Source organism: Triturus cristatus, chromosome 3_1 (genome assembly GCF_964204655.1).
Source record: "Triturus cristatus chromosome 3_1, aTriCri1.1, whole genome shotgun sequence".
Classification (NCBI taxonomy): domain Eukaryota; kingdom Metazoa; phylum Chordata; class Amphibia; order Caudata; family Salamandridae; genus Triturus; species Triturus cristatus.
Genome location: NC_140583.1, coordinates 236388935 through 237542367, shown reverse-complemented (window position 1 = coordinate 237542367; position 1153433 = coordinate 236388935). Strand labels below are relative to the sequence as shown.

The window sequence follows — 1153433 nt, the reverse complement described above, 5'->3', positions numbered from 1 at the left end:
CCTGCAGACATGGCGATTGTTTGGATAGTTGTTTAATGATCTGGAAGATTTCTTTAGGTCTAGATTTGGCATGCCGGATTTTCTCTGAGAAATATGTGGCCTGGGCTGCTTTTATCAGTGATTTGTATTCACTGATGCTTTCGCGATATAGGGTTCTTTTGACTGCGGAGTAGTCAGAGCGCCAGTGCCTTTCTGATTTCCTGCAGAGACGCTTCTTCTCTCTGAGAACATCTGTATACCATGGAGCTGTTTTATGCGAGCGTTTGAACGTAATTTCCTTTTTAGGGAGAACGACGTCAAGCGAGTTAGTAATCCAGTTATGAAGTTATCCCCATTCTGAAAAAACCAAAAGTGGACCAAACTGACCTTAACAACTTCCGACCTATTTCTAATATCCCTACCCTGGTGAAACTCCAGGAAAAATGTGCTCACATTCAACTCTGTAACCACATCGATCATTTCCATCTATTAGACAAATTTCAATCTGGCTTCCGTGCAGGGCACAGCACTGAATCTGCTATAACACACACTGTAGACAATGCACTAACAATGCTGGATCAGAACAAAGCTTGTCTCTTATTCCTTCTTGGCCTATTATCGGCATTCAATATGGTTAAACACACAAATCTCTTAGATCTTTTGGCACACCGTATGGCCCTAACAGGACCAGTCTTTAACTGGTTCTCTTCCTATTTCCTAACCAGTTTAAAGAGTCAAGCATAATCTCTCTCTATCTCAGTCTATGCCAATCACACTAGGGGTCCTACAGGAATCATCTCTATCTCCCACCCTCTTCAACCTATTCATGGAGCCCCTAACAGAAATTCTGAGCTCATCCAACATCCACTACCACATGTACGCTGACAATACCAGCTATACCTAAAAGTCTCTTCCCCAGAAGACAACTATTCCGTCAACATAACACCATTGGAAACTCAAAACTGGCTAGCAACCAATCACCTCAAGCTAAATAATAAAAAAACTGAGCTCCTTCTAATCGTCTACCCAACCAGGCATGGGTCATAGAAGAATGGTTGAAATAGCTTAAAGCCCTCACTTCCCTCCACCAATCATTGACTCTGAAAAATCACTGGGCATTACTCTTGACAAGAATCTCAACATGCAGACACACATCAGTGCCTCCACCAAAGCAGCAAATCACTAAATTTTTATTTTAAGAAAATTAAAACCTTTCCTCCCCACAAATGATTTCAAGCAGTACAAGTGCTAGTGATTCCCAGGTTGGATTATGGTAGTACAACCCTATCTGGACTGCGCAGGTCCAAACTTGCTCCTCTAAGGGTCTCGCTCAACTCTGCTGCTAGACTCATCACTAGCTCAAAAGGATTCAATCACGTCACCCCGGATCTCAAATCCCTCAACTGGCTCCCTTACAAAGTAAGAATCCAGCCAAAAACTGCCTGCATGACGCATAAAGCCCTTCACCACAATACCCCTAACTATCTTGTCCAGAAGCTCGAACTCTGGCAATTCCAGAGCATCCAGAAGCTCCAACACCTTTCTCCTGAAACCTCAGAAATTCCACAAGAAGAAAACCTACAACCTTGCCTTTTTGGGGATTGCCCAAGAATCTGGAACTCTTTACCTCCTGAAATCAGAACGAATACCTCAATTATATCATTCAAGAAAGAAGTCAAAGAACTCCTTATGAACACATTTCTTCCCTAGATCCCATGACTCTAGTATCCTCAGTCGCTCACCTGACTACTTATCTCAGCTACCTAATGTGCTCTTCCATGCGGTAGCAACTTTACCCCCCTTGCTTCTCAATGCTGCCTGGTACTTGCAGAGGTCTGAACCATGACAATATGTTTTTATTAATGACGGAACTAGGATATTCGTTTGTGGTGAATTTGTTGTGAATGTGATATTCTGCTAACTGTAATTCTGATACCCGCAAAGGTCATGTTCGTGCTATAAAAACATGTATTGAAATAAAATAAATAAATAAATACCCCACGGATTGGTCCCCTTATTCCTGCTGAGTCATGTTAGAGCAGCATGATCAGCTAATAAGACGAATTGTCTACCCTGTAAATAGTATTTAAACTTTTCAATCACCCATTTAATGGCCAGACATTCTTTTTCTATAAATGGGTAGGCCTTTTCTCTGGGGACCAGTTTGTGGCTTATGAAAAGTATATGTTTCTCCTCGCCCTTCTCATTTGTCTTCGGCAGGACAGCTTCAATGCCACAATCAGATGCATCTATCTGTAGTAAAAAAAGGTTTAGAGAGGTCAGGAGAAAGGAGAATCGGTTTTGAGGCAATAATCTGTTTTAGATGTTTAAAGGCGTCTATAGCCTTAAAGGAAGGAGTTTTAAAAATTTTAGTAGAGACATTCTTTTTAAGTAGATTTCTTAAGGGACCAATTACAATACAATATTGGGGAATAAATCTTTGATAATATCCTGCAAGACACAAAAAGGATCTCATACCTAACTTATTGGTAGGAAAAGGTGTGTCTGTGATGCCCTTCACTTTCTTGTTTTGGGGTTCAATTAAACCTCCTAATAAATATCCTAAATACTTCACATGGTTGTAGGCAAATTAGGATTTCTTGGCATTAATATGGAGCCCTGCGTTTTGTAGTTCTGTGATCACTGCCTTCATATGTTTAAAATGGGTTTCCCAATCTTTGCTATATATATTACCATATCATCTAAATAAGCAGAGTGATGTGATTTTAAGAGCTAATTCATTCATCTCTGAACGATGTCAGGCGGCCCGTGTAATCCAGGTGGGAGGACTGGAAGCTGGAATAAATACAAAAAGCAGTCTTCTCTTTGTCCTCTGCCGTCAGAGGAACCTGCCAATACCCTCTGGTAAGATCTATGGTAGACATGTAGCAGGCTTCCCCCAGTTGTTCAATTAATTTTTCTATTTGGGCTAATGGGTAGTTATCGAACTTTGATATATTATTTACTGCTTGAAATGTAATACAAAAGTATATAATTCCATCAGGTTTAGGAACCAGTAAAATGGGTGAACACCAGCTACTCGTTGATGGCTCAATAGGCCCCAGTTGTAACATCTTTACGATCTCTTCCTTTATGGATTTTCTTCCGGCCTCTGGAATTCTACAAGGACGTTGCTTTACTACAGTGCCTTCTTTTGTATATATAGCATGAACAGTGAGATGCATTTCCCCGGTAGGTCAGAAACGATGGAGGAAAAAAGGGATAATTTGGATGAGTCCATTCTTCTGTAGGTCAGTAAGAAGATCATTTACAGAGACTTGGTCTAGGGTAGTTTCCGTATGGTTTATGTCAAAAGAAGTCTGGGTAATAGTACCAATACCCATTCATCTATCACCAACTCTCTCCATTTCCTTCCTTTATTATAGAATTGTTGCTGTTTCTGTTGGTCTTTCTCTAGAATCATGTGAGCCAGTTCCCTCAGTTTACCCAATCTTGTTCTTAACTGGAAGTTGTGGCATTCTCTTAACTACCTTTTCCATGCTTCTTTGGTGATTTCCAATTAAGTGCAGGGCTTACGTCCAAAGGGGAAACATCCATAACAACGCAGGCACTACATCGTAATGCCTTTACAATGTAGGCATACCATCGTTAGTGCCATTGTAACGCAGGCCATTACAACACATGCTATTACAACACATGTGCATTTACATCGCATGCCTTTACAAGGCATTTTTGAGGTAAGTTTTTAATTTTTATATGTATTATTTTTTGAACTTTTTAATTTTTGTTTAAGTAGTTTCATTTTAAAGTAGTGTATTTTTAAAATATATTTCTGTGTACTAATTTAAAGTATAGTAAAAATGAAAATATATAACTAAAATTATTAGGGGATATGCGATGCCAGGAAAATAGGCGTAACGGGTGGAGAAGCAATTAATACTTTTTTTTTTTTTTAATATCCAGATATTAATTATATCACCATGTATTACTTTTTAATTTATATTTAAATTATAATTATTAATATTTGAAAAGGGTTTTGACATCTTTTCTCTGGCACTGGATGCCAGGGTAATGGGATTTTTGGGTGGGGATGTATATCAATACTTAGGTATTTATTCTAACACCCAGGTATTATCTTTTTTAACATTTATACATTTTTCAAATACATTTACAATCTAAATATTTAAACATTAAAAAGGGTTTAGAAACCTCTTTTCTGGCACCGGATGCACAGGGAGTTTTGGTGGGGAAGTGTATGAATAGTTGAGTATTTATTTTAATACCAGGGTATGGATTTTTTTGGCCATTTATTTCATTTAAAAAAAAGATATATATATGTAATTATAAATATCTGAAAAGGTGCTTGACCCCTTTTCTCTGGCACAGGATGCCGTGGAAATAGGGGTTTTGGGTGGGGAAGTGTATTAATGCTTTATTTTAATGCACAGGTATTCATTGTTTAACATTTATTCCATGAGACACACAATTGATGGACGGAATGCAGAACAAATCAAAACATTCACCCCCAGTCAAGAGATCTGGGTTAAATCCAACATTCTTTTGCTTACCATTCCACCCCAGTTTAGACCTAGCCATATGCAAATCAGTCTTGACCCTGTGCCTCATGGGAACAGTCCAGCCCGAACTGCCAAGCCAGGTCCTCCCTGGACCGCAAACAAGCATCCTAGAACCGGTTTCGGGGTTTCACCCCTCTTCAGCCAGGATAGCTTGATTCCAGTGGCACAGTGAACCCAGGACCTACGTCTGGGCATACCTGGTGCACTTAGGGCGAGAAAGCAAAAGATACACAATTGATGGACGGATTGAAGAACAAATCAAAACATTCACCCCAGTAACATTTATTACATAACATTTTTTTAAATAATTATGAATACCTTAAAAGGATTTTGAAACCTTTTCTCTGGCACGGGATGCCAGGTAAATAGTTTTTTTTGGGTGGGGAAGTGTATTAATACTTGGGTATTTTTTTAAATGCCCAGGTATTCATTTTTTAACAAATTTTACTTCTAAAACAAAAATGCTGTAATATGTAAAACTTTAATTTAATAATTTAAATGTAAGATGTGTTTAACATTTTTAATAAAACCTACTAAAGTAGTTTTTTCAAAATAGTTTATCAATTATTAAATACAAGGGACAGTAGTTTTTTAAAAATAATAAATTTAAAATATATGACAATTTAAAGAAATTAAACATAATTTTATAACAAAGCATTTATGTACTCAATAACATTTTAAAATACATTTGATTAACTTATAAAAATTAAATAAACATTTATAATACTTTTTGTAATGAAAGACAATAAATAGGACACATGAACAAATTTATTTTTAATAATCTTTTATTTAGAAAAATATAAAATTAACACTCCAATTCTTTTTATTACACATTCACATACATATATTTGTAAAACAATTTATTAATAGAAACAAAATTAAAAGATTTTTACATTTTTAAAACATTTTTTCCATGGTTTCCAATAGTATTCAAAGGGTGAAATTGTCCCTTTTTAGTTTTTATTTTTTCAGATGACGTACGCGGTTGAGCGTATGTTTCTACAGTTGGTGGAGCGTCACATCAAGATCAGATGCAAGGAAAAGCTGCATTCAGGTAAGTAAAACTTTACTTTTTTATTAGACATTGTGGCAGGCATACTTTATTGTAAGGTAGAGTTGAGGGAGATACCTGTGTTTTTTAATGTTTTTAACACCAATTTCATTCTTATACAGGTAGCAGTTGTACGCTCATGGCGGTGTTTTTGTTTGTGAACTTCATACTGTTGGTTTAAATAAAAAAAAAAAGAATTCTCAATTGGGAAGAATTTCAATTTTTTTTAAACCAAAGTGTAATAGATGGATTGTTTTTTTTCAAAACGTTTTATTTGACGTCGCAACCTTTATTGAAAAGATGCGTTTTCATGGATCTTCAACCACGTAGATTTTTGGACTACGACAATGTGACTGTTCGCCATTACAAAATCTTTAGACATTTTGGAGTATTTTTTAAACTCTATTATTTGAAAAACGATTGATTTTGAATCATCTTATTGTTTGGTTTTGATTTTGAGACATCTTGGAATCAAAACGAATGGAAAGAGTATTGCTACGCTGGATTTGTTATTGCTCTTTTTGCCAGTTTTGTTAAAATTTTCTGGATTTTTGTTAGGGAACACAGATTAATTTGCAGCATTTGATTTGCAAATAAAAATGGCTATGCCAATCTGTATCTTTGTTTGAAACCTAAACGCAGGCTTTGAATCGAATTGTGGACTATGGTTACACACTTTGGACATTTAGGGAGCTGCAGACTCTTGCAGGAAAGTGGATTTTTAGAGAGGAACAAGAGTCGAAGAAGGAAGATAACTGAAGGTAGGATACGTTTTTTCTAAATTAAAAAAAAAGGTTTTTAAAAAGAAATCCAAATACAGTGAATTTAAAAAGAATACAAAACAGGCAAGTAAGATAGAATAGGGGTCATATTTAGAAATCTAGTATGTGAGCAATATTGTCTAGGTAGTCTGAAGCCACCATCAACGTAAACTGTTGAATTTGTCCCAATAGTCTCTCAGAGATTTCCTTTGTTCTTTTTGTTATTCGTAGGTTCAGACTACCAGTCAATGATTGCGCTATTCATATTTCTTGGAAACTTTGCTCCTTCTTCAAAATTTCCAAATAAGGATAAAAGTTAGGGTGAGGTTTGCCAATCGATTTATTGAAGGAATTGTGCCATCACTCTATGGCATTATTGGTCTTTGCTCCTCCCTCTAAGCAGGACGTGTAACAGTTCCACCACTTGATAGGAAACTTCGAATTCCTTCTGCGACCTGACCTGCTCAGATGGCCAATTCAAGTGTCCTCGAAGTATTATAGTAGGGTGCCCAATTTTTCTTCATTTGCAGTGAAATACTCTGATTCAGTAATTGATGTGACAAATTCATCCACACTGTCAGGCGGAACAAAGCACAATGCTGTTAGTTTTTTTAATTCAAATTGTGTAATTTACTGTCTGATATGTAATCCTTAATTTAGGATGAATTTTGAATTTTTCGCCAATATGCCTGTGAAAAGTGAAAAAAAATCCTTGAATTTGGGTTTCCGAGTAGGTTTTAGTAATGGTGTTAATCATTGATGATTCAAAGTCACTTATCACTTTTCTAGGACTTTTGTTTTGAGTTTTAGAATTTACCACTGATAAAAGTTCAGTGTATGTTGAGGATTGATTATCAGGGAGTATATAGTATACTAAGGGAACTACAGTGTTATTAATGTAGGCATGAATAGTGTCTATTAGGGTGAATTGATGGGGTGTGGATTTAAACGACCCATTCATCATCCAAATATCACTACTCTCCAATTTCTAAAGGTTACGGGGTGTGCTAAAGATTAGTATGCTCTTTTGAGGGTTTTTGTTGTCATGCAATAGAAAGGTTTAATTAGTAACAGTAACAGAGAGTTGAGGAGAATGTTAATATCAGAGAATGTTTGAGGTGGTACACGTTGGGGGTTACTTACCTGCTTTTTCCTTTGAATAATTCTTCTTAAGTTAGAGATTTTCCGCATAGAACTAGCTACATGCATAGGAATGTTTTGGGATACCTCCCTCAAAACTGAGCTACTTTAGTAAATAGATGGTAGTGTTTTCAGGTCATGTGGAAATTTAGCTCGCAAACTGAACATTATCTGCGCCATCTTGCCCCTCCCCAGCACCACGCGCAACGAATGCACGGCCGCCATTTTAGACACCCCACTCATTGTCAATCGCCAGCGCGGTCCCCTTGGCGCTGCGAGCATCCCCCGCGCGCTGGCCACCCCCGCTCTCTCATACAGGCCATAAACCCTCTCCTTCTGCGCGACCCTGCTACGGAACCACTTCCGACCGACAAACCCATACATGGTCATGCCTCTCCTTTGATAACCCCCTTCCTCTGCGCCCCATTGACCGAACTGGTCCCAGGCCATCACCTAGCCCTGCGGATGCAGTTTATTGCCCCTACTGTAAAGGAAACACCCCACATCAAAGGGATTACAGTAGAATCAAAGCCCCTACCCCCTGAGACCCGGCCAGTTGCACACACCCCCGGGAATTAGCGGAATTCCCTGCTGCGCGATAGCCATCTCCCACTGCGGGTAGGGTGGGAACTTCTACTGTATCTATGTGTGGGATCGGATCTGAACCGGGGCTTCAGGGGATATTTCCCCGCACATCAAGGGAATCACAAGAATGTACTATGTGTAATAAAGCAATAAACCAGTGTATAAGAGACCAGGTCTCAGAGATGCAGTTAGAGCACCTCGTGACGATACCTTGCTGTCTGATCTGATGTGTTCTGCTCCGACGGAATAAAACCTTGTTTCCTGCCTTCCAGTCTCCGGCGCCTGCCTCTTTTATTGGTAAATTATCGAGTGGTATGAGAGGCGATTATCGCCGGGCAAAATACTTGGAAGATATCGACTGAAACTGCCGCTACCATTTAACAATTGGCGTCCCAAACGTGGGGCCCATCAGCGACACGTGGATCCAGTGGGAGAGGTCCCGACGACAGAGTGAACGACTGCAACGATCGGGAGAGCTCCTGCCCAATAGACCCTCGTCTGGCAGCCGATCATCCGAACTTCACTGGTTCCGAGCAGACCTCTCTCGAGTGATCTACGGTCCTGACTGGGAACCATCAGGAGTGCCGCGGCAAATACGGAGAATAGAGGACGATCGGGCGCTGGAGGCGGAAGACGAGAAACTGTCCATGCGGTCCGGGTAAGGTCGTGAAACACGACAAAAGTGCGAAATAATTGATTGATTGATTGAATACTAGTATTGCTCATTGATTGTGCTCATTGATTGTTCTCTTTTGAGATATTCGCTGTCTACAAACGGGGAGGAGTAGAAATACTCTCTCTCTCTCTCCCTTTGCAGATAGTGAAGGGTAGGTAACGCAGACTTTTGTCCCCGTTGAAACCCGTCGTGCCTATCTTTATCTCCCCATTGATTGATTGTCCGAACATTGATTGTTTTGAAGAATAGTGCTTTTTGAGATATTCTCTGTTTGCAAATAACGTAGAATAGGAATATTCTGTCTAGTCTTTGCAAATAGTGAAGGGTAGGTAACGCAGACTTTTGTCCCCATTGAAACCCGTCGTGCCTATCTTTATCTCCCCATTGATTGATTGATTGATTGTCCGAACACTAGTTGTTCGATATTGGTTCTTTGGAGGTATTCTCTGCTTACAAATAACGAGGAATAGAGATATTCTGTCTAGTCTTTGCAAGCAGTGAAAAGATAGGTAGTGCTGACTTTTGTCCCCGTTGAAACCCGTCATGCCTATCTTCTCCCCACTGATTGGTAGTTGGTTCTGCCCGGACCGCTTATTAGAGGTGAACCACCCGGCTCCACTGGAAGGCACCCCTAATAAGGACATGTTCACTAAATATGGACTAGTCGCCGTGGCTTATAGCAAGCTGTGGCATAAATATACCAAGAAGGAGCCCGAAAGTCAGTGGCCACTGATGGGATCCTTCGACGATCGCAAGATAGAAGCGCTAGAAGTAGCTCTGCGTAGCAATAAGACGACGCCTACTATGCTTGACAGTATTGGCATGTGGCGTAAAGAAGCGACGCAACGGAAAAAGAGGGAAGAAGTAAAAGCAGAAAAGGAATTACGAAAGGCAGCTCACCTTGCCGCTAAAAAGTTAGAAGAAGACATAAAAGAGAGAAGGGAAACTAAGCTAAGCCAGGAGCCCGAAACCTCAGGCCAGTACGCTGTTAGGTCCCCTTCTTTGCTCTACCCTGTGTTGTCCTCCAGGCAGCAAACGAATGACGAATTACTGTTAGGTCCCCCGACCATTTACATGCCCCCTCCGTATGCACCCTCCCAATCAGTAGTGCAACACCCACAACCCCCGAACACGAACGAAAGCAGTACAGGGGCCTCGGCCCTCACGGCCTCCGCGCCGGCTGAACCTCTTGTACTAAACCTAACGTCGACTACAACGCTAGACGACCATGAGATAGGAAAGAAAGAGTCCACCAGAATGAATCGGTTAACTAAAGATGAACGAGCAGGAATTGACAAGATAGTAGGGACGCTGGTGGAGCGAAAAGAAAGTGAGGAGTATATAACGGACGTGTATAAATCGTATGCCGACAGCCGCAGACGACACTTCGTCGTACGGCTCTGTTATCGCACCCTGAATACATATGAGAATAGGTACCACGATAAAGGTCCCGAAGGCCTAGCGGCCCTATATAGGAAGGTAGACATTGGGGAAGAAAGAGAGGGCGATGTAACGAACCTCTTCACTCGTACACTCGAGGTCTACCGACACCTTAAAGAACATGGACAGACAACCACAACGGAAACCCCCATGGCAACTAAGCCCCAGGGAGGAAGGGCCGAGGCCATGATGCCCATTAAAGAAGCTGCCCCCTACTGGGTCCCCCCACGGGGTCAGGGAACACACGACGACATCAACCACCAAGATGCGAAGGGAAGGGTTGTATATAACTGGGTCTACCAGCCGTGGGACCGGCAAGATATTTTGACCTTTAGAAAGACCCTACCCGACTTGAGAAAGAACCCGACTGCCTTCTACACTGAATTAGGTACAGCCTTAGGCTCAACGATAATGACGTTAGCAGATATCGACTTGTTCTTTGGGCTATGTCTGCCGGCTGATGTGTGGAAACAAATCCGGAAAGTTGACCACGCTGAGCCGTTCGGATATACCTGGGTACAACTCGATACCATAGGTAAACAGCGAGAACCAGGACAAAAACCCCCTAGAGACCATGCATCTACACCCTACAACGGACGGAGAGACTTAGATGGAAATCAATGTGCATTCTGTAGAGGGTTCGGACACTGGAAATCCCAGTGCCCGGTCCATTTGGAACTGAACAAAAATAGGGACCCCAATAGACACAACCGGAAGTTTGTTGATACCCACCATCAACGTCACCACACTTGATTAGGATCACGTGCAATCGAGCAAATGCCATTTTTTTCCGAATACGCTAACCAGATCGCTGATACGTACAACGCTCCAGCGAAATAGTATGGTCAAACATTTTTTAATAAATTACAAGTATAACAACATTCCGGCAAAATGAACAGGATAAAACACGTTTTAAAAAACAACTATTTACATAACAGTCTGCTGCAACCTCCATCCCAAAGCCTTAACGTCCACGTGACACCGTCCTCGCCTCTCCTTCCTCGAAATTGCAACATTGGCCTGTTTTGGGCGGTCCCTCTTAGTTGACTTTGGGCTATAAAAACCATGCAAAAATCCATTGACATCAGTGGCGAGCGATTGTGCGAATAGGCCGGAGGCTATACGAAGCGCCGAAGTTCTGGCAAATACCAAGGCGAAGCCCGCCACGCTGTGCGGACCTTCCCGTTTTCTTTCTTTCTTCAATTATGGCTGCTGCCCTGGCGGGGGGAGGCGACGCGAACGGACCTCCCCCACCTCCCCAGGTGGAGGCTTGCCAGGCATCCCAACCGCCTTTAACTCTCCGGCCAGCTGAGCTGCACCCAGCCATCTTTTTCATCGGCCTGCTGAATTTCACCCTGGCACGCTGTGCGGGTCTTCCCAGTCACTTCTTCCTTCAATAACGGAGGGTGCCCTGGCGGGGGGAGGCGACGCGAACGGACCTCCCCCACCTCCCCAGGTGGAGGCTCGCCATCAGATGAGGGCACCCCAAACCACGCCTTTCACACGTCGGCCAGCTGAGTTGCGCCCTGCCACTTCATTCGCCGTTCGGCTGAGCCGGCACCCCTGCACGCGGCCGCCAGGCAACCACCCAAGGACAGGGTTCACCAGGACTACCGCTAGCACCCGACGCGGGGAGTGGGCCCCCGCAGCCAAGTAAGTAGGGGCCCACTCCGATGATGATGTCCTCCGGATTGCTGTTGTCGCTGCAACTGATGCCACTCCGGTGGCAGCACCACCCGATCTGCTACTGTTACTGCTGCTGGCTCCTCTCCGGTGACTGTACCGAGGAGCTGCTGCTACTGCTGCCCTTGAACTCCGGCGGCCGACCCCTCCGGTTCCAGGCCTGGCCCACCGTGAGACAATTCTGGACTCAAAAGCTTGTTTGCTAGGGCATGGGCCCCACCCTTGACAGAACGCTCCCCTCAGCCTTGCAGAATTGGTTGGAGTCATTTGACATTCGACTCCTGCGGACTTCCGGTAAGGACAAAACCACCGCCATTGCTCTTTTTTCCCCGGGCGGCAGCCGCCTTGCCTCCGCTTGGTGCAGTGAGAAAGTAAAGCGTCGGCGGAAGAACCCGCCTGCTGCCCCCGCCCTAAGAACGAACCATGGCATTGCTACAAGGTTGCAGTGACGCCATGCTGACGCAAAGCTTGACGCTAACGAAGGTTCTCGAACCACCGAAAGGAATTCTGGTTCAACTGCTAAATTCATGGAAAGACTTAGACTGTGCACTGGCCCGACCCCGCCCCAAGATGGCGCTGATGTAGGAGTGGCCTATAACTCCTTGTGGCGTTCCAGCCACGTGACATTTGTGTTAAAAAGACATATATATATGTATGCGATACTTTCACACATGATGGTGGGGGAAAGGGGGGAACCAAATTTTTTTATATTAATCTAGTGTTGCTCATGTTGCTCGACGCCTCTCACACCGTGGCCGATCTATGGCGGCTGTAGGCCCGTATTTCCATACTGACATTGTTTTAAATAAAGGGCTTCTTAAAAAAAAAAAAAAAAGGAATTACGAAATCAGTGTCATGACTAATCATCTAGGTTGTTGAAAGTTTTTTCCTTTTTGAACAAATGATTGTTACTCCTAAGCGAAAGCATGCCGATAATACAAACTCGATTTGCCTAACACATTTTTGTTTTACGGAATTTGTACCCACCATGCCTGTCCTTTTCAAAGAGTTGTCAAATCAATGATCAACTATAAGGTATATACCGAACGCAAGGTATGATATCTTGCACCACAATATACGACCAATTGAGAAATACATGTACGACCAGGGAACCCGAATTCAGGAAATGAATGAACTAGAACATCTTCGCATCGACCTAGAGAATAATAAGTCCGTGGTATCACACACTCCTGCGGCTAGCCTGGTACATGGTAGGTAGAACTTTTTCGTGTCTACACGCGCTAAGGTATTTTTACTACTGCACCTCCCCTCCCCTCTTATTTTCCCCTCTATAGGTCACGACGAAGTTCCGACTGAAAAGTGGAGTGGACACGGACCGCACCAAGTTCAATATCAGGGAAACCATAGACAAATGTTGCGAGATAGTGCGAAAAATTACAGATCATCATTGGAAACGTGGAAAACTGTATGACATGATTGTGCGTGTATACTACGACTATACGATATGAATGTGTATGCATTTCATGTTTGGGTCACTTGAAGAGAGCGTCATTGTATGATTGAAGTGTGCGTCCACCGATCAAAGGGAGGAGAATAAAAGGGTCAGACAACCCATAAGATAAACTACAAAATACTAAAGGTACGCAGCGTGCATAGGAATAGAGGACAGGAAAGGAGAGGTCCCCGTGCTCGACGCAACCCTGAGTCTCCATCTTGTTGCATGTGCTGTCATACCCTATCCGACATTTGTGTGTACATGATCACCGAATTTATGTCTTTTCCCCGCTTGTGTTTTCTTACATGGAACAGACCCATGCTACCCCATGTTGTATGTGCACCAAGTGGCCTATTATCTTACCCATCTCTCTCCCTCTCTCTCTCTCTCTCTCTCTCTCTCTCTCTCTCTCTCTCTCTCTCTCTCTCTCTCTCTCTCTCTCTCTCTCTCCCCCTCCCTCGCAAAAGGCTCTCTCTCTCTCTCTCGCCCTCTTTTCTTCTTGAATAAATTAAACGACATACACCCCTTTGGTAAGTGTATAATTGGCCTGAACACAGTGGTGTTCGAACAAATTGACAGAAACAAAAACAAACATACTTTACCACGTTACTACCTCTCCTTTTTACAAACATTAAGCCTAATCGGCTGAGAAGGAAAGGACAGGTAAGACGACTGATGTCCCCCAATCTGACCCACAACACGGGGACTATATGTCAGTGGTTTTTGTTCTTAAAGGACACCATCACCACCACCCAGAATTACTCCCGCCCAATTACCCCGAAGTAATATGTCTAAAGCACCCTGTTCTCCCAAAGATAACCCCAGCCCTATACTAGCCGCCTCAGAGTATTTCGAACGACACAGCTGATGACCTTATTCACTAATAAAACCTCGCCTAAACTGATAAAGGGTTATCTATTGTCACCAGCAAAAATAATGCTTAGCTTATGTTCCTCCCCGAAATGGATACTCGTGAACCCGTGACAGTAGCACCTCGCACTTTCTTTTTATAAACTTAGCAGTCCTCGGAAAGAAATATGTAGTAACAAAACTTGTGTTGGGACGAACGAGCCTCTGCCGGAGAAGCCGGTTCGAATTTCTTTTTTTTTTATATACTAGGAGGTTGACCGATGTCAGGCTTCCTACAACCAGTATCAGGCGCAGGAATCGACACCTAGGGGGCCAGACGATGGACAGGGACACCCACAGAAACTTGCACCACAACAATAATTGATAAGATTAGTAACGCACACACTATCATCAGAGTTAAGAGACACCAATCATGCAGCAACCGATAAAAACATGTCCGCGACTACTCGGTGGTTGGGAGAGAGGATGAAGTATGTAAATGTCTTCCCTGCCAACTCTCTAAGACTTTTGTTTCTTGTACCCATTTAAAGATAACGTGCTGCCATCGGAAGGGAGGGGTCGGACGTGACGCACAGCCTGGCTGCAGACCTTGGAACATCTATGGCATCGACCAAGGGGGAGGCTACGAAGCAAAAAGGGCATGGGACGAGACACCTTTTTCAGGACGATAAGCGCGAGGGGCTACCTCGAGGCCCCCTGCTCACCGACCAGCGTGCCTGAAGTCTCAACCCGTCGGGCCCGATTGATGGGCCCAGTGCTGGAAGATTCTGCTCCCCTTGGTCCACATATTTGATCTGATCCCACTCCACCCCCTCTTCCCTCGGCGTCCCGAAGCACGTCACACCCTTCTCTCTCTCACCATCTTTTATATGGATTATGAATCTGACCCACCCACAGAAGAACAAAAGGCAGGTACCCTGTCTCAAAGTACCTATGGTGAACTGTGTTAAGGAACAGGGCTGTGATCGGAGAACAATGAATGATCACACCCTGCAACGTGAGAAATTGGATTTGAGCTGGACCTTAGCTCCGCCGCCGGTGCTCAACAGTGCCAACGAAAGAAGAACAACAATGAGAGCTTACCAGTGATAGCTCTTTATAAAAAGGACACTGGAAAGAAGAACCCATGTCAAAGTCGAAAATCCTCTCCCAACCACCTTTTTATATTAACTATCTTCTTATCAAGTTTTCATGGTGTTGCATCAATCACTTCCGACTGTACACTGAGAAGTTAAGAAAATGTAACTTTGTATAGTAACATTCATACAACACCAGCCATGTACACAACTATACTGCAACTTTGAATGTACTTCCTCCTCGCCTGCTTCATCAAACTGTATGAGACAATGTACAAATGTGTCAGATTACTCCTGCCTACCCTAAAGACTCTGTATCTTTAAAATGTGTGACGAACATTGACGATACTGTAACTGAAAGGCTAACAAAGGCAAATATTGGCCGGACAAGCTGGCGAGATATGTTAAAAGGGAGGACTGTGGAAATTTAGCTCGCAAACTGAACATTATCTGCGCCATCTTGCCCCTCCCCAGCACCACGCGCAACGAATGCACGGCCGCCATTTTAGACACCCCACTCATTGTCAATCGCCAGCGCGGTCCCCTTGGCGCTGCGAGCATCCCCCGCGCGCTGGCCACCCCCGCTCTCTCATACAGGCCATAAACCCTCTCCTTCTGCGCGACCCTGCTACGGAACCACTTCCGACCGACAAACCCATACATGGTCATGCCTCTCCTTTGATAACCCCCTTCCTCTGCGCCCCATTGACCGAACTGGTCCCAGGCCATCACCTAGCCCTGCGGATGCAGTTTATTGCCCCTACTGTAAAGGAAACACCCCACATCAAAGGGATTACAGTAGAATCAAAGCCCCTACCCCCTGAGACCCGGCCAGTTGCACACACCCCCGGGAATTAGCGGAATTCCCTGCTGCGCGATAGCCATCTCCCACTGCGGGTAGGGTGGGAACTTCTACTGTATCTATGTGTGGGATCGGATCTGAACCGGGGCTTCAGGGGATATTTCCCCGCACATCAAGGGAATCACAAGAATGTACTATGTGTAATAAAGCAATAAACCAGTGTATAAGAGACCAGGTCTCAGAGATGCAGTTAGAGCACCTCGTGACGATACCTTGCTGTCTGATCTGATGTGTTCTGCTCCGACGGAATAAAACCTTGTTTCCTGCCTTCCAGTCTCCGGCGCCTGCCTCTTTTATTGGTAAATTATCGAGTGGTATGAGAGGCGATTATCGCCGGGCAAAATACTTGGAAGATATCGACTGAAACTGCCGCTACCATTTAACAGTCAAAAGTGGCTTTCTCCTCCTACTCCAGATGCGTGTGGTTGTCAGGAAAGTCTGAGCACCACTGAGGACAAAATGGTGGTTGGCTTAATTTATACATTTAGAATGGGTAAACGAAAATGTAAAAGAAAATATGTTTCATAAACAATTTTTTACGCGTGATTTAGAACTTGACAGAAGGTATATTTTTAATTTTGTGTGTGAAGGATTGATTTCTAAGTTTCGTCTTAGAATGGCACGCATTTTGAGTAGAGGATGGCTTGCCTGAAGTTGTAGAAATAGTTGGACACAATTTTTCTCTTGCCTTGTATGCCGTCAAAGCCTTGTATGTGGATGCTGTTTTTCAAAATGTCTCTAGTGTTTTTATTCTGTGAAAAAGTGTTCTATATCTACATCAATGTATATTTTTATTTATGGGTAACTCCTGGTACCCGGGTATTACAATTAATACCCGGGTATTCATACGCTTCCCCACCCAAAACCCCTGTTTCCCTTGCATCCTGTCCCAGAGGGTGGGTGACAAAAGACAAAATGATATTAATATTCTAAATTACTATCCATTATGCGTAGTAAATACATGAGTTGTACTAGTCTGCGTTGCAATGGTAGTGTCAATGTATCCCTATGTACATGCGTTGTAATAGCATGCGTTGTAAAAATATGCAATGTAAAGGTAGTCACGTTGTAGAAACTGCATTAAAAAAGCATGTGTAGTAATGGTGTGCGCTGTAACGTCATATATTCCGTCCAAAGAGCAGCTCAAATAGGGAGCAAACCAAGCTACTTTGGACTTGTCCTCTTATAACAAACAGGACAAGAGGTAGTAACTGGTTTCAATTTTTTCCATCTCCAGTTAATGTCTTTTTTAATGTGAGTCTTAGGATTTCATTATATCTTCCTACCAACCCATCAGTTTGTGGCTGGTATACGGAGGTCCTAAGAAGCCGAATGTCCAGTTGTTTACAGATTTGTATCATTAACTTACATATAAAAGGTGCACCCAGATCTCCTAATATATCCTTTGGAAAACCCATTCACTGAAAGATCTCAATTAAGTTCTGGGCTATTATTTTAGTGTTTGTTTCTCATAGAGGTATTGCCTCGGGATATCTAGTGGCATAATCTACTACTACTACATACTTATGTATTTTACAAGAGCAAGGTAAGAGCCCAATTAGGTCTATTTCTACTCTTGCAAAGGGCTTGCAGATTATAAGCATTGGTTGCAATGGAACCTTGGGAGGTTGGTATGGATTATTCTGTTAGCATATTTCACATTCCTGGCAATATTTCTTCACTTGTGCTAAAATTCCTGCCCAATAGAAGTTAGGTAATAAAGATTGGATTGTTGTCTCGGGTCCCAAATTTCCTACCATTAGATGAGAATGAGCATAGAACAAAACTTGTTCTCGGAAAGGATTTGGAACAAAAATGTTGGGTGTGTCATTTTCATTTCCCACTCTGTATAACAACTCATTTTGTATTCTTTACATTGGGTATCCCGTTATGAGTTTCCCTTCCTCCTGTGTAGACCTCTTCCATGCATTATAGAGAGTTAGATAATTTATCTGGACAGCCCGAAAATTACAATCCAAGGTCTATGGCTCTTCGGCAATTAAGATATTTCTCTCATGCAGTGTTTGCTTTAAGAGGGAGTTGAATTGGGGGTTTTCTATACCCAATATAACATCTTTGGGAAGATTCCTGAGGACTCCCACCTCAATTAAAGTGGCTTTCCCTTCCATAATTTTTACTTTCATTGTTGCCACTGGGTAGGTTTTTAGGTCTCCATGTACACATCTAATGCAAACATGTCAATTTGGAACTATCTGTTGGGGTAAGACTAAGTCGTCCTTTATTACTGACTGTATACACACAGAGTTTAACAAAGCAGTAACCCACTTTTGATTAACATGTAGACTCACATAATAGCTGGGTCCCATCTCTTGAGTGAAGTAAATAGAACGGGGTACATAATTAACCTCCCTAGGTTCCTCTTCTGATTTCTTGTTGCAGCAGACTCGAGCTATGAGGCCCCACTCTCCACATTCGTAGCATTGTGGTCCCGTGTTGGATGCTTGATCTCCTTTAGTGGATTTTAGGATGCCTCCCATCCGGAAAGCTCAAACAGAGCAAAAAATAAACACAGGTGAGTGTTCATTTTCTCGAGGTTATCTATTTTAACATTATTTTGTCTTCTGTGACCTAACTATCTCTGTATTTCTCTTCCTTCTAAACATGCATTTAATGTTTGCTCTCTTTTTCTTGAACTATATGTGCGTTACTAATGTTTCCTGCTTAATCTGTTATCAATTCCTAGTATTCAGGATATGATTCTTTTCTCTCACTCATTTTATTCTCCTGTTGATTTCTGGTGTACTTAGTTCTATTTTACTGACTTCTTTTCTCTGCTAACTATCTGTTCTATCAATCCCCTTATAGCTTATCTGATAGGGTGTTCCTCGTATCTAGGATCCTGCTTAGTGATCAATGAAAAAAAAAATAGGTGTAAAATATCCTAAATTCGTCTATTTATGACGTAGCCCAAATGAACATAAATCAAAAGTGGCACTTGCCACAACTCAAATGATTTCTATTTTGCCATTTTTAGAGACTGTGTAATCACTGTACTTTCTGCTGTTTCTCCCTCTCCCCTCCCCACCCAGTGACCTTCTTATGCACCTGGGTTAGCCATGCTTCTCCTGGAGGATGGCAGCTATATGCGCTGCTCAGGTGGGATTTGGGATGTTACGCCAATTCGATTCCTCTCTCTTTCACCTGTCCTGGTAAGCAGCCCTGCTCTGAGTCTGCCCATCCCCTTCCACATCACAACTCCATCAGCATTCAATCTTCTAATTCGTATTCCACTTCCGGTGTCTCTTTAAATCCCATGCCCAACTCTGACTCCTCCTTTTTTCTACCTCTGTCATTCCTGGTCCGTCTTCACTTTCTGTTTCTCTCTCCATCTCCTCCTCTGAAAATAGTAGTCCATCCTTTCTCTTTTGTAACCATAAAGCATTGTGCCTGTCTTTTCTTTCTATAACTTTGCTGTCTGTTTTACAACGTACGACACAGACGCAGCCAATATGGAATTCCCGGTAGGTCTTCTTCCTATTCTCCTACCTTCTGACTGGTGACATAGTAAGGGGTACAGAAGATCCGGGGTAGGTTTTTGTCCTGATGTAACCTCAAGTATCCTTGTTTCTCACAATCCAAGGGCTGAAAATTGTTGACAAGTGAATAGGGTAATTATTTCCCATTGTTATCCTCCACATAGTTTTTTAACTATACCACCCCCGAGCAACTACAAGTAAAGGGGATACCTAGGTTGCTTAAGGCCTTTTAATATTTTACAGACGCCGGCTGCTAATTATTATTCAAAGTGTTCACTGGAACATTGTCAAGCCCATTCTGGTTTTTAGAGACCAGGATGAGACCTGATGATGAAGTATGCCACTACAAGAGTAGGTAAGGGTCTTTAAAAAGAAATACTTGTATTTCTGAGCAGATGGTAACTGGTCTGATAGACCTAATATAAGATAGTGGGTAAGAATCCCCTTTGCTATAGATATTGGATAAACAATCAGCCAGGATATTGCAATCCCCTAGGATATATTTGACAAAAAATTGTACTTGTACAATTTTGACATTATCGGATGATACTCTGCCAGTACCAACTTTACTGAGTAAAGACAGAAGTGGCTTGAGCTCCGTTTTGATGATAAATGTAAAACCCCCACCCACATGAACTGTTCAACTGCCCACAAATAAGCCAAACTCTCCCTTTTGATGGTGGAATAATGTCTTTCTGTATTAGTCAAAGACCCATAGGCAAAGCAAATAGTTCTCTCAGCATTGGTGGTGTTTTGAGATAAAACTGCCCCAATTCCTTCTTCACTAGCGTCAAGAGATAGGGTAAATTGTTTAAAGTGAGACTATGGCACCAACGGAGGAGCACTGACAAGGACCTTTTCAAGGTTGTTGAATGCTAGTGTGTGAACACTATCTTATACAAATGTTACTCCTTTTTTAAGAGAGTTCTGAGTTGTGAAGCTAATAAGGCAAAATTCTGAACAAAGCATGAATAAAATACTCAAAGGCCTAGATCAAAGATGGTCCATGAAGTTAGGTACTTTCAAATTCTCAATGACAGTATATTCTCTTTTGGTTGAATACTATTCTGATCAAGATACTCTGCTTCTTGAACCAAGAATTTACACTTCTCCATTTGCAGGGTCATACCCTTCTCCTGCAATATTTTAAGGACCTTTTCCAACCCACTATTCCGAGTCTCAATTGTGTTAGATAACAGTAATAGTTATTGGAAAGAGTTTGGGGAAAACAGAAGCAGCTGTCGTAAAATACTGAATAAACTTGGATTACCTGGATGAACACTGGATTTAGGTTTGGCAGTGCAACTCGAAGCTGGTGCGTGACGTGACGATGCGCAGATAGTATTGATATTCATATATGTGCTACTGGGACATAGCATACTTCAGGCTTGCACGCAAACATGTATCTTTGAACATTTCTCTAAACTGTATACGTGGAGCGCATTCCTTCACTTCCTCTTCTCATTGTTCACAATTGTGTCCCTCCGACGGTTTGCACCTATGGTTTAATTGAACAGATAGTACAATATATGAGGTTATATCAGATTTCCTCGGGAAGAAATGCTTGTCAACATCGTATTATCGATCGTAGAGGATTGTGAACTTTCACGAATTCTACCATATTTTACTCTTTACAGAGATGTTAATTGTTACCAGATTATGTTATATTTTTAACCACATTATGCGATATTTATACTGTATGTATTAATTGATTTTGATCGGTAGTTACAGGATGAGAATGAGTGGTTTTCGCACGTGGATCTTTTCTAAGTTTACCTGTTTTTGGTTCACTTTTCTATGTGTACTTTTTAATTTTATTGGTTGCACCTGGGGTGTTGACAACGGGTACAAAATGAGCAGTTTATTTCACAGACAACTTTGTTTTTTTTATGAACGGCAACTCGGTCAATTACCGCGTTGAGATACCGTGATTATAGATTTCACATCAGTGATCACGTATGTTTATTGTTAAGCTTATTCACAAAGTGCAGGTTAGCACACTTTATTTTCGTTTTTGTTTCATTTACATGCAGGAGATTATATATTTTTCACAAGCAGTGTTTTTTTAACATAGAGCACATAGCATGTTGGTGTAGTCAGGCATAGTTCATGATGGTTATTGTGGGTTTAAGTTTATGCACATAGTTTAGTTCAGTATGGGATAGATAACTCTTTATTTTATCTTTATTTCATCTTATTCACATACAGCGCGTGTTGTTTCTGAAGACATTTATCTTCATTTGTAAAGCACGTAGCATGCTGGTTTATTTGTGTAGAGTGCATGATGGTTGTTGTAGGCTTGCTCATTTATGATGCATGAGATCCTCCACGACTCTGATTGGCTTTCTTTATGTTACAGTTACCCCTGAGGAAGGGCCCCCGGCCCGAAATACATTGGGTTTTTTATCAGCATGGTTACCCCGGATGTAAAGCGTATTCTGCCGTGCTTTGGGATAAAGGCCTGGATGGGCATTTCCCTGGCATTTGAAGCTCAGAATGATGTTGCCTCTGTTTCAAAATTGATTGAAAAATAATGAATAAAATTAAAATTACCTCAATGAACACTGGATTTAAGTTTCTTGACCTTTTTTAAACTCAAGTCGTATAGCAGTGCAACTAGAAGCTGGTGCATGGCGACGCACCAGATACTGTTGACTTTTAGAAAGTAGGCATTTTCTTGTCCAACCATTCTGTGTGCCTCTGCCTGTTTCTGTATTGACTGTCTGGTTTGGGAGTGACAGAGGCTAGGGATGTGCATTCACTGTAGACAGCCACTGGGGGGGGTTGAGGTGTGCCTGGCCCTTCCTGGATGACTCAGAACTGAGCTGAATGGGGCTTGGCTGAATTTAGAGTAGTAGAGAAGATTTCCTTCCACCTGAATAGGACCTGTCTCACTTGCACAATGCTATCTCCACCCCTTGTGGTCATACTGCACCAGAGAGGACAGAACTGGGGTGGACTGGGCTCAGAGGCTCTAGCACAAAGAGAACAAAGACATTTTGGGGTATAAGTATTAGACCTAAAACCCCAGAGATTTACATTACTTCTGGACTCAAGAGCAAACTTTGCCAGGGAGAAGAGTTGAAGAACTGTGAGGAGGAGTACTGCCCCTTTGCTGTGGGCTGTGTGTGGTTGGCCTGCAGTTGCTGTTTCTGCCAAGGAAAGAACAAAGACTGGAACTTTGCTTTGAACCTGCTTGAAGAAGATCTGTACGGGTCTGTGTGTGCTGGCCTCCTGTTCTGAAGTCTCAGGGATATAAAGACTTCACCCCCAGCTCCCCTGAACTCTGCTACTGAGCCTTCTGACCTGCCAGGAGGGGCCTGTTCCAGTTCTGGGCCTCTGGAGGTTGTGCTTGCTGCTAGGAGCTGGAAGAAACCTAAAAAACTGAAGAAATTGATGCATCGCTCTTCTTGCGGCTGTTTATCTGACGCAGCACCGCTGTGCTAGAAGAATCTCCATGCATCGTTGCTGCTGAAACCGTTGCAGCGCATGTAGCCGCTGCAAGAACCGCGCTTCAAGGGATCGCGGCAGAATAAACTGATGCAGTTCCGCTCGACGCCGCCACATGGATCGCCGACACATCTCCGATTTCCACGTATCGTACCTATGCGGCAGGTTTTACCGACGCTTCACCTGCAGACCAGAACCATCTTAGAGTCGACGCATCACTTCCCCTACAGACCGGATTTCACACATCACTTCTCCTGTGTGCAGCAGAACTGTTGCATCGCCTCCCCAAGGTGTCAGGAACTGACGCATCTCTTTGTTTCTCGACGCTTCCCATGCCTGCAGCTGTTTGGCCTTGTGAATTTTGATGCATCTACTGGTACTATGTAAGAAATCACGCATCCATAGTTTTCTATGGACCCAGTTGTTTGAAACCTTTTTAAAGTCATATTCTTATATGTTGGATTTTTGTAGTTTTGGTCCTGTTGAGTTTAGATAAAAATACTTTATTTTTTCTAAACTGGTGTGGTATTTATTCGTGGTGTTATCACTATTCTACTGTGTGTTTTGAGTACAAATACTTTACACATTGCCTTTGGGATAAGTCTGTCTGCTTGTGCCAAGCTACCCAGGGGGTGAGCAGGGGTTATCTAATGTGTGTATCCCCCTTACCCTGACTAGAAGCAAGGTTCCCTATTTGGACAAAGGTGCCTACCTCTGCCAACTAGAGACCCCCATTTCTAAAAATTACCATATAAAGTTTAGTACGAGCGCAAGTGTGCTGCGCCCTATGTGTTTATGGTTGTATATTTTGATTCATGTGTCTTTTTTCCTAATCTAACTTGCATTACATGCACTAAAGATCTGGGGCCTTATGTAGGTGGGCTTGCATTTACCACTTCATAAATACCGAATCATACCGATTCGGTATTTATGAAGTGGTAAATGCAATGTAGGTAATGAGTCGGTAAATATTACCGATTCGGAAAAATTCGGTAATTACCGAATCGGTATTTACCGATTCGGTAATGAGGCATACCTTCCCATTGATGGGAAGGTATGCCTCATTACCGAATCGGTAAATACCGATACGGTAATGGGGGAGCACATGCAAGGGTGGCAGGGTGTCACATTGACACCCTGTTGCACCCCTGATTCGGCCATGTGTGCACATGTGGCGCACATACATGCCCTAAGGGCATGTATGTCTGCCACATTGCACACTTAAACGTGCACAAAAATGCTTTTTGTCACCTTTTCGTCATTTACCACCAACCTTTAGTTGGTGGTAAATAACGAATCCCCACACCCACCACACACTCCCCCTACATCTCATTTCATGATTCGGTATTTACCGAATCGGTAATATTACCGAATCGGTAATTTTACCGATTCGGTAAATACCGAATCATGAAATTCTCCCCCTACATCTCAAAAGCCAAAATACCGGTCGGTAACGGTATAATTGCCGAAAATCGGCCGTTACCGACCGGTATTTGGCTTCCTACATGAGGCCCCTGATGTGTGTCGTTTTAGTCTTGCCTTGTTCAGGATAACGAGTACTATCTGAGTAAATGCATAGTATGCATAGACTTTATGATTCATGTCATTTTGGTCTGGTTTTATGTACAAAATACTCTATATCTTTATAGAATCCTTGTTGTGTATTAATTGTGTTGCTGTCTGAGTGTGTTGCACAAAACGCTTTACACATTGCTTACGATGATAAGCCTACCTGCTCTGCGCTAAGCTACCAGAGGGGGAGCACAGGTTATCTTTGGTGTGTAACTGACTTGACCTGACTAGAGTGGTGGGTTCTGCCTGGCTTAGGTGCATACCCTAGCCAACCAGAAACCCCATTTCTAACATGCAATATTCTTTGCTCCCTTCTGTTCTGAATTCAAGTAATTGCATCAGGGTGTCCACCAGAATTTAATTTTTGGGCCCAATACTTTTTAACTTTTATGTTCGTCCGGTAGCTCTTCTAATCCGTACCTTTAATATTCTGCGTTAAGGACTATGCAGACTGTATGTAAATCATTTGATTATCATTCACCCCAAACATTGGCCAAATTTTATGAATGCATGACAACAATTGCAATCTGACTTAAGGTAAACCTTTTGAAATTTCATTCGAACAAGACACTGGTGCTCTATGTTACAGATCAGCTGGTTTTAAATACTTTCCCTACCAACTTTTGGCCATCGCTGCTTGGCCCTTTCTCCTTTCCGTCAGGGCCAAGGTTTGAATTTGGGGTTTTGTTTGAATGGAGATCTTTCCCTAGTCAAGTGAACCAAATGTCACCTGTGTGATTTCACCAGATGAGGGTTCTGGTAAACTTCTTCCCGTTCAGCCTGCCAAGGCTTGTCCCCTTGGTTGTTTAGACCTTAACCCTGAGCAGCCTTGACTACTGCAACTCTTTTTTCTTGGGCTCAGGCACCAGCTAGTTGTCTCAGCTGTAGCCCATTCAGAACATGGCAGTGAAGCTTGCTCTTCACAGGCCACAAAGCCCCTCAGCTATACTAGTCTGGGTGCTCTGCACTGGCTACCACTACCCAAGCATTCACATTCAAATCAGTCTTTTACGTATTTCAGGACTTACACCAACATGTCCCTGGGTCCTTGCCACAGAAATTAATCCAATGTGTCCCAACATGTAGGCTTAGATCATCTTTTGCAAACCTGCTGGCATTGCACTGATTGTTTGCTCTAGATTCGATGGTCAGGCGTTCCATGTCAGGGCTGCAACACTTTGAAATGAATGAAATGAGACTTCTGAAGCACACAGCTACTCCTTGGACTGTCCCGGCACTGCGCTGCAGTTGTCCACGAAATGCAACCACACACCCATACTGGTTGAAAGAGCCATGTCTTCAGTCTTTTCTTGAACAAGTCGGAGGACGCAACCGAGCATAGCTCTAAAGGGATTTATTCTAGGCCACCGATCCAAGATAGGACCGTTGGGATCCTGGCCAACTGGCCATGGGTTGACTGTAGGTTTCTGGAGGGGGCATAGAAACTAAATCTAGCCCTGAGATAGCCTGTCCCAGAATGGTGTAATGCTCTATAGACTAGGACTAGCATTTTGAAGAGAATTATCTTTTTTAAGGAACCAGCTGGCAGCACATTTGCTCCTTTGCAACAAGTTCTTGCCTTTCAGAAAATGCTTCCATACCTGGCCCTGTTCTCTTCAGGCTTCGACTTGCTAATACCTGTCATTTGCTAATGCTCTTCCGACGCCAGCACACCTTTTTAGGTAACACAGCTGTTGAAAAGGTGTGTTTACATTACCTGACATTAGAAATGTAAACCATGTGCAGTCACATTCATTTTCATCTATGGCTACACGTTTATTTCAAAATATAGGTGTCGATTCACAAAGGCATGGGGGCATCAAACCTTGCTCCTGCGGTACTGTCGCTTGCCTTTTTGAATTAGCCCCAAAACATTTACAATGGGACTGTTGAGGGAATATTCATGTACAAATAATACAACTAGAAATTACTGAATTCTTTGCACGTTTATTAGTTTCGGCATGATTTACAAACGCGTGTAAGAGGGCATAAAAGAAAATTCCAGGGGCAGGTGCATTTTTATGTACTTCAGAATTGATTTGTGAACAGGCACGTAGATGTACTCCAAGAAACCTTTGACCCTGTTGTTGTCACGCAGCTGCAGCTGTCTGCACAAACTAGAATTTCACTCTTCCTGAGATGAGAATACGGCCACTGACAGGCAGTTCATTGCTACGCTTTCCTGGAAAGCCTAAGTGACTTGTAATATTCCTGTGACCTTGTCGCGCTGACGTTCGGTCTGTGTTAATTATGTTAAAGCCACAATGAGGAAGCCTGTGGATTGCATTGAGCCTGTCCTGAATCATGCACAACTTAATCAGAACTAGGTTGCCTCGTCTACAGTTGTCCTTTCAGGGAAGTGGTACTTCAGCTCACACAGGATCTGCACAGCTTGTTTATGTATCTGGCTCGAGCAATGTGGTTCAACCCTTTGTACCTTCACGTCACACCTAAGGCGCACATGTTAGGGTGATGTTTTCTATCCCGGTGGGGACAATGAGAGAGACAAGCAAACGTGCATAGTGTACGAGCAGAGGCTTATGCCTGAGTGGTTGATAGGTGTATGCGTGGTTTATGTGGTATTTACTATTGGTGCCTCTAAATGTGTTTCGTCATCTCCAGGAACTCGTATCATCTCCAGAACCGCCACAGACACTCGGTACTGATCTGTCAAGCTCTATTGGTGGGGACTCAACACACATAGGGCCATATTTACCACTTACTCATGCAGCACAGTGCAGCAGCCGCAAATGCTCAGCAGTGGGCCACGTGGGGGGGGGGGGGGGGGGGGGGGGGAATGCGAGGGATGATGCAGAGGTAAAATTAAATAAATAAATCATTTTCCCTCGGCATCGTCCCTCGAAATCCCCCCCACGCACCCCACCGCTGTTACCTGCACAGACCGCAGCTAACGCTGCGTGAAAAGGAGAGAGGAGGAGAGCGCAATATTTACAGAAATATGGTACTCTCCTGCCTCTTCCCTAAGGCCGGTGCTGAAATCACCTGCCGCGCATCATGTAAATGCCTTTGCGCAACAGTGCAAGGGTGTGTCTGTGAGTCTAGCATAGGTTTTGTACTGGAAGGGTACACTTCCTGTACAAAATACTATGCATAGACTGACTTTAACCCTTTCCCCTCTTTGTATGCATGCTATGAAGTGCAGCACATGTACAAACTCGGAAACGGAAGGAGTAATGAAAGCATTTCTCCTTCATTGCGCCTACTTCAAAAGGGCGCAGTGTTCTGACACTAAACCCTGTCTACTTTATTTAATAAATAGGGTTTAGTGTCAGAAACCTTGAGTGGTCGCATAGCAACGCCTATGCTCCACCCATGGTACGCCCCCTTGGTGCTGAGTAATGCTAAGCAGCGCTGCTTTGCTTTACTTGCACATTATTTTCACCGCTAAACAAGTCTAGCCCTGTAAGTAAATTGAAAAAAAGATTCAGCACTAATTTGTGGCACTTTTGCAACGCAAATGCTGCATAAAATCATAGTAAATCTCACCTATAGAGCTGAGTAGCACTTCCTAGGGGACAAATGCTGGGGGGCAATTTGAAGGGATGAAGCCCACTCATACCTTCTAAACCTGTGTTTAGTCATACACATAATCACTCGATCAGGGACTATCACACGTGCTCCGGTCCTCTGTGGCCTCTACACACACAGAGATATGAATAATTTGGATCAGGAAATATCCTTCGGTCCAGTGGTTCTCATCACATCAGGCTTTCCTTTCTTTTTTTATATGTCTCGTTGCTTACCTTGTGAGACCTTCCTGACCCAAAAGCAACAACAGCAGTATTGTGAAATGGTCACAATAGGAGCTCTGGGACTATTGTACGGGTGAACAGGGCTGGACTGGCCATACTGGGCATCAGGCATTTTCCCAGGAGGCTGGAAGGGTGGGGGCGGTTTTGTAGCGGGAGGCCATTTTTTTTACTAAGGGCCAGTTTTGCAGCAGTGCTGCAATATCGGCACCCCAATAACAAAAGCAGCAAGCAAGTGTTTTTAGCCTCCGGGGGCCATAGAGTGCTTCCCCAGGAGCTGGTCCAAGAAATTTGCCAGGGCTTCTTTAGGTTCCCAGTCCAGCCCTGTGAGTCCCTCACCCCTCAGCTCTAACTAGGGAAATGTCTGAGGAATGGGTGCAATGACTAGCATTATGTCTAAACTGAAATGTCGACCACCTGCTAGTTTAGGGGACACCCCCACACATGACACGTTAAGGGACTGCACCCACTGGCTTCATGGCTCCACTACCATGACTCTTCATAATCAAGCCTCATTAATCCATGCCCCCTTCAGGAGAGAGGCCATTCCCTTCTTATGAGATTGGGGATGATGAAGGGAAACTGTTGCCCCAGGGAATACCTATCTGCGGCTCAGGCTGGAACTTCAGTCCAGCTGTCGGACTCCTATGGTGCACCTAGCTTCTGTCCCAGCACTGGGAGATCCATCACAGGAGAAGGTCCATTAAAAAGACTACCTGGAATGCAGTAGGAATCCTCATTTTCAGGTACCCCCCTCCTCCAGACCCATCATTTTCAGCCAAAGCAAAGTTAAGACATACTTATACATCCATGTAGACAATTATGCACTGTATAAGCATGCTGGCAACCAGACACTGCCTATACAGCATATCAAACTACCTTCCTGTCACAAAGAGGTGCTTAGAACTGCACACAAAAGTATGATGTGTGTGCCCATGTAAATAAAGGCATCAATCATAAGCATGCACGGTAATAGTAATCACTCCAATAACATGTTCATTGTGTTCACCAGCAGAACAATATCAATAGTGATTGCAGTACTAGTCAGTTATGCTAGTTAATGACCTTTACCTGATGCATGAACTCAAGCTGCAGGTTTGCTATGCCTTTTCTCTGGTTACCTGGCAGTCATGATTTAAGGCTAGAAGTGCTTAGTTTTTTAACTAAAGAGGGCAAGTGTCTGAAGCTTTGCACAGAAGTCGCCAGCCGATGCAAATAAACTTTAGCGGGCCGTATATCAAGGCTGGTAGGCTTTAATCCAATACCAGACATTTCCCGCCCCTTTTTCACCTTTTGTGATGGTTTTGTCGTCTCCCTCTTACTCTGTCTTTCCGGTCACTGCGGTCAATTCCCATAGGTCCTCCGCACTTGTGGAAGAGACCCCGCAGTCATGGTGGGGGGGCCTGCACTCGGGGCGGGACCTCCACAATTGGGTAACTGCTGTACGAAGGTCCCACCATGAGTTTTGGACCCCGGTTCTGTTTGCAAGGCCTCTGCCACAAATATGAAGGCCCTTTGTGAATCGGGCCTTCTGTGTTTTTCCATCTCTCGCACTCAGTAAATTTGTGATGCAGAAAAAAAAGTGCTGGTCTCCAAAAATAAGTGCCGGTGGACCCCCCCCCCCACTGGCAAACACCAGCTCAAATTGAGCACTGCAGGCCAGTATGCACAGTAAGCTACTATTGTTTGGCACTGGTATCTCAGGAACTCAACTACTATGTTCTCTTTTACCCTTGAATCTTCAAGCACAGGATGTTTGGTGATGGTGTTTTTGGAACTCGTTTACAGTTTGGCACAATGTTAATACTCAAAAAGCTCCAGTGGTCATTTAGACCATGGTATGCCAGCTCAGCAGTGACCCTGGTCTCCACTCCCCTGCAGCGACGGTCCATTCAGGTCAACTCGGTGAGGCGGTGGCAGGGCAGGAGGGTCGGGAAAGTCACCAGACAACGGAATAGGGAAAATTAATTACATAAATAAATCCTATTCCGTCTTCTGTTGCAATCTCTCCGCCCTGCCCCACCCCACTGCGCTTATCTGAACGGACCAGTGGCGGCTGGTGACATTTGAAAGTGGTACAGCGCAAAATAATTGTCATACTTCACAGCAGCGAGCGAGCGAGCCGGACCAACCTATGGGGGTTTCGGGGAGTTTCCCCCAGCGAAAATTTTGAAAAAAGAGTGGACAAATGGTGCATTTTCAAGCAAATTTGAGAAAGCAGGAAGGTTCATCTGGATTTTCTAATTCTATCAGCAGCTAGGTCGCTATGCAGTAGTAAGGGGCTTTTAACAACTTAAGCATTTTTCATGCTTTTTTTAAATTCAAATTAGAGAGTTTCAATATGATTTAAAAAGAAGACTCCTAAAAAACACTGTTGCTGCACCCTGTAAGAGACAAGGTTGTATAGAAACTTACACTACTTGCTATAAGTAGTACCTGAGAGGACGTGAAGAAAGAGATATGACATGAAATAGGCAAACACGTTTTAGTGATCGACTGTCTCTAGAACAAAGGTCCTTAAATGCGCTTAAAAGGGGTGGTGCAGGCTCAGGAGTAACATTAAGAAATATTTATCTGGCTGACGTTTCAAGTCTCCCTGAACTTGCAATCTTTCTATAATATGCCAACAACCGACCTCCCTAATGATGCTTTTACACCTTAGTTTCACGAAATGGCAAATAAACTTTAGAATGAGAAACACGCCGTGCGATGATACAAACTGTGAATGAATTATTGACAATTCTGCACAATCCCCCGGAGGAACTCAGGATGAAAATGGTACGAAGAAATGACAAACTATCGGACGACTTGGAAACCCCTGGTCCGCGATGCTTTACGTGTTCACAAGGGGCCCGGGACCCAAGAGGGGTGTCTGGGGTGGGGGTGTTTTGCGTGTGATATTGAATAGATGCTTCTGTTTTGTTCCTAAACCTACATCTGCATATTTTTTTCACCTTGCCGTCGCCGAACAAACTAACGCAGTGCAGTAATGGGAAACAGAGTAAGCCTGGAAACTATAACAGTGGTAGTGTTACTGCCACGCCACACGGACGTTTGGAAACTAGGGGGTAAGTAAGAAATGTGCCGGATACATTGGCATCAAACTACGCACTTTCCCTGCTAATTGGAACGGTAAAAGGAATGAAAAAGATGCCGCGACACGCAACTCTGACATATATTATCACTTTTTTAACAATTACTTCTACTGCCGAGACCTAGTGCTGGAAAAATACACCCAGAAAAGTGCCTTTTAAATGTGTTGCTGTGTTTGAATGAATCTTGCCCATAGCTATGATGGCAGACAATGGACCACTGCTGCTTACATGGCAGGGGACCAACTTCCAGAATAAAAGATGCCTGCTTGTCTTGCAGAGATCTCTGTGAAGAAAGTGCATGGGGGCCATTGTGGGCTTTACTTGACTGGGTCTGCCATGCCTCACATGGTGAACTCAATCAAGGAAAACAAATAATTGTCGCCTACCCTGAATAGGGCAGGACGGTTGTCATTGTGACTTGTCAGCCCAGAGACAGATTGGCTATGAGGTCAAACAAGTCCACTTGAAGAGTGAGCCAGTTCAAATAATAATGCCATTGTAAACCACAAATCATCATTCATCTCCCCATTAGACCTTAACAGAACATTAAAAACACCCTCACAGAGGTAACGCCCAGACCGGGTACACAATTTCCTACTCTTTTAGCTCTCCATATAAAGTTTTAATGGCAGATCTCGGCCCCCACAATATATATAGGCTTTTAGCGTCCCGACTCCGGAAGTAGACCCTCACTGAGCACACAAAGCGACGCGACGTAGAGCAGCCCATGAGCCCAGAGCTCGGAGCCCGGCATTCAGAGTCCGGAGCCTGGAGCCTGGGCCCGCCGCCTTGTAGTGCCCCAGGAGACCGTAGTGTTGGGAGGCGGCACTGAGCCTGGTGCACACAGCGGGGAGCTCGGAGCTCGGAGCCCGGCTCTTGACTCCCGGCCCGCTCAGCTCGGCATAGGCGTGGTCTCTCCCCCAGCACCAGCGGCCCATCAACTCATCCAGGGCCTGCCGGCAGGAGGGAGTGCTGCAGCAATAGCAGGCTACTGCAAAGTGTGGGCCCCGGATGCCACGGAGACGGCCTGATCAGACCGGGTGTGGTTTGTGGTTTCCCGACATGCCTCCATTCGCACCAGTTGTGGACTCAAGCAGTTCCCCCCCTACTGTCAGGGACTGCCAGGGACCCCAGGGGCCAGACCACGGGACCAGCGCAGGCATCAGCATAACCACCCTGTGGCAGCCAGCTCATGCCCACACCTCAAGTCTATCAAGAGCCCACAAAGTTTCTGTGGTGCTGAGCTGGTTGGCGGGTGCACTGCGCAGCAGGGGTTGTTAAGAAGCAGTGAGGGTAGTGTGGGACTATTGCTGCGCCCCCCCATAGAGCCTCACCTCTCAATCCCCTAACAGGAGAAAGAGCACTAACCATGGAGGCCCAGTGGTAGCCAGTGAGAACCCACAGGTCAGTAACCCTCACCAGCAGTTCACACCGTTGAAGGCAGTACTCAGCATCCAGCCAATAATGCCAATCAGTACAATCACCCTAACCTATGGTGAGGTCAGGGAGAGTCAGGAAGGATCCAGCTAAAAACCACAAAAAACCTAGGCTGGAGCCCACCCTTGAAGCCACGGATACGTCTGTAGCCTTATCATAGTGAGACTTAACTCAATCTAGCGCATTACCGGGATGTGGGCAGCAACCCTTCGAACAGCCCATGACCCCTGCAGTACACCCATTGCGCATACAATTATGGGGGTGTCATCATCAACGATTAATCCTAATTTCCACAACCGAAAACATGGAGCAACTGTACCCACAGAGGCCACCATAAAAAAGGCGCCTTTGAGGGACTATTTCAGAAATACTGTTACACGAAAACCGAGATTAAACAACCACAAAGAAATTTCGGATGCCAACCAAACATGCCCAACTTCATACATGGCTCAAATACGGGTACAGGCCATGGTCCACAATTGACCCAGTGGGCAAGGTCACAGCCCACTTTTAGGCATCAGCCCAGAAAGTGATACACATCACCGCAGGGATCTGAGGAAACTCTTTATGACCTGTTAACTTTATACGCACATACCGAGCATGCCTCCTTCTTAATCATCATACCAAGTGACGACTCCCAGTCTAAATCTAACCCTAGCCCACCCGCGTGTCTTTCACCTAAACTACAAACTAAAACAGACGACTCAGTTGGGAGTAAAAAAGCACCAAGCCCCCAAGCTGCACAATGGACTAGGTCACCCCCAGGAAAAATCAAGTTGCTGACCCCAAACATTTCGACAAACTTAGTCAATCAGTATAATCACAGGGACCCCGTATTCTGCACTCCTCTATATTTATCCTTTTTCAAGACTGATTTTAACAAGACCCCGGACCCCCAGGAAGGACGCGACCCGGCTGAACTGAACATACTTTGGTCACAACTTCTGCAAACTCTCCAATCTACGGTATCAGCGTTAAATTACAATTCGGGTAAACTAGATCTACAGGTTGACCTATTGAAAAACACTTGCAGTGTACACTGCCGGGATAGATAAAAAATTAGAAGCCCTCAACATGCTGATCATAAAAGCACAATCCAAAGTTCAATTAGCACATGCAGTGTGTTGTTGTCCCCCAATAATGGACAGTCTGTCCTAGCTTCCTCAATTTCTTTCGACAGTATGAGCCAAAGTTAAGAAATGACCATCATCAAGGCTGGCTCGTATTTCGAAACAGGATCCCTGCCCAACAGACGCAACTGACCCGGTCGCTCAGAAGGAGCACAACACAAAGCAAGGCTTCATTATCTGTAATACACCCCCTGTTGCTTCAATGTCTACTACGCAAACAGCTTCCACAGCTGCCACATCTACACTCGCTAACCGGAGTGTTACTATGAAGAGCAGCCCCAACCATCAAGATAACTTAGCTGACGTGGACCCGAAGCTACCAGGGCCTGCCCAGCCGATCGTGCAAAAGCCAACAGTTTCATCAGGCAACGGGGGTCACAGCACGTATCAAACCAGACAACGGCATAACAAATAACTCACCGCAAGCACACAGGCTGAGAAAACGAGAAAAGAAAAGACTTCGAAAAAAACGGAATAGACAAATAACTCACCGCAAGCACACAGGCTGAGAAAACGAGAAAAGAAAAGACTTCGAAAAAAACGGAATAGACAAATAATAGAAGCTCAAAATACAATCCGTAACTATTTTCCAAAACACAAAATTACTACATCACCAGGTTTAATAAGTACATCCAGTATTTTCAGCAGTTTGTCTCCGAACCCAACATTTGCCCCAACAAGTAACTTATCATCAGCAATATATTCCCAGGTTGAGCCAAGTCAACCACCAAAGCTCAATCAGCTAGTACCATCAAGGAACGTTCAACCTCAGTCTGATGCGGAGTGCGAAGCAGAGCTGGAGCGAGCTCTCACTGTGATCCCTCCAGCAGTGAACCTAGACATTCGAACACCCCCTTCGACATCAGTAAGTAATACCAGACTAGTACAGAGAATGGAGGTTACAGAGAAACTCATAGGCAAGGCAAATAAAGGAGACGAAGAAAGACCTCTAATAACACTAATTAAGAAACCCGCCTCAGCGTCCTTGTGCAAAACAGTCTCTACCAAAGCGGCCTTAAATCTTTATTTTGAATCCATAGCTCCACAGCAACAACTACCTACAGATCAATGGAGAATGGATCAAACTGCAAAAAAGACATAGTACTTTATTACCGTCAAAGAGCATAACTTGCTCTCATACCAAACTGTTGATAATTCCGGAGTATACCTCCCAAGGCTCATACAACATCTTAAACCGAGGAAACATCCTCAGGCTTTTTAAATCAATTCCAGAGCTACGTAACCTGGAATCCAATGACATAATTTCAATTGAATTTAAAGACAGCAACAGCAATCAAACAACTGAAATTACACTAATTACATTAGCATCCAAGGCAATAAAGGAACTGGTACAATCAAAGGCAGACCAATTTAACAGTTGGGGCATTAAATTAATAACTCCCAGTGACCTACGGTATCCATCAATACTCGCAAATTACCCGACTTTTCCCAGTCACTCATAACATCCACCTTTTTCAATACTAAAATTGGCTCGAAGCCGCACTCTAGATGGAAATGATGATCCAGCAGCCGAGTGTCAAGCCACCTCAAGGGCCTACTGGACCTGGTTGCCAGCAGCCCTGTCCCGGGGTTCAAAAGATTTAAACATCAACCCTCTTGGTCTAACAATATGCTCTTGGAACATTAACGGCTTTATCACAAAATCTCAATCCATTGATACGCTCAAATGTATAAAAAAAAAACTACATCATATTCCTCCAGGAAACTTGGTCAGTGACAAGCATTCCAATAGAAGGCTTCCTGCAATGTAGGTCTCCCACCTCAAAATAGCACAAGAACAGCAGATCTGGAGGTTGTCTTTCGATGTATGCTGCCTGTAAAGTAAATGTAAACATCAACAAGCTAGAAATTGATGAAGACTGGATTATCGACATTAGAGTGAGAAGTCTTAACCCGACAAGACAACTGCTCTTGCTCAAGTATACATTTCTCCATAAGGCAGATAGAAAAGGCTACATTGGATCGTCTGACCTAGATTGTGCGTAACTTAGTAAGCGAACATGGAAGCAAACCCTGTTTAATTTCAGGTGATTTCAACACAAACCTCTGTCAAAACATTATAGAGGAGCATAATGATATACATCCAGCGGTCTACATCTAGTGGCCCAAACGAAACCTGCCGGCAACAGGCCGAGCAAATTGGGAGAATATACAGTTCTATAGCTTAACAGCGTGGGTTACACATACCGAATGGCCATTTTCCAATGGATACTCCATCATCCTGGACAAGAACAAACAGTCACACCCATTCCTTTCTGGACTTCACGCTGAGCAACAATGAATTGCTCCCCCTGATCAGTGTTCCCAGTAACGTGCGTGCCAGCGCGCGTGCACGTCTGTTCCCCTGAGCGCGCAGTGCTGTGTGTGAAGCACGCACACACAGCACATCCCGGGAGACTATTCGTGCAGCTGCTTTTAAAACGCGAGTGGCGCAATTTTTTTTTTTTAATTTCCTGTCTGCTGGAAGCAAGCAGTGGCTCCTGCACTTGCTGAATTCCTTTCTGGGGCTGTTTGTGGACCTTTGTGAAAATATTTGTTAATTGCAGCACCGTCATGCGCTGCAAACAACATAAATAATTTCGCAATGGCCCACAATCGGCCTCCAGTCGCGCTCCTTTAAGAGAAGAAATGCAGCTTTCCAGTTGGCGTCACTACAAGAGAGGGATAGGACGCTCTTCTCCAGGCATTACCTGCAGCCGGCCCTCTAACCTTCTTGAGCAGCATGGCTTCCGACAGGAGGATAAATGATGTAGGAACTTTGGTAATTGATTATTCCTTATTATTTGTATTGCTTTTGAATGAATCTGTGTGAAACAGTTTTTGTATTAGTGGGGAAGAGCATATAGAAGGCTGAAAATAGCAGGGTCGCCCAAACAGCATAAAATAGCAATGTAAGTACAATAAAATTGAACAGAGAGCAATTAATGTAACTGCGCCTGAAGAATACAGATTGATTCTTTGAGGAAGAGTATTGAATGAATGAATTTAGTCTTATGATAAGTAGAGGTTAAAGAGAGATAGTTTATTGAAACAGGAAAGGGCATATGTGTGTTTGGGTTCTACAATCCACAATTATCTCTTGTTCATTTAGTAAGTATTGTTCTTCGTCAGGAAACTTCTGATCGTGTACCACAAGTGATGACAGCTATGAAACTGTGCATTCTTGCACTCACTACAGAAGGTGTCAGGAGTCATTTCCTGGATGCACACATTTTGGGAGTGTTCTGTTTATAAACTGAGGTATGTACATATGTGTCTGATGAGAACCTCAGTCTTGGAGCCAGTCCTGTCTATGGGGACACTTTTATTGCATTGTAAATTGTCAGTAAATTCATATATGTGTGTGATTTGAAAGAAGTACCGTCCAAATTTGATGTGTTACAAGGCAGTTCCGAAGTTTCATTATAGCGCAGTTTTATGAATATTTAGATGTTATCCCGAAAGCCGTAAGGTTGTTCCAGAATGATCAGTCCGCATAGTGGACGTCGGTCTATTTAACACATTTGCACGTTTAATTGCCTATTCTCCCTTTACTGCTTGGACATTTGTGTTGTTTCATAATATGCATATCTAATGATGTGTTCCTATTAAAGGACACTCCTGAGAAGCCCCGGTATATATGTGGCCTGATCATAGTCTGATAGTTGCACTGTATAGATATTCTTCATACATATTGTTGTTAAAAGAATAAAGTAAACATCTGTAAATTCTGTGTCAAGTTGCAGATGCATGTGATGTTATGGAGTGGACTACCCTGCCCAGCATATCATAACATACAGAAAGGTGCTTTGGATCAGCCCTCCGAAGCTCTTGGATTGTTTGGGTGAGAACCCTTCACTCATTGGCTACATGGGATGTCCAGCACATATTGGATCAGCCCACGACATTTCTGGGGTATTCACAATGACTCACAAAGTTATGCATGTGAGCTGCTGTAGCACCTCCTACATGGGGCTGCATGTGGGGAACTGTAGCCGTGTGGTACCCCCATCTCCTGCTCAAGCTTTTGCTTACTCCACACTGTGTGCACCTCAAGTTTTCTGTTGTTGCAACAAAAAGAACGAGGTACAATGAGCGATTTTCCTTGCAATGCCATCTCTAAGCCCCAGGCATCAGCAATACACAGTGGGCCAAAGAGGCAGACAGTAATAGGTTGAATAAAAAAAAAGAGTGTGAGGGATTTTTTTTTATCTGTCTGGGCTAACTCCCATAGTTAATATCAACAAAAAACACTGCCCATTACAGACCATCAGTGAACGGATTCTATTCCAAAACTCATACAATTTCAGACATCACACATGAAAAGTACATACAAAACCGGTCGCATGGATTTCATAATCAAGGCCCAGCCGCTGATAGGACTATATTCTAAAGAAAAAGAGGGCAGTGCAAGAAGATTAAGATTGAGGATGCAGTGGAGGTAAAAGGGAGTGGGCACCTCACAAGAGCAGCACCAGAAGGGTCACTTCAGCCCTTTATTCTGACCACCAGTGTTTCTCATCATCAGTTTCCATGAGACTGATAGCCAGAGATACAAGAACATGTCTTATTGCCCTTGCTAGTCTTCAGTGTTGCTTTGTGTGCCATTGACACTGCCTCCTGACAATGCTCCTGCCTAACCAGTGCCTGGTGGTGTTGCCGTCTTACACTGTGAGACTATCCCTTATCTAAGTAAGCTGACCTAACATTCCCCTATTCTGAGAGAATATTCTCACCAATTAAAAGCTGTCAGACGAATCCACCCCTAGACTTTACTACCTGAGGCGCTTCACTTTAATCAGAAATTGATCAAATAAAATAAAACTCTCAAAAATGTCGATATATTTCGCCACTTAGCTATTGATGGATTAATCAGGGCAGACAGCATTTCGGGACTGGGAGCTGGCAAATATTCACACCAAGGTATTACATATCTTTATTCATCTGAGTATAACCATTAACTGTGCTTACTACATCATAATTTTTCTTGACCACACCCAAACACTTATGTGTCACTATTCTACGGAGTCCATTAGCGACCAGAGGGGTCCCGCTATCTCTAACGCACATGACACTACACTATACAAGACAAAGTCTTCACCCAGAGATACCTAACATATCGGCAGTTATTTAACAACTTATACTTCGCAATTGTCCCGTTTTTGTTGACAACCCAATGTCTAATGACTTAGAGGCAGGGCCGTTTCTAGGTGTTTTGTCGCCCTAGACGAGAATTGAAAAATGCCGCCCCCTCCCGTTTACTACCATCACTCTCTCCCCCTGTCAATCAGGCTGGAAGAATTAATGCATTAGATATTCCCAAACTCATGTTTTTTGCCGCCCTCCCCCTTTTACCGCTCTAGGCGTCCGCCTACTCTTGCCTAATGGTAGAAACGGCCCTGCTTAGAGGCACTGTTCCCTGTTAGGTGCGCGCGTGCGCATCTCTGTCCTCCCGAGCGCACAGTGCTGTGTGTGAAGCACGCACACACAGCACATCCCAGAAGAGCTTTCCTTCACCAAAAGGCAGTAAATGTTCATGCACTTGCTGCCTTTATTTTCTGACTAGAGTGCGGCTGCGGGGTTGATTGTGCCTTTCGAAAGTATTCATGTTAAATGCAGCCCTTGATGGGCGCTGTGACTAACATATATACTTTCAAAAGGCACAATCAGACCGCAGCAGCGCTGCATTAAGAAAAGAAATGCAGCAAGTTTTATATAGTGCAAACTCAACCCAAAAGTATTGGTGCGATTAACATGATTTATTTATTTACTTGTATGCATAGGGAGATTTATTATTTTGCCGAGAATCACAGGTTGTTAATCTGACCCGAGACTCAAAACCCATCTCCTAAGTCGGCAGCTCGAGCATTAAGCCACAACCTCTACCACAAGAGCGGAAGCATTTTCAATATTATATACAACTTTATGCCACAATCTTGTAGGTGTAATATTACTTGTATTATATATCTGGATGCAATGACAGAAGAATCAAAATATCAGTCGGGTGGCACAGTATGCTAAGCACAGATTTTTAGCTTAATTGCTTTTAAGCCATGCTCTCAATTGCATCGGTCACGCCCCTTTGAGAGACCCCCTAGTTTTTTCATTCCACTTAAAGCCCTGGTCTACACACGCTCTCGGGTTCTTGCCGCACATAGCCTTGGCTGCAGCACACAGAGATCTTACTCTGTCGCACACAGAGGAAAAAAATTAGAGGGAACATTGCCCCTGATAGAGAATTGTTTCATCGCATCACTGGGAAAGAGTGATCACCGTCCTCAAATAATCAGTTTATCCCTCAATGCCGCCTGTCACTCAACAAGTCAAACAACAACCAGAATTCGCACAGAGAATCTAAAAGGGCTAAAATGATCAGATCGCTCAATCCCTGCAATAATGACAAAGTGCAGAGCTATCCTAGGAGCAAGGAGAGAAGTTGACACTGCAACAATAGAAGCATGGGAGTTTCTCTCAAACCAACTACTCAGTAAATTTCCATCAACCTCACAAAAAACCGGCAACTGGCAACTGCTTAGGTATCTTGGCAGAGACAAAAAAATGAAAACTCAAAGTAACTTAGCTTTACGTTACACCAGAAAGAGTCCGGGAGAAGCTCAGTTACTTAAAATCTTCAAGCAATCCCAAAAAGCATTTAGGCAAGCTATTTACCGAGATAAACAAAAAACCGTTGATCATGCCAGCAAAAACCCCAATCCAAAGTTATTTTGGTATCTTGTGAACAGGAGGATTCTGAGCTCCAGAGGGCAAAGCAGCGCAAACACAAGCAAAGCCGAATGGGTACTCTTTTTAACAGACCACTTTAAAGAATCCAAAAATGGAGAGGACTGATTTGCCATCTACATACCATCTGAATCTTTGCAGCTCCTATTGGAAACAACGAGTGCCAGTAGGAAAGTTCTGCAAAATGAACCGGCCGCTCACGCTCAAGTTACTAATACTATCGATATTGGGAACCAGCAAGAAGACCTCCTGTTTAAGGCTTCAAAGGCTTCTGAAGTTCTGAGATTAAAAATAGCACGCATCATAAGCAACGCCCGGTCAGACGGGGCTACCAGGCCCAACGGTCTCCCCCAGGCCCTATATAAAGCAGATTCTAAGCTGTGGTCCGAACATCTAGCCCCTTTATTCTCTTACTGCTGGCTCAGCAATCATATACCATAGTCATAGAAGGGAGCCATTATCCGCCCCATCTTTAAAGGAGATAGGAGAGACGATCCCAAAAATTATAGGATGATAGCTCTCCTGGACGTCGAATATAAACATTACGCCAGTATGTTGCTTATAGAGCTGTCGTCCTGGGCACAATAAAACCATTGTCTACATTTTAATCAGACCGGATTTGTGGCCAAATCAGGAACTACTGGTAATCTGCTCGCTTTATCTGTATTGATGGAGAAAGCAACAGTTCTAAGAATTCCACTCCACTGTTGCTTCATTGAATTTAAAGTGGCCTTTGACTGGGTGCCCAGGGGTCTGCTGTGGCATATACTGCAGAAATGTGGAATCCCTCCTGTCCTCTTAACCCCTTCAATGCGCATGACGGAGCAGTTCCGTCATTCGCGTCGGTTGCGCTGTGCGCATGACGGAACCGCTCCGTCACGGCCCCGCCCGCTCAATAGAACCTTCAGCACGGCGCGGTAATCCGCGCCGCGCTGAAGGGGTTAAAGGCAATAATCCAACCCCACTCAAATACTTGGCTTCGTATAAAGTTGGGAGAGGGATAGCATGTTTTAAGAAAAATACAAACCTCCTGTGGCGTTAAAAAAGGATGTGTGCTGGCTCCCCTCCTTTTTAACCTTTTTATTTCTGATTTATCACAGTTACTGGACAATGTCAACTCCCACTCTCCTCAACTAGGTGGATCGTGAATAAGCAATCTGCTATATGCAGATGACCTTATTTTACTCAGTCACAAAAGGGTCGGTCTACAGAGGCTTCTCGATCAGCTGCTTCCCTATACAAAAAGTAATGACAAAAAAAAAAAAGACAATCTCTATCGGGAAACAGAAGCAGCCGAGTGGTGGGTGGAATTTTAATGGCGAAAGCATTGAAACTGTGACATCCAATAAATATTTGGAGGTCCATATGGACTCAAAGGGAACTTTCTCAAAACCGAAGGAAGTGGTTGAGGCAAAAGCCCTGTCAATCGAGGCAGCATTAACAAAGCTTGTGAGGCAGCTACTAGGACCAAGCCTAACTCCTCTTTTAACAGTTATGAAAGCTAAGATGACAAATTACTTATTGTATGGCCAAGAGATAATGCTGGGGTGTAATTTCAATATGGTGAACCAAATAATAACAAGACCTTTTAAGCGAGTATGGCACCTGCCGAAATCCTCATCCCCAACCCAGATAAGACTAGAGTTCGGCCTATTAGATCATCAAGGGGCTGGGGCCGACGCCTTCATTAAGTTGTGTAACAGTCTGTGTAATTCCCAGGAAGAAGTCTGGAGGCTAGGCTGTGGCAAGAAATATCGGCTAGCCAAGTTGGCCAAAAACACCAACGTTACCTAGAACACGCCCTGCAATTGGTTGACGTAAAGGAATACTGGGGAACTAACCCACCCCAGCAGGCACTAAAAATATCCATCAAAAGAAGAGTCCGACTCTGGACTTTTCATTCGGATGGAGCGCAACTAGCCAAAAGAAAACATGCCTGGATGTTTCTTTTAGGGTTTTAGCCTGGAACAGAGGCACCCTATTTATCAAGCACTGTTCTGCTTGGGTTTTTGGATCAGATAGAACCCACTCATCAGGGCCTCACTAACCCAGCCAGAACGTTACCCCCTCCCTAGAACCTATTTACAATCCTACAACCACATATATCTATCACCTAAGGACAGGGGATTCCTACTATGTATACCAAGATCTCACAATCGGCGGCCTCGCGATCCCCTACGAATCCAGACCTCTCTGCCCAGACGACAGTATCACAAGTGGCGGCCTCGCGGTCCCATACGAACCCAGACCTCTCTGCCCAGACGACAGTATCAGCACAATCGGCGGCCTCGCGATCCCCTACGAATCCAGACCTCTCTGCCCATACGACAGTATCACAAGTGGCGGCCTCGCGGTCCCATACGAACCCAGACCTCTCTGCCCAGACGACAGTATCAGCACAATCGGCGGCCTCGCGATCCCCTGCGAATCCAGACCTCTCTGCCCATACGACAGTATCACAAGTGGCGGCCTCGCGGTCCCATACGAACCCAGACCTCTCTGCCCAGACGACAGTATCAGCACAAGTGGCGGCCTCGCGGTCCCATACGAACCCAGACCTCTCTGCCCAGACGACAGTATCACAAGTGGCGGCCTCGCGGTCCCATACGAACCCAGACCTCTCTGCCCAGACGACAGTATCAGCACAATCGGCGGCCTCGCGATCCCCTACGAATCCAGACCTCTCTGCCCATACGACAGTATCACAAGTGGCGGCCTCGCGGTCCCATACGAACCCAGACCTCTCTGCCCAGACGACAGTATCAGCACAAGTGGCGGCCTCGCGGTCCCATACGAACCCAGACCTCTCTGCCCAGACGACAGTATCACAAGTGGCGGCCTCGCGGTCCCATACGAACCCAGACCTCTCTGCCCAGACGACAGTATCAGCACAAGTGGCGGCCTCGCGGTCCCATACGAACCCAGACCTCTCTGCCCAGACGACAGTATCACAAGTGGTGGCCTCGCGGTCCCATACGAACCCAGACCTCTCTGCCCATACGACAGTATCACAAGTGGCGGCCTCGCGGTCCCATACGAACCCAGACCTCTCTACCCAGATGGCAGTCTCATACGACAGTTCATCCTATGGTCACCATAACATACAAAAAGGGCTCACTATTCATCAGATCACACAAGGATTGCCAGTTTGAGTACAGCCTGTTCTCAGGTTCGAGGGGCTCCTCTTTCCCTTATTCAGTTACCACTTACCTGATCAGGGTTAACATCTGTTCATGTAGCCGCAGCTGACTAGAAGAATAGGCTACCCTCTTATACAAGAACACGCAGCACATGTTGGTTCACTACAAACTGGATACTTTATTACTCATTACATACATAATCACATAACATTACGATATAACACATAACCTGTAAAGAAAAGTGAAAGATTAAGTTGTACACTCTAATAAGAAAGGGTCGACATCACCTTAGTAGTATGTAGCCTGCACTCAGTGGTCATCTAGGTTCCCTTCTCGTCTGTATCTCGACTCGCCTGGAATCACCCTTCTTCGATTCACTGGGACCTCTTCCTTATCGGCTACTCTCTCCTCTCTGGCTATTCTGCTAGGAAAGCATCTGTCTCTCGGTTCTTCTCCGCCTTCAAGATGTCGTCTGTCTTCCCTGGAATAAGTAGTAGCTTTACTGCTAACGGCCAGATGCCGCCTACGGACTGAACATGTAACTGCCTCAGACTTTCACTAATATAGAGGTGCATTTCCTCATGGAAAATTCCGGCCCGTAACCTGCCGCCCACCAAATTCTTGTACCTCCCCATACCAAGGACACGTTCCCAGCCGGCCGGCCTGATGTAGTGTCTTCGGCATGAAGAAAAATACAATCCTTCGATAAGGGCCGGCCTGAACCGGTTCTCTCCAAGCGAATAACACCTCATAACTAAAACATAACTTTTGGCCTAGAAGCATCCCAAGCTGCCGAAGCAGAAAGAAAGATGGAGTCTCTCCCATTGAGGCCTACCAGGCCTGAATTCAGCACAGCTCCATGAAATACCCTCACTATAGGACAGGTTATCCCTAATACTAACGAATCTATCCCCTAGGCTATATATGCAAGCCCTGATCTATGGGGAAGAGCACAGAATCATATCAAAGTGCCTAGTAAATAGGCTCCATTCACTACTCTAACCCTTAGGCTTGAATGATAAGAGACTGAAGTCACATCCAATCACTTGTTAACACAAGAAGGCCAGGAAAATCGAGCAGAACATTTCACCCTTGACTTCAGTCTATTATACATTCATTAAATGGAACTAACATCTGTGGAAGAATAATATGAAACAAAACTAACTGATCTATGTCGAGTACCAGGTGTGCAGAATTGAAGTAGTGAAGGAACACACTGAATAAAGCAACAGATGGAAATCAAAATGGCGATAGTAATCAGAATACCTCCTAATATTTGACGTAACAAATGCAAATCAGGTAACCAATTAAAGAGCCAGTCAAACCAGCCCTGATCAATGTGTTTTCTAACTTCTTCTGTCAAGTCATGTAGCTTGTTAATGTGAGCTCGAATGGATTGTGTATGATCAGACAAGTTAAAACAACAAAGACCCTCAAAATCAGAACAATCGTGTCCATGTTTAAGCAAAAGATAATCAATGGCCGCTCGATTTTGCAAAATAGCCCTTCGTTCACCCTGGGCGTCTAATAGCATGTCCGACAGGACTGTGGAAGTATTATTAATGGATTTCACCATCCAGCAGGCCATTTTCTCAATAGATTTGGCATTATAAACTGCCAAAGCAGGAACACCAATAATTGAAACAGCCAGGCTAAGATATTCGGACTTAGAATATAAATGCAAAGATGAGTCACAATCCTCCTGTAATCTCACTGTATCTCGAATCACACGAGAGTTGGCATTCGGATGCGAGGAAAACATTAACAAACTTAATCTAGTAATGGCACAAGGGCCTCCAGAAATATTTGCGGGGACATACGGCCAGGAAGTATTACCACATGAGAAAAGCCATCCGGCAGGTAGTAACATCGTGCGATAATGACTGGGGGCAACTACCATACTCTTGCAAGTCATGTTATTTTGAACAGAAGTACATATTTTCGGCGTCCTTTGAAGGCACAAAGTTCGTTCATGAGCGGTGAATGAGGTGGCCCCTTTCAATTTTAAACGCATACATTCCGAAATTGCACTAGGATTACACGTGAGGAAAAAACACAAATCACCTTGTGTGATATTATAGGTAACTATTTGGGACTGGATGGGGGTATCGGGTCTGACAGTTCAGTACACAAGGGGCAATATTGATGGGTAGCGAAATCGCCCAGAAGAACATTGGGGCGAGCGGTTGATATATTGAAAATATGAGTTAAAGTTTCCAACGAGGCAGGAACAGCAACCAAGCAAGTTGACAAAATATCATTCACTGATCTCATCGGTGTCAGGCAGAAATGAGGGGCGCTAGTCACCCGTGTCGCAAGCGAAATCCAAAAGTTCGATGACGAATCCCACGCAGCGAAGGAACGCGACACTCGGGTTCTCCATTCATCCCGGGTTGATGGGATCCCTCCTCTCTCGCCGCACCAGCCCAAAAACAGTCCGATGCCGACACATCCCGCAGCAACAGTCCAAAGAATGATCTGAAAGAGAATCAAATACAGGCATTATTCATTCTCGTAAGTAACATTTGTCAGCCGGGACTGCTTCCCAGCTATCTTTCCCTGGTCTCATAACTAAAATGGTATTATCGTGACCGGTTGCAATGACCTCTGCCTGTTCAGGGGGATTCTTAGGCGACTGCACCCAAACTCTGGCCCCAGGATTGTCTGTAGAGCCAAAACCTTTCTGACCTCGTACAGTTAGCAACGTTGGGGCAGTGCCTTTTACCATCTCACCACTGAAGACAGGCATTATTAGCAATTGAGCCACTCGGTCAGTTTTATGTATCAGTAAGTCAACCTCACTGCCATTCAGCAGGAGCACCTTAATCTCTCCCTGATAATCACTATCAATGATTCCCCCAAGGACCTGAATGCCTTTTACAGCCAGCCCCGATCTAGGGGCGATTAATCCGAAATTTCCAGGTGGTATCTGAACACCAACACCTGTCTCGATGATGACTCGATCTTTACTTTTTATAATGGAGTCATCCATGGCATGCAAGTCTAAACCTGCCGACCCTGGGGTCGCTCTGCATGGAGCCAAAGCTCCGGGAGTAATCTCCCAGTACATCACAGTCTCTCTGATCTCATTGGGTTCAGCAACAACATTCGGAGGAAACAGACGCATAAGTGGGGATTCAGCATTTAGAAAAGGACGGTTATTCAAAATCAATAGCGCTTGAGGTAAAAAATCTCGCCAATTCTTATACTTGTCATCTGTTAATTTGCGTAGTTGGTCTTTTAGCAGGCCATTCAACCTCTCCACAAGACCCGAGGCCTGTGGATAATAGGGTATATGAAACACCCATTCAATATTGTTTTCCACACAGAATTCCTGTACCAATCTTCCACGAAAATGGGATGCATTGTCAGATTGAATTTGGAATGGCACACCATAATACATCATAATCAATTCCAATGTTTTAATAGTATTCAGTTGGGTAGCTTGCTTACAGGGAAGGGCCACCAACAGGCCACTGTATGTATCAACAATGGTGCAAACATATTGACAATTCCTACTCATAGGGAGTGGACCAATGTAATCAATCTGCCAAATTTGAGCGGGCACTTTCCCGCGATGTAAATGACCTTTAACAATTTGGGGCACTTTGCACTGCCTGATATGCTGACAAATGGGACAATGTAAAATAACATTTTTAATTAAATCTAGGGGAATATAAATTCCTCGATCAGCAGCCCACCTGCTAGTGGCTTTCTCTCCAAAGTGTCCTGCTTTCTGGTGTGCCCATTTCGCCAATCCCGCAATATCAGAATCTTGCGTGTCCACCACTGCCTCAGCAATTTTAGATTTCTCATCTGCAATATTATGAAAGAATTTGTCAAGAGAGTCTATCGGGGTATGAGCATCCACATGGAAGATTGTAACAGTACTCTGTGGGAGCATTTCCCAAATCTCCTGCCATAATTCTTTTCCCCACAATTCCTTGGAATGGATTTTCCAACTATGGGAATGCCAAGTCGGTAACCAAACTGCCAGTCCATTGGCAGTAGACCAAGAATCGGTAAAAATATGACATATGCCAGGTAACTCTTGTTTCAGAACTTGATAAACAGCATAGAGTTCAGCAAATTGACTGCTCTTACCCTCACCAGTTGTACTCAGCAATTTTTGTGTGATCGGATTATAGGACACTGCCTTCCAATGCCGTTTCGTCCCTATGAACCTTGCTGAACCATCCGTAAACCAGACATGGTTTCTGTCCTCTGCGGACAAATCATCAAAAGGTTTACCCCACTTAACAGGAGATTCCTGTACTAAAGGTACGAAACATTCACTCTCAGTTTCAGTTGATGGCGCCCGTGCCACCTGCTCATGCAAAGATGCAACTCCTTTTTGTCCCACACGTGCCCTATCTTGTATATACCATTTCCATTTAATCACACTCGCCTCTTGAGCGTGTCCAATTCGGTGAGTTTTCGGCGAACTCATAACCCACTGCATGATAGGAATTTCAGGTCGCAAAACTATATCATGTCCCAAAGTCAACTGCTCGGTATCCACCAGAGCCCAATAACATGCAAGTAGCTGTTTCTCAAAAGGTGTATAACGCTCACCAGCATCAGGTAATTTTTTGGTCCAGAAACCTAACGGTACTCTACTCTTGCCTTGTTTCTGCCACAAACTCCAATTCGCATAAAGGCCTTGTACAGACACATTCAAATCCACATCACCATCACATACAGGCCATAAATCCAGAGCATGCTGAATTGCTTCTTTTGCCAGACTGAACGCATCTTGCTGTGGTTTATCCCATTCAAATGCATTCTTTTTACGAGTGACACGGTACAAAGGGGCCAATATTTGACTCAAATGAGGAATATGCTGGCGCCAAAATCCAAACAAACCAATGAAGCTTTGGGCTTCTTTCCTATTTCTCGGAACGGCAAAATCAAGAATTTTCTGTTTAACCTGAGGGATCACTTCTCGGTGCCCTTCATGCCAATTAATACCCAAAAATTTTACAGCTTGGGACGGACCTTGTAATTTATCCGGGTTGATTTCCCAACCTTTCTCACGCAGGCACTCAATGACTCTGTCCAATTGGGTCTGAACTTCCGCTCGTGATTCGCCTTGGATCAAAATATCATCAATATAGTGACATATCTGAATTTGTGGATGAACCGGTACCTCAGCCAAATGCTCTGCCACCAGCCGGTGACATATCGTACGACTATGCACATAGCCCTGGGGAAGACTTCTAAACGTCATCTGACGCCCGTTCCACGTAAAACTGAATTGTTCCTGACACTCAGGGGCAATCGGAATCGAAAAGAAAGCATTAGCAATATCAATGGACGCATACCATGTACCTGGATTTTTTTGGATTCTTTCAATTAGGGTAATAACATCCGGTACTGCAACAGTCAAAGAGGGTGTGTGTCTATTCCATTCTCGATAATCAACAGTCATGCGCCAAGAATTATCACTCTTACGTACAGGCCAAACAGGATTATTCCAAGCAGAAGTAACTGGGGTGATAACACCTGCATCCACCAACTCCTGAATAGTGGTACTAATCTCTTCATGACCACCCGGAATACGATACTGCTTCTGACGAACCACTTTTGTCGCCTGGGGAACTTTTATGGGGGGCATTCTTAAACGACCAACCCGTACAGGCCTGGACGATATATAATGTTTAGTTCCAAATTGGTAACATCCATCATCTAAGTGCAAAGTCATTCCTTTCAAAATATCAATTCCAATTATGAATTCTAAGAGTGGCACCACTAATACAGAGTATTCTTTTCTAGGAATTCTACCTATTCTCATTTCAAGTAAGGTTTGAACTGCGGGAGTTTCCTTTCCGCCTAATCCGGTAATTGTAAAAGGCTGACCTTTAAACTTCTTTGATTTTCCATGAATAAGAGTGGCCTCCGCTCCTGTATCTACCAATGCTCGGGCCCTTTGGACATTACGATGTCTCCAATAAATATCAATATCTACATAGGGTCTATTATCTCTGTGAGCCCATCTGTGTACTGGAGCTTGACCTATTTCCTAGTCATCTTTACTGCGTTCTGTGTACCAGGATAAATCAGGATAAAGACTCTCACGTTTCCTAGGTATCGATACCTCCTGTTCATATCCATCTCCATTACGAAATGGATTACTGTTCCCTGCATTGTACTGCGGGTTTCGATCGGCCAATGTGTGTCGATCCTCTCTCCTTCTCAACTCAGGGGATTGATCCCTATCATCTCTGCGTCTGCTGTTAACATAATCATCTCTCCCCCTCTCTCTTTCCCCCTCTCTCTCCCTGTCTCTCTCACGACGGGGGGACAAGTCACGCACATAACGTCGATCATCACGACGATCAGAGCGCCCACGGCGGTCGTCATCACCGCTACCGTCAGAAAAACCACGATCACACTCAGTCGTCCGAACACGCCGGGCACCCTCCTTCCGATCCAAGCCACGTTTGCGAAACATTTCCCACAAACGAGAAGTAGTCTCACCATCAATGTCCTCTTTCCGCACACCATCGGCCAGAAGACCAAGAAACATATCACGTCTAGTAAGTTTATTGTCACCAGGAGTACGAGTGTCAGGCCGGGATTGCCGTTCAGGTTTAAACCACTCACCCAACTCACCGAGTTGGCATACCGATTCCAGCACCACAGATAACATGTTACCAGTCTGATTAATCAATAAAGTCATCATAACCTGCTTATAAGCAACAGGAGAAGAACGAATAATACGATTCCGCACAGAAGATGTCAAGAAACCATCAAGCAACCTGTCAGCAGCATTCAGAAAAATTGCCGTTTTCATCACCTCCTCTTTGAGACGTTGCGTAGCATCGCGCAAAGTATACCACGGTTTGTCATTCACAGGCCAATCAGATTCAGTAGGATATTTTTGATTACAACCCTCAGTCGCCAATTGAAGCAAAGAAATTTGACCACCAACATTAAAGTTACGAAAATGATCCTGTACAGTAGAATCCGAACTCAAGGAACAAAACTTCAAACAATCGCCAGCATCCAACATAATGCCAGCAGCGCCCAGTTCATAAAGGCGCACCATCCATGTGAGTAAGGACTCACCAGCTCGCTGCCGAAATCTTTGTAAAATATCACTAATTTCTTGTTGAGTAAAATCCTCCAAAGAGTCTAAAGCAATACCATTCGGGGCACCGGGAGCCTGCTGCAACTTCCGCCGAAAAACCGGATGCACCGAGACCGCGGGACGAGCAGCACAAGGAGCTCGACCAGTACACGTAGACGAACAATCGGTGTAAGAAGCATCGACCCCACTCGAAGGACGAGCGCAATCATGGAGTGCACCATCAGAGGCGCAAGAAGCAGACTTACAATCACGGCCGGAGCGAGAGGACTCGCGCTTGGCAGACTCCTCACCCGAGGAAGGAGAATCACTCGAGTTCCAGATATTACCATCCCATTCATCAGGATTCCAATCCAGACCGGCTTTCGCCACGACCAGACGCACCTTTCGCTTCGAAACCCGACCACGCCGATTTTTGTATTTATAACGAGCAATTCGCACAGCCGCCCTCTCGGCAATAGTTTGGTACGTCTCAAGTTTGTCGGCAAGCAACTTATTTTGACACCGCAACAAAGTATGAGCATTCTGAATCTCAACAAAATTCGCTTCCACATCCTTATGCACATTCTGTAACTTCAACAACCTCTCATGCAGGATCCTGTACGCAGACAGAACAATCCAACCTCTGCGCCCCAAAACGGGAAGTTCATCACCCTTAGATATTGGCGCCTTCTGTAAACAAGCAATCACATCAGCCGGCTCCGCCAGTTCCAAAAAAGAATTCCAATTCTCACTCAAACCAGTAGAATCAGCCCACTCACGGGCTAAGGCCTCATAAGGCGTTGAATCCCAGCCGGGAATATCAACGGGCAACTTAAAAGTAGATTTCGACTTTCTAGAAAACATGTTTGAAAATAAAGAAAAAGAGAAAAAGAAAAAGAAGAAAGAGAAAAGAAAACTACACTCACAGTTATGTAAAAATAATATACAAACGAAACCACGCACGCACCAGAAGCAAACACGATACAACCACAACGCACACAGGTTTCGTAAACGGTTTGTGACGCCAAATGTTCTGCTTGGGTTTTTGGATCAGATAGAACCCACTCATCAGGGCCTCACTAACCCAGCCAGAACGTTACCCCCTCCCTAGAACCTATTTACAATCCTACAACCACATATATCTATCACCTAAGGACAGGGGATTCCTACTATGTATACCAAGATCTCACAATCGGCGGCCTCGCGATCCCCTACGAATCCAGACCTCTCTGCCCAGACGACAGTATCACAAGTGGCGGCCTCGCGGTCCCATACGAACCCAGACCTCTCTGCCCAGACGACAGTATCAGCACAATCGGCGGCCTCGCGATCCCCTACGAATCCAGACCTCTCTGCCCATACGACAGTATCACAAGTGGCGGCCTCACGGTCCCATACGAACCCAGACCTCTCTGCCCAGACGACAGTATCAGCACAATCGGCGGCCTCGCGATCCCCTGCGAATCCAGACCTCTCTGCCCATACGACAGTATCACAAGTGGCGGCCTCGCGGTCCCATACGAACCCAGACCTCTCTGCCCAGACGACAGTATCAGCACAAGTGGCGGCCTCGCAGTCCCATACGAACCCAGACCTCTCTGCCCAGACGACAGTATCACAAGTGGCGGCCTCGCGGTCCCATACGAACCCAGACCTCTCTGCCCAGACGACAGTATCAGCACAATCGGCGGCCTCGCGATCCCCTACGAATCCAGACCTCTCTGCCCATACGACAGTATCACAAGTGGCGGCCTCGCGGTCCCATACGAACCCAGACCTCTCTGCCCAGACGACAGTATCAGCACAAGTGGCGGCCTCGCGGTCCCATACGAACCCAGACCTCTCTGCCCAGACGACAGTATCACAAGTGGTGGCCTCGCGGTCCCATACGAACCCAGACCTCTCTGCCCATACGACAGTATCACAAGTGGCGGCCTCGCGGTCCCATACGAACCCAGACCTCTCTACCCAGATGGCAGTCTCATACGACAGTTCATCCTATGGTCACCATAACATACAAAAAGGGCTCACTATTCATCAGATCACACAAGGATTGCCAGTTTGAGTACAGCCTGTTCTCAGGTTCGAGGGGCTCCTCTTTCCCTTATTCAGTTACCACTTACCTGATCAGGGTTAACATCTGTTCATGTAGCCGCAGCTGACTAGAAGAATAGGCTACCCTCTTATACAAGAACACGCAGCACATGTTGGTTCACTACAAACTGGATACTTTATTACTCATTACATACATAATCACATAACATTACGATATAACACATAACCTGTAAAGAAAAGTGAAAGATTAAGTTGTACACTCTAATAAGAAAGGGTCGACATCACCTTAGTAGTATGTAGCCTGCACTCAGTGGTCATCTAGGTTCCCTTCTCGTCTGTATCTCGACTCGCCTGGAATCACCCTTCTTCGAGTCACTGGGACCTCTTCCTTATCGGCTACTCTCTCCTCTCTGGCTATTCTGCTAGGAAAGCATCTGTCTCTCGGTTCTTCTCCGCCTTCAAGATGGCGTCTGTCTTCCCTGGAATAAGTAGTAGCTTTACTGCTAACGGCCAGATGCCGCCTACGGACTGAACATGTAACTGCCTCAGACTTTCACTAATATAGAGGTGCATTTCCTCATGGAAAATTCCGGCCCGTAACCTGCCGCCCACCAAATTCTTGTACCTCCCCGTACCAAGGACACGTTCCCAGCCGGCCGGCCTGATGTAGTGTCTTCGGCATGAAGAAAAATACAATCCTTCGATAAGGGCCGGCCTGAACCGGTTCTCTCCAAGCGAATAACACCTCATAACTAAAACATAACTTTTGGCCTAGAAGCATCCCAAGCTGCCGAAGCAGAAAGAAAGATGGAGTCTCTCCCGTTTGAGGCCTACCAGGCCTGAATTCAGCACAGCTCCATGAAATACCCTCACTATAGGACAGGTTATCCCTAATACTAACGAATCTATCCCCTAGGCTATATATGCAAGCCCTGATCTATGGGGAAGAGCACAGAATCATATCAAAGTGCCTAGTAAATAGGCTCCATTCACTACTTTAACCCTTAGGCTTGAATGATAAGAGACTGAAGTCACATCCAATCACTTGTTAACACAAGAAGGCCAGGAAAATCGAGCAGATCAAGCACTTACTCAGTTCTTTGGGAAAAAAAGGGTTCTTGGCCCTGAGTATGGGTGAATGGCCTTTTTTACAATACCTACCAGATTGGTGCTGTCCAAGTGCCAACACCGATTGCCGGTGGTGCGGGGGTCACTTGGTATAGATTGAGCATATGGTATGTGTCTGTCCCACCTTACTTAATGGCAGAAGGATTCTGCGGCAGGGCGAATGGAACAAACTTGGTGTTAGATCGTGCCGACAAGCCTTCATAGCAGCTATGAATCCAGAAAATATGATGCTTAATATCCGGTTCACCAAATTTGTTACAAGAGCAGCCAAAAATCTTAGCGGAGCCGGCCCGCAAGTAACCCCACTTAGGTCTGCACATTCTTGATGATACCCGAGACAATCGCCAAGTTTGCCTCCCTATTTTTCTCTCTTCTCTTTTTTGTCTGTCTAAGCCGGGCCTGTCACCCTTTTTTAACAATGATGTTTTAGTCCCTGCTGGCCCACACCCTTTATTAGATAAATTATGACGCTGGAAAATAGTGCACATTTAACATCCGGGACACTATGCCTTAATGAAATTTCAAAACATTACTGCTTTTTAACTTTTGTATTAACGGTTCGCCTTTTACAAGCTCTTTTTATACAAATGAAGTATTTTCTAATTGTAATGGTTTGAAATAATCAATCAATAAAGTCAAATTCACAAATAGGCTTTTTAGCCTGACTTTGAGTGAGCCGAGCCTCTTCCATTTGGAAACCCTGTCTAAATGGTACAGGGAAACATGGAAGTTGGAAGGTCCATCATTTTTTGGTAGATATGCCCCATCCACCAACAAGGCCCTCCTAATGTTCAGTACTAGCTATTTGTATTTGATGGAATGTGCCTCTATTTACACATAGGTAACACATTTATGCTAAAAATATCAATGACATTAGAGACATTTTTATCATACGTACCAGCCATCATTAGTCATCAGTCGCCTTAAGAAACCTTTGAGTCCAGGGGGCATATGTATGAAAGGAAAAATTAGTCGCAAATGCTGCGAATCGCAAAAAACAGCGTTTGCGACTGATTTTTCGCTATTTCATATGTATGACACACTTCCAAACAGAAAAATAAGAAATCGCTAAATTAGCGATTTCTTAGGCTGCGAAACAAGAAAACAGCGAATTTCCTAGCTCATACTTAATTTGCGATTCCTTAGCGTTGCGAATATCGCTAACAAGAAATCGCTAGCTAAGAAATCGCAAACACATGCATGAAATTCTCGCAAATTGCGATTTCACAAAATTCGAAATTTAAGAAATCGCTATTAACACCAATTGCTTGCAGGTGGTAAACTGGTGCAAGGTACAAAAACCAGCCAACAATGCAACAAACACACCCACAATGGCTGCAATGTACGTGATAGCCAGGAGGCTGCGTATTCGGGCCCTTGCTCACAGGAGAATGAGACAGGAACGTATCTTCAGGCTGCGCATCACCCTGTTCCAGAACACTGAAGAGGACATCTATGACAAGTACAGACTGCACCCACAGACCATAATGGACCTGATTGAGGAGCTGAAACCCCACTTGGAGCACCCTACTCGCAGGACACAAACAATTCCCACACATGTGCAGGTCCTGTGCTCCCTGCACCTCCTGGCGTCAGGGAGTTTTCAACGGGTCATAGCGGAGGTTGGTGGCGTGTCACAGAGTGCACTTTCGCGCTTCTTCCATGCCTTCATAGATGCAATGCTACTGAGGCTCTCACATCACATTTACTTCCCCACCACCCAACAGGCATTACAGCAAACGATACTGGACTTCTACCAGATTGCACGTTTCCCCCACGTCATTGGCTGCATTGACGGGACCCATGTGGCCATCACACCCCCAGCAGAAACTGAATATGTCTACAGGAATCGGAAATGCTACCATTCCCTCAACATACAGATTGTGTGCAACGCTAAGTATCACATCACAGACATCGTAGCCAAATACCCCGGCAGTACACATGACTCCTTCATCTTCAGACACAGTGGAATACACAGACGTCTGAGTGCTGGAGAGTTTGGGGAGGGGTACCTGCTCGGTAAATACATTGCACACATCAATACATCCACTACATCACTTGAGGGGGGGGGGACATTGACTCACCTATTGTGTTTTTTTCCATGCAGGTGACAGTGCCTATGCAGTGCGCGACTTCATCCTGACCCCATACCTGGATCCTGCAAATGCAAGTGAGAGGAGCTACAACAGGGCACACAGATCTACACGCTGTGTCATTGAGCGAACCTTCGTAATCCTGAAGAGCCGCTTCAGGTGCCTGCATAAAAGTGGAGGCGCACTGCAATACAGCCCTGAGACCTGCTGTAAAATCGTGGCAAGCTGTGAAATGCTACATAACATGGCAATGAGGAAAGGCACCACAATTGATGTGACCGATACAGACACATCGGATGACGAGCGCCCTGCTCCCCCTGCCAGACCAGCACCAGGAGTTGGGGCAGCTGCTGGATGCCAGAGACGGACTGAGATCACACGAAACTACTTTTAGGTGAGTATTGAGGAAATGAGACTACAAAGCCTGATGATGTGTCAAGTGTTTAATCACACTTCACATGAAAGAAATTGTAATTGTCCCCAGCACATGTTGTACACACAGTGCAGAGAAGGCACAAGTAATAGGGCAAACAGCCTTTTCGGGTAAATGCACCCGTGTTGCAGTCAGTGTCCCCGCAGATGATCACCTCCGTCGGTGCTGTCCAGGGTGAGTGCCCCCCATGGTGCGCCCTTGGCCTGCTACCTGTCTGCCACTGCGGCGTCTTTCACCTGGCAAGGTTGGAGTGATGCTGCTGCGACGCGATGTGTCCTTACTCTCAGCAGAGGCCATTAGTGCGCTGCCACCAGCATTGGCTGTCTGCAGCTGTTCCACAGCAGTGGTTACCTGCTCTAGCCCTCGTGCAATGTCCTGGCAGCAATGTGCCATGTCCACCTGCATGGTTACGCTTCTGCGTGTGAGTGCGCTGGTGGTGGTGCAGAGGCGGTTGACTGCCTTTGTATAATTGTGTAGCCGTGCATTGGCACGTCGTCCAGCCCTGTCATTGGCAGCTTGGGTGTCCCTCAAAGTGGCACAGAGCTCATGTATTGCCGCTACCATGTTGCGATTGTCCTGATGTATGCGGCCTAGCTGGCGATTCATTGACCGCATTGCCTTGCTTTGCAGGCGCTGTTCCTGCAGTATGCACTGTTCCAAGCCGGAGAACACGGTGCCTTCTCCTTCTGTTGCAGTGCTGCTCCTGGGCCTTGACCTGGATATGGCTTGTTCCCTTTGCCTTGGTGTTGGTGCGTCATGACGGGGCATGTCTGTCACACCCTGACTCCCCTCTCTCCTGTCGGTGTCATCGCCTGTTGCTGGGACTTCGTCCTCAAATGGAGGCAGTGGGGGCACATGTGCGCGCTTCCTGCGCTGAATTGGCTGCTGCTCTGTGTCATCGCTGGAGTCCGCAGGGTCTGCAGGCTCCTCTCCCTCTGCGCTGTCTTCTTGTGGCATGCCGTGTGCTCTGGATGTAAAGGGGACTACATGAGTTTGTGTTACTGTCTGCATGTGGCACTCAATAAAGTTACAATTCTTTGACGGCTAACCTCTGACATATTTCCATTCAATGATCCCCAAAACACATATGTTGCATTTAATTGTGATGGTGTCATGGACACACAGTCAGACACAGTACTACGAGTCCCATGATGCATTGCTGGGTGTGCTGTGAGACCTGGGCTGGATTGGCATGTTGGGAGTTTACTATGCGCATTTGGGGGAGTGTGCAAGGGATGGGGAGGAGTGCAGGGTGATTTGGCATGCATCTTACCTTGTCTGCTGGATGAGGGGTCGGAGCTGTCTATTGCAGCCAAACCACCAACGCTCTCAGGCAGGAGGGTAGACTCCACAAGCTTCTCATGGGGGGTTGGCTGCTCTACAGTGGATGGTCCTCCTCCAGTCTGATTGGCATCCTTGAGTCTGGCTGCCACCCTCTCCTTGGACCTCTGGCGCATATCATACCACCGCTTGCGCAGCTCCTCGATGGTGCGTGTGGTGACTCCAACAGCATTCACCTTGCTCTGTATTTCCAGCCAGATTTTCCTCTTCCTGGCCTCTGGGACTTTGAGTGCCTTCTTCCCAAAGAGGAGCTCATGGCTGCAGACCATCTCCTCAATGTGGACCTCCTGCTCCTTTTCTGAAAACTTGTGTTTTCTCTTTCTTTTTCCTGCATCCTTGCCCTGCTGGTTTTGTTTGGGATCCATTGCTGGTTGCTGTCTCCAGGAAAGCCTCCTCACACTCCACAAGCAGCCTCTGGGTGTGGCTCAGGTGAGCAGGTGCAGGCAATCACTACAGTTTCCTGTTTGTGATGTCATCAGCCTGCACCAGGCTTGCAGATTCCCGTTTTTGCGATTTCTTAATTAGCGAATTTTGCTATTAAGAAATCGCAATACGGGATTCTGCGAATTATTTGCGATTTTTAAGTAATCGCAAATGATTAGCGATTTATTTTATACATCCCGTTTAGCGAATCTGAATTTGCGAATCGCAAAATCTCGCAAATTAGGATTCGCTAATGGGGAGTTTGATACATATGCCCCTAAGTTCTTTATTAGGGGCCATGTTTCTCAATGATTCTATGTGCCAGACAGAATGTTAAAAATATATTGAGGATACTAATGTATGTCTGCTGTTTGTCCTAGATTCAAAGCAGATTCACTGAGGAACTCAGTGGGTTAGAGTGCAGATAACTGAGTACTTCGCCAAACACCTAAATGCACTCAATACTGAACTAAGGTTCCCAACTCACAAGAATGGCATCTGGTTGACATGAGAAGTTTGTTCTGCAGTCAGAGTTCCAGTGTTCCATTAACAGGACCACTGAAGATATGCATCCCGGAGACAGGGCCAAATACATCCTTCAGGGAGAAGAGTTATAAATCCAACTGGTCCCAAAAGTCAGTGTTCTAAGAAGGAAGCTGCTTGGCCTTGCAAGGCACATAGCTTCTGAAGTATAAATGATAGGAACCTATACGTTGTAAACGTCAGCCTAAAATATTTCATTTTGGTAGACAAACATGGGACCTGGTGCATACACTGGGTCCCACTGGTTTCGGGGTAAAACCATACTGCTCTTTCAGATGGTAATGTTGCTGGAACTACACATGATAAATAGATGGTCCAACTAGCTAAAAATTAAGGCAAAACATAACATACACGGCCAATTCAACAGAATCAAGGACATAAGATCAAATGGCAAAAACCTTGTTTCCTTCTCAAGCATTTAGAAATGTGTGCTTCCATAAAGTCAAGCGCGTTAAGAGGAAGTGGAAGTTCACTGGTAGGTACAGATCTTTGATGATTAAAGCACGTATCTGATCCTCAGGTGTACAGGCATCACAGTTTGGTCAATGCCAGCTAAATGCAGACTTTTATGCATTAAGACAGAGTACAGAGATTGCATCAGAAATCTTCATGCGGGATGTCATACACAAGGGTAACTTCCAACCTGTGCTGCAAGTCCTGTATCTTAGCAAGACATGGGTCAGATCATACATGGACCCCCTAATTACACTCATATTGCTTGCATATTACAGTACAGAGCAATTCCCTTTCTTTCGGGTTCCTTTGCCACATAACATTTAGATGTAAAGACATTTGGAAAGCCATTTTTTGTACAGAAATGTAAGACAATTTCCCTCAGGTTATAGGCCTATTTATCTGATGCATACTCCTGTAAAGTCATAACCAACTATTACTCATACACCTGCAAACATGAATGGAAGGAGTAGAAATAATTTTTAAAGAGCAGATAGGATTAGGGAGGGACTTGTCTTACTCTACACTTCATTAACTAAAAGTATGAGAAATATAAGGTTGCATTATATGCCCGTGGCCCATTGGCTCATGGCTTACTTTATTTGATGGGGTAAACAAAAGAATGTTCTTGGGACTTCATGGAAGAAATTATCCATAATGTATATGATTGTTATGGTTCAAGTTAGATTTGGCCAAAAGCAGAACTCTTTCATCTGTTATAGGGATTACATTTTATGTCCATACAGTTTTCCTATTTAACTTAGCCTCTTTCCAAGATGGTGGTTTGAACATAGTTTTCTTCTTTTTTTTTTTTATTATTATTTTTTTTTCCCTTTATTAACAAACCATAATACAGAGATTAGATGCAACTGCAGCAAAGAAAAAGCCAACTAAAAGATAACATTATAAAAAACCATTAACAGAAAAATCATTACAGTTTAGAAATGCCATATTTCTTCTTCGTCAATCATTATCGATTCAAACATTTCATATAAACACCTAAAATTAAACACTCCTACCAATAGACTTTTAATTTCTCTCTATTTTCAAAAATAAAAAGAGAGCAGGATATTATCAAATAACAACGGAATCCTCAAAATAAAAAATGATAGTACACACTGCTGTATACTCAAAATTCAAACAAGCTTGTCAGTATTATTTAAAGAATCCAAATTAAACATAAACCTGGGTATTCATTCTGTCTGAGCAAGTTGGTCCATCCAAATTGATAATGGCCCCCAGATTCCTTTACCTTTGATCCTACTTTTCCTGCCTCTCTGATCATATAGTGTTTTTTCAAGACTAAATATATGTAAGAAGCGACCTTTCCACTGAAAGTTGGCGGAGAGGGATCTAACCAGGCTGACGCTACGCAAAGTCTAAACACTGCCATTGCTATAAACGTAATCTCCTCCCCAATTTTCCCAGTTCGTTCATTTACTCCTAGAAACATCAGCTGAGGTAAAAGCAGAACATCTTCTTTCAATATATGCTGCAAGAATCCCACTATTTCTCACCCAATAGGTTCTATTAATATGCATGTAGCAAATATATGAACCAAGTCCGCCCCATATGTTTTACACCTGAAGCATTGGGTCCCTTCCCCTCTTCCCCACTTTGCTATTTTTGTAGGAGTAATGTATAGATCGAAGAGGGTTTTAAAATGTTGTGCCCAGAGGTTTGCAGAACATAGTATAGAGTTACCCATCTCCAGAGACTTCATAAAATGTGACTCCCGGACCGCAAGCCTATCGTTCCACTTCTGCCCATGCCTATCCACATCGTCCATCACATCTTCCTCGCATACAATTATATAATTGTGAGATCGTAGTGCTGGAAGGCCTTCTTAATAAATCTATCAGGGATACTTTTGAGAAGCCGGCGGCTCCGCCTGCTTTTTCTAAAAGAAAGTCTCTTAATTGCAAAAATTTGAAGAAATCCCGATGACCCAAATTTTCCTAACCATTTCAAACGATACTATATAATCCTCTGCCAACATATCCACTATCCTAAAGAAGCCAGCTTTTCCCCACCTTGCCAGGCAGTTATCCTGCAGAGCATTTGGCAGTTGATCATTATAAACCAGGGGGGTGTATCTGCTAAATCATCCAATTCCCAGTTTTTTCCCGAACGCCCAACCTGTTACGAAATGCGGTGATCAGGGTCTTGAACCGTGTCCTTTTGAAATAACTTGGTTCATAGATCTTTAAGAGGCATCCATTAGCTCGTGGTCTGATCAACATCTCGTAAATTGATGTGATAAAACTGGAGCCATATTCTTCCTAGACCTGGGGCTAAAGAGAGGCCAATAAAATTGCAGAGATGCGGCTAGGTAATACAGTTTAAAATTGGGGATCGCTAGCCCGCCTCTGTCCCTAGGAAGGGATAAAAATACATTAGATCTTCTGATTCTACCATATGACGAGATGAATCAAGCCACCTCTCTCTCAATTAACCTAAACCAATCATTATGTATTTCCAGAGGAATCGTGCGAAAAATATATAGTAATTTCGGTAACATCATCATTTTGATCAGATTGCATCTTCCTATGATAGACAATTTAAAATTATACCATCATCGTAGATCGTTCTTTAAATTCCCTATTATAGGAGCCAAATTTATGTCAACAATGTCATCTATCTTTGTTGTGATGTGTATTCCTAAATAAACTGCAGCTTCAACAATCCTACTATCAGTGGAAATGATACATTTATTTGTCAAAATGTGAGTTTTTATTATGTTCAGAGCGAATCCTGAGTATATTCCCAAATTTTCGGCAATGGTTTCTACCGCCGCCATTGCTCTATCAAGGTTGGCCGTTATTATTGCCACATCATCGGCATAGGCCAATACTTTCGTATCCCAGCCATGTAGGGTTATTTGTGCTTTATCTGGGGATGCCTCCAATTTCCTAAGAAAGGGGTCTATGTATAACGCAAACAATAAAGGAGATAAGGGGCACCCTTGCCTGATTCCCTTAGCGATAAAAAAAGTCCCAGACTTTCCGCCTAAAACCTGCAGTCGTGCGGTAGGATTACAGTACAGAATCTGTACTGATCTGATAAAGGAACTCCCTAGACCATTAGTTTCCAAGACCCACCAAAGATACCCCAATGAAACCCTGTCGAAAGCCTTCTTGGCATCGAGAAAGGCCGCCCCCATTGGTTTCGTGAGAGCCTCAGTAGCATCAAAAAGTGAGATGACTGGCCTCATATGGTCAGCCGTCCCTCTCCCTTGAATGAATCCATGCTGCCATACTGAAACTAAATGATGCATTACACTGTTCAATCGAGTGGCGAGGATCTTCGAGTAAAGCTTAGTATCGCTATTTAAGAGTGTTATAGGCTTGTAGGAACCTAGATTCATGGGATCTTTACCTTTCTTTAAATAAATAACAATATTTGCAGTGCCCCATGTACTAAGTGGCGCCGCCCCCTCCCTTACCTCTTTAAATAATCCAAGTAATTCCTGGGTAACTTCCTTGGCAAAATGTTTGTAGAATTCTAATGGAATACAGTCAGTCCCTGTAGCCTTTCACAATGGAAGAGCTTGCAAAGCTATATGAAGTTACTCCTGAGAAAATTCTGATCCCAGCAGGAGGCTCTCCTCCTGAGGGATCCTTATCCATGGAGCAAACTCATCCCAGTTCTCCTGATTATAAGAGTCCCCTCCAGGTAATGCTGTATAAAGCCCCTCATAGAACCTCCTAAATGCCTCCCTGATATCTGCGGGATCAGAGACTATATCTCCTTCCTTATTCGTAACCTGCTTAACCTGCTTAATATGTCCTGCAGCAATTTGTTGCCTAGCCCTAACAGCTAACAGTCGGCCGACATTCTCGCTATATTCGTGACACTGTTGTCTTTTTGCGATAAATTTACCTGCTGTCTTCTCAACATTAAAATCGTTTAACGAGGCCTTAGTGATAGCTATTAAATTCTTAAGTGAAGTAATATCGCTTCTGTTGTTCACAATATGAATTAATTCTGTTTCAAGAAGGGCAAGTTTTTGATAGAACTCTTTAATCTGAGCTGTTCCTTTTTCCTGTTTAGTCAAACTATAATGAAGCGTTTCTCCTCTTAATGATGCTTTAAAGGCATCATTAAGAGGAGAAACGCTTCATTATAGTTTGACTAAACAGGAAAAAGGAACAGCTCATCATTCCAGGAGGGGCACTATTTTTATTATCGCTAAAATATTCTGCGATCCACCCCTTCATATGTTCGACATACTCTTGATCTGTAAGGAGTGCTCTCTCAAAGGACCACTTCCTATGCTCCTTTCTTAGCCCTACCAGCGAAAATTCCAAAACAAGGGGATTGTGATCTGACATCACCCTGGGAAAAAGCTCCACCCGAGCCTCCTGAAGTAGGGATGGTGAGATAAAAAAATAATCAAGTCTTGCAAACTTAACATGAGGTGCTGAATAATAAGTATAGCCTGGCTCCTGAACCCTCTGGTAGCTCGATAGACAGAAAATTCAGCAGCTCAGGATCATCCAGAACTGGAGCATATACGGTGCATAACGTGAACTTTCCTGTCCTTTCTCCCAGGCATGAGGGCCCCACCTTTCATTAAAATGGCGACCCCCTTAGTCCAAACGTCTTGTGTTGTATGGGGAAGAACTTTTAAGCCTAAAGAATTAAACAAATTACTATCATTGCAGGCTATATGGGTTTCCTGAAAACACACCAAATCCGCTTGTAGAAATTTATGATCCTCACTAATCCTCCTTCTTTTACCCCCGTCATTTAAACCACAGATATTTATAGAGGCTATACGAATCTTAGCCCTAATGATACTGTGACAGCTTGTCCGAGCAAATATCCTCCCTGTTAGAGTTGTCTGTATACCACATTTTCTGATTGACTATCATATATACAATGTTCAACAATTTTAATATCTCACAAAAGTCTAATAGACACAAAATTGTATTAAGCTGCAAGTTGCATACTGACTTTCCACCAAATGACCCTTCTACCAAAACTCCCCCTTGACCCCTCCCTCTCCCCTTAACCCTCCCTCTACCCTTGAAAGCATCCAGACCACCCAGGTCTGTGTGATGGAGATAGCGAGAGACGCCGCAGCACCTTACCTCACCTCCTTACCTCCCTATGCACCAAACCATAATTATGGAAGTAGACCTGTGGAAACCGGATCCCTCTTTTTATATAGGGCCCCATAACAGGCAGAAGAAGACAGGGGCTGCAAAAAAAAAGAGAGAAAAAAGAAGATGGAAGAATAGAGATACCCCCGGTGATGAAAAAAAAAGAGAATAGCAGAAATAGCCATAACCGCTCTCCCATATAGTGATTATCTAACAATCACCCCCTGTCTTCAATATTTCATCTCGAATAAATGTTACCAACTGATTATACATTTCTTTTCTCTGCTTGAGCCTGAGCCAGATAGTCTCTTGCCTGTATTTCGGATGTGAAAAACTTTACTGACCCTTTCACAATAGTTTTTAGCCTGGCCGACAAAAATGCCTCATAACCAGCGTCCTGATAAGGTTTAATTAGCTGCCGTAAGCTCCATCTGCGTTCCACAGTTATATGACAGAAGTCCGGTCGGACGAAAAATTATGATTCCTCATACTGCCTTCTTGCGTCAGGCCGAGCTTTCCAAATATTTCCTGCCTTAGAGAAAAACTGCCAAAAAAGACCAAAATGGCCCTTGGCTGATTTAACCCCTGACTGTGGGTTTTGTTACAAAAGGAAATCTATGAGCCCTCTGTATTTCCCGCTCCCAATCCCACCCTGCAAGCTCAGGAAAAGCAGTTCTGAGAAGGTCCAGAATAAACAAACGGACATCGGCCCCTTCCAGTCCCTCTTGAATGCCTAGGAAGCGGAGATTATTTCTTCTCTGTCGGTTTTCGAGATCTTCCAGCTTCCACATAACGTTCGTGAGTTGAGCCTCATGGTTCTTTGTCTGCTCTTTCACAACGTCCAAATCCTTTTCTACCAGAGAAGTTCTTTCTTCCATAGCATCCAACCGTTCTCCAATCTCCAAACAGGTTCTCCTCACTTTCCTTACTGCGCCCTCCAGTTTTTTTGTGGCCTGACTCGCTTTTTTTCCCTCAGCCTTGGTTTCTGCTCGGTGTTCACTGATTGACTCCAAGATCAGGCTCAAAGCCGGATTTATATTCGCCGCAGCCTCATCCTGTTGCTCGACTGAAGAGCTGCCATTTTGCATAGACATTGGACCCATGGGGCCCATGATCCTTGAATGCGAATAGTCCCATTTCAGCCCTGCTCCAGAACTGTATATTCCTTTCTTTTTCGGGCCTCGGACTAACTTTTAGACCCTCTAGATGCTCTAGATCTCCTTCGAGATTTTGGGTGTTTTAAAGTGGTCTGAGGCGCCTCCAGTGTACTTGAGCCAGAGGCTGAGATGCTATCTTCGGTGTCACTTTGCCCAGTCTCAGACGTACCTGAGGGCGAATCCTCTGTAAGGGAAAATAATTTGTCTGCTCCATCAGATATAATATCGGCTCCTAGTGACCCCTCAAAATTATCTGAACCTTCAGGCTGAGGAGGCTGCACACAAGATTGTGAGTCTACCATACTACAGGGTTCAGCCATTGTATCGAACTGCATACCACCTCTCAGAGTGTCTACTGAGCTGTCTGTTGTTACATGATCGTTGATCCCAGTTTGAGGGGGCGTCCAAGAGGCGATGCTTTGAGGTGCTTGACATATTTCATTATCCGTCTCAATGTATAGAGTTTCAGTACTTTCAGAGGCTTTCTCGCCTTGTGCTCCAGTCATACCCCTCGCATATTTGCTTAAGTTTGACTCTATTGTCTTCTGGTCATTTTTGTATAGTGATTCATTGGAAGTCTGGTCTGAGCCGGGAATCTGTTCCCTTACCCCCTCTTTAGTCTTAAAGAAATTTGCAATGGCTTGCTGCGGTGGGACAGGGTTGATCGTTACATTGTCTACCACCAGTATCACACCATGATCCTCTGTAGTTTTAGGAACAATTCCCGGCCCCTGCATTAGCCTGCTGGTGGGGACTCCTGTCTTGCTCCCTGTTGTTGAGCTAGATTCCGAGCCAGTGTTTCTTTTAATTGTTTTAATGCTCTAGGAGGCATTGCTGAAATCCTGCTGTTGTCTGTTACAGCAGACCGTGTCCTCCACGTCTCCCAGGCAAATGCGCGGCTGACAGAAGCTGCAAGACCCGCCCCTGACCTCAAGGTGTTACACAGAGATCGGGTAAGCCTGGCAGTCAGGACGCTAATCACGCCAAATCTCCGCCTCAGCAGCAGCCCGAGCCCGCATCCCCGAGAACTCCGATGCTCGTCCCGCTGATCCGCCGGCAGCCTTCGCTCTCCGTCGGGGACAAACCAGCCACTGGTGCCCACCAGCTGATCCGCATCCGTGACCGGCCTTCCCTAGACTCTCTGCAGGTAAGCCCGCGGGGATCACACATAGTGCCTTCGGGAGAGTGAGGTGAGTAAGGTGCGTGCTCCGCTACAGTGAAACTACGCCAGCGCCATCTTGCTTTCTCCGCGCATGTTTTCACTAACACAACAAAATGCAACATACACATTTATTATAGTTAGACATTGTTGTTCTGCAGTCAGTAACATTATTTCAGAGACTCATACTAGAATGCGATGTCCTTGCTTTGTTTTGTGTTCATAGGAAACAACTCTTTTCCCCAGACTAAGTAAAGTGTTTTTTCTACATCTCTAGCAGAATGAGATAAGGCAATTATTACACCAAGGTATTGGGTTAGATCATTCCAACTGTGTCTGGCAGAAGGTACTCCCACCATACTTTCGCTAGTGTAGGGATATTAGTGATAGGAGTAATTTTAGAAATAATGAACACAGACAAACTATTCTTATTTTTCACTATATTATTAATGCTTATAATAAGGATGTGTCACATCTGTCTGATAATCGCAGGATTAGATCTTTCAATAAACAATTGGAAATGTATTATTGTCTCTTATCTTTGTGAAACCTTGGGCATGCAAAATTGACAAACAAAAGGGTTTGTTCTGTTTTTATTAATTACTTGGGGAAAAAAGTGGTCATGTTCAAGGTTGCCGACAGCATCTGTAGCTCTGGAGGTTTAGGAGTTTAGGTGTGGTACTGTGAGCTAGCCGGTCCAACATTTACTAATTATATAAGAAGACTCAGTCCCTATAGTATGAAGTTTTGTTGATCCAATCCACAGTCCTACTACATTCACCGGAACCTTGTAACACATCCTGTACACTTATGGAGTGAGATACGATTGTGATGTAGGCAACTTCTTTGTTTTCACTGCACAGCAACAGTCTTCCCAATGAGTCATGAACCCTAAAGTTAAAAAATAAGACATCCATCAATTTGTTGTTTACACGGATGACGCACTTTTGCTATTAACTATCTCGAATGACCTGCAAGTTTTTATAGACTATTTTACTAGCTACATTGAAATGAAGAAGCTACACTGTATCTGGTTGATTTATTTTTTTACACATCAATTGGTGGGCATGAAATTTTAATTAAGTTTTTTCTAAGGACAACTGGTTGACAAAGATGTCCCAGCTGAGATCATTTTTCTTCAAACAAATCAGCTGGCGAATCTTGCATGACTTTTGAACACAAGGTATCTATTAATATTTCATTCAAAATACCACAAAGTGAATTTCATGAATTTCACAAAATTTTACATTTCACAAAACAATAATATTTCACAATACCCTAAACTACATATAATGTTCTTGAAGGTTGCCAACAAAAAGTCTTTCGGGCGGGCTTGCATGGGCATCAGCTCCCAGTAGGTGGCCAATTGTTCTTGGCAATAGTAGCTTCGTGTAGCCATAGTGCAACCTAAAGGACCGCCCTCCTCCCCCAAAGTTTAGCTAATTGGCGCTTAGCTAGTATCAAGAGAATTGCAATTAAGTGACAGGAGGTCTGTGGCAAATCTTTAACATAGCCAAGGAGACTGACTAGCGGAGTTAATGGAATTTGGTGCCCAGTAATTTGCTGAGGTATAGAGTGTATCTCACGCCAATAGTCTCCGATTTTAGGACATTCCCAGGCTAAATGTAGAAATGAGGCCTGAGGTGCTGAGCATCTTTCATTTCGTTCCTCCTCCCTCAACCCCATGCTCTGCAGTTGTAGAGGTGTACGGTATAGTTGATGTAGACATTTAAAGTGTATAAGGTGCAGTCTGTAGTTAGGTGATAGAGCTGCAGTTTGTGCACAGCAATATGACAATTGCTTAGCGGATATGGTGGGGGCTGTATCCAATCTCCATTGGGCATGCGATGTGGGGGAACATACCGGTGCCCTATCCTGCATCACCGTGTAGAGTCTGGTGACAAGCTTTCAATGTGAGGTATTCGTGAGTATATGTTCAAGGGCGTGCAGTGTTGGAGGGTGTTCAGGGAAAGTGGCATGTCGTACTCGGCACGTGGCTCGAAGTTAGTTATAAAGAAGCATATCCATCATAGTGGGCTTCGGGTTGTCAGTTGGCACGGGCGATGATAAGAACTGTCCATCCGGATATAAATCAGCAAATGTGAATAAGTGTCTGTTATTGGCACAGGCGTGCATTCCATCGTCCAGCAGTGCTGTCACCATAGGTTTGCACGCAATAGGGATGGAGGGAGCGTATATTCAGTTTAAAGTTGTCGTAATCCATACCACGCCAATCTGACACAATCCACAGTGTCCTCTGCCATGCATGTAGGTCTATAGGTTTGGTAGAGCATAGTGGATAGTGGGATCGAGGAAGTCAGGTCTGTCTTCACTGCGACATGTGGCTGGAATATAACCGGGAATAACCAAAAATGTAGGTATTGGGCCTGGGCGCACCACGCATATAATGCAATGTCAGGTGCATTGAGGCCGCCCTGTCTCAGAGGCAGCGTGAGGGTTTCCCATGCTACTCAGGGCTGTTTGCCGGCCATGGCAGTGATATCATGTTCGATATCAGGCGTTTGAAAAATTTCTGAGTGAGCGGTATGGTAAGGTTCAGAAAGAGATACAAGAATTTAGGTAACACAACCATTTTTGTGATTGCTAATCGTCCTGTTAACGAGAGAGGAAGGCTGTTCCAGGTTGGGATCCGCTCTTCCAGCCAGGACATCACCCTGCCATATTTGGCTTGCCATAGTTCACCCATTTCGCGACTCAACCAAACACCTAGATATCGCACTGGTTCCGTTGCCCACTTCGGTGTGAATTCAGAATCAAATTGTACGGTGTTGTCAGTGAGATGAAATATGACAGACTTAGTCCAATTCATTGTTATACCTGACAGTCCCACAAACTGAAATCCCTCTCGAATGACAGGGTCTAGATTATCCTGAGGGATCCTGATGTATAGCGCGATATTGTCCACCTACATGGAGATTAGTATTCCTCTCTCACGGAATCTGAGGCCTCTGTGAGCGTAATGCTGACGCAAGCGGGCTGCAAGGGATTCCATGGGTATGGCAAATAGGAGCGGGGATAGAAGGCAACCCTGGCGGATGCCATGTGTGATCGGGAATGGGTTGAATAGTAGTCCGTTCACTGGCAATCTAGTGGAGGGAGAGGTGTACAGCAACCGAATAAGGTACAGAAACCTCTGGCTCAAACCCAGATGTCGAAGAAAAGTAGCCTTGGTGGCGTCTATTAGAGTAGCAATTGCTGCTATGCTCGGATCCATGCAGTGCATAACTGCAAATAAGGTGCGGAGGTTATATGCGGTTGAGCGATCAGGTACAAAGCCCGACTGGTCTGGTTGAACTATGTCTGGGAGAAGAGGGGCTAGGTGGTTAGCAGTGAGTTTGGCCAGAAAATTACTATCCACATTTATCATGGAGAGTGGCCTGTATGAATCACAGTAAGCAGTGGGTTTGCCAGGCTAGAGTATGATAATAATAACCGCCTCACGCAGTGACGGAGGCAGTTCACCTGTCTCCATAGAAGTTTGATACAATGAGAAGAGATGTGCAGTTAATATAGTGGCATATTCCTTGTAGAAGGAAGTTGTAAGACCATCCAAGCGAGGTTGGGAAGACTGCAGATTACATGCAGGACTTCCTATTCCATCATTGGGAACTCTAGTATGGCGATGTGCGTTGTCTAACTACCTGTATAGATTCCAGGTATGTCTTAATTTGGTTGATGAATGTTTGAGATTTAGTTTGATAGAGTTTTGAGTAGTAGGTGGTCATCGAATTGAGAATAGCAGTGGGGTTAGCAGTGGGGTTAATTTGATGTTCCATATGTTCATCTACAAGGTCTACAATATATATTAATTAGCTTTGTGTGGTCTGATCATATGGGCCAGCGTCCTGCCAGTGCATTCTCCCTCCCCATATCTACGAACTGTCGCCTCACGACCTAGATAGTGCAATTCACGTTCTGCCTCTTCATTAAATTCTAATAATTTTTCTTGTATACACGCCACAGTAGTTTGGGCTCTGGATTGAAAATACTCCAAATGTTCCAATGCTCTCAGGTCGCTCTCAAGGGGGCATATTATCAAGCACAGCATTAACATTATCGCCGCTTTAGCGGCAGAAAACTGCCGCTAAAGCGGCGATTATGGGCTTGATAATATGCCGCAGAGAATTCCATTAGAAGCCCATGTTGACACCAGAACATGGGCTTCTATGGGAATTCTCAAGGGCATATTATCAAGCCCAGTATCGTCGCTTCAGCGGCAGTTTTCTGCCGCTAATGCGGCGATAATGTTAACGCCGCTTCTTGATAATATGCCCCCAAGTGTGTAAGTCTTGTTCGTATCGCCTTAAGGACCCCCATGTGTTTTGCAATACATGCACTTATGACTACATTAAATGCCTCCTAGAGCACTGATGGGGGCTCAATTGAGCCTGCGTTTATTGCAAAGTAATCAACATTAGCAGTCGTATTTCGGTGCGAAACACTTGATCTCTTAAGGCTTCAGCTTTAGTCGCCAGGTAAAGGCGCACACGATAGCTGAAGGCATTGCTAGTTCCAACAGCATGAGGGCGTGGTAAGAAAGTGTGCGGGTGGCAGCGTTGTCCCGGTAGTCACATTAAGAATTCTTGGGTAATTAACCAATAAATAACGCGTGACCAGGCCTCCATCGCTGATGTGATACATGTGCCTTCTCTACGAGTTCCGGTCAGAGATCACCAGGCATCAGTCAAGCCCTGAAGCTGCATTAGGGTGTGGATCTGTGCTTCTGCATTGGGGGTGGTCTGTGGGAGGTGCTAGATGCATCTAAGTTCGGGTCCAGAATAACATTGAATTCTCCCCCATATTATAGCAGCCGGTCCTAGATTGACAATATGTTGCCATACATTGCTAAAGAATTCCAGGCACTCATTATTAGGCCCATATATGCAAGCGAATATAGGGGCATATCATCAAGCACGGCGTTAACATTATCCCCACTTTAGCTGCAGAAAACTGCCGCTAAAGCGGCGATAATGGGCTTGATAATATGCCGCAGAGAATTCCAATAGAAGCCCATGTTGACACCAGAACATGGGCTTCTATGGGAATTCTCAAGGGCATATTATCAAGCCCATTATCACCGCTTTAGCGGCAGTTTTCTGCCGCTAAAGCGGCGATAATGGGCTTGATAATATGCCGCAGAGAATTCCAATAGAAGCCCATGTTGACACCAGAACATGGGCTTCTATAGGAATTCTCAAGGGCATATTATAATGATAATATGCCCCATATTTGGGTGTTGATGCAGGGTCCTAGCCAAAAGGACAAAGCGCCCTTCCCTGTCAATTTTAGCTTGTGAGAGTTTCCATGGTATAACTTTGCGAATTAAGATAGCTGTTCCTCTAGGTTAATTGGAATAATAGTATGTGTGTATTTCTGTGCACCTGCGAATGCGTAGATGTAAGCAGTAGATGGGGTGAGCTCAAGCTCCTGTAGAAAAAATATGTATATCTGGTTTCTGGTGAGGTAAGTATTGTACAAGACGGGCCTTTCTTGCATCATTTAGGCCGGGTCTGGTGGCGCAGTGGACAAATGCAACCACTGTAGGGGCCTGTGTTCGACCTCATGGTCACAAGTTCTAATCCCGGCTGGTCGACTCAGCCTTTCATCCATCTGAGGTCAATAAAATGAGTTCCATTGAGTTGGGTAACAATATACATCTGTTATTCAGCGCCTTGAGCCTTTCGGGTGATACGTGCGCTATACAAAAGTACATGTTATGTTATGTTATTTAGCCCCCTTACATTCCAAGTCAGGCATTTATTTCCGTAGTCATGTGTCAATACTGCGGAAGCAATAGGTTGGACATCGACCAGAGGTGCAGTCATATATGCAATGTGCTGATAGAGGGTAGTGATGGTCCAATGCCCTGTGAGAAGTGAGACTTAGGTAGTGCGTGTTTTGCGCACCAGTCAGGTAGGGGAAAAAAAGAAAAAGAAAAGGGGGGAGGAGGTGCTAGTGAGGAAGCCTGCCATGCAGCGTGAGCATACTCAAACAGAAAAGGTAAGAAAAAACAACGTAACTGAAACCCACCCCCACCACCCCCCAAACCTGGTTGAAAGACCCACTCCCATCAATCAACCCCCCATAACCCTAAGTCAGTACTGCTACTGCGGAGGGCAGAGAAGAGCCAGGCATACACCCCAGTCAGATCTAGGCTGGGTGGCTGAAACAACGAATATTGCCCAAGGTAATGACCAACTGAACAAAAATTGCAGTTTGTCAACATCCACAGCCACATGTCATCCGCCTACATTGCCAGGCAGTCGCGTCCAGACTCCCACTCCACTCCGCAGCTGGTATTGTCATAACAAAAAGCTCAGGCAGGAGTGGTAATAGTCATTGTCGTCCAACTGTGACTCCATTTCTGTCGTGGGGATCACTTTGATGCTCCAGGTGTGATGCTTTTAGTGAATTTGAGGGCTGCCTAAGCATTGGTAAAGTGTTGAGTCTTCCCCTCATGGGTGATTCACAGCTTGTCAGGGTAGAGGAGGGCATACTTGATTTATGCCTTTTGTAGGATTTTCTTGCCAGGAAGGAATTTTATACAAGCAGCCTGGACTGCAGTGGTGAAGCCCGGATAGAAGGAAATCATGATGCCCATATATTGTATTTCGCCTCGTTCCCATGAGAGGCGTAGGGCAACATCCTTGTCCTTATAGTTTTTAAGTTAGCGTACAATTATAGGGCGGGCCGGGGTGCCTGGAGGCAGCTGTGGTGCCAAAGACCTGTGCGCTCTCTCAACAACAAATACCAGGGACAAAGCCTCACAAAGAGGTCTTTCAACATTTCTGTGATGTAGTCCTCCATGTTGTCCATAGAGGTGGATTCCGGTACACAAAGAATGCGTAAATTATTGCGCCTTGATCGTGCTTCCCAGTCCTCATTTTTGGCTTTGATGACAGCAAGGACTTTGTCCATCCTGAGCAGTTGTTCTCTTGTTGTAACTGGACTATCAAGAATATCTGAGACTCTGGCTTTGAGATGGTCTATGTGAGCTTTGTTTTTGTCAACTCGCTCGTTAATTTTGTCAAGACGTTGCGCCATGAGTTCCAGCTTGGTGTCGATTGCCTTGAGGCTTGACTTGACATCTACTAGGATCATCTTGAGGTCGTCATCCTTGCTTGCCTCTTCCATGGGGGGGTTCCGAAGTCGACCCCGCGTTTGTTCCATCACTGCAAGGTGAGTGTTTTTGCTTTCAAATGGAAGCTTACACTGGTGCGTGTCGTGTTTGCCCATCTTGGGTTGGTGAGTCTCCAGTGTATCCAGTTATTACCAGCAGGGGTCAAGACCAGATTGCACTGGGGAGCAGTAGAATTCCGTTTTTTGGCAAGCCCCGTCACATCCAAGTATAGTCCGGTGTAACTCTTCAAGCTCCTCCCAGCTTGTTGATCCTTGCCTTCTGCAACCGAGGGCGCAGCAAGGGGGCCATTTGTTGTGATTAGCTGCTAATTGATCCACCTCTATGCGAGGGTTGATCACCACCAGGAGTGAAGTGAACAGTGGTAGGCTCCGCCCCACCTCTGAAGTACAGTCTGGGCGGGGGCCTGAGCAGTCCCAATTGTCTGAACTCAGCCTCCAGGCAGAACATTCAAGGGCATCCAGGGCAAATTTTAAGCAGACTTCTATGCGGGGCTCGTGTCTTTCCGCTCCTAGACTCTGCAGCACGAGATCAATGTGCACAACAGGGGCTGCGGATCTACACACAGCAGTGCCGAGGGGTCTAAGCATCAATTCTCGGCGCGTGAAGCACAGTGTCCTCAGTGTGTTGGGCTGGGTAGGCTGCAGTCATATTGGTGTGGGTAAGTAGCTTAAGCAGCAACCTTGGAAAGTCCAGTGTGCCACGGTCAGCGCCCACCACCACTACCTTCCCCAGACGCCACCTTCAGCCAGCCAGCCTGGGCCCGCCTGTAGACTCCTCACCTCGGGTCTGTCGGAAGCAGACTACAAGTCGGCCACGCAACTTCGGGGCAGCTCAGTCGGGGCTCACGGCTCACAATGTAGGCTCTTTTTGAAGAGTAAAGCAACATCACAATCTGGGGATCAAACCCACCGGCTCCCAGAGCGCTGCCCCGGCGAAGTAGGTCTCGTAAGGGGCCGTGGTCGGTGGGCGCTCCAATATGGCGTCATCCAGGATCACAGGGTGCCTGCATGCTCTCATCATAGTAGCCCCGGACAGTCCTGGACGCACCCCGCCTGGGCAACTCAGGGATCACAGCGTCGCCTTTTCACATGGGCAGGTGATTTCCATGACTCTAGTGGTCATTGGGCTGAGGATTGTGCAGGATTCTTTGTTCACCGGCAGAGCCCCTCTATCGAGGGGCCATCTCGCTCCGTGGCTTGGCTCCGCTCCTGCGATATTGGGATTTGTGGATTCACAGTTAGCGCAGACATTGAATGATAGAATAGTTATCTTTTTGAGCTATGCAAATTATTTTGTATGCCGATTATGCATCATTAGTGGGGATGCCACATATTTGTGGCAAGATATCAGTGGCTCCCCTAACATTCTGAAATTTTGTCTGGATAAATCCAAATGGCCCAACTTATACATGGATTTGAAAGGATATCTTGACGTGCTGCAATGTGTATAGTAGGTAAATGACGATGAAATGAAATTTGATTACTGTGAAGTTTAAAGATCAAGCAAAGGGTCCCGGAAAAAAAACGTAAAGAAACCAAGAAGTGGATTTATAATGTGTACTATATAAAGTTCCAAAATCAAAGGGAAGATTTGAGTCCAAGAAATGTTTTCTTTCTTGTAATCATTCTACATAATGAAAATAAAATTAACTATGGAAATTGAGTTTACTTCTCTTCCTTTTTTAGGTCTTGCATAGGCAGCGCATGTGCTGTCTCTCCGAGGCATCAAGTAATAAGTATGTTGGGTAAAACTCTGCCTATTGCCGGGTAATTTCTGTTGCTGCTTGCCATTAGTTAAACTTTGTTATTGCTCTTGTTAGCTGTTTTTTTCATTGGCTGTTGAGATATTCACTTCCGTTTAGTCCGGAAGCAGCAGTGCCTAACTACTGTTTTCGTACGCTTTTGTGTGTTCATGTGTAATCAGTGAGCACTATATTCTTTTAGGCGGCGACAAGCGGTATTACCATGTTGCCCGCTTCATAGGCCGCCATGCTTCTAACTTATGTGAACAGGCGCTGTGATTTCTATAGGCACTGCTTCACTTTCATATTTTTCCGAAAGCCGTCTGCTCAGCCTGCTTTCATATTTTTCCGAAAGCCGTCTGCTCAGCCTGCTTGTGCGGCTATGTTGTCACCGAATGTACAGTGTTAGGTTTCTGTTTCACTTCATATCTTAGTTACACAGGTGGGAGCTGAGGCTTCAACGTGTGCTTAAAGTCTGGAACCAATAAAAGGAAATATGAGTTCAGGTATTCAGTGTAATGTAAGTCCACTATTTAATGTAATGATCTTTCTTTGAAAAAAAATAATTGGGAGCGGTGGGATTCGAACCCACACCTCCAGAGAGGCTGGAGCTTAATTCAAGCGCCTTACACGGTTCGGCCACATTTTAACATGTGCAGTCGGTCTTCCATTTGTTTATGGGTCTGCCCACTAGTTTATTGACGGGTCCCAGGATATACAGACTTATTAAAAACTGACACACAATCAATAACAAAGAATACAAAAAGAATGATGACAAAGTGTTATTTAATCACACTTTGGCAAAATACACATTTTTAATAAATACAATCGACTGTGATCAAACAGTGCGGGGTGCCAAGGAAAGGAATGATGGGGGTAGTGAATTGAGTGAGGTAAAAGGGGTAAGTGACATATAAATTGTATGAAACTGTCACAACTTAATTGTAAGGCAAAACAATTTTAAGCCATAAAATCCAGATCAAATTCATTGGGTTGAACAATAGAATTATTAACAAAAACCATGTACAAGCAAGAACACAGTGTGAAATGCACTGTTGGAAGTACTGGCAATGAAGTATTGTCGACGTTTCGACCCCTGGACATAGGTAGGTACGTAGGCTCCTTACTAACGGGGTCTTCTTCAGGACAAAGAAAGTGTGACAAGGGGAGTGGCACCTATAAAAATATTAAGTTGATATTGTAAATAAATTCGGAATCCCAAACAGACGAAATGGAAGGGACTCGATATGGGACAAATGACTATATTTACCCAATTAGAAGGTGGACATGTAATCAATAACTTCTTGGCGTCAAATCGTGCAGGGGCTGAAAAGCTCCCGATGGGGGTGGAGTGAATGACACCTAAAAGAAATTATAAAGTGTCATAATGGAGATCCGTAAAACAAATAAAGGATAAGAATTCAAAATGGTTTAGGTATGATTGACTTACTTAATTGCCAATGTCGAAAAGATCGGAGAAATTAATAGCTCCCACATCAAACGCCATGGCGCAACATCAGTGGCGAGAGTGAAACTAATCACAAAGGAATCCAGCCTCTAGAAATAAAGTAGAGGAGTAATAATACAAACATCTTTTAAAAAACCCAAGCCTAAAGGAAGTACAGCATAAGGGACAAGAAACCCAAAAACTTCCACCAGAAAACATGACTTAAAACTTTAAAGGGTGTGCTGCTGTTCGGCACATTCGAAAGGAAAGCTCTGGATAGCAGCGGGGATGGCAACGGCATAAAAGGTATATGTCCGACAATTATTTCAAACATTGATAGGGTCGAGTGTGGTGAATAAAACCCGGCCCCTACAGGTATGACATAAAATGACAGAGAATGCAGTGTAAACGGCTCTAAACCCCGTCAAATGATAGAAAAATCAGATAAAGCGCTACGATATGAGCTGCATGCCGGAAAAGTAAAATATATCTCGGCAGCTCTTCACTCAATAACTAAAGAGTGATGTAACCCTTACCGTTAGAGGCGGCAGCACCCACTATCCTCAGAGTTCGTAGGAAAAGCACTGATACAGCACTGAGTAAGCATTAAAGTAGAGAAACGCGCCGCGTGACGTTGGACGCGGCGCAGACGCTAAATGCCTGCAGTCAGAAATGTATTGGAAGAAAGACAACGAATGTTGTTTTCTTCGGGGTGATTCAGCAATAATCATTGTTTAGTTAAAAAGGGCAAAGCAACATTATTAACAAATGGATGTTGTAAGAGCCACATAAATAGTTCTATACACATAATTACAACTTAGAGGAAACAATGTCATAAAGTTCGTTGAAGCGTTTAAAGGAATAAACAACATAGATCTAGATTTTAAACATTAATTCGAGATAGATACATGGGTAAAAAAGATCTCAGAATTGGTTAACATTGTTAAATGACCATCAATGTGAACATTAGTCGTCAAAGTATATACAGACGTGTTTGACATGTATTATGACCCGTGAATAATGCCAAAGATTACGAAAAAGGTCTCCTTGGTCAAATTCAGGAATACGTAGATCGATAGATAATTGGCTATAGATGGTAACTAAAATTACATATTAGATGGATCTAAGGTCAAATAAATGTATGTGTACAATGAATTGATACATAAATCCAAAGAACAACCAAGCAGATACATTGTGAGAACACGATTATCATCAAGCTAGTTAAAGGCATAAAGAGGCCAACAGTAACCCAAGGTGCCTAAATGTTTAAACTAGCTAACTGTGCATTGCTAGGATCTTGTTCATTTAAACCCATATTGATGGTGTCAAAGCGAATCATCCATTTACACTCCCTAACAGTAAGTATAGAGGATATGTCTCCTCCCCTTGGCCCCAGTCTTGTTTTTTCTAACACAATCCACTGCATTTGGTCTGGGCTATGTCCCACCTGTTTGTAATGCTCAACTAAGGACGCACCTGTAACCTGGCATCTTATTCTGCTTTGGTGTTGCAATATTCTCACTTTTATCTTCTGCTGTGTTTGGCCAACATTCAATTGGCCACATGGACAGAGGATCCCATAAATAACGTCGGTAGAATTGCAGTTAGTATGGGAATCAAGTGTAACAACATGATGTTTATAGGCAAAGTTTCTGGATTGAATCGTTGTTGGGCATGCTTTGCATGACCCACATTTGAAATGGCCTATAACAGGTGGTAAATTCCAAAGTGACTGGATGGTCGGTTCCACTGGGTCTTCAAGAAAGGAATGGACGACATGATCCTTAATACTCATTGCTTTTTTGAAGGAATGCATTGGTAGGGATGGTTGATCAATCTCAGTTGATACAAGGCTCCAGTGCTTGTTGATTATCCTCTTTACTGCGTTGCTTCTGGTCGAGAAGGTAGTAACGCAAATCATTTTCTTATGGGCTGAAGCAGCAGGTTTTTTAGCCTTTAGTAGGGTTTCCCGTGGATTGAACCACGCCCTCTTCTGGGCCCTTTTAACCAAACGCTTTGGGTATCCCCTTGAAATGAGTCTGGTGCTCAGGTCTTCGGACTCAGTTAAATAGTCAGATCTCTTCGTACAATTTCTACGAATCCGTAAAAATTGTCCCACTGGAAGATTGTCTCTTAAGCCTCGGGGGTGGTAACTGCTGTATCTTAGAAGTGAATTCCGTTCAGTGGGTTTTCTGTACAGGGTCGTGCAAAGCTTGTCATCTTCACTGAAGATTTTTAGATCAAGGAATGGTATCTCCAGAGGATCAGACTGGATGGTAAACTGGATATCCTGGTCACACTGGTTAAGCCATTCATGGAACATATTAAGTTGAGTTATATCGCCATTCCAGATCAATAATATATCGTCGATATATCTCTTCCATAGATCTACATTTTGAGAGAAGGGGTTGTTGTTAAGGACATGGCGCTGTTCAAAATTGTCCATATACAAGATCGCCAGATCTGGGGCAAAGGCAGCTCCCATCACTACTCCTTTCTTTTGGATGTAGTAATTGCCCTGAACATAGAAAAAATTCTTCTTCATTGCAATAGTGAGAAGTGCTATAATGAAATCCGTAGGTACCCTCATTGGTGCTGGTCTGGAATTCAGAACTTCTCGCATCACATTTAAAGCTGGTTCCTGAGGGATGCTGGTATAGAGTGAGACGATATCACACGTGACAAGTAATTGTTCACTGGAATTGAATGATTTTTGGTCGATGATGGTAATAACTTGCATAGTATCACGTAGGTAAGTCGTTGTTTTCTCAGCCATATGCTGTACTTCCTTTAGGCTTGGGTTTTTTAAGATGTTTGTATTATTACCCCTCTACTTTATTTCTAGAGGCTGGATTCCTTTGTGATTAGTTTCACTCTCGCCACTGATGTTGCGCCATGGCGTTTGATGTGGGAGCTATTAATTTCTCCGATCTTTTCGACATTGGCAATTAAGTAAGTCAATCATACCTAAACCATTTTGAATTCTTATCCTTTATTTGTTTTACGGATCTCCATTATGACACTTTATAATTTCTTTTAGGTGTCATTCACTCCACCCCCATCGGGAGCTTTTCAGCCCCTGCGCCATTTGACGCCAAGAAGTTATTGATTACGTGTCCACCTTCTAATTGGGTAAATATAGTCATTTGTCCCATATCGAGTCCCTTCCATTTCGTCTGTTTGGGATTCCGAATTTATTTACAATATCAACTTAATATTTTTATAGGTGCCACTCCCCTTGTCACACTTTCTTTGTCCTGAAGAAGACCCCGTTAGTAAGGAGCCTACGTACCTACCTATGTCCAGGGGTCGAAACGTCGACAATACTTCATTGCCAGTACTTCCAAAAGTGCATTTCACACTGTGTTCTTGCTTGTAAATGGGGTTTGTTAATAATTCTATTGTTCAACCCAATGAATTTGATCTGGATTTTATGGCTTAAAATTGTTTTGCCTTACAATTAAGTTGTGACAGTTTCATACAATTTATATGTCACTTACCCCTTTTACCTCACTCAATTCACTACCCCCATCATTCCCTTCCTTGGCACCACGCACTGTTTGATCACAGTCGATTGTATTTATTAAAAATGTGTATTTTGCCAAAGTGTGATTAAATAACACTTTGTCATCATTCTTTTTGTATTCTTTGTTATTGATTGTGTGTCAGTTTTTAATAAGTCTGTATATCCTGGGACCCGTTCTCCCTTATACTGCTTAATTACCCAGGTCCCAGTGATTGGTGGGTTTACCCTTTGCTTTAACACACTAGTTTATTGACGGCAGTTTAGCTTTTCCCAGACCCAAACGCTATTTCACTATTGAGGCCGCAAAATGACCCAGTAAATGCTGTTGGAACTGTCTCCCCTTGGACTGCGAGTGCAAAGCCATGGCATGCGCCTGCCACTGTTCAACCACAAACATGCAGCGTGTGCTCTGTCAGAGCGTGTTCACTACTTCCATAATACATCAAAGCACGCCTCCACAATCTTCTGCCTCGGGGCGCTATGAACTATCCGATCCCTTGTGTGCATCTGCCATCACGTTTACCATTAAAACCAGCAACTCAAAATGATCGTCACTAGTCACGCCAACAACATGTAGAAACCTTAAATGAGGGGAAGAACTGATGTTTAGTAGCTAATTGACTGACTTGGGAGGAAGATGTAAGCAGTTCTAATCCTTGGTTTTCAGACACCAAATTTTATGATCTTGGGCTAGCAACTTTTTCACGCGCCTAAAATTCGTGTTGCATCACGCCGTTTGTTCACTGCTACAACGATACTTAAGCATCACCTGGCCATAAAAAATGTCATTTGAGTCAATGCATTTTGGCATTGGATACACCTAGAGCCTGGGTGGTAATGGAAAAAGCTTTTATAACTGGGGGAACAGCTAAATGGGCCTATAATATTGTCAAACATATTATGCCTAGGAGAAAGCAAATCAACTGGTAGATTCTCCACCACATTTAGCACGACCTCCGCAAATCTTAGCGTTTTCCATTACCACATATTACTCGACCAGGGGCTGTGTTACCCTGATCCAGCGGGAATAATTCATCCAGTCCTGGTTTTTCATTTGCTTTTATATGTAATTTTGGGCAGTTTTATATAGCGCAAACTCGACTCGAAGCACTTTAGATGAGCATCAGTTACATTACACAATGACACATTCATTTTTTGGCAGGAACGGGATTAAGGGATTCACCCAGAATAACAGGATGTTGAGCTGCCGCTGAGACTCGAATCTGGTTCTCCAGCTCCAAAGTCATTAGCACTGGACGGTACGCCACCTCCTCTTCCTGTAGTCTTGATAATTGCATTATACAACCAGGAGTAGTACTACCAAATTGCAAAAAATTAACACCGACTGGACAAGCAGCTCACACATCGAACTGAGATTTTTCAGTGCACTGGTCTTCAACAATCACAGACACTTTTTTCATCTTTTTGGCGCTCATTCGTTTGTCGTCGCTAATCTGCCTTAAAACATGCAGGGGTTTCTGACAATCAACTGAGTTTAGGGAGAGTAATTAGAGGCAGTGAAAATGAGCAAAAATCAGAAATGATGTTGCATACTATAATCTACAGCATGGAGGGTGCTCCCCTCAAGGATAGTGCCTGGCGCGACCACTATTGAATCCATAAACAACAAAAAGAGGGCCAATACTGATACTTATATTAGTACCTCCAAAGGGAAACAGACACCAACAACGTCAAAGATGGTTATCTTTCGAAATCAATTCAAATACATATATGTAATATTTTCAAAAAATAGTTATTTTATTTTAACAAAATCTCATATATTTCAACAAATTTATATGTTATACCAAAAACCAACAACACATAATTTGACTTCAAGAGCCTTACAAGACTCACAGCGAAAAAAGCACAGATGCTGGACAACATTAAAGACGAGTCACTCACTTACGCAGACAACAGGAACATAAAACATGTAAAATATCAAAGTCTTGTTACATTTTTTGCACAACAAGATAGGCCATGATTGACAAATTAAAAGACAATCACAGGTAACAGTGTTGACTTGAACCTATAAATACATTCCACTTGTTACACAGCCCAAGAAAAACAGGACAAGAAACCATATATACTGGTCGACGCGTTTCGAACCCCGTAGATTTTACCCAGGGCACTGTGACCAGAGAAGGCCTCTAAGGGCTGCAGCACTTATTGTGCCGCCCTCAGGACCCTGTACCCTGACACTCACACACTGCCTTTGCAGACTGAGTGCCTTGGTGCAGAACACAGTGAAGAGTCGACATGGCACACCCTGTGTGTCATGCCCACAAACCACTGCCCTGACATCAGTCACCCCTCTAGCTGGGTGCCCTATGCCAGTGGTGAGGGTACAGGTGCATGAGCCCTGTACCCCTACAGTGCCCAAAGCCATTCCTGGGCACTGTAAGTGCAGTGCTGCCATTAAAGAGTATATGTTGCTGGGAGTTTGTCATTACAAACTCTACAGCACCATGATGGCTGCACTGAAGACTGGGAGGTTTGGTGTCAAACTTCTCAGCACATTAAACCCACACTGATGCCAGTGTGGGATTTAATGTAAAATGCACAACAGAGGGCATCTTAGAGATGCCCCCTGAAATTCGACCAACTCCTAGTGACCTGACTGAGTGGCTGCTTAGGCTGCCACCACCAGACATGTTTCTGGATCCCTGCGTCGAGAGCTTGCTGCTCTCGGGGGCCTGAAACAATGCACATCCTGGGACGAGGTGCCAAGCCTCCTCCCCCAGGATGGGCAGGGTTCACGAAGAAGAAGCTTCAAAGGCATGCCGCCTTTGTGAGCCTCTCCAGACCATTTGCTGCTTTCAGCAACTGGTCCCCACTGGTTCTACCCCCCACTTTGAGCAGGAGAACCGGCAGGAAAAACAAGTAAGAAAGAGAGGTGTGCCCATCTCTGCCAACTCCACCCCTAAGGTGGGGGAGGCGAGGTGAAGCACAACCTGGGTCCCCGCCATTGAGGATGAGGGGACCCAGCCAACCAGGGACAGGCTCCTGCTCCACCCCCCACTGGAGAGTGGAAGATAAGGGGGTGTACCCACCCCAGGGAAGGGACCCATTGGTCCCTGCCCTTTACCTACTTGCAACACCCCTAAATTTAGTATTTAGGGGGACCCTGAACCTTCCTTCCTCAGATCCAACAATAACAAGTAAAGAAGATAAGAAGAAGGACGAAGAGCCGTGCAGACCTAACCAGGGGACGACGCCCATGGACTTGGCCCCAGCTCTACAGGCCTGTCTCCCCTCGAACCTGCTCCTGCAAAATCCCGGCATGTCCAGCAGCCAGCAACCTCACAAACACCGGAGGACATACCTGCCTTCACTTTCCAGACTGTTTCTCCCGTGAACACCGGACGTGTTTAAACTTCAGCTTCTGGTGCCAGCCAGGAACAGCGAATCCAGCCCACTCTGCACCCGCTGAATCCGACCTGAGCTCGAGTGGAAAAACACCCCGAGGAGGTCCCCTCGACGATCCTGAACCGAGATCCGGCGACCCCTGACCTGCCTCAAGCCTCCTGACGACGCCTGCAGCCTCAATCCAGAGGACCCCCTCTACCGCGACCAGAGCAGGTAAGAAAATCTGACGTCCCAAGACACCCCTGCACCCGACGCCCCACGGCCTTGTGTGCCTAAGCCAAAGGTACCTAACCAACCCTCAACATCCCAACTTACCCCTCGAAGTGGTGGTCGCTCCTGGAAGATCCTCGTCCCCGAGTCTGCAGTGTTTCTTTGTCCCGGAGAAACTCTATTGAAATCAAGAGGGCGCCCGACCTAAAAAATGAACCCTGCACCCGGCCGCCCTAGTGCCGCTGAGGGTGCACCTTTGGTGCAACTTTGGTCCCCAAGCTCTGAGCTAAACCCTAGGAGCTTTGCTCCCACAACCCCGTGGCCTGCTTGCCAGCAGCCACCATCCGGAGCCCCCCTATCCTCCATAGGATAACATTGGGCCTCAACACTCTGCACCCGGCCGCCCTAGTGCAGCTGAGGCAGTGGCGGTGCGTCCATTGGGGCGCTGGGGCGTTGCCCCACTGAAGCCGCACGCGCCCACAGCTCCCTAGGCATCTCTGAACTTAAGTAAACTGACTCAGTTTACTTAAGTTCAGAGACGCCGAGGGAGAACTGACGATCATGACGTCGGACCGCCCACCCCCTTCAGAGTCTGAAGGGGTGGGCGGTCCGGCGTCATGTAGACTGACATGCAGTGTTGGAGTGAAGACCAGGGGCAGGCAGCAGCACAAGTGCGCATGACTGGTGAATGTCAGAGAATTTTTCCGACCAGCCCAGTCATGCGCACTAGTGTCTGCTCTGGCTGGCGGCTGCGCATTAGGTGAGCAAGGGTTGATCAAAGGCGCATCCCTCGGTCTCCTAATAGGCAGGCAGGTGGCAAGTAACCCTGCTAAGCCAATCCTGGCGCCAGTATTGGCTGAGAGGGGTTGCCACTCCAGTGCTGTTCATGAAGGCGCCAAGGGCTCAGGAGCAGAGGCGGCGCGGACCGGCGGCCAGGTAAGTTTTCTTTTTTTTATTTTAATTTAATTCCCCGCCCACCCCACCCGCGCCAACCCCCCCCTGCACGAGTATTGCGATGCGAGCCACGACTGTCCTTGTTCCCTAGTTGTGTTCTGATGTGCCTAATACTGGCGCACATTCCTTATAGGTTGTTCATTTCTGTGCTGTTCTGGGGCCCAGAGGGGACATGAGAAAGGGGAGCTGTACTACATTACCGCTTCCTCTGGCAGACCAGCCCCCAGTTCTTTGTGGTTTCTGCATTGCATCTTCTGTGAATATTACTCCTTTGCCTTCGCTGTTTCAGAGGATTGTACAGATTCAAAAGTGTTTTTAGATCACATTGAATGAACTACTCTCCGTTGACATGTTCAGACTCATAATCTAAATAAACCTTGTCATTTCAGAACAAGATACACTTTTTTCAGATGAATGTGTTAATGTACTGCTAGTTCCTCTGGAAGAGCAGACACAATGTCTCACATCTCTTCCTTGGTGGGGTTATTTATATTCTCTCACATGCAACCTCCTCCATATGACTCTCAACCTGCATCTTCTTTTCTCTACTCTTACATTATTATTGAGTGAGCTTTAACTATGTTGAGTTGAGTTGAAATGATAGGTATCTTGGTGAAAACTGTTTTTCTGTTTTTTTTGTAAAAGGTGTCCTGCATCTCATTTGTTACTTCATGTACAGTGTACTGACACCAAGAAGATGAGCAGGGCTCTCAGACCCCATTCAGGGGCCACAGAGCACCTGGGGCCGAGTGGGCTTCAGCCGTGTTGTTTAGGGTCATTTGCCTTCGGTGTCCTGAAGTCCGCCACCCGATGGCTCTGCAAACTGGCCAAGCAGGTGGGATAACAGTAATGACTGGAATAAGGAAAAATCATGTATAGGTAATGCAGCTTGTCATATCAACTACAGTAAGACTTCCACTGGTACTTGTTGGTGCAGGAATGATGTTCCTATGGGTGGCAGTAGTAGGGTCACATTTACTTCCAACACTGGATGAGTTAGTTGAATTACTTCATTGAACCAGGATCTCAGGCCATGGATTGTCAGGGTAATTAAAAACGTTCTTCTGTTTGGGGCCCAAGAAAGAACCGAAATACGCATGTGCAAATAGTGAATTATGCAGGTTAAAAGTTAAATGTTTAATCCTAAACGGAATATTTTGTACATTGCGTGACGTATGACGAGCTCAAATTGCCAAAGGCTCAAAGAGAAGCAAAGATAGAGATCGCTATGAACAACTACCATTGATAAACTTTAAAATATGCTATAGATTGAGGCTTAACCTCCTAAGTGAAGCTTCCAGGCGGTGCCCGGCCTGTCGTTTTATGTTGACAAATGTGCTTGTAAAGCGGGGCCTCGCCTCGCTGCGCTCTATTGGTATGCGGGAGGTGATTGGTAGACAGAGAGAGAGAAGTAACCGGAAAGAGAGACACTCGGGGTAAATGGGGGGGTGGGGGCTCGAGGATTGGGGGGGGGCGAAGAGAGTACCTTGAATGAGGAGGTAAAGGTAAATGGGCACAGAGAAGGGACAAACAGGGCGAGATGGAAGGAGGGAGGGGGCGAGAGCAAGGTGGAGGGGTGGGGGAAGAGAGGCAAGTGTCATCATGTCAGCAGCGAGGAGTTAAGGAGAGGAGCAGGCTTCAAGACGCAATGGATGCAACAAGCTCTGAAGACTGGAGGGGAGAGAGGGGAAAAGAGCGGAGGAGAAGAGACGGCAGGAGAGACAGCATGAGCCGAGAGTGCAGGTATGAGCGGCTGATGTCAGCAGCGAGGAGTTCAGGAGATAAGCCAGCTTCAAGAGGGAATGAACGCAACAATCTCTGAATACTGGAGGGGAGAGAGGGAAGAAGGGCGGAGGAGAAGAGACTGCTGGAGAGACAGCCTGAGCCGAGTGTGGAGGTATAAGCAGCTGATGTCAGCAGCAAGGAGTTAAGGAGATAAGCCAGCTTCACGAGGGAATGGATGCAACAAGCTCTGAAGACTGGAGGGGGAGAGAGGGGAGAAGGGCAGAGGAGAAGAGACTGCAGGAGAGACAGCATGAGCCGAGAGTGGAGGTATGTACGGCTAATGTCAACAGCGAGGAGTTAAGGGGAGAAGCCAGCTTCAAGAGCGAATGAACGCAACAAGCTCTGAAGACTGGAGGGGAAAGAGGAAAGAAGGGCGGAGGAGAAGAGACGGCAGGAGAGACAGCAAGAGCTGAGAGTGGAGGTATGAATGGTTGATGTCAGCAGCGAGGAGTTAAGGAGAGAAGCCAGCTTCAAGAGGGAATGGATGCAACAATCTCTGAAGACTGGAGGGGAGAGAAGGAAGAGAGGGAAGAAGGGTGGAGGAGAAGAGACTGCAGGAGAGACAGCATGAGCCGAGAGTGCAGGTATGAACGGCTGATGTCAGCAGCGAGAAGTTAAGGAGAGAAGCCAGCTTCAAGAGGGAATGGATGCAACAATGGTTAAATGTCTCCAGTAAGCATTTTACTTTGACGCAAAGTCCTTGCTATGAAGAGATGTGTGCTGCTTGCCATGCTTTCCGCGAGCGCCTGCTTCTCGGTGGGCTGCTGCGCTTGGCCATGGCGGTCAGTGAATTAGTTGTGCTTTAAACCTGTCAGGGCTTATGTTACCTTTTCTGTTAGTGTCTTCATCTGTGTGTTCAGTTTCCCAAAGTGCACGACCTCTGAGGAACAATGCTGCTGTTGCTGCTTCATTAGTCTCTGTGCTTCCAGATTCACTGCACCGATACACCCATGAGCACTAGCACTGCTCCAGTCTCCCCTTGCTGACGGTGGATGTGCGTTTGAACGCATATGGCAGACGTATGGATCAATGATTGTGAGCCGCTCTCTGTCGTTTAATGCGACAACATTCAGACGCGTTTTTTCGAGTTTCGTATAAACTGCAGGCACACTTCAAACAGTTGTGAAGGAGGGATAGATAGTAATACGGGCACTGGCATCAACGTGACTTTAATTTAACTATACTCCGGGCTACTGGAATGATGCAAAACTGGCCCTTTTCTACATGATTATGGATGCATCATGTAATGCAGCATCTTCTGCACAACTAGCAGACTTCTCCAATAAAAATAGTTTTTTTTAGCTCAAACTGATTAAAGGCTGTTAAAGAGCGCAATGGCAGACTCTTTACAAGTGTTAACTGATGTCCTTTCAGCTGGTGGCCGATTGCAGTGTTCAGGTGTTAAACTGGTACTAGTGAGGTGCAATTTTGTCCTACCCGTATTTCTAGGTGCAGAAATGACAATCCTAATACAAACTGCTGGACTCCCCCGTTAGTACAAGAAGGAGAGCATATTTTTCCAAAGTTAATGCTGCATGCAGTGCAAGACACCTGGGCAAGCATACATTTTAACCCCTTCGCCGCGGCACGAATTCCGCTGCGGCGCTGGGGGGGTTCGGGGTCAGCGCGGCGCCGCCATTCTCGTGACGGAACCACGCCGTCATGAGTCACGGGCGAGCTGTGCTCATGACGGAGTAGTTCCGTCACGACTCCGCCCACTTGCATTGTTCGCCCGCACAGGCGGGGAATCAGTGCCGCGTGGGCGGAGGGGCCGCCAACGGCCGCAGCATGACGGAACCACTCCGTCATGAGCACAGCACGCCCGTGGCTCATGACGGAGTGGTTCCGTCATGAGCAGGCAAGGGGTTAAAGGGCTAAAGTTGTCATGCAGAACAATTTGCATATTACAGTAACTGTTGAACAAATTAATGCAAGAAGATACAGGGCAGTTTTTAATGTATTTAATATTTCAAGACTATACGTTCCCACTGCTTAATAAGCCTTGCTTTATCGCTGCATTAATTTGCTTTAAAATGCACCATTTGCCAATCTTTTTTAAATTTCTTTCTCAGGAGAGGGACTCTCCCTAGACTCCAAGTTTGTCCATTGAACTTGTTCACATCGCAAACTAGTGTTTTCTATTGGAAACGGTAGAGCCAAAGCAGTCTTCCTTAGTTCCCTGGCCCTCTTCAGAAATTAGACTTGCTTGGCAACCAAGACATTCTCTGAAATAATGTATGAGTTTTCTTTTATGAATTCCTAGAAGAACTTAATTTTTAATCCATTTATTACAGAAATAGTGCTGAAAATCGCACCAAAAAGATGCCAATTTTTAAACAAATTATTCATGTGAGGAGAACCCCCCGAACCTGCCTTATTGCCGTCGGGCTCACGCGCTGTGCCCGCTCCCATACGTTCATTCTTTTGGCATACGCCTCACCAGTTTCAAATTCCACCAGCTGCCACTGCGCTGAGGGTACAACAACAGTGCATCACTGACCCTGGGAGACCCCTGTGTCTAACCCCAGAACACCAACTCCAAAGACTGAGTAATTACCTCAAAACCGATAACCTGTTTTTCCTCATAAAATAACATTGACACTTTTCCTCCCAAAAAGTTTCTAAGTGTCGACTTTTGAAAATTAAGAATATTCTTTATAAATCGCACAAATAACCAAAACGCATTTTCTCAACTGTTTTCAGGAAATGTCCCAGTGCTGAATCTAGGATCCAGCACTGTGTTAGAAAAAGTAATCCGAAAAGTAACTTACCTGCAATTGCTTGAAAAAGCCTATTCATTCCAATGTACTGTATTTGCTAAGTGTTGCATACTATTGCTCCCCTGTAAATCAAACAGTTGTATATCCAGTAACTTATTACTGAAAAGTATGTAATGCTTACCTGTTCCAGGCTTGCTTGGTTCTAAAAAAAAACAACAGTATATTTTTTATACAAAAACAATTGGCCTAGAGTTCAGTTCTTGAGTATGTGAATTCATTTGCTGACTGAGTGGGTACATCAAATGCTTAACACTGTCCTCTGATACTGTCTTACTCTCGACCTAGCTACCACTTTAGAGGGTAAGGTTCTATCTAACTCTAACCTCTGCCTACCTCTGGAGACCCTTGGACTCTATACACACTGTACCTCACTTTGGTGCAGTATATATAGAGCCAGTTTCTTACATTGGTGGCAGCGGTGGGACACAACTTGCATTTGTTGGACTACTTGGTTACCACCTGATCACACAACAGAACTCTTAAATTGCCTTTAGAATTTAGATTTTTTCAAATTGGCTTTTTTTTTTACCAAACTACTAAAAGTCTTGTTGGGGCCTTGCTTAAGTCCCTCTAGTATTTTAGAAAATAAAAAGTCACTATAGTCAAGGGTAGAGGGGTTAGAACTTTTTGTTAGAATGTCTCAAAAACAGAACCCATCTATTAGTGAAGATAAGCATAATGGCATAGAGGACATGGTTGAGGAGCTTGACCTTACCCCTTGCCTTCACCTGTCCCTTCAGGAGTTAAGGTCCTTATGCAAAATTAAAAACATAACCATGGGCCAACATCCAACCAAACAAAAGCTCCAGGAGCTGTTGTCTGAGTATGCTAAGGCCCACCCTTCTGAGAATGGTGATGACCAACCAGAAGAGGAAGGAGGTGAGGTGGTTGGAGATAGGTACCCACCTCCATCACTTACTAGGGAAGAAAGGGTCCCTATACCCTTGACTCTAAGAATCAACCCCTGGGGACCTAGAGGCCACATAGGTGGGTCAGGTTCCAGTGAGGGCATTGAGGACAGCCTCAATGAGGAGGACAGCCTGTTAGCCAGGCTTGCCAAAAGATTGGATCTAGAGTCCAGACTCCTGGCTCTGAAAAAAGAAAGAAAGGAGATGGGTTTAGCACCCATCAATGGTGGCAGCAATACAAATAACAAGGATAAAGAGCAATCTTATAATCCTAATATCCCGAAGAGATTGTCCCTAAATGTGAGGAGGGTGATGGCATCACCAAATGGTTCACAGCCTTTGAGAGGGCCTGTGACATGGGAAAGGTGAAGAAACCTCTCTGGGGGGCACTCCTGTGGGAACTGTTCTCTGGTAACTGCAGAGACAGGCTTCCTCTCTGGGCCAGGTGCAGGGTCCTATGATCTCATGAAGAAAACTCTGATTGAGGGATTTAGACTCACCACTGAGGAGTACAGAATTAGATTCAGTGGGGCTCACAAAACCCAGAACCGTTCCTGGATTGATTTTGTAGACTACTTAGTAAAGACACTGGATAGTTGGTTAACTGGACGCAATGTGCATGACTGTACTGGACTTTACAATTTGTTTATGAAGAAAAAAAAATTCAGTAATTGCACGAATGAAAAGTTACATCAGCATTTGGTAGACCTAGGTCTAATTTCTCCCCAAGAATTGGGAAAGAAGGCAGACCACTGGGTCAAGACTAGGGTGACTAGGAAAACCACTGGGGGTAACCAGAATAAAGTGGTTACAAAACCTCCCCAGGGGGAAGGAGGTGAGACTCCCCAAACTAAAAAGTCTGAGTCTTCCAAAGGGCCCCAAAAACCTGCACGGGGGGGTGGGTCCCAAACTACTCCCTATACTCCACAGCCCTATAGGGTGATGAACTTTGATCCTTCAAAGGCCTGGTGTAACAACTGTAAGAAGTTGGGACACTTAACTGTAGACAAATCTTGCCCTAGCAATAAGGCCCTTAGTTCTACAAGTACAGCTACTTCTGGTGTAGGAAGTCTACAGATGGGATCAACAGTGTGCCCAGAGCAAATCAAAACACTGAAGCAGTTCTAGTTTCAGAGGGGGAAGTTGAGTTTGCCACTGTAGCTGTGTGGCCACCCAACTTAAATAAATACTTGCAGTACCCTTGGATTATTGGAACTAGGATAGAGGCTCTGAGGGATACAGGTGCCAGTGTCACTATGTTGAGAGACACACTGGTTTCCCCTGAGCAATATTTGATTGAGCGTACTTACCCAGTCGCCAATGCTGACAGTGTTACCACTAATCATGCAATGGCTATGGTGACTTTAGACTGGGGGGAGGGGTTACTGGCCTGAAACAGGTAGTGGTCTCTCCGAAGCTACCAGCTTCATGTCTGCTTGGCAATGATCTGGAAACCTCAGCCTGGGCTGAGGTTGAACTAAAAACCCATGCAGCAATGCTGGATATCCCTGAATTGGTGTGTGTAAAAACAAGAGCACAGTGCAAAAGGCAGGGTGAAAATAAATAGTGTTGGAGCCTGAAAGAATGACCCAACCTACCAAGAGAAAAGGTAAGAAGACTGGGGAACCAGCTTCTGTACAGTAAAAGGATCAGGACCCCTCTCCTCAGGGAGAGAACTTGGACACCCCAGAGGGAACTGAGCCTATGGAGCTTGACCCATACCAGGTTGAACTCTTGGGCCCAGGGGGATCCTCTAGGGAACAGCTGTGCCAGGGTCAGCAAGACTATTCCACTCTTGAAAGCCTGAGGCAGCAAGCTGTTTCAGAAGCAAAGGGAGATGTCCGTGGTACCCACAGAGTTTATTGGGAAGAGGGATTACTGTTCACTGAGGCAAGAGACCCCAATCCTGGAGCCACCAGGAGAGTGGTAGTGCCGCAGAAGTACAGGGAGTTCCTCCTAACTTTAGCTCATGGCATCCCCCTAGCTGGACATCTTGACCAAATCAAGACTTGGGAAAGGCTAGTCAGCCACTTTTACTGGCCTCAGATGCACCAAAAGGTGAAGGAGTTTTTCAGCTCCTGTGTTTCCCGTCAAGCGAGTGGCAACACAGGTGGCCACCCAAAGGCCCCCCTTATACCACTGCCTGTGGTGGGGGTTCCCTTTGAAAGGGTAGGTGTGGACATAGTGGGTCTACTTGAACCTTCCACAGCCTCAGGGAACACATTCATTCTAGTGGTATTGGATCATGCCACTAGGTACCCTGAAGCATTTCTACTTAGGACTGCTACAGCTCCTGCAGTAGCCAAGGCCCTCATTGATGTCTTCATCAGGGTAGGGTTTCCTAAGGAGGTGGTTTCAGACAGAGGTTCCAACTTCATGTCTGCTTACCTCAAGCACATGTGGAAAGAGTGTGGAGTGCAGTACAAGTTTACTACACTCTATCACCCACAAACAAATGTCCTGTTGAGAGATTCAACAAGACATTGAACGGTATGATTATGGAGCTCCCTGAGAAACTCAAAAGGAGATGGGATGTCCTCTTACCATGTCTGCTTTTTGCTTACAGAGAAGTGCCACAGAAGGGAGTAGGATTTTCCCCATTTGAACTTCTGTTTGGCCATCCTGTGAGGGGACCACTCTGTCTTGTAAAAGAGGGTTGGGAAAAGCCTCTCCAAGAGCCCAAGCAAGATATTGTGGACTTTGTGCGTGGCCTAAGGTCCAGAATGGCTGAGTACATGGAAAAGGCATCCAAGAATCTTGAGGCCAGCCAGGAGCTTCAGAAGCACTGGTATGACCAAAAAGCTGCACTGGTTGTATTTCAACCTGGGCAAATGGTGTGGGTTTTGGAGCCAGTGGCACCGAGGGCACTCCAGGACAGATGGAGTGGCCCTTACCCTATCCTAGAGAAAAAGAGTGAGGTCACCTACTTAGTTGACCTGGGCACAAGCATGACACCCAAAAGGGTTATCCTTGTGAACCGCCTAAAGCTCTACAATGACAGGGCTGACATCACCATGCTGATGCCATCACTGATGAGGAACAGGAAGCAGAGAGTGAACCTATCCCTGACCTCCTCTCCTACAGCCCAAAAGATGGGTCAGTAGATGGAGTTGTCTTTTCAGACACCCTCTCTGCCCAACAGCAATCTGACTGCAAGCAAGTCTTGCAACAGTATGCTAAGCTCTTTTCCCTGACCCCTGGTATGACAAACTGGTGTACCCATGATGTGGACACTGGTGACAGTGTACCTGTCAAAAACAAAATCTATCGACAGTCAGACCAAGTCAAGGAAAGCATCAAAGCTGAAGTCAGCAAGATGCTGAAGTTAGGGGTTATTGAACCCTCTGAGAGCCCCTGGGCCAGCCCAGTGGTTCTAGTCCCCAAACCTCATCCACAGGGTGGAAAGAGAGAAATTAGGTTCTGTGTAGACTATAGAGGGCTCAACTCTGTCACCAAGACAGATGCTCACCCGATCCCAAGAGCAGATGAGTTGATAGACAAATTGGGGGCAGCCAAATTTCTAAGTACCTTTGACTTAACTGCAGGGTACTGGAAGATTGGCATGGCCCCAGGAGCAAAAGAGAAAACAGCATTCTCCACACCTGATGGGCACTATCAGTTCACTGTTATGCCCTTTGGTTTAAAGAATGCCCCTGCCACCTTCCAGAGGTTGGTCAATCAAGTACTTGCTGGGTTGGAGTCCTTTAGTGCAGCTTATCTTGATGATATTGCTGTCTTTAGTTCCACCTGGCAGGATCACCTGATCCACCTTGGGAAGGTTTTAAAAGCCTTGCAAACTGCAGGTCTCACTATCAAGGCATCCAAATGCCAGATAGGGCAGGGCACTGTGGTGTACTTGGGCCACCTTGTTGGTGGAGGCCAGGTACAGCCCTTACAGCCCAAGATCCAGGCCATCCTGGACTTGGCAGCTCCAACAACCCAGACGCAAGTCAGGGCATTCCTTGGCTTGGCTGGGTACTACAGGAGGTTTGTGAAGGGATATGGGTCCATTGTGACTCCTCTCACAGAACTCACCTCCAAAAAAATGCTCAAAAAGGTTAACTGGACAGTTAGTTGCCAAAAGGCTTTTGACACCCTGAAAGAAGGAATGTGCTCAGCTCCAATTCTGAAAGCTCCAGATTATGCCAAGCAGTTCATAGTGCAGCATGATGCCTCTGAGTTAGGGATAGGAGCGGTCCTATCCCAGACCAATGATGAAGTCCAAGACCAACCTGTTGCTTTTATAAGCAGAAGGCTTCTCCCCAGTGAGCAGAGTTGGAGTGCCATTGAGAGGGAGGCCTTTGCTGTGGTTTGGTCCCTGAAGAAGTTGAGACCATACTTGTTTGGTACTCACTTCCTAGTTCAAACTGATCACAGACCTCTCAGGTGGCTAATGCAAATGGAAGGAGAAAATCCTAAACTGTTGAGGTGGTCCATCTCTCTACCGGGAATGGACTTTGAAGTGGAACACAGACCTGGGACTGCCCATGACAATGCAGAAGGACTTTCCAGGTTCTTCCACTTAGACAATGAAGACTCTCTAGGGCAAGGTTAGTCTCATCATCTTTCGTTTGGGGGGGTTGTGTGAGAAAGTGCCCTCTTTCTTGCATGGTATGCCCCCACTTTTTGCTGAATTGGTGATGTTCTTTGACTGAGTGTTCCCCTGGGCTCCTGCTAATCAGGTACCCAGGGCCTATGTTCCTTTCCTAAAACGGTATTGAAGCCTAAACCCAATTGGCATCTCTGGCCACGTCAGCCCCTGGTAAATGTACCACAGGTACCCAGGGCACTGTGACCAGAGAAGGCCTCTAAGGGCTGCAGCACTTATTGTGCCACCCTCAGAGGCCCTGTACCCTGACACTCACACACTGCCTTTGCAGACTGTGTACCTTGGTGCAGAACAAAGTGAAGAGTCGACATGGCACACATCCTGTGTGCCATGCCCACAAACCACTGCCCTGGCATACATCAGTCACCCCTCTAGCTGGGTGCCCTATGCCAGTGGTGAGGGTACAGGTGCATGAGCCATGTACCCCTACAGTGCCCAAAGCCATTCCTGGGCACTGTAAGTGCAGTGCTGCCATTAAAGAGCATATGGTGCTGGGAGTTTGTCATTACGAACTCCACAGCACCATAATGGCTACACTGAAGACTGGGAAGTTTGGTATCAAACTTCTCAGCACATTTAACCCGCACTGATGCCAGTGTGGGATTTAATGTAAAATGCACAACAGAGGGCATCTTAGAGATGCCCCCTGAGATTTGACCAACTCCTAGTAACCTAACTGAGTGGCTGCTTAGGCTGCCACCACCAGACATGTTTCTGGACCCCTAAGTCGAGAGCTTGCTGCTCTTGGGGGCCTGAAACAATGCACATTCTGGGATGAGGTGCTAAGTCTCCTCCCCCAGGATGGGCAGGGTTCACGAAGGAGAATCTTCAAAGGCATGCCGCCTTTGTGAGCCTCTCCAGACCATTTGCTGTTTTCAGCAACTGGTCCCCACTGGTTCTACCCCCCACTTTGGGCGGGAGAACCGGCAGGAAAAACAAGTAAGGAAGGGAGGTGTGCCCACCTCTGCCAACTCCACCCCTAAGGTGAGGGAGGCGTGGTGAGGCACAATCTCGAGTCCCCGCCATCTTGAGGATGGGGGGACCCAGCCAACTAGGGACAGGCTCCTGCCCCCTCCCACTCATTGGTCCCTGCCCTTTGCCTACCTGTAACACCCCTAAATTTAGTATTGAGGCACCCTGAACCTTTCTTCCTCAGATCCAGCAAAAACAAGAAAAGATGATAAGAAGACAGACGAAGAGCCGTGCAGAGCTAAAAAGAGGACGACGCCCACTGACTTGGCTCCAGCCCTACAGGCCTGTCTCCCCTCGAACCTGCTCCTGCGAAATCCCGGCGTGTCCAGCAGCCAGCGAGCTCACAAACCCCGGAGGACCTGCCTGCCTTCACTTTCCAGACTGTTTCTCCCGTGAACACCGGACGTGTTTAAACTGCAGCTTCTGGTGCCAGCCAGGAACGTGAATCCAGCCCACTCTGCACCCGCCGAACCCGACCCGAGTGGAGAAACACCCCGAGGAGGTCCCCCCGGTGATCCTGACCCGAGATCTGGCAACCCCTGACCTGCCTCAAGCCTCCTAACGATGCCTGCAGCCTCAATCCAGAGGACACCCCCTACCGTGACCAGAGCAGGTAAGAAAATCTGATGTCCCAAGACACCCCTGCACCCGACGCCTCACGGTCTTGTGTGCCCAAACCAACGGTGCCTAACCAACCCTCAACATCCCAACGTACCCCTCGAAGTGGTGGTCGCTCCTGGAAGATCCTCGTCTCCGAGCCTGCAGTGTTTCTTTGTCCCAGAGAATCTCCATTGAAATCAACAGGGCACCCGACCTCAAAACAGCACCTTGCACCCAGCCGCCCTAGTGCCGCTGAGGGTGCATCTTTGGTGCTACTTTGGTCCCCAACTTGCCTTGAGATAAACCCTAGGAGCTTTACTCCCACAACCCCGTGGCCTGCTTGCCAGCAGCCCCAACCGGTGCCCCCCTATCCTCCATAGGATAACATTGGGGCTCAACACTCAGCACCCGGTTACCCAAGTGCCGCTGAGGGTACAACAACAGTGTAACACTGACCCTGGGAGACCCCTGAGTCTAACCCCAGAACCCCAACTCCAAAGACCAAGTACTTACCTCGAAACGGATAACCTGTTTTTCCTCATAGGATAACATTGACACTTTTCCTCCCAAAAAGTTTGTGTCGACTTTTGAAAACTAAGAATATTCTTTAAAAATCGCACAAACAACCAAAACACATTTTCTCAACTGTTTTCAGGAAATGTCCCAGTGCTGAATCTAGGTATCCAGCACTGAGTAGGAAAAGTAACATAAAAGTAACTTAACTGTGAATTGAATTTCCTTCCATAGGATAACATTGGTGGTTCTCTGTGAAAAAGTTTCAAAGTGTCAACTTTTGAAATACAAGAATATTCTTTCAAAATCGTACATCTAACAAAAATGCCTTTTCTCAACTGTTTTCAGTAAATGTCCCAGTGCTGAATCTAAGATCCAGCACTGTGTTAAAAAAAGTAATCTGAAAAGTAACTTACCGGCAATTTATTGAAAAAGCCTATTCATTCCAATGTACTGTATTTGCTAAGTCTAAGTGTTGCATACTACTGCTCCCCTGTAAATCAAACAAAGTACCATTCCAATTGCATTTTCAAACAGTTCTATATCCAGTAACTTGCTTGGTTCTAAAAATAAACAACAGTATATTTTTTATACAAAAACAATTGGCCTAGAGTTCAGTTCTTGAGTGCGTGAATTAATTTGCTGACTGAGTGGGTACATCAAATGCTTAACACTGTCCTCTGATACTGCCTTACTGCTCGACCAAGCTACCACTTTAGAGAGTAAGGTTCTATCTAACTTTAACCTATGCCTACCTCTGGAGACCCTTGGACTCTATACATACTGTACCTCACTTTGGTGCAGTATATATAGAGCCAGTTTCTTGCAATATATATATGGGAGAGGAGAAGGGTGTCTCCCCTTTTCCTAAACTTTGCTGCCGGAGCGCATATTTTGGGAACACTGCAGCTTATGCTTAAGCACTTGGCAAATACATTGAAAAGCAATTGGCAGCAGAAACATGATTGCAATGTTAGGCCGGCAAAAGGATTTGTAATACTGGGTGAAATAACGCTATTCAGCAGAAAGATAAAAGTCCAGTACATACCAGTGGATACCTACCTGATGCATGCTGGAACCCGTAGTTTAGCAACTGCGGGACCAAGCCCACTTGGAAACAATTATGACACACCTACCTATGATTAAGGCGAATTAACGCCGAAACGCGTCAGGACTACTTTAGTGTGTCACTAGCTGCAGTGCTCGAGACGAATAAAGTCAGCTTCCTGCTGTGAGACGAAGTTGGGCTCTGGAGTTTTATGTGTGAAGTTACAAGCGGCAAGATCTCCATTCCTGCCTTTGAGAGCCCGCCCTGCAGGGTCAGAGCCCCCGACAAATGGAACTCTTTGTGAAATATTTTTGGAGGGGGATGATCCGCTTACAACGTTGCCAGCCTCATCAAAGGACATCCTAGGCTATTTGGCATTTCGTTGAAGAAAGGGAGAGGAGAAGGGTGTCTCCCCTTTTCCTACAACTTCGCTGCCGGAGCGCATATTTTGGGAACACTGCAGCTTATGCTTAAGCACTTGGTAAATACATTGGAAAGCAATTGGCAGCAGAAACATAATTGCAATGTCAGGCCGGCAAAAGGATTTGTAATACTGGGTGAAATAACGCTATTCAGCAGAAAGATAAAAGTCCAGTACATACCAGTGGATACCTACCTGATGCATGCTGGGACCCGTAGTTTAGCAACTGCGGGACCAAGCCCACTTGGAAACAATTATGACACACCTACCTATGATTAAGGCGAATTAACGCAGAAACGCGTCAGGACTACTTTAGTGTGTCACTAGCTGCAGTGCTCGAGACGAATAAAGTCGGCTTCCTGCTGTGAGACTGCAGTGTTATATATATATATATATATATGTATATATATATATTTATGGTTCGAGCTGAGGGAAATCAGAAAGAACGTCTAGTTTTAAGCTTGTGGAATGAGCACTGAACTAATTTCCTCCAAGTGGCTAAATAATTCTAAACTAGAGCCACCCAAGAACACAAACTGTAAAAATAGGCATATTTATTTTACATATGCACTTCCAAACGGATAATGTGTATTATCTTTTTAAGTTCTGGATAGTTATTTGCTATTTTTATACTACAATCCCATGAAGCATCCCAAATGGTATACTGTATACTGTCTTACACAGGTATCCACATTAATAGTTTATGGAAGGGGCAATAGTCCTTTTCTGTATAAAAGGGTATTTATTGTGAAACAATTCTATTCTGTAATATCATGACTGGAAGCATCCTTTTATCTTGTAAATGAAATTGTACAAAGGACATCACATTCACTTTCTGATACCTGTGCAGTGTTAGTTTCAGAAGGATCTTCTTGACTACTTTTCATCCTCCTGGGCTCTGTAGTTTGTTTCATTTCACTTCCTTCTGATTCTAGCACAAATTGCAATTTTTGTGGATCATAGCTGTAAATTAGAGCACAGTCACTTTAATTCCATTGCCATCATTCAGTCGATTCAAAGGCCCAATTTCTTCTGGTAAGCTACTTACAGATTCAAGATTCAAGACCCTGAAGATTATTCTATATGGTTTCATATTCTGCAGCCCTGTTCTTACTAGCATAATCAACAGGATGTATTAGATTTTCAGTTTTCTGTTTCTGGCAAAAATTTAAATTCTCCCAGTCCAATGATTACCTTCTTTGTGGGTTGCACAATCACCATCAACATCAGCTAATAAGCTAACTTAAATCTTTTCTTCTCTTCATGGTTTCATTCCATAAAGTCAGTTTCCAATTAATACTAGGCCTGGGTGGTGAACTTCGCTCCGTTCGCGGAGTTTGCTGCACTTTGCGGAGTTCGCGGAGTGCAAAAAACTCCGCTTCGCGATGTGCAGCGGAGTTTTTTTCCCGCTCACGAACAGTAAGTTTGCGATCCCAAATGGTACGTTATGGTAGAATTTTTACCCGAGCGACAGGAATACCATCACAAACTGCAGTTCGCACTGCACTCTGCCACTCGCGGAACTTTGTGGAGTTTTTTTTGTAACTTTGCGGAGTTTCGCGTAGCAAAACTCCGCAAACAACGCCCAGGCCTGATTAATACACACTTTGTGCATGTACAGATACTACTGATTCTACTGTTCTTGAACCTGTAATCTTGGAGTCTTGTTAAACCCGTAATAAAACAAAACTTTTTTACAACTTTCGCATTGCAAATACTGCTATAAAGGCATAAAAAGTGGCTCATCTAACCCCTCATTCATACCACTACTGTTTTATTCAAGCACTGAGAATTGCAATGGGGTAAGTTAGCTACAAATCATGTCGTCTTTAAGGCACTTTCCTTCATCTAAAAGAAAAAACCTAGACCCTAGATAGGCAGTGAATTATTTATATCACTCTTTAGCATAATTTTGAGATACAACTGAGTCTAGTATGGAGTATATTAGTGTATGTTTTCTACACAGAACTGACTACAGACTAGATTTAATAACGTGAAAAGGTTCAAGAGTTATGAGTAAAAAACAAATTTTGACAGCTGTTTTCCAATATAGCAGCTTGTAGCACTTGCACCACTGCCTACAATGTTTACAATTACAATTTGGCATAACTAATGCTTGGTCCATGTTGCATGCTTTTACCTAATAAATGCACAACTTTAGGTATATTCTTTGAACTGTTCCACACTTTTCTCCTTCAAAAGTTCTTCACATCTGCACATTTTCTTCATTGGAGTTGTTTGCTTATATAGGAAGAGACTTTACAGTTCCTGTACTTCTGGTTGATAGCAAGGATGACTGAATTAATGTGGGTCTCATACATATATAAATAGGCCACTACAAATCACAATATTTAAAATTTGCTGGAATCTTAGGCCTAAACTGTGTCGAATCTCATACTAAACTTTCTCAGTGACATTTCATTTTCCAAAACAGTTATGTATTGAAATTTGCATTTGTTATTATCACATACTCTATTTTCATTAAAGTTACACCATATCATCCTCAGTCACAGTACATCAAGGTTGGCTTCACATATCTGTTGGTGAAACCAATGAATCTTGGAACTGACAATTCTGATGTGGAGCAGCATGAAGAAATTAGATGAAGGTTGCACTGTTACACGCCACCTCTTGGTATCTCAATGCAAAGCATTGAGACACTTTTTATGAAAAATGGCCATGGTTTCCAACTCTCTCAGAAGAAACCAAATCTCATGAAACTTGTAACTTTGAACCAGCAGCGGAAGCGAAGGACAGGCGTCAACACATTCACAATGCAGGAAATTACCCTCTTTGGTGTCATTTGTCCCCAAATTTTGCTGGACTAAAAGCTCTGTGCACTTTACCTCTGCAAAGCAGGAGTCAAGTGCCTGTGCTCCCTTTTTAAGCATGGTTATATTGACTTACCCTTAAAAGACATACTTAACGTGCCTACAAGTCCCTAGTATATAATTTAGTAAATGCACACAGGGCCGGGGAGTTAAATGCCCCCTGTTGACTGCAGTACCTATTATGCCGTCAACAGCATAAGCCTGTAAGCTTCAGGCCTACCATGCGTAGCCTACTCAGGGGCTGAAAACATGCTGTCAACCCTGTCAAAATAGCCTTTTCTGACAGGTGAGAAACCCTGCTTTTAAATATTTTGTTACATCTATATCTTGTGGATATAATTCTCCACAAGATAGGTGCTTGATATTCAAAAGTGGAACATGTGCAAAATTAAAGTTGGCATGTTCCTGATGTGACTAGCCCCTAAAAGATATTTTCACTGCAAGGGTTATTACTGGATCCTGGAAAATCTTAAAGTATAGATTATAAACATTAGTCTGTTAACTTTTGACAGGAAATGGCTAGAATAGTTATTCAAATGTCTATTTGTCGTGTTCATTAAAACTCCAATCCATTGGTGAAGTCAGATTTGTATTCAATATTTGAGAAAAGTAACTTTTAGAAAGTTATTCTTTCCTGCCTGGAAATGAAAAGTAAAAACTGCTCCTACAGCAGAGACAATAGTTTGAGTGAGGTGTGGTAATTTTCATCCCCTTGCAGGACCAACAGTTGATGTGGGCCCAGGAACTTTATTAACTTGTAATGGACCAAGGGTGAGACCTGCCCTTTCACAGGCTGATGTAAAGTGAGATCTAGAAGAAGGCAAGCCTATGTTTCCTATGCCCAAACTAGCACGGCTGGCTCCAAACCCAGTTGGAGGGATGCTAACCTCAAACTCAGTTTGGAATTGACACCAGGGAGGGTGGCAGCTCATTACTCTGGCTACAACTCTGGGTGGACACAAGGGCTCTGCACAAGGAAGGAAGGGTTCCCCCCATCTTGAATTGTAAAAGTCTGGTGCACTGTGGGATTGCTTTGAGTAGGACAATTAGGAACTGCTGCAAAAAGGATAGGAACCCCATTAGTTAAGGAGGAGACTGAAGTTACCCCCACCCACTGCCTAGTGGCAACTATATCAATTTAGCCTCTCAAGAACACTTTCTGTACCTGCAAAAGATCCAAAAAGGACTGGAACCAGCTAGCTGTACCCTGAGAGGAGTTCTAAAGGACTGTATCTGCCCCCTCTTATATAGAGGGCAAAGCAGGGGACACTAAGGGTTAGTGGGCTGACCTCCTGCATTGTAACAGGGACAAAATAAACTGAACAAAACACTTTTTAGGGATTCTCAGTTACACACTCGTTACTGGACCTGCACTGGACACTATTCAAGTCCTCTTCTGGATCAACCCTTAATATCTTCCCCAAATACTGGGAACAATAGGTGAAGAGATGTGGAAAAAGGGGACTTGCTCTGGCAAAGTTATGAGACTTAGAAAAACTCTGACTTTTAGCCTCCAGAGGACTGGGACCAACCGGCAAAGCAATCCGGCAAAGGCTCAACTTCGCTGGACTGAAGAAACAAAATGGTCCTGCTTGGAGCTTCTCCACAGTAGCAGATCGAAAGTTCCAAGAAAATCTTGACCTGTCGAAGGTGAGAAAAGAATTTGGGTGACTGTTGAAAGGTGGTATATTAGTAGGTGTAGGTTGGTACCTACCACTAGCAAAATGGCCACAATCACGATATAAAGTCCAGTCATGGTTTCAATAAATTATTCTCTTGCTCAACCCTTGGTATCTGGCTTCGAGCAGGAAGGCTTAACTTAGGAGACAGTTGTGTAAAGCATTTAAAAACTCCCATACATTAAATAAATAAGACACAACACACAATAAAAATCCAACAACAATTTATAAAAATAGGAAATATTGTTATAATTAACATGACACCAACATCACAAAAATCAAATTGGGGGTAACTGGAAATATGAATTTTTAAAGAATAAATACTTTCTAGTACCTAAAATCCAAAAGTGCCACTTTGGGACATCTGGTCATGCATGACCAGGACAAAGTCAATATTTCAGGCCGACCGTGGTGGAGCGTAGGTTGGATACAGTGAGCGGTAGGGCCCGGTCACGTTTTTACCTTCTGACTTAATCACGTTTTTGGAGCTTTTTCTCTCGCTGTCGAGGCTTCTCATCAGGTCTGCTTTGGGTTTGACGACTGCGGCTTAGTCCAGCAGAAGGCCTCGGTGTACTCCTGAAAGTCTCATCGATGACGAAAAGTTCCAGAGCTTCAGCGGGACAAACCTGGATTTCAGGCTGGGTCACGGTTCAATGTTGCCAGCTTGACTGTTAACAACAGGTCAGTCAACTTATGGAGCTTTTTGGTCAAAATGCTCTAAATGATCTCAAACTTCTAGAGATTGCTCCAGAAGGTCCTTTTGGGGTTCCAAAGTGCTTCACAACATGAATCCAAGGATCCACAATCTGTAAGTTGCTCCTTGGGACGTTGGACTACAGTACCTATGATGCACCTGGCCAAATCCTTTAAGGTGGTCAGCTGGTCTCTTCTTGCTGGAGATGATGCAGGTGGAGCTCTTTTAACCTGTTGCTTTCAGAGAGTCCACTCCTCAAACTTTCAGAGCAAGGCAGCGTCCTTCTTTTGCTGTAGTTCCAAAGTGTGCAGCAGGTGCAGTCATTCAGAGCACCGTCCTCTTGGTGCAGGCCCGGTATCCAGCAGGGTAGTCCTTCTTCATGTTTCTTCAGGCAGGGATATGAGTTGCTGGGGCACCTCTCCCATATTTATCCAGTCTTCTGGTGTGACAAGCATGGGGGCACCCCTGTACAATGGGGTGCAGGGTCCCAGCCTCAGGTATGACAACTTCCACCAAGTGTGGCATATTCTTGTTCCAGAAAGCCCCGTTCTTAAAATCCAAAATGGAGAAAATCTCTCCTGAAGCTTAGGGTCCGGCTATCCCAATCTACTGGCATGGCTAACTTTCCCTAACAGTCCCCATTCAGCCCCTCTGCTAATTCAATTACAGGGGCTCCCATCTGGCTGGGACTGGGTCTGTGTCTGTATCCTGTACTAAATATGACTCCCTCTTTGAAGACAAGTTTGGCTACCCATCCTCCTTCTTGCCTTTTGCTCTGCCACTGTATATATCCTCCCACCAGATGTCTCTTTGTTTCCTTTCAGGCCACTAAACACCTCATCAGAGCAGCTTGGCTGGCCAATCAGGAGAGGACACTCTAAAGCTGGATTTAGGCATATCAGAAAAGCAAGTTCTATAATTTATGTTCTCTCATAGTGATAATAAATCTAACCTTGGCAAGTTGTTGGATTTATTCTAACTATTATTTAGCCACTTTGAAGTATCATTTTAGCTCACTCCTGCCAATAGTTAGGCTTTATTAAAGTTTAATAAAGGCTTACCACGTTAGCCTATGGAGTTGATGTACTGCAATGGGAAAAAACTAAATTGGCAGTTTGTCCCTCACCAGGGCATATAAAACATATTGTATTATGTCCCTGCTTTTAGTTACAATGCACTCTACCACTGGAGCACCTAGGAGAGACCTTAGGGGTGACCTATATGTGAAAATAACTAAGGCAGTTTAAGACTTTGGAAGTTACTTTAAAGTCAAATATAATTTTACTTTAATAGCAGCCTGCAAAGCAAGGCTGCCTTTAAAATGAAGGCAGGCAACACAACAGTGCACTCTTAAGTGCACTAAATCTTATTGGCCTCTAAACGTACATGCCAAACCTTTTACACAGAGCATTGGCCCTGGGTCTGGTTAGCAGAGCCCAGGGCACAATCAGAGTCAGTAACCACCAGTATCAGTCAAAGAAAGGGGGGTGATTAGGGCTAAAAGAGGACTTTCTCAAAGTGTCAGTTGGACCTCAGTGGATGGGAAATTCAAATTCTCCTGCTTGGGAGAAACACACGGCTTCTGCAGGACCTCGCCCAATGGCTCCCTGCCTTTGAATTGACTTCACCGGATACAGCCGGTTTCCTTCCCTCACTGGAAGACTTTTTCCTCCGTTTTGCAGTCTTAGTCTGTTACAATTTGTTGTGGGATTTTTATTGTTTTGACATTATTGCTGTATTGGTTCTGCATAAAAGCATTACACATTGCTTTAAGTTAAGCTTGTCTGCTCTGTGCCATAGTACCAGGTGGTTAAGCTCAGGTTAATATAATGGCATTTAAGGTATACCCTGACAAGTTAGTGTTATTATTCCTTGAGGTGGATGACCGCACACCCTAAATAATAATCCACGTTCTTATGCTCAAGAGTCAAAAGAACCAGTGTTCACATGCTGCAGAATATCAATGTGGAACGGAAAGGGCTGCAAACTGTACACTAAATTAGGGGTCGGCAGAACTCGCAGAGTTACATAAGAAATCCAAGAGATTCTGCAGAGTTCCGCCCACCAATATAAGAGCACAATTTTCAATTTATTTGGCCTCCTTATCATCTTGTGATTGCACCCTTGCCCGCCCCCAGCCTCACACCATTGTTGCTGCACTTAAATGCTGTGTAGAGTGAACATGGCAGTGCTGCACTTCACTCCCTTCTATACTACAGAGCGGGGTCCCGGTGCAGAGCTGCACTTCAAGCCTTGTCAGGGTTGTGTACCACAGAGCTGGATCCTGGCACAATGCTGCACTTCAAGCCATGCTCACCAGGATTGTGCACCACAGAGAGGGCTCCCTGCCCAGCACTGGCGCAGTGCTGCACTTCAAGCTGTGCTCTCTATGGCTGTGCACCACATAGCAGGATGCTGTCACAGCACTGCACTTCGAGCCTTGCCCACCCAGGTTTGTCCTGTCATCACAGTCCTGGACCTCGGCAGAGCACTGTGTTACACTAGATTTGTGTCGTGCCTCGTGAGCGACGCTTTCACACAGCCTACTCAGGGGGTTAATGGGCAATGTTATTAACACACATCAAGCACAAGCTTCCTTCAGGCTCTTTGATAATATCTTCCCACCTGCTTCCTACTGGCTTCACCTCCACTGACATGGACCACATCTGACGTAAATGAACGGTGACCAGGACACAATGTGGTACATTTGTTAACTTGTGAACTCAGAGCTATTAAGGACTGTCAGCAGTTGTAAACCAACAATCGATGTATGTATAGATAATGAAATGAACAATGCAACGGGTTAAGTGTATTCAAAGAATTTTACTGTACTATAATAGTCATTGTGTTGGTACCTTCTGACACTCCATCTGCCTGTAGATCATTTGATATGGAATACTTATCCTTTAATAGATGGATGGAGAGTTAGTATGGTTCTCCTTTTCTCCCCGCTCCTCCCTTTCCCTGCCCTCCTCTGCACAATCCAGCCATACATATTCAGGTTTCATCCAACACGCCTCGCACTCACGTGCATTCATCCACCCACCTTCTGATGACCCAGGCATATCATCCATTGTGTTCGCATTTTTTCCTTACCATTTGCGTCATTAAATTTGGAAGTCATGTGGAGCCTGGGCAGTGAGAGTGGCGGTTATTGCTAACTTTTTTTTCATTGGAGGATCTTCCAGAGCCATCCACCATCCAAGCTCCTCGCAGCTCACACACTGAACACACACACCGCACTAGTCAGGCTGGAGTTGCCTACTAACAGTGACACCAGTGTACTTGCTGTACAATCACCAACATGCACAGCCCGAAGCGCACTCAAATTGTTCAACATTGCTCTCCTATGATATGGAAGGGGTGGGCGGCGCCAGTTAAACTCTGTGACATGGCTGGTGGATGAGTTTTTGCCAAGCTCCGTGCTCCAACGGAGCGTGGAGTGGCAAAACTCTGTAAACTTCGCCAGCTGAGCAGAGTTCACCACCCACCCTTACACTAAACACGCATTTCTCCAACAGACACTCCATATGCTTCGCCTTCGATTCCGGAGATATAATTTGGACAGAGTTAATAAGCCACTGAGAAGACATACCCAAACCAAGGTATTTTGGGTAATAATGGCCCTGCTGGACGTAACCCACCGGGACAACAAAACCCTGGAAAAACAGCCCCAGTGCCAAAGTTTCATGAACCACAGTGACAATAAACCTTACAAATTGGTGGATAGTCCAAAAAAGGAAAACTTAATAACACTGTTTGAATTATAGAACAATTACATTTATTTGTTGAACATTTCAATACAATAATGAAATTCATTAGTTCTTAATTTTGCAAGTTCAAATCTTCACATAGTACGTAACATTACTTCCAAAATTAAGTGTTGCTAGTTTACATGTTAATGATGTAGAACAGTCACACAATCTAAAATTTCAATAGAATCACTTTTCATTCATATCAAGTGCAATAATTGGTTTCTTTGATGTTGTACAGCCAACACGTGTATCATGGCCTAAAGTGAACTGCTGCTTTTTCAGCGCCGTTAAGAATTAATATTTGCAAAATAATTAGAAAACTTGCATTAATTGATATAATTTAAAAAAAACACAACCTCAAAAATAGGTAGAAATATTCTCAAATTTATATAGATTTATTTACTCAATATTCAAAAATTAAACAAAGATCTTAAAACCAAAAAAGATTGAACAGCAAAGGCATCATTACAAATGAGCATTCACTTAAACATTTAGCTGGCGGAACCTCTAAAGAAATCACCATTTTGTCAGGGTGTATTTTTTTTTTAATCCCTAAATTCGGGGTTAATAGTGCTCATATGTTCCCTGACTATTCTAACTATATCCTCTTGTCTTAATCAAATCACCTCAAATAAGTTACCTGGATTAATAGGGAATCAAACTCCCTATTCATTCATTCTAGAGTACTTTCCTATGTTTAACCATTGTACTATTTGCTCAAATGCATTTCTGCGAACACAAAACGACTTTATCTAAGTCACCAAAGTTAGGGTATGAAATGCTGACATATCATATTTTCTGACCACTCCCACTGTATCTGCTTACCTTAATCAAATCTCCTCATGAGCGAATACCATAAGAATATCCTTCTAAAATCTGCAAATGTTCTCTTTTAGTTCTGCCATAACATTAATCCTCCCAAAACGCACAGATTTTAAAAAGATTCTATATGCTGCTAAAATATAATAGAAAAGAAGAAACAAAGAACCATGACTCAAAAGAATCCTAATTCCATTACTTATAAATGTCTTCCTTGTAGAACAATTCACCAATTCATGCTCCTGAATTTCAATATCAGGTCAAATACCTGCATTTCTTCATTAACCTATAATTCTTTTTACAAAATCAAGAGAACAATTGTAAATCAATTACCGTACTACTGTATTTTTCGTTCTGTAATCCATTCAAATGATAACTAAATTATTCACAAACTCTCTAAAACTCAAACCTTTTCAAATACACTTACTTATTTAGCAAACCCTTTTAAACATACTTCCATCCCAGTAAGGGAATTTTTTTTAAAGTATGAGTTTTAGAGAGTTTGTGAGTAGAATGGAATTTGGATACTTTTGAGTTAATTCTCATTGCTTCTTCTTTTATATTTTATATTGACAGTAAATAGAGTCTTTTTATAATGAGTGCACTTTGGTAGGATTAATGTGATAGTGGAACTAAAAGAGAACATTTGCTGCTTTTTAAAAATATTCCTATGGTATTATCTCATGAGGAGATTTGATTAAGGTAAGCAGATACACTGAGAGTGGTCAGAAATTATGTCAGCATCTCAAACCCAAAATTTCCTGACTTAGATACAATCACTTTAAGTTAGCAGAAATGCATATGGGCAAATAGCAAAAAGGTAAACCACAAGAAAGTACTTTGTATTGAATGAATAGGGAGTTCTCTTCCCTACTAATCCAGGCAACTTATTTGAGGAGTTAAATTAAGGCAAGGGGATATATTTAGAGTAGTCATTGAACATGTGAGCCCTCTAAACCCGCAATTTAGGATTTGTTTTTAAAAGTACATCCTGACAAAATGGTGATTCCTTCAGGTCAATGGTATTTAAGTGAATGCTTATTTGTAATGTAATGTATGGTTCAATCTGTTTACTTTAATGATCTCTGCTTCATTGTTTAATATTAGGTAAATAAATGTACAATCATTTGAGAACATTGCTGTCTATATTTGAGATTGTGTTTTTTTATTTAATCAATTAAAGCAAGTTTTCAAAAAGTTTTGTGAATATTAATTTTAACTGGCCGGAAGAAGCTGCAGTTTTCTTTAAGCTGTGAAACATGTGTTGGCTCTACAATTTCAAAGAAACCAATTATTGGACCCAATATGATTGCAAAGTGACTTTATTGAAATTTGAAGGTTGGCTGTACTACATCAATAACATTTAAACTAGCAGCACAGAATTTTGGAAGTAATGTTTTATACTACGTGAAGATACCAACTTGCAAAAATGAAATGAAGAACTAATCAAATTTATATTGTATTGAGATCTTCAACAAATAAATGTAATTATTCTTTATTTCAAACAGTGTTATGTTTTCCTGTTTTGTACTCTCCACAAATGTGTAAACTTTACTGTTACAGTGGTTCAGGGTACTGAGCAGACATACCTTGCATGCCACTGGCCCCACTTTGAAGCCCCAGAATGCAAGTGAGAGACGTAGACTATCCTAATGAAGACTTAAGTATCGCAAGCCTCTTTCTTAAGGAAGTTGCATGTGCCACAAGCCTGATTCCTGACACATAGTAATGACATCAGTGGAGGAGGAAATTAGCCCATAGGAGGGCAGCAGGCTACAGGATATAAATAGACCTAAAATTCAGTGATCAGGAGATAGGCATGTTGAGTGAGAAGTGTGATGCTCAAAATGACAAATTAGTTGGCAAGGCCTCACAGTGTCTGAGGCTATAAAACAAAGTTGTCCCATCTACTACAGAGAATCAATGCTGTTGGTATTACCAACAAGAGTGTGGAATAGACTCACAAATGGTGATAGAACCTCGTTCATGCATTATAAAATAAATATGCGAAAAGAAGTTAAGAGGCTGCAGCTTCAGGGTGTGGCCAGAGTACTGAACCACCACCCACAACCCTGGAAGAACTCATTGTGTCAATTCTGCAACCAGAGGCTGCAACAGATCTCAGCAGCATAGACACATCTGAGAAAACACCAAGTTCATGAGGTAAGTGTGATATAGGAACTGGTAACAGACATTTGTTCTAAGGGGCACACATTTATAGGCACATCACACACCATATCCAAATGCTTTACAACCACTCACTCAAATGCTCCTGATTACAACCTAATTTATATGATATTAACTTTAGCAAATGCTCACACACGATGGCTTTGACATGAATGTCTAAATGTGAAGTTTCTCTCATGCTTCTTACCCAATATTTTGCTGGCACGTCACCTGTTTTGCCTCCTTACAGATGACACCTGAAATGTTGCAGAACACAGAATCTATCTGAGGAGACAGGCAGGGCATGTGAAGTAGTCAGCAGAGAATACATTTTGCTCCAATACAAGGAGACAGCTAAAGTGTTGTAACAACTGCTAGTGTAGGAGACAAACACTACTAACCCACTGACTGTAAGCTAAAGCATATAGGGCCCTTTTTACACCTTGTCAACAATAAGAGAGGTGAAAAGCAATCAAACAACACCAGAGCAAGTATGGCTGTTAGTATACAATAAGCAGCACAGCTACAATCAATCGAAATCCAAAATGCTAAAGGTGCAAAAAAAGAAAGCACTGCATATAATCAGCCGCAAAGTGGGTCGGCTAAAGGATACCATGCATGAAGGCTTTGCTTAAGCTTGAGGGTTTTGTCAGACAGAGTATAAATAAAGCCATGCAAGGAACGCCAGCAAGATTTGGCAGGTCAGTACAGTGAACTGTATCTTCAATAACCACTCTGTCCCACCTTGTCACTAACATAGCGGAGGTACTTGTTGAACAAAGTGGCGACTTAAAGAAGAATCCTCTCCCAAGTCACTCATGTCCTAGGGCAATTGTAGACCTTCGGTGCCTCTATTTTTGGAGCACTGCCTGCAGGCTATTGTTAGGAGGCATCAATTATGAGCAGCATGTCTTTAGCAGAGGTTGCCAGTGGAAAGTCATGAAGGAGCAGCAGTGGTAACAGAGTACAGACTCACACAGCAACACATTGAGGAAACAACAGGTGTCAAAAGAAGAGAAAAACTGAAGTAGTTATATTACATACACTGTCTTTAGTTTTGGCTATGCATCTATACAAAAAGAAAAATTCTTGTTCATATTTGCAGGACTTGTATTTTTCATTTTTCAAGTGTTAAGTTTTTTTGTTTAGAACATGCAATCCCACTGTCTGCATATAATTGGTGATGTTGGTCATGTGTGCATATTATTGGTGATGTTGGTCCTAGTAGTGTCTTGTCCACGTTGTGGTGGATAAGAGGTCTTCCTCATTATCTGAATCCTCATCCGGTGAAAGATCCTTTCTCATTGCTATGTTGATCATCATTGCCCAGGGTGCTACTCTTGTGTAGATACCAAAATCTACCCTTAAATATTTAAAATGTTTGCTCTTTGAAAGATCTGGTCTGCTTAAGTGTGTTACTGTACCTGCACTCCCTTGGGGTCCATGGATTAAGATATGAGAGTGATAATCCATAGGTGAACTTCATATGCACTGTCACCTGTACTAAAGTTATGTAACCATTTGAGGAATGCTTGATATATTGTGCATAAGACTTTAGTGGAAACTCACATAGCAATTTTCCTAACCAGTTCTAAACTCCCCACTCATCAGCCAGTCATAAAAGCCAGTTATAATAGTTGAATGCCGAAACATGAAAAATCATGTGTGCTGTCTACATCGGTTTCCACTGTTTTCATCTGGTGGCTAATCCTAGCACTACAAAAGGTGACTTTCTGGCATCTGATGGACATTTACATCTTGAAGCCTCCTTTTGGAATGTGATGTACATCAATGGTACCTAGCAAGTACCACTGACAATTTCAGAATGACCCTAGTACATGTTGCATGGTGGGTATCCCTTCCCGCTGGTGGCTGCCGCTGACAATCCTGTGTGTATATAAGACATAGGGGCACTTTGTGGGCATTCCTGGAATACTCTGGCCAGCAATTGCTCCTGGCCATCCAGAGGCTATTTACCTATATGTTGCCCATTCAAGGCATGTAATGGTGGGCACGTGTGGTGTAATCTGTCTATGTGGGGCAGCTGCAAAGGTGGGTACCATATGAAAATTTCAAGTTGAACTATGTAGACCTACCATGGTTATTTCCTAAAACTAAAGAGCCTCTGTTACATAATAAGAGTGTGGTTTCAAAAAATGAAAAAAGTTTATTTGCAGGGATAAGGTGAGCTGTGTTTTTTTGAAAAATATAGAGTATTTAAAAAAAATTAAAGCAAGGTATTAAATGGTAAAATGTGGGCTGTTTTGATAACTGGCAAGCTGATGTTTGAAGAAATATTTTAATTAGTCATCAAAAATCACAGACTGGTTTTCAAAGAGGAAAAATTTATATTTGATGCTGCGGGACAAAATGAGTGCATTTCTAAAATGTATTTAAAATGGATATTTGAGTAATGATTCATGTGACATTTGGACCATTTACTACGAATATTACACAGGTTACCTGCAATTCTTTTGGCTATTCATTATTAATCTGGAGATATGTGATCATATAGACTAATATTTGAGGACATTATCACTGTTAGTGCGTTCTGACTGATGTAAGTAATGTAAAGGATGTTTGCTGTCTGAAAAGGTAGAGTATCTGTAACTTGAGTGTAGTCTCTAAGATCTGTCTAACTGAGGGACAGCTTTGATGCCTAAACCTTGAGACTTTGAAATGTATTAACGTTTTATTGTTGTCAACTTGCCCTTTTCAAGTTGATTCACAGCCATGTCGTTAGACTGTAAGTAACTTTGTCTCAGTTTTTTTAGAAAGCATGTAGAATATAAACCCAAGAGCAATATATAAACTAATTCAAATAAAAACATACAAATATACCTCATTAAGACTAGACAAAAGACATAACATATAAAAACATGAACAATCAGATAGCCTGAAATTTCTTCTGGTCGATATAGCGTCCCATCCTTATAGCTTGTGTCAAATAATTCATTATATAACCAGTCGCTTTTGTGGTCGCTCCCTGAAAACCCAAAAAAGTTCCTTCAGTGATGCTTCTTACCCTCCTCGATAAAAAAATAGTTTCAAATACTTCTTACAAATGTCAAGAAGCTCAGGACATAGGCAGAAGATGTGTTCTAAAGTTTCCTTCCCCCTTATAATATAGCTGGCACATACTGTTGACCTTCTTTTGCATTTTCATTGACTGTCCAATTGGTAAAAGGGTAGGTTAAAAGGTCTAAAACGTAAGTATATTTTTCTCACTTGATACCCATATTAAAATCAATACTTGGTTGTTGCTTCAAAGTATACTTCATGTTATTATATTTAATTAACATCTCAATGTCCGACAGACAACTAAATGTTATTTCTTGTTTAAACAGGGTCTTCAGGCTGACTTCATCATTTTATAGATTTCAGCCAAATCTGGCAAATAATTACTGGCCGGGCCAGACTTAATGGCTTATTCTGCTACCGGTACGACAGTGGTGGGATTAAGCAGCTCATTCTGAGAATGAAACTTTGAGGTATCATCCTCAGATGAGTACCAATAATTGAAGGAGGTGATGCTGTTAATTGTAGCCCGAGCATGCATGGATACAATTCTGGACTCCAATCTTAATTGACTCTGGTGAGTTGAGTTTGAGTAGATTGAAAAGTTTCATAATGTTGCTCAGAATTATAGTTTCAACTTTGCTTATTAAGTCTGGGGATGAAAAGACGGGCCCATACACAAGTGCTGATTTAGCATTGGTAACTCTGAGTGTAGGACTCTTCGCTACTCCTCCATATTTTGTCAGAAATATTTTTATTGCTCTGGTTATTACTGATGATCTATGTCACTAATACAATATTTGAACCTTCCAATTCAATTTATTGTCCTATGTCAAGCTCAACAAAGTATACATTGACACCAAGTCAATGTTACTGTGGCCTATGTACTGGGTATATTTTGGGAGACAGCAACCAAATTCCATGGTTTTTGTCTTATTGATGTTAATCTGTAGGTCATTATTCTGGATAAAATAATATATCCTAATTAATTGGGTTTTTAGGCCAACCTGTGTAGTGAATAGAATCACTAAGTCATCCGTATACGACAAATATGAACCTTTTGTATTAGTCAATTTGGGTGGATTGCCCTTCTCTTGCTCCAAATCCCCAGTTAGATCAGAGATGTATAAACTCAATAGTAAGGGGGCCAGGATGCATCCTTATTTAAGACCATTAAAGGTAGTAATTTTCAGGGTCAACCCTTTCCCATCTGATAATTTCACCTGTACCCATATATCATTTTGCAGCTCAATTAAAATCTATCACAGGCCTTGGTCTATCCCCCACGAGCACAGTTTAGACCACAATTTAGATCTGTTAACTTTATCAAAGGCGTTAGAAAAATCAATGAAGCATGCAAAAAGTTTTTGATTCTTGATGTGAGTAGCTTTCTGAGCCAAGATATACAGTGCCACTATATTACGTAATGTGAGATATTTCTGTGGAACTCCAGTCTGATGAAAAGATGTTCTCTTGGATTCATGCACCCTATATTGAAGATGATGTATAACAAGCTTCGCAAAGCCTTTTTCCTCAGCTTCTAACACTGCAATTAGACAATAGCTTTCAGGAGCTCCTCCGATGCCTCTTTTATAGATGGGATGTAGAACTGAGCCCTTCCAGGATGGTAAAACGTGGTCCGAAAATATCCCTGAGTCAATTATACTAGTAGAGTTCCTCATCGCCATGGATCACATTTCATGACCACCAGTGGTAGTCCGTTTGGGCCTAGAACATGCAAATTATGTGAAGAGGTAATAAGACTTTACGTTTCTGATTGTGAGAATAGCATATTCTTCCAGCTCTTTCTTGAAGTCTGAGACCTTCCAGTAGCTTTGAGAATGGACATACAGGTCAGACAGGTAATTTTTCCAATCCTTATATGAGATGTGATAATCCTTGCCTAGTTTGTAAAACTCGGTTCTAGTACCCTCTGGTAACCAGAAGTTTATTGAGTGTTTTGAGGAAATTGCATCTTGGTGCTCCATCCAGATCAGTTCTTGATGGGTGCGTTTAATCTTGATGATTTCCTTTTTTAAATGATCTCCGAGTTGTTTTACCTACATAGATAGGACCACTGAAGGTCCCTTTTTGTTAAGGAATCTTATTTTTGATTAAGTGAGCTTTGTAGTTAAAAATTCTTATTCCCTTCTTGGCTATTGTACCACAAGATTAAAAATACCTGTAAGGTTAGAGGGGAATGTCCATAGTGGCTTTCATGAGTTCAATAACGAAGGTTGTTACCAAATCTTCTATAGCTAGATGTTCAGTTTAGAATACCTATGAAGCCTTTTTTCTCCTTTCACTAATAAGTGCTCCCTATATAGCTTGTTGGTCTAGTCAAGCCTCTCAATTTTTTTGTTAATGACAATATGTTATTATGATCACTCTCCACTCTAACAATTATTCGGTATTTCTTGATAATGTTAACGTTTGCTACAAGAATGGAGGTGTAATGCACTACAGATTGATGCCCTCTGGCCCTGAAGGTGGCTTGAGCCAGCTGGTCTCCAACATATCTCCCATTCAAGTATTAAAGGTCAAGGTCATAAAACGTTGAACTGATCATATGCCCTGAAAAGTTCATTTTTGTTCTGACAAAAATTGCTCCAGGTACTTTGAATTTCAGGTCACTGGTGTCATCATCATCATCTTCTAAAGCAGCCGCATGTAATAAAACGTTATCAAAATCACTGGTAACTAATACGGTCACGTTTTTAGCTGAGCAGATTGGAATTTCAATCGATTTCAATCTTTTCTTTCCATTGTCAGTGTAGGAGAAACGTATACGTTAATTTGATAGATCTTAAAAGTTGACTAAAATTTTAGCAAGAACTGCAAAAAAATGATTTGTTTTCAACAAGATACTCTAGTTGTAAATTCTCAATTTAGAGCTCAGCAATACTAACAAACCTCCAGTCGGTCTTTCTTTTGCCCTTTAGTTGCTGGGACATCAATATGTATATAGTTTTGAAAAGCTGTGTCTGCAACCTCCCATTTCTCCTTCAAAATAGAGTTAAGGAATAAATGCAAATTACGGTCATGTTCCTTCAATTGACTGTCCAGCCCTGCTATGTTCCATGAGCATATTTTCTGGGAGACTAGGTTACCATCTGGCCCTCCCTTGCCTTCATCAGAAGTGGGCCATTGGTCTGGAGATTTTTTCCTGAACCCCTGAGATATTTACCAGCCTTATGCCTTGATTAATATTTGGAACAGTAATAGAAAAAGTATTTACTTGGTTAGATGATGCGGGGACAGGACCCTTGACTGTTGGCATATGAGTTAGAGCCGACTTCCTTTTCTGACTGTTTTGTAAATTGTTTATTTAGGAAGTGGGGGTATTTCATCGGTCCTACTTGTTAGGTCTGGCATAGACAGCGAGACATGTTGTTTATACTTTGTGGGCTTACAGCCCACCTATTACTTTTCATTTGTTAATTTCAGTGTCCTTCAAAAAACTTCAGTGTTGTTTAAAAATCCATGCTTCCAAGTGGTAAATCTTTCTTATTTCTCCCTTCTTTTCATCGGTTGTTCATTCCCAGGGAACAGTGTCCCATTACTTGTACCCTTCCATTTGTGTGCATTTAGGCTTGGTTTTGCTCACTACCTTTTTTTCTTTTGTTTATGCATATGTTTCAGGAAGGTACTGTTTTCTTCCTCTGCCGTGTTCCACGGTGCCGCTGACAGCATGGGAAGGCTCTCCAGGCATGGCTGCTAAGTTAACACTTCTCAAGCAGCCTGATTTCTACATTTTTTTTCCTCCTGTGAGCGCTGACTTTGCATTTTTACAACTGTTGTAGCAGCTGCTCATTTGTTTAGCTGAGGGTGGGGCAGAGTTTACTGGCATTTTCCGCCTTGTATTGCTAACGTTATGGCTTTCAAGGAATGCCTCATCGATCATCGAATGTTTTGTTTCTTTCCAAATAGTTACCCCATTCACATTTCACTATATTTTTCGTGGCGCTACACGAAGGGAAGAACATCTCCAATTTCTTTTTTTCCAGTGAAGTTTGAAATTCTAACTTGTGTGTCAATTCCCGTTAGTGCCCAAATCGGGAGTGCCGCAAGCTTAAGAACTTAGGAAGAGCGCTTGTTAATAGAGATATCACACCAGTGGCAGTTGTGTGCTATCCAACTACTGAGTAACATAACATAGTACTTTAGGGGTAATGCCAGTAGTAAGAAATGCAATTCAAGTGCTAAAACACAACACCATGACATAGCATAACATAAAAAAGCATAAAATACCATAACCACACTTCAGTGCCACACAAGAACTATGAAGCTCTGTACAAAAGCTACCACACAATAACAAAGAAATATTACATAATATAAATAACATGCCATTTTCACATGTGCATGAAATTGATTTTCAGTATGAAGGTGAAATCTCCAGTCTAATTTTCAAAACAGAGGTGCACTGCCACACATGGACTCGTGTGAGCGTTTCAATAACAGGAAGCAGCTGGTAGCAGAGTTTGTCGCGCTCAAGTTAATTAGTGAAGCCCTTCATGTCTGTCACATCTGTGCACTGGTGGCTGTATTAAAACGTGATGCATCTGTCCACCGATCTCAATAAAACAACGTGTTCTTCAAAGTGCCGCACAGCATGAAGCCACTGGAGGCCACAGGGGATGTGAGGATGTGGTCTGCCATCTGTGTGCAGATACGGACAATTCCACAGAGACAAAATTGTTTATGGCGAGTGTTGTGATAATGCACACACATTAAGCCTCTATGTCACATACCTGGGAAAACGCGTGGTAATTACCACCAGCCAAGGTTCGACTGGACAATAGGGCAATCAGGCAGCATCCCATGGGCAAGTTTGCCAAGTCAGTGAGTGGGCCGGTTTTTGGTTGTTTGGGGGATTTTTTTTATAATCTGCTGGGCAGGTATTCACTGCTGATTTCCCTGATATTAAAACAAACATTGCCTGCAGCAAGCTCAAATCCATACAGTCTCCCATACCTTGTCTTTAAAAGTTCAAAAAATTGCCCCAGTTTGCAAACATGGGTCACATTTTTATGTATCTATTTGAGTAATGGGGGCCACTTTTATTTTGGTGACTGAGCCTATTTTCTGTACCAGTCCAACCCTGATTACTGCATCCCATGATACCATACCCAAGGTGTGAAACTGAACCTATTCTGAGTTTTGCATAGCATAATGAGGCACACTGACTAGTTCATGTTTTTTTCTTTTACGCCACAATCATATTTCCAGGCTTTGTGTGAAAAGACACTGAGAAACTTGTTATAGCAATAACTGTGTGTAGAAACTATAACATACGGTTGTTACTGCACAACTAAGAATCAGGATTTGTGCACAAAACTCTACTTGCACACAGGGGCTGATTTCGAGTGCTCTCTAAAATCCCAATGTGTGTGTTAACTTCTGTTACCACACATATTAGGGCGCAGATTCATGTGGTCTATCATGCCTGGGGAGTTTGTGAGCGCATTAAAATCGCCTCCCTGTAATTTAGCTTTGTCAATTCCTGCAGAGTAGATCTGCTGAAATTCACAGGAAGACAATCTGTATGCTATTCCTCATTTGGTGGGGGGGGGCTCACCATAGGTGGTATTTATTGCACCTGGTTAACTTCATACCCTGGGCGTTGCATTTTTACCTAGAGCAATCAGAGAACAAGGTGGGCATAATCTGAGGAGCATGATGTGAAAAATGTACTCACTGTAATGGCAGCACGCTACCACACCATGCATACTCCACACGATGCCACTCCAAAACACAACACTCCACTGCACTCTACGCCACACCAATCTACCATAATTTACCCTATTCCACTCCACCAAACCCCAATCTACCCCACTCCACTCCACCCCACTCTACATATTATACACCACCCCACTCAAATCTACCAGTCTACCCCACTTCACTCCAATCTAACCCATTCCACTCCAATAACCCCACTCTGTCCCACCCCATCTCAATCTACCCCACCTCAATTTACCCCAGCCTACTTCCCTGCACTCCAATCTATCCCACTTCACTACTACAATCTACCCCACTCAACCCCATTCCATAACAATGTACCCCAATGTACCCCACTCCATCCCAAATCCATCTCACTTCAATCTACCCCACTTCATCTCACTCTACTCCCCACTCAAATATATAGCACTCAACTCCACTCCAATCTACCCCACTGTTATATAGCAGACAACACTCCACTCCAATCTACTGCACTCTACCCTAATCTGCCTACATCTACCCCACTCCAATCTGCCCCACTCTACAATTGTCTTTGATTCATTACAGTAAGGAAACAATAGTCCGTAAAACAATTTCCATTTTCCGCTTAAATCTGTTTGAATTTTATAGGTGAAATATAATTAGCAGTGAAGTAATCGGTCACTAGCCTAGCTTTGCTAGGTACACTTCAACATTCTCCTGTGGTGGCATACGTTACTCAGGAACACGGCCTAGCACTGTATCTTGATTCCATGTTATTAGGACGCCATTCCTGTTTTTGTTTTTTGTTACAAAGTAAATCATTGTTATGGAATGGTTTGGAATGACATGGTAGGGAGGTGACAACCATAACTTGACCTTTTGGGATGGGAATGGTACTTGTGCCTAAAAGGCCAGTTGTGTTGCTAGTATATCATGTCACTATTAGCAGTGATCATGACATACGAACATTTGATTATTAAGAATGAGCAGGAATCACCCTATCTTAGTAAATATGGTACACTCCTGCCCTCTCCATTTGGCACAGGGGAGCAAGTTGTCTTTCTGAGTCAAATAATGATAAACCTGGCCCTTGGTGTGGCTCCTGCCATCTAGGACTTACTTTGTACACCTCTGCCTTAGATGGATATTTATGAATTTCTATCCAGTCCATTATTCAAACTGGGCGTATGGCAGCTTGATCAGTGGTGTTCTTACGTGGCTGTACTGGAAAGCAAAACCAAGCTTGGCAAAAATGTCCAAAGCAACCTCACACCACGGGAGACTGTGACTAGCAAGGGGTCATGGTTAGGTCATGGCAGGCCACCCTGCTCTGTAAAGCAGGTCGGTCGCTGACATCCCACCAGGAAAATGCTACACTGGCAGACCTTTGCTTCTTTTCTATGTGAGGCTAGAGGCTAAAGTGAAAAGTCCCCCAATAATATATATGAAATACTAGGCAAGCACAAACCACTGGGTGGACGGCAAAGCCCTTATGTGAAGAGAAAGAATTCTGCTCCACTGCTGCTTAAGAATCACTGAAAAGTCAATATTTACAATACAAAACAACATACAAAATTGGCAATGTGCAAAGGAGACATGAATGCAAAATCAACTTGAATACAAAGCATTGTGTTAAAAGCAAATTCCAGGAGTTCGTGTACAGTACAACTGCCATTCATTTTGTTACATTTGACTGCATTGAATACTTAAAAAGTAAAGTAAAAGAAGGGGGTGGGTTTCAACAACTAGCAGGATACCCTCCCGAGTGACAAGCCGTATTATTTAAGTACCGCTTGATTGGATTGATTGATGCAGCAATATACCCCCACTCCACTCTACCCTGATCTACTTCACTTCACCCCAATCTTCCCCAAACTACCACACTCTTCCACCCCTCCACCACCCCACTCACGTTTATCCATGCTGAACAGCATCTGCACTGGTGTACAACATGGCTAAAACACATTGCCAAAGGCAATATCTCTCGTATAGGTGAGACCTATTGGCTTTGCCAATGCTTGTTTTATTATTGTTTGACTGAAAATCTACTTGGCAGAGGCAGGATGGGAAAATGAAGGAAAATGGAAGGCAGAATTGAAGGAATATTCAATAAAAATAATAAGAGCCCATGTCAATTTAAATATCAATATTTCTTCGAACTATCTGTAATTAGCCAAATTTGGGTAGAAGTTACAGTACAAAATAATTACTTTGTATACAAAATAATTACTTTGTATAAAAAAGAATTTCATAGCAAACTTTCCTAATCACCTTAGGCAAAGCCGGGAGTGGTTCGGCCACAAAATTAAATTATTTAAATATGTGAACGGTACTCCTGCCTTGCTCACTTTACTCACTCACCTCCTCATTACAAAATGCGACATCGATTTACGCTCTATTACTTTAAAAGATCACAGCAAATAGTCAAGCCATGGACACTGCAAATGGTTTGAAATAATGGTTTATCAAGGCCATACAAAACATACATAACAAAGACTGACATGATTAAGTGCAATTTTGTATTTTAGGAGTATGTTGACTCGCAATACAATACATTGGAAAGAGAATATTATGTACAATTTAGAAAATAAAAATGTGAGTACCTAATAAAGAGATCATGGGCATAAAACATGTTATGCAGGTAGGCAGTCCACTTATTGAGACTTTGTTCTGTCAAGATTGAACACTTTAATGCATACTGTTTATTAAAGAGATGGAATCGGCAATATGGTAATTGGGAGATTTCACAACAGGCATACGCCAAAAAAGAATCCACTGAGCTGCGAGAGAGTTAGTCACATCTCAGATTCACCTATGTGGGATGATTCTGCTTCACCAGCCAATCAAAAGCAATGGCCCACTAAGAAGCCAGCAGGCACCTGATTTCTGGACGCATCAAATTGCCTTTGATTCATTACAGTAAGGAAGGCATAGTCTGTAAAACAATTTTGGGGCATATTATCAAGAACGGCGTTAAAAATTATCGCCGGTTTAGCGGCAGAAGACTGCCGCTAAAACGGCGATAATGGGCTTGATAATATGCGCAGATAATTCCAATAGAAGTCCATGTTCTGGTGTGAACATGGGCTTCTATTGGAATTCTCCAGGGCATATTATCTAGCCCATTATCGCTGCTTTAGCGGCAGTTTTCTGCCGCTAAACTGGCGATAATTTTAGCGCCGTCCTTGATAATATGCCCCATAGTTTCCAAACTGTTTGACTTTTATAAGTGACACATAATTAGCAGTGAAGTAAGCTCTCACTGGCCTAGCTTTGCTAGGTGCACTTTAACATTCACCTTTGATGGTATATGTGACGCAGACACGCAATCCAAAGTTGTATCTTAAATCCATGTTGCTAGGAGGCCATTCCTGTGTTTTCTTGTCACAAAGCAAATCATTGTTATGGAATGGTTTGGAATAACATGGTAGGGAGGTGACAGCCATAACTTGACCTTTTGGGCTGGGACTGGTACTTGTGTCTAACAGGCCAGTTGTGTTGTGAGTATATCATGTCACTCTTAGTAGGGATCATGGCATGTGAATATGTGATTATTAAGAATGAACTAGGAAAAATAGTGCGCCCAGTATCCAAGGGGAGAATGGAACCAAGACACAGAGCCCCACCTGCATCCCCAGACACTCCGTTTCATAGCAGCGCTTGAGTAAAAGGTTGAATACGCTTAATGCTGCAGCCCCACTCTGGTGCGAATCCCAGCTAACTACTACCAGAAATGGTTTGTACTGAAGGGAGTTGCTAGCATATGGGTTGGGACATGTAATAAACTTTTAAGTATGAGTTGATTCCAGTTGCATCTTGGTTTTTATGGCTTGAATTCACATTCTTAGTTAACTAACATACACTCCCTTGCTATTTCCAAAGGACATTTATAATCCAATACCTATAAATCCAAATTCAGAATACAGGTAATCTTAACACATATTAATTCAAATGGAGCTTATAATTGTTTTCAATTTATACCCATAAGAATACTTTTCACAACAAAACTTAGTGTGGACAGGTTTATGCTCAGAATGAGATTATTTTAGCGGAGTTAAGGAAAGGGTAATTTATCTTAGAACAGAGGGCCAGATCCATGCCATGCTTTCAAAACATCCATGTAAAATACATATATAAACCATTTATTTAATGGAACTCATTTACATAGTAATTCAATGTCCGAAAAATCTAGGCCCAGATTTATCAGAGGCCTGCTCTGCCCCTTGTGTCAAGCAAAGTTACACAGGGGCAACGCAATCCGTAAGTCAGACTTACTAAGCTCCTCAAAGCCACCTTGCATGGCCCTGCGTGGCTTGGTAAATCTGGAGTAACCCAAGGCAGCCCACGTTGCTGCCTTGGGTTACTCTGCTCCGGGAAAGTGTCACGTGTGTGGAGAGTGGGTGCTCCTATGCATCCACCCATGCTTTGGCATATTCACAGAATTACCAAGACAAGTAAACCTGAGAATGTGTCAAAATGGTACGCTGCCTTCCCGGTAGAGGCACAATGATAAGAAATATCTTTATTTCTCCACATTTTTCCTGTTTCTCAGTGTGCTGCATTTTTCAGAACACTTAGAAGGTGGAAACACCTTTAAGGGTTGTTTAAGTGCAGGAAGGTGTCCCTTCCTGCTCAAAAACAATCCAGTCTGCAACTTAGGCACCCTTGCTCATTAGTGCAAGCATGCCTGCATTGGCGCAAGGCAGCACATAGAGTGGCAGTGCTGGGAGAGAGCAGGAATCACCCTATCTTAGTAAATATGGTACACTCCTGCTATCTCCATTTGACACAGCGCAGCAAGTGGTCTTTCTGCGCTGCGTCAAATAATGATAAACCTGGCCCTTGGTGCGGCTCCTGCCATCTAGGACCTACTTTGTACACCTGAGCCTTAGATGGATGTTTATGAATTTCAATCCAGGCCATTATTTAAACCGGGCATATGGCAGCTAGATATGTGCTGTTCTTACATGGCTGTACTGGAAATCAAAACCAGGCTTGGCAAAAATGTTCAAAGCAACCTCACAGCTCAGGAGGTTGTGACTAGCAAAGGGTCATGGTTAGGTCATGGCAGCCCATCCTGCTCTGAAAGCAGGTCTGACACGGATATACCACCAGGAACATGCTAGACTGGCAGACCTTTGCTTCTCTTCTAGGTGAGGCTGGAGGCTAAAGTGAAAAGTCCCCCAATAATGTATATGAAATACTAGGCAAGCACAAAAGCCCTTATTGGAAGAGAGAAAAATTCTGCTCCATTGCTGCTTAAGAATCCCTGAAAAGCCAATATTTACAGTACAAAATAACATACAAAATTGTCATTGTACAAAGGAGACATGAATGCAAACTCAACTTGAATACAAAGCATTGTTAACAACAAATTCCAGGCGCCCGTCTACAGTACAACTGCCATTCATTTTGCTACATTTGACTGCATTTGAATACCTAAAAAGTAGAGTAAAAGAGAGGGGTGGGTTTAAACGGCTAGCACCAGCGAATTACATATTTTATTCACTTACACTGAGCAGGAAAATTGCTAGCGTCGAACCCAGCCTGCTACCCCACAGGAAAGTAAATATTAACACCAAATACAATGTCTGAGCATTTAAAATATTACAAATGAAAAATGGTTCCCTTTTTTTTTTTTTTTTTTTAAACAGCATCTAAAGAAAGGAAAAGCAGACACATCTGTAAAAGGAAAATGTGAGAAATAAGGATATTTCTTAGATATAACAATAGAAAGAATCCAGCTGATTTGGAGATGGATTGTTGAAAGAGCTTGCAAAGCTTGCATGCCTAAAAGAAGTAATTTTCATATGAACTGGTTGTACCATACGCATTGGTTGTTTATGGGGGCTGCTTCCCCCTCTTGAAGGAGAATTCATTAGCGTAACCCACTAACGCAGACTCCTTCTGAGATATGAAGTACTAGTAGAGTTTCCCTCATTTGTAGATGTAATGGCCCAGTGTAATAATCGGTGATTAAACAAAGAGGACTAGCTTAAATTGACCAGAGTGTTACAGTACTCAAATTAGTTCTGTCACGGGCACCTTGTTGGTGTATTCATGAAGCACTCACCCACCAACCTAGTTGGTGGCATGCTTCGTCATCGGGCCCACCCAGTGACACCTAGTATGTCCCGGGTGTGCTACGACGCCTGATTACAGCGGAGCTGGTATATTGCTGAGAGTGCAGTGAGGTTGGGTGAGTTGTGATTTAAAACGGCTTGGTGGTGGTCCCAGTACCCGAGGGTAAATTAAATTTTAATAACTGGGCCGTCACCAGCGGTTAAAAGTAAGGCTACAGGACGCATGAGGGTGGCGAGTTACTGCCCCCTGCGTCCTTCAGATGGTCGACATGTTTCAGCCAGTGCCTTAGAGTGTTCTGGCTTTCCTCAGGACCGTTTTTAAAAAAAAAGGTGTGGTGAAATAAAACAGACTTAGTGTTGTGGTACAGACTATGTGATACACTACCGGAGGACGACAGCAGGACAACAGGTACAAGGCAGGCACTGACCAGAAAGACTGGTCATCCCCTTACCGCTTCCCTCCAGGAAGCCTTGGCTAATAACCCAAAGCATATGCATGAGAAGGGAATCCCCCTCTCACATATAGAAAAACGCCTTAGTGAGTGTATCACATAGTCTGTACCACAACACTAAGTCTGTTTTATTTCACCACACCTTTTTTAAAAAAAACGGTCCTGAGGAAAGCCAGAACACTCTAAGGCACTGGCTGAAACATGTCGACCATCTGAAGGACGCAGGGGGCAGTAACTCGCCACCCTCACGCGTCCTGTAGCCTTACTTTTAACCGCTGGTGACGGCCCAGTTATTAAAATGTAATTTACCCTCGGGTACTGGGACCACCACCAAGCCGTTTTAAATCACAACTCACCCAACCTCACTGCACTCTCAGCAATATACCAGCTCCGCTGTAATCAGGCATCGTAGCACACCCGGGACATACTAGGTGTCACTGGGTGGGCCCGATGATGAAGCATGCCACCAACTAGGTTGGTGGGTGAGGGCTTCATGAATACACCAACAAGGTGCCCGTGACAGAACTAATTTGAGTACTGTAACACTCTGGTCAACTTAAGCTAGTCCTCTTTGTTTAATCACATATAAACCCTCGGGGACTCGGACTAGCTAACTAGTCCTCTCTCTCCCTCTTGTTACACGCCAGTGTAATAATCCCCATTACAGATATGGCACTGGGCTAAAATGATCCTCCCAAGGTTGGGGGTTCTCAAAGAGGGACTATGTAGACCCAGGGTATCTCTTCCCATACAGGAGTCAGCAGTGCATGCCTGCATCAGCCATCACCAGAGGCCTCAATGTTCCTTGAGGGATGGTGGAGCCTCTAACTGCACCACACCTATAGGAGACAACAGGTTCTCTAAAGTCCATGTACAGCCTATTGAACACCCAGAGAATGGCATGTGAGACCACTTGTCTCTGAACTTGCAGGTAGGTTGAGGGCGCACGGACATGTGTCGCACCTGTACTCCTGGCAGTGACACTTCTATATGGGAATACTCAATGGCTGCATGAGACTCTCTAGTGTGCCCAGCAGGTACAAGGTATGGCATTGGCTGACATCCCCTCATTGTGTCCCCTCCATACAGTATCAGCAGCAGACTGCCCTCATACATCTGAACATTTTTTGTGCTGATACGTGTAAGCAGGAAACGAGCTATTTCCATCTAAAAATGCAATCTGAAACTTGGGACACAATATGTATGCTTTTCTGCATTTCTGCCTGTTTTTACAAAATGGTCACTGATCCCAGATATTTTTCTTTTTTCCTTTTAATGTATCTAAGAAATGCACATATCATGCTCCAACACTAACAATGGATTTCACTGACAGATACATGATTGCTTCTTTCCTCTACTGCCCCCATTATGAGCAGTAAATGCATTTCATAAAATGTGTTATATATCTTACTTTGTTGAGGAAATATTTGTTTTTGGGAACCCTCTTCAAGAACCAAGTGGTAATGCCCACATTCTACAAGCGTGCCAAATTTAAAGAGGCTAATAAAACAATGTTTATCCTGCTCTGGGTACCATTGTTAATGAGTATCTTGTTAGAATAGCCACATTTCGGTTTGCAACTCCCTAACATATACAATGAGGTGCCCTATATGTGTCATTCATTGTCATATTCTAGGTAACTTATTTACTTGTCTTCTGTTTAGCACACGTTTGGACTCCACCAGAGTAAGCTTTCCAAGATCAGAGCAAGCTGGGGTACCAGCGTTGCTTGGGAAGATGATGGTCTACCTGACTCTTACTACACCAGGCAGACTGAGGGTTTGACAGACAGGGTACTCTGTCACGTTTGTCCACCAAACTCCAAATGGTCCACAAAGACACTAAAGCAATACTTCTCTGAAAGTGGCCCCAGTGTGTGCCACTCCATCGCTCTGCCCATTGGGACATTACAGTACAATTTTAACAAAACTAAAATGTGTGCTATTGCAATGCTACCTCACATACTAATGGACCATAACAGGCAATGGCTTCTATTCTGGAAAGCCTGCCTTCTGCCATAATATTTGATACTAATTTGTATGTTCACAATATTTCTCACTATTATCTATTTTTCATGTATTTTTTCCTAGTTGCTACTCATCTAACATGTAATATTAGTGAACAGTAGAATATTGTTTTCCCCACATTCTACTTTGCTCACTTTTTATAATTTTTGTTATCTCTCTTGTAGAACCTATAAATGGTAACTTTGCCTGGTGTAAAGTGTCCTGCCATCCTAGTTCCTGCTACAGAAATCAGCTAATAAATAAAGAATAATAAATAAATGTCCTTCAATACATTGGAGAAATTGTCTTGACTTAGTGAACAACGAAATAGGCAAGGTACAGTGGAGTCTATGAGATATTTCAAATATGAGATCTACCTTGAGCTTTACTATGGCTCTGAAGTCGTCAAGCTTTGTTATGGTATTAGTGGTAGTTTAGGAGTATAAAGGGTAAAAGGACCACCCAGGACTCTGGTGAATTAATATTCCTTCACATTGTAATTGATGCCATAGATATTGTCTGAAGGAACGTTGCCATAGAAACTCCCTAGCTTAGTAGGAGAAGAAAGTTGAGTGAGGGAGAAGTTTGCTGCAGACATAGGCAGATGCTCTCATCAGTGTTTTCTGAGGAGTGGGGGTTAACTGATCAGTTTCCACTGGTAGCACAGATGCAGCAGTGGTTGCTCTGGTTTCTCTGAAGATGTATACCACAAAATTGAGAGAGATAATTACAAATCTGCAGAGACAGAGTGCCAGGTGGGAGTCCTGAAGCCCATCTCTCAATTAGTGAGCTACTGTGATAATCATACCTTCAACCACGAGTCCCTGAGGTGTTAGTTTCAGCCCTGCCCAAACACACTCCTTGAAACTGCTCGGGGGCCAAGTACTCATGTTGTAATTTCATTGCATTGCAGACAACATGTATGTAGGAAAGGTATATAGGGGAGGTTTTATTTTCCATATGTATTGGTGTTAAGCTATTTTTATTACTTTAAATAGGCGTCTAGATTTGTATTCTTAGAAAAAGACTGCCTTTTTAATACACGCATGGTCAAACTCACCAGTTTTTAACATACTGTAGTATTTCTATGGAAATACACATGAAGCTATATTTTTTAACTTAAAAAGCCTAAGAACAGAAAGTACTAACAAGATAGAATGCAAGTACAGTTTTATCTTAAAAGCAATCAATGTGTTGACACGGTCTACAGTTTACTGCTGATATAATAAATCAACATAGTTATAACAATAAATGGAAACAGAAAGGGAGAGACTTTATCAGTGGGCACATTCTAATTGACTGCACTTACATGATCATTAGTAATTGATTAACAGGTTTATTATTGCAAGGTATTAGGATTTTAGTTATGTTAGTTATAGTTGGTATTCTACTCAGAGTTCTATTTCTCCTAGAGGGGTTAAATTATTAAACACATGGTACTATCTCTACCTCTCCCACTACTGCCTAGAAGTGTTTAGGTGGAGTTGAGGCACTATTTTAAGTTACAATTATTTTAGTAAATAATTGTTGGTATTAATAAAACACTGTTCTAATAAACTTCCTTAACATTGGTATCTGTGCCTAAGAATTCAAGTTTACTTAACCTTGGAGAATTAAACCCCACGTCGGTTAACAAAAAAAACAAAAATGCTATATATTTACTTAGGCAAAAGGGAAGGATTGCACACCTAAATTAAAATCGGTTTTAAACTCACCCTAAAGAAATTTCCTGAGAGGCATGAGCTTTACCGATCATATATAAATGCCATGTAATACACCATACAATTATAAAACACAAGCTAATAAGTGACTGTGAGGAAAGTCTGTCGTCCTGTTTTGTCCCATAAGGGTTTATATCTCCAATTTGAGCCAGGCACCACTAATTTCTTAACTGTTGAGCCACCCATTTTGATTATTCTGTTAACCAATCCCTCTACCACCCACTCTCCCCAAATACCCTGTTCCATAACAGCTATTTGAAAAAGCAAGAAATACAACCAAGAAAGTAATTGAATTTGTTGACAGTGGAAAGCTTAGTCACCAAACTATTCCATGGAAATTCTTCAACTCATGTCCCTCTGTGCTTTTTCTTACTCTGAGAATGTCTCATTGAGCCCCCAATGAACCTGTTATTTTATGCTCACTTATTCCCAATGAATCCTTCCCACTTACTCATTCCATACGTTTGGATTTATACTGTGTTTTCCCAATCCAAGGCTTATGACATTTTCTGCACCTCCAAACTGTTGCATCCTATTTCCTGCATGTATCCTTTATTGTAACCGTAAACTTCACTGGCTCCATTTCAACCCCAATTGTTTGCTGTTCCCTGCTTCTAATGGATGTCACTAGAGAGCATTTGTCAAACACATCCATGAAAAACCATGAGAAGCAACCAGTTACCATAGAAAATAAAAGGGCAAGGACTGGAAAAATGGACTAACCATAGAAAAACTTGTCATCAAAACTCACAAGATCCTTAACTGTTACAGGAGCTCTCAGGCCGTATCCCACTTTGCGACTTTAAGGGAGCCTCTGACAAGAACCATACAGACTTTTATTTAGCCAACTCTACCTGCAGCACTGACAATCATTGCAGCCGCGGCCTGTGCAGGTAAGAGCGATGGTGTCGGGAATATCTAATTTACCCTGGTCATCGTCCATCGAAATCCCCCCTCACCCGACCCCACCGCTCTTACCTGCACGGGCTGTGGCTAAATCATTGTTTTCCTTCTGGGTCTCGGCTGAGAGTGGGAATAAGTGAATACACCGGCCTTGATAGATCCCTATACATGTTTATGTTTCTCTTCGATTCCTTTATGCATCTGTTGATCTTCTTTCACTTCACCTCATTTCCATTACATTGTGCTGCAATATTTGCAGTTGTTGCAAACTGTTTTCTAAAATGATGTTCTGGTTTGTTTCTGCCCCTTTCTAGCTGTAAAAGGTTGGAAGCTGAAAGTAACAAATCACTTTAATTGACTACTTGGTAGCTATGAGTTCTTTAAGAGATTTTGGTGAGTGAGTCAGTAAGAAGGTATTTCTTCAGAATGCAGCAGTTCTGTAAGGTAAGGATTAAGTTACTTAGGGGTATTGCGTGCTACGAACTTGCGGTTTTACAGCACTGAAACTGGCAGTGATAATATACCTGGCTAGGTTAAAAAAGGTGTTAAGACCCAAGGGGTGGCTTCAATTTACAAGATAGGTTCTCCCATTTGGATCGAAATTATTAGCCTACATTTAAAATGGAGTTTTTGATTAGGAGGTGGGTGGAGTCAATTTTGGTGCCTACGCTTCTACTTTGTTGCACTGCCCTACTTTTTCATACTCCAAAGAAACATAAGTACTACCAGTAAGAAATGTTAATACCATTAAGAGTCGTCCCACCATTCGAGAAAAAGGGAAACAGGTTTTTCCAAGCATGTTGCATTGCTGGTGGGAGGGGCTGATTTAAATAGCTCCAACCTAGTAGTGAGATGGTTACACTTTCATGAATTGCAGAATGTCAGAGGGGATCTTCGGTGAAACTGAGCCTAAAACCTCCAAAGTATGACTAAATAAATCATAGGACTAAATAAAGGTCGCTGGAAGTAGAACAATTCGACTTACGCGACTGAATATGTAAATTCCTCTAACAAGCAACCCTTTAAAATGCAACATTTTATTTTTGCCATGTATAGAGAAGACTGAGTCAAAGAAGCATTATGAACAGCACATTTTATAGATATTGGCTTAGCTTGTCGACTACACTGTCACTTTACTTCGATGCTCCTTAATTCCATTCGTTATCGGCGTCGAAAGGAAGCGACCAATCACAACCGAAATACCCAGATATTCACAGGTGATCACTGTTTAAAAACATTTCTTGGAAAAATAATAAGCTGGGCCTCCTTGTAGTCATCACCAGTTGGAAAGCAAAAAGGCACTTAATTTCCCTTCATTTCTTTTCAAATGAAACGCTAATGATCCGCATTAGACCATCTTTGGAGGGTTTTTACAAGGAGCTTGGCCCTGAGCATTCATCTGCAACAACTTAATAGAGTTTCTTTCATTGGTACACATAACTGAAGAGGTGATTGTATGAGACATGGCAATTTAACCAACATGTTAAATAATTCATAGAAGGCATATTATCACACCAAAATTAGGCTTATTACATTACTCCACTGAAGTGACATCTAGTTTTCTGGAGAGGCCCAGCACCACAAATCTGAACTAGTTCTTCCAGTGATGAAAGGCCTACGGGAGGCATCTCCTGATATGAATGGAATGTTAAAAAGTAAGGCTGTAGTAGTGTGACCTGATCAAATCCTTCCCTGAGAAAGGGGAAAAGCGAGACAGAAGATTCTCAAGAGTTGGTTCCTGATCATCAGGAGAAAGTTTCAATCTGTCTTCAAAAAGCTGTTTTGAAACCTGAGTTGAAGAAAAATGAAATCTTTACTTCGTGTATGATGGATAAAATTATAGTTAAAACATGTTCATTGCGATTTATGGCAGGAAAACATGGAAAAAATGCAATAGTTGATGAACTGAAATACTAAATCCGGTCATAATTGACATAAGTTCTAGCCGTCCATTTTTGACTAGGATAAAAATAACTTGAGTATTTGCAGCAAAAGGCAGCTACACACTAGCTACACAATGAGAATCACAAAAGTATATAATGAATGTAACACAAACAATGTCCTACTATGTGGACCAATTGTGGCAGATATCCAGTGCAGAGGGTCTTAGGGTGAGCTAGCTGGGCTAATCGTAGGACTGGACGCATCTGACCGACTATAGTCACTGACAGACCCTGTTCTGGAACTGATGCTGCCCCGGCTCTTTAGCATGCCAGGGTGAAAAGTGGCATGACGTCGGGCATGCTTTGTCAGGTGATCGCTGCGCATGAAGCGTTTCTCGCATATGGGACAGCCAAACTTCTTCTCTCCGGTGTGTGTGCGGTAGTGCCGAGCCAGCTCATCGGATCTTGCAAACTTCTTGGTGCATTCCTGCCAGCTGCATTCAAAGGGCTTCTCACCTAGTGGAAACAATGATATTGTATCGTTAATCTAATGTGTTATATGAGTTTGGAGTCTACCCTATACATACACAAAGGCTAAAGTCAAGAAAGCAACAAGCATCTCTTAATTCCAAGAAATACAGGGGACCTTACTTAAATGTACAGCAGTCACTGTGCTAGGTAGAAACTATATTCAGGAAAAAAGAGAAATAACACTGTGATAAGATGCTGAAATGTTTCTTTTAAAGCATAGTGCAATATTTGTTTTTTATTGTCTATTTTTTTTTAGGCGAATAAAAGTATGTTTTCTGTTTTCCTTTAACCTCATTTTGTCTATTTCCAGGTATTTTGCTAGTCTGATAAATTTGCTAAACCTCAATTAGTTGCTCATTTCTATAGCTCTCATCGCTGGTTGAGTATCTCTTAAACATATTGTTGGTATTGTACAGGATTTTAGAAAGAGAAGATATATGTGTATGTGTTTTTATTTATTCTGTTCTACTTCTTTTAGCCATCTTTCTGTGTTTACTATACGAGTTCACTCTTCCATATCAAATTGGTTCTTAATTCTCTTTTATAGAATTCTTTTTCTGACATTTTTCTTATGTTATTCTTTTTGTTTCAAAGTCAACCTTTTCTACAATTTTCAGTATAATGTGTTACCTCTACTGAATCTGTTTAGTATTTTGTTATTCTCGATTTTATTTACGGCTTCTTTGTGTTTGGGGGGTTTGTTAAAAGTAATTGTTATGCAAATGTATATATGCATCATGCCATTGAACTTAAACCACTGTCACACTGTCGGAGAATAACTTTTCATTTAAAACATGTAATTGAAAAAATTTAGTTTACAGACAAAATCAGTGAAATACAAATCATAAAAAGACTTTTCATTGAAAGTATGATAAACGGAATCATTAAGAATAAAAAATTGAGGAAACGATTAGTATTAGGATAAAGCTTGAAACAGAGGGGGGGGCGTGGCTTGGCGACCGAAGGAGATGGCGGCGTTCGGCTAGGAGCTCCGTTCGCACCAGGGTCTACCGGCGGTTCGCGCCTCAATTTCCACCAACGAAGGGCAGTCTTCCCTGTCGGAACATGCCAGGATCATTTTTAATCCTTTTTTGGCGCTGAGGCACAGTTATTTTGGGACTTACAGCCCATTTTACTTTCGGTCGAGGCTCGATTTCGGCCGCGGCCGCCATCTTGTTTACTCTCGCCCGTGATCGCCTCAGCAGCGCGCCCTATCGCGCATGGATCCCCTGGACGCCTCATGCTTACACTACTGTCCCCAGCACTTCCTGAAGCACAGATGTGGATAATCTGCACTCTAAGGTGACTTTTTTCTTTTCTCTTCAACTATGTGTATTTCCGCCGCCTTTTTCAGCTGACTGGAAGTTTCAATTTTCCTCATGAACGGCGGCCATCTTTATGACTCTAGTCTCTAACATTTTTGACTCCAATTCTGTGGCCTGGCATTTTCCTTCCTTTATTAATTTGCTCCCTGGTCCTTTTTCAGTTGGGCAATAAGATATTTTTTCTTCTTTTTGACCTCGCGCTCCATTAGCGTGCTGATGGCGCATTGCTCCAGTCAAGTTCAAAAACGTAGTTATATTAAGAATTCCAAATTATTCACGGCACTGGCTCATTTGGAAGCTTCTCAGTCTCTACCTTCAACTGAGATGACATCAACTGCGGATATCTCCTCACAGCCTTTGGCAAAAGTGAACTCTAAGAGGTTAAAGAAAGACCCGCCTTCGCCTCCTAAGTCCTCCTCGCCCATCTCTATGGAGCTGATCCTCGAAGAGATACGGGCCTTGCGCCCTTACATGGAGGAGACGAATGCTAAATTGCAGATTCTCACTGACAATTGGGCTTCGATGGACGAAAGAGTGTCGTTGGTGGAGCGCAATGTCTCCTCTCTTCAGGAATCCGCGTCCAAGGTCTCCCACATGCACACGCAGATTTCCTCTCTTCAGAAGCAGGTGGAGGACCTTGAAAATCGCAACTGACGCAACAATCTCCGTATTTACGGCTTGGTGGAGGGTTGTGAGGGAAATGATCCCATCAGTTTTTTTCAAGTCCTTTCTCCCGAAGCTTCTTCACCTACCTGAAGACACCTCACTGAATATCCAACGTGCCCACAGGCTTGGTCGAGCTTCCTCCTCTCCTTCCTCGTCAGCAAAGCCTAGAGGTGTAATAATGTACTTTCTGGAGTACACAGACTTGCTGAAAGTCCTCTTAGCCGCCAAAGCCTCTCCTCGCCTCACATGGTCGGGCTCCACTTTGTTCTTTGCGCAGGATTATGCCAGGACCACAGCAAACCGTCGCAAGGCCTTCCTAGATATGAGACCTGACCTTCGCTCCATTGGTGCCAGATATGGGCTTTTTCATCCTTGTCTATTTAAGGTCACTCATAATAACAAGACTACGACATATGAGGATCCTGCGCGACTCCGAAGTTTCCTGAACTCTTGCGGTCAACCTGACATGGAGATAGCTGGTCCCTCTTCCCACCCACCATGACTTGTTTTTGTAGCTGCAATTTGATTCTCTAATTTGTTCTGCTTTAATGCCTTCCATTTTGCAGGTTCTTCAGATTGTATGACTTCTAGTTAAGATTATATTTTTCATTTTATCGTCTGATAGTGTTGTTCTGGCCCCTCAGCTGGTCATATGTTTGTTTTTTATCTTCGTTGTATTCGAGTTTCTAACCATGTTCTTTTTCTCCCTTCACAGATCATTGTTTTGCGTTCCGTTGTGTTATCTCTGGTTGGACGTCTCCCTCACCCTGAATGCCCTGCCTCTCCCAGTTGGCCCTACCTCCCTCCCCTCATCTCCACGTGTGTTTTCGCTTGTTCCCAGTTCCTGATTGTATTTCTCCCATGCTACCCCTCGTAAGTACTCTTCATTCCTTATTTATCATGTTTTTCTATGTTCTATATTTTCTTACCTTACCTTTTCCCTCGTTGCTTTCAGATTTATTGGTGTCATTACCTTTTCCATGGCTCTCCTCCACTTCTCTTTCGTCATCTTTTCTTCTCCCCATTGTATATTGGCTCTCTTGCTTGTATTCATCTCCCTTTACCTATTTGATTCTCCCTTGGACCTTACTCACCATTATCTTTAAGTATTACTGTATCTTCTTATCATTCTTTCTACTTTCTTGGCTCTTTCCTATTTTTATGGCTTCACTGGTTCCTCTCTCATTTTTTCTTCTACCCTTGTTCCATCTCGTCAGTTCTCACCTCATTCTCTTTTTCTTTTGTGCCCTTGCTCGCTGCGAGGCATTTCCTTGCTGTCCTACTCTCCAATTGGTCCACTTTTTGATTAATCCTTAATGTCAGTTCGAATTGTTTCCTGGAATGTTAAAGGTCTGCATTCTCCTATCAAGAGACAAAAAATCCTCTCTCATTTAGCCAAATTAAATGTAGACATTGCCTTTTTACAAGAAACCCATCTGTCTGACGCTGAAGCTGCTAAACTTAAGAGAGGTTGGGTGGGTGCTGTATTTTCATCTCCGGGTGATGGTAAGAGAAACGGTGTGGTTGTACTAGTTCGCAAATCTCTTGCCCATTTGCTCTTGACTTCTGAATCAGACCCTGAAGGTAGATGGTTGTACGTCAAACTCTCCTCAAAAGGCGTCCCTCTCTCCCTCCTTAATATCTACGCCCCTACTGGTGGTGATCAGGTTTTTTGGCGCGCAATGGCCTCCCGTATCACTGAATTTATTGATGATAATTTTATTTTAGCAGGTGATTGTAACCTACCCTTTGATCCTTTTTTAGACAGAAACTCCAAGGCACCTTTTATCCCTAATAGATCTCACAAGCTTTTCGCTCAAGCGATATCCCAACATAAACTCATTGATGCTTGGCGTCTCTGCAATCCTACCTCTAAAGAATTCACCTTCTACTCCCCGACTCATCATTCCCAGTCGTGTATTGACTATATTTTCCTCTCTCACCATATGTCCCAATCCCTCACCCACGCTGACATAGGCCCCATCTTATTTTCTGATCATGCCCCCGTTTTGATAAACATTGACATCTTACCCAAGTCCTTTGGACCAAAGAGGTGGCGCTTTAACAACACTTTACTCCTCGACCCCAAATTCTCCGCCTCCTTTGTAGACTTCACCACAGAATTTTTCATCATTAATGACACACCCACTATGCCTAACCACGTTGTCTGGGACGCCTATAAAGCAGCAGCCAGAGGTTTTATTATCAGCTTTGTGGCTACTAAACGCAAGAATGCTCGTAAACACACCAGCGACCTCCTTTGTACGATTAAAAAATTAGAGCATTCCTTCTATACATCCCATTCGCAAGAAAGTCTGACTGCTCTCATTGCTGCTAAGATGCAATTTAATAAACAATCCACTGAGGATGCTTCATTGTATTTGTTGAAATCCAGTTCAAAATTCTATGGAGGTAAAAATAAGGCGGGGAAGGTCTTAGCCAATTATTTAAAAGTTAAACAAAACAAACTGAATATTGAATCTGTCTATGATGTTAACTCTGTTTTAAAGCATACAGATGTTGATATTTTAGAGCAATTCTCCCAGTTTTATTCCAAACTCTATTCTTCTGAGACGCACCCCACTGCTCACTCTCTTGCTACTTTCTTTGCCACCATCCAACCACCTTCCAATTTCCCTGTTGATTTGTCCGCCCTTGAATCACCAATCTCCAGTGATGAATTACTTACAGCACTTCAGTCACTCAAGAAGGATAAGGCCCCTGGGCCAGACGGATTCACAGTTGAATTTTATCTGCATTTTTCCAAATTGTTGTTGCCCAGACTCCACTCCCTTATTGATTCCTTCATATTTAATGGCTCTTCCTCAGGTACATTTTCAGACGCCCACATTTGTATTATACCCAAAGAAGGCAAAGACACCCAGCATTGTAAGAATTACAGACCAATTTCGTTGGTCAACATTGATTATAAACTGTATGCCAAATCTCTCGCCATTAGATTAGACCCTTATCTTCCCGAATTGCTAGGCCCTGAACAATCTGGCTTCGTTAAAGGTCGCTTCATCACAGATAACACCAGACTTTTGTTTAATGTCCTTTCCAAATCTCCACAGTTCCAGCATCCACTAGCAGCCATTGCCCTAGACGCAGAAAAAGCGTTCGATAGGGTGGAGTGGACTTTCCTTTTCTCCGCCCTCAAATGGTTTGGATTCGGCCCACGTTTCATCTCTCTTATCTCCTTCCTTTATTCCAGCCCTAGAGCGGCGGTTTGCGCCAACGGTCTAGTTTCCTCTTTTTTCAATCTAGGTAGGGGTGTTCGTCAGGGATGCCCTCTTTCCCCTTTTCTTTTTAATTTGGCCCTGGAACCTTTTCTTTCAAAACTTCGTCAGAATCCCAACTTACACGGTTTCCAAATCTCCCACACTAATATTAAACTTGCTGCCTACGCAGACGATATTCTATTATTCATATCTAATCCAGCAACTTCTATTCCCGCATTCCTAGCTGAAGTCCATGACTACTCTCAGATTTCAGGTTATAAGCTAAACAATGACAAGTGTGAGATTTTACCCCTTACTAAGTTCACTTTTAAACCGGACTTTATGGCGTCCAATTTTACTTGGAGCCCCTCACACATCAAATATCTAGGTCTACACATTACTTCCTCCCTCTCTGACACTGTTTCGTTGTGCCTCAATAAATGCATCCAGAAATTATCCGACCTCACTTCCAGATGGCACCCATTATACCTTTCCTGGTGGGGTCGTCTTGATACGATTAAAATGATGCTCTCCCCGTTAGTCCTTTACACCATCTCCAACATCCCAATTCCTATCCCTGCTAAGTTCTTTAAGAAAATCAACACTATTCTCTCTTCCTTTCTTTGGTCCGGCAAAAAAGCACGTATGTCCCTGCTTAGATTGCAACTCCCCAAATCTGAGGGTGGAGTCAACTTCCCGAATTTTCCCGCTTACCACAAGGCATTCCTTTTGCGGCAAGCCTCCCACTGGCTGCAAGACCCTGCTGAGCCGTCCCCCTTATGGGTTATCATTGAGCGACTTTCCTTATCCCCTTTCACTTTTGCTGAATACCTCTCATTCTCTCGTAAGCCTCACTTTTCCTCCATTCCTATCCACAAGTTTACAGCCAAGCTGCTTCTTTCCACCTCTCCAGGCCCCCCTTCCTCTGTAACAGAGTTTCTCAATTCCACTATCTGGCACAACAACAGTATAACCATCAATCGCAAGCCCTTTTATTGGAAAACCTGGAGACAGAGGGGTTTAATCTGGGTATCTCAACTCTTCTCTAATTCTGACTTCTTATCCTTCTCCGTTCTCAGTCAACACTTCCATCTCCCTCGTTCTTTTGCCTGCAAGTATCTTGCGCTTAAAAATGCAGTCATGTCCACTTATGCTCTTCTCTCTAACCCCCTCATGCATCCTCACCCTCCCAATCCTACCTCACAACTTCATTCCTTCTTGCGTACTCACCCTACAGCCTCCTCATTATACCACTCATTTCATATGATTCTCACACCTAGAGCAAAATCCAAAGTTGAGGAACAATGGGAATCTGACCTTGCCATTTCTTGGCCCACCTCCCTTTGGGATAAATTATGGACCAAACTCCGCAAGACATCTAGAGCTGCTTCCCTTACACAAACTCTTTTCTTCATATACAACAGACTTCTCTTTTCTCCCCAGGTGTTGAATAAGAGATTTTCTTCTACACCGGATCTTTGTTGGTCCTGTTCTGCTCCTAAGGCCACTCTTTTTCACATGCTTTTCTCTTGCACTTTCACGCAAAATTTCTGGACACTAGTTTGGGCCCAAATCAATGCCATATTCCATACTACATCTCCCTTCTCTTTTGTCAATATTTTTTTAGGGAGCCTTTCTCCTTGTTGGGATGACAATGATCTTAATACGCAAATTGTTGATTTGTTGTTAGCTGTTGCTTTCCAGCAAATCACCGTCAACTGGAAAAACTTTACGAATATTTCTTTTAAAGCATGGTGGTACAATGTTTGTTATAATCACAGGCTAGATACTGTTTTTGTGCACCCCCTTAGTTTAGCTGCTAAACGACATGATTTATGGCTTCCTGTAACCCTGTACCTAGATACCTGTGCTAAACGCTCCTCTCATGTATCACCTATTCAGCAAGAGGTCTCTAAGCCTCCCTGAGTGACATTGCTTTTCATTTGCACTATTCTTTTTATATAAGCTACTTTATTGCTCATTATTACCAGCGCTGTTTTTTGTTATTTAGCCTCATACTTTTGTTATCCTCTGATTAATTGTATATTTTCATTACCATGTTTTACTTTTTTCCTCTAATTGAAGATATGTTTGTATTCTTTCTCATGTATTGACACCTTCCTTTATCCAATAAAAATCTTTTGAACTTAAAAAAAAGCTTTAAACAGAGATAAAATTTCATTACGATCAGAAAAAGCCACTGAATAACAGCCGGGTCAAACTTGGAATTCAGGCTAGGGTCAGGTTTCCATTAGGGGATGGTAAACAGGCGTAGGGTAAGCTTATTGTCAGTCTAATGATTATGGTCAAAGGTTGGGTTTATCATGGGGTTTGGAATAGGATCAGAGGCCAAAAGTCAGATTTGGTATTTGACACAAAACAAAAGATGTGAGGTAGAGTTGTGAATTTTGAACCATGCTGTATATGAGCATAAACGACAAAGATAGACAACAATTACTGTTTTATATATGGACATATTTGCAGTTCATTTATTATTAGCAGTGACTGAGTTGGGAGGAAGGGCAGTTACCCTTTGAGCCATTCTGATGGGATTGCAAATTCAAGGGGAGTTTTTAGAAAGATCTTAAGGTTGGGCGAGTTGGAAACTGGAGCTGAATACAAATGGGGATTTTTGGCACAGCGGGGTTTGCTTACTATAATATGGTAAAGGTTGCTAGATCATACAGATTTAGTTGTGGTATAGGGAGAGAAGACTGCAATGACATATGCAAGAGAAGATCGTGGATAGTTTTGCAGACTAGGCTAACGCCTTTACGCTTGCCTTTGTAGCTGGTCGAAAAGCAGCCAAGATGTAGAGGATAGTGGGAGGCATGTTCATGATGACAGAGGGCGAATGGTATACAAACTGCTAAGTTGAAAACTTGTAACAGTAGTCTGCGTCGTTCATTGTGAGTTGATAACGCTGTAACAGTAGTGTGCCTCGCTCATTGTGAGTTGATAACGCAGTAACAGTAGTGTGCCTCGCTCATTGTGAGTTGATAACTTGTAACAGTGGTGTGCCTCGCTCATTGTGAGTTGATAACGCTGTAACAGTAGTGTGCTTCGCTCATTGTGAGTTGATAACTTGTAACAGTAGTGTGCCTCGCTCATTGTGAGTTGATAACGCTGTAACAGTAGTGTGCCTCGCTCATTGTGAGTTGATAACTTGTAACAGTAGTGTGCCTCGCTCATTGTGAGTTGATAACTTGTAACAGTGGTGTGCCTCGCTCATTGTGAATTGATAACACTTTAACAGTATTGTGCCTCGCTCATTGTGAGTTGATAACTTGTAACAGTGGTGTGCCTCGCTCATTGTGAGTTGATAACGCTGTAACAGTAGTGTGCCTCGCTCATTGTGAGTTGATAACTTGTAACAGTGGTGTGCCTCGCTCATTGTGAGTTGATAACTTGTAACAGTGGTGTGCCTCGCTCATTGTGAGTTGATAACGCTGTAACAGTAGTGTGCCTCGCTCATTGTGAGTTGATAACTTGTAACAGTGGTGTGCCTCGCTCATTGTGAGTTGATAACGCTGTAACAGTAGTGTGCCTCGCTCATTGTGAGTTGATAACGCTGTAACAGTAGTGTGCCTCGCTCATTGTGAGTTGATAACTTGTAACAGTAGTGTACCTCGCTCATTGTGAGTTGATAACTTGTAACAGTAGTGTGCCTCGCTCATTGTGAGTTGATAACTTGTAACAGTAGTGTGCCTCGCTCATTGTGAGTTGATAACGCTGTAACAGTAGTGTGCCTCGCTCATTGTGAGTTGATAACGCTGTAACAGTAGTGTGCCTCGCTCATTGTGAGTTGATAACGCAGTAACAGTAGTGTGCCTCGCTCATTGTGAGTTGATAACTTGTAACAGTGGTGTGCCTCGCTCATTGTGAGTTGATAACGCTGTAACAGTAGTGTGCTTCGCTCATTGTGAGTTGATAACTTGTAACAGTAGTGTGCCTCGCTCATTGTGAGTTGATAACGCTGTAACAGTAGTGTGCCTCGCTCATTGTGAGTTGATAACTTGTAACAGTAGTGTGCCTCGCTCATTGTGAGTTGATAACTTGTAACAGTGGTGTGCCTCGCTCATTGTGAATTGATAACACTTTAACAGTATTGTGCCTCGCTCATTGTGAGTTGATAACTTGTAACAGTAGTGTGCCTCGCTCATTGTGAGTTGATAACTTGTAACAGTGGTGTGCCTCGCTCATTGTGAGTTGATAACGCTGTAACAGTAGTGTGCCTCGCTCATTGTGAGTTGATAACGCTGTAACAGTAGTGTGCCTCGCTCATTGTGAGTTGATAACTTGTAACAGTAGTGTACCTCGCTCATTGTGAGTTGATAACTTGTAACAGTAGTGTGCCTCGCTCATTGTGAGTTGATAACTTGTAACAGTAGTGTGCCTCGCTCATTGTGAGTTGATAACGCTGTAACAGTAGTGTGCCTCGCTCATTGTGAGTTGATAACGCTGTAACAGTAGTGTGCCTCGCTCATTGTGAGTTGATAACGCTGTAACAGTAGTGTGCCTCGCTCATTGTGAGTTGATAACTTGTAACAGTAGTGTACCTCGCTCATTGTGAGTTGATAACTTGTAACAGTAGTGTGCCTCGCTCATTGTGAGTTGATAACTTGTAACAGTAGTGTGCCTCGCTCATTGTGAGTTGATAACGCTGTAACAGTAGTGTGCCTCGCTCATTGTGAGTTGATAACGCTGTAACAGTAGTGTGCTTCGCTCATTGTGACTTGATAACGCTGTAACAGTAGTGTGCCTCGCTCATTGTGAGTTGATTACGCTGTAACAGTAGTGTGCCTCGCTCATTGTGAGTTGATAACGCTGTAACATTGTGAGTTGATAACTTGTAACAGTAGTGTGCCTCGCTCATTGTGAGTTGATAACGCTGTAACAGTAGTGTGCCTCGCTCATTGTGAGTTGATAACGCTGTAACAGTAGTGTGCTTCGCTCATTGTGACTTGATAACTTGTAACAGTAGTGTGTCTCGCTCATTGTGACTTGATAACTTGTATCAGTAGTGTGCCTCGCTCATTGTGAGTTGATAACGCTGTAACAGTAGTGTGCCTCGCTCATTGTGAGTTGATAACGCTGTAACAGTAGTGTGCCTCGCTCATTGTGAGTTGATAACGCTGTAACAGTAGTGTGCTTCGCTCATTGTGACTTGATAACACTGTAACAGTAGTGTGCCTCGCTCATTGTGAGTTGATTACGCTGTAACAGTAGTGTGCCTCGCTCATTGTGAGTTGATAACGCTGTAACATTGTGAGTTGATAACTTGTAACAGTAGTGTGCCTCGCTCATTGTGAGTTGATAACTTGTAACAGTAGTGTGCCTCGCTCATTGTGAGTTGATAACGCTGTAACAGTAGTGTGCCTCGCTCATTGTGAGTTGATAACGCTGTAACAGTAGTGTGCCTCGCTCATTGTGAGTTGATAACGCTGTAACAGTAGTGTGCCACGCTCATTGTGAGTTGATAACTTGTAACAGTAGTGTGCCTCGCTCATTGTGAGTTGATAACTTGTAACAGTGGTGTGCCTCGCTCATTGTGAATTGATAACACTTTAACAGTATTGTGCCTCGCTCATTGTGAGTTGATAACTTGTAACAGTAGTGTGCCTCGCTCATTGTGAGTTGATAACTTGTAACAGTAGTGTGCCTCGCTCATTGTGAGTTGATAACTTGTAACAGTGGTGTGCCTCGCTCATTGTGAGTTGATAACGCTGTAAAAGTAGTGTGCCTCGCTCATTGTGAGTTGATAACGCTGTAACAGTAGTGTGCCTCGCTCATTGCGAGTTGATAACTTGTAACAGTAGTGTACCTCGCTCATTGTGAGTTGATAACTTGTAACAGTAGTGTGCCTCGCTCATTGTGAGTTGATAACTTGTAACAGTAGTGTGCCTCGCTCATTGTGAGTTGATAACGCTGTAACAGTAGTGTGCCTCGCTCATTGTGAGTTGATAACGCTGTAACAGTAGTGTGCCTCGCTCATTGTGAGTTGATAACGCTGTAACAGTAGTGTGCCTCGCTCATTGTGAGTTGATAACTTGTAACAGTAGTGTACCTCGCTCATTGTGAGTTGATAACTTGTAACAGTAGTGTGCCTCGCTCATTGTGAGTTGATAACTTGTAACAGTAGTGTGCCTCGCTCATTGTGAGTTGATAACGCTGTAACAGTAGTGTGCCTCGCTCATTGTGAGTTGATAACGCTGTAACAGTAGTGTGCTTCGCTCATTGTGACTTGATAACGCTGTAACAGTAGTGTGCCTCGCTCATTGTGAGTTGATTACGCTGTAACAGTAGTGTGCCTCGCTCATTGTGAGTTGATAACGCTGTAACATTGTGAGTTGATAACTTGTAACAGTAGTGTGCCTCGCTCATTGTGAGTTGATAACGCTGTAACAGTAGTGTGCCTCGCTCATTGTGAGTTGATAACGCTGTAACAGTAGTGTGCTTCGCTCATTGTGACTTGATAACTTGTAACAGTAGTGTGTCTCGCTCATTGTGACTTGATAACTTGTATCAGTAGTGTGCCTCGCTCATTGTGAGTTGATAACGCTGTAACAGTAGTGTGCCTCGCTCATTGTGAGTTGATAACGCTGTAACAGTAGTGTGCCTCGCTCATTGTGAGTTGATAACGCTGTAACAGTAGTGTGCTTCGCTCATTGTGACTTGATAACACTGTAACAGTAGTGTGCCTCGCTCATTGTGAGTTGATTACGCTGTAACAGTAGTGTGCCTCGCTCATTGTGAGTTGATAACGCTGTAACATTGTGAGTTGATAACTTGTAACAGTAGTGTGCCTCGCTCATTGTGAGTTGATAACTTGTAACAGTAGTGTGCCTCGCTCATTGTGAGTTGATAACGCTGTAACAGTAGTGTGCCTCGCTCATAGTGAGTTGATAACGCTGTAACAGTAGTGTGCCTCGCTCATTGTGAGTTGATAACGCTGTAACAGTAGTGTGCCTCGCTCACTGGGAGTGTTTTCTTGGGGTGCTTCTGATTGCAAGTAAGGTGGGAACATATTTATTGCAGTAGGCAGTTGATATTATAAAGCTGTGGCCTTGGTGGAGATAAAGGAGTCCAGCCTCATTCAGGAATCGAAGAGCACTCACAGGTTTTCAAGCTGCGAAGGAGGGACCAAGGATATCACGGGGAAGAGGTACAGGGTTTCGTAAAGGTAGACAAGCAGAGCGATGGAACTAGAGGATTTCATTTTTGGAGGTGTAGAGCATGAGGGAGCACAGGATCATCCCTTACTGGATAGCTGTAAGGCAGGTAGAGATTTGGGTTGAAAATGAGAAGTGGGAGGAGGAAAGATAAGAAGATGCAAGGCCCTCTGCATGGTTCATTAACCTGTCGAGTGCTTAGGCCCAGGACACATGCAGGCCAAATTCACTCAATTTGCTCCGATTCGCACTTTCGTTCTTCTTTAGTCCATCTGGCAGTCCTATTAAATGCACAGAACAGTTGTTCCTTTTCTTACTGTCCTGCATCCCTTTGGATATCTCTGAGTCTTTATTAGTCTACCACGTTCAATCATCTGACTTAAGTAGGGTCTGAAAATCTACTGCTTCCCTTTTTAGGTCAGCTTTTGGTATCATTCAAAGACATACCTTTGCTAACCAACCTATATTTTCATTCATTATTTTATTCACTGTTCCTATGGTACATAGTTAATAGGAGAAGTTGAATGAGGAGATAATTACACACAAGGCAGAGATATATAGCAACAATCATAGAGATTACGGGATGGAGACGTGTGTGACACACGTAGAGTGGACATGGATTGATGAAACAACCAAGAAATAAAGAATGAGCAGTTTCTGCAGTTATAAGAGCAAGTACCATGACTTAAAGAAATGTGGCCATACCGACAGGATAATGAGATGTTAAACAGAGAGATACCTTCCTGCACAAAAACAATCCTTAGAAGCAGATTTCTGTTTCTATGTGTGCGGAAGAATGCAGCTCACAGGGAAAGAGGAAGTAAGAAGGAAAAATAAAGATATTTCTCTCTGTTACGCCTCTGTCCGGTAGGTGCTCCTTTTTGATGCAAACCCAGGTTTACAAGTCTTTGCAAATCTGTGTTTGCGTCAAAATACACGGGTGGATCCATGGGAACACCCATGCACCACCCAAGGGATGCCTACTTGATAGAAAGTAACGCACTTCATTGTGCTACTTTCTATTTACTAAACCACGCAAAGATGCTTAGTCAATGTCAAAAATGATTTTGCGTGGGGTCTGTGCCACAAAAGTTAAGCTACCCGACACAAAATCATAGTAAATCTGGGCCTATATGTTACAAGTTAATGATCGAAAGAAACACAAAGCCAGGATATAAACCGCAAAGCAGTGATTGTCATCATCTTTATTTTCAAAAGATTTGTTATTGGCACTCGCCCAATCGCAACCTTCGGTCTAGCTGAGCTGAAATTGTGGCTACCCCCAGATTCAACAAGGCTTGATGGGGCGGTGGGAGCTTTACCTACTCTGCCTGTAAACTGTGGAATTCACTGCCCTTCCAACTCAGAGCTCAGTCCAATCTGCTACAATTTAGGAAACAGCTCAAAACCTGGCTTTTCTCGTCCTATCTTGCCAAATCGGTCTCCGTTTTGATGGCACTGTGCTAGACGTTAGTGCCAAGATGCCTGCAGGCATTCCCGCATTCAAAAAGCCTATTACTTACTTTACTAACAAGAAGGTATTACTTCCTAAAGAAGCACTTATTTGCAATCTTAGAATAACAACAGATTGAGAAAAAACATTAAGGATCGAAACCCAAGACTTACAGTTTGCATGCAGCTCCTTGAAGCCGATAAATAAAGCACTGTGCTCTATTAGAAAGCTTGCAAATTATGACCCAGAAATAACAAAATTATCTCAGCATCAAAAGTAGTAGGCCACTTACCTCTCTAAATAAAATACCAGTCTATGATGTACTTGTTACACGATGTAAAATCAAATTATGATACTTTGAGTCAAAACGGTGACTGGACAAAACACAGAACTCTCCCAGAACTGTGTCAACCACTAGAGTTATATCACTGCTATTATAATCCCCTCAAAATTGCTGGGTGCTGAATGATATCTATAGCAGGTGTCTTAACCCTATAAAATATTTTAAAATCCAGCCTGTCTGTGAGACCAATTAAGTAATCTAGAACAGATTTACTGTCACATATATCCTTGCGCCTAATGTCTTTGCAGCAGATATTTTGTAATAAATGTTTAAATTGACTGTCAGACTCTACTTTACAAGCTCCACCACCACCCCCTTTCCTTTTATGGATTCTCATGGTACATTTCTTTCAATTCCAGCACTGGGCCGGACCTTTGCAGAATTGAAAAAAAAATGCCTTTTGAGCATATGTGCAAATTGGTTTGTGCGTACAAATCTTGCCCTATGTAAATATTTCACTGGGCCGTGCCTGGTTTGGCTGGCACGGATTCCAGTGCATCCCGCTATCAAAGAGAGATGTGCCTGGAAACTGCGTCAGGCGTCCACCCCATTCCAATATGGCCATAGCGACACAGCGGAGGGCTCCCACAGAGTGAGACGCAATGCATGCAGGTGGTACAAATGTTGGTAGGCAGAGAGGATTTACATTCTAGAACCTAATTTAGGAGTGCAGTGTTAAGTAGGCATTAATATAAATGGGCCATGTAAAAGATGCTCCCACTAGTGATGGGGCATTGGGCTTGGAGCCAGTTGACATCAGCACACCCACGTGGCTTATGTGAGCCAATGCCTAACAGAGCAGACCCATGGAGGCCAGCACCCCATCTGACTTGCTGCCGAGTTTCCCGTGTTCAGCAACTAGAATATGTTTCAGGCTCATATCCTTGGGGCTTATCACGTCTTAAAAGTGTCTGTTCGCATATTTGTGAATCAGGCACAGAGTGAGAATATGTAGGGATGATGTTTCATATTAGATGACTCCAAGCAAGGCACTTTGCTGATTATATCTGTAAATTATTAACACATTCAGAACTCACTTAGTTGTGCGGAACCATTACCCTGAGGTACCCGTAGTGAGAGCTCAAGCTTGCAGACAGTTTAGCAGGTGATGAATTAAATGCTGAAGGGAAAGCGCAGCGTTCGCTTGCTTGGGGCACTGGAGTGGTAGGTAGGATGTGTTGTGAACAGTAGGGTTATAATTCGTAGTTTGCCAAAATGCTGCATCCTGCGGGAAGCAAGGCAGATTTCACCGGCTCTATTTTCAGGCTGCCACACAACCAAGGCTATTTTTAGATGTTCTATTAAAAGTCACAGGCCACGCCTCCCATATCCCAAACTGGAGCTCTGCGTCTGCGGGAGGACCACAGAGGAAGAAAATAATTCAATGCCCGGACTATTCTAATCTGTGACCTGACTCGCTGAAGGCCACGCCGGTCTGGGGATGCCAGCCAAAATAAAGAAATAAAAGCTCAACCGACACGATCGAACGCCCTGCGCTTTCTACCTAAACAAACATACGTGTGTTCGAGCAGCTCGCCTTTCTTGGCACTGGAACGGGTCTGCAGACAGAATCCTGAAGGCGCGAGACTGGAGTCGAGGCGAAAATGGGCGGAGACTTCACCTCTGAACCAGGAAATGGAGTTTCAGAAGAGGCATGGAGTGAACTCGTGCTCATTATAAAGCTGCAGTTTAAATAAGAAACAGCCTGTCAGCAATTACACTGCCTTAAGGGATGAAATATGGAGTTAATAGAGCAGAGACCAATAATCACCCAGAAATATAGCCCCAGATTACCGAATGTTAGACACAACACAGCTCCTGCGCTGCCTTGCGTCAAAGGGAGAGAGAAGAAATGTCTCATCTCTAAGATGAGCTGCAATTTTCTCCCCCAGCTCTGGTAGACTTTTGGCTGCTATGTGCCAACACACAACAATACAGTTCAAGGGACTGCGAGTTCTCTGAAGCAAGGGTTTTGTTCTGGTAGGAGACCCTTCCAGTATAAAACCTATCCTTTGAGTCTATTCCCACACTTTGTATGTGTGTTGTTGTACGATGGAACACATGCAACGTTGGGCAAATAAGGAGAAATAAAAACATTTCTACTTGTTACTCCTGCCGCGAGGAGGTGTCCGATTTTTGCGCAAATTCCTTTCTAATATTATTAGATAGCGATAGCGATATCAAAACACATGGATGGTGGCATGGGAATGCCCATGTACCACCCATGAATCAACTCCTTGATGCAAAGTAGTGCATAGCACACCTTTGCGTTACTTGGAGGAATTTATCATCAAAACTTAGATGCATTGGATAGTAAATCCCATCCCAACAGTTTGCACCGGGTTTGCGTCACTTTTGTGATGCAAACTTGACGCGAGGCGTTATTAAATCTGGGCCCTAGAAACTGATGGAAAAGGCAGCTTGCTAGACTGAAAGCAGTGAGCAAACAAACCCTGTAAGACATAAAGGGGCAGATTTATGTTGCCTGGCGCATCCCTGCAAATCAGCAAGGATGCGCCAGGAATGATGCGTCACGCAAGTTTACCCTTGCGCCACACATGATGCGCCGCATTTATAATGCGGCGCATCATGGCGCAGGAATAAACAGATGCGTGACGCATCCAATGGCGTAAGGTTGGCGCAGTGCTTCAGTTGCGTCGCAAGCGCGACGCAACTCCAGCACTGTTCCAACCATCCCTATCCCTAACATGGTGCGTCAAGCCTTACGCCTGCTTCAAGCAGGCGCAGGGTTTTGGCGCATCAGCGTTGGGAAAGTGACTCAGTCAAATCTTATAGATTTGACTGAGTCACTTTTCAGGGGCGTTCCTGCGACGGAACGCCCCCCCCCCTATGTCGACACGCCCACGTGAAACCTGACGCAGGTTTTACGTGGCGCAGGGCTTTACATCGTGACGCATCTCCATAGATGCGTCACGATGTAAATATGGCGCAACGTGGCGCAGGGTTTACACCGCCGCTGCGTCACAAAAGTGACGCAACGGCGGCGTAAAAGTGGCGCATCTCCGACATAGATCTGCCCCAAAATTTCCACCCAGCCACAGATGCAAAATGGGCAATATTGTTATCTATGTGTAAAATACTTGAGAAAAATAAGCCCAAATTGAATATTTGCAACATTTTGTAAGTGGCGTAACCCACACTAATGGGATTTTCATGGTAAGTTACTCTTTGGTAGTACATGTTGGTATTTGGTCTCAAGTCCAGACACGAAAGAGTGTAAAATCGAGAGAAAATTACATTTGGGTTTGATTTTACACTTGCTGGTGGATCTAAGGGCCAGATATGCTTACATTAGGAATACCGATTTCATAATAGCGATTAAATCCAAATCGCAATTAGGAAATCCTAATGTATGAAACTATTGAGTTTCGTTAGCGATTCCTGGTGGGTCACAAATAGACCGCTCTCATGCATTTTAATGAGGTAGGTCGCAATTTGCTACCGATTAGGGATCGAAGCCATCACCGAGATGGTGGCCTGCTGGGGTCAGAGGACCACCATGTCTTCAAACTTGCCACCCGGAAACACCACCAGCTGATCCGCGCCGCCAAGAAAACAGCTTTCAAGGACCGGTTGGACAACAACGCACACAACTGCAAGGAACTCTTCAACATCGTGAAAGAGCTTTCCAACCCCAGCGCAGGAAACAACGACATCACCCCATCGCAAGACCTCTGCAACTCCCTCGCTTCATACTTCCACAACAAGATCGCCGACATACACAACAGCTTCAACAACCAACCAACGCACACCATGACCGAACAACCACCCCCCACCACCACCCTCCACGCCTGGACCCCGATCAGCACCGAAGACACCATCCGCACGATGAACTCCATCCACTCCGGATCACCGACCGACCCCTGCCCTCACCACGTCTTCAACAAGGCCGACGCTGTCATCGCACCCCACCTGCGAGACATCATCAACACATCCTTCGACACCGCCACCTTCCCCGAGAGCTGGAAGCACGCCGAACTCAGCGCTCTTCTCAAGAAACCCACAGCGGACCCCACCGAACTCAAGAATTACCGCCCCATCTCGCTCCTCCCGTTTCCAGCCAAAGTCATCGAGAAGACCGTCAACAAGCAGATGGCCGCCTTCCTCGAGACGAACTGATCCCTCGACCCCTCACAGTCCGGCTTCCGAGCCAACCACAGCACCGAGACCGCCCTCATCGCCGCCACAGATGACATCCGAGCCCTGATGGACAATGGAGAAACAGCGGCCCTCATCCTCCTAGACCTCTCCGCGGCATTCGACACGGTCTGCCACCGCACCCTAGTACGGCGCCTCAGCAACATCGGCATCCAGGACAAGGCGCTGGAATGGATCATCTCCTTCCTCGACGGAAGAACACAGAGAGTCCGCCTACCACCGTACAAGTCAGAGGCCTCCGAAGTCATCTGCGGCGTCCCCCAAGGATCATCTCTGAGCCCCACCCTCTTCAACGTCTACATGAGCCCCCTCGCGGCCATCGTACGCAAACACAACCTCAGCATAATCTCCTACGCCGACGACACCCAGCTGATCCTCTCCCTGACCAACGACCCCGCCGCCGCCAGAGCCAACCTGCACGAAGGGATGAAAGAGGTAGCCGAGTGGATGACGACCAGCCGCCTGAAACTGAACTCGGACAAGACGGAGGTCCTCATCCTGGGCTCCTCACCCTCCGCCTGGGACGACTCCTGGTGGCCTCCCGCCCTGGGCACCGCACCCAAACCGACAGACCATGCACGAAACCTGGGCGTCATCCTGGACTCCTCCCTCTCCATGACCAGGCAAGTCAACAACGTCTCCTCGGCGTGCTTCAACATCCTTCGCATGCTACGGAAGATCTTCTGGTGGATCCCCACCGAGACCAGGAAGACCGTCACCCAGGCCCTCGTCACCAGCCGACTGGACTACGGCAACGCCCTCTACGCCGGTACCACCGCCAAGCTCCAGAAGAGACTCCAGCGGATCCAGAACGCCTCAGCCAGACTCATCCTCGACATCCCACGAACCAGTCACATCTCCGGACATCTGAAAGACCTTCACTGGCTCCCCGTCAACAAAAGAATCACCTTCCGCCTCCTCACCCACGCACACAAAGCCCTACACGACCAAGGCCCGAGCTACCTCAACAGCCGAGTCAACTTCTACGCTCCCAAACGCCACCTCCGATCAGCCAACCACGCCCTCGCCACCGTCCCCCGCATCCGAAGAGCGACTACAGGAGGAAGGTCCTTCTCCTACCTGGCCGCCAAGACCTGGAACTCCCGACCGACCGACCTGCGCCTGACCCAAGACCACCTCTCCTTCAGGAAGAAGCTGAAGACCTGGCTGTTCGAGCAGTAGCGGCACCCCCCCCCCCCCCCAGCGCCTTGAGACCCTACGGGTATGTAGCGCGCTTTATAAGTGTCAATGATTGATTGATTGATTGAGCGCTTTTAAATAAAGTACTATATAGATATATTTTTTAATGCAGCCCGTTTCCCTTAAAGGGCAATGGGATGCGTTTAAAAAGAAAAAAAAGAAAACGTTTAAGTTTAATTTTTGTAAGCGTAGGCAGAGGTTCATGGGAACACTGCCTTCTCTTAAAAAATATTTTTTCAACATTCCTTTTTGCAAATGGGTTACCACCACTTAAAATGGTATAACTGTTTTGCGACCGGAATATGGTCAGAAAAAAGTAATACATACCATTCCAATTCAGTATTCGGAAAGGACGCCCAAAACATGTTCCTTCCAAATACCGAATTACAAATGCAAATTGCAATTCCGTAACAAGTTATCATGTACCATTTTGCATTTTGTACAATAAACAAGATTTTTCTGGTCGCAAATGTTCCGATTCTGCAGATCAGCCTGTTAGTAACTGTAAAAAGGCTTTGTACATCTGGCCAGAAATCACCATTTGCTCAACTTTTGTTCTTATGCTCTGATTACTACACAGAAAGGCAAGATTCACAAATCTTTCACAAAACCCCGCAATAAAATTCGCTGCACTGTGTCGCAAAATGGGAAAACAAAGTGCAGAGCCACATCTACTATGATTGGCAAGCGGCTGCTGTCATCCTGTGGACTGGTGCTCTAATGAGGCAGCCTTATGTGACGCACAGCCTCACACATGCTGCAGCAATGAGTGTGTGCTATCTGTCAGAGGATGATTTCCAGTACAAATCCTTATGCCTCGACACATTTCAGAAGGATAATAGACAGGTGCTGTGTGATCCAGAATACATGCAATGCGGAGGTGTTTTCTCAGAAATGAAAACATTTCTCCTGCTTCAAGAAGGCATTAGTTTTGGATGCAAAGACCAGTCTGCTTGTCTTAGTAGACCGGCTTTGCATCAATATCTATTGGTGTTTGTGGTGATCTGCCCAAGCTGACCCCACTAATGTCCCTTTCATGCAAAGCAGAGCTAAGTAGCACAGAACACTTTTTGTGCTAGGAAAAATGGACCTTTCCAGCACAAAATACCTTTGTTACTGGCATGTAGATACCAATGTGTTGCCTTGCACCACTTTCCATCAGCTCACATCACTTTTCAACAGTGCAAAGACTTAGTAAATCTGGCCTCAGACTCTGCAGATTCGGATTTTGCCCCTTCATGCCTGGCATCTTCCATGTATACAGTCACTTTTACTAAAGACCTTCCTTATGCTATTCTTAAACCTCAGTATATTTGCAGTAACTGTATTCTGACTTCACCATAAGTATCTAGAGTTTTCTGGCATTGGTCTTTTGCAGTATCGTGGTCCTCCCAGGAGATCAGAAATAGGACACTCAGCTGCCCACACACACACATACAAAAACAAGGATATAGAATATATTTAGCAATTCTTTTATTTTGACATTCCCTACATTCTGAAAATGGTGTGATTTATTTAGTAATGTTGCATCGGACAAACCTTTACAGCTGTTCAATTCGGCAACCTCTAGGTTCTCTAACCTCACTTTGAGGGTGGGAAACTGCTGTGTTTCCAACAACAGAGCCACCGCAGGCTCTGCAGCTAGAAACACCCTCATGACAGAGCAACCACCAGCATTCAGGGACAGATATGGCATCTGAATAGGCAACCCTCCTCCACACGCAACCATAGGGAACACGGGCAGGAAAATACAAGCAGTGTTCCCGGTAAACTGGTAGAAAACCCTTGTCACGTCACTAACACTGATTTTTAGTTTTCCAAAAACAAGCCCAGTTTGGGGGGCATTTCTTTGAAAGACAAAAAAACGTGACCAGACGTCCATACTACCATGGCCTATCCAGGCTGTCCAACACTGCCATATTTCACTGAATGTGCTCCAGCCGTGTCCTCAGAAGCACTGTCAGTGAAAACCTTCTCTCATCTTGAAACCCTTAAGGTGCAAGGGATGTAGTGGAGACAGCAGAGATAGTACTTCCACCACAAATGCCTGGCAGCGTACAGGCGTACAGGCTGAACTCTAAACACTGACATTATCAATTTTCTCTTAATAATAATCCCTAGCGGTGAGGGCTTCCAACTGGTGTGCACAGGATTATTGCTATATCAATTCAATGTTATTAATCCAATCAATCACGCTCAACCTTCTATATATCCCACCGCTACAGGACCACCTCCAATGAAAAATACCACAATGAAGGGAGCGCCGTGTTCAGTAATCAGTAATTTGCAAATGCAAATTTGTTCCCAACTGATTCAATCAAAAAGACAGATTTCCTTGAATCCACAGATCCACAATTTATTGCACGTCACTTTAGGATAGTGTTTCCACAGCGATTATGACAGTTTCTCAATATTGATTGACAAGCTTGTAGCAGTTCATCAACAGAAGTTCCTAGTAAATTCAGCCAACGCGTTTCGTCCAACATAGGACGTCATCAGGGCTATAGTTCAGTGTTCTTTCTGTGTAACTTCTACCTATCACGCAAAAGGTTCTGATTTTTAGTTTTGATTTTTCTTCTAAAATATTGGTTTCCAAAATGTCATGAGCACCGTATTTCATTAGGTCATCCGTGCCTGCTATATTCCCAATCAGCAGTTCTTACATATATCCGCATCCAAATTCAACAACGATTTCCCTGTAAACAGCTATTACAGTGGTCTGGTAAAAGCATCTTACTTATTTGCAGTCCAATTCCGTCAATTAAAGCCCCATTCAGCTAAGACGACCTCATTCCTCGCAGCCGGCCCGATAAATCCCGCTGTCCAATTTTCTCTTCCCAGGTCTTTCATGCAGCATCATACAATACTATAGCTAGGAGACATGAGTCATGGGATGTATTTACACCTTCATCAACCTCTTGCACCTGTTTTTAAATGTGCAATACTTTATTTGACAGAACTTGCTTGAAAACTGACCCGATTATTTATAAAGGATCTCAGTGACATCACAAATAACTGATTTGTCAAGAGAATCCTAAGAAGTCCAACTTCTCTTCCCAGCTTAACTCTGATGAGTTGTCATCTCCTCCTTCCTAGCTAAGGTGATGAACCTTCCCTACTGGGTCCATTCTATCGCTGAGGACAAAGCTCTTCAACTTGATGTACATGCAACCCAGGTTCAGGGCCGGGCCGATGGAAATGCCATTTCACATTTCTGAAATACTTCACAGTTATACATGCTAAGGTAAGGAGCTATAGTAATAACTCCTCCTTTACTTCTTGTATTGTCCCCAACCCACTCAAAACGTTTCATCCTTTGCATAAAAAAGACTTCTCTTTAATAACACTATCCTCTCAAACTACCGTCCCATTCCTGAGCCACCTTGACTCTCCAAAATGTGCAACAGAACGTTAGGCCAAGGTGCATTACAAACCTTGAACTTTATACATTTTCAACTCTTTCTTACCAGGCCATGAATGGGATGATCTCCTGTCCACTGCTTAAAAGGCAAATGGCTCTCTAGCTTTGATTATATGCACTGCCATATTCAGAACCTTCAACATGGTGGTGGCCGTATCTTATTGGAATGCTCTACACTTTTAGCAGGAGACACAGGAAAATGCACAGATGTAAATAGAAATCAAAATAGTTCTCTATAGTCAAAAAGTACCGAAGAGTATTGATTGGGTAGGCATGAGCAGCATGAAGCTTAATGGCTCCAAAGCGGAGGCCTTTACCTGGGTCTCTTGCATTTTGCCTCAGTTTCAGCCACTCCCACCATCCTTAAGCATACATTTTCAAAATCTTTACACGCTCTCTATTTTCAACATTTTACACGTTACTTTTGGCAATTCTCCGCATGTTGCCTTGGATTCCATGCTTTATTCTAAATATCCCTATTTCGAAGACCTCTATGCTGGAATCACTATATTCAAACTAAATTGGTAACTGCAAGTTCTAAGGGTAGACAAGTGTGGCTTATCGTCCCCTTCCTCCAACATTTACACTGACTCCAGATAAGAGTAAGGATTGCACTGAAGATAAGTTCCCTCACTCTACATGCCTGGTTGCAACAATCCTCAATGCCTTCAGAACTAAATAGACTCATACACAGCTTTCTAATTTCTGCTCTGTACCGGACACCATTTCCTGCTTATGTCCAAGGCTTAGGTAGCCAACATTTTCTCTGTGGTTGCTGCGAATCTGTAAATTAAATGCCACTTTCCCCAGTAAAATTACTACCTTTTTTGAAAAACAAACTCATTGTCTTTTTCACTTAGCATAATTTCTCCCAGATTCCTCTCTTTTGTAAATTGTCTCTTTCTGCTGTGTTCACCCGCATTAAGATACACCAACAGCTGATTTGGTGCCAATTGTGCAGGAAATATACTGTTGACATTGGGTAAATAAGTAATATACATATATCTACAAAAACTAGTTAAAATAAAAATTGTCAAAAGTTTCATTCATGGTCCAGAAATGGGGTGGGACCTTCTTGGGGTCAAGACTCACAGTAGACAGAGTCCAGGTGCTGTGTTCACAGTGGTTGGAGCCTCCTCTGTCTCTAAGGCTCTGAAGAGGAGGCCAGCCAACTAACACTTGGAGTCACTCCGATTGGTTTCAAGATGCAGGTCCAGTCCTTATCACTCAAGCAGCAGTGCACCAGAGTAGCAGGGCAGCAGAGTGGTTGTCCTTCTTCCAGTAGAGTGGAACAGCAGTCCTTCTTAGTCTTCCACAGGCTCAGACATATACTGGGGAGTTTGGTCTAAGAGTCAAATATTTATACTTGGTGTCAGTATTGAAGTAGAAGAAGGTTCTTGAGGTTTCAACCCCTAGAATTGTTTGGAATGTCCTTCCTCCCTGCCCAGGCCCTAGCTTATATGGGGGCAGAAAAGACTAGTGTCAACCCCTTGGTGAGTATGCTAAAGCAGAGCCTTTGTGATGTGTAAGTGTGGTAGGTGACAGCTCCTCCCCCTCATCAAGTCAGAGAGGGCCCTTCCTGCCAATACCTATTCCGCCTTTCTCTCAACTGACTGGAAGCAATACGCAAAGACCAACTGCCAGCTACACCTAGTCATGTGACCCAGGATACACCAAATGGTTAGGACAAGAAAGCGCCAACTTTCTAAAAGTCGCATTTTCAGAAATGCGACTTAAAAACCGACTTTACCATTAAAGAGGGTTTGAAGTTGCAAGTTTTTTAAATATCAAACACAACATTCCTACTTGCTCCCAATACGGTAGCCCAATGTTATCCTATGGAAGAGGTAGGTCTAGCAGTAGTGAAAAATTAATTTAAGAGTTTTTCACTACCAGGACATGTTAAAATTAAAAGTACATGTCTAATCTTTTTAATACACTGAACACTGTCCTGTGGACTATCTAGGGCCTACCCTAGGTGTGACATATGTATTAAAGGAAAGGGTTAGGCCTGGCAAAAGGTATATTTTACCAGGTCAAAATGGCAGTTTTAAACTGCATACACAGGCTGCACTAGCAGTCATAAGATGTTTAAATGGCTACCCAAGTGGGCCCCGGACTCATTGTGTCACTGGATTCAAACTAGCCTGGGTGATGCCCCGAAACCTATCCCAGGATGCTTGTTTCCGGTCCAAGAAGGACCTGGCTTGCCAATTCAGGCTGTACTGTTCCCATGAAGCACATGGTCAAGACTGATTTGCATATGGCTAGGTCAAAACTAGGGTGGCATGTTGAGCAAAAGTACAATGGATATAACCCAGATCTCTTGACTGGGTATGAATGTTTGATTTGCTCTGCATTCCGTCCGTCATCTTTGCGTCTTTTACTTATGTAGGTGGCAGGCCCACTAGTAGCATTTAATTTTAAAGTAAATAAATGTGCCAATAGAGTATAAGCCAAGTTTACCATGTATTAGCAAAAGAGCATGAGCACGTTAAAGGCCTAAAAAAAAATTATTGGTTCAGAAAACAGGAGGGTGAAGGCAAAAAGTTTGTGGATACCTTTCAGAAAAGGCTGTTTTTTTCCCCAACTCTATTTAATTACCACAGAAGGCAGACAACAGAAGCTTTTAAACACAAGCTACATCATATCACGAGCGAATAAACAACACCATAATGTGAAAACAAAATTAATGTCTTCTGTTTTGGAAAACTTCAGTGGGAGCAGGAATTGGTGCCCTAGACCACTGCCTACTCCTCCTAAAGCTGGCACCCCGATTCACAAAGGGGAAGGGGTGCAAGAGGAATCCCTTTCCCTTTGTGAATCAATTACCCACCAGTGAGAGTAGTCACTGATCAATGTTATGTTATGTTATGTTTTGTTAAAACCTGTGGCGTAACGAAAGTGGAAGGGGCCCCCATGCAAGGTACACAGAGGGGCCCTGCTGCGGATTTAATCCGGAGCTCTCCGGCGTGTGTACAGTGCTGAGGGGGCCCCCTGCAGCTCGGGCCACCCCACACTGCAGGGCATGCGGGGGCCTGTGTTACGCCCCTGGTTAAAACACATACACCAGCTGGTTTCTTGATGCTATAAAGGAGTAGCCTGATTCGTGATGAGTCCTTCATAAGCCTGAGTGAACAGCCATGTCTTAAGGAGTTTTTGAAATCTCAAGGGCTCTGTACAGGATCTAATATCGTGGGGCAGACCATTCTAGAAGTGGGGGGCCTGCACTGCAAATCTGCTGCCACCTAACCGCTTTGATTTATAAGTGACCAGAAGGTTCATGTGAGCTGATTGCAAATTACGGATGGGTATGTGTCTCTGGATAAGATTGGAGACAAATTTAGGGTACGTGCCATGCAAAGATTTGAAGAGGAGGCACCCGATTTTGAAAGCACAGAGTTGTGATATGGAGAGCCGATGTAATTTCCTCATAAGAGGAGAAGCATGTTGCCATCTGGGCTGATGAAAGATCAGTCTTGCAGCCTGGTTTTGCACAAGTTGCAGTCTTGACTTAATATATAGCGGCATGCCGAAATACAGTGAGTTGTCTATGTGAGAGATAACTAGGGCAATAACTGCCTGACCCAGTGCTTCCCTAGTAAGAAGTCTACTGATTTTTCCTATTGTACGTAACTGAAAGAAACATGTAGAGACTACCGTACTGAACTGGGGCTTCATGGATAAGTCGCAGTTGATTGTGACTCCGAGGCTCTTAGCTGAGGAAGATGGGGTGGGGGGAGAGCCCAGCTCAGCAGGCCAATGGTTTGTGAGTGGAATTATGGTTGCAAATCATTAATTCATAGGCTGCCAATTCACAATTTGGATGGAAGACTCCACACATGCTGATTCCACATTACTGTTTGGTAATCATTTCTGAACTTTTATGATTTACGAAATCGGTTCAATGCATTTGTAAAAAACAGGTTTTGCTGTCCCAAACCCGGTATTGTACCAAATGAGAGAGTTTGCCACTGCAAAAACCCTTTGTGCATCTGGCCATAGTTCCTATCAAACCTTCAGCATAATCTTTTCAAGCTGTTCTGTAACTGAGTTGTAATATGTTGTACTCAAAATTACATATCTAGCAGAAGAGAGGATGGGGAAAGTAAGGGACCAAATGAAGAAAAGAGAAGCAGGTTACATATAAACATGATTTTTTATTGAAAAACTTAGTCTAAAAAAATCTTTAGTACTTATGCAAGTCAGCTCTGTGGAAATTTAGCTTGCAAACTGAACATTATCTGCGCCATCTTGCCACTCCCCAGCGCCACGCACAGCGAATGCACGGCCGCCATTTTAAGCACCCCACTCTCTCCCCGCTCATTCTCGATCGCCAGCGCTTTCCCCTGGCGCTGCGAGCATCCCCCGCGCGCCGGCCGCCCCCGCTCTCTCATACACGGGCCATAAACCCTCTCATTCAGCACGACCCTGCCATGGAACCACATCCCACACCTGACCGACATCCCATACATGGTCATGCCTCTCTTTGATAAACCCTCCCCTTCCTCTGCGCCCCATTGTCCGAACCGATCCCAGGCCATCACCTAGCCCTGCGGATGCAGTTTATTGCTCCTACTGTAAGGGAAACACCCCACATCAAAGGGATTACGGTGGATCAAAAGCCCCTACCCCCTGAGACCCGGCCGGTTGCACACACCCCCGGGAATTGGCGGAATATCCAGCTGCGTGATAGCCATCTCCTACTGTGGGTGGGGTGGGGACTTCTACTGTAGATATGTGTAGGAACGAGCTTGAAGTGGGGGTTCCAAGGAATGTCTTCCCGTACATCAAAGCCTCAACAAGAATGTACCGTATGTAATAAAGCAATAAACCTGTGTATAAGAGACCAGGTCTCAGAGATGCAGTTAGAGCACCTCGTGACGATACCTTGCTGTCTGATCTGATGTGTTCTGCTCCGACGGAATAAAACTTTGTTTCCTGCCTTCCAGTCTCCGGCGCCTGCCTCTTTCATTGGTAAATTATCGAGTGGTATGAGAGGCGATTACCGCCGGGCAAATACTTGAAAGGTTATCGATTGAAACTGCTGCTACCATTTAACAATTGGCGTCCCAAACGTGGGGCCCATCAGCAACACGTGGATCCAGTGGGAGAGGTCCCGACGACAGAGTGAACGACTGCAACGATCGGGAGAGCTCCTGCCCAATAGACCCTCGTCTGGCAGCCGATCATCCGAACTTCACTGGTTCCGAGCAGACCTCTCTCGAGTGATCTACGGTCCTGACTGGGAACCATCAGGAGTGCCGCGGCAAATACGGAGAGTAGAGGACGATCGGGCGCTGGAGGCGGAAGACGAGAAACTGTCCACGCGGTCCGGGTAAGGTCGTGATACACGACAAATCGTGAAATAATTGATTGATTGTTTGAAGTTTTGGAAATACTAGTATTGCTCATTGATTGTTCTCTTTGAGATATTCGCTGTCTACAAACGGGGAGGAGTAGAAATACTCTCTCTCTCTCCCTTTGCAGATAGTGAAGGGTAGGTAACGCAGACTTTTGTCCCCGTTGTAACCCGTCGTGCCTATCTTTATCTCCCCACTGATTGATTGTCTGAACATTGATTGTTTTGAAGAATAGTGCTCTTTGAGATATTCTCTGTTTGCAAATAACGTAGAATAGAAATATTCTGTCTAGTCTTTGCAAATAGTGAAGGGTAGGTAACGCAGACTTTTGTCCCCATTGAAACCCGTCGTGCCTATCTTTATCTCCCCATTGATTGATTGTCCGAACACTAGTTGTTCGATATTGGTTCTTTGGAGGTATTCTCTGCTTACAAATAACGAGGAATAGAGATATTCTGTCTAGTCTTTGCAAGCAGTGAAAAGATAGGTAGTGCTGACTTTTGTCCCCGTTGAAACCCGTCATGCCTATCTTCTCCCCACTGATTGGTAGTTGGTTCTGCCCGGACCGCTTATTAGAGGTGAACCATCCGGCTCCACTGGAGGGCACCCCTAATAAGGACATGTTCACTAAATATGGACTAGTCGCCGTAGCTTATAGCAAGCTGTGGCATAAATATACCAAGAAGGACCCCGAGAGTCAGTGGCCACTGATGGGATCCTTCGACGACCATAAGATAGAAGTGCTAGAAATAGCTCTGCGTAGCAATAAGACGACGCCTACTATGCTTGACAGTATCGGCATGTGGCGCAAAGAAGCAACGCAACGGAAAAAGAGGGAAGAAGTAAAAGCAGAAAAGGAATTACGAAAGGCAGCTCACCTTGCCGCTAGAAAGTTAGAGGAAGAAATAAAGGAGAGAAGGGAAACTAAACTAAGACAGGAGCATGAAACATCAGGCCAGTACGCTGTTAGGACCCCTTCTTTGCTCTACCCTGAGTTGTCCTCTAAGCAACGAACGAATGACGAATTACTATTAGGTCCCCCGATCATTTACATGCCCCCTCCATACGCACCCTCCCAATCGGTAGTGCAACACCCACCACCCCCAAACACGAGCGAAAGCAGTACAGGGGCCTCGGTCCTCACGGCCTCCGCGCCGGCTGAGCCTCTTGTACTGAACCCAACGTCGGCTATAACGTTAGATGACCCTGAGATGAGACAGAAAGAGTCCACCAGAATGAATCGACTAACGAAGGACGAACGAGCAGGAATCGACAAAATAGTAAAGACACTAGTGGAGCGAAAAGAAAGTGTATATAACAGACGTGTATAACTCGTATGCCGACAGCCGCAGACGACACTTTGTCGTACGGCTCTGTTATCACGCCCTGAATACATATGAGAATAGATACCACGATAAAGGTCCCGAAGGCTTAGCGGCCCTATATAGGAAGGTAGACATCGGAGAAGAAAGAGAGGGCGACGTGACGAACCTCTTCACTCGTACACTCGAGGTCTACCGACACCTTAAAGAACATAGACAGACCACCAAAGCAGAAACCCCCATAGCGACTAAGCCCCAGGAAGGAAGGGCTGATGCCATGATGCCCATCAAAGAAGCTGCCCCCTACTGGGTCCCCCCACGAGGTCAGGGAACACATGACGACATCAACCACCAAGATGCGAAGGGAAGGGTTGTATATAACTGGGTCTACCAGCCGTGGGATCGGAAAGATATTTTGACCTTTAGAAAAACTCTACCCGACTTGAGAAAGAACCCGACTGCCTTCTACACTGAACTGGGTACAGCCTTAGGCTCAACGATAATGACTTTAGCAGATATCGACTTGTTCTTTGGGCTATGCCTGCCGGCTGATGTGTGGAAACAAATCCGGAAAGTTGACCACACTGAGCCGTTGGGATATACCTGGGTACAACTCGATACCATAGATAAACAGCGAGAACCAGGACAGAAACCCCCGAAAGCCATATTAGAGCTCCCAGACAAGATTGTATAAAAGCTGAAGACTCTAATCCCAGAAAGAAAGGTAGACTGGTCGATAGTGACGGCTTGCCGCCAGAAACCCCAGGAGGATGTGTCTGAATACTTCTCCCGATTCGAGACTGTGTTTTCCGATTACAGTGGCCAAGACATGACCACCGCAACCGGACATCACCTCTTTGTCCAGAATTATGTGAAGGGTCTGTCACAAGAAGTTTCCCAGAAACTACAGACCAGTGAGAGTAGTTGGGCAGCCTCCAAACCCGCAGCAATTCTCCAGATGGCCCAATACTACGAAAACCAGAAAAACGAGAACGATAGGGCGTCAGAGAAGAAGAAAAAGGAACTAAAGGAGAGGGTAATGATAGCACAGTTGCAAGGGGTGACCATAGGAAGGGAACCCCCGAAAGAGAATTACCAACCAACCGCCCCTAGAAAGCTACCCCCTAGAGACCATACCCCTTCACCCTACAACGGACGGAGAGACTTAGATGGGAACCAATGTGCGTTCTGCAAAGGGTTCGGACACTGGAAATCCCAGTGCCCGGTTCTTCTGGAACTGAACAAAAATAGGGACCCCAATAGACACAACCGGAAGTTTGTTGATACCCACCATCAACGTCACCAAACTTGATTAGGATCACGTGCAATCGAACAACGCCATGTTTTTCGAATACACTAACTAGATCACTGATACGTACAACGCTCCAACAAAATAGTATGGTCAAACATTTTTTTAATAACTTATAGGTATAACAACATTCCGACAAGATGAACAGGTTAAAACATGTTTTAAACAACTATTTACATGACAGTCTGCTGCGACCTGCATCCCAAAGCATTTACGTCCACGTGACACCGTCCTCGCCTCTCCTTCCTCGAAGTTGCAACATTGGCCTGTTTTGGGCGGTCCTTTTTAGTTGACTTTGGGCTATAAAAGCCATGCAAAAATCCATTGACATCAGTGGCAGACGACTGTGCGAATAGGCCGGAGGCTATACGAAGCGCCGAAGTTCTGGCAACACCAAGGCGGAGTCCGCCACGCTGTGCGGACCTTCCCGTTTTCTTTCTTCTTTCTTCAATAACGGCTGATGCCCTGACGGGGGGAGGCGACGCGGACGGGCCTCCCCCGCCTCCCCAGGTGGAGGCTCACCAACAGATCAGGGCACCCCAGCCGTCTTTTTCATCGGTCTGCTGAATTGCACCCTGGCACGCGGTGCGGATCTTCCCGTTTTCTTTCTTCTTTCTTCAATAACGGCTGATGCCCTGACGGGGGAGAAGACGCGGACGGGCCTCCCCCACCTCCCCAGGTGGTGGCTCGCCAGCAGATGAGGGCACCCCAACCGCATCTTTCACATGCCAGCCAGCTGAGTTGCGCCCTGCCACTTCATTCGCCGTTCGGCTGAGCTGGCGCCGCTGCACGCGGCCGCCAGGCAACCACCCAAGCACAAGGTTCACCAGGACTGCCGCTAGCACCCGACGCGGGGAGAGGGCCCCCCGCAGCCGAGTAATCGGGGACCCACTCCGGTGGCAATACCATCTGAACTGCTGCTGTCGCTGCTGTTGGCTCCTCTCCGATGGCCGTACCGAAGAGCTGCTGCTACTGCTGCCCTTGGACTCCGGCGGTTGACCCCTCCGGTTCCAGGCCTGGCCCACCGCGAGACAATTCTGGACTCGAAAGCTTGTTTGCTTGGGCGTGGGCCCCACCCTTGACAGAACGCTCCCCTCAGCTTTGCAGAAGCGGCTGGAGTCATTGACACTCGACTCCCGCGGACTTCCGGTAAGGACAAACCACCACCATTGTTCCTTGCCCCGGGCGGCAGCCACCTTGCCTCCGCTTGGTGCAGTGAGAAAGACTGGTTTAAAGCGTCGGCGGAAGAACCCGCCTGCCGCCCCGCCCCAAGAACGAACCATGGCATTGCTACAAGGTCACAGTGACGCCATGCTGACGCAAAGTTGACGCTAACGAAAGTTCTCAAACTACCGAAAGGAATTCTGGTTCAACAGCTAATTCATGGAAAGACTTAGACTGTACACTGGCCCGACCCCGCCCCAAAATGGCGCCGATGTAGGAGAGGCCTGCAACTCCTTGTGGCGTTCCAGTCACGTGACATTTGTGTTAAAAAGAAATATATATATATATACGATGCTTTCACACATGATGGGGGGGGGGGGGAACGATTTTATGCTAATATAGTGTTACTCATGTTGCTCGACGCCTCTCACGCCGTGGCCGGCCTGAACGGTTGTAGGCCCGTATCTTGTATACTGACATTGTTTTAAATAAAGGGCCTCTTGAAAGAATTACGGAATCAGTGTCATGACTAATCACATAGGTTGATAAAGATTTCTTCTTTTGAATAAATGATTGTTACTCCCAAGCAATAGAAAACAGATAATGCAGTCCCCATTTGCCTGAATCTTTTTTGATTAACGGAATTTGTACCCATCACACCTATCTTTTTCCAAGAGTTGTTAAACAATGGTCAACCATAGCTCAGGGTATATGCCGAACGCAAGGTATGGTATCTTGCACCTTAATACACGACCGATTGAGAAATGCATGTATGACAAGGGAACCCGAATTTAGGAAATGAAATAAATTAGAGCATCTTTGTCTCGGACAAAAAGAATAATAGGTCTGTGGTATCACCCATTCCTGCGACTAGCCTGGTACGTGGTAAGTAGAACTTTTTCGTGTCTGCGCGCGCTAGGGTACTTTGAATACTGCACATCCCCTCCCCTCTTTTTCCCCTCTATAGGTCACGACGAAGCTCCGACTGAAGAATGAAGTGGACATGGACCGCACCGAGTTCAATATCAGGGAAAATTTAGACAAACGTTGTGAGATAGTGCGTGAAGTGCAGACCACCATTGAGAACATGAGAAACTGTATGGCATGATTGTGCGTGTGTGCTATGATTACACGGTATGAATGTGTGTGCATCTCATGCTTAGGTCACTTGAAGAGAGCGTCACTGTATGATTGAAGTGCTCGCCCATCGATCAAAGGGAGGAGAATAAAGGGTCCGACACCCCCTAGGATAAACTACAAAATACTGAAAGTACGCAGCATGCATAGGAAAGGAGGACAGGAAAGGAGAGGTCCCGATACTCAACGTAGCCCTGAGTCTCCGTCTTAAGTTTCTGCACTTGATGCATGTACTGTCACACCCTATCCGGCATTTGTGTGTACGTGATCACCGAATTTATGTCTTTTCCCCGCTTGTGTTTTCTTACATGGAACAGACCCATGCTACTCCATGTTGTGTGTCTCTCTCGTTTTGTGTTGTATGTATGCCAAATAGCCTACTTGATGCACACCTCTCTCTCTCTCTCTCTCTCTCTCTCTCTCTCTCTCTCTCACTCCCTCCCTCACTAAAAAGCCTTCTTACCCTCTTTTCTTTTTGAATAAATTAACGACACATACCTCCTCGGTAAGTGTATAATTGGCCTGGAGCACGGTGGTGTTCGAACAAATTGACTGAAACAAAACGACCGTACTCTGCCACGTTACTACCTCTCCTTTCTACAAATATTGAGCTTAATTGGCTGAGAAAAGAAAGGACAGGTAAGACGACTGATGTCTCCCAATTTGGCCCTCTTCACGGGGACTATATGTCAGTGGTTTCCGTTTTTCAGAGCTTTAACAACACCATCTCCACCGCCCAGAATTACCCCCGCCCAATTACCCCGAAATAGAATGTCTAAAGCACCCCGTTCTCCCAAGATAACCCCAGCCCTATACTAGCCGCCTCAGAGTATTTCGAACGAAACAGCTGATGACCTTATTCACTAATAATACATCGCCTAAACTGATAAAGGGTTACCTATTGTCGCCAGCAAAAATAATGCTTAGCTTATGTTCCTCCCCGAAATGGATACTCGTGAACCCGTGACAGTAGCACCTCGCACTTTCTTTTCATAAACTTAGCAGTCCTCGGAAGGAAATATGTATTAACAAAACTTGTGTTGAGACGAACGAGCCTCTGCCGGAGAAGCCGGTTCGAATTTTTAATTGGTAAATTATCGAGTGGTATGAGAGGCGATTACCGCCGGGCAAATACTTGAAAGGTTATCGGTTGAAACTGCCGCTACCATTTAACAGCTCTATAAATTCAGGTAAACATCGTTTACATCGCATTCAGTACACCGCGATGCTGTTACATCGCGGTCGTTACAACGAACACGATGTAACCACGCAATGCCATTACAACGCAAGTCTTTACATCGACTTGCGCTAGATGGCGTGCTAACATTACAAATAGTGTAGTTTACTATCCCAACACCTTCCCTACTGTTAAGTGGACTGGAGTTGGAATAGTAAATTACGCTTTTCTAATGTTAGCACGCCATCTAGCGCAAGTCGATGTAAAGACTTGCGTTGTAATGGCATAGCGTAGTAACATCGCAGTCGTTGTAACGACCGCGATGTAACTGCACGCGTTGTAATGACTCGCGTTGTTACGTCATACATCCATAAATTCATTTGTATAATCTGCCATTAAGCCTCAACGTTTGGGAATGCTTTCCTGCCTAAAGTCGTGAGCCAGCTCAACCTGGGTAATTATACATGGCTTATGGCCGCATATGTTGAGATTAAAATACACATTTTTGGAAAAGGCAATTGTCTAGATATTAGCGATCTTTGTAAGAAGCATAAAGTCCTCACAGATTCCTGCCACTAGTAGGTAATCCACCAAGGTGCAATTTACCTATTTTTCCCACCACACACCCTACATCATTCTGTTCCTCTCACCTTCCCCGACTGCTTGAGCACTACTCCACCAAGCCTACCTCCCTTCGCTTTTCCTACTCCCACAAGCCTATACGGGCATCACCGTCCAGGCACTCGTCCCCACCCTCCCTGACTTTAGCAGAACAAGCCTAAATAAGGGTTAGTGTTCTTACTGGCCTATCCTCTGTACCGAACTTTACATAGCATAGCAAAAACATAAGTCAATTACATCTGGTCCAGATTTTTGCTTGACAATGGGGTGGCGGGGTGGCCGCAGCTTTCATTACGGTACATCTAAACTTTGGAATTCTCTTCCACTTGAACTTAGGAACGCCAGCTCCTTAACAGGCTTTAGGTGAAAATTAAAAACCTGGCTGTTCCAGGACTAGGCGCAGGGCATGGTGATTGTAGTCCTTAGCGCCAAGACACCCTTGGGTATTCATGCGCTTTTATAAATTCCATTAACATTAACAAAGTGTTTCACCAAACACATGCCAAGCAATCTATCTGGGCTGTGTAACAGAGTCTGATAGCATGATTAGCAGACAAAGGAGTGAGAAACTGTAGAGTGTTGATAAAAGGTAACATAAAAATGCATCTTAGTGTCCATCTAACAGCCCCAAACACTCTAACACGGTTGCGTTGTAGAGCCTTCAGAACTAAGGACGCAGAAAACTGTTTTTCTGGCAAAATTCCTCTCTCTTATTTGGTACATTTTTAATGTGTCATGAAACACTGAAATGTGATGCACGTCACCACAAAATATTAATATAACATAATGCTGCTTCTTGTGGAAGCTCATTTAAAACAGCACGGAATCAAGTGTTTTATAAAAATGCATCGTTTAGGCATCGTTGCATTTTCTGACAAAACAAATCCTCCCTTAGCTTCTGGCCTGGGATTCCCAATCATGTCTGACAAGTGTTCCTCCCAGAAAAGCCTGTTCGCCTCCACCGGAAGTGATGGGGAGCTCCCCTGGGTCTGCGGCACATTGTTACTCGAGTGCCCCAGAAGGACACACTCAGGCGCCTCATACAGCGCCTGCCCTGCTCAGTGACAGCTTTTTCAATGTCCTCATTTGTCTGAGCTGAAACGGAGCTAAGAGAGCTGTGAAACAAGCCCCGTTGAAATGGCAGGCCTGCAGAGGCCTGTCACAGGCAACCTAGCAGAGGCCTCCTCCGCACTGCCGCGCATTAGGGAAAAGGGACAGTGATTGGCCACAGGGCAAGTATTTTAGTTGAAAAAGAGGCTTGAATGACAGTGTGCAGCATTCAGAGCAGTTTGTCCCGAGGGTACCTGGTAGGAACAGCAGAGGAGAAGCACTTCATAGGAAGCATCGCCGACTGGCAGCCATTTGTGCATCTTAGTCCCTATTATTGTATAAAGTTACACAGGATGGAAATAACACATACAACCCAAAAAGCAATTATTATTTGAGCCAGGGTTATCAGCTCGTGTTATTTGCACCAACATATACATAATTCATTTTCCTTCTGCTAATGTACAAGTTACAGAAACCAAGATGGCCCCGTGCAGCTCGACAGATGGCAAGTTTGTTACTTGTTTCTATAGTATTTCCACAAACACCCTCCCCCGATGCATAGATGCCCCAAGTTGTGTAGAGGAAGGCAAACAAAAGTAGCGCAAGACCAGAAATATGTACAATAGGTTCTAAAAGATTGTAGAAATAAACTTTGTAGCAAAAAAGAGAAACAAATCATGCCCATGCAAAATGTATACAAGCACAGCAAACACTAATTTTCTTTATGCAATCCACCTTGCCCACCTAATGAAGCCATCGTCATAGTTATCTGTTATGAACAAATGATGCAGGAACGTTGTTGCGTGGAGAAACAAGGATTATTTTATGACCCAGGTAGGAGAGGTCTCTTCCCTTGGCTGGCCAAAGCTGACTGTTAGTTGGTGCCACCCGATGTCGAATACCAACCCGCATTCTAAAGCCTCTACTGTTCACGAGGCGTGTAGGGTGCGTGTCCTACACACAGAAGGTGTGTAAGGCGCGAGCCGAACATAACATTCTGCTTCACAGTTTTACCAAGTAGGACACTCATAGTCCGGATGTCTTCGGCTACCAAGTCCCTTAGGAACATTGATACACTTGGGTCAGGTCATTTCTTAAAACTCATTTCAGAATTAAAAAGACATGTTCAGTGGTCTCTGTGATGTATACATTTCCCAGTGCCCATAACCCAAAAGCAGTTAACTCTGACCTGGAACAATTGCCCTCTGCCCCATTAAGAGATTAGACCCTGCCAGGGTCTGTTACCCATCCCGGCTCCTTATGGACAATAATGTATAAGACATGCAGTGTGGTTTCCGAAGCAGACTCACTGTGACCCTTCCCGCGTAGATCAAACTGTCATGCTAGCCTACTTGACCATCCCTTATGCTGCTCCTTGCTCTCACCCTTCCATGGTGGAGCACACAGGTCTACCAGCCACCCTAGAAAACAACATGGTCTTGAGACAACCCAGCAACACACCCTGAGGGAAAGAAATAGAACTGTACATACACAATAAGGTGGCCAGTCCAGTTTTAATTCTTTAAATTGGCTATTGTTGTTATAATTCCTTTTTTAGGTATTTGCACAACATGTCATTATAACAATTAATACATATTTTAACAAACATTTAAATCTCTTTGAAGCAATATCCATTTAAATTCTTTTTAAATATGTGGAGTACTGAACCAAGCTTTTATTAGAAGCACAGAGATTACCAGCCCCCAACTAAGTGTAACTTGTGCCAATAAGAAAGATGGAAACGATGAAGGCCCTGTACTTATAAAGGACAAATATTGCAAAAAGGTGCACAATGCTATCCTTTGGGAAATACAAAGAAATGTTAAAAGCCCAAAGTGACTTCTATACAGATGGCCATGAACAATGTAATCTCTGGGGATAACCCATACGTGACCATGGCTTGATAAGAGCTGCTTGCTGGTCGAAATGAAAGATATTACTTTTGGATACAGAAACCTTTTTGGAGTTCATAAATATTTAATAAGGCAAGCCGAGATGCCCCAGCCATATAGGGCTACAAATGATTGGATACACTGGTTGAGGGCTCCCAATGCAGCCTCAAACGTCTCATCCCAAAAAAAGTCTGAGCAGGACAAATTGCTACACTAAAGCTACCTAAATTGAGTCATTTTGTGTTTGGAACCATGTCCTGGCCCTCCTCTGAACAGTTCTGACTTTTACCTTGATTGAAAGCTATGAAATGTTCCTCACAGTCTGCCCGAGTCCATGTTTCCCAGTAGCAGGACATCTTCAACAACCATGCCTTCAGGTCTACAGGCAAACGTCTAGTTCTAATTGGTCAACTATAATTCTCCCTGGTAGGCAATTGTTTCTTCAGTTTCATTTTTTTTTTTAACATCTGATCACACGAAAGAGTAGCCATGGTGAGAAAACAAGAGAAAGGTTCAGTTCCAAATGGTGGATTGGAAATCTTCCAGGCAGGCAACAGCTTTGCCTGTCTCAGGACCATTTGCACCATCCTATCAGAAACAGGAACTTCCAGAGGGTAAGCAATCTTCTCAGGATGACCCTGGACCTAATAGGTCCTATAGGTTAGCAGGGGCCAGTGCAACTAGCCCTGTGGAAAAATTCAAGCGCAAACGTCCAGCCAGCAGAGGCTCTCTTATGGGGTACATCGGCCTTCGGACACCTTCTGCATTGTACAATGGAACACTGAGGATGGTACACAAAACTTCTGCCATGTTTTGACAGCAGTTCTGTTACCATTTTCCTTTCAATGAGATCGTCTGCCAGAGATACTGCCTTGATCACATGTATCAGAACCTTAATAGTAAACTCCTTTTCTGGAGGGCCATATCAACACTACCTGGTCTACCTCCTCGGTTTAGATTACATGACACTGGCTACAAATCGTTCTGCAGCAGTTTTTGAGATTGCTCTGGGATAGTAACTATGCCAACTCATACCAGTGTTACGCACTTAACCAACATGAACCATCAGGGCATAATTATTAAAAGTTCACCCAAGGCAGGGCAGCAAGCAAAGTTACTATGCTGTGTTGTGTGAACAGGAGAGAACTGACCAGTTCCATATCTACTAAGAGATGGTGCCCTACAGTTCTTTACCTCCACTGGTGCACTTTATACTGCTTGGCCCCAACGCATACACCCTCGCATCATGGTGCAAGGATGCCTGCGTTACAGGCAGGATTGTTTTTGTGCAGGAAGGTATGCGAATAAAAACAACACTAAGAGGAAATTTCCTCTTTCTATGCGTGATGCAAACCTGCCCACATGGGAGGAGGACTATGGCAACAAGAACAAGATCAAATTCTTCTTGGTGAAAAATAACAAGACCAAGAGTATAAATCAAACGAGTGATGGTTGAAAGCTGTGCTAGAGAAGCAGTTAACATACAGTGCCGGTTTTAAGTGGGTTTTGCTGCCCAAAGTGTGGCCCTTCACTCGCGCAAATAGATTTAATTGGTCCATATTTCTTGAATGGATTGTGGATGCATGTCTTAAAGTCACAATATGTTTAGTCTTAGCTAGTGCAGTTACTAATGTGATTTGGCATTTGAATTTGAAAACAGAGAAACCCCCGCTTTATTTTTACTGCTAAAAGATCATACACTAATATAGAATGGTTTGCTATCAGACAAAATAATTTCCAAAACAGTAAAAATTTCAGCTGTGCTCTAGGAAAGAGAGCTCCTCAGTATGTCTCCCAATGCACTCTCGTCTTTTGAGGGACGCTCTTGCAGCTCCAGTGGCCAAAACCACAAGGCTCTGTTCTCATTTGGGTCAATACATTGAAATTGTCGCAAGAAATACTGTTTCATATTTAAAGATGCTGCTAGAGGTTAATCAATATTGCATAGGTTTCTCTCCATTAATTAGTAAGACTGGGTATTCGTTTCACCCTCAAAGGTATCACCTTGGAAACTTTCTGACAGTTCAATGTCGTCAGCAACTCCAGTTCGACTTTCTCAAGGAAACGATGCCCATTCTTGTGTCATTGGCATAGAAAACCGCACAAACAAATGCGTATGCTAGCAAACGAACAAGCATATAGCACCACTCCAGTCCCTACACAGCAGCCTGTGGTTAGGATTATGGCATCATTTAGGTCACTGAAGCACACAAAAGCTGAAGGGATGTGAGGAATACATCTAATTTGTCAAAATCAATGACAATAGCTCAGGGTAGCATTCCAACCCATCGTTCCTTTGCTCACCATGCCACCTGAGTTTGGACCCAGCCATATCAACTCAGGCTTGACCTTGTTCCTCATGGAAACAGGCCAGCTCAAACTTCCAATCCAGGTTCGCCCTCGACCGGTACACAAGCAACCCAAGACCGGTTTCACCCTAATTATGGGCTCATCAACCTGCTACAGCTTGGTTCCAGTGACACAGTGAGAACTGGAATCGCGTTTGGGCATACCCATGCCACTTAGGGTGGTACGAATGCTTGCAATTTATCAAACCACTGGCAATCCCTCAGTGAAGCATCCCAACCCATCGTTCTTTTGCTCACCATGCCACCTCAGATTGGACCCAGCCATATGCAAATAAGTCTTGACCCTGCTCCTCATGGAAGCCCGACCTGCCAAGTCAGGTCCTCCTTGAACTGGAACACAAGCATCCCAGGACCGGTTTTGCCCATGGCAAGCATGCCACCCATCACGTTTGTGTGTTTCATGGACTGCCCTAAGTGGTATGGGTATGCCTAGATGTGGGTCTAAGCATGCTGAGATGGCATGGCGAGCAAGGAATGATGGGTTGGAATGCTACCCCAAGCTATTGCCAGTAGTCAGAATTATTGCAAGCAGCCTCCCTTCACATTTTGTGTGTTTCATTTAGTCACTGACAATGGTGCTAAAAGGTTTGCACGCAATAATAGGATCTCTTTTAGCACTAGCTTCTATTTAGACGTGAACACAAATGGTCCTCAGGCATGTGCTCTGCGAGCGCAATTACTGAGAGCTCACATCTGTAAAAATATAGAAGAAAAGAATGCAGAACTGGTGAAACGACTGTTTGCACCACTTAAGCCCTCATCACACGAGGCAGCCCAAGTGTGTGCATTTCCAGGAACAGCAATTGTGCAGGATTTGATGTTTACTAGATGCATAATTTGCACTGGATTCCTCTTGTCCCACTTTGGAATGAGGCATAACAAGTGAACAGAATATGTTGCTGACCATTACAAGTTATGCAATTAGTGCATGTGTGCTACTTGCCTGCCCTGAGAGGGTAAAAAAACCAGGGTGTGCCTTCTGGGCCAAGGTACCAATAACGAAGTTGGCTCAAACAGTTATTTACATCTGGCTTGGAATTAACTCCGAAATTTCATTTTCGTAAATAGGACAGATTCACAAAACAAAGTACTAAATCTGCACTTTGTAAGTAAGTGCAGCTTTATGTACATTTTGCAAATCAGAGACATGACCAATTGTATACACCAGTCGCAGTTTTCCCAGTGTACTATTGACAATATCAGTCACATTTTAGGACATTGCTGTCTTTCCAGTGCAGAATTGTACACACAGACACATATTCGCTGGAAAATGTAGTCCCACTGGGCTACTGCATATTTGGTTTTCTTTTTGTCTGTGTTTCCACTCAAAAAACATGTTTTCTAAGAGAAACCCCCTTCCCTAAACCTTCATGAATTTTATGGACTTAGCAAATCTTTGTCCATTTCAATGGTGGGAAAGTGTCTGAGAGGAGTTTGTGAACGCCCACAAACTCACTAGTGCCTTGATCTTCCTGTTTCCCACTCCTCCCATTGTAATATGTACGTCCTCCCATTGTGTGGGATTTAGTACTGCCTAATTGTATGCATATGTGGCATACAGTTGCCATACTAGTAAATACATACATGCCTGCTACATGACCGGTAGTCTAGGCATACAAAAAATTACTCAAGGAACCTGTCGTGTCTATCGGGCCAAATAACGACAGACACCGTGATCTGGGTACAGGATCTTTATTCTACACGTCTTCACTCGTCTTTCACTTTTCCCTGACTGCCCCGTCCCATCTAGCTCCTCCCTTTCCTCTCCACCCCTCTACTCCGTCCCTCGGACCACTAGACTGTCCTACGACTGTACATCTCCCCCTTTGTTAACAGAATAAAGAAACACTGTGTTACATCTCTTCAATTAACCTTTTGGGCCGTTGAATTGTTTGTCGTGGTCTGAGAGACCGACTTTCTGCCTCACCTCTGGGGGTGCCCCGTTCTCCCCTTTCCAGGCTTGTGGCACCCTCGGCTCGTTCCTCAGTCTGCTCAGTTCTTGGTGTCACTGCCTGGGACCCAAAGGCTTCCTGTAGGGCAGGACTACATTTGTGAAAGTGCGACACATTGCGAGTGATGCGCCTGTTGTCTGATTCTGCGGTCAGCATGGTGCCCTTTTGTCGGATGACGGTCAGGGGTTCCGCCCTGAACCTGCTGTCAGTCTTTCTGCTCTGCTCCTGCTTGACTATCACACAGTCCCCTTTCCGAAGTGAGAGTGACCGCGCACGTCTCCTGCCGTCAGCATACGCTTTCATGCTGTCTTTGCGGGCTCTGTCTGCGACCCTTACTTCCTGATGTATGCGGTTGGGTGATACTGGTCGAAGAGCCCCTTCCCAGGTGGGTATCCTTGTCCGAGCAGGACGTCCTAACATGAGTGCCGCAGGACACTTGCCCGTGGTGGCATGGGGCGTCGTCCGGTATGACCGGAGTACGTCATTGAGGGCTGTTTGCAGATCTCTTTTGTCCAACGTGGCCTGTTGGAACATTTTCTTGAGGGTGGCCATGAACCTCTCGACCGGGCCGTTGGCTTGTGGCCATAACGGTGTTATCCGCCGGTGTCGAATATCCATGAGTCTCATGAACTCCCCAAACTCCTGACTGTTGAAAGGTGGGCCATTGTCCGTTTTCAGTTCTGTAGGCACACCCCAGGCTGCAAAGACTTCATCCAGCACTGGAATGGTCGCGGCTGCGCTAGTAGATGACACAAACTGAGCAATGGGGAAACGCGAGTATTCATCAATCACCACTAGAACATACTTGCCCGATTGCATGGGGCCATAGAAGTCCATGGCTAGCTCGCGCCACACACCCGACGGTAGTGGCGTCATCTGGAGTGGGGCCGGAGGGTCTCCCTGCCCCACCACCTGGCACTGCAGACAGTCTTTCAGGGTGAGTTCCACCATCCTGTCGAGAGAGGGGAACCAGACACGTTCACGAAGGGCTCTCTTGGTCGCAACTACCCCTCGGTGACTTTCATGCGCCAAGTTGATGACTCCTTGGCGCAGTAGACTGGGAATGACAATGCGGTGGTCCCGCAGTAGCAGACCCTCTGAGGTGACAGACAGCTCCTCGCTCACATTCCTGAACGCCTGCAGTTCTTGACTCGTCACCGGATCACTCCCTTCCTGGGTATCTTCGTGCCGCCATCAGTGTGCTTGAACCTTGCGAATCACTCTCTGTAGTGTCTCATCTTGCGAGGTGGCTTGTTGGATGACATCCAGGGGGACAGCCGGTGGCCGCGCCTGGTCCACCACAAAGTGAACATATTCCTCAGCAACTGACAGTCTGGAGGATTGGGATGGCTCCGGGTGTCGCGACATGTAGTCAGCAGGGTTGGCTGACTTACCCGGCTTGTGTACAATGGTGTATGTGTACTCCTGCAACCGAAGTCCCCATCGTTCGATGCGAGGCGGCATTTTGGAGCGTGGATTGCCAAAGATGGTGACTAACGCTTGGTGGTCCGTCACTAAGGTGAAATGCTTCCCATATATGAACACGTGGAAGTGTTCACATGCCCATACGACCGCAAGGCTTTCCTTCTCAGGTTGTGAGTACGCTTTTTCTGTGTCGGAGAGACTCCGGCTGGCGTGGGCCACTATGTGGCGTTGATCAGTGTCATCGTCGTATTGGGCTAGAATGGCACCTAGACCGACCGGGCTAGCATCTACTGTGATTTCTGTCTTGCGGCTAGGGTTGAAATAGGCTAGGCTCTCGGCTGCTCCGACCGCTTGTTTAATCTCTTGGAAGGCTTGCTTGCACTCAGAGGTCCATTCGAATTTCTGCCCTTGTTTGGTCAGGGTTCGGAGTGGGTGACTTAGTGTGGCATAGTCTTTGATGTACCTTGAGCAGTAGCTCGCCATGCCCAGGAAGGATCTCACATCGCTGACGTCCCGCGGGCTTTTGGTGTCGTTTAGCGTGCTCACTTTGTCCGGGTCAGGCTTCATCCCAGCCCCTGAAAAGATGTGCCCGAAGAATTTCAGCTTCGATTGATGCAGTTCACATTTCTCTTTGTTGAGTGTTAGGTTCGCCTCTAGGCGGGCGTGACAGACTCGATCTAAGGCTGTGTCATGGTCTTGGACATTTGCCCCATACACTAGGATGTCGTCACTGTAGTTCAGTGTGTTGGGGATATGGTGAATGGTTTGCCGTATCGCTTCTTGGAATATTTCAGCGGCCGAGGAAATTCCAAAATTCAACCTCTTGTACCTGTATAACCCCAGGTGTGTCGCAAAGGTTGTAATATACCGAGAGCTGTCATGGAGTTCCAACTGGTGGTACCCTTTATTGAGGTCTAGCTTGGAGAATACTCGAGCACCATTCAGCGCGGCTATCATGTCACTTAAGTGTGGGCCTGGGTGACGCTCTCTTTCGATAGCGGTATTGGGCATCCGCATGTCCACACACAGCCATACCTTCCCCGGAGTCCCTTTCTTTGGGACGATCACTACGGGCGACACCCATGGCGTGGGACCCTCCGTACGTTCAATGATGTCAGCTTGCAGGAGATCCTGCAGTTCATCCTCCACGGCTTGCTGAAGATGGAATGGCACCTTCCGGGGGTGCTGGGCGACTGGCCGGACCTGTTCAGTGATGTGGAGACGTATCTGGTTTCTGTTCATTTTCCCCAGTCCCATGAACAGCTTCGGGAACTTGTGGACAATGTCACTGTCATTGCTGACGCGGTATAGGACTTCCACTAGCCGGAGACGTTCGGCCGTCGGCAGACTAAGAAGGCAGTCGGCCTCCGGTCCTTCTATGACGTGTATCACGGCAGGGACAGATGTTGTTTTGTGTCGTAGTGTGGTTGAGAACTTCCCGAGGCACGGGAGTGGCTTCCTGGACATCCAGGTGTAGACACGGACGTGCGCAGGGCTCAGTCGAGGACGGGGATTCATCTTATTGTATTCAGTCACTGGGAGGTAGTTTAGTGACGCCCCACTGTCCATTACGAACTTTGTGTTGTGTTCACCGACGCTGATGTCCAGTCGGGGATATTTCTTGAGCTGATCTGGGTCAGCGATCATGTTTGCATACTCCACCGAGTAGTCTCGTTCCTCGGATGTCGATCTGGAATCCCGCGATGGCGACTTCCTCGACCATCGCGATGTCCGCGACTCCCCGCTGGACTGTGAAGACCTTGACGACGACCTTGGGCGGTCATGCACCGCTCGGGCGTGGTGCCGGTGGGAGTCGCCTCGCGACGACTCGGGTCTATCCTTTTCCTTCTCGCGGCGATACTCTCCGCACATGGCCTCAAAGTGGTTGCTTCGGCCACACTTGCGACATTGCTGTCCCATGGCTGGACATGCTCCGGTGTGTGGGAAATCATACCCACATCTATAGCATCTTCGTGCTGGTGTCTTTCGTACGTGGTCATGGCGCTTGCTTCTCCTCCCTGAGTCTGGCCGTCGATGCCCCGAATGGCGGCGGCGCGATGGCGGCCGGGTGTGACGTCTGTGCTCTCGTGACCCTCGGCAGGGCCGGCTGGTTCGCACCTGGCATATCTGTTCTCTGCGTTCTGTACGCCCTGCTTCGCTGGTCTTGGCCTGCTCCTCGGCTTGATCATGCACCCTCGTCATTTCTTCGATCTCATCGAGGGTGTGACTTTTCTTCAATAGCTTCCTCCGAAGGGTCTCGGACAGGCAGCCATCAATGACGCGCAGTCGTATGGCATCATCCGTCGAGAACGCTTCAAAATTGCAATGTCGCGCCAGTCTGCGCAGTCGTGTTATGTAGGTATTCATCCTCTCATCTTTTTCTTGGCGCGCCCGCTGGAACACATACCTTTCGTAGTCCACATTTTTCTTATGCAGGAATTTCTTGTCTAGGGCCTCCCGTACCTTGGCGTATGTCCCTGCATCCGCAGCGGGGAGTTCCTTGATCATTTTGCTGCTGTCTTTTCCCGCTAAGTTGCGAAGCGCGATTATTTGGTCTTCATCGCCAGTTACTTTGGAGCCTTTGATGTAGTCTTCAAAGTCTTCAATCCACTCCTCCCAGCGGGGGCCCATGCTGCTCCCGACCACCAGCGCTAGAGGTTCTGGAGGACGCAGGTGAGACAGTCCCATCACGACGGGCTTCACCTCTTGGCGTGCAGGCGACCCTTGGTTCGACATCTTGCGTGGTACGAGTTTGTGGGGTCTCTATAGCTTGCTGGTGCTTATGCTTCTCTTCTTGCTCGCTTGCTTTGGCTCGTGCTTCTTTTTTTTCTATTGCCTTTGCTTGGGTTTGTTTGGCGCCTGACTCCAAGATGGCCGCCAACCTATTTTCAGGGCACTGTCCTATGGTGGCCGCCTGGTTTAAAGATGGCCGCCGGGCTGGTTCTACACGCGGTGCTTGTCACGAGGCTGAATCATCCCTCGGATTCCTTCCCCTGCAGATCGCGCTACTGGCAGCTTCACTCCCTCGCTCCCTGGGCCTTCCTCATTATAGGTGAGCACGCGCAGTTGCTGTCGCTCCCTTTTCTTGCACACACGCGAGGCTCTGGCTTCACGCTGGGGCTCACCTTCGTACGGCGGATTTTCTTCACTCCGGTCAGCGCTGCTCTCTGACACACGCAGCAGGGGTCAGGTTCGAGGCTGGGCTCTCACTTTCGTCCCGCTCTCTCAGGGCCTTTGATCCCGCACAGGTTCCAGTCGCGCTCCGGACGGGCCGCTTTCAGGCGTCTCCTCTTGCGCCTCGGCCAGGGTGCAGACCACGGTCTTCTCAGGGTTCAGGGGAGCATCACATGCATCCCACCCTCGTCGCCAGCTGTCGTGTCTATCGAGCCAAATAACGGCAGACACCGTGATCTGGGTACAGGATCTTTATTCTACACGTCTTCACTCGTCTTTCACTTTTCCCTGACTGCCCCATCCCATCTAGCTCCTCCCTTTCCTCTCCACCCCTCTACTCCGCCCCTCGGACCACTAGACTGTCCTACGACTGTACAGAACCCACAAATTGGGGTACAGATTTTCAGCAAAAAGGGGCTGGAGTCCCTAAGCGTATGTTTAATGGCAGTCCTCCTAAGCATTATTTTTTTTACAAATTCTAACCCGGAAAAAACCGACAACATGAAAACAAAGTTAATTATAGATAAGATTTTCATTCTTACAACATAAGTCATAAATAGACTGCATGCTTAGGAGGTTACTGCACCTGCTGCCGAGATCTTTATTCAAGGGTATTATACTAGTCAAATAGCTTAGGTAATTAAGGCACTTGCTGGAAAGAACTCTGTATAATTTCTAGTCATACGTTTGACGTTTGAATTAATAAAAAGCTCAGAGAGTTGTTAGGTTTGCTGCCAAGAGTTATATGTATGTCACTGATTCCTAAGGTGCATAAAATTACTCAGGAGGTTAATGCTTTTGCTGCAGAGATCCTTATTAATCCTACAGGCTATGGTTTGCAATCAGGTAAAATGGCTGAGTGACTAATGCAGCCACTGCAAACATATGTAAGTAACCTTCAAGGCATAAATAAATGCTTATCATTATGTGTCATACCGCAAATTCGTACAGATCAAATATGCTTCCAACACAAAGAGTCAGAGTAAAAAACACGTAGGTACTGATTTATAATTTGCGGACAGAATCATCTCTATTGGTCTGGTGGAGGATTTAACATATGCCAGGCCGAGATCACTCCGTCTGCCAAATTTAGAAATGAGTGCCAAGCTGGCGGTCAGTCCCAAAGCATTGGCAGGACCCGCCATCACAGCAGTTCCCGTCAATGCTTTTTGAATTTTGGTGCACGCCTCAGTCCACATGATGGAGCCGCCCATCAAACTGTTTCCTTTTTCATTTTCTCTCTATTCCAACACTGCTGACTAGTATAAATTGGCTGTATCCAGCCTTAAACATATGGTGTAGGTAACCGGACCTTATCTCTAGATTTGAACTGGTGAGTACATGGGACACAAAAAGTCAGACCTGAAGCTAATGAAGATTTTTCACTTCATTTGGCTCCTTGGAATATATTATCCCCGCAAGTGAGAAGAATAAAAAATACAGCACTTTTTGGGAAAAGCGCTTGTATTTCTTCACTAGACCAGTGGTTCTTTACCTGTGGTCCGAGGACCCTTGGGGATCCGCAAAGCCTAATCAGGGGTCCACAACCGCTTAGAAAATTGAATAATATTAACAAATTAATTATGTGTAAGTAAATAAAGCAAAATAAAAAAATTGAAAAATGTAAACTGTTAAGAAAACGTGAAGGAATTTGCTGTTGAAGGGTAAAAATTAAGTTGGTACCTCAGATTGATTCGTGGGAGGAGCGCAAATGCATCAAACAGAATATAGTATCGGTGATGAGTGGCATCAGTTGAATTTAGAAAAGCCCCAACCTTCCCATTAAAATGAAAATTTCGATTTTTCTTCTATATTTGTTTGTTAATTAAATAAAAGATTTCATCATATGTGTATTTGTTTGAAGAATGCTTGTTTCTGCATTTCTGTGTATTGTTTTGATGTTCAAAACATTGAAATTCCTTAAGCACTGGTTCTGGGAAATGATCCCTCTAATGTTTTTCCCTCCAAGTGAGGCTATGAAGGCCCTCTGCGCACTGCAACCATGGCTATGTGCTCCGAAGAGTAGTGAAAATTCACTAGGCAAGTGAAAGCCACGTGTGAGCCCCTAAAACTAATGGCGCTTACTCAGATGAAGGTTTGTTTGAAAATCATTGCAAAACAGTTCATTTTGATTCCGTTTATCAGAATGTAATTGTCACTTTTAGGGCAAGCGGTTTAATTTTATTACACAGAAAACCAAACTGGTCATATCAGCACCTTGTACTTTTTGCTCACCTACGCCAAAAAGACAACGCCTGGCAAAATGTGCACCTTGTACTTTGTGTTCACCTATGCCAAAAAGTCAACGGGAAATGCTTTACAACGTGGTTTTTCACACGTTGTACCTTTACTACACATTTTTTATCGTGCATGTTTATAGAACGCATGTGCTTTTACAACGTATGCCTTTACCACGTATTTTAAGCAAGTTCATATAAATATATATAAACAATGCGTGGTAAAGGCCTACGTTGTAAAAGCATATGCGTTCCGAAAAAATGCAGAGTAAAAAATGCGTGGTAAAGTCATGCAGAGTATCTCCCTGCATTGTTCCGTCATACAGCCGAAGCCAATGGCTGCTAGCATAGCTCCTGCGCGTCTTGTCAGGACAGTTTTGCCTAGCCTAGCCCCAGGACTGCCACACTGATGCAAATGCTAAATTAAACTATTTTAACTTGCCAGTGCTTATCTGGAAATCTGTCATGTGTTTTATCTGACATACGTTGAGCCACAGACTAGCTGAAGCTCACAGTATTCTCAAACAAAGCCAAACAATGTCTGCTTTTAATATAAACTCTCTCCCTCTAGCACAGCAGTCATCTGGTCTGAAGTCACGAAAGTGACTTTCAAGCTAGTATTCCAGTCCCAGCAATCTTGGCACTACTGGCTTAAAAAATAATACTGAGTGAAAGTCACACCGATCACAAGCCAGCTTAAAGACATGCATGAGTTTTTTCACAAACGTTTTTCCATCCCACCTGTAAAGACACGGAGGCAATATGAAATTCACCATCTCCTCAAAAAAACAGTCACAGGCATGAGGCTCAGAGCATGGAGCAATTTAACTCCCAGAGGCCAATGACTGACAAATTCACCTCTCGCACGCAACTACCACTCCCATGACTGACAAATTCACCTCTCACGCCCAACTACCACTCCCATGACTGACAAATTCATCTGTCGCACCCAACTACCCCTCCCCTGACTGACAAATTCACCTCTCGCACCCAGCTACCACTCCCATGAGTGACAAATTCACCTCTCGCACCCAGCTACCACTCCCTTGACTGACAAATTCACCTCTCGCACCCAACTACCACTCCCCTGACTGACAAATTCACCTCTCGCACCCAGCTACCACTCCCATGAGTGACAAATTCACCTCTCGCACCCAGCTACCACTCCCATGAGTAACAAATTCACCTCTCGCACCCAACTACCACTCCCCTGACTGACAAATTCACCTCTCGCACCCAGCTACCACTCCCATGAGTGACAAATTCACCTCTCGCACCCACTTACACTCCCGTGACTGACAAATTCACCTCTTGCACCCAGCTACCACTCCCATGACTGACAAAGTCACCTCTCGCGCCCAACTACCACTCCCATGACTGACAAATTCACCTCTCGCACCCAACTACCACTCCCATGACTGACAAATTCACCTCTCACGCCCAACTACCACTCCCATGACTGACAAATTCATCTGTCGCACCCAACTACCCCTCCCCTGACTGACAAATTCACCTCTCGCACCCAGCTACCACTCCCATGACTGACAAATTCACCTCTCGCACCCAGCTAACACTCCCATGAGTGACAAATTAACCTCTCACACCCAACTACCACTCCTATGAGTGACAAATTCCCCTCTCGCACCCAACTACCACTCCCCTGACAGCCAAATTCACCTCTTGCACCCAGCTACCACTCCCATGACTGACAAATTCACCACTCGTGCCCAGCTACCACTCCCATGACTGACAAATTCACCACTCGCACCCAACTACCACTCCCATGACTGACAAATTCACCACTCGCAACCAACTACCACGCCCATGACGGACAAATTCACCTCTCGCACCCAGCTACCACTCCAATGAGAGACAAATTCACCTCTCACACCCAGCTACCACTCCCATGACTGACAAATTCACCTCTTGCACCCAACTACCCCTCCCCTGACTGACAAATTCACCTCTCGCACCCAGCTACCACTCCCATGACTGACAAATTCACCTCTCGCACCCAGCTACCACTCCCATGACTGACAAAGTCACCTCTCGCGCCCAACTACCACTCCCATGACTGACAAATTCACCTCTCACACCCAACTACCACTCCCATGACTGACAAATTCACCTCTCACGCCCAACTACCACTCCCATGACTGACAAATTCATCTGTCGCACCCAACTACCCCTCCCCTGACTGACAAATTCACCTCTCGCACCCAGCTACCACTCCCATGACTGACAAATTCACCTCTCGCACCCAGCTACCACTCCCATGAGTGACAAATTCAACTCTCACACCCAACTACCACTCCTATGAGTGACAAATTCCCCTCTCGCACCCAACTACCACTCCCCTGACAGCCAAATTCACCTCTTGCACCCAGCTACCACTCCCATGACTGACAAATTCACCACTCATGCCCAGCTACCACTCCCATGACTGACAAATTCACCACTCGCACCCAACTACCACTCCCATGACTGACAAATTCACCACTCGCAACCAACTACCACGCCCATGACGGACAAATTCACCTCTCGCACCCAGCTACCACTCCCATGAGAGACAAATTCACCTCTCACACCCAACTACCACTCCCATGACTGACAAATTCATCTGTCGCACCCGACTACCCCTCCCCTGACTGACAAATTCACCTCTCGCACCCAGCTACCACTCCCATGAGTGACAAATTCACCTCTCGCACCCAGCTACCACACCCATGAGTGACAAATTCACCTCTCGCACCCAGCTACCACTCCCATGAGTGACAAATTCACCTCTCGCACCCAACTACCACTCCCCTGACTGACAAATTCACCTCTCGCACCCAGCTACCACTCCCATGAGTGACAAATTCACCTCTCGCACCCAGCTACCACTCCCATGACTGACAAATTCACCTCTCGCACCCAGCTACCACTCCCATGAGTGACAAATTCACCTCTCGCACCCACTTACACTCCCGTGACTGACAAATTCACCTCTTGCACCCAGCTACCACTCCCATGACTGACAAATTCACCTCTCGCGCCCAACTACCACTCCCATGACTGACAAATTCACCTCTCGCACCCAACTACCACACCCATGACTGACAAATTCACCTCTCACGCCCAACTACCACTCCCATGACTGACAAATTCATCTGTCGCACCCAACTACCCCTCTGTAAATCTGTCATGTGTTTTATTTCACATATGTTGAGCCACAGACTAGCTGAAGCTCACAGTATTCTCAAACAAAGCCAAACAATGTCTGCTTTTAATATAAACTCTCTCCCTCTAGCACAGCAGTCATCTGGTCTAAAGTCACGAAAGTGACTTTCAAGCTAGTATTCCAGTCCCAGCAATCTTGGCACTACTGGCTTAAAAAATAATACTGAGTGAAAGTCACACCGATCACAAGCCAGCTTAAAGACATGCATGAGTTTTTTCACAAACGTTTTTCCATCCCACCTGTAAAGACACGGAGGCAATATGAAATTCACCATCTCCTCAAAAAAACAGTCACAGGTATGAGGCTTAGAGCATGGAGCAATTTAACTCCCAGAGGCCAATGACTGACAAATTCACCTCTCGCACGCAACTACCACTCCCATGACTGACAAATTCACCTCTCACGCCCAACTACCACTCCCATGACTGACAAATTCACCTCTCGCACACAACTACCACTCCCATGACTGCCAAATTCACCACTCACACCCAACTACCACTCCCATGACTGACAAATTCACCACTCGCACCCAACTACCACTCCTATGACTGACAAATTCACCTCTCACACCCAACTACCACTCCCATGACTGACAAATTCACCTCTTGCACCCAGCTACCACTCCCATGACTGACAAATTCACCTCTCGCACCCAGCTACCACTCCCCTGACTGACAAATTCACCTTCTCGTACCAAACTACAACTCCCATGACTGACAAATTCACCACTCGCACCCAACTACCACTCCCATGAGTGACAAATTCACCTTCTCGTACCCAACTACAACTCCTATGACTGACAAATTCACCACTCACACCCAACTACCACTCCCATGAGTGACAAATTCACCACTTGCACCCAACTACCACTCCCATGTCTGACAAATTCACCACTCACACCCAACTACCACTCCCATGACTGACAAATTCACCACTCGCACCCAACTACCACTCCCATGTCTGACAAATTTACCTCTCGCACCAACTACCACTAACTACCAGCGTGTCAGCTGGGTAACTGGCTGCCACTCTTCGAGAAGTTTTACTGTTCTCCAAAAAAAGTATTGCCAATTGCTAAACATGGTGGCCAGAATATAATTAGAGAACCTGAGCAAATGACAGCACATCATTCTTTCTTCAAAGATTACATCCCACCTACCAGACACTATAACTCGCTAACTGAATCTTGGTGCTGCTATACACATTTGTGGTTTCTGTTCTCATGCAGTGCTATGAAGGAACCTGAAGCTGTACATGGCAAATCCTAATTATTTAATAGATGGCTGGGCAGCATAACTCCTAAGGAAGCACAACACCAATGCAGCAAAGTACCCTGGCACAACTGCCGTTTTACTGTCCTTTCTTGACAATAATGTTACCAATTCCTGAAGGCATAAAGTAAACTCTGGGGTGAGAACAAAAAGTCTCCATTATGTGGAAGCAAGGTCCAAACCCGGCTCTGGGGACCTCCTGCATGTCCAGTGCTTCCAGTGGAACCAAAAAGGTCTCTAAAAGGGGCACGACAAAAGAAACCTATCTGGGAATCTCTTCCAGGAGGCGTGGCCTATGCAATGAAGGGTGTGGCTCGAAACAGGAAAGCTAGAAACCTGTGCTTCACATAGTTTGCCCTGCCGCCATTATTGAGGTGTTTCTCTGTGAGTATTCTGTTATCACATCCAGACATATAACATAATAATCTGCATAGGCCTCAAACAACCAGACGTACTGACTTTGCCAATGTTTGTTAGCAGAATCGATTAAATTAGAAACAATTATTTTGCTGGCAATAACTATAAAAGAAAACGGTTCAGTTCTGAAAATATGGGACTGAAACTGAAATTTTAATGAGATCTGTGGAGTCTTCGGAGTGTCTTAATCTCCCCTGTTCTCTTCATACCACTTGCCTCTGCAGGTTCTCACTTTTAATCCGCTTTCCTAACCACATCTTTCTGAAATCCTCCATCTTCATATTTCACACGTCATCTCTTTCCATGGAGTACGCTCTTCTCTTTCCTTTTGTTCACCTCCTCTACTTCAGAATCCACCCACTCATCAGTAAGTTTTGCATTTTCCTCTCCTTAGGCACTCTCAGTTTTTTGACAGCTGTGCACCTCCCTCCTACACTTTCCCATAGAATCCCACATAGAATGATGATGCGCCCACCTCTCTGTGCGCTCTGCAGAGGCGCCAAGAGCTGGATATGCATGGTTTGACCATCTCTGACCCACTGACAGGCACTGTGCCAACCTTGCACTGTGTCCAGCCTCAGCTCCACCCTCTCCCTCTTGCCAATCATGAACACCAGCCCCCAGATCAGCAGCTTATGTAACCAGCTTTCTTTTGTTTGTTTCGTTAATTTGACACTGTTGTTCTCTATGCCTTTTACATGCATAACTATATATATATATATATATATATATATATATATATATATATATATATATATATATATATATATATATTCACAGAAAAAACCATAGGTTTCACACACGTTCTAGTTAGGAATTAGCATTTAAAAAACCTTGCAAATTCACTGAAAAAACCATAGGTTTCACACATGTTATAGTTAGCGGAAATTTTACTGATAAAAAACCAATGAAATTGCCCCGTTATAGTTAGTGCTGGCAACTATAACTCACGCGACCGCAATCCTCTGCTGATGCTAATACTGTATTTAGACACTTATTTGCCCATGTCTTCTTCCATACATTTTTAGCTATACATATATTACAAATATTTTTTTTTATAAAGACACATATGTCATCAGCAGAAGATTGCGGTCGCGTGAGTTATAGTTGCCAGCACTAACTATAACGGGGCAATTTCATTGGTTTTTTATCAGTAAAATTTCCGCTAACTATAACATGTGTGAAACCTATGGTTTTTTCAGTGAATTTGCAAGGTTTTTTAAATGCTAATTCCTAACTAGAACGTGTGTGAAACCTATGGTTTTTTCAGTAAATTTGTACGGTTTTTTAAATGCTAAGTTACTTTACGCCATTCGAGGCGTGCGCGCCCACTTAACGCAGTGCGTTCCGTGCACGGTTTTTATCAACTTTAATAAGCCCTGTACATTTGGTGGCCTTCGGCCACCAAAAGCACAGGGGGTGGGGTCAATGTGGATAGTGTTTTTTTTATTTCGATTTTATAATTTCATGTTGCCAAAATATAGCTTTTTTAATGATGTAATAAGCCCTGTACATTTGGTGGCCTACGGCCACCAAAAGCACAGGGGGTGGGGTAAGTGTGGATAGTGTTTTTTTTATTTCTATTTTTTACCGTACGCTTACGGTAAGCGTACGGTAAGCGTACTCGGCGAAATTGCCGAAAAAAAATAAAACCGTTTTTGCTCTTGGGGGATGTTTGGGGACTCCCTCAACATGACTATGTGGGAGGGAGTTGTCAAAACAGCCCCGTAACATGTTTTTGGGCATCATGTTTGATAAATAACACTCAGTGCGAGAGACAAAATGGCGGACGCCGCTTCCTGGTTTCGGCCGATTCGAATGTTTACTAAGATCTAAGAGCCAATCAGAATCGCGCTCGCGCACGCCACCGTACGCGTACGGTAAGCGTACGGTAAGCGTACCGTAAGCGGGCTCAGATATATATATTGATTTAAAGGCTATTTTCTCAGAATCTACTGAACAGATTTACACCAAACCTACAAAAGGCACTTCCTTGACATAGGGACTACCTCTCTGCCAAATTTCTAGTAATTCTGTTCAGCCGTTCGGGCTGTAGCTCGTTCTAAAGGTCCTATGGAAAAATGCATGGGAAAAACGCGTTTTGGGACCCCCCTTTTATCTCAGCCCCCGCTTGACGAATCCCCCCGAGACTTTCAGGGTAGGAGCGGAGCGTAGCGCCCCACCTATTTTGAGAAATTCGCGAGGATTCATCGACCGGCGCCAAAGTTATTCAAAATAGAATGTTGCGGATTTCCTATGGAAAAGGGGTCCTAACTATAACTACCTACTGGCGACCGCCAGTAGGTAATATATATATATCACCAACTCCATTGCCACGCAAGTAGACCGAACCTTAGCAGGGTGGTCAGTGCTTCTGGTGCGAGGCTTCCAGATAACATACCAACATTCCTCCTTTACCTTCAAAAGAAGCGCACTGACTCTGGTAATGTTGCTTTCAAATTCTTTTCATTCATGGAACGACTCGGAGGCAAAGAGGCTCACTGCTCCCAACGTTTCTGCTCACCAGAGCCTTGATCACGGGAGGCAGTCTCTCTGACATTTGAATTGCCCACGTGGTTTTCCTTTTAAACACGCAGGCCGTATTCTATTGCAGAAAGAGCAGAGGAAAACTTTCACGACTATATACATATACATATACAATAGTCATATGTTTGCTTGTCTTTTCATAGGAGCAGCTGATTACATCTCTCGCTCCCTCCCTGGTGCAGGGTAGGGCTCTGGGCGCTAGTGGAAGGTAAGGCAGCCTACAGGCAATGTTTGTTGGCGCCCCTAATCACCTTCTCCACAGATCCCTCACTACCGCCCTCCAACAATCCCCCTCAATTCTCCTTAACCACTCTCTCTCTTGTGCATTTCTTTTGTTTTATAGCGCTTCTCATACCAGTTCAAGGTGTCAGAGCACTCTACATCACATACACATTACACCAAGAATATCAATCATAAGTGTGTAATTCAATGTATAGGAAATGCTACATCAGACAGCGGACTACAAGGTGTAGGAGTCACTAGTCATCCCTCGTGGTAAGCAGTGTAGTTTAAGAGTGCTTGGTCTGGAGAAGCACAAACCCAGAATGTAAAACGTAACACTATGGTTGGCTTCAGTAATAAGAATTGATTTCTACCCAAGTGAACCCTTTTTACATTAGGATAATGAAAGACTGGGGGAAAGAATAATGCGCCCCAATCTATACCTTGCAATTATCCTGCAGTTCTTTAATGACAGTCAATAGCTCACTGATATATATTGGGATTTAAACTTATAAACTACAAGTAACAGAAGAATCTCTTTGACAGAAGCAGTAACACACTGACCTATTTACATTATATGCACCTTGTGATCTGCATGGTAGACATGCTTTGCAGGGGGCATTTTATCCTCCTGCCCCCCTTTACGATGAGTCAAAACTTCCACTAGACGCAACTCCAACGTTTCTGCAGCAGGGTCATTTTTCACCAGTTATCTAACTCCAACGTTTCCGCAGCAGGGTCATTATTCACCGGTTATCCAACTCCAACGTTTCCGCAGCAGGGTCATTATTCACCGGTTATCCAACTCCAACGTTTCCGCAGCAGGGTCATTATTCACCGGTTATCCAACTCCAACGTTTCTGCAGCAGGGTCATTTTTCACCAGTTATCTAACTCCAACGTTTCTGCAGCAGGGTCATTATTCACCAGTTATCTAACTCCAACGTTTCCGCAGCAGGGTCATTATTCACCGGTTATCCAACTCCAACGTTTCCGCAGCAGGGTCATTATTCACCGGTTATCCAACTCCAACGTTTCCGCAGCAGGGTCATTATTCACCGGTTATCCAACTCCAACGTTTCCGCAGCAGGGTCATTTTTCACCAGTTATCTAACTCCAACGTTTCTGCAGCAGGGTCATTTTTCACCAGTTATCTAACTCCAACGTTTCTGCAGCAGGGTCATTATTCACCAGTTATCTTGACATTTTGATGGTTGCCTGAAAATTGCTGGAGTCAAGGAACCTGCAGCAGGTGTTTTTAAAACCATTTGTACTTGAAAACACAGCTCACTCCTCAAAGTCAGCGCCCGGTGAGGTGGCACCGATCGCACCGCCCTAGAGCCGGCCCTGACAGGCATCATAGGTCCTGGGCTCCCTTGATGGCAGTAATGACTCTGTGTGGACCCTGTTTCTCGTTAATGATTAAGTAAGGGCCCACATTAGTCAAAGGTTTAAGAAGCTCTGCACTTGACCGAATAAGAATAATGTCTCAATGTAAGTCATAGTCTCACACTAATGTACTTTTAAGGTTCTACAAAGAGCAGATATCAGTCACTAATGTCAAACTCAGCAGGCCTCATTTGATCACCTTTGGAGTCGTAAGGATAAGCGTCTGAGTCCATCTGTCTGCCAGGTCTAAGCCCTGAATCTCTGCTGACTTTTAAAGTCAAATAATTGTTTAGTTTTCAGATTCTGGCGGGGAATTCTGGGTGCTTTAGGAAGGCGCAACTATCATGACCTTAAGGGGTCGATACTCTAATCATCGACCTTAGAAGGATAACAGGCTTAATGCAAGTAACACCGTGGGCCGTCTCTCGTACACATATATGACATGCATCTGTGCAGTAGCGGGTGCATAACCACCCAAACTGCTTACTTACTGGCTTTTGTTGGTATAACCTGACATTAACAGTTCCATTGCGGCCTTCTTCGCACGCGCACCGCTCGAGAGACTCGAAGGCACACGGTGTTCTGAAGTTGAGCTCTGATGATTAACACAGAGTCAACAATCGGATTTCCAAGGCGCGGGCTCCTGTAGGAGGATCCGAGGTAGGGTGCGCACAGTTATGTGTTGCTGTGCCCACGTGTAGTTACCATGGCTGCAGCCGGGACCTCTGATTCCCAAAAGATAGAGGGCTCTACCTTGGGAACAAACATGTTCCTGATAACAGTGCTGCCCCAGCAGATGGTACGGTCTGTTCAGCTGGCAGGAGGGGCGTGGGAGGGAGGGCGGTTTTCAAAGGGTCCAAACCTTGTTGTTTTGCAGTGCAATGATGTGTTCGCAAGATTTGTTTTATGATTTAAGGAACTAAAGTAAGATTGAAACAAATACACCCCCTTTTTACCAAGATTGGTCCGTTTTAGTCCCCGGGTAATCATTCTTTCTCACCTAATTGTCTGTATGAAAATATGACTGTCAGGCGTTCCGGTTCCTTTTATACCACCCTTGTAATCACTCAGGTCTTCATGGGAACAAAGAGATGGTCCAGCTCTCCTTTAGCAAGGCAGGCCTCAAACAGCAGGACCGTCCGCAGGGGGTCCAGGCAGGCCTCAAACAGCAGGACCGTCCGCAGGGGTTCCAGGCAGGCCTCAAACAGCAGGACCGTCCGCAGGGGGTCCAGGCAGTCCTCAAACAGCAGGACCGTCCGCAGGCGGTCCAGGCAGGCCTCAAGCAGCAGGACCGTCCGCAGGGGGTCCTGGCAGGCCTCAAACAGCAGGACTGTCCGCAGGGGGTCCAGGCAGGCCTCAAGCAGCAGGACCGTCTGCAGGGGGTCCAGGCAGGCCTCAAGCAGCAGGACAGTATGCAGGGGGTCCAGGTAGGCTTCAAGCAGCAGGACAGTACGCAGGGGGTCCAGGCAGGCTTCAAGCAGGACAGTACGCAGGGGGTCCAGGCATGCCTCAAACAGCAGGACCATCTGCAGGGGGTCCAGGCAGGCCTCAAGCAGCAGGACAGTATGCAGGGGGTCCAGGTAGGCTTCAAGCAGCAGGACAGTACGCAGGAGGTCCAGGCAGGCCTCAAACATCAGGACTGTCCGCATGGGGTCCAGGCAGGCCTCAACCAGCTGGACAGTACGCAGGGGGTCCAGGCAGGCCTCAAACAGCAGGACCATCTTCAGGGGGTCCAAGCAGGCCTCACTCAGCAGGACCATCTGCAGGGGGTCCAGGCAGGCCTCAAGCAGCAGGACAGTATGCAGGGAGTCCAGGCAGGCCTCAAGCAGCAGGACTGTCCGCAGGGGGTCCAGGCAGGCCTCAAACAGCAGGACCGTTCGCAGGGGACCAGGCAGGCCTCCAGCAGCAGTGTAGTGCTCAGTCCTCTGGGGGTCCAGGGACTCCTTGTGGAGTCTTCCACAGGTCCAGAAGTGCACTGAAGAGGTGGTTTAGGAGGTCCTGGTGCCAGCCTTTGAAGTGGGGTGACATCCTGGCTACCCCCCCTCAGCTGGTTCTGGAAGGTTTCTTTCTTCACCTGCCATGACTCCAAGTACTGTAAGGTGACAAAAGGCTGAGGCTTTCGACGCTGTACACCAGCCCTTCTCCACCTACAATCTCTGCGTTTATCTGAAATTGTTTTTACTGTCTGTGTCTTTTATGAAGCAGCACTCAGGGCTAGATACACTATGACAGGCAAGTCTGTCCGGACACTAAATGCAGTTGTGGTTTAGTACACAGATCTTGGCAGGTATGTTGGGTTGATTGTTGGGGGACAGTAGGAGCACATGGCGGACCCTAAAAGAGGTTCTCACTCCATCTCCCCTTCATACCCTCTTAAATGCAGTTACTGCCCATAACTCTGTATTCGCGTACTGAAATCTGACTCTGCTCTGTATTTTCTTTTGCCCATCTAAAGCATGGATATTTTATGTATTATTTGTTGTTTCTGTACTGAATCTTAAAAGTCTCTTTTGCTCTTTTTTGAACTGGCTTTTTAACTCATGATTATTTTAAACCTCTATGTGTGATTACAGCTATGTGCAATATTTCTACGTACTTATATAGTCTATTGCTTTTAGACCTAGTAAAGTTATTGAATTGAATTTACGGAGGTAAGTCCCTTTGTGTGTGTGCTAGAGGTAGTCCATTGAAATGTAAGTGGGCAGGAAAGAAATCGATCCCACCCATCATGCCCTTTGTCTCACTGTCTAGGAGGAATACACAAAGGCCAACGGCTAAGCAATTCACAGTCATGTGACCCAGGCAGGCCTCAAGCAGCAGGACTGTCCGCAGGGGGTCCAGGCAGGCCTCAAACAGCAGGACCGTTCGCAGGGGACCAGGCAGGCCTCCAGCAGCAGTGTAGTGCTCAGTCCTCTGGGGGTCCAGGGACTCCTTGTGGAGTCTTCCACAGGTCCAGAAGTGCACTGAAGAGGTGGTTTAGGAGGTCCTGGTGCCAGCCTTTGAAGTGGGGTGACATCCTGGCTACCCCCCCTCAGCTGGTTCTGGAAGGTTTCTTTCTTCACCTGCCATGACTCCAAGTACTGTAAGGTGACAAAAGGCTGAGGCTTTCGACGCTGTACACCAGCCCTTCTCCACCTACAATCTCTGCGTTTATCTGAAATTGTTTTTACTGTCTGTGTCTTTTATGAAGCAGCACTCAGGGCTAGATACACTATGACAGGCAAGTCTGTCCGGACACTAAATGCAGTTGTGGTTTAGTACACAGATCTTGGCAGGTATGTTGGGTTGATTGTTGGGGGACAGTAGGAGCACATGGCGGACCCTAAAAGAGGTTCTCACTCCATCTCCCCTTCATACCCTCTTAAATGCAGTTACTGCCCATAACTCTGTATTCGCGTACTGAAATCTGACTCTGCTCTGTATTTTCTTTTGCCCATCTAAAGCATGGATATTTTATGTATTATTTGTTGTTTCTGTACTGAATCTTAAAAGTCTCTTTTGCTCTTTTTTGAACTGGCTTTTTAACTCATGATTATTTTAAACCTCTATGTGTGATTACAGCTATGTGCAATATTTCTACGTACTTATATAGTCTATTGCTTTTAGACCTAGTAAAGTTATTGAATTGAATTTACGGAGGTAAGTCCCTTTGTGTGTGTGCTAGAGGTAGTCCATTGAAATGTAAGTGGGCAGGAAAGAAATCGATCCCACCCATCATGCCCTTTGTCTCACTGTCTAGGAGGAATACACAAAGGCCAACGGCTAAGCAATTCACAGTCATGTGACCCAGGATACAGTCAGCAGGCACCATATGGTTTGAACAAAAAAAATGTAAAACTAGAATTGTGACTTAAAATCCAAATTTACCACTTAAGAGGGTTTTAAATTGCAATTCATTTGAGTCCCAACTTGACATCCCTATCTGTTCCCAATCAAAAGCAAGTTAGGACATGTGAAACTTAAAAGCACCCAAAATCAAATACAATGCACCCTGCCCGACGGGCTGTTTAGGGCCTTTCTTAGGGGTGACTTATATGAATTAATAAAAAGGAAGGTTTAGGCCTGGAAAGGGGTTTGTTTTGCCACCAGGTCTAAATGACAGTTTTAAATTTGCCCTGCATGCTGCCAAGGCAGGCCTGAGACAAGTATTAAAGGCCAACTTTGGTGGGTGGCACAATAAGTACTGCAGGCCCACAAGTAGCATTTAATTTACAGGCCCGAGTATATGTAGTACCACTTTACTAAGGACCTATAAGTAAATTAAATGTGCCAATTGGTTAGCTGTGGTAAAGTGCACGGAGTCCTAATGCCAACATAAATGAAATTCCCAAAAACAGGAGGGTGAAGGCAAAAAGTTTGGGGGAAGACCAGACCAAGGATGTCAGGTCTAACAATTACTCATAATAAAGATGCTTTAGTAGAGAACTCCTTCCTCAAGTGTAGACTACATAAGCACATTTTCATCTTTTTCGGGTTCCAGACTGACTTACTTCAAATCTACATTGGGTTTTAAGAAATAAAAATGGCGCTGACCTGATTATACAAAACCCTCAATGATTCCATGGACAGACACAAACACTCTGTAAGACATTATAGGACATATTTATGAAACCTTCATGCAATGCAGGGCAGCAAGTAAAGTTGCTGCGTTGCACTGCATGAACGGGAGAGAGTTGAAAAGTACCATATCTACCAAGTTATGATGCACTTCAGTTCTGTCATAGCACTGGCGTGCTTGAGGCTGCCTACCACCAAAGCAGGCACACTTGCTCCAGGGGAGAAGGGTGCCTGTGTTACAGGCAGGATTGTTTTACTGCAGGAAAGGATTTTTACTTGCAAAGAAATCAATACAAAGAGGCAAATTCCTCTTTATATGCATAAAGTTCAATCATGCATAGAAAGAAGAAGTAATGAGGAGAATAAACATATTTCTCTTTGTTACGCCTCACTGTGGCAAGCATACAGAATTCATGCAATTACAGCTTTACAGACCTTAGTATATGTGGAATTGTGTGAAATCTATGGGTGAATGCACAGGAACGCCCATGCTCCACCTATGGAAAACCTACCACTAACAAATGTAACGCAGTGCCAGCTGCTGAGCTGCATTTAAATGATTTACAAAACTACGCACTGCCGCGCCAAGCAGGCCTTGTGTGGCTTTGTAAATCCCAAATAAGCATTTGCCCTGCCATGTGTCACCTTGTGAGACCCAAGGGTGACGCAAAGGCTTGGTAAATATGGGCCTCTGTCTTGTTCCCAAAACTCTAGTCCACTCCAGAATATTATTGTGAGAACCTCAGCAGACGCTTTGCGCGAGACATTTCAAATATGTTGACAAATGAGACAGTCTCTGCTTTCATTTTATTCCCAGAGAGCCACACTCATTTTTCCACGAAGGAAAAACACTCTTGAATGTTCTTCGATTTTGTATTTAAGAGGAAACTTGACACATTATCATTTCGAGGCTCTCCTTTTCAAGTAAACTCCCCACTTTCTGTTCTCTACACAGTGCACCACATCTAGCACATATAGGCATTTCAGCCTTTATATTATATTCTATAGTTGAATCATTCACTGCTCGTTGAAGAACTGAAGCCACGACTGTGTAAACCCGGTGCACACGGGCTCTCGGGGGGAAGTGATCTCAGATGGTGCCAGGACCATGTGATGCTCCCCAGTGGGCTCATGCTAACTATGTAGGGAACACCTGTGACTCTGCCTACACGCAGCACGACCACAGCCTGCCAGGGGCTACTGCTGCAGGAGAAGGAGGCGAGAAACAGACTGGCTCTACTGCTGAGTCTACGACTTCAGCAAAAACAGTTAAAGGGAGAGCTCAAACCATTGCTTAGCTTTTGTCCCACAGTACAAAATACTTTTCCAATGCTGCTACTTTGTCCTATTTCTAACTTTTGTTAGTAAAAGTTAACACTTGGCAGCTGCCATTTTTTTCCTCCTGGTTATTTTCTGACTCATATCAAGTGCAAAAGAGACAGGGTCCTTTATTCCAATGAGTACAGGTGCAGTGACAGCGTATATGTAAAGGTACGCATCTATTAGAATACTGATTGAGTGCTAGGTCTCCACTTGAGCCCCTCCAATGGTGCATAAACGTGTGTAACGTGTATTTGCAGCTTTTTTAATGCTAACATCCCTTTGAGGCTGAAGGTAAATTGAATTCACTCACGATTTGCATTCGATTTGCCAGGAAATTTTAAATGTTGGCAAGTGAGTGCAAACCGTGAACAATTTGCAAATAATTTAAGTAAAAGAAATGAAACTACATTTATTACGACAATATAAAACTAGGTAACTAGGATACAACACTTTGGAGCACCCGCCACAGTTACACGAACAGTGAGAGTATTGTGCCTTTATTAAGTAGCAGTGATTAAACAGCCTGATTCTGTGACAACTCTCCCCGGCAGAAAACGAGACAAATGTGTTTTTATATTTTTTATGTCTTTTAAGTATATTTTGCTTGTTTTTAATCTCCAACAATATATTAAAGCAACACAATGGGCGTGCGTCAACAGAAAATGCATTGATTATGAACAACATCTGCACATGCGGATACATCAATTGCGCAAGCTATTTCACCACCCCACTATGGGCATCCAATCTCCCATTCTTTCATTTTTCCTCACACTTCCTCACTATTATGTCCTTCAGTCTTTCTTCATGGGCATTATGTGTCCTCGATGCAGCAAATTTGAACAAATTGACAGATATTGACAGAAAAGTCAAGTGCAAGGGCATCTCCATGTCATATGGATGAACCCCACATTAAATTCCCCACATATCTGGCAGGCAAATGCATTTCTGGACATATGTATTGCTAAGGTTCTGCGATATGAAACAGGTAATTAAACTGGATTAACTTAAATCTAGCATCCCTGGACACTTTGATGATCTGTACACATGAGCTCTCCCCCTCCATATCTGAGAATGGCTCCGGTGTACCAGAAGACCGTTTCTCCCTTGCTTCTCTTGCAGTTCCATCCTTATCTGCTCCAGTGCCTTACAAAGGTTGGGCACTAATCTTCCTCCCCACATTAGTTCCATCACTGAGACCATTGCTTGTGTGGGTTCTGGTGCCTCAAGGAATGTCTGTGATGAGCTGTTGTACTGTAAAACATGATCAGCTCCATAAGCAACCTGTGTCTCTATACAAGTGATTGATGTGTCATTTGGGAAAAGATCTACCAGTTCACAACTTAGTTCCTTCCGTCTCACTATGGACATCCCATAAGATACTTTCCTGAAGGGCTTAATACTCAACAGACACATATTCCTTGCAATACAACTTTAACAATTCTTTCCCACCCTCAACCCACTGTAAAGATTATATATGGGTGATACATGGATAGGAATGAAGAAGGTTTTCACCCATCATTAATAAAGCCAGCACTGTTTCTTGCCCACATGTGCCCTTTATCAGCTTATTTTCCCAGATATCCTGTTATTCAGCCACTACGCCTCATGCTCTAACCGCGAGGCTATGTAATATAATTCCATATCTGCCAAATCCAGCCCACTATCCTCCCACAGGAATGTCCACATTACATGGTTCACTCAACTTCTGTTACCAACCCAAACTAAGGGTTAGTAGCTGGGCCAGCTTTTGAAACTCCCTGCTTGGCAAGGGAGCCATGGAGTCTGCCACACGTACAAACATTGTGGGAGGAGTAACATTTTTGCTGAGACCACCACACCATCCCTGACAAAAAAAAGAGGTGAAGGTGAGTGACTTCTTTAAAGCTGGCTATCATCATGCCCTGATTGAGCAAGCAGTTATTAATCTCGTCTAGCGCCGCCCATGTACCTAGATCCAAGGAGCCTGGAGTTTCCCTTTGCAAGTCACTGTTTTGGGATCCACTGCCCTTCGTATCGCTTACTCTGAGGGAACCATATTCATTTTCCAAATTTGAACACACTCTTGATAATGCCCAAAATGACTTCATTTTCTCAGGAGCAATAGCACTGATCCTGCTGGTTTCCGCAGGTACATTGGGATATCAGTAGCGTGCATTGATAACATGTGTGTCGTAATTTCAACGTCTATTCCCCCGTCTCGTAAATTGGTCCTCAATCTGCATCCCATAGGTTCTACTGACAATGAGAAACAGAGACGGCATCCCTGCCTCCTTCCTCTGTCAAGGGTCCAGCTTTCAGACACCTTCTGCCCTGTTTGATCTTTACCTGTCATTGTTGTGCATAGAAACTTCATCCAGTTCTGATATGGACCAAGACAATGAGCCAATTGAATGAAGAAATCTCCACTTTCAGTTTACAATGTAGAAATACAGGAATACAACTAATTCTTAAAAAAGAAGGAGCTGTTACCTAGTCCCGCATCTCTGGGATGGGCGGGTCTGTGACTCGGAGCTTCATTACCACACTCCTCCTATACCAGAGTAACTGATGATGCTCCAGATAGAATAGAGTGACGTACACTGTTAGGACTCAGTGGGATTCATCACTAAAGACAAGGCACGGGTGGACTTAAAATAAAGGGAACACTGCAAACTGTTTCCTAAATGGCATGTGGGCCTTGATATAGCATACACATGGGAAATGAACAGCAGAAAGTGGAGGCTGCAAGAACCGACAATATAAACACTGTATGCAGTACTTGCTGACCAGGTGGAGGTTCAATTACACTCACTGTTCTTCGTGCCATCAAGCTAGTCCAGCAGTGAGAAACGAGAAAGTGGCTACTTGGATGGGGAGAGGACTCAAGGAGAGCTATGCAATTTGTTTTACTACATGATCAATTTCTGACTCCCCCCATAGTTACAAAACAATGCCCCCCCGTAAGTGTGCGCAGACTGTCTTAGACTAATGCATGTACCTTTTATTTTTAGCACTTAACCAGATCCCTCCTACTCCCATATGCAGAGGAATGGATACAGACAGAAACTGACACCTGGGCACACCCCTATCATGCATCTTGTAACACCGGCCAGTCTGCACTTCCATGGCCCAGTACAGTCTCAACAAATATGAGATCATACTCAGGGCCATATTATCAAGAATGGTGATAACATTATCGCCACTTTTGGGAGGGTGAAGACAAATTTTAAGGCACATAGGGCCATATGTGCTAATTACTGGTCACAAAAAACTGGTTCCAATTTCAGACAGTATTTTTTGAGTAGTAACAAATTTTATGAACCAACCAATGTACTAATAGGTTAGTATGTAAAATGCAAAATTGGAATAGGTCGCCATTCCAACTTACCTCTTGAATATTAATGAGGCAGTTTGAAAACCGTGACTCACCCCGATTAGTGGCCATCACGTGGCAGATGGCCTGATAGAGTCAGCGTAGACTACCATGTCTGTAATTGCCTTTCAATGAAGAATTTTTTTTTTTATATGCAGACAGTTTTCCTGAAAGGAAATGGGGCTACATTTAAAAAAAAAGGTCCAGTTGTTTGTAGAGGTCTGTTTGAGAGTTGGTGGTGGCTCATGGACCCCTGCCCACTCCCCAACACACTTTCTTTTAACATTCACATTTTCAATGTTTTACTTCTTGATTACAGTCACAGAATACTGATCACACACCAATTTGAAATGGATGCCTACAACATGCCCCTACCAAATTGCAAATTGGTACCCATTCCAAAAGCACATGTGGGAGTCGGTAAAACTTACTGAGTCTTAAAACGTCATTACGACATGGCAAATCATATTTTGTGACCGTAAAATATTTAGTACATCTGGCCAAAATTCTAACCTACTGATAGCTTCCAGAGTTTCCTGCATTTCATACAAAGTACTTTATTCGGTACTAAGACCATAAAAGTGCAGCAATAGCAATAAATACATAGACGATATAAATAAATAGGTAAATAAAAACACAACCATGATACAATCGCCATACATTAAATGGTATAAAACATTAATCCGGGTAAGTAGCCACAACACAAAAAGATAAAAACCAGTCACAAGTAAGACATGGCAGCAATATGGGAACTTATAGAGTCCACATACATTGGGCACTCAGAAGCAGCACGAAATCACATAAAAGGACCTTCTCCCTGTACACAACACAGAGTCATAAAAGGGAGGGCAGCTCAGACTTTAAAATATTAGGGCAATTAACCCGTGTTGTAGCCTAAGACAGTGGTCTTGATTCAGGAATATCAGTATTGGTAACTGATGGGGAACTTTTTGCAAATCACCTCATCGCTTTGACCCTGATGCTCCAACACCATGGAAGGTATTTAGCGACGGCAGAGAGAGTAGATTCTTTAGTCTCTGCTCACAAACTCCTCAGAGTCAACAGACACTGCTTAACCCCCAGCTGTCTACAAATTGGGAAAATCCAACTTCACCTTGGCCGCGCGTGGCCAGGACAAAATAAGAAAATATGTTGTATTTCTTCAGATTGCAGGCATACTGGACAGGCTATGCCCGGGACTGCTTTGCGTTTCCATTTTGCACAAAAGGACTGAAGAGGCAATGCCCTATGTTGGAACCTGACATACAAGAGTCTTGCTGCAGGAACCAAACTGTAATCTAGAAGTGGTTCATGCACACAGTGGGTGTTTAGGTCCAGGGAGGCTGTGGTAAGGGTCCCTTGATTCCCATTAATCACATCTGTAAACAACTGTGGTCTCTCCAGTGATCCCCCAGGCCACTTTGATGCAGTGTCTCTGATGGAGCGTGCCCAATGCATCCTGCAATCTATATCAAGATCAACTATTTCTTTAGGAGCATTGTGATAGTCCGCTAAGGCCGGCATAAACGTAAGCCTCTGGCAGAACAGGTCGGGTCTGGACTGTGCTTTGTGGGTAATCGGGTTGACACCCAGATCCCCCCATAAAGGTAGCAAGGGTGTACTTTTCGGGAAGCTTACCCAGGATCTTAGGAAGTTGTTTTCATCTATGGCCACACTAGCCAGCCCTGTGTAGCCTCACAGCTCTGCTCCATAGAGGGCGCTAACTTCAGCCTTTCTGAATCCCAGACACATAGTGACATACATTCATACTAATTTTCTTGACCTGGGGAGACCATGGCATATTATTGGTGAGCCTAATGGCAAGACAGTCACATTCTGCTACTATGTCTAGGTTCCTTCCCTCATGGGTGATAGATCCCCAAAAAAGACTTATGTGGGTGGATAGTCATAAATTTAGTTTTAGCATGGTTTATTACCAGTCATCTTTCTAAACAGAAGGCAGCAAAATGATCAACCAAAGTCTGCAGGCCCATTGGAGCCTTAGAAACCAACAAGGCGTCTTCTGCAAACAAGAGCAGGGGAATATTCCTGCCCACAATCCTTAGGGCGTCACTCTCACAATCTTGCAGGTAGGCCACCACATCATTGAGATACAGAGAATATAAAGTTGGGGCGAGTACACATCCCTATCGCACCTCTTTATGTATCTCTACACATCTTGTTAAATTTAAAAACATTTTCCTCGCAACTGTGATGCTTTCTCAAAGAACTAGATGAAGGGGTGTGAAAGTCCTTATTGTGATGTGAAAACTATATCAGAAATCGTTCCATAATGTGGGAAGAAATCATAGTATTTGCAAGAAATGTGCGAGGGCTAAGAGAAATACATTGTAACTTTACAATTACCCAGATACATGTTCTAAAGCCAAAGATGATAAAAACTTTTCAAAGCAGCCCACAGACAATCATATAGTGCCAAAATCTAACGTCTATGGTTAGAGGTAAAACCAAAGCTACAAGCAGCTAACAGTGCAGAAGGAAATCACATGCAGGTATCATAAACGCTAATAAACAAAGATAAAATCCATAAAACAATGAAACACGTTTTTAATACTCCAGCAAAAAACAGCAAACGCTAACGCAAAAGCATACGTTGCAGACTGATTGAGGCAACCAAGTTTACACAACATCCAAGAGCCATCAGGGGAGTGGATGCCAACAGAAAAAATAAATGCTTGGTCAAGTGAGTGGTCAGTCAGTGGCCATAATTTAGATGCAGTTATAGATAGAATATTGTGCTAGACACTTATATAAATGGGGACTTTATGGTGATGTCTGAAAACTAGGCAGTTTTAGGTGTATATATACTGAAGAGACGACATGTCTTTCACAGACAAGGTAAAGTCTCATTTTTTACCAAAAGAGGATTCTAGACCTTGCCAATGTCCACCACTCTGAAGACATTACTGCCCAGCTCCCATGGTTCACCCCCAGTCTCACATCCGATAATCATAGGTTGGTAAGCAGTTTTTCCATAGAACATCTCAAATTGCATGGTGGTCTGTAATGGATTCTGTGGTTGTACCAAAATATATAGCAATATAAAAAACCCTCTGGATGTAAAAAAGTAGCTTGAACTGCACACACCTATTAATAGGTAGCCGTTAACCAGTGCACACAGGCTTTCATGGAGACATATATATTGCGATTTTAATCCTGAACATGAGATGTAACTGCAGAGTTCAGAACTTGAAAAAGCCACCTGAAAGGTAGCAAGGCAATGTAACCTAAAAGGTTTCTGCAATAATGAAGACTGCATAATAAAGACGGCAACCAGTGAAAAGAAAGCGCTATGAGTTAACAGCAGACCACATTCAGCTCGAGGGTAAGTTACAGGTCTTCTTCAGTCAATAACTCACTTGGTTGATTAAGGAGACCTGATCTGGATATTGGTCTAATGAAGAGCGCCATCGATTCAAGATCCGATGTCTGCTCTTTCTCCAAAAGTGAAGGTTTTAGCAATATTCCTGTTGAGTTTTAGATAGCTGCCACACAAGTTGAACTTGGAAGAAGAAAAACATGGAAAACAAGGTTGTGCGGTGATATACGCTAAAAATGTCTGGTCTAGCTCCAAGGCTAGACTGATATGAGAGGGAAAAAAGCTGACAGCCTCTGAAATTAATCCTCACCAATTTAACATAACTCCATGACAATAGTAGAATTAGTGAACCAACCCCACCACCAATTAGTTTGTCTCAATCTTTCAAGAAGCTCCTGTTGAAAATAAGTCAATCACTTGAATCTATCAGAAAAAGTGGGATTAGTGGGACTGACGGAAAACTTTAAAAACAATGTCACCACTACCATACTTAAGTCACAGGGACAAGCCCTGTACAAAGTGAATGTCAGTTACTAAAATACATAGGTGTCACTATCTTGACGAGAAGGCTTGGACGCCATTACCTTAGTAGGAGAGCCCAAATACCAACGTGTATAAAACAGGGCAATACAGTCAGCTAATGAGATAGAGTCAAATTTAGTAAACTAAATCGGAGGATGCCCGCTCCTGAGTATGTTGGCTTCTAATATTTGAGCCATGTAGATTTCTTGAAAAATATTCTTTGGTTTTGGAATAAAAAATATCAAGTTTCACAGAGCATCATTGCAATAGCGAAAATGGTGGTCTAGTTAACAAGTTTACATGTTCCCCAAACACCTGTAAGAAGTGCCTTGGAAGTATTAGAGACACCAGAAATAACAAGACATTAATAATACACTGTTATAATTGTTGTCTTAAGCCTTATATGGGTTGTACCATTGTTTTTCCAAGGTTAGCCAATACAAAAAAGAAGGGCCACTTGTGGAACATTTGTTTTTCGGGGTGAATGTTTTTTTTTTCATCCTGGCCATAAGAAAAGTGATAGTATCTGTGTGTGTCCAAACCATTTGTTCAACTTAAGGAGAAAGGAAATGTGGACTTTCTCTAAGAAATGGTTCACCAATAAGTAGCATGCATTTAAGGCTCTTCCAAAAACCACTGCTCACTCTATGGACTTAGTTGGACCTCATTATGATGGCGGTCGGATGGAGACTGCCCGACATGTAGTCTGCGGTTCCACCTGCCATATTATGATACGACCGCTGTGTAGGCGGTAGGAAACATGCAGTTTTCAATTGCGACTTATGCGGCAGCCCAGAAAAGGGTAGCAGCACAAGCCGCAGTAGAGAAATGCATGTTTGCAGAGATCCATGCATCGTGTGGCAGGCAGCATGAGTGGTGCCTGGCACACGGTGCATGGAAGTTTGAGAGGGCACAACAAGTGCCCCCGGCCACATAGCAGTGGTCCACGGGGGAGGGGGCCCTGGTGGGGGTCCCCCAAAATCCCTTTCTGACAGCCTCTCCATGCCGGTGGGACCACCATTAAATGGCTGTGGGAAATGGACATCGTAGTCCTTCCAGCGGTCCCAATGTAGGGATTGCTGTCCAACTGCTGCCCAATGGGCTCCTTGAGCCTGTCGGAAGCAGAGGTCTTTTCTCCAGCCTGCTGCTCTCTGACCGCCAATATAAATCCTTCATTCAGACCGTTGCCCTAGATGTCGGGCGGACTGCCACCAACAGCCTGACGGTGGCGGTCCGTCAAACATCATAATGAGGGCCAGTGCGTTGTAAATTGTTAACAATAATAGACTAGTGGTGGAAGACAGTACTGTCTAAAAGAAATTTCAGATCGTTGGATCAGGCCAAAGAACAAGCATTGGCATAGCCAATAGGGCTCGCCTTTGGGACCTTAAAAGTGTTTAGTTATCCAGCACAATATCCTTGGTGCAACACCATCAAGTGTTGCATGGCTAAACACTTATAAGGTCCCAAAGGCGAGACCTATTGGCTATGCCAATGCCTGTTTACTCTAGGTATCTTTCTAAAATCTTCCATCTGCATAACTCAAACGTCATTGCCTTTCCCTTCACCGCTGTCTTTTCACTCTGTCCTTATGCATGTACTTCCTTGCCACATTTCCCTTTCACCATGCCCTCTTTCTCTCTTCCCACACCTTTAAACACAGCATTTTATTTTCCTTTGGAGCCGTCATTATTTCAACAACTGTCTTTACCCGCTTCACAAACTTGAACATTAAATGGTAATTACAACAGGTACACCTGTTACCTTAACTTTGTGTCTCATGCCACGGATATCACCCCCCACATCCTCAACTCACTAACCATCCAAAGGCGACTCAGTGCACAGGAGTCAATAGAAACACGAGAAATATATTGCACTAACATCTCGAAAAAAATCAAATACTTATAGGGAATGGAAGACGAAGTAAACCTGAAATGTAAAAACGGACTACATCGCAGACATTGTTCTAGAGTTTGATTCCATCAGTGTTTTTTTGCCCATAAAGTTATGCAGGTGAATATCTGCCAAGGTAGTAAGCATAGTCAGTTTTATACTACAGAAAGGGTGTGGGAGTTCGCGGGACCGGCCCCACTAAAGCCCTAATGTCGCACGATTTTTGACATTCCCGATTGGCAGTCTATATCGGCACCCACAAGGGGTGACTTTGCAGGATGGAAAGGGTACATCAAAATGATTTCTAGCAGGGGCCCATGACACCTGCGCGGTGAGTGCTACGGCGCTGCTGTCGACCCCACATTCATCCCCATACCATTTCGAGATCTTACTGTCAAGCAAGTCTTCCAGTTCCTGGTCCTCTGCCCCGGCTCCCGCCATCTTTGCTACCCCTGGAAAGCCGGTGAGGCGCGGGGACGGGGCTGATTCTACAGTGCCATGACGAGACCAGGCTGACAGCCAATGGTACAAAATACAACCCTTTGTCCAAATAAAAATTTTAAAAAACTCGGCATGACGTGACTTAACTCCGCCTCACATTGTGACATTTCCAAAGTGGCGATGTCATAGACATAAAAAGCAGAATACAGCAACAAGAAATGAAATCAAGACCTCTAAACCCCACCACGCTCCAGCACGAACCCCGGCCCCACAGACTGCCTTGCTTCACTTCTGTTTCATGCCACCATGCGCGCGCGCGTGCACATTTTGTCCACACATACATGGCAAGCCGCCAAGCGAAAGCATGCACACAATGGAAGAAGGGGGGAGGGAGGGAAATCGAAAGCACGCCGTAATGCGCGCGTGTGTGCATATTTTGTACACCCGTACGCGGCAAGCTGCATACGTGAAGCGGCATTTTCGTTGCTATGACAACTAAGGCTTCGCAAGATGCATCGGACTATCCACAGTCCCTACAGACATGCGCATGCTGTTTGCTTTGGACAAATGGCGAGAACAGCCATCTTTGTCCATGCAGACGCGTGCATGTAAGCCCTCGGGAGAATTGATTACAAAAGGCACTCGCATGGCGAGGGCAGCGCATGCGCTGCTTTCGCCAGGCGAGACCTAAAAAGGAGGTGGTGAGTATCTCAACATATTTGACAGAAAAAATTAAATAAAACGTGGTCCAGACGGTGTGAGGGTTGTGTGGTTGATGAGGTTCTTTATAAAAATATTCTGCCTAATGTCACCAGTGGCCATTATTCATTTAGGAAAGAAGTGGATCAATAAAATGAGCAAAGGTACTCTTCTATATGGATAGGAGCCTAAAAGAGATAGCACTCAACAGCAAGATAGTGTGAATGTGGCCCCAAGAGCCTTAACTCTAATGGATCGCGATTAAATGTCTCAAATGAGCTGATGTACAGAGAGGTTTTCTGAATCATTGCTATTCCACCTCCCTGCCTTTCGTGAGGTTCTTAGACAAAGGATATTCTAATGGAGATGTTTCTGAGATCAACATGTTATTCAAATAAAAAACATTAAGCTGAAGTGCCCCGTATGCGTCTATCCTTTCTCCCTTTCATTTTGATCTTTATATGCAGACCTTGTTTAACTGAGCCAACCAGCATGGGTCTGCTTATGTGTGTATGTGATTTAGGTCTGCCTCTCACAGGGATTCGAACATTGCCTAGACACAGCATAAGTACCATGTCTGAAGTTATATCAGTTGTTCAGTGGTTGATAGCCACCATCTTCTGAATGCTGAATTCAGGAAAGGCTGAGATCTACTTCACATAGTTGTGCAAAAAGGATCGGGAAGAAGTTTTGTGGCCAGAAATCATGGGCTCTTCACCCTCACAATCTAAATTAATGTGCAAATCATGGGTGCTGCTGGATAACAATATAGGTTGAAGCTGCAAAAGCTACCCAACACCTATACTGCCCATCTATGTATTCTTAAGAAATAAGATCTCCCCAGTCATCAATTTCAACTCAAATATTAGTGTGGCAAGTGTAGTCATCCCATTATAACTGGATTACGCCATTTTCTTCAACCTGGAACCCCCAGAAAAACATCACCTGCGGCTTGAACAGCAAGCAAAAAGAGCACATATCACTTCTGGGCTCAGATCTTTTCACTAGTTGTCCACCCCTCCAGAGTTATTTTTGAATCCTTAAGTATCATTCACAAAGACATTCAAGAAAAATCTCCATTCTTTCTGGTCTCAAAATACCTTTCTGCTAGCGAAAGTTAAACTCAGGAATTCCAACACATGTGGCACTTTAGGCTGTTACTGAAAACATGTCTTTGTAACTTGCAATTACATCTTTATGTCTACTGGTAGTACTATTACAACTTAGTCTCCACAGGTATCACCCCTGCTATATATTTCATTAGCTCTAAAAAGTTGTGTGTTTGTGCACTCCATAAACAAATTAACAAAACATGACATACCCACTGAGCCACCCTTTGACTGGCCAGGTCAAAGACACGAAGAATGTTTGTGACCTGTTTATCTACAAAGAGGAATATCTGACAAGAGTGACTTGCTATGGACTTTACATGGATGCTGGGGGGCAAACATTTGAGATGGTGTCTCGACTAATCAAATTCCTTCATAATCCTTGTGCATATGCGGACAATGGATGGTGCGTATTGTATGACCAACCGGCTTGTGAGAGACAAAGCTGTGCATTAGCCATTTGACCATAGATGATGCACTACATTTACAAAACAATGTACTCGTCAGTGTGTAAGCCCGAATTCCACAGCCAGTCTTCGAATAAAGGTTGGGGCCTTTTACTCTTAGGAGTTAATCAGACCTCTCCAACTCCCATACGCAGGGGAATAGACACAGTCAGGAACTGCTACCTCGCAACATCCCCATCAGGCATCATGTAACATGAGACAGTCTATAATCCCCATTGACCCACACTTTCTCAACAAATATGATTGCAACCTCAGTCTTTACAATTGTTGAGTTCTTTAGAATCCGCACCCAACTTTTAAGGAAAATAGGGCCAGATATACTAGTTAATGTTTGGAAAAAAACTGGTTGCAATTTGTGACCAGTATTTCTTCAACAAGTAACAACATTTATGAACCAGCCAATGTGCTAATGGGTCAGTTAATAAAATTCCAAATTTGATTGGGTTGCAATCCACCATAGCTCATGAATATTAATGAGACATTTTGAAAACAGCAACTCACTCTGATTAGTGACCATCACAGGGATGATGGCCTGCTAGGATCAGAGCACACCTCCATGTCTGTTGGCCAGCTCGGGTCAAGCAGACAACCATGTCTGCGGTCGCCTTTCTATAAAGAAAACATTTTTATATGCAGCCATCAAGGAAAAAAGTGTACTTGTTTTTATAAGTTTACTAGAGAATTGGCATTGGCCTGAACCTCTGCTACTCCACAACAAACCTTTATTCATGCAGCGCTATAGCAATGGCTTACCACCCAAATTTATGAGAGTCATTTTTCAATGCTTTCCGGATTTCATTCACAAAACATTGATACATCACATACCAATTTGTATTTGCAGGTGATGCAATTTACAAACAACTTTTAGAATTCAGTAAAAATGTACTGACTCTTAAAACGCCATTACTATGTGACAAAACATATATTTGCTGTAGATTCAGACTGGACTGTAAAAACATTTAGTACACCTGGCCATAATGCTTCAAGTTGATACACTGGTCACTTATTGTCTCTAGGACTGGCTCGCCACCTTTAATTTTGTAATGCTTGAATAATAACACCAGAGTGTGGGAAGGTTTTGGAGGTTTACAGAAATTGTTAAGAGTTATAAAACTCACAAAGCAGTTTTGCATTGTGCTCAAGCAGTGACTAGCTATTAACACATTGATGGATTGCGGAAAACTAACATATCAACACACACAAACCCATCAAAATGCAAATCCCTTCATTCTCTTAAGGTTTTGCACAATGCTTCTCTGTGACGGCACGTCTTGTTTCTGATCACGTGACCGTGTCCTTTGGGTTTCAAAGTAGTACCAGGAACATGTTCACTTTAAGTATCATGTTTCGCAAAATTTGTGTTAGTCATTGTTAGGAATGTCAAGTCAGTCAGTTCTCTGGATCATTTCAGTCCTTCTGTGAAGCGGGATTAGATAAACAATGGATGTGTACAAGGTTTAAATACACACGCCCTAGGTCTGACGTAAGCTGTCAAGATGTTGTTTTTACCCCTCCCTGCTAGAGACAGAGTCTGTATTGAATGACTCAGGCACTGGCTGTCGTTGCAATGTCCACTCGCATTGGTTAGTGTTACCTACAGTAATGAATACATACAATTAGCCTCTTTTCTGGAATCACATAATCTGTTCCATCCATCTCAAACTGGGTTTAGGAAAGGACAGGGAACGGAAACAGCCCTGTTGAGGGTGGTGGAGGAGGCCAGGAGGATTCTGGACGCTGGTGGCAGCGCGGCCATTATCCTCCTGGACCTCAGCGCCGCCTTCGATACGGTTAACCATCATATTCTTATCTCCCGTCTCAGTAACATGGGAATCACGGGTAAGGCTCTCAAGTGGCTGGAATCCTTCCTTGGGGACAGATTCTTTAGGGTCTTTGAGGATGATCATTGCTCCTGCCCGGTTCCGTTGCAGTGTGGGGTGCCGCAGGGGTCTTCCCTTAGCCCCACACTGTTCAATGTGTATATGGCTCCCTTGGCGGAGATAGTGGCTCCTTTTGGGGTTCAGTTGGTGAGTTATGCCGACGATACCCAGTTGGGTGTTCTCCCTGAATCAGACTGCACATTCCCCGCTGATGCTGTGTAATTGTCTAGAAGCCGTTGCAAGCTGGATGGATCAGTCCCATCTCAGACTGAATGGTGGAAAGACAGAGTTGCTGCTGTTGGGACGACAGGCTAGATTTGATAACGCAATTTTCTGGCCTTCTTGTATGGCCCGGGCCCCATCCCTAAATCGGAAAACAAAAGCCTTGGGTTTTGGCTTGATGCTGAACTAACGTTTAGAACACAGGCTAGAAAAACAGCTGCTATCTGCTTTGGGCTTCTGAAATCCATGCGTAAAATTCTCCCTCAATTGCCGGAAAAGGCTAGAAAAATCCTAATACAATCTTTGATTTTATCTAGGATAGACTATGGGAATGCCATCTATTTAGGAGCCCCGGCCTCCGCGACTAAACGACTTCAGGTCGTCCAGATGTCGGCGGCAAGGCTTCTAACGGGCACTAGCCATCGCACATCAGCCAGACCCGCATTAAAAACTCTCCACTGGCTTGCGGTGAAAGAGCGGGTCCATTTTAAATCATTGTGTATGGCACATAAAATTTTCCATGAGAAAGGCCCTCCCATTTTAGAAAACTTGGTAATGCCCTACAAGTCTTCTCTAAATCTTCGCTCCAACGATCAGAACCTTGCAGTGATCCCTCGGATCAACAGATACCGTTCTGGTGGCCGTCTCTTTTCACTAAATGCATCCAAACTGTGGAATTCTCTTCCTCTGTCTTTTTGCCAAGAGCCCAGTCTACTTGTGTTTCGGCAGAAATTAAAAACATGGCTCTTTCCGAGAAAGTAGAGTCTTCTCTAGATTAGCTAATGGTCTTTCCATTATTGCAGGGTTACCTTTCCTGAGCGCTGGGATGCTTTCGAGTAGCCATGCGCTATATAAGAGTCTTTCAATTTCAATTTCAATTTCAATACTGTTCATACATTCGATTTAGTTTTTGTTTTATTTTTTTGTGTAAGGCACCCATGTTTAATTATATTGACTAATCATAAATGTTTGTAACATTATTAAGCAAACACGAAGATATGACACACACAGTTATACAAAGATCTTTCCTCACAATTAAATCATCATGAACTTATTAGCAATAAACTATTTGAGAAATACAATTGTGCACCACAGTTGTACCCGAATTACAGTTTTCTTAAATTTGTAACATTTTTCATGTCGTAGATATACAAAGTAATTCTCTAGCTACAAGTCTAATATATTTTAACCATCACTCCACAATTTATTTAGCTGATTTTCAATAGATTTCAATGCTCAAAATAAATTAATCTAATAAAGCAATGGGAATTTTGCCATTCCATTAGAGGGCTAGCTGGGGTAGTTCAGTGCTTGAGACGAGTTGTAGAAGACAACACATATCTTCAGGAGACATGGGGTGTAATTTACTAAAACATATAGATTTATATGCAGTGATCAATAAGGGGGCTGATTACCACAAGGGCTTCCAAGTGCAAATGCAGGCAATGTGAGCGATGCACAAGGTGGAAGATGCCTCCTAGAACCCCAAGGTATAAAACTGTATTGATTCATAAGCCTCCATAGTTTTATGTGGTGTATGTCTCCGTTTAAAACCAGTTGGCGAGAGACAAAGACAGTATTGCTTTCCACTTCCTCACACCGGCAAAGATTTGCAAAGTTTGCAAAACTCTGCAAACTTTACGGAGGTAAAGCTTTTAAATTTTGCACAACTTCATTAGTGAATTCATCACCCAACGGGTTATAATTTCAAAATCTTGAGAAAGTATTGGTGAGAGAGAGATGTAGGGTCTTATTTTGAGTTTGGCAGAAGGATACAGTCAAAAGTGTGACAGATATCCCATCCGCCAAATTGCAAGTGTTGTAGGTTATAATGTACTTCTAATAAGATTGATGGGCTATCCGCCACATTTGTGACAGAGTATCCCATTAGCCAAATTCTAAAAAAGTAATTTAAATGATAATATCTAGTAGTGTCCAAACTACATGCTGTACAACTGAATGACTAGGAGGTCACCCGTGATCTTTGTAGGGAACAGTATGTCCCTACATGGAAAATAAGGAATAAAGGTAACTAATTTGTTTCAGTAACAATAGGACATATTACGTGGCATTTCATTATACAGAGCAATTTTGCAATAACATTTGCAATGACCAATCTGTGCCCAAAAACATTTTTTCATAGAACAGTTAAAAAAAAAATGTTTTTACCAGTCAGTCTTATAAATGTTGCTTTAACACTGGTCAGGGCAGTTGCCATTTTTCCACCAGTCAGTTGGGTGTCAGTGACCCTTTTGCAGTAGTTTGTTGGTGAAATGTAGGTGCAAAGTTAACAAGGTAAAAGTTCATGTAACCTGCCTCGCACATGCAATTTTGTGCCAAAACAAACAGGCAGGAAAGGGTTTGTGGACTCATTGCAAAAATTCATTAGGGCATTTACTGCTTATAAATCATTTTCCTTATGTAATTAATTAAAGAGAAAGCCTGACCAATGAATACACTCCATTAAACTACTGGATAAACTAATTTAGCAGGCATGCTGCTCCTTGGTAATGTGAGACGTTGGTACAATGCTAGTAGGACAGAATATCAAAGACAAAGATTTTGTGAGGCCAAAATATCATGGCGAAATTATCGAGCACCAAAATACTGAGAAGATGAGTGGCTATACGTAAGTCTAGATTTATTATTCTTAACTCCACATATACGTACCTTTTACATACTTCTATCAATAAGGTACATGTATGTGAAGTTAAGTACGGTAAACGTACATTAAACCTATGGTTACCTACATAAAAAAATCGTACACGGTTTCCAAACGAGCAATCACATGACTGATTCGGGCAGCCGTTCCAAATCGTTCTGCCCGACACAAAACGGCTGTCGGAATCCGACTTTGGCGGCCCGTAACCTGCACCCCTTCACATTGGGGCCTCTGAAAAGGGCCTGTAGGGTTACCCATGGGTCCCCCCTTTCCAACCATGCACAGTGTGGCAGGCACCAAAGGGTGCCCGCCACAGGGTGTACAATTTTCCACAACCACCCCTTTCATCAATGGGAGCCTGTGTATTCAGTCGGAACACAGGCTCCCATTAAAGTCAATGGGAATCCGTCCGAACGGAGTTGGGAAACATCGTAAGCGTTCGGACGGGCTCCCAGAATCCGATTCGGTCAGACACCATTCTGAAACCGATTAGGTCGGAATGGTTTCCGAACGACATCGTAATCGACACCTAAGTATCTTTCACAGTTGTATGAAAGTCTGAAAGTGATTTTCTGGAGGCTGTGAGTAACAAAGAGTTCCTTAGCTCCTTAACTCCAAACAAATTCAGTCAATGAAATTATGTCTGGCTGCTAACACTGAAATGCATGAAGGACTATCTTGCATCTGAAAAGTACACTGAATCATCACACATTTAATTCTTTACCTCATAAATGCACTGTACATAAAAAGCAACCCTTTTTGTTTTATTTTTTCAGTGCAGCAGACATTTTTTAATTGAACTGTGTGGGAGTCACAAACTCTGTACCCCGCTGAAACACACACACACACACACACACACAAGCATAAGGGCACACATATCGGCTGTTTAAAATATGACAAGCATTGGCAAAGTCCATAGGTCTGGAGTTAATGTGGTAACGTGGAAAACGGGCATGCATATATGTAGTTTGCAATTATTATCACCCCTGGTGCCCTTTCTACATCATTGGTTATGGTGCCTCGGTCTATAGGGCAAGGATTTGATCATAATTAGGCCTGAAATAGATTTTAATTATGCTGGTGAAACTCGTCTAATTCCTGAATTTCATGTTACGGGGAATTCTCAGATATACTTGACTTTTTAATTTATTCAGTTTTGTGCAATGTTTGCAGTACAGAGACTTGGCACAGAAAATGTGTCACTGACAGCCATTTTTTGTTTGAAAAAGTCTCTTACCGGCATCTCAGAAATCTTTTTTTTTTTAACTCAAAGTGCTCTCACTATAAAACATGATGCAAGAGATACTGGAAACACATTTTGCCTTAGAAGTATAATTTCAAGAAATGTTTTATGGAATTTTATGAAATTCTGTTGCAAGAAATTATACAATTCCACCCACTCTTGGGTGTAACGGATTATGCTACTGTGGGGCTACAGTGTAATTTGGATGTCCTTAAAACTTTCTAGCTCCAAGTTCGAAAAGGCAAACTCTGAGTACTGATTAGACCTGACAATCATGTGGCAGCTTAGCAGTAGGCCCCTCACTAAAATTCCTCAAAGGCAAAGTTGCTCCCCTCCTCTTGTATGGAGCATAGCCTGAAAGGTGATTTCTCTAGAATCCTTTAGAAAGCAAGTGATTGAATAATTTGTCACATCTTTCACCCAACTCAATCGATATTGGCTCAAACGTAATTGTTAAGGTTCGTTAGTTCTCTTATTCAGCAAAGAGGAAATTATCGAACTGTGCAGGAATGAACTCTAAAAAGGCCTAAGTTAGAAGGTCATTACCAACTGAATTGCAAATACAGCATGTGAAGCATATGTGTGATTGCAATCAGAGTAGTGTAAAAAGTTTGGCAAGGATAACATTTTTGTTGTGTCACTCGGCTGGTAAAAAACAGTCAGACACAGAGGCTATTTAGAAAGGTTTCACTCCAATTTATCAGTGATTTGTTGGGATTCACTGCGGTGTTTCCTTACCATGATGGGGTCTACGATAAAAGACGTCAATGGTAGATGCTATGAGTTAGGGTAGGAGTTAATCCTAAATGAAAAAGGCCTGATTTTATCAGAAAGATTAGTTTTAGCTAATGAAGAGAAATGTATATGTTGAGTGGAGAACAGTAAACTCTAGTGTGTATGACATCTACTAACGTAATGATTCCTCATCTTTTCAGGCTACAATGATATGTTCAGGACACAGAAATCTGTTTTCATTACATTGGTGCATGTGTGATTTTTCGATGTTGCTATTGGTCTTGGATTATTTCTACGTGGTATTAAAACAGAAAACTATTGTATAACTGCTGCGGGTATGAATATATGATGTTACAACGCATGAAATTACAACGCATGCTTTTACAACGCAGTCTTTACATCGCAACTACCATTAGATTGCATGATTTTACAACGCATGCCATTACAACACATTTTTTAAAACTACCATTACAACGCATTCCATTACAACGCATATCATTGCAACGCATACCATTGCAATGCATAACATTACAACGCATAATACTTTTAGGGTAAAAGTAGGGTAAGTGTTGGATAGTGTAGGGGTAAAAATTACTATGTTTTGGATAGTGTAGGGGTAAAAATTATTATTCTCACTCCAGTGAGTGCATCAGTAGGGAAAGTGTTGGATAGTGCAGGGGTAAAAATTACTATTACCATGTACCCCAAAACCCATACTCACCCTAATACTAAAAAAAAATCTCTATCACTTACCTTATAATGCATTATACTGGAATGCGTTGTAATGGTATGCGTTGTAGTGACATGTGTTGTAATGGCATGCATTGTAATGGCATGAGATGTAAAGTTGTGCTGTAAAAGTTGTGTTGTAAAGGTAGGTCATTGTAATGACTGCGCTGTAATGGATGTTTCCCGTAGGTGTGATTGATGCTCCATATTTAAGATTGTATTTTAAAGACAATTGTATAGATTTACAGCTCACATTGAAATGCTCTCTGCAACAGTGATCAGAAAGTGTGTGACCTCAGAAGCTATTTAAGTAGATCATCTGATAACAGGTGCCTGACCTCTGAGTTGCACACCTGCCACCATCAGTACTTCTTGGAACTGGTAAATGGTCACAAAACAAAGCTTATTCTGATCAACCAAGAATGGTCCATGCCCACCATATACCTTTACTGAATGTCAGAGTGCAGAGAAGGTGGAATGGGTCAATTCACACCTGCTGATTTTGGCCAAACTATTGATAATAATATGTCTCTAATTGGTAAAACATCTGACATTTCTACCAGACCACTAACTATAATGGTTGTCTTTTAATAGAAATGTAAACCATATGCTACAAAGTGCCCCTCCCCTATCTGCGATCAGTGGCAACATTCTCGATTGGGTATCTATCCAGTTTGATACTGTGGACTAGAGCACCACAAAAAGATGTGTAATATGAAAAGGTTCCTTTGAGCAAGGGATGATGAGGGTCTAATCTGAAGTTGGTGAGTGTCTCGCATGTCTGTCACATCAGTGCACCCAGACCTTCACCCTCTCGGCTAAAGATCAGCCACTATATTCATAAAATCCTTTTTTTCTGGCAGGGATCACCATGTCTTTAGTGTGCCACCGTTGAGTTGGATGAGTAAAGGCAGAGTTGAATGCTTAGTGGTCTCCATATTTATTTAAGCAGGTCAGAATTATGTTTTTTTTTTCCTGAAAGAAACTCCCACAGGAAAGGGTTATTTCAAAGAGACGAAAACAAGACTATAGCCCGGACTTTGTTTTTGCTGCAAAACTGAATACGATTTTATAACTGGACATAAATCCAGTTCCAAGAGGGCTGACTATCCAGTACTGGATCGATTCTGAAATCCCCGTCTTCATTTTCTGAATATTCCATGAGAGCCCTTTTATGTACCAACCATTGAATATGAGATGTATTATAGACATCATCAATTTTCTAAAGGAGTTGACATTTGATCCATTAAAACAAACACTTATGACACTAGACATGAAAGGCCATTACAAACTCACACCTCAAATGGCCACTTTAAAGGCAGTAGAGGGGGGGGGGGTATTTGCCAAAACAGAATGGTTTTAGAGTGTCACCCCAACCTTTCTACTACAGCGAGTAGAATTGCCTTTGCCTATAAAACTCTGATATCTTAACATGCGAGGTGTTTGAGATTTGATTGATTGACATGAAATATTTGATATTTTACACACAACTAAATATTGGGGTCCAGATTTACTAAAATGCCAAGTGACAGGGGGAGAGCAGGACTGCACCATAACTACTAACATACGGCGCGGTCCTGCCCTCTCCCTGTGCTGAGGCACTTGCGACTGTCAAGCGCCAAAGCAGGCACCCTTGAGCCATAGTGCAGGGGTGCTCTGCGTTACAGCCAGGACTCTTTATGCAGGAAGGGATACCTTCCTTCACAAAAACAATCCCCAGAAGCACGTTCCTCTCTCGACGTGTGCTGCAGATTGCAACACACGTCGAAAGAGGAATAAATGAGGAGAAATAAAGAGATTTCTCCATGTTACGCCTCACCTGGGAAGTTTTGACATTTTGACACATTACGATGCGTACTAGTCTTAGTAAATGTAGGAATGCACCAAAAAGCCATGAGTGGATGCATGGGAACACCCATCATCCACCCATTTAACACCTTCCTCGCGAAGAGTAACGCAAGACACTGACTCGCCCTGCCTTGCATTACTCCAGATTAACTGAGCCATGCAGAGCCACGCAACGTGGCTCTTGAGTGGCTCTACGTGGCATAGCAAATCTGACTTAAGTGCTTGCGCTGCCTTGTGTCACCTTATGTGAGGTAAGGTCAACGCAAGCCTTTGACCAATCTGGGCCTGCTTCTAAAGATGTGTCCGATGATGCAAGAGACACCTCGACTCACGAAGGGCAGCGAGTATATTGAGCTACGGAGTCAAAGCTATTTTGTGCGTGTTCCTGCGAGTTTCATTACTACTCTGTGTAACTTCCATCATTCATTTACACACGTTTTCTTTTTTCATTCAGGTAAAGGGGTTAATACAAACATCTGTTTTTCTAAGGTGGGTGGCCATCCCTCCATGTTTGGGGAGGTCATCCTTTGTGGTACACAGAGGAAAGGTGTGCTTCGTCCACATAAAACAACTTGAGGCTGGAGGCATGACTGGGCGCGAGCCTGATCCTTACCCAGGCAGGAAGAGGAAGATTTGGGCGAGTACGTCTGTGATTATACGAGAGATGATAATTTGGGGGATGATGGTCAAGATATAAATTGAATGCAATCTGTCTTTTCACCACAATTCATAAACACATCCCAATGCAAGACCCAAGCGAATCTGGCGCTTGAGAGCGCCTGGTCAGGTGATTGTCTGCGGTGGGACCAAAGATGTGAAGCTAACCGCCCTCAAGTGGACTAGGAAAAAGGCCTAGGTCAGGAAGGGATTAGGCACATTATTTAATATGAGCACCTGGATACTCCCTAATGCAGTTGCACCCGGTGAATGAGCGCGCTCTTCTCATATTTTAACTTGCACGGTATGTGGTAGTTAGAGATAGAGATATTGTAATCTGTCAGGAATCAGGCGTCCATGGGCCATAAAACCCTTCCTTTCTTTAATTTCGAAAAAGGGCTTTTTTTTTTTATTCAGCCGTTCCCACCCTGCAGTATCTAAGCCTCGATATACTCTGTGACTTCAGTATGTTTAAATACAGAGAGGCTTTGTTGCTGAAGCAGGAATCTGATACTGTGACTATATTGTCATTTCTATGCGAAAACACTTACTTTCGGTTTTTATTTGATTAATGACAGATGGCAACAGAACTGGGAGGGGCTTGTGAAAACTGTGAGTAGCGTTCCTCAGAACAAGGCGCCATGCGGTGGTGTGACGAGCAAACCGTGCAGGAGTGCAGACAGGCTCTGTGTTCATCACAGCCACAGGGCCCTCTTGTTAATCAAAGATGGACTCCGGCCAGATCAGAAGCTGTAACCGAGGAGCCAATGCTGCTTGGGTTGAAAAGGCAGAGGCGTAGCTAGAGCTTGTGGCGCCCGGGGCTATACCTCAGATTGCCGCCCCGGGTGGGGGGGGGGGGTCACGGGGGGCTCTGGGGAAAAAGGACGGCGAGCACTTGAAAGAGGTCTGAGAGACACATAGTATCGCCGCTAATAGTTACCTCGATCGTGCAAGTTACATGCACATACATGACACGGTCCAAGGCAACACTGTTGAATACACCGTGGACTGGCAGTACAAAAGAAAACACACGGACAGCATGATCTATCTGGGGACTCAGAAAAACCGCATGTGACATCCATCAGAGAGCTACGTCAACAATTACCTGGTAATCCTCTCAGCACAATGCAAACCAGCACATACATGACACTGTTCAGGGCTCCATCATCTACAGCTGACATTAAATGACCATGCATCATGGTCCCCCCATTAAAGCAGTGGGGACCTGCTCAAACGTGATGTGCTCTGGGGGCCCGAAACCAACTTAACAGTGTCGAAGCCTGTGATTCTGGTGGAAATACAGAGATTCGGCGCAACGTTAAGGGTTAACCATCACAAATATAATTCGGAAATTAATTACAATAAAAGAAAGCAAACAATGCAATGGAATATTGAAAGATGCTACCTGAGAATCAAGCCCTGGGGATTAATGTTTGATAGGAGGTGAAGCATGTTCTACCACAGTGATGTGGGCCAAGAATGGTCAATGTTTCGAAATAAAGAAATGTGCAGGGCAAATAAATAGATACAAGACAAAGATGACATGAAGCACGTTAAGTGTGATTGTCAGCTGCTAAAATACAAGTGAAATACATTTAGATTAAAGGAAGTAGATGTACATAGGTGAGTCTTGAGCAAACCAGGTAGGCTGCATTATGCTAAACTTACATGAGATGCTGTTAGGTGTGTCTATTTAAATATATTTTGCAAACTAATACCACACAATATGGCTAAATTAAAGAAGACAATAACAATCAAACTGAAAATTAAGGGATGTAAAGCCAGGGAATCGAACCCTGGATGTGCATGAGATAATCATTGAGATTATGGGATGGGCTGTATTGTGCTACACTACTGTGACACCCTGTTAGATGTGCCCATTAAAATCTATTACCAACATAAGTTAAAATAATTTGAGTAAGCTACATCTGAATTATACATTAGAGAAGAAAATTGTGCAATCTACATGACTTATATGGGGGTACTGCCAAAGAGATTCAACCCTTGATGTGCATGGACAAGTCACAGATGATACACAGTAAGAAGAGTTCTACTGTACATTGTTGTTTTGAGTAGTTCCAACGTCAGTTGATAAAGAGCAGCCTCAAAGTACATAGCTGCCAAGCTTTCAGATTGCTATGTGATATTTTCATAATTTTATTGTAATTATGAGTCCGCCGCCGCAGACATTTGCACAAGTTTTAGTCTTCTTAGAGTTTGTCACTGCTCAAATGGGTGTAATTACTGATATATATATATATATATATATATGTTTCCCTCGTCTTCATTGCTTGAGTTTTTCTCGCAAAAAGTGTCACTCATAGCCGTTGAAATGTCACTCATAATTACAATTTAATTATGAAAATGTCACACATAGCAATTTGAAACCTTGGCAGCTATGCTCATAGTCGTTGAAATGTCAATCATAATTACACTGAAGAATCTGAAGTTATGAGTAAATGTCACATTTGAAAGCTTGGCAGCTATGCTGCCACTCACTAAATATCCCCTCTGAAAACATTTAGCTCCTACCTCACTCAGGCTCCAGCAGCACTCCACAGTGGTGGCAGCCAGAGCCAGGGTTTCTATGGCAGGGGTTGGTTCACTTCTGCTGCAGCAGCCAGCAAATCGCCCAGCACTGCCACTGCAAGGGAAGAGAGGTGGGGACGGACGACACGAAAGAACCTGGGAGGGCAATGCACAGCAAGACACTCCTAACAGGGAGGGGACCTCATGGAAGAGGACACGATGCAGGAAGAAAAGAGAACGTGCAATAACATGGACAGGCTTGCGTCAAAGAGCAGCGGGAGATAATGAAGCAGTAGAGGCAGGCAAATTGGTAGAGGGACTGTGGATGCACATACTTAAGGGGACGACCAACAGGTGGGAGAGGAATAGAATGCGGAGGGCCATAGTGAGGGAGAGGGGCCAGGGAGTGATGAAGAGGATGAGGAGGGTGTGAGGGAGGGAGGCCAGGGAGTGATGAAGAGAATGAGGATGGCCGGTGTGAGGGAGAGAGGCCATAGAGTGGAAGAGAATGAGGAGGGCCAGTGTGAGGGAGAGAGGCCAGGGAGTTATGAAAAGAATGAAGAAGGCCGGTGTGAGGGAGAGAGACCAGGGAGTGATGAAAAGAATGAGGAGGGCCGGTGTGAGGGAGAGAGGCCAGGGAGTTATGAAAAGAATGAAGAAGGCCAGTGTGAGGGAGAGATGCCAGGGAGTGATGAAAAGAATGAGGAGGGTGTGAGGAAGAGAGGCCAGGGAGTGAGGAAGATTAGGAAGAGAGGTCAGGGAGTGAGGAAGAAGAGGAAGAGTGGCGGCGGTGTGCATGACATGTTTACAAAAGAAAAACAATTTAGTGCCATAAGGCGACTCAGTTCTTGGTTGTGAGCACTAAAGCTTTTCTAACAAAACACAAGGCAGCATAGGACACCGTAAGCATAGCACAGGTTGGGGAAGAAAGGCATCCCAAGAGCAGGGGGGTGCGTACAGTAGAGAGAAATGTCTGCACCCTGTGCTTCTGTGTGCCCCCCGTGACCCACCGCAGGATGTCTCGGGTTTCCAGAAAACGGCATTAGCCACTCGGGAAACTGGCGAGAGGGCTTCATTTTCCTAATGGGCTGGAAGTGCAGCCAATGGTGGAGAGCTGAGAGCCACCTGTGGGCTGAGCCTGTAACCGATACCCCCAAGTCTACCCAGGGCATGGGAAGGGAACCAGGAGTCACTGCCTGAGAGAGACACAAGCTGGGAGGCAGCGCTTCCGCCAGGGCAGGGCTGCTGAGCCTGTGAGTGACAGCCCTCCTCAGCGACGGAGCCAAGTCTTGCTGTTGGTTCCCTTACTCACGATCATGGCGTGCCCACTTCTGATGCCCCACCCGAGGCCAGGCGGCTCCTGGGGTCCGCTTTTGGGGCAGAGCGTTGAAGCTGGTTTGCGCACTTACTGGCTGAGGCTATTGGCTATACCTCCTGCAGTGCATTGCACTTGCTCTGTTTGTGCGGCCGTCAACGAAGGGCCTTGTCCTAGAAAAATATAAGTATCCTCGCTCAAGAGGCATGTGAGGCCCTCCTCCTTATACAACAGCCTTTTGAAGACTTCTTTGGCTAAGGAAGGCACGCTCGAGCAAAGGGTATTAGGGCATCATTTCAAACAAGAGGTGAGGACCCTGATAAAGAGTAGGTTTGATGTTTTAAGAGACTTTGAGGGCCTCTACCCTAGAGGCTTCGGAGTCAGCCACCCCTCTGAAAAAGTTTAGCTCTCCTCTTGCCTCACTCCAGGGTCTCTATGGCAATCATAGGTTAGTTCACTTGCTGCAGCAGCCACGAGGAAAAAAGTCAAAATTGTAGGATACAACAACTGAGACTTTTTTTTAAATAGATTTTTCTATTTTTTATTTCAAGAGATTGTTAGTTGAATTGGTTGTAGCAATCAAACAACTAGAACTTACATAACCACCTCAAAGTCATTTTATCAGGCTATCAAATGATAGAAGAATGGTCTTAGGTACAAAAGCCACTTCCACAGACCGAAGGCAGGCAAAAAAAACAAGCCAACCCAGGTTGCCATGGTAGTCAGGGAAATGGAAGATTTAGAATGCTACTATACTAATACGGATGTCAATGTGAATCTGCGCCACCTCGACGCTACATACACTAGCAGTTAAAGCAATCTAGACTTGGTTCAGCCAGGTAGCCAACATCATCAACTTCACTCGACTGTTTCGGGCACCAAGATGCACCAAACTGCCCCCCACAAGCCGCGCCAGGGCCGCCAGCTGGCCCCCCTTGCAAACTCTGCCTCAACCCTCCCCGTCCCTGTGCACCATATGTTGCTGACAAAGAAAACTTACCCGGCTCAATACCCTTGCAGCAGCACCCCGCCCAGACCCACTCACCTTACCCCCACACAAATCGTCCAGCACTGTCAGGTGCACACAAGTGTAGATTGACAGATTTCTCAATCACAAAGCATGAAATATTTCAGCAGGCAGGCATTCAGAAATCCTCCCACCTTTCAATGGTGAAATATTCCCGGAACGTATTTCCGAACGCTGGCCTGCAATATATTTTTCCACTCTTGGCAGAACTCTTGGTAAGCTCTTGATGTGAAGTAGTAACCAAATCTCAAAAGATTGAGTCGGATGGCAAAACAGTTTTACAATATGTAGGTAAATCATGAAACTTCATTACTAAGTTAATTATTTATCAGACCAAGCACCTTCTCCTTCCTATGTTAATTTCGGACATTAACAGCTCACAGGGCACCAGGAAATGTCAGAGTTTGCGTCACTGCTCATCTGATGTCATGCCTTCTTTCTTCTTAGGCCAAGGGGTCTTCAGGGGGGCATACATTGCTTAAGAGCTAGTAATACCTTTGTTTGTATCCCTTGTGCATCGAGCGCGGGTTATTTACTAATGTACGTTTACTGTGTCAAGGGGACTTGGGCGTTATCAATGTTCTTGTCTGCAGCGGAAATGCACTCACATATGAAAGTGGATTTGTAGCGGAGGTGATGAGCTACTCAGCCACCCCTCTGAAAACATTTAGCTAGCTCCTGCTGCTCTCACCTCACTCGCTCCAGGGGTTGGTTCGAACTTCATTCACTTCTGTTGCACTGCAGCACTGCCACTGGCTGCTGCCCCAGGCCAGAACTGACTCCTCACGAGACGAGCGCGTAGTGGTGAAGCGCGTGACGCATCACTACTACGTTCTCATCGCGAGGGCTGGCCAAAATGATGCCCAGGGCCGTCATTGGTAGCGCTCGCGCGCTACAAGATTGACGGCCCTGGAGGCTGGGACGCACCAACAGTCAAGCAAGCACAAACGCGGGACGGACGTCGCGGCGGCAATTTGGCAGCAGTGCGTGGCTGCTTGCACTTTCAAATTGGGCCGCGCGCGCAGCACTGGTGGCCCGTTGCGGCCGCGGCGGCCTTTATAATTTATTTGGGGAACACTGTGTCCCCAAATAAATTATAAAGGCCGCAGCGGCCGCAACGAGCCGCCAGTGCCATGCGTCCGCCCCCAAAATAGTGCCGCCTGGGGCGGACCGCCCCCACCGCCCCCCCCTAGCTACGCCACTGTGAAAAGGCTCCCAGGTTCCAGCGTTTACCGCTTTCCCTCTGTGCGAGTCCCTAGTTTCAATGCATGGTAAGAGTGCCGGATGGGATACAGGTGTACCAGGAACACCAGAAGGAAAAATCAGCTGGGGAAACAGAGGCATCGCGCTTAGGTCGTCATACCAAGATGGCTGCATAAATGACGAGGCAAAACAGCACTCAGCATTACAGATACTGCAGTGTAATCCCTCAAAGGATAGCACCCCGGAGCAGTATTACCTCATCAATATGAGTTTTTGTGTTTTACAATGGGGAATAACACTTTAGCACCAATGTCAGCTTGCTTTTCCCACATACTGAGCAGTCGTCCTATGCACCAGGTTTTACTACGAACTATGGGTATCACGGCAATGGGTACCTCAGCATGGGTTATACTATAAAGACCCTCATAACGAGAAGCCCAGATTTTAGTGGCGATAATACTGTATACCTCGTATTACTAACACTCGGGGCATCAGTTATACCAGGTCCAGGTATTTACAGGATATACTCTGTTGATGCCGCCAGTCCCCTATGCAGCGGGAAATAACCAGTGGCGCAATGAAACATGAGCGCCCCACGTACAATGTGACAAGGGGCCCCTGAGACTCCCATATCTCACAGTGACTCATAGATTTTGGTAGATAGAGAGCGCCCTGAAGGGTGGTCCCTCCACCTGTGCCACACGCTCTGCGTTAGACCCCTGGAAATATCTGGCAGGAAATGGTGATTCGGCAATTTCTCCAGGTATACTTGAAACTCTAGGCATTTACCAAAGAAAATGTCCTCCACGTAAGACATGGAGTATGTGTGTCCACGGTAAAATAAGGATTGCCACACCCAGAGACACTGAGTGCAATAATACTGCAACGCTTGCACTTCCTGGCCCGGGGGTAACCCAGCTACTGGCTGGATTGGGAATTAAAGGCTGGTTGTAATGAGGGACGCGGCGGAATGTTACATGGGTTAAGACTGCTATGCAGGTCATCTCGATTTGGGCTGAAACAGGAGTCTCCACCCAAATCAGAATTGACTCAAAAATTGTAATAAGAATCTTCACAGTTTTACTTCTGGGTGGTTTTACGCCCTCATTCTGAGAACTGCAGATCAGACTAAGGACTAGCATGTCGTTTCTGTAATACTGCATCGGAAAATGACGTATTCCTAGCTCCTACACATTCACATGTGCAAATTTCCTTAAGAAACACAGAGCGAACCTGGAGGAATTTGTGCATGGATCAATATTGGTTTTGCGAAATTACAATGCAAATCGGAAATCAGGGATTCATTGGATGGAAGCCCTGTGTGTGCCTGATTTTAGTATTCCTGAGATAATCACATTAACCATCCTAGGTCCTTTCAGCTCTGGGTACCATCAATGATAAAAGATATAATAAGAAATCTCTGTGGCTACAGAAGTTTGTTTCACGTCCGCCAAACTCGAAATAAAGTCCTAGGTTTACTTTTACCTTAAAAGAGACTGTCTGTTTCTAGAGCAGTGCCAGTGATGACAGAAGCATTTGGAATGAGCCGGAAGGATGGTTTAGTGAGGTAAACTCTCGCCGCTGAGATACGTGGTGATCTACAGGCCATGAGTTTCACTCTTAGAAAGGCTAACTCAGCCTTCCTTCCGTACCAAGGTCAATAAATTAAGTGTCAATAAAGTGGCTGAAAATAACTCCACATATTTACAGTGCCTACAAATGACAGCGAACAGTATGAAAATGTAAATAAAATGTTATTGCCTTTCTTAAATGCTTTCTCATCAAACAGATGCCAAAAAGTACAAAATAACAGATATGACTGTGAAACCCCTTTGCAGCTGGGCTCTAATCCTACTTTCACCCCTCTGTAGTCGACTGTACATTCTGTTGCCCTCATTTTCTGATGGGCAACGAAGGGTGGGTCACATCACACATCTCTTCAGTGGCTTCCATAGCTACATTACTTTGACTTGTAAAGCTCTCCAGTTCTCCTTACACATTTCTGGAAGACAAGCGCTACCTCACTGCCAGAAACCGGAATCCAAGATGGAAATCTTGGTGGTATCTGGATATTCCCAAAATCAAGGCTTCATTTGCAAGATGTTAGCACTCCTGTGCCCCGTAAGGTAACCTGATTTACAAATATTGAAGTATAGATATAAAGCCTTTAACAATTTATGAGGTTTTTATTTGATGGCAACTGGTTATAGGAAATTTACTCTTTCTGCAGGGTCACCCCAGGTTTTTCAACTTTTGCTGGACTCTATATTTTGGCTGAATGTAGCACACTATGCACGTTACCCCTGTAAATCACTGATAAAGTGTTTGCTCCCAGTGTCAGCATGGTGAAATTGACATACCACTGACTGGCATACTTACCTTTTCTGTAAGTTCGGAATATTGGGGACAAAAGGGTACCCAGGGCCTGCCGGTTAAATGTCACTAGTGCACTTCAGCAACCATTGGGCTATCCATCCACTATAGTGACGGTGCAAATATGACTGCTGGCCTAGCATTTGTAGCTTGTCTGTTGCAGTTTTAAACTCCGAACTGTAAAACTAACCTCTTTAGACAAGTGAAAACCTTCCTTTTAAATATTAATAAGTGACCCTTATTTCCATTAGGCAGTATGCAAGGTATAGAACACTAGGGTATGTCCTTACAGCTAAAATGCCCCAAAAGCTATTTTCACTATAGCAAGTGTTCCATAGTAAAACACAGTGTTACACTGTTGCATTTAATAATGTTAATTTCGGTTAGTAAATAGCTAGAAAAATAATGAATCACTTCTGGACTCAAGAGGGACCTTTGCCAAGGAGAAGAGCTGGAGAGCTGTGAGTAGCTGTACTGCCCCTTTGCTGTGTGCTGTGTGGGGTGGCCTGAAGTTGCCGCTTCTGCCAAGGAAAGGACAAAGACTGGAACTTTGCTTTGAACCTGCTTGAAGAAGAATCTCCAAGGGCCTGTGAGTGCCGGCCTCCTGTTCCGCAGTCTCAGGGATACAAAGACTTCAGGGAAATCCAGTGCAAGTTAGAGGAGCACCTATGCAGGTGTAACTTGGTATGTGTTGACAAACAATTACAAAAGTATTATCCACACGTCCATATGAAAGGCAGGCTTAAGAGATGCTGCAACCACGGAAATGTGCACTATTTAGCACAGGTTTCACAGAGGAGTGGAGAAAGAAGTCACTTGCTAGGGTAAAAAAACAACTGAAAAGACAAATAAGGTTTCTAAATTAAAAAAAAAAGTTTTAGAATCCATGCATTTTATGGAAGTGGCAAAGTTGGTTTGAGAAAAAGAAGTAATTGTGTTTTTTCATCATATAAAACGGCCCCTCACGTTATCCTCGTGTTACTCATTAATGGCCTTCATATCCCGCTCACCGCTCATCTTGACTCAATATATCCTCTGCCCACCCTTCCGCCTGGACTGATGTGCTCCCAAGGGTCCGCCTCAACCGACCCCCCCCCCCCCTTCAGCCATTGCATCGTCACTTATCCTGTTTTCTCTAAGTTGCAATAAAGTGTTACCTTTTCATGTTGTGAAGCGCAGCTCTGTCGCTTGGTCTTACTTACATAAATCTCTGTAGCATCACATAATGTACTATGAGGGCCCACTGAGCTGGGCAACAATAAACATCTGTAATTTCAGACACCTCAACATTTCTGCTCGGGTGAACCTGCGTTTTACAAACACAGTTGATGTTATGGTACTAATACTTAAAAAACACAAAACGTGAAATGTTCAAAGTACAGCGGGCGCTACTGGCACAGTCGATTAACAGGCATGTCTTGTCTTTAGCTAATCTGTTTTTACAAGTGTTTTATTTTTGAGTAGTCTCCATCAGGGGCGTAACACAGGCCCCCGCGGTGCGGGGGGGCCCCAAGCTCCATGGGGCCCCCCTTCAGCACAGCACTCGGGCTGCAGAGCTCCTGTTTGAGCCCGGAGGGGGCCCCTCCACGTGTCTTGCAGGGAGGCCCCCTCGAGTTTCGTTACGCCAGTGGTCTCCATTACCCTGGGCACGGGCCGATCTCACCCAAGAGCCACCCAGTGGGCGCGACTAGGAGCTCCCCGAGGGATCGTGAACTAGGCATCCTGGCATGAGGGCTCCAATCCCCGGACACTTGAAATCACTGATGGATGCTTCCAATGGACTATTTCTGGCGAGCAAGGTTTCAATAGTCATGAGGCCAGTTCATGGGCAGGCGGTGCACAGCAGACGTCACTGAAAATGGCAGGCAGAACTTCTAGCAGAGCACAGGCCTCTCGCGGCAGCTGTGACAAATTATCATTTTCGTAGCTCTTTGTTTTTATCAAACACCCTTTGTGAGGATGTTCAGTAAAGATTTTAATCGAGTAAACAGCACACAGACCTCTAATATTGGAGACAGTAATTATACCGCATAGCCCAACAATTACCTGCAGAAGCTCACACAGTTCCCTGGGGGGAGCTGGCATGTCTGGCACATGCAGTGGAGTATAGCTGGCATCAAGGTTTTCAAGTCAGCAGGGCCGGACAGGCGGTACGGGGCATCGGGCGTTTCCCCGGGAGGCTGGAATGGTGGGGGCCCCCCAGTAACAAAAGCAGCAGGCACGCGTTTCCAGCCTCCTGGGCCATACAGTCCTTCCCCAGGGGCTGGTCCAAGACAATTGCCTGGGCTACTTTGGGTTCTCAGTCCACCCCTCAAGGCAGAGTTAACCAGGGGCAGATTCATGAAATGTGCCAAGGGATTTGGCAAATGTTCATTGTTTTGCTGGGAGTATCCACATTCCTTGGCACATGTCATCAAGAGATGCTGCAGGGACTCAGGATATGGAGGATTCCTCTACCGCCATTACACTGTGGAATAAGACGATCTGTTTTTTAACAGTGCTGAGGGAAGGCAACGCTGCGATGGTAAGCACTGTATTATTATTGTTATTATTATTATTATTATTATTATTATTGAAATACATGTGAGCCTGCAACCCCGGTATAAAAGCCCATCTCTAACCTCCTTATTAAAGTCGCTTCTGGGATCTCCAGCCACCTGTAATGAAGAAATGATGTAGCTACTCAGAGTCATGACCTCCTAATGGCTGCTGCCAGAGCAAGCAGTCAAGGTGAAATGAAGGTCACAGAGCACAATAACAGCAGCAATTTAAGTAAGGGAAAGAGGTACTGGCTTTTCGGTTTTTCTAAAATGAACAGTAATCAGCAAAAAGAAAATATTCACGACAACAGCTTTATTTTTTGCATACTACAGGTCAGTGTACGAAAGGGAGACTTTCTTTGCATGTTTGTATACATTCTGAGCCACAGCATTTTTTAATCTTACTTATATTAAACAGATTCTAATAGCTCCTGCAAAAACTACTGGCTCCTTTTTGTGTGTTTAATTATTTTGCACTACAGATGGTGCAAGTCACTGAGAGTTTCATGATCTTCAAATTAAACTTCGTCTTAGGCCTTGTTCCTCTCTAATATGATCACAGAACTCCTTGTTGATTTGCAATATCCTTATAAGGTACGACAGGGGGTACTTTTACCCATGTAATATTTAGTGATGGCAATTTGTATTAATGGTCTCTGCTAGAGAAACTTTAGTTTAAAGCTCAGACTAAATTCTAGATCATGAACAATACCTCTTTGTGAATGCAGGAGCTGCATCCATATATTGCTAGACATACACAGGCACAATGCGTGGATGTAGAGTGCAGCTCAGAAGTACTAGCATGCACCAGAACCCCCCTGGGTGACAGTCTCAATCAGATGAGGTACCCCCAAATGTTCAGAGACCCATCACATGACTGAACCACTGTACAGTGGAACCGTGCTGTGGACCATCCTACACCATTTTGAACTCCTTGTGACACACAACGGGAATTAACATTGGTCAGTCAGAGCCAGCTTGCTTAGTTACCCCCGAGTATTGCTAATTTATAGAATCCATCCAATAAGGGACAGGGACAGGGATTACCAGGTAATTTCTTAGACCGGCTCCTCTGATTTGCTAACAGACTCAGGTGTCATATTGGCAGACAGAGGGTTATTAGACCAAGGTGTCATGCTGGTATGCATATGGAATAATGTCCCATAAGACCCGTTCCTGTGATGCCTGTTAGACTCAGGTGTAGCACAACTAGGCTCAGGGTTAATAAGTAGTCTGCTAAAGGAAGACCAGCTCCTCTGATGCCTGATGGACACATGTATCCCAGCGGTAGGCCTAGAAATGACCAGGTAGTCCTTTAGACCAGCTCTTTCGATTCCTAATAGTCTCAAGTGTCACATGTGGAGACATAGGTGGTACTAGGAAGCCCCTTAGAACGGCTCCTCTAAATCTTACTAGTCTCAGAAGCTGCTATGGTGGGTGTTGGGACTACTTAGCGGTTCTTTACACTGGCTTCTCTTATGCCAAACAAACATAGACGTTATGCGGGGAGTCATATGGATTAGTAGGTAGTGAATAAGACAGGCTACATTGAAGCCTGATTGACTCAAGTGTTGTCCAAGTAACCACAGGGGTTACGAGGTAGTCTTGGAGACCGGCTCCTCTAAATCCTAATGCAGTCTGGTGTAGCGTGGATAGACATAGGGACTAACTGGTAGTCAAGTCTGAGGTCACCCTGGTAGACTGAGATGTTTTATAAGTAGACTTGGGGTTACTAGGTTTTCCATTAGACCAGGTTCTCTGCTGCGGGCATAGTGATTACTAGGTAGTTCATTAAACCATCACTGACGATTCCTACAGCCTCAGGTATCGCACAAACCAACAAAAAGCTACTCAGTAGTATGTTTGAATTAGAGCCGCACAGTTTTATCATTTGTGTTACTCAATATGCATGTGTGAGGTCCTCATTTGATCCCAACATCAGAATGTGGTAGATCACCTGCTTGACAGCCACTTACTGTGATGTCCACCATGGCTCTCACATTCTGTGCAAACACTAGTCATTTTACATATTATATTCTTTTTGGAATTTGCCTATCATTTTATTAGTATTAGAGCCAGTAAAGTCACCATTGAAATGTGTAGGTAGAGACTAATATCCCTTATTAACAAATATGTGGAGGTGTTTTGTAAGATTGTGGTAAATGTGTTGAACTCAGTGGCACCATACCTAACTAATGAAGACCAGGAGGCATGTGTGCAGTGGGGTGCTGTTGATGCAGCTGAAAGAATAGGAAGCCCTTTATCATGTCACTGTTGACGCAGAAAATGATTTTGACCTGATCCTAAAGAAAGCTGGTGTAGGTGACACATTTTACAATTTTTCACCCGCAGTACAATATCAGGTGTGAAGTATTGGTGGACGCTGAGGAGGCATAGGCGCTAAAATCACCAGAGGAAGAAAAGAAGGATGTTCACTGTTCCGAATACTTGTAGATTTTTTTCATTATGCTGCTTGTGTAAATGGTATTGCTCCCACTGAGTTTGAAAGTTAGATAAAAGAATTGCTGTGTATGCCAACATTCTTATAATATTCCTGATAGAGTGGGTGAAAGACATATATAGGGGTTAAGAATATCACATAACTGGTGGCAAAACAGTCAATGGTCTGACAATTATATGTAAATGTATTTATATAGCGCACTTCTACCCAGGGGTCTCGTAGCGCTGTATTCATACCGCTGTGGAACCCTTCCTGGTTTTCCTGTGAGATGTCCACTCCTGGGCACCCCCAAGGTGAAGCCAGGCATCCTAGCGCTGTGGGGATTAAGCAAGCTATTGCCCAGAGTTGCACAGTGGGACCCATGATTAGAATAGGCACCAAGGCGAGAATTATCAGGTCCGGGGAAATTGAATCCAAGAGCCGCCGAGGCGGGAATTGAACCCCGGTCCCGGGCCAGACCTCTGCATCAGGGTCTGCCGCTCTAACCATTGAGCCACACTTCTCCACCATATTAGAAATACAATCAACTAGTGAGACTACAACTCGCAAAACACATAAGATATTTAAGTATACATTTACTCAACATCGCTATAAAATCAATAAGATGTCCACGGATGCTAAAAGGTCAAAATAAGTTTTTGTTGCTAAGATTCAAATTTATTTTTGTGAATCTATCTGCCTCCATTGTGGTTAACAGTCAAGATTTCTGTTAAACTTAATTTGAGCGATGGGTGCAGGTGAATCCAAAGCCATTGTTTTCTTAGGACCAGGTCTCATTCGTCATCATCAGACGGTGGCCCAGAACAAGAGAGAGAAAGACAGAAAAGGGGTTAAAGGAGGAAGCGAAAGATGGGACAGCATTGCCATCAGTCTAAAGCAGGGATGAAAAGAACCTGCAAGGGTAAGGGTGAGAAAAAAATACAGGAAGTGATTGTGGTGAAAAAAGAGGCATGAGGTGGAATCAAGACTAGACAGCCTTGGTATCCAGGAACCACGAGAATCAGCTTCGCAGCCCTAGTGGCTGGCTTCTAAACAAAAATTGGGTACCTGCACTTATTCTTTTACAGATTAAGAACAGGATGTCTGGGTATCGAAGAGCAAGAGATTGCCATGGTAACACTTATAGAGAGAGCTCAAAAAGGGAGCCCACCCTCATGTTCAAGTTCATTATTGGGCCAGTATGTGAATTATTTATTATTGAAAAAAAGCTGACAGTCCTTGTTACATTTTATCAACAATGGCCCATTTTTATCAGACTGTGCGGTAGTTGCATACATAGGTTATCGAAAGTTTTCTTTTTTTTTTAAACCGAGGATATTCAATCAAACATAAGCCTTCGATATAAAATGTGCACATTTGCCAATTCCGTGCTTTTTTCATTTATCAGTTGAAATGGGACTCACCAGGTACCCCAGAATTGTTAATTATGAGCTGTCTAATCCATCATGTCAGACTGATCTATGGATAACTCGTGATACTTAGGAAGAAAAAATATTGAGATCTTTTGACTGAATGCATCAGTGGTTAATGTTCTTAAGCAGTTCAATCTCTTAAAAGTAGAATTAAAGACAAGAGAAAAACACTAAACAGAATGGCAAATGAGATACAAAAAACTGTGATGATGAACTAAGATGAAGAGGAAAGCAGACTTCCTTGATCAATGTGAAAGATGGAGTCTGCAGAACAGAAATTTGGTGCTATGTGGGATACTAAAAAGGTTTTACTGCTTTCACTAGGTTGTTCTGAAAATCCAGAAATATTCACGCTGCAAAACCTGAATTATGCTTTTAAAAAGATAAGGTGCCAGGATATGGCTCAGTCTGCACAGGGAAAGCTAGTCAAGTTTTTGCAAATTGTCTCTGAAAATAGTTTCGAAAATTGACCCTTGCTGGATTCATTTTGTGAGAGAGAAGCTTGAACTAGAGGGCATACGGCCACCCAGTAATTTCTTTGGAAGGTTATGGAGACAATAGGACCAATGAATCAGATGAAGAGATGTCTACAGTACGGAGTGCTAAAAGTGCTACATATTACTCTGTCAAAATCTGATGCTGGCTACACTTGTCCAGTCAAGCACACATCTACTGCAGACCGACACTGGAACCCGCAGGTTTGACTCAGGAGGCAGCACCTGGAGTGACAGGACCACCGACCAAGTAACGCAGCTGCATGAACGAGTGCTTTGCCATGGGCAGAGGGGTACTTTGACAATGCAAACCCCAGAAGGGACAGAAGAGTGTGACTCTTTGGGACTGATTCACTAACCTGGAACTACACCTACCCACAAGATTTACCAGCTAGCTTCACTCTAACTCAACTATGTGTATTGTTAAAACAAAACTTACGCCTGACCTCATTGTGTTCAAGTACCCCCATATCATACAGTATTAACGATTGCACACAGAGCTACGAATGTAATCAAATATGAATGTCATCTTATATAAGTTTAATGCTTCCTGTAAACCTGAATATGCTTGCTAATTTTTATGTTTTAGGAGGCCCAGAAGACATAGGGTTCAGGGTAGTACCTTTCACATTTTGTAAAGGCGTAACCTTGCTTTCAAACCTCACAAAAAGAACCAGGGTTTTGTGAGGATATTGAGTCTAGTATTAGACACATATGAATAATATTTTTTCCTCAAGGCTGTTCCGTACTTTCTCAGGGAGAAGATCCTGCCTCCTGCGCTGTAATAAGTTTTCGCTGAGAGTTTCTGTCACGTAATTAAGTTCCATTGCCCCGTTGGGAGAGAAAAGATATATATATATACTGGATAACTATCTATGAATTTTACCACTATGCTCTGACTGACTTATCTATCGATAGCAATAGTCAGTTTACATGATGACTGTCATAAAAGCTTTACTGTGCTGCATTCGCGGGTGGGGCGGTGGAGCGGGGCGGGGAATAGGTTTTTTATTTAGTTTAATTTTACTCATCCCATTGCCTGTCATCTCACCCCACCTCTCGGTTCCGACCTGCCCCACCGCCCTTACCCGCACTGACCGCCGTTGCTGCGCTGCTTGCTACTTTGCATTAGAGGCTAGTTGGAGTATCGTCTTTGCCATGTGTTACATTTTCTGTCTGGACAGTAATTTATTGATTGTTATTTGATGCCTGATGAGATAGAATTCTCTAACCCAACACCCTTTCCATGAGTAAGCCTTGTACTTCTTGACCTCACCACTCCAGGGTCAAGTGCTAGAAGAGTGTACTCTGGATCAGTTTTTGCTTTACCAGTAAACACAAGCCCAATGTCACAAGTAATAGAAGGTTCAAATCTAAGCCCAGTAATCCGTGGTTGACCCGTGACACCTGAAAACATTACATGAAATACTCACTGCATGTCATGAGTGATGTAGTATGTGAGGTCATAGGCAGTGCATTGCGGGGGCGCGAGTTATAGTTAACTCAGGTAACTATAGCGGCTTAATTTCTCTGGTTTTGTATGAGTAGACTCTGACCCTAACTATAACGTCCCTGCAACCTTTGTTTTTTTTAGTGAATTTCTATGATTGATTTATTCTTTTTGCTAACTATAATTTCCTTGTTACCTTTGTTTTTTTTTTAGTGAATTTCTAGGGTTTTTGCAATGCTAATTCCTAACTATAATGTCCCTGTAACTTTTGTTTTCTTTAGTGAATTTCTAGGGTTTTTTAACTGGGAGTCACATTTGCAGAGTGGTGGAGAAAGGGAGCTGGGCCTTCGACCAGCTCTCAGGAATTCCACTGTGTAGGACTTACAGGGGGTACCAGGAGGGCTTTTTGGCCCCCAGGTCCCTCTGGAGCGAAGGAGACTTTATCCCCCAACTAGTGGTGCACCGGGAGGCACGGTTGCAGAATGGTGGAGAAAGGGGGCTTGGCTTCTAACAACTTTTCAGCAATCCTAATGTGTGGGACTTACTGGAGATAACATGAGGGGTAGATGGCCCCAAAGGACGTCCTTGAGGGTCAACTACCCCTCCTATTACCTCCAGTAAGTCTCATACGGTAGGATTGCTGAGATCTGATAGCAGGCCACGTGCCCTTTCGCCACTACTCTGCAAACGCAACTCCTGACGCACTACTTGTAGGGGGAGGAAGTCCTCTTGGCTATCCAACGCGACTCCCGCTTTTAAAAAATGCTTTTTTTAGGCCCTCGGGGTCCTTGGGGGATCCCCTGAACAGGCCTGGGGGCTCAGGGTGTTTCTACCCTGCCCCCTTTTCTTTTTCTTTAACGTTTTTTCTTGTGAATCGGTTCAACCATGTCACAAGTTAGCTGCCAACACTTCCTGGTTTGAAGTGTTGTCAGCCAATCAGATCTCAGACACAAGATCAGAAGGGGTTGTGGATCCACCGCGGCCACTGTTGTATATATCTTTACATTTCTCAGAAATTACTGAATGTATTTACACCATTCACCAAAAAATGTGTTTTCTGAATCAAGAGCTACCTTCTTGCCAAATTTGGTGTAATTCCGTTCAGCAGTTCGGGCTGTAACGTGTCTAAAGTTTTCTATGGAAATTAACATGGAGAAAAAGCCTTTTTGAACCCCCCCTTTTTCTCGGCCCCCGCTTGACGGATCACTCTTTTTGACAGGAGCTGAAGTGAGCGTCAAATTAGTTTTGAAAAGGTCGCAATCTTTTGACAATTGACGCAAAAGGTATTGGCAAATCAAAAACAGCTTCTTAATAGAAATCGGGTCTAACTAGAACTACTGACTGGCGACCGCCAATAGGTAATATATATATATATATATATGCACATTACTAACATCAATGCATATATGTGCACAGTAATACAAAAGTATCTTTCTCAGTTATGAATATACAAATCGGATCTGCATCCTTCACATCCACATACCCATGTGTGTAATCATTCAATGACAATCTTCACGCCAAGCCGTTTTCTGCCTAACCCATGTAGAATGTTGAGTAGGATCACAGTCACTGCGTTCTTCAATCTTTTGTCCAATTTGCCTCTTTCTATTCCACACGCGAAGTTCACCATCTCCATCTCCATTAATACCACCCTCTGTTACACCCTTTAAACAGCAGTCTGCAATTTTCACCACCTTCTTGCAATTGCACACATACCCCTCACTCAATAATACAGTGAAAGGATACATCTTCTTAACCTGTAAAGGATCTGATCATTTAGCCAATCCTTTGTCCTCCTCACGTTCTTTCCTTACTCACACCCATTCTCCAATTCCAAAACCTTTCCCTGGCCCTTCAACCTTCTAAGCCCAATTCGTTTTTTCCTCTCCTTTGTACATAATCCCTCTTACTTTTCTTTCATGCATAACTTAGAACTGCACCTTTCTTGTGACACTGTTGGGCATGGTACGATTAGCCCACAACACTTTCTACACCACACTTTTCCATTGATAACCTAGGTGCAATGCCAGCTTCCGACCCTCCCACAAAGTTCTATTCCGCCTCTCAACAAGCTCATTACTCTGAGGAAAATAGACCAAAGACCTGACATGTTCACCACCATACATTCCCAAGAAATTCTTCATTTCCTGCAACAAACTGCACACCATTGTCTGTCACCATGTGCTCAGGTAACCCTTTCCTATGCCATAATTCTTTAAAAAATTTCATTACGTCCTGAGACGCTATATGATCCATAAACTTCACCTTTGGCCACCGCAAATAATAATCAATGGCCACCAGGGCAAATTTGTGACACAAACCCCACACTCGGCATGGACCAAAGATGTCCAAACCCATTTTGTCTACTACCACTGGTGGATATTCTACTGTCTTTTATGATTTGTCACTCCACGCACACGATAAACAATCTCTTATTACCCTTTCTGCATCTTTGTTTAATCCTGGCCACCAGTACTCTGACCTCACGCTACGCTTGGTTGCACTCATGCCAGTATGCCTCTCATGTGCCAAACTCAATATACGATTCCTCAATGCCTCCGGTGCAACCTACAGCTCACCCCGGAAAACAACTTCACAAATGACAGATAATTCTGTGTCAACATTTCAGAACAACTCTACCTTGTCAGATGCTTTACCCTTGGCCGGCCATCCATTAACCATATAATAAAAGAACGGTATGTGGGTATTAGTTATCACAGGGTATAATATGGCGCTTGCCCAGTGTTGTGAGTGTGGAGAAGGAAATTCAATTATTGTGGTGCAACAGGTGAGAGAAAACCCAAAAGCCCTCAAATTTGTACCAAGGTCCGTCTTAATATGACAACAGGTTCTGTGCACACACAAAGGAGTAAATACAGCATCAAGGTGAGCGTTATTTAGAAACAACAACAGTGTTCTTGCTTGTAGTTTCGATTTAATATTGTATCGCTTCACTGGCCAGCCTACACGTGTTTCGTCATTAGGTGTGTAACCCTTAAATTCTTCAGGGCTCGGGTGAAGTAAAACAGGTCTTCGGACCTTTCAGCTGGTGATATTTCCGACCCAGCGTGTCCTAATGATCAATCCGGTGCGTAAGTTCTCTTTTCAATTTTCAAGAAGTCTTATGCAAGAAGGTAGTAATATCAAGACTTCTGTCGCTGAAACTGACGTTTGTATGCCACTCTTCTATCTTTGAACATTAGTACGCCTTTTAGGCAAAGCAAAAGTAACGCGGCGCCATCGACTGTGGAAAAAGCTCTGACGAGTACGTCCTGAAGCTTCTCACTTCGACACCGTGTATTGCCGGAATACACGGTGTCGAAGTGAGAACCATATACTCCCTAACCTCTTGCAATGTGGCATCCTCACAGTCTGCATGAACCCATTCCAGATGAGATATTCGACCCTCAGTGAGTACCTTCACACTCGCCACAAGCCAATGCCCCTCCTCTTCAACTCCTCCATCCTCAATTTCCACCGGTAACGTAGACCAACAGGCCGCAACCACATTTACCCTTTCTGGCACATGTTCCATTCTGAAAGTGTATTCCATCAATCTCAAAACCCACTTGGTAATCCTGGATGAAACCTGACCTGTACCTTTTATAGTAAACACATCCACCAAGGGTTAATGATCAGTGCGAATCAAAGTCTCCATACCCCACACAAACATTTGAAAGTGACACTCACCTCACCAACACGCCAAACCTTCTCTTTCAATCATAGAATACGACAACTCAGCACCTCTTGAAGGCCTTGAGGCATAAGCAAAGGTCACATCCTTTCCATTCCTCTGTTGCAACAATGCATTCAAACCCACACTACTAGCATCAGTGCATATTATACATCATGCATCTCTTGTGTCGAATGGCTTCAATGCTGAGGCCAATGCAATACATTTTTTGATCAAGACAAATTCCTACTGACATTCCCCACTCCAGTACAATTTGACAATTCTTGCCATGAGTGTTCTCATACAGATTTGTCAGCAAACATCTGGACAAAGCATGATTAGTACTCCACTAATGCTATTAATGACCTCAATTGGTCTTTGTTCAGTGGAGCCAGTGCCTCCTTCATGGCCCGCAACAACTTCAATTTGGGCACAACCAATGTCCCAATAATTCCATACCTTCCACCCCATTTAAGGAACTTCTCCCGTCTGATGGTCAATCCACACACCTGCAGAATTTGTAGCATTCTCCTTAACACCTCATCATGCTCTTCCATGTCCTTCCCAAAAACCAGGATGTCATCCTGAAAATAAATCACCTTATCCTCTTTCTTAAACAAATGGTGCATGGCCCTTTGACACACCGCTGCTGCAGATGCCAGTCTAAAAGGCATACACTTAAACTGGTACGCTCCTTCAGTAGTGACAAAAGAAGTGAGTGACCTTTCACTGACATCAACATATCACCAATGTTAAGAAGAGGATACTGATCAATCCAAATGCATTTGTTTATGTCATGTCGATCCACATACATCTGCAAGTCTCCATTTCCCTTTTTAGCTAAAACTACCAAAGCCAACCACTCTGAAGCTTCAATTTCCTCAATGACATCCTCTTGGCATAATCAAAGCAATTTCTTCTGCAAAGTTTCTCCAATGGTACCCTTCCCCCTCCCCCCGAGGCTTGTGTGCTATGGGGCACGCACCTTCTTCAAGATAATTTTGTGTGTAAACCGCATTAACAAGCCTAATATCTCCTGGAAGACTGCCGAAAATTCTCTCCCACTTGGTTTCACCCACTATATTCACATTGGTCAATGCCACCATCACTTGATCAGGGTGATTGGGGTCCAATCTGATATATAAGTTCTCTCTGCTGTGACCAACCCAACAATTTTACCCATACTTGGCCACATACATTTGGGAAATGTCTTTTCACCTTGAAACTCCAGTGTACCCATCCAATTACCCACCAAGTCAATGGTCTTGTTTCCATATGCTACAAGCTTGATGTCTGGAGCATGCAATTCTTTCCCAGAAAACTTCCATCCCCACTCTTCTCCCACTAATGTGTAGAGTAGCCCAGAATCTGCCATCATACACACTTCCACTCCATTATTGGTGACACTACAAAACGGATGATCTCTCACCCCAGCATCTCCTACCTCACTCACTTCCTGCAAATCATGCCCCTCCTTCTAATCATGCAACATGTTAATACTCCTCTTGTCTGCAGATGAATTGGCTTGAAACCACTTACCTTTACAAACTCTTGCAAAATGTCCCTTCATTTTACACACCTGACCCACAACTGGGCGTGTAGGATCAGTCGCTACATGTCCCCTCTACCCGCACTTGTAACATGCCATTGTTTCCTCCCATCTCCGAGTGTTTTACCTCAGGGAATCCATCATCTCCTTCTTCTCTCTGGATTATTTATACACTACACCTAGAACCTCCCCCCCCCCCCCCCCCCGCCCACCCAAATTCTTCCCATCACCAGTAGTTTCAGCCCTTTTGGCTTTTTCAATAGCTTTTTGAAAAGTCAAGCCCTCAGTGTTTAACAACCTTTCTTGAACCCTTGTGTCTCTCAATTTCTGTACTAACTGGTCTCTGAACATTTTCATCCAGAAACCCCTTGTAGTTGCAGGTAGACACCAACAACCTAAGAGCCGCTATGAATTTGTCTACACACTCTCCTAGCAACTGTGTTTTTTTTTAATTTCAAAACACTCCACCACTTCATTCTTCTTCTTTTCAAAATTTGATACAATTTCTGCATTGCCACCTCATAGACATCAGGTAATGATGACACGTGTTTTAAAATGCTTCTTCCTTCCGCCCCCAAACATTTGAGCATGGCCAATTTCTGTGACGAGGTAAAGTCTTCACCACCCACAGCTTCCACATAGCTTGGAAACTTTCCTTCCAACCATCCCAAATAACAATTGGTTCTCCTGGCAAGTTCAAAGATGATGATGGTGCTATTAACACTTCCACTGTATCGCCAAATGCACTACATAAGTCCCACTACTGAGATTAATGCCAAGAACTTGGAAGATTTTCTTTTCAAAATAACAAGAACTTAAACAGTAGGTGTGCGCATCACAGCAAATGAGCACTAGGATGGCCAAAGCTGTTTATTGGTTGTACATTTATGTATATAGCATGCCGGTCACTGATATCCTGGCAAAATTAACTCTCCAGGCAAAGGTCAGTGGACACGCAAAGCTTAATTCCCATCTTTAGGTGTGCCTCTCACCGATATGTGAAAATAAACACCATATTATACCAACCTCAAAAACAGGGCCGCAAGAGCAACTGTAGTCAAAGGGAACTTTCCCAATGCCTCAAAATGGCCACCCTTCGTGCTGTGCATGACTCTTCTGAAGCGTGTTGGGCTTGTATGATGATGCACCAATAACCTTCAATATGGTTTCTTAGGAGCGTCAGTCGGTGCACTAGTAAACAGCTTTCAGTCATGCGCAGACCTCAACCAGCTGTCTATGCCACACTGCACCTTACCAGGAGAAGACATTGAGAACACCACTGATTCCTTCGTTGCGGTGAAGTCACTTTCGGCAAAATTTCTTCATGCTGTGGCACTGCGATGATAAATGCGTCCCACACTTTCTAAACTGCAGGCCCCAAAGGGTGCTCTCCTCCTGCATTGCTGGTTCTCCTCGTCGCCATTGAAAAGATGTGCCAACAATTACAGACTGGTAAAATGATTTTATTTAAGTCAAAAGAGCAGCAGGAGGGAGCCACCAGCCAGCTCTCCAATGGTCAATGCATCACCCTTTCTAGATTCGAATCTTCACAACACATGCAGGGAGGAGCCTAGCCTCGCGCTGCATGTCTCGTGAAGTAGACTCTAGAGAGTCTAATTCGAACAGCAACCACCGAGATCAATCCCACGGCCTATGTTGGTGGAATTACTATTTCATACTAAATGTGGTGGGAAACAGTCTTAATCTTGCTGCGATTTGGTAAATCTGTTACAAAAAGCTTTAGCTGCGTGTCTACTCCATTTCAACTTAACCGTAGAGGAATTTTTAATTTCTATTTGTGCTCCAGGTCATGCCACAGTCTTTAATCTTTACCATTCAAAATTAGATAAACATGCACATCTTCTTCCAGCAACAGTAGTATCCGAATACCCCTCAACTTGCATCCTATGTCAATGCGGCATTCTAGTTACACTGCAAATAGTCACAGGATAGCTAAAAGGTAATCAATATATTAATAACTCACAAGCCAGAGAATTGTTTTAAATAGACCATCCAGTGAATGATGTCACCATAGATCTCAAAACCCAAGGAGACATCATCAAGAAAGCAACATTCTGGAATGCCTAGTAGTGGTGATTGTTAGAGATGCAGAACTTAGTAAAGGCGATTGTATTTTTTCTCCACACTTCATGAAAACTTTAAATTCATATAAAGCCCACTTTTACAGAATACCATTACAAAATTGTCATGCTCATTTTTCATTGGCATGGTTTTCATGTTTTTAAATGCATGATCGGTAAGCTGGTTTACTAGATTTAAATCTGGCCTATTTGTGCAGACTGTTATTTATTATTATTATGTACTATGGAGCTGATAACGGCCACATCAAAGAAGCTTCTCAGAGCCTCCAATTACAGATTAGCGTGAAAGTTGGATGCCACAAATATAATTTTACTGTTAGAGTAACTATCCAATCGTGGCACATCCCGAAGGTAGCTGTGAGAGTGGCACATTTGCCACGTCTCATGACATTTTCACCTAGAACCATCAATCCTCTGCATTGCTACTTCTGAAATACAATTGTGTTTTGTCCAAACCCTATACGTTTCCAACTTTTTCCCCACTCTTACTGGTTTCATATGTACCAGATTCCAAAGGTTAACCCCTCTGGCTGTCATTGAGAGTTCCCTCTGTGTGTCACTGGGAGTTTTTTTCCTTTTCCTAGAGTCTGCACCATATAAAGGAAAGTATCCACAGTTCTAGTCAATCAGCCTAAAGAGAGCAGGGGTGGACCAAAGAGATTCTGGTCTGCACCCTGTGAGGGCACACGAGGTGTGGAAAAATACCTTGTAGGGTGTGCACGATGAAAGAGGAACATTCGATTCCCTGAGTTACCTGAAGGAGAAGTGAAAGATCAAAGTTCATAATTTCCTCAGGTTCTTGACACATGGCAGAGTTCTAATTCACAGGGCCAGAAGGTCTTGGGGTGCTGTGTGAACCAGTTTCCACTGAGAGGATTTCTGCTTTGGCAGAGTTGACGTGGTTCTGTGACATTCAGTGATGCGTAAGTAGGAATGCAGGGTCCAAAGGCCACATCGGAGGATTTCCCCTTGTCAGAGAAGTCTAAGTGTCATTGGGTAAAGGGTTTGCTGATGTATGGTAGAGGGTATAGGTAAGCATTTAAAGGAACTGGAGGTATGGTGGATATTTATTAAATGCTCGCATTGGACAGGAAAGGACCAAGACTCCGTTGTCGCGTGGGAGATTATGTCAGATCCTTTGGAAAGGTGGGATAAATTGCAGTCCGCGGCAATACCTTGTATTCTAACATCTCTTAGTCCCTGTAGTAAGGAGGGATGTTGAAGGTCGAGGAAGGGCTTCAGTAGTACCTGGTCACAGGTGAATGCAGATTTTGCCTTGAGGTGGTCAATTGCAGATCACTCTGGAGTGGACCGGGCCGGCTGGGTTAAAGCCTTGTTTTTCAAAGATTTGATGTGACGTGTGATGTCCTGAGATCGTGGGGGACGTTCCCAGAGGAGAGGAAGAGGTTAACAAGAACTCTGGCTGAGTGTACCACTTTAACTAGGTGCATCTGTATGAGATTTACACAGGAAAATAAAATGTAAAATGCCAGTTTGTCTTCATAATCCAGGCAGTACACAACTTGAAAGGCACTTGCTTCTTGTGTTTTATCCTTTAAAATGGATTTTAGAATGTATTAGTTGCGGCTTAAAGTAGTAATAGCTTTTACTTATTTTTACAGCATGGCCTTTCTAAAAATACCAACTCAGTCAGCCCAAACTTTGCACTTCTACCCATTATATTGTTCTAATCGAGGTAACTATTTTGAATACACCTCAATTGTTAAATCAGTGCATACACTGTGCTACATTAATTTGTTAACAGTTGTTGTCAATGCCATTAACCCCTTGAGTGCCCATGACGAGATGGTCTCGTCATGGGCCGCTGTTGCGCTGTGCCCATGACGAGACTATCTCGTCATGAGCCCCGCCCCCTAATGAAACGCCCGGCACAGGGCGTGGAAAGGACGGGGCACTCAAGAGGTTAAGATGTGTTGCTCTTTTTTTCTCTGCCAAAAAAAAACTCTGTTTACCAAGTATTTGTGTTGGCAACAATGGTGCTGTAAAATGCCTCAAAGATAGCATCGCCCCCCAGATCAGCACAGTATACCAGACCTGCTACTGTCCCATGTATCAATTTTTCAACTAAATGTCAAAACAACATGGTGATGGAAGAAATGCTTGAATGTATCTCAGCCACTAGTCAGGACTTGATGCCGCATTACAGACCCTCGCTTTTCACCCACTGTGCCACTCTAGACACACCCGCCATTTTTTAAACGTTGAACACAGTCTCTGATGTGCACAAGCACGTGTATGCAAAGCAGTACAGTTATCCAGATCTCAACTGATTGATAAGGGGAAGACCAAGAACTACTTATATTTAGTGCAAATTGGAGAATGACAGTTGGATGGATAGATGCTCGTATTGGGCAAAATAACATATCACCAAGAGCTGTGAATTCTCATCTCCATGGCAACTATTGTAAGTGATCATACATTGGGATGATTGTATGTCTCTGTAATTGATCATGTCAGAGATGGGGTTGTTCTCGCAAAAGAAGAAAGATGACTTCAGTGAAATTTACAAAACATAACTGTATGAAATTGGGTTACTGGCTGGGTTAAGAGCTTGAACCTCAACTCAGACAGAAACCAACCTTCCTGCCAGGGCAAAGTCACAAGCAACCCCAAATTAACCTGTGCCTAACCTTCTGGTAGCTTGGTACAAAGCAGTCAGGCTTAACTTAAAGGCACTCAGTAAAGTATTAATGCAGCACTTCAAACAGCTATAACTGAAAACACAGCACCAGAAAAATACCACACCAATTCAGAAAAAGAGAATAACATTTAATAAATTATCTAAGACCAAAACAACAAAAATTCAATCAGTAGAACTTGAGATTTAAGTGAAAATAGTGCTTAAAAGCACAAAGCACCAGCTGCGATGGACCGGGACAAACTCACAAGTTTAGGCTGACCACGATCAAGCACGGGCCAGATACAGTGACTAAGTTAGGCCCGCTGAACAAAGTACCTAAAATCAGGGTTGCAAAGCTTTGCAAAATCTCACATGGAGGATGCGCCATGCAGTGGTGGTTCCGCAGGGCAATGAGGCAAGGTCCTGCATCAAGGGTGTGCCACACAGCAGTGATTCCGGGGTGATGCAGGGCTGCAATATGAGGTCTTATATCGAAGATGCACAGTGGCTGTTTCAAGGAGTTGCGGGGCTGCGATGTAAGGTCCTGCATCATGGAGGTTTCAGGCAGCGGTGCGTCCGAAAAGATGTGCGTTCCTTCGTTGGGGATACAGGGCTGCGAGGTGATGCGGCACTCTTCAGCAGTTCTGCATGGATCACAGCTGGGCTGGCTAAGCAACTTCTGGCCCACTTCCAAGGGTCCAGGAGTGGGGTGGCAACCCTTGTGGGGGGGGGGGGGGGAGACTCAGCAGACAGAGTCCAGCTGCTGGGTTCAAGGTGGTTGGAGCCTTTTCTATGAACAAAGCTATGAGCAGAAGGCCAGCCGACTAGCCCTTGGAGTCACTCTGGTGATCAAGATACAGGTCCAATCCATCTCACTCAGACAGCAGAGTAGCAAGGCAGCAGAGTAGCAGTCCTTCTTGCAGCAGAGCAGCACAGCATTCCCTCTCGGTCTTCCACAGGTCCAGAGGTGTACTGAAACGTTAGGTCTGATGGTCCAATATTTATACTTGGTGCCAGCTTTGAAGTAGGAGAAGGTCCTGGAGTTTTCCACCCCCAGTGGTGTTGGGTTCCTACTTCACTGCCCTGGCCCCAGCTTGACTGGAGGCACATAGGACTAGTGTAAAACCCTTTGTGAGTGTGCTTACGCAGAGCCTTTGTGATGTGAAAGTGTGGAAGATGGTAGCTCCAATCCCTCCCCAATCAAGTCAGAGATGTCCCATCCTGCCAACACCGATTTCTCTTTTATTGTACTGTCTAGGAGCAATACACAAAGACCAACTGCCAGCTATACCTAGTCATGTGACCTAGGATACAGGCTACAGAAACCAAATGGTCTGGACAAGAAAATCCTACCTTTCTAAAAGTGCCCTTATCAGAATTGCAATTTAAATGTAACTTCACCATTAAAGAAGGTTTTAAATTATAATTCTTTAGACACCAAACTCGATATTCCCCCCTGCTCCCAAACACTTATTAAATATCATCCGTTTTTTCACTATTAGGACATGAAAAAGTACATGTCCAACTTTTTAAGTACACTCAACCATGCCCTATGGCCTATTTAAGGTCTACCCTAGCAGTGTCTTGTATGTATTTAAAAGGAAGGCTTAGGTCTGGCAAAACTTATATTTTGCCAGGTTTAAGTGGCAGTTTAAACTGCACACATGGACTACAATGGCAGGCCTGAGAAATGTTTGAAAGGCTACTAAAGCAGGTGGTGCAATAAGTGCTGCAGGGAGTGAGCATTCACACTTTAGCACTGCCTAGCAGTGCTAAAGTGCACAGAGTCCTACGGCTAACAAACATGGGATCCGCAAAAATGGAGGAGGAGGGCAAAAGGTTACGTCGAACAATAACACAAGGGGCCTTATTACAGTGACGGTCGGATGCGCATGTGAACGACATCGTTTCGGAATGAAAACCACCTGACGTAGTCGGTGGTTGCATCTGACAAATTAGGATGTGATCGCCCAGGTGGCAGTCGGAAACATACATCTTTCCATTGCAGCTTCTGTTGCAGCCGGAAAAGGGCTGCAGCACAAGCCTCATTGGAAAAATTTATGTTTTCAGACATCCGTGTGCCAGGCATCAAGTGCAGCCTGGATCACAGGATATGGATGTTTTGGGGGGGCACCATGGGTGCCCCCCAGGCCTCATAAAGGAGGCCGCGGGTGTACGGGGGTCCTGGTAGGGGCCCCCAAAATCCATTTCCGGCAGCCTTTCTATGACGGTCGGACCGCCATAAGAAGGATGCCTAAACTGGACATCATAATCCCTACGGCGGTACCTGAGCAGACACCGGCCCATTGTAGTGTATTACGTTCTGATGGTCGGACGAGCTCCTTGAACCCATCGGAAGTGTTGGTCGGTCCCTCCTCACACTGCCTCCGACCGCCACACATCAAAATGCGGCTGTTGGACTGTAGCACCAGATGTTGGTCGGACCGCAACCGATCCGACCGACATCATAATGAGGCCCTAGATGTTGCTTGGAATAATTACATAAGTTTTCTCTAAGTAAAAACAGACATTCATTATAAGCCAAACCAAAGATCCCAAATGTATTTAAAACATGGCAAAATTGAGCTATTTGACGTAGAAGAGCCTCTCATTATCTGTAGGACTGAGCATTGGTACAGTGCACAGAGTCCTAAGGCCAACAAAAACAAGATCATCTGAAATGGAGGAGTAAGGTAAAAGGTTTGGAGGAAGACCATCCTAAGGCTGACAGGTCTTGTAATAACAATGGATATTGCTTGAAATAGTCACACTTATTTTTTCTAATAACTGATATTCATTATAAGCCAGACCAAAGATCCCTGATTTTATTTTAACAAGGCAAAATGGATCTATTTAATGGCGAGGAGCACCTCGCTATCTGAAGGACTGGCCCACGCTAAGTATCACTGATATTTATCAGCGGAATTTCAATTTGGCCTTGCTTACAACCATAATTAGAGAGGATTATTCCTGGAAATTCACTTTAATTTTGTGTGTTAAAATGTTGGCCATCTGATGTCCAATGCCAGCTGCGCCTAAAAAATATTCTGCTGTTACTTATGTGACTGAAGATGCGCATGTGAGCACTATTCACTGGGCTCCGCGTGCTTCTTAGCTGTTCACAAATATTCAATCTTTGACATTGCAGAGTTTGTGCAAGTTTGCAATTTTACTTTGAATGCAGCTCATACACATTTTAAATTTAAAATGTGCATGACATTTCAGACATGAACATACAGGAGGATAAACTTATCACGTGTAACTAATACAGTTATCTGGAGTGTAATTCTAATATTTGAGAATACAGCGACATGGTACACTGTCCAATTTCACAAAAGTATTTTCTACACTTGGTACATGCAACGTTCTTACCACACATTTGCTAATACACAAAATGACAAGAAACATTTGAAAACGAAACTAATCAAATAAGCCTATGATAAAGCATGGAGACCTCAAAACATCGCAAGAGTGTACGGCCAAGATGTAGAATTCCAGTTGCTTGGATCTAGATTAACTATCTACTCGTCACACTACTGCCCTCAATTCTATCTACCAGTTACTCAGGACAATGGTACCAGTGGCGGTTCCTTCATAGGGGCGTGGGGACGTTGACCCCTACTGCAATCTCTCAGACCGGAGACACTCATTATGTTCTCCTTATTTACTTCTACCATACTGCAGTTTATTTTTTCCCCATTAGGGTCGGGGCTACAGCACTCTTTCTCTCAGATTGATTGTGACAACCTGGAGCAGTAAACTGAACTGCGCACATCACTTTGGCTGGTGTTTTTGCTCTGGTCAGCCTAACATGCGCAGTTCAGTCTTCAGAAATATTGCTATCAGGGAGTTTCAACAGAAGAGACACAGCCATCAGTCTCTGACGCAGCGCTGTGTTTGCCTGACCTAGCCAATCCTGGCCGTGCTCTTATGCTGTTTACTATTGTGAGCAGCATGAAAGCAGTGTTTGGATTGGCTAGGATGCTTCGGACTTTCTGTGGGACCAGCATGCACATGTTTAGAGGCAGGCAGCGCGATGCGGGAGAACGTGACCTCGGATTACTGGTTTGTAGTTGCAAGCTGACCGTGTGGTGAATCCAGATGTCCAGGTTTGATTATGTTAATTATTGCCAGTATAATGGATGGTAAATGCTTTATACAACCTCCTACTAGTCCAGTATCTAAACATTATATTTCTCAAGTGTAGTATCTAAATGATATTGCAAACAGTTTAGGTCTGAATCTCAAAGATTCCGGAAAATATAGGTTTAATTGGTTATTTAACTATTATTGCTAGTACATAAACATTTTTTCGATTTACATCACCCATGAAAAATGGTCAGGTAAACTATGCGAGTTCCAGAAACCATGATAATTTTGGTGACAACAATGCTCATACCTTAGATAGGAATTTGTACATGGACAAAGTGCAAAGTGAAAAACTTACTTTATAAAAGCAAGTCATTTAAATGAGTTGAGAGCTATACTTTAAAGGGCAAATAGTTGAAAAATACATTACTTGCTCAGATTTACTCAGGAAAATGTCCTAACACAATCCAGTTTAAAAAGGGTATTTTCGTTGAGCTAAAAAAAAAAATCACAGAAGGAAATGTGTGAAACACAAAATCTGCTGGTGATTTGCAAGTCCCAAGCTTGACTACATCTCCCATCCTTGTGAGGTGGATAAAATGATGACATTTATTACTAGTAACATCTGTCATTTACAGCTCCCAGAAATAGCAGAAGTGTTGAATAAAGCGCAGTAGGGACAGAAATCTCTCCTGCATGAGAAATGGGCTTATACTCCTGCCTGAATGCCCGACCGCATGTCACATTGGTATCCTGACTTTTTTCTTCTGACCCTGGCATCACATTAATACATCCAGTGCACAAATGCCTAGACTTGTGCCTGGGAATGCAAAGTCAGGAATCTGTTCTGTGATCTGAAGGGTCACACCAAGAGTGTTGTCATAGTGGACACTGGACTCCTGTTCATTTCCTGGGTCAATTGCAGAAAGTGATGGGGGCTGCTACTGTTTGGTGGATCTTTACTGTGACCAGACCTTTCCTCCGTGTTGCAGCGAGTGCATTATAACGACCCTCTCTTGCAAAGCACTACTGTTATGTGCCCTCCAGCACCTTGCACTAACATTCCGTGTGTGTGTTGAGGGCATGTATGTGAGGTAAGTGTGTACCACATGTACGGTAGAAGGGCTGTGTGTAAGTGCTACGAGTCTGCACACTAGGGCTAAGGCCACATATTCTGTATGTTCTTGGTTTAGCATTCCCAAGCTAAATTACGCGGAAAGCTTCCTAGACAGTGGAAATGTATTGCCTGCGTTCCTGTGCTGGACGGTGGAAATCAAGACCCTGTAACCAAACCAGGGAGAATGGAAACAGACTCCCTTTACAAACCCAGCACGGACTTTGTTAGCAAATGACTGCTGATTAATTCTTCCTGAATTATAGCCATCTGGTATGGGGCTAAGCTGAGTGGTGGAACAGCTTTTTTTGTTGTTTAAGGTTAAGAGATTTTTAGTCTGACCTGGATTGTTACTTCAGGAAGTCTGATGAGATTAAAGTGCAGACACCTCACACTTCATTGTGCCCTTCTCCTGGACATTCTTGCTTGAGAAGGGTCCCATTGCTACTAAATGTGAGTGCCATCACCTTGTATAAAGGCTGTGTCTGAAGAACAGCAGGAAATTGAGACTTGAAAGAGAACCAACCTAAACCACATCCCCCATCTGGAAATGTATCTAAAAGTGGGATCCAAACCAACCCAATAAGGGAGTGTTCGACAGAGTTCTCAAAGACTGGCAGTGTAACTTGTGCTGATGTCTGCCTCACGTCTTTCAGAGGTGAGAGAACATTACCGGAGCACTTTGTAATGAAGGGTTCTTGCCTCTGGGCACATGGTACACATGAAAATATATTCTCAATAAATCTACCCCAGCATATGAAAATGAAATAAGGGGGTGATAAAGGAGAAAGTAGGGGAGTAGGGACAGGAGAGATCTAAGAGATGGTATGCATGGGTTATTTATACTTTAAAACTGTGTATGGAATTTTTCATCATAATTGATCCATAGTTTCATGGTTGTGTTTGTGTTTTGCTGCTCTCTAGGCAATTGAGTGGAAGAGTTTGCATGTGCCAAAGCTCTACAGAGGATTAAAATATGTTACATTCTATCACTAATACCAGGAACTGCAGTACACTTACTGCTGCTTCTTAGGAATACCTGTTCATAAAGCACAGCGGAACCTGTTTATAAAGAGCAGCGGAACAGGGAGTGGTTAAGCTTCGATAATCACACCCCAGAGAAGGGACTTACGAGCGCAGTGCTGCTGAGCCTGCCAAAGTATCAGCAAAGGAAATAGGATATGCGGCACTCAGCAATTCCGAGCAATGACCAATTGCAACACGGATGTGCGCTTCACTTCTTATACTACTTACAGACAACGGTTTTGGAATATATGAATGAATCCGTGATAAACAGGTAATGAATTAGAATTGAAAACACATTAAGTTCTCATCTAGCCTGCAAGTGAATGGTGAAAAAAGAAGAATGATTGCACAACTATTGGGTTACGCCACAGCCAGGGAGCAGCTTTAATGGATGTCCTCCCAGCTGAATTGCCCTCTCCAGGAAGGAGCTATTTTAATACCTTAACTCGGTCTTATTGATTGAGGTTCTCCAATGCAGCCCAAGGCCACTGAACATGCACTAAAAGATTGTCACTCCATAGGGAATTTAGAGAGCGGATATCAATGCACAGTAGTGAGATCACTTTGTATTAGCATTCACTCAACACAATAATGACACAATCATACACATCCTATCTGACTATTTCCCTACCTAATCATAAATGATATCAAAAGAGACCACAATGACATACAGTGCGATACCAAGTTAACACCACAATTAACATTCATTTTGTTACTCTTGCTTCATTCTGTCTCTCTCAAAGGCATTAATTTACAGTTTGCATCCAGCCCTCTACTGGGTGGAGTTCCATTCACTGAAACTGTTTCACTATAAATAGGGTCTACAGTTACTCGTAATGCTTTGCAGGGGCTGTATTACAAGAAATGTCCGCAGGTTGCAATGGGTGTGCGCACCAGCTTTCTGTGTCCATGGGGCATGGTTAAACATGACAGACTACTAGACCAATTGGAACATAGGATGGGGCTTTCAGGGCCCATCCTAAATTGGTTCGCCTGATTTCTCCACAAACGAACTCAAAAATTCAAGGTTAACCAGTCCCTGTCCAATCCCTTACCGGTCACTCTAGGGGTACCACAGGGGTCCACGCTCTCAACCACTCTCTTCAATTTGTCTATGGAGCCTCTAACTGAAATTTTGAAATTATCCAGCATCCATTATCACATGTATGCTGGTGACACCGAACTGTACCTAAAAGTTTCCTGTTATATTCCCAAGTTAGGCCCATGTAGGGATGCAGCTTATCTCTTACATAGTCCTATTTTTCAGCAGTAACCTTTTGCACATATTTGCATGTGTGCCGATGCTGGATTAGTTTCCCTTAAACTAAACTTGTTTACACATCTAGCTTCTAGCATCTAGTATCACAATGCCCTGAACACCATGTACAAGGTCTCTTTTCACACTATGTACAAAATGTCATCTCTATCTTCATTCACGTGGCGACAGGGCTATCCACATATCCATAACATCCCTAATCTATACGCAGATCGCAAGGCTGCTTTCTATTATAAAAGATAAGAATCCCGCTAGATTAGCAGAGGAGGCACTCCAACTGACACGAGGGTCCTTGCATGCTGAGAATTCACTGCACATCAGGCTGACATCTCGTGAGGGGTGTCCAGTTTGTGACCAAGACGGGGTACTTCATTCTCTCCCATCAGATAATGGGGTTGGATCATCCCTTGGGGGGATTCTTGGCTCTACACCTACACACACTCTAGGTACACTTTTATAGTAGGGTTCGCGTGGTAGGAGTACTTTCGATTACTGCCTTTTTATATGCCAGCATACATACATTGTTTTAGCACCACGGTAGAACTATAGCTACTATTCACAATTTTGGAGCTTGGAATCACTTTTATCTATGCCTGTCTATTAATCATTGCAGCACATGTATTCTATACAAGAATAACGTTGGTTCAATAACTATTTTGAAAACATCCCACTGTGTATTCTCTGTATACTCCTCTGAGGATAAGTGAGCACATGTGACTGAGCGAAAGGTTCTGCACTGTTTCCACGATCCCGGAGGGGTCAGAGCAGTCATGTTTAGTGATTGCCAGAAATCATTCGCTCCTTGGTAGGTTGGGGGGGGGGGGGGGGCTTAAGGTGGCACTGTGAGCTAGCTGGTCAATAGGCCAACATATCCTGCAGGGGGTCTGGAATCAGTCTTGTCACCGAGCCCCTAGTTTATGTTTTTCCAATGCGCAAATCCTACGGACTAGTAGGAACTACACAATACTCCTCCCCTGAGGACATCAGGTCCCTCTCAACACAACTCTAGAGAAAAACCAAAATTGACTGACCGATAATCAACTTAAATTAAGCGCTTTTAAATGAAATTGATCTTAATCGCCCCACCCAAACAGTCACCAGTCAACGAAGAATGGATGAATCAACTAACAGCTCTTAATTGCAAACCACACATCATTGACTCCATGGCCCACTGGGTACAACGCTAGATAAGAGTTTGTACATGCAGATGCACATCAGTACACTCCCCAAAGGAGCGAACTTACAAATGAGCATCTTAAAGAAAATAAGACCTTTCCTCCCCTCCAATGACTTCTGGTCTGCTGTGCAAGCCTTAGTGATTTCCAAGTTGGATTATGGAAGCACAACCCTCTGTGGCCTTCCCAGATCTAAGATGGCTCCACTAAGTGCCACTCTTAACTCTTTCTGCACAGCTCATCCCAGGTTCTAAAAGAAACAAACATATCACCCCTGAGGTGAAATCCCTAAACTGGCTCCCATATGAAGCAAGGATACACCAAAAAAGTTGTCTTTCATGACCCATAAAGTCTTATACTTCAGCACCCCGATATACCTCGCACAAAAACTTGAGCTATCCGGTGGCTCCACATCCTCTAGAAGTGCCAGCACCTTACTGCTGAAGCCACCGAAATTCCATAAATAGAAAACTTACAATCGAGCTTTCTTGGTTATCGCCCTGAGAATCTGGATTTCCCTGCCCCCTGAAATCAGACTGAACCCCTTGAAGGCATCTTTGAAAAAGGAAGATACAGTGCTATTGATGAACAAGTTTCCTCCCTAGAACCCCCGCTTTCCAGGCACTCTATGACACACTCTCCTCACCCTTGTTTACTATTTGACTGTTACGATTGTTGATCTGGTTTAGAGTTACTACTTCTTGTACCTTCCAAGACTGCCTTGTCGCTGGCTCCTTAGGCTTCCCCTTTCTTGCACAGTTGTAAAGCATTATATTACCCTACATCCTCCTCTCTCCAGGCCCGATACCACATGTTTCCCTTACCTTTGTGTATTATTTAACTGTTACGATTGTATTTTGGTCTGTTGGCCTAGAGTTACTCCTTCTTGTACCTGTTCGTTTACCTTGTTGTCTGCTCTACATGTCTTCTCTTTTTCGCTCAATTGTAAAGCGCTCTGATCCCCCAGGGGTCATGTTCGCGCTATATGAAGCTTATTAAATAAATACAATAATTAAACAGAAGGGTCTGCAGACCTTCGGTAAGTCAAATCATGCCAGTGCTATCCTAAGGAGGAATTCCCTCATTTGTGTGGGGGGCACGGCACTACACAAATGAGGGAAATACTTTGCTTCTGCACGTGGGTCATATTATGAACTAGGGTACCTAGCCCAAAAAGGCTAACAGGGTGCACACGGAGGGATAGATTTATCAATCCTTTGAACTCGTGCAATGTCACCAAAAGTGACGAAAACCAGCACAAAGGCTTGAATTGAGATTTACTTTCCACTGCAAATCTTGATTTGCATGGAAAGTAGGCCCAAAGTAACTTTTGTGTTACTTTGCATCAAGAGGTCATCTTTTGGATGGTAAAAGAAGTTCCCATATAACCACCCATGGATTCTGACCAAAGCCCTTTCTTTTGGGAAAGGTAGACAGGGTTTTGTGTTAAAGACTTACGCCTCTGTGAGGCAGCTATAATGTTGAACAAAATGTTCTTTCCTATTCCTAATACAAAGCCTATCCTACACACACCCTTCCACTACGGTGCATGGCTATGTGTGTGGAGCAAGGCTGCCTAAAGCGCACCAACTCAAAAGGAGAGAGAAACAGCACCATATCTTAGTTGCTCTGCTCTCTGCCTTTGACACATGTGGCAAAACAATTTAAGTTGCTGTGCTCGGTTAAATGTAAGTAAATCTGTCTCGGAGTGCACACCACAAAGAGGAGGCGGCACACAGTTAATGCTCCCTTGAAGGCACCCCCTGACTGGGAGGCCCCACTCAGAAATCCACTTGTAGGTACAGACACTCTCTGCAACCACTGCATTATCTTACCTGGAGGCGGGGTCTCTTCATCACGCCATTGGGTGTACATAAACAGCCCTTCACTATTGCATTGTGGTTCACTTGCCAAGGGCGGGCCCATCCTGCGTCTGTCAGAGCCATGAGGAGCCAAGGCAGGGCCACCCCCCCTTGGGTGTGGATGTTTGGTCTTTACAGTTGCTATGCTCCTGGTAACCGAAGGTACTGTAGCCCCCATGTATTCTATACTCTTGCTGTGATTCAAGAATGGGGAAGTGGAAGCCACTACATAGTCCAGCGGGTGCGGCCGCCCAATCCAAACTTCCCAAACAATCAAAACATGTGGCTGCAAAATGTGTGGAAAGTGAGATTGACACCTTAATTGAAGAGGTGGAGCCATCTTAAAAAAGTGCCTCGAATGAAGAGAAAGCCGTCAAAGTGGAGAATATTCCTGAAATATTCCAGATGAAATCGAGGGTCCCGGAGAGCTCAATTATAGCAGACTCTCTTCATAGCAAGGCGCAACCACCCACTTAGGATTCACACAAAAAATCAAATTTTACCTCTGAACGCAAGGGGAAAACTCAAGTTCATATTAATATTGAATGCTCTAATAGATATGACCTCCTGCAAGAGGATCTTTCCACAGTTATTCACTCACAGAATATTCCCACAACCCCCCTTCCTGTTTCTTTTACCTGGGACGCTTCTACCTTCGATTAAGCAGTTGGTCAGCGCTTTGAGGGACGATGTCGCTAATTTCAAGCATATATTATTGGGTGTGGTGAACACTCTTAGCAAATTGTTAGGGTCTCCAAATCCTTCACTGCAGTTGCCTCATGGAGAACAGAGTTTATCTGCCCTACAGGGATTGAGGGATATGAAGAGTCTACAAGCTGCTTCTGAAGACCATTTTTGCTATCATTGTGTAGATCCCTCAAGTGATCATTGTAGTCACTAGTCTAAACCTCCCACCTGTATGCTGGAGAAGGCCCCAGTGCCATTCAGTCATCCTATCTCTCTAAGGGCAAATGGTGAAGCTTATGGTAATTGGAATTATGATAATTTGGCCCCCCCTTTGGAGCAGCCTCTGCCAGTAGAATGCAGAGGAGCCTTCACCCTTGTGTTGGTAAAATTCCCGAAGGTAAAATTCCCGAAGCGATTGTCAGAATTCATTGAAGGCAGTGATTCATTGAAAAACAAGGCCCTACATTGGATCAGGCACACTCGACTGTTACTCAATTGTCCACTCAGACACTGTGTATGCAAAACACCTTATAGGACCCTAGGACTCGAATGAATTGGAATTAGCCACTCCGAACAGGCAGTATCTAATTAGATCAATGTACCTCTCCCACTAATAGATATGAAATTTGTTTTAAGTTAAGGCCCTTGGGTGTGGTCTGGTCGAGAGCAAGGGTGGGTGTGGTAATTCTATTACAAATAGGAGTGAACCTGGACAGTAGGATGGTGCCAACTCTGCCAACTCCCAAGAGAGTGGTGTGGCAGAGATCAACTGACTATAAATCTCATATGTTTTCCCGTTTGTTACAAACCCCCAACTGACTTTAGATGAAAGTGATAATCAGTTGACATGTGGGTTGGGGGCATATATTTCATGTCCATGTAGAAAGAGGGACCCCAACTATGTATATGTGTCAAGCAACAACTACTCAGTTGCACCTAGTACTTTGATGTCATCGAACACCCTCTTTAATGCAAAACATAATTTTATAGATTTTGATTCCTCCATGCACCTATCTAGCTAGAACATTCCAGGGATTCGTCCAAACTGGTAGAGGAGGATTATTTATAGATTAGTTTCATATTTGTATTTTCCAAAAGACCTGGACACTAAAACAAATTCATAGGCAGGAATTTATAACATATAGCATCGAAGTTACGTCCTCAAAAGCAGGTAGGCCATCGGGAGAGCTTATTATGTGGACTAAAGTGTCACTTGTTCTGTTAAGATAATTGACTCGGATTCCCCAGATCTTCTAGTACTTAGTATGTCTCCCAAGTCGGGGATTCCATACCTGTTGATCAACATCTATGACAGGTCAGCTCCTTTTAATAAAAACTCCCAGACTTTAAGAGCTCTGAATGCCCTTCTAGTAGACCTTAGTTGTAGTCACTATATGATTATTCCAGGTGACATTACCACCTGTTTCGAGCCCTATGATCCCTTATTAGAGTTAACTAGGGATGAAGATGAATGTTGGGGATTCCCTTCCTATTTTGGCCTTAGGAAAGCAACTAGAATGGGCTCTGCTGCCCTCCAGATTGTAGATCTAGGGGTTTCCCATGGTCTAAGAGAGTGTAATGGTCGATCTATCTCGGACATCAGCGCCAAACCAACTTTTGAGAGAGTAATAACGATTATATTTTAACGGATTTTAGGATTTAGCATGAAATTAAAGATATGGCAGTTATTGACCATTTTCCTATTACACTTGATTGGAAAGGGTGTAGGGTAAGCGACTTAGTGTGTCTGGAGTATATTCTAGTATCTTACCTTACCGGTGTGACTAATAGCAAACAAAGTATAAATGGGACGTTATATCCTGAAGGGGTCATAAAAGTGATTTATAGAATTGTCTCCAATTAATTGCATGTTTTTGAAAAACAAGCCCAACTGCTTTACAGATTATGAAGGTCCATTAAATGTTTTAACCCAAAGCTAGGGAAACTGTTTTTGAAAGATATTAATAATTGCAAAATTCCCCAAAAAACGAAAGTGAATGAATGGTTTAAAAACTTCTGTAAAAATGCAAAGAAGGAATTGGTGAATAAGTTAAAGAACAAACAGAGAACAGAGATTTTTGAAGCACGGAGGATATACGCTAGGGCTATTAAGATTAGCAAAGCTCAGTGGGAGGTTAGAATTTGGGGCGAGATTTGGATGCAACAAAACAAAAGGATACAAAATGTTTTTGGCACTTGGTCATGCACAATGGATGTAAAGACTTTGCCCACCCTGAATGCTATATTGCTGCAGGGGACTAGGCCAAGCATTTCTTAGCTCCCCATGCAGATACAATTCCATGTAAATGAAAAATAGACACCTGCTCTATGAAATTGTCTGGAAGAGAGCCAGTGAAATTTATGCTAGAGGAAAGCATTGCTGAAATCAAGGTCCAGAAATTTGGGAAAGCCCCTGGCTTAGAAAGAATTCCAGCTGATTTATTTCGTTCCGAACTACAAATTTGGGGAGCATATGTAAATTCTCTGTCTAAGAATATAGCGATAGGAGCTCCTATCCCAAGTACTTGGAAAAACAGCAAAATAATCTAAATTTTCAAAAAGGGAGATAACCTGGCCACGGAAAACTATCGGCCTATAAATTTAATTTATAACATTAAAAAGTTTCATAGCATGAAAATATTTATTAAGGTTGTGAGATTGGATATCCTCGGTACAAGTGTTATCTCACCTTCAGGCGGGGTTTTGACCCAATATAAGCACAATTCATCAGGTCATAAGGTTTTTGTTCATTAAATGGAAAACAGTGAATATTGACCAGGGGTTGCTATTTGTAGCTTTTGTCTACCTGCGTGCCACAATTGACCTTGCAGGAGGGCGAAACTTTGGGAGGTCTTGGGAACCGTTGGGCTCCCCACGGGCTTGTTGTCTCTGATACAGGCTTTGTATACCAATTAATCTCCATTAAAAGAAGTGCTCGTCAAGAATGAGTCCTGGATTCTAGTCTCTTTTTGCTATGTATAAATGTATGCATTCCCTATCTTTTAGATTGTGAAAATGACTCCCCAAAATGTTTGGACATAAAATACCTGGTCTTCTTTTGCAGACAATATTTAGCTCCATTGCTTAATTTGTGCCGGTGCTTTCCAGTGCTCAGCACCGGCACCTATTTTACAGGGCCGGGTCTATAAGATTGTTTTTCCCCTGGGCAGCAGGCCCAGTAATTATTAACAAAAATGTACCTGCTCTCCTTGGCCTCAGCTTGTGGGTCTTCACACGCTGGCCCACCCTGGTCCAGGCATTTTGAACGTGCATCATCATCACGTTCGTGAGGTCAGCAGTGCATGCCTGCCCTTTACATGCCATTTCTATTTGATAATTGTGGTTGAGGGCGGGCTCATGGCCGAGGTGGGCTGAGGCAGGCTGGGAAAGTTCAATCAAACGTTCCACAATGTCAGAGCAGATTAGAATCCTGTACTTGGAGCGCTCGTGGTTGGGGCCACTACCAACTTCAGTCATTGTCAGATGCAGGTGTGGACGTGTTCCTCTGTACACTTTAAAAACTGCCGGCCCTCAAATAGCTGTGCTGCACGAGTGTGGCAGCATTACTGGGAGCAGCTGGGCCCGGAGGCACTGCAGGGCATTCTGAACTGCAAACTAACACGTGGTGTGCACAAGCTAATTGGAGCACCCATCCGCTGGCCCACTGTGACCAGGAATCACCCTCATGGATCAGGTAAGTGGAGGAAATCATTGCTGGCGCTGGGAGGAAGGGGGGTGGGGTGGATATGTTATTGCCTTGGCCTTGTAAAAGAGAACTGTGCATTTTTGTAGTGTTTTCGTTTAACCGCACCTTTTACCAGTTCACACTGTCTGCTGACCTCATGTGGGGAAACATGATTGCAAGGGTACAAGATCACATTTATTAGAAGAAATAGTCAAAAGGAATTGCAGATATCTGTAGGAGAAGGCCGTTTCTAATGTTCCAGTTGCTTTTAAATTTATTGGAGTGAAGAGACGGGCTGATGGGGGTAAAAAGAACCAGAAAAAAAGAAGAGCTTTTAAAAACGGCACCCACCTTCCAGAAAGAAATGGAAACGCTTTTTAATTTAAATGGGCTGAAGGAGGTTAGCTAATAGCAGAAAAGTATTTTTGCATATGAATTCCACATAGTTGCTGCATTCTCTGCAGAATCAATTTTTGTTTAAAATATAAAAATCCATGTGAGGCACAACAGATGGATTTCAGAATAAATTCAACTTTTACAAACGTTTGTTATGGCAAAGGGATCTGTGTACTTTTTCTGCTTAAATTGTGTTAGGGTGTTTTTTTTCTTCATTTATTCAAAGCTCCAGTCATATGCCCACACAAAACAAAGTGAGTTTTCAGGAGAGGTGATCACGTGACCTAGTGACTGCCGCTGCCCACCATGAATCACAGGGAACCCGGTAGGAATCCCTGGGCTCAACACATTGTGAATCCAATAAACCTCCCTTTGCATGAAAACAAGTATAATGTAGTCTCGATTGTTGGGCAGTGCTTTTCTGCCCTCATTCTGGGATCTCACCACACATCTCATCACACCATGTAAAGCTGCCAGAAATAAAATACGGATTCTGCTTGTCACCTCTGCTCTAAGTACACAGTGTGAAACCCGAGTCACCTGAGGTCAAACACAGCTACCTTGCTTGTCCAAATCATGTGATCATAGATTAGCTTTATTTCACCACATTAGCTTTATTTCACCACACACCTTTTTTTGCCAAAATTGTGCTATAAATGCACTTTTTGCTTTCATTTTTCTCCAAAATGTAATCAGGGTGAGAACCTCCTTTACTTTAGGAAGGCTCACTAACAGAAATTCCGATCAGGTATTACACCTGGTGTTCAGCCGTGCCAGTGGCAGATGTGGGTGGAGCCACTGGAGGAAATGGGTGGAGCCGGGGGAAGTGGGTGTGGCCTAAGACAAATTGTGAGCACCTGCACCTATTATTTTACAAATTAAGCACTGTTTTGCTCCTTTCTAAATTGCATGATGCTTATCTATCCTTCTCGGGAAATTTAGCCTATTCTGCAAATACCACAGATTAGAAATTACCAGCAATACAACAAATTACATGATATTTAGTGCTCAACTGTAAGGTAAACTTAGAGGGTGAGACGTTAGACAGGGTTTATGTTTCATTATCTGTGTGTGAGACTCAACGATTCCCACAGATGGTTACCCCAGACAGGGAAAAGTGTATTGACTTTAAAACACAGAACTGGGTCCATTACAAGATTTGCCAACAGGCCTCCTCCTTTGCTATTTCACCAGCTATAAAGATGTATAAGATTCAAGCATGTGGGTCAGCCTTGTATGGGGTGGATTTGTGGGGCTATTGTAAACCTGACAGACTTGAAAAGGGCAAAAATGGCTTTATAAAGTCTCCTTCAAAACTTCCCACTAGCGCTCCAACACTCCCACTAAGAATTGATCTAAATCTTAGATCAATCTCAGACATTGCTGTTTTGAGACCCATTCTATAATGGATTAAGCTATGGACAACAGAGGACCTGGTCCCCTATAGGGGTTGTTTTAGAGAATTATTAAATGAGCAATCAGTTATCACAATTCCCTGAGTGATTATTGGCTCCATCCTACTGCAATATCATGAGGTGCCCGTGAAAAGCTAATATTGGGCTATTGAAATTTTGATATAGGAGACAAAATTTTGTTTTCTCGGGCAGTCGTATAGATTCTTCTTTGTCTTTTACATGTTCACCTGACTTTGAGTCATTTATTATGTTGATAATCCACCTGCACGAGCATTTTTTGATAAAATTTAGGCTAGGGTTCTGAACTTTGGCTTACTTTACCTGTTCTTGGAACAAAAAAACTAATTCATCCAACTGATGCCCTATGGGTTGCCAGGAAGATGAATGACCGTGTACTATTTTTTTGAGGGGCTTACGCAAAGCAGCGTTCATACTGGATTATTCCCCCTTGTCGTCTCCTCGGTTTTGGTGACCGTTATTATACCTTGAGAGTATGCAAGACAAACACCAGAGAATGTATTGTTTTCTCAATCTCAGAATATTTGTTCTCAATATAGCACATTAGGCTGAAGGCATTTAGACCTATAGGAATCAAAACGTAAGGGCACTTTTTGCCCAGTGACTATATTGTGTTGTGTGATTGGATTTTGGGGAATGAGACTGGGGTTTTTAAAAATATTGTTAAATTTGCAGCATACAATTTGTATGCATTAGTGGTCTTATCTATGCTCAGTGGGAATACATTTCTTGGGGTTTGAGGTCAATTGTTATAATATTTATAATAATTTTATCACACTAATTGCTTTTTGAGATCTGTATGCAGGTTTTTAATGCCTTATTTAAATTGCATTGCAATGACCTACGTTCCTTTTTAACAAACATTCCTTAAAAAATAACATAAAGACATATGTTTTGCTTCGTACCTTTTATGGTTCTAGGAGCCACAATAAAGGAAAAGATGATGGGGATGTTCTTACTTCTAAAGCAGCCTGGGCTGTGCCTGCACTGGGACAGTCAGAGCCACAGCTTCAAACCTGCCTGCCTGCCTTTCATAATGAGCTGCCCCAGGGCAGGTGCAGGTGTGTGGCTGCCCTTGGGGACAGTATAGTAACCTTGATAGGGTGCACTGTCCCGGTTTGTGCTCGGTGCACATAGGGCAAACAGGGACAATGCGCCCTGGCTTTAATCTGGCCCCTGGGCTTACAGAAGGATCTCTGCTTCTAAATGCAGCCTTCAGCCCGTGAATGGCGGCTTCCTTTCCTGCGGTGGTTCCACTTGATGAACCTGGGAGCCTTGTCTTTCTCCTGGTGCTATCATTCGCCAGTATGGCACCATAATCCAACAGGCAGCACACTGGAATATTTTAGCAAATTCAGATACACACCTATTGAGATCACCTGGTGTTAGAGGGCGGCTTCTATCCATGCAAGATTATCAGTTCTGATCCGGCAGAACCTTTCTGATGGACTGTTACCCTTCACATGGACATTAATGAGCCTCATTTCCTCCCACAGAATTTAAATCCGGTGTGATTTACCCTGCTTATGTTTCCAGATGATTGTTCATTCCACGCGGGCACACACAGTAAATAGCCGCCGTTTCTCCTACACCACACCCACTGTAATGCTTTACATCCAGCGTTGTGCATCAGGCGCACATGGTCTCCTCAGATACATATATCTGTTGCTGCTTCAGAGAATACTGTTCCTGGGTCCTGTTGAAGACTTGAAGGTTGGCACCTAGGAGAAAGGAAAGGGACGACCCTAAAAATTGCTCATAAACAGAGCTGAGTTGGTCACACCATCCTCGTCTTCAGTGTCCAGGGGCGCCGCTACCATTGGTACTAGAGGTGCAATGGTACTGGGATCCACAGCCCAGAAGGACCCATTTAGATCTGTTCATTTTTGTATTTTACAATGTACCACCAGTCAAAGAGGCCATTTTCCTTCGTCGCACCAGGGCCACAGCATCTTTCCAAGGTTACTGTCTGTGGAACTCTTAGATGAGGCGAGAATTAAAACTTTTTCCAACTCGCGGTGTCGTTCATGAATGCTGCTACAATTTTCACACGGCTTTTGTCAAATGTTTTAGCAAACCCCTTATAGGTCAGGGTCAGACAGATATCCCTGGACATCTCTACCCAGGCTCCAACCATACTGAGGCACTTCACATTCTTTTCAGAAACATAGGATAGTGATGCCTGGCATACGCTCCATTACTGGGACAAAAGCAAGACCATGGATGGTCAGACTTCCACTGAAAGCCCTAGATTTGAGGCAAAGTCAAGCACATGTCAGACTTCCCATTGAAACAGCGACATACCTGATTTACTACTGGCATAGCATTAGATCTGGTGCAGAGCCAACCACACATCAGATTTCCCATTAAAATGTCCTTGGATCTGGGGCAAAGACAGGCGCATGCCTGACTTCCCATGGAAACAGCGTTAGATCTGCTGCAGAGTTCGGGACAGGTCACATTTTCAACTGAAATAGCCATAGATCTGGAGCACAATCAAGAATGTTACATTTCCCCTTAAAACACATGTAGTTTGGGGGCAGAGTCAGGCATATGTTGGATTTCCCATTAAAACAGATTTATAGCTGGGGCAGAGTCAAGCACATGTCAGATTTTCCATTGTAATGGCCTTGGTTCTGGTGCAGAGACTGGAGCATGTCGTATTTGCCATTGCAGTAGCCTTATATTTGGGACACAGACAAGCATATGTCAGATTTTCCATCGAAATAGCGTTGGATTTGTTGCAGAGTCAGGAACTCATCAGGGGGGCTAGGAACGAATTGATGACATGGTAGGCTAGACTGCGAAAAAGCTGATGGGTAAAAACAGAGACATTCCCCATGTCAGTCTCAGCTACGTCGATCAGAGCCAGGTCCACGCCAGACTCATATCTGAAGGGTCACTATGGCTGGGGCAGAGTCTGTGACGTGTGAGCTGCAAAGTCAGTTCTGCACAGCCCTCAGGGCTAAAGCAGAGTAAGTCACGTGCCAGGATCACCTCAGAAAGGGACAGAGTTTGTACCCTAGGTGAATGTGTCTCAAAGGTGAATAGGTCATGGCACTGTCAGTCTACCATTTTATAAAGGCCCCATGACTGATAATGACTCATGTCGCTTGGCGTTGCGCTCCTATCATGCTGGCAGCAGAGTGACAGTAAATATCACAATGCCACCTGAAAAGCATAATGATTATCATGGGAAAAATGAATAGTTTTAGAAAGGTGAGTCTTTCATTCTCAGGTAAAAGTGGTAGGAGGCGTCAAATAATAAAAATAAGCTGTTTGCTAAATTTAGTCTCACAACTAGCTTTCTACTCACTTGATAAGTAAGAGGGTGGCGATTGGGAGGGAGGAAATGAGTGGATTTAATCTTGTCCCCTGTCATTTTCTACTTCTACATGGAGCCCTCTGGGATTCCACTCTCAGATAACAGCATCAAAATTCACCAATATGCTGATGTAAGTCTCCTCCACTCTATACATTCATGGCCACAAACAATGTGAGCATCTCATCCAGACCTGAAGATTACTTGCCATAAACAACAAGCAAGACATAGTAGAAACCTGGCTCAATTACATACCTTTTGACCCAACTTAAAACCCAACTTTTATTGAATGCCAAGCCATTTGGATTCACCCTGGACACCATCTGGTTCTTGTTTAACACCTGCATTTAGCAAGAGAAGTTTTTGAAATTATTGTAATTCAAATATACTCAGTGCATAGATTGTTTTGAGGAAACAATTTTGTATTTATGCGTCATGTAAACATGTTTTATAGTTATTACTTATTGGCTAATACTCTCCAAAACACTTTTATGAACATTGCACTTTTTAATACATAACAAAGTTTATCCATTAGGAACTGGGGCGAATTTTTTAAAAATTGCAATAATAAGATTATAACTTCAGGGATTATTTTGATAGTTTGAGAGCAACATCGGTAATGAAATCATATTGTGTGTGGTTGCAGGGTCCAAGTTTTATAAAGCATTTTATCGTTTTATTCACTATATTTATATAACAAGTTACTGAATGAAGTGAAATATTTTGATATGTTTTATATGGACGTTTTGTTCCTTTGATGGTTTGAAACTGAATGAAGTATCCTGATGATGACACAGGAGGACCCTTTCCTGCATCTACAATGGAGTGCTTTCAAATAGCGCCCATCAGACTTGCTCAGTCCTGAGTAATTCTAATCTGGCTATTAACTTGCAAAGGGGCTCCAAGAATTAAAATTAGGTGTTTTTGCATCCACAGAAGCCTGGTCAGACACCCAGAGACATTTATTCCAGGGCCCATTCTTATTTGCTAAATTAGTCTCCTTAGTATTTTATTATGTATAGTCTCTTTATTAAAGATAAGACAAATAACACAAGGCAAACAAATTGAAGACTCATGTCCCTGTGAAGAAAACATCATAAAGGCCCACATTCCATGATACATGGCATAACAACTTAGGAAAGGCATACATATCTCTCCTAAGTCTTTTGCAAAGGGTCCTCAGCTCTGGGGTTTTCACTGAAGTTCTGTTTTTCCACTGAATCCAAGACCGAGTTGTGAGAAAGTGAATCATTAATTGCGGTGGATGGTAGTCTACAAGTAATAAAGCCAATAACCTTTTAGGTCCAGTCAAATGTTTAAGTAATGTTTCAGTGATTGAGCTGGCAGCTGTGGAACTCAGCAGACGGGTGTAACTTCAAGAGCATGGTTAAAGCATTTAGAAGTACTGAAACAGTTACAAAGTCAAAAACACAACACGTTAAAAAGTAGACTCCAATTTATAAAAAGTGAGAAAAATGCTATATGCAAAATGTTAGAACTGGGGGTCTCTAGTTGGCTGAGGTAGTTACCTTAGTCCAAATAGGGACCCTTGCTTCTATCGGGGAAAGGAGGGACACCCTCTTTGATAACCTCTGCTCACCCCCTGGTAGCTTGGCACGAGCAGCCAGGCTTATCTTCAAGGCAATGTGCAAAGTATTTGCAACTACGCTCCCAGTGACACAGTGATAACACCACAAATGGACACCACACTGATGTATAAAAATAGCAGTATCTTTATCAAGAAAACAAATACGGTAAGACCACACAATATTTATCCAACATATGTTTATTCGTAATATTTCATTTGGCCGGTTATTAGGCCAACAAACACTTGTAGGTTCTTGCAGTATTAACGAGCAGTTCACGATGTTCAAATGCAGTCCTAATGCAATGCTATGCAGTTCGTAATGCGATTTGTATCGTTAGAATTATGCAATCCTCAATGCAAGTAATCAGGCAGTTCGTAATGCAAGAATAATGCAATCCTCAATGCACATAATCAGGCAGTTCGTAATGCACATATAACGCACTTCTTAATGCAAGTACTAAGGCAGTTCATCATGAGAGAATAATTCAATCCTCAATGCACATAATAAGCAGTTCGTAATGCAAGTATAACGCACTCATTAATGCAAGTATAACATACTCCTTCATGCGAGTAATACGGCAGTTCGTAACGCAGGAATAACACAATCCTCGATGCAAGTAATAAGGCAGTTCGTAATGCAAGCATAACGCACTCCTTAATGCAAGTAATACGGCAGTTCGGAATGCAGGAATAATACAATCCTCAATGCAAGTAATAAGGTAGTTCGTAATGCATGAATAATACCAGGCCAATCGACGCGATTAGAAAGGTCACCACTAGACCCCAACAACAAAAAACAGTCCTGAACTTCTGAGTGCGGCCCCGGTACTGCCAGGCAGGTCTGGGCCACTCGAGGACTCGGCGCGTCTAACGCTATGTAGCAGGAGAGAGACAGGAGCACTTCTGTACTCTTCCTGCACCTCCCCAGGCCAAACATGCTTGCGGCTCCCGACTGGAGACCAAGCCATACCTGGGGGATGCACTGCCTCGCCGTCGCTCTCCCCGCTCGTCGAACGTCCTGCTGGGCGCTCCCGATGATGATGCAGCACCGATGCAAGGCGGCGCTGTAGCCGGACAGGTTACGATGCTGCCTTCTCCATTGCTGACGATCTTGGGCGAGTTCCTCTTGTGAACGATTACGCCACAACTTCCTTAGCTTTATGAAATCCTTCAGCACGTTGTGGGTCGGGCCTGCAGCGGCGATCTTGATCCACGATTCACGCTGCAGGAGCACTGCAGTCACGGGGCACTTTCCAACCAGCCCAAGGACCCCATGCAGTCTCAGCCTGCACACGCACAAAGCATCGCTGAGACTGTATTGGGTTTCGGGCCACACAGTCCCGGGGCAATGCTTACGACGGTTTCAGGCTGCAAAAAGCACACGCACACAGCGCCGCTGAGACACACTTGAAAACTTTTGTGTTCCTGAGTTTCCAAAACAGGGAGCCAGCTCTCCTCGGGCCCTTGGGGACAAGTTACTTCAGGACACAGCCCACAGCAAAGTTCTTTCAAGCAGGGGGACACAGCACACAACAAAGTACCTTAGCCTCTCCTTGGTTAAATCAGCAAACTGCAGGCCAGCCCAGAACACATAGCAAGGGTCAGTCCTTTCCTTCAGTCTCTTCAGCTGTTCTTCCTTGGCAGAGTTTCCTCTGGACCATGAAGTAGTTTCAATCCTTTTCATTCTTGATCAATCCAACATTCAGGGGTTTCAGCTCTCGTAGTTATACCCCTAAATGTCTTTGAAGTCTTTGTGTTCAACGGGGCACTGACCCCTGTCTAAACCAGTTCTGGGTGCCTCCCTGCCAGTGACACCTTCTTCCTTTGATAGTGGGAGTCTGGGTCCTCAATCACTCAGCAGGAGATGGAGCCATTGTTTTATGGCAGCAACCGAAACCTCTTTACCTCCAGAGGCTACTCCTACCCCGTACACTCCAGATGAAGGTCAGCCTGTTGCCGTCTCACCTCCTTCCCTGGGTCAAGACATTTCCCAGATCCTATCACATTCAAATCCAGACAGTCAATCCACAACCAGGCAGAGACACACAGAATGGTTAGAACAAAGAAACCAGCCACTTCTAAAAGCGTGGTTTCTAAACACACAATTCAAGAACCACCTTCATAAAAAGATGTGTTATTAAATTGTGAGTTCAGGCACACTAAACTTCACCTCTCCATCTTAAGCCTATGGGAAAATAGGCTGGAAACATGTTACACAGTCTTCCCCAGTCTGTCCTATGGGCAAGATGGCCTTGCAACAGTGAAAAACGAAATGGAAAGTATTTCACTGTCAGGACATGGTACACACCTTAGTAAATGTCCTACCTTTCACATACACTGCACCCTGCCCAGGGGGTACCTTGGGCCTACCATAGGGGTGTCTGATGTGTATAAAAAGGGAAGGGTAAGGCCTGGCAAGTGGGTACACTTGTCAGGACAACATGGCAGTTTGCAAACTGCACGCAGGCACTGCAGTGGCAGGCCTGAGTTTTCTCTTTAGGGCTACTTGTGTGGGTGGCACTATTAGTGCTGCACGCCCACAAGTAGCATTATCAACCCTGGCACACATAGTGCACTTTACTAGGGACTTTACTAGTAAGGCAAACATACCAATTATGGCCAACCAATTACCATAACAGTTTATACAGGGAGCACTTGCACTTTGACACTGATCAGCAGTGGCAAAGTGCCCAAAGCATCTAAGTTGACAACATAATGTCAGAAAAAGGTCTAGGAGGAAGGCAAAAGTTTAAGGAACTTTAGCCACAAAGGGCCAAGTCCAACACAAAATAACACCAAAATGACAAAAATCCAATAAGCAGGAACCAGAGATATGACTTTTTAAAGCTCTAAGGGCTATATGTACAAACCTGTTTTTTAGGTTGTTTACGACCACAAAAAGGTTTTTCAAATGTACAAAAGCCAAATTGCGATTCGGTAACCTGTTACCAAATTGCAATTTAGGTTTGTGAATCAGTATTTGGAAGGGGGGTGTTTAGGGTGTCCCTTCCTAATACTGATTCGCAATGGCATGTATGAATGTTTTGCGACCACATTACAGTCGCAAATCATGATTTTTTTACTGGAACTACAAAGGAGGTGGTAACCATTCACAAATGGTAAGGGGTCTCCATGGGAATGCTGACACAAACATTTTTTACGAGTGGCCAGTGGTCCCACTCACCACTGCCTACACTTACAAAATTAAATTTAAACGTTTTAATTTTCTCTTTTTAAATGCATGCCATTTTCCTTTAATGAAAACAGACTTCATTTACAAAAAAACAAAAAAAATATTGCTTTATTAAAAAGCAATCAGAGACATGGCGATCTAGAAACTCCCGCAGGCCACCATCCTTGTGATGGCTGCAAATCCTAATGGGTCGCAAATTGCAACCTACCTCATTAATATTCATGAGGTAGGTCTATTTGTCAGCCCATTAGAAATCTCTACATGAAATTCAAATGGGGTACATGCATTAGGAATCGCAATTCCCTAATTGCGATTCGCAGAAAATCACAATTAGGTTATCGCTATTCCTAAAATCTGTACATATCGCTGTAGGTGAAAAATCACCAAGGAAAGCTAACGCAGCAATAGTAGTCAATGGATGTGGTAGACCAGGACCAAGATGCAATTTCATGCCGACTGTTATAGTACTGTGTCGGATACACCAAATAGTCTGGTCCTGGTTAGATCACACTGGTTTGAAGGAAACGTTTTCAAAAGTTTCCAAACGTTCTTCTGTGCCCAGACAATCACAGAAGTTCACTTTTAGAGCCACCTGGGCCTTAGGTGGGACACTTAGAGACTCAGAGGTTGTCAGGCAGAGGCCAACAATAGGGCCCAGTCCATGTCTAGTTACTACAGACCAGCTGGGAATTTTAGGAAAGAGGTTTTTCAAAGCTTGTTGTGTCCCTGCAGCTAAACAGGAGGTCAGCCAACTGACTCTAAGAGACCACGTCTTTTTTCTGGGTACAAGTGGAAGCAAATCCAGCCCTGCAGGTCTCATCGAAGGGTTCAAACAGCAGGTGCAGTCCTTCTGTGTTCTTCCACAGGTCCAGAAAGGTTTCTGAGGAAAGATGGGTGAGGGTCTACCTCTGTATGGTTCACCAGCCTGTGGGTGGGGGCGCCTTACAATACTCCTAATCCCTCTTTAACCAATATAATAAATGTTCCCATGCCCTCACCTACCTACAGCTTCAGTCGTTTCTATTTGCTTTACTGCAAACCGGCCCAAAATGCAACGTGTTATGGCAACTCTAAGTTGGCTAAAGTCTTCAGCCACTTAAAACTTGGGCTTTAAAGACTAGACTAGAGGTGTGTAGGAGATTGGGCTATGAAAATCGCCAATGTCCACCTAGAACCAACATTAAAATTTGAAGCAGGCCCTGTACCCACCACAATCCAGGACACAAAAGTCAAAAGTCTGGTAGGACAAAAGCACAGGACAGCAGCAAGGATAAATAGGAAACACAAGATCCTCCGTCTGTTTTATCAACCTGTTTGCTTCCTTTGAAGGGTACAGAGGTTTTACATGTTTCTCAGACAGACCGGTCTTGCAGGATTTGACACTGTGATACTAACTGGAGGGGCACAACACCCACCCTTTTGCTGAGCTCAAATGAGACATCCATGGCCTTTCAGGTTGACCTGTCATTCACAATGACCAATTGTGTTGCCCCTGGGAAGAATTTCACACCTCATTCATACCTTATTCAGGCAGGGTAAAGGGGAAATTTTTATAAGTTACTTTTCTTTAATATTTATTAAAAATCTGGCTTCACCATTGACTTGGATTTGTAATGCCTATACAAAATGGTGGCTTAACATTTTTCTACTTGAACCTACCATCGAAATAGCAGACTTATTATTTTAATCTGCACTCTCGTTTTCTACATCGGGCATCTAGGCATTCCAAAAATTTAAAAGGTTTTGAATGCTCACCACTGAAGGGGCATGGAATTATGAACTTTCTACATGTCCAACTTATAAATACAATGCACTTACCCTGGTGAGCTAAAAGGCCTGCATAGGAGTGACTTATTGATACAATAGAGGTTTTACCTGTCAAAAAGGGTTATATTAACAGGTCGCACTGTTGTGTGGTTCCTACAAATCTATATAAGATCTGTGCATTTAGACAACATAAACTAAGTAATTGGTGTCCAGACTGATTTCTGACACCCTCAGAGGATATGTTAGTCTGTAGACCAGCTAGCTCGCAGTGCCACTATGAGTCGCTCAACCTTACCAAGGAGCGAACAGTTTCTGGCAACTATCGCATATGACAACCCTGACCCCTCAGGGATCACGGAAACAGCACAGGACTTTTCGCTCAGTCACTCTAGCTCACTCTTCTGTATATCTCAGAGAGATATACAGAATAAACTGTGGGGACGTTCTCAATAATCATTTATTGAACCAGCTTCATTCTAGTATAAAATAAGTGTGCTGCTACAACCATTAGGTAAAAACAGATATATACGATTACACGCATCAATAGCGGAAATAATAGGTAGAATTCTACCATGGCGCTAAAACAGTGAATATATGCAGACATATAGATACATGGCAGTACTAATCATGGGAACTCCTACGATGCAAACCCTAACTAGATGTACCTAAGTGTACCTAGCATGTATGTAGGTGTATAGCCAAGAATCCCCCTAGGAAAAAACCAACCCCATTACCTGATGTGAAAGAGCAAAGGTCTTGGTCTCAAATTGGACACCCCGTGAAGGATGTCAGACCACTGCGTGTTGGAGTGTCTGCGTGCAGGGACTTCAGCGTCTCATGTCAGCATGTAAGCTTTTTCTCCTCTTGCTTGCCCAGTGCAGATGTGGTACTTCTATACCCAAAAGGTACCCTCAAGGGTTCTACTAGATGTGTCATGGTACTGTGGGCATGTTGGCCAAGGATGACTATAGTGGTGACCCTTATACAGAGTTATTATGCAGAAGATGGTAATCCTGCTGTGATACTGAGAATCCTCATACATGATAAATGAGGTTAGTTTTTGGAGAAAACCACATGACGTTTATCTGGCACCTAACTAGGTAAAAGGTCAGCGTGAAAACAGTTATGCAGAGCAAGGTAGACAAATATAGGTGTAACTACCTAGGCCTATATTGGGGTACATTGGGGCTCAGAACAGCACTGCAGGTTTAAACTACAATGGTAGACCTGAAGCCAAGTTTTCCCTGCCACACTAGTGGATGGCACAATAAGTGCTGCCGTCCACAAGTGACATTTCACTTTCTATGGCATAGACATTAAATACTAGGTTTTTATAGGAGAGGTAAATATGCCAGTCAAGGATTAACCAGTTTGTACATGTTTTAGGAGTCGGAGCACATACACTGGTTACTGGATAGCAGTGCTCCAATGGGCAGAATCTATTACCTACCAATAACATTTTGAAAAAATGGGGGGTGACCAAGCAAAAAGGGGCATTTTCTCACAAGTGTTCTGTAATTGTCAACAAGCATAAAGAAGCTTCAGAATGAGTTATAGCAAAGAAGAGGGCAAAGGGTGCTCCCCCCATATGAAATATTCCCCATGCATCCCAGTGAAGATTAGTGCAAAAATGTTCTATCTTGAAACATTTGATCAGTATTTTTACAGATTCTTATGTTAGTAAGTTAGTAGAAGGTTTCTGTAGAAAAGTGTTTCTTGCGGTGTGGTTCCCCCATTTGTTTGACTGGTGTTTACTGTCAATTTCTGTCTTTTGGCAGTGGGAAGCTGACACCTATGAGCGCAAGAACTCTTACGCCTAAAACTTGCAAATGATGGCTAACCCCAATTTGATTATCTGACATTTAGGTAAGGACAAGTCAGTTGTGCAGAAACTGTGCCAGTGGCATAACATTTACACGTCACATCTGGGCCATAATGTGGATTTACAGCACCCACATGGGAGACTTTAAAAACATGGCATCAGAGCTGCAGATGCAGGCCATAACCTTAGGCCAAGCAACATAAGCTACATTAAAATAACCCATATACATATTTAAAAAGCCCATTTCTAATATTAGTTAAGTGAGATGTAGTAGGAGCCTAAGGGCCCACAAGGCCTACATGTATAAAGAGCATAAAGGGAGACATTATAGAGGACAGAATTGAAGTGCTATTTACTGCATAGGCTGATAAGGCCTTTCCACTTGCAAAGGCGTGCTTTACATTTAAGACTGGGACAAATGACGGCTTGGAAATGCATTAAAAATATTTTGTGTGTAACCATAGAAATAGTGTGGGCCTACCTTTAAAGTTAGCCAACTCACTCCCAACCAGGCTGACTCACCTCACCTGACTATGTCAGGAGATCAGAACCTGGACCAAGGAGCCTGGTGATGAGCAGTCTGCTCCGCATCTACTCAAAGGTTCATATGATTGCGTAGGAGTCCAGCAGTATTCATCCCAATAATTCTCCAATTGCAGGCTCATTCATTGGTATCTTTTCAATAATTTGTGAAAAAGGTAAAAAGAAAAATACTACCTTTATTTCTCTTTTCTAGACGTGCAGCTCCTGGTGGACCTTTTAACACCAAATTTGGCTGGTTGTCGGTCTTGATGTTACAGGCAGGGGAGCACAGGCGATACCATAAAGTAATGGAGGCAACACCAAACATAAGAGAACCCCGTGGCTTCGTTGCAATCCTGGCACACTTGTGGCATCCACGCAGGTGCCTCAGGCAGTCAGAGAGGCCAGCGACCAACAAGTATCAAACAGGGCTGCCCAGGTGGAGGTGGTCGTTCACTGGCATGGCAAGGATCTAGTCACCTTATGTTGTACTCTGCAGCCTCACCCAGGTCTGGTTACAGTCAGGAGCCAGGGGCGGTTGATGAGCAGGAAGTGCTCTGAAGATCATGGAGGACCTTTCAATGATGTAGAGAAGCGGGAGTTCCGCCCTCCCTAGGCATAGTAAAGGAGAAAGGGAGGGAGGCATGCCCCGCAGTGCCTTCCCACTACAAGGCTGTATTTAGGTGGTGGGGTGGTTCGCAGGGTTTTTCAACTGACTACAGACTCCAGAGCTCTGAGGCGATAAACCTGATCCGGTTCCTCCAAGAATCTTTGTAGATGACAACAAGGCCTTCCTCTTGTCTATGTGGTCTATCGGCATGTCGTATCATGTAACTTTGACATACGAACAAATCGATGATGAATCAATGCTGAATGTTAATCCAGAAATCCATAATTCATAGCACTTCGAGATCATGGGTAAAAATCAGAATGGCTCTAGCAGAAAGAAGAGCCTTGAGGGATGGGGCGGTGTGAAGCTTAAAAATCAGAGGAGCATTATAACCAGACTGAGGCGCATGTGCATCAAATAGGCTTGTTAGGAGACTATTTTGCCCCATGAAGGAAGAATAGAGAGCATGGTAGCAATGGGATACTGGGCTCGGCTGAAAACGTTTTGAGCCAATTTTGGGGGTAAAGTGCAAGTTTTTAACGCATTAACATAAAAAAGTCTTACATTTCCGTTGGTGATGTCTAGTTTTTTGATAATTTTCTACCGCATTTATATAGTGAGGAAGCCGCTTTAACGCACTGATGAAATTGTGTGTGTGTGTATTTAACAAAAATACAAACCTCAAGAAAGTGGTTCTAAAGAATCTTTTTTGTCTAGCCAGTTTCGATGAAACAAACTGGATGAAAGGCCTTAGTTGGTGAAAAAAAATCTCCTTCCGGTTCTATGTTCGACACTGTTTTCTACAAAGTTCCCCTCCTCCTCCCGTCGAACAATCCTAGCCCCTCTCACTTTAACCTTTTCCGTCAAGTTTTTTAAGCACGTCTAATTTCCTGCACAAATTTCGTAGGATTCACATGGAAGAAGTTGTTTACGGGAAAAATTACCATGTCTGCAAGATTTATAAACAAAATGCAATCCCAATTCTGGTGCAAACACCCCTTAGCTCCCCAATTGGGATAAACTTGGCGCTTAAAAAAAGGGTTACTTCCGGATCCATTTAAGTACATTTGAAGAGAAGTTCTAAATATAGATGTATACACGACTCATCTTAGTTAATTACCACATCATAGCTTAATGCAGTCTGAAATATTTTTGCCTACTCGTATATTTTCTAAAAGCAACTTTCTAGTCTTTTTTTTCATGAATACACGTTTTATATAGTAATGAACACTTTGTAGACAGACTGGGCAAGTCTTGACTTGGCAAGCTATAAATAAACTCTGGTAATCTAAGGAGCAGTGCTGCCCTAATGTTGTTTGGGTTGTCAGTTTCCTAGCTATTATGGGCCTCTTTTTGCAATTACACAAAGAATAACTTATGAGTTCATTTTCCAGTGGCAGGCTGTACTTTACGGGTTTTCTTTCCCTGCACTGGCTTTTATCCCTTCTGAAAGCTGCTGAGTCGGCAAAACACACGCATACAGCTTGTCTGGCTGCAGTCCTTGGCCTCGCATGACCCTTATTGTCTGAGTGCTGTCGAACAATCGGAGATAATGATCTCAGGGGCTCATGTGACTCCAACTGCAGAGCCGGGGGAGAAACCAAACAAACCCTGCAAGTATACCACTGCACAAAACACATACGGTAAGGTTTTAGCACATTGGGGAACATGTTTGGGCTAAGTCAGCAACATTTTGTTTCCAAATCAGCTGAAGCAGGACTTGCTGGAAAAGCTATTGCATTGGCACAAGTACTGTTATATATATATAAAAAAAAAACAACAGAACAAAAAAATAAACATGCTCTATGTAAACATGGCCCCAGGTTCCTTCTCCTGGAGCCAGCGCTAATATCTGTAGACAACAACATAGGGGAGCGCCTGTGTGATACATAGCACGCCAGAGGTGTCAGTCAGTCAGCTTATCAAACATAAATTTCAACATGTAAAATTATAAAACAGCACACTTCCTGGGCGATATTATGCACTTCACTCGTATTCAACAGTTTGAAAACTAATATTAGATATCTAAAAAAAAAAAGCCATAATATTGGGTTAAAATCACATACTGAAGTGGAAACTGAACCAAACCCAATAAATTCTTTATTGGACCTAAATAGGCCATAAAAGCACATAAAAATAAAACATCCACAATTCATCTCCTCTCAAAATACTCTCCCAGACATACCTAAATTAAAATACAGCAATTCTTTTTAAATGCAACCTTTGTAAAGATAAAAATGCATTACTAAAAATACATAAATACAGCAAAAACATCTTTAAAAATACTGTATAAAATGACGTCGGGCTCATCCTAATAAAACCTAACAAACAAAAACCTCCTCAAAAGGGTCCGCTTAGTAAGTAGAGAATAATAGGGGCCACCTAAAACCATTAATCTAATCATATTTTATCCAGGTTAGATGAACAGTACATTTGTAAAATTGCTCACTGTCACAGTTAATTTCGCAAGTTAGCAAAATATACCCCTGCCAAAAAGCAAGATAAAAAGCTGCATGTTTTTGCTGATTCCTGAAGTTGCAAGTAAAGTAAGGCTGGTCTCACTTAATAAAAATCTAAAGGAGCAAAAAGTGGGTGAATGTACTTTTGTCTTAAGGCTGACCAGTCAGGACAGAGAAAAACAATATGCAGAAGACATGTCACTTTAGTAACAAGCATTGGCATAGCCAATAGGTCTCGCCTTTGGGACCTAATAAGTATTTAGTTATGCAGCACAATATCCTTGGTGCAACTACATCAACTGTTGCATAGCTAAACACTTATAAGGTCCCAAAGGCGAGACCTATTGGCTATGCCAATACTTGTTGTAATAATGCTGATGCCACAGTTGCAGTTTAAATAAGATTTGCTTCCTTACACCTAGATTTTGATTTTGTTTTCCAAGGTGATGGGGAGTAGTGCAAGGAGTTCTGGGTGATCCTTTAAAAATTGCTGGTGGAATTGAGTTTCACCCTTAGAGGTGCAGTAGCGGACATGGATGGAACAGAAAGTCTGAGTGTGTGCAGCCTTGAAGTGCACCTCACTCTTTTGTGGTGTGTTGTAGTGGAACCCTGAAGGACCAGTCCATGAGGGTTTTTTTTTGGGGGGGGGGTGTTTATCCATCGGAAGACGGCATCACGTGTCCTGGCTGTGGCTTACATGAGAATGATAAGAATAGTGTGACTCCCAAGTGTTGAAAGCAGCCAGTGGTTCATCGCTTACTGTTACCAGGCAATCAACATGCTGCATCATAGTTTGGATTGCTTCAGTTTGGGAAATCTAGGATGTGCGTGTAGAGGTATTGTGTGGCTGTGGGCGGTCACTATGCCCTCAAAATATTTAGAAGAAAAAGAAAGGTTACCAATTAAATAAGGTTTTGAGGAGGATAGCTTTAGCAATGGGGTCTTCAGAGGAGGACATCTTTAAGTGTTGCAACGCTCAAGATGAAACCTGATTTAGTTTCAAAGCAGTTCTTCGCGTTTTAAGCCTGTGAGAAATTAAATATTGTTGAAAAGTGATCCTGCACACACTAATACTTGTGATTGCGAGCTAACTACAAGCGTTGCGTAGTTTTTGGCCCCCTCAGTCAGAATCCTCAAAGCTGAACCCGTGGCTACGGTCCTGAAGGCGTGTGCAGGCTGAGGACAAACGCCGTCATTCATAGGCGGGATGGAAATTGTCTCGATTGCTTCCATGTGCAGCTGGTCGCACCTTTCGTCTTTCGTTGGCCCGGGCACCTCTTGAGGGCTCGGACAGATGGCCGAGGGGGGACTGAGGCGCGGGAGCTGGTGAAGAGGTACATTCAGGCCAGCGTCCACCCTCCACGAGCACTGGCGCAAACAGCTTAAACTGATTTATACATTAAGTATATAGCAGAGTCACGACGCCACGTCCTGAATAACTGGCATCGTATTTTACAAGGCTGTCCGACTAAATTTGCAGACAGGAGGGGAGAGATAATATACAGCTTGGCTTAATGTGCAAAATTAGCAATCAAAGTGGAGTATGTTGAACGATGTCAGTGCTTTGCACGTGGCTCTGGCCAGGGTCTTTCTGTGTTTTACGTTTGAGAGGTTGGCTTTGATCCTTCCATGGCACGAGCAACTGCGAGCAGCAACTGGTACCGTTTACAATTCTATTTTCTCCCCAAAAAATGCAGGATGTTGGTTGTGCGACTGGAAAGTAGATGGCGAGGAGCCGAAAGTAACTCAGCAGCTTCCGAGCTTTTACATTTTTTTTATTGGTTTTATACAGTGAAACCATACAAAAACATAGCAATTGCAACAAGCTTTTTTTCAACTTGACAAAGAAGCCCGAGAGTGGTGCGCGCGCACGGCAAAAGTGAAAGCAGCTGCAGTGTCCCACGAGTGGTGCACGCGAGAGCGAGCACAAGGCCATATGCTTTGAATTATCATGATAATTCAAAACCTACGGTGCCCGTGCAGGTAACCCCAAGCAATAGGCCACAACGCATGAGCGTGTGGTCAGCTTATTGAAGCCCCCTTACAATAAGTATCGCAGAGCAGCGCATGCGCGCTGCTAGGTGAGACCTAAAAACGACAGTCTAATGGCTTATGCAACCCCATCAGCAGCTGTGGAAACAGGGTTAAACAGAAGTAAGTTAGCAATCTTCTATGATGTGCCATCAAATCCAAGGTTAAGTACATTTCTGTTTAATTCATGGATTTCACCATCGTAAAGTGCTTATAACTATCTTTGGATTGAGCTACTTGTAGCCTAGCTTTGCACGTAGTTAATCTAAAAGCCTCTTTCACCAAACCTATGTTTGATTTACTGATCAGCTCTAGCAACTGAGGTTTACCCAACACCCCCGTGGTTGTTTTAACGTAACGTAACCATGATATGGTATGACTTAGTACCAAATTCATGCAATCAATCACAATCCTTCTGTTAAATTCCAGTTCTCTCTTAAACCATATGGAGAGCCATAGAAGCATTGGGCGGAGTAGAATAAAACCAGCTATAAAATTTGCTCCCATTTCCTCGTGAACAATTTCCTCTGGGACCCTTCAGGGAATTCCTAATAGCTTTAGATCTTTATGGGCCTTAGAACAAAGCCTATCAAACCATTTGTGTCATATCTCCTTTGCTTTCAATTTCGGGCCAAGGGGCACTTTTTGTACCTCTCTGCATATGTTAACATACGCATCCAGAATAGCCTGATCTGGGGAGTTGGGATTTAGGCAGACCTCAAAGTCACAATTACAACCTCTGATCAGCTTCCTTAAAAAATCCTCAGGGACTTTCCTGCCCCAACTTATTCGCCTACCCTGCTCTTTTAATATAGGAGGGTAGCTGTACCTGTTCTGAATCTTCGCCCACAAACCTCTCCAGCCAAATTTGGGCAGATGGGGATTGTGGTCGCTAAAAATGCTCCACAATGCCCTAAACCCCACTACTAATAAGTACACATCTGCTGAGACAAAAATCAAATCTATAGTGGAGGTCGCACGCCTGCCCTTAAAAGTGTGTACCGTTTTATATGACCTATGTTCCTAAGTACTTAATAAGTTAATAAGATTCTGTTCGGAGAGGAGGCAATTAAAACAATTGCCCTGATGTGAGTGACTAAAATGAACCTCGTCACAGTCTACATCAAAGTCTGCGCCCTTATAGTTAGAAAAACAGGTCGTACATTGGTGCAAGTTAAAATACCCCAGTAACACTATTTAAGGAGGAATCTGCCAACCACTTGAGGCCTTTTCCAAAAATCGCCTTAACTCACTTTCTAGAGCAGCCTCTGAAGAGGAAGAATTATAAACTTTAATGATCACAACCTTCACCTTACATGGGAATGATAGCATGACTCCTAATATAAGTTCAGAGTGGAAAGGTATCTGCTCTGCATCACAAGTCAACCACAGGCTTACAAAAGTTGCTTAGCCTCCCTTAGCCCTACCATGAGCTGAAGCTACCCTAAAGGATATGTAACCATCCAGAAATAACTGAACGCCTGCATCCCAGGTCTCCTGGAAGCATATGATATCAAATGGTGTCCACTTATCTTGTCTCTTCTAATCTGCCAAAAAAGCATAAACCAGCTATATTCCAGCTAATTACATTCAGTGAATCCTCATGGGATTTCTGAAGCGTCACACCTTCTTTGAGCTATCTATAGTTCTATTTACTACCAGGCACTCTCCTCCCGCGGGTATCCTGATGATACTTTTAATTCAGCCCTGGCAAGTCAGTCAATATTTGCTAGTACATCAAATCCGTGAAAGGTAGGGATGGTTAAAGTGCTATCCCTGGCAACAGTACCTCTTTCTCCAATTAGGGGGGCACATACTGAGCTCCAGCCTGCGTAGCTATTGACTCTAGGTTTATAAAAATACCCAAAACCCAATAAAAAGCCTTTTGGCCAAAAGAAGGGAATTGAAATGAACAAGAATACAATCCCCTTGGAGATCTGCGACCTCAGGGCCAATCCATCCCACCCTCATAAACATCAAGATATCATTAGCCTGTAAGAGCAGAAAACCTCTGTAACGGACCAGCCAACTTAGGGTTTTATAAAATATCTCGTCATATGATTCATTGTGACCCTTTCTTACTCTGGGACCCCCCGCGAGGATAACTTTGAGTGGACATACTTCAGGGGGAAGGTCTAATACAGGTTGTCTTTCTTCTAATATGTCTTCTCTTGCCTTATTCTTGCTCCTTCCATTTTCCTATCTACTTGTTGCGCCCATCCCCACTGGGGTATCTTTACAATTATCTCCTCTGACTCTGCCCAGCGTATAAGGCGTATCTTGATCTCTTGGTAGATGAGTTGGAGGATTTGAGGAAATATTAGTGACACCACAGATAGACTTGTTCCTATGGGTATGCTCTAACAAGCCTGGACTACCTGTAACCCCTTAAACTTCAGAATCTGGGCGAAAAGGAAGGACTTCAGAGTGTCCTTTCACATTCTTTATGTCCTGAAAAACACGATCTATAGTGTCCAATCATGCCATATTCGGGTGCAGTTCCTCCCTAATATGTGTTGCAATGTGTTCAAAAAATCCAGCTTCCAACAGCTCAGACACCTCCCTATGAATATTGCCATGCTCTTCCCCCTCCACTGAAGTGTCCTGCTCCTGCGGAGTTCTGGAAGTAAGAATCAAGATTTAGGCATGGTAAATACAGAATACTGTCAACATTGGCAGGGTACTACAAAATCGTGCCCCAGCTACATCCTAACTAGGGATCTCCAATCTGCTACATCACGCCAATCAGCCAACATATAAAAACAAACAGTAGTCCCTTTGAATTCAAAATCCAAAGTGATGAACTCTCCTAAACTCTGACTTGAGGCAAGCCCCCATCTGTGCTTTCGAAAGTTCCTGAAAACCAAAGCTATTAAAAAGGCCTTTGACAAGATTTGATGAGAGCAAGTGATGAACAGGAGCTAGAGATCATGCTTTGTAAACAATCTTGGACTTTAATATGAACTGTAAGCCATAACCACGAGGTGACTTGCATTGCTATATAAAACGTACAAATATTCAACTAAATATACATATATGAGACCAACAAATATTTTTGTATTTGTACCATATAAAAAGGTAAAACATTAGTCTACAGATAGGCCACTGCTCTGGATAATTATGATTATGAAGCTTTCGGGTCCTGTTGTTTCTAATCTCCCTATAGGAACACTTGAAAAGAACTGTGGTTCTTTATCAGTTGTATCACAGAACTCTTTTCACCTGACATACAAGGCATGAAAGTTGTGCAAAAAGCAGCTGTCTTCTTGGAATAACAATGGCATTTCTGGTAACTATGCATAGTCAAGTGAAAGTATGTATTGTAAAACTCTGAGAAATAAGGAAAAGAGCAAATAGAAGCTAATATATCATATATAATGAATAAAGTCTATGAAAAATATGAAGCCATAAACTATCCCATTGTACTTTACATTAATTTAGGTACACAGAGTACCTCCAATATAAAGGAAGTCCATAGATTAATGAGTGAAGTGCATAATTACTAGTATGTGAAATGGTCAGCATGGCTTTGTTGACAGGGGATGGTGGCAACAAGTGTAAGACACTTAAGAGCAGAATATATTTTCACAAAAATTAAGATCTATGAGGGACCCACACCATCTACTTGTGACACATGGCGAGTGGAACCCTCTCAAGTGACCACATCGTCTACTGGATCCCAACTGGTATCGCAGCGTGAGCGTGGAACTAATAGTTGTGCCTGGAGACCGGATTGCCTTGTGTGGAACTCCAGAAGTCTTGCCAGCATCTAAGGCTGTGGCCCCTGCATCATGGGGACCTCAACACACATCAGTGTCTTGGTGGTGAGCGGATTAACCAGTTGAGGGATCCAGTGTGGCCTGCATCGTTGATTGTGACGCAGCTCTCTGTTGTGACATGCTGACTGCATGCTCATTGCGTGTGTTGTCCGCTTCACAGGATGCGACCCTCGGAGGTTGGGGTGCAACCGCAGAAGTGCCTGATTCTACCTCATGTGTCATTGCTAAACTTGCACCTGTGTGTGTGTGAACAGAATTGCCTGGTGCGACCACTATCAACGCGCCCCAGGCGCTGTGCCCTATTTCCAGGAAGATATGGAGTTTGCAACTCTTTGTTGTGTTTGACCAGTATTGTCTGGTCCAACTCATATCAACACGCACCGGATGTTGCGCCTCATTTACAGGGAGGTACGTATTTTGCAACATTTCGTTTGTGTGTGACCGTAACGGTCTGGTGTGACCCATATCAACGAGCACCAGGCATAGTGCCTCCTTTCCAGTGAGGTACTGAGAGTGCGACTCTTCATTGTGGGAAGGTGGAATTGTCTGGTGGGACTTGTGTCACATTGCACCAGACATTGTGCCCGGATTGCCTGTGTGTGACTGTGATTGACGTGTACCTGACGGGGTGCCTCTTTCTTCCGAGAGGCTCCTCTGCTTCATTCGCCTTTCATTGACTGTTCCCTTTTTGGTCCTCAGTGCGGCGGACCAACTGCTCTCTCCTCCCCCAACGACATTGTGTGCCAAATAGTATTGCCTGGCTTGGGCTTGGGCAGTGAGAGTGATTGACTGGGCTGAAGGAGCACTTCCGAGAGTAATTGCAAGCGGGTCAAGCGCCTGCATGACCCTCATGTGCTTCGCAGAACTGGGCTGGTGCCAGAAGCCCGTTGTGCAACCCTTGTGAGTGACTGACTATTGCCCTCAGCCTGCTTCTGCTCCGCATCTGACAACTGCCTGCCTCTTAATTAGTCCTACAACCTACCCCCCTACACTTACTCCCCTGGGACCCTGACTAAGTAGGACTTCAGCCGTGTGCGGTCTAGCATTGGGGGGCGATGTGGGGCTGGTTACCTTCAATCTATGGGTGTATGAGAGCCGGGGTGAGCTGGAGGGTGAAGGGAGGCTTGGCCCACGGGGTCTGCAGTGTGCAGTTGACCAGCTGGATATCAGTTGCAGCCCATTAGGGTGCAGTGTGCGTATGTGTGCGAGCTCGTTCTGTATGAACCTGCCTGATATCTGTTGCACCGTGTATCGGTGCTAAGTGAATGTTTGTGTGTGTGTGTAGGAGTGACAGTCTGCGGACTGCCTGTGATTTACGACACAGGCCGGCGGTGTTGTCTTACATGTTGATTTCTTGCCGGGAGAACACTACATTTGACATTGGTTTTGCCCGTGTTGCCTGGGCTCGCTGTGCTGCTAAAAAGTGTTATAATTCTTTGCATGTACATGTTTTTGAAATCGTTGTATCCTGGGGTGCACCCTATAAATGTGTGGTGTTGAATTATAGGAATTGCTAGAGTTAAAAACATGTTGCACTGCATAAGGGTGCTGGGAGGGGGGTTAGTATAGGATGTTTCCCAAGTGTGCATATAACCAAGTCATTTCAACATGGTTGGGCCTAGTAATGCCATTAATATTTCCAAGTGTGATTTATGCCCACAAATACATGATGTTCATGTTGTGTTGATTATTGTGTATCTTGAATACAAACGTTACTTACATACATCATGTGTGAAGTCTCTTTTGTGAAGCTCAGTATATTTATCGTGAGTGAGTGCTGTGCTAATGCTTTACACATTGCCTCTGTGATCAGCCTGACTGCTCAGTGCCATGCTACACAAGAGTGAGCGCAGGTTATACAGCGAGTGTAATCACACACCCCTGATAGGAGTGATAGGTTCTGCCTGGCTAGGGCCTCTCCTCAGCCAACCAGAAAGTGCCAGTTCCAACACTCACCCCATAAGCACCGCTTTACACAGTCAATTGGAGGTCATATTAGTTTATTTTCAGTGCATTGTTTTGCTCACAATGAACTTTCCATGGGGCAGATTAAAATTGTTACTTGGAACCACATCTTTCTTTTCTACACTGAACTTATTCACTTAAAAAGTCTTATTGCCAATGTTTTTTATATTTTGTTTGAACATCTCCAGGTGACATTGGCATGATGATGTTGAATAATTATTACGCAATGGATTCCTGCTTAGGTGCTAAGGCAATATGACATTTACTTTCTATGTGCTCTTATTTGCTAAATAAATTATATGTTTCCTCACACCTTGATGGTTAATATGCCTGCTGCAAAGAACGTGTACCATGCAGATCACAAGGTGGATATAATATAAATAGGTCAGCGGGTTACTGCTTTTATAAGAGAGTTCCTTTTGCAGCTAATAAGTTAAAATCCTAATATAGAAGAGTGAGCTACAACCCGGCATCAAACAGCTGCATTCCAACTGCAAGGCATATATTAGAGTTATATTTATTTTATTTATTTTTATTTTTTATTTGAAGAGTTTTATATAGCGTGAACAAGACCGGCTAGGGTATCAGAGCCCTGTACATCGAATCATAAGACATTAAGCAGGTGCAAAAGAAAATGATACACCAAATATGAGGAGGGGATGTAGCCTTACGGCTAGAGCGGTTGACCTCGAAACTGGGGAACCAGGTTTGAGTCTCGGCAACAACGCTCAACATCCTCTGATTCTGGGCAAATCACTTAATCTCCCCGTGCCTACCAAAAAAAAAAAATTAATGTGTCCCTCTGTAACGAAACTGGTGGTCATGTAAAGCGCTCCGATACCCGATGTCTCGGGTCTAGTTCATGCTATATAAAAAAACTTTAAAATAAATAAATAATAATAATAGGCTACACACGCAACAAATGCTTAGTCGTGCGGTAGGCCAGAGTTGTACACAAGGAGTAAGAGTTACTTTGGGAGGCTACTGGTTTATTGTCGCAGACTTACTTTTTTTTAATGTGGCTGTCGAGGGGCTCGTTTTGATTTTGGGAGGGAGATCATTCCAAATTCTTGGAGCCAGACCAGAGATGGCGGGGTTGTAGATTTTCTTCTTTTTTAACTTTTGTGGGTTCAGCAGTACAATATTGGAACTTCTAAGGGCTCAATTCATGCATGAAAGTTCAAGTTTTTTTGTCAAGTAAGAGGGAGTGTTGTAATGTAGCGCATTGTTCGTTAAGTGGGCTATCATTTACCTGATCCTTGCATCGAGAAAAAGCCAGTTGAGTTGGATTAGATCTGGTCTGATGTGATCACTTTTTCTTGATCCCGTGACAAGTCTAGCAGCAGAGTTCAAAGTAGCCCTTAAAGGTACCAGTTTAGCTTTGGGTAACCCAGGTCACAATTTGGGTAACCCAGCCAGGGTCACAATTCCTAATCCTAATGGGAGGTGACCAGTGATTGGACAGCTAGTTTCATGTCCTCAGGCGATAGGAATGGTTTGAGTTTCCTTAATGTGTTGAGTTGGTGATTGGTTTACAAACTGTGGGTCGTTAGTTAGTTGTTTGAGTGATTGTGGGGGGCAATCAGGAGGAATTCCATCTTGAGTGTGTTGAACATAAGGTGGTTGTGAGATAAACATTGTTGGGTTTTCAGAAGTGCACTGTTAACTGTTAAGAGTTTTGATGTTTTGATGTTATCTGGAGAAGAAATTCTCATGTGCAGTTGAGCATCGCCTGTGTACATGTGGTAGTGTATGTTTGAATTGTTCAGAATTTCGGTGAGGTTCCATGTACAAATTGAAGAGTGTGGGAGAGAGTGCCGATCCTTGAGGTATTCCAATTGAGAACTGTTTACTATTGGAGAGGTCATGGTTGACTTTGATTCTTTGTGTTCTAGTATGAAGGAAGGAAGCAAACCAGTTTAAAACTGGGCCCGATAACCCCATCCTTTTTTCAAGCAGTTCAATCATGATATCGTGTTTGATCGTGTCCAACGTCAAGGAGTCATCAATCAGTATGAGCAGGCATGGTTCCTTCTGGTCAAGTAGTCTTACTGCATCATCAACAATGTGTGTTAGTGCGGTTTCTGTACTGTGAAAAGATCTGAAGCTCGATTGGTATTGGTCCAGGAGCTGAAACTGTTTGATGTTCTTGCAGAGTTGCGTGTGTACGCATTTCTTAAGCAGTTTGGCTAGAGTTATGATACTGGAGACAGATTGGAAGATGTTAGGGTTGGATAAATCAGTGTTTGGCTTCTTATGGATTGGGGTGACTTGTAATATCTTGAGACAATCTGGAATTGTGCCCTGCATGAGAGATTCATGGACAATCTTAGACCAGAGGGGGGAAATGGAATTTGTAAGCTCTTTAAAGAACTTGATAGACATAGGATTGTTGAAATAATTTGAGAGTTTTAATGCAGTGAGGTTGTTCAGGAGCTCAGCATCATTTGGAAGTATAAAGAAATTCCAAGATGCACCATTTTCTGGAGTAAAATCCAGTCAGCCAGCAAGAGATGATTTCTCAGGAAGAAGTCGTGTGGAGGGAGTGGACAGAGACTGATGATGCATGTCTGTTAAGGAAAGTTGCAGTTCTAGTCCAATCTTTTTTGTTTTTTCAATGCAGTGAGCATTGCTTGACGGAGTGGTTTGTTTGTTGTTTGATGATTTCGAATAGTTTTTTAGGTCTGTCATTGTCAGGTTGTGACCTAAAGTGACCTGTTTTGGCACTATGGATATGTTTGTTATACGCATTCCTTGTTCTCCTTAGCTGTTTGAGGTTCATTGTAGTCGGGGAGTTCACCTTTACGATCCTTAACTTACGTCGTTCCTCGTTAAGGAAGCCATTTAACCAAGCTTTTAAATGTTTGTTTGGAATCCTTTAGAGCTGAACTGGAGCAAGTGAGTCACATACATCTATCATGGAATGAAGGTAGTGTTCAGTGAGGTCAGCCAGATTTGTCAAGTTGGGGGGTGTTGAGACAGAAGATTATTACACAAGTATGTAAAATCATTTACGTTAATGTTCCTTAGATCTCTGGACCATTGTTTGGGCTTACGAGGTTGTTCTTGTCTAATCAACACCCTTTACAATATGAGAAAGGAGATTAGCGAGTGGTCTGACCAGCAGTGGCATTCTCTTGTATGACGTTCTCTTTAGCTATGATTAGGTCTAGTATGGAACCTTTGTTATGTGTAGGACTGTTGCGTGATTTGGTGAAGCTAAAATCAGAGAGGAAAGCCTTGAAAGTGCATATTAATGGATCTTTTTGCCCAGTCTTTCATTATTCTGAATTTGTGCTTTTCCGGCCAGGTACTCTTAAACTATACTGCCTACCAGTGTGGATGACGTGACTCCTACACCTTGTAGTCCTCTGTCTTGTGTAACATTTCCTATACACTGATTTACACTCGTATGATTGTCTCTGTGCAATGTGTGTGTGATTTAAAGTCCTCTGACACCTTACAGTGGTGTGAGTGGCGCTATAAAACTAAGTGAATCTGAGAGAGTGGGTATGGAGACTTGAGGGGCACTGTTTAATGGTGGTAGTGAGGGCATCCATGGCAGAGGTGGTCACTGAGGAGCTCCAACAAACATTGTCGCACAGGGTACCACCAGTGCTAAAGCCGGCCCTGGATCCCACAGAAGCAAACAACCAATTTTATACTTAGACCTTCATCACAACATTATGTGGGAGAAAATCAGGTGTGTTTGCTCTTGCAATTTGCAGCAGGCAAAAGCTTCCTCAAATCATGGGAGCAAATAGTGCTCATATGCGGTTTGTGCACATGGGAGAGGGGAATAAAATGCACTTTGGATTTATTTTGCTCCTTACAGGGTGGCTGCAAATTCCACACCAGCGAACATGCACACCCCGAGCCAACGCAATTAAAGAGTCTGTCTTCATCTTGCATCTATGTTCCATCAAGCACAATTACATTTTGCGATTAGTTTTGAAGACAAATCAAAATATATGCTCTTATAGTACACTTTTAAAACTAAATCAAATATTTTTGCAATGACAATGTATAGTTGACTAAAGATTTTACTTGCAAACAGGTACACGTAAACTAATGAGACCGACAGAATGGAGCAAAAGATTTGGTTTTTCCTCTTTTAAACATAGCAAAACTACATTACGAGACATAACTTGTTGCAAATATGTCAAAATGCTGGGCAATGCCCCCACTTTCAAGGGACTCCTAGGCAAATTTTGAGATAACAGGCATTAATTCTGAAAAAGTGGTTAAGGATTGCAGGAATCTCAGCAGCTATGTGCAGTATACTATAGTACACACTGGTGTAACGAAACTCGAGGGGGCCCCCCTGCAAGGCACGTGGAGGGGCCCCCTCCGGACTCAAGAGATCTCTGGCCAGAGTTCTGAGCTGGGGGGCCCCTCCGAGCTTGGGCCCCCCGCACCGCGGGTGATGCGGGGGCCTGTGTCAGTACATAAGTGGAAATCCTGTCTGCGACCTGCAGGAGTCAAGCTGAAACATCGAGAATGCAGTCATAATCTTACTAGATGAGAACACATACCTGAAAATACCCAGAACAGATTGCGACTGTGCCAGGTTATATTATGTCATAAGCACTGAGCGGTTTCTGGGTGCTAGAATACCAGAAGCGTATCACACTGCACGCAGTTCACTCGTACGCCTGTTTGAAGAGCCAAGTTTTCTAAAGCTGTCTAAATCTGGCAGAGCATGGGGTGGCCTCATTTCTATTGACAGGAAGTTCCAGATTCGGGCGGGGAGTACAGAGAACCTAGAGCCACTTCTTGTAGAGAGGGGACCGGTAAGAAGATTTAGGTGGGTGGATCTCAGATTGCGGGTGGGTGAGTATTTTTGGATGCGGTCTGGATGACCTGTTGCCATACAGGGCTTTAAAAATGATGCAGCCAGACTTAAATATAGTGTGTTTTACCGGCAGCCAGTGTAATCTCCTCATCAAGGGGATGATGTGGCATTTTCTGGGTTTTGGTAAATCAGCCTGGCTGCCTGGGTATGTGCCAGTTGTAACCTGCACTTGAGGCCCTCTGCATAGCCTATCCTTGATATCACTAATGCAGTAATGACCTGGATGAGAGCTTGGAAGGTAAAAGAACATACCCGTCTTTCTTATTTTGCGCAGCTGCAAGAAGCGAGACAGTTTCGTGGCCAGATTGTTGTCAATGAGAATCCCAGGCTCTTCCCTGAACACTTGGGCTGGGGAGGGGTGTCCAGTGCTACTGGTCAAAAGGCAGGATTCTACATTTCAAGTGTGCTGCTAGTTACGACGATTTCCGTCTTGTCACAGTTTAGTTCGAGCTGATCGCGGTTCACCAATCACGGGTGAAGAGCATTGTAGTTTGAAAGGCAGTTTTGGATTCTGGCGAGTTAGCGATGGCAAGGAGAAACTGCATATCGCCTGCATAGTTATAGATCATAACTTCATCTTTTTCAAGGAGTGTATGAGGGGGCCTATGTACAGATTGTAGAGGTGTGGGGACAAAGAGGACACCTGGGGCACTTCTCAGGTAAGCTGGGCCTTGGGAGAACAGAAAGGAGATAAGCATCGACTGAGGGCAATTATCTACAGTAAAAGCATCCAGAACAGACACACCCTGCGGACACTGTACAGGTGTGAGAAGAAGAAACGCGTCCTGCACAAGCTACAGCAAGGACTTTTGTTTCAGTCTTCATCCCTGTAGCTGCCTAATACAGCTCCCCTACCTTACCAGACATATAAATCCAACCACCAATGGGCAGCTTCTGTCCAGGTGTGTGGTAGCGGGACACTTCACACTTTTCCAAGGACGAAGAAGGTTACAGCTTAATTGCTTTTTTCTCACAACAAGAACTGTGATTCATGAGACTCTTTATTTTAATGCTTTTCGCTTCTTTTCATTAGCTTTTTTTGAAGTCTTATTGCGCACTTCACGCTATAATAATAAAGAAAATAAGAATAATAGACAAATATAATGTTGTAAATTTGCTGATAATAAACTGGCAACGTTGTAGCATAAATACATTCAACCACATAAAATGCATTTAGGTTCAAGGGAACAGTGGCATGGTTATGGTTCATTTAGGGATTATTACCTCTAGGGAAAGTTTACCCCAAAATGGTTGGCTAATAACCTTCAGATCGAAATGTGAAGATAATTGTGAGGTTTTAAACACCTGCAATGCGCATACAGTTGGTTAACCCTTAAAAATAGGAGAATCCAGAATAGGAATGGAACAGATCCCGTAAACCGGCCGTAATGCATGCTCCCATTGTGAAATGGGAGGTGCGGTTCATCCCTGCACCCCATGGCAGGCACCTCAAGGTGCCTTCCACAAGGTGCAGGGACCTCGGCCTACAACCGGAGGCCATGCACCAAAAGGGGCCCTGCTGCGAGCCCCAAACACGCTCTCTGACATGGTTTCCATGTCAGACAGCCCGGCATGGGAACCATGTCAGAAACTGTGCATTGTAATCTCAAGGGCGGAAAGGCTCGCCCCTGAGATTACTAGCCGGCATCCGACAAGCATACGGTCTCTGTGAGTGTGTCGGAGAGCAGCCGGAATGACCAGCCGGTTTCCTTTCCACCCGCCTACATCATAATGAGGCGGTCGGAAAGGGAACTGAGAGGCCCATTACGATGCGGCCCCTTAATATATTGGGAGATGGAATTAAATCTCTTGTAAAAAAACACGGGAGCACAAAACAAAAAGAAAATAAGTATCTTGGCTACCCAGAACTTCACGTTTTCCCAGCACCAGAGAGCGTAGAAATAGGGTGATAGCTGGTGACTACCCGGTGTTCCGGATTAGTTTTTTTTTTCAATAATCAAACCTCAATGCCTTATTTCAACGAAGCAGAGACGACTATAGTGTGTAACAAGATATGGATATCGTCCAGCAGGGCTCAGTGACCGAACTCTCCAAGTTTAGCTATAAATATAAAATGTGGAGGGGCCAGGGGATCCAGATAGGATGTGTGCAAAGTTTGTGTAACTTGATTTGCCCTAATTATGTAGAAGTTTGGAAATCTATGCAAAATTAAGTGAAATGCAAATCTATTAATTTTGTACCCAAGGAAGCATTTGTGCTAAAAAATAGTGAAAAAAAACCAAAAGCAATGCAGAGAAGCTCATGTTTTGTTATTTTTGTGTGTTCACAATAGACGTTTACTGAAAATGGAGTTTGTGATAAATTTTTACCACAATTGGCGCGTAACTATGTGAGTGGCGTCATTTGGGAAATTTTGTGTAACAATTGTAACATGAAATTTCCATAGTTAAAGACATTATGCCAACGTAATTTAAATGTCAGTCAGTATCTTGATTTATAGCACTTCAAAAATGTTGCCAAATGAGAAGAATTCATAAGGCCACATTTATTCCACTTAGCTTGGGAAATGCCAGATTCTATTGCCAATGCAGAATTCCTGTACATCGAAATGGACACAAAAAAGTTTTGAGTTTTTTCACTTTTAATGATAAAGAATTCTGTAAAACCACACCAGCAGCGCTTAAAAATACTCTGATAAAAGAGAGGATTTCTTTTTAGATGTTAAGGATAGAATTTATCCTATTAGAAAAATAAGAACGTTTGGCATGTTTAGTCTTCTTCTGATATTGCCTTAATTAAACTTCATAACAGGTTAACACGGAGGGATCCTAATCATATCTCCATTCACTTTCAGCATTATTAGAGCTATTTTTTTTTTTCTGTTTAAGTTCTTCGCTGTACCCCAGGGTAAGATTGATTTTGGTTTGCTGGTGGACAAATCTGGGCGGTGCCAGGATGTTAAAGGTACCAGATATCGAGGAGTAGAAGAACCTCGATATCTGGCTCGATATACCATCAGCTGATGGAAATTTTTTAGATTGTTAATATTAGGTACTAATATAGGAGCAAGGTCATCCGTAGGGAAAAGGTGTCAGTTACACATAGATTTGTTTGCAATAGAGGATGACTTAATACTGGAGGTATCATGTATTTGACTCGTTAGAAGATAGTGATCTCAAAATGAAAATTGTAACAATTTGTTTCTGGTCCAAACATCAAACCTACGATGGGACTTGCTGGTTGGTTACATATTGGTGCATATAACAGTATACAAGCAGGGAGGATAGCTAAGAAGGCAAAATCCCCTGGGGGCGATCCATGTTCAAATCTCCTAAAACCCATGGCAATGAGTTAGAAAGTTGAACATTCAGTTAGTACCTCGGTGGTGATCTTTGAGAAACATAGAAGGACGGCCAGTAGCAAAAGAGGCATTTTAGGCGGCTGCGCCATGGTGGGAATCTTAATAGTGAGAGGGTGTGGAACCTGAGCATTGACTATTTAATTTGCTGCACCTGACCACCATTCAACATAAAAAGTGATGATCTTGGTTTCCTGACACGCGTTCACTTTTTGTGCAAAGAACAGTGACTCTTTTGCCACCCCCTGCTGAGCTATGGTTTTAAAGCATGCGCAGAACAGCCCAGTGTTGACCTCTCGGTGCAGGGATTCGATTTCATTTGTTGTCACTGACCACCACTGCGCATAAAAAGCACTGAAAAACCCAGTGCTTTGTTCCCTGGCGCACGGTCTAAAACTTGCAACGTGCAGAGAGTCTTCAGCTCCTACCACCCCTTCCCCCCAAGCCATGCTGTCCAAGTAAGTGAAGAATTGGTCCTGGACATGAGAGGGCACTCTATTCTATTCATCACTACTGGCAGCCAACCAATACAAAAAACCCTGAAATACTGGTGAGCTACATCAACAGAATAGAATGTGTGCACGAGGCATGTGAAGTGTTTAATGCATATTGTCCTTATGCAATTTGCCATGCGGGCAGTAACTGGTGGACTAGTTACTCTGAATAAAAGAACAGAGCTCTAACCTATATCTGAAGATAACCCTAAAATCTCTGAAAGGCGGTAGGCCATGAAAATTGCTCAGGAGATAAAAGGGATTTTTTAAAGTATTATGACTCCAACCTTTCTTTATACATTAGGGGTGACAAAGGTAAACATAACTCAATGGAGAGGGATTCCAGGAGAATAATGAGGAGAATATGACAGGTGGACATAAAACTTAAGTGGCAAGGAGACTTGGTAGAAATCTGTTCATCAAACAATCTGCACAAAATAAAAACTCTAATTATTTGTCGAGTTTACTACAACGTTGACTTTTGAAACTCTGAAAGTTAAGATGGTATATGTGTGTTCACAAGTGTAAATGTTGTTTTCTCTGGCAATGTTCATACATCTGAACTAGATCGTTTTTAAAGACCATTTTTTAAATTTTCCACTGAAGGTAAAATTGGTAACAATTGCTGTCATTTCTGTCATAATTTGTGCTTGATCAGCTGATGCTACATTCAGTGGAAAGAATAAAGATAAACCCACGGGGTCATTTTATATGGTAAAATCCTCTAGTTTAGGCTAAGGTTACGAGTTTGGTTTAGGCATAGTGTTTGTATAAGGAGTAGGTTTGGGTTAAGGAAAGTAATGACTTAGATGTAGGATGAGGTGCAGCGCTACGGGTAAGGTTTAAAATTGGGCCTAGAGGTAGGGTTACGTTTAAGGCAGGGTTGAGATTTAGGCTTTTTCTTAGGGCTAGGTTTAGGGTGCGAGTTAGCCTTCGTTGCAGCAGTAGGGTCAGGGCTAGATTTAGACTATGGTTAAGATATTGGTTAGCTTTAGGGTTTGGATTTGGATCAGGTTATGATAAGTAATAGACTTAGGTTTAAGATTAGCTTTAGTTTTAGTGTAACGTTTAAAGTTAAGTGCGGGGTTGGGGTTCGGTTTAGGTAGGGTTATGGTTTGAGCTTAACCTTAGGGTTATGTTTAGAGTGTGGCATAGACTAAGTATTTGGAATGGCATGAACATTGAGCATTACCTGCATCCTGCACTTAACACACTTCTTTCTTTTCCTAAATATCCCACACCTTTGCTTCTTTCTCTCTTTGTCAACTCAAGTATTTCTTTTCTTTTGTCTCCTCCTTATCTCCTCTCCTTGTCCCTCTATTAATATTTTTGACCAGCTTACACTATCTCCCTTCTCGTTTTGTTCAATGAAATTGTCCACTTTACTCTCCTTTCTTCTCTTTCTTCCTTGTGCCTTTGCAATACTCACTGCTTATTGCTGTATTATGTCATTGGTCCTACCCACTAATGTTACCTATGTTTCTTTCCTTTTGCCATTACTTCTTGTCTCCTAAGTTTTCATTCTCTGCTCTGTAGATGGGAGACCTTCCCAGTTCTCACTCGTGCTGGACGCGGTCTGTCACCATGTTTCTACATCAAAGTGTTCTTCCCATGTGGATAAAGCCACTTTATTGTGAAGACTCTGCCGTCTAAGCAGTCAATCATGTCTGGAAGATTTTCAGCTGTAGAGTTTTAAACTCCACCAGCACAGACAGAAAATCTGAGGAACAAAATAAAAATGAGGTTGGATCTCGTCTGCTCTTAGCAGGCTTATACCGTTTAAGGAGGTTACATCAGTTAAGCGACTATAAGCTAAAGTGACATGACCAGGCTATGCAATGTTGGATGTAGGCCAATAACGAATGTCTCGTTCCATGCTTGCAAAACAACAGCGTGTATTGACGGCTTATCATATGCGCTTAAAATGCTTTTTGTCAAGTTTGCACTAGTTTAGAATTAGATCTTGTAAGTCCCTCAGTGTCTGCACCAGATGCTTCTTTTTCCCTTTATAAGCCTGATAGTATGATGGATCAAGCATGTCAAGAACTCCCTTGAGGGGAAGCACCACAGGTCATATGCTCCTTCCAGTAAAGCATATATATATATTTTTTAAAGCATTACCTATATTGCTCTACTGCAGGGATTCACCTACAAAGTTTACTTTGCATTTTCTTTAAGCTGTGAGCAAGCATGCCATGACCCTTCAACATTCACACACTACACAAGAATCTGGATGACCAGTTCCACGGCTGTTCTGAAGACAGGACTGGCATAACACTGGGAGTAGCAGTGATAGCGTTTCCATTGAGTGATACTCATTTCCGTTTAAGGATAATTGGGTTAATGATTGCATAATTGTAAGAAAGTGAATTATTGTTAGGGGTGGGTCATTGCCCGCCTCATGAAATAATAACACTCCTTGTTAGAGTGAACCCTAAAAGTCACTGAATTAACCTGAGCTAAACAGAACACACTGGCTTAACTTAGAGGAACGTGTAAACTATTTAAGCAGTACTAAACCAGTAATAAAGTCAAATGATAATGAATATGCAATATATTCCAAGAACACCAGAAAAACACAACATACTTTCATACTGGGTAGACAGTTCAAAGCAATGAGCAAGACATAAGTTCAAAACAGTGGCTCTGAGATTCAGAAGAGCCCTTGCAATGAAAGAATCTTGGAAGATATGCTAAACACTCTGAACCTCAACCTAGGGCCAATGGACTACACCCAATAAAGTCAAACCTGTAATAATTATGGTAAAACCCAAGATAAAGTTTAAACAGTAGTACAATACAGCCATTGCTAAACCTAGAACAGCAATCAGGAAATTAGAATGCCAATGTGCCAACCAAAGACAGCGGAACACATGGTCCAGTGTGAAACACATCGAAGAAGGTAATATAACCAGATGGAAAGGAGGTAACATCCGCCTGCACACTCTTTATCTGCATCCATGCCAATTGTGGAAACCTGCGACAAAGGACTTGCATCAAATTGAGACCTTTTTCAAATTGGATTACAGTGTGTCAGACCGTCGGTATCAACCAATGAACAGAGGGGGTGGGAATCTGAATACCAGGCCATACTAACACAATAATATGATGGGGTAATGAAACCTCCTTCCTAAACAAAATATGATTAAATTGCCAAAGGCCAATCAGTGATAAGGACCAGACTTGAACTGCTCACTTTGGAAGCAGTGTACCCAGTGCCTTAAATGGGTGTTCATGGTGCAGTCAGTTATAATGTTATTTAAATTATCACAGGATATCGGGCTAAATAGGAGCAGCCAGCATGGGTATGTTCCATTTCGACGGAGGCAAAATCCTACTGGCTGGCTAAAATAAAGCACATCTGGGCCCCTGAAAGTGGCTGCCAAGCTCTTGTCCATCTAATCAACTTTTTCAAGAGGCAGAGACAGAGCTTAAAGTAGGGGTATACTGTGTCTCGAAGAAAGACAATAGGGCCATATTGTAGGCATTGGGTTAATGAGGTTGGCTGGAGAGACGTGAAGGTCGAAGGAAGGTGCTGGGGCCTAACTAGGGTGCTGTAAAAGTTAAGTGGGGTTGATGGAAAGAGATAGGGGCTTTGGGGAAAACTGAGGGCGAGTGGAGAAATACAGAGGGTGCGGGAGGGCCCATTATATGGTAGTAGATGGCCAAGCATTGGGGAGAGGATGTGGTCTAACGTCTAGGGCGGTCAACCTCAAATCTGGGGAACCGGGTTCGATTCTCAGCAATGACGCTCAACATCCTGTGATTCTGGGAAAATTATTTAATCTACCCTTTACCTAACAAAAATGAATGTGTCTTTGTGTAACGCAACCGGTGCAAATGTAAAGCTCTCTGATACTCGATACCTTCGGGTCAAGTTCACGCTATATAAAACTCTGAAGAAAAAGAAGAAGAACGAAAAGCATCATTAGCCATTGGGCATTGATCAGGATATATTAGGTCTGCATGCAAGACATAAACTTGCCAGATTAGAGACATTGGCACATTATGGGAACACATGGGAAGTTGATTATAAGTCATGGGGTGACTCAGAGCTGGCTCAAGAGAAAGAAATGGAGACCATGGAGAAAACATGTGGACGCCATGGGGGAACTGAAGTGGAGACATTGAGGGAGATATAAGGTTAACGAAGAGGGTGGCGAAGACAAGGGGCACCCATAGGAGAGGAGGAGCAGAGAGGGAGACATGCAGGATTCAAATGGCACTATAAACTTCTACAACATATGGGAAAGTCACGGTTGATATTAATATCAACGTATACAACATTTCAAGACTATACTTGAAGGCTATATACCCCCGATAGGCCTAATTGGCATAAGTGGGTGCATCTAAAATGCAGGAGGTTTTAATGAAATAGTGGAGGCTTTTTAGGTATGGCAGACCTGTCTCTTGTATTTTATGATATCAGTAAAGATACACCAATAGAGTGGCAAAGAGTCAGGCCCTACCAGCAACTGTTTGTTGCAAGTTTCGGCCATATTTAGGAACAACACAACTCCCTGAAGGGTGTATTTTGATTTCCAAAATACGCCCTTGCTCATTCAACCATGGCTTTGTACACGACAGTTAACATCACACAACAGGTCCTCCCTCAAACATCAATCCCATCAAATGTTTCTTATTGAAATGTTACTGATGTCAAAAAAACGAATAAATAAAGAGATGTGTCCATAACAGATTCCACAAATTATTCACACATTTTGGGGAATGTTATTTGGGCACAGTTCGGCAGGTTTTTTTCTAGAAATGACTGCATGTGTTTTGTGATCCCGCAGACTCACAATCCTGGGTCAACCAAAAACACATGCACACAACCGGATTGGGACTACTGTAAATCCTGGAATAGAGCCTTTAGTCTCCTCCTCATCTGATTTGGTAGTGAAATAATCTAATGTATCCACTGAAGGGACCTGTAACTGACCCCATGGTCACAGGTCCAAATCCTGGTAGACTCACTCAGCCTATCATCCTCCAGAAGTTGAAGAAATGAAAACTACTGAGTTGACTAATAGTAAACAATTGTTATTCAGTGCCACCATCATCTACTGGGCGAATGTGTACTTTCCAAATATAAATTGTTACCAAAAACCCCGTAGGCCATAATCACCCATACAGCTGAGACAGGACCAACACGAAAAAAAGTAATGCCATATTTCAAGATCAGGCCTTCATCTGTCTTAGTCTCACCAAGCCGTCCTCATGAGTGGTGAGATGTCACCCAAGCAATACCTCCAGGTGGAATTCGATCACCAGCGATTCACAAACTCCAATAATTCTGGGCCTGAGCACCACACACTTATACATACTACAGGGGCAGCAGAGCAGAACGGCCCCTGCCAAACCCATACAGAAACACCCTGCTCCCCCTGCCTCTACCCCATCCCCCACAACCCGCCTAGCCCTTCCACTGACATTTTCAGCACCAAAAAGCTTAACATTCGTAAGAGGGCCCAAGTGAGACCACCTCCTCTCTACTTCTAAGTAAATCTAATTATGACCGTTTGTTTCGCTTGGGACCAGAGAACTGTCTTCGCTGCTGTCTTGGACCACCAGAACTGGGTTTTTACCTGCTTCCAACGCTGCTCCTCGCCGGACCCGCTGCGCGGGTCCCGCTTCGTTCTTCCCTCTTGCGGTGACTCTGCGTGCTGTGAGGACCTCTGGGGCATCATTGCTGTTGTTGGTGTGTGTGTGGGGAACTCCAGGGCTGCGAGCTGACCTGCAGGGACTCAAAGTACCAGGAGTCCCTGCATGAGGTCGAGACCCGCAACACCTGGGTCGCTCTCCCTGCCTGCCCCACCCCTTACTCAGCAAATAAGTTCCTGCAGCTGTGTAGCACCATTGGGACCGTTTGTTTCGCTTGGGACCAGAGAACTGTCTTCGCTGCTGTCTTGGACCACCAGAACTGGGTTTATACCTGCTTCTAACGCTGCTCCTCGCCGGACCCGCTGCGCGGGTCCCGCTTCGTTCTTCCCTCTTGCGGTGACTCTGCGTGCTGTGAGGACCTCTGGGGCATAATTGCTGTTGTTGGTGTGTGTGTGGGGAACTCCAGGGCTGCGAGCTGACCTGCAGGGACTCAAAGTACCAGGAGTCCCTGCGTGAGGTCGAGACCCGCAACACCTGGGTCGCTCTCCCTGCCTGCCCCGCCCCTTCCTCACCACTTACTTTATTACTGGTCTCTGTTCCCGCTGCGCGGGAGCGCCCGGGGCGAAGCCCGGGCAAAGGGCGGGCCGTCTGAGGCCGTCAGAGGCTGAGGGAGGCTGGGCTGGGCCGTGTCTCTTTCGCCCGAGCAGGATTGTTTGTTGGTGGTCATTACAGCTGTCAGGGAGTATCATGGCTTCAAGTCCCACTGTTGGTATATCACTGTTAGCAGGGGGACTGAACCAAGGGACCCTAGATGGGTATTTTACTAGGACTTTACTAGAAGCCGATAGGGAGCAAGCACTGGTTGAGCGACGAATCGCGCGTCGTCGCTCGATTGAATCCATGAAGGGTAGACGCCCACCTTTAGACCCCCTACAATTGATTGTTTCACCTCCTCTGAGTATCCTTAGCTTATCCGAAGGCCCTGATGCGTCTCAATTAGACAGCACTCCCGTACTCTTTCGCGAAAAATCTCCTGTACCTGACATAACTGCTCCTTTGTCTCTTATTCCTGTACTCCCTGTTAGAGGCCCAACTACAGTGGTGGAGATTCATCATGAGCCACGTCCTATAGTTGTAGGGACCGCACATGTGAATAGAGCTAGGAAAAAAGCAACTTCTAAGGTGCTGGGGCCCCCTCTTAGTAAAAGGAGAAAGAGGGGGGGTGAGCAACCTAAAGCCAAAATTAGTCACTCAGACTTTGGTAAACCATCTAAATCTCTTGTATTGTCCTTAGATAAGCCAGCAACCACATCCCTACAGGCACAACCTACGGGGAATGAGGTAGTATCTCCTGCTCTCCTAGGTGGCATAGAACAGCTAATCAAATCCCTCATGTTCCCTATCAAACAAACACTAGACAGGTTGGAACAAAGGTTAGGGACCCTAGAGCAAACCATTGCTGCTAATACTGGGTTGTTAAAAACTTTTGAGAAATCGGTACTGCCCTCTCCAGCTCCCGCAGTACTTGCTGCTATTAGTACTACTCGCAGCAAAGAGGCAAATAAAACCACCAAATCCACCATTAGTGTTAAGCAGAAGGCTCCGCCTAAAACTATTGAGCAGCCTGCACAGAATGATGATAGAGTAGCTGTGGGGGGGCATAGTATTCTCCACCCAAAACCTGATAGCAATAGAGGGGTATGTAATGCGCAAGCAGTGACCACAGAGTATAATGGGCGTACAGTTGAGCTACCCCCTGAATCAGTACCATATGTGGTAGTCCTTACTGGAGTTCCCGCGCTAGCAGAAGGTACAAGAGAGGGTTTCTTCCAGCTAAAGCACAAAGTTATGCATTGGTTGGCCCTGAATAGACCTCTCCCCTGTAATATCGATGGCGAGATCTTGCATGTTCGGCGCCTCCCGTGGCTAGGTCGCAGGGTTAAGGACCTACAGGGGGATATTATTATTATCAACTTCAGAGAGCAGGGAGTTGTTAGGCATATATTAAACTGGTTCCCGGGAGTGGAAGTAATCTTATCACTCCCTACGACCTAATGTATTTCTATCCAAGACCCTTGGTAGGTCCCCCAGCAAATCCTGGGATCTTAGCTTGTGATAGACCTAGTCATCATCCCGCACCCCGAAGCAACTGGCCTGTGCCCCATGTATTGTATCCCTTGGCTCCTAACAGATCTGTTGGGTGGCATAATATTCCACAGACTCATTGTGGTCCTAGATGGAGAGGTATAACAGGCCCACTGACCCTACTGACCCCCTTGGATGTGTCAAATAGATTTAATGCCCTCTCGGGTATGAGCGATTGTGATTGACAGTCAGGGCCCTTAGGGTATTCTATACCTGCCTCCATGGAAGTGGAGGGATTGGCTGACTGTGGTAACACCCCTAAGACGCTGATACCCGACCAGGGATTGTACTCTCCAGTGGCCATCCATTCTCCTAATTGATCCACACTAAGCAATCCAATAGTGGTAGCGGAGGTTGTGAATTCAGACGACACTAGTGCTTCTTGTATAAAGAATTCTGCACATGTACAGGGAGGATCCGATGGCAATGGACCGATGATGGGGGTTATGTGTTGGAATATAGCGGGCATTTGTAGGAATCTGGACCTCCCCGAATGGCACTCACAGGTAGAACAGCACTGTATCTGCATCTTCCAGGAAACTTGGAGCCTTGAACCTGTTTACAAAGTTGGATATTCCACATATTATCTGCCTGCCCTTCAGTCACCTTCTGGGAGGGGCCGGCCTTCGGGGGGACTCCTCATCTGGGTGGATATCTCTTTGGGGTGTAGTATTACTCAGAAGTATAGTGGCTCAATGGACATCCTTAGAATCTCACTGAAAGGCCCAGGATTTAGGGGGCACCTAGAGATTCTGAATGTGTATGCCAGAGGTACTAGAGGTAGCTCTTTTCCCCCCACTATAGTATTACTGGAGAAAGTCTTAGATGAGTGTGGTGAGGATGCCCAAGTTATGATTGCAGGAGACTTGAATTGCACGTTCGAACCACTTGCCGCAGAAGATATTCTGGGTGTGGTAGAGGATGATGTGAGGAGGGGTATCCCAGCATTATCTGTTGAGCCGATAAAGAGATGGACAGAGAGGGCGATCCAGTTAAATTCTATGACCCTGGAGCACGGCCTGCGAGCCGTTAATGGAAGAACCACCTCTGACCCATTGGGCAGTCATACATACAACAGGGCTAACCATTCTTCCCGGATCGACTACATCTTGCTTGATTTTGACCTTTGGCAGTCTGTTGTGGATATGGCTGTAGTACCTACCATAGATAGCGATCATAATTTCCTTCCGCTTTCCCTAAGGCACCTATGGTTAAATCATAGTACCCCAACCTTATCACCAGCCAAAAGGTCAACATCGGATGTCAATCTGTGTAATTGCGGTAGGCGTCTCAAATGGCGGAAAGTAGCCTCTGACGCACCAAAATTACAGGCCATAGATCAATTTTTGGAAGCTACACTAAGTGAGATGGCAACAATCTCCTTAGATCATTCTGCTATACCTAGGATTACGCTGATGTTCCAGGAGACCATCAATTCGATTGGTAATCTTTTCAAGGCGCAAGTACATGTAGGTAGGCCGGATGGCCACCCCAGGTCAAAAGATAAGCAGGGGTGGTATACGTCAAAATGCAGAGAATTGAAGGCGTGCCTTATTCAAGCTGTTAGGACAAAATCGCAGCCCCTTGTGCTGCAGGCTAGAGCAGAATACAAATGAGTGATTGGGATTGCAAAAAAGAAATGGGAAGACGAATACTGGCAAACTCTAAGAGAAGCAAGCAGTGGGCGGGATGCAGCCCGTTTTTGGAATACTATTAGGGAAAGGAACAGACCCGATAGTAACCTTATAACGTGCAACATAACTGGTCAGGCCTGGTTCGAACATTTCACTAACTTGTATTCGAATCTTCAAGAGGCATTTGCCCCCCCCGCATCCTACGGACCCTTAGTACCCACGAGAAATGAAATGGTTTCCCCATTTACAATTAAAGAAGTAGAACACGCAATTAGGTGTATTGTGCCACAGAAAGCAGCGGGACCCGATGGAGTTCCGGGGGATCTGCTGCGTTCAAACCTGCAGAGGTGGGGGAAGCTTATTCACCTTCTGATTAGTGCAATCGACAAAGGAGCAGCCATTCCCGACTCTTGGAAGGGGGCAGAGGTTGTCCCTATCTTTAAGAAAGGCCGGAGGGACGACCCTGCCAACTACCGACCAATAAGTCTATTGGATTCAACCCAGAAGGTTGTGGGAAAGAATCCTCCAATGGATTAAGGACGAAGAGATTCTGTCGGACTATCAGGCTGGTTTCAGGGCTGGAATGGGCACGATAGAGCAGGCCTTCAGGCTCTTACTACTATATTGGAAGGTGGTAGTGATAGGCGGAGGCAGTCTTTATTTGGCATTCATCGACCTGAAGACTGCCTTCGACCTTGTGCCCAGAGAACAGTTATGGGGCGTGTTAGCTGAAATGGGGATTCCACTAAACATCCTCTCCATCTTAGTGCGCCTGCATGATGGCAATTATGCGCAGGTACGTTGGGGTACCGATGGCCAGAAAACTAGCAGGATCCCAGTGGCAAAAGGGGTGCGTCAGGGCTGTGTCCTGGCTCCAACCCTTTTTTCACTTTATGTGAATGGGGTTGTGGACCATCTACACAAACAACCTTCGGACGCACCATCATTGGCAGGGGAGAGAATTCCCACCCTTCTCTTTGCTGATGATACGCTTCTAATCTCAAAAAGCTCGGCGGGTCTACAGAGACTTTTAAACAACTTCCAGACCTTCTGTGACCAACGGGGCATAGTAATAAATACAAATAAAACTAAGTACCTGGTATTAAACCCCCCCAAAAAATTAGGCCGACCCCCTGTTCTTAGTGAAACCCCTCTGGAAAGGGTCACTGTTTTTGACTATCTAGGGATCCGTATTACAGATTCCATGCAGTGGACCCCTCATTTATTAAAAATGTCTCTTAACCATAAAAGGGTTATAGGGGCACTTGTTAGAGAGCAGAGATCCTCTTCAACCAAGCCCATTGCCCCTGTTGTGGATATCTACAGGGCAAAGGGAGTTAGTTCCGCTTTGTATGGCGCTGAACTTTGGGGTGCCTCTAACATCAGCGTCCTAACTAGGTCTGAGAATAAGTTTTTAAAATGTATTATGTCTCTCCCGCAGAGTACACCCACGCTACCCCTCTTTTTGGACCTTGGTTGCCAGCAAATTAGTGACGTAGCAAAACTGCGTCCACTGCTTTTATGGGCTAGGCTATGGCGCGTCCCCGAACTCGCCAAGTATGCTAAAGGCCTAGCAGAGGTGATGTCGATGGTAGGCTGGTGTAGGATCAGATGGCTTACTGATGTCAAGTCTATGCTTGGCAAACTAGGCCTTAGTGAAGCTTGGGAAAACAGGTCTTCCCCTCCGAAAGCAGCCTTGAAAACTTTATATTGGAATTGGGTTAGAAGCAGAATTTCCACGGATCCTTCTCATGGTAGGCTCACAGAAGAATTTTTAGTGCATAAGGACTCACCCTGTTTGGAGCTCTACCTGGATTTGGTCTGGAAGCCATATGATCGGGCCCTTTATTTTAGATTTAGAGTGGGGTCCCTCCCTGTGCGTGCCCTAACATCTTGCTGGAAACCGCCCTACCAGACAGTTGCATCTTGTCCCTCCTGTAGCACTCCCAAAGAGACAATTGAACATTTTCTTTTTGCGTGCCCGGCCTATGTTAGCCCAAGGCAAACGTGGCTTAAGCCCGTGTGTAGGGCCTTGGGCACTAGGCATTCATCTGTGGCACTTCGAATTTTAATATCAGATACCCGGCCCTTGTATGTTTTTAGCCTCTCGAAATTTCTGTCATGGGCTTGGTCAATCAGGGCAAAACGGCTGTTAATCACTGTTTAATTGATGACTTTTAATTGTTTATTTGTTTGATAACTCGCTTTTCCTTTTTTGCATAAAAACCTGTATTTGTTTTCCTTGTTTTTAGATACAAAATTTTAAACGATTGTGCTTTTTTTATCTGTTGCTTTTATGATGTAACAATCGAAATAAAGCTGTTGACTGACTGACTGATTATTTTCATAGATTTTACAGGCTTCTAATAACTCCCACTTTTGACAAATAAGATTAGGGGCTGTGGTACCCAGGTAACAATCATACCCTAGACCAGGAAAATGTCTGAGTCGAGCAAGGTGTGCAGAATAAAGAGGCAGGGGAAACTGGAGGTCATCATCAGAGATTCCGCGTCTCCTAACAGCAGGGGAAGCCTCGCTGGAGTCCTGCACACGGGGTAAGTCACAGTGCCAGTGGAGTTCTTTATGCCACCCCACTGGACGGCATAGCACACAGCTTTCCTCCTGCAGATACAATGACCCTTTGGAGCTGACAGAGGGCATTTGCCTCAAGCACCCCACTTGTGGCGTGCAACCTGTATGCACCCTGTGACTTCCCACCACTGCTCGTGTACCCTCTCCTGCCTCACCATCCACTTGCCTTGTAACTCCTCCATGCATCCCCCACTCCTCTTTAAGCCCTTTGTCTCCCTAGTCCTCCTTCATCACTTGTGCCACCCAGCGTGTATCTCATGTCACCCTACCGGTGCCTCTGCCCCTGTGCTGGCCTGCTCATACTCCTGTGCAGCCCATGCTACGCTGTTCCTCCAGTGCCACATTTACCTCTAGCACCCATTTCTCCTTTGCCACCTGCGCCTCCCATGCTCACTGGATTCCCATGCCCCCACGCGGCTCCAGTGGTCCCTGCATTTCTCATACCACTTTGTGCTTCTCGTTGTAATCTCCTAGCTCTGGTGCTAGACTGAGGCAGGTGAATGACATCCATATACGGTCTGTAGCATCAACCTCATCCTACTTTCTGGTATCTTGAAGGAAAGAGGAGCAAAGGAACATGGTTTGAGGCGAATTATTTCTGATCCAAGTCTGGACTGGCAGGCTAGATTTCTGAGTAATGGAGCAAATCTGGCAGGTGGTCGAGATTTCGGAGTGCTGGAGAACATGTCAGAATGTCTAAAGGAGTACTCCGTAATGGTGCAAATTCAAGCATGCATTTATTTTTTAGGAACGACTAGGAAAATATGAACATGCAGAAAAGATTACAGAAAAATGAGGTAAATCTATTAATTAAGGATTACTGAAGAACTGGGCAAATATGAACGTGCACCAAGGATTACTAAGTGATGGGGCATATTGGAAAATGCATTAAGGATTAATAAGTGATGGTGCAAATCTGATTTCTGGGTAAGAATCGTCCTCAAGATGTTTGAGTAATGATGCAAAGCGAAGCACACCTTAAAAGTATTTCTGCAGAGATGGCGGCGCTAGTGTGAGCACCAGCCCTTCCAATTGCCACGCCATACGCCGCACGTTGGGAGCATCGGCAGTCGGCGGTCGATTAGCTGACCTGCAACGCTGACCTACAACGCACATGTCCGTGGACAAAACACCTAGAGCCTCAGTACGGGCTTTGAGACGACAAAATTTCGAGTGACGATCACGGTCCGACTGACCTTCTGCCGCACAGAGGGCATATCTATTGCGCCTGGGGATCGCACAGCACTGGCCGACTGGGTTAAAACAGGACTCGAGCTGATCACGGTGCCGGTGAAAGCCATTGGATTGGTGCCGCAGAGGCAGAAACAAAGCAAGAGGAGCATGACCACCCGGGGGCAGAAGAACCTTAAGACGAAAGCAGCCTTGACTCAAGGAGACATGGATAAAACGGATCTCCTTCCCAAAGGTAAAGAGGACCCGGGGGCTATTAAGAAGACCGCGGGAAAAACTGGGGAGTCAGCACATTGAAAGAGGGTGCTTTGGGAGGTGTGGGCTTATCACCCTCTATTTGCAAACACTTCTTTGTAGTCAAGGCGTCGTCCATAACTACAGAATTAAATTCACCATCAGGGAACGATTTTAATAACCTAACTACACCAAGTCAGGAGGCCCCAGAGCAGAGAGTTGCACACCAGAGTAATAAATCTATTGTTTCACAGACAGCTTCTAGTGATACTGGGACAGATGGCATAACGTTTCCAGCTTTGATCCCAGAGCCTCTCACCTGTGACCCGGAAGTTGTTGTTGTCACTGATGGAGTAGGAAAAGACCCCCAGGGTGGTAGTGATAAGGAGGCCAACAATGATCTTGAAGAGAACCCTGGCCCCACAGCTCCCCAGACTCCAGAACCCACTGGTGAAAACGTTTTTTCTGTAACCGATGGGTCTATGTCCGGCACGGAAAATGAAATTATCAGTTCAAGTGAAGGCAATATGTCAATTGATAATAAATATGACCCCATGTCTACCACAAGAACCATTAAGCAGAAGAAAAAAAATCCCGAAGCAAATGGCGCAACCAACCAGCTTAAATGGGACTATTCAGATTTCCTTAATTTGTTTCCCCTTGGGGGGGGATCCTCTAATCTTCATCAAGAGGAGAGCCCACAGACAATCAATCAATCAATCATTTGTAGAGCGCACTACATACCCGCAAGAGTCTCAAGGCGCTGGGAGGTGGGGTCGGGGGGCCGCTACTGGTCAAACAGACAGATCTTGAGTAGCCTCCTGAAGGTCAGCAGGTCTGCTGCTGAACATTTGTCCGAACCTTCTTTAGCCTATATACTGAACTCCATAAAGCAGTTCCAAGAGGAAGTTCGATCCGATAACTTTGCTACCAAAGGGGCCGCCAAAAAACTTCAAGGCGGCATAAGGAAGCTAAACAAGATCTGGTTGAAGCACGGACAGAGACCCTGGAGTCAGAAGTCGCTAATGTGAAAGACCAGGGTGCCTCTCATGCAGCATGCCTAACAGATCTAATGGCCAAAATGGAGGAACAAGAAAATAGGCAACGGAGGAATAATTTATGGGTTTTGGGGATCCCCGACGGCGTTGAAGAGGGTTCATCGTCAGACTTCTCCGAGCTGCCTTCCCCGCGCAGGCAAACTGGAACTGGGACCAAGAGGTTCAAAGGGCACAGCGCTTCCCCTTTAATTTAAACCAGAGGCGAGGTGGCAGTAGCTCTGGCAGTGAGAAACCCAGGGTTTTTTAGTCTTTTTTGGGAACTTTCTCTTGAGGTAGATGGTCTATGATCAGGCTAGGCCTAACTCCCAAAAAGAAGTAGACGGAATACATTTTTTTGCCAAGCCTGACTTTTGCCACGCAACTGTAGAGCGCAGATGGAGACTTCGCCAACTGATAGCTCCTTTTCAACAGCAAGGCGCCCAAGTGTATCTAATGTATCCAGCCAGACTGAAAGTTATATTTGACGGGTCCACCCGGGTCTTTTTGTCAGAAATTAAGGCCGGAGAGCACTTAAAAGATATCACGGGGAGAAAAAAAACTAAACTAAACTGAGACTTCCATCTTAGGCCAAAAGGTCGGTCAGACCTCTGGAAATATACCGACTTTTATTTAGGATCCATGTGGCCTGGCGATTGGAACTCACACATGCTCACCATCACTCAGGGTTTCCCTGACTGCTAGTTTTTTTTGGGGGGGGCTAGGTAGGGAAGGGGGTGCAAAAGGATTGCAGTGGGATAAAGGGGGATGTTCTTTTCCAAATTTATGGGTGTTTTTTTTCTTGGAACGGGATACGGGGAATCTAGCACAAACGACACGAAAGTAAAAGGGAGTAAGGAGGAAACCAAGAGTACACGAAAGGATGTGGAGAGAGGGGGAGGCGGGGAGGGGAAGGGGAAGGGGGAAAAAAAAAAATTGTTTTGTTGGTTTTAGAAGCAAGGTCTTTTCAATTTGAAATCTTGCCGCCAAAAATAAAAAAAAAATTAAAAAATGGGTTATGACACAGAGCCAAGCTATCCAGGCTAGAAAATGAGCATGCTGAACACACTTAGAATTGTATCGGTAAACATCTGTTGCCTAAATGACTCCACAAAAAGGCAAAAAGTAGCACAGGGCCTACGCTCACTGGAGGCCGACATTGTCTGCCTCAAGGAGACACATATCGAAGGAGCACAGAAGCTTTTGTTGAACTCATTGGGGTATAAAGTTATAGGGGCAACTTCACAAGGAGCCATGGTTAAAGGAGTTGCGATCATAGCTTCAAAGAAACTCCCTATAAAAATTAATAGGATGTTCTCTACCCCCAAACTTTGCTTTCACAATATGCTCTATTTACAGAAGCAACTTAGACGACCCGGGGCTAATCAATTGGACAAATGGGGAACTAGTACATTGGCCGCTCCCTATAATCCTTTCTGGTGATTTAAATCTAAATCTGCCTAGTACCTGGAAATCCGATGTATTTTGGAAGTACAGAGGCAAGAAGCCAGGCTATGCACAACCTAATGGACACCCATGGTTTAAAGGATGTATGGGCCAACACAAAACCCGAACAACATGGTTGTACTTTCTTTTCAGCTCCCCATCTCTCACTGGCAAGGCTCGATTACTTTTTGGTTTCTTCTTCTTTGGCCCATGACTGCTTCATTGATACTGCACCCCGATTCATGTCAGATCACAAGCCACTCATTTTTAACTTTGAAGGACGGGGGTAAAAAGCGCTCTTATATGACAACAATTACCGAGAGCACATGCAGGGTTGGATTCAAGAGTTCTTGAAGATGAACATCGGGTCAGCGCAGACAATGGTTGTGTGGGATACTTTAAAGATAGAATTAGGGGGGAGACGCTGCAATTCTCTATTAGGAGGAACAAAAGAGAGAAAGCGCAGGTCACTTGTTTGCAAGATAAAATAATAAAAGCTGAAAAGAAAATAATACAGACCGTTTAGTTAGGAGTAGAAATTGAAGCCGCACAAACGGTGGTAGCCGCTGCCAAAGCTGAGATTGGGACCATATTTGTGGAGAGAGTAGCTGCAAAATGGGCCTCGGCTCGAGAGAAGCTATATGAGTGCAGTGAACTTATCGGCCATCAACTTGCCATCTCTACTAGACGACAGGCAACTGCTAATGTAATATCCTCAATTCAAACAATTTCAGAAGGGGTTACCAACGACCCAGATAAGATACAGGAGACTTTCCGGGAATTCTATGAAAAACTCTATACAGAAGAGAATACTAGGTCCCTAGAGATCAGAGGAATAGAAATTGCTGAATACTTTTAGACAATATCGGTGGTCGAACTTAACACCGAGAGTCATGACCAAATGGAAAACCCTCCAACTTGGGAAGAAATCGCAACTGCACTTGCAAGCATGCCGGACGACAAAGCCGCTGGCATGGATTGCAACCCAGTTTAGTTTTATAAAATCTTCTCCCAGCAAATTAAAGAGCTTCTTGCGGAAGTGGTAATTTCCATCTTTAACGAGGCTCCTCCACCTCTCTCTTGGTCCACAGCAAAAATCGTAATATTCCCTAAAAAACACAAATCACCACTAGAGATGTCTTCTTATAGGCCAATAACCCTCATCAACACCGACTCTAAAATATTCTCCAAAATAATTGCATCCAGATTATCTACAAATATTGAGTCTCTTGTTTCCAAATGAGGGCACTACAGAGCATATCCACCGGACCATAACTCTATTTGACTCCGCTAAGGTGTCGGGAGATCCGATCTCATTAATTCTACTCGATACTGAAAAATCCTGTGATCGGGTCTCCTGGCATTTCCTATGGGACGTCATGAGGCGGATGGGCTTTGGTCCTAAAATAGTGCAGGCCCTTCAAGCTTTATATCAGAATCCCACAGTCAGCATCTCAATCAATGGGCACTTGACGGAGCAAATAGAGATCTCACGAGGGATGAGGAAGGGGTGTCCTTGCTCCCCGCTGCTCTTCGCCCTATATATTGAACCTCTTATTAAAAAAAATAGAATTGAATCCTGAAATAATGGCAGTAGGCAGGTTTGTCATGGATACTAAGATCATGGCTTATGCCGAAGACCTCGCTGTGGTGACCCCGGAACCCAAAGCCGCCATCAAGGCCTTGGAGCAGGAGGACCAAGAATTTGGGAGATTATCTGGATATGCGCTTAATAAAACAAAAACACAGAGCATTTTAAATGAAAAAATAAATTGGGTGGATAATAGAGTAACCCAAAAAGCCAAATATCTAGGGGTCATTATGGCCGCTGACCTAGACCTAATAGTAAAAGAAAATATGACCCCATTAGCAGCTGATACTAAGAAGTCACTCAATAGAATTAACAACTTACACTTGACTATAGAAGGGAGATCTAATGTTTTAAAAATGATTTTTTTCCCAAATTACTTTATTTCTTAAGAACAATTCCTTTAGAGTTTAATAACAGCATGCTTCATAAGTTTGAACAAATCTTTTCTCAATTCATTTGGACCTACTCACAGCCAAGAAGGGCTTTTAAACTGCTTTCTCTTCCTAGAGGTAGTGGTGGGTGGGCTCTCCCCAATCTAAAATTATAGTATTGGGCAGCAGTCTTGCAATACTGCTCTGAATTATTACATGAATATTCTGACGCGAGTCTCATGGGACTTCCATCTCCCTATATGTCACTACAAGGGGAGGCTGCTAGGGACTGTCTCTGGAGGCAATTGGAATTTGGCTACTACAAGCGGGTCAGATTTAAGACTTTGACGAACGCATACAGGGTCTTCTCCAACATACACAGGCTATTTGGATTGGGCAGACTAAATCACTATACACCCATTAATACTAATACTGATTTACCACTTATTTTTGAAAAAACGTACTTTCAAAAGTGGCATAGAGCTGGTATCTCAGAGTTGGGGGATCTGGTGACTCCCGAAGGCGTTCAACCTTTTAGTGATCTCAAAGCCTGCTACAACTTGAATAATAATCAGGCCTTCTTGTATTATGCCATTAAAGACTTCCTGACTCACAAATTGGGAGGATTAGCAGGATTTGCAAAGATAGATCTCATAGACAAACTGCAGGGGTTAGGCCCACCACGGATCGGATACATCTACACAATATTAAACAATCAAATGCCCGACGATCTAGGAAAGATAGATGAAAAGTGGCGGCAGAAACTGAATGTCCCCCCAAATACCTTCTGTCTTGCATTAAGCTTTGCACAGAGCAATCTTCTGTCAGCCAAATTACAGGCGCAATTTTATAAGACAGGATTCTTTCTGTATATAACCCCCAGCAAGATCGCTAAATGGGGAACTGGTAGTGGAACAGTGTGTCCTAGATGCTCCGAGTTCAGTACAGACTCGGTGCACATGTTCGCCACATGCCCAAAGTTAGAACCTTTATTGGACAAAGTGCAGCAGTTCCTGGGTGGAGTTTTATTACTAGACATCCAACTCACCCCAACTATCTTGCTGGGGTTATATAATACGATTAATAGGAAGAATGGGGGGGCTCTAATTTTTGTCGCAATGACTATTCTCAGGATTTGTATTGCCTCGTACTGGAAAGACCCGAATCCTCTAATGTTTGCCCAATGGCAAGCTCGGCTGTTAGCTACATGTAAATTGGAGAGTGCTATCTATGCCAAAAAAGGCAGGCGTTCTAAAAGAAAAGGTCTAGAGATATGGGAACCTCTAACCAGGTGGCTCAGCATGATGAGCTCATAGGACACGTAGAAGGTTTTTACTGATGCTTTTCCTTATTTTCTCACTCCGTTTCCCTTCTTTTTTTTTCTCTTTCTTCTTCTCTCTCTCCTGTTCTTGCGACCTTGGATTTGCAAAGCTAAGATTTTTTTATTTTTTTTCTTTGTAGCGTTTCATGCTTATGTATTGTTAAATTTTTTTTTCTCCTATAGCGTCGAGGGGCTCGGGGAGGGGGGTGGAGGGCGTCGTAATGAATTACTACTCTGATTTTGTATTTTAATGTATTGCATATATATATATATATATAAAAAAAAAATTAAATTAAAGAAAAAGGAAAAAAAGTATTTCTGTAAATACCAGCACACACCGATTATGGCTGAGTGGCGGTGCACATTTGGGTAAGTACTGAAAATGAGTGAATGATGGTGTGAATCTGAACATGCACTAATGATTACTAAATGATGTGGCAAATCTTAATATGCACTAGAATCACTGAGTGTTAAACTGAACACATACTAATGATAAGTGATGGTTCAAAGATGGCCAGGCGCCCAAGACTTTTAAGTGATGATGCAAATCAGTGCCAGCCCTCAATATTTCTATGTGCATATCTGAACACACACTCGGGACTGAACGATAGAGTAAATCTAAACATACGAAGGGTTACTGAGTGATGGGCTATATATAAACACAGACTGATAACTACTGAACAATGGGGCAAATGTAAAAATTCAGTAAGGATAAATATGGCAAAATGCATCTCTACACATTCTTGTGTAATTTGTGCACTGGAATAATCGTGCTTATTACTGAAATGTTATAAGTATTCTTTATAGAATATTTGCCCGTCCCTACAGAAAAACTACTCTGTAGCAAAATGATATAGTGGACATTCTTGGCACAATTGTGCACACTCATGGTACAATGCTTGCAATGGCATAATGCAGGTAATTGTTGGTGTTATAACATTGCGCTCTGATGTGATGTTACGTTATATGACCTAATAATGTCAGGATGCTATGTTTGTGTTTGCAATACGCATTGCACTGAGGGGGATTGTTCATGGCATCTATATTTACTGTGTGTGTAGGGGAGTGAATCACCTTGATTGTAGCAGTACTCTGATACAGTGCTTAAAGGGGCTTTGCGTACTGGCAGGACCTCCTACTTTGGATAATAAGAGAGTGGATGGCGCAGGTCTGCTTGTTCCCTTTGGCTGTATTTCTGGCACGCAATCGTGGCACTGAGGTTCACTCTGTCTTCTGGGCGCGGCAGAGAGCAGTGGTATGGGAGGGGCGAAGGGGGGCTAAAAGACCGGCGGGTACTGGGCGTCTAGTGGCCATTTACTTTGTTAAGCTGCAGCCCCTGGTGTTTATTAACCCTGGATCACCGAACAGAGATCATCTTATTAATTTTTATTGCCGACGATTCCATAATACAATAATACCGTGCAAGGTGGGTGCGGCCCTGAGGACAATTCTTGCAGTGTTCCAAGTTTCAATATATTTCACCATTGCAGGCTCGTGCTGAGTTTATGAGAAACAGATGTGCTCTTCCTGTGGACAGGGTGTGAGAGCGAGAAGTCAGTGCCAGCCACCCTCACGCTGCGCGCGGACTGACCTGTGTGCGTCCTCAGATGTGCCTTCAGGTGCGAGGACTTGCCGTACACCTTGCCGCAGCCGGGGTCGGGGCACTTGTGCTTTTTCTGGGGCATCTCCGGGTCGCTCCGGTCCCTCCTATGCTTGGTGTTGAGTACCTCTGGATGCCCTGCGCCCTCGGCGGTCACGGGGACGTCGCTGGGCGGCGTGGGACATCGCATCTGTCCGCCGGGCTCCCCTCCCCCCGCCGGGCTCGGGCTGTGCTGGTTCAGGTCTGCCAAGATGCTGGCCACGTCCAGCAGGGCGGCAGTGTCCCCAGCAGCCTCTCCCGAGGGCAGGACGAAGAGATTCCCAGGTCTGGGGACCGAGGGCGGCGGGGGGATAACTCTGTGGACAGCAGAAAGGGCGTGGGACGGTGCGGATGCCCCAGGCGTGGGCGCCGTCGGCAGGGCTGGGGACGCACCTGGTCTGAGAGCCAGAGGGTGCGTCCCGGGAAGCGGGGAAGCGTCCCCCCTGGGGGTGTGCAGGATCACACGGCTGGACATGGACACCAGGCACTCGGCTGCGAAGTGGTCCACGAGAGCGGCCATCCCCAGAAAGCCCCGTGCCCCTTACTAAAAGGCGCCGGCGCAGCTCCGTGTTCCCGGTCGGGTGCCGCACGGGGCGCCTTTACCCCAGCGCTCACACCCGCCGAGTCTTCCCCTGCATATCCATGTGTTGCCCGGCGAGGAGCATCCCAGCCCGGGGAGGTGTGACTGTAGCCGGCTGCCCTGTGGTTACATAAGCAGTGACAGAGGGAGCACGTTAGAGTCTCGCCCTCGCGCGGGGGTGTGGTCTGCGGGAGTGCCTGATGCTGCTGACTGTGCCTGGGAGCCACATCCTGGGCTGGGCCCACGTACAGTGCACAGCGCGCTGCCAGCTGCGAAGAGCACGGCAAGGCGCCCCAGGCTGCCGCCCGCTCAGGCACAGCACATGCCTGCTTCGGCATGACGAGGTGTCCCCCGCTGCTGCAGGACACACTTTGCATCGCGTGCCGCAGAGCGCAGCTGTTTCTGTGTCACGTGGCCCGGCATGCCTCACTTCGGTGACACACCTTCCTCTCAGTGTCCGGGAAGTCATGAAGCCTTTTCTATAAATGATGTAGAACAACTCACACCCTGAAGAGCTCTCTCATTTCAAAAATATAATGGAGGAGCTATAGAATAAGGCACACAACTGCTCGTCTTCAGAAATGCAATCAGTAGCGGTAGAAATAAGTGAGCACAAACAAGGCGTAACACAGGCCCCCTCGGCACCGTACTCAGTCCTGAGAGCTCCATAGTAAATACGGAGTGGAGGCCCCCCTATGTACCTTGAAGGGGGGCCCCATCAACTTCCCTTACGCCAGTGGACAGCATAGGAGACACTATCTTTCTTGGGGGGGGGGGGGGGTTGGGGGGGGGTGGCGGCTATAAGGACAACCTTTTGGACTTTCCAGTGACCCTATACAAATTGCCCATTGTCAAAGAGCCCTACGTAAATCTAATATAATCGCAGCATGTAGTCACAGTTTGCAGGTATAGTTTATTTTACATTCATAAAGTAATTAGACTAAATGTGAAAAAACATGTTTTTGAATCTTACATCTTCATGCACCAAGCAAACAAGGGTGGGATGGGAAAAAAAGAAAGAATAAACTGAAAGCTCTTTGCAACATTTCTAAACCTCAAAATGCAACTGGAGAGAATTCTCCCCTTTGTAAAAGTGGCATATCTTAAATAGTAATATGAAATCCAACCTTACCAGTAAAGAGGATTTATCATTGCAATTCAAAAGATGTAAAACATGGCACAACTACTCTTTTCCAACCATGATTTACGGCTAAAAAGAGTGTATTGAGGAATACCCAATGTTAATCTATGGGAGGAGTAGGCTTCACAGTAGTGAAAAACAAATGTAGGTGTTTTTTACTAGAAGGACATGAAAAACTTAAAAGTACATGTCAAAGAGTCAAAGAACTTTATTTGCATAATAAATTAATACTATTACAAAATACACATTGTGAATACGATTATAATGAATAAAATCTCTTTTTTCCATTTTAAAAGGTAGTTAATACTGGAAATAAATAAATAGTCTTACTATCAGAAGATATACTTATATTGACCAGAAATTAAGAAAGGAGTTTCATTACTTCTTTGAAGAATTTGACTCCACGGCAAGCTAAAATAATCGAGGAGCCACTTAGCCAACAAGTGACTGCCTGTCTGCAAGATCGAATATTAAGCACATTTAAAATTTGTTTCAAAAATAGGCGTCTCTGTTTTATCAGGGCCGGGCATATACAGAAAAGATGATCCAAGGTTTCTGTATAATACCCGCAGAGACGGCATTGTTTCGTCTGGTGCGGCGGTTTCCAAGACGGTAATAGGTCTTTTGAGACATGCATCCCCATCCTATAAGCGATAAATACGTTTTTAAGATGGGCATTAAAATGAGAAGCTAGGTAGGGCAAAGGTTTTGAAGGTCTGAAAGAGTTCATGATTGTCCAGCCATGCCGACGTTTTGCCAATGTCTCTTTGTCTTCCATAAAAGATTTCCTTTTGGCCGCCGCATTAGCTAATTTACTAAACAGTGCCTTTTCACACCCTGATTTCCAGACTGAATCCAACTCCAGCATTTCCACACACTGTTTCAAATACTGACCCCAAGTGGTCGGCTTTTCGGATTCTCCGCGTTGTTTTATTTCCTCCCAACTCAGCCAATCCAGTGTGTCTGTGTGGGCAGATCGAAGTTTATTACAGAGTTTCACAAAACTGCTCATACTCCGATGTTTCTGGTTTTGCAGTCCGAATTCAAGCCTAACTTGTGCAGCCGAAGCAGATTTTGGCAGGTTGAAGACTGCTTTATAAATTTTGGTCTGTAAGATGTTTAGTAGATCGGCCTCCTTCCCACACCATGTTACCAAACCGTAGGATAAAGTCGGAATTATCTGGGCTGCCATTACTTTTAGTTGGTGGCTGTAGTTGGGGCAATCAATTTTAGCTTTTATGGAGCGATGGGCGAAGATAAGGGCTTGTGCCTTTGTTTTTAATGCTGTTTTGTGATCGTTGTGACTGTCTCCTTTTGTTATTATTAGGCCCAAATATTTATAGTTCTCTTGTTCTTTTACTGGTAACCCTTGTGCCGTCCATTTATATTTTAGTTTCTTCGGGTCAACCAGCCTGACAACTTTTGTCTTTTCTTTATTTAATTCCAGACTTTCCTTTTCCAGGTATGAAGTGAGTTTGTTAATGGCTCTTTGTAGACCGATTGGGGTTTTACTCAACAACACTATGTCGTCAGCATATTGAAGAAAGTGGATTGGGTTGTTAGCCAGGTGTGGGGGATGACAGTCAGCTGACTCGATTGCCCTAGGGAGGTCAGCCAGGAAGAGGTTGAAAAGGGTGGGTGCTAAAACACAGCCTTGTTTTAGACCTTCGTGCGTGGAGATGTATCCTGTTGTACAACCGCCATTTCCCAATTTCACCTTTGTCCAAGTATTTTCGTGTAAGGCTTGAATAGCTATTAAAAGCTGGAGAGGCAGCCCCCAATTCTCCAATTTACTCCATAAGCGCTCTCTATTTACTCGGTCGAAGGCGGACTTGATATCAATAAAGCAAGCATATAGCCGCTTACCTTTTTCTGCTGCTTGATCTATAAGAATTGATAGGCAGGTTAAGTTTGTTATTGTTCCCATTCCTTGCCTGAATCCAGTTTGGAATTTTGGTATGATCTTTTTTTCCGAGATCAGTACATGTCCTACCTTTTAGTAACATAGCACCCTGCTCTGTGGGCTACCTAGGGCCTATCTTAGGGGTGACTGATGTGTAATAAAAGATGTTTAAGGCTTGGCAAGGGTTTTTTAACTTCAAGTCAATATGGCAGTAATACTGCACATACAGGGTCTGCAGTGGCAGACCTGAGACTAGTTTAAAGGGCTACTTGTGTGGGTGGCACAATCAGTGCCGCAGACCCACTAGTAGCATTTAATTTACAGGCTCTGGGTATATGGTATAACACTGATCAAGGTACTTACAAGTAAATAAAATATGCCAAATATGTATACACCAATATTACCATGTTTAGGGGAGAAGAGCATGTACTTTAGCACTGGTCAGCAGTAGTAAAGTGCTCAGTGTCCTAAGGTCAAGAAAAAGAATCAGCAAAAAGAGGCGGTAAGCAGGCAAAACATTTGGGGGAAGGCCACCCTAAGGCTTACAGGTCTAATAGTATGGTATAGGATTCTGTGTGTCTGTTTGAGTATTGAAGTCAGTCGGATCCCATTTGGAATCCTCTGGTTTAGCAGGGCACAAGAAGGAGAGGGACAATAATTTCTCAAACAGTGGAAGTTTATCGTCTGCATTCCTGTGGCTGAAGGGTGGAGAAACCTTTAATGCATCGCAAGGTATACAACATGATACAGAAACCTTTGTTGTCTAATCTATAAGAAGCGTTATTGCAGATGGATGATATGAGTGGAGTGCACTCAAACCACATTATCTTGCACAAAAATATAAGAAGCCCCATGAGATACATTTGCATTGTGAATTAGCCTTGTGTGGGATGCTCACAAAAATGAGATGTACAGTGTTTGTGTGGAAGAGAGATGCTTACCAATGTAAAAGAGCATGATGTGAGAGACACATATGAGATGCTCACAGAAGATAGGTATAGTGAGATATGCAGAGTGAGTTGTGTGCCAAAGCTCAGATATGAGCGGTTAGTGAACACTAGAAACAAAGTGTTTGTGTGTGAAGCTGACAAATGAATACAGAGGGTGGAAGGTCACAAATGAGTAGTGCCTATGACGTAATAAAGCACAAAAACGTTGAGATATGGGAGGCTCACAAAAACTATAAAATGCTCAAAACTAGCAAACAAGCTTCGTGCTAGGATTATTTGAGCCAAAATATTGTACATTTAACTAAACTAATGATTGACGGCGTGGAGGCCTTGCTCAAGACTTTGATGATTTATTTACAAGTGAAATTTGGAGAGTTGCGTATTAACAGGGAAGTAAGCTTTGGTGAATAGTTATTACTACCAAGAAAAAAGGTTAGATGGGCCGGATAACTTGGATTTGGGTCGTGATGCTCCAGAAGATGAGCCAGGGCTGTCTAACACCCATGACTCTGCTTCTGAGCATGTTCAGGAGGAGTCTAAAGTCCCCTTACTGGAGTACTCTAGTCCCCAGGGAATAGTTCTAGTGACACAGAGGGGGTCCTAGAGGCAGGACCACCTTTATTCCTCCTGAAAGGGTACAAAGGGTTCAGCCCATTTGAACTTCTGTTTGGACATCTAGTTAGGGGCCCATTATGTCTAGTCAAAGAAGGATGAGAGCATCCTCTCAAGCCTCCTAAACAGGACATAGTAGACTATGTGATGGCCTGCGTTCTGCCATTAAGAAGGCGAGCAAAACCCTTTAGGTCAGCCAGGAGGTTCCAAAAGCTTGACATGACCAAAAGGCTGTACTGACTTTTTACCAGCCTTGACAGAAAGTGTGGGTGTTGGAGCCTGTGGTCACAGAAGCTCCACAAAACAAGTGGAGTGGCCCCCACACTATACTGGAAAAGAAAGGTGAGGGCACCTACTTACTTGGCCTAGGTGCTCCAAGAAGTCCCCAGAGCGTACTTCATGTGAATCGCCTGAAACCTTTTGTTAACATGTCTGACATGAGCTTGCTCATGGCCACTGATGAGAGACAGGAGTAAGAGAGTGACCCTCTCCCTGATCTCCTCTCTCAGGACCCTGTTGATGGATCAGTTGATGGAATAGTCTTGCCAGAAAGCCCCACTGATTAACAGCAAGCTGGTTGCAGACAAGTTCTCAGTCAGTTTCCTGGTCTCTTTTCTCCGACACCCAGTCAAACCACCTGGTGACCCATGAAGTGGACACAGGTGACAGCCTACTTGTGAAGAGCACAATTTACATACAACCTGACCATGTCAGAGAATGCATCAGGACAGAGGTCCAAAAAGTTCTAGAGTTGGGGGGCATTGAGCCTTCAGATAGCCCTTGTGCTAGGCCTGTAGTCCTAGCACCAAAACCTCACACCCAAGATGGTAAGAGAAAGATGAGGTTTTGCAGTCACTAGGACTGATGGCCATCCAATTCCAAGGGCAGATGAATTGCTTGATACTTTGGCCTCTGCCAAATATCTCAGTACATTCGACTTGACTGCTGGTTATTGGCAAGTCAGACTCAATGAGGATGCCAAACTAAAGACAGAATTTTCAACCCCAGGGGCATTATCAATTTATTGTGATGCCATTTGGTTTGGAAAATGCACCTGCCACATTTCAGAGGCTGGTGAATTGTCTCAGCAGGTCTGGAAGCCTGTAGTGCAGCATATCTAGATGATATAGCGGTCTTTAGCTCCATCTGGGAGGATCACCTGGTTCACCTCAGAAATCTACTTGAGGCCCTGCAGAAGGCAGGCCTCAATATCAAGGCTACAAAGTGCCAGATACGGCATAGCAAGGTTGTGTACTTGGGTCACCTTGTAGGTGGAGGCCAAGTTCAACCATTGGAGAGCAACATTCAGACCATCATGGACTGGATTGCCCCCACTACCCAGACTCAGGTCAGAGCTTTCTTTGGCCTGACTGGGTAATACAGAAGATTCGGTAAGGGTTATGGATCCATAGTGACACCCCTTAATGATTTCACCTCCAAAAAAATGCCTAAGAAAGTTCAGTGGAAATTTAGCTATCAGAAGGCATTTGATGACCTGAAGTAAGCCATGTGCTCTGCTCCAAATCTGCAAAGTCAGGACTACTCCAAACCATTCATTGTCCAGACAGAGGCTTCTGAGATAGGGACAAGTGAAGTATTGTCACAGCTTAATGCAGAGGGCCAGGATCAACCAGTAGCTTTTACAAGCAGAAGGGTGATCCCCAGGGAGAAGTGTTGGTCATCTCTTGAGAGGGAGGCCTTTGCTGTGGTCTGGACCTTGAAGAAGTTGAGTCCATACCTGTTTGGCATTCACTTCATTGTTCAGACAGACCATGAGCCCCTCTTACGGCATAAACAGATGAAGGGTGAAAACCACAAACGTTTGCGGTGGTCCATTTTCCTATAGGGGATGGACATTTCAGTGGAACGTAGACCCGGGAGTAACCACGCCAACGCAGATGGACTTTCCAGATATTTCCACTTAGAAAATGAAGACTCAACTGGGCAAGGTTAGTCTCATGTCCTTATATTTGTGTGGGGGTGGGGTGGTAGGAAAGTACAATCTGCTTTCATGGTTACCTCCACTTTTTGCCTGGTGTCAGTGTGTTTGGATGTAGTCTGCTGGGATCCCGATAATCAGAACACCAGCAACAGTGCTCTTTCCCCTAAATTGGCTCTGGTTGGCTACTGGTTTACCCTTATAAGTCGCTAGCATATGGTACTAAGGTACCCAGTGCATGGGTACACCAGATGTCTACCATGGGCTGCATCATGTATTGTGCCAATCATTGAAATCCACGTATCCTTTGACTACAGGCCTGCCATTGCAGCCTGTGTGAGATGGTGTATGCACATCTCACGATAGATATAAGTTTGCTTATATTTGATGTCACTGCACTTAAAACCTATAAGTCACCCCTGTGATAGGCAAGGTGCTTGGTTACAAGTATGAGGGTGCCCCTGCATGAGCATGACACCCCCACAAACCCCGGAGTCGATTCTCCAGGCTTTATAATAGCAGTCAGCCATTTTAAGGTATATAGTAGACATCAGTCATTACAAGATGTCTAGTTATATAATGGCTGTATTAAACCTGGTCATGTTTGGTATCAATCATGTTTGAATCATACTTCAACACCAATTCCAGTGCTGGAAGTATGGTCCCATGTACCGGGATGGGGCTCCTTAAGGACCCTATTCTCATGCCAGTAAGAGCCTTTCAGGGCCTGCTAGCAAGCTAGTGCTGCTGCTGACCCCAGACATAATTCTAGCCTCTTGCTGCTGAACTGAGCTGGAGCAGGGGGAAGGTAAAACAATAGGTTTTCTGTCACAGGGAGGTGTGACCACCTCCCAGACAGGGCGTAGTGTATTGGGGTGGGGGTGCTTTCCCGCAGCACCAGACTGCTTTGAAGGGCACATTTGTTGCCCTCCCTGCATACTCTGGTTTGAGCCAGTTCAGGAACCCTCGGTTCCTGCTCTGGTGCGAAACTGAACAAAGGACAGGGGGGTATTCTCCTCTCTGTCCAGCCTCTCCTTTGGGAGTCGTTCCAACCCTTTCCCTAGGCCGCCCTAAGAGCTCCCCTGTGGGTGGGTCCTCAGATTTGTCATGGAACACGACTCACCACTGAATCAAAGACAATCTTCTACCCTCTGGACACTTGTACTTTGTCTGGAACCGAGACTGCATCAAAAACTCCTGCTGCTCCTTGTCTCACTGTTCTTCAAGTCTTCTGTGTCGTGTGTGTCTGTGCTATATCCAGGTTCTCCAGAAGGTCTGTGGGCATCAAGGCCATCCAAAGTAACCTCCCTTGCAATGAAGGAGTCACTCCCCTGCATCTGCTGGCACCTCAGCGAAGTTGACTGGTCTGCTGTTCCAGTCGTCCTACGGACTTCCCGAGGCCCAGCAACACAGCTAGTGTTTCTGCAGCTCCCTAGAGGCCTGATCTGTCTTCTCTGCAATTTTGAGAAAATTGTTCGAAGCCACTGGGACCAAACCCTTGTGCCCTGCGACAGCTTGCCGTTGCCAAGGCTTGTTGACTTTGCACTCCAGAGATCTTCGGGCTACAAGAAGCACCAGCCTCTAGCACCTCATCCCTCAAAGATCAGCATCCTCACTGCATCCTCTTGATTGTGGTTCTCCATCTTTGGTGAGCTGCCTGAGGTCCTCTTGCGACTCCTGCCCCTTCAGCCTGTGGGTACTCTCGAGGGTCTATCTTTGCTTCAGTAGGCTTTCCTGCTTACCCAGGGCCTGGTCTGACTCTCCTGCACTTGGTGAGTCCCTTGGACCTTGCTGGTCCCAATGTTTGCATCTTTTTGGTTTCCACACCAGTTGCTGCTACCAAGGCTTGTTGGTGCTCCCGCTGTACACCACCACCTGAACACCGACACCCGATATGGGACAATTTGTGCACGGCTCTTGGCCTTCCTCAGCATCACCTGGTCCTCACAGCTGCAGCAATAAGGGCACCGTCTTCACTCTTGAACCTAACAACATCGGTGGGCATTGTGCTTCCTTGCCTCGTGGTCACTTCTGAGTGCCAAAGAATCGACCATCGCTGCTTGCAGGTTCTCTTCTTCAAGAATCCACTCTTGGATTCCACTAGACTCCTTCACAGGCTTCTCCAGAGGCATCTTCTTCAAAGTCTTCCATTGTCGTTTACGGCAGGTTCTGACGTCACTTCACCCCTATGCACCCGGCTTCCCTGGTGCATGTAACCTGGTTCCCGGGGCATTCACAGGTGGGGTGGGTATCCAAACTACCGCCTTCCAAAGGGTTTTTTTCTGGGTGCGCTGGGAAGGGTCCTTCTTCTTTAAAATTGCAACCACGACTTTTCTGTTGACTTCCATTGAGGACACGCAGCTGTGTTTTTACTCTGCACACAGCCTCCGTGAGGTTCCTGGGTACTTACCTTGGGTGGTTCCTTGTGTCCCCAGCTCCTCTGAGTCTTCTGGTCCAAGTCATGTTCTCCTTTGCATTTTGCATTCCACTTTCTTAGTATATGGTATGGTCCCCCACTGGAGACCAGTGTATATTTGGGCTACTTACCTGATTCATTTGAAGTATTCTTGTGTGTATTGTTGATATCTCTGGGTAGGAGATATACCAGTGTGTTAGTGATTTTGTTTATTTGTATAAAACTCTGTGTGGTTCTTTTTCATCTAATCTACACGGTCAACTAAATATATTAAAACAAGCTGCTTTACACTCCTTCAAGATAAGCCTGAAGGCTGCTCTCCACAGCTAACACTTTGAGAGCTTTCTATGGTTATCAAAGACCATTAAAATCACCATAAGGGTTGCCTGGATAAGTGCAAGGTACATCACTCCTTAGAGTCTGCTCCATATACTAAGCCAGCATCCTACAACCAGCAACACAAGTTTTCTATTCTACTTTTCCCATCAGGGCACAAGTCCTAAAAAATGAAATGGGGCACTAACCAAGATAGGCAGTATGTAAGTGACATCACAGCACGTGACTCGCACATGACCTCACAGAAAGAGATATCCCAAAAATGACATTGGGATTCTAAGGCCTCACATATGTTAAGCAGGTCTATCATGAGTATATTTGAGCCCATTACAACATTTAACAAATTAGATTTTGTGTCAGAGTTGTGCCAAAAAAGTGATATAACCATGGCGCAAGATCTAGGTCTTTACTTATAGATTTATTTATTAAAACTCTGCCAGAAATAAATTGGCAACAAGGAGAAAAGTGGCTGTATAACTCTTCTGCATAATTGGATGCAAAGTCTGCATTTTAAAATATTTAATGGGGTTAAGGCACCTGCTGCATATGTCTTTATGTACCCAGTAAATCTCAGGTAATAATAAAAAATGGTAAGAACTCTGGAGGTTAATGCTTTTTCTGGAGAGATCTGTGTTTTGTCTAGTCCCAGATTTCAATCAAAGTAGCATAGAGGGTTACTATGTCTTTTTATTTTATGTAGATGGGTAAGTGGGTTATTGTTTTTAACAAAGAGATCCTTCAGGTACTTGCAGTTCACAAATTGTAATCCTTCTAATATAGCACAGTGAACTCTGAAGTAATAACATGTGACTACTTCACCTTGTAACTCTCATTATCTTATGTAAAACATCCTGGAAATTGATTTACACACACATGATTTATTGTCAATGTATAATGTGTAAGTGTGATGTAAAGCGCTGCGACACTCTGGATTGGGTTGAGTAGCGCTATAAATGGAATAAGAAAAAATAGTGGTATTTAAATTGTTATTTGTGTAAATATAAGGACAGACCAACACATCTAACACAGTGTACCGCGCAAGATATGTGCTTAGACTTTCTGATGCCAATTGTTCTCATGGTCCAGGGCGAGGTTCAACTGCTCAAATTAAACATTTCAATAAAACATTAGGCTTCGAGTAGCTGAATTGCGCAGTGTGGAGAAAAATTTAGTTAGGGTCCGGGCTCATGAGGGGCAGGATGCAGACAGCAATCAACAAACTACCTACCTCTCTTCCTTTGTCCTGGAAGTGCAAACTGCAGGCAGCGGTGGTGGCAAAGACGAAGTGTGGAGCTTTGCAGTCCAACAAAAGGGAAGGTCACAAGTCAAGTGCAGGGCTATTAGCATGTCAAAGTACTAATGCTTTGATGCCAATGGCCCTGCAACTGACAAAAGAGAGAAGGGAAATTCTTTTGTCTCCTCGTCTCCCCCACCCGCGTCCTTCTTCGTTCCCCCACTACAAAATCTGGAGAGATAGATTGCCCTCATTCCCCCACACTTCCTAGGGCCATGGACCCTACTCTGTGTATCTCAGGGCACATGTCCTAAAAAACAGAAGTTGGGGAAATACCCAAGTTGGGCTGTATACAAGCAGGGCCGGAATGGGAACCCAAAGCAGCCCTGGCAAATGTTGTCAGACCAGCCCCTACACGGGGCATAGTGAGTGCAGCGAGCGCGCCTGACTACTACAAAGGGGGCTTTGTGGATTCTCCCCCCAAGAACATTTGGAAAAAATGGTGCATTCTACAACATATTTGTCATTATATTTTTAATTAGCTTTTAAAGCATAGTAAATGATGACCTTACTGTGCACCAGGATACACAATATTTGTTGGGGCACTTCAACGATTCCCTCACTATCACCAACAGTGCCCCTCATCTCTCCATAGTCCCTCTCTCACCTGTATTTCATTTGGTTTTATAGCACCTCTCATACTAGTGTAGGGTGTCGGGGCACTTTACATCACACACACATACAGAGACAATGAATCATGTGTGTAAATCAGTGTGTAGAAAATGTTATATAATGCAAAGGGGACTACAAGGTGTAGGATCATATCATCCATACTGGTAGGCGTTTTTAAGAATGCTTGGTCTGGAGAAGTACAAACTCAGGATTCAGAACCCTACACAGTTGTTAGGGTTGACTTTAATGATAAGAATTTACTTCTACCCAAACAAACCTTGTATTGCAACATAAGGATAATGAAAGACTGAGAAAAAACATAACTTTCTAACCTGTACCATACAGTTTGCCTGCAGCTCTTTGATGGCAGTACATAGCTCACTGTGCTGGATTATGATTGTAATTTATGAACTGCACAAAAACAAAAGAATCTCTGTGACAAAAGCACTAACACATTGAGCTATGTACATAAAAACGACTGCGTGGCTACAATGCAGTGCCATTACAACGCAAGTCGTTACAACGACTTGCGCTAGATGGCGCTATAAACTAAGGTATAGTATGATTTACTATTCCAACACCTTCCCGAGTGTTGCACACACTGGAGTTGGAATAGTAAATCATACTATTCCTAAATCCAGCGCTCCATCTAGCGCAAGTCGTTGTAACGACTTGCGTTGTAATGGCACTGCGTTGTACAAAGTGGTTGTTGTAACAAATGTATTGCGGTGTAAAATCGGCGATGTAAAAGTATATATTCCTGAGGGGCCTTCGCAGATCTGAGAAGGGCCCTGTACTCTGAGAAGCCTGTGGTATATATCAAGAATGAAAATAGAAGTGCCAGAACCCTCTCCAGAGGGCCATGAGGCAAGTAAGAGGTACCAGGCACAACCATGGGCGTTGAGGCCTTTTACTCCTGATGTCCCGGGGCCAGACTTACTGTGGATACTGAGCAATTGGGCCAAGTACTCCTTCAGCACTTAACTCTCACTAAGTAGTGTGGGTAGAGCAAGCCAACGCCTCTCTGGGGGAGGTAGATGCAGGGAGGTGAACACAGGCTTACAGTTCAAAATACGTCCAAGAGCAGCATTAAATGATTGTCCAGTCAAATACTTTTTTTTATGGAAAAAGGAGAAATTATATACAAGCACAAAGTAAAATAGTGCATACACAAACAATACACACAGTCCCCTGAGGTCAGGGCTCTAGTGTTCGATAGTGAAGTCCTTGAGTCACACTTTCCACTACTTAACAGTAGTAGTTATTCCCCATTCACAATAGGCAACATTGAGGTTAAGCCCTACTAGGTTGTCCGAGTCTCAGAAGACCCACTCTGATTCTTTCAAAACTGTTCCAGTCCCAGAAGTGCTGTGCAGCAGAATAAGTTCCCTCGGTGCCTTCCAGCCCACGATCAGTCTTACCCACTCCTGCAGGGGTTGCGCAACAGGAGATCCTGGGTGCATTTTAATCTCGGATGTCGCAGAGGGCGGCAGCGACTGCTGACGGTGAGTAGCATTAGGAAGACGCAGGGCCAGGGGCAGTGGCTGGGTGTCCATGTTTTTCCTCTGATGAGATGGTAAGTTCCTCTGATCCTTCTCACAGGTTGGGGGAGTGATTGCTTAGGTTCCGTTCCTCAGTCGAGGCTCAGGCACGCACAGGTCACAATGGCGCCCTCTCCTTTCAATGATGAGAGCACCAGGCAACATTTCTTGTACTTCACAGTGGCCCCATTTGGCATATGGGGTCACCAACCTTAATCCGCACACAGCAACACCCAGTTGGTGCAGCAGCCATCTGCTCTCACCTTGCTATGGGGATCCACTGCCTGGATCCCCCACCGGACCTCACTTCCTCTAAGTGCTTTCCTCTTCCTTACAGAGAGCTCTGGTCTTAGCAAGCGGGTAGGGACTGGCGTTCCAAGGGCAGGTGGTATTTGATTTCCCTGGGTGATGTCCCCTCACCCTGCTGGGACACTGGCAGGCCTTAGTCCCCAGTCCTAGTCACAGGCAGAAGTCTTGCAGAGCTTCTCCTCCTGAACATACAGCCCGACTAGCTGTTTGACAGCTGTCAAATTTGGAGGCCTTGAGTTTACTTTCTTATAGTCCATTTCAAGACACCAAATGTGATTAAAGGTCAGAGTCTTTGAAGTCATGCTTGGGGTCAGCTTTTTTTTTTAATACCATGCTTCTGTTCTGCCCCTCCTACAGAAAGCAGTCTGTCACAGCACGAGTGACTCCAAATCTGAAAACGAAGCAGCACAGGCCATGGGAGAACTTAGAGGTTCATACCTGGATTCCAGCCACAAAGATATGTGCATGGAAAGGTTACCCCAGAGCCCCAGCCCCACTCTCCATGATTCTCTTATCAGCCCCACCTCCTTCTTGAGATGAGCCCAGGACGCTTTGCCTCTCTCTCAATCAAAGAGAAGTGTACTGGAGAGCCTGGCTCTTTTTTCTCAAGTTTGTGTCCCATCTAGCTCTCAGGAATGCACCAATCCACAAATTTGTCTGTGGGGGATTCCTCTACCTCCTCGTGCTCTTACAGTCAGCCTTGGGTCTCCCAGAGTCTTCCACGAATTGTACTATTCACAGGCACACATATGCACAGCACACACATACAACCACATGTGCGTTGCAGAGCGCTACATATTAACTTGATGTAGAACAAGTGTGAGTTAACTACACAGCAGTGGAACTTTGCATGAGTGAGCCTATAGGCCTCACTCCAGTTCCATAGTTAAAAAGCCTGTTCACTCGTACTGTTCACTACATGGTATGTTGCCACTACACGCTCATGCTGCGTAATTTCTAACAAAAATATCACCGCAGTTAGCCTCTCAGACACTGGAAGCTTTATTGGCCTTGTCAATTGGCAAGAAACTGATATCACATATGCACAGCGCCCTGAGGGAGGATACGCCTACGGCTGAACTCACGATGCAACGAAAATGGGAGGCAAACTTCGAGACGCCCATAATGGCGAAAACCTGGGAGACCATTCACGAAGGGGTTAAGACAGTCTTTACTAATGCGAGATTTAAGCTGTTGCAATATAATGTGATTCATCAAATGTGTCTTACCCCCAGTCGTTTACAAGCTATAATCCCCAAAAGATAGGCAGAATACCCCCGCTGAGTTGGGCATGTGGCAGACTTCCTGCACATGCTCTGGAGTTGCCCATGATTGATGATTATTGGTGTTCAGTTCTGGATAAACTGGAAACAGCCACAGGATGGGAGATCCCCAAAGAGATAGGTCAGTGTCTGTTGGGGCTGGTCCCCTTTAGGAAAAAACTGAGCAGAAGGTTCCTAGTTCTGGGACTGACACTAGCCTAACATAAGATTGTAATAGGATGGATTTCTTCCAGACCACAGAAAGTTGAAGACTGGCTGAAACATATGGCTGAATGGATAAAAGCTGAGTGGTGCTGCTGCAGATCGGCGCATATAAATTCTCCCTGCTTCCACGGACAGAGTAAACCTGCAGTCACACGCACATACATACATCATACGCTAGGGCCCATCACACTGAAACTCATATTATTTACTCTATACACACTGAAGAAAGGAGAGAAACCTAAACCAATCTGCATCTACAATGAGGTCAATGCAACCATAAAATTATTGTCCTGAGTCATGATTTTAAACATAGGAAATACATTTGAAACTCAATAATTGACAAGGAATAAACACCCGACACTGAAATTCAAACAAGTGCTTGTTTATCTAAATTAATTCAAATGAAAGTCAATCATTAGCAAAATTGTCATTCTCATAGTTACCTATTCCAGCTAAAAGGGTCAGGACTGGTCTCTCGGTAAAGTCTCTCGAGCTGCCGTCCTCAGCATGGGTAACGTCCAAATGCGATGACCACCAGGAAAGAATGAATGAACGAACGAACATGGACCCTCTCTAGTCTAACATATTTATAGGAAATGTTGCGAATAAAAGTTACAACAAATGTTGAATATCCATTGAGCCGCTGAGCAGAGCGAGCAGGAAAGGAAGTCACTCAGTTACATTTAAGAAACCTCCGCTCAGGAAAAATCACAAAAATAAAAAGACGGAAGAAGGAAACTCGAGTTTGCAAATGTATCTTTCGTAAATGTTCTTTTCTTGATATCTTAGCAGAGCCACCGCAGGCTGGTTATTGTCCATTGTGACTTTATCCTAGTCCAAGGGCAGCTGGAATCGTTCCCAGAGCTACTGTCCTCACGGAAAGTTTTCTAACCAGGCAAAGGCTGCGATCAGGTGACTCTCGACCATATTCAGCAAGGCCTTCCATCAAAATTCAATCACTCGAGTGCAGGCTGTAAAAGGCAGCCATCTTGTTTTAGGCCAAACGGACCATCTTAATTAAAAGAAACACAAAACAACGTTACCACAGCATAATGATTAAACAGTGTCAATCCCCACTAATACCCATATGTGTATGTAATTATCTAGCCTTCTGCAACGCAATAAAGCATTAGTACACGTTATTTTAAAAAGCGTTTGTGCTTTAAACAAATAGCACTTTGCAACATTCATTTAATTAGAACCGCACATTATTATTAAGCAACATATATGCATTCCCACGTGTAGTTTCTCTCATTAGTAATGTTGGTTAGACTGACCATAACAAGACAAACTATTAATTAGTAATTATAAACTAGTATTTTTAATTAAAACATATAAACGAAACTGGAGCTTAAAACCCGATAAATTTTCAACAGAAAACTCTGCTCCAGCAATCCCCCCTTTGGTGATATCTTATCACCACAAAAACCAACCCCCCAAAAAAAAAAATGTAGTCCCAATTTTTTAGGAGAAATTGGAAATGTCTTTTATAACACACAACATTAAACACCAGACTCCCTCACATCATCCCTCTTTGACTCCAAGTAAACACTCTCCCTCAATTCTTCTAATTCTATTTCTTGTGGGTCTCTCTTTGACCTCTTTTGTTTCTTTTCAGTATTTCTTCTAATTATTCTCTTTTTCCCTCCCCTGTTTTTACAACACAAACACCCCAATCTTAGTATTAATAAAGCAACAATAACGCATGTCAAAGGAAATAAAATTTTACCAATATATGTACTACCTATTTTAGCAATAAAACTCTTAATAGCAACTATCTTATTAGCTATTTTAGTCCAGATACTTTCAGCTTCCAGTGGTACCAATTCTTCATGCAAATCAGTAATATTTTTGATATAGACCTTTAGGTCTTTGCTTTCGTCAGGAATGTAAGTGCAACAATGTTGAACTTTCAGCATTCCACAGACTCCACCCTCCTTGGCCAATAGAATATCAAGGGCAAGTCGATTTTGCATAGACATGGCACGTACGGCAATCATCTCCGTATTTACCAAAAGAGACCCTCCAGCGGTACTTGTCGATAAGCGATCCACCACTGTTGACAGTTTCCGAATTCCATATGCATTTAAAGAAATTCCCACTGCTGGAATTAAAGCACCAAAAATATCACCCACTATTTCTGACCAAGTTTCTCTTTTAAAACGTGTTAGTAAATTAATGTGTTCTACATCTTCTATTTTACCTATATGAAAAATTTTGGGAAAGACCAGGCCCACATAACATGTGCCATACCAATGGTCAGGCAACTTGTAATAAGCCTTTTTCCCACAAACATAAAACACTCCTGGGAAAACTGGATCTTCTCCACCTTTAAAACCCCATCCTGTTGCAATGAAGTATGTATCATGACATTCACTAGTCCCAACAAAATATGTATCATATTGAGACTTCTTTCTGGTAATGCATAGTTTACCCTTCTGTGATGCATCTAAAGCTAAAGTTGGACTAGCTCCATTCTTCAATTCTCTTCCCATTTCAATGTCCCAAATTGTCTCACTCACTTTATATTTCCCTGCCTTTTCATGCATGCTCATTCTCCTTTCCTCTACCATGTTTAGGAAAGCCTTCTCCTCTTCTTTCAAACTGCAAGTTAAATTGTTTCTAAAAATGTAATCTAATGTTAATTCTTCTTTCTCAATAAAAATCTCACCAAAAATGTTAGCTTCTTTAGCTGGATTCAGCTTTTTATTCATAGGCAATTGCCCAAAAATGTTATCTTTGTTAGACATCTCATAATCGATTTTCCCTAACAAATAAAAAACACTACTTAACACACTACATGAAATTCCATACGTAGCTGGTAAATGGTGATAAGTAACACCTTCTGAAACGGATGCAGGTAATTGCATACATACGTAGCAATCCCTAACTTCCATTGTCTTTACGTATTCGTACAACAACTTTGAAAAAACATTACTAGAAAAATCATTAATTGACCTATCTTTATGTATGTAAATGTTACTAATTCTAGTTGAAAATACTTTTTGTGAACTCTTCTCTACATTAGTCACATTCTCAGTATGTATTCCAAACTGATCTATTGTAACTCTAAAAGTAACTAGTAAAGCTAGTACAACCCATAATAGCATTAATAATCCAATACAGCAGCAGCACATTCTACACCATCTTTTCAAGAAGGCACATCTACTTTGATTATTTTCTGTGTTAGCCATTTTACTACTTTGGCAGTGTCTTTTGACTCAGCCTCTTCTACTCCACTACTGAGTTTTGGAACTCCAGATTATCTCACACAGTTAATTAAGATTTTCTCTTTTCACTTCTCCAAGTGACTCTTCTAGTTCACTCAGTTTGCATTTTCATCACTCTTCACTTCTTCTTTAGCAACATCGAATTGTATCAGATCATCAACAACATCCTGTGCATCCGACTCTTCTCCAATGTCAGTCAGGATAACTTTCAGGATTCCAACAGATTTTCCCTCTCCCTCAACCACTTTTCTCAAGATCCGCTCCGGATTGTCTTGACTCTCTGCCTCTTCTTCTTCTCCTTCAGACAGTGCCACATAAGACCATTCCGGTGATCTGTACTTTTGGTTGGGTTTTCTAATTCTTTTGATCTCCTCTGGTTCTTTTGATTTCTTTTGCTCTTCTTCCTTCGCTTGATTTTGACTCGACACCTCGTTCACTTGTTCAGCTTTTGACGAATCCACTCGTGTCAGTCGATACCTCAGCCTCTTTATCCTGTTAGGCCAAAGATCTCCTCTCACACTCCTCTTCGGTCTCACTTCTTTATTATTCCTTTCTCCGATCCAAGTTCTCTTTCTCAGAACTCGACCCTCTGATTTCTCATTCTCACTCTCATCTGATTCTGCCTCATTTGCCTCTTGTTCTTCCGCAGTTTTCTTTTGTTCCACAGTCTTTACCACCACTGATTGAGATTTCCCTATTTCTGTCCCTCCTCGGGTCTCCGACACGCAATCTTCTTGCTGCCTACTTGTCCCTTCACCTAGCTTATCAGAAGTGTTCCCTACACCTCCTCGGGGATCTTCCGCAATCTGTCCCTCTCTATCTTTTACTGACCCTGCTTCTTCAGGTGTAATCTCAAGTGGAATTTCAACCTCCTCATCTGTTTCAGGAGTATTCCCTGTGGAATTGCTCTTTTCTCTTCTTTCTTCTCCACTGCTCGTTGGAACTTCAGGCACTCTTACAGAATCTGATCTTTCCTTTGAAACTCCCAATGTTTCCCTTGAAGCCTCTCTTGGAAGGAAAGAATCACCTGACTCTCTTTCTCCTTCAGCTCTTTCAGGATTCTCCTTCCTTCTCACTGGCTCAGTTTCTTCATCATCACTTGAATCTGACTCTTTAAAATACTCTTTACCAGTCCCTTCTTTTGGATTTGGAACTCTCAGAGTATGACTTGCATGCACCCAGTTCTTCACACCGGCACACTTTACTGCAGTTGTCGTAGTCAGAATAACTTGTCTTGGCCTTCCCCACCTTGGAACCAAGCAATTTCTTCTTCTGTGTACCTTAATCCTCACCCAGTCTCCTGGACTCAGATCATGGGCTTGCTTCTTCTCAAGTGTGGTAGCGTCTTCTCCAACCTGGTGAAACACAGAATGAACTGCGTCAGCCAGGCCTTTACAGTAATCCAAAATCATGTCATCAGTTATTGTCATCAACTTGTTGACAGGCACAAATGCATGTCTCATCGCACGTCCCATTAAGATTTTGTGCGGACTCAAACTTGTGGTTCTATCTGGAGTAGACCTAATAGTCATCAGCACTAGAGGCAAGACATCAGGCCATTTCATTCCAGTGGCTAAACACATCTTACCAATTCGGTTTTTTATTGTGCCGTTTATCTGTTCAACAACTCCAGAAGCCTCTGGTCTGTATGCACAATGTAGCTTCTGCTGTATGCTCAATGCTTCACAAATTAAACCCATAAGCTCATTGTAGAAGTGTCCACCTCTGTCTGACTCAATTGTCACTGGGAACCCGTACCTAGGAATCAACTCTCTTAACAGTAACTTTGCAACTGTTATTCCATCATTTCTCCTAGTCGGATAGGCCTCCACCCATCTTGAGAACAAACAGACTACCACTAGAACATACCTCAATTTGTTCACTTGGGGCATTTCAATGAAATCTATTTGCATTCTGGTAAAAGGACCTCCTTCTCTGCCTATTGTTCCTAGACTCACCACTGTCTTTTTCCCGGTATTGAACTGTTGACAAATCAAACATCTCTGACAGATGCTTTCTGCAATCAACCTGAACTTTGCATTGTACCAGGTTTGCTTAAAGGACCTAATCATTGCATCCCTCCCCAGATGTCCCTGGCCATGATACATTCTTGCCATTGTCGACAGCATGGAGTTTGGCATGACTGGTCTACCATCTCTATAGATCCAAACATGATCTGTCTCTCTTGGGGCACAACCTGCCTTTATCCAATCTCTCATTTCCTCATTTCCCGCCTCATCCTGCAACTGTTTCACTTCATCCCACGTTTCTAGGACATTAGTAAACATCACAGAACAAAAAGACATTTCCCTTTCTCGTGCCATATTAATCGAATGATTATTCTTCGCACAATACTGCGCTATATCATTGGCAAATCTATTACCAAGAGTAACAAAATCATCTCCTTGTCCATGAGCAGCACACTTCACAACTGCTAGCTCTTTAGGCAGCTGTATCGCCTCAAGCAATTTTCCAATCACCTCAGCATTCTTTATTGGAGTCCCACTCGACGTCAAGAAACCTCTCTGTAGCCAAAGCTGGCCAAAGTCATGAACGACTCCAAATCCGTACTGGCTATCAGTCATCACAGTCACTCTCAGATTTTTCCCAATTTTGCAAGCTTTCGTCAATGCCACCAATTCAGCCACTTGAGCAGATCTTACTCCTTTCAAAGGCGAAGCTTCCATAACTTCTGAAACCTTGCACACTGCATATGCTGCACTCAGCACACCATCATCAGTCCTCAGACATGATCCATCCACAAACAACACATGATCACTCTCAGGCAATGGTAAATCTCTTATGTCTGGTCTTGGTTTTGTGCAGTAATCAAGCACATCCAAACAATCATAATCAACATCATCTCCCACATTCACATTGTCAGCATCTGGTAGAAGTGTCGCTGGATTCACATTCACACATCTCTCAAGAGTCACATTTGATGCTCCTAGAATGATTTTCTCATATTTAGTCAGCCGACTATGTGACATGTACTGAGTTCTGCTTCTTGTCAAAAGAATTGCCACATCATGAGGTACGAACACCCTTACAGGATATCCCATTATTATACCCTCACTCTGTTCCAAGCTTCTGCATGTAGCAGCTACTGCTTTCAGACAACCTGGCAAACCCACAGCTACGGGGTCAAGTGTCGATGAGAAGTACGCAATCGGCCTCCTCAGTTGTCCATGCTTCTGGATTAACACTGAAAGTGCACATCCATTTCTCTCACTGCAATACAACTCAAACTCTTTCTCATAGTCTGGCATTCCCAAAGCAGGGGCTTCACACATTCTGCTCTTTAACTCCTCAAATGCTGCCATTTGTTCCCCATCCAGTTCCAATGGGTCTCTCACCTCACTTTTTGTCAACTTAATCAGTGGCTTTGCTATCAATGAGAAATTACTTATCCACTGACGACAATAACCCACCATCCCCAGAAACATCCTCACTTCTCTCTGGGTCATTGGGGCTCTCATTCCTCTGATAATTTTGATCCTGTCATCAGTCACCTTTCTCAGACCCTTTTCAATATTGTGTCCAAGATAATGCACCTCTTTCTTGCAAAACTGCAATTTGGCTGGAGATACCTTTAACCCTCCATCTGCCAGATGATTCAGTAAACCTATGGTATCTACTTCACAAGCTTCACGTGTCTTCGATGCCACAAGTAAGTCATCGATATACTGCACCAGTACTGAACTTTCAGGCATGATCAAACTCTCTAATGATTTCTTCAATAACTGATTGAATATCGAAGGACTCTCTGTATACCCCTGTGGGATACGACACCATGCTAAAATACGCTGGCCAAACCGAAATGCAAAAATCGGCTGGCTGTCATGATGCAATGGAATTGAAAAGTAAGCATGACACAAATCAATCACCGTGTACCACTCAGCATCATGAGGAATCTGATACAAAATCACTGAAGGATTTGTCACAATGGGATAACATGCCACCACAATTTTGTTAACTTTTCTCAAATCTTGTACAATCCTGAACTTTCCATTAGGTTTCTTTAGCCCCATTATCGGTGAATTACACGGGCTACTCAGTATCTCTCTCAAAACACCCTGTTGAATCATTTTGTCAATTATAGGAGTTATTCCCTCAATTATCTCTGGTGTCAATCTGTACTGAGGAATATCAGGATAAACAATCCCTTCTTTTACTGAAATCTTCACTGGATCTACATTATTCATCAATCCCACGTTTTCACTGTGTGTCTCAACTCCTGAGGCAAATCATCTGGATTAAACACTGCATATGTACCCACAATCTCACTCTCTCTATTATCTAGAGTCATCCGGTACAAAACATCCTCATCCGGTGTCTCAAAAGCTATTCCATCCGGAGTACAGAAAATTGTACAATTCATCTTGCACAATAAGTCCCTACCTAACAAGTTCACTGGACTAGTGTCACAGACTACAAATCTGTGCATGTCCGAAAATTTCCCTATTCTTACCCTTACCGGTTCAGTAAGACGAGTCTTAATCTGTGTATTTGCTACACCAACCACTTGGATTGCTTCGTCCGAGAGAGGAAGATTTCTAATATCTGCTGACCTGACAGTTGATCTCGTCGCTCCTGTGTCTACCAAAAAAGTAACACTCTCCCCATTTATTTTCCCATCTACAAATGGTCCTGCCTGGTCTATTTCTAGAGTTGCACCAAGTATGCACTCTTCCTCCTCTCTTCGGCACCGTCAATAGTCCCCTTCAGATTCACTCCCCTCATTCTTTAGCCAGTACTGTTGTACCGGGTTTGAACGTCTCAGTTTGTTTACCTGCTCATCATTGTAGAATCCCGAGTCCTGGTTATACTTTTGGGACCCTCTATTCTACGGCAAAGGTGGTTTTGGCTCTTGGCTCTGCTGTCTGACCACCTTCTGCTGTTGCTGCTGTTGATTACACCCCTCGTTCTGCACCTGTTGATTTAAGGATTTATTTTCATTACTCACTAATGGTGGATTGGTACACTCGGATCTCCAATGCCCCAATTGTCCACAGTTGTGACAAGGGAACTTTTTCGTGGCCTCCTCTAAATTCCCTTTTCCTTTTCCCGCATATCTGGGTCTAATCCCTGGATTATTTGCCTGTTCCATCAACTGTGCTTCTTGTCTCTCAGCAACTTCCACCTGTGCCCACATTGCTTTCTCTTTCAGTTTTCTCTGTTTTGCTTCAATCTCATCACTGAAGTACTTCGCATGTCTCAAGATTTCATCAATCTTTTTACTCTGCCAATCAACTGTATGTTCACGTATTCTCTCACTTATTTCAGGTCTCAGGCCATATACAAATCTGTATACAAAATGACTCAAATCCTTGTCACCCAGGTGTTCATCTCCACTGAACTGTTTAAAAGCAAGTATCAGCCTTTCGTAAAAAGCATGAACTGATTCTTTCGCTTCTTGATGTGTTCGATCTATCTTAACCCAGTCTGTCTCTTTCGGGGGTACTTTGTTTTTCAGGAACACAATAACCTGATCATACTTTTTCATAACCTCTGGATCTGGTGCTCCTGTCTTCAGATCTCTTGGATACTCTTTTGCAGGCCAATCTATAACTATTTAACACTCTGCCCACAAGTCTGCTGGAACAATTATATCAAACAGACTATTCAGGTCAATCCACAGCACTTTTGACAATTTCACAAACCTATCTACCTGCCTATACCACTTGACGGGCTTTTCTCTCAGTCGAGGGAAATCATTCGTAAATGATAAAATATCCTGTCTAGTCCATGGAACATGTACATATCCTCCTCCAGGAATCTCTCTCATAGGATAAGCATCCACTGTTTTCTCTTTTTCTCTCACAGGAAAAGCTGAATAAGTCCTGTCTACTGAATCTTCCCTTTTCTTGTACCATCTATCCTTCCACTTTTCTACATCACCCCATTTTCGCAATAAGGCAATCATTTCCTTAATCTGTCCTGTTCTGCCAGTACCATTTAGATTCTCAATATCCTTGTCCGTGAAATCCATCCTGTAAGACTTCTGCAAAACCTTCACCTTATCCATGTCAACTCCTTGTTCACTCGCTATTGCCCTTAACCTGTCATGGGTACTTTTAGCCCTCCAGGTGATGCTCTTACACATGAATAACAACTCCCCATCATGATGATTTTTGAGTATATCTGTAGGAATTGTTCCTGCAATAAGCTCCTCCAGTTCTATGCGCAACCTGGCTACATCAATTGCCTGTGAATCTTTATCCTTCTTTTGAAGAACTTTCAGCCAATCATTCAAATCCTCAGCTGTTATTTCAGTAGACTTTTTCACTGCACCCACTTGTTCTGTCACCCTCTGTGGTTCCAGAATTGTTCCTCCCAGACAACCAGTATTCAATCCTGAATTAGACTGCACATCTAATCCTCCACTATATGTGTCATATCTCGACTGTCTCAAGTTATTTTCACCAGTTGTCATTCCTGGTTCCTCCAAAGAACAAGTACCAACCAAACCATTTCCAACATAAGGAACTGTCAAACCATTTTCACCCATTCTTTGCTTATCAAAAATAGGCACAACCGGACCAATAGTTACAGGCACCGTAACTGCTTCAAGATTTTTCGTCAGCTCTCGGATTTTCTCAGTCAGCTCAGATGTTGTTCTACCTAATTCTCTTGTTTTCGCATCACTGATCTGATTCTCTCTCTCTCGCTCTCTCTCTCTCCCCCTTTCCGTGAAAGAGCTACCACTTTTCAGATCAGGTGTCACAACTTCAGTTTTAATAATCCGCAAAGTATCTCTTATTGGAGTAGCAACTGGCGTACTCTCTTCTGGTTCTGGTCTATATGGAGGTGGTCTCTTGTAAATCATGTCATCCAAGACCTCATCCTCATAATCATTAACCCCATACCTTCTCACTTCTGTATCAGGCACCTTTTCTGTACCTTTCCTTCCTTCCGCTTCCTCAACTGTCCTCATAGGATATAGTCCCTCTGACATACTAGCATCTCGCCATCTCCTCATTCGATCATGATGAGTTTCACGATCATATTTCCTCCCAAAAAAGTACCTATAATTGCTTCCACTCCTCTGCTTTTCCCGCTCATGCACCTCATCTTCCCATTCCACCAACGCCTCAAATTGTGTCGGCCTTGGTCTAGGCTCTAGACACATCATTTTTTCTCGTAAATTTCTCAACACGGCCAAATTAAATGAACCATGTTCAGGGAACGCTAATACACCATCTTCCTTAGTATACTTAGCCCAGTTATCTAACCAAATACAGGTATGATACCCATATTTCGCAACCATAAAGGATGCAGGAGTTCTCGTTGGAGGTAACAATTCACCCTCTCTGGTTATTATGTTCTTATCCTTGTCGAACCACCTCTTTATTTTACCGAACAAGGATTTCCTCTTCTTTTCCTCCGGCTGGTAATACATTTTAATGTTTACCAATATCCTCTAGTCCCTTCCGTACAGTTACGGATCTTTTGTCCAATAACAGCGCGACTCACACCAACGCACCAATCCTGGAGCGTCTACGTCACTCTGTACTCCTTCCAATCCCTGCGCGGCTCACACTAACGCACCAATCCTAGCGCGAGCACTGTTTTGATTCACTATCCAATCAAAGCGCGGTCTGTATGACGTCAACAGTCGCTGACTGCAGCTTCTGCTCCTGTCTCCTGTCACTCGTCTACCCCTCCTTTACAAACCCTTTTCAGTAGACTTCGTTTCAGATTCTACAAAATCTATTAGTTACAACATATAAACATCTCCATTGTCTGTTTCGCTAACCACAGAATAGTAAAGAAAATCTTTTTCACAAAAATCCCACTTCTCTCTAGAACAGCGCTTACCTCTGCTCTACTACGCAATAATTACTCTCGTTGACACAGTAGCACATCCCTCTACTCTGCCCTTCTAACATGCATCTATTAACTGTTTCCTCTAGGACTGCTCCAAAGAGTTTTACAATCAACTAGATGCTCATACATTCACGCACTTTCACACCAGAAAATGTAGCACATGCACACAGAATTCTGCCTTTCCCGAGAACAGCGAACAGTCTGTCCCACTACAGAATTATAACATACGTTAACCAAGCAGCGCTTACCTCTGCCCAGTCCTTCAGACAAGCTCAGAGAATACCTATTTCTCCTCCCGCGATAAGCTTTAACGGCAAACCTTACGGATCCCTGGGACTTAAGACCAGAGTTTCACAGATAACCTTCGCCACCATACACACTCCTTTTATACCGAAAATATATCTAATAGTAACACACGATGATGTCACTGATTCCGAACCCAGACAATGTGACGCGCAACTTCAATTGTCACACGTTTCTCCTGCATACATACAGGTAATTCCAACAATCCCGTCTTTCCCGAGAGCAGCACACACTTCCCTCTGCCCTACTACGGAACCGTCACCAGCTCCCAAATTCCAGAAGCACTTCATAAAACTCAACACGACGATTTCAACATATAGTATTAGTACATATATCAACATCTATCAATAAATCAATGAATCAAAAGCCAATGTACAAGCAATCTAATCAGATCAAGACAATAATCAAACCATCATACTGCTACCAGGAAACTGCTGCAGATCGGCGCATATAAATTCTCTCTGCTTCCACGGACAGAGTAAACCTGCAGTCACACGCACATACATACATCATACGCTAGGGCCCATCACACTGAAACTCATACTATTTACTCTATCCGCACTGAATAAAGGAGAGAAACCTAAACCAATCTGCATCTACAATGAGGTCAATGCAACCATAAAATTATTGTCCTGAGTCATGATTTTAAACATAGGAAATACATTTGAAACTCAATAATTGACAAGGAATAAACACCCGGCACTGAAATTCAAACAAGTGCTTGTTTATCTAAATTAATTCAAATGAAAGTCAATCATTAGCAAAATTGTCATTCTCATAGTTACCTATTCTAGCTAAAAGGGTCAGGACTGGTCTCTCGGTAAAGTCTCTCGAGCTGCCGTCCTCAGCATGGGTAACGTCCAAATGCGATGACCACCAGGAAAGAATGAATGAACGAACGAACATGGACCCTCTCTAGTCTAACATATTTATAGGAAATGTTGCGAATAAAAGTTACAACAAATGTTGAATATCCATTGAGCCGCTGAGCAGAGCGAGCAGGAAAGGAAGTCACTCAGTTACATTTAAGAAACCTCCGCTCAGGAAAAATCACAAAAATAAAAAGACGGAAGAAGGAAACTCGAGTTTGCAAATGTATCTTTCGTAAATGTTCTTTTCTTGATATCTTAGCAGAGCCACCGCAGGCTGGTTATTGTCCATTGTGACTTTATCCTAGTCCAAGGGCAGCTGGAATCGTTCCCAGAGCTACTGTCCTCACGGAAAGTTTTCTAACCAGGCAAAGGCTGCGATCAGGTGACTCTCGACCATATTCAGCAAGGCCTTCCATCAAAATTCAATCACTCGAGTGCAGGCTGTAAAAGGCAGCCATCTTGTTTTAGGCCAAACGGACCATCTTAATTAAAAGAAACACAAAACAACGTTACCACAGCATAATGATTAAACAGTGTCAATCCCCACTAATACCCATATGTGTATGTAATTATCTAGCCTTCTGCAACGCAATAAAGCATTAGTACACGTTATTTTAAAAAGCGTTTGTGCTTTAAACAAATAGCACTTTGCAACATTCATTTAATTAGAACCGCACATTATTATTAAGCAACATATATGCATTCCCACGTGTAGTTTCTCTCATTAGTAATGTTGGTTAGACTGACCATAACAAGACAAACTATTAATTAGTAATTATAAACTAGTATTTTTAATTAAAACATATAAACGAAACTGGAGCTTAAAACCCGATAAATTTTCAACAGAAAACTCTGCTCCAGCAGTGCCACATGAGAAAGACAAATAAAGATGGAAAAATAGAAGATGACATGAGGGCCTGGGCGGCAATGCTCTCTGAGATACGTACTCCTCCAGATGAGCTACCCCCGTAGATCCAGATTTAGAGAAGGCAACAATCCGGCAGGGGGTAATTGGAGTAGGGACATTTGTGGCCTAGTGTGCGCGTCTAAATAATGATGTTAATGAAGACTTTCTGCCCCACTATTTTTGCCCCAAGGGTAAACTGTAGTACTGTTTTGGACCATGCATATGTTATGACTTAGCCTTTGCCGGGGAGAGGTTGATAGTAGGGGTTTTGTATGCAATTGAAATGTGGTATAATATGCTTAATTTATGTTGGTATTGTATTTTGAAAGTGTCAATAAAATACTATACTTACAACAATAACAAAATCAGCACCAGGGATCTAGATATCATTTCAGCTGAAGCACTCAAAGGCACGGTTACAAGTCTATCATCATGCAAGGTTCATTTCTATCCCAACAGGTTCCCTTCCCAGATCAGACTACCCGAACCAGCTCCTAACTTGGAGTGGTTAGGTGTTCAGATAGGTAAAACTAGCTGGAAAGTCAATCAGCATTCCCTTGTCTTGATCAGGCTCTGTGCTCCACTACACAGTCAAACCCTTGCAGAGAAATAAACAATCTCAACAACTGGGGAATCTCCCCCTTCATAGCCATCATCTAATTCAATGGCTTATGGTCTGATTGCACCACAAGTTTAGTGCCCAACAAATAAAGGCAGAACTTATGCAACCCCTGCACTATGGCAAAGCACTCTTTCTCAACAGCTGCCTATTTTTGTTCTCAGTGTAGTAACCTCCTACTAATAAAGGCTACCAAACGTTCCCTACCCTTGTCACCCAGTTGAGCAAAAACAGCTCCAATGCCCTTGTAAAAAGCTGCTTGTCAGAAACTGGGTTTCTGGTTGGTAGAGGTATGCACCCTGTCCAAGCAGGAACCACCATCCTAGTCAGGGTAAGTCACAAACACACCCTAAATTAATCTGTGCTCATCCCAGGTAACTTGGCACAAATCAATCAGGCTTAACCTAAGATGGCGGCCTTGACAAAGGTGTGACTACAGGCCCCTTCCTCCCGGCGTGATCATGATGCACTAGCATGGCCTCTACAATATACACAGTGACGTTAAAACTGAGATTAATTTCGTATGTATGCTGTGTGATTCTGTGTCCCAGATCAATTGTATCCTCAGGATCGAACCGATGCTGAAAGGGGTCCACCTCTCGCCAAAATCCCAAGTCTGGATTAAGAAATACGCAGACTTTAGGATGGTCAAGCGGGGGAAGGGAAGGATGGGGACAGTGGGGAGGGAGACCTGTGGATACAAAAGATAATATAGTAATACTCTTCCAGAATAGGGAGGCAAGTGTAATAAATTCCTCTAACAATATATGTACCCACCACTGTAACTACCTGTAAGGAAAGAAAATGCACCTTCACAAACCGTGGAGGTGAGCAGGTGATCTCAGCTCTTTACACTGCATACTGTAGGAACAAAACATAAGGAAAACATGAACGCTATGGTCACAAGATGAGCTGAATACCCCTGTATGTATGATATGTAGATATCTCTAATTCTCTACACCTACCCTCTGTATCAGTGAAAGAAGCCTGGTGAAAACTCCAGAAGGACCACCTACTACTGACCATCCCTGTTAAAGGAAAGCACAAGGCGTAGCCAAATAGCGAATTAAAGTATGTTGTAGAAATGTTCATAGCATCATGAAGCAAGCAATAAAGTTTTTTGCCAACAAGGAAATGTTAATGGTAACTCCCTGCAAAGTTAATCAAGGTATCTCATCAAAAGAAACAAAGAAATGTTGTTATGAATCCGTTTCTTCAATCAGCAAAATAGAGTTATGCCGCAGTAAGCAACAATGAAATCAAATGTTCAGAGAGCTGACATCACTCTTCGATATCAACTAATCAGAGGATTAAATGACACAAGAATAACTCCCCTGCAAGAGTCACTGCACCGGACTCACCAACAGGGAAGTAAAAAGGATTGCCTAAATAGGTAACTGACTTCCTAAACCATGACCAAAGGTTTATGCAGATTAGTATATATCCTGCTTTTCTCCCTCGCAAGAGCCCCTACTGAAAGAGGACTCGCCAACGCAAGGAAAATACAGGTATCAGCCAAATCAATAAGAATAGCAGAGTAAGCTTGTAACTTTAACTCCACGAGCAAGATGCAGAGAAAGAAAAGCGGTGCCCAAGGCACCCTTACCCAACCAGGATATCCTCAATACCACTGTGAAATACGGCCACCAACCACCAGTAAACCACAAAAAAATCGGCAGCTTCTCCTGCCGGTTCTCTGTCTTTTCCGGATTGCAGGACATCGCGCACAATGGTGTGTCTAAAGTCAGTCGCTGGCTGCCTCTGGGAATCGAAGTTGCCCTTGTTGCCGGCGCTGGCTCCTTCACGCGGAGCCTGTCAGTTGACACAGTGAGTGTTCCCTGACAATCTGCATGGCATACAAGACAATGTGTTCCTAAGAGGGACTTTGATGAGTGGTACCAATAGGAACTAGGTTCCTTGGTCCTGGCGAAGAGCCAATAGGGGCAAGGCGCGAAACATGTTGACCAGAAAGGAATAGATTCATTGACACCTATCTTTTTCCTTTTTTTCCCTTTGATTTTAATCATACCAACTAGAGGCATGAATAAAGCAGGGGGACCTACTAGTTAGATATTTTTAAACTTGTATAGCACCTTCACTCCACTCCCCTCCCACACAACCGTCTTCATCATAGACAATACCAAAAAGTGCTCCCATGTATTTTGTCTGGTCGCGGCATGCCTCGATCCATAGCGGATCGGGAAGAACCCCAATGATGAAGCATGCCACCAAGGGGCAACCGTGGTGGATGAGGGATTTTTAAGAAAAACTTTTTTTTTTCTCACTGTGGAGGGTTTGTCTATCTCTAGCCTTTCATCCTACTGGGTTCAGTTTTTTGTTCATGTTGTACTATTGAGGAGGGTGAACCCATTTATTCCTCTCCCTCCCCCCTTTTTTGACAGTAAAGTATTTGGGCAACACTTCAAACAGTAAAACAGTGAAAACACCAATACAATAAAAATGATACCACACCTGGTTAGAAGAATAGAGCTTAGTTTAATGAACAAAACGAGACCAAAACAACAAAAATCCAATTAGTAGAACCAAAGTTATACATTTTTAAAGAGTAAACGTAAATGTAGTGATTAAAAGCATAAAGCGCCAACCAATAGCTATTTGGTCGCGTTTGACCAGGTGAATCCAAAAGTTCAGATCAACCACGATGGAGGTTAAAGGGGCTAGCCATGGCCTACTGAAAAGTACCTTGGTTGCGTTGTCGTCGAAGATGAGATTTAGGATGCAGAAGAGGCATTACGTCGTCGAACATGAGATGTGAGGTTCAGATGAGTCAATGAGTCATAGACGATCCACACAGGTAGGGGATGTGTCAGTTACGAGCTCCGCAACGGCAAGGAAGCATCATGAATGGAGGAGATGAGCAATGCAGTCGGCGCTGCATTGGAGTCGATCCTCGCAGCGGTGTTGATATGTCCGCAGTGCAGGAAATGGGCCAGTGGTGCGTGGATTCTGCTGGAGCAGCACTTTAAACCCACTTCCAAGGTCCAGGACTAGATTGGCACCACTTGGCAGTGCAGACTCACAGATGGCCGAGTCCGGGTGCTGTAGCAGGTGAATTGGAAGTCTTTTATGTCCCCGAGACTTCAATCAGGAGGCAAGCCAGCAAGCCCTTGCAGTCACTCTGGTTCAAGGTTGTAGAGATTCAGGTCCAATCCTTCTCACTCCCAGGCACGAGGGCAGAAGGTCAGCACATCATAGCTGGAGCTCAGCAGAGTAGCAGTCCAGCAGAGTGGCAGGTCTTGTAGCAGCACCGCAGTCCTTCTTCCTGGCAAAGTATCCACAGGTCCAGAAGTGTACTTGAAGTGGTGGTGTCTGAGGTCTAGTGCTTATACCATGTTGGCCCTTTGAGGTGGGGGAGACTTCAAAGAGATGACTTTGAAGTGCACAGAGCCCTGCCCTTCCTGCCCTGGCTCCAGATGATTCACTACAAGGGGGTATGCAGCCCTTTATTTGGGGACAGGACATAGCGTATTCAGGTGTAAGTGTGAAGCTGTGTCCAGTTGCTCCCTCCTATCCTGCCCAGGATGGCCTATCAGGATGTGGATGACTTATCAAGTCACACCTAAGTTCCCTTTGCTGTGGCTGTGTAGAGGGAATGCAGAAAGCCCAGCTGTCACCCACCCCAGGCGTGTATTCAGAGACAGACAGCAGGCACTAAATGGCTAAAATAAGAAAATTCCAACTTTTCCTCAAGCCATTTTTGGTGGATGTGCCATCATACTTGGGAGACACCACTGATTTCATCAACAAGGTTGTAGGCCAAGAGTTTGATGATTCTTCACAATGGATGGTTTCCTTTGATGTAACCTCCTTGTATACACAGATACCTCAGGATGAGGCGCTCCAAGTAATATAGGCTTTTTTGGATGAAAGACCACGTTCCCATAAGGTACCAACAGCATTTGTTCTACAACTTGTGGAGGTGGCTTTAAGGAAGAACTATTTTAAGTTCGAAGATTCATTCTTCATCCAGGTGAAGGGTACTGCCATGGGTTGTCCATTCGTTCCAGAGATGGTGGTCCTCTTTATGACGAAATATGAAGATAAATTAATCTTCAACAACAACCCATTTAGAGAAAAAATCGCGCAATGGCTGCGCTACATAGATGATATTTGATGTCTATGGAGTGGGTCCAAGGAAGAGTTAGAAAGCTTTTATGGTTGGCTCAACATGCGCCATGAGGACATAAAATTCAGCTTGAACACCAGCAGGACGAGCCTGACGTTCCTTGACATGGAGGTGTCCCCCAATGAGAAAAGATTGACAACCACTTTACACAGAAAGTCTACGGATAAGAATACTATTCTACATCACAAAATTGCTCACCCAAGGAGCCTGAAAGAAAACTTGTTGTATGAGCAATTGTTGCGGATATGGAGAAACTGCTCAAGAAAATCTGATTATGAACAGCATGCGGAAATTTTCAAGGAACAGATGATCTTGCGAGGATATCCTAAGAAACTACTCAAGGATGCAAAAAAAAGAGCGTGGTACACGCCTAGAGATGATTTGCTACAAAAGAAAATCAAACCACCATTGGAAAGATTGGTTTGTGTTACAACTTTCAGTCCAGATTCCAACAAATTCAGACAAATTGTGTTAAAAAATTGGCACCTGTTGGAAAACCTGGAGTGTTCATTCCCGAAACCACTCTTTGCCATGAAGTAAAACAGGAACATTGGCCAGCAGATTGTGAGAGCTGACATTTTTCCATTGCTAAGCAAACAAAATCTAAGGACACAATGGCAATTAAAACCAGTTGAGGGACAGCACAAATGCGGAACTTGTGCTGCATGTGACTCCACAATAGAGGGGATTGAGTTCTCACACAAAAACATTAAATGGCGTCATTCTGAATTCACGAATTGCAAATCCAAGAACATTATTTATGCAATACTTTGCCCCTGTGAGAAATTATATATTGGCAAGACAAATCAGCAGATCAACCAACGCATCACACAACATCGTTCTGGGATCTAAAAGAAGGTGGTTACTGCACCAATGGTACAACATTTCATGGATAACTTGCACAGTGAAAGAGACTTCAAGTGGACAGTCTTCTCAGGTCTGGATACAACCAAACGTCTGATAGACATCGACAACGCATTGCTACAAAAAGAAGCTTATCTAATTCTAAAGTCTAACAGTGCAGTAACTGGGTTGAATGGGATGACAGAACTTTCAAGAGTATAGCTCAGAACTGCATGTCCCAGAATGCACTATTCCGGTCTTAACCACAATGGGACCTGAACTTCAATGTGATTGGTCCAAAACATTTCCCAAGATTCATAGGGTAAAAATAAAGGAAGTGTTCACACAGGGAATGCCTAGCTGACAGTGAAGTTGCAATTCATATCGGATTTAGAAGATGGATGTGCTCAGACTTAGAAATAGTAAGTGCGCTTCATGCTGGATTCTAGCATGTTTATAATATCGTTAACAAGCTGATGGTTTCAGTAATATGTCCTCTATACTCACAAAGAATATCGGGAAGTAGTCTATTGTATCAATAACTGACCTTGGTGTTTGTGCGGGGTAGGGGAAAGGGCATTAGTCTTTTAAAGACGAGAACCCTCACTCACCCAAAGGTGACATGCTTCATCATTGGGTTCCCTCTTGCACACTGTGACTGCAAGGTTCATAGTGTGGGCTACAACTCTCCTAAAAAGAAGAGGAGCGTGAGGTGTTTTGTTTGTGAATCATCCAATGGAAGTCAGGAGTGAGGTGCAGAGTGCAAATAAAGTCAAGAAAGTATATTAAAACTTACTCACAGGAGATAACATTTATTTATTAGGTGTCCCCGGTGGTTAGGACTAAAAAGCTAGGTGAATAGGGGTATAGATGTTCCCTATTAAAGTAAGGTCAACATGCTTCTGCCTGGGATGACCTATTGATTCAATGGCATTCATCAGAACCCACTTCTTGTCACTCTGCTATTTAAAGTGAAAATAATATGCAATAGTATGAAAATAACATCCAATTTGAATAGAAAATACCATACTTAATTTTGATGGCATCAATCTACGTGGTACCAGCTGCAGTATGGTCCACAATCTGCAAAAAGTATGCATCTTTGTTAGACTTCATAAAAACTTGTTCCAATATATCCATGTGCATACACACCATTGTGTCCTCCACCTCACAACACATGTGACAACTCAAAATAAATGATAAATAGGCTTGCTTATGATTAAGCATCTCACCACTTGGGTACTATTAATGTACCACCACCTTCCTGAGGTCCTTTACTGATAGATCTCCAAAGTCTGAAGGTGGAGAATTATAAACAAACATACTATTATAACATGGAAATTAAAATGAATTACACAGGACTTAACTCTTTAACAACGTATTCCAAATAATATCCCTTGTTATTGAAACTACGTGTTCTCATGTCATAGTACATGTATGTAGCTAGTTGCCTCTCCTTCGTCCTCTCCTTCCTCTGTCCTGTCCAAAAAAAGGCTGGTATGATGGAACACCAAAGGGAGGACAAGGATTGTAAGGGTGTGGTTGGAAGGCCATGGTTGTGGTGGCCACTGGGTGCCTGTTGATGACAGGTATGTGCTCTTCCACGTCCTCTACCTCGCCTGTATGTATTAGAAGGTGTTTAATCTATGTCTGAATCATTTGAATCGCTCCACTCGTCTGAGTTGGACGTCCACTCATCAGTGTCCCTTCTCCAACCTCGGATTTCTCTTATTCGTCTTCTTATTGGCCGAGGTTTGGTATCCGTCTACAGTATAAGAGTAGACCTTTTTCAATGTAAATCTTTCCAGATCTTTTTTAAGTTTAGTGATTTTAAATTTTACCAGATCATGTTTTATTTTATTTTCAGTAATATGTCCCACATTCGTTTGTAGGAATGGAATGAATACAGAAATAGACGCCTGCCTCTGAGCAACCTGGGAACGTTTGAAAGGTACTTTTTAACCTTGTCCCGTTGAGTTGCCTAAAGTCCATGCATTTAAAACTACTAAAATAGACACAATCATTTTAATGTTTTGTAGAAATTCCCCCCGGCATAAATTACGAAGCGCACTGCAGTTATTTCCGTTGAGAGAAATTCTGGTTACCATGCAAATAGGATTCAGAGCAGCAGCTCTGTCCTAGACCCAGGCACTCAGGTACAGAACATTGAATTAAACATTTTTAGGAGAGTAGTGTTTATTTTTTATTTTCACTGATGTGGAGCTTGCATCATTCATTTTTTAGAAATCGCTGACCATTAACATGAAGCCCTGATGTGAGTCCGTACCAAAGGACTGGGTCTTGAAACGCGTCGGCACGTTTTTTCAACACTGAGGAATTTGAATAAACCTGTTGTGACGTGAGGGATTTGAGTTGAATAGTATGCCCCACGCCCACACTCTAAACATTTTCCTGTGTTTGGCATATGTTTGGCCCTAAAAACAAGATAGTGATACGAGTATTCTAGTTTCTGATGTTATGATGCAAAAGTCAAACGTTTTTGTATATAAATGTGTTTGTATATAAGTATTTCATGCACTGTCTATTGTGAATTGTCATAAGTATTTTTCATGTTTTGTATGTTAATTTGAGAAATGTGTGTCTATTCACTTTTCATGCAACTAAAAATATTTTGGTAAATATAAACAATTGCAAAGAAAGGAATGGTTTAATAAAAATTCCATTCAAACAAAAAAGATAGTGGTCTGTTTGTAGCTCAAAAATAATAAGAGCATAACGTCAAAAGGAGCCAGGTTCTCCTTTTTGTATTCAACTTTCTTAAAGTGGCATTTTAAGAATTACAATTTAAAATCCAATGCATCATAAGTTTGATTTTAAATGTGATTCCCACGACACCAAACTTGGAGTTTTAATCTCATCCCAATTGGAAATTATGCTTATATCATTATAAGGCAATCCCAATGTTACCCCAATGTGAGAGATAGGCCTTGCAGTAGTGAGAAATTAATTTAAGAGTTTTTCACTACTAGGACATGTACTAGGAATGCCTAGGGCATGCCTCAGTGGTGACATATGTATTAACAAGTATTTGCAATGCAATAGGTCTCGCATTTGTGAAAGTTTAAGCTACCGGCATTGTAAATGACAGTGCTTTTTATTTATCTGTTTTAAAGCCAACATATAAATAAAAGGCATTGTCATTTACAATGCCAATAGCTCAAACTCTCGCACGTGCCTCCCTCCCAACTCCCGTTTTACTTGTGTTGTTGAAAAAAGCACACATTCTTCGACTCTATCATTTCTTTCTTTTTTTTTTTTTTTTTTTATATTGAAATTCTTGTGTCAGAGTTACCATTTGACAATAACATAAGTTGGCGAACAGAGAATAAAGATATAAATGGCATAAAGAAAATAATTTGCATAGATTGGCAAGCAGAAAATAAAAATACAGAATAACATGGAGAAAATAATTTACGAAATACGGAAATCGACCATTACACAAAGTAAAGACTCCAAATTCTATTGAACTTCATAATCCCACCTATTCGCTGTGCATATCGCATTTCAGTCTTTCTAACATTCCTAATTTTTTGCAGCCAGGCACTAAAAAGAGGAACTTGAGTTGACTTCCAGTTCTGCAGGACTAATGACCTTGCAACTGCCATTGCAATAAATAATAGTTTAACCCTCTGTTCTGTCAAGCCAAGATCAGAATCGTATCCATACAATATTAATTTAACATTATAGGTAATCAGAATCCCACAATACTTTTGCAAGTATTCAAATATCTCATTCCAAAAAGGCATAATTTTAACACAGTTAGCTATAGTGTGGGACCAGTTTGCAGGAGTATATTGCTTGCATCTAAAACAGGTGGCAGTAGTGTTCGGAAACATTTTAGCGATGGCAGCAGGAGTACGATACAGAAGCCATTTACTGAAGAATAGCATTCTTCTCCAATTAGATCCTCGAAGAACACTAAAATTCAGTTTATTTATAATTTTCCAAGTATTGATAGTAAGTACATGATTCTCCTGTTCTTGCCATTTTTTAATTGCTTTTTGGCTAAGATCGTCCTCAGTATATTGTGCTAAAACACGTTTCCATACCCCTGGCTTCCTCGTCCTAGAAGTCATAAACAAATCGTCCCATAGCTGATTGGAGGAACCAATGCTTATTGGTTCAACTTGTACCAACGTTTTAAAGATTGAAACATACGAACCAAGTAACATAAAATTCCCTGGAATAATAAGCTGCATCTCTCCAGGTAACAGCCATGTCCCCTCCCTCAAGAAATCGAACAAAGAATGAAATCCCAAAAGTGCCCATTGTAGTGCAATGTCGACTCCAATTTTCATTCCCAAAAAAAAGGAGAGCATTTCTTAAGGGGGTTCTAATATTAAATTGTGGGAGAGAATATCTTTTGAGAAAGACATCCTGACGCTTAAAGAACCAAAGCATCGTCTTATAACGAGTAAGTTTCGGTAATTTAGGAATATGTAACGGAGAAGGAATCTGAACCTCATGACAAATTTTGTCAAAAAGAAAATTGATAAACATAGTTGGGGTCTGCATTCCAGATTTGAACCGCTCTAAATATTGGGCAAAATATGCGCTATAGTAATCTTTAACATTGGGTACGGCTAAACCTCCCAATTCCGTATCGGCGTAAAGAATCCGCATTGCTATCCTGGGACTTTTTTTGCCCATATAAACCCTGTAAATAATAATTGTACTTTTGAGAAGAAACCACTGGGCAAAAAACAGGGAATGGCAGAAAATAAAAAATTAAATAACGGAAGAATAGACATTTTTATAAGTGCCACTCGCCCCAGGATGGAAAATGGCAACGAGTCCCATCTATTAAATAAAGATTGAACCTTGCGTAGAAGAGGATCAAAATTCAACATAACTAAATCGGAAACCAAAACAGAATACATAACTCCTAAATACCTCTTCGGTCTTGAATTAATACAGCCAAGTAAATCAGTGTGTAGCTCAACCTCACCCCCACCACAAACTAATATTTCAGTTTTTTTTAAATTAATTCGGTAACCACCCAGATGTTCGAATTCTTCAAAAAGCTGAAGAGCGGCAGTTTGAGATTGAATATCCGACTTAATCAGTAACAAAATATCATCGGCATATAGTTTGATTTTTGCCATAGAAGGAATAGGAGGAGAGATATTTATGGATTCCCGAATAGCTGTGGCTAATGGTTCAATAAAAAATGCAAAAAGAATAGGGGACAAAGGGCAACCTTGCCTGGTGCCCCGCTGAACCGATAGTTTACCAACCATAACTGAATTAATAATTATATTGGCTTTGGCACCCGTGTATAAATTTTGAATTAAGCTAATAATCTGTGGAGGAATTCCAAAGTGCTTTAAAATAACAAATAAAGTTGTCCATACCACTAAATCAAAAGCTTTTTCCGCGTCTAATAATAAAATTAAAGCGGAAATTTTATTTATCTGAAAATAATCTAAAGCCTCAGTAAGAAAATGTGTATTTGTAGCTAATTGTCGGCCTGCCACAAAGCCATTCTGATCCGGGTGAATAAGATCATTGGCAATGTGATTAAAACGTATTGATAATAATTTAGTAAGGATCTTATAATCAGTATCAAGTAATGTGATAGGCCTATATGAATTGGGATCTTTGGGATCTTTGCCTTTTTTGAGAAAACTAACAACTGTGCCCTCCCCAAAAGAATCTGGAACTTGCCCACCCATTAACATATAATTAACTAATTGTAGTAAAAAATCAGAAAAGGCGCAGAAGAAAACCTTAAAAAATTCAGCGGGGAGGCCATCCGGGCCACAGGCCTTACCAATTGGGAGGTTCTTTACCACTAATTCCAGCTCTGACTTTGAAAATAAACTCATCATTGCTCCACTGTCTGCCTGAGATAGAGAAGGCATATCATATCTTGCTAAAAAATTTAAGAGCCTAGAATGGTCTATTTCCTGATGATGACTATATATCTGTTTATAGTGAGAGAGCATTATAGTACCAATAACATCAGGCTGTGATGTGTCTACCAAGGTGATAGGAGACTTCAAAGTACGAATTAAATTTGCAGCAGCTTGCTCCTTAGCCTGCCACGCAAGGAGTTTGCCAGAAAAATTACTCTCCTCATAGCTCCTTTGAGATTGTATAAGAAATTGCTGTTCACTCTGTGTAGCAAAAAGCGTACTTAGTTCACGTTTGGCCTCATTTAATTTTTTTTGCGCAAGACTAGAAAAATTGGATTGTCGAAGCCGAGTTAGGGAACAGATTCTTTGGTAGAGTAAGGTCCTAGTCTGTTTAATAGTACGCCATTCTTCTGCGTCTTTAGCGATGATAATACCACGAACAAAGGCTTTTAGTGAGTCCCAGATAATATGTAATGGAGCCGTGTATGAATTACGGGCAATAAAGTCAACAATTTCCGATTTTAGAAAGGAAACCCAATTACTATCTTGTAGGTACATTTTATTAAATATCCATCTCTTGGGGGGCTTAATTTCTTCCCCTACTTTAAACTCAATTACCAGCATTGCGTGGTCTGAAAAGCCATTATGCAAAAATTTCTGATATGAAAATTTTAATAAACTAGAGGCCAAAAAGAAGTCAATACGAGAGGAGGATCTATGTCTTCCCGACCAATAAGTAAATTCTTGTTTATGAGGAAATTTTAATCGCCATGGGTCACAAAGATCGAGTAATGCGGAGTTCTTCATAATGGACCTTAATGACTTTGGTTTAGATTGTTTCTTTAAGAGACCAGTAGAATCTAGTTTTATATCAATAAGTATATTAAAATCCCCGCCTAAAGCTATATCTCCCCTGACCATTAGTAGTGATTGAAATAACTCCTCATAGATGGGGGCACGATCTTCCACTGGGGCATAATAACTAACAAAGGTAATCGGCCTATTCCTGTCTTTAATTACACAAGTAGAACAACACCACCGCCCTGCTCCTCCATCTTCAAACTGGATAATTTCTGCATCTAAATTACGATTAATAAAAAGCGCGACTCCCCTTTGAGATTCTTGAGCACATGAGAACCCACGATATGAAGACCAATTTTTAAACATGGGAAAAGAGTTAATTTTATCCACAGAAATATGAGTTTCTTGCAGCATCACAACTGCTGGGCGCTCTGTTTTAATCCAGAGCTCGATAGTGCGGTTTTTATTTTTTATTATTCAATCCATTGACATTGAAAGAGACAACTCTAACCCCTCCAATAGACATTAATTATTAAGAATAACTTCTTGCCAACATATTTTTCATCGCGAACCACAAGAATTTCCATTTTCCATTTTTACCCCCCACCCCCCCTTCCCTCCACCCAAGTGCTCTTCCCTCCACCCAGGTGCTCCCCCCCCTAGACCTAGTCCCGTGGCCCTGTACTACCCCTATATCTCCCTCCCACGCTGGTCACATGGCACTAACCCCTCTCATAAGAGTGCCTTGGTAATGCGCCCCCGTTCCCATGACCCCCCAGTTCCCACCTGCCCCCCCCTCCCCCTAAATAAAATATGCGAGAAGAGAGAAAAAAAAAAAGAAGAGAAGAAAAAAAAAAAAAAAAGAAAGGAGAATCTTCAGTAACCATCTGATCAAATCAAATCACGATCCAACTATCCAACTTTAGCCTAACCCTGAGCCAACTTGTCAAGCATCTCTCGAGCCTCATCAACATCTGTAAACAAATAGAATTTGCCCTTAATCAAAACTTTTAACTTTGATTGCTGTGCAATCGATGCTTGGGCTCCTTTGTCCTTAAATAACTGAAGAATCTTTACAAAGACCTTTCTCCGTCTAGCAGCAGCAGCCGACATATCGGAAAAAATCCGACACTTAGTGGTAGGATTAACCTGAAATTGTCTTTGCTTGAAGGCCTGAGATAGGATTATTTCTTTAACCCGAACATCGGCAAAATTGACAATAATAGTCCGAGGAAACGGAGAGTTAGGGAATGGACGAGCTGGGACTCGATGCGCCCTAGTGATTGTTAAGTCTCCCTTAAACTCAGGGACGACCTCTTGAGAAAAAAAAGAAGTGATCCATTTTGTCATGTCCGACCCCTCGATATTCTCAGGTACACCTACTATTCGAAGGTTTGACCTTCTATTATAATTTTCTAACTCATCCAATTTAAATTTGAAAGCCTTCGAAAATTTAGAAACAGTGGTGATCTCTTTCTGTGCGATGATCAGATTGTCCTCCACCCTAGAAATTCTGGTCTCAGACTCTTGCAGACGATTAGAAAATGAAGCCATTGAGTCTTCAATTTTGTCCAGACGCTTACAAATCACCTCCATTTCCATCTTTTGAAATTGCTTCATCTCTCTTATTTCTTGCAGGATTAAGTTCAGCATGTCCTTAACTGAGATCTGAAAGTCCCCAGTAGTTTCAGTATCCATCCCCATAATCGGACTCTGAGACAAAGTAACCCCACTAGAAATAATCGAGGAAGTACTTGGACCAGCAGTTGAAGCGAGATTTTCGATGGGAGGAATGACTATTGGAGAAGTAGAGAGGTTTGAGGGAGTTGGAGCCCCTGATGATACTGCACGAGTACCAGCTGTATTATTGGGGTCATATCTTGCTGCTTTTCGCTCAAATAACGGGAATTGTTTAGAAGCCTTGAGAGCAGAGACTGACGTGGCCTCTTTGGACGCCTGTAGATCGAATAAGGCCGCTGGATTAAAGCTCTGAGTTATCTCAGGTAATTTAGCTTCTGAACCTAATAGAGCCAAGGCCATTCCCCCCACGGGTGACTCAATTACCTCCTTTGCCGCACTAACAGCGGATTTACAAGGACTCTGATGGTGGACCTGGGTCGGGCTGCCGCCCGGGAGGCCGTCCTCGCCTTCTCCGGAGCTCTCAGAATTTTCAACAGAGGAGATTTCTCTCTCCGCGGCTGACCCAGCCCGCTTGGCCCTTTCGGAATTCTCCTTTAATTGTTGGCGTCGTATTTTGGCCTTGGCCTTGGCCGTCAATTGCTTACCCATTATTGAGACTGGTAACAGCGAAATAACTTTTCACCGGTGAATATGAGTAGCAACAGTGCGACAAATTACAGTAAAAGCGGAGTCCAGCCCATCAAAAAGTACTGAGACCGAAAATCTAACCCACACAGCGGCTGCAGTACAAGATATAAAAGTGCAGCAGTGGGGCAGACAACTCTAGCAGCCTGGACTAACACCTCACTCTGTCCAACTATAATAGGATGGGCGTAGAAAGTCAGTAATCTACCAATTGAATCACTGCTGCAAAGAACTCCACATTTCCATTTCCTCGATCCATCAAAATGAATACTGGGACTTGAAATTTTGTCACACCTCGCACACTTCGACTGCTATCAGGAGCAGAAAAGTTAACACCAGTCTTCATAAACAGGTATACAATGTAGCAAAGGACCGGCCACAGCGGCGGAGGCAACAGGAATCTCTTACCAAGATGAGTGAAGAATTACTCCATCAGTAGCTCTCCTCCAAGAAGTGTGAACCTCAGCGTTTGTTAGTAAAGGCAGATCACCGTGCTGATAGCTTCGGCGTGGAGACAGACTGTGGAGCTTCGCAGAAAATCGCCGAGGAAACAACCTTGAAGTGAAGAATTTAGCCCAGCACAAATCACCGCTGTCAATCACGTCTCTCCCGGTAAACCGGATGATGAAAACCACCTACAATGGGGAATTCAGCCCAGCAGCTTATCACCGATCCTTCACCATCTCTTCAGCATTTATCGTTATCCCGCTGCTAATCTCTGAAGAAAACTCCGATTCAAAAATCGAAGGTGCGCGGAGACAGAGGGAAAAACCGCATAGTCGCAGCATGGAGCAGCAAACGCCTTGCGGCCGCCATCATCGACCTCGACCTCGCAGGGGGGGAGGAGCAGCAGTAGGGTTCTCAGGTGCTACGTGGAGGCGTGGAACTCCACCGTAGCCGTCCGACTCTATCATTTCCAAAGCCTTTACCAAGCATTTAAACTTGCATGCATTTTCAAAATGGCTTCTTACTTGTCTCGATGGCAACTGTATTTTCTCGATGTACAGCCTTGGGCAAATTGTTACTCTGACGGACGAACTGCCACATTCATGCTTTGCAGTTCATATGGCAACCTGCTCACAACAAGACACGTAGCCACTATTATTTAAGGAAATAAAAAAAAAAATGAGTTGGGCAACCCACATGCAACAAGACGCATGGCCGCCATGATTTATTGTTAAAGTTAAAAAAAACAATGAGTTGGATCACTCACATGCAACAAGACGCGCGGTCGCCATTATTAAATGTTTTAAAAAAAAATAAAATTGTCGAGCTGCGTACAAGAAGACGCGCAGCCGCCATAATTTGATGTAAATAAAACTGGCCTCTCCACTGCGGGAATAACTTGATATTAAAAGATGTATTTAGTACTACAATTTATCATTTGTTTTCTGCATTTTTATACATTATTAACACGAAGGTATCAGCGCGCTATACATGTGCACTAGTTGCTTTACAGAGGGACATATTTTTAGGCACTGGGAGATTGTGATTTGCCTACAATCACAGGATGTTTAAGCCCCCTGCCAGACCCAAAGTCGGCTGCCCTAACCGTAAGCCACATCATCTCCACTAGAAAAATGCATACCCGTTATTTCAATGTAGGAAACATGGTTGCATGATTTCATGTGAAGTCAAATTCGGGGAAACTGGGAATGCATCTTCAGCTTCACAAATCGAAACTACTTGCCAAATTCAGAGGCTCCCATGTTGCAAATATGAAAGCGAGCGCCGTGCTAACATATAAAGTGCAGTGCCCGTACATGTAAAACGTATGCGCATTGCACATAAGTGCAATTGCACAGCCCCTGTTAATAAAATAAAATCTTGAAAACAGGCGTCGTACTAAAACATCAAGCGCAGCGCCGATGCATACTAAAGTTCTGCGCAAAGTGGCCCATGAAGCAGGCTCCATTGATAGCAGGAAAAAAAATAGTCCCTAAAGAAACACATAAACACTTTACATTGTAAGTAAAGTGTAGTTGGTTGGTGCTCCTTGCTAAAAACGGAAATGATGTATCAGGAGCACCAACTAATGAGGAGCCACTAAAGAAGAGCAATGGGAGAATTAACCAATGGCAAGCAGGAGGTGGTATTACATTCTGTGTAGAGATTACAGCAGGTCTTGCATGATGCATCGAACCTAAAAAGAAGGTTTTGCGTGATGCATCGAACCTAAAAAGGATGCATCGAACCTAAAAAGGAAGGTTTGGGCCCGGCAATGGGTTTATCTTGCTAGGTCGGCATGGAAGCCTAAACTGCACACACAGGCTCTGCAATAGCAGGTCTGAGACATGTTTAAAGGGCTACTTTTGTGGGTGGCACAATCAGTCCTGCAGGCCCACTAGTAGCATTACATTTACAGGGCCTGGACACATGTAGTGCACTTCATAAGGGACTTCTAAGTAAATTAAATGTGTCAATTGTGAGTATGCCAATCTTACCATGTTTTAAGCAGAGAGCACATGGACTTTAGCACTGGTTAGCAGAGGTAAAGTGCCCAGAGTCCTAAAGCCTGGTGGCATTGGCTCAACAACAACCTGTGATTCTGCTAAGCTGCTGTGGAGATTCCCGCTTCTCCATATCCGAGGTGACCCAGGCCTCACCCACAGAATGAATTCCACAGTGACGAGAGGAATGGCGACCTTGGCTGAACGCGGAATGCTGAGCTGAAGTTTCTCCCGAAGTGGCACCGGCAAAACCTTATTTCACATGGGCGCGATGAGGAGAAGTCGTGAATAGGTGGTTTTCAGTGCTCAGATACCTTACGGGGAGGAAAGGCAGCGGGAGCAAACGAGACGCCACGGGAAAGCCTTTAAAGGCTTTAAATCAAGGACTGAGGCAGCGGAACGGCTGAGGAGATGCATGGAAGAGTACGGGGAATAGCGAGCTTCCTCGTCTAGACTGCCTGGACTGGTAAGAGCCACTGAGGCAGCAAGTATCTGGTTTTATTCCTGCTCTGCCTTACGAAAACTTTGTTAAACAAAGCTTCAATCCGAGTAGCAACAGGGTCCGACAGTCAGGCAACAGCAGTTGAGTGCGAGGAGATTAAGAGACGGCTGCCTCGGCTAGAGAGTCTTTTGAACTGGCTGTAACTGGGGGAGCAGAGCCATAAGGCCGCAAGGGCACGAACAGGACAAGGAAGGATGGTATTTCATTGAGGAAGTTCGCAGGAGGAAGTTCGCAGAGGGGGCAATTGGTGTTATGTGTTTGGTGAATCTGCTGGCACGCTGCAAATATTGAAATATTGAACAGCAACAAGGGTGGAGAAATCTATTACCAAAATGGGAGACATCAAAAGCAGGCTAACGCGGTAGCCAGGGTAGAAGTGGCGACCGGAATGAAAGCTAAAAAGCGCCTAATACAAGCGAAGGGGGCTTCTTCTGTAATAAAAACCCCTGTTTCTAAGAACCAATCTGAAGTAAGTTCTAGTTCAGAGAGCTCCACAGAAGATCATGCGGGGCTGCAACCAGTGGCACACCCCTTGCAAGAGCTACTGCCACCACAAGAGGAGATTCCTACCCCTGCACATAAAAATCTCGTGGAGGTCTCTAAGGGACTGAACAAGGGAGTAACTGGGAGTGCAACGTTCCCTTTGTTTACGAAAAAGAGCATACAGCCTCCTGCGAATCAGGGTTCATCACTAAATAGTACGACCTCTCTGGCAGCCCCCCCCAGGATGATATAACTTTCAATCTTTTTGAAGGGTTGCATATTACTCCACCTCATGAGGTTATGCACCTGGCTACGACACCCCCTGTGGTATCCCCAGTGACTTCTTTAGCAACAACGTCATGATTAGCAGACCTAGTGGAAGGAGATCCTGTATTTTGCCCCTTAAGCCAAGATGCCACAGACACCATACCCGCTCAGCAGCCTCTGTCTGAACTAGTCTCATGTATGGAAAATATCACAAGACAGCTCCCGCTAGAGAATGTGCAGACTCCCGAAGGTATGTCAGGTGTTGTAGCAGAGAAGGGCGGACAACCAGCAAGACACAGAAATGAAAATCCCCTTGAGAAGTCTGAGGTTCCTTCCTCTGGTGTCAGCTCGCAACAAATGGAACTAAAGGACCTACTGAATCTAATATTGGAGGAAATTAGGGAGATGAAAAAATCCCAGGTACAAGAGACTGCTACGATTCATTTAAGGCTGGAGAAAATTGAGGCATCTATTGCTGAATTTCCAGCAAGGCTCGATGAGGCAGAATCAAGGATTGCTTACCTGGAGGAGCAGATGAGCTCCACTATTCGGAAAGTTAACGAGGTGACAGCAGACAAGATCGCTCTTGAGTCAAAATTAGAAGACCTGGAGAATTACTCGCGCTGTTCAAACCTGCGTATAGTAGGAGTCCCTGAGGGGAGTGAAGGGACTAGTACCCTCCATTGGGTGGAAACTTTTATTAAACAAAAAGTGCTCCCTGATTATGCTGGGGATCTAACGTTAACCAGGGCCCACCGGGTTCCAGCCCACCCTTTTCCTAATTCTAAGTACCTTCGTACAATCTTAGTTAACTCTTCTGAATATAGGATCAAAGAAAATGTTTTAACAAAAGCAATCCAGTTGAGATAATTCGTTATTGACGAGAGTACAAAATGTCGAATTTTCTCTGACATGTCAGTAGGGGCGGCGCAAAGACGCAAGGAATTTGTGAAACTGCTATTGCTATTTAAAGCGCAGGGACGCAGGCTTCTATCGCACAGCAGTCAAAGCTGAGGGTACAGGTTAAAGGGAAATTTCACTTATTTACTTGGGTAGAAGAAGCCCAGGAATTTCTGAAAGAGATTACGGTTACAAGATAAATTTGCTATTAATTTTTTGTTCACTGTGGAAAATTTCTTCGCTTGTCTGGGTGGGGTCAGTCACTGAGGGTGCAGGGTCAGGGCACCCCATCAAGAGAAAGGGAAAAATGTGGCTTGTGGGGCTAGAAGAGACCACATTTTCGGGGAGGGGAGGGTGGGCGGGGGGTAAAAGCAGTAGTAAAATGAGCAGTAGCAGGGACTTTACTGGAAAAATGATCAGGATAGTGAGAAGAATTGAGGTAGTCGGCATGGCTTACAGATACATGGTTAAATAATGACAAGTAAGTGCTGTATTCTTTCACTTAATGTAAATGGGATCTTGAACAAACAAAAATATGGAGCTTTAATTAGATGGCTAGCTTCTTTTTCACCGCAGGTATTATTTCTGCAGGAAACACACCTAAAAACGAACTCTCCAAGATTATTCCTTCCTAGGTGGTATTTGCAATGCCTTTTTTGCATTGGCAGGACTGGCTAAAAGGCAAGTAGCTCTATATTTCTGTAGGAGTCTTCCCTGGGAATTCGGTCAAATTCGGAGAGATCCCCAGGGAAGATGGATTTGGGTTGAGGCCAAATTAAATGACACAATATTGCAGTTTATTAATTATTACGGTCCCATTGTAGATGACATCACAGCTCTACTGAAAATTAGTGAGATACTTAGGGGGGTACCCGGGAAAATAATTTTGGGGGGCGATTTTAATTTTATTCAGGATTTAAAAAAAGATACTTCGAATAAAAATAAAAAAGAGCTTAAACCCAAAACCAAAAAGGTGATAGAAGTATTAAGACAGGATCATATTTTGATAGACCCGTGGCGTGATACTAATCCATCCATTTTTAATATCACAATCCCTTGGCTATACAACCTCCAACATAGAGATCAATCCATTCTCGGACCACTCTCTTATTAAACTTGAAATGGAAATTGGGGTATGCAGGAGGCCAAGATCCAGGTGGCAGATGGATCGTCTCCTCCTGCAGGACCCCCAATGGGTGGTTGACACAAAAGAGTGTATTGCCGAATTCTTCAAGATAAATGAGAGCACGGCAGAAATCTTCTCAGATTGGGGGGGTTTAAGGCTGCACTCCGCAGGCAAATGATTGCTCTTTCCACCTCTCAAGTTAAACATAGGAGAGAAAAAAAATTCAAAATTCAGCAGGCAGTAGGAGAGGCAACAAAATTAAGGAATACACAGCCCGTTGGGATAGGGGACGCCAGAGCCCAGATAGACAGGGTCAAATATGACTTGAAGGAGTTCTTTTTATTAGAAGAGATTGCCAGCTCCAGAACATATCTACAGCGAGTATACGAGGAGAGTCAAATGATCGGTAAGATGCTTGCCGGAACTTCCAAAACTAAACAGGAAGCAGCCATGATTACTGAAATTTTTTACCCCAAGACAAGAACTTCCTTAATGGATAAAGAAGAAATAGCTCAGGTTTTCTAAGAGCACTACTCGCACTTATATACTAGATATGAAGCTGGAGCGAATCAAATTATTAATTATTTTGAAGAGGTTGAGCTCCCTACTCTTTCAGGGCCAATGGTGGAACAGCTCCAGCTAGACATTTCTGAAGAAGAAATTATAAGGTGGTAAAGTCTATTGCAGGGGCTAAAGCCTGTGGAGCCGATGGACTCCCAATTAAATTTTATAAAATCTTGTTTAAAGAATTGACCCCCTTTTTGGCAAAACTTTTCCACAATATTACACAGGGAGGTTGTGTTCCCCCAAGTTTTAAGGAATCCATATTGGTTGGCTTTGTTAAAAAGGGGAAAAACGGCAAAGATGTTAATTCGTACAGGCCAATTAGTCTTCTCAATGCGGATTTTAAAATATTGATGAAAATCTGGGCACAACGCTCTACTCCCATTGCTCAGGAATTAGTTCACTGTGATCAAACTGGATTTGTAGCAGGAAGGACCATGTCCACTAATACTGGGCTTTACTTTTTAATTCCAGCTCTTGATTATGCGAATAACAATAAAATACCCACTCTTATTGCTATGGTCGACGCTGAAAAAGCATTCGACTTGGTCAACTGGGACACACTTTTTTTGATCTAGGGAAATTCGGCATTCCGGCCCAAGTACTAAATATGCTGAAAACCATTTATCAAGGTGGGTAGCAGGACATTAGCTTAGTCACATTGCGAATCCCGCTACTTCCAAAACCATTGCGCTGTTTGCACTAACCTGATCGTTTTTGTATTTTAATCGTTTTTATATTGAATCTTGCTTCCTTTGAAAACCACCGCGCTGTTGCACAGTTCCGATTTCTTGAACCACAATTGATTAACTCTCAAACTTTTGATTATCTGCACTGTATCTATTTTAAAACTTCATATCCACCCGAGTCCTCTTAGAAAATCATTACCAGCCTGGCGGTCGGCCCCCGCGGTACCCGGATGTTAGACCGGACCGCACTGCACCGGGGTTGACGCTCTAGTCTTTTCCGCCCTCCGCTACTATATCTAGCACGCTGGAGTGACCGCTCAGCATGTGGGTGGCAGGACATTAACTTGGCCACATTGTGAATCCCGCTACTTCCAAAACCATTGCGCTGTTTACACCAACCTGATCGTTTGTATTCTAGTCATTTTTATATTGAATCTTGCTTCCTTTGAAAACCACCGCGCTGTTGCACAGTTCCGATTTCTTGTACCACAATTGATTAACTCTCAAACTTGTGATTATCTGCACTGTATCTGTTTTAAAACTTCATATCCACCCAAGTCTTCTTTGAAAATCATTACCAGCCTGGCATTTGGTCCCCGCGGTACCCGGATGATAGACGGGACCGCACTGCACCAGGGTTGACGCTCTAGTCGCGACCAGCACCAGAACCCCTGGCCGAACTGGGCCCCATATATACGGTAGGCAAAAACTGTGAGGAAGCACATGTGCACCTCACAACATACTCCCTCAAAACCCGGATGGGACTGAGGCTCTCTGCACTAACTGTCCCTTTCGAATCAATCCTGATTCGTTTTTGGTCCCAACACCTACAAATAAGCCAGGGAAAGGGTGGGAAGCCAACGAGCTTGAAATCTGCAGAAATAGAGAGAATGGCTGCAGGGACAAGGACACGAATGGGATCATCAATGTTCCTAAGGCAACAGCAACGGTGTCTGTCAAGTGTCCTCTGCTAAACGCCCATTCCGTAGTCAAGCACAAACATGACCTGGAAGATCTAATTCAACTTTCCACACCAGACTTAGTTTTCGTGACCGAAACCTGGACAGATATTACTTCAACACCAGACTGGAATATTGCTCTACCAGTAGGCTATGCTTTTCTCTCACAGGACAGGGAGAAAGGTAAAGGGGGGGCATAGCGATTATCTATCGCGATCATTTAAATGTACGCGTGGAGGCGATATCTGTTTTGCCTGCAGAAGCACTGCATTTCTGCATAAAGCTAAACAACCTCTTGACATTTCAGGGGATACTAATCTATCGTCTACCTGGTACCAAAGCGTCTTTCTCCCAAGCCCTCTTGATGCTTCTGGAGTCATACACTGACCCTCACTTCCTCACAATCCTTGGGGATTTTAACTACCATCTAGAATCCAAAAATAATACGGACACAATTAGACTGCTGGATAATCTCAAGGCTTTCAGCCTAAACCAACCTATAACTGAACTCCCCCACCAGGCAGGACAGACATTAGACTGGATTTTTACAAGTTACCCCGATATTACTCTGACTAACGTGTTAGCCCTGCCGTGGACAGATCACAAGGCCATTTGTTTTAACATCAAAGTCACGCAGCCCCATTTCTGTACACAGGTCAAGCCATCTAAGGTACAAATCATGCGCTGGAATAAAGTCAAGGGCAGTGACTCCGAGTCGGCCCTCAACAACTTTCCTGCAACGCTAGGAAAGGATAACAATGCAACAGCCCTGCAGTTCAATGGCTGGCTATTGTCAGCAGCAGATCAGGTTGCAGCTAAAAAACTAGTGACGGTGAAAAGAGCTAAGATATCTTCACCCTGGTACACCTCAGAGCTCAAATGCTTAAAAATGAGCTGTAGAAGAGCCGAGCGCCTCTGGAGGCAAGACTATAATAATCAAATGAAATCTACATACAACTCAGCTATTCTACAATATAAGGAGGCAATTATTGCCGCAAAAAAATCTTTTTTCACAACCAAAATAAAGGAGGCTGGCAACTGCACAAAGGAACTGTTTAAATCTGTTAACCTGCTAGCCAAACCGCAACAGGACAATGCCTTCAAGCCCGATCAAACCTTGTGTAACAAACTCGCCGGGTATTTTCAAGACAAGGTGCAAGGAATCTATAATGACTTCTTAACTGCCCCAGGGCCTCAGGACATACAAGTACCAATGGGACCTACCCACTGCAGACTATCCCGTTTCCAGCCAATAACTAGCGAGGAAACACAAAAACTCCTGCTTTCTATAAAAACCAGCTCACCTACCGACCCCTTTACCCCTACTATCATGCATCAGGCTGCTCACAAGATCTGTGACAATCTCACCCCCCTCTTAAACCAAGTCCTGGAATCTGGCTGCTATCCAGAAACTTGGTAAAAAAAGCATCGATCATACCCTTCTTAAAGAAACCCAATCTGGACCCCAATGAACCAAAAACTTACCGCCCAATTGCTGGCCTCCCAATTGTGGCTACAATTCTGGAAAAACAACTGAATACAGTGTTGACTGATCACTTAGATGTTAACAATCTTCTGGACACCTCCCAGCATGGCTTCCGCTGACGCCATTCCACCAAATCTGCCTTAGTCCTTGCTACCGAAGAGATCTGCAGAGTGGTGGACGAGGGGGAGGGCGGTCCTGGTGCTTCTGGATCTATTGGCTGCGTTTGACACCATGAACCACATAGTTCTGGTGCAGCGGCTGAGGGCTGTAGGGGTAGAGGGGACCGCCTTGGCCCTCCTGTCCTCCTTCTTGGAGGCAAGAGATCAGAGGCTGTTCTGGGATGGCTTGAAATCGGACAGTTTCCATCTTCCATGTGGTGTCCCAGAGGGGTCCGCCCTTTCTCCGATAATGTTCAACCTCTACGTCACCCCACTGGCTAATCTTATCAGGAGGCATGGCTTTGTCCTGGTCCCTTACGCTGATGATTCACAACTTGTCATTTCTGTTACCAATCAGCCTGAAACAACAGCAGCCAGTTTCCATGTCTGTCTCACTGAGATTATGACCTGGATGAGTCACAGCTTCCTGAAAATAAATACAGACAAGACAGAGGTGATGGAATTTGGTCCGGACCAGCCCCTGTGGAACAGGTCCTGGTGGCCAATCGAGGCCGGAGAATGCCCCCGCCCGGTGAATAAGGTCAGGAACTTAGGGATCATCTTTGATGACAAACTGAACTTTGGTGCCCAGGTAAACAGCCTCACTTCATCCTGCTTTTTCCTACTAAAAACTTTGAGAATTTTTTTTCCATATAACTCTCAAGAGTTGCAAAAAACGGTGATGGTAGCACTCTTCTTATGCAAGTTACTTACATTACTACTGTAATGCCCTATTCTTGGGCATCGACAAATTCCAACTGAGAAAATTGCAGTCCTTACAAAATGCTGCAGTGAGACTACTCCTGGGCATACCCAAAGGACAGTCAACCTCTGCAGGAATTAAATCACTCCACTGGCTTCCCATCAAACAGCGTGTGGAATTCAAATCGCTCAGCCTTGTGAACAAGGCAATATATGGCGGTGGTGCTGAGGACATTCAAAAACTGTTCCCACCACACATCCCTCCACGCACTCTTAGATCTGCCAGCCTGGGTCTCGTTAAGATTGCAAAGACCAGACGGGCAAGATGGGGGGGCAGGGCGATATCACAATGTGTGGCAAAGCTTTGGAACAAACTGCCACTATCCATGAAGCTTCAATACAACTTGCAGCTCTGCAGGATCAGCCTGGAAACCTGGCTGTTTACGTCCGTATAGGCCTCTATCAATCATAGTGCACTATTCCTGTCCACACACCCGAGCGCCAAGAAGCCACGGCAATCGAGCGCTATATAAGCATATAAACATAAACATAAGGTGCCCAAGCCATTACAGTTAATGGAGATTCAATCGGGGTTGTAGAAATAAACCGCGGAACTTGACAAGGGTGTCCGATGTCACCCCTACTTTTTACATTTTTCATCGAACCCCTAGCTATAAGAATCCGCGGAAATCCCCTGATTAGAGCCCCAATTGAAGGGATGGCCAAGCTGAAACTCTTCGCAGATGACATAATTATGTACCTATGCCCGGACAAGCAGATTGTGGAAGAAGCTCTTTTAGAATTTAGTAATTTCGAACAAATAGGAGGTTACAAAATAAATCAAGACAAAATGGAGATTTTAATTCTTAATACGATTGTAACTTTGTACCTACTAATTTAAGAACCCAGGCATTGAAAGAAGAGCCGATTAGATATCTGGGTATTTTTGTCTCTAATCATATGGAACAATTATTTAGTTTGAATTACCTTGCTATGCGAAATAAAATTAAAACCCTACTAGAGAAATAGACACTGCTACCATTGACATTGATTGGCCGCGTTGCACTTTTAAAAATGTCAATTCTTCCCCTATTAATATTTTTGTTTATTAATGTACCCTTAAAAATTAACTCTAAGTATTTTAAAGAAATCAACTCTATGTTTAGGGAATTTGTTAGGAATAATAAGGCCTCAAGGGTTAAATTACCCGTATTACAATTGGAGATAAATCAAGGGGGCTTAGCCTTACCAAACATTCGAACCTATTATGAGGCAGCTATATTAGACGTTACAGCTCGTCTACTGGAACCTAATGAGCAGATAGATACATATTTTTTTGAAAGAATGATCCGTGAGTCTGGCGCACAAATTCCAATCTTCTTAAAAACATCTAACTACTCAAAAAGTCCCGTTACAAGCCTATTCGTGACTATTCTGATCGACTCCAGTCCATTTTTAAACAAACAAACTCCTCTCGGTTTGTTTATCTGAAATTAGAGGAATGTAGGGTTTTTGGTCTGCAAATTCATTCCAGTCACCTGAAGAGATGGAAGGACAGTGGTTTTTAGGATTTGGGCCATTTCTTAATTGCAAATACAGTGATCTCGTGGGATGAGGTTCTAAGTAGAACTGGCAATCGAATCAAGCCTGGGTTCCTGGAATACCCGCAGATCGTAAGCTTTATTAAAAAATACAATCCCCTGCCAAGTGATCTCCCAATTGAACAGGTCAATGCCCTATATAAAATTAAATTAAAGGGGGTAGGAAATTGGTACTCTTTGTTGATAAAACACAAGGCACTCCCCCTGGTTAATGAATTTTTGGAGAAATTAACTCGGGAGACCAATTGCTCCTTGTCTTGCCAGGAATGGCAGGCTATAGCCCTGGCAGGAAATAAAGCCCTGAGAGCAGCCAATTTTAAAAGAATGGCATTTCTGTCACGGTGGCTAACCCGAAAAAGTTAAACAAGCGCCATGCGGAAGTGGAAAATAAATGCTTTCGATGCCAGACTCCCGGTGAGGGAGACTGGCTTCATATATTTTTCACATGCCCGAAGCTTGAAGCTTTTTGGAGTAATATCTTCTCAGCAATAAGCCAGGCTATTAAAAAAAAGATTGATCCCGAGACAGATGTGGCTCTCTTCGGGCTTTCTAAAGTAAGGTCAGATTTGACCATAGCTGAAGAGGCGTACATCACAATCTGCTCGATAGACGTTCCATCTTATTCTAAATGGTTAAATAAAATGTTAAGGACAAGGAGATGCGAAGAAGCATATGCTAAACGGGTTGGGGCAACAAAAAAGTTTGCTACAATTTGGAAATTATTTGATAATTGGGACGTACCGATGGAAGTTTAGCACATTAGCACATTGCACTTTAGGCCTTTCAATTGAAAGGTTTTTGATTGTTTTTTTTTCTATTGGGATACATTGATAAAAATATGGCACTTTAGCACGTTGCACTTTAAACCCCTATATACTAGGGGAAATTTGATTGTATTGTAGTAATGCCAAATATTTGCATAGTGAGATGATTTTGGACAGTTATCAATGGATTATCAATGTATTCCAGTTGTCATTGTTATTATAATTGATGATAATTAGACACAAGTCACTTTAGGGTCTTATAGTAACGGGAAGGTGCAATTATTTCTCGATGTTTACAAATATATGGTTTTGCCGGACACTTTTAAATCATAATGATTAACTAGGTTCTGTTCATCATTGTTTTAAAGGTTTCAGTTGATAAATGTATAGAATGTGTATCTGTGTAAAATGCGGATTGGTTTTAGTATTTGTTTTTTTCTCTGTCCTGAGGACCAACCTTATTTTAATATTGTTATATCCTCTGCTCTGTTCTGCTCTGCAAAAAAAACAAAAAAAACAACAACTTGTGATTCTGAGCAAATCACTTAATCTCTCTGTGCCCATGGACAGCACCTGGATACCCTCACGTGTGATAAGCCGCGCTATATGAATCTACAAATTTAATTTAATTTAATTTAATTTAAAAAGCCAGCAAAACAGGAGGTCTGAAAGCAAAAAGGCACGGGAAACCACTTCAAAGATGCCAGGTCTAACACTGACTGTATTCATTTGCTTTCAGTACAGGTGCAGTGGATAGTTCCGTCTTCAGTTCCTCAAATGCTTTTTGACAGTCCTCAGTCTACTTCACTTTCATTGGCGGCCTCTTGGAGGTCAAAGCAGTCAATGGGGCGGCTTTACTTCAATACATTGACACAACGTTTCTGTAATCTCTTTTGAGTCCTAAAAAGGCCCTCACTTCAGTCTGGTTAGTAGGCACCTCCCACTTTATCATGGACTGAAACTTAGCATCCAATGGGCAAAAGTTCCTATTCCCCACCTCAACCCAAGGTAGACTACAGAGGAATGCCTCACCTGGTCGCCTTGATGGCCACTTTTGCCTCCTGTATCCTAGCCAACACCTATTCTAGGTGTCTCTCAGATGGTCCTGCAATGAATTGCTGAACATCGCAATGTCATCCAGGTGGGCCACTCAGAACTCCACCAGCCATGCAAGAACATGGTTCAACAGGTGCTTAAAAGTGTTAGGAGTAGCCTTCAACCCAAAGGGCATCACCTTAAATTGATATAGCCCTTCTGGCATAGAAAATGCAGTCATCTCCTTGGCATCAGTTGACAAAGCAATTTACCAGGTCAGATATAAGGTGCTCAACATTGCAGCACCTAACCAATCCATAAGCTCAGCCACTCTCAGGATTGGATTGGCATCGGTTTTGGTTACCTCATTGACGACTCAGTGGTCCACACAGAACCGCAAGTCAGTAGACCTTTGCTTTGGTACTAGCAACACAGGATTAGACCATGGACTACAAAGCCTTTCAATGATCCCCAGGTACGACATTCTGACAACTTCCACCTTAATGCCTCCCTGAACCCGGTAATTCTGTACATCCTGCCTTTCACTTGAATACTGTTTCCTGTGTCTACGTCATGCACAGAGACATGTGTCAACCCTGGAACCAGTGAGAAGAGGTTGGAAAAATTGCCCAACAACACTCTACACTCTCTCCTCTGCTTGGGTGTGTCACTGCTAACTGAACCCCTTCCACAGTGCCATCCCTCAAGTCACTATACAGCAAGTCAGGAATAGGCTCACTGTCTTCCTCAACTTCCTCTGCCATCGCCAAGGCTTTAACTGTGTAATCTCCTTGCAGCTAAGGCTTCAGCCTGTTCACATGGAACACCCTCTTGGGTTCCCTTGTGGCACCAGTGTCCACTCAGTAGATCACCTCAGAAACCTTCTGAACCTCCTTGTTTGGCCCACACCATTTTCCCACAAAGCCCTGGGACAAGATAACTTTAGCACTAACACTTCTTGACCTTGCTGATACCCAGCCAGCAAAGCTTTCTAGTTGTACCACTCCTTCATCAGCACTTGGCTAACCTGAAGGTTTCCTTTGCCTGACTCATGTATTGCGCCATTAACTTCCTGAGGCCAATCGCATAGTCCACCACATCCTTCTGTGGCGACTGTGAGGTTCCTTCCCACCATTCTTTGAGTAAGGTGAGTGGACCCCACAGCAGGTGTCCATCCATACAGAAGTTCAAAGGGACAGAATCCTACCCTTTCCTGCAGAATTTGTCAGTAAGCAAGCAAATGGCAGGAGAAGATTCCACTTCCTCCCGAGGCTCTCTGGTGGAGTTTTGATCATCTTCTTTGGTGTTTAGTTAAACTGTTCCACCAAATCATTAATTTGTGGGTGGAATACCATGGAGAAGTAGTATGTCAAATCAGCTTGCTCCCACGTCTCTCTCATGAAAGAGGAGATTAAATTGGTTCCCCGATCAGAAATTACCGTTCTTGGAAATCCAACCCTAGGAAGGATCCCCAGGAGAGCGCTTGCTACCACTTGTGCAGTCATGCTCCTCAGAGTTACAACCTATGATGGTACCTGGTAGCATGATCCACCATAACCAAGATATGCTTGTTGCCTGACTGTGAGCAGTGGTCAAATGGACCAAATATATATATTCCCACCCACTGAAATGTAACACCTACAACTGTTAGAGGCACTGACAGTGCCTTTATACTCCCTCCTGGCTTACCACTCATCTGGCAAGTTGGACAGGTTCTGCAGAACATTTCTGTGTCTCCGCATATCCCTGACCAGTAGAATAGTGTTTTCAACCTATCCTGGGTTTTTCTAATACCCAAGTGTCCTGCCAAGGGCCTATAACAACAATATTTATGTGCACTAATGGAAATACTATCCTCCTGCTAGTTCGTGGCTCAGGATTTAACAGTTCACTATACAGTAGGTTATCCTCCCAGCCAACATAGTGTTTACCAATCACTTTTTTGCTGACCTGTTCCCGGTCTTCCTTCCGAAGTCCAACAAATGTAGGTCATGCTTCCTGTGCCTTGGTGGAATCTTCCGGGGTAGGCCCTTTAACAGCTAACAAATACTGCAGCTCTAGGGGTTACCCAGACTTCTACACCTGGTCCACTTCAAGAACTTCATTCTCCTCTACCTTTGGAGCAGAAGCGATGAACTGCATGGCCACTACCTTCTCAGAGTCTGCCATTTCCTTCAAACTACTTGTCGTGGTCCCTGCAAATCAGGAATGATACCAGTCTCACTCCGAGACTGAAGTGTAGCCTGTTTTCTGGTTAACATAGCTGACGTGGTCCAAGCCATAAATACATCAACCATGGGCGCCTTGCCATTGAGGTCTATCGCAGCACTTTCAAGCGGATACTTCTTGCCCTCTCTACTACCTACAATTGAGATCTAGCTCAACACGTCCAAGTGGATACTTCTTGCCTTCTCTACTAGCTACCAAACTTGTGTCCTTGGTACCAGGGAGCATCTCCTCAGGCTTAAGGTACTTCCTCTCAACCATTATGGGAAGTCTCTAGTATCTCTCAGCACAGGCACTTTCCTCACAGTTATACTAACTTCCTGCACAAACCCCTTCATATTAGGATGAATGTGCTTTGGAGCCTTTAGGTCACTCTCCCAGATCTCCATAGCTACTAGGTTGAGCACAGCTTGGCACTCGCTGGTTCCTTCACTCACATGTAACATGCTTGCGATCACAGGTGCTGCTGGGTCAGGATCTTTCGCCTGACACTCCCTCCTGAAGTGACCCACCTGATGGGACTTGTAGTAAGTTATCACTTTGGACTTGGAAGAACTTACCTGTTCTCATGATGCTCCTTCCCGGACACAACATTACCATTCCCATTTAGCCTGGGCCATCCTTGGGTCCACATGGGAAATACCCTGGTCCACCCTCCAGTTAGGAGCCAGTCTATGGAGATTGCCTCTCCCCGGTTGGCTTAGAGTGTGCTTTTCTAGCCCCTTGTGAACCTTGTTAGCTAACCATTTGTCAGGCAACACTGCAAGCTTCTCTGGCTCACTCTCTGTCAGATCGGACTGGTATTGCCTAAGTGAGGTAGAGCACTTGTCCTTGAGTCACTCTTTCACCATCAACTGGTTAAGAGACTGAAAGTCCTTGGCCTCTATCCCTATCACCAACTCCTTCCAATCATGCAATACTCCATGAATCCAGGTTTCAAAATGGAACACCAGCCACACTCTTGAAGTCCAGGAAACTCTGAAGGTACTGAGCTGGCTTCAGCCCAAACCGTCTAATCAGAAACTCCTTCATTCGCTTGCAGACTGTCGGGTCTGCCACAGACATCCTTCCAATGAAGGCTGTCCCTTCCAATGGCATGAACCCAATTAAGGCAGCTGCTTAGCCACCTCATTCAATGCCTGAACCTTACAAGCCATCTCAAAGCTCACAAACTATTTCAAGACGTCCTGACCATCCACATGCACAAGATCTGTTGGAACCTTGGCCACAACCCGGTCTGAATTGGATGTAGTCACTTATCCCAGATGGAGTAGTCATTGCTACCATCCTAAGTTTCTCTCTCTCTCTCAAGGGCTATCTTTTCCCTCTCCAGATCTCTTTCCTTTTCCCTCTGTTTCTCCTCACACTCTCTCTTTTTCTACTCCCTTTCTCTTTGTTTCTCTTCCCACTCATGCAACTTCTATTGCCGGCAATATTCCTCCTTTCTCTCCGGCCTGCTCTCATCTGGTTCCTTGTGAGATAGTTTTAGTTTTTCCTTTTTACACTCTCTGTCCTTCTCTTGCTCAGCCTTAGCCTTCTGGAGAGCCAACTGAAAGCTTAGTGTCTCTGCTAGACTCAATCCACCAAAGGGATTTACTCCTGGAATTGGTGACAGTGGTACCATAGAAATTCGAGGTGGTGTACATCTGGGGCATTTTAGAAACTAAAAGGGGGTGATTGTTTTGGGGGAAACTCTAGAAAATTAATTTAAATGTCTAGATAAATCAGTCCTAAGGGGTTCTAAGAGCCTGTGCCCTATTATGGGTCCCTCTTTGGAGTCCACTGCAACATCTTCCCTTTCACCCACTATTTCAAACTGGTCCCTAATGAAATCAGCAGAGATCCCTATGTCCCTACTTCTGGGAACCCTCTGTCTCTACATAAATCCTTCATCTGATTTATGGGCATGGTGATAAGGTATTTTCTCAACTCTGTGGTTTCTGTTATCTATGTGTGCTCCCCTAGTGCGTAAAAACTGTACTTATTGTACTACTAACATAAATTATAAATGGTACATACCACACCTGAATCCAAGGCTCCTAAATGTTATGCACCACACTGCTTGCTGCCAGTTATCAGAACCTTTTTCAAAGGGCCACGGGGCAGGCAGACCCTACTGGGCCCAGTCGTGGGGATTGAGGCATTTTACTCCTGTTGTCCAGTGGCAATTTACACCTTTAGCACTTGACTCAGAGTAGCTGCGTGGGTCGAGCAGGAAGAGGTTGATACAGGGTGGTAAACACAGGCTCACAAATCAAAATACATTCAATAGCAGTAATACATGATTGTCGACTCAAATACTTGCTTTTATGAATAAAGGATGATTTATATGTGAACACAAAGTAAAATACGCCATACACAAACAATACACACAGTACCCTGAGATTAGGTCTCTAGTGTTAGATAGGTAGGTCCCTGCTCACTAATGGTAGTGGTTATTCCCCATTCACAATAGGCAACATTCTGTTAAGTCCCACTAGTAGTCTAAGTCTCTTCCAAAGTCAAAAGTGTTTCAACCCCAAGAGCTATGTAGTGGAACAAGTTCTCCTGTGATCATTCTCACCCGTTCTTGCCGGGGTTGCGCTACTGAAGTTTCCAGGAATGTTTCAATCTCAGAGTTTGCAGAGGCCGCAGCAGCTGCTGATGATGAGTTGCACTTGTGGCTCTGCAGGGGCAGGGACAGTGGTTGTGCAGCCATGCCATTTCCTGTGGTGAGAAGGTAAGTTCCTCTGATCCTTCTCACAGGTAGAGGCAGTGATTGCTCAGGTTTCGATCTTCAGTCAGAGTTTGGGCACACAGGTAACCACTGTGCCCTCTTCTCTTAATGATAGGAGAACCAGGAAAAAGTTTCTTGTTCTTTACAGTAGCCCTCTCTGGCTTACGGGGTCACCAGTCTTACTCCAACATGGGCGGCGGCCCATTCAGCATGGTACTAACTTCCTCATCATGGCGGCCCCCCTCTAGCATTTGGATTTGCCATTTTAACTTGCCACTCGATCTACAGCCTGGTCAGCTTGGCATTCATGCAGTCTTCCCTGTGGCCCCACTGTTGTTCAGGGTCGCTGACTTCACTCCACACATGGGCTATGGACCAATCGATACAGCAGTCACGCAATCTTCACAGCGATCCACTCTGGCATATGGGGTTACTGACTTCACTCTGCATAGGGGCTATGGCCCAATTGGCATCGCAGTCATGCATTCTGAACGGCGCCCCATCTGACATACAAGTTGTCAACCTTACTCTACACAAGGGTGACAGCCCGATCATTTGCAATCACGTCTAACTCCTAGTGGCCCCCTCTAGCATATGGAGTAGCTGATTTGAAATTGCACACGGGCAACAACCTGATCGGTGCAGTAGCTCTTTCCTCTCACCTTGCTATGGAGATCCACTCACCAGGATCCCCCACTGGACCTCGCTCCTTCAAGCGCTCTCCTCTTTCCTACAGGGCATACTGGCCTTGGCAAGCATGCAGGCACTGATGGCCCAGGCTTCAAGAGCAGGTGGTTTTGGATTTCTCTGGGTGATGTCCTGAGTCCTGGTTACAGGCAAAAGTTTTAAATAGCTTCTCCTCCTCAACATACAGCCCTACTGTCCATTTCTAGAAAACAAAGGTAGTGCATTCAAGACACCAAATGTGATTTAGGGTCTGAATCTTTGAAGTTTGTCTTGGGAGTACGCTTCCTTTTGAAGTGCACACTCCACTGTGGAAAGTAATGATGGTATCCTTCTTAACATCAAAATTGCCAATGTAAGGGGCCGTAGCAATGGCTTCTTTTATGTTTTCTATCGCCTCTTCCTGTTCTTTACCCCAAGTGAACTCACATTTTTTCTTTAACATTTCTCTTAAGGGTTGGGCCATCATTGCAAAATTCTTGATGAACTTCGCCATATACTCAGCCAGGCTCAGAAATGAAAGCACTTCCTCCTTGCTCGTAGGTGTTGGCGCCCTCCTCACTGCTTCCACTAGACTATATTTGGGTTTGATTCCTTCCTCCGATATTATGTGTCCCAAGTACTCTACCGATGTGACACCCACCTTGCATTTACTTTCCTTCGTGGTGAATCCTACCTCTTTCAACCTTTCTAAGACCCTCTCTGCATTCACCTTATGCTCCCCTTCGCTTGTACCATAAATAAGTATGTCATCTTGGAAGCACATGGACTTTTGGCAATCCTTGAGCACATGCTGCATGGCTCTTTGGAAAGCGGAAGCTGCCGAGGCTAGTCCAAATGGCATTCTTAGAAATTTGTAATTGCCAAATGGAGTGGTAAACGCCGTTAAATGTTGTGATTCTGGGTGTAGCCTTACTTGATAATAGGCGGATGATAGATCCAAGACACTAAACACTTTCGCTCCTTGCAAAGTGCTCAGCATTTCATGAATCCTTGGCAACGGGTGTCTGTCCACAACTATGTTACCATTAAAGGCTCTCAAGTCCACACAGAGCCTAATGCTCTTACCACCATCCTTTGTCGTGATGAAAATAGGTCCCAACCATGCTGAGCTCTCAATTTCCTGTATAACCCCTTGTCTCACCAATTTCTCCAACTCCAACCTTAATGGTTCTCTCATTAAAAAGGGGACCGATCTCGTCCTGTGAACTACTGGCGTTGCCCCTTCTTTCAGTACAATTTTGTGCATGTAGTTTTTTAGCAATCCCAACTCCTCATTGAAAACTTCAGGGTAACTCTTAATGAGTCCGGCACCATCCCCAGGGGGTTCCATGAGTAAGACCTGTTCACTGTTGTTGGGATCCAGCTTAATGCCAAGCTCCTTCTGATGTTTCCAGCCCAACAAGCTCGACCCCTCCTTGGTAATGTATACCTTCCCCACCGTGTGCCTATCCTTGAAAGATATCCTCATCCTCACCATGCCCTCTAGGTGTATTGGGACCTTGTTGTACCCTGAAGGAGAAATGTCTGCTGTTTCTAATTTGATATCATGTTTTGCGAATTTCTCATCAAATATTTTCTTTTCAACTAGTGTGAAGGGAGAACAAGAATCTGCATAGACTTTAACACATACATCATCCAGTCTAATATCACACGTAGGATACACTGTATTGTTTTCCGTGCTCTCCTCCTCAATCTGAAAAATGTAATTCTTATCTGTTTCTTCTCCCGCATCATTGAGATCGACCATATGTACTTTAGGCGTAAACACATTACATACTTTTGAAAAATGCCCCTTTTTGTTGCATTTCTTACATACAATATTCCTGGCGGGACACTTCCAGTTGTTCACTAAATGGCTATGGCTACCACATCTGAAGCATTGTAAACTACCCATCTTCTTGTTTACTACCTCTCTATGTTTTTGATCCACCACACACACCGCCTCAGTGACCGCTCCCTCCTTATGCTCTGACTTTTCCTTTCCTGCCTCCCCTATTTTCATTTCTTTCATGCACTGTGCCGTGTGTTCCAGCCCTTTAGCTATACAAATGGCCTCCTCTAGATCTGGGTTTCTTGTGAGTAGTTCCTCTTGCACTTTCCCATCATTCGTGCACCTCACCAATTGGTCCCTTATGAGAGAATCAGTGAGGGCACCGAACTCACATGTGGCTGACATGCCTCTCAACACCGCTACATAGGAGGAGACTTTTTCGTCTTTCTTTTGACTTCGTTTAAAAAATTTGTGTCTCTCCAAGACCACATATAGTTTCACCTTGAAATGCTCCTCCAATTTCCTCAACGTATACTCATATACATCCGCTCCTTCATCCTCCTCCAGGGGATCATCCTCTACCAATCTCCCTGTAACATCCTCATACACCTTCCTGCCTTGTATTCCCAGATTGTGTAATAAAATATGCTGCTTTCTTATGTTTGAAAAGTTTCCATCCCCTATGGCAATTAAATAGGACTTGAAAATTCCTACCCATCTCCTCCAAGGTATATCTGGCTCCCCTTACTCATTCAAAAATGGGGGTGGTTGACTCATCCCTGCACCTGCCATTATATTCTAGGTGTAGAACTCAAAATTCAAATTTTCCTCCAGATGCACCTTCCTTAAATATAAAGATCACACCAATCTTCTATGAATAGTACAACAAAAGTCCCTTGAGGGATAGTTCAGCCCTATAAAAATATCTGGGCAACAGAGGTCCTAAAGTTTTACTTATTATGTCCCTCCAGATATTTGGGCTTCACAAAGATTGAAATAGAATGCCCTCTTAACTACCACAGAATATGTATTCCAAATACTGTATTAGGCACTTTTTCAGTCCTATTTCTATGACTGAGTTTGTTTTTCTCCTGAATCTCCGCCTACTCCAGGAACTGGTTGTGTGCTTCCCTACGATTAGCCGGTGTTAAGAGGAAGGCGTCTCCTGAAGCGCTGACTTGAAACTCCTCTTGTTGAGTTACTTCTGCGAAAATCAAGGAAACACACCAGCGCCACTTCACGAGAGGTGAGTAACCTCCTTGCGTATTTATTTAATCCTTTACCGTCCGTTCTGTGCTCCGCTTTGAATTCCTCACAGAAACTTCCTCCTCCGTTGCTACGGCTACGCCTCGTGAGCTTTCGTTCTTCGCTCACCTTCTCCTCACATCGGCACCCTCAGCAGTTCAAAGGCACATTCTCCTCACATCGGCACCCACAGCAGGTAAGCGCCTCCTTCAGTATTGTGCCGCAATCGGTTACGCGGTCTACCCCAATCCGGCCTCATTCACCACCAGATCCACCTCTCCTCACAGTCCGATTCAACCTGACTGACTGGGGTATATTTCTCCGCAACCTCCACCCTGTGTACCATGAATTTTTCCTTTAAAATGCACTGCACAGCTTCACGCTCACCCCGGCAGGGGGACTTTTTTACGCTCATACACCAGCTTTAGTTCCAGCGTTTAAAATCAATGTCTTCCACACCTTTTATTTCCTTAACTCCTTTCTACTTTGGACCCTCCGGTGGACTCACTTCAATATCCGCATTTCAAGCCAACCATTTAACACGGTGATCCGGCCCCAAATATTTCGCCTCACCGCTAAGATGGTATTCTTTTCTCTTCTTAAACAGATGCTCTTCAGTCCAACCTGGTCCACCTTAATCCGCGACACAAGCCGAAATTCTACAGGGGAGGATGCAGCGCCGTCCCTGTCACAGCTTCCCTTGTCACTCATCGCCAAAAATGTAGTAAAGAGCAACGCTGGGAAGGAGATTCAACTTCTTTATTGGTTAACACTTAAACTGCATCCTCAGCTTGTCAGTCGTCCACGCATCTCTAGTATGAAGTCAGCCTCATCAACATTCTAAGGTAGACTTCATCTAAAGGTTCTAAGACTGTACCATTTGCGATCACGGGGGAGGGGTGCAGGGCACATACCAAGTGGGCAGATTACAACAATGTGTTTATTTGGTTATTTCAGAAACCCTTCCAATGGAAGGTGATATCCGGGAGGTGACCTGTGTGTGCCGGAGTCCGTGTGAACGAGCCTCCCGTGCTGACTGAGCATTTTAGCTTCGATATTTGTGCCAGACAGGTGTATCCGCCGCAATTTGGAGTTTACTACCTGGCAGTCGTAGTACCAGCAACAGCCGCGCTCCGTTGTCCAAAGAAGGGAGAAAGCCTGTGGTGTATATGACATACAGAGATAAATCCAGCTCTTGTGTATTTCATTAAAATGCCTTTAAATTCGCCGGATTGTAAATAACGCGCAAGGCTTCCAGCTTCTGCCAGCCTCATTACATATCCAGAGCTTCGTTCAAAAGAGCAGTTTAATTCATTTACTTGTAGACATAATGCAAATGAGTGTCTGGTGATTTAATGGGGGCGCGGGGGGTGGCAAACAAACCAGAAGTTGCCGCTTCATGAAACAAGAAACAGAGAAGAGGCCAATAAAAACAAGCGGCCGCGAAAGTGAAAGCGATCGCGAAAGCGACGCTAATTAAAAGTGGCATTTTCGGTGCTATGGCAACAAAATGGCGTGGGACTGTCCACAGTGCCTACGGACACGCGCATGCTGTCTGCTATGGACAAATGGCAAGAGCAGCCATGTTTGTCCATGAAGACGCGTGCACGAAAGCCTGCGGCAGAATTGATTACAAAAGGTTCTCGCAATTGCGAGAGCAACGCATGCGCTGCTTTCGCCAGGCGAGACCTAAAAAGGGCCTTCACAATCCTTTTTGAGTTGTGAAAAAGTGGCGGAGTGAAATGGGCGCCATCCTATTTCTGAATCAGCAAGAGATTTATCAACAATTTGTGGCTGCATCTACTGTTTCAATCCATTGATGAGTTACCAACCTCTGAGTTTGGATTCTAACTGTTCGCAATGGGAAGTGGATTTGCTAACACTGAAGGAATCCCGCTGCAAATTAAGCAACTCTAGTGCTTAATTTGTAAAAGATTAAGGGGCATATTCACAGGGAAAGTGGCAGAGTGAGGCGTTAGCCTGCCTGGCTCAACGCCTCACTCCGCCACTTCAGAAACACAGGACTGCACCATATTTACAAGAATATGGTGCAGCCCTGCGTTTCCCTGTGTGCTGGCGCTACACTTAGCAGCCTAGCGCCAACACAGACACCCTTGCACTATAGTGCAAGGGTGTCTGCGTGCAGCGGAAGATTGTTTATGGGCAGGAAGATCCCCCATCCTGCACATAAACAATCTTGAAATGCCGGTTTGGAACTTATATGTGTACTGCTTAATGCAGCACACATAGAAGTTGCAAAACGGCATTTTAAAAAAATGATTGTTTATGTGCAGGAAGGGTGACCTTCCTGTACATAAACAATCATTGGCATTTGGCTGTTTTCATGTGTGCTGCACAACGCAGCACACATAATAACGAGGAGAAATGAAACATTTCTCCTCGTTGCTCCAGGGTAAGACCAGGTTTTCCCTGGTCTTAATTATGACGCTGCCTCCTATTTACGCATCCTTTGTAAATAGGGGGCAGCATCAGAATCAAAGGGTGTTGCGGTGGAACGCTCACTGCAACACCAATTGCCCTTATTTATAAGGCAGTGTTAAGCCACGTTCCCTATCGCCAGAGGAACGTTGTAAAAACTGACGTTCCCATGAAAATAGGGGCTAGTAAAAATGCCTGCTTTCTGCCTTTGGCACAGTTTGTCTTTCTTTCTATTTCTCCTTCCTTCCACCTTTTCTCATGCTCTTGGTCAAAGTTTGTTGGGGGAAAAATGAGTTGTGGTACCCAAAAATGAGTGCCAGTGGGCCTTGCCTGCAACCAAATGCTCAATGTGACCACTAGACACCTTCCACTTCGTAAATCATGTCAGCTGCCTTGAATGGGTGGGGGGAATAGTTAACTGAAGGTGGTCAGTGAGCTTTTTTTTATTTTTAACAAAAAAACAAAAATTCAGATTGAACTATATAACATGCATCATTTATTTCTAATCTTTGGAAGTACCAGAAGTTAGTTTACCCAATTTATGCTCCTCAGTTTGCATACTTCAGAAGGATGGAGTGCTCAGTCTGTCTTGCTGGGATTCAAACCCTTGACTTCCAGTATAGCACACTTTCAGTGATGAATGTTCAGCTCACTGAGCCATCTACCTGGCTAAATAATAATAATAGAGTACTAAACTGAAAGGTATTCATGGAAAGCTTCATAATGTTTTAAATTTATAAAACTGTATTATTGTTGGTCCCTGCGTTTACCTCTATAACAATGTTTATTTTAAAGTGAAATGTATTAGGGCCAACAGAAAACATTCTTATATGAAATTTAGGTTCTGGCTTCCCGGGGCCTCTAAGGAAACAATCCCAAGACTTCCTTCATCAAAAGAAGGAATAGACACATGAAACCTCAAAAGTGTAAATCAAAATGCGTCCGACAACTGGCTGCCGACGTTTCTTAACTCTGGGCCAATGTTGTTATATGCATTGCATTATAACATTGGTAATGTAGCTGCTCTTCTGAAACAAATGCTGTTTTCACTATCTCGGAACCCACATATGTCATAATTCTTTGAAGGGAGTAACTCCATTCAATCTCTGGTTTGCCCGGCCTTTGTAGAAATGGTGGAGGATGTAACGCACTATCCGAAGAGGACATGGTTTAGAAGAAAATTAAAATACTCGTAGAATATGATAAAATTGGAGAGTTTTGAAGTATTTAAAAAATATATATTATTAATTATGTAAGTATATATATATATATATATTCACTGAAAAAACCATAGGTTTCAGGGGTGTTATAGTTAGCTGGACTTTTCACTTGTACAAAACCATTGAAATTCCCCCGTTATAGTTAGTTCAGCTAACTTTAACTCGCGCGCCCGCAATGCACTGCTGATGACGTCACATATTACATCACTCATGACATGGTCAGTGACATCACTCATGACATCACTGATGACATCTCAAATGACATCACTGATGACATCACTGATGACATCATCCAGTGAATGTGTGTTTTTCTGAAAATTAAATATGTTTTATATATGTATATCTCAAGGTCGATGGAAGAATAAATGGGTATATAAGTGTCTAAATGGATGATTTGTTTTTGAAAAATTGATTGTGTAACTGACTGATTAAGTGTATCATAGTGAATACATGGCTTAGTGAGTAATGTTTAAATATGTAAATATCTGTATCAGTCTCTCACTTTGTGTATAGGTGGCTGCATGGGTTGGTGAGTAGCTACATGGGTGTCTATATAGGTTATTAGTTGGTTTTTTGAGTATCTGTCTGAGTGTCTGCATGGTTCGGTGGGGGGTATTACGTAGTGCATAGGTGCATGAATGAGTGACTCACTGTTTGTATGTGTTGAAGACAGCATGTGTGCAGGACTGTATGGGTGGATGAGTGTGTGTATGGGTGTGTTAGTGAGTGAATGACTGTCTCAATAGTGTCTTTATGAGTAACTGCATATGTTTTAAACTAGTATATGTGACTATTGGTGTATATAAGTGAGTATATGTGAGAGTGAGAGATTGAAAGAGTTTCTGTATGAATAAGTATGTGTTTCTATAAGTGATTGTTTAAAAGACTAAGTATGTGTAAGTTTCCGTAGAAGTAAGTGTGGTGGTGTGTGTATAACTGTATATGCAAGTGAATGTATGTTTGATTCTTTATTAGCATGAGTGACTATGTGTGTGAGTAACTCTATGGATGAGTGGCATTGTGTAACAGGATGTATAAGTGTATGAGTACATATGATGAGTGAGTACATGTATGAGTGACTGTATAGGACTGTGGGTGAATTAGTGGATGTGTATGTGGATCTTAGAATTACTGAAGAGGTTGTTGTAACTGGTATTGGTATGTCCATTGTTTTGAAAATTTGAGTCTCTATTTTTGAATGTGTGTATCAAAGGTTATATTAGGGTGAGAGGAGGTCTGCCACTCTATCACAAGGATGATGTCATCAGTGATGTCATCAGTGATGTCATTTGAGATGTCATCAGTGATGTCATGAGTGATGTCACTGACCATGTCATGAGTGATGTAATATGTGATGTCATCAGCAGTGCATTGCGGGCGCGCGAGTTATAGTTAGCTGAACTAACTATAACGGGGGAATTTCAATGGTTTTGTACACGTGAAAAGTCCAGCTAACTATAACACCCCTGAAACCTATGGTTTTTTCAGTGAATTTCTGAGGTTTTTTAAATGCTAATTCCTAACTATAACGTGCCTGAAACTTATGGTTTTTTCTGTGAATTTCAAAGGTTTTTTAAATGCTAATTTCTAACTATGCCTACAGAGATAGGACATGTGAAGAAAGAAGAAAAAATGCACAGAAAGAAAAAAAAAGAAGTGCAGAAAGAAGCAACAGAAGTCCTCAAAGACGAAGAAAAGTGCAGGAAGACGGATAACGTGCAGAAAGAACAAAAAGAAGAGCAGAAAGAAGCCTTGTTGCAAAATCATCCTGTACCCTCAACTTTTTCAGACGGATACTGGTGGTAACTGAGTCTGACTAACCAGTCCTAGAGCCAGTGCTATGTTAAAAGACACTTAGAATACAGTGAAAACACCTACATACACTAGGGAACATTATGCGTTGGGGTCCCCCTGTGATTAGCATGACCTCCTCTGTAAGCCCCTAGTATATAATAGGGCAGGGGGATTAAAACTACCTCTTAAAATAGGCCACAGGGCGTTTTTGCACACGTTAACTCAGGCCCCGTCCCCTCCCTTCACCACTGTGTAAACACGCCCTGTGTCCGTTTTTAGTTGGGAGATTAAGTTCATTTGAATCCTGAGGGTCCCTAGGGTCCAACTAGCCCACTAGGTACCTCCAGTAAGTGCCACAGAGCTGCGTTGCAGAGAGGTGTAAAAAGTGGCACGGCCTGGACCACCTCTCTGCAATGCAGCTCAGTGGCGCTTACTGGAAGCACTTGGTGGGCTAGTTAGCCCCCAGGGGCCCTCAGTATTGAAGGGAAATTACATCCCCAATTTAAAACGTGCCATAGTGCGTGTTTGCACACGTCACCTCAGGCCCCGTCCCCTCCCTTCACCACTGTGTAAACGCGCCCTGTGGCTGTTCTAAGTTGAGAGATTAAGTCCCCTTGAATCCTAAGGGTCCCTAGGGTCAAACTAGACCACAAGGTACCTCCAGTAAGTGCCACAGAGCTGCGTTGCAGAGAGGTGTAAAAAGGGGCTTGGCCTCAGAACACCTGTCTGCAGCGCAGCTCCCTGGCGCATACTGGAGATGCCTGTTGGGCTAGTTGGCCCTCAGGGACTCTCAGTATTGAAGAGGAATTAATTCCCCAACTTACAACTCGCCAGGGGGCGCGTTTGCAGAGTGCTGCAAGGAGGGGGCGTGGCCTCCGGCACGATGCCAGTCTTTTATTTATTTTAATTTTTTAAGAAGGGGGGCTGTGTGGTTCCCCTTCTTATTCTAATTTATTGGCCCTGATGACCCCATCCCCCAGGGCCTGTCTCCTAATTATATTTTTTTGACCCCAATCCCCAGGGCCAGCCACTGTTTTTTATTATTTTAAAAAAATATATATTTATAGACACACCTAGGACATGCTGGACAAACCGTACGTACCTATCACCATGACGATTTGCGTGATATTCATTAAAAGGCGATTATGCGTACAATGAATCCACGTGGAATGTATTTACACCACTAGTGAAGCTCTGACATGTCTGATGCCCTACCGTGCCTAATCCCGGTAGACACCCTTGTCGTTTATTTATACAAACATGGGTAGCTATTGACGGACACATTTAATACTCATGCACACCAAGCCATTCAAAGGGGATTCGACAAAAAATCGACCAAAACTATGCAAGAAACCCCCCTCACGGTTAATAAAACACACATCCACTGCCGGATGTGTAATACTTTTTATTTTACTCTCTGGAAAGGGGACGAACATCACTTGAGAGTCACAGCGCGCTCCTGGCAGAGCCCAATGCTGTGGTACACCCACCATTGCCTGCTGAGTGCCACACACCTCTGTGTTGTATTCCACCAGCTAGTGCATATGCTATGACACTCTCTAGCCCATGTGCACTGTAACACCACCCCGTGAATATGTCATGCCACACTTGTCTTCGCACGGGTTATATTGCCCCATCTAACGTGCCTTCCTCGATGCCTATGTTATAACGCACAGTGCTATGCCATACATATTACAATCTGGGATCCATATCTTTGTCACAGTGCATATGCAACGTTACACTCCCCAGCACATATTTTATATTACAACTTTAGAGACTAGTTAGGTTACACAACACTGCCCTGTGCATATTACACTCCAAGGCGCATATCGCATAGCACGCGCTAGTGCCTGTGCTATCTCGCGCTCTCCAATGAATCTGTCATTGCGCACAATGTGTTGCATATTATATTTCACGCCCGGTTCATCTTATATCACACTTTTTGGTGCATAGTTTATACCATACACTATATCTAGTTTTCATTTTCAATCGTGCTCTCAGGACTATGTTCTATATAACACTGTGTTCACCTACCCTTTTCACGGGCATTACATTTTGCGATTGGGGGTGGAGGGTCAGGGGGTGTTTCTGCCAAGTGAGCCCGGAGTCACAGTCACAAACGTCCTCTTCTTCCTGAATAAAAGTGAGATTATGCTGCATACTTGTTCATATTTTAAGTAGTTCGCACAGACACACGTTTTAAAAACAATAAAGTTCCTAATACCCGCCTTCTCTGAACAGTTAGCTTGCTGCCCCATCCCCCTCCTCCCTATCCTCTGTTGTGTGAATCCATGGACTAGCCTCCTCCCTCCTGCCATGCATGGTCTGATGTGCTGCCACTGCCCTCAATTTAGTATGATGTACCAGTCCACTCCTCCTGCCCTCCATTGCCCAATTCTATGCCCCATCATTGACCTCCTGCTTAAACTCTGTGCTTAGCTTGCTGCCCCTATTCTCCTTCCCCCTGCCCTCCGATGTCTTTGTGCATGCCCCTGCTCAATCCTTTTTGCCCACCATGTTCCATGGACCTGCCACTCCTATCTACTCTGAGTGTTCTGTTGAGCTGCCACTCCCCTCCCACCTGCCTAGCATTGTCAGATGACTGTAACCTGTCCCTGCCACCTCCACCCTGCCTGTCCACATGCCATGCCCCTATCCTCTTCCTCCTGTCCTACATGGTCCATTGTACTGCCACACCCTTCTGCCCTCCCTGGTCTGTTGTGCTGCAACTGCTCCTCCTGCCTGCCCCGTGCGGTCTGTTGTGAGGCCCCTTCCCCTGAACTTTCTTGTCTGTGCACAGGTCCTGACCCTCCCTTCTATCCTCCATCGTCCTTTGTGCATGCCCCTGCACCCTCCTTCTTGCCCATCATAGCCATTGTGCTGCCACTAACCCTCCCACTCGCCATGCATGGCCTTCTGTGCTGCCATGGCCCCTCCCACCTTCCCTGTGTGGTCAGTTAGCTGCCCCTGACCCCCTCCCACCTTCCCTCCATGGTCTGTGTGTATTCCATCACAGTCTCACTGTTGCTCTTCATGGTGTGTCTTGCTTCTAGTCCCATCCTGCCTGACCTCCATGGCAATCTTGCTGCTCCTGCCCTGACCCCTTGCCCCCAGCCCTCTGTTTACATGTGCAGTCTCCTACTCCCTCCTACCCTTTATGGTCTGTTATGCTGCAGCTTTCTCTCCTGTCTGTCCATTACGGTCAGCTAGCTACCATTGCCTCTTGCCCCTCTGTTCTCTGTTGTCCATGTGCATGGTCCTGTCCCCTCCCTCTTGCTTTCTATGGATTGCTGTGCTGCACTCCCGTCCCACATGCCCTGTGTGGTGTATTGTGCTGCTGCAAACCCTGATGCCTGCCCTGCAGGGTCAGTTTGGTGCACCTCTCCATGTCCCTCCTGTCCTCTGTTATCCAAGTCCATGTCCCTACCCCATTTCCTTCCATGATCCAATGTACCATACTTGCGAACATTTTGAACTTGGTAAGAGGGAGATTTTGAAAAAAAACTGGGGTATTGATTTTCCCCTTTGAGTTACATTGAAAAAGAGGCGATTGTAGACAGGAGACAGATCAAATAAAGCCCATTTGAGCTTAAAAACATTGGACGTTTCCTGGCTGAATCGGGTCTGTTGGCATGTATGGTTGTACTACCATTGCCTCTTCCTTCTGCCCACAATGGTCTATTACATTGCCACAGCCTCTCTTGCAAGTCCTGTATTGTTGGTTTGTTGCCCCTGCCCCCCTTTCCACTGCCCTCCATAGTCTGTTGTGCTGCCACGGCCCTTCCTGCCTGCTCAGTGTGGTTAAATTGTTGCCTTTGCACCCTCCTACCTGCCTTCAATTTTCAGAGTCCGTGCCCCTGGCCTCTGCCTCTCAACAGTATCCCAATGAACAACTAGATTGCTAACATTCTATATTTATTACAAAAGTGTGGAACGCCTGACGTCATCTTGATGTAATCAAAACTGTAATACCTAGAGCATTTCCTTTAGAAATTACATATATGAGAGCGTCTTATTGGCATCAAAATTATGGTTAGTGCTCTAAAAGACTGAGTTTTCAAAAAGCGACAAAGCACTTTTAAATTATTTGTTATCTTTGTTTTTTTATCCAGTTTACCACTTGATTAAATGTTGCACTTAGGGGAGAGGATGTGGTGTTACTTCCAGAACTGCAGACTTTGCAACTGGGGAACCAGGTTGGAGTTTCTGCTTCAGATCGACATTCTGTGATTCTGGTCAAATCACTTAGTCTCCCCGTGTCTACAACCAAAATGAATTTGTTCTTGTGTGATGTAACCAATGCTCATGTAAAGCACTCCAATACCTGACAAGTCTGCACTATATAACACTGCACAAACACAAAATAATAAGTGTTTTGCACACTTCTGTCATTGGGCTATATTTGGGCTACATCTGGGTGATTTTGGGCTACATTTGGGCTCTTTTGTCTCCGGTGGCCATCTTGGGAGATTTATTTGTTATGAAGTTTCCTAATTTCCTCATGTACTGCAGTCTCCTCAGTAGGAAATGCTTTCAGTTTTTTACTTTGATTCCATCATGAAGGTATTCAGATATGTCACACATTTGCCATAAATTCTGAATGTTAGCACTCTAGTTGCTCATTAGATCACTGTAGTAAAACTACTGTTCACCATGGAAGTCTGCTCCTGATATTAAAAGTGCATGTTTCAGTCTGCATGTCAGAATTTTTTAATGAAATAGTAGAGGATTTGAGAAGTCACTCAAAATGTGCCCTCATTTTCTTTCTTCAGCATTAATCATAATTTCTATGGCAAAATAAACCCCCTCATTTATTTATTTGTTTATTTGTGGGTTTGTATAGCGCTAGAATCGACTCCAGCTGGAGTATCTCTGCGCTTTGTGGAGCCGGTAAAACAGAGGAATAAAGGAGCTAGATCTCATTTCTGAACAACACAGTCTTCAGGAGTTTCCTGAAAGTGAGATGTTCATTGTGTTCCTTTTTAAATTAAATGTTTTAAGTGTTACCAGTTTATTCCAATCAAGATGGCTTTAGGTGTGCCATACTTTTGTCATAATGAAGACAGTAAGCGCTCTAGTTGTTTTTAAGAACACTCTGGGACATTCTGTCATTGGGCTATACTTGGGCTACATCTTGGTGATATTTAGGCTACATTTGGGCTCTTTTGTCTCTGGTGGCCATCTTGGGAGAGGATTTGAGAAGTCACTCAAAATATGCCCTAATTTTTCTTTCTGCACCTTCTGAACCCCCTCATTTTGTTCCTTTTAAATTAAATGTTTTAAGAGTTACCACTTTAATCCAAGCAAGATGGCTTCAGGTGTGCCATACGTTTATCATAAGTAGGACTGTTAGCGCTCTAGTTGTTCTTTGGAACACTCTGGGAAGCTGCAGTAGAACACAAAGGAATCAACTGACAGTCTCTGTCCTTGTTGGATGTACATGTTTTACTGAGAATGTCAGACTTCATTCTCACATGACTGAGAAAGATAATGTGAATTTACAGAAAATAAGCTCTCAGTTTTTTCAAACAAAATTGCATGCCCCTGATTGGCTGCTCTGAACACCTCCCACAAAGCAATGTATAGACTCATTCAGAGCAGCCAATCACGGGCATGCAATTTTGTTTGAAAAGTGAAGGTGAGCCAATCATGCGCTTTCTGACTGCACTATCCTTTGAAAAAGAGGACTTCTCGAAACGCGTCAGGATTGCAGTCTCATGCTAATAACTTGCTGGCAAGCGGTGCTGTTTGATCCATAATAAAGGCTGTTTTGGGGAAAGCTTTCCTTTGTCCGAGTGCGACTTACCTGTTGGTCACTCCCCATTGAGCTTGATGTTTTAGCGGCCGTCCTGCCGCTGAGTCTGCACCACTCCGGAAGCTGGGGGCCACAGAGCTCGTATACAAGGGGCTCAGATTGTGGGACAAAGGACGCGGAATTTACCAGCCACGCTTGGCAGGGGCTCATGTGAGAGCCTGCATCTAATTTGGAAAGCGCATCGATTTGGGGTAAAGAAAGGACTACACCTCCCACAAAGCAATGCATAGACTCATTCAGAGCAGCCAATCAGGGGCATGCAATTTTGTTTGAAAAGTGAAGGTGAGCCAATCATGCGCTTTCTGACTGCACTATCCTTTGAAAAAGAGGACTTCTCGAAACGCATCAGGATTGCAGTCTCATGCTAATAACTTGCTGGCAAGCGGTGCTGTTTGATCCATAATAAAGGCTGTTTTGGGGAAAGCTTTCCTTTGTCTGAGTGCGACTTACCTGTTGGTCACTCCCCATTGAGCTTGATGTTTTAGCGGCCGTCCTGCCGCTGAGTCTGCACCACTCCGGAAGCTGGGGGCCACAGAGCTCGTATACAAGGGGCTCAGATTGTGGGACAAAGGACGCGGAATTTACCAGCCACGCTTGGCAGGGGCTCATGTGAGAGCCTGCATCTAATTTGGAAAGCGCATCCATTTGGGGTAAAGAAAGGACTACACCTCCCACAAAGCAATGCATAGACACATTCAGAGCAGCCAATCAGGGGCATGCAATTTTGTTTGAAAAGTGAAGGTGAGCCAATCATGCGCTTTCTGACTGCACTATCCTTTGAAAAAGAGGACTTCTCGAAACGCGTCAGGATTGCAGTCTCATGCTAATAACTTGCTGGCAAGCGGTGCTGTTTGATCCATAATAAAGGCTGTTTTGGGGAAAGCTTTCCTTTGTCCGAGTGCGACTTACCTGTTGGTCACTCCCCATTGAGCTTGATGTTTTAGCGGCCGTCCTGCCGCTGAGTCTGCACCACTCCGGAAGCTGGGGGCCACAGAGCTCGTATACAAGGGGCTCAGATTGTGGGACAAAGGACGCGGAATTTACCAGCCACGCTTGGCAGGGGCTCATGTGAGAGCCTGCATCTAATTTGGAAAGCGCATCCATTTGGGGGTAAAGAAAGGACTACACCTCCCACAAAGCAATGCATAGACTCATTCAGAGCAGCCAATCAGGGGCATGCAATTTTGTTTGAAAAGTGAAGGTGAGCCAATCATGCGCTTTCTGACTGCACTATCCTTTGAAAAAGAGGACTTCTCAAAATGCGTCAGGATTGCAGTCTCATGCTAATAACTTGCTGGCAAGCGGTGCTGTTTGATCCATAATAAAGGCTGTTTTGGGGAAAGCTTTCCTTTGTCCGAGTGCGACTTACCTGTTGGTCACTCCCCATTGAGCTTGATGTTTTAGCGGCCGTCCTGCCGCTGAGTCTGCACCACTCCGGAAGCTGGGGGCCACAGAGCTCGTATACAAGGGGCTCAGATTGTGGTACAAAGGACCAGGAATTTACCAGCCACGCTTGGCAGGGGCTCATGTGAGAGCCTGCATCTAATTTGGAAAGCGCATCCATTTGGGGTAAAGAAAGAAATACACCTCCCACAAAGCAATGCATAGACTCATTCAGAGCAGCCAATCAGGGGCATGCAATTTTGTTTGAAAAGTGAAGGTGAGCCAATCATGCGCTTTCTGACTGCACTATCCTTTGAAAAAGAGGACTTCTCGAAACGCGTCAGGATTGCAGTCTCATGCTAATAACTTGCTGGCAAGCGGTGCTGTTTGATCCATAATAAAGGCTGTTTTGGGGAAAGCTTTCCTTTGTCCGAGTGCGACTTACCTGTTGGTCACTCCCTATTGAGCTTGATGTTTTAGCGGCCATCCTGCCGCTGAGTCTGCACCACTCCGGAAGCTGGGGGCCACAGAGCTCGTATACAAGGGGCTCAGATTGTGGGACAAAGGACGCGGAATTTACCAGCCACGCTTGGCAGGGGCTCATGTGAGAGCCTGCATCTAATTTGGAAAGCGCATCCATTTGGGGTAAAGAAAGGACTACACCTCCCACAAAGCAATGCATAGATAGACTCATTCAGAGCAGCCAATCAGGGGCATGCAATTTTGTTTGAAAAGTGAAGGTGAGCCAATCATGCGCTTTCTGACTGCACTATCCTTCGAAAAAGAGGACTTCTCGAAACGCGCCAGGATTGCAGTCTCATGCTAATAACTTGCTGGCAAGCGGTGCTGTTTGATCCATAATAAAGGCTGTTTTGGGGAAAGCTTTCCTTTGTCCGAGTGCGACTTACCTTTTGGTCACTCCCCATTGAGCTTGATGTTTTAGCGGCCGTCCTGCCGCTGAGTCTGCACCACTCCGAAAGCTGGGGGCCACAGAGCTCGTATACAAGGGGCTCAGATTGTGGGACAAAGGACGCGGAATTTACCAGCCACGCTTGGCAGGGGCTCATGTGAGAGCCTGCATCTAATTTGGAAAGCGCATCCATTTGGGGTAAAGAAAGGACTACACCTCCCACAAAGCAATGCATAGACTCATTCAGAGCAGCCAATCAGGGGCATGCAATTTTGTTTGAAAAGTGAAGGTGAGCCAATCATGCGCTTTCTGACTGCACTATCCTTTGAAAAAGAGGACTTCTCGAAACGCGTCAGGATTGCAGTCTCATGCTAATAACTTGCTGGCAAGCGGTGCTGTTTGATCCATAATAAAGGCTGTTTTGGGGAAAGCTTTCCTTTGTCCGAGTGCGACTTACCTGTTGGTCACTTCCCATTGAGCTTGATGTTTTAGCGGCCGTCCTGCCGCTGAGTCTGCACCACTCCGGAAGCTGGGGGCCACAGAGCTCGTGTACAAGGGGCTCAGATTGTGGGACAAAGGATGCAGAATTTACCAGCCACGCTTGGCAGGGGCTCATGTGAAAGCCTGCATCTAATTTGGAAAACGCATCCATTTGGGGTAAAGAAAGGACTACACCTCCCACAAAGCAATGCATAGACTCATTCAGAGCAGCCAATCAGGGGCATGCAATTTTGTTTGAAAAGTGAAGGTGAGCCAATCATGCGCTTTCTGACTGCACTATCCTTTGAAAAAGAGGACTTCTCGAAGCGCGTCAGGATTGCAGTCTCATGCTAATAACTTGCTGGCAAGCGGTGCTGTTTGATCCATAATAAAGGCTGTTTTGGGGAAAGCTTTCCTTTGTCCGAGTGCGACTTACCTGTTGGTCACTCCCCATTGAGCTTGATGTTTTAGCGGTCGTCCTGCCGCTGAGTCTGCACCACTCCGGAAGCTGGGGGCCACAGAGCTCGTATACAAGGGGCTCAGATTGTGGGACAAAGGACGCGGAATTTACCAGCCACGCTTGGCAGGGGCTCATGTGAGAGCCTGCATCTAATTAGGAAAGCGCATCCATTTGGGGTAAAGAAAGGACTACACCTCCCGCAAAGCAATGCATAGACTCATTCAGAGCAGCCAATCAGGGGCATGCAATTTTGTTTGAAAAGTGAAGGTGAGCCAATCATGCGCTTTCTGACTGCACTATCCTTTGAAAAAGAGGACTTCTCGAAACGCGTCAGGATTGCAGTCTCATGCTAATAACTTGCTGGCAAGCGGTGCTGTTTGATCCATAATAAAGGCTGTTTTGGGGAAAGCTTTCCTTTGTCCGAGTGCGACTTACCTGTTGGTCACTCCCCATTGAGCTTGATGTTTTAGCGGCCGTCCTGCCGCTGAGTCTGCACCACTCCGGAAGCTGGGGGCCACAGAGCTCGTATACAAGGGGCTCAGATTGTGGGACAAAGGACGCGGAATTTACCAGCCACGCTTGGCAGGGGCTCATGTGAGAGCCTGCATCTAATTTGGAAAGCGCATCCATTTGGGGTAAAGAAAGGACTACACCTCCCACAAAGCAATGCATAGACTCATTCAGAGCAGCCAATCAGGGGCATGCAATTTTGTTTGAAAAGTGAAGGTGAGCCAATAATGCACTTTCTGACTGCACTATCCTTTGAAAAAGAGGACTTCTCGAAACGCGTCAGGATTGCAGTCTCATGCTAATAACTTGCTGGCAAGCGGTGCTGTTTGATCCATAATAAAGGCTGTTTTGGGGAAAGCTTTCCTTTGTCCGAGTGCGACTTACCTGTTGGTCACTGCCCATTGAGCTTGATGTTTTAGCGGCCGTCCTGCCGCTGAGTCTGCACCACTCCAGAAGCTGGGGGCCACAGGGCTCGTATACAAGGGGCTCAGATTGTGGGACAAAGGACGCGGAATTTACCAGCCACGCTTGGCAGGGGCTCATGTGAGAGCCTGCATCTAATTTGGAAAGCGCATCCATTTGGGGTAAAGAAAGGACTACACCTCCCACAAAGCAATGCATAGACTCATTCAGAGCAGCCAATCAGGGGCATGCAATTTTGTTTGAAAAGTGAAGGTGAGCAAATCATGCGCTTTCTGACTGCACTATCCTTTGAAAAAGAGGACTTCTCGAAACGCGTCAGGATTGCAGTCTCATGCTAATAACTTGCTGGCAAGCGGTGCTGTTTGATCCATAATAAAGGCTGTTTTGGGGAAAGCTTTCCTTTGTCCGAGTTCGACTTACCTGTTGGTCACTCCCCATTGAGCTTGATGTTTTAGCGGCCGTCCTGCCGCTGAGTCTGCACCACTCCGGAAGCTGGGGGCCACAGAGCTCGTGTACAAGGGGCTCAGATTGTGGGACAAAGGATGCAGAATTTACCAGCCACGCTTGGCAGGGGCTCATGTGAAAGCCTGCATCTAATTTGGAAAGCGCATCCATTTGGGGTAAAGAAAGGACTACACCTCCCACAAAGCAATGCATAGACTCATTCAGAGCAGCCAATCAGGGGCATGCAATTTTGTTTGAAAAGTGAAGGTGAGCCAATCATGCGCTTTCTGACTGCACTATCCTTTGAAAAAGAGGACTTCTCGAAACGCGTCAGGATTGCAGTCTCATGCTAATAACTTGCTGGCAAGCGGTGCTGTTTGATCCATAATAAAGGCTGTTTTGGGGAAAGCTTTCCTTTGTCCGAGTGCGACTTACCTGTTGGTCACTCCCCATTGAGCTTGATGTTTTAGCGGTCGTCCTGCCGCTGAGTCTGCACCACTCCGGAAGCTGGGGGCCACAGAGCTCGTATACAAGGGGCTCAGATTGTGGGACAAAGGACGCGGAATTTACCAGCCACGCTTGGCAGGGGCTCATGTGAGAGCCTGCATCTAATTTGGAAAGCGCATCCATTTGGGGTAAAGAAAGGACTACACCTCCCGCAAAGCAATGCATAGACTCATTCAGAGCAGCCAATCAGGGGCATGCAATTTTGTTTGAAAAGTGAAGGTGAGCCAATCATGCGCTTTCTGACTGCACTATCCTTTGAAAAAGAGGACTTCTCGAAATGCGTCAGGATTGCAGTCTCATGCTAATAACTTGCTGGCAAGCGGTGCTGTTTGATCCATAATAAAGGCTGTTTTGGGGAAAGCTTTCCTTTGTCCGAGTGCGACTTACCTGTTGGTCACTCCCCATTGAGCTTGATGTTTTAGCGGCCGTCCTGCCGCTGAGTCTGCACCACTCCGGAAGCTGGGGGCCACAGAGCTCGTATACAAGGGGCTCAGATTGTGGGACAAAGGACGCGGAATTTACCAGCCACGCTTGGCAGGGGCTCATGTGAGAGCCTGCATCTAATTTGGAAAGCGCATCCATTTGGGGTAAAGAAAGGACTACACCTCCCACAAAGCAATGCATAGACTCATTCAGAGCAGCCAATCAGGGGCATGCAATTTTGTTTGAAAAGTGAAGGTGAGCAAATCATGCGCTTTCTGACTGCACTATCCTTTGAAAAAGAGGACTTCTCGAAACGCGTCAGGATTGCAGTCTCATGCTAATAACTTGCTGGCAAGCGGTGCTGTTTGATCCATAATAAAGGCTGTTTTGGGGAAAGCTTTCCTTTGTCCGAGTTCGACTTACCTGTTGGTCACTCCCCATTGAGCTTGATGTTTTAGCGGCCGTCCTGCCGCTGAGTCTGCACCACTCCGGAAGCTGGGGGCCACAGAGCTCGTATGCAAGGGGCTCAGATTGTGGGACAAAGGACGCGGAATTTACCAGCCACGCTTGGCAGGGGCTCATGTGAGAGCCTGCATCTAATTTGGAAAGCGCATCCATTTGGGGTAAAGAAAGAACTACACCTCCCACAAAGCAATGCATAGACTCATTCAGAGCAGCCAATCAGGGGCATGCAATTTTGTTTGAAAAGTGAAGGTGAGCCAATCATGCGCTTTCTGACTGCACTATCCTTTGAAAAAGAGGACTTCTCGAAACGCGTCAGGATTGCAGTCTCATGCTAATAACTTGCTGGCAAGCGGTGCTGTTTGATCCATAATAAAGGCTGTTTTGGGGAAAGCTTTCCTTTGTCCGAGTGCGACTTACCTGTTGGTCACTCCCCATTGAGCTTGATGTTTTAGCGGCCGTCCTGCCGCTGAGTCTGCACCACTCCGGAAGCTGGGGGCCACAGAGCTCGTATACAAGGGGCTCAGATTGTGGGACAAAGGACGCGGAATTTACCAGCCACGCTTGGCAGGGGCTCATGTGAGAGCCTGCATCTAATTTGGAAAGCGCATCCATTTGGGGTAAAGAAAGGACTACACCTCCCACAAAGCAATGCATAGACTCATTCAGAGCAGCCAATCAGGGGCATGCAATTTTGTTTGAAAAGTGAAGGTGAGCCAATCATGCGCTTTCTGACTGCACTATCCTTTGAAAAAGAGGACTTCTCGAAACGCGTCAGGATTGCAGTCTCATGCTAATAACTTGCTGGCAAGCGGTGCTGTTTGATCCATAATAAAGGCTGTTTTGGGGAAAGCTTTCCTTTGTCCGAGTGCGACTTACCTTTTGGTCACTCCCCATTGAGCTTGATGTTTTAGCGGCCGTCCTGCCGCTGAGTCTGCACCACTCCGAAAGCTGGGGGCCACAGAGCTCGTATACAAGGGGCTCAGATTGTGGGACAAAGGACGCGGAATTTACCAGCCACGCTTGGCAGTGGCTCATGTGAGAGCCTGCATCTAATTTGGAAAGCGCATCCATTTGGGGTAAAGAAAGGACTACACCTCCCACAAAGCAATGCATAGACTCATTCAGAGCAGCCAATCAGGGGCATGCAATTTTGTTTGAAAAGTGAAGGTGAGCCAATCATGCGCTTTCTGACTGCACTATCCTTTGAAAAAGAGGACTTCTCGAAACGCGTCAGGATTGCAGTCTCATGCTAATAACTTGCTGGCAAGCGGTGCTGTTTGATCCATAATAAAGGCTGTTTTGGGGAAAGCTTTCCTTTGTCCGAGTGCGACTTACCTGTTGGTCACTCCCCATTGAACTTGATGTTTTAGCGGCCGTCCTGCCGCTGAGTCTGCACCACTCCGGAAGCTGGGGGCCACAGAGCTCGTATACAAGGGGCTCAGATTGTGGGACAAAGGACGCGGAATTTACCAGCCACGCTTGGCAGGGGCTCATGTGAGAGCCTGCATCTAATTTGGAAAGCGCATCCATTTGGGGTAAAGAAAGGACTACACCTCCCACAAAGCAATGCATAGACTCATTCAGAGCAGCCAATCAGGGGCATGCAATTTTGTTTGAAAAGTGAAGGTGAGCCAATAATGCGCTTTCTGACTGCACTATCCTTTGAAAAAGAGGACTTCTCGAAACGCGTCAGGATTGCAGTCTCATGCTAATAACTTGCTGGCAAGCGGTGCTGTTTGATCCATAATAAAGGCTGTTTAGGGGAAAGCTTTCCTTTGTCCGAGTGCGACTTACCTGTTGGTCACTCCCCATTGAGCTTGATGTTTTAGCGGCCGTCCTGCCGCTGAGTCTGCACCACTCCGGAAGCTGGGGGCCACAGAGCTCGTATACAAGGGGCTCAGATTGTGGGACAAAGGACGCGGAATTTACCAGCCACGCTTGGCAGGGGCTCATGTGAGAGCCTGCATCTAATTTGGAAAGCGCATCCATTTGGGGTAAAGAAAGGACTACACCTCCCACAAAGCAATGCATAGACTCATTCAGAGCAGCCAATCAGGGGCATGCAATTTTGTTTGAAAAGTGAAGGTGAGCAAATCATGCGCTTTCTGACTGCACTATCCTTTGAAAAAGAGGACTTCTCGAAACGCGTCAGGATTGCAGTCTCATGCTAATAACTTGCTGGCAAGCGGTGCTGTTTGATCCATAATAAAGGCTGTTTTGGGGAAAGCTTTCCTTTGTCCGAGTTCGACTTACCTGTTGGTCACTCCCCATTGAGCTTGATGTTTTAGCGGCCGTCCTGCCGCTGAGTCTGCACCACTCCGGAAGCTGGGGGCCACAGAGCTCGTATGCAAGGGGCTCAGATTGTGGGACAAAGGACGCGGAATTTACCAGCCACGCTTGGCAGGGGCTCATGTGAGAGCCTGCATCTAATTTGGAAAGCGCATCCATTTGGGGTAAAGAAAGAACTACACCTCCCACAAAGCAATGCATAGACTCATTCAGAGCAGCCAATCAGGGGCATGCAATTTTGTTTGAAAAGTGAAGGTGAGCCAATCATGCGCTTTCTGACTGCACTATCCTTTGAAAAAGAGGACTTCTCGAAACGCGTCAGGATTGCAGTCTCATGCTAATAACTTGCTGGCAAGCGGTGCTGTTTGATCCATAATAAAGGCTGTTTTGGGGAAAGCTTTCCTTTGTCCGAGTGCGACTTACCTGTTGGTCACTCCCCATTGAGCTTGATGTTTTAGCGGCCGTCCTGCCGCTGAGTCTGCACCACTCCGGAAGCTGGGGGCCACAGAGCTCGTATACAAGGGGCTCAGATTGTGGGACAAAGGACGCGGAATTTACCAGCCACGCTTGGCAGGGGCTCATGTGAGAGCCTGCATCTAATTTGGAAAGCGCATCCATTTGGGGTAAAGAAAGGACTACACCTCCCACAAAGCAATGCATAGACTCATTCAGAGCAGCCAATCAGGGGCATGCAATTTTGTTTGAAAAGTGAAGGTGAGCCAATCATGCGCTTTCTGACTGCACTATCCTTTGAAAAAGAGGACTTCTCGAAACGCGTCAGGATTGCAGTCTCATGCTAATAACTTGCTGGCAAGCGGTGCTGTTTGATCCATAATAAAGGCTGTTTTGGGGAAAGCTTTCCTTTGTCCGAGTGCGACTTACCTTTTGGTCACTCCCCATTGAGCTTGATGTTTTAGCGGCCGTCCTGCCGCTGAGTCTGCACCACTCCGAAAGCTGGGGGCCACAGAGCTCGTATACAAGGGGCTCAGATTGTGGGACAAAGGACGCGGAATTTACCAGCCACGCTTGGCAGTGGCTCATGTGAGAGCCTGCATCTAATTTGGAAAGCGCATCCATTTGGGGTAAAGAAAGGACTACACCTCCCACAAAGCAATGCATAGACTCATTCAGAGCAGCCAATCAGGGGCATGCAATTTTGTTTGAAAAGTGAAGGTGAGCCAATCATGCGCTTTCTGACTGCACTATCCTTTGAAAAAGAGGACTTCTCGAAACGCGTCAGGATTGCAGTCTCATGCTAATAACTTGCTGGCAAGCGGTGCTGTTTGATCCATAATAAAGGCTGTTTTGGGGAAAGCTTTCCTTTGTCCGAGTGCGACTTACCTGTTGGTCACTCCCCATTGAACTTGATGTTTTAGCGGCCGTCCTGCCGCTGAGTCTGCACCACTCCGGAAGCTGGGGGCCACAGAGCTCGTATACAAGGGGCTCAGATTGTGGGACAAAGGACGCGGAATTTACCAGCCACGCTTGGCAGGGGCTCATGTGAGAGCCTGCATCTAATTTGGAAAGCGCATCCATTTGGGGTAAAGAAAGGACTACACCTCCCACAAAGCAATGCATAGACTCATTCAGAGCAGCCAATCAGGGGCATGCAATTTTGTTTGAAAAGTGAAGGTGAGCCAATAATGCGCTTTCTGACTGCACTATCCTTTGAAAAAGAGGACTTCTCGAAACGCGTCAGTATTGCAGTCTCATGCTAATAACTTGCTGGCAAGCGGTGCTGTTTGATCCATAATAAAGGCTGTTTAGGGGAAAGCTTTCCTTTGTCCGAGTGCGACTTACCTGTTGGTCACTCCCCATTGAGCTTGATGTTTTAGCGGCCGTCCTGCCGCTGAGTCTGCACCACTCCGGAAGCTGGGGGCCACAGAGCTCGTATACAAGGGGCTCAGATTGTGGGACAAAGGACGCGGAATTTACCAGCCACGCTTGGCAGGGGCTCATGTGAGAGCCTGCATCTAATTTGGAAAGCGCATCCATTTGGGGTAAAGAAAGGACTACACCTCCCACAAAGCAATGCATAGACTCATTCAGAGCAGCCAATCAGGGGCATGCAATTTTGTTTGAAAAGTGAAGGTGAGCCAATCATGCGCTTTCTGACTGCACTATCCTTTGAAAAAGAGGACTTCTCGAAACGCGTCAGGATTGCAATCTCATGCTAATAACTTGCTGGCAAGCGGTGCTGTTTGATCCATAATAAAGGCTGTTTTGGGGAAAGCTTTCCTTTGTCCGAGTGCGACTTACCTGTTGGTCACTCCCCATTGAGCTTGATGTTTTAGCGGCCGTCCTGCCGCTGAGTCTGCACCACTCCGGAAGCTGGGGGCCACAGAGCTCGTATACAAGGGGCTCAGATTGTGGGACAAAGGACGCGGAATTTACCAGCCACGCTTGGCAGGGGCTTATGTGAGAGCCTGCATCTAATTTGGAAAGCGCATCCATTTGGGGTAAAGAAAGGACTACACCTCCCACAAAGCAATGCATAGACTCATTCAGAGCAGCCAATCAGGGGCATGCAATTTTGTTTGAAAAGTGAAGGTGAGCCAATCATGCGCTTTCTGACTGCACTATCCTTTGAAAAAGAGGACTTCTCGAAACGCGTCAGGATTGCAGTCTCATGCTAATAACTTGCTGGCAAGCGGTGCTGTTTGATCCATAATAAAGGCTGTTTAGGGGAAAGCTTTCCTTTGTCCGAGTGCGACTTACCTGTTGGCCACTCCCCATTGAGCTTGATGTTTTAGCGGCCGTCCTGCCGCTGAGTCTGCACCACTCCGGAAGCTGGGGGCCACAGAGCTCGTATACAAGGGGCTCAGATTGTGGGACAAAGGACGCGGAATTTACCAGCCACGCTTGGCAGGGGCTCATGTGAGAGCCTGCATCTAATTTGGAAAGCGCATCCATTTGGGGTAAAGAAAGGACTACACCTCCCACAAAGCAATGCATAGACTCATTCAGAGCAGCCAATCAGGGGCATGCAATTTTGTTTGAAAAGTGAAGGTGAGCCAATAATGCGCTTTCTGACTGCACTATCCTTTGAAAAAGAGGACTTCTCGAAACGCGTCAGGATTGCAGTCTCATGCTAATAACTTGCTGGCAAGCGGTGCTGTTTGATCCATAATAAAGGCTGTTTAGGGGAAAGCTTTCCTTTGTCCGAGTGCGACTTACCTGTTGGTCACTCCCCATTGAGCTTGATGTTTTAGCGGCCGTCCTGCCGCTGAGTCTGCACCACTCCGGAAGCTGGGGGCCACAGAGCTCGTATACAAGGGGCTCAGATTGTGGGACAAAGGACGCGGAATTTACCAGCCACGCTTGGCAGGGGCTCATGTGAGAGCCTGCATCTAATTTGGAAAGCGCATCCATTTGGGGTAAAGAAAGGACTACACCTCCCACAAAGCAATGCATAGACTCATTCAGAGCAGCCAATCAGGGGCATGCAATTTTGTTTGAAAAGTGAAGGTGAGCCAATCATGCGCTTTCTGACTGCACTATCCTTTGAAAAAGAGGACTTCTCGAAACGCGTCAGGATTGCAGTCTCATGCTAATAACTTGCTGGCAAGCGGTGCTGTTTGATCCATAATAAAGGCTGTTTAGGGGAAAGCTTTCCTTTGTCCGAGTGCGACTTACCTGTTGGTCACTCGCCATTGAGCTTGATGTTTTAGCGGCCGTCCTGCCGCTGAGTCTGCACCACTCCGGAAGCTGGGGGCCACAGAGCTCGTATACAAGGGGCTCAGATTGTGGGACAAAGGACGCGGAATTTACCAGCCACGCTTGGCAGGGGCTCATGTGAGAGCCTGCATCTAATTTGGAAAGCGCATCCATTTGGGGTAAAGAAAGGACTACACCTCCCACAAAGCAATGCATAGACTCATTCAGAGCAGCCAATCAGGGGCATGCAATTTTGTTTGAAAAGTGAAGGTGAGCCAATCATGCGCTTTCTCACTGCACTATCCTTTGAAAAAGAGGACTTCTCGAAACGCGTCAGGATTGCAGTCTCATGCTAATAACTTGCTGGCAAGCGGTGCTGTTTGATCTATAATAAAGGCTGTTTAGGGGAAAGCTTTCCTTTGTCCGAGTGCGACTTACCTGTTGGTCACTCCCCATTGAGCTTGATGTTTTAGCGGCCGTCCTGCCGCTGAGTCTGCACCACTCCGGAAGCTGGGGGCCACAGAGCTCGTATACAAGGGGCTCAGATTGTGGGACAAAGGACGCGGAATTTACCAGCCACGCTTGGCAGGGGCTCATGTGAGAGCCTGCATCTAATTTGGAAAGCGCATCCATTTGGGGTAAAGAAAGGACTACACCTCCCACAAAGCAATGCATAGACTCATTCAGAGCAGCCAATCAGGGGCATGCAATTTTGTTTGAAAAGTGAAGGTGAGCCAATCATGCGCTTTCTGACTGCACTATCCTTTGAAAAAGAGGACTTCTCGAAACGCGTCAGGATTGCAGTCTCATGCTAATAACTTGCTGGCAAGCGGTGCTGTTTGATCCATAATAAAGGCTGTTTTGGGGAAAGCTTTCCTTTGTCCGAGTGCGACTTACCTGTTGGTCACTCCCCATTGAGCTTGATGTTTTAGCGGCCGTCCTGCCGCTGAGTCTGCACCACCACTCCGGAAGCTGGGGGCCACAGAGCTCGTATACAAGGGGCTCAGATTGTGGGACAAAGGACGCGGAATTTACCAGCCACGCTTGGCAGGGGTTTATGTGAGAGCCTGCATCTAATTTGGAAAGCGCATCCATTTGGGGTAAAGAAAGGACTACACCTCCCACAAAGCAATGCATAGACTCATTCAGAGCAGCCAATCAGGGGCATGCAATTTTGTTTGAAAAGTGAAGGTGAGCCAATCATGCGCTTTCTGACTGCACTATCCTTTGAAAAAGAGGACTTCTCGAAACGCGTCAGGATTGCAGTCTCATGCTAATAACTTGCTGGCAAGCGGTGCTGTTTGATCCATAATAAAGGCTGTTTTGGGAAAAGCTTTCCTTTGTCCGAGTGCGACTTACCTGTTGGTCACTCCCCATTGAGCTTGATATATATATATATATATATATATATTATATATATATATATATATATATATATATATATATATATATATATATATATATATATATAATCTACTTGCGGTCGCCAGTAGATAGTTATAGTTAGGATCGTGTTTCCATAGGAAATCCGCAACATTCTATTTGGAATAACTTTGGCGCCGGTTGACGAATCCTCCCAAAATTTTCAAAATAGGTGGGGCGCTCCGCTCCGCTCCTACCCTGAAAGTCTCGGGGTGATTCGTCAAGCGGGGGCCGAGAAAAAAGGGGGGTCCCAAAACGCGTTTTCCCCATGCATTTTTCCGTAGGACCTTTAGTCGAAGGTACAGCCCGAACGGCTGAACAGCGTGAAGCCTGAGCAGGTCGAAGCTGATGACAGGCAAATGTCAGGACGAGACGCTTCACTCACCCGAAAAAGTTCAGTTTTTAAATTGACATTCTGGCTGCAACCCACTGGGGGATTATCGTCTAAACTACTAGTCCCATAAAGCAATGCGAATTTACTCACCTGAGTGGAATTGTCCAAATGTTACCAACCAATAAAGTGAGGGAATTTACTGGTGGTTTCTGCAAGCCATTTTGTTCCAAATGCCTAAGAAGAAGGGCGGTTAGCCCGAAACGCATCGGCAATATGAAGGAGAGTGCGCTATCTCGATCAGCGGCGCTCCTGTCCTAACAGCGGAAATCGGCCAAAGAGTGCTCCTCACGAAAAAGGCAACCTTTGATATTTGAATTGAGTGTCCCGGCCTGGGCCACGAGTGAGCACCACCACTATATCCTTGTGGGTCGGCAGTTGTTCACTGGAGCAGCGTGAAGCCTGAGCAGGTCGAAGCTGATGACAGGCAAATGTCAGGACGAGACGCTTCACTCACCCGAAAAAGTTCAGTTTTTAAATTGACATTCTGGCTGCAACCCACTGGGGGATTATCGTCTAAACTACCAGTCCCATAAAGCAATGCGAATTTACTCACCTGAGTGGAATTGTCCAAATGTTACCAACCAATAAAGTGAGGGAATTTACTGGTGGTTTCTGCAAGCCATTTTGTTCCAAATGCCTAAGAAGAAGGGCGGTTAGCCCGAAACGCGTCGGCAATATGAAGGAGAGTGCGCTATCTCGATCAGCGGCGCTCTTGTCTTAACAGCGGAAATCGGCCAGAGAGTGCTCCTCACGAAAAAGGCAACCTTTGATATTAGAATTGAGTGTCCCGGCCTGGGCCACGAGTGAGCACCACCACTATATCCTTGTGGGTCGGCAGTTGTTCACTGGAGCAGCGTGAAGCCTGAGCAGGTCGAAGCTGATGACAGGCAAATGTCAGGACGAGACGCTTCACTCACCCGAAAAAGTTCAGTTTTTAAATTGACATTCTGGCTGCAACCCACTGGGGGATTATCGTCTAAACTACCAGTCCCATAAAGCAATGCGAATTTACTCACCTGAGTGGAATTGTCCAAATGTTACCAACCAATAAAGTGAGGGAATTTACTGGTGGTTTCTGCAAGCCATTTTGTTCCAAATGCCTAAGAAGAAGGGCGGTTAGCCCGAAACGCGCCGGCAATATGAAGGAGAGTGCGCTATCTCGATCAGCGGCGCTCTTGTCTTAACAGCGGAAATCGGCCAGAGAGTGCTCCTCACGAAAAAGGCAACCTTTGATATTTGAATTGAGTGTCCCGGCCTGGGCCACGAGTGAGCACCACCACTATATCCTTGTGGGTCGGCAGTTGTTCACTGGAGCAGCGTGAAGCCTGAGCAGGTCGAAGCTGATGACAGGCAAATGTCAGGACGAGACGCTTCACTCACCCGAAAAAGTTCAGTTTTTAAATTGACATTCTGGCTGCAACCCACTGGGGGATTATCGTCTAAACTACCAGTCCCATAAAGCAATGCGAATTTACTCACCTGAGTGGAATTGTCCAAATGTTACCAACCAATAAAGTGAGGGAATTTACTGTTGGTTTCTGCAAGCCATTTTGTTCCAAATGCCTAAGAAGAAGGGCGGTTAGCCCGAAACGCGACGGCAATATGAAGGAGAGTGCGCTATCTCGATCAGCGGCGCTCTTGTCTTAACAGCGGAAATCGGCCAGAGACTGCTCCTCACGAAAAAGGCAACCTTTGATATTTGAATTGAGTGTCCCGGCCTGGGCCACGAGTGAGCACCACCACTATATCCTTGTGGGTCGGCAGTTGTTCACTGGAGCAGCGTGAAGCCTGAGCAGGTCGAAGCTGATGACAGGCAAATGTCAGGACGAGACGCTTCACTCACCCGAAAAAGTTCAGTTTTTAAATTGACATTCTGGCTGCAACCCACTGGGGGATTATCGTCTAAACTAACAGTCCCATAAAGCAATGCGAATTTACTCACCTGAGTGGAATTGTCCAAATGTTACCAACCAATAAAGTGAGGGAATTTACTGGTGGTTTCTGCAAGCCATTTTGTTCTAAATGCCTAAGAAGAAGGGCGGTTAGCCCGAAACGCGTCGGCAATATGAAGGAGAGTGCGCCATCTCGATCAGCGGCGCTCTTGTCTTAACAGCGGAAATCGGCCAGAGAGTGCTCCTCACGAAAAAGGCAACCTTTGATATTTATATATATATATATATATATATATATATATATATATATATATATAGATCACTGCTCCGTTTGTTTTGCCTCGTTACTGCACTCGTGAGCGGGTGCCCGGTCCAGCGGTGGCAAACCGCTATATCTCCAGCTCCTTACTTCACAGTAAATTTGGACCAACACTCACGTTAGGTTAAATCCGTTAAAGATTTATTCGCGAATTAATCTCCACAACAAACGCGTTTCGGAGTTAGCCTTCGTCAGTGTCGACGGGCGCCAGCGCCGTGGCAACTTAAAATACAAATCAATTTCAATGGAACTAACAAAGGACTCGTGCTCAACTTTGAGCGCCATCTTTGAGTATGTTATCATTCACATATCGTACCTTGCATAGGTAATTAATCAGCTTACTATGTAGTAAATTACTCTGGTTTATACATCCAGCATATAAATCTCTGCCACAGTTCATTGATAGTCTATTATACAATTCTAATAGTACTCGCACATAGCTGAGATTACATTAGTAAAATGCGTTCTATAATAACGTGATATCGCCCTGAATGGGCTTTCCATATAGATATATACATTGACACTATATTTCGTGTTGCTCAAGGTTCCCCATATCAATTGGAATCACCGAATTTAAATAAATTCAATGCAGTCAACAAGGGCCTATGGCTCCAAATTGGGCCCCATCATTAAGCATGTTCTCATACGTGTTTCAATACGTGATAATTCTAACACACAGCATTAAAGTATCAACATTTATATATATCATATACTTTGATAATGAGATTGTGCTTTCTACTAATGTCATCATATCGCCCTGTATGGGCTTTCTATGTTAGTGTATGCTTCTCATACATTGGATATATCCTAGAACTATTAGTACTCATTGTTATTCACTATATAATGTGGCCAATCATTTTCTGTTTGTTTACTATATACATAAATTCTATCAAATGAAGGTTACCATAATTTCAGATACTGTTGCTCATCATAGATGAACTGCAAGTTCCTCCCCACTGTTCAGACCTCTTGGGTATTTAGTTTGCAGGTCAATAATATAACGGGATTCTAATCTCCTTAGACTCTTCTCTCTATCACCTCCCCTGATATTCTTCGGGACATGGTCTAGACAAAAGTATTGTAATAGAGATCTGTTGCTGTTGTGCTTGCTCGCAAAGTGGCGTGCAACTGGATAATTCTTGTCTCTACTGGTTATTGCCCTTTGATGTTCCAAAATCCGCAATTTCACAGGATTAATAGTACTCCCAATATATCGTAAACCGCATGGACATTCCAGACAGTAAACCACATATGGGGTACTACATGTCATAAATTTGTTGATGTGTCGCTGTCTCACACCATTCCCAACTTTGTATGTTGTAACTCGTTTGCTCGTGGCACATGCTCTACACTTGCCACAAGGAAAAGAGCCACACATTTGTTGTAAACCTGTTTCACGTTTACTGGCTTCCAAATGGCTCTCCACCAGTTGGTCTTTTAGAGATCTCGCTCTCCTGAAGCTAATGCTAGGTTCCAAAGGCAAATCCTTACCAATAATAGTGTCTGATCTGAGAATTTTCCAGTTACTCCGTAAAATATGTCTGATTTCGTGTGCAGCGTTGGAGTAGCTAGTGATCATGCAAAATTTATTATCAACATTTGTTTCCACTGTTCAAGCACTCTCTTGGCTCAAAAGTTCGGACCTATCTTTCTGTGCTACCTTTTCTTCTGCTTTTTTCAAAATATCGTTGGGATATCCCCTTGCTCTAAAACAGGGGTCTCCAACCTTTTCTATAGCGCGAGCTACTTCTGATCCGTGAAAATCATCGTGAGCTACTAAAGGCCGAGTAATGTGCAGATTATTTCCAAAGTCCCCCACACACCCAGCTTCACTAACTAGGGATAAAGAGATACTCATGTAGTGCCTGCAATGCACAATATGAAACCAGAGAGCTTATATTAGTTCCGGCTTTCCTCTCCAACACATCGTGTGCGCCTGACCTCTCCAATAACAAGCGAAGAAGACTACAATCATAGACCTACAGTGCTGTTCACAGCTGCCAGTGTACTAAAAACCATAAACTTCACATCTGCCTCTCACACTTCGTCATCCATCAAACTACTATGTTCCATAACTCTGTAACTGCGCTTCGGTGGTCATCAAGCACAACATGGAAACACTTACCACATAGAGAATCACAAAATAAAAATAACACATTTCTGATTACACAGCCTACCTACCTACATGGATTATTTAGGTAAGTGCTTCAGTGTCCTACATAAGAGTAGTAAGCACATGACGATATAAATGCTGCAATACAATTATTTTATTACATAATGCCTCCATTTTCTAAATTCTCACATGCCGGTACCTTGAAATGCCTGAGTTCATCGTGTGCGCTGTACAAAAATGCCCCCGGCCAGACAATGCATTTGCTCCATGTAATAACTTATGCCACATGTATGGTGCACATGAATTGCCACTTAGTTATTATTATTAATATAGCATTGTCATCATGGACGGTGGGAGTCCATCATTTCATGTTCAAAAGCTATTACTTCAAATAATGCCTCTCAATGTAGTGATATGCTCTGATGTTCACGTGAAATGCTTCTGCATGTAGGAGAAATAAACGCAGTGATTTTTAAAAAGACTCCATCATATTTTTGTCTGACATTTGTGTCACTATTTGCAAGTCTTTGCTCATTGAAGGTATGGGCCACTGATCCTTCACATGTCCATGCTCAGCTCTCCATGTTATTTATTGGCCCCATTTACAACAGAAAAATATGGCCTCTGCAGGGGTGAGCTACTTTTTTAAATGGGATCAATTTAAAGTGAAGTGTCAAGCCTTTTATATTCATTGTGTCATATAATTAACACTTCATTTTTTTCTCCCTTTATGTCATTAACTTAAGGCACCATTTTACATCGATTTTTTTTTTCTTTTTTTTAAAATAAAGTACCTCTTGGACTTGGAAGTTCTTCATGAGCACAAACTGGAGTCAGGAACCTAATTTTACATTTCTCCCATAATTTCATTAAAATTTAGTGAATAGACACATAAAATGATGGTCCTGGTTCCGGTTTGTGGCCAGTAATAATCTGCAAGGTACATTATTTCTTTAAAAATAAAAGATGCCTGTGAAATGGTGCTTAATTAATAATGAAATTAAAATAGTGTTTCAAATGGATTTAAAAAGAAATAATACTATATCAATTGTAAGCTTTTCATTGCATTATACACCCACATCTGCATTACAATACAAATCGCATTTTTAAACCAGACAAAGCATAGGACTACTCCACACATGAGCAGTCATGGCTATCAAAAGAGAAACTTCTCAATTACTCGACATGATAATGTAATCTTAGTCATCGCCACGTTTGGAAGGATGTCGAGCACAGACTGCTCCATCTATGACAGATTGTAGTAGCAAATGCAATTGCAGGTATTGAAAGATTTGTCTCCAAACACATTTAGAAGTTGACAAACGATATTTAGTGATTTGAAACTAAAGATGTTATTGATTAAATTCAATGCGCATCTATTCTACCCAGAAAAATTGTATCATATAATCATTATTCTAGGAGCTCTGGGTCTGGGTTTTCGTACGCCGGGACCGTATATATTCTTAGGCCCCTGGGTACCCTGTTCACGTCAATATAGCTTTGTAAGTAAGCGGCCTCCCACCACTTCCTTATCTCACGTTCATGGAGTCTTTCCAGTAGTTGGTACTTGCTTTTTAAACTCTGTGGTTCTGTGTGTGTGGTGCCTTCATTCTGTGAAGCCGGGCATGCTTCAAATATGCTTGCTGCCACGTCGCGGCGCGCCGTCTCACTTTACATTGGTGTTCTCAAACTGCTCGCGTCCTAACTCGCTCTGCTGCACAGTTGAATATACCGCCGTCCACTTACCCTACCGAGTTCTTCCTTTTGTGCTGAGTTTGTTTCAACTCGGGGACTCTTCTGCGGTTCGTGCAGTGGTGCGGTAACACTCTGATATGTCGCTGCTCCGTTTGTTTTGCCTCGTTACTGCACTCGTGAGCGGGTGCCTGGTCCAGCGGTGGCAAACCGCTATATCTTCAGCTCCTTACTTCACAGTAAATTTGGACCAGCACTCACGTTAGGTTAAATCCGTTAAAGATTTATTCGCAAATTAATCTCCACAACAAACGCGTTTCGGCGTTAGCCTTCGTCAGTGTCGACGGGCGCCAGTGCCATGGCAACTTAAAATACAAATCAATTTCAATGCAACAAACAAAGGACTCGTGCTCAACTTTGAGCGCCATCTTTGAGTATGTTATCATTCACATATCGTACCTTGCATAGGTAATTAATCAGTTTACTATGCAGTAAATTACTCTGGTTTATACATCCAGCATATAAATCTCTGCCACAGTTCATTGATAGTCTATTATACAATTCTAATAGTACTCGCACATAGCTGAGATTACATTAGTAAAATGCGTTCTATAATAACGTGATATCGCCCTGAATGGGATTTCCATATAGATATATACATTGACACTATATTTCGTGTTGCTCAAGGTTCCCCATATCAATTGGAATCACCGAATTTAAATAAATTCAATGCAGTCAACAAGGGCCTATGGCTCCAAATTGTGAATAAATCTTTAACGGATTTAACCTAACGTGAGTGCTGGTCCAAATTTACTGTGAAGTAAGGAGCTGGATATATATATATATATATATATATATATATATATATATATATATATATATTCACCACAAATGACCCAGGTTCCAGGTTCCTGAAATCCGTGTCCCATTGGCAGGTGGCGAGCAAAAAACCGAGCAGGTCTCCCGGTAAATATTTCACACACAGCGCCTTCTTCATAGAAGGACTCGCACTCGGAAGGAAAAACCAAAGATTTATTAATTACTTGTAATTAATAAATCTTTGGTTTTTCCTTCCGAGTGCGAGTCCTTCTATGAAGAAGACGCTGTGTGTGTTATATATATGTATTCTTTGTTGATAAGGAGCAAGCCAGGAACGCTTATCTTCATGTATATATATATATATATATATATATATATTACCTACTGGCGGTCGCCAGTAGGTAGTTATAGTTAGGACCACGTTTCCATAGGAAATCCGCAACATTCTATTTTGAATAACTTTGGCGCCGGTCGACGAATCCTCGCGAATTTTTCAAAATAGGTGGGGCGCTACGCTCCGCTCCTACCCTGAAAGTCTCGGGGGGATTCGTCAAGCGGGGGCTGAGATAAAAGGGGGGTCCCAAAACGCGTTTTTCCCATGCATTTTTCCATAGGACCTTTAGACAGGGCTACAGCCCGAACGGCTGAACAGAATTTAATGAAATTTGGCAGAGAGGTAGTCCCCAGGTCAAGGAAGTGCCTTTTGTAGGTTTGGTGTAAATCTGTTCAGTAGATTCTGAGAAAATAGCCTTTAAATCAATATATATATCTGTGGCAGCTTACGGTGCGCTTACCGTGCGCTTACCGTAAGCTTACCGTACGCGTACGGTGGCGTGCGCGAGCGCGATTCTGATTGGCTCTTAGATCTTAGTAAACATTCGAGTCGGTCGAAACCAGGAAGCGGCGGCCGCCATTTTCTCTCTCGCTTCCTGAGTTGGGCAGCAAAAACGTACCCCAAATATATGTAAAGAGGCAGTTTCATGAGATCCTAACCACCCAGCATTGATACCGGGGTCCCCAAACCACCCCCAAGCCCAAAAAATGTTTTTTTCGGAAAATCGCCGATTACGCTTACCGTACGCGCGCGGTAAAAAATTATAAAAAAAAAAAAAACTATCCACATTCTCCCCACCCCGTGTGCAAATGGTGCCCGAAGAATACATTTCACAAAGATGCGCAAAATATGTCCCCCATGTGCGCACGGTGCGCGAAGCGCATCGTGCGTACATGGCCCATCCCGCTTAACGTGGGCACGCGGTGCCCTAACTGCGTAAAGTGGGCGCGCGGTGCGCGCACGGAACAAACTGCGTTAACTGGGCGCGCACGCCGCGAATGGCGTAAAGTAACTTAGCATTTAAAAAACCTTGCAAATTCACTGAAAAAACCATAGGTTTCACACATGTTATAGTTAGCTGGACATTTTACTGATAAAAAAACCAATGAAATTCCCCCGTTATAGTTACTGCAGGCAACTATAACTCACGCGACCGCAATCTTCTGCTGATGACATATGTGTCTTTATGAAAAAAAAATATTTGTAATATATGTAAAGCTAAAATTTAATGGAAGAAGACATGGGCAAATAAGTGTCTAAATACAGTATTAGCATCAGCAGAGGATTGCGGTCGCGTGAGTTATAGTTGCCTGCAGTAACTATAACGGGGGAATTTCATTGGTTTTTTTATCAGTAAAATGTCCAGCTAACTATAACATGTGTGAAACCTATGGTTTTTTCAGTGAATATATATATATATATATATATATATATATATATATATATATATATATATATATATATATATATATATATATATATATATATATATATATATATTTTTTTTTTAAATAAAGTTATTCATTATTCAGCTCTTCCAAGAGTCTTTTCTTGCTTTTATTAAAATTCTTCTTGAAGAATGATGTAGAATAGTCAGCTTATTAAAGCAGAACAATCAACTTTCTAAATTGGAAGGTTAAAGTGCTGGAAAGAGGAGTTCCAATGAAAGAATGTTCTTTAATGAGAAAATCTGAAAGCAACAAACACCTCTGTTGCTATGTAACCTTTGTTAACATGGTATTCCAGGTACTGGAATGTCTTAAAGATGAGTGTTCAACAGAAACAAAGGAAAGTTCCAAGATGCGAGCTTTAATTAGCCCTTGCGCTGACTGGAATGCAGGAAAGCTTCAGTTGCTAAGATACGCGTATACACAACGCGTCATGAGAGTTCGCTGAATCAAAAGAGCTCGCGCTGACTCAGAGACAGAGAATCCTTCATTGTTAGGAGCGCGCTTGCACAGCGCGAGATAGAACGAAGGAAAGCTTGCTTTGAAACGCGGTCGGTTGCCAAGACACGTGTTTTTAAATGTAGCGCGTGAGGATCCAAGAAGATTCTTTCCTGTCTCGCGCTACTGTTAAAGTTAAAATTAAATGCAAGCCAGCGCGAAATAAATCATTAATCCAACCTGAAAGGCGTGTCCTGCGGGTCCGTAGTGGCAACTCCGTAGTGGCAACAAAGTTTCAATCGAGTGATCGTTCTCTCGTAGAAGTCCTTTACGATCTTGTAAACTTAGGGCAGCGGGAAGACGAGACTTTTCTTCATCCCCCTCCTGGAACCAAATTATGTGGTATCGCACAAATCACTTCTGACTCTCGTTAAAGATACTCTTCTTTATTTTATGTAGTCATCAAGCGGACCCACAGGGAAACAGCTGTTGCTTACAGGAGATAAGCCAGAATGATAAAGAGAAAGAATTCTAGAATACAGAGAAGAAGAAAGAGAGAGTAAAGAGAGACTAGAGTAGAATGTTACATCTTCTGAGCTACATTTTAGTTTCTAATACTATATTTCAAAAGCTTGTTCGCATTCGGCATTTTTCTATAAATTTTAAACTGTACCATGTTTGTTAATTGAAGTGCCACCAGACAACATACCAGACATGTATTGGGGTACATTGCTTTTACCGGTAGAAAGGTTTAACATGATGAGTTGAACTTCAATCACAATAGAAATCTTGTGTCAGCCATTCACCTATTCACTGTACAAGAATGTAACATGGTGTACCCTAAGACAGAACACAAGGGATGCTGTCACTGCTACCCCGGACCAGAATCTTAGAAGAGATCAGAAAATAAGTCATAGAAATGTAAGATTACTTGTGGAACATCAGGTGTTTCCCTTTAGGCCCTAAACGTAAGATTACTTGTGGAACATCAGGTGTTTCCCTTTACGCCCTGATCCTTTATATTGAGTGATCTCTTCTCTCCCGGCCGTTGCAGGCACTGGGCATGATTTACAAAGGTAAACTTACACTTCTGTGTGAGTTTACTATCTTGTTGATATTCACAAATTACAAGTTTAATTCTACTAATAGTAGATTTGTGGAAGTGGAGATTCCGCAGTCAGGGAGGAGAACTGTACACATAAAAACATAGGCCAGACCTATCTTTTTAGGCGAGGAATCACTACAATGAGTGCGTAGTCTACTCGGTCGTAAAATTACTCTTAGTAAAATGAAATCCGTAGTTTGTGAAAGCCAAAAGAAAATAAACTTAGACAAAAGTGTAAGTTTACATTTTAGAATCAGGCCCACTATCTCCAGTCCTGAACTAATTACCCACAAATCAATGATTTGAGGTGTGTAAGTCCAATTAGTTCAATGGAAGAGAGAACACTCAGAATGTATGAGGCTATTCCACAAAAGTCCAGGGTCCATGGTGTCCATGAGGATCTGGAGAGTGGTGGCCACACAGAGGGGGATATTCACAATGAAGTGGCGGTGAGAGGCGTTAGCCTCCTTGGCTTAACGCCTCTCACCGCCACTTCGGAAACGCCAGTCTGCACCCTATTCACAAGAATGTGGTGCAGACTGGCGTTACCCACATCGACGGCGGTAAATCTCACGATTTATCGCCAGACCAGGCAACCTTGCACCAGACCGCAAGGGTGTCTCCAAGGAGGGAAGTTTGTTAATGCACAGGAAGATATCCCTTTCTTTGCTTTAACAAACCGAAAATGCCAGTTTGCTTTTTCCATGTGTGCAGCTACATGCAGCACACATGGGAAAAGCAAAAACGAGGAGAAATAAAGGTATTCTCCTCGTTTAGCCACCTTAAGACATGATTTTTCTAGGTCTTAAGTTTGGCGCTACCTCCTATTATCGCCGCCCTTGATAATAGGCGGTAGCGTCAAACTCAATGGGTGTTGTGGTGGTTCGCCCACCGCAACACCCACTGCACGCCCCCTTTCACGCTAAGTTTAGGGGCCCTATTCATAAGGCAGCATTAAGCCACTTAACGTGGTTTTACCACAACCTCAGAGAAAAGTATAGATGTCAGCGTTCTACGATCCCCCATCCAGACGCTGCTAGGTAACCAGTGACCTAGTACACTGTTCAGTAACATAAAAATATATAGTAAAATCTCAGTTTTAAATAGGAACACTTGTTTCATTTACTTAAGGTAAGTAGAGTGTCAGAAAACTGTGGGGAAAAGTACAGTATCAATAGGTGCAGAAAGAATTTGACCACCTCTGCAACAAACTCAGGGGCAGATTTACAAGGTCTGGCGCATCTATGCAAATCAGCAGGGATGCGCCAGAACACTTGCGACCCGCAAAACCACCCGTGCGCCACAACTGATGCACTGCATTTACAATGCGGCGCGCTGAGGCGCATGGATGGGCAGATGCGTGTCGCATCCCCCAGCGGAAATGCGGCGCATTGCTGGAGTTGCGTCGCAAGCGCGACGCGGCTCCAGCAAGGCTCAGGGGTGCCCTATGGCTAACATGCTGCGTCAATCCTTAGGCCTGCTTCAAGGAGGCGCAGGGTTTTGACGCAGCATGGCCGTAAAAGTGACTCAGTGAAATCTTGTAGATTTCACTGCGTCACTTTTACGAGGCATACCTGCGAGGGAACACCCACCCTGCGCTGGAACGCCCACATGAAACCTGACTCAGGTTTCATGTGGCGCAGGGGTTTACAACGTGACGCATCTCCCTAGCAACATGGCGCATGATTTACGTCGCCGCTGAAGTGACGCAACGGCGGCGTAAATGTGTCGCAAGGGGCTTGTAAATCTGCCCCTCATTGTTTATGTAGACTTGTCACATTTCAGCACATGTTGCATCTACATTCCTAAAATGGCCGCCAGATTTTACTAGATTTAATGGTTACAATCATTTATCTTTGCCCTTAATATTTCTCTCCTCACTCTACCTTAACAGTGTGTTTTCCTCTTGTTGAATTCTGCTTCGAACTTTAGAGAATTGGCTCCATCTACATGTAGTAACAGGCCTGGGGCGAATTTGTCTGCATTTTTGTAGATATTTACTTCTGCAACTATATCTGGATGAAATCAATTTTTTTCATGATCCATTTTTTGTCCAATGAAACGACTTTCCAATATTCCCCTTGTGACCACCTGCACAAGTGTGTTCACATGCCGCATACATATTTGAGAAATGACCCCATCTCATGTGTGACACCTCCAGTCAGTCTTGGCTTTTAGTCAACAACACATTCTTGGATTTATAGGCAACAGCACACCCTCAAAGGCCCCAACTTGCAAAGGGCTGTTGGCCAATTGACCAGGAATCAATAAAAGTGACAGGCCAAACTTGGGGAGACTTCCAGTGATGCAGTTAGTTGTTAAATTTATTTTTTGAAATTATGCCAGGCTTTTTTGTAATATAATCTGCAGAGCAGGAAATATTTGAATGAATGTAAACATTTATACAGTGCATCTCTATAAACCTCTTTCCTCTTCTGCGATACTATACACAGCATTCATCCACCATTTCAGATGAGCAACAGACATTTGAAAAGGCAATTTTCCCACACTATTCTGCACAGTGAGTTACACCTGTCGGATCCCTGTGTAAGTGCTGCAGAACATGTGAAATCAACTGCGCAAATCACTTGATTCCGTCTAGATTTGAGCAAGTTATATAAAATTAAGAACGCATTTGTGAAAACAAAAAGTAAGTTTAAAAGTGAATGAAATTTCTGAGTTTCCATCCAGTCAGCAGGTATATGATTGGGACAACATGGGTGGAGTCAGCATTATGACTCGCTTATTGTTTTGTGAATTCCTTATAATCTCTTAGATGAGTTACACCATGGATACCTAATTCATGCGAGTGTTTTTGAATTGAACAGATATGGATGGCTAAATTAGAGATACGAGTCTTTATTCAAATCAGATCTTGTTATTTATTTTCCTCTTCTTTACCCAGGTCATGGAGCCGCAACTTCTTTAATCTGGTAAAAAAGCCAAGGCCCCGGGCCTGATCACAAAAATATGTAAACCGACAACAGCAGTTGTAAAAAAACATTTAGAGTACATGAACAATTATCAGGGAGTGCTCAAATATTCCAGGAGTACATGGTGTACATCTATGCATGTGTAAATGCTTAGCAAAGATGCGGTTTCACGTTTTTGTTCTCCAGGAGAGACCGTTTTTCCGGTATCCCAGCCAATTTTGTGTATTTTGACTCCCTGTTCCAACTCTAGGTTTGCTTCGACCCTTCTGAGGGAGGGTCCCTTTCTGGAGTATGTGAATGCCAACAAAGTCGTACGTTTGGAACGCCCACTTCCTTCCACTGGAAGCAGAATAACCCTCCCTGAAATGATACTTTTTAGGTGTAATATTACATGTGGTAAAACGGTGGATGAGTGCAAGTTCTCCAATTGTGAACTAAAAATGCAAATTTGCACATTACACATCAAATTGTTTGAATAAATACATTGAGCTTAGGTCGGAATATAACTTTGTGAGCAGAGCCATGTGGTTTCTTTGTTCACAGTCTGTCGTGCCATGTATGTGAACGTTCCTTTCCCCATGTGCTCTGCAGCACAAACAATCTGTACACAATGTACACAAGCGCAGGCTGTTTGTTTCAAGTCGCATTTTAATGCCCTCGTTCTGTGAGGTAACAAATGTATTGAAAAGTAGGAAGCCTCGTTTGTTCCTTATGAGTCTGCACATTTTTGCCGTCAGTTCTGAGAAGTTTTGTTTTTGAAAGGCCACCAGCTGCTGCGGCAGTTGTTGTTCTCTTCTTGTGGTTACTCCTCAGAGTTATGAAATGTTTCCTTTCCCATCATAGGAGAGTTCATATATTTTCAGCAGAGAAGCAGCCCAGCATGAAAGGGCACCGCCAGCAGATAAGGCAGTGCATGCACCACCAGTAGAAAGTGAGGTGACTGTGCACATGGTGTCGCTGCACTCTCTTGCTTGGGAAATTCATCTGGTGTATCTTGGGAAGGCCATTGTGCACTAGATCCTGGCTCACATCGAGGTTGGATACAAACGTGGACTTCAAATTTCAAGCTCGTGCTTATGTGTATTTTGGTTTACAAAGACGTCTTTGCTGGTGAATTGGTACTCGGCCACGCGCATTGTGTTTGAAGTTGATTTATGCCATTGCCTGCGAGTGTGAATTCACAAAAGTCTCTTTATACATTGTATACCAATTTACTTCATTTCACCTATAACAGATCCATATTCATTAAAAAAAAGTAATTAAAGTGCTTAGTGTCCTTATCTCCTAACCGCCCTACTAAAGTGCGAAGTGATGATAAAGTGCTCACTGCATATTAAAGTGCAGCTACTTCTGATTTTCACCATCTGCTGAAGCCTCATAACAGCAACATTTCATGCTGAAAAATTGTGTAAAGTCACATAAATCAATTACCATAAGATCAATGATTTATATATATTCATAGTAACGCATTTAAAATATTTTTAAAATAGTATACTGTAAAAAAAGTATTTTTATTAATTTCATATATGTTTTATATATGAAATTAAAAAAATAAAAATAATAATATAATGTAAAATAAATAATTTATTAATTAGCTTACACTACATATATATACATATATCATATATATACACACACACACACATATATATATATATACATATATATATGAGCTCAACGCTGTAATTCTTCTTTTGCTTGAACCAACAGCAACCACGGACAACTCTTAGCTTCCAAACAGTCCTTTATTGGAGCATCAAACAAACGACCAACTCTACGCGTTTCGGGATAAGAATCCCTGGCTCACGAGTATAGCGTTAGTCAACCAGGAAGTGTTTTTAAACAGTCATGTGATTTCATTATAGAAAACAGTGAAGACATACTCTGCTGTTTTTCGTTACTCCACGAAGCCGCTATGTTTTTTCAATGCAACTTTATACTTTGTCAATAATTCTTGAGTGACATTAGGTTGATCACAGCTAGCAAGAGAACTAGAAATCGACACGTAATGTTCATTAATTTAAATGCTATGGTAATTAAACATTTAAATTGTATACTGATGTTTCTGGCTTTGTCTACCCTACTGAATAACCAATTAAGGATAAACAGACAGTAACAATTCGATCTGAAAAGCGGGTTGAACAAAATTTCAAAACTCCACCTTGAACAATTAGATATCACCCGAGTGGGCATAATGTCAGAAAACAGCCATATTGTTAATATAACAGCAGCTACAGATTTTTCGCCCCAGTGGGCTCTAAAAGATACTTTAGTTCTTCTGCATTCCCTCATAGTTGACCAATACTTTGTATCTAGAAAAAGAAAAAGAAAAAACAGATAAATCAATCAAAAACTTACCTATATAAACCACTTAATTCTAACACATCTTGATCTTCTACGCTAAAAATTTCTTAAAAAACATTTTTTGCTTCAGTTATATCGATAAAATACAGTGGCTACTGATTCTCAATTTAGCACTGTGGATACATTTACACGACGGTGAGATAATATATGTACCTATATTTTATCCCAAATGTACTGCCAATTCTTCATCGCAATTGTGGCCTATAGGGGCCAGGGTTCTATACTGGATTATAAGTTTAGACTCCAGACGTCTGAGATGCCTCCTCTTTCATTCATCTTTACTGAGTCAAGAACACAAAAACTGAGTAGATCACTGTTCTGACTATGGTGACTCAGAAAGTGGCGTGCTATAGGGTACTGTTTATCGCCATGTTTAATGGCGCGCAGATGTTCTAAAATCCTGATCTTTGCTTTATGAATGGTACTTCCTATGTAAGCTTTTTTACATGGACAAAATAAAGCGTAAACTGCAAAATCCGTATTGCATGTGGTATGTTTCAAAATCTTGTAGGGCTTGTTCGTTGGGGAAAGTATACATTCTTTGCAATTTTTACAGTGTTTACATGCTTTGCACTTTCTGCATGTATAAAATCCTTGTACTCCTAAGGTGTTAACATGTGTAGGTTCTATAGCTCTACACAGTGTGTCTTTCAGTGATTTTGCTTTTCTGTATGTAATCTGCGGAAAAGTTTCAGCACTCATTGATAGATCTTTGTCGGTGTGTCGCACTGGCCAAAATTTGTTGAGACTTTTACGTACATCACGGGCTTGATTGTTATAAGTGGTGATGAACCTGATTTTTTCAACTTCATCATTTCATTCACTTTATCAAATAACAATGATTCTCTAGATCTTTTGGCCACTTCTGCTTTTGCTTTGTTTATGACAGATTCAGAGCACCCTCTTTCCAAAAATCTTTTGGTCATCACCATTTCCTCTCTTCCAAAACTTTCCAATGAGCTTCAGTTACGTTTTGCTCGTAACAATTCTCCCAAAGGAATGCTAGCTAGCAAAGACTTTGGATGGCAACTACGTGCGTGGAGAAGGCTGTTCCCTGCTGTTTTTTTCCTAAAAAGACAACTTTTTAGGCCATCGTTTTGAATAGTGAGGGAAGGATCTAGAAACTCAATACTTGTTTGTGACCACTGACTTGTGAATTGGAGATTAAAATTGTTGTCATTGAGACTTTTAACAAACGCATTTGCTTCAGTCTCATTGCCATTCCATATGCAAAAGATGTCATCTATGTATCTTACACATTTCACTACCTTGTCTGAATACCACATGCTCTCTGACCACTTTCTCCTCCCAGTACCCCAGATAGAGACCCGCAAAGCAAGGAGCAAAGCAAGTCCCCATCGAAGTACCGAGAGATTGTTTGAAGATTTTGCCATCAAAGATGAAAAAATTCTGTTTGAGACAGGACGTCATCATTTCTACCAACATTTCTGTATTGTAGAGATATGAGATAGACCTTTCATTGAGATAGTATTTGCATGCTGCGAGTCCCAAGTCGTGCGGTATGCACGTATAAAGACTTGTGACGTCGAGTGATAGAAGTGAAAATTCATTTTTCCATTCTAGGTTTTCAAGCTCTCTCAAAAAGTGACCTGTGTCCTTAATGTAAGATGGAAGTTTTGTAACAAAGGTTTGCAGAAAGAAATCCACATATTTAGAATTCCATGCAGCTACCTCTTGAAGGCACAATGGGTCTTCCAGGGGGAACTGCTGGGTTTTTGTGGATCTTTGGAAGCAGGTATAAGGCTGGTAGTCTTGGATGTTTACACAATAAAAAATCATATTTGTTTTGTTCTAATACGCCTTCCGTTTTCCATTTTAGTAGGCTTGCCTGGAACATTCTTATTGAATGTTCGTATTCCATCCTATTACTTCTTTGATACTTTTCTGTATCTGAAAGTTGTTGCATACCTTCCTTAATATATTTCTGCCTTGATTGAACAACAACATTGCCCCTTTATCAGATTTTTTAATTACTATGGTATTGTCGTTTTTCAAACTGTTTATCGCCTCTCTTTGCGCTAGTGTGACATTATTCCACCCATACCATTTTTTCGTTGAAAGCTTGACTAACTCTTGTGTGACTCCTTTCTCAAATACCTCAATTGCATCGTTCTTTATTTGTGGTAAGAAAATGGACTTGGGTTTAAAAGGGTTTTTAACATTTAAATTAAGGACGACATTATCACTCATAATATCAGAGAATGGATTGTCTTCATCTGTCGCCACACCTGCCAAAACATTGGCAGTGTGGAGTAGCTCAACATCATTTATACTTACAGTGCTTAGACTGTCTCTGCTGACTTCTATTCCTGTTCCCACCTTAGTCGCATACCATTTTTTTATGCGTAGTTTTCGTGTGAAATAAAAAAGATCGATTCGACTCTGTGTGTAATTAAAGTCATTAGAAGGGCAAAAAGTAAGTCCGAGAGAGAGTAGTTCTAACTCAAAGTCACTCAGCACTCGATCTGACAGATTGATGACCGTCTTTTTATCCATTATTTCGTCTTGCTTTGGCCCCTTGGCATCTTCTGCTGACTGCTCAGCACGGCCGGACTGGGAACTGAAACCGGCCCTGGCAAACTGCTCGGCCAGCCCCCCCCTGAAGGCTAGGGGGTGCAGCCGAGCTGTTTACTAAGGCTAGTTTCGACCAATTTGGCTACTGGGGGCCAATATTGCCAGCCCCCGGTAACAAAAACAGCCCCCATGGGCCCAAAACCGGCCCCCACCCTGGCGGCCCACCAGGGAAATGCCCGGTACCCGCTACGGCCAGTCCGGCCCTGCTGCTCAGATGATCTTTGCAGGTGCTTATGGTCATATGCAGTGCCACACACTCACTGCTCCATGTGGGCTGCTGCCTGAAGGTTCCGACGATGGTCTCTCAGCCGCTTACGGTCTCCTTCTCGTTCTTCTGCATTCCTCCGGCTGCGCCGATACTTTCCTTGTTGCGCTGGGCACCCTGTCACCACGGCCCACTCTCGCTGACTTTTTCTTGTCTGGCGGCCATTCGTGGGCTCCGATGTTACTGGTCAGGTTTCTTTCTCGCTTCGCTACGGGACAGAGGAAGCTCTGGGCTCCTCCATTTTCGTTATTGCCTTCCCCGCCGCAAGGGTGCTTTTCTCTTCGCCTTAGCTTGGTGACTCTGTAATCCCGACCAGTTTATTTTGTAGCTCGTGGCTTCATGGGGCTAATCTTTTCAGCCAGATATTGTTCGGGTGTTGACTGGATACGGGGGGGGGAGGGGTTTGGAGCCGCGCTAGTGTGCAGCCATTTCCTCCAGCTGCAGGACACGTCCTCCCCTTTTGGGATTCTTGAAGGCATAACTGCAGGCAGGCGCGCAACACCCATTGGACTCACAGGGCTTCAGCCCCCCCCCCCGTCGTGTGTGGCAGCCCGGGATGAGACAGCTTCTCGGCGCACACACAGCCGCACCCGAGCACTTCACAGGTCTTTAAAAGACCATTTGCATGTTAATGAGGCCTTGCTGTTGTTTCACCCCTTCTAAGAGCCCCTGCAGCTCCACTCTGCCTAAGGCTTAAAAGATTCAGCCCCCCCCGAAATTTTTTCTTAGCCCCCCCCGAAATTTGGCTCTAGTTGCGCCTCTGACTGCAGGTCCAAATTGGACAAGGGCGTTTACTATTTCTGGGCTTCCATTGCTGTAGTAATGGCTACGCAAATTCATAGTTAGAAAGGCAACATATTACCTTCAATTGTCTCATATTTCCCACAATATAAGTTACAATTCAGGCTATAGCAGGCTGATAACAAAGTGCAAGTTCAATGTTATCCCAGATCCCCTGTCTGTCCTGTGCATATTCTACTGGCCACTGTCTACTAATCTCAGGCAGTGTATTTTCCTGTTTTGATTTAATTTAAAACATGGAAGTTCTCTGAAGGCTTGGAGGGTTTAATTCAGCCAGTGAGTTGTATCGCTCGACCTCCAGATGGGTCTCATAACGCCCAATTCTTAAATATGTACGTCACTGCAATTTGTCGAGCCAAAATATCTGAGGCGACTGAAGCCCATCCAGGAGAGAGTGTCGACCGTGTGATGCCTACTGCCCCTCACAGCAATCTTCATGCCTCCTGATTCTTCTGTCTCCTGATGAGCATTCCCCCAGTCTCCTGAGGCATCTGCGCCAGCACCTTTACTCCTATCAGTGTCCGTTCCGCACCCACCTCCTTCATCAGTCCAACAGCATGTCACTCACTGGCTCACTGGCCATCTCTGAGGGCTCTGGGGTCTGCCCTTGTGACTTCTGGGTCAGCACGACTTCTCACTTCACTCGATCAGGCATCCACCTTCTTCGGATCTTGTCCACGCCCATCCATCTTTGTAACATGTTCTTTGCAATAATTCTTCTATTCATACCAGAGATATACTGGATGGATACCCCCGCCTAATTACCACATGTCTACAAACAAATTAAATCTAAAATCCTGGCTTCAAAGTCAAATAATAATATTACGGTGCAAAATAAACAAGCATTGGCATAGCCAATAGGTCTAGCCTTTGGGACCTTATAAGTGTTTAGCTATGCAGCATATTTTCCTGGGTGCTGTACCACAAGAGATTGAAGAGCTTTAGGAGAAAATCCAGTGAGCGAGAAAGAGTCAATTAATGGGGAGGGGAAGACGGAGGAAGAGAGAAAGGTAGAGGAAAACAGAAATGAAGAGAAAGAGAGTAAACCCCAGCTTAACAATTTGGAAAGACGATTATGATTGGGGTGTAATTATTCATCAAATGTTAGCTCAAAAAGAACTAAGGGGCATATTATCAAGCACGGCGTTAAAATTATCGCCGCAGAGAATTCCCATAGAAGCCCATGTTGACACCACAACATGGGCTTCTATGGGAATTCTCAAGGGCATATTATCAAACCCATTATCGCCGCTTTAGCAGCAGTTTTCTGCCGCTAAAGTGGCGATAATTTTAACGCCGTTTCTTGATAATATGCCCCTAAATGTTACCGCTACTTAGGTACTAAGTAACATTTTATTCATTATCATTCTTATTTCAAGACGTTGTTGATGAAGGCAGGAAGAGCTACGTTTATTTAAAGAACAGCAAAGTACTGTACACAGTAATAGTGATGGAATAATCATTTAAAGAGGGGTTGTTTTTAATATGCTACAGTTATCCATACAAAGATCCTGGAAAAACAGATCAGTTAAATAGATACAGCTGTAAAGAGGGCTCAAAGGCTGGAAACATTGCATATTCGTTTAGCAGGCGACCGGCAGGATAAGAACCAGCCTTTCTGGTCCATTGTTTGGAGTCACGTGCCGTCACTTGAATAGAGGACACCAAAACCAGACATTCTTTTAAGACACACAAGTGAGAAATGTGCCTACTATCACGTGGCCCCGGTAACTACCGTGGCTCTCATAACTTTCAAGCACGTGCTATCAGGGAACTAAGCAAATGTCAGAGGGAGGGTAAAAAAACAGGAAAACAATGTGTCATTTTTCACCAGAAAGCTGGTGCATCAATGTACAAGAGGTAACGCGAGCCGAAGAAGAGGCATCAGTCCGCACCACCACAACCCCCCTGCCATAGCATATAAATGTCTTCTCTCAGGCCGGGCGTTGAATCTAATTTACACAACGCAATCCATAGACTTCGCTTTTACATCCGGATTGTTTTAAAGCATCTGTGACAAATGAGCAATGGGAAAACGAAGCCAAAAGGAAGTCTAAACAAGCAAGATATAAAACAAGCGCGAAAGTGATCGCGATCAAACATCAAACCGCGGAAGTGAAAGTAATAGCGGAGAAGCATGGCGTGCCCGCCCGCGCACATGCACTGTAGCTCTAGGCTGGCCTGGTAGCACTTTTTGGAGCCCTCTCAATAAGTCTCGCAGAGCATCGCTTACGCGATAGCTCAGGCGAGACCTAAAAATGTGTTCTGGGCTGTCTCACTACTTTGGGTCTTATCCACTTGATAACAGATCCCATTTATTCCTGGGGGAGAACCATGGATCTCATATTTACTTCCACGGATTTTATGGACCTCCATGACTGAATTATTACTCCTTGATCATGTAGCATTACCTTTACCAACCTGACAGTTTCTACCGAGGAAAATGTACACCATCTTGAATCTGACCCTTTGCCCAGGAGCAATTAACTCCTTCTCTCTCTCAAATCCTGTTCCCTTCTAAGATTATTGAGGATGTGGGCAACACATATCTTTCTCGTTATCTGGAAGAAAACACGATCTTAGATGTTGCTCAGTTGGGGCTCTAGATGGAACAGAGTCTCTGCTTGAGACTGTCTTCGATGACTTGTGCATGACTTTAAACAGGACTCCTCCTTGATATGTTCATGGCCTTTGATACTGACTCACTCCTTAGTTACAGAGGAGTGAGAGTCAGCGCAGCTGTGGTGCTGCAATCTCTTCTACACTATACCAACCTGTCTCCATTACTCCACGTTGCTCTACCTCCAAACCTCTGGCCTGTGTCAAAGAACTGGCATATATTTCAATACAGGTAGTGGCAGTAAACTCTTTGAATATGAGATTTCATGGGAAGTGATGTAGCAGCCTCATGATCACACTATCCAATGAAGTTTGGTGGTACACACGAATGGCCCTTTATAATATCGGAAATATCTCTATTTGATCTGTAACAGGTTAAGAAAAATGAATTATAAGACAGGATATGAGCCTCTCTTAAATTATGTCTCTGATTAGAAATGAGTGTTTATTTTTTTCTTTATTAACTACCAGCTCCCACATGGACGTCCAATAGGCTTGGCTTTCCATGTGAAACCACTGGTGCTGCCTTAATATTCATGGGGCAGATTTACAAGCTGCTTGGGCCACCTGTGCGTCATTTTTCCCATGTTAAAAGTGACGCAAAAGTGGCGCAAGGGGCTTGTAAATCTGCCCCATGGTGTCTAAGTCACAAAGATAGAGTCAGGAACAGGAAGTTAACAGGGTCCTTTCACAGCAAATAGGAGGGCATTGTGCGGCTACGGGTGGCACATACACTATTGTGATATTACTTCACATATTAATGGCGGGTTGGAGAGCTCTGAATGAATCCACTGTTTATTGTGAGCAATGATGGAAATACAGACGTTTGTTCTGTTCCAAGAGGATGCAGGGTGTTGTAAGGTCTGTGTTCCATGTGTCTATAATAGATAATGATAGATTCATTTGAAACATAATTTAAGACCTAGATGTGCCATGCGTCATCTGTACTAGACCAGCGATGGACATGGTCTTGGAAGTGAAGCTGATATTTTTTAGTAAAATTATATTTGCTTAGTAACATCCACATTTTGCATTTAAAACAAAAACTAAGCCTCAATTGGCTTCGACTCCATATTGGTTCGCACCGTAGCCATGTTTTAATTCCCCCTTGACACTGCAAACAGCAGAATGTGCACTGATGCTTCGTGATGACATTCTGTTCCTGCAGAATCTCAAAGGAAGTTCTTTTGTAATAAAGTTTCACTCAAAGGGCTCTGCTTGTTTGTTCACTGAAGGCCCATTCATGTATAAGACTGTCATTGTTTATGTAAATAGAGTTGACAGTGCCTTAATGGTGGTATTAGAAGATGTTGCATTAATTCTGTATTTTGATTCGTCAACATGTGATACGTTTGCTCACCTAATGCTGACTGTGCCATTTTGCCTGGTTTCCACTGTGAATTTGCTTTGGTTTGGGGGTGCGAGAGGACTTTATGTCAATGCTCAAGGGATGCTGATGCAAAGGGGTTTTATGTCTATTTTATCAGATTACCTGAGAGAGCATCAACAGGAGTCAGGTGGTCGAGCTGGAATCATGGCAAAATGTTGAGAAAATGGAGGCTCGGTTGACAGAACAGAATTTCACTTAGGCTGAAAGGAAGAAGTCTCTTTTGAAGTGCATTTCAAACTTCAGGATTACTGGCTACTGTGTAAGATATTTTAGAGAGAGTGTTTTACAGAGTAGAGCCATGAACATCAGTGTCAGACTGGCCTGTAGGGCAATCAGGCAGTGCCTAAGAGCTTGGACTGAAAGGACATAGTGTAGGGCAGTTTTTTGGCTGTTTGTGGACCTCTTTTATGGTATGCTGGGCCAGTTATTATTGCTTACGTCCCTGATTTTAAAACAAACGTTGCCAGCTCCAAATCCATTCAGTTTCCTAAACCTTGCAAAACACTTCTACAGTGTATCTTCACAGGCTAAAAACTGTCCAGATGTGCAAATATGTGCCATTTTGTTAGCTATCTAATTCACTGATATGGGCCATGCTAGACACCCTTTGTATGGAATTCCCCCAAACTTTTTGCCTTCCCTCCTCTTGTTTTGCTCAATTTGTTTTTGTTGCACTTTCCCACTGCTAACCAGTGCTAAAGTGTTTGTGCTCTTAAATATGGTAAAATTTGCATACACCCAATTGGCACATATAATGCACTTATAAGTCCATAGTAGAGTGGTAATACTTTTACGCAGTGCCTGGAAATTAAATGCTACTAGTGGGCCTGCGGCACTTATTGTGCCACCCACTCAAGTAGTCTTTTTAATACATGTCTCAGGCCTGTCATTGCAGCCTGTGGGTGCAGTATTAAACTGTCATTTTGGCTTGGTAAAATAAACCTGGACCTGCTCCCTTTATCCCAGACTATTTGAGTGACTCCAAGGGCACTATGACAGGACTGCCATGTGCGTGAGTGAGAGTGTGGTCTATGAGGATCTATGGACATGTGTGCGTATAAATGGGATAAATGTGTATGGGTGACTGACAGCTTATGTTGTATGTACTTGTGGCACTAATAAACCTTTCGTCATATGTGGCAGCGTTACATGTATAAAAAAAAACATACAATTTTTTTTAATTGGGTACATATAAAGTGCAGAAAGTGTTCTGCAAAAACGTTCATGATATGGAGAAAATGTCTGCACTTTAAATTTCTCCCACTTAAAATGATGGCTGCATTTTTCAGTAATAAATATGACACCGTGTCTACCAGCCACTGCCTGCTTTGTGTAAAGGCGGAACTTTGAAAAGGGAGAACATTAAACTGAATTTTTAACATTATGTTTATATGGATTGCAAAAAAAATGATAATTTAAATTTAATTCCGTTTCGAAGTGTCACATTTACAAACACCAGGCATCTTGCACCTACTGGCCTGTAGACAAGGTGCCATATTTATAACAGAAAAATACAGCCATTTGTATACAGGAATTTAAATTAAAGAAACATGCTTCATAAAACATTAAGACTTAATTGGCTTTATTAAAAGTGGAGAAAAACATTATGACTTAATGTTTCATAGAAATATTTTTCTTCACTTTTAAATTTCTCCCATTTAAAAAAGAGTACTGTATCTTTCAGTTATAAATATGGCACAGTGTCTACTGGCTATTGAGAGCAAGAGGCCTGCTGCCTGTAAATGTGACACTTTATGAAGGGAGAAAATTAAACTGAAGAGTTAACATTATGTTCATATGGATTCCAAAAAACTGATCATTTAAATTTAATTCCATTTCAAAGTGTCACATTTACAAACACCAGACATCTTGCTCCCAGTGGCCTGTAGACAATGTGCCATATTGATAACAGAAAAATACAGCGATTTGTATACAGGAATTTAAATTGAAGAAATATGCTTCATAAAACATTAAAGGCCAGATGCATCAAGCATTTTTCTCGTCGCAAACGGGCCAATTCGCACAATCGGCCCGTTTGCGATTGCAAAAAATGCTTTTGCGATGCATCAAACCCAATTTTGCGATTCGGTAACCTGTTACCAAGTTGCAAAATGGGTTTGCGAATCGCTATTTGGAAGGGGCGTGTTTAGGGCGTCCCTTCCAAATAGCGATTACTAACGGTATGCATGAATGTTTTGTGACCGTGAATGCGGTCGCAAAACATTCGCATTTTACCACCTACTTCAAGTAGGTGGTAAGACATTCGCAAATGGGAAGGGGTCCCCAAGGGACCTCTTCCCCTTTGTGAATTTTTGTAGAAGCATTTTTAAGAGCAGGCATTGGTCCCACTAACCACTGCCAGCTCTTAAAAAATGAAAAGAAAACTTTTCATTTTTCTTTTTGTAAAGCATCTCGTTTTCCTTTAAGGAAAACGGGCTGCTTTACAAAAAAAAAATGATTGCTTTATTTAAAAGCAATCACAGACATGGTGGTCTTCTGATCTCAGCAGGCCACCATTCCTATGATTTTTGAGATTCCTGGGGGATCGCAAATTGCGACCTACCTCATTTCTTTTCAAAGTTTGCAATGCCTTATTGAGATAATAAACAGAGTAAAACATCAATATATGGTCATGCAGCGAGAAAATCGAAGTAAAATATAAATAAGACTACAAAGGTAATAGAATCCTCAGATGGGAAAACCTGTACGTAGAGTAAATGCATTTTAATATTTTTAGATTTTAAGAGAGACAAAAAGAGGAGAAAGGGAGAAAGAAAAAAAAGAGGGGAATGAAGGGGGAGGGGAAAACACCAGAAGTTAAAACAATTATGCAGAATAATGAGAGACAATTAAACACTATCAATTTAAAAGGCACTAAAGAAAACAGACAGGTAAAATTAAGTAGTCAACCTGGAAAGAAAAGAGGTTAGTGGTGACCACAGTAAGTCTCTTTTGATCAACAGAGGTATTGAGGTGGCGTGGGTACGATCATGCCTCTGATGGTGACAGAGCAAGTTTCACCAGGCTTGATATGACATTTTAGAGGTATCCTTTCAATTAGTAGTGATGATCTGGAATGAAATAGCTAAAAACAAATCAATAAATTTACCCACATTCCTCTGGGCCCCCCAGATAGGTGAAGGGCTACCCAAAAAAACAGGTATAATATCAAAAGAAACATTGGTAGATACAATTTCAATAAATTTCAACCATATACGAGACCAGCAAGATTTAACTAGAGGGCAATGGAAAAACATTTGAAGAAAGTCACTGTTCTCGTAGGAACAAGACCAACATCTTTTGGAGTCTAACAACTTGAATTTGGGCAAATCAGTAGGAGTGAGATAAAGTCTATATAAAAGTAATATAAAGTCTGCGTTGTGCTAGCTGAGTGTGAGGAAGTATGGATTTTTGTCCAGATGGAATCCCATGTTTGAAAAGAAAAATCCTGGGCCAAGTCTTTTTCCCATAAAAGTTCTAAATTGGATTTGATTCTAGCATCTACAAGATGGGAAAATATCTTGTATATAACAGCTGCTTTAAATGGGGTAGAAAAATCAAGTCGGGGGAGGGAGGCCTGATCAGGTGTATCAGAGGATCGACCCTGGGAAAAAAAGATGAGTCAGAGACGCCCTAAGCAAGGGGTAATACAGGGCTTGTGTGGAGGAGATACCATAAGTCTTTTGGAGATCCGAGAAGTCCATAAAGGACCTATCTTTCAACAAATGGTCAAGTGTAATGATGCCTTTATCAATCCATTCCTTCCAGAATAAAGCTCTGTTGTTGATCTTTAAATATTTATTATACCGGACTGGGGTGCATGAAAGTCTATCTGTAGAGGAGAGGTGAGTTCTAAGCAGAGAGGTTGCAAGTGCTTTGGAGTGAGTAAAGGTAGGTGAGGAGAAACACTTTGGGGGTTAGGATAAGCAGGTAGCTGTGACAAATGAGAAAGGTGTGTATTGAGCTTGTTCTAACAAGCTCTAGGCCGTTATAGATGTATGTGTGGATTCGGATAAAAAGGGCCATATTTGTTTCAAGGTGAATGCAGAATGGGAACGTCTGAGGTTGGGAAAGTTGACTCCACCTAACTATTTGGGTTGTTGGAGACGAGAAAGTAAAATCCTGGCCTTACGGTTGTTCCAAAGAAATTTGGTCAGGGGGCGATTGATGGTACTAAAAAAGGAAAATGGGAGGGAGACCGGGAGCATAGAAAGATAAAAATTAATAATTGGATGAAGCATCATTTTAATTGTAGCTAGTCTACCCCACCAGTAGTGGAGACCAGCTCTCAGTAAGAACAGAGATGTTTTTAAGTATGTCAGTAAGATTAATTTTAATAGTTTCCCTAATGCTATTAGCATAAGGAATGCCTAAGCAGTTAATACCTCTGGAATTCCATTTGAAACCGGTGTCATAGAACATATGAGAAAAGCAGTGCTTATTTAAAGGCATGGCTTCAGATTTGTCGATATTCAATCTATAGCCGGAAACTATAGAATAATCTTGTAACAAGGAGAAGAATGTCGGCAGGGAAGTAGACGGATTGGAGATATATAACAAAATGTCATCTGCATATGCAGTAAATTTGATGTTGATATTTTTAAATTGGAGACCTGTATAGTGTGACGAGCGCCTAAGTTTCTCTAAGAAGGGTTCTAAAGTGAGAATAAATAAGAATGGGGAAAGAGGACATCCCTGCCTAGCCACCCTAAGGAGTGGAAAATAATTAGATTGACAACCATTAACCCAAATGGAGGTAGAGGGGGCAGAGTATAACGGCTGAATGTATTTAATAATAGGGGGGCTGAAGCCGTGCGATTTCTATGCGCCAAAAATAAAATCCCAATTTAACCTATTAAATGCTTTCTCAGCATCTATTGTAATGGCAGCGACTGGTGAATACATTTTAGAAGCCAAGTGGATAATATGGAGGAAGGTTCTCAAATTATCTGTGATAGATCGTCTTTTGGCGAACCCTGATTGGTATATATTGATGAGGTCTGGAATTACCTTATTATTCTGAAGAGCAAGTAATTTAGCAAATATTTTACAATCTGTATTACTCAGGGAGATGGGCCTGTAATTTTTACAAAGAGAGGGGTCTTTATCTTTTTTAGGGATCAGACATAGCATTGCCTGGGTGAAAGATCCTCGTGATTCGCCTGTGGTAAGAAAGTGCTTTATCAATGAGAATAACTGGGGAGCCAGGAGTTGTTTAAAATGAAGGAAAATTTGAACGATAAAACCGTCTGGGCTAGGTGTTTTGTCTTTGGGCAAGAGGATGATTACATTAGTGATTTCTTGTTCAAAAATGGGACAATCCAAAGATGTGAGATCAAAGCGATTCTCAGGAGATTTAGGAATGGTTTGGAAAAAGGAACCAATTTGATGGGGAGAAGGGGTGGACTCTGGGGTGTAGAGGGAAGTATAATATTCAGTGAAGCAATTGAGAATCTTAGCGTCTGTAATATGCCGAACTCCAGAGTTATTGGTAATGGCCACAATTTTGGAGTTTTGTTTTTTGATTTGAGAGATCTACCTGCCTTGTTCTGACCACCATACATTTTAACATTAATTTAAGGAGATTATTACAAGCTGCATCCCAAGATTGTTTATTGTATAGCATTTTTGCTTTGATAAGATTTGACAGTGTGTCAGGGCAATTGGTGGTGAAGTATTTATGTTCTAGAGCTTTAATTTGCTTTAGGATGGATGCTGAGTCCATAACTGCATTCTTTTTTTTCCGGGACACAAAGTCAATCATGTAGCCACTGGCAGCAGCTTTGAAGGCGTCCCAAATAAAATGGTATTGAGAGGCAGAGGAGAGATTGTTGTAAAAGAATTTCTGTAAAAAAAGTGTGAATTGTTCAACAAATTGAGAGTCCAGGAGAAGGGAATTTTTGAAACGCCATCGACGGGATGTAGGGGCAGGTGAAGGATAATCCATATCTAAAATGACGGGGCGTGATCTGAGATGAGAATGGAGCCAATCTCTGCATTAGTCATGGATTGAAGAGCTGGTTGTGTAACAAAAATGTAATCTATACAAGAGTGAGATCTGTGAACAGGGGAGAAAAAGGAAAATTCTAAGACGTCAGGGTGAGAGATTCTCCATGTATCTACCAGTCCTCTAGAGGTGATAACCTTATGAAAAGTCTTCTGCATCTTGTTAGGGATATATTTAGTTTGAGATTTCCGGTCTAGGAAGGGATCCATAAGTTGGTAACAGTCGCCACCTACAATCAAATTATCACCTGCGTGGGAGGAAAGAAAAGTAGAAAAATCATTCCAGAAAGATAAGTCAATGCCATTAGGGCCATAAACATTACAAAAAGAGAGTTGAGTGTTTTTAACTTTAGTACTCAATAAAAGCCATCTACCATTAGTAACTTTAAATTCGTTTTGTACAAGAACATTCAGTGACTTATGAAACAAAATAACTACACCATTCTTGTTATTCACGGCTGGGGAGCAGAAAACATCTCCTACCCATTGTTTGCGCAGTGAAGGCAGATCTTGTAACTTGAAGTGTGTTTCTTGTAATAACGCAACATGACATTTCAGTTTAGCAAGGTGAGACAAAACTCGCTGTTCTGTGACAGGGTTGCGAATACCCTTGACATTCCATGAAATTATACGGAGGCCATTCATCAGTAAAACTTATGCAGAATTAGACATAAAAATATATGAAACTTAAAGAGTGAGTAGAAAAAAAGGTATAGGAAACCAACCAAAAAAGGGATATGCCAGCGTCGGGAAAGAGCAAAGATAGATCAAATAAAGACCTGTAAAAACCGATAAGGAGCAGAGGATAGGAAATTAGAAAGAGGAAAAAAAGTAGAGTAACAAGCTTGAAGTATCCATTGAAAAAAACTGGGATGAGAACGATAAGGTGCCATAAGTGTGAAATAGAGGAAAAGGGGTGCAGTGGAAACAAAAGCAAAGAGACGAGGGAAGGAAAGAGGGAGAAAGAGGAGGAAAAATGAACAGAAGAGAACATAACAAGGGGAACATAGTCGCTCAATAAGAGCAAACCTACCTCATTAATATTTATGAGGTAGGTCATTTGTGACCCCTTAGGAATCGCAGAAAGTGTACTGCACACTTTCATACATGCCGTTTCGTGATTCCCTATTTGCAATTCGCAAAGATTTGTAATTAGGGAATCGCAAAACATTTTTCTTCACTTTTTATTTCTCCCATTTCAAAAATAGTACTGTATCTTTCAGTTATAAATATGGCACTGTGTCCACTAGCTACTGGGAGCAAAAGGATGGCTGCTTGTAAGTGTGACACTTTGAAAAGGGATAAAATTAAGATAAAGAGTTAACTTAATTATTACGATAACTTTTCATTTTCATTTTCTACCATTTAAAAGCATTCAGAAACATCATTTTGTTCTCACCCATTACTGAGTTGACAAGGACTTATTTAAAAGAGTTAAATACCTCAGCAGCTACTTTCTTCACCTCTGTGCCTTGGGACATAAATCTGACTCCAGCACTACTCATTATCAGGCCCTGCTATCTGCACCCTGAAGTGAATACTGTAAAATAAACACAGCCTTCCCTTAACTTTTAAAGAAAACTGTGACCCTGTACTTTTTTTAAATGTACGTAAGGCTGTGAGCTACTCTAGGGCTGTCAAGGACTCGTGATGGACTGGTTGGAGACACCTGTTCTGCACTGGAATCTCTTGGAAGAAGGCTTTTTGAGAAAACAACAGATTTTCTCTTAGAGATGGCCCTCATAATGCAGAAGTAGCAAAATGATCCCACAGAACTGCAACAAACAAGAAATGCAAGTCACTCTACTGACCTACTTCCATAGGTCACAGAGTCTCTCAGGAACGAGGAACTATTTTACCACAGACCACTTTCGCAATGCAGGAAGTGCGTTCTGCTCTAAAGAGGCGATAAACAGAGTACATTATTGTTCTAAAAATATTTTAAAGGGCTTTCTGTGCCAAATTACCAAGCATATCTGAATTTGTACTTTACAAGGACATCTCAAAAGCCAGTGCCTGTTTGTTTAGGTCCATTACCAGGATGTGACCTACTGTCAGTTGATGTCAATCACTCTTGTCATTTGGTTATATGTAGGGTCTGATTCCTCTTCTCAAGCTAATCCTGATTCAGGTGCAAACTTACAGGTTGCCCCGAATGGCATACATTGTGTGCCAATAGAGAATAAACACTGGCACAATTTGTGTAGGCAAACAGCATCACCTCACTTTCAGCGTTTGAGAACTGCAGAAAGAGGAAAATCACAGAGTAAGAGTGCACGGGGGCGTGGGGTAATGTGAGACTGAGCCAAAGGGTGAATCAATAGATAATGAGGGTACATTGAGAAGGGAATGGATTAATGACTACGTGCATGGATGGGTTGGTAAGTAATTTGGTGCTTGGATTAGTGAATTAATGTGTGGGTTTCTATGACTGAATGAATGAGTGAGAAATGAGTCAGTGAACATATGGATGAATAAATGGGTAAGAAGATGAGTGGGTGCAGGGATGGTCTCTCAGATCCTGTAATATTTCTGCACATTCTTTGGTTGCCCACAAGTCATCACTGTGAATGTAGGGTCATGTGAGGCATTCCTTTGACTGCCATAAGGATGCAACAGGAGCACACCCTTCTTTAAAGGAACTGTCCCTCTACTGGCCCAATCTGAGAAGCAGGACATAAACTCCACTCAGTCACTGACAATCCCTGTAAGTGTGTTCCCATGGGCATGGTAGAGCATCTTCAGTTATGAAACGTCTCCACCACACTGCCCTGACACTTTATTAACTGTAGTGAGAACAGAGCATGCAGCAGGAATCACAAATACCCATTCTGTGCTTTATAAACACCCATAACAAATACATGAACAACACTAAGAGCTTTATCTTGTGCCAAATGCAACCTTAGAACTGGTTCCAATCGGAGATAGTTGGGTCTACACTGCTCAACTTCAGGGAACACTTGGATGCCTTCCTTTTCACTGCCCAGTAACCAATCGCTAGTTAACTCACTTTCGATAGAGTGAGAAATCTCAATAGACTAGGGAGTTCTCAGAGTTTTTGTGATGTCTATTTTCTAAACTACACTCTTCTGGGATCAGGTAACCATGTCTCAGCAGTATGTGGTCTGTGTACATTAGTCTCCCCTCTGCCTGTTAGTGAATCACCTTGTAACATGATGCTGACATGCCTGTCTGACAGGTCACCAGGCTGGCACCGACAGAAGTCCATTCCACAACCCATGGCAAGTTATTGGATGAATGTACAACCAGTTCAGTCACATAGAAGTCCAGCTACGTGGCTGTGTAGTAGGATCATTTTCCCACAAATCAATGTATCTCTTGTGGCCTTTCTGTCACACTGAAGCTAGCATACTCCTTGCTGCAGATCCACTGCAATACTACATGAATGGATAATACTGCTGTTTCAGCTGCAATTTGGAGGTGAGGGTGTGCATGCTTGTGCCCTTCCAAAACGTGCACCACTCTCTTCCAGAGGCATATCACCCTATCAAGGTAATCTGTTATTTGCATAAACCAGTAAGTTGGCAGTGACATGCCTATGAAACTAAGCATAGTCTTTTTTTCACTTAAAAAATATATACTGTGGGTGTCTCCACATTATTATTTTTTATTATGAGATGTTCACCTATTGTAATGTTTCTCTATGAATGAATGAATACGTTTATTGTGTGATTGCTTAAAATCGTTACAATGTAAAGTTAAAAGCATATGTCATGAATTAAAACGTAGTCAAACTTTAAAATCATAGCAGCGAGAAGGTGTGTGCCCAGCCATTTCACCCTAGTTTATTCATTGAGACCCTGAAAAAACTAGTCTTTGCGGATATTTCTCTATGCATATATTAATTTATTTATGCTGTGTGCTAATGTTATGTTTTGGCCTCGTTAGTGAAGTATTTCTCATCATTGCCTTTTTTTATGCAGATTGTTAATGTATTTTTTTTATTAAAACCAATTACGTGCTGCAAAGTATCAATATAATCATTATTGATTTGCTGTATATGCACAGAGCGTACAATAAACATATAGGGTGGAACCTGTGCACTTTACTGACTTCTCAGGACCCGGATATTCAGTTCTGAGTCTCTGGCAGGACTCCATACTGACCTGCCCTGTGTCACAGTCCCATCAGCGAGGCACCTGTCTCTTTTCTCCACTACAGAAATCCACAGGGAATGCCTCAGCCAAACCTAGTGTCAAGAACCCTAATCTTGCTTGAGGGAGTTGGGAAGAATGCATTGTGAGGTTCCAGTCAGTCTGTGGATTCAAAGAATATCCAGCTACTAGAAACCTGAGTTTCATCTTTGCTGTATTGAAATAAAGGCAGGTTTAGGGGAGACAGCGTTATTTTTTTTAGAACAAATTATTCTTTATTGATGGTTTTCATGTATACAAGTACAACAAACACAGGGCTTAATAAAAGAGATCATCATGGACAGGCAGTCTTGCATTCAGATTACAGTCGCTTAAGGGAGTAGTGTTACAGGAGTCACTATGTGGGTCGTCCTTGTTTAAGAAGTCTTGGGGTTTTCCGAAGTGGTCAGTGTATTAGGTTGGAGAGGACAGAGGTTGTGCAGAGTGTAGCGTGCCAAGGAGGTCTCAGGTCCGAATCCTCGTTCAGTCATAGGGGTAGCATGTCCCATCCCGAAATCTGCATGTTCCAGCCAGCCTGATGGCGAAGATGCTGTATCATGTTGCCTTCTGCTTGCGCCAATTGCCTTACATCGCCTCTCCATGCCACCACCGCAGGCTCTGAGGTTGCCCTCCAATGCATCACTATGGCGTATGGCTATGGCCTCGTATTGGTGATGCATAACAGTCATATCAGTTCCTCGGTGGATTGAGGAGAAATGCCTGGTTGGACCGATCTCTCCTGTCCAGGCCTTGATGAGAATCTCCAGATTTGTCCCCGCTGCTTGCATCCAATGCCATAATGATGGTGGGCTCCCGCAGCAGTGCCGCAGCTCGATTCGTGTCCAATTGAGACTTATCAACTATCAAGACCACGTGGCCTCTGTTCCCCATACCCTCTCCAGCTTCGGCTTCTTCACACGCCTCAAACGCTGCAACCATTCCTGGGAAGCCCCTGCTAAATTGATGCCCCATGGGTCTCGTCCCTCCCATGCCTTTGCTGGATCTGTGAAGAAGAGAGACCTCAAATGTTATTCGAAGGCGCATTGGGAATAAATAGCAGGGCATAATTCAGACCAATGTCACATAGTCTTCTTTTCACATTCATGAAGAATGCACTGTGGCATTACACAGTCAGGCATTATTCTGGAAGAATGAAGACTCTGCGTTTGTCTACCACGAAGTGGCGGATCTATCTGTTTGCCCTCAGGATAGCTTCTCTGTCCCAGAAAAAGCAATACGTTGGCCACTATCAGTTGCTGTGAGGCCCCCAGTAAAGGAGCTCTCGCCAGGACCCAGCAGACCCTCTCCAGAAAGAAGAAAGAAGACAATCTGCTGGGCGCGACAATGGTTTTCAGACACCCCTGAGGTGGTTCACCCTGTCTTCAAGAAGTCTGAGGTGGTCCGATAGGTCATTAACTTGTTGATCGAGGTCTGCCATTTGGAGTTGCAGCTGTTGGAGTGAGGTTTCAGTATGGGTTGCTCTTTCAATCAGCTTTGTTTGGTCCTCTCAGAGAAGGCCCACCTCCAGTGCCACAGCACCTATCTTGGCCTCCATGGACATGCAGGAGTAATTTACTGCTGCCAGAATTTGGATCACTCTATCTCTGTCTGAGTTGCGCGCCTGGGCTGTAGACTGGTGCATTGGTACTCCTCCCGCCTCCTCCCTGGTCATGAATGCAATCAATTCCTCCGCATACGACCTTGCAGATCAGGGCTTCCCCATCATGGGCTTTGAATCATGGAGGCTCTGCTTCCTGTGTTCAGTCCTCATGTGTGCGTCCCGCAAGACATGACTAAGTAGCACAAGTGGCCTCCTGGGCGCTCTCTGTTACTGAGCACAGCAGGAGTATCCATCGTGCAGGTGAGGGCTTTGGTGTGGAGTCATAAATCAACATGCGTCCCGGACCAATTCCTAGTTGTGTAGTCCTGCTGCCTGGTTTGCGGGCAGCCCGCTTGGGTGCCAATTCTGAGCAGCAGCATGAGCAGCCGCCTGAACCGACAGTTTCACAGAGTGGGGCTCGTCACCCCCCTGTGCAGCCGGTTTGAAACTCCCATTTGTTGATGGGCAGGCCCCTGCTGTCGGCGCCTAGGCCCAATACTATCCTCGAGGGAGCCTAAAAGTTCCTAATTCCTGTGGGCCACACCGGGCATCAGCATGAGCAGCCACCTGCACCCACAGTTCCACCATGTGGAGGTTGTCAAACCCCGACACAGCCCTGTGTGCCACACCAAGCCCAACGTGTTTTCCCCAAGCAGCCCACGGTGCTGCCCCTGCCGTGTTACCTCGAACAATATGGGGCTGAAGGGGAGAAGAGCTTCACTTCTTTCAAGGGCCTGGCAGTGAGGTGCCACTCCTGGTGGATGGGGAAATCACTGTAGGTTCACTCGTGGGCCATTGGTCTCCTGCTATGGTACCCCTCCCTGTCTCAACCCTATCTGTCAGGGAAGGAAGTTGACTACAGGTGCTCCAATCTGGGGGTGGGAACCCATGAATGACCCCCCAGAAGAGTGTGTCACAGGCAGCAGCAGTGGTGCTGCAACCCACTCGCATGCGCTGCTCCACCCCTGTGGGTCACAATTTCTGGCGTCCCCCCTGCTGTCACCTTTTAGCTGGGATAGGGAAGAGGTAGTTCTTCTACATCCTTGGGGTGAAGTAAGCCGTGATCCAGGCATGCCGTGCGGCCCTTGCTGACAAGGGAGGCCACAGCAGGCCCTGTCATCCAGCTGTTCTATAAATTGGGCCTCCCAAGTGTCTGCGGTGCTGGCCAAGGGACAAGAAGCAATCTATCCATCCACCGTCACCACAGTCTGTCAGAGCTGGGACCTAGTATTGGGTGGGTATGCACGAAAAGAGAGGCTGCCAGGCGTACTACTCTAAGCGGTGGTTACCATCTTCCTCGCGTAGGCCCTGCCCAACTGAGTGCGTGTTAACCTCTTCAGCTCCAGGCCATCATCTGCACCATTGTTTGTGTGCTGAGGACAGCTCCAGGCGGTCCTCACACCCGAGGCAGTAAATTCCTGAGGGGTTTCCTTTCACTATTTTGAGCCTTAGGAGCTGGGGAAGAGCTTCTCCAGCACCAGAGGCTGTTTTTTTTCTGTGCAATTACGATCAGTGCGCATGACGTGCCTACGTCATTACACAGAAAGTGAAAGTAAAATGAGCTGATCGGTACATTTATTTTCACTTATATTGGTGCTCGGGGCATATCTTAGCCCCCCGAGCACCGATTTGGATGGGGGAGGTGTCATTGGAAAGGGGTGGATGCCCCTTTTCAATGGTACTACTTCCCAGTGGATCCCTGCTTGGGGATCGCCACAGGAAGGGGATTCTCAAGCAAGAATCCACCCACCAGAACTCAGGGACTATTTTTTTAGTGAGGGTGGCCTCCGCAAAGGCCTAATGCTTCCCTCCTCCCCAAGGCCTAAAAGTCTTTCTGCCCCCTTGGAGCAGAAAGCTGACTGGTCGCCAGGGATTTTTATAGGGGAGTATAGGGGTGGTGGTGGCCCACCCAGGCATTGAGCCTAGCCCTCAGCCCTCTAAAAAAAACAGCAGTCTTTCTGCCCCTTTCAGAGGCAGATTGGAGGTGTATTCCTTCAGTCCCCCGGCGGGGGGCAGATAGCCCATTACACTACCAGGGAGTGAATTTTTAGGGGGAGGCGAGTGGCCCCCTTTCAATAGGCTAGGACTCTCACTCTTCTCCAGACCCTATTGTATTCTGCACACTCCCCCCACTCCAGGAGGGCAGATTTGGGATTGTTACCTCCAATCTGCTCCCTGAGGGGGCAGAAATCCAACTAGAAACCAGGGATTTTTTAGAGGGGAATAATTGGTGGGGGGACAGCCCACCCAGGCATCAGAAGTAGCCCCCACCACTCCCAAATAATCCCCTGCAGTCTTTTTGCCTTCTTTCCGGGGCAGATTGGAGGTGTTTTGATCCAATCTGCCTCCGGTGGGGGTCAGAAAGCCCATAGGATCAGCAAGAAGTGGATTTTTAAAGGGGAGCGACCCCCTAGCAATGGGCTAGTGCTCCCCCTCAGCCCAAATGCCTTTCTCCCCGTTGGGGGGCACATTGGGGATTGTTATCTCCAATCTGCTCCTGGGGAGGCAGAAAGCCCACTAGACATCAGAGACTTTGTATATGTGCATACATGGGTCAAGTCAGCCAACTTAGGAATTGGGCCAGCCCTCACCCTCCCCAAATAGCCTCAGCAGTCTTTCTGCCGTCCGTTGGGGGAAGATTGGAGGTGTTTTCCTGAACACCTCCAATGGGGGGCTAATGCTCCTCCCTATCCCCAGGCCGAAATGTCATTCTGCCCCTTGGGGCATTTTGGAGTTTGTTACCTCTAATCTGCCCTCAGGAGGCAGAAAGCCCACTAGACACCAGGGATGATGTTTTGGCGGAGAAATAGTTGGGAGCGGCCTGCCTAGCCATTGGGCCTAACCTCACCCATCAAATGACCTGCAACAGTCTTTCTGCCCCCTCAAGGGGCAGATAAGAGGTCTTAAATAGGGGTGGGCGGAATTTGCGAAATTGACTTTCGTAAATTATCGCAAAATTGCGCAAAATCTCTGCAAGCATGCAGAACTTTCGCGAAGATGTGGAGATTGCTTTTCCCGCCCGCTTGCGATGTGTTTTTGTGTGCTCGCGGGGAAATATATCTCCAACTTGCCCATGTGGTCGCTAATGGACGCGGCCATCTTGCTCGCGATGCTTATTTCCTTTTCGCGATCGCAATGGCGTGTTCGCGATCGCAAACTCCCGCAGGATAGCGAGCCCGGCTACCAACAATCCAACATCTTGTGGCGCGACCGCGCGCGCGAGAACGCATTTTTAAAGCGCGAACAAGAAAAATAGTTCAGTTTCGTGGCAGATTGCGAAAGTTTTGAAATTTTTGCGCTCTCTACGGAATGCGAAAATGTCAAAATATCGCAAATTCCGCGAGTGGAACGAAATTTACTGCCCAGGCCTAGTCTTAAACTCCAATCTGCCCTGGTGGGAGGGGCAAAAGGTCCACTAGATAACAGGGAGTTTTTATATTGCGACAAGGTGTGGGGATGGCCTGCTCACCCACTCACACGTTGAGCCTAGCCTCCACCTCCACCTCCAATATGACCCAACAGTCTTTTTGCTGCCCTGGGGACTAAAGCGTCCCCATTCTTTTTGCAAAAAGGAAATTTTTTATTTTGGATGCTCTGATTTGGCTCGGGTCATCTGCCACCTGAGTAAACCTCCCAAACCCAGACATTTCTGACAGCTAGATGTCCTAGGGAGTCCAGGGTGATATGCCTTGCATGGATCCCATGAAGTTTTCTTACCCACAATGTCCTGAAAACCTCAAACCCTGCTTAAAAATGCACGTTTACCTTGCATTTCTGTGATGCAACCTTCAAAATCATCAGTAAAACACATCCTACCACCCAGCGTTCCACCACTAGTCCAGATAAAAATGCTTGTGTTTTCCATGCGAGGCACACCACCCTGGACTCCTCTTGGTATCTAGTTTTCAGAAATGTCTAGGCTTGGTAAGTTTCTCTGGGTGGCCATCAATCCCTGCCCCAAAATACACTGCTACCCTCATTGTCAAATCACATAAATCAGATAATTTTTGTGACAGGAAATGTTGATGTCTCCACATTGTATTTTGGGGCCTTTCCTGTTGCGGGCATCAGGCCTACCCATACAAGTGAGATACTATTTTTATCACACTTAGGGGTATCCTGGGTGGAAGAAAGTTTGTGGCTCCCCGCAGATTCCAGAATCTTCCATCACAGAAATGTGAGGAAAATGTGTTTTTTAGTCAAAGTTTAAGGTTTGCAAGGGATTCTGGGTAAAACAACCTGGTGAGAGCCATGCATGTCACCCCATCCTGGATTCCCCTTGGTGTCTAGTTTTAAAAAGAGTACAGGTTTGCTATGTTTCCCTAGGTGCCACATGAGATAGGGCACATAATCCACATCATTCTCTTTGCAAAAAATCCGGTCAGTTTTCAGTAGAAAAATGTGATGTATCCATGTTGCGTTTTTGGCCATTTCCTGCCATAGGCACTAGGCCTACCCACACAAATGAGGTACCATTTGTATCAGAAGACATGTGTGGGCATAGAATAGTAAGATATTTAATATTACCAATTGGATTTCCCTGAATTTGTGCCTTCCAAACGTGAGCCAGCATGTAAGTAAGAAGACATTTTGAAAAATACTCTCTAAAACGTATGCTCGTATGGGTATCTACAGTTTCATAGATTTACCAATAACCACTCCTCCTAGACTCCATATTTTGGGTCCATTTCAGAAAAATATAGGTTACCTAGATACCTATTTTTCACTCTGCATATTTCACCATATAATTAGGTCTGTACTCAGTACACAATGAATAAATATTGTGCTGTGAAGCTCAGTTGTTGGCTTTGGGCACCTTGGGATCTTGGAGAACCTACAAACCCAATATATCCACACAACCAGAAGGGTCTAGCAAACATAAGGCTATATTGCATTTTTAAATCGGTCATTGTGACAAAATGTTACAGATAAAAACATTGTCACAAATGCCTGTTTTTTCCTACCCCTTTTCAATTTTTCTTTAATTCAACAGTTAATTTCTTTGGGACAACCTTAAGGGATCTACACATATGGCCCGTGAAGAATTTGTAATCCTGCCTACTTTACCGAAATATTTAGCTTTCCTAGATCACCCATGGGTCTCACACTAGTTTGCACTACAAACTGGAAGTAGGTTGAAAGCACAAAATTGAAAAAATGGGCTATCTCTTTGAAAATGAAAAAACTATGGTAAAAATTAGTTTTTTTTCTTCGTCTCTGAAAGCTGGGAAGATGGCGACTTCAGCACATCAAACCGTTCGTTGATACCATTCGTATAAAAGAAAAAAGGCACTTCTAGCCAAAGCACTTTTTTCCAATTTTTCCCCTTAGGATTTCTGGGATATTGGAAAAAAAGGACACAAATTTGGCATAAATAGCTTATGTGGACCAAACGTTATGGAGGGCTAGTCACAAACTACCCTAAAAAAAGGCTTCACACTGGGGGTAGTGGTGGGGGAGGCCTAGCATCGAAAATGTTCAAACTCACACATTAGACATCATATTATTCACAGGCCTGGAAAGGTATAGGCATTCTGGGGGAATATGGCAGTGGAGACTGGGCGTATGCACTACACTGCACACTACAGACATCCTCACTTCTGGGATGAGCACTTTTCAGGCATAATCAGCAGAGCTAGTTTTTAAGGCCATTACAAAATGGAGTTGATGGCTTGCAACATGTTGTTTGGTTGTTGTGGCTTTATGCTTCATATTAATTTGCACCAGATCTTGCATCTTTCACCTGTGCTATTCTCTTCTTTTTGATTCCCCTCAGGAAGGGTTAGGTCCTGTGTGATTTTGCCCTGTTATATTTCATAGGGTACCTCAAAATAGGCCTGAGTATTCTCCTAAACTTTCACCTACATTTACCATACCATTACACTACATAACAGGTTTTGGTATTGACCTTTTACCTAGTTAAGTGCCGCATAAAATGTCGTGTGATTTTCCCTGAAAACTAGCCTCATTAATTATTCATTAAGATTCTCAGAATCACTGCAGGATTACCATATTCTGCATAATAACTATGTATAAGGTTCATCCCTGCTGTCATCCTCGGCTGACATGACACAGGTAGAATCCACTGAGGGTACATTTTGAGTGTACATACACCACATCTTTGACAAGCAGGTAGAGGAGAAAGACTTCCATGCTGACACACTGATGTGAGACGCTGAGGTTCCTGCACCCAGAAACTCCAGCTCGCAGTGGGCTGACATCCCTTGCGGGGTGTCAATCTAGAGACCAAGACGGGGTCCCACAGTCTCTCATTTCAGGTAATGGGGTTGGCTTCAGCCTAGGGGGAGTCTTGGCTCTACACCTACATACATGCTAGGTACACTTAGGTACATCTAGTTAGGGTTGCATCGTAGGCGTACGGATTATTACTGGCATGTATTTATATGCTTGCCTGTATTCATTATTCTAGCACTATGGTAGGAATCTACCATCCATTTACTCTGTTGGTGCTTATAATCATTGATATCTGTTTCTGATATCTGTTTCTGTCTTATGGTTGTTTCAGCACACCTATTTTACACTAGAATGATGCTGGTTCAATCAATGCTTGAAAACATCCCCACTGTTTATTCTGATTATCTCTCTCTGAGACAAAGTGAGCACGACTGACTGAGCGAAAAGGACTGTACTGTTTCCACGATCCCTGATGGGACAGGGTTGTCATGTTCGATAGTTGCCAGAAACTATTCTCTCCTAAGAGGAGTTTACAGTGGCACTGTGAGCTAGCTGGTATACAGGCGAACATACCCGGTGGGGGTGTCTGGAATCAGTCTGGACACCAATCCCACAGTCTATGTTTACTAAACGTGCAGATCCTATATACATTTATAGGAACTACACGACAGTATATGTGTGACTTTTTTTTACCTTGTTAAGTATTTTGCATTCCTTTGTAGCTTATGACCTGATGCTCTTCTGGCATCCTGGGGTTCATGCTGAGTATCCAGTCACATGGCAGGTCATCAATTTATCCACCTTTACAATTATATTAATTTCATCTTCCCTCAGATTCATTGTGGCATTATCTTATTGCGCAGTATTGAATTATTAGCCCAATATATGGACCCGAGCCTTTGAAGTCTCTGCTGCTTTTCACTGATTGAGACGAGCACCCTAACGGTGAATCCAGTTCTGTGTTTCTCTCCCACCCCTATCCCTGTGTTTCTCCTGGCTCCCCTGACAGGCATGTTGATAAATCTGCGTAGGAATCAAGGGACGGCAAGGATGACTGATAGATCCAAACAGTCCAAACCTGACAGTCCTGTACATGTCAGAGACAATCTTTGTATAATCATTACAATCCCTCAGATGCTTGGATATCCTGGAATTAATCAGGGTAACATCAGGCTACACGTGATGACCATGATAACATGATCATATGGATGGTGATGCTACCAGTTAAGGGAGCCAGGAAAGATCCTAAGAGCGATAGAAAAGATGATCGATGCACACCACGGGACATGTTTTGAGAGGAAGTAAGTTGGAGCTGTAAGACCTCTGATAGAAGATCACGATGTTGCCATCCACTGTGTCAAAGGCTATGGTTATGTCAAGCAGGGCAGGAAGAAGGCACTGTCCAAGCTCTAGTCCATGTGTGACTTGGGGGCCAATAAAGCTTTTCACAAGCAAGAGCACATCAGTATGATGCAGGTGATATGTGATAGATGAATCAATATTAACCTTGTTTCCCAGCTGGATTCCCTTTCTTGAGGGTAATGTTATACCCTTTTTTGGAAATATATCAGAGGATCAAGTGGGAGGATTCGAGCAAACTTGTCTTCGTGAGCACGAGTAAATGCGTCAGGTGGTTGATGACTAGTTTGAGGACGTTGCCAGAATGCATATCTTCGATTAACGTGGACACAGATGAAGGTAGACATGGAGTAGAGTAGTATATGTGCTGTTGTCTCATACATGTTTAGGACAGAGGTGAGTTCAAAGGATGGGCTTCGTTGCGAGACAGCGAAGGGTGGAGAGGAAAAAGAGGAGCATGTCTCCTGTCTAGAAGATAGGCTTTGTTGACATACTTATGAATGGATTGGTCCTAGTGACCAATCATGCTTGATTTCAGAAAGACTTCACAGAAAATGGGAGTGAAGTCTGTGCAGTGGAGTTTTCTCAAGAGGACGATGTACCAGGGAGGTGAAGTTATATGGCTTAAATGATCAGTGTTGCAAAGTCATCCTGTGCCCTGGGCACCCCCAACTTTTTGCTGACTGATGCTGGTGGTAACTGACTCTGAGTGACTCCGGGCTCTGCCTAACCAGGCCCAGGGCCAGTGATATGCTGAATGAAACACATTAAAATACTGTTAAAACACCTACATATACTAGGGTACACAATAGTATGGTGGGGTACCCCTGTGATTGGCATGACCTACCCTATAAGCTCTTAGTATATAATAGGGCAGGGGGATTGAAACTGCCTAGAAGTCCCTAGTACCCTGGGGCATGGCAGTTTAAAGTCCAGCAGCTCTTTTTACACTTGCATGTGTGCACTGCTGAAACCTGATGTCAGTTTAAAATGAGCACTGGGTGCCAGGACTGCTTTTAAAAAGTATATTGTGCCCAAACTCGACTTTGGTGTTTGGGGCACTTAAAAATGGATAACCTACAATGTTTTGGCATATTATGGACCCCCAGGGTCTCCCCTAGGTATCCCAGGGGTGGAGGGTCAGATATATATAAGGTACACCCTTATAAAATTAGTTTTTATATGCCTGGGTAAAGTGAAATTTCACATTTCACTCCCCACATTGTGGTAAAGTGCTGCTCAAATTCGACTTTGATGCTAGGAGCCCTGTGGAAGGAGGATCTGCAATATTTCTGCACATTCAAAACCCCTAAAGTCTCCCCTAGTTGCACAGGGGGTGGAGGTCCTGTAGAAATTAGGGAAATACTTATCAAATATGTTTTTATAAGCCCTGGTGCTAGAAAACTGTCCCAAGTCATTTTCCCCATTGTGAATCCCAGGCCCTATAGGTTAACATTGCAGGAAGTTATTAAATAATAACTACTGATAGGAAAGAGATAGAGCTACTGTTCAAAGACTTCTCAGAATAGTAGTGCTAAATCCAACAATATCATATTGTTGAATTTCTCCTAAAGTGTACATAAAAGAAGTTATAAGACTTTCTTGTTTGTAAGTCCTCATTCAGCTTTCCAGAGGTCTGCCCTGATTGGTCAGAGTTAAGTGGATTAGCCAGGCTGCTTTGAAGAGGTGATAAAGAGCCCCTGGGGTTACCAGCTCTGCTGGGAGGGCAGTGTGTTGTTCCCTAGGAATGCCAGACCAGGGGGTGGAGTCGTAAACCATGCTCTTTAAAGGCAGAGGGGAGGCCTGGGTGCCAGTTACACTTTAACAATTTTGACCCAGAGTCAGGGCTAGGCTTAAGGAAGGTATGTGCAGATGGTAGTGGGAGAGTCTAGGGAAATACGCCATCCCTGGGGATGTGTTTAGCCAGGTCTTGACTCTCTGCTGGAAAATCAGCCATTATGGATTTGGAAGATTTGATGCACTCTGGGACCACACTCTACAGGATGTGGTCATCGCCTTGAGGAGTTACCCTGCTCCCATTGGTCAGGAGTGACCTACTGCTTGGCCCAGAGAATTGTGAATAAGTATCTGAGAGGGGCAGAGCCCTCCAGATCTGCTGCTTGAATCTTACTGAAGCAAGATGTGCCCGGCTGAGAAGTGTTGCTGTGCAAAGATTTCTAAGGGATGACCTCTGAAGACTGCACCAAATGAAACTGCAGCCCTGTGGATTACCTTGCAGCAAAAGGACTAAAGCGTGGACTCCCTGCAAGCTACAGGTTAACAGAGCTCACCTGGACATCCCCACAAAGAATTCCCAGCCTGGAGTATCAGTGGATTTGTAAGGGTTTTGTTCAAGTGTATTGCAGAATTGCAGTTTCACACTTTCAAGGACCCTCTTGGAGATTCCAGAACCTTGGATTGTGTGTTGGATACTATAGGAACCGCACGCAGAACTTCAGGAAGGTGTTCCAACTGGCCCCGCCTGCTGGAGAAGGCAGCACAACACAATTGGTGAGATTCTCCAGAACAATTTCTAAGGGTATCCCTGGCAGAGAAAACGAAAAGTCTAAAAGGGGGACTGTTGGTTTCTAAGCACTAGAAAGTGACTAATGTTTAAAAAAAATCACATCTCTGGATCACTACAGTGGATTTTTTTCTTTTTGGTGTAATTTAAAAGATAAAAAGATTACTTATTTTTATAAATTGGTTTTGGATTTTTATTTTGTGTTGTGTCTTGATTATTTACTGAAATGGTGTTTTTTAAATGCTTTACATACCTGTCTTTGAAGTTAAGCCTGTCTGCCCGCAGCTACGTTACCAAGGGTTGAGCACAGGAATAATTTTCTAAGACCTATGCTGGGTCCTTAGTGGCCTTATTGCCAGTGGCAAACCTACTTTTGCCCCTACCAATAACCCACTTTCCAACATTTGGTGCTCAGCGGTGAGGATGAGGACTTGCATTTAAAGTGTACACCTTTCAGTAAAGTGAATTAAGATTGTAAAAATCCTCTAAATTGCCTTAGAACAAAACTTTTGAGTTTGATTTTTGGAATTTGGACTAAATTGTTTTTAATCCATTGTTTTGATTTTTCCAAATTGTTCTAAGCCTGTTGTGCCTAGTTATTGTGACCCAAAACTAGGGAACCATGGAGCTGGACCTGGCTAAACTGTCCCAGTTCGCAGGTGATCTTAGGGTACAGTGTAGGCTTAGGGGGCTGCCTGTTTCCAACAAGATTAAGGAGACAGCATTGCTTAAGTGCCTAACGGCCTGGGCTGGGGTAGCTGAGAAGACTCAAGGGGAGATGGAGGGTGAGCCCCCCAACCTCACCCCAGAGGGAGGTGAGGATGATGCCTCTTCCATTTTTTCTAGTGTTAGCCATATGATTGCAGGTGGTCGGAGGGCGAAAGAGTCCCTTACTCAGGAAGCACCACTGTCCCATGCAGAGAAACAGCTTAAGGCTCAATTAGCTTTGATAGTTTTGGAGCAGAGGAAACTAGAATTGGCTGAGAAGGGATGGGAGAGGGAGGAGGCGTTGAAAAGAAATGGTGGCAGTGAAAATTATGAAGATTTTGAAATGTCCAGGGGTGGTGCATTTGATCCTAAACTTCCCAAGGGTATAGTGCCCAAGTACACTGAGGGAGATGACATTGACAAGTGGCTAGCAGCTTTTGAGAGGGCCCTTAAAATGAGTATAGTCCACTCTAGGTATTGGGACGCACTCCTGTGGGAGTTGATTCCAGTAGCTAGGAGGTCTAGGCTCCTGACCCTTAAGGGAGAGGATGCAGAATCATACCAGCAGATGAAGGCATGCTTCGTCAAGAGATTTGGTCTGACTCCAGAGCAGTACAGGGTGAAGTTTAGAGGCACCCAGAAATTGAGTTTAAAGTCTTGGGTAGACTTTGTGGACATTTCAGTGAAGGCACTGGAAGACTGGATTGTTGGTAACACAGTTGACTCATATGAGGGATTGTATAATTTGTTTTTGAAAGAACATATTTTGACTCATTGTGCAGAGGAGAAGTTACGCCAGTATTTAGTGGACTCTAAGCCGAGAGACCCCCGAGAGCTGGTAGAAGCAGCTGATGAGTGGGTGAGAACCTGGGTTTCCATTCAGCACAAGGAGGGTGACCAGGAGAAAGGAGGACAGGTCCCTCCCCAGGGGAAAGACCAGGGAAAGGAAGGTCACAACCAGGAGTCCTCCAAGGACCCACAAAAACCTGCACAAGGAGGGGGGGGCCCGAGCCAACCCAAATTCAAAGGGAGGGGATATCAGGGAAATAATGGTAGGTTCTTTGATCCCTCAAAGGTGGGTATTTGCTTTGACTGTAACCAGCCCGGGCACAAACAGGGAGATGTTGTCTGCACCAAGAAGCTACCCCCTAAGGGGCCATCCACAGGGATTGCCAGTGTAAGTGTAGGGGTGGAGAGTGCTGTCCCACAGAGGGGTAGTCAGGTGGCGGAAGCAACCTTAGTGTCCCTGGGTGGGGTGAATATTGCAACCCTTGCGGCCTTACCTCCAAACATGGACAAGTACAGGTAGAGGCCTAAAGTGAATGGGACTGAGGTTGAGGCTATCAGAGACACCGGGGCTAGTGTAACTATGGTCTTGGAGGAGCTGGTGCCTCCAGGGAGGTTGCTACCTGGTGAGTTTTACCAGGTGACTTATGCAGACAGCACTACTAAACTCCATCCTATGGCTGTGGTGGATTTGGAATGGGGAGGTGTGACAGGCCCTATGAAGGTAGCGGTGCTCCCAGTCCAGTGTTTACTGGACGATGAGCTTGAAGCCTCTGTGTGGTCAGAGGTGGGGAGAGGACTCCATATGAAAATATTGGAGCTCCCTGAGTGGGTATGTGCTGTGACTAGGTCACAGACTAGCCGGAAGGGAGGGGCTGGACACTTGGACCCTGGAACAAAGGGCCAATCATCCAAGGACAAGGGCACTGGACCTGGTGAGCCAGCCCAGGGAACTCCAGAGGTGCAGGAAGAATCTTACCCTGATGGGGAAGATCTGACCTCTGCGGGAGGGACTCCATCCCTGCCAGAGCTGTCAGATTTGGCTGAACTGACAGGAGCAGGTGGACCCTCCAGAGAGGAGTTCAGTAAGGGACAGAGAGGCTGTCCCACCCTTGAGAGCTTGAGGCGGATTGCTTCTAAGCAAGAGGAGGGGGATGACAGTGGGTTTCACAAACTCTACTGGGAAGATGGACTGCTTTATACTGAGGCCAGAAACCTCAAGGAGGGGGCCACCAGGAGGTTGGTGGTGCCCCAGAAGTACAGAGAGTTCATCCTGACTTTGGGTCATGATATCCCCTTGGCAGGACATTTGGGACAGACAAAGACATGGAACCGGTTGGTGAACCATTTCTACTGGCCCCATATGTCTGAAAAGGTAAAGGAGTTTTGCAGCTCCTGTGTCACCTGTCAGGCCAGTGGCAAAGCAGGGGGCAAGACAAAGGCTCCCCTCATACCACTGCCAATAGTTGGGGTTCCTTTTGAAAGGGTGGGGATGGACATTGTTGGTCCCCTGGACCCACCTACTGCATCAGGGAACAGGTATATCTTAGTGGTAGTTGACCATGCTACTAGGTACCCTGAAGCCATACCTCTTAGAACCATTGATGCTCCTGCAGTGGCTAGAGCTCTGCTTGGTGTGTTCACCAGAGTGGGTTTTCTAAAAGAGGTGGTGTCAGATAGGGGCACGAACTAACTGTCCAGCTATCTGACTGCTATGTGGGATTAGTGTGGTGTCAACTACAAGTTCACCACCCCTTATCACCCACAAGCAAATGGTTTTGTTGAGAGATTCAACAAAACCCTGAAGGAAATGATAAATGGGTTGTCAGAGAAACTCAGGAGGAGATGGGATGTTCTCCTCTCATGCTTACTGTTTGCCTACAGGGAGGTGCCACAGAAAGGGTTGATTTCAGTCCCTTTGAGTTGGTGTTTGGACACCCGGTGAGGGGGCCATTGAGCCTGCTAAGAGAGTCTTTAGAGAAGCCTCTAAAAGAAGCAAAGGACAATGTGCTAGGCCTGAGATCTAGAATGGCAGAGTACATGTACAAGGCAAACAGGAAACTGGAGGGCAGCCAGGAGCTCGTGATGCGCTGGTACGATCAAAAGGCTACTATGCCTGAGTATACTCCAGGACAATTGGTGTGGGTGTTGGAGCCTGTGGCTCCCAGAGCCCTCCTTGACAAGTGGAGTGGGCCCTATCCAATCATAGAAAAGAAGGGTGAGGTTACCTATTTGGTTGACCTTGGCACCCCCAGGAACCCTCATAGGGTCCTGCATGTGAATAGATTAAAACCCCACCATGACAGGGCAACAATGACCATTTTACTGGTCACGGATGAGGGTGTGGAGGAGGAAACAGAGCCTGTGCCCGACCTCCTCTCCACTAATGTGCAAGATGGGTCAGTGGAGGCAGTTGTGCTCTCTCCCAAATTGACAGACCAGCAGCACAGAGACTTGAAGCAAGTGCTGGAGCAGTTTGCTGGCCTGTTCTCTTTGACCCCATGCATCACCGAGTGGTGTGTGCACCACATTAACACTGGTGACAGCCTACCTGTCAAAAATAAACTGTACAGGTTGTCTGACCATGTCAGAGCCAGCATTAAAGCTGAGGTTGCTAAGATGCTGGAACTGGGGCTAATTAAACCGTCTGAGAGTCCATGGGCCAGTCCAGTGGTACTATTACCCAAACCTAATCCTCAATGGGGGCCCAAGGAGTTAAGGTTTTGTGTGGACTACAGAGGATTGAATGCAGTCACAAAGACTGATGCTCACCCTATACCTAGAGCTGATGAGCTAATTGATAGGTTAGGGGCTGCTAAATACCTGAGTGTTTTTGATTTGACTTCAGGTTACTGGCAGATTGCCCTCACTGATGGAGCAAATGATAGGTCAGCATTCTCCACACCAGAGGGACATTATCAGTTCAAGGTAATGCCTTTTGGATTAAAGAATGCACCTGCCACCTTCCAAAGGTTGGTGAACAGGGTCTTGTCTGGGTTGGAACAGTTTTGTGCAGCTTACCTGGATGATATAGCGGTATACAGTTCTACCTGGGGGATCCCTTAAGCCACCTAAGGGAAGTGCTTCAGGCAATGCAGCAGGCAGGCCTGACTATTAAGGCAAGCAAGTGCTAAATAGGGCAGATTTCTGTGGTTTACCTGGGCCACCTGGTAGGTGGGGGCCATGTACAGCCTCTCCAAGCTATAATCTAAACTATTTTGGATTGGACAGCTCCTGTTGCCCAGACTCAGGTCAGGGCATTCTTTGGACTGAGAGGGTACTATAGAAGGTTTGTTCAAACTTATGGGACTATTGTGGGGCCCCTAACAGAACTGACTTCTAAAAAGAGATTCAAAAAGGTGATTTGGAACCCAGAGTGTCAGAAGGCTGTTGACACTCTGAAAGCTGCTATGTGTTCAGCACCAGTGTTACTGGTCCCTGACTACACAAAAGAATTTGTAGTTCAGGCAGATGCTTCAGAGCAAGGGATTGGGACAGTGTTGTCACAGCTAAATGAAGGGGGCCTTGATCAGCCAGTTGCCTTTATTAGTAGGAGGCTTCTTCCCAGAGAGCAGAGGTGGAGTGCCATTGAGAGAGAGGCTTTTGCTGTGGTGTGATCCCTGAAAAAGTTGAGACCATATTTGTTTGGGACTCACTTTTGTGTTCAAACTGACCACAGGCCTCTCAGGTGGCTCATGCAGCTGAGAGGGGAGAATCCCACGCTGTTAAGGTGGTCCATTTCCCTACAGGGAATGGACTTTACAGTGGAACACAGACCTGGGGTTGCCCATGCAAATGCAGATGGACTTTCCAGGTTTTTGCACTTAGCTGATGAGGACTACCAGGGTGTAGGTTAGTAACCAATCACCTTTTGTTTGGGGGGGGCTATGGTGCAAAGTCATCCTGTGCCCTGGGCACCCCCCAAATATTTGCTGACGGGTACTGGTGGTAACTGACTCTGACTGAACCTGGGCTCTGCCTAACCAGGCCCAGGGCCATTGATAAGCTTAAAGGAACACATTATAATACAGTTAAAACACCTAACATACACTAGGGTACATTATGGTATGGTGGGGTACCCCTGTAATTGGCATGACCTACCCCATAAGCCCCTAGTATATATTAGGACAGGGGATTGAAACTACCTAGAGGTCCCCAGTATCCTGGGGCATGGCAGTTTAGAAGCCAGCAGCTTTTTCTGCACTTGCATGTGTGCACTGCTGAAGCCTGAGGTCAGTTTAAAAACAGCCCTGGGTGCCAGGACTGCTTTTAAAAATTAAATTGTGCCCAATACTCGACTTTGGTGGTAGGGGCACATAAAAATGGATAACCTACAATGTTTTGGCATATTAGGGACCACCAGAGTCTCCCCTAGGTATCCCAGGGGTGGTGGGTCAGCTATATATAAGGTACACCATTATAAAATAAGTTTTTATATGCCTGGGTAAAGTGAAATTTCACATTTCACTCCCCACGTTAGGGTAAAGTGCTGCTCAAATTCGACTTTGATGCTAGGAGCCCTGTGGAAGGAGGATCTGCAATATTTCTGCAGATTCAGAACCCCTAAAGTCTCCCCTAGTTGCACAGGGGGTGGGGGTCCTGTAGAAATTAGGAAAATACTTATAAAATATGTTTTTATAAGCCCTGGTGCTAGAAACCTGGCCCAAGTCATTTTCCCTATTGCAAATCCCAGGCCCTATAGGTTAACATTGCAGGAAGTTATTAAATAATAACTACTGATAGGAGGAGATAGATCTACTGTTCAAAGACTTTTCAGAATAGTAGTGCTAAATCCAACAATATCATATTGTTGAATTTCTCCTAAAGTGTACATAAAAGAAGTTATAAGATTTTCTTGTTTGTAAGTTCAAATTCAGCCTTCCAGTGGTCTGCCCTGATTGGTCAGAGTTAAGTGGATTGGCCAGGCTTCTTTGAAGAGGTGATAAAGAGCCCTTGGGGCTAGCAGCTCTGCTGTGAGGGCAGTGTGTTGTTCCATAGGAATGCCAGGCAAGGGGGTGGAGTCGTAAACCATACTCTACAAAGGCAGAGGGGAGGCCTGGGTGTCAGTTACACTTTTACACTTTTGGAACCAGAGTCAGGGCTAGGCTTAAGGAAGGTATGTGCAGATGGTAGTGGGAGAGTCTAGGGAAATAAGCCATCCCTGGGGGTGTGTTTAGCCAGGTCTTGACTCTCTGCTGGAAAATCAACCATTATGGATTTGGAAGATTTGATGCACTCTGGGACAAAATAAAGCCACACTCTACAGGATGTAGTCATCGCCTTGAGGAGTTACCCTGCTCCCATTGGTCAGGAGTGACCTACTGCTTGGCCCAGAGAATTGTGAATAAGTATCTGAGTGGGGCAGAGCCCTCCAGATCTGCTGCTTGAAACTTACTGAAGCAAGATGTGCCTGGCTGAGAAGTGTTGCTGTGCAAAGATTTCTAATGCCTGACCTCTGAAGACTGCACCAACTGAATTTCAGCAGCCCTGTGGATTACCTTGCTGCAAAAGGACTAAAGAGTGGACTCCCTGCAAGCTACAGGTTAACAGAGCTCACCTGGACATCCCCCAAAGAATTCCCAGCCTGGAGTATCAGTGGATTTGTAAGGGTTTTGTTCAAGTGGATTGCGGAATATATGTTTCACACTTTCAAGGACCCTCTTGGAGATTCCAGAACCTTGGATTGTGTGTTGGATACTCTGGGACCCGCAAGCAGAACTTCAGGAAGGAGTTCTAACTGGACCCCGCCTGCTGGAGAAGGCAGCAAAACACATTTGGTGAGATTCTCCAAACAATTTCTAAAGGTGTCCCTGTCAGAGAAAACAAAATTACTAAAAGGGGAACTGTTGGTTTCTAAGCACTAGTAAGTGACTAATCTTTAAAAATTCATATCTCTGGTTCCCTACAGTGAATTTTTTTCGTTTTGGTGTCATTTAAAAGATAAAAATATTACTTATTTTTATAAATTGGTGTTGGATTTTTATTTTATGTTGTGTCTTGATTATTTACTGATATGTTGTTTTTTTAAATGCTTTATATACCTGTCTTTGAAGTTAAGCCTGTCTGCTCGCGGCCACGTTACCAAGGGTTAAGCCCTCCAGATCTGCTGCTTAAAACTTACTGAAGCAAGAAGTGCCCGGCTGAGAAGTTTTGCTGTATTTCTAAAGCCTGACCTCTGAAAACTGCACCATCTGAAACTTCAGACCTGTGGATTATTTTGCTGAAAAAGAACTAAAGAGTGGACTCCCTGAAAGCTACAGGTTAAAAGAGCTCAACTGGAACATCGCCAACGAAATCTACACCTTGGAGAACCATCAGTGGATTTGTAAGGGTTTTGTACCAGTGGATTGTGGGAACTGACGTCCTCATCTTTCAAGGACCATCTTGGAGCTTCTAGACCCTTGGAGTAAGTTTGAGACACTTTGGGACCCCTTGAGGAACTTCAGGAAGAAGTTCAAGAAGTTTGGAGAACTTTGGAGCAACTTTGGAAAAAGCTCCATAGAGGGACCGACTCAGCCTGGTCAGTCAGGCCGCCTGCCTTCAACTGCGAGCCGGCCAAGCCATCCAGGTTCGCCCCGTTAAAAGCTCCATGGGTCCAATCTTCCAGAGATTGACCGGGACTAGAAGAAATCTGAAGCCGGTGAACCCTCACCGGATCCGGCTACATGAGGAGCATCGAGAGACCCCGCGAGAAAAAGCTCCAGAAAAGTTTAGAAGTCTGCTCATAGAAAAGGTGACCGGGAGCAAACACGAGAGCCAAGCCGCCTGCCTTCCATCGCGTGTCGACCTGGATTCCTGGGTTATCCCGCTGAAGCAATCTTGAAATATTTTCTAAGTCCGCTCCAGGGAAGTTGACCGGGACCTCGTTACAAGTCAAGCCGGCGAACCCTCACCATATCCGGACTGGCTGGGAGCTTTGAGGACCCTCGGGAAGAAAAGCTCCAGAAAGGTTTCTAAGTGTGAAGGTAGGAACTGAGACCGGGACCTGCCGGGAGCTGTAGCCGCTCAGGGCTCCATTGCGCCCGGCCTGAAACTTTGACTTTGGTCTGGTCTATCGCGAGCAGGTATAACAATATGGTGCTATAATCTTCTAAGTGCTATATTTTTTTTAATTTGTGAAAATTCATATCTCTGGTTCCGTACATTGGATTTTGTTGTTTTAGTGTCATTTTATGTTTAAAACGTTTTTATTGAAACAAAACAAACCATGGGGGAGGGGGGTAGGAGGTTAGGGTACATTTAATACAATCAAAGAAAAAAGGGTGCCACTCAAGAGGGTTGGCGATGGATAGCTCGATGGGCCAGGGGAAAAGCACAGTAAATGAAAGGCTAGAAATGCAAACTGTGGAATCCCTGCTGTGGAAATTTAGCTTGCAAACTGAACATTATCTGCGCCATCTTGCCTCTCTCCAGCGCCACGCACAGCGAATGCACGGCCGCCATTTTAGGCACCCCACTCTCTCCCCGCTCACTCTCGATCGCCAGCGCTTTCCCCTGGCGCTGCGAGCATCCCCCGCGCGCCGGCCACCCCCGCTCTCTCATATAGGCCATAAACCCTCTCCTTCTGCGCGACCCTGCTACGGAACCACATCCGACCGATATCCCATACATGGTCATGCCTCTCCTTTGATAACCCCCTTCCTCTGCGCCCCATTGTCCGAACTGGTCCCAGGCCATCACCTAGTCCTGCGGATGCAGTTTATTGCCCCTACTGTAAGGGAAACACCCCGCATCAAAGGGATTACAGTAGATCAAAGCCCCTACCCCCTGAGACCCGGCCGGTTGCACACACCCCCGGGAATTAGCGGAATTCCCTGCTGCGCGATAGCCATCTCCCACTGCGGGTAGGGTGGGAACCTCTACTGTAACCATGTGTGGGATCGGATCTGAGACGGGGCTTCAGGGGATGTTCTTTCATGCATCAAGAGAATCTCAAGAATGTACTATGTGTAATAAAGCAATAAACCGGTGTATAAGAGACCAGGTCTCAGAGATGCGGTTAGAGCACCTCGTGACGATACCTTGCTGTCTGATCTGATGTGTTCTGCTCCAACGGAATAAAACTTTGTTTCCTGCCTTCCAGTCTCCGGCGCCTGCCTCTTTCATTGGTAAATTATCGAGTGGTATGAGAGGCGATTACCGCCGGGCAAATACTTGAAAGGTTATCGACTGAAACTGCCGCTACCATTTAACAATTGGCGTCCCAAACGTGGGGCCCATCAGCGACACGTGGATCCAGTGGGAGAGGTCCCGACGACAGAGTGAACGACTGCAACGATCGGGAGAGCTCCTGCCCAATAGACCCTCGTCTGGCAGCCGATCATCCGAACTTCACTAGTTCCGAGCAGACCTCTCTCGAGTGATCTACGGTCCTGACTGGGAACCATCAGGAGTGCCGCGGCAAATACGGAGAGTAGAGGACGATCGGGCGCTGGAGGCGGAAGACGAGAAACTGTCCACGCGGTCCGGGTAAGGTCGTGATACACGACAAAATGCGAAATAATTGATTGATTGTTTAAAGCTTTGGAAATACTAGTATTGCTCATTGATTGTTCTCTTTGAGATATTCGCTGTCTACAAACGGGGAGGAGTAGAAATACTCCCTCTCTCTTTGCAGATAGTGAAGGGTAGGTAACGCAGACTTTTGTCCCCGTTGAAACCCGTCGTGCCTATCTTTATCTCCCATTGATTGATTGATTGATTGATTGTCCGAACACTAGTTGTTCGATATTGGTTCTTTGGAGGTATTCTCTGCTTACAAATAACGAAGAATAGAGATATTCTGTCTAGTCTTTGCAAGCAGTGAAAAGATAGGTAGTGCTGACTTTTGTCCCCGTTGAAACCCGTCATGCCTATCTTCTCCCCACTGATTGGTAGTTGGTTCTGCCCGGACCGCTTATTAGAGGTGAACCATCCGGCTCCACTGGAGGGCACCCCTAATAAGGACATGTTCACTAAATATGGACTAGTCGCCGTAGCTTATACCAAGCTATGGCATAAATATACAAAGAAGGACCCCGAGAGTCAGTGGCCACTGATGGGATCCTTCGACGACCATAAGATAGAAGCGCTAGAAGTAGCTCTGCGTAGCAATAAGACGACGCCTACTATGCTTGACAGTATCGGCATGTGGCGCAAAGAAGCAACGCAACGGAAAAAGAGGGAAGAAGTAAAAGCAGAAAAGGAATTACGAAAGGCAGCTCACCTTGCCGCTAGAAGGTTAGAAGAAGACATAAAGGAGAGAAGGGAAACTAAACTAAGACAGGAGCCCGAAACCTCAGGCCAGTACGCTGTTAGGACCCCTTCTTTGCTCTACCCTGAGTTGTCCTCCAAGCAGCGAACGAATGATGAATTACTGTTAGGTCCCCCGATCATTTACATGCCCCCTCCATATGCACCCTCCCAGTCAGTAGTGCAACACCCACAACCCCCGAACACGAGCGAAAGCAGTACAGGGGCCTCGGTCCTCACGGCCTCCGCGCCGGCCGAGCCTCCTGTGCTGAACACAACGTCAGCTATAACGTTAGACGACCCAGAGATGAGAAAGAAAGAGTCCACCAGAATGAATCGGCTAGCGAAGGATGAACGAACAGGAATCGACAAGATAGTAAAGGCACTGGTAGGATCCTTTTTGACCTTAAAAAAACTAAAGTAACGCTAGGAGTTAGCCCTTTGTGGGACATATGAAACCAAGGGAAGGAGTCAAGCTCACGGTCGAGACGGCCACGAGGCAGCCCGACTCCATTACTCTCGCTACCTAAACCTGTCTGCCCTACTGCCCACCCCGCCCAATAAGCATGACAAAATCCCGCACAAACGGAAGCCTGCTGACACCCACCATCGACGTCACCAAACTAGGGCTAGATCGCGCACAATTGGGCTATGTTATTTTTCCGATTGCACAGTAACCTCCTTGTGCTCGTCATCAAATTGCAAATAGGTACAAACACTCCAACGAAATAGTATAGTTATAACATTTTAATAACTTATAAGATATAACGAACACACCAACAGGGTAACCAGGTTAAAACACGTTTTAAAACAACTATTTACATAACAGTCTGCTGCAACCTCCATCCCAAAGCCTTAACGTCCACGTGACACCGTCCTCGCCTCTCCTTCCTCTGAATTGCAACATTGGCCTGTTTTGGGCGGTTCTTTTAGTCGGCTTTGGGCTATAAAAGCCATGCAAAAATCCATTGACCTCAGTGGCGGACGACTGTGCGAATAGGCCGGAGGCTATACGAAGCGCCGAAGTTCTGGCAACCACAAGGCGAAGCCCGCCACGCTGTGCGGGCCTTTCCGCTTTCTCTTCTTCTTTCTTTAATAAGGGCTGATACCCTGGCGGGGGGGAGGCGACGCAGACGGGCCTCCCCCACCTCCCCAGGTGGAGTCTCACCAGCAGATGAGGACGCCCCAGCCATCTTTTTCATCGGCCTGCTGAATTTCACCCTGGCACGCTGTGCGGATCTTCCCGCATTTTCTCTTCTTTCTTCAATAAGGGCTGATGCCCTGGCGGGGGGAAGCGACGCGGACGGGCCTCCCCCGCCTCCCCAGGTGGAGGCTCGCCAGCAGATGAGGGCACCCCAACCGCATCTTTCACACGTCAGCCAGCTGAGTTGCGCCCTGCCACTTCATTCGCCGTTCGGCTGAGCCGGCGCTCCTGCACGCGGCCGCCAGGCAACCACCCAAGCACTGGGTTCACCAGGACTGCTGCTAGCACCCGACGTGAGGAGTGGGCCCCCGCAGCAAGGTAATCGGGGACCCACCCCGGTGGTGATACCATCCAAACTGCTGTCGTCACTGCTACTGGAATCACCCCGGTGGCAGTACCATCCGAACTGCCGCTGTTACTGCTGCTGGCTCCTCTCCGGTGACTGTACCGAAGAGCTGCTGCTACTGCTGCCCTTGAACTCCGGCGGTCGACTCCTCCGGATCCAGGCCTAAAGCCCACCGTGAGACAATTCTGGACTCGAAAGCTTGTCTGCTTGGGCATGGGCCCCACCCTTGACAAGATGCTCCCCTCAGCCTTGCAGACTCGGCTGGAGTCATTTGACACTCGACTCCCGCGGACTTCCGGTAAGGACAAACCGCCGCCATTGCTCTTTGCCCCGGACGGCAGCCACCTTGCCTCCGCTTGGTGCAGTGAGAAAGACTGGTTCGAAGCGTCGGCGGAAGAACCCGCCTCCTGCCCCGCCCCAAGAACGAACCATGGCATTTCTACGGGGTCGCAGTGACGCCATGCTGATGCAAAATTGACGCTAACGAAAGTTCTCGAACTACTGAAAGGGATTCTGGTCCAACGGCTAATTCATGGAAAGACTTAGACTGTACTCTGGCCCGACCTCGCCCCAAGATGGCGCCGATGTAGGAGAGGCCTACACACCCTTGTGGCGTCCCAGTCACGTGACATTTGTGTTAAAAAGATATATATATATATATATACGATGCTTCCACACATGATGGTCGGGGAGGGGCGGGAAGGGAACCGATTTTATGCCGTAGTAGCGTACTCATGACACTCGACGCCTCCCCACCACGTGGCCGGCCTGAACGGTTGTAGGCCCGTATCTTGTATGCTGACATTGTTTTAAATAAAGGGTCTCTTGAAAGAATTACGGAATCAGTGCCATGACTAATCACATAGGTTGATAGAGATTTCTTCATTTGAATAAATGATTGTTACCCCCAAGCAATAGAAAACAGATAATGCAGTCCCCATTTGCCTGAATCTTTTTGATTAACGGAATTTGTACCCATCACACCTATCTTTTTCCAAGAGTTGTTAAACCATGGTCAACCATAGCTCAGGGTATATGCCGAACGCAAGGTATGGTATCTTGCACCCTAATACACGACCGATTGAGAAATGCATATATGACAAGGGAACCCGAATTTAGGAAATGAAATAAATTAGAGCATCTTTGTCTCGGACAAAGAGAATAATAGGTCTGTGGTATCACCCATTCCTGCGACTAGCTTGGTCCGTGGTAAGTAGAACTTTTTCGTGTCTGCGCGCGCTGGGGTACTTTGAATACTGCACATCCCCTCCCCTCTTTTTCCCCTCTATAGGTCACAACGAAGCTCCGACTGAAGAATGAAGTGGACATGGACCGTACCGAGTTCAATATCAGGGAAAATTTAGGCAAACATTGTGAGATAGTGCGCGAAGTGCAGACCACCATTGAGAACATAAGAAACTGTATGGCATGATTGTACGTGTGTGCCATAATTACACGGTATGAATGTGTGTGCATCTCATGCTTAGGTCACTTGGAGAGAGAGCGTCACTGTATGATTGAAATGCTCACCATCGATCAAAGGGAGGAGAATACAGGGTCCGACACCCCCTAAAATGAACTACAAAATACTGAAAGTACGCAGCATAGAAAAAGAGGACAGGAAAGGAGAGGTCCCCATACTCAACGTAGCCCTGAGTCTCCGTCTTGCATGCATGTACTGTCACACCCTATCCGGCATTTGTGTGTACGTGATCACTGAATTTATGTCTTTTCCCCGCTCGCGTTTTCTTACATGGAACAGATCCATGCTACTCCATGTTGTGTGTGCACCAAGTGGCCTATTATCTTACCCATGTCTCTCTCGTTTTATATCGTATGTATGCCAAATAGCCTACTTGACGCACACCTATCTCTCTCTCTCTCTCTCTCTCTCTCTCTCTCTCTCTCTCTCTCTCTCTCTCTCTCTCTCTCTCTCTGTATCTCTCTCTCTCTCTCTCTCTCTCTCTCTCTCTCTCTCTCTCTCTCACTCCCTCCCTCACTAAAAAGCCTTCTTACCCTCTTTTCTGTTTGAATAAATTAACGACACATACCTCCTCGGTAAGTGTATAATTGGCCTGGAGCACGGTGGTGTTCGAACAAATTGACTGAAACAAAACGACCGTACTTTGCCACGTTACTACCTCTCCTTTCTACAAATATTGAGCTTAATTGGCTGAGAAAAGAAAGGACAGGTAAGACGACTGATGTCTCCCAATTTGGCCCTCATCACGGGGGCTATATGTCAGTGGTTTCCGTTTTTCAGAGCTTTAACAACACCATCTCCACCGCCCAGAATTACCCCCGCCCAATTACCCCGAAATAGAATGTCTAAAGCACCCCGTTCTCCCAAGATAACCCCAGCCCTATACTAGCCGCCTCAGAGTATTTCGAACGAAACAGCAGATGACCTCATTCACTAATAAAACATCGCCTAAACTGATAAAGGGTTATCTATTGTCGCCAGCAAAAATAATGCTTATGTTCCTCCCCGAAATGGATACTCGTGAACCCGTGACAGTAGCACCTCGCACTTTCTTTTTATAAACTTAGCAGTCCTCGGAAAGAAATATGTAGTAACAAAACTTGTGCTGGGACGAACGAGCCTCTGCCGGAGAAGCCGGTTCGAATTTCTTTTTTATAGACTAGAAGGTTGACAGATGTCAGGCTTCCTGCAACAAGTATCGGGCACAGGAATCGGCACCTAGGGGGCCAGACGATGGACAGGGACACCCACAGAAACTTGCACCACAACCATAATTAATAGATTAGTAACGCACACACTAACATCAGAGTGAAAAGACACCAATCATGCAGCAACCGATAAAAACATGTCCGCATCTACTCGGTGGTTGGGAGAGAGGATGAAGTATGTAAATGTCTTCCCTGCCAACTCTCTAAGACTTTTGTTTCTTGTACCCATTTAAAGATAACGTGCTGCCATCGGAAGGGAGGGGTCGGACGTGACGTACAGCCTGGCTGCAGACCATGGAACATCTATGACATCGACCAAGGGGGAGGCTACGAAGCAAAAAGGGCGTGGGACGAGACACCATTTTCAGGATGATAAGCGCGAGGGGCTACATCGAGGCCCCCTGCTCACCGACCAGCGTGCCTGAAGTCTCAACCCGTCGGGCCCGATTGATGGGCCCAGTGCTGGAAGATTCTGCTCCCCTTGGTCCACATTTTTGATCTGATCCCACTCCACCCCCTCTTCCCTCGGCGTCCCGAAGCACGTCACACCCTTCTCTCTCTCACCATCTTTTATATGGATTATGAATCTGACCTACCCACAGAAGAACAAAAGGCAGGTACCCTGTCTCAAAGTACCTATAGTGAACTGTGTTAAGGAACAGGGCTGTGATCGGAGAACAATGAATGATCACACCCTGCAACGTGAGAAATTGGATTTGAGCTGGACCTTAGCTCCACCGCCGGTGCTCAACAGTGCCAACGAAAGAAGAACAACAATGAGAGCTTACCAGTGATAGCTCTTTATAAAAAGGACACTGGAAAGAAGAACCCATGTCAAAGTCGAAAATCCTCTCCCAACCACCTTTTTATACTAACTATCTTCTTATCAAGTTTTTATGGTGTTGCATCAATCACTTCCGACTGTACACTGAGAAGTTAAGGAAATGTAACTTTGTATAGTAACATCCATACAACACCAGCCATGTACACGACTATACTGTAACTCTGTATGTACTACCTCCTCGCCTACTTTATCACCTGTAAGTAACTATAAGCAAATGTGTCAGATTACTCCTGCCTGCCCTAAAAACTCTGTATCTTTAAGGAATGTACGAAAGACATTAACGATATTATAGCTGAAGGTTAACGAAGATAAATGACGGCCAGGCAAGCTGGCGAGATATGTTAAAAGGGAGGACTGTGGAAATTTAGCTTGCAAACTGAACATTATCTGCGCCATCTTGCCTCTCCCCAGCGCCACGCACAGCGAATGCACGGCCGCCATTTTAGGCACCCCACTCTCTCCCCGCTCACTCTCGATCGCCAGCGCTTTCCCCTGGCGCTGCGAGCATCCCCCGCGCGCCGGCCACCCCCGCTCTCTCATATAGGCCATAAACCCTCTCCTTCTGCGCGACCCTGCTACGGAACCACATCCGACCGACATCCCATACATGGTCATGCCTCTCCTTTGATAACCCCCTTCCTCTGCGCCCCATTGTCCGAACTGGTCCCAGGCCATCACCTAGCCCTGCGGATGCAGTTTATTGCCCCTACTGTAAGGGAAACACCCCGCATCAAAGGGATTACAGTAGATCAAAGCCCCTACCCCCTGAGACCCGGCCGGTTGCACACACCCCCGGGAATTAGCGGAATTCCCTGCTGCGCGATAGCCATCTCCCACTGCGGGTAGGGTGGGAACCTCTACTGTAACTATGTGTGGGATCGGATCTGAGCCGGGGCTTCAGGGGATGTTCTTTCATGCATCAAGAGAATCTCAAGAATGTACTATGTGTAATAAAGCAATAAACCGGTGTATAAGAGACCAGGTCTCAGAGATGCGGTTAGAGCACCTCGTGACGATACCTTGCTGTCTGATCTGATGTGTTCTGCTCCGATGGAATAAAACTTTGTTTCCTGCCTTCCAGTCTCCGGCGCCTGCCTCTTTCATTGGTAAATTATCGAGTGGTATGAGAGGCGATTACCGCCGGGCAAATACTTGAAAGGTTATCGACTGAAACTGCCGCTACCATTTAACACTGCGTGCATATCCAACACCCCAAATCTGAGCAATGAAAACCAGCAGCAACTCGACAAAGCACAATCCACCCCCCCCATCCCCCATCCCCCCAGTAAAGAAAGGAAGGAAGAAAAAACAATACCCCACCCCCCCCGTCCTATAGTCCCGCGTCAGATTAGTCCTCACCAAGAAGCCCCGCACCCCCCCCCCCCCGAGGCCTCTATCTCACATGTGATCTAGTCCGCCGGGATCACCGGCGGCGTCAGCCTGAGAAGCCTAAGATACCTCGGACAGGTGAGCTCCCGGAATTCGGTGGACAGCAGCGCTAGAAAGGGTTGCCACAGCTCTTCAAATTGGTCTATTTATTTCCCCCGCCACCGTGAGCGACAACTTCTCCATTCCCAGCACATGCCAAAGCCTATGCAACCAACCCGTGATGGAGGGGACAGTGTTGGTGCGCCAGTGGATAAGGATGTTCTGGACCGCAGACCCCAGCGCAATCGCGATCTGCCTGCCCCTGCGGGACTTCAGTGGGTACATTAGGTCATTGGGGAGGCCCAGCAGGACATACGCCGGGAAGCGCGGCAGCTCTATCTCAAAGTGCTTATCCACCTCGTCCAAAACTTCCTTCCAGTAAGCGGTCAGCACGGGGCAATCCCAAAGAATGTGTGAGAGGGTACCCTCCTGCCCGCAGCCCCGCCAGCACCCCTTGTCAGTGTATTTATGCATTTCATACAGTCGCTCCGGGGTGTAATACCAATAAGTGGACACCTTAGTGAAGGTCTCCGTAAGGCCCGTGTGATATGCAGAGTGCCGCGCCCGATACGCAATTTTGTCCCATTCCTTGTGGCTGAGTGTCCTACCCAATTCCCTGTGCCAGCGCTCCCTCCCCGGGTTGTAATAGTGAAACGGCGGGGGTTGTAGGTACTTGTACAGATCGGTAATTAGCTTAGCGTCGGAGGTCCGGGTAGCCAGCCACCTCTCATACGGTGTAATTTGACGAGCAGCGGTGTCACGCACCTGGGGCTGGAGGGCCCAATGCCGAACCTGCATGTAGCGCAATCTGTCCAGCTCCATCAGGCCGAACTCCTGGCGGAGTTGCTGAAACGGAATCACTCCCTCCGGGCCATAGATCTGGAAGAGCGCCCTGCAGCCCGCCTGCACCCAATGGGAGAAAACTCCCGGCTCCATCCCTGGGGAGAAGTCCGGGTTGCCCGCTATGAGTGTGAACGGCGAAGGGAAGGTGGTGAGGCCCCGAGCCTCACAGACTGCGTCCCACACCCGCAGGGGGACCCGCGTAATAAAAGAAGCGTAAAGGTTAGGGGGGCGGTGCGCGCGGCGCAAGAATGGAACCTCTTGTAAAGTGCGGCCCGCCACTGCCTGGTCTTGAAAGAGCCAGTGTTTGTCGGACTCCCACCTGCTCCACTCCACCAAATATCGCAGCTGTGTAGCCTGAAAGTACTTACGGAGGTCCGGAATACCGAGGCCCCCCGCCTCCGGAGCAAGCGTGGAAAGGACCCTCTTCATTCGTGGCTTGCGGCCCTGCCAGACAAAGCGGGAGATGTCAGCCTGCATTCGTCGTATCCAGCCCACCGGGGGCTGGAGAGGGAGGGCCCGGAAAAGATACAGTATCTGGGGCAACACCGTCATCTTAACCGCCGCGATTCGCCCCAGCCAGGACAGTAGGCCTTTGCTCCAGCGACCAAGCTCCTCCTTGATATTCCTGCTGAGGGAGGCATAGTTAGCCGTGACCATCTCCGGTAATGTGGGCGCCAGCAGAATCCCAAGGTATGGCACCGTGGAGGAGGACCACTGCATGGGGAAGAGTCGCTGAAGGTCCCTCCTGGTGTCCGCAGCCAGGGACACGTCTAACGCCACCGACTTGCTCATATTCATTTTGAAGCCGGCCACACAGGCAAAGGCGTCTAGTTCCTGGAGGCAAGCAGGCAGCGACCTCCTAGGGTCGTCCAAGGTCAACAGGACATCGTCCGCGTAGAGACTGACCGTGTGGACATACTGGCCCATCCGGACCCCAACCGCATCCGGGTTATCGCGAATCCTCTGAGCAAACGGCTCCATGTAGAGGGCAAACAAGAGCGGCGAGAGGGGGCAGCCCTGCCTTGTGCCGCGTTCGATGGCAAATCCACCGGAGCTACACCCGTTGACCCGCACCGACGCTGAAGGATGCTTATAACAGTTGAATACCATGGTGCGGAACTTATCCCCGATTCCCAATTTCTTGAGAACCAGCTCGAGATACGGCCAGTGAACTCTGTCGAAGGCCTTCTCCGCGTCGACGGACAGCAACATCCGCTCCCCGGGATCCGCGAGGCCTTCTCCAGAACATGCGCCACCCGCTTGGTATTGTCAACCGTCTGTCTGCCGGGTACAAAGCCAGCCTGGTCCGCCTCCACCAATCCGGGGAGGTGTGGACCCAGCCTGGACGCTAGAATCCCTGTATACAACTTGAGGTCGACATTTAAGAGCGAGATGGGTCGATACGAACCGCAGAGGGCCCGGTCCTTCCCAGATTTCGGAATTACCGCGACCGTCGCCCTCAGGAGATCCGGTGGGATGGCTCCCGGTTCGGAAAAGGAATTAAATAGCTGAGTAAGGACAGGGGCCACAGCCGTGCAAAAAGTCTTGTAAAACAAAGACGTGTACCCGTCCGGGCCCGGGGCCTTACCATGCTTCAGCCGCGCAATAGCGGAAATCACCTCCTCAACATGGATATCCCGCTCCAGGTGGTCCGCCCGAGCCGGATCCAGCACCGGAAGGGTCACTGACTCCAAATAGCCTTCGGCGTCCTGTGGCGAGGAGGGTTCCTCCGCATACAGCGCCTCGTAGAAGCCGCGGAAAGATTCCGCTACCTCTGCGTCCCCGGAGACGACCACCCCGTCCGTGCCCACCAGTTCCCTCACGACGCCACGCTGCTGCGTGACCCGGAGCCGGTGTGCTAGGAGCTTGCCACATTTGTCCCCCCCAGTGTAGAAGGCGTGTTTCAAGCGCAAGGCGGCATACTCCGCCCTATCAAGATCCAATGCCGACAGGAGCTTCCTCGCAGCCTTCAACTGCCTCCACACCCTTGGCGCCCCCGTACGGCGGAGGACCTGCTCAAGCTCCCGGACCTGAACGGTCAGCTCGTCCCTCTTCCGTTGTCGCTCCCTATTTTCGGCTGCGGAGATAGAGATAAATTCCCCCCGGAGGACTGCCTTCAATGCCGCCCACTGTGTCGCCTGCGAAGTGTCGGTGTTGCTATTGTGAGTTAGGTAGTCCTGTATGACCTCCCCAATGCGCTGCACTACAGACTTTTTGTGTAGAAGGGTATCCCGGAGGCGCCACACCCCCCGAGAGGGGGAGGCCGCCGGCCACTGGAAAACGCCGGTGACTGGTGAATGGTCAGACAAGGTCAGGACCCCGATGTCCGCCGCCGTGGCAGCGGCATGCATCGGTCCACTCACCAGAAGGTAGTCCAACCGTGAGTAGGTTCGATGTGCGTGTGAAAAGTAAGAGTAGTCCCTATCCGTGGGGTGCATGGAGCGCCAAAGGTCGTGTAAGTCCATTTCCGCAATCCGGGCCTTCACAGCCTGGGACAGTTCCCCCGTCTGCGGGAAGCGCTGCGCCGATCTGTCCATCACAGAATCAAAGACAATATTAAGGTCTCCCCCCAGAATGACGTGGCGGTTGGGGGAAGCAGTGACATCCACCAACACGGAGTCTAGGAAACGCTCTTGGTGGTCGTTTGGGCTATAAACGGAGCCAACCGTAAACGCTATGCCTCCTAAGCGCATGCGATACGCAAGAAGCCTCCCCTTCTGTTCAGCACACTTATACAAAACCTCCCCCCTAAAGGAGCTCGCTAGAAGAATGGCTACCCCCGCCGTCTTGTTCGCTGCCGAGGAGAAGAACTGGGTAGGGAACTTAGCAGAGCGCAGCCTATGGCAATCCCGGGACAATAAGTGGGTCTCCTGTAAAAGGCAAATGTCCGCCTGCGTCCCCTCCAGCAAAGATAAGATCGCTCTGCGCTTCACGGGGTTGTTCAGACCCTGAACATTAAGGGTCACTACCTTTAGGGCCGACATTCCTCTCGGGGATCGGGAGCGCCGTGCAATGGGCAGGGGATCAGCGGGTGGGGCGCGCGGGGCAGCCGCGCAGGACAAGCCATAACAGACCAAGCGTGGGCATGGACAACGTCGGAAGGGACCTCCCCAACCCCAGAACAACCCCTACACCCACCCAAAACACAACCCTGGCAACTAGCCAAACGCAAACTCAAACACCCCATTGTCCCAGTCAAGCCCCAAAAACGGGCAAGTCCGTAGAAAGGAACGAAGTGGACGTCCAGCCACTCACCTCCAGCCTCTCCCCCACGACCCCCCCGTCCCGAACCCAGCAGTTAAAGAAGCTAAAGGCATCTCCCCCCGGAGTGAGTGTTAGGCCGTCAAGGCCACGCCGGTGGAGCCGGCCGAGTCCCTGGCCGCCGCCCTCAAAGCGTTGGCCATGTCCGCCCTGATGGTAGGGGAATCAGGACGCCCTGCGCTGGCCGCTGATCGTCGCCTCGCCGACCTCCGCCGGCTCCGTCTCTCCGAGGCCCTCCACGACGGTGTAGCTCCTTCCTCCTCCGCCGCCGTAAGCCCCAGGACTCCACAAATGTCCTGCAAGGAGCGTAGCTGGTGTAGCACCCCGTTCCATCGGAAGATCAGGCGGAAGGGATGACCCCAAGAGTACGGCGTCTCGTGCTCGCGCAAAAAGTCAGTGGCAATCCTGAAGGACCTGCGTTTCTGCAGCGTGATGGCGGAGAGGTCCTGGTAAAGCGCCACCGGCCGCTCCCGGAAAGTCAGGGGCTGTTTCCTGCGGGCCTCAGTCATGATGCGTTCCTTCAGCGGGAAATCGGGCAGGAAGGCCAGAATGTCCGGTGGAGGTGCCGATGATTGGCGCTGCCTGCCAACCCTATGTGCCCTATCAATGCTAATGGGGAAGTCTGCAGCTTCCCCCAGGATCTCTCGGAACAGGTCCCGCAGGTAGCTCCCCAGATCGGACCCCTCATCTGCAGTCGGCACACCACGCACTCGAATGTTGTTCCTCCGTGATCTGTTCTCAAGGTCCTCAGAGTGGGCCTGGAGCTCAACACACTGCTCCCGGAGGCGGAGATCGTCCTGTTGAAGATGGCCTATCTCCTCTTCCCGGCGTTGGGCCTCCGTCTCCACCGTTTCAACGCGCTCGCCAAGGCCCTCCACTTCCCTGCGCACTTCCCGGACCTCGCTGGCCACCTCCCGCTTCAGTGTCTGGAAGTCCTCCCTGAGGGAGCTAAACAGTTCCTCCATAAAGGTCCTCGTGACGGGTGGCTCCCCCCCAGTCACGTCCGCCGAGGCCCGGGAGGTCCCCGGCGAAGGCTGTGTTCTGTCCCTCAGTTGCTGGGCCCTGCCAAGCATGTCCGGCAGGGTGCGGTCCCCCTTCTTCGAGCCTCCTCTTCCAGACATCGCAAGCACTGCGGTCGGGCCCTGGTCCAGCCGCCCCAGGGATGCCCAGCTGCTGGCAAGCACTCGACGTGGGTGTCCCCCCACAAGCAGGGTCGCTGCGTCACAGGTGACAAGATGGCGGTCCAGTCCGGTCACCGCCAGCCGCGGGTGCCCATCCGAGACAGGAATGGAAGCTACAGTGAGGGGCTCCTCGTCAGCACATCCCCCAAAAAGTCAGCCCGGCAGCCGCGGCGGTCACGTACATCCACCAGCAAGGGCTCCGGTGAAGGCCAACACCACTGATCCCACGGGGACAAGATGGCGGCAGGGCGAGGCAGGGCAGAGCGACCAGGCCCGGCGACACCACCGGGGCCCCCAAAACGCACAGCAATCAAATAGGTTCCACCGCCGGTGTCAGTCTGTCACACGCAGGGGCCCAGATGGTCCGACCCCAACAGAGAGTCCGCCGTACTTCGGCCAAGGGACAGGGGCCTACACAGTGCGAAGTGTCGCCGACACAGGTCTGAGTGCCAAAGCACCCGTCCGAAGTCTTCCGCACCGTCGGGTCCCCTCCCGCAGGGCTCCTTCACCCTCCGTCGAGCGACGGGCCAGATTCCCTCCAGATCGCAACTTTCAGCACCAGGCCCAGCCGAGGCGCCCGGGCAGCACTCCGATGCGCTCCGCCTCTCAGGCCCTCCTTCGCTCCTCGAGCTCGATCGGACTTTTTGGGGGCTTCCCCCGAGGCGATCAGAACCAAAACGGCAACAACGTGCGCACCAGGTGCTCCGCCACGCTCCTCTTCCACGCTGAGCCTCAGCGGGGGGAGAAAAGCATAAGAAAAGGGCTCAAGCTTGGCCGGGCCGGAGGAGCTACGGGAGGAAGTGTCCGCTCAACCCGCCATCTTGGCCACGCCCCCTTTAGTGTCATTTTAAAGATAAAAATGTTTCCTATTTTTATACGTTGGTGTTGGATTTTTATTATGTATGATTGTCTTGATTATTTACTGAAATTGTGTTTTTAAATGCTTTACATACCTGTCTTTGAGGTTAAGCCTGTCTGCTCGCAGCCACGTTACCAAGGGTTGAGCATAGGAATAATTTTCTAAGTCCTATGCTGAGTCCTATCATGTGTTAGTGCCCTTATTGCCAGTGGCAGACCTACATTTGGCCCTACCAATAACCCACTTTCCAACAATTAGGTAATACAAATGGGAACTATCTGTCTTGATTTTAATGAGACCATGGCAGGTGAAAACTAGAACTGATAGCCAAATTGTCCCAGTTTGCTTGAATCTCCCCTTTACCAGCATTATAGAGATTCATTTTTAAGAAGGTATCGGCTAAAGGACCCTAGGAGAGAATCCTCTTCCATGGGGTTCAATAGGGCTACTCATGGCTACTCATGAGAGGAGTGAGCGTGGGAGTGGGATTCCTGACAAGCTATGTTAGTATTGCAGAAGAAGAAGGCTGTTTCAGTAACACCGTATTCGGCATTGATGTTGATGTCCTAATTAATAATTTTGATTTAACTCTAAAAGATGTTTCTTTCAATTTCTTTATACAATTTTTGGTGTGAGCCAAAGGGATGGAGGTTAGTGATTTTAGAGCAGGTCCAGCCAACACTGTTGTGTTGGATAAAATGAATCACCTTTCGGACCTTGTGTGGAAAGATGATTTGGTTGAAAGGAACCTCAAAGGAAGTGGTGATGGATTAACAAATGGGAAGGGTTCCATCACAACCCTTTCCCCACTGGGAATCGTGTAGGCAGTCTCAATGGGCGTATGTCGTGGTCCAGGAAACTACCGCCTGCTCCCCATGAAGATTTACAAAACTTTTGAAAATATTTTTCAAGCTGGACTAGTTCTTTAAGGAACATGGGCTGGTATCAAAAAAGATATCTGTTTTGGAATGCATTCAAAGCGGTGGTGAACTGTTGTCCCTTTCAGGGCACCATCCCCTTGTTTACAGCCAAACTTATGGGTTCGCAAATAGTGACCTGCCTAATGAATATTAACCAGGCAGGCTGTTCTGCCACCTAATGCGAGATGTTGTTTTGTGAACTGACCTATTGGTTTGCAAAATCAAATTTCATTCGCAAAAAGTCGATGTGCAATTTGCGACTAAATTTTACAAATGGAATAAAAATACATCTGGCCCTCCTTCCTTGTCAGACTTCCATTAGGAGACTTTTCAAGTTGGAAACATTTTTCCAATGATTTCAATTGTGTTTTTTCCATTAATAAATAACTTCTGAGACTCCTTGGTTTTTCCAAATTACTTTGACAAATGTCTCATTTAATTGTTTCATTTGTAATTAAAATTAGTTTCCACCTTTGCTTTCTCTATTGCTTTATCAGTATTGTGCATTTCTCTTGGGATTGCCTTGCTCCTGTGCTGAAGCTACTAAAGTAAAACCAGGCTTGCCCTTCAAGGAAACCTTTTTATGTAGTTGTGTCAAGGCAGCACAGGAGCTCAGTGACAGATAACAAGATTGTGACCTCTGTCTGTCATTTACTGCCAGTCAGATCGTCTGTCCGCTTGAAGCCTCATATTCTTCATCATGCTATCCAAGTTTTATTTCCATTCCCCTTTCCCCTCTTGTCAAATTGTGAAATCGTGAAGCATTATTTTAATCTCCAGGGTATGTTTGCACTGGGTAGGTGCCATCAAGAAAACTCGGGGGCAAATGTCCAATTTTTTACCACAACTCAACCGAAGTTACTGCGGTGCTTGCCCAGAACAGAGCGAAAGCAGAGCAGGGGCATATTTATTAACTTTGGGTTATGAAGAGCGTGCTACCCACCCACCATAAAGCACTCCACGCCTCATCATTAGTAATAGGCATTTTATAGGCAATTACAATACAACAGAATTAAGAATAGCCTGTTGCTTCTATTATCCCCTCTGCTGGCAAACTATAAAGGCTGCCAAATGCCACCCGCAACCTTTATACCACAGACGGAGGGAGAGGTGTGGCGCAGCGGCCAGAGCGGTTGACTCTGGAGCAGTGGGCTCACAGTTTGATTGCTGGCAACAGCTCAGCTCAGCACCATGTGACTCTGGGCAATAACTCACTTATTCTCTCCGCGACCCCTAGCGCCTTGAAACCCTTAAGGGGGGGGTGGTACGTTCACACTTTACAAATATGAATTATTGTTATTATAATACAGAGCTAAGTGTGTGCTACCTAGCATAGGATTGGTATTGGAAGCATTCCAATTCAGTACTGAACCCTATGCCTAGAAAAATTCTAAAACATTACACAGTGTGTGAGCTGTGCAGTGAAAACTTCTCTCCTTGTTATTGAGTGCTTCGAGGAGGCATTTGTTTTTGACACAAAGTAGTATCTTAGTAGATCGGGCTATGTGTCAAAAACTATGGATGCCTGCACTTATTTGCCCAAGTACCATCCATGTAACACCCACTTGTGATGCAAAGTTTTATTTACGCTGAGAAAAGGGCACCTTTGAATCTCAAAATACCCTTGGAAGACTTTGCGTCACTTTGTATGACTTGGCGCTGGTGTGCAACATCTTTCTAAATCTGGGCTTTCATCTTTTAGATTTTACTCTAATGCTAGTCTAATGCACTTTATTCTCCCCTGCCCTAGAATCTAGTTTGTGCTAGGAAAAATAAATAAAAACATATTTCAGTTCAGGCCAGTTCATTGCGAATGTGATTTCCATAAAACTAAGTCAACGAAAAATAATAATTTTAATAATAATAAATATTGCTATAACAAGAAATGTTTTAAAACATTATGGACATCAAGTAACGTCTTCGGATTTAAGAAAATGTGATGGTATTTATTAAGAATAATCAGCTTGTTTAATAAAGAATTTGCAATAAAAGATGGTTTAAGCTTTTGAGTGGCTTGTAGGGGATGAGGTAAGGCCAATGCAATTGGAGGTCATGAGACGAATGTGATATGTCGCCTGCCCACGAATGTTAGCCTCATTATAAATGTGGCAGAGGCGTTTAATGTATTTAATTTAAACACATGCGGAAACTAAGTATAATTTTGCAAAACAAAACTGTAAGACCAGTTGTAGAACTTCATGCATCTATCAGAGTCATGCTTCTATGTCATGCTTCTATCAGAGTCATGCTTCTATCAGAGTCATGCATCTATCAGAGTCATGCTTCTATCAGAGTAATGCATCTATCAGAATCTATCAGTCATGCTTCTATCGTCATGCTTCTATCAGAGTCATGCTTCTATCGAGAGTCATGCTTCTATTAGAGTCAGAGTCATGCATCTATCAGAGTCATGCTTCTATCAGAGTCATGCATCTATCAGAGTCATGCTTCTATCAGAGTCATGCATCTACCAGAGTCATGCATCTATCAAAGTCATGCTTCTATCAGAGTCAGAGTCATGCTTCTATCAGAGTCAGAATCATGCATCTATCAGAGTCATGCATCTATCATAGTCATGCATCTATCAGAGTCAGAGTCATGCTTCTATCAGAGTCAGAGTCATGCATCTATCAGAGTCATGCATCTATCAGAGTCATGCATCTATCAGACTCATGCTTCTATCAGAGTCATGCTTCTATCGGAGTCATGCTTCTATCAGAGTCATGCTTCTATCAGAGTCATGCATCTATCAGAGTCAGAGTCATGCTTCTATCAGAGTCAGAGTCATGCATCTATCAGAGTCATGCATCTATCAGAGTCATGCATCTATCAGAGTCATGCATCTATCAGAGTCATGCTTCGATCAGAGTCATGCTTCTATCAGAGTCTCATGCTTCTATCAGAGTCATGCATCTATCAGAGCCATGCTTCTTATCAGTCATGCTTCTATCAGAGTCATGCTTCTATCGGAGTCATGCATCTATCAGAGTAATGCTTCTATCAGAGTCATGCTTCTATCAGAGTCATGCTTCTATCAGTCTCATGCTTCTATCAGAGTCTCATGCTTCTATCAGAGTCATGCTTCTATCAGAGTCATGCTTCTATCAGAGTCTCATGCTTTTATCAGAGTCATGCATCTATCAGAGTCATGCATCTATCAGAGTCATGCATCTATCAGAGTCTCATGCTTATATCAGAGCCATGCATCTATCAGAGTCATGCATCTATCAGAGTCATGCTTCTATCAGAGTCATGCTTCTATCAGAGTCATATGCATCTATCAGAGTCATGCTTCTATCAGAGTCATGCTTCTATCAGAGTCTCATGCTTCTATCAGAGTCAGAGTCATGCTTCTATCAGAGTCATGCTTCTACCAGAGTCATGCTTCTATCAGTGTCATGCTTCTATCAGTGTCATGCTTCTATCAGAGTCATGCATCTATCAGAGTCAGAGTCATGCTTCTAGCAGAGTCATGCATCTATCAGAGCCATGCTTCTATCAGAGGCATGCTTCTATCAGAGTCTCATGCTTCTATCAGAGTCATGCTTCTATCAGAGTCATGCTTCTATCAGAGTCATGCATATATCAGAGTCATGCTTCTACCAGAGTCATTCTTCTATCAGAGTCAGAGTCATGCATCTATCAGAGTCATGCTTCTATCAGTCATGCATGTATCAGAGTCATGAATCTAGCTGAGTCATGCTTCTTATCAGAGTCATGCATCTATCAGAGTCATGCTTCTATCAGAGTCTCATGCTTCTATCAGAGCCATGCTTCTATCAGAGTCATGCATCTATCAGAGTCATGCATCTATCAGAGTCATGCATCTATCAGAGTCTCATGCTTCTATCAGAGCCATGCTTCTATCAGAGTCATGCATCTATCAGAGTCATGCATCTATCAGAGTCATGCATCTATCAGAGTCATGCTTCTATCAGAGTCTCATGCTTCTATCAAAGTCTCATGCTTCTATCAGAGTCTCATGCTTTTAATCAGAGTCATGCTTCTTATCAGAGTCATGCTTCTTATCAGAGCCATGCTTCTATCACAGTCATGCTTCTATCAGAGTCATGCTTCTATCACAGTCATGCTTCTATCAGAGTCTCATGCTTCTATCACAGTCATGCTTCTATCAGAGTCATGCTTCTATCAGAGTCATGCATCTATCAGAGTCATGCTTCTGTCAGAGTCATGCATCTATCAGAGTCATGCATCTATCAGAGTCATGCTTCTATCAGAGTCATGCATCTATCACAGTCATGCATCTATCAGAGTCATGCATCTATCAGAGTCATGCTTCTATCAGAGTCATGCATCTATCAGAGTCAGAGTCATGCATCTATCAGAGTCATGCATCTATCACAGTCATGCTTCTATCAGAGTCATGCTTCTATCAGAGTCATGCTTCTATCAGAGTCTCATGCTTCTATCAGAGTCATGCATCTATCAGAGTCATGCTTCTATCAGAGTCAGAGTCATGCTTCTATCAGAGTCCTGCATCTATCAGAGTCATGCCTCTATCAGAGTCATGCTTCTATCAGAGTCAGAGTCATGCATCTATCAGAGTCCTGCATCTATCAGAGTCATGCATCTATCAGAGTCATGCTTCTATCAGAGTCATGCATCTATCAGAGTCATGCTTCTATCAGTCTCATGCTTCTATCAGAGTCTCGTGCTTCTATCAGAGTCATGCTTCTATCAGAGTCTCATGCTTTTATCAGAGTCATGCATCTATCAGAGTCATGCATCTATCAGAGTCATGCATCTATCAGAGTCTCATGCTTCTATCAGAGCCATGCATCTATCAGAGTCATGCATCTATCAGAGTCATGCTTCTGTCAGAGTCATGCTTCTATCAGAGTCATATGTATCTATCAGAGTCATATGCATCTATTAGAGTCATGATTCTATCAGAGTCATGCTTCTATCAGAGGCATGCTTCTATCAGAGTCATGCATCTATCAGAGTCATGCTTCTACCAGAGTCATGCATCTATCAGAGTCATGCTTCTATCAGAGTCATGCTTCTATCAGAGTCAGAGTCATGCATCTATCAGAGTCATGCTTCTATCAGTCATGCATGTATCAGAGTCATGCATCTATCAGAGTCATGCTTCTATCAGAGTCAGAGTCATGCATCTAGCTGAGTCATGCATCTAGCTGAGTCATGCCTCTAGCTGAGTCATGCTTCTTATCAGAGTCATGCATCTATCAGAGTCATGCTTCTATCAGAGTCTCATGCTTTCATCAGAGTCATGCATCTATCAGAGTCATGCTTCTATCAGAGTCTCATGCTTCTATCAGAGCCATGCATCTATCCGAGTCATGCATCTATCAGAGTCATGCATCTATCAGAGTCATGCATCTATCAGAGTCATGCTTCTATCAGAGTCTCATGCTTCTATCAGAGTCTCATGCTTCTATCAGAGTCTCATGCTTCTATCAGAGTCTCATGCTTCTAATGAGAGGCATGCTTCTTATCAGAGTCATGCTTCTTATCAGAGTCATGCTTCTTATCAGAGTCATGCTTCTATCAGAGTCATGTATCTATCAGAGTCAGAGTCATGCTTCTATCAGAGTCATGCTTCTATCAGAGCCATGCTTCTATCACAGTCATGCTTCTATCACAGTCATGCTTCTATCAGAGTCTCATGCTTCTATCAGAGTCATGCTTCTATCAGAGTCATGCTTCTATCAGAGTCATGCATCTATCAGAGTCATGCTTCTATCAGAGTCATGCTTCTGTCAGAGTCATGCATCTATCAGAGTCATGCATCTATCAGAGTCATGCATCTATCAGAGTCATGCTTCTATCAGAGTCATGCATCTATCAGAGTCATGCATCTATCAGAGTCATGCATCTATCAGAGTCATGCTTCTATCAGAGTCATGCATCTATCAGAGTCAGAGTCATGCATCTATCAGAGTCATGCATCTATCACAGTCATGCTTCTATCACAGTCATGCTTCTATCAGAGTCATGCTTCTATCAGAGTCTCATGCTTCTATCAGAGTCATGCATCTATCAGAGTCATGCTTCTATCAGAGTCAGAGTCATGCTTCTATCAGAGTCATGCATCTATCAGAGTCATGCTTCTATCAGAGTCATGCTTCTATCAGAGTCAGAGTCATGCATCTATCAGAGTTATGCATCTATCAGAGTCATGCGTCTATCAGAGTCATGCATATATCAGAGTCATGCTTCTATCAGAGTCATGCTTCTATCAGTCTCATGCTTCTATCAGAGTCTCATGCTTCTATCAGAGTCATGCTTCTATCAGAGTCTCATGCTTTTATCAGAGTCATGCATCTATCAGAGTCATGCATCTATCAGAGTCATGCATCTATCAGAGTCTCATGCTTCTATCAGAGCCATGCATCTATCAGAGTCATGCATCTATCAGAGTCATGATTGTATCAGAGCCATGCTTCTATCAGAGTCATATGTATCTATCAGAGTCATATGCATCTATCAGAGTCATGCTTCCATCAGAGTCATGCTTCTATCAGAGTCATGCTTCTATCAGAGTCATGCTTCTATCAGAGTCTCATGCTTCTATCAGAGTCAGAGTCATGCTTCTATCAGAGTCTCATGCTTCTATCAGAGTCATGCTTCTATCAGTGTCATGCTTCTATCAGTGTCATGCTTCTATCAGAGTCATGCATCAATCAGAGTCAGAGTCATGCTTCTATCAGAGTCATGCATCTATCAGATCCATGCTTCTATCAGAGTCATGCATCTATCCGAGTCATGCTTCTATCGGAGTCTCATGCTTCTATCAGAGTCATGCTTCTATCAGAGTCAGAGTCATGCATCTAGCTGAGTCATGCATCTAGCTGAGTCATGCTTCTTATCAGAGTCATGCATCTATCAGAGTCATGCTTCTATCAGAGTCTCATGCTTTCATCAGAGTCATGCATCTATCAGAGTCATGTTTCTATCAGAGTCTCATGCTTCTATCAGAGTCATGCATCTATCAGAGTCATGCATCTATCAGAGTCATGCTTCTATCAGAGTCATGCTTCTATCAGAGTCTCATGCTTCTATCAGAGTCTCATGCTTCTATCAGAGTCTCATGCTTCTAATCAGAGTCATGCTTCCTATCAGAGTCATGCTTCTTATCAGAGTCATGCTTCTATCAGAGTCATGTATCTATCAGAGTCAGAGTCATGCTTCTATCAGAGTCATGCTTCTATCAGAGTCATGCTTCTATCAGAGTCATGCTTCTATCACAGTCATGCTTCTATCAGAGTCTCATGCTTCTATCAGAGTCTCATGCTTCTATCAGAGTCATGCTTCTATCAGAGTCATGCTTCTATCAGAGTCATGCTTCTGTCAGAGTCATGCATCTATCAGAGTCATGCATCTATCAGAGTCATGCTTCTATCAGAGTCATGCATCTATCAGAGTCATGCATCTATCAGAGTCATGCATCTATCAGAGTCATGCTTCTATCAGAGTCATGCATCTATCAGAGTCAGAGTCATGCATCTATCAGAGTCATGAATCTATCAGAGTCATGCTTCTATCACAGTCATGCTTCTATCAGAGTCATGCTTCTATCAGAGTCATGCTTCTATCAGAGTCTCATGCTTCTATCAGAGTCATGCATCTATCAGAGTCATGCTTCTATCAGAGTCATGCTTCTATCAGAGTCAGAGTCATGCTTGTATCAGAGTCAGAGTCATGCATCTATCAGAGTCATGCTTCTATCAGAGTCATGCTTATATCAGAGTCATGCATCTATCAGAGTCATGCTTCTATCAGAGTCATGCATCTATCAGAGTCATGCTTCTATCAGAGTCATGCTTCTATCAGAGTCAGAGTCATGCATCTATCAGAGTCATGCATCTATCAGAGTCATGCATCTATCAGAGTCATGCTTCTATCAGTCATGCTTCTATCAGAGTCTCATGCTTCTAATGAGAGGCATGCTTCTTATCAGAGTCATGCTTCTTATCAGAGTCATGCTTCTTATCAGAGTCATGCTTCTATCAGAGTCATGTATCTATCAGAGTCAGAGTCATGCTTCTATCAGAGTCATGCTTCTATCAGAGCCATGCTTCTATCACAGTCATGCTTCTATCACAGTCATGCTTCTATCAGAGTCTCATGCTTCTATCAGAGTCATGCTTCTATCAGAGTCATGCTTCTATCAGAGTCATGCATCTATCAGAGTCATGCTTCTATCAGAGTCATGCTTCTGTCAGAGTCATGCATCTATCAGAGTCATGCATCTATCAGAGTCATGCTTCTATCAGAGTCATGCATCTATCAGAGTCATGCATCTATCAGAGTCATGCATCTATCAGAGTCATGCTTCTATCAGAGTCATGCATCTATCAGAGTCAGAGTCATGCATCTATCAGAGTCATGCATCTATCACAGTCATGCTTCTATCACAGTCATGCTTCTATCAGAGTCATGCTTCTATCAGAGTCTCATGCTTCTATCAGAGTCATGCATCTATCAGAGTCATGCTTCTATCAGAGTCAGAGTCATGCTTCTATCAGAGTCATGCATCTATCAGAGTCATGCTTCTATCAGAGTCATGCTTCTATCAGAGTCAGAGTCATGCATCTATCAGAGTTATGCATCTATCAGAGTCATGCGTCTATCAGAGTCATGCATATATCAGAGTCATGCTTCTATCAGAGTCATGCTTCTATCAGTCTCATGCTTCTATCAGAGTCTCATGCTTCTATCAGAGTCATGCTTCTATCAGAGTCTCATGCTTTTATCAGAGTCATGCATCTATCAGAGTCATGCATCTATCAGAGTCATGCATCTATCAGAGTCTCATGCTTCTATCAGAGCCATGCATCTATCAGAGTCATGCATCTATCAGAGTCATGATTCTATCAGAGCCATGCTTCTATCAGAGTCATATGTATCTATCAGAGTCATATGCATCTATCAGAGTCATGCTTCCATCAGAGTCATGCTTCTATCAGAGTCATGCTTCTATCAGAGTCATGCTTCTATCAGAGTCTCATGCTTCTATCAGAGTCAGAGTCATGCTTCTATCAGAGTCTCATGCTTCTATCAGAGTCATGCTTCTATCAGTGTCATGCTTCTATCAGAGTCATGCATCAATCAGAGTCAGAGTCATGCTTCTATCAGAGTCATGCATCTATCAGAGCCATGCTTCTATCAGAGTCATGCATCTATCCGAGTCATGCTTCTATCGGAGTCTCATGCTTCTATCAGAGTCTCATGCTTCTATCAGAGTCATGCTTCTATCAGAGTCAGAGTCATGCATCTAGCTGAGTCATGCATCTAGCTGAGTCATGCTTCTTATCAGAGTCATGCATCTATCAGAGTCATGCTTCTATCAGAGTCTCATGCTTTCATCAGAGTCATGCATCTATCAGAGTCATGCTTCTATCAGAGTCTCATGCTTCTATCAGAGTCATGCATCTATCAGAGTCATGCATCTATCAGAGTCATGCTTCTATCAGAGTCATGCTTCTATCAGAGTCTCATGCTTCTATCAGAGTCTCATGCTTCTATCAGAGTCTCATGCTTCTAATCAGAGTCATGCTTCCTATCAGAGTCATGCTTCTTATCAGAGTCATGCTTCTATCAGAGTCATGTATCTATCAGAGTCAGAGTCATGCTTCTATCAGAGTCATGCTTCTATCAGAGTCATGCTTCTATCAGAGTCATGCTTCTATCACAGTCATGCTTCTATCAGAGTCTCATGCTTCTATCAGAGTCTCATGCTTCTATCAGAGTCATGCTTCTATCAGAGTCATGCTTCTATCAGAGTCATGCTTCTGTCAGAGTCATGCATCTATCAGAGTCATGCATCTATCAGAGTCATGCTTCTATCAGAGTCATGCATCTATCAGAGTCATGCATCTATCAGAGTCATGCATCTATCAGAGTCATGCTTCTATCAGAGTCATGCATCTATCAGAGTCAGAGTCATGCATCTATCAGAGTCATGAATCTATCAGAGTCATGCTTCTATCAGAGTCATGCTTCTATCAGAGTCTCATGCTTCTATCAGAGTCATGCATCTATCAGAGTCATGCTTCTATCAGAGTCATGCTTCTATCAGAGTCAGAGTCATGCTTCTATCAGAGTCAGAGTCATGCATCTATCAGAGTCATGCTTCTATCAGAGTCATGCTTATATCAGAGTCATGCATCTATCAGAGTCATGCATCTATCAGAGTCATGCTTCTATCAGAGTCATGCTTCTATCAGAGTCAGAGTCATGCATCTATCAGAGTCATGCATCTATCAGAGTCATGCATCTATCAGAGTCATGCTTCTATCAGTCATGCTTCTATCAGAGTCATGCATCTATCAGAGTCTCATGCTTCTATCAGAGTCTCATGCTTCTATCAGAGTCTCATGCTTCTATCAGAGTCATGCTTCTATCAGAGTCATGCATCTATCAGAGTCTCATGCTTCTATCACAGTCATGCTTCTATCAGATCATGCTTCTATCAGAGTCATGCATCTATCAGAGTCATGCTTCTGTCAGAGTCATGCATCTATCAGGGTCATGCTTCTATCAGAGTCATGCTTCTATCGAGAGTCATGCTTCTATCAGAGTCAGAGTCATGCATCTATCAGAGTCATGCTTCTATCAGAGTCATGCTTCTATCAGAGTCAGAGTCATGCATCTATCAGAGTCATGCATCTACCAGAGTCATGCTTCTATCAGTCATGCTTCTATCAGAGTCATGCTTCTTATCAGTCATGCTTCTATCAGAGTCATCCTAAGTATTGTTGGCGCCTCGGCCAATATATAGTTTGGGGCCTGCTGTTCTGGTCAACTTTGAATTTTATTACTTATTTTCTGCTAATTTAAGCTCACATGATGTGAAACAATATTGACTTTTCTTAACCCTTCAAAAATTGGGTCTGATAGCAATAGCACAAATAGGTGTTGCTCAAAGTCCCGAACACCATTACAATGACTGCTGACAGAGGTTAATTTGTAAAAAAAAAAAAAAAAAATGCCAGGGCTCTAATCAGCAGACCGCTTCTGTTTACACTGCCCATTGCCGCAGTCAATTACGGTAACAGCATAACTAATAGGTCACACTCCTACTAGTGTTACAAATCTGACACTTTCAGGACCCCAAAGATAAAAGAATGACTTTGGCAGCATGTGTTAGTCATTCTTAAAGTATATTGAATGAAAAAACAACAGTAGTTGTTCTCTTTTCTGAATTACAAAAAACAGTGACACCAAGTGGCAGACTGTCATAGGTACCGGTGCTGACAATTAAGTGCCAGTGCCGAGTACCAGAAACCACCTGCTCAAATTAAGCACTGCAATGACACTGCGAGAGAGAGAGAGAGAGAGAGAAAGAGAGAGAGAGAGAGAGAGAGAGAAAGACTGTGAGGTAGAGGAAGGCAGAGAAAGGGAGAGTGGTTGAGAGAAAGACATAGACAGAGTAAGATATAGTTAGAGAAATATCACTTTCCAAGGAAGCCCAGTAGAAGGCGGGTGCCCCGAGCAATTGCCCACTTTGACCAGGGCTAAAAACGTTTCTAGCTTCCCTAGTTAATACAATATCCATCCTTTCCCATTCTCTTCATTCTTCACCGTCGTCTTGCGGCATTTGGGACTATAATTTGAGTGCGGGTAATTAGCAACAGTTTACGTCTTCAATATAGGGCGTGGGGTTTGACGTTTTATTAAGTAACTGCTAATTTAAACATGTGTGCTTTTGTTTAAAAGTTAACATGACTTTGTCATCAAAATGTCGTTCTACTTTGTAAGGTATTATTTTATTTCGATTTATTAATATTGATAATTATAGGCGCGCAGTTTTTTCTCTACCATTTTAAATTGCTGTCTCCATGCAGGGTTTTAGGCGCATTTCTAATTACTACCAGCTGAGCTAGTCAGTCTAGAGCTGGAAAAGTAGACTTTGCAGCCATTGTCCCTGGAATCGCGATCTGCGCGATTACATACCTGCAGTCACTTGCCTGACCAGTCCTTTCAGCTGCCTCTGCCTGCGCGGGGGGTGGGGGGTGGGCGGGGGAGTGGAGGTCAAGTATCCACTCACAGCAGGGGAGCTGCCAGTCACTTTAATTGGCATTCAGCGCAGAGCGTTTCAAGGTGATTGGCATGTAAGGGGGTGATATATATTTGCTGTTCCTCCATTTTCAGCTGCTGTATTCTGCATGTGGAAATCATCACAGTTTAATAATATTTGGCGATGGCACCACGGGCTATTAACACCCATTAAATAAACTGTTAACATGCATGCACCAAACCCTCTCCGTGATGTGAAATTCATTATCGTTTGAAGTGTTCATAATATATGAATTCATATGGACTGCTTGGCTTGAAAGTGCCCTTTACCTGCATTTGAAGGAGAACGATTTTAAACGCACAGGGCCCGAGCCATAAAGCCATAAGCACCTTTTGTTTTGATTTACGAATAGCGTAGATTCGTAAAATGTGAATTTGCATTTGAAAGTCCATTTAATCACACAAAATATTTTCACAGAATGTTATAATTCTATGTTGAATGAATGTGTGCATGCAGAAATACTTTCACAATAGATTAAATGGAATTCTGAAAAGTAGCCCAGGAATGTGCCCACGGGAGTAGACATAACATTAAAATGCGCCGACTTTGATCTAAACCTCTGATGGCACAAAAAAGAGAAGCCAATGAACACAAACCTCATTAGAAGAGCTCCCCCGTTTCTTCCAACCAAGCATCTGTCCATTTCTCCTTTCACCCTTCCATTCAACCTTTACATTTCTGTCAACAATTAATTCTTTCATTCATCATTGAATCTTTCCCTATTCAATCCATCCATCCATCCATCCATCCAATCTGCCATCTATCCATCCATCCACTGCCATACATCTAGCCACTCTGCCATCCATCCGTCTATCCATCCATCCATCCATCCATCCACCCTACCATCCATTTATCCACTCTGCCATCCACTGGTCTGTCCATCCATCCATCCATCCATCCATACTGCCATCTAATGGTCCGTCCGTCTACCCTTTCAATCTATTGATCTATCCATCCATCCACTCTGCCATCCATTGGTCCGTCCATCCATCCACTCTGCCATCTTCCTTTGCATCCATCCACTGCCATCCATCCACCTCTCTGCCATCCATCCATTCATCGTTCATCCATCCACTCTGCCATCCATCCTATCCACCCATCCATCCTGCAATCCACCCACTCATCCATCCACTCTGCCATCCATCTACCCATTCTGCCATCAACTAATTCATCCATTCACTCTGCAAACCACCCATCTGTCCATTTGTTCATCCACTCTGCCATCCATTTACTAGTCTTTTTACCCACTCATTCATCCATCAATCCCTTTACTCTTCAATCATTTCACGTATGCATCCATCTGCACATCCATTCCTTCACTATGCCATCATTTCAACTGTCCATCCACCTATCCGTTCACTCATTCATCTGTCTATCCCTTTCCTCTGCAATCATTTCGCCTGTCCAGCTACCTCTCCATTCAGTCTTCCATCTACATGCTTACACACCCACCCACTCATTCACTCACTCAGCCATCCATCCCTTTCCTCTGCCATCCCTTCAACTGTCCACTCCATCCACATATCCATTCACTCATCCTTTCACCCACTCATCCATCTACACACTTAGTCACCTACCCACTCATTCACCCACTCGTCCATATATCCTTCCACCTAATATTCCTTCCATGCTTCCCTCTTTTATTCTTCATTGCTCGTGCTTACTCTTCTAATGTTGCTCTATTCCTTAATAGCGGTATTTATCAGCTTCTGTCGCCCAGTTGCAGACAGAAGAAGCCCATAAACACCCCCACCCCGCTAAAGCTGCTAGAGCGGAGTTTACGACATCCCTGTGTGTGCCAGAAATGCACAGAGGTTCCTGCGCCAGCCATCAGACAGATTGTCCATGGTTGACGAATTCCTAGCCCTGGCCACAGAGTCAAGACATGCTCACGGGCCACCCCATTTGTGAAGAGCTGCAGTGTCCCCTGTAAAGGTAGCTCTGGGTTCCTAAACTGCAGAGCAACTTGATGGTTGTCTCCAGCTGCCATGCTGCAGTGGAATGCTCTAAAAAGAAAGACATGCGGATCACGTCTTTTAAACTTTTCATTTTATTTATTTCATTTAATGTATTGATTTAGATTGCAGGGCTGCTGCCCATATAGACAGAAGCTAAAACTTTGGAAAACAAAACCTTGAAATGTCGATGGAAGATAAAAAATTTTTAAGTTCAAAAGGTAGCTTTATTGATAAGAGAAAAGAAGAGAGGGAAAATAAAATAAATAAAAAATAAATAAGAATATATAAAGGTGTCAATACATTATTCACAGTATTAAGGCTGAATCAGTACATCGCAGTATATTACAATAACAGAGAACAAATGAATTGGATTAATAATTACAAGCATGGAAAACAGAACCAAATGAATGGAGCATCATAAAGAGAAAGCATGTGATATTAAATAAGCTAGGAACGAATAAGGGAATCAAGGGGGTTTGAGAACTTCTTGCTGAGATGGTTTCAAATGGGAGTGACGCCTGGCACACTCATCTAAATACAATGTAACAGGAGACCACGATTCTAGACGTTTCGATGCCAAATTTACAGGATAAACAAAGGAGGTGTCCAATCTGTGATTATGGTAAACAGCATACCACCATGCTTTGTAAGAGATTTTTGTACAGTCTTTCCAGTTAACCGTAATTTGGTGAAAAGCAACCGCAAGCAATACATCAATAATTTTGACATTAAGTGTAACTTTCTCCCAGCAGGATGAAAGACTACCTAAAAAAACATGAATAGTGGAGAAAGGAATGTCAGTTCCAAAAAGTAAGTTAACTTGGGACCGTACCCGCTTCCAAAAATCGTGTACAATTGGGCAACGATGGAAGATCATTTAACTGGATAAAAATGCATTCAAGCGGCGCCTCAATCTTTTCTGCTTCCTCCACTCGTGGGGCAGATTATTGCACTGCTCAGGGACTGAGGCCCTCATGGTGAGCTGTGTTACTGGGAGCAGTAAACCCGTCCCCCTAACAAAATGACCGGATTATAAATCAAGGCCTTGGACAAGCGAGTGTGCGTTTTATTTTGGGCCTCGCATTCTCCGAGTTCCATGGAGCCGATTTGCGGGCTTTAAATCCACATGCGCTTTTATCACACCCGGAATTAGCGACTGCGGGAAATTACGTGTGGCTTTACTGCGCATGCGCACATTTTACTAAAGACCGAGAGTCACACGACACATGAGATACATCATTCCACAGGAAGTTGAGTCATACATACAACATACATCTTTAATGCCTGGAAGTCTGATACACACGAGCAGAGACTGGATAAATAAAAGCAGACATTTAGTCATCACTTGTGCAAAGGGAAGAGTGACTGCACACTCATTGCCATCCTCTGGCCTGGAGTACCTATACCCTCTCATTTTTGGGCCAATCATTCACCTAAACTGCATAGAGATGGAGGAAGCCTACAACTATAGAAACAAAACTTATGGTGTTGGCACAAGAAAGAGCTGGTGAAAGAGGAGCCGTGCCTTGTGAACCCTCATGTTCTGAACCCCACCAAAGATCAGGAGTGGACTGTAGCAAGTCGTTGCCAGGAAGGTAAGGGCACTCTCCTCCCAGCCTCCGACTGTAGAGAATTGGAAAAAGAGATTTAATGAACGCAAAAAACAAGGTAGGCATCTCTTTTCAGAGCATCGGAAAGAAAGCTTGGCCACGGGAGGAGGTCCAACACCAGGGTTGAAGTTGGTGTGTCGACAGGAGAAACTCCTTACAATAACACACCTCCGCAGCATAAGGCACAGGGGTGGGTGAAACTGAAGACCAGGTAAAAAAAAAAGAATGGACCTGCAGGACAGCCGCTGTTCTGCCCATTCAATAGCCTCCTGTTCCCCTTCTCAGGCCTCACAGCAGATCAGCATCTCCAACCAGCTTCACAGAGCACACTGACACACCTGCTGAGAGGAAAGCTCTTTCCGCCTCACCCTCAAAATCTCATTTTAAAAGTACTTTTACATGGCTGATACTTTAGTTTGGATTGATATAGCTTTAGTTGAGGGATGGAAGGGTGGAGTTACAGAAGTTGATAGGTTGGTAATCATTACTGCATAAATAGGGTGAATTTGATTCTAGTTTGTGTGTAACATGTATTTTTTTAATGTTTTGGGTTTAAGATAGGGATTGCAGTGCACAGTATTATTGGATTGAGGTTTAAAAATGGGACATAGCAATACGAATTTCAAATACTTCACGTGATGTGGCATCTAAACAGGCCAGAAAAGCAGGCAGATCCGTTTCCTATCTTGGGCCTGTGCCATGGAATAAACTTCCTCTGGAACTGTGTTTCATAATCAATCTGCCCATCTTTCAGAAACAATTAAAGACATGGCTCTTTCAACAATCCATGAAAGACAATCACTGTGGGTGCAGGCTGCCTGATCTAGCACAGGGACACTCTCTGAGTAACTCTGTACTGTATAAATACCGTAAACGTAACATAACATCTGAATAATTATGCATTTGATTGTGATAATTCTAGAAAGAACTCTGCAAGCAACACTATAAAAACAAAAATAATTTCTAATAATTGTATCCCTAATATTTGCAGTATATTTGTGCTGTTGTTGTTGTGGGCTATGGGGCCGGTGGATGTTCACCTTCATTACTTTAGGCGTCACCTCCATGGTTTTCCTCATGAGCCATGGGTACATGATGCTGCATTCCCACATTGTGAAGCATACAGCTCAGGATTGCAATTTAACTCACTTTCTCTAGTGCGTCAGTTTACACAACAATGCACTGTAGATCTAATTGCAGTGGGGCACATATTACTATTATTGAAAATGTGGGGCTGTGCCATGACCAAAAGAAGTCCCACTGGAAGAGTGGTAGAATCATAATGGCAGTCCATATTCCAGTGTAGGCCTCCAATGCGTTCACTGTTGGATTCAATAGGCTGTGGATGGTGTCCATGACATGCAGATTGTTTGTTAGAAACTATTCTCTGTTATAGTCAAAGGATTTAGACATCTTCTGATCCATCTAAGGCTTCGTCTATGCTTATTGGGAAGTTAAGCCTTTTGCTGTTAGTCACGGAGCTGTAATTGTACCATAGATAAAGCTGCATAACAAGCAGATTTACCTCCTGTAGTTGCAAGTGAGGCAGAGCCAGTGTTTTAGCCATGGTGCTATTTGAAAGAGAAGGTGTGGTCTCCACTTATATAGGGGTGAAATTGATAAATTGGTCTCCGTTCTAATGATTAAAGTTGACTGTGTCAAGAAGGCTTTGTATATCCTTGCATGAATGATTGTGTTTGGAGATTATGGAATTATACATTTTTGAAGGATTTGTTTACATTTCTGTGCAAAAAATATTAAAGTCATTATGGATGTTACAAAGTAATTTGTCAATTTGAAAGTATTTGTCAGTCAGTCAGTCAATGAACTTTATTCGGTTAATTAAAACCATAAAAGCAATACAGAGTACATAAAACAAGGTTAAAATTCAATTAAACAAGTATAAAAGTGATTGCAAATCCTAGATAAAAAAAACATGTTAGAGATATAAGGAGTACCATATTTGCAAGTGTCAGGTTTGGTGGTTGATTTCTAGGGCCAGTCTAGTTTTATTTTGTCTAACGGCTGCTACCAAAAAACAAGCTACACCATATGTAACCTGTACCGAGTTCAACATCTGTAAGTATAATAGAGCCGGCCGTACCTGAGCAAAGTTTAAGTCTTTCAGGATAGGGAAAAGAAATTTTTTACGGGCCACCAAATAATGTTCACAAAGCATAACTAGGTGCAGAGTATCCTGTGTGGAAAAGAAATCGCAGGTGCAGGGTGGGGAGTCTTCTGGAATGCCCCACTTTGAATACGAGCCAAGCACGAGATGTATCAGGTTGAACCTGAACCTTATAAGTAGGAAACGATGATATGGTTTGGTTATATATTTTAAATAAGGTTCCATGGCCATAGACGACGAAAGTTGGTAAAATGATCTTACCATTGGTTTACAAAGCTCAACCGTTTCCCTTTCAGCTTCCAACATATTTCGAAAGTACTGCTTGACCCACCTCACATCCTCTTTCTTAAGATTCTGTGGAAAAGAGTACATATCCGGGCGCCCCAGCCTAGCGCATGCCGCTCTAACATACGCTAGCCACGGTATGCTATCTGCTTTATCCAAAGTCATACAATCTTTGAGAATGCAATGGTTCAATGTGATCTCCTCATTTGTCCAAGTTTTAATCCAACATAACAGTGGGGACATTTTTAAGAGATCAGTGACATATCCCAAGCCTATTTCGTTATGGATTGAATATGTGGGAGATGATTTCGGGAGTGATAACAAGGCTCGTATAAAGTTGTTTTCTACGATTTGGATGCCTGGGGCTGAAACGTAGCCCCAAATATCTGCCCCATAGGATGCAATTGCCACACATTTGGCTCTATAAATACGAGTCATGGCTTCCATGGGTCTCGAACCCAATCTTTTAGTAAAATGCATAAGAGCTGTGGTAGATCTGCTTACACCATTCTCCTTTAGTTTCAGTTGGGCACCCCAAGTTCCTTTCTCGTCAAAGGTGACTCCTAAATAGCAAAAAAAGGGTACCCTCGAAATAGGAGAATTGTTACAGCTGAAGGACCTAACCTTCATATATTTCTTCCGTGAACCTGTAACCATAACATGAGATTTAGCAGTGTTGATCTTTAGGTCCAAGGCTTCCATGAAACCACCAAAATGATCTAATAATCTTTGCAGGCCCATACCAGTCCGAGCTATAAGAACAGCATCATCCGCGTATAGGAGGACCGGAATAGGTAGCCCCCCCATACGTGGTATGTCGAAGGTAGCTGAGTTCAGGGATTTCCCCAAAGAATTAATGTACAGTGTGAAAAGGAGAGGGGCCAGAATGCAGCCTTGTCTGACCCCTCTCCCTGACCTAAACTTCGCCGTGCATCTTCCTTCCCTTGTTACCCTAACCGAGGCGGACAGATTTTGATGGAGGTCGTGCAAAAAATTAACCAAAGTACTGTCCAAACCCAAGTCACGCAAAATAATCCACAGTTTAGAACGGTTAACCAAATCAAAAGCAGAAGAGAAGTCCATAAATCCCAGATAAAGAAGCCCCCCCTTCGCCACGGTGTATTTGCTAATAATAAGGTGGAGGTTTAAACATTGGTCCATGGTCCCTCTATGTGCTCTGAAACCATACTGTAGTTCCGAAAGGGTCCCGCTCTCCACTAGCCAATCCCCCATTCTTTGCAAGATGACTCTGCCCAAGATCTTAACGGCAGAGTCTAACAGGGAGATTGGCCTGTAGCAGGCAGGGTCCCCCCTATTCCCTTTCTTGAAAATGGGCACAATAATAGAGGTTGACCAGGAGGAAGGAAAACCAGCTGCAGGTATCGCATTAAAAACGTTGGTTAATATTTTTGACCAAAATTGCGGATACTGGATGTAGAGATCTGCGGGGACCCCATCAGGTCCCGGGGCCTTGTGTTTACTTGTGTCTTTAATCGCCCTTTCAACCTCGGTGGTATTAAACTCCATAACCAGGTGGGATATAACATGGGCACTGACTGGTGAAGTTAATGCTGTGGATTCATAAATCTGTTTGAAGTGGCCTAGCCATCTATCGTCTTCGATCACACAGTCCATATCGGTTTTCCCATCCTCGGAAAAAAAAGGCTGATTCACAATGGCCCAAAACTTTTTGCTATCTCTCAATACATCAATGGATAGTAAACTATCCCAAGCTTCCTCCTTAATTTGGGTTTTGCGATTAGTGACTGCAATTTTGTATTCCTTCCTTAGGTTAGCCACTAAGGGCCTATCTCTGGGTTTATGTTTTAGTGCTTTCAACAGGGCACTGTGTTTTAGCGAGCAATCCTTGTTGAACCATTTATAAATCGTCTTGTTCCTTAGTGTGCCTGGCCTTGGCTCCAAGTTCTTAGAGATCCTTGCACATATTTCCTCATACGCAGCCACAACATCAGAGCCAAGGGCAGTTGGATCTAAGCACACTGCCAAGTTAGCCTCCGACTCTTGGGCTAATGTTTGGAAGAATTGATCAGGGACAATCATCCCCCAATTAAGACGCCTTCCCTGGTCCTTAGTCGTCAAGACTTTTGAAGCTGCCACACTTGTCAATCTACTAATCCGGAAACAGTCTAGGTCCAGCATTAAGAGGACAGGATGATGATCACTGAAACTAGCAGTAACAACCCTATACTCACATGCCTTTGACAGGACCCCGGATGATACAAAAATATAGTCTATGACGGTATTGGCGTCTCTCCCTATAAAAGTTGGGGCTCTGGGTTCATTTTTGCCCTGCTCAATTTCAAATAGGTTTAAGTTCGCAAGGAAAGTCTCGAGACACTCACCCTCATTTGTGTGTTCAAAATGGGGAATGCCCTCGGTCGGTAAACCCCCATATCTATCGTTAAAACAATTTCCCTCACAAGGATGAATGTTAAAATCACCCAGGATGACCATCTCTGGGACGGAAATGCAATCTTGTCTATAGACTGACAGGAAGTCTAACAAGGAGGTCAAATGCTCATTCGCATAAGAAACCTCCTTGGAATTATAAAAATTGATAAGCAAGAAAATTTTTGAGTCAGATAGAGTCCACTCCACAACTAACGTGTTCATGGGTGCGGAATCTAGTTTTTTAAAAACCCCCACCAAGTCCAGAGAACACAGTGTGAGTAGGCCACCCTTTGCTCTCCCTCTTGCTCCTGGGACTGCTGGAGTATAAAAACTGCGGAAACCATCCAATGAAAAACTTGTAGTGGTGTCCCATGTTTCTTGGATTGCCAGGACGTCGTATTGTTTTACGAACCCTTGCCATATGGGGTCTAGAGCCTTTACATTTAAACCCGCCACATTCCAGGTGAGAAATTTACAATATGGTGAATCTGCGTTAGGAGGGGTAAGCGCACCCCGGCACTCGCCCTCCACTGGGCCTTTATCAGGCGTAGGAGAAAAGTTTGATTTAATCGAGTCCTCCGTGGCAACAACCTTACCTGGTTGAATAGGGATAATCTGGTAACTCCGTCCAAATGACGAGCCCTGTGTTTGTCAGTCAACCCAGTCTGTGGTTGACAGGCATTCAAAGCGATTGGCTATTGGAAAGTGCAAGGGATTATCTAGACCATTTGTAAGCTGATGGTAATGATAAGGTTGGCTGTGATGTGGACCGACAAGAGGGCCGCCTTGACGCGGTCTACCTCCCACCCAAGGGATTGTATATCCCAGGGGGTATTAAGTCTCTGTCTGATTTTACTGTCATATGGTCCTTTTAGCCAGCTCCATCGGTTGTCAACTTGATTTTGTGGGAGATAAAAATAAGAAAGGGGTCTAGCAGCCACCGTGCTCGTCTGGAATCTAGGGGATCCACTACTACAAATAAAATCTACAACCTCCGTATTCTCGAAAGTGACCACTACGCAGTCCCCTTGTAGGTTTTTTCTGTTGCCTCCCACCCACGGAGCTCTCTCAATCATTAGAATATTGCTCGGTATGTTTGGCGGGAGGGGATAGTTTTTGGAAAGCCAGTGACATACTTTGTTTTTAAGAGCCTGATACGATTCTACTTCTGATGGAGGGATTTCGGTAACACCAGTGAGAATAATCACGTAGGGGCAGGCATCAGGAGGAAGGTGAATGTTTCTGCGGGCCATGCCCTTGGCTCTGTCGGGTGCATCAAGATTTAAAGGCTGTGATAAGCGATCACTTAATGTAGCCTGAGCGGTTGGATTAATTTTAGTTGTTGTCTGAGTTTGGTCAGTTACGGGGGCCTTTGTTGTGGTGCCAACCTGGTTTGGAGTGTTACTGGGTTTCTTGGGGGCCACATTTATGGACTCCAGCGATCTGGTAACAGCCACCGAAGGCTTATTGGCCGTTTTAGGTGGAATAGTAACCTGGGCAATTTTGTTGTTCAAGGTAAAACTAGGGGCACTTATATCCTTATGTATGTTTTTTAGGACAGTTTCCAGGCAGCGTAATCTAGCCTCTATGGGTTCCAGCAATACTTTTAACATATTAAAAAAAGTGGTGGTATTCGTGCTTGAACCATACCCCTCCTGTAATGGTGATTTTGCTAAATTACCAACTTCCCCGGTCAGCTCCAGAATTTCCTCCAGACTTTGATCAATAATAGTGTCGTCTGGAAGGCTCAAGGATAAACCACTCTTAATAGCATGCGGTCCCCCTGTGGAACTGGGTAAAACTACTGGCAATTTATCCATGTTAGGGAGGTTAGGGGGAATTCGAACCTTTTTTCCTTTAGGAATTGATAGTTTATTGGTCTTTCGAATTTGCTTAGGGATAGCCCCTTCTTTCCGGCCCCTTTCTTTTGTAACGGATATGTTGTTAGAGGTGTTTAACTCACATTGTTGCACTCCACTCTCTGTTAGGAGATGAAGGTTAGGAGAAGCCTCCAGGTCCTGTAAAGTGTTTGAGGCATCAAGATCCCCAGTCTCTCCAGTGCTATGTACTAGGGCCTGTATATCTGTCCGAGAATCAGTGTTGGGTGTCTGTGCCTGTGCAATAAGTCCCAGGGAGGATCGCTTGGCCATGGCCAGGTCTTGGACACTCTCCTATCCATTAATGTTATTCCCTCGTCAATTAACGCATGAGTGCGGGTAATAAAATCATCCAAAGTTCCGGTAAGTTTTTTAGCTCCTACAGCGGCCATACTTCTGGTTTCGCGGCAGTTCATGGCCTATATTTCCTATCAGTAAAAGCAAAAGGAAGCTAAGTGTAACCGACTAGGGTTTATGGCCCAGTCCAGCCTCTTCTGGCCTCTGAGGGCCACAGAGGGCCCGCCCTTTGCCCGGGCTTCGCTCGGCGTCCCGCTCGCGTCCCGCTGAGCGGAAGAACGCTGTTCTTAAAGGAGGCGTTGCGGCCGGGGGCGTGTCTTGCTGGGGGCGCGGCCGTGCACACCTGTGCAGCGCAGGGACTCCTGGTCTAGAGAGTCCCTGCAGCACGCGCCCTCTGTTACCTCCCGCAGTTGTTCCCTCCTCCTTCCGGGCACTCACCGGCACCCCTGCAGCCTCGACCCCACGCCAAATGCCGCGCAGCGGCACCCGCGAAGCGGGTGCTGCAAGTTGTTAGAAGGCGATATGGCGGTCAATCCCTCCAGGGACACGGGGAGGCCACAAGACGAGTCGGCGTTATCCCTGCTCACCCAGTCGGCAAGTGGCGGCGTCCAGGTAAAGTTTCTCGTAAATAAGGGTCCCACAGCACTCAGAGATTCTTCACGTTTAAGAGCTTGGTCGGCCGGGGGCGTGTCTTGCTGGGGGCGCGGCCGTGCACACCTGTGGAGCGCAGGGACTCCTGGTCTAGAGAGTCCCTGCAGCACGCGCCCTCTGTTACCTCCCGCAGTTGTTCCCTCCTCCTTCCGGGCACTCACCGGCACCCCTGCAGCCTCGACCCCACGCCAAATGCCGCGCAGCGGCACCCGCGAAGCGGGTGCTGCAAGTTGTTAGAAGGCGATATGGCGGTCAATCCCTCCAGGGACACGGGGAGGCCACAAGACGAGTCGGCGTTATCCCTGCTCACCCAGTCGGCAAGTGGCGGCGTCCAGGTAAAGTTTCTCGTAAATAAGGGTCCCACAGCACTCAGAGATTCTTCACGTTTAAGAGCTTGGTCGGCCGGGGGCGTGTCTTGCTGGGGGCGCGGCCGTGCACACCTGTGCAGCGCAGGGACTCCTGGTCTAGAGAGTCCCTGCAGCACGCGCCCTCTGTTACCTCCCGCAGTTGTTCCCTCCTCCTTCCGGGAACTCACCGGCACCCCTGCAGCCTCGACCCCACGCCAAATGGCGCGCAGCGGCACCCGCGAAGCGGGTGCTGCAAGTTGTTAGAAGGCGATATGGCGGTCAATCCCTCCAGGGACACGGGGAGGCCACAAGACGAGTCGGCGTTATCCCTGCTCACCCAGTCGGCAAGTGGCGGCGTCCAGGTAAAGTTTCTCGTAAATAAGGGTCCCCTTTCTCGTAAATAAGGGTCCCCTGAAAGTATTTATTTTTAAGTTTCTAAAATGTCACCACTTGCTCTGAACAAGAAGTATTTTTAATTCTAACTCCTTACCTCGGAAACTTTGAGCTGCTGTTTGTAATATAATTGTATTTTTTTGTACCCACTAAATTCGGGTGTAGTTTTACTACCCCTGATATCCTAAAGCTAGAGGTGGGCGGAATTTTTAAGTCCACCAGTGGAATTGGAGGAATTTAGTAATTTACTCTGGTAATGCGAAATTACTAATAAATTCCACTGCTCAGCCGGCAGAACTAATCAACGCTGTATTGGTTTTTAAACAGAGCTGCAATGTTTGAAAATCTCTTCCAGCCCTGTTTAAAAGCAACTGATTCCACTGCTGTGCATACCCCTCGGCACACTTACATACTCAGAGTATAAAAGGATTATATACACTGATTATGTAACGTCGCCGAGGGTTATACACAGCAGTGCATATCCCTTGGTGTCCTTACATACTCTGCAGTAATCACTGCAAAGTATGTAAGGGCACCAAGGGCTATGCACTACAGTATTTCTGCGGATTATGTAAGGGCGCCAAGGGGTATGCACTGTAAATGCCTTTGGTATTTGGCACTGCTGTGCATACCCCTCGGTCCGCTTTCATACTCAGAATATATAAGCCTTATATACTCTGAGTATATGGGGGCACTGAGGAGTATGCACAGCAGTGCAGTCACGGGTTTTAAACTGTAGTACATACCCCTACGTGCCCTTACATACGCTGCACTGGTTACCGCAGTGTATGTAAGGGCATCTAGGGGTATGGAGAGCAGTTCCAAATACTCTTACAATGCATACCATTCAGCACCCTTTTGTAGTATGTAAGGGCACTGAGGGGGTATGCACTGTAAGTGCATTTGCTATTTGGCAGTGCTATTTCTTAGCCCAAAATGCATCCTCGCACTCCTTTTGGGATGTGAGGGTGGATTATGCATTAAGAAAATAGCGCCAAATGCCCATTCCACCCCACCATACGATTCCGTGCCATCTCGCGGAATTTCAATGGAATTCCAAGGAATCAAATTTCGCCACTCCCGTCCATTCCTAGTTAAAACAAGATGCGAAAATATTGCTAACTTGAAATAGTATGAAGTGGATTTACCACGGCAAAACATGCTGTAATTCCACTCCTTAACACTTGCATTGGGGAGGCCCAAGTAGCGAAAGAAGCATCCTCTCATATGCACCCTTTAAACCTAGGGGATACATACTAGGCCCAGGTGAAATTTCAATTACACTGGCACATTAACATCGATTTAGTGACCAGAGGTGGCACCGGGGACATGGGTTTGCAGCAAGTTAGACACTTCTGATTTTCCTTAGCCCCAGATGGATCATTGACAAATGGAGACATTTAGGGGCCCATTAGGATAGCGGGTGGATCGCCCCCGCTGGGCCGGCGGTAGCCACCGCTGGCCCGGCGGGGGCGTTCCACCCGCCATCCATGCCTGATTGACTCCCCGCCATATTAGTATGGCTGGGATGTCCGCGGCGGATGGAAAGATCGTCCGCCACTTTTCCGCCGGTCGACTCGTCGACCGGGCGGAAACGGGTCACAATATGGTGGCGTGATGCATGCGGAGATTCGCCTTTCCATGGCGGCAACAAAGGCATGCGGTGTCTGGTGTTGAGGGCCCGTTGCGGGCCCTCAGGGTGTTCGGGGGGATGGCCCCTCATTGCCATGCAATACGTGGCAGGCACCACGTGGTGCCTGCCATGTAGTGCATGGCAATGATGTGCGCACTCGTATTGCATTGCGGGCCGGTCTGCAGCCAGCAGATCCACCCGCAATGTAATGGGCCCAGGATGCGCCCGCCAGTGTGGCGGGCACATCATAATGTGCATTGCGGGACTGCCGCAACTTCGGTAGTCGGTCCCTGGCTCCGTGGCGATGGCGGGCGGATCGTAATGGACCCCTTAGATTGTATTACCTTGTCAATAGCAGGTTTGAGGCAATTTCTTTCGCACCTTCTACACATGGCTGAATTTGCACAGTACTTGCACCAACTTCACCACAAAGGTCTGGGCACGGTGGAGAATCCCTAGTATATAGTCTGGTAGCCCTACTTAAAGACATGTTACAGTAATTAATGTACACAGTACAGAGGCTGCCAACATGTGGGCATGTCTGTCTCAGGGGAGATAAAGGAGGATGATCCTCATCTGTGAAGGGTGTACACACAAACACTGGCTACAGGCTTAACTGTCCACTAAGGGATGCCTCCTGGTCCAGCATTCCTCCCAACTATTTACCTGAGCAGCTTGGATAGGAGAAGCTCCCTAGCAGCCATAAAGAATCTTCCCAGCAGCAGATTTCATTTTCTAGGAGTAGTAGTCCAGTTTGGTTATTAGCTGTTTGTCATCAGTGTTTGGTAAGACATGGTTCTGCAACCAAATTACCCAATTAGGGCAAACTGCCCTAATAAGAAAATAGGAGACAGGCAGAACCCCTGAGGCATGCCATATTATGGTGAGGTTTCCACCTCCAGTTCCCCACCTTCCAACTCCAAGAAGAGGGTTTACTTCTTATGTCATTCATTGTGCCACATGGCAGATGTTTATCCACAATATAGAATACACTATCTCCATAATTACCCTTACTGTGTTTCAGATGTAAGCCTGGAGGGCCTTACAACTTTATGTACATATTGCTCATAACGGATCACTGTTTAAATATCGATAACAAAAACACAGACTTACAAAATTATAGATGTAAAAATATCGTATACAAAAATATCGCCATCCTATACTTAAGCAAGATTTTACACAAATATCAATATTTAAATATCGCCGTAATAAATATCGTGAACAAAAATATCGACTACAAGCACATCGATAACAAAAATATCAAAAAAATTTAATTATAAAGAGACACAACAAAACTATCGATAACACTAATATCGACTTAAAAATATAATTATAACTTATAAAAAAATATCGATAATACTATTCAACGTTAAATAAACACTCCTTACAACTATATAGTAATTTAATATATTAAAACAAATAACATTAAATAATACTATCATATATAGAATTAATATAGATTTAAAACAATTATAAAACAATTATAAAAACCCTAATAAATATATCAATTCACAAAAAACAATAAATATACTCACTAACACATAATTATTCACATATATATAATATATACAATTATTAACGTTATAAAGTAAAAATATTTTTAAATAACTACAACAAATAATATATTATTAACATCAAACAAACAACACATATATTTACCTAATTAAAAAGTAACTACTACAAAATTCAAAAAATATATTTCAACCAATGATTTTAAACTGAAAGAGCACAAACCAATTAAAATTGAGAATTAATTAACTAAACAATATAAAAACGAAGGGGTCTATTAGGATGTCGGGCGGTGGCACCACCGCGGTGCTGGTGGTGCGGAAAAATGCATTTTTCCACCCACGAGCAGCGGTCCTCACGTCCACCATATTAGTATGGCCAAACATAGCCCATTTCCCGTCCGCCGCAGTGCGACACGCACCGCCATCAAAGTGCGCCTGCGACCGTGGTGGTGGGAGCCAATGGAGACTCACCACCGTGCGGAATGACGTCCGCCCCGCTCCACAAATTAGGATGCCCCAAACAAGCAGACGCACCGCAGCGGAGAAACCGCCCAACCAGAGACGGCGGACGATCGACAGCGGAGCGCGAAACCAGAGTTCCGGTCCACACCACCCGGTCACAACCTCCATGGATCCAGCTCTATACGTTTTTCCAGTGCTGTACCTGCTACATCACCAGCAACTCATGGACCGCCGTGGACGCCACCGCAGGTACGGAATAACACAAACACAACACACAACACATGGGCTGATACAGGGTCCAAATACACATCAGACACCCTAGTGGGGACAGGAACACATCCACAAGGGCACCCACACATGACCCACCTGCTACCAAGTCGCCCCTCTGCATCCTGGACACACATCTTCCGCGATCATGCAGCAATGTCCCAGTCACGTCACTGCAGCAGTGAACACAAGGGAATACATGTGCACAATGCAGAAGGCAGGGCTAGCGCCAGGCATGGGCAAGGCACAAAGACCACAGGGCCACACCTCATCCCACCACACACTAGCACACCCCATGAAGGCACATGCCATGTACCCCTCCTGTGCACCACCATGCACAACAACAAGCCAGGTGAATACACACCCTGCAACACACAACAAACAACCAGGGAGACAGCCACTGCTGGAGTGGCTGCACAGAAACACACAACAGAGCACCGTAGCACAGGGCCAGGGAACACACACACACCACAACAACACCACACTCAGGGAAACAAAAATGAGTACCAGCACCAAATGACCACATACAAGGAACAAACATCCAAATGGACACACAGCCTGCGCAGTCACACATACATATCACAGAATGACACACAGACCCATACACACCCCACATGCCAACAGCAATGGAGCACAACAAATAGGAAAGCCAAAGTGGGCTGCACACAAATGGAAGGCCATGGAGACACACAACAAGCATGTGTACATCACATGCAAGACAAGGAACAGAGAACAACACCCTCACACCATCAAAGCACACATGGTTGGTACAGTCAGTGAAGTCAAACTACAGACTTCACAGTGCAACAACACAGGGAGATAGCAAGGCAAACCATGTATAGACACAAGGATGAAAGGAAGGCCCTGAAGTTAAACTGTGAACAGCCACACATATATACAACTACTTCACAGGAGTACACCAGCAGCACCATACACAGGGCACACTGACACACTCCATGACTGCCAAACACCAGTAGGAATCTACACACATACCCCCTCACACCCGCAGCACACAACACCAGTGTCAAACACACTGAAGGCTGGCAATACTTGCCAGTCAATACACACACAAACAATCACACACCCTGGGGGTAGCCACAAACATCAAACACACACAGGGATGCCAGAACAAATGTCTTACACAAAAACAACAGACAAACACATAACCCAACAGACATGCCCTGTGCAGCTAAACTGTGGAAAGGCAATGGGAGCAGAGACACAACAGGAGTGCACAACCTCATCACTCAGTAACAATGCACAGACAACATACCACAACACACACAAGAAGTGCACCATCACAGCCACATCAAATAAACAACAGATGCACAGGCAAAAAAGACATAGCAAACACAGCAGGACATCAGGGGAAGCACACCACGCAATGACAAGGCAACATACACACACAGCACTGCATGCACAACAAGCAGTGTGTGCACACCAAGCATACCAGTCACACACAGACATCAGTGACAGAACATCAACCCACACACCACCAATCAGCACAGCACAAAGACAACAGCACACCCAGGAAGTGAAGCAATACCACAGCCAACGCACATGCATCCAACACTACACCAACAGATGCACAAGTCTGGGACACAAAGGTGGAAACAAATGAAGTGATGGGGAGGCACACACACATGTAAACCAAGGGGACAGCTGACATCAAAGTGAAGTGTACTGCATGTCAGTAGGGAACATGGCAGGAGTGTACCATACACAAATAGAGGGAGTGCAGACCCACAATGGGTAGGCATCTGAAGCACAGATAAGGGATGGTATGACAACACACACAACATGCCACACTGGAGGTAAGAAGGCACCATGTGACAGCAATGCATGAGAAAAAACAACCACATTGGCAGTGTGGAGCAGCAGGTCTGCACAGTCACCACAAACAGTAACAAGACACATGGATAATCAACAAAACACGACACTGACTTGCTAGTCACACACTCTGCATACTCACAAGTGACAAAAACAACAAGTAGGAGTCAGACAGAACTGGACACACCAACACACTGCACAGTGCACAACATACAACTCACACGTGTGCATACAACCACATCCACAGGGCTGAACAATCAAAACAACAGGTATACAAATCCTGGGTGACACATGTGTGTAGTTGACAATGCAGGGGCATGCACACATCAACACTCCACACAAACTCACCCCTATACACTGCACACTTCCTGACCATCCAAGAGCACACATGGAAAGTAAGCGATGGGACTAGGATGACTGGCCATCACAAGATGACCACACACATACACAACTGGGCACACGTAAAGGAAGAATACACATACATGATGACCCTGGCCAGCCTGCCTGTAATACTGTGGATAGAATCACACTCTGTGCTGGCAGTGCCCCCCAACCTGACATGTGTACAATATAGCCAACATGAACAAATTAAGAAAATGACAACTGCGTTCCATTAAAAAATGACATAATTGCCCCCACAAGCATCTGGGCCAGGAAGCACTGAAGTCCCTGTCACCCCTGTAAAAAATAGAGTTAGTAAGCCAAAACATTGACTAAGTTGAAGTGCCACACAGACCATGTGGCACAGTAAACCATATACACACAGAAAAATAACTTTTTTCAGTGAGGACACTGACAAAATAGACAACAGTAGCAACTGTCTTTATTCACATATTGCACAGATAGGCACCATGAGAAGAGAATTCAAGGCACAAAATGCAGAGCATGTCCATGAGAAGCTGCACAGGCAAGGGCAAAACAGCAGTGAACAACAAGGCCAGTTGCCAGTCCAGGTTGCAGAGTAGGTCCATGAGAAGCTGCACAGGCAAGAGCAAAACAGCAGTGAACAACAAGGCCAGTGGCCAGGGCAAAGTGCAGAGTAGGTGCATGAGACGCTGCACATGCAAGGGCAAAACAGCAGTGAACAACAAGGCCAGTGGCCAGGGCAAAGTGCAGAGTAGGTCCATGAGTAGCTGCACAAGCAAGGGCAAAACAGCAGTGAGCAACAAGGCCAGTGGGCAGGGCAAAGTGCAGAGTAGGTCCATGAGAAGCTGCACAGGCAAGGGGCAAAACAGCAGTGAACACTAAGGCCAGTGGCCAGTCCAGGGTGCAGAGTAGGTCCATGAGAAGCTGCACAGGCAAGGGCAAAACAGCAGTGAACAACAAGGCCAGTGGGCAGGGCAAAGTGCAGAGTAGGTCCATGAGAAGCTGCACAGGCAAGGGGCAAAACAGCAGTGAACACTAAGGCCAGTGGCCAGTCCAGGGTGCAGAGTAGGTCCATGAGAAGCTGCACAGGGAATACTTGAACACAGCAAAGAGCAACAAGGCTAGTGGCAGAAATGAAGTACAGGGTATGTTCAGGAGAGACTGCACAGGGAATGTGTGTGACTGTACCTTTCCATGGTCAGCAACACAGTCGGGGGTAACAATGTGCAGTACAGGCCCACCTGTGTGAGAGACAGGTGTGTGAGGGTGACTAACACTCAGACTTGGCTGTCAGGCGGACTGGGAGCTGGTTGTGTCTCGGGAACTGTCGGGGCACTTGACCGGGGAGAGAGCGGACCAGCTGAGGTAGAGCTATCAGTGGCTTGGCAAGCCGGAGGGCACCTTGAACCAGGTGGTGTAGTGGCACGTGGAGGCGGAGTCATGCAGACGGGAGACACGGTGTGGCTGGGAGATTGTGGAGGGGTGCCTTTCTACTTCTTGGGGATCCTAAATGGCTTGGCTGACTCTGGGTCAATGGGAAGTTGATGTGGACACAACAGGAACACTCACCACCAAAACTGCATCAGGTTGCAGATGCTGGCACCCCCTCTGGTGATGTGCTGGATCCAGCGGTACGCTTTGCCTGGCTTCGCCTCTGCCCCCCCTTCGCCTGTTTACTAGGTGTCACCCCTAAAGTGCCCTCCTTCTCCTGCTTCACTGGGCTTGGAATGGGAGTCGAGGTGGTGGATGATTCTGCCTTGGAGCCCTTCCTAGGTGTACCCTTGGCATGCACCACCTCCTTGGTGGGCACAGAAACTGTATGCTTCTCTTTGCAAGATGCTTTAGGGACCGGAGAGTCCTTGGGTGGGGAAGCCTCTGAGGAATGTGTGCCTGAGGTCTGCTGCTTTGCTTTTTGTCCCCTGGTGTCACCTGACCGGCTTTTCTCTCTGCGCTCTGGGGTGGCTTTGGTCTTCTGTGGGGATGGTGTCTGCGCCCGGGACCGCTTGGGTTGCTGCTGCTGTGTGCTTCGTGTGCCGTATCGTGACTTTGATGTATGTGGACTGTGGTCACTATCGTCAGATGTGCCCACTGCCAGGGGGGTGGACAAAGGGACCGGAGCTGGACTGTGAGTATGTGCCTGTTGAAGGGTAGATGTCACTGTGGAGGACAAAGCCTGGACAGTCCGGTGCAGCCCACCCACATCTGAATGTATGCCCTCCATAAAAGCAACCACCTGGGCCAATTTTTTGTTGTGGTCAATGAAGGCATTGAGGAGAGCCGTCTGGCCTACACACAGCTGGCGCAAAAGGTCCACAGACTCAGCACTGATGGCAGCATGGGGGACAGGGGCAGAGGTGGCGGTGCCAGGGGGGAAGGACACTCTTCCCCTCTTACTGAGGCAGACACAGGCAGCACCAGAGTAAGTGGCTGGGAAGGTGGGCACTGGCCGCTGTGTGGTGGAAGATGATGCAGAGTCTCTGTTCCCTGTGCCCGCCAACATAGATGCATCCCCGCTGGCAACAGATGATGTGATACTTTGCATCTCAGGCTGGGATTCCTCCAGCAGACTGCTGTCCCCCTCTGAGGCGCTGGTGACATCTGTGTCACTGGGCTCCTGTGCAGCTGTTGTGCTAGTTTCACCCCCACCGGTGTCAGTCTCCAGTCCCTCCGTGACCACAGGAGATACTGCATGAGAGAGAGAGATGTAGGGTCAGGTCAGTGGCAGCAACAGAACAAACATGCAAGCAATGCATAACAAAAGATGACCAAATCTACATGTTGTACGCCATCCTGTGCAATCACATCATGCCAACTCACTATATAGACTCAGACAGTGCGTGGAAACTGGAAATTCAGGCATGAGTTAGCCATGTGATGACCAGACAGCACAACACCCTGCCTGTGGCTCTGTTCAACCAGACACACAAATAGCTCTGAGCACACCTAGGGACATGATGGGGGCACACTACTTGTTACCACTGACAGATCTGTATGGAATAGGAGGGGACAACACAGACACAGACTACAACATGACAGTCCACAATGGCCATGAGCACATGCCACCCACCATGTTGTATTTTGGGGCCCAAAGACTGGTGCACATTGTTGTCAGAAGTCTAGGCCTCCCCAATCTGGGTGCATGCAATGAACGCATTGATGAAGGCACACTCAGATCGGGAACACTGCCGTTCCCTCCCATGGGATTCCCCAGACTGCCCCAATGCAGAAGAAACCTGAAGAGCACAACTTAGAATGCAATGGGAATGCACAGCATTCAAATTACCTTTGTAAGTACAGGTAGGGCAAATGCGTGACACCAGCACCCAGACCAGCAGCCACTTACATGCTACTGCATCACACTACCAACATCACATAGGCCAGCGCTGGCACAGGCTCTGTACACATGCAGCCACTCCCAGCCAAAGTCACCCTCCCCAAATGCTCACCCCTGGCTTGCTGCTGATGCTACTTCAAACGTGCATCCAGCTCAGGCTGAGTCACCGCCAAGATGCGGCTCATTAGTGGTGTCATACTGCGCCGTGCCAAACGCCCAGTGAGAGGAAGCAGCCCCAAGGTAATCTCTGCCACGTTCTTTGCCAGCCGGCTGATATTGTCCCATCTCTTGTGGCAGTGGGTGCGCCGTCGGTTTGAGACCCGCAGAGTTCGCACCTTGGCTGCAATGGCCTCCATACGGCCTTAAGCTGGTGTACCTTGAGCTGCAGGCCTGGGAGACAAGAGGGGGAAATGATCAGTGACACAGTGTTATGTACCGACATCTATCAGTATAGCAGCAAGATACAAACTCATCACAAATCCAACAATATGTCTATCAGAGACTAGAGTACATCTCACATGGTACATCTGCATGGGGAAAAGCTGATGTAAATGCATGCAGGTATGAGGGGGAACACAGTCCCTGCACATCTCACACACATGCAGGATGCCAGCACTGAAACCCCTGTGTAGCCTTCTCACATCTCCAGTCCATTGTTGGGTTGAGCAACATATACATCACATATCAACCTGTGTCTGGGGGTGGACTCACTGTGTCCAAGACTGCGCAGCCCTCAATGTCCCAGACCTGTGAATAGATAACTGTGTCATGGATGTCACATTGAGGGACATGATCTCACAAATCCAAAATCCTCATCACAAGGCCGATCGTGTGCAAATTACAGTGCTGAGATGGCCCATAGCTGGAGTGCAATGAGAAAAGACTGATGTAATACTCTGTAAGTGAAGTGATGTGTCCTTGTCTTTGTGGGTGGGGACTGTGCTGGCCAGCTGGGCTCACACTGAGATGGACAACAGGGGCACACACAGCCATTCAGCAAAGCAATCACTGTCCTGACTCCTGCATGAACAACCTTCTGCGTCACTGTATGGCTGACAACACAACACAGGTGTTATATCCTGCTAATGCAATGCCATTCTACCATCAGTGGAATGTTAATGTGATGATGCTGTCAGAATGTTGGGAGTCTGCAGAGAGGCATGACAGTTGACTGGGCTGAGCTGCCTGCTGGCTGCTCCTGGTGGGGTCTTGCTCTAGTCTTGGGTGTATCTACTTATGGTCTCCCTGTGATCTTGTACCATCTTCAATAAAACCTCCTTGAATCATCTGAACTGAATGGACTTGATCACTACAACAGGTCACTCATACATACATGTGCAGGCAGGGAAACCTGTGGCATTGGGTACACACACCTTCCCCCTGGAGACAGCATGTTAGGCAATGCATGACACAACCGCACACTCTCAGGCACATACTGCATCAGTCCAACTACATGTGTGCCCCCCCCCGCCCTACACACCCACGGTTGAGGACTTACCACAACATTTGGGGCACCATATAGCCTTGGGTACTGTGTGAGCACCTCGTCCACCAGGACCTCCAGCTCCTCGCTCGTGAAGGGACTGGCACGGATCTTCTCTATCCTTGCCATCACTGTGGACATGAGACAACAGCAGTGGAATTGGGTGGTGAGGGGTCTCTGGCAGCAGTCCCTGGAGGCAGCAGCAGGTGGGGGTCTCAGGCAGCAGTCCCTGGAGGCAGCAGCAGGTGAGGGGTCTCAGGCAGCAGTCCGTGGAGGCAGCAGCAGGTGAGGGGTCTCTGGCAGCAGTCCCTGGAGGCAGTAGCAGGTGAGGGGTCTCAGGCAGCAGGCTCTAGGAGCAGTGGAAATGTGAGGCTCCCTCCCACACATATATAGCCCTCTGGGGTCGTTTTAAAGGTGCCAAGCTGCAGCACTTGGTGGTCCAGGTCTGCCTCTTTCAAATGCATCCAATGACCGCCTCCGTGGTGGCAGAGCACACCTACCTCGATTTTCAAAATTGCATCATGCCACTGCAATCAAGGTTCCCATTGGCTCTAGGGCATGCTCCATGGCGGTGACACACCGCAGGGGACCGGTGTGTGCTACCGCAATGGTGCATCCTTCAAATGCATCCAATGACCGCCTCTGTGGTGGCGGAGCACACCTACCACGATTTTCAAAATTGCATCATGCCACCGCAATCAAGGTTCCCATTGGCTCTAGGGCATGCTCCATGGCGGTGACACAACGCAGGGGCCCAGTGTGCACTACCGCGATGGTGCATCTTTCAAATGCATCCAATGACTGCCTCCGCGGTGGCGGAGCACGCCTACCGCGATTTTTAAAATTGCATCATGCCACCGCAATCAAGGTTCCCATTGGCTCTAGGGTATGCTCCATGGTGGTGACACACCACAGGGGCCCGGTGTGCGCTACCGCCATTTTTGTGGTGGAGCATGCCAACCGCCATTTTCCCATGTCTCCATGCCTATCACTACCGCACCTGTGTGAATAGGGGGTGCTGGTGACACACCGCTAGGGCCAGACGGTAGTTACCGCGATATGGGTGCCATACATTGACATGAGGCACCACGATTTATGCGGCGGAGCATGCCAACCGCCATTTTTCCATGTCTCCATGCCTATCACTACCGCACTTGTGTGAATGGGGGTGCTGGTAACACACTGCTGGGGCCAGGTGGTAGCTACCGCGATTTGGGTGGCAGAGCATGCCCACCGCCATTTTTCCATGTCTCCATGCCTATCACTACCGCACTTGTGTGAATGGAGGGTGCTGGTGACACACCGCTGGGGCTAGGCAGTAGCTACCGCGATTTGGGTGGCGGAGCATGCCAACTGCCATTTTCCCATGTCGCCATGCCTATCACTACAGCACTTGTGTGAATGGGGGTGCTGGTGATGCACCGCTGTGGCCAGGCAGTAGCTATCGCGATTTGGGTGGCGGAGCATGCCCACCGCCATTTTCCCATGTCTCCATGCCTATCACTACCGCACTTGTGTGAATGGGTGGTGCTGTTGACACACTGCTGGGGCCAGGCGGTAACTACCACGATATGGGTGCCATACAATGGCAATGGCCATCTGGCAAACATCAACTGTGCACAGTGCCCACATGGTCAATGGCACATCATTGTGCACACGATGCCAATGTTCCATTTATTCCACTGGTGACTACACATGCCATATTTGTGTATGTGATTTCATAGATTGGCCTGTACTCCCTCACATGTCACTTATGAATTTGATGGTCGTGTAGGCAGGACAGTTTTGTTCTGGACTCTATACAATATGTACACATGTCAATATGTTGAGGTGCAGTGACAATCACAGCAATGCTCGTCCCAATGAATGATGTAGTTTTTTGCATGGCCTCTTATGTCTGCTCATGCACACAGTCGTCATTTCTGCGCCGACTGTGGTCATTGTGTTGTGGATGTGTGCCAGGTTGAAATGACGCATGAAGGTGGGACAGGTACAGCAGCTAGGTATGAGACAGTGGAGTTGATTTGTTACACATATGCTGGATGCTATACTCCCAGGCGTGCCCATGGTAAATGTGGTCATATCCCTGTGTGCATTCACATTGACCATGGTGGTGTTTAAGGTATTTGTTTTGTGTAAGTTGACAGGTGTGCCCTTTGAGTAGCTGAAGGTGTCCCTACATGTAAGCTGGTCTGTAACTCAATTTTGATGGCAGTCATTGTTGTCGTTGTGTCATCCAGAACGTGAGATGCTGTGGCCATCTCATGATGTATTGCATTGACATGTGTCCACTTTCATCTCAACTAGGAGGAGACCAAATCTGCTTCGTCACTTGACAGTGCTGGAGGACATGGAGGATGTGGTGATCATCCGGAAATGCCATCTGGATAGAGCCACCCTAAAAACCCTTTGTGATATGTTGGAGCCCCACCTGCAGCCTCGCCAGACATATCCAACAGCTTTCACCCCAAATTATAAGGTGATGGTGGCCCTGCATTTTTTTGCCACTGGATCGTTCCAGCAGACACTGGCCAGCGCTGGTGGGATGTCACAACCGATGTTCAGCATGGTGCTGCGTGATGTTCTGTCCGCCATGATGATATACAAGTACCGATATATCCATTTCCCCAGGGGTGCTGAATTGCCAGCTGTGAAGGGAGACTTCTATCCCCTTGGACACATCCCCCATGTTGTTGGTGCCACTGATTGCACCCATGTCGGGCTTGTGCCACCACAGGCAAGTGAGCACATTTACAGGAATCGCAAACATTGCCACTCCATAAATGTGCAAGTGGTGTGCCTGGCAGATGTGATCATCTCCCACGTGTGTGTCAAATTCCCAGGCTCGACCCATGACTCCTTCATCCTGCAGAACAGCATTGTGCCCCAGCTGATGGCTAATCTTCTTCCTGAGCGTGCATGGATTGTGGGTGAGTATGCCTAGTCGTATGGCGTGCTGGGTGTGTGACCTGCTGCCCTCTGCCTCAATGACATTGCAATGTCTATTTGTGTTTGTCATACCTAGGTGACTCTGCATATCCTAACTGTCCCTGGTTGCTGAGCCCACTGCGGAATCCCAGGACCACGGCTGAAGTCCGCTACAATGAGGCCCATGGGAGGACACTTCATGTGGTGGAGCGTACTTTTGGTCTGCTCAAGTCATGTTTCCGCTGCCTGGACAAGACTGGGGGTGCACTGGCATACTCGCCCGGGAAGGTATGTCAGATTGTAGTGGCATGCTGCATGCTCCACAACCTAGCCATTCGCAAGGAGATTCCCCTGCTCCTGGATGATAATGGGGACCCAAGGCCCCCACCTGCAAACCAGCCCATGTCCAGTGATGAGGACAGTGGAGAGGACAAAAGTGTTGACCTGCTTGAACAGCTCATCACCCGGTACTTCACTTGAAGGTGGGTGACAATGTACAACAAACCCATTGTCTGATGATATTGCTGTTGTCGTGAAGGGGTATGTGAGAATTGTAACAGCAGCCAGTTGTAGACTCAGCAGTGGCTGGAAATGTTTCTGGGATAGGTCATTTGGGAACATCTACAGGACGTGTATGTTGACACTTGTTGCCCATTGTGACGTGTGCATGTTGGCTTATCTTGATGGTAGTTGTTGTGTGATGTCTGTGATGCCACACCCAGACCACTCAATGTTGTTCTGTTGTGTTTCCCTAGGTGCCTTTAACTTCTCCTTGCCTACATACAGTCCAAACTCCTGGTACATTGTGATCATGTTGAAGACTGTACATCCTGCAATAAAGAAGGAGCAGACACAAAAACATGTGTGTAAGGATTGTTTATTTACAATGGTGACATGTGAGGGGGGTGTACATTTACATTGAGGTGGTGGTGGAGCAGTGAGTTGACAGTTATGGTAAATGAGATAATCGCGTAGTCACCGCATTGATGTGGTGACCCAATCCAACAGACAGATGCCATTCACAAGGCAGTGTGGGGAAGGACAGTCCAAAAAGTCAATGCAGTGGTGAAGAGGGTTGCCATCAGGGCTGGCTCTGTGACTGGCGTTTGGCAGGTGCTTTGCCTCCAGATACTCCCAGGGTCTTCTCAGGGCGGCACCTTTGTCGCTTGGCAGGGGGGCCCTGCTGCAGGGTCAGTGGGGTCTGAGCACTCACCCCTCTCTGTGGGCGCAGGGGAGAATGGTGAACTGTCATCCTGTGGCTCACCAGAGGGAGGTGGAGGTGTTGGTTGTGGCGCAGGCCTGTCCCTCAGTACCGCCACTTGCTGGTCCAAGAGGTCCACAATTTGTCCCATGCGGGTGTCGATGGACCTCATCAGCAGGATGAGCTCGCGTAACAGTTCGTCCGACAGGCCCGTTCATCCCTGGGCCTGTTCATATGCGCCAAGGACTCTGGTGATGTGTTCCAGGGATTGGGTCCCAGCCTCCTGGTGTCTGTGGGTGATCCTGCCCCTTCCCGCCTACCCTGCTGCCACAGACCTGTTGCCTCACCACTGTGGGCACCCGCATCCTCTCTCTGCCATTCTCAGTCGGTGGTGTGGGGTGGTCATCCTGTGGGACAGGGAGGGTGTTGCAGGCAGCATTGGTGGTGGTGGTGGTGGCAGTGGACGCACAAGCCATAACAGCAGGGGTCTGCAGTGAAGTTGTTATTGCAGCAGATGTGGTGGGGGGACGATGGGGTCTTGGGACCTGTTGCTCCCTGGCACTCCAGATGGGCCGGCTTCAAGCTCATCATCCAGACAATGCTGGGATTCCACATCCGAGAGTCCATGTACTTGGGGGGAGACTGGCTCTGCAGGTTGCTGGTGTTGTCCTCTGCAGTGAGTTCTTGGTCACCTGTGGATCAGATGGGAAATGGTCATTGTAGTGCACACCGCAACCTTTGTGTTAGCTGTGTATCATTCACTGTTTGTACACTACACAATTGACTGATCATCACATTGTTTTCTGTGTGCACTACTGTGCCTCCTGACATGATGCAGTGGTACATGCATTACTTGTGCATGGTGTGAGGTGTCAATGCATACCATGCGACCCGTGCATAATCTATGATTACAGGGACCTGTTGCCACCTACGGACTAAGCAAAAGACACACAATTGATGGACGGAATGCAGAACAAATCAAAACATTCTCCCTCAGTCAAGAGATCTGGGTTAAATCCATCATTCTTTTGCTCACCATGCCACCCCAGTTTAGACCTGGCCATATGCAAATCAGTCTTGACCCTGTGCTTCATGGGAACAGTCCAGCCCGAACTGCTAAGCCAGGTCCTCCCTGGACCGTAAACAAGCATCCTAGGACCGGTTTCGGGGTTACACTCCTCTTCAGACAGAATAGCTTGAATCCTGTGGCACAGTGAGCCTGGGACCTACGTCTAGGCATACCCAGCGCACTTAGGGTGAGAAAGCAAAAGACACACAATCTAGGGACTGGCACACAATGTTTTTCATTGAAGACTTATTGTTGATTTGTCTGACCTGGCAGACGTCACATCTGGCCATGGACTGGCCATTGTCATCTCCTGCATACCTTTGTCCTGTCATGTGCATATTTTGATTTATACCACCACACATGCTTTCTTATTTTTCGAATGGTCCTTGTAGCTCTGGCCCCATGGCAATGCACATGTCAATATGTGCTGTGCATGATTGTGCCCAGACTTTATTCTACATGTGCATTGGTGTGTCACACTTTGATAGCTGTGACAGTTCCCATTGCTTACCTGTGTGCACACTGTGCGTGGCAATGGGGTCGGTGTGCATATTTGTGCATTGAGAGGGCTGGTGTTGTCATATGGTACCATTTCTTTTGTGACAAATGTGTGTGTGCACGTACTGGCTACTTACCTGTTACGTGCTCACATTTGGCTTTATAATGTGACACATCTATGTGTGTGTGGTGGAGTGTTACATCCTGCTCAGTGGTGTCATGAGACAGAATAATATGTCTACCTACCTGTTAGTTTGTTTGCGGTGGGCCATTATTTGCCACAAAAATCTGGGTGGTATGGAGAGCTCCATCTTGCTGTACTGGGGGACAAGGGTACATGGTGGGAGTAGTAGTACAGGCCTCCAACCCACAAACACCCTCACTGTGATTATGGCTACCTACCTGTTTGTTTGATGAGGGTAATGTAATGGCTGACACATGCTTCTGGGTGGGGTGTGGGGGGGTGCTCCATCCTGCTGAGGTGTGGGACAGGGGACATGGTGGGAGTGGCCTCCCACCCACAAACACCCTCCCAGGGAAGATGGCTACCTACCTGTAACTTTGTTAGGTGAACTGCAACGGCTTCCAACTGCGTCTGGGTGGGGTGGGGGGAGTGCTCCATCCTGCTGAGGTGTGGGGTAGGGGGCATGATGGGAGTAGTGGTAGATGCCTGCCACCCACAAACACCCTCACTGTGAAGAAGGCTACCTACCTGTAAGTTCGTTTGGTGTACTGCAATGGCTTTCAACTGCTTCTGGGTGGGGGAGTGCTACATCCTGCTCAGGTGTGGGCCAGGGTGCATGGTGGGAGTAGTGGTACAGGCCTCCCACCCACAAACACCCTCCCAGGGAAGATGGCTACCTACCTGTACGTTTGTTAGGTGTACTGCAATGGCTTCCAACTGCTTCTGGGTGGGGTGGGGGAGGTGTCCATCTTGCTAGGCTGTGGGACAGGGGGCATGGTAGTAGTGCAGGCCTCCCACCACCAAACACTCTCCCAGGGAAGATGGCTGCCTCCCTGTTAGGTGGAGGTGAACAATGCAATGGATACCACATGCTTCTGGGTGGGAGTGAGTGCTCCATCCTGCTGAGGTGTGGGCCAGGGGGCATGGTGGGAGTAGTGGTGCAGGCCTCCCACCCACAAACACCCTCCCAGGGAAGATGGCTACCTACCTGTGAGTTTGATGTGGGTTGTGTAATGGCTGACACATGCTTCTCGTTGGGGTGGGGGAAGGCTCCATCTTGCTGATGCTGTGGGACAAAGGGGCCTGGTGGGAGTTGTAGTGCTGGCTGCCTGTGCACATGCCTCCTAGGTAATGTTGGTAGCTACGTTTGGGGTGAATGGGAGTGAGTGAATGTTGGATCTGTAAGACATGTTTTTGTGAGTGTGTGGTGCAAATGAATGGAATTTATCCTAGGCGGTGTAGCTTTCTAATTGTGCAAGACAGTACATATCAGTGTGGTGGTAGTCATTTGTTTGTACTTACCAGCCTCCACTCCCCCAGCTACTCCTGTGAGACTCTCTGGATGCAGTATGGCAAGCACCTTCTCCTCCCATGATGTGAATGGTTTTGATGGACTGGGAGGGCCACCGCCAGCTCACGGTTCTTGCTTCTCCTCTCTTTGACAACCCTCTTCAAATCATTCCACCGCTTCATGATCTCCTTTTTGAATCTTGGGGTGGTCCATACTGCATTGACCCTTTGGACTATCCTTGCCCACATTTGTGTCCTTGTGGCTAATGGTGTCTGTTGGACCAGGCTACTAAACAGTTGAGGTTCCACTCTGACTATCTTATTTACCATTACTGTCAACTCACTCTCTGTGAATTTGGGCATTTTATGTGTTAACATGGTGTATGGTGTGCAAAGTGGTTGTGGGTGCAGGGGTGTGAGTGGTGGGTGTGGTTGTGATGTTTATGGTGTGTGATGTGTAGGGGGTTAGTGGTGCAGGTGTGGTAGTGATGGTGGTGGTGATGTGTGTGTGGTGTAATGTTTTGCCTCTACTTTCTGTTGTGGTTCAAGCCCTTCTCTTCCGGAGTGTTGCAAAGGATTGTGGTCAGGGAAGGGGCTGGTTTTATACTCAGCTATGTGGGTGTGTCGAAATGGGGTATTGCTGTCAGGTGTGGTGTGTGTGTTGTCCTGGGAATTGTATTTTCCTTTTTGCTATGTGGTTATGTCATTGGGGTGTGTTCTGTGTATTTGGGGGGCATGGCTAGTTTGCTGTGTGCACTTTTTGTCCGTATTGTGGGTTTTTTGCTTTGTCCGCCATATTTTTCACGGATCGTCCGCAGCTGTGGCTATGCTGCAGCTCTTCTGCTGGCTCTCCCATTTATCCCAGTGTGCGACCGCGGTGGTCGGAAACAGCGGAACGTACCGTGGGACCATCGGGGATATCCTAATTTCCTGTGTGGTGTCTCCGCTATACTTGCGGCGGGTTAGGGTTTTTCCGCTGCGGATCCGACCACCGCGGATGGATTTTGGCCATCTCTGCCCACTATGGGTGGTTTTTCTTGGCCCCATTCCGCCGCGGTCTGTGTTTTTTGGCGGATGATCCTAATTTGGACACCGGTTTTTCCACGGTAGAGGCGGGCAGTTGTTTTCTGCTTCTATGGCGGTTGGGGTGGTTTTCCGACCGCCATCCTAATCGGCCCCTAAGAATTAACTTAAACAAAATTACTGTTTATCGGCCAAACACGGAGGAAAAGCATTACTTTGCTGGAGCGAGAGAGAAATAAGATCTACAAAAACTACTATAACAGATTATACTACAACACAGGTAAGAAAAAACATTTTTTTATTATTATAAATGCCTCACCATCCTTAACTACCTAAAATAATTAAATGTTCTCCTCTTTTTAAATCAAAACTAAACTTGCTAACAACCACATCAAATAAAAAAATCCAAATGTGATTAAGAACCTTATCTAACTCTACATGATAAAAAACATGAACTATTAGAAAAGCAACTTTACATAGAAATAAAAGACAATTGTCTAATTTTGTTACATGCTTCAAATGAGAAAACAAAACTAATAAATACATTTTTCTTCACAACTTTGACAAACTGCATCTACAATAGAACATCCACCAAATTAAATTCATTTACTACAAAAAGTAAGTATACTTTCAGTGTAAAAAAATGATTAAGACAATGAAACTAAAAATAATCTCTAATATAATTAACATAAACAATTTTCTACCCCATCTACAGAAATTACAACTGTAAATCAAAAAGCAGCAAATAAAGCCATCAACAAAACAGAAAGAACAATAATGTAAGTATTTTCTTTAAATTACTACTAAAACTAGCATATTTATAATTCACAAAAGCATATTTACTCAACACATATGTACATATCTTCACAGATATACCCTAGAAATGGCTGAAGGAGCAAGCTTTCTTACATCGCAAAAGGGAAAAATAATGCTTTGCTACATGGGTTATACCTACACCCAAGAAAAGGCGAAAGATAATAAGACACATTGGAAATGTAGCAAATACTATTCAACTGCATGTTATGGTCGAGCTACAACTATAGATAACAACGTTGTGAATGAGAGCACAACCATCCATCCAATGTGACAGAATTAGAAGTAAGGGACGCCTTAGAAACAATTCGAGAAGTAAGCACAGGCTCCCAAAAGACAAGCACTGAAATCTTGAAGAATGTGTTGACAAAAGTACCGGAACATGTCACAGGACAATTATTATCCTCAAAGGATAATAATAGATTTTGAACTGCCTATGATTCAAGCTATTCTTAAAATATACCCACATACTACAATTCAAGGGTGTTACTACCATTTTAATCAAAGTATGTGGAGACACCTCCATAAATCTACCTTAAATATAGAGTACTCTACTAAAAGCAACTTTGCATATCAAATAAAAAATTGATTGCAATAGCATACGTGCCAACAACAGTGGCGAATTATTATAACTTGTTAATAGATAGTCCTTTCTGCCGCAGTAATGAAACAAAATGAAGTCCCTTGCTGGATTACTTTGAGGACACCTGGGTGGGGAGGTTGCATCGTTCAGGTCACCGTAGACAACCAAAATTTCGAATTCCCTGGTGGAATGTCTACGCCAGCACTATTGCACAAAAAGCAAAAATTAATAACGCGGTAGAAGGATGGCATAATGTCTTCCAGGCACAAGAGGGAGAGGACAACCAACACTCCACAAACTTGTACCATCAATAAAAAAAGAACAAAGTTACCAAGAGCTCAGGGTGGAACAATCTCCGAGCAAAATAGGACCAAACCTGAGTAAACAAACAAGTAGTATGTACAAATACATCCAACAAAAAACGAGAATGTATCCTGATATCCAAGGTCTACAATACATAGACATGATTGCAAAATCTATTCTTTAATGTAAAACAAATAGCAACATTAAAAACATGTCAAACACACAAACAAGGTATTTTTATTTTTATATTAGTTAAATTATGTCATAAGATTTTCTATATAACTCAATATCATATGACATAATATAACTAATAAAAAAATGAAAATCATAAATAGACATTGCCCACCCTCAATAATATTAAAAACAACTTACAGTTGTGTAGCTGTAGAATATCCTCAAAATAGATTAAATAAAAAACAATCCAAGGCAAAAATAATGCATATAGTAACGAAACACCCCAAAAAATGGAAAAATACAACTGTAGATAAAAAATCCAATGCAGAAATCCTCTCAATAAAGAAACCATACAAACCCGAAAATATTTAGCTGTAAAAAACGCTCCAACAACCCGATCAAAAAAAGGAAATGTATAGAAACTTGTTTTAAAACAAGAAAAAACAATTTCCTTTATTAAAACAAAAACGCGTGAACAACTCCACATGTTCACCAAAGCCCGAACCTGTAAATAGAAGCAAACAACACCTACCCATAACAAATATATAATCCCACAAATCAAAATAACAACACACAATAAATATAAACCCACATAGTAAAGTAATAAGTAAAATCACATTGCATTCTAATAACATTCAATGGTAAATAAAACACAAAATCACTAACCTACGTAAACAACACTTAACTTTCGTAAAAACATTTAAATAACACAAATTCATTGACACCATCACTAACTTAACACTACCTTAAAACTAACTTATAAGTAAATAAAAGAAAACTTACAGGAACAGAGACGAAGCAGCTCACAACCGCGAGGTTCCGTCTTCATATATGACCCAAGCAACGAATAAAGTGAATAAAGGAAAATAAAATGATGGCATAATTAAAACAAAAATAGGACTAACTCCCCATAGGAATGAATAGAAAATAATAAAAAATGCTTTAAACATGTTTAAAAATGTATACAATTGGATATATATATTTTTTAAACAATGTTTTAAATAAACATATAAAAAATGTAAAATATACATTAATTATTTTATTATATAAAATTGTAATATAATAATTAATGTATATTAAAATATATGTTTATTACATACACTTTTAATTTATTTCCAAATATTATACAAATGTTCAATAATATATATGTACTTTTCAAAATATCAATGGGAAAAAGTTGTAAATTATATACTAATTTTATTTGATTAAAGTAATATTTAATATGCTATATAATAAAACACAATGTAATAAAATGTACAATGTATATATATTCCAACTCCTGAACTTTTGTAAATCATGATAATGTAAAAAAAAGTTGACGACAAATATTTAGATATTTGAATTAAAAAATATTAAACAATACAAAAGATACTGTATATGAATGTAAAAATTACACTGTTTTACTTTACCATTATATATGTATACCAAAAAATGTAAAATGTTTAAGAACTGTCAAATACATTTGTACATCAATGCAATAAAATATAATTTGTTGAACATATCTAAATAAATGTTACAATCTCCTAATAAAATGTGAAAAAAACAACAAGGTGTATTAGTTTTTGCAATAATGTAATAAATTGTGGTGCCGATTACGATCCTGTAAAAACCGGGTACGAACCGTCGGATGGAGCATATTCCCCGTCCGACGCGTACCCGGTCGGAACAAGATACAAACATGGAAGTACGATTCGCACGGAAATACTATTTCCGTACGATTCGTACAAAACACCGACCGACGAAAATATACAACTAAAATGTGATCCGGGAAAGCGCCGACGTGACGTCGGGACGCACGCAGCCTGCCATTCACGAACCAGGAAGTACGAATCGCACCGACGTCATCCCGCACGGAGAATATTTTCCGGCAGCCAAAAACTGCCGGGAAATCAGGACGACGCGAACAAGGAGTACCTGCACGCGACGGACAGACATGGACCCGAACCTACGTGTCATCCCGGCCCTCATAGCAGTCGACCTCCTCTACAGGTTCCGACGCAGACGCCGCAGAAGGTCAGAACAACAAAGGGAGGGGGGAAAGGGAGGGGGGGGCAGGAGCAGGGGCAGGCCACAAAACCCCCACCCAAGTCACACAGCACACATGCCCTGGACATACCTGACCCCCAGGCCCTGGTCACTACGAGGGGGTGGGGGAGTGTCCAGCAAAGCCAGCGTCCGCCACAACGGAAGTGGTTGACGACGCGAACCGGTAACACAACAATACAGGTACGTCCCGTACCCACGCCTTAAGAGCGTGGGTACGAGTCGTACCATGCCCACACCTACGTCACCCCAACAATGGCGGGACGGCTGTACCCACGTGGCAAAGGCCTGGGTACGGCCCGCACAAGCATTCCACAGCGTGGGTACGGATATGTACGGACTGTACCCCCACCCCCGTATGCATGGAGCGTACCCCCCATGCCAACAGTGTACATACGGACCGTACCCCCACCCCCGTATGCATGGAGCGTACCCCCCATCCCAACAGTGTACGTACGAACCGTACCCCCACCCCCGTATGCATGGAGCGTACCCCCCATGCCAACAGTGTATGTACGAACCGTACCCCCACCCCCGTATGCATGGAGCGTACCCCCCATGCCAACAGTGTACGTACGAACCGTACCCCCACCCCCGTATGCATGGAGCGTACCCCCATGCCAACAGTGTACGTACGGACTGTACCCCCACCCCAGTATGCATGGAGCGTACCTCCCATGCCAACAGTGTACGTACGGACCGTACCCCCACCCCCGTATGCATGGAGCGTACCCCCATCCCAACAGTGTACGTACGGACCGTACCCCCACCCCCGTATGCATGGAGCATACCCCCATCCCAACAGTGTACGTACAGACCGTACCCCCACCCCCGTATGCATGGAGCGTACCCCCCATCCCAACAGTGTACGTACGGACCGTACCCTCACCCGCGTATGTATGGAGCATACCCCCACCCCAACCGTGTATGTACGACCTGTACCCTCACCCACGTATGTATGGAGCGTACCCCCACCCCAACCGTGTATGTACGACCCATACCCTCACCCGAGTATGTATGGAGCGTACCCCCACCCCAACCGTGTATGTACGACCCGTACCCTCACCCGCGTATGTATGGAGCGTACCCCCACCCCAACCGTGTATGTACGACCCGTACCCTCACCCGCGTATGTATGGAGCGTACCCCCACCCCAACCGTGTATGTACGACCCGTACCCTCACCCGCGTATGTATGGAGCGTACCCCCACCCCAACAGTGTATGTACGGCCCGTACCCCCACCCCAACCGTGCATGTCCGGCCCGTACCCTCACCCGCGTATGTATGGAGCGTACCCCCACCCCAACAGTGTAGGTACGGACCGTACCCCCACCCGCGTATGCATGGAGCGAACCCACACCCGTGTATGTTCTAAGCGTACATATCCTGAAATAGGAGGGTTGGGTGCAGAGTCCTCCCAGCAGTGCCCGGACATAAGAGGGGTGTTTGCAGAGTCCTCCCAGCAGTGCCCAGACACAGGAGGGATGTGTGCAGAGTCCTCCCAGCAGTGCCCAGACACAGGAGGGGTGGGTGCCTAACACTCACAGCAGTGCCCAGACACAGGAGGGGTGGGTGCCTAACACTCACAGCAGTGGCCAGACACAGGAGTGGTGTGTGCAGAGTCCTCCCAGCAGTGCCCAGTCATAAGAGGGGTGTGTGCAGAGTCCTCCCAGCAGCGCCCAGACACAGGAGGGGTGTGTGCAGAGTCCTCCCAGCAGTGCCCAGACACAGGAGGGGTGTGTGCAGAGTCCTCCCAGCAGTGCCCAGACACAGGAGGGGTGTGTGCAGAGTCCTCCCAGCAGTGCCCAGTCATAAGAGGGGTGTGTGCAGAGTCCTCCCAGCAGTGCCCAGACACAGGAGGGGTGTGTGCAGAGTCCTCCCAGCAGTGCCCAGACACATGAGGCGTGTGTGCAGAGGCCTCCCAGCAGTGCCCAGTCATAAGAGGGGTGTGTGCAGAGTCCTCCCAGCAGTGCCCAGACACAGGAGGGGTGGGTGCCTAACACTCACAGCAGTGCCCAGACACAGGAGGGGTGGGTGCCTAACACTCACAGCAGTGCCCAGACACAGGAGGGGTGGGTGCCTAACACTCACAGCAGTGCCCCTGCAAAGAAAAGGGTGGAGTACCCACAGATCCAATGCCCACAAATGTCAGTCAGGTGCACAAAGATCCTGCAGTACATGTACCACATGTGTGCGAGGCTGGGAGTATACACATGCATAGCGCCGAAAAGAAAACATGTCCACATGAAGTCATGACAACAGTCTACATACACAAGTACAGTGACCACCAAGGACGCCACGAATGATGCAGGTGGAGACGTCGCTCAGCATGCATGGCCCAAGTCTAACGAGTCCGTCACACACCCAGCCAATGTAGACACAGCTCAGCACCACATATTGGAATGACCCTGCAGGGAAGATGTCAGGTTACACAGAGGAAGGAACACACCTTGGGACGATGTCACCATGCAGTAACTGCTTACATGAACAAAGTTATGCAGCCAACAGCTTGTGATGGCACACAGATACCAGGGTCCACACTATGATCAGCACAAGACTACAATTCCCACACACCCAACACATTATCACCACCCAAAATAATGGAGCAGGTCCACCAACAGCAATACCAGACAGACAGTAGTGTACTAAGGAAAAAGAAATTGCTTTATTCAGCATCCAAAATTCTGTTTGTCCCTTGAAAGTTCAAAATGTACAATGCCCATAGGGCAATCCAAAGTTCAAATCCAGGTGGGGGACACAGTGGGACGCGTGTCCCCTAGCTTGCCTGCACAGTCAGACTCCTTTGTCTTCCAGAGGGGGGGGCATCATGTGGGGGGGAAGGACCAGGCACCGCAGGGACATGAGGGCGAAGGGTAGGCGTCGTGGGTGCAGGGACGGAGGACTCCACCACAGGGGGTGGGGCAGCGCCAAAGGCGGAGGTCAGGATGGCGCTGCACACCTTAGCAAGGTCCTCCAGCGACTCCCCTGCACCCGAAGGAACCACAGGCCCGAAGGAGGGGGGGGTCGGAGGGATGGGTCGCAGCGCCACTGGGGGAGGGTGTGGACAGGGGGGGGGGACTCAACCACCCTGACCGGGGACTCCTTTGACCGCTTGCGGGGTGGTGTCACTGTGGGGCTCAGGGACAGAGCGGCCATGAAGGAGTCTTTGCTGGATTTGTGGCCAGGAGAGCTGAGGGGAGGGGATTTGGAGGGAGTGGATTTTGTGGAATGCGGACTCCCACTCTGGCTGCGTGTCTTACGTTTGCTCCCCGACCCAGTGGGTGTGCCTACTTCACCCTGTGTGTGCGTGCCAGGAGGTGTGCGTTTGACCTTCCCTGCTGGTGTGGTGCCTGTGTCTGTTGTGGTGGGTGCATGCTGACATCTGGGTGTACGTGGGACAGGCAGGGGAGTGGGAAGTGTGGATGGGTCAGGGGTAGGGGGTTGGACGAAGCGCTGCAGGAGACCCACTGCTGCAGTCAGTGTCGAGTCAATGGACCTCAGCAAGTTGCGTTGGTCAGCCTGCGATGAGAAAATGCCCTCCAAGTATGCCTCCATGTTGTTCAGCACTTGGCTGTGGCCATGGAAGACATTAAGCATCGCAGCCTGACCAACCTGCAACTGCCGCTGGATGTCCACAGACTCGGCATTGGCGGCAGCAGTGGAGACAGGGGCAGGGGGTGCGGTGCCTGGCAGGAAGGAGACGTGTGGTGACTGGGCACGCTGGGAAGGGACACGAGCAAGTGGGAGGCGGCTGATGGCAATGGAGGGGGCGGGGAGAGATGTTGTGCCGCTGTCATCTGCTGGTGCAGCCTCCGCCCACTCGGAGAGCTCATCCTCGGACCCGTCAGCTTCATATTCTGTGGTGGCAGTGGACAGGTCCTCGGCCTCACTCCCCTCCGCCTCAGTTCCACTCGATGTGCCAGCCAAGATGTCACCGCTGGCACTGGTGCTCGGTCCCTCCGCTCCGTCTGTGCTGATGTCTCCCTCCGTGTCCCCCGACGATGCTGTGGGCAAGGTGAAGAGACAGCAATTAATCATACACCTGTATACATATATCACATGAGTCCAATCTACATAGGTTACAGTGCATAGCCTGAAAAGAAAGATGAGTAACATCTACAAAACAAGGTACATATGTAGGCCCTGCAACACACAGTTGGTTGACCCACCATGCCACTGAAAAACTATGGAGAGCATGACACAATAGCAAATGACATGAAATGGATTTTGACAGAGGAGCCAGGCTCTGGGGACAATCCAGCACTGCATCTGCACCACACAGCGTTGCCGAAAATAGGGATGAGCAGGGACCATATCCATGAACTTTAGGCACATGCTGCATAGGTAATACTGAAAACATGCCCACCATGACTGGCTCACTGCACCTTGAGTGTATGTCCAGACAAACATCACACACTGGCCAGACCTAGCAAGGAGATATCAGGTTTTGACATGTAGGCTTTGCCCGCACCAACCACCCCCTGCATGAGACAATTTGTTGAGACACAGGAAGCACTTACATCTCTTAGTCTGGGTGAAATACACATGGGCTGGATAAATGCAAGATTGGACACAAAATACCCAAGGTGCGCCTGTCCAAATAATCATGTACAAATGGTCATCATCAGATGATTGTAACAAGACACACAGGCACTGGCCACCGTGAGTATGAACAAGGAAAATCAGGTCAGGCTGTACAGTGGACACTTGTACTACATTTTACGTCAATATACATGGTGCCAGGGGACAATGGCACAGAGCACAACCCATGCTGTAGACACTGTGGGCCCGATTCACAGAACTAACTTAAGACAAAATCCTAAACTTACTACTTTTGGTATTCACAGAAGTTAGGATTTTGTCTTAAGTTTGTCTTAAGACAAACTTAAGACAGACTTAAGGTATACTTAAGACAGACTTAAGACAAACTTAAGATTGACTTAAGACAGACTTAAGACAAACTTAAGACTGACTTAAGACAGACTTAAGACAGACTTAAGTTAGGATTTTGTCTTAAGTTTGTCTTAAGTCTGTCTTAAGTCTGTCTTAAGTCTGTCTGAAGTTTGTCTTAAGTCTGTCTTAAGTCTGTCTTAAGTCTGTCCTAAGTTTGTCTTAAGACAAACTTAAGACAAAATCCTAACTTCTGTGAACACCAAAAGTAGTAAGTTTAGGATTTTGTCTTAAGTTAGTTCTGTGAATCGGCCCCTGAGAGTGTCCACATTTTGTGATGACACACATGACACCTAGGAAAAAATGCCCCAGGGGACAGTAATGGCCACACAACTCCATGGTCCTGAATGGGAATGACTGCAACACACGCCACCATCCCTGCACTATGCGTATCGCACACTCATGCACATCATGTCACAGGCCACAACATAGGACATGCGTGCTGTAAGGCATGACACTTGAGAGACTAACTCCCATGTCTGGACTCAGCATCAGTGCCAACTGACATGGAACCCACAAGCACTGAACTGGACAGGGCACAGGCAAGGTCCCAAAACCTGTTACACACCACCCCCACACATGATGCTACAGGCATTGTTCACGTGGATAAAGTGCCAGCCTAGATAACCTTGTGAAGGAGTGACTACACACAGACCAGGGAACACATTGCAAGGAGGGGAAGGGAGGCAGGAGAGCACCGCTATACTGTGGGTAACAGGATCTGCACAGCACCTTTAAACCCTGGCAGTGTATCCATGCAACTGTGCACTTACAAATGCTGGTGACACACAACAAACACACATGTACCTACCCCCTTCCTGCTGCTGCTTCTCCTGTAAGCGCCTGTCCAAGTCTGGAAAGACCACCGCCAGCACACGCTTGTGGATGTGGGTCAGACGGCGGCGCCCGCGGTTCTTATGGGTCTCAGGTGAGTCCCCCAGCAGGACCCGTGCGATCCTCCGCGTCCAGCACCAGATATCCTGCCAGCGTTTTCTCACCTGGGCCAGGCGCCGCTTGCGACCGTCCGTCCTCCTCACGGCACTGACGGCGTTCATCCAGATCTGCTTCTTGGCAGAGGCGCCTACCTGTGAGGATGAACAAGTGACACTACATCAATACACCTGGCACGTCACAGAGACACATATTAGAACAAATTTGCTGTTTATAACAAGGCATAGTATGCATCCAACGCATTGCACCTTTGTCATAGGGACATGATCCTCTGGGGAAGGGCAAAAGCAGTACGTGCCATTGAAAGTACACAGGTGGAATGAGGGCAACGACACAATCAATGATCCAGGCTCACACTGTGCATCACAAGCTACACCAGGATTATGTGCAGCACCTCAAAGCAGTCACATGCCACAGGCCACTGACGCTACGTCAGCAGAGTACACAGACACACACAGGCACAGGACATTCACCTGCCATTGCCAAATGCAGCTACAAACCTCACTCTGCACATGTGCCACTAGACGGGGGGTGCTCACAGGTGTGGGGCTGGCTCTGCACGTCAGACACACAGCACTGCTCCCTGCTCACATCAGATGGGCAGGGTATATCCATCCCTCATGCAGCTTGGATGCTACACTCCACATATGCACCCACCCACATGACAGGGGACTTACACACACACCGATGTCCAGGGTACGAACACATCATGTGGACACTCTCAGCACAGGTACACAGAACTAACACACATCTGTGGGTACAGTCACCTGTCACACTGGGCTGACCACATAATCACATGAGGACTGTAGAGAGGCAGAATGTGGCATGCACCATGCAGTGATTGTCACAGTAAACACAATGCAAGTGAGGACGGCAGACATGCACCACATCATGCTCTGGCTGGGAGACATCAGGCATTCCCCCCCCCGGGACGTCCCCTACAGTACATTGCATGTGTGTCACACCTGGACACAATGCCAGAAGTCACAGTCACAAAAAAGGGACACAGTCTGTGCTAGTGGACTCTGCACTCACCTGGTACCCTGGTCGCCCATACAGCAGGGGGTACTGTGGGAGGATCACATCCAGCAATGCCAGGTTCTCCTCCAGGGTGAAAGGCTGTGCCCTCTCCACAGACCTTGACATGGTTCCAGGGAATCAGGAGCAGCAGCTGGGTCGTAGAATCCAAAGATGTGCAGGCAAGTGCTCTCTCATGGGACCTGGCTGCCTTATATCTGCCTTGCTGGCCTGTTTCATGCACAGGAGTTCAGAGTGATTGGTCACTCACATTTGCATCCTATGTTTCCTCCAATCCCTTCAAACCTAGCACAGTCAGTGGGTTTTTATTGTTTTTTTTCTTGAGCTTGATGTCAACTCCAGAACCACATTGCAACAAAGTAGATTCATTCAAACTGACTTTTGCTGTGTACCTGCAGAAAAAATTCATACTTTAAACTTGGTCTCCATGACAACCAGCATGCATGTTGGCCTTTATACTTGTCCCTCATGTGTCCCCTATGTAATTTGGAGATTCACACACAGGTACGGTGCGTTCCGGGGCCCTAGGGCACCCCAAATGCATAGCAACGGCCCGTACAGGCGTGTGTACGCTCCATATCACTATGGTTATGCATACGCGAGCACACCCATAGTGATAGTGAGCGTACGCGCGTGTGTACGGTCCGTATCACTATGGGTGTGCTGGCGTATGCGTACCCATAGTGATACGGACCGTACACGCGCATACGGTCCGTATCACTATGGGTGTGCTGGCGTATGCGTACCCAATAGTGATACGGACCGTACACGCGCGTACGGTCCGTATCACTATGGGTGTGCTGGCGTATGCGTACCCATAGTGATACGGACCGTACACGCGCGAGTACGCTCACTATCACTATGGGTGTGCTGGCGTATGCGTACCCATAGTGATACGGACCGTACACGCGCGCGTACGCTCACTATCACTATGGGTGTGCTGGCGTATGCGTACCCATAGTGATACGGACCGTACACGCGCGTACGGTCCGTATCACTATGGGTGTGCTGGCGTATGCGTACCCATAGTGATACGGACCGTACACCCGCGCGTACGGTCCGTATCACTATGAGTGTGCTGGCGTATGCGTACCCATAGTGATACGGACCGTACACGCGCGTACGGTCCGTATCACTATGGGTAGGCCTACGGCAGCACTCCCATAGTGATAGGGAACGTACACAGGCCCTCAGAGCGAATGTACGGTGCCTTTCACACATCACAGTAGTGACAGGCAGCACACAGGAAGGAATAGAGCTGACATACTTGTCCATGGATGGACATCAAGGCATTGTCTGGGCAGTACTACATGTGTGGGGCACAGGTGTGAAAGGCTGTGATGTGGCACATTACTCCTGAGTCGAGAAGGCAATGGATGTATCATGAGATGTGTACAGATGTTATGTGTGACGGTGCAATATGTGCCAGGCATGCCCTTAACTCCTTTGACATGTGTGCATGTCGTACTGCACACTTGGGATGAGCGTCACTGGCATGGCACAGTCAACAACACATGCAAGTGTCCCCTGATGCCCGCTACAGGGGTTACCACACCAGACATGTGACTACCCACGGTGCACGATGTGCCTATGTCATGTATGTGTGGTGTGTTCCCATTAGCTTTATGTTGGTGTTCCCTCAAAAGCATCAGCTGTTGCAGCAACCAACATGTGTCTGTGTGTAGATGGACATGGCACACTGTTACGCACACCAGGCCACATGTGGTATCGGATGTGAGGTGCGTATGTATGCATGGGACACGGAGTAGCGTAACAAGGACCTGTCTGCATCCTCTCAATGTATGTGTGGTGAATCATTACATGTACACCTTAATGGCAAGGTGTGTGGGCTGTCCTAGTGTAATGTCATGTGACCTGTGGCTCTAGTGTTCCGCTACCTGTCTCTGCAATCGACATCCTACTTCTGCTGATGTGTTGATGTATGTTACTCCTGTGTTGCGTCTGGCTGTTCACTTACACTGGGACACAGCTAGTCCCATGCCATGGCATGTGGAGGTTCACAATCTCCGTGTGTAGCTGGGTCTTGGTAGGAGTGTCACCTGGCAGCCATACGTGTCCAGGGCATGTAGCACATACCTGACTCCGTATGTAGCATATGTGTATTGACAGATTAACATGTGCTTAGTACATATAAATTGTTGTTGTAGTGCACTCACTCTTCCTTGTCACTTCCGAATTACTGCAGAGCGCCGCCTCTTCCCCGACCAATTCCGGACTTGGCTGACATGCGGGAGAATGACTGTATACGCTGCTACCGCTTCCCCCAACCGTTGATTGAGGAGTTGACGGCAAGGCTGGCACCACACCTGCAACCGCTGCAAAGGTATCCTACGGCACTGACACCCAAGCTGAAGGTAATGGCAGCCCTACATTTTCTTGCCACGGGTACCTTTCAATATACCATAGCTCATGTTGGTGGCATGTCCCAGAGCATGTTCAGCCGTGTGCTGCATGATTTCTTAGAGGCCATGTTGCTTCACCTGGATGAGTTCATCCATTTCCCAACTCCTGACCAGTTGACTGGGGTCAAGCGTGGATTCTATGTCCTGGGAGGGATGCCCCATGTCATTGGGTCCATAGATGGGACACATGTGGCTTTGGTACCACCACAGGCACAGGAGGTAGCGTACAGGAATCGCAAACACTACCACTCCATCAATGCCCTTGTGGTGTGTCTGTCCAACATGGTGATTTCACATGTCTGTGCTCGTTTTCCAGGATCAGCACACAATGCCTACATCATGAGGCGTAGCAGGGTGCCTGAAATGATGACGCAGCTGCGCAACGAACGAGCATGTGTTGTTGGTGGGTACACTCTGTCTGTCCTGTATTTTGCGTAGACTTCCAGCACGACCGCTTCTCCTGTCCTACTTATGTCCATGTGGTTTCCATGTAGGGGACGCTGGCTATCCCAACATGCCATGGCTGATCACATCTCTCCGCAACCCCAGCACGCCGGCCCAGCTCCGCTACAACACCGCCCATGGCCGGACAAGGCGAGTGATAGAGAGGACATTTGGCCTCCTGAAGAGCCGATTCAGATGCCTCCACAAGACCGGCGGCGCACTCCCATATGCCCCGGCGAAGGTCTGCAAAATCTTCATGGTCTGCTGCATGCTGCACAACATGGCAGTTGAGAAAGCTGTGCCACTCATCCTGGATCAAGATGATCAGGACCATCCACCCGTGGAGGACGAAGGGCTTGGCAATGGGGCTAGTGATGTGGAGGATGTGGTTCCGCAAGAGGACATTCGGAGTCGGCTCATACGCGACTTCTTTGCTTAGTGGGGAGTACCAGTGTCTGAGTGTGCACGCATTGGTCCCCGTGTGGCATGTGTTGCGATGTGTGTGTCCATCTGCATGTCTGCCACGTGAGTCAGAGGTGTGTGTGGATGTGTCACTCGAGTGATGGTGCCAGTGATGAGTGTATTTCCACAGTCATAATTGTGACCTAGCATGTTGTCATCCTTACATGTGTCGAGTACATGCACATGCAAGTGGCTGTGCTTTTTGTGGCTGACTTCTTGTGTGTCTCTCATCCCCAGGTACTTGCGCATGCCGTCTGCTGGTTGCATTGTTGTGGCACTGCTATTCCTCATGGACATGTCATCGTGTGCTGACTCAGCGTTACACGCACGGACAAGTTTGGAAGTCTCCTTAGGGTAAGGGATGCATCAGGGGTGTATTGGGTGTGGCAGTTGTTTACGATGTGTGCACACTGCCCCTGTCGATGTTTGGTTCCTCTGCAGATATGTCGCATCACCATGGGACACATTACATGTAGCTGGGTACACCAGAATAGATGGTCAGACTTGTTGACAGTCATCTGTGATGGGATAGTGGATTGTGATGATGGCATCAATGTGTGTGACACTGCCCTCGGACACATACGGTTTGCATTGGCTTGACATGGTGTGGGACTTTCACATCAGAGGATCAATGGTGTATGGCAGCCTCTCCGTGACCAGCAGGGGGTGTTTAGCTGTTACCCGACACTTGTGTGCCAGTTCCATGGCTATCACGCATTTGTGCTGCAGAAGGGGGGCTCCAGTGTTGGACCCACATGTTACTCCACATGACCTGTGTATGTGTACTCCGAGTTGCCTCTGCATTCCCGAATACGTGACTAATAAAGGTGTCCCTATGCCTCCAAGGTGCCTCTTCTCAGTCAATGCTGGTGTGTTGCCACGGTGCATACGGCATGTCTGGCATGGTTTTCCGTTATAGTGGCTATGTGTCTATGTGTAGAGTAGCAAGATGCAAGCTGTTTGTGTGGGATTAGACTCTGTATTGTGCATGATGTCCATGACTGTGTGGGTATTGTGACATGTGCCATCCCCATGCATCCAACGTTGGCCAGGCCACCATTCTCTGCATCCACCTGACTCAAGCTTGCAGGACATGGTTCTGCCACCTGTCTACACATACCTGGGTGCCCCCCAGGACACTCCACATGATCCCTGACCTCTGCGCATGACTGTCGCTGTACTCAATATGTCTGTCGGCACGGTTGTGCGGCCACCCCCTCAGCTGGTTGGGCCCATCACGGGTGTGTATGGTGCTCCATGTCTGTCTTGCCTAATACATTGTGACCCATGTGTGTCCTGTGCCAGACTCAGGCCCCAGGGTATGGATGGTTGAAGTCATATGAGAACTCAGGCATGGTTAGACTTTACAAGACACATGTAAGGTAATAATGCAAAATGTAGGCATCATCTCTTTATCGTGTAACTTTTTATTTGTGTTGGGGTACGTGGGGGGGTATGACATGAGGGGCTTTCTGGGTGTGTGGAATCCAAAGTTCACTGGGGGAGTTTGTGTCCTTGCCATTGGAAATCATCAGAGTCCATGCCACAGTCTTTGTCAACATTGGTCAGACAGTGACCAGCAAGTCCATGTGGCAGAGAATGTCTTTTGCTGAAGTGCTGCTGTTGGTCCAGTGGGCCAGGTGCCAGGCCAGGTGTCCTGGGAGATGGTGCTGTTGCGCCGACCCTCACGGTCTTTTCCGTGGACGACCCGCCCTCCTGCGGGAACCCTCAGAAGCAGGCCGTGACGATGTTTGGGATGCTCCGTCGGATGTCTCCTCCTCCTCCTGATCCCTCCCTGTGGGTGGTGATGTTCTTTGCCTGGTGGCACAGGGAGGGTTGCCCATGTTGTCGGCCATCCGACGGAGTGTACGGTGAATTCCCGTCAACACTGTCTGTCCTCCATCCGCCCTTGGTGTCACAGTAGACAGGCATGTTGCTCCGCATGTTGCTGGGCCTGCTGGGTCTTGATCTCCTCGAGGGTCCCCTTCATCTCGTTGAGGGTGGACACAAACTGGGCCATGCCCATGGTGTCCTGCCGGTATGTGTCCAGGATGTTTCTGACATGGGAATATACCGGTTCCGCAGCCAACTGGTCAGGCTCGCGCCTCCGCCGTCCTCCACTCCCACCACCCCTGCCCACTTGCACCTGGCCTGCCCTCGTGGGCACATCGGGTCTCTGGGACCCCTGAGGGGTGGCATTAGCGTTGTCGCCTGCCCCCTCCTGGGTGCCCGGTACACCGTGTCCCTCCTGGTCAGCCTGGCTGCATTGTGGTGGTGGGGCAGGGATCCTGGGTGTCTCCTGGGATGTGGCAGGAGTGGGGGTGGTGGTTGGCCCAGTTGTACCTGACGCAGGTGCTGCAGATGGTTGGACACCAGAGGGGCCAGGTTGGTCGGGGTCGTCCACAGAGTGGTGAGAGTCGTCGCTGCTGGTGGGATCGTCATCCCGCAGAGCCGGGTCCTGTGAGTCTTCCCCCCAGTGTTGGGGGGTGATCCACGACATTGACCTGTGTGTGAGAGAGACAATGTTATTTTTGTTCCATGCAACATCCATGTTTCATTAGTTTCTAAGTTGGCACATTTTCTCTGGGTATTTGGATATGTCTTGCATTCCACTTACAGTGCACTTGTGCATGGGTGTGTCCCTTGGCCACAGCTTTTGAGACTTTACCTATGTGTGGCACAGTCTTACTTGCTGTGTCACTTGTGACTGCAGTCAGCAGTGGAGTGAGCAGGTGTGGCGAGCCATGCATTGGCGCCTTCCGTGTTGCACTGTACGTGGGCACATGGAGTTGTTCCACACACTTATATAATGCAGGTAGCTGGCGTTTTGCTCGTGCACAGGTTGAGACATGGCCCAGTGTTTTGCCATGGAGAAGAGAGGGGGATTCAGGCACTGGCCACCCTTGTCTACATGCACGCAGTCCACCTGCTGACGAGCAGACATTCCCACACCCCCCAAGGCTGAATTGGTCTCCCTGTGTCTCCCTTTCTCACTCCCTCTCTGTCCCCCTCTCCCTCCCTCCCTGTGTCAGCCTCCTCCCTCTGTCCGTCTCCCTGTGTCTCTCTCCCTCTCTCTCCCCCTCCCTCTGTGTGTCACCCTCTGTCACCTCAGCCCAGCTTCCTAGGCACACACTTTTTGCAGATCTTTGAATGGCCCTTGGCTTGTTCATGTGAGTTTGTTTCTGAACTCCAGGCACCCATTGGGTGTAGTGTCTGTGTCTGCGCTGCTGCTGTGGTGGTGTGTGCTGCCACTCTTTCACAGTGTTGGCTGTTCATTAGCTGCGGTCATGTGCAAAAACGTGCCTTCACCCCCATGTCTTAATGCAAGGCGTCCGTCATTTGCTGGCAAGTCTTTCCTGTGTGGGGACACACTGTTTGTCTGGCTGTGACCTGGGCCATATGGGCAGAGGGCATTGTTGTCTGCTTCTGAGTTGCACTATGTGATTTTTGGGGCACACACTCCCGCCATCCGGCTTACCGTGTCTTGTGTTGGTGTTTTCTGTGGCCTGTGACTTGGCATTGTCCAGCTGGGTGCATAGGGCATGGTGGCGCTAGTGGCATGTGCGTGTTCATGGAGTGTGGTTGAGTCATGCGATAGCTTGGGGTGGTTGCGTGCATGATTGTGAGTTTGGTTGTGGATGACGTTCCCCCCATGTGAGGTGAGTTGTTTGTGTACTCACCCGGCTCTCGGAGTCCATCTACTCCGTCCACTGCCACCACCGGCAGTATGGCCATCACCCTCTCCTCCCAGGGATGGTATTGTACGCGTCTGCGGGGCGGCCCTCCTCCAGTGATGTTGGCCTGGTTGTGGTCGTCGGTCATTTTGGCTCGGACCCTCCTCCGCAGATCGTACCACCTGGCTTGGCATTCATGCCTGGTCCTTCTGGTGGACGCAACAGCATTCACAGCATCGACAATCGTCTGCCGCATGGCTGTTTTTTCGGAAATGCTGGTCTGTCTGACCATTGTTCCAAAGAGGTGTGGCTCGACTCTGAGGATTTCGTCGACAAGGACCTCCAACTCTTGGCTAGTGAACTTTGGATTCTTGTTAGTGGGCATGGTGAGGGGTGTGGGTGTGGATGGTTGTGGGGGGTGTGGGTGTGGATGGTTGTGGGTGTGGTTGTGCAGGTGTGTGTGTGAATGTGATGAGGGGGTGTTTGTGAAGGTGGGTGTGTGAAGGTGTGCAAGTGTAAGGTGTAGTAAAGGTTCAAGTATGGTGCTGTGGGTTGTCTGTGGGGTCTGGCAGCAGTGAGTCTGTTGCAAAGGCTCATGGTTTGTGTCTGTGGGCCCTTTTTATTGGTCCATTGGTGGGTGTGGCTGTGTTTGAACTTTGGGTGGGTGTGTTTTTAGCGTGTGTACGGTGTGTACATCGGCCATTTTGTTGTACAGTGCTGTCCTTGTCTCTGGCTTGGTACGACTCGTACATGCGCGATGTTGGTTGAAGGTGCTGGTGTTGGGGCCTGGGGTGCGCTCCGTACTTAGACTGTTGGGGTTGGGGTACGCTCAATACATACGCGGGTGGGGGTACGGGTCGTACATACACGGTTGGGGTGGGGGTACGCTCCATACATACACGGGTGAGGGTACGGGTCGTACATACACGGTTGGGGTGGGGGTACGCTCCATACATACGCGGGTGAGGGTACGGGTCGTACATACACGGTTGGGGTGGGGGTACGGGCCGTACATACCCTGTTGGGGTGGGGGTATGCTCCATACATACGCGGGTGAGGGTACGGGTCGTACATACACGGTTGGGGTGGGGGTACGCTCCATACATACATGGGTGAGGGTACGGGTCGTACATACACGGTTGGGGTGTGGGTACGCTCCATACATATGCGGGTGAGGGTACGGGTCGTACATACATGGTTGGGGTGGGGGTACGCTCCATACATACACGGGTGAGGGTACGGGTTGTACATACATGGTTGGGGTGGGGGTACACTCCATACATACACGGGTGAGGGTACGGGTCGTACATACACGGTTGGGGTGTGGGTACGCTCCATACATACGCGGGTGAGGGTACGCGCCATACATACGCAGGTGGGGGTACGGGCCGTACATACGGGGGTGTACATACACGGGTGTACATACACGGGTGTACATTCACGGGTGGGGGTACGTCTCGTACATACACGGGTGTACATACACGGGTGGGGGTTCGACTCGTACGTACACGGGTGTACATACACGGGTGGGGATTCGACTCATACATAGGAGGGCTGGGGGGTGGTTGGGCGCGTACATACGGGGGCTGGGGGGAGTGTTGGGCGCGTATGCGGGCACATGTCTCCATGGTTGCTATGGGAGTTCGGTGCGGACGGTGTTTTTTCCATCCGGTTGTAACATCGGACGCACAGGATGGATCGTACTTGCGCGGTCGGACTTCACTTTTCACATTTGTACGGTAACTCGTCCGAGGATGTGTCGGACACATTTTCCGACCTGAGGACGTGTGGGGAATTATTCCCAATGCGATTCGAATGGACTTTTTCCCATGCTAATCGTACTTGGCAGTTTGTACGGCACTTGTACGATTCGTACGGTAAAAAGACCGGATACGAGTCGTACGGGGAATTTTTTTACAGGATCGTAATCGGCACCTAAATGTCATAATTTACTATTCTAACTGCAACTCCAAAAAACATATGGGAAAGTGCTTGATGGTAAACCATAATAATTTACTATTCTAACTCCAAATCCAATTAAACTCTGGGAAAGTAATGGATGGTAAACCATAATAATGTACTATTCTAACTGCAAATCCAATTATACTCTGGGAAAGTGCTGGATGGTAAACCATAATAATTTACTATTCTAACTCCAAATCCAATGAAACTCAGGGAAAGTGCTGGATAGTAGACCATAATAAATTACTATTCTAACTCCAAATCCAATTATACTCTGGGAAAGTACTTGATGGTAAGCCATAAAAATTTACAATTCTAACTCTAAATCCAATTAAACTGTGGGAAAGTGCTGGATGGTAAACCATAATAATGTACTATTCTAACTCTAAATCCAATTAAACTCTGGCAAAGTGCTGGATAGTAAACCATAATAAATTACTATTCTAACTCCAAATCTCCCAAAACTCAGGGAAAGTGCTGGATGGTAAACCATAATAATTTACTATTATAACTCCAAATCCAATTAAACTCTGGGAAAGTGCTGGATGGTAAAACATAATAATTTACTATTCTAACTCCAAATCCAATTAAACTCTGGGAAAGTGCTGGATAGTAAACCATAATAAATTACTACTCTAACTCCAAATACAAAGAAACTCAGGGAATTTTCTAGATAGTAAACCATAATAATTTACTATTCTAACTCCCAATCCAATTAAACTCTAGGAAAGTGCTGGATGGTAGACCATAACAATTTACTATTCTAACTCCAAATCCAATTAAACTCTTGGAAAGTGCTGGATGGTAAACCATAATAATTTACTTTTCTAACTCCAAATCCAATTAAACTCTGGGAAAGTGCTGGATAGTTACCCATAATAAATTACTATTCTAACTCCAAATCCAAAAAAACTCAGGGAAAGTACTGGATAATAAACCATAATAATTTACTATTCTAACTCCAAATGCAAATAAACTCTGGGAAATTGCTGGATGGTAAACCATAATAATTTACTATTCTAACTCTAAATCCAGTTAACCTCAGGGAAACTGCTGGATAGTAAACCATAATAATTTACTCTTTTAACTCCAAATAAATATAAACTGTAAACAATGAATATTTAATATCCACCCTTTTGTTTACAGTATGAATAAATATATATCCTTAAAACTATATATAAGAGATTACTAGAAAACTTCTTTCTAAATTTAAAAATAAAAAACTTAAATGATAATAAAATCAAAAATTCTTTATTATTAGTAGTATTTTTACAAATTTGAAATATAAATAAATATTTTTTAATATTCAACTATTTCATTATTAATTAGTTAAATATAAAAAAATTATAATAATTACAAAACATTTCCAAATGTAATTTAAATATTATAAAAATATAATATTTATCTACATTTACATTAAGATTTTTATCAAATTCTCTTTAAAATTTAAATTAATATATTGTCACTTCTAACAAATATATTATTTTCATATATTTTATATTTACATTTGTAACATTCAAATATAAAATTAATTAATTTCGAGAATATTCAATATTTTATGATTTTTAAAAAAAAATTACATTTATTAAACACAATTTATAAATTTGATAATTTATTTACAATCACAAATTATCATTTATAATTTAAAAACATAATTTAGCAAAATTTCTAATTTCTAATTTTAAATTATACATTTCTAATTTCATATTTTTTCCCCCTACATTTAAAATATTAATATTAAAATTGTGATACAACATTTTTAAATTACTACCCACCCTTATCCTCTATAAACCCAACATCCCACTTCTAAAGTATATACAAATGTAATACATTTAATACATTTATAAGAACATTTTTAAATAACTACCCACCCTTATCCCCTATAAACCCAACATCCCGCTCCTAAAATTAATATGACAATTTGAAAAAAAAATTATTTCACATTTATTCTTTTCATACAACATTAGCAATTTGAAAAAATAACATAAATTAACTATTAAACAACTAAATAAACAGTTACATCATAAACATAACATCGATATTACTTACATAGATATTTTTTACATCGATATTTAACACTCTCGATATTTTTGCACAACTAACAAATCGATATTTTTTGCATAGATATTACTTACATCGATATTTAACAGCAACTATATTCTTACCTCGATATTTATGTAGTCGATATTTTGCCGTCGATATTCTTGCTCTGCACCCTCATAACATGTGACTAACAAAGGGCTTTTGAACAGTGAAAATACACATGCAAATTGCATATAACTCCAATAATAGCAAACCTTACTAATGTGCAATTCACTAATGGTTTTATGCTGACTTTTTGCGACAACTTTTTAGAATGAGTTGTTGCATTGCTGTCTTGCTCAGCAACAGATCTGTAAGTGACTGAGCCCAGTGATGGGCTACTAAGGGGCCGATTCCGATCCAGGTCGGAAAGCACTCCAACCGAGCCGGATCCGGAGTGTTTTCTGACCGAGCCGGAGTCCTGCAGTCCGACCGAGCGGATGCGGATGTATGCTGTCGGACTCGGTTTGGTCGGACTCCCATAGAAGTCAATGGGAGCCGGTCGTACGACGCGTACATGGGCTCCCATTGACTGAATGGGTATGTCGCGGACAAGAGCGCCCCCTACAGTGGGTACGCGCCGGTGCCATCCGCACCATACATGCCTGTGTTGGGGAGTCCCATGGGTCTCCCCCTGTGTCTGAGTCGTAGGGCTGCGGGTGACAGGGGGTCCGACACGGATCCCCAAAGGCAACCACCCAGACGATTTGCGAGCCGGACACTCCGGCTCGCACAGGCTTTCCGACGCGTGCATCGTACTGGCTCGGTCGTGAATTGCATCCATTGCACGCCACGGTTAGCTTACGACTGAGACGTACGGAGCGGTTCGGACCCAGAAATGACTCCGTCGGTGAATTACATGTAGCTCGCATCGTACTTGCTCGCTCGTACAGCTGTACGAGTCAGCCGGAAAACACGCGTACGGCTCTTAGTTTTTCTGTCCGGATCACGTTCGGTGCCCCTCTGACCCGGATTGGAATCGGCTCCTAAGTGTACTTACCTTGCAACGGGTTAGTAGTATAGACCTACACTTCCCCAAGGATTGCCATGCCATTCTTGTCAGGCAACCACCATAACCATGTACAAAACTATATAAGCATATATTTCTACTGAAGGATAGGATCATCTACATGCCTGTGGGACATGCTCATCACACGAACATTTCCCACCGATAAGCCTAGAACCCAAACATGTGGGTTGCACCAAGGTATGCGTAGAGAGTTTTACATAACTCATCCGTTTTTTATTACTCTGTGTGTTAGCACATCATGTAGTTATACAGTGATATCCCTAATACAAAATTGGGCAGAAGCCTTAATTTCTGTCCAGATTAGTTTTAATTCACTTGTAATATATGTTTAGCCTGTTGCTTCACTCCAAACAGAATAGTGAGCCTGAACCCACAGCTTATGCATCAATGTTATCTATGTCATCATTTTCCGGCTATTACATCTGGTCTTTTTGATAATAAAATCAGAGGATGACATTGTCTTTATTTCCTGTCCAAGCGGCATATTCAAAGGATGAAAGAATTTGAATGATCCACTACCCTTTGCTTTGTGAGGGAAAGAAAACCAGTAGAGTTGTACCACACTTCTTCTGCATAACATTGCCATTAAGACATTCTTTGAAGAAGCATACAGCATAAAGCATGCAGAGGGTACCTTTCATCAGGCCAGAAAGTCTGTTATGAGGAAGGACATTAGTTTTCTGTTGTCTCATAAACTGATTTGGATAATTAAAGGAGCAATCTCGTGAATGAGGGTACAATAGATCTGAAAAACCCAGATGAGATAATCAAACAAACATTCAGCAGTGCCTATTATTGGGGACTGTTAGAGATGCAGGACTGGAGAAATAGAACTGTTTTTCTTTACTGTAGATGGCACCTTTAAAGGAATGACTGAAATAAGTGCATATTTTGTGACCATGCAATAATGTCAGCAACCTCTGGCTCATTGTCAGAATGCACTAACCTGAATTCTGGATCCAGCAGGAGCGATGAAGTTTCACAACTACGCTAAATTCACTCCCAACCATATCCAATTAGAATATGTTGGTTAACAGTAGACTCGGGAAAAGGGATAAGAGATATACCAAAGACACTGAATAGCGCCACCCTGACTCTGTCGTGTTGCAGCGGATATCTGAAGACAAGATTAGTATCTTTAGTACTTTGTTTCTGTACTGGATCATCTATCCATCTACGCAGCATCAAATGATATACCATCAGAATATCTCTGTATCTCAGACTCTGTGATTTCAGTGGAACTTTGACATTCCGGAAACTGAAATGTAAATAACATCAGTGTAAATTGTTATATAAACAAACATTCATCAGCATTAGATAGTTTGCACTGATAGCAAATAGCTCACTACCCTAGCATATGCTACTGCTTTAAGTACAATTTGAACATCAAGAAAAATATGAATAGTCTTTAAGGAGATCCTCGTGTAGCTTTGTATCCAAAAGTGAAAAAGAAAATATGAGTTTAGACTGAAACAGTAGTCTTATCTTTTGAAGTAAATATGATTGAACTGCTTTGAATACTTCTCTCTGTTCCACTATAAATGCAAACACACTTTCAAATGAAAACAGACTATCTGCTAGGTTTTCATAAGGACTGCTGACAAGGTCCTGCCTGTAGCAACAAAGTATCCCAATTGCATTGTAAATATGCTCTGGACCTACATTAGATAATATCAAGTTTGCCTCCTCCTTCCTTGCAAATGTAGTTTTCTGAATTGCACTCAGCGACGCCTCTGCGTAGTACACTCTCCAAAATATGAAGCGTGCTGCCAAGCAACACCTACATTCTAAGTGCCTCACCAGCCTTTCCTGCCCCAAAATGCCTTTGTAAGTTTGGAATATTGTGCTTGTTCACCTGCAGAGTACAGAAAAGAAAGTAAATACCACAGGTTATGACAGTCATGTTGGAAGAATTCACTCATAATGGGGCTTTGATGATATGTCAAATAGGTAAAGTCATTTTTTTTTTTTTTTAAATTTATTTTATTGGGAGTTTTACATTTCATGGTACATAGTTGTGACTCATTATTAACACATGTTGACAGGTATGTGCAGGTAATTGTTGGATGGTATCATTGCAGCACTTAACAAACATCCCATCATACAATTTGCATCATAGGTAGGATACAGCAAGATGAAATGGGGAATACCCTTCCGTTGGATCCCATGTGTGGTGCTAGGTTCTTTGGTGTCTGTATATGTGGGTGTTCCACAAGTATGGATCGGTGTTCAGTCCCCATCCCTATCCACGTAAACCCACTTGTTTAGTGTCTATGAATTGTATTCCCAATGTGGGTGGTGCAATGGTTGTAAGTTGATGAAAACCTTGCAACAAAATATGAGTGAAGGGCCTTGAAAGCCTCTTTATAGACAGCAATTCACATGTAATCTGTAGCCCAACACTGCACCACTTGTCCCTGACAGTTAACAAAATATGGATAGCTGTCAACATCTGTGCATTTGCTACCAAGGAGAGCTTTTTCCTGCGGAGATCTGTCAAAACAACCATGAAGAAATAGATGTGGCCCAGAACCATGCATTTTGGACAAAGGGCCTTTAAAAATTCTTTGTGGAAATGGGCCAGTGGATTGTTTTAGCATTAGTTTGTCTGGTGAATTTAGTCTTGATTGAGGATTGTTCATGAACATGAAAGACCAGATGTTTCATCCCTATGCCAGGTTTAAGTTTGCAAATAAAGAGATATTAGGTACAATGATTGAGGTACTGTCATCCGTATTGGTTGTAGCAGCTTATGCGTCTTCATTGTCTTATTTATTGAAACATGTAAACTGAAGAAGTACAACAAGCATATTGTTGAAGCTTCATACGTGCTTCCCTTGTGAATGAATACTTGCCTTCCAAATGACTCTGTTGATCCATGGTGGCTTGGGTCTTCACAGCTGCCTATGCACTTCATTGTTACTAATGTTGCAGATTGCACTGCTGCTAAGGTCTTCGTCAAGGGCAATAAATTCTGAATCCAAGGATGAGGTTGTTCCAGTGGTGCAGAAGTGACTATAACTGAACCGGGTGCCATGGCTGTGTTGGAGCCCAAATAAGTTGCATTGTCTATAATCAAAAACTATGGGCAGTTTCAGTGCAGTCTCTTGGTGGTACTTTGCCCAACTCTGTTGTGTGGCATGCTTTCTATATCAGTGGATAAAAAGGAGCAGTAATGTCTACCTTGAGACATCTCGTCATTCCTCATTGTAAATAAAAGTCTCAATATGATGATCATCATCATCCCTACTGTCATTGTCAACTGGGAATACTGGAAACATCCATGCCCCCTGTTCCAGTGACTCATTCCGGCCAATACTGGAAAAGTATAGGGTGAAGGAAATAGCAAAATTGAACGGATCCTCTTTTCAGAACCTTTAAGCTCCTCTTCTGCTATCGGCTGCCCAACTCATTGATGCTGTTTCCTGCAACCTTCTGGCATTGCTGATGATTGGCTCCACCACTGTGTTGCCAGGAGGTGGAGGCCAAATCCTCCATGCACATTGGAACCACACATACTAAGTGCACCAGATACACCATGCTACATATTTATCCCCAAAAAGGAAGCTGCTCTAATAATAAAATGTGCCCCATTGGAGGATGGCAATGGCCGCTTTTTTGGTAGCTCCAGCCTCCTTAGATTCTATATACAGATTTAGATTTCAAAAAGCTCTTCTCATGTCATATTAAACTACTTATGGCTGCATTCCAGCACAGTATTGATTCATTAGGGCTACCTTTTAAATATTTATTGCTCACTCTCTCTTGAAGGATTGAAGTATTTTTGAAATGTGCCTGAAATGGTAGCTCTGCCAGGCTCCCCAAATAAAAAATATTATTTACTGCATGAAAAGATGTATAAAGGTTTTCTGTTAAATTATGCAAGAAAGCTGCAAACGGTGGTTTGAGAGTGAGGGTTCTAATGAAAATGATCACTCTACTTGTACCATTTGTGTTTCTGTGTGCATTCTTATGTTAAAGAGATATGCAATGTTTTTTTCCACAAAAAAAAAAAGAATATTTTTTTCAAACCTTCAAATACTTCAGCTAGGAAAGCAAGAAGGTGCATTTTAACAATAATTAAAAGTAAAGACAAGGTTTAAATTAAAAGGCTGAATAATATAACCGAAAAATCAAGGGATCAATTAAAAGCAATGTTACTAGATGACAGGTCTCTGAAAGAAAGTGCTGTTAGAAAACAATAAATTAACAGCTGGACTTTTCATACGGTTTTGGGAAACTCAAAACAGGTGCATATGTAACTGAAGGACATCTATTTGTGTGTAAATAGATGATAAAGCTTTATTTTTCACTTTTCTGATATTTTTAGTTTGTCTTTCTAAGGGAAAGCAACATAAACTACAGAATAGGACATAAAAGCAGGACTGAGGGCCAAATGTTTGAAGCATTTACAATTTGGTTAGAGACCATTAAATGGTAAGCTTGGAATGTATTAACGTGGTTTTCTGTTCTATTTGCAAAAATAGCGATACAAACCAAATCTTATGGACTCGCTATTTTTATGACTGGAATTTGCGATGACCTGCTATTGATTACGAATGCGTTTCGTATTTTTAGGTCGAGCCTAGACAGTGCATGCGCTGTCGCAAGACCTGGTGTAAACACTGTACTGAGTGAAATCCCGCCTGCACCTTGGGATTTGTTCACTCCTCCGCTAATCTTCTTTCCTGACTCTTTATTGGTTACTTGTCCCTATACATCATTTCCGGTTTTGCCAAGCAGCACCGACCAACTACAGCTTACTTACACTATAGCTGGTTAGTTCTTCCCTTAGGAACTACTTGTTTTCTCTTGTCTCTGCCCTCGCCGGAACCGTGCTTTGCTACTTCCTGGCTCCATTTTCCCAGCTTCCTGGTTGCGTTTCACTGGGCATCCTGGGCATTGCACCCTACTATGGGCAGAACCTGAAAGTGAAACCACGCAAGCTCTTCCTCCCGACGGTGCTTTTCTGAACAGGTGTTCTTAGTACAAGAAAGACAGACCCAAAAGTTAAAACTGACAATGCATTGCAACTGTATACCCTTCAGTAAAAAACAAAAACACATTGCACACATAATGAGGAAAATCTTTTCTGCATACTTTTACTTTTTAATTAAAATAAGCCTATAATTTATGTCCTTTTTGCTCAATGAACAATACTTCAAGGTAAATGCATTATTTAAGTATGCAGACTGATTCGCTGTCAGTCTGCATGCTTAAATAATGCTTTTACCCTGTTTTGAATCAGTTATATTGTGTCTCCAAAGACGCTGGTCATGTTTGAAGAAACTTCAGTTCAGCAATTTCACTTCCTGTTTCCAACCCTACTCATGATTTGCACTCTGACTCTCCGCAGCTTCACCAGGAACTTTGGCATTTTTTGGCAGCACGAATCCGTATTTCCTTTATTTAGCCGCTGTCTGGTTAACATTATGTCCTTCCAGTATCCTGCGGTCTGCTAGGTCCAAGTGTTAGCCATCTTGTAATTGATAGCACAACTTGTGACTTTACTTATGGGACACAAACTGTTATTTATTATATTTATCACATGGCTGTAATGCTCGCGTGTCACTGTGGCCTGTTAACTAACAAAGATGCAGCTTGTGTATTACTTTTTAGAGATTCAAAAAATTGTATTTGCCCCTAAAGCTGTGAATATGGTAGATTTTTTAGCATATGTCTACCTTAAAAATGACAGATGTTCACACCAGCAGGCATTCACCAATTTACAATTTGAAGGTGCAAATGTTCCATACAGTTTTTTTTAAACATTTCTCCATCTGGAATATAGTTTTCCATGTAGAAAAATAGCAAATTAGCTTCTCCTTCATCCCCATACAATGCCAAGATTTAGGGGAGTATGGTGTTTTTACATCTAATTTCTTTACTTTTGAAGCAATTGTGGCACCCACACTTTAGCTTAAAATATTTACAGCTAAAGCGTGGGCGCCGCCATTGTAACCACAGTAAATAAAGAGAAAAAAACTGCATGCAGTCGCTTTGACAATCGATTCATTTGCAATGCAATAGCTTTTGCATTACTGAAAGTTTGAGCTGTTGGCGTTGCGTTAATATCAGCAATGCCAATAGGTTAATTTTTCAGTAATGCGACACCTATTGCATTGCAAATGCTTGTTGAATATACTATTGGTTTGCTAATTTGCCCTGGAAAATTTGCATAGAGTGGAAGCAGGTGGTAATCAGGTGCAAACTATAAAAGGGGTGAAAACTTATTTTTTTCCAACAAGGGCTGCTCTGTTTGGTATGGCGAGGTGGGTGAGGCTGTTTGCTGCACATCACCATAGGAGAAGGCAGACAGAGTCAGGGTGACTTTATTTCAGCAGACTGAGGAGGAGGTATATAGTTAGCATAGGCTATGCAGGACTTTTGCTTTAGAGTTAATTACTGAGGTAGAGCCTGTGTTGTTTTTTGCTGCCTACACTTTTTTTGCCCAGTGAAACGCAACCAGTTCAAGCTGCTCACCCACACTTGCAAGGCACTACACAATGAAGGAGGTGTACCTCAACAAACGAGTGAATTTCCACCAACCTACCAGGGAACTCTGTTCCTGATCACTCTCCCTACCAGCTATCCGGTGCATCATCCGGGCAAACAGCGGAGGCAACTCCTTCTCCCACCTGGCGGCTAAGACCTGGAACACCCTCCCCCTACACCACAGAGCAACTCATTCACTCCAACAGTTCAGGAAGGACCTCAAGACCTGGATGTTCAACAAATGGAAACAGTGAAAGGTAACCAGTGCAGGTATATCTCCCAGAAATGATATGGTGCAATACAGAACTTACAGATTTGGTGAAACAGAAGGGTCAGGAGTTTAGTGGCAAAGGGAGCCATTGTGTAGGTAAGAGGAGAATTAAAAGATTTGTAAGCAATATATTTCTAGTAAGGAAAAAGGACAAAAGAATGAGGCCTGTGATAAATCTGAAGAGTTTGAACTATTGGGTAGAGCATCACTATTTCAAGATGGAAGGCATGCAATTTACTAAGGGACGTTCTGCAAACAGGGGACTTGTTAACCAGGTTAGATTTGAAGGATGCTTACTTGACAATTCCAGTTTGGAAGCCCCATCAGAAATTTCTTCAGTTCAGGCACGGTGGGAAAAAGTGGAAGATTGTGTGCTTGCCGTTCAGTCTGTCTTCAGCTACTTGGTGTTTCACCATGGTTCTTCGGCTGGTGGCAGCATTTTTTAGAGAAAGTGGTGTGTGTCTACTTATATAACTAGATGACATTGTTTTAATGGATCAGGAGAGATCAAATGTGTTGAATCACAAAAATATAGCAGCATACTAACTGGAAGATCTGGGGTTTGTGGTGAGCAGACAGAAGTTGTGAGTGATTCTGAGTCAGGAAACTGAGTTTTTAGGGTTTTTAATAAATAAAGTTGAGGGATAATTGAAATTGCCAAAGTAAAAGAGGAAGATGAAAGCAAGTTAAACATAAATTGCTGGAAACTTCTGGAAGAGTCCTTTGTAATAAGGAGTTTTATGAAGGGAAAGCCGGAGTGTTCGATTCTTTTGCGGATGGACAATGACTCTGCAAAGATACGTGAACAAGTTAGGAGGACAAAAATCAAAAGATATGGCAGACTTATACAAGGTGTTTTGGGAGTATTTTTTGCACATACCAGGGTTGAGCAATGTAAAGGTGGATTGGTTCTCGACAAATTACAGGAATTCGAGTGATTAGACTCTAGACAGAACAGTTTTTCTGAGATTCATGGAGTTTTTGGGCCCTTTTTAGGTGGACTTCTTTGCAAACAGATTGAATACCCAGTTGAAAATGTTTTACAGTTGGTATCTAGACCCAGAGTCAGCATGGATAGATGCATTGAGACAGGATTGGACGGGCCCATAGGGTTTATGATATTTCCCTTTTTTCTATGATAACTCAGGTAACTGTGATGGTACGCAAGTAGAAGTAGACGGTGGCAGTAGTAATACCTCTCTGGAAATCTCAGGTCTGGTATCCAATACTTTTGGAGATGTCGTGGATTATCCAATTCTGTTGCCGATGGTTACAGATGTTTTGGTAGGTCCAACAGGAGAGTTGCACATTTTGAATTGGAAGGTCAGTTGAGGCTGATGGCATGGACAATTTCAGGTGAGTCTGGGAGGTGATAGGCCTTTCACGAGGAGCAATAAATCTTATTAAGGAGTCCTACGTGCAAGGTACTCGGATGATGTATAGATTTCCAAGACAAAAATTGATTTTCTTGTGTGTGGAGTGGGATTTCGATCCCATTGCAGTAGCTGTTGTAGATGTAGTAAAATATTTATCTGAGATGTTTGAGAAGGGATTATCTTCAAGAACAATTCATGTTCATCTGATCTTGTTTTAATTGCTGGCATTACAGTCGGCTAAGATGTCCTTGCAAAGAGACTTATGAGGAGTATTTCAAAACCACCGATTCCAAGATATAACTCAGTTTGGGATGTGACTAAGGTTTTGAGTTATCTTGAGGGTTTAGGTGCAAATGAGTTATTAGATTTGAAGTTCTCTCAGAAGTTACCAATTTTGGTATGTCTTTCCCCTGAAAGAGTATGCTTTTATCTAAGCAAAAGGACAAAAACAAATTTAGTGTCTATTTCTTTTCCATATTTCGCTGATCATGATAATTTATGTGTGGTACGGTGTGTCAAGGAATATGAGAGAAGGGCATTTCTAGTTAAGATTGATGAATGTGAAACAATTGTTAATTTCCTTTAGGTATCCTCATAAAGGAGTGTATTTCCAAATTTTGAGAGATGGGTGAAGGAGGTGATGAGTAACTCAGGTGTGGATGTTTCTTTGGTACAAATTTGGTAAGGGGTGCATCTGCTTTGCAAGCTTTTATGTGGGGGGGACATTGCAAGATATATTGAGGTGTGCGGATCGGTCAAATTATGCATCATTTTTTCGCAGATTTAATTTCAAGCTTTTTGAGAATGCAGCTTGTTGTTTACTAAGGAAGCTTTGAACTTGCAATAATGTCTTGACATAAAGGTGCCGATTCCGATCGGGTAAAAAATGTTCCCATACGACTCGTATCTGTATTTTTTTACGTACGAGTCGTACAAGTCCCGTACAAACGGCGAAGTACGATTCGTACCGTAAAAATACATACGAATTGCCTCGGGAAAAGTCTACGAGACGTCCCCGGACAGATTTACGTACGAGTCGTAAAACTGAAGTCCGAGCGCACAAGTCCGATCCGTACCGGCGTCCCGAATACACAAGCGTATGGAAAACATCCCGTACGGAGCAAACTTTGTACGACCACCACCCCGGGTACACTTGGGCCCGGGGTACGAGTCGTACGGACCCCCACCCCACCCGCGCATGTACGCGCCATACCCCAGCACCCACGTATGTACGCGCCGGACCCCCCACCTCAGCACCCACGCCGGTATGCGCCGTACCCCAGCACCCCCGTATGTACGGGTCGTACACCCCCACCCCAGCACCCGCGCATGTACGCGCCGTACACCAGCACCTGTGTATGTAAGCGCCGTACCCCCCACCACAGCACCCGCATATGTACGTGCCGTACCCCCCACCCCAGCACCCGTGCATGTACGCGCCGTACCCCCCACCCCAGCACCTGCGCATATACGCGCCGTACCCCAGCACCCGCGTATGTCCGCGCCGTACCCCCCCACCCCAGCACACGCGTATGTAAGCACCATACCCCCCACCCCAGCCCTGTACTTGGACACACCGTACCCCAACACCGTACCCCAGCACCCACGCATGTACACGCCGTACCCCAGCACACGCGTATGTAAGCGCCGTACCCCCACCACAGCACCCACGTATGTACGCCCCGTACCCCCCACCCCAGCCCCATACTTGGACACACCGTACCCCAACACCGTACCCCAGCATCGCGTATGTACAAGTCGTACAACACCATTGCACATGTGATCACTGTACAACAACATAGCCATGGACGCACCTTACCTACACGAAAAAGACTCGTACTGAACCAGGACACTGTAAAACAGCAAAAGAACCGTCAATTCGACTCGCACAACACCACAAAACACGTCTTCAGGACAAAAAACAAATAAAAGACTGACCTGGCACATCCAAACAGTCAAACAGAGGCCCAAACTCACAACCACCTCTTATACCACACCCACCAAAAGTTCAACCACAGCCACACCCACAAATGGACCAATAAAAAGGGCCCACAAACACAAACCATGAGCCTTTGCTGACAGACATCACACACAAATAACTGCACCCATACACCTTAACTCACACACCTTCACACAACCTCCTTCACACAGACCCCCTCTACACATACACACACACCTACACATTCACACCCACACACCCACAACCATCCACACCCACACCCACACCCCACACCATGCCCACAGACAAGAATCCAAAGTTCACAACAGAGGAGCTGGACATCCTTGTCAACGAAATCATCAGAGTCGAGCGACAGCTGTTTGGAACATTGGTCAGACAGACCAGCATATCCCAAAAAACTAGCCTGTGGCAGAGGATCATCAATCGGGTGAATGCTGTTGCGCCCATCAGAAGGACCAGGAATGAATGTCAAGCCAGGTGGTACGATCTGCGCAGGGCAGTCAAGCGCAAAATGAACGAGGAATACGCCCAGAGTAACATCACAGGAGGTGGGCTGCCCCGCAGACCGGTACATTACCATCCCTGGGAGGAGAAGGTGATGGCCCTGCTTCCGCCGGTGGGAGTACACGGAGTCGAAGGAGTTCGAGAGCCTGGTGAGTACACAAACAACTCACGTAACATGGGGGGAATGGCATCCACACCCCAACTACAACAAATGCACTCACCTACCCCCAAGTCCTCACCTGACACAACCACACTCTAAACAATGCTCAAGCCACTAAAATGAGTATGCCCCATTCACAAAGCAAGGCCATGCCATGTCCCAGCCTACACAAACCACAATCCCAAGACAGGATGTCCGGGATGCTGGGAGGGTGGGGATCACTAAACATATTGTACAACTCAGAAACAGACACAATTGCCCTCAGCCCACATGGCCCAGGTATATACCCATGCATCATGCGCAATGCACAGTGACAGGCAAAGTACTGACAAGGTAGCTGACACTTGGCCCTGCTGTAGGCAGCACAAGGCCCTCCTGTGACAACAGCAAAATCTAACACAACCAGCTCAGATATCTAGGACAGGAACTCACACTCACTGACATGGCAGCATGCTCCATGGGGGGACAGATACATCACCTGGGAGACCAACTGCCAAATCACACTACACCCACCAGCAGGCACCGTCAATCAATCAACAATCGATCAGGGTACTTGTAAGGCGCGCTACTTACCTGTCAGGGTCTCAAGGCGCTGAGGGGGGGGGGGTTCCAATACTGCTCGAAGAGCCAGGTCTTGAGGAGTCATCTGAAGGCAAGTAGGTCTTGGGTCAGTGGTAGGTGGGTTGGGAGGGTGTTCCAGGTCTTGGCGGCGAGGTAGGAGAAGGATCTGCTGCAGGCGGGCGTACGTTGGATGCAAGGGACAGCTGCGAGGGCGAGGATGCCGGAGCGGAGCTGGCGGGTGGGGGTGTAGAAGCTGAGTCTGATGTGCAGGTAGGCTTGTCCGACGGTGTGGAGTGCCTTGTGTACGTGGCTGAGGAGCCTACAGGTGATCCGCTTGTCGATGTGGACCCAGTGCAGGTCTCTCAGGAGGGGGGTGATGTGGCTGTGGCGGGGGCATTGACGATCACTTGTGCCGAGGCGTTTCAGAAGCGTAGTAGCCGCCGTTGGTGTGTGGATGGGAGTCCTGCGTAGAGTGCAGTGGCGTAGTCCAGTCAGCTGCTGACGAGGGCCTGTGTCACTGTTCTACTTGTTTAAGTCGGGATCCACCAGTAGATCCGGCGGAGCGTGCGTAGGGTGTCGTAGCAGGAGGAGGAGATGCCGTTGACCTGCTTGGACTTGGAGAGGGAGGATGCGAGGATCAATCCTAGGTTGCGTGCGTGTTTGGTGGGTGTCGGTGATGTCCCCAGAGCGATTGCCCACCAGGAGTCGTCCCAGGGTGAGGGTGTGGGTCCCAGGATGAGGACCTCTGTCTTGTCCGAGTTCAGTTACAGATGGCCACTCCGCATCCAGTCGTCGATGGCCCTCAGACCCTCGTGGATGTTTGTCTTGGCGGTGTGAGGGTCCTTGGTGAGGGAGAGGATGAGCTGGGTGTCGTTGACGTAGGAGATGTCTTAGAGGTTGTGGTGGCGGGCCACTTGTGTGAGGAGGGCCATGTGAATGTTGAACAGCGTCGGGCTGAGTGATGATCACTCACCCCTCACACAAGCACACACCCCCGGGGCAGCCAAGGGAGTCACACACTCTCACAATGGAGATGTGACACAACAAGATCAAGCCACAGGCAAAAAAGCATCCAAGGCCAAAAGCGACATGTCAAATACCCAGGATAACCTTTCAATCAGTCCCATGCAACATACCCATCCACAAGTGAACATTGATGTGAATGCTAGGCACATACAACTACCTGGAGGAACTGTGGCAACCAGAACATGTATGAAACATGGATGTCGCATGAAACAGCATTAACATTGTCTCTCTCTCACACACAGGACAACGTCAAGGATCTCCCCCCAACACTGGGGGGGAACAATCACAGGCCCAGGCTCGGCAGGAAGATAATCCCACCGGCAGCGATGACTCTCAGCACTCTGTGGATGACCCCAACCAACCTGAACCCTCTGGTGCCCCAGCCTCTGCAGCACCTGCATCAGGTACATCTGTGCCAACCACCACCCCCATTCTTGCCACATCCCAGGAGACACCCAGGAGCCCTGCCCGCACAGAACAACTGAGCCAGTCTGACCTGGAGGGACAAGGTTCTCCGGCCACCCAGGAGGAGGCAGACAACCCTGCAAATGCCATCCCTCAGGGGTCCGGTAGACCCAATGTGCCCACAACGGCAGGCCAGGCTCGTGTGGGCAGGGGTGGTGGGAGTGGAGACAGGCGGAGGCGCGAACCTGACTAGCCAGCTGAGGGAACCGGTATGTCACACATACGCCACATCTTGGAGACATACCGGCGTGACACCAGGGGCATCAGCCAGGTAGTGGGGACCCTCAACGAGATTAAGAACCAGCAGGCAGAGCAACACGCCAGTCAACAACAACACCAAGGACGGATGGAGGCAAGACTGGCTGAGCTCCTGGTGGTGCAAACGGACATAAGCCGTTCACTCCATCGGATTGCTGACAACATGGGCAACCCTCCCTGTGCCACCAGGTGAAGACCAGCACCAGCCACAGGGAGGGAGGAGGAGGAGGATTCGTCCGACGGAGCGTCCCAAGCATCATCAAGGCCTGCATCTGAGGGTCACGCAAGGAAGGTGGGTCGTCCACGGAAAAGACCGTGAGAGGCAGCGTACCATCCACATCTTCCAGGTCACCTGGCCTGGCACCTGGCCCTCTGGCGCAACAGCAGCACCTCATCCAATGACATTCTCTGCCACATGGACTTGCTGGTCACAGTCTGACCAATGATGACCAACACTGTGGTCTGGACTCTGATGACTCCAACTGACAAGGATGCCATCTCCCCCTGTGAACTTTGGATTCCATGCACACTGTATACCACCTATTTGTCCACACTAAACAGGCCCCCCACCGAGAATAAATCTCTTTTTCTACAATTACATGTTGCATTCATTTTGCATGAGTACACAACCTACGTGTGAGGAAATGTCAAACTATGCATGAGTGTTGAACTAACTCCAGCCATCCATACCCTGGAATCTGAGTCTGGGACAGGACACACATGGGTCACAATGTATCATACTATACAGACATGGAGCACAATACTCAGCCGTGATGGCCTCAAGCTGCTGAAGGGGAGCATGCATTACTGTGCGGACAGACCAATTGGGAAGAGTATCCTGAAGGCGTAGAGGTCATGGCTCATGTGGATGTTGCCGGGGAGGGAGTAGCAGGTATGTCTTGCCAGGTGGGAGAACTATGTCCTGCATGCTGGAGTATGGTGGATGTGAAGAATGGTGGCCAGGGCAAGGTTGGATGCACGGAGTTGGCACAATGGGGTCTCGGATGACAAACGGCCAAGGTTGGTGTGGGGTCTGGGTTTGTGGCCTGCCTCCTGAGTGTGGGTGAGGAGTCTGAAGGTCATCCTGCAGCACACAATGATACATTGCAGCTATCTCTGGTGGACGGTGATGTGGCTGGGGCGCAGGATGTTGAAGCTGAGGTGTGCACATGCAGCCTGGATGTGGACAGGTTTCCCGGGAGTTAGGATGTACTTGCTCCGTAGAGGGCGGGGCAGTAGTTGACACGGCTGGTGTCGTGGGCCTGGGGCATGGTCTGTCTTTCCCTGGAGTGGATCTATCTGTGGATCATGAGCATCATGCAGAGGGTGTTGCACCCTGAGGTACAGATGCTGGTGATTAGCATGGCAAATGTGATTGACAAATCTATGATGCCCACCATCTTGTGTGCATGGCCACTGGGTGCATGTGCAGGGCTCTTGCGGGTGGGACACAAGCAGTTGACCCACCTGTAAGGGGACAATCCTCAGATGATTACCTCAGTCCTGTACAAGTCCAGCCTCAGGTGGCTGATGTTCAGCCATTCATCAATGGATCTCATGCCTTCTTGAATGTTGGAACTGCCAATGGCTGCGTCTTTGGTGAGGGTGAGGAGCACCTGGCTGTCAATGGCATACGAGCTGATGAAGAGGTGCTGTGTGCATGTGATGCCGGTGAGGGGGACCTGGACAAATTGAGGATTGACACGCTGAGAGATAATACCTGGGCCATGTGCCAGATTATGCCACTATACTACATGCTGAAGGCTTGAGTCCCACTCCCATGCCCTTGCTGGTGTACGGAGCCGGTGGGGAGAAGGAGGGACATTACCTGGTTGGTGTGACAGGGCCTGGAAGGCGGGGCAGCGCTGTGTAGGCAGTTGGAGTTGCACAATCATCATGCAAAGGTGTCGTGTGTGCGCCTAGGGTATGCCTGAGAGCAGGCGGTAGCTCCTTGGATGGACAATGCTTGGAGGGTGGCTGCAACATCAGACTGTAGTGTGATGTGGGTCATGTAAGGACATGAGGTTCGTGCAATGTGCACGTTGCATGCGCTGACGGTCCAGCCTTTGGCACCGCGTGTGCGCAACAGTGTGTCATGCCCCGAGGACGAACAAGAACGAAGGTCCGGTATATTGCCTGACTTCCGATTTGTTGTTTCCTGTTTCCGGTCCCGGAGGCGTCGTTGTCCTGGTGTGGTGTTCTAGTGAGCGTCCTGGGAGTGTTTTTGCGGCCGTATTGTTCGCGGTTGAGACGCCGCTGATGATTGTTAGCTTCCACCGTGTGTTGTACGGTTCCTGGTGTCCCAAGAGTCCCGCAGCTTGTTTTCGCCTCTTGTGTCACGGCGTTACGAGTTCCCTTGTTCACAGCGGTTCCGCTCACTTCCCCAGCATCCAAGTGAGTGTTATCTGCTCCTTTCATTTGTTACCATTCATACCCTTGCCTACTCCTTATTGGTGTTCATAGTCCTTCTTCATTGTTATCCGCTCTTCGGCGGTGCCCCTACCTTACCCAGCCTTAGTTTCTGTTGGCATCTTAGTTTACTCCTCCTCCTTACCAGTAGTAGAGGGTCCTGTCAGTGGTTCGTCGCTCAGCTGAAGTGGCATCCGGTACCTTGGGGCAGCACTTTTGTATGTTCTGGCTCCACTCATCCAAAGTGCTGCATCCTGCATATAGCGTGGATCATTCGCCCCATAGGCAGAGAAGGGGTTTCTAGCGTGAACCACTGTGCCGTATTCTTCAAATTCAACAGAGACACGGTAACAGCGCTGTGCGCTGCTTCATTTATTCTCACATATAAGGTTGAAAGGGGGAAGTAATTTGTGTTGTTTCTTTTCATAGTTTTCCGTGTTACCATAGAAGCGCAATACTAGGCAAACCACGCATCAACTCCTCAAAGGAGAACCCTTCCATTGAACCTGTGAGTCTAGCATTACTAGGCAAACCACGCATCAACTTCTCAAAGGAGAACCCTTCCACTGAACCTGTGAGATTAGCATAGATGGGAAGGGAGAGTTGTGTATAAATTCAGGAAGAGGTGTCTCTAACCCTCTGTTGTTTGTGGTATAGGACGCTCCAGAGTGAAGCCACCTATTTAACCCTGTTCCCACTCCGGAGTTAACAGAACTGTGGTATGCGACATTACAGAATACACTTTATTAAGACTTAGAGGGACATTGTGATATCTGAAGTTAACCCATTCTTTATATTGCAGCGGAGTATTGTCTCATCCTGAAGTCCTCTTCAACCAACCATAGACTGGACCCCACTCTTCCCTTGTTTTGTTTCCCTGTTTTCCCCTGGCGTGTCATCCGAGGCTCTAGGGTTTGATAGAGTCGGAGGACCGCAAGGGAAGATTGAGGCATACTCTACTGGTTCCTGACGCTCCTGCAGAAAGCTTCAAGATTCCTTACACAGTGGCACAGACAAGCTGATGCCAACCAAATGAATGGGGGGAGGGAGGAAGGGAGGAGCATCTTTGAGGTGTGTGTGTGTTGCCGAATCTGTAAACTCTCTGTGCCCTTTCTGCAGGGGCCGCAGCAGCAGGCGGCATGAGCTGGAAACTATGCCACTAGTTGCACACAAAGACAAGGATGTCAGAAAGGACTACTGCAACAGGCATATGTAAAGGAGGAGTGTCCGGTTTCCCATGGCACACCCAGAGATGCACAATCCCCAAAGATGACTGACACCGGATCCTTAAACTGAAGGACGAGCTGCGCACAGTATACACACCCTCAGCAGGTGTTGACGGTCTGTTGTGGCCACCAACATGCCCAAATACATACACAACCATGGACATCATGCACAATGGATATTCAAATCCCTGAAGAACTGCATGCATGTTGCTAAACTACACATAGACTCATATGGACAATCTTTGACAACTATGCCAGAGATGCCGCATGCAAAGTGGCAAGTGACCTGCATTGACAGAGATGAGGCACCTTGGAGGGTGAGAAACACCTTTATTACTCAGGTTCACACCTAGGGAAATGCATCAATATGAGCAGACTCACAGGTCAATTGGCAGAACATGTGGGACCTACACTGGACACCCCCTTCACAACACAGATGCTGTAAATCCATTGAACTGGCACACAAGTGAAGTGTGTGAGCCAAACACCCCCTGCTACACACGGAGGGTCTGCAATTCCCCATTTATCCTCTAATGGGGATGTCCCACACTATGTCCACCCGTAGCATCCCATATGTTTCAGAGGGAAGTTGTACACACATTGATGCCTTCATCAGAATCCACAGTCCCATCACAGATGACTGCTACGAAGGGTGACTATCAATACATGGCAGTCATGCAACGTGTCATGTGCCCCATGGTGAGTCACCATGTATGTATAGTAATACAACATGCACAGGAGCAGTGCCCACACATTACAAACACCTACCAACACCAAAATGCCGTGCAGCAATCCTTAACCAAATAGACTTTTCCCCATGTCCGTGCATGGGATGCTGATTCAGCACACGTTGCAATACTCATGAGGAATAGTGGGAGGCCAACGATGACACGAGCAGACAGCATGCGAAACTACCTGGGGATGACAGACACACAAGAAGTCAGGGAAGAGATTGTCATCCGCATGCATGGTCATTTACTCTACAGGAATAAGTGTGTCACCATGCTATATTAAAATTGAGTGTGTAAGCTAAAATGTGTGGAAGGACATCATCACTCGAGTGACACATCTGAACACACATCTAAGTCACTTAGCATACAGTCAGCTGGACACACTCATTGCAACACATGCCACACAAGGCTCCAGGCGTGCACACTCAGACCCATGGACTCACCATTATGAGAAGAAGTTGCGTATGAGCTGACTCCGGATGTCGTCCTCCTCCTCCTCCTCATCCTCACTTGCCTCGTGACCAAGCCCTTCATCCTCCACGGGTGGATGTTCCTGCTCATCCGGATCCAGGATGAGTGGCACAGCCTTCTCCACTGCCATGTTGTGCAGGATGCAGCACACGAGGAAGATCTTGCAGGCCTTCACCGGTGCATATGGGAGGGACCCGCCTGTCTTGTGAATCTGCTCTTCAGGAGGCCAAACGTCCTCTGAATCACTCGCCTGGTCTGCCCATGTGCGTTGTTGTAACGGTGATCTGCAGCTGTCCTGGGGTTGCGGAGGGGCGTCATCAGCCATGGCATGTTGGGATAGCCAGAGTCCCCTACATGGAAACATCATATAAAGAAGTGGGTCAGGAGATGCCGTGAGATACAAAAATAGCGCTAAACAAGGGACAAACAGAGTATACCCACCAACAAGACATGCTCGTTCGTTGTGCAGCCCCAGCATCATTTCCGGCACCCTGCTACACCTCATGATGTAGGCATCGTGTGCTGACCCTGGAAAACGTGCACAGACATGGGAAATCAGCATGTTAGCAAGACACACCACAAGGGCATTTATAGAGTGGTAATGTTTACGGTTGCGATAGGCGACCTCCTGTGCCTGTGGTGGTACCAAAGCCACATTTGTTCCATCAATAGACCCAATTACATGGGGCATCCCTCCCAGGGCATAGAACTCACCCTTGACACCTGTCAACTGCTCACGAGTTGGAAAATGGATGAATTCATCCAGGTGCTCCAACATGGCTTCTAAAAAATCATGCAGGACACGGCTGAACATGGTCTGTGACATGCCACCCACATCAGCTATGGTGAATTGAAACGTACCGGTGGCAAAAAAATTTAGGGCTGCCATTACCTTCATCTTGGGGGTCAACGCAGTAGGATACCTGTGTCGCGGTTGGAGGTGTTGTTCAAGCTTTGCAGTCAAGTTCTCAATCAACTGTTGCGAGAAGCGGTAACGTCTTATGCAGTCACGTTCCCTCATGGCACCCAAGTCTGGCATTGGTCGGGGGAGAGGCGATGCCCTGCCGAAAATTTAAAGGAATAACGAAGAGTTAGTACATAACTACATCAATGTCAATGAACTGAGCACATGCTCAACTGCTACTACACATCTGCTAAATACAGAGTCAGGTCTGTGCAATACATCCAGGACACGTATGCCAGCCAGGTGATACTCCTACAACAAGCCAGCTACACCCGTTGATAGTCAAGTTCTACATGACATGGCCCGAAACTAGCTGTGGGCCAGTGTAAGTGAACAGCCAGAGACATCACAGGAGTGACATACATCTACATATCTGCATTTGAAGGATGTCATCTCATACAGACTGCTGGCGGCAAGCTAGGCGCACAGGTCACATCTCATTGGAAATGTACAGATCATACACATAGCGATGAAGGGGTACACGTGAAAAACGAAAACACAGACATGGATACGGCGCAGGTATGTCCTCATGTCATAAAATCATCTTTGAAGCATCCAGACACACGTAACGTGTGAATCCACATGTGGCATGGTGTGCGTATATGTGTGCCATGCCCATCTACACACAGACACATGTTGGATGCAGCAACAGCAGATGCAGTTGACGGAACACCAAAAGCAAGCTCATGGGAACACATGACACACACAGGACATAGTCACATCGGGGCACGCGGGTACTTAGATGTCAGGTGTTAGTGTCCCTGTCCCTGGCATCAGGGGACATTTGCGGGTGTTGGTGACTATGCCATACCAATGATGCAGTGCTTGACACGTTTGTACTACATGCACATATTTGCAAAGTGGGAAGGGGAAGTGTGCCACATACTGCCCCATCACACATGACATGTGTACACAGGTCATCACACATCTATTGTGCTAAAACATGAGGAGACATGTGCCATATCACTGCCTGACACACCTAGGCCCTGCACATGAAGGACTGCAATGACTATGACTTGATGTACAGCCGTGCCCGAGTCTGACACCTCCATTCCATTCGTGTGCGCCTTCTATCACCTGTGTAAGCTGTGAAACGCACCGTACACATGCTCAGAGGGCGTGGGAACGGTCCGTATAATCACAGTGATGTTGCCGCCGGAGTACGGGTGTGTGTACGGACCATACACACGTACGTGTACTAGCAGTGTGTACACGTACATGTACGACCAGTGTGTAGACGTACGTGTACGACCAGTGTGTACATGTACGTGTACTACGGTTGAACACATACGTGTACGACCGTAGTCCATGTACGTGTACACACTGGTAGTACACGTACGTCTACACACTGGTAGTACACGTATGTGTACACACTGCTTGTACACGTATGTGTATGACCAGTGTGTACACGTACATGTATGACCAATGTGTACACGTACGTGTACGACCAGTGTGTACACGTACGTGTACTACCAGTGTGTACACATACGTGTACACATACGTGTACACACTGCTCGTACATGTACGTGTACACACTGCTCGTACACGTACGTGTACGACCAGTGTGTACACGTACGTGTACGACCAGTGTGTACACGTACGTGTGCTACCAGTGTGTACACGTATGTGTACACACTGCTCGTACACGTACATGTACGACCAGTGTGTACACGTACGTGTATAACCAGTGTGTACACGTACGTGTACTACCAGTGTGTAAACGTACGTGGACTACGGTCGTACACGTACGGGTACGACCGTAGTCCACGTACGTCTACACAATGGTCATACACGTACGTGTCAAACGCACTGTGCAACTGGTGCGGTAGGGGTACATGTGAAACGCACCGTACCTGTGTGTGGATAGCTAAATACCATAGGGACACATGAGGGACAAGTATTGGGGCCTAAATGCATGCTGGTTGTCATGGATACCGAATTTCAAGTTCAAATTTTCAATCATGTGGCCTGGAAAAGGCAGTTGGCAACTAAATACAATGTTGTAAAGTGGTTGTTGACTTCACATTATGCTCAAATTTTGAACCATGCAAAGGCCCTCACTGGGGTATGTTTAAAGGGATTGGAGGAAACGTAGGATGCAAATGAGACTGACCAATCACTCTGTACTTCTGTAAATGAAACAGCCTAGCAAGGCAGATATAAGTCAGCCAGAAACCATGAGAGGGCACTTGCCTGCACTACCTTTCACTCGACACCACTGCTGCTGCTTGTGCTTCCTCTGGCACCATGTCAGGGTCTGTGGAGCCTTTCACCCATGAGGAGAATGAGGCATTGCTTGATGTAATCCTCCCACAGTACCCCAGCCTGTATGGGAGACCAGGGGAGCAGGTGAGTGCTGACTCCACTAGCTTTGACTGTCCACCTTGTTTGTGACTGTCACTTCTGGCATTGTGTCCAGGTGTGACAGACATGCAATGTTGTTTAGAGTGGGTCCCAGGGGGGGAATGGCTTATGTCTCCCATGCAGAGCATGATGTAGTTCCTGTGTGCACTCCTCACTTGCATTGTGCTTACTGTGACATTCACTGCATAGTGCATGGCACATTCAGCCTGCCCAATCCTTAGGGAAATTTTTGTCCTATAGTCCAGAGGTGATTCCCTGCCCCCCCCCCCCCGGTGTGATAGGTGACTGTACCCACAGATGTGTGTGAGTTGAGTGGAGCTGTGGTGAGAGTGTCCAAATGATGTGTACGCCCCCTGGACATTGATGTGTGTGAATGTTCCTTGTCATGTGGGTGAGTGTCTATGTGGAGTGTTGCACCACAGCTGCATGGAGGAGGCAACAGCTCCACCCAACTGATGTGAGAAGTAATCCGTGCAGAGTGTCTGACTTGGTGAGCTAGCACCACACCTGTGACACCCCACAGGCAAGTGGCACATGTGCAGAGTGAGGTTTGTATCCGCTGTTGCCAATGGCAGGTGATTGATCTGTGCCTGTGTGTGTCTGTGTACTCTGCTGAGGTTGTGTCAGGGGCCTGGGGCATGTGACTGCTTGGAGGTGCTGTCCATCAGCCTGGTGTTGCATGTGATGCACAGCGTGTGCCATGATCAGGGAGTGTGTTGCACCCCTCAAGACACCTGTGTACTTACAATGCCATGTAGTGCATTGGAGCTTCCACATAGGCTAATGTCCCTATGACAAAGGTGCTATTTGTTGCCAGCATACTATGCCCTGTTCAACATATCAAAGATGTTCAAATGTGTGTCTCTGTGACATGGAGCAGGTGTAGTGATGTTGTCTCACTTTGTAATCCTCACAGGTAACTGCCTACGCCAAGGGGGAGATATGGAAGTGGGCTGTCAGGGCTGTGAGATCGGTGGAGGGGCCCAGTCTGCGCCTCGCCCAGTGAGGAAACGCTGGCAGGACATCCGGTGCTGGACCCGGAGGATCGCCCGGTGGGAGCTGAAGGACTCACCTCCACGCAAGCACGGCGGGGGCCGACGACTGACCCACCAAATGAAGCGTGTCCTGGCGGTGGTCTTCCCTGACTTGGATAGGCAGTTACAGGAGTTGCAGCATCAGGAAGGGGGTAGGTACATGTGTGTTTGTTGTGTGTCACCAGCTTTTGGAAGTGCTCAGTCACCTGGATACACAGCGAGGGTTAATTTGTGCAGTGCATATCCTGTTCCCCAAACGGTGCTGTTCTTCCTCCCTTCCCCTCCTTGACATGTGTTCCCTGGTCTGTGTGTAATCACTATTGCACATGGTCATCTAGGCTGGCAGTTAATTCAAGTGCACATTGCTTTCTGCATCATGTGGGGGGGTCTGAGAAATGTGTTGTTACCTTGCCTGTGCCCTGTCCTGTTCAGTCATTTGGGGGTCCATACTAGTTGGCACTGATGCTGAGTCTCAACATAGGAGTGTGAGTTTTCAAATGAACAGACTTGCAGCATGCATGACGGATGTTGTGGCCTCAGACATGATGTGCATGAGTGGGAGATATGCATAGTGCCGGGACGGTAGCTCATGTTACAGTCAGATAATTCCAGGACCATGGAGCAGTGTTCCCACTACAGTCCCCTAAGACACCCTTGCCTCGGAATCATGTGTGTCATCCAATACTGTGCCCATTCTCTGTGTGTTCAGCATAGTTAGGCCTCTGTGGCATTGTTCCCTGCCCTCATTTGTATTTATCTAAAGTGTGCTACATGTGCCCATTGTACAGGCTGACCCCATTTTGTTTGTGCATCCTCACACTGGGCAGTGCCTGTGTGTCTATGTACAACTATCTCTTGATGGTTGTTGGTCACAAATATGTGTTGGCAGCCTCACGAGGTGATGTGGAGTACATTTAGGAATTCTTGATGCACATTTGAGTAAACCCAGATTAAGAGGTGTAACTTCTGGATCTGTCTCAATAACATTGTCTCAGGTATGGGGGGTTTGTGCGGGCAAGGCCTACATGTCCAAACCTTATGTCTCCTTGCCGGGTTGGACCGGTGTGTGAATTGTCTGGACAGACACTCAACATGCAGTGACCCAGTCATGTTGTGCTGGGTTTAATGTTTGTGCTTTGCAGCATGTGTCAAATATGCAAATACATGGCTCGTGCTCATCCATTTTTGCCACCAGTGTGTGGTCGAGATGCTACGTAGTTCGGTCTGTGTGTGCTGACATCTGTGTGGACATTCTTGCTTGCCATGAGGGTGTCTCCTCAGTGCAGGTGCTCCTTATCCCGACACATTGCAGGCCCATTAGCTAATGCATTGTCCTGTGTTTGGACATGAGTGCCACTCCACATGACAGGCAGTGGGTCAGATGTGTTGCCAACTGTGTCATCATGGTACGGATGTCCACGTGACAGGTGGCATGATTCAAGTTTTCAGTCAATAAGTATTGTACCTTGGCACTCACTACACTTGTCAACATGTCTCAATTTTTCACATGCTTCATTTTGCTAGTTGGTTGTGAAGGACAATAATGTGCCTGCATGACAGATGTCTCCCAGGGAAGTGCAAAATAAACTAATTTTACACTTTCCGTGGACACGCTGGCACATTTTACTGGAAGGCACAGTTTGATTACCACTTGTTTTCTGATTAGACATATCCCTGTTCACACGGCGTGTTTGCATGTGTGTAAGTCCTTGGTTGTTGCTGATACCAACTTACGAATGTCAAGTCATCCAGACCACCGTGGTGCGATGTCTATGTACTTACTGATACCCCATTTCTTCTTTACAGTGGCTTATTAGAATTCTGCTGGCATCTCATACAATGACAGTGTAAATGTATTTTTGTGTGCACATCATTGTGTCACTTCTGTCATACATGCAGATGTGTCTTCTGTTCACAAAGTGGCACATTCACACATTCTAAACATGTACATTGTGTAAAGTGTTGTGAGTCCCAATGGATTGCAATGTTTTTGGCTATGTTTTCCAAAGTACTCACAGGTCTCAGAGTGTGGGGACACCTTCAGCATTGAGGTGTGTTATTTGGCCATGGGTGCACCAATACTGTTTCGTTCACAGTGAACAAGAGGTGGCATGGCTTCATAGTCTTGCTGTGCTCAACTGTCCCCAGACACTAGCTTCTCAGTATAATTCAATATTAAGTTATTTGCTGTTGTGTCATGATCTCCATTGTTTCCAAGTGGCATGGTGGGTCAACCAACTGGGGAGTGCAGGGTTAGATATGTGCGGACTATTCTAGATGTTACTCATGATGCATTTCCTGATATGCACTGTGATATTGTTGTTTGGACTCATGTGTCTGTTGTATACAGGTGACTGATTATTTTCTGTCTCTTCCCCTTGCCCACAGCATCATCGGAGGACACCGAGGGAGACACCTGCATGGACGTGGAGGAGGGATCCAGCACCGCTGCCACCACTGCTGCTGAGTCTGCGAGAGCAAGTGGCACGGAGGGCGAGGGGAGTCAGGCGGAGGACCTGTCTAGTGACAACACTGACTACGACGCTGACGGGTCCGAGGCTGAACTCCTCGATGGGGCGGAGGCTGCTACAACACCTGCCAGCAGCACTACATCTGTCACCGCCCCCTCCATTCCCATCACCGCCCTCCCAGTTGCTCCGGTCCCTTCTGTCCGTGCTAGGCAACACCGTGTCTCCTTCGTGCCAGGCACCGCACCCCCTGCCCCTGTCCCCCCTGCTGCCCTCACTGCAGGGTCTGTGGACATTCTGCGCCAGTTGCAGGTTGGCCAGACATCGCTGCTGAATGTCCTCCATGACCACACCCGAATGATGACACAGATGGTGTCGTACATGGAGGGCATGTCAGCAGCGATGTCTGACCAACGGATGTTGCTGAGGTCCATGGACTCTTCACTGACGGCAGCAGTGAGTCTCCTGTAGCGCTTCGTCCCCCCCTACCCCTGCACCATCCACACTTCCCACTCCCATACCTTTCCCAAGCACACACAGACATTCCCAAGCACGCACCCCACCAGACACAGGCAGCACACCACCATGTAAGGGCAAGCGCACTCCTCCTGGCACGCACACTCAGGGGGATGAGGGCACAACCACTGGGTCTGGGTCACACAGGCATACACGCAGCCACAGTCCAAGGCCGCATGGCGCACTACCCAGACCCTCCAAAGGCACTCTCCTCGGCTCCCCTACCACACATCCTGAAAAAGAGGTCTACTTGGCTGTGCTGGGCCTCAGCCCCTCTGGCTCTCCAGCCCGCAAACCTCCTGTCCCTGTGGTGCCTGGTCCTTCCCCACATGATGCCCCCCCCAGTCGACGAACCTGAGGGTTTTAATGTGCAGGCAAGCTAGGGGAGACGCGTGGTCATATGTCTCCCCCAAGGACTTCTGATCTGGACTGGCCATGTGCCTTTTTAAATAGTGTCCTTAAATACATTTTCATTTAATGCTGAATAAAGCATTTTCTTTTCAGTTTGAACACATTTGCATTTCAGGTATTGTTGTGGGTGCTGATGGTCCCGGAGTTGGGGTGGTGGTAATGTGTTATGTTTCAGGAAAAAGGTATAGTCTGATGCTATTAGGGTGGACCATGGTATCTGCGTACCATCACAATGTCTCTGCAAAGTATCTTTGGTCGTGTGTGATATTTGTGTTTGGGGACATTGTCCCAAGGAGTGTTCCTTCCTCTGTGGCACCTGACATCTACCCTGCAGGGAGTTGCACTTTTGTTGTGCTGACCTGTGTCTACATTTCCTTTGTTGGTGACGGATCCCTTCAACTATGGCCATGCCTGCACAGCAATGTCTCCGGCTGCATCGTCTGTGCCATCCTTGCTAGTCACTGTACTTGTGTATTGAGTATGTTGTCATGGCGACATTCAGCATTTTCCGCACTATGCATGTGTGTTATCCCAGCCTAGCACACATTTGGTACTTGTTCTGTAGGGTATTTGAGCACCTGACTGACAATTGTGGGCATTGTATCTGTGGGAAGTCCACCCTATTCCTTCCATGAGAGGCAACATCTTGGTGCCTGTCCCAGCACCTGTACATTCCTATCAGTCCTGGGATGTGCGTGCCAGTGTGTGTTCACTTTGGCTCTCTTAGTGTAGTGGCCATTGACATGAGTATACAGTCTTGTGGCATGATCTCTGTGTGTGTATTGTGCAGCACCCGCCAGGGGTGGGTGTGCATGTGTCATTTGTCCTCACACCCACATGTGTTGTGTCATGCAGTGGGGGAAGGACATCCATCCTCATGGGAGTGGGACACTGCTGTCAGTGATCTGTTGTTATGGCACTATCAACATAGTCGAGCATTAGGATGCGTACATACACCCATGGAGTTGTGCTCATCTGATCATGATGTACACACCCCCATGACTCTGTCCACTGCTGGTATTCCTCTGCACCCACCCCTCACATGTGTCTGTCCACTGCTGGTATTCCTCTGCACCGACCCCTCACATGTCTCTGTCCACTGCTGGTATTCCTCTGCACCCACCCCTCACATGTCTCTGTCTACTGCTGGTATTCCTCTGCACCCACCCCTCACATGTCTCTCTCCACTGCTGGTATTCCTCGGCACCCACCCCTCACATGTCTCTGTCCACTGCTGGCATTCCTCTGCACCCACCCCTCACATGTCTCTGTCCACTGCTGGTATTCCTCTGCACCCACACCTCACATGTCTTTGTCCACTGCTGGGAGTGATAGGCACCCACCCCTCACATGTCTCTGTCCACTGCTGGGAGTGATAGGCACCCACCCCTCACATGTCTCTGTCCACTGCTGGGAGTGATAGGCACCCACCCCTCACATGTCTCTGTCCACTGCTGGTATTCCTCTGCAACCACCCCTCACAGGTCTCTGTCCACTGCTGGCATTCCACTGCACCCACCCCTCACATGTCTCTGTCCACTGCTGGTATTCCTCTGCACCCACCCCTCACATGTCTCTGTCCACTGCTGGGACTCCTTGGCAGACACCCACACACCCACCCGCACCCTTGGCGCTGTACCTTGCTGTCCTGGCCATGATCACACCCCAATATACTGGTTATATGCTGCACCAGGCCCTAAGCCAACATTCGTGTCGTGTGTACGCCTTGTATCACTAATTACTGGTGCCCTAGAGGTAGGGGTGATGCGATCCGTACCCCCGCTCTGAGGGCATGGGTACGGCCCGTACCACCATTGGAGTGGTGATGTAGGGGTACGCGCCGTACCCACGCCCTCAGAGCGTGGGTACGGCCCGTACCACCATTGAAGTGGTGATGTAGGGGTACACGTGGTACGGGCCGTACCCACACTCTGATGGCGTGGGTACGGCGTGTACCCCTACATCACCACTCCAATGGTGGTACGGGCCATACCCACACCCTCCGAGCGTGGTTACGGGCCGTACCACCATTGGAGTGGTGATGTAGGGGTACACGGGGTACGGGCCGTACCCACGCTCTGAGGGCATGGGTACGGCGCGTACCCCTACATCACCACTCCAATGGTGGTGCAGGCCATACCCACGCCCTCAGTGCGGGGGTACAGCCCGTACCACCATTGGAGTGGTGATGTAGGGGTGCACGTGGTACAGGCCGTACCCACGCTCTGAGGGCGTGGGTACAGCGCGTACCCCTACATCACCACTCCAATGGTGGTATGGGCCGTACCCACACTCGGAGGGCATGGTTACGGGCCGTATCACCATTGGAGTGGTGATGTAGGGGTACGCGTGGTACAGACCGTACCCATGCTCTGAGGGCGTGGGTACGGCGCATACCCCTACATCACCACTCCAATGGTGATACGGGCCGTACCCACGCTCGGAGGGCGTGGTTACGGGCTGTACCACCATTGGAGTGGTGATGTAGGGGAACGCGTGGTACGGGCAGTACACACGCTGTGAGGGCGTGGGTACGGTGCATACCACTACATCACCACTCCAATGGTGGTACGGGCCGTACCCACACCCTCCGAGCGTGGGTACGGCCCGTACCACCATTGGAGTGGTGATGTAGGGGTGCGCGTGGTACGGGCCGTACCCACACTCGGAGGGCGTGGTTACGGCCCGTACCACCATTGTAGTGGTGATGGGTACGCGGGGATTGGTGGACACGCCCTCCGAAGTGACCAGACCCTGGAGGTAATGTATGGGCAGTATATGGTATTTTTAAAAATAGGTAGCGGTTATGTTTCCGGCCCCTCGCCCCCCCTTTGCCCCTGGGTGTTGTGCTGACCTTCTGCGTCGTGCGCGGCGGTTTCGGTGCACCAGGTCGTAGGCTAGGAGGGCCGGGTTGACACGTAGGATGGGGTCCATGGCTGTCCGTCACGTACCGCTGCTCCTTCTTCGCGTCTTCCTCAATTTCCCGGGAGTTTTTGGCTGCCGTAAAAAACGTATCCGTGCGGAGTGACGTAGGCACGAATCGTACTTGCTGGTCTGTAGAACGCTGCCTGACTCGATCTGGACATCACGTACGCGATGTCCCGGATCGGAATTGTGGGTATTTTTTCGTCGCACGTAGTTTTTTACGATTCGTACGGAAATGGTATTTCTGTACGAATCGTACTTGCTGGTTTGTAAGGTGCATTTCCCGGGTACGAGTCGTACGGAGAATACGCTCCGTACGACCATTCGTACCCGGGTTTTACAGGATCGGAATCGGCACCAAAATGTTGATTTTCCCCAGCTTTGGTGGTCAGGAATGTTATTCAACATTGGAGCAGGACAAATCACGATTTAGCGCTCAAGGGTATTCTTTTGACATACTTAATACAGCTGTGCAATGGGTGTCATCCCTAGATCAAGCAAGTCTCCTTAAATAAACTGCTACGTATAAACCAATGCAGATGGTGTTTGTTACTAAATTTTTAACAAAGTCATATGCCATTGAATGCATTATCCAACACCAATGGGAGCTGCTACAAACTGAGCCAGATTTCAACAGGCCTGTTCGCTCACAAACCCATCATCGCTTATCAATGATTGAGAAATTTAAAAGAATCACTAGCCTCTCAAAAACCTGTGACTCTGGAGACCCATTATGGCACAAAAAAATGCTACAATTTTATACATTGCATTAACGTCATAGTAGGCAATACAACCATTCATACAAAAACAGGTCAATCCATTAAACTGCAACACTCAGGGGTCGGTTCCGATGGCCGGTCGGACAGCTGTCCGTAGCCTTACCGTGCGACCGACACGTACCCAGAGCCGGTCCGTCCTGTAGAGTAAGTACGATGCGCATAACTGCCAAAAACACGACTGACACATAGGCTGTGAATCAAGCCCCATTCTCCGTCTGAGCCGTAACTCCTAAAGAGAAACCGAGTTGCCCGGAAGCAGTATCCATAGCAGTTTCCGGCATGACAAGTACGATGCGTACTTCCTACGCGCCGGACGGGTCGTCACGCACGGGACGTCACAGCACACAGCATCCGGAAAGCAAGCATATCAGCTACGATTCACGCCACAAACCAATACACGGCAATGAGACAGAACAGCTTGCAGCGGGTATGAGACGGAGCAACAAGCAGCGTGTATGACACGAACACATCATGAATCCCATTGCGTAGGTCATACCAGTACTCTACATCTATGACCGGATCGGGGACCGACGGCGCAGACGGTAAGTCAGATACCTACAACATAAACAAACGACACGTACCCGCAAAATGGCACACACACAATGGGATCCACATCCTGGCCACTAACAACAGCCCACCATAGGGCTTGCATGGCCAGCACCACTAACACCCCCACCCATAGGGGACCTGTTGCCCATCACTGCTGCCACCCCCAGCCATAGGGGACCTGTTGCCCATCACCCCTGCCACCCCCACTCACAGGGCTTATGTTGCCCATCACCCCTGCCACCCCCAGCCCTAGGGTTTATGTTGCCCATCACCCCTGCCACCCCCACTCACAGGTGACCTGTTGCCCATCACCCCTGCCACCCCCAGCCATAGGGCTTATGTTGCCCATCATCCCTGCCGACCCCACTCACAAGGGACCTGTTGCCAATCACCCCTGCCACCCCCACTCACAGGGCTTATGTTGCCCATCGCCCCTGCCAACCCCACCCATACTGCCTATGTTGCCCATCACCCCTGCCACCCCCACTCACAGGGGACCTGTTGCCCATCACCCCTGCCACCCCCACTCACAGGGGACCTGTTGCCCAGCACCCCTGCCACCCCCACTCACAGCGGACCTGTTGCCCATCACCCCTGCCACCCCCACCCATAGTGCTTATGTTGCCCATCACCCCTGCCACCCCCACTCACAGGGGACCTGTTGCCCATCACCCCTGCCACCCCCAGCCATAGGGCTTATGTAGCCCATCACCCCTGCCACCCCCTACTCACAGGGCTTATGTTGCCCATCACCCCTGCCACCCCCACCCATAGTGCTTATGCTGCCCATCACCCCTGCCACCCCCACTCACAGGGGACCTGTTGCCCATCACCCCTGCCACCCCCACTCACAGGGCTTATGTTGCCCATCACCCCTGCCACATCAACCCATAGTGCTTATGTTGCCCATCACCCCTGCCACCCCCACTCACAGGGCTTATGTTGCCCATCACCCCTGCCACCCCCAGCCATAGGATGGGTGATGCGCAACACATCCAGCATACGCAAACATCAGGTATGTCTGCAAAATACATCCCCCATAACATCATGACAACAGTGTGTAGTCTGTGCCAAATTCCCACAACAGTGATAATGGCTAAGAGCATACAATGTAAGTAACAGCACATGTGTGACCAACACATGAGTGTGCCATACCGTGCGACCCACACGTACCCGGAGCCGGTCTGTCCTGTAGAGTAAGTACGATGCGCATAACTGCCAAAAACACAACCGACACGTAGGCTGTGAATCAAGCCCCATTCTCCGTCCGAGCCGTAACTCCTAAAGAGAAACCGAGTCACCCGGAAGCAGTATCCATAGCAGTTTCCGGCATGACAAGTACGATGCGTACTTCCTATGCGCCGGACGGGTCGTCACGCACGGGACGTCACAGCATCCGTAAAACAAGCATATCAGCTACGATTCACGCCACAAATCAATACACGGCTACGAGACGGAACAGCTTGCAGCGGGTACGAGACGGAGCAACAAACAGCGTGTACGACACGAACACATCATGAATCACATCGCGCAGGTCATACCAGTACTCTACATCTATGACCGGATCAGGGACCGACGCCGATGGCGCAGACGGTAAGTCAGATACCTACAGCACAAACAAACGACACGTACCTGCAAAATGGCACACACACAATGGGATCCACATCCTGGCCACTAACAACAGCCCATGATAGGGCTTGCATGGCCAGCACCACTAACACCCCCACCCATAGGGGACCTGTTGCCCATCACCCCTGCCACCCCCACTCACAGGGCTTATGTTGCCCATCACCCCTGCCACCCCCAGCTATAGGTCTTATGTTGCCCATCACCCCTGCCACCCCCACTCACAAGGGACCTGTTGCCCATCACCCCTGCCACCCCCAGCCATAGGGCTTATGTTGCCCATCACCCCTGTCACCCCCACTCACAGGGGACCTGTTGCCCATCCCCCCTGCCGCGCCCACTCACAGGGCTTATGTTGCCAATCACCCCTGCCACCCCCACCCATACTGCCTATGTTGCCCATCACCCCTGCCACACCCACTCACAGGGGACCTGTTTCCCATCACCCCTGCCACCCCCACTCACAGGGGACCTGTTGCCCAGCACCCCTGCCACCCCCACTCACAGGGGACCTGTTGCCCATCACCCCTGCCACCCCCACCCATAGTGCTTATGTTGCCCATCACCCCTGCCACCCCCACTCACAGGGGACCTGTTGCCCATCACCCCTGCCACCCCCACTCACAGGGGACCTGTTGCCCAGCACCCCTGCCACCCCTACTCACAGGGGACCTGTTGCCCATCACCCCTGCCACCCCCACCCATAGTGCTTATGTTGCCCAGCACCCCTACCACCCCCACTCACAGGGGACCTGTTGCCCAGCACCCCTGCCACCCCCACTCACAGGGGAACTGTTGCCCATCACCCCTGCCACCCCCACTCACAGGGCTTATGTTGCCCATCACCCCTGCCACCCCCACTCACAGGGCTTATGTTGCCCATCACCCCTGCCACCCCCACACACAGGGGACCTGTTGCCCATCACCCCTGCCACCCCCACTCACAGGGCTTATGTTGCCCATCACCCCTGCCACGCCCACCCATAGTGCTTATGTTGCCCATCACCCCTGCCACCCCCACACACAGGGCTTATGTTGCCCATCACCCCTGCCACACCCAGCCATAGAATGGGTGATGCGCAACACATCCAGCATACGCAAACATCAGGTATGTCTGCAAAATACAGCCCCCATAACATCATAACAACAGTGTGTAGTCTGTGACAAATGCCCACAACAGTGATTATGGCTACGAGCATACATGTAAGTAACAGTACATGTGTGACCAACACATGAGTGTGACATACACAAGGCAAGCATCACCAGAGCACTGTGGCAATGTAAAAAGAACACCCCCTCACTGTGTAGAACAGAAGTTAAGTGGGGGCTCATAAAATGCAGCAGATGTGGAGCATTGTGGTGATGGGGACCAAACCCCCCTCATCACAGTGACCAAAAGGTAAGTGTCATCATGGTCAAAGCTGAAAATAACAAACAGCATGTATGATCCATGCTCCCAACACATCAAACACTTCTGGGGCAAACTAATGGTTGTGTCCCATACACACAGAGATGTGGTGAGGCTAACAGTGCTGTGAAAACATACCACTCTCGGCCATGTGCAGACAAGCACCACACATGGGGGCTGACAATGCATACAGCGTACAATGACACAACAGCAGAAGTGACCATCACCAAGCATGTCGAAAATAGACACACCAATCAAAACAACATGTGTAGACTGTAGGTGTCAGCTCACAAACTCACATTCCATGCCAGCAATGGCACCCAACAACCAGGATGAATGCGCAGAATGATGTGAACTGACTCACAGGGACAGCATGCAAAATCACATAACCAGCATCCAGACAAAGGCCCACAACAGCAATACCAATGCACTGGTGCAGATCCACAAACACAGACAGGCAAACTCACACTGCACATCGGACACAACATATGTGTATGTGTGTGTGTGTCACAGTATCCCCAGGCAACTACACATCACATGAGGGGGGCTGAACCACAGTGACACAGATGTGGACACAGTGCCATACAAAAGTAAACCACCATTGGGACACCCTCAGTGGGCAAACAGGCGTTGGGAGATGAGAGGAAGCACAACAGACACATGTGACACAAGCTGTAATGAACACCAACTAACACACCAAGAGACTGACACACAACACCACTACCCCCAGGGACAGTGGGGTGACACAAGCATGCATGACATCTCCACTGTGATGACAAAGGCATTGTCATACAAACTGGGAAACCCAGACACGTGTCCTGTGCCACAAACGTACATCACACATACACAAATACAAATCACTCAGCATGGCCCCTCATCCATGGACAAACAGGAACTAGGGGACCATCCATGCAAACATTCACATCAGTCCACCCTCAACACCACACACCTGACCTGCAACAATGTGTATCTGTGAAGTCCACATGGACAGGTGACATTGCACATGCACCCATGACAAATACAGGAATGTTGGGAGGAACTGAGGTGCACAGATACATCACACAAGGACTGTTTACAACCCTGGGGAATGACAGACATACCTTCAGAATCCCAGCCACAGTCCCAGGACAATGCAGATGCCAAGCAGAAACACAAGGCACCCATGCTGACACCTGCCAGCATCATAGCCGTGAACCCGACAAGTGGGAGCAGTCACACTCACATACAAATGTCTCAATCACTGAAAACTACCACCTAGGGACAACTACATGATATTGCGAACAAACAAGTGCCTTGTGGAACCCTGAGTGTGTCCCATCTGTGTCTGACAACATCATCACCACTCAGAACTGACAAATCACAATGATGATACACCAATTAACAGTAGTGTGTCATGCACCCACACATCTGGTAGCCCATTGGAAAAGTAGTGGGATGAACCCAGTACCACTCAGTAAGCATAAACAACAGGAACATATCAAGGGAACACTGTCTGTGTATGAACAGGGATGTGGATACACACACATGCACATACAACACACACCATGGGCCCAGGCCATGTCACTGGACAACACACTAACTTGAGGGGACAAAACTCCTGTGGGAGCCCAGCTGTGCCAAACATATTTACCGCAAGTCCCATTCATGTCTGCAGAACACTTGGTCAGTCAGCCATCAGTTACCATACAGTGAAGGCTCTGGTCACAACAGCCTGGGTACGTGAGTCTCCCCTAAGTCATCTGCACATACCCAAAACATATGTCTAGCAAGTTGCACAGAGGCCCCAGTTGCTCCTATTACAATGATGCCCACACCTGTAGGTCCAGTCTTGATGAGCACAAAGTATGTGGAAGTGACAATTTGGACAATGTGAAGCACATCATATGTGCAGGGGTGCAAGCCACAGATGTGACCATGCCAATGAAATGCTCACAGAGAGATGTACATAAATAGTTGACCCTGACACACCCAGGTAGCTGCAAAGGATGACATGGATACCCACCAGAATAGGATACATATCTCAAGGACCACAGGGAGTACCTCACATCGACACATCAGTATGCAACATTGTAAACCAAGCATTACAGGTGCAAGGGCATGTAAAACAACAGCAACATGATGTACAGCTAAATCAAGTTCACAGGGACAAAGAAAAAAGCTTTATTCAGCATATTAAAAGTGAAACGTCTGTTCTAACAAAAGGCCAATGGCCAGTCCATGTCCAAATGCCACGGAGTGAACTAGAGTGACAAATTCAGTATATGAAAATCTAAACGTCTGTGCAAACAAAAGGCCAATGGCCAGTCCATGTCCAAATGCCAAGGAGTGAACTAGTGACAACTGTCACACCTTGCTTGCCTGCACTGCTAAGGACCGGGGTTATCCACTCGGAGGGGCATACATGGGGGCTGGCCAGGCACCGCAGGGACAGGATCAGGGCGCAGCAGAAGGAGGCAGTGAAGAGGTGAGGGATGCAGGCGGGACACTTGCAACTGCAGTGGAGCTGACTGAAGAGGTGGGTGCTGTCACAACTGTGGGGCACAAGTCAGATGGGGCGGGTGCCGGCACAACTCCAGTGGGCAGGTCAGATGGAGTGGATTGGCTCACCACTGCAGTGCCCAAGTCAGAAGGGGTGGTCGTGAACTCCAAAGCAGTGCCTACATCCATGGGAGCGGAATGGGGGACAGGTGAGGTCGGCAGGGCAGGGGGGAGAACGGTGCCCACATCAGTGGCACCAACTGTCTGACCAGGTGTGGAGGAGCAAGTGCTAGGAGGGGATGGCCTTAGCATTTTGGGGATGGTGTATCTGTGTGTGGGGGAACCCAGGGCAGGGAGTGGCGGGGGAACCTCTGGAGTGGTGGCCTGGGGGATGGAGGACGGAGACTTTGCCTTAGAGCTGCATGGTGACGGGGGGTCATGCTCTTTTTGCGCTGGGGGACTTGCGGGTGGGCGCCTCAGTCTGACTGCGCCTGGGGGAGGGTGTCCAGGTGTGAGGGGCACTCCCTTCTGTGTGTGTGGCCTTCCTCTTCCCCTTGTAATCAGGATCTGCAGGGTCGATGGGGAAGAGGCCAAGGTCACAGAGGAAGAGCTTCTGGGGGGATGGGGTTGCAGGTGTGGCAAGGGAAGGGGGCTGGGAGGGAGAGGTCTCGGAGGACTGTGGAGTGGTTGTGGATAACTGTGTGTGTGTCAGCAAACCAGCCCCTGTGAGTGTGAAATCAGTCCCCTGCGCTTGCTTGTGTGCACGTCTAGCCCTTGGTTTGGGGGTTTCTGTGCTTGGGACAGGTAGGGTGCTAGGAATCGTGGGTGGTGCAGGGGTAGGAGGGGTGTGGTACCGTTGGTGGAGGGACACTGCTGCCGTCAGGGAGGAGGCCACAGACTGATTGGTCCTCTGTAGGGCAGACATGCCCGAGGAAATGCCCTCCATGAATGACACCAGTTGTGTCAACAGACCTGTGTGTGCATGGAGGACCTTCAGCATCGACGTCTGCCCTACATGGATCTGTCTAACTAAGTCCACAGACTCCTCACTCAGGGCAGCAGGGGACACAGGGGCAGGGGGTGCGGTGCCTGGCACAAAGGAGACATGCTCACGAACACGGGAGCCCACAGGAACCTCTGGGATGGGAGCCGATGGGAGGGGGGTGGTGGTGGTGGTGGTGGTGGCAGAGACAGCCTCACTAGCTGGGGTTTGGTGGCTGCTGACACCCGCCTCCACAAGGGAGTCATCCTCAGAGCTGCTGTGGCCTTCAGCTGGGGGGGGTGGTACTGACGACTCCTCTGTGTGGCTCAACTCGCCCTCCGAGCCACTGGGTCCACCCGACTCCTCTCCTTCTCTCCCTGTCAGGCACTGTGGCTCCTCCTGGTCTGTGGAGCTGTCCCCTCCTGTGGCCATGGATGTATTTGGATAGGAATAGGAAGTAACAGAACTACATCACTCACCTGCACCGACTGCACACACCACAGTGAGAACATCACATCACAGGGCAAGCCCTGGCATCATCAGCTGAACACAGAGTGCCAACACTGTTTAGGATAAGACAATTGTCATTCTCAACATCAACCATGGCATACATATCCCTCCTTGACTTTCACACATATGTCCATTGCATGTTGGATGCTAACACACCAATGTGCCAACATGCACCACCCACATATTAGTTGTACATGCAAGTGAACATGTAGGAGTATGTCACTATACACACAGCACATCTCTTGCGACTGACTTAGTACAGGTGTCCGGATGAAGGGATGGGCAGAGACTCATTTCACATGCTTGGGATGCATGCCAGCAACACACACTATGATGTACTCATGTCCTGATGGGCAAGGCCACAATGGGGTACATGGTGCACACTTGAACACAGCGCAGGCTCACTCATAGCAAGTTCAATGCCATGGCACTGGGATGCCCTGAAAGTCAGTCAACACTGTCTCCTGTCACAGGGGCAGGGCATCCAGACAACAACAATATGCACTGACTCACAATCCTAGCTCAGGTGTAAAGCTGACTCTGCAGATGACCGGCGCACTTGCTCATCCCATGCAAACAACATATCCAGTAGCCAGAAGACCCCACATCATGCAAATCATTCATATGAGTCTCAGCAACCACAAATCCCTGTACATTAACACATCACAGTCTGCCATGCATGTAACCCAGATGCATGAAGGACACAGTTGCATACACCATTGTGCGATGTCAGATGATCACACACCTATATGTCACACAGGTCTTGTCTCTCACTGTCATGCTGACCCTCTGAATCATGGACACCCCAGTTGTACGTAGCAACAAGCCACACCCTAATGACACAGAGGCAGACACCTGAGGGCACATGTCACTAAGCACAACCTGCAATTTCACACACAGTAGTGGGAATACAGAGTGTTTCTGAATGCCCTTGAAGGGGCATGACTGGCCAGGACTAAGTGAAACAGTGTTTTGCCCCGGACAGTAGTCAGGTGGCTAAGTAAGTGTGACATACTTGATATACATACTCCTGATGCCCAAAAGTTGGAGTCCATGCTGCATGGTTTGTTTTGAATACCCCAGAAACATGTTGCGAGTCAGACCAGCAATTGGTACACAACTCACAACTCAAGGGCACACACAGTTCACATGTCAGATCTCAGGCGTTGTGTAAACAATTGAACCACCCATGAAACACACAACAGAGTCACGGGAACTGATGCTGACTGGTACCTGAAACATAGCTGACTGCAGGAACACAGTGTCCTAGTGACACAAGCAACAGACTGGAGGGGCCACACCTGTGGAACAGATGAGGAGGGTGCATCACACCAATGAGGGACCTGAGTTTGGGACTACAAGACCTACATTGTGTGGAAGTGTGACCAGGACAAAAGACTGCTATTTGCATGTCAAACATAGTACACAGATCAGGCATGGACTTACCCCCTTCCTGCTGCTGTCTGGCCTTTAGCTGCCTATCCAGGCCCGGGAAGACTACCGCCAGGATACGGAGCATGTGGGGAGTCAGGGTCCAGTGCCCGCCCCTCCTGCGTGGAGGTGACAGCTTCAGCTGGACTCTAGCTATCCTCCGGGTCCAGCCCCGAAGGTCCTGCCACCTCTTCCGGCAGTTGCGGATGCGGCGCTTGTAGACCCCCACAGAACAAACAGCCCAGGCGATGGTCAGTCAGATCTCCTGCTTCTGGTGGGCATCAACCTGTGAGGATGACAAAGTGAAAAGTACATTAACACACATGCCCCAGATTTGTGCAGCACACATTTGGATATACATGTCATCATCACAAAGGGAAATCAATTACACGGGTAGTGCAACCATGGGGAATGAAAACTCACATGCATGTCTGACATGCTAACTAAGCCTGGATAGTTTAAGCTTGCAATAATGCACTTTAGCAGCAGGAAAAATATTCATTACATGTATCTACACACTTTGGGGGATGAAAGTAGTCAGTGAGAATGCTTGCCACTGCTAGTACTGCTAGTCAGACAACATGCAGAATTAGGAAGGCAGTGGACAGCACACTCACCTGCTCCCCTGGTGTCCCATAGAGCTTTCTGTACTCTGGAAGGAGCCCGTCCAGCAGGGCCTGGTTCTCCTCCTCAGTGAAGGCTGGGGCCCTCTCCAGAGTACGTGCCATAGGAGGAGCCAGAGGATGCAGAGACAGCAGCAGTGGTAGCAGGGATGTGGTCCAGTAGCATGTAGTGCAGGCAAGTGAGCTCCCTGGGGGCCAGCCAGCCTCATATCTGTGCTGCAGAGGCAGACTCTGTGCCATGTGTCCCAAGTGATAGGTCCAACACAGTTGCATTCTATGAATCTGGCTAATCCATTCAAAAGTACGACTCGTACACGCCTTCCGCATCGTTCAAATCTTCACCTTCACGGAACACTTGAAATTGCAACATTGTTGTAGGCATCCATCAGAATTTCCAGTGCACAACTCGTACAAGTTTTGAATCCGCATCCGTCTCCATGACAGGCCAGAGTCAATGGGGGCGCCCGGCTCGTTCAACTGACTGTACAACGTGTATTTTGAATATACACATGCACCCGTCTCCATACGATTAAATGGCCAAGGCGTACGCTTGTCTCGGACCATGCCTGTCCGACGTGTATGCATGATAGTCACCCACGTCGTACCTCATTGCATTCAATGACAAAGCGTACGCGCGGCTCGGTCATGAACCGTGCAATGCGTACACATTGTCACCCGCGTCGGACCTCATTGCATTCAATGACAAAGCGTACGCATGGCTCGGTCATGAACCGTGCAATGCGTACGCATTGTCACCCGTGTCGGACCTCATTAGTGTGACTATTATACGGATGCAACACACATATGCTGTCCATGGACACCTGCGCACACCTGCCACACTATAGCATTGGCCACACAGTGTCCCATGGCATGTAAGGCTGCATTGCCTGGGTGTTTGGGGGGGCCACATCTGTTTTTTTTGCTGGCACTTTGTGCAGCCACTCCCAGGCTGTGCACGTGTACATGGGGGCAGAATCCTTTGTGTGTTTTGAACATTACCACTGTGATGTGTAATTGGACACTAATGGTCATGAGTCAAGGCCACATTGTCAGGTTGGATATGTTTAAGACATGTCACATACACCCTGAGTCCTGGGGGTGATGGCATGTACGTCACCGTGAGACCTGTAGCCCCAATACTGATGTGCCCCCACAGTCTGTATGCATGTTGTGTCTCAGATGTGTCTGATCACATGTTACCAATGGGTGACAGTCTCCACATCCATGTGGTATATGCATCAACCTTGATGGGGTGTGTGTCTAAGAGACATACATGTAGGGCCGGCAGGAACAACAGTGGCCACAACCTGTGGGACTTACGCTTGCCTTGTGGTGTGTACGTGCTACGCCATGTCCATTGCTGTGTTGATGTGGCAATACAGGGAGCCTGGGTTTCTGCATGGCAAAGATCTGTGATGCCTGGGAGACATGAGGCCTTCATTGTCACTGGGGTGTGTTTTTGGAACGTTGCAGCAGCACATAGGTTGGGTGACACAGCCAGATGATTGGCCCATTGCACTACATGGCACTCATGTGGACATGTGGAATTGAGATGTGAGGTGGTGGTCTTGTAGGTGACATATGTGTCCATGCCCAACAGCACACACCTCAGTACATTGTGTAATGTCATGAACTAGCATGTGATAGTGATGGTGTTCATGGCCACATGGGTGGATGTACTGACAATCTTCCTTTGTGTATCTCTGTACTGCAGGGCACCAGCTGTCCATCGTCCGTTCCCAGACCTTGCAACCATGCAGGAACGCGACTGCATCAGACGGTACCGCTTCACCAGGCCACTGATTGCAGAGTTGGCGGAGCAGTTGGTGCCACATCTGCTACCTGGCCGGACATACCCTACAGCACTGACCCCAGAGGTGAAGGTGATGGCAGCCCTGCACTTCTTTGCTACCAGTACCTTCCAGTACACTGTGGCTACTGCTGGTGGTATGTCGCAAACGATGTTTAGTCGGGTACTACGCGATGTCTTGGAGGGAATGTTGCACTTCCTCGACCTGTATATCAAGTTCCCGAGCCCAGATGAACTCCCTGAAATTAAGGATGCCTTTTATACACTGGGGAGGATGCCGAACGTCATTGGATCTATTGATGGGACACATGTTGCCCTGATCCCACTACAGGCACATGAGCAGGCATACCAGAACAGGAAGCACTACCATTCGATCAATGCTCTGGTGGTCTGTCTTGCTGACATATCGATCACACATGTGTGTGCATGGTTCCCTGGTTCGGCGCACGATGCCTACATTATGAGGAGTAGTCGCATTGCAACGCTGATGTCACCGTTGCCAGCTCAGCGTGCCTGACTTGTCGGTGTGTACTGACTGTTTCTCATTGTGTGTGTTTGTCACTGTTGTATTCTGCACTCCTACAAAACTCAGCTACTTGTTCATTTTTGTGTGTGTAGGTGACTCCGGATACCCCAACATGCCGTGGTTGCTGACACCCCTCAGGAACCCTGTGACACCAGCCAAGCTGCGCTACAATGAGGCACATGGTTGGAGCACAGGGGGGGTTGAGCGGACATTCGGCCACCTGAAAAGCCGCTTTCGCTGCCTGGACAAGACCGGAAGGGCCCTCCCATATGAGCCTGCAAAGGTGTGCACAATAATACTGGTCTGCTGCATGCTTCACAACATGGCGGTGCGGAAGGAGGTGCCTCTCATCCAGGATGACGATGACGACGACCAACGTCCGGCACCTGTGGAGGATCCCGGCATGGACCAAGATGCCAGTGATGATGATGGTGACGTCCGCTCCCAGCTCATCAACAACTTCTTCACCTGAATGTGAGTTTCCAGGGTTGTAATGTGAATGTATGGAGGTAGCCTGGAATGTGTTGAGCCAGCTCTGTTGCTGTCTGAGTGTGTCTGTGTGCCACTTGACTGGATGCGTGCTGTGATGTGTCCATTCAGCTGGTGTGTACTCCACAATAGGGTAGTACTGCTAACTAGTGTTTGTGTAGGTGTTTTGCAAAATGTTTTGGGCATGTGTATTACATTTCTCTCCTGTTCTTCTGTGCTTTTGACTGTATCTTGTCTGTCCTTCCCAGGGTACTTTGCCTGTCGTGTGGTCAACACTGCCCCCCAACACCCAGAAGCCAACACCAGTGTGGAAGTTGACAATTCCCAAAAACTGATGTACCCCACATCCCTGGACTTCCATTCTCCAACACATTGTGAGCGTGTGTCCACTGTTACGTAGAATTACTGTGCAACTAGTGTGGAATAAACGTGTTGCTGATGTGTAATGAACCTGTGCTACGCTTTGTTATGTGCGTTGTCTGTCTTCCCACATCTGAGTGACATCTGCTTACCTCACCTGTGGACTTCTTACCACTGACTGGGCTTGGTGTTGTGTCTGTGCATGCCAATGTGTTTCAGGTCAACATCATTGTGTGTGATGAGTAACATGGCCATGGTGAGTATGTTTTGTGTTGCCATAGTGGTGTGCCTCCCTCACATGTGTCACATCCCCATGACTCACCTTACATTGGTCACATTGTTGCAGTATTTGGCATGCACTGTGTTGTGTAGCAGATCGACATCTCACTGAACATGACAAGTTGGAATCACAACAGAGGCAAGTATGGTGTACTGGTGAGTTTATTTACAAACATGTGTGAGGGAAGTGCACAGGATAGTGGGTGCTGTACAGTGGTTTGGGAATCCAAAGTTCACATTGGAGTTGGAAGTGCTTTTAGATGAAATGTCCAGAGTAAAGTCCACAGTCATCTGATACATTGGCCCAACATGAACCCTCCATGTCATATAGGCGAGTTGTGTGCGATTGGACAAGGTGTACGGGTTGCACACAAAGAACATTGTCCAGAACAGGTTTGGAGGCCCTGGGGGATGTGCTGGGACATCTGCCTCTCACATGTCCTTCTTCGAACGACCCCTCTTCTTCCAGGGAGGATCCTCATGTGCAGGCCTCTGCGGTGCAGGGGACTCTCCGCCAGAGTCCTCCTCCCTCCCTGTGGTGCTGGCAGATGGTGTTGCGACAGATCTTGTGGGCACACAGGGGGGTGTGGACAGGTTGGTGTTGATCTGGCGGAGGCATTGCAGTAAGTCCAGATGCACCGCAGTGATGTCATCCCACTTGGCCTCTATGCGGGCATGGTGGGCGACCTGCTCGTGTTGCATGTCCTTGAGGATCCCCACTACCTGGCCAAATCCTCCGGTGCTATCCTGGTACGCATCTAAGATGCGTGCCAGTTGGGGGGTCATCATGCAGTCCAGACCCCTCTGCAAGGCGTGCCCTGTGCCTCCCACCCCTCCCAGCACCCTTCTCCACACGGGCAGGACTAGTAGTGGTACGCACAGGTGACACTGGGACCCCTTGGGTGGTGTTGCTGGTGGTGTTGGCTGTAGCTTCCGGGGGATCCTGTGTCCCTGTGCTGTGGGTGTTGATTGTCCTTGGTCTGTCCGTGTTGGCGGGGGTGCCCTGTCGGTGTCCAGATGCTGGAGGCGTGGGTACAGGGGGGGCAGATGTTGCTGCTGCTGGTGCTGCATGATGGCTCACACCGGAGGAGCCAGGTTGGTTGTCGTCATTCGAAGAGGACAGTGAGAGAGTCAGACCAGAGAGCTCAGTGTCCACAAGAGTCTGGACCTGGGTATCCTCGTCATTTGGTGCTGGGTGCCCAGCACCACCTGTGTTTGGAAGAGACACACAATGTGATTTATGTTTCTACATGCATCGTTGGTTCACAAACACAACATTTTCTACTTTTCAAATAGATGCATGCCTGTACACTGCTTTTTCACAGCTTGTCACGGACAGAGTTTAATATTGTTGTTGGCCATTTCCCAGCATGGCCTTGTGCTCCCCACAACAGAGCCCAGTGTCAGACATCTTGTCAGTCCCTTCCCACTCCCTGTGAGGCGAGTATGTTTCAGTTTGATCTTGCTGGGCCATGTGGGTGGGTGTAGGTTGTCTGTGACTGCGACTCCCATCATACTCTTGGCTACACCCCCCTTCCCAGCATTCCCATACTTCCTCCCACTTGACTCTGCTTCCCTGGGAGGGGGTGTGACAGCAATGGCAAGATGGCTGACTGTGTAGTCCTGATGTATGATGTTGGCCATTTCCAAACATGGCCTTGTGCTCCCCACAACAGAGCCCAGTGTCAGACATCTTGTCAGTCCCTTCCCACTCCGTGTGAGGTGAGTATGTTTCAGTTTGATCTTGCTGGGCCATGTGGGTGGGTGTAGGTTGTCTGTGACTGCGACTCCCATCATACTCTTGGCTACACCCCCCCTTCCCAGCATGCCCATGCTTCTTCCCTCTTGACTCTGCTTCCCTGTCAGGTGGTGTGACAGCAATGGCAAGATGGCTGACTGTGTAGTCCTGATGTATGATGTTGGCCATTTCCCAGCATGGCCTTGTGCTCCCCACGACAGAGCCCAGTGTCAGACATCTAGTCAGTCCCTTCCCACTCCCTGTGAGGCGAGTATGTTTCAGTTTGATCTTGCTGGGCCATGCAGGTGGGTGTAGGTTGTCTGTTACTGCGACTCCCATCATACTCTTAGCTACACCCCCCTTCCCAGCATGCCCATACTTCCTCCCTCTTGCCTCTGCTTCCCTGTGAGGGGGTGTGACAGCAATGTCAAGATGGCTGACTGTGAAATCCTGGTGTTTGTTTGGCTACAATTCCCAAGTGAGCCCCTGTGCTTCACACAGCAGCACCCAGTACGGGGTATCTTTTACTGATATTTCACAGAGGTGTGTGTCAATGCATTGTACCCGGTGAGGTGTGTGGAGTTTGTGTTGGGGGGGGTGTCTCCCCATGCTGAGTAGTCTGGTCAGGGCTGTCAGTTCTCCTTCCCATCATGAAACATGCTTCCATTGTAGGGCGTGCAAGTTGTCTTTCAGGATGTCAGTCAGTGGTGTCCTGCTTGTGATTTGCACACAAGCCCTTGCAGGGCCTTGTGCTCCCCACAGCAGGAGCCAGTGTCAGCCATCTTGTCAGTCATTTTCCCCTCCCTGTGATGTGGGCATGTTTCAGAGAGGTCTTGATGGGCCAATCAGGAGTGGGAGCATTATCTGTGACTACAGGCCCCATCATGCTTTTGGCTACACTCACTTCACCTGCATCCCCACTATTCCTTCCTGACAGTCAGCTACAGTGTGAGGTGGTGTGTTTGTGGTGGCAAACTGTCTGGCAGTGTCTATTTGGCTTAGTGCCACTGGCTTGCTCTATTTGTTTGTAGGTTGGTGTATGTCATGACACAGTCCCCTGTCACTATGAGATGGCAGGTATTGTGTGTGTCTGACTGGCATACGCATCGTGGTATGTTTATCTATTGGTTAGTGTAGCTTTGCTTGCGGTGCATGGTTTCACTGTCCCCTTGCCACACAATCTTGGGTATGTTGTTTGTGTACTCACCAGGCTCTGGAATGTGTGTTAGGCCATGGACGCTCTCTGGTGGCAGGATGTCCCGTACCTTCTCCTCCCAGGTGCTGAAGTAGACTGGTTTGGCAGGAGGGCCACCGCCGGTGCGCTGACTTAAGGCATGATCTTTCTCAATGAGTTTCTTGACCCTCCTGCGCACGTCATACCACCTGTTCTGGATATCGTCCTTTTTGCGCAATGTTGGTGCTTGTGCGTTCACCTTGTGCACAATCCTCGCCCACATCTTGGTTTTCTGTGAGATGGGGGTCCTTTGAACCAATGTACCAAACAAATGTGGCTCTACTCTGATGATCTCGTCTACCAGCACTTCTAACTCACTATCTGTGAACCTTGGATTCTTCTTTGGAGGCATGGTGATGGGTGGTGGTGGTGGGGGATGTGTGTGTGAGGGTGCAAGTGAGGGTGGTTTGGTGTCGGTTTTGCTGGGTGTATGTGTGTGTGCTTTTATATGAGGTGCTGATGGTGTGTGAGTTGTGTGATGGGTGAGTTGTGAGTGTGTCTGTGGTTGCTGTGTACTGGTGTTTGCTGCTGTCTGTGTCTCCTGTTTGCAAGGGATGATGGTAGTGATTGTAGTCCTTTATATAGTTGGAGTTGTGGGTTTGTCTTTGTCCCATATTTTTCTTTTTGGTATTTATTGGCTTTGTCATTGCTTGTTTGGTCCTTTTTTTGTCTTTTTTCCTTTGTGTTTTGTAGGCATGAAGGAGACGTTCATGTGACAGAAACGGACGCTGCTGTTGTCTCGTGTGGGCTTCTCCGCCTCGTTCACGCTGCCTGTCTTCTGTATTCGGTACACGTCGTTCACGGCGGTCTCTATTGCTTGCGTGCCCGGTTGTCTGTGCGTGACGGTCATGCGGCTTGGTCTCCGTGCGAGTCAGTCTGGTTTTACATGCATTACATCGTACTGCGCTAATCGTACATCGCGGGTACGGGTCGGTCAGGTTCATTCTGGGTTCGTGTCGGTCAATAAAAATCGCGTCGGTTTTCCGGCCGGATCACTATTTTCCCTACGGTTCAGTCGTATGGCTTGTATTCCGTACGTGTCGGTTGTAATTCACATGCGTTGCATTGTACTGCACGGGTCGTACGGCGCTGGTCCGTGTCGGTCGGTATGCGGTCCGGGTCCGGGTCCGGGTCCGTGTCGGTCGGTTCGTTTTGCGGCCGGAATCGGAATCGGCCCCTCAGTAGACTGCAACACTAAAAATGTTATTTATAGCATCAAATGCCAATGTGGTCTAGTGTATTTTGGAAAGATTGAAAGACAAATATAGATATGCATAACCAAACATAAAAGCATGACACTCAACAATAACAAGAATTCTAGTCTAGCCGCACACTGGCTTGAAAACAAGCACAACTCAGTTTTCAAATTCTAGGTCATCAGGCCCAACCCTGAAATTAAAATTCATAAAACTCTTGTGCAGCGAAAAACTCACCGGATTAGGAAATTTGACATTCTCTTACCCCTTGGTTTAAATGCAAAAAATAGAGATGTTGTGCTTCCTATAATTGGTGCACATTATATTGTAAGAATCCACTCTCTGTACTGTCCATTTTCTTAACTCTGTAGGCATTATCTTTCATACCCAACAGGTACAACATGTCCTATAATATGAAATCTTTTATTGCAATGTTTCACAACGCAACAGTGTTTTCTTTGGATTCTTTGCATTTTGCTCAAATTGCATTTGTTTTGATAATATTCCTGTATGATTATGTTTCACACCAAGGCAGCCTGCATAATCAAATACTCATGCCCAAATAAACATTTGAATGTTGTTCACCGTAAGATATTTGCCTATTGTCACTCAGTTATGTCTCATGCAACGAGGATGCTGTTAAGGACGTTCGAGCATCATTGATATATGTTATTATCCTTTATATTTATTGCACTTTATGTTCAGGTGATTAATGTTGTCATATTACTTTGGGGCTGTGTTTTGAGTAGCTTGCAATCGGGTTACTCTTGACAATTAATACATTTTAGACACCAGGCGGTAGTAGATTTACTTTTTATGGTCGCTTTAAATGGGACTCTAAGAGTATTTTGTTTATTTTTCCATTTTCCCGTCGATTTCTGTGTCACGCATCATTGACCAGCTGCACGTTTCATTGAAATGCCACTGGGTCAGCACACAAAGCACGCTCACAGTGATTTGTGTTGGAGGGACCGTTTTCTTGTTGTCTTGGCAAGGTAAACAATATATTCACAGCTATTGATCTATCACTTATTCACATGCCTTTTAATCGGTAGTCTAATTACTGTGCTCCTTTTTTTTTTTCATCCTGCCATAGTTGTGACAGCTTAGCGTCTCTGAATGACTGGGCATTGGGACACACATGTTTTTGCCCGCACGCATAGTAACCACGTTGGTTTACTCCGTGCGCCAGAAGGTAAATATTTTTCAGACTAGTTTAACCAGCACTCACTTCCTGTAATTCACTTAGTACAGTCATCATTGTTATTGCTTTTTTACACAGATTTTAGTTGTATCATTTACGTACCAACAGTTTATCGTCTGCCTTTAAACACGAGTGAAGTTACATTTACTGTTCTACTGTGCATGAGTAAAGCATTATCATAAGTGAGCACAGCGGTTTGAATGAGGCACATTCCCACTTTTGTCACAGGTGTGGTTTCTCTAGCAATGATTGGTTTATAGACAATTGAGTGATTTTTGATGCGCTATTTTTTTACAGTGTATTACAGATCATCAGGGTACACGGTTTAACCTTGGTTTCTTGGAGTGCACACTGGCACCTTCAGGGCCGGACTGGGAACCGAAATTGGCCGCCCCCCCCCCCCCCTGGGTGGCAGGAGGGGTGCGGCCGAGCTGTTTGCAAGGGCCTGTTACGGCCGATTTTGTGACAGGGGGGGCGATATTGCTGGCCATCTGTAACAAAAACGCCCCCCACTCTAGCGGCCTACCGGAGAAACGCCCGAGGCCCGCTACAGCCAGTCCGGCCCTGGGCACCTTGAGGGAGTCATATGTTGCGTGACGCACAGACATTGGTTTATTTGGGCACCAATTGATTTCAATCAGTTTTTTTAAAGACTTGTTGCATATTCACATAGATCTCCATGTTACACGTAGCACGTACATCAATTGACAAGTATTTATCTCAATTAGTTTCCACATTCCACATTACAGTTTTCCTGATGAGGGGTTTTTCGCAAAATGAATTGGGTCTATGATACAATTGTGATGAACCTTGAACTGACAGATGCTGCTGACATAATTTTGGAGTAGCATCCTGTATGAAGTTTGAATACTGCCATCACCATGACTTCAATAAAGCAATTGAAGCATTGGGAAGCCTCATTTTGTTTTTATTAATGGCTGAGTTTGTTTAAATTTTGGTAGCCAAAGCTTGAATGTTGTGCGCCCTGGGACTGATTGGCCACTCGGTCACCAGCTATTAACAAGGGGTTTATCTTGCCAGATTGAAATGGCAGTTTAAAACTGCACTCGCAGGCTGCAATGGCAGCCCTGAGACATGTTTAAAGGGCCATCTAAGTGGATGGTACAGTTTGTGCTGTGGGCCCACTAGTAGCTTTTACTTTACACGCCATGGGTACACGTAGTGCCACTTTACTAGGGACTTAAAAGTAAATAAAATGTACTAATTGGGTGTAAGTCAATATTACCATGTTTAAATGAGAGAGCACGTGCACTTTAGCACTGGTTAGCAGTTGTAAAGTGTGCAGAGTCCTAAAGCCAGCAAAAATGAAGTCAGCAAAAACAGGAGGAGTTTTGTATAGGCATATAATCGACTTCCAAGGCAGTGTAACCAAGTGGAGTAGTAGTAGCATATCATATACATGTTAAGAGAATGTAGATTTTCTGTATATAAATTATTACAAAAATATGGCTCATGAAAATATGTCCGATTTCTGTATGGGACAAATGGGACTGTTTGTCAGGAAAACTAAAAACATTACAGATATAAAACAGTGCAGTTATGTATAAAACATACCACAATATGTTGTTCTTTAGGTAGCTTTTGCTGTGACAGCATTTGTGGGGGTTAGGTAAAATCTGGGATACTTTGAAGATGCATCTATCATCAGCTGCAGTATGTGGAATGACGTTTTTCTTTGTGAGCATAATAGGATTCATAGGATTCAACTAAGTATGGAATATTGACAACTTTTTTTATTTATGTATTTATTATCTTGGCTCATTACATTTAAAGTATGACATGTATTTTTCAGTGGGTTGCAGGTAATTGGAAGGGTTTTCTTTGCTGTGTGCTCCTTGCTCTTTGCATTAGTGTGCCGTGGGTCGCATTCATTGTACCGTGTACATGTGGGGCTGGTTTGTTTCATTGAATTATCAATGAGGCCTCGTGCAAATATGCCCAGTATCAACTGACAGTAATCATCCAGTGCCCCAGTTTGAGGAATGTGCACAAATTTACAATATGCTATAAAAGAATGTACTGTGCCCTGCTGAAGTTCTCTCTGCCTGCAATAATAGTTTTTAAAAGCAACTGTCCCCAAGACCAACGCAACCAAACATCACCAAACCACTATAGAGGCATACACAATTTTTGAAGGTGTGTTCTGATTGGATGCAGATTAAAAAGTCAACATTTCAAAAGCTGCATTAACATGAGCAACGTGGAAATGGAATGTGCAGAAGGATGCATGGATGGCTGAGCTCCGATCTAGGCACCAGAAGCTAAGGGCCTCATTACAAGTACGGCGTCCTCTGGACCACCGTACTTGCAGTGGTGGTCCGACCACTGTCACCATTGCAGGTCCGTCCACAGTATTTCGAGTGTGGCAGTTGGACTACCACAGGACTGCTGCCTCCGCCAGGATCTAGGAACCTGCAGCAGTAGTGCGGCGGAAAGGGGCACCGCTGAACATATAATGAGTTGCATGTCCACTGCCAATTCATGGCGGGGAACCTGCCATGAAAAGGGTGGCGGAGATGCAACTTTTTAGGGCCCCCTGCCGCTCCTGGGCCTATGGGTGCATGCAGGGTGGGTACATGTTGTGCCCCCCTGGAATTGCACCCCTGTTCCTGCACGGTGTGACATGCATGACAAGGTGCATGCCACACTGTGCAGGAACGTGCTGCAGGCATTGAATACGAATCTAATTCCTATCATTTTAGTAAAATCAAAAGACCTCAGCTCAAACCAAATCTAAAATAAAATTCCACATTTGCCTCTGAAGAATTCTGGACTTACCGCAAGTTGGAGAGGGAGGAGGTGTCAACAGGCTAAACATGAGAAATTAATCATTTTTGAGTTTGCGAAATATGGCAATCTATTGGTGTTGTGGTACTGTAAAATTCGGAACCATGTATTTGTCATGGTTCTAACATGTCGAATTTGATATCAGCAGACCGAGAATGATGAGGCTACCATGCAATTGCATTTGCGTCACATTCAAGTGGCGAGATCACCTTTAATCGGAGTTTTGGTTCTGAAACTCGGTTTTCCATTTTAGAAACGACAGCCATTTTGATTGCCCTCACATAGGCCCAGGATTAGGCCAAGCATCGGTCTAAAGGACACGCACACCTTCGTTGACTCTTCGGTGACCTGAGCAAACTAACTTCGCTGCCTGAGGCTGAACCTGTTCGGTCAGTTCCCTCCCTGCGGCCGAACGAGATTAGTATCAGGGCCCAGACTATTACGAAACCCCTTCATCTCACACGAACCGTGCCTAATCTTCTGCACACCTGCCACTGTTTCCTACTTTATGACCTGCTTTACGAGGAGGAGGTGCCCGTTTTTATTGGGTGTCCGGCGATATCTGATGAAAATATTAAACCTTGCCGGGTAATTGACTAAGGGCTGGACAAACTAAAATGTGTGTTTGCCATCATGACTCTGCTTTTTTCCCTTGTAGTGAATGTATGTGAATGATCAAGCTGTAAAATAAGGAATGTTTGCCTAAAGCATAATATTTTGTATAAAAGAGAAGGCTGGCTTTGTAAGGTTGAGCAGTCACCTGAGAATATACACCGTGTTGTACTTCTAGGATACCTGTTACTGGCTGATGCCAATAAATACGATCTTTGACTTCACCAAGAAGACTTTGTGTTTCTGTAGTCTGAAACAGGAAGAACTCGAAGTCTTCGGGTGTGTTCCCTGGCACCATGGGTTCTGAAAAACCCAGTACTTCAGTTGTCGCCCAACTCGGGACGATTTCAGCGGTACCGGTCCAAGCCAGAGGTTCGTGAGGAGCTTCGTGTGAAAATTCTGGAGGAAGGCCGCCACTTCATCGACCCCTGCATGTCGACGTGGTCCGAAAGTCTTTGCTGCGAGGTTCCCCGCGTCCCGACGGCTACGAGGGACTGTTGCCCTGACTATCGCCCTGTTTTGGACCCTTGTTGATTTGGTAGAGCAAAACGTTAAACAAGTCTTCTGGTGACGTCATCGATACCTCAGTTAAGTATAAGTGGAGCGTCTCCCAGTCCTTAGTTTGGTTTTGGTTTGGTATCCCCTTGGGATCGCTTTGATTTGGAACTTGCAAGTCCCAAAGCCGAAGGACTCGTGAATTCACGAGACTATCGTATTCGATAATCCTTTGAAGTTTGAAACTAGACTAGAGAGCAAAGATGCCTGGTTCTAGTATATTTGGAAATATGTTTTGTCTTGGTTGTCATAGGGATTCCTGATTAGAGGAATCGTGTCCGGTTCCTCCGATTGGAACTCCAACTTATGAGTTATATGTGAAACATGGCATAGGGCCCCTCGCATATAATGAAGTATGGGTCCGATACACCAGAAAGGATGGTGACTTAAAATGGCCCCAATATGGTAGTTTCGACGCAGAGATTTTGGATAATCTAGAGGTTAAGCTGTTTAAAAAGAAAGCCCGGCCGGCGATGTTTGACTCTTTCGCCTGTGGCGTAAGGAAATTAAATTAGCAAAAAAGAAGAAAAAAGAACAGGGTATCTCGATAATGCAAGCTGCTTTGCAGTTTAAAGATAATGAAGAAGAACAGATGAGTGAGCAGTTGCACGGGCAACGTAAACTAGTGATCGACAAATGTTACCCAGTTTTGCCGCTTCTTCAGCAAGATGCATCAAAAGAAATAGAGAAAGATCCTTTAATGTCACACTTGTTGAGTTCACCACCCCCTTATGCGCAGAGTGCTACCGCACCTCCGCAACATTTAATTGTGCAAGCTCCAGTTATCGTGCCTCCAGTTCCTCCACCTCCGCCAGCTCCCCTTCAGTTGGCTTCTACTTCTATGGTGCAGCCCCCTCAAGGGCCGCCAACTTCGTTACCTGCTCCCTCTGTACTTCCTGCGATCTTGCCTACTACCGCTACTACATCGACTGCCTCTCTCGGCGCTCCTCCTGATACTGTCTCTGCATCCGCATCTGCGCCTGCTATGCTTCCCTCTGTGTTTTCCCCTGTCCTTTTGTCAGCTTCTCCTTCTATTAGACAGAGAGTGAATGATGCCGTTGCTGGCCTTATGTTTCATCTCTTTGGATCATCTGGTGTGACCCCTGATTTAACGCATAAGCAGACGCGTAGTCAACTGCCTAATTCTCGAGAGAAAGAAATGCTTGATCGTATGGCGCGTCGACGGATTAATTGTCCTTTACGATATAATGTGGAGTCTGTTATGGATGTTTTTCATCAATGGGAAGCACCGAAACAGAGATACGTTTTTGAAAAGATGTGTGTTTTCCTTTGTGAGGAATTGGAGGATAATGATTTGGAAGCGAATCCGCAGGAATTGTGCCGTGTGCGATTTGAATTTGAAAAGGGTACGATTGTGGGTCCCGATGTTGAAAAAGCAGTTGCGACATTGTTGTCTTTTAGGATTGAGGATCCTTCTCAGTCATTGTTTGAACATGACTCCTCTGATAAAAAGGTGAGACAATACCCTATGAGAGAAGTCCCTCCAGTATGGAAAGACGCTGTTGCAGCCAATGCCGCTCGAGGTATTGTTGCTATGCCAGCTCATTTTCAGCGTGTTTGGGTACATGTGCCATGGAAGCGATCTGAAGTTTTAGCCCTTAAGCAGACTTTGCCTGACCCCCGTAAAAATCCTGCAGGATATTATAAGGAATTAGCACAGACTGCAGAATCATGCGTTATGAATTTGGCTGACATAGACATGTTATTTGGGAACGTTGTTCCACAGCCTTTGTGGGCAGTGATTCGCAATGCAGATCATGCGCAAGAGCTAGGTGACACATGGGCCAATATTAGTGCTGCAAATGATAGACAAGTTGGTGGTGCCAAGCCTGAGCCCTTGGTAGCAGAACTCCCTGCTAGAATTATCACTTACATGAAGACTTTAATGCCTGCGATGCGTGTTAATTGGGATAACTGTCTGCGTGTAAGCAGAAGAATGATGAAACAGTGTCTGATTTCTTCACCAGGTTTGAGGAAACGTTTATCGACCACAGTGGTAAAGATATGAGTACTGAAGGTGGTCAACGGTTGTTTGTTGATAATTTTGTGCACAATTTGCTTCCCGAGTTGTGTAAGAAATTAAAAGATTCAGAAAGTTCTTGGGCTGTTTCCTCTTCAGCGCAAATACTGGCTACTGCACAGTATTACGAAAATAGGGATAAAGATGAGAAGGATAGAGTGGAAAAGAAAACCAAAGAATTAAAGACGAAGGTCCTTTTACAGCAGGCCTACCCCCCACTTGGTGGTCAGAGTAACTATCAGCAACCCCAACAGTTCCAAAGAAACTCGCAAAGTTTCGAGTATTCTCAACCACGTGTTCCTATAGGTCCCAATCAGTGTTCATATTGTAAAGAAGAGGGTAATTTTAAGTATAGTTGTCCTATTCTATCACAGCGCACAAATGGTGTTTCTGGCGCAAGAGGTCGAGGTGTCCAACAAGCTCCTAGAGGTAGAGGACGTGGAAGTTTCCACCAGAACTTGCGTCCCCTTCCACCTCAGAATTCAATGAACAGTTTTGACCAGCAAAATAACGCGTCTGGTAGGAGGGCTCAGTACTATAATGACGACTATTACGCGGAAGATGAGAGTATGGAAGGTAATGATTGCTAGGACAGCCATAGACAAAGAGAGGGAGTTGTTTCAGTTCCAGTAGATCAAAGTGGTCCTTATGTTAAGGTGACTACATCAGGTGTGTCGGAGCCTTTTCTGTTGGATACTGGTGCTGCAAAGAGTTCTATTATGCACTCAAAACTCCCTGGCGCGCCTTTGTCTGGCAAGATGAATGTTTCAGTAGGTTTTTCTGGCGCCCCGGTTCGAAATCCAATTTCTAGCCCTATGTCCCTTTCTGTTGGACCCTGCGAATTGGAAGCACCCCTTATTCTGACAACAGGTTGTGGTGAAAATGTGTTGGGATTGGATTTGTTGAAAAGATTGCATGCAACATTATATTGTTCTCCCTTGGGAGTACAACTCACATTGGGTAGGAAGGTGATCTCTCCAATGTATTTGTCAAAGGATAACCTTCCGACTGAATTGTCGTCTCTTCCTGATGCCCTTTGGGCTACTGGTCCTAATGATGTGGGCCTTTTGGAAATACCGCCATATGTTGTGACATTGAAAGCCAATGTTAAATTGCCACGCATTCCCCAGTACAAGATCTCTAGTGAAGGTGAAAAGGCGTTGCTAGCGATCATTTATGATTTAATTGGAAAAGATGTGATCGAAGAGACAAGAGGCAACGTTTGTAGTAGTCCTGTTCTGCCTGTTTTGAAACGTACTGACCCTTCTCAGCCACCTGTTTACAGGTTCGTGATTGATCTTAGAGAGGTCAATAAAATAGGTGTGCCACAGTTTGCAGTTGTTCCTGATATCACTGCCCTGTTGACTATGATTCCAGCTTCTGCTGCCTTGTTCTCGGTGATTGACTTGAAGAATGCTTTCTTCAGCATCCCGATCGCCGAGGAGAGCAGGGATATTTTTGGTTTCAGTTTAGGAGGTCGAAGTTTCCGCTTTAAACGCGCTCCTCAAGGCTACTGTGAAAGTTCATCAATATACAGCCAGGCTTTAAAAACACAGCTTGACGCGATTGTTTTACCTGATGGTGCTACGCTTGTTCAGTACGTCGTCGATTTACCAATCGCCGCAGATACTGAAGAAATTTGTAAAGAAGCAACATTGTTGTTATTGCGTCATTTGTCTGATTTACACCACAAAGTGTCTCTTTCGAAATTGCAATACTGTCGACAAGAAGTGACCTACTTAGGTCATCTCTTATCGAAGGAGGGAAGGAAACTGACCCCAGAAAGAATTCAGGCAATTGCAAAGTTGAGTGTGCCTAGGACACAGAGAGAAGTACGTGCCCTTTTTGGGTATTACATCCTACTGTAGACAATGGATACCTGGGTTTTCTTTGCTGGCCAAACCTTTGATAGCATTAACGTGTAAAGATACACCGAATCCCGTTCCATTGTCTGAAGATTGCCAGAAAAGTTTTTCCGAATTGCGTAAGGCACTGTGTTCAGCTCCTGTGTTGGGTACTCCCGACTACAGTAAGCCTTTTACACTGTATGTTCATGAGAAAGAAGGTTGTGCATTGTCAGTGTTGACACAGTCTTTTGGAGACAAGCAGCGTCCTTGCGCGTGTTTTTCGTCGATTTTGGATCCGGTAGCTAAAGCATTGCCAAGTTGCTTGAGAGCCACAGCGGCAGCAGCTGTTTCTATTCGACAGTCTGCTGGGTTAGTAATGAATAACTCGTTGACCGTGATGGTTCCACATGCAGTGGACACGTTGTTAAACAGAACCAAGACGCAGCACTTAACTAGCGCTCGATTGTCAGGTTACGAGTTGACACTGTTAGCAAGTCATGTGCACATAAAGAGGTGCAATACGTTGAATCCAGCCACATTATTGCCGATTCCAGTAGAGACAGATGATGTTGAACAGCATGATTGTCTTTTTAGAACAGAAGAAGAAACGAAAGGAAGAGTGGATCTTAAAGATACTCCTCTTGTAGAGTGTGATGGTACCTTATGGGTGGATGGTTCATGTTTCAAGTTATCGAATGGTGATACGACTGCAGCATTTGCTATCACGACTTTGCATACGATTGTTGAAGCTGCACGTATACCACATAATTCAGCTCAAGCAGCAGAGTTAATTGCACTTACAAGAGCGTGTGTGTTATCGAAAGGAATGAGAGTGACCATATATACTGACAGTCAGTATGCTTTTAGTGTAGCCCATAGTTTTGGGCGATTATGGAAAGAACGTGGGTTCCTGACTTCGCATGGAGCTAAAATACAGAATGGTCAGTTGGTGAATGAGCTCCTTGAGTCGCTGACCTTGCCGTTACAAGTTGCGGTTGTGAAATGCAGTGCACACAAGAAGGTTACTGATGATGTTGGTCGTGGGAATGCATTTGCTGATGAAATCGCAAAAGAAACAGCTAAGGATGTGAAGAATCGAATGTATGTCGCAGGCCCTGCAAGATGGGTTGGTGATGTTGGAATGTGTGAAGACACGATAGAGAGTGTGAAGTCTCTTCAAGCTGAAGCCACAGAGAAAGAACTGAGTATGTGGAGAGAAAGTACGGGTAAATTGGATGAAAATGGTTGTTGGGTTGACTTGTCAGAACATCAGCGATGGTTGTTACCTGATGCGTATGTTCTTGCAGTGGTGACAATGGCTCATGGAATGGCCCATATTAGTGTGAAAGGTATTTGTAAACTGTTGGCTCCAGTATGGCAAAATGCTGGAATTCCTAAATGTGCAGAGAATGTAGTCAAAAATTGCATGGTGTGTCTGAAATACAATCCTGGTTGGGGAACCCCAACTCCAGCTGGTCATTTTGCGCCTCCAACATACCCGTTTGAGGTTTTGCAGCTAGATTTCATCCACATGGAAAGGTGCAACAATTTGAAATATGTACTAGTTGTCGTTTGTGCCTTTTCAAAATGGGTAGAAGCATATCCCTTAAAAGACAACACTGCCTTGTCCACTGCTAAAGCACTTGTCAAAGAATTCTTCCCCAGGTTTGGAATGCCGAGAATGGTCTGGAGTGATAATGGGAGTGAATTTATAGGTCGAGTGATGAAAATAGTATGTGAGGGACTAGGCATCAAGCAGAAGTTCCACGCTGCAAATCACCCCCAATCAGCTGGACTAGTAGAGTGCTATAATGGCATGCTCAAGTTAAAATTAGCAAAAATACAGGCAAGCTCTGGTCTTAAATGGCCTGACGCTCTGCCTTTGGCACTCCTATCAACAAGAATGACTGCGCACTCACGAGTGGGACTTAGTCCCTACGAAATCGTGTTCGGCCGTCCGGCCAACATATGGGGAGTGCCAAGGCCGACAAAATTCAGTGAGATCGAACATCCAGTACTGCTTGACTATTTGTATGAATTGACGGCTAAATTGCGTGTTTTACACCAACAGGTGCATGATACTCTGCCTCAGGTCTCTGAAGCTCCAGGGCACCCTATCAATCCTGGATCATGGGTGCTGGTCACAAACTTTCAGCGGACGAAAAATGATGAGCCCCATTGGACCGGCCCCCATCTCGTCCTTCTCTCAACGAGATCAGCGGTTCGAGTGAAAGGGAAAAAGAACTGGATCCACGGCGTTCACTGCAAGAGGGTCCCTTTGCCTTTGCCTTACGACCAGTGGGTCCAGGAGGGGATCGCTGACTCTGAGACTGAGATTGTGCCTCGTTTTCTGCCGTTTAGCGATGCACGAGTAAAAGGAACGCTTTCTGAGCAGGAAAGCGATGACATTTTGCAAAAAGCTGTGCCACCGTCAATTCGATTGGACACTACAGAGCCTAAACTTTTGTTTCAAGACCAAACAGTATCTGCAAAAAGCCGTTACAATTTGAGGTCAAGAACTATGGACAAATAAAATTTTTCTTTTCCTTTGCTATTTGTGATTAGTGCAGCTCTCTCTTCTGAGAAACTTGCTTATTTTTGCTTTTTCGAATCGCCATCCGGGTTCAGCTGCAGGGTCGCGGTTACCCAAGTCTTTGGAGTGCAACTGGAGACGTCAGGTTGACAGTTCTGGTCGGTCTAAGGGAGTTGCCCTGGACTGACAGAAGCATTTCCTTAAGCATAGAACACCCTACCACCGCGAGCAGCACTTAGAGAGGATGGAGTTTTTCGAGAATGAGAGACCTGCCAAACCGATGGACTTCAAAGCCAGAATGTGTAAAATGATGACAAGGAAACGATTTTTGATGTTATGTATTTTCATGTTGTTTAGCGTAATAGCGATTCTCATAGGATATGTTTTATTCACTTTTCAAGTGACATTTGCACCCACTACACAGCCCATACCTCCTCCTACTGTTTCCTCGCATTCGTTTCATCCTCTGCCTGAACACGAATCCGCTAGAAGATTAGAATTTGTCAATAATTCGTTCATTCAGCTTCTACTCCAACACCAATTAGTAGTAAACACGACTAATTGTTGGGTGTGTGGTCTTATGCCCCATACTACTGATAAAGGTATCCTTTATCTGGTCCTGCCTTTCAGCCATAATGGTTCTGTGTGGGCATATAGAACAATGTTTATGTATGCTCACGAAGCCAACCCCCTACGTTCCGTGAAAGATAATCCCAAGAATAGTGCTCTAGTTAAGGGGATTGTAGATATGATTAGGGAAGAGATTTCCTGTGAGACTATCGCGAGAGATGAGACACTAGCATACATTGGATGGAACCTAACAGGATATGGAGTTACTTTGAGTGAGAACCAGCAAGCAAAGAAATCCTCCCCGATTTGGATTGTACCCCATCAGGGTCACCTATGTCTGCAAGGTAGAGGCAATAATCCCAGAGCTCAGCTAGGGAGAAGTATCTGCGCTAAAAACTTATGTTTTTGCATCTCAGACTTCCCCTTCGTTCCTGGCAGCTAAGGGTACCTATTTCGTTTGCCATGACAGGGCCTATACATGGTTGCCCCCGGACTTTTCGGGCACATGTTTTGTTTCATTCCTGCTGCCTCCCACCTACACGACCACGGCAGATTACCATAGGACAAGGATAGTTAGAGGCGTCATCAGTCAAGATGACACTGCAGGACAGGAGTTTGGAGACTTCGTGAAGGGTTCTCTGCCGTTTTGGGGTCCAATGGTTAACAGCAGGAACATAAGGCAATTGACAAGAGTGGTTGAATCCACGGTAGTTGAAACAGCCGGTGCCCTTAGTAATTTGACTGCTGAGCTCCAGTCGGATCGCCTTATGACTCTTCAGAACAAAGTCGTGTTAGACGTCATACTTGCAGACCGAGGTGGGGTGTGTACTGTGATCAAATCAAGTTGCTGTGTTTTCATTCCAGATAACGCTCCGACAGTTTACCAGGCCATTTCCAAACTGCATAAGATTTCCGAGTCTATTCACGTGGATAAATGAGATTGGTCATTGGCGGGGTGGCTCTGGGAACTGATATCCGCTTGGGGTTGGAAGATTCTGATAGTCATTGGAATGATCTTAGCCATTCTTTTCCTGTTCTGTCTATGTGTACAGTGTGCCCCTGCAATTTGTGGCCTCTGTGCTACATCGTGTGTAAGGAAACCTGTATCAAGAGACGAGCTAAGTAATAGGATGATGCTACAACAACACCTCCATGACTTTATGGACATATACCTGGACTCAGACTAGCGTGAGTATAGGTTAATTGCCTATGTAAGGGCAAAAGGAGGGTCTGTGGTACTCTAAAATTCGGAACCATGTATTTGTCATGGTCCTAACATGTCAAATTTGATATCAGCAGACCGAGAATGATGAGGCTACCATGCAATTGCATTTGCGTCACATTCAAGTGGCGAGATCACCTTTAATCGGAGTTTTGGTTCTGAAACTCGGGTTTCCATTTTAGAAACGACAGCCATTTTGATTGCCCTCACAATAACCCAGGATTAGGCCAAGCATCGGTCTAAAGGACACGCACACCTTCGTTGACTCTTCGGTGACCTGAGCAAACTAACTTCGCTGCCTGAGGCTGAACCTGTTCGGTCAGTTCCCTCCCTGCGGCCGAACGAGATTAGTATCAGGGCCCAGACTATTACGAAACCCCTTCATCTCACACGAACCGTGCCTAATCTTCTGCACACCTGCCACTGTTTCCTACTTTATGACCTGCTTTATGAGGAGGAGGTGCCCGTTTTTATTGGGTGTCCGGCGATATCTGATGAAAATACTAAACCTTGCCGGGTAATTGACTTAGGGCTGGACAAACTAAAATGTGTGTTTGACATCATGACTCTGCTTTTTTCCCTTGTAGTGAATGTATGTTAATGATCAAGCTGTAAAATAAGGAATGTTTGCCTAAAGCATAATATTTTGTATAAAAGAGAAGGCTGGCTTTGTAAGGTTGAGCAGTCTCCTGAGAATATACACCGTGTTGTACTTCTAGGATACCTGTTACTGGCTGCAGCCAATAAATACGATCTTTGACTTCACCAAGAAGACTCTGTGTTTCTGTAGTCTGAAACAGGAAGAACTCGAAGTCTTCGGGTGTGTTCCCTGGCACCGCTGGGTTCTGAAAAACCCAGTACTTCAGTGTTTGCCTGAAAGACACCCGCTGTTCTTGTCTACTTCACTCTCATTTCATCTACGTATATATTTTTAGTAATGTTTGTGAATGTACCCATCATATATCCATTTTTTAATGGCTGCATTTAATGTGCACTTGTGCATGTTGCACACATGCAGTCCACCTAGGAACATGCGTTGTGAATTGACATAGGCGTTTCATAAGCATAAAACGTTTGGGGCTGATTTATACTTTACAGGGTGGAAAAATGCCTGTCAGGGTGATAGAGTAAATGACTCCATCCTGCTGCATCCTGATTCCCAAATTAGTTATCCACTGCAGTTGTGTAAGGCAAAATGATAGGGCCCCCCTGCAGAACGTGAAGACTTACCCAACCACACGTATCCCATAACTCACAGATATTCATTGGCCTTTGGCCGATTGCCCCCCTCCGGAAAGGCTGGGGAGGGGGGGGGGGGCTCATCCGACCTCCCACTCTAAATAGGGCGGCCGGCAGAGGGCGTACTTTTGACGGCTCATGCTCCATCGGGCAGTTAGAAGAGGATGTGTCTACGGAGCCAGAGTAGACTCCGACGTCCATATGGCGGTTCGCCCATCTCTAAACCGGGCAGAAGACTGTGAGTTTGGCGGAAAGGGTGCACCGTCGCCATTTCGAGGGAATAGCTTCTCCCCCACACACTAAATGACCCCTTTTGTCTTAATGATAATGTTTCCGTTCGTTTCTTATGCTCTTTAAGCTTCTCCATAATATTTCATTTACCAGTGTTTATAGTAAATATAATCCGTCTGCTCTGTCTATGCATGTTGTACCCGACCCTGGGAAGCATAAAACGAATCCATCAATGCCTAAAAAAAAAAAAGTGCTCTTTTTTTTACAATATACAAGTGACTATTACCACCCAGTGGTTTCAGAAGGAACTGCACACTATTCCAATTGAAACTGGCAAATTTTCCGTTAAAATGTATTCGATCGAGTCACAAAACATACTAATTAATTGAGCAATATTCTCAGGCATAAGAGAACGCTTTTGCTTCCACATAATTGTAGCCCTCAATAAATCAAAAAGAGTGTAATAACGTTTGCATAACATCCTATATTGCACCATTTTGACCGACAACTTAAGCACGTAAATTCAAACTGAAAATTGTCAGCAGAGACCAACAAATTGAAAAAGCGCTAAATACAAAATTAAAGTTCGTTTTGATGATTATATTTTTATCTTGGGATCTCTTTTCCATTGCAATTTTATTAAACTGACTTGAAGAGTTCAGCTCCCTTTAGGTATAATCGACATAAATTGCAGTTTTTGGCTATTTCTGAAAACTTTTCTGCTCATGAATACACAGTGTAGTGTTGTACGTTTTAAATCGTCCACGAAAGTGCATAGCATCTTTTCCTGACTAACAACTTTGTGCTCTACGTAATGCTTACAGTATCCATTACTAGGATCAGGATATTTGAGGAATTTCGCGATTGTCTCATGATTGCATGTTTTCTCATTTGTGAACTTTTCTTTATATGTCACTCCTTCCTACACACACACTCTCTTGCTCTCTCTCTCTCTGCCTCTCTCTCTCTCTCTCTCTCTCTCTCTCTCTCTCTCACACATGCACACACACACACACATATGCACACATACATGCACACACACCGTCAAAACTAGGACTTTGGTGCACTTAATCTTTTGCATGAAAGTTAAATGTGCTGCATTTTGTGGGGAATGCATGACATTTTAAAGAATCGTCATAAAAATCAAATAAAAATAGTTGTACACATGATGAAATAGGTGGGACTAATTGAGTTAGAGGAGCAGAATCGTACACAGTCCTCATTCACAGAGGGATGTGCAAAGCTCAACACCCCCTCTCAGGATCATATAGCTAAGGTAAGTCCTGTCTTGGCCTAGAACTGGCACAAGATATGGCAATAGCAAGATCTAATGCACATAGGGAAAAATTATGCCCATTGATTACACTGCAAATCCCATATAGATCAATGCCCATTTAGTGCTGGTGTGCTGGATCACATTTCTACTCAAAAACTGGCGATAGAATGGAAAGCCTATACATTTTTGTGAGCAGACCTTTTAATGATAATTCATGGAAATGTGCTGTGTGATTTAGGGCCTCAGTACGATGTTGGTCGGAAAGGCTCTGAGCGGCATTCGGTCTGTCCAAATCTGTGTTGGAGCCCATGTTCGCGACCGATTCAGAAACATTTCCGACTGGCCAATTACGATATTCAGTCTTTCCAACTCGGTTCCGATCCGCATTCGGAGAAACCGAGTTGGTCAGAGCCAACTGGTACAGCTCTACGGACTGCGTTTCCGACCAACGCATTGCGATGTCAGATTCGGACAGCCTTTCCGACTCAGGTTGTCCGACACGGATCGGCTGTTGTCAACCAACTTTGGGGGGCCGCAGCAGGCCCCCCTTTACCCAGAGGCCTCCGGTTGGGGCCCGTTGACATACCCATGGGTCCCCTCTTTAAAACCACACATGGTGTGGCAGGCACTATGGGGTGCCCGCCACAGGATGCAAGGTTTTTCGCCACCACCCCGTTTTTCAATGGGAACCTGTGTTGGCAGTCGGAACACAGGCTCCCATTGAAGTCAATGGGAGTCTGCCCGAACGGTGTACGGAAGCATCTTAATCGATCGGTCGGACTCCCCAAATCTGAGTCAGTCTGAAACCATTCTGACACCGAGTCGATAGGAAAGCTTTCCAGCCGACATCGTTTTGAGGCACTTAGGGGCCGATTCCGATGGCCGGTCGGACAGCTGTCCATAGCCAGTCCGTCCTGTAGAGTAAGTACGATGCGCATAACTGCCAAAAACACGACCGACACGTAGGCTGTGAATCAAGCCCCATTCTCCGTCCGAGCCGTAACTCCCAAAGAGGAACCGTGTCGCCCGGAAGCAGTATCCATAGCAGTTTCTGGCATGACAAGTACGATGCATACTTCCTACGCGTCGGACGGGTCATCACGTACGGCACGTCACAGCATCTGGAAAACAAGCATATCAGCTACGATTCGCGCCACAAATCAATACACGGCTACGAGACGGACCAGCTTGCAGCGGGTACGAGACGGAGCAACAAGCAGCGTGTACGACACAAACACATCATGAATCCCATCGCGCAGGTCATACCAGTACTCTACATCTATGACCGGATCAGGAACCGACGCTGATGGCGCAGGCGGTAAGTCAGACACCTACCACATAAGCAAACGACACGTATCCGCAAAATGGCACACACACACAGGGGATCCATATCCTGGCCACTAACAACAGCCCACCATAGGGGTTTCATGGCCAGCACCACTAACACCCCCACCCATAGGGGGCTTGTTGCCCATCACTACTGCCACCCCCACCCCCACCCATAGGGACTATGTTGCCCATCACCCCTGCCACCCCCACTCACAGGGGACCTGTTGCTCATCACTACTGCCACACCCCCACCCATAGGGACTATGTTGCCCATCACCCCTGCCACCCCCAACTCACAGGGCTTATGTTGCCCATCACCCCTGCCACCCCCACTCACAGGGGACCTGCTGCTCATCACCCCTGCCACCCCCACTCACAGGGGACCTGTAGCCCATCACCCCTGCCACCCACACCCCTAGTGCTTATGTTGCCCATCACCCCTGCCACCCCCACTCACAGGGCTTATGTTTCCCATCACCCCTGCCACCCCCACTGACAGGGACCTGTTGCCCATCACCCCTGCCACCCCCACTCACAGGGGACCTGTTCCCCATCACTACTGCCACCCCCACCCATAGGGACTATGTTGCCCATCACTACTGCCACCCCCACCCATAGGGACTATGTTGCCCATCACCCCTGCCACCCCCAATCACAGGGGACCTGTTTCCCATCAGCCCTGCCACCCACACCCATAGGATAGGTGATGCGCGGCACATCCAGCATACGCAAACATCAGGTATGTCCGCAAAATACATCCCCCGTGACATCATGACAACAGTGTGTAGTCTGTGACAAATGCCCAAACAGTGATTATGGCTACTAGCATACAATGTAAGTAACAGCACATGTGTGACCAACACATGAGTGTGACATACACAAGGCAAGCATCACCATAGCACTGTGGCAATGTAAAAAGAACAACCCCTCGCTGTGTAGAGCAGAAGTAAAGTGGGGGCTCACAAAATGCAGCAGATGTTGAGCATTGTGGTGATGGGGACCAAACCCCCCTCAACACATTGACCAAAAGGTAAGTGTCATCATGGTCAAAGCTGCAAATAACAAACAGCATGTATGATCCCTGCTCCCAACACATCAAACACTTCTGGGGCAAACTAGTGGTTGTGTCCCATACACACAGAGATGTGGTGAGTCTAACAGTGCTGTGAAACCATGACACTCTCGGCCATGTGCAGACAAGCACCACACATGGGGGCTGACAATGCACACAGCGTACAATGACACAACAGCAGAAGTGAGTATCACCAAGCATGCACACATCTCGAAAATAGACACACCAATCAAAACAACATGTGTAGACTGTAGGTGTCAGCTCACAAACTCACATTCCATGCCAGCAATGGCACCCAACAACCATGATGAATGTGTACAATGATGTGAAATGACTCACAGGGACAGCATGCAAAATCACAGAAACAGCATCCAGACCAAGGCCCACAACAGCAATACCAATGCACTGGTGCAGATTCACAAACAGTCAAACTCACACTGCACATCGGACACAACATGTGTGTGTGTGTGTGTGTCACAGTATCCCAAGGCAAATACACAACACATGAGGGGGGCTGAACCACAGTGACACAGATGTGGACACAGTGCCATACAAAAGTAAACCATCATTGGGACACCCTCAGTGGGCAATCAGGCGTTGGGAGATGAGAGGAAGCACAACAGACACATGTGACACAAGCTGGAATGAACACCAACTAACACAGCAAGAGACTGACACACAACACCACTACCCCCAGGGAACAGACAGTGGGGTGACACAAGCATGCATGACACCTCCACTGTGATGACAAAGGCAGATGTCGTACAAACTGGGAAACCCAGACATGTATCCTGTGCCACAAACATACATCACACAAACACAAACACAAATCACTCAGCATGGCCCATCATCCATGGATAAACGGGATCTAGGGGACCATCCATGCACACATTCACATCAGTCCACCATCAACACCACACACCTGAACTGCAACAATGTATATCTGTGAAGTCCACATGGACAGGTGACATTGCACATGCACCCATGACAAACACAGGAATGTTGCCAGGAACTAAGGTGCACACACACATCACACAAGGACTGTTTACAACCCTGGGGAATGACAGACACACTGCACAGTATGCGGTACATGGCCATGACCTCAAAGGTCATGTAACCTTCAGAATCCCTGCCACAGTCCCAGGACTATGCAGATGCCAAGGAGCAACACAAGGTACCCATGCTGACACCTGCCAGCATCGCTGCCGTGAACCCGACAAGTGCGAGCAGTCACACACACATACAAATGTCTCAATCACTGAAAACTACCACCTAGGGACAACTACATGATATTGCGAACAAACAAGTGCCTTGAGGAATCCTGACTGTGTCCCATCTGTGTCTGACAACATCATCACCACTCAGAACTGACAAATCACACTGATGATACACCAATTAACAGTAATGTGTCATGCACCCACACATCTGGTAGCCCATTGGAAAAGTAGTGGGATGAACCCAGTACCACTCAGCAAGCATCAACAACAGGAACATATCAAGGGAACCCTGTCTGTGTATGAACAGGGATGTGGACAGACACACATGCACATACAACACACACCATGGGCCCAGGCCATGTCACTGGACAACACACTAACTTGAGGGGACACAACTCCTGTGGGAGACCAGCTATGCCAAAAATATTCACCACAAGCCCGACTCATGTCTGCCGAACACTTGGTCAGTCAGCCATCAGTTACCACACAATGAAGGCTCTGGTCACAACAGCCTGGGTATGGGAGTCTCCCCTAAGTCAGCTGCACATACCCAAAACATATGTCTAGCAAGTTGCACAGAGGACCCAGTTGCTCCTATTATAATGATGCCCACACCTGTAGGGCCTGTAGTGATGAGCACAAAGTATGTGGAAGTGACAATTTGGACAATGGTAAGCACCCCATATGTGCAGGGGTGCAAGCCACAGATGTGACCATGCCAATGAAATGCTCACAGAGAGATGTACACAAATAGTTGATCCAGACACACCCAGGTAGCTGCAAAGGATGACATGGATACCCACCAGAATAGGATACATATCTCATGGACCACAGGGAGTACCTCACATCAACACATCAGTATGCAACATTGTAAACCAAGCATTACAGGTGCAAGGGCATGTAAAACAACATCAACACGATGTACAGCTAAATCAAGTTCACAGGGACAAAGTAAAAAGCTTTATTCAGCATATGAAAAGTGAAACGTCTGTTCCAACAAAAGGCCAATGGCCAGTCCATGTCCAAATGGCAAGGAGTGAACTAGAGTGACACATTCAGTATATGAAATGCTAAACGTCTGTGCAGCCAAAAGGCCAATGGCCAGTCCATGTCAAAATGCCAAGGAGTGAACTAGAGTGACAACTGTCACACCTTGCTTGCCTGCACTGCTAAGGACCGGGGTCATCCCCTCGGAGGGGCATACATGGGGGCAGGCCAGGCACCGCAGGGACAGGATCAGGGTGCAGCAGAAGGAGGCAGTGAAGAGGTGGGGGATGCAGGCGAGACACTTGCAACTGCAGTGGAGCTGACTGAAGTGGTGGGTGCTGTCACAACTGTGGGGCACAAGTCAGATGAGGTGGGTGCTGTCACAACTCCAGTGGGCAGGTCAGATGGAGTGGATTGGATCACCATTGCAGTGCCCAAGTCAGACGGGGTGGTCGTGGACTCCAAAGCAGTGCCTACATCCATGGGAGCGGAATGGGGCACAGGTGAGGTCGGCAGGGCAGGGGGGGGACCCTGTCCCCACATCAGTGGCACCAACTGTCTGATCAGGTGTGGAGGAGCAAGTGCTAGGGGGGGATGGGGTTGCAGGTGAGGCAAGGGAAGGGGGCTGGGAGAGAGAGGTCTCAGAGGGCTGTGGAGTGGTTGTGGATGACTGTGTGTGTGTCAGCAAACCAACCCCTGTGAGTGTGGAATCAGTCCCCTGCGCTTGCTTGAGTGCATGTCTAGCCCTTGGTTTGGGGGTTTCTGTGCTTGGGACAGGTAGGGTGCTAGGAATCGTGGGTGGTGCAGGGGTAGGAGGGGTGTGGGACTGTTGGAGGAGGGACACAGCTGCCATCAGGGAGGAGGCCACGGACTGGTTGGTCCTCTGTAGGGCAGACATGCCCGAGGAAATGCCCTCCATGAATGACACCAGTTGTGTCAACAGACGTGTATGTGCATGGAGGACCTTCAGCATCGACGTCTGCCCTACATGGATCTGGCGAAGTAAGTCCACAGACTCCTCACTCAGGGCAGCAGGGGACACAGGGGCAGGGGGTGCGGTGCCTGGCACAAAGGAGACATGCTCACAAACACAGGAGCCCACAGGGACCTCTGGGATGGGAGCTGATGGGAGGGGGGTGGTGATGGTTGTGGTGGTGGTGGCAGAGACAGCCTCACTAGCTGGTGTTTGGTGGCTGCTGACACCCGCCTCCACAGGGGAGTCATCCTCAGAGCTGCTGTGGCCTTCAGCTGGTGGGGATGGTGCTGACAACTCCTCTGTGGCTCAACTCGCCCTCCGTGCCACTGGGTCCACCAGACTCCTCTCCTTCTGTCCCTGTAAGGCTCTGTGGCTCCTCCTGGTCCATGGAGGTGTCCCCTCCTGTGGACGTGGATGTATCTGGATAGGAATAGGAAATAACAGAACAACATCAGTCACCTGCACCAACTGCACACACCACAGTGAGTACATCACATCACAGGGCAAGCCCTGGCATCATCAGCTGAACACAGCTCAAAGTGCCAACACTGTGTAGGATGAGACAAATGTCATTCTCAACATCAACCATGGCACAAATATCCCTCCTTGACTTTCACACATATGTCCGTTGCATGTTGGATGCTAACACACCAATGTGCCAACATGCACCACCCACACATTAGTTGTACATGCAAGTGAACATGTAGGAGTATGTCACTAGACACACAGCACATCTCTTGCATACAGGTGTCCGGATGAAGGGATGGGCAGAGACTCATTTCACATGCTTGGGATGCATGCCATCAACACACACTCTGATGTACTCATGTCCTGATGGGCAAGGCCACAATGGGGTGCATGGTGCACACTTGAGCACAACGCAGGCTCGCTCATAGCAAGTTCAATGCCATGGCACTGGGATGCCCTGAAAGTCAGTCAACACTGTCTTCTGTCACAGGGCAGGGCATCCAGACAACAACAATATGCACTGACTCACAATCCTAGCTCAGGGGTAAATCTGACTCTGCAGATGACCAGCGCACTTGCCCATCCCATGCAAACAACATATCCAGGACCCAGAAGACCACACATCATAAAAATCATTCATACGAGTCTCAGGAAACACAAATCCATGTACATTAACACATCACAGTCTGCCATGCATATAACCCAGCTGCATGAGGGACACAGTTGCATACACCATTGTGCGCTGTCAGATGCTCACACACCTATATGTCACACAGGTCTTGTCTCCCACAGTCACAATGCAGATGTCATGCTGACCCTCAGAATCATGGACACCCCAGTTGTACGTAGCAACAAGCCACACCCTAATGACACAGAGGCACACACCTGAGGGCACATGTCACGAAGCATAACCTGCAATTTCACACACAGGAGTGGGATTACAGAGTGTTTCTGAATGCCCTTGAGGGGGCAGGACTGGGCAGGACTAAGTGAAACAGTGTTTTGCCCCGGACAGTAGTCAGGTGGCTAAGCAATTGTGGCATACTTGCCATACCTACTCCTGATGCCCAAAAATTGGAGTCCCCTGCTGCATGGTTTTGTTTTGAATACCCCAGAAACATGTTGCGAGTCAGACCAGCAATTGGTACACATCTCAAGGGCACACACAGTTCACATGTCAGATCTCAGGCATTGTGTAAACAATTGAACCACCCATGAAACACACAACAGAGTCACGGGAACTGATGCTGACTGGTACCTGAAACATAGCTGACTGCAGGGACACAGTGCCCTAGTGACACAAGCAACAGACTGTAGGGGCCACACCTGTGGAACAGATGAGGAGGGTGCATCACACAGATGAGGGACCTGATTTTGGGACTACAAGACCTACGTAATGTGGAAGTGTGACCCGGACAAAAGACTGCTATTTGCATGTCAGACATAGTACACAGATCAGGCATGGACTTACCCCCTTCCTGCTGCTGTCTGGCCTTCAGCTGCTTATCCAGGTCCGGGAAGACCACCGCCAGTATCTGGAGCATGTGGGGAGTCAGGGTCCGGTGTCCGCCCCTCCTGCCTGGAGGTGACAGCTTCAGCTGGACTCTAGCTATCCCCGAAGGTCCTGCCACCTCTTCCAGCAGTTGCGGATGCGGTGCTTGTAGACCCCCACAGAACGAACATCCCGGGCGATGGTCAGCCAGATCTCCTGCTTCTGGTGGGCATCAAACTGTGAGGATGATAAAGTCCTAAAGTTAGGAGTCCTAACTTTACTACTCCTAAACTGAGAAAAATCCTAACTTTAAGACTTTCGGTATTCACAGAAGGCATTTAGGAGTCCTAAAGTTAGGACTACTAACTTCTGTGAATACCGAAATGAGTAAGTGCCTTCTGTGAATACCAAAATGAGTAAGTGCCTTCTGTGAATACCAAAATGGTAGTAAGTTTAGGATTTTGTCTTAAGTTAGTTCTGTGAATCGGGCCCCCTGAAATCAAGGATGCCTTTTATACACTGGGGAGGATGACAAACGTCATTGGATCCATTGACGGGACACATGTTGCCCTGATACCAACACAGGCACATGAGCAGGCATACCGGAACAGGAAGCACTAACATTCGATCAATGCTCTGGTGGTCTGTCTTGCTGACATGTTGATCACACATGTGTGTGCACGGTTCCCTGGTTCGACGCACGATGCCTACATTATGAGGAGTAGTCACATTGCAACGCTGATGTCACAGACGCCAGCTCAGCGTGCCTGGCTTGTCGGTGTGTACTGACTGTTTCTCATTGTGTGTGTTTGTCAGTGTTGTATTCCGCACTCCTACAAAACTCAGCTACTTGTTCATTTTTGTGTGTGTAGGAGACTCTGGATATCCCAACATGCCGTGGTTGCTGACACCCCTCAGGAACCCTGTGACACCAGCCGAGATGCGCTACAATGAGGCACATGGTTGGAGCAGGAGGGTGATTGAGCGGACATTCGGCCTCCTGAAAAGCCGCTTTCACTGCCTGGACAAGGCCGGAGGGGCCCTCCCATATGAGCCTGCAAAGTTGTGCAAAATAATACCGGTCTGCTGCATGCTACACAACATGGCGGTGCGGAAGCAGGTGCCTCTCATCCAGGATGACGATGACGACAACCAACGTCCGGCACCTGTGGAGGATCCCGGCCTGGGCCAAGATGCCAGTGATGATGAAGATGATGGTGACGTCTGCTCCCAGCTCATCAACAACTTCTTCACCTGAATGTGAGTTTCCAGTGTTGTTATGTGAATGTATGGAGGTAGCCTGGAATGTGTTGAGCCAGCTCTGTTGCTGTCTGAGTGTGTCTGTGTGCCACTTGACTGGATGCGTGCTGTGATGTGTCCATTCAGGTGGTGTGTACTCCACAATAGGGTAGTACTGCTAACTAGTGTTTGTGTAGGCGTTTTGCAACATGTTTTGTGCATGTGTATTGCATTTCTCTCCTGTTCGTCTGTGCTTTTGACTGTATCTTGTCTGTCCTTCCCAGGGTCCTTTGCCTGTTGTGTGGTCAACACTGACCCCCAACACCCAGAAGCCTACACCAGTGTGGAAGTTGACAATTTCCATCAACTTATGTACCACACATCCCTGGACTTCCATTCTCCAACACATTGTGAGCGTGTGTCCACTGTTACGTAGAATTACCGTGCAACTAGTGTGGAATAAACGTGTTGCTGATGTGCAATGAACCTGTGCTACGCTTTGTTAGGTGCGTTGTCTGTCTTCCCACATCTGAGTGATATCTGCTTACCTCACCTGTGGACTTGTTACCACTGACTGTGCTTGGTGTTGTGTCTGTGCATGCCAATGTGTTTCAGGTCAACATAATTGTGTGTGATGAGTATCATGGCCATGGTGAGTATGTTTTGTGTTGCCATAGTGGTGTGTCTCCCTCACATGTGTCACATCTCCATGACTCACCTTACATTGGTCACATTGTTGCAGTATTTGGCATGCACTGTGTTGTGTAGCAGATCGACTTCGCCCTGAACATGACAAGTTGGAATCACAACAGAGGCAAGTATGGTGTACTTGTGAGTTTATTTACAGACATGTAAGAGTGAAGTACACAGGATGGTGGGTGCTATACAATGGTTTGGGAATCCAAACTTCACATTTGAGTTGGACGTGCTGGTAGATGAAATGTCCAGAGTAAAGTCCACAGTCATCTGATACATTGGCCTAATATGAACCCTCCATGTCATGTGGGCGAGTTGTGTGCGATTGGACAAGGTGAACGGGTTGCGCACAAAGAACATTGTCCAGAACAGGTTTAGAGGCCCTGGGGGATGTGCTGGGACATCTGCCTCTCACATGTCCTTCTTCGGACGACCCCTCTTCATCGGGGTGGGGGATCCTCATGTGCAGGCCTCTGTGGTGCAGGGGACTCTCCGCCAGAGTCCTCCTCCTTCCCTGTGGCTCTGGCAGATGGTGTTGCGACAGATGTTGTGGGCACACAGGGGGGTGTGGACAGGTTGGTGTTGATCTGGCGGAGGCATTGTAGTATGTCCCGATGCACCGCAGTAAGGGCATCCCACTTTGCCTCCATGAGGGCATGGTGGGCGACCTGCTCGTGTTGCATGTCCTTGAGGATCCCCACTACCTGGCCAAATCCTCCGGTGCTATCCTGGTACGCATCTAAGATGTGGGCCAGTTGGGGGTCATCATGCAGTCCAGACCCCTCTGCAAGGCGTGCCCTGTGCCTCCCACCCCTCCCAGCACCCCTCTCCACACGGGCAGGATCAGCGGCGGTATGCACAGGTGACACTAGGACCCCTTGGGTGGTGTTGCTGGTGGTGTTGGCTGTAGCTTCCGCGGGGTCCTGCGTCCCTGTGCTGTGGGTGTTGATTGTCCTTGCTCTGTCCGTATTGGCGGGGGTGCGCTGTCGGTGTCCAGATGCTGGAGGCGTGGGTACAGGGGGGGCAGATGTTGCTGCTGCTGGTGCTGCATGATGGCTCACACCGGAGGGGCCAGATTGGTCGTCGTCATCCGAAGAGGACAGTGAGAGAATCAGACCAGAGAGCTTAGTGTCCACCAGAGTCTGGGACTGGGTAACCTCGTCATTTGGCGCTGGGTGCCCAGCACGACCTGTGTTTGGAAGAGACACACAATGTGATTTATGTTTCTACATGCATCGTTGGTTCACAAACATGACATTTTCTACTTTTCAAACAGATGCCTGCCTGTACACTGCTTTTTCCCAGCTTGTCACAGACAGAGTTTGATCTTGTCGTTGGCCATTTGCCAGCATGGCCTTGTGCTCCCCACAACAGAGCCCAGTGTCAGACATCTTGTCAGTCCCTTCCCACTCCCTGTGAGGCGAGTATGGTTCAGGTTGATCTTGCAGGGCCATGTGGGTGGGTGTAGGTTGTCTGTGACTGAGAGTCCCATCATACTCTTGGCTACACCCCCCTTCCCAGCATGCCCAGGCTTCCTCCCTCTTGACTCTGCTTCCTGTGAGGGGGTGTGACATCAATGGCAAGATGGCTGACTGTGAAATCCTGGTGCTTGTTTGGCTACCAGTCCCAGCATGGCCTTGTGCTCCCCACAACAGAGCCCAGTGTCAGACATCTTGTCAGTCCCTTCCCACTCCCTGTGAGGCGAGTATGGTTCAGGTTGATCTTGCAGGGCCATGTGGGTGGGTGTAGGTTGTCTGTGACTGCGAGTCCCATCATACTCTTGGCTACACCCCCCTTCCCAGCATGCCCATGCTTCCTCCCTCTTGACTCTGCTTCCCTGTGAGGGGATGTGAAATCAATGGCAAGATGGCTGTCTGTGAAATCCTGGTGTTTGTTTGGCTACAAGTCCCAAGTGAGCCCCTGTGCTTCACACAGCAGCACCCAGTACGGGGTATCTTTTGCTGATATTTCAATGAGATGTGTGTCAATGCATTGTACCCGGTGAGTTGTGTGGAGTTTGTGTTGGGGGGTTTCTCCCCATGCTGATTAGTATGGTCAGGGCTGTCAGTCCTCCTTCCCATCATGAAATGTGCTTCTATTGTAGGGCGTGCAAGTTGTCTTTCAGAATGTCAGTCAGTGGTGTCCTGCTTCTGATTTGCACACTAGCAGGGCCTTGTGCTCCACACAGCAGGAGGCAGTGTCAGCCATCTTGTCAGTCATTTTCCCCTCCCTGTGATGTGGGCCTGTTTCAGAGGGATCTTGATCAGGAGGGGGAGCATTATCTGTGACTACAGGCCCCATCATGCTTTTGTCTACACTCACTTCACCTGCATCCCCACTATTCCTTCCTGACAGTCAGCTGCACTGTGAGGTGGTGTGTTTGTGGTGGCAAACTGTCTGGCTGGGTGTATTTGGCTTAGTGCCATTGGTTGCTCTATTTGTTTGTAGGTTGGTGCATGTCATGACACAGTCCCCAGTCACTATGAGATGGCAGGTATTGTGTTTGTGTGACTGGCATACACATCTTGGGTTGATTATCTATTGGTTAGTGTAGCTTTGCTTGGGGTGCATGGTTTCACTGTCCCCTTGCCACACAATCTTGGGTATGTTGTTTGTGTACTCACCAGTCTCTGGGATGTCTGTTAGGCCATGGACGCTCTCTGGTGGTAGGATGTCCCCACCTTCTCCTCCCAGGTCCTGAAGTAGACTGGTTTGGCAGGAGGGCCACCGCCGGTGCGCTGACTCAAGGTGTGATCTTTCTCGTTGAGTTTCTTGACCCTCCTGCGCACGTCATACCACCGGTTCTGGATATCGTCCTTTGTGCGCAACGTTGGTGCTTGTGCATTCAGCTTGTCCACAATCCTCGCCCACATCTTGTTTTTCTGTGAGATGGGGGTCCTTTGAACCAATGTACCAAACAAATGTGGCTCTACTCTGATGATCTCGTCTACCAGCACTTCTAACTCACTATCTGTGAACTTTGGATTCTTCTTTGGAGGCATGGTGATGAGTGGTGGTGGTGGGGATGTGTGTGTGAGGGTGCAAGTGATGTTGGGTTGGTGTTGGTTTTGCTGTGTGTATGTGTGTGTGCTTTTGTATGAGGTGCTGATGGTGTGTGAGTTGTGTGATGGGTGAGTTGTGAGTGTGTCTGTGATTGCTGTGTACTGGTGTTTCCTGCTGGCTGTGTCTCCTGTTTGCAAGGGATGATGGTAGTGATTGTAGTCCTTTATATAGTTGGAGTTGTGGGCGTGTCTTTGTCCAATTATTTTTTTTAGGGTATTTATTGGCTTATTCATTGCGTGTTTGATCCTTTTTTTGTGTTTTTTCATTTGTGTTTTGTAGGCATGAAGGAGACGTTCATGTGACGGAAACGGACACTGCTGTTGTCTCGTGCGGGCTTCTCCGACTCGTTCACGCTGCCTGTTTTCTGTGTTTGGTACGCGTCGTTCACGGCGGTCTCTATTGCTTGTGTGCCGGGTTGTCTGTGCGTGTCGGTCGTGCGGCTTGGTCTCCGTGCGAGTCGGTCTAGTTTTACACGCATTGCATCGTACTGCGCTAATCATACATCGCGGGTACGGGTCGGTCGGGTTCATTCCGGGTTCGTGTCGGTCGGTGAAAATCGCGTTGGTTTCCCGTCCGGATCACTATTTTCCCTCCGGCTCGGTTGTACGGCTTGTATTCCGTACGTGTCGGTTTTAATTCACTCGCGTTTCATCGTACTGCACGGGTCGTATGGCGCTGGTCCGTGTCGGTCGGTATTCGGTCCGGGTCCGTGTCGGTCGGTTCGTTTTGCGTCCGGAATCGGAATCGACCCCTTAGTTGTAACACTGTGTTCCGAACAGAGGACCAGCAGAATGGTTCCGAACTCTTTGCAGTTTGGAGAGTGATGTAGAAGTCAGAGTAGAGACTTTTACAGGAATCCACGCAGGGTATTACCTTAAGGAGAATTATGTTATTTGTAATTTTTTATTTACTTTCCTCGAAATTAATATCTAAAAATCAAAAGAATTTTGAAAAATGTCATAACAAAAAAGTGAGACTGACACTTGTTTTAACGGTAATAACCTTTTCTTTTGGAAAAACTGTTAATGTGTCTTTCATCTGTTTCATACTAGCATTTTTTGGTAATCAGGCTGAAAATGTATATCGTTCCATAATATTCTCTACTAGAATATGTGAAAACACCTATGTGAGAAAAAATATCTTTAAATAGACCTTTTGTCACAGAGCAAGGACTTTGTGGAGAAATATAACTAGATGCATTGTTGGACACCAATTTTTTTTTTCACAATTTGATAAAGTGTAAAATCATTAATTGGAGCCAGTTCGGCTAACAGGGAGAATTTGTATTATGCCCACGTGCAGATTGAAATCTTCAACTGCGCCATGCAGGAATGAAGCCAATTCAAGTTCACAACTGAACTAAAGACATTTTACATGAAGACATATTTAATTGATTGTTTGATGTTGCTATCACACTGAGCTAATACACCGAGAAAAGACAACACAGTAGATGCATTCAAATGGTTATTATTTTTATTGTTATTACTAGTAAGAATAATGATAGTAAAACTTTCTTATATAGCACGGGAATGGTTATAATTATGTATTATTATTATTAATTATTATCATATTTCTTTCTGTAAATAGCATGTACAACTATGACCCAATGTAATGGTACTCAACTGGGAAACTATGGGCCCGATTCACAGAACTAACTTAAGACAAAATCTTAAACTTACTACTTTTGGTATTCACAGAAGTTAGGATTTTGTCTTAAGACAAACTTAAGACAAACTTAAGACAAACTTAAGACAAACTTAAGACAGACTTAAGACAGACTTAAGACAGACTTAAGACAAACTTAAGACAGACTTAAGACAGACTTAAGTTAGGATTTTGTCTTAAGTTTGTCTTAAGTTTGTCTTAAGTCTGTCTTAAGTCTGTCTTAAGTCTGTCTTAAGTCTGTCTTAAGTCTGTCTTAAGTTTGTCTTAAGTTTGTCTTAAGTTTGTCTTAAGTCTGTCTTAAGTTTGTCTTAAGTCAAACTTAGGACAAAATCCTAACTTCTGTGAATACCATAAGTAGTAAGTTTAGGATTTTGTCTTAAGTTAGTTCTGTGAATCGGGCCCAACCTTTTCAAAGTGGTCATTACCATAAATCCATTGCTACACACATGCCTTTACCATGTATATGCCTTTACCACAGAAATGTTTACCACAAATATACCTTTTCCACGTATGCCTTTACAATGACTCAATTACGTGAACTCGGATGGAAGGTGAAGTCAGCCTTGCCATGATTTATAACCCTGACCTGAAATCACTGCTTGTGTAGACAGTGAGATGTTATCTAATTATTGCCGTCCACTAGCTTAAAGAACCACAGGATTTCACTATTACGTAGACTGTCAGGACCACCATCCTATTTTCCAATTTCCTAATTTTTACACTGTTGGAAAGTCATCCTTTCACACTGTTCACCCCAATTTTTGCTGAATTATACTGGTGGTAACTGACTCTGACTGTAAACAAACATATAGGTGGCACAGTTGTGTATCAATGCTCAAATGTTGTGTTATGCCCTGTATTTCATAAGAATACCAAATCAGGTCAGTGCTTCAAAGGAATGAAGGAAGCCATTTTGGTTTCTGTCGTATTTACTTGTGAGTAAGATGATAAGTGGCCTGGCCAAAGCAGAGGTTATCTGATGGAGAGAGCTCTGAAGCTGCGGAGGATAGGTCATAAAGAGAGGGCTGAGTATATTAAAATGATCTCAATGAGAGAGCAGATCAGTAAGGAATGCTAGGTGTACCTAAGCCCACATCCTGTGCTCCAGCCAGATGGCAGACTTAGGACAGAAATTTGCAGAGGTCAGGGGGAGAAGAGCTAATGGAAATGAGCCACACTGTGGGTTGATTTAGCCAGCCCCTACTCCTCTGGAGAGAAATCATTCATCTTGTATTTTGGAAGTGCAGTGCTTTGTGGGACAAGAAGATGCCACACTTTGGAGGAAGTTGTCATGTTTTGGATGGCACCCAGAATCTCATTGGACAGAGGTGCCCCCTGCATAGTCTCTCAGATCTGCTGCCTGAAACTACAAGGAGAAGAAGGACGGCCCTGAAGGATCTGGATCTGCACCCAAAGGTCTACTCTGAATGACTGTGCCTGCTGCACAATCTGGTACTGAAGAGAGGTGTGGTACAGCGGCCAGAGTGGCTGACACCAGACAACGGAGCTCGCGGTATGATCCACGATGCCGTCTGCAGCTCAGTTCAGCATCATGTGACTCTGGGTAATAGCTCACTTAATCTCCTCGATGGCCCCCAGCACCTTGAGACCCTTAGTGATTAGTTCGCACTTTACAAATGCCAGATTTCATTTAATTTAATACAGCCCTGGAGACTATGCTTTGCTTCAAGAAGGATTAAGCTACAGATTAACAGAGCCAACCTACATCATCTCCAGCAAGAGTCCCCATCCTGGAGTGCATCCAGTGAACTTTTAAGGATTTGGCCGGGTGTAATGTGGGAATTGTAGTCCAGATATCTCAGAGACAATCTAGGAGATTCCAGACCTTTGAATTGGTGTATTGGACACTGTACTTACAAGGAGATCTTCAGGAAGCACCTCCTGAATTGTGGAGTACTTTTGAAGAACTTTTGTGAAAAAACTCTATGAGGTGACCGACCCGACATTGAGAGTCAAGCGGACTACCTTCAACTGCGACCCGGCCAGGATTTCAGGTTCGCCCCGCTGAAAACTCCAGAGCTCCAGACTTCCAAGAATTGACCAAGGTCTTGCAGAAAGTCAAGCTGGCGAACCCTCACCGAATCCGGCCTGCTGTGGAGGGTCGAGTGACGTCAGAAAAAAAAGCTCCAGAAAAGTTTCTAAGTGTGAAGGTAAAATTTTGACCGGGACCTCCCACTTAGTGTATCCAACCAGGGTTCCACCCCGTTTGGCCTCAAACTTTGACTTTGTCCCAGCCAACCGTGACCAGATGTCCCAGAGTAACGCTGTATGTTTTTAAGCATTATCAAGTGGTGAATCTATTTGTTCATGAAAATATTTCCTATTTGTATAGATTGGTGTTAGATTTCTATTGTGTTTTGTGTCTTACTTATTTTATGTATTGTTTTTTTTTTTAATGCTTTACACTCCTATCTCCTAAGTTAGGCCTGACTGTTCCTTGTCAGCTACCAAGGGTTGAGCAAGAGGCTAATTTACTGAGACCTTTATTGGACCCTATACCCTATTTGGTGGTGGCCTTATTACTAGTGGTAGATGCATACTTACCTCTAGCAATAACCCACTTTCCAACAGACACTAAATAACGTGCTAAACAACAAAGAATGTCTGTTAGCCTCTTTCAGTAGCAGCCATAGACATGTGTGACCGCTCATGAAAAGGGTGGGTGTCAAAACCACAGTTCATGCTTGTCATCCTGAGAATCTTGCACCCAGAGACAACCAAGGACGCAGGAACAATTTTACATGGTTAGGGACGCAGAGTGAGTCTACAGGTCAATCTCTTCTACTTACCCTAAATGCGGTGGAAGTTGAGAAATGTACTAGGACTGAATGCAAAATGCACATAATGCATGCATGTGCATTTTATCAAAGAAAAAAGAGCAAGAGAAAGACATAAATTTGAAGAAGGTCTAGTCCTAAACCCTTTGCACACATTTCAGGGAATACAGGCAGTGTTTGTTTTAGCAATAGTTATCAACAGGAGAGAGAGGGGGGGTGGCCCCGTCGGGGTCCGGTTTCCGAGGCTAGCCGCAGGTACCAAGCGGGTGCCTGGCTCTGAAGGCGGTGTGCCAACTTGCCACCACCCCCCCTCCCGAGACCCATGGCGTGAGAAACCTTTACACCGCATGTGCAATTCGGTTTCTCCCAAGAAAGAAACCCCTGTAACATAGGATTGCAATTTTTACACCTTTTTTCACATTCACTTTCTCTGGTCAGGGTGGGTCTTAGCGCGCCCATGCCACCGAGGTATCCTCTCCATTGTGGTCCTGAAGAATGCCTGGTAAATAGCACCACTCAGGCAGAAACATGTCGACCCTACACCATGCGATATAACTGAACAATCTATTCAGTTGTGTATCCCACACTTTGTTTTTAGTGTGTCTGATTGGCCAACTAATAAATCTTTTTTGGACACAATCTTGACACTTTTAAACCACCACTTTCACCTCTTCACAAAAAACCCAGCTCCGCAGTAATTCTGGCGTCGCTGCACACCGGGGAGGCACTCGGCCTCTCCTGGTGGGGTCCGATGATGAAGCATGTCACCAACTAGGTTGGCGAGTGAGGGCTTTCTAAAGAATCTAAGTAAGATTCTTCCTGCCTGCTCTTCTCACAAGAAGGCACACTCTTTTGTTGTTTAAGCTACCCTGTTTTATCAATAGACAACTTTTTCTCTATTATAAAACAGCAGCCAGTTCAACCTAGTACTTTTTTCCTCTGGTTTGACTGCAAACAAACTGATCATAAATGTCTTTATAAAATTGTCAAAATCTTTGTTTTGTTAGCCAACATACTTGCACTCCCTGTAACTGCTAGTAATAAGTGCTATCTTGACAAATCTTGCTATTTGCTCAAATTCTTCTATATTATGTACCTATGGACCATTGACCAATGGTTATTAGAAGGTTTCTGTATGTTAGATACCAAGTACATTGTTGCCTTTGCTTTGTGCATAGCTGTGTACTAGCATCTGTCCAGAGACCCACATTTGCTTTCTTGCTGCCCCAGTGATGCCAAATAGATGGCTTTACCATTGCTCAGAAAACTGCCTCTTGTGTGCCAGTCTACTAAGTCCCTTCGAGTAATACTAAACTTGGGTTTCTCTCACAATACATCATTTACTTGTGTACCTGTCATCATTTCACACACTCAGTCTGCTCCGTGGTCAATTCCCTATATCCATAGTCATAGCGTAGATATTAGTATAATAATAAACATAATAAACAGACTGGAATGACAACCAGTACGTGAGCATGTTGAAACAAACATTGGATGGCAGGAAGGTAAATATTTCCTTTAATAAATGTGGTGAGGAGGGACTGACCAACCCTTGAAAATGGCTCTGGATGGACCCACCCCTGCAGGGCCGGGGTGCTGCCTGAAAAATGAAAACAGCTCAGTAGAGTTTAGAGTCCCTTATAAGGCTTCAAGAATAAATACTACTAGGGTGTGGCTCTACTATGGTTATGTGTTGTGTTAGGAACATTTACTATGTCACAGTATGATGTACGGGGGTTCCATCTGTGCCTATGTTCTGTGTGGGAATGTTGATCTGGCAGTTGTAAGCTAGATCGTGGTCAGTTAGGGTTGATGGTTTGTTCTTAAAGCAATAAACCTTAAAGACACATTCCTGTGTTTGGAAATATTATTTCTTAACATTGGCAAAGATTGGGAAACTTTATTAAGAACATCAACCCCTAATCAAAAAGAAGAAAAATGAACCTACGTTTTTGAGGACATGTCTTCATTATAGACATTGTGGATCTGTGGATTTCCCTCTGACCGCGGTGAGGTGTATTGGTGAGGAATGACGGACTTGAGAAATCTGTGTATCGGGAGGTGTCAATACGTGAGTGGCGGCGCTGTGAGGAACAGGCAGCTTGGAGCTTGACCAGCAATCCAGGTGGATGGTTACGGAACAGTGTCCTGCATCCTTATGATGACATGGGGATCATCTTAACCGCCATCGTGAGTGTTCCACGGTGATTCGGAGATTGATTGATGCTGACGTTGTGACATGGTGTAGCGGCCGCAACACTAGACTTCTAATTGTCAGCGGCCATTTTGGGAGGAACTTTCAATTCTAACATGTCGACGTCATGACGCACTGACGGCGGCAGCCTTATTGGATGTCATAATTTGTTTGAGTCGCCCATAAAGTACAGGCAATTTTGAATGAGCTTTATTGTCCTGTTGGTGGAGTTCCCGGAAGTACAGTCAAGCTGAAGTGGAATCAGAAGTGCACACAGTGATGCACAAACTTTAATTCACGTTTTGGGAACTATTGTGCATGTGTCAAGTGTTGCCAGTGATACACACACTTAATTTACATCGTGATTCATGTTGTGGGAATTATCCTGAGTGTGTAAGGTGTTGTCGACAAAGCACACATCTGATTTTCACTCCGTTTTTCATTGAGCTGTTGTAGGTGATGTACTTTGGTATGTATATATATATATATATATATATCCAAACACGCAGGTAGCCCCAAAGGAGTGTTGCCTCAGACACATGTATCAGCTCGCTGTTTATTTGGCGAAATGCAAGCAGGCATCAGACAAGGAACAGGCATCTTGTGTTCTAACGCCAGGCGCGTTTCGGGAGTCCTGGCTCCCTTCCTCAATGGCGTGTGTTCAAAGAAGAAACGAAAAGTTCGCCGCACACCTGTTTCTTCTAAATACCCGCCCTAATGGGCGTGGCTCTCTCACAGCTTTCTGGTCATTGTGGTGCACGGTTTACATGTCCCCAGTGGGCATACTTTCTTCCCAGAACAAAGTATAAAAATGTTACCCATGTGGATTGATGACAAGTCTTGTCCGTGACCTGCCCCGCTCTCCAGACGCCAAAAGGAGCATCAAGGCGGCACCACCCTGCACGAGGCGCCGAGCTTGCGTGTCACCCGAAATTGCTCGCCTCTTCAAAGCCAGCACGGACCCGCAGGTAAGCTACTGTTGTAAGTGCGATTTTTTGTGAATTAATAATAGTATTGGTTTCATGCTATAATTGACTGCATTTAACCTTACGCGGGGCCACTTTTCTCCTCGTCTCTTTTTTGAATGTAATTACCATTACAATTCATTACACTTTCTTTCACTTCATTTGATTTTTACTCATATTTTTCACAATATTCATTCACAAAAAATCGCACTTACAACAGTAGCTTACCTGCGCCCCTTCTGAAACCAATGAATTATGTTGACGGTTTATGCATTCAACTGAAATGTTTTGTGATAGTACAGGATTATGATTTTATTATCAATCAATTTACATGAATTTTCTATTGTGAATATTTGAAATCCTGCTTATATGTATCACGTACAAATGCATTCGGAATTCATAGTTTATGATGAACTATTGCTTTCTGAATTTATTGGCTTTATATTGGGGTACTAACTTCGCACTCTCGCATCTCTATGATGCACGTAATTTGGGTACATTACCCGTGTTTTTGGACATACGACAAGATATGATGTTGGTTGAAAAGGGTACATTACCCATTATTTTTACATTTGTGTGGCTCTTACCACTTGACATGAATTTAACGATTTATCAGAATGGATCAGAAAATGCGCTATGGAGTACTCGCGAGTCAAGTAAAGAAATGTAATTATTTGTTTTTTTCTCAGAGCCACTGCTTATGTAAGCATATCATTGTTTTTCAAACCAATGCATTGTATTTTCTATGTACCGAATTTATATTATGTATATATTTCTTAAGCGATGATCTTAGTCTGTTTTCCCAAAGGCCTTTCATTTTGAAAGTATTTCCTTTCTGTCGACAAACCGTAACCCCCTATTTCAATGGGGAGTTGGGCACAGGTCACTTGCTTGACAAAGGCTTCGCCGAAACGCGTCGTACTGTTGTGTTTTTGAGGCAATAAATCTTTATTGAACTCGTCCCTGGGTGTGCCGCTGGTAGTTATTCGACATCTTGGATAGCAACCTTTTGGAAAACGGATTTAGCAGAACTGTGTCCGCTGCAGGCACCGGCGTCAACAGGAAGGTGAACAGCTCATCACAGAACTTTTCGCACATATATATATATATATATATATATATATATATATATATATATATATATATATATATATATTTTTTTTTTTTTTTTTTTTTTTACTTTGCGAGTTCCATGGAACTATATTGACTGCACCATCACCTTACAGCCAACTGAGTTTGAATGCTTACAGTGATATGCACATTCTTATCTTAATTGCAATTACAGTTGTCATATAATTTTGTTTGTACTTATCTCTCCTTTGAATGGTATTCTTTCATTCAGTGATGGTTCTGGAGGTTATCTATAGCAATTTTTACCATGTCAACCTCTTCTGAGCCTCCCCATTTTATATCAGAGAATGGTGAGTCCTTGGTACCATGGAAAAGAAGGAAACTAATTTTTGATTCTTACCTTATAGCTATTGGGGGTGAGAAATGTTCAGCTAATCGGAAACAGACTATACTTTTACATAATCTTGGTATAGAAGGAAGGTGTATTTATTAGAGTCTTGATATTATTGAAATAGGAGATGGCAGTAGTAAACCTAGTAATGTTTATGACATGTCGGTGTTAATGCTTGAAAAGCATTTTGGGTCACAAATTAATGTGGTGCTGGAAAGGCATAAATTATTTTCAATGGTGCAAGAGAAGCTGGAGAAAATTAGTAGCTATGTAGCTTCTCTTAATACCTTAGCTCGTACGTGTGATTTTTAACATTTAACTGATTCATTGTTCAGAGGTCAAATGCACAAATAATGTTAAAGTACAAGAAATCCTAACTTGAAAGATGCTGTAGTTATTATTGAGGGCATGGAGAATACAAGCATCTGGGTATGTGAGATGCGTGATGAGAAAGGTAAAGATGGAGTGGGTGCAGAGTCATCTGTCAGTGAGGTCAAGGAGGCGGATAAACATGTGGACAAGAACAATGACAGAGCTGGGTTTGTGGTTAATAAAGACTTTGATAAGAAATTTGACAAGAAAAAATATCCTGCTGTTGATTCTAGACCTGGAGGTCCAATATGTTTCAGATGTGGCAGTGAAGAACATTGGTCAGACAGTCCTGGGTGTTTTGCGAGATTTGCATTTTGCAAGAAATGTGGCAAGAAAGGACATTATGCTCGTGTATGTCGAAGATTCAAACAGCAAGGTGTGAATTATTTGGATGAGGAAGTGAAGGTAATTTCAAGTGTGCGTGATGATGGGCGTGTGGATGAGGATCCGATTAAGATGCCTGAATGTGAAGTAATGATTGGTGGAAAGAAAATATTGGTCCTTGCTGATTCTGGTTCACCCTACAGAATGATTGGTGACAAGAATTGGACTACCACATTTCGAAGTGAGGATGTTGAGTTGTTGCCTCCTGATATCAACCCTGTGGGTTACGGTGGTGTGAGGATTGATGTGCTTGTGTATTGTGTGAAGAATATTCAATTTGCTGATCGTGAAATGGTTGGTAAAATTTATGTTGCAAAAAGGGGGGACAGTCTTCCTCGATGCAGACATCAGAGAGTCATGGATATCACACTTAATCCCAACAGCAAACAGAAAGTTGTGGTGCTGGCCAAGGAAGATTTGCCTTTGGACATAAGTGCAAAATTTTCAAAGGTGTTTGGTAGTAATCTTGGTTTACTTAAAAACTTTGAACATAGAATTATTTCGAAGAGTGGCACTGTACCAAGTGTTTCCAAAGTGAGGAAAGTTGCATACATGATGTTGGCTCCATTGGAACTTGAGATCAAGAAGCTTATAGAGAGAGGAGTTATTGAAGAAATTGAGAGTTCTGAGTGGTTGGCTCCGGTGGTGTTGGTACCCAAGGATGGTGGCAAAGACATTCGTTTGTGTGCAGATTTGAGAGGTTTGAATAAGTTCATTTGGATGGACAGACAACCTTTACCGAATAGCACGGAAACCTTGGCCCTCATAAAAGATGCTAGAATTTGTAGCATAATGGACTTGTCCTCCACTTACCACCAGGTTAAGCTGCATCCGGACTCTAAACACTTAACTTCTTTTGTAACCCCCCTAGGTGCATTCCAGTTTATTAGAATGCCTTTTGGGCTTGCCTCAGCTGTGGCGTGTTTCCAGAGAGTGATGAAACAGGTGTTGCAAGGTTTGGACAATGTTTTATTGTTCCAGGACAATATACTTGTATATGGTAAGGATTTGGAGGAACATGACGGAATTTTGTGGAAAGTGTTGGACAGATTGCAGAATGCAGGTTTGGTAATCAAATGAGAGAAATGAAAATTCAGAGTCACATCCATGACTTATTTAGGTCGCACAATTTCTAGTGAAGGGATTAGTCCTAAGATGGATTTGGCCAGGAGTATAATGGAAGCTCCTAAGCCTGTCAACAAAGATCAGGTACGCTCCTTCCTTGGTTTGGTGGAGTTTTGCTCCAAATTCATTCAAACATTTGCCTGTATTTCTCAACCTTTGAGATATTTGTTGAAAAAGGGTTCTCAGTATGTCTGGTCCAATGAATGTGAAGTTGCGTTTAATTATGTTAAGGGTTGTATTGCAAAATTACCCACGTTGGTTCATTTTGATGTCAACAAGAGACCAATCTTATCCACAGACGCTAGCATCAGTGGGTTGGGTGCTGTACTTGCTCAAGTTGACAATGGAGTTTTAAAAGTGGTTGCTTTTGCTTCCCTTGCCTTGAGAGGAGCAAAAGAGAGATACTCTGTTATAGAGCGAGAGGCTCTGGTTGTATATTGGGCAGTTCCTCATTTCAAATTATTTTGTGGGGAATACCTTTTACTGTTAGATCCGATCATAAGTCACTCTCCAGGATTTTCACGTGTAGAGAGATGGATAATCTTTCCCCCAGAATCTCCAGATGGGTGGATGGTTTGTCTAACTACAATTATGTGGTTGAATTTATCCCTGGTTTAAAGAATTGCATGGTTGATTGCATGTCCAGGTTGCCTATTCAGCTTGATGAGGACAATGTTGATTGTGTAACAGTAAATTGGATTTGTGAGTCTGCATTAGAAGACAGAGTGGGCCGATTCTTATTCTAATGACCCTGCTTTTGATGTGTTAAAAGACTTTATTGTGAAAGGTTGGCTAGAGAGAAAGATGCTGCATTTCACCTTGGAGGATTTTTTCGGTGTGAAAGATGAGTTGAGTATTTTGGATGGAAAGATCTTTAGAGGGAAACGTGTGGTAGCTCCCAGTGGTTTAAAAAGCAAACTGATTAATCTAGCACATGAAGGGCATTTGGGTCATAACAAGACCAAAGCAAGACTTCGTAAATGGTACTGGTGGCCCAGTATGGACCATGAGGTGGAGGGTGTGATGAAAGTTTGCTGGCAATGTCTAAACAATGATAAATCTAAAAAGACTTACTCAGCACCAATTTCACCTGTTGAGGTGCCTGTCGAGCCTTGGACTAAATTGGGAATGGACATTGCTAGTCCATTTGAGTTATTGACCCATGATGAGCGTTATGTGATTTTACTTGTGGATTATACATCCAAATGGGTTTTAACCAAATGCGTGCCCATGGTGAATACTCAAACTGTAATTGAGTTCCTTAAAGATGAGTTTTCCAGAGAAGGAATTCCCAAGACCTTAATTACTGATAATGGGGCACAGTTTGTGTCAAAGGAAATAGAGCGTTTATTTTCTAGTTTAGCCATTGTTCATTTTAAGACTACTCTTTATTGGCCATAGGCTAATGGGTTAGTGGAGAGCATGAACAAGTTTGTTAAAAGTTGTGCTTAACATGCTATCCTGAATAAAGAGTCATTGAAGGTGGCTTTGAGAGAAACCTGGTGGGCACATAGAGTAATACCCGATAGTGTGATATCTATGTCACCTTTTGCTGCTCTCAGGGGAAGAAAACTACATTGTAAGTTGAATCCAGCTTGGCTGAAACTGGATACCTCTGTTTTCAACCAACCTTCTTCGGCTGAGTTGAGTATGCGAACAGAGCAATATCAAAACAATCACAAAATCAATTTTGACAAGAGACATTGCACTAGAGTGCCCAATTGGTGTGTTGGTGATACAGTGTTGGTCAGAAGACCTGGTCTGGTTAGGAAGGGTTGTTCAAGTATTATGGGACCTTTTGTGATTTCCGATGTTAAAAAAAATGTGGTTGTGTTGGATTCTGGAGATATTTGGAACATGTCCCGGTTGGTGAAAGTATCCAACCAGCGTTTTCAAATGCGCCAACGTGCTGTTGCCAATGAGTTTGGTGGCACTTCCAGTAGGGATCCTGGGAGGTCGAGAGTGAAGCCCAAATGGCATAAAGATTACGTGATGTTTTGACATTGATTGTTCTGGTTTATGTTTTCTTGCATAATTGTTCTGCAATAATTGGTAATTATTATGAATAGCTCATTATTTTGCTATTTTTTCCCACATATTCTGAATTGTACTTTTATGTTCTTTCTTTTCCTTACTCGCCTTTATGCTTCTCAATCTCCATTCTTTACTTTCAACTTTGTAACATCATTTTGCTTGTGCTTTATCCTCATTTAATGTTGTGTGTCATTATAAAGGGGAAGATGTGCTATGGGTATGTGTTGTGTTAGGAACATTTACTATGTCACAGTATGATGAACAGGGGTTCTATCTGTGCCTATCTTCTGTGTGGGAATGTTGATCTGGCAGTTTGAAGCTGGATCGTGGTCAGTTAGGGTTGATGGTTTGTTCTTAAAGCAATAAACCTTAAAGACACATTCTTGTGTTTGGACATATTATTTCTTAAAAGGCTCCCGCACCGAAGCAAGATGGTGGCAGACTGCTAAGCTCCGTTACAACCACAGAGCTTCTCCACTTTATTTAGCCCTTCTTTACCACGCCTTGCTTCTTCTAATGAGGTCCTTGGCTTCATTGCTTTGCTGCAACTTTGCGTACCGAAAATAATTGACAGAGTGCATGGGAAGGATTTGATCTTTTTGAAAAGCTTACGCAGCATTCAATTCATTATATCAAGAAGGCCAGTGACTTATATTCATCTTCCAAACCGGCTTCTTCAGGTACAAAACCAAAAAGAGCAAAAAATGACCCTCCTTCTCCAATTTTACTACCTTATAATCCTGTCTTAGACACTATTCTGGATGAGGTGCATGGCCTTCAACCATTCATGTGTGCAACTAATGAAAAATTGCAACAAATTGAAGATCGTTGGCTCGTTATGGAGGATACGATGTCTGAGTTGGAACAGCGTGTTTGTGATCTTCATGGCATGGCTACCAAAATACCAATGCTAGAACAAGAAATTCAAAAAGTCAAACTACCCACCGAAGACCTTGAAAACCGAAACAGAAGGAATAATCTTTCCCTTTATGGTCTTCCTGAGTACCTTGAAGGTCCTGACCTTTTGACCTTCCTGAAGAAGTGTTTACCTGATCTCATTGGCCTTCAATCTGCACCATCTCTTAATATTCAACAAGTACATTGTTTGGGATGTCTTCAACCTCATTCCACTAAACCACGTGGCATCATAATGCTCTTTCTGGAATTCACTGACTTGATACGTGCCTTGAAGCCTGCTAAGGTAAAACATTGTCTGAATGGTCTGACCATAACATATTCATCTCTCAAGATATTTCCAACGCAACCAATGCTCGGCGAAAAGAATTCCTAGCCCTTCGACCCTGGATGAGACAATTGAACATTCGTTGTGGCATTCTACACCCCTGCCTAAATATTACAAGTCAGACAATGGAGATTAATGCTTGATATCCCTATATATTCTTAACTCTACCCATGGTTTTTCCTAACTTAGTCTTTAATTATATATTTCTTTGAGTATATTGGCTAGTCTTTTATATATTTTATTGTTCTCCTTCTCTGCTATCGTTCTTACTCTTGGACCTAGTATGCCCTTTGCTCACCCTTCATTCTCTTTACTTCAGATCTGGATTTTTATTCTTGATCTCTCTTCTATTTTCCTTTCTATTATTCATTTTCCTTCTTTTCTTTCTCTCTTTTATTCAGCCTTCTTTTCCTGTCTTCTTGTTTCCTCTTCCTATCACTCTTATATTTGTATGAGTGTTTACTCTGTCCTTCATTTTTATCCAATGACTGTTTCTTTATGTTATTGAATTCTTGATAAATTATGTCTTTTTGTTTCTCTTAATAGTTTTGCAGATTGTTGTAATTGTTCCTGTATCCTTACCCTCACCCCATAGCATGTTTAATGTTGTCTCGTGGAAGGTACATGGTCTGGGTCATCCTGTCAAACATCAAAAGGGACATTCTCACCTATCATAACGTAATACACATGTTGTGTTGCTTTTTTGCAGCAGACGCATTGTAATGATGTTGAATCAATTAAACTTAAATGTCAATGAATTGGTCAGGTTATATTTTCTCCTGCTGTTAATCGGAAAGGTAGTGTAGCCATTCTATGCCACAAATCATTAAATATTCCGATCTTATCAACTGTATGTGATATGATGGACAATGGGTTGATGCTATTATATTTCAAAAGCAAGTCACTTTCTTTGATATTAATGGCTCTGTTAAATCTGATCCTGAATTTTGGCAAAGTGTTACATTAAAGCTATCTTCTATTTCTAACCCCAATATTATTGTTGCTTGTGGTTTTAATGACTGGTTTGACCTGTTTACTGATAGAAAATCTAATTACAAATTCAAACCTGATAAGTCTCATAAAGCATTCCAATCTGCCATTGCCTCTCATCCATTCTTTGATGTATGGAAAAACTATAACCCAGACATATATGAATTCACATTTTTTCCCAATGTACATCACACCATGTTCCGAATTGATTATATTTTAGTCTGTAAATCCTTACTCCCTTCTATTCAATTATGAGAAATCAAATCGGAACGGAGAAATATTGGCTCTATTCGTAATGAACACAACAACATTATAATCTCTTCTGACTCTAATATTAGTGATGCTTTTCAATCATATTATGAACTATTATAGACAGAGGATACTAGTCTTTCTGAGTGCGATATTAAAAAAAATATATTTTACCTCCCTAAACCTCCCTCCATACCTGATACTCTCTTAACTCTTGAAAAAAACGTTACTCTTCAGCAAGTTATTGATGCTATCAAGTCTTTGAAAAAAGCCAAAGCTCCAGGTCCGTATGTTTTTTCCATTGAGCTTATTCCTTCCCTTTCCTCTATTTTTGCTTCTGAATTACTTGAACTTTTTAATTCTTGGATGCCCTCATGGTCATTATCCCTAAAACCAGATAAGGATCCTACTCTCTGTAAAAACTATTGTCCAATTTTGTTAATTAACTATGATTGTAACATTTTTGCTAAAATTCTGGCATCTCGTTTGGAAACTGTAATCCCCCTTCTTGTTAAACCTGACCAGGCTGGTTTTGTTAAGGGCAGACTTCCCGCCCATAATGATAGAATGTTTTCTAATGTTCTTGCCTTTGGAAAAGAATATCCATCGCCTCTACTCTTACTACTGTCACAGGTTTGGTTTTGGTCCAAAGTTTATCTCTTTTATCAAATTACTATACGTTGAACCACATGCTTGTGTTTTTGTTAATGGTCGTTGCTCCACTTATTTTAATTTACAAAGAGGCACTAGACAAGGTTGTCCTCTTTCACCTTTGCATTTGCTTAGTTGTTTGAAGCCCTTTCTTGAGTGCATCCTGTGTAATCCTCATATATCTGGTTTTAAATATAATTCCCTAGAAATCAAACTCTCAGCATATGCATATGATATTTTGGTTTATATGTCTAATCCCCTCATTTCCCTAGAACCCTTTTTGCAAGAGATTAGTTTGTACTCTAGTATTTCTGGTTACAAATTAAACTTTTCTAAAACTGAAATACCAGTCTCTGCCAAGGGACCCTGAAACTACAACGGCCAGCATCACCCGCGGCAGGAGGGCCACCCACGATCTCGTTTTTCGTTCCTGGAGGTGCATAAAAGGGCCGCTGCACTCCCACCATGCGGGATACCAGTCTCTGCCAAGGGACCCCGAAACTACAGCCCCCAGCATCACTCGCGGCCGGAGGGCCGCCCACGATCTCATTTTTTGCGCCTGAAGGCGCACAAAAGGGTCACTGCACTCCCGCAGCGTGGGATACCTGTGTCTGCCAAGGGACCTTGAAACTACAGCGCCCAGCATCACCCGCGGCAGGAGGGCCGTCCACGATCTCGTTTTCGGACTGGAGGCGCACAAAAGGGCCGCTGCACACCCGCAGGGCAGGCCCATCTGCACCTGTCAGAGGCCGGAGGAGAATGGGCTGGGTCACACCCCTTGCTTCTGAATACAGATGACGGTCTGTTGGAATACCAAGTAACCAGTCAATTAACCCAAGGTTAGTACCCTTATAACTTATCTGTGCTTGTTTCCTTGCCAGGACTGTTAAGGAGCTATTGTACTGCTAAGGCACACCTCACAAGCAGTTATGGGCAAACGCACAGCTGTAGTGAAAGACTCCACCACCCGGCAAACTATTCCTCTTTCACAACCCACTGCACAACCCACTTCAATTGACAAAATGTTGCAGAGGGCAATTGGAGTTGTTTCCACGGAAATTGAGCGTACAGAGAGGTGCCTCTCACTAACACAGATCATAGCTCCTAGTTCTACCACTTCTGACTCCGGCACCCCGCCTCCATCCTTAACACAAACCATGGCCTCAGATCCAGAGCCCCCAAGGACATGCGCACAGACAGGAGCGGGTCATACTCTCAAGACCCTTCCGAGGAGCGGTGGAAAGAAGAAAGGGGGGAAATACAAATCTATCACAAATACGGGAGCCATGCAGAATAAACAAGCAACTGATATGTTAGCAAACAGAAACTTGGGGGAATCAGGAACTGGGGACTCACTACAGATGACCCTAGAGCAACCATTGTGGGTGACAAACTTGGTGATAAACCTTATAGCGCATTTTCTGTTGTAAAGGCTGAACTTGATGTTTTAACGGATCGAATTGACAAACTATCGTCATTGGTGGACCACTGGGTGGGAAAGGCAGAGTCAACTCTTAAGGGAGTCGAGACAACTAAATCCCTGGTTAAGGAGCTGGCCTCGCTCCCCAATAAGGTAGCCCCACCAGAATCAGATACACTGTCCGTCCCTGTAAGGCCCAACATAACCAACTATGGGGATGTAGCTCCTTGTCCAAGATCGCCCCCGCCACAGAGCCTGGACCCAGTTATCCCTCACCAGAGGCTCCATCGATGCCCACCCGCCAAACCTACTATTAGGTTATCTCCACCTATAATAGTTTCATCTAATACACAGCAAGCCAGCACAACTCAAGAGGCCCGTGCGAAGATTGTACCACACACAAAATTCAGAGAAACACAGTCTGCACTACCATGTATTAATCTACCCCCGGCCTCCACTCCATATGTCATTGTGTAATCAGGAGTACCCAGCTGGAAAGGGGGTCTGGGGAATCTCATTCTGAGCTCAAAAATAAATGCATTCACTGGTTAGCCAAATCTACGCATTTCCCCTACAAAGACGTAAATAAAATCATTTTTACATGCAGGGTAAGCTGGCTGGGGTGGAGGCCAAAGGATTTAGCCGGGGACTGTATAGTGATCAACTTTAGGGATACACGGGCTGTGCAATACATTCTAGATTGTGGTTATCAGAGGGAGGTTGGGGGCATTACTTCTCTCCCCCTGGGATATTTTTTCCCTCCAAGGCTTATGCCGCGCAATGTGGGAAGATTGGCCAATGATTGGGTAACAAGTGATCAGAGCGGGCCCATGCCTCAAATTGTCCAGGACCATCCCACATCACTTCTTTACAACCTCTCTGTCGCCAATAGATTCCGCCCATTAGACTCAGTAGATTGACTAACGTTGATTAGGCCTTCCCACCAAAGTCCCAGTCGTAACCATGAGTCTAGAATGAGACTATTGTATCTGGATGGGCCAGCGCAAAAGGGTGGTTATGGAAAGCAGAAAAGAGATAAGGAGTTGGCCCCTGCGGGTAGCCTGACAGATTCCACTCCTACTTTATTTAGCTATCCAAACCTGGCTAATGAATGCAGTTCCTGGGAAAGGGTGGGGCCCAAAGACTTACACCAGGCCCATTTAAGGGCAAGCTTCCCCCTCAGTCTCCTCTAGTCAACAAAGCAGGACCATCAAGCATGCGGATATTATCCTGGAACATAGCAGGACTCACTTCGAAACTGGGGGTCATTCATAGATCAGCATGAGTTACGTATGTTCCAGGAAACATGGGCCAGGATAGATGCACATAGAGTGGGCTATGTGTCGTATAGTATCTCAGCAGTCCATGGAGCTAGGGGGAGACCTTCTGGGGGCTTGTGCACCTGGGTTGGCGTGCACCGTGGTTGCGAGGCTAAACATATAGAGACTTCTTCATCTGACATTTTATGTGTCTTTCTGTCTTTTTCTACCTCAACTAGGATTGCTTTAATTAATGTCCACTCATGGCCGGTTTGCCATGGGCAAGTTTCCCCCACTCTTGACCAATTGACCTCTTTTCTACCAACTATACCGGAGAATTTACAGTACTCCATAATGTAGCGCCTGAGCTCCCACAGGCTGCAGTATTTCTCAATGCCACTAAGGCATTCGACTCTGTCGAATGGGACTATATTTTTGCCATCTTGAGGTGCATGGGCTTCCCCCCTCTCTTTTTGTCATGGATACAACTCCTATACCATTGTCCAACCGCCAAAGTACTCATAAATGGGCACACATCCCCCTCCTTAGAGATTTCGAGAGGCACGAGGCAGGGCTGCCCGCTATCGCCCCTCCTTTTTGCCATTGCGGTGGAACCACTGGCGGCAAAGCTCTGGCAACATCATCAGCAACGTGCACTTCGCTGCAATCTGCGGCAGATCCTAGTGTCGCTATATGCAGATGACATTACCCTGTATATTAGGCACCCGCAGGAAAACTTAAAACCTCTCCTGCGCAAATTCTTATGCTTTGGACAACTATCCGGGATAAACATCAATTGGAAGAAATCTAGTCTCTTCCCACTAACCTCCTCTACATCTAAATTCCCACTAGAGTGGTGCGACTCGGATATAAAATACGTAGGAATTCACATCTCCCGTGATAGGAACGAACTGATGCACTTAAACTATGGCACTGCCATCAAACGCATAAAGAGCAACATCACTTGGCGGATCGCATTGCCATTATCCCTTGCGGGACGAACGTCACTGGTTAAAATGGTTATTCTCCCGTAACTTCTGTATCTTTTCCTCAATATCCCATTCCACCCTGGCAGATACTTCTTCCAGGTGTTACGTACGGAACTGATCCGTCTGGTTTGGACAGGCAAACAATCATGGGTTAGCTGGAGCGTCCTTACGAGGCCATACGCACTGGGAGGGTTCATTATCCCGGATATGGAGCTGTATTATCTCAGTGCGCAGGCGCACTATGTTTACTATTGGGTATACCCGCCTCGGTATATGCCACAGGTGGCGGCGGAACACTGGCTCGCTGACCCCATACCCATCGCTGGCACGATCTACACTGATGTTCGGCCTCATGAAAAGGAACCCACTACTCTTTTGTGCTCGATCCTGGCATGGCAACGCATACAAATCATTTTGCAGACTCCCAAGCTATACCCCCCAGCATTGCCGCTGGTATACCATCCCGGATTGACACTACTGCAGGAAACGGCATTTCACCAACTCCTAGGCCGGGTCTGCATCAATACATGGGGTGACCTATATCAAGGGGGTACATTTCGCACAATCGAAATTTTTTCAAACGCATCAACCGGCCCCGTTGGACACCTTCTTATATAAACGCCTCCGACAGGGGATGCATTCCATTACCCCCGCAGCCTTCTCCCGCTTCATGCAATGCTTAGCTTTAAATCGCCGAAGCGCCTTGTCGCGACAATATATCTTAAGGCATACTCGCAGCGCCCTAGGCCTCCTTGCCCTGCGCGCACACATTGGGATGCAGATCTAGGCTTGGAACTCTCTGACAAGCAATGGGAGTACTGTGGCACACAAACGGAGCAAATCTCCGCTAGCATCAGACTGCGGATCACGCATTACAAATTCCTACAACGCACCTATTAAACTCCTGCCAGGATGTACAAGTACAAACTCAGGGAAACAGATTGCTGCGACAGATGTGGCTGTCTGAATGCTGATTTTCTGCATCTAGCCTGGAATTGTCCTGGGGTACACGATTACTGGACTCAAGTACTGGGTGCTCTGGAACAGATGGCCATGATCCCTATATCGAAAACTCCTCTCCTGGCATTATTGGGTTACACGGCACAAATTCCTAAGGCACACCGAAAGTATGTTTCTCTGAGTCTCTTGCTGGCCAAAAGAAGAGTTGCTTGTCGGTGGGGTAGGGGGTGGGCACCCAAGTTTAAAGATTGGATAAAAGACTTAGTATACTGCCAAGAACAACATTCCCACTATGCAGAATTACTCCCCACTGCCTCCGGTCCCACAGACATCTGGGGGTCCCTAACATGTTACTTACTCAAACATCCAAATGTGCACCCAGCTCCTGATGCGGCAACATAACTGCGTTCGGTGTTGCCTCATGGACAAGTGTGAACTCTTACCCCATTTTTGCAACCCTAGGGCCCTTCCCACATCATGCCCCCCGCTGTTCTCATTCGTTTTTCAACCTATTGTTACATAGAGACACACTCAGGCACCCCGCTCTGTGCTTGAAGACTCCCTATACAGATTCCAGGATCACCGCCTTGCTCTGTATGTCGATGCTCTCCTCTATTGACAATTTCTAGAGACCGGCCCAACGTAGCATAAGGACACTACTATGGTGGACACCGTACTATACATTGATGGACTGCTATTTTTTCCATGTATATGCATGATTGCACTTATTCTACAATTGTATACGCAGTTTTGAATCAGATGTAAGATGATATGACTGTTACTTGTAATGAAAGCAACCAAAATTTAAATAAAGTAAAAAAAAAAACTATACCGGAGAATTATTGGGATTTTAACTGTCACCTTCAACCCCTGAACGGCTTGTCCACAAGTATTACAAGTGAGGAGGACTCTGTTTGGGTAATTCCAGGTCCTAATGTTCCACCAACATGGGCATGGACTCCCCTGGTTCTATAAATGAATGCACTTGTACTGAGCCACTCATTGAGGGCCTGTAATGGTCGATCGGTATCTGATAGCCCCGGGGATTTTACCTTTAATAGACTCGGGCAGGCATCGATCATAGATTATATTCTGGTAGACGTTAGATCATGGCACAGGGTCCTCGACTTTAAGGTCACTCCTCGTTACGAGAGTGACCATAATGCTCTAGTTTTAGAAGCGATCTCGCCCGCTAGCTGAAGGTCATTATAGCACATCTTCAAAATCTGATTCTGGCCTATTATTGGCCTACGGTGGGAGGAGAGTATGTTGGGGGGAACTTGCACAACCACAGGACAACACTTGTTCCCTTTCTCGATGCTGCGTTTCAACTTTCTGTGACTGGCGGAACTTCAACTTCCCAAACTTGAATTGCAAATAACCATCATGATTTGCTCTCCATCCTGGAACCTTTTTTCCATAATAGCACAAGGTCTAGGTTGAATTCCAAACCAAGGCATTCACGGTTTAACAAACACTGCAAGGTAGCCACGCAAGCTCTTTTAGTCTCCATTAGAAGTAATGATAAGCTACAAATTAAGGAAGCCAGGGAATATTACAAAATTACTGTAGCTAATGCTAATAGCAATTGGGAAAGTAAAAAATGGGATGCTATTAAAACTGCCCTAGACAATCATGACATGAGGGCTGTTTGGAATTTAATTAACACAGGTAAATCCGAAGGTAAATTGGCCATTTTGCCAAATCTAGGGGAAGAAGTTTGGAGAACCCATTTTAAATCTTTATATACTAGGACAACTGAGGAAGTTGGTTGGGTGGAAACAAACCCTATCTTTTTGGTAGAGGTAAGGCCCCAAATTGAAGTCGAAAATTAGGGACACTACCAATTGTTCTGCATTTAGTGATTCTTGGCATACGATCCAACAGGAAATAATGGAGCAGGTAACAGGACGAATTTTAACAAATGTATGCAAAAATCCCAGTGAGGAAGACAAGTCCAACCATCAAGGACACTTTGGAAACAAACATAAAGCCTGTGCTGAACTTCTGGAATTGTAGCCCACCTCAACCATTGAGACAACTACAGTTTATATCATCAGATACACCTGATAAACTAAAACATGACACAGAAGTATTTATGTTCCTATGGTCTTTCAGTAACATGAGTATTGGCTGGATTAGTCACAAATATTGCATTTGCATCAAAATGGTTTCAGAAAGGGGTGTGAGACATTATATAACATTATGGTCATTACCCTAATGGCTCAGAAAGCAATTGCCATTGGGAACCACTGTATGCATGCTATCTAGATTTCAGTGCTACAAATAATAAAGTAAATAGATCAATACTGTGTGGGAAATTACCAGCATGGGGCATGCCAGTTACCCTAGTTATAGCAATTCGGCCTCTGCATATGGATACCTGGGTCAGAATGAAAATAGAGACTGGAACAGTGGCAGCTGCTACTGGATGGGGGTGGTCAGGGAGGGGGGTTAATTAACACACAAAAACCTTACCTCTGAACGGCCGTCCGGCTGCCTCCTCCTCTACCTCCTCTTCCTTTTGCAGTCTGGCAACAGCAGGAAGCACCCAATACACAGGCTCCCCAGAGCCAATAACAACACTGCAATACAGTGTTTTGATTGGTATGAGCGCTCAGACTGGAACAGGGAGCCTATGCATGTCCCTGACAAGGCTGTGTAATGCAGCCTGGTAGGGACATACAAAGAGCGCATGAACTGTTTGGTCAGCACAAGAGGGCCGGCTAAACAGTTAATGCGCACTTTGGGAGTGAAAACCACTCCTCCCCTGCTCTGGCCAGCCCTGCCCCACACAGGTTCCTGACTGCATGCAATAGGAAAAATAAAATGACAATAACAATTTGTTATTGTCATTTTATTTTTCCTTTTTGCGCAGTGTGGCAGCGCTTGATGAGGCGGACCACCCGTTTTGCATTCGGCAGGCAGCCCGGTGTCCTTTTGAAGGTGGTGCACGTCTCCGCCGGCAGTAGGCTGTGCCATGTAATTTATTTCCCAAACTGCTCCCCGCAGGGATGTCCGGATTCGAGGGCCTGTCCGGGCCATCTGATTTTGGGCCCATGACGGGACAAACTGGACTCTTGAATTGTGCTTGATTTGGTGCATAAACCACATAAAGTATACCCAATGGAGGGTTATGATTGTTTTGTTGGGACTACTGTGACCAGGATGCATTACGTGTATTACGTAGTTCATTGGAATATTATAAATTGAAAATCACCTGTGTGATTCACAGAAGTCGGAAGTGGCGCCATACCCATGATCAAGACTGATTGTCGAAACGCGTTGGGGAGGCAACCTGTGGTTTTATGCTGCCAAATTTCATTAAAGGAGATTGCTCCCAGTTTGGATGTGCTGCCTATTTTTCCTCAGGGCCCTGTGTGGAGCAGTTTAGGAAATATATATATATATATTACCTACTGGCGGTCGACAGTAGGTAGTTATAGTTAGGACCAAGTTTCAATAGGAAGAACATTTTTTGTTTTGCTTATAACTTTGGCGTCGTTTGATGAATCTTCATGAAAGTTTCCAAACTAATTCTTTGTTCATATCAGCCCCTATGTTGAAAGTTTATGGGTGATTCGTCAAGGGGGGGCCGAGAAAAAAAGGGGGTCCCAAAACCTGTTTTCTCCTTGTTAATTTCCGTAGGAAACTTTAGACCAGGCTACAGGTCGAACAGGTGAACGGAATTACCCCAAATTTGGCAGAGAGAAGGGGCTTGGTCTAGAAAGTACGCTTTTGTTTATTTGGTGTAAATCCGTTCAGTAGTTTTGGAGAAATGTTGAAATATACAGATATCTGTATTTGGGAATTCTGCCATCTGATTGGCTGAGGTGTTACGAGCATGAGCTTGCTGCTTATTGGCTGCGAGTGGTGCAAGCGGTTGTAACTAGGAAGTGTTGGCAGCCATTTTGTGATTCTGTTGAAGTGAGTAAGAGGAAAGAAGGGCAAAAAAAGGAGGAAAGAAGAGGGTAGGAGCACTGTAACCTCTGTGGGGTGTTTAGGGTGCGTTATACAGTGGTGCGAAGCGACCTACTCATCCCTACCGGGCTGAAAGTGGTGGGCTACGGAAACTAAGTGAGGTATTGCCTAGAGTCTGATGCTGCTAAGGTGAGCTGCTGTGGGACTCGGGGAATAAAGCGTGAGCCCAAACTGTGTGTTTTATATTGTGAATTCAGGTGCCCTCTCCGTTGCACCACACCTGTGGAAGTAGTGTCAGCATGTGTTTATACCTACTAGGACGAACTACTGACGCCTACTGGTCTGAAAGTGCTGGGGTACGGAAAATATGTGAGGTATTGTCTAGAGTCTCATGCTGCTAAGCTGAGCTGCTGCCGGACTCGGGGATGAAAGTGTGAGTCCAAACTGTGAGTCATATGCTGTGAAGTCATGTGCTCTGGCCGCTGTGCCACATCTGTGCAAGTAGTGTCAGCATGTAGTTATACCTACTCGGAGGAACTTTTGTTTCGAACATTGTAACTTGTGTAGGGTGCTTAGGGGGTGTTATACAGGGAGTGCGAAGGTAAATTTGCGTGTATCAAATCAATTCGGTATTTGTAAAGTGCAAACTACTCACTCGTACGGCTCTGATGGTGCTGGGGGCGTAGCTGAGCTTCTGCCAGACTCGGGGATAAAGCCGCTGAACTACTGACCCCTACCGGTTAGAAAGTGCGGGGTACGGAAATTAAGTGAGGTATTGTCCGAGAATGTCATGCTGCTAAATTGAGCTGCTGGTGGACTCGGGGATGAAACGTGAGCCCAAACTGTGTGTCACTTGCTGTGAAGTCATGTGCTCTGGGAGCTGTGCCACACCTGTGCAAGTAGTGTCAGTAATATTTTATACGTAGTTGGAGGAAGTTTTGTTTGGAACACGGTAATTTGTATATGGTGCTTAGGTGGTGTTATACAGGGAGTGCGAAGGTAAATCAATACGGTATTTGTGAAGCGCAAACTACTCACCGCTATGGGTCTGAAGGTCCTGGAGGTCGGCGTGGAAATTATGTGAGTTATTAAGTGAGCTATTGCCCAGAGTCACATGGTGCTGAGCTGAGCTGCTGCCGGAGCAGGGTATTAAACCGTGAGCCCTGTGCTCTGAACTCATGTTTTCTGGCCGCTGCGGCACACCTGTCCAAGTAGTGTCAGCATGTGTGCATACGTACTAGGAGGAAGTTTTGTTTTAAACAGTGTGACATCTGTAGGGTGATTGTGTGGTGCTACAGAGGGAGTGTGAAGTTCCATTCTGCCGTTTCCAATCAATCCGGCTATTGCTCAGAGCCACATGGTGCTATCCTGAGCTGTCGCTAGAGTCGGTGATCAAAGTGAGAGCTCTGTGCTCCAAAGTCAGATGGTCTGACCGCTGCGCCACAGCTGTGTGGAGAATAAATGTTGGCGAGGGTGCGGGAGTTGCCGTTACCTGGCCCTAAAATAGCGGGCCTAAGTTATCAGTTATAAGGCAGCTCTAAAAGAGCCATTGTGTTTATTAGTTGGAGCTACATATAAGTGCGGATGCACAGCTTCAGGTTATTCAGAAAAACTTGATTTCCCTGATCTGTGAAGTGTACTCCATCCCTTCTGTAGATATCAGCCATATCAAAACGTATGTTGTTGTTGTACATCGACCCCATTCTATGGTCTCTGAGGTATGCAGACACAGCTTTGTTGACATTCTTCCTAGATTTTTCAATCAGAGGACAAAATTGGTTTGACTATTTCCACTTCTGTCTTTGGCATATATTGGAATAGACAGTTTGAGGCAAAAGCAACATCAATTGTTGAAAGGTGTCCTTGATTAGCATTTCCAAACCTACCCCAGTCAATGTGCCTAGGTTGTTTCCACCTCAATGCGCAATCATGAGGTGAGGGTGTTGGAGATGCAAACATGTTTTAACCAAAGGCAACAATAGGTACCACTTCAATCCTCTCTGTACAAACCATGTAATGTCCACATTTTGTAAACCTAGGTCTAAGTCAATACGTCTCTGTTCTGCATACCTCTTGCACCAGAAAACATAGCTAGGTCCTACGATCCACACTAGCATTTTGAAGGTATGGCTGGGAGGTATGGAAGGATGTCTGTAGCTCATGCAGTTCCTTCGTAGAGACAGAGATATGTTTAAAGATGGAGTCCTAACTTTACTACTACTAAATTGAGAAACATCCTAATTTTAAGACTTTCGGTATTCACAGAAGGCATTTAGGAGTCCTAAAGTTAGGAGTCCTAACTTTACTACTACTAAATTGAGAAAAATCCTAATTTTAAGACTTTCGGTATTCACAGAAGGCATTTAGGAGTCCTAAAGTTAGGACTCCTACCTTCTGTGTATACCGAAATGAGTAAGTGCCTTCTGTGAATACCAAAATGAGTAAGTGCCTTCTGTGAATACGAAAATGGTAGAACGTTTAGGATTTTGTCTTAAGTTAGTTCTGTGAATCGGGCCCCTGCACTTCTATATTTCCATGTGAAGCACAGTATAGGAATATAAAGGTAATTCTAAAGCTACTATCTTTGTATTTAAGAGGGGGTGTGAGAACAAAGGGGCATATTATCAAGAACGGTGTTAAAATTAACGCCGCTTGCCGCTAAAGCGGCAATAATGGGCTTGATAATATGCCCTTGTGAATTTCCATAGCAGCCCAGGTTCTGGTGTGAACCTGGGCTTCTATGGCAATTCACAAGGGCATATTATCAAGCTCATTATCGCTGCTTTAGCGGTAGTGTCCTGCCACTAAAGCGGGGATAATTTTAACGCCGTTCTTGATAAAAAGCCCCTAAGTGAGCCAGGCGAAGCATGTGTTTTCGTACCACTAAAACAAGACACTGTGAAAGGTGAGAGCTGGGTCTTGCTGGTGTTGGCTGCGTGTGGTCGTCTCCAAAGGCGCAACCAGAGCGAAATTTCAGGGGAGGCTAATTGTTTCAGCAATAGGCAGAGTGGGGATGTAGGGGCTCTAAAAAGGGGTGAAAAAGAACAGAGCCTCATATACAAGAAAATGGTCTTTTGAAGACCTGTGAAGTGCTCGGTTGCGGCTCTGTGTGTGCGCCTGGGAAGCTGTCTCAGGGAGTCCGGGGCAGCGGGCGTTGCGCGCCTGGTGGTCTCTCTGCTAATCAAGCCACAATGATGTTGCTCCTGCGCTGCAAAAAGAGAAGGGGAATCCTGAGAGAAAATGGCTCTTCTTAAAGGATTTATTTTCTCTAACAACGCGACTCACCTGGCATGATGTCCCCACTTCTCAGTAGTGAGCAATGTGCATGCTCTCACTGTCTCACTGCAGTCCAATAAAATAAAAAAATAAAACAACAAACTACCTTTGCGAGGCACGAAAATAGAGCCCCAAGGAGATCTGTTTCGAGGCCCCCAAAAGTAAATTGCCTGTACTCAGACCCCCACAGACCGCCCCCCACTTAAAGCTTTGGGTGCAGTGTTGTAGATAAAATTGTTAGGCTAACAATGGTAATTTTTCTGTTTGCCGTTTGGTTGCTAATATCATCCTAAGTACATAGATTAAAATTTTTAAAAATACTATCTATGAAGTTGTCTGTGGTGGGTTGCAGAGGGAGTGCTGTGGGGTGGTGGGGTGCGGCGGAGAGGTGAAAAGTAGGAGGTAGTGGAGTTACATATAAATTGTAAAGGTGTATGTAAATAATTAAATAAATACTTGCTGTATGTTCTATGGCAGTACCCGTCATCCTAGTGCTCCCCTGCCCTGCTCCATCACATTGCAGCACTGCTTCTGGAAGCCGTCAGTAGAACTTATGTAATTGTATGTTATTATTTTAATATATTGAACAGATGTACAAAATGATTGAATCTATTCTATTTTATTTTTCAGCAAATTATTTTGTTTGGATTAAAATTTGAAAATGCCTAGAAGAACTGAAAAGAAAAGGAAATTGAAAACCAATATATATATTTGAAGAAAAGGAAAGATTTTAAATTAGAAAAAAATGAGAGTATGACACAAACAGTTTCTTCTGGTAAAAACACTAGACAATTTCTGAAAAAAATATTACGAACATTTAATGAAAATAACATCACACAAAGGAAAAAGAAGAATATTTCAAGTAAGGAGAAGCAGACTTCAATATCAAATACCAGGAGAAGAAAACATGATAAAGAAACAGTATCTGTTACCCAGAGACAAAAACAATTTCCAGAAATTCGTCAGAGACTTTTTCGAACTAGAGTGATTCAGAATTTAATGTAAACATGCTGCAAATATAAAAAGAAAGTGCTGCAATTCGAACAGAAGCACTGGATACTGCTTTCACTTTAAAACAGAATTTATTCATTGTGATTTTGAAGAGGATCAAAGTGTTGGATAAAATAATCAAAGTGTTGAAAGAGAAAAGTAGAAGAAAAAGACTTGTGAATAGAACCAACTTTTGCAAAATCTTTAGTGGACATTGGAAACATACTTCTACTAGTGAGCCTTTTTTAAATGAGGAAAGTAACTTCCAAGAAAATAGTTTACCATTTGCAGTTGATACTGGAGGTTGTTGCTACAAAGTTCAGGATGGTTGTCCCCTTCCAAAAGAGGAATTGGTTGATAAAAGTGCAGAAGAGTTAATAGCTGAAGAAGTGCAAGGGAAACATACACAAGCTCCTGTGTATAAGTGGGGTTGTAGCAGTATTTGTAGTATTCGATAGGAATCTATTGGTGTAATGCGATATTTGCTACGAGAATATACACAGAAAAGTATTAAACAGAAGATTAAGTTGTTACAAGGACTAGATCCATGTAATGTAAGATAATATACTGAGAAGCATGGGCATTCTCTGGCTTGTCTTTCAAGAAAAGTGTATAAAAGTGTTTTTCATCACTTGAGGATGTTAGCAGTACACCATTCAGAAATGCGGAAGTTTGTAAGGAAACTGTACTATGTAAAAAGTCCTGCATTATGTTTAAGTGAACTGAATACAGGTCTTTTACATGGTTCTTTATCAGATGTTCAAGAAAAGTGTGATGATATTGAAATGCGATGCTTTGGTTCAGAAGAGCAGTCCATAGAAAGCGAAAGTTTGACAATTACAGATGTTGAAGTGATTAGCACTGATCAGTTTGAAGAAGAAATTGGAAAATGTAATGTAGTGTGCTCTGAAATACCAAACTATGTTTGCGTTTGTTGTCGACGTACTCATTTTAAAAGTCAAACTAGGATAGTTGATTTGTATTTGAAAAGTGAAAAGGAGAACAATAGTAAGTGGAAAGAATTTGCAACTTACTTGTTGGTGGAAGGTCGATTTGAGTTAGGTAGTGATCAACGTATATGTAAATATTGTTACAACAAATTAGAAGAGAACAAAATGCCTGCTAGAGCAGTACATAATAACTTAGAATTAGTAGCTATTATGGAGGAACTGGCAGAATTGAATACATATTAGTTGGTTCTAATTCAATCTGTTCATCCTTTTCAAACAATAATTCGGATGGAGTCTAAAACAGGTAAACTGCCACCAATAGACTTGCAAAGAGGGCTGAAAGGAAGAGTGGTGTACTTACCTTTGGATTTTACGAAAAATATTGAAACTATTGCTGGAGAGAAAGAGGAAAATGAGGCAGTAGTCATTCTAGTAAATGTTGTACCAACAAAGAGTCGGAAAATATGGCAAGATTTTTGGGACATTAATAAAGTTGAAAAGGCTACCTTATATCTTATAGAGAACAATATTTATTATGAAACTGTAAATGTGGATGAACAAGTGATAAGTTTAGAAGATGAATGTGAAATTTCAAGTGGTCAAATAGAGAAAGTGGATAAGTCAAGGACTGAAGAGATTCATGAACATTACACAATATGTCCTTTGCATTCAAAAGAAGTAATAGGAAGCAGCATTTAGTTATTTCAAATGAAAAAAGCACAGGGAACTCCAATGAGTGTATGGGAGAAAAGCTTGGAAGCTTGTTGTTTTCCACAGCTGTTTCCTACTGGAGAAGGTGGACGATATGATGACCGACCTGTACGGATTCCAGCTTCAGAATATCGGTCAACAAGATTATATTCTGAAGATCCTAGATTTCGACAGTACATTCCATACATATTTCATCTTTTGTTTGAAAGTGATCTATCTTCACTGTCGTATGCAGTGAACCACATACTTAAAACTGGAGTTCATCAATCACTTCTTTATGGATTTGTGGAGAAAGTTCAAGAAACAGATGAAAATTTAGAAGCACAGTTAATCAATTTGATGGCATGTCAACGTGGAACAAATGAGTATTGGTATCGTCGTCATGGAGAACTCAAGTGTATGTTACGGAACTTAGGTACACCAACATGGTTTGTCACACTTAGCTGTACAGAGTATGCATGGGAAGATTTGCTTGAGTTTCTAAGAGAAGTGAATTCCAATATAAAAAATGTTGAAATAGAGACTCCTGGTTAACTGTGTTCATTGGATCCTGTTAATGTGTGCAGATATTTTAATCATATGATGCCTTTTATCTGCAATAAAAAGAATCCACCTCTTGGAGAAGTTACCGATTTCTTTTGGAGAAAGGAGTACCAAGCAATAGGTGCACCTCATAAACATATGCTACTATGGATCAAGGATGCACCTAAATTTGGAACTGATTCTGATCAAACAGTATTGTCTTTCATCAAACAGTATGTCACATGTGATATTCCAAGAGAAGAAGAAGATGGAAGGTTGAGACAGCAAGTTTTACGTTTCCAAAGTCACCATTGTGGAAAGTACTGCAGAAGAAAATACAAGTCTAAAGGAAACTTTTACACCAAATCTCGGTTTGGTTTTCCACGTCCAGTCATTTGTAAAGGAAGAGTAAATTCTTTTTTTTCTTCTGTAAGGCACACAATAACTCGGAAATCTCCAAAGAATACCTACAACTTAAAAAGAACAGAAGTATCAACGCATATCAATTACTACAATCCAGTCATTTTAAAAATGTTGAATGCGAACATGGACATCCAGTATGTTGCAGATAGCTCAATTGCTGTTGCACGTTATGTTACATCGTACATAACAAAATCAGAAAAAACAGAGATGAAACAAATGTGGGAAGAAATTGCACAAGAGAAAAGCCTTAGCAAAAAATTGTACAGCTTTACTTTGAAAATGCTTTTCCACCGAGAAACTGGATCCTATGAATGTTCAGACCGCTTGTGCTCTTCAAGTTTATATTCAAAGTCACGAGGAATCATTTAGGTAAGTTTAGGTCTTGCCTGCTCACGGAATAGAGTGTTGAAATCATTAGAAGAAATTGAATACTTAGCAGCAAATGAACCAGACAGTACAGATATTCTTAAAACTAATATGTTGGACACATACTATCTGAAAAGGAGTCGACATCTGGAACAGCTATGTCTGTATGAAGTACTTCAACATTACAGCTTCAAAAGAAATGTAAAACAGAATTTAAAAGAAGGAAAATATGCAGTAGTTGGATGTCATGGTTGTTTAGTAAAACATGCAAAGGGTAATCTTATAAACCACAAGAAACTCTGTTGTGAAACTCCAGATATGCGAGAATTTTACTATTTAGCACTTCTTCAACTCTTTAAACCATGGCGTAGCGAAAGTGAATTACTTGGAGACTTTGACTGCTACGAAGATTCTTTTAATGCATGTAAAGATAGCTTTGCATGTACAATTTTCCCTACATATCTGAAAATGTTGAATGATGAAGTTGAACAGGAAAAGACTATCACAGCTGAAATAGCTAATGAAAGTTCTCAAGATAGTCAAAGTAGTGATCAATGTAGTCAAGATCCTCTTGGACAACCAATACTGGAAAATGAAGCAGTGATTGCTATGCATGAAGTCGAAATTGCAATGCAACAAGCACACAAGGAGAATATTACATTGGAAAAGTTAGAAGAACAACTAAATGTTGAACAGAAAGAAATATATGTACAAGTGAGAGAACAGATAGAACATGGTTTGTTGCATGAAAAAAAAGAATGTGTGTGTTCATCTTTTAAACCTCATCTGATGTACATCAGTGGTAAAGCTGGGACAGGTAAAAGTTTTTAAATTAAAGTTTTGACCAGTTATCTTTAAAAAACTACTAGTTCACATTTATGTTCTGTGGTAACAGCTCCAACTGGATTAGCTGCGCACAATGTTAAAGGAGTTACTTTGCATAGATTACTGATGTTACCAGTTGAGCATGATAATAAATTACAATATCAGAAGTTGTCTGGAGAAGCTTCTCATGAAGTGTCAAGAGTGCTGAAGAAAATGAAACTATTAATTATTGATGAGGTGAGCATGGTCTCAAACGTAATGCTTGCTTTTGTACACTTAAGATTGCAACAGGTATTAAAAACAGATTACGACGTTCTCTTTGGAGGAAAACATTTAATTGTATTTGGAGATCTACTACAACTAACCCCTGTAAAAGGAGAACCAGTGTTTAAAACTCTTCTACATGAAGACACAAAGAAATCTTTGGGAAGTATTGGAAACGTGATTCTGTGGTTACATTTTAAATATAAAGAACTCACTCAGAATATGCGACAAGCAAGAGTTGAAGATTATGCAAATATTCTAAAAAATGTAAGAATTGGTGTTCTGAGCAAACATGGTAAACAAGCTTATCAAAGTCGTCTACTAAAGAACTTGTTTACAAATGAAAACACACCAGCAGAAGAAATATACAAGAAAATGAAAGCAAAAAAAGTCTATAGTTTGCTTAATGCCTACAGTGGAAGAGTGTTATACATTTAATAGAGCGCTTATGAAATTAGAAAATCAAGAAATAGTTCAAATTGAAGCTATTGATAAAATCGACCATCAAGGAATAACAATTCTTCTTTCAGAAAAACTACTGGCTAAATTGGATTCTCTGGAAAAGTCTTTAACAAACTGCTGGCTTAGAAAAAAAATTACATGTATGTTTAAACTGTCAGGTAATTTTGAGGCATAATCTGAATGTAGAAGAAGGTTTAGTGAATGGAGCAATGGGGAAAGTTGTTGATTTTGTGAAATATCAAAATAGAAATGGAATTGAATTCTTGAAAGTTAAATTTAATCAGATTACAGAGGTCAGACAGATTGCGCGTTGTGCTGTACGTTTTTTGCTTGTAAAAGACTTGTATGTTTGTAGAAAACAGTTTCCCTTATGTTTAGCATATGCAATAACTATTCATAAATATCAAGGTGTAAGTGTAGATAATGCTTTGGTAAATGTAGGAAGAACTGTGTTTAAAGAGGGAATGGTATATGTTGCATTATCTCAAGTTAGAATGTTGTCTGGTTTGTATTTAATTGATTTTGATGATAACAAATGTAGTGCTGTTGTTAATTGTGTAAGAGAATATAATCGTTTGAGAAGGCTTTATGCTCCAAGTTTAGGTGAATATCCTATTTATGAGAAACGTGTTGTGTCTTCAAAACGCAAACATGTTGAAGAATCAACTATGGTTGGAAAGCAGAAACAAAATCCAGAGAAAAAAAAGATGTAAAGAAACAGAAAATCAATCATTCAATCAATCAATCAATCAATCAATCAATCAATCAAGGCATTTATAGAGCGCGCTACTCACCCGGAGGGTGTCAAGGCGCTTGGGGGGGGGGTGAGGTGCCTCTACTGCTCGAACAGCCAGGTCTTGAGTTTCTTCCTGAAGGAGAGGTGGTCTTGGGTCAGGCGAAGGTCGGTCGGGAGGGTGTTCCAGGTCTTGGCGGCCAGGTAGGAGAAGGACCTTCCTCCTGTTGTAGCTCTTCGGAGGCGGGGGACGGCGGCGAAGGCGTGGTTGGTCGATCGAAGGTGGCGTTTGGGAGCGTAGAAGTTGAGGCGGTTGTTGAGGTAGCTCGGGCCTTGGTCATGTAGGGCTTTGTGTGCGTGGGTGAGGAGACGGAAGGTGATTCTCTTGTTGACGGGGAGCCAGTGCAGGTCTCTCAGATGTCCGGAGATGTGGTTGCGTCGGGGGATGTCGAGGATGAGTCTGGCTGAGGCGTTCTGGATCCGCTGGAGTCTCTTCTGGAGCTTGGCGGTGGTTCCGGCGTAGAGGGCGTTGCCGTAGTCCAGTCGGCTGGTGACGAGGGCCTGGGTGACCGTCTTCCTAGTCTCGGTGGGGATCCACCGGAAGATCTTCCGTAGCATGCGCAGGATGTTAAAGCAGGACGCGGAGACGGCGTTGACTTGTCTGGTCATGGAGAGGGAGGAGTCCAGGATGAAGCCCAGGTTGCGTGCGTGGTCTGTCGGTTTGGGTGCGGTGCCCAGGGCGGGGGGCCACCATGAGTCATCCCAGGTGGAGGGCGAGGAGCCCAGGATGATGACTTCCGTCTTGTCTGAGTTCAGTTTCAGGCGGCTGGTCGTCATCCACTCGGCTACGTCTTTCATCCCTTCGTGGTGGTTGGTTCTGGCGGCGGCTGGGTCGTTGGTCAGGGAGAGGATCAGCTGGGTGTCGTCGGCGTAGGAGATGATGTTGAGGTTGTGTTGGCGTGCGATGGCCGCAAGGGGGCTCATGTAGACGTTGAAGAGGGTGGGGCTGAGCGAGGAGCCCTGGGGAACGCCGCAGATGACTTCCGTGGCTGCAGATCTTTATGGTGGTAGGCGAACTCTCTGTGTCCTTCCAGCGAGGAAGGAGATGATCCATTCCAGTGCCTTCTCCTGGATTCCGATGTTGCTGAGGCGCTGCACTAGGGTGCGGTGGCAAACGGTGTCGAACGCCGCTGAGAGGTCTAGGAGGATGAGGGCCGCTGTCTCACCGTTGTCCAGCAGGGCTCGGATGTCATCGGTGGCAGCGATGAGGGCGGTCTCGGTGCTATGGTTGGCTCGGAAGCCAGACTGTGAGGGGTCGAGGGATCCATTTGTCTCGAGGAAGGCGGCCAGCTGCTTGTTGATGGTCTTCTCGATGACTTTGGCTGGGAACGGGAGGAGCGAGATGGGGCGGTAATTCTTGAGTTCGGTGGGGTCCGCTGTTGGTTTCTTTAGTAGAGCGCTGAGTTCGGCGTGTTTCCAGCTCTCAGGGAAGGTGGCGGTGTCGAAGGAGGTGTTGATGATGTCCCGCAGGTGGGGTGTGATGACAGCGTCGGCCTTGTTGAAGATGTGGTGGGGGCAGGGGTCGGTCGGAGATCCGTAAGTGGATAGAGTTCATCGTGCAGATGGTGTCTTCAGTGTTGATCTGGGTCCAGGCGCTGAGGGTGGTGGTGGGGGGCGTTGGTGCGGTCGTTGGGAGCGTTGTTTGTGGGCTGAAGCTGTTGTGTATGTCCGCGATCTTGTTTTGGAAGTAGGAGGCGAGGGAGTTGCAGAGGTCTTGCGACGGGGTGATGTCGTTGTTTACGGCGTTGGGGTTGGAGAGCTCTTTCACGATGTTGAAAAGTTCCTTGCAGTTGTGTGCGTTGTTGTCCAGCCGGTCCTTGAATGCTGTTTTCTTGGTGGCGTGGATCAGTTGATGGTGCTTCAAGTGAAGATGTTGTCTGATACCAATTAGAAAATGCTTCTGGTGTCAACTGCTATGGTAATGTTATTCTAAACGTTATATTTTATCTTGAAGATGTTTATGGTGAAATTATGGAAAGTCAGGAAAAAAGATTATGTTCGGCACTTTATACATTATTTCAAGAATTGAGAACTGATAGAAGTAAGATCCATTCTGCTTCTGGTTTTCGCCAACTGTTGGATACATATACTGGATCTTTAACGTTCAGTGCTAATATACAACAAGATGCACAAGAATTTCTGATGGTTATGCTTGGAGTACTAGAAGATGAAGGAATTCAGATTGAGAGTTTATTTGGACTCAGTTACAAATGGGAACATAAATGTGAACAGTGTTCATTAACTTCAAGCACTATAGTTGACAGAGAACGATTTCTATATTTGACAATACCTGACTGCAAATCTGTACCATTTTCCAAATTAGTAAAAGAAGCTGATCACGAGATGATCTATTCTCGTTGTAAATCAACAATGCTATCTACATTATGCCTACAAAGATATGGAAATTATTTGATTATAATGCTGCAATGCTGTAGACCAAATGGAAGAAAATTGGAAACCAAAATTAAATATTTTGTTGCTTGTCAAGTATCTATTTCTTGAAGAACTTTTGCAACAGTTGCTATTGTTTTCCATGCTGGAAGTACTACCACAAGTGGACATTATACAGTTTATTTAAAGTGTAATAATGGTGGGAGTCAATGCAACGATACACACTTGGAAATGAAACCGAGATTGCCTTATGAATTACCCAACTCATGTTTGATATTTCTGAAACAAAGATTTTAGATACATCAGTCGGCCTAGTGGGAAGGTGTAAAGATACTTTAAGGAATTCGTACTGGATGATTTCAAAGAGAAAGTTTTGACACATTATCTGGCGTATTGGAAAATGTAAACAGAAACTACAAAGTAAAGGTGAGATTTGAAGATTGGAAATAGTATTGGATGTGTTATTTGTGTTGATTTTGTATTATATTTGTGAGAATTAGGGACTTGTTTTTTTAACAATCTAGTTGATTGTTTTTTTTTCCCTGCTGTTTATGATGAAACTACACTGACATCACTGTGAATAGTGAAGTTAAGTAGAAGCTGATGACAGCAAAAAAGGGAGATTTATTTCGTGAATGTTAAATTATTTTGTATTCTTTAAAAACTTACTGTAATTTGTGAAATATATTACATTACATAGCAGTTTTGCAGTTTATTTTATGTAGTTGAAAAGTTAGAAAAAACTGTACTAATGACAAATAGCACAATAGTAGTTCGATATTTAAAAAACCTTTGAAATTCACTGAAAAAACCATAGGTTTTACAGACGCTATAGTTAGGAATTAGCATTTAAAAAACCTTTGAAATTTACTGAAAAAACCATAAGTTTTACAGACGTTATAGTTAGGAATTAGCATTTAAAAAACCTTTGAAATTCACTGAAAAAACCATTGGTTTCAGGGACGTTATAGTTAGGAATTAGCATTTAAAAAACCTTGCAAATTCACTCAAAAAACCATAGGTTTCAAAGACGTTAAAGTTCGTTTGACATTTGACTCATATAAAACCAGAGAAATTTGCCCGTTATAGTTAGTTGAGCTAACTATAACTCACGCGCCCGCAATGCACTGGTGATGACGTCACATATTACATCACTCATGACATGGTCAGTGACATCACTCATGACATCACTGAAGACATCTCAAATGACATCACTGATGACATCATTGATTACATCATTCACGTGATAGTCTGACACACCTCCCCGCACTCTAATATAACCTTTGATACACGTACTCTAAAATACAGACTACCATTTTCGAAACCATAGACACACCGATACAGATACTAGATACCCATCCACTGATTCCTATCTATATATTGTGAGCTAGACATACACTCATAGAGTTACTCATACATGCTGTCACTCATCATTACATCAGTATAATATCTACTCATACACCTATACATACATTCACACAGTGCTACTGATCCATTGAGTTACTCACACATCTACTCAGTCATGCCAAAAATCAATCACACCCATGTACTCACCTATGCAGATATATACACACCACCTGACTTATTTATACAGACACCACCTTCCTTATTTATATAGATACTAACACATACTTACTTTCTAATACAATCACTAATACAAGTACACTTTCATGTATGTAGACACTCTTGCAATCACTCTCTCTTACGTATAGTCAATTAAACACCCCAACACTCACATATACTGTCTAAAAACATATATAGTTGCTCAAATATATACAACTGAGACATCAATTCACTAATCAACACACCTGTACACACAGTCAGCTACCCATACAGCCCTTCCGAGATGCACTTTTGAATCTATACACCCAGTGAATCAGCCATTCAGACATGTATGCACAGAGTCAGACACCCCCCACCCACCCACATAGACACTCAGACACCAATACAGATACTCATAAAATCAATAAATAACCCATATAGACACTGATGTAGCTACTCACCAACCCATGCACCAGCTTATACACCAACTGAGAGACTAATATAGACATTCACACATGCATTCAGTAACATACGTTCAATCAGTGACTTATACAGTCAGTCATGCATCTACTAAATAATCCATTCAGGCACTTCAACATCCACTCATGCTTCAATAGACCTTGGCATAGATATATATGAAAAATATTTAAGCTTTACAGAAACACACATTCACTGGATGATGTCATCAGTGATGTCATTTGAGATGTCATCAGTGATGTCATCAGTGATGTTACTGACCATGTCATGAGTGATGTAATAGGTGACGTCATCACCAGAGCATTGCGAGCGTGCAAGTTATAGTTAGCTCAGCTAACTATAACGGGCAAATTTCTCTGGTTTTCTATGAGTTAAATGTCCAACTAACTATAATGTCTCTGAAACCTATGGTTTTTTTTAGTGAATTTCTAAGGTTTTTTAAATGCTAATTCCTAACTATAACGTCCCTGAAACCTATGTTTTTTTTGGTGAAAAAAATATATATATATATATATTACCTACTGGCAGTCGCCAGTTGGTAGTTATAGTTAGGACCTATTATCCATAGGAACATAGGAAATATGCATATATATATATATATATCCAAAATCCGCAAACGCTTCTTCCGGACAGCTGGCACCCTTGGAAAGTGGCGTACACGCCGGCGAAGCAACCGGCAATACTATCGTCAAAGTACAAAAATACGTGCGCTCTCAGGTAAGTAAACGACACATCCGAGTTGTAGTAGTGATCAGGTTTATTCCATAACGCGTTTCGACTGCGTCCGCAGCCTTGCTCACATGGAACCGTGTACTGGAAAACTAGATGCAAATGTATACACAGGACACAACTTAGAGGGCAGTGGAGTCAAAATAGGACTAAGAGAAAGAAGGCGTCCGCCATCTTGGAAAGGTCAACATTGGTAAACATAGTGAAAGGCAAAATGCAAAGCAAATTCACAATGACGTAATGTAAAAACGACCAACAGTACAATTGCACGAAAGAACATACTCCACTGTTACATATGTGATAGGTCAAATGACCGCAAAAAAGTGTATGGCTCGAAAAACAATAATATATCGTAGCACTTGTAGATGACTCACAGTAAACTTAACGTAAAATGAATACCTAGTGGACTGCGAGCATCGTGATCCTGCGTCTTACATAATTGGAAACGCTAGGCCAGTGTGGAAGCACTGCAAAGTAATAGACTTCCGCTCTGCATGGAATGGTGGCTGAGTAGCCAGACAAAGGGGGGGGGGAGAGCTGGACCCCTTACGAGTTATTACAATAAAAGATGGTGTGGTGATAAGAAAGAGTCAGTGATGGCATAGTCAACTGAGCAGTGGTTGCAAACCAATGTCATGTCAGTGCGCGTTGCACGAAGTGCAAAGTTGACCCAAACATAGTTCATGGGCAAGCGAGTCCATGATCTGACGTACATGCATAGTGCTCATACAGTGCAAGACATCTGGTCTTAAATCATGAGGAATAAAATAGGCAGTGTGGCAAGATAAGAAACAAGTTAAGAAACATGTTAGAAAGACAGTGATGAGCAAGTGCCCTGGGTCAAAAGATAACCAAAAACCACTTATCCTGTTGCTCTCAAAGCCCTTCTTGAAGTGTCCAGTTGTGAATCAAGTGCCCCAATTCTCTAAGTGAAGGTGAAGACGTGACTCCGAAGAGAAGGTTAGGCACCTGTGTGGTGATTAGGTGCCTTCCTTATCTCCTGCAATTAAAACATGAGATAAACATTAGCTGACAAGTAGGAGAAATATTCAAAATACCAAGGCAAAATAAAACACAAGAAGGTACATCCTAGAAAATACAAGACATCCCCAGTAAACTGTCGGAACGTAAATAATTACTCTTTTTTCAGATGTATTGACAGTTCCTCGTCCTGGTTCATCCCACCAGGGGCCTTAGTTTGGAGATCTACAATGTATTTAGACTCTCTCTGTCTGAGTCTGAGTGTCCTGTTACCCCCTCTGTGATCTAACCGGACTTGTTCCAAAATAAAATACTTCAGTAGTGAGGAGTCAGAATAGTGTCGCTCTTGGAAATGTCTCGCCACCGGGTATTTGGGGTCTTTATTGGTGATGGCCCGCTTGTGTTCAAGTACCCTTTTCTTGGCCATCAGGGTAGTGCTGCCTATATAGTACAGTCCACATGGGCATTCTATCACATATATAACGAATGTGGTACTGCATGTGAGGAACTGGGTTATTGCTCTCTGATTGTGACCTTGTTCGTATGTTTTACGTGATGTACTGGCCGAACAAGCCTTGCAGTGACCACATGGGAAGAAACCTCTGAGGTTCTGGATACCTCTGTCTTGAGTCAGAGTGATGTCACTGTGTACTAGTATATCCCTAAGGTTTCTTCCTCGCCTATATGTGATATTGGGTCTGTCCTTGAAAGTGTGTCCTATGCTGTTGTCATTCTTAAGTGTGTTCCAATTTTTTGACAGAATATGTCTGATGCCATCAGACTCCGTATTGTAGGTCATGATCACCCTGGTTTCTGCATCCCCAGTTTCCTCCATTCCTGTGGTCTTATCCCTGAGTGTGTCTGTTCTATCCACGGACTCTACTCTGCAGATCGCTTTCTTGAGGACCCAATTGGGGTAGCCTCGAAGTTTAAATCTTTCAATCATGACTTTGCTTTCTTTCTCGAATGCTTCTCTGCTGCTACAATTTCTTTTTGCCCTCAGCAGTTCACCAAAGGGGATACTCCATTTGAGGGTGTCCGGGTGGCTGCTGAGGGCATGTAGGATACTGTTGCCTGCTGTACTCTTGCGGTATAATGAGGTATGTAGTGTGTTGGATCTTACCTCTACCTTCACATCTAAATATTCGACCATGTTGTCGCTAATGCACCCAGTGAGATGTATGTTGCGGTCATTGCAGTTGAGTTCTTGTATGAAATCTAGGGCCTCTGTCCGACTGCCTTTCCATATAATGAAAAGGTCGTCAATGTATCTGAGCCAAAGAGCTACTTTGCTCAAATTCTTGATGGCAATCTTTTCTGAAAAAATCTCCTCCTCCCAGAGGCCCATGAAGAGATTGGCAAAACTCGGTGCCAGACAAGAACCCATCGCGGTACCAATCAGTTGTTTATGGATGGTACCGTTGAAGATGAAGATGTTATTGGTGAGGCAGAATTCCGTCATTTCAATGATCATGTCATTGTGTTCCAAATATTTGATCTCTCTTTGGTTGAGGAAGTGCCTGCATGCATCTAATCCCTGTTGATGGTCGATTATGGTGTACAGTGATTGTACGTCTAGTGTGATGAGTAGTAGGCCATTCTCCCATTTGATCTTTTCTAGTTTGCCCAGGAAATCTTTAGTATCCCTCACGTAACTAGGGAGCTTGGTGACAAATTCCCTGAGAAAATGGTCCACATATTTGGATATGTGCTCTGCTACACTTCCTATGGAGGACACTATGGGACGGCCAGGTGGAGATGTGGCACTCTTGTGGACCTTGGGTAGAAGGTAGAGCACCGGTATCTTGGGAAAATCCCTCTTGAGATAACAGTACTCTTCCCACTCAAGGATCCCTTTGTCTCTCCAAGTGATGAGTTTGTCCCATATCAGAATGACACTTTCATTGTACACCTCCCTAGTGATCTGCATGTAGGAATTGGTGTCCCCTAGTTGTCTGAGGGCCTCGGCAATGTATTGTTCTCTATCCAGAATTACGACATTACCACCTTTGTCTGCTGGTCGGATGACTATGTCTGTGTCATCCGCTAATGATTTGAGAATTTGTCTCTGATTAAATGTCAGATTATTTTTAGACTTGTTGCCAAAGTGTGATTTGTTTCTCAGATCAATAAGGGCCTTGGTGACGTTGTCGTGGAATGTGTCAATGCCGTCGTGAGGTAGTGTGGGTAAAAAAGTCGAAGGCGGTTCCATTCCATGCAGAGCGGAAGTCTATTACTTTGCAGTGCTTCCACACTGGCCTAGCGTTTCCAATTATGTAAGACGCAGGATCACGCAGGATCACGATGCTCGCAGTCCACTAGGTATTCATTTTACGTTAAGTTTACTGTGAGTCATCTACAAGTGCTACGATATATTATTGTTTTTCGAGCCATACACTTTTTTGCGGTCATTTGACCTATCACATATGTAACAGTGGAGTATGTTCTTTCGTGCAATTGTACTGTTGGTCGTTTTTACATTACGTCATTGTGAATTTGCTTTGCATTTTGCCTTTCACTATGTTTACCAATGTTGACCTTTCCAAGATGGCGGACGCCTTCTTTCTCTTAGTCCTATTTTGACTCCACTGCCCTCTAAGTTGTGTCCTGTGTATACATTTGCATCTAGTTTTCCAGTACACGGTTCCATGTGAGCAAGGCTGCGGACGCAGTCGAAACGCGTTATGGAATAAACCTGATCACTACTACAACTCGGATGTGTCGTTTACTTACCTGAGAGCGCACGTATTTTTGTACTTTGACGATAGTATTGCCGGTTGCTTCGCCGGCGTGTACGCCACTTTCCAAGGGTGCCAGCTGTCCGGAAGAAGCGTTTGCGGATTTTGGATCATTATTGAGGACAGCGCTGCACCGGCCGTGATTTCCCTTTTTATACCAACAATCTTCAGCACGATCAACGACGAGCGCTGACCTTGGATCTTCAGGCAGAGGTAAGCCCGTGTGTATGAGTTTCCGTCCCTAGGACAGATCTGATTTAGCGTGCATCGGCGGATGCACGAGACCTCTTATCCAACCGGGGCAGCGGGACCGCTCACTGGGTAGTTATCATCTGTACCACACTAGCGATACACACGCGATTTCAGTGACTTACTTACGGAGGTACAGTGGGGAAGGAGACGTGAGAAGGATCGATTACTCCCTGCCTGTAATCCCGCTTCTCTCTGTGTGTACTGTGGGGAGAGACCATCATTGTCGTATGACTCGCTGCACAACAGTTCACTTTCGTGCATTAGAAGATTGACTGTGTTAACATACATACCTTATACCACGGCAGAAAGAACCCTCTACTATGGTAAGATGGGGGTAATAAACGCACTTACTGTTTTGGACAGAATTGAGTGATCAGATTAGTGCACCATGGAAGATGAGGCTGAAAGAAGAGCAGCTGCTCTTACTTTATTCACGAGGAAACCGGGACCAAAGAATCATAAAGAGGCCACCAATCCTGAAACACGCACAACAGAGGATAAACTGAGGAAACTGGAGAAAACCAAGAGAGCAGAGATATCGAAATGGTGGGAGGCCATCTCACTACAAAACTACGTGGGACAAGAGATGGCTCCGAGAGGCCTGAGGATTTTCATTACACCCTCGTATGAAAAACCAAACCCCGAAATGCTCAAAGAATGGTCCCAGAACTCGGCACTCAGCTCCAGACGGATGCTGGAGATACTGATAAAGTACGCCTGGATCGACCGCGATGCACTATTGAAAGAAATTAAAGATCTTCAAGAAGACCTCACCAAAAACATGAGTACTGAGACCTACAACAAGGCAATGGAGAATATGAAAGAGAGACTGGTAAAACACGAGGAGGACATCAAAGGGCGTAAACAGAGGAAACTTAACAGAGACTATGGAGACTACGATAGCGGGAGAATACTAACTTTTAGCCGAAAATACGATCATCTCTACAAGGACAAAGAAACACCTACAACAGAGAAGGCTATTCCGGTGGAAGAAGTACCCTCAGAGATATCCACTGCTAGCGATACGGAATCGGACGTATCCAAAGGGGAGACTTCAGGCGAGGAACGCAGTACCCGCACCATCACTTTTTTAGACGAATACCGGACAATGCGACAAACACGACAGAGTACGAGAGACACAGCAACACCGAGATCGAGGGGCCAGAGAGGACGAGCACGAGGAAGAGGCCGAGTAGACGGAGGAACAGACGGCAACGAATCAGACAACAGTGGCAGAAGAGGCAGAGGAAGGGGGCGTATGGGAAGCAACAAGACGCGCTCCAACAGAACATATTGATGGACTACAACATGGTTAATAAAACTATTATTAATCTGTCTAAAAGACATTTAAGTGATGTGGAGAAGTACACTTTATGCTTAGGTCTGTCATTTTGCCCCTCTTCCAGTTTTAACTATGTTGAAACAAGAATTGACCTCTTCAAATATGTCAGAAAGCTTAAGCTAAAGAAGTGGCATATATTACGTCGCCAACAGCCCAGAGTAGCCACTGACACTAACACACAGGAGGAACATGAAGCTAACCTAGAGATAGGGGATCTTAATACTCTTACCACCCTTTTCGAACTTAATAACGACACGAATAGGGACAGTCAGACCACGGAGGTAACAGACATCTTGGATGCCATGGACATCACCCATGACTCAGCCGCCTCTACTGGTTTTAAACCGCCTTCGACTTTTTTACCCACACTACCTCACGACGGCATTGACACATTCCACGACAACGTCACCAAGGCCCTTATTGATCTGAGAAACAAATCACACTTTGGCAACAAGTCTAAAAATAATCTGACATTTAATCAGAGACAAATTCTCAAATCATTAGCGGATGACACAGACATAGTCATCCGACCAGCAGACAAAGGTGGTAATGTCGTAATTCTGGATAGAGAACAATACATTGCCGAGGCCCTCAGACAACTAGGGGACACCAATTCCTACATGCAGATCACTAGGGAGGTGTACAATGAAAGTGTCATTCTGATATGGGACAAACTCATCACTTGGAGAGACAAAGGGATCCTTGAGTGGGAAGAGTACTGTTATCTCAAGAGGGATTTTCCCAAGATACCGGTGCTCTACCTTCTACCCAAGGTCCACAAGAGTGCCACATCTCCACCTGGCCGTCCCATAGTGTCCTCCATAGGAAGTGTAGCAGAGCACATATCCAAATTTGTGGACCATTTTCTCAGGGAATTTGTCACCAAGCTCCCTAGTTACGTGAGGGATACTAAAGATTTCCTGGGCAAACTAGAAAAGATCAAATGGGAGAATGGCCTACTACTCATCACACTAGACGTACAATCACTGTACACCATAATCGACCATCAACAGGGATTAGATGCATGCAGGCACTTCCTCAACCAAAGAGAGATCAAATATTTGGAACACAATGACATGATCATTGAAATGACGGAATTCTGCCTCACCAATAACATCTTCATCTTCAACGGTACCATCCATAAACAACTGATTGGTACCGCGATGGGTTCTTGTCTGGCACCGAGTTTTGCCAATCTCTTCATGGGCCTCTGGGAGGAGGAGATTTTTTCAGAAAAGATTGCCATCAAGAATTTGAGCAAAGTAGCTCTTTGGCTCAGATACATTGACGACCTTTTCATTATATGGAAAGGCAGTCGGACAGAGGCCCTAGATTTCATACAAGAACTCAACTGCAATGACCGCAACATACATCTCACTGGGTGCATTAGCGACAACATGGTCGAATATTTAGATGTGAAGGTAGAGGTAAGATCCAACACACTACATACCTCATTATACCGCAAGAGTACAGCAGGCAACAGTATCCTACATGCCCTCAGCAGCCACCCGGACACCCTCAAATGGAGTATCCCCTTTGGTGAACTGCTGAGGGCAAAAAGGAATTGTAGCAGCAGAGAAGCATTCGAGAAAGAAAGCAAAGTCATGATTGAAAGATTTAAACTTCGAGGCTACCCCAATTGGGTCCTCAAGAAAGCGATCTGCAGAGTAGAGTCCGTGGATAGAACAGACACACTCAGGGATAAGACCACAGGAATGGAGGAAACTGGGGATGCAGAAACCAGGGTGATCATGACCTACAATACGGAGTCTGATGGCATCAGACATATTCTGTCAAAAAATTGGAACACACTTAAGAATGACAACAGCATAGGACACACTTTCAAGGACAGACCCAATATCACATATAGGCGAGGAAGAAACCTTAGGGATATACTAGTACACAGTGACATCACTCTGACTCGAGACAGAGGTATCCAGAACCTCAGAGGTTTCTTCCCATGTGGTCACTGCAAGGCTTGTTCGGCCAGTACATCACGTAAAACATACGAACAAGGTCACAATCAGAGAGCAATAACCCAGTTCCTCACATGCAGTACCACATTCGTTATATATGTGATAGAATGCCCATGTGGACTGTACTATATAGGCAGCACTACCCTGATGGCCAAGAAAAGGGTACTTGAACACAAGCGGGCCATCACCAATAAAGACCCCAAATACCCGGTGGCGAGACATTTCCAAGAGCGACACTATTCTGACTCCTCACTACTGAAGTATTTTATTTTGGAACAAGTCCGGTTAGATCACAGAGGGGGTAACAGGACACTCAGACTCAGACAGAGAGAGTCTAAATACATTGTAGATCTCCAAACTAAGGCCCCTGGTGGGATGAACCAGGACGAGGAACTGTCAATACATCTGAAAAAAGAGTAATTATTTACGTTCCGACAGTTTACTGGGGATGTCTTGTATTTTCTAGGATGTACCTTCTTGTGTTTTATTTTGCCTTGGTATTTTGAATATTTCTCCTACTTGTCAGCTAATGTTTATCTCATGTTTTAATTGCAGGAGATAAGGAAGGCACCTAATCACCACACAGGTGCCTAACCTTCTCTTCGGAGTCACGTCTTCACCTTCACTTAGAGAATTGGGGCACTTGATTCACAACTGGACACTTCAAGAAGGGCTTTGAGAGCAACAGGATAAGTGGTTTTTGGTTATCTTTTGACCCAGGGCACTTGCTCATCACTGTCTTTCTAACATGTTTCTTAACTTGTTTCTTATCTTGCCACACTGCCTATTTTATTCCTCATGATTTAAGACCAGATGTCTTGCACTGTATGAGCACTATGCATGTACGTCAGATCATGGACTCGCTTGCCCATGAACTATGTTTGGGTCAACTTTGCACTTCGTGCAACGCGCACTGACATGACATTGGTTTGCAACCACTGCTCAGTTGACTATGCCATCACTGACTCTTTCTTATCACCACACCATCTTTTATTGTAATAACTCGTAAGGGGTCCAGCTCTCCCCCCCCCTTTGTCTGGCTACTCAGCCACCATTCCATGAAGAGCGGAAGTCTATTACTTTGCAGTGCTTCCACACTGGCCTAGCGTTTCCAATTATGTAAGACGCAGGATCACGATGCTCGCAGTCCACTAGGTATTCATTTTACGTTAAGTTTACTGTGAGTCATCTACAAGTGCTACGATATATTATTGTTTTTAGAGCCATACACTTTTTTGCGGTCATTTGACCTATCACATATGTAACAGTGAAGTATGTTCTTTCGTGCAATTGTACTGTTGGTCGTTTTTACATTACGTCATTGTGAATTTGCTTTGCATTTTGCCTTTCACTATGTTTACCAATGTTGACCTTTCCAAGATGGCGGACGCCTTCTTTCTCTTAGTCCTATTTTGACTCCACTGCCCTCTAAGTTGTGTCCTGTGTATACATTTGCATCTAGTTTTCCAGTACACGGTTCCATGTGAGCAAGGCTGCGGACGCAGTCGAAACGCGTTATGGAATAAACCTGATCACTACTACAACTCGGATGTGTCGTTTACTTACCTGAGAGCGCACGTATTTTTGTACTTTGACGATATATATATATATATACATATTCACTGAAAAAACCATAGGTTTCAGGGGTGTTATAGTTAGCTGGACTTTTCACTTGTACAAAACCATTGAAATTCCCCCGTTATAGTTAGTTCAGCTAACTATAACTCGCGCGCCCGCAATGCACTGCTGATGACGTCACATATTACATCACTCATGACATGGTCAGTGACATCACTCATGACATCACTGATGACATCTCAAATGACATCACTGATGACATCACTGATGACATCATCCAGTGAATGTGTGTTTTTCTGAAAATTAAATATGTTTTATATATGTATATCTCAAGGTCGATGGAAGAATAAATGGGTATATAAGTGTCTAAATGGATGATTTGTTTTTGAAAAATGGATTGTGTAACTGACTGATTAAGTGTATCATAGTGAATACATGGCTTAGTGAGTAATGTTTAAATATGTAAATATCTGTATCAGTCTCTCACTTTGTGTATAAGTGGCTGCATGGGTTGGTGAGTAGCTACATGGGTGTCTATATAGGTTATTAGTTGGTTTTTTGAGTATCAGTCTGAGTGTCTGCATGGTTCGGTGGGGGGTATTACGTAGTGCATAGGTGCATGAATGAGTGACTCACTGTTTGTATGTGTTGAACACAGCATGTGTGCAGGACTGTATGGGTGGATGAGTGTGTGTATGGGTGTGTTAGTGAGTGAATGACTGTCTCAATAGTGTCTTTATGAGTAACTACATATGTTTTAAACTAGTATATGTGACTATTGGTGTATATATGTGAGTATATGTGAGAGTAAGAGATTGAAAGAGTTCCTGTATGAATAGGTATGTGTTTCTATAAGTGATTGTTTAAAAGACTAAGTATGTGTAAGTTTCCGTAGAAGTAAGTGTGGTGGTGTGTGTATAACTGTATATGCAAGTAAATGTATGTTTGATTCTTTATTAGCATGAGTGACTATGTGGGTGAGTAACTCTATGGATGAGTGGCATTGTGTAACAGGATGTATAGGTGTATGAGTACATATGATGAGTGAGTACATGTATGAGTGACTGTATAGGACTGTTGGTGAATGAGTGGATGTGTATGTGGATCTTAGAATTACTGAAGAGGTTGTTGTAACTGGTATTGGTATGTCCATTGTTTTGAAAATTTTAGTCTCTATTTCTGAATGTGTGTATCAAAGGTTATATTAGGGTGAGAGGAGGTCTGCCACTCTATCACAAGGATGATGTCATCAGTGATGTCATCAGTGATGTCATTTGAGATGTCATCAGTGATGTCATGAGTGATGTCACTGACCATGTCATGAGTGATGTAATATGTGACGTCATCAGCAGTGCATTGCGGGCACGCGAGTTATAGTTAGCTGAACTAACTATAACGGGGGAATTTCAATGGTTTTGTACAAGTGAAAAGTCCAGCTAACTATAACACCCCTGAAACCTATGGTTTTTTCAGTGAATTTCTGAGGTTTTTTAAATGCTAATTCCTAACTATGACGTGCCTGAAACCTATGTTTTTTTCTGTGAATTTCAAAGGTTTTTTAAATGCTAATTTCTAACTATGCCTACAGAGATAGGACATGTGAAGAAAGAAGACAAAATGCACAGAAAGAAACAAAAGAAGTGCAGAAAGAAGCAACAGAAGTCCTCAAATACGAAGATAAGTGCAGGAAGAAGGATAACGTGCAGAAAGAACAAAAAGAAGAGCAGAAAGAAGCCTTGTTGCAAAATCATCCTGTACCCTCAACTTTTTCAGACGGATACTGGTGGTAACTGAGTCTGACTAACCAGTCCTAGAGCCAGTGCTATGTTAAAAGACACTTAGAATACAGTGAAAACACCTACATACACTAGGGAACATTATGCGTTGGGGTCCCCCTGTGATTAGCATGACCTCCTCTGTAAGCCCCTAGTATATAATAGGGCATGGGGATTAAAACTACCTCTTAAAACAGGCCACCGGGCGTTTTTGTACACGTTAACTCAGGCCCCGTCCCCTCCCTTCACCACTGTGTAAACACGCCCTGTGTCCAATTTTAGTTGGGAGATTAAGTTCATTTGAATCCTGAGGGTCCCTAGGGTCCAACTAGCCCACTAGGTACCTCCAGTAAGTGCCACAGAGCTGCGTTGCAGAGAGGTGTAAAAAGTGGCACGGCCTGGACCACCTCTTTGCAATGCAGCTCAGTGGCGCTTACTGGAAGCACTTGGTGGGCTAGTTAGCCCCCAGGGGCCCTCAGTATTGAAGGGAAATTATATCCCCAATTTAAAACGTGCCATAGTGCGTGTTTGCACACGTCACCTCAGGCCCCGTCCCCTCCCTTCACCACTGTGTAAACGCGCCCTGTGGCTGTTCTAAGTTGAGAGATTAAGTCCCCTTGAATCCTAAGGGTCCCTAGGGTCAAACTAGACCACTAGGTACCTCCAGTAAGCGCCACAGAGCTGCGTTGCAGAGAGGTGTAAATAGGGGCTTGGCCTCAGAACACCTGTCTGCAGCGCAGCTCCCTGGCGCATACTGGAGATGCCTATTGGGGGCGCGTTTGCAGAGTGCTGCACGGAGGGGGTATGGCCTCCGGCACAACGCCAGTCTTTTATTTATTTTAATTTTTTAAGAAGGGGGCTGTGTGGTTCCCCTTCTTATTCTAATTTATAGGCCCTGATGACCCCATCCCCCAGGGCCTGTCTCCTAATTATATTTTTTTGACCCCAATCCCCAGGGCCGGCCACTGTTTTTTATTATTTTTAAAAAATATATATTTATAGACACACCTAGGACATGCTGGACAAACCGTACGTACCTATCACCATGACGATTTGCGTGATATTCATTAGAAGGCGACTATGCATGCAATGAATCCCCGTGGAATGTATTTACACCACTAGTAAAGCTCTGACATGTCTGATGCCCTACCGTGCCTAATGCCGGTAGACACCCTTGTCGTTTATTTATACAAACATGGGTAGCTATTGACGTGCACATTTAATACACATGCACACCAAGCCATTCAAAGAGGATTCGACAAAAATTCGACCAAAACTATGTAAGAAACCCCCCTCACGGTTAATAAAACACACATCCACTGCCGGATGTGTAATATTTTTTATTTTACTCTCTGGAAAGGGGATGAACATCACTTGAGAGTCACAGCGCGCTCCTGACAGAGCCCAATGCTGTGTTACACCCACCATTGCCTGCCGAGTGCCACACACCTCTGTGTTGTATTCCACTAGCTAGTGCATATGCTATGACACTCTCTAGCCCATGTGCACTGTAACACCACCCCGTGAATATGTCATGCCACACTTGTCTTCGCACGGGTTATATTGCCCCATCTAACGTGCCTTCCTCGATGCCTATGTTATAACGCACAGTGCTATGTCATACATATTATAATCTGGGATCCATATCTTTGTCACAGTGCATATGCAACGTTACACTCCCCAGCACATATTTTATATTACAACTTTAGAGACTAGTTAGGTTACACAACACTGCCCTGTGCATATTACGCTCCAAGGCGCATATCGCATAGCACGCGCTAGTGCCTGTGCTATCTCGCGCTCTCCAATGAATCTGTCATTGCGCACAATGTATTGCATATTATATTTCACGCCCGGTTCATCTTATATCACACTTTTTGGTGCATAGTTTATACCATACACTATATCTAGTTTTCATTTTCAATCGTGCTCTCAGGACTATGTTCTATATAACACTGTGTTCACCTACCCTTTTCACGGGCATTACATTTTGCGATAGGGGGTGGAGGGTCAGGGGGTGTTTCTGCCAAGTGAGCCCGGAGTCACAGTCACAAACGTCCTCTTCTTCCTGAATAAAAGTGAGATTATGCTGCATACTTGTTCATATTTTAAGTAGTTCGCACAGACACAATGTTTTAAAACCAATAAAGTTCCTAATACCCGCCTTCTCTGAACAGTTAGCTTGCTGCCCCATCCCCCTCCTCCCTATCCTCTGTTGTGTGAATCCATGAACTAGCCTCCTCCCTCTTGCCATGCATGGTCTGATGTGCTGCCACTGCCCTCAATTTAGTATGATGTACCAGTCCACTCCTCCTGCCCTCCATTGCCCAATTCTATGCCCCATCATTGACCTCCTGCTTAAACTCTGTGCTTAGCTTGCTGCCCCTATTCTCCTTCCCCCTGCCCTCCGATGTCTTTGTGCATGCCCCTGCTCCATCCTTTTTGCCCACCATGTTCCATGGACCTGCCACTCCTATCTACTCTGAGTGTTCTGTTGAGCTGCCACTCCCCTCCCACCTGCCTAGCATTGTCAGATGACTGTAACCTGTCCCTGCCACCTCCACCCTGCCTATCCACATGCCATGCCCCTATCCTCTTCCTCCTGTCCTACATGGTCCATTGCACTGCCACACCCTTCTGCCCTCCCTGGTCTGTTGTGCTGCAACTGCTCCTCCTGCCTGCCCCGTGTGGTCTGTTGTGAGGTCCCTTCCCCTGAACTTTCTTGTCTGTGCACAGGTCCTGACCCTCCCTTCTATCCTCCATCGTCCTTTGTGCATGCCCCTGCACCCTCCTTCTTGCCCATCATAGCCATTGTGCTGCCACTAACCCTCCCACTTGCCATGCATGGTCTTCTGTGCTGCCATGGCCCCTCCCACCTTCCCTGGGTGGTCAGTTAGGTGCCCCTGACCCCCTCCCACCTTCCCTCCATGGTCTGTGTGAATGCCATCACAGTCTCACTGTTGCTCTTCATGGTGTGTCTTGCTTCTAGTGCCCATCCTGCCTGACCTCCATGGCTATCTTGCTGCTCCTGCCCTGCCCCCTTGCCCCCAGCCCTCTGTTTACATGTGCAGACCCCTACTCCCTCCCTCCTGGCTTGTCTGTTCCATTGTAATGCCCCTGATCCATCCCTCCTGCCCTTTATGTTCTGTTATGCTGCAGCTTTCTCTCCTGTCTGTCCATTATGGTCAGCTAGCTACCATTGCCTCTTGCCCCTCTGTTCTCTGTTGTCCATGTGCATGGTCCTGTCCCCTCCCTCTTGCTTTCTATGGATTGTTGTGCTGCACTCCCGTCCTGCATGCCCTGTGTGGTGTATTGTGCTGCTGCAAACCCTGATGCCTGCCCTGCAGGATCAGTTTGGTGCACCTCTCCATGTCCCTCCTGTCCTCTGTTATCCAAGTCCATGTCCCTATCCCATTTCCTTCCATGATCCAATGTACCATACTTGCAAACATTTTGAACTTGGTAAGAGGGAGATTTTGAAAAAAATCTGGGGTATTGATTTTCCCCTTTGAGTTACATTGAAAAAGAGGATATTGTAGACAGGAGACAGTCAAATAAAGCCCATTTGAGCTTAAAAACATTGGACGTTTCCTGGCTGAATCGGGTCTGTTGGCATGTATGGTTGTACTACCATTGCCTCTTCCTTCTGCCCACAATGGTCTATTACATTGCCACAGCCTTGAAGGAGGGTAGATTTTGTATCACAGGGGGCCCCTGGCCCGTTCTGTCCACACCTGAAGTATGAGACCCTTGTCCTTGCCCTGCCAGCCGCATTTGTAGGCCGTATTAAATTGACCAGCGGGTCCTGTGTTGCTATATAATTATCCTGAGACATCCTTACCACTCAGCCAGCATAAAACCCCTGTGTAGGCCCTTCTGTTCAATATGTAGGCCTCTTTGTTAAATTGACCATAGCTCTGCAATTTTAGTGTATAGCAGTCTGAAGGCAGGTCAGCGAGGCCTTCTGCTCCAAACTAGTAGCCCCCACCCTACCCGAGTGCTCCGTGCTCGGTATCAAAGTTCAACATCCCCCTGAAGCTGTCGATATACTGTAGGCTGCATCCTGGACTGGTACTTGCTTCCTGGGCAGGTTTCCCGCTTTTAAGGAAGTGGCAACCGCAGAGCGTCAAGTTAGGAGAACTGAGAAGATTTTATACATGAATATATTGAATTCCCGTACAATACCCATTCTTTTCTGCTTGCTCTATGGAACTTACGATAAGCGATTGGCCTGAGAGACTGACCTTTTCACCCAGTCCATTGTCAGCATTAAGTGGGTAAATGACGAAATGTCTGGTAAAATCTGCAGACGAAGCTTTTGGGTAGCATACGTAGGTAGATGTAGCGTGCAAAGGAGCCCACAAAATGATATAAAAAGGGAGCACCCACAGATATCGAGGGACTACCTTGCCGTCTGTATGTAGGTTAACAGGCTGTGCAGGTTTTCCCCAAGAGCTGGGAGCTCTTGTCTTCCTCTGCTTAAAATGTCTTGCTCTGCTTTGCTTGAAGTATCTTATTCTATTTTACCTATATGAAATGTCATGTTATGTTTAACCATTGTTCTCTTTACTTTTGCATTTAAAAGATTTTGTATTGTAATTGCAGGAATGCTTGCTCTAAGAGTAAACGTGAGTGTTCCTAGGTAACATTTTCCTTGGTGTAACTTGTTTCTCATGATGCATTTATAGATGTGTTTTCTCTCTCTCTCTGTCAGTACATTAATTGAGATACAGAGAATATCATGACAGCTGTATGATTATCTGGATTCTGTATTTTGTACTTTATGTCTCTATTCTGCGGTTTCTTTGAAGTTGCATCTTCTCATTAAACTGCCATTGTATTCTGCCTCCAATTCCATGTCTCATATGTCTGTTTTCTTCATTTTTGGAGCAAGCGTTCCTAGGCACCCCGGCTCAAATTAAGGTGCCCCTTTTGTCCCTGACTCACTCTCCTGCTCAGCTCTGTGGTGGCTCCCGGGGCTCTGGGGACCGCCCCTAGCTTCCTTGACCCGTAATAGATCTTCCCTCCAACAGCCTCTCTTGCAAGTCCTGTATTGTTGGTTTGTTGCCCCTGCCCCCCTTTCCACTGCCCTCCATAGTCTGTTGTGCTTCCACGGCCCTTCCTGCCTGCTCAGTGTGGTTAAATTGTTGCCTTTGCACCCTCCTACCTGCCTTCAATTTTCAGAGTCCGTGCCCCTGGCCTCTGCCTCTCAACAGTATCCTAATGAACAACTGGATTGCTAACATTCTATATTTATTACAAAAGTGTGGAACGCCTGACATCATCTTGATGTAATCAAAACTGTAATACCTAGAGCATTTCCTTTAGAAATTACATATATGAGAAGGTCTTATTGGCATCAAAATTATGGTTAGTGCTCTAAAAGACTAAAATAAGGACATATTTTCTGAGTTTTCAAATAGCGACAAAGCACTTTTAAATTATTTGTTATCTTTATGTTTTTTTATCCAGTTGACCACTTGATTAAATGTTGCACTTAGGGGAGAGGATGTGGTGTTACTTCCAGAACTGCAGACTTTGCAACTGGGGAACCAGGTTGATGTTTCTGCTTCAGCTCGACATTCTGTGATTCTGGTCAAATCACTTAGTTTCCCCATGTCTACAACCAAAATGAATTTGTTCTTGTGTGATTTAACCAATGCTCATGTAAAGCACTCCAATACCTGACAAGTCTGCACTATATAACACTGCAAAAACACAAAATAATAAGTGTTTTGCACACTTCTGTCATTGGGCTATATTTGGGCTACATCTGGGTGATTTTGGGCTACATTTGGGCTCTTTTGTCTCCGGTGGCCATCTTGGGAGATTTATTTGTTATGAAGTTTCCTAATTTCCTCATGTACTGCAGTCTCCTCAGTAGGAAATGCTTTCAGTTTTTTACTTTGATTCCATCATGAAGGTATTCAGATATGTCACACATTTGCCATACATTCTGAATGTTAGCACTCTAGTTGCTCATTAGATCACTGTAGTAAAACTACTGTTCACCATGGAAGACTGCTCCTGGTATTAAATGTGCATGTTTCAGTCTGCATGTCAGAATTTTTTAATGAAATAGAAGAGGATTTGAGAAGTCACTCAAAATGTGCCCTCATTTTCTTTCTTCAGCATTAATCATAATTTCTATGGCAAAATGAACCCCCTCATTGTGTTCCTTTTTAAATTAAATGTTTTAAGTGTTACCAGTTTATTCCAATCAAGATGGCTTCAGGTGTGCCATACTTTTGTCATAATAAAGACAGTAAGCGCTCTAGTTGTTTTTAAGAACATTCTGGGACATTCTGTCATTGGGCTATACTTGGGCTACATCTGGGTGATATTTGGGCTACATTTGGGCTCTTTTGTCTCTGGTGGCCATCTTGGGAGACTTCTTTGTTATGAAGTTTCCTAATTTCCTCATTTACTGCAGTCTCCTCAGTAGGAAATACTTTCAGTTTTTTACTTTGATTCCATCAAGAAGGCATTCAGATGTGTCACACATTTGCCATAAATTCAGAATGTTAGCACTCTTTTTGCTCATTAGATCACTGTAGTAAAGCTACTGCTCACCAGGGAAAACTGCTGCTGGTATTGAAAATGCATGTTTCAGTCTGCATGTCAGAATTTTTTAATGAAATAGAAGAGGATTTGAGAAGTCACTCAAAATGTGCCCTAATTTTTCTTTCTGCAGCACTAATCATACTTTTTATGGAAAAATGAACCCCCTCATTTTGTTCCTTTTTAAATTAAATGTTTTAAGAGTTACCACTTTAATCCAAGCAAGATGGCTTCAGGTGTGCCATACGTTTATCATAAGTAGGGCTGTTAGCGCTCTAGTAGTTCTTTGGAACACTCTGGGAAGCTGCAGTAGAACACAAAGGAATCAACTGACAGTCTCTGCCCTTGTTGGATGTACATGTTTTACTGAGAATGTCAGACTTCATTCTCACATGACTGAGAAAGATAATGTGAATTTACAGAAAATAAGCTCTCAGTTTAGCTTATAGATCACCTTCCAAACCTCTGTGGTAAAAGCATGAGTAAATATTTTTCTCTCAATCATGATATCCCAGCAGAAGGCTTTTTCACATGGTGAAATCACCTTAGAACATACCACAATTCCTAAAATGAGTATGGTACCATCAACAAATGATTTATAATGTAACTAAAGTCTTAAAACCTTCTATTAACTGCAATGCTTTTTAATGAGGTGCTATCATGTATATTGGTCCCAAGATGGCTGCCAACACTTCTTGGATGAAGTGCTGACAGCCAATCAGATCTCAGGACGAGATGTGTGGTTAGGCTCCGCCCACATATATATATGCTTTTAAATGCTATTTTCTCAGGAAATACTGAACAGATTTACACCAGACCTGCAAAAGGCACTTCCTTGACCTTATGGCTACCTCTCTGCCAAATTTCAAGGAATTCTGTTCAGCCGTTCGGGCTGTAGCTGTGTCTAAAGGTCCTATGGAAGAATGCATGGGAAAAACGCGTTTTGGAACCCCCCTTTTATCTCAGCCCCCGCTTGACGAATCACCCCGAGACTTTCAGGGTAGGAGCGGAGCGCAGCGCCCCACCTATTTTGAAAATTTTGCGAGGATTCGTTGACCGGCGCCAAAGTTATTCAAAATAGAATGTTGCGGTTTTCCTATGGAAACAGGGTCTTAACTATAACTACCTACTGGCGACCGCCAGTAGGTAATATATATATATATATATATATATATAACATATAAATATATATAATATTATATAGATATAATATATATATACATATACATATTATATATATCATGTGAAAAACATCGTCAGATCGAAGCACATCAGTTTTGTTTGCCAATAAAATACCCGTGAAACGCACTGAGCGAAAACTATAATTACCAGAATGCTCAGCACCACAGACACGAAAGCACAATGTGTGCAACAGCTGTGAGCAATTACCATCCGAAGAAGACGGAAGTCGAAATGCATTATGGGGCTCTGCTACTAAGCTGAAATGAAGCTGGTGTCTACAATAAATAATTGCTTTTACTGAACTCCTGGGAGTGCGACATTTCTTCTCCATTGGTGAATAATTTTCAAGGGGTGTGTGGTCTTTACCCCTACATGTTGCACCAGCAGCAAGAGCGCGCAGCAGTTGGGACCACTTTTGCGGTAAATAAATTTAACAGACGGTAGCGCCCGGTGCCTGAATACTTGCGAAGTGGACGGGGAGCTACCAATCTCCAGCGGTGTGCACTCAGCACTTGGAGACGATTGGACCGGAGTGTCTGGGACTTCAAATTCCGCCTAGCGAGACTTTGTTTTAAAAGGACAGCTTCATCATACAGATGAAGCTATCGCCTTTGGTTGCAAAACACCGATGCGGCCCAGGACACAAGAGGGGAGAAAGGGCCTAGGAGTAAGCAACTTCATAATCTTAATAATGAAAGGAGCATTTTTGAAACGCACTGAGCGAAAACTATAATTACCAGAATGCTCAGCAACACAGACACGAAAGCACAATGTGTGCAACAGCTGTGAGCAATTACCATCCGAAGAAGACGGAAGTCGAAATGCATTATGGGGCTCTGCTACTAAGTTGAAATGAAGCTGGTGTCTACAATAAATAATTTCTTTTACTGAACTCCTGGGAGTGCGACATTTCTTCTCCGTTGGTGAATGATTTTCATGGGGTGTGTGGTCTTTACCCCTACATGTCGCTCCAGCAGCAATAGCGTGCCGCAGTTGGGACCACTTTTGCGGTAAATAAATTTAACAGACTGCAGCGCCCGGTGCCTGAATACTTACGAAGTGGACAGGGAGATACCAATCTCCAGCGGTGTGCACTCAGCTCTTAGAGACGATCGGACCAGAGTGTCTGGGACTTCAAATTCCACCTAGCGAGACTTTGTTTTAAAAGGGCAGCTTCATCATACAGATGAGGCTATCGCCTTTGGTTGCAAAGCACCGATGCGGCCCAGGACACAAGAGGGGAGAAAGAGCCTAGGAGTAAGCAACTTAATAATCTTAATAATGAAAGGGGAATTTTTGAAACGCACTGAGTGAAAACTATAATGAGGCAAAAAATTGACATTTAGCATTGAAGTTCCTTTCTTTAACCTAACGTGTTGCAGAACTTCCTTGGTCAAATGCAGAAATACAGATTTGCACCAGCACTCCTGCAGCACCTCCTATTAGCATGTTAATTAGCAGTATTGCCCTCCAGTGGACCTCCCAAGTGAGCTTTTAAACTTTAACAATGCATGCTAGAATTTATTGTGCTAGCAGTTTTTTTTTATTCCCTTTAGTATGTGTGCAATGTCATATAAATTCATTAAAAAAATTCATAGCCCTCCAGTGGGCATTTCAATGTCAGTTGTCGAATAAAATCTGCTCAAACTGCCATTCTTGGCTACAAACAATTCAGAGTCAATGCAGACCCACCTTTCAGTTGCAGTGGTGATGCTGTGTTCACGAAAAGACTGCTGCATAAACATCAAAACCAATTTTATCCACGATTCGAAGACACACTCCCAGGCAGGTAATGTATTTAATGAGGCTAAAAAACGATATTTGGCATTGAAGTTCCTTTCTTCAGCCTAACACATTTTAGACCTTTCTTGGTCACAGGCAGAAATACACCTTTTTACCAACACTCCTGCAGCACCTCCTTCTTAGCATGTTAATTAGTAGAATTGCCCTCCGATGGGCTCCCAAGTGAGCTTTTAAACTTTACAATGCATGCTGGAATTTGTAGTGCTAGCAGTTTTTTGTGTTCCCTTTAGTAAGTGTGCACTGCCATATAAATTACCAAAATTCATAGCCCTCCAGTGGGTCTTTCAATGTCAGTTGTTGAATAAAATCTGCTCAACTTCACTACAAACAATTCAGAGTCCCTGCCTGGAAGTGCATCTTCGAACCGTGGATACATTTGGTTTTGAAGTTTATGCAGCAGTCCTGTCGTGAAGATAGCACCACCACTGCAACTAAAAGGTGGGTCTGCATTGCCTCTGAATTGTTACTGAAACTATCATCAACCAGCAACTCATGATACACCTGGAGCAGAGCTAGCTACTTGTTGCCTCTCAATCCAGCTTCTGCAGTAATCACAGCACCAAAACTGCACTAATCACAGCCACCAGCGACATCCAAACCCTCCTCAACCAAGGATAAAAAGCAGCTTTGATCCTACTCAACTTTTGAGCAGCCTTCGACACCGTATCCCACCACATGCCGATCGAAAAACTCCATCACATTGGCAACCAAGGGGATGCACTCAGATGGGTCATATCCTTCCTCACTGGAACAACCCAGAAGCTCCACCTCCCACTTTTCACCTCTGAACTTAAGGAGATCCCCTGCGGTATCCCCCAGGGCTCATCCACCAACCCCAAGCTCTTAAACGCATGTATGACACCGCTGGCCAACATTGTCAGATCCCACGGTCTCAACATAATTTCCAATGCAGATGACACAAAACTCATCCTCTCACTCACCAATAACCCCACCACCACCAGAACCAACTTCCATAAATGCATGACAAATGTCACCGACTGAAGGAAGAACAACTGCCTGCAGCTGTGCATATACAAGAGGGAAGTAATGATCTTCATCAACAGCAGCAGCACATGGAATGACTCCTGTGTGTCTTTTGCTTTCTCGCCGGGTATGCCCAGATGAGGGACCCGGGCTCACTGTGCCACTGGATTCAAGCTAGCCTGGTTGATGAGGGGTGATGCCTCGAAACAGGTCTCAGGATGCTTTTTTCCAGTCCAGGGAGGACCTGGCTTGGCAGTTCAGGCTGGACTGCTCCCATGAGGCACAGGATCAAGACTGATTTGCATATGACTGGGTCTAAAGTGGGGTGGCATGGTTAGCAAAAGAACAATGGATTTAACCCAGATCTCTTGACTGGGGGTGAATGTTTGATTTGCTATGCATTACGTCCATCATCTGTGTGTCTTTTGAATACTGGTGGCCGTCAGGTCTAGGACCCGCACCCACTCCCCCCAACCACACCATAAACCTCTGAATCATGAAATCACAGATCAACACCGTCTTCTCCATCTGCTTTCTCACTCAGCGCATGCTACGTAAGATCCTAAAATGGCTACCCCTACAGACAAGATGCACCATGACACAGGCCTTCATCACCAGCTGAATGGACTTTGGCAACACTCTCAACGTATCAATTGCTGCACACCTTCAACATAGACTTCAAACAATACACAACGCTGCAGCCAGACTCTCATTGGACTTTCCCTACGACTGCACATCACACCCTACCTCATGAACTTTACTAGCTCCCCAAACAGAAGAGATGCAAATTCCAGCTGCTGACTCATGCACACAAGGCTCTACACAACCAAGGACCCACCTACATTGAGCACCACCTGCACTCCCACCAACGGTCAAGAAGATTACTCTCTGCCTCCCTTTCACTTGTTCATACTCCCCGAATTTACTGAAGACAAAGTGGAAGACGCGCCTTCTCCCACATCATAGCAAAGAATTGAAATAGCCTACCCAGAAAACTCCGGACCATCACGTCACTTCCAGAATTCTGACTAGCCCGCAAGACCTGGCTGTTCAAATAAGCCTCTGGGGCCTGTAGGCGCCTGGATACACTTTCAGGTGATTAGCCAAGCTTTAAAAATCCTGATTAATTGATTGATTGATGGGAGTGACAATAGAGTGGATTGGCATAGAGTGGAGTGGTGAATAGTGGAGTGTTGTAGAGTGAAATACCGTAGAGTGGAGGGTTGTAGAGTGGAGCGGGGTAGAGTGTAGGGGGCAGTCTGTGGTGGTACAGTGTAATAGCGTACTGTGGAGTGGTGTGGAGTCGAGTGGAGTCGCATACAGTGGAATAGCATAGAGTGTAGTGGCGTAGAGAGGAGTGACATAGAGTGGTTTGGCATACAGTAGAGTAGTGTACAGTGGACTGGTGTAGTGTGGAATAAAGTTGAGTTTACTGGCGTGCAGTGTAGCGAAGTAGAGTGGAGTAGCATCTAATGCAGCAGAGTAGAGTCGCGTTGAGTGGAGTGTCATACAGTGGAATAGCGTAGTCTAGTAGCATAGAGTGTAGTGATGTTGAGTGTAGTAGCGCAGAGTGTAGTGAGTAATGTAGAACAGAGTGAAGAGGCGTACAGTGGAGTAGCGTATAGTGTAATAGCATAAAGTGGATTTTCGTAGAGTGGAGTGATGTATAGTGGACTGGCGTACAGTGAAGTAGCAAACACTGGAATAGCATATAGGGCTGTGGGTACACTGAAGTGGCATACATTGGAATGGCATAGAGTACAATAGCATAGACTGTAGTGTTGTAGAGTAGAGTTGTGTACAGTGGAGTAGCGTAGAGTAGAGGGGCATACACTGGAGTGGTGTATACTGGAGTTTCATAGAATGGAGTGGCGTAGAGTCAGACTGTGGATTAGTGTGCAGTGGAGTGGCGTATAGTGGAGTGGAATAGAGTGGACTGGCCTAGTGCCTAGAAGCATAGAGTGGAGTGGCGTAGAGTGGAGTGAAATAGAGTGGAGTGGTGTACCGTGTGGTAATTGACATACAATAATAAAGGGGAGGAAGCCTCATGCGCCGCCATGGCATTATCAGACCACAGAATCACATCCTCCAGGGCAAAATACATTTAAAAAGGGGAGGGGGCTGCGTGGCCCCTCTCAAGCCTTATGAGGCCAGGGGGACCACATTCCCTGGGGCCGCATTTTATTATAAAGGGAAGGGGTCTCCCCCCTACCATACCATATTTTGGCCCTAGGGACCCCATCCCCAGGCCATGTCTAAAGTATAGGTGGGTGCCCTGGTGCCCACCTAGCGCACCCATCAACAACCACTTTGGGTGTTGTGGGGTGGGCTCCAGGGAACCACAACCCCAGATGGTTCCCCGCATGGTGCAAGAGACAAAATTACTCCCACCTGGAGGGAGCAGCTGTTTTCTGCTTGCTTCCACCAGGTGGGAGCAATATGTGTTCTGTTTCATTTCAGAAGTCTGATTCCAACTGGTGGGAGCATGTTTATATCTCCCGTCAGGTGGAAGCAGACTTCCATGTTTGCGCTCGTCTAACGGGAGATTTAAAAATGCCCCTGCCAGACGGGACCAAACATATATTTCCCTCCCCACGCTGGTGTGGGCAGGGAAACTACTTTGTCCAGGGGGCTTCCTCAGGACACAATAAAGGGGTTGGGGAGTGGCGCTGCCCACTCCCTTTTTTTATCAAATTCGGCCATGGGGGATGGGGTTCCAGGGAGGTATTCAGGCTTGAGGAGGTGTGCTCCCCCCCCTTAATTAACATACCCAGCCCCAGGGGATGCGTTACCGGGAGCACAAAATGAGTTTGAGGAGGGGTGCCGTGCTCACGCCTCTTTCTCATATAGCTTTTTTTTTTCAACGGTGGCTGCCATTTTCTTTTTTTTCTTTCTTTTTTGCTGTGAACTAGCAGGGACCTAGTGAGATCTCAGCATAGGTTGCCAATTTTATTTTCATGCTGGCCGGGGGGGTCCCACAGGGTCCCCCGCACAGTGTCTACCCAGGTTATCCCTACCCTGAACCATATATCTGTACTTATTTTTCTTTGCTGCACACCAGATTATCTACGGTATCAGTCATTTACAATTTATTTACTGAACAATGTGGATCTTTGATACTCTGTACTGTCCTTTCTATTAAGTTTCGCGCTAGCTGAACTGCCATATATAATATTCTTATTATATTTTTTTGCCTAGTTGCACATCCATTAATTCAGTATAGTTCGATATGTTTATTTGTGACTGCTTTACCATCAGTTTTCGTTGTATTTATAGAATGCACATGCATGTTTTCTAACAGACCTATGCATTATGGATTACAAGTATTTAACTAAAATATTGCAGCATTGTCTGTTTTTAGTATCGGTATTTTAAAGACACTTAGCTTATGGGTCTTCTATTTATTTCGACAAATTGGTATTTATGCTTTTAATCGTATCGCCCTCACTGAGTACTTGTTTAGTCTGTCTTCGCTATTTACTAACCAGGTGTGGCTATCTCTATAGTCAACTGTGCACATTTTTTTTTTTAAAGAGTTCCCCGGAAACGAAGCGTATCATGTGATAAAGCCCGCTGTGTCCAGTAAAACGCCTCATGGCAGGCACTATGCTTGTGTAATTCTGTGGTTAACTTTGGATTAAACTACACTGCTTTTCCATGACATTACGTCTGAAGTCTTCCTTGAGTTTGGCTGAGGTCCGTGCCTGCTGGGTCTGCCAAGGATTGGCAGGCAGGAATCTTTGTGTGTGAAAACATATATATAAATATGTGTGTGTGTATATATATATATATATATATATATATATATATATATATATATATATATATATATATATATATATATTCACTGAAAAAACCATAGGTTTCACACATGTTATAGTTAGCGGAAATTTTACTGATAAAAAACCAATGAAATTGCCCCGTTATAGTTAGTGCTGGCAACTATAACTCACGCGACCGCAATCCTCTGCTGATGCTAATACTGTATTTAGACACTTATTTGCCCATGTCTTCTTCCATACATTTTTAGCTATACATATATTACAAATATTTTTTTTTATAAAGACACATATGTCATCAGCAGAAGATTGCGGTCGCGTGAGTTATAGTTGCCAGCACTAACTATAACGGGGCAATTTCATTGGTTTTTTATCAGTAAAATTTCCGCTAACTATAACATGTGTGAAACCTATGGTTTTTTCAGTGAATTTGCAAGGTTTTTTAAATGCTAATTCCTAACTATAACGTGTGTGAAACCTATGGTTTTTTCAGTGAATTTGTACGGATTTTTAAATGCTAAGTTACTTTACGCCATTCGAGGCGTGCGCGCCCACTTAACGCAGTGCGTTCCGTGCACTGCACGGTTTTTATCAACTTTAATAAGCCCTGTACATTTGGTGGCCTTCGGCCACCAAAAGCACAGGGGGTGGGGTCAATGTGGATAGTGTTTTTTTTATTTCGATTTTATAATTTCATGTTGCCAAAATATAGTTTTTTTACTGATGTAATAAGCCCTGTTCATTTGGTGGCCTACGGCCACCAAAATCACAGGGGGTGGGGTAAGTGTGGATAGTGTTTTTTTTATTTCTATTTTTTACCGTACGCTTACGGTAAGCGTACGGTAAGCGTACTCGGCGAAATTGCCGAAAAAAAAATAAAACCGTTTTTGCTCTTGGGGGATGTTTGGGGACTCCCTCAACATGACTATGTGGGAGGGAGTTGTCAAAACAGCCCCGTAACATGTTTTTGGGCATCATGTTTGATAAATAACACTCAGTGCGAGAGACAAAATGGCGGACGCCGCTTCCTGGTTTCGGCCGATTCGAATGTTTACTAAGATCTAAGAGCCAATCAGAATCGCGCTCGCGCACGCCACCGTACGCGTACGGTAAGCGTACGGTAAGCGTACCGTAAGCGGGCTCAGATATATATATTGATTTAAAGGCTATTTTCTCAGAATCTACTGAACAGATTTACACCAAACCTACAAAAGGCACTTCCTTGACATAGGGACTACCTCTCTGCCAAATTTCTAGTAATTCTGTTCAGCCGTTCGGGCTGTAGCTCTGTCTAAAGGTCCTATGGAAAAATGCATGGGAAAAACGCGTTTTGGGACCCCCCTTTTATCTCAGCCCCCGCTTGACGAATCCCCCCGAGACTTTCAGGGTAGGAGCGGAGCGTAGCGCCCCACCTATTTTGAGAAATTCGCGAGGATTCATAGACCGGCGCCAAAGTTATTCAAAATAGAATGTTGCGGATTTCCTATGGAAAAGGGGTCCTTACTATAACTACCTACTGGCGACCGCCAGTAGGTAATATATATATATATATATCCCACGTTTGCAGTCTCAACAAAAATCCGTATCCACGGAGAAGATAGAAACCACGCAGATCCAAAGTAAGGCACAATAGTTGATTTATTTCAAAGCCGAGTCTTCACAAAATCTGACGCGTTTCGGGCAACCGCCCTTGCTCACAGACAGTCAGTAAAATAAAATGAGCCTATTTTATACATTGAGACTTTCAATTGGCTGCACTTTTTTCACCATTTTTTTTCACCATGTGATATTTAAAAAGTGAAGACACACTACTCATTGATATATAGTCTGTTTTCCAAACAAATTCGTGTCAGACAAAATGGCACAAAATTCATAAATAAATAACAGGCTAAAATCCAAAAAGCCGCTCAGGCGTAAATCAAATATTATAGAACAGTTGAAAACATATATATATATACATATGTAGCTGCCTCGCATAAAATGCATTTGATATATTTAGTAAATGTCATAATGGTATCCAATCTCAATTGACTGTGCAAATCACGCAATAAAGTGCAAATATTATGGATTAAAATTCATTATATCATATAAAAAGACTTATTTCTATAATGTGCAAATTACGCAAAAAATGTAAACACAATAAATTGTGCAAATAATGCAATTATGTCAATTATCCAGATTTGTGGATACGGATACCAAACCATATATGTCAAAACAAAATGCGCCTAACAGCATAAAATGCATTTTTCAATATTAGAATAGTAATATAATTCTATTTCACGCCTGAATGTTTAAATTCCACAATATTGTTAAAATAAATATTATGGTCTGAACAGACATATTATTGAGTCTATGTCAAATAGGTTAAGTGAAAAAAACACAAATTATGTATCCCTAAACCATGTAATCAAACATGTGGGGAAAAAAAAAAGTTTTAAACTGTATTTGAAAAAAGAAGAAAAAATGGGGACAATAATCAAAATTCATAATGTATTAACATGGAAACAGGCAAGGCACAACACTCTAAGAAAAACTGATCATAGCTAATATATAGTAAGATGTTAAAGAAACACATGTAGGTCCTCCGTTGTATTAAGCCCATTTGGAAATCTGCTATCTAATTTTAAAATGAATTCCGATTCCAATCTTCTAAGCATTTTGTCACGATCACCGCCTCTCTTGGTTTTTGGAACCGAGGCGATTACAAAATAATTGAGGCATTGTAAATTGTTGTTGTGACAAACTCTAAAATGCCTCGCCACCGGATACGATGTATCATTATTTACGATGGCACGTAAATGCTGAAGAATTCTGACGTGTACAGGCTGTCGGGTACTCCCAACATACCTAAGATCACACGTACAAGTTAGTACATAGATAGCAAATTCAGTTTTGCAAGTAAAGGATCCACGTATATCAAATGGATCTGGGCTGAATGGCGTGCAGTATTGGGTTGTATTCTTACCAAATTTGCACGCTCTACATGTGAAACAACGCTTAAACCCCGGCCGAGATTTCAACCACTCTTCTTGTTTTCTAAGTTCAGGGAAATCATGACAAATCTGGGTTCTCAAAGAGGGTCCCCTCCGATAGGTTATTGTGGGTCCATCTGATATTCTTGGTTTTAAGACTAAATCAGTTTTTAATATTGGCCATCTTTCTTAAATAATGGATCTGATTTGTCTCGCCCGTTTACTATAGGCTATAATGAGTCTGGGCGATTGATTGTTATTTGCGCAATCACTATCTGGAGAAATTTTGGATGTTGGTAAAAATAGTGATTCGCGAGTTCTAGCTTCTATTTTAAGAACTGCCCCCCTCAAGATGGATTCCCTGTAACCCCTTTGTCTGAATCTTTCCAGGGCTTCAGTTTTACACATTTCAAAATCATTGGCTTCACTACAGATCCGTTTGAGCCTCAATAATTCTCCAAACGGAATATTATCTATGACATGTCTAGGATGTGCACTGCTGGCATGAAGAGTATTATTGCCAGCAGTGCTTTTTCGATAAAGTTTAGTGGCCAAATGATTCTGATGTATAAACACTTTAACATCTAAAAATTCAGCTTCACATTCACTGATAGAAGAAGTGAATCTAAGATTTTCCTGATTAATATTTAAAGAAGTAACAAAATTAGTCGCACTGGCATAATCACCACGCCATAGGACAAAAACATCATCAATAAATCGCATCCAAAGTACCACATGTTCATTGTATATATCGTGATGTACCAGTCTGAGGACATGCTCCTCCCACCAGCCAACATGTAAACATGCATAGCTGGGAGAGAAGCATGCCCCCATCGCCACACCTCGTTTCTGAATGTAAATGTCGTTCCCAAATAAGAAAAAATTGTTATTGAGGCACCAACTGGTAAGTTCCATTAGTAACTTGTTATGGTTATAACAGTTAATAGGCCTTTTGCCAAGGAAAAATTCCAAAGCTTTAAGCCCAGATGCATGGTCAATACTTGTATATAGCGACTCGATATCTAATGTAATAAATAGCATATCTTCGCCCCAACATGCATATATATATATATTGTTTTTTAAACTTCAGGATATGGGAGTAAGTCCAGAGTTCTGTAATGACTGCCACCACAATGTTTCTCATGTTGCTTCCAATCAGAGCGCTGCTCGGGGAGGGGGCGTGTTCACCTTTTAAGAAACTTTGGCACCAGGGGTGGGCACCCCCGGAGCCTGTGATGGCTCATGAATTGGGGCTCTCAGCCCCCTCCCCTTTATTATTGAAGTTGGCCTTTGGGGATGGGGTGACCAGGGCCTCTGGAGGCCCAGAAAGGTGGGGCTGTGTGGCCCCCCTTCTGTCACTAGCAAATGATCAGATATGCTCCTCCAACCCTCAGTGTGGACCGGAGCCAAGCAAAAAGGCACACAGAGAGTTTTAGAGCAGACAAAATGCCCACTTTCTAGTAGTGGTATTTCTACATTAGTCATGACAAAACAACCTTTACCACCGCAAATCCAATGATAGGAAACATTATGAGGCTGATCTACTGCAATCGACTATTGCAGCCTGAAGAAATTTCAACTCTTCCCTATGATTGTCTATGGGAAGAGCAAACTTGGTATGTAGTAAAAACACGCATGGGTATTCTCCATTACCTGGACAGGGAACACACGTGTACCTGCCCTGCCTTTCACTACCACTCGTTTCACCTTATAAGATGTACCCTCGGGTGCTCTGGCCGTAGTGAAAGGTCCTCTCAGGATGGCCAGCCTGAATAGATATGCAATTTCGCACACTCAGACCTGCAATGGCAGGCTGTTGCCGGGATTCTGCCCATAAACAGAACTATGCGCAGGATTACAGGACCTTGGTGTATAGGGACTGAGTCATCCTACCACCTTAGTATCCATGAGCCCAGGACCAGCTAGCTATAGTGTCTTACTTGCTCTCCTACTAACTGACAGAGAAGCAAATGATTAGACACCCCAGAACACAATACTCCCAGATTTCTATGGAATCGCGGTAACAAGACGCACCCTTTCGCTCGCACTCTTGTACTTGCCCACAATAAGATATGACAGAGACACATAGTATAAATACAGTCATCATAGCAGCTAGTCCATATATCATGAAAAGACAATAGAGAAAAGACAATAGAGCCTAACCTCCCTCCCCTTGCTAAGAAGCAGTATTATTATATAGTAGTAGATCTCTGGGCTTTGTCAGCAGACCCCATACCTTAGCCTATAGAGAGTAGATCTACATCATGGGTGCTGTCTCGCTCTTCTCCCTGGAAAGGTCCCTCTCCTAGTGTGTGCTACCTATTTGTGTATTCCAATAAGACCAAAGTACGTTGTCCCAAACAATAGCTGCGTCAGCGTGTTCTGTCTAGGTGCTAAGGCCTGACCAGAACAAAATAACAAGGAGCATTGTTTGTCGACCTTGCTCACAATGTTCAGACTAACTCCCAGGAACCTGCAGAGAGTGAACACAGTGATTAGTTCTCATGTGAAAACTACCATAGAGGTTATTGCAAAAATAAAGTTGTGTAGTAACGTGTGCAAAGCAGCAAGCAAGCAAGCTGCAGCGTGCTCATGCTAACTTAGAGAAAACCCGTGTCCCTATGGGCCATGTGACATGGCTGGACATGTTTAGAAACATCATAGGTGCAAGTGCGTACACCGGCCTGCATTGGCAGGCAGTACACACATTTAAGCACACCATTGGAATGAGTATGCAGACTGGCCTGCAATGTCAGAATGGAGACATGTTCAAGAACACCATTGGTGCAAGTGTGCAGACTGGCCTGCAATGGGGAGCAGGTCACAGGCTTTAAACATCATAGGTGCCCGTGTGCACACTGGCCTGCAATGGCAGGCTGGACACCCGTTTACAACCACTGTAGGTGCAAGTGCGCTCACACAGGCTGCAATGGCATCCTGACCTATGTTTAGAACCCTCAGGTAAGCACCACTTCCTAATGTGTATAGGAAGGGCCCACACACTTTCACACCATATTTAAAGTGGGAAAGTGCCCCAGGCCCTAAGGCCACAACAGGAGAATCAGCCACAGCTGTGAGATGTCCCATGGGGAGAGCCGACTCCCTAGATCGGTGAAACCCACATGGGGCTTTGTCCCTACCCAGGCAGTGAACATACAGGTGCACCTACCCAACCACTCACCTACTCGAGCTCCACCCCTCAGGACTTACACTAGGGCCCTTCTGGTGGTAGTGGGTGTCTCCCCTCAAGGTTGCCTGCTGATTGAGGAAGGCCAACCTGAGCATGAGACATGTTTGACAGGTTATTCCACTGGGTGGCGCAATCAGTGCTGCATCCCAGTACTAGCCAGTGCAGTACCTGCCCTAGGTATGTGGTGTATCTTTTTACAGGGCATTCGCTGGAACAACACCTAAACCAATCAAGTAAACACCCTCTCCTGGCATGTGTAGAAAGGGTATCGCAAAAAGGAAGAAGGGGGACTAGGAGCTGATAAAGGTCCAGCGGCCATGCTCCAAGTGTTTGTATTCTACAAATAAGAAGGGGCACAGTTCCTGATAGAATTGAGAGAAGAATCTAGGTTTTGGATACGTTTGTTAGATACGGTCACCAAGACTGTTTTATGTTGCCCTCAGACATCCCGAGGGATGTCATGCTTCATCACAGGGCGGATGCTCCTCGTCGGGCTAGCACCCCTTATTTGAAGAATCTGTAGGAAGGGCACACACACTTTCCCGCTATAGTACAGTGAGAAAGTTATCAGAGTTCTAAGGCCATGAAAAGAGAGTTGGCAAAGACCAGGAGGACAAAAAGTAAATTTTTTTAGGGAAATCCCCTTAAGAAGGTCCATGTCCAACAGACATCTTTGATTACAAGACTGTACGAGCTATGTTTACTTTAAGGCACACTTTATAATTACTTGAGGTAAGTATAACTGGTGGATTTCAGCAGTTTTGTTAGCTGCTTAAAATGGCATGCTTTTATTGACATTTTCACCTAACTATAATCTTCCTAAAACCTTTTCTTAAATTTGGACTGGGTGGTATTTGGCACCACCCCCCACAAGGTCCTGGGGTCAGGGTACCCCCTATCCTAGCCCCTTATACTTTTTTTCTAAATATTTAGGACACGGGAACAGAGTGGCCTGATGTCCTGAAATGGTGGTGCAACATTTCACCCGATGTTGCAACCTGCCATTCAGAGTACGAGCTTTTGCAGGACTCGTGAGAGCAACTTGCTCCTGTGTGAGCGAGACGGGAAACAGGGAAGAAAAACCCTCAGCCAATCCAATCGCTCTATTTTAAGTTGCATGCCCATGGGACTCCATTTTGAACCTCAATTTATCAAGAACTTCTGAATGGATTTAAACCACATCACAAAAAATATGCTTTCTAGATAAGGATCCAGCTTTCTCATAAATTTGGTGTAATTCCATTCAGCATTTTGGGTGTAGCACTGTTAAAAAATCCCAATCGAAATTGCATAGGAAAATTGCATTTTGGGACCCTTTTTTTCTTATCCCCACTTGATAGATCACCCTGAAACGTACCAGAAACGAGCTGAGGTGGACAACCTTTTTTTGTGGAATGTTTCATGAAGATTTGCAAATAGCAACAAATGTATTCGAAAACCAGGTGAGTAGGTCCTAACTATAATCACTACACTGTGGCGACTGTATTATCCATTAGTCTGCTGAAGTGTCATTCACATTGTGTACCACCCAATCAGCATAGAGCATAGGGTAAAGGTTCAATCTACTTCGGGCATTGGCTTTCCTGACTGTGAGTGACAGATTCTGCCCTTGCAAAATGTGCACATCCGCACGCACAATGATTAATCCCCTTCAGTACCAAGCAGTATTGGTGCAATTATGTTCGCTTTGACATACAGTTCTTGTTTTCATAAAATGTTGGCCTACATACAAAAAACATCCACAATCAAAATATAACCTGGCAAAGACCAAAAGCTCAGCAGCCAACGCTAGACATTGTTTTACAAATGCTTTCACAGGTAGAGCTCACAATCCAAGAGGAAGAAGTGGGACTTTGAGGCAACCTCCCGCCATTGCTGTCTAATGGAAAAGCAGCATCTGCCCTAAGTGACAGCGGTACATCAGGTAAAAAATGGCTCATTCTAGCTATTTCTAACCGCAGCCGTCCCACAATGAAGAAAGTCACGTTTCTGCCGGTTAGAAACTTTTGAGTCACAGGCTTTTTCCTAGGTCCATATAGCTCCTTTTCCAAGAGTGCAACATTAATATTTAGAGGAAAGTTAGGAAAGTGTCTTTGATCAAAAATAAATGTTGCAATTACATTTTTTGTAACAAGATTTTATCCATAGAACATTGTTTGATAACCTCACAGAAATTATTACTGATATTGGACGAAGCATTATTCATCTTTTTGGTCTCGCCACAGAGAGCTTTCGCTCTCTTGGGGTTCTCATGTTTTCATTTATTGGGGATGACATAATGTCAGACACACTGCTATAGCTAAAAAAATCTTGACAGCAGGTTTATTATTTCAAGTTAGTTAGACATCTTTAAAGCTGTCTTGCAAGAGTCGTTCAATACATTTCACTCACATCCAGAGAGGGTTGTTTTCAAAAACACATGGGTCTGTGCTCGTAAAATGCAAATATGATGGAAATACGTAATACGAAAACATGTCTGTGTTATTCCCTGCAGTGCCCATCAGGTACCATTTTCCACGGTGCAACATCAGATAAACACATCCAAATGAACAATGTGAGTTTAAACTATTCTGTGCATTCATTGATCGTGTCTTCTCAAATGTCAGAGGTTGTGTTTATCAGTCAAGCAAATGTCGGCTGGAAAGCTAGATGATCAGGGCGGACAGGCCTTTCATTCCACCGGGCATTTCCATGGTGGACTGGAGCCCTTAAGGGCCGCCGGTTTTGAAAACCCACTATTTAATTGCATCAGGCATGGGTGGCTTGGAGAGAGAAAGAAAGGAAGTGCAGGGGAAGGTAGAGACATAGCGATCAGGGTGGGAGACGAGAGGGAGAGAGGAGAGAATATGTGTAGATGGAAAGAGTGGGATTGCACGAGGAGAAGAAGTGAGCTGGGCTAGTTTGTGCATTTTTCCCAGGGCTGCTTTTAAATTTCTAGCCCAGCCAAATAGAAAATTGTAGGGTCAGATGTCCAAAGTGCTTTTGTCATAGCAAACCCTGCAATTCGGAAAATCACAGGGTTTTAGACCATAAAAGGGCTTATCTTAATAAACAAAAGCCCTTTTACAAGTCAGATTTTTTTTTAGACTGGTAAAAGGACTTTTCCATTCCTTTCTGTAATCACAAATAGGATTTGGAGAGGAATGCACCAATGTATTGTGACTGCAGCTATGGGCACAAGCCAATGATGAGTTACTGACCCCAGAGCTGGGGTGCTGACTGGTTTGCAAAGTGAGGAGCTCCCTAGAATGTCTACCCTCCAGTCCTGCCTTTAATGGACACAGGCTTCTTTTAAAAAAAAAATGTCCTGTTTCTGAAAGCAAATGCAGGGAGGGAAGTATTCTGTGCCTTACAGGCCTTCATCCTTGCATTAGCAGTCTATCACAGGGTTTCGTAAATCGTGACCTGCCTAATTAATTTTCATTAGGCAGGTTATTTTGTAAACACCTGCAAATGGACAATTTGTGGTGCGGCCAATAAGTACATAGGTTGCATAAAATAACTGAATTCACAAAGCAGTCTATATGTGAATTGCACATCCCTGATTTGTGAATTGTTATGAAACATCTACCCCATATAGCTCAGATTTAAGTTGCCAATATTAGAAGGAAACTTGTCACAAAAATACATCAAATTAAGGCACATCAACTAGTTATTCCTTCTAAATGCTTTTTAAGAATATACATTTCAAAACAACGATGTTAGGTGCTAGAGTTGGACAACAGGGTTTAATTTTTTTGTTCATTTATTTACAGGGTGCATTGAGTGGGAGTCCGATGCTGACTTGCATCAGAGCCCTCTACATGGGTAATCACTTATGAAGAAATACAGAAAAAGGGTAGGCACAATAATTACTGACTAAAAACAGTTAATTCAATGGTAAATTAGAGAAAACATTACATATGAGGATGTACGTAATTGTGATGATTGTTATGGTGCAGTCTTCACAGATGTTTGCAAAGGTTTGGTGTTTATCACTCTATGTCCCACATATCTTTATAGAACCCTTACAAAGTAGTTCTCATAGATGTCATTTAGAGGTCACCAGGGCACGCACTGAACAGCTTTCTTAAAAGTACTTATGAAACGTTTGACAAGACCATTGACCTGTGGCCAAAGAGGTGTGCTCTTCTGATGCTTCACATTAAGATGACTGAGGGAGTCTCTGAATTGTCGACTGTTGAAAGGTGGGCTGTTCTCAGAAATTAAGATCGCAGGAACACTCCATATAGCGAAGATTCCTGACTCTCTGAAATGACAATTCTCGAACCTCTTAGATTAATAGCTTCCTGAGTAATGGGCAATTCATCTTTGACATTTTTGAACTCCTGGTATTCACTGTCACTGGTAAGAGGTTGAGAGTGCTGGTACCAAGACTGATGTTTAATAATGTCTTTCACTTTTAGCATGTCACTATCTTGACTCGTGGCAGTGATAATTTGTATCAAATAAATGATAGCTGAGGTGGAAGAGGTGTGGTGCAGCAACACAGGGGCTCACAGATCGCCGGCAGCAGGTTAGTCCAGCAGCATGTGACTCTGGGCATTGGCTCGCTTAATTTTACCGACAGCCGCCAGCGCCTTGACACCCTTCGGGGTAGGTGTTCGCGCTTTACAAATACCGGATTAACATTATTATTATTATGATGAAATTTATGCATGCTACAGACGTCTTCGTATATGTGCCATGGCACTGTAGAGGCACTCGTGAGAAGTTGTCGATAGGGTTCTCATTAGTGTACTTGTATTCTTGCATTAGCAGACCCTAATATTCAATTCCGAGAAGGAAATTTTGCTTTTGGCTTGCCAAAGAGGGTCAACAATGCTTCACGATCTCTCAGAAGCGTGAAGGGCTTGCCATACAAGAATATGTGGAAATGTTCACAAGCCCACACCACTGCTAAGCTTTCTTTCTCTGGTTGTCAATAAGCACGTTCAATTTGTGACAAACCGCGACTTGCATATGCAATAATACATCTTCGAGCATTTGGGTGTCCGCTGTGCTGTGTAAGGATGGCGCCTAACCTGACAAAGCTAACCTCAACTGCAACCTCAGCATGAAGCCTTGAATCAAAGTATGCCATTTCAGTAGCATTCTCAATAGCTTGTATGTCAAGTTTTTCGTCAAGTCTCTTAATGGTGTACTGATAGTGGCAAAATCTTGTATGTATCTAGAGCATTTGCTGGCCATTCCATCAAATGAACCTAACATGGAAACATCTTATGGGAGATTGGCGGTTGACAGTGCTTGCACTTTAGCTGTCACGCTCTCATCAGAAAAGAAATGGCCAAAGAATTTTATCTTTGTCTTATGGAACTCACATTTCTTAGCATCAAACTGGCATCAGCAAATGATATACTTGGGTAACAGCTTTATCGTGGTCCTATGTAGCTCCGTAACCGATGTCATTGCTGTGTTCCAAAGCATTCATGATAGACTGTATGATACGTCGAATGACATCTTGAAAAAGCTGTGCAGCTGATGACACATCGAAACATAGTATTTTGTATCAGAACAGACCAACATGTTTAGAAAAGGTTGTTATGTTCCTGCAATTCTCCTCAGGCATAATATTTATTGATGCACCACTATCAATAATGAAAGGTATTTGCTGGACCTGGCCCTTTTTACAGGGTAATCCCCAAATCTTTTGCCTTTCTCTACGTATTTCTCTGACCTCTCTTTGTTGGCTTTAGGACTCTATGCCCTTTACCACTGCTAATCAGTGCAAAAGTGTATGCGCTCTCTCCTCAAAACATGGTATGATTGGTTCACACCTGTTTGGCATACTTAATTTACTTGTAAGGCCCTTGTAAAGTGGTATACCATATACCCAGGGCCTGTAAATTAAATGCTACTAGTGGGCCTACAGCACTGTTTGTCCCACCCACAGAAGTAGCCTTTCAAACCTGTCTCATGCCTGTCACCGCAGGGCCTGTGTGCTCTGTTTACAGCCACATTAACTTGGCATTTAAAAATACTTGTCAAGCCTTAAACTCCCCTTTTATGTCGGGTTGTTCTTGTTCTCTTACGCGGATGACTCCCAGATTAATTTTTCTCTCTCTATGGAGAGTGCGGCTGGGTCATCCCCCCTTCAGCTGGGCTTGGACAAAATTGCATCATGGATGCAGACAAATTACCTTAAGCTCAACTGAGAGAAAACTGAGGTCTTGATACTTGGTAAAAACAAAGATCTCTGGGGCCCACAACATTGGCCCAGTGAGATGGGTGCACTTCCTCTGTCCTCCAGTCTAGTCCGCAATTTGGGCATCATCACTGATGACTCGCTAACTATGCATCATTAAGCAGTCAAGGTAGCCACTACTTGCTTTACCATCTTGGAGTGGCTAAAAAAGATCATCTGGATTCTGTCTGAGCCCATTCAGAGAACAGTAGTCCAGGCACTAATCCCCTCAAGACTGAACTACTGTAACATTCTCTACCTAGGATCCAACAAGGAGGTGATTCGTAGGCTGCAGATGGTTCAGAACTCTGCTGATAGACTACCATGCCGGGTTCCTAGAGCCACCTCTGTCCCTAGTCACCTGTGGGACCAACACTGGCTCAGTGTGGAGAACCGACTCAAGTTCAAAGCCCTGAGCTACATCTTAAAAATCAAAATAGGTGCTGCCCCTCAGTATCTGCAGTCTCTGGATTGCCCCTATGTGCCCCCGACACCTTCACTCATCCACTCAAGGGAAATTCTCTGTGCCCAGAATCAGACTATCTCAGATGGGTGGTAGATCGTTTGCATACCTTGGTCCCTCACTCTTGAATTCCTTACCCACAGCTATCCGGAACGAAACGTATATGCCCAATTCCGCAAATCACTAAAGACTTGGCTCTTTAACCAGTAATCTCTTAAGCTGCTATACAATCTTTGATCTGCTCCGGCGCCGGGAAACCCTTTTTGGGGAACTGCTGCGCCTTACAAATTTAATAAATAAATGAAATAAATGTTATTACGCTCAGGCCGCCCATAAGGTAGGCCCTAGTTAGCCCTATAGACAGGTTGTTGTGTAAGCAAAAGGAAGGACATGTGCATCAATGTGTGGCATGTCCTGGTAGTGACAAACAGCCCATTTCTTTTTTCACTGCTGTGAGGCCTACTCCTCTCATAGGCTAGCATTGGGAATTTCCTTCTATACTTTTAAGTGGTAATTTCTCACCAGAAAGGAGTGGCATTGCTATGTTTTGTATGTTTGGAATAGTGGTGATAAATCCTGCTTATTAGTGTCGTTGGATTTTACATTACTATTTTTGAAATGTCACTTTTAGAAAATGGACATTTCCCTTTGCTTATGACTCTTTGTGCTTTGCAGCCTGCCTCCCATACACGTCTAGGGCTGGGTGACAGTTACACTTGATGCATACTGTCCAGACAGCGACAACAAAGAAAGGGCTGGAGGAGGTGCTTCAGGCCCGGCAACAGGAGGGCCTGACCATCAAGGCCAGTAAGTGCAAGGTGGGGCAGAGTACCGTGGTATCTTTGTGACACTTGGTAGGTGGGGGTCAAGGTGCAATCCCTCCAGGCCAAGATTGAAACCATCATGGACTGAGAACCGCCTAAAACCAAAACAGAAGTGAAAGCCTTCCTAGGCATCACTGGCTACTACTGCCGATCACCCTTGCTGCCCCCTTAATAGAGCTGACTTCTAGGAAGTGACCTCAGTAGGTGAAATGGACAGAGGCTTGTCAGGAAGCTTTTGATTAGCTCAAGGAAGCCATGTGCACATGGTGCTCTGGGCTCCTGATTTCTCCAAGAAATTCATCATGTTGACAGACACTTCAGAGCATAGCATAGGGGTAGTCTTGTCACACTTGAATGAGGAGGATCTAGGCCAACTAGTTGCCTTCCTTAGCAGGAGGCTACTTCCACAGGAACAGAGGTGGAGTGCCATGGAAAGAGAAGCTTATGCTGAGGTCTGGGTCCTGAAGAAGTTGAGATCATTCCTCTTTGGGTCTCACTTTCGAGTTCAAACTGACCACAAGCCCCTCAGATGGCTTGTGCAGATGAGGGGGAGTATCCTAAACTCTTGGGGTGGTCCATCTCCCTACAGGGAATGGTCTTTACGGTGGAGAAACGCCCAGGGGCAAACCACCCCTATGTTGATGTTCTCTCCCGGTTCTTCTGCTTTAGTGAAAAGCGTTCCCAAGGGGTTGGGTATCTCTCTCCACTTTCAGCTGAGGAGGGACACATGATATGCCTGACGGCCTAGGGAGGGTCTTCCCCCAACTTTTTCCCCTGCCTCCCTCCATTTTCTGTACACAATTTTGCTGGCTCTGAAATTCTGTGCACTGTAGCGCTGCTAATCAGTGCTAAAGTGCTTGCTCTCGGCCCTAAAACATGGTAACATTGGATTGTGCCCAATTGGCATATTTAATTTACTTATAATCCCCAGTAACATGCACTACAGGTGTCAAGGGCCTGTAAATTAAATGGTAATATTGCACCCGCAACACTGATTGTATCGCCCACGTAATTAGCCCCCTAACCATGTCACAGGCCTGCCATGGAAGGGCTTGCGCGAACATTTTGTTGCCACTATTACTCGGCAAGTAAAACTACTTGCCAAGCCCTGAAAGAGAGCAACAGCAGACCTCCAATGTCGCACCTCATGCCAGTTCCTATATGTAGAGATGCTGTGGAACCAACCCCTCCGCCAGCTGTTGAATGGTGTCGCTGTGCTCCAGATCCAAAGACAATTGAAATAAGTGGGGGTGCGCAGCTAACAAAGTCCAACAGGGTTGAACAGGAGAACGATATGTTGCACGTTTCCGGATTTTGAGGAATACTGTGCATACAGTTATTACATTTCTTGAGCCGCAATGCAATACACGTGGTCTGATTGATAATCATCTTGTTGGGAACACGCTATGATGACCGGATGAATCGGCCATAGATACTCGCTGTATTTTGTGCTTTTCATTCTTTTCGCTATATTGAACTGCTACGCCCTCCCTACCAGGAGTAGTTTGGTCATAATTACAGATACTGGCCTAATTGGAGTTATCTTTTATCGTCACCACACGGACCTGACACCTTTTTCAATCCCGGAGTGACTTGGGTCTTCCTATCTTGGAGCAGCTCGGGTTCGAGATCAGCTACTCCAAGATCGCGGATTGCAACTGACAGGTTTAACAGATCACTATTGGATCTATTTCTATTTCTGGGCTGTGGATTGGATATTTCGTTCTATCCATAACAGGATCATTTGTGAGTACTACATATCTCTTCAGAACGGCGACTGGTGTTCTTATTGACAACGACCTCTTGCGAACTTGGCAGATAAACTTTGTGATTGGTACATTACCATTTGATACTTTTTTCACCCTGAGGAACCTCCCTACGTGGGAGCGAGACGCGTTGGCTGGATGATTTAAAATGAATGTTTTTTAGGAGAGATATTTTCAAATAAAGAAGTGACTTTTCTACGTATTTTGGCCTGTTGGACTTTGTTAGCTGCGCACCCCCACTTATTTCAATTGTACTTGCCAAGCCCTGTACTCTCCCTTTTGTTATGTATGAGTCAACCCTAAGGATGGCCCTTGGCAACCCAGAGGGCAGGGTGGTATGTAAGCAAAGGGAAGGGTATGTGCTTACATGCTTTACATGTCCTGGTGTTAAACGGTAGCGGCAGTTTCAGTCGATAACCTTTCAAGTATTGCCCGGCGGTAATCGCCTCTTATACCATTCGATGTTAAACCAATAAAGAGGCAGGCGCTGGAGACTGGAAGGCAGGAAACAAAGTTTTATTCCGTCGGAGCAGAACACATCAGATCAGACAGCAAGGTATCGTCACGAGGTGCTCTAACTGCATCTCTGAGGCCTAGCCTCTTATACACAGGTTTATGACTTTATTGCAGGGTTATCGTACATGGCACATTCTTGATATTGTCTTGGAACATGAAAGAACATCCTCGGAATCCCCACTTCGAGCTCGTTCCCACACATATCTACAGTGGAAGTCCCCACCCCATCCACAGTAGGAGATGGCTATCATCACAGCTGGACATTCCGCCAATTCCCGGGGGCGTGTGCGACCGGCCGGGTCTCAGGGGGTAGGGACTTTGATCTACTGTAATCCCTTTGATGTGGGGTGTTTCCCTTACAGTAGGGGCAAATAACTGCATCCGCAGGTCTAGGTGATGGCCTGGGATCGGTTCGGACAATGGGGCGCAGAGGAAGGGGGTTATCAAAGAGATGCATGACCATGTATGGGATGTCGGTCAGGCGCGGGGTGTGATTCCATGGCAGGGTCGCGCAGAAGGAGAGGGTTTATGGCCCGTGTATGAGAGAGCGGGGGTGGTCGGCGCGCGGGGGATGCTTGCAGCACCAGGGGAACGCGCTGGCGATCTACAATGAGCGGGGGAGAGAGTGGGGTGCCTAAACTGGCGGCCGTGCGTTCGCTGTGCGTGGCGCTGGGGAGAGGCAAGATGGCGCAGATAATGTTCAGTTACAAGCTAAATTTCCACAGTCCTCCCTTTTAACATATCTCGCCAGCTTGCCTGGCCGACATTCACCTTCGTTAATCCTTCAGCTATAATATCGTTAATGTTTTTCATGCATTCCTTAAAGATACAGAGTTTTTAGGGCAAGCAGGAGTAATCTGACACATTTGTACATAGTTACATACAGTTGATAAAGTAGGCGAGGAGGTAGTACATACAAAATTACATCAGCTGTGCCGCATGTCAGGCCCAGGGATAGGAGGAGGGGAGCTTGTTTGAGCACAAACAGGATAAAAAGAGAGAGAGAGAGACGTTTCTGGCAAAACAAGGGATATTTCGTACATTACTTAAGGCCCAGACTTCGTGTTGATCAAAAATAGTCAGTATAGTCGTGTGCATGGCTGGTGTTGTATGAATGTCATTATACAAAGTTAGATTTTCTCAACTTCTCAGTGTACAGTCGGAAGTGACTGACGCAACATCATGAAAACTCGATAGGAAGATAGTTAATATAAAATGGTGGTTGGGAGAGGAATTCAACTTAACATTAGTTACAGTCATGGGAGGGAGTTCTTCTTTCCAGTGTCCTATTATAAAGAGCCATCACTGGTAAGCTCTTGTTGTTGTTCTTCTTTTGTTGGCACTGTTGAGCACCGGCGGTGGAGCTAAGGTCCAGCTCAAATCCAATTTCTCACGTGGCAGGGTGTGACCATTCGTTGTTCTCCGATCACAGTCCTGTTCTCTAACACAGTTCATCATAGGTACTTTGAGACGGGGTACCCGCTTTTTGTTCTTCGGTAGTTAAGTCAAATTCAAAATCCATATAAAAGAGGGAGAGAGAGAGAGAAGGGTGTGACGTGCTTCGGGATGCCGAGGGAAGAGGGGGTGGAGTGGGGTCGGATCAAAAAGCGGACCAAGGGGGGCAGAATCTTCCAGCACTGAGCCCATCAATCGAGCTCGACGGGTTGGGACTTCAGGCACGCTGGTCAGCGAGTAGGGGGCCTCGAGATAGCCCTTCGTTCCATCGCTTATCATTCTGATAATGGTGCCTCGTCTCACGCCCTTTTTGTTTCGTTGCTTCCCCCTTGGTCGATGTCATAGATGCTCCATGGTCCGTAGCCAGGCTGTGCGTCACGTCCGACCCCTCTCTTCCGGTGGCTGCACGTTATCTTTAAATGAGTACAAGAAACAAAATCTTAGAGAGTTGGCAGGGAAGACATTTACACACTTCATCCTCTCTCCCAACCACCGAGTAGTTGGGGAAATGCTTTTATCGGTTGCTGTATGATTGATGTCTATTAACTCTGATGTTAGTGTGCGTGTTACTAATCTATTAATCATTGCTGTGGTGCAGGTTTCTGTGGGTGTCCCTGTCCATCGTCTGGCCTGCTAGGTGTCGATTCCTGCGCCCTATAATCGTTGCAGGAGGCCTGACATCTGTTGACTTTCTGGTTTATTAAAAAAATTCGAACCGGCTTCTCCGGTAGAGACTCGTTCATCTCAACACAAGTTCTGTTAATACACATTTTCCTCCGAGGACTGCTAAGTTTATGAAAAAAGTGCGAGGTGCTACTGTCATGGGTTCACAGGTATCTATTTCGGGGAGGGACATAAGCTAAACATTTTTTTTCTTGCTGGAGACAATAGGTAACCCCCATCAGCTTAGGCAATGTACCTTTAGAGAATAAGGTCATCAGCTGTTTTGTCCGAAATACTCTGAGACGGCTAGTACAGGGCTGGGGTTATTTTGGGAGAACGGGGTGCTTAGACATTCTAGTTTGGGGTAATTGGGTGGAGGCAATTCTGGGCGGTGGAGATGGTGTTGTTAAAGCTCTAAAACGAAAACCACTGACATATAGTCCCCGTGATGAGGGCCAAATTGGGAGACATCAGTCGTCTTACCTGTCCTTTCTTTCTCAGCCAATTAAGCTCAATATTTGCAGAAAGGAGAGGTAGTAACGTGGTAAAGTATGGTCGTTTTTGTTTCTGTCAATTTGTTCGAACACCACCGTGTTTGAGGCCAATTATACACAGACTGAGGAGGTATGTGTCGTTAATTTATTCAAAAAGAAAGAGGGCAAGAAAGCCTTTAGTGAGGGAGGGAGAGAGAGTGAGAGAGAGAGAGAGAGAGAGAGAGAGTGAGAGAGAGTGAGAGTGAGAGTGAGAGAGAGAGAGAGAGAGAGAGAGAGAGACGGAGACGTGTGCATCAAGTAGGCTATTTGGCATATGTACGACACAAAACGAGAGAGAGAGACATGTGTACGATAATAGGCCACTTGGTGCACACACAACATGGAGTAGCATGGGTCTGTTCTATGTAAGAAAACACAAGCGGGGGAAAGACATAAATTTGGTGATCACGTACACACGAATACCGGATAGGGTGTGACAGTACATGCATTAAGCGCAGAAACTTAAGACGGAGACTCAGGGCTACGTTGAGTATGGGGACCTCTCCTTTCCTGTCCTCTTTCCTATGCATGCTGCGTATTTTCAGTATTTTGTAGTTTATCTTGGGGGGGGTGTCGGACCTTTTACTCTCCTCCCTTTGATCGATGGACGAGCACTTCAATCATACGATGGCGCTCTCTTCAAGCGACCCAAGCATGAAATGCATACACATTCATACCGTATGATCGTAGCACACACGCACAATCATACCATACAGTTTTTCATGTTCCCAATGGTGGTCTGCACTTTACGCACAATCCCACAACGTTTGTCTATGTTTTTCCCGATATTGAACACGGTGCGGTCCATGTCCACTCCATTCTTCAGTCGGAACTTCGTCGTGACCTATAGAGAGGGAAAAGAGGGGAGGGGATGTGCAGTATTCAAAGTACCTTAGCGCGCGTAGACACGAAAAAGTTCTACTTACCACGTACCAGGCTAGCCACAGGAGTGGGTAATACCACAGACCTATTATTCTTTTCTCCCGAGACAAAGATGCTCTATTTCATTCATCTCCTAAATTCGGGTTCCCTGGTCGTACATGCATTTCTCAATCGGTCGTGTATTATGGTGCAAGATACCATACCTTGCATTCGGCATATACCTTAAGCTATGGTTGACCATTTTCTAACAACTCTTGGAAAAGACAGGTGTGACGGGCACAAATTCCGTTAATCAAAAAGATTCATGTAAATGGGGTCTGCATTATCTGTTTTCTATTGATTGGGAGTAACAATCGTTTATTCAAAAGAAAAACCTTTACCAACCTAGATGATTTGTCATTACACTGATTCCGTAATCCCTTTAAGAAGACCTTTATTTGAAACAATGTCAGTATACAAATACGGGCCTACAACCGTTCAGGCCGGCCACGGCGTGAGAGGCGTCGAGTATCATGAGCAACACTATCTTAGCATAAAAGAATAAAGACGCTAAATAAAAATGGGTAGGTCAGCAATCAGTAAGGTTGTACGTATGCTCGGTCAGTACCCTTCCCGTCCCTCTGCTCATCATGTGTGGAAACATCACATACATATCCTTTTAACACAAATGCCACGTGACTGGAACGCCACAAGGAGTTGTAGGCCTTTCCTACATCGGCGCCATTTTGGGGCGAGGTCGGGCCAGTGTACAGTCTAAGTCTTTCCATGAACTAGCTGTCGGACCAGAATTCTTTTCGATAGTTCGAGAACTTTCGTTGGCATCGATGGAAAAGAACAGACAGCATGAATCGTGATTCGGGGATGGGGAGGTACAGTTTTGGTTCCTACCGGGTCATGTTGAGATTCCACCGGACCCGATCCGAGCGGATAGGCCGCGGTGTCTTCTGATAACTCAAACAGAAGCTTGCGTCAGCATGGCGTCACCACGGTCTCACGGTGATGCCGTGATCCGTTCTTAGGGCGGGACAGTAGGCGGGTCTTTCTGCCGACGTCCTGCCTCAGCCTTTTTCACTGCACCAAGCGGAGGCAAGGTGGCTGCCGCCCGGGGCAAAGAACAATGGCGGCGGTTTGTCCTTCCCGGAAGTCCGCGGGAGTCGAGGGCCAATGACCCCCGCAGAATCTGCAAAGCTGTGGTGGCGTTTTTCGAAGGGTGGGGCCCACGCCCAAGCAGACAAGCTTCTGAGTCCAGAGCCGTCTTTCCAGCGGGCCGGGCCTGAATCTGAAAGATCAACCGCCACCCCGGGGGTCCAGTAGCAGCGACAGCAGCAGTTCGGATGGTATCGCCACCGGGGTGGGTCCCCGATCACTCGGATGCGGGGGCCCACTCCTCGCGTCGGGCGCTAGTGGCGATCTTGGTGAACCCGTGCTTGGGTGGTTGTCCAGCGGTCGAGTGCAGGGGCGCCAACTCGGCTGAACGGCGAATGAAGTGGCAGGGTGCAACTCAGCTGGCCGGCGAGTGAAATGGCAGGGCGCAACTCGGCTGGCCGGCGAGTAAAATGGCAGGGTGCAACTCAGCTGGCCGGCGAGTAAAATGGCAGGGTGCAACTCGGCTGGCCAGTGAAAGAGACGGTTGGGGTGCCCTCATCTGCTGGCGAGCCTCCACCTGGGGAGGTGGGGAAGGCCCGTCCACATCGCTTCCCCCCGCCGGGGCACCCTCCGTTATTGAAGGAAGAAGAGAATGGGAAGATCCGCACAGCGTGGCAGACTCCGTCTTGGCGCTGCCAGAGCTTCGGCGCTTCGTGTAGCCTCCGGCCTATTCGCACAGTCGTCCGCCACTGATGTCGATGGATTTTGCATGGCTTCTATAGCCCAAAGCCGACTAAAAGGACCGCCCAAAGCAGGTCAATGTTGCAACTTCGAGGAAGGAGAGGCGAGGACGGTGTCACGTGGACGTAAATGCTTTGGGATGCAGGTCGCAGCAGACTGTCATGTAAATAGTTGTTTAAAACGTGTTTTAACCTGTTCATCTTGTCGGAATGTTGTTATACCTATTATTAAAATGTTTAATCATACTACTTTGTTGGAGTGTTGTACATATTTGCAATCTAGTTACAGTGTAATCGGAAAATGGCATAGTCCAATTGTGCGTGATCCTAGTCAAGTTCGGTGACGTCGATGGTGGGTATCAACAGGCTTTCGGTCGTGTCTACTGGGCGGGGTGGGTGGTAGGGCAGACATGTTTAGGCAGCGAGAGCGATGGAGCCGGGCTACCTCATGGCCGTCTTGACGTGAGCTTGGTTCCTTCCCCTAGTTCCATATATCCCACAAAGGGCTATTTCCTAGCGTTTCTTTAGTTTTGTAGGGTCAAAAAGGATCCTACCAGTGGCCACTGACTCTCGGGGTCCCCCTTTGTATATTTTATGCCATAGCTTGCTATAAACTACGGCGATTAGTTCGTATTTTAGTGAACATGTCCTTATTAGGGGTGCCTTCCAGTGGAGCCGGATGGTCCACCTCTAATAAGCGGTCCGGGCAGAACCAACTACCAATCAGTGGGGAGAAGATAGGCATGACGGGTTTCAACGGGGACAAAAGTCAGCACTACCTATCTTTTCACTGCTTGCAAAGACTAGATAGAATATCTCTATTCCTCGTTATTTGTAAGCAGAGAATACCTCCAAAGAACCAATATCGAACAACTAGTGTTCGGACAATCAATCAATCAATGGGGAGATAAAGATAGGCACGACGGGTTACAACGGGGACAAAAGTCTGCGTTACCTACCCTTCTCTATTTGCAAAGACTAGACAGAATATTTCTATTCTACGTTATTTGCAAACAGAGAATATCTCAAAGAGCACTATTCTTCAAAACAATCAATGTTCGGACAATCAATCAGTGGGGAGATAAAGATAGGCACGACGGGTTACAACGGGGACAAAAGTCTGCGTTACCTACCCTTCACTATCTACAAAGGGAGAGAGAGAGAGTATTTCTACTCCTCCCCGTTTGTAGACAGCGAATATCTCAAAGAGAACAATCAATGAGCAATACTAGTATTTCAGTCAATCAATCAATTATTTCGCAATTTGTCGTGTTTCACGACCTTACCCGGACCGCGTGGCCAGTTTCTCGTCTTCCGCCTCCAGCGCCTGATCGTCCTCTACTCTCTGTATTTGCCGCGGCACTCCTGATGGTTCCCAGTCAGGACCGTAGATCACTCGAGAGAGGTCTGCTCGGAACCAGTGAAGTTCGGATGATCGGCTGCCAGACGAGGGTCTATCGGGCAGGAGCTCTCCCGATCGTTGCAGTCGTTCACTCTGTCGTCGGGACCTCTCCCACTGGATCCACGTGTCGCTGATGGGCCCAACCGTGGGCGCCAATTGTTAAACGGTAGCGGCAGTTTCAGTCGATAACCTTTCAAGTATTGCCCGGCGGTAATCGCCTCTTATACCATTCGATGTTAAACCAATAAAGAGGCAGGCGCTGGAGACTGGAAGGCAGGAAACAAAGTTTTATTCCGTCGGAGCAGAACACATCAGATCAGACAGCAAGGTATCGTCACGAGGTGCTCTAACTGCATCTCTGAGGCCTAGCCTCTTATACACAGGTTTATGACTTTATTGCAGGGTTATCGTACATGGCACATTCTTGAGATTGTCTTGGAACATGAAAGAACATCCTCGGAATCCCCACTTCGAGCTCGTTCCCACACATATCTACAGTGGAAGTCCCCACCCCATCCACAGTAGGAGATGGCTATCATCACAGCTGTACATTCCGCCAATTCCCGGGGGCGTGTGCGACCGGCCGGGTCTCAGGGGGTAGGGGCTTTGATCTACTGTAATCCCTTTGATGTGGGGTGTTTCCCTTACAGTAGGGGCAAATAACTGCATCCGCAGGGCTAGGTGATGGCCTGGGATCGGTTCGGACAATGGGGCGCAGAGGAAGGGGGTTACCAAAGAGATGCATGACCATGTATGGGATGTCGGTCAGGCGCGGGGTGTGATTCCATGGCAGGGTCGCGCAGAAGGAGAGGGTTTATGGCCCGTGTATGAGAGAGCGGGGGTGGTCGGCGCGCGGGGGATGCTTGCAGCGCCAGGGGAACGCGCTGGCGATCAACAATGAGCGGGGGAGAGAGTGGGGTGCCTAAAATGGCGGCCGTGCGTTCGCTGTGCGTGGCGCTGGGGAGAGGCAAGATGGCGCAGATAACGTTCAGTTACAAGCTAAATTTCCACACTGGTAATAAAAAACAGCATATTTCATTTTTTACTACGGTGAGGCCTACTCCCCCATAGACTAGCTTTGGGAATTCCCTGATGTGCTTCTAAGTGGTAATTCCTAATCCCAGGGGAATAGCTTTATCACGTATGGTATGGGTGGAATAGTAGTGATAAATGCGCTTTGCATGTAAGGTTGACTTTAACTCTACTAGTGCAGAAATGCCACTTTCAGACAGTGGGCATTTTTCTGCTCTTAACTTTCCTCTATGTGACCTCCAGCCTGGCTCCAATACCCATCTGGATGAGGTGAAAGAACCCATTTATGCATTCCTTCCTGAGGGTCATAAACCCAGGAAGGCCAGGGGGTTCTGGGCATCCCTCTGCATAAATCTGCATTCCGATGGCCGGCCTGGGAAGATAGGAGGAAAGGAGGGACTGGCACATCAAGGAGTAATGACCTGACAACACACAAATGGCTGGTGATCCCCATAGATAGCCTGGCAGACAGGACTGGCTTGAAACAGGTGCGTGTGCACTTTAAAACCACTCTTTGAAGTTTCCCCCACATTAAAAGTAGATTTGGCTATACCTACTGGGTCTCTGACCCTCCCAAATCAGACACTTCTGGACCAACACCGAATCTCTGTCAGAAGAACTGCGGTACTGCACAGAGGACTCAACTGGACCGTTTTTCTGGAAGGACTGCTTTCCTGCTTGTTGTCCTGCTGCCTGGTGCTCTCTGACTCTGCTGGAAGGAGAGCTGGACTCTACCTTCCCTCCAAAGCGATCTCTAAGGGTTTGTTAGCTTGCCTCCTGTTTCTGGGACACAAAAGACTTCCTGCAGTTCTGCTGGTGCTGCAGGACTCTGCTGCCTTCTGTAAGTCCTACCTTTGTCTGAAGTGCTCCCTCCAAGTCCTGGGCCTCAGAAGTGGTTTCTGCAGCTGAGTTTTTGCTAAATATGATGCGACGCACCATGAAGCACTGACAGCTCTCAGAACCGACACCGGACAACTCAAAGCCTGGCCACACAGCCTCTACGAACCAACGCCGGACAATATAAAGCCTCGCCGTGCAGACTGCGCCCCAGGATCCAAGGTACTGTGTTTAGCTCTGATAAAGGAATGATAGTGGCCAGTAATTGTTTGTACTGTGGATCAAGAATTGTGCCACACATGTAATGTTTCGATGACACAATGCTTCTCTACACCCGATTAACAGTTAAGCGAAGGATTAAGCTCCCCACCAACTCACGCGCATCTTATTTTTCATCCACACCTGCGTACATTTCAGACACCTTCTTTAGCTGTTCCTGTAGCATATGCAACAGCGGGATAGTTTGGCTCATGGTGCTGTCCTACTTGCTGACTTCCCATGTGAAAACCTCAAAAGGGAGCAGCATCTCTGTCAGACATTTAACTAAGCCCTATTGGTCCATCTCAATGATCATGCCTTTCACAGTTGCATCCCCTCATGCATGACATATTCATTGATCAGTCTTTTCTGTTCAAACAGACGTTGCAACATGTAGTAAGTCAAGTTCCAACGTGCTGGCACCTCCTTTATGAGTGCTTTAACAATTATCTATCCTTTTGGCCTCTGCACTAACAGATTCTATTTATGAACCACCAAATGAAATGTTTTGTCATAGGATTTTTCACTTTTTTAAGTGTTTTTTAAATATGTACTTAAACATTTATATGAAGTATATAATTACTAAATTTGGTTTTATCTTATGTTTTATAGTACTCAGGTTATTGTATATCATATTTTAATGTTTTGTATTTGGAGATGTCTTTTTATGTGGATCTCTTTTGAGTTCCAAGATCATAAATAAATAAACTTGAAACTTGAAATTTGAGCCCTTTAACTGAGATTCTGCTATCACGCTGACAGACCCTCAACTGCGTCCGAACTCTAAAAGAATGGCTGAAATTAGTGCAGATTCTTCTACATGTAGATAGTAAGTTGCTGACTCCGTCTTCTTTTTTGAGAAAGTCTTGTAAAATTGTATGGATGCAGTGCGCTAAACACAGGATCTTTAAATAGCTACCATCTACCATGGCCTTAACTATATTACTGCCATTGGCCGTGGCAACAAATCCAATGTTAAGCCCTCTTGGTTGCACCCCTTCAAAGACCTTGTTGTTAAAGTCATCTAAGATGTTTGCAGCAGTATGGGAATTCTCCATGGCTAACACGGCTACCGTTGCATGCTTCCGAGCTCCATTAAACATTTCAACAGTGTCAACACCTGCAGATATCATTTCTCTAGCCCCCACAAAAGACATCCAGTGTGCAGGGATGCACATGAAATCAGTGGCTTTGGAACTGGTCCACATGTCTGTCGTCAGGTAGATAGTGTGAGCATCACTCTGCTGCAAAGCTTGTCCAAACAATTCCAACACATAGTGATGTAGCACTGGAACAGCAACTCTGTAAAAATAGGTCCGGCTGGGAACCTTCGAATTTCAGGCATATGGCCGCCACAAATTCTACAAAACCCACTTGTCCCATAAAAAGAAAAAGGGAGGAGTTCCAGCGCTAGCATTTTAGCCAGCTTTGCGTTGGGTGATTGCGTTCGCACTGCCCCTTCTGCCTTAACATGCAAGAATAGTTGCCTGGATTTCTTTCTTTTCTGCTGCTGCTGATGAAGGCAACTTCTTCTTGAGACAGAGAGCAGAAGGTGTTAGGCTCAATGTGAGTCTCAACAGAGCTATCACTATAATCCCTTTCCTTGGTGTCACAACCTGACTCTGGTGCCATTGTGATGCTGCTGATGCTGGCAATACTAATGCATTGCTGGCGACAGGGTTGATTTTCATAACGATAATGCCACCCTCTTCTTCACCTTCACCTTTCACCGTGATTGGAGCAGATTCAGATTCCCTGCTCTCACCACCTTCACCAATACCGCTTGCAGTTTTTTGGCTAAGGTGCCCTTCACAGCGGATTGTGTGGTGTTTTCTCAAATGAGATGTTTGGCCTCCGGTACCATAGATTGTACCAAGCTTACCACGACTATCACTTGCGCTGCAAATGAAGCATATGGCAATGTTCGGCTCCTTCTCGCTAACTGTAAAGAAATCCCAAACTGGGGAGGTCCACCTTCTGACAATGGTGCCACTGCCAGTGGTGGAAGAAGTGGCGGTAGGTTGGTGTTTTTTGCATTTGCCTCTCTGCAGTGCCTACTTCTAGTGAGGTGTTTGTGGATGTAGGTCGCTGCCAGGGCCCTGCAAATATGGCAGCTGGTAGTGGTGGTGTCTGTGCCACATTCTTCGAGCAGGTTGAGATGGGGTAATGTTGGTCTCCACTGGGGCTGGGCTAACATCCATGATAACTAGCTCGTCATCATCCTCTTCTACGCCTTTCAGGAACCCCCCTTTTTCCTAGCCTGTCCTGGCGAGTCTCAGACTGAGGCAGGAACCAAATGGAGTCTTGATCGTCAGAAAGGGGGCATGGAGCAGAAGATTGGGGAGTAACCCTCCTTTTTCTTGCTGGAGATCTGGAAGACAATTGATCTTCTGAAAGAGTGGCTTCTTCTACTTCCTCAGCATGAAGCTCAATCTGCTAAACTGCTCCTACTTCCGGAGGAACAACTATGGCTGGCTGCGTCTGTTGCTGTCCACTTATCCGAATTTCCTGCAATGATTTGGTACTACTTTGGGAAAGAGATAAGTCCATTTCAACGTCACTGCTCAATGGCATTGCCATGATTAGAGGGGCTGCCTCTGCATCAGACATGGGCTTAGGCCTAGGTTGAGGTGGGGCGGTTGATGTAGAGGGCTTCTCCCAGCTTAGTGTGGCAGGCACAAGTTTGCCCAAAAGGTTCTAATCAGCATGCCAGTGTTGGAAACTAGTATCTTCTTCTCCTCCCCACTGGCCACTTTCTTGGCAGCACCTTTCTTTGGGGGCCATCGTGAAGACGTCAGTTGGCAATGGCACTTAGCTTCACCAGCTGAAGAGATGTCTGTGTTGTGTGGTTATGCGTCACATCGTGCACAGGCCTTCTGTCTGGCAGTACTGTGGGTGATGTTGTCTCTCATGCACCTAAAAGCAAACAAGCAGAACATCAGTGAAACGTGGCATTGTTGCAATTTAATTCATAGTATCATTTACTGTGGACTGGTTAATTAAGTTATAAATAATTAACAATACAGTATATCGATTCGTAAAACCACACAAACATACATTTTCATGTACACCTAGGAAGGTTAAGAAAGAACAACAACACACAGATGTAACTGTTTGCTTTATGTGCAAACAGTTGGTAATGGGATGTGACACTCAGGGAGGTGCAGGTGACAAAAGAAAACGTACAATGGAATAATCCTTAGAAAATGAATGCTGTTGGGCAGCTGTGAGCCACCAATAGCACACCGGGTTGATACTGGATGTTAGGCAAATGGGAAAAATTAAATCAGGAATAAAATTAAAAGTAATACAAGTAAAAAAATAATTGTGTAATACTTTTAAAAATTGTAAAAATATTTTTTGTAAATGTAACAACATAAAATAATTTGACAAATTTGAAAAAAATGGAAATATCGAAAACAAATTGGAAAAAAACCTTGAGAAAATTACAGGAAGAAATAAAACTAAATTATAAAACAATTTAAAATTAAATTTGAAAAATGATTGTGAAAAAAAAAAAAAAAATTAAAATCACAAAATGTAATGCAACTTCTGATGTATTAGGAGAAGAGGACTACTACTTACTATCATGAGAATTGAATTTGGAACCCAATGGGATTTTGGAAGCAAAGAGTGGTGCAGGTAGAAAATACAAAAAATATATGCAATAATATATGAAACACTGTTCATACAGTAAATTAGTATGAGGATTGATCTACTGGGCCTCAAGCATAACACACAAAATGGCCACCAGACACATGGTCAAACAGCAAGCAAGGAGGCATGGCCACAAACAAAGAACACATGCAAGCCTAAGGCAAAAGCACAGTGGCTGGGCTACACAAAATGGCCACCGACCGCATGATCAAATAGGAAACAAAGGAGGCATGCCCACGAACAAAGAACACATGGAGGCCTATGGCAAAAGCACACTGGCTGGGCAAAACAAAATGGCCACCGACCACATGGTCAAGCAGCAAGCAAAGAGGCAAAGCCACAAAGAAAGAACATATGTAGGCCTATGGCAAAAATATACTGGCTGCCTACCCAAAATGGCCACCAGCCACATGGTAACAACAACAAGCAGGAGGCCTGGAAAACAAAGCACACATGCAGGACTTTGGCAAAAGCACACTGGCTCCCTACACAATATGACCTCTGACCACATAGTCAAACAGCAAGCAAGGAGGCATAGCCACAAACAAATAATACATGAAGGTCTATGGCGAAAGCACACTGGCTGCTTACACAAAATGGCAACCAGCCTCATGGCCAAACAATAAGCAGGAGGCATGGAAAACAAAGAAAATATGCAGGCCTATGGACACTGAGTATACAAAATGCCCCCTGGTCACATGAAATGGTGAATAAAGACAAATGGTGGCCTATGGGAAACAAACTCACACACTGGCCAGAAAAAGAGGCATGGTATAACACAGAGAACACAGCATTAATTCAGCAATGCCAAAAACGAAAATTAAATGGTCACAATTTTTTTAATAAAAACACACATCCCCCAACTTTATTACCCAACCTATAGACTGTTTGCAAACATGAAATATTACAAAAAACACATTTACATTTGAATCCAATGCCTTTCATGGCCTAAATGATGTTTCAATTCAACAAACACCACAGAAACAGTTTATTCATGCACTCATGACTGGTACTGGGCCTACTGGCTGGAATAGGCTTGGCCACATAGTGAACTAAAAGAATATTGCAAATTTATTTAAAAACATGGAGAAACGGAACTAAACTGTGCAACATTTTTCTTTATAAAAGAAGAAAGATTCTGTGCAAAAAACATTGTCTGAACTACATAAAAGGGCACCGACCACATGGTCAAACAGCAAGCAAGGAGGCATGGCAACAACAAGAACACATGCATGCCTATGGCAAAAGCACACTGGCTGCCTACGCAAAATGGCCACCAGCCACATGGTCAAACAACAAGCAGGAGGCTTGGATAAAAAGAACACATGCAGGCCTATGGACATTGACTATACAAAATGGCACCTGGGATAACAAAAATTACAACACACATCCTCCAAAGGCGTTACCCCACCTATACACTGTTAGCAACAACAAAAACATGAAATACCTCAAAAACACATTTTGTATTTTGGCCTAAATGATGGTTTAATTCAACAGACACCACAGAAACAATTGTTTCATGCCCCATGACTAGTACAGGGCCTTCTTGCTAGAAGGTCCATTAGCCCACACAGTGAATTAAAAGAATATTACAAATGTATTAAAAAAACATGGAGGAAATGTACTAAACTGCAACTTTTTTTCTTTACAAGAAAAGAAAAATGTAATGCAAAAAAATAACTAGGCCCCTACTGAAACTGCAGACCTCCTCCACCACAATAAATGTTAACAAGCATTTGCAATGCAATAGGTCTCGCATTTGCAAAAGTTTAAGCTATTGGCATTGTTCATGACAATGCCTTTTTTAATCTATTTTATAAAACAAACACATAATGGCATTTATTTATCATTTACAAAGCCAATAGCTAGTGTTGCATTATTATTAGCAATGCTAGCTGCTCACACTTTTATAATGCGAGACCTATTGCATTGCAAATGCTTGTTTACATCTGCCTTTTTTTCTTGATTTAACTCCCTCTACGCTGTATCGTGGCTTAGACTTGTACACAGGGTCTCCAGGTTCACAGATAGCTTAGATGCCACCAGGAATTGTAGTTGTCAAGGTGGCCTTGGTGGACCTGTTTGACCTTCTGATGTAGTTTAAAGGTGTGGTTAAAAAAGGTGTGCTATCTTAACAGACCCAGGTTGCATCATCTGTTTCAAATACCCTGGTTGTCCTAAATATATCCAAGCAACCGCTACTGCTTTTAGCTTCCCTGGAACATTCATATGATAGCGTATATGTGTAGGCATTATTACAGGTCACTGTTATTTGGGCACGGTCCCGATGGTGGTGATAAATTTGTCTGCAGCTTTCCATCTACTCATGGAATCTGAGTGTAAAATGTGCAGAAACCAAATGATAAGGGGGGTCAAACCCTACTTTTCTTCAGCTAGAGCTCTTCAATCACTTTGACAGATGCAGCTTACCATTCTAGCATCAATGATATTCTGATTGTCCTTTCCCTGTTGGTTGGCAAAGCACAATGCTTTCACCACCTTTGGACCTTGATACATAAAGACTCTTCGGTGTTGGCATTTGTAAAATAAGGCTAGAAACGTAAGTACCAGAATGCTGCTTTCTCTTTCCTCCTCTGACTAAGAGCATTTTTGCACTTCTTGATGTATAAGTACTCTTGACAATCACGTGCATCGGTCGTTAACTCGAAAATCTTTGAGTGGTGGGTTTGTACCTGTGATATTTCGGGTTTATGTAAATAAACAGATTAGGCCCATTCAGTTTTTATATTTGTTAATGTCAATCTGTACCTACTGCCATTTATTAAAAATTAAAAAGGAGACAGTGCTGTGAATTTGGCAGGAGTAATCATTTTGTACTTTCATGTGGGCGAGAGGAGCATCTGCCTCTGTTAACACTTTAGAAGCAGCAGGCTGGCTTGGATTCCCACTACTAAGGTATTACCCAGGGTGGATTAATGTCCCTGCTGCCCTGAGAGAATGGTACAGCACACCAGCTTTTTTCTAAAGCTAGTCTTCAAGTAGACCGTGTCTGACGTCTGCACATGCAAACCATTTTTGTGGTGAAAGATGAGATTTTGCAATCTATTGCATTCATGTTGTACTGCATGCCAGAATCTAAATAAGAGTTCAATTTGCGCTCTGCTTTAGATTAGAAAGAAGAGGCTCAGTCCAGGTGTGTTATGATGAATCCAGTAGTTTCTGGGTGTGGTCTGGGTTTAGCATAGACAGAACATATTATAAGGGTGTCTGCTTGATATCAAAGAGGCACTTCTGAGAGGCTTTATTTCAACGGTCTTTCAGAGTCTCATTAGAAGAGAACTAAGGGCCTGATGTACAAAGCCATTTTGCATTTTTTTCAGAATCGCAGAGTTTGTGCCAACAATTCATTAAAGCATTTACAGACTGTAAAATGGTTTTACTGACTCTTTCTGAATTGCCGATAGCAATGGGCATCAAAGGGGCTTCCCTCGCAATTGTGAAACACGATGTATCAATGGCTTGGTTTGTAACACCAGTTGGTGTTGCAAACCATTGATAAGTTACTGAATTATCAAAAAAAGCATTTACAATGCAATGGTCTCGCCTTTTGCATAAATTGGAGCTATTGGTATTGTAAATGACAAACTTTTTTATTTATGGGTTGGTTTTGAAAACAGATAAATAAATGGCATAGTCATTTACAATGCCAATAGCTTTAGCTCTCGCAAAGGCGAGACCTATTGCATCTATACACACACACACACACACACACCGAGCCCCACACCGAGCCCCACACACACAATCCTTTGGTGAATATGTAGTGTTAGAAGGGGTCCACAGGGGGCACAGCGGTGGGGAAACGAGTGGGACAGAGGGCAAAAGGGGCACAAAAGGGGAAAAAACCGAGTGGCGCAGAAGGGCACAGAAAAACGAAAGGAACAGAGGGCAGAAAGGCACAAAAAACGAGGAAAAACGAGTGGCACAGAGGGCAGAAGGGCACAAAAAAAACGAGTGGAACAGAGGGCACAAACAACGAGAGGACCAGAGGGCAGAAAGGCACAAAAAAAAAGAGGGAAACGAGTGGAACAGAGGACAGAAAGGCACAAAAAAAGAGTTGAAAACGAGTGGCACTGAGGGCAGAAAGGCACAAAAAAGAGTGGCGCAGAAGGGCACAAAAGACGAGAGGAGCAGAGGGCAGAAAGGCACAAAAAAACGAGTGGAACAGAGGGCAGAAGGGCACAAAAACGAGTGGAACAGAGGGCAGAAGGGCACAAAAACGAGAGGAGCAGAAAGAAACAAAAAAAGAGGGAAAACGAGTGTAACAGAGGACAGAAAGGCACAAAAAGAGGGAAAACGAGTGGAACAGAGGGCAGAAAGGGACAAAAAACGAGGAAAAACGAGTGGCACAGAGGGCAGAAGGGCACAAAAAAACGAGTAGAACAGAGGGCACAAACAACGAGAGGGGCAGAAAGGCACACAAAAAAGAGGGAAACGAGTGGAACAGAGGACAGAAAGGCACAAAAAAAGAGTGGAAAACGAGAGGCACAGAGGGTAGAAAGGCACAAAAACGAGTGGCACAGAGGGCAGAAGGGCACAAAAGACGAGAAGAGCAGAGGGCAGAAAGGCACAAAAAAACGAGTGGAACAGAGGGCAGAAGGGCACAAAAACGAGAGTGGGACAGAGGGCAGAAGGGCACAAAAACGAGAGGAGCAGAGGGCAGAAAGGAACAAAAAAGAGGGAAACGAGTGGAACAGAGGGCAGAAGGGCACAAAAACGAGAGTGGAACAGAGGGCAGACGGGCACAAAAACAAGAGGAGCAGAGGGCAGAAAGGAACAAAAAAAGATGGAAAACGAGAGGCACAGAGGGCAGAAAGGCACAAAAACGAGTGGCACAGAGGGCAGAAGGGCACAAAAGACGAGAGGAGCAGAGGCCAGAAAGGCACACAAAAAACGAGTGGAACAGCGGGCAGAAGGGCACAAAAACTAGAGTGGAACAGAGGGCAGAAGGGCACAAAAACGAGAGGAGCAGAAAGGAACAAAAAAAGAGGGAGAACGAGTAGAACAGAGGACAGAAAGGCACAAAAAAAGAGGGAAAAACGAGTGGCACAGAGGGTAGAAAGCCACAAAAACGAGTGGCACAGAGGGCAGAAGGGCACAAAAACGAGAGGAGCAGAGGGCAGAAAGGAACAAAAACTAGGCCTCAATCTCTCTGTGTAGCCCGTAGTAAGTGTTTCCGGTCCTATCTTTTGCCACCCAAATGTGTGCTGTGACTTGTAGTCATTAATTGCTTATACCAAGCAATATGGTCTGACATATGTGAAAAATATTTGAAATAGAATATATATGATTCCTAGGTGATAAGAAGAGGTACAGTATTCTTATGTGAAAAGGGCAGAGCATGGATGAGTCCGCACTGGAATTGTGGGAATCGGCGAAGTGCTGAAGGAGCATCAAACAGAAGATACTGATACAACGGGGGCGGGGTTGCAGAGTAATACAGGGATAGGGTCAAATCAGAATTGGTAGTGAGCCCAGGCGCTCAATAGATTCTGTTAGTCTTGGTTTTTATACAATTCTTGTGTAAGTTTCGACTTTGGAGTACATACTTAGTTCAAATCGGAACTGTAAGTTATAGAATGCAACTTGTTGCTACTGAAATAAGGAAAGAGTGAGCGAAAGAATCATGGGGCCACAAGGGAGGTATGAAAAGCATGACTACACATAAGGATGGGGGTCACAGAGGTGCAAAGCAGCGTGGGATTCAGAGTAGTAAATAAAGTATATAGTAATCGAAGGAGCACTGGGTGTATTGAGGAGAGGGAGGATGTGGTAAACTGATGCTTATATTTCTCAGAGGAGCAAAACCGTGAGACCAAATAAGTGCATTCTGGCAAAGCTGTTCCCCTTGAGAGCCACATACCCCTAAAGCCCTCTTGTGCACAGGTGCGTGTATCCTACAGTTTGTGCTATAAGAGAAGCTCTGACCCCTGACCTGGGCCGTGCATTACCAGCAAGGGCACCATCACTGCTTTTACCTCAGATCTTCCTGTCCTCAGCTCAGCCCTGCGAAGGGTCTCAGTAGAGTCCCGATGCTGCCAGAGAACAGGGCGGCCATCACAACACCCTGTTTATGCAAAAGGCACCTTTTCACACAGTGCGGAGGAATCTGCCCTGCATCTCCTGTGCTTGACCTAAGTTGTGCATAAATAAATGTCAAACATTTGTGGAGTTTGTTTCTCTGACAGCTGCCGCTAACCAAACGATGAAATAATACTTTAAAACGGGTATCAAATATTTGAATTATACATCTGCTCGATTTATGTCTCATCTCTTAAGGCAGATAAAATAAACATTTGCTGGCAATGGATTGGCAAACAACAATACTTGGGTATCAAACAAATGATCAAACCAGTTTAAATAAATTAAACGCTGTAACGAGCATACCCTTTAAACAAGCAGGGACGGTGGGGAAGAGTCTCGAGCAAAACATACAAGAGAAACTTGCAGGGTGGGAGGAGAAAGGGAGCAAGTGAAAGCACGAGTGCACAACAATGTCAACAAGCTCGGCGGAGCGTGGGCGCGAGCGCTTGGGGGCGGGGGAGCGGGGGAGCGGACCCTTTGAAGTGCTTCAAAGGAGCCAAAGCTATAGGTATGGTGTGGGGCAGCAATACAGAGAAGTGCACGGTGGGGGCAAATAGGAAGAGTCTCGAGCAAAACATACAAGAGAAATCCTAAATAGAGAGTGAGCAGCAGGGAGGTGACGGAAGGCAGCAACACGGAGAAGTGGTAGGTTGGAGATGAAAGAAGAAATGCGAGCAACTTTTTTTATTAGCTACTGAAAACACGAGCGCCACAAACAAAACATTTCAAGTAAATAAAAAAAATCGTAAATCACACTGTGAACATATGAATAAAAAATAGAGCGACGGGCGGGAGGTGGTCGGTGAAATGAAGGCATGCGTTCTGGCAAGATGGATTGGGGAAACTCCATACTTGGGTTTCAAACGTACAAGCACAACAATGTCAATAAATAAAACTCTGAAAGGAGCCTACTTTTTAAACCAGCGGTGACGGTGGGGAGGGGTGTCGGGCGGGGGCAGCAAGACAGAGACTTGCAGGGTGGGAGGAGAAAGGGAGCAAGTGAAAGCACGAGTGCACAACAATGTCAACACGCCCGGCGGAGCGTGAGCGCGAGCGCTTGGGGGCGGGGGAGCGGACCCTTTGAAGTGCTTCAAAGGAGCCAAAGATATAGAGAAGGGAGGGGGGAGTGGGAGCAGCTGTGCATGTGCATGTGATCGTGCACTCAAGGTTTAGGCCAGCCAAAACAGTGGGTAGCACTTTGTAATTCCCACATATAAAATGTCTCTTCGAGCCTTTGGCTCGCGAGACCTAAAAAGCACATAAAAATATAAACACATCCTGGTGCATGCCCTTTAGCAAACATCCAAAACTCTTATACAGCAGTTTTTTAACTTACTTGTGAAATTTCAAATACAAAATCCTTAAATCCAATGGTATATATGCGCAGACACAGAGAGTGATCCTTCCAGCTCCAAATCCAGATTAAAAGTGACCAGGAGACGGACAAAACACTGTGAGGAGCCTGCAGGATAGGTCGTTTTTTCTGTGAAGTTAACTGTTAGACCTATTTTCCTTAGTGTGGTCACTCCTAAACATTTTTCTTTCACCCCTCCAGTCTTTTTAATCTGTTTTTGTTGGCTTTAGGATTCTGTGCACTTTACCAGTGCTAAATTGCTTGTGCTCTCTCCTTAGAACACAGTACAATTGGATTAAATCTGATTGGCATATTTCATTTGCCTATAAACCCCTAGTATATGGTCCTAAATGTACCCAGAACCTGTACATTAAATGCTACTAGTGGCCCACCAGTACTCATTGTGCTTCCCACTTAAGAAGCCCTTTCAAACATGTCTCAGGCCTGACACTGCAGCCTGTACTGTATTTTTAATCTGCCACGTTCACATTACAAAAGATAAACCTTTCACCAGGCCTTCACCTTCCTTTTTAATTCTTGTAACAATTTTTATTGATTTTGGTAACAAGACAGCAGAAAATATAGATCACTAAATTATTGAACAGAAATGCAGTTGACATGCTTTTCATCTTTCTCTATCTAAATAGCAGACCATTCACATTTCTGTTTTGTTCACATTGCCATTGTACCTTTCGTCCCAGGAACTATTCCCCTGGAGTGAGGGGGAACTACAAATGTTACCTCTCCACGCATTCCATTTACCCCAGATCTGATCCTACTTCCGAGGGCACACTCTACTTTGATATACTGCTCTATCAGCCACTATACACCAATCCATATCTCGCTCCCACTACACCCGGGTTGGTGACTCTGCTACTCCCCCACTTCCGAGCAATGTTTTGGTTGGCGAATATAAGTACCATAGTAGTCCAGAGTTGCTACATGTGGGTCATATCAGTTGCTTCTCATATGTTAGGTAAACACAGTTTAAGGGATGCCTGAAAGTCATCGTCACTGACATCTTTTATACATGTCACCACTGCATCCCAGCATATCTGAATCGCCGGGCAGTCCCACAGTGTGTGGTAGAATGAGCCCTTCATCCCACATAGTCGTCTACACTCTGTCTCTTTTCTCCTTCCCATTTTTGCCACAGTAACACAGGAGAAAAATGTTCTATGAATAGCTACTTCATGGGGGCAAGAGAGCGCATCATGCCGGTCTTCTTCCACCAAATTTCCCCCATCCGCCTGCCAGCGCTCGCGAAGACGCTGAAGTGGGTCGGGTAGATAATTTAATGCCATCCATGTATTCTGTCAGGAATCTATCTTCTAGTGGCGAGGCCTCCGGAATGTCCACTTCGCCCTGCACGGCTGCCCTTATGGCATGTCGTATTTGCAAGTATCTAAACTTTTCCTTGTCCCATAGTTCATATTCTTTATTTAGATCTGAAAAAAGAAATGGTGTTCCCCCCTCACCCACAAATCACCTATTTTGGATATTCCTATAATGTTCCATATGTCAAAGCCCGGCATCGGCCCAATTTCCCTAATTTCTCAGTTTCCCAGAGGGGTGTGGCTAACGTCACCTTGTTATTCTAACCCAGTTTCTTGGTGACTTTGTGCCATAGAGTGATCATTTGGGAGGTCGGTCCAGTGAGCAGCTGCCTATTTTGGTTTGTGTATAGGGCTTCTCTATACCCCCCTGTGCCCATCAGCCACCTGTCCATCCGACAGAATGGCTTGTTCTGTGAGTAATGCATCAATTTATTATTGACCAATAACTGTGAGGTCCAATAGTATGTTCCCAATATGTGCCCAATAGTATATTTGGATGTTAGGTAGCACAATCCCTCCATCATACCATCCTCTGACCAGTTTTTGATCCGCAATGCGAGGTGATTTACCATCCCAGAATAAGGTCCTGACCTCCTCATCTATTGTTTGGAGTACACCTTGGGAAATGTATACGGTGTAATTTGTAAGGCGTGTAGAAAACGTGGTAGTGCCATCTTTTAAAAAAAGGCTGTACGTCCCTGTAGTGACAACTGCAACGTTCTCCTGTGACGTATATCCCCTTGTAGACATTTGAGCGGGCCTAGGAGGTTATGTTCATAAAATAGTTCAGGGCATGCCATAGCAAATATCCCTAGGTATTGAAATCCCTCTGTCACTATCTTAGCTTCTCAGTTGGCTGATAGGACCAGGGCAGGGCCATGGAAGAGATAGATTACCGATTTTCACCAGTTGATGGTATATCCAGAGTATTTTCCAAAGTTAGTACAGATCTGGAGTACCCTATTATTAGAAGACTGTGGCGATGACACATATAGCAGCATGTCGTCTGCATACAAGGAGATTCTATCTTCCCAGCCATCTGTCCATCGTAGTCCTCTGATCAACGGATCTCCTCGTACCCAGACCACAAGTGGCTCCAGGATCAGTGCAAATATTATTGGGGACAGAGGACAACCATGTGTTGTTCCATGACCAAGGGCAAACCTTTTTGAGGTGTGCCCATTCACTACTACCTGTGCCAGTGGCTCTGCATACAGCAGGCAAATCCAAGTGAGAAAGTTTTCCCCAAAATCATTTGTTCAAGAACAGCGAACATATATGGCTATTCGATCGTGTCAAAGGCCATGTGTGCGTCCAGTGACAGTATTTCAGCGTTATGGAGTCTTTCTGCCCAAGTACCCCATTTAGAAGCCGCAAATTGAGGGCAATATTACGACCCGGCTTCAGTCCAGACTGGTCCGGGTGTATCAGTTTGGTCACAATTGGGAGCAGTTGCTTAGCGAATAACTTCGCCAGGATTTAACCTATGCGTTCAGCAGCGATATAGGGCGATAGGAACTGCAGTCCTCTGCCTGTTTTCTGCACTTATGGATCACCACTATAGATGCACCTCTCTGATCTTTAGGCTGTTTACACGCCTGTTTGCTTTCTAAGTACACTTGACGTAGGTGCTGTCATTTTGAAAAACTCTATTGGGAGGCTATTAGGGCCCATCGCCTTCCCCAATTGTATGTTGCGTATTGCCGACACTATTTCATCATCTGTGGTCTTTGCCTCTAGTGTTTGTTGGTCCTCAAACAAGAGAGTTGGCACCGTTAAGTCCCTCAACAATTCTCTCGACTCCTCTATCATGGCTCAAGCCACTGGAGAATATTGTTGTGTAAAATAGGCCCCAAAGGCCTCTGTAATAGCCTGTGGCTCTTTCAGCAGCTGATCCTCGTCCCCTCGTAGAGCCGCTATCCAGCGGTCTGCCTGTTCTTGCCTATCTAGCCAGGCTAATAATTTACCTGCCTGGTCTCCATGTTCATATACTCTATGTTGCATTGTCTGGTGTCTGTACCTGGCCGCCTCTGAAGTCAGGTTTTTGTATACTTGACGCTTTAGTACTAATGTGTGTTTTGCTGCATCGTCATGTGCTACCATGCTAGCCAGTTCTCTGGTTAAAATATCCTGCTCCAACTCTTTGAGTCTCTTTTTTTTCTCTCTCTTGTGTTCCTCCGTGAGGGAGAGGGCTTGACCTTTTATTACTGTCGTATAAGCCTCCCAGAGTACTTGAGTAGACTGGACCAACCCTACGTTCTCTTTGCAATAGTCAACTGTGGACTTAATTAAGCTCGTTTTAATGCATGGGATTCTCAAGTACCAGGGGTTAATCAAAATTGCTCTGTAATTAGACATATTTTGCCTATATTGGAGAGTAGTCTGAGATACTCCTAGCTAGATGACGTTTGTGCGTGAAGTGGTGCTTCTTATCGGCCGGTGCCAGAAAGTGGTCAATTCGGGACAAACTATTGTGTGCTCCGGAGTGAAACGTGTATTGCCTTTCTTGGGGGTTAGCCTCAGGCCACACATCAACAAGGCACAGGGCACCCGTGAAGTTGGCCATAACGAACTTAGTGTGTTTCGTGTTCCTAGTCGGGAATCGATATATCCGTTCACAAAGGGTCATGTTTAAGTCTCCGCCTATCAGTAGGTCTTTGTCAGGTAAATCTAGGATTATCTTGCTCATGTCTGGTAATTCCATCTCATGGAGCACCGGGGGATATATATCGACATAATATTGATACACCTCTCTATTCCCAGCTTCCAGACACTGCTGCGAAGCAGCCTTGTGCGTCTATATATGAGTGCATTACTTGAAAGGGAAAGTTTTTGTGCAAGAGTATCCCTGTCCCTCTAGACCCTGAGGTAAGACCTGATTGCGTTATCAGTCTATAGCACCACCTACCAAGTGCCCTGCAAGTGTTACCACCCAGATGCATTTCTTGTTGTAGAACTATATCTGGTGTTTGTCTTTTATTAATGTATTGTAGCACTATTCCCCTCTTACGTTTGTCCCCGAGCCTGTTGATGTTCCAAGAGAGTAGTTTAAGTGATATCTCCGCCCCCTTTCTTTCAAGTGTTTGTCCATCTTGGTTGTTCTCTCCGTCGCTAAATGTGTTACTGACCCGACGCGGATTCGCTTCCCTGATAGGCCATGTGAATAGACTTTTCCGTGTGTGGCATATGTGATATCTTAAGGATCTAGAAATGTGGTCTTATTAGGAAGAAAAAGAAACTGGTCTGCGGCATTACCTGAATACGACCTCTTAAACAACTACTGATATATCCTGCTACCTGACCTTGCCCCTCCCCTCTCCCTGCCTCCCTGATTTGCATATAGCTGTGTCTGAACTGGAGTTGCGAAGTGATCTAAAGAATGATGATGTATTCAACCCAAATCTGTGACTGAGGGTGAGTGCCTGAAAAGTTTCAGCACTCCCTCCATCATCTCCTTGTGTTCGCTTTTTTAGCTATGTGACTAAAAATGGTTTCCCCACCTCTCTTAACACTCTTCTTGAAACCTGTGCCCTTGAAAACAGCTTTTACATCTTTGACAATTTCAATGTTCATCTCGAGGCCATTACTAATATAAATATTACTTCCTTACTTGACACTATGACAGTGGCAGGCCTAAGCCAAAGGGTCATGGGGCCTACACATTGGGCAGGCCATACCCTGGATGTAATCTTTACTAACAATGATCTAATTGAGATTAAGGAGATCCTCCCTCTGTCCTGGACTGACCATCCTACTGTTATCTTTGAGTTTAATAGTTTACTCAAGGACCAACCAAGTGTACCCAACATGCCCACTAAATCCTACCACAACTGGAAACTGGTTGATAGCAACCTACTTAGTTTCCAGCTGTCACGCTCACGAACGACACTGCTTGGAAAGGCGGAACATGCCTCTATTCATTTTAATCAGTAGCTCATGTCGATAGCCAATAATATAGCTCCCCTCAAAAAAACCTCAAGTAATACAAAAACCATTTCAGCTCCCTGGTTTTCAGAACCCCAAAGATCTAAAAAACAAGATTGTAGAAGACAAGAGAGATGTTGGAGATCAAACTATAATGAACATGAGCTTGCCAAGTATAAGATTCTATTATCCGATTATAAAAATATGATCTTGACAGAAAAGCATTTTTACTTCGACAAACAAATCAAGGAGGCAAAAATTCCACTAAAGAGCTGTTTCGGTTGGTGACCAAACTGTCCTCACTCCCTGAAAAAAAGATGAATGATCATTCACAAGACTTTTGTAATTCACTAGCCCAGCATTTTCAAAATAAAGTGGAACAAATCTATATTACCTTTGATAATGGGACAAGATCTGATACTCATGATTTAGTAATCCCTCGACCCCCTAGTGCTCCAGCTTTTACTGAATTTAGATCAGTAACTGTGGACGAGGTAACAACTCATATTCTACAGGCCAAATTGGGCTCTCCCCATGACCCCTTTCCTCCCACGATATTCAAACAAGTTGCTGAGATCCTTGGTCCCAGTCTAACCTCCATTTTCAACTTTGTGTAAGGAAGGTGTTTTTCCCTCCATTTGGAAAAGGGCATCGATTTTACCCCTTCTGAAAATAACAAATCTCGATTCCGCTGATTCGAATAATTACAGGCTTATTTCGCGTCTTCCACTCCCAGCAAAACTGGTTGAAAAAGTCATGAATAATCAGCTTACACTATATTTACATGAACACAACGTTTTGGAAGAGTCCCAATTCAGATTCAGGGAAGAGCATAGCACCGAAACAGCCCTAATAAAAGCTACTGATGAAATCAGAGCGGTTTTAGATGCAGGCGGTGCCTTTGTCCTTATTCTGCTCGACCTGACAGCAGCGTTCGACATGGTCGACCATAACCTGTTACTTAAACGTCTGAATACTCTTGACATCACTGATAATGCGTTAGCATTGGTCTCCTCTTTTCTATCTGACAGGATACAATCAGTTGCCCTGGGCAACTACGTTTCCCCATCCTTCATTCTACCTTGTGGGGTCCCTCAGGGATCCTCAGTGAGCCCTCCACTTTTTAATGTAAACGTGTCTGAATTGGATGCATTAATTAGATCCTTTGGGATGACATTAGCATCCTACACAGATGGCACTCAAATTGTCTTGTCCATCTGTAAAAATATCATGCCGCCAGTAAAAAGATTCAGGGATTGCATGCTGGCAGTCGACTGATGGATGAGCTTGCACTGAGATAATCCTGTTTGGTAACTACTCCCCTACCTGGTCGCAGATCTGGTGGCTGGACCAATTGGGAGCAATACCTATCCCGGTCCCCAAAGCACAAAGCAAAAAATCTGGGAGTTATTATAGATGAGAAACTGAACTTCGAAGCACAATTTTGAGCAGTTTCTTCATTCAACTTTTTCCTTCTTAAGGTGATCGAGAAAATCTTACCTTTGATCCCAGCAGACAGCAGGAAAATGGTGGTTACATCCTTAGTCCTTGCCAAACTGGATTATTGCATTGGGCTCTATCTCGGTATGCCCGAGAAGCAGTTAAACAAGCTTCAGATGATCCAGAATGCTGCTGCAAGGCTCCTGCTGGGGATCCCAAAGTTTCAATCAGTGGGAAAGCATCTTCGGAGACTGCATTGGCTACCAGTTAAGTGTTGCATTTAGTTTAAAGCCTCATGTATTACATATAAGGTGCTACACGGTACTGGTCCTCAGTTTTTGAGGCGGTCACTGCATTAGTACTCTTCAAACAGATGCCTCCGGTTTGAAGGGGTGAAATGAATGCTCTCTCAGAGATTCTGTAAGTCTAACTGGGGCGGCAGAAGCTTCACAGTGGGTGTTTCGAAGCTCTGGAATATCCTCCCCATTCACATCAGAATCCTTCATTCTTTGATATCCTTCAGGAAAGCCCTTAAGACCTGGCTATTTAATGAATAGTGCTCTAGTTTGCTTCAGGACTGTTAGCGCCAAGACACCGCTTGGTATTTGTGCGCTGTAAACATTTTAATAACATAACATAACATTCCTGGAGAAGGAGCGGGTGTGTGATTTCTTCCTTAAATTTTGGCGTAATCAGGAGTAGGCTGTTTGAGCATCGTAGAGGTCTCCTTTGACTGGCTATTGATAATTTGTTTGATATGTAGAATGGTTTAGCTGTGTAGAGAGCTTTGTAGGTTATGCATGCAGTTTTGAGTGTAGCACTTGCCTTAACTGGAAGTCAGTTGAGTTGCTTGAGAGTAGGAGTAATGTGGTCATATCGCCTCTTCACAGATAAAAGCCTGGCTGCTGCGAGGAGTGTTGCTTTCAAAGGGGCAATGTATGTTTTGGGGTCACAAGTAATCATTGCGTTGCCGTAGTCCAGCTTGGGGAGGACTAAGGATTGTACCACAGTCGTTAGGTCTTCGATAGTTATGAAGGGTTTGAGTTTATTCAGGTGTCTCAGCGTGTAAAAGGCGCTTTTCGCAGAGGAATTAATCTGCTACATCGCTCACTGTAAAAAAAAACCTTTGCTGCAGGAAAGCAACCACTCTCAGTGCACTTTCTGCACTGCCAGAGCTGCATCTAAAATAACAGAGGTAACTACAATGCCTAAACTGTGAGTAGAATGAGAGACTAAGCAGAATAATACTGCCATATGAATTTAAGACTTTTACCAGGTGAACATGAATTGGTTAAAGCAAATTGAACTGTTGTGTGCATCTAAACTTTGGGGTGCTTTCAGTGAACTGCACCTGTGTCTAATCCATACCTAGCCATGTGTTACCTATTGGGGGTTGCAGACACAAACAAATTCCAATAGCAGGTGGAGGGTACTGAAAGGGTGCAGCACTAACTCATAATCACAATTATAATTACAACTCTGTAACTGATAACCATGATTGTAGTCTGTAATGATTGTTTTGTTTTGCTGTGAGATTAAAGTACTTTATTTTACCTAAAAGCTAAACACTGCACAGGATAGTACAGTGGTTGACTGTTGAGTTCTGAGATCTTGTCTCCACCCTACGTCCCTGAGAAGCCTTAGACTTTGTCTGCTCGCCCTCGCTATCCTGGGAGTTAATTATCGAAATGGTGCATTTGCCACATTTTGCATAGCCATAATAGGACAGACCCCAGTACACTAGAGGACAACAATGTCAACTACCACAGTTGGGATCCAGCAGCCTTTGTCTGCCCTGTAGCCCTCTGACCGTGGTTTCCACTTGTATCATGATACTGAAAGTACTCTCCAAGGGTCAGTAGGCTGGCCTTCTTTTAGCCACATGGAGTCATAAAACATAAGTAGGGCTCGATCATGTGTGGGTGAGGGAGCTGTCCAGATGGAAGTGGTATGGAGTCTGAGCAGGGGACTAGGGAACTTAGGAGCCTGGGAGTGGTAGGAGAAACCAAGAGTAGTCAGCAGCTATAGAAAGTGGCGTTTTCTGGACTTTTGCAAACGTGGGATTAGGTGCTAAGGCTCCCTGTGAAATAAGCAACCTCAGCATCTATGAATTGTTGTTTTTTCCCACTCTGAGCCTTTTCAAGCAACGTTCTAAGCTTCAAGCTATCATGTGACTGCTAAAAGGAAGTATCTGTCATTATGGGACCATTTGGAGTCCTCACTTCCTGCTTCATCCTGCTTTACCATTCTGGAGAACTTTGGGAATCAAAATGAAACTAAATCCGAAGGCGCCAAAGCCACACTACTGGCGATGCAACCTCAGTGACTGTAGAATCAAGCTCCAGCCTGCATGGAGGTCTTGACTCCAAAACTGAAGGCCTTGATAGGATCTTTGACTCAGCGTCTCTGACGTCAAGCGATCCTCACCAACTACAACATAATGCCTTCCAAAATTGTAGTAGTATGGCTTCCAGAAAAAAATTCAAACTTTTGACCGGTGTGAACCATTCGGCTGATCTTGCCCCAACTCCATCTCTATCATAGTCAGCTTGAAACCATGACTAGGTTCCAGTCAACTGTGAGTCTTGGCTTTAACTGATGCTGTGATTCTCGACTAAATAGTTGCTTTGTGAACTTTGTGGCCCATACTGGGAAATTCTTCTATAATACCATTACTCTTGCATATTATGCATGCTTTTGTATTCATATGATGTTTTAAGGTATTGGAGTTATGTATAATTTACTTGACTTATTCGTGGCTGACAAACACCTTTCTATTCCCTGTGCTGATAGGGTGTGATAAAGTCCATTTCCTCAAATGAATTACAAACTGATGTTGTTTTTTTATTTGTTTTTATTGGCTATGATTTTTTCCTGTATTTTACAGTGGCTTTTTTAACTAAACAATTAAGTTTTGAATTGAATTGACTTGGCTTTAAATCGGCACTTTATGTTTAATTGCCATTTCTTATCCTAAAGATTAAAGTCCTCCTACTCTAGCTCCCTTAATCTAATATTAACAATTTCATCACTTTACTAAATTAGTTTAGGAATACTCTTATTTGGCTTTCAGATTGCAATATTATTTGGTGCAGTTTGGATAATTAATGCACATGTCTATAGAGAAAAGCCTTCTGCTTCAGGCCATAGTGTTCAGTGTTAAAACCCATATGTTCTCATTGAAATTAAGGGCTCAATTATGAGTTCTGGCAGATTGTCACTCACAGGCCATTGGTGGTGGTCCATCTGACATCTGAGGCTGGCATCAAAATGATGCAGTCATACGGAAAGCAGCGCATCGGTCGGAGGGACCGATCAGCACCTCCGACTGGCTCAAGAAGCCTGTTGGGACTGTAATCCTACAATGGGGGCGGTGCCTGTGAAGGCTACACCATAGGGATTACGATGTCTCTTTCCCTCTACCTTTATGCCATTTAAAGTCAGACGGAAAGGGAATTAGGTGGGCCCCTAGCAGGGTCCCTGTCCTTGTGGGCCTCTGCTATGGGGGCAGGGTGGCACATGTGGTGCCCTTGAAACATCCATGCACCCTGTGCCAGGCACCACATGGTGAATGGATGCTTGCAAAATACCTTTTTCCATTGTGGCTGTGCTGAGGTCTTTTCCCAACCGCCTACACGGTAGTGGCATCATGATTTGGGGGGTGGAACTCCTGACCACATGTCGGGCGGTTCGACGCTCATCCGACCACCATCGTAATCCAGCTGTATATTTTGAACCTGCAAGATATTGCATTACTATGTTGTTGGGGTATGTCCTCCAAAATGTATAATCCCGAATTTCACATTGGTCTAGAGGACTATGATGTATTAGGATGTTTGTTCAAGCATCTCCATCTCTTTCATAAAAGGTGGAAATTTACAAATAAACACACTTGCCAGGTATACAAAAAACAATTTCATTTTGATTTTTAATTGTGCACATATCACTTTTTACTTTTCATGTAAGTCAATTATTATTACATTTTCATACCTTACTTTTCAGGAACATTTTCTGGATGCCTGGCAGTCAAATAAATTAAGGTAACATGCAAAGCAAGGAGGCTGAAGGTAAACAATAAAGCCAAGATGCCTGGCTTTGTAACATCCTTCTGACCCTGAGAGAGTATGAGGGCAGACCAGGCTGTATCAGAGGAGACTAAAGACTAAAGCAAGGCGGGCAGGATAATTGTGAACACCTGTGAGAGGGAGCATCCTCACTTTGACTGTTCAAGACTGAAAGTATGTGTCGGTGCACAGCTTGTCCCCTTCCGAAGTCAAAGCCACAAGATGGAGTATGAGGGCAATAAGGTTGTAAATGAAATAAAGCAGAACATAACTATGCTGTACCTCAAGACAATAAAGAACTCCCTTGCTCAGAGGAAAGGAAGGGAGCTAAGGAAAGGGGCATTTGAGTGTGGTGCCTATTCCATAGTGTGGTTTCTGAAGAAACAGACTGATTTACAAGGCCACTAAGGGGGCTGATGCAGATCCAGGGGGAAACTCCAGAATTGTTAAGGTGGGTCATCTCTCTATAGGCAATATAGGCAATTCGTTTGATGGTGGAACACCGACCTTGAAGTGAACACTCCAATACAGATGGTCGCAAATTATTAATCCAAAATCTCACATATGTGGACCACTGTGGGCACCTCTGCGTTATCCTCACGAAACTAGCACCTGCACTTTATATCCAAGGCCAAGCTGGCATTACTCCATTCACTTCTCTGCATCTGTTGCCATACTGCTGCCAAAGGCCTCAGCCTTTAGATTGCTATCACCTATTATCACATTCATGCACTCACTCACCTACTCATTTTCTCACCCACTCATCGTGACCGTGACACAGTGTTTCGCTCTAGCTTTTACTCATTTCTGGTTGTCTTGGTTGCTCTTTTACAAATTCAAAGCTGTAATACTGTGCCTGGAGTGGTAATTGGCTTTTGTCATTTTACAGCTCAGCATGGACAGCACTGTGCTAGTCCTATGCTTAAAGACTTTGCTGTAGAAATGGCAACAGACTTTGTCCCTTCCTACCTCGGCGTGGATGTCACTGTGCTAATCCTATGCTTAAAGACTTTGATAGAAAAGCAGACATTTGAGGTGAGCAGATCTAGAGTGTCACTGGTGTTGAGAGTGCTCTATACAGGAGCTGCTTTCCACCTAAACTTTAGAACTACCCAGAGTTCTCTGCTACTTTTTTGCATAATGTATGCATCACTCTATGCCCGAAAGGGTATTGTTTTGACGTATACTGGGTGCTCCTTTGTTTATGGACAAAGCTATACCTCTCTGAAGAGCTCTAAGTAGAACAAAACACTGTGTCAGGGGATGCTTTTACTCACTTCTGGTTGGCTTGGTTGGTACTTTACCAATTCAAAGCTGTAATACTGTGCCTGGAGTGGTAATTGGCTGTTGTCATTTTACAGCTCAGCACTGTGCTAGTCCTATGTTTAAGCACTTTGCTGTAGAAATGGCAAAATACTTTGTTCCTTTCTGTCTCGGCATGGATGGCTATGTGCTAATCCTATGCTTAAAGACTTTGATAGAAAAGCAGACATTTGAGGTGAGCAGATCTAGAGTTTTACTGGTGTTGAGAGTGGTCTATACAGGAGCTACTTTCCACCTAAACTTCAGAACTATCCAGAGTTCTCTGCTTCTTTTTGCATATTAACTAATGTTTTAAATTATTTCATATATTTTAAATATAGGTTGTGGATGTATATAAATATCTATATATATAGATACATATATCTATAAGCTATATCAATATGTATATGTATGTATGTATTATCTACTGGCGGTCGCCAGTAGATAGTTATAGTTAGGATCGTGTTTCCATAGGAAATCTGAAAATTCTATTTTGAATAACTTTGGCGCCGGTTGACGAATCCTTGCGAATTTTTCAAAACTAATGGGGCGCTCCGTTCAGCTCCTACCCTGAAAGTCTCGGGGTGATTCGTCAAGCGGGGGCCGAGAAAAAAGGGGGGTCCCAAAACACGTTTTCCCCATGCATTTTCCCATAGGACCTTTAGTCGAAGGTACAGCCCGAACGGCTGAACAGAATAACTTGAAATTTGGCAGAGAGGTAGTCCTTAGGTCAGGGAAGTGCCTTTTGCAGGTCTGGTGTCAATGTGTTCAGTATTAACTGAGAAAATAGCATTTAAAAGCATATAAATATCTATACGCGCGCACCGTGCGCGCACGGTACTTGCACTGTGCGCGCACGGCGCCGTGCGCGAGCGTAATTCTGATTGGTGGATTGATGTCAGTAAACATTCGAATCGGTCGAAATCAGGAAGTGTCGGCCGCCATTTTGTCTGTCGCACTGAAAAGGAAAGGTGGAGAATGTGAACAGGGGGCAGAGTAGGGAGTTCCTGACCCCCTAGGATTTGTCTGGGGGTCACAGTAGGACCCCGAAGGGCCAAAAAAATGATTTGAATTTTGTTTAAAAAATTCGCGGGGTGCGCGCACGTCGGAAAAAATATTAAAAAAATAGAATTCAAAATCAAGTATAAGTGTTTAGATATTAGGTGGCTCTAAAAAGAGCCGTTGTGTTTATTGAGTGTTTTTTGGTACCTACAAGTAAGTACCAATGCAGAGTCTAAAGTTCAAGAGGAAGACTCTGTTCCCTTCATCATTGAAATGTACACCGTCTCCTCTATAAATGCCTTGCATGTTGTAACGCAAGTTGTTGTGGTATATAGATCCCATACCATAGTCTCTGAGGAAAGCAGAAACAGACTTATTGACGTGCTTTCTTGCTTTGTCAATCTGCGGACAATGTTGGTTGGACCAGTTCCACTTTTGCCTTTGGCATATATTAGAATATACAAAGGCAGTTTGTGGAAAAAGTGACATCAATTGCACAAAGGTGTCCTTAATAAGCATTTCCAGACCTACCCTAGTTAAAGTGCCTAGGTCATTTCCACCACAGTGCACAATAATAAGGTTAGGCTGTGGGAGATGTAGAAAGGATTTCACCAAAGGCATTAATTGGTGCCACTTTAACCCTCTCTGACCAATCCATTTAATGTCTACATTTGGCAAAGCAAGGTCTTTCACAATACCTCTTTTTTCTGCAATTTTTTCACTCCAGAAGACATAGCTGTGACCTACAATCCACACTGTGAACATCTTCCAAGGAGATCTGGATGCACTCAGAAGGTGACTTTCAGTAGAATGGCAATATGAAAAGAAAGATAGTTGTAAAATGGAGGCTTACACACTTTTTTTTAAATAAAAAGAACTCATTGGCTGTTTCAAACCATTCTACACTAAAAACTAGGTTGTATGTTTACATTTTTAAAAGCATGTTTTGTATTGGTTCAGAAAAATGTGTTCAAAGAGAACATTAGTTTGGATTTGCTGTTAGGTTTGAAAAGTCAAGCACTCTTGCTCTTTGGAATAGAAACATTGTGTGCTGAACTTCTGACCTCTCTGCTCACACCAGTGTTCCATGACCTGTTGCTATGGTAGCAGGCAAAAGTCATGTTGGGGGTAGGAATCACTTGGAAAGGGTTGAAATTTGCAACGAATAGAAATGTGTGTTTCCATTTGAAAAAATCTGGGAAGCAATGTGATTTGAAGTTAACATGTATATGTGTGAAAAAAGAGAGGGAAACGTTGCCATTTACTGGTTCTGGTGAGAGGAGTACAGCTCTGAGATTCTGGCTCTGATAATTTGCTGTGTGAGTGCCACATTTCTTTCTCAACTAACTACTTTTAAAGGTGAGTTGTGATTTTGAGAGGGGATGTATGTAGTGCATTTTGAAATAAATAATAGAAAATTGTTTCTTCTTTTAAAGTTGTGTTTTACATTTTATGTTTTGGAAGATATTTAACTGTCTTGAGCTTGTAAGATATTATGGATTATGTCTTCACCATAGGATAAGGTGTACTGGTATCACCCAGGAATACTGTTTTGTGTCTAGAATCATATCATTAGTCTGTGTGCACACAAGAATTGTTGTCAGAGATTTAATTTGTGTTGCTCTTCTTCTGTAAAACTTGCACTTGTATGAAAGGGGCAGCTTGTTTTCTTGAACTGTGATGGTTAGCATTCAGCGGAAATTAGAAAGATATTTAACTGTCTTGAACTTGTAAGATATTATGGAGTATGTCTTCACCATAAGTTAAGGTGTACTGGTATTACCAAGGAAAACTGTTTTGTGCCTAGAGTCACACCATGAGTCTGAGTGCACACAGGAATTGTTGTCAGAGATTTAATTTGTTTTGCTGTTGTTCTGTTAGACTTGCACTCGCAGGAAAGGGGCAGCTTGTTGTTGAACTGTGATGGTTAGCATTCAGCAGAAATCACTATTTCACTCCTGCAATGTGTGTGGTAATTCCTACATGTTCAAAACTCCAATTAACCCTTACCACACATGTACTCTTACATACATGTCTCCAGTCTTCATGCAGTTGTGCAAGCCTCCATGCTGATTTCTCTTGCACCTGACAATACACAGTATCCTGAAACACGCTTTTAGCACACAGCCAGTTGCTTCTTCTACACTCCCATGGTTATTAATCAGCACTGTGTGGTATTTCAGATAGCAGTGTGTAGTGCTAACATATTCAACGTCAGTAAGGCTCATTTCCTTTGCTCTAGTCTAATCTCTCACCCAGGTGACACATGCTCATGGTGTCAAGTAGCTGTTAGGAGATGTGCTCTTTTCTGCCTCTGTAAATTATAATGAAAATGTGTCAGGCTGTCACAGTAATTATCACTTACTGTACCACAGTAGTAAATGTGCTTAGAAGTTGCCAATCAAATATCGTTTTCTGCCTAGAATCACACCATGAGTCTGTGTGCACACAGGAATTGTTGTCAGAGATTTAATTTGTGTTGCTGTTGTTTTGTTAGACTTGCACTCGCATTAAAGGGGCAGCTAGTTTTCTTCAACTGTGATGGTTAGCATTCAGCAGAAATCACTATTTCACAAATGAGAGGGAAATGCTAACGCATTTGAAAAAAAACATGGTAGATTTTCCTTCCACTCCTGTAGTGGGTGAGGTAATTCTAACATGTTCAAAACTCCAATTAACACTCACTCTTAGCACACAGGCAGGAGCTTCTACTACTCTCCCATGGTTACTATTCAGCACTGTGTGGTATTTCAGATAGGTGTGTGTAATGCAAACACATTCAATGACACCAAGGCTCATTTCCTTTGCTCTAGTTTAATCTCTCACCCAGGTAACACATGCTCATGGTCTCAAGAAGCTGTTAGGACATGTGCTCTTTTCTGCCTCTCTAAAATATAAGGAAAATGTGTCAGGCTGTCACAGTAATTTTCACTCACTCCACCACAGTAGTAAATGAGCTTTGAAATTGCCAATTAAATATCGTTTTCTGCCTAGAATCACACCATGAGTCTGTGTGCACACAGGAATTGTTGTCAGAGATTTAATTTGTGTTGCTGTTGTTTTGTTAGACTTGCACTCGCATTAAAGGGGCAGCTAGTTTTCTTCAACTGCGATGGTTGGCACTCAGCAGAAATCACTATTTCACATATGAGAGGGAAATGCTAACGCATTTGAAAAAAAACATGGTTGATTTTCCTTCCACTCCTGTAGTGGGTGAGGTAATTCTAACATGTTCAAAACTCCAATTAACCCTTACCACACATGTACTCTTACATACATGTCTGCAGTCTTCATGCAGTTGTGCAAGCGTCCATGCAGATCTCTCTTGCACCTGACAATACACAGTCTCCAGAAACACACTCTTAGCACACAGGCAGCAGCTTCTCCTACACTCCCATGGTTACAACTCAGCTCTGTGTGGTATTTGAGATAGAAGTGTGTAATGCTAACACATTCAACATCACCAAGGCTCATTTCCTTTGCTGTAGTCTAATCACTCACCCAGGTAACACATGCTGATGGTCTCAAGTAGCTGTTAGGACATGTGCTCTTTTCTGCCTCTCCAAACTATAAGGAAAATGTGTCAGGCTGTCACAGTAATTATCACTTACTCCACCACAGTAGTAAATGTGCTTTGAAATTTCAAATCAAATGTCGTTTTCTGCCTAGAATCACACCATGAGTCTGTGTGCACACAGGAATTGTTGTCAGAGATTTAATTTGTGTTGCTGTTGTTCTGTTAGACTTGCACTCGCAGAAAAGGGGCAGCTTGTTTTCTTGAACTGTGATGGTTAGCATTCAGCAGAAATCACTATTTCACAAATAAGAGGGAAATGCTCACGCATTTGAAAAAAAACATGGTAGATTTTCCTTTCACTCCTATAGTGGGTGAGGTAATGCCAACATGCTCAAAACTCCAATTAACCGTTACCACACATGTACTCTTACATACATGTCTCCAGTCTTCATGCAGCTGTGCAAGCATCCATGCAGATCTCTCTTGCACCTGACAATACACAGTCATAAGTAACTCACTGTTAGCACACAGGCAGGAGCTTCTCCCACACTCCCATGGTTACTAATCAGCACTGTGTGGTATTGAAGATAGCAGTGTGTAACGCTAACACATTCAACGTCACCAAGGCTTATTTCCTTTGCTCTAGTCTAATCATTCACCCAGGTAACACATGCTGATGGTCTCAAGTAGCTGTTGGGACATGTGCTCTTTTCTGCTTCTGTAAAATATAAGGAAAATGTGTCAGGCTGTCACAGTAATTATCACTTACTCTACCACAGTAGTAAATGTGCTTTGTAATTGCCAATCAAATATCGTTTTCTGCCTAGAATCACAGCATGAGTCTGTGTGCACACAGGAATTGTTCTCAGAGATTTAATTTGTGATGCTGTTGTTCTGAAAGATTTGCACTCGCAGGAAAGGGGCACATTGTTTTCTTCAACTGTGATGGTTAGCACTCACCAGAAATCTCTATCTCACAAATGAGAGGCAAATGCTCACACATTTGAAATCAACATGGTAGATTTTTCTTCCAGGCCTGCAATAGGTGAGGTAGTTTTTACATGTTCAAAACTCGAATTAACCCATACCACATATGTACTCATACATACGTCTCTGGAGTCTTCATGCAGTTGTGCAAGTGCCCATGCAGATCTCTCTTGCACCTGACAATACACAGTCTCCAGAAACACACTCTTAGCACACAGGCAGCAGCTTCTCCCACACTCCCATGGTTACTACTCAGCTCTGTGTGGTATTTGAGATAGAAGTGTGTAACGCTAACACATTCAACGTCACCAAGGCTCATTTCCTTTGCTCTAGTCTAATCATGTAGTGAGTTCTCTCTGAATACGTACAGGCATTGTTAAGTTAGCATAACCACGTTAGATGTTAGAAAGCCATCTTTTTGCTTTTGCACACGGCACTGCGTTTACATGTTATTTCTTAAAACAAACTGCTGACTCGAGACTTGCTTCACACAAGAGCAATCTGTTGTTACCATCCCAAGCTCTGCGCAGCGACCTTGGTCTGTACATGGTGTGACAAACAGTCTGGGTTATTACACAATGCATGTTTTTCACTCTAGGTTGATCGGCCCACTATTTAGCCATAACACACGCGCAGCTGCAAATGCCTGAAAATTAGTGCTTTTAGTATCACAGACATCATGTTTATTATTCAGACCGAAGACGAGCCTTCCTGCGAGAAGACTCCTGATGCTCCTGTGATGTGATTTCACTAAGCTGATCTTTGAGGTATGGGGTCCCCTATTCAAGCCTAAGAGACCTTCTATTAGCATAATAATAATATTAGCTTCTTAGTAAAGGGAAGGTGGTAGTATCCACTGTCATTATAATATGATCACCCCTTTTATATTCTATGGTATTGTAACTATGTTGCTGGTTTTGATATTAATCATTTGTCTGCTTGTATTAGCCAAAGTACTGCATCTTAGGACACGTGGTCTATAAAAATAAACCCCTTTTATTTACAACGTGTCTCTGTTGATTATTGTTGTGGACTGATGTGAGAATAATATACGAACAGGTATCTTCGATTCCCACCATTCCTGAGTATGTACTGAGTCGCTTGTTCTGGGTTGTCTATTCATTGGGACCGCCGAGCTAAACCTCGGATAACGAATGGGACACTTATGCTAGCCGGATACTGGGTTCTGGGTTCTGAGGTGAGTTTCTGGTACACCACAATTCACTGAGGTCCTGGGGTTCTTCGCATAGTTCTGTGTATCAGCAGAATCCCTGCAACATGGCGCACCTAACGTTTGGTCTATGAGTTGAAACGCCTTAGTAGTGCTTACATTTAGTCCACAGCACCCTCATTCTTGTTTCCGGATAACAAGTCTGACGGATTTAAACCTACCTAGTTCTATTGATATAGGTTCTTTCAAGCTTGATCATTAAAAAGGTTATTGAACCCTTGTGCTACTAAATACTTGAAGTATAGCTTGTCCTTATGGCAGTAGACATTGCGGCGCACAGCCGTGCAGCTCTGAAACGTCATTTGACGCAGTATGGGGTGCCGGACACGGGCATGGACGTCATCTTTGTGGTGGGAGCCGATGCGGCTCACCCGTTTGAGTTGTTCTATTCCTGGGTGACGATTCCGGCAGTCAGTGGGGATGACGATACCTTTCATTCTTACACTGCTACTGCCGTGCCTGCTAACTATGCGCCGTATAGGACACAGGAGATACCAATATCTGCTTGGCAACATCAGATTTGGTTTAATGGCGCCCTCCCCCATGTGGTTATACCGCCGAGAATGGGCCCTTTATCAATTGCAGGGGCCACTTGGCCGGTACTAGCCGGATTTACGCCTCATCCCCGTTACCTCACGGTGACGGTGGCTGAATTGCGTGTACTACACACTGCCCTTATATCAGTATATAGGGCGTTGGTGCAGTATGTGTCGCGCACTGTACAGGCGGGGGCGCCTGTTAGTGCGGGACAACCTAGTGATCGTCACGCGGTGGTCATTAGTCCTGTTATGGTCAATTCTGTTGTGGGCAAGCGCCCCCTCACAAGGGATGATTATCCTTTTTGGCTTGCTGAAAAATTTGACCAAATAGAGGCGGTTTATCCGCATACAACTCCTGTGGAAAAACACAGGATCCTCACCATTAGTTTGCCTAAAGACTTAGTTCCCCATATAGATGATTGTGTATCCTGGGGTAAGGTTTTTGCTGCGACGTACGCGCAGTGCTTCGGCACTCCGTCTATGTTACAGCTGCCCTCCATAATTAAACAGGTTCAAGAGGACCATGGAGCGGAGTCTGCGATAGAATTGGGGATGCGGCTCCTCGGAGATTTTGGCCTGGTGGCTACCATGATAATGGGAAACCTTAAGGGTGATGCGTTGCACTTTCAGGTTCGTAATGAACTGAAGAAAGTTGCTGAAGAGGACAAGCCGCAGGAATTTGCGAAAATAATTTCAGAAGCATATCGCGATTTGGGTCGTAGCTCTTTAGGAGTTAAGCCTGTGATCAAAAATCCCGATTCTAAGCAGCAGGGTAAGGCAGAAACTTTTGGTAAGGATGGTCGGCCAATTTTTCCAAAACAACCTTGGCGGACTAAACAACAGGGAAAGCAGCAGCAGAAACAGGGCTCTCGGCCTGCCTCTCCCGTTCAGTCAAGTAGTGAACGCACTTATGATCTGCGAGATCGTGCTACTATTAAGTCTCCTGATAGATTTCAGGTTTCTGAACCGCGCTCTCCTCGTTCTTCACAGGAAACATCGGCTACACAGTCTGGTGGCGGAGGCGGTGGCAAAGGTCGGGGTGCTCCACAACAGCGTGACCAACCCCGACAGACTGAGGGTAAAGGCAAGCAGGACGAGTTTGCTCGACAAAGACCCCCGTTTCAGAAGAAGAAAGTGGCGGCTCTGACGGCAAAATATGCCTCAGATAGTGCGGACACAGCTTCAGAACCGGACATGGGCGCTGACGCTACTGGACAGCGCGGCAGAAATTACCATAGTCCGTCAAGCTCTGCGTCCATTTCTGGCGGCGACAGCAACTGATGTATTGGTTACTGTTGAGACAGCTGACACCAGAGTGGCTCCCCCTGATAGACTTTATGAAATAGTCTTATTAATAGAGGGTGACATACAACGTACTATAAAAGGGATTTTTTGGGATAATCTGACCACCACCTATGATATCCTCCTAGCGGAGGCAGATTGGCCCCCAGCCTTCATTTTGGAAGCTCCTAGAGGGGAGGAGAAAATCCTCCCGTCCTTTGCGCACACGGTGCCTAAGGACCAAGCTGAAATGTACGCTGGTGAGTGGGCGCTGGCGCTTGCGCCAGCGGTATATCGTACTCAAGTAGGTTGGGACCGGTTGTCCCCCTGCCATGAGATTCCATTGCGGTCTATGCCCCAGCCTCAGCCCCAATATCCCATGCGTCGTGAAGCTAGACCTCACGTCGCGGCGATCCTTGAACAATTGGAATATCAGGGTGTAATTGAAACCTGTGTGTCCCCTATGAATAACCCTTTATTCACTGTAACGAAGCCTGACGGCTCGTACCGTTTAGTTTTGGATTACCGGCACCTAAACTCCCATTGCCGGACCTGCGCGGTGCAAAATACACATAGCTCGGCTCTAGTCGACAGTCTCGTGCGTAAACGGTTTAAAACGACACTTGACATTTCCAATGGCTTTTTTAGCCATAACCTGTCCACACTGAGTAGCCAGTGGACAGCGTTTACTTCGGGCGGTAAACAAAAACAGTTTACGAGATTAGCCATGGGCTACAAAAATAGCCCTGGCGTCTTTTCCGCTCGCGTGGTTTCTCTCTTAGAAAGAATAGACCCCGAGGCATACTCCTATGTTGACGATATCTACCTCACGGATGACGAGCTGTTGCCGCATCTGTCTCGAGTCGACAATATTGTAGTGAGTTTTGCTGACTATGGCTACAAATTCAATTTTGCGAAGTCTCATATCGCGGAATATACAGTGTTGTTTTTGGGCTACGAGCTCAATAATGAAGGTAAGGGGTTAGCTCCCCACTTTCTGGAGAAGTGCGCATGCTTGAGTGCGCCAACGACACTAAAGAAATTACAATCTCTGCTGGGCTTTCTGAATTTCGGCCGTACGTACATTCCTGATTATGCCCAGCGTATCAAGCCGCTTTACGCCTTGGTACAACCCACATTTTCGAAGTCTAGCTGGCAGCTGGAACATTCTAAAATTTTACAGTCTTTACAGGCTGACCTTCTTGCTTCACAATATTTGCTGACACGTGATAACCGCACCAACCTGGTAATAAGAATAGTGCCAGGCGCCGTGGGTTTCACGTATTTGACGTTTAATGAGGGCGATACAGTCCCCATTGCGTACAAATCCCACTTGTACACCTCTGCTGAATTACGTTTTTCTGCGGTCGAAAAAGTTCTGACTGCTGTACAGATGGCGATCCTTAAAGAACGCGCACTGTCGCATGGGAAACAGATTCTGGTTGTAACACCCTATCCTGCCTTAGAAGCAGTGACAAAGGCAAGTGTACCAAATTCTAAAGCTTTGCATCCTCGGTGGATACAATGGGCCACAACACTGACGTCGCCAGACGTCACTTACATCTTTGATGCCTCATTACAGACTCAAGAGTTCTTGCAGTATGAATTCGTTCATCCGGCACCTCTGTCTTTGCGCCCGCTCGAAGAATACCATTGTGTCATATACACTGACGGGTCTGCGCAGCCCGCGGTTGGATCGAAGCACATTCGTAAATGGTGAATTCCAATCTGATGCAGTGCATACGCAGTCATTGGGTGATTGTACCGCGCAATTGGCGGAGCTTCGGGCTCTGGTGCTTGCACTGGAGTTTGCTGATCCCTGAGTCACTACTCTTATAGTGAGTGATTCCTTCTACTGTGTCCAGTCCTACAATGACAATTTACACTTCTGGTCTCAGAATGACTATCGAGACACGAAAGGTGGCACAATTAAGCATAAAACGCTTTGGGTTCGAGTGGCAGACTTTAAAGAACGTCTCCCTCTAGTGAATGTTATTCACACTCTTGGTCACCAGCGACTTGGTGTCCATGCTGTCGGTAACAGCTTGGCTGACGAGGCAGCAAAAACAGCAGTGGCTACATACTTAGTGGCAGCAGTTACCAGATCAAAGAGTAAGATTGATGATGACATCTTGGCAGCTATTGCTGCTACAGAAAAGGGAGGCGATTACCCGAAGGGTTTTCCTTCTCGTTACATTTACCATTTAAGTCCTGATAATGTCCCATTAGTGAGGATTAACGACGTTGGTGACAGAATTATTCCCAACGCGGACTGCAGACCCGCACTGATTCTGGCTGCTCATGAGGGGTTGGCGTCAGCCCACGCCGGAGTGTCAGCCACAATATCTCTGCTACAACAACGTTACTGGTGGTTTGGTTTATATAAACAAGCGCGCGCTTATGTTCTTGATTGTGACATTTGCCAACAGATTAAACCTTCTACTGTTGCGCGCCCATCACAAACACAGTTGTACATATCCAATAAACCATTTGGTTGTGTTTATTTGGATCACTGCGGTCCTTTTTCTTCTGATACTGCGTACAAGTACATCTTGGTTGCAGTGGATTCGTGCACACGTTTTCTGTGGGTATGGCCACAAAGGAGTGCTGACTCGCGGACTGTCATCAGAGATTTGCGTGTCTTTGTGGGAACCTTTGCGTGTGGTACCTTCCATTCTGATCAGGGCCCTGCGTTCGCCTCTAAGGCTTACAAGGAGGCTATGAGAAATTTGGGGGTCCTAGTCAAATTTTCGTCCCCCTACCGACCTGAGGGTAATAGTGTGGTGGAGCGAATGAACCGTGACTTAAAGCAATCATTGACAGCCCGTGTTTTAGGCACAGGCCGGAACTGGCTAGCCCATTTGTATAACGTTCAACGTGCACTTAATAATCTCCCTAGAAGGTCTCTGGGTGGGCGGACCCCGTACATGATGCTCTTCGGAATCAGAATGTTTGTACCGGACCTTGATGGTCTAGACATGGCGGCGTCGACCGCACCCTTTGACGTAGATGATCACTGTGCTGTTTTACAGACTCTACAAGAAGCCAGAGACACTCTATCGAAGGAACACTTGCCCTCCACATCTGAAGTTGAAGTTCAGGTTCCGGTAGTCGGCTGGCTACCCCGAGTTGGAGATCTGGTCCGTGAGAAGGTGGAGAACAAGAAGGAGTTCGGCCCCTCTTATCGTGCACCAGTTCCAGTGCTTGGAGTGCAGGGTACAAGAACAGTCATTTTACCTCCACTTCCTGGTCGCAAAGAAAACAGGTACATCTCTATTGACAATGTCAAACTTCAGCGAGTGGCCGATACTTCTTAGCATGACTCCAGCAGTTTCATGACAGACGATGCAAAGAAATTCAATGTTGACTCTTGCTTCTAACACCTTGCCTGATGTTGCCATCGAGATGCAATCGGTTACTGATCCCTTGTTGATACCATCGGCTGGTGGTTTGCCCGAAGAGACTGAGTATGCTTATCCTACACGTGGTCCCTCGCCTGTTTTACAATCTACGGCGCTTGGACAGTCCCGTTTCTCCTTTGACACTAACTCGTTGCCCTCAAGCCCCCCATCGAACATTGCAGTTTTTTTCAGCTGGTTTAAGAGACATTTTTTGATTACCCCTTGGACATACATTTGGCTGTTGCTTTTCGGTGTTTTTTTGTTTATGTCCATTGGATTCGTAATAGTTTTTTTCCGTCTTGTGGATGGCCACTATCTGAGTGAGAGATCGACAATTAGACTTATCAATGGAACTTTGGCCCCCCACTCCTCGTCCCACATCATGAAGAGGGACCAGACTTTTGTGAATATTACTGCCTGGCCCGTCTTGGATGGAATCACATGGGATGCTGTTAAATTCCAAATTCATGGGCCTACAGAGGTCATTAATGTACCTAATGTATTTCGTGTTTCTATGGGTGATGTGGTTAGGCAGAACATACGTTCTGATGATTGGGATGTACACGCCATTGAGTCACTGTTTTCTGATTTGAAATATTATGCCGCTTTTGATGCTGAAGATTTATACGAAAATGCGGCTAATTATGCGGAACAGTATTGTTTTCAAACATTATGGCAATCATTTCCTGCATAAAGCGAATACATTTAGAAATTTTGTAAATTTTACCCAATGGGAACACTGTCCTACTCCCGAATTCGGAAGTTCACAAACACTAGTTAACAAGTATTCATATTTTACCGATTTCAGTGTTTCCAACCCGGCAGCGTTTTATTTTAAGGTGCTGCCTGAGTCTGCCGCAAAGGTTAGACTGACACACACAAAGTTACTTTATTCCAAGTCCTTTATGGACGAGTTGTCAATCAAAGGTTATGATGTATGGAAGGCTACTATTGATCTAAAGTCGGTTTGGGGTTCCAAGCCGTGGCAGGTACAGGGTACAGAGGCTTTACATCGTGCCTGTCTTATACCAAATCATATTTTATTTTTGAATTCATCCATCTTCCAAACCACCTGTTTTGGATTGGCTACTTCTAAACAATTAAAGTCACCTTCTGTGCCGGATCTGGGCGCTTATCCCAATTGGGATAACCACACAGATCTATCCCTTGCTGCTTTGCAATCCTTAGTTTCAAATACATCTTTCAATATTTCGAAAGTTAATAGTGAGGGTTGGTTAATTTGGCAAAGCAGTTCAGATATCTGTCAACGACGTTTTCTGGGACTGAAACCGGGGTATACTCAGGAACGCGTGGACCCTCGGTTTGAGTCGTCACATACTGTAACTACATACTCTGTGGGCAAGTTATGTCAATCTTGGCTGCGACATTCCACTTTGGCGTCTGTCAAAGTTCATTTATCACAATTACATGACAAAATAGATTTGAATGATTTTGTTAAGGGTCCTGTGGGTGGCAGAACCAAGAGGTGGGCGTATGCTATTTACAACGAAGTCTGGAAGTTGTCACAGATTGAGGCGGCTTCCAGATTGAGGGCTATTGACCAAGCCAACATGGAAAAGGTTTTAGCCGTTATAGATAACAGCATTAGCACTCTCTCTTCTAGGATTTATACATTAGATAATATTGTTTCATCAGTAGTTGATATTGTGCATGATGATATGTCTGTGTTATATCATGGTCAAAACCAGTTGCGTTCTGTTATGCAGTTTGCTTGGACATTGCAGACTTTAAAGGCAGGGAGAGTCCCTTGGGACTATCTTAACACTACATCGTTATTCCTTCCCTTTAACCTTACTGACAAGCAGCGATTTATGTCCATGAAGGATGCTACATATTCATTGTTACATATTGAAAAATTAGAACCATTGCCTTTTTCTGTAGCGGAGATCAATTCGGCTACGTGGTTAGTCCACGGATTGATAACTCTCCCTTTTGCGCTTTTTAAGTTTACGTCTTGTATGAAACATTATGCTTTGGGTAGATATGAACCGCTGGGCACCGCTTTCATACATGAGGTTTGGTCCCTCCCCTTTACGTATAGATGTACTAGGGACGGGACTGAGGTTTATTTGAAGGGCGAGGAATGTACCACGTCACCTGACCATTCCTTGGTATGTAGGCACATTCAATTACACGGCGCATGCAATGTACAAGCACCGAATTTAGCATGCATCCTACGGGGTGTCCCAGTGCCTGTGATTACGCCTTCTTTCACACTGCTTGCTAACGGTAGTTATTTGATTTTGAATAGTGAAGCTTGCTGTGGGATGTTAGTGGGAATCCCGTATATTGTAACTGTCTCCCAGAAAGTGGTCTGCTGCAATAATGTTCTCTTTCCACCCCCGCATGGGCGGCTGGATGCTTCCATCTGGCCTTCGATTCCAACCTTGAAAGCAGAGTTCAACAAGTTGAGCAGAATAAGAGCCTTATTGTCCCAAAAAGAGGTGTCTTTGACTTCCTCTCGTGAAACATTCGACCTTCACGTTGCTAATACGCGCACAGAGGTACAGGCGCTTCTGAATACTGACCTCCCCCTGCATTTCGGCTCTTTGATCCAAACTATTTTCAATGCCTCGTCCACGACCGGCCTGGCTCATTTTTTTAAACTTGTGGGCTCGGGTCTCGTGACCTCTTTCCAAACTATTTTTGGTGTGGTTCCGGGCTTTTTTCATTCCCTTTTCTCGAGCATCTTTGGAGGTGTTCCGCTGCTTCTGGCGCTAGTGGCGGGTGTGCTGCTTTTCCTTTTCATCCTACGGAATGGCTGCTCCTTCTGTGCCGCACGTGCACCTGTCCCGCCTGCATCTTCTTCGAGATAGGATGCTTGACTTTTATGGAACTCTGCCATTGGCGACCTTAAGCCTGGCATATGGATTATCTTTCCGGTATTGCTACTTCACCTGCGTGCAGCCTGTGCTTCACTGCCTGGATTGTCCCTTTGAATGGCCTTTGGATTTGTGCTTGACCAGCCTGGTGGCTCCGGTGCCGGATTTCGATCGACTAATGAGGCCCTTAGTGTCTCACGAGTTGACCTGTTCTGGTGTCCGGATAATGGCTTGTGGAGCAGCACATGGGATCCTGGGTAATTGGGACATCTCTACAGCTGCCTACAACTTCTTGGCTATGAGCTATTTGGAGGAACATTCCGGGTGCCCTCTGATCGTGCTGGAAGCTCCACTGATTGAAGAACACGTGTGTTCCTTTTCGTTGATGGATTGGATGGCTGAGACTTTCGCTGGCCCTGCAAATGATTTTTTGTTGGAAGCGGTTGCCACATATGCTGCCTATACATTCATGGATTGACTGAACTATCGTCCTTGGCGCCTGTCGCTCCTGGACAGCACCCTGCCGCGGCATTTACCTTTTTTTTTTTTTTTTGCTTTCTCCCTGATGGTTGTTTTGAGTTTTTTAATTGATTATATTTTTTTTCCGGACACCACAGTTTCCCCTTTTGCTTTTCAATTTTTTTTCGTTTCGGACTTTAACTCATTCTGAACCTTTGGATTGGTTACGCCTTGTTCTGCTCTGACGAAACTGAACTCTGCGTTCTCTCTTTTCTTGCCTACTAAATAGTGCTTCGATCAAGGGGGCGTGTAGTGAGTTCTCTCTGAATACGTACAGGCATTGTTAAGTTAGCATAACCACGTTAGATGTTAGAAAGCCATCTTTTTGCTTTTGCACACGGCACTGCGTTTACATGTTATTTCTTAAAACAAACTGCTGACTCGAGACTTGCTTCACACAAGAGCAATCTGTTGTTACCATCCCAAGCTCTGCGCAGCGACCTTGGTCTGTACATGGTGTGACAAACAGTCTGGGTTATTACACAATGCATGTTTTTCACTCTAGGTTGATCGGCCCACTATTTAGCCATAACACACGCGCAGCTGCAAATGCCTGAAAATTAGTGCTTTTAGTATCACAGACATCATGTTTATTATTCAGACCGAAGACGAGCCTTCCTGCGAGAAGACTCCTGATGCTCCTGTGATGTGATTTCACTAAGCTGATCTTTGAGGTATGGGGTCCCCTATTCAAGCCTAAGAGACCTTCTATTAGCATAATAATAATATTAGCTTCTTAGTAAAGGGAAGGTGGTAGTATCCACTGTCATTATAATATGATCACCCCTTTTATATTCTATGGTATTGTAACTATGTTGCTGGTTTTGATATTAATCATTTGTCTGCTTGTATTAGCCAAAGTACTGCATCTTAGGACACGTGGTCTATAAAAATAAACCCCTTTTATTTACAACGTGTCTCTGTTGATTATTGTTGTGGACTGATGTGAGAATAATATACGAACAGGTATCTTCGATTCCCACCATTCCTGAGTATGTACTGAGTCGCTTGTTCTGGGTTGTCTATTCATTGGGACCGCCGAGCTAAACCTCGGATAACGAATGGGACACTTATGCTAGCCGGATACTGGGTTCTGGGTTCTGAGGTGAGTTTCTGGTACACCACAATTCACTGAGGTCCTGGGGTTCTTCGCATAGTTCTGTGTATCAGCAGAATCCCTGCAACAATCACTCACCCAGGTAACACATGCTGGTGGTATCAAGTAGCTGTTAGGACATGTGCTCTTTTCTGCCTCTCTAAATTATAAGGAAAATGTGTCAGGCTGTCACAGTAATTATCACTTACTCAACCATAGAAGTAAATGTGCTTTGAAATTGCCAATCAAATATCGTTTTATGCCTAGAATCACACCATGAGTCTGTGTGCACACAGGAATTGTTCTCAGAAATTTAATTTGTGTTGCTGTTGTTCTGAAAGACTTGCACTCGCAGGAAAGGGGCAGCTTGTTTTCTTCAACTGTGATGGATAGCACTCAGCAGAAATCACTATCTCACAAATGAGAAGCAAATGCTAACACATTTGAAATCAACATGGTAGATTTTCCTTCCACTCCTGCAATGGGTGAGGTAATTCCTACATGATAAAAACTCCAATTAACCCTTACCACACATGAACTCTTACATACATCTCTGCAGTCTTCATGCAGTTGTGCAAGTATCCATGCAGATCCCTCTTGCATCTGACAATACACAGTCTCCAGAAACACACTCTTAGCACACAGGCAGCAGCTTCTCCTACACTCCCATGGTTACAACTCAGCTCTGTGTGGTATTTGAGATAGAAGTGTGTAATGCTAACACATTCAACGTCACCAAGGCTCATTTCCTTTGCTGTAGTCTAATCACTCACCCAGGTAACACATGCTGATGGTCTCAAGTAGCTGTTAGGACATGTGCTCTTTTCTGCCTCTCTAAACTATAAGGAAAATGTGTCAGGCTGTCACAGTAATTATCACTTACTCCACCACAGTAGTAAATGTGCTTTGAAATTGCAAATTAAATATTGTTTTCTGCCTAGAATCACACCATGAGTCTGTGTGCACACAGGAATTCTTCTCAGAGATTTAATTTCTGTTGCTGTTGTTCTGTTAGACTTGCACTCGCTTGAACGGGGCAGCTAGGTTTCTTCAACTGTGATGGATAGCACTCAGCAGAAATCACTATCTCACAAATGAGAGGCAAATTCTAACACATTTGAAATCAACATGGTAGATTTTCCTTCCACTCCTGCAATGGGTGAGGTAATTTCTACATGTTAAAAACTCCAATTAACCCTTACCACACATTAACTCTTACATACATCTCTGCAGTCTTCATGCAGTTGTGCAAACGTCCATGCAGATCTCTCTTGCACCTGACAATACACAGTCTCCAGGAACACACTCTTAGCACACAGGCAGCTGCTTCTCCTACACTCCTATGCTAACTATTCAGCACTGTGTGGTATTTCAGATAGCATTGTGTAACGCTAACACATTGAACGTCACCAAGGGTCATTTCCTTTGCTCTAGTCTAATCACTCACTCAGGTTCCACATGCTCATGGTCTCAAGTAGTTGTTAGGACATGTGCTCTTTTCTGCCTCTCTAAACTATAAGGAAAATGTGTCAGGCTGTCACAGTAATTATCACTTGCTCTTCCACAGTAGTAAATGTGCTTTGTAATTGCCAATCAAATATCGTTTTCTGCCTAGAATCACACCATGAGTCTGTGTGCACACAGGAATTGTTGTCAGAGATTTAATTCGTGTTGCTGTTGTTTTGTTAGACTTGCACTCGCATTAAAGGGGCAGCTAGTTTTCTTCAACTGCGATGGTTAGCATTCAGCAGAAATCACTATTTCACAAATGAGAGGGAAATGCTAACGCATTTGAAAAAAAACATGGTAGATTTTCCTTCCACTCCTGTAGTGGGTGAGGTAATTCTAACATGTTCAAAACTCCAATTAACACTCACTCTTAGCACACAGGCAGGAGCTTCTCCTACTCTCCCATGGTTACTATTCAGCACTGTGTGGTATTTCAGATAGGTGTGTGTAATGCAAACACATTCAACGACACCAAGGCTCATTTCCTTTGCTCTAGTTTAATCTCTCACCCAGGTAACACATGCTCATGGTCTCAAGAAGCTGTTAGGACATGTGCTCTTTTCTGCCTCTCTAAAATATAAGGAAAAGTGTCAGGCTGTCACAGTAATTTTCACTCACTCCACCACAGTAGTAAATGAGCATTGAAATTGCCAATGAAATATCGTTTTCTGCCTAGAATCACACCATGAGTCTGTGTGCACACAGGAATTGTTGTCAGAGATTTAATTTGTGTTGCTGTTGTTTTGTTAGACTTGCACTCGCATTAAAGGGGCAGCTAGTTTTCTTCAACTGCGATGGTTAGCATTCAGCAGAAATCACTATTTCACAAATGAGAGGGAAATGCTAACGCATTTGAAAAAAAACATGGTTGATTTTCCTTCCACTCCTGTAGTGGGTGAGGTAATTCTAACATGTTCAAAACTCCAATTAACCCTTACCACACATGTACTCTTACATACATGTCTGCAGTCTTCATGCAGTTGTGCAAGCGTCCATGCAGATCTCTCTTGCACCTGACAATACACAGTCTCCAGAAACACACTCTTAGCACACAGGCAGCAGCTTCTCCTACACTCCCATGGTTACAACTCAGCTCTGTGTGGTATTTGAGATAGAAGTGTGTAATGCTAACACATTCAACATCGCCAAGGCTCATTTCCTTTGCTGTAGTCTAATCACTCACCCAGGTAACACATGCTGATGGTCTCAAGTAGCTGTTAGGACATGTGCTCTTTTCTGCCTCTCTAAACTATAAGGAAAATGTGTCAGGCTGTCACAGTAATTATCACTTACTCCACCACAGTAGTAAATGTGCTTTGAAATTGCAAATCAAATATCGTTTTCTGCCTAGAATCACACCATGAGTCTGTGTGCACACAGGAATTGTTGTCAGAGATTTAATTCATGTTGCTGTTGTTCTGTTAGACTTGCACTCGCAGAAAAGGGGCAGCTTGTTTTCTTGAACTGTGATGGTTAGCATTCAGCAGAAATCACTATTTCACAAATAAGAGGGAAATGCTAACGCATTTGAAAAAAAACATGGTAGATTTTCCTTCACTCCTGTAGTGGGTGAGGTAATGCCAACATGCTCAAAACTCCAATTAACCGTTACCACACATGTACTCTTACATACATGTCTCCAGTCTTCATGCAGCTGTGCAAGCATCCATGCAGATCTCTCTTGCACCTGACAATACACAGTCATAAGTAACTCACTGTTAGCACACAGGCAGGAGCTTCTCCCACACTCCCATGGTTACTAATCAGCACTGTGTGGTATTGAAGATAGCAGTGTGTAACGCTAACATATTCAACGTCACCAAGGCTTATTTCCTTTGTTCTAGTCTAATCATTCACCCAGGTAACACATGCTGATGGTCTCAAGTAGCTTTTGGGACATGTGCTCTTTTCTGCTTCTGTAAAATATAAGGAAAATGTGTCAGGCTGTCACAGTAATTATCACTTACTCTACCACAGTAGTAAATGTGCTTTGTAATTGCCAATCAAATATCGTTTTCTGCCTAGAATCACACCATGAGTCTGTGTGCACACAGGAATTGTTCTCAGAGATTTAATTTGTGTTGCTGTTGTTCTGAAAGATTTGCACTCGCAGGAAAGGGGCAGATTGTTTTCTTCAACTGTGATGGTTAGCACTCACCAGAAATCTCTATCTCACAAATGAGAGGCAAATGCTCACACATTTGAAATCAACATGGTAGATTTTTCTTCCAGGCCTGCAATAGGTGAGCTAGTTTTTACATGTTCAAAACTCGATTCAACCCATACCACACATGTACTCATACATACGTCTCCTGAGTCTTCATGCAGTTGTGCAAGTGTCCATGCAGATCTCTCTTGCACCTGACAATACACAGTCTCCAGAAACACACTCTTAGCACACAGGCAGCAGCTTCTCCCACACTCCCATGGTTACGAATCAGCACTGTGTGGTATTTGAGATAGCAGTGTGTAACGCTAACACATTCAACGTCATCAAGGCTCATTTCCTTTGCTCCAGTCTAATCACTCACCCAGGTAACACATGCTGGTGGTCTCAAGTAGCTGTTAGGACATGTGTTCTTTTCTGCCTCTCTAAAATATAAGGAAAATGTGTCAGGCTGTCATAGTAATTATCACTTACTCCACCACAGTAGTAAATGTGCTTTGTAATTGCCAATCAAATATCGTTTTCTGCCTAGAATCACACCATGAGTCTGTGTGCACACAGGAATTGTTCTCAGAAATTTAATTTGTGTTGCTGTTGTTCTGAAAGACTTGCACTCGCAGGAAAGGGGCAGCTTGTTTTCTTCAACTGTGATGGATAGCACTCAGCAGAAATCACTATCTCACAAATGAGAGGCAAATGCTAACACATTTGAAATCAACATGGTAGATTTTCCTTCCACTTCTGCAATAGGTGAGGTAGTTTTTACATGTTTAAAACTCTAATTAACCCATACCACACATATACTCTTACATACATCTCTGCAGTCTTCATGCAGTTGTGCAAGTGTCAATGCAGATCTCTCTTGCACCTGACAATACACAGTCTCCAGAAACACACTCTTAGCACACAGGCAGCAGCTTCTCCTACACTCCCATGGTTACTACTCAGCTCTGTGTGGTATTTGAGATAGAAGTGTGTAACGCTAACACATTCAACGTCACCAAGGCTCATTTCCTTTGCTCTAGTCTAATCACTCACCCAGGTAACACATGCTGGTGGTATCAAGTAGCTGTTAGGACATGTGCTCTTTTCTGCCTCTCTAAATTATAAGGAAAATGTGTCAGGCTGTCACAGTAATTATCACTTACTCAACCATAGAAGTAAATGTGCTTTGAAATTGCCAATCAAATATCGTTTTATGCCTAGAATCACACCATGAGTCTGTGTGCACACAGGAATTGTTGTCAGAGATTTAATTTCTGTTGCTGTTGTTCTGTTAGACTTGCACTCGCATGAACGGGGCAGCTAGGTTTCTTCAACTGTGATGGATACCACTCAGCAGAAATCACTATCTCACAAATGAGAGGCAAATGCTAACACATTTGAAATCAACATGGTAGATATTCCTTCCACTCCTGCAATGGGTGAGGTAATTCCTACATGTTAAAAACTCCAATTAACCCTTACCACACATGTACTCTTACATACATCTCTGCAGTCTTCATGCAGTTGTGCAAACGTCCATGCAGATCTCTCTTGCACCTGACAATACACAGTCTCCAGGAACACACTCTTAGCACACAGGCAGCTGCTTCTCCTGCACTCCTATGCTAACTATTCAGCACTGTGTGGTATTTCAGATAGCATTGTGTAACGCTAACACATTGAACGTCACCAAGGGTCATTTCCTTTGCTCTAGTCTAATCACTCACTCAGGTTCCACATGATCATGGTCTCAAGTAGTTGTTAGGACATGTGCTCTTTTCTGCCTCTCTAAACTATAAGGAAAATGTGTCAGGCTGTCACAGTAATTATCACTTGCTCTTCCACAGTAGTAAATGTGCTTTGTAATTGCCAATCAAATATCGTTTTCTGCCTAGAATCACACCATGAGTCTGTGTGCACACAGGAATTGTTCTCAGAGATTTAATTCATGTTGCTTTTGTTTTGTAAGACTTGCACTCGTAGGAAAGGGTCAGCTGTTATGATAAGTTTTGAAAAGCTCAAAAAAATAAACTTAATGTATTAAAATTACATGAAGGTATTTTTTTCTTAGTTTATTTCAGGTATTGTTGAACAACAGTGAAATAAGTTAAAGATGCCTATAAAGTCAAGAAAGAGAAAAGAACAGCAACAACATCTACATTTGAAGACAACTGGACAAAAAAAATTAGTTGGTGAACCTCATGTTGGAAAAAAGAAAAAGTCTTCTGGTAAGCAGACTAAGGATTTTTTAAAAAATATCTTCAAACAAAGGAAAAATGTTAAAAATGTATCCACTGCAAATAGTGTTTCAAGTACAAAACAACAACAGAGTCGACAGAAAAAAATAAACGCTAATGTAGAATCAGAAGTAAGAAAGAGTGACTTAACACGAAAAGTAGATTTTAAAAACATTAGTCGAAAAATGTTTCAGACAAGAGTGACGTTAAATTTGCTACAGGATGTGAAAAAATATAAGAAGAAAACCCAATTTTATAAAAAAAAGAAACATATTGAATCAATTGTTACAAAGGCTTTGGAAATAAAAAGAAAACTATTCATTTTATTTTTGAATAGGATGCGTAGATTAGATAAATTAGTCAAAGCAATGAAGTCACAAAGCAAAAGGAAAAGAGAAGTTAGAAAAAATAACTTTTGTAAGGTGTTCTTAGGAGAATGGAAGCATAGTTCAAGTACTGAACCATTTTTTAATGAAGAGAGTTATCTTCAAAGTAATAGTTTGTTGCATGCAGTTGACACCACTGGTCGTGCATATGAAGTGAAAGATGGTTGTGTAATGGAAAAGGAGAAAATGGTTCCAAGAAATGAGGAAGAAGTGATAGCTGATGAGGTTATGGGGAGACGTCCTAAAGCCCCAGTGTACACTTGGAATTGTAGTAGTATTTGTACTGTGCGACAGGAATCTATTGATAAATTACGTGACTTTCTAAGAGAATATAGTAAAAATAGTGTTAAACAGAAGATTAAGGTGCTTCAACGACTAGATCCATGCAGAGTGAGAGAGAATACTGGTTTGCAAGGACATTCTCTGGCTTGTCTATCTAGGAAAGTTTGTCAAAGTGTTTGTCACCATTTTAGGATGCTGGCAGTACATCATACTGAAATGAGAAAGTTCGTGAGAACATTGTATTTTGCTAAAAGTCCAGCACTAAAGTTAAAGGAGTTGAATAATGCTCTGTTCCGTGGATCTGTATCAGATGTAGTGAAGGTTACTGATGATATTCAGTTTTCTTACTTTGGTCCAGAACAAGAACAGAACAAGAAAGTGCAGGAAATGATACAGTTATTGAGGAAAATGTGGAAGAGAATGTAGAACCCACTGTTACTAAAAATTTTGAAGATGAAATGACAAAATTTACTATCATCTCTAATTAAAGACCAAATATTACTTGTATTTGTTGCCGGAGAAGCCGGAATGTTGATCTCTATAAAAAAAGTGAAAATGAAGAAAATTATAAGTGGAAGGATTTTGCAACATATATATTTCTGGAAAATAGTTTTGATTTGGGTGAAGATCAGCGTATTTGTAAATACTGTTATAACAAGTTAGAAGAAAATAGAATGCCAGCCAGAGCAGTACATAATAATTTAGAATTGGTTGATATTCCTGCAGAACTTTCTGATTTAAATACGTATGAGTCTATACTCATTCAGTGTGTCCATCCGTTTCAGACCATAGTGCGTATGGAGCCGAAAACAGGTGAATTACCTCCTTCGGATTTACAAAGAGGTTTAAAAGGAAGAGTTGTCTATTTGCCATTGGATTTGAAAAAAAATATGGAAACAATTGATGCAGATAGATTGGAAACTGAACCATTAGTTATTCTGGTTAATGGTGTACCAACAAAAAATAAGAAAATTTGGCAGGAGCTGGTAGATGTACGAAAAGTACAAAGAGCAAATTTATATTTGAAAAAAAATAATAAATGGTATGAATCAATTTATATGGAAGAAGATGAAGAAGTTTTACTAGTAGACTCAGGAATACCAGCTGGGCAAATTGAAAAAGTGGATAAGTCAAAAGAAGAAGAAATTTATGAACATTTCAGCATACATCCTCTTCATTCTAAAGAAGTTATGGGAAACACTATTGATCTGTTTCAGATGAAAAAAGCAAAAGGAGCTCCCGTGAGTGTATGGGAGGAGAGCTTGGAAGCTCGTTGTTTTCCCCAGCTGTTTCCTACAGGAGAGGGTGGACGATATGATGAACGTCCAGTACAGATTCCTGCTTCCGAGTATCGGACTACAAGGTTATATGCAGAAGATCCAAGATTTCGTCAAAGTATTCCTTATTTGTTCCATCTTTTATTTGAAAGTGACTTGTCTGCACTATCTTATGCAGTAAATCACATTTTAAAAAGTGGAGTACATCTACATAATGTGTTTGCAAAGGATTTTATGAACAAAGTGCAACAGCAAGATGATCATTTGGAATCTCAATTGATAAATTTGATGGCTTGTCAACGAGGAACTAATGAATATTTGTACCGACGCCATGGAGAATTGAGATGTATGTTACGGAATTTAGGAACTCCTACATTGTTCCTTACCCTAAGCTGTGCTGAGTACGCTTGGGATGATTTACTGGATTTTCTTCGAGAGGCAAATTCAAATATTGAAAACATCCAATACAAGACAGCAGGAGAATTGTGCTCATTGGATCCGGTTAATGTTTGCAGATATTTCAATCATAGATTTAAGGCTATGATGTCCTTCATCTGCAATAAAAAAAATCCACCTCTTGGAGAAGTTGTGGATTTCTTTTGGAGAAAAGAGTACCAAGCAAGAGGTGCTCCTCATATTCATATGCTGTTGTGGATCAAGGATGCTCCAAAATTTGAAACAGATGCTGATGAAGCAGTTTTATCTTTCATTGAAGAATATGCAACATGTGCTATACCTAACAGCACAGAAGAAAAAGACTTAAAAGAGCAAGGTTTACGTTTCCAAAGTCATCGGTGTGGAAAATACTGTCGACGAAAGTACAAGAGTAAAGATAAATTCTAAACAAAATGTCGATTTGGATTTCCACGACCTGTTCTTTCAAAAGGAAGAGTAAACAGTTTTATGTCAGCTGTGCGAAATACTATTACAAGAAAATCGCCTAAGAATACCTACAACCTAAGAAGAAAAGAAGAGTCAAAATATATAAATGACTACAACCCAGTCATTTTATCCATGTGGAATGCTAACATGGATATACAGTATGTTGCTGACAATTCTATTGCTGTTGCTCGGTATGTCACATCTTACATCACTAAATCTGAGAAAACGGAATTGAAAGAAATGTGGGAAGAGATTTCTCACGAGAAGACTGTCAGTAAAAAGCTATACAGTTTCAGTTTAAAGATGTTATCGCATCGAGAAATTGGATCCTACGAATGCTCAGATAGGTTATCATCTGCAAGTCTGTACTCCAAATCCAGAAGAATAATTTGGGTAAGTTTAGGCCTTGCAGGAATGAGAAATCGGGTACTGAAATCTATTCGAGAAATTGAATATTTAGCAGAGTACGAACCAGAAAGTACAGACATTTTAAGAACAAACATGTTGGACACATATTAACCACAAAGAAGTCATCATCTTGAGAACATGTGTCTCTATGAAGTGCTGCAGAACTACATTTATAAACGGAATACCACAGAAGACATCAACAATGGAAAATATAAAGTCACTGGTGAGGAAGGATGTTTGGTAAAACAAACAAAAGGAAGTTTGATTAATCACCGGAAGCTGAGTTGTGACACTACTGACAAAAAGGAATTTTACTACTTGGCACTTTTACAGCTGTTTAAACCATGGCGTTCAGAGGACGAACTACTTGGAGATTTTCAGAGCTATGAAGATTCCTTTAATGCTTGCAAAGATAGCATAGAATGCAGTACTTTCTCAACTTATGTTCAAATGTTAAATGAAGAAATTGAACAAGAAGCAACAATTGCAGCTGAAGTAGCTAGAGACAGTTCTCAAGACAGTCAAAGTTCTGGGACGTTCAGTGAAGATCCTCTAGGACAACCAATCATAGAAAATGAAGCTGCAACAGCCATGACTGAAGTCGAAACAGCTATGAATCAAGCTCAGGAAGATTTAATAAACTTACCAAATATGGAACAACAACTGGATGATGAACAACAACAAATTTATGAGGAAGTCAGAAAAAAAATTGATCACGGATTACTACATGAAAATAAAGAGAGCTCATGCACATCGTTTCATCCAATAAGAATGTATGTGAGTGGACAAGCCGGAACTGGAAAAAGTTTCTTGATTAATGTAATTAGAAGCTATCTACAGCAAAAAACAGATTCAACTTTGTCTTGTGTTGTTACTGCTCCAACTGGGTTAGCAGCATATAACATAAAAGGAATTACCCTCCATCGTTTGCTAATGTTACCAGTAGAGCACGAGAACAAAATACAATACCACAAGCTAACAGGAGAAGCATGTTTTGAAGTTGCAAGAGTATTGCAAAGATGAAAGTTCTCATCATTGATGAGGTAAGCATGGTATCAAACTTAATGCTTGCCTTTGTGCATTTAAGAATGCAGCAAATTCTAAAGACAAACTATGACGTGCTATTTGGAGGAAAACATGTTATAGTTTTTGGGGATCTTCTGCAGCTTACTCCAGTTAAAGAACAACCAGTATTTCAAACCCTTACACATGAAGACACAAAAAAGTCATTAGGAAGTATAGGTAATGTGAATATTTGGACATACTTTGAGTATAAAGAACTCATTACCAATATGCGGCAAGCCAATGATGGGGATTATGCAAGTATTCTCAAAGATATCAGAATTGGACTACTCACAGAACATGGCAGAAAAGCTTTACAGAGTCGATTGCTATGTAATGTGTTTCCAACAGAACAAATAGTTCCAGAGAAAATATACAAGAACATTGCTGGAAAAAATACTGTAATCTGCTTAATTCCAACACTACATGAATGCTCTATATTCAATCAAGAACTTTTGAAATTGGAAAATGAAGAGATTGTCAAATTGGAAGCTGTGGATAAAATACAACATGAAGGAATAACTATTATATTGACAAACAAATTGACAAGTAAATTGGATTCTCTAGAGAAAAACATCTTGAAAACAGCCTGTTTAGAAAAGAATCTTTATGTATGTATGAACTGTCGAGTAATTTTAAGACGTAATTTGGATGTAGAGAAAGGTTTAGTGAACGGAGCTATGGGTAAAGTTGTGGGTTTTGTTAATTACCAGAAAAAAGTTGGAATTGAAATTTTAAAAATAAAATTTGATCAGATTGAAAAGGTTAAAGACATTTGTCGTTGTTCAGTTTGTTTCTTGCTTGTGAAAGACTTATATGTACGTAGGAAGCAGTTTCCGTTTGCTCTAGCATATGCAGTAACTATTCACAAATCTCAAGGATTAACTGTAGATAGTGCATTTGTAAACATTGGATCTACTGTGTTTAAAGAAGGTATGGCATATGTTGCTTTGTCACGCGTGAAAAAAATATCTGGTTTATTCATGATAGACTTTGATGACTCAAAAGTTAGTGCTGATGCAAACTGTGTAAAGGAGTATAATAGATTAAGAAGAAGCTATGCTCCTCATTTAGGTCAGTATCCTGTGTTTGAAAAACGTGTTGTTTGTCGGAAAAGGAGATTTGAGAATATCTGTAATGAGGATGTACAGAAGAGAAAACAAAAAGAGAGTGATGTGATTGCAAGCAAAAAGAAAAAGGACAGTGTTGTAGAGGTTGTTGGTTGTCATTTTGAAAATAGCTCTGGTGTCAACTGCTACGCAAATGTAGTGCTCAATGTTGTATTTTATCTTCAAATTTTGCAAGAGCAGATAATACTAAATCATGAAAAAAGATTCTGTTCTCTGCTGAGTCTTCTTTATGAGAAGCTGAGTAATGATAAAACTAAAATAGAAAGTGCTTCTGATGTTAGAAATCTTTTAGATAAATGTTCTGGATGTACACAGTTTACACAAGATGTCCAGCAAGATGCACAGGAATTCTTGATGTATATGCTTATGGTACTGGAAGATGAAGGGGTAGAAATAGAAAATATATTAGGTGTCTCATATAAATGGGAACATTGTTGTAAAAACTGTATGAACACATGCAGCAGTAATTTTGATTCTGAAAGGTTCATATATTTAACATTACCAGAGAGTAAAACAGTGACTTTTAGTAAATTAGTTAAAGATGCAAATCACAACATGGAATGTTCTCAATGTAAATCAGACATGTTAACAACGTTATTTTTACATAAATATGGACAGTATGTAATTTTAATGATGCAAGGTTGTAGACCAGATGGAACTAAAATGGAAACTTTACTAAAGAAGTTTGTAGGAAACCAATTATCGATATCAGGTAAAACTTTTGTTGCAGTTGCAATTATTTTTCATGATGGACCTTCTATAACTTCTGGTCATTACACAGTTTATCTTAAATGTGAAAAAGGATGGACACTGTGTAATGATTCTCAATTGATTTTCAAGCAACGTTTGCCTTATGATTTACCAAATTGTTACTTAATTTTTCTAAAACCAAAATTTTAGATACAAATTCCAGCATCTGAAGAAAACATTATTTCAATTTTATAGGATTAACATTGGATATTTCACTTACAAAGGATTTTAAAATTACCATTTGGCCTCAAGGAAAGGTAAAGGTAACAATTGTGGACTTGTTTGACAGATATTATTTTGGTGTACGTGCTTAAGCTGCAAGATTTACAGACGTTATTTATTGCAAATAGTTATTGTTCTTAGAAGGTATTTTTAATATATTTGTGACATTTCTATCAAGGTCTGTTTTAGTGAGAAGAGATTCAGGGCTTTTTTTAAACAATCTTTAAGATTGTTTTTTTTTTTTGCCCGCTGTTAAATGATGAAAACAATTGATATCACTATTTTCAGTGAAATTCAATACATTCTGAAAACAGCAAAAAAAAAAGGGCAAAAAATTGCTTTGTTAAATATGAAAAAACATGTACTGCGTAAGAAAATGTATTGTTGAATATTAATACTTTTTTTCTTTCTTTCAGATCTTGAAAGAAAATTTAGGAAATGTAATCCATTTTACTTGCAATTAAAAAAAAACATTTAAAAATGTGTTTAAATTTAAAACAAAGGTGGAGAACATGGAAAGGGGGCATGGTAGAGACTTCCTGACCCCCTAGTCTTTGTCAGGGAGTCCCTGAAGGATCACAAAGGGTGAAAAAAATAATTATGTTTTTTTTTTTAAAAATCATAGGGTGCGCGCACCGTCCGCGCACCCTAAAAAAAAATCGACAAATAGATTTTAAAAAACAAATTTTTGTGTTTAGATTTTAGGTGGCTCTAAAAAGAGCCCTTGTGTTAATGTAGAGTCAGAAGAAGAGAAAAATGAAAAAATGAAAACAACTATGGCCTGGTGCATGAGTGCTGCTCTAATTTCCTCTCAATGAGATCAATACTGGTCTCACCGAAAGAAATAAGAGCATGACAGTCCACGCACCATGTATACAGCCTCCGAAAAGAACGGGCGTATAACCAGAGGTGTAGAAGTAGGAGAAGGCACCTCCGCAAAAGAAGTGCTCGGCTGAGCTGCCAATGGTGTGCTCGGCTGAGCTGTTGCGGATGTACTCGGCTGAGCTGCTGGTGGGTTTTCACCAGCTGCTCGAGTAAAAGTCGCAGGATGGACTTTTTCAACGTGCCTTAACATTGTGTGAATACTAAAAGAGTATTTCTTATTAGCATTTCCACGTGATAAGGTCCGGTGACAAAGAATGCAGGTGAATTTTGGTGCATTCACCTTCTTTTGGCCTTCTGGAAAAGTGAAAAACTGCCATATGAAGGAGTCTTTCTGCTTCCTCTGACTCTGTCTCACAAGAGTATCCTGTTTACTCTCAGAGGATGGCTGCTGCTCTGCCATTGTATCTCAAAAACAGATTAGCTCCTTCTCCTAGTGAATCAGAAGTAATAATGAGGGGAGTGGGTGTGGTGTTGGAAGAATCTGGAACTGAAACTACTTTGAACCAATGAAAAGTGTTGTTTCTTGATCACATGACTTGCCATGAGGGGAGTGGGTGTGGTGTTGGAAGAATCTAAAACTGAAACTAGTATGAACCAATGAAAAGTGTTGCTTTTTAATCACATGACTTGAGGTGCGCGCTCGGTGCGCGCACGGCGGAGCAAGTACGCATGCGCGAACGAGTATGTGCGCATGCGCATAGTAATACGTGCGTACGTGGCGCGCATACGAAGTACGCGCGCATGCGCGAACGTACTACGCGTGCATGCGTCTACGAATTACGCGCGTACGTTGCGCACGTACCAAGTAAGCGCGCATGCGCGAACGTACTACGCGCGCATGCGCGAACTCACGCGCATAGTACGCGCACATGCGCGAACGTACCTATGTACGCATGCGTACTTAGTGCACGCACCGAGCGCGCACTATGACCTATGCATGCGTACATAGATAACGTACGCAAGCGTACACGAAAAACGTACGCATGCGTACGTAGATAACGTACGCATGCATACATACTGGGTGCGCGCATCGAGCGTGCACTATCACGTACGCATGCGTACGTAGATAACGTAGGCATGCATACACGAAAAACGTACGCATGCGTACTGGGTGCGCACACCGAGGGCGCACGGTAAAAAAAACCCTATAAAAAAAAATGAATGAATTAAAATGTATATAAGTTAATAGAAGATATTAACTATGCTGTTCAACTTTATCCAAATTCAAAAAACTGAGCCATTCCAAATTAAAGGATACAGATAATCTATAAATGTATACATAGGTAACTTGTTGTAAAAGGAATATATAAAAAATATTTTAAAAATTTAAAATATTAGCATTTAAAAAACATTTGAAATTCACTGAAAAAAACCCATAGGTTTCACACACGTTATAGTTAGGAATTAGCATTTAAAAAACCTTGCAAATTCACTGAAAAAACCATAGGTTTCACACACGTTATAGTTAGCTGGACATTTCACTCGTACAAAACCATTGAAATTCCACCGTTATAGTTAGTTCATCTAACTATAACTCGCGCCCCCGCAATGCACTGCTGATGACGTCACATATTACATCACTCATGACATGGTCAGTGACATCACTGATGACATCTCAAATGACATCACTGATGACATCACTGATGACGTCATCCATGTGAAAAATTACTGCATCTTCTCACACCCTAATTTAATCGTTGATACACAAACTCAAAATTTCAGACGCCCATTCTCAAAACCATAGATACTCCAATACCAATAACTACATACCCACTTATTAACTCTTAGGTCTACATACACCTCCACTCATTCACCTGTACAGTCACTCATACTTACAGTCACTCCGTACAAGACTATCATATGAATTTATACACCTACATAGACACTCACACACCACCAATCATCCATAGAGGTACTGTCACACCTAGTCAGTCATGAAAATAATTAATTACACTCCCAATTTCTCACCTATGCAATTATACACACTCAAGTTCACTTACTCATAAAAATAGTACCACATTCTTATGCTCTTATACAGTCATTGATACAAGCACACACTCATCCATACAGCCACTCTCACAATCACACACTCTCACATATACCCAATTACATACTCTTACACACATATATACTGCCTTTCACATATGTAGTTACTGACACATGTACAACTGAGATATACATTCAATCACTTACACACTCATACATACACTCACCCAACCATACAGTCCATCACAGTTGCACTCTTAAAACCATGCACCATAGAATCACCGACTCACACATCTATGCACAGAGTCACACACAGCCTACGCACACAAACACTCAGGCACCCATACAGATACTCAGACAACCAATCAATAACCCATATAGACACTCATATAGCTATTCGCAAAACCATGCAGCCACTTATACAGCAACACACAGACACATACAGACATTCACACAGTTTAGTCACTAGTCTGTAGTAAGTTACATTTAATGACTCACTTATAGAGTCAGTTACACACCTACCAAATCATCCATTCACACACTTGTACACCCACTCATTCTTCAACAGACCTTTCCCTATATATATTAAACATATTAAAACTGCACAGAAACACATACCTACTGGATGACGTCATCAGTGATGTCATCAGTGATGTCATCAGTGATGTCACTGACCATGTCATGAGTGATGTAAAATGTGATGTCATCAGCAGTGCATTGCGGGGGCGCGAGTTATAGTTAGTTGAACTAACTATAACGGTGGAATTTCAATGGTTTTGTATGAGTGAAATGTCCAGCTAACTATAAAGTGTGTGAAACCTATGGTTTTTTTTGTGAATATATATATATATATATATATAAACAGGACGCTGTATTATTTGTCTTTTGAAGAAACAGCAAACCGCAGACAACTTTGTGCTTTCCAGGCAGTGATTTTATCCAGAGCACAGACGCCAACCAACTCGACGCGTTTCGGGACATATTCCCTTTTTCACGAGTATCGTGATTTTTGCCAAGAAGCATTTAAATAATCGTGTTACTACAGTGAAAACAGACTATGCGGTTCTCCGTTATTTCACGAAGCCGCTCTGATAACTCAATAAAGATTTGAAAAATGAAAGGTGCACAAAAGTCTGACAAAATCAATAAATCTTTCTGGTGACAAAGCTGAGCAAACTGATTACATACGCGCATAGTGACAAATGCTCTTCGTAACACGGATTCGATAATTAAAGCGTTTTACCCATAATGAATTCAAACGTGAAATAAACGTTTGAAGTGTAGATAAAACGGCAATATGTGCAGAGAAAGACTGTACAGTATATACAATTCAAACTCCCTCATATTAAATACAAAATATGAGATATGCCTTAACGATGATGCCCATGTGGGCACAACTGATGCTAAAATTATTCACTAGAACTCTAGTGATTATCGACGTGTGTGGATGAGCATAAGATACCAGTAATGATCAAAGCCCCAGTGGGCAGAAAAAAGATACTTTGGTTCTTTCACATTTCTTCTCTGTTGACAAACACCTTCATCTGTAAAATACAAACAAAAATATCAACTGACCTATAGATACTTCACCTTTTTAAAAATCTTAACAAAAACTACACATAACAATAAAATATTGCACTAATATTCACTGTATACAAAGGCAGTGGCGTTTTACTGTCTAAATCTCAGGATATTGCAGATAAGCCCTAAGGTAATAAGGGAAGATACATGCTTTTTACCCCAAATGCACTGCCAGTTCTTCGTCACAGTTGTGACCTATTGGGGCTAGGGTTCTGTATTGGATAATGAGTTTGGACTCAAGGCGTCTAAGATCTTGGACTTTGTTTCCACCTCTTTCATTAGCTTTAACTGTATCAAGAACACAAAAACTGAGAAGATCGCTATTCTGACCATGATGGGTACGAAAATGTCGGGCTACAGGGTATTGTTTGTCACCATGTTTGATGGCGCGCAGATGTTCTAAAATTCTAATCTTGGCTTTATGTATGGTACTCCCAATGTATGCTTTTTGGCAAGGACAGAACAAAGCATACACTGCAAAATCTGTATTGCACGAAGTGTGTTTAAGAATTTTATACGGCTTATTCTCTGGGGATAGTACACATTCTTTGCGGTTCTCACTATGTTTGCAAGCCTTACATTTTCTACATGTGTAGAATCCTTGCACTCCTAAAGTCTTCGAACTTGTTGGTTCTACAGCTCTACACAGTGTGTCTTTCAATGATTTTGCTTTTCTAAACGTAATTTGTGGAAAAGTTTCAACACTTTGGGAAAGATCTTTGTCTGTGTGTACTACTGGCCAAAATGTATTCAGACTTTTACGTCCTTCCTGAGCCTGATTGTTGTAAGTGGTAATGAATCTAATGTTATCGATCCATTCTTCCTTTTCTTTCTCTTTTTTGACTAGCAATGACTCTTTAGATCTTTTGGCAACTTCTGCTTTCGCTTTACCTATGATTGAATTGGAGTAACCTCTCTCAAAGAATCTCTTGGTCATCTCTTTCTCTTCTCTATCATAGCTCTCCTGTGTGCTACAATTGCGTTTTGCTCGTAATAGTTCCCCTAAAGGGATACTGTTGAGTAGAGGTTTAGGATGACAACTACGGGCGTGAAGAAGACTATTGCCTGCTGTCTTTTTTCTGAATAGAGAAATTTTTAAACCATCATCCTGGATAGTGAGTGAGAGATCCAAAAACTCAATGCTGGTTTATGACCATTGACTTGTTAACTAGAGGTTGAAGCTATTGTCATTCAAGCTTTCAACAAAATCATTAGCTTCACTTTCATCACCCTTCCATACACAAAAGATATCATCAATATATCTTACGCACATCACTACCTTGCTTTTAAAAATGTCAAGTTCTCTGACCACTTTCTCCTCCCAGTACCCTAGATAGAGACCCACAAAGCAAGGAGCAAAGCAGGTCCCCATCGAAGTACCGAGGGATTGTTTAAAAATGTTACCATCAAAGATAAAGAAACTTTGTTTTAAACAAGAGGTCATCATTTCTACCAACATTCCTGTATGGAAAAGGTACGAGATAGATCTTTCATTAAGGAAGTGTCTACATGCTGTAAGTCCTAAATCATGAGGGATGCAAGTGTAGAGACTCATGACATCTAGTAATAAGAGTGAATAGTTAATCTTCCACTCTAAATTCTCTAGACTTCTTAAAAAATCTCCTGTGTCCTTAATATAGGATGGGAGTTTTGTAACAAAAGTCTGCAGGAAGAAATCAACATATCTAGAGGTGTTTTCCATACAGCTTCCCCTGGAAGAAACAATCGGTCTGTCAGGAGGATTCTGTAAATTCTTATGAATTTTGGGAAGTAAATACAGAGCAGGCAATATAGGATGTTTACAGAGTAAAAATTCATATTCATTCTGTTCTAATAAGCCCTCCGCTTTACATTTAGATAAGCTTGTCTGGAAGACTCTTTTCGAGTGTTCATATTCCATTCTATTGCTCCTTTGATACTTCTCTGCATCTGAAAGTTGTTTCATGCCTTCTTCAATATATTTCTGTCTCGATTGAACAACAACATTCCCACCTTTATCAGATTTTTTTATCACTATTGTATTGTCATTCTTCAAACTGTCTATGGCCTCTTTCTGTGCTGGTGTGACATTCTTCCACCCATACCATTTTTTCTTCGAGAGTTTAACAAGTTCTTGTGTGACTCCCTTCTCAAATACCTCTATTGCATAATTTTTAACTTGTGGAAGGAAAATGGACTTGGGTTTAAAAGAGTTCTTAACATTAAAATTCAAAGTGACATTTTCATTTATCAAATCAATAAACGGATCATTTTCAACATTTCTTACATCTGCCAATGCGTTGACTGTGTGAAGTAACTTAACATTGCTAATGCATACAGTACTGGGACTTTCAACATTGCCCTCTACTTCTGCTACAGCCTTAGTTGTGTACCATTTTTTTATGCGCAATTTACGTGTAAAATAGAAGAGGTCAATCCGACTTTGTGTAAAATTAAAATTACTAGACGGACAAAAAGTAAGTCCCAATGAGAGAAGTTCTACCTCAAAATCACTTAGCACGCGTTCAGATAGGTTGATGACAGTCCTTTTCTCCATTACTTCGTCTTGCTTTGGCCCCTTGTTCGACTTCCCACTGGGCTCCCAAATTCTGTTTGCGTTGACATATTTCCTTTTCTTGCGCCTTTGTTTCCTCTTCCACGACCGCGTGTGTTTCCTTGTTTGTTGCCCGTCTGCCTTCCTTTGGCAACTAGACTGAACTCTGTTAAAATGCTGGTTTTTACCCCATCGAACTCAGAAATATTTGAAAATTCACTACCACTTGTGATACTTTCATCCGTTTCAGTATCAATTTGATCTTCCTGATTGCTTGTGGTTTTTGTTGAGTTTTCAAACATGGGGGCAGGAGTCGGGGTGTTTTTGCGCAGTTGATCATACTTTTTAGCAAACATTAGGATTTGTCCTTTTTGGTAGTCAACAAGGTCACGTTGAAATTTTCTCAGTTTTTTTAGTTTTATGTCATCTTCGATTTTTTCTAAGTTTCTTTCCATTTTTTCCATTTCCTTATTGAATTCCTCCTGTCCACAAAGTGCTTTCATTTGTTCTGTTGTAGTTGCAATAGTATCCGCTAATCTTTCACAGTCCCTTCTAGCATGTTTAACTAACAGTACTAGCATATTGATTGAACAGTTGTGGTTATTGCTAGCCCAGTCATTGACTAACTCAGGATCGGGATCATTGAAGGTAGGTGTAATAAAGATGTGCAGACCTCTTGGTATTCTGCCCACATCAATATATTTTTGAAGTGTGGCTTCCCACCATTTATTTTGCTCTGTTTTAAGCGCCTTCCATAATTGATCCCATAGTTGTCGTTTTCCAGGTGTAATGCTAGTATTGCTTGCCGATGGAGCATTCTCCGTTACATCACTGGCCTCTACATTATCGAAGATTTTGCCTGCTGCCTCAGCGCGTTTATATATATATATATCAACGATCCATTAAAAAAAAGTAGACCAGCACTCACGGGGCAAAGATGATTCAATTTTTATTAGACTCGAATCGCACACAGACACGTTTCGGCTGCACCCCTTTGTCAATGTTAGCGGTCGCCATTGTTCAGCCGCTTTATTTTATGTTAGATTTAGTTGCATCACATTCATTAACACAAATGACAGACATTCTTTTTGTTTTGACCCGCCTTGTTCCTTGGCGGCCATCTTGGAACGGATATGGTTTAAATATAACACATACTAACACAGGAGGTCTGAGTGGTCACATTTTTAGATACTTTGAAACGATTTTAACATCACAAACATGTCATTACAAGGCAATAATACAGATATTGTAATATAATGTTTCACATTTATATTTGACGTTAGTCATTTCCCTTCTTAAAAGTATACCATTCAATCATGCCCTGTATGGGCTCATCAGACCTCTTATCTCTCCTTGTTACATTCCAGCTAGTATTTTGTTTTCATGGAGCGTTGATTACCAACGAGTGCACCCTCGTCGACCAGCCCCCGCCCGAGAGTGCAGAGGGTTTTGGTGCGATAGGAGCGGGAATATATCTACATACATATATTACCTACTAGCGGTCGCCAGTAGGTAGTTATAGTTAGGACCATGTAGCCATAGGAAATGTATTTTTTTACTTCCCTATACCTTTAGCGCCGTTTGACGAATCTTAACAAACTTTTCCCAAATAAAGTGTGCCGGTGATTCTTGTTGTGTATGGGAAGTTTTGGGGTGACCCTAAGGCAGGGCCGAGAGAAAGGGGGGGAAACAAAAGTGTTCTTCCAACGTTAATTTCCATAGGGAATTTAGAACACAACTACAGCCCGAACTGGTGGATGGAATTACACCAAACTTGGTAGAAAGCTAGCTCTTGGTCCAGAAAGAGTACTCCTCAGGGCTTAAATTCTCAAAAGAAATGTGCATGCGTGGGTGCGCGCGCATTCACTGTTTTTGCAGAGACAGCGAGGAAGAGGATGGCAGCCAGGAGATGCCGTAGTCCAGGTAAGTGGTTTTTCTTACTTTTATGTCATTTATAATTAATTGTTTATAGGAGGGGTGGAGGCGGGTGGCTTAGCGGAGCGGAGTTCCACGGAGTTTGTTCTCAACTCCGTGGCCCTCCGCGTACCCCGCAACGCCCCCTACGCCCAGAGCTACATAAAATATAAATAAATATAAATAAATGTCTTAGGTTTCTGTCTTCCAAAAGGTATGGGGTCCATGGCCCAGACAGAAATTAATCATACTTTCAATGATATTGTTCTCTCCATATCAATACTCTAGATTCTAATGGTCCAAAATAAAGAAAAAACACTTTTACTAGACCCAAAGCTAGTGGGTGAAATTCTGCCCAAAGAAGAAGGTAGCTTCAAAGCATGCTCACTGGCCTCCACGACTACCCTGAATGTGCTTGCATTCTCTAAAAAATAGAACACAAATAATAACATATTAGTTGACATATCACCAACTAACATAAGCAATTCATAAAAACAGTAGGCTCAAAATGATAAAGGTAACACACTGCTAGCTTCCTAAGGTGGTCAACATTATCCAAATAAGCATGCACACAGATCAGTTCATATACTTCAGTCAAAGGTGAACATACAACTCTTCACTAGCATTGAGCCCTTTAGGTTCCTTGTTGTCTAATGCAAGAATGTATTTAGATTCTAATATCCTGAGTTTCTTTTCTCTGTCTCCCCTTCTTTCATCACTCTTGATTCCATCAATGACACTGTATTTCAGGTTTCCCATGGCATTGTTTTGGCATGTGTGGCTGTGTTTTGCAAGGGCATAACGAAGATCATTGTTTTTGACCTCTCTCAGATGTTGTAGAATCTGTCTGTGCACTTGTAGGGTGGTACTCCCTACATATATTTTCCCATGACCACACTTAATGGTGTAAACTATGAACTCACTTTTTCACTTTTGCATGTGTAATGCTCTTTAATCTTCTGAGTTCTATTGTGCACCCTGAATTCTTTTAGATTTTCTCCATTTCTACAGGCTTTGCATTTGTTACATCAGAAGAAGCCTTCGGTTGGACGCAGCCAGGTTTTCGTCACAGTTCTCATGTCACTGTGTACCTGTCTGTCACGCATAGAATCAGCTTTTTATACGTGATCAGAGGGTTTTTAGGTAGATCCATCCCTATTATTGGATCTCCTTTAAGTAAGTGCCAATTCTATTGTAGAATGGATCTCAGTTTTAGGTGTGCTGTGTTGTACGTGGTGATGAAACGATGTTCAGGTTTCTTATGAGTTCTGTGTTTGCTCTTGTGTAGTAGGGTCTCTCTGGGTATTTTAGCTACCCTCTCAACTGTGGTATCTAAAGCCTCTCTATCATAACCTCTTTCCTGGAACCTGCATGTCATGTCCTCTTTGGCGATACTAAAGCTTTTCCCTAAGTTACAGATTCTTCTCGCTCTGAGGTATTCTCCATGCAGTATGCTAATAATCTGACTTATAGGGTGAAAACTGCATGCATGCAGAAAGCTGTTTCCAGCACTGGGTTTTCTAAATAGAGAGGTAACAATTTAATTATTTAATTATTGACCACTTGAATTTCGACATCCAGAAATTCTGCCTTGATCCTGCTTATGTGACTTGTAAACTTTAGGTTAAGGTTACTGTCACCCCGCCAGATGATAAATATGTCGTCTATAAAATGGAGCCACATAACTATACTCTTACTCTATTTTTCCAGGTGAGGGTTATTAAGTATCTGATCCTCCCACCACCCCATATGTAGGTTTGCGAAGCTCGGGGCAAAGCACGTACCCATGGCAGTCCCCTGCTGTTGCTCAAAAATGCCATAGTTGAAAAAGAAAATGTTGTGCTTTAAATACCATCTCATAATTTCTGCAATCATCATATTGTGTTTGAAAAATACGATGTGTCTTTCTTCCAAGAAGTGCTCAGTGCCCCTAATGCCATCCTCATGTTTAATACTAGTGTAGAAAGATTGGATATCTAATGTCATTAGTGCAAAATCCTCTTCCAACACAGTATTCTCAAGATGCTTAATGAAGTCAGTGGTGTCTTTTATGTGTGAAGGTAAACTTTCAACAAAAGGTCTCAGAAAGGTATCAATATATTTGGATACATTTTCGAACAGACTTGCCTGTGCTGCAATAATGGGTCTACTTGGTGATCTAGTGGCATCTTTGTGAATCTTAGGAATAAGATAGACAATAGGTAGCTTGGGTTTGTCGACTTTGACAAAGCTAAACGCATCGCTGCTGATCAGCCCTTCATTTCTCCAATATGTATGCCTTTCCGTAAAGTTTCTCTCCACTTCTTCAACATGTGCAACGGTAACTTTCTTGTAACAGGTACGGTTTCTAAGGTGATTATAAGCCTCAGTCATGTATGCTGTTTTGGACCAAAGGACAATGTCACCAATGTTGGAAAACGAGGCAGTATCTGTGAGGTCTGCACAAATAACATGACTACATTTGTCCTTCACTGGGAACCAAACACCCAATTGTAGCGCCTGACTCTAAGAGGGTAGTGTTGCAGAGCAGTCTGAGGCTTACTCAAGAGAGGTGGTGTGGCTAGTAATCGCCATTATAGGTGCACAGAAATAACACTTAATAATTGATTGTCCAGTCTGTACTTTGCTTTATAAAAGTAAGAGTACATTTATTAAACACACACACTACTCAATACTTTGCACCAATTTACAAATAAACATAAGCTGTTGGAATTACTTTGTGACATTGCATAACATCTCCACCCCTCCCGCAGGAGGGTGAGGTCTAGTACCACCACTCCCATGTATGCACATCCTCTTGCTCCCTAATGCAGGTAGTTGAACATAACCTGAAGCGAGGGTCCTGCGCACTGGCACCATCCCAGTGGCGACCCACCCCATTACCTCAACAAGCATTTAAAATTGGCAACCCTGCTCTGGTGCCACATAATGACTGAGCATTTCCCACTGACCATACAGGATACACCTCTACATCTTAGGGGCTAACAGTCTGGATTGTTCTTCACCTAAGCGCAGCAGCAAGAATACATGTTTAAGCATCACTTTAGAATGACAGTACTCTTCACATTTGTTGGTCATTAGAATGCGTTGCAACTACAGCCCCTAAAGGCATCACAGATAAACTCACAGGATTAAGCATATACAGCCCTGACACCCTAGCAGGAATGCCGAGGCAACATAACCCCATTTGGCTTATGACATCACCTTATACAGGTACTCCACACTACACATGTGACTTCCAGTCCCTCTAAAAGAAATACCCTTAGTAAATGCAGTTCTGGTGCAATTACACGTCTTCACCTGCAGGGGATGCCCTTCTCAAGACATCCCCAACTCAGCCCTTCATCACTAGGTGCACTTCTCACAACACCCCCAGCTGTGGAACTAAACTTCCAGCCCAGGAGGGGTTAAAATGCTGGCTGAGCCCTTGAAGGGTTATTCTTTTCAAGTCCCCATGAGACTTAGGGGGGCACATCCATTTTCGTGCTGGGGAGACTGAGTTGCTCCTATAGCTCCCCCTGCATCTTTGCACAGGTGTGGTGGTGACCCCGTTCTCCTGGGGCCACCACAAGCAGAGGAAATGCTGTTTTCAATCAACAGGCACTGCAATTGGATGGTTATAAGACCTGGCAACCAATGTGAGCTAGTTGTCTTATATATATGAGAGAACTGATATTATCAGACCCTCGGTGGAGACAAGCTTTGAGAACGGCGAAGTCTCGCCGAAACGCGTTTGCTTGGCACAATAAAAGGTCTTTGGAATCCGATGTGTGCTCCTGAATGTTCCTATTGGAGCGTTGTTGTTGGAAATGTTAATTGTGTGCAGCCACTTGCACGCCAAAGGAGGCACCCGATCTGAAAATTGTTCGGCTGTCATAAGAGTGGCATTTGGTGAAATGTTGAAATGGAGACTGACAGAAACGTTGCTTCAGTTAAAGGTCATTCACACCTATGGACACTGAGTTCCCATTACAAAATGGCAAGCGTGAGTTACTAAACAAGTGTTTAAGGGTGTGATACCTTGGATGTGGTAATTGCGGCTGATCGAGGTGGTCAGAGAATATTGCACCATTTTAAGACAAAACTGCTCATGAACTAATAACTGTAAGAACTTGAGATGCATTGTGAAACTTGCAGTCATCATGAGAGACATTTCCTACTGAAGGTGTTTTTTTCAATCAACAGGCAATGCATAAGGAGGCACCTAATCTGAAAAGTGTTCAGCTGTCATAAGAGTGGCATTTGGTGAAACATATATATATATCTATATATAGCTATATATATCTATATATATCTATATCTATATATATCTATATATATATATCTATATTCACTGAAAAAACCATAGGTTTCAGGGGTGTTATAGTTAGCTGGACTTTTCACTTGTACAAAACCATTGAAATTCCCCCGTTATAGTTAGTTCAGCTAACTATAACTCGCGCGCCCGCAATGCACTGCTGATGACGTCACATATTACATCACTCATGACATGGTCAGTGACATCACTCATGACATCACTGATGACATCTCAAATGACATCACTGATGACATCACTGATGACATCATCCAGTGAATGTGTGTTTTTCTGAAAATTAAATATGTTTTATATATGTATATCTCAAGGTCGATGGAAGAATAAATGGGTATATAAGTGTCTAAATGGATGATTTGTTTTTGAAAAATGGATTGTGTAACTGACTGATTAAGTGTATCATAGTGAATACATGGCTTAGTGAGTAATGTTTAAATATGTAAATATCTGTATCAGTCTCTCACTTTGTGTATAAGTGGCTGCATGGGTTGGTGAGTAGCTACATGGGTGTCTATATAGGTTATTAGTTGGTTTTTTGAGTATCAGTCTGAGTGTCTGCATGGTTCGGTGGGGGGTATTACGTAGTGCATAGGTGCATGAATGAGTGACTCACTGTTTGTATGTGTTGAACACAGCATGTGTGCAGGACTGTATGGGTGGATGAGTGTGTGTATGGGTGTGTTAGTGAGTGAATGACTGTCTCAATAGTGTCTTTATGAGTAACTACATATGTTTTAAACTAGTATATGTGACTATTGGTGTATATATGTGAGTATATGTGAGAGTGAGAGATTGAAAGAGTTCCTGTATGAATAAGTATGTGTTTCTATAAGTGATTGTTTAAAAGACTAAGTATGTGTAAGTTTCCGTAGAAGTAAGTGTGGTGGTGTGTGTATAACTGTATATGCAAGTAAATGTATGTTTGATTCTTTATTAGCATGAGTGACTATGTGTGTGAGTAACTCTATGGATGAGTGGCATTGTGTAACAGGATGTATAGGTGTATGAGTACATATGATGAGTGAGTACATGTATGAGTGACTGTATAGGACTGTTGGTGAATGAGTGGATGTGTATGTGGATCTTAGAATTACTGAAGAGGTTGTTGTAACTGGTATTGGTATGTCCATTGTTTTGAAAATTTTAGTCTCTATTTCTGAATGTGTGTATCAAAGGTTATATTAGGGTGAGAGGAGGTCTGCCACTCTATCACAAGGATGATGTCATCAGTGATGTCATCAGTGATGTCATTTGAGATGTCATCAGTGATGTCATGAGTGATGTCACTGACCATGTCATGAGTGATGTAATATGTGACGTCATCAGCAGTGCATTGCGGGCGCGCGAGTTATAGTTAGCTGAACTAACTATAACGGGGGAATTTCAATGGTTTTGTACAAGTGAAAAGTCCAGCTAACTATAACACCCCTGAAACCTATGGTTTTTTCAGTGAATTTCTGAGGTTTTTTAAATGCTAATTCCTAACTATGACGTGCCTGAAACCTATGGTTTTTTCTGTGAATTTCAAAGGTTTTTTAAATGCTAATTTCTAACTATGCCTACAGAGATAGGACATGTGAAGAAAGAAGACAAAATGCACAGAAAGAAACAAAAGAAGTGCAGAAAGAAGCAACAGAAGTCCTCAAATACGAAGATAAGTGCAGGAAGAAGGATAACGTGCAGAAAGAACAAAAAGAAGAGCAGAAAGAAGCCTTGTTGCAAAATCATCCTGTACCCTCAACTTTTTCAGACGGATACTGGTGGTAACTGAGTCTGACTAACCAGTCCTAGAGCCAGTGCTATGTTAAAAGACACTTAGAATACAGTGAAAACACCTACATACACTAGGGAACATTATGCGTTGGGGTCCCCCTGTGATTAGCATGACCTCCTCTGTAAGCCCCTAGTATATAATAGGGTATGGGGATTAAAACTACCTCTTAAAACAGGCCACCAGGCGTTTTTGTACACGTTAACTCAGGCCCCGTCCCCTCCCTTCACCACTGTGTAAACACGCCCTGTGTCCAATTTTAGTTGGGAGATTAAGTTCATTTGAATCCTGAGGGTCCCTAGGGTCCAACTAGCCCACTAGGTACCTCCAGTAAGTGCCACAGAGCTGCGTTGCAGAGAGGTGTAAAAAGTGGCACGGCCTGGACCACCTCTTTGCAATGCAGCTCAGTGGCGCTTACTGGAAGCACTTGGTGGGCTAGTTAGCCCCCAGGGGCCCTCAGTATTGAAGGGAAATTATATCCCCAATTTAAAACGTGCCATAGTGCGTGTTTGCACACGTCACCTCAGGCCCCGTCCCCTCCCTTCACCACTGTGTAAACGCGCCCTGTGGCTGTTCTAAGTTGAGAGATTAAGTCCCCTTGAATCCTAAGGGTCCCTAGGGTCAAACTAGACCACTAGGTACCTCCAGTAAGCGCCACAGAGCTGCGTTGCAGAGAGGTGTAAATAGGGGCTTGGCCTCAGAACACCTGTCTGCAGCGCAGCTCCCTGGCGCATACTGGAGATGCCTATTGGGGGCGCGTTTGCAGAGTGCTGCACGGAGGGGGTATGGCCTCCGGCACAACGCCAGTCTTTTATTTATTTTAATTTTTTAAGAAGGGGGCTGTGTGGTTCCCCTTCTTATTCTAATTTATAGGCCCTGATGACCCCATCCCCCAGGGCCTGTCTCCTAATTATATTTTTTTGACCCCAATCCCCAGGGCCGGCCACTGTTTTTTATTATTTTAAAAAAATATATATTTATAGACACACCTAGGACATGCTGGACAAACCGTACGTACCTATCACCATGACGATTTGCGTGATATTCATTAGAAGGCGACTATGCATGCAATGAATCCCCGTGGAATGTATTTACACCACTAGTAAAGCTCTGACATGTCTGATGCCCTACCGTGCCTAATGCCGGTAGACACCCTTGTCGTTTATTTATACAAACATGGGTAGCTATTGACGGGCACATTTAATACACATGCACACCAAGCCATTCAAAGAGGATTCGACAAAAATTCGACCAAAACTATGTAAGAAACCCCCCTCACGGTTAATAAAACACACATCCACTGCCGGATGTGTAATACTTTTTATTTTACTCTCTGGAAAGGGGATGAACATCACTTGAGAGTCACAGCGCGCTCCTGACAGAGCCCAATGCTGTGTTACACCCACCATTGCCTGCCGAGTGCCACACACCTCTGTGTTGTATTCCACTAGCTAGTGCATATGCTATGACACTCTCTAGCCCATGTGCACTGTAACACCACCCCGTGAATATGTCATGCCACACTTGTCTTCGCACGGGTTATATTGCCCCATCTAATGTGCCTTCCTCGATGCCTATGTTATAACGCACAGTGCTATGTCATACATATTATAATCTGGGATCCATATCTTTGTCACAGTGCATATGCAACGTTACACTCCCCAGCACATATTTTATATTACAACTTTAGAGACTAGTTAGGTTACACAACACTGCCCTGTGCATATTACGCTCCAAGGCGCATATCGCATAGCACGCGCTAGTGCCTGTGCTATCTCGCGCTCTCCAATGAATCTGTCATTGCGCACAATGTATTGCATATTATATTTCACGCCCAGGTTCATCTTATATCACACTTTTTGGTGCATAGTTTATACCATACACTATATCTAGTTTTCATTTTCAATCGTGCTCTCAGGACTATGTTCTATATAACACTGTGTTCACCTACCCTTTTCACGGGCATTACATTTTGCGATAGGGGGTGGAGGGTCAGGGGGTGTTTCTGCCAAGTGAGCCCGGAGTCACAGTCACAAACGTCCTCTTCTTCCTGAATAAAAGTGAGATTATGCTGCATACTTGTTCATATTTTAAGTAGTTCGCACAGACACAATGTTTTAAAACCAATAAAGTTCCTAATACCCGCCTTCTCTGAACAGTTAGCTTGCTGCCCCATCCCCCTCCTCCCTATCCTCTGTTGTGTGAATCCATGAACTAGCCTCCTCCCTCCTGCCATGCATGGTCTGATGTGCTGCCACTGCCCTCAATTTAGTATGATGTACCAGTCCACTCCTCCTGCCCTCCATTGCCCAATTCTATGCCCCATCATTGACCTCCTGCTTAAACTCTGTGCTTAGCTTGCTGCCCCTATTCTCCTTCCCCCTGCCCTCCGATGTCTTTGTGCATGCCCCTGCTCCATCCTTTTTGCCCACCATGTTCCATGGACCTGCCACTCCTATCTATCTACTCTGAGTGTTCTGTTGAGCTGCCACTCCCCTCCCACCTGCCTAGCATTGTCAGATGACTGTAACCTGTCCCTGCCACCTCCACCCTGCCTGTCCACATGCCATGCCCCTATCCTCTTCCTCCTGTCCTACATGGTCCATTGCACTGCCACACCCTTCTGCCCTCCCTGGTCTGTTGTGCTGCAACTGCTCCTCCTGCCTGCCCCGTGTGGTCTGTTGTGAGGTCCCTTCCCCTGAACTTTCTTGTCTGTGCACAGGTCCTGACCCTCCCTTCTATCCTCCATCGTCCTTTGTGCATGCCCCTGCACCCTCCTTCTTGCCCATCATAGCCATTGTGCTGCCACTAACCCTCCCACTTGCCATGCATGGTCTTCTGTGCTGCCATGGCCCCTCCCACCTTCCCTGGGTGGTCAGTTAGCTGCCCCTGACCCCCTCCCACCTTCCCTCCATGGTCTGTGTGAATGCCATCACAGTCTCACTGTTGCTCTTCATGGTGTGTCTTGCTTCTAGTGCCCATCCTGCCTGACCTCCATGGCTATCTTGCTGCTCCTGCCCTGCCCCCTTGCCCCCAGCCCTCTGTTTACATGTGCAGACCCCTACTCCCTCCCTCCTGGCTTGTCTGTTCCATTGTAATGCCCCTGATCCATCCCTCCTGCCCTTTATGTTCTGTTATGCTGCAGCTTTCTCTCCTGTCTGTCCATTATGGTCAGCTAGCTACCATTGCCTCTTGCCCCTCTGTTCTCTGTTGTCCATGTGCATGGTCCTGTCCCCTCCCTCTTGCTTTCTATGGATTGTTGTGCTGCACTCCCGTCCTGCATGCCCTGTGTGGTGTATTGTGCTGCTGCAAACCCTGATGCCTGCCCTGCAGGATCAGTTTGGTGCACCTCTCCATGTCCCTCCTGTCCTCTGTTATCCAAGTCCATGTCCCTATCCCATTTCCTTCCATGATCCAATGTACCATACTTGCAAACATTTTGATCTTGGTAAGAGGGAGATTTTGAAAAAAATCTGGGGTATTGATTTTCCCCTTTGAGTTACATTGAAAAAGAGGATATTGTAGACAGGAGACAGTCAAATAAAGCCCATTTGAGCTTAAAAACATTGGACGTTTCCTGGCTGAATCGGGTCTGTTGGCATGTATGGTTGTACTACCATTGCCTCTTCCTCCTGCCCACAATGGTCTATTACATTGCCACAGCCTTGAAGGAGGGTAGATTTTGTATCACAGGGGGCCCCTGGCCCGTTCTGTCCACACCTGAAGTATGAGACCCTTGTCCTTGCCCTGCCAGCCGCATTTGTAGGCCGTATTAAATTGACCAGCGGGTCCTGTGTTGCTATATAATTATCCTGAGACATCCTTACCACTCAGCCAGCATAAAACCCCTGTGTAGGCCCTTCTGTTCAATATGTAGGCCTCTTTGTTAAATTGACCATAGCTCTGCAATTTTAGTGTATAGCAGTCTGAAGGCAGGTCAGCGAGGCCTTCTGCTCCAAACTAGTAGCCCCCACCCTACCCGAGTGCTCCGTGCTCGGTATCAAAGTTCAACATCCCCCTGAAGCTGTCGATATACTGTAGGCTGCATCCTGGACTGGTACTTGCTTCCTGGGCAGGTTTCCCGCTTTTAAGGAAGTGGCAACCGCAGAGCGTCAAGTTAGGAGAACTGAGAAGATTTTATACATGAATATATTGAATTCCCGTACAATACCCATTCTTTTCTGCTTGCTCTATGGAACTTACGATAAGCGATTGGCCTGAGAGACTGACCTTTTCACCCAGTCCATTGTCAGCATTAAGTGGGTAAATGACGAAATGTCTGGTAAAATCTGCAGACGAAGCTTTTGGGTAGCATACGTAGGTAGATGTAGCGTGCAAAGGAGCCCACAAAATGATATAAAAAGGGAGCACCCACAGATATCGAGGGACTACCTTGCCGTCTGTATGTAGGTTAACAGGCTGTGCAGGTTTTCCCCAAGAGCTGGGAGCTCTTGTCTTCCTCTGCTTAAAATGTCTTGCTCTGCTTTGCTTGAAGTATCTTATTCTATTTTACCTATATGAAATGTCATGTTATGTTTAACCATTGTTCTCTTTACTTTTGCATTTAAAAGATTTTGTATTGTAATTGCAGGAATGCTTGCTCTAAGAGTAAACGTGAGTGTTCCTAGGTAACATTTTCCTTGGTGTAACTTGTTTCTCATGATGCATTTATAGATGTGTTTTCTCTCTCTCTCTGTCAGTACATTAATTGAGATACAGAGAATATCATGACAGCTGTATGATTATCTGGATTCTGTATTTTGTACTTTATGTCTCTATTCTGCGGTTTCTTTGAAGTTGCATCTTCTCATTAAACTGCCATTGTATTCTGCCTCCAATTCCATGTCTCATATGTCTGTTTTCTTCATTTTTGGAGCAAGCGTTCCTAGGCACCCCGGCTCAAATTAAGGTGCCCCTTTTGTCCCTGACTCACTCTCCTGCTCAGCTCTGTGGTGGCTCCCGGGGCTCTGGGGACCGCCCCTAGCTTCCTTGACCCGTAATAGATCTTCCCTCCAACAGCCTCTCTTGCAAGTCCTGTATTGTTGGTTTGTTGCCCCTGCCCCCCTTTCCACTGCCCTCCATAGTCTGTTGTGCTTCCACGGCCCTTCCTGCCTGCTCAGTGTGGTTAAATTGTTGCCTTTGCACCCTCCTACCTGCCTTCAATTTTCAGAGTCCGTGCCCCTGGCCTCTGCCTCTCAACAGTATCCTAATGAACAACTGGATTGCTAACATTCTATATTTATTACAAAAGTGTGGAACGCCTGACATCATCTTGATGTAATCAAAACTGTAATACCTAGAGCATTTCCTTTAGAAATTACATATATGAGAAGGTCTTATTGGCATCAAAATTATGGTTAGTGCTCTAAAAGACTAAAATAAGGACATATTTTCTGAGTTTTCAAATAGCGACAAAGCACTTTTAAATTATTTGTTATCTTTATGTTTTTTTATCCAGTTGACCACTTGATTAAATGTTGCACTTAGGGGAGAGGATGTGGTGTTACTTCCAGAACTGCAGACTTTGCAACTGGGGAACCAGGTTGATGTTTCTGCTTCAGCTCGACATTCTGTGATTCTGGTCAAATCACTTAGTTTCCCCATGTCTACAACCAAAATGAATTTGTTCTTGTGTGATTTAACCAATGCTCATGTAAAGCACTCCAATACCTGACAAGTCTGCACTATATAACACTGCAAAAACACAAAATAATAAGTGTTTTGCACACTTCTGTCATTGGGCTATATTTGGGCTACATCTGGGTGATTTTGGGCTACATTTGGGCTCTTTTGTCTCCGGTGGCCATCTTGGGAGATTTATTTGTTATGAAGTTTCCTAATTTCCTCATGTACTGCAGTCTCCTCAGTAGGAAATGCTTTCAGTTTTTTACTTTGATTCCATCATGAAGGTATTCAGATATGTCACACATTTGCCATACATTCTGAATGTTAGCACTCTAGTTGCTCATTAGATCACTGTAGTAAAACTACTGTTCACCATGGAAGACTGCTCCTGGTATTAAATGTGCATGTTTCAGTCTGCATGTCAGAATTTTTTAATGAAATAGAAGAGGATTTGAGAAGTCACTCAAAATGTGCCCTCATTTTCTTTCTTCAGCATTAATCATAATTTCTATGGCAAAATGAACCCCCTCATTGTGTTCCTTTTTAAATTAAATGTTTTAAGTGTTACCAGTTTATTCCAATCAAGATGGCTTCAGGTGTGCCATACTTTTGTCATAATAAAGACAGTAAGCGCTCTAGTTGTTTTTAAGAACATTCTGGGACATTCTGTCATTGGGCTATACTTGGGCTACATCTGGGTGATATTTGGGCTACATTTGGGCTCTTTTGTCTCTGGTGGCCATCTTGGGAGACTTCTTTGTTATGAAGTTTCCTAATTTCCTCATTTACTGCAGTCTCCTCAGTAGGAAATACTTTCAGTTTTTTACTTTGATTCCATCAAGAAGGCATTCAGATGTGTCACACATTTGCCATAAATTCAGAATGTTAGCACTCTTTTTGCTCATTAGATCACTGTAGTAAAGCTACTGCTCACCAGGGAAAACTGCTGCTGGTATTGAAAATGCATGTTTCAGTCTGCATGTCAGAATTTTTTAATGAAATAGAAGAGGATTTGAGAAGTCACTCAAAATGTGCCCTAATTTTTCTTTCTGCAGCACTAATCATACTTTTTATGGAAAAATGAACCCCCTCATTTTGTTCCTTTTTAAATTAAATGTTTTAAGAGTTACCACTTTAATCCAAGCAAGATGGCTTCAGGTGTGCCATACGTTTATCATAAGTAGGGCTGTTAGCGCTCTAGTAGTTCTTTGGAACACTCTGGGAAGCTGCAGTAGAACACAAAGGAATCAACTGACAGTCTCTGCCCTTGTTGGATGTACATGTTTTACTGAGAATGTCAGACTTCATTCTCACATGACTGAGAAAGATAATGTGAATTTACAGAAAATAAGCTCTCAGTTTAGCTTATAGATCACCTTCCAAACCTCTGTGGTAAAAGCATGAGTAAATATTTTTCTCTCAATCATGATATCCCAGCAGAAGGCTTTTTCACATGGTGAAATCACCTTAGAACATACCACAATTCCTAAAATGAGTATGGTACCATCAACAAATGATTTATAATGTAACTAAAGTCTTAAAACCTTCTATTAACTGCAATGCTTTTTAATGAGGTGCTATCATGTATATTGGTCCCAAGATGGCTGCCAACACTTCTTGGATGAAGTGCTGACAGCCAATCAGATCTCAGGACGAGATGTGTGGTTAGGCTCCGCCCACATATATATATGCTTTTAAATGCTATTTTCTCAGGAAATACTGAACAGATTTACACCAGACCTGCAAAAGGCACTTCCTTGACCTTATGGCTACCTCTCTGCCAAATTTCAAGGAATTCTGTTCAGCCGTTCGGGCTGTAGCTGTGTCTAAAGGTCCTATGGAAGAATGCATGGGAAAAACGCGTTTTGGGACCCCCCTTTTATCTCAGCCCCCGCTTGACGAATCACCCCGAGACTTTCAGGGTAGGAGCGGAGCGCAGCGCCCCACCTATTTTGAAAATTTTGCGAGGATTCGTCGACCGGCGCCAAAGTTATTCAAAATAGAATGTTGCGGTTTTCCTATGGAAACAGGGTCCTAACTATAACTACCTACTGGCGACCGCCAGTAGGTAATATATATATCTATATATATATATATATATATATAGATATATATAGATATATATATAATCTACTGGCGGTCGCCAGTAGATAGTTATAGTTAGGACCGAGTTCCCATAGGAAATCTGAAAATTCTATTTTGAATAACTTTGGCGCCGGTTGACTTATCTTCGCGAAATTATCAAAACTAATGGGGCGCTCCGCTCAGCTCCTACCCTGAAAGTCTCGGGGTGATTCGTCAAGTGGGGGCTGAGAAAAAAGGGGGGTACCAAAACGCGTTTTCCCCATGCCTTTTCCCGTAGGACCTTTAGTCGAAGGTACAGCCCGAACGGCTGAAGAGAATTACTTGAAATTTGGCAAAGAGGTAGTCCTCAGGTCAGACATGTGCCTTTTGCATATATGGTGTCAATCTGTTCAGTAGTTCCTGAGAAAATTGCAGTTAAAAGTACATAAATATCTATATGCGTGCACCGTGCGTGCACAGTGCCGTGCGCGAGCGTAATTCTGATTGGTGGTTAGATGTCAGTCAACATTCGAATCGGTCGAAATCAGGAAGTGTCGGACGCCATTTTGTGTGTGGCAGTGCAAAAGAAAGGTGGAGAACGTGAAAAGGGGGCAGGGTAGAGAGTTCCTGACCCCCTAGCCTTTGTCAGGGGGTCCCTGAAGGACCCCGAAGGGTGAAAAAAACATTTTATTTTTTTTCAAAAAATCGCGGGGTGCGCGCACGGTGCGCGCACCCCCCAGCCGCCATTTTGAGTTTTAGAGGCAGAAGAGAGCTAAAAACACAAGTGGAGAACGTGAAAAGGGGGTAGGGTAGAGAGTCCCTGACCCCCTAGGTCTTCTCAGGGGGACCATGAAAGACCCCTAAGGCCCCCCCCAAAAAAATGTAGAAATATTGCGCGGTTGCCGGAGAAGCCATTATAAAACTCAAACAAGGAATGTTGATCTCAAAAAAAAAAGTGAAAAAGAAAATAATTATGAGTGGTAGGATTTTGCTACGTATTTGTTTCTGGAAAATTGTTTTGATTTAGGTGAAAAACAGCGTGTTTGTAAATACTGTTATAACAAGTTAGAAGAAAATAAAATGCCAGCTAGAGCTGTACATAATAATTTAGAATTGGTTGATATTCCTGCAGAACTTAGTGATTTAAATACGTATGAGTCTATACTCATTCAATGTGTCCATCCGTTTCAGACTATAGTTCGTATGGAGTCCAAAACAGGTAAATTACCTCCTTCAGATTTACAAAGAGGTTTAAAAGGAAGAGTTGTCTATTTGCCATTAGATTTGAAAAAAAATATTGAAACAATTGATGCAGATAGTTTGGAAACTGAACCATTAGTTATTCTGGATAATGGTGTACCTACAAAGAATAAGAATATTTGGCAGGAGCTAGTAGATGTACGAAAAGTACAAAGAGCAAATTTATATTTGAAAAGAAATAATAAGTACTATGAATCAATTTATATGGATGAAGATGAAGAAGTTTTACTAGCAGACACAGGAATACCAACTGGGCAAATTGAAAAAGTGGATAAGTCAAAAGAAGAAGAAATTTATGAACATTTCAGCATACATCCTCTTCATTCTAAAGAAGTTATGGGAAACACTATTGATCTGTTTCAGATGAAAAAAGCAAAAGGAACTCCGGTGAGTGTATGGGAGGAGAGCTTGGAAGCTCGTTATTTTCCCTAGCTGTTTCCTACAGGAAAAGGTGGACGATATGATGAACGTCCAGTACAGATTCCTGCTTCTGAGTATCGGACTACAAGATTATATGCAGAAGATCCAAGATTTCGTCAAAGTATTCCTTATTTGTTCCATCTTTTATTTGAAAGTGACTTGTCTGCACTATCTTATGCAGTAAATCACATTTTAAAAACTGGAGTACATCTACATAATGTGTCTGCAAAGGATTTTATGAACAAAGTGCAACAGCGAGATGATCATTTGGAATCTCAATTGATTAATCTGATGGCTTGTCAGCGTGGAACTAATGAATATTGGTACCGACGCCATGGAGAATTGAAATGTATGTTACGGAATTTAGGAACTCCTACATTGTTCCTTACCCTAAGCTGTGCTGAGTACGCTTGGGATGATTTACGGAATTTTCTTCGAGAGGCAAATTCAAATATTGAAAACATCCAATACAAGACAGCAGGAGAATTGTGCTCATTGGATCCGGTTAATGTTTGCAGATATTTCACTCATAGATTTGAGGCTATGATGTCCTTCATCTGCAATAAAAAAATCCACCTCTTGGAGAAGTTGTGGATTTCTTTTGGAGAAAAGAGTACCAAGCAAGAGGTGCTCCTCATATTCATATGCTGTTGTGGATCAAGGATGCCCCAAAATTTGGAACAGATTCTGATGATGCAGGTTTATCTTTCATTGAAGAATATGCAACATGTGCTATACCTAAAAGCACAGAAGAAAAAAACTTAAAAGAGCAAGATTTACGTTTCCAAAGTCATCGGTGTGGAAAATACTGTCGACGAAAGTACAAGAGTAAAGATAAATTCTACACAAAATGTCGATTTGGATTTCCACGACCTGTTCTTTCAAAAGGAAGAGTAAACAGTTTTATGTCAGCTGTGCGACATACCATTACAAGAAAATCTCAGAAAAATGCCTATAACCTAAGAAGAAAAGATGAGTCAAAATATATAAATGACTACAACCCAGTCATTTTATCCATGTGGAATGCTAACATGGATATTCAGTATGTAGCTGACAATTCTATTGCTGTTGTTCGGTATGTCACATCTTACATCACTAAATCTGAGAAAACGGAATTGAAAGAAATGTGGGAAGAGATTTCTCACGAGAAGACTGTCAGTAAAAAGCTATACAGTTTCAGTTTAAAGATGTTATCGCATCGAGAAATTGGGTCATACGAATGCTCAGATAGGTTATCATCTGCAAGTCTGTACTCCAAATACAGAAGAATAATTTGGGTAAGTTTAGGCCTTTCAGGAATGCGAAATCGGGTACTGAAATCTATTCGAGAAATTGAATATTTAGCAGAGAACGAACCAGAAAGTACAGACATTTTGAAAACAAATATATTGGACACATATTACCCAAGCAGAAGTCATCATCTTGAGAACATGTGTCTCTATGAAGTGCTGCAGAACTACATTTTTACACGGAATGCCACAGAAGACATCAACAATGGAAAATATAAAGTCATTGGTGAGGAAGGATGTTTGGTGAAACAAACAAAAGGAAGTTTGTTTAATGACAGGAAGCTGAGTTGCGACACTACTGACAAAAAGGAATTTTACTACTTAGCACTTTTACAGCTGTTTAAACCATGGCGTTCAGAGGATGAATTACTTGGAGATTTTCAGAGCTATGAAGATTCCTTTAATGCATGTAAAGATAGCATAGAATGCAGTACTTTCACAAATTATGTACAAATGTTAAATGAAGAAATTGAACAAGAAGCTACAATTGCAGCTGAAGTAGCTAGAGACAGTTCTCAAGACATTCAAAGTTCTGGTACGCTCAGTCAAGATCCCCTAGGACAACCAATCGTAGAAAATGAAGCTGCAATAGCCATGACTGAAGTGGAAACAGCTATGAATCAAGCTCAGGAAGATTTAATAGACTTACCAAATTTGGAACAACAACTGAATGATGAACAACAACAAATTTATGAAGAAGTCACAAAATAAATTGATCATGGATTGCTACATGAAATTAAAGAGTGCTCATGCACATCATTTGAACCAATCAGAATGTATGTGAGTGGACAAGCTGGAACTGGAAAAAGTTTCTTAATTAAAGTAATTAGAAGCTACCTACAGAAAAAAACTGATTCAACTTTGTCTTGTGTTGTTACTGCTCCAACTGGGTTAGCAGCATATAACATGAAAGGAATTACCTTACATCGTTTGCTAATGTTACCAGTAGAGCATGAGAACAAAATAGAATACCACAAGCTAACAGGGGAAGCATGTTTTGAAGTTTCAAGAGTGTTGAAGAAAATGAAAGTTCTCCTTATTGATGAGGTAAGTATGGTATCAAACTTAATGCTTGCCTTTGTGCATTTAAGAATGCAGCAAATTCTAAAGACAGACTATGACGTGTTATTTGGAGGAAAACATGTTATAGTTTTGGGGGATCTACTGCAGCTCACTCCAGTTAAAGGACAACCAGTATTTAATACTCTTGCACATGAAGACACGAAAAAGTCATTAGGAAGTATAGGTAATGTGAATATTTGGTCATACTTTGAGTACGAAGAACTCATTACCAATAAGCGGCAAGCAAATGATGATGATTATGTAAGTATTCTCAAAGATATCAGAATTGGACTACTCACAGAACATGGCAGAAAAGCTTTACAGAGTCGATTGCTATGTAATTTGTTTCCAACAGAACAAATAGTTCCAGAGAAAATATACAAGGAAATTGCAGAAACAAATACTGTAATCTGCTTAATGCCAACACTACATGAATGCTCTATATTCAATGAAGAGCTTTTGAAATTGGAAAATGAAGAGATTATGAAAATGGAAGCCGTGGATAAAATACAGCATGAAGGAATAACTATTATATCGACAGGCAAATTGAAAACTAAATTGGATTCTCTAGAGAAAAACATATCGAAAACAGCTGGTTTAGAAAAAAATCTTTATGTATGTATGAACTGTCGAGTAATTTTAAGACGTAATTTGAATGTAGAAAAAGGTTTAGTGAATGGAGCTATGGGTAAAGTTGTGGGTTTTGTTAACTACCAGAAAAAAGATGGAATTGAATTTTTAAAAATAAAATTTGATCAGATTGAAGAGGTTAAAGACATTAGTCGTTGTTCAGTTCGTTTTTTGCTTGTGAAAGACTTATATGTACGTAGGAAGAAGGTTCCGTTTTTTCTAGCATATGCTGTAACTATTCACAAATCTCAAGGATTAACTGTAGATAGTGCTTTTGTAAACATTGGATCTAGTGTGTTTAAAGAAGGTATGGCAATCATTTTCCATGATGGACCTTCTATAACTTCTGGTCATTACACAGTTTATCTAAAATGTGAAAAAGGCTGGACACTGTGTAATGATTCTCAATTGATTTTCAAGCAACGTTTGCCTGCAGAATTACCAAATTCCTACTTAATTTTTCTAAAACCAAAATTTTAGATACAAATTGCAGCATCTGAAGAAACCATTATTTCGATTTTATAGGATTATCATTGGATATTTCACCAAAAAAGGGTTTAAAAATTACCATTTGGCCTCATGGAAAGGTAAATGTTTCTATTGTGGACTTCTTTGACAGATATTATTTTGGTGTATGTGCTTAAGCAACAAGATTTACAGACGTTATTTATTGCAAATAGTTATTGTTCTCAGAAGATATTTTTAATAAATATGTTACATTTCTATCAAGGTATGTTTTACTGAGGACAGATTCAGGGCTTTTTTAAACAATCTTTCAGATTGTTTATTTTTTTGCCCGCTGTTAAGTGATGAATGCAATTGATATCACTATTTTCAATTAAATTCAATATATTCTGAAAACAGCAAAAAAAGGGCAAACAATTACTTTGTTAAATATGAAAATATGTGTACTGTATTTTAAAATGTATTGTTAAATATTACTACTTTTTTTCTTTTTTTTCAGATCGAGAAAGAAAATTTAGGAAATTGAATCCATTTTTCTTGTAATTAAAAAAAACCATTTATTACTAATTAAGTTATTTTGTTGGTCAAGTAAGTTTAAAATATCTGTATTTCTCACCCCTTCACTTTCATGCTCCCTTTTCTTCACTTCTCCTCACTCTGCTTTTCTCATTCCCCTTCCCTCTCTCTTCTTCCTTTACTGCTCTTTTGTAACTCCCTCACTCCTTCTCTACTACTCCCCTAGGTTTACTGCCTCCATCACTATTTTTTCAACCATGTTTCTCTCCCTGTCTCCATATGTCTCAGTCATTCTAACTGCCTTACTCCTTCTCAGTTCCCTGCTCTCTGTCTCTGTTTCTGTCTCTCTCCCTTTGTCTGTCTTACCCTTAATTTCCTTAACATCTCTGGGGCAGATTTATGTTCCCTGGCGCGTCCCTGCAAATCAGCAGGGATGCGCCAGGAAAGATGCGTCACGCAAGTTTACCCTTGCGCCACCACAGATGCGCAATGCAGCGCATCGTGGCGCAAGGATAAACAGATGCGTGACGCATCTGATGACGTAAGGGCGGCGCATTGCTGGAGTCGTGTCGCAAGCATGATGCAACTCCAGCAATGTTTAGGGGCTGCCCATACCTAACATGCTGTGTCATGCCTTACGCCTGCTTCAAGCAGGTGTAAGGTTTTGATGCAGCAGCGTCGGAAAAGTGACTGAGTGAAATCTTGTAGATTTCAATACGTCACTTCTCCGAGGCTTTTTCCGCTGGAACGCCCACCCTGCATACATTAAACCTGACGCAGGTTTAATGTGGCGCAGGGCTTTACACCGTGATGCATCTCCATAGATGCGTCACGATGTAAATAGGGCGCAACGTGGCACAGGATTTACGCCGCCGCTGCATCACAAAAGTGACGCAACGGCGGCGTAAAAGTGGCGCAAGTCTAACATAAATCTGCCCCTTTGTTTCTACCACTCCTCCTCTCTCCATCACTCATTTTCCATCTATGTTAATTTTGTAACCTTCTCCGTCATTCTCCTTCCCTCACCTTCCCTAACTGTCACTACCCTTTACTCATAGCCACTCCTATTCTCCTACTTCACTTCCTCCTGTCTGTATCTCACACCCCTTCATCTTTTCGCATTCTTTCCTTCACTCTCCCTCACTCTCCTTTGCTCATTGAAATCCTGACTCCCTTTCTCTCACTCCAGTTTCCTAAATCCCTCCATCCCCTCACTCCCCATCTCTCACTTTCCCTTACCCCCTTTTCTAATCCTCATACCCCTTATCTCACCATTACTCCACTTCTCTTACTTTCAATCCCTTTACCGTGCTGTACTTCATCTGCTCTGTTACTCCCTTTTCCTATCTCTTCCCTTACTCCCCTTTTCTCACTTCCCCTCCATCACTCTCCATTACTCACTGCCATTCCCTTACTCATTCACTCTTCTTACCTGTATCCTCTACCCTTAGTCCTTTTGTTGCAGTCAGTCTTTCACTTCCCTTTCATGACTGATCATACTTTCCTTTTCTCACTCATTCTGTCTGTCCTTTCCTCCTCTTTACTCAGTCATTTCAATCATTTCAATCATTCATGTATACACTACACATTCATTCAATAAAATTACAACCCAGTATATTAGGAATATAGCTCTTCTTGGAGAAGTGAAGTGAGTTCTGAAAAGAACTGTTTTTTTTGTCTTTTTTTGTTTTGTATTTTTTTTTTAGTTTTTTAACAATTTTGTATTTTTTTTTTATTTTTTTAGAGCACCAAAAAAAAACTGGTGATGAAAAACTGTTCAACAGGAACAAAAAAAAAAATGAAAAAAATTATGGGCTGGAGCATGTGTGCTGCTGTATTCTGTTTTCAATCAAGTTTATGCTGCTCTCACTGTAGCAAATAACAGCATTGCACACATTGCAATGTATGTGCACCTTCTTGAAAAGGGGCGGATGTCCAGTGGCCTGGTGCACGGTGAATCTGCGGCCGCAGATGATGTGCTCGGCTGAGCAGGTGGAGGGTTGTCCCTTAGGGTTCTAGTTGTTTCTCGAGCATAGCGTATAGGATGCACTGTTTTGAAGTGCCTCAGCATGGAATAATTACTAAGGGAGTATTTTTTGCTCGGATCTCTTCTAGATAGGACACTTCCGCAAATAGTGCATGTCACCTTCGGCGCATTCACCTTCTTTTGGCCCTCTGGAAATGTGAAATAATTCCAGATGAAAGAGTGTTTTTGTTTGCTCTTCCTTGGTGGTTCCACAAAGGTCTCCTCCTCACTCCCTGAAGTTGACTGCTGTTCTGCCATTTTCAAGTAAGATTTCACTTGAGTAGCTTTTCAGCAACCTTCTCCCAGGAAATAAGAAGAAATAGTGAGGGGAGTGGGTGCAGTGTTTGAAGATTCTGGAACAGAAACTACTATGAACCAATGAAAAGTGTTGTTTCGTAATCACCTGAGTTAACTATATCTTGCGCCCCCGCAATGCACTGCTTATGACCCCACATATTACATCACTCATGACATTGTCATTGACATCACTGATGAAATCACTGGTGACATCTCAAATGACACAAGTGTGCAGCTCCCTGTGTGCAAAAGCAATTCTGCTCCGCTCCATGGAAGCGAGAGCATTTTTCCTGCTCTCCCTTCCATGAAGCGGACTGAAGTTTGCTATGGCTCAGCGGTGCTTCCGCCAAGCCATAGCAAACTGCAATGTCCTGGTGGTGGGTACCCCAGAACATTGCTGGAGCTGGCCCTGTGGCGTGGAGGTCCCCAGGGCAAATGCAGCTCCCCTCCCATCTTCAATATAGCCCCGGGGAGGTGGTGGTCACTGGTATAGCAGGGGGGTGTGTTGCCAACCACATTTAATTATATAAGGCCCGAGAAAGTGGTAGTCCCTGGGGCTGCGGGGGGCTGCTTGGTCCCTCAGCATCCTCCATCCTTACCTCTAGTGCAGCAACAGCGTCTTTTAGTTTCCCAACTTGGGCTTATAGTGACTTCAAGTCTGATTGAAGTGTTGTGCATTAACATTATCTCTGTTTTAATAAATCTCTTGTTATTCAAAATGGTTATTTAGAATTGTATCCTATGTGCTTATGTTTTGTAAGTGTTTATATGTTTTTTCATCAATTATTTTAGGATTTCTTATGAATTGTTTTGTGTAGTGGTGTGGGCACAGTTACTATTAAAGTGCATATGTATTATTGTTGAGTGTTTAATATGGTAAATTGTTAATGTTTGAAATTGTTTTTTATGTTTTTTACATGTTTCATTTTTAAAATTATTTTTATCAACCTTTATTTATCCGTTTTTCATAACAGTGGGATCACAACCATCAGTGCAGCAATGCCTTTAACACATTTGTCCCTACAACTTCACTGCAATCACGTCGTAAAAGCACCAACATAAGAATACAGCTTTGCATTCATAAGTCACAGATTGCAATACAAAACATGATGCAATGTCCAATATCTACAACGTTGCCATCCGTTAAACATTGTTTACAATAGTGCATTGTCCCTGTCCTTCCTTTGCTCCTCCCCACCAAGCCCCTGTATCACCCTCACCCATCGTGCAGATACACCCTACTTATTGGCGGCTGTTATCCTGTGCTCTTGTATTTAAATAATTTCTCAGGGGCTGCCAAATGTCTTTCGGCCTAGATGCAATCTGTTGTAACTTGGCAAACAGCTCACTGTTAGTACCACAATACATTAAACATTTAAGCCATTGTTCAACACTTGCTGTTCTTCTGCGCCCACAATGAATGGCCAGCTCTCTTTTTGCAATGAGGAGTGTTATAGCGACAAACCAACATCACCCCCAGTATCAACAAGTAGCGTCCCATATGGTCTGCCACCATGCTTGTGTCTGAACGGCAGGTTTTTGTGTATCAAGGTGTCGACCCCTCTTGCATATGAGCTGGAGCTGGAGAAAAACATGTCCTTTCCCAATGTGGACCCCAGTGTGGATGCCTGTGTGGGAAAGCTATTTAGCCCCCCTAACATTCCAAGTCATGAACACAATATCTGCAAAGGCTCTAATGTTGGGTAACATCACCACTCGTTACAATCAGTAAAATCATTTCAACGGTATACACCACCACACAAGCCTGATCCCCATTTCTAAATCCATCCCTGACTTAAAGGTAAAATTGTGTCCCAACTCCCCTTACCCATCCACTCACCCATGCAAAGCAGCACACCACCCAGCAAGACCCTAAAGTGATAACAGTAACATGTGCATAACTTCCCAGAGCCTTCCAAGGATAAACATATCTCAGTGTTGTGAACTTCACTGGGGGTGTAGCAACGCTACGTCAGCCCCCACTCTCTGAAATAGCAATTTGTACAGTGTCTTTAACTGTGTGTGATAGGATGCCATAGTGTCTAATTTTGCTTCCCTGCCAGGCTGTATGGCCACAATGATGACAAAGTCTCGCCAAACTTATTTGTGAGCTGTACATCCATTAGGCCATCCCAACGGACTATGCAGTAGGAAACAGGACCATGCCGGCACTGGAATGGAGCTCAGGCAGAGATCTGCCCGGTGATCCACATCTGCCTATATTCTGCGAGTCTGAAAAAACCTTGCGGAACTCTCCGTTGGGTTGTCAAAAAAGATTGTCTTCCCTTGCACATCGACTCGTAGCCGCGCCGGGTATAGCTTTCCATATCGGAGCACTAGGTACGCAACATGGCTTTAACACCAGTGACTTTCGACGAGACTCCTGGACCATGAATGTAAAGTCAGGAAACAAGGACAGATCGGAACCCTGCCAATTCAGTGGGCCCTTCTCCCTCGCTAGTCTGAGCGCACTATCATGGTCCCTGAAGGTCAGTAACCTTGCGATAATGAGGCGACGTGGTAGGCCCAGGTTCAGATGTGGCCCCAGTGACCTGTGGGCACATTCAACCATGAAGGTAGAGGTAAAGGGTTCGGCGTCGAACAGTTCTGTGAGCAACCATTCCACGAAGTGGTCCAGCCATCCGCTATTCGTCGACTCTGGCACTCTCATGATATCAGGTTATTCCTCCGCCCTCTCGACTCCAAGTCTTCAGTCTTCGTGGCAGTCTCATTCATTCCGGCCCCTTGAGCATCCAGCTAGTCATCGTGTCAGCCCCAGCCTGTCTCATTCCGCCACTCAGCTCACGGCGGTCGCAGCAGTATCGCTTGCTGGACTCCTGGGGCGCGGTCTTCCCATCAGGTAAGTGCTGCGCGTGCCGCCTCCGCAGGCCCAAAACAACAGTTGATGGACACAATGCAGAGCAATGTCATACATTCACCCCAGTACAGAGATCTGGGCCTAAATCCATCGTTTTTTTGCTCCCTATGCCATTCCAGTTTGAACCCAGCCATATACAAATCAGTCTTGACCCTGTGCCTCATGGGAACAGTCCAGCCCAAACTGCCAAGCCAGGTCCTCCCTGGACTGGAAACAAGCATCTTAGGACCGGTTTCGGGGTTTCACCCCTCTTCAGCCAGGATAGCTTGATTCCAGTGGCATGGAGAGCACGGAACCTACGTCTAGGCATACCCGTCCCACTCGGGGTGACAAATGCAAAAACAACAGTTGTTAGACAGAATGCAGAACAATGTCATACATTCACCCCAGTACAGAGATCTGGGCCTAAATCCATTGTGTTGTTGCTCACCATGCCATTCCAGTTTGAACCCAGCCATATGCAAATCAGTCTTGACCCTGTGCCTCATGGGAACAGTCTGCCCGAACTGCCAAGGCAGGTCCTCCCTGGACTGGAAACAAGCATCTTAGGACCGGTTTCAGGGCTCCACCCCTCTTCAGCCAGGATAGCTTGATTCCAGTGGCATGGAGAGCACCAGACCTACGTCTAAGCATACCCGTCCCACTCAGGGTGACAAATGCAAAAACAACAGTTGATGGACAGAATGCAGAACAATGTCATACATTCACCCCAGTACAGAGATATGGGCCTAAGTCCATCATTTTTTTGCTCACCATGCCATTCCAGTTTGAACCCAGCCATATACAAATCAGTCTTGACCCTGTGCCTCATGGGAACAGTCCAGCCCGAACTGCCAAGCCAGGTCCTCCCTGGACTGGAAACAAGTATCTTAGGACCGGTACAGGCAGCCATTATGCCTCTAGCCGTGTACTCGCGTCTCTCTTGCTGCGACTCCACAGTGACTCTCTACTGATGGCGCTGAGGTGAACGAGCTGTGCACCTCTGCCACCTCGGATCTATGCCTGTTCACCCATCACACACGCCCTGGAGGAGCTCGTATCTGCGAGTTGCCTGCAGAGCTTCAAGTCCGCGCAGCGATTACGTTCGGCGGCTTGGCCACAACCCCTCACTATTATAAATTTTGCAGAGGGTGGTGTGTGTATGCACTTTACTCAATTAGGCTAGTACATCTGACCCCTAATGTATGTAATTTCTTCAATGATTGTTAAAATGAAGTTAGATTAATAATGTGGATCCCTCTTGGTCACATTGTATGCATTTCCCCTATTTATATAAGGTTGTAGTTAGCATAGTCTATTTCAATTGCTTCTATATGCTAATTTGTGTAAAGACTTTTGGTTTGGAGTTAGGTTAGTGCATGTTACTTTATCCTGGAAGATTTCTAATATATATTTTGAAGATATTTAATTTAAAACTATGAATTTCCAAAGTACTATTTTCAAAATAATTTTTTATTATTTTAAAATATTTCTTTCTAGTACACATTATTAAATATTATTATAATGGATGATTTCCATATTTTTATGGGACTAATAATTATTATTCTTTAGTATGTTACTAATATATGTTTTTATGTGTTGTATTTGTACAATGTATTGTAATTCATAAGTGTATATTAACATGTATTGGCATTTATTTTAAATGTTATATCTATCTTTTAGAAAAATAATGTTAATACATGAAAGTTTATGTGTTAATTTTATCCCTATATATTTATTTTAAAGATAGTTGAAATGTAACAGTTATTTAAAATTATTATAAAATAGTATTATGTTAGACCTGTCAGCCTTTGGGTGGTCTTCTACCAAACTATTTGCTTTACTCCTCCATATTTTTCATATTGTGTTTTTATTACCCTTAGGACTCTGTGTACTTTACTGCTGCTAACCAGTGCCAAAGAGCGTGTGCTCACTACTAAAAGCATGGCTACATCGGTTTATCACCCAATTGGCCTATAAAGGCACTATTATGTGCCCGGGGCCTGTAAATTAAAGCTACTAGTGAACATGCAGCACTGCTTGTGCCACAGACTTACGTAGCCCTTTAAACATGTCTCTGACCTGCCATGGTAGCCTGTGTGTGCAATTATACACTGCCATTTCAACCTGTCAAAATAAACCTTTTTAATACATATAAGTCATCCCTATGGTAGGCAATTTAAGTTTTGCAGAAATACTTTTCACACTGCCGCTTAAATTAAGCCTGACTGCTCCGTGGCAAGCTGCCAGAGGGTGAACACAGGTTAATTTAGGTTTTGCATCTGACATGCCCAGACCAGAATTGTGGTGCCACCTTGGACAGGGTGCAAAGCTCTGCCAACTATAGACCACATTTTTTATATCAGCCATGGAGAAACTCGTTCCAATACAACACCACAATCTATGGGGTTATTCTCTTCCTCTTTGCTTCTTGAAAGGGAGGTATTCCTTCCCTAGGCTAGAGTAAATCTCCAGCCATTTCCAAGACATTAAGGGGCATATCAACAACAACCGGCGATAATTATCGCTAAGCGCACTTAGCGCTAGGATAATTATCGCTGGCTAGCGTGGATTTTTATCGCTGAGATAGCGTGCTATTAGCAACGCTTATCTCAAAAGCGATAAAAATCCTCACGCTAACTGCCTAACGTGAGATTATCGCTGAAAACCCAGCGATAATCTCACGTTAGCTTGTTGATAGGGACTCACAAACTTAGCCATGATATCCACCTTCCATAGGATATCATGGCTAAGTCAGTCCTGAAGCAGGTGTAATGAAAGTAGCGATAACAGGGGTTATCGCTACTTTTCCTGCTGCTATGCTTCATAGCGTGGGGCTTGATGATAGGAGAAATGTCGCTTAGCGACATTCCTCCTATCATGTCAGGTCAGGAACACCCGCTTTGCATCTCATTAGAGATGCAAAGCTGGGCGTTAGGAATCCCCGCGCTAAAGCAAGGTTTCACGCGTTAGCTAGTTAGGCGATAAAATTATCGCCGCTTTTCGGCCGAAAACGGCTGCTAAAGCGGCGATAATTTATTATCGCCTCCTTGTAAATATGCCCCTGAGCGAGTTGGAGATGAAGGAGTCTAAAGAATACTCATCAACCCACGTGTTGTTCATGTTCACAAACTTTCAAGGCTAACCACGCCTTGAAATATTAAGGGCATATTAACAAGCCAGGCGATAAAATTATCGCTGCTTTAGCGGCAGAAAACTGCAGCTAAAACGGCGATAATGGGCTTGATAATATGCTCTATGGAATTCCAATTGAAGCCCATGTTAAATGTGAAGGACGTCTAACATGGGCTTCAATAGGAATTCCATAGAGCATATTATCAAGCCCATTATCGCCGTTTTAGCGGCAGTTTTCTGCCGCTAAAGCGGCGATAATGTTATCGCCTGGCTTGTTAATATGCCCCTTAGTTCGCATCCGTGCATGGTATGTATTCCTGTGTTATATTACACGACGTCTACACATACTTTACTAATGATATGCAAAAGTAGCTTTGTGCATAACGTTCTTAAGCATAGAAAGTATCATGGTTTACAAACATATTGAATCCATGCACGGAGAATGTAAGAAAAATATTAAATTATCAGTGAGCACCGTTAACTATACCCAAGCGTCTGCCTTGTGTAGCACGCTGCTTTGTGTTTAAACATAAGAGGGTGAATTGCATGCATGTACCATGTTATCATCTACCTTATGTGCGTTACACCTTGTGGTTCATCTGATTCAATATATTGCACCCCTAAATCATTACATACAAGTGCCTGACCTCCCAATGTCAACCTGTCAGCCCCCTAGAAAATGCCGATATCTCCTCCTACTTCGCCGACCTCTTGCTGTGCACGCGGCTCCTTCGGTTTGCAACGCCGCTGCTTTTCTTCTTGAAACTCAGTCTAGGCTTCCCAAACACCTCAAATGAAATGATTTTATATGTAATTAAATCACTTACTTAAATGTGAAATGCATACACATGTAGGGCTCCATTCCATGAATTACTTTGATTTTCATAACCACCATAAATAAATTTAAGGACAAGAAGTATTTTGAGGGTGCTCCTCTAGGGAGATGAAACGTGGCTAGATTGTTAAACAGGAGTTTCATGAACACAAACAGGATTTTGTGCATAAATCACACTCGAACGAACACTGCAGAGGACACATTTCGAAATCGTCGCTTCAAATTCTAGCTTGAATGATGATTAACCCCGCTGAATTTTTACAAAAGTGAATAATTGAAACCAGGGTCTCAAACCAGCTCATTTAGGCTGTGTTGAAATATTTATTGTTGCAGGTCCAAGAGGCCTGTCTGGATAGTGTCAGTGGAAATGTCTAAGCTCAGTGTCCAGATGTTTATTTAAGCTGTTCCCACATAGTTCCTCTGTCAATTACCAGAGGTTATCGGGGAGCATCGCTGTGTATCTTCCTGGGCTAATATTCTCATTTCTTCAGAATCTTTGATGTTTTCTTTCATTAAAATTCCTGGCCGCGATCCAGAAACGTCTGCTGCTGAGCAGCAAGTGTGGTCAGCAGAGGTGATACACGATCCCCCCGGGTCTTGGCAAGACTGGTGTTCATCATCACCAAGCGTCGGGCAGTGTTGCAATCGGTAATTCCCGTTTGAATCAAAAACAGTCGCCCAATCTGAAAGGGGATTAAAGCGCCTACAACAGACCTGCAACATGTGTGAGCTGAGAGAAATGATACAGTAATCGAACTGTTCTAGAGTAATAATACCTTGTTTTGTATAGCGCTAAATAATACCAAATTTTGTATTTCTAAGCCCTATAAATAACATTTATACTGCTACACAATTTGCACATCTGGGAAGGGTGGAAAATTAAGATGGCGTTGTTGGTATTCAAACTCATCTATCAACTTTACCATGGAACAGTGGCAGTGTGTGCAAGAGGGTTCCCTTTAACACGAAATCGGGCAACAGACAGACATTAGCTGATGTGTAACAATATTCTGAGCTCAGTTAAATAACTTTAAGCGTTAACACGCAGCGACTAGCCATCTGGTGATTCCTGCCGCAAAACTAGGGTTTTAAAAGTAATAATGACACTGGGATTTGTATAGCACGGCTGACCGACAGGCCCATCGTGCGCACAGAATAAGCAAGGCCAATGCCAGGCAAGGCATTAACAAGTTCAGGATGCTTGCAAATACATAATTTCAGTGTGTTCTGGCGCCCCACGAGACGCAATACTTTAATAGTTTAAAGCAGGGCAACGTCAGGTCAGGGCCTGCGTCAGGTCAAATGAACGTGGACCGCAGATTTCGGTACATTAGGTGGCGCGTGGGCAGGATGTGGTGCTGCGGAGCTCCAGTTCCTGCTGCTGTGCTGTCCTGCGCGAGGCCCCCTGGTCTTGCTCGAGTTTCAGTATCTGACCCAGACTGTGGCATATTTTGATATCTCTGGGGGAGGGTAGCAAATATGCATGGTAGAGGAGAGCCCGCACTCCTGTCTACGCCCCCAAGTAGAGGAACTTTTGCGATTGGCTAGTTTATGATGCCCTGGACTACTCGTGAGGTAAGTGAGTACAGACTGAAATTGGTGCTTACGCACTTCAGGGGTTTTGGGGCGGCTCCTCCGTAATGGCAGAGGAGGGTCGCCCCACTCATTACAGAATAATAAAATGATAATAAAACAACATCATTTTGTTTTTCTGTGACTGGTTTAGGCATGCGTGCCGGGCGGGCTGGGCCAGGCCGGGAGGAATGTTGGGCACTTAGAACTGCCCTTGTAAGTTTGGCCGGCCGTCTTAGGTAGAATAGCTGTTTTGGGTTGAAGAAAAGTCACAAGCTCCCAGGGGCAGTCTGAGCAGCAGACCAGCCCGCTCAGACCAATTCTGTCGCTGCTCTCATAGCATGAGAACAGCTTCTGGATTGGGTAGGAAGCTTTCTTTCACAGAAACTGTTGGGAGAGCACTGAGGCAAACGTCAGAGGCAGCGAACGGAAAGGTACGCCTTCCCCTCCCTCCCACTTTCGTTTTATGGTGGCCTTCACTGCCTGGGCATGTATGCGGTGATGCTGGCCTGAAGATTTCTCTCTTCGGACGTAATCATGTTATTGGAACTGAGAGTCCTACAGCAGGTCAAGGAGTCTAAATGGAGCTGACCAAGGCTCCACAAGGCTGGCTAACTTCTCCGAGATGCTCCTTTAAAATGGATTTTCTGCATTGGAAAAGCTCTGAGCGGGAGCCACCTGAATCTTTGGCCCAAGGGCAAAGCACTTTTGTCTGATTGACTTGGCAGGCTGGTCCTGGTTTTCTGTTCGTTCTCCATAGAAAATCCTTGAAAACGTTTCTAAGTCCCAGCTTTTAGGGTTAGGCGGGAGAAGTACTCTCTGACACTTATACAAGGGTCCCAGGCCCTTAGGGACACCATTTGGGGATCAGGACTCACTCCAGGTGAAGTCACCAGCAAGATCCAGGGTAGTTCCAGTTGGAGCTGGTCAGTTAGTCCCTTCAGTAAGGTAGGCGTCTTGCAAAGTTTGTCTCCGTGTAGCTAATTGACCATTGACTCCAATTTTCAGTCCCGGGTAAAAGAGTGCACAGGTCCAGCCCTTGGGGTCTCTCTCCACAGCTCAAGCAGTAGGTTCAGTCCACCTGACTTCTACAGCTCCGTATGTGTTCTGAAGGGGGTACAGAGGGTGCCCAGTGCCAGTGTGTGGGGGGGAACTAACTCCTGGTCACTCCCCAACCAACCAGTTGACAGTTCCAAGGGGAACCCCTACACACTTTTCCAGCACTTCCTGTGTGTTTTACTGCAGTCTATCCTACAGTGCTCTTCTCTATCTAAAACCACATGGCAGAACCTTTCTTCCCTGTCCAGAGCATCCTGGGCCCACCCAGAAATGTGGCTATGATAATGGTCAAACCCTCCCTTATGGTCACTCGAAATCAGTTCTGGGGCAGCCCCTCCCCACTGGGATTGGTGCATGGTTGGCTAGCAGGACAGTGAAAGGGGCAGGCCTAGGTGTGAGCCCCATCTGTCTGTGACAGTGTAGGTAGCTTTTGAGATTTAGTTAAATTCCTGGGAACAGCCCAGATAGCCATCCTGTCGGGGTGAAAAACATCTCCCCAAACTCAAGCCCTTTGTGAACTGTCTGGGAGCAATACACATTTCACCACATGTAAGCCATCAACAGAGAGGAGACACTGAACACTGGCAGAGAGGGACACATTTGGCTCAGGCAGGAAAATGGCAACTTTCAAAAATTTCAAAAAGTAGGGGACAGGCCCGAAGTAGATAGTCAGGAAGGGCCTAGTGAGTTTGCGCTGCTTACCAAGCATAATAGCAATTTAATTTGTGGCTATTCCTGATATTCGTCTCATTTTCACCAGCAACAAGACGCTCGATTGACCTAACGTGCCTCCATGCGTCCGCTGTAATCCTTTCCTGGCACTGTTGTAACCACCTTATTGCTTGCCCCTTGCTATTGTGCTTGGTAAGCTGCGCAAACTCATGCCGCTGTAGCACTTGTATGCAAGGCACTATCCACACCATAACAATTTAAGGTCTTGCTCCATTGTTGCACTTTGAGATTGTTGTTTCTTATCAATTTTCACCCAGCATGTGTATCATATCAACACCTAGTACACAACGTCTGGATGGATGAGTTGTACCACCATTGTCCCTCACTAGCACTAGGCTATAGACCATTTTTTCTAAAGTCCTTTTTAGCTACTTACTTTTCTTTTGTCCCCTTCTACCTCTCACCATTGTCTTTTAGGCCACAATTCCTTCAGGCATGTAATTTTTACGTCCTGATGAAGATCCCAATATTGTTTCTACGGGATCGAAACGTCGTCGACCTTATATGCACTGTAAACGTAATTGAATTAATGACTGATGTGTAACGGTGTAACTACATATTGTTTGCTTGTTGCAATTCTTTATACAATTTACAAGCATTTCTTGCCCTGCCTGAGCCTTCTTCTGAATTTGTGAATTTCTGTTCATTTGTGTCATTTTGTTATATATGTTGCGTTGGGCGCAGGATTGTGTCCCACTTTATTCTTGTATTCTATGTGATTTGATACATTATTAAATATTTCTGTCCGGCTGGACAGCTTTAATATAGTACTGATCTCAGGCCTATATTCATTGTTTTGTGTGTGAATCTTTCCTGTCAGGGACCACTTTGTAATTGTAACATAATACTACTCAAGGTCCCTGATCATTACAGTTGGGTTCCCTTGTTATTTATACACACTACTCACAGATAACAGCATCAAGATTCACCAGTAGGCTGATGATACACAACTCTACTTAAAAGTATCCTGTGATTCAGACAGCCAATGTATCTGCTGAGAGGTGAGGCAGTGTGCTCCCATCCCCCTACTGTTTGAAAGGCTCCCTTGAGCCATTGAACTGACGCGCATTTGGAGATGCACCTGTGCACCAGTGAGAGGTACTGAGACCTGAGAGGATTATTGTAGCTTTTTCAGCAACCCCAGATGAAATTCGTTTTTTGTCTCTAATGATGAAGGATAATATCAAGAAACACATGTCTAGAAATGTTACAACACTGCCCTCCACCAATGTTGGTGAAACACAACAGCTAATATTCAAGTAAGCATTTACTGTGAACTGTATTTACCACAATTCTAAGGAGCGAACTGTGCTGGGAGGTGAGGCAGTGTGCTCCCATTCCCCTTCCACCTGAACCACTGCCTGCACGCCATGCAGACCTAGGTGTACAGTGTATACCTAAAGTTCAACTCAACCAAGTTCCTGTTATTTGCCAAAAATAACAAACAAGACACAATGCACATCTGGCTCAATGACATGAATGTTGATGGCTTCGAACCTCAACTTTGACTGAATGACAAGTTATTTGGATTCACCATATGCACTAACCTGATCTTCAAAGAATAGATTTAATAAAAATGCAAAGACAGCCATCTATCAGTTCTCTCTTTAAAGAAAAAAAGACCGCTTCTTCCAGAAAGCAACTTCAGGAAAGCTGCTCTAGTCATCATGCTCTCATGTCTGGATGATGTTCAAGCCCTCATACTCTTGCATCTAGTTGGTGATAACGCCATCCTCCGTGGCTTCACAGACTCCACATTGGCATCACTTAAAGGCATTTTTGTGTTGCAGCATCTTTCATTCAGGGCCTGAGAAAATACGATCACATCTCCCCCTTGGAACTTCATTGGCTCTGCTCGCTGGCCCTTACTGTTTTCAAAACCAGCTGTACCATTTACAAAGCCACCACAATCAGACCCCGCTTATCTTGCAGAGAAGCTCACAATTTCGGTGGTTCTAAGGACACCCATAGCCTGGACACAATCACAATGAAGACTAAGAAATGTAAATAAGAAATAACAAGGTAGAAGCTCTTTTCCATGTATGCTTCCAGGACCTTTAACAACCACTCCTTATTCATCAGGACCACCCCTACACAGCTTCAATTTGGGAAAGAGATGAAAGATGCACCTCTTCAAAGAACACTACGTAACAATCATTAACAGTTTTGAAACCTGTTATTTCTCCTATCACTCATTGGCTTTATGCTTGTCTATGATCGTGTACTGTGCTCCGGCTCCTTTTAATTAGAATTGTGCCATAGAAATACCTCATAAATACATACTTACAGTCTATCACAGGTAGTGTTTTCCTGAATTGTAAGCGATAAATGTTTTTTTGCATCCCCACATACAGCTATGAATGTGTTAGAAATTCAGTTGCAGGTTGACTGCGGTATGAGCCTCAGGCAAGCAGTAACCACTATCCTAGTCAAGTACAGAGGCAGGCGAACCCTAAATAAACTTTTGCTCACCCTCTGATAGCTTGGCACAGAGTTGTCAGGCTTTACTAAGAGGCAATGTGTAAAGTAGTTGTGCTACACTTCAAACAGTTTAACAGTGAAAATACCACATAAAATGATTCCACACCAGGTTAGCAAAATAAAGCTTAATTTAATAAGTAAAACAAGGCCAACACAGCAAAAATCCAATAAGTACAACTTGAGACATGAATCCTTAAAGAATAAACTGTAAAATAGCGCTTAGAAGCAATAAGCGCTTACTTGGGAAATGGTGTCTCCCCAGACCGGGACAAAGTCAAAAGTTCAAGCTGACAGTGATGGAGCGCTTGATACAAAGACCCAGTGATGCCCGCTGAACAAAATTACCTTGATCCTGGCTGTGTCGACATTAAAGGTATGGTGTGCAGCTGAAGTGATGCGTCGGTGTTGATCCAAACAGTGGTGGCAATGCGCCAGTCCTGATATGCGCAGCAGCAGCGATACGTTGGCTCTGATGAGTGAAGAGCTGTGAGGTTGAGATTCGTCGATGCCAAGTATGCCGTTGACAGGGATGTGAATGCCTTGCTCCAGGACAGAGCGTCGCGCAGTGGTGGTTCCTAAGGCAATGCGTTGGGGGTGATCCACTCAGTAGAGGCGATGTGCCGCTTCTGGTTCACGTAACAGGAGCAATATGCCGGTTTGATCCACGCAACAGCAGTGATGTGCTGGAATGACAGTGGATTTGTGGGTTTTGTTGATGCAAGCACCTTACGCCCACTTCCAAGGGTCCAAGACTGGGGTGGCACCACATGGCACGTCAGACTCACAGATGGCAGAGTCCAGTTGCAGAAGGAGGTAGACTTAAAGATAAGGAGGCCAGCAAGTTAGCCCTTGGAGTCACGCTGAGATCAAGTGATGGAAGTCCAGTACCTCTCACCCAGGCAGGGGAACAGCAGGCAGCAGCACAGCAAGGCCGAATTCTAGAAATTAAGCAGTCCATCAGAGTGGCAGTCCTTTAGCAGCATAGCAGTGCTTCTTCCTGGCAGAGTTTACATGTTCAGAAGTTACTGGAGTGGTGGTGTCAGAGGTCCAGTATTTTACACCCAGGCCTTTGACGTGGGGGAGACTTCAAATAGATGCTTTTGAAGGGCACGGATGACCTTCCATCCTGCTGTGGCTCCAGAATCACTACAAGGGGGTATACATCCCCGAGAACACAGCCTATTCATGTTTAAGTCAGGCTGAGTCCAGCTCCTCCCTCATATGCCTTCAGTATAATAGCACACTGAGTGTAAGTTGTTGCTTGGTAAGGTTGTGAAATCTATATAGAAGAAGACTAAAAGTGAGGTGAAATGATTTGAGCCATCTGGTAAGGTGATGTATCTTTAATTCCATACAGGCTTATTCGTTGATCCATGGATAAACCCCTAGACTGTCTTTGTATTTATTTGACTGGAATGGTCTATAAGAATTTCTGTTTCTAACTTTTAACGATAATGCACCACAACTTAGGTTCTTACATCTTTAAGAAACAGGGGTCACGCCATAGATCCAGTTCTAAATTCATATGTTGTCATCTTTCTCTGAATGCGATTGCAAGAAGGAGCATATTATGTTATAGAGGACACTTGGTGTCTTTGTTGTTAGCACTTCACCTTGGAAATGCCTTCATCTAACTAGTTTGCTGAGAAAAAACTGTACTTAATGGTCTCAGTCAAAACCAGTCATGAAATTCAAAGAAAAGGGGTATCAGGGTGGCAACTGATACAATTAACACAAATAAGGGAATTTTAGACTCAGCAGTTAATGTTAAAGATTTCCAAACTGCAGACAATGGAATACGGTCCATTTCAAATTCCATTCACATTCCTCTTCTTTAGTAGCATCAATATATCATTTATTGTCAAAAAAACATCAAAGGGCACACTTCGATGCACTTGCAGAGTTCAGCTAATTGGAGTGCATCTACAGAGTCTATTCCTCTTCAGGAAAGTCTGAACCATCCTTAATGCAGCCCTGTAGGGCCCACTATTCATTGAATTCAAAGTGTTGCCAAATGTCATCTGGGCCTTATACCAATTTAACAGAGTCTTGTCTTTCATATTGTGCTTGTTTGGCACAACAAGCCCCTTATTGATGAGAATTACTATAGAAAGCAGTAACTCTCTTCAGGAACACTACGTGCCCATGATGTCTCCTCTACTTAAGGACTTTAGTTGGGGACAAAGACGATATTCCCCTCATATGTTACAGCAGGAAGGAGAGGATATGCTTCATTCTCCTACAATTGCGTTGCATAATGCATCTGCATCACCTTCTTCCTTAATGTTAAATATGTTATTGTTAATGCAGGAAACCCTACATGCGATGAGAGAGGCTTTAGTACCTGGGAACGAGCCATCAAAGGCCCAAAACCACTTATTTAAAGGAAATATCATCTGAACTAAAATCAAGCAATGCATTTATCCTATCTCTTGTTAGACCTATTTGTCAATCAAAAGTCTCAGCGAGTCTTCAATGGAGGGAGAATCTGCACTGAACAACTCTTTTTACACAGAAGCTGTCTACCTAAGTTTACATCTCACATAGACCAATGATTATAGAAAGAAAGGCTACTCTTGCACAGATTCTGACACTGTTTCACTGCCTTTCAAATTAATTATTACATGTAAAAGATATCCACTTACCCCTGTCTCCTAGAATGATAAAGTAGAAAATAATCCCCAGACATTGGTACAACAAGTTGCAAAGTACAGTAAATTCTTAAGTCCCACTAATTTTGCCAGCAATTATTTGAACATTGCTGGCCACTTGCCCTCTTCCTTTACCAACAAGACCGACCCAAAATTAGCAATGTCTGTATTTGATATGAAGAATTACCCAAGTATAAGCACAGTGGTAAGCACCACGGTAAATAAAATTCAAGTGAAAAGTGAGAAAAGATTATCATGGCAAGAAGAACCTCCATCTGTAGAATTGAAGGCTAACGATCTTGATGTCCCTATTGTGTATTTGGCTATAGCTGCAACAGGGACGAAGGCCAAGAAGTTGCAACCATTAAATTGATCACATAATCTATAGTAGTGTACTCAGATTCCTCTATTAAAGGACATGTCTTTGGCTGATTTGAAATTGATAGGTTTCATGAACAACAAAAAGATGAGAGAATTCATGAAATTACATCTTTTCACAAACGTATCAAAAAGTTTGATTTTGAAAGTACAAGGGAAATTAGCCTTACTAGGAATAACCTTACTACCTTGAGATGAGTTTGTGAGTAAGAAATCAGGTTCACACCCTCTACTATAGTAGTACTCAAGTTTAAACCTCCTTTGGGATCCTTCCTTCCAACCACATTTCATTAATATGAAGTATAGTTAATTAGCCATATTATCAATAACCTTACTACCTTGAAATGAGATTGTAAGTAGGAAATCGGATACACGCCCACTACTAAAGTAGAACTCGAGCTTAAAGCTCCTTTTGGAAATTTCTTTCCAGCCACATTTCATTATTCTGAAGTACAGTACCTAATGGTGGTGCTGAAGGAAAATAACAGAACTGTTGTTCCCAATGACTCATTTTATATTCCAACTGTTTTTCCAATGCACCCACACCATTTTTCTCCCCTCAACAGATCTGTAAATGACTCCCTTAATGTGTCGTTTCTAGGCAATGCCTCCTAAGATGAGGGTTCACGGACCAGTTGTCTTCTGGTGTGAAAGACAATAGGATGATAAAGGCAGGCCTGCTGAAGGTATTAGCACAGATTGACTTAATCTGTTTTCTCTGTTTTCAGTTGACTTGGTTGTGGGAGCAGCCCTCATTCTTAGGTTTTGAATCTGTATTGTTAGAATCATCTCAAAATAATGTTGGCTATCCCTCTGGAAGTCTTCTAACTTTGTTCGCAACAAACAGGGCATGCAATGTATAGAAAATAGATACGGTGTGTAGCTGGATCCTAGCAAGTAAGGCTGAGATATTTTCAAGTGCAGTAACCAGAAATATATTCATTTTAACAAATGTGTACATCTCTACAGAGAACTTGGCTGAATGGCCAGACATTTAAAAAAACTACAAAAGGATGTCAGCACTAGCCTTATATTATCCAAATGCAATTATAGTTACAGCTGTTGATTGTGAGAAAGTGCCCTCTTTCTGTATGGTTGTCCCCTCTTTTTGCTAAATTGCTGATGTGCTTTGACTGAGTGTGCCCTGGGCTCCTGCCAATCAGGTACCAAGGGCCTATGTTCTTTCCCTAAAACTGCATTGAAGCCTAAACCCAATTGGCTTCTCTGGCCACAGGTCAGCCCCTGATAAATGGCACCACAGGTACCCAGGGAACTGTGACCAGGGAAGAGCTCTAAGGTCTGCAGCACTTATTGTGCCACCCTTAGAGGCCCTGTACCTTGACACACACACACACTTTGCAGGCTGCGTGTCTTGGTGCAGAACACAGTGAAGAGTCAATATGGCACACATCCCTGGGTCCCATGCCTACAACCCACTGCCCTGGCATTGATCAGTCACCCCTCTAGCTGGGTGCACTTTACCAGTGGTGAGGGTACAGGGGCATCAGCCCTGTACCCCTACAGTGTCTAAGTCAATTTCTAGACCCTGTAAGTGCAGTGCTGCCATTAAGAGTATATGGTGCTGTGAGTTTGTCATTACGAACTCCACAGCACCATAATGGCTACACTGAAAACTGGGAAGTTTGGTATCAAACTTCTCAGCACATTAGACCCACACTGATGCCAGTGTGGGATTTAATGAACAATGCACACAGAAGGCATCCCTGAAAACTTACCTACCACTAGTGTCCTGGCTGAGTGGTTGTTTTCAGCTGCCACCACCAGACATGTTTCTGGGCCCCTGGGATGAGAGCCTGCTGCTCTCGGGGGCCTGAAACAATGCACATCCTGGGATGAGGTGCTAAGCCTCCTCCCCAGGATGGGTAGAGTGCATGAAGGGGAAGCTTCAAAGGCTTGCCACCTTTGTGAGCTTCCCCAGGCCACTTGCTGCTTTCAGCACCTGGTCCTCACTGGTTCTGACCCCCACTTTGGGTAGGAGAACCGTTGGGAAAAACAAGTGAGGAAGAGAGATGTGCCCACCTCTGCCAACTCCACCCCTCAGGTGGGGGAGGCGAGGTGAAGCATAACTCTCAGTCCCCGCCATCTTGCAGATGGAGGGAACCAGCCAACCAGGGACAGGCATATGGCCCCCTCCAACAGGAGGGTGGCATAATAGGCAGTGTGTCCACCCCAGGGAAAGGACCCATTGGTCTCAACCTTTTTACCTACCTGTAATGCCCCTAAATCTAGTATTTAGGGGCATCCCTGAACCTTGCTCCTCAGACAAGAAGAAACTACAAGAAAAGAAGAAGAAGGACCAAGCAGCCATGCCGAAGCTAACAAGAGGAAGACGCACACTGACTTAGCCCCAGCCCTACCGTCCTGTCTCCACCTCGAACCTGGTCCTGCGAAATCCCGGTGTGTCCTGCAGCCAACAACCTCGAGAAACCTGGAGGACCTGCCTGCCTTCAAGCCCAAAGACTTTGTCTTCCATAAACACCGGATTTGTTCCTCTCCAACCTCTGGCCCCGACCAGAAACCTCGAATCTGCCTCACTCTGCACTCACCGTCCATGGCCCGAGCACGAGTGGGAAAACACCTCGAGGAGATCTCCCCAGCAATCATGACCCGAGATCTAGTGATCCCTAACTTGCCTCAAGCCTCCAACTGATGCCTGCAGCCTAAATCTGGAAGGTCCCCCCAACCGCAACCAGGAGCTAGTGAGAAGATCCGCCCCTAAAAGGCACCCCTGCAACCGACGCCCCACGGCCTAGCCACCCCCCAAAATCCCAACTAACCTCTCGAAGTGGTAGTCGCAACCAGAAGACCTTCGTCCCCGAGCCTGCAGTGCTTTTGCAAACCGGAGGTTCCCCATTGCAAACAATAGGGCGCCCGACGTCGAAACAGCACCCTGAACCCGGCCGCCCTGGTGCTAATGAGGGTGCACCTTTGGTGCTACTTTGTTTCCCCATTTGCCCTGAGCTAAAGTCCAGGAGGTTTGCTCCCACAATCACGTGGCCTGCTGATCAGCAGCCACCAACCAGAGACCCCTATCATCCATTGGATAACATTGTGACTCAGCACTCTGCACCCGGCCGCCTTAGTGCCCCTGAGGCATCCCTGACCCTGAGGGACCCCTGAGTCTACTCCCAGAACCTCAACTCCCACTACCGAAAACTTACCTTAAAACAGATAACACTATTTTCCTCCATAGGATAACATTGACTGTTTTTCTTGGAAAAGTGTGGAGTTTGAGAACCTAAAGAAATTCTTTAAAATTGCACGATTTTACCAAAACGCTTTTACTTACCTGTTTACAGGAAAAATGTCCCAGTGTAATATCCAGGTATACTACACTCTGTAAGAAAAGTGATCCAAAAGTAACTTACCTGGTATTTTACTGAAAACCCCATTCAAGTCTATGTACTGCATTTACAAATCATTGCATTTCTCTGAAACAATACTGTAAGTGAAATCAAAGTACATTTACAGTTGCAATCCAAACTGTCTTACAATCTGTACCTTTACTGCAAAGTACTTATTGCTTACCTGTGCAGGGCTTGCTTGGTTCTAGGAAATGAAATAACTAAAAGAATATCTTTATACAAAGCAAATTGGTCTGAAGTTCAGTCTTTGAGTGTGTGAATTCATTTGCTGACTGAGTCTGTACAACAAATGCTTAACACTGTCCTCTGACAAAGCCATACTGCTCGACCACACTACCACAAATAGGTAGTAAGGTGCTATCTAACTTTACCACTGCCTACCTTTGGGGTTCCACTGGACTCTGTGCACACTATACCTCACTTTAGTATAGTACATACAGAGCCAGCTTCCTACACGGATTTTAAGATTAAACTCACTATTGGTAGACAAAACCCAAGAGGACCTTTGGTCCTCCTGTAAAGCTACATCAGACAATTTCTAGGTATGTAATATTTTCAGGATGTCTTCTGAAATGTTTAACCTGCATGCCTCTTATGGCTTGCAATGTTTGAATGAGTGGAATCAGACAGATTCTCCTGTTGCACGACATTTTGATTTGGGAATCACCTTACTCTGCCCAATCAACTATATTTTATTTCCAGTATGGGACTTTGTGTTTGTTGATTTTAAAATTATAAAATACAACAGTAGGGATCGTTGGTGCCTGTATGTTAGAATCTTGCATAACCTACATCCAGTTCAAGACAAAGTTTTACCCCTAGGAAGTAAATACTTCCTTCATTGCACAACTAGGTTTAAGAACGGGCAGTTAAAACAGCTTATTTTCCAAAGCAATCCTCATCATGTAGATTTGCAGGATATAAAATGCATTAGCTGGGCTTATAAAGTCTTCCAAATTAGATTTGAACATTTACTAATTGAAAAGAAACACAAGTATTATAATAAATGCTGGCCTGTAATGCCAGAAGACATGAGCTCTCAAGACTCCAGGAAATGTTTGTGATTGGTTTGTCATGTCTCTCAAAAATCTCATCCATTGGTTTGCCAATTAAACTTTAGTGGAGTAGTTGGCTCAGATACTTTCCTGACAGTAACTATTAGGTCAAACACAGACTGGTGGGCCTGTTCTGTTGGGTTACTAAAACTGTTTGTTCCAGGATCTTGGAAGGATCCGCGATTAACCTCTACACACGAAGATTTGTCCCATTTGAACACCATAGATTGATTAGTCAAACTGACAGCTATGCCAAGAAGTATGCTAAGATTAAATCTCTGACAATAAAAGCTAGAAGAGAACAGTTTGATCCCAAATGAGATGGGGAGTTTTAGAGCGGATCACTCAAAGTTGGATCATTGTTTTAACCTATGGGCCTTACTTAGCACGTAATATAATCCAAGTTCGAAATTTCTATTGCTGCTTTGTAGATTTTCGAGCTGAGGGTCACCTCATATATCAGAACATTATCACCTCCATTAAGGAAGATAGGACAGCATTTCACCTGACATTGAGGCATTGGCTGCCAACTCTGCACCAAAGCTTGGGTGCTTGTACCGCCGCAAGCAAAGTTCGTTCCACAGTTTCCACTGAAGCACTGTTGTTTTTAATACTTTGTATTTGTTGGACCCCCTCCCTAGTACCACCTTGGAAGGAAGTATTCAAGGCAATCTGCTGGTAAGAAGCTTGGGGTGTTAGGGCTTCCTCCTCTAACCACGAATCAGCAGTCTCTAATCCGACCTTTGCCGGCTGACTTGACCTTCATATGCTTTGCAGCAGTGGCTGTCACTAAGTGCAGGTTTTTAAAAAAAAAATCTTTTTATTGGCATTTAGTGAATTAATACAATACAAGAAGACAGCCTAAAACAGCAGGCAGGTAACTGAGCGGGGAGGAAGGGGAGGAGAAAAAGGGGGGAGAAGGAAAGGCGTAGCTAACATATAAGGACATCACAATAGTATCTTGACGGATTACATATTATGGACCAAACTTCAGCTGTGGCACTCCAGAGTTCAGACAGGATCTCTGTGGAGAGCAATGTTACAGGGTATGACAGAAGAAGGTGCGCCTCGTAGGACAGTTTAATGTGGGCGAGGAATAGGCAGTGCAGCGCTGTGTCATATTCCTTATACGAGGCCTCTCCCCATGTTGTCCTTGGTGTAGACACTCAGTTGTAGGTGTTACTCTACAGGTGCATAAGGTGGGGTAAAGTCTTGCAGTCTCAAATATTTTAAAAATGGCTCCCAGATGTCTTTTGATCAGGCTGTCGGGGCATCAATTCTCAATGGGTGGGCAGTTGTTCCTGGCAATATGTTGCGTCTTGCAGCCATGATATGACCCTGGCTACAGTAGTGCAGGGTTGAATCCAGCTAACTTCCCCGACACTTCCCCCCCACCCCCGCACAGATGCCGCGTCTTGCCTATTATTGCAGCGATTTAAGCTTACATCCAGTGTTTGCTGTAGCGCCCGCTGAAATTTCCTTCTGACTGTTATACAAGATCGGTATTGTAGCAGTTTTTGTAGGGGGTGGACTTTGTGTTCGCTTGGTGGGATCCAGCTTTACCTTGGACCCTTGTGGGGTGGGAGTGCTGCAGTGCCTCAGAAACATGCTACTGAGTAGCACATGGAGGATGACTCCATGCTGGCATATCAATGGCTTTAATCAGCTTTCTTTAACTATTGGGCACACTGTTCTTTCTGTTCCCTGATCTACAGCTTGCATTCTAAATAACAAATGGACGTTATTTCCTTGCTCTTTTTCTGTACAAAGATTGTGCTGTTTTTTGTTGAAATCCTATTGTTGTGCAGAGGGCAGATCCATGAATCCATACCAAGTGGAGCACTGTCTGTCATACTTGATCTGGGAAATGAATGAGGCGCCTTCCCGGAGAAGGAGGCATTGCTGGAATATTACATAAAAACAGGTCCACTGGAATTATGCGGCAAGGGTGCTAAATTATGGAGCAAGAAAAGGCAAATGATGCGGCATAATGCTGCACATTTAGTGATGATTTTACTTCATTATTTTGTCATTTTTACTTACTGATATGCTCTCCGGTCAAGGATTTCATCTCAGTAGCACTAGTTGCTTAACAACCAAATACAGCAATAAACAACTAAAGGATAACTAGTCAACTTTTGCAAAGAGACTTCCTCTGTGGCAACACGTCGCAACGTTTTTAGTAACTTTTTATGCTTTGTGCTAGGGGTAAAATCTTCAGATTGTGCAGCAAAGAACTATATGGCAAATCAATAATAATTAAGCAGAAAATGCCTTTGCTGCAGAATCGCATAATTCCAACACCCTGCATAAGACTCTGCCACAAGACTGATCTTAGTTTTTGTTTAATTATTATATGCTTTGTATGTCTTTCTTGGCATTGTGTGCTGTCAGCCGTTTGCTGAATCATATGTAAGTGGACAGCTCAATCAGCAGCTTCCTCTGTAGGTGGCGCCCTCTTACAGCGAAGCAATTGTCTCCCTTTTACCACCCACTTCAAATGTCTCTACTGCCTGAGTAGCCTTGGTATATTCTCTGCAAGCAAACCTCAAGAAAACCCACTGTCTTTCCAACACCCACCTCCGCCCGTCCATCTATTTCCCATGCAGGTGTATAATATGCAAATAGAATTATGTAGCTAAAGGGGGTTCAAGACAGGTGAAATGCAAGCACTAGCATTACAACCTTTTCAGGCTTTCACATCGCATATTCTGATGTTGCTGTATGTTAAAGTTGGCATATCTTGACAACGGCGTGTCTTGAGAGCGGCATCTTTTGACATCAGCTTATCAAGACATTGGCATTCCTTAATGTTGGTGTATCTTGACGTCAGCATATCTTGACATCAGTATATATTTGTGTCTACACATCTTACTATGAGCTATCTATTCTGTGCAGCTTTCACCCCATCTATCCACCATGCCAGATAATTCCACTCCACAAATCCACTCCACACCACACAATTCCCCAGCTAACAATTCCAATCCAACCCACATAATTTGATTCCACACCACATGCCTCCACTCCACTCCAAACCAAAACACATAGGTAAAAGACACTGTCATTTACAACACCAATAGATCTAACTCTCGCAAATGTGAGACCTATTGTCATTGGCAATGCTTGTTTAATATTGAGGTCTAAAAAGGTACATTCCAATTCACTTATATAGCCTTATACCCCGCTGCTGAGAGCTATATTGGCTGCTAAAGGCCCTGAACCCGAGTTATAGCCTATAACGATGGAGAGGACTTTGGCCATCCTGATATACCCATGGCAGAAGGGCTTTAAGACTATTAGCTCATTCCACAGACTGAGGGTAGAATTTTAGAAATTAAAAAGGGAGGAACAGAAAGGCAAACATTGGCATGTTGCAGCAGAAGGCTTATGCCAGCCATTATTGGCCCTGAGCCTCTTCATTATCTTCATGGAGCTCCCAACATTCCAATGTTCTAATCTATATTGTAAATTTAACATGTGGATCCTTGGAACTGAGCCAGTTCAACAATTCCACTCTACTTGAATCATCTCCTTCCGAGATCACCTGCATGTCTTCAGTATATCTCTATTACAGGTTGGTTCTTATAAAACATTTCCTCCTATTTGAACCATAATTCTTTCTGGAAATAGGCAGGTGTAGAATGGGATTTGCCGGTGCACCCAGCCTGAAAACTCTTTATGGGACAACTTTGAGAATCTCACAGTCTATGATACAGCCACCCCTTTTAGCACCAAACATTAAAACAGCACCCACGTCTCTTTATTGAGCTATTGGTAATAATATGGGGGTGGTACTTGGTTACTCGTAAAAATTCCACTCCTTTCTCCGGTGTTATTAGAGACATGGTGTCAGTCTCACGAAGCATAAAAGAAGCAGGAAGTACTAGGGGTGTGGCCCCATTTTATTAGACTCCTAGTCATAGAAACTGAACTAGGGACTATGGAAATAGCACAGAATGTTAAGCATTACTTTTAAGGCTTCCATACACAAAATCTGTATGCAGAATGAGGCAACCTCCACTTCGTACAAACTGAAGCAAGGACATCGAATGAGCACATATTCAACTTCAGTACCAGGGCTGCTTTCCATTCTGTATGATTTTTACATTTTTGAAGCCATCCTCCTGTGTTTAAACTATCTTTTCAGTTTAAAGTAACTCAAAGGCAATAGTACCGTTATTGTGCACCAATAGGAATCGCATGATCCTATCTACTTGAAGTTCTCCTGAAGCGGAAGCCGGGAGGTTTTGTTAAATTTTAAAATTGCTCTTTTAATCATTATTGTGTACTATTACCTGCTTACTCGGCCTACCAATCACGCGCACATTGGGACCGCATCCCTCCTGGTCTCACCCCTGCCTTAACACCCTCGCCGCTTCGGTGAGTTGCGGTGTAGGAGGACTAGCGGGGTGACTGTGGCGGACATCTTGGGTGGGGTGGAGAGCGGACAGCGCTCTAGTCTATCTGAGGACCAGGACTATAAGTTCGCATGCCAGCGCGTGTGCGCAGCGGGCGCGCCGCCAGCGCGCCAAAGGCGCGCTAAAGTCAAGCCCGTCTGCGCCCGTCCGCGACCGTTCGGGACCAGGGGCCATGTCCCCTGTCCCCCGGTCTTACCAAACAAGGCTCTATAGCACAGATGATCTATTAAATCTGCGCGATATCAGGAAAACAGACTGTCTGCACCTTTTTAATGCATTAGATCTCTCTGAGGTCTGTCCTTTGTGCAAACATGTGTTCCATAGTACTCTGTCTCCTTCCAATAAACAGGATTTTAATTTGCTGCTTTTAAACTGTGTATCTTTACCTAAGCACAAGACCAAAATTAATCTGATGTTGGAAGAACACAGGCCCGACGTAACCTTCCTAACAGAAACTTGGCTGACGCCAGACTCTGACCCAGATATCGTATCTGCCTTACCCTCGGGTTTTCAGATTCTACGAAAGGATCGATCGGGTGGGAGAGGAGGCGGCCTGGCAATTGTATATAAAGAACAATATCCCTGTCGAAGTATGGCCAGCTCTATTCCCGACTGCGAAAGCCTTGCTTTTAGATTAACTTCTCCCCTAATACCTGCTTCTCAGGCACCCTGGTCTATAGACCCCCAGGCCCCTCGAGGCAGTTTCACAAGGTCTTGCCCTCGATTCTAGCTGAAGATGTTACAACATTTTCGAACTATACAGTGTTGGGTGACTTCAATTTCCATTTTGATGCCGCCCATGACCATATCGCTAACGAGTTAGCGAATGACCTAGTGGCCTTACAACTGGAGCAGCTGGTTGACTCTGCCACTCATTCTAAGGGCCATTTATTAGACCCTGTGTTCAGCAATTGTTCTGATCTTAAGGCTGGACACCCCATTGCTCTTCCATGGACGGATCACTTTCTTGTCCCTCTTCTATGGTCTACCTATACACCTCCCCGCTTAATTCACTGCGAGAAGAATTTTAGAAACTGGTCGAAACTCTCTGCAGAATCCTGGTCCAACAGCCTTGCCAGCGCACGCCCTCCCCTCAACATGGATCCTAACATAGCCAATCAGGAGTATGAAGAGTGGATCTCTCATTCTCTTGAGATTATTCTCCCCCTTCAAAAAATCACCACAAAACGTCTACAAAAATCCGCCCCATGGTTCTCTGAGGAACTTAGGAAAAAAAAGAGGCATTGCAGGAAATTGGAAAGACGCTGGCGACTCGACTTTCTCTCAAGTGACAACGCTCTTTACAGAAAGGCAATTAGAGCCTACAAAAATGAGGTTAAACTCGCCCAAGCAACTTATTTTTCCACTCAAATTTTGCGGGCTAAATCTAAACCCAAGGAAATCTTTCAAGTAGTAAAGAGTCTCACTAAACCTCCTCCGCCGTCCACGCTACCTTGTAAAACGCTAACGCATTGTAACAACCTGGCAGCCTTTTTTCACCAAAAAGTTCTCCAAATATATTCTTCCTTTTCTGCCACTGACTCTCATCTGGTTTCTCAGAAATGGCCCTGTTATGCGGAATGTTCTCCTCAATCCTTGGCCACCTTGGAATGTTTCCCTATGTTGGAACAGGACTCTTTGGAGTCTTTAGCACGGCAAGTGAAATCCGGATCACCTTGTGACCCTGCCCCTCCAAAGGCTATGATTTCGGTTATTCAGGCGGTTCTCCCTACCATCAAGAATCTCCTCAACGCTTCCATCATTGCCGGCATAGTCCCAGCACACTGGAAGCAGGCTATGGTCCGTGCCTTGCTAAAAAAAAAACAATCTGGATCCTGGCGATTTTAGTAACTATCGCCCCATTTCCCTGCTCCCTTGGATAAGCAAGATCTTGGAGAAGCACATCAATATCCACCTGACGGCTTTTCTGGAGTCCAACCAGCTGCTGGACATCACCCAAACAGGTTTCCGACCAAAACATGGGACGGAGACCGCCTTATTGGCGGTAACTGAAGAAACCAGAAGGATCTTGGATCAAGGAGGGTCAGTGGCAGTGATTCTCCTTGATCTAAGCGCAGCTTTTGACACTGTTAGCCATGATGTGCTTCTCTGCCGCCTCTCTGAAATAGGTATTTCGGGCAAGGCTTTATGCTGGTTTAGATCCTTCTTAAGTAATAGATCTTTTCAGGTTTTCGAGGGAGACATCGTTTCCTCCAGTAAACCTCTGAGCTGTGGGGTCCCTCAGGGCTCATCGCTAAGCCCTGCATTATTCAACATCTATATGCGACCACTGGCTGAGGTCGTCCGCCCATTTGGTATTAAGATAGTTTCCTACGCGGACGATACTCAGCTAGTGGTATCCCTGGCACAGGAGAATAGCGGCTCCTCGCAAAGGGGACTAAGGGATTGTCTGGAGGATGTGAAAGTATGGATGACGAGATCCTTCCTTAACAAAACGGAGCTGATGCTTCTGGGGCCTGTCGCCCCAACATCTTTCGACTCTCTTTGGCCCCCCTGCCTTGGCACTCCACCGGCATCCAAGGATAATATAAAAAGTCTGGGAATATGGCTGGACAAAGCCCTAACGTTCAACACACAGGCTACGAAGTTGTCTGCGACCTGTTTTGGCCTACTTAGGATGCTTAGAAAAGTACGCCCACTATTACCCATGGAGGCCAAGCAAGTCGCTGTACAGGGTCTGATTCAGTCTCGACTAGACTTTGGCAACTCCTTATACCTTGGTGCCCCTGACTATACCCTCCGTAAGCTGCAGACCGTTCAAAGCTGTGCCGCTCGCACATTATTACAGCTGCCACGGAAATTATCAGCTAAACCCGGACTGAGGAGCCTGCATTGGCTTCCGGTCCGTCAAAGAATCTCCTTTAAAGCACTGTGAATTGCCCATCAGGCCTTCTGGGACAAAGGACCGTCAATTTGCCGAAACCTTATTACTCATTACCATCCTAGAAAACACCTCCGCTCCAGCCAGGCCTTTCTAGCAACAGTACCCAGAATTAGGAGAACACGGGCCGGCGGCAGGATGTTTTCATATAATGTCGCCAAGCTGTGGAACCTCTTGCCCCCTCAACTCAGATCCAATCCCAACCTTTCCTCATTTCGAAAACATTTAAAGACCTTTCTCTTCACCTCCCAAAATTAATTTCCTTGAATCGTTTTGGTCGCCCCCACCTCACTCTTCAAGTAGCGCTTGGACGCCTTAGGGCAGCAATTTGCACTTTATAAATCCACTTTTCATTTCCTTTCATTCATTTCATTTCATTTCATTTCACTTGCATATGATTCTCATATTTTCCTATGATGTGCATTTAAACTGAAAGGGTTTTCATACCTGTTCTTAGAAGACCTGCATGCTAGAAAGCACCAATACTCTGTTGTAAAAATTATATGCAACAGTACATTTTTTTAAGGCACATTTGTAATGCAACCACATGGGCACTATATTTAGGTGACAGCATACTTTTTCCTACATTTGTGGTATATGTTTGCAAAAAAAAAAGAAATTTAAACTGTAACCATCGCCCCAGTTTGCCAAGGCCAGATCTGTTGTCTTTGCCAATGCTTGTTTCAATTTGATCTTAAGTTTTTGTTGTCCGTGAAATTTTACGCTGTCCAAATATAAACTGGGTGAACACTGATAATGTTTGGGTCTGATTTTCATTTGCATAATAAGAACAAAACAATGTTTTCACGCAGAGCGTGATAATTGTTATGTTTGATGGGCTGCCCCTCTCTGCTGAACCATGAGGGGTGTGCCCTGTCAGCACCCGCTCTGATGGACCTTGTGATGGAGTCGAGGAGAGGGAGGGGCCGGAAGGCATGAGGAGAATAAAGGAAACTTTGACCCGGAACCTGGGGTCAGAGTCTACACAAGTATATGAGGTGTGAGTGTCCCTTTTGTTTCAACGAGCGCTGTAGGCCCCGTATTCCGCATTCCGTTCCAAGACGGAACAACTGGCGACGAGGGTGGTCAGCCCTGGTGACCGCAAGCGCTCCTACCCACATATGATGGCAGTGGTCTCTGTTCCTGCGCCAGGTCTCCTGATCGAGGCCGATCATATTCCTGCCACTTGGGGGCGAGGTGGCTGAAGAGTGCGGCGTGCAGCGACGCAGCAGGTGAGACTGCCGTTAGCCTGCATGCCTGCCGCCCCGCGTGTGAGCGCCGCCGCACCACAGCCCAGTGCCTTTCTGCAGCTTCACCTCATGAGGGCGATTTGCTAGTGCAACGTGCACCGCTTCAGAGGCTGTGGGTGCTAGCCCCATCCCGCTATGTGCTGCTATGCCGCTCGCACTCCAGTTGCATCCAGCGCGCAACGCATCCAGGTGCATCAGAGGGTTTTTTCTCCACACCTACTCCCCTGCCACAACTAAACTGAGGACAAACAAATCTATCTAGTACATAAATAAATAAAGAAAAAAAAATGAACAGGAAGGGAGCAGCACTGCCATCAGTCAGGGGAGCACACAAACCAGCCCGAGACCCTTCAGACCAGTGAGCCTGCATAGGCCTACACCTTACTGTACAGAGAGTGAGTCATCCTCAGTGTCCCAGCTTAAACCTTACGACTGCGTCACCAGGATCATGGTCACGCAAGTGCACATCCGCCAGATTTGTCAGGAGCTCATGAGCTTTTGGGGGAACACATACATCATGTCTGTTGTGCCACCCGTTGAACCATTCCTGCTCGATGGCCCACTATCTGTGCAGGCAGCCAAATGGAAGGACTGGTTGGAGCGTCTTGAGACATACTTTGCGGCAGTGGGCCTAAAAGCCGACTGCCAACGCCCCATGTTACTGCATCTGGGTGCTGCTGCACTACACAAACTGGGGAAGTCAGTGGTGGAAGCTGGACCGCCGCATACATACGATACGTTGAAGACAGCCCTGACTAAGACTTCACACTTTGAACCTCTAGCCAACCCTGACTATGAACGCTTCCTACTGCGACAAGCGAGACAGCTCCCCGAGGAGTCTGTGGACAGTTTCTACGCCCGACTCAAAGAGCTAGCAAGCATGTGTACACTGCCGGATGCCAATGATGAGATAAGGGCACAATTCATTGAAGGGTGCGTTGGTGCAAACTGAGAGAACACATACTCCAAGTTCCAGAGATGTCAATGACAGACGTGCTGACAATGGGGAGGTATAAGGAATTGTCGAAGGTGTGAACTGCGCACATGGAGGCAGCGGTACAACGCCAGGTGAAGACAGAGCCAGTCAATGCAGTGGTGTCTGGAGCCTCTGTCAAGAAGCCGATGCGCAGCAAGTCACAAGCCATCACCAGAACATGCGATGGATGTGGTGGGTCGTTTCCTCACCAAGGCCCATGCCCTACTCAAGGTAAAAGATGCTCGGCGTGCAACAAACTTCACCATTTCAGGAAGGTGTCTCGCTTTACCACACGGAATGGACCTCGGAACAACCAAGTCAACACCATGGACATCCCCGACCCATGGAAAACTAGGAGGACATGGATGATGATGCAAAAAGGGAGCCATCCATGTCATTCACGCCATGCAACCGGGCGGAGAAGGAGATCCAAGGAGGTGGATCCCGAAATGCAGTGTACTGATTGCCGGACACCCATTCCAAGCACTAATCAACACTGGGGCGTCCATAAACATCATGGCGCACTCAATGCTGCATACTCTCCCTGTGTAACCAGCTCTATGGCACACATCAACCTAAGTGTTTTCATATGGATCCACTACTCCTCTTCCTCTGGCTTGAGTACTTACCACTAGTATCACCCATGACTCACATTCCACTCGAGCCAAAGTATATGTCCCCCAGGAGGGGTCCAGGATACTGCTAAGCTGCCCAACTGCCGAGCATCTTCAGCTTGTGGCACTCGCCTTTGCCATTCATCAGGAGAGTGTGGAGTCGTTGATAGCAAAATTTAGTTGTCTGGTTGAAGGCATAGGATGCCTCAAAAACCACATGGTCCACCTTCACATTGATTGCTCCAGTCAGCCTGTGTGGCCCTCAAGCACCGAAGAGTGGCATTTCATCTGAGGCCAAAGGTGGAGGAAGAACTGAGGAAGTTAGAACAGGCTGACATCATCGAACAATTTGATGGCCCAACTCGCTGCGTGTCTCCCATCGTTGTAGCATGGAAGCCCAAACAGCCAGAGAGGTGCGAATTTGCGTCGTGGACATGAGACAACCCAATCACGCAATCAGAAGAGCGTGTCATCTGACTCCCACAGTAGATGACATTGTGGCTGAGGTGAGTGGCTCTCAGTGGTTTTCCAAAATGGATCTGCGAGCCAGATACCATCAACTGCTACTGGACCCGGAGTCAAGCGCCATAACAACATTCTTGATGCATGTTGGCCTCGGAGGTATAAACGCCTCGGTTTTGGAGTGTCCAGTGCCGCCAAAGTCTTCCAAGACACCGTTCTAGGGGTACTAGCTGGCCTAAAGGGGGTCCTTAACGTCAGCGATGACATTCACATACATGCCCCCACTTTGGAGGAACACATGGGCTGCCTGCGGGACACTTTTCAGCGGTTGCACGAGTGTGGCCTTACTCTCCCCCGAGAGAAATATGCATTGCTGCAGAAGGAAATTGCATTCTTCGGATATCATTTCTCCCAGCACGGGGTGCCACCTGATCGGTCCAAAGTCCATGACATCCAGAGGGTGCCGGCTCCCACTACAGTGACAGCCATAAGGAGTTTTTTAGGTACCGTCACCTACTGTGGACGTTTCATTCGAAACTTGACGGACCTCACTGCCCCTCTGAGAGAACCAACAAAACCCAACACCAGCTGGGACTGGGGGCTGGCTCGAGAAAAGGCTTTTCGGATACCAAACAAGCACTGTCTGCTGACACTACCCTGGTGTATTGTGATCCAACCCAAGAGTCTGAACTGTCAGTAGATGCGAGTCCCATTGGCCTGGGGGGAAGTGCTGTCGCAGAAGCAGAAAGTTGGAGAATGGGCTCCTGTAGCCTAGGTGAGCTGAGCTCTGATGGATACCGAGCAACGATATTCGCACATCGAGAAAGAAGCAATAGCAGTCCACTGGAACTGTCGTCATTTCCATTTATACCTCTATGGTCAGCCATTCACAGTTCACACGGATCACAAGCCATTGATCCCACTGTTCATGGGACTCTCCTCAAAACCTCCACCGAGGATTGAAAAATAGATCCTGTAGTTACAGGAATACCAAATTCAGGTAGTCTTATCATCCAGATGCGCAAAACCCCGCAGATTTCCTATCCAGACACACCGGACCGGCCACATAGGAGGAAGAATGTGCAGCAGACGAGATAGAGGAATACGTCGGACTGGTGGTGGAGCGATCACGTCCGTGCCCCATCTCTTAGGAGGAGATGGTGAGCGTCACAACGGAAGACAAGTGATTGCAGCTGGCCATCGCTGCCGAGACTTCTGGAGGATGGCACCTTTTGCTGGATAAGCTAACCTGCAGAACCGAAGAAGCACGCGCAGCCCTAAGCGCATTGCACAAAGTTAGTGTAGAACTAGCCATGTCACCGGAAGGCTGCCTCATGAGAGATGATTCCCAGGACCCTCCAGCAGCGGGTGGTCGATCTAGTGCACGTAGCCCATCAAGGGATTGTCAAGACTAAATCTTGCCTGCGCTGTAAAGTGTGGTTTCCCAACCTGACAACGTTGTGGAGCAGACTGTTCATCACTGCCCCCTGCACCAGGCAACAGGCCAGTTCGCCAGAAGCTCCGTGATGACCGTCAGCGCTCACAAGTGACCAGAGGAGGTGATGGTCGAGAGAATGATGGCCGCTGCGGGAGTGAGAGGCACCACCTCAGACCAAGTCCAGCAGCATACTCTCACCTGAAGGACTTTGTATTACTCTAATGTATATGAGAAATGTTCTGGTGATTGATTGATTGATTGATTGAGAATTTATATTGCGCAAGACAATAACCCGCAGGTATCAAGGCGCCTATTAAAAAGAGATAAAAATATCAGTGTACCACCTTACACATAGGCTTGCAGGAAGAGGCAAGTTTTGAGGGCGCTTCGGAATCTCTGTAGGGAAGGCAACGACCTGAGATCCAAAGAAAGATCATTCCACCATTTAGGAGCCAGAGTGGAAAAAGCCCTACCACCCCACTTGGCTCTTCGTATACGGGGGACTGTCAGGAGCAATTTCCTGGAGGAACGCAAGTCCCTTCCAGGAACATAATGGGAGATGATAGAACCAACTCCCATGTCATTATTCCTTGCAATGGCTCTGTAAGTCATACATAAAACTTTAAACCGTATTCAGTATTCTACCGGTAGCCAGTGCAGTGTTCTCCTAGCCAGAGTGGCCGAGGAGCGTCTGGGGACATCCAAAACAAATCTAGCGGCAGCGTTCTGGACTACCTGCAGGCGCTGTAGTAGGCTCCTATTAAGCCCTGCATACAGCGCGTTACAGTAGTCCAGTCGTGAGCCGATGAGAGCAACAGCTATTTGCTTTCTGGACTGTAGGGAAAGATACTTCCTGATTCTTCGCAGGGTGTGAATTAAGCCCCAACAGGTAGAGATGGTTCTACTAACCTGTCCGCCCATATTCAGGGCAGGATCTATCATCACCCCAAGATTCCTAGCAGATATCGTGGGGGAAGGGCATACTCCCAGCGAATCAGGCCACCAGCTGGCTGACCAGGTATTCTGATTCCCTCCAAACACCATCACCTCAGTCTTCTCCCCATTCAGCTTAAGCGAATTTTGAACCATCCACTGACCAACTGCCTCCATACAAGATCTAAAATTGGAGGCAGTTGGTACATCTGAATGGGAGAGAGAGACGAGGATCTGGGTATCATCTGCATAAGAGACTACCTCCATCCCGAAAGTTCTAATTAATCTGGCCAGTGGGGTCATGTAGATGTTGAATAGGGTCGGACTAAGAGCCTACCCCTGCGGGACCCCACAGAGCACCGGTCGGGATGGAGATAGGAACTCTCCCAGCTTGACTCTTTGTTCCCTTCCATTAAGGAAGGAGGTCATCAGATCTAAGGCTGCGTCCCTCACCCCCACCTCCCTCAGACGATGTATAAGTATTGAGGGGGAGAGGGTGTCGAAGGCTGCGGTTAGATCTAACAGGACAAGGAGGGTGGTCTGGCCCCCATCTACTCTAGTGCGGATCTTATCAAGCACGATGGTGAGGGCCGACTCAGTACTGTATTCCCTCCTGAATCCGTGTTGGGAAAAGTCCAAGCAGCCCGAGCCTTCCACAAAGGCAGCGAGATGCTTGTTAAGATGTGCCTCAAGCATCTTCGCAGGGGCTGGAAGCAGGGAGATCGGACGGAAGTTTTTTAGGACCTCCGGATCAAGGGAAGCTTTCTTTAGCAGAGGTTTAACTACTGCACTCTTCCACTCCAAGGGGAAGATGCCATCTCTCATACATCGATTCATAATTTCTAGTAGAGGCGGTAAGAGAGATTCCCTACACTGCTTGATGATCTTCAAAGGGCAGATGTCTAAGGGGGAGCCAGAATTAGTTTTGTCAAGCAAGATCTCCAGATCTTGTAGGACCAGCGGGGGGAAGGAGTCGAGAATACTCAATGGGGAGATGTCAGATGTGGTCCTGTCCCCCTCAGCCAATACGGAGGGCCCACTAATCGAAGCTTTTTGTATCTCGAGAGCTAGATGGATATCTTGTATTTTTGTGTGAAAAAAGGAAGCAATTTTGTCACACAAATCTTGCGAGGGGATGACTGGATCAGATGTTTGTAGGTTGACCAAAGAGTCAACAATTCTGAAGAGCTCCTTCGGCGAGGAAAGGGAAGTTGTCATGGCCACGAAGTAGTATTGTTTGGCCTGCACAATCTCAGCCTTATATTTCCTGACCAAGAGCCTATGAGCTTCCTTATTCTTAAGATCCCAGCTAGCATGCCAAAGCCTCTCCATCCTCCTCACTTCTTGCCTGAGAAGTCTAAGGGATTCCGAGTACCATGGGGCAGAGGGTCTCTTCCTGGCTCGACGACGGGTCTGTAATGGAGCCAGTTCATTCAGGGCCTCAGTAATAACCCGTTCAAAATGGCCGACCGCGGTCTGGACACTATCCAAGCCCGCGGTAGAGAGACTACCAGCCCAAGGAGTAAGGGAATCAGCACTGATGTTTCTAAAACTTCTGCCAGTTCCCATAATGTGTTTCCCTATTTTGCTACCATCCATCTGAGGGCATTCCAACAGGAATGGGACCGCAAGATGATCTGACCAGGACAGATGTACCGGATCCTTAACGATCAAACGATGGTCGTTAGAGAAGATACCATCTAGAATATGGCCTGCACGATGAGTAGCCCCGCGGACTCGCTGCGTGAGTCCACAAGACGCCAGGGCATCAATAAGACACGAAGTATCTGTTAGATCAAGCCTTTCTAAATGGTAATTGAAATCCCCAAGAATGGAAAGATTTTCTCGACCAAAGTAGGGCTCCAAGTACTGAAGAAGATTACACAAGAAGTTGGTCCTCGGGCCAGGAGGTCGATACAGTAGCATTCCATTAAAAAGTGGGCAACGCCCTTCCTTTATCACAAAAAAGAGAGCCTGAACGCCATCCTGAAGATCAGGTATAGGCACTGTGTGGCATTGCAGGTGATCTTGATAGAGAATGGCTATCCCCCCTCCCATTCGTCCCTGTCTATCTAATCTGGCCAGGCAGTATCCTTCCGGGACCGCTTCAATCAGATCAGGGCCAGATGAATCTTTAGCCCAAGTTTCAGTGATAAACACTAGTGCCGGCTTTCTATCCAAGACCATCTCTCTAAACATTATTTTATTTTTGACCAAGGAGCGACTATTGATCAATATGCCTTCTACTCCCACTGTCCTGGGGCTATTAACGACAGGGGGATTACAAGGGGGGTAAAAGGGGGAGGAAGCGGGATTTCCCGGTGGACACGTATAGTGACAATCACATAGTAGGGGACGAAGAAAATCGTCTGGTTCAAAGATGTGCGAACATCTCATGTAGCAAGGTTTCAGGCGTAGCATCTCCTGATGCGTATATCTCCGTGAGGGGGCAGCAACCCCATTCAAGTCCAGAGTCCAGCCGCCCAGCGCGTCCTCAGCGCGGACAGGCGCAGACGGGCTGGACTCTGGCGTGACTCCGGCGTCACTATGGCGTCCCCGATGCGCGTACACGCTGCGCGTCATGACCAACCAATAAAGTAGCGCTCTAGCCCGATCACGTGACGGTGCCAGCAAATGGCTGCAGAGTGCTTCCCACACCAACCCAAGATGGCGCCCCAGGCAAACAGAGCGCGGGGACCGGGCCGCCGAAATGGCGGTGAAAGCAGCCAAGTTTTATTGTGCAAGGATGCGGTCCGGGAGCAGAAGCACAGGTAGGGGCGACAAGAGACTATCTTACGCAGTTCTGAACTAGTTAAAAGCGGGGTCAAAGTGAGTCAAATTATAAATAAAATAAGCGACAGAACGAGGGCAATTAAAATTATAGCAGCGTCTGCCAGGTAGCGCTAGGTGCAGGCGATATTAAGAGCGAAGTTCTCTCACACCCACCTTAAATATGCGCTCTGGATACAGCCTCTAGCCCGATCACTTGACGGTGCCAGCAAATGGCTGCAGAGTGCTTCCCACACCAACCCAAGATGGCGCCCCAGGCAAACAGAGCGCGGGGACCGGGCCGCCGAAATGGCGGTGAAAGCAGCCAAGTTTTATTGTGCAAGGATGCGGTCCGGGAGCAGAAGCACAGGTAGGGGCGACAAGAGACTATCTTACGCAGTTCTGAACTAGTTAAAAGCGGGGTCAAAGTGAGTCAAATTATAAATAAAATAAGCGACAGAACGAGGGCAATTAAAATAATAGCAGCGTCTGCCAGGTAGCGCTAGGTGCAGGCGATATTAAGAGCGAAGTTCTCTCACACCCACCTTAAATATGCGCTCTGGATACAGCCTCTAGCCCGATCACGTGACGGTGCCAGCAAATGGCTGCAGAGTGCTTCCCACACCAACCCAAGATGGCGCCCCAGGCAAACAGAGCGCGGGGACCGGGCCGCCGAAATGGCGGTGAAAGCAGCCAAGTTTTATTGTGCAAGGATGCGGTCCGGGAGCAGAAGCACAGGTAGGGGCGACAAGAGACTATCTTACGCAGTTCTGAACTAGTTAAAAGCGGGGTCAAAGTGAGTCAAATTATAAATAAAATAAGCGACAGAACGAGGGCAATTAATATAATAGCAGCGTCTGCCAGGTAGCGCTAGGTGCAGGCGATATTAAGAGCGAAGTTCTCTCACACCCACCTTAAATATGCGCTCTGGATACAGCCTCTAGCCCGATCACGTGACGGTGCCAGCAAATGGCTGCAGAGTGCTTCCCACACCAACCCAAGATGGCGCCCCAGGCAAACAGAGCGCGGGGACCGGGCCGCCGAAATGGCGGTGAAAGCAGACAAGTTTTATTGTGCAAGGATGTGGTCCGGGAGCAGAAGCACAGGTAGGGGCGACAAGAGACTATCTTACGCAGTTCTGAACTAGTTAAAAGCGGGGTCAAAGTGAGTCAAATTATAAATAAAATAAGCGACAGAACGAGGGCAATTAAAATAATAGCAGCGTCTGCCAGGTAGCGCTAGGTGCAGGCGATATTAAGAGCGAAGTTCTCTCACACCCACCTTAAATATGCGCTCTGGATACAGCCTCTAGCCCGATCACGTGACGGTGCCAGCAAATGGCTGCAGAGTGCTTCCCACACCAACCCAAGATGGCGCCCCAGGCAAACAGAGTGCGGGGACCGGGCCGCCGAAATGGCGGTGAAAGCAGCCAAGTTTTATTGTGCAAGGATGAGGTCCGGGAGCAGAAGCACAGGTAGGGGCGACAAGAGACTATCTTACGCAGTTCTGAACTAGTTAAAAGCGGGGTCAAAGTGAGTCAAATTATAAATAAAATAAGCGACAGAACGAGGGCAATTAAAATAATAGCAGCGTCTGCCAGGTAGCGCTAGGTGCAGGCGATATTAAGGTGTGTCTCGCTCTCGCTCTCACTCTCTCTCTCTCTCTCTCTCTCTGTCTCTCTCTCTCTGTTTCTCGCAATGATACTGATTTTGACAACGTTTATTTCATTCAAAATAAAGAAGGAATGTTATGTTTGGTGGGCTGCCCCACTCGGCTGAACCACGAGGGGTGTGCTGTGTCAGCACCTGCTCTGATGGACTATGTGGTGGAGTCCAGGAGAGGGAGGGGCCGGAAGGCAAGAGGAGAATAATGGAAACTTTGACCCGGAACCTGGGGTCAGAGTCTACACGAGTATATGAGGTGTGAGTGTCGTTTTTATTTCAACGAGTGCTGTAGGCTCCGTATTCCGCATTCCGTTCCAAGACGGCACAATAATCAGCTGAGTGCAAGAACTTGGTTTAGGATTTTTTCAATTTAGACTTAAAATGATGCCGCTTGATAGGGAAACTATAGAAATGTGAAAGGTGTTTTTAAATAGCGCATGCATCGCGAGTGGGGAGTGTTGTATATGAGGACTTGTGTACTGCATGTGTTACTGAACGATACACGGCTATTCATTCCCACAGCACTGAAGAGATATATATGCTGCACACTCATACAGTGAAAAGCCTCTAACCCCTTGTTGGCAAACGAGGCAGCATCTGTGAGGCCTGCACAAATAACATGACTACATTTGTCCTTCACTGGGAACCAAACACCCAATTGTAGCGCCTGACTCTCAGAGGGTAGCGTTACAGAGCAGTCTGAGGCTTACTCAAGGGAGGTGGTGTGGGCTAGTAATCGCCATTTGCAGGTGCATAAAAATAACACTCAATAATTGATTGTCCAGTCTGTACTTTGCTTTATAAAAGTAAGAGTACATTTATTAAAGACACACACTACTCAATACTATGCACTAATTTACAAATATACATAAGCTGTTGGAATTACTTTGTGATATTGCATAACATCTCCACCCTTCCCGCAGGGGGGGTGGGGTCTAGTACCACCACTCCCATGTATGGACATCAACTTGCCCCCAATGCAGTTAGTTGAACATAACCTGGAGCGAGAGCCCTGCGCACTGGCACCATCCCAGTGGCGACCCACCCCATTACCTCAACAAGCATTAAAAAGGGGTAAACCTGCCTTGGTGACACATGACCCTGACTGAGCAACTCCTACTGACCATAAAGTATGCACCTCTATATCTTAAGATCTAGCAGTCTGGGGTCTTCACCTAAGCGCAGCAGCAAGAATCCATGTTTACGCACACTATAGAATGACAGTACTCATCACCTTGGTTGATCATTTGAATGCATTGCAATTACAGCCCCTAAAGGCATCACAGATGAAATCACAGGATTGCGCATATACAGCCAGACACCCTAGCAGGACTGTCTGGCAACATAACCCCACTTGGCTTATGACATCTCCTTACACATGTGACTTACAGTCCCTTCAAAAGAAATACTCCTGGCAACTACACTTCTCCTGCAGTGCGCCTCTTCACTTTAAAAGGAATCACAGGTAAAAGCATGGGATTACGTAAATATAGCCAGACACCCTAGCAGGAAGGTCCAGCAACATAACTCCATTTAGTTTAACATCACCTTACACAGGTACTTCACTTTACACATGTGATTTTCAGTCCACTTAAAAAGAAATAAACACTAGTAAATGCATTTTGGTGCAATTACACCACTTCACCTCCAGGGGATGCACTTCTCCACACATCCCCAACTCAGCCCTTCACTTCATGATGCACTTCTCCACACACCCTCAGCTGTAGAACAAAAGTTCCAGCCTAGAAAGTGTTTAAATGCTAGCTGAGCCCTTGAGGGGTAGTTTCCTTTAGGTCCCCATGACACTGAGGGTGGGACTTTTCTTCGTGCTGGGGCGGGGAAGACTGCGCTTCTCCAGTAGCTCCCCCCAGCACCTTTTCACAAGTGGGGTGACCCCCTCCTCTGGGGGCCACAAAGCACCAAAACGGCAGATTTCCAAATGCCTGGCGAGGCATTATGGGGCGCTTCATGCTCCTCTTTACCCGCCCCAGCCACTGGGAACACTCTCCTCCTCCCTCAGGGTCTCCGAGAGGGTGGATTCAACAGGGAGCTGTCTTCACTGGCTCCCTGCGCCAGCCTTTCGCCTGGCTCTCCTCCTTGGCCTCTCTTCTCCCTGCGCAGAGGCCACTGCTCCTGCGCACCGGTCCTGGGCTCTTCTTCTGGTGTTGTTAGGGTCCTGGGGGCAGTCAGGGGGTCTCCTTTCTGAGAGGGTGGATTCAGCAGGGATCTGTCTTCACTGGCTCCCTGCGCCAGCATTTTGCCTGGCTCTCGTCCTTGGCCTCTCTTCTCCCTGCACAGAGGCCACTGCTCCTGCGCACCGGTCCTGGGCTCTTCTTCTGGTGCTGTTAGGGTCCTGGGGCAGTCAGGGGGTCTCTTCTTCCAACTGCCATTGCGCCAGCACCTTCAGCCTCAGCAGACCACACCCCAGAGAGAGCTTCTCTTCCTGTGCAAGCACTTTTTAAAAGTTGAGTAGGGGGCTGGCAGGAAGTCCCTGCTGGTCCTATTAAACAGCGACACATCACTTTCCTGCCCCTGCTCCCTCCTTCTTGTCCAGCCTCTGGGTTTGTTCAAAATAGCGTTGTCCAGTGTCTCTGGCCACATGGCCTCTGAAACCCAACTCCTTCCTTCCTTGGTGCAGCCTGGTGCCTGGCACCTAGTGATGGATCAGCCTGTAGCCCCACCCATCATCTCTTCATGTAGAGGAGGCCCTTGCTTGTTGAAGAAAGGTTATCAATCCATTCAGCTGAGGTCAGCCCTCAGCCTGGGTCTGGTCATGGCTGGCTCAGAAAAATATGACAGTTCTGGATGACCCAAAAGCAGTACAAATATGACTTTGGACTCTGCAGAATACTTATTTTCACATTCGCTACATTGGAGTTAAGTGCGTGTCTGGAATCTGTAGGCCTAATGGAAGTTAATCTAGCCATGGGCCCCACATCCCATTAGGGGAATAATGAAGTGAAAACACAGTAAACACAGTAAAACACACTGACTTTCCCTGGCATGTTTCTTTCCAGTGTATAACGCCTTTTCCATGTCACCACCCAATACTGCATAAGTCCTGCCACACCATTCACTTTGTAGCTGCTCCCGGACTGCGCACGCTAGGAATCTCCCCTGTGCAGCCCGTACACGTGTGCACACGCATGTACACATGTGTCTGCATGTAACCAGCCCGGTGTCCCTCACTCCAGCTGCTGCGCAGTGGCCTGGTCAAGCCAGGGGAACACCAGTAAAATCCCCATGCAGCCTCTTACATCCTGAGTTCACTGTGGGTGAGTCCCAACTTATGAGGCTCCCCCACAGTAAAAGCTCAATAATTAGGTGCTCAAAAAGAGGAAAATCCGGCAGGCCCATAGTGTCAGAACCACCTTCTTACACCCCTTACTCCTTCGCTACCAGCTTCAGAAAGATTCTCTCAGTAGGTGCTACCTCTCCCATCGCACTGGAGTGAAGGCTTTCTAGTAGTGGGTAAATGGTACCCCGTGCTGGAGGTGCCCTCATTTAATTTTGCCTTATGGTGATCTCTTTTGAAGTGACGGCATCAGTCATAACATTTCTGTTATATTTTTTGGGTAATGACCAAGGGGAGTCTTAACAGCATTATAGGCCTCCAGGCAATGCAGTGCACTGGGCCCTGCCTACAAACCCACTCACAGGAATACAAATGTTTAACGGAAAATTCATGTTAAATTCTGGTCTGCATGCGGCCCCCATGCTCGTTGGGCCCCCGGGCAACTGCCCAGTGTGCTCAGGCGTTAAGATGGCACTGAACTGACCATATAAGAAGATGAGTTTAACACACCCATTCCACGTTGTGAAACTGCGTGGTGCTGCTCTAAAGCCGTAGACACAGCTCTGTGTGGAAAGAATCCTTTAATGTGATAGGTATCAGCTGAAAATGTATCAGCAGCCTGGCTCCTTCATCTTATAGAAACTGTCAGTTAATGTATTCATTTACGTTTACCCTCCTCCTAAAAGAGCTCAACCTACTATACAATACCGGGTTTCCAACTGCCTCATTTCGCTTCTAACCCTACTGTCAATCTAGGAGAACCTAAAGACCAGGGGGCTCATTTATGAGCCCCTGCATCACTTTTGCGCCGCCGGTGCTTCACTTTTTGTGACGCACCAGTGGCGTAAAACATGCGCCATGTTGCGCCATATTTACGAAGTGACGCATCTAGGTAGATGCGTCACTTCGTAAACCCCTGCGCTACATTATACCAGCGCCAGGTATAATGTATGCAGGGTGGGCGACCGCAATGCAGAAAATACTGGGACCCCCTTTATACGAGATAATCTTCCAATAGGTCAGGGAGAAAAGGGGAAAATGAAGCCAATCTACCTAATAATACTCCCTCCTGACCTAAACAACAGTTATTTATATATAAACTAGCACACAAAGCACAAAAGTGTATTCTTAATATTTTTTTTATTTTTCGTATTTTTATATTTTCATTTTTTCTGTATAAAAATATAATCAATTTTGAACAGATAAATAAATTTTTCATAAATGAACGTTTCACTTATACTTTACACATTGTTCATGTCAATACGATAAGACAAAGATATTCTTTTGATTCATGACAAAAAAAGGAAAACAAAACCCAGGGAGAAAGAACACTGCACATACAAACTCTTCATTCATGCAGACACATATCAGACATTCCGTACACATATATCTCAGTAGCTTTACCACTTAACACATAATGAGTGGTAAGGTAGTCCTAATAGCCCCCCAAAAAAGGAGATGCTACAAAAAAATTTTTGTAGGATCTAAAAGAAGATTTGGTCAACGCGTTTCGGTGGTATAAGCAAACGTGGAAACCACCTTCTTCAGGACCAGCTACTTCTCTTAGCGCAAGTTCTCAAAACCTGGGGTATCTAAAGAAAAGAGAATTTTTACATACAAAAGACAAATTAGTCACTAGTCTCTAAACATTATTATTGTCAATACTGTGTGCTATAATAAAAGACACCGGTTGGGCCAATCTATACAACTGAGCATTCAAGTAAAAATGAGAAGAAGAAAGAATAATAAAGATAGTCTGAGAAAATCAACACACAAATTAGTACGATATGAAGTACAATTTCTAATGAGAGAGAGTTAGCTTTGACAGAAATTAAAAAGAGAAAGTGTGTGAGTGGAAATAATCCCTATAATACTCTACTCTACTCTGATCAGAAAGGTATGGATCTATGTAAGGAAATCCTGTTTTTTTGGTAATAGTCCTATAAATACAGTAAAGAAAGATACTTACTATTTAGGGGGACAATATCACCCTACAAAGCCTGCTGTTTGTACTGTAAGACGTAATCACAGTGGAAATTCTTCCTCTTATTTGTCTGTTTATCTGTAGATGTCCTAGTGAAATTTAATGCAAAAACAACAATTGATGGACAGAATGCAGAACAATGTCATACATTCACCCCAGTACAGAGATCTGGGCCTAAATCCATCGTTTTTTTGCTCACCATGCCATTCCAGTTTGAACCCAGCCATATGCAAATCAGTCTTGACCCTGTGCCCCATGGGAACAGTCCAGCCCGAACTGCCAAGCCAGGTCCTCCCTGGACTGGAAACAAGCATCCTAGGACCGGTTTCGGGCTTTCAGCCCTCGTCAGCCAGGATAGCCTGATTCCAGTGGCATGGAGAGCAAGGGACTCACGTCTGAGCATACCCTTCCCACTCGGGGTGACAAATGCAAAAACAACAATTGATGGACAGAATGCAGAACAATGTCATACATTCACCCCAGTACAGAGATCTGGGCCTAAATCCATCGTTTTTTTGCTCACCATGCCATTCCAGTTTGAACCCAGCCATATGCAAATCAGTCTTGACCCTGTGCCCCATGGGAACAGTCCAGCCCGAACTGCCAAGCCAGGTCCTCCCTGGACTGGAAACAAGCATCCTAGGACCGGTTTCGGGCTTTCAGCCCTCGTCAGCCAGGATAGCCTGATTCCAGTGGCATGGAGAGCAAGGGACTCACGTCTGAGCATACCCTTCCCACTCGGGGTGACAAATGCAAAAACAAAAATTGATGGACAGAATGCAGAACAATGTCATACATTCACCCCAGTACAGAGATCTGGGCCTAAATCCATCGTTTTTTTGCTCACCATGCCATTCCAGTTTGAACCCAGCCATATGCAAATCAGTCTTGACCCTGTGCCCCATGGGAACAGTCCAGCCCGAACTGCCAAGCCAGGTCCTCCCTGGACTGGAAACAAGCATCCTAGGACCGGTTTCGGGCTTTCAGCCCTCGTCAGCCAGGATAGCCTGATTCCAGTGGCATGGAGAGCAAGGGACTCACGTCTGAGCATACCCTTCCCACTCGGGGTGACAAATGCAAAAACAACAATTGATGGACAGAATGCAGAACAATGTCATACATTCACCCCAGTACAGAGATCTGGGCCTAAATCCATCGTTTTTTTGCTCACCATGCCATTCCAGTTTGAACCCAGCCATATGCAAATCAGTCTTGACCCTGTGCCCCATGGGAACAGTCCAGCCCGAACTGCCAAGCCAGGTCCTCCCTGGACTGGAAACAAGCATCCTAGGACCGGTTTCGGGCTTTCAGCCCTCGTCAGCCAGGATAGCCTGATTCCAGTGGCATGGAGAGCAAGGGACTCACGTCTGAGCATACCCTTCCCACTCGGGGTGACAAATGCAAAAACAACAATTGATGGACAGAATGCAGAACAATGTCATACATTCACCCCAGTACAGAGATCTGGGCCTAAATCCATCGTTTTTTTGCTCACCATGCCATTCCAGTTTGAACCCAGCCATATGCAAATCAGTCTTGACCCTGTGCCCCATGGGAACAGTCCAGCCCGAACTGCCAAGCCAGGTCCTCCCTGGACTGGAAACAAGCATCCTAGGACCGGTTTCGGGCTTTCAGCCCTCGTCAGCCAGGATAGCCTGATTCCAGTGGCATGGAGAGCAAGGGACTCACGTCTGAGCATACCCTTCCCACTCGGGGTGACAAATGCAAAAACAACAATTGATGGACAGAATGCAGAACAATGTCATACATTCACCCCAGTACAGAGATCTGGGCCTAAATCCATCGTTTTTTTGCTCACCATGCCATTCCAGTTTGAACCCAGCCATATGCAAATCAGTCTTGACCCTGTGCCCCATGGGAACAGTCCAGCCCGAACTGCCAAGCCAGGTCCTCCCTGGACTGGAAACAAGCATCCTAGAACCGGTTTCGGGCTTTCAGCCCTCGTCAGCCAGGATAGCCTGATTCCAGTGGCATGGAGAGCAAGGGACTCACATCTGAGCATACCCTTCCCACTCGGGGTGACAAATGCAAAAACAACAATTGATGGACAGAATGCAGAACAATGTCATACATTCACCCCAGTACAGAGATCTGGGCCTAAATCCATCGTTTTTTTGCTCACCATGCCATTCCAGTTTGAACCCAGCCATATGCAAATCAGTCTTGACCCTGTGCCCCATGGGAACAGTCCAGCCCGAACTGCCAAGCCAGGTCCTCCCTGGACTGGAAACAAGCATCCTAGGACCGGTTTCGGGCTTTCAGCCCTCGTCAGCCAGGATAGCCTGATTCCAGTGGCATGGAGAGCAAGGGACTCACGTCTGAGCATACCCTTCCCACTCGGGGTGACAAATGCAAAAACAACAATTGATGGACAGAATGCAGAACAATGTCATACATTCACCCCAGTACAGAGATCTGGGCCTAAATCCATCGTTTTTTTGCTCACCATGCCATTCCAGTTTGAACCCAGCCATATGCAAATCAGTCTTGACCCTGTGCCCCATGGGAACAGTCCAGCCCGAACTGCCAAGCCAGGTCTTTCCTGGACTGCTAGTGAAATTTAAGGCAGAAAAAACCTAAATCAAGATTATAGCATATTTTAATTATTGCTCCAAGTTCTCTATTTAGGTACTGCTAGTTCTTTTTATATTGGCCGAGGGAAACGATATCCACATAGAGTTTACATACCGATAGTGGTTAGACTCTAAATCCCACTAAATGTAGTATGCGGCTAGGAGACATCCAACAATGATTCCGTAGTACTCCATGTATCTGTGTGGGGAAGTTAAAAATATACTGCATCATAGTCTGTCTCCTATTTATCAATTGTTACTCACTATCACCAGATTTAAATGATTGTAAATACCTTTAAAAGAAAGTTTGTTTAAAGATCACCAAAGTATATTATTTCCATCCATAACCAGATATAGGCAGAGTCTCAACCATACAAATACACGCTGTTGCAATTCTTTACGGTGTCCCTAAAAGAGATACAGAGAGACAGCCAAAACGATAACGGTCAATTTATATTAATGACCCATGTATAAAGTCTGTGTCCCAAAGCATGGGACCAATGGTAAAGTCAGCGGACGTCCAAGATCATGACTGTGCTTCACTAAAATAGTGGGGATGAGTATAAGGGGGTATGTCAAGATGCACCCTTTACTTAAAAGTAAGTACACTTTCGATAGAGACCTGCTATTTTTCACCATTCTATATAGGTCTAAGCCTACCTTCGTTTGGTGGAAAGTTACAATGCTTAACTCTTAAATAAAGCTAAGTACCCATTTAGCCCAAGATAATAGTGAGGCAAACGCTGGATTGGAGTACTAACAAGCAATAGTAGACCCAAATTACCCCAGTTTAAAGAGAAAAATAACAATTCAAACGTTTTTTACTCCTGACTCACCAGCGCTCGAAACATCTAAGTCCTTCAGTCACACGTAAGCATCCTCAGATCGTCCTGCTGTCAGGAAGTGAGCCTACACCCAAATGCGTGTATCTACTTCTACTCCTCCCTCCGTATTCAAGATTGTCAAAGCCGTATCATCTATGAAAGAGGCAGTCATTAAAAACTTATTAGTGAAATTGGGTACCCAACTAACCAAAGGTAATAGTGAAGTAGGCGCTAGCTTGGATTACTGACAAGGAATAAAGGAGCAAACATACAAATTGCCCCAGTTAAAAAAAAGGAAACAAAAATTCAAGCTTTTTACTCCTAACTCACCAGCGTTCAAAACATCTAAGTCCTTCAGCCACACGTAGGCGTCCTCAGATCGTCCTGCCGTCAAGAAGTGAGCCTACATCCAAATGCGTGTCTCTACTTATACTCCTCCCTCCGTAATCAAGATTGTCAAAAACCGTATCACCTGTGGATGAGGCAGTCACTAAAAAGGGACTAACAAATTTACGCTAATCAAAGCGCAATCTTTGAAAGGTGTAATATATTGTATCAGCAGAGACCGCATTAGTCCGACTTAGTATGCATACTGTACAAAGACAGGGTTTTCTAGAGTATAAGTACTAGTATCATGCCTGAAATAAGCAAGAAAGGTCTATGTGAAGGCCATGAATTACCGGCACACCGATTCTTAATTACAGAGAAGGGATTTATTGTCAGCGCCATCTTGTAGTGGTGTGTGTCAGGTCATCTAAGAAAGAGAAAAGGGGACTAACCCGGTACCGCCACTATTGCACGCCATCTTGGAACAGTACACCACAAACAATCAAACCCAACCTTCGAGCTCCCAAAAAAAGACTTCCACCCAAAATACACAACCCGAGGAGGCATGCACACCTCAGCCCGACCTACTATACCAATAAGTAGATGAGGCAGTCACTAAAAAGGGACTAACAAATTTACGCTAATCAAAGCGCCATCTTTGAAAGGTGTAATATATTATATCAGCAGAGACCGCATTAGTCCGACTTAGTATCCATGCTGTACAAAGACAGGGTTTTCTAGAGTATAAGTACTAGTATCATGCCTGAAATAAGCAAGAAAGGTCTATGTGAAGGCCATGACTTACCGGCACACCGATTCCTAATTACAGAGAGGGGATTTATCGTCAGCGCCATCTTGTAGTGGTGTGTGTCAGGTCATCTTAAGAAAGAGAAAAGGGGACTAACCTGGTACCGCCACTATTGGACGCCATCTTGGAACAGTACACCACAAACAATCAAACCCAACCTTCGAGCTCCCAAAAAAAAGAAGACTTCCACCCAAAATACACAACCCGAGGAGGCATGCACACCTCAGCCCGACCTACTATACCAATAAGTGCACACACAAACCGCTACGGAAAGGAACGTATCAAGGCCAACAAACTCGCATCACTACTGCAAGCAAGCAGTCCATGTATGACCATCTGTCCACGAAATCTGGAAACAAAATGTAGAAAATCCCTCGAGCAAGGGCACAACTTCTCTTACGACATGAACTATCCACGCAAAGCTATCCGACAACGGACAGACTCAACATCATAGTGTACAACCAGCTGTATATATATATATGTCTCCATCAGAGTTGATAATACATATGCTCACTCAGAAAGAACAAGGAGAAATATAAAAAACCTGTAATAATCTAATAGATTACGCTTAATTATAGGTAAACACTGTGGCCAAGTGAACATTTTACTCCAGGACTGTAGGGGAAGCCCAACCTAAAGAAAAGTCAGCTCATTTAGAAAACTCATTAAGACTATTCCCAATAGAACATACAGGGAAAGTCTCAGGTGATAGTTACACTAGGTCCTAAGTCTCGTGACGAGGTAACCGTGGGTTGTCCAAATTATATAGCTATTACCGGTAAATCCCTCAATCAGATTCCTAACAGAATATAACACGAATCCATAGGTATAGGCAAGCCTAACATTGAAGGTTGAAATGGAGAATATCTACATAAACAGTTACCAAGTTTTAGTAATATTCCATTAAATTTCCTCATTAAGGCCATGTTTCACACTGTCGAAAGTAAAAATCCAGAAAGTCTCTCTCCTTTTGCGCAGGGTTTCCATAGGGACCCCTGCTTGGCCCTTCACTTTCTCCAGAATGCACCATTTAATGTCTTGTTCAGTGTGATGTTGAGTACAAAAGTGTTGAACAAGAGGAGCAGAGGCCTTACAAGTACGGATCGCAGATTTATGTTCGCTAAAACGTACCCTGAACTCACGTGCTGTTTCTCCTATGTAAGCTAGATTACAAGGACATAGGAGGATATAAATGATGTTACGACTTCTACAGTTTGTGAGATCTTTCATTTTGGCAGTATGTCCCTGATATATGCACTGGGCCCTGCCTACAAACCCACTCACAGGAATACAAATGTTTAACGGAAAATTAATGTTAAATTCTGGTCCATTCTCGTTGGGCCCCCGGGCAACTGCCCAGTGTGCTCAGGCGTTAAGATGGCACTGAACTGACCATATAAGAAGATGAGTTTAACACACCCATTCCACGTTGTGAAACTGCGTGGTGCTGCTCTAAAGCCGTAGACACAGCTCTGTGTGGAAAGAATCCTTAAATGTGATAGGTATCAGCTGAAAATGTATCAGCAGCCTGGCTCCTTCATCTTATAGAAACTGTCAGTTAATGTATTCATTTACGTTTACCCTCCTCCTAAAAGAGCTCAACCTACTATACAATACCGGGTTTCCAACTGCCTCATTTCGCTTCTAACCCTACTGTCAATCTAGGAGAACCTAAAGACCATGGGGCTCATTTATGAGTCCCTGCATCACTTTTGCGCCGCCGGTGCTTCACTTTTTGTGACGCACCAGTGGCGTAAAACATGCGCCATGTTGCGCCATATTTACGAAGTGACGCATCTAGGTAGATGCGTCACTTCGTAAACCCCTGCGCTACATTATACCAGCGCCAGGTATAATGTATGCAGGGTGGGCGACCCCCGCAAGAAAGGGTCATAGGAGTGGCGCAGCGAAATCTATGAGATTTCGCTGCGCCACTTCTAGGACGCCAATGCGTCAAAACCTTACGCCTGCCTCATGGCAGGCGTAAGGGTGACGCAGGCCCTTTCACATGGGGCTTGCCCAACGTGAAAGGAACATTGCTGGAGTTGCGTCGGGCTTCCGACACAACTCCAGCAATGCGTCACTTTTTGCGCTGACAGATACGTCAGTTATACTGACGTATCTGTACTTCCTTGCGACATGATGTGTCATATTATAAATATGACGCATCATTGGTGTCGCAAGGAGGGCGCACTGAGAAGTGACGCATCGCTGCTTTCACGCAGCGATGCGTCACTTCTCATAAATGAGGCCCAGGGTTTTTTTACGAGTTTTCTGCAGCATAAACTTGATTGACCCGAAGGTATTGGGTATCAGAGCGCTTTACACAAGCAACAGTTTCATTACACGAGGACACATTCATTTTTTGTTGTTGTTAGGCCCGGGGAGATTTAATGATTTGTCCAGAATCACATGATGTTGAGCGTGGTTGCTGAGACTCGAACCCGGTTCCGAGATTTGAGGTCGATCACCCTAGCCGATAGGCCATACCCTCTCCCTTACTGGGATTACTGGAATTATGCTGCTAGACCAGATCTTGCTGCAGGGTTGACCACAATATGTGAAGTGTTCACTAAATGATGCAACAATAAAAGGCAAATTATGTAATGCAATGTGACACATTTTGTTTTAGTATTACTTAATCTAGAAACATTTTTTTTGTTGTTGTTAAAATCTATAATGCAGCAAAGGATGGATTGGGTAACAAATGTGGAACATTAATAGTTATGCGGAAAACGCTGCAGCATCACATACTTCCACTGGCCCTGCCTAAGTGATACCCCCAACCTCAGGATGCCCTTCAACTTCAGCGGCATATCATCCTAACCGTATTTCCTTCATTCATGGTCATTGGGACCACTTAGACCTGTCGAAATCTGGCGCTTGTCTTCTGATTCCCACTGAACATCAACAAACAAACAAGCATTGGCATAGCCAATAGGACTCGCCTTTGGGACCTTCTAAGTGTTTAGCTATGCAACAGTTGCATAACTAAATACTTATAAGGTCCCAAAATCGAGACCTATTGGCTATGCAGAGCGGCCATGCGGCCGCGAAATTGATCGCGATCACGATGTAAAGCGCGAAAATGAAAGTAATCACGGTAAAGCGCGAAAATGAAAGTAATGGCGGTAAAGCGCGGCGCGCGCGCCCGCGCACATGCACTGTACCTCTAGGCTGGCCTGGTAGCACTTTTTGGAGCCCTCTCAATACGTCTCGCCAGACCAGCGCATGCGCTGGGTCAGGCGAGACCTAAAACACTACACTACACGACCTCTCTCCACTTTATACCGTACCCCTTCCACCCCCTTGTTGCGGAATCCAGAATAAAGGTAAAATCAAATACTGTTAGTGTGGAAACTCCAAACACAGCACCAGAAAACCACAAATACTGCAGATAATAAACCTTGATGACACTTGCTGAGAAACGTAATTTATAGTTTGACTTTAGTGGTGAAAATCGTCTGCACATTCGAACGAACGCCTGGACCTGAACATTAGTAACTTCGTGACAACTGAAGATGGTTTACACTTTTCAACCACAGCCAGCTTCTTAATCGGTGTAGTTTCCCTTTCAAGCAGTAGGTGGCAGTGGCATGACAAACTCTCCATAAATCATTCTATGAATTGGAAGGGCTGTATGTGTTAGGAAACTTGTTTCTTTTCATTTTTTGATTAAACGCAGAGACAGCAAAACGACAAGCGAGTGTGATATAAACCAGGCAAGAGATTGCAGTGTGCAGCTGGGGTTTCAGATTGATGTATGCTCTTCACGTGGACGAACCCTCCATCAACATATTAGCCAAAGCCTGTTTTCTCACGTTATTACTTTCTTATTGTTTATTTAGCACGTGCCTTTAATTTGAGCGAATACCTGCACGTCATCAATGTTGCATCTGGTTCGCAGCAAATCAAAAATGGTGCAAAGTTGGTGCATACAAATATTTGATTCTACATTTTTGGTTAGAGTTTTGCCTTTTTTATTTAACCCATCTATGGCCAGAAACAGTAAAAGAAATAATGCCGTACTAACATAATTTTTCCGTTCAAAGACAAAGTAGTTGTCAAACAGGGGTGGTTGCTGCAAGTGAATGTCTTTCAAAAAGCAACAAGCATTGACAAAGCCAATAGGTCTGACTTTGGCTAGAGAGACGTTACGTTGGCTTTGCCAAGTATTGTTTTCTGATAATTAGTTTACTGTTCCAAGGCAAATGGCTTTATTTCGACAGAAAAACATGTCTTAAAAAGCAATACAAATACACAAACAATTTTTAAAAGCAATAAAAAGAGCCAATTCGTAACAAAAATGCATTCAATTCACAAAACGAAGAGGCCAATAAATTACGTAAAAAGAGTATATATTAAAACCAGAATTAAACAAGGTTCAAAAGCCTATTTGATCTAATCGACCATGCCCAGCTTAGGAACTTCGCCAGGCCGCAGGCATATAGGGGCCGCGGGTCCGATTTCAAAATTCGCAAGGCCTCCCTATGGTGTCTGGTGCCTAACTCTCTACAGAAGAGGTTTCAACCACCTGCGACGTGGAGCTTCATAAGCGGGACATTCGAAGAAAAAATGAGGAACAGTCTCTATCTTTGACAAACAATACGGGCACACAGAAGTAGTCTGGGCATGGACCCTCCACCTAGCAGTCAGTTCACCCACAGCAAGTAAACCAAGTCTAAATTTAAAATACAATGCCCTGTCTCTGGATTTTGTTATAATATCGAGATAGGGCTCGCGGAATGGGATCTCCTTCACTAGTAAAAATTCAGCAGTGGACCTACAACGCTTGGAATTGGTGTTTCGCCCGTCTATCACCCAACACCAATACAATTTCTTCAAAACAGATTTAGGGGGAGCAGTTCTTGTCTGCCAAGCTTCTTCTAAACCCAAATCTGACATTAATCTTTTTACTTCCCTCAGCCAACTAATTTTGGACCAGCCAGGCATCGATAAGATCTCTTTTAAACTGTCTGCGTAGCTGGCCAATTCGGCGACTCTCCAAATACGGGCCCAGAGATGGAGAGGACGCAACCTTACCAGGTCACTAATGGGACAACTGCCCATATCAAGCAGTAGTGGAAGGGTAGGCGTGCTATAAGGAAGCCCCATTAGGTCCTTAAGAAATTTATTTTCAGAACACGACAACTGATCCACCTTTTGCACACCCCAAAGTTCCGCCCCGTAGAGCGCCGCACTCACGCCTCTTGCCCTGTATATATCAAGTACCGGGGCGATTGGCTTGAGGGAGGAGGCCCGATGTTCTTTAAGTAATGCCCCCGCCACCCTCTTGTGGTTCAGTAACATCTTATGGAGGTGGCCATTCCATCTCATGGTATCACAGATGCGAATTCCTAAATAATCAAATTCTTTGACCCTTTCTAGGGGAACTGAGTTTAGTGTCGGTGGCCTACCAAGCTTCTTTGGGGGATTCAAGACCAAATACTTAGTCTTATCAGTATTAATTTCCAATCCCCGCAAGTCACAGAAGGACTGGAAATTGGTTAAAAGGTTCTGCAAACCTACCGGGGTCTTCGAGATCAGTAAAGTGTCGTCTGCAAACAGAAGGGTAGGTACCCTCCTGCCTGCCAACGAAGGGGCATCTGAAGGGGTCTGTAGGAGGAAATCCACCACACCGTTAACATACAATGAGAACAGAGTGGGGACTAATACACATCCCTGATGGGCGCCTCTGTTTACAGGTAGTCGTGAAGTCTTTTGGCCCTGATTTCCCCACCTAATCTGCGCATAAGTTCCTGTATGCAACTTAATTAACAAAGACAGTAAATATGGGGGCAAGCCCAACCCAGATAACACCCTCCAGAGATGGTTACGGGGAACCAGGTCAAAAGCAGTCCGCAGGTCTATAAATGCCAAATACAGACTGCCTTTGCCCAGAACAACCACTTTCCAAAAAAGCATCAACAACCGGAAAGTTCGCTCAATAGTTCCAGTACCTGTTCTAAAACCTGCCTGAAAATCAGACCGAATACCCTTCTCTTCTGCCCACTGTAAGACCCTCCCCAGAACCACCTTTCCCGCCACCTCTGTGAAGAGTCTAGAAGGCTTATGGGGCGATAATTAGCAGGGTCCTCCCGACACCCTTTCTTAAAAATTCGGACGACCTCAGCGCCCCTCCAAGATTCTGGGAAAACTGCGTCAGAAAAGCTAGCATTTAGTAATGAGGCAATAAGTTTCCCCCAAACTACCGGGTTAACGCGTAGCAGATCCCAAGGTAGGCCATCCGGCCCGCAGCTTTATTAGGAACAAGACGCTTAATTAAGTCCGCCACTTCTTTGGCCGTAAACGTAAATTCTAGGCTCAGCTCATGAGGAGCTAGTAGGGGGGCATCAATGGAAGTTTCCCCATTATCTATTGCTACATAATATAAGTGGGAAAAGTGAGTGAACCACGAGGCCTCAGGAATATTACATGTTATGAGCGAGTCCACAGGTTTGTCTCTAGCTCTAATCAATTCCCAGAAGCCCTTCGAATCTCTAGCGGAGCTTGCCAGTTTCAGATCGCACCAAAACTGGTTCTCCCAGTCTAACTTAGCCCTGAAAATGACACCTTTGTAGCTTATCCTAGCGGTACGAATCAGACCAACATCCTTAAGTTTGACTGCATTAATTAACTCCCTTTTGGCATTACGACAAGCAGGCGAATACCAGCCAGGATTGCCCTTTGGGCGACAACTTTTGATAGCCCTAGAGCTTGCATTACAAACTGAAAAAAGATCACCCAAAGCTTAGTGGTTTGGACGAACAGTGTGGAAATCTCGTGGGCACTAATTGTGACAAGGTCCAAACTGGACGAGACGTTTGCCATAATTAATCTAGCTTCCTGCATCTTATCCTCATTGTCAACAATATTCCTCCATCTTAGCCGCCTCCCACAATTTGAAGGATATACTTCACGAGATGACTTCCAATCATGGGGAGTTTGATCATTAGGCCCTACGGTCCACAAAGGGGAAAGGGACAAAGACAGGGGATTGTAGTCACTGTCAGTAGAAGGAAGAACCACCATATCCATCAAATGCCCCAAGAGTTTAAAGTTCAACAGGATATAATCAATTCTAGAGGATTGACCAACCCTGTTGAATGTGTGTGCCCTACCGGAGTCTGACTTTGACCTGCCGTTTACAGCCCTTATACCATGTTCCAAGGAGAGAGCATTGAGATCAATGGCACTTTGGGTCCATCTCTTAATCGGAGGTACTGAGAGGTAGGGGATGCCTCGCCTAGCATCATCCTCCTGGATACCCAATATATCTTCTACAGCTAGGGGTTCAAAAGTACAGTTAAAATCCCCAGCAAGTAAAACAAACGAGTCAACACCACAAGAACTAAGCTCATCATCGATGCCCATGAGGGACAATGTCGATGTACCGCCCCTAGAACCTCTAACATGAATATTAAGGATCTCAAGCGCCCTCCCCCCACGTGGCCCTCTAACTATTAGTCTCTGCAGGTCAAGGGACTTAGTGACTACGGATCGAATAGAATAACCCAAGGAGATGTTTACCCAGGTTAATAGGCCGCCGGAAGGGCGACCTCTCCCTCCGGGCGATGGGATAGCGGGTACAAAATAGCGAGTAAAGCCCATTTTATGCCGGGGCTCCAGGCACCAAGTTTCCTGAAACATACATATCCCGAATGTTTCAACAAATAGGTTCCATTCGGGAATATCCATGTTCCGTGCCAGACCAGCTATATTCCAGCTGACAACCTTCAGGCTCCTAATGCCATCCATAGCCTGCCCCAGTAAAGACCCAATTGAAAGAGGGCCGTCCCCCAGGTGGAAATGAGATAACACACCCAAAGCTAAGTCCTCCCCGCTAGGGGCCTCCAGTATGGGGATAACAGGCTCAGATTGGCCATTGAACTCCCGACCTTGAAGGCCAACCTTGACGACAGGAGGTGCAGAATGATAAGACGGTGGCCTCACTACCTCCAGACTTGTGGCAAGAATACCACAATCATTTTCCTCTGGCACGGCAAAAAGCTTCGCTGTAGGTTGGCAGACAGCGTGTCAATAGCCGTGACATGACCAGTTAGACAGGGGACATGTATCATTCCAGAACAGGCTAAATTGAGACCGATTTCGATGGGCTTGTCTGCCTTCCCAACCCTCCCAAACAGGGGGTCTGGCTGGCATGACAGGGATTTTTTGGGGATAAAAATAGCTAAGGTCATACATACCAATGCCTCCACTACCTCCAGTTAGACTACCCTCACTAGAGGGGAGACTACATACATAGCTGGCAACCCTAGGGTCATCAAAATTAATTATAATGCAGTCCCCCCTAATATCTTTCGGCCTAGTGCCTAACCAACTAACCCTTCTGACATGGAGAACCCGACCACCCAATGCACTAGGCAGAGGTCTATTTTCCTTAAGCCAGAATAGTGTTTTGTTTCTGAGTTCAACGTAAGTCTCTTTATATCCCAGCTTAAGGACTGGGACCCCAGCAAGGACTGCCACATAAGGCTGGCAGTCAGGTGGTAAATTAACAGTAGGGACCAGCCCCGCATCCAGCTCCATTCCTGGGAGCGGGGTCGGTGTTGTCATCAAGCCACCAATATTGGCATTGATCGACACAGGACGAATACTATTTATAGGGCTCAATGAGGACACTGGACAACTACTAGCAGCAACATTTGTCTGCACCGACCCTTTTTTTAGAATGGAACTGCCCTTAGGCTTCTTAGGTCGCACTATGCCATCTGTTATATTTGGCCCTGACTTCCCAGCGGTCCCGGAGATAACCTCACGGTGTACAATGGGAACATTATCCACGACCACACCGGGAGCTGATACGGCTACAGTGGTAGGCCCCTGTAGGGATACAAATGACCCCCGGGGTACAGGTTCCCCCCCAAGATCATCTTCCCTAGTTCTTGAATATAATTTTATAAGAGATTTTATAGAGAAAAAAGTGTCCAGGGTTGCCTGTTCAAACCTATCTAGCCGCTCTAAGAGCCCCTTAACACTCTCAAAAAGCGGCAACAATAATGAGTTCATCATTTTCTCTAAATAAGAATCATAGGGTGAAGCCTCAACAAGACCAGCCGTCAAGTCAACACAGGAGGTCTCTGCTGTGGAACCTTGGGATACCTCCCCTTTCTCCCCCAGGGGCGACTAATGCCCTGCCCCTCTCTCTGGAACCCACCCCCCCTGGCACCTGACCTCCTAAGCTTCTTGTAAAGTTTAGCATGGCAACTTTTGCGTGGGCTAGCAGTTCTTTTTCTTTTGTTGAGGGCTGGATTATTAACTGCCAGCGTGGCCAATACTGGCTAAGGAGGGGAGACCCCAATACTGGGAGTAATGGCCGGAGGGAGCTCGGGAACAGGGGGCTCACTAAGAGGAGGGACTGGTACAGTATTCTCATCATTAAGCTGTATGGTGGCTGTTAGATCCTCCAGCTTGTCCAATCTGACCCTTAGAGCTGCTACCCATGGGTGATCTAAAAGGGATGAGGCAGCCACCAAAGGATCCAGTGAGCGTACTGGGGATGGAACTAAGGCCAACGGCCCCAACGAGGACCGTTTGTCAGCGGGAAGCCCCCGAGAAAGGCGCCGCTTCATCATGGCAATTTCCTTCTGAATTACAGTAACAACACGAGTGATGAACTGGTCCATGGTACCGCTACACACCCAGGGCCTCCCCCGGCACTCCCTCTCAAGCTCTTACCCGAACGGGTAGACATTAACTTGAGCACTCTAGACAGAAAGAGTCAAATAAACCTATGGACATACAACCTAAATAAAACAAACAATGCAAACCACACAGGCACAAGATACTTATCAAGGGGGTGGCCCAGCCCAGCCTTGCACAGCCTCGGACGGCCACAGACGGCCCGCCCTTTGCCCGGGCTTAGCCCGGCATGTCCAGCGCGCGTCCCGCGGTGCGTGTTTCTGGTGCAGATTTAAAGCACCTAGTCTGCTCTGGGCGTTGCCGGCGGTGTTCTGGGTGCCCCACTGCCTTGTGGGAGGTGTAGTCACTTTGTGGAAGACTACTCGCTGGAACCTGTGCGAGCGTTTCCCGCGAAGCGGGAAACGCAAGGAGTAGCTGCTGGAGGCGTCCGGTAGAATAATTAAAGTTAGCCCCTGATACAAGGTCCTGCTTTAGCCCCTGATACAAGGTCCTGCTTTAGCCACTGCACACGCGTTGATTCTCCGCAAGATGAAAAAGGTTTCCCAAGAGTTGATCCTCCGGTGCAAATTTAAAGCACCTGGTCTGCTCTGGGCGTTGCCGGCGGTGTCCTGGGTGTGTGGGAGGTGTAGTCACTTTGTGGAAGACTACTCGCTGGAACCTGTGCGAGCGTTTCCCGCGAAGCGGGAAACGCAAGGAGTAGCTGCTGGAGGCGTCCGGTAGAATAATTAAAGTTAGCCCCTGATACAAGGTCCTGCTTTAGCCCCTGATACAAGGTCCTGCTTTAGCCCCTGATACAAGGTCCTGCTTTAGCCACTGCACACGCGTTGATTCTCCGCAAGATGAAAAAGGTTTACCAAGAGTTGATCCTCCGGTGCAAATTTAAAGCACCTGGTCTGCTCTGGGCGTTGCCGGCGGTGTTCTGGGTGCCCCACTGCCTTGTGGGAGGTGTAGTCACTTTGTGGAAGACTACTCGCTGGAACCTGTGCGAGCATTTCCCGCAAAGCGGGAAACGCAAGGAGTAGCTGCTGGAGGCGTCCGGTAGAATAATTAAAGTTAGCCCCTGATACAAGGTCTTGCTTTAGCCCCTGATACAAGGTCCTGCTTTAGCCACTGCACACGCGTTGATTCTCCGCAAGATGAAAAAGGTTTCCCCAAGAAAGTCACGTGTTACCCATCTTGGAACATTAAACTTATGATAAAGTAGAACAAAAGCAATTATATGCTTGTGCGTGCACAAACACTTATATGTACGTGTGGCCATCTTTGAATGTTTTTTTGTTATGCAGAAAACCACCTATGACACCCCCTCACCTCTGTACTTCCTCATGCATGCACAGACAGTGATCTTAGAACGTTTGTAAATCCATATAAAGATGGGTGCTGGTAGCAGTGCCTGTGATGGATGCAGTGCACTACATGCAATCAGCAAGGCTAAGGCACTGCCATGAACTTGCAAAAGAAACAAACATTGGCATAGTAAATAGGTCTTGCCTTTGGGACCTTATAAGTGTTTAGTTATCCAGCACAATATCCTTGGTGCAACAACATCAAGTGTTGCATGGTTAAACACTTATAAGGTCCCAAAGGCGAGACTTATTGGTTAAGCCAATGCTTGTTTTGAGTGAGTGGCTCGTGCAGGTATGCCACTGTGAGGTAGAGATGCTGCAAGTGATTTTACAGGAGCCCCTGTGGCACTGTGCCTCTTCAAAATGTATCTTGGGTCTGGTGTAATCCTTCTAGCCCCCATTCCCGTCTTCTCACACCCAATGCATCCTTAAATGTCCCATGTACAGCCGGGGTTGACACTCCTATTACCCCTGCCCTACACTGACAATTTACCTGTCAATGGTGGTGGTGGACGTGGTAGTGGTGGTGGACGTGGTGGTGGTGGACATGGTGGTGGTGGATGTGGTGGTGGTGGTGGATGTGGTGGTGGATGTGGTGGTGGACGTGGTTGTGGACATGGTGGTGGATGTGGTGGTGGTGGTGGTGGTGGACATGGTGGTGGACGTGGTGGTGGTGGTGGACATGGTGGTGGTGGTGGACGTGGTGGTGGTGGACGTGGTGGTGGTGGTGGATGTGGTGGTGAACATGGTGGTGGTGGATGTGGTGGTGGTGGACGTGGTGGTGGTCGATGTGGTGGAGGACGTTGTGGTGGTGGACGTGGTGGTGGTGAATGTGGTGGAGGACGTTGTGGTGGTGGACGTGGTGGTGGTGAATGTGGTGGAGGACGTTGTGGTGGACGTGGTGGTGGTGAATGTGGTGGTGGTGGATGTGGTGGTGGACGTGGTGGTGATGTGGTGGTGGACATGGTGGTGGTGGTGGACATGGTGATGGTGGGTGTGGTGGACGTGGTGATGGTGGGTGTGGTGGTGGTGGATGTGGTGGTGGTGGACATGGTGTGGACGTGGTGGTGGTGGTGGACGTGGTGGTGGTGGACGTGGTGGTGGTGGATGTGGTGGTGGACGTGGTGGTGATGCTGGTGGTGGACATGGTGGTGGATGTGGTAGTGGTGGTGGTGGACGTGGTGGTGGTAGTGGTGGACGTGGTGGTGGTTGACGTGGTGGTGGTGGTGGAGTTGGTGGTGGACGTGGTGGTGGACATGGTGGTGGATGTGGTGGTGGTGGATGTGGTGGTGGATGTAGCAGTGGACATGGTGGTGGTGGTGGACGTTGTGGTGGTGGACATGGTGGTGATGGTGGTGGACATGGTGATGGTGGTGGACATGGTGGTGGTGGATGTGGTGGTGGTGGATGTGGTGGTGGTGGACAAGGTGAAGGACGTGATGGTGGTGGCAAGGTGGTGGTGGTGGATGTGGTGGTGGTGGACGTGGTGGTGGTGGTAGTGGTGGATGTGGTGGACGTGGTGGTGGTGGACGTGGTGGATGTGGTGGACATGTTGGTGGTGGTGGTGGACGTGGTGGTGGTGGACGTGGTGGTGGATGTGGTGGTGGTGGACGTGGTGGTGGTGGTGGACATGGTGGTGGTGGAAGTGGTAGGGGATATGGTGGTGGTGGTGTTGGCGGTGGACGTGGTGGTGGTAGTGAACAAGGTGGTGGATGTGGTGGTGGTGGTAGACATAGCGTTTCCCTTGCAGGAGCGAGCAGGGGCATCATCTGTTTTCAACATAATTACAAACAGATTGCGCCAAAGCTCGCTCCTGCAAGGGAAACGCCAAACGTGCATGCGTTGCAATAGAAAGCAATGCAAAACGTGCATGTTTTTGTCCAAAATGCTGATCGATTCCAAAAGGTCCCCTCCTATGCAGTACATATTGACCTGCCAATCATTAGCACTAAACAGGACTACTCTGTCAAATGTGCTGCTCTTTCACCTCATTTAGAGCTGTTGACCACATGGCCATCAGTCAATGTACATCAGAAAGCCCACCATATTTAGGCCAGAATTTCCGACATACATTTTCCCTGTTTAGGACCGCCAGGAAAAGCCTGGTGGTCATGATCAGGAAATAATGCAAATTATGCCACCACGCTGGAAGAAAACACCCACGGTGTCCTCGACAATAGTTTTTTTTTATTTTCAGAAAAGCAAAACAGTTTGCAGTGCTTGGCCAAAACAACAGGGCTTCTTCTCTGTAAACTTCTCAGTCTCAAGAGTGACCACCATACAGGTGAATGCTCTTTACACAGGGAGATTCCTGTAAGCAGTCACGTTTCTCACAATATATTGGGTAATACTAATGGAGTGGAAGCCATGGCCACCCTTATCTCGTAAACTGGTGGGCTGCCTGCTGAAGTCAAAATGACAACCTTGTAATGTAATGTAAGGCGGATTTGTATAACGTTGCTTGTCACCCATGAGGATATCCAGGCACAGAGTAGGTGAGAGTAGGCATGTGGTGAGGCTGGTCCTGAGTACAGGCAGTCTCGATGATCCCGCAAGAAAACTAATTGAAAAGCCTGATCTTTAGCTTCCTGTGGAATTCAGGAAGTGAGGAGGTGGCCCTGATGTGTTGGGGAAGGTAATTCCAGGATTTGGCGGCTTGTTAGGAGAATGACTGACCTCCAGTTCTGCTTCTGTGGATGCAGTGTGTGTGTGCGAGTGAGGCTAATTGAAGTTGTCTGGCAGGTTGGTGGAAGTGAAGCCAGTGATTGAGGTATGTGGGTCCCGTGTTGTGTAGTGACTTGAATGCATGCGTGAGAAGCTTGAGCTTTTGGATGGGAGTCTAGTGGTGCTCTTTGAGGAGTAGTGTGGGATCAGCGCAAGACGTTGAGAATGAGTCTGGTGGCGGCAATATGAATAGTTTGAAGTCTCTGAAGTAGATAGGTTAGGATGCAAGTGTAGCGTGCGTTGCAGTAGTCCAATCTGCTTGTAATTAGGCCTACGTGATGGCACTTCTAATGTCCAGTGGGAGCCACTTAAAGATTTTACATAGCATGCCGAGGATGTAAATCATACAAAGGTAGCAGTGTTGACCTGGGACTTCATGGTGAGGTCGATGTCCAGGATGAGGCCTAGGTTCCTAGCGTGGTCAGTTGGGGTGGGTCAGAGTTCAGTGGGCCCACCAGATGGAGTCCCAAGGTGAGCTCTTATTCCCTAACATCAGCATTTCAGTTTTGTTGGTGTTGAGATTAAAGCAGTTCTCTTTCATCCAATTGGCCACACTGGTTATGCATTTTTTGAATTTTGACTTGGTGGTGTCATCTGAGAAGGAAAAAATTAGCTGGGTGTCATTAATGTAGGAGATGATGTTGATGTCGCTGGACCTGATGATGTTAGTCAGAAAAGTCATGTATTTGTTGAAAAGTGTGAGAATGAGTGATGATCACTATGGGACTCCGCAGATGAGGTCCTTGGACTCTTATGTGAATGCTCTGAGCCTGACTTTTTGTGTTCTTCCGGAGAGAAAGAAAGCTATCCACTTGAGTGCTGGTCCTTTTATTCCCAATGTGTGTACAGTGGGAGACGTGTATGGTGGGAGACTTTGTCGAAAGTGGTGGAGAGGTCGAGGAGGATGAGGGCAGCAGCCTGTCCGTGGTCAAGGATGGTACGTATGTCGTTGGTGGCAGCGATGAGGGCTGTTTCTGTGCTGTGGTTGTTGTGGAATCCTGATTACGAGTCGTCCAGGAGTTAGTGCATTGTAGGTGATGAGAGAGTTGTCTGTTGATGATCTTGTTGAAGCAGGTTCTGATTATCTAAAAGGAGAACAGCAAGGCTTGGCAATCAGGAACAGTTTAAGTTTAATTAAACAATAATGGCCTGGGAATAGCAGCTACAACTCTTACAGGCGCTCCGCGGCTTCCATTAACTAAATCCCTGGAAAGTAGGAGGAGCGAGGGGGCAGTGGGCGGGCTCAGGACAAGCTTCACAAGTGTGGCTATTGAGTCTCGTATGCTACATGTGTTAATTGTGTGTCAGAAGCATAAGCAGCTAACAGCACATTTTTACATCTTTACTGTCTAGTGCTAGGATTGTGAACAGAGGAATCTTGTTCTTTATTGGGCCTGAAGGGTACCAATAGCTTGCTCAGTTGGCACACAACCAAGTGTCAGTCAGCCGGAAGAAGAATGGACTGTAGATGTGTTCTCAGTGGTGCAGGCGTCATTAGTCAGGAATTCCCAAGTCAGACAAAGTGACTCCTACCCACAGTATCTTATTGAGGTAGGATGCTTTGATTCAAAGTTCTTCTTTAAGGCAGTTGAACTTCTGGGCTAAGAAACAAGTGTGCGTATATGACATAAATTAGTTCATCACAGGAGGTAGATAAAGTGCAAAAAATGGGAACACCTTGGCAACCGAAAGGAAAAATAGTGGTTTTACCAGCGGGATCATGAGCTCTTCTATGCCTTTGGAGATGCCCACCATGCATTGCACAAAGGGGCATTCTCACAGGTAGACAGGGAAGGGTCGGCAGAAACAACTCTATACACAACTATACTCAACTCTGCAGTGGCAGGGGGTCTTAGTTAGCTCCTCGCACAGGCAATGGGTCCTTATGACATGATACAAACCAACCGGGTCTTCTTATTCTCAAGATGAGTTCAGACAGAACTCAGCAATACTCTGGGCTGTCTAACTCCTTCTCTGCAGTTCATAGGAATATCGGGCTCCTAAAGCATATCTCTGGCTTTTAAGGATTGGAGGAAACAACCCCTTTGCTGATGCTTGTAGCTTTGCTGAAGTCAAAAATATAATGATCTTCTGACCTCAAAGGTGATCTTATGTCAAGGAATTGTGGCAGTCGGTATCTGGCCACCCATCCTCTCAGGTATTGTGCTGCACCAGCACATATGAGAGGAGTCAACTGTATTTAAGTTTCTTTTTATATATAGTCCCTTGGTGAAAAATATCCCATAATAGCTACAATGTTTCAGAATCCATGGTGAAGGAAGACATCCCACAATGCTACTCGGGACTGTGGATACACTGCAGGCAGGCCTTCACCAAGCAGATGCTTTTGCTGTGCTAAACACAGGGTATGCTGTCTAAGGTGCCGATCACGATCCGGTAAAAAAATTCCCCGTACGACTCGTATCCGTTCTTTTTCCCGTACGAATCGTACAAGTGCCGTACAAACTGCCAACTACGATTCGCATGGGAAAAAGTCCATACGAATCGCATTGGGAATTATTCCCCACACGTCCTCGGGTCGGAAAATGTGTCCGACACGTCCTCGGACGATTTACCGTACAAATGTGAAAAGTGAAGTCCGACCGCGGAAGTACGATCCATCCCGTGCGTCCGATGTTACAACCGTATGGAAAAAACACCGTCCGCACCGAACTCCCATAGCAACCATGGAGACATGTGCCCGCATACGGCCCAACACTCCCCCCAGCCCTCCTATGTACGAGTCGAATCCCCACCCGTGTATGTACACCCGTGTATGTACGAGACGTACCCCCACCCGTGAATGTATGGAGCGTACCCCCACCCCAACCGTGTATGTACGACCCGTACCCTCACCCGCGTACGTATGGAGCGTACCCCCACCCCAACCGTGTATGTACGGACCGTACCCCCACCCCAACCGTGTATGTACGACCCGTACCTTCACCCGCGTACGTATGGAGCGTACCCCCACCCCAACAGTGTATGTACGGACCGTACCCCCACCCCAACCGTGTATGTACAACCCGTACCCTCACCTGCGTACGTATGGAGCGTACCCCCACCCCAACCGTGTATGTACGACCCGTACCCTCACCCGCGTACGTATGGAGCGTACCCCCACCCCACCCATGAATGTATGGAGCGTACCCCCACCCCAACCGTGTATGTATGACCTGTACCCTCACCCGCGTACGTATGGAGCGTACCCCCACCCCAACCGTGTATGTACGGACCATACCCCCACCCCAACCGTGTATGTACAACCCGTACCCTCACCCGCGTACGTATGGAGCGTACCCCCACCCCAACAGTGTATGTACGACCCGTACCCTCACCCGTGTACGTATGGAGCGTACCCCCACCCCAACAGTGGATGTACGGACCGTACCCCCACCCCAACCGTGTATGTACGACCCGTACCCTCACCCGCGTACGTATGGAGCGTACCCCCACCCCAACAGTGTATGTACGGACCGTACCCCCACCCCAACCATGTATGTGCGACACTTACCCTCACCCGCGTATGCATGGAGCGTACCCCCACCCCAACCGTGTATGTACGGACCGTACCCCCACCCCAACCGTGTATGTACGACCCGTACCCTCACCCGCGTATGTATGGAGCATACCCCCACCCCAACAGTGTATGTACGACCCGTACCCTCACCCGCGTACGTATGGAGCGTACCCCCACCCCAACAGTGGATGTACGGACCGTACCCCCATCCCAACCGTGTATATACGACCCGTACCCTCACCCGCGTACGTATGGAGCGTACCCCCACCCCAACCGTGTATGTACGGACCGGACCCCCACCCCAACCATGTACGTACGACCCGTACCCTCACCCGCATACGTATGGAGCATACCCCCACCCCAACAGTGTATGTATGGACCGTACCCTCACCTGCGTACGTATGGAGCGTACCCCCACCCCAACCGTGTATGTACGGACCGGACCCCCACCCCAACCGTGTACATATGACCCGTACCCTCACCCGCGTACATATGGAGCATACCCCCACCCCAACAGTGTATGTACAAAACGTACCCTCACCCGCGTACGTATGGAGCGTACCCCCACCCCAACCGTGTATGTACGGACCGTACCCCCACCCCAACAGTGTATGTACAACACGTACCCTCACCCGCGTACGTATGGAGCATACCCCCACCCCAACCGTGTATGTACAGACCGTACCCTAACCCCAACCGTGTATGTATGACCCGTACCCTCACCCGCGTACGTATGGAGCGTACCGCCACCCCAACATTCTAAGTACGGAGCGCACCCCAGGCCCCAACACCAGCACCTTCACACAACATCGCGCATGTACGAGTCGTACCAAGCCAGACACAAGGACAGCACTGTACAACAAAATTCCCGAAGTACACACCGTACACACGCTAAAAACGCACATACACAACCAGGACAAAGCAAAACAACACAAGAATACACCATTCGAATGGCACAAAGCCACAAAACATGTCCAACAAGCACAAAAACAACACATTCACTGACCTGCAACTGCCAAAATCCCAAACAGAGGCACAAAACACAACCACTCCTTATAACACACCCACCCAAACTTCAAACACAGCCACACCCACCAATGGACCAATAAAAAGGGCCCACAGACACAAACCATGAGCCTTTGCAACAGACTCACTGCTGCCAGACCCCACAGACAACCTACAGCACCATACTTGTGTGGTAAATAATTTAATTACCGGTTCTTAATTTGATGCGGAAAATCTATAATAATAGCTCAGTAAAATAAGAGGCAGAATCCGTGGTATTAGAGGTTCGGAACGGGCTTTATTCCAAAATCAATTCGAATTGATGGACTCCATATTCCATCACCACGAAGGTTCAGGAAGTGAAGGACCATACTTTATTGACAAGTAATCATTTTTATACAATAGGCATTACAGTGGAACAGATGCAGGAGGCGTAACAATTGATAACACATACATGCGTAACTAAAGTGGGTGTAACTAGGCGTAACTTAAAGAACGTCATCAGGTATGATGTCACAATAGGGTGGTTCCATGAAAGAATTTCGCAATGTCAGCAGAAATACTCGGCAGAGATGCGCGCGCAGCAGCATGACGTGTGATTGACGTGCAACTAGGGGGTGAAGGGGACTTGACATTTAGCTCTACATGTGGAGACAGAAGTCTGGGGGGTCAAGTCAACCTAATCCCAAATCATATCTAACATCCTATGTTTAAAGAACTATGTTATCCAAAAAGAAAGGTCTTTCGAACAAAATCTATTCTATACTGACTGTGAGTGCGTGTACAAGCGTCTAAGTGTCTACACTAGATGCGAGGGCAGAAATCGTCCATAGTAACAGGGCTATGAATTACTTGCATAAAGACAGAGAAGCCGGGCCCTTTGCTCGGTAGCTGGAAGAATGTTTACTTAAACTACTAGACAGGAATGCATTGGATAGGGAGCGGAGCAGATAATCACAAGGTGAAATACAGTTTTTGGCAGGCAACAGGCTGGAGTCAGGCACCGTTAGCCGCGCAGGGAATAGGACAAAGTTCATGGATACAGATGCGAGCTCAGACTGGAGCTTTCAGAGGCAGAAGGCAGGAAAAGGCTTGATGGCAGAATCAGGGCCTACTCGCCTGGACTGTAAAATGGGATGAATGAACCATATAAAGCCGGTGGCCTTTCATACTTAGGAATAGAATATCCGGCCCATTCAGGGCGGATCTGAAAGAGGACATGTTGACGGTGGACGCACATGTGTTTGCATCTTCATAACTGGAACTGGAGGAAACATACATGTACTAGTGATTTATACATGAAACCGTTGGGGTCCAAGATAGGGGACATAACTGATCATAAAAATCCATATTTCCACACTTGAACCATTACTACACCTTACACTTGCACACCTTCACACACACACCTTCACAAACACCCCCTCATCACATTCACACACACAACTGCACAACCACACCCACACACCCACAACCATCCACACACCCCCCCTCCACCATCCACACCCACACCCCTCACCATGCCCACTAACAAGAATCCAAAGTTCACTAGCCAAGAGTTGTCGACGAAATCCTCAGAGTCGAGCCACACCTCTTTGGAACATTGGTCAGACAGACCTGCATGTCCGAAAAAACAGCCATGTGGCAGAGGATTGTCGATGCTGTGAATGCTGTTGCGGCCACCAGAAGGACCAGGCATGAATGCCAAGCCAGGTGGTACGATCTGCGGAGGAGGGTCCGAGCCAAAATGACCGACGACCACAACCAGGCCAACGTCACTGGAGGTGGGCCGCCCCGCAGACCCGTACACTACCATCCCTGGGAGGAGAGGGTGATGGCCATACTGCCGGTGGTGTCAGTGGACGGATTAGAAGGACTCCGAGACCTGGGTGAGTACACAAACAACTCAACTCACATGGGGGGAACGTCATCCACAACCAAACTCACAAACAGGCACGCAACCACCCCAAGCTATCGCATGACTCAACCTACACTCCATGAACACGCACATGCCACTGGCGCCACCATGCCCCATGCACCCAGCTGGACAATGCAAAGTCACAGGCCACAGATAACACCAACACAAGACACGGTAACCCGGATGGCGGGAGTGTGGGCCCCAAAAATCACATAGTGCAACTCAGAAGCAGACAACAATACCCCCTGCCCATATGGCCTAGGTCACAGCCAGACAAACAGTGTGTCCCCACACAGGAAAGACTTGCCAGCAAATGGCGGACGCCTTGCATTAACACATGGGGGTGACGGCACGTTTTTGCACATGACAGCAGCTAATGAACAGCCAACACTGTGAAAGAGTGGCAGCACACACCACCACAACAGCAGCGCAGACACAGACACTACACCCAATGGGTGCCTGGAGATCAGAAACAAACTCACATCAACAAGCCAAGGGCCATTCAAAGATCTGCAAAAAGTGTGTGCCTAGGAAGCTGGGCTGAGGTGACAGAGGGTGACACACAGAGGGAGGGAGAGGGGGAGAGAGAGGGAGGGAGACACAGGGAGACGGACAGAGGGAGGAGGCTGACACACAGAGGGAGGGAGAGGGGGACAGAGAGGGAGGGAGACACAGGGAGATGGACAGAGGGAGGAGGCTGACACACAGAGGGAGGGAGAGGGGGACAGAGAGGGAGTGAGAAAGGGACACACAGGGAGACCAATTCAGCCTTGGGGGGTCTGGGAATGTCTGCTCGTCAGCAGGTGGACTGCGTGCATGTAGACAAGGGTGGCCAGTGCCTGAGCCCCCCCTCTTCTCCATAGCAAAACACTGGGCCATGTCTCAACCTGTGCACGAGCACAACGCCAGCTACCTGCATTATCTAAGTGTGTGGAACAACTCCATGTGCCCACGTACAGTGCAACACGGAAGGCGCCACTGCATGGCTCGCCACACCTGCTCACTCCACTGCTGACTGCAGTCACAATTGACGCAGCAAGTAAGACTGTGCCACACATAGGTAAAGTCGCAAAAGCTGTGGCCAAGGGACATACCCATGCACAGGTGCACTGTGAGTGGAATGCAAGACATATCCAAATTCCCAGAGGAAATGTGCCAACTTAGAAACGAATGAAACATGGATGTTGCATGGAACAAAATTAACATTGTCTCTCTCACACACAGGTCAACGTCGTGGATCACCCCCCAACACTGGGGGGGAAGACTCACAGGACCCGGCTCGGCGGGATGACGGACCCACCGGCAGCGACGACTCTCACCACTCTGTGGACGAACCCGACCCCGACCAACCTGGCCCCTCTGGTGTCCAACCACCTGCAGCACCTGTGTCAGGTACAACTGGGCCAACCACCACACCCACTCCTGCCACATCCCAGGAGACACCCAGGATCCCTGCCCCACCACCACAATGCAGCCAGGCTGGCCAGGAGGGACACGGTGTACCGGGCACCCAGGAGGAGGCAGGCGACAACGCCAATGCCACCCCTCAGGGGTCCCGGAGACCCGATGTGCCCACAAGGGCAGGCCAGGTGCAAGTGGGCAGGCGTGGTGGGAGTGGAGGACGGCGGAGGCGCGAGCCTGACCAGTTGGCTGCGGAACCGGTATATTCCCATGTCAGAAACATCCTGGACACATACCGGCAGGACACCACGGGCATGGCCCAGGTTGTGTCCATCCTCGAGGAGATCAAGACCCAGCAGGCCCAGCAACATGCGGAGCAACATGCCTGTCTACTGCGACACCAAGGGCGGATGGAGGACAGACAGGCTGAGCTCGTGACGGTGCTCACGGGAATTAACCGTTCACTCCGTCGGATAGCCGACAACATGGGCAACCCTCCCTGTGCCACCAGGCGTAGAACATCACCACCCACAGGGAGGGATGAGGAGGAGGAGGAGACATCCGACGGAGCATCCCAAACATCGTCACGGCCTGCTTCTGAGGGTCCCCGCAGGAGGGCGGGTCGTCCACGGAAAAGACCGTGAGGGTCAGCGCAACAGCACCATCTCCCAGGACACCTGGCCTGGCACCTGGCCCACTGTACCAACAGCAGCACAGCAGCAAAATACATTCTCTGCCACATGGACTTGCTGGTCACTGTCTGACCAATGTTGACAAAGACTGTGGCATGGACTCTGAGGATTTCAAATGGCAAGGACACCAACTCCCCTAGTGAACTTTGGATTCCACACACCCGGAAAGCCCCTCATGTCATACCCCCCCCCCCCCCACGTACCCCAACCAAAATAAAAAGTTACACCATAAAGAGAAGATGCCTACATTTTGCATTATTACCTTACATGTGTCTTGTAAAGTCTAACCATGCCTGAGTTCTCATTTGACTTCAACCATCCACACCCTGGGGCCTGAGTCTGGCACAGGATACACATGGGTCACATTGTATTAGGCAAGACAGACATGGAGCACCATACACACCCGTGATGGGCCCAGCCAGCTGAGGGGGTGGCCGCACAACCGTGCCGACAGACATATTGAGTACAGCGACAGCCATGCGCAGAGGTCAGGGATCATGTGGAGTGTCCTGGGGGGCACCCAGGTATGTGTGGACAGGTGACAGAACCATGTCCTGCAAGCTTGAGTCAGGTGGATGCAGAGAATGGTGGCCTGGCCAACGTTGGATGCATGGGGATGGCACATGTCACAATACCCACACAGTCATGGACATCATGCACAATACACAGTCTAATCCCACACAAACAGCTTGCATCTTGCTACTCTACACATAGACACATAGCCACTATCACGGAAAACCATGCCAGACATGCCGGATGCACTGTGGCAACACACCAGCATTGACTGAGAAGAGGCACCTTGGAAGCATAGGGACACCTTTATTATTCATGTATTCGGGAATGCAGAGGCAACTCGGAGTACACATGAACGGGTCATGTGGATTAACGTGGGTCCAACACTGGAACCCCCCTTCTGCAGCACAAATGCGTGATAGCCATGGAACTGGCACACAAGTGTCGGCTAACAGCTAAACACCCCTGCTGCTCACGGAGAGGCTGCCATACACCATTGATCCTCTGATGTGGAAGTCCCACACCATGTCAAGCCAATGCAAACCGTATGTGTCCGAGGGCAGTGTAACACACATTGATGCCATCATCACAATCCACAATCCCATCACAGATGACTGTCTACAAGTCTGACCATCTATTCAGGTGTACCCAGCTGCATGTCATGTGTCCCATGGTGATGCGACATGTCTGCAGAGGAACCAAACATCGACAGGGGCAGTGTGCACACATCGTAAACAACTGCCACACCCAATACACCCCTGATGCATCCCTTACCCTAAGGAGACTTCTTAACTTGTCCGTGCGTGTAACGCTGAGTCAGCACACGATGACGTGTCCATGAGGAATAGCAGTGCCACAACAATGCAACCAGCAGACGGCATGCGCAAGTACCTGGGGATGAGAGACACACAAGAAGTCAGCAACAAAAAGCACAGCCACTTGCATGTGCATGTACTCGACACATGTAAGGATGACAATATGCCAGGTCACAATTATGACTGGGGAAATACACTCATCACTGGCACCATCACTCCAGTGACACATCCACACACACCTCTGACTCACGTGCCATACATGCAGATGGACAGACACATCGCAACACATGCCACACGGGGACCAATGCGTGCACACACAGACACTGGTACTCACCACTAAGCAAAGAAGTCGCGTATGAGCCGACTCCGGATGTCCTCTTGCGGAACCACATCCTCCACATCACTAGCCCCATTGCCAAGACCTTGGTCCTCCACGGGTGCATGGTCCTGATCATCTTGATCCAGGATGAGTGGCACAGCTTTCTCTACTGCCATGTTGTGCAGCATGCAGCAGACCATGAAGATTTTGCAGACCTTCGCCGGGGCATATGGGAGGGCGCCGCCGGTCTTGTGGAGGCATCTGAATCGGCTCTTCAGGAGGCCAAATGTCCTCTCTATCACTCGCCTTGTCCGGCCATGGGCGGTGTTGTAGCGGAGCTGGGCCGGCGTGATGGGGTTGCGGAGAGGTGTGATCAGCCATGGCATGTTGGGATAGCCAGCGTCCCCTACATGGAAAGCACATGGACATAAGTAGGACAGGAGAAGCGGTCGTGCAGGAAGTCTTCGCAAAATACAGGACAGACAGAGTGTACCCGCCAACAACACATGCTCGTTCGTTGCGCAGCTGCGTCATCATTTCAGGCACCCTGCTACGCCTCATGATGTAGGCATCGTGTGCTGATCCTGGAAAACGGGCACAGACATGTGAAATCACCATGTTGGACAGACACACCACAAGGGCATTGATGGAGTGGTAGTGCTTGCGATTCCTGTACGCTACCTCCTGTGCCTGAGGTGGTACCAAAGCCACATGTGTCCCATCTATGGACCCAATGACATGGGGCAGCCCTCCCAGGGCATAGAATCCACGCTTGACCCCAGTCAACAGTTCAGGGGTTGGGAAATGGATGAACTCATCCAGGTGAAGCAACATGGCCTCTAAGAAATCATGCAGCACACGGCTGAACATGCTCTGGGACATGCCACCAACATGAGCTATGGTATTTTGAAAGGTACCCGTGGCAAGAAAATGTAGGGCTGCCATTACCTTCAGCTTGGGTGTCAGTGCCGTAGGATACCTGTGCAGCGGTTGCAGGTGTGGTGCCAGCCTCGCCGTCAACTCCACAATCAATGGTTGGGGGAAGCGGTAGCACCGGATACAGTCATTCTCCCGCATGTCAGCCAAGTCCGGAATTGCTCGGGGAAGAGGCGGCGCTCTGCAGTAATTTGGGAGTGACAAGGAAGAGTGAGTGCACTACAACAACAATTTTTTGGTACTGAGCACATGTTAATCTGTCAATACACATATACGACATACGGAGTCAGGTATGTGCCACATGCCCTGGACACGTATGGCTGCCAGGTGACACTCCTACCAAGACCCAGCTACACATGGAGATTGTGAACCTCCACATGCCATGGCATGGGATTAGCTGTGTCCCAGTGTAAGTGAACAGCCAGACGCAACACAGGAGTGACATACATCAACACATCAGCAGAAGTAGGATGTCGATTTCAGAGACTGGTAGCGGAACACTAGAGCCACAGGTCACATGACATTACACTAGGACAGCCCACACACCTTGCCAATAAGGTGTACATGTAATGACTCACCACACATTCATTGAGAGGATGCAGACATGTCCTTGTTACGCTACTCCGTGTCCCATGCATACATACGCACCTCACATCCGATACCACATGTGGCCTGGTGTGCGTAACAGTGTGCCATGTCCATCTACACACAGACACATGTTGGTTGCTGCAACAGCTGATGCTTTTGAGGGAGCACCAACATCAAGCTAATGGGAACACCCCACACATACATGACATAGACACATCGTGCACCGTGGGTAGTCACATGTCTGGTGTGGTAACCCCTGTAGCGGGCATCAGGGGACACTTGCGTGTGTTGTTGACTGTGCCATGCCAGTGACGCTCATCCCAAGTGTGCAGTACGACATGCACACATGTCAAAGGAGTTAAGGGCATGCCTGGCACACATTGCACCGTCACACATAACATCTGTACACATCTCATCATACATCAGGTGCCTTCTCGACTCAGGAGTGTGGTGCCACATCACAGCCTTTCACACCTGTGCCCCACACATGTAGTACTGCCCAGACAATGCCTTGATGTCCATCCATGGACAAGTATGTCAGCCCTATTCCTTCCTGTGTGCTGCCTGTCACCACTGTGATGTGTGAAAGGCACCGTACATTCGCTCAGAGGGCCTGTGTACGTTCCCTATCACTATGGGAGTGCTGCCGTATGTGTACCCATAGTGATAGTGAGCGTACGCACGCGTGTACGGTCCGTATCACTATGGGTGTTCTCGCGTATGCGTACCCATAGTGATAGTGAGCGTACAGGCGTGTGTACAGTCCGTACCACTATGGGTACGCATACGCGAGAACACCCATAGTGATAGTGAGCGTACGCACGCGTGTACGGTCCGTACCACTATGGGTACGCATACGCGAGAACACCCATAGTGGTAGTGAGCGTACAGGCGTGTGTACGGTCCGTACCACTATGGGTACGCATACGCGAGAACACCCATAGTGATAGTGAGCGTACAGGCGTGTGTACGGTCCTTACCACTATGGGTACGCATACGCGAGAACACCCATAGTGGTATGGACCGTACACACGCCTGTACGCTCACTATCACTATGGGTGTTCTCGCTTATGCGTACCCATAGTGGTACGGACCGTACACACGCCTGTACGCTCACTATCACTATGGGTGTTCTCGCGTATGCGTACCCATAGTGGTACGGACCGTACACGCGTGCGTACGCTCACTATCACTATGGGTGTTCTCGCGTATGCGTACCCATAGTGGTACGGACCGTACACACGCCTGTACGCTCACTATCACTATGGGTACGCATACGCGAGAACACCCATAGTGATACGGACCGTACACGCGTGCATACGCTCACTATCACTATGGGTACGCATACGCGAGAACACCCATAGTGATACGGACCGGACCGTACACACGCCTGTACGGGCCGTTGCTATGCATTTGGGGTGCCCTAGGGCCCCGGTACGCACCGTACCTGTGTGTGAAACTCCAAATTACATAGGGGACACATGAGGGACAAGTATAAAGGCCTACATGCATGCTGGTTGTCATGGAGACCAAGTTTAAAGTTAGATTTTTTTTCAGCAGGTGCACAGCAGTTGTCAGTTTGAATGAATCTACTTTGTTGCAATGTGGTTCTGGAGTTGACATCATGCTCAAGAAAAAAACACAATAAGAACCCACTGACTGTGCTAGGTGTGAAGGGATTGGAGGAAACATAGGATGCAAATGTGAGTGACCAATCACTCTGTACTCCTGTGCATGAAACAGGCCAGCAAGGCAGATATAAGGCAGCCAGGTCCCATGAGGGAGCACTTGCCTGCACATCTTTGGATTCTACGACCCAGCTGCTGCTACTGATTCCCTGGACCCTTGTCAAGGTCTGTTGAGAGGGCACTGCCTTTCACCCTGGAGGAGAACCTGGCTTTGCTGGATGTGATCCTCCCACAGTACCCCCTGCTGTATGGGCGACCAGGGTATCAGGTGAGTGCAGAGTCTACTAGCACAGACTGTGTCCCTTGTTTGTGACTGTGACTCCTGGCATTGTGTCCAGGTGTGACACACATGCTATGTACTGTAGGGGGGGTCCCAGGGGGGGGAATGCCTGATGTCTCCCAGCCAGTGCATGCTGTGGTGCATGTCTGCCGTCCTCACTTGCATTGTGTTTACTGTGACAATCACTGCATGGTGCATGCCACATTCTGCCTGTCTTGTCCTCCTGGGATTGTAGCCTCTACAGTCCTCATTTGATTATGTGGTCAGCCCAGTGTGACAGGTGACTGTACCCACAGATGTGTGTTAGTTCTGTGTACCTGTGCTGAGAGTGTCCACATGATGTGTTCGTACCCTGGACATCGGTGTGTGTGTAAGTCCCCTGTCATGTGGGTGGGTGCATATGTGGAATGTGGCACCCGGGTTGCATGAGGGATGGATATACCCGGGCCATGTGATGTGAGCAGGGAGCAGTGCTGTGTGTCTGACGTGCAGAGCCAGCCCCACACCTGTGAGCCCCCCCCACTAGTGGCACATGTGCAGAGTGAGGTTTGTCGCTGTATTTGGCAATGGCACGTGAATGTCCTGTGCCTGTGTGTGTCTGTGTACTCTGCTGCGGTAGCGTCAGTGGCCTGTGGCATGTGACTGCTTAGAGGTGCTGCACATTATCCTGGTGTAGCTTGTGATGCACAGTGTGAGCCTGGATCATTGATTGTGTCGTTGCCCTCATTCCACCTGTGTACTTTCAATGGCACGTACTGCTTTTGCCCTTCCCCAGAGGATCATGTCCCTATGACAAAGGTGCAATGCGTTGGCTGCATACTATGCCTTGTTGTAAACAGCTAATTTGTTCTAATATGTGTCTCTGTGACATGTGCCAGGTGTATTGATGTAGTGTCACTTGTTCATCCTCACAGGTAGGCGTCTCTGCCAAGAAGCAGATATGGATGAATGCCATCAGTGCCGTGAGGAGGACGGAGGGTCGCAAGCGGCGCCCGGCCCAGGTGAGGAAACGCTGGCAGGATATCCGGTGCTGGACGTGGAGGATCGCACAGGTCCTGCTGGGGGACTCACCTGAGACCCATAAGAACCACGGGCGCCGCCGTCTGACCCACATCCACAAGCGTGTGCTGGCGGTGGTATTTCCAGACTTGGACAGGCGCTTACAGGAGAAGCAGCAGCAGGAAGGGGGTAGGTACATGTGTGTTTGTTGTGTGTCACCAGCATTTGTAAGTGCACAGTTGCATGGATACACTGCCAGGGTTTAAAGGTGCTGTGCAGATCCAGTTACCCACAGTATAGCGGTGCTCTCCTGCCTCCCTTCCCCTCCTTGCAATGTGTTCCCTGGTCTGTGTGTAGTCACTCCTTATGGGTTATGTAGGCTGGGACTTTCTCCACGTGAACTATGCCTGTAGCATCATGTGTGGGGGTGGTGTGTAACAGGTTTTGGGACCTTGCCTGTGCCCTGTCCAGTTCAGTACTTGTGGGTTCCATGTCAGTTGGCACTGATGCTGAGTCCAGACATGGGAGTTAGTCTCTCAAGTGTCATGCCTTACAGCACACATGTCCTATGTTGTAGGCTGTGACATGATGTGCATGAGTGTGCGATACGCATAGTGCAGGGATGGTGGCGTGTGTTGCAGTCATTCCCATTCAGGACCATGGAGTTGTGTGGCCAGTACTGTCCCCTGGGGCATATTTTCCTAGGTGTCATGTGTGTCATCACAAAACGTGGACACTCTCAGTGTCTACAGCATAGGTTGTGCTCTGTGCCATTGTCCCCTGGCACCATGTATATTGACGTAAAATGTAGTACAAGTGTCCACTGTACAGCCTGACCTGATTTTCCTTGTTCATACTCACGGTGGCCAGTGCCTGTGTGTCTTGTTACATTCATCTGATGGTGACCATTTGTACATGATTATTTGGACAGGCGCACCTTGGGTATTTTGTGTCCAATCTTGCATTTATCCAGCCCATGTGTATTTCACCCAGACTAAAAGATGTAAGTGCTTCCTGTGTCTCAACAAATTGTCTCATGTAGGGGGTGGTTGGTGCGGGCAAAGCCTACATGTCAAAACCTGATATCTCCTTGCTAGGTCTGGCCAGTGTGTGATGTTTGTCTGCACATACACTCAAGGTGCAGTGAGCCAGTCATGGTGGGCATGTTTTTTAGTATTACCTATGCAGCATGAGCCTCAAGTTCATGGATATGGTCCCTGCTCATCCCTATATTCGGCAACGCTGTGTGGTGCAGATGCAGTGCTGGATTGTCCCCAGGGCCTGGCTCCTCTGTCAAACTCCATTTCATGTCATTTACTATTGTGTCATGCTCTCCATAGTTTTTCTGTGGCATGGTGGGTCAACCTACTGTGTGTTGCATGCCCTACATCTGTACTTTGTTTTGTAGATGTTACTGATCTTTCTTTTCAGGCTATGCACTGTAACCTATGTAGATTGGACTCATGTGACATATGTATACAGGTGTATGATTAATTGCTGTCTCTTCACCTTGCCCACAGCATCGTCGGGGGACACGGAGGGAGACATGAGCACAGACGGAGCGGAGGGACCGAGCACCAGTGCCAGCGGTGACATCGTGCCTGGCACATCAAGTGGAACTGAGGCGGAGGAGAGTGAGGCCGAGGACCTGTCCACTGGCACGACAGAATATGAAGCTGACGGGTCCGAGGATGATCTCTCCGAGTGGGCGGAGGCTGCACCAGCAGCTGACAGCGGCACAACATCTCTCCCCGCCCCCTCCATTGCCATCAGCCGCCTCCCACTTGCTCGTGTCCCTTCCCAGCGTGCCCGGTCACCACATGTCTCCTTCCTGCCAGGCACCGCACCCCCTGCCCCTGTCTCCACTGCTGCCGCCAATGCCGAGTCTGTGGACATCCAGCGGCAGTTGCAGGTTGGTCAGGCTGCGATGCTTAATGTCCTCCATGGCCACAGCCAAGTGCTGAACAACATGGAGGCATACTTGGAGGGCATTTTATCATCGCAGGCTGACCAACGCAACTTGCTGAGGTCCATTGACTCGACACTGACTGCAGCAGTGGGTCTCCTGCAGCGCTACGTCCAACCCCCTACCCCTGACCCATCCACACTTCCCACTCCCATGCCTGTCCCACGTACACCCAGACGTCAGCGTGCACCCACCACAACAGACACAGGCACCACACCAGCAGGGAAGGTCAAACGCACACCTCCTGGCACGCACACACAGGGTGAAGCAGGCAATCTCACTGGGTCGGGGAGCAAACATAAGCCACGCAGCCAGAGTGGGAGTCCGCATTCCACCAAATCCACTCCCTCCAAATCCCTTCCCCTCAGCTCTCCTGGCCACATATCCGGCAAAGACTCCTTCATGGCCGCTCTGTCCCTGAGCCCCACAGTGACACCACCCCGCAAGCGGTCAAGGGAGTCCCCGGTCAGGGTGGTTGAGTCCCCCCCGTCCACACCCTCCCCCAGTGGCGCTGCGACCCATCCCTCCGCCCCCCCCCCTCCTTGGTGCCTGTGGTTCCTTCGGGTGCAGGGGAGTCGCTGGAGGACCTTGCTAAGGTGTGCAGCACCATCCTGGCCTCCGCCTTTGGCTCTGCCCCACCCCCTGTGGTGGAGTCCTCCATCCCTGCACCCACGACGCCTACCCTTTGCCCTCATGTCCCTGCGGTGCCTGGTCCTTCCCCCCCCTCATGATGCCCTCCCCGCTCTGGAAGACGAAGGAGTCTGACTGTGCAGGCAAGCTAGGGGACACGCGTCCCACTGTGTCCCCCTTCCGGATTGGAGTCATGGACTGCCGTATGGGCCTTGTATATATTGACATTTATAAGGATTATTCGTTAGATCCTGCTGAATAAAGCATTTATATTTTTTTTTTAATAGAACACTACTGTTTATCTGGTATTGCTGTTGGTGGACCTGCTCCATTATTTTGGGTGGTGGTAATGTGTTGGGTGTGTGGGAACTGTAGTCTTGTGCTGGTCATAGGGTGGACCCTGGTATCTGTGTGCCATCACAAGCTGTTGGCTACATAACTTTGTTCATGTAAGCAGTTACTGCATGGTGACATCGTCCCAAGGTGTGTTCCTTCCTCTGTGTAACCTGACTTCTTCCCTGCAGGGTCTTTCCAATATGTGGTGCTGAGCTGTGTCTACATTGGCTGGATGTGTGACAGACTCGTTAGACTTCGGCCATGCATGCTGAGCGATGTCTCCACCTGCATCACTGTGGCGTCCTTGGTGGTCACTGTACTTGTGTATATAGACTGTTGCCATGACTTCATGTGTACATGTTTTCTTTTTGGCGCTATGCATGTGTATACTCCCAGCCTCGCACACATGTGGTACATGTACTGCAGGATCTTTGTGCACCTGACTGACATTTGTGGGCATTGGATCTGTGGGTACTCCACCCTTTTCTTTGCAGGGGCACTGCTGTGAGTGTTAGGCACCCACCCCTCCTGTCTCTGGGCACTGCTGAGAGGACTCAGCACCCACCCCTCCTGCGTCTGGGCACTGCTGGGAGGACTCTGCACCCACCCCTCCTGTCTCTGGGCATTGCTGGGAGGACTCTGCACCCACCCCTCCTGTCTCTGGGCACTGCTGGGAGGACTCTGCACCCACCCCTCCTGTCTCTGGGCACTGCTGGGAGTGATAGGCACCCACCCCTCCTGTCTCTGGGCACTGCTGGGAGGACTCTGCACCCACCCCTCCTGTCTCTGGGCACTGCTGGGAGTGATAGGCATCCACCCCTCCTGTCTCTGGGCACTGCTGGGAGGACTCTGCACCCACCCCTCCTGTCTCTGGGCACTGCTGGGAGGACTCTGCACCCACCCCTCCTGTCTCTGGGCACTGCTGGGAGTGATAGGCACCCACCCCTCCTGTCTCTGGGCACTGCTGGGAGGACTCTACACCCACCTCTCCTGTCTCTGGGCACTGCTGGGAGTGATAGGCACCCACCCCTCCTGTCTCTGGGCACTGCTGGGAGGACTCTGCACCCACCCCTCCTGTGTCTGGGCACTGCTGGGAGGACTCTGCACACACCCCTCCTGCGTCTGGGCACTGCTGGGAGGACTCTGGACCCACCCCTCCTGTCTCTGGGCACTGCTGGGAGGACTCTACACACACCTCTCCTGTCTCTGGGCACTGCTGGGAGTGATAGGCACCCACCCTTCCTGTCTCTGGGCACTGCTGGGAGGACTCTGCACCCACCCCTCCTGGGTCTGGGCACTGCTGGGAGGACTCTGCACACACCCCTGCTGCTTCTGGGCACTGCTGGGAGGACTCTGCACCCACCCCTCCTGTCTCTGGGCACTGCTGGGAGGACTCTGCACACACCCCTCCTGTGTCTGGGCACTGCTGGGAGGACTCTGCACACACCCCTCCTATTTCAGGATATGTAGGCTTAGAACATACACGGGTGTGGGTTCGCTCCATGCATACGAGGTGGGGGTACGGTCCGTACATACACGGTTGGGGTGGGGGTACGCTCCATACGTACGCAGGTGAGGGTACGGGTCATACTTACACTGTTGGGGCGGGGGGTACGCTCCATACGTACGCGTGTGAGGGTACGGGTCGTACATACACGGTTGGGGTGGGGGTACGGTCCGTACATACACTGTTGGGGTGGGGGTACGCTCCATACGTACGCGGGTGAGGGTACGGGTCATACTTACACTGTTGGGGTGGGGGGTACGCTCCATACATACGTGTGTGAGGGTACGGGTCGTACATACACGGTTGGGGTGGGGGTACGGTCCGCACATACACTGTTGGGCTGGGGGTACGCTCCATACGTACGCGGGTGAGGGTACGGGTCGTACTTACACTGTTGGGGTGGGGGGTACGCTCCATACGTACACGTGTGAGGGTACGGGTCGTACATACACGGTTGGGGTAGGTGTACGCTCCATGCATACGCGGGTGAGGGTACGGGTCGTACTTACACTGTTGGGGGGTACGCTCCATACGTACGCGTGTGAGGGTACGGGTCCTACATACACGGTTGGGGTGGGGGTACGCTACATGCATACGCGGGTGAGGGTACGGGTCGTACTTACACTGTTGGGGTGGGGGGTACGCTCCATACGTACGCGGGTGAGGGTACGGGTCATACTTACACTGTTGGGGGGGTACGCTCCATACGTACGCGTGTGAGGGTACGGGTCCTACATACACGGTTGGGGTGGGGGTACGCTCCATGCATACGCGGGTGAGGGTACGGGTCATACTTACACTGCTGTGGTGGGGGGTACGCTCCATACGTACACGGGTGAGGGTACAGGTCGTACTTACACTGTTGAGGTGTGGGGTACGCTCCATACGTACGCGGGTGAGGGTACGGGTCGTACTTACACTGTTGGGGTTGGGGGTACGCTCCATGCATACGGGGGTGGGGGTACGGTCCGTACATATCCGTCCCCACGCTATGTAATGCTTGTGCGGGCCGTACCCAGGCCTTTGCCACGTGGGTACAGCCCTCCCGCCATTGTTGGGGTGACGTAGGTGTGGGCGTGGTACGACTCGTACCCACGCTCTTAAGGCGTGGGTACAGGACATACCTGTATTGTTGTGTTGCCGGTTTGCGTCGTCAAGCACTTCCGTTGTGGCGGACGCTGGCTTTGCTGGACACGCCCCCACCCCCTCGTAGTGACCAGGTCCTGGGGGTCAGGTATGTCCAGGGCATGTGTGCTGTGTGAATTTGGTGGGGCTTTGTGGCCTGCCCCTGGTCCTGCCCCCCCCTTTCCCTCCTCCCTTTGTTGTTCTGACCTTCTGCGGCGTCTGCGTCGTAACCTGTAGAGGAGGTCGACTGCTATGAGGGCCGGGATGACACGTAGGTTCGGGTCCATGTCTGTCCGTCGCGTGCAGGTACTCCTTGTTCGCGTCGTCCTGATTTCCCGGCAGTTTTTGGCTGCCGGAAAATATTCTCCGTGCGGGATGACGTCGGTGCGAATCATAATTCCTGGTTCGTGAATGGCAGGCTGCGTGCGTCCCGACGTCACGTCGGCGCTTTCCCGGATCACATTTGTATGTTTATTTTCGTCGGTCGGGGTTTTGTACGATTCGTACGGAAATGGTATTTCCGTGCGAATCGTACTTCCATGTTTGTATATTTTTTCGACCTGGTACGCGTCGGACGGAGAATATGCTCCATCCGACGGTTCGTACACGGTTTTTACCGGATCGTGATCGGCACCTTAGTGTCCATGCCTTTGAGATGTTCTTTTGCCTGGGCGATGCTTCCCGTAGACCACAGACTTTCCTGATGAATTTGCTCAAATTAGTGAGGTAAACTGAGTTGTCTCTGCTTTGTTCAGTTGTAGAGTTTGTGTAACTACACCACGTCCAAAACCCCAGCCTTACTGGTCAGCACAAAAAACATAGGAAGGGAGGTAAGCAGCACAAGAACATGCAGTGAGATAGGGGACACAGTCACCAGCATGGTTTACAATTTTCTTTCAAGATCATACCAACATCCTGTGTCTAAGCATATATGCTGAATCTACAAAGTAGTGATATCTCATTACCTGTAATACACACAACATGCTTACCACCTATATTTCTCACTAGGGTGACATGAAAACAATTATTAGCTGCCAACAACCATACATTGTTGGAAAGAAGCCCCATATTCAACAGTGTTGAGAGATCACAGTTATTGGGATTATTGTGGGGTGAATGTCAAAATATTGTCTACAGAGATATGGCTGCCATAAATAATAAGTCTGAAATATTGGTTACAAAAATATTGTGGAATTGATCGTGGATCTTCTATTATTAGCTCCAATGCAGTGATACTTTTTGTAAACCCCAAATTAACCTGTTTTTAACCGTCTGGAAATGAGACAAATCAGACAAGATTTACTTAGAGGTAATGTGTTAAGTATTTATGCAGCACTTAATACAGTAATAAAGTGAAAACACAACATAAGAAAAACAGAGTAAATCTTGAATACATTATTTGACACAGAAAAATGCTATCCGTAGAACCAGAGATATGCAGTTCTAAAGATTTAAGTGAAAATGCTCCAAAAAGCAAAAAGTTCCAACTGTGGTTATCTTGTTGTGCTAAAACAGAACAAAGTCACAGGTTCAAGCTTACTGCAATGGAGTGTGGGCTGGATACAGGAACCAAGTTAGACTCAGTGAACAAGAGTACCTTAAATTATGGTTGCGGAGCATTGCAAGGTCCCGCGCTGAGAATGTGTTGTGCAGCCAAGGTGATACTTTGGTTCCAAGGAGCTGCAAGACTGTTGTCCTGGTTGCGGAGTGTTGGGAGATTCTGTGTCGAAGATGCATCTTGCAGCAGAGGTGATGCGTGGTACTTGCATGGAGATACATTGCTGTGCAGTGGCGATTTGTAGTCCTACGTCTTGGATGTGTCGCACAGCGATCCAGATGCATAGACTTGCAAGGCAATACATTGCACTGCATCAGATCTGCTAGGTCCACAGATGGGCTGGCAGAGCGCCATCAGGCCCACTGCCAAGAGTCCAGGATTGGGAGGGCACAACTTGGGGGTAGGGCTCACACCTGACAGAGTCCTGGTGCTGGGTTCAAGGTGGTTAAAGCCTTCTGTCCCTCAGGCTCTAGTCAGGAGGCTAGACTACGAGCCCTTGGTGTCACTCTGGTGGTCGTCTGTTCAAGATGCAGGTCCAGTCCTTCTCACTCAGGCAGCAGGGAAGCAGAATGACAGTCCTTCTTGCAGCAAAACAGCACAGCAGTCCTTTTTCTGAGTCTTCCACAAGCCCTGATGTGTACTTCAGAGTTGTGTCTGAGGGCCCATTATTTATACCTGGTGCCTCCTTTGAAGTAGGATAAGCTTCTGGAGGCTTCTACCCCCTCACCCCCTGAGGTATCAGGCATCCCCTACTTCCCTGCGCTGTCCCCAGCGTGTCTGGGGACACAAACAACTAGTGACAACCCCTTTATGAATGTGTTCAGGCAGGGCCTGTGGGCTGTGCAAGTGTGGTAGGTGACATCTATTCTCCCTTGTTAAGTCAGACCGGCCCATCCTGCTAACACCTATCTTCCCTTTGTCTCACTGTCTCTGAGCAAGCCACAAACACATACTGCCAGCTGCACCTAGTCATGTGACCTAGGGACAGTCTGCAGGCACCAAATGGCTAGGAAAAGAAAATTCCAACTCTCTAAAAGTGTCATTTTCAGGATTGTGACTAAACATATGACTTTACCATTAAAGAGGGCTTTTAATTACAATTCTTTAGACACTAAACTTGACCAGTCTACCTGCTCCCAATCCAAAGTTATCGCTTATTAAATGTAATAGGTAAACCCAATGTTATTCTATGGAAGAGGTAGGGCTTGCAGTAATAAAAACAAATGTAAGAGTTTTTTTCACTACCAGGGCATGTAAAACTTAAAAGTCCATGTCCAAATTTTTAAATACACTGTGCCATGCCCTAGAGCCTACGCTAGGAGTGACTAATATGTATTAAAAAGGAAGGTTTGGGCTTGGCAAAAGATTTATTTTGCCAGGTCAAAACTCTAGTTTCTAACTGTACACACTGGCTCAAACGGCAGCCTGAGAAATATTTAAAAGTCTGCTTAAGTGGGTTGGTGGTTTAAGTTGTCAATTCTTTGCCTCTCAGAACTCAGGTGGAACTCTCTGTCTACACTCTTCTGAGCCACAGAACTGACCCATGGGGATCCCTTCTCCTCACTTCTGGACCCCATCTGTGCGGCACCTATCCTTAATTCGCTCAGATTCATTCCTTTAGGCAGACAGTACCATCATGGCCAAAAAGGTGATGTGGCCCATTCCGCCCCTTGGATCAGACTTTTGTCCCTAACCCAAGGAAAATTGTGCCCATAAGTACAGCAATCAACAGAGGCCACTGGAAGCTGTCAGTGTCAAGAGTCAGGGCCTGGACTATCCACTGTCAGGGGAAAGCTTTTAGCTGGGATATTGGGTAGCATTGGGTAGGCCTCTCTTCCAGTCTTGGGGCTGTCAAGGAGTTTTCTCTGCTTTTCTGACCTGTGAGGTTTCTCAGAGTGGGGGTCAAAAGCCACGGGTGTTAGGCACCCTACTTCCACTCTACCTCCCACCAGTGCAGTGATGGTGTCCTGTGACTAGCTTTTCAGCCCAGAGTATGTACCTGATGCTCAACAGGGGACAGAGGTGTGTCCTTCCTCACCCTGCCCCTCCATCTGGGCAACCGTATCCTCAGTTTGGAAAGGGTACCCCCAGTTTGGGAATGGTACCTCCAGTTTGGGAATGGAACCCCCAAAAAAGGGCACCCCTGAGAGGGGCATCCTGGGCAGCAGTCACTCCCAGCTCTCCTGACACCGGAAGCAAACCCTTCCCTAGAATGCAGTCTATGGACATCTGGGGAATGACTACGACCCTCCTCTGGGTCAACTCCCCACCCCACTAATCTGGGGAAACCAGTCTTTCCACTATCATGGTTTGGCTAGCCCCGGTGTCCCTCAGAGCAGTGACTGGGATCCCATTCACTTTCACCTAGGTGGAAGTGTCGACTTCCATCTTCAGGGATCACAAGCACACCCTTGGAGTCTATCTCCCAACTTGTCATATAGTTCCTACTAATTTACTAAGACTGCAGTAGTGTAACATAAGCATCAAACTATGGGGACTATGGCCACTCATCCCATCAGAATATGTTGAACTAGTCCCTGGCTAGCTCACAGTACACCATATGGAGGATGTATGACGTTACAACGCACACTTTTACAACGCATGCACTTACAACGCATTTTTTACAACGCATAATCCATTACAACGCATGACATTACAACGCATGACACTACAACGCATTTTTAAAAAATACCTTTACAACGCATTGCCATTACAACGCATACTACCTTTACAACGCATACCATTACAACGCATTATATTAAATTACATTTAAGGTAAGTATTAGATAGTATAGGGTTAAAAATTACTATTCTAACTCCAGGGGGTGCAACAGTAGGGTAAGTGTTGGATAGTATAGGGGTAAAAATTACTATTCTAACTCCAGGGGGTGCAACAGTAGGGTAAGTGTTGGATAGTATAGGGGTAAAAATTACTATTCTAACTCCAGGGGGTGCAACAGTAGGGTAAGTGTTGGATAGTATAGGGGTAAAAATTACTATTCTAACTCCAGGGGGTGCAACAGTAGGGTAAGTGTTGGATGGTATAGGGGTAAAAATTACTATTCTAACTCCAGGGGGTGCATCAGTAGGGTAAGTGTTGGATAGTATAGGGGTAAAAATTACTATTCTAACTCCAGGGGGTGCAACAGTAGGGTAAGTGTTGGATAGTATAGGGGTAAAAATTACTATTCTAACTCCAGGGGGTGCAACAGTAGGGTAAGTGTTGGATAGTATAGGGGTAAAAATTACTATTCTAACTCCAGGGGGTGCAACAGTAGGGTAAGTGTTGGATAGTGTAGGGGTAAAAATTACTATTCTAACTCCAGGGGGTGCAACAGTAGGGTAAGTGTTGGATAGTATAGGGGTAAAAATTACTATTCTAACTCCAGGGGGTGCAACAGTAGGGTAAGTGTTGGATAGTATAGGGGTAAAAATTACTATTCTAACTCCAGGGGGTGCATCAGTAGGGTAAGTGTTGGATAGTATAGGGGTAAAAATTACTATTCTAACTCCAGGGGGTGCATCAGTAGGGTAAGTGTTGGATAGTATAGGGGTAAAAATTACTATTCTAACTCCAGGGGGTGCATCAGTAGGGTAAGTGTTGGATAGTATAGGGGTAAAAATTACTATTCTAACTCCAGGGGGTGCAACAGTAGGGTAAGTGTTGGATAGTGTAGTGTAATATTATGCGTTGTAATGGTATGCGTTGTAATGGTAGTATGCGTTGTAATGGAATGCGTTGTAAAGGTAGTTTTTAAAAATGCGTTGTAGTGTCATGCGTTGTAATGTCATGCGTTGTAATGGATTATGCGTTGTAAAAAATGCGTTGTAAAGGTAGTGCGTTGTAAAAGTTGCGTTGTAAAGGTTGTTCCCCCCATATGGATCCCTAAACCTTACATTGTACACTATGGTGTCTGCAACCTCAGACCATGACAACCCTAATTCCCCCAAAGAAATCGTAGCTACAAATCTACCCTTTTGTCATTAACTCAGGCATACCCAAAGGGAGACATAAAAAATACACAAATTGGCATTTCCAACATTTATTGAAGCAATTGGATTCTTATGTAAAATACGTGCGCTGCAACAATTAGTAGATGGAGCCAGAGTATTGTAACTAGCATTATAAGAATGGTGAAAAAGATGAATAATTCAACCATTATAATTATTGCATTGATTATATGAATACATATAACTGTATTCTTACCTAGCACTACCTATCCTAGAGAGCATAGGGTGTATGCTGTTCTGCCAGATACCTTGGAGTGCTCTAACTTCCTATTTACCTGTGTCTGTGTCTAATCTAGAAGCCACTTTGGTGTAAAACAGTCCACCGTCCCTGACAGGATAGTGATGCGATTCAGCTGGGCTGTTACTCAGATACGGAGTGACACAACAATTCATAGAAATGCTCCTCTGCTTTACAAAGCCTTAGGGCGGTTTATAAGTTGAAAACTGGGCCTGTTCACACTCTGCCTGAGTTCAGATCTGGCTCTCATTGTTGCTGCTACCAATTCAGAGTGCTCTCTGAACAGACAGCAATATGCCAGGGCAGATTGCGCAGTGTACTTGGTCCTTGGGCAAAGTGTAAAATAGTATGGCAATGTGTGTACAAAGAAATGTATTTGTAAGCAAACAACTTTTTGGTTACACAATTGCGTGCAAGCATGCAGGCAAAATGTGCTAAAAGTCACTGTTCAAAAATATGTAGGGCCCGATTCACAGAACTAACTTAAGACAAAATACTAAACTTACTACCATTTTCGTATTCACAGAAGGCACTTACTCATTTTGGTATTCACAGAAGACACTTACTCACTTCGGTATTCACAGAAGTTAGGAGTCCTAACTTTAGGACTTCTAAATGCCTTCTGTGAATACCGAAAGTCTTAAAATTAGCATTTTTCTCAGTTTAGGAGTCCTAAAGTTAGGAGTCCTAACTTTACTACTACTAAATTGAGAAAAATCCTTATTTTAAGACTTTTGGTATTCACAGAAGGCATTTAGGAGTCCTAAAGTTAGGAGTCCTAACTATACTACTACTAAACAGAGAAAAATCCTAATTTTAAGACTTTCGGTATTCACAGAAGGCATTTAGGAGTCCTAAAGTTAGGAGTACTAACTATACTACTACTAAACTGAGAAAAATCCTAATTTTAAGACTTTCGGTATTCACAGAAGGCCTTTAGGAGTCCTAAAGTTAGGACTCCTAACTTCTGTGAATACCGAAATGAGTAAGTGCCTTCTGTGAATACCAAAATGAGTAAGTGCCTTCTGTGAATTCCAAAATGGTAGTAAGTTTAGGATTTTGTATTAAGTTAGTTCTGTGAATCGGGCCCGTAGACTTTAAACATGAACAGGGGAAAATGGGAGTGTTTGTGCATGGGCCCTATCAACCTCACTACAAGCTAAGGTAGCATAGCATAGTCTATGACCTGTCCCTTGGGACTACTTACAGCTGGAGAAGCGTTATTTTACGCATTATGTTTTGCCTCAGTCTTTCTTTAAATAGTTTTTGTGGGAGTGCATTTGTTAGACCTGGCATCCTTGGCGTGGTTTCCCCTGACTTTTTGCCTCTACCTCCTACATTTTTGACACAGTGACGGATTTTGTTTTGCTAGTTTAGATGCTTTTGGGCACTTTGCCACTGCTGATCAGTGCCAAAGTGCAAGTGCTCCCTGGTTAAATTATTACTGTGATTGGTTATCCATGATTGGCATATTTGTTTTACCAGTAGGTCCCTTGTAAAGTGCACTGTGTGTGCCAGGGCAGGTGATTCAAATGCTACTAGTGGGCCTGCAGCACTAATTGTGTCACCCACATGAGTAGCCCCAAAATGGTGTCTCAGGCCTGCCACCGTGGTGCCTGTGCGCAGTCTGTGAACTGCCATGTTGTTCTGGCCAGTGTACACACTGGCCAGGCCTGACCCTTCCCTTTTCTTACACATTGGACACCCCTATGGTAGGCCCAAGGTACCCCCCTGGGCAGTGTGCAGTCTATGTGAAAGGTAGGACATGTACTAGTGTAGGTAACATGTCCTGATAGTGAAATACTGCCAATTTCGTTTTTCACTATTGAAAGGCTATCTTGCCCATAGGATAACATGGGGAATGCTGTGTAACATGTTTTCCTGCATATTTTCCCATAACAGCAAGATAGACATATGTAATCTGGTATCCCTAAACTCAGAATTTAATAACACATCTTTTAATGAAGATGTTTTTTAAATTCTATTGGAAATGGCACTTTTAGAAAGTGGCTATTTTTTGTTCAGCCTTTCTGTGTGCCGCTGCCTGTTTGTGGATTGACTGTCTGGTTTGTGAGTGACAGAGGCTGAGGGTGGCTCCAGGAGACTGGGTGAGTCAGCACTAGGCTGAATAGCCCCATCTGCATGTAGAGTGGTGGGGATGAGTAGCACCTGGGGCTGAATAGGGCTGTGCCTGCCTGCTACACAGCTGGCTCCGCCTCCAGCGGTGCGTCTGATGGCCCTGGCCCACAGTCACCAAAGAAGAAGATGTTCCCTGGGAGAGTGCACCCAGAACTGGTTTGGACTGGGTCCAGGACCCTTCATGCAGAAAGAACAAAGACTTTTGGGATATAAAAGTAGAACTGAAACCCCTGTAAAATTAGAGTAGGAAACTTTGTGATCAAGAAGGAATCCCTGCCAAAGGAGAACAGCCAGGAAGACTGAGGAAAATTGTTGCCATTGCTGAGTGTCTGGGAGCTGACCTGCTGTTGCTATAAATGCTGAGGAAGAGGACTAAGGGACTGTCTGCTGTGTGCTGTGTCCCCCTTACTTGAAGAGGAGCTGTGCTGTGCTGTGTGCTTGGCCCCTCTGAAGCCTGCCTATCTCCAAGGGCCTGAGAAGAGCTGGCCTCCTGTTGGGAACTCAGGGATACAAAAGATTGCAAAAACACACCCTACAAGCTGTTGTGTGCGTGTCTCTGTGCACAGCCTGTGCCTTCACGAAGCTGTTTGTGTGAAATCTGACTCGGTGTGCTCATCGGCACACAGCTTGGGCCTGTCGTGAGGTCTGCTTTGCCTCAAGCGTGATCTGCCCCAGGATCGTGCCCCTCGCGCCCTGTGCAGACTAACGCGCCGCTGAGGATCTGCGGGGTGTCTGCCGGCCCGGGAGAGTGAGAGCATTCCGTGTGCTTCCCGTAGGATTCGTGTCAATTTCACCACGCGGCCCGAGTCAAGAGAAACAGCCGCGCTGAGAGAAGATAGTCTCTGGAGCTTCGCCTGGCAACATGGAGGCTCGTCTACCAAGAGACGCAATGGGATCCCTGAGCGTGATGAAAGCCTCCCAGCTGATGGAGAAACAGCCGCAAGCCGCCGACAAACGCAGGAGAGGAAACAACCCCCCCCAGGTAACGCTCGGGCTGCTGTGCAGAGTGCAGCGTGCGTGTTAGAGAGGCAGCGTCCCGTCTGTGATTAGTGCACTCGCGCCTCGTAAATAGGGGGTGATTTTTGGTAGAGTAAGCCACCCGGCGCAAAGGGGACAGTTACCCGCCGGCTGCGAGGTGATTTCAAGAAGCAGAGGCCATAGTTAGAGGCAGCATCCTCATTGTGTCTAGCCTTCATGCGCGCATCGTGAAGGGCGAATTTCGGGACAAGCGTCCTTCTTTCCGGTAGTTTGACTACAGCGTTCTTTTTGATAAAGATTCCCCACGCTAGGGGCCGGAACCCTACAGCCTTAAGGACTCAACCAATCCAAGTACTTTTTTTTTCTACAAAAGAGCATTGCTAAAATGAACATTCTATTTCTTTTTTTACACAAGAGAACCTTTTATGGTGTATGAGATTCGTATTATACACAACTTTTGTAGTGTCTATTTGTGGTGTTGCATTGTATTACTGTGAGTGCTGATACAAATACTTTACACATTGCCTTGGGGATAAGCATGTCTGCTCATGCCAAGCTACCAAGGGGGTGAGCAGGAGTTATCAACAGTGTGTATTCCCCTAACCTTGACTAGAAGCAAGGGTCCCTATTTGGACAAAGGTACTTACTTCTGCCAACTAGAGATCCCCAGATCTAACAACATTATAATCGTGAGTAGTACACACTCACATTTATTCTGTATGAATAATTTAGTAATAAGTTACGTTTATTCTCAAGATGTCAAAGTATTTCTCTGTTCTACAGTATTTACCATGTGGGTTAGAAATGTAACGGACTACTTCGAACATCATATTGACACTCAAGTATAAACGTGTTTTGTGAAATAGTCTTACATTACCATTGTTATAAAAAATGTGTAGAAATTGGTTATTCATGATGTCTAGAATGATGATATAACATGCTTTACGAGTCACAGAGAAGCTGTATTGTAACCGGTGTGATGTTAAGTTATCCTAATGGTAGGCCAAAATAATTTCCACTCGCTTCACGACTTGCGTTTAACTATGCTTTTGTTTGTAATGTGAAATGTTGCATGTATTTGTGTTCCCACTTCAGGTGGACAAGACGTTGTTAGTTTAGAGAAGGGTCCATTATTTAGTTGAGAGCTAGGCCTGGGAAGGAATGTGATAACGAAGAAGGTATGAATTCTCATGGGAGACGGAACCAAGGATGTGTGGGAAGCTTGCAGTGTGAAGCATGAGGTGTAGAAAGGAATTGATGAAGGCAACTGGGATGATAGAAAGTTACCCCAAAGTTTGTAGGAGGTACCTGTACTGGATAGCTGCTTATATACTAATAAATTTAGGAACAGATGACACTTCTCTGCAGACACTTTGAGGTACAAACCTCTTTCTGTGGTTGTGGCGTTAGGCTACATGACAATAGTTAGTTTCCTCTTAGGAAAACTCTGATGGCTGACACCTTTTATGCTTTCCTTCTAAATCCTGCTCAGTCTAGGTTTTCCCCTTTTACGTATTGTAGGGCTAGTTAGGGAACTGGGAATATTTCCTTTTAAGAAGGTCGATGCAATCTAATTTACAATTTTGCCTTTTAGTAACCTACGTAGCCCTAACCAAATTAGTAATTTTGTTGTTGTTGGTAAATAGAGTGAATTGGTTCCAGAGATTTAGCTTCACCCTATTTTCTCTGTATTTTTATACAATCATGTTAAGAGTGATATATCTGAATCTGTTCCAAAATTTACAATAGACTGACTAACTTGAATCCAGTTGTGGACCGGAATTCCTGAAAATGTTTTGTTTTGGAGTTATTGAGTTGGGAAATTCCTTTCCTCTCATGTTGCTTAAAAAGAACGATCGAGCAAAAATTGGAGGAGACATATTTTGGCACTAGCACAGTTAAGTCCACATTAGCCACCCCTGAAGAGTTCCCACGCAAGGTGGCTTCTTTGTACAGAGCCCCACCGCTAGTTTAATCAAACTCAGAACAATCAAAGATCTGGGGTTAGAAAGGGGGAACCCTAGGCCCCTGCCCACCAGAACCTCCCTCCTGTTTCTAAGAAGGGGCATGGGAACCCTTTCCTTCCCCCTTATTTTGGGACTGGCCAAGGTCTTCCTTGACCTCGCCCTCACTCTGTTGGTGGGAACCTGAACCACCTTCTAGGGGTCTCTCCCAGATATCTTCCTGTGGATCTTGTTGCTGAGCCAGTGGTCGGCCTCCATAGCTAGCCCCCTGGAGTCGGTGAGCTTACTATCAATCAGGTATTGGCGCATATCTGCAAAACAAAGACTAAACATGTGCTTTATTGCCACTAAATTTTATGGCCCCTGGTAATCTTTTATTTGACTGCTCTTCACCCAACCATTCAGTGCCTTGCAAAAGGAATCCACACAATCCGCCCAGAGCAGATGGGGCATCTTGGCTGTCCCTAAACTTCTAGCTGTACTTTTCAGGTGTGAGGTAATGCTTCCTGACAAGGATGTCCTTCATGGGGGATTCCACATCCTGTCCCCTATTTCTCCCTTCACTAAGTATGCGCCTCCAGAGACTGAACCCCCTATCCTTCTTAGGGACCCTATTCTTCTCCAGCACAACCTTGTAGGCTTCAACTCACATGTTGATGTCATCTCACACAGCAAAGTTAGGCACCAAACCCTTTATGATGTGGACCCTCTTGTCTACAGAAGGCACTGCGGGTATGTGGCCACCACTATTGCTGGGCTCCACTTGTTTAGCTCTTATGTCCAGCTCTCTGAAACTTAGCTCATGTGCCATCCTCCAAGGTTCTCTCAGCCTTTTCCTTTGCCATGGCCTTCTCAGCCTTCCTCTCCTCTGATTCCAACTAGAGCTTGGCCATTTGAAGCCTGAACTTTCAGCCTTCCTGTCCAACACCTCCTCTGGGCACAGGCCTTGTGAAGACACACTCACCACTCTGGCAGGGAGTTCCCAATCAGGAGACAAGTCATCCCCCTCTAATGAATGCTGCTTTTCAGGGCTGGCATCCAGGCCCTGCTCCTGTTCCACTAAGTCATCCTCCTCATCCCCATCTTCTGTTACTGTCAACTGGTGAACCTCCGCCCAGGCCTTGAGAGATTTCTGAAGCTCCAACCTCTTGGTGCCTTTCTTGGTGGGCAGTCCCCTTTCATTACGGAACTTCTGGAGCTCAACTACAGTGTAGCTCTCCAGGTGGATGAGCTTGAATTCCATTTCTGAAGACATGGTCACAGATACAGATAGTCAGGTAGAATGCGAGCAAATTTAGAAAAAGCAAGATCAAAACAAAGAGAATATTAAACAAATTAAATTGTAATAAAATAATTTATTCTGTATTTTAGTGTAACACAAAATCACTGTATGGCACTGCACAAACACAAGTCCTCATGTCACCGCTGAACACCAGTGTTGGAAATTGGGTTACTGGCAGGTGAAACCCTACTCAAGCAGCAACCACAATCTCTGTCAGGGTGAAACTCAAGAAAATCCCAAATTAACCTATGCTTAACCCTCTGGTAGCTTGGCACAAAGCAGTCAGGCTTAACTTAGAGGCAATGTGTAAAGTATTTATGCAGCACTTCAAACAGTAATAAAGTGAAATTACAACATAAGAAAAATCCCACACTAATTTAGAACAAAGAGTAAAATCTAATAAATTATTTGACACAAAAATGACAAAAATCAAATCAGTAGAAACAGAAATATGAAATTTAAAGATTTAAGTGAAAATAGCGCCCCAAAAAAACGCCAACTGAGGTTATCTGGTGGCACAGTACCAGGAGTAAGTCACAAGTTCAGGCTGACCGTGATGGAGATTGGCTGGATACAGGGACCAAGTTACTTTAAATCTTGATTGCGGAGCATTGAGAAATCCCATATCGAGGATGCACAGCGCAATGGCAGTTCCAAAGTGCTGCGGGTTGCGAAGTCCTGTGTTGCAGATGTGTCATGCAGCAGTGGTTCAAATGGTCCCATCAACAAGGCTTGCGATGCGAGGTCCTGCGTTATCGTCATCAAGGGTGCCATCAACGAGGGCTCGCAATGCCAAGTTCTGCATCGGGGTCGTGTCGATGTGAGGTTCTGCATCGGTGAAACGTCATGCGGCGGTGGTTCTGATGTGCAGAGATGCATTGCGCTAGATCATTTCTGCCCCAAAAATCACAGCTGTGCTAGCAGAGCACCTTCAGGCCCACTTTCAAGGGTCCAGGACTTGGGTGGCCCCCCTTGGGGGGGGGGGGTAAAACTCATAGCAGAGTCCAGGTGCTGGGTTCAACGTGGTTGGAGTCTTTTCAGTCCCTAATGCTCTGATCAGCAGGCCAGTCAATTAGCCCTTGGTGTCAATCTGGTGCTCCTGGGTTTAAGATGCAGGTCCAGTCCTTTTCACACAGCAGGGCAGCAGAATAGCAGTCCTTCTTGCAGCAGGGTAGCACAGAAGTCCTTCTGAGTTATCCACAGGTCTAGAGGTTACAGGTTACTGAAAAGTTCAGACTGAGGGTTCAATATTTATACTTGGTGCCAGCTTTGAAGTAGGAGAAGGTTCTGGAGGTTTCCACCCTAGAGGTGTTTAGAAATTCCTACCTCCCTGCCCTGGCTCCAGCTTGTCTGGGGGAACAAAGAACTAGTGTCAACCCCTTTGTGAGTGTGCTAAGGCAGAACATTTGTGATGTTCAAGTGTGGTAGTTGACAGCTCGCCCCCCAGAAAGTCAGAGATAGCCCATCCTGCCCACACCTATTCCCCCTTTGTCTCACTATTTGGGAGCAATACACAAAGATTAACTGCCAGTTTCCTATAGTCTTATGATGATTAGGACAAGAAAATTGCTTTTTCAGAGGTGTGACTTAAGATCCTACTTTACCATTAAAGAGGAACAAACTCAAAATTCCTACCTGCTACCAATTGAAAGTTATCATGTAATAAGGTAACCCAATGCTATCCTATGCGAGAGGTAGGCCTTGTAGTACTGAAAAATGAATTTAAGAGTTTTTTACTACTAGGGCACCTTTATAACTTTAGAAATACACTGCAACCCACCCTATGGGCTGTTTACAGCCTAACCTGGGGGTGACTTGTGTGTATTAAAAAGGGAGGTTCAGGCCTTGCAAGTGACATGCTAGTTTAAAACTGTGCTCACTAGTTGCAATTGCAGACCTGAAACAGGTTACATGTGTGGCACAATACGTGATGTAGGCCTACTAATTGGAGTTAGTTTACAAGCCCTGGGTGCATGTAATACCACTTTACTAGGGACATATACATACATTTTATGTGCCAATTGGGTGCAAGTCAATTTCACTATGTTTAAAGGAGTGAGCAAAAACACTTTAGCACTGGTTAGCACGAGCAGTAGTAAAGTGCACTGAGTCCTAGGGACAAGATCAGCAAAAATGGAGTAGTAAGGCAAAATGTTTGGGAAAAGACCACCCTAATACTGACAGTTAAAACACGTGTTCCCCCAGCTGAAAGTAGGAAGAATTACCCAACCTCCTGGGAGTTCCCATCACTAAGGCTGAAGAACCTGTAGAAACCCTTAGCATTGGTGTGGTCTGACCCAGGATGGTCCTCACCGTAAAGTCTATTCCCTGTATGGAGATGGACCACCTCAACACCTTGGGATTTTCACCCCTCATTTGCATGAGTCATCTGAGGGTGATGTGGTCTGTCTGAACCCGGAAGTGAGTCCCAAACAGGCATGGCCTCAACTTCTTCAGTGCCCAGACCACAGCAAAGGCCTCCCTCTCAATAGCACTACTTCTCTGTTCCTGGGAAAGTAACCTCCTGCTAATGTAAGCTGCTGGTTGGTCTGAGCTGTCCTCATTTAACTGTGCTATGGCAGCTCCTATGCCATGCTCTGAAGTGTCTGTCTGCACAAGGAATTCCTTGGGGAAGTCAGGAGCCTTGATTACACATGGCCTCCTTGAGAGTGTCAAAGGCTTTTTAACAGGCCTCTATCCGGATCACCTTTATGGGCTGCTTCTTAGAATTCAGCTCAGTTAAGGAGGCAACAAAAGTTACATAATGCCTAACAAACCTTGTATAATATCCGGTGAGACCCAGGAAGGCCCTCACCTCAGTCAGTGTTTTGGAGGTGGCCAGGATAGTGTCAATCAGGTTCTGAAGGGGCTGCACCATGACCCCTCCTACCATGTAGTCCAGCTATACCACTGTACCCAGCTCTATCTGGCACTTACTGGCTTTGATAGTCAGATCCGCTGCTGCAGGTGGTACAGGTGTTCTTCCCAGCTGGAGCTGAAGACAGATATATCATCTAGTTAGGCGGCCCAGAATTTCTCCCTCCCAGCCAGGACCGTGTTCACCAACCTCTGAAAGGTGGCAGGGGCATTTTGTGAGCCAAAGGGCATCCATCTGACCTGGAAATGGGTTGAGAATGCAGAACTCTCTTTTGCCCCCTCAGTCAGAGGAATCTGCCAGTACCCCGATGTAAGATCAAAAGTACTGAGTAATTTGGCAGCGCCCAGTCTATGAGCTCATTTGCTCCAGCGATGGTGTGAGCGTCAGTCTTAGTGACGGAATTGAGTCTACACATAACTTAAGTTCTGGAGTGGCGCCTGATGGGGCAGCCTTGGGTACCAACACAACTGGGTTGGACCAGAGACTGTTTGATGGCTCAATAATTTTAACTATACCCCTGAAGAAGAAGTCCTTAAGTTACTCTCCAGCATGAAGACGGCATCTTACAAATCTGCCCCCTTCCCTGCTGAGATGGTGAAAATTATCAGGCACATCATTTCTCTAATTTGAACCAAAATCATCAACTCCTCCCTAGCTAGTAGCTCAATGCAGGTTCCCCTCAAACCTGGCCAAGTCACCTCCTTAGTCAAAAAACTGGACGCTGACCAGAATGATTTTAACAGCTTCCGACCTATAACCAACCTCCCCTTCCTCGCCAAAACCAGTGAAAATTTGTGCTTACTCAACTCAACAACCACATCGAAAAATACAGCCTGCTTGACACCTTCCAATCTGGGTTCAGGAAAGGCTGAAGTACACAGACTGCTGTTCTAAACATCATAGATGACCTACACAGATCTTTGGATGACAGCCTGCCTCCTGGTCCTCCTAGACCTCTCGACCGCCTTTGACAGTGTTAACCACGGCAGCTAATCAAACTCAACAACTCAATCTCAAAAACAACTCCAGTCTCTCATGGAGTCCCTCAAGGGTCATTCCTATCGCCTACACTATTCAACTTGAAGCAAGCTAGAATAAACTACCATCTATATGCAGATGACACGTGTCAGTCTAAGACATCCAACACCTAAATAACACTCTAATCCACATTTGTAAAGCGCGAACAATCACCCGTTAGGGTCTCTAGGTGCTGGGGGCCGTCAGGAAGATTAAGCAAGCTATTGCCCAGAGTCACATGGTGCTGGGCTAATCTGCCGCCGGTGCTGGGGGTCGAACCGTGATCCCCAGATTCCGGAGTCAGTCGCCCTGGCCACGGCGCCACACCTCTTCTCTCCTCTCAGTCCAAGTCTACTGACCCGCCACCACCTCAAACTCAACCCCAGCAAAACTGAATTCCTCCTCATTCATCCCAAAGAACAGTCCATGCCTGTAGACAGCTGGCTCGACAACCAAATGGCGCTAATTCTGTTAAATCTCTAAGGATTACTCTCGACTGCCACCAAAGCATGAACGACCATATCATTGTCTCTGCAAAAAAGGGCATTCTACATGCTGAAAAACATCAAAAAAGTCAAACCTTTCATCCTCATTGAAGACCTAAAGATGGTGGTGTAATCCTTAGTCCTTCCGAGGCTGAATTACGGAAACGCAATGGTTACAGATGCCATTACCCCTTACCTAGCCCAATTGAAAGCAACACTCCACGCTGCGGCCTGACTCATATCAGGCTCTTTGATCACATTTTGCCCACCCTCAAGCAACTCAAATGGCTGCCAATTGAGGCCAGCACCATATTTAAAACCACCTGCATTGCTCACAAAGTACCAATCTATCTCACAAATGAACTATCAAAAGCTGGCCAAAAGAGACCTTTACGGAGTTCAAACAGTCTACTCTTGATTCCTCCAAAATTTAAGAGAGAGAAATCTTGCACCTGCTCCTTCTCTGGGAATGCTTCCAAAATCTGGAACTCCCTGCCCCAGGACCTGCAGGAAAATAAAATTCTTCCCACACTTCAAAAAGAAACTGAAGCTGCTTCTCTCCAATAAATACCTCAACCTCCCTCCTTAAAGTACCAGACTAGCCCGCCTGTTAACTCCCTGCACCCTCTAAACAAATCTGGAAGCCACTATCCCGGGAAAAACTGTGCCTCAAATTGCCCCATCCTTAAAAGGCCTTAACCCAGCTACCTCTGAAAGATATTGTCCATCTTACTACTGTTCATCTTATTGTGCTGTTTTTTACTGTTACTATGTGCATTTTTTTTGTATTACTCCTTTGGTAATCTTGTGCAATTGCCACTGTGCTATGTATAGTGATCTTTAGTTTTTTTGCACATTGCTCGCCAATTCCCCGCTCTCCACACAGCGGGTGCAGCAGCCACGAGGGCGAACTTGCATAATTTGTAACAAACACAGTTCAAAAACGCTGCGCACTCTAATTTTTAATGGATATTTATTTAAATAAATGCAAACTCAGGGATACTGACAAACGCGTTTCAGCCTCCTGGCCTTCGTCAATGTCAGTGAATTTACTGTAACTACCTCAAAATTGTATTGACAAAGTTATCTATTGGCCTTGTTCACCATGTCACTTTATTTCACCATGTATCTGTATCAACGCCAAATGTAGCTTACGTAGTGGCTGCCTATTCAATTTCCTCATTTATCTCGGCACTCTCTGTCACTGTGTATCCGTATTTACTCTAAAAGTAACTTAAACATATGGGGCCATATGTAGGAAGCCAAATTGCGATCGCAAATGCTGAAATTCGCAGAATTTCAGCTTTTGTGATCGCATTTTGGGCAGTGTGCTATGTAGCACACAAAAATCCACACGCAAAATAAGGAATCGCAAAATTTGTGATTCCTGAAATGCAATGTAGGAAGCACCCAAATTGTGCGATTTTGTCTTAAGGAATCGCAAATTACCACCAACTTCAGGTTGGTGGTAATTTGCGATTTCTGTGAAAAATGCACTTTTTTGCATTTTTAAAAGTGCCATGCGGCGCACATACATGCCCTTAGTGCATGTATGTGCGCCACATGTTCACACATGTTTATTTCAGGGGTGCAAAAGGGTGTCCTATTGACACCCTTGCAACCTTGAAATTGCATTCTCAATTTGCGATTCTCTAATTGAGAATCGCAAATTGAGAATGTCTTCCTATTCATTCCTATGGGCCTTCTAGCCCATAGGAATGAATGGCAAGGTACTCCTTATTTGCAAATCTCAATTTGCAATTCGCAAATAAGGAATAGGTGGGATTCGCAAAATATTTTGCTAATCCTATCTACATTGCGTTTTGCGATTCTCTAATTGCGATTCCCTAAAAATCGCAATATGAGAATCGCAAAACACGTTTTACCTACATATGGCCCATGCTGTCTGTGCTAACACTGTGAAGCACTCTGATGTCCTCGAGTCAAGTTTGCGCTATTCAAAACTCAATAATTAAATATATAAATAAATAAAATATATCTACCATACCATGCAAGATTCATTTTATGTTTACAACTTTAAACACATTTTTCTAAAAATGACAAGCACGTTGCATCTCATGCAAGACTCACTGGACAATCCTATCTAGTTGGTATGAGGTTATAATGATGGTGAAGGAGTTCTAGTTCCATAACACAGACCTTGGTGGGGAGAATGTTCCTAGAAAGCCAGTTTCTGCTGGCTCATTTAGCTTCTGGACTGTTACTTGGTAGCTACATAATACACTAGAAACCTTACATTACACATGGTGTGGAAGCTTTATCAATATATTTTTGTGATGAAAATATACAGCAGAGGTCCTCAACCTTTTCTATAGTGAGTGCTACTTATGTTCAATGAAAATCATCTTGAGCTATAATGATTTTTGAGATTTGTAACAGTGACCGTATTAGACACGTGCCCTCATCCTTTTCTATAGTGAGAGCTACTTATGTTCAATACATATCATCCTGAGCTATACATTTTTTTAGAGTTGTAATAGTGACCGCATTAGACAAGTCTGTGTTAGTGCACACCCATGCACACCCATGCAAGATTACCAGCAGTGCACAACTCAGCGCATCAGGCACGGTTGCCAGCAGTAATTCAAAAAATGCTTTGTTAATGTGGAATACCTCCACATGGGTAATACATAACCGTAGTTATGATGCCCTGGCACCAAGTTAATAATATTAGTAATGTGTCTCCAATGCCACATGGTTTATCATTCAAATATCAGTTTTAAATATATTTAGGAAATTCAACCATTTTCCCAAACATTACTTTATCAGTTCTGAGAACACACATTTTGGTATGAATACCAAAGCAACCAAGAAATCGCCGTAATACTAGTGGCTAACATGTATTATTCCACCTCCTAGGGATTACTTCTACTACGATGCACGAGTTGCCTTGCTTCCTGAACACAGAAGCCATCTAGACTAGAAGGCTTCCACACATAAAAACAATAGTTCATGTTTGATGAACAAATACTTATTTGTAAAAACACAGGTACATGTACTATGATATATTTCAGGTGTTAATGAAATACTGTTTTGAAAAATACAAAACGCATAACATTACTGCAAAAACTGCGTGGGAAGTATTGTACTGCATTTTACATGTTTATTCAGATCATATTTCAAGTAAGCATTTCTTGTGTTGTTTGTAAATGTTTCAATCAACGTTTTCTTGTCCTCTTTACATGTTTGATTACTAATATAGTGGTAGCTTTTGTATAATGATTCTTGCTCATCTAAATTGTAATGGATTCAGTCTTAAGTACACTTGAGTTCTTCTATGTGTACACTTTGCCCATAAGAGGAAAGCATGAACCAAATTCATGTTACTACTCGTTAATGAGAAACAAGCACTAAGCCATGTTGGGCATATAGTCCAACCCATTGTGATGTAATAAACTAATTATTGAAAAGTTTAAGTAAAACAATCTTAGTTGTGTCAGTAATAAAGGGTAATGTTTCAAAGTATAACGTACATAACACAGATTATTTTACTCAGCCTCAAGAATTTTATTGTACATAATCCGGATAGTCTAGAACAGTTGAGAATAACAAGTATTATAGGATGGGCATATTCTTCTTCTTGAAGTGAGGACAGCCTTTTTTGTCCCATTTTAATGGGATTTGAACAGGACTGGTGGTCAGATATGGCAAAATCAGAAACATCTAAATCAATAGTCAGTCAGTCAGTCAAAAAATATGTTTATTTAGATCATAATCTTTAAACAGGTGCAAAGGAATAATTACTGATTTAAAATATTCTACAGAAAAACAGAGAAAATAGTTACAGGTTAACATATTCTACAGCAAATTTATAAAACTTCCACACCCAGATACATTTCTTAAAAGCAGATACCAATAAAAACACTTTCTTAGGATAGTCCTTACCCTTTGAGAATTATTGTTACATTAAAAACAGCCTTTTCTCTTAGACAAGCTATATAATACATTTATTATAAAATTTCAAAAAAATTTACTCGTAACTTATTAGGGATCTCTGTACTACCTTTACATAATTCCCTAGAGCAATTGCAATTTCGATAGAAGGCATTTCCGTGAGAAGGTTGACCGCCTGTGCCCGTGTTCTTATATCATATTTTAAAAATATTGGGCGCAGACATAATTTACGCTGTTTTAATATAGTTAAGCAATCCAGCAGGATGTGCACTAGATCCCCTTTTGTGCCCAGCCTACAGTTGCAACACCCTTTGTGATCTAACATTTTCAATTTAGTTTCTTTGTTTATCAGCCACGGATTAATCCCAATTTGCATCCTTAGTATCTCCTGTCTATACCAACGATTTGGTAAGGTATCCAAATATGGGAGCCAGTTTTCCTTTGACCAAGAGTTCATCATGAACTCTACTGATTTTTTCTTAGCCAGATATTCCATATCGGTTCTTCTAGAGACTTCTTGCCCGTTAAACTTCAGATCACTTTTAGCACAGTCTATTCGTTGGGATTCTTGGCACATGACCACCTTTAAACCCTCACAGGCCTGCACCATTTTCTTCCTACAAGTTTTTGCCCATTTTAAGTTACTAAATTGGATCTCTTTTCTACACCATTGTGCAACTTTTTGGCCTTTTTCATTTTCCAAGCGTTTCCAAAATCTAATTACTGCTATTTGTGCTTGTACCCCCAGGTCGTTGTTCCTAATTCAGTTCTTATTGCTTGGACCATTGATGATGGGGGCAGGGACAAAAGGGTTTTCAGGCATTTCGCTTCCTCCAGGTCCCAGACTCCCTTACCGTTCAAATAAAGGATTTCTGCGACGTAGAGTACTTGCGGGGGTATCATTACACTGAAAGCCTTTAGTAATGGACGGTGAGACATATCCCCGTAATCCTGATTAAACATTTTTAAACCAGAGATTGATGTGTGTGCTTTCGCTTTTTGAGCTTCCAGGTGTGTATGCCAGTTTAGTGTCTTATCAAACCACATCCCTAGGTATCGATATTGCCTTTTTCCCCAAAGCATAACATTTTTGTCTTGTCTAAGTTGACTGTTAAAAATGTCCTTACACAGTATTCACTAAAAGATTTCAACTTTCTTTGGAGGCCTAATTCAGTCTGGTCTACTATTAGCAGATCGTCCGCGTATAGAAGGCAAGGCACCTTTTTTCCATCCAATCTTGGGCTTGCACTACACTCAACCTCTAGAAAGGCGTGTATATCAGACAGAAATATAGAGATGTTTAGAGTATGGCTGAGGCTTGCACCTAGGCAGAGTATTACCTTGTTGCTCCGTATGCTTCTCAATGCTCTTGTCTTCCACTGACAGCATTCTGTGGCCACTCTTGCTGGCTTTAGGGCAGTGGCCCTGCAGTCCAACCGGGGCTATCGCTCGCATAGTGGTTGTCTAAGCGGAGCCAAATGCTTAGGATGTAGTCACTCTAGCGGAGTTATATGCTTATAATATAAGGGGTTGCTACCGCAAGCACAGTGCCGACTGATACGTTGTGTTTGTTAGCCTTCCTAGTTATCTCCAAAATGGCCTTGTTCCGTCTTGCACGAATACGGAGCCCACCTCATATCGTCTATCCATTAGGAGGGGGCCATTCTCACTTTACTCCGGCAGCACGCAGGGGTGTCCCCCCGGTCTAATGGCTGCTGTCTCTTCTTTACAGCGAAGGCAACCACTCGTCAGACTTTGCATTCTAACTTTAATTTTAATGTTGATAGACTGAGTGCTCGGAGATGGGAGGCCAGTTCTGAGTAGTTTGAGTCTCTTACTACTTAGCCCATTTACATCCAAGCTTGGTTTGCCCATTGACTTAGGTTTAATCAGCCTATGGTCTATCATATAGCTGCTAAGTTAGAGGGTTACTCCTCTCCACATTTCTCTCCCTGGCCATTGAGAGATCTACTTGGTATCTTACTTAGTAGCAGTAGTAACAAGACCAGTGGCAGGTTACTTTTCTGTTGTTCTCTGTTCACTACACTATACGCTGTTTTCATTTTCCTTTTTTACAGAGCGTTGCCTCACGCCCTGAGTTGCTACCAGGAGCGGCAGGCGTAGTCCCGATTTCATTACGGGTAAGACTGACATTTAGTAGTCTGTTTGGCTAAGTATTTATGGGCCTGAGTCCTGTTTTGAATTGCATTGCCTAGTCATCATCTTTTCTTATATGTTCTTCGTTCTATTGACACAGGTACTTACTCTCTTGAACGGTAGGATTCCAAAAAAACTCTGAAAGTGATCCTGCGGTACAAGGTTGGTTGTATCGTTTTGCTACCACTTAGACGCTAGTTCACGTGAGTGCTTTATGCACTCTTCTTGCTGTTGCAGTAGTTTTTGTTGTGGTCCTGATGAAAGCCTTGATCCTAATGGTTTGATCGTTTAAGGCTGAAACATGTAGACCGTTTCCTGGTTTTTGGAAGAGCGTTCGGCACTTTTGCCAGATCGCGCCATTATTCTGCTCTTAATATTGGCACAGGGATATTCCTTATTAAAGTCTTTGATGTTCCAGTAGTCAATTTTAAATCACTTGTTCCTACACTGCACTTTAGTTTCTCACCTGACCTAGGTTAGCTTCATCGATCTTTAGGAGATCTTGTTCCATGAGTGTAGATTAAAACATCCGCAAGCTCCTCCCTTAGCTGCACACTGGGAGTAGTAGCTCCTCAGCCAAACCAGGTTTGGTTGAGAGGAGATCCCACATGATGAAGCATGCCACCACGGTGGGTGATGGGATTATGTCCTCTTTTTGAGGACTCTTTGACTTGGCTTTAGTTTAGTTCCATTCAGGCTCTTCGAGCTCTATTGCTGTTTTTGTTGGTTTAGTTTGTTGGTTCTTTTCTAGTTCCTTACCCCTGGACCTTTGTGTTTATATATATATAGTAAAAAAGAGCTCAACAGTAGGTGGGTGGCCCAGATACAGAGGACGGACATTTAACTCCTTTCACAATAGCTAACGCCTTCGCAGACTATTACGAGACCTTTTACACACAACATGCTCTGGCAGAGCCACCACAGGTCCAGGCTTATCTTCAGACGATACAGTTTCCTAAGTTGACAACTAGCGAGTCGGAGACATTTGACGACAATATTATGAAAGAGGAAATTATAGTGGCCATTGGTCAGTTTAAAATTGGGAAGGTCGCGGGTCCTAATGGGCTTCATCCTGAATTTTTTAAGCAAAACGTGATGCTATTTAGCCTTCATCTTCCCCAACTATATTTGGAGGCGCACGAGGTGGGCAGTCTTTCCAGAGACCTGCGGATGGCCACAATTGTGGTAATTCCCAAGAAAGACAGACCGCAACGAAAGTGTAGCTTGTACCAACCTATCTCCCTCATCAACATGGAGACCAGAATATTGGCCAGAATATTAGCCAAGAGGCTCACCTTGGTAATCACTGGTCATATTCATCAAGACCAGACTGCGTTATGCCAAAGAGGTCGACGAGGCTCAACCTTCGGAGATTGCACAATTGGTTAGAGGTGGCGATCACAAGGGAGGACCCACGTCCCTTGATGCCGAAAAGACATTCGACACCGTCCATTGGCCCTTTCTTATGTCTGCTTTGGACGAGTTTGGGTTTGGCCCGGTAATCAGGCGATGGATAGCCATACTCTATGAGAGACCCCTGGCTAGAACCAGAGTTAACAAGGTGGTGTCACGGGTATTCTCAATAGGTAGGGGCACCCGACAGGGGTGCCCCCTGTCTCCTCTACTCTTTGCTCTCGTGCTGGAGCCACTTGCTTGTGTAATCTGAGCACACTCGGGCATTACGGGATTCTGGGTGGAGAGAACGGGGAATTGGACGAGCAGATCTCTCTATATGCCGATGACATATTAATGTATGTCACAAACCCGGAAACAACGCTCCCTAATATTATGGATAGTTGCGAAACCTATGGCGCACATGCGGGTTATAAAATAAACTGGAAAAAATCATGTCTTTATCCGATAGACACGTGCAGTAGGTATGGTGCCTGCCCAAGCCGACTTCAGTTAGCCCCAGAGGGTATAAAGTATTTAGGGATTTATGTCACAACGAACATAGAAGTGGCACTGGATTGCAATCTCTATAGGGTGCTCAGGGAGTTTCCGCAGATGTGGAGAGATGGAAGTCCTTGCCGCTGACGTTTCTCGTCAGGGCAGCATTACACAAAATGTTAGTGCTACTGAAATTCTTGTACATTCTGCAAAACACTTATCACCTAATACCAGACGAGGTGTTCACTAAAATTGACGATACACTTCGCACATTTCTTTGGGATGGGAGACTGCCGAGGATATCACTGAAGACACTGCAACGCAACCAATATAATGGCGGCATTTCCCTACCTGACCTTGGGGCATACTATTGGGCGACCCCTTTAATCGTTGTGAACGAATGGGAACATGTGGAGAGGGACCACCCCTCATACGCACTTGAACGTACACAATTCGCCGGGCGTCCATACATGCACTACATTTATAGGGGGAGGGGCTCTGCGCAGCTCCTAACAGCTACATGGATCGTGATAGCGGCATGGAAGAAGGCAGAAAGGCAGATGAAATGGGATGGCCGGGTGACCAGGGACACCCCGCTCTGGGTGGGAAATCAGCTTAAAGAAATCGCGAAACTGCGAGGTTTCCGGAAATGGGATCTGCTGGGCATTTCACAACTCAAGGACATACTGTATCATAAGGAGCTGGTAACTTTTGCGCATCTCCAGACTGAGTATGACATTAACCAAACCCAACGCTAGAAGTACAGTGGGAGCACGCGTGGCGAGCACAACACGTAGACATCAGCAACATCCCTGGATATGCACCTTTAGAGGGACGACTCCTGATGGGGAGGTCAGGGAAAAGGCAGTCTCCTGGACATATAGAACAATAATCAATAATAAGCCAGACTCCCTGCAGAAGTTGAGGGCAAAATGGGAGCTAGATTTGGGAGAGTTGGAGGACCTGGATTGGGAAATGGCATTGATGCATCCCCAGGAGGTGGCCATCAAGTCACGACTTAGATTGATTCAATTCAAATACCTACATAGAGCCTACTATGATAGAGCTCGACTGCACCACATTGGGAGGGCGGAAGCACCCAACTGTTTGTGATGTAACGCGACACAGGGTGCATTTTTCCACACGGATTGGGAATGTTCACGGATTCAAACGTGCTGGGCATCCCTGTTTGAGGAGTTGGGAGCTATATTGGAGGAGACGATTCCATTGAGTCCCTTGTTTGTTCTGCTAGGAATATCCACCGAAATTGACCTTCCCAGAACAGAGTTAACCCTACTTCAGCTAGGATAAGTGGTGACAAAGCGCAACCTGGCTAAGACATGGGGGGTTGTATCGAGTCCATCTCTGGCCGAATGGAGGAAAAGTATGGATATGTATATGTTGGGGGAGAAAACGACTTATAAAGCACGGGGCTGTCCTAGAATGTTCTGGAAAATATGGAAGCCGTGGCTTACACACTACAGAATCACCCTTACTGATTCACAATGATCTCCCAGGGTGGGGTGATGGGTGGGGGGAAGGGAAGGGGCCCACAATGATATTTAGGAACATAGCACTGCCATTTGCCTGTTTGCCACTGCTAATTGAACATAATGTTGACGCAACAATGAAAAAGCTTATGTACTCTAATGCTGAGTATTGTTTTTGTAATGCAATTAAAAAAATGCCAATAAATATATTTTTTTTTAAACAAAACAGTGTTTGAGACTGCGGAATGGTCATTTCCTTTATACTAAACCCATTTTGCAAGTTAGAAAAAGCATTTCCAACTCTCAAAATAGGTTTTGCGACTCATACAGAATCGCAGTGAAGAAGGAGTATAAAAGGGGCATTCTTTCCTATTCACGAATTGGTATGGTCTGTATCATGGTTTGCGACTGCAATTGCGATAGCAAACCATTGTCAGTTATCAAAACCTCAAGGGAGATGGTTACCGGTTCACAAAGGGAAAGGAGACCCCTTGAAACTCTTTACCCTTGGAGAATCATGTCTGGTGACCTTGAGGGAAGCAGGCAGTGGGATTAAAGTCATCTTGGAAATTGATTTCCATCATTTAGGGGAGCAATAACGAATATATGTATCAGTAATGAAAGGTAAAAAAGATCTTGTGACATCTGCAGGTTGCTATGCACAAGGAAACAATAATATGTGTGCAGTTCCATGGTGCTTGTACAGTCTATCAATTATGTCTGGTTGGACTAACTGAAATCATCAAGACAACTGTATTGGTGGCATGCAGTACCTGATGGGCCCTATAGGAGGTGCTCTTTGCTGGAGATCTTTTTGATAACCTTTAAGTCCAAAGTATTAGGCTCAGACCCTCAGACTTTCATAGAGAGAGATGTCTGTGTGAAGTATATTGGTTGGAAAAGTGAAGACATATTTCCGCTGATCCTTTAGAGGATAAAATTAGACAATAAGCATGTTGACCGATTTTGATTGATCATAGGAAACTTTATTTTTCAAGACATCCTCACTGTTTTTAATCTTAACAAAGGCCCCTTAAATATAAAGGCTTTGATGGATTTTAGGTAATCTGATTCTTTCTTCACTGAAAAAGATCTCAGGCAAAGAGCTCCTTCTATGGGGCCTGTTGTCCATTGCAGCACCAGCCCGACGAGGAGCACAGCCCATTGATGAAGCATTCAACCAACTGGTTGGTGAGGGCTTGTGATCTGCAATAAAGATGCCTCTGATGACTTTAGTCAGTCCAACCAATTATAACAGATCAACTGGACAAGAATCACAGAACTGCACACACATTAATGTATTTTTGGTAGTACTCTGCAGGATGTGTGCTCCATGAAGTATAAATACAAATGTGTTTAAAATCAACACGTTTACTGAGAACAAATTTAGGTAGACTTATATATCTATATTATGCTAAATTTGGTAAAGATTTGATACTTATCATATAATATAGGTTAAATAGGTTGCTAAGTATGAAGTGAGGATGGACTGAAGTAATTAAATAGCTCTTCTTGCTTGTGGGTGCTTCCCTGGGGCTGTATTACAAATGATCATTGCTTGCGCCCGGCGCCCCTTTCAAAAGGTTATTATTATAGTGTATGCGATGCCCCTGGGGCAGCTGCGAACTCGCGCTGCCCCCAGGGCAGCGCATTCATGTGAAAACACGGAGCAGCCGCTCCGTGTTTTCACAGTGCAGGCGGCACCCGCCTGCACTTTCAAAGGGGTTTAAAGATCCCTCTGCAGGCGGGTGCAGTCAGTGACTGCACCCACCTGCAAAGGGATGTCTGGTGAGTCCATGCGACCACCTTTACCCCCTGCAGAGGGTTGCTGTCAGGAGGCGCACTGACAGTGCACCACCTTTTAAATGTGCACCACCTGAGGGCTTTTTTGACTCTGCGCACGTGTCTGTAATATGGCGCAGGTGCAGAGCCAAAGGAATTCCCTCATTTGGCATGCCCCTATGCAAATGAGGGAACGCCCTCTGTTGATAGCGCTGGGGCTTTAAGTGCGCCAGCGCTATTGGTGTTATAGAAGGGGACGCACAAGCGTCTGCGTCCCCTTCTATAATACCAAAGTGCCCTGGGGCACTCAAAGCGGTTGCAAACGCCATTATGTCCCCTGGGCACCATCTGTAATACGGCCCAGGAGTTTAATTTGTAAAACATATGTTTAGTTTGAGGGTGAGCTGATGGCAGCTAATTTTCAGGTGTTTTGTAGATGTGAAATTTAATTTTAGTAACAGTTTTTGTGGCACTTTTTCTGAGCACAGGTTGGTAGTTTTACAATTTTATGTCATAGGGCTTGATGGTGTGAGAAAAGTTCTTCTTCAATAAAGTTTTGTATTTAATGACAAACTGTGTGGGACAACAAAGTAAAAACATTAGTCAGGAGTTTACAATCTGTGATTTAAATGTTCTTCTGTGAGCTTTTTAATTTGATTGGAGCAGCTATTAAACAGTTATAGAAGAGTGGTCTACATCTCGCAAAGGAATAATTGAATCACAAGAAGCTTAGTTCTAATAGTACAAACTGCAATATTATATCTTTGGTTTACTTCAAATGCATAAATGGCGCACATATTTGTTTACAATGAATATTTGAATGTTTGTTGATACTGGCACTGTTTATTAACCCCTTGTGTGCCCATGACGAGCTGGACTCGTCATGGGCCGCGGTTGCGCTGTGCCCATGACGAGTCCAGCTCGTCATGAACCCCGCCCGCTAATGCAACGGCCGGCACAGGGCGGGGAAAGGGCGTGGCACACAAGGGGTTAAAATAGGAATGGCGGATGGATTCCCTCGCCTAAAAAGCAAGATATGAAAAAATTGATCATGGAGGATAATGGTACAGTATTTAGCTGCCCTCATGATGTATGTGCTTTGCATGGTTGTTATATAAAAGCCTGATGTCTGAAAAAAAGATTGCTGAATGAATGGAAGGACAGTAAAACATGCCTGTTACAAAGTACCGCTGCAATCCAAAATAGATGATGTCAGTATCGTACATGAACTTAAATGTCGGAAGTTTGACAGGCGAACAAAAGTTTGCTGCTGTTTATAATTCTCTGTGGAATCCTAAGATTGATATCATTATGTTAATTATTTATTGATTTATTTGTTTACTTGTTCAGTGCATGGACACTCTAGAAGTCCAAAATAAATGCTGAAGATACATAAAGCCTGTAACAATAATTACATTAGTGACGAATGTCCATAGGCAGAAAATTTCCAAACATTACGCAGCTAGAGATAGAATCCTATGTTAAGATACTTTCTGTTTTATATTTGTCATACATGAGCAAAACCTTGCTTCAGTAAAAAATAAGTTGCATCTACAAAGCTCTCACTGTTTTATTGAAAAATGAATAAAGAATGTAATACTATATGGAAATTTCTACAGTGCTTCAGTGTTGTTAATTAAAACCTGTACCAGACCCTAAGGCATCGTTTTTCAGTGATTTTCAGTACATTTTATAGATAAAGACTCTATTGTTTTTTGGTCAGGAGATGTTAATATTCTGATTGAAGATGATCTTGATCGGAAAACAGCAGTTCTATTTGTCTGATAACAATATGACACACCGCAATATAGTATCAGGGAATTTGCACTTATAGAACGTGGCATATAGAAAACCACATAGGGATGTTTTCCCGTTTTGTCCTAGATGCATCATAGTTGATCAGGATGAGACGATCTATAAATTGCATTTTATTTTGATAATAAACTGGTTAAGGTTACTAAATATTTACCTTACAGCATAACTGACTACTCTACATTTATGTTTTATGCTGAAAGAACGTCAATTCTACAAAAATGTAATGGTAGGTTATTCCCAGTTGCCTCACTTACACGAGAAAAGGCACACATTAATTTTATAGATACAGCCATTTATAACTAAATATGCAATTAAATGGAAGGCATTAAAAACTGGATTGTGTGGTTGGGTCATTTGTTTACAAGCTTACCTACATACTAAAAGATGCAAACACCCTCATTGCCTCAAGGTAAACAGCAAGGTATATGAGCTGAATAGATGGTTAAAATCAGATCCTTGAAGGGCCTTTTACAGAGTGTTTAATAAGAAACTGTATTTACTCAGTTTACAGACAATTACAATTTCTTGAAACAAATGCAGGATAACATTTATAGTCTACAAATATGCATTATTTGGATCAAGCTATCGCTGTAAATGAGGTATCGAAAGAAATATATTCCTTGAATCCTTAAAAAAGAATGAATCACCAAGTCCTGCATGCCATCCTACCAAATTGTTCTTAGACATTAGCAACATGTAACTCCTTTGCTGCTACTTCTTTTTAAAGAAGCCTATGCATTAGGATATTTACCTTTCATGTTATAGCAATCCAAGATTGTTAGTACCAAAATTGGCCGACTCTCTTCATTTAGTTTTCATCAAGCCATAGCACTGATCAATTAGGTAATAAATCATGAGCAAAAAATAGCCACACAACTACTAGCACTGATTCTTCACCCGGAGGAAGAAGATGTAAACAGTTGCGTTCCAGCATAGTATTGCATCTAAAAATGTTATGATCTTAATATTAACTATAACAAAGACTGGATTTAAATAGAGCATTGAACCCATAAAGGGTAATAGATGCTCCCACTAAGTTCTCATGGACTATTGAGTCATTTGCAACTACATGTTTTAGTCACGAGAATCTCTTAGGAATCTTTTGACTGAATATTGTGTTGTGTTTTCTGCCGTTTTGTGTACGTAGAGTCACCCAATCAAACAAAAGGGATTTTTAAAGGAAATAATTACAATTTTAAGGGGATCCCCTTTGTTGAGAAAACTGACAATTTGGAAGGTAAGAATGTTTTTTGGCTTTCTATCTTTTCCCATTTACCATTTATATTTTTTTCTGTTAATTAACAAGATCTGAATAAAATGTGTCTAATTAACCATTCAGATGGGTTTATTTGTAAGAACCTCAGGTCACAAAAACAATATGACTTTCTACATGGTAGACAATATGTATTCGTCAAATGGTGATAATATTTAAATGCACTCTACACAATAAAATAAATAAAAATGGCTTGTTTGCCGGTAAAATAAAGAGTAATTCTATTGAATTGTTTAAAAAATGATGGAAGTAAACATGTTCTGATGACACCTCACACTTCACCCTAACACTAACTGACTTAATGTTGTTTCTTAACTTTCAATCATACCATTTGCATAGAAAAGAGTAATATTATTCCTGCCCACATTTTTTCTACTTTTAAAAGCCCAGAGAAAAGGATAGTACCGTGCCAGGTTTAGAAAGAGAACAACAAATTCAAAAATATAAATATCAAAAGTCTCTATAAACAAGCCCTATAGCAGATTGTTCACCCGGTGTATCACAACTGTCTCCATAAAAATGTCAAAGCCTGACTCTGGATATGAGTTGCTATGGACATGGTGTTTCTCATAAAGGCTGCAATTGTAAGGGGACATAAGGGTATTAAAGAGAAATGGAATGCTAAAATTGAGTGATGATTGGTAGGTGTGTACAATATTTTAATATTGCATGCAAAGTCAACTGCACACTCCGCAAAGATGAGTGAAGTTTTCATGTGTCGTCTGACTTCACACGAAGTGAAGTTCAACTTCTCCTGCATCAATACCCTGCAGCTGCATGTCTCATCAAAGAGGGGTGGGATCCCAGCCTGCAGGGAGTCAACTGCTAAGCATGATGAGTTTTTCCCACTACCGCATAGGGCTGTCCAAGATTTGAGTTGAAGTGAGGAAAAACTGCAGTAACCTCCCCCCTCCCACATTCACATTCTCTGTGCTTGTGCTTACAATCCTGCCACAAGGGAGAATAGTATGGCAGATAGAAGTAAGTAAGTAAGTAAGTAATATGTTTATTGTACAGTTAATTAAAACCATTACAAAAATTGACCATCTCTTATTAACATGAAAAGTAAAAAAAAAAAAGAGAAAAATAAACAGCTGATTAAAAACACACGTTTAAAATTTCAGAGAATATCCACTCCCCCTGCCTTGGTAGCCCATAATCTTATTTCTTCATTTCTGTTGGGAATATTAGCAGCAGTTCGTGAGGTAGAGTTACCCCCCTAATCAGAGACTTAACTGCAAAATGATATCAGGCCGAGGAGTGCAGATTTAAAGTGCATATTTAAAGTGCATAGTACCACCTCAAGGAGGAAAGATGGCCATTTAATTGACCTTTTGATGATTTTCTTATGGCATTTACTTGTGCAAAAAAGCTTGAGGTAATATGCTTAAAACACTGTTGCAGTACACTTATTTTTAAAACGAAGGTCAGCTACAGATAAAAACTTTACTAGGCAACAGCTTAGTTGAATGTCTTCACCAGAGAAGCTTGCAAGCACCGCTTGTCTGCACGACCGTAATTGTTTTTTGTTAAAGATAGGTCTAAGTAGTAACCGGCGTTCTCGCATCAGCTCACGGCAAATCGTTATGATGTGAACTATGTCCTCCTCTCCTTCACCACAAAGGCGGCACATTGCTGGCTTTGGAGGGCGCAGCCAAGGAGACAGATGGTATGCCGTCGGTAATAGACCTAACCGACATTTCAAGAACTTTTCTTTAATGGTTCTAGAGAAGTTAGAAAGGAGGTAGGCTTGAGGAGTCGCTTTCCCATAGGTTTGTATCGTAAGCCAGCCATGTGAGTGTTTTATCAAGGTCGCTTTATCTTGTAAAATAGACTCTTTTTTGACTATGTTGTTACAATTTTCTTGAAGCTAGCCATGGTCCCGGGCATTGCCCAGAGTTGCCGTAGCCCCAGCTGGTCCAGTGCAGTGTTCAAGTAATATCTGGCTGGGCAAGTTCCTATTGTTTCCACTTCTCTCCACAAGTAAAAATTCAGCGTTCCTGGCTGCCCTTTTTTTATCTTGAACCAGGTTTTAACAAAAGCTCCTTTTCTGGCTAGCTCCTGTCCTTGTATCCCAAATTCCAACCTCATTTGCGCCGAAGAGATAAATCCAGGCAGCCCATAAATTATTCTCAGTGCTCTTGTGATGGTGCCATTTAATATTTCCGCATCCCTCCCTCTCATGGCAGATAGAGAATACAGTTGCAGATATATATTCCCCACCTGCTGGAAACTGTTTTTCAAAATTATGCACCAAAAGGTTTTGGCATATACATAAATAAAATTAAAAAATAAAACAAAATAATAAATGCATTCCGGACTGCTAACTTTTTGAATGAATTGCATGTTAAAAAGTCATAAGAAGGCAACAAAAGCACTTTAATGAAGTTTACGTATCCTACAAGATTGTTTCTCAAAGGGCTTTTAAAGAACTGTGGGGCATATCAGCAACAACCGGCGATAATTATCGCTAAGCGCACTTAGCGCTAGGATAATTATTGCCGGCTAGCGTGGATTTTTATCGCTGGGATAGCGTGCTATTAGCAACGCTTATCTCAAAAGCGATAAAGATCCTAGCTGTAACTGCCAAACGTGTGATTATTGCTGGAAACCCAGCGATAATCCCACGAAGTTTGGCGATAGCTTTCTGATAGGGCCTCACATACTTAGCCATGATATCCACCTTCCATAGGATATCATAGCTCAGTCCGTTTCAAAGCAGGCGTAAGGAAAGTAGCGATAACAGATGTTATCGCTACTTTTCCTGTCGCTATGCTGCTTTGCGTGAGGCTTGATAATAGTAGAAATGTCGCTTAGCGACATTTCTCCCGTTATCCTGGGGAGGAACGCCCACTTTGCATCTCATTAGAGATGCAAAGATGGGCGTTAATGGAGATAAGGCAAGGTTTCACGCGATAGCTTGACCTTGCAGATAAGGCGATAAAATAATCGCCGCTTTTCGTCCGAAAACAGACGCAAAAGCGGTGATAATTTTTTAACGCCTGCTTGCTGATATGCCCCTGAGATTTAGACATGCCCGTGTAGCTCTATTGCACCTACAGCTTTTGTCTAACGTTCACACACTCTTTTGTGTTACCAACTTTTTAAGATCTGCTTTAAGGTCAAAAAAACTCTAGAGGTGACTAAAGTTTCTAAGGATATATGCTAGAATACACATTGCCATGCTGTTATAAATGTAATGAATTGTTAATGCTAATGATAGCTTCTTCTATGGTCCTAATAGTAGCATCCCCGTGTTCTTGTAACCCTTGTCTACGGCCTGCACGATGTAGTTTTAACGTTATTTTTTAAGCATTTCAATGAGGTTAAGATAGCCAGTTGTGAACAATGACTAAATGGACTTTTTGTGATTTTGCACACTTGGCTGATACGCAGCTAACAAGCGAATTTGATGTTGATTTTAATATTGTCACTTTTATGGCTGCGTCTACTGCTGAATAAGATTATTATTATTACTTTAATGAAGTATTATTTGCACCAAATATGCTGGTACTAATTAGCATGGGAAAAGTTGACCTCTTCCATAGTGCAGCAGGAAGGCCTTGACGTTTGGTGCAGTTAACGGTAGTATGTGCGGTAACTCTTGTTACTGCATAGATCACAATTTGGAGTTTGGAGGCTAGGGTCACACAAACGCATTTTTCTCTCAATAAATGTACACATGTCAAACATGTGGCCCAGTTCTTAGGGCAATCGAAAAACTGCTTCCGTAGGTTTACTACCTCACATGAAACCTGCCACAGCATCAGGCAAAATATTCTCATTTGAAAATCACAGAGCAAGTGAGAATACACTTGCTATCTTTTATCCTTTTCTCTCATCGTGAAAACAACTTTCTCTGATGAGAAAACTCTTCAATAACACCAACAATTCTAGGTGTGTTCTCTTCTCATTCAAAGGATGTACTCTTGCCCTTGACAGGAGTACATTTCCACCTTTTTCCTGGGTGGGCTGGGCAGGGAAAGACTCTGTGTGAGTACTATCTAGCAAGTTTTTTTATTGGTGTGCGTATAAACCATAAGAGCATTCCCATTCTGGAGTGTACGCTAACCACCTCAGGGAGTAGATTCGCTCGCACAAAATCTGATTTTGAGGAAATCTTTTTGTGAGTGTGTTAGAAGGTGGTTCTGACACTATGGGCCGCCCGGATTTCTTGATTTTTGAGCACCTAATTGTTGAGCTTTTACTGTGGGGGAGCCTCATAAGATGGGACTCACCCACAGTGAACTCAGGATGTAAGAGACTGCATGGGGATTTTACTGGTGTTCCCCTGGCTTGACCAGGCCACTGCGCAGCAGCTGGAGTAAGGGACACCGGGCTGGTTACATGCAGACACATGTGTACATGCATGTGCACACATGAACGGGCTGCGCAGGGGAGATTCCTAGCGTGCACAGTCCATGAGCAGCTACAAAGTGAATGGTGTGGCAGGACTTATGCAGTATTGGGTGGTGATATGGAATAGACTTTATACGCTGTAAAGAAACATGCCAGGGAAAGTCAGTGTGTTTTACTGTGTTTTCACTTCATTATTTCCCTAAGGGAATGTGGGGCCCATGGCTAAATTAACTTCCAAAAGACCTACAGTTTCCAGACATGCACTAAAGTCCATTGTATTGGAGGTGAAAAGAAGTATTCTGCAGAGTCCAAAGTCATATTTGTACTGCTTTTGGGTCATCCAGAACTGTCATATTTCTGTGAGCCAGCCAGGACCAGACCCAGGCTGAGGGCTGACCTCAGCTGGATGGATTGATAACCTTTCTTCCACAAGCTAGGGCCTCCTCTCTACGAAGAGAAGATGGGAGGGGCTACAGGCTCATCAATTAGCAGCTGTCACTGGGTGCCAGGCACCAAGCTGCACCAAGGAGGGAAGGCAGCGTGGGGGATGAGGCTTCAGACATGTGGCCAGAAACCCTGGACGACACCATTTTGAACAAGCTCAGAGGCTGGACAAGAAGGAGGGAGCAGGGGCAGGGACATGATGTTTCGCTGTTTGATAGGACCAAAAGGGACTTCCTGCCAGCCCCCTACTCAACTTTTAAAAAGTGCTTGTGGTGCAGATTGGGGTGTACAAAATCTCCCTACTTCCACGGATAGAGTAAATTCACAGATACACGCACATACACTCATCATACACTTGGGCCCATTTCACTAACATACACTCAGATTACTCTATTAGCACTGAAGCTGTGGAAAGAAACCTTCTAAACACCCTGCATCTACACTGAGGTCGATAAGACCTAATTGTGCCAGTCCTGAGTCATGATCTAAACAATCTATACAACAATAATCAAAATAGAGTACTCAATAATTGACAAGAAATAACCACCAACACTGTATTTAAAATTATGGTACTTTATCTAAAATTAGTCAAAGGAAAATCAATCAAAGTAAATCATTATTCTCATAATTACCTATTCTAGCTAAATGTCAGAATGGGTCAGGACAGGTCTCTCAGTAGAAGTCTCCCGAGTCGCCGTCCTCACAGCATAAGTCCTCACCAACGCAGGTTTGGGAAGAAAATGGCAAAGCTGCAAAAACCCTCTCTAGGCTAACAATATTTATAATGTGTTTAACAATAGAAGGCAACATAAAATGTTTTCGATATCCGCTGAACCGCTGAGCAAAGCGAGCAGGAAAGGATGTAGCATCGCTACATTTGGAAAATCTCCGCTCAGGAAAAATCACAAAAATAAAAAGACGGAAGCATAAACTCAAATTTGCAAAAGTATCTTTTAAAATGTTCTTCCTCAATATCTCAGCAAAGTCACCGCAGACTGGAAAATGTTCATTGTATTTTATCCTTGTCCAAGGGCAGCTGGCAATTCTCCCAGAACTGCTGTCCTCACGGAAGATTTTCTACCAGGCGAAGACTGTGGTCAGATGACTCTCGACCATGTTCAGCAAGGCCTTCTCATCACAAAATTCACTCGAATACAGGCTTTAAACGTTAGCCATTTTCCCACCAGGCCAAAATGTACCATCTTAATTAAAAGAGACAAAACAACGTTACCACAGCATAGTGATTAAACAGTGTTAACCCCACTAATACCCTTATGTGTATGTAATTATCTAGCCTTTGCAACACAAGAAAAGCATTAGTACATAACATTTAAAAAGCGTTTTTCGTGCTTTAAATAAACAGCACTCAGCAACATTTATTAATAAAACATGCACATTTATTAAATAGCAACGCAAAAGCATCCCCACGTATAATTTTCTCCTGTTAGTTTATATTGATTAGTCAGAACATTTACACAAAACAAATAATTAATAGTTAAAAATTAATATTTTATTAATCGACAAATAGACAAACCAGAGCTTTAAAAACCCAATAGATTTTCAACAGAAAACTCTGCTCCAGCAATCCCCCCTTTGGTGATATTATCACCAAATAAACAACCCAAAAAAAAAAAATTAGTAAAATTTAATCCCAATTTTTAGGAGAAACTGGAAATGTCTTTTTCTTTTTCACAACACTAGACACCAGACTCCCTTTCATCATCCCTCTTTGTCTCCAAATAAACACTCTCCCTCAATTCTTCTAATTCTATTTCTTGTGGATCTCTTTTTCTTTTATTTCTCCTTTCAATATTTCTTTTAATTAATTTCTTTTTCCCTCCCCTGTTTTTACAACACAAACACACTAATCTTAGTATCATTAAAGCAATAATTATACAAGTCAAAGGAAACAATATCTTACCTATAATATTACTACCTATTTTTGCAATAAAATTCTTAACAGCAACTACTTTATTAGCTATTTTAGTCCAGATACTCTCAGCTTTCAGTGGTACTAATTCTTCATGCAAATCAGTAATATTTTTGATATAGACCTTCAGGTCTTTGCTTTCGTCTGGAATGTAAGTGCAACAATGTTGAACTTTCAATATTCCACAGACCCCACCCTCCTTAGCCAATAAAATATCAAGGGCAAGTCGATTTTGCATAGACATGGCACGTACGGCAATCAATTCCGTATTCACCAAAACAAACCCTCCAGCAGTATTTGTCGATAAGCGATCTACCACTGTTGACAGTTTCCGAATTTTATATGCATTCAAAGAAATTCCCACTGCTGGAATTAAAGCTCCAAAAATGTCACCCACTATTTCAGACCAAGTTTCTCTCTTAAAACGTGTTAGTAAATTAATATGTTCTACATCTTCTATTCTATCTACATGAAAGATCTTTGGAAAAACCAGGCCCACATAACACGTGCCATACCAATGGTCAGGCAACTTGTAATAAGCCTTGTTCCCACAAACATAATATACTCCTGGAAAAATTGGATCCTCTCCTCCTCTAAAACCCCATCCTGTTGCAATGAAGTATGTATCATGACTCTCACTAATCCCAACAAAGTATGTATCATATTGGGATTTCTTTCTTGTAATGCACATCTTACCCTTCTGTGGTACATCTAAAGCTAAAGTTGGACTAGCTCCATTTCTCAATTCTTTTCCCATCTCAATGTCCCAAATTGTTTCAATCATTTTGTATTTCCCTGCCTTTTCATGCATGCTCAATCTCCTTTCCTCTACCATGTTTAGGAAAGCTTTCTCCTCTTCTTTCAAACTGCAAGTTAAATTATTCTTAAAAATGTAATCTTATGTTAATTCTTCTTTCTCAATAAAAATCTCACCAAAAATGTTAGCTTCTTTAGCTGGATTCAGCTTCTCATTCATAGGCAATTGCCCAAAAATACTATCTTTGTTAGACATCTTATAATCTATGTTCCCTAGCAAATAAAAAACACTACTCAACACACTACAAGAAATTCCATACGTAGCTGGTAAATGGTGATAAGTAACACCCTCTGAAACGGATGCAGGTAATTGCATACAAACATAGCAATCCCTCACTTCCATTGTCTTCACATATTCATACAACAATTTTGAAAAAACATTGCTAGAAAAATCATTAATTGACCTATCTTTATGCATGTAAGTATTACTATTTCTAGTTGGAACTACTTTTTGTGAACTTTTCTCTACATTAGTCTCATTCTCAGTATGTATTTCAAATGTACCTATTGAAACTCTAAATATAACTAATAAAGCTAAAACACCCCATAATAGCATTAATAATGCAGTACAGCAACAGCACATTCTACACCATCTTTTCAAGAAGGCACATCTACTTTGATTATTCTCTATGTTAGCCATTTTACTACTTTGACCTTGTCTTTTGACTTAGCCTCTACTACTCCACTACTGTATTACTCTTTATTTCTGGATTACTTCAAACAGCTGGATTTCAGACTTTCTCCTTTTCACTTTTCTCCAAGTGATTTCTTCAGTTCACTCAATTTGGATATTCATCACTTTTCACTCCTTCTTCTTCAGCAACATCAAATTGTATCAGATCATCAACAACATCCTGTGCATCCGACTCTTCTCCAATGTCAGTCAGGATAACTTTTAAGATTCCAACAGATTTGTCCTTTTCCTCAACCACTTTTCTCAAGATCCCCTCCGGATTGTCTCGATTCACTGTTTCTTCTTCTTCTCCTCCTTCAGATAGTGCCACATAAGACCATTCCGGTGATCTGTACTTTTGGTTGGGTTTTCTAATTCTCTTTATCTCCTCGGGTTCTCTTGACTCCTTTTGCTCCTTCCTTTTTACTTCGTTTTGACTCGACACTTCATTCACTTGTTCAGCTTTCGATGTATTTGCTCTTATCAGTCTGTATCTCAGCCTCTTTACTCTGTTGTTAGGCCAAAAATCTCCTCTTACAACCTTTTTCGGTCATGTTTCGGTATTATTTCTCTCTCCAATCCAAGTTCTTTTTCTCAGAACTCGACCTTCTGATTTTTCATTCTCACTTTCATCTGATTCTGTTTCAAATGCCTCTTCTTCTTCAGCAGTTTTCTTTTGCTCCACAGTCTTTTTCACCACTGTTTGAGACTTCCCTACTTCTTTCCCTCCTCGAGTCTCCGACACGCAATCTTCTTGCTGTCTACTTGTCCCTTCACCTAGCTTATCAGGAATGTTCCCTACACCTCCTCGGGGGTCTTCCGTAATCTGTCCCTCTCTATCTTCTTCTGACCCTACTTCTTCAGGTATAATCTCAAGTGGTTCTTCAATCTCCTCCTCTTCTGATTCAGGAGTAATTTCTGTGGAACTGCTCTTTTCTTTTCTTTTCTTTTTCCTCCACTGCTTTTTGGAACTTCAGGCTCTCTTACAGAATCTGATCTCCCTTCTGAGACTCTCAATGGTTCTCTTGAAGTCTTTTCTGCTTCTTTTCCTGAACTTTGATTTTTTCTCACTGGTTCTGGGTCTTCATCATCACTGGAATCTGATTCTTCAAAATACTCCTTACCAGTCCCATCCTTTGGGTTTGGAACTCTCAGAGTATGACTCGCATGTACCCAGTTTTTCACACCAGCACACTTCACTGCAGGTGTCGTAGTCAAAATAACTTGTCTTGGTCTTCCCCACCTTGGAACCAAGCAATTTCTTCTTCTGTGTACTTTAATCCTCACCCAGTCTCCTGGACTCAGATCATGAGCTTGCTTCTTCTCAAGTGTGGTAGCTTCTTCTCCAATCTGGTGAAACACAGAATGAACTGCGTCAGCCAGGCCTTTACAGTAATCCAAAATCATGTCATCAATTATTGTCATCAACTTATTGACAGGCACATATGCATGTCGCATTGCGCGTCCCATCAGGATTTCATGCGGACTCAAACCAGTAGTTCTATCTGGAGTAGACCTAATAGTCATTAGCACTAGAGGCAAGACATCAGGCCATTTCATTCCAGTGGCTAAACACATCTTACCAATCCTGTTCTTTATTGTGCCATTAATCTGCTCAACCACACCAGAAGCCTCTGGCCTGTATGCACAATGTAGCTTTTGCTGTATGCCCAATGCTTCACAAATCAAACTCATGAGCTCATTATAGAAGTGTCCACCTCTATCAGACTCAATCGTTACTGGAAACCCGTACCTAGGAATCAACTCTCTTAACAGTAACTTTGCCACTGTTATTCCATCATTTCTCCTAGTCGGATAGGCCTCCACCCATCTTGAGAACAAACAGACTACCACTAGAACATACCTCAGTCCGTTCACTTGGGGCATTCCAATGAAATCTACCTGCATTCTCGTGAAAGGACCACCTTCTCTACCTATTGTTCCCAGACTCACCACTGTCTTTTTCCCAGTGTTAAATTGCTGGCAAATCAAACACCTTTGACAGATGCTTTCTGCAATTGTCCTGAACTTTGCATTGTACCAAGTTTGTTTAAAAGACCTGATCATCGCATCCCTTCCCAAATGTCCCTGGCCATGATACATCCTTGCCATTGCCGACAGCATGGAATTTGGCATGACTGGTCTGCCATCTCTATAGACCCAAACATGGTCTGTTTCTCTTGGGGAACAACCTGCCTTGATCCAGTCTTTCTTTTCTTCCTTTCCTGCCTCATCCTGCAACTGTTTCACTTCATCCCACGTTTCTAGGACATTAATAAACATCACAGAACAAAAAGACATTTCTCCTTCTCGTTCCCTATTAATTGAGTGATTGTTCTTAGCACAATATTGTGCAATGTCGTTAGCAAATCTATTGCCAACAGTCACAAAATCATCTCCTTGTCCATGAGCAGCACATTTCACCACTGCTAATTCTTTAGGCAGCTGTATCGCCTCAAGCAATTTCCCAATCACTTCAGCATTCTTTATTGGAGTCCCACTCGACGTCAAGAAACCTCTCTGTAGCCAAAGTTGGCCAAAATCATGCACAACTCCAAATCCATACTGACTATCAGTCATCACAGTCACTCTCAGATCTTTCCCAATCTCACAAGCTTTCGTCAATGCCACCAATTCAGCAACTTGTGCAGATTTCACTCCTTTCAATGGTGATGCTTCCATTACTTCTGAAACTTTGCACACTGCATATGCTGCACTCAGCACACCCTCATCATTCCTCAGGCATGATCCATCTACAAACAGCACATGATCACTCTCAAGTAAGGGAAGATCCCTTATGTCTGGTCTCGGTTTTGTACAGTACTCCAGCACATCCAAACAATTGTGATCATCTTCTGTCTTCACACCCACATTTTCAATATCCGGCAACAATGTCGCTGGATTCACATTCACACATCTCTCAAGAGTCACATTTGATGCTCCCAGAATGACTTTCTCATATTTAGTCAGCCGACTATGTGACATGTACTGAGTTCTGCTTCTTGTCAAAAGAATTGCCACATTATGAGGTACGAATACCCTTACAGGATATCCCATTATGATTCCCTCACTCTGTTCCAGACTTCTACATATTGCAGCCACAGATTTCAGACAACCTGGTAAACCCACAGCTACAGGGTCAAGTGTCGATGAGAAGTACGCAATAGGCCTTCTCAGTAATCCATGTTTCTGAATTAACACTGAAAGTGCACATCCATTTCTCTCACTGCAGTACAATTCAAACTCTTTCTCATAGTCTGGCATACCCAAAGCAGGGGCTTCACACATTCTGCTCTTCAGCTCCTCAAATGCTGCCATTTGTTCTCCATCTAATTCCAATGGATCTGTCATCTCACTTTTTGTCAGCTTAATCAGTGGCTTTGCTATCAAAGAGAAATTAATTATCCACTGACGACAATAACCCACCATTCCCAGAAACATTCTCACTTCCCTCTGGGTCTTTGGGGCTTTCATTTCTCTGATAATTTTAATCCTGTCATCAGTCACTTTTCTCAGACCTTTTTCAATATTGTGTCCAAGATAATGCACCTCTTTCTTGCAAAATTGCAATTTAGCTGGAGATACCTGTAACCCTCCATCTACCAGATGATTCAGTAAAGCTATGGTATCCACTTCACAAGCTTCACGTGTCTTTGATGCCACTAGTAGGTCATCAATATATTGTACTAGCACTGAGTTTTCAGGCATGATCAAACTCTCCAATGACTTTTTCAATAACTGATTGAATATCGAAGGACTCTCTGTATACCCCTGTGGGATACGACACCATGCTAAAATACGCTGGCCAAACCTAAATGCAAAAATCGGCTGGCTGTCATGATGCAATGGAATTGAAAAGAAAGCATGACACAAATCAATCACTGTGTACCACTCAGCATCATGTGGAATCTGATACAAAATCACTGACGGATTTGGCACAATAGGACAACATGCCACCACAATTTGATTAACTTTTCTCAAATCCTGTACAATCCTGAACTTCCCATTAGGTTTCTTTAGTCCCATTATCGGTGAGTTACACGGGCTACTCAATAGTTCTCTCAAAACTCCTTGCTGAATCATTTTCTCAATTATAGGAGTTATTCCTTCAATTATTTCTGGTGTCATTTTGTACTGAGGAATGTTAGGATAAGTAATTCCCTCTTTCACTGCAATTTTCACAGGATCCACATTATTCATCAATCCCACATCTTCTCCAGTAAAATCCCAAACTGTCCTTTTCACTGTATCTCTCAACTCTTGAGGCAAATCTTCCGGATCAAACACAGCATATGCACCAATTAACTCACTCTCTCTATTTTCTAGAGTCATTCGGTACAAAACATCCTCATCTGGTGTTTCAAAAGCTATTCCATCCGGTGTACAAAAAATTGTACAATTCATCTTACAAAGTAGATCCCTACCTAACAGGTTCACTGGACTAGTGTCACAGACAATAAATCTGTGCATGTCTGAACATTTCCCTATTTGTACTCTTACTGGTTCAGTAAGACGTGTCTTGATTTGTGTATTGGCTACACCAACTACTTGGATTGCTTCATCCGAGAGAGGAAGATTTCTAATATCTGCTGACCTGACAGTTGATCTTGTTGCACCTGTGTCTACTAAAAAAGTAACACCTTCTTCATTTATTTTTCCATCCACAAATGGTCCTGCCTGGTCTATTTCTAGATTTGCAACAAGTATGCACTCTTCCTCCTCTCTTCGGCACCGTCAATAATCACCTTCAGACTCACTCCCTTCATTCTTTAACAAGTACTGTTGTACCTGGTTAGAACGCCTTGGTTTGTTTACCTGCTCATCATTGTAGAATCCCGAATCCGGATTATACTTTTGTGACCCTCTATTCTGCGGCAAGGGCGGTTTTGGCTCTTGACTCTGCTATTTCACAACAGAAGATTGTTGCTGCTGTCGATTATTCCCTTCGTTCTGCACTTGTTGATTTAAGTTTTTATTCTCATTATTCGCTAATGGTGGATTGGTACATTCAGATCTCCAATGTCCCAGTTGGCCACAGTTGTGACACGGGAACTTTTTTTTGGCTTCCTCAAGATTCCCCTTTCCTTTCCCTGCATATCTAGGTCTATTCCCTGGATTATTTCCTGCATTATTCGCCTGTTCCACTAATTGTGCTTACTGTCTTTCCGCAACTTTCACTTGTGCCCACATTGCTTTCTCTTTCAGCTTTCTCTGTTTTGCTTCAATTTCATCACTGAAGTATTTTGCATGTCTCAAAATCTCATCTATTTTTTTACTCTGCCAATCCACAGTATGCTCACGAATTCTCTCACTAATCTCAGGTCTCAGGCCATATACAAATCTGTATACAAAATGACTCAAATCCTTGTCACCCAGGTGTTCATCCCCACTGAATTGTTTAAAAGCCAGTATCAGCCTCTCATAAAAAGCATGAACCGATTATTTTGCTTCCTGATGTGTTCGATCTATTTTAACCCAGTCTGTCTCTTTTGGAGGTACTTTATTTTTCAGGTATACGATCACCTGCTCATACTTTCTCATTACTTCTGGATCTGGTGCTCCTGTTCTCTGATCTCTTGGATATTCCTCAGTAGGCCAACTTACAACTATTTTACACTCAGCCCACAAGTCTGCTGGAACAATTATATCAAACAGACTATTCAGGTCAATCCACAGCACTTTTGACAATTTCACAAACCTGTCTACCTGCCTATACCACTCGACGGGCTTTTCTCTCAGTCGAGGGAAATCATTCGTAAATGATAAAATATCCTGTCTGGTCCATGGAACATGTACATATCCTCCTCCAGGTATTTCTCTCATAGGATAAGCAACAGTGGATGCTTTCTCTTTTTCTCTCACAGGAAATGCTGAATAAGTCCTATCCTCTGATTCTTCTCTCTTCTTGTACCACCTATCCTTCCACTTCTCAACATCACCCCATTTTCGCAATAAAGCGATCATCTCTTTAATCTGTCCTGTTCTACCAGCACCATTCAGATTTTCAATATCTTTATCCGTGAAATCCATCCTGTAAGACTTCTGCAAAGCTTTCACTTTATCAATGTCAACTCCATGCTCATTTGCTATTGCTCTTAATCTGTCATGTGTATTTTTAGTTCTCCAGGTGATGTTTTTACACATAAATAACAATTCACCATCATGATGATTTTTTAGAATTTCTGTAGGAACTGTCCCTGCAACAAGCTCTTCTAATTCTACATGTAACCTAGCCACATCAATTGCCTGTGAATCTTTATCCCTCTTTTGAAGAACTTTCATCCATTCATTCAAATCTTCAGCTGTTATTTCAGTAGATTTTCTCACTGGAACCACTTTCTTCTGCGGTTCTAAAATCGGCATCCCTGAACAACTAGCTTCACCAGCATTCAATCCTGAATTAGACTGTATCTCTAATCCTTCACTACATGTCTCATGTCTGGATTTTTCTGTCCTTTTTCCTGAATCTCCTGAAGGACCAGCCAAACTTGTCAATCTATTCCCAACATATGGAATCACCAAACCATTCTCACCTGTCCTCTGCTTATCAAAAACAGGCATAACCGGACCTATGGTTACAGGCACCGTAACAGCGTCTAGATTCTTTGTCAGCTCTTTGATCTTTTCAGTCAACTCCGATGTAGTTCTGGCTAATTCTCTCGTATTTTCGCCACCGCTTCTATTTTCTCTTTCCCTGAAAGGATTACCACTTCTTAACTCAGGTGTCACATTTTCTGTCTCAATGATACGCAATGTATCTCTTATCGGAGAAACAACTGGTGTGCTCTCTTCTGGTTCTGGTCTATATGGAGGTGGTCTTTTGTAAATCATGTCATTCAAGACTTCATCCTCATACTCATTAACTCCATATCTTCTCACTTCTGCCTCAGGAACCCTTTCTGTACCCTTCTCTTAAACTGTTCTCATAGGGTATAATCCCTCTGACATACTAGCATCTCGCCATCTCGTCATTCGATCATGATGAGTTTCACGACCATGTCTCCTCCCAAACATATACCTATAGTATCCTCCAGACCTCTGCTTCTCTCGCTCATGTACTTCCTCTTCCCATTCCACTAAAGCCTCAAACTGTGTCGGCCTTGGTCTTGGGTCAAGACATAACATCTTTTCCCGCAAATTTTTCAACACGGCCAGATTAAATGAACCATGTTCTGGAAATGCTAGAACACCATCTTCCTTTGTATACCTAACCCAATTCTCCAACCATATACAGGTATGATACCCATATCTCGCAGCCATGAAGGATGCAGGCGTTTTCGATGGAGGTAACAATTCACCCTCTCTCGTTTTAACATCTTTATCCTTGTCGAACCAATTTTTAATCTTTCTGAACAAAGATTTTTTCTTTTTCTCTTCTTGGTAATACATTTTAGCTTTTACCAAACTTTTCTAATCCTTTCCGTAATACAACTTAATAGTACGATGTTTTATCCAATAACAGCACGACTCACACTAACGCACCAATCCTGGAGCGTCTACGTCACTAGAGTACAGAGTGACTCTTTCCAATCCCTGCGCGGCTCACACCAACGCACCAATCTCAGCGCGAGCACTGTTCTGATCTAATATCCAATCAGAGCGCGGTCTGTTTGACGTCAGCAGTCGCTGCAGTCTCCTGTCAGTCGTCTACCCCTCCTTTACAAAACTTCTCAGTAGACTTCGTGTCAGATTCTACAAAATCTATTAGTTACAACATATAAACATCTCCATTGTCTGCTTCGCTAACCAAAGAATAGTAAAGAAAATATCTATTTCACAAGAATCCCGTTGACACAGTAACATGCATTCATTAACTGTTTCCTCTAGGACTGCTCCAAAGAGTATTACAATTAACTAAATATATGAGCATTCACGCACATTCATACAAGAAAATGTAGTACATACACACAGAATCCTGCTTTTCCTGAGAACAGCGAACAATCTGCCCCACTACAGAATTATAACATACGTTAACCAAGCAGTGTTTTATCTGCCCAGTCCTTCAAACAAGCTCAGAGAATACCTATTACTCCTCCCGCAATAAGCTTTAACGGTGAACCTTACGGATCCCTGGGACTTAAGACCAGAGTTTCATAAATAACCTTCGCTACCATACACACTCCTTTATACCAGAAATATTTCTAATAGTAACACACAACGATGTCACTAATTCCGAATACAGACAATGTGACGCGTAACTTCAATTGTCACACGTTTTCTTTTCCTGCATACATACAGGACCAACAATCCCGTCTTTCCCGAGAGCAGCATATACTTCCCTCTGCCCTACTACGGAACTGCTACCAGCTCCCAAATTCCGGAAGCACTACATAAAACTCAACATGACGACTTCAACATATAGTATTAGTACATATACCAACATCAATCAATAATCAATAAATCAAAAGCCAATGTACAAGCAATCTAATCAGATCAAGACAATCATCAATAACCATCAAATTCTGCTACCAGGAAATTGGTGCAGATTGGGGTGTACAAAATCTCCCTACTTCCACGGATAGAGTAAATTCACAGATACACGCACATACACTCATCATACACTTGGGCCCATTTCACTAACATACACTCAGATTACTCTATTAGCACTGAACCTGTGGAAAGAAACCTTCTAAACACCCTGCATCTACACTGAGGTCGATAAGACCTAATTGTGACTGTCCTGAGTCATGATCTAAACAATCTATACAACAATAATCAAAATAGAGTACTCAATAATTGACAAGAAATAACCACCAACACTGTATTTAAAATTATGGTACTTTATCTAAAATTAGTCAAAGGAAAATCAATCAAAGTAAATCATTATTCTCATAATTACCTATTCTAGCTAAATGTCAGAATGGGTCAGGACAGGTCTCTCAGTAGAAGTCTCCCGAGTCGCCGTCCTCACAGCATAAGTCCTCACCAACGCAGGTTTGTGAAGAAAATGGCAAAGTGGCAAAAACCCTCTCTAGGCTAACAATATTTATAATGTGTTTAACAATAGAAGGCAACATAAAATGTTTTCGATATCCGCTGAACCGCTGAGCAAAGCGAGCAGGAAAGGATGTAGCATCGCTACATTTGGAAAATCTCCGCTCAGGAAAAATCACAAAAATAAAAAGACGGAAGCATAAACTCAAATTTGCAAAAGTATCTTTTAAAATGTTCTTCCTCAATATCTCAGCAAAGTCACCGCAGACTGGACAATGTTCATTGTATTTTATCCTTGTCCAAGGGCAGCTGGCAATTCTCCCAGAACTGCTGTCCTCACGGAAGATTTTCTACCAGGCGAAGACTGTGGTCAGATGACTCTCGACCATGTTCAGCAAGGCCTTCTCATCACAAAATTCACTCGAATACAGGCTTTAAACGGTAGCCATTTTCCCACCAGGCCAAAATGTACCATCCTAATTAAAAGAGACAAAACAACGGTACCACAGCATAGTGATTAAACAGTGTTAACCCCACGAATACCCTTATGTGTATGTAATTATCTAGCCTTTGCAACACAAGAAAAGCATTAGTACATAACATTTAAAAAGCGTTTTTCGTGCTTTAAATAAACAGCACTCAGCAACATTTATTAATAAAACATGCACATTTATTAAATAGCAACGCAAAAGCATCCCCACGTATAATTTTCTCCTGTTAGTTTATATTGATTAGTCAGAACATTTACACAAAACAAATAATTAATAGTTAAAAATTAATATTTTATTAATCGACAAATAGACAAACCAGAGCTTTAAAAACCCAATAGATTTTCAACAGAAAACTCTGCTCCAGCACTTGCACAGGAAGAGAAGCTCTCTCTGGGGTGTGGTCGGCTGAGGCTGAAGGTGCTGGAGCCTGGCGCAATGGGCAGTTGGAAGGAGAGACCCCCTGACTGCCCCCAGGACCCTATCAGCACCAGAAGAAGAGCCCAGGACTGGTGTACAGAAGCAGGGGTCTCTGCGCAGGGAGAAGAAAGGCCCAGAAGGAGAGCCTGGCAAAAGGGCTGGCGCAGGGAGCCAGTGAAGACAGCACACTGCTGAATCTACCCTCTCAGAGTCCCAGAGGGCAGAGGAGAGTGTTCCCAGTGGCGGGGCCTGGTAAAGAGGAGCATGAAGTGCCCCATAATGCCTCGCCAGGCATTTGGAAATCTGCCGTTTTGGTGCTTTGTGGCCCCCAGAGGAGGGGGGTCACTCTCACTTGTGAAAAGGTGCTGGGGGAGCTGCTGGAGAGGCCCAGTTTCCCCCCCCCCAGCACAAAGAAATCTGCCATTTTGGTGCCTGGTGGCCCCCAGAGGAGGGGGTCACCCTCACGTGTGAAAAGTGGTGCAGGGGGGCTGCAGGAGCACCGCAGTCTCCCCCAGCATAAAGAAGAACAGTCCACCCCTAAATTTCACGGGGCATCTGAAAGAATAACCTCTCAAGGGCTCAGCCAGCCTTTAACACCTTCTAGGCTGTAACTTATGTTCTACAGCTGAGGGTGTACTATGAAGTGCATCACGGAGTGAAGGGCTGAGTTGGGGGATGTCTGGAGAAGGGCATCCCCTGGAGGTGAAGTGGTGTAATTGCACCGAAATGCATTTACTATTGGTTATTTCTTTTTAGGTGGACTGAAAGTCACATGTGTAAAGTGAAGTACCTGTGTAAGGTGATGTTAAGCTAAATGGAGTTATGTTGCTGGACCTTCCTGCTAGGGGGTCTGGCTGTATTTACGTAATCCCATGCTTTTACCTGGGATTCCTTTTAAAGTGAAGAGGCACACTGCAGGAGAAGTGTAGTTGCCAGGAGTACTTCTTTTGAAGGGACTGTAAGTCACATGTGTAAGGAGATGTCATAAGCCAAGTGGGGTTATGTTGCCAGACAGTCCTGCTAGGGTGTCTGGCTGTATATGCGCAATCCTGTGATTTCATCTGTGATGCCCTTAGGGGCTGTAATTGCAATGCATTCAAGTGATCAATCAAGGTGATGAGTACTGTCATTCTAAAGTGTGCGTAAACATGGATTCTTGCTACTGCGCTTAGGTGAAGACCCCAGACTGCTAGCCCTTAAGATATAGAGGTGCATACTTTATGGTCAGTAGGAGATGCTCAGTCAGGGTTTTTAATGCTTGTTGAGGTAATGGGGTGGGTCGCCACTGGGATGGTGCCAGTGCGCAGGACCCTCGCTCCAGGTTATGTTCAACTAACTGCATTGGGGGCAAGTTGATGTGCATACATGGGAGTGGTGGTACTAGACCCCACCCCCCCTGCGGGAGGGTTGGAGATGTTATGCAACGTCACAAAGTAATTCCAACAGCTTATGTATATTTGTAAATTGGTGCATAGTATTGAGTGGTGTGTGTGTTTAATAAATGTACTCTTACTTTTATAAAGCAAAGTGCAGACTGGACAATCAATTATTGAGTGTTTTTTTTGTGCACCTGCAAATGGCGATTACTAGCCCACACCGCCTCCTTTGAGTAAGCCTCAGACTGCTCTGCAACGCTACCCTCTGAGAGTCAGGCGCCACAATTGGGTGTTTGGTTCCCAGTGAAGGACAAATGTAGTCATGTTATTTGTGCAGGCCTCACAGATGCTGCCTCGTTTTCCAACAGAGTGTCAAACTGCTTTTTGAGCACTGCAAATTTCATTTTACAATAAAAAAGGGTATTTGCAAATTACACTTACAAGTGTGAGTAGCCTTGTGAATTGGGTGTCCTACAGACAGAGTAGTCTGGCAACCCAACAAATAATTAAGTGTAGCCCTCGGTAAATTATGGATTAGAAATCATATAAATCAGCAGAATGAATAGAGCCAATAATGACATCACACTACTTGACAGTGGTTCTGTGACCAGAGGTTGCCATGGCAGCTAGTGTTTTGGAGTACCTTTCCAAATTGTCATTCTATTCTATCTGACCAGATGTCTAAAATCAGATGTCTAAAACTGCTGCTTCCTGCTCCTGATCAGATAAAAACAGTGTGGGGTCCTTGAAGCAGTCACATTGCTAATCACCTTTGAACTGTATACCTCTACCTCTTCACCGATAGAATTTCACACACATTCCTAAAACACCTCTCCCCCTTCCCAATTCTCTAAGTGGCTGAAAAACAGTTAAAGCTGTACAGAAAAAAGAATAATTAAAACACAATTTGAAAACCAGTATTGGTGAAGTTGATAGTTCTGGTCTTCGCAATCTGAGGCAATTGTTTTTTTTTCATTCATTGCATGTGTGTGCTACAAAATATACAAAGAAGAATAAAAAATATCAAATATGCAGTTATCTAAGGGGCTGCTATATGCTTGCAATTAAAACACTACATTAAAAAAATGCATATGATTTATATAGCACAGAATGGGTACTACCTAGCAACAAATAGAGAAACCTTTTTTAGTTTGAATACATATCACATGAAAATATAGTTCTGACAGTTATAAAGTAATATTCTTTGATATTGACTTTTAATTACTGTAAACTGAAGTTATATCTTAAATAGATAAGGGTGACTGAAAAAATAAAAAAAGGACAAAGAATAGAAAGAAAAATGCAATAGCAAATAAATATTGGCCTGCCAGCCATGGCAAGGAGGTGCACTTTTTTCAGAGGAGGTTCTTATGTGATCAGTCAAAATGCGATCATATAGAGTGCAAAAGAGACTGTGGTTGAAGAGGGCTGACCAATGTCCAATGCCGTCTGCTGTGGATAAAGAAGTCTGAACCAAACCTGGTCTTTGTATGTACATACGTGTGTATTTTTTTATTTCTGAATTTAATCAGTTGCATAATGCAAGTGAAACAGCTAAAGCTAGGCCAGACCTCAAGATCTAGGGACAAATTTACAAATGTAACTCATCGCACTGCAGTGAAGGGATCACGGTTGCTGCACTGCATCGCATCAAAGGGAAAGAGCAGAGCAGTGCCATGTCTACTAATATGTATCTCCATCCCCCTGCCCTAGCACCCTTTATGCTGCCCTGTGTCACATGTGGTCCGTCGGCTACACTGCTGACTTTGGTGGTGGAAACCAGAGTTCGAGCCTCGAGGTCGCGTCCACATCCTGTGATTCTGGCCAAATCACGTAATCTCCCCGTGTCTGAATGTGTTGTGTAAATACGGTGCTCATGTAAAGCGCTCCAATACCTTCGGGTCGAGTTCGCGCTATATAAATATTGAAGAAAAAAAAAAAAACACACCCTTGCACAGTAGTGCAAGGGTGTGTGGAATGTTGTGTGTGATGTGTAGCACAGTTTTTGTACTGGAAAGTAAATCAACACGTGCTGGTAAGCCTGGGCCCCAGTGTGGTTTATGATGTTGCCTTCCTCCAAGGCATCCACTTTGGAAAGTGCATGAATTGAATGAAATTCACGTTCTCTAGCCATTCGGTGGTGATGAACAGAAAAGGGCCTCTCTATGGGGCATATCAGCAACAACCGGCGATAATTATCGCTCAGCGCTCTTAGCGTGAGGATAATTATCGCCGGGTAACGTGGATTTTTATCGCTGGGATAGCGTGCTATTAGCAACGCTTATCTCCACAGCGATAAAAATCCTAGCGCTAACTGCCTAACGTGAGATTATCGCTGGAAACCCAGCGATAATCTCACGTAGTGTGGCGTTAGCTTGCTGATAGGGACTCACAAACTTAGCCATGATATCCACCTTCCACAGGATATCATGGCTAAGTCAGTCCTGAAGCAGGCGTTATGAAAGTAGCGATAACAGGGGTTATCGCTACTTAGCGACATTTCTCCTGTCATGTTAGGTCAGGAACGCCCACTTTGCATCTCATTAGAGATGCAGAGCTGGGCGTTAGGAATCCTGACGCTAAAGCAAGGTTTCATGCGTTAGCGTGGCCTTGCTAATTAGGCGATAGAATTATCGCCGCTTTTCGGCCGAAAACGGCCGCAAAAGTGGCGATAATTTTTTATCGCCAGCTTGTAAATACGCCCCTTTGTTTCTAAATGTTTGTGCATTTCAGAACCGTAGACTGTGGCAAGAACACTGTTAACTGGTACTTGAACAAAGTTATCCTCAAATGGCATTTTTATTCTTGCCTGACTCCTACCGAAGAAAATAAACTGAGAAACCGATCAGCATGGGAGGCACTGCCAAACAAGCGTAATGTAAAGACGTCAGTGCCAAAATATGTGTGCAAGGTTCCAGGTTGTGTATTAAGCAGAGCAGGTCATTATCTTTAATTACTGTCGGTTTCCTGATTATACAGGGCGCCATTTTGTAAAGTGCGAGTCAGGCGCGTGAAAACTTTTTTATATTATTTTGGAATATTTCGGATATCTCTGTAGTACTCCATGAAGTAAGTACCTATTTCCAAAGCCGCTCTAGTAAAAGCGCCGCAGGAAAAGCGCCACCATCATTCACCCTCACAGTTATTCCTTCATTTACTTTGGAAGACGAAGAAAGCGAACAGAAATTGGAGAATACGTTTGAACATATTATTTTAGTTGGACACGTGCTTTAAGGGAATCTGCCACTTGGGGTGTATCTTTTTACTTTTCTGTTTTGCTTTCTCCGCTAACATCTCCCGAGACTGCAGTCGACCGAGGAGGTGGGTAAAAGGCCAGAATGAAAACTGACATCAATTAGGCTGGTCGTTTTATGTTAACTGTAATTGTTCCAGTCATCCGTACACGCTCTCTGTTATTTAAAGAGGCTTGTGGTCTCGCTGCTCGCTGGCAGAGGGAGTTAAGCAGCTCATGGTGCGCGCGCGCGTCTGTGCGCGCGCGCGCCCATATCCTGATACAATTCTGGAACATGTCCCTGATAAGAACCCGATGTTTTCGATGGGCACATGCGGTTCCCATTAGCCAATTTGTATTGTTTTTAGCCCTGCTCCATTACAGAACTGTATTACAACTTTGATGTTTGCCATTGAGAGGTCGGATGATTGATGCCACCGACATAGTTAAGGGTTTAGGCGCTAATTTAGCATTGCACAATTGAAAACTGAGTGCACAGTTTATTGAGTAAAATAACTTGAAGTGCCAAAGGCAGTGAGATTATTGCTAATGCCCATCCACAGGCTTAGCAGAAACTCCCCTTAAATGTCCAGGGACCGGGCTGCGGGCCCTTTCATTCATTGGAAGTGGTCCATTGTATTTTCTGCTTCTTTTGGGAGAGGATTCAGCCAGCAAAGCCATCATTTTGACTCATGGGCGCTCTTCCAGAATAATAAGAATCAAAAGGAAAGGGAGGAAAGGTACTGGAGCCAGTTCACTTCCCCTGGTATATATGTTTTGTGAGAAGTTGGCATGGTATAGGCTGTCCACTAGTTATAGCACCATATACCAGTCCAAACAACCCTTATTGATGAATAGGTTTAAGACAACCTTTATTGAAAGCTATCCAAGTGGTAGCTATGGAGAGCAGCCTTCAGGCTAAGTCTTGAAGGAGTGCAAAGCAGCTTGGTTTACCAGATTATAACCTCCTGAATATCTAAATGAAAGGACAACCACACAAGGTATATATATATAAAATATATGTATTTATTTCTAAACACTCTCTACTAACCTCTTTATGAAGTTAAAGAGCTAGGCACACAATAACACAGTTATTAAACAACAGTAAATAGCACAATATACAATGGGCCCCAGGGGGAGACCAAACCATATATTAAGAAAGTGGTATAAGAACCACGACTTGACTAGACACAGTGCTTAGAGCACGTAGAATCGCTGGTACCCCAAGGAGCCACTCAAGGCAGTGACACAGAAGACCCACAGGGGACGTGTGCAGTGTGTGAACACAGCCGAGAGCCCCGTATAATTCAATAGGAAAGTCGCTGTTAGAATTTTAAAGAATAAGGACACTTAGGAGAGGACTTTGAGCAAACCCTTTCAGACTTAGAGGGTTCTAGGGCCAGCACCCATGGGAGCACTGGAGTACTCATGTTACCTCACCCAGGGAAGCAGGGTGCATAGGTGTCAAATGGTGTCAGGAATCGTCGTTGATTTCAATGGCGATGTGCTGCAAGGTCCTGCTGCCGTGGAAAGGAGAAGTGTCCGGGGTGATCCAAGCCTGGATCGAAGATGTGAAGAACCTGAAAGCAGAGGGGACAGAGACTGGGTCACTTGCCTGTGACCAGGGGCACGATAGATGAATGACCACAGATGTCGGGTATTTCAGGTGCGAAGAGGTGAAGCTTGACTCCACTGTCACGGGGACCAGGAGGTGTCAACGATGACCACAGTCCGCAGGCATGCTGTCCCACAAAGGATGTCAAGTGCTGTGGGGTCAGTTTCCGGATTGGAGACCAACAAGCCTTGGCAACGGCAACCCACACAGTGAGAGAAAAAGGGCTTTGGTGTAGACCAGCAAGGTGCTGTGGACTCCCCAAGCAATGGAAAGTCAGGGCACGTCTGGAGCAACCAGGAAAGTCAGTTGAAAGTTAAAGTACCCTTCTCAGGGACCCACAAGTCGACGGACAAGGGATCGCGAAGGGACCTCGAGAGGAATCACTAGATACCAGCCCACGGGTCACTCGAGGAGTGTAGGCCAGCAATCTTCAGTGGAATCACTGCTTGGGGTCTTGACTACAAGTAACCCAAAGCACAGCCTCAGGGATCACCAAGAAGCATATGCTGCAGCAAATATGCACAGTGTCCAGGGGTTCGGGTAGCACGGTCCTCACAAGTCCTTTGGATATCAGAGTTGCTGAGAGCACGGATCGGCCTCGGGGAAGCTTGGAAACCCACCTCCTGTGTTGCAAAAAATATCGGTGTCCTTCGGGAGCAGCGTCGATGCAAACCGGACAGATGCGTCTTTGGTGCCTGCCTTGCAGGGGAGTAACTCCTTTACTCAAGGGAGATTCTTCGGTCATCCAACATCGTGTGGATAGTAGAAGTTCTGGGATTCTGTAGCAGAGTTTCGTCCAGGTAAATCTAAAGTCCTGTAGTCAGGGGTTCCTACTTTATACCCAAGGAAGGGGTGGGACAAACTCTGGGCACCAACCTATGGGAGGGTCAGGACAGAGGGGTGGCTACACCTGTGTCCTTTGTCGAGTTTCGCGCCAGAGCAGGGGCTGAGTGCCCCTGCAACCCGTTTGAGCTGGACTATGCATAGGGACACCAAATGTGCCCCCATTGAAGACATCAAAGCACTCTTGGAGTGCACCCACCAAGCCCCAATACACTAAAGCCTGTCTGGGAGGTGGTTACACCTCCATGTGACAGGAAACCTATTGTCCAGGCCTCCCCTGCTGGAGTTTCGTCCAGAAGCAGGAGGGCAGACTCGTGTCTGTGGCTGGCAGCATCCATTTTGTGATGCCAGGGTCTGTTAAGCTGGTACCAGGTGTACCGGTGGTGCCATGTTTCTCCCTCTAGTAGGGTGCAATTATATGGTTTGGCTGCATTACCAACAACCCCGGAATTAAGGTTCCGAAGGATGCAGTGGGGCTCTGCTCATGCATGGGCACCCTCTCACATAAAACCCAGCACCCTGCCTTCAGGATGGATAAGGCCTGCCATAGGGGTGACTGATAGGATTATATGTGCAGTGATATGGAGAGATATAGGGAACATATATCTCAGTAAGGGGTGCATACACCACCTTACACAGGCTGCAGTAGCAGACCTGTTGTGTCATTTTGAATGACTTCCCAGGGGTGGCATAATACATGCTGCAGCCCCAGGTAGGCCTCTGGGGTACCTATGCCCTGGGTACATAATACACCATATACTAGGGACTTATAAGGGTACCCCAGAATCCAATCTGGAGTATACCTAAAGTGCATGGGATCCATTTAGAGAGGAAGCAGCTAGGCTGGGGCCCTGAATAGCAAGGTCCCAGTCAGACTAAAGTAGAAAAACAGTGAAACATCAGCAAAAAGTGGGGATAACCATAAGAAGTAGATCCTACTCTCCTACATGTTTTATCAAAGAGAACTAGCTCTGGAGTGTGTGCTCCTAGCTTATGTTTGTTTTTGAAAGGAAACACATTATGTTTATAGTAAGGCCCTCACTCACCAACCTAGTTGGTGACATGCTTCATCATCGGGCCTCACCCAAGGCACCGAGTGCACCTTGGGTAGCTGCGACGCCTGGATACTGTGGAGCTGGTATTGTGCCATGAGAGTGCAGTGAAAGGAAGTGAGTGTATGTTAAAAAAGCTGTCCTAAGGCTCCCTGGGATCAAAAATGACTATTTTAATGAGTGGGTCCTTGGCAGTTAATAAAAACGAGAGTCGAATATTTAAGGAGATCTTAAGGTAACTCCTATATCCTAGTCGATCAACATGTTTCAGCCATGCTCTCTTAGTGGTATGGCTTTCTTCAGGACCTATGTGTAGTGCAAAGTGAGTGCCCTAAAAACGTTTTATTAAAAGACAATATATGTGATACACGCGCTAAGGTGTGATATGTGGTAGAGGAGAATTTCCTCTAGTGGCGCTTTACTGTGGGGAAGGAAAAGACAAACAAACATACAGAGAAACATTTAACATAATGGTATAGTTGTTTCAGGAGCGGAGTGTCCGTGCTCTTATACGGTCAAAGGCACAGTGAGGACGGGGTGTGGCATAATTAGTTATAATTGACGCCTGGTAATTTATGTGGTACCGAGTGGTATACAAGATGCGCATAACGTGGTGCATCGTGTAACTTAAAAACGAAACGCAAAAAAAGCAAAGTATCTTACTCAGACAATATCCGGAAAGTGCCTCATGAGTTCCATGTGGGGGCCGGACCTGTAGTCACATTCTATGTATATATATAAAAAATAGAGAGAGACCCCTTGTAATACTCAAGGGACTAGGGTACTCTTAACAAGTATCAAATAGCGGTCCCTTGAATCAACTCACACTGGAATAATCCCAAATCACAAAGTTTCGCAAATCAGTAAAATTCATTAACATAAACATTTTTCCACATTTATTGTATACAAAACGTATGTTTCATCATATTAAAAACATCCCCTATTAAAGTCCCTCCCTTGGACTATTGAAAACATATAATCTCTTCAAAATCAATACAAGAAGCAAATGGAAAGTGGAGGAGGGGGGGACCGGTGGGAGGATACATTATTACACCATAAATAACACAATCAATAACACCCCATTATAAACCCGCATAACAGAGAAAACAACAACATAAAAAGACAATGCACTTTGTCATATATTGCACATCATCCGACCCACAGTCTTAATTGTACAGCTTATGAGATGTCTAACTCATTTATCTCTACAAGTCTGTACCAGTCCGTTTGATTGTGCTTTTCAATGCCTCAACGCGTTTCGATGGACTTTCTTTATACCACCATCTTTATCAAGACAATTGATAGAAGTTTTCTCAATTTCAATATTCAGTTTTTTAATCCTGTATTAAAATAAATATATATATATAATTACCCAACTTTCTACTTCCTTAGCCTAATTGCATCATTACCTACTAGGCTCTAATGTATTCACGTATCTCTCCGTTTGTCATTCATTAATCTAATTGTTTTACATCCTATGTCCAATTTCCAATTGCTAAGCATAGTTTATTCTCTTGTCCTCATAGTGTTTTATTATTTTATGATATCAAAGATGGCACTTCCTATCTTTCAATGGGGATCCCTCAAGATAATATTAAGGTACCCTTCACCTTCTACATATTGCCCATTATATCCATTTACTATTGCTCGTAAATTATCCCATTGAATGCCTACAATCCATATTTAGCCCTAATTGTTTATTCACCTACCCACATTGTTATTCGAGCATTGTTTAGTGTGTATCACTCAATGTTACCTCCACATCTCATTTAAATTTGTATGACTTATATTATCCATTCTGAAGAGTTCTCACCTGTATATAGTCTAGCTTTACCCTTCATTTATCTCGCACAATACGAGTCTGTTCCCACTTCCTCAATTAGTGGTTGTGAGCCTTATCTGAGCTTTCTGCATATTTCTGCAATCTATAAGACACAGACAATTGGTGATCCCTTTCCCATATTTGCCGTTATAAACTCTGCCATCCTTTTCATAGAATATCCTAAGTTCATGCCTACCTTGGAATTAATGCCGTTCCTGTTCGTGCGTGCATCGCTTTATTTACCACATGTCTCAGGGGAATATGGAGGTCCGTGACGATCCTCCCTATTTCTTTCACCGCCTTATCCTAAGGTTAAGAAGTTACAAAGTACCAATCATTGTTGACTCTCTCTCCCTCAGTATTCATTAATATAGAGAGAGATATGACTTGCAAACTAGAATAAACACGGTCTGCTAGCCCGCTGTTTGGAGTAGTCCTCGTCTTTCCTTATGGCGTGAAGCGTGTTGTGTGAATGCGGAAGTGTTTCTCCGATGTCTATTGCGCTGATCACTGTCGTATGCTTCTATTTGGCCCCACTAAGCGCTTCTCCTATTGGTCCTTACATTTTGTCACATTCTATGTGACAAAAATTAAAAGAGGAGACAAAAGCGATTTAAAATGTACCCACATGCTAGGCTGTGAGAGAATGCCAGCAGCGAGGTGGAGAGGCAGTATTAAAGCATACCCCCCATAGGATGTTCCCACTTACTTCATCAAGGTCTAGGACTCTCCTCGGTACCTGCTTCAGCCGCCATGGAGCTCCGTGGTAGAAGGAGTGGATCTGGACGGTGGTTTGAATACTCTGCTGGTTCCCAAAGGTGTCAGCGAGTTTGGTTATTTGGGAATCGCTGTGACTGGTTCAAAGGGTTTCAGGTGCTGGTTTAGGCTGTCTTCTGATGAATCTGCAGGAGAGAATAGGCATAGAGTAAAGACACGCCCCTGCATAAATACTAAATGCATTGTTTTAGCTATGTACACACTTTATGGTATGTAACTCAAAAAGAAACGCATGCTATGCGTCACAGATCTCAGGTTGCCACAGCTCCTCTTTTGGCCGTAAATGTAATCATTATTTGTTTTACCTATTGCGCACGATGTACTACCTGTATTACCACTGTGTTCTTCTTATGAAGTCCCATTGCGGCTTTCTGCTCCTACTCTGACCCTCCCACCTCCCTATATTCTACAACCCCACTACCGGCACTGTCCCTAATCAATCACCTACACCCTGCTCCTACCCTGTCCCTTCAACCTTTATACGTTCTACCCCTCCTTCCCTAGCACCTCACCCCTATCTTAATCACTATGCCCCCTCTAACACCCCAGCAATGCAACTGACCACAATCTTAACCCACAGGACTCACCCATCACGAGACATGGCCCAAATTCATGGTCCATCCTATACCCCTCTAATCTCTCAAAAAACGCCATGAAAAACTTTAAACACAAATTACTTATTGTTCACCATGAAACTCTTTTTGTTCATAACTACAGTAGCCTCTCTTCTTTAATCAAAACCAACTATATTTTTTACTCCAAACAACCCTCCAAATGGAAAAGCATCTTCCTCCACCACCTTCCCACCACTAAATCTTGTAAAATCCCATATGGTTTTAAATTGTCAACCTCCTCTTCTCTTGCGTTCCCCGGCGAAATAGACATCTCCATCTACAAATCCGGTAACATCCTCATCCAAGCTTCTGAAAATCACCTCACCATTTTTTAACAAAACTTCAGCACCTTCTCCTACTCTTATCCATACCACTGCCTAACTCTTCCCCCCTCATCAGTCGGAATCCCTTTCACTCTCCCTTACCCTACCCTCAACCCCTCAGCCCACAGACACTTCCACCTTGCACGATGATGTCTCACATACACTAATATCCATCCCTCTCCATAACTCTTTACCACCTCAACTGATTGATCCCCTCACACCCTCCCCTTCCCTGCCCTCAACCCCTCACACCACAGTCTCCTCGCTCACCTCATCATCTTGCACAACTCCCCAAACCCTTCATCTCCCAAATGACGACTCCACTAGTCACCCCCCTTCCTCAATGCCCCCTCCCAGTACCCTCCCCCTGCAGTTCCTACCACCCAACTGCCCATATCAATTTCAACTCCCCCTATCTGCCCCCCCAATACAGGTTGTTATTCCCCCGCCCCCCCTCTCGGCCCCCTACCATATCAAAGCACCGACCACGACTCCAGACACTCCACCTCTGCCTACTCGGTCCTCTCCTCACCCACAATTCAGAAAACACCCCTCCACCACCCCCTCCCCGGCCTCCCAACTCCTACAATCCACAGACCACTCCCCCCTGGCAAACCTGATCCTTCTCTCTCCCTACTCAGGAAAGATGTTAACCTGTCGCACAAACTTGATCAACTCCAGAAAGATTTTAACTCCCTCTCCTTTGAAGTCCATCTTAACCTCTTGATCTGCCTTACCCTGTAACACCTCCAAATCTCAACAATGGAGATCCGTTCCCGCTGCAACTGTTCCCATAGGCCCTCCCGTGCCGCTACCCCTCTCTCCCCCTCAGACCTACTTGACCTCTGTAACTCTTACATCCCTAACTACGCTGCTGACCCCCCCCCCCCCACCCACCAAGCTACCATCCCAGTGATCTTGGGGACGAGTAGAATTCCTTCATCCCCCCTCCCCCCAGACCCACTACTCAACTTACCACTATCCGAACCTGCCCCCCACAACCAACCTAATTCCCCTTACATGCATGCTAATCACTTGCTGCTCAGCTGTTCGCCATGTGACTAAAATTGCTGAAACCATCCTCAGCGAAGACATCAACATTGCCTTCCTCACGGAAACCTGGCTCAAGGACCACTCTACTCCTATCCTCGACCTACTCTCCCCCCCAGGTTACTCCATACTCAAGAAAGCTAGACACAATAAAGTTTGATGTGGCCTAGCCATCATCTGCAAAAATAAACTCCAAATCTCGTTTGTTAAAAACACGGACCCCATTACTTTTGAATACCTCAGAGCTGAACTTAAAATCCAGGGTGCCCCCCCCCTATTTGCCTACATACCATCTACCCTCTTCCAGGTGAATCCCTTTCCTTCGCTGAGGAACTTTCCAACCTCCACTCCCAATCTTCACTCTCCAACTCAAAAAACCTCTTCCTTGGTGACTTCAACCTCCACTGGAATGACAGCAAAGACCCTGCTGTCTTCCTCCTCTCGAATCTCCTAGAGATCAATGACCTCAAACAAATCTGTCATTCTACAACCCAAGCCAAAGGGGCCACTCTCGATGCCATCATCACTAATGACTATTTGGCCTCCCTTACCAACATCATCCCTATCGACTGGTCCGACCATCACCTCATCCTCTTCTCGATCAACACCATGACCCACCCACCCATGCCAAAAGCTCCAAACTCAAGAAACTGACCAGAAACTTTCACCTTATCCCCCAACCCCCCCCCCCCCCCGGTGAACTAGAACTGAAAATCAAAACTCAAATCCTGCTAGCCCCCCCTCCTAAAATGCTAACGCCCTCACCGAACATTATAATAATTCAGTTACCGAGGTCCTAGACCAATTGGCCCCCCACAAACTTTCCCTCTAAATCCTGGTTCAACTCTGATCTCAACAACGAAAGGCACTCTCTTAGACAATCTGAAAGAGCATGGAGGCAACACCCGTCCCCCTCTCATCTAGCCCTCCTCCTTTCTGCTAGGTCCAATTACAAGAAACACATCCTCAATGAAAAATCCACCTTCTTCCGAACACAGCTTGATAGGGCCAAAAATAGACCTAGAGAACTTTTCAGCATCGTCAAAAACCAAACATCCTCCGCCCCCCAAAAGCTAACTGCCACTAAGGAGAAATGTGAAACTATTGCTAAGTTCTCTGACAAAATCACCAAAATTGACCAATCCTTCATCTTAAACCCTCTCCCTCCTCACCCTCCTCCTTCTCCCAACTTTACCCCAGTTTCCCCGCCCCATCCAAATCACCCCCCTGTTCCCGCCCATCTCCCATCTGCTCCCCTCCCTCCAGAGTCAAACCCTTCTCTCCCCCAGCAACTTAAAAACAACGCCTCCTTGCAGAACTTTATCCCTGTGACTGAACATGAAGTCTATAACACCATCGCTATGCTAAAACCATCCTCCCAAAGACCCTATGCCTCCTAACCTCGTCCAAGAACTCAAACATATCATTGCCCCTTTTTGAACCACCATTTTCAACTTCTCCCTGGCCTCTGGGTTTGTTCCTGCATCCCTCCAACTGGGGCAAATCACACCCATCCCCAAAAATCCCAAGGCTGATCCCAATGACCCAAACAACCTCCGCCCCATCTCCAACCTCCCTCTCCTCTCCAAAGCCCTTGAAAAATGCACCCTGTTACAATTAGATAATCACATCAACACTTTTGACCTCTTTGACTCAATGCAATCTGGATTCAGAAAAGGTTGCAGCACAGAATCTTTGCATTTGGCCATGTCTGAACTGGGGTGGTGGAGTGAGCTAAAGAATGATGATGGATTAAACCCAGATCAGTTGACTGGGGGTGAGTGCTTGCAATGTTCAACACTCCGTCCATCATCCCCTTTGGTTTTGCTTTGTTCGCCCTAAGTTGGCAGGGTATGCCCAGACGTGGGTCCCTTGCTCACTTTGCCACTGGATTCAAGATAGCCTGGCTGACGAGGGCTGTGAGCCCGAAACCAGTCCCAGGATGCTTGTTTCCGGTCCAGGGAAGACATGGCTTGGCAGTTCGGGCTGGACTGTTCCCATGAGGCACAAGGTCAGACTGATTTGCATATGGCCATGTCTGAACTGTGGTGGTGGAGTGAGCTAAAGAATGATGATGGATTAAACCCAGATCAGTTGACTGGGGGTGAGTGCTTGCAATGTTCAACACTCCGTCCATCATCCCCTTTGGTTTTGCTTTGTTCGCCCTAAGTTGGCAGGGTATGCCCAGACGTGGGTCCCTTGCTCACTTTGCCACTGGATTCAAGATAGCCTGGCTGACGAGGGCTGTGAGCCCGAAACCAGTCCCAGGATGCTTGTTTCCGGTCCAGGGAAGACATGGCTTGGCAGTTCGGGCTGGACTGTTCCCATGAGGCACAAGGTCAGACTGATTTGCATATGGCCATGTCTGAACTGTGGTGGTGGAGTGAGCTAAAGAATGATGATGGATTAAACCCAGATCAGTTGACTGGTGGTGAGTGCTTGCAATGTTCAACACTTCGTTCATCATCACCTTTGGTTTTGCAGCACAGAATCTGCCATGCTCAACATAGATGACTACATACATCACTCTCTTGACAAAGGTGAGTCATGCCTTCTCATTCTCCTGGACCTGTCCGCTGCCTTTGATACTGTCAACCACACTACCTTACTAAACACCCTCAAAATCCGCTTTGGATTCAATGGCCTTGTCCTCAAGTGGTTCTCCTCTTTTCTCCAACACAGAACACAACAAATCAAAATTGAGAACTGCCTATCCAACCCTACTCCGATCTCTCTCTCGGTGTCCCCCAAGGCTCCATTCCCTCTTCAGCTCTCTTTAACCTCTTCATGGAACCCCTCACCCTAATCCTCAAACTTGCAGGAATCAACTCCCACCTCTATGCCGACAACACTCAACTTTACTATAAGATCAAATCACACTCTGATATCCTCCACCTTAATGACACTTTGACCAAGATCCAATCCTGGTTCCACCACAACCATCTCAAACTTAACCCTAAAAAAAGTCAAAATCATTTTCTTCTCGCCTAAAAAGAACCCACTCCCCATACAAGGCTGGATCTCCGATCTTAATGCTCTCAACTGCTCTCTCACCACTTCTAACTCAGTTAAATCTCTTGGCATCACCATTGATAATAACCTTGTCCTCAACCCACATATAAAATCATCAGCAAAAGGAGCTCTCTTCACTCTCCGTCATCTCAAGAAAATTTAATCCTTCATCACAGCTGAAGACTTTAAAACCATTGTCCAATAACTGGTCTTGTCCATAATTTTCCTACTTCTGATTCTGTCCTCTTGCTCCGCACCCCCGTCAGGGTCCTCTCTATTTCTCCTCCAAATCTATCCACCCCACCCTCTCCTTCCATGCTCCCACCCACTCACTACTCTTTCCCCACCCAACCACCCTCTCTGTTTTCTGTATACACATATGACCTCTTACCACACACACAACCGCCCACTGATTCTCTAATCCCCTATTTCCCTATTCTCCCTGTCTCCCTCTCACCCCCTATCTCTCACCCTCTCCCACCTACCCTAAACTTAGTTTGAACTTCGCAAGTTAACTAATCGGGATCTCCCTTGTAAATACCATTCTTACTATTTTTTGTATGCTTTCTTGGCTATATGGACTTTTTGTGCAATGTTTATTATTATTATCTGTTCTTGTAAACTGTATCTCCTCACATCCCTGTAAAGCACTCTGATACCTCTGGGTCTAGCCAGCGCTATAGAAAATTTCAAATTATTTTTAGCCATGCTGTACAGCTAAGCGGCTGCTGTGGCACATGTCAAAAAATATATTTTTTAAATCCTATGAGGTGGCCGCTGAGCCATTTGTTGATTGCACAGCAACACACATAAATGCGCTTACAAAATGAAGCAAACATTTTCTCCTCCCTCTCTCTCTTCCAAATCTACCCTTACTCCAAACTCTTCTAAACAGACATCAAATCAAGAGCACAAACCTAATACGATTAATCCACAAGGAATTACATAAAAATAAATAAATAAATACAAATTGTACTAACTACTAATCATTGGCTCTGGAGTAGCGTGCTGCATAATGAACAAACGGTTGTAATTCAATTGGTTTCACATTTACGTGAGTTTGAGCTATTGGCAGTGTAAATGACAATGCCTTTTATTTATGTTTTGGTTTTTGAAACATAAATAAAAGGCATTGTCATTTTCAATGCTATACACTGGCTTAGGGTTTTTTGTAACTCTGGAAGTACGGTGCTCAGCTAAGTAAACGCAAAATGTAGTCAGAAAAAATTATTCATACGGTGCCAAACCAGGAAAGGGGAAACTCCCGTAAACCCCTAGATACATGTAGGTTGCCCCACACCAAGTTAATGAAACGCATAGACCTGGGCACACAAGAACTGAGGTATCAACCTAGATACGGTAATGTCAATGTCCACTATAAGGTAATGTCAATTTCCACAATAGAAGATTATATGATAGTGTTCATGATTTATTCATCAAGAGCAAATGAAAAACCAACCAACACGTGTTTCGTCGCTTATCGGAAATGCTCCTGCGACTTCCTCAGGGCTGGGGAGGATACAAAGGATACTATAAACACATAGTTGTAAATTAAAACATATGCATTGTGGACATATGTAAGCCGTTTATAGCAGTGTGGTGGAGATACGGCACCTTAATTGGAAACCCTACTGCTAAACAACCAAATTGCAGCTTATTGTGACTGACCAAGTTTACAAAACACAAAGTGATAATCAAGTGCCACGGTGAGCAAATAATCCTAAACATGGTGAGCAAATGCTGTAGTGAAAGATATTAATAGGTCTACTATTACTGGATATCATGAAGTCTAATAGTGTTTAAGAGAAAATGAGGGATGGTGTAACCAGACGGCCAAGGGCCCGAATCGGGTGGGGAAGAGGGCCCCTTATTTATAACTAAAGACCGCATACGTGTAAATAACAGACACCAGCTAGTTTCTACCTGAATGTAGAGTAGATAATAAAGGAAATCTGTGAAAAGAGAAATAAAGGAGAAAAGAACAAGAGCAATTGTAAATATCTATATATCACCAGGATGGCAAAAGTAAAAAGGGAAAAACTTAAAGAGCGCTTACTGCTCTGCCGGTGATAATTCTAACCCGGCTGGTTGAAGCTTCAAACGCCAAATCTAAGTAAAAAATGTGTCTATAACCACTATGGTCGAATCTATAATAAAACAAAGTGACATTAAGAAAGTGTGCATCTACTGTATAGTGCAAACTAGGGAGACCAAGGACTAACCATATCTTACCAAGGAGTTGGTGATCTCACCCTATAATCAGAACCCGGAGCGCGTGTGTGAACTGCAATGAGGTTCACGTTAAGCAAATGTATATGACCTGTGAAAAAACCGAGAATTATCTCACGGTTCTTGAAGAGCACTGCTGCCCTGTCTGTGAAAATACGGCCAAATTCTTACTTACAGCGGGTGCGCTTTAATGTCTATGCCGCCTATGAATCAGGTCCTCGTGGGCCATTGCAAAACAATTCCTGTGGGAAATAAACTGCGATTACCTACAGGGTATTCGGGTTAAAATCTCTGGCCCAGGGTGATAGTCTTTACCTGAAGCGTGTGCGCTCGCAAGTGCTCACGGTCTCCCCTGTAGCACGTTGTCTCCGAGTGCGGAAACTCGCTGGTAACCAGAATTGATTAAATATGAATGCAACGACTGACTGCTAGAGCACTGACCTGACTAATTGAAACTTTACAAAGTCATTACAGAGAAACCAATTAACAAGCCCCAAAACTTTATTACAGTCTTGGTGGACAAATGGTCCACCACTCGAAAGCTACATATTATACGTGGTTGATAACAAAAGAGATTGATATAAATCTCATATCTTAGCTGATACTCGATAGTTATAAATTCGTGGTCTATAGAAGCGGCGATTTAATCTAAACATTAATCCGAGTTCCACTGTCCGATCATGCGTCTTCGGACAGTGGAACTCGGATTAAATTGTGAATATGAAAGAGCGAGGCACCAAGGTATTCCGTGGTTTGTGAAAAAGGTGATGTGTGGCCATGTATTATATGGGATAAAGTACCCCGCCATGCATGATAAGGATGTTGCAAGTCACCTCAACCTCATTCCTCCATATGGTTATGGCAATCCTCGGTGACATGCAATATCCTTATAATGTATGACAGGAGGTACTTTATCCCTATATAATCAGTGACTTCTGACGCACCCAGTTGCTGATTATAAAGAAATGATGTTAGAACTGAACTTTAGTAATTTATTACAGTTGAGTTCTGACATCACAATTCCTACTGCCAGAGTCAGCAGCCGAGATGAAAGGCAGGTCAGGTCATGAGGCATTATTGAATCAGCTGTTCAATGAATGAAAATGAATTTTGCTTTTCTTTCTTCTGTTCTATTTGTCTAGCTTACAATGACAAGCTCAAAGGAGATGTTTATGGCAGCATGTTTATTGTTTGTTTGCATAAGATAATCATAATAAAGTTCGAATCTTCCTGCCTGTATCTATACATTCTGAGGTACTGAAGCTTTATTTTTTAAATCTGACTGATATTAAACTGATCCTAAAATCTTTTTGTAACAAATATCTAACAGCTTTCGAATGGGTTTATTTTGCACAAGAGATTTTTATTTATCCTTTATATTTGGAAACATGCTCTCTATTTTGTATGAAAGAGCTATGCACAAAGGATTTATGTGGCTTGTCGGAGTTCCATAACCTTATTCCCTCATTCCTCTTTATGGTCATTGAATTCCTTGGTGACTTGCCATATCCTTATAATGTACGGCAGTGGGCACTTTATCCCATATTATTCTTATTCTTATTATTCCTATTATTTCAAATACTTATATACTGGAAACTGTCACGTAGGAAGACATCCTGGATTAATGTTTCTGTGATAAATTGAAAAAGCATTGTTGGCTTTGCTAATGTTTATAATTAATGTGTTTAATTCTAGAGTTGTCTGTTTAGAGTTTAGCACGAGGAGGGTGTGTTAAGGTGAGGATTTAGAACGAATAGTAGAAGTGGTGTAACCAATCAAATTTACAGGATCAGATATTTACATGTGGTGTTTGTTTATGAAAATCATGTTCAGGGTAAAGCTCTTATTGTGGGTATGGAAGGTTCAATTTAGCTGCAGGTTGCTATTCTATAGGAAGGATTTAAAAGACAGGTGTGAGTTTTTGCCTTTATCTTTTTTCAAATGGAGGTTTAAATTTCCTAGGAAGCTCAAGAGGAGACCCAAGTAAATAGCGTTGGCGCAGTCAATTCTCGACATGACTAAAGCTATTTTGACCTGGACCAGGCCGACAGTAGTGAGGAATTTCTTGATCTTCCTAATTGTGCGAAGTTGGAAAAAGCAGAAGGATATCACTGAGCCATGTTGTGGTTTCAGAGATAGATCATCTTCAATTGTGAAATCAAGACTTTTTACCGACTTCTTTGGAGAGGGGGGAGAACCCAACTCATTGGGCCAGAAGGAAAGCCTCCAAAGGTCAGGCTTATTTTTGGTGACTACTATCTCTGTTCTGTCAGAGTTTAGTTTCAAGCGGTTGCTGTTCAGCCAATTCCGGATAAACAGCATGGTGTCTTGGAAATGCAGCTTGAAATTTGGAGTGCTGTCAATCATGTAGAGGAGTTGCTTGTCATCAGCATCATTAAAATGTGTAACGTTCATGTGTTTGAGAGAGTGGATTATCTTGTATCCTAATTGTTGAGAAAAAAAGTGGTTTGGAGATAAAAGCAGTACCAAGTTTGTGCTGAGTTCATGATTGTCAGGCTCACAGTATTGGATGAAGGCAGAGAAGGATGCTACATTAGAGTCTGCAGACTGAGAGCTCGAGAGGGCAGCTTTGTTGTGATGCATAGGCGATGGGTCATGCGGTTTAGAGCAGATTCTTCTCAGGTTGCTCAGGCAAACTGATCTTTGACTGTAATTTGGGCATCTAGCTATGGAGATTGTTGAAACAGGATGTATTATGGGATCTCTGATCATAAAATACTAGTGTGTGGGGTACATTAGAAATGTAATACCTTGATGAATGCTCTGAGGCATTGGGGTTGGTATGTGTTGGATTCCTGAGCAGCAGATGTATCGAGCAAGGTGTAATAGAGGTGTGGGAGATATGAGAGCTGTATTTTTCATACTCGTAATTCAGCTCCGTTAGATGTTAAGCAGTTCATTTTGCAGCGTTGATAAGTGATTTGTTCTGTGGCCATGCTGACCCCATTGGAAATGGCTGGAACTCCCAGGGATGGTGGCCTGCTGGGGTCAGCAGACCATCATGTCTGGGACTGCTTTTAAATAAAGCAGTTTTCTTTTTAAATGCAGACCGTTTTTCTTAAAGGAAAACAGGATGCGTTTAAAAAATAAAAAATAAACTTATCAGTTTCAATTTTTAAGGGCAGGCAGTGGTCCCTGGGACCACTGCCTGCCCTTAAAAATATTTTGAGAGCCACTCACAAAGGGGTCCCCTGGGGACTCCTTCCCATTTGTGGTGGTTTACCACCCTTCTGTGAAGGGTGGTAAACTTCGACTGTTTTGCGCCCGCAATTGCGGTCGCAAAACAGTCATACATAGCTTCAGGAGTCGCTGTTAGGAACGGATGCTCTTGGAACGCCCCTTCCTAATAGCGAGTCGCTAATCCTGTTTTGTGAGTCGCAAAGTAATTTGCGGGTCGCAAAATAGGATTAACACATGGGCCACGCGTTTTTTGCAGTCGCAAATGGGTCTCAAACCCATTTGCGCCCGCAAAAAATGTTAGTACATCTGGCCATATATGAGGTGAGTAATCACACATCTCAGGTGCCTCATGGCCATGGATGGTCAATTCCTTCTGTGCAGAGTCAGTGTGTGTGTTGGTTGCTTTAGTATAACTGGATTTGCCATTATGGCAGGACCAGGGGTAGGTCAGCGAGCACACAGTGCTCTGCCTGCTGTTCTCCGGTACTCCATTGTGCGACCCTCCTTAGGATGATTAGGTCTACCCAAAAGGTATACAATATTATACAGCATACTATATTTTAAACTACAGTATTTTAGGGTATGGTACTACACATATGCACGCACCCACCATCCCTACATGGGTAGATAAGGATTCTAGGGTATGGTACTACACATATGCACGTACCCACCATCCCTACGTGAATACATAAGGATCCCTTGGTCCTGATGAAATGCTATGATCCTTTGGACTATAATAAGCATAAAACATGTTGACCTCCTTTTTTCACACACACTAACTATGGCCTGAGAGGTTCATCATAACCTGTTCTTGCTTTCGACTTTCTAGTTTTTTAATCATAACATAGGGGCCCAGACAATAAAGAATCTTTGAGATACCTACAGTTATGTTTATCTCACACACCCTTCCTCCACTTCTACTCAGATCTTCCTTTAACACACGCTCCACCACTCCATTCTACTCACATCGGCAAAAAGAGAAGACTTCCAGCAATGAGCCCCCTTGTGGGACCCGTTGGGCATTGCAGCACCGGCCCAACAAGGAGCTGCCCGATGATGAAGCATGACACCCCTTGGGGTGTGTGAGGGCCCTTGCTCCTAAAGGAGCAAATTCCCCACCCCGTTCTGTTTATACCTAGAGCCTCTTCATCCCCCTTTCCCTTTTTCCCCACCCATTTCCCATTAGAACTGCATACCCTTTGTTTCTTCTATAGGAGGTGAGTAATCACTCACCTCATGTGACTCATGGCCATGGATGGTCAAGTCCTTCTTTGCAGAGTCAGTGTGTGTGCGGTTGTTTTAGTATAACTGGACTTGCTGAGAGGATGATTGGCAGAGGGACAGTGCATCAAGAGGTGGTAGAGGATACTGCAATTGTATTTCGGTCTGTGTCAGTGTAGTAGTATCTATGATTCAAGTTATGATCCCGACTACATCAGCTTATGCTGCCATGAATAAATAAATAAGCACAACACCCTACTTCTTCTGAACGTACTCTAATATCTTAAGACAATAGTTGCAAATACAGTTTTTAACAAATGCATCATTTCAAGATGGCTACATAAAAGTGTGAGGAAATCTGCCCAGAACCCTCATACTTACTCCAGGAACGACCCTCCTACAGCCATGGCGAATACTGCAAACACCGCAACACTTGTGAATGACAAAAGAAAGGGTTAAACCAGAACTGGGAATGAGAACCACCTATCAGAAACTGACCTTTATCTCTTTTAACAGAGAGGCGGGACGACCGGTGGAGAGAGCCAATTTCGGAAGCCACAAGGAGGAGGAAACGGGCCAGTCATCAAGCAGGTATTGCACACAAGTAGGATGGAGATGCCAGAAGACGGCGGAAGCTATCTGCCCAATGAAGAGTTGTCTTACATCGAAGAAGCCTATGAGGATGCCGCCGACTGGGAGGATAGCGCTAAGGCTTGTGTGGAAATGTGGATTTTCCTGATCAGTTATGTCCCCTATCTTGGACCCCAACGGTTCTATATGCATGTTACAAGTACATGTATGTTCCCTCCAGTTCCAGTTTCTAAGACGCAAACATATGTGTGTCTACCGTCGACATGTTCTCTGTCAGATCCGCCATCAATGGGCTGGATATTCGATTCCTAAGCATGAAAGGCCACCGACTTTATATGGCTAAGTTACTCCATTTTTACAGTTCAGGCAAGTAGGCCCGATTCTGTCCTCAAAGCCTTTCCCTGCTCTCTGTCTTTTGACAGCTTCAGCTTGAGCTCGCATCTGTATCCATGAACTTTGTCCTACTCCCTGTGCAGCTAACGGTGCCTGCCTCGGCCAGTTTTCGCCTGCCTGCCAAGAAGCTGTATTTCACCTTCGAATTATCTATTTTGCTCTCCAGCCGATGCATTCCTGTCTAGTGATTTAGGTAAACATTTCCTTTAGCTCACAAGCAAAGGACTCAGCCTTTCCGTCCTCCTGCAAGTGATTCATAGCCCTGCTGCCATGGAAAGTTTTCTGCCTCTCGCATCTCATATAGACACTTAGGCGTTTGTGCACGCACACAGTCAGTATAGACTAGATTCTGTCCGAGAGTCCTTCCTTGTGGATAACATAGTTCTTTAAACATAGGATGTTAGATATGATTTGGGATTAGGTTGACTTGACCCCCCAGACTTCTCGTCTCCACATGTAGAGCTAAATGTCAAGTCCCTTCACCCCCTAGTTGCACGTCAATCACACGTCATGCTGCTGCGCGCGCATCTATGTTAAGTATTATCGTATAGATCCACCTATGTAAGATAATCAGAGCCAATCATGTTTCTTTTTGCTCCTTATTACGCCTAGTTTCGATTACGTGTCACTATGTTAATTTATCTTATCAATTGTTACGCCTTTTTTGCATTCGTTTCATTGTAAATGTATAACCTATAAAAGTTACTTCTTGTCAATAAAGTATTGTACTTCACTTCCTGAACCCTCGTGGTGACGGAACCTGAAGGCCGCGACTCGAGTCGGCCATTTTGAGTGGAATAAAGCCCATTTAGAAAACCTCTTATACCACGGATTCTGCCTCTTGTTATTTTGAGCTATTTTACTTTATTTTAAGATTCCGTATGAAATTCAGTCCGGTAAAGAAGATTTTATTTACCACATAATGGCGCCCGAATAGGGACACTTTCTCATCTCACGCGCCGGCGGTGCGTTGCAGGCCCGGTCTCCTGCCACAACTGGACGGACCATAAACGCGTACCAGCAGGATTTCCTGTAAGCTCCCTCCGGTCAAGCGGGGGCGACTGAGGCTGCGATCAACCCAGACGAGGCGGTGAGAAGTGCGAAGTATCCCGACCAGAGCCTAGCTGAGAGAGCAAGATCCGAGGTATACAGAGGCCCACCAGGTTTCTCGAAATCCCGATGTCCAGAGGGTCCGCTGTCCGCAGTCATCGAGTCCTGTCCATTCTCTGAGGCCTTCCGTTTCAAGGAGCTACTCGGTGAGTACCATCGCCGGGGAGGCGTGTTGACGCGCACATAGGTTGTGCCGGTCAAGACGGATTTGGGTACACAAATCCGGTCTGCACTGTTTAGCAGTGTATATGTACTGTTTAGCAGTATATCAAGTATTCCGAAGTATGCAGTTATTGTCAAGAATTCAGCGTGGTGATTAGTTAGGCAGACTGTCATCATTGTCGGTCGTTGTTAAAATGTTTAATGTTTAATGTTTAAAGTGTTCAAATATTGTGGTATGAATGAGTGTTCATTGTTCACTGTTCATTATTGTGTTTTTCGTATTAAGTGAGTTCAAGAGTAAGTATCAGATCAGTTGTCAATATGCCGCTCTTCTCGAAGTTAAGACAGATTACTACCAGAAAAGGGGTGCTTGAAGAAGCAGTTCCTATTCCTCCTAGGGACACTCCAGGGCATTTTATGTACCATAAGCATGGCTTAGATGCCATATTGTTTCTTGATCTATGGGTAGATTATACCAAGGGATTGCCAGAAAGTCAAAGGTGGCCCGTAGCGGGAACCTGGGATGCAGAATGCATCATGAAAGTAGAGGAAGAGTTATGGAAAAGAAAGGTCAGACAGTCACAGAAAGACGCTGTTGAGTTATGGCGTAAAGAATCTCATAGACGTACAGAAAAAGCACGTAGACAAGAAGAGAGGAGTAAAGAAAGTTCAAATAAAGTTCAAGAAAATCTATTAATTGAGGAAGGTATCCGAGTGAAATCAGAACAAGTAAATAGACAAAGAAATGCTCTTATGAATGGTATGTATCCCCTTCTAGCCGAAGGACTACCTAAGGCTGCTCCAGAGATGCCAAAAGACTTGCCACCCCCATTATTTCCAATTAAGGTACATCCAAAAGGGCATCCCAGAACCGCAGAAGATGTTTTTCTTTCCTCATATCTAGACGACGCAGCTCCCGAGTATGCTAACGCCGCACCACATAGACCGTCTGGTGTAGGGGTTCAACGTCAGGATCAGGTATCTGTCCCCGTGCAACAGCAAGTCCCGACACAAGCTTCGGCAAGCACATCTGTTTCCGCATCTGTCTCCGCAGTCGATCCTACAGGGGTATCGACACCCATAGTTGCTGTGTCACGTTCAACGAATCCATTCACACCCGACGCCCCAGATGGGGCCACGGGAGGTGCTAGCATTACCTTTACACCACCCAGAATAAATAAACTTGTTTTTCAAGAGTCAGCGCATTCACGTACACCTAAATTCGTAAGTGAACGTACGCTTAAGGAACTCCTTGTAAATTGTAGATATGACCCGGTGGTTGGTAAAGAGGACGAAATGGTCCTGGCATCATTACGTATCAGGCGAGCCGCAGAGTATTTAGCAAGGTTACCAGGAATGATTACGCATCTAGATAACATATATCATTTTGTTCAAACAGGACGAGATCCAGGATGTATTAACAGAGCTATGGAATTCCAGAAAGTAGAGATACAGGGGGAACTGTTACGTTTCCTCATAAACTGTGTGATCAGAAATCAAGACCGCCCGGGGGTAGACCCGAATACAATGCTTATTCTTACAAGATGGAGTCAGAATATATCAGAAGGGAGACACGATAAGCAAAATTGTATAATAGCCATGTGCCGAAAAATCCGTAAAGAAATAGAGCGTATTCATGAAGAAAGATTGGGAACAGACGAGTTTGAGCAAGATGAAGTGTCCGAATCAGGGAATTCCGCAAGACAGTCAGAGACCATAGCCTATGTAGGCAGAGGAAGATCCTGTGATAATGCTAGATGTTTTTCTGATCCCATACACTCTGTATGCCCAAATAATAGCAGAACGTATCCGACGCCTATAATAAATCTGAAGTCTCCTGAACATTCGTTTCAAGCCGCAGATAAAATACTACGAGAACGAAGGGGTTACCACCTCCTCGATTCCATGGATGAGCAAGAATTAGCCAGATCAGCCGTTCACTGGATTGACAGTCCTGAAAAATACGGTGATGAGACCGTAGCACACACGTTTTTTAATCTCAGTACAGATGAACAACGTTTAGCTGGAATCTATATGATTCAGCAACTCCTCATATTATATAAGAGCCAACATGCTGACCCTGGTCCTTTACCTGATATATTAACGGAACTACTCACGAACAGATGGAGAGGTTCTAGTAACAAGCTAATTAAAGAGATATTAGTGTCACGTAAGCAGTATGTCCTTTTTGTAAGTCCGGATTCTCTCTCGCTGCCCCGCAGAGAAAGAGCGCCGTACTATATGGATAGACAAAATCCCCTACGAGAAGTGCACCCAATAAAAGGCGAAGACAATGAGTTTCACCGTGTATTTGTTTACACACCCATATCAAAAATGGAATTATTGGAAATGAAGAAAGTAGTACCTAGTCATGACAAAGACCCAGCGGGTTTCCACCGAGAAATTAAAGACATGTTACTGATGGGAGAGTACACCTTTCCTGATATTATGACGATATTAAAGGTGCTTTTGCCTGCTGGCATTTATGAAAAACTGAAAGAAAAAGAGTGGGAAGTGGGTGACCAAAAGATAGACTGGACAGCATTAGCAGAGGAAGAAAGGGGCCGAACTGCAGGTTCAGGGCTCGGGGATAAAGTTAAACTGTTACCAGGTTTACTAGTACAGGTACTGCCACGTTTATTAACTACAAAAAAGGAAGATTGGGGTGCAATCACAGCCTGCAAACAAAAGCAAGATGAAGACACAAGCGATTATTATGCTCGATTTGAAAAATGTTTTGGTATAAATAGTGGTATAAAAGCAAGTAGTGACTCATATCCACATTTATTTGTGACAAAATTAGTGGAAAATGCATTGCCTCCAGTAAAGAATAGAATATTGAAATTCGAGAGTACCTGGCAAAGTAACACTCCGTCGCAAATGCTACAAATGTTACAGTATCATCACAATAGAATTAGGGATGAACAAGAACACGAGCATAGACGCATGAAGGATACAAAAATGAAAATGCTAGTTTCTCAGACAGTACCAGCAGATGGTCACAAAAAGGGTGTGACACATTCTGGTGATTCTGCAGTTCCTGTAAAGGGAACCTGCAATTACTGTAAACAACTGGGCCATTATGTACACGATTGTCCAGTCCTGAAACGTAATATAGCTACAGGTATTGCAAAGGAGAGACCACGATTAGTTAGACAAGATCAGAATGAACAAAGAGCTATGCAGCATGGACAGTCCATGCCAGTTCAACAACAGTCCATGCCAGCCTCACAGCAACCCATACAGTTTGTGCCAGCTGCACCACCGTTGCCTGCTACTGCCACACAAACCACAACACGACAAATGTATCAGACTGCACAGTATGAATACCCTGAGTATCAGCGTTACGCATGAACAAGCCTAGAGAGGGAAGTTGACTTACCACTTATCGAGATTCCTGTAGATCAAGAAGGACCTTATGTACATAGTGAATTATTAGGTCAAGATAGAAAATTCTTACTCGATACAGGGGCAAGTCGAACAACCATAAAACGTAGTGAAGTTCCAGGGGCACCCCTCTCAGGCTCTCAAAATGTTTCCCTTGGTTTTTCAGGAAAACCTATTGTTAATGAAGTATCACAGCCTCTACCACTTACGATAGGACCTTTGACACGAACTACAGATTTATTGCTTACTAAATCATGCCCAGAAAATCTGTTAGGAATTAAAACTCTGAAAGCACTAGGAGCCATAATATGTTGTTCTCCGGAAGGAGTAAGGTTGTTTCTACGTGATTTTAAAGGTCACTATGCGTGTAGAGACATGGATCCCCGACTACAGACTTTACCAGTACATCTATGGGCACAAGGCCCTACGGATGTTGGCTGCATGAACATTACACCCTATCGAGTCACATTGAAAGCAGGAGTGGTACTACCACGAATGCGACAATACAAGTTACCGCATGATGCTGTAGTGGCTTTGCTGAAAATCATTGATGAGCTGATTGCCCAGGGAGTAGTTGTAGAAACAGACTCCAATGTATGTAATTCACCGATAATTCCGATTCTTAAACGAACTGATCCCACTGCCCCACCAGTGTACCGATTGGTTATTGATTTGCGTGAACTAAACAAGTGTATTGTACCACAATTCCCTGTGGTCCCTGATATATCATCATTGTTGACAGCAATTGATTCCGAAGCAACATTCTTTACTGTAATCGATCTCAAGAATGCCTTTTTCAGCGTCCCAATAGATCCGGAAAGCCAATATTTGTTCGGATTCAGTTTAAATGGGCGCAGTTTTAAATTCTCACGCGCTCCCCAAGGATTCACAGAAAGCCCCAGCATCTACAGCCAAGCACTGAAACGAGAACTTGACAGTATCCACATGCCAGTCAATACTGCACTGCTTCAATATGTCGATGATCTGCTGATCACCGCAAGAAGCGAGCCAGAATGTGAAAAGGCTTCTCTGACAGTTTTACATTTTCTAGCCGACAAGGGGCACAAGGTGTCTCCTTTTAAGCTGCAATTCTGTGTCCAGCGAGTTATTTATCTTGGTCATTCGCTGTCCAAGGAGGGAAGGCAGCTTACACCAGATCGCATCCAGTTAATTGCTAACATGTCAATACCCCAGACACAAAAGGAGGTGCGGGCTTTCATAGGCCTCACTTCATATTGTAGGCAGTGGATCCCTCAGTACGCATTTCTAGCAAAACCACTCATTCAGTTAACCACACAGGAGGCAGCCACATCGACTGTTCTCCCTTGGACTCAGGAACATACACAAGCTTTTGAAAGCCTAAAGGAAGCTTTATGTCAAGCACCTGTTTTAGCAACACCATGTTATAGCAAACATTTTACACTCTTTGTTACAGAACGCGAAGGTACTGCCTTGTCAGTACTCACTCAGGATCAAGCAGGATCACGCAAGCCATGTGCTTATTTTTCCAGTACATTAGATCCCGTAGCTCAGGCTTTGCCTGCATGCCTGAAATCAGTGGCAGCGACAGCTTTAGCAATCAGACAAAGCGATGCCATAGTGTTAGGACATCCATTGACAGTACAAGTACCACATGCAGTAGAGGTTCTTGTGAACCGAACACAAACACAACACTTGACCATAGCAAGACTTACCGGTTATGAACTGACATTGTTTCAACCACACATAGAGATCCGACGGTGTAATACATTGAATCCTGCTACACTATTACCTGTAATTGGAACAGACCCACTAGCTCATGATTGTGTTGAAATCATTGAAATAAAGACGAAACCTAGACAAGACTTGACAGACGTTCCATTGTTAGATCCAGACCTGACGTTGTATGTAGACGGATCGTGCATGAGAACAAGTACAGGAGATTTAGTGGCCGCGTATGCAGTCACAACAGACACTGAAGTTATTGAGACAAATTGTATAGATACTTTGTCAGCCCAAGCAGCAGAACTTATTGCTCTAACACAAGCCTGTATTCAAGCCACAAATAAGAAAGTTAATGTATACACTGACTCACGTTATGCATTCGGAGTTGTACACGACTTCGGCGTGCTGTGGCGAGAGAGAGGTTATTTAACCTCCCATGGTGCCCACATTCAGCACGGACCCCTCATTCATGCTTTGTTAGACGCAATACATCTACCTACTGCTATATCGATTATGAAATGTAAAGCACACACGAAGGTTACTGATATCATTTCTCAAGGCAATGATTTAGCTGACAGAACAGCTAAACAGACTGCTCAGAATCGCACATTAGACATGACAAAGCCAATAGTTCAGACACCAACACAGTGTATGACAATTAAGGATCCCGCACTTGACGTAATTGACATACAGACACATGCCACAGCAGAAGAAATAAAGAAATGGACTGAACTAGGAGGGATCCAGACAGATCAAGGATGGATGACGAAGGAGAAATCTGTATGGTTTCTCCCTGATTCCATGGTTCAAGCCATTATAGCTACAGTTCACAGTCCAGCACATTTAGGAGAGAAGGCTATGCTAGACAGCATTCAGCACATTTGGTTCAACAAACATTTACGAGCAGCAGCTAAACAAAAAGTTCGTACCTGTATGATATGTTGTCAGTTTAATCCAGGAAAGAGTGTTCCCGTAGAGCAGGGTGGATTTCAGCCTCCTGATCATCCTTTTGAAGTGCTCCAAATGGATTATATCCAGATGGAACGATGTCGAGGATTCAAATATGTTCTTGTAGTTGTCTGCGCTCTCTCCCGTTGGACAGAGGCGTATCCCGTATCAGATTACACTGCCCCGACTACTGCCAAGCAGCTAGTTCGAGAATTCTTCCCACGGTACGGTTTACCACGTGTTGTATATTCAGATAACGGCCAGCCTTTCTCATCCGAATTAATGAAACATGTCTCACTTTTGTTGGGATATCAGTGGAAGTTCCACTGTGTCCGACACCCCGAGGCAGCAGGTCTCGTGGAACGACATAATCAAATTTTGAAAATCAGATTGTCTAAAATATGTAAGGAGAAAGGTGTTGATTGGATAGTAGCCTTACCAGTTGCACTATTTTACATAAGAATGGTAGCACACTCTCGAACAGGGCTATCCCCGTATGAGGTGATCTTCGGAAGACCACCAAATATGTGGGGGACGCCTGTACCACGTAAAATAACTGATGTTAATTGTAATATGCTGACAGATTACCTGGCTTCCTTGATGTCTGCACTACAATCTTGTCGTTCACAGGTAGCTGCAGCTTTTCCTGACAACACTGAGGTGAAACCCCATGACGTTGCTCCGGGGGATCTGGTGTTTGTGAGGAATTTCGATCGGAAAACCCAATTGGAGCCCAGGTGGAAAACACCGAAGCTAGTCCTGCTGACCACAAGAACAGCCGTGAAAGTGGAGGGCCGCAAAGGATGGATACATTCCAGTCACGTTAAGAAATTTCATGGACTATCCTCGGATATAGACACTGTGCCCTGCACTCCCTCACAGACTGATTCAAAACTTCCCTTTGTTGAAAGGAATGACTCTCAGAACTATAAATTAAAACTTAGGCCCAAACAGTCGAGCAATTTGATTGTTTAAGTCCTCTCCAAGGTGAAGCGGTTGAATTGTCTCTGACATGTATCCCTTGGACCTGAGTAGAGAAAATACCAGAGAAATGTTGAAACGACAGGCGTATTGTAAATCACTGCGTAGCTACTGTGTGAGGACATTATTAATTCTGTTTTTATTGAGTGTTTTAATAATCATTACGAGTGTGATTTTGCACATATATCATCCTATTTCTAGACATGTTTATAATATTACTGCTGAACATTCTTTTAGTGACCTACCGCCACATGAATTATCTTATAGACTTGCGCTGCGCAATAACACCTTCATTAGTATGTTACATCATTCCCATCAGACTAGTAATGCCACCAATTGTTGGGTGTGTGGCCGACTCCCTCCCTATCAGAATAACAAAGGAGTTCTGCCTTTCTTTCCACATCCGTTCACACACAATGGCTCCTGTGGAGCATGGTTTAGTTTATTAAATTCCATAGACCCAGACACAGCAGTTTATCAACAACATTGGATATGGGGAAATCTGAATCTAGTTTTATTCAAAGTCTGTCACCCTAATAAGGAGGGTCACCCCAGTAGAACAGGAACTGATTTAGAAAATGAAGTGTATAAATTAGGTAATTTTACACCTAATCTTATGATTTTGAATGTCAAAACCGAAGTTGAACTAATTCTGCCCACTATGTCTGTATTTCCAGTTAAGGGTGAATTATGTGTGAGAAAAGTTGGTTCCATACATATGGGCCATAGCCAATGCGTTACTACAGTAGAATATCGTGATCAAGGTAAATCTTCATTTAGAGCTTCTCGCCATTCTTACTTTATATGTGGTCAGACGGCATATATGCGTCTGCCTCTAGATTGGGATGGTACCTGTTACATAGCATTCCTTCTGCCACCTGTTTTCCTAGCCCCCCCTGATTATTATCGAAATGTTCATTTAGTACACAATAGAGAGCGAAGAGATCTCCCAGTTGTCGATTATACTGAGACGGCATGGGACAAGTATGTAGATTTCAATAAAGGTATCTTTCCCTATATAGGTACAATATCAAATAGTAAGCTGATACGCAGACTAACCAAGACTCTTGAAGCTGTAGTAAACGAGACTATAGCCGCCCTAGGCAATCTGACAGAAGAACAATCAGTGATGAGAATTGTTGTTCTCCAGAATCGTCTTGTCCTTGACGTCATCCTGGCCGATAGGGGCGGAGCTTGCAGGGTCATCGGATCCAGCTGCTGCATATTTATACCAGAAAATTCGCCATCTGTATATAAAGCTATAACACGCCTTCATAAGATTGTGAGCCAGATACACGAGAATCCAGGCACTTGGACGTGGTCCGGGTGGTTTTGGAGTGTGATATCAGCCTGGGGATGGAGAGTTCTATCCTTCCTAGGTATTGGCCTTCTTATGCTCTTCAGTTGTTGTTTATGCCTGCAATGTGGACCAGCGATTTGTGGTCTGTGTGCCACATCATGCATTCCATATCACAGTTCTCGTTCAAAATACCGGAAGAAGAAGGAAGAAGAAATGATGCTCCATGAGCAAATCGATGGAATGATGAAGATTGATATCTCTTGAAGGGCAAGTAGGGGACAAGGAGGGAATGTGGAAATGTGGATTTTCCTGATCAGTTATGTCCCCTATCTTGGACCCCAACGGTTCTATATGCATGTTACAAGTACATGTATGTTCCCTCCAGTTCCAGTTTCTAAGACGCAAACATATGTGTGTCTACCGTCGACATGTTCTCTGTCAGATCCGCCATCAATGGGCTGGATATTCGATTCCTAAGCATGAAAGGCCACCGACTTTATATGGCTAAGTTACTCCATTTTTACAGTTCAGGCAAGTAGGCCCGATTCTGTCCTCAAAGCCTTTCCCTGCTCTCTGTCTTTTGACAGCTTCAGCTTGAGCTCGCATCTGTATCCATGAACTTTGTCCTACTCCCTGTGCAGCTAACGGTGCCTGCCTCGGCCAGTTTTCGCCTGCCTGCCAAGAAGCTGTATTTCACCTTCGAATTATCTATTTTGCTCTCCAGCCGATGCATTCCTGTCTAGTGATTTAGGTAAACATTTCCTTTAGCTCACAAGCAAAGGACTCAGCCTTTCCGTCCTCCTGCAAGTGATTCATAGCCCTGCTGCCATGGAAAGTTTTCTGCCTCTCGCATCTCATATAGACACTTAGGCGTTTGTGCACGCACACAGTCAGTATAGACTAGATCCTGTCCGAGAGTCCTTCCTTGTGGATAACATAGTTCTTTAAACATAGGATGTTAGATATGATTTGGGATTAGGTTGACTTGACCCCCCAGACTTCTCGTCTCCACATGTAGAGCTAAATGTCAAGTCCCTTCACCCCCTAGTTGCACGTCAATCACACGTCATGCTGCTGCGCGCGCATCTATGTTAAGTATTATCGTATAGATCCACCTATGTAAGATAATCAGAGCCAATCATGTTTCTTTTTGCTCCTTATTACGCCTAGTTTCGATTACGTGTCACTATGTTAATTTATCTTATCAATTGTTACGCCTTTTTTGCATTCGTTTCATTGTAAATGTATAACCTATAAAAGTTACTTCTTGTCAATAAAGTATTGTACTTCACTTCCTGAACCCTCGTGGTGACGGAACCTGAAGGCCGCGACTCGAGTCGGCCATTTTGAGTGGAATAAAGCCCATTTAGAAAACCTCTTATACCACGGATTCTGCCTCTTGTTATTTTGAGCTATTTTACTTTATTTTAAGATTCCGTATGAAATTCAGTCCGGTAAAGAAGATTTTATTTACCACACTTGGAGCGAGGAGTGGTGGTCGCCCCCAGAGGAGGCTGTTGAGCTGCCGCAGCTCAGGAGAGTTGCGGCGCAGCGGTGAGTCCAGAGGGAAGGGAATGGGAGGAGGCTCTGTTGGGTAGAGGGTAGAGTGTAACACAGAAAGGGGTCTGATTTTCTCTATGTCAAATTTCATGCAGTGTATCCGTTTAAGGGGGCCACATTGAAAAGCACAAGGGGTGTTTTTTTTTTTGCATTAAGCTTTAAGTGTGATTTTTTTCTAAAATAAATTTACATATTGCCAGTTATGGCAAGATTCAGATAAGCCTGTCACTGCCTAAGAAAGAAGGTGACACATTTAAAGTCTCCTTCCTTGTCGAGACCGTGCTAAGCAGGGCAAAGTCCCGGTAGCTTGTTAGGGGCATGTGAAATACAACTCAGAAAGATATCCCTTTACCCACCAGTTTTCTGAGCACAATCAGATACGGTGACGGTACACCAAATTTCCCTGTCCTACCTTATACTTACAATTATTCTTTTTATCCGAGACTCCGCCCAACCCATCCTGCGCAGGATATCTACAAAAGAGAGATAAAAGGAGAAACCTAGAGTTAAACATTGCCTACAACCTCATATGCCTCATTACGGTGAATTGTCCTTATCACTGTTTTCTTTAATACTGAAAACACAAACTAAAATCAACACTGAGAAACAAACTCAGCATCCTGGTCCATATATCAGCACATACCTCTTACTACTGGTCTCAGAAGTGGGATCAGAAAGTATGGAAGCTGTGGTTAATAAAATGGCTGAGAACCAGGAGAAACTAGAGAGGACCGTGGATAAATGTTTGAACGCTGCAGCAGAGGATAGAGGATAGAGAGCCAATCCACAAAGCCCTAACAAACCAATCCCAATCCCAATCCCAGGACACGGCCATTGGGAAACTCGCCAATACCTTGGGACAACAGACAGGACATGCAGCACTACCCTCGGTGGTGCTTCAAAAGTGTGTAAGAGGAGAAGACCCTGACATTTAAAAAATAATTTCAAAAGAATGCCACAGGCCACAGCATAGCCAGCAGACAGATGGGGGCAGTACTTGGGCCCCTTATTGACGGGCGATCTCCAATCTGCGTACCAGGCCTCTAATCCACAGGGAACCTCTTCTTATAGGGACATCAAAAAGACAATCTTGAATGGTTGGGAGTTGATGATGAGAATTATCGTGTCAGGTTATGCCAAATCAAATAGGGGTCCCAAGAAACCCCCTCAGGCCTCATGACGGACAGTTGGCTCAAACCCCTCACCACCACTAAAGAGCATATCCTTGAAATAATGTGTATGGAGCAGTATCTCAATTCTCTTCACACCCTAGTACAGAAGTGGGTCCAACAGCACCCCCAATTAACATTGGAAAGAGCGGTGGAGATTGCGGGTGCTTCCAGCTGAGCTCAAGAGCTACATAAGAGGTAGGAGGACACCAATTGGAGACACCACAGTACCGGATCCCTAAGACCCCCTAGAACTCACCCAGCCAAGAAACCAGAGACAGTGACTTTGATCCCTGGACAGTGCATAGACCTACCCCTCTATGTCCCCAGTGTTACCAGTGTGGAGGTTTTGGCCATATACCCCACTTGGGTCCCAAGAAAGAAGATCCCCCGGGACGGTCCGTATCCTCTACTGCACTCCCTCTCAAACTCGACCACTGTATCATTGTTCATCTGTCAATGGTGAACCAGTTACCGACCTCGTAGATACGGGGTGTCTACAAAGTGTAATGCGATCACAGATCCTCCAAGGGGGTCTAGCTAATACCATGGGAATCATTACCATTCAGTGTGTCCATGGGCATTGCAAGTGGTACACCACAACAAAGGTACTGATCCAACATCAGTCCGACCCCATGATGCCTCTACGTGTAGAATTAGTACCGAAATTGCTGGAACCGTTAAACGTGGGAAACAATTATCCCCACCTTGAGAATCTGGTTCAGGAAACTTGGAAAGATGGAGATAACTGGTGGAGTACCGATCCTTTCTCCCAGGCTGAGGACTATGAATGGGCCTCCTTGAAAACCAGGAAAAGCAGAAAACAGAAAAGGGAAGAAAAGGAGACCCGCCCCAACTAGTGTTACCAATGCATGCTGAGGACTTTATTTGGGACACTGATAGGAATTTCAGGTCTGCTCAACGTGAGAATCCTTCCTTTAGAGAAGTCTGGAGCATCGCCTCTGAACAAGACGATCCTTAACACATAGATCCTCACTGTTTCCTCAAAGAGGTGTTACTAGATAGAAAGGGTGGGAAAGCCAACCCACTACTGTTGTTGGTACCCGCTCCCTTCCGAGCAAAGGTGTTGTTCCTAGCAAATAGTCATCTGCTAGGGGGCCACCCTGTCCAAGGCCAAGTAGGCGCTTCTCAGGAAAAAATGGCACAACTTCCTAGATGGAGCCAAATCGTTGGCGTCCACTGAGCAAGCAACAATGGGCTGAATCTGGAGGGTCAGAGGCTGCCTGAGCACCAGCAGTGTGGGTTTGTTACTCAGGGGAGACGAACTGTGAATCCCCAATGTCTTTGGGTCAGGGTTGTCGATCGTGCTTATCAAGGCCACCAAGGAGTGGTGAAAACCAAAGCGAGACTAAGAGACAAAGTGTTGTTTCCCTAATGGATACCTGGGAGAACAAAAAGATGAGAGCCTGCCACTCCTGCACGATCACAAGTGGGGAACCTACCATCAGCACCCATTATCATGGAGTCACCATGCTTAAAACCCTGGTCCCAGGTCAGCATGGACCTTGGGAGTTTCCCAGATGGCCAACTCTTGGCAGTGATGGTAGGCAGCCACTCGAAATACCCGATAGTTGAACTGGTGTAGCCACTCAAAAGTGAAAACGGTCCTAGAGAAGGTGTGCACCCTGCTAGGACTTCCGGGGGAGATAAAGACTGATAATGGGCCCTTATTCTAGGGGCAAGAGTTTCAAGAGTACCTTTTGTCACTCAGTATCAAAGACTGGGAAGTGACTCCGTAATGGCCCTAGCAATGGTGAAGTGGAGTGCTATATGGGCCCTCCACATAGGGTAGGGCAGGGTGAGGATGCCGAGCGTTGTCTCCACAGGTTCCTGCGAGCATACCTGTAGACTACGCACAGCTCTGATGGATCTGCTACTTTGAAGGCCCACCTGAGACAGCATCCCAGCAGGGCCTAGCTGGAAACCCTCTACCCTAGACACACAGGAGCCGCAAGAGAAAAGGAGGTTTACAAACAACCTAGCAAGCCAGGTCCGCCGAGCTGTAACCTCAGACTTGTCAGTGGGTGATCAGGTCATCATGCAGGACCATCACCCAGGATGTAAATTCCATACGCCGTTCTAGAAGGAGATCTGGAGCGTTAAGAACATTCAAGGGACCATGGACCCTGTCCAGTGGGGCCATGCCACTGTGGCCAGAAATGTTTCCTGGTTCAAGCGAGTAGCTACCCTGGCGGGGAGTAAGGTGACGGAGGGGTTGGATGAGATGCCACGGGAACAGACACCCAGCCCCCACCAAAGGCATGCCGGAGGCCTCCATAGTAATGGAAGGGATGTAGTGTGCCGCCGGCCTCTACAATACAATGTATGTATCACACGTTTCACCCCGAGGGCCGGCCGATGGGGTTAATAAAGGGCGAGCTGGCCGCTCGAGGCCACTCCACGTGCACCAGCAGACTGACTAAGTGTCAGCAAACTGACCTGCAGCGCAGCGCCTGCAGCCCGCACGGAGGCGGACACAACACCCTTGGCCGGTTCAATAGCATTCAGGATAACACTCCAGTGTTAACAGGGTCTGCCCATCAGCACAGCCTCATCCAACTGGCCTATGATGCCGGTCAGGTGGCAGCCAGGCAGACTGCCCTGAACTGATGGACATCGTCGTCTCAGGGACATTGACCTTCAAGCCTAAAACCACATGTAGATCCTCTCAACCTTATTGAGGGACTCGTGTGCCTGCTTGGCCAGCCTCGAGCCAGGGTCAGTGCCTCCTATCCCCACTTCAGAAAGGGGTTTCTACCCCTGGCTGGGCCGCTCCTCCCATACCAGACTCTACTGGCTTCAGTGTCACCTCATCGCCACATCGTTCCAACTGCAACCAGCATCAGCTCGAGACTAACTTTCCGGAGTGACTTTCAGCGTTCAAAGCAATTTGAGTATTTTCCATATGCGTGAGCATGCAGCAGGCAATCTTCAGTAATTTTGAATCACCACTAGGTGGCGATCTAAGGCCGCTGACTACCTCGCCTCTTTCGCCGGCCTGGAAGATTCTCTCTCTTTTTCACTCTCGAGCTGTTTCTAAATCAGCCGCTGTAGTAGGCTCCATAGATTTATGACTAATTTCAGTAAAGGAATGATGAGATGAGATTATCTTAATATCAACATTAGAGAAATATACTGAATTTGATGATAGTGACAGCTGCTCTTCCTGTCTTTAGTAAAAGTAACACCAACAAAAAAGATCACGAGATAAAGAAAAAACGAACTCTTAAATAAAGTAAAAAAACCCGAAAGTATGCTAGACCTAAAGGCTAAAAATAAATGACTACAGTTCATTTCAGTCTCCCATGTCTTTCACTGGCTTTGTAATTTCCTCCTCTTGGGACCAGCCCTGCCTCATCATTCTGCAGCCCAACAAAATCCGCAAAGAAACAAGAAGCCACTATGTGCTTTCTGGAAGCCCATATACCTTTCCTATACCATCAAACTCAGCTAAATCACGCATGAACACCTAATTCTCATGCCAGGCTGACATATGAATACCTGGAAGCTCGCCAGGATCTTTAGTGGGGGAGTTAGAGAAGATGAAAAGTTTACCAGCGCCCATGCACATAATTCAGTGTAGTGTCCTAGCATGGACACGTTCTAGTGTTCATAAGTGTATGCTCTACACTTTACACCCACCCACCACCTACGTCACTGGGTCAGGTGACTAGGCTAATAAAAGGGCCGAGCGCACGTGCTCGTGGCCAGTTAACCCACCATCTAACTATGTGTCCGCGTCAGTCATTCTCAGCATGAGGGCCTAGGGCCCCAAACACCACATTGGCGACGAGGCGGGTACTTTACCCCGCGAGTGCAGCCCCCGATCGGTGCCCCATCGCAAACAATGGGGGGAGAGAGGACTGCCCGGTGAGGACACCCCCCCCCCTCTACAAGAAGGCGCGACGCGCCGAGAAGCCGGCAGGGCGAGGCGGAGCCCGCAGCGTGCCCCGAGGCGACCAGGAGCTCACCCCGCGCCCCAGGCGCTTGCCGCTGTGACCCTGGTGGAGGGGGAAGTGCCCCGAAGACAGGCGGACCGATCGGAGCCCACCCGTATCGGCCGCGACGCCGGAAGTCTGAAGGCGGAGGCCGGGTGCCCACCCCGACCCTACCGCCGTGCCCGGAAGGAGAGGCACGCCGAGCGGAGCCCACCCGCATCAGCCGCGACGAGCCCCGGTGAGTGAGGAAGGAGCCCGGGGTAAAATGAACATAACCCCATCCAAAGCGGGAGCCCACCCCGCATGAGGATCGTCGTGATCGGAGGTCTGGGGGAGCCAACCGCGGCCCCGTGATCGTTGCTGGAGCCAGTGAGGGCGGGGGTGGAGTAGCTAACCACCCCCAACCCATTGCCAGGACGAGCGGCAACGCGGAGCCCACCCGCAGTCAAGGAACGACACAGCAAGCGTAAGAACCCCCTAGCGCAGCACCGACGAGAAGGTGGCGAGTGTCCCGGCGTCCCCCCCTCCCCCCCGCAGCGTGTGAGCTCTGAGGCGCTGCGGGGGAAGCAGAAACGAGAAGCGGAGCCCACCCGCGAAGAAGGAGCAGCGTGGTAAACGGGTGCCTACCCCGCATTAGGGAACATGCCGGAGGGAAAGAAAGCATCGACGTGCGGCCCGAGGCCGTTTGAAGAACAGAAATTAAGGCGGAGCCCACCCGCGCCACAGCGCCCAGCAGTGACCCCTGTCTCCTCCGCCCGCGCAGCATGAGAACTGAGGGACGCTGCTGCGGGCGAGAAGAGCAGAGAGAACAGCGCCGGCACCCGGTGAACACTCCCGGCCGACTGGAGCGCCAGCGCGAGGGAGGCACGGCCGGAACAGTGCTGGGGCAGAGAAAGTGAAGCTGAGCCCCTAGAGGTGCCTGCAGGCGTGTGCCCCAATCGGGGGCAGGCAGTGGAAGAGAGGCGTGTGATAGCGCTAATGGAAAGCAGCGCGGTGAAGAGCGAGATCCCCCTGCAGCACAACCAATTGCCCACAGCCTCACCTCCACGAGGGAAAGTGAAGAAAGCGGAGCCCACCCGCGACAACACATCCCCAGGTCCCAGTCGGAGCCTGCATTCCACCCTCCCTCTCAGTGCACCAGTAAAACGAAACGCTCACCAGCAGTGCACAAAGAGAGCAATGCTTTGAGCTCTGCAGCTGAATGGAAATGCCTGTGCCCCCCCCCCCCTTTCCAAGAAAGAAATGTAGAAGACTTACCTGCTGCCACGTGTCCTGGACTCCACTGCTCTGCTCCTGGCTCCAGCTCCTCTCCAGTTCTCCTGCTCACGAACGAAGCCTGGAAGAAAGGAAAAGAAGACAGGGCATAGAGTTCTGGCAGCGAAGAAGGTTGCTGCTGAAGCAAGAGAAAAGCAACACTGCCACCCAGTGGCCACTGGTAGCACTGCAGCAAGAGGAAGATCAACAAGCCTACAGCAAGCCAAGGAAGTCCAGCAGCTACGGGAGACCGACGGCAAGGGAGAAGAGGCAGCAAGGCACGTACCGCAAGGTCTGACGGAGGCGCGATGGTGAGCGCACGGGAGTGCGACGGAGGCGCACAGGAATGTGCCAGAAGCGCAGGAACGCGACAGAAGCACAGTAAGAAGAGACGGTGTGCCACAGGGATGCAGCGCTATCCCACAGCAATAAGGAGGAAGAAAAGAAAATGGTGTCAAGCCACATCCACCCCAGCGAGGACTACGCTGTCGCCGCATCAAGTGGAGCGAACCCTCGAGAGAACAAATGGACTCAGTGCAGATGTACGCCGGACGCGAAAGGTACACTGCAGCGCCTACAGGAGAGGAACCCACTGAAGAGGATGGGCGCAGCAAGGATCCAACACTGGCGGGCAAGGATGTCGAGCCCCACCCAGTGGCGCCAAGAAGCCACCACATCAAGTGATCCTGATACTAGGAGCAACGCTACACTGAAGAGGTACCACGACGGTACGAAGAGTAGCACGCACCAGCGCCTGACAAGGCAGCGGACACAGGTACTCACACGACGTGACACACCTCGTGAAGCCGACCAGCCAAATGGTCGCACCACAAAGGCCAAGCCGACCTGCCCAACGGTCGCAACACAAAGGTCAAGCCGACCAGCCAAATGGTCGCATCACAAAGGCCAAGCCGACCTGCCAAACGGTCGCACCACAAAAGTCAAGCCGACCAGCCAAATGGTCGCACCACAAAGGCCCAGCCGACCTGCCACATGGTCGCACCAAAGAAGCCGACTCGCCAGGAGTCGCACAAAGAGGTCTGACGCAAGACCGAAGGTATCCTGCCAGTGATCGGCAGCGCGGACCGTCAAGTGGTCCAAGAAGCTCAAGAAGAACCAAAGCAACTGGTGAAAGGGAGAAGACCGAAGCGGACCATGAGCATGGCCCCACGAACTTCAACCGAAGTAACTGGTGACAAGGTGATGATGAAGAGAAGGTCACGACCCGAACTCGGAATGCTGAAGAAGATGAAGAGAGTGTTCTCGGACGAGGACAAGACCAGGGGGAACACGTGCAGAGTGCGCGCGCTGCATGGAGAAGCCTGGCCAGACAAGAGGAGAACAGAAACGGTCCAGAGTAGGTCGTGAAGCGGAGAGATGAAGAGACCAGAGTGGCACGTCCGCCACTAAGAAGAAAGAAGACATCGCAGTGGCACGTTTGCCACTACAAGAAAAGAAGATGTCTGAGTGGCACGTTTGCCACTACAAGAAAAGAAGATGTCTGAGTGGCACGTTTGCCACTACAAGAAGGAAGATGATATCAGAGTGGCACGTCTGCCACTTAAAGGAAAAAGGGGAAAGAAAGATCTGAGTGGCACGGTTGCCACTGTAAGAAGGAGAAGAAGTCAGAGTGACATGACAGCCTCACGGAGAAAGAAATAGAGGACAAGGAGAAGAGTGTGGCAAGACTACTCACACCTCAAAGACAAGGAAGGTGACAAGCGTCAGAACACAGTGCGCAAGTCCTAAAGAACACCCGTGGCACGGAGAAAAGACCATCTGTTTGATGATGCTTTCAGCACACCTGGGATCTGCAGAGGTGAGCAGGCCGGACCATTCGAAACACCCACCTTTGGGGTTACACGGACACTGGTCAATGCCAGCCGTGGTGACTCAGGGGCAAAGGCCTCAGGGATGCCGGTGAGAGAGAGTATCCCCGCGACGAGAGATGGTCATCAGCCGCCCTTCAGCAAAGGTCTCAGGAGGATGAAGACTTCGCGTGCTAAAGACAGGAGCCAACAGCCACCCTCCAGGTCTGACTGCGGCATCTGAGGTGAGACCTGCCGTCTCCTCCGCACCCGTACTTATCGGCATGGGAGTAACACGATACAGGACACTGAACCCAGGCCAGATCTGAGGAAGAGGGCCTCAAGGATATCCCGTGGCAGGGGAACACCTGTGAGAGGGGCATCCTGGTGAGAGGGGTGTCTTGCGAATAACCCGTCTTTCTGCAAAACAGAACACACGCCACAGATAAAGAAAAGGACTGGACTAAAAAGATAAATGGCAACATCTAGCGCTGAACCAAAAGAACTCAACAACTGCGTTTGTCGCCAAGAAAGTAAAGCGAAGAAAGACTGTGAGAGCAACTTCAAGGCAGAGCCGTCAAACAGACTAACTCCATCGAGCACCCATGACTGGTGCCACAGTGAACTGGTGATCGCCCGCGACAGGAAGAACATCGTCCGCGACAGGAAGAACGTCGTCTGTGACTCCAGGCTGCTGAAGCGCGAGCGACTCTGCAGAAGTTTAGTCACTGCATTACATCTGTATATATATGTCTTTTCTCCCCTAGGTTGGACATTTGACTCCGGGTTTTTGTTATTAAAGATTGGGAGGAATGTAGTGTCCTAGCATGGACACGTTCTAGTGTTCATAAGTGTATGCTCTACACTTTACACCCACCCACCACCTACGTCACTGGGTCAGGTGACTAGGCTAATAAAAGGGCCGAGCGCACGTGCTCGTGGCCAGTTAACCCACCATCTAACTATGTGTCCGCGTCAGTCATTCTCAGCATGAGGGCCTAGGGCCCCAAACACCACAATTCAGCATTATTCCTATATTGCAAGGAAAACCTAAAATCAAAAACTTTAATAACAGAATTATTACTTGAGGATTTACCAAGAGCAAATTGTAAGTTTACAAAATCGTGTCAAACCTTATTGGAGCCCTGAACATGTAGGGTCCTATTGTAAAGTGGGGCATCTTCTCTTACTCTTTTACATACTTTTAAATTCCTCGGGTACATGGCTCCTAAACATCCAAAATGGGACTAAAATGTAAATACTAATTGAATATTCCTACACAATTAGTACAAATGGAAAAGACTGTACTGTTTGCATTTTAACTGATCAGGAGTAGGTCGTTTTAGGGGGTATTTACAAAGTCATGTAAGAGTAAGTAAATGAGTACCCCTGACCAGTGCTCAAAGTGGGCGGGATCTGAGGAGCACGACGTACCCAGACTTTTCTAATTTAAGCAAAACAATCCCTTTACTTTTTAAGAAAAGAGAACCGTTCAGGCACGGTTAATTCAGAGAGCCGAAAAGCATCAGTAGAAGTGTAAGACAGGCAGTCTCCTGTGCTTTGAAGCTGAGTGAGGAGCAGACAGCTAAACAAGCCTTCTTGCCAGGGTGCCTGCTTGCCTGCTAGAAATGTAAATGTTCACAACTGGTTAATCTGCAGATATAAAGGGTGCTTAGAAGCCAGTACTGGCTTCAATAGATGTAATCACTTGAAGCTTCCTGATGTAAGGGAGTTACCAGCTGAGCTGTCAAGTGTGTGCTTTTAATGGACAGTTACCCAGACTGCACATAGTGCATTTTTTTATTACTAAAATCTATATTTTCAAAGCACTTAATCTTAAACCATTTTGCACATTTCGTATCCACCTATCTTGTACAGTGTGCAGTGCAAGTAAAAATGAATCACTTACATATTCCCAGTTCTTTCTGTCACAACTGGGACCTCGTAGCACTAAACATAGGCAAGTCACTATTCTCCATTGCATTTACCAGGAATCAATACTGTAGAGATGAGGTGGTCTAGTAGCTGCGTGGGCGGAGCAGAGTGGGTGGGGTAAAGAGAGGGCTGCCCGGACAGGAAGGGGCGGAGAAAGGGAACAGCCAGACAGTTGAGTGTAGGGCCATGCTGGTGTAAGGACGTGAAATAAAGTGTCCTAAATAGAACCCTTCGTGTCTGTCGTTATTGGTGCCTTGAAGACACGACAGCTGGCGACGAGGGTGGGATAGAGCTAGCTGCTCTCCCAGAACACCAGCACGCTGACGAGACCGGCGAAGGGCTGGTCACGAAGAAACCAGCGGAAGCGCCGCCACTCGCGACACACACCCGGAGCGTGTGAAAGCCCCGCAGCTGAAGGAGCGAGATCGCGAAACGCGCCCTGCATGAGGAAAGGGCCGGCACCGTGAAAGGCAGGAAGGGAAGCGACGACGCTGACACGCGCGTCCCCCAGGCCAGGTCAGAGCAGTGAGCGCAAAGACTTCCCCGCCCGCCTACCTGCTGCAGAACCGTGAGTGAAGCGGATGATGAGAGGGGCCGCCTGAGCAGCGCGCAGTCCTGGAATGAATGAAGTGAGAGCCCGGCACCACGTGTGATGTCTACGCGCGTTATCCAGCCGGCGGCCATCTTGAAGTCAGGCGGATCTCCAGACGCCCCATGCAAATAGACCCGGGCGGCCATTTTGAAGTCAGGCAACGCTGAAATTTAAACAAGCACAAGCAAATACAAAAAAAAAAAAGAAAAGAAGGGAAACAACTTGAAACAGGCGCACAAGATTCCCGTAGGATTCCCAGGGCCTGTACTGCGCTGAAGCTGCGCGCATTTCACGTGCGACACGATGTCGAACCATGGGTCCCCAGCCCAGTCTCCAACTCGCCAGGATGCGAAGCCGATCATCATGGGATTATCGCACCTGCGCCCCCCAGAACCCTTAGCGCTCGTGGTTGGGAGCAGCATGGGCCCTCGCTGGGAAGAGTGGATTGAAGACTTTGAGGACTATATTAAGGGCTCGAAGGTGACCGGGGACGAGGATCAACTGATCGCACTTCGAAACCTCGTGGGCAAGGACGTCAGCAAGATGATAAAGGAACTCCCCGCCGCAGACGCGGGAACGTATGCGAGAGTGCGTGCAGCCCTGGATAGAAAGTTCGTGCACAAGAAGAACGTAGATTACGAACGGTACGTGTTCCAAAGAGTGCGACAAGAAAAGGATGAGGTCATGGGCTCATACATCACACGATTGCGGCGACTGGCGCGCCATTGTGAGTTCGACGAGTTCTCGACGGACGACGCCATACGACTGCGTGTGATCGACGGCTGTCAGTCGGAGACGCTACGCAGAAAATTACTAAACAAAAGTCACACCTTGGATGAAATAGAAGAGATCACGAGGCTCCACGATCAGACTGAAGAGCAAGCCAAGATAATGGAGGCGGGACGCGTGGATCGCAAGGAGGTGGTCTGTCAAGTACGCACCGACCGCCCCCGCCGGGGGTCGAGAGAGCGGGAACGTCATGCTCGGCTGCCATCGAGACACCGCCGCCCTGGCCATCGACGGCCTGATTCGGGGAAGAGAAGCAGGCGTCAGGATCATGGGAAAAAGGCGCCACTGAGAAGGTGTTACCGATGCGGGTACGACTTCCCACACATCGGAGCGTGCCCGGCTCTGGGACAGCAATGCCACAAGTGTGGCCGCAACAATCATTTTGAGACCATGTGCGGGGACTACCGCCGGGAGAAAGAAAAAGACTCCACGAGGTTGACAAGAGGCGAGACGCGCCGCCATCACGCACGAGCGGTACGTGACCGCCGGAAGTCCTCCTCCAAGTCCTCCCAGTCCAGCAGGGAGTCTCGGTCTTCAAGGTGGTCTAGAAGATCACCGTCAAGAGACTCTGAATCACCATCAAGTGAACATGAATATTCCGTAGAATATGCCAACATGATTGCCGATCCAGACCAGCTTAAAAAATACCCTCGACTGGACATCAGCGTTGGCACTCATCCCACGAAGTTTGTGATGGACAGCGGGGCATCCCTCAACTACATCCCAGTGACGGAATATAAGAAGATGAACCCTCGGCCTCGGCTCAATCCCGCACACGTGCGCGTCTACACCTGGATGTCCAGGAAGCCGCTCCCATGTCTTGGGAAGTTCTCGACGACTCTGAGGCATCAAACAACATCCATTCCAGCCGTGATTCACGTCATCGAGGGGCCGGAAGCAGACTGTCTCCTCAGCCTACCAACAGCTGAACGGTTGAAGCTGGTAGAGATCCTGTACCGCGTCAACAGTGACAATGACACCATACACAAGTTCCCAAAGCTGTTCTCCGGACTCGGCAAAATGAACAGAGGCCAGATTCGCCTCCACATAAATGACCAGGTCCGCCCGGTTGCCCAGCACCCGCGGAAAGTACCGTTCCACCTCCAGCAAGCGGTAGAGGATGAGCTGCAAGATCTGCTGGATGCCGACATCATCGAACGGACAGAGGGCGCCACACCGTGGGTATCTCCGGTCGTGATAGTACCGAAGAAAGGAACACCAGGGAAGGTCCGACTCTGTGTGGACATGAGAATGCCCAACACCGCCATTGAGAGAGAGCGCCATCCAGGACCTCACTTAAGTGACATGATCGCCGCCCTCAATGGGGCAAGGGTGTTTTCTAAATTGGACCTAAACAAAGGCTACCATCAGTTGGAACTACACGAGAGCTCCCGATACATCACGACATTTGCAACCCACCTAGGTTTGTTCAGATACAAGAGACTAAACTTCGGCATTTCATCAGCCGCAGAAATATTTCAAGAAGCCATCCGGCAAACAATACATCACATCCCAAACACGCTGAACTACAGCGATGACATTCTAGTCTACGGGGCAAACATCCAAGTCCACGACACGGCCCTAGACAGGGTTTGCCATGCCCTCCTGGAAGCCAACCTCACACTCAACAGGGAGAAGTGCGAGTTTCACCAGTCGCAACTGAAATTCTTTGGCCACATCTTTTCAGGAGCCGGAATGCAACCAGACCCCGACAAAGTGAGTACTCTGAACAGCACCAAGAGTCCACTTGACGTCAGTGATGTGCGGTCCTTCCTAGGCATGGCGAGCTACTGTTCAAGATATATTAAGGACTATGCCACAATCAGTCACCCTCTTCGCACTCTCACCGAACAGGGACAAGTGTTTGAGTGGACATCCGAATGCGAGCAAGCATTCCAAGACATAAAGAGGGCCGTGGGCACGGTGGAGAGCCTGGCGTATTTCAGCCCGGATCGTAAGACCGAAATAACAGTGGACGCAAGCCCCGTCGGGCTGGGTGCCATCCTGGCTCAATATGACAAGGACACGGACCAACGACATATTGTGGCTCACGCCAGCCGGAGCCTTTCCGACACGGAGAAGGCCTACTCCCAACCAGAAAAGGAAAGCCTTGCGGTGGTGTGGGCGTGTGAACACTTCCACGTGTTCATTTACGGGAAGCATTTCACCATGGTAACGGACCACCAAGCGCTCGTCACCATCTATGGCAACCCCCGGTCCAAAATGCCGCCTCGCATCGAAAGGTGGGGACTCCGTCTGCAGGAATACACGTTCACCATCGTGCATAAGCCGGGGAAGGCAGCCAACCCGGCCGACTACATGTCGCGCCACCCGGAAGACTCAGAGCGTCACCCACCGTCCATGGCAGACGAATACATCCATTTTGTGGTGGATCAAGCGCGGCCACCAGCGGTCCCCCTAGAGGCCATCCTGGACGCCACCCAGCAGGACACCATGCTGCAACAGGTGATCCAAAGAGTTCGAACGAACCGGTGGCGACACGAAGAGTCGGAGGACGAGAGGGGTGACACTACAAAGCGCCAGGAGTGGCAAGCATTCCGAAATGTGTGTGAAGAACTATCTGTTACACCGGATGGCCTACTGTTGCGAGATAACAGGATCATAATCCCTCAGCAACTGAGACAAGGAGTCGTCAACCTGGCACACGAAAGCCATCGAGGAGTAGTCACGACGAAAAGGGCACTTCGTGAACGTGTCTGGTTCCCGTTCCTAGACAAAATGGTAGAGCACACTCTGAAAGACTGTCTGCAGTGTCAAGTGGTGAGGCAAGGAGACCCGCCAGCTCCACTTCAGATGACACCCCTACCGCCAGGAGTATGGCAAGAACTAGCAATGGAGTTCTACGGTCCCATGCCGTCGGGCAAGTATGTATTGGTCATAATAGATGAATACTCGCGATTCCCCATCGCCCGGTTCGTACCATCCACCAACGCAGCCGCCACGCTCACCATCCTGGATGAAGTCTTTGCAGCTTGGGGTATACCCACAGAGGTGAAAACAGACAATGGGCCCCCTTTCAATGGCCGGGAGTTCAGTGACTTCCTGACGCTCATGAACGTGCGACACCGACGGATAACACCACTATGGCCGCAGGCCAACGGCACAGCGGAAAGATTCATGGCCACTCTCAAAAAGACATTCCAACAGGCTGCTCTGGATAAGAGAGACCCGCAAGCAGCCCTCAATGATGTACTCCGAGCATATCGGACGACACCGCATGCCACCACAGGCAAATGCCCGGCCACACTCATGCTGGGACGCCCAGTCAGGACCCGGATACCCACCTGGGAGGGAGCACTACGACCCATTTCCCCCAGCCGCGTTCATCGGGAAGTGGAAGCCACCGACAAAGCTCGCAAAGAAAGCATGAAGGCGTACGCGGATGGCAGAAGACGTGCTCGTTCCCTCTCATTCCACGAAGGAGACTGCGTGGTCGTTAAGCAGGAGCAATGCAAGAAGACGGATAGCAAGTTCAGAGCGGAACCTCTAACGGTCACTCGACAGAAAGGTACCATGCTAACAGCGGAGTCAGACAACAGGCGCGTAACCAGAAATGTGTCTCACTTTCAGAAGTGCAGCCCAGTTCTACAAGAGACGCTTGAGTCGCGAGTGACACCTTCAGGAACTCGACAGTTCGAAGCACAGAGCGACGGTGACAACCACCCGGGGCAGATACCCGGCGCCGGCATCACTGCAGTGCCCGAAGGTCGCACACTCAGACCACGACAAACAATCCGCCAGCCTAAGCGGCTGATTGAAGAGATGTAACTCTTGGTGACTCATTTCTTTGCTAACAAAGGGGGAGATGTAGAGATGAGGTGGTCTAGTAGCTGCGTGGGCGGAGCAGAGTGGGTGGGGTAAAGAGAGGGCTGCCCGGACAGGAAGGGGCGGAGAAAGGGAACAGCCAGACAGTTGAGTGTAGGGCCATGCTGGTGTAAGGACGTGAAATAAAGTGTCCTAAATAGAACCCTTCGTGTCTGTCGTTATTGGTGCCTTGAAGACACGACAAATACTGGGACTCCTTGGTTACAGACACAGACATCTGCAATGCATTAACTAATAGAGGTTTCAGAGTGTACGATTATGCATTTCCTACTGTTTAACATAACTTGCATTTATTTCTCACTTAATCTGTGCCTTAATTTAAATGTAGTTACCTGAAGGTGAAAGACCAAAAAGTTACAGATTATTTTGTTTATTTCAGCCACGCCTTTGACTCCGCCCCCACGCTAACTCACCCTGCCCCCTTGCACGATACTTTCCATACTTTTTTTAATGCACTTCGACCACTGCTCCTACAGCACTATTCTCATGCCTTTGTGAATCTGTCCTGTAGAGGTCTATATCATAGACAAAACTCCTTACACATAGCACCATCCACGACAAACCACACAATGCATTACCACCAATGATGTGTTTTTGATGCAAAAAAAGGAAGATGGCAACATTGTCATGCATTTGCACACTTTTGCATCCTTCCTATGACCTATTTGTCAGCATTGAAAGGTCACGAAATTGTTGTGCCAAATTGCCACACAAACAGTAGATACTATGAAAATCTAGCCTTACACTTACTTATTTAATTATTAACGAAATGCGCTCTACGAGTCACTTTGTAAGAATTATAGATATTCCTGATGAAATAAGTTCTTGGTGAAATTCAATCCAGAAAAAACAAATATTGTTGACTGGAGAAGTGGTCAGGAGATGCTGTGAAACACTGAGGATTAAAGGGCAAAGAGCAGGCAGCAGCTGGAGGAAAAATGGTAGTAGTTAGGAGCTCTGAGAAAGAAAACAAGCATCTGCAATGCAATAGGTCTCACCAGGCGCAACACCCATTGGGCTCACCGGGCTTCAGCCCCCCCCCCGTCATGGTGTCAGCCCGGCTGAGACAGCCTCACAGGCTGGCGTCCGTCTTATTGCAGCCGCACCCGAGTACTTCACAGGTGTTTAAAAGACCATGTACTCGTTAATGAGGTTTTTGTTGTGTTTTCACCCCCTCTTACAGCCACTGTGCCTATGGCTGGAAGACTTAGCCCCCCCTGAAATCTTTTTCAGCCCCTCCCCCGAAATTTGGCTCTAGTAGCCCGCCTGTCTCACGTTTATGCGAGTTTGAGCTATTGGCATTGTAAATGACAATGCCTCTCATTTATGTTTTGGTTTGTAAAACATAAATAAAAGGCATTGTTATTTACAATGCCAATAGCTTAAACTCTCACAAATGTGGGATCTATTGCATTCCAAATGCTTGAAGGCATCGCTGAGTTTCCCCCTTCTGTCTCCCATGGCCCCTGAAGAGCTCCCTGTTTGCTACAAGTTAAATAAACAAGCCGGTGATCACAACGGCGCACAAGAGACCCTCCGGCCCCCCTGCAGTGAGGTGAAACTCATCAAAGAAAATAGTGCTTACAGACTAAAGAAGATGTACCATGTAACAACCGAAGTAAAAGGGCCAGTCCTCATGGGAGGATACAAATGAAGACAAGGCAGTACTAAGGAGGGACTACCAAGCCTAATAACAAGTCAGATGCCAATATTTAAGAAGGACAATGGCATAAGCCAATGACAAATATGGGCGGAAAGTGGGTGGAGCTTCAAGTACATACTCCAATACATCATGGCTTGCATAGCAGCACATGCGCTGCCCAGGCTAAACCTAAAAAAGAGTAAATAAGAGACACAGAGAAGGGCAGCTACCAGACTTGTCTGAGAGGTCGAATGGTGAGTGTAGGAAGGAACATATAGCTTAGGATTTTAAAGTTTGCACTGGCTTAATTTATACTATTACTAGATGATGTGGGCCAGATGTCCCAAAGTGTGTCTCTGGTCTATAATCATTTTAAACCTGTTTTAAGTCAGAAATCACAAGGCATGAGTTACAAAGCCATCTGCATATGCAACGTCAAGCTATGTGTACAAATGTCATGATTTACAAAATGAAATTCACGTTTTGTAGTCTTAAAAATTGTATTTACATTCACTATCATTTTCAAAATCCTTTGCCACCTAGGATATCGGCAGAGGTGTACTTCTGAAATGAACAGCAGTAAATCTCCATTCTGAGTAGGATTCCCATAAATGGCCATTCTGAGTTGGATTAGAAAAGAAACACCCCAAAAATGGGTGGCGGGATAGAGTAGAGACTTTCTCAACAGGGAAACATATTTAAATGGCAAAAGTTAGCATGTGCAAAAGTACTTGTCCTAAGCATTTGTACATGCATCAATGTATACCATGCACCCTATACAATTAAGCATAAATTAATCATTCTGCATGTGAGTACTTCTGGAAAGCTGCAACCTATGTAGCTGCTCAGAAACACCTGCAGAATACTATGACATTTTTTCAAATATTTGTCAGTCTTAAAATGTTTTTATCGAGAATAGTTTTAAGACTGTTTTAAGATTCTCTTTAGCTAGAACAAAACCCTTTATACACATTGCCCATTTATACACATTGCCCATTTATACACATTGCCCATTTATAAACATTGCCCACCTTTACTACTATTCTACGGCCTTAATGCTGCCTAAATCCACACTCATAGATAAGAGTTTGATGAGAAGTGATGGCATGGGGCAGATATGGACAGAGTTGGTGAAGGCTCAAGTTATAGTTACTGTAGGGCACGAGTTTGTCAAACAAATGTGTTGTTTTTTTGGTAAAAGCCCCCATGCCGCGGTTTCACTTTAATAGCGGCTGCGCACCTTTCCTTAGACCTGGCTCTTCTAAAGAAAGGGGCTCAGCCTTCATGCACGTAAAAGTGCAGCATGGGGGCTTTGAAAACAAAAAGAAATATTTGCAATGCCATAGGTCTTGCATTTGCGAGAGTTTAAGCTATTGCCATTTACAATGCCAATATCTCAAACTCTCCTAAATGCAATACCTATGGCATTGCAAAGAGGCAGGCGCCATTGTCCTGGCTGCTTGGAAAGTGAAAGCGCACATGGCACGCTGAATATTAGGAAAGCACGTTGTGCCTGCAGTAGGGAAAACCCATTAAAAAAAATAGTGCTTGCAGACGAAATAAAACATACAGAGTAGCACCAGAAGTAAAAGAGCCAGTCCTCATGCAAGGTTTCAAATGTAGACAAGGCAGTACTAAGGAGGGACTAACAAGGCGATTAGGAATCAGAAGCAAGGGTGGGCGGAATTAGCGAAAGTGCCTTTCGCAAAATATCGCAAAATGGCAAAAATTCTCCGTGATCACGCGAAATTTCGCGTGATCGCGGAGATTTTGGTGTGCTGATTAATGCGTTACTGAATTTGACCTTCAACTCGGGCACCTGCTTTATTTATAATTATATCTGTAAGACTTACAGATATAAATAAAGCAGGTGCCCGAGTTGAAGGTCAAATAAAAGTGCTTCCTATTGGGGTTTAATTTTTGTGACATGAGCATCATGCCAGAATGAATCCTGCCCTGCATTTTTACCCAAGAAGATGCCACCGTTTTGTGCAATACCTCTACTCAACTGGAGTACTTTCTACTGGCTAATCAGTAAGTGCTACCTCATTGGGTAAATGTATGTGCTTTTCCTACACTACAGCTGCGTAAAGGGCCAGAAGAGTTGTCTACAGCGACCATGTGTGTCTGTAACGTTGCCACCGCGCCAACAGGCGCCCAAGAAGATGCCACCGTTTTGTGCAATACCTCTACTCAACTCGAGTACTTTCTACTGGCTAATCAGTAAGTGCTACCTCGTTGGGTAAATGTATGTGCTTTTCCTACACTACAGCTGCGTAAAGGGTCAGAAGAGTTGTCTACAGCGACCATGTGTGTCTGTAACGTTGCCACCGCACCAACGGGGGCCGGGGTCCCTCGAGTGAGCTGTCCATCATAGTGGGGGAAAGGGCGGGAAGATGTTGCCCACCACTGGTGTGTGGGGCGGTGCCAAACAGGCAGGGCTTCCATGCAGTTCACATTCCTCTTGTTTATAAAGGGTCAGAGACGGATCAGAGCAGCAGATGAGGAGACAGAACCTCCTGGTGCCAGGAACTACACGGGGATTGCGCTCGAGAAACTCATGGATGCACAGAACTCCATCAAGGATGACAGTAAATTGTTGATGGTAGATATGGGGAGACAGCAGCACACCTACCTAGGCGACAATTTCCGTTCCCTCGCGGATCGCAGAAGTTTCGACATTTTCGCGTTCTGCGCGGAACGCGAAAATGTCGAAATTGTCGCCCACCCTTAATCAGAAGCCAGCTTTTACAAAGGGCAATGACACAAGCAAATGAAAAATTTGGGCAATGAGTGGGCGGAGCTTCAAATCCCCAACTGAATACAGCATTCCTCGCAGAGCGCTGCCTGCGCCACCTAAGCTCGACCTAAACATTTTGCTAGCAGTCATTACAGGACTTAGTCAACTCTCCTGAAGTAAAAAAAAAAAAGATATAAAGGGGCATGGCAGGGACAACCTGCCCCCCTAAGATCCATGTGGAGGACCCAGAGAGACCCCCCATGGGCCAAAATTAAGAAAACAAAATGGTGGTTTTTGCCCCAATCCTGCTGGACTCCCACTGCCATTTTATGAAATATTTATGGGGATATTTATGGGGAGGAGGGCATCAGTAGGGCTTTCCTCCCCAGCTCATATAGGCCCAAGGGACCCCATCCTCCAGGACTGTTTCTAAATTAAAAGGCAGGAGGGCTGTGGGGCACCCCTCCTTGAGCCTTTTGTGGCCCGAGGACCCAATCCCTGGAGGCCGGCTCACTTGCTGTGTCCCTAGGAGTCCACTCCCAGGACACAGTAGTTTCCGGGACCACACCGGCAAAACAGGAGCAAACACAAAGTCTGCTTCCAGCTGGCTAGAGCTTTACAAATGCTCACACTGGCTAGGAGCAGACTTGAGATCTGTTAAGGACAGGGAAACAGATGAAGATATTGTTTCCGCTTAGAGGGTTCAGCATGAATAGCTGCCACCTGTGGGCAGGAGAAATTAAAGTCCCGCTGCATGCGGGGAGCCGCGGGAGCCCTTGGGCTCCCAGCGTGATCCCCAACATGTGCATGGTGGGGGCCCAGGGGCCCTGGGTAGGCACCAGGTCAACCACCTATTTAAAAAGGGGACCCCAGGGATGGGGTCCCCAGGGTCAAACAGGCTCAGGTAGGGGGGCCACACCCCCTTTCCCTTTAAAATAGATAAGGCAATATGGGATTGGGTACCCAGGGCCTTAATTAGGCTCAGGGAGGAGAGCCAAGCTACACCCCCCCCTTTAAAATACATAAAGCCCTGGTGGTTGGGGCCCCCAGGACCTATTGAGGGCTGGGAAGGAGGAGCATGCCCCCCATTAAAAATAAAATACAGTCCTGGGGGAAAGGGGTCTCCAGGGCTAATAAGGTTCGGGAGGGCGGCCATGTGGCCCCCTCCCAATTAAAATAAATATGACCTTCATTAGGCCCTGAGCACCCTCAACACCAGCGACACTCTAAATTTGCTCACCTCAAATGTCTGCTTTTCTATCAAAGTTTTTAAGCATAGGATTAGCACAGTGCTATCCACGCCGAGCTGTAAAATGACAAAAGCCATTTATCACTCCAGGCACAGTATTATAGCTTTGGATTGGTGAAATACCCTCCAAGCCAACCTGAAATGAATAAAAGCAACTCCTGACACATGTTTCGCTGTCATTACAGCTCTTCAGAGAGGTTTAGCTTTGTCCAGACACAAGGGAGCACCCAGTATAAGTCAAAACAATTCCCTTGCAGGCATAGAGTGACGCATAAATTATGCGAACAAGAAAGAGAGAACTCTGGGTAGTTCCCAAGTTTAGGTGGACGGCAGCTCCAGTACAGAGTACCCTCAACACCAGCGACACTCTAAATTTGCTCACCTCAAATGTCGGAAAAAGCCTCGGAAAAGTGACGCAGTGAAATCTAGAAGATTTCACTCAGTCACTTTTCCGACGCTGCTGCGTCAAAACCTTGCGCCTGCTTGAAGCAGGCGTAAGGCATGACGCAGCATATTAGGTATGGGCAGCCCCTAAACATTGCTGGAGTTGCGTCGTGCTTGCGACACGACTCCAGCAATGCGCCGCCCTTACGCCATCAGATGCGTCACGCATCTGTTTATCCTTGCGCCACGATGCGCTGCATTGTAAATGCGGCGCATCTGTGGTGGCGCAAGGGTAAACTTGTGTGACGCATCTTTCCTGGCGCATCCCTGCTGATTTGCAGGGATGCGCCAGGAAACATAAATTTGCCCCTTAGTGCATTAGATATACATAAAGATGTATACAATGCGCCAGCATGTTAAAATAAGTGAAAGTTGTAGATAACAACGTATGCGCCCAAAATGGGAGCAAAATCCTGTGCGGACTTCTGACAAGTGTGCGCAATGAGCATACTGTGCAACTAGGAGTAGCGCGCCATGTGCCCAACATCATGTACTAACGTACGGGTACAATAAAGTAATATATATATAGATAGATATATAGATATATAGATAGATAGATATGTATAAGAAAATGGGTTGCCTTGGGTTCCATTTTGAGAAACCCGGGGTTGCCTCATGAAAAACACGAGGAGTAGAGGAATCCCCCCCGACAGATTTGTGTATTGCTGCATTCCTGTAAGCTGGGAGGGATAGGCACAACAGGATAGGAGAGCCAGGCTCTCTGTGTGCATTCAAAGGTCTCATTGATTCAATCATAGATCACAAGGAATTAACCTCAGCACATCTAAGGGAGAGAGAGAGATGGGGCTAGATGTGGAAGAGGTGAGATGCAGTGGCCAGGGTGCCTAACTCCGGACCATATGACTCTGGGCAATAGCTCGCTTAATCTTCCCGAGGGCCCCCAGTGCTGGGACACCTCTCCGGAGGCAGCTGTACGCTTTACAAATGCTGGTATTTATTATTTATCCAATAACGGAAATCATAAAGAGTAGCACTGGACGCTAAGCATTAAACTTTGGAAGCACATATCACTGTGGTTGACATCCAAGTGTGAACTCTGGTCACTCCGATAAATCTTGTTGTGGGTTAATCAGCTTTGGAGTGGGTTCTGACAAGAATAAAAATGTGTTTGTCTGTTGGCATACTTACCAGAGCCGAGGCGATGATTTAATATACTGCATGGACATAGCCCCAAAAGCCTATGATTAGCAAAATTACAGGGGTTCAGACCGCTAAATGGCTTTTTACATCTACTAAATCCATTTTGCAGTTTGGTAAATGCTATCTGAGTGGGAAAATGGATTCGCCCTTCCAAATTACGAATCAGAATGCTATGTATGAATGGTTTGCGCATTCAGTTTTGATTGCAAACCATTGAGAGGTTACCTGCTCCTCAAAGGACGGGGTAGCCCATTTATAAAGTGGAAATGCCGTTAGTGGATAAAAAAAATGTTTGTAATTGGCTAGTGGTCAGGGGACTACTGCCTATTCTGGAATAAACTTTTTTTTCAAAGTACATTTTTTGCTTAAATGTGACCTGTTTCCTTTAAGGAAAACTGGTTGCATTCAAAAATATGTACTTTATTTAAATGTGATCACAGACTATGGGCCTCATGATGATGTCGGGTGGAAACATTCCGCCCGATACCGTGTCGGATTCGGGATCCACCCGACTTGCGGTTGGTGGTACCTCCCGACCGATCACATCACGTTGCTTCCAAACACCGGGGCAGATTTATGAGCCCCTTGCGCCACTTTTGCGTCACTTTTCCCATGTTAAAAGTGACGCAAAAGTGGCGCAAGGGGCTCATAAATCTGCCCCACCATTCGGAAGGACTTCCATGAACTCCTATGGGAGTCTGTGTTTGGACCGACAACACAGGCTCCTATGGGGAAAAGAGGTGTCTGTGGAACACATTGCACCCTGTGGAAGGCATCTCATGGTGCCTGCCGCACTGTGCATGGTGCCTTGTGTACCTCCACAGCCCCCAACCGGAGGCCTCAGGATGAGGGCGGGGGGCTGCTAGGGGCCTTCAAAGTCAGTTTTGGACAGCCTTTTTGTGTCGGACAGACCGACTCAGAAAGGCTGTCAGGATCCGACATTGTGATCGGTCCGTCAGAAACGTTGTCCGTAGAGCTGTACGATCTCCTCCAACCAACTCGGATTCTCCGATTGCCGGATTCGGAATGACCAAACGGTTCCCCGTCTGACTGCGAGCATCGTAATCAGTTGGGTGGATTGGATTCAGACCGACTCAGGCAGATAGGTTCCAACTCGGTCTAGGGGAAGACGACTGTTGGTCGTAGTCTTTCGTAATCGGCCCAATAGGGTTCTGCTACACCCAGCAGGCATCCAATTAAAGTGATTTGCAATTTGCAACCTACTATATGAATACTGATGAGTTTGGTTGAATTGTGACTCACTCCCAATGGTGATTTTGTGAACCAAATTATTAGTACATAGGTCGATTTGCAAAATAAGAATCAGTTCCCTAAAAGTCCGTTCACAATTTGCAATCACTTTTTGCAAACCAATTTTTTGTACATCTGGCACTATATTCTCTACTTTCGGATAATTTTTACAGGTTGGAAATCTTTAAAAAAAAAACAATTATAATAAATATGCCAGAACTATGATAGATAAAGTAAATTAACATATGTTCTTCATCTCAGAGCCGTGCAGAGGGCTTTCCGGACGGGATCGGAATCGGGCGCTGAGTGTGCTCAAATATTTAAACTTATTAGTTCTAGGTTAAAAATTATGATTTTAAATTATTTTAAAAATGTGTTTTGCATCAAATTATTTGTGATTAAAAACCAAATATTAAACGGTTTATATTTTCCCTGTGCTTTCTCATAGAGAGATATCTATCATGGTGGGTGAGATCTCCACATATATGTGAAAATTTCATAAAAGTAAAGGAGTGGAGACATGCAAATATTCACATAGATGTAAATGTAGACTTAGAAATGATGAGTAGCACAAAAGTGTAGATTTACACCTAATGGCAGGAGTAGATTTACAGAATAAAAAAATGTAAGCGCACATTTATCTTTGTGAATAGGCCCCCATCTGTATAGACAATAAAATAAAGTTTTACCTAAATACTTAAATGCATGTTTGAAAAGATGACAAATCAAACATGATTCTTCTTAGGGGCATTAATTAATCTGTGATCAAACATGTGAATAACTTTCAGAAAACAAAATATATAAATTCAAATTGAGAACCGTGGCTTGGACTTTGTTCTCTTTAATTTCAATAAATACAGTATATCTTAGAATTTAAGGGTCATGTTGTTAGCGTTCAAGGCACGAACATCTGTAAAAGGTGGAAAACAAGCTTTTTACAGTTAGTTACACAGCCTGGAAATGATACATTTACTGGTCCAGAGACAGAATATTGGGTACAAAATATTGAGTTGCACAAATATCGAGTCATTAATATTGTGGTGCCGATTCCGATCCTGGAAAAACCGGGTACGAACCGTCGGTCGGAGGGTTTTCTCCGTCCGACTCGTACCCGGTAAAAAAAACCCTACAAACTTACAAGTACGATTCGTACGGAAACACCATTTCCGTACGAGTCGGAAAAAACACCGACCGACTGTAAAAACACATTCCAATGTGATCCAGGACAGCGCCGACGTGACGTCGGGACGCATGCAGGCTGCATTTCACGAACCAGGAAGTACGAATCGTACCAACAACAGTCCGGACGGCAATATTTTTACGGCACCCAAAAAGTGCCGGAAAAGGCAAGTACGGCGCGATGCGAGCAGAATTGGGGACCTGGTACGTGCCATATCCCCCCCAGCCCCCATAAGTATGTGCCGTACCCCCCCCCCAGCACCCGCATGTACGCGCCGTACCCCCCCAGCCCCGCATGTACGCGCCGTACCCCCCTAGCCCCCGCATGTACGCGCCAAACCCCCAGCCCCCCCACGGATGGACGTGCCATACCCCCACCCCCAGCCCCCATATGTACGTGCCGTACCCCCACCCGTGTATGTACATGGGTGGGGGTACGGCGCGTACATACACGGGTGGGGGTACGGCGCGTACATACACGGGTGGGGGTACAGCGCGTACATACACAGGTGGGGGTACGGCACGTACATACACAGGTGGGGGTACGGCACGTACATACACAGGTGGGGATACGGCACGTACATACATGGGTGGGGGTACGGCACGTACATACACGGGTGGGGGTACGGCGCGTACATACACGGGTGGGGGTACGGCGCGTACATACACGGGTGGGGGTACGGCGCGTACATACACAGGTGGGGGTACGGCACGTACATACACAGGTGGGGGTATGGTGCGTACATACATGGGTGGGGGTACGGCGCGTAAATACACGGGTGGGGGTACAGCGCATACATACACGGGTGGGGGTACGGCGCGTACTTACACGGGTGAGCTGGGGGTTCGGAGCGTACATCCCCGGGGGGGCTGGTGGGGTTCGGAGCATACATGCGGGGGCTTGGGGGGTGGTTCGGCGCGTATGCGGGCACATGTCTCCATGGTTGCTATTGGAGTTCGCTCCAGACGGTCTTTTTTCCGTACGGGTGTACATTCGGACGGACAGGACAGATCGTACTTGCGCGCTCGGACTTCGGTTTTCCGATTCATACGGATAATCGTCCGGGGACATGTCGGACACTTTTCCCGACACGAGGACGTGTGGGGGAATTTTCCCAATGCGATTCGTATGGACTTTTTCCCATGCGAATCGTACTTGCTAGTTTGTACGGTACTTGTACGATTCGTACGGAAAAAAATCCGGATACGATTCGTACGGGGAAATTTTTTCCAGGATCGGAATCGGCACCTGTGTGTCAGAAATATCAACAGCAAGAATATCATGGTCAGAAATATCGATTTAAGGCAAGTAATATCAATTTTAAAAATATCGAAGTGTTTAATATCGTTTGCAAAAATATAGTTGTTACAAATATTGTTTTCTAGTATTGTTATGTATTTTAGAATATATGTTATATTTATATTTGTATTTTTAATCTATGTGTTACAGGGGAATAGGATGGGAAGTAATTTAATTATACGAAATTTGTTTATTTTTTATTTGAATTTTGCATTTTTAGTTTTGTAGCCGGTTGTGGGTTTATAGGGGAATAGGGTGGGAAGTAATTTAATTATATTAAATGTATTGATAATTTATATGTATAATATTTTTTAATTAAGATGTTATAGTGTGAAATGTGTAAAGTAATTTATTATTAATTAATTATCAATTGGTTGTTAATTCATTTTAATTAATTAATTGGTTATTCATTTTGGTAATTGTGTAATTACTTTTAGGTGTGTATTGTGGTGTTTATAGGAGTAAAGGGTGGGAAGTAATGTGTGTTTAATTAATTAATACATAGGTGCCGATTCCGATCCTGTAAAACCCGGGTACGAATGGTCGTACGGAGCGTTTTCTCCGTACGACTCGTACCCGGGAATTCCACCGTACAAACCAGCAAGTACGATATGTACAGAAATACCATTTCCGTGCGAATCTTAAAAAACACCGTACGGCTAAAAAATACATACAATTCTGATCCTGGACAGCGCGTACGCGACGTCCGCACGGAGTCAGGCAGCGTTTTACGCACCAGCAAGTACGATTCGTACCTACAGCACTCCGCACGGCTATATTTTTACGGGAGCCAAAAAGTGCCGGAAAAGCTAAGTATGCTGCGATGCACGAGGAAAAGGGGGCCCGCTACGTGACGTACATGCCATCACCCACATTGTACGTGTCATCATGTACGGTGCGTACCCCAACATCGCATAAGTACGGACTGTACCCCCCCTAATGCATGGACCGTACCCCCCATCCCCCCGTATGTACGGACCGTACCCCCCACCCACTTATGTCTGCACCGTACCCTAGGCGTACCCGCCAACCGCGCATGTCCGCACCGTACCCCAGGCGTACCCCCACCCGCGTATGTCCGCACCGTACTCCAGGTGTACCCCCCACCCATGTATGTCCGCACCGTACCCCAGGCATACCCCCCATCCGCGTATGTCCACACCGTACCCCAGGCATACCCCCCACCCGCGTATGTCCGCACCGTACCCCAGGCGTATCCAATCCTCGCATATGTACGGACCGTACATACGCGAGGATTGGGGTACGCCTGGAGTACGGTGTGGACATATGCGGGTGGGGGTACGGTCCGTACATACGGGGGGTCGGGGGTACGGTGCGGACGTACGCGGGAGGGGTGGGAGGCTGGGGGGACCGTACGACTCATACCCCAGGCACAAGTGTACTCGGGGTAGGGGTTGTACAAAGTTCGCTCCGTACGGGGCCTTTTCAATGCGCTTTTGTTTTCGGATGGGCGGTACGGATCGTACTTGCGCGCTCGGACTTCAGTTTTACGAGTTGTGAGTAAAACTGTCCGGGGATGTCTCGTAGACTTTTCCCGAGGCGATTCGTATGTATTTTTCACGTACAAATCATACTTCGCCGTTTGTACGGGCCTTGTACGATTCGTAGGTAAAAAAATACGGATACGAGTCGTACGGGAAAAAAAAATCCAGGATCGGAATCGACCAATATGTTGTTAATTAATGTTAATTGTTTTTTATTTATTTTGTGTAATTGTTTATTTTTTTGTGTTGTTTTTACTTTTAAGTGAGTAAAGGGTGGGTATTAAATACATTTTAATGATGTAATTATTAGTTGTTAATAGTAATAGTTTTTAATTTTAAAATAGTTTTTAATTGTGTTTTATTATTTTATAATTTAATTTAGGTGTATGTTGTAGATATTATAGTGTACAAGTTTGTGCAGTCAATTAATGTTTATTCGTTTTTGATTAATAATTTTTTTATTGATTAACAATTATGTTAATTATGTAAATAATTTTAATTGAACATGTATAAGAGTTTTGTTATTGGTGTGGTGTTATAGGGTAGGACAATAAATGAATACATTTATGTTTTAATTAATGTTTTTGTTTGTAAATATCATGTAGCTTAAAAGATTTTTTTCATAAAGGTATTTAATATTTTATTGCATATAATATTTGTTGGTTATATATAATTAATATTATAATATATGTTATTTTTATATGTTTAATATAGATATTTTTTTTAAATATTGTTTATTTTTATTATTATTTTATTTAATTTTTTATATATATATTTTTAATTGTTTGAGTGTGAATAGTAATTTATTTTTCTTTGCTATCCAACAGTTTCCCTACTGTTGCATTCATTGGAGTAGGAATGGTAATCTTTACCCCTCCGCTATCCAACACTTTCCCTACTGTTGCATACACTGGAGTGGAGAATTGTAATTTTTACCCCTCCGCTATCCAGTACTTCCCCTACTGTCACACTCACTGGAGTGGGAATAGTGATTTTTACCCCCGCGCTATCCAGCACTTTCCTTACTGTTGCATTCACTGGAGTGGGAATAGTAATTTTTATGCCTCCGCTATCCAGCATTTTCCTACGGGAAACAGCAGTTACTACACATGTGTTACAACACATGCTTTTACACCGCATGCCGTTGCAACGCAAATGGCTTGTTGCAGGGGGTATAAGGTATTCGATTTAACACCTTCCCTACTGTTGCACACACTGGAGTTGGAACAGTAAATTATACTATTCCAACATCCAGCGCACTCCCGACAGCAAGTCAGGGTGAACATTTGTATTGTAATGGCATACGGGGTAAAAGCATGCATTATAATGTTATACAACCTTTCCCTACTGTTGCACTCACTGGAGTGAGAATACATTTTTTACCCCTCTGCTCTCCAACACTAATCCTACTGTTGCATTAATTGGAGTGTGAATACTAATGTTAACCCTCCGTTATCCAACATTTTCCCTACTGTTTCAGTCTTTGGAGTGGGAATAGTAATTTTTGCTCCTCCGCTATCCAACACTTTCACTACTGTTGCTCTCTTTGGAGTGGGAATAATAATTGTTACCCTTCCGCTATCAAACACTTTCCCTACCAACACTAATCCTACTCTTGCATTCATTGGAGTGGGAATTGTAAATTTTACCCCTCCGCTATCCAACACTTTCCCTACTGTTGCATTCACTGGAGTGGGAATAGTAATTTTTATCCCTCTGCTATCCAGCATTTTACCTACGGGAAACAGCAGTTACAACACATGGGTTACAACACATGTTTTTACTCCGCATGCCGTTACATACACTGGAGTTGGAATAGTAAATTATACTATTCCAGCATCCAGCGCACTCCCGACAGCAAGTCAGGGTAAACATTTGCGTTGTAACGGCATACAGGATAAAAGCATGCATTATAACGATAATACTAATTTTAACCCTCCGCTATCCAACATTTTCAATACTGTTTCAGTCTTTGGAGTGGGAATGGTAATTTTTGCCGTTCCGCTATCCAACACTTTCCCTACTGTTGTTCGCACTGGAGTGGGAATAGTACATTTTACCCCTCCGCTGTCCAACACTTTCTCTACTGTTGCACTCACTGGAGTGGGGAATAGTAATTTTTACCTCTCTGCTATCCAACACTTATCCTACTGTTGCACTCAGTGGTGTGGGAATAGTAATTTTTACTCCTTAGCTATCAAACACTTTTCCTACTGTTGCACTCACTGGAGTGTGAATAGTATTTTTTTCTTCGCCACTGTCCAACACTTTCTCTACTGTTTTTCTCAGTGGAGTGTTAATAGTAATTTGTACCCCTATGCTATCAAATACTTTCCCTACTGTTGCACTCTTTGGAGTGGGAATAGTAATTTTTTTCCCCTCCGCTGTCCAACACTTTCCCTACTGTTGCACTCACTGGAGTTGGAATAGTAAATTTAATTATTTAGCTATCCAACACTTTCTCTACTGTTGCATTTGTTTTATAAGGCAATATATGCTAAAATATTTTTTATAGTTTAATGTTTTCATTTATACTAGAATGTTTGTTTTATATTTTAAATTATTTATATTTTATTTTGATATATGTTTAAACTTTTAAAATAAATTAAAGATAATAGTTTATTAATTATTTTAACGGATATATATATGTATAAATTATTATGTTTGTGTGTTTATTTTTTTTATTAAATGTATTTGTTATATTTTGCAAACATGTATATTAAATGTAATTTATTTTGTTAAAATTAATATTAATATATAATATATTAAATATATTTTATTTTATATATATATATAGAGAGAGAGAGAGAGAGAGAGAGAGAGAGAGAGAGAGAGAGATAGAGAGAGAGGGATAGATAGATATATATATAGATAGATATTTTTTACATCTATATTTTTTATTCAATATTGTTGTACTTACATTTTTAAGTATAGGAGTTGGGATTTTTGTTTTCTATATTTTTAATCGATATTTTTTACATCGAGATTTTGTACATCCATGTTATGTCAGTGATCCACATGTACCTATATCAAGGGACAGGTTCATCCATTTTCAGAATGTGAAACTGGTGTTTGTCTATGGATACGAGATTTTCCAAGAAATTAAGTTTTTCACCCTAATGCTCCTATTTAGAGTTACCCAATTGATAAACTTGTTCAGTTACGGCTACGCAAATGCTTACAGATATTAATAAAACTGTGAAGGTGCAAAAGCCACACCTTCCCAAGAGTTCTCATGGGATTATGTGTACATTCCAAGAGAGTAGAAATTTGCACCACACTGAGTTATGACAAAGGAGCGAATATCTGCCATTTTCTCTAAATTGGATTTTCGGCGGGGAAAAGGTCACTTTGTAAAAGTATCCTTTCCAAAATATTTATTACAAATCCAACTTCTTCAATTAATTGGTCCTGTAATAAATATTTCAAAAAGCTTAAGAATTAATGTTGTAGTTGTTTCCTAGTTGAAGATAGCATTATTCAATTTACTACTGTATCCCAATGCTTTCCTATGAAACAGCCAACCCTGTTACAGTGAAAATAGATTTTGGATCCATTTCACTGTAAGGACCTGTTTAACATCAAACTTGTACCCTACTTTTAAATATCTTGCACCTTGCCTCAGGTATGGTAAGGCCTTCATAATATTTAAAAAGAATGTTTAGGTCCCTCAAAAGGAAAGGGGTTATTTTGACATGTCAGAATTTGCAGTTTTAAAACTGCACAGCCAGGCTACAGACGGAAGAACAGAAGTAATGTTCATACTGTTACACATGCGATTTTCACCATGTTAAAAAGGGGAACCCATGCACTTTGCTACTGTTTATCAGTGGTAAAGCACACAGAGTTCCCTAGCCAGTAAAAATAGGACTCGACAAAAAGGCAAAAATATCCAATGTGACCATTTAGAAAGGGAAAAATTCCTACACCTATGATTGTAAACCGGGTGCAAAGAATGCACTTTATTTTACAATTGTCAGTGAACTCCCAATAAGGTTGTAAGTGTGCTGATTATTTTGTAGTCTGTGGAGCAACTGATAAATAATTTATTGGAGGGGTCTCGAATTGACTCCATGAGTGAATTAGGTCTCTGATTTATTGAACCCAATCAACAAACTGCATTTTGTAGTACATAAAGTAGTGTTACAGTAGTCAGGGCCGGCTGTAGGGTGGTGCGATCGGTGCAGCAACACCTTGAGCTGACCTTGGGGCCACTGTGTTTAGAAGTAACTTATGGGTTTACAAGCACCTGCTGCAGAGTTTCCTGTGTGTATAGTACATTTCAGGCAACAATACAAATGTCAAGATAACTCCGGTGATTAATGTTCCTGCTGGAGAGAAATGGGGCTTTGTCTAGTGGCAGTATGGCTCATCTTAAAGTAGCAGACAAACAACGTGTGTTATGCAGATCACAAAACTGCATTTTATGTAGATAGCTCAGTCATTTACTGCATTTGTCACAGAGATCCTTTTGTTACTTGCAGTTTATAAGTTACAAGACTAATATAGCAAAGTGACTTATGAACTGTCATCGAAGAGCTGCATGCAAACTGCATAATATATGTTGAGACGTTATGTTTTTTTCCCCGGTCTTTTATTATCTACTCCTAATGTTGCTGAAAAGAGTTTCTTTGGATAGAAATACATTCCCATTAGTAAATCCAACCCCAACCAGCGCTTTAAAACAAATGAAATGTTTGTGAGAGAGTGGCTATGGAGAGACGAGGGGCACTGGTAGGGGGTGATAGTGAGGGAGACCATGGAGATGCAGTTCGTTGCGGGGGAACCAAAAATATTGTTGCACTGGGCGCCACCAGCGCTGAAGCCAGCCATCAAAGTAGCACTGCTCATGTAATACAAAATGCAATTCACAAGCTTTCAGCTAGAGATTTTCGCCACCACCTGATCTGCATTTTCTGTCTGGAGATCTCCATCAAGTTGGCAGAGATCTCTGCGCCCCTAGGTATATATTTGGTAGCAAATGTGGTAGAGGAACAAGAGGAGTTCTGAAAACTGGAGAATACTTCCTACTGAATGAGAGGGATTTAGAGAGTGTTAAGCATGGATATGGGAAGGACATGCTAATTTAAAACACATTCACAAAAGAGAAGGAGAATTAAAATTCAGAAAATGCACTTTTAAAATGACTACAGCTTCAAAGGTGTTAACACAGGTGTAAATATACTCCAGCCCAGCCCTGGAGTCAAGCATAATGTCACGGCCATTGAAAACAAGGGAGGTAGTAAATTAAAATAACACCCCATAGGAATGAATGTAAATAATTAAGTTAGTTCTACATTTAAAATGATATATGTAAATATGAATTTCATTTAAGTGCCTAAAATTACTATAATTATTAAAGTCTTTTAAATTAATTTAATAATAAATGTAATAAAAAAAACTTAAATGCTAAAAGTTAAAAAAATGACAACTTTTTAAATAGAAGAATTTCAACTAAATCTACTAAACAGTAAATAAAAGTAAAAACGTTAGATGGTGATTTTCTTAAATTGAAATTAGTATTTAAATATATTAGATATTTATATTATATTATATATCATATGTAATATGTATAGTATTAATATGTGTAATTAATTTTATTATTTAATATACATTACATTCGAACAGTTAATGTGCTGTATATGATGAGTTAAAATGCTGTAAAATTGTATTTTATTATTTTCAGGTTAAAATATTTGAAATTAATCTACAGTTATATTATGCATTTAACATATTTATTATGTAAAAAAATTAACTTTATTAAATGTCTGTACACTTTCCCATAGGAAGATCTCCATCTCCTTGGTGAGAGTGTCTGCCACAGAGGTGCACATGTCTATCAACTAGGAGGAACGTAAAAATGTTGCTATAGAGTAACTGACAGTTACTATACAGTCATAAAGCTTCAGAAAGCTACTGAAAACGCCGCTGTTCTAAACTATCTCATTGAGTCGGCCACTAGTAGTCACAGTGTGGAGATACCCCGATGGGGGTGATTCGGGTGCATAGAAATCATATAATTAAAAATAAATAAATACCGTCATAGGAGGCTCTCTATCCCTCATTAGAGGGAGTGTAGACTTGTAAGTCTACACCTAGGTGTAAATCTTCACTCAGCAATAGTGAATGGCTGAAAGGTGGAGCGTTTCACCTAGGTGTATGCATAAGCATAAGCAGGAATAAATATATTACATCCACTCTCCATCACTCAACACAAGACACACCGGCACTTAAGGATCCGCTGTGCAGAGTTGCTTTAATACTGGATGCAATTCACACTGTCAACAGTGTGAATTGCATGCAGCACTAAAGGAACTCTGCACAGCGGATCCCTGAGTGCTGGGGTCTCCTGTGCTGAGTGACGGAGAGAGGATACCATCTAGAAACGCGGTGGCAGCCCTACGAAGTCCTACGTTGCAGCCGAGCTCTTCAGGTGCTCTGTCATCTTCTGTGTCCTATCAGTAAATATATATTGGGTGTTTTTACCTTTGGGAATCACACCCATAGGGGCATAATAACAAGCCAGGCGATAAAATTATCGCCGCTTTAGCGGCAGAAAACCGCCGCTAAAACGGCGATAATGGGCTTGATAATATGCTCTATGGGATTCCAATTGAAGCTCAGGTTAGATGTGAAGGACGTCTAACCTGAGCTTCAATTGGAATTCCATAGAGCATATTATCAAGCCCATTATCGTCGTTTTAGCGGCAGTTTTCTGCCGCTAAAGCGGCGATAATTTTATCGTCTGGCTTGTTAATATGCCCCCTGGTGCGTACCTAATGCTGACTGGAGTCCATTGTATGTTTCTGATGTAGAACAAAGCACCTCCCTTTGAGAACTCTGACTTCGAGGGCGTGGTCACAGGGGGTGCAGTCTGGCCAGGAGGCGGCCATGTGCTGCATTTACGGATAGGATCTGAGATCCTGCTTGTTGGAAGGCAGTCAGGTGGCTTGGATGCTCACTTTATGAAACATCTGTGCCATTGGGTGTTTGCTAGTTAGCTTGTGCGTGTGAGGTTTGTTAGATCTTGGAGGGCGTGTCACACCATTTCCTGAACTCTTACTGACACAGCAGTTTCTGCTTGTGGTAGTTCCATTGTAGTCAGTTTATCCATTGAGTGTGGTTGTGTCTGCTCTCTGTTTTTTTAAATATATTTATCTTGAGTTGCCTTACAAGCTCCTACTTGTGGGTGTGTTATTGAGTCGTTAAGACGCAGACGTACTCTTCAACAATTAACCAGGCGGTCACGAGCGAGCGCTGCTCAATGTATATTTACTTTCTCACGCGGACTAATGACCTTGATATTTTTGCAAGGTACACATTTGTAAAGAAACCATTTAATCACATAAACAGAACAATCCATCACGGAGCAAACGGGTTTAATAGGGTCCACGAGGATTTCCATTCCACGCTGTTAAAAACATTTCCTTTCATTGAGCGTGGCAATGAATTACCGCTCAGGAAATTATTCTTTGCTCAAAATATGCAATCAGCACTCGGGTTCACACCTGCGCAGTCATAGAGTGTGCGCGCGCTAATGGCTTCTGACATGTTCCCTATTACATTACATGACCCAGAGAACGAGCTGGGCTGTGTTCAGCTTGTAATGTCTGGCTGGGGTCCCAAAGCAATTTACAATTAGCAGTGCCAGACTCTGGTGTTTTTCAGAGTGGATTGTTCACCACAACAAAGCGCCCTGATTTCATTGTAATTGAATTCATTACAGATGAGAGAAGTGGCTGGTGCAAAGCGTGTTAGTATTAACGCTGCTGCAGATCCCCACAGGCAGGAGAAGTACAAATGTTTCTGGCCTTGCTATGACTTTAAAGACATACAACGTTTGCATATTTTTTTAGCCCGATTTTGAGGAAAATGGCAGAAATTCGCTCCCTTGGCATAACAGCAACAATTGGAGCAAATTTTTACTCTCTTGGAATGAATGAATGAATAAATGAAAAAGACTTTAAGAGCATAACAGTTGCCCAAGGGAGTCAATGTACAAATAATTCCAAGAGACCTCTTGGGAAGCTGTGGCTTTTGCACCTTCACAGTGGCATCATATTCACTTGTGTAAGCATTTACGTGTTTGTAACTTTAGTAAGTTTATCAGATGGGTAAATCTTAAGTATAAGTGCATTTGGGTAAAATATTTTTTTCCTTGGAGAATCTCATAACCCTCGGCAGACACTATTTTCCCATGAATGGATTGACTGAATGAATGATTGAATAATAATTCTAAAGTGCGCAAGAAGATTCATCAGCCACACTACAAGTTGAACAGATACATTTTGAGTTGCTCCCGAAAGAGGGTTTTGTGCGGAATACATCTGAGTTGGAAGGGGAGTTTATTCCAGTGCTTGGCCGCCAACAACAGAACCGGCCGAAGCACCAAGCTCCTTTCGCTTAATTTGTGAAATAAGTAACAGTCGGGCAGACTGCGAGCTTGAGGCCCCTAGCGAGGATCTCACGGTAGTCTGTTGGGCATGTATTTAGGTCCGGCCTTGGAGAATGCTCGGTCTGCAAAGGTCGAGGCTTTGAAGAGGATCCTGTTCCTCACTGGTAGTCATTGCAATTGGTTACAGTAGTACACCACCGAAGCACATTTGGGAAGCTTAAACAAAAGGTGGAATGCCATATTGCGCACAATTTGCAGCCAATGTACTAGGTAATCCAGGATGCCCAGATGGAGGACATTGGCATAATCTAATCTGGAGAGGCTAATTTCTGATCTTTCCAGGGCAGGAAATCAAGAAATTTCCTTAGCGTTCTGAGTATCTAACAAGAGACTTTTACCACTGCCGAAATCTGGGGTTTAAAATAGAGGTGAACATCGAAAAAGCACCCCTAACTTCTTCGCCACCTCCGTAGTGGGGAGGTAGTGTGCAGCTACTCGGAGAGGCCCCCAACCAACCGTGAGGCGGGTTAGGGTCAAAGAGCAGAATTTCTCTTTTGTCTAAATTACATTGCAGGCGTTTGGCTTTAAGCCATCCCACCGCCGACACAATGCATGCTGAAAATATTTCCCTGGCTTCAAGAGAGTTGTCCTCCGAGGTCAGCAAAAGTTGGTTGTCATCCGCAAATGAGACAACTTGAATGCCAAAGATTCAATTAGAAATGTGAGCGGGGGGCATATAAATGTTAAAAAGTGTAGGGCTCAGAGCTGTGCCCTGAGGTACCTCGCATTTAGGAGTCTTCACCTTACTGAAGGACGGCTTAAGCCACACAGCGTGTTATCTGTGATCTTAAAAAGAAAGGAACAAAGCTAGACTATGTCCGCCTGCCATCGTAATCGGCCCCTAAGTCCGTTCCCTCCACCCAAATAGAGGCAAGGCGCTGCAACAGGATCTCATGTGAGACCATGTCAACTGCAGCGTAAAGGATAAACAAAATATGGGCGGCATTGTGGCCAGAATCCCAGTAGCGGCTGCTACGGGGCTGTAGTGGCGGGGCGGGGAGGCAGTGGGGTTAAAATAAATATCAAATGCAGAGGAATACCATCCGATTGAAATTTCGTGCCACAATATAATTCCCATCACTGTTTATGTTCCAATTAAGATTCTATATAAAATTGTGTTTCGCTACTAATAGAATGCTTGATATGCCAACCTGTCAGGGTTGCTGCTCGTGTGTACCACAGTCAGGCTCAAAATCCCAGCCTATCAGGTGCCAGCCAAAAGGGCTGCGCTGCTCATTGTAAAAGGAGTCCTGTCACTCTGTCGATGAGCCCCAACATACCGCTATGATGCTTGTCCACGCTGCCCTAATATACAAAGCAAACATGGCTGTGGCAGTCCACAGATCCCCCAGGCATATACAATAACACTGCTTTGCCAGAAACGACTTATTATGTTTAATTGATGTTATAGTCAATGCGACGAGCAAGCAGGCTCCTCTTAAGGGTGCAAGCAGTCGAAGGGGACTGTGGCTAGAATTGGGACATGGGTGCTGTTGGAGCAGGATTGTAGTGGCTTGTTTCCTCCAGCCCTAAAAACAGCCGTGTAGCTTGGAGCTCATCTGGAAATGCCACAATGACGAGCACAACTGCACCGTCATGGATTTGAAGTCCGGCTTCCTGTGTACATATTTAGCATGCATCTGCATATGGGCTCATCACATATTTTACTAAAAAGACAATTAAAGAATGTTTCACGTGAATGTGTGAGACCCCATGTAGTGCTTGTCGTTTTCTGAAGATTCAATTTACATAGGGCACAAGTCCTAAAAAAAAGAAGTGGGGGGACTCTCCAAGTTAGGTGGTGTTACAGGAAGTGACATCACGACAGGAAGTGACAACACATGTGCAGCAGATCCATCATTTGCACGTATTGCAAGATTTAACTATTGAAGCTGCTCAATACTTAAGCCTGTGACTTAAGGTCCCTCTATAGAGGAATTAACAGCCCAAATGTGGATGTAGTTTGGTGTACAACTACATTAGTAAAGACATTAAGTGCTGGGGGTCCAACATTCCAGGAGACTTGTGTTATGGAAGATATCTATTCATTTTAAAGTGCAACATTTGCAACATACAGAAACACCAAAACCCATCCTTGCACCAGCAGCGATCCACAAAAAGTGGGTAAAAGAAGAGCTAAAATTGCAACAACCACAGAGGCAAACACAAAATTATCCAAGAGTATCAATATTTGTGAAACTGAGGCATATTAGACATAAACCACGGAGAGAGAGGAACAATAGCCAATAAGTTGATGACAAGATCAGAACCTTCTTCATCCTAGCCTACTTCCAAAACTCACTAGGAGGGTGGCTCAGCGAGCCAACTACTCATTCAACATACACGGTAATCTCTAGTTTACTAGTTCAAATCATGGCAAAAACCAACTAATCCTCCTGGTTCCGGTAAACTGAGTACCAATCACTTAGGTAATAATAATGATACGTGCTATTTACAGCACTTAGTAAGAGAGCGTTGACATGGAGACTTCCCACCACCCACAAACAGACTAAGCACACCCACAACGCCAGGAGGTGATTGCAGTATTAATACAACATACGGAATGCTGTCCAATGGGTAATTACAACTCTTCTAAACAGTAGCTTAAATAGACTGCCAGCAGCACCCAGATGTCAAGTAGTAGGCCAATGATGCGCTATACAAAAACCATTAAGAAGCAGGATTTCCTACAGAGAGGCGAGAACATGGCAGGTGGGCCACTGCGAAAGCTGATTTCTGCCTCACGGGTGCCCTCTCTCTCCTCTCCAACAACCGATACGTGACAAGGAGGTTATAACCACCGCGTGGGCAATGTCGGTTTGTCACTTGTAACAACAGCGTAAACAAAATGCAAGATCTTCCAAAGTGCAGCACTGTTTGGCTTTGTATTTGCACGTGCTAGTGTAGCAGGTAGGACTCTAAAAAAAAGCAGTCAAGAGATTTGACGGCCGCGAACGCCATGGAAATATTTACTGGCGGCTGTGGGGCGTGTGTAAACAAAACCACAGTGACGCTATTGATCAACACACAACGCATTTCCTGTTCATTGATATCTCTCATGGCGATGGGCCCCAGAGGCGAAACCCCCCTGTACTGGGAGCAAGGATAACCTTACCAGGATTAAAGTCCCTTAGCCGGGAGTGTTGAAACTACGCGGTAGCCAACACTGTCGTTGGAAGATCGACATCTAAGAAAGTTAGGGCCGGCCGTGCGGGCAAGTGACGCCATCATAGAAAGCCCAGCTTTTGAGCAGGGGGTATGGTGTCCACCAGGTAAAATAAGTGGGAGGACTCCGTCACCCACGTGGTAACCCGACTCGTGCCCTGAATTTACAAGTAAGAAGATATCCAACGGATAGGGGATAGAGGCAGTGGTGGCTGGCATCTACCGAAGGGGGCTGGGGGGAATGTTTGGGTGTGTATGTGGGAAAGCAAAATAAAAAAATTAAGAAACACACTTACTGTATCCCTCCTGATGGACGACCTCCTCCTCACTCCAACCTCTTCTGCTGGGACTACTGTGCAGGCCCCAGCAACCTCCTTTGACCAATCCTGGCCTGCTCACTTGCTGATAGCCAGCATTAGAGCAGTGCCCTAATTGGTGGGAGCAGCCTCGGTTGGCGCTCATGCGAGCACTGAATGCCTTCAATGCTCTCAACCTAGCTGTCTTTAGACAGCTGGGGTTGAGAGGTTTAAAGTGCACATGTGTGGCTCGCCTTCGCAAGACAGCCGGCCAAAGAGACATGCGTACTTTAAACAAGTGCTAAGGCATCTCTCTGCCCACCACTCCTCCCTTTTGTCACTCTGAAGGCCCACCCCGTCTTGACGCTTGGTTCAGGGCGGGACTATGATAAATAAAATGGTAATAGATTGCCATTTTATTTTTCATCTCTGAGGCTTTTTGCTGCGCACTTAAGTGGGGCGATACTCCTCCACTCCAATGGAGGAGTCGTCCCTGCAGAATCCAGATTTAACTTAATGGAATAAGTTATTTCCATAAAGCTGTCTCCGTGCTATAATGGGCCTTGTGAAGATTGCTGACCCCCAGTCCTGTATTGTTCAAGAGCATGGAAAACTCTTTGATCACCTGAAGTTTTATTTTTGTAAATCGGGCCTTGGAAATAGGAAAAATAGAAGTAATGTGGAAAGCTGGTATAATGCGGCTTGTAAACAAGCCAGATTGAATCTGGGTGTGGCTATAAAGAAGCGGGATCCCATTTTGGTTAGAGAGGCGAGGGGACTGTATAAGAAGGCTCAGAATGAGGCAAAGAAGCTATGGGATAGATGTAAGTGGCAGGAGCTGAAAGACGCATGTAAAGCTAAGAATCCAAAATTGTTTTGGGACATATTTAAATGGGATGGGGGGGGGTGTCCTGAACGCCCACAGAATAATGTTGCGCAACACATGTGGGTAGAGTTTTTTAAACCACAATATGCACGTAGTGGCAGTTATGAGTGTGGTCACGCTAATCAATATACATTTTATAAAGAAGTTACCTTTAGTTTGAAAGGTGTGGACAGGGCTTTGGAGACTGTATCAGATGGTAGGGCCCCAGGCATGGACTGCATTCCCGCAGATGTTTTTTTAAATGATAAGTAAACATGGCGGGTGTATATAGCTCAACTGGCAAATGCTATAGCCCTGCGTGGGGCTGTTCCCTCCTCTTGGAAGGGGGCAGAAATAGTGCTGGTTTATAAAAAGGGGGACAAGGCTGTTCCAGGTAATTACAGGCCTATCAGCCTGATTGATTCCATTCAAAAAATTATGGGAAGGCTAGTGCTATTTAAAATGCAGGATTGGATGGATGATAATAAAATCTTGAGTTTATTACAGGCGGGATTTCGTAGGAAAACAAGTACAATTGATCAAGTTTTTCGTTTTGTAACTTTGTACTGGCGCACTGTGGTCCTAGGGAAAGGGTCCCTGTATGCAGTGTTCGTGGATCTGAGGGCAGCTTTTGACCTAGTCCCACATGACAAATTATGGCAGGTTTTGAAGGATTTGGGGATGGCCCCGGAATTATTAACACTGATCGTTAGCATGCACGAGGACAGTTTTGCACGGGTTCGGTGGGGAATACAGGGGGAGGCTACTGAAGCCTTCCCCGTCGAGCGGGGAGTGCGGCAGGGGTGCGTTATGGCGCCTACCCTGTTCTCGCTCTTTGTCAATGGGGTGGTGGATTACCTTCCTCTGACCCCCACCGATGCCCCGGTGCTGGATGGTATTCGCATCCCTGTCCTCTTGTTTGCGGACGACACCATGGTCATCTCTAAAACTCCTTGCGGCCTTCAGAAAGCCTTGTCGCGCTTTGTAGACTTTTGTCGCCTGCATGGGCTGAAAATAAACACTGTCAAAACCAAGTTCATGGCGTTTAATGAACACAGATCTTTTAGAGGCAATATAGTCATGGACAAATGTCCACTAGAACAGGTGGACGCTTTCACTTACCTAGGGGTGACTTTGCAGAGAGACATGCGTTGGAATAACCATATTAATTTGGCTGTCCTTAAACATCAGCAACAAGCAGGTTGTCTCCTACAAAAATTCAAAACATCACAGACTAAACCTATCCGCCCAGCTCTTGAAATCAATGGGATGAAGGTGTTAAGTTCAGCCCTATATGGAGCTGATCTATGGAGCTTTGAAAACGTATCCCGCTTGACTAAGGTGGAAAATGAGTTTTTTCGCAAATTGACTGGTGTACCACAAAGTACCCCTTTAATCCCTCTACAATGGGATCTAGGGAGAAAAGGGATTAAAGATTTAGTAAACTTGCGGCCATTGTTATATTGGTGTAGAATATGGAGTACAGAGGAGTTAACGCATTACGCTCGAGACCTTATGTATATTATTAATAATGATCCTTTTCATAAAATAAAATGGCTGAGTGGGATTATATACCTATTAGGGAAGATGGGAATGGTAGATCTGTGGGATAATCCTCAAAATGCAACCTTCCCATGTAAAAAACTTTTAAAAGCAAGATATTGGGAAATGGTCCACCATTCAATAATGTTGGAGAAGTTACCAACAAATCTCACGGGTCGTTTTCTTGAATTTAAGACCAGGCCTATGCTTGAAGAATATTGGGATGTTATTGAAAGGCCATATGATCGTAAACTGTATTTTCAATTTAGGGCTGGTACCCTTCCAGCGAGGCAGTTTATGATGAAATGGGTGGGGTCTTCAAGTGACAGATGCCCCTGGTTTCCGGATCAACAAGAATCTGTCAGTCACATTTTGTTTGGCTGTCCTCAATATCTTGCACCTCGCCGAATGTGGATAAGACCCATTTGTCGGCTTATGGGTACTCGGAGGTATGTGGACGCCCTGAGAATTTTAAGTACAGATTCTAACCCTACATTTGCGATAGCAGTTGCGAAATTCCTCAAATGGACATGGTCAATTCGCTCTAAAAGCTGTTTTTAAATGTCTTCTTAATTTGAGGATATGGGTATTTACTATTGATTTAAATGTGTTAGAAATGTTGAATATGTTATAGACTATAGTAAATTGGGAATATTTTAAAGATATTGTAGTTTTATATTATCTTTGAGAGTTGTGTCATGGAATTTAATGTTGATTTTAACTATTTTATATTTTTTGGGAAATTTGTCGTATCTTGAATTTTGAATAACTGATGTATTTTTATATGTTGTACTTTGATGACTCAACCGTCGAATAAAGTTATGATGATGCTATAATGGACCCTAAAACCTGATTTTCTTAAAACCCATTCTGAAAACAGATGAACCCTTCGCTTGACAGAAGTAAATATACAATTTCTAGTGTGTGTAGCTAACTTGTTTTCCACTTTTTGCAGGTGTTCCTGCCCTGACACGCTAACAACCTGATGCTTAAATGATAAGGTATACGGTATTTATTTATAATAAAGAGCACATAGTACCACGTCACCGTTCTCAATTTGGATTTATATATATTTTTTTCTGAAAGTTATTCACATGTCTGTTAACAGTTTAATTAGTGCCCCTGAGAAAAATCATGTGTAATCTAAATTTATTTGTAATTGTTTCAAAAATTTGGGTAAAACATTATTTCAGTTTCTATACAGATGGGGGTCTTTTCAAAAAGATAAATGTACGTGTTTAAATTTATTTATGCATAAATCTACTCCTACTCTTAGGTGTAAATCTACAATTTTGTGTAATTCTCTATTTCCAAATCTAAATTTACACCTACGTGAAGACTTCTACTACTGTTCATTTTTTACATATATGTGGAGCTCCCAGCCACCATCGCAGATATCTCCCTGCGAGACAATATTAGGAACACCTAAAAAATGTAAAAAAAAAAAATTATTACAAATATTTGAATACAAAATATATTGCAAAATAATTATTTTAAACCTAGAACTAATAAAACAAAATATTTAAGCAAACGTAATCTTCAAGCTAATTGTAAGTAAATAGTTAAATGATTTAAATATAATAATTTACTTTATAAATATAAAGTTTAAACAAAATAAAGAAAAACACACACTTATTATCAATTTTACTCTTAATTTTTAGTGCATTTATTTAAAATGACACATTTATTTAATATAAATTATTATTATATTTCTGTATGAAAATATATTAGCCAGTGCATTAAAAATGTAATCTGTATATGTATAATATATATATATATATATATATATATATATATATATATATATATATATATATATATATATATATATATATATATATTATCTACTGGCGGTCGCCAGTAGATAGTTATAGTTAGGACCGAGTTTCCATAGGAAATCTCAAAATTCTATTTTGAATAACTTTGGCACTGATTGACGAATCCTCGCAAAATTTTCAATACTAATGGGGCGCTCCGCTCCGCTCCTACCCTGAAAATCTCGGGGTGATTCGTCAAGCGGGGGCCGAGAAAAAGGGGGGGTCCCAAAACGCGTTTTCCCCATGGATTTTTCCATAGGGACTTTAGTCGCAGCTACAGCCCGAATGGCTGAACAGAATTACGTGAACTTTGGCAGAGAGGTAGCCATAAGGTCCATGAAGTGCCTTTTGCAGGTTTGGTGTAAATCTGTTCAGTATTTCCAGAGAAAATAGCATTTAAATCAATATATATATCTGTACGCGCGCAGCGTGCGCGCTGGGTGCGCGCACCTTGCCGTGCGCGAGCGCAATTCTGATTGGTTGTTAGATCTTAGTAAACATTTGAATCGGTCGAAACCAGGAAGTGTCGGCCGCCATTTTGTCTCTCGCACTCTGAGGGGGTGAAAAACAAATGTTGAGAACGTGAAAAGGGAGCAGGGTGGACAGTTCCTGACCGCCTAGCCGTGGTCAGGAGGTCCCAGAAAGACCCCCAAGGGCCCAAAATTTTTTTATTTTTTTTTCGAAAAATCGCCGAGTGCGCGCACCCTGCGCGCACCACCCAAACGGAAAAAAATCTGTGAAGTTCGCGCAGCGTGCGCGCACTCCGCGATTTTTCGAAAAAAAAAATGTATTTGGCCCTTGGGGGCGAAGCGCTCCGTGCGCGCACGGCACAAACTGCGTAAAGTGGGCGCGCGGTGCGCGAAGCGCACCGCGTGCCCACCGCACGTGCACGGGGCGCGAAGTGCACCGTGCGCGCGCCGTGAAAAAGTTTTGTTAAAAAAAATATATTAATAAATACATAACTTAGCATTTAAAAAACCGCACAAATTCACTGAAAAAACCATAGGTTTCACACACGTTATAGTTAGGAATTAGCATTTAAAAAACCTTGCAAATTCACTTAAAAAACCATAGGTTTCACACATGTTATAGTTACGGTACGCGTACGGTGCGCTTACCGTACGCGTACGGTGGCGTGCGCGAGCGCGATTCTGAGCGGCTGTTAGATCTTAGTAAACATTCGAATCGGTCGAAACCAGGAAGCGGCGGCCGCCATTTTCTCTCTCGCTCTCTGAGTTGGGCAGCAAAAACGAAGCCCAAAAATGTGTAAAGAGGCAGTTTCTTGAGATCCTAACCACCCAGGATTGATATAGGGGTCCCCAAACAACCCCCAAGGCCAAAAAAAAAAATTTTTTTTTTTCGGAAATTCGCCGATTACGCTTACCGTACGCGTACGGTAAAAATTTAAAAAAAAAAAAATTATCCACATTCTCCCCACCCCGTGTGCAAATTGTGCTCGCAGGGCACCATTTGTGCATGGCCTATCACAACTATGAAATTAACAAAAAATACATTTCACAAAGATGCGCATAATATGTCCCCCATGTGCGCACGGTGCGCGAAGCGCATCGTGCGTACATGGCCCATCCCGCATAACGTGGGCACGCGGTGCGCGCAGCGCACCGCGTGACCACCGTGCGTGCACGGCACTAACTGCGTAAAGTGGGCGCGCGGTGCGCGAAGCGCACCGCGTGCTCACTGTGCGCGCACGGTGCGCGAAGCGCACCGTGTGCGCACGGAACGAACTGCGTTAACTGGGCGCGCACGCCACGAATGGCGTAAAGTAACTTAGCATTTAAAAAACCGTACAAATTCACTGAAAAAAACATAGGTTTCACACACGTTATAGTTAGGAATTAGCATTTAAAAAACCTTGCAAATTCACTGAAAAAACCATAGGTTTCATACATGTTATAGTTAGCTGTACATTTCACTCGTAAAAAACCAATGAAATTCCCCCGTTATAGTTAGTGCAGGCAACTATAACTCACGCGACCGCAATCTTCTGCTGATGACATATGTGTCTTTATGAAAAAAAAATATTTGTAATATATGTATAGCTAAAATTTAATGGAAGAAGACAGGGGCAAATAAGTGTCTAAATACTGTATTAGCATCAGCAGAGGATTGCGGTCGCGTGAGTTATAGTTGCCTGCACTAACTATAACGGGGGAATTTCATTGGTTTTTTACGAGTGAAATGTACAGCTAACTATAACATGTATGAAACCTATGGTTTTTTCAGTGAATATATATATATATATATATATATATATATGTCCCAAAGTTGCCCCTGAGCTTGAAGACGCCACTCCACAGAGGAACAGGTAACACCTTTATTAAGCAAAACCGGCTCACTTTCCCAAATAATTCATCGCCCCTAACGCGTTTCAATGCTCCTGCATCTTAGTCATAGGGATGGGTGAAGGCAAAAACACGGAACAGACTACAATGTCATTTTCCCTTTTAAATACAACCATACTCCAGTGCGTGGTATGTTGGGTATTGTAGTCCAAAATCACCCCCCTCGGTGGGGTCCGCGTGATTGTCAATATTCAAAACTCCCCAAATGTATTCAACAATGTTTGTAGCCCTCCGGTGGGCCTCAGGAAAAAGCTCCGGTTTCTAATGATAATTCCTCCGTGCTGAAAGCTGGCTGCCGTTATTCAAGCAACCAGACAGACCTGTTTTTCAGTTTGCCAGGCGGTGCAATCTTCCACGGCCCAGGCCGCCGTGTAACAGCATGTCCCAAAGTTGCCCCTGAGCTTGAAGACGCCACTCCACAGAGGAACAGGTAACACCTTTATTAAGCAAAACCGGCTCACTTTCCCAAATAATTCATCGCCCCTAACGCGTTTCAATGCTCCTGCATCTTAGTCATAGGGATGGGGGAAGGCAAAAACACGGAACAGACTACAATGTCATTTTCCCTTTTAAATACAACCATACTCCAGTGCGTGGTATGTTGGGTATTGTAGTCCAAAATCACCCCCCTCGGTGGGGTCCGCGTGATTGTCAATATTCAAAACTCCCCAAATGTATTCAACAATGTTTGCAGCCCTCCGTGGGCCTCAGGAAAAAGCTCCGGTTTCTAATGATAATTCTTCCGTGCTGAAAGCTGGCTGCCGTTTTTCAAGCAACCAGACAGACCTGTTTTTCAGTTTGCCAAGCGGTGCAATCTTCCACGGCCGAGGCCGCCGTGTAACAGCATGTCCCAAAGTTGCCCCTGAGCTTGAAGACGCCACTCCACAGAGGAACAGGTAACACCTTTATTAAGCAAAACCGGCTCACTTTCCCAAATAATTCATCGCCCCTAACACGGCGGCCTCGGCCGTGGAAGATTGCACCGCCTGGCAAACTGAAAAACAGGTCTGTCTGGTTGCTTGAAAAACGGCAGCCAGCTTTCAGCACGGAGGAATTATCATTAGAAACCGGAGCTTTTTCCTGAGGCCCACCGGAGGGCTGCAAACATTGTTGAATACATTTGGGGAGTTTTGAATATTGACAATCACGCGGACCCCACAGAGGGGGATGATTTTGGACTACAATACCCAACATACCACGCACTGGAGTATGGTTGTATTTAAAAGGGAAAATGACATTGTAGTCTGTTCCGTGTTTTTGCCTTCCCCCATCCCTACGACTAAGATGCAGGAGCATTGAAACGCGTTAGGGGCGATGAATTATTTGGGAAAGTGAGCTGGTTTTGCTTAATAAAGGTGTTACCTGTTCCTCTGTGGAGTGGCGTCTTCAAGCTCAGGGGCAACTTTGGGACATATATATATATATATATATATATATATATATATATATATATATATATATATATATATATATATATATATATATATATATATATACATTCACTTAAAAAACCGTAGGTTTCACACATGTTATAGTTAGCTGGGCATTTCCCTCGTAAAAAACCAATGAAATTGCCCCGTTATAGTTAGTGCAGGCAACTATAACTCACGCGACCGCAATCCGCAGCTGATGACGTCAGATATTACATCACTGTATTTAGACACTTATTTACCCATGTCTTCTTCCATTCATCTTTAGCTATACATATATTAATTTTTTTTTTTTTTCAGAAAGACACATATGTCATCAGTGATGTAATATCTGACGTCATCAGCAGCGGATTGCGGTCGCGTGAGTTATAGTTGCCTGCACTAACTATAACGGGGCAATTTCATTGGTTTTTTTACGAGGGAAATATATATATATATATATATATATATATTCACTGAAAAAACCATAGGTTTCATACATGTTATAGTTAGCTGTACATTTCACTCGTAAAAAACCAATGAAATTCCCCCGTTATAGTTAGTGCAGGCAACTATAACTCACGCGACCGCAATCCTCTGCTGATGCTAATACAGTATTTAGACACTTATTTGCCCCTGTCTTCTTCCATTAAATTTTAGCTATACATATATTACAAATATTTTTTTTTCATAAAGACACATATGTCATCAGCAGAAGATTGCGGTCGCGTGAGTTATAGTTGCCTGCACTAACTATAACGGGGGAATTTCATTGGTTTTTTACGAGTGAAATGTACAGCTAACTATAACATGTATGAAACCTATGGTTTTTTCAGTGAATTTGCAAGGTTTTTTAAATGCTAATTCCTAACTATAACGTGTGTGAAACCTATGTTTTTTTCAGTGAATTTGTACGGTTTTTTAAATGCTAAGTTACTTTACGCCATTCGTGGCGTGCGCGCCCAGTTAACGCAGTTCGTTCCGTGCGCACACGGTGCGCTTCGCGCACCATGCGCGCACAGTGAGCACGCGGTGCGCTTCGCGCACCGCGCGCCCACTTTACGCAGTTAGTGCCGTGCACGCACGGTGGTCACGCGGTGCGCTGCGCGCACCGCGTGCCCACGTTATGCGGGATGGGCCATGTACGCACGATGCGCTTCGCGCACCGTGCGCACATGGGGGACATATTATGCGCATCTTTGTGAAATGTATTTTTTGTTAATTTCATAGTTGTGATAGGCCATGCACAAATGGTGCCCTGCGAGCACAATTTGCACACGGGGTGGGGAGAATGTGGATAATTTTTTTTTTTTAAAATTTTTACCGTACGCGTACGGTAAGCGTAATCGGCGAATTTCCGAAAAAAAAAAATTTTTTTTTTTGGCCTTGGGGGTTGTTTGGGGACCCCTATATCAATCCTGGGTGGTTAGGATCTCAAGAAACTGCCTCTTTACACATTTTTGGGCTTCGTTTTTGCTGCCCAACTCAGAGAGCGAGAGAGAAAATGGCGGCCGCCGCTTCCTGGTTTCGACCGATTCGAATGTTTACTAAGATCTAACAGCCGCTCAGAATCGCGCTCGCGCACGCCACCGTACGCGTACGGTAAGCGCACCGTAAGCGCACCGTAAGCTGGCTCAGATATATATATTGGTTTAAAGGCTATTTTCTCAGAATCTACTGAACAGATTTACACCAAACCTACAAAAGGCACTTCCTTGACCTGAGGACTACCTCTCTGCCAAATTTCAAGTAATTCTGTTCAGCCGTTCGGGCTGTAGCTGTGTCTAAAGGTCCTATGGAAAAATGCATGGGAAAAACGCGTTTTGGGACCCCCCTTTTATCTCAGCCCCCGCTTGACGAATCCCCCCGAGACTTTCAGGGTAGGAGCGGAGCGTAGCGCCCCACCTATTTTGAAAAATTCGCGAGGATTCATCGACCGGCGCCAAAGTTATTCAAAATAGAATGTTGCGGATTTCCTATGGAAACGTGGTCCTAACTATAACTACCTACTGGCGACCGCCAGTAGGTAATATATAAATATATATATATACATATACTCATATATAAATGAAGACGTCCTGTCCGCGCTAAATAGGCGGAACCCCAGGCATGGACCTCCAGACTCCAGAGACAAATCACGGACTTCCACAAACCATAAGTGGGTGAAGCAGTAGCAGTTTATTGAAGAGAAAGTATCACAGGAGCAGTGCCTGCCATGACGCATTTCGCTCCTCGGGGGGAGCTTGATCACACATATATATATATATCCCAATTCACCACGTCCCCATCAAAGAAAACACGCTGCGCACTCCAGCTCCATCATGAAAATCATTTTAATCCTGTTTCCAAGGCAAATACTAATACACGCGTTCCGGCACCCTGGCCTTCGTCAGTGTTAGTTTGTTTACACAATTCATGACCTTTAAATAACAGGCTCTCTCATTCGTCCATAGGGCTATTAATCGACATAGACAAGGGACTTTACAATGTATTGCACAGACTTGCGTTACCAAGGCGGCCATTTTAACCTAGGTAAAATATACTGAGCTTCTATTGAAACCTATTGCAGTGCAACATTTACATTACAAAATTAATTCTGCAAACTATAATAATAATAAAAACAAATAAATCAAGGTTTCTCTGATTTTTGATTTCCTCAGTTTTCATAAACTTTTTCAATTAATTAATATCACCATTATGTAAATGACGAATTTGCTATCCCATTAAACAACATAGTCATGACCACTTACACTGTCTCATTCAACAGCGCAAAGTGTTTAATTCCTCCAAAATTAAGCCCTCCAATGGGCTATCAGTCATTGATCATACTTAACAAGACAGCAACTTTTACTAATTCACATATACTCTGTGGATAGTTTGTATACTCAATCCTACAAAAATTCTAGAAAAATTAAAAATAAACGCATTAATAAATTCTGCTTAAGGCAAACTTCTTTCATAAATATGAAAAATACACATAAAAAAATAATATGTATATTAATTTCAGAGAAGTGGTTCGCAACAATTCCCGATCTGCTCGCTCATTACATACTTAAGAGTGCCAACTTTACTCTGCTTGGCGACTTAAATATTCATTGGAAGAATACACCTGCAAATCAGGCCAGGACATCATAGGGCCCACTGAACCTCAACCAAATTAATTCTGCACCCACACACAAGGCAGGTCATCTTCTAGACCGCATCTTTTCAAACATTTAAGATCTTACTTCGGACCCAACCCCTACCACTACTGTGATCAGACCACTTTGCAGTGCTTTTCTCTAAACCTAATCATTCTTTTCACTCTTTGGTGGCAGCTGGGCCTCAAGTCATGTCCAGATACTGGTCAAAACTAGACATCCCCTCACTCAATAGGCGATTACTGAATACAACACCAATCTGGTGCAGAAGGTAGACTTAGATCAACCCATGGTGTGTGTCTTGATCACAGATTCTTCATTACTTCAGATCACTTCATGGTCCCATTCTCCACTCGACGGCAGTACACTAACGTGCAACCTGGATCCGGAGCATGTTCAAATCAACTCCGCAGACCTTGGAACAACCTATCCTTAGAGGCATTCGAGGCTGTCTATCACACACAGCCACAGGCAGATACATCGGTAGACCTAAATGTCTCGGAGCTGCTGAAGAATTTTAACACCAGATTAACGTCGGCTTTTGATTCCCTAATCCCCGAGAAAAAATGTTCTCCCTCCAAACAGCGACTATCAGCCCCCTGGTTTACAGCGGAACTTAGCGTGGAGAAATCCAGGTGTAAAGCCCTGGAGAGTCGCTGGAGAACCAGCAAAACGCTTTTGAACAGACATACTTATAAACAATCCTTATCAAAATATCACCAAAATATAAAAATAGCAAGAAAATCTTTTATCTTAAAATAAATTGATCAGGCCACCAACTCTTCAAAATCTCTATTTAACAAAGTTAAAGACTTTGTTTCACCCCAAGCCTGCAGATTGCCTCAAATGGAGTCACAAGAACTCTGTAATTCCCTTGCGATTCACTTCCATGAAAAAATTACCTTGATATATGCTAACTTCCCTTTCCACTAGCCCAGACGCCAACCCCACTCATAAGTTTCGCAGAAACCAATCAGAGGACTTTCGGTAATCTCAAACAATTTGAACCCCTTTCTATAACGGAAGTCACTAATCTGCTATCTTCGGCTAAATCTGGCTCACCTAGTGACATGTGCCCCCCCAGAATTATGGCCCTTTTAGCTTCATGTTGCGCTCCGGAAATTCAAGGAATTTTTAACTGTTCCATCAGCTCGGGTATAATTCCTCCCATCTGGAAGGAAGCCTTTGTCCGACCAATCCAGAAAAAAACGGCTGCGGACCCCCACGTACTTAGTAACTACCGTCCCATATCTCTGTTACCCTTGTTGGGCAAACTACTCAAATCGGCCATAAACAGACAGCTGAGTCACTACCTTTGAATCTAACAATCTTTTGGACCCTTCACAATCAGGGTTTCGTCCAGGATTCAGCACCGAAACTGCAATCCTGGCGGTGACCGATTCACTGAGGCAAGAAATGGATGCCGGAGGATCAGCTATTCTGGTCCTCCTGGATCTCTCCGCAGCGTTCGACACCATTGCACACTCCAAGCTGTCGGAGAGACCGCTCTCCTGCGGCAGCCAAGATCAAGCCCTAAAATGGCTACAGAATTTCCTGTCTGACAGAAACCAAACAATCATGCTGGGACCTTATCGCTCAGATAAATGCTGTTTGGACAAAGGTGTTACCCAGGGTTCCTGCCTCAGTCCCACATTGTTTAATTTGTACATGTCCCCTTTAGCTAAGATAGCAGAGTCATGTGGTTTTGAGATAATCTCATACGCGGACGACACCCAGCTTATTTTCAAAATTAACCCGAAAGCAAAATCAGAACATCTACGCTTCGCAGCTGGAATGCTCGCCATCTCCAATTGGATGACTGAGAATTATCTCCAATTGAATCCAAGCAAAACGGGAATTATGTTAATTGGGAAAGCTCCTCTTTCTTGGTCCCATGACTGGTGGCCTCGAGAGCTGGGTGCCGCCCCTGCCCCTAAACAAGTAGTGAAAAACTTGGGGTTTAAACTTGACCAGGCACTTTCTATGAAGGAACATATAGCAGCAATTTCCAGCTCCTGCTATTTTAGCCTTCGGCTTTTACGGAAGATCCTCCCCTATCTGCCTACCAAGCATCGCAGAACCCTAGTCCAGGCCATGGTGATCTGTCGCCTCGATTACGGCAACGCTCTGCTGGCAGAATTAGGTCCGACGTTGCTAAAGAAACTACAGGGCATCCAAAATACCGCCGCGCGAATGATTCTAAATCGCCCAGCGGGCTCACCTTCAGCCCCTCTATTGCTAGACCTTCAATGGCTTCCGATCGCGAAACGAGCATACTTCAAGACCTGCTGCCTTACATATAAGTGTAAATGTAGGGGAGAACCCAATATACCCTTGAGGGCTTGGGCAATTAAATTGAAAAGGTCAGTGTGCCAACAAGGGATTTTGTTTCAGACAACCTATCTAGTTATATAATTCTACGAAAGTTAATCAACAAGTGTATTTGAAAATTAACACCAATCTGCGATATCAATCATCTCATTCGATAATCTAAAGAGCAAAAAACACGGGAAGTCTTTTTTTGTGAAATAAACACAAAATGTTTTTATATATAAATCAAGTTAAAAGGAGTACATGAAAACCATTGGTTGAGCAATAAATCATAAACAAAGGGTCAAATCATATCCACATTTCATGAAAAAACATCTATTCCAATACATTAAACAGAGATATATCTCATTCTTGAGAAGATAATCAACTGTGTATAACCAATATTGTGAAAATAGATGACGGAGTCGACGTTTCGGTCTTGGTTGGCATCAATTCATCAGACCATCTTCAGGACAGTAATTATTGCACATAAAAGACCCTTCAACAGTTATAGATCTCGCATAGTACTTTTTATACGACACTTATTCTAGTATGGTACGTGCGTTTCTTGCTGTTGCAGATTTTCTTTAAATTTTCTGACAGCAAGACCATATAGAGGGGAGAGTCCTTCCTCACTTGTTTTTCAAAAGAATGTCTTAGTCCGAGAGAGAAGCGCACAGGTCTATTCGGGAGAAAACAAGTGAGGAAGGACTCTCCCCTCTATATGGTCTTGCTGTCAGAAATTTTTTTTTTTTTTATTTTTATTTTTTTTGTTGAAAAACCTTTATTGACATTTCAATCATTAACAAGTATGGGCCTACAACCCCCCGGGGCCGGCCGCTAAGCAATCAGAGCAATAATAGCCAATGTAAACACAGGCGGCACCTCGGAGAGCAGAATCTTCATTCCAATATAGTCCGGCCAGTGAGCCGCACAGGTAGGACACCAGGAGAAAAGGGGTTTTTCATTTTATAATGAACAAGACAGTAGGATCAGGTGCCAAACAATTTCCCAACAACGATAAGGGGCAAGAATAATAGACGTAAGCAATAAGCAGCAATCTATTGGATCAATGGCGCAGACACGGGAAATTCCGGATGGGGAAGAATATCAAAAACAGTTGCGCCTGCAGGCCCCGGTACCTAACGCCCAGAGAACACCCCGGAAACTGTGGCACACATGAAGAGGCGACGATTCACAACTAAGGAGGTGTACCGCGCTGATCCCAGAAAAGAAAAAACAAGAAGAAGCGGAGAAGAAAAAGGAGGCCATGGAAAAAGAGATAAAGACTAAAGAGTCCCCTCCCCCAAGCCCCCACCCTGCACCTCTGCAAATGAGTATGGCCCCCCCCCCCCAGCAGTGTGCCTGTCGCCCTGGAACTAGACCCGAAATATAGAAGAAACAGGGAAAAAGGAGTAAGAAAGAACCCCACCAGACGGGGGGGTGGAGAAAGTATAATAAACTGGAGGGGGGCCTTCAAAACATACCCCCGGCTTCTCCCTCCCGCACGGTGAAGTCTCCCCACAGCAAACAATAAGCAGCACCAAATCGACCATATCAAAAAGGGGGGGAAATGGGGAGCATTATGCACCAACTATGCTAATAACCATGAGAATACACAACCATGAGTCCGCCCGTCCACTGGATGACCACCCCCGAAGGATCAGCCTCATCCTTGACCACTCTTTGCAATTCTGCCCATGCCTACCCCTCGACCCAGCACCGTGTCCAATGTTCCAGGGTAAAGGAGTGTCCAAAAACAACCGGGAAGCGACGCACACAGGCGGGGTGGAAGTCTCTGAGTACCAACACAGTCCGCATCATGGAGGGACGTCTTTCCCAGTGCTGCCCCAGGATCTGCACTGCACACAAGGTCCAGGGAGGCGGAATCAGCCAAAGTAGACAAACGTTGCTGGAATTGTCCCTGGGTCGCCGGAGGCCGTGCACGGGACAAGGCCACCACCTTCCACTCAGGTCCAATACCTCCGGACCAGATCAAACCCTCAGTTAGCCGATCACACGGTAGCATACTGTCCGGAGTGTCCGGCTGTGCACTAATCGCAGGGGTGGCCGCGACATTATCCTCCTGTGTGCAGTGTGGGAAGCCCCTGTGTACCTGTGGACCAGCATGCCGCCACTGTCCCAACGCTGATGCCACACCATCGAGCTTACTCCCCAAGACCCCGGCGCCACGAGCCAAGGAGAAATGAAGGGCACCAAGGGCCTCTAGGAGGTCGCCGTACCCCAGCACAGCTCTCTGCGATCGCTCCGCCACACTCCCAAAAGTCACACACTCCCAATCCTGCTGCGACCCAGTGGACAGGATGGTAGGCTGCATAACAACAAGATGGCCGCCGGGAAGGCCCGACTCGTACCGGGGCCGGGACCCAGGGACAAGCGCCTCGAAGTCCACGTCGCTGAGGACAGGGGGTCCGGGGGCATGCACAAATTCAGCCGTGGCGTGGTCACGGGCAACAGTCGTCCCCGCCACGGACCAGCTCCCGCGAAAAGCCGGGAGCAGCCCGCAAGGATCAGGGCGAGCCAGGGGCGGCGTCCGGACAGCTCACCGTCAAAGGCAGGGGCAAACACCGAAGAATCTGAGAGTTGCACCCCCGGGCATGTCCTCGGTCCGCTACACTTAGCAGTGGGAACGCCTACGTCAAAATGCAGGCCGAGGGCAGCACCGCTCCGGTGGACCGACTCCACCCAGCCACCACAGGCCGCTGTTGTTAAACTGCCACCCGGCCAAGGCGTCCACTCGAGGTCCCGGCTCCGGGGCTGCACGGGCCGCAAAGTTCAACTGCAGATTTCTCCGGCGGTACGGCAGCCAGAGATCTCGGAGTCACACGATCGGTTACCCCTCTCATTCACAAACACGATCTCATAGAGCAGACTGAGGATCTCATGCAGGATATCCGTGCGGGATGCGGAGGTTCACGGAGCCGGGAATCTACGCTGCCGTCCCGGTCGCCATCTTGGCTCCTCCCCCCGCTGTCAGAAAATTTAAAGAAAATCTGCAACAGCAAGAAACAAACGTACCATACTAGAATAAGTGTCGTATAAAAAGTACTATGCGAGATCTATAACTGTTGAAGGGTCTTTTATGTGCAATAATTACTGTCCTGAAGATGGTCTGATGGATTGATGCCAACCAAGACCGAAACGGCGACTCCGTCATCTATTTTCACAATATTGGTTATACACAGTTGATTATCCTCTCAAGAATGAGATATATCTCTGTTTAATGTATTGGAATAGATGTTTTTTCATGAAATGTGGATATGATTTGACCCTTTGTTCATGATTTATTGCTCAACCAATGGTTTTCATGTACTCCTTTTAACTTGATTTATACATAAAAACATTTTGTGTTTATTTCACAAAAAAAGACTTCCCGTGTTTTTTGCTCTTTAGATTATTGAATAAAATGATTGATATCGCAGATTGGTGTTAATTTTCAAATACACTTGTTGATTAACTTTCGTAGAATTATATAACTAGATACGTTGTCTGAAACAAAATCCCTTGTTGGCACACTGACCTTTTCAATCGCCTTACATATAAGGTCTTTAAACGGTAAAGGTCCCAAATATCTGTTAAGCAGACTCACTATGCAGACTACAACTCGCAACCTTATGTCTAATTCTCTTGGGTTCCTAAAGACCCCTCGAATTCGCCTCGCCCGCTCCGGGGGAAGGGCCTAATCATATCTTGCTCCGCATTATTGGAATATGCTTCCCATTTCCATATGCATATGCCCTTCCCTCACTATTTTCAGGAAACAACTGATTTTTTTTTGTTGTTCTGATCACGTGGGATCTATCTCCGCTGTCACATTGTTTTTCTCCTACCCTCCTCAGTCGCCTACTAGGTACAGCGCCGAGATGCCCCAGGGTGAGTCGTGCGCTTTCTAAGTATCCCTAACATAACATAACATAACATTCTCTGGATGCTATCATGACAGTCAAACTCAAATCCTCATCCAGGCTCCACTCTCCTGCCCCGTGCTTTAAGAAGGCCCTACATGAAGAGAAAAAACTCTGTAAGGGACTGGAAAGGTTCTGGAAGAAAACGTATGATGAAAATAAAAAACCTTTATATGAAATGGCCCTAAAACATTACCACATGCATTGCAGGAATGCCCAAGCCACATTTTACTCTGGTAAAATCTCGGCGGACCACAACTTCTGTAAAACACTTTTTCAAGTGGTCCAAGAACTCTCAGACCCCAGTAATATTGCACACCCCCTCTGCTGTCACAGTCACAATGTGAGGAGCTTGCATGTTTTTTCATCAATAAGGTGACAGACATTCACCCTTAACTAATGACAGCACAGACAGGCAAATCTCAGCTGTAGTAGAACATTTCGAAGACCAACTTACAGACACCACTGCCTGCCAGTGCAGTAAATCCAATAGATAAGGACCAAATAATGAAATCACTGGCCCTGTTGGACACTCTTCTCTTTCTGTTCCACAACTTCTGGTTGGAGTCTTGAATTCTTCTTTGCAAGAGGGACACATCTCACCAACATGAAAGCATGCCATGGTCTTGACTTTATTAAAAAAAAAAAACTTGGACCCTTTGAACTGGTTGAATTTTAGTCCAATTCCGATGCTTGCCATTCTCTCCAAAGTCTTAGAGAAAGATGTAAATACGCAACTGACCACAATTGGAGAGTCCCAAGAAGCATTACATCCCTCACAGTCAGGCTTCAGAGCAGGACACAGTACTGAATCTGCTCTCCTAGGAGTCACTGAACATCTTAGACAGCTTCTACACCAGGGTGATATGGCAGTGCTGATTTTAATCAATCTTGGAGCGGCATTCAATACTGTGTCACATTCCAACCTCTTATAAAGACTATTTCATCTGGGTCTTCAAGGGATGGCTCTATTGTAGCTGACTCTTTTTTTGCTGATTGCATTTTCCAAGTCTTTTCTGCAAGTGTGTTGTCCAGCCTACATGCTCTAAATTCGGGAGTCCCTTTGGGACCTGCCCTCATCCCGCTGTTATTTAATATCTGTTATTTAATATCTATGTCCACCATCTTGCAGACCTTGTGGACAGTTGTGGTCTCACTAGGGTGACAAAATGTTAAAAAGCGAAAACCGGGACTTTTCACTAAAATAGAAGAAGGACTACAATTTTTCATCAGCCAAGGGGCCTAGAATGACAGCGCGGATCAACCTAGAAAAACACCTGGACCCGGTGGCTGGAGGCATTGCAGGTTCCTAACGGGTGCGGAGCAGCGAGGGCGGTGTGCCATATTGCTCCCACCCCCACCCCGGGATCCCTGAGGCGACAAACGGTCTTGCCTCACAAATAAACTTGTTTCTCTCCACCACGGTATCACTTGGCGGATTTTGCACTGTATATATTTTTTACACAGTAGCCCACGGTAGGGTGAACCTTAGCGCGTTCATACCACCGGGGCCCCCACACTTCCACTCTGGTCCTGATGAAAGCCTGTTGAACATACATGAAGGCAGAAACATGTTGACCGCCATGGAGTGAACCTGGTCTTTTATTTTTTGACCCTCACTCCTTTTTAATTCTTCCAATTAGCAAAATTATTAAATTACCTTTTTTGACTCAATTGGGAATTTTAAATTCACTGTCACTTCACAAAAAAACCCCGCTCCGCCGTAACCTGGCGTTACAGCACACTGGGATGGCACTCGGCCATACCCAGTGGAGCCCGATGATGAAGCATGTCACCAACCAGGTTGGTGAGTGAGGGCTTTATACAGAACTTGTATTATCTCCTTAGGTCTGCGTTCCTCCCAACAACATATTGGTCGGTTCCGAGCCTGGAGACCCGTGCCTTTTGGATGAAAAGTGCCTTGTTGATATTACACTGACTTCGTTGATTCGTAGTCTTTCCCTTGAGGGGACTAGTCGTGTTATTACCCTTCCTCTTCTGTTGATGATTTGCACTGAGGAAATACACAAAGCACACTTTTTGCACCCATAATCACACCTGTTAATTAAATTGCTTTCTGAGAACTGCTGCTAACTAGTCCTGATTTGAAACATATAAAAACATGCCATCCTCGGTTTTCTGTCAACCCTCTCTGAAAACTGGGGCAAGAGCCAAATTTGCTGAAATCTGCCAGGACAGCTGTTGAAAAACCGTGACTATCCAAGCAAATCCAGGAAGCATAGTCACCTTAGATCTCATCCTAAACTCATATGCAGATGGCACTCAAATCATCTTTTACTTCTGCTCTGGATTACATCTCTGGGGCACTGAATTCCTGCCTGGGTCTTGTCTTCACATGGATGAATACTAACTATTTAAAAGTAAACAGTGACAAGACCAAGGTAATGATGCTGGGCAAGAACCCGCAGTTATTGGGACCTCATCAGTGGCCTGAGACTTTAGGCACTTTACCAGAACCTGCCTGTAAGGAGAAGAACCATGGCTTCTGGCTGGATTCCAACCTGTCAATTAAACCACAGGTGACCAAAGTAGCTCAACTTGCTTTGCCATTCTGAAATGGCTAAAAAAGATAATTTGGATGCTCCCTTTCTGGACTCAAAGGGCAGTTTTAGGTCTTGATCCTATCTACATCTTCAAGTAGTCCAGAACTCTGCCGCCAGGCTCCTGTTCCGCATACTGAAATATGCCTTGGTGTCTTGTTTCCTTTTCAACCTGCACTGGCTCACTATTGATAAACATATCCAGTTTAAAGCATTATGCTTTATGCATAAAGCCAGCTCGTATACTGGTCCACGATACTTACAAAAATTGGTTGCTCCCTATTAGCCCTCCTGCACGCTCAGAATCAAGCATGCTCGGAGGGGTGGTTGCTTATTTTCCTACTTGAGACCCAAGTTGTGGAATACCCACCCTGAGTCCCTGCAAAGTAGCACCTCACTGACCGTTTTTTGCAGAAACCTGAAAACCTGCCTCTTTTAATAGCTATTTGTCTGCACTTCCCTACCTGTTGTTAAAGAGCTGGGATCCCTCTTTGGGTAGCTACACGCTATATACATTTATATAATAATAATAATTCTTATTATTCTATCATTATTTCTTAAGTGTGTTGTTTTAATTCCCTGCCTTTCTTATCTTATATGCAAGTGTGTTGCAGTAAATGGGTGTGACAATATTATGTGGTAATAGGCTTACTCTAAGCCTGGAGTGGAGTACATTTGCAGCACAGTTTTGTGATCCATTGGGCTGTAGTAACTTTAGAAGAATAGTTTGTGAATAGTAATGTTCTTCCTCTTTTGTGGGTGTGTTTTGTGTTAGCAAGTACCTCTCTAAACCCCTCTGTAATTTTCTCTAAACCCTTTCCATTTTTGATTAATTATTGCCTATTTTCCTCCCACTCCCCCTGGTGTCTCACACATTTACATATAAATCATATTCTCATATGTGCAGAGATCCCCTCTACATTGGTGGTGAACTTCACAAGAAGAAGATCGGACAGACAAACGTTTTCACACACAGGTTTGTCAATAGCATTTTGTAGTATGTGAGTAGCACTACTTTAGAACTACTTCATGTACTGAAAAATGCAGTTAGCAAATAGATGTCATGTTTCTTATTCCGTATAACCCTGTACCTCTTTGCTTTTTTATGTATACTTAATTCCAATCACAAATAGTCTTTTCTTTTCCCATACAGACTTGTATACAAGTGGATACATGTCCAACCCTTTTCAACTTGTACATGGCACCCCTCACATCATAAGAGCCCATGTCATTAACATTGTCTCCCACGCTGACGACATACCGCTCATCCTCTCTCTTACCAACGAGAACAATGCTACAAGGACTAATTTCACCTCCTGTGTAGCCAACTGGGTGAGGGAGAACTGCCTGAAACTCAACACAAACTAAACGGAAATCCTGATATTCAGAAACAAGAGATCCCCATGGGACTCCTCCTGGTGGCAGCCAACCTGGGACCTACTCCCAACCCTACAGACCACGCCAGAAACCTTGGTATTATCCTAAAAACTCACATTGACTAAACAGGTGAACGCAGTGACCTCATCCTAATTCCTCATACTCAGATTGCACCCGCAAGATTTTCAAATGGCTCCCCACATGCATGAGATGCACGGTGACCCAGACCCTCATAGCCAACAGACTGGGCTATGACAATGCGCTCTACACTGGCATCTCTAACCAACTCATTAAAAGTCTCCAGACGATTTAAAACACAGCCGCCAGACTCATCCTAGACAACCTAAGAAGCGCTAATATAATTTCTGTCTCACAGAACTACACTTGCTACCCATCCAGAAACTATGCCAATTCAAGCTGCTCGTCCATGTCTACAAAGCCCTCCACAACACCGGACATGCTTACCTCAATGACTGACTTCAGCTCAACCAGACAACTACACTCATCTTGACTCACCCTCCCATATGTCCCCTGCAGAAAGTCAGTAGGACGCGCCTTCTCCTACATTGCCACCAAGGCCTGGAATGAACTACCTCAATGCACAAGGACCGTCTCTACCCTACTCAAATTGCGCAAGAAACTAAAGACCTGACTGTTCAATTAGGAGTTTCACCCAAACTATGTTCCTGCTCCAACATGTGGGTACCCTCACAGGTGATAAGTTGCATCATACAAATCGACATAAGAAAACAATACATAACATCAAAGAGGCCTCCACTCTCACAAACAAATATTAGCTGACACTGGGACAGTTATTATCCTTTTTCCCCCAGGCAGGCAGACACCAAATCCAGTGGGAAATTTTTTGATTTGTGAATTTGTAGAGCGTACGAATGTCCAGGGGCGTCTTGGCGCTAAATTAATGCAAAAGTCTGAAGCTGCCGGTGACATGATGTTCTAACTAGGAGGTAAAGAGCCAGGTTTTTACAGCCTTCCTGAATGATAGTAGCGAGGGGCTATTTTTTTATTATAATAGGTAGTTGCTTACAGGTTTTAGCTGTCTGCAGCAGGAAGCTTCTACCCCCCTGCCCCCACCTTACCTGCTTGAATTTAGGGACCTTAGTCAACTTTGCCTGACTAGATCTTAGGCTCCTGGAAGGCTCATACTGTTTCAGATGAGTTTTTAAGTAATAGGATCCTACCCTATGAAGGGCTTTGTAGGCTAGGCAGACCGACTTGACCATATCCTTATCTCCATTGGTAACCAGTGGAGAGCTCTTAATCTGTGGGCAACCGGCTCAGATCTGGGAATGTCCAGCACCAACCTCGCTGCTGAGTTTTGTAGACGCTGAAGTTTTGTTAGATGTTGGATTTGTATCCCAGCATACAGGGCGTTCCCGTAGTCCAACCTGGTGTTTTGCATGATTCTTGGGGAATAAAAGGCAGAAGTCTTTTTATCATTTTCAGAATACACCACACAGTTGATGACAGTTTATTAATCTGAGCGTTAAACGACAGTTTATTGTCAAATACAACTCCCAGATTTCTAACTTCGTCCACTGGGGAGGGGCAGTCGCCTAAGCTATCTGGCCACCATTTAGGCGACCAAAAATTCAAATCTGTCCCTGGCAGCATAACTTCGGTTTTATCACCGTTTAATTTTAGACAGTTTAGCTGCATCCAGTGATTAACCTGTTTCCTGCAAAATCGCTAAATCTGTCTGCTAATTCCTCTAAGTTATTTGAGACTGACACCACTATTTGGGTGTCATCTGCGTAGGAGACAGGTAGAAACCCACAGTTCCTTATAATAGTTGATAGTGGGGCAACATATATATTAAAAAGGGTAGGGCTCAGGGAAGACCCCCGAGGTACCCCCCACGGTGGCCTAAAGGATTTGGATGTGGAATCTCCTAATTTAACTGTAAAAGTTCTATCGGTCAAATATGAGCATAGTAGCTTGAGTGCTGTGTCGTGAGCTCCTAGTTCTGCTAGTCAGGTCAGGAGTATATCATGGTTTACAGTGTCAAAGGCCACCAAGAGATCCAAAAGTATCAGGGCAGCCTTCCCACCTGCATCCAATACACTCCTGAGTTCTTCTACTGCCATGATCAAAGCTGTCTCAGTTCCATGTTCCTCCCTGAACCCATACTGTGATTGGTCTAGGGCGTATGCAGAGGCTGGAAATTCTGACAGTTATTTGTTCAGTAGTTTTTCCAGTATTTTTGCTGGGAAAGGGATTCTTGAGATTGGTCTATAACTCACAGGTTCATGTGGATCCAGAGTGGGCTTTTTTAGTAAAAAGAGGACTGATGCAGTTTTCCAGGCATCTGGGAAACAGCTAGACTGTATTATCTTTGTGAAAACCAGATTTAATTGTTCACTAAGTGGGTCTGGGAACAGGTGCATCACCTTGGGTGGACAGGGGTCCGTTAGGCCTCCAGACTTAATTGTCATCATTACGTGTCTGATCTGTTCCACTGATGGGGGCAGAAAGCGGAACCCTAGATTGAAGTTTCCAGTGAGCCTGCTTTGCTTGGGATGTATATGTTATTGGGAGGTGTCCGATTTGTCGATCGTCTTAAAAGATTCGTACACTGATTTAACTTTATCCACGAAGAACTGTCCCAGTGTATTGCATAGTCCAGTGCTGCCTTCTATCTGTTTATTAGTGGTGAGATTTGTTAATTTTTTTAACCGTGGCAAATAGCTCCTTACTGGAGTTCTTGGCCACGTTAATTTTTCTTGTAAAATAAATGCTTTTTCTCCTATTATTAGTTTTTTATATGTTACCAGAGTTCTGCCGTATTTTTCTTTCATCTGTTCTTCATAGTTGGCCCTCCATTTTCTCTCTGCCCTTCTGCATGCTTGCTTTTGCACCCTCAATTTGTCGGAGAACCATGGTTCTAAGGGATTTTTCCTCATAGAGATAATCCTTTTCATGGGGGCACAATTTTGATCGCTGATTTGATCCAACTGGTTACTTGATCAGTGTGAGAAAGTAGCTCTCTATATACTGTTCCCAAATGGGTACAGGGTGTACAGAGTCCACAGTCCCCAGAGGTTTGGCAGAGGTTAAAGTTAGATATAACCTTACTCTCTAAAGTGGTAGCTTGGTCGAGCAGCAAGGCAGTATCAGAGGACAGTGTAAAGCATTTGTTGCACACACTCATTGTCAGCAAATGGTCTCATACACTCAATAACTGAACTCTAGGCCAATGGTTTATATATAAAAAATATACGCTTGTTTTATTTTAGAACCAACAATAGGTGTTAAAATATACTTTCTCAGAATGAGATGCTTTATATAAATACTTTTGCAATATGCAATTGGCTTTTGTAGAAAGTTACAAGTTGTTGCAATCGGCAACACAATTTTAAACATAATAATGCATTGCGTTCAATGGTAGATTCAAGTTATTTGCAATAGATTACTTTCAGGATTACTTTTGGGATTCCAGGACCGGATCCTAGATTCAGTCCTGGAACAGTACTTAGAAACAAGTGATAAAAGTCGACTTGGTTACTGTTATGATTTTTAGACAATATTTTGATATTTTAAAAGTTGACAAAAATATTTCATAGAAAACAGTCAATGATTCCCTATGGAAGAAAATTCAAGTTGCAGGTATAGTATGTTCTCGTTACTTTTGTAATCCAGTACTGGGTGCCTAGACTCAGTACTGGGACCTTTATCCAAAACAGGTAAGTAATTACGTTGTCACAGTTTATATGATTTTTAAAGAATATTTCAAGTTTGCCGAAATCGACACTTAGAAGAAATTTCACTGAAAAACAGTCAATGGTTTCCTATGGAAGAAAATTGGGTTACTGGTAAGTACGGTTGTGAATATTTTTCAGGGTCAGTGCTGGGAACCAAGATCCAGCACTGGGAGCTCACCGAATAGCAGGTGAGTATTTTCGTTTTCGTTACTCGGCTGATTTTTGGTGAATATTTTAAGTTTTGAAAACTTCACACACAGAAGAAATTTCAGAAGAAACCAGTCAATGTTACCCTACGGAGAAAATTGAGTTATCGGCTTTAAGTTAAGTACTCGACTGTCAAAGTTAAGGTTCTGGGCATAGACTCAGGGGTCTCCCAGGGTCAGGTAGGTACAGTTGTTTCACCCTCAGTGGCACAGGGACAGCCGGGGGCAGAGAGAGTTAGGCCCAATGTTATCCTATTGGAGGCAGGGGGGACTTGGTTGGTGGCTGCTGACTAGCAGGCCATGCGGCTGTGGGAGCTGGGCTCCTGGTCACTTGCTCAGGGCAAATGGGGAAGTAGATAGGTGTAGAGGTTACACTGCCAGGGCCCCTCGGGCGGCTGGGTGCAGGGTGCTTTTGAGCCTTCGGGGGCTCAATTGATTTCAATGGGAAAGCTTCGGTTTAGAAAAAGACTGCAAGCACGGGGACGAAGATTCTTCAGGTGCCACCACCACTTCGAGAGGTAAGTTGGGTAGTTGGAGGATAGGTAGGTACCCTGGAGTTGGGCTCAGGGGGCGGCAGGGCGCCGGGTGCAGGGGTGCCTTTTGGTGTCGGGAAATCTTATCCTCTGTTGATCGCGGTTGGGGGGCACCTGGTTCTGAGGCTGCAGGTGTCGTCAGGAGCGTCGAGGGAAGTCCTTGGGTGCCGGACTCGGGGTCACAGTCGCTGTGGGGTCGTCCTCGTGGTCTTTGTTCACTCCGGCACAGGCCAGGCTTGGCGGGTGCAGAGTGTGAAGGGTTTCCGGGCTGATGCCAGGGATTAGAAGCAGATTTTGAGTAGAGCCTCTACTCATGGGAGTCCCAGGTGCTTAGAGCCAAAAGGTAGCCAGGTCCTCCGGGGTTTGTGAGGTTGCTGGCCACAAGAGGTGCCGGGTTGTAGCAGGAGCAGGTTCGAGGGTCGATAGGCCGGTAGGGCTGGGGCCAAAGCAGTTGGTGTCTTCCTCTTCTTAGCAGCTGCAGGGCAGGTCTTCTTTGTATTTCGGAATCTGGAATCTGGGGAAGGAAGGTTCAGGGTGCCCCTAAATACTAGATTTAGGGGAGTTACAGGTAGGTGAAGGGCAGGGACCAATGGGTCCCTGTCCTTGGGTGGGTACACCCCCTATTCTGCCTCTCTTCTGTGGGAGGGGGGCAGTAGCCTAGTCCTGATTGGGTTGGGCCTCCCATCTTCAAGATGGCGAGCGCCCGGAGATGTGCTTCACCTCACCTCCGCCACCTGAGGGGTGGGGCTGGCAGGCTGGCACATCACCTGTCCTTATTTGGGGTTTCCAGCCGGCTTCCCGCCAGTGTGGGGGCTGCCAGTGGCCTGGGGAAGCTCACAGAGGGGCTCTCCTACCCAGGGGTCCAGCAACATGTCTGCTGTGTGGCAGCCTAGGCAGCCTCCCAGACCAGACGTGGATTGTAGGTTAGGTTTCAGGGGGCATCTCTTAAGATGCCCTCTGGGGTGCCTAGTACATTAAATCCCACACTGGCATCAGTGCGGGTTTAATGTGCTGAGAAGTTTGATACCTAACTTCTCAGTCTTCAGTGTTGCCATTATGGTGCTGTGGAGTTTGTGTTTGACGAGCTCTCAGCACCATGTACTCCTAAATGGCAGCACTGCACTTACAGTGCCCAGGAATGGACCTGGGTACTGTAGGGGCACAGGGCTCATGCTCCTTTGCCCACATCACTGGCATAGGGCACCCAGCTAGAGGGGTGGCTGATGTATGCCAGGGCAGTGTAGGTGGTGGGCATGGCACACAGGGATGTGTGCCATGTCGACTCTTTGTTTTGTCTTGTACCCAGACACTCAGCCTGCAAGGGCAGTGTGTGTGTGTTAGGGTACAGGGCCTCTAAGGGTGGCACAATGAGTGCTGCAGCCCTTAGAGGCCTTCCCTGTTCACAAGGCCCTGGGTACCTAGGGTACCATTTACCAGGGGCTGACATGTGGCCAGGGTTTGCCAATTTGGGTTTTGTCTGTTAGGCAGTTTTTAGGGAAGGAACACAGGCTTTGGGTACCTGATTGGCAGGAGCCCAGGGCACAACAAGGATAAGTGCATCAGCTATCAGGCAAAAAAAGGGGGGGGGGGGGGGGGGTTACTGCAACAGAAACCCACGTTCTTACAATCAGCGGCTGAGTTGCTATCTAAACCGAGTTCCGGAATGGTCATGAGAAGCTGTTCCTGTAGTCTAGGTGTGTCAATCTTAGCCCAGTTCTGATAGGAGATGTACCTGGGCTGGGTAACAGTGGCTGTTTTAGCCTGCTCCATCTTCAAGGAAAATGTTATTACTTTATGGTCTGACCAGGGGACCAGCATTATTTCTCCAATTTCGATGTTTGTATTTGAGGTATAGATCCCATCAAGCGTGTGCCCGGCCGCGTGTGTGTCCTGCTTGACGATCTGGTCCAGGGAAAAGCTAGCCATTGTCTCTGCCATTGATACCGTGTTTTTGTCCGAATTATTTTCTAGATGTAGATTAAAATCCCCCATTATGGTAAAGTATGCGCCCTTTACACTGGTTTCTAAGAAAGGACTTAATAGCTGTATCAGGGGAGTTTTTGCCCTTGGTGGTCTGTAGATCGGAAGGCCTTTTAATGTATAGTTGTTGGTGATGGTAATCTGAAAGGATAACGTTTCACATTCTGGGCTGCTACCTAATTCCACGCCCCTCGCCTGCAACTCTGCTCTAAAGATGATAGCTGGGCCCCCACCCCTCGCTTTCCTTTTCTGTCACCTCAAATTATCAAGTAACCTCCTGGTAGAGCCGGTGCTATGTCTGCATCAGAGGCATCATCTGCCCATGTTTCTGTGACGAATAATAGGTCAAGATTATGTGTTTCAATTAAATCGGTCACTTCTGTGTTATGTTTTACTAATGACCATGCGTTAATTAAAGCAGCTTTGATGACTTTGGTTGTCTTCTTAGTGGAGTGTGGGTATTGATAGGTTAGCACCAATATTTGTTTATAACTGAGGGGCAACTGGCAGTGCGTGCAGGGCTTGGTTTCTATCTGCAGATTCAATGTGGGGCAGCAAGATTTAGTCCAGAGTGTAAACATTTCATTGCTGGTATACACTAACCTCGCAGGATTCACCTTTATTTGCGCAGTGGTCCTGGCCCTGGGCCTGGTCCCGGCACGGACATGCGCAGACGGGCTTGCCTTTGGCGTGCCTTCCGCACGCCGGCGGCGCACCCGCTGAGCGCGTTTGCTCTGTCATTGGTTTTGGAAGGGTGTGCAGCATGAGCGACTAGCCCGCTCACCAACCGGAAATGCCTTTCAGACAGGAAGTGTGCAAAGTCTGAAGTGCCCTCGGCACCCTCCGTACAATCGGCACTTGCCGTGACGCACCGGGGTGAACTGGGGTGAAGCAACCTCAAGGTGCGGAAGTGCAAGGTACAGAAAATTTAAATTTCGTTATGTGCAGGTTAAAAGAATGTCACAATTCGTGTTATTCAAATCGGCTTTCTTTTTTAAAAGTAACATACTTGTCAGCAGCAGAGCTGCGGCAGTCTTTTAGCATTAAACTCCGCATCCACTCTGTCACTGCCTTAAGAAGGGTGTGCAGCGAGAGCGACAAGCCCGCTCACCACCCAGAAATGCCTTTCAGACCGGAGGTGTGCAAAGTCTGAAGTGCCCTCGGCACCCTCTGTACAATCGGCACTTGCCGTGTCGGACCGGGGTGAACTGGGGTGAAGCAACCTCAAGGTGCGGAAGTGCAAGGTACAGAAAATTAAAATTTCTTTATGTGCAGGTTAAAAGAATGTCACAATTAGTGTTATTCAAATTGGCTTTCTTTTTAAAAAAAACATACTTGTCAGCGGCAGAGCTGCAGCAGTCTTTTAGCATTAGCATGAGATAAGCATAGAAAGAAAGGTTCTACCATCTTGATTTCAGGTAAAGAGGAGTGATGGAGCAGGTAGTGCAAAATTTTGTATACCTCCTCTATTTTTGCATGAAAATACTAATTATATAATCTATTAATTATAATATTATTAAACGAGTGTTGCATGTATAATGATCAACATTATCAATACTAAAATACACATGGGATTTGCTAATTGCATGGCTAAATAACTCTTTTAACTAAAATCTGTACGCATATTAACAATAGTATATGTAGTAGTAGAATACTGCATAATATATGTTGCTTTGTGATGTTGCACCCTTGAGGAGGATCGAAAAAGGTGAATATAATTGCTTTAAATGTCGCTATATGCTAGATAAATACAAGCACATAGAGGGATTAGCAAGGGGTTAACATTAGGATCACCATTTCCATGAATTAATTATTCTTTTGTGTTTGTTTCGCTTAAGTTGGCATTTGGGCCTACATACAATATGGCCGCTGTCGACACACGCAGAAGTGGCCACTGTCTCATGATGTGCGAAGTGAGCTGCGCATGTGCAAGAGATCTCCTAAACGTAGCGACTTTTGCACAAACTGTCCCTGGTCAAGTAGACAAAACGGGACACTCGCCAAGACACGGGAACAATCAACCTTACAGTAAACCGGAACAAGCTGATACTTCGCTAACCAATGTCCTCACCCCTCGAACTGTACTGAAAATCTTGGAATATTGGTCATTCAATCTCAACCAGCCAATCACGACTGCTCTAAAGTTTAAATTTGTATCTTCTATGACTTGTTTTATTATAAAAAGGCTAGTAGAATAGGGAGGGTACAGCGCGGATGATGATCTCTCTTTCTTTCATTCATAATTTTTCACATTCTGAAGATCCAGATGCTGCCCGACCGCCTGATGACTGCAAACTTTTTCTAAAAATCCACGGGCTATGATATATGCTTGCACAATTTCTGGTCCTTTGATAAATTGGGACTGTAGCGTGCTGAGCAGAGGACTTTGAGCTTTGGCCTGCTTTTCGGACAATTTACAACAAATTTTGGTTATGCAGAGCCAATGAATTAGAGGACTTCAAATAGCCAAATTAGGTAAATATGATGTTCTGCGATTTATTTGAATTAATCTAAAACCCTAAACTTTGATGAGACAAATGCAAATAATAATCATTATGAAAATTTAGATAAACATATATTGATTAACAAAAATATGAGTTTGTGGTTTCATTGAGGGAAATAAGGATTCTGAGTCTTAAATTGTGTTTTAGCTGGTTGTAAATCACCATCAACCAATCCAACTAAAATGGTCCATTGACCAGGTGGGTGGAGTGCCTTAATGTTTGAGACTAGGGATCTATAAGCGAAGGATATTAATGTATATTTTGTAAAATAATTTTTCTCTCCCTATAGGTTATATAAGGTATTTCCCACCCACATGTCTAGCGCTTGAATTACTCATCCCTCCTGTGTGTGCAGACTCGTGAGAGAGACGTATGAGTGTTGGTGTTATGGGCCCCACCAATGATTGTGAGTGGGAATGAGCTAGTGTGACGTCGAGTCTGCGATGCAGGGAGGGCATCGGTAAATGTTGTTCCCCATTTCCCAGTCTTGCGCTGGATCAGGAGCACCATGTGATTGCTTGCAGTAGGGTTCACAGGGAATGCTGAAAGAAGTGTGTAGGTTTGCCTCTGGGAACATTAACCCAACTGGTTAGGGAGTAGCCAGGAGTCACCCTCAATCACAGGCTGGTGCCATGCATAAAGGTGGCACCCACAGTACTCTCTTCAGAACACTTTCTGTACGTGTGGAAGAACAGAAGAGGATCTGGACCTGCTGTCTGTAACACAAGAAGAGCCTAGAAGACTGAATCTGCTCTCCCTCTTGTATCTAGGAGAAAGAAGTGGGTCATAAGGTTGACCTAGTGTTCAACCCACAGCGACACAACACGCTACAAGAGGCCTTTCATGAAACTTCCCAGCTGGTCAGTTCCAACAGGGCCTCTGCTGGAGTGAGCCCTAACCCCCAAGTGCTCACCCCAAGGTACTGGACCCTTGGCTTGTGTCAAAATGTACTCCTACGAACATGTCCTGAAACCTGGGATTTAGAAACTTTATGGCTCCAAAGAACTACGGATGACCCGGACAAAACTGCCGATCCTATCTGATCCAATGAAGGCGCGTTGCCTTTGGGCCAAAGATTCAGGTTGCTCCTTCTTGGAGCTTTCCCACAACATGGAGAAGATATCCAGCCTTGTGGAGCTCTCTTCGGGTACAGCATGCAGCCGGATGCTGGAAGATACCAAGCTCCAAAAAAGTAACTGAATTTGAAGGTAGAATTCGTCCTCTGACGAAGGTGCAAAATAGTATCCAGCAGGCAAGAGACATTCTCTGGGCGCAAAAGTAGAATTTCTCCTGCTCATAGCTTTCTTGCCAAAGGTCAATGGCTTGACCTTGTCCAGCGACTACACAATGATATGGAGCCCTCTTTGGGCACAGCCTGGCACTTTGTCCTGCTGCAAATTTTCTGATTTCCATTTCAGAGACTGAGGGCCTGATTTAGATCTTGGCGGTACTCCCATGGTCCCTCCGCAATGTTGTATCCAAGTACTCTGCCAAGCTGACAATATCCCACCCTCTGTATTTCGATGTGTGCTGGTTGAACCGTTGTCTGCATTGATAGGCTGTTTCCCATCCTGTAAGTGGCCCATCATCGTCGAGGCGGCAGACTTCTCTGCAGGCTAACAGTACTCTGTCACCATCAGGTCAGCGCCAAGCATATTTAGATGTCCTCATTGTGCTTGCGTTGTTCTAGCGGCAGGTTGCTGATGGAGTCCCTGGTGGAGTGCAGACTAGTAAGTACTACTGATTTATGAGTCAATATACATATATGAGGTTTTACTTCTAAAATATATGTAGGTGATGTAGAATGTATGTAGGTAATGTGCTATGCACCTTTTCCTACATATTGCATAGCAGACAAACAACACACACACGCTATTGAATGCACACCCACAGGCACCACAAGCACAACACCCAAAACCACCACAACAAGATTTTTTTTTATGTGTCAATATATGTGTGTTTATTTTACCTCGAAAAGTTGTAAAATGTACACCAATGCTTTACACATAAAAAATTACAAGTAAGAGCATTGTAAAAATCCACAAGACTAAAACAGTTGTCAACACACTATTCATAATAAGACAAGTGGAGTTGATTAGCATCATGGTCATGTAGTAGGAGCTAAGGGAGGACTTGGACAATGGGGTTCGAGATGGAAACGGAAGTGGGAAACAGAAAAAAGGTACATTGCTGCCTCATTTTCTTTGATTCCACCAACTCAAAGTAGGAGGTATGCCTGACACAGTTTCCGGCGATAATCTTGGCTGGACTCCCACTGCCAGCCACATCTGCCTATGACACCGTCAACACGGGTTAAAATTCCTGGCAAAGTCGGCGGCACTTAAATAAGTTAAGCCTGTCTTCTCTGTGCCATAGCTACGAGGGGGTTGACCTCAGGTTAATTTAGTGACTTTAGTGATTCTTCCTAGCAAGGATTGAATTATTATTTAAATTGGGTTCTCACCCTCCTCAACTAATACGCCGATTTCTAATAATGGGTTTCATGCACATTGAGCTCAGTTCTGGGCTTTTTGCACTTTCCTTCCATGTTCAACCTGTAAGAAGTTACACGTGCATTAAAGGTGACTGTTGTATGAAGATCTATTAGCAAAACAGGATGTACAATTTGCACACTGACTGGTTTATGAATTGGTGTGCAATTTGCGATGCAACCTATGTACTATTAGGTTGAATTGCAAATTGTCCATTCATTGGGGGGGTGGAAAATTACCTGACTAATGAATATTAATTAGGCAGGTTGCAATCTGTGACCCCTGTGTTTGGCTGTGAACAAGGTGCATGGATGTTCAAAAACATACCTTTTACTCCTGCGGCTTGTGCTGCGACCCTTTTCCGGACCACAGCAAAAGCCCAATAGTAAAAGACATGTTTCTGACCACCTACACTGTGATCACATCATTATTTGATAGGAGGAGCCGCGGACTACTTGTCATCCAGTCCCAATGGCGCTATGATGGCGGTCGGACGCTCATCCTGTTGCCATCGTAATGAGGCTCATAGTCTTTTACTCCACAATTTAAATCTAATATATCAGCAATGTATTGGATAACCTTTATAAGTACAGACTGTGATAGAACCTGCAAAGGAGCATTTTAATGACCTGACCTCAGGACACCCCCACGCCGCACGGCCCTCCAGCTATAGGCGAGTCTGTGCCCCAGCACCTCAGGTCCGCCCTTGACCTCGGTGTCCCCTCGCTGCTGCTCATTCTTCCTTCCGTTTTTGCCCTCCTGTGCCTCTGTTTTGCTTTGTTTTTTTATTGCACTGTAACTCTGTATTTTTTTCACTAGGTTAGCGATTTTGCCGCTTGTTCCCCTGGTGTGACCCCCCTCTGCTCCCCTCTTCCTGCCGCTGTTACATCGCGGCCCGCCCCCTTTTCTTTCTGTGTCCTCCCCGCTCCCGCATCCCAGCCGCTCCTCCCTCCCACTTGGCCTTAAATGGAGACCGCGCGGCGCAGGTGAGTGTGACCTGACCTCAGGACACCCCCACGCCGCACAGCCCTCCAGCTGTAGGCGAGTCTGTGCCCCAGCACCTCAGGTCCGCCCTTGACCTTGGTGCCCCCTCGCTGCTGCTCGTTCTTCCTTCCATTTTTGCCCTCCTGTGCCTCTGTTTTGCTTCGTTTTTGTATTGCACTGTAACTCTGTATTTTTTTCACTAGGTTAGCGATTTTGCCGCTTGTTCCCCTGGTGTGACCCCCCCCCTCCGCTCCCCGCTTCCCGCCGCTGTTACATCGCGGCCCCGCCCCCTTTTCTTTCTGTGTCCTCCCCGCTCCCAGCTGCTCCTCCCTCCCACTTGGCCTTAAATGGAGACCGCGCGGCGCAGGTGAGTGTGACCTGACCTCAGGACACCCCCACGCCGCACGGCCCTCCAGCTGTAGGCGAGTCTGTGCCCCAGCACCTCAGGTCCGCCCTTGACCTCGGTGCCCCCTCGCTGCTGCTCGTTCTTCCTTCCGTTTTTGCCCTCCTGTACCTCTGTTTTACTTCGTTTTTGTATTGCACTGTAACTCTGTATTTTTTTCACTAGGTTCGCGATTTTACCGCTTGTTCCCCTGATGTAACCCCCCCTCCACTCCCCGCTTCCCGCCGCTGTTACATCGCGGCCCCGCCCCCTTTTCTTTCTGTGTCCTCCCCGCTCCCGCCTCCCAGCTGCTCCTCCCTCCCACTTGGCCTTAAATGGAGACCGCGCGGCGCAGGTGAGTGTGACCTGACCTCAGGACACCCCCACGCCGCACTGCCCTCCAGCTGTAGGCGAGTCTGTGCCCCAGCACCTCAGGTCCGCCCTTGACCTCGGTGCCCCCTCGCTGCTGCTCGTTCTTCCTTCCATTTTTGCCCTCCTGTGCCTCTGTTTTGCTTCATTTTTGTATTGCACTGTAACTCTGTATTTTTTTCACTAGGTTAGCGATTTTGCCGCTTGTTCCCCTGGTGTGACCCCCCCCTCCGCTCCCCGCTTCCCACCGCTGTTACATCGCGGCCCCGCCCCCTTTTCTTTCTGTGTCCTCCTCGCTCCCGCCTCCCAGCTGCTCCTCCCTCCCACTTCGCCTTAAATGGAGACCGCGCGTCCGCGCAGCGGTCACGCGCAGCGGGAGCGCCGATTGTGCGCCGAAGGCACGCCAAAGGCAAGCCCGTCTACGCCCGTCCGCGCCTGGACCACGCCCAGCGCCAGAACCCCTGGTCCTCGTCGATGCCAGCGCACCCGACGAACCTACGACGCCGCATCCCTCCTCGCACTCAATGCCGGCCGAACCCCGCACGCTACCGAGCCGCCCCGAAACGCACCCACGGACCCTTCACCTGCCAAATCTGCAAATTCACCTGCCTCCGAACCTGCACCGCACCCGCCAAGCCGAGCACCAGCAACAACCACCTCAAGTGCATCCTGCTCAACACCCGCTCCATCCACAGGCACGCTGTCGAACTCTGGAACCTCCTCGACTCAACATCTCAAGACGTCGCCTTCCTCACTGAAACATGGATGAACGCCTCCTCAGCACTCGACAACGCCATAGCCATCCCGGAGGGCTACAAGATCATCCGGAGGGACCGCGTCAACCAAACTGCAGGAGGCATCGCCATCAACCATAAGAACACCATCCGCATCACGACCAACTCCGACGACACTCTCACTGCCGCCGAGCACCTACACTTCCAGATACACACCGACCCCAAGACCACCCTCAGAGGCACTCTCATCTACAGACCCCTAGGACCTCACACACAATTCAGCGAAGCCATCGCCGACTTCATCAGTCAGCACGCCCTCACCTCCACAGACTTCATCCTCCTAGGGGACCTCAACTTCCACCTGGAGAACAACAAGGACTGCAACACCGCCGCCCTACTGGAGAACCTCGCCAACCTCGGACTCAAGTAACTGGTGAACACCCCCACCCACTACGCCGGCCACACGCTCGGCCCCATCTTCTCCTCCAGCAAGCACATCTCCTTCAGCCACTCAACCGGACTACACTGGACAGACCACAGCTGCGTCCACTTCAGCTTCAGGAGAACCACGACCCACCACCATCCGCAACAGGTTCCCCGCAGAAGTTGGAGCAAGATCACCACCGATCAGCTCAGCACCGCCCTCAGCCAGAACCCGCCCGCCAACACGACAAACCCCAACGAAGCAGCCCGCAACCTCACACAGTGGCTCATCAACTGCGCCGACGAACTCGCACCACTGAAGAATCCTCCAAGCAGACCCGGCAGCAGAAAGGCCTCGTGGTTTACCAACGAACTCAAGAACTCCAAGAAAACCTGCCGCACCCTCGAGAAAGCCTGGCGCCACGACCAGACAGCAGAACACATGACCGCCCTCAAGAACGCCACCCGAAAACACCACCAGCTGATCCGCACCACCAAGAAGGCAACATTCAAAGAACGTCTGGACAACAACACCCACAACAGCAAGGAACTCTTCAGCATCGTCAAAGAGCTTTCCAACCCCAGCGCCTGCAACAACGACATCACACCCTCACAAGACCTCTGCGACTCACTCGCCTCATTCTTCCACCGCAAGATCGCCGATATACACAACAGCTTCGGCGCGCAGACCACGGACTCAACCACCGAACCAACGCCCCCCCACCACCACCATCTGCACCTGGACCCCGATCAACACTGAAGACGCCACCCACCTGATGAACACCATCCACTCCGGCTCCCCTACCGACCCTTGCCCACACCACATCTTCAACAAAGCCGACTCCATCATCTCACCCCAACTTCGGAACATCATGAACAGCTCCTTCGCATCCGCCACCTTCCCGGAGAGCTGGAAACATGCCGAGCTGAGCGCCCTCCTGAAGAAACCCACCACGGACCCCACGGACCTCAAGAACTTCCGCCCCATGTCGCTCCTCCCCTTTCCAGCCAAAGTCATTGAGGAGACCGTCAACAGACAACTCTCCGCCTTCCTCGAGACCAACGAATCCCTCGACCCCTCACAGTCCGGCTTCCGAGCAAACCACAGCACCGAGACCGCCCTCATCGCAGCCACCGACGACATCAGGTTCCTGCTCGACAACGGGGAAACTGCCGCCGTCATCCTCCTGGACCTCTCAGCAGCCTTCGATACCGTATGCCACCGCACCCTGATACAGTGCCTCAGCAACACCGGAATCCAAGGAGCGGCCCTGGAGTGTATCATCTCGTTCCTCGACGGAAGAACGCAGAGAGTCCGCCTCCCCCGTTCCGCTCCTCGGCCACCGAAGTCATCTGCGGCATTCCGCAAGGATCCTCACTCAGCCCCACCCTCTTCAACGTCTACATGAGCCCTCTCGCAGCCATCGCACGCCAACACAACCTCAACATCATCTCCTACGCCGATGACACCCAGCTGATCCTCTCCCTCACCAACGACCCCGCCTCCGCCAAAGCCAACCTCCAGGAAGGAATGAAAGACGTCGCGGAATGGATGAAGATCAGCCGGCTTAAACTGAACTCAGACAAGACGGAAGTCCTCATCCTCGGACCATCTCCCACCACCTGGGATGACTCCTGGTGGCCCCCCGCCCTGGGAACCGCACCCAAGACAACGGACCACGCTCGCAACCTAGGCTTCGTCCTAGACTCCTCCCTCACGATGACCAAGCAAGTCAATGCCGTCTCCTCATCCTGCTTCAACACCCTGCGCATGCTCCGAAAGATCTTCCAATGGATCCCCACCGATACCAGGAAGACCGTTACCCAGGCCCTCGTCACCAGCCGTCTGGACTACGGGAACACCCTCTACGCTGGAACCACTGCCAAACTCCAGAAAAGACTCCAGCGCATTCAGAACACCTCAGCACGACTCATCCTGGACATCCCCCGCCACAGCCACATCTCTGCCCACCTGAAAGACCTGCACTGGCTCCCCGTCAGCAAGAGGATCACGTTCAGACTCCTCACCCACGCACACAAGGCTCTCCACAACACGGGCCCGAAGTACCTCAACAGCCGACTTACATTCTACACACCCACCCTCCAACTCCGCTCCGCCAGCCTTGCCCTCGCCTCCGCAAATCCACCGTCGGAGGAAGATCCTTCTCCTACCTGGTGGCCAAGACATGGAACTCCCTCCCCACCCACCTACGGCTGACTCTGGACCATCTCTCCTTCTGGAAACAACTCAAGACCTGGCTGTTCGAGCAGTAGCGTCCCCCCCCCCTCCTCAGCGCCTTGAGACCCTAACGGGTGAGTAGCGCGCTATACAAATTTTGTTGATTGATTGATTGATTGATTAAGATGTTTTTTTAAGATAAAGAAGTTTAGAATAATTCCTATCGATTTTAGGATCTGGTTCCAAAATCTGGTGTCTAAGCAGGAAAAAGAATATTTCACATCTTGATTGTTCGTTTTTAGAGCCTCCAATGTCAGTCTTGCTATTTGTTTTGTTAGTTTCTGTCTGGTTGATGTGGAGTTTTTCTTGCATGTAGCATGGGAGCTCAGAGTGCATTACCTTGAGTGTTATGCAGGTAATTGGTATGTGCTTCTAGCAGTAGTCACTGGAGTTGCTGTAGGATCGGAGATATGTGATCTGATTACTTACGTTTGCTACTAACTGTTCTGCAGCATGTGGCTTAAGGGAGCAAGATTGTGGTTTGCATAGCCCTGCTAACATGGCAGCGCTGTGTTGCTGCATTCTGTCTGGAAGGGTAACACAGCTTGAACAGATGAGCTGAAGTCTTCTGGTGGGATGGAGTTCTTGATTTTATTTAAGAGGTGCAATTGGTATGTTGTTGTTCATGTGCTGTTCTTGACATTATCAAGGAAACTTAGCTTCTTGTCCATTGTGAAACCCAAGAATTTTGGTACCAGAGTAATTTGTCAGAAGGCGAAAAGGATTAAGAGTAATTTATATATATTTACATTTATGTGGTTTTTTATTTGTACTATTTTCATAACATATAAATATAATTGTTTTAGTTATATTTGAAAGCAAAGTTTTTTGTTAAATTGCAAAAAAGTATGAAATTATTATCTTTGTTTTTTATGATAACTATGTATTCAGTTTATCTTATGATGTATCATTTATATTTATATTTTAGGTAATTGGCTGTATAGTTTTTTTATTCAGATAATTAATTTAGGTTTATAATTAATAGTTTATAGAACATGTTAATATTTTGGTTAAATATAAAATAATAATTAATTTTAATTTATAGATATACTTTCAATTTGCAAGTTCGTTTTTATGTTTAAAATTCGTTTAAATACATTTTTTAAAACATTCATCATATTTTTTATTATTTTACATGTGTACATTTTTATGTATTATCGAAGTTCATAATTATGGGTTTTTTGTTGGGTATTTAATTTGTAATTGTATTTATTTAATAATGGTTTTAAGTTATTAAGTTTTGTGTGGGAATAGTAAATTTGCTCCTTCCCAAAGTACTAGACTTCCCCAAAGCGGTTAGGTTTGGAGTAGGAATAATGAATCTGAGCCCCAAAATTCAACAGCTTCCCGAATGTGGTCATGTTTGGAGTGGCAATAGTAAAGCTGACCCCCACTCTCAAAGTCCAACACTTTCCCCAGTGTGTTTACGTTTGTAGTGGAAATGGTAAAGCTGAACTCCCAAAGTTTAACACTTTCTCTAATGTGGTTAAGTTTGGAGTGATATCAGTAAATTTGACCCACGTTAAAGTCCAACAGTAGCCTCAAGGTGGCAACGTTTGGAGTATTAATACTAAATCTGACCCACTTTCCCCAGTGTTATTATTTTGGAGTGGAAATAGTAAATCTGACCCTCCCAAAGTCCAACACTTTCACCAATGAAGCTAAGTTTGGAGCATGAATATTAAATGTGACCCCCTCGCAGGTCCAACATGTTCCCCATGTAGCTAGGTTTGAAGTGAGAATATAAAGTATGATGTTCTCAGAGTCTACTACTTTCCTCAATGTGGTTTACTTTGGAGTTGGAAAAATAGGTTTGACCATAATATTTGTTACCATTTGGTAATCATTTTTAATTTTGTACCTTACATGCTTACAATATTTTTAACTATTAAGCATTCTGATTAGACACATATTTTTGACTTTCTATAATTATTTCATTACTACGTTGTATACATTTTCTAAATACATCCTTTAATATATACGCTTTTTAATAATGATATGTTGAACTAATTACAACTTTATTGTATCATTTTTCAACACAAAATAATAGTTGTTTTTAGAGTAAAACAAATAACATTTTCAATATTCATATAGACTTTTAGTGTGCATACATTTTTATATACAGTATTACAATCTATTTAAACATGTTTCATAGTACTTTTTACATAAAGGTAGCTTTTTCGCAATATAGATTTAAATATATTAGCAATTACTATAAAAACGTATTATTATTTGTTTTTCAGTGTCTTTAATATACATATATATATATATATGCATTTCACATTTTGTAAAAAAATGTAAACAAAAAACTGAATTGTATTATTTGAAACGTGTTTTTCTATGAATTCTGTGCTATGTTTTATATATGGGTTGGAAATGTTTTTTTTTTTAAATATGTCTTTATTGATATTTTGATGAAGAAATAAACAATACAAAACCATATACAAAAACAAAGAACAAGCAAGGGAGGAAATTAAAGCGATTAGAAACTTATAGTCTGTATGTGCATTCCTGTGAAATCAAAGAAAAGGAAGCAACTATAGGCCTGTACATAAATAAACAATAATAAGAAAGGAGTGAGAAACTGATCCAATGATATGGGGAGCACAATAATGCCCACATAAGCAGAGCAGAGCATACAGAATACGACCCTGTATCAGGGGGAGGTATGCTAATGAGGCATCTTATCAGGTGTGCTATAGTGGGGTTTAGTAGCTACCTTGTAGGACACGGAGTGCTTGGCCCATATCCAGGCGTGCCACAGGCATGAGCAGGCGCCCCATCAGCTAGCGGGAAAAGTAATAAGTAATTACGCAATGGATGCCATATGTTAGAAGGTCTAGAAGTGGGTGGCTGTAAAGTAGCATGAGTTTCGTTCATAGTGTCACAACACCCTCGGATCTATCCCTTGATTGTTGGGACTGATGTATCACCCCAATGTAGAGATACCTGGTACAATGGCGGCATATCGCCGAATTCCTGCTGAGAGTGGCTTGACATACCCCAGTAGAGCCATAAACGGGGATGGAACTAGCTCAGCTTCAATCATTTGTGACAAAGTGTGAAACACCACTTCCCAAAAGGCCAGTGTTGGCACACAGTTCCATGCAAGATGTGAAAAATCTGCATGCTCCGCGGCACATCTAATACAGCAATGTGATTTAGTGGGATCGAATTTGGCCAGTAAGTGAGGGGTGGTGTAGGTGCAATGTAAGTATCTGAAATGTAGGAGTTTGTGCCTGTGATTACTTGAGACCAATCTGGTTTGTGCACAGCAGTATTATGTTGTATCCGGTAGTGGATGTGGGTAGGCCTGCGACCTTTCGGGCTTCAGAAATTGCAGACATGGGTCATAATGAAACTAATGGTATGCGAAGTGTGCCTGCGCCACTAAATAGTAAAGGTTAAAATCGGGGACATTAAACCCTCAGCGTTCATATGACAGGGCCAAGGTTTGCCAGTTGACTCTGGGTTGCCTGCCAGCCCAAACCAAGCGTGTTAGCATGTCACCTAGAGAGAGTATTGAAAAAAGCGCTAGTCAGAACTATTGGGATTTTGAGGAATAAATATAAAGAGCAAGGGAGTACCATCATCTTTATTACTGCTATTTTCCCCACTATGAATAGTGGAAGTTAAATCCATTGCTGGATTTGGGATGCTAATTTGTCGATTGCAGGCCCACAATTTACGCGTACAACTTTAGCACTTTGGCAACAAAGATAGATGCCAAGATATTTAGGTGGATCTGTACACCATTTTAAGGGGAAGTCCAGTGGACAAGGGACCGTAGTCAAGGGGAAGATTTTGGACTTGTTCTAATTAATTGCGGGTCCAGTGTGCACTCCGAAATGAACCTCCTCACGAACTAGCGGTGACAGGTTGGTCTCAGGGTCTCTACCAAATAGCATTACATCATCTGCGTAGAGAGATGCCAGAAATAGAAATGTCATACCGGGGGTCCATGGCTATGATAAATAAAAGAGGGGACAAAGGGCCTCCCTGTCTGGTGCCGCGGGTTAATGTAAATTGGTCAGAGAGAGTGCAGTTGATTTTTAAGCGAGCCAATGGGTAAGTATAAAGAAGTATAAAGAAGGCGGACAAGCTCTCTGAAACCATTAGGGACACCGAGCTTGTTCAGTGTAGCAACTAGGAAAGGCTATTCTAATGAATCGAACGCGTTTTCAGCGTCGAGTAGGACTGTTGCTGCAGGGAGCTCTGGATTTATCTGATTAAGAAAAGCAAATATAGTTTGCAAATGTACTGATGTGGAGCGGTTCGGGACAAATCCCGATAGTAACGGGGAGAATATTTTGTCCATGAGTAGGGAGCAAGATTTTTCGCTAACATTTTAGAGTCATGATTTAGTAAAGGCAATGGCCTATAAGAGGTGCATTTGTCTGATGTTCGCTATTTAGGAATTGCGAGTCGTAATTAGGAAGCGGCGTTCCCTTTCTAATTGCGTCCGCAAATCAATGTATGACTGTTTTGTGACTAGCAAATTACCACCCTCTTCAAGAGGGTGGTAATGCAGTCGCAATTTGGAAGGGGTCCCCCGGGGACCCCTTCCACTTTATGATTGTCTATACAAATATTTTTTAAGGGTAGACAGTGGCCCCAGGGACCACTACCTGCCCTTAAAAAATTAAACGAAAACATTTCTTTTTTTTTATTACAGGCATCCTGTTTTCGTTTAAGGAAAACGGGCAGCATTTAAAAAAAACAGCTTTATTGAAAAAACAGTCCCAGACATGGTGGTGTGCTGAGCCCAGCAGGCCACCATACCTGGGAGGGCCTGTCATTCCCAATGGGCTTGCAAATTGCGAGAGGCTCATTAATATTAATGAGCCTCGCAATTTGCAACCGCATTGGTAATCGCAAACAGTGTTAAACACACTGTTGTACATGGCAAATTGCACCTTGCAAATTGTGACTCGCAAATGAGTCGCAATTTGCAAGGCGCAATTTTGCTGGTCCTACATCTAGCCCTAAATACTGTAAAATATATCACGTTTTAATGTTTGTTTTTACATTTTTAAATGATTGCGTTATAGTTTAACACTTTGTATCTTTTTTCCACAGTTGGCAGTCCGCCCGGCGAATTACAATGTCGGCCGTCTGTTGAAGGAAAGACCGCCGGAGCCCCACCGATGCAGCCAGCCAATCGCAGACCTCCACGAAGGCGGTAAAGGGGATGCAGCTGTCAGATGGCAATACAGACAAGTTCACCGCTGTTGTAATTTCGAGTTGACTTTGTCGAGCCGACTGTGACAGGAATTCTGCTAGCTTCGAGTTGGTGGAACCGAAGGGTTTGGGGTGCATACTCTCCAATTTCCTTTTCTTCCCTTCAGTCTCCCACATGGATCTGTTCCTCCAGGCCACCTTCACAGCAGCATCTTGAACCCGAAGAAAACGAAGCTGTTGACTCCGAAATCCAGGTAAGTCCATTTTACACTATTTACTTATTGTCTGGACTGGGCACATATGGTCCGGATTCCAGCAATGGGAAAGTATTCGCAGTAGGTATTTTTTCACATGTCATGCAGATGTGTACATTTAACACTTGTGCAGTCAGAAACTCCACTGCTAGCCCAGCAGTGACATCATAATATGGAGGGCGATAGACTGCCGCCATTCTATGGCGGTAAGACTGCCAAACTCGTAATCAGGCCCTAAGTCTTACTTGAACTTGTGATTTCCAAATGTCTGCTTTTCATTTTCCCTTTCGTCTTCTCATAAGGCATGTAGCTATTTATTGGAGATATAAGTATACAGTACAGTTTTAGTTATTACTATAAATACTTAATTATATTTTGTAATTATGTTTTTTAAAACTTACTTTATCAGTTCTAATTGTCCTTTACAGTTCAGTTTTCCTCTTATGTTGATTTTCAGTCCAGTATATTGACACTGCCATGATGTAGTTGTGTTTTGGGTGCATTTTTTTTATGTTTTCGTGTCCTTTTCTTTTGTTTTTTAATTGTGAAAGTGGTACTATTTGCTAACAGTTTAAGTTTAATTTGGTAGGCTGTTTGCTGACTTGTTTGATTTCTATAGCTTGAATTTAACAAAGTAAATACTAATCAGTGGTTTGATTTTAACTGGAATATATATTTTTTCAGATATTCATAAATGTTAATTTTATTTCATACAATGTTTGTATTTTAATTATGTTGATTTTCTGATGTTCGATATTGTTAGTGCAGTGATAGTTTTTGGTATTGTTTGTTTGTGTTATTATTGTTGTATTTCAGATTTTGTTTTCAACAATATTTTTAATATATGTGATTTTCTTGTTAAGTAAAGAGTCGTAATATTTTGGTTGTCAAACATTTTGGGCGATATTGTTGTGTGTCGATATTGATTTCTCTATTTGGGTGCCGATTCCGATCCGTCAAAAAAATTTACCGTCCGACTCGTATCCGTATTCTTTTACGTACGAATCGTACAAGTACCGTACAAACGGCCAAGTACGATTCGGACGTGAAAAATACCTACGAATAGCGTTGGGAAATGTCTACGAGAGGGAGTCGGAATTTTTTACGTCCGAATGGCCTCGTGAAAAGTGTACGAGAGGGAGCCGGACATTTTTACGTGCAAATCGTAAAACAAAAGTCCGAACGCGCAAGTACGATTCGTACCGCCCGTCCGAATACACAACCGCATGTAAGAGGCCCCGTACGGAGCCAACGCAGTAGCACACATGTACACGGGTAAACTTGTGCCCGTGTATGAGCCGTACAGCCCCCCCAATATGTCAGCACCGTACACCCCCCTGTCCGCACTGTACCCCAGGCCTGTACGCGTACGCACCGTACCCCCCCAGTACGCGCCGTACCCCTGCATGTATGCGCCGTACCCCCACCCCATGTACGCGGGTACTCCAGACCTGCACCTGTACGTGCCGTACCCCCGCATGTACGCGCCGTACCCCCCATGTACGCGGGTACCCCTGGCCCGCACCTGTACGTGCCGTAACCCCGCATATACGCGCTGTACCGCCGCATGTACGCGCCGTGCCCCCCATGTACGTGGGTACCCCTGGCCCGCACCTGTACGTGCCATACCCTGCATGTACACGCCGTACACCTGCATGTATGTGCCGTACCCCCCCATGTACGCGGGTACTCCAGGCCCGTACCTGTACGCGCCGTACCCCCCCATGTACGCGGGTACCCCTGGCCCGCACCTGTACGTGCCGTACCCCCGCATGTACGCGCCGTACCGCCGCATGTACGCGCCGTACCACCCCATGTACGCGGGTACCCCTGGCCCACACCTGTACGTGCCATACCCCGCATGTACGTGCCGTACACCTGCATATACGTGCCGTACCCCCCCCATGAATGCAGGTACCCCAGGCCCGCACCTGTACGTGCCGTACCCCCACCGCCCCAGGCCCGCACCTGTATGCGCCGTACCCCCACCATCCTGGGCCCGCATCTGTACGCGCCGTACCCCCGCATGTACATGCCATACCCCCATGTACGTGGGTACCCCAGGCCCGCACCTGTACGTGCCGTACCCCAACCTCCCCAGGGCCGCACCTGTACACGCCGTACCCCCACCGCATATACGCGCAGCACCCCAACCCCATACCCCAGCACCCTCACCCAGCATCGCGTATGTACAGACCGTACCTACGCGAAAAATACTCGTACAGAACCAGGACACTGTAAAACAAGGAGGGTCAATTCGAATACACAACCGCATGTAAAAGGCCCCGTACGGAGCCAACGCAGTAGCACACATGTACACGGGTAAACTTGTGCCCGTGTACGAGCCGTACAGCCCCCCCAATATGTCAGCACCGTACACCCTCTGTCCGCACTGTACCCCAGGCCTGTACGCGTACGCACCGTACCCCCAGTACGTGCCGTACCCCCGCATGTACGCGCCGTACCCCCATCCCATGTACGCGGGTACTCCAGACCCGCACCTGTACGCGCCGTACCCCCGCATGTACGCGCCGTACCCCCCCATGTACGTGGGTACCCCTGGCCCGCACCTGTACGTGCCGTACCCCCGCATGTATGCGCCGTACCGCCGCATGTACGCGCCGTACCCCCCCATGCACGTGGGTACTCCTGGCCCGCACCTGTACGTGCCATACCCCGCATGTACGCGCCGTACACCTGCATGTACGCGCCGTACCCACCCCATGTACGCGGGTACAGCAGGCCCGCACCTGTACGTGCTGTACCCCCACATATACGCGCCGTACCCCCCCATGAATGCAGGTACCCCAGGCCCGCACCTATACGTGCCGTACCCCCACCGCCCCAGGCCCGCACCTGTACGCACCGTACCCCCACCGTCCTGGGCCCGCATCTGTACGCACCGTACCCCCACATGTACACGCCGTACCCCCATGTACGTTGGTACCCCAGGCCCGCACCTGTACGTGCCGTACCCCAACCGCCCCAGGGCCGCACCTGTACACGCCGTACCCCCACCGCATGTACGCGCAGCACCCCAAACCCATACCCCAGCACCCTCACCCAGCATCGCGTATGTACGGACCGTACCTACGCGAAAAATACTCGTACAGAACCAGAACACTGTAAAACAAGGAGGGTCAATTCGACTCTCACAACACCACAAAACATGTCTACATGACAAAATACATCTCAAAGATTGACCTGGCACATCCAAACAGGCAAACAGAGGCCCAAACTCACAACCACCTCTTATAACACACCCACCAAAATTCAAACACAGCCACACCCAAAAATGGACCAATAAAAAGGGCCCACACACACAACCCATGAGCCTTTGCAACAGACCCACTGCTGCCAGACCCCACACACAAACAACTGCACCTTACTGACCCCTTAACTACACCTTAACTCACACACCTTCACACAACCTCCTTCATAAACACCCCCACTCACATTCACACACACACCGTCACATTCACACCCACACACCCACAACCATCCACACCCACACCCCACACCATGCCCAGAGACAAGACTCTAAAGTTCACAAGGGCGGAGCTGGAGCTCCTTGTCAACGAAGTCATCAGAGTCGAGCCACAGCTGTTTGGAACATTGGTCAGACAGACCAGCATAGCCCAAAAAACCAGCCTGTGGCAGAGGATCGTCGATAAGGTGAATGCTGTTGCGCCCATCCGAAGGACCAGGCATGAATGCCAAGCCAGTTGGTACGATCTGCGGAGGGCAGTCAAGAGGAAGATGAATGAGGAATACGCCCAGAGTAACATCACTGGAGGCGGGCTGCCCCGCAGACCTGTACACTACCATCCCTGGGAGGAGGAGGTGATGGCCCTGCTTCCGCCGGTGGGAGTACACGGAGTTGAAGGAGTCGCAGAGCCTGGTGAGTACACAAACAACTTACGTAACATGTGGGCAATGAGGTCCACACCACAAATACACCAAATGCACGCAACTTCCCCCAAGCACTCACCGCACACAACCACACTCAAAAACCACGTTCATGCCACCAACGTCTCCATGCACCATTCACAAATCAAGCCAATGCCATGTCCCAGGCTACACCAACCAGAAACCCAAGACTGGATGTCCGGGAGGCTGGGAGGGTGGGCCTCACACAACACATTGTGAAAATGAGAAGCAGACACCAATGCCCTCAGCCCATATGGCATAGGTACATACCCATGCACAATGCACAGGGACTGGCAAAGTACTGACAAGGTCGCTGACACTTGGCCCTGCTGTATGCAGCACAAGGCCTTCCTGTGACCACTGTACACTCAAACACCAACTCCACAAGCACAGGTAACTAGCACAGGAACTCACACTCACTGTCATGGCACACTCTCACAATGGACATGTGACACAAGACCAATCCATAGCCAAATAGGCATCCTAGCCAAAAATCTACAGGTCAAACACTCAGGAGAACATATCAATCTGTTCCCCCGCAACATACCCATCCCCAAGTGGACATTGAGAGGAATGCTAGGCACATCCAACTACCTGGAGGAACTGTGACAACTTGAATATGTATGAAACATGGATGTTGCATGAAACAGCATTAACATTGTCTCTCTCTCGCACACAGGGCAACGTCGTGGATCTCCCCCCAACACTGGGGGGGAACAATCACAGTCCCTGGCTCGGCGTGAAGATGACCCCACCGGCAGCGACGACTCTCACCACTCCGTGGATGACCCCGACCAACCTGGCCCCTCTGGTGCCCAAGCCCCTGCAGCACCTGCGTCAGGTACATCTGTGCCAACCACCACCCCCATTGCTGCCACATCCCAGGAGACACCCAGGAGCCCTGCTCGCACTGAACAACAGAGCCAGTCTGACCAGATGGGACAAGGTTCTCCGGGCACCCAGGAGGAGGCAGGCAACCCTGAAAATGCCATCCCTCAGGGGTCCCGTAGACCCGATGTGCCCACAACGGCAGGCCAGGCTCAAGTGGGCAGGGGTGGTGGGAGTGGAGGCAGGAGGAGGCGCGAACCTGACCAGCCAGCTGAGGGAACCGGTATGTCCCACATACGCCACATCCTGGACACATACCGGCGTGACACCCGGGGCATCAGCCAGGTAGTGTCACGACTCACAGAGATGCAGGGGACCCTCAACGAGATCAAGAACATGCAGGCCGAGCAACATGCCAGTCAACAACAACACCAAGGACGGATGGAGGCAAGACAGGCTGAGCTCCTGGCGGTGCAAAGGGACATGAGCCATTCACTCCGTCGGATTGCCGACAACATGGGCAACCCTCCCTGTGACAGCAGGCGCAGACCAGCACCAGCCACAGGGAGGGAGGAGGAGGAGGATTCATCCGACGGAGCATCCCAAACATCGTCAAGGCCTATATCTGAGGGTCCCCGGAGGAAGGTGGGTCGTTCACGGAAAAGACCGTGAGAGTCAGCGGACCATCAACATCTCCCAGGTGACCTGACCTGGCACATGGCCCTCTGGCGCAACAGCAGCACCTCATCCAATGACATTCTCTGCCACATGGACTTGCTGGTCACAGTCTGACCAAAGATGACCAACACTGTGCTCTGGACTCTGATGACTTCCAATGCCAAGGATACCATCTCCCCCTGTGAACTTTGGATTCTATTCCCCCGGTAGAGCACCTAATTTCACCTACCAAAACACGTACCCTACCGCAAATAAAAATATTATTTGGTTCATGAGACGTTGCTGTCATGTTGCTTAATTCCACAACATATGTGTGTGTAAATGTCAAACTATGCCTGAGTGTTAAACTAACTCCAGCCATCCATACCCTGGGATCTGAGTCTGGTACAGGGCACACATGGGTCACAAGGTATCATTCAAAGCAGGCATGGAGCAGAACACTCACCTGTGATGGCCACAAGCTGCTGAGGGAGGGCTTGGAATACTGAGCGGACAGACCTATTTGGAAGATTATCATTAAGGCGTAGAGGTCATGGCTCATGTGGAGGTTCCGGGGAGGGAGTCCCAGGTATGTGTTGGCAGGTGGGAGAACTATGTCCTGCATGCTGGAGTACGGTGGATGTGAAGAATGGTGGCCAGGGCAAGGTCGGATGCACGGAGATGGCCCAACGGGGTCTCGTATGACAAGACGTACAAGGTTGGTTTTGTGTTGGGGTTGTGGACTGCCTCCTGAGTGTGGGTGGGGAGCGTTGAGGTCATCCTGCAGCAGACAATGATCCATTGCAGCTATCTATGGTGGACGGTGATGTGGCTGGGGCGCAGGATGTTGAAGCTGAGGTGTGCAGATGCACCCTGGATGTGGACAAGTTTCCCGGGAGTTTGGATGTACGTGCTCCGTAGAGGGCAGGCCAGTATTTGACCCGGATGTTGTCGTGGACATGGGGGATGGTCTGTCTTTCCTTGGAGTGGATCTATCTGTGGATCATGTGCATAATGCAAAGGGCGTTGCCGCATGAGGTACAATACATGATGCACACCATCTTGTGTGTGTGGCCACTGGGTGCCGGGGCAGGGCTCTTGCGGGTGGGACACAAGCACTTGACCCAGCTGTAAGGGGACAATCCTCAGATGATCACCTCAGTCCTGTACAAGTCCAGCCTCAGGTGGCTCATGTACAGCCATTCATCAATGGATCTCATGCATTCAGGAATAATGGAACTGGCAATGTCTGCGTCTTTGGTGAGGGTGAGGAGCACCTGGCTGTCAATGGCATACCAGCTGATGAGGTGCTGTGCGCATCTGATGGTGGAGAGGGGGGTTCTGGACACATTGTAGATTGACACGCTGAGAGATGAGACCTGTGCCATGTGCCAGACGACGACACCATACTACATGCAGAAGCCTTGAGTCCCACTCCCATGGCCTTGCTGGGGTACAGAGCCGGTGGGGAGTAGGAGGGACATGACCTGGTTGGTGTGACAGGGCCTGGAAGGCGTGGCAGCGCTGTGTAGGCAGTTGGAGTAGCACACTCAGCGTGCAAAGGTGTCGTGTGTGCGCTTAGGGTATGTCTGACAGCATGCAGTAGATTTGCGGATGGACATTGCTTGGAGTGTGGCTGCTACATCAGACTGTAGTGTGATGTGTGTCTTGCAAGGACATGAGGGTCGTGCAATGTGCACGTTGCATGTGCTGATGGTCCATCCTTTGCCACCGCGTGGCGCCAACTGTGGCATAGACAAGCTGAGGACAGCCAAATGAATGGGTGGAGGGAGGAAGGGAGGAGCATCTTTGAGGCGTGTGTGTTGCCAAATCAGGATACTCTGTGGGCCCTTGCTGCAGGGTCCGCAGCAGCAGGCGGCATGTCCTTGAAAATATTCCACAATTTGCACACAAAGACTAGGATGTCTGAAGGACAACTGCAACAGGCGTGTGTAAAGGAAGGAGTGTCCGGTTTTACATGGCACACCCAGAGACAATGCATGCACAAACACCAAAGATGAATGACACCGGATCAGGGAACTGAAGGCCGAGCTGCGCACAGGAGACACACCCTCAGCAGGTGTTGATGGCCCATTGTGTGGACCAACATGCCAAAATACATACACAACCATGGACTTCATGCACAATAGGGATCATTATCCATGAGGAACTGCATGCATGTTGCTAAACTACACATGGACTCCTCTGCACAATCTTTCACAACTATGCCAGAGATGCCGCATGCAAAGTGGCAAGAGACCAGCATTGACAGAGATGAGGCACCTTGGAGTGTGAGGAACACCTTTATTACTCAGGCTCACACTAAGGGAAATGCATCCTTTTGAACAGACTCACAGGTCATTCCTCTGACCATGTGGGACCTACACTAGACACCCCCTGCAACACACATATGTGTAAAATCCTACTGAGCTGGCACACAAGTGAAGTGTCTGAGCCAAACACCCCTTGCTCCTACGGAGAGTCTGCAATTCGCCATTGAGCCTCTTATGGGGATGTCCCACACTATGTCCACCATCAGCATCCCGTATGTTCCTGAGGGACGTTTTACACACATTGATGCCTTCATCACATTCCACAAAACATTACAGATGACTGTCAGGAAGGGTGAATATCAAGTCATGGGAGCCATGCCACATGTCATGTGCCCCATGGTGAGTCGACAGGTATGCATGGTAGCACAACATGCACAGGAGCAGTCTCAACATAAACCAAACACGTACCACACACAAAATGCCTTGCTGCACTCCTTACCCAAAATGACTTTTCACCATGTCCGTGCATGGAACGCTGATTCAGCACACGTTGCAATACTCATGAGGAATAGCTGGAGGCCAATGAAGACACGAGCAGACGACATGCGCAAGAAACTGTGGATGACAGACACACCACAAGTCAGCAAAGAGATAGTTATCGGCAGACATGGACATGTACTCGACAGGAATGATGTTGTCACCATGCTAATTTAACAAATTAGTGTCCATGCTAAAATGTGTACAATTACATCATCACTTGAATGACACATCAGAACACACCTCCAAGTCACTTAGCACACAGTCAGCTGGACACACACATTGAAACACATGCCAAACAAGGCCCAAAGCATGCACACTCAGACACAGGGACTCACCATTATGAGAAGAAGTTGCGGATGAGCTGACTCTGGATGTCCTCCTCCTCCTCCTCCTCCTCACTTTCCTCGTGCCCAAGCCCTTCATCCTCCACGGGTGGATGTTCCTGCTCATCGGGATCCAGGATGAGTGGCACTGCCTTCTCCACTGCCAAGTTGTGCAGCATGCAGCACACAAGGAAGATTTTGCAGACCTTCACCGGGGCATATGGGAGGGACCCGCCGGTCTTGTGGAGGCACCGGAATCGGCTCTTCAGGAGTCCAAACGTCCTCTCAATCACGCGCCTGGTCTGCCCATGGGCGTCGTTGTAACGGTGTTCTGCGGCTGTTCTGGGATTGCGGAGAGGTGTCATCAGCCATGGCATGTTGGGATAGCCAGAGTCCCCTACATGGATACATCATGTGAAGAAGTGGGTCAGGAGATGCCGTAAGATACAAAGATACCGCTAAACAGAGGACAAACAGAGTATACCCACCAACAAGACATACTCGTTCGTCGTGCAGCCGCAGCATCATTTCTGGCACCCTGCTACGCCTCATGATGTAGGCATCATGTGCTGACCCTGGAAAACAGGCACAGACATGGGAAATCCACATGTTAGGTAGACACACCACAGGGGCATTAATAGAGTGATAATGTTTGCGGTTCCGAAAGGCTACCTCCTGTGCCTGTGGTGGTACCAAAGCCACATGTGTCCCATCAATGGCCCCAATTACATGGGCATAGAACTCACCCTTGACACCTGTCAACTGCTCACGAGTGGGAAAATGGATGAATTCATCCAGGTGCTCCAACATGGCTTCTAAAACATCATGCAGGACACGGCTGAACATTGTCTGGGATATGCCACCGACATCAGCTATGGTGAATTGAAAGGTACCGGTGGCAAAAAAATGTAGGGCTGCCATCACCTTCATCTTGGGGGTCAGAGCAGTAGGAGACCTGTGTCGCGGTTGGAGGTGTTGTTCCAGCCGGGTGGTCAAGCGCTCAATCAACTCTTGCGAGAAGCGGTATCTTCGGATGCAGTCATGTTCACGCATGGCACCCAGGTCTGGCATTGGTCGGGGGAGAGGCGGTGCCCTACAGAGATTTGGAAGGAATAACGATGAGCGAGTACATCACAACAACAATGTCAATGAAATGAGCACATGTTCAACAGCTAATTCACATCTGCTAAATACAGAGTCTGGTCTGTGCAATACATCCAGCACACGTATGCCAGCAAGGTGATACTCCTACGAAGAGCCAGCTACAATAGTTTATTTGCAAGGTCGACGTGACATGCCATGAAACGAGCTGTGTGCCAGTGTGTAATTGAACAGCCAGACACATTACAGGAGTGACAGACATCCACATATCTGCATTTGAAGGATGTAATCTCATACAGCCAGCAGGCGGGAAGCTAGACGCACAGGTCAGATGTCATTTAAAAAGGGCAGATCACACACCTTTCCATGAAGGGGTACATGTCAAATGCTGATAACCCAGACATTGAGACAATGCAGAGATGTCCTCAGGTCGCAATACCATGTTCAATGCATGCAGACACATGTCACGTAGTATTGCACATGTGGCATGGTGTGCGTAATTGTGTGCCATGCACATATGCACACAGACACATGTTGGATGCTGCAACAGCAGATGGAGTTGATGGAACACCAACTGCAAGCTCATGGGAACACATGACACAGACATGACATAGTCAGATCGTGGCACGCTGGTAGTCACATGTCAGGTGAAATTATCCGTGTACCTGCCATCAGGGGACAGTTGCGGGTGTTGGTGACTGTGGCATACCAGTGATGCAGTGCTTGACACGTTTGTACTACATGTACACATGTGCAAAGTGTGAAGGGGAAGTGTGCCACGTAGTGCCCCATCACACATGACATGTGTAAACAGCTCATCACACATCTATTGTGCCACAACATGAGGAGACATGTGCCACATCACTGCCTGACACACCTAGGCCCTGCACATGAAGGATTGCACTGACAATGACTTGATGTACAGCCTTGTGCGAGTCTGACACCTCCATTCCTTTCGTGTGCGCCTCCTATCACCAGTGTAAGCTGTGAAACGCAGTACACACGCTCTGAGGCTGTGTGTACGGGCCGTACACACGTGAGTACGGCCCCTATCACTATAGTTGTGTTACCATAGGCCATTGTGATAGGGGCCGTACTCACGCGTGTACGGGCCGTACACGTGTGAGTATGGCCCCTATCACTATAGTTGTGTTACTGTAGGCCATAATGATAGGGGCCGTACTCACACGTGTACGGGACATACACGCGCGTGTACGGCCTGTACTCACGCGTGTATGGGCCGTACACTCGTGAGTACGGCCCCTATCACTATAGTTGTGTTACCGTAGGCCATAGTGATAGGGGCCGTACTCACGCGTGTACGGGCTGTACACACATGAGTACGGCCCCTATCACTATAGTTGTGTTACCGTGGGCCATAGTGAGAGGGGCCGTACTCACGCGTGTACGGGCCGTACACGCGTGAGTACGGCCCCTATCACTATAGTTGTGTTACCGTAGGCCATTGTGATAGGGGCCGTACTCACGCATGTACAGCCCGTACACGCGTGAGTACGGCCCCTATCACTATGGCCTACGGTAACACAACTATAGTGATAGGGCCCATACTCAAGCGTGTACGGCCCGTACACGCGTGAGTACGGCCCGTATCACTGTAATGATGGTGCCCTAGGGGTACGTGTGAAACGCGCCGTACCTGTGTGGGGATTTAAAAATTACCATGGGGACACATGAGGGACAAGTATTAGGGCATAAATGCATGCTGGTTGTCATGGATACCGAGTTTCAAGTTCAAAACTTTACATCATGTGGTCTGGAAAAAGCAGTTGGCCACATTATACATTGTTGCAAAGTGGTTGTTGACTTGACATGACGCTGCAAATTCGAAAGATGCTAAGGCTGTCACTGGTGTATGTTGAAAGGGATTGGAGGAAACGTAGGATGCAAATGAGTCTGACCAATCACTCTGTACTCCTGTAAATGAAATAGGCCAGCAATGCAGATATAAGGCAGGCAGAACCCATGAGAGGGCACTTGCCTGCACAACATGTCAGTCGATACCACTGCTGCTGTACTGTCTCCCTCTGGCACCATGTCAAGAACTGTGGAGAGGGCCCAGCCTTTCACCCAGGAGGAGAATGAGGCCCTGCTGGATGTGATCCTCCCACGGTACCCCATGCTATATGGTCGACCAGGGGAGCAGGTGAATGCTGACTCCACTACCTTTGCCTTTGCACCTTTTTTGTGTCTGTCACTTCTGGCATTGTGTCCAGGTGTGACAGACATGCAATGTTGTTTAGAGTGGGTCCCAGGGGGGGGTGGATGACTTATGTCTATCATGCAGGGCTTGATGTAGTTCATGTGTGCACTCCTCACTTGCATTGTGCTTACCGTGACATTCACTGCATAGTGCATGGCACATTCAGCCTGGCTAATCCTCTTGGGCATTCTTGTTCTATTGTCCTGCGGTGATTCAGTGGTCACCCCGGTGTGACAGGTGACTGCACCCACAGATGTGTGTGAGTTGAGTGGAGCTGTGGTGAGAGTGTCCAAATGATGTGTACGCCCCCTGGACATTGATGTGTGTGAATGTTCCTTGTCATGTGGGTGAGTGTCTATGTGGAGTGTTGCACCACAGCTGCATGGAGGAGGCAACTGCTTGACCCATCTGATGTGAGAAGGAAGCCGTGCTGTGTGTCTGACTTGCTGAGCTAGCCCCACACCTGTGACACCCCCCTGGCAAGTGGCACATGTGCAGAGTGAGCTTTGTATCCGCTGTTGACAAGGGCAGGTGATTGATCTGTGCCTGTGTGTGTCTGTGTACTCTGCTGCGGTTTCGTCAGTGGCCTGGGGCATGTGACTGCTTTGCGGTGCTGGCCATCAGCCTTGTGTTGCTTGGGATGCACAGTGTGTGCCATGATCAGGGATTGGTTCGCACCCCTCATGCCACCTGTGTACTTACTATGCCATGTAGTGCATTGGTGCGTCCACAGTGGCAAATGTCCCTATGACTAGGGTGCTATTACTTGCCAGCATACTATGCCCTGTTCAACAAATCAAAGATGTTAAAATGTGTGTCTCTGTGACATGGTGCAGGTGTAGTGATGTTGTCCCACTTGGTCGTCCTCACAGGTAACCGCCTACCATAAGGGGAAGATCTGGAAGGAGGCTGTCAAGGCCGTTCAATCGGTGGAGGGTCGCAGTCGGCGCCTGCCACAAGTGAGGAAGAGATGGCAGGACATCTGGTGCTGGACCCGGAGGATCGCCCGGGTCATGCTGAAGGAGGAGGCTCCCCGCAAGCATGGCGGGCGCCAGCGCCTGACCCACCAAATGAAGCGTGTCCTGGCGCTGGTCTTCCCTGACCTGGATAGGCGGATACAGGAGTTACAGCAGCAGGAAGGGGGTAGGTACATGTGTGTTTGTTGTGTGTCGCCAGCTTTTGTTGCTGCTCAGTCGCCTGGAGACACTGCCAGGGTATATATGTGCAGTGCATATCCTGTTCCCCCAAGTCAACCTGTGCTGTTCTTCCTCCCTTCCCCTCCTTGACATGTGTTACCTGGTCTGTGTGTTATCACTATTGCACATGGTCATCTAGGCTGCCAGTTAATCAAAGTGCACACTGCTTTCAGCATCATGTGTGGGGGTGGTCTGCCTGTGCCCTGTCCTGTTCAGTCATTTGGGGGTGCATAATTGTTGGCACTGATGCTGAGTCTCAACATAGGAGTGTGAGGTTTCAAAAGAACAGACTTGCAGCATGCATTCCCAATGTTGTGGCCTCAGACATGATGTGCATGAGTGGGAGATATGCATAGTGCCGGGACGGTTGCTCCTGTTACAGTCAGCTCATTCCAGGACCATGGAGCAGTGTGCCCACTACAGTCCCCTGACACAGCCTGCCCTCCTAATCATGTGTGTCATCCAACACTGTGCACATTCACTGTGGGTTCAGCATGGCCCTGCCTCTGTGGCATTCTTCCCTGGCCTAGGTTGTATTTTTCACATGTGTGCTACATGTGTCCACTGGACAGGGATACACCAGTTTGCTTGTGCATACTCACACTGGGCAGTGCCTGTGTGGCTATTCACAACAATCTGTTGATGGTTGTTTGTGACAAATATGTTTTACCAGCCCTACAAGGTGATGTTGTAAAGAGGTGTCACTTCTTGATCGGTATCTGTCACATTGACTCAGGTATGGGTGGGTGTGAGCGGGAGGGGCGTACATGTTCAACCCTGATTTTTCATTGCCAGTTCTGACTTGTGTGTGATATTTCGCAGTACAGAAAGTCACCGTGCAGTGCCCCCGTGATGTTGTCCAGTGCTTAATGTTTGTGCTTCGTAGCCTGTGTCAGTTTTTGACAATCATGTATCCTGCTTGTACATTTTTTGCACCTGTGTGTGGTTCAGATGCTACACAGTTGTGACTTTGTGTGCTGACATCTGTGGGTACATTCTGGCTTGCCATGTGGGTGTCCCCACAGTACAGATAGGCTTTTTTACAAAACAATTGCAGGCCCATTAGCTTATTCATTGTCCTGGGTGTGGACATGTGTGCCACTCCAGATGACAGTCAGTAGGTCATATGTGTAGCCAACTCTGTAATCAGGTGACGGATAGCCATGTGACAAATGACATTATTCAAGTTGTTACTCAGAGAAATTGTCCCTTGGCAATCACTACACCTGTCAACATGTCTCAATGTTTCATATGCTTGACCTTGTTGTTTTGTTGTGAAGGACAATAATGTGCCTGCATGACAGATGTCTCCCAAGGAAGTGCACAAGACACCACCTTTACACTTTCCTGGGACCCGCTGGCACATTTTAAAGTAAGGCACAGTTTGAACAAAACTTGTTTAGAGTTCATACATATACATGTTCCCACAGTGTGGTTGCATTTGGGTTAGTCCTTGGTTGTTGCCGATACCAACTTACGAGTGTCAAGTTATCCAGACCACCGTGGTGCCTTGTATATGTACTTACTGATACCCCATTTCTGCCTAACAGTGGCTTATTTGAATGAGTCTGGCAGCTCAGACAATGACTGTGTACATGTAGTTCGGTGTGCACCTCCTTGTGTGACTTCTGTTATACAGACACATGTGTGTTCTGTTCACAAAGTGGCACATTCACACATTCTAGACATGTCCATTGTGTAAAGGGTTGCGATTCTCCAGGAATCACAATGTGTTTCTTTGGGGTTTCCTAAGTACTCACAGGTCTCTGAGTGTGGGGACACCTTCTGCATTGGCATGTGGTATTTGGCCTTGGGTGCGACATTACTGTTGGATTCACAGTGAAGAAGAGGTGGCATGCCTTCATAGTCTTGCTGTGCTCAACTGATCCCAGACACTAGCTTCTCAGGATCTTGGGATTTCAAGTTATTTGCTGTTGTGTCCTCATTTTAATTTTTTCCAAGTGGCATGGTGGGTCAACCAACTGGGGAGTGCAGGGCTTACATATGTGGGGAGTATTCTAGATGTTACTCATGATGCCTTTCCTGTTATGCACTGTTGCCTATTTTGTTTGGACTCATGTGTCAGATGTATACAGGTGACAGATTTTTTCCTGTCTCTTCACCTTGCCCACAGCATCATCGGAGTACACCGACGGAGAAACCGGCACGGACGTGGAGGAGGGATCGAGCACTGGTGCCACCACTGCTGAGGAGTCGGCGGAATCTAGTGGCACGGAGGGCGAGGGGAGCGAGGCGGAGGACCTGCCCAGTACCAACACAGACTACGAGGCTGACGGGTCCGAGGCTGAACTCCGTGAGGGGGCGGAGGCTGCTCCAACAGCTGGCAGCAGCACTCCATCCGTCACCGCCCCCTCCATTCCCATCACCACCCTCCCACTTGCTCGGGTCCCTTCTGTCCGTGCTAGGCGACCACATGTCTCCTTCGTGCCAGGCACCGCACCCCATGCCCCTGTCCCCCCTGCTGCCCTCACTGCTGAGTCTGTGGACATTCAGCGGCAGTTGCAGGTTGAGCAGACATCGATCCTGACTGTCCTCCATGGCTACACCAGACTGCTGACCCAGATGGTGTCGTACATGGAGGGCATGTCATCAGTGATGTCTGACCAACGCATGTTGCTGAGGTCCCTGGACTCGTCACTGATGGCAGTAGTGAGTCACCTGCAGCGCTGCGTCCCCCCCTACCCCAGCACCATCCACAAGTCCCACACCCATGCCTGTCCCAAGCACACCAAGACATCCACACAATCGCACCCCACCAGACACAAGCAGCACACCACCACGTAAGGGCAAGCGCACACCTCCTGACACGCACACTCAGGGGGAAGCAGGCACACCCACTGGGTCTGGGGCACACAGGCAGGCACGCAGCCACAGTCCTCGTCCACATGACTCACTCCCCAGTCCCTCCGATGTCACTCCCCTTGGCTCCCCTGCCCCAGAATCGGAGAAGGAGGCCTACTTCGCTGGGCTGGGCCTCAGCTCCTCTAGTTCACCTGGCCACAAACAGTCAAGGCACTCCACGGGTAGGGGAGTTAAGTCCCCCAGCCTGTCCACCACCTCCCCCAGTAGCGCTGCAGGCCATCCCTCCGACCCTCCCCCCTCCTTGGGGCCTGTTGTTTCTCCGGGTGCAGGGGAGACGCTTGAAGATCTGGCAGAAGTGTGCAGCGCCGAGCTCACTTCCACCTTTGGCGCTGCCCCACCCCCTGTGGTGGAGTCGTCCGTCCATGCACCTACCCTTCCCCCTCCTGTCCCTGCGGTGCCTGGTCCTTCCCCACATGATGCCCCCCCCCAGTCGCTGAACCAGAGGTTTAGTATGTGCAGGCAAGCTAGGGGAGATGCGTGGCCCTGTGTCCCCCCCAAGGACTTCATATCTGGACTGGCCATTGGCCTTTGTACATAGTGTTCTTTACTACATCTTATTTTTTCATGCTGAATAAAACATTTTCTTTTCCGTTTTGAAAAGTCTTGCATTTCATGTATTGATGTTGATGCTGAGGCTCCAGGAGTTGGGGTTGTGTGAATGTGTTATGTTTCATGGAAATGTTGTAGTCTGCATCTCATGGGGTGGAACCTGGTATCTGCGTGCCCTCACAAGGTCTCTGCAAAGAATCTTTGGTCGTGTCTGCTCTTTGTGTTTGGAGACATTGTCCCTAGGAGTGTTCCTTCCTCTGTGGCACCTGACATCTCCCCTGCAGAGGGTTGCACAATTGTTGTGTTGCCCTGTGTCTACATTTCCTTTGTTGGTGATGGATCCCTTCAACTCTGGCCATGCCTGCTCAGCAATGTCTCCGGCTGCATCGTCTGTGCCATCCTTGGTACTCACTGTACTTGTGTATAGAGTATTTTGCCATGCCTTCATGGAGAAATTGTCCCTTTTCCGCACAATGCATGTGTGTAATCCCAGCCTAGCACACATATGGTACTTGTTCTGCTGGGTATTTGAACACCTGACTCACAATTGTGGGCATTGTATCTGTGAGAACTCTCCACCCTATTCCTTCCATGACAGACAACTTCTTGGTGGCTGTCCCAGCACCTGTACATTCCTATCAGTCCTGGGATGTGCGTGACAGTGTGTGTTCCCTTTGTCTCTCTTAGTTAAGTAGGCATTGACATGACCATACAGTCTTGTGGCATGATCTCTGTGTGTGTATTGAGCTGCATCCGCCAGGGGTGGGTATGCATGTGTGATTTGTCCTCACACCCACATGTGGTGTGTCATGCAGTGGGGGAAAGACATCCATCCTCATGGGAGTGGGACACTGCTGTCAGTGATGTGTTGTTATGGCACTATCAACATAGTCCAAATATCGGGATGCGTACATACACCCATGGAATTGGGATCATCTGATAAGGATGTACACACCCCCTTGTCTGAGTCCACTGCTGGTATTCCTCTGCACCCACCCCCATGTCTGTGTCCACTGCTGGGAGTGATAGACACCCACCCCCATGTCTGTGTCCACTGCTGGGAGTGATAGGCACCCACCCCTCACATGTCTCTGTCCACTGCTGGGAGTGATAGGCACTCACCCCCATTTCTCAGTCCACATCTGGTATTCCTCTGCACCCACCCCAATGTCTGTGTCCACTGCTGGGAGTGATAGGCACCCACCCCCATGTCTCTGTCCACTGCTGGGAGTGATAGGCACCCACCCCCATGTCTGTGTCCACTGCTGGGAGTGATAGGCACCCACCCCTCACATGTCTCTGTCCACTGCTGGTATTCCTCTGCACCCACCCCTCACATGTCTCTGTCCACTGCTGGGAGTGATAGGCACCCACCCCCATGTCTCTGTCCACTGCTGGGAGTGATAGGCACCCATCCCCATGTCTGTGTCCACTGCTGGGAGTGATAGGCACCCACCCCTCACATGTCTCTGTCCACTGCTGGTATTCCTCTGCACCCACCCCTCACATGTCTCTGTCCACTGCTGGGAGTGATAGGCACCCACCCCCATGTCTCTGTCCACTGCTGGGAGTGATAGGCACCCATCCCCATGTCTGTATCCACTGCTGGGAGTGATAGGCACCCACCCCTCACATGTCTCTGTCCACTGCTGGTATTCCTCTGCACCCACCCCTCACATTTCTTTGTTCACTGCTGGGAGTGATAGGCACCCACCCCTATGTCTCTGTCCACTGCTGGGAGTGATAGGCACCCACCCAATGTCTGTGTCCACTGCTGGGAGTGATAGGCACCCACCCCTCACCTGTCTCTGTCCACTGCTGGTATTCCTCTGCACCCACCCCTCACATGTCTCTGTCCACTGCTGGGAGTGATAGGCACCCACCCCCATGTCTCTGTCCACTGCTAGGAGTGATAGGCACCCACCCCCATGTCTGTGTCCACTGCTGGGAGTGATAGGCACCCACCCCTCACATGTCTCTGTCCACTGCTGGGAGTGATAGGCACCCACCCCCATGTCTCTGTCCACTGCTGGTATTCCTCTGCACCCACCCCTCACATGTCTCTGTCCACTGCTGGGAGTGATAGGCACCCACCCCCATGTCTCTGTCCACTGCTGGGAGTGATAGGCACCCACCCCTCACATGTCTGTGTCCACTGCTGGGAGTGATAGGCACCCACCCCTCACATGTCTCTGTCCACTGCTGGGAGTGATAGGCACCCACCCCCATGTCTCTGTCCACTGCTAGTATTCCTCTGCACCCACACCCATGCCTGTGTCCACTGCTGGGAGTGATAGGCACCCACCCCCACATCTCTGTCCACTGCTGGGAGTGATAGGCACCCACCCCCATGTCTCTGTCCACTGCTTGCATTCCTCTGCACCCACCCCCATGTCTGTGTCCACTGCTGGTATTCCTCTGCACCCACCCCCATGTTTGTGTCCACTGCTGGGAGTGATAGGCACCCACCCCCATGTCTCTGTCCACTGCTGGGAGTAATAGGCACCCACCCCCATGTCTGTGCCCACTGCTGGGAGTAATAGGCACCCACCCCTCACATGTCTGTGTCCACTGCTGGGAGTGATAGGCACACACCCCCATGTCTCTGTCCACTGCTGGGAGTGATAGGCACCCACCCCCATGTCTGTGTCCACTGCTGGGAGTGAGAGGCACCCACCCCTCACATGTCTCTGTCCACTGCTGGGAGTGATAGGCACCCGCCCCCATGTCTGTGTCCACTGCTGGAAGTGATAGGCACCCACCCCCATGTCTGTGTCCACTGCTGGGAGTGATAGGCACCCACCCCCATGTCTCTGTCCACTGCTGGGAGTGATAGGCACCCACCCCCATGTCTGTGTCCACTGCTGGGAGTGAAAGGCACCCACCCCTCACATGTCTCTGTCCACTGCTGGTATTCCTCTACACCCACCCCTCACATGTCTCTGTCCACTGCTGGGAGTGATAGGCACCCACCCCCATGTCTCTGTCCACTGCTGGGAGTGATAGGCACCCATCCCCATGTCTGTGTCCACTGCTGTGAGTGATAGGCACCCACCCCTCACATGTCTCTGTCTACTGCTGGTATTCCTCTGCACCCACCCCTCACATTTCTTTGTCCACTGCTGGGAGTGATAGGCACCCACCCCCATGTCTCTGTCCACTGCTTGTATTCCTCTGCACCCACACCCATGCCTGTGTCCACTGCTGGGAGTGATAGGCACCCACCCCCATGTCTCTGTCCACTGCTGGGAGTGATAGGCACCCACCCCCATGTCTCTGTCCACTGCTTGTATTCCTCTGCACCCACCCCCATGTCTGTGTCCACTGCTGGTATTTCTCTGCACCCACCCCCATGTCTGTGTCCACTGCTGGGAGTGATAGGCACCCACCCCCATGTCTCTGTCCACTGCTGGGAGTAATAGGCACCCACCCCCATGTCTGTGTCCAGTGCTGGGAGTAATAGGCACCCACCCCTCACATGTCTGTGTCCACTGCTGGGAGTGATAGGCACCCACCACCATGTCTCTGTCCACTGCTGGGAGTGATAGGCACCCACCCCCATGTCTGTGTCCACTGCTGGGAGTGATAGGCACCCACCCCTCAAATGTCTCTGTCCACTGCTGGGAGTGATAGGCACCCACCCCCATGTCTGTGTCCACTGCTGGAAGTGATAGGCACCCACCCCCATGTCTGTGTCCACTGCTGGGAGTGATAGGCACCCACCCCCATGTCTCTGTCCACTGCTGGGAGTGATAGGCACCCACCCCCATGTCTGTGTCCACTGCTGGGAGTGATAGGCACCCACCCCTCACATGTCTCTGTCCACTGCTGGTATTCCTCTGCACCCACCCCTCACATGTCTCTGTCCACTGCTGGGAGTGATAGGCACCCACCCCCATGTCTCTGTCCACTGCTGGGAGTGATAGGCACCCATCCCCATGTCTGTGTCCACTGCTGGGAGTGATAGGCACCTGTCCCTCACATGTCTCTGTCCACTGCTGGTATTCCTCTGCACCCACCCCTCACATTTCTTTGTCCACTGCTGGGAGTGATAGGCACCCACCCCCATGTCTCTGTCCACTGCTGGGAGTGATAGGCACCCACCTCATGTCTGTGTCCACTGCTGGGAGTGATAGGCACCCACCCCTCACATGTCTCTGTCCACTGCTGGTATTCCTCTGCACCCACCCCTCACATGTCTCTGTCCACTGCTGGGAGTGATAGGCACCCACCCCCATGTCTCTGTCCACTGCTAGGAGTGATAGGCACCCACCCCCATGTCTGTGTCCACTGCTGGGAGTGATAGGCACCCACCCCTCACATGTCTCTGTCCACTGCTGGGAGTGATAGGCACCCACCCCCATGTCTCTGTCCACTGCTGGTATTCCTCTGCACCCACCCACATGCCTGTGTCCACTGCTGGGAGTGATAGGCACCCACCCCCATGTCTGTGTCCACTGCTGGGAGTGATAGGCACCCACCCCCATGTCTGTGTCCACTGCTGGTATTCCTCTGCACCCACCCCTCACATGTCTGTGTCCACTGCTGGTATTCCTCTACACCCACCCACTTGCCCCCTTGCTGTGATACACTGCTGTCCTGGGCATACACCACCCCCGATTTACAGCTGATGTGCTGCACCAAGCGGTAGACCAACATTCGTGGCATGTGTACGCCTTGTATCCATCATGTAATGGGGCCGTAGGGGTACGGGTGGTACGGCCCGTACCCCTGCATTCATAGGGTGTGTACGGGCCGTACCACGTGTACCCCTACGTCACCTCTACAATGGTGGTATGGCCCGTACCCACGCTCTGAGGTGCGTGGGTACGTCCCGTACCACCATTGTAGTGGTGATATAGGGGTACGCGTGTACGGACCGTAGCCATGCTCTGGGGGGGCGTGTGTACGATCCGTACACGGGTACCCCTACATCACTACTGCAATGGTGGTACGGACCGTACCCACGCTCTGGGGGGCATGGGTACGGTCCGTACACGCGTACCCCTACATCACCATTGCAATGGTGGTACGGACTGTACCCACACTCTGAGGGGCGTGGGTACGGTCCGTACCACCATTGTAGTGGTGATGTAGGGGTACGCGTGTACGGACCGTACCCACGCTCTGGGGGGCGTGGGTACGGTCCGTACCACCATTGTAGTGGTGATGTAGGGGTACGCGTGTACAGACCGTACCCACGCTCTGGGGGGCGTGGGTACGGTCCGTACACACGTACCCCTACATCACCACTGCAATGGTGGTACGGACCGTACCCACGCTCTGGGGGGCGTGCGTACGGTCCGTACCACCATTGTAGTGGTGATGTAGGGGTATGCGTGTACGGACCGTACCCACGCTCTGGGGGGCGTGGGTACGGTCCGTACACACGTACCCCTACATCACCACTGCAGTGGTGGTACGGACCGTACCCAAGCTCTGAGGGGCATGGGTACGTCCCGTACCACCATTGTGGTGGTGACGGGTACACCTCCACGTCCACTTCCGTTGTGGCGGGACATGGGATTGGTGGACACGCCTCCCGAAGTGACCAGACCATGGAGGTAATTAATGTGCAGTATATATTTGTTCTTTGTGGGGTGTGGGTTATGTTTCCTGCCGCTTGCCCCCCCCTTTGCCCCTGGGGGTTGTTCTGACCTTCTGCGTCGTCTGCGTCGGTTTCTGTACACAGGGTCGTAGGCTAAGAGGGCCGGGATGACACGTAGTATGGGGTCCATGGCTGTCCGTCGCGTACCGGTGCTCCTTGTTCACATCGTCCTCAATTTACCGGGAGTTTTTGGTTGCCGTAAAATATTATCCGTGCGGAGTGACGTAGGCACGGACCGTACGTGCTGGTTCGTAAAACGCTGCCTGACTCCGTCCGGACGTCACGTACGCGGTGTCCCGGATCGGAATTGTGGGTATTTTTTTGTCGGTCGGTCTTTTGTACGACTCGTACGGAAATTGTATTTCTGTACGAATCGTACTTGCGGGTTTGTAAGGTGTTTTACCCGGGGACGAGTCAGACGGAGAATACGCTCCGTACGATCATTTGTACCCGGCTATTACAGGATCGGAATTGTACCATAGTGTCATAAAACCATCGCAGGGTAAGTTAACCTATGCATTTTGCAGATCAGTGTTTGTGCTGTGTTAATACATTGAAGGACACCTATGACAATTTTTTATGATGAGATGGCCCCTATAGTTGTAGTACATAATGCACCTAATTTATCAAGACAAATATCAATGCTACTCTTATGCATTGGGTAAATATGTGGCCATGTAAGCATGTAAGTTACAACTGTATTGCTTGTGTCATATCTTAAGCATCCCCCGCTAGCTAAAACAGAAAAGTGGTCTCTTTCAGGACCACCAAATGGTTATGCAATCTTCAGGTGTAGGGATCAGGGAAACCTTAGGGCATAGAATCATCTTACACCTAACTCAAATTCAATGAAAGTGTAGGGATAGAATCATAGACTCTGTATACAACCTGGATAGCTGTGTCTAGATTGGGACCATCAAAGTCTTTACTGATAGACTGATTTCAATGTGGCCTTTGATCTTCATTTCCTATGAAAGGATATTTAAAGGCATGCATGTCTGATCTTGGAAAGAGCTCCCACTAATGGATGTTTTGGTAAGATCCCCCTATTCCTAGGATCTTATCCCCTGGACCACTGTTAAGCCACCAGGAAAGCACTATTTGAAGGCCACCTAGTCACAATAAGGTCCTAACCGATGTTCTGTTGAGCCACGAGTAAAAGAGTAATTGAAGTCCACCCAGGTGCAATTGAAGAGCAGTCCTTGGAGGCACTGTTAATTCACCAGTAAGAGCTCTATAGGGAGTCGAACCATGAGCGATAGGAGCTCAACTCATGGAGGCAATACTAAACTACCAGTGAAACCCTATGTGAAGTCCACCTTGTTTCAAAGATCCAAACCCCTGCAGGTACTGTTAAGCCACCAGTAAAACACTATCAGCCTCATGCATCAACCCAAAATCCAGTCGGTAAAATACCGATTCGCTAATAGGGGGAGCAAATTACCATGAAGATGAACTGCATGGTAATTTGCAAAAACTTTGAAAAATGCACTTTTGTGCATTTTTCAAAGTTTCATGTTGCGCACACACATGCCCTTAGAGCATGTGTGTGTGCAACATATGTGCACATATCATTTTCAGGGGTGCTATAGGGTGTCATTTTGACACCCTTGCACCCTTGAAATTGCATGAGCAATTAGCGAGAACCTACTGGTACTCGCTATTTGCTCATGCAATCTCCGAATCATTCCTATGGGCCTGGAGGCCCATAGGAATGCTTGGGACGGCATTCCTTAATTGCTACTCGCTATTTGCTAGTAGCAATTAAGGAAAGTTAAGGAATCGCTATTTGAATAGCGATTCCTACATGCATAGCCTTTTGCTATTCCTTATTAGCGAATCCTTATTTTTCGCTAATAAGGAATCGCAAATGCTAATGTTGATGCATATGCCCCTATGTGAAAAACGTCTTTGTGGTGCCAAACAGGGTGAATGTGTTTTCAATTTCAGCATTTCCGAGAGTTTCCTGTCTCATGGAAATGGATTACCTCATAACTAATGAGTGGAATGAGGGATGTAGAGGTAATATCTGAAGGAAATTGGGAGAGGCAAAGAAAAAGGGCTAGAACTGCACAGAAAACAACAGACAGACAACTCGACAGACAATTCCCTAATTTCTTTTTCTGCATTTTTCTTTATTTGTAGTTTTAACAACAATACAAATATGCCAATATACAAGCTCCCCCAACCTGCTTCCCAGACAGTCATCATCACAGTTCATCAGTAGATTCTTTTCAATAACAGTAAACACCACTCTTCATCTCCGTATTTGACCAGGTTCCAGAAGAGGCCCTGCTGCTAACTAGTTCTCATTGTGGATGATATTCAATACTAGCTCAAACATAAAATGGAATTCAGGATGAAACAAATATATAACGTTTTGCAGACCTCCCATCACTCCCCATTAATTTGTCCCTCCACATTGTGTGTGTCAGCCCCGGGTAAGTGTCTAGGTTATGTCCTGTCTATGGAGGTCTTACGTCGTCCTTCAGTTCCAACACCTAAGTGTTGGACCCGGCCTCGTGGCGTGGCCCATCCAGACCCGTAGCGACACCAGACTAACCTCTACACCCCACACGACACTGACTAGCGTAGCCTACCCGACCCAGAACCCAGGGTTACCCACGTCCTCCCCTCCGTCTTCCCGACACCGGGCACCCTTCCCCTTCCATCGGCCTCGCGGCCTCCAGTGACCCGGCCCAGCACCCCAGATGGCCGCCCTCGACCCAAGCGCAACCCCGGCCTAGTCGCGCCATGCCGGCTGGGGGGAGAGAGAGCTCCTGGTGAGCAGGAGAGGGAGGGTGGTTTCATTCACACCTGGCCTCCTCCCAAGAGATGGTTTCGATCGGCCCTCCGACCACCCTGAGGGCTGGCTCCACGCCTGCTGCGTGTCTGGGATCCCTCCCGACCCCGCTTTGAAAGGATCAAAGGGCCGCGTGGCGGGAACCCCCAACAAACGACCCCCAGGCGCTAAGACCCCTGCCCGTGAGGGCTCCGGACATCAAAGAGGAGTCACCCTATAACAAGGGGCGCTCTGGGACCCTCGGCAGTTGAATCCTGGAACGAAACGAGCCCTGCTGACGTGGTCGCGACTGAAGAACATCCTCCCAAGATCCGACGGAACTCTTGGAACCTCGGTGAGCCCTGCAGACAGCGTTGCGGCTCCACCTGGCAGAGACGGACTTCTGCCTAACAACATCCGAGCCCTGCTGACGTGGTCGCGGCTCACCTTGCACCCTAGAGAACTCTGAGCCCTGCTGAGTGACTCGCGACTCCTGGAAGATTGTCCGGCATCCGACACCCGGACTCGAGTCCTGCAGATTTGGACACACTCAAGAGACATTCCGGTCCGGCTGGGCCCCAAAGATCGCCTCGTATCCCCCGGCTCGAGGATTGAGAGCCGTGCGCCGGATACGCTCCCGCATTGACCCAGATCCTAAGACTGTCCCGCTACCCCTACCCCAACCGAGACTTTGTGAGCCCTTGCTCTACTTTTACATACGCCTCTCCGGATCATAAAGATCCTGATATTGCTAGATAAAGCATACGTACTCCAGAATCTACGGTGTGGTGCCTCTGTGTTGCCTGGTGCTAAATCAGCGTGTACGATCCTAGGTACGAGACCCAGTCCTGAGGGGGTCCCTGGCCAGTGCTCGGCTATTTCTCCCGGAAGGGTGGGCGCAGGGTGGTCAGGTACATATTCTGTCCTTCCCTGAGGCTAGCCCTTCTAACACTAAGCCTCCAACTTCTGCAAAAATATGTCCCAAACTGTAATGCCCTGCTCGCCACCCCCCCTTTGCCAGGCATCTAATAGCACGCTTCCTCAGCCCTCACCCAGTTCAACATGGTGTGAAACCAGATCGACACATTCAGCACAGCCTGCAATTTCCATGCCATTTTAATCTGGCGTTTGCACAACACAAATGCCAAATCAATGAATCTGTGGAGATACTATTCCCTCTTGGCTCTGTATGGAATACCCAGGAAGCAGGACTCCGTTGAGGGCGAGACCAAAGTGTCAACCAAGTTAGCGGTATTCCTCACAACACAAAAGAGAGTCTTGAGGGTGTTTAGGGTCAACTAGGTCCTATTAGGTTTATTTTTAATTCTCCTGGGTTTGGGTCATAAAAAGATTTTTGAGAGGTTGTCTTGCCCTTAACTTATCGAGGCATGCTTCATCATTTGATAACCTCTCACACCGGGGTAGGACCAATGCCACCCCAGCGGACTCAACCAAGGGGAGTTAATCTAACAGTGGGGGTTCTTATAAATCTATGCTTAGGACAATACACTGGATCCTGCTATTTTTATAGGCAAGGGTAAATATAAAATTTACCTAGAAATATACTCAAAGTATTCTTTATTCAGTGAGTACCTCTGGTTTGTTTACAAACACTAAAAACAAGGTGATCCTATGGTGAAATACCATGAATCACCTGATCTAAGATCTATGTGTTACCAACATGTTTTGACCTCTATATGAGCCTAAAAGGTCTGGGTTCCTCGTCTTCAGGGTAAACGACTATAAGGCAATGGTGTGCATTTAGACCATGCAAGTAGGTGATAACTGCAACCCTACCGGTCCCTCAATTAATTTGGCGAATTCTCTGTTAATTGAGTGGCTACCACAGTCATATTCAACTGCGGACTCCATAGTATGCAGGGAGCCTCCTCCATAGTCACACACTCGTCAGAAGGTTGGCATGGCAGAATTACCTATCGGTCCCCATCTACTGCCGTAATCTGGGACCACATTACGGCAGTGGACGTGGGTCCAATAGAAGGAGGCATTGCTCCTACCCCGGTGTGAGAGGTCGTCAAATGATGAAGCATGCCTCGATAAGTTGAGGGTGAGACGACCTCTAAATGTTTTTATGACCGATACCCAGCAGAAGTAAAAAAAAAAAAACCTAATAGTACCTGGTTAGCTCTAAACACCCTCAAGTTTCTCTTTTGTGTTGTATAGGTTTTGGAGGATATACTCTTCACCACTTCTTTTTAGACCCGGGCAGTCCCACACCATATGGAAATATCCTGCATCTATAACCCCGCATTGTGGGAAACCTGGGTTGGTCGTAGGCAACAAGCGCGATGAGCAGTGGGGTCTGCAGCAGGTTTGGTGTGGATAGTTAAATTGGGTGAAACTAAAGCAGGAGTTCCAAGAGACTTCTTTAATCTGCTGCAAGACCTGGGCAAATTGTGTGTTGTCCGTCAATTGGAGGTGAAGGTCTAATGTCCAGTGGTCCCTGGACTTAGCAACCGGCTTCTGTCCTTGTTCCAGGAGAGATGCATACAGGGCTGTGACCGCTTTATGTGTAACCACTGTAGGCCAGCTGGTGTGAAGCAAGAGCCCCATCTGCTCCTGTCCCCAGGCTGAGGTTAGCGTGTGATGGACAGCCCTGTAACTCAGAAATTGCCCAGCCAGTATGCAGAACACCTCATAGATCTCTGGGAATATCCGGATCACCCCGTATGCATAAAAATCTCCAGTCTGAGTCACCCCTGTCTCCTTCTAGCAAGCCACATTGGATAAAGTCCTGGAAAGCCGTCATCTGCCATAGTGGTATTGGGGGTGAATATGGGGTAGGAGCACCATGTCCCTGAACATACATCTGCCAGCTACTCCAGGCCACCATCATTTATGGTGATTCTCCAGGTATACCTTGGCCCGATTAGAGGTGCGGGATCCTAATTCTCTCACCGTATGGGGCTGACCCGAGCCACTGCAGAGGCAACTGTAGTTGGGCAGCAGCAAAGTATACTTTGAAGCAAGGTGCGTTGAGCCCCCCATCCCAGTAGAGGACCATACAGTTTGTGTAGAGCCACTCTGCACCGTCACTTGCCCCTAATCAGTTCAACCAGAAAAGACTTGAGTTCAGTCAAAAAAAGCAAGGGGGTATGAGCGGAACAGACAAAAAGTAGCACAGAAGCTGTGGCAATACCAGCATCTTTGAGATGGCCACCCCGCCGTTGGCGATAAGGGGAGAGACATCCAGAATGATAATGATCTGCGCACCGAACCAAGGGCACTATATAGATTCCCCTCCAACAGGTCGGTGTCTGAGTATTATACATTTATGCCTAGATATTTATAAGTATTGCACTGCATTGGAGGCATGGCCTGGGGAGATCACCCCTCTCAGGCTCAGGAATGGGGTGTAGAGGAAACAGGCAGGATTTGGTTCAGTTTACCCTGGAACCGGACATCACCCTGAACTCCTCCAACAGTTCCATCACCCCTGGCAACATGGATTCTAGATCCGGCAAGTAAATCAATGCGTCATTTGCATACAATGAGATCACATGGCAAATACCCTGTGCTACAATCCCCCACTCCTCCACCCGCATGCTTAGCCGACAGGCCAAAGTTTCCATAGCTAGGGCAAAAACTAAAGGAGACAATGGGCAGCCCTTTTGGGTGCCCTGAAAAATATCAAATTTATCAGGAATATACTGGCTAGTCTTGACTCTAGCAGTGGGGCACCCATATAGGGTTTTAAGCCACCTCAAATAACCTGGCCCTATCTACATTGCCTCAAACCGTGTGAACAGGTAACCCCACCCTAAGGTGTCGAAGACCGTTTCAACGTCAAGCGACTTCCCCACCGGAACACCAGTGGTGTCCAGATCAGTCCACAGGAGTCACGGTAATCGACAGACATTGAGAAAGGTGCTTTACCTCGGTGTAAAGCCATTTCAATCTTTGTGCACTAAGGTGCCGAGCAGTGGAAGCAATCTGTTCGCCAGGACCTTCCCCAAATCTTGCAATCTAGATTCAGCATCAAGAGTGGCCTGCAAGTTTGCACATTCAAGGGATCATGGATCGGTTTTGGGAGACTTATTATAGGAGCCTCACGGAGCGTATCAAGGAGATGCCGAGTCAGCCGTAGTCCGTGCAGGTAAAAGCGGTGAGACGGTGGGGCCGGGTAAGGGGGGATATCGAGGGATGATGCGAAGGCAAAATTAATTATTTATTTAATTTTCCCTCTGCATCGTCCCTCAAAATCCCCCTTTACCCGGCCCCACTGCCCCACCGCTTTTAAGAGCACGGACCGCGGCTGTGCCGAGTATCATGTGCTGCGGAGTAAACTTCCCGGAGCTTGGGTGTCAGGATATCACTGTAGGAGGAGTAATACTCTATACGGAGATCGTCAGTGCCCAATGTTTTAATATGACAATTTGCTTCATAGGTAAATGCAGCTCATCGAACTGAAGAGGAGCATCAAAGTTGGCCACTTGAACCTTGTTAAGCTAAAGGAGTGGGATCTCCTAAAGGTAATCGCGCAAGGCGGAACTGGAGGGGTCCGGCACAGCCACTTAGAGGTAGCTTTAGAAGCGCATGAAGGAGGCATTAATGTTGCCTTGCTTATTAAGAATTGAGCCATCATTCACTTGTATCGCACCCAATGGGGGCGTGAACGTTTGCCACGGATGAGCCACGCCAGAAACAAACGCGTGGTCTCTGTGATGCCTTTAGAGGCCTAATTTAAATAGCAGCGCGTAGGCGCTTAAGAATGCACCGGAGCCGACATGTGGTTTGCATGCACGCGGCTCCCGACTGACCCGTCGAGGCCACGCCCCTTTATTTTTAACATCGCTAGCGTCTGACGTCACGCGTCAGCGATAGCGCGTACCGGCGGCGCGGAAGGCTAGAACACCTCGCGCACGCCGGACACTACATTCCTTCCAACCTTTATAAACGTTAAACAAAACATAGGACCAAAATTCAACGATGTGTCTGTTACCAGTCTGCCAGTCCTTACAGGTTTCACCATATAGTCCGCCAGCTGGGATGACGGTGCCGGGTTCTTCCGCAGGTTGTAGCGGGACGGACCGCCTCTGGAAAAGGCCACCTCAGGGGCTCTGCGCCTTGGGGTGTTCGGCTCTGCCCTGGCTGGTGACCCGCCAGGCAGACTACCCCCCGGGGTGGCTGGGATGGACGGAGAACCGCCATCCTCGCTCCGCCCGTCCTCCCCCTCCTGATCTCCGCTCGGCTGGTCGGGGTCCGGCCCCTCTGGCTCGGCCCCGGGACGGGAAGGTGTTCCGGGGTGGACCTTTTTGAAGAACGACACATCTCGCGTGACCGTTTCGGCTCCTCTTTGAGCGGTCACCATCATGCCTGTCCGGCGGGTGACGACCCATGGTTGTGGTTCAAATTCGAGTCTGAACTTGCTGCCTGGGTAGCGGTCCTTCACATACACTCGGTCCTGTGGTTGTATCGTGGACTCTTTAGCACCCCTTCGCTGGCTGGCGTGGTCATTCGAGCGCATCCGATTGGCTAGGGTCTTCTCATTTGAGGCTTGTGCCGGAACCCAAGTGGAGTGGTGAGGGATCGTGTCACTTACAATTCGCCCCATGGTGGCTGTTCCTGGTGCTGCCTCGGTTGTGACGTGGGGGGTCATCCGGTATTCCCGCAGGAAACTGTAGATTGCTCTCTCCAGTGGAGATCCATCGGCCACGGCGATGCGAATGGTTTTGTTGAGTGTCCTCATAAACCTCTCCACCTCTCCATTGGCTTGGGGCCACCTTGGTGTTACTTTGCGGTGGTGGATCCCCCAGCTCTTAAGATACTCGGCAAACTCCTGCCCCTGGAAAGGCGGTCCATTGTCGGTCTTGACCACCCCGAAGATGCCATGAGTGGCGATGGTTTTCTCGAATTTCGCTATGACCTCCGTGGCTGTCTGGCTCCCCACGATTTCAACCTCCGGGTACTTGGTGAAGTCGTCGATGATGACCAGCGCATACCGTCCATCGGGGAGGTGTCCGAAGTCGGCACTCACACACTCCCACGGTCTCAGGGGGTTATCTTCGGTCGCCACGGGGTGAGGGCGTTCCAGCTGTCCTGCGGCTTGGCACCACGTGCAGGTTCTTACCGTCTGCTCCACCATCGCATCCATGCCTGGGAACCAGACTTTGGCTCGGAGCCTGCCCTTTGTCTTGACCATTCCTTGATGTCCCCTGTGGGCGAGGTCCACCGCCTGTTGAGCGAGGCTGGCTGGGATGACTAGTCTCGGGCCTCGCAGAAGACATCCTTGGGCGTCGACGGACAGCTCACTCTGCACTTTCAGGAATGACTCCAGTGTCAGCTTGGCTTGAGGCGTCTTTCTGTTGAGCGAGGCTTGGATTGCCCTCCAGTCTCCTGACCTGAAAGCCTCCGCTGCTGCTCTCACGCATTCATCACCTTCTGAGGCTTCTATGATCGCGGCTAGGCTCATCGGGAGGGGTCGTGACCGCTCTGTCACATACCGGGCGTACTCCTCTGTGTCCTCGGCCTCCTCCTTCTCTTCGGTTGTGGCTTTCCGCGGGTGCCGTGAAAGGTAGTCCGCCGGGTTCATGGCCCCGGGTTTGTACTCCACTCGGTAGTCGTACCCTTGTAGTTGAAGTATCCACTTTTCAATCCGGGGTGGCGGCTTTGAGGACGACCCTTGGAACAGAGGAATGAGTAGCTTGTGATCGGTTGTTACCGTGAAGTGGTGTCCATACACGTACACGTGAAAATGCCGGCATGCCCAGTGGATGGCTGTGGCTTCTCGCTCGATTTGCGAGTACCGCTGCTCTGTTTCGGTCAGGGACCGGCTGGTGTAAGCAATGGGTGCCCACTCCTCGTTGTCCTGGAGCTGTGTCAGGACTGCTCCCAGCCCAAACGGGCTCGCGTCGACCGCCACGTTGGTGGGCTTGGCCGGGTCGAAGTATGAGAGGGTAGTGTCCGCGGACAGGGCCGCCTTCGTTGCTTGAAACGCCTGTTCCTGTTCCTGTTCCTGGCCCCACTGCCACGTGGTGGACGATTTGGTCAACTCTCTGAGGGGTTTGGTGAGGTTGGAGAGGTCCGGGATGAAGCGGCCGCAGAAGTTGACCATGCCCAGGAAACTCCAGGCCTCCGAGATGTTCGTCGGAGCTGGGGCATCTTGGACATCCTTCACCTTGTCCGGGTCCGGGGCCACCCCTTGGTCCGAGAAGGTGTACCCAAAGAAGCTGATCTTTTTCTGTAGGAACTGACACTTCTCCCGGTGCAGGGTCAAGCCTGATTCCTGGATCCTCTTGAGGACTCCTCTCAACCGCTGGTGGTGTTCCTCTATGGTTGACGCGTAAATGAGCAGGTCGTCGCTCACATTGAGCACGCCGGGGAGCCCACTGAGCACTTCTCTGATGGTATTTTGGAATACCTCGGCGGCACTTGAGATGCCGAAGTTCAGGCGCTGATACCGTCTGAGGCCCACATGGGTGGAAAACGTGGTGATGTACCTCGAGTCCGGATGAAGTGGTAACTGGTGGTAGCCTGACCGTAGGTCCATCTTCGAAAACCACCTGGCCCCGTTCAGCTCCCCCAAGATGTCGTCAATGGTGGGCGTCAGGTGTCGCTCTCTTTTGACCGCGGCGTTAGGGAGGCGCATGTCCACACAGATGCGGACTTGCCCTGGCTGCTTCGGCTTCCTGGCGATGACGATCGGGGATACCCACGGGGTTGGCCCACTGACCTTCTCGATGATGCCTTGTTTCTCCAGGGCCTCCAGCTCCTCCTCGACCTTCTGCCGCAGGTGGAAGGCTATCCTCCGGTGTCTCAACGCTACTGGTTGGACCGATGGGTCGATGTGTAAGGATACTTCCTTTCCTTTCAGGCACCCGATGCCGTTGAAGACCTCTCCAAATTCTTCCATGATTGTATCCAGCTCTTACTCCAGGACTGCCATGGCGAATGAGATCAGTCTCAATTCTTCGGCCGACTGCCCGCTCAGCAGCATCCCGCTGCCCTCTTCCGTGACATAGACGGTGGTGTTGACGCTCCTCTCCCCATGTTGTAGCTCTGTTTTGAAGCACCCGATGAGGGGAATGGGCGTCTTCTGGCCGTATGCGAACACCCGAATCTTCGCCTCTCTCAGCGGGGGTTTGACCCGCAGTTGGTGGTAGACATTGGCGGCCATCAGCTCGATGGAGGCCCCAGTGTCAATTGTCGCCTTTACCTCTTGACTTTGTACTAGGATGCGACATTTCGGAAGTCTGCGCTTCTTCTTCTGTGGTTGGTGGATTGCGAACACGTAATGGACTGGGAACTCTTCGGTGTCATCGTCCATGTCCTCACTGTCTGCTTCTTCTCGTACCGCATGGGCCGCCTCTTTCTTGGCTTTGGTGGACCGGCATACCGCCGCAAAGTGGTTCATCCACCCGCAGGCGCCGCACTTTTTCCCTCTCGCCGGGCAGTCTTGCATGCGGTGGGGTTGGCCGCCACAGTACCCACAGTCTTTCCTCTTTGCCTCCGGTTGCCATCTCCCTCCGGCTTGCCTTCCTTTTGGCCGCACAACGTTCACCGCTTCCGCCACCTGCACTTGCTCCGTCTTGATAGGGCGATGTAGGGCCGCCTCCATATGCGAGGCTCTCGCTTCCGATAGCTCCTTCGACCGTCCGAGGGTGAGGATGTCCGCCAGGGGCTTTCCTTCTTCCTGGAGGACCGTGACACGGAGCTTAGACGAGTAACAACCCTGTATGATTTGCCCTCGGATCTCCTCCTGTTCGTCGCGGAACCCACACGTGCTGGCTAACTCGTTCAGCCTGCCATGGAACGCATCCAGGGACTCATCCGCCTCTTGTTTGGCCTGACGGAAGATGAACCGCTCATAGTCTCTGTTCGCCATGGGCTCGAAGTGGGCGTTGAGCGCGTTCAGCAGTGTGTGGTATGTCTTCGGCGTGGCTTCCACGAGAGTCTTGTAGATGCGGTGGATGTCTTTTCCTCCAAGGTGGAGCAGCAACGCTCTGCACCGTTCCCTCGCGATGCCAGCCCCTTCGAAGTCAATCTGTAGACGGTCTGTCCAATCCCTCCAGCGCGGGGCCAGGGATGACGGGGCGCCGTCAACGGCAAATGGCTCAATGGCGGGAATGGACGCCATCTTGGCATGTGCGCAGCACGCGGTGGAACCGGCTTCCCCTCCTCTGCGTCGACGCCACCAGGCGTGCACCCTCTCCAGCCGCGGCGCGTGGACTTCCCTCGCGCGGCTATACCCAATGGTGGGCGCACCTACCTCCAGACGTCATCCGCGGGATCCCTTCGGCGCTTCTGGGTTGGGGCAAGCACACCCGGCATGGGCCCGAACCGTAGGAGGGCGCGGTCGTCGTCAGGCACCTCGTGGGGCAGATGTGGCACCACCTGGGCGAGACATACTCCTCACCAGCCGAGGAGTGGGGCACCAGGGCGCACACAGCAGCACCGTCGACGGCTCGGTGGGCCCCCAGGGCACATGCAGTGATCCTCACCAGGCCTCATAGCAGGCTCCACCAGGACACCAGGAGGGGGGGGGGGCCTGCACACACAGGCTCAGGACAACAGGGTGGCCAGAAGGGGTATTGTGGGGCCCAAACAGCCCATCAGGGCTCAAAAGACCGTCGTCGCCAGTGTGATGCCTTTAGAGGCCTAATTTAAATAGCAGCGCGTAGGCGCTTAAGAATGCACCGGAGCCGACATGTGGTTTGCATGCACGCGGCTCCCGACTGACCCGTCGAGGCCACGCCCCTTTATTTTTAACATCGCTAGCGTCTGACGTCACGCGTCAGCGCTAGCGCGTCCCGGCGGCGCGGAAGGCTAGAACGCCTCGCGCACGCCGGACACTACAGTCTCCTTCCCCATGCAATCTGGCAAGGTAGTGACTATAATCAAGCCGCCCCAATCTTTGCTCAAATTCCCTGTGTTCCTGCAGTAGTTTTAGCAAAGAATCAAGCCGAGCAGGGGACTGCAGTCAATCTGTCTCTAGGCTATGCATATCCTGCTCCTTGGCCAGTAAGTCACTGCGCAACGTCTTCCAGACACCCCCAGTGGTAGCATTGCAGTGCCCTCGTATCATTGACTTATGAGCATCTCAGTCAGTCACTCAGTTTGAAGCAGAGCCAGCATTCAGCTTAAAATGCTCCGGAGCTGTCAAGAGTGAGTCACTCTGCAGTCTCCACATTGGGATACTGGGTCGAGCTCGGCCCCATGTCAGCAGAAGAAGGAATATATGCAAGATATTCCGTGGGGGGGATCAAAGAAATGTGAGGCACTACAAAGAAACAGGTATAAGCGAGTATGTACACTGTGGACAGGCGAATGAAAAGAGTATCTGTGCTCCTTCAGATGTTGGAGGTGCCACGCATTGCAAACTCCAAGGTGGGCCAGCCTGTACCCCAGGTGATTAGTCGTCCTGCGACAAATCGCCCCCACAAGAGGGGGCGTCGAACTGTCCTTGTCCACGTTTAGGAATTGCGCTGAAGGGCCAGCATGAGCCTGTCCATGAAGGTTCAGGTTGCCCACATTGGGGGCACAGATAGCCACCATCGTCAGGGGCTGCCATGCAGTCGCCCCTAAATAGCAACATACCCACTGTTCATCGTGTGGGGATCCACAACAAAAGTAATACCTGGCCAATCCAAATGAGGAACCCCCTTGGCATGGGCCAAGACCGTGGTGCCATAAACCTGGCCCTTCCACTTCGCATGTAATTCAAGGAGTTCTGCCATGGTTCGGTGTGTCTTTAGAAGGTATACCACATATACGTGTTGTCATTTGAGATAAATGTGGATGCTATAGCGATTAGCCAGAGTGGCTATACCCCTCACATTCCAAGTCATAAATTTGTATTGAGGGGTCACGTGTTGGTTAGATGTAACCATGTAAGCAGCCAATTTGGAAGCAGGGAATGTCAATCGGGTCTGCTTGACACCAGGGCGCCTCCAGTGTGAGCACCATTGCATCCCCCCTGTGTCATCCTGCCTAAAGGTCGGGCAGCGAGTAATCAAATCAGCTGTCAGTGGGAGCCCCAAACCCCAGGCAACAAGATAAACAATAACAATATAAACATTACCTCGCTCCTCCTCCACGACAGGAAAGATACCCCATGTTCTACCATAAAGCAAGTGAGCATTCAAACAGATCAAAACTCTAAACAGCTAAGTCCACTGCACCATTACGGTAAGCGGGGGCGTGGGTGTCAGTAAAACATATTGCCCGATGTGTGTTGCCATCCGTGGATTGTCCATTGGTCCACACCGGCTCTCTTATACCCCTACCCACATAGAGCCAGTGGCCGAGAACTGTACATGGGGCCTCCACACAGCGACTCACTCACTGCAGTGCATTAAGGCTTAGTTCGGGGGATCCCGGTGGTTAGGGGGCCCCATCTGGGAAATGGCTGCCTTATGGGCAGTGTTCCGGCGAAGATGAAGTTCAGGGTGCAGAAGGCGGTGGCAGTACCGCACCCTCTCCCCACCGGACCAGGCAGTTCAATGAGGTGAGGCCCGCAATCCTGGTGGGACTTGATGATCTTGGCCTCAGGCTCTCCTGCAGCCCCTATCACCACACAGCCTCCAAGGCATTGCCTGGCATTGCGATCCCCTCAAGGTTGCTACAGGCAATTGGGCATGTTGAAACCTCAGGAGTGCCTCCACCAGAAGAGCGCCCTGACCGATGTGCCTTCCCAGTGGATTGGGCGAGATAAGGTGCAGATTTTGCCACGATCCACGAGTGGGAGCCGACCTCATTCACTGGAGCTTCACAAGCAGGCAGCCATCTTGGTCGCTGCCTTAGCCACGCCCCCTCAAGATGGGTTCAGTGTCATCGACGCACTCCACCAGCAAAGCGTCACTGGTCCAGGGTCCAGCGTGACCCCCTCAGCGAACAGTTCAAGAGGGCAGCAGTTAACAGCCCCAAATCCAGCCACACAGGGGACTCAAAGCAAACACAAGGAGATGATGGACGGAGCGCTGAAACTTTTCAGACACTCACCCCCAGTCACAGATCTGGGTTGAATCCATCATCGTTCTTTAGCTCACTTTGGCACCCCAGTTCAGACATAGCTATATGCAAATCAGTCTTGACCCTGTGCCTCATGGGAACAACCCAGCCCGAACTGCCAACCCATGTCTTCCCTGGACCTGGAAACAAGCATCCTGGGACCGTTTCATGCTAACAGCCCTCATCAGCCAGGCTAGCTTGAATCCAGTGGAAAAGTGAGCAAGGGACCAACGTCTGGGCATACCCTGCCAACTTAGGGCCAACAAAGCAAACACAAGGAGATGATGGACAGAGCGCTGAAACTTTTCAGACACTCACCCCCAGTCACAGATCTGGGTTGAATCCATCATCGTTCTTTAGCTCACTTCGCCACCCCAGTTCAGACATAGCTATATGCAAATCAGTCTTGAACCTGTGCCTCATGGGAACAGTCCAGCCTGAACTGCCAAGCAATGTCTTCCCTGGACATGGAAACAAGCATCCTGGGACCGGTTTCGGGCTAACAGCCCTCATCAGCCAGGCTAGCTTGAATCCAGTGGCAAAGTGAGCAAGGGACCCACATCTGGGCATACCCTGCCAACTTAAGGCCAACAAAGCAAACACAAGGAGATGATGGACGGGGTGCTGAAACTTTTCAGACACTCACCCCCAGTCACAGATCTGGGTTGAATCCATCATTGTTCTTTAGCTCACTTCGCCACCCCAGTTCAGACATAGCTATATGCAAATCAGTGTTGACCCTGTGCCTCATGGGAACAGTGCAGCCCGAACTGCCAAGCCATGTCTTCCCTGGACCTGGAAACAAGCATCCTGGGACCGGTTTCGGGCTAACAGCCCTCATCAGCCAGGTTAGCTTGAATCGAGTGGCAGAGTGAGCAAGGGACCCACGTTTGGGCATACCCAGCCAACTTAGGGGGACTCAGGCACCAGCACACAGTTAATGAGGGGGCTCCCCAAGTGTCAGGCACAGGGCCCGCTGCAGGGTTGAGGTGGAACCCCTCAACAAGCCAACATTACCAGAGGAATCCCAAGGGGCCCCGAAGGGAGACTCACCAATTGTCCCAGGAGTCCCTCTTCAGGCGTGCTAACACCTATGCACAACGTCATCGCGGGGGCGCGGCTCCACAATCACTCAGCTGCCCTAGGGTCCATGGTCCTAGACTCCAACACTATCATCCCAGCTGCAATTTTCTCTGCCCCGCGGGGGCCGCAGACCACTCAACGTCGATGCTGGGACCTGTGCCCGTCACCTATGATCCCAGCCCGGCCAAGGCTCTACACACGGCCCACCACTGCCAGGCACTAGGGCCTGGGCTTGTGCCTTAGTTGGGTGCCGGGTTCCACAAGGGTGACTGCTTTCCCCATGCCCCCACTGTGTCAGGGGGACCCGCCAAGGTGCTCCTTAGCCCCTGGGCTCTGGGCTGCTCATGATGCTGCACCGCGGCTGTGGTCAAACGCCAGCCCTCGCGGACATTCAGAGAAACCGTCACAGGCAATCTCCTGGCCCACTGGCAGCAACAATGACAGTGTACGCCACCAGATGGTGAAGGAAGAGGAATTCAAGCACCCCCATCAGCCTTCATGTGGTCCTGAGGACCTAGGATGGGGAAAGTCAGGCTCAGAGGGAGCTCAGGCAAAGACGTCTGCCTCGGCTGCTATCTTGGACATGCCCCCAACAATTCCATTATAATAACAAGAAGCAGAGGCATGGTAATGCAAGCGAACCCAATCCAGACTTACTGACCTATTTAGAGTTTGGCGGATGGGAAACTCTATCACACATGTGGTGAATGCCCCATCCGATGTATTACAAGTGCATAATAGCCTATGACACCTGTAATATGGTGAATGGAACATTGAGCACATATATGTCAGAGTATCTCATCCCCTAAACTCTAAATAAGCCCCTTTATTGTTAACTTATCCAGCATCAATCAATCAATCAATCAATATTATAAAGCACGCCTACTTACCTTTGAGGGTCTCAAGTTGCTGGGGGGGGGGGGGTAGGTCTGCGATTCAGTCAAAGAGTCTGGTCTTGAGGTCCTTCCTGAATTGCGGCAGCAATGGTGATTGCCTGAGGTGCAGAGGCAGGGAGTTCCAGGTCTTCGCAATGAGGTGGAAGAAGGATCTTCCTCCAGCCGTGGTCTTGCAGATCCGCGGGACAGTGGTCAGGGTCAGTTAGGCGGAGGGAGATGTCTGGTGGGAGTGTTGAAGGAGAGGCAGTGGTTGAGGTATGCAGTTCTGGCATTTTGGAGGGCTTTTGAGGCGTGCTTGTGACCCTTGAAGGTGATTCTATTGTTGACATATAGCCAGTGAAGGTCTCACAGGTGGCCGGTGAAGAGGGTGCGGTGTGGGATGTTCAGGATAAGTCTGGCAGAGGCATTCTGGACTGTCTGCCATTTTTTCAGGGAGCTCCTGGGTGGTGCCGGTGGAGAGTGCATTGCTGTAGTCGAGTCACATCAAGCTTACAAATGTCCAATAATAGTCTTTAATGAGCTTACTAGCCCTGACAAGGCTTCAAAGTGCTTTTTGGTGAGTAGCACACTACTACGGAACTCAAAAAGGATTGATTGTGGATTAGAATAGTGAAAATATTTGAGCGGAAGATGAGGTGTGGGATACGTTTAAGGAGAGATGGTGGAGGGAAGAATCTTCAGAAATGGATTAGGCAGATCATAGTAGTAAAATGAGTTTGGGGATGAGTCAAAGAAGGGATATGTGAGGGAAGAATTTAGAAGGGTTGTTTGGGAGATCATAGTATTAAAATTAGGTTTTGGGTGATCCAAGGAGGGATAGAAGAGGGAAAAGTCTAGAAAGGTTTATTTTGGAGATCCTAGTAGAATGAGGTTTGGGATGAGTCAGAGAGTGGAGGTAGAGGATATATTGAGAGAAGTATAGGGTGAAATATAGGGTAATGCATTGGCGAGAGTCAACTTTTTTTATTTGGATTTTTTTTACAGTCGGTGTATAGTAATAAATATATAGATACTTGAGTACATATTATTACACATATTTATATCAAGAAATAAGCATTTCCAGATACATACATATAATCAAATTAAATGTTTATATATACAGGGATATGCTGTACATTTGTGTTTCAGTATGGTGGTTATGTAGGAAAGCGCCAACTCTAGTAACTAGGTTTCATGATTGTATAGAATGTAGTATGTGGAATGTATGTGTGTCATATAGAATGGGTACTTAAGTTAGAATGTAGAATGTGCACATTCATTCTGTCTTTGCTTGGCTTGCTGCTGCAAGCACCCTTTTATGCTGAACGAAGTTTCTTCAATAAAGAAGATCTGCTTTACACTACAATCTCCAGAGTGATTAATACTACAATTTTGGTGACGTGCTGGTGGAGGACCCATCGAGTGTATTACAGCGTATTTCTTTTTTGCGCTCGTCTCCTTTTCAATGGAACTACGGAACTACCCAGGAGACCACCGGATTCACCCTGTCTGAGGCAGAGACATTGAGGTGCGAGGATTTGGCTTCGAGAAATCCAAATTTAAGTAAGTGCATCACCGCACCAGCAGGCCTTACTTACAGTTACTCCAACGGCTCAGTGGGAGGATTCAAACCCCGCAGGCATTGCGCGCCGCCATTCTATCTCCATGGTCCCGCTTTGTCTATGAGGCACTGCAGTCCTTCATTCTGTCTCCATGGTCCCGCATTTGACGCGCCTATCTATCTATGAAGTGTTCTTCCCAGTTAGCATAAACAGCATCACATTATGAAAGTCTATAAACAGGGATAAAAAGCATACTTTCCTGTTTTTAAAGAACTGTCTGATGTGAATCTTTAAACAGGGATTTGTGTCACCACAATCATATCACAAAAAGTGTTTGGCAAAAGGCTTATATGTGAGATATTCTACATAACTTCAAAGGAGAAGCCAATCATGTCCTTAAAAAATGAATATATGAAAATAAGGAAGTGTGCATGTTCGTCCTGTATCTCTCAGGCCACACTTGTTCGTCCTGTATCTCTCAGACCACACTTCACTTATGATGGGATTTTAATGCGGCTTTACACTGATGCAGACATAACTGAATTCAGATTTTCTGAGTTTGTTTTATTTGGGCAGAAATTCCCGGTGAGCCCAATGTACCATACTACCCAGAAACTAAGTTTGACACATGGACTCAAATAGTTTGTCCTACAGATGAAACTGAACGACCTTGTTTTGCAGATATTTGATTTTATATAAAACCGCTGGCGCGTTGCCAGCTTTTTAAAAGAGAGCCCTCGTTTTGACAAAGGAATGCAGGAGTAAAACACCCTTTCAGTTGCATTGTTATCTGCTCATAATTATGTTTAATACTCAATCAGCTTTATTGAATTATCCAATCTAATGCTTCCCTTCTGCATACAGCAATGTTGTTGCTGCCAAGACGTCAGTGGGCAATCCCAAGGACACGTGGAGAGGTTGATGTCTGCCTTTGTTGCCCCTCCTTTCAGGCATATGGTGCACTGAAACTGACAGTATACATTGGGAGGGGGCTGACGGTAAAGCTAGCCTGAGAGCCATGATGGGCGCGCGCTGAGTATGAGGAGGTCTGGGGCTATCACTGCAGCTGCTGTGCCTGGCCCTGCCTGGCCGCCTGAGTGTGCAGATAAAGGGATGTGCATAGATGGAGCTCAGGGCTAGAATGAGCTGGAAAATGAGAGCCTCTTACTTGGATAAACCAGAATCCGGATTAGAGTTCCACAAGGAATACAGAGTGGTATTAGAGGGTATAAAACTCCTTCTAATGTTTAAATAATATTTCCATATTTAATATGGCTTTTCTCTGCAACGTATTTCGCTTTGTTGCCTGGTTTTCTCAGTGTTTTTTTCCCCATAATGCCTCCCTCTTTCTTGTAATTTGACAATGCTTCTATGTGAATGTTAAAAACTACTTAATATATTATTTAGCAACAGACAAAGATACAATTTGGCAGATGAAAGGACTGCCATTGCACTATGCTACAAATATCAGTTTACCTCTCTGCATGCACATTGGCCATCTGTACTACTCTTCTCGAATCCTCCCTCATCTACGAATTTTTGTTTGTTTTCTAACAAATAAATGTTATCAGTGACAATGTTTACCTGGATATAATTTTTATTCTATGCAATAGACTAAAATGCACTTTTAACTCAACGCGCTGTATCTGCACTTGTACAGTGGAGGTCTGTTTTTTCTTTTTTTTAAATAGTTAAAAAAGGCAATAAGCATCAAAGGGCAGATAGTTTGCTACGGTGCCAGTGTTGACACTATTCACACATAGCCTGTGTTTTCTACTGGTGCGCATTCTTATTGCTTGTTTGCTGGTGTGTATCCTCAGGTCCTGGACTGTGTGGCACGTGTGTTGCAGTGCACACCTAAGATCTCCGAGCATATCTGCTATATGTTCTATTAGAGGCACTCGCAAAATTACATTTTGCTGTTTTGGTGCTCCTCCACCCTTCACAAAGACACACTTTTAAGCGCTTTTTTACAGTATGAATCACACTTCTGATGAAACTGAAAGGCAGCTGTCTACATTTTTATTAATACACTCTCCTTTTCTCTAAATGCCCGTATCTTCTTTGCTGTGTGAGGCTCGAGAGCCCAGGGCGCTGCGGTAGTTTGGGTAATGCAAGCATATGTGAACATATGTGTAGCACGTATGATTGAAAGGTAGTCATGCAAGGCATGCTGTAAAAAGTGAGGTAGAGTTGCTGGAGGGGATTACGTCCTTTTTGAAGCAGTATAAATGTGGTATTGAAAATGTGCCATATTGTTCTTGATTTCTTCACCATGTGTTTTCCAAGTCTTTCCACAGTGTGTATCAAGTTTGATGCTAAAGCCTGATTGGCGGGACCTTAATGGCACCGAGGAACCAGGCCATGGACTTGGTTGGCTGCTTTTCCTCAGAAGACCGTGCGCAAGGTGCTTGGAAACCAGTTCTGTACAGCAATGCAAGTGAGTGCACGTGGCATTGAACATCTACTGAAGGGCCCAGCTTTGTGGGTTTAAGTTACATCATCGCAGGTTTGTTTCTGTATCTCTCAAGATTGAAGATTCGCTAAGATGAAAATGGAACAGTCCAACGGAGGTAGAAAGAGAGTCTGAGATATACTCAGTGATTCCACCACTGTCGTTGGAGAGGGTTGTAGGCTGACCCTTGAGGTTGCCATTATTTTATGTGTGACATATTGTATTTTACAATATCATCTTATATATCTGGTTATGTTGCCTCATTTCACAACACTCTCCTCCCTATTCAGCACACATCAATTCTCTACTAGGCATGACCAATTAGCTCCACACACCTTCATGCATTTTGTGGGTCCCATACGTCTAGTGCAAAGACGGGGCCTTAGAAATGGAGGAAAAACGTGTTTGCCCTTTTGCCTGTTGTTTGTGAGAACGCACAGGTGTGTGATTTAAAATCTCTCATCTGATGGATCTTTCTAAGTGGACTGAGACACTAAGGGAGTTAACAATAATTAAACAATTCAACTTTCGTGAAGCCCATTTGGCCCAACAATAAGGGCCAGGAATCAGTAATTGAAGTTAAGTAGTTTTATTGCCAATTAATAATCATACCATCATATATGCATATCAAAAGACTATTGAAAAGATACAGAAATACAGCTGGCAAACTGAAATATCGCAATAGGTTCAGTCTCAGTAGAATAAGATATTAATTAATCACAGCAATACATAAACTGAGGATTAGAAATAGGTGTTCCTTAAAAAAGCTCCTATTCTCTCTCCTAAACATGAATATGTCCTAAAGTCATCGAGTCAAGGTGGAAGTGCGAGAAGGTGTCAGCATAGTAAAGACTCCAGTAATAGTCTTCCATACATTGGAATAAGTGTTTCGCATGAAGCTTCACACTTGCAAGAAGGGAAGCAGAGAGGTCTTTACTCCTCAAAGTCAAAGGAAATCTGCTCTAACATCTAACAGTGTGAACACTAATTAAAACCAATCAAATTTCAACAACAATCATATCTTTTCCCACACCACCAGTTACCAATCATTTCACTTGTGTTGTGCATTTGCAACATTACCAGACTTCTCCATCCTAAAGAGCGTGGACAGTTAATGTAACGTGGAGCATTGCTCGTTCCTTATAAGCAATGAAGAGGAGGCCTGATCTGCTAATTAGTCCGTTTCTTGCCAAGATTTCTCTTCTCAGGCCTTACCATCAAGAAACTAAAACATACAATGATACTCCTTTTCTCTAGCTAATGAAAACTTGAGAACACACCTGCAAAAGAAAGAACACGCTAACCAAGCAAAATACATTTCAGAATTAAGGCCTTTAATCAGGCTAACTTTAGCTAAACATTTAACCGTGCACTTCAAATACATGGTTATACTTGTGCACATGTAACTCAAGAACAAATGCAAACATGAGTAAAAACACACCTGATTGCACTTTCAAATGGGACTTTCATAATATATGTAAATGTGACAAAGTATAACCGCAAACACCAAAACAGAATACATGTTAGACTGAACATTAACTAGCACATTTATAAAACTCTTGTTTCTACAGTAAATATTATTATTATTATTATTATTTATTTTTATAAAGCGCGTAGTCACCCGGAAGTATCCCAGCGCTGAGGAACCTTAGAGACATGACTGAGGACTGAGTTACGGGCAGGGCATAAGGGCTAAGGGAAAAGATGTGTCTTTAATCGTTTCCTAAAACGGAGGTATTGGGGTTCCAAACGAAGATCTCGCGGGAGGGAGTTCCAAAGACGGGCCGCATGGACCGAGAACCGTCTTCCTCCTGACCGTGCTTTCCTAAACCTTGGGGCATTGATAAGGTTTTCTGCATTAGAACGAAGGGATCTTGTGGCTCTATAAGGGGTAATGAAGTTTCGGAGAATTGGAGGGCCTTGGTTGTTCAGGGTTTTGTGCACCAAGCACAGGGCTTTGAATTTAATTCTCTCCCTTATGGGGAGCCAATGCAGGAATTTGAGGGCAGGCTTGGCCGATGATCTGGCCGGGGTGTTGGTAATGATCCGAGCAGCGGTATTCTGGATCCTCTGCAATTTAGTCAATGTTGCTTCCGGTGCACCCAAATAGATCGCATTACTATAGTCCAGTCTTGATATAATAAGACCCTGGACTAAAAGTTTTTGCGATTTCAGAGGAAGAAGGGGCAGGACCTTCCTCAGGGATTTTAGCAGACCGAAACAGGTCCCTACGACCTTTTTTGCTTGTGGGGCGAAGGAGAGTTCCGAGTCGATCCAGACACCCAGACTTTTCACCTCTGTCTTTGGGTCTGGGGGGGGACCTAGACATGTTGGCCACATGTCCAAAGGAAGTAAGGATCCTTTTGGGCCGAGTACAAGGACCTCGGTTTTTGCCCCGTTTAATTTTAGCGCTGATGTGTTCATCCAGTGATGGACCTGAGTGAGGCAGTTAAGAAGATCGGCTTTCTGATGTTGAGGGTGGGACAAAGACACCACTAATTGTGTGTCATCAGCATAGTTGATGACACTCACTCCGAAAGGGGTGATGACTTCCTCCAATGTGGACATATATATGTTAAATAATGAAGTTATGGCACACAGTAAATATAGTGCCACATGTAGGTACATAAGGCATTTCTGTGACCTGTAAGGGTGGAGTCCAAATTGCACTTCTCCAGTTGCTTTTCTTTACTAAGAAACAGGTTCTTTTATATTTTTGCCACTTAGAGGTTGTACCACTCCTTAGGCAATGCCAGACTTTGAGGACATAAGTATGGGGAGCTAACTGTGGGAAAGCGAGTTATGCAGAAGCGAAAGACAAGCAGAGCAGAGAAAAAGCAAAGTGTGTTAAAGAGGGGAGAGGATGGGAAGGAGATGGCACAGGCTGTTACATACCAGAACCATGATATTTATAAGAGTTGAATGAGTATTAAAACAAGGGAAGATAACAATTTCTAAGGCCCTAATTGACATTGTTTGCTGTGGTTGGTGGGAAAGTATCTGACCCATTTGAGAGCAATTTCAGGCATGCCAATCCATGCCTCTGACTTTTTCAGAAGTATCAGGGGCATTACACAGGCCCCCGCATCCCCCGCAGTGCGGGGGGGCCCGGAGATGCAGGGTGCCCCCCTCAGCACAGTACTCAGGCCTGAACACTCCGGAGTAAATCCGGAGCGGGGGCCCCTCCCTGTGCATTGCAGGGGGGCCCTTTAAACTTTTGTTACACCCTGAGATGCACTAAGCGCCCGCCGTCGGGATGCAGGCTGAGGACTGACATGGACATGCGGCCTGCTTTCAGGGGCAGTGGAAGCGGGGCAGGACTGGACACGAGAGTTTGGGCAGGTACACGCGAGTGTGCAGTGCCTTTGGACATTGGAATCAGTGCACAAGGGCCCACAATGCACCTTGAAGCTGAGGCACTCGCGTTCCTGTTACACACGTGTTTTTTAAGGCTAGTGTATCCTGTCTACCAGTCCATATTACAGCCGAAAGTGGTGTTCCTTCCGCCCCCATTACAGTTGGGAGCTGGTGTGGGTGAAACATGCTTCGCCAGTACATTGACGAGGTATGACAAGTGAGTAACTGTCCCTGGATCACTTGAAGCAGGTGTGCCACAGTGGGATCACTGGATCCTTGAAGAGGTTTGACAGGTGTGCAACTGTCCATGGATCACGTGAAGCAGGTGCACTACCTCGTTTGAGGTACGAGTCACACGCACACACGTCCTTCGTGCATTTGGGGGCTCTGGGAGATGGCACTGCACCAATTGCATTTGCGTATTGCAACAGGTAATATTATTCATTGTAGGTTGTTCCCCACACCTCACTACTGCTGCGTTTAAGCACTGTAGGGAACTCGTCTCTACAGTGCCAAATTGAATCACACCCAACTCACCAACCTCGGAAGGACAGCAGACCACATCAGCTGGCAGGGATTCAAACTCATGACTTGCAGACCCCCTCATATGTCATTGACGAGTGTTCAACTCACTAAGCCTTCCTGCCACCTTACATGCCTCGGTACCCACAATACGCATCTGGAGACTGCACCACAAATGCCTGTGGCTGCAGGCATGGCAACTCGAGAAGACGTTTCCTTGTCGCCATTGCAAGAAAAGTAACACCTGCACGGTTGTACGTTTTCTAAAAATTATTCACATTGCTTCAATGACATCACAGCTGTAGCAAGGATTCAAGCTATCGACTTAAAAACATGACCTTCTAGTTTACCAGTGATATATGTATTTGCTATTTATTTGTAGTAGCTATATAGCGCCGACCTAGCCTTCGGGGCATCCAAGCACTGTACATACAACTGGAAGAGGAAATGTGAAACTTACATTGTTGAGAGGGTGGAAACGAGGATATAGGAAAACAGTCAGGGAGATAGATTAATGTAGCTATAGCGCATCACCTAGCACAGAACAACCGTATGCGGTGCAGCCACACAACGTCTCATGACAAGACCACCGTTAGCATGCGGTGAGCCCCGCAGCATCTCGTGGCGCCCAGGGCCCTCATGGCTTTTCAATACTAAATTCTCTGATGGGGGCCATAAACAGACCCGAGACGTGTGAATGCTGCTTGCTGTGCAGGTGCATTTTGTGGAGCCAAGAAAGCTCAGAACCGTTTGCTTATTACTATGTCAGATCAATAGTTCATGTTACTGTGGGGAACCATTAAAACATATTTACTGTCTGGGGGCATTGCTGTGGGCTTTAATTCTCTTTACTGAGTGAGATTATGAATGCTACTCACTGTGTGAGACCATTACAGCTAGTTACACCGTGGGCCTATAACACTAGTTACATCGTCAGGCCTTTAAAAGGTGAGGTATTCATTCTGGTTACTGTGCTGAGACATTAAATTGGGTTATTGAGTGGGCCTTTAAATACCATTAGTGAATAGGACAGTTAATGCTAGTTCATGTGAGTGAATATTAATGTATACTTACTGCCTGTGGGCACTGATTAATTTATTGCCATGTGCCATTGAGACATACAACCTGAGATAAATGATGCAAGTACAGCCTAGGACATGGGTATCTAGTTAGGTCGTAGAGGGACGGATCCATTCCTGTTAATTCTCATAGATTTTCATGATCTAATTTGGTGAAACTAATGTGCCTGAAAAAAAATATGCATAGATCAGACCTCCTGGACCTATGTTGTACACACCTGATCAAAGACCACTCATGTACTTGCTGTCTGTGACCATGAATGTTACTGCCTTCGACATTGACGCATGTTGGAATCAGGGGAGAAGACAGTTTAGGAAAATTGATTCCTAATACTACCTGTTGTAACGGATACATGCAGTGTATTCACAGCATCTATCTCCTTTGAGTTCATCTGAGAGTAAGTGTCACAGACGGGCAATGCTTTGTCTACTGAGACGTAAGGAAGATGCAAGATCCTGCTTATACATCCAAAGTGTTTTAGTTGGGTCCATATTTTTCAATTGGCTGTTATACCTGGCATCCTTGGCCTGATTTCCCCAGACTTTTTGCCTGTACCTCTTGTATTTTTGACTGTGCGCTGGATTTTGGTTTTGCTGATTTAGGTACTCTGGGCAATTTGCCACTGCTGATCAGTGCCAAAGTGCTCCTTGTGTAAATTGTAATTCTGATTGGTTATCCAAGATTGGCATATATGATTTACTGGTAAGTTCCTAGTAAAGTGCACTGTATGTGCCCAGGGCCTGTACATCAAACGCTGCTAGTGGGCCTGCAGCACTGATTGTGCCCCCCATACCAGTAGACCTTCAAATATGTCTCAGATCTACCACTGCAGTGTCTGCAAGTGCGGTTTTTAACTGCCATGTCAACCTGGCAAGTGCACTCACTTGCCAGGCCCTAACCTTCCCGTTTCTTACATGTAAGTCACCCCTAAGGTAGACCCAAGGTACCCTTATTGGCAGGGTGCGGTGCAGGGGCATAACACAGGCCCCCACAACCCCCGCAGTGTGGGTGTGCCTCCAAGCTCCAGGCCCCCTCAGCACAGCACTTCACCCCGGCCGGAGAGCTCCTGATAGAGTCTGGAGGGGGCCCCTCCACGTACCTTGCAGGGGGGCCCCCTCAATTTTCATTACGCTACTGAGAAGTATACCATGGTCCATGGTGTCATAAGCCGTTGTGAGGTCAAGAAGAATAACAGCTTGTTTCTTATGTTCTCCGAGGAGATCAGGAGTTCTTCTCTAATGTTATCAAGAGGTGACTCCATACCTCTCATATGCTTGATCCCAGGTTGACAATCATACAGGATGTGGTTTATTTCCACATCTGCTGCAGACATCTCATAATCTACATTCCAAGATCTTGCTCGAAAAGGGAAGGTGTGATCCTCAGGTCAGACATCTGTTTATTTATTTGCGGTGTAACAATTGCCCCCCACCTTTTTTGCCTCATTTGCTTTTGTTGGCCTTGGGACTCTGTTCACTTTAGCACTGCCCTGGGTTGCGGGATTCACTCCCTAAAACACGGTAATATTGGCTTATGGGGAGGGGGCATGGCCGACTCTGGCCAAGATGCCAGACGCCCTTTAGTGTGGCTCGCCAGACCTCCACATTATCCTAAGCCATCCTGCCACACAAACAAGGCAGCATCCCATTCTGCTTAGTCCCACAACTTCTCTTTCCCTTCCAAAACCTAGTGACGGGCCTCTGAGGTTATTGAAGGCGTAGGATGCAGGAGGAGTGACCAGAGATGCAACAACACACTCTGGGCCTCAGCTGGCTGTATCAGACTGGGCCACGACCTCCTATGCCACACGCATGGATTCAACCGCAGATTTGAGGAGTTCTCTGCTGTGTCCAGAGACTAAGGGAGTGGAGTGGTGCAGTGCAGACTAGCGACAGTGGAAAGGACATGGCCGGCTCCCTCAGCCCCGTGTGGTCCAGCTGCATGGCCATCCCTTGGTGCTTCTGTGCTGACTTGCGGTTCTGAGGGGAATGGGGACTGTGCCTAGGTGGTGGGATCAATCAGCTGTCCCTCAGTGCTCCCTGGATTAGGAACTGTGATCGGCGCTGACACCCCGGTGGTCGGCCCCAGCACAGCTCCGCCGAGCAGACAGCATAGAGTCCAATGAGCAGGTCTCTATGCCCTGAGGTGCTGCACATGGCCTGGAGGGACACCAGCCCCCCTGTCCCTCTGCCTGAGCCCTAGATCTGGCAGTGTGCTGCCTGCCCCCCACTAGGGCATTGTGCTGCCATTTGGACAGTATGCATTGGAGGCACCCCATAGAAACCAGTGTACGTATTCGGACCAGTTGCGGGCGGCATTGAGTCCTGAGTATTTTCTACCTGCGTTGCACTGCTAACTACGACTACATTGGCACAGGACCTCTGGGCAGCAGAACCCTGGACCCCATTGGTTGGTGGGCATTGTCAACTGTGCAGCATTGTGCCAGGTGGCCACAGGTCTTGCTGGTACAAACTGCTGTGCTGCAACCCCAAAACATATCAACACCATAAGCACAATGGTTGACTGCTTGTGCGGCACCCCATATAGTTCCGCTCCACGTCTGGAGCCTTTATTCTCCTGGGCAAGCAGGTCGAACAGTGGTGACCAATCAACCATTACCCTTGCGGGTCTGTTGGCGCACACCAGTGATATCTCCAAGCCAACTCTGCTCAAGAAGGAACCATGGGAATAGGCAAGGGCTCATCATCCCAAGCCCAAAGGAAATCAGTAAATTCATCCCTACACATACGGTTGCGGGCACCGTTAAGACAGGCTACAGACTCAGCATAAGGAAGACTCCATGGACACTGGCATTATCCTCAAAACAAATCAAGCCTCCAGCGAAGCGGTGGAATCTAAAATTTGAGAAGTTAAAGTGGATGTGACCTTGCTTCATCAGGACATTCACAGTGTAGCTTCCAGGGTCATGGAGGCAGAGGACAGGGTTTCCACCCTCAAAGACGATGTTAGCGCTCTTAAATCCTGAGTCACACAATTGCTCATCACTACAAAGCAACTGAAAGAAAGGACGGAGGATACTGAAAACAGATCCAGAAGCAACAATCTATGATTTGTGGAATTCCCAGTGGGAGCGGAAGGGTCGGAACCGGAGACATTCCTTGAGTCCTGGCTAAAATCCTGGATACCTTCCGACCATCTCTCTAAATTATTTGCACTGGAACGGGCCTACAGGTCCTTGACCACAAACCTCCCCAGGGCACACCCTCTCAGCCACTCATCCCCCATGTACTGGATTTTCAGTATAGAGACATTGTTCTCAGGGAAGCCTGGAAAACTTGAGACTATGCTTTTAATCCACCCGTATAATGATCTTGCCGGTTGTTTTCCAAAGTGTGCAGCATAAACATAAATCCTTTCATGGACTAAAGATTGTAGGTGAAAGCAGACCGATGCTCCTCATACAGGCTTATCTCCCTAATTAATACCAAACTCAGGGTATTTGCCAAAGCATTAGCATGACTGCCTATTCGGGTACTCACAGACCTTGTTCATTCCTACCAGTGCAGCTTTATGCTAAGTTACAGTACCTGCCATTGTATTAGGTGTCTCCAACTGGACCTGGCACTAAGTCGGAGTTACTGGGAACATGCGCTCTACTCCTCATAGACTTTAAAAAAGCATTTGACTCAATCCACTGGTCCATTTTAGACACTGCTCTAGAGCGCATGGGCTTAGAACTTAGATTCTGCAGATATGTCAATCTTGTGTTTAAGACACCAGACACACAAATGTGCATCAACGGAACACTCTCAGAACCATAGCCAATCCATGTGAATTAGACAGGACTGGTCAATATCGTCCCTGCTATTCTCTCTGGCCATCAAACCTTTAGCCCAACTTATTCGCTGTGATGCTCGACTGCAGGGCTGGTGCTCCTTTACGTCCGGAACCCCCTTTTCGTTATATAAGGAAGCCTCAAGTCTCCACACCAATTTGGCCAAATCTATCTTGGTCCCTATATCAGGGAGAACAGATGCTAGTGCATGGCAGGTGCAGATTCCAACTAGACAGCTTAGTTTTAAATACCTAGGTATACACATCTTGTGCTCCCAGCTCTCACCTGCTCCTTTAATATAATGCCCTTGATTGGTCCGAATAAAACAAGAATTTCAAACTTGGATATCGCTGCTACTGAATACCCATGGCAGAGTGGCATTATTCAAAACGAGGATCCTACCGCATTTTCTGTATATCCTTCACAATTTTCCATTAGCAATTCTGGCATGGTGGCCGTACTCTTACTTGCCAAATTAGATCCTTCTTATGGTCAGGATAACCCCCTTGCATAGCATTCAACAAGTGCCTCCAGCAGTCTTACGATGTGGGCAGCCATGGACATGGCAGATATACATTTTTGCTATTGGCCCTCCCAAATTCTGGTAAGCAACAAATAGCTTCAGGTAGGCTGGGGAGACTCAGCGTACAAGTAGAATTACATCTCTCATATGGGGGTCTCCTTCCCCAGGGGCTTCCACAACCCACCAGAATGTTGGTCCAATTGTGGCGAGCTGCTTTGTAAATGATGGGCTGCTACAAGAAAGTTACACAGCAGACCCAACTCTGGACAGGATTAAGCCTGGGCAAAGCACTACGCTACGCTCGCGTAGTTTGCGAAGTTTGCGCTACTTCGCACTACGTGAATTGCACGTAGCACAGTGCAAACACGCGTATCGTAGCGTTGCGTAGTGCAGCGGTCATTTTTTGCTTGCTCGCGGTCCTCAACGTCAAGTTGGCGACCGCGAGCATGGAAAATAAAGCTCCCGGCGAGATTCTCAACGCGGGGAGGTCAGGTTTCTCATTGCGAGTGGTCGCGTATGCTCGCGACCGCTCACAATGAGAAACTACCAGTCCGCGTTGAGAAAGCTGCTGCTCGAGTAAAAATCTACTCGAGCAGCAGAAAACTACAGCTCGTACTGTGCAAGATACCGTTTTCAATGATTGCACAGTGCCGGATGCTTGTTCGCACCGTGCAATCATTGAAAATGGCATCTTGCACAGTGTGAACAGGGTACTACGCAGTTCGCGAAGTGCTACGCGTAGCTCGCGTAGTGCGAAATGCACTTTGCGTAGCTTTGCGTAGCGCTTCTTTGCGAACTACGCCCATGGTTAGACAGGATGGTGGTTTAGCCAAGTTTCACAACAACTCTACAGAACACTCATACTTAATTCCCCCATTAAATTTGACTCCCTTAAACTGAAATGGGAACCCTAACAGGGCACCCTTGATGAGGTAAAATTGAAGAGATGCTCGTATGGCCCCTGCACCATCGCCATTCAGGCCCTTCTAAGAATGTACCAACTCAACTATTTACATATAACGTATGTCACAACCATGCGACTCTGGAGGGCTGGCAAGCGCATCTCACGCAATTGTACCCAGTGCTTTTCACCTGAAGCAGACTTTTTCTTTTTCCATATGGTTTGGTCCTGTCCCATAATAGCGAAATGCTGGGGCAACAGAGGTGAATATGATGGAGGTCCTGGAGAAGCCAGTGGAACTCACACCATAATTTGAGGTATTAGGCATTTTGGAGGACCTGGGTCTCTCACGGGACAAAAGAACACTGGTAGGCATTGCCACAATCCTGGCTAAAAGGGACATAGCTGACTACTGGACCATCAATGTGGCTCCAAGTACTGATAAATGGAAGGGGCGTGTCTTCGCCGGCCGCCAGATGGCCGCACTTTGAGTGGGCTCTGCCAGTCGAGTGTAAAATCTGATATCATCCGTTGGCTGGGGACACAATGCTTGCCCAGGGGTAGAGGCTTAACCCAGCTCCTTTGGGGCGACTACAAGCACCGGAAAAGCTGCTTACCGGCCACATGCATGGGGCAATATAACCTACCTGAGATCAAGTCAGCCTGCTGCACAGCCTAAGTGAGGAGGTGGGTGATTGTGGCCGGGGCTGAGGGGAGGTGACGACTTGCCAGCAGCTGATCCTCTGCGCACTCCGTGCCGGTGGCGCAACCTCCTCATTCCGTGTGGTGCCATGGGCCACATAGAGACAGGCCAGCAAGCTACTTGTTTGTGACAATAAAATCTGACCACGATCGGCGGCGGCCTGGGTAGAGTGGTGCAGCCGAAGCCCAAGGCCAAGAGGAAGAGTTGACTCACCTGAAGCGAACCCTTAGGCTGGCGGTGCCGTATCTGCTGAGGACGTGACACCACAGGGTGAGAGGAGGCACGGAGCCTTGGAGCTGGGGGCTGAGTTCTGGCATGCGCAATGTTGGAAGGCGTTCTCCGGGGGGGCTTCGGAATACGTTTCTGACCACCCGTTGACGCACCTCTCCCAGAGTTAGGCCGAGCAAGGGCGGGGAGGCCCTTCCTGGAAGGGTCTCGTACCTAGGATCGCACACACTGCGCTTGCACTCTCTGACAGAGGGACACCACACAGTAGTTCTTCGTAGACAGTATACTTTATCGTGGACGTAAGGGACCTTTATGATCCGAAAGGCTGGTATGGAAACAGGGCCACAATCAGCGGCGACCTCGTGATGGGGGTATGGGGGTAGCGGGACAGTCTTTGAGTCAGTGTCTCTGCGGAGTATCCTGCGCACAGCTCTCAATCCTCGAGCTGGGGGAATCTTGCTTCTCTCGGCAATCTCTGCCGATTCCCTTGGAGGAGGGTGCCATGAGTCACTCAGCAGGCACAGGTGGTTCGGAGTTCGGGGAGCCGCTACAGCGTCAGCAGGGCTCAGATGGTTCAGAGTTCGGGGAGCCGCGACAGCGTCAGCAGGGCTCAGATGGTTCAGAGTTCGGGGAGCCGCGACAGCGTCAGCAGGGCTCAGATGGTTCAGAGTTCGGGGAGCCGCGACAGCGTCAGCAGGGCTCAGATGGTTCAGAGGTCGGGTAGCGTTCTTCGGTTCGGGGAGCGATCGAGCCGCGACCAGGTCAGCAGGCTCTCGTCAGTCCAGTTCTTCTGTGCCTCCCGTCCCTTCAGCACCCCTTGTTATACCCCCCTCTTCTTTGTTGTCCGGAGTCCTCGCCGAGAGGGGTCTTGGTGCCTGGGGGCGGTGTGTCGGGACTTCCTGTCGCTCGGCCCTTTGATCTGTTCAGGTGAGTCTGGGAGGGACTCCAGACACCCAGCAGGCGAGGCGCCCGCTCACCGGGGGCCTGGTGGCCGATCGAAACCTTCCTTGGGGAAGAGACCAGAGGTGTGACAGGGACGGCGCCTCCCGGTCTGGCTTGGGGGGGTTTCTCTCTCCCTCGGCCGGGCATGCGTGTTAGGGTCTGGCCGGCCATCGGGATGTTGGGCCATGGTGGCCGGAAGTCTGTGACATCGGGGATCGGTGCGGTTGCAGGGTGGCTTGCTGGTCGGGAGGGCCCACGCCACGGGGCCAGTCTCACACGTGCCCCCCCCAGCTGAAAGGCGGGGAGAACTATCCATCCACTTGGGGGTTCTCCTCGCTGAAGCGGAAGAATCGGGCAGGCCGTCCGCGTTGGCGTGGTCCGTCCCGGGGCGATGCTCCACAGTGAAATCCATCCCCTGAGGGAGATTGACCAGCGTAGCAGCTTGGGGTTTTCTCCTCGCATCTGCATCAACCACCGCAAGGGTCGGTGATCTGTTTGAACTCGGAAGTGTGTTCCGAACAAGTAGGGCCGCAGCTTTTTGAGGGCCCGAACTACTGCGAAGGTCTCTCTTTCAATGGTGCTCCACCGCTGTTCTCAAGGTAGCAACCTTCGGCTGATGAAGGCTATGGGCTGATCTACGCCTTTGTCGTTGAACTGTGAGAGGACTGCCCCGATGCCGTGTTCCGAGGCATCCGTCTGGACCACAAACTCCTGAGAGTAGTCGGGGGCCTTGAGTACCGGAGCAGTACATATAGCGGCCTTCAAGGCGTCGAACGCTTTTTGGCACGGGGGAGTCCATTGTATTTTCTTCGGGTGTTTCTTGGAGGTTAGCTCTGTGAGGGGGCCTGTGATACTGCCATAGTTCTTAATAAACCTCCGGTAGTAACCGGTGAGGCCCTGGAAGGCCCGGACTTCCGTTTGAGTCGTTGGGGGTTCCCAGGACAGGATGGCGTCGATCTTCGGCTGGAGGGGGAGACCTGCCCGCTTCCCACCTGGTGCCCCAGATAGATTACGGAGCCTTGTCCAATTTGACATTTGCTGGCTTTGATGGTGAGGCCGGCCTGGCGCAGAGCCAGCAGGACTTGTCGGAGGTGCTGGAGGTGCTCGGTCCATTGGGAGCTGAATACGGCTATGTCGTCTAGGTACGCTGCGCTGAACCCCTCTAGTCCGGCCAGGACCCTGTTCACCAGCCGCTGGAAGGTGGCCGGGGCATTCTTCATTCCAAACGGCATCACCCTAAAGCAGTAGTGCCCATCCGGGGTGGAGAAGGCGGAGCGCTCCTTGGCTCCCTCAGTGAGTGCAATCTGCCAGTATCCGCAGGTTAGGTCGAAGGTGCTGAGGTAGCGAGCGGCCCCGAGGAGTTCGATGAGCTCGTCGGCGCGGGGGATAGGGTGAGCATCCACTCGGGTGACCGCATTGAGTCCTCGGTAGTCCACACAAAACCTCAGCTCGGGGGGTACACCAGGGGGAGCCGCTTTCGGGACCAGGACTACCGGGCTGGCCCGGGGGCTGTCGGAGGGTTCAATCACCCCGAGGGCCAACATCTTAGCTACCTCGGTCTGGATGCAGGTTCGGACCCGATCAGGGACCCGGTAGGCTCGGTGTCTCACTGGCGGGCTGTCGCTGGTGTCTATGTTGTGGACACACCAGTCGGTGACCCCAGGGGTTAGGGAGAAGAGGTCCGTGAACTGCCTTAGTAGCCAGCGGCAGTCGTCGGACTGTTGGGAGGTGAGGGTGGTTGAGAGTCTCTTTAGCACCCACGGGGTCTGGAAGGGGTTCGGTGTCTTCTTCAGTCCCATCGTCAGTGGCCAGGAGCAAGCTCAACTCCGTCCTCACAAAGTGGGGTTTGAGGCGGTTCACGTGGAGGACCCGGAGGGGGTTCCGCGGGGATTGCACATCGACTAGATAGGTGACTTGGCTCTTCCGCTCGACCACCTTGAAGGGGCCAGTCCATTTGTCTTGGAGGGCGCAGGGTTTCACCGGGGCCATGACCCAGACTTGTTGGCCCGGCTGAAACTCGACCAGCGTGGCATTCTGGTCATACCAGCGCTTCATCTCTTCCTGGCTAGCCTTGAGGTTTGTCTCTGCGAGTTCTCAGAATTTCCGGGTCTGGTTGCGGAGCGCCAGGATGTATCGGAACACATCAGGAGGGGTCCCCCGGAGAGTCGTTTCCCAACCCTCCTTGACCAGGCTCAGGGGTCCCCGGACGGGGTGTCCGTACAGTAGTTCGAACGTGCTGAACCCCAGAGATTTTTGGGGAACCTCTCAGTAGGCGAACAGGAGGCAAGGGAGGAGGACGTCCCATCTCCGGCGTAGGGGTTCTTCGAGGCCCATGATCATCCCTTTCAGGGTCCTGTTAAATCGCTCGACTAGGCCATTCCCTTGGGGGTGGTATGGGGTGGTGAACTTGTACGATACCCCGCACTGCTGCCATAGGGACCTCATGTATTTGGAGATAAAGTTCGTGCCACGATCACTCACGACTTCGCGAGGGAACCCCACGTGGGAGAAGATCCCCATCAAGACCCGGCCTACCACGGGGGCCGTCACGGTGCGGAGGGGAATGGCTTCGGGGTAGCGGGTGGCATGGTCCACCAGGACGAGGATGAACTGGTGGCCCTGGGCGGTCTTGGGATCCAGGGGTCCCACGATGTTGATTCCCACCCTCTCAAAAGGGGTACTAACAACGGGGAAGGGTTGCAGCGGAGCCTTGCGCTTCCCCCCACTCTTTCCGCTGGCCTGGCACGTGAGGCATGACTTGCAGTGGGCCTCCACATGCGCTCGCATCTTGGGCCAATAGAAGTGGGTAACGAGTCGCTGGTAGGTCTTATCTTGGCCTAAGTGTCCGGCCAGGGGTACATCATGAATGAATGAATGAATGAATGAATACTTTCTTATATAGCGCATGGCTACCCATGGGCATCCCAGCGCTGTAAGACCTAGAGGATGGAAATAGACCTACTTAAACAAGAAAGTCTTTAGTTGCTTCCTGAAGATGGTAATGTTTGATTCATGCCTGATGTTATCGGGGAGCTTATTCCAGAGGTTAGCCGCTTGTACAGAGAGAAGCCGGCCGCCCATCCGGGCGAGCCTCACCCTGGGCACCACGAGAAGATTACGATGATTGGATCTGAGGGATCTTATTGATTTATGGCGCTGAAACCAAGGGTTCAGAATAGAGGGGCCCATGTTATGAATGGACTTATGAGCCAAACACAGGGCCTTAAATGTGATCCTCTCCTGAATTGGGAGCCAATGCAGAGTACGAATTGAAGATTTTGCTGAGCAGCGTTTAGGGATCTTCATGAGCAGACGTGCTGCGCAGTTCTGAACACTTTGCAAAGTTTTTAAAGTGGCTGCTGATGTCCCCAGATATATAGCATTAGCATAGTCCAGTCTTGAGAGAATTAACGACTGGACCAGAATGCGTCTTGCTTCAAAGGGAAGAAGGTCAAGGACTTTTTTTAGTGATCTCATGAGACCATAGCAGGTTGCCGCTACCTTGTTGGCCTGATGTTGGAAGTTTAGAGTGTCATCCATCCAAACCCCCAAACTTTTTATTTTGGTCTTAGGTTTGGGGGGGTTCCGAGACAGCTGGGCCACCAGGGATCAAGGTTTATCGGAGCTTTGAAGCCCAACAGCATGATATCTGTTTTGGCTCCATTTAATTTTAGGCAAGAGGAAGTCATCCATTCCAGGACACTGGAGAGACAAGGGGTGAGATTGTTGAGCCCATGATGTAAATTATTGTCCCTTGCCAAAGAAACCACCAGCTGCGTGTCATCGGCGTATGTGACAAGCTGAATTCCCCAAGGCAGCACCACATCAGCCAACGGTCTCATGTAAATGTTAAAGAGTGTAGGGCTGAGTGACGATCCCTGGGGAACGCCGTGGCTCAGATGCAACTGGTTTGATGACACCTCGTCCTCAAAGACAGAGAAATACCTGTCGGATAAAAAGGAGTGCAGCCATTTGAGAGCCAATCCTGATATCCCAGCAAGACGCAGCCAGTGTAGCAGGAGAGAGTGATTTACCGTATCGAAAGCTGCGCTGAGGTCCAATAATACCACCGCAGCGCAGCCTCCCGCATCCACAATCCTCCTGGTAGCATCGACTACCGCCACCAGCGCTGTTTCGGTACCTTGCTTAGGTCTGAAACCAGTCTGAGAAGAATGAAGGGCACCCGAGGATTCAACAAAAGAAGAGAGGACATGGTTGACGTGCTTTTCAGCTATTTTGCTGAGACTGGGTAACAATGAAATAGGTCTATAATTGGTCAGGTCTTCTGGGTCCAGCTTAGGTTTTTTTAATAAAGCGCGTACCTTTGCTCTCTTCCAATTCGGGGGAACCACTCCTGAGGTCAAAGATGAATTAATGACCTGCATTATGATAGGGCAGACTGTTTTAGAGACAAGTTTGAGTACAGCCGGAGGAGCGATGTCCTGAGGCGAGCCCGATTTTAAGTTGGTAAGAAGCCGTTCCACCGTGACAAGATCTAGTAGCGGGAAGGCCATGAGATCATCGCCTGACTTAGGAGGAACCAACTCCAAGCTTTCGGTAACATTGTCCAATTTATCAGGCGTAGGAGGGATTGCTGGAAAACTAGTGTAGATGTTAGACACTTTTGTCGCAAAGAAGTTGGCTAACGCCTCACAATGTTTATGCAAGTCAGGTGGCGGATTGATGGGCCTAGGCGTAGCAACCAGTGATTGAAAGACCTTGAAGATCTCTCTGGTGGAATTCTCTGCCTCTGCAATTTTTATTTGATAGTATTCTGCTTGAGTGAGTTTGAGTAATTTTTTATAAGACCCGAGGGCTATTTTATATTCCATTTTAGCAACGGGAGAAAAGACTTTCCTCCATTTCCTCTCTGCCCGTTTGCAAGACTGTTTATGTTGTTTGAGATTATCAGTGTACCATGGGTGTTTGCTATGGCCTTCACGATGTCGCATTTCATTTTTAGGCAGGATGGTATTTAGAGTGTGGTTCAGCCAGTGATCAAAGGCTTCATTGGCAGCCACAGGATCCTCAAAAAGGGAAGGTGGGCATCTCCTAAGGGCAGCTTCCCAGTCGCTGACCGATAGTCTGGACCAGACTCGGCCTACTTTCTTTGAGAGTCTAACTTTATGGTTCTGCGTGTCAGGAGACCAAGCAAAAGAAAGTAGGGCGTGATCTGACCATGGGATGAAATGGGGAGGCTCACACACTATATTCTTGAGATTAGTGAAACAGTGGTCCAACAAATGACCTGCTGTATGTGTAGGGGAGGTCACTATTTGGTCAAGGTGGACTAATCCCAAGGTATCCAGCAGGCATTGAGTCGCAGCTGTATCTGTTTCATCCAGATGAATATTAAGATCGCCCAGAATGGAAAAATTAGAGGAGCTGCTAATAGAGAGAGAGATTTTGTCAAGAAGATTGTGACAGAAGCTGTGAAAGTCACCCGGGGGTCTATAGACCAAGATCCCTGAGAAAGTACTGGTGGGCGAAATGGAGATGGAAAAGCCGAGGCTCTCGCAGTCTGTGAGAGGGCTGTCCTGAGTTCTGCAACTAAATATATTCTTATGGATAATTGCCACACCTCCTCCACGTCCTGTCTGGCGATCTAATCTAATAATAGAGTAATTGGGAGGGAGGGCCTGAACAATATCCGGGTCAGATGATTCAGTGAGCCACGTCTCGGTTAGGAAGAGTAAGTCTGGGGCTCTTTCCTCTAGAATCAGGTTAATTTCTATTGAGTGCTGCGGAAGGGATCTACAATTTAACAAGGCGAAAATAAAAGGGGTGTTAGTAGTTTCCACTGAATTAAGGGGGTTGCGGTGCCGTGTAGTGCAGCGATGGCAATGGGTAGATATGCTCTCGGAAATGGCCACCGGGGGACAGAGTGATCTAGCGTGATCTCTTGGTGTCAATAAAAGCTCACCATTATAAACAAGTCTGTTAGGACTTTGTGCTGCCATGACTGCGGTCCTAAGCTCCGTCCTGGCACGGACGGGCACAGACGGGCTTTCCTTAGGCGCTCCTTCGGCGCTCAAGGCGCTCCCGCCAACGCGTACGCTAACGCGTAGGGGAACGTTTAAATGTATGCGTTTTCGTGGCAGCGCGTGTAGCCCTACCTCCCAGCAACTAGCCCGTGATCTCCTCCTCCTCCCAAGATGGCCGCTATCGTATGTCGGCCCCTCTGGTCCCAAGTGCCCAGCGTCACCAGGAAGCCTGCAGGGAGCAGCGGTGTAAGGCGATAGTCTTACGAGCCCAGAACAAAGTGCCAAGTGGTCGGAAAGTTTCCAAGTAAAATTTCCAATTTTATTTTAACACAGAGAAAAAAATACGAGATTTAAAATAGTTAGACTAACTAGCTCCCGGCTTTTCGCCTCAGGAGCAACAGGTCCCTAGGTCTGACACGAGAGATGTGTCCTGCTTAATTTATGCGTTTTCGTGGCAGCGCGTGTAGCGCCAGGTCCAGGAGGAGACTTCGGAAGCGCTGGGGTACCACCAGTACTCGGGCCGATCCCAACTCGGCCGACTTCTGTTCGCTGTACAGGAGGCCGTTTGCCCAGTATACCCAGTGGGTTCCGGACTGGTCGCCCGCTGCTTGGGCCTCGGCCTGCTGTCGGGGTCCAATGAGGGAAGGGCAGGTGGCTTGTTCCTGGCAGAATTGTCTGTCTCGTCACCCTGGGAGTGTCAAGTGCTTTCTAAGCGTATTTGTTTATCCAGTTTGGGAACCAATACTACTCAGCCCAGGATACCAGTGATGAGCGTCTCCATTTGATTAAACTGGAGCTGCAAATTTCAGTTTGCAGCTGCTGGATCCAAATGGAAGCTGTTCTTTTTCACCATGGCTTATTGGTTTACCTTTGCCATTTTGTTGATGTTCACTGAGGTACAGGTGGACCCCCCTAATTCTTTCCAATGAGATTCAATAGTGGAAATGCTGTTTTCCAGCAGAGGTCATATGAATTCCCTTAGTAAATATTTGACAAGCTGACATGTTGATCCCTCATGAACCCTTAAGATATTGTGGGAGATGATTTTGTCTCAAAATTCTTACAGCATAAGTCGTCTTCCTCTTCTTCTTCTGTTTGTTTAAAAACATAAGAGCGGTGTAGTATTTATTAGGCCAGTTGTTTTGGTTATTTGTTGTGACCCTGTGGAACCATGTTGGTATTACCTTTAATATTCTAATTTTTCAATCACTGTCTTGCAGAAAAGAGGTACAGGGTGATTAATAGCTGGTAATGTTCACCATGAGGAGTCCAACCTTTCTACACTCCCTGTGACACTACCTGTATGACTTGGCTTGTGTACTGTAGTCGAGATCTGGTAAAGATGGTGGCTTGGCTCATGGACAGGGTCAGGAGACTTTCTTTTTACTCGAGCTTTAATTTTAACAGATGTTGCCATCTTTTTTTAGCACCACTCATTGTGAAAGGTACACCACTCAGAAAATAAAAGGTTTGGAAACAATGGGCATGTGAGACTAGTGACTGATGAAGAAATGTGCCCAACAACTGATGGCGGACAAGAAAATGCCCATCAAAGCAGAGTTTTTGGAACAGACACTTGGGGCCTTAGTACCAGCTTTGTACAACTCCGAGTACAAATTGCACACCCACCACTATGTTTTAACTGCGTGGAACGTAGCACTCAGTGGGTGTGCAATGTGCACCGGAGTCCTGGTTGCAAACTAGAGGTGGGCAAGCCAACAAATTAACAGGGAGAGCCGTGTCCAAGGCGAACTAAGGGGCCATATTATCAAGGAACGGCGATAAACATTATCGCCGCTTTAGCGGCAGGAAACTGCCGCTAAGCCGGCGATAATGGGCTTGATAATATGCCCTTGTGAATTCCCATAGAAGTCCAGGTTCTGGTGTGAACCTGGGCTTCTATGGGAATTCACAAGGGCATATTATCAAGCCCATTATCGCCGCTTTAGCGGCAGTTTCCTGCCGCTAAAGCGGCGATAATGTTTATCGCCGTTCCTTGATAACATGGCCCTAAGTGTCTGGCTTGGATCTTAGAGCCTGTGCACGAGCCGAGACCTTGTGATGTTTGGTGTGTAAATTATATACCAAACCATGTAAAATATGATACAGACTCTTCAAAATTCAAAAACGTTCATTTCTTTAGCATGTTGGGAGCTTTGACATTAATACTTCACATTATAGCACTGCACTGAGAAGTACTTTATTAAAACTGATAGTTTTTAAACACGAATCGTTAGTGAACTAAGAGGCAAGACAATTGTCATATAAACCCTGTATGCGTCCCAAATTATCATAGAGCAGCGTTATACTCTATTAAATCAAACACAATAGGTTTTTGTATGACTGATATTCTGAACTCAGTCATGCGCGATAATGAAGAAAAAAGAGTTTTGGGGAAATAAAATATTTGCCCACTGTGTCATAATTTAAAGCTGCAATTTAGCCAGGTTTTCTGGCTTCATTCTACAAATCAGCCAGTAAATTAGTATCTATTTGTCTCCTTTTTATCTTACGGCTTTGTTTTTACCTCTTTGTGCACTTTTCAGCACTTTTTACGTAGTGTGAACTCGTCCTGGAGGTATACTGTACATGGGCACCAGTTACATTGCACAAGGTCACACCATTCATTGTTTATGGGGATGAGGAGATTAAGGGATTTGCCTAGAATCACAGAATGTTAAGCTGATGATCAGCCTCGAACCTTGTTCTCCCTTTCCAATGCCGGCAGCTCTGGCCATAATGCCACATCCAGGATATCGGGACTGAGGCAAGCAGACGCCACGCCCGGCTTGTTATTGGCTCCAACATGACCTCGAGTTGAGCGATAGCCTGGCTCGAGCTTTCAGTGGCTCACCCGCCTCTATTGTAAACCTCAGAATAGGAGTTACACACAAAACATTCGTTTTTCCATTACACAAGTACACAAACTCAGTTTGATCTTTTTTTCCCCTCCATTTTCTCTCTGTAATACCAGGTGAAAATTGGGATGGCGGGCACCTGCGTCTGGCACAGTTTACACCTGATTTGTAATCCCGTTTGGTATGCAAACTAGAGTTTATTTGTGCACGAAACAGGATTAGCAACACAATTATATGCAGAGCTCTAGTCAGCAAAGAAAACGTGGTTCTGAGAAGCAAACAAAGATCAGCTCATTACTTAATTTGAGCCAGTGGTTTCCGGTGCTTGGCACCTGCACTTAATTGTCAGTACCAGCTTTAGGAGACAGTCCACCACATAGTGGCGCTGTCTGTCTAATTTTGAGATGAGCACAACAGCGTTTAATAAGTCAATGTACATTAAAAATGAATAATACCTGCTGCTGACGTCATTATTATAGCTTATTATGGCATTGGGTGGCTTTGAATAGTCTGATTTGTCACATCTGAGGGAGTGCAGGGTTAGTTGAGCTGGTACAGTCATTTGAAGTGCAGACATGGGCAAAATGTAGTGCAGTCTGCTGTGGTCTCCTGAGAAGGGCACTGACACTTCCAATTTTACAAAGTGAGCACTGAATCAGCTGGGAAAATATGGCAAAAGTTTGAACGTAAAGGGTGATTCAGAATATCTCTATCGCTAAGTTTATACAGCAAAAAGTAATGTATTTTTTTCCCCGGAGTTTTATATAGCGCGAACTTGACCTAAAGGTATCGGGTATCAGAGCGCTTTACATGAGCAGCAGTTGCTTACACAAGGACACATTTATTTTTGCTAGGCATCTTCAAATGCAAAACGCATTGTTTTTCAGTGCCTTCAAGCAGCACTGACTACCTCAAAATATAGAGGAGCAAAATGGAACACCTTACAGTAATGGTGCTAAATAGGTACTCTTGCAAACTAGCGCCACGAGCACTTCAGGGCGCCTGGCCTCTGGTTCCATCCGTGGGGGTGGCTGGGTTGGTGTGTACTGTGTTTACACTCCGTAAAAGTATCCTATTTGACCAATCTAAACATTCGGCCTTGATCTGGTGATGTATTTGGGCCACTTTCGATGTCTAGCTTTTTGTCCTTCTTGACAGTTTTATCAGAAAATACGGGGTTTAAGGAAGTGAACCCCTTCTGGCTTAAACTGATATGAGGCTCTTGAATCAGGCCCCGTTTCTTATCAAATGTTTGGAATAAGGTGACAATGTAGTGTTTTAGAACGAGCGGCCCTTCTGACAAAGCATCCTCGTCAGGTTTACACATTCAGGATGGATCACTGAGGACGAGTTTGGTTTTGCTGGTGAAGTTTACATCCAGGAAGCGGCCTTTCCACATGAAGACAGATTGTTTACGGAGCTGAGATTAAACCAGGCAGAGAAATGAGATGGGCAGCACAGGTGCATAAACAAAGCTCCTTTGTAGTGCCATTGTGGGTCTCGCGTGGGAAGGACGTCACTCTTCTCTGCCAGGATGCTTCCTGTCCTCCAATCTGTTACCTCCGCTCTTTTCCTACAGTTGCATCATTTTGAGGTCTGCTGAAGAGAGCTTCAGTTTTCTCTGGCAACATTACGAATGTAGAACAAAATGGCGTCTACGTAAATGCAGAGGGACGTGGCTGCATAGAGGGTGGCAGCGACGTTTAGATTAAGGTGCGTTAACATAGGTTAACTTTAGCACCGCTAGAACATGAGCATTTAATTGACCCTGAAGGGTATACATCAGGAATTTTTTAATGTGATAGTTCAGTATGCAGTGTCAGCATCCTAGAAACAAGCATTATCAAAGCAGATAAGACGGGTGTTGTTTTTTTTTTTTAAGCACTTTATTGTTGGGTCAGCTGTTGGACCCTTGCCATTATTCAAAATAAAAACATAGGCTAAAAGCACGATAGTTTTGGGTCAAAAAATGCAATTGTGCTCCCTGGCACTGAATGGAAGTGCTTTTTGTGCGGATGTGCTCCTAGTGAAGAAGCAGAATACCCCCAATGAATTTAACCAATGGGTGAAGTGGGCTGACCCTTTGACCATGCCGAATGCTGTCGTTTTTGGGCAGAAGAAAACTGTGAATGATACAACTATAGAACGAAGAGGACTGGCAAAAAGGTTCTGTGAGCAGGTATATAATTTCTCTAATTTTCGTAAAATCAAAATGTCGTGGCTAAGGCCAGGCCTAAAAAAGATAAAGCATTCAGCACTGCACCCTTGAGATACTAACCCACCACATCGGACTGCATCTCTGGGCTATTAGGACATAATACTGTAGTGCACCCCAGAGTAAATAGCCCACAGTATTACAGAGCATTTAAGAGACACCCATTGAGCAGTATTCCATTCCTCCGACTTCAGTTCAATGCATTCCAACATAGAAGCATTAATTCACCAAATTCCACTGCACTTCGTGGACATTAAATCACTACAGTGCATCAAAGAGATGCTGGCTCATTGTAATACCTTCTCCCGGGCAGGTTCACCCACCATATCTCCCATTCGGGACTCAATTCCACCATTACTCACTGCAACCTAAGGGCTCTAATCATTGACACTGCACTCTACAGCCAATATCACCAGGAACACAAGCACTGCAGTGCATCTTGGTAGGCTAGCCCATCACAGCGAGCCACACTTTAGACTCACTAACCTACTACCACACGTGCGAGGGGTGCTTTCACTTTTTATTCTATACTGCATATAAGGCACTCTATTTCATCTCATTTCTCTAGATCTTAGAAGCACCAAAGCACCACACTCTGTACTCCATCCTTTGGGCATCACCCCCATGCAACAGCAGTGCACCCCAGGGACACTATCATGCCACACTCCATTCCATCCTAGGCATACTTTCTCACTCACCTACATTCTGGGGTCACTTATCCACCCAACTTTACTGCATCCTTGTGATCCACAGCTATCTATAACAGTATCAGTCTGTGTGAGTGCTGAAGGATAGGTCACAGAAAAATTCTACTCCCTTATCTCATCGCAAATACTAAATGTAACGTTTGCCCCTTCCCATGAGCAGAGTTCATAGAAGCTTGTAATTTAACAATATATGAGTGTTAGACCTGTCAGCCCTTTGGGTGGTCCCTCCTCATCATTATTTATTTTGTCCCACTTTTGCCTCAAACCCTGTTAGTATTTTTTCCTTTTTGGGAACCACCAGACTTTTTAGTATGGATGCAGATTCAGGGAGCTATTTTATCTACCCCTGGAACTTCTGTCTGAGGGCCTGGAGCACAAAATGGTGGCCACCTGTGACATCATCAGAACCCACTGGAACCTACTAGAACCTTCTGCAACATTCTGGAACCCTGTGACAGTTGGAGGCGGTTCGGAATGTTGGGAAGCTAAGCCAGAGTTGACAGTTGGAGCTGGCAGTTGGCACCTGACTGGTGAAGAGAGAGGAGCAGAAACCTGAAGGAGGAAGGAGTGAGGCAGCAGGGGTGGAAACTTGTGCCTGGAGTGGGGTCCATAAACCCACCCTTGATACTAGTCCCTACTGACTGAGCCCAGCCTGGAGCCCTGTGTGGGAAAAAGCAAGAAAAACCATCTTAAGGACCTGGACAGCAGGAACAGGCCTTAGAAGTAAAGAAAAGCAAGAATCTGACCTGTTTATTGGTTTCCCTGGAGTCCGACGTCGAGAAGCCTGAGACCTGGAGCCCGAGGTGGAGAAGCGGCGCTGACTGGAAAGCAGACGTCGTACCCGGAGCCGCCGGAGGTCGAGAGAGGGCGCCGACGGAGGTCGTGGAGAGTACCAGAGGTCGAGGAGGAAGACACCTGAGGTCAAGTGAGCGGCGTCGACGGGGGAGTGAAGTCCGCCCTCCGGAGTCGCCGGTGACCGAGGTGAAGCGTGCCGGAGGTCGGGAGTGGAGATCGCACTCCGGAGTCGCCGGAACCTGAAGAGAATCGTGCCGGAGGTCGGGAGTGGAGGTCGCACTCCGGAGCCGACGGAAGTCGACATCGAGCCAAGACAGCCCGACGTCATCGAACCGGAGGTCGACATCGAGCCGAGGCCGCCGACATCGAACCGGAGCTGCCCGAAGTCGACATCGAGGCAAGACTGCCCGATGTCATCGAACCGGAGGTCGACATCGAGTCGAGGCTGCCGACATCGAACCGGAGCCGCCTATCGACGTCGTCAAGAACTGACATTGTGCCGAGGCCGCCGACATCGAACCGGAACCGCCTCACGGCGTCGACACGACTCCAGCGGCGTCGGAGCTTCATAAAAAGGGCAGTAAGTGGAATAGAGGGCGCCTAAGGCCCTGTGGAGCCCTGAGAGACTAACCTAGGGTGCTGGAACCAGCTTGATTGTGCCAGGGGTGAGCTGAGACTAATACAGAGGGGTTGTGTAGTGTGGGAGAGCCAGATCTCTAGATTCCCCCTTTATCTACCTCAGTTTAGGCCTCAGCCTTGTCCAAGCCAGGGAGTATACCCCTCAGGCCATCCAAATCTTTACAAGCTGGGATTGGGTCAAATCATCCCATAGTACCTCAGGAATGTGAACTGATTTACAAGTGTCACTGTTGGCTTTTATTATTTATTGAGAGCACTGTATTTATTGTATTTATCCTATTTATTGCCTCACAGTATTTATTGTTTCACAATATTTATTGTCGTACAGTATTTATTGCCTCATAATATTTAATTGCCTGTAATGTAATGCATTTATATTTATGCCTTGATTATTTATGATCTACCTTATTTATTGAATCGTTAAGACAGTATTTATTTGACGTACCCTTCCACAGAAAAAGCCTTGTGTACTGTGATTGTCTTATTATTTATTTAATCAGCAACTAAGAGAAAAGAAGATAAAGAGATATATTTTCAGTATAATTTTTAAGGTGTAGTGTCGTTTTTGGAACAAATGCACGCATGGTTATTGTGTGGGTATTGCGTATGCTTAACACGGTGCCTGACCCCTGACCACTCGAGCCAAGCTACCACTGTGTATGTCTGGAAAGACCCCGTTACCACCACCCTTTCCGGTGTGGGAGTGGGGTTTTTCTAACATAATTGGTGTTCAGTGGTGGGATAGAGCTGTGCCTACGTATACTCGACAATAACTGTGGGTAGTCCATAGGCCTACACCTGGAGTTTTCTCAAAGCGGCCTTCCTAATTGTGAGTTTTTGTTTTTTCCAAATTTACTCTGGTGGTGGGAGGAGGTATTATTAAAGGTACCCCCCTGCATTGCTTCTGTAAAAACCTGTCTTCTGTTCTGAGTGGGCAAAATGGAGTTTGTGCTAGAAGACCTGGAAACCTACACTGTGGCCCAACTCAGGGAGTTTTGTCAGCGGGAGGGGGTGTATTGTCCCCCAGGAGCAAAGAAGGGTGCACTCCAAACCAGCTTAAGGGCTTGGGGGGAGGCACGACGAGAAAGCAAGGCTGAGGAGGAGGACAGGGATAGAGAGCCCGACAGTGAGGGAGCTGGTTTGTACCAACCTGAGGTGGGGAAACTGTTAGCGGGGCCCAGGACACTTTCTAGGAAGGGCAGCAGTGCCTCTAGCGGTGGCTTGTCTGAAGTGGAGTTAACAGACTGGAGGGAGAAAAGACAGCTCACATGGGACTTAGCAAGGCTGGAGAAAGAGAAGGAGGAACAGAGGATGGCTCATGAGCTAAGGCTGAAAGAGATAGATCTTCAGATCCTACGAGTCGGGGCACACACTGTTCCTAATGGTGGCAGCAAAGACCAAGAAAGAGAGTTCACTAGGGAACCCAAACCCTACCTGCCAAAGGACATAGTAGCTAGCTATGGAGTGGGCGACGATATTGCCAAGTGGCTAGCGGCCTATGAGGTCTCGTTAAGGGCCCATGGGGTTCCAGAGAAGTACTGGGGAGGGGGATTGTACAGGTACATGCCTCCAGCTGGTAGGGATGCTTTATTGGCCCTAGAGGAGGATGAGCAGACCCACTACCCCACCATGAAGGTGGCGCTCATAAGAAAGTTTGGACTAACACCCGAAAAGTACAGACAGAAGTTCCGGGGTAGTCACAAACTGGGCACACAGAATTGGGTGGACTTCCTGGACTATGCAAAGAAGGCACTAGAGGGTTGGATTCAGGGCAGTGAAGTGAGGAACTACGAGGGGTTGTTTGATTTAGTACTGAAGGAACACCTGCTCGAAAAATGTTTCCCTGAACTGCGTCAACACCTGGTGGATAGCAAGCTGACCAATCCCCGGAAGCTTGCTGAGGAGGCGGACATTTGGGCTAGTACCCGGGTGTCCACAAGGGGGACTGGAGGGGATACTCAAAAGGCCGGACAGGGCGCCCCTCAGAAGAAAGAGGGAGGGGAAAAGAAAAAGGAGTTCTCCAAAGGCCCCCAAAATAACTTCCAAGGGAAGGGAACAGGATTCACCCCTAGGGCTAACCCACCCAGAAACCCTAATCCTGGCCAGAGTCAGCAGCCAAGGGTTGTCCATTGCTACGAGTGCGGTGGCGTTGGACACTACAAGGGAGATGCGAAGTGCCCGAAACGACCACCCCCTCCCATTGGAGGAAAGACCCCCGGAGTAGCTAGTGTAGTGCTCGGGGAGGAGATGCCTTTAATTAAGGGAAGGGAGTGGGCGGGTGTCACTTTAGTGTCCCTGGGAGAACGGGAGATGGTTCCTAAGATCCAGGTGCCCGCAAATACCGTAAAGTATGGGCAGTGGGTCACCATCAACGGCCAAAGAGGGGAGGCTCTGAGAGACACAGGAGCCAGTATGACTATGGTACGTAGCCAACTGGTGTCTCCAGAGCAGGTAATTCCCGATGTACTCCACCCAGCCGCGATGGCTGACGGCAGAACAGGCCACTATCCGGTGGCCGAGGTTCCCTTTGAATGGGGGGGGGTTGCAGGTTCACTTCGAGTTGCCGTAAGCCCTGCCGTGCCAGTTGATTGTCTGCTGGGGAATGACATGGAGCACAATGCTTGGAAGGAGGTGGAATACCGGACTCATACTGAGATGCTGGGTACACCTGACTGGGCCTGTGTGAGCACAAGGTCCGCGACTACCCGGAGAGGGAGTTCGTTTCGGCGGGAGCCTGGAACAAAGGCCCAGCCAGCTGCCAGTCGAGGGAAGAACCGAGGACAGGAGGAGCCTGCCTCGGCGTCCGCACCCCGTAAGACGGATAGGCCACCGGAGGTGGTGGACCAGGAGTCTGCGGTGGGGGATGTCACCGAACTGGAGGACCTACCCATCCCGGCCGAGTGGCACGTGGAGGGAGGCCCGTCCAGGGAGGAATTCTGCCAGGGCCAGAGGGAGTGCCCTACCCTTGAGGGGCTGAGGCGTCAGGCCGAAGCCCAGGCAGCAGGGAACGTTGAAGGGAACTACAGTGTTTACTGGGAGGATGGCCTCCTCTACAGTGAACCCAAGGCACCCCTACATGGATCGTCACGAGCCTTGGTAGTCCCTCAACGTTATCGAGCCTTCCTTCTGGAGTTGGCTCACGAGATCCCCTTGGCAGGACACATGGGGCAAGACAAGACCTTCGCCCGTCTTGTCTCACACTTTTATTGGCCTCAAATGAAAGTGTCGTCCGATACCTACTGCCGGACATGTGTGTCTTGCCAAGCCAGTGGGAAAACAGGGGTGAAGCTGAAAGCTCCCCTGGAACCACTTCCTGTCGTTAGCACCCCCTTTGAAAGGGTGGGCATCGACATTGTGGGTCCGTTAGATCCACCTACTACAGCTGGTCACAGGTTTATCCTGGTTTTGGTGGATCATGCCACACGGTACCCAGAGGCAATACCTCTGAGGACCATAACAGCACCTGTTGTGGCTAGGGCCCTGATGGGAATCTTTACCCGAGTGGGTTTTCCCAAGGAAGTTGTGTCCGACAGGGGGACCAACTTCATGTCAGCGTACATGCGGGCAATGTGGAAGGAGTGTGGAGTGACCTACCGGTTCACAACTCCTTACCACCCCCAGACCAATGGTCTGGTGGAGAGGTTTAACAAAACCTTGAAAGGCATGATCAGAAGTCTGCCTGAAAGCCTGCGGAGGAAATGGGACGTCCTCCTACCCTGTCTACTCTTTTCTTACAGGGAAGTGCCACAGAAGGGAGTGGACTTCAGCCCCTTCGAGCTTTTGTATGGGCACCCTGTACGTGGACCTCTCAACCTGGTGAGAGACGGATGGGAAAGAACTCCCAGGAAGCTTCCCCAGGACGTGGTGAGCTACATGCGGGCCTTCCGAAGCCAAATGGCTAAGTTGTGGAAGCAAGCTTCTGACAACTTGGAGGCCAGCCAAGCAGTAATGAAGGCGTGGTATGACCACAACGCTCACCCGGTGGAGTTGGAGCCTGGCCAGAAAGTGTGGGTGATCGAACCAGGAGAGCTCAGCGCCCTCCAGGATCGCTGGTCAGGACCCTTTGAGGTATTGGAGAAGAAGGGTAAGGCTACCTACTTGGTGGATCTTAAGACCCCTTGTCAGCCCCTACGGGTGCTGCATGCCAACCGCCTCAAACCCCACCACGAGAGGCCCGAAGTCATCTTGATGATGGTGATGGACGGAGGAGAGGACGTGGAAAGCGAGCCTCTCCCCGATTTGTTTGCGTCTCAAGAGAAGGATGGGTCGGTGGAGGGAGTGATTCTCTCCCCATCTCTAACTCCTGAACAGCAGGAGGACTGCCGCCAGGTCCTGGGACAGTACTCTTCGTTGTTCTCCCTTGTCCCGGGTAGGACTCACCTGTGCGTCCATGACGTGGACACAGGAGACAGCCCACCTGTGAAGTCCAAGATCTACCGGATGTCAGACAAGGTGAAGGCCAGCATTCATAGTGAAGTCACTAAGATGCTGGAGCTAGGAGTGATCGAACCTTCTAGCAGCCCCTGGTCCAGTCCGGTGGTACTAGTACCAAAAGCTGCACCACCGGGTGGCCAACCGGAACTGAGGTTCTGTGTGGACTACCGGGGACTGAATTCAGTAACCAAAACTGATGCTCATCCGATCCCTAGGGCGGATGAATTGATTGACTGGCTGGGTGCTGCCCAATATCTAAGTACCTTTGACCTTACTTCTGGGTACTGGCAGATCTCTTTGACTGATGGAGCAAGGGAAAGGTCAGCCTTCTCCACGCCCAATGGCCACTACCAGTTCTGTGTGATGCCCTTTGGGCTCAAGAACGCACCTGCCACGTTTCAGCGCCTGGTAAACCAGATCCTCACCGGAATGGAGAGTTTCTCTGCTGCTTATCTGGATGACATAGCCGTCTTCAGTAACAGCTGGGAGGATCACTTGCGTCACCTGCAAGCTGTTCTCCAGGCCCTGAGACAAGCTGGATTGACGATCAAGGCCAGCAAGTGCCAGATCGGGCAGGGGTCGGTAGTGTACCTTGGACACTTGGTGGGTAGGGGAGCGGTGCAACCCCTCCAGGCGAAGATCAAGGCCATCATGGCCTGGGAACCCCCCAAGACTCAGACTGAGGTCCAAGCTTTTCTGGGCCTCACGGGATACTACCGCCGCTTCGTGAAGGGGTACGGAACCATCGTAGCCCCCCTCACGGAGCTCACGTCCAAGAAACAACCTCGACGGGTAGTCTGGACGGAGGCTTGTCAGCAGGCCTTCGTGAAGCTGAAGCAAGCCATGTGCGAGGCCCCGGTCTTAAGGGCCCCAGACTTTTCCAAGGAGTTCATTGTCCAGACGGATGCATCAGAACATGGCATTGGGGCAGTGTTATCGCAACTCAATGAAGAGGGTCTGGATCAACCCGTGGTCTTCCTATCCCGGAGACTACTTCCCAGGGAACAGAAGTGGAGTGCAATAGAGCGTGAAGCCTTTGCAGTGGTATGGGCTCTGAAGAAGTTGCGGCCATACCTGTTTGGCTCGCACTTCCTGGTTCAGACCGACCACAGACCCCTTCGTTGGCTGATGCAGATGAAGGGGGAGAATCCCAAGTTGTTGAGGTGGTCTATCTCCCTACAGGGAATGGACTTTCAGGTGGAACATCGGCCTGGAGTGGACCACGCCAATGCAGACGGTCTCTCAAGGTATTTCCGCCTTAGTGATGAGAACTCCCAAGGGGTTGGGTAGCTCTCCCCACTTTCAGCTGGGGGGGACGCGTGTTAGACCTGTCAGCCCTTTGGGTGGTCCCTCCTCATCATTATTTATTTTGTCCCACTTTTGCCTCAAACCCTGTTAGTATTTTTTCCTTTTTGGGAACCACCAGACTTTTTAGTATGGATGCAGATTCAGGGAGCCATTTTATCTACCCCTGGAACTTCTGTCTGAGGGCCTGGAGCACAAAATGGTGGCCACCTGTGACATCATCAGAACCCACTGGAACCTACTAGAACCTTCTGCAACATTCTGGAACCCTGTGACAGTTGGAGGTGGTTTGGAATGTTGGGAAGCTAAGCCAGAGTTGACAGTTGGAGCTGGCAGTTGGCACCTGACTGGTGAAGAGAGAGGAGCAGAAACCTGAAGGAGGAAGGAGTGAGGCAGCAGGGGTGGAAACTTGTGCCTGGAGTGGGGTCCATAAACTCACCCTTGATACTAGTCCCTACTGACTGAGCCCAGCCTGGAGCCCTGTGTGGGAAAAAGCAAGAAAAACCATCTTAAGGACCTGGACAGCAGGAACAGGCCTTAGAAGTAAAGAAAAGCAAGAATCTGACCTGTTTATTGGTTTCCCTGGAGTCCGACGTCGAGAAGCCTGAGACCTGGTGCCCGAGGTGGAGAAGCGGCACTGACTGGAAAGCAGACGTCGTACCCGGAGCCGCCGGAGGTCGAGAGAGGGCGCCGACGGAGGTCGTGGAGAGTACCAGAGGTCGAGGAGGAAGACACCTGAGGTCAAGTGAGCGGCGTCGACGGGGGAGTGAAGTCCGCCCTCCGGAGTCGCCGGAGACCGAGGTGAAGCGTGCCGGAGGTCGGGAGTGGAGATCGCACTCCAGAGTCGCCGGAACCTGAAGAGAATCGTGCCGGAGGTCGGGAGTGGAGGTCGCACTCCGGAGCCGACGGAAGTCAACATCGAGCCAAGACAGCCCGACGTCATCGAACCGGAGGTCGACATCGAGCCGAGGCCGCCGACATCGAACCGGAGCTGCCCGAAGTCGACATCGAGCCAAGACTGCCCGACGTCATCGAACCGGAGGTCGACATCGAGCCGAGGCCGCCGACATCGAACCGGAGCCACCTATCGACGTCGTCAAGAACTGACATTGTGCCGAGGCCGCCGACATCGAACCGGAACCGCCTCACGGCGTCGACACGACTCCAGCGGCGTCGGAGCTTCATAAAAAGGCCAGTAAGTGGAATAGAGGGCGCCTAAGGCCCTGTGGAGCCCTGAGAGACTAACCTAGGGTGCTGGAACCAGCTTGATTGTGCCAGGGGTGAGCTGAGACTAATACAGAGGGGTTGTGTAGTGTGGGAGAGCCAGATCTCTAGATTCCCCCTTTATCTACCTCAGTTTAGGCCTCAGCCTTGTCCAAGCCAGGGAGTATACCCCTCAGGCCATCCAAATCTTTACAAGCTGGGATTGGGTCAAATCATCCCATAGTACCTCAGGATGGTGAACTGATTTACAAGTGTCACTGTTGGCTTTTATTATTTATTGAGAGCACTGTATTTATTGTATTTATCCTATTTATTGCCTCACAGTATTTATTGTTTCACAATATTTATTGTCGTACAGTATTTATTGCCTCATAATATTTAATTGCCTGTAATGTAATGCACTTATATTTATGCCTTGATTATTTATGATCTACCTTATTTATTGAATCGTTAAGACAGTATTTATTTGACGTACCCTTCCACAGAAAAAGCCTTGTGTACTGTGATTGTCTTATTATTTATTTAATCAGCAACTAAGAGAAAAGAAGATAAAGAGATATTTTCAGTATAATTTTTAAGGTGTAGTGTCGTTTTTGGAACGGATGCACGCATGGTTATTGTGTGGGTATTGCGTATGCTTAACACGGTGCCTGACCCCTGACCACTCGAGCCAAGCTACCACTGTGTATGTCTGGAAAGACCCCGTTACCACCACCCTTTCCGGTGTGGGAGTGGGGTTTTTCTAACAATGAGAATTCCTAAGAATCAGGCTGCCTAATCATGACCTAGTCCTGCATGCTAGTTTCCAGTTGTAAATTTGCTCACTTAGTGCTTTTGTTTTATTTTAAACGTTCTTTATTCACATTCTGTCATGAAAAACCACATACCATCGACTACATCTGTTGCCAGGCGAGGTATAGAAGACAAATAGTGAGTTAGTATGTCATAGTTCATCTCCTGCCCCCAGGGAAAGATTCCGCGCCCATCCTGACTTTGGTCTGCTCTTCCTGCTCTTCCCTGACTCCTTTTTTCAGAGTCCTCTCAATCTTCTTGCTTCTTGGCATGGCTGAGCACAATCACCTCTAGCCACCCTACCTCTTTTTCAGGCTGGATTTCATCATACCTTTGTATCTGTTGGGAGTTGCCTGCTTCCCGTATCATCTCAAGGTCTCTCTTTCTGTGCTGCAGTGCTGGTCTTTCTCGTTTCTTGGACGGCTTCTACCTTTGCTGTTCAATGTCAGAGGCTACCTAGTTTTCTGACACTTCAGTTTTATAATCCTTCGTTAAGAGGATGGCCTTCCCCGCTGATTTCCGTTATCTGAACCAGCCCCATCTCCTAGACATTCTTCAGAAATTTCAGGGATGCATGCCTCCTCCAGGGTGTGAATCATCTATCTTCGTCCTTCCCATGTAAGGAGGAGAGGGAAGAGGTCATCCAATTTTTAGGGTATCTGTTTGCATCTGATATATGTTTCCAGCTTAGGATTCCTTTGGCTGTTGGTGGTGGCTCCAGCTAAGTCATGGATTAGTTGGACCTCATTTCCACTAAAGACTATTCTACCTACTTCTATGCCGATGTCATATCTCCTCTTTCATCTCAAATTATTGTACTCTTATGAGGATGTCTGTCAGTAGTTCCATTTGTCTGTCTATTTAGTAGGCATATGTGAAATTTAAATATTTCATGTTATTTGCATAATCTTGGGAATTTCACATTACGCTTGCTACACAAAATTCCACAAACTACACTATTTTGAGCAATTCCGTGCCAATTGCGGTAAGAATGTACCACAAATGCATCGGAACTATATAAAGCAAGCAGCTGTTGTGCATGGTGCTTTATTTAAATGTGTCCTTGCACCAAACAAGGACGTGAGGACTTATTTAATGCTCAAATATTGCACAATTTGATGAATTTGCGTTTGGATTATTATGTGTAATTTCACTGAAATTTTGCGTAATTATTCAAAAGCAAAATACCCTAATGTCACACACCCCTACTATTTATCATTGTGGCTCTATAGGTCCAGCAAAGTCAAATGGGTAGGTCATCTGGTTTGTCCCTGATGGTCTATAGCAGTCAGCCAACGAACGCCTGAATATCAGACTCTTCTGCGTTGTATGGTAGTCCCCTAATTATTACTAGCTACATTTGTATAGCACTGCTATTACCCAAAGATGTCCTGGCACTGTACAACCTTACCACTGTTTCAGGTGAAACAAATTAGACAAAACAAAAAAGATACCTGTAGGAGACAACCAGGGCTGGACTGGCAGAAGAGGGCACCGGGCTTTTCCCTGGTGGGCTGGAAGGGTGGGGGCCAGTTTCGGACCGGTGGGGGCTGTTGTTGGTACAGAGGGCCGGTTATACAGCAGTGCTGCAATATTCTCCCGTGTACCGAAAGCAGCAGCAGCAGTGCTCCCCTATCCCCATCCCCCTGCTCGCGGCCATACCAACTTAATTGCCAGGGATGGTTTGCATTCCCACTCCGTCCCTGGAGACAACAATCTAAAGAGTATACAGCCAAGTTTTAAGCAATTTACTAAAAGTAAGAAGATTATCAGTAGAGCGAGATAAGACAGGAAGAAAGTTCCACAACTGGGCAGTCTGCACAGAAAAGGCCCTACCTTTGGTATGAGCTCTCCCGTCAGAAGATATATTATTAAAGAGAGAAGTGTGGTGCAGTGGCCAGGGCGGTTGACTCTGGAGCACGGGCTCACGGTTCGATCCCTGGTGGCAGACAGCCCAGCACCATGTGATCTGGGCAATAGCTCGCTTAATCTTCCCGACGGACCCCAGCGCCTAATGACCCTTTGGGGTGATTAGTTTGCAGCTTTACAAATACTGGGTTATAAAAGATTAGCACAGGCAAGCACAGCATATGTCAAGGCTTTTAATGAGTAAATCTAGTTTGCAGGAAAAACAGCCCCTTTGAATGTACAGCTTTCTGCAGTGTACACAAAAACTTGAACTTAACCCTTGTTGGCTCAGGCAACCAGTGCAATTTATGAAGGGCTGCTGATGACAATGCATGGCGGGGTAAGATAATGCTAACTTAACCGCAGCTATCTGAATGTGGCTCAGCTGCTTGAAAAGATAATTAGGCATTCTTAAAAACAGAGAATTGCCATAATCCGATCTACTCAACATAAGTGACTGGATCACCTACAGACGACGTTGATAAGGTAGAAATGGTAAAACAGTTCGAAGTGTCCTCATTAAATTGAAACAGGAAGAAGAGAGCTTTATAACTAGGTGGAAAGATGAGGATCAACTTCCATATAAGTACCCAGATTCCACATCACTGTGGAAGCTACAGGTGTCAAAAACATTCAGTCTTTTCCCCATTAAATTTAAATGAGTTCAGTTGCAGACAACTAGAAGCAGCTGTGAAAGGCTTCCAGAGTCAGAGGGGAACATTGATCAACTGCCAGAATGATTTGGGGAGTCATCGGCGTAGTTAATTCAGTTAATTCTATGACTACGAATCAATTCCACCAGGGGTTTCATGTAGATTTTAAATAATGCAGGGTTAAGGGAAGAACCTTAAGGAACACCCTGCCCTACTTTCGTGAATTGAGAATTTAAGAGTGGTAAAAGGATTGCCTGATCTCTGACTTTGAGATAAGACCTGTACCAGTCTAGGGCAACACCCTGAATCCCTATCTCACACAGTCTTGAAATAAGAATGTTATGATTTTCTATTTCAAAAGTCAAGCAGTATCACAGCTACAAAATGGTCCTTGTCTGCAGATTCCATGCTAAGGGCTAGATGAAAGTCTGACTGTGCCGGATCGAGTAAATTATGGCGTTCAAGAAAATCGGAGAACATTTTGTTAATAGATTTGGTATGTTATAAAGTACAATGATGTAAGTGTGTGAGGTAGGAATAGAATATAGAATGTGCAAGTTGAAGGCTCTCAGCGAGACGATTGAGAGAGCAACACTGAGCACATTGTTGGTCATGTACATGTCTGCTCTTATTTGTAAATAAACTAATCTACAACTTATACTGCCTGGAGGATTTGTGCATAACTAAACTGGTGACGAGTGGGAGAACGAGAAACAAGGAAGAGAACAAGGAACAGGCAGAGTTTTGGTGTGACTCAATCAGACTCAGAGAGGAGCTAGGACCTCTTTTTCTGATTGTGATTGAATTTGTGGGACCCGGCCTCGTGGCGTGGGCCCCCCTGACCATTAGCACCCCAGCCCAACCCGTGCACCACCCTTGATCCCTGGTTGTCGCCGCCCTGCCTCCCCATCCCGTAGCAACCGAAGACCTCCGGCCACCATGTCCCGATGTCCCCGATGGCCGGCCCGGGGCCCCAGCGAAACCTAGAACCTAAACGTGCCATGCCCGGCCGAGGGAGAGAGAACCCCCCAAGCAAGACAGGGAGGAGTAGTCTCTGTCACACCTCTGACCTCCTCTCAGAAGAGGGTTTCGATCGCCCTCCGGGCCCTCAGGGAGCTGGCTCCCCGCATGCTGGGTGACTGGAGTCCCTCCCAGTCCAACTTGAAAAGATCAAAGAGCCGAGCGGCAGGAAATCCCAACACACAGCCCCCAGGCGCCAAGACCCCTCTCTGCGAGGACGCCGGACTTCAAAGAGAAGAAGGCGTACAACAGGGGGTGCTCAGGGGACTGGAAAAAGAAAGACCTGGACCTAACAGAGCCCTGCGGACCTGGTCGCGGCTCGACAAATCTGAAAAGAAGGACGCTACCCGACCCTTGGAAAGCTGACGAGCCCTGCTGACTTCGTCGCGGCTCCCGCTTGGCAGAGACCCTCTTCTGTCCGAACCATCTGAGCCCTGCTGACATCGTCGCGGCTCCCTGGAACACTGAGAACACCTGAGACCTGCTGAGAGACTCGCGGCTCCCCCAACCCTAAGACCGGCTGAGCCTGCCGAGTGAATCGTGGCTCCCCGAAGATCACCCGACCGACAGTTCATTCCTGCCGGAGCCCTGCTGACGTGGTCGCGGCTCGAGAGTACACTGATCCGGCTGGACCCGAGACCGTACCGTGTCCCCCGGCTCGAGGATTGAGAGCTGTGCGAAGGATACTCGACATTGACCCTGAACCTAGAAACTGTCCCGTGACCCCAACCTCCTGTCAAGAAATTACCAACGCTTGTTGTATTGACCAAAGGCTACATCGCGGATCATAAAGATCCAGAGAATCTATAGATAAAGAGCTCCGTTCTACTGAAACCTACTGTGTGGTGTCAAGTAGTGCAAGCTCAGCGCGTGCGATCCTAAGTACGAGACCCTTCCTGAAAGGGCCTCCCCGCCAGTGCTCGGCCTGGTTCTGGGAGAGGTGGGTCACGGGGTGGTCAGGAACGTGTTCTGTAACCCCCCTGAGATTGCCCCTTCCAACATTTGGTGGCAGGCGACGGGATCCGAGCCGACACCTGGAGATCGTACAGTAAACGGCTGACGCACTACCGAACAAAGATGGAAGAAGGAACTGCCATGAGTACCACAGGAACCAACACGAGTTCTACGTTCCCGAGAGGACCGGTTGGAAGAGTATACGCACCGAGAATTAAAGCAGTTTTGCAAAGACCTTGGAATCGCTACCACCGGATTAAGCACAAAAGAAGATTTCCAGAAAGCATTGAAGGCCTAGATAGAGTCCAGAGCTTCCCTTCCCCAAATCGAAGGAGACGCTCGAGAGGTGGAGCTGCCGAACGAACTCCGAAGCATCCTGGTAAGGAGCAACGCCCCAGAGGGGGGCCTCTTCCCGGAAGAACTAGCGGACCGAGAAAGGAGCCGCAGCCACGTACTAGAACTAGCCAAGCTTAAGATAGAGGGAGAGCTAAAATTGGCCGAAAAAAAGTTAGCTGTAGAACAGTTACGACTACAAGGGGAACTTGAGGAAAAGAAACGCCAGCAAGAACACGAAGAAAGAAAACTTCAACTGGAACATGAGCGCAGCCTAAAAGAGATCGAGCTCAAGGCCAGGAGTAAGGAATCCAACCCCCCGGGGAATCGAGAGACCTCTCCCCCAGTGGAACCAAAGGTCCATATCCCCAAGGATGTGGTGAAAGAGTATTACAAGAACGACGACATCCAGCAATGGTTTAAGGCCTACGAGGTCGCCATGACCTCTCACCGAGTTCCACAGAAGGATTGGGGGGCCGGCTTGTGGGGCTGGTTCCTGAGCGAGGGGAGTGACACCCTGCTGGACCTGCCCTCCACCGTGCTAAATTCCTACAGCCACATGAAAAAGGCCCTATTAGCGAGATATGGACTCACCCCCGAGATGTACCGGCAACGGTTCCGACACTGCAAAAAGATACCCGGTACTACGTGGGTGGAGTACGTAAACTTTTACAGCAGGGCCTTGGACGGGTGGATCAAGGGCAGCAAGGTCTCTACATTTGAGGAGCTGATCGACCTAATCGCGTGGGAACATTTGTCCGCAAATTGCTTCGTAGAGTTACGCCAGCATCTCCTCGACAGCAAGCTCACAGATCCTCGGAAACTGGCTGTTGAAGCTGACCGCTGGGTGAACACCCGGGCCCCCCAGTGCCCCGTGGGAGACTACGGCTGCCACAGTCAGGGACCTCCCCGCCAGAGGGGTGGGGGGAACCAGGGAAGACAGAGGGAATCCCAGGCAGGCCCCCAGCATAGTCCCCCCAGAAACCAACCCCCGTACTTTCCAGCCCCACCTCCAGCCAGCACGGGGCCCCCGGGGAGGCAGGGACCTCGATTCAAGATCACCTGTTACCGATGCCAACAGACTGGTCACTACGCCAGTGACCCCCAATGTCCCATGTACCAACGGCCAGCAGCGACAGCTCCCCCAGCCCGACAGATGGCCACCGTGGCCCTAGGGTAGGAGATGGAGGACACCGAGGAGTGGGAGCCTGCAGCCATGTTCCTGGTCTCCCTAGGAGACCGAGAAATGGTTCCCGGAGCCCCCCTACCCGCGGACACCAAGAAATACCGACAGCAGGTGACGGTCAACGGTCACCGAGTCGAGGCCCTCCGCGACACCAAGGCGAGTGTCACAACAGTCCACTGCCACCTGGTCACAGAAGACCAGATACTACCCGACGTCTTCTGTCCGGTTATATCCTCAGACAATTCCGAGAGCCTCTGCAGGATGGCCCTGGTACCCTTCGAATGGGGGGGAGTAACCGGTAAATTGAGAGTGGCCGTCCGAACCTCCCAACCAGTGGACTGCCTCCTGGGCAACGATCTCGAGAGCTCCCTGTGGGGGCAGGTGGAACGAAGGGCCCACCTAGGAATGATGGGCCTACCCGAATGGGTGTGCGCCACCACACGCTCCATGTCTGCCCGATCGCCTCCCCTCGAGGGAGGTGAGGCCCCAACCCTGAGCCCAGTCGCCGTCCCCGAGGACCGGGACAGGCTACCCGAGCCCGACGACCTCCTCCCGGAAGGAGAACCCGTCCCCGACAACGGACCATTATATCGGGACCCCGAGCAAATGACCGAGCCAGGTGACCTGCCCGAGTTGGAACAATGGCGCTTCGAGGGGGCCCCTCCCGGGAGGAGTTCTGCAGAGAACAAGCCGCCTGCCCTTCCCTCATCGGACTCCGGCAGCAGGCTAAAGCCCAGGTGGCGGGCGACCGGTCCGGAACTCATTGGATGTATTGGGAAAACGGCCTCCTGTACAGTGAGCAGAAGTCTGCCGAACTAGGATCGGGCCGGGTACTGGTGGTACCCCTGCGCTTCCGAGACTTCCTCCTGGGCCTAGCCCATGATGTGCCCCTGGCGGGACACTTGGGCCAGGACAAAACCTATCATCGTTTAGTCACCCACTTCTATTGGCCCAAGATGCGAGCTAATGTAGAGGCCCAATGTAAGTCATGTCCCACGTGCCAGGCCAGCGGAAAAAGTGGCGGAAAGCGCAAGGCTCCACTACAACCCTTCCCCGTCGTCAGTACCCCCTTTGAGCGGGTGGGGATAGACATCGTGGAACCTCTGGATCCCAGGACTGCCCAGGGCCACCGGTTCATCCTCGTACTGGTGGACCATGCCACCCGCTACCCCGAGGCCATTCCCCTCCGAACCGTGATGGCCCCCGTGGTGAGTCGGGCCTTGATGGGGATATTCACCCGCGTGGGGTTCCCTCGCGAGGTCGTGAGTGATCGCGGCACTAACTTTATCTCAAAGTACATGAAGTCCTTATGGCAACAATGCGGGGTATCGTACAAATTCACCACCCCGTACCACCCCCAAGGCAATGGTCTAGTGGAACGGTTTAACCGGACCCTGAAGGTGATGATCATGGGCCTCGAAGAGCCCCTCCGTCGCAGGTGGGACATCCTCCTCCCCTGCCTCCTGTTCGCCTACCGGGAAGTCCCCCAAAAATCTCTGGGGTTCAGCCCATTCGAATTGCTCTACGGGCACCCCGTCCGGGGACCCCTGAGCCTGGTCAAGGAGGGCTGGGAGACCGCCCCCAAGGGCCACCCCAAGATGTATTCCGCTACATCCTGGCGCTCCGCAACCAGACTCGGAAGTTCCGAGAGCTTGCCGAGGCAAATCTCAAGGCTAGCCAGGAGGAGATGAAGCGCTGGTATGACCAGAATGCCACTCTGGTCGAGTTCCAGCCGGGCCAACCGGTCTGGGTGATGGCCCCGGTGAAACCCTGCGCCCTCCAAGACAAATGGACTGGACCCTTCAAGGTTGTAGAGCGGAAGAGTCAAGTCACTTATTTAGTTGACGTCCAGTCCCCTCGGAACCCCCTCTGGGTCCTCCACGTGAACCGCCTCAAACCTCACTTCGTGAGGACGGAGTTGAGTTTGCTTCTGGCCACCGCCGATGGGACCGAGGAGGACACCGAGCCCCTCCCGGACCTCCTGTGTGCTAAGGAAAAAGATGGCTCCATAGAGGGAGTGAGACTTTCCTCCTCCCTCACTCCCCAACAATACGACGACTGCCGCCAGCAATTGGGGCAATTTGCAGACCTCTTCTCCCTCACCCCCAGGGTCACCGACTGGTGTGTCCACGACGTGGATACCGGAGACAGCCCGCCAGTACGGCACAGAGCCTACCGCGTCCCTGACAGGGTCCGGACCTGCATCCAGGCCGAGGTAGCTAAGATGCTAGCCCTAGGGGTGGTCGAACCCTCCGACAGTCTATGGGCCAGCCCCGTGGTACTGGCTCCGAAGGCGGCGGCCCCTGGTGTCGCCCCCGAACTAAGGTTCTGTGTGGACTACCGGGGCTCAATGCGGTCACCCGAGCCGACACTCACCCTATTCCCCGCGCAGACAAGCTCATTGACCGCCTCGGGGCTGCTCACTACCTCAGCACCTTCGACTTGACCTGCGGGTACTGGCAAATTGCGTTCACCGAGGGAGCCAAGGTGCGATCCGCCTTCTCCACCCCAGATGGGCACTATCACTTCCGAGTCATGCCCTTTGGAATGAAAAATGCCCCGGCCACCGTCCAGCGGCTGGTCAACAGGGTCCTGGCCGGGCTGGAAGAGTTCAGCGCCGCGTACCTAGACAACATTGCGGTGTTCAGCTCCCAATGTACCGAACACCTCCAGCACCTCCGACAGGTGCTGATGGCCCTGCGCCAAGCAGGCCTAACCGTCAAAGCCAGCAAATGCCAAATTGGACAAGGCTTGGTGGTTTACCTGGGACACCAGGTCGGGAGCGGGCAGGTCGCCCCCCTCCAGCCCAAGATCGACGCCATCTTGGCCTGGGAACCCCTGCGACCCAGACAGAAGTCCAGGCCTTCTTAGGCCTCACCGGCTACTACCGGAAGTTCATTCAAAACTATGGCAGCATAGTGGGCCCCCTCACAGAGCTAACCTCCAAGAAACAGCCGAAGAGAGTACAATGGACCCCCCCTTGCCAAGAGGCGTTCGACGCCCTAAAAACCGCTATGTGTACTGCCCCCGTGCTCCAAGCCCCCGACTACTCCAAGGAATTTGTAGTCCAGACGGACGCTTCGGGGCACGGCATCGGGCCGTCCTCTCACAATTCAACGAGAAGGGCCTAGACCAGCCCGTAGCCTTCATCAGCCGGAGGTTACTACCCCGGGAACGGCGGTGGAGCGCCATTGAAATTGAGGCCTTCGCAGTAGTCTGGGCACTAAAGAAGCTACGGCCTTACTTGTTCGGAACCCACTTCCGAGTCCAAACAGATCATCGACCCTTACGGTGGCTGATGCAAATGAGAGGAGAGAACCCCAAACTGCTGCGATGGTCAATCTCCCTCCAGGGGATGGACTTCACCGTAGAGCATCGCCCGGGTACTGACCACGCCAACGCTGACAGCCTTTCCCGATTCTTCCGCCTCAGCGAGGAGAACCCCCAAGAGGATGGGTAGTTCTCCCCGACTTTCAGCTGGGGGGGACACGTGTGGGACCCGGCCTCGTGGCGTGGGCCCCCCTGACCATTAGCACCCCAGCCCAACCCGTGCACCACCCTTGATCCCTGGTTGTCGCCGCCCTGCCTCCCCACCCCGTAGCAACCGAAGACCTCCGGCCACCATGTCCCGATGTCCCCGATGGCCGGCCCGGGGCCCCAGCAAAACCTAGACCCTAAACGTGCCATGCCCGGCCGAGGGAGAGAGAACCCCCCAAGCAAGACAGGGAGGAGTAGTCTCTGTCACACCTCTGACCTCCTCTCAGAAGAGGGTTTCGATCGACCTCCGGGCCCCCAGGGAGCTGGCTCCCCTCGTGCTGGGTGTCTGGAGTCCCTCCCGGTCCAACTTGAAAAGATCAAAGAGCCGAGCGGTAGGAAATCACAACACACAGCCCCAAGGCGCCAAGACCCCTCTCTGCGAGGACACCGGACTTCAAAGAGAAGAAGGCGTATAACAGGGGGTGCTCAGGGGACTGGAAAAAAGAAAGACCTGGACCTAACAGAGCCCTGCGGAACTGGTCGCGGCTCGACAAATCTGAAAAGAAGGACGCTACCCGACCCTTGGAAACCTGACGAGCCCTGCTGACTTCGTCGTGGCTCCCGCTTGGCAGAGACCCTCTTCTGCCCGAACGATCTGAGCCCTGCTGACGTCGTCACGACTCCCTGGAACACTGAGAACACCTGAGCCCTGCTGAGAGACTCGCGGCTCCCCCAACCCTAAGACCGGCTGAGCCTGCCGAGTGAATCGCGGCTCCCCGAAGATCACCCGACCGACAGTTCATTCCTGCCGGAGCCCTGCTGACGTGGTCGCTGCTCGAGAGTACACTGGTCCGGCTGGACCCGAGACCGTACCGTGTCCCCCGGCTCGAGCATTGAGAGCTGTGCGAAGGATACGGTCCGGCTGGACCCGAGACCGTACCGTGTCCCACGGCTCGAGGATTGAGAGCTGTACGAAGGATACTCAGCATTGACCCTGAACCTAGAAACTGTCCCGCTACCCCAACTTCCTGTCAAGAAATTACCAACGCTTGTTGTATTGACCAAAGGCTACATCGTGGATCATAAAGATCCAGAGAATCTATAGATAAAGAGCTCCGTTCTACTGAAACCTACTGTGTGGTGTCCCTTTGTCAAGTAGTGCAAGCCCAGCGCGTGCGATCCTAAGTACGAGACCCTTCCTGAAAGTGCTCGGCCTGGTTCTGGGAGAGGTGGGTCACGGGGTGGTCAGGAACGTGTTCTGTAACCCCCCTGAGATCGCCCCTTCCAACAGAATTCTTTCAGGAGGATCAACAGTGATTCGATATACGCGTAAAGGAAACAGTGAGTGACTTACTTCTTGCGGGATGTTTTGGTTTTGCACATCCTGTTCTTACAACTATTTTCTCTAGTTAGTTTCTACTTCCTTGGTCACATTTCTAAAGCAACCACTTCCTGGCTAGTCGCGTCCTTTTCGGTCCGCAATTGCTGGCAAGATGGTGAGGGTTTATGCTAAACTAGTGCATTTAATATCTGCGTCCGTCCTCCCTCCGTAATGGTGCCTTTCACACTAAAGTTCCGCAGCATGTATTTTACAGCCACTGCTCTTGTTGAAGGTCGATATTGTGAGGGCTGCACATCTATTGCAACTACTGTTTGACTTGGAAGTAACAAAATAATGCTCTCCCCGCGCTGGAATTGGCAGATTCTTGCTTCTCTGTCAACGACAGAACCAGGACACAAGTCTTAAACAAGCATTGGCATAGTCAATAGGTCTCGCTTTTGGAACCTTATAAGTATTTAGTTATGCAGCACAATATCCTTGGTGCAACAACATCAACTGTTGCATGGCTAAACACTTATAAGGTCCCAAAAGCGAGACCTATTGGCTATGCCAATGCTTGTTTAAGGATGTATCGCCCTGGAGTGATAGATGGGGCACAAAGCCCTTCTCGCATTGGTCAATGGGCCATGGGAGGGGAGACTGGCTGACAGATTCCCTGTGTAGGATTTCGAAGGCTCGCCATTTTCCCCAGGGTTATTGTTAGTTTGCAAGGCCAATGGCAAGAAGAGAAGCAGCACAGAGGGCTATTAAGGGAGAGTGTGAGGAGATTGCTCGAAGATGCAGAAGGCATCTCACCAATGTGTGAAATGCTAATAAAGTGAGTGGGGCCACTGTTCCTGGTCATAAGTTAGACTGTGGCTCCACAGCGCCCACGTCCTACTCGTGCCCAAGGACTCCTACGTGAATCATTTGGTAAAGTTTGATAGTTTCACCTTGACTGGGAAGCCAGAAAAAAAACTGGCAGATCAGCAATTAACATATAATAAACCTGTTTTTTCTAAAACTGATGCTCTATAGGCTGATGCCGGTGCTCTGAGACTCAAGCGAGTAGAAATTAATCTTAATCACTGAGGGTATCAGGTGGGAGGAAGATGGTGAGGCTGAGATTTACCATCAAAGAGCACACATCTCAAAGAAAGACAAGCATTTGCAATGCAATAGGTCTCGCTGTTAGACGGCGACCTCAGAGGAGCCCGGAAAGGGGATCCTGACTACCCTGACACCCACCCTCAAAGTATCGTAGCCGGGCACTGGCGGGAGATTCCCCAGGGGGAGGATTCTCGCAACTAGGATCGTACTTCTGGCACCACACGACACAGAGGGACCACACTGGGTATTCTCAGAACAAGCTTTATCAAACAGGTATCACTGCAAATATGTACAAGGTGAGCACGGGCTCAAGAGTCTCGGAAAGGTAGGGGGTAGCGGGACTGTCTTTGGTAACGGTTCAAAGCAGGGAAGTACCCGGCGCACAGCTCACAATCCTCGAGCTGGGGGATACGTGGTCGGAGGTGGGGTCCGGCGGGACCGTGAGAGTCTGGGGGAGCCGCGAGTCACTCAGCAGGGCTCAGGTACAAGTTCGGAGGTCTTACGATCTTCAGGGAGCCGCGAGTCACTCAGCAGGGCTCAGGTACAAGTTCGGAGGTCTTACGATCTTCAGGGAGCCGCGAGTCACTCAGCAGGGCTCAGGTACAAGTTCGGAGGTCTTACGATCTTCAGGGAGCCGCGAGTCACTCAGCAGGGCTCAGGTGAGTTCCAGTTCCAGGAGCCGCGACCACGTCAGCAGGCTCTCGTTGTTCCAGCGTCGAATCTGCCGGACAGCCCCAGAGCACCCCTTGTTATAGTTCGACCCCTCTTTGATGTCCGGAGTCTGTGCAGGCAGGGGTCTTGTCACCTGGGGGTCGCTTGTCGGGATTTCCTGCTATAGTCTTTCGATCCTTTCAGGGCCGGGTCGGGAGGAGTCCCAGACACCCAGCAGGCGTGGAGCCAGCCCTCAGGGAGGCCGGAGGGCCGATCGAAACCCATCGTCCCGGGGGAGTTCAGAGGTGCGATAGAAACTGCTCCTCCCTCTCTCATCCCCTGGAAGCGTGATGTCCTCCAGCCGGAGTGGCGCCTCTATGCCCGGGTCGCGCTGGGGCCGGGCGGCCATCTTGGTGCATGAAGTGGGCACGCGGGCCCGGGGTGGCCGAAAGGGGAGAGGCCAGGGACGGAGATGTCCGGGCCGGTGCGTGTGTCCTGGTGGGGAGGTTCGGCCGGGCCGGGGGCTTGGGCTGTAGGTACCAGGTTTCGGTGGTGCGGGGGCACGGAGGGCCATTCTACGAGGCCGGGTCCAACACGCGTCCCCCCCAGCTGAAAGCCGGAGAGAACTGCCCATCAGCTTGGGGGGTTCTCTTCGCTGAGGCGGAAGAACCGGGAGAGGCCGTCAGCATTGGCGTGGTCCGTACCAGGGCGGTGTTCCACGGTGAAATCCATCCCCTGGAGGGAGATCGGCCACCGCAGTAGCTTGGGGTTTTCTCCTCGCATCTGCATGAGCCAACGTAAGGGCCGATGGTCAGTTTGGACTCTGAAATGGGTGCCAAACAGGTAGGGTCGTAGCTTTTTGAGTGCCCAGACCACGGCAAAAGCTTCGCGCTCTATGGTGCTCCATCTTTGTTCTCGGGGCAACAGCCGCCGACTGAGGAAGGCGACGGGCTGGTCTAGGCCTTGGTCATTTACTTGGGACAGGACGGCCCCAATGCCATGCTCGGAGGCATCGGTTTGGACTATGAACTCCTTGGCGTAGTCGGGAGCCTGGAGGACGGGGGCAGTACACATGGCCCTTTTTAGGGCATCGAAAGCTTCCTGGCAGGCAGCCGTCCACTGCACTTTCTTTGGCTGTTTTTTAGACGTGAGTTCTGTGAGAGGGCCGACAAGGCTGCCATACCCCCGAATGAATCTTCGGTAGTAGCCCGTGAGTCCCAGAAAGGCTCGGACCTCCGTCTGGGTGATGGGTGGTTCCCAGGCCAGGATGGCGTCGATCTTTGGCTGTAGCGGGGCGACCTGGCCACTCCCGACCTGGTGCCCCAAGTAGAACACGGATCCTTGCCCGATCTGGCACTTGCTGGCTTTTACTGTGAGGCCTGCCTGGCGCAGGGCGATTAGCACCCTTCGGAGGTGCTGGAGGTGCTCACTCCACTCTGAACTGAAGACAGCGATGTCGTCCAGGTATGCCGCGCTGAACTGTTCTAGCCCGGCCAGGACTCTATTCACCAGTCGCTGGAAAGTGGCCGGGGCATTTTTCATCCCGAAGGGCATTACGCGGAAGCGGTAGTGCCCATCGGGGGTGGAGAAAGCGGACCGCTCTTTGGCCCCTTCGGTGAGCGCAATCTGCCAGTATCCGCAGGTGAGGTCGAATGTGCTGAGGAACCGGGCTGCCCCTAGTCGGTCAATGAGTTCGTCGGCTCGTGGAATGGGGTGGGCATCGGCTCGGGTAACGTCATTGAGCCCCCGGTAGTCCACGCAGAATCGGAGCTCGGGGGCGACACCGGGGGCCGCTGCCTTCGGGACCAGGACCACGGGGCTGGCCCAGGGACTGTCAGAGGGCTCGATCACCCCCAGGGTCAACATCTTCGAGACTTCCGCTTGAATGCAGGACCGGACCCGGTCAGGAACCCGGTAGGCTCGGTGTCTCACCGGCGGGCTGTCCCCGGTGTCCACATCATGAACACACCAGTTGGTGACCCGGGGGGTCAGGGAGAAGAGGTCAGAAAATTGTCTTAGGAGCTGGCGGCAGTCCGCTTGTTGCTGGGCAGTGAGGGCTGGGGAGAGGTTCACTCCTTCCACGGAGCCATCCTGCTCCTTGATACACAGGAGGTCCGGGAGGGGATCCGACTCATCTTCGGCCCCGTCATCGGTGGCCAGCAGGAGGCTCAGTTCTGTCCGCTGGAAGTGAGGCTTGAGGCGGTTCACGTGCAGGACCCGGAGGGGATCCCGAGGCGACTGGACGTCCACCAAGTAGGTGACTTGGCTCTTCTTCTCGACCACTTTGTAGGGCCCAGTCCATCGGTCCTGGAGAGCGCCAGGCTTCACTGGGGCCATGACCCACACCTGCTGGCCCGGCTGGAACTCGACCAGAGTAGCATTCTGGTCGTACCAGCGCTTCATTTCTTCTTGACTCGCCTCCAGGTTGGCCTCGGCCAGTTCTCGGAACCTCCTGGTCTGGTTCCGGAGGGCCAGGACATATTGGAACACATCTCGGGGGGTGGCCTGGGGTGCTGCCTCCCACCCTTCCTTAACTAAACTGAGGGGACCTCGGACGGGGTGCCCATAGAGTAATTCAAACGGGCTGAACCCTAAGGACTTCTGGGGGACCTCCCGGTAAGCGAACAAGAGGCAGGGGAGCAGGACGTCCCACTTACGCCGGAGGGGCTCTTCTAGGCCAGCGATCATCCCTTTCAAAGTCCTATTAAACCTCTCTACTAGGCCGTTCCCTTGGGGATGGTACGGGGTGGTGAACTTATAGGACACCCCACATTGTTGCCACAGGGACGTCATATACCTGGATATAAAATTAGTGCTGCGATCGCTCACGACCTCGCGGGGGAAACCCACCCTGGAGAAGATCCCCTTCAGGGCCCGGCCCACCACGGGGGCCGTAATGGTGCGTAGGGGAATAGCCTCTGGGTAGCGGGTGGCGTGGTCCACTAGGACCAAGATGAAACGGTGACCTTGGGATGTGGGGGGGTCCAGTGGCCCCACGATGTCGATCCCGACTCGTTCGAAGGGGGTACTGACGACCGGGAAGGGTTGGAGGGGAGCCTTGCGCTTCCCCCCACTCTTCCCACTGGCTTGGCACGTGGGGCAGGACTTGCAGTGGGCTTCTACCGCTGCTTTCATCTTAGGCCAATAAAAATGGGTCACGAGACGGCTGTAGGTCTTGTCCTGACCCAGGTGACCGGCGAGGGGGACATCGTGGGCTAAGCCCAGGAGGAAATCCCGGAAGCGGAGAGGTACCACCAGTACCCGTCCGGATCCCAGCTCCACTGATTTCTGCTCACTATACAGGACGTTATTCTCCCAATAGATTCGGTGCGTTCCGGTCTGGTCACCTGCGGCTTGGCCCTCGGCCTGGCGCCGCAGCCCGACCAGGGAAGGACAGGTGGCTTGCTCCCGGCAAAATTCTTCTTGGGTGGGCCCGCCCTCGTGGCGCCAATGGGCCAACTCGGGTAGATCCCCCAACTCGGGGACCGGGGCGGGGTCGGATGGTGCGGGTTCGTCGCTGACGACGGACCCTTCCGATGGGGGAACGGGAGGACCCTCGGCGGGGACGGTGCTGGCTACTTTGACCGGGGTGCTCTCGATTTCTCTCCGGGGAGTGAGTCGGGCTGTCATAGATCGGGTGGTGGCACACACCCACTCGGGGAGTCCCATCATTCCTAGGTGGGCCTTGCGCTCTACGTGCTTCCAGGGGGAACTCTCCAGGTCGTTCCCTAAGAGGCAGTCGACCGGCTGGGAGGTTCTTACGGCCACCTTGAGTTTGCCTATCACCCCTCCCCACTCAAATGGCACCAGGGCCACCTGACACATACTTTCCCTATTGTCTGCAGATATTACGGGGCAAAAGACATTGGGGAGGATCTGCTCCTCGGGAACTAGGTGCCTGAGGACACCGGTGATACTGGCCCCGGTGTCCCGCAGGGCCTCTACCTGGTGGCCATTGATCTTGACGAGCTGCCCATATTTCTGTGTGTTGGACGGTAGGAGGCTACCAGGGATCATTTCCCTATCTCCCAGGGATACTAGGGCCATCGCGGCTGGTTCCCACTCCTCGGCTTCCTCAACCTCCTCCCCTAGGGCTACGTTGGCTATCTGTCTCGCAGGGGTGACTTGGGTGGCCATGGGGCACTCTGGGTCATTGGCGTAGTGCCCGGGTTTCTGGCAGCGGAAACATGTGACGGTCACCCGGTGTCCCCGTCTCCCGGGGGGCCCTGTTACGGGTGGGGGGGGCGCCGGGAAAGGTGGAGGTGGTGTCTTCGGGGGGCTAGGCTGGGACTCCCTCGGCCCTCCCTGGTTCCCTCCCCCTCTCTGGCGGGGTGGTCCCTGACTGGTTCGGGGGTACTCTCCTACCATGCCCCGGGAGACCCGGGTGTTGGTCCAGCGGTCGGCCTCCACGGCCAGCTACCGGGGATCTGTGAGCTTGCTATCCAGCAGATGTTGACGTAGCTCTACGAAGCAGTTCGCAGCCAGATGTTCCCATAACATGAGGTCAGTGAGTTCGGCAAGGGTGGTGACTTTGCTGCCCTTGACCCACCCATCGAAGGCCCGACTAAAAAAGTTTACATACTCCACCCAGGTGGTGCCCGGGATCTTCCTGCAGTCCCGGAACCGTTGGCGGTACATTTCTGGGGTGAGGCCGTATCTTGTGAGGAGAGCCTCTTTCATGTGGCTCTAGGAGGTCTGCAGGGATAGGGGTAGGTCGAGCAGGGTGTCCCTTCCTTCGCTCAGAAACCGTCCCCACAACCCCGCCCCCCAGTCCTTCTGTGGAATCCGATGGGAGGTCATGGCGACCTCGTAGGCCCGAAACCATTGCTGAATGTCATCGTTCTTATAATATTCTTTGACCACATCCTTGGGGATGTGGACCTTCTGTTCCGCTGGGGGGGCCATCTCTCGGTTCCCCGAGGGCCTCCCGTCCTCATTTCGGGCCTTGAGCTCGAGTTCCTTTAAGCTCCGTTCGTGCTCCAGTTGGAGCTTTCTTCCTTCGTGCTCCCGTTGGAGCTTCTTTTCTTCCAGTTCGCCTTGTACACGCATTTGCTCTACTGCTAGCTTCTTCTCCGCTAACTTCAATTCGCCCTCGATTTTGAGTTTGGCTAACTCGAGTTCATGACTGCGGCTTCTCTCTCTGTCCGCGAGCTCTTCCGGGGATAGGCCCCCGTCTGGTACGATGCCTCGCACCTGATTGCTACTGCTTTCATTTTGGGGGGGTTCGGCTTCGTCGGGGCGCTCCCCCGTGCCTTCCGGGCGGGAGGCCCCGGTCTCCACCCAAGTTTTCAGTGCTTTCTGCAAGTCTTCTTTAGTGTTGAGGCCAGTGGTAGCGATTTTGAGTTCTTTGCAAAATTGTTTTAGCTCTTTGTGTGTGTATTCTTCCAGATGCTCCACCTGGAACACTCTGTTGGCGTTGGTTTCTGCGGAGCTCGTGGCGCTTCCTTCTGCCATCTTTGTTGGTCGTGCGTCCGTCGTTTACTGTACGATCTCTAGGTGATGGGCCCGAATCCCGTCGCTTGCCACCAATGTTAGACGGCGACCTCAGAAGAGCCCGGAAAGGGGATCCTGACTACCCTGAGACCCACCCTCAAAGTATCGTAGCCGGGCACTGGCGGGAGATTCCCCAGGGGGAGGATTCTCGCAACTAGGATCGTACTTCTGGCACCACACGACACAGAGGGACCACACTGGGTATTCTCAGAACAAGCTTTATCAAACAGGTATCACTGCAAATATGTACAAGGTGAGCACGGGCTCAAGAGTCTCGGAAAGGTAGGGGGTAGCGGGACTGTCTTTGGTAACGGTTCAAAGCAGGGACGTACCCGGCGCACAGCTCACAATCCTCGAGCTGGGGGATACGTGGTCGGAGGTGGGGTCCGGCGGGACCGTGAGAGTCTGGGGGAGCCGCGAGTCACTCAGCAGGGCTCAGGTACAAGTTCGGAGGTCTTACGATCTTCAGGGAGCCGCGAGTCACTCAGCAGGGCTCAGGTACAAGTTCGGAGGTCTTACGATCTTCAGGGAGCCGCGAGTCACTCAGCAGGGCTCAGGTACAAGTTCGGAGGTCTTACGATCTTCAGGGAGCCGCGAGTCACTCAGCAGGGCTCAGGTGAGTTCCAGTTCCAGGAGCCGCGACCACGTCAGCAGGCTCTCGTTGTTCCAGCGTCGAATCTGCCGGACAGCCCCAGAGCACCCCTTGTTATAGTTCGACCCCTCTTTGATGTCCGGAGTCTGTGCAGGCAGGGGTCTTGTCACCTGGGGGTCGCTTGTCGGGATTTCCTGCTATAGTCTTTTGATCCTTTCAGGGCCGGGTCGGGAGGAGTCCCAGACACCCAGCAGGCGTGGAGCCAGCCCTCAGGGAGGCCGGAGGGCCGATCGAAACCCATCGTCCCGGGGGAGTTCAGAGGTGCGATAGAAACTGCTCCTCCCTCTCTCATCCCCTGGAAGCGTGATGTCCTCCAGCCGGAGTGGCGCCTCTATGCCCGGGTCGCGCTGGGGCCGGGCGGCCATCTTGGTGCATGAAGTGGGCACGCGGGCCCGGGGTGGCCGAAAGGGGAGAGGCCAGGGACGGAGATGTCCGGGCCGGTGCGTGGGTCCTGGTGGGGAGGTTCGGCCGGGCCGGGGGCTTGGGCTGTAGGTACCAGGTTTCGGTGGTGCGGGGGCACGGAGGGCCATTCTACGAGGCCGGGTCCAACACTCGCATTGTAAAAGTGTAAGCAGTTGGCATTGCTAATAATAATGCAACACTAGCTATTGGCATTGTAAATGATAATGGCATTTATTTATGTGTTTGTTTTATAAAATAGATAAAAAAGGCATTGACATGAACAATGCCATTAGCTTAAACTTTTGCAAATGCTAGACCTATTGCATTGCAAATGCGTGTTTCAGTACTGCAGGCTTTTTTAAAGTTTTAGTCACTACTCAAAATGAAATCCCTTGTATCAGCGTTGCCAGTGCTCCTTTATGTTTAATGCCATAAATGAAACACAATGTTCTATGCAGATTGCTAAATAGCATCTCAAGCCCCGATCACAATGTTTCACTTCATGCTGGACAGTGGGCACCCTGTTTTCATGCAGCGCCAAGACGGGGTGAACTAATGCACAGACTGAGGTCTGTCAGCCTCCGAGGCTCAAAGCATTCCTTGCAACAGTCCGGTCTGTCAAGGTATTGCCATGTGTACAGCACACACTCTGCAACAGCAAGTGGTTTCAAAGTTCGGGGTGACTTCCCAAACGTTCACGAGGTGTTCATAGTGTTTGGTGACAGCGGGCCCGATTCACAGAACTAACTTAAGACAAAATCCTAAACTTACTACTTTTGGTATTCACAGAAGTTAGGATTTTGTCTTAAGTTTGTCTTAAGACAGACTTAAGACAGACTTAAGACAGACTTAAGACAAACTTAAGACTGACTTAAGACAGACTTAAGACAAACTTAAGACTGACTTAAGACTGACTTAAGACAGACTTAAGTTAGGATTTTGTCTTAAGTTTGTCTTAAGTTTGTCTTAAGTCTGTATTAAGTCTGTCTTAAGTTTGTCTTAAGTCTGTCTTAAGTCTGTCTTAAGTCTGTCTTAAGTCTGTCCTAAGTTTGTCTTAAGACAAACTTAAGACAAAATCCTAACTTCTGTGAATACCAAAAGTAGTAAGTTTAGGATTTTGTCTTAAGTTAGTTCTGTGAATCGCCCCCAGCATATTTATGCTGACAGCCCAAAAAACTGTTTCTGGTTGTGTGTGTGTGTTGTGTGTGTGTGTGTGGTTGTGTGTGAGTGTGGTTGTGTGCGTGTGTGCTTGTGTGAGTGTGTGTGGTTGTGTGTGTGTGGTTGTGATTGTTTGTGTGGTTGTGTGTGTGGTTGTGTGTGTGTGTGTGGTTGTGTGTGTGTGTGTGGATGTGTGTGTGTGGTTGTGTGTGTGGTTGTGTGTGGTTGTGTGTGTGTGTTGTGTGTGGATGTTGTGTGTGTGTGTGTGTGGTTGTGTGTGTGTTTGAGGTTGTGTGTGTGGTTGTGTGTGTGTGGTTGTGTGTGTGTGGTTGTGTGTGCTTGTGGTTGTGTGTGTGTGTGTCGTTGTGGGTGTGGGTGTGGTCATGTGTGTGTGGTTGTGGTTGTGTGTGTGTGGTTGTGTGTGTGTGTGTGTGGGGTGTGTGTGTGTGGTTGTGTGTGCATGGTTGGGTGTGGTCGTGGTTGTGTGTGTGTGGTTGTGGTTGTGCGGGTGTGGTTGTGTGTGTGGTTGTGGTTGTGTATGTGGTTGTGGATGTGTGTGTGTTTGTGTGGGTGTGGTTGTGTGTGTGGTTGTGTGTGTGGTTGTGGTTGTGTGTGGTTGTGTGGTTGTGTGTTGTTGTGTGTGTGGTTGTGTGTGTGGTTGTGGTTGTGTATTTGGTTGTGGTTGTGTGTGTTTGTGTGGGTGTGGTTGTGTGTGTGGTTGTGTGTGTGTGTTTGTGTGTGTGGTTATGGTTGTGGTTGTGTGTGGTTGTGTGTGTGTTTGTGTGTGTGGTTGTGTGTGTGGTTGTGTGTGTGTGTGTGTGGTTGTGCGGTTGTGTGTGGTTGTGTGTGTGTGTGGTTGTGTGTGGTTGTGTGTGTGGTTGTGGTTGTGTGTGTGGTTGTGTGTGTGGTTGTGTGTGTGTGTTTGTGTGTGTGGTTATGGTTGTGTGTGTGTTTGTGTGTGTGTGGTTGTGTGTGTGTGTGCTTGTGTGAGTGTGTGTGGTTTGTGTGTGTGGTTGTGTGTCTGTGGTTGTGATTCTTTGTGTGGTTGTGTGTGTGGTTGTGTGTGTGTGTGTGTGTGTGGTTGTGTGTGTGTGTGGTTGTGTGTGTGGTTGTGTGTGTGTGGGTGGGTGTGTGTGGTTGTGTTGTGTGTGGTTGTGTGTGTGTGTGTTGTGTGTGTGGATGTTGTGTGTGTGTGGTTGTGTTTGTGTGTTTGAGGTTGTGTGTGGTTCTGTGTGTGTGGTTGTGTGTGTGTGGTTGTGTGCGTGTGTGGTTGTGTGTTTGTGGTTGTGTGTGTGGTTGTGTGTGTGTGTGTGTGTGTGTGGTTGTGTGTGCTTGTGGTTGTGTGTGTGTGTGTGTGGTTGTGGGTGTGTGTGTGGTCGTGTGTGTGTGGTTGTGGTTGTGTGTGGTTGTGTATGGTTGTGTGTGTGTGTGTGGTGTGTGTGTGTGGTTGTGTGTATGTGTGTGTGGTTGTGTGTGTGTGTGGTTGTGTGTGTGTGTGGGAGTGTGCGTGTGTGGGTGTGCGTGTGTGTGTGTGGGTGTGGTTGTGTGTGTGTGGTTGTGGTTGTGTGTGGTTGTGGTTGTGTGTGATTGGTTGTGTGTGAGTGGTTGTGTGTGTGATTGTGTGTGTGCTTGTGTGTGCTTGTGGTCGTGGGTGTGGTTGTGGGTTGTTGTGGTTGTGTGTGTGGTTGTGTGATGTTGTGGTTGTGTGTGTAGTTGTGATTGTGTGTGGTTGTGTGTGTGGTTGTGTGTTTGTGTTATTGTGTGTGTGGTTGTGTGTATGTGGTTGTGTGTGGGTGTGTGGTTGTGTGTGGGTGTGTGGTTGTGTGTGTGTGGTTGTGTGTGTGGCTGTGTGTGGTTGTGTGTGTGGCTGAGTGTGCTTGTGGTTGTGTGTGTGATGTGTGTGTGTGGTAGTGTGTGTGTGGGGTTGTGGTTGTGTGTGTGGGAGTGTGTGTGGCTGTGTGTGTGTGGTTGTGTGTGTGGGAGTGTGTGTGTGGGTGTGGTTGTGTGAGTGTGTGAGGTTGTGTGTGCTTGTGGATGTGTGTGTTTGTGTCTTTGTGTGTGGTTGTGTGTTTGTGTGTGGTTGTGTGTGTTTGTGTGCTTGTGTGTGCTTGTGGTTGTGGGTGTGGTTGTGTGTTGTTGTGTTTGTGTGTGTAGTTGTGGTTGTGTGTGGTTGTGTGTGTGGTTGTGTGTTCGTGTGTGTGTGTGATTGTGTGTATGTGTGTGGTTGTGTGTGTGCAGTTGTGGTTGTGTGTGGTTGTGGTTGTGTGTGATTACATTTGATTTGATGAGAGTTAAGCAGAGATGTCTGCATTCAAACCACTAGCGAATAATTGTAACTCTGCAGCTACACATATCCCTTGTAATAAATACAAGAGGAACATTTCCGAGGCTGGTAAATAAGATATACTTCCGAAAGTAAGGTACTGTCATTTCTTTCCCAGTTAAATAAAAGGTGAGTACAAATATGTGCATGTTATAAGGCAAAAGTTATAGGGCAGAGACAATTGGGAAGCAATCTGGTATATTGTGGGAACCAACGGAATTGGCAGAGTATTCCCTGTTTTCTTGAATGGACAAAATAGATGCACCATTTTTCTCACGATTGGATTTAAAAACCATTATGCTTGCGACTTTGAATCTAGTTGACCGTTGTTTTTTTTTCTTAATTGCAACAAATTGGAAGATGTCATTAAGGAAGCTTTTACGGAGAGGTAAGGGGTTTGAGAGTAAATCCACATGCAAACAAGCATTGGCCGCGCGGCTCATTGAGAACATCAAAGCGGCCGAAAGGGGAGAAAGAAGGGGTGAGTGCAAGCCGAGGTGACAAGAAGGGCTGGGCAAGAAGGGAGTGGGGAATGCCAGCAGCAAAGGAGCCTGATTAAAGCTGACGAAAAGGGAGTGGGAGAAGGGAGAATGGAGTGCGAGCAGCAGCTGTGCACGTGCACGCCATCGTGCACTCAAGCTTTAGGCCTGGGTAGCACTTTGAAAACCTGTATACTAAATGTATACGAGCAGCACATGCGCGCTGGCTCAGCGAGACCTAAAAAAGAAGTGGGGGGACTAACCTAGTTAATCCGAATGCAAGTGGCATCACGGCGCATAACATCATGGCGTGGCCTCAAGGCGCGTGACATCACAGGAAGTGGCATCATAAGAAGTGACATCAGATCTTAAGCCCTCACATATATGTTTATGTCTATCATGAGTACATTGGAGCACATTTCGAGCATAAAAGGAAACCCTCCTGATGTACGTAGAAGATTCACACTTTTGTAAGTTACACATAAAACAATGTTGCCTTTTGTCAGCACAAACTTCCTCCACCAATAGTGCTTTACAAGAAAATATAGTGGTACTTAAATAATTTCAACGCCTCCTCAGGGGGTAGTAAGCATGATATAAATTACATTTATTTTGTGTAAATACTGGGACAGACCAACACGTCTGACATTCTTACAGTGCATGCATATCTTGTAAACAGGGACTGAACAAAGGGAAAAGCTGCCTCTCTTAACTATGTGTGAAGTGCCTACAAGGTGTGAGCCTTTGCTTCCACTCTGCTGCCTTTGCATCAGGTGTGAGGCACCTGACTGCTCCCAGCCAGGAGACTCGAACAAAAGGAGGCCTGATGACCCCTCAAATCCGGTCTTTGTTATGGGCCCAGCAGGAGTCTTAACTAAGAAAGCCCCCTCCCCGCCTGCAAACTGTTGTGGATCGAAAGCAGACAACAACGTGCAGGCACTGCTGAATGTGTCCCGATGTTTGCAAATTACACCGGGACGAATTTAGCATATTTTTCAGTGGGGCCAACTTCATGGCAGGGTGGACGGTGTCCACCCTGTGAAAATAGTGGGTGGACGCCATCCACTCGCATGTACCCCGTGCCCTGGACAGAACAATCACCGAAAAGCATTGAGTGCTCTTTATGGGCAACCGAATAAAATAAATGAAGGCATTGGCTGTAGTTTTGGAATTATCACTTGTTTGAAGCACACTACAAAAAATGAATTTATAAAAGTTTTGCTCACACTTTGTTTTGACGAATGGTGTTGTGAGTTTACCGTTTTAGTGTGTTGCAGGTCAGAAGTCTTCACAAGTATTTTCACGTCAGCAAAGATTAGCAATTCCTCATCATTCACCTTTAGATCAGTTTGTTCCTGAATAGGCGAAACCTAATGGATTTACCAATGCTTGTTTTGTTTAAGTGAGCGCAGTTACTTCAATTCGTGCTTTTAAGTGCCTGCATATGAATGGGCAGCTCGATCCCCCCATGCTTCTGCATGTCCTGAGCTCATGGAGGGGCCTAGAAAGCGTCATGCGCTGCGCGTGACGTATTGACGCTGACCAGCCATATTTAATCGAGTGAAAGAGATCAAAAACGCTACATGCTGGACTCATTATATGGAATGCGTGTCACCTTACTCCATTGAGATATATTTGTGTATGCGCTTCAAGTTAGCATTTAAGACTCTGTTTTGTGTACACGTTTCATCGCTTAAGGTAATCTGCACCATTTTGAGGCAATAGCAGAATTCTAGCCTGGTTGAGGATTTTTCTACAGTGTTCTGCTTTTGTGTGGGGCTCATCAATTCAACAGTCATACAGTGAGAAAAACAAATTGATTCTTCATGATTTTTTTGGTTTACCTGATTAAATGTGGTGAAGGACAGTGGTTTGAACTTTCATACAAAGGTAAACACTTAACAGTTCCACATTTTATCAAATCTTAAAAAGGAGTCAACAGACATTCTCTTTATGTTCTCCGCAAGCATTTTGACCAGCAGGAGCCGAACCAGTCTTACGATGGACAGAGCGGAAGGAGTATTTTTAGAACTACATCCAGATGGTAGATTCTGATTAGGAAATGTCTCCAGAACAAAAGAAACACATTTTACTACAATCATTGATGCCGCAAGGGCTAAAAACATATAAACAGACCAGTTTAACCAGATGAACAGACCAGTTACTGGTAGGGGTGATGGTAATGCTTTTAATATTGCATTAGCTAACTTAGACAAGCATTTTGCTCCAAAAGTTTGTATTGGTATCACGCTGTACACGTTTCTTCAGAGGAAACAGCTTACATCTGAGTCTATTGACGATTATGTCAGTGAGCCAAGGAAATTAGCTATAGATTGTGCATTTGGGGTATTTTTAGAGGACTTAAAGCCTCATTTACAAAGAATTGACGTAGGGCAATGCCACAAGCCATTTGCTGCACTTCCCTATACCAATTAGAAAGGGAAGGAATGCACTGTATTTACACGACACGGTGCATGCCTGTCCTTTCAGCCAGCGCCAGCACACAATTTGCAGCCGAGCGCCAACAAAGGCACCCTTGCATCATAGTGCAAGGGTGTCTGTGTTGCTGGCATGATTGTTTTTGTGCAGGAAGCTTCCCCTTCATGACAGGCATTTTTCTCATTTTAAAAGAGGAAAAATCTAGGAGAAATGTAAATATTTCTCCTCGTTATGCCTGCTCTGGGGAGGCGTACGTTTTTAGCGCTGCCCCAGGTTTACGTGATGTTGTAAATCTGGGGTAGTGTCAAAATCTATGGGTGTTGAGATGAAAAACACCCACAGCAACGCCTGTGGAGCGCCATCTTTATGTAGAGTAAGGCAAGGCAGCGCTTTGGGCTCTCTTGCCTTACTCCATATCTATGAGGCCATGCAGAGCCACTCAGGGCAGCTTTGCATCCCGTCATAGATATGATTGAGAGGCCTGCGCCACCGGATCGTCATGAAAAGTGACAGTCCGTAGGTGCAGGCATCTTGTAAAAGTAGTGATGCATGCCTCAAATCCTGCCATTCAGGAATGGTTATGGATGAATGGTGATATGTGTTTAGATAATTTAACTAGCAATTGTAGACGACACCAAACTCATCTTCGTCCTATCCAACGAAGCCAACGCAGCCAAACACAACTTCCAGGAAGGCATGGAAGGTGTCGCCAAATGGATGAACAGCAGCTGCCTACCACTCAACACTGACAAAACAGAAGTACTCATGGGCTCACACCCCAACGCCTGGAACGACATCTGGTGGTCTCCCGCCCTAGGAAGCCCACCCAACCCCACGGACCACGCACGCAACCTTGGAATAATCCTATACTCCAAGCTCAAAATGGACCACCAGATCAACTCCATCTCATCCTCCTGCTTCCACACCCTCCGCCTCCTAAGTAAGACCTTCAAATGGATCCCCCTCAAGCACAGAAAAACTGTCACCCATGCCCTCGTCACCAGCAGACTCGACTACGGCAACGCACTCTACGCCAGAATAAACAAAAACCTCACCCGCAAGCTACAAAACATCCAGAATGCCGCCACAAGACTGGTCCTCAACCTACCAAGACACTGTCACATCTCCCAGCACCTGCGCACACTCCACTGGCTCCCCATCGAGACTAGAATCACCTTCAAGATCCTCACCCACGCACACAAAGCCCTCCACAACTCCGGACCACCATACCTCAACAGTTGACTCAACTTCCACGCACTCCAAAGAATCCTACGATCAGCCCAGATCTCCTACGCCATGGTCCCCCGCACCAGAAGACCAGATCGGGAGGCCGCTCCTTCTCCTTCCTCGCGGCCAGAGCCTGGAACGCCCTACCGCTCCACCTCAGACAGACTGCATCACTCCTCATCTTCACGAGAAACCTCAAAACTTGGATCTTCGACAGACCCCTGATGGAGCGGGTAAAATATTTTCTTTTTATATACCCAATCCATTTATATAAGTTTATATTAATACGAATAAAGAACTAATTCTAATGAATAATAGAGTGATGTGATGTTAATTAATCAATCTTATTAACCAAGAGAATACACGTGGGAATGCATTTGCATGGCTAAAATAATAAGTGAACTAAGTTTGTACGCATATTAAATTTATATGTTAGCTTAAGCAGTGTTAATGTGATTTGCGCTTAAATAAACCAGCATTAATAGCTTTGAATGTTGCATATGGCTAGTTAAATACATACACATAAGGGTATTAGTAAGGGAATAACACTGTTTTAATTATTTCAATGTATTAATTACGATTTTGTGTTTTCTTTTCTTAAAGTTGACTATTTTGGCCTACCAAGAGATGGCTGCCGACTGAATCCTAACTAAAGTACATGACTTCATAAATTGAACAATGGAGAAAGGCGCCTGCACCGACTTCGTTGTGGCCTTTCCATGAACTATCAAACCAGGTCCATGAAGACTACTCTGGGCGAGATGCCAATGTCCCTGAACATGGAGCAATTGTTGCCATTTGGGAACCAAAAGCCACCTATTCACAATAGACTGATACTTTCCTGACCTGGGAACAGCCTTTCCCATGTGCCTAGTTTATTCATCATCCGTATGTGAAATTTGGAGAATGTTTCTTAATGTATTTAGACGTGGCTGAATTCAGCCAATCGTTGGCCTGGAAATAAAGAAAATGTTACTGTCATATGTAAATTTTAGTATAAATATTAGTAGTCTAGAGTGGGAAATTGGCGTTCGTGACCCTAGCTGATCGATGCTACTCTACGCGACACTCTATGCTGCTCTTCGCTAGGAGATCCTTATGCTGACGGAAGAGGACGGGACTTTAGGATTCCGATGAACTTTCTGAGGACTGGTTCTGACTTAGAAAACAACAATTAGCCAGAATAGGTAAATATGACAAAAGATAATATGGCACTGTTAGGATTTAACCTGCAATTTAATTAGATAAAGAAAAATCATTATTTGAAGAACTGTGTTGGGTGATTATTTCTGGCAATGTTTTATTGATTAAATAAGAGTTAAAGTGATTTCCATCAAAACCTATCTTAACTAAATGATCTAGTCAACCTCCGGATGGAGGAACTAGTAGGGTAAATCGATAGATGAGTTACCTCTATCCAAAGTGAATAGCTGTAGTTCGGGATTGAATATCCTCTGTAGGCACGGATAGTGTGATGAGAATGAATGTTGGTGTTATGGGCCCCACCAGCGTGTGATGTGTGTATGTGCGTGTGACTGAGAAATCATTCCGTCCGTGGAAGCAGGGGAAGATTTTGTGTTTTGAACTGCACCAGTCTTTCTGGTAGCAAGATGATGGTTTTTATTATTTAGGTTTGATGATTCGCGTGTATATATATCTATCAGTATTTCTGGTAGCTAGAAATGGGTTGTATTGTGTTGGCTTGATGACATTGGCATGTATATAGCTTATCGATTATTGATTGGTATTGATATATGTACTAACACTATATGTTGAAGTCGTCTTGGGTTTTATGTGGTCTGTATGGCTTCTGGGATGTAAGAAGTCAGTGACAGTTCCGTAGTAGGGCAGAGGTAAGTGCTGCTCTCGGGAAAGACGGAATTGTGGTTGCCCGTAGGTACACGGGAAAGAACGTGTGACAATTGAAGTTGCGCGTTACATTGTCTGGGTTCGATTCGGTGACATCGTCGTGTGTTGCCATTAGAGACATTTTTCTGTGTGCGAGAAGTACGTATGATAGCAAATGGGTTACCTGTGAAATTTTGGTCTTAGGTATCAGGAAACCAATTGGTATGCCAATAACGCTTATCACTGAAAAGGTAGCAGGTGTTCTCTGAGCTTGTAAGAAGGACAAAGTAGAGGTAAGCGCTGCTTTGTTAACGTATGTTATAAATTCTGTAGTAGGACAGACTGTTCGCTGTTCTCGGGAAAGCAGGATTCTGTATGAATGGACGGTATTTCCTTGTGTGAAAGTGTGTGAATGAAATAGCATTCGGATTGATTGTGGAACTCTGGTTTTATCTCTCAGGAGCATTGCGTTTCCACCTATGTGTTTTAAATCCGGAGAAAACAGTTAATTGATGCTTGATAGAAGGGGGAAGTAGAGGGATGCGCTACTTTGCTAACGGACGTAATTATTCTGTAGTAGGGCAGAGGTAAGCGCTGCTCTCGGGAAGCAGGATTCTCGTGGAAAAGGTCTTTTGCTCTTCTGTGGTTAGCGGAGCAGACAATGGAGATGTTTGTATGTTGTAACTAACAAGTATTGTAAAATTGAAACAAAAAGTCTACCGAGTAGTGTTGTAAAGGAGGGGTAGACTGGAGACAGGAGTCAGGAGCAGCTGCAGCGCCTGTTGACGTCAGTAGGACCGCGCTGGGATTGGACAGCTAGTCAGTGACGTAAACGCTCCAGGATTGGTGCGTTAGTGTGAGTCGCGCAGGGATTGGAGATTGTGACAGCGACGTAGACGCTCCAGGAATGGTGCGTTAGTGTGAGTCGCGCAAGGATTGGAGATTGTGACAGTGACGTAGACATGCTAAGATTGGTGCGTGAGTAAGAGTCACGTTACTATTGGACTAAAGATCGTACCGTTGCAGGAAAGACTAAAGGGTTTACGAAAGAAAGGAAAATGTATTATCATTCACCTGAAAAGAAGAAAAAATCTTTATTTAGTAAAATGAGGAATTGGTTTGTGAAAGACAAAGAGATCGTGACTAGGGAAGGACAATTACTTCCCCCAGCGAAAACCCCCGCATCCTTTATGGTTGCGAAATATGGGTACCATACTTGCATCTGGTTAGACAATTGGGCGAAGTATACAAAGGAAGACGGAGTTTTAGCGTTTCCAGAGGATGGGTCCTTTAATTTGGCAATATTAAGGAACTTACGGGAGAGGATGATGAGCTTAGATCCGTGACCGAGGCCTACGCAGTTTGAGGCATTGACTGAGTGGGAAGATGAGATGCATGAGCGAGAGAAACAGTGAAATGGCAGTAGGTACCGGTACATGTTTGGACGGCCAAATGATCGCGAAACTCATTGTGATCGAATGAGAAGGTGGCGAGACGCTAGTATGACTGAAGGACTGTTTCCCGTTAGAACTGAAGGAGAAAGTGAGGGAAGGAAATGTCTAGAAAAGAGAAATCATGTAGAAACCCGGAGGTATGGGGCCAACGAGACAGATGATGATGTCCTAGATGATATGTTTTTCAAAAGCCCACCTCCATACAGGCAGGAACCAGAGACGCCAACCGCAGATACACCAGTGAGGGAGACTCTGAGAATCATTAAGACAGAAGATATGACCCCGGGGGTGAAGAGAAGGAACTCCCTAAGAGAGCGGGGAAAAGATAATAGGGTAGAGAGTAAAAATTCCAGAGAATTAGCAGAAACCACAATAGAGCTGACAAAGAAAATAAGAGAATTGACGAAAAATCTGGAAGCAGTTACAGTCCCTGTGACCATAGGTCCCGTTATGCCGATTTTTGAGAAGCAGAAAGAAAGTGAGCGTGGTCTAACAGTTCCGTATGTGAGCAGTAGACCAGCGGAACAACCCCCAATGAAAGCGAGGGAGAATCCTTGGAGACATACCATGAAGGAAGGTGGATTGAATATGTCAAATAACCCGTTTTACAATCCTGATTTGATAGAAAGAGACAGATTTGCAGGAGGGCCAATATTGGAACCTCAGAGATTGACAGAACCAGGGAATGTAGAGAAATCAGTGAGCATAACTACCGAAGAATTGAATGAATGGTTGAAGGGTTTGCAGGATAAAGAAAAAGAATCTCATACCGTTGATGTGGCAAAATTACGGATGGTGTTAGAAGAATTGATTGTAGGGACAATCCCCACAGAAAAGCTGAAAAATTATCAGGATGAAGAACTATTGTTCTTGTGCAAAAGCGTCACCTGGAGAGCAAAGAATTTGCATGACAGACTAGCAGAAATAGCAAGTGAAATGGGAATTGACATAGACAAGGTAAAAGCTTTACAGAAGCCATATCGAGTGGATTTCGCAGAAAAGGATATTGAGAATCTGAACCCAGCAGGACGAATAGTCCAGATTAAGGATATAATCACAGTATTGAGGAAATGGGGAGATGTGGACAAATGGAAGAGCAGGTGGTATAGGAAGCGGGATGACGCTTCAGACAGAACTTTTCCAGCATTTCCTATGAGAGAAAAGGAGAAGGTGGTGACAGAGTTCCCTATGAGAGAGATTCCAGGAGGGGGATATGTGCATGTCCCCTGGACCAGACAGGATATTTTGTCATTTACTAATGATTTCCCTCGATTACGGGAAAAGCCAGTCGAGTGGTACAGACAGGTAGACAGATTTGTTAAATTGTCAAAAGTGCTGTGGATTGATCTGAATAATCTGTTTGATATAATAGTGCCAGCAGACATATGGGCAGAATGCAAGATAGTCATAGATTGGCCAACTAAAGAATACCAGAGAGATCCCAAAACCGGAGCCCTAGACCCAGAGGTTATGAAGAAATATGAACAGGTCATGGTGTTCTTGAAAAACAAAGTGCCTCCAAAAGAAACTGACTGGGTTAAAATAGATCGAACACACCAGGAAGTGAAAGAGTCAGTCCACGCAGACTATGAAAGGCTAATTTTAGCTTTCAAACAGTTTAGTGGGGATGACAGTTTGGGAGAAAAGGACCTGAGTCATTTTGTGTACAGATTTGTGTATGGTTTGCGTCCAGAAATTGGGGACATGATTAAGCAGCACACTGTGGACTGGCAGAGCAAGAAAATAGATGAGATCCTAAGACATGCTAAATACTTCAGTGAAGAGATTGAGGCAAAGCAGCGAAAACGAAAGGAAAAGGCAATGTGGGCTCAAGTGAAAGTTGCAGAGAGACAGGAAGCTCAGCTGGTAGAATAAGCTAATAATCCAGGTATTAAATCAAGATTTGGCCCAGGAAAAGGAAAGGGTAATATAGAAGAAGCAAAGAAAAAGTTCCCATGTCTCAATTGCGGAAGATTAGGGCACTGGAAATCCGAGTGTAAATATCCACCAGGTACTAATAATGAAAATCCGTCATTGAATCCACAGGTGCAGTGTGAGGGGAGTGGCCCACCGCCGCAAAAGCAGAAGGCTGTTAATCCACAGAAGCAGGTGCCAAAACCGCCACTACCGCAAAGCAGGAACACCCAGAGATATAGCAAGGAAGCGGGATTCTACAATGAAGAACAGGTAAACAAACCGCCCCGCGCGAGCACTGTGTCACAATATTGGCTGCAAAATGACGAAAGTGAGCCAGAAGAGTTTTATTGACGGTGCCGAAAAGAGGAAGCAGGGTGCGTACTTGGCGCATCTCTGGAGATAGATCAGACAGGACCATTTGTGGATGGAAAAGTTAATGATGAGAACATTACTTTTCTAGTAGACACTGGAGCTACACGATCCACTGTCAGATCAGCAGATGTGAAAAATCTTCCTCTTTCGGATGAAACAATCCAAGTAGTTGGTGTATCAAACACCCAGATTAGAACGTATTTTACTGAACCGGTTAAGGTTAGAATAGGGAAATTTTCATACATGCACTGATTTGTGGTGTGTGACACCAGTCCTGTGAATTTATTAGGAAGGGATTTGTTGTGCAAAATGAATTGCACCATATTCTGTACACCAGACGGAATAGCTTTTGAAACACCAGATGAAGATGTTCTGTATAATGTGGAAATATGGATTTTTCTGGTCAGTTATGTCCCCTATCTTGGACCCCAACGGTTCTATGTACATGTTACAAGTACATGTATGTTCCCTCCAGTTCCAGTTATGAAGACGCAAATACATGTGCGTCCACCGTTAACATATCCTCTTTCAGATCCGCCATGAATGGGCCGGATATTCCATTCCTAAGTACGAAAGGCCACCGCCTTTATATGGTTCACTTATGCCATTTTACAGTCCAGGCAAGTAGGCCCTGATTCTGTCATCAAGCTTTTCTTGCTTTCTGTCTCTGAAGCTCCAGTCCGAGCCTGCATCTGTGACCATGAACTTTGTCTCATTCCCTGCGCGGCTCACGATGCCTGACATCAGCTTGCTGCCTGCCAAGAACTGTATTTCACCTTCGGAAATTATCTGCTCCGCTCCCTGCCCAATGCATTCCTGTCTAGTAGCTTAAGTAAACATTCTGCCAACTACCGAGCAGAGGCCCGGCTTCTCTGTCTTCATGCAAGTAATTCATAGCCCTGTTACTATGGAAGATTCCTGCCCTCGCATCTAGTGTAGACACTTAGACGCTTGTACACGCACTAACAGTCAGTATAGTCAGTATAGAATAAGATTCTACTCTAAGAGACCTCTCTTTTGGATAACATAGTTCTTTAAACATAGGATGTTAGATATGATTTGGGATTAGGTTGACTTGACCCTCCAGACTTCTGTCGCCACATGTAGAGCTAAATGTCAAGTCCCCTTCACCCCCTAGCTGCACGTCAATCACACGTCATGCTGCTGCGCGCGCATCTCTGCAAAGTATTTCTGCTGACATTGCGAAATTATTTCATAGGTCCACCCATATGTAACATCACAACCAATGACGTTTCCTTGTTACTCCCAATTACGCCTCCTTCAGCTACGCATGTGAAATGTTATCTTTGCTATCAATTGTTACGCCTCTTGCATTTACTTCACTGTAATGCCTATTGTATAAAAGTTATTAATTATCAATAATGTATGTACTTCACTTCCTGAGCCTCCGTGGTGATGGAACTTGGAGTCCACGATTTCGAAATCGTCCATTGGAATAAAGCCCGTTCTTAACCTCTAATACCACGGATTCTGCCTCTTACTTATTGAGCTATTTTTATTATGTTCTGTATCAAATTAAGTCCCGGTAATTAAATTATTTACCACATAAATGGCGCCCGAACAGGGACACTTTCTCATCTCACGCGCCGGTGGTGCGTTGCAGGCCCGGTCTCCTGCCACAGCTGGACGGACAACAACGCGTACCAGCAGGATTTCCGGTATCTCCCTCCGGTCAAGCGGGGGCGACTGAGGCTGCGATCAACACCCAGACGAGGCGGTGAGAAGTGCGAAGTATCCCGACCAGAGCCTAGCTGAGAGAGCAAGATCCGAGGTATACAGAGGCCCACCAGGTTTCCGATGTCCCGACGTGTCCGAAGTTTTCGAGTCGAGTCGAGTCCAGTCCGGTCCAGTTCAGTTCAGTCCCGTTCCGAGGCCTTCCGTTCCGAGCTACCCGGTGAGTACCATTACTGGGGAGGCGTTCTGGCGTGCACATAAGTTGTGCCGGTCCAGACGGGTTTGGGTACACAAATCCGGTCTGCACTGTTCCAGCAGTGTATCTGTACTGTTTAGCAGTATATCTAGTATATCAAGTATATAAATTCAGAATAATTCAGTTAAATGCCGAGTATTATGTTTAGTGATTAAGTTTTCCTTAGATCATCGTCATCATCATCGTTGCTCATGTAAATGTTAAATGTTAAATGTATTGATATGTCCTGCATGTGGTATGAATGACTGTTCATTATTGTGTTTTATTGTATTAAGTTTGTTCAAAACCAAGTATCAGATCAGTTTTCAATATGCCGCTCTTTTCAAAACTAAGACAGATCACAACTAGAAAAGGGGTACTCGAAGAAGCTGTTCCCATTCCTCCTAGGGACACTCCAGGGTACTTCATGTATCATAAACACGGCTTAGACGCCATATTATTTCTTGATCTATGGGTAGACTACACCAAGGAATTACCAGAGAGTCAGAGGTGGCCCGCAGCTGGGACCTGGGATGCAGAGTGCATCGTGAAAGTAGAGGAAGAATTATGGAAAAAGAAAGCTAGACAATCACAGAAAGACGCCATTGAATTATGGCGTAAAGAATCGTATAGACGCACAGAAAAAGCACGTAGACAGGAAGAGAAGAGTAAAGAGAATTCAAATAAAATTCAAGAAAATCTATTAATTGAAGAAGGTACACGAGTAAAATCAGAACAAGTAGACAGACAAAGACATGCCCTTATGAAGGGTATGTATCCCCTTCTGGCCGAGGGATTACCTAAGGCTACTGCGGGGATACCAAAAGACTTGCCACCCCCATTATTTCCAATAAAGGTACATCCTAAGGGGCATCCTAGAACCGCAGAAGATGTTTTTCTTTCCTCATATTTAGATGACGCAGCTCCCGAGTATGCTAACCCCGCCCCACACAGACCGTCGGCCGGGGAGGTTCAACGCCAAGATCCTGTATCTGTACCTTTACAACAACAAATCCTGACACAAGTTCCGGCAAGCACGTCCGTTCCCACATCTGTTCCTACAGCTACTTCTATAGCTGTGTCCACACCTATAGTTGCTGTATCACGTTCTACGAATCCTTTCACGCCCGATACTCCAGACGGGGCTACCGGAGGTGCTACCAATATTTTTTCTACGCCACCCAGAGTAAATAAACTTACCTTTCAAGAGTCAGCACACCCACGTACCCCCAAACTCATAAATTCCCGCACGCTTAAAGAACTTCTTGTAGATTGTAGATATGACCCTGTGCCCGGCAAAGAGGACGAAATGATCATGGCATCATTACGTATCAGACGAGCCGCGGTGTATTTAGGGAAGTTACCAGGAATGACGATGCATCTAGATAATATATATCATTTTGTCCAGACAGGGCGAGATTCTGAATGTATTAACAGAGCTATGGAATACCAGAAAGTGGAGATACAAGGGGAACTGTTACGTTTCCTCATAAATTGCGTAATCAGAAATCAAGACCGACCGGGGGTAGACCCGGAAACAATGGAAACTCTTACCAGATGGAGCCAGAATATATCAGAAGGGAGACATGACAGGCAAAAATGTATAATAGCCATGTGCAGAAAGATCCGTAAAGAAATAGAACGCCTACACGACGAGAGATTAGCGGTAGACCAGTTTGAACAAAACGAGGAGGAGGAAGGATCAGGACTGCCCACAGGACAGTCAGACACCATAGCCTATGTAGGTAGAGGAAGATCTTGTAATAGTACCAGATGTTTTACTGATCCGATACGTCCGATATGTCCAGATAATAACAGGAATTTCCAAACACCTATAATAAATATAAGGTCCCCCGAGCATTCGTTCCAAGCCGCTGACAAATTACTGCGAGAACGAAGGGGTTATCATTTACTCGATTCTATGGATGAACAAGAATTAGCCAGGTCAGCCGTTCATTGGGTTGACAGTCCCGGAAAATATGGTGATGATACAGTAGCACACACATTTTTGAACCTCACCCCAGATGAACAGCGTTTAGCTGGGATTTATATGATTCAACAACTTCTTATACTATATAAAAGCCAACATTCAGATCCTGGTCCCTTACCTGATATATTGACTGAATTACTCACGAATAGATGGAAAGGTTCAGGTACTAAGTTAATTAAGGAAATACTAGAATCCAGAAGGCAGTACATTCTTTTTGTATGTCCAGAACATGTTTCATTGCCCATCAAGGAAAGACCGATGTATTACATGGACAGACAGAATCCCTTACGAGAAGTACACCCAATAAAGGGCGAGGACAATCAGTTTAAACGTGTATATGTATATACGCCCATATCAAAAATAGAATTGTTAGAAATGAAGAAAGTGGTACCCAGTCATGACAAAGACCCAGCGGGTTTCCACCGAGAAATTAAAGATATGTTACTCATGGGAGAGTATACCTATCCCGACATTATGACAATATTAAAGGTATTAATGCCTGCTGGCATTTATGAAAAACTCAAGGAAAAAGAGTGGGAGGTAGGAGACCAAAAGATAGATTGGACAGCATTAGAAAATGAAGAAAGGGCCCGAGGTCCAGGTTCGGGGCTTGGGGACAAAACTAAAGCATTACCAGGTTTATTAGTACAGGTACTGCCACGTTTATTAACTACGAAAAAGGAAGACTGGGGTGCAATCTCAGCCTGTAAACAAAAGCAAGATGAAGACACTAGTGATTTCTATGCCCGATTCGAAAAATGTTTTGGTATAAATAGTGGTATAAAAGCAAGTAGCGAGTCATACCCACATCTGTTTGTGACAAAATTAGTTGAAAATTCTTTGCCCCAAGTGAAGAATAGAGTATTAAAATTCGAGAGTACATGGCAAGGTAATACCCCATCACAAATGTTACAAATGTTACAGTACCATTACAATAGAATTAGAGAGGAACAAGAACATGAACAAAGACGCATGAAAGACACGAAAATGAAAATGCTAGTCTCTCAGACAGTTCCAGCTGAATGACATAAAAAGGGTACGACACATTCCGGTGATTCAGCAGGACCTATAAAAGGGACATGCAACTATTGTAAACAGCCAGGACATTACATACACGATTGCCCAGTCCTGAAGCGTAATATCGCCACAGTTATTACAAAAGAAAGACCACGGCCGCTTAGACAGGATCAGAATGAACAAGGAGCACCGCAGCATGCACAAGCCATGCCAGCTCCACAACAGTCTATACAGTTTGTGCCAGCCGCACCAGCGCTGCCGGCTGCTGCCACACAAACCACGACACGACAGCTGTACCAGACCGCACAGTATGACTATCCTGATTATCAACGATATGCATGAACCAGCCTAGAGAGGGAAGTTGACTTACCCCTTATCGAGGTCCCTGTAGACCAAGAAGGACCTTATGTACATAGTGAATTATTAGGCCAAGATAGAAAATTTTTACTTGATACAGGGGCAAGTCGAACAACTATAAAACGTAGTGAAGTTCCAGGGGCACACCTCTCAGGCTCACAGAATATATCCCTTGGTTTTTCAGGAAAACCTATTGTTAATGAAGTATCACAGCCTCTTCCTCTTACGATAGGACCCTTGACCAGAACTACAGATTTATTGCTTACTAAATCATGTCCAGAAAACTTGTTAGGTATAAAAACACTGAAAGCTCTAGGTGCTATAATATGTTGTTCTCCGGAAGGAGTAAGATTGTTTTTACGTGATTTCAAAGGTCACTATGTGTCTCGAGACATGGATTCCCGACTGCAGACTTTACCCACACATTTATGGGCACAAGGCCCTACAGATGTTGGTTGCATGAACATTACACCATATCGAGTCACACTAAAGGCAGGAGTGGTATTACCACGAATGCGACAATACAAGTTACCCCCAGATGTTGTAATGGCTTTACTACAAATCATTGACGAGCTCATTGCCCAAGGAGTGGTTGTAGAAACAGACTCCAATGTATGTAATTCACCGATAATTCCGATTCTTAAACGAACAGATCCGAAGGCCCCGCCAGTATATCGATTGGTTATTGATCTGCGCGAATTAAATAAATGTATTGTACCACAATACCCTGTAGTTCCAGACATCTCTTCATTACTGACAGCTATTGATTCCGAAGCAACATTCTTTACTGTAATTGATCTCAAGAATGCCTTTTTCAGCGTCCCAATAGATCCGGAAAGCCAATACTTGTTCGGATTTAGTTTAAATGGACGTAGCTATAAATTCACACGCGCACCTCAAGGATTTACAGAAAGCCCCAGCATCTATAGCCAAGCACTGAAACGAGAACTTGACAGTATCCACTGCTCTGCTTCAATATGTCGATGATCTGCTGATCACCGCCCGAAGCGAACCTGAATGTGAAAAAGCATCACTGACGGTTTTACAATTTCTAGCCGAAAAGGGGCACAAGGTGTCCCCTTCTAAGCTGCAATTCTGTGTCCAGCGAGTTATTTACCTTGGTCACTCGCTGTCCAAGGAGGGAAGGCAGCTTACACCAGATCGCATTCAGTTAATAGCTAATATGCCAATACCCAAGACACAAAAGGAGGTGCGGGCTTTCATAGGCCTCACTTCATATTGTAGGCAGTGGATCCCTCAGTATGCATTTCTAGCAAAACCACTCATTCAATTAACAACACAGGAGGCAGCCACATCGACTGTCCTCCCTTGGACTCAGGAACACACACTAGCTTTTGAAAGCTTAAAGAAAGCTCTATGCCAAGCACCTGTTTTAGCAACACCATGTTACAGAAAACATTTTACACTCTTTGTTACAGAACGAGAAGGTACTGCCTTGTCAGTACTCACACAAGAACAAGCAGGATCACACAAACCGTGTGCTTATTTTTCTAGTACATTAGATCCCGTAGCTCAGGCTCTGCCTGCGTGCCTGAAATCAGTGGCAGCGACAGCTTTAGCAATCAGACAAAGCGATGCTATAGTGTTAGGACATCCATTGACAGTCCAAGTACCACATGCAGTAGAGGTTCTTGTGAATCGAACGCAAACACAACACTTGACTATAGCGCGACTTACAGGGTATGAACTAACATTGTTTCAGCCACATATAGAAATCAGACGTTGTAACACATTGAATCCTGCCACACTTTTACCTGTAAATGGAACAGACCCACTAGCTCATGATTGTATTGATGTTATTACAATAACGACGAAACCCAGACAAGACTTGACAGATGTCCCATTGTCAGATCCAGACCTGACGTTGTATGTAGATGGTTCATGTATGAGAACAGGTACAGGAGAGTTAGTGGCCGCTTACGCAGTCACAACAGACACTGAAATTATTGAAACCAAGTGTATAAATACCTTGTCCGCTCAAGCAGCAGAGCTCGTCGCTCTGACACAAGCCTGTATTCAAGCCACAAATAAAAAAGTCAACATATACACTGATTCACGTTATGCATTCGGAGTTGTACATGACTTCGGCGTGCTGTGGCGAGAGAGAGGTTATTTAACTTCTCACGGTGCCCACATTCAGCACGGACCCCTCATTCATGCCTTATTAGATGCAATACATTTACCCATTGCAATATCGATTATGAAATGTAAAGCTCATACGAAAATTACTGATATCATTTCTCAAGGCAATGATCTAGCTGACAGAACAGCTAAACAGACTGCTCAAACTCAAACATCCGACATGACAAAGACAATAGTCCAGACACCAACACATTGCATGATGGTTAAGGATCCCACTCTTGATGTAATTGACATACAGACACATGCTACTCCAGACGAAATAAGGAAATGGACTGAATTAGGAGGGATCCAAACGGATCAAGGATGGATGACGAAGGAAAAATCTGTGTGGTTCCTTCCTGATTCAATGGTCCGAGTCATTATTAACACTATCCATAGTCCAGCACATCTAGGAGAAAAAGCTATGCTAGACAGCATTCAACATATTTGGTTCAACAAGCATTTACGAGCAGCAGCGAAACAAAAAGTCCGTACCTGTATGATCTGTTGTCAGTTTAACCCAGGAAAAAGCATCCCCGTAGAGCAGGGTGGATTTCAGCCTCCTGATCACCCTTTTGAAATCCTCCAGATGGATTATATCCAGATGGAACGATGTCGAGGATTCAAATATGTTCTCGTAGTTGTCTGTGCTCTTTCCCGTTGGACCGAAGCGTACCCAGTATCAGATTACACTGCCCCGACCACTGCCAAGCAGCTAGTTCGAGAATTCTTCCCACGGTACGGTTTACCACGTGCTGTCTACTCAGATAACGGCCAGCCGTTCTCATCCGAACTAATGAAACACGTTTCACTTTTGTTAGGCTATCAGTGGAAGTTCCATTGTGTCCGACACCCCGAGGCAGCAGGTCTCGTGGAACGACATAATCAAACTTTGAAAATCAGATTGTCCAAAATATGCAGGGAGAAAGGTGTCGACTGGGTAGTAGCATTACCAGTTGCGCTCTTTTACATGAGAATGGTAGCACACTCTCGAACAGGGCTATCCCCGTATGAGGTGATCTTTGGCAGACCACCAAATATGTGGGGGACGCCTATACCACGTAAAATAACTGATATTGACTGTAATATGCTGACAGATTATTTGGCTTCCTTGATGTCTGCACTACAATCTTGTCGTTCACAGGTAGCTGCAGCTTTTCCTGACAACACTGAAGTGAAACCCCATGACGTAATTCCGGGGGATCTCGTTTTAGTGAGGAACTTTGATCGAAAGACTCAGCTGGATCCTAGGTGGAGGTCGCCTCAGCTCGTATTGCTCACCACAAGGACAGCCGTGAAGATCGAAGGCAGAAAAGGCTGGGTACATTCAAGTCATATCAAGAAATTTTATGGACTACCATCGGATATAAAAACTACACCTCGTGTGTCTTCACCCATTGACTCAAAACTTCCTTTGGTTGACTCAAGTAGTCACGGACATTATAAACTAAAACTCAGATCTAATCAGTCGGGAAATTTGATTGTTTAAGTCCTCTCCAAGGTGAAGCGGTTGAATTTGTCTCCGACATGTATCCCTTAGATCTGAATAGAGAAAAAACCCGAAAAATGTTGAAACGACATACATATTGTAAATCACTGCGTAGTCATTGCACAGTGACGTTATTAATTTTGTTTTTCTTAAGTTTTTTTTTAATTATTGCAAGTATATTGTTGCACATATATTATCCTATTTCTAGACATGTTTATACTATTACTGCTGAACATTCTTTTAGTGAATTACCCCCGCATGAATTGTCATACAGATTTGCGCTGCGCAATAACACTTTTATTAGTATGTTACATCATTCCCATCAGGTTAGCAATGCTACAAATTGTTGGATATGTGGCCGACTCCCTCCCTATCAGAACTATAAAGGAATTCTACCTCTTTTTCCATACCCGTTCACACACAACGGCTCCTGTGGAGCATGGTTTAGCTAAATTAATTCCTTAGATTCAAATTCTGCAGTTTATCAAGACAACTGGGTATGGGGAAATCTGAACTTAGTTTTACTTAAAGTCTGCCACCCCAACAAGGAGGGACTTCCCAAAAGAACAGGAACTGATCTAGAAAATGAAGTATATGGATTAGGTAATTTTACGCTTAATCTTATGATCCTAAATGTCGAATCCGAAGCTACTCCAATTTTGCCCGCCATGGCAGTATTTCCAGTAAAAGGTGAATTATGTGTGAGAAAGAATGGTTCCATACATATGGGCCATAGTAGATGCACCACTGTAATAG

At 45.5% G+C, this 1153433-nt stretch overlaps 1 protein-coding gene and 1 long non-coding RNA gene across 2 annotated transcripts; both read right to left on the bottom strand.

Moving 5' to 3' along the window:
• Positions 1–131801: 131801 nt before the first annotated feature.
• LOC146859996 (Krueppel-like factor 13) lies at positions 131802–316097 on the bottom strand. Its single transcript, XM_085643759.1, has 2 exons — positions 315109–316097; positions 131802–133182 (listed from the first exon to the last, which is right to left on the bottom strand). Exons 1-2 carry the CDS (start codon positions 315674–315676, stop codon positions 132890–132892), a joined length of 861 nt encoding a protein of 286 aa, XP_085499885.1. The 5' UTR covers positions 315677–316097; the 3' UTR covers positions 131802–132889.
• A 104122-nt stretch (positions 316098–420219) lies between these two features.
• Positions 420220–958948, bottom strand: LOC146859995 (uncharacterized). The gene is made up of 6 exons (XR_014978755.1): positions 958868–958948; positions 952906–952955; positions 949230–949668; positions 948623–949035; positions 928629–928821; positions 420220–420803 (listed from the first exon to the last, which is right to left on the bottom strand). It is a non-coding gene; the product is annotated as an uncharacterized LOC146859995 (long non-coding RNA).
• Between the last annotated feature and the right edge of the window lie 194485 nt (positions 958949–1153433).

Excerpts from the sequence above, each read along its gene's own strand:
- LOC146859996 (XM_085643759.1), bottom strand. The coding sequence starts at position 315,676 with ATGGCCGCTCTCGTGGACCACTTCGCAGCCGAGTGCCTGGTGTCCATG. Across the intron at positions 133,183-315,108 it reads ACATCTGAGGACGCACACAG|GTGAGAAGCCCTTTGAATGC; the intron begins GTCAGTCCGCGC and ends TGTTTCCACTAG.